Source organism: Cydia amplana, chromosome 16, assembly GCF_948474715.1.
Source record: "Cydia amplana chromosome 16, ilCydAmpl1.1, whole genome shotgun sequence".
In the NCBI taxonomy this organism is placed as follows: domain Eukaryota; kingdom Metazoa; phylum Arthropoda; class Insecta; order Lepidoptera; family Tortricidae; genus Cydia; species Cydia amplana.
Window position 1 is genome coordinate 1,819,949 of NC_086084.1, and position 1,123,556 is coordinate 2,943,504.

General features: G+C 39.1%; 41 protein-coding genes, 2 long non-coding RNA genes and 4 other non-coding genes across 57 annotated transcripts; 25 read left to right on the forward strand and 22 right to left on the reverse strand.

Moving 5' to 3' along the window:
• The first annotated feature begins 13,862 nt into the window (after positions 1–13,862).
• LOC134655383 (serine/threonine-protein kinase SIK2-like) lies at positions 13,863–39,725 on the forward strand. Its single transcript, XM_063510842.1, has 11 exons — positions 13,863–14,277; positions 16,776–16,904; positions 17,889–18,061; positions 18,581–18,639; positions 19,266–19,395; positions 19,820–19,968; positions 31,898–32,049; positions 32,618–33,300; positions 36,665–36,751; positions 37,535–37,595; positions 39,464–39,725. The coding sequence occupies exons 1-11, from the start codon at positions 14,149–14,151 to the stop codon at positions 39,545–39,547; spliced, it is 1,836 nt and encodes a 611-aa protein (XP_063366912.1). The 5' UTR covers positions 13,863–14,148; the 3' UTR covers positions 39,548–39,725.
• On the reverse strand, positions 20,244–28,881 carry LOC134655285 (uncharacterized). Its single transcript, XM_063510736.1, has 2 exons — positions 27,872–28,881; positions 20,244–21,271 (listed from the first exon to the last, which is right to left on the reverse strand). Exons 1-2 carry the CDS (start codon positions 28,873–28,875, stop codon positions 20,251–20,253), a joined length of 2,025 nt encoding a protein of 674 aa, XP_063366806.1. The 5' UTR covers positions 28,876–28,881; the 3' UTR covers positions 20,244–20,250.
• Positions 39,726–41,370: 1,645 nt separating the features above from the next.
• LOC134655438 (nucleoporin SEH1) lies at positions 41,371–53,287 on the reverse strand. Its single transcript, XM_063510907.1, has 8 exons — positions 53,058–53,287; positions 52,231–52,387; positions 51,217–51,370; positions 49,753–49,860; positions 48,142–48,255; positions 47,488–47,646; positions 46,091–46,251; positions 41,371–41,553 (listed from the first exon to the last, which is right to left on the reverse strand). Exons 1-8 carry the CDS (start codon positions 53,196–53,198, stop codon positions 41,411–41,413), a joined length of 1,137 nt encoding a protein of 378 aa, XP_063366977.1. The 5' UTR covers positions 53,199–53,287; the 3' UTR covers positions 41,371–41,410.
• Positions 53,288–54,536: 1,249 nt separating this feature from the next.
• Positions 54,537–56,585, reverse strand: LOC134655237 (uncharacterized). Its single transcript, XM_063510685.1, has 2 exons — positions 56,319–56,585; positions 54,537–56,210 (listed from the first exon to the last, which is right to left on the reverse strand). Exons 1-2 carry the CDS (start codon positions 56,451–56,453, stop codon positions 54,774–54,776), a joined length of 1,572 nt encoding a protein of 523 aa, XP_063366755.1. The 5' UTR covers positions 56,454–56,585; the 3' UTR covers positions 54,537–54,773.
• A 600-nt stretch (positions 56,586–57,185) lies between these two features.
• On the forward strand, positions 57,186–58,433 carry LOC134655144 (dolichyl-diphosphooligosaccharide--protein glycosyltransferase subunit 4). Its single transcript, XM_063510597.1, has 2 exons — positions 57,186–57,448; positions 58,348–58,433. The coding sequence occupies exon 1, from the start codon at positions 57,344–57,346 to the stop codon at positions 57,446–57,448; it is 105 nt and encodes a 34-aa protein (XP_063366667.1). The 5' UTR covers positions 57,186–57,343; the 3' UTR covers positions 58,348–58,433.
• A 10,894-nt stretch (positions 58,434–69,327) lies between these two features.
• LOC134655139 (lipase 3-like) lies at positions 69,328–70,869 on the reverse strand. The gene has a single exon (XM_063510593.1). The coding sequence runs from the start codon at positions 70,746–70,748 to the stop codon at positions 69,333–69,335; it is 1,416 nt and encodes a 471-aa protein (XP_063366663.1). The 5' UTR covers positions 70,749–70,869; the 3' UTR covers positions 69,328–69,332.
• An 8,622-nt stretch (positions 70,870–79,491) lies between these two features.
• LOC134655140 (lipase 3-like) lies at positions 79,492–80,858 on the forward strand. Its single transcript, XM_063510594.1, has one exon. It carries the CDS (start codon positions 79,527–79,529, stop codon positions 80,856–80,858), a length of 1,332 nt encoding a protein of 443 aa, XP_063366664.1. The 5' UTR covers positions 79,492–79,526.
• An 18,375-nt stretch (positions 80,859–99,233) lies between these two features.
• On the forward strand, positions 99,234–101,301 carry LOC134655239 (lipase 3-like). Its single transcript, XM_063510687.1, has one exon. The coding sequence runs from the start codon at positions 99,270–99,272 to the stop codon at positions 101,205–101,207; it is 1,938 nt and encodes a 645-aa protein (XP_063366757.1). The 5' UTR covers positions 99,234–99,269; the 3' UTR covers positions 101,208–101,301.
• A 10,281-nt stretch (positions 101,302–111,582) lies between these two features.
• Positions 111,583–113,340, forward strand: LOC134655286 (uncharacterized). The gene is made up of 2 exons (XM_063510737.1): positions 111,583–111,766; positions 112,103–113,340. Exons 1-2 carry the CDS (start codon positions 111,583–111,585, stop codon positions 113,338–113,340), a joined length of 1,422 nt encoding a protein of 473 aa, XP_063366807.1.
• Positions 113,341–127,658: 14,318 nt separating this feature from the next.
• Positions 127,659–153,190, forward strand: LOC134655440 (iroquois-class homeodomain protein IRX-5-like). The gene is made up of 9 exons (XM_063510909.1): positions 127,659–128,164; positions 140,600–140,695; positions 141,606–141,778; positions 143,348–143,518; positions 144,983–145,179; positions 145,322–145,324; positions 150,478–150,640; positions 152,316–152,439; positions 153,074–153,190. The coding sequence occupies exons 1-8, from the start codon at positions 128,014–128,016 to the stop codon at positions 152,430–152,432; spliced, it is 1,071 nt and encodes a 356-aa protein (XP_063366979.1). The 5' UTR covers positions 127,659–128,013; the 3' UTR covers positions 152,433–152,439; positions 153,074–153,190.
• Positions 153,191–162,394: 9,204 nt separating this feature from the next.
• On the reverse strand, positions 162,395–167,101 carry LOC134655322 (uncharacterized; the record flags this gene model as incomplete). Its single annotated transcript, XM_063510773.1, has 2 exons — positions 162,395–162,555; positions 166,945–167,101. Coding segments are annotated over 2 exons (318 nt in total), but the record flags the coding sequence as incomplete, so codon positions are not given.
• A 5,206-nt stretch (positions 167,102–172,307) lies between these two features.
• Positions 172,308–176,251, reverse strand: LOC134655141 (uncharacterized). The gene is made up of 4 exons (XM_063510595.1): positions 176,057–176,251; positions 175,289–175,430; positions 173,868–174,019; positions 172,308–173,267 (listed from the first exon to the last, which is right to left on the reverse strand). The coding sequence occupies exons 1-4, from the start codon at positions 176,129–176,131 to the stop codon at positions 172,413–172,415; spliced, it is 1,224 nt and encodes a 407-aa protein (XP_063366665.1). The 5' UTR covers positions 176,132–176,251; the 3' UTR covers positions 172,308–172,412.
• A 185-nt stretch (positions 176,252–176,436) lies between these two features.
• On the forward strand, positions 176,437–194,409 carry LOC134655395 (RNA 3'-terminal phosphate cyclase). The gene is made up of 9 exons (XM_063510854.1): positions 176,437–176,590; positions 176,727–176,844; positions 177,030–177,156; positions 177,578–177,763; positions 186,342–186,480; positions 187,304–187,419; positions 189,336–189,483; positions 192,056–192,166; positions 194,306–194,409. The coding sequence occupies exons 1-9, from the start codon at positions 176,549–176,551 to the stop codon at positions 194,390–194,392; spliced, it is 1,074 nt and encodes a 357-aa protein (XP_063366924.1). The 5' UTR covers positions 176,437–176,548; the 3' UTR covers positions 194,393–194,409.
• On the reverse strand, positions 178,799–184,063 carry LOC134655370 (uncharacterized). 6 transcript variants are annotated; one of them, XR_010097428.1, is made up of 3 exons: positions 183,641–183,780; positions 179,542–179,639; positions 178,799–179,101 (listed from the first exon to the last, which is right to left on the reverse strand). XR_010097428.1 is itself a non-coding variant. In XM_063510822.1 (2 exons), exons 1-2 carry the CDS (start codon positions 183,974–183,976, stop codon positions 179,090–179,092), a joined length of 348 nt encoding a protein of 115 aa, XP_063366892.1. In that variant the 5' UTR covers positions 183,977–184,063; the 3' UTR covers positions 178,799–179,089. The 6 variants fall into 6 exon arrangements, 2 of the variants coding, with proteins under 2 accessions (XP_063366892.1, XP_063366891.1); XR_010097427.1 differs by having other exon boundaries at positions 178,799–179,143; XR_010097426.1 differs by having other exon boundaries at positions 179,542–184,063.
• A 2,439-nt stretch (positions 194,410–196,848) lies between the features above and the next one.
• Positions 196,849–209,012, reverse strand: LOC134655439 (minor histocompatibility antigen H13). Its single transcript, XM_063510908.1, has 6 exons — positions 208,743–209,012; positions 203,599–203,780; positions 201,746–201,920; positions 200,593–200,776; positions 198,184–198,493; positions 196,849–197,056 (listed from the first exon to the last, which is right to left on the reverse strand). Exons 1-6 carry the CDS (start codon positions 208,932–208,934, stop codon positions 196,999–197,001), a joined length of 1,101 nt encoding a protein of 366 aa, XP_063366978.1. The 5' UTR covers positions 208,935–209,012; the 3' UTR covers positions 196,849–196,998.
• Positions 209,013–209,111: 99 nt separating this feature from the next.
• Positions 209,112–238,492, forward strand: LOC134655429 (WD repeat-containing protein CG11141). Its single transcript, XM_063510897.1, has 11 exons — positions 209,112–209,528; positions 210,722–210,885; positions 212,311–212,434; positions 218,774–218,937; positions 219,627–219,768; positions 220,375–220,574; positions 221,999–222,102; positions 230,482–230,615; positions 231,128–231,312; positions 236,746–236,895; positions 238,120–238,492. Exons 1-11 carry the CDS (start codon positions 209,304–209,306, stop codon positions 238,463–238,465), a joined length of 1,938 nt encoding a protein of 645 aa, XP_063366967.1. The 5' UTR covers positions 209,112–209,303; the 3' UTR covers positions 238,466–238,492.
• A 16,656-nt stretch (positions 238,493–255,148) lies between these two features.
• LOC134655323 (uncharacterized) lies at positions 255,149–270,586 on the reverse strand. Its single transcript, XM_063510774.1, has 9 exons — positions 270,416–270,586; positions 270,062–270,347; positions 266,724–266,931; positions 263,600–263,754; positions 262,888–262,967; positions 261,540–261,646; positions 257,585–257,974; positions 256,621–256,774; positions 255,149–255,704 (listed from the first exon to the last, which is right to left on the reverse strand). Exons 1-9 carry the CDS (start codon positions 270,476–270,478, stop codon positions 255,180–255,182), a joined length of 1,968 nt encoding a protein of 655 aa, XP_063366844.1. The 5' UTR covers positions 270,479–270,586; the 3' UTR covers positions 255,149–255,179.
• A 3,332-nt stretch (positions 270,587–273,918) lies between these two features.
• Positions 273,919–310,740, forward strand: LOC134655324 (nose resistant to fluoxetine protein 6-like). The gene is made up of 13 exons (XM_063510775.1): positions 273,919–274,051; positions 274,440–274,579; positions 275,393–275,574; positions 277,328–277,473; positions 277,815–277,929; positions 283,984–284,071; positions 285,687–285,853; positions 286,392–286,577; positions 287,293–287,466; positions 287,835–287,988; positions 288,677–288,863; positions 310,172–310,314; positions 310,567–310,740. Exons 1-13 carry the CDS (start codon positions 273,988–273,990, stop codon positions 310,738–310,740), a joined length of 1,920 nt encoding a protein of 639 aa, XP_063366845.1. The 5' UTR covers positions 273,919–273,987.
• A 248-nt stretch (positions 310,741–310,988) lies between these two features.
• Positions 310,989–325,154, reverse strand: LOC134655390 (beta-hexosaminidase subunit beta-like). Its single transcript, XM_063510848.1, has 10 exons — positions 324,901–325,154; positions 320,375–320,561; positions 319,666–319,775; positions 319,176–319,384; positions 318,887–318,999; positions 318,449–318,653; positions 317,563–317,693; positions 317,024–317,136; positions 316,617–316,810; positions 310,989–311,203 (listed from the first exon to the last, which is right to left on the reverse strand). Exons 1-10 carry the CDS (start codon positions 325,060–325,062, stop codon positions 311,011–311,013), a joined length of 1,617 nt encoding a protein of 538 aa, XP_063366918.1. The 5' UTR covers positions 325,063–325,154; the 3' UTR covers positions 310,989–311,010.
• A 14,478-nt stretch (positions 325,155–339,632) lies between these two features.
• On the forward strand, positions 339,633–340,469 carry LOC134655246 (ER membrane protein complex subunit 7). The gene has a single exon (XM_063510694.1). It carries the CDS (start codon positions 339,735–339,737, stop codon positions 340,401–340,403), a length of 669 nt encoding a protein of 222 aa, XP_063366764.1. The 5' UTR covers positions 339,633–339,734; the 3' UTR covers positions 340,404–340,469.
• Positions 340,470–343,789: 3,320 nt separating this feature from the next.
• On the reverse strand, positions 343,790–396,692 carry LOC134655424 (CD109 antigen). Its single transcript, XM_063510891.1, has 32 exons — positions 396,507–396,692; positions 395,422–395,825; positions 393,747–393,927; positions 393,015–393,186; positions 390,363–390,475; positions 386,855–386,995; positions 386,038–386,266; positions 383,906–384,081; positions 382,408–382,578; positions 381,250–381,474; positions 377,528–377,705; positions 376,642–376,817; positions 376,109–376,219; positions 375,254–375,394; positions 374,291–374,440; positions 372,962–373,101; positions 372,216–372,379; positions 369,098–369,321; positions 368,301–368,477; positions 365,434–365,616; positions 364,706–364,942; positions 360,800–360,984; positions 359,430–359,532; positions 358,979–359,164; positions 352,807–352,908; positions 352,126–352,312; positions 350,193–350,419; positions 349,021–349,182; positions 347,119–347,312; positions 345,571–345,745; positions 344,144–344,249; positions 343,790–344,007 (listed from the first exon to the last, which is right to left on the reverse strand). The coding sequence occupies exons 2-32, from the start codon at positions 395,802–395,804 to the stop codon at positions 343,823–343,825; spliced, it is 5,484 nt and encodes a 1,827-aa protein (XP_063366961.1). The 5' UTR covers positions 395,805–395,825; positions 396,507–396,692; the 3' UTR covers positions 343,790–343,822.
• Positions 353,647–358,308, forward strand: LOC134655287 (uncharacterized). The gene is made up of 5 exons (XM_063510738.1): positions 353,647–354,633; positions 355,111–355,348; positions 356,738–356,914; positions 357,089–357,755; positions 358,184–358,308. Exons 1-5 carry the CDS (start codon positions 353,777–353,779, stop codon positions 358,306–358,308), a joined length of 2,064 nt encoding a protein of 687 aa, XP_063366808.1. The 5' UTR covers positions 353,647–353,776.
• Positions 396,693–399,041: 2,349 nt separating the features above from the next.
• On the reverse strand, positions 399,042–406,240 carry LOC134655250 (CCHC-type zinc finger nucleic acid binding protein). Its single transcript, XM_063510697.1, has 3 exons — positions 406,081–406,240; positions 403,580–403,760; positions 399,042–399,718 (listed from the first exon to the last, which is right to left on the reverse strand). The coding sequence occupies exons 2-3, from the start codon at positions 403,756–403,758 to the stop codon at positions 399,463–399,465; spliced, it is 435 nt and encodes a 144-aa protein (XP_063366767.1). The 5' UTR covers positions 403,759–403,760; positions 406,081–406,240; the 3' UTR covers positions 399,042–399,462.
• An 817-nt stretch (positions 406,241–407,057) lies between these two features.
• On the forward strand, positions 407,058–429,134 carry LOC134655431 (peptidylprolyl isomerase domain and WD repeat-containing protein 1). The gene is made up of 12 exons (XM_063510899.1): positions 407,058–407,260; positions 407,573–407,733; positions 409,282–409,420; positions 410,396–410,483; positions 415,793–415,944; positions 416,759–416,934; positions 417,770–417,888; positions 420,898–421,090; positions 421,876–422,110; positions 425,992–426,180; positions 426,746–426,897; positions 428,458–429,134. Exons 1-12 carry the CDS (start codon positions 407,143–407,145, stop codon positions 428,599–428,601), a joined length of 1,866 nt encoding a protein of 621 aa, XP_063366969.1. The 5' UTR covers positions 407,058–407,142; the 3' UTR covers positions 428,602–429,134.
• A 3,704-nt stretch (positions 429,135–432,838) lies between these two features.
• On the forward strand, positions 432,839–435,274 carry LOC134655251 (transcription factor JunD). Its single transcript, XM_063510699.1, has one exon. It carries the CDS (start codon positions 432,955–432,957, stop codon positions 433,672–433,674), a length of 720 nt encoding a protein of 239 aa, XP_063366769.1. The 5' UTR covers positions 432,839–432,954; the 3' UTR covers positions 433,675–435,274.
• A 4,792-nt stretch (positions 435,275–440,066) lies between these two features.
• On the reverse strand, positions 440,067–553,886 carry LOC134655325 (uncharacterized). The gene is made up of 4 exons (XM_063510776.1): positions 553,772–553,886; positions 552,011–552,752; positions 495,513–495,517; positions 440,067–440,131 (listed from the first exon to the last, which is right to left on the reverse strand). The coding sequence occupies exons 1-4, from the start codon at positions 553,773–553,775 to the stop codon at positions 440,067–440,069; spliced, it is 816 nt and encodes a 271-aa protein (XP_063366846.1). The 5' UTR covers positions 553,776–553,886.
• Positions 494,412–494,515, forward strand: LOC134655569 (U6 spliceosomal RNA). Its single transcript, XR_010097446.1, has one exon. It is a non-coding gene; the product is annotated as a U6 spliceosomal RNA (small nuclear RNA).
• Positions 505,548–526,098, forward strand: LOC134655376 (translation elongation factor 2). The gene is made up of 15 exons (XM_063510830.1): positions 505,548–505,696; positions 506,044–506,258; positions 506,634–506,827; positions 507,573–507,770; positions 510,378–510,513; positions 511,979–512,201; positions 513,582–513,728; positions 514,487–514,648; positions 515,423–515,587; positions 516,728–516,919; positions 519,497–519,676; positions 520,633–520,922; positions 521,361–521,463; positions 523,644–523,901; positions 525,704–526,098. Exons 1-15 carry the CDS (start codon positions 505,694–505,696, stop codon positions 525,770–525,772), a joined length of 2,535 nt encoding a protein of 844 aa, XP_063366900.1. The 5' UTR covers positions 505,548–505,693; the 3' UTR covers positions 525,773–526,098.
• Positions 528,842–528,913, forward strand: Trnat-ggu (transfer RNA threonine (anticodon GGU)). Its single transcript has one exon. It is a non-coding gene; the product is annotated as a tRNA-Thr (tRNA).
• LOC134655254 (UMP-CMP kinase) lies at positions 529,839–530,608 on the forward strand. Its single transcript, XM_063510702.1, has one exon. The coding sequence runs from the start codon at positions 529,938–529,940 to the stop codon at positions 530,571–530,573; it is 636 nt and encodes a 211-aa protein (XP_063366772.1). The 5' UTR covers positions 529,839–529,937; the 3' UTR covers positions 530,574–530,608.
• Positions 532,579–548,194, forward strand: LOC134655437 (uncharacterized). Its single transcript, XM_063510905.1, has 13 exons — positions 532,579–532,733; positions 533,609–533,712; positions 535,647–535,718; positions 536,504–536,653; positions 537,946–538,144; positions 538,978–539,148; positions 539,584–539,747; positions 542,749–542,880; positions 543,647–543,778; positions 544,554–544,718; positions 546,103–546,228; positions 547,185–547,282; positions 547,989–548,194. Exons 1-13 carry the CDS (start codon positions 532,640–532,642, stop codon positions 548,191–548,193), a joined length of 1,812 nt encoding a protein of 603 aa, XP_063366975.1. The 5' UTR covers positions 532,579–532,639; the 3' UTR covers position 548,194.
• An 8,909-nt stretch (positions 553,887–562,795) lies between the features above and the next one.
• LOC134655326 (phospholipid-transporting ATPase ABCA3-like) lies at positions 562,796–618,562 on the reverse strand. The gene is made up of 48 exons (XM_063510777.1): positions 618,135–618,562; positions 617,681–617,813; positions 613,724–613,827; positions 607,213–607,333; positions 605,918–606,003; positions 605,376–605,534; positions 604,874–605,096; positions 604,544–604,708; positions 603,695–603,873; positions 598,228–598,368; positions 597,733–597,850; positions 596,852–597,006; positions 595,252–595,479; positions 594,205–594,343; positions 592,637–592,886; positions 592,395–592,601; positions 592,153–592,359; positions 591,911–592,117; positions 591,155–591,210; positions 589,332–589,444; positions 587,466–587,891; positions 586,930–587,292; positions 586,712–586,867; positions 586,494–586,649; positions 586,257–586,431; positions 585,331–585,413; positions 583,555–583,768; positions 583,373–583,517; positions 583,133–583,290; positions 582,922–583,095; positions 582,711–582,884; positions 582,500–582,673; positions 582,289–582,462; positions 582,078–582,251; positions 581,867–582,040; positions 580,948–581,169; positions 579,765–579,887; positions 578,694–578,900; positions 575,832–575,929; positions 574,870–575,011; positions 573,617–573,733; positions 573,277–573,407; positions 572,236–572,383; positions 565,889–566,096; positions 565,043–565,183; positions 564,869–565,011; positions 564,292–564,374; positions 562,796–562,969 (listed from the first exon to the last, which is right to left on the reverse strand). The coding sequence occupies exons 1-48, from the start codon at positions 618,294–618,296 to the stop codon at positions 562,796–562,798; spliced, it is 8,010 nt and encodes a 2,669-aa protein (XP_063366847.1). The 5' UTR covers positions 618,297–618,562.
• A 2,502-nt stretch (positions 618,563–621,064) lies between these two features.
• On the reverse strand, positions 621,065–656,984 carry LOC134655327 (phospholipid-transporting ATPase ABCA1-like). Its single transcript, XM_063510778.1, has 31 exons — positions 656,952–656,984; positions 656,530–656,659; positions 655,914–656,020; positions 655,630–655,783; positions 654,531–654,610; positions 652,810–652,968; positions 650,705–650,933; positions 648,086–648,261; positions 647,677–647,811; positions 647,031–647,157; positions 644,915–645,066; positions 638,347–638,574; positions 637,707–637,845; positions 636,986–637,235; positions 636,473–636,522; positions 635,671–635,777; positions 634,930–635,152; positions 634,262–634,344; positions 633,830–634,061; positions 632,941–633,159; positions 631,826–631,948; positions 630,664–630,867; positions 629,865–629,962; positions 628,626–628,758; positions 627,267–627,380; positions 626,431–626,561; positions 625,135–625,282; positions 623,852–624,059; positions 622,586–622,725; positions 621,388–621,464; positions 621,065–621,265 (listed from the first exon to the last, which is right to left on the reverse strand). The coding sequence occupies exons 1-31, from the start codon at positions 656,982–656,984 to the stop codon at positions 621,077–621,079; spliced, it is 4,578 nt and encodes a 1,525-aa protein (XP_063366848.1). The 3' UTR covers positions 621,065–621,076.
• Positions 656,985–661,280: 4,296 nt separating this feature from the next.
• LOC134655435 (peroxisomal leader peptide-processing protease-like) lies at positions 661,281–691,823 on the reverse strand. The gene is made up of 12 exons (XM_063510903.1): positions 691,541–691,823; positions 676,504–676,652; positions 675,604–675,797; positions 673,011–673,174; positions 668,009–668,112; positions 667,276–667,403; positions 666,747–666,913; positions 666,209–666,315; positions 665,384–665,552; positions 663,351–663,492; positions 662,460–662,620; positions 661,281–661,400 (listed from the first exon to the last, which is right to left on the reverse strand). The coding sequence occupies exons 2-12, from the start codon at positions 676,645–676,647 to the stop codon at positions 661,315–661,317; spliced, it is 1,566 nt and encodes a 521-aa protein (XP_063366973.1). The 5' UTR covers positions 676,648–676,652; positions 691,541–691,823; the 3' UTR covers positions 661,281–661,314.
• On the forward strand, positions 684,193–684,265 carry Trnav-cac (transfer RNA valine (anticodon CAC)). Its single transcript has one exon. It is a non-coding gene; the product is annotated as a tRNA-Val (tRNA).
• On the reverse strand, positions 684,709–684,797 carry Trnay-gua (transfer RNA tyrosine (anticodon GUA)). The gene is given in 2 exon segments: positions 684,709–684,744; positions 684,761–684,797. It is a non-coding gene; the product is annotated as a tRNA-Tyr (tRNA).
• LOC134655419 (CHH-like protein) lies at positions 690,584–773,454 on the forward strand. 3 transcript variants are annotated; one of them, XM_063510886.1, is made up of 4 exons: positions 690,584–690,944; positions 770,510–770,730; positions 771,311–771,431; positions 772,841–773,454. In XM_063510886.1, the coding sequence occupies exons 2-3, from the start codon at positions 770,510–770,512 to the stop codon at positions 771,429–771,431; spliced, it is 342 nt and encodes a 113-aa protein (XP_063366956.1). In that variant the 5' UTR covers positions 690,584–690,944; the 3' UTR covers positions 772,841–773,454. The 3 variants fall into 3 exon arrangements, with proteins under 3 accessions (XP_063366956.1, XP_063366957.1, XP_063366955.1); XM_063510885.1 differs by lacking the exon at positions 690,584–690,944 and adding an exon at positions 720,422–720,527; XM_063510887.1 differs by lacking the exons at positions 690,584–690,944; positions 771,311–771,431 and adding an exon at positions 720,421–720,527.
• On the forward strand, positions 717,487–717,958 carry LOC134655166 (uncharacterized). The gene is made up of 2 exons (XR_010097415.1): positions 717,487–717,615; positions 717,703–717,958. It is a non-coding gene; the product is annotated as an uncharacterized LOC134655166 (long non-coding RNA).
• A 6,922-nt stretch (positions 773,455–780,376) lies between the features above and the next one.
• On the reverse strand, positions 780,377–814,991 carry LOC134655381 (optineurin). Of its 4 annotated transcripts, none has more exons than XM_063510836.1 (15): positions 814,874–814,991; positions 814,335–814,552; positions 802,148–802,390; positions 800,913–801,107; positions 800,341–800,451; positions 799,083–799,184; positions 797,911–798,039; positions 796,425–796,526; positions 795,338–795,474; positions 793,636–793,785; positions 792,857–792,944; positions 792,075–792,223; positions 790,116–790,236; positions 784,808–784,954; positions 780,377–780,479 (listed from the first exon to the last, which is right to left on the reverse strand). In XM_063510836.1, the coding sequence occupies exons 2-15, from the start codon at positions 814,536–814,538 to the stop codon at positions 780,390–780,392; spliced, it is 1,968 nt and encodes a 655-aa protein (XP_063366906.1). In that variant the 5' UTR covers positions 814,539–814,552; positions 814,874–814,991; the 3' UTR covers positions 780,377–780,389. The 4 variants fall into 4 exon arrangements, with proteins under 4 accessions (XP_063366906.1, XP_063366905.1, XP_063366909.1 ...); XM_063510835.1 differs by lacking the exon at positions 780,377–780,479 and adding an exon at positions 783,488–783,656; XM_063510838.1 differs by lacking the exons at positions 780,377–780,479; positions 784,808–784,954 and adding an exon at positions 787,606–787,671.
• A 250-nt stretch (positions 814,992–815,241) lies between these two features.
• Positions 815,242–824,418, forward strand: LOC134655142 (ceramide-1-phosphate transfer protein). Its single transcript, XM_063510596.1, has 4 exons — positions 815,242–815,425; positions 815,496–815,707; positions 821,330–821,505; positions 824,238–824,418. The coding sequence occupies exons 1-4, from the start codon at positions 815,307–815,309 to the stop codon at positions 824,364–824,366; spliced, it is 636 nt and encodes a 211-aa protein (XP_063366666.1). The 5' UTR covers positions 815,242–815,306; the 3' UTR covers positions 824,367–824,418.
• A 16,338-nt stretch (positions 824,419–840,756) lies between these two features.
• On the reverse strand, positions 840,757–853,032 carry LOC134655441 (RING finger and CHY zinc finger domain-containing protein 1). Its single transcript, XM_063510910.1, has 7 exons — positions 852,747–853,032; positions 847,278–847,439; positions 846,033–846,191; positions 844,944–845,126; positions 842,911–843,006; positions 841,973–842,058; positions 840,757–840,916 (listed from the first exon to the last, which is right to left on the reverse strand). Exons 1-7 carry the CDS (start codon positions 852,855–852,857, stop codon positions 840,757–840,759), a joined length of 957 nt encoding a protein of 318 aa, XP_063366980.1. The 5' UTR covers positions 852,858–853,032.
• A 14,623-nt stretch (positions 853,033–867,655) lies between these two features.
• LOC134655430 (oxysterol-binding protein-related protein 9) lies at positions 867,656–1,007,868 on the reverse strand. Its single transcript, XM_063510898.1, has 17 exons — positions 1,007,660–1,007,868; positions 973,460–973,588; positions 972,634–972,813; positions 970,268–970,345; positions 968,991–969,041; positions 965,450–965,519; positions 964,639–964,737; positions 964,384–964,492; positions 897,232–897,329; positions 883,526–883,632; positions 882,146–882,231; positions 881,295–881,472; positions 877,306–877,434; positions 875,805–875,938; positions 875,179–875,401; positions 872,676–872,903; positions 867,656–867,862 (listed from the first exon to the last, which is right to left on the reverse strand). The coding sequence occupies exons 1-17, from the start codon at positions 1,007,759–1,007,761 to the stop codon at positions 867,776–867,778; spliced, it is 2,088 nt and encodes a 695-aa protein (XP_063366968.1). The 5' UTR covers positions 1,007,762–1,007,868; the 3' UTR covers positions 867,656–867,775.
• LOC134655414 (uncharacterized) lies at positions 939,719–941,663 on the forward strand. Its single transcript, XM_063510879.1, has 2 exons — positions 939,719–939,853; positions 941,209–941,663. The coding sequence occupies exons 1-2, from the start codon at positions 939,740–939,742 to the stop codon at positions 941,539–941,541; spliced, it is 447 nt and encodes a 148-aa protein (XP_063366949.1). The 5' UTR covers positions 939,719–939,739; the 3' UTR covers positions 941,542–941,663.
• Positions 950,773–951,019, forward strand: LOC134655446 (uncharacterized). The gene is made up of 2 exons (XR_010097430.1): positions 950,773–950,830; positions 950,865–951,019. It is a non-coding gene; the product is annotated as an uncharacterized LOC134655446 (long non-coding RNA).
• Positions 979,107–1,005,978, forward strand: LOC134655407 (very long chain fatty acid elongase 7). Its single transcript, XM_063510868.1, has 5 exons — positions 979,107–979,243; positions 982,427–982,617; positions 991,873–992,116; positions 1,005,084–1,005,226; positions 1,005,769–1,005,978. The coding sequence occupies exons 1-5, from the start codon at positions 979,195–979,197 to the stop codon at positions 1,005,958–1,005,960; spliced, it is 819 nt and encodes a 272-aa protein (XP_063366938.1). The 5' UTR covers positions 979,107–979,194; the 3' UTR covers positions 1,005,961–1,005,978.
• An 8,426-nt stretch (positions 1,007,869–1,016,294) lies between the features above and the next one.
• Positions 1,016,295–1,085,269, reverse strand: LOC134655369 (bromodomain-containing protein 4B). The gene is made up of 3 exons (XM_063510820.1): positions 1,085,151–1,085,269; positions 1,017,243–1,020,856; positions 1,016,295–1,016,858 (listed from the first exon to the last, which is right to left on the reverse strand). The coding sequence occupies exons 1-3, from the start codon at positions 1,085,166–1,085,168 to the stop codon at positions 1,016,522–1,016,524; spliced, it is 3,969 nt and encodes a 1,322-aa protein (XP_063366890.1). The 5' UTR covers positions 1,085,169–1,085,269; the 3' UTR covers positions 1,016,295–1,016,521.
• Positions 1,085,270–1,122,156: 36,887 nt separating this feature from the next.
• LOC134655328 (uncharacterized) lies at positions 1,122,157–1,122,624 on the reverse strand. The gene has a single exon (XM_063510779.1). It carries the CDS (start codon positions 1,122,622–1,122,624, stop codon positions 1,122,157–1,122,159), a length of 468 nt encoding a protein of 155 aa, XP_063366849.1.
• Between the last annotated feature and the right edge of the window lie 932 nt (positions 1,122,625–1,123,556).

The following is a 1,123,556-nucleotide window of genomic DNA, read 5'->3' on the forward strand; positions in this document are numbered from 1 at the left end:
GTTCGTAACCGCTGAGCTAATTCTTTTTTATCAGCCAAAGTCTCGGTCAGAAGTCATGTGATCATATGATGATATTTGGCATTTTATTTGACTGTCCCGCTGTATAAAATACCTATTACACGTAATGTCGGGAACCATCGTGATCATTCGTGACATTTTTCTGCAGAAGCATTGCTGGCAGTGATTATGTTAAATCGACGTACATTTACATACCTAGGTACCTATAATTGGTGTTTGAATATTCCTTCTAACTATAATCCTATCATTTCTAGTAAGTAAACTTCAAAACATCAAGCAGAAATTCGTTTCGTACTTATCTCAAATCGATTTTCTTTTGGGTGTCGTTTCCTAAAAAGTAGTTATTATTTCTACACTTCTGACGGAACCCTAAGCCGGGCCTTGTCCTTTATTCAATTCATTATAAGCGGGCGCAGTAAAGTGGAGTATTTACGTTAACGTACATCCGCTAGTTTTACGAGGCCTTTGACGTAAACGAGAGGCCTCTGCCCGACTCTACCCTGCGAGGATTAATGTATAAGAAAACCTACAGAACTTGGCCCACTTTATTTAACATTGTACACTACACTTTTTTACAATTTGGAAATGTTTATGTCATTTATATTCAAAATCACGAGCTCTTTCGATCCTAATAGAAGAAAAAACTGTCCCAATATTTTTATTTGAGAAATTATCAGCGGGCGAGTAAAGTGTAGTATTCTGTAATTCTGTTTGTCTGTCACCTCTTCCTCGTCGTCGATTTAGATGAAATTTGGTATAGAGATAGGTAGTTTGAGGATCAGATGATGATAAAAATTATCCTGAAAAATAAAACAAAGAAAGATATCCTAAAAGTTTCTGTCGCAGGCAGAAACTAGTGATCGAATATATATATTAAGGCTATACAATACATATATGCGAGTGAGGCGAAGAGCACACTATAATAAATCTTTCAGATTCGAGCGGTAGAACGGAGAATGGCCCGGTCTCAATGCAATAAGACGCCACGACTTAAGGCACTGACTATAGAATATATTCATTAAACCTAAGCAAATGGCGTACCTCTGTATTATTTAACAACTCTGCTGCTATAAATCTAGAATGACAGGGTTCCTCTTGATATTGTCGGGTTAAGAGGAAACACAAAGGTGCGAGACTTGGGACATATTACCAAGCGGAGTGATTGCAGGGGCCCGTTTCTCAAAAGCTTGTAACTTGTAATACAAGTAGATGTCACTTTTTGACAGCTTTTGTTAGAAAGGGACTTCCACTTGTGTGAGCTCCGAAATTGCATGGAGAAATTATGAATGAATTCATTGATAAAGTCGCCATGCACTTTTGCGCCTGATGGTACTAATATGTTAACGGATTCGTGGCCGCTTTCGAAAGGAGCACCTGCGGGCGCAGCATGGTTCCATTTTCATCGCCTATCACTATGCCCGTCACTTTCGCACATACATACTTGTTAGAACGTGACAGGCATGGTGACAAGCGATGAATGCGACCGTGGTACCGTGCCTGGCGTCCGTTAGCTCGGCTACAGTCATCCGTGCGCCCATAATTTAACCTTACCTTGTAAATGTAAACCAAAAACCTAACAAAAATACGGTTGTCTGTAAAGTCGGTTTACGGACGATAATTTTGCGTGATAACGTCATAAGAAAACATTGATGAAAAATTGCATACTTAACGTTACCATGGAGATCTGTCCACAGCGTTACCATGGAGATCCGTCCACAACGTGACACTTTTTCGTGTATGCTACCGGTGTTCATCGATTTATAAGACGTTACTCGTATCACGTCAATAGTAGTTTGTGTTACTTAAGGGATCAAAATGATATATTTCCATCAAGGGCGTACATTCAATACTGAATGAAGCGATGGATTCTAAAGTAGAATCCTGAGCGTAATGAGGGATTCAAGTGTTAACGCCCAAGACGAAATAATTTTGATACCGTGTGACACATACTGCTTTTCACATCAACTATGAGGAAAATAAAAAAGTCTTAGTGTTGACACAATCTGATGCTTAAACAGATTATTTAAGCTAAAAAAATAATGTGCAAAAAAAATGTAAATATAATGTGCTAGAACAGAAAAGTGTTACTTTGATCCCTCCTAGCAGGGAAGAAAAAGCTCTTTTCCGAATAGGTGGTGTGAAAAAGTGTTTTGCCTAAATGGACTGGAGAAGTAAACTTGTTGAAAGTTGACATATTGCCTATAGGGTATTTGACTACTAGTCAAATCAGTTTCTTTTTTCAACTGTCAAAACGATTTTGTTACTATGGAATTTATATGAAACACTATGTAGCATGTGTCGTCACAATCAAATAACGTACTCTTTATAGTTTTATACGGGTTTTTAAATAGAAATTGTGTCTAAAAATAACTGCTGTCTACGTTTTTCTATTGATCTTCTGGTGTTTTTTTCTTGCATGGTGTAAAATCATTTATTTTAAACATGTACAGACAAATACCCTATCCTATGGTCTAACCATTAAATGCATAGTGTTGCCAAATGTCTACAAAGCATTAAACAGCTCACAGATTAAGGGTTAAACAAGTTCTATTTGTTCCTGTATATTATTTCAATAGTAAAACTAATAAATTTTCCGAATTATTACATAAATTTACGCAGTATTTTAATTTATAAAAATTATATTTGTTTATAGACGAAATGTCGGAAAACTTGGAAAAACCTGAAAGTTGATGATTTTTAGTTTGTGATTTTGGGCAGATTTTTCGGAGTTTGTAATTACTTTATATTTACAAACTTTATCATAGGAACATCATAAATAGTGTACCTTTCTGATGGCAGTTAAGATTTTTCCTATACCCTTTACTAATAGCTATATATTTCCAAAAATATGATTTAGCCTATGCAACTTTTAACACTGATTTCGCAGTGAAAATCGATGATATAATTTTTTTAACTATTTTTCCTAGAAACTGCAAACAATTATGTGATACATATATTAATTTCGGGCAAAAAGAAAAAATCATGCATTTAAGGGTTAAGCTAACCTTACTATACAAGTCATCATATGACTTGATTTATGTACGTTCTCCTTAGTCATCCCCTCCGTCTCCTTGCCTCTAATCTCCCTTCAATAATGTTTTTAATAAATTCGTCGTGCCGTAGCAGGCCCCGTAGACAACATGCCAATCGCTAACGCTACGTAGCGAACGTAGCGTCACACTAATATAGAGGAGTGATAGAGAGACACAAAGCGATTCGATAGCGAAACGCAAGCGATTGTCACCTTGGCTAGGTCGCCGGTGTCCAAGCATCTTTCCTCTTCTGTTTTCTATGGTTTTCAACAAACTCCTCCCCTCTCCTACTATGCGTAAAAACCTCTTCATTTGTTTTCTTCTCCGCCCAGCTGACCTTTACCACATGTCAACAGCCTAAAGCCTTTCCCTATCACGTTGCCTATTGACCACGTTTCGCTTCCGTATAGTGTCGCACAAAATAAAAAATTAAACATGAGTTTTATTAACCACAGACAAATCCACACATAGTCTACTGTAGTGTTTCGTAGTACGGTACCGTGAGAGCGTGACGTGGTCTAATGGGAATGTAGATATAATTCGCGCGCTGTAGCGTTCGGCGAGTTACGAGCGGGCGCAAGTGTGCATTTCCATTAGGAACTTGCCCTAAATTATAAGCGGAAGCGTGAAAAAATATAACCTAAATGTTCAAGACGTTTCCATACTGTAGAAACATACCCAATATCTTATGCTAATTCAAGGAAGAACTAAAGGCTATACTGAGATTTTTAGTAGATTAACAACCAAGGGCTGAAAGGCACGTATTCCTGACGAGATATTTTGGGGACTCGAACGAAGTGTGAATACCAACAGTTCGAGTCAGAATGGGTGCCATAGGTGCCATTCACCCAAATCAAACACTCAACTTTTCAATCCAAATAAGAGGAAAGTAAAATACATGTGTATTTTCAAAACATGACAAAGTGTATAGGTGTATAGTATTTCTTGAAAGTTGAGTTTTAATAAGGTAAAAGGATCGTTGCTTATGGAATCGGGGGTTAAATATCAGAATGGAAATAATACAACAAATCCATTTAGTACCGCATTTTCTTTTCTAATTTCATCGCATTCGCATTTAATAATCCTAAATTTAATTTATTGACCAGTGCTAATCGATTTCAAGTCATTAACTCTAATGTATACCGCAAGGTGGCAGATCCTTCAACGCGAACGGTCCCTACGGTCTTCACATTAAGCGCTCTATGCGGGTGAATTATCTCGATATTCATGCATAGCGCTGTCTTGCTCACAGATCGAACATATCCGCAGTGTGATAATCGGGAAACGCTTCCGCTTATGACATACACGTCGCATTGCTCGCCGACTAACTGCTAAACTTGGAAAGACATATTAATGAGGCAATTGCTATTATACCCGTGCTCGGTTATTGCCTCCGATTGCTTAGTTAAATTGTATTTGCACTATCTGAGGGTCAAATGTTAATTTTAGGTAAATTCTATGGTTAATAGGCAACTAGAATTTTTCTAGTTTCTAGTGTGACGAGAGTTCCAAGACTAGTAAAAAAAAACTTTTAGTGACCTACATTTTGGATTACAAATAAGTGGATACACTCAAGACCTATGAAAACAGGTTATTTTGTATGGAAATTTCAAACCTCTATTATACAAGACCTCAGTTAAAGACTACTAAATTTCAAAACTGTTTTAGAAAACTGTATTTCTCATTCTATACAACATGTCGCTTTAGTTAATTCAATTCAATTTTCAGTTCAATATATATTTATTTCAGACCAAAATTACAGTCCATATTTGTTAGTTATGTACAGTACTATTTACTTATATCTATGTTAGTTTATCCTAGTCCTATCCTAATAAAAACTTACAAATTAAAGTTAAAACCCTACCTATTACTTATATACAACAGTGTGGCTACCACCAGTTCGGCACTGACATAAACGCCATCGCGAACGTACCTAATTTACTTTCTATGCATCTCGCTCGTACTCACATTTTAGTGCGAACGAGATGTAAAGTAAATTACGTTCTCGATAGCGTATAATTATGTCAGTTTTAACACTGTCAGTGACTCATCTCAGTACGGCTACCACCAATTTAACACTGACATATCCGCTAACGTCTGTGTAACTTTCTATACATCTTGCTCGCACTTTGCTCTCACTAATATGCCAGTACGACGAGCGAGACGCATAGAAAGTAAGTTACGCACACGGTAGCGAATATGTGACGTTCCACGGCAAAAGGTACCTTATGGCACTTGGCGCTTACGTCGCATAGCGCCGCAATAATAATAGCGCGCGGCGGCGGAGCGGCGTTAATAATAGCGTAAGCGCCAACGGCCATAAGGTACCTTTGCCCGTGGGACGTCACATATATCAGTGTTAGGCTAATGTCAAGCTCGTGGTAAGCATACAGGGGCTAAGTATCTAACGTTTTTCCCACAGCCCGACAAGTTACATGACTCTGTAAGTAACCGAGTAGCCATATTTCTTCCTGCCCCGCTGCACTATCGATATAAATAAGGGAGTAATAATTCTGCTGCATTTTAACGCGGGTGTAGCCCGCAAAATATGAGCTCTAGCATTTAGGGTTGCCAGGTTAGCTTTATTTATTATCTAGACGTTTTGATTCTTCAAAACAAGACCTGACAATAAGTTTTTTTCATTAAACATCTAAACTATGAAATGAATGGTCATGCGCATTTTTTTACGACTTTTTCGGATTTGTTTATTTATATATCCATGCCAAATTTTAGCTTTCTAGCACTAACGATCACAGAGCAAAGACTGCGTATACACACTATAAAATTATTATTTAACATTTTTCGTAAATAATCGCCAACCCTGCCTGCATTTGTTTTGTCTACCGAGATCATCTGCCGATATCTCGGCAGCGAATAAAAAAATAAAAAACACCCCTTTGTTATTCCATTTTCCCTGAGACGAGGAACTATGAAATTGTGAACAAATACGGAGAAATGTCGCTAAACAGAATAATATTTATATTTTATTCACAATGAGAGTAAATACAATTTTCCGCGACAGTATGTCTTTGGTTTGTTACGTACAGTTTGCCATCAGATATATCGAAGCGGCAAAGGTGTTTAAATATATCTGCAGATGTACTTTAACCTTTTGATATTATGTACATGCTTTTTAAAGAGTTTTTGATATGTTATTCATGATTTTTGGCTGCATAATACGTTTTTAAGGATTTTAATGAACTTGATGAGCAAATTGACACGTTATGTTACAAATTTAACATAATTTTTAGGGTTCCGTACCCAAAGGGTAAAAACGGGACCCTATTACTAAGACTCCGCTGTCCGTCCGTCCGTCCGTCTGTCACCAGGCTGTATCTCACGAACCGTGATAGCTAGACAGTTGAAATTTTCACAGATGATGTATTTCTGTTGCCGCTATAACAACAAAAACTAAAAACAGAATAAAATAATGATTTAAGTGGGGCTCCCATACAACAAACGTGATTTTTGACCGAAGTTAAGCAACGTCGGGCGGGGTCAGTACTTGGATGGGTGACTGTTTTTTGCTTGTTTTTTTTTTGCTTGTTTTGCTCTATTTTTTTGTTGATGGTGCGGAACCCTCCGTGCGCGAGTCCGACTCGCACTTGGCCGGTTATTTTAATTATTTCCCTTGCGCAACTTTTGCCGCTGGCTGTACAATACCGAAGGCTATAACCGTAGACCTTGTAGCTGTTTCGTAGCGCGTAGCAACATCGTAGCAGAGATGAGTTTCCTTATCATTATTTTGGGAATAATGGGTTTCATCATCCCGGAAATAATGATACTGACGGGGCGGTGGGACGGTGTTGAAGTATAAATATATTTCATCATTATCATTATGAGGGGAGAAAATAAGTTGATTAGTATTTAGAATTTAGCCGAGAGCTTTTGGAACAGTTCATTTTAGTATGGCGTTCTTGAAAAAGGAGTGTACGGTTGATCCCACAAACATATTTACAAGCAAACGAAAATATTTAAATTACATTATTATCAGTATTTTAGAGGCGTGTAATATGTCTGTCTATCTCTCTGTGGCATCGTAGCTCTCCTACGGATTGACAGATTTCGATGCGGTTTTTTTACGTGTAGGTAAGCGAGTTTTCTTGCGGTGGTCCTTAGCTATTTTGGCATAATATGGATTTGGAATGGTTTTTTTTGGCATATAACGCAGGAGGGTATAATTTTTTTTATTTAATAGTTACTTATCTAGAAACTAGTGCCAGTTCAGCACTAACTCTGCAGATTAGGTTTCCAAGCGGACCCCAGTCCCTTCGATTTTGAATAAAAATAATTGTCTTGTGCTGTGTGTTCTGCTACAGAGCAGAGGGCCTACCGCGAACCACGTTCTCGCCTCTCTGTCGCACTTGTAAATTCGTACGTAAGTGTGACAGGGAGGCAACACGTCGAACGTGGTTAGCGATAGGCCCTCAAAAGGGAAATATTCCATAAAAATAATTTTACGGTAAGTATAGACTCACGATTTTAAGTTACTCGCGCGACATGTTTCGGATGGCCTAGGTCTCCTTTCTCAAGCACCAACATTTTAATGTTAGTACGTCTCACGACAGTTTAAATAGGAAATATTTCATTATAGTTGGTCAAACCAAATTTGTCAGTAAATAAGAACAAAAAAAACTATACTCGTCCTTTTCTTTTGGGTGCTAGTACTAGAAGACAAAGATAGTATGATTCTCTCTGCTATGTTTGAAATGAGACAGTCCTTTGACAAACTATAGCTGACTGTACATGCGCCATCGTTTTTCAAGCGCGACCATAGAGAAAAAAATACATAGAGTGCTCACTCCATACATCAGTTTTAGTACCAAAAAGACTATTAGCATCTTGCATCGAGTAGCGGATCTATCAGTACTGCTACTTGACAATAGATGTAGCACCGACCGGAAAGTCTTATGCTGTTGAGATAAGACTTTCCGGTCGGTGCCACATTTATTGTCAAGTAGCAGTACTGATAGATCCGCTACTCGATGCTAGATGTAGACACTGAAATTAATAGTCTGAACTGATGTATGGAGTGAGCACTCTATGTATTTTTTTCTCTATGGCGCGACGCACTGTGGTAGCGCTCCACTGCGTCCGTAATCGCCCGTCGGCCGCACAAAGCGGCGTGCTCATAAATAATTAGCTGTATCCGTCTGTTCTGTCAGAGAATTTGGGAATTTATTAAGATACAAGCTTTAGCCTGCGATTTTGCCCGAATAACTTTAAACTATCCCTTAGTAGGGAGAGGGGATGGGCGACAATTTAACTACTCCTAAATAAACGAAGTCGCAGGCAGAGGCTAGTTACAAGCTTTTTTATAACTTGCAATGTTTGTATGTAAGTATGTACGATATATGTATGTTCGGGTCAAATATTTCAAGTTAAATCACACTCACTTCCCATTATTTGATTAATCTGAACTTCACATCTACATAAGTATGTAAGTTGGCTGACAATGCAATATTATGGTACCATCGAGCTGATATGATGATGGACATTGGAGGAGGATAAAATAACGCAACCTAATTTTGTTTGGGTTTGTTAGAATTGTCTCGATGAGTACCTATTACCTATTTGTTGCCGGTCCCATATTGGGATACCCTCTTCAAATTGAGGGGGATTTAAATCTTCTCGAGGCAGAGGTGTAGGGTTGGAGCCGGTGTAGCTTTATTTGACATTCATAAGCGCATTTTAATATGCCTACTTAAATAAACTATCTTTTATCTTTATCTTATGTTTATTACATTTATAACTTTCCTGTTGAAAGAAAAGTATAGTCAGCAAATAAAAGCTAGTATCAAAAATGAAATTTTTGACAAAAGAACGTATTAGGTATCAAATAAATATTCCTACGTGAAGATTAGACGGAACCACATGATTAACAGGGAATATCGCGAGGTACTAATTCCGGACGCCCGGTTGCGGCCGCCCGAATTTATGGCGAGGGCGTCCGACCCGCCGACGTGGAAGCTAGTTTGTGTGGACATGGCTTTATATTACAACTTATTCTCAGTGTAAGGCCTGAGTGGACGCTCGAGTTGGGCGTGCAGCGGGGCGGGGCGTGCGGCGTGCATGTTAAACAAATGCAAGCGTATAGGAGCGGCCTTAGTGCACGCTGCTCACATCACGCGTGAGCCCGACGCCACGCTGCACGCCCCGCCGAACGCTCCGATTCGAGCGTCCACTCAGGCCTTACACTCAGTCACTCCAAATATTGAACTACAGCGGATAGTAACGGGAAAAGTGGCTAGAAAAAGACGTTCTGGTCGTAGAAAAACATCGTTCTACGTAACATTAGGGAATGTACCGGAATCGGAAATGCCGATGAGCTTTTCGGCCATGCCTTACCAAAGATCGGGGAAATATGCTGAACTGACTGCCAACCTTCACTAGTTAAGAGGCACTAAAAAGGAGATGGAGAGATGTCTACTGTCTAGCAATGGGGTTCTTTCGACTGACGACGAGAAAAACCTTATAAATCTACAATAGGCTACATGACTAATTTTCATTTATGGTATCAATCAGGGATGTTGCGAATATCCGCATCCGCATCCGCAACCGCGGAACTTCCGCATTATTTTCAACATCCGCATCCGCATAAAATCGATGCGGATTTAATGCGGATGCGGATGTGGAACAGGTCGGTACAGGAACGTCTTAGCATCGGCGTAAGTGCTAGACTGCTAGGTAATTTAGTCATTAACCAAAAAAACCTATTAGAAATGAGCAGTCAAGCGTGAGTGGGACTTAATGTACGCGTACCCTTGGAACGCGAGTCCGATTCGCACTTGGCCGGTTTTTTGAAATAAAAATTACTAAAATGTAATATTTGACGTTTTTTATGATACTATCTTGACATCCGCATCCGCATCCGCATCCGCGGATGTGAGCCTTTAAAAATCCGCATCCGCATCCGCGGATGTCAAAAAATCGGTATTCTCAACATCCCTGGTATCAATCGATCGGGTTTGTTTTTAGGATCAAATATCTATATGGGACCCATTGCATTAAAGTAACACAAAATTCAGAAATTGTAGTCAAAGGACGACAGTCGCACTTCACTCGCGAAACGCCCTATGGCCTATACAAAACGGCCAGGGGCCGTGACGTCATCGCCCATCTTGTAGTATCATCACAAGAAAATTGCGTTTTTGTCGGTGAAATATTGCGTTTATGTATATAGTTGCCATACAATATTTTTTTGGATGAAATGTAAGGAATCGAATGGTACCCTTATTTTTATCGTTTTTGGAAATTAAAAAAACTTAAATTTTGAAACTTTCAGGTCCTGTATTTTTGTAATTTTTCAATATTTTATTTTAATATCCACATTATTGTGATAAATTGCTCGTTTGCTATCTATTTTACTAGATTTTGTTATAAAATTCAACGTGTGTCATCATCCCTATTATATTAATTTCCCGCTCGCACAGTGGCATTTACCGCGCATGCGATAGAGAGGAATGTCCAAAATTCTTCGTGCTAGCATCCTTTCTTTAGTACCTATATACCTAACGCAGACTCTGCTCTAGGGTAAACCCTCAGCAGAGTCGGTTTAGTGGCTGAATGTGTCTATATGCGAATCTAGCGTGCGCGCCCGTGGACGTCGCTTAAGGATTTGTGCCTGGATTCGGGTGACAGTTATTCGCCTAATTGAAAATATACCTATTACATACTCGCTTATGCCGTGGTGATATGTAACAACTTAATCACTTGCCACTACTAATTGTCTTTACAATTATTCATAAGATTACAGAGTAAATAGGTCGATTTTAGTTAAGTGTAATTAGGTATTGGCTTAGGTTTCGTTGGAGTTAAATCTAGCTGTGCTCCATCTGTGTGATTTGATTCGATAGGATTTACTCTACCAAACCAAGGGGGAGTTTTTAAAAACAGTAGCTTAAGTCTACATACATAGTTTAGATTACTTGGTGTCAAATTTCATAAAACGTAAGTATATTTTGTAGAAGATAGGTATATAATAATACAAAGTTTATTCAAAGAAACGACGCCTTCATAAAAATACGTTTTATCAAATAGCCACTAAAAATATGGCCACAAAACTATTATTAAAAGCCACTTTTTCAAGTTCAGGGAATATTTAACATGCAAACGAAGCCAGTCTCGAAAGTTGGCAGCCCGCGGCGAATCGTAACTTACCGATGTTTGCAATCGAATCGGTGAGTGCCGGGAAAAAGTAAAATTAAAAAGTTAGCGCGCGGGTGAATTTTCATGATTGTTTGTATGGCGTCTGGGGTTTTAAAGAGTTTAAGTGCAAGTTTAAGCAGAGTAGGTAAGATATATTATGTGCTGTTTTATGGAGAAGGTACATATGTAACTGAGGGGCGAAATTTCGGGCATTTTTCTCTGTCACTCTAATTACGCCTTCATAGGAGTAAAAGAGAAAGATCCCCGCAATTGGCGAAATTCGGTTTTCGCGGTAGCCCCTCTGATTGCTATTTGCCGTTGAACTTAAGACATCGAGAGGGATCACAGAATTTTCATAATCATCACCACCCGCTACATCATGTACTACTAGGTACCTATAGGTACCTGCCTACGTAAGATATTTGTAAAAATGTTTCCTAAATAAACGTTGTTAATTTAAATTGATAGTAACTGAAGAATAAAATGCCTGTGCTAATCACACAAATAAATATCCTTATCGTCATTCAACCCCATACCTAACCACTAGTTTCACAGAATCTACTAGGCCTTCGTACACCTTCACTACACCATATGAAATAAAGCCCCCGCCGCGTCTATCTGTTTGTATGTTCGCGATAAACCCAAAAACTACTGAACGGATTTTCATGCGGTTTTCACCTTACAATAGAGTGGTCTATGGAATACTCGCACTAATAGCGAGATATATCGTATTTATTTCCGTACGACCCCTCCCCCCTTCCCCCCCGTCGGCCCCCTCCACTCTCTTAACCTGCGCTCTCATTTCCGGGCACATTCCATAAGCCCCGTCGGCTATTTAGCAATATTCACAGATCATTTGCTAAAGGCTGTGCCGTAGAATAAATCGGTAGACAAGGTATTTTTTTCTTGGAAATAGTAGGTACCCAGTTGCATTAAAGCAAAGTAGGTACAGTCAGCACCAGAAATTGCTAAGCGGGCCGTGTTCAAAATGATCTTGACGCGACTTTATTGTTAAGATAATAAGAGCGTGTCAACGTAATTTTGAACACCTAGCCAGCTTAGCAACTTCTGCTGCTGTCTGTAACAAAATGGAGCGTATAATTTTCAACTTCTTTTTACGATAGAAAAAGAATTACAATAATGTCTAGGTATTGTAGAAATAGCAGCTTCAGGGGTCGGCCGAAGACTGGTTAGATCATTTTCCCAAAATCATAATTTACCTGTAGCATAATTTCTATTCGCATTTTTTCCTATTCTTAATTTACACCAGACGCATTAATTCCTAACATGATTTTTCCATTCGCATATTTTCCCATTAGACAATTTAGCCACTCACAAATATTTCTTACGGCGTTTATTCTATAATCAAAAAATCGGTTACCTCACCCCACTTTCTTTAAAAAAAACATTTAGTTCACAACTTAGCTAGACGGAGCCCCGCTTCGCGGGGCTCCTATTTCTGGGCGATTTGCCCTTCGGGCATCTGAAGCTACCTAACGAACCTAACCTACCTACCTATTGATTTAGTGTGACGTCCATGAAAACATTACACTTTGGGGAAAAAAGTGTAGGTAGGTTAGGTTCGTTAGGTAGCTTCAGATGCCCGAAGGACAAACCGTCCAGAAATAGGATCCGCGAAGCGGGGCTCCGTCTAGCTAAGTTGTAAACTAAATGTTTTTTTGAAAAGAAACAGTGCGGTGGGACCATGGTAATATTATCGCCTAAGAAATAAAAAGAATGCGAATAAAACGACTTGGAAAGTATTAATTATGACTATTATGAGAAAAATTTAACCTAGGAATTAATGCGTCTGGTGTAAATTAAGAATAGGAAAAAATGCGAATGGTAAAATCATGTTAGGAATTAATGCATCTGGTGTAAATTAAGAATAGGAAAAAATGCGAATAGAAACTATGCTACAGGTAAATTATGATTTTGGGAAAATGATCTAACCAGTCGAATGTAAACATGAACTTGCTCAAAAACGTTGTTGGTAATATCAATTGATGATAATACTCTTTGAAGGTGTACGCTGTCAAGCTTACAGCGTCAAGAACGTCAAATATGACTATAGTTGTCATTGTGGCTGCTGTTAGTGTCAAAGTCATCTTCATGTGTTCATGTCAAATGTGAGTATTGTATTCTTCACGTAGTGATTATATTCTCTTTGGTATTCTTTCGTGGGTGTTGTGAACCCGTCCATTTTGCCATGGAGGGCTTTCCTCAATAAAAAAAATTGTCAAAAATAACCCCTCAGCTTTGGAAAGTAAGTAGAGTTAGCGAAGGGAACTGAGGATCTACCGCGAAAAACCGGTATCTAAATTTCGTTATCTGTCTTTCTATCTCTCCTGCATATTCGAGTGATAGAGAGCCAGATGTAGAAAATTCGATTTTCGTTTTTGAGGTAGACCTCAAATTTTTCTCGTTTGTTCGCTTACTAATTTCTTTAACATTCGCCTCGCCATTCGCAAATAACTAGGAACTTACTTAATTATTAAATCTAGTTGGCTACTCGTTACGTACAACTTTTTTAAATTAAAGAGGTTAGCTTTTATCCTTGTTTTATACCTAGTTCACTTAAAATATAAGAACTTACTACTTCCGTTGCCGATGGCAATGCTTTTGCTAAATCGGTTTGTAAAATTTAGCCGCATAACACCAATGGTTTTTCCATCTCCCGTATCGACGCACGGAACCCTAAAAAACGTCGGTACATCTATATACTGGCGATTACCGAACGTTAAAAATAGTTCGATCAAATGTCAAACCGTTTGCCGCCGCTCGTTCTATATTCAAAGACCTAAACAAAAGACCCAAACACAGGAACATTATTATGACGTTTACAAGTATTTATCATAAATATCGTGTGAAAAACCGTGTTATTCGCTGTTGCTTTAGTGCTTAGATTGTTCGCTTAAATTATGAGTAGAAAGTGAGATAATATAAAAATATGAAACCCATGACGAGGAATAAGGGCCATGTGTACAGTGTGGGGAATTACCTCATGACAGGGAAAGTGCTGGGAAAGGGGCACTTTGCGAGGGTTGAGGAAGCTACCCATAGAATTATTGGGAAGAAGGTAAGTTCAAGTGTACCGACCAATCAGGAAGCTTCTTAGTGGCAACACTGGGGAGTAGTGGCCAATGAATGGTTCTTCAATGAGCTCTATGAATAAGTAGTGAGCGTTTTATTTGTTTTTGGGCTATTAGTCTAACGGTGTGTGATCAAAGGGAATATAAATAGGTGCGTTGGAATGCATTACGGATATATTCCGCAACACCTGTAGTAACGTATGCGTTGCATTGAGATTATTTCGTCACACTGTCTTTATAGATTGCCGAAGAGAGAGCTGTGATAATACTGATAATAGCATATTGTTACATGTAAAGTCAACGGATTTAATTCCTACGCCACTATAGAACCATGTCATGATGAATCAATTTATTTGTCTTGAATACGACATTGGTTATTGATTGATATTTGTCATGTCTCTAATTGTTAAAGCGATAAGATTATATGTATAGGCTTAGAAATCAAATTGGTTGACTGTACGACGTACAAGCTGTATCACAAGCTTCTTTTGATGGCATTCATCCTAGTGTTAACATAATGAGGCTTTTTTCGATCACATGATTAACCCTTTGACCGCCGTTGGCATGTATACAAGACAACGATAGAACGATACACTGGCGCCGCGGTCTTGTATACAAGACACAAATTCAACCGCTCGGTAAATGTGAAAAAAACATCAATTGTATTGCTTTTACACTCGTGTTAATGTTTTAGGTCTTAGATTTTTTAAATAATTGCATTTAAAGCAGCTATATAAATCCATTCTTTTATAATAAGGCTATCAAAAAATTGCTCCAGATTTCAACGTTTTTCGTGTTCCTCGTCGCCGTTGTCTTGTATACAAGACAGCTAGGGATGGGAATGTTAACTCGATATGAGAATATTCAAAATAAATATCAAATCGCAAATCTAGTTTTATTTAAGCATTTGAACACCTTTTAAATGCCAATTGGTGGTAACTAGTAACTATAATACGTTAAACGAGAGAGAGACAGGCTTAACTATAGCTGGCTGAAGTTCAGGGAGCTTTTTCAGCTGTCGATAGTAGAGTTAGACAAGTAAATCTGTCCTTGTGGTCTATTTGCAGAACAAATGATTAATTTTGAGATGATAGTGTAGTGGGGAGTGATACCCTTAAGTGACCGCTTCGCACAAGAATGGTACAGGCGGACGCTCTGAATAGTCAGTGTCGCCTAACTATGAGAATGTTATATATTTGAAATTGACGAAAAATTGTCATGGTAGGGAGGATGTAATACGGGAACTGAGAAGCTCATCTAAGGAACATTTCGAATGTGAAACATGCATTCCCGAACATTTCCGATCCCCACCCTTTTCCAATATTATTATATATTCTTCACTCATTGACAATTCAACCCACGTGTAATTTTCCCCAATGCAGTTCCGATACATTTATATTATCGACACACGATGCGCGGCTCTAACCTTACGCTTATAAAGTTTACGTATCGACAAGCGCTTACGCCGTTGACCTAGAGACTATTATTACTTAATCCGCGCGGAAACAGTCCTTGTCGGTCTGCACTGCGGGCAGTCCATGCGCGCCGTTGTCTTGTATACAAGACTTCTCGTACAGCCTAGTGCGGTGACATTACGTCATGAATCGATATTGTTCAGTGGTTGTTTTTAATGATAAAGACCTTTATTTTTAACATTGTCGTGTGTAAAAAACATGTTAATTATTGGCATTTTCGAAATAAATTAAAGTTGGTTAAGAACAAAGCCAAATTGAGAAGTTTTTTACCATAAATTGTAGATATCGATATCACTATTTGCAATCCCTAAACTTTTTATTAGTTGTTTACTTAAAATTTACTCTGGCGTGTGAGTGAGCGTCTTTGCGGACTAGGTCCGGCGGCCAAAAGGTTAATAGAAGGACCTGAAAGGAAGTCCATAGGACGTAATTTCCACGTACTTTTCTAATTTTCAGACAGTTATGCATTTTTCCTATAGCTAATTAAGAAAAGCAAAGCAAAATATGTTCCGTCTGGAATAGTAGGTAGTAGTAATCTCTGACTATATGGTTCAGTGTTTAGGAACCCTAATTTTGATGACGATCTTTCACACGACTGTTTTTCGACTTGCAGTCGTAAGAATGAAGCTTCTACGATTTAATTTGCTAGTTGGGGTGGCCTAACCTGAGTCCAACGTGCGTGTGCGTGAAACGGTTTTCGATGCCATTCTTATTTCTTAGTACACGAGAAGTCTTTGGCCTCTTTTGGCCAACGTGGTGCAATGCAAGTACATTGAGATTGAGAGGTCTACATGGCTAATGCATAGATATTTAAAAAAAAGCTGCGATATCTTAGAAAAGTGCAATAAATACGAGAATCAAAACAAGTAGCCATTTTTTAAAACGATTATTTAGTTCCGCATATAAAAATATGAATAAGTAGATCAGTATGAAATAGTGTAAATAAATCAGTAGCAGCAATTGGACTAACATAAGTAGGTATTATTAATTTCTCGTTTCTATTTCATCAGGTGGCGATCAAAATTATCGACCTGACTTGCATAAAAGAGGAGTACGCCCGTCGCAACCTACACCGGGAACCGCGTGTGATGTCCAAACTGAGGCACCCCTGCATCGCGGCATTGTACGAGACGATGATGGTAAGCCACCGTCATTCATGATGAAATCGTCCAGGCCGCGTAGCCAACATGCCAATCGCTAACGCTCCGTAGCGATCGAAACGCAACTGTCACTGTCACTCTAATATGGACGAGTGCATAGCGAGACACAAAGCGAAGCGCAAGCGATCGTTAGCTTAGATAGGCCGCCAGGCCCCGTAGACAACATGCCAATCGCTATCGCTCCGTAGTAAACGAAACGCAACTGTCACTGTCACACTAATATGGAAGAGTGCATAGCGAGACACAAAGCGAAGCGCAAGCGATCGTTAGCTTAGATAGGCCGCCAAGCCCCGTAGACAACATGCCAATCGCTATCGCTCCGTAGTAAACGAAACGCAACTGTCACTGTCACACTAATATGGAAGAGTGCATAGCGAGACACAAAGCGAAGCGCAAGCGATCGTTAGCTTAGATAGGCCGCCAGGCCCCGTAGACAACATGCCAATCGCTATCGCTCCGTAGTAAACGAAACGCAACTGTCACTGTCACACTAATATGGAAGAGTGCATAGCGAGACACAAAGCGAAGCGCAAGCGATCGTTAGCTTAGATAGGCCGCCAGGCCCCGTAGACAACATGCCAATCGCTATCGCTCCGTAGTAAACGAAACGCAACTGTCACTGTCACACTAATATGGAAGAGTGATAGAGAGACACAAAGCGATTCCATGGCGAATTCAATCAACTCTTCAAGAGCAGGAGGCAAGATGATGGAACACATTACTTTCTCACACTGCAAGCAGGACCTGTGCGTTAAGTCGGCAGATGTCCACTGCGGTCCACAGGCTTCCCTGCATCGCGGCACTGGTGACAAATCATTAAGAGGAAAGGGGGCGGCCCTTTCTCCATACAAACTTAGTCCCCATTTTCCTCTGTGGATAATGACATTATGGAAAATATAGTATCCTAGTATCCTTTGCGTCAAGAATAAGTACAGAAAGTTTTTTAAGTCCTTTTATTTTCAGCACGGCCCTCGACTCTACGTAGTAATGGAAGCAGCTGGTGGAGGGGACCTCTGTGCCCATGTGTTGGCCTCAAGGGGGCCGCAGCGAGGCCTGCCTGAGGCCCGCGCGAAGTCGCTTGCAGCTCAACTGGTCTCGGCTGTCCGACACATGCACTCTCAAGGCGTGGTGCACAGGTAATGTAAACCTTGTTGCAAAGATGTAGGGCCTATCAGTAGTCAATTAAGTTTGCTGCTGTTAGAATTTTGCCTCATTTACACGTTATGGAGGAGAGCTCTGTTACCCAAGTCCTATCCACCACAACACAATAATTAAGCAATATCTATTTTGGTTTTAACCTCCTAGATCCCAGAGTCATTTTTGCAGGTTTGATATTGACACCTTCTTTTATTCCAAAGTTCAAAATTCGATTAGATTCTGTCCTTTGAAAAGTACATTAAGACTTAGGCCCTCTTGCACCATTCCACTACCCGGGGTTAACTGGATAAACCTGGAGTTACCGTGGTTACAAGTACAAAGGTTAACGGTTTAACCGCTAAACCCCGGGTTAGTGGGATGGTGCAAGTGGGCCTCAGAAGGATATAACATTTCACCTCCGTGTCACCATTGCCACCAGCTCTTCATTCAGCTCAGCGTTGCTCTTCTGAACATTTTTGAGACTTTACACTTCATATTTCTAACAATAATTTTTACAGAGACTTGAAAATGGAAAACATCATGTTAGACTCAACGAAGCAGTTCATCAAGATTGTGGGTGAGACCATTTTTTTACTTTCTATGATGAACAACGAAAACTATCACCTATTGTAAAAGCAAAAACTATTATTTTTACGTCACCCTAGGCTCTTCCCGCTACGCGAGAATAAAATCTCACTTCCTGGCCAAGGCAAGACGTAAAACTTTATACAGACCACGGGCGGTAATTCGTAAAGCATTTACGAATTCACCTCCCTAAGTTATTTATTGTATCCTGCTCTAGTAGCACGGTCGCATTTTTATCGGATGTCACCATGCCTGTCACGTTCTAACAAGTATGTAAGTGCGAAAGTGACGGGCATAGTGATAGTCGATAAAAATGGAACCGTGCTGAGCCCGCTGCTCTATGGGTTCTAATTCTAACATATGGTCGGATTCGAGTTGTCTCCTGGCTTGGCCTTCCGCGCTATAATCAAAGAGCCTACTGCGGAAATCGAAAATCTAAATTCAATTATCAACCTCTCTATCACTTACATATTCAAACGATAGAAAGGCAAATGACGATTTTTCCAACGTTCACTGTTGGCCCTCAGAATCGTGCCACAAACTGATTCGCACATAAAGTTCATAGGTATCCCGCGGCCAACGTTGCTGTATCCGGCTTAAAAATAACACATATTTCAGATTTCGGCCTAAGCAACGTGTGGAGCAACGGTGGGGCACTGCGAACTCCGTGCGGCTCGTTGGAGTACGCTGCACCAGAATTATTTGTGGATGGTCGCCGCTACGGGCCTGAGGTGGATCTCTGGAGCATGTTAGTACTTGCATCTACTTACCAATCACACCGACAGTCGTCGGGCCTAGCTAAGTTAACTCCGACAGTCTTCTCACACACACACACACGCAGGTAACTTCTCGGCTACGCTAGGTTTAGCAAACCAGCGACAACACTCCCATTAGCTCGATTTCCTCACCATACCCAGATCAGGTCGCTCAATTGATCTCGCTGGAGCGCAAACTCAGTAGGTAGTATATCAGGCGCTCTAGCATAAATTGCGCTCTCGCGCGCGAGTCCATACTTGAAGTCGCGCGAGAACGCAACTCATGTAAGTCAGCGTAGTAAATTCAAGTGCGAGTCGCTACTCGCATCAGTCTTTGGCGGTCAAAGAGTTAGTCAACCAAAAAGAGATTGTCACTCCCAAGACACCTAACTATAATTCCTCGTTTCAAACTTTCAGAGGTGTGATAGTGTACGGGATGGTGACGGGCGGGCTGCCGTTCACGGGCGCTGACACCGGCGAGGGCCGCTCGCGGCCGCAGCTCCGCGCCGCCATAGCGCGCGGTTTCGCTCGAAAACAGCGGGTCGCACTGGCTTGCGTCAGCGGAGGTATAGCATATTATTATATTTAGTAGTTTGAACGGATCTATCGACATGTTACATTTTGATATTTTTTTCCTTTTAGCGGAGATATAACCCACGCTCAGAGTATCAGGACCGTGCACTTTGATGCCACAAATATTACAGTAATAACTATTTAAGTGTGATTGTGATATGACATTTAAAAAACATATGTTAGATTTCAAACTTTTTATTTGATATAGATATAACTACTTAATTTCAAAAAATATTAAACTTAATGAATTAAGAGTTATAGGTATTTGTAGGTATTTAAGAACCATCTAAGTCCGGTTCCCCAGCACTAACGCTGGTCTCGATATCGCAGTGGTTCTCACCTCGCAGGATCTTGAAGTAGCCCTCGTCTCCCCAGTCGCTGTTCCAGGAGTTTGCACACAGCCAATACTTCTGGCCGTTCTCCACGCCCCATCCCAAGATTTTAATGTCGTGACCACCACGCTTTACTCCAGATGCGTGTGAATATACACCGCTTTTATAATGAATGAAATCATCGTATACTGTAAAACCAGCTTCGACAGGGCCGTTTTTATATAATTCCGCTTTTATGTCATCTTCTCCTTGAAGCATATGCACTTGCTTGGCACGGTGCTTGTCTTGATTATACTCTATGTTGTAACCGACTTCACATTTATTCACGCAGGCCGGAGTATTTTCAGCTTCATGACACTTCGGCCTGGGGCCGTCTACGGCGTGCTCGCAGGGGGCGATCTCATAAGGCCTGCAGCCCTGACTCGAATGATACGGCCCTCCGGATACAATGCCTACTTCTTGCCAGTATTGCCACGCCTTATCTGAATATCCACCCTGACAGCCATCTCCACAATCCGGGCAGCAACTGACCAGGTCCTGAGCCGAGAAGTGGAACTGTTTAGTACCGTTCGAATATGTGCAGACTCTGTCGGTCATGGCCTCGACAGCTCCAAATGCCCAGCAGCTTCCACATGACCCTTGATCTCTGATGTCATGCAAACTCGGGCAATTCGGCCATTTTTGTCTAGCATCGAAATTTTCCGGTAGACTGGCTATTAAATCAGCGTCGTGGGTTATAATGGGGAGCGTGGGCGATGGATTCTCGAGTGCTCCCAGTAATCCTTTGATGTAAGCAAGAGGAGTGTCCAATGGGAAGTTTCGGCCAGCTTTCCAGGAATTTTGTTTTGAGTTGATGTGAGATATGAATTCGTCAGAGAGCGGGTGAAAAGAACTCTTTGCTGCTACAGAAGCAACAAGGCATAATGTCACGACTGCGATCGAAGACGACATGTTTCGGCTTTTTCTACAGGTCCAAGTCGATATCACGTGAACTGTGAGTACCTAATGGTGGCTAGTTGCCCCAAGGTGTTTAAATACTAAGTAAATACTGACGTATGTAACATTTGTTACATACCATATTTAATTGTCATGCGTAAGCTGGCCCCGGAATGCTCGTCCTATCAGCCATAGGGCTTACACGTGGGCTATTAAACATGTAAAATATTTTTATTAGTACACGTCTTCTGTCAGTAGTAATAAATTTATTTTGATATTTCGCGCATCCATTCCTCCCAGTCGACGTAACCTGAACCATAGAGAAATAAGTAAGACAAGAGTGCTCACTCCATACATCAGTTCAGACTATTAATTTCAGTGTCTACATCTAGCATCGAGTAGCGGAACTATCAGTACTGCTACTTGACAATAGATGTCGCACCGACCGGAAAGTCTTATCTCAACAGCATAAGACTTTCCGGTCGGTGCTACATCTATTGTCAAGTAGCAGTACTGATAGTTCCGCTACTCGATACTAGATGCTAATAGTCTTTTTTGACTGATGTATGGAGTGAGCACTCTATGTATTTTTTTCTCTATGCCTGAACTAGTAAAAATGAAATGAAATGAAATGAAATTTATTATTAATAACATAGTTACAAGTCGGCACATTCACGCTTATCAAAAGACTAAACACGTCACAGTCGATCACAATCGGAACATTAGTATACATACCTTCCTAAGACCCAAGGTCCTACCTATAGTACCTACCTATTCAGTTCGATGTAATTTAAACCATGTTCAATCGGAACAGTCGCTTTTGCTGTTTCGTTCAATTTTCAATCAACGCAAAATCGACTCTATTTCCTACGCTTTAGGTTGAAATTTCAGTGGCACATTTTGGATGTTTCGTTTGTATGGAGGTTATTGTTAGCTGCATTTGCAGCAGCAAAGAATTTCTCCAACCGCTCTCCAATGAGGTCCGAGATCTCATATCAACTCGACACGAAGTTCCTGGAAAGCCGAAACTTCCCCTTGGACAATCCTCTCACCTACGTCACGGGACCAATCACTCACGCAATCCATCGCCCACCATTTTGAGTAGTTTCGGACATTAGCCATTTTCATGGGAACTTTCGGATTCTTTTGTTGTGTCAGCGTCATTTCAAATTATAATGTTTAATGCCTAATGCCTATAATAAATAGTACATTGTGCAACATGGGGCGTAAGTTAAATATTGCAAACGAGAGTAAGTTAAATCGCGACGGCTTGCCTGTGAGCGATTTATAGACTCGAGTTTGCAATATTATTACGCCCCGAGTTACACACAATGTTTTTCATCACACTTGCGATACAAAGACAAAAAACTGTTAATTATGGTACTAGGAACTTCATTACTCCCTAGGGAGAACGCTTTTTCTATTACTCCCGCTAAGCCTGCGTGCAATTCCACATTTACTGAGCGAGTGTGATGAAATAGTTATTTACGATACAAGTGCGGAAAAGAGGAAATTCTAAACGAGTGGCGATAATTTAAAACACGACCGAAGGGGGTGTTTTAAATCGACACGTGTATGTACAACGTTTTACAGTACATATGGCACTTAAAACTTTCGACATACGCACGGAGTGCTATTTTTCGCACTAGTTTGGGAAAGTAGCACCATATGTACCTACTGGAAAGTTATTTGTCTCCTGTATCTCTAGCCGTTAACTAGAAAGTTGATTCACCCAAATACCATTCATTAATTATTCCTACAATTAGCCTTTTGTGAGACCTAAGGTGATTATTATTTGTTCGAATTGAGCACGGAGCGCCGACAAACTCTTTAACGGTTACTCTAGTACGGATATGATGGTCGTTTCTGTCTACGCGACAGCGTGATAAAACGGTGTCCGTCACTTTCTGTCCCGCGGTGTTAAAAAGTGACAGTTATTTTATCACGTGGTTAAAACCATCCATAATACCTACGCCGGCAGTTTGGCGCATTTTTTGTTAACCCTAACTCTGTAATTAGTTTACGTGAATAAAAGAATTAATATTAATTAATAAACAGAGCCATGTTGGAATCTCAGGGCAAAGCGGGGTATATAAACTAGAGAACGTCTCATACAAGTGTTTATTACAAATTTATTTAATCTTAGAGATTGCTTAAAAAAGTTGTAAAAAGAATTCAACAGTGGCAACATTACAATATTTAAAATCGAGCTTGTAGCTAGTCTTACAGTATTCTAACTACCCGCAAAGCGTTTTCTTACTTCAGTTGAAGAACCGGGTCCCTGATAACCCGGAACCCGGAACCCTGATTCAGAACTTCTACCTAAAAAGCGTATGTACCTTACAGCAACACAAGTATAATCTCTGCCCCAACCAGGGCTCGGAACCGGTATTTGAAACGAAATAGCACAATATTTTGAATTATTTTATGCGTTGGACTGAATCATTTATTTACGTAACAACTTTATTTTATTAGATTGTCCCATTAAAAATGAAATAATAAACCAAAGAACCAAAAAGAACGTAATAATGCCGGTATTTTTGTATGGAGCAAATACCGGTTTCCTACCCCTGGCCCATACACGAGTTATAGCACTTATATAGTCGGACCAAACTCTGCACAACTCACTTTAATTGCCTTTTTTTATTAATTGCATTTATTTATATATTTTAATTTTATTCATATTCTATTTATAAAATTGTCCTGCTCTTTCATTAGGCGAGAAGCGTGGCCTTAGAATGATAGTTTCGTGTTAAATTAATTATATATTGTACTGTCAATTTCACTAATAAGAGCATAAATATTTCGAAAAAAAAGTGTATTACATTATAACATTTAAAAAATCGGAATTAGCTCATACTTGTTCGCGTCCCACATACAAAACAAAACAAAATTAACACTAAATAAAAACAGAGGCTATTAAGTAAAAGACTGACAAACTCCATAGGTACGTCTCGTCATAGAGAAATATAAAAAGACAAGAGTGCTCACTCCATAAGTACATCAGTTGGACTATTAATTTCAGTGTCTACATCTAGCATCGAGTAGCGGAACTATCAGTACTGCTACTTGACAATAGATGTAGCACCGACCGGAAAGTCTTATCTCAACAGCATAAGATTTTCCGGTCGGTGCTACATCTAATTGTCAAGTAGCAGTACTGATAGTTCCGCTACTCGATGCTAAATGCTAATAGTCTTTTTGGTACTAAAACTGATGTATGGAGTGAGCAATCTATGTATTTTTTTCTCTATGGTCTCGTGTCTATAATTGTAATTGTAACTTTCCTTGAGCTCACTAGATGGCGCTACTAAATCAAATCGTTTCCGGGATCATGTTCACGTTTTTATTGTTTTATATGTTGTGCCCGTGACAGCGGTCAGGCAAATCCAATTACACGTTTCAAAACTATAAACAGGTGACAGTTTTTAATAACGTAAATATAACAAAAATTATATGGAGGTTTTACTCTTTATTTAATTTACTAGGTTCTGATTGAAAACAACACGCCACTAATCCAGTATAACTTGTCCATTGATCACTGTTCTGTCGCATAACTCCTGGCCGCGGTCACACTCGGAGGTCACTTTGTGCTATCTGCGAAAGAAAAACATATACGGGGTCATTACCTAAAACATTTGAAAATCAGCGTCGCGGAGTGTAACATAACTAGTAGGGATGTACCGACTAGTCGCCGACTAGTCGGGAAAGCCGACTATTCGGCCTCATTTGTAATCGGCGATTAGTCGGCGACTAGTCGGCAAAAATGGCCGATTAGTCGGCACTTTATAAGTGACAGAAAAGTAGGGCAAAAAGAAATAAACAGCACATATTTTCATAAGCTTTTTACCTATTTTACCCAAATTTTTATTTAGGGTGCTCACGAAAACTTTTGTTCGGAATTATTGACCTTGTGGTCGCTTTTTTATGTCCGATTGTGCGGTCGCCATATGAAATATAAGCTTAGGACTTTTTTATTTAATTTTTTAGCGTTACTATATGATAAATAGCGCGACGAAAGGGTAAAACGATTGTTTTTTAGTGCATTTGAACCGAACTTAGACCAAACTAATGATCTGGCCGACTAGCCGACTAGTCGGCCGACTAATCGGCCATCCGAGCGCCGATTAGTCGGCTAGTCGGCTAGTCGGCCAAATCAATAGTCGGTACATCACTAATAACTAGTATGCAAGCGCTTTGGTATAACACTGTAATGCTTATACCGGGTGCGGCCTGTAATAGGAGCATTATTTTTTATATTTGTTCACTTTACGTTATTTGATGTCTTTTTCTTCTTGTCTGTTACCCTCCGTGATTCTTCTCACTTGATGGTCTCATCGGAAGACCAGCGCTGGAAGCCACCAGCAACATGCTGAGATGAGGCCATTTCGTGGCACTTATTTTGTGTTTTTTTCATATTATGTATTGTCTGTGCTTACGAATAAATTATATTCTATTCTATTCTATTCTATTATCATTGTGATTGCCGTTGCTTGTCACGCAAACATAACAAAATTTGCAACACATTGCGTCTTAGAATAAACTTTAAAGTGTACTAAAAATCAAAACACAAGTTATTAACAAGCTTTTATTAGGTCGACCTGTATGTAACTATGTAATGGAATCTAAAGTAACAATTTAACCATCTTCCAAAGATCGTAGCGTCTTGAAAATTGGCAGCTGTATGTAGTTCTGATGACAATACAATAATATGATACTGTCGAACTGATCTGATGATGGAGACAGGAGGTGGCCATAGGAACTCTCAGTATTGGGCATTCAAGAATAAAATCATTATTTGAATAAGAATTTCTAAGAATAAAATCATGTTGATTTTATTCCCGTCAAAATAATTCAAATAATTTTGGTCGGGAATAATTCGTATGTGAAAAAATTGAATAGGAATAATCTTATTCTTAATCAAATAAATGTAATCATGATTTTATATTCTAAATAATATTACTGGATTAAAAATCTAGTCTGAGTGCCGTTTAGGCGTTACGTATAGATAGAGGTAAATAATAGTATATATACTCCGACGATGAAACAATGGAGCATATTGCATTTGATGCAATAAAATTTCGTCTTTCCCTCCTTGCAGGATCTGCAGCATACATTTTTCGGTCCACTCTCAGGAAAATGCCCCAAGTTGTTAAATCAAAGACTGTCTGTAGGACTCTATTTCACAACCTTTTGTATTTTCTTTGTTATGGCACAGTTTCTCAACTTTCATTTCATCGGTTACAAATCTTCGTCGCTTTACAATGTCCTTCGAATAGCTCAAACCGGAAGTCCTAAAAGTAGGTAACCTAAAGCTGTATCTAATTCTGTTTTTCGTGTTTACATGAAGCTCTTATTACCCTAGTAGTTAATGGCGATGAATGTTCAAGATAGCGTGGCTACGGATCGTACAGAGTTTAATGTGGGCAAGGCATCATAAATAACTGTAGATGGAGAATGTAGAACTTCCTCTAATATGGTCGAAAGACAATCAACAATCAACGTGCTTTCAGAATTAAATCGTGCTTGATTATAATTATTATTTATCGGGGGTCCCTTTGTTTCACATAAAGTTTTAAGTCATAATGTATTGTTTGTCATATTTTCATTACTTAGTCATAAAACTTAAAGCGTTAATTTTTCAGGACTTTCGTAAGGTTATCCTATAGATAGGTTATGTCAGGTTTGTTTTATAGCAATCCTGAAAAGTAACGCGTGTCTGAACCAAACAAATTATGACTAACGAAAATGCGGACAAACAATACTTTTTTTGGGAAACAATAGAGACCCGCTATCATCAGAATAGAATTGTGTGAATGCGTGTGGGCTCCTCATCGGAATCAGTCAGATTCATCATCAGAACATACATTTTTTACGGGAATTAAAGCCAAAATCTTATGCGATCTACACAGTGTTAAGTACTACAGACAAAGAAAGGAAAACATACTGCTTAAAAATATTTTAAATAAACAAGGACACGCAAAATCGTTAGTTTCAAAACAAAAGTTAAGTACAGATAAGTTGGTAATGTACACCGTGGTTACCTATGTTTATTTACCGTGTAGTTGGCAACGTACACGGTGGTTACCGTGGTTGAATGTAAGTACATCTTTACAAACTTGTCAACGGTAACTGTGGTGTACATTCCTATTTACCAGTGATTATCTTTATTATTATGCCTTATGCACACAAAATTACCAATTATTCATATACTTTACTATGTTCTTATAAAACACAAAACATAATAATCATAACTTGCATACAGAAAAGTTGTTAAAATTTAATAAAACTTATAAGAGGTACTGGCGAGCGTCGCCGCTTTGATCAGATTTTTTGATAGTGACGTTAATTTCAAATTTTTGCCATATCACATATTTTAGTACTATTCATAACATCATTATTAAGTAGTTTCTGATAATAAAAGCTTAGAAAATTCGATATATTTTTTATTAACTAACGTACACGGTGATGCACAATGCCAATTTAAGGGTTAAGTGTGATTGTGATATGACATTTAAAAAACATATGTTAGATTTCAAACTTTTTATTTGATATAGATATAACTACTTAATTTTAATAAATATTAAACTTAAAGAATTAAGAGTTATAGGTATTTGTAGGTATTTAAAAACCATCTAAGTCCGGTTCCCCAGCACCAACTTTGGCCTCGATATTGCAGTGGTTCTCACCTCGCAGGAACTTGAAGTAGCCCTTGTCTCCCCAGTCACTGTTCCAGGAGTTTGCACACAGCCAGTACTTCTGGCCGTTCTCCACGCCCCATCCCAAGATTTTAATGCCGTGACCACCAAGCCAGGCTCCAGATGTGTGTGAATACACGCCGCTTTTATAATGAATGAAATCATCGTATACTGTAAAACCAGCTTCGACAGGGCCGTTTTTATATAATTCCGCTTTTATGTCATCTTCTCCTCGAAGCATATGAACTTGCTTGGCACGGTGCTTGTCTTGATTATACTCTATGTTGTAACCGACTTCACATTTATTCACGCAGGCCGGAGTATTTTCAGATTTATGACACTTCGGCCTGGGGCCGTCTACAGCGTGCTCGCATGGGGCGATCTCATAAGGCCTGCAGCCCTGACTCGAATGATACGGCCCTCCGGATACAATGCCTACTTTATGCCAGTATTGCCACGCTTTATCTAAATATCCACCCTGACAGCCATATCCACAATCCGGGCAGCAACTGACCAGGTCCTGAGCCGAGAAGTGGAACTGTTTAGTACCGTTCGAATATGTGCAGACTCTGTCGGTCATGGCCTCGACAGCTCCAAATGCCCAGCAGCTTCCACATGACCCTTGATCTCTGATGTCATGCAAACTCGGGCAATTCGGCCATTTTTGTCTAGCATCGAAGTTTTCCGGTAGACTGGCTATTAAATCAGCGTCGTGGGTTATAATGGGGAGCGTGGGCGATGGATTCTCGAGTGCTCCCAGTAATCCTTTGATGTAAGCAAGAGGAGTGTCCAATGGGAAGTTTCGGCCAGCTTTCCAGGAATTTTGTTTCGAGTTGATGTGAGATATGAATTCGTCAGAGAGCGGGTGAAAAGAACTCTTTGCTGCTACAGAAGCAACAAAGAATAATGTCACGACTGCGATCGAAGACGACATATTTCGATTTTTACTACAGGTCCAAGTCGATATCACGTGAACTGTGAGTACCTAATGGTGGATAGTTGCCCCAAGGTGTTTAAATACTTAGTAAATACTGACGTATGTAACATTTGTTACATACCATATTTAATTGTCATGCGTAAGCTGGCCCCGGAATGCTCGTCCTATCAGCCATAGGGCTTACACGTGGGCTATTAAACATGTAAAATATTTTTATTAGTACACGTGTTCTGTCAGTAGTAATAAATTTATTTTGACATTTCGCGCATCCATTCCTCCCTATAGACGTAACCTCAACTTGTAAACGCGTATCAAAAGACTAAACACGTCACAGTCGATCACAATCGGAACATTATACCTACTTAGCTGCATTTGCAGTAATTGCAGTTGCACAGAATTCCTCCAACCGCTCTCCAATGAGGTCTGAGATCTCATATCAACTCGACACGAAGTTCCTGGAAAGCCGAAACTTCCTCTTGGACAATCCTCTCACCTACGTCACGGGACCAATCACTCACGCAATCCATCGCCCACCATTTTGAGTAGTTTCGGACATTAGCCATTTTCATGGGAACTTTCGGATTCTTTTGTTGTGTCAGCGCCATTTCAAATTATAATTTTTAATGCCTAATGCCTATAATAGTACATTGTGCAACATGGGGCGTAAGTTAAATATTGCAAACGAGAGTAAGTTAAATCGCGACGGCTTGCCGGAGCGATTTATAGACTCGAGTTTGCAATATTATTACGCCCCGAGTTGCACACAATGTTTTTCGTCACACTTGCGATACAAAGACAAAAAACTGTTATATAATTATGGTACTAGGAACTTCATTACTCCCTAGGGAGAACGCTTTTTCTATTACTCCCGCTAAGCCTGCGTGCAATTCCACATTTACTGAGCGAGTGTGATGAAATAGTTATTTACGATACAAGTGCGGAAAAGAGGAAATTCTAAACGAGTGGCGATAATTTAAAACACGACCGAAGGGGGTGTTTTAAATCGACACGTGTATCGTACAACGTTTTACAGTACATATGGCACTTTAAACTTTCGACATACGCACGGAGAGTGCTATTTTTCGCACTAGTTTGGGAAAGTAGCTCCATATGTACTGTAAAGTTATTTGTCTCCTGTATCTCTAGAAAGTTGATTCACCCAAATGCCATTCATTCATTATTCCTACAATTAGCCTTTTGTGAGACCTAAGCTTATTATTTGTTCGAATTGAGCACGGAGCGCCGACAAACTCTTTTACGGTTACTCTAGTACGGATATGATGGTCGTTTCTGTCTACGCGACAGCGTGATAAAACGGTGTCCGTCACTTTCTGTCCCGCGGTGTTAAAAAGTGACGATTATTTTATCAAGTGGATAGAACCATCCATAATACGCCGGCAGTTTGGCGCATTTATTGTTAACCCTAACTCTGTAATTAGTTTACGTGAATAAAAGAATTAATATTAATTAATAAACAGAGCCATGTTGGAATCTCAGGGCAAAGCGGGGTATATAAACTACAGAACGTCTCATACAAGTGTTTATTACAAATTTATTTAATCTTAGACATTGCTTAAAAAAGTTGTAAAAAGAATTCAACAGTGGCAACATTACAATATTTAAAATCGAGCTTGTAGCTAGTCTTACAGTATTTTAACTACCCGCAAAGCGTTTTCTTACTTCAGTTGAAGAACCGGGTCCCTGATAACCCGGAACCCGGAACCCTGATACAGAACTTCTACCTAAAAAGCGTATGTACCTTACAGCAACACAAGTATAATCTCTGCCCCAACCAGGGCTCGGAACCGGTATTTTAAACGAAATAGCACAATATTTTGAATTATTTTATGCGTTGGACTGAATCATTTATTTACGTAACAACTTTATTTTATTAGATTGTCCCATTAAAAATGAAATAATAAACCAAAGAACCAAAAAGAACGTAATAATGCCGGTATTTTTGTATGGAGCAAATACCGGTTTCCGACCCCTGGCCCATACACGAGTTATAGCACTTATATAGTCGGACCAAACTCTGCACAACCCACTTTAATTGCCTTTTTTTATTAATTGCATTTATTTATATATTTTAATTTTATTCATATTCTATTTATAAAATTGTCCTGCTCTTTCATTAGGCGAGAAGAGTGGCCTTAGAATGATAGTTTCGTGTTAAATTAATTATATATTGTACTGTCAATTTCACTAATAAGAGCATAAATATTTCGAAAAAAAAAGTGTATTACATTATAAGATTTAAAAAATCGGCCGAGCTCATACTTATTCGCGTCCCACATACAAAACAAAATTAACACTAAAAACAGAGGCTATTAAGTAAAAGACTGCCAAACTCCATACGTCTCATGTCTATACTTGTAACTGTAACCTTCCTTGAGCTCACTAGATGGCGCTACTAAATGAAATCGGTTCCTTTCATTTGTGCCTGTGACAGCAAATCCAATTTTACGTTTCGAAATTATAAACAGGCGACAGTTTTTAATAGCGTCACCTATAACAAAAACGAGGCACGATTATAAGGAGGTTATTATTCTTTATTTAATTAACTACGTTCTGATTGAAAACAACACGCCACTAATCCAGTATAACTTGTCCATTGATCACTGTTCCGTCGCATAACTCCTGGCCGCGGTCACACTCGGAGGTCACTTTGTGCTACCTGGGAAAGAACACTTTATTGTACAAAAATCAGAACAAAACAGGAAAAATAACATTCGTCATTAGTACAAAGGCGAACTTATCTTAATTCCTCTAAGGGATTATTTGGGGTCAATACTTCAAACATTACCTACTCAAATTGCTGAAAATCAGCGTCGCGGAGTGTAACATAACTAATATGTAAGCGCTTTGGTATAACAATGTAATGCTTAGGTATATATGCTGAAATAAATGAAATTAAAAAAAGGACGAATCGCATGTTAGACCAACAGCTATCAAATCGACCAAAATCTTTAGACTGTAAATATGATCAAAATATATTAATTTTCAACATTTTTAACAGACTGCAAGACGTTCATCCAGCAGCTCCTAGAACCTAACGTGGCTACGCGCATGAAAATCGAGGAGGCGGCGCGGCACCGCTGGATCAAGCGGCCCGGCATGAGGATGCGCGCGCATCCGCTCGGCTCCGTCGAGCCTAAAGTCAACAGAGATGTATGTGTAGCGACTACAATACGAATGCTACTATTTGACGAGTGTCTTTTCAAAAGGGCTTATTTTTCTATGAAAACCTTACAAAAATAAACCCCTTTGAAAAGACGCTCCTCATTTGTCTACTTAATCTTTATTTCACAAATGAAAATCTTATCATACATAAGGCTGACTTAATTCCATAAGCAATGGGGACTATGATTGAATTCTCCTCCGATTTTTCCTTTCTTTTCTAGCAAAGAATTAAATTACCGTAGGTACCTATTAAAATCGAAGCCATGTAGGTACTTAAATGAGTCGATAAATACACATAACAGTTTCTAGAGTAAACAATCTCATTATAGTAGAAAATTTAACTGTAACAGGACTTCAAATGACATGCCATTTCCTTTTTTAAATATATGGCTCAGAAACAAAAACCACTTAAATCTACTATAGAATTTCGCCAAACTGCGAAACAGTTTATTGGAGAATGAAATAGACCCGTTATACTATCTAATCTAACATAATTCGCTAACCTAACTTCATGAGCTTTAATTAAATATTAGTTACATTTGATAATATTTTTCAGATGTACAAACAAATATCAGAACTCTGCGGGCAACCAGTAATCGACGTGGTCGCACAAATCAAGGCGGAACCCTTCGGACAAGTCGCTGGCATCTACAACATTAAGACCCACCTCCAACAACTCCAGAGCGTACCCGCCACAGACCTTCTCTGGACCTCTACTATACACGAACCTAGACCTTACAGCCCACCCGAGTATAAGAATCTATTCGATCAAGACAGGGCAGAAGCCTCCTGCAGTCAATCACCAACACCGCCACCGGTGTCCAAACCCATTAGCACCCCTAAGAAACCAACACCACCAAAAGAAATATTAAAAGCCATACAGAAAAATCCAGTCACACAGGCTAAAGAATCTCCCAAAAAAACGGATTTACAACAAATACGAAGTCAAGTGAACCCACTCTTCACTTCAATGAACCGACCCGTGACCGGTCTGTATGGTGTAAAGCCTGTTCTCCGGATATACGACAACGGAGATGGGCTCGATCCCCGGTTGCCGAGTATCAACGAGCATTCCAATACGGACTTGAGCAGGGACAGACAGAAGACTGGGCCGGTTAAGACGCAGTGCAAGAAAGTCAGCTTGGAGAACGATAGGCCGCTGCGGTTGAGCAGTTGCCCGAACAAGTTGGATACGAAACGGCTGGAGTTTTATAGGAGAGCTGGCGATGGGTTACCAAGGTAGGAACCATTTTTTTGAACGTTGGGGACATGCATTTACGCATTCCGTCTGGTTCGGGGGGATCACCATGGCAGAACTACTGTCAGAAACCACCAACCACAGAACATAAAGAGGTTAGAATGGCTATCGCGCACAGTTAGTATCGGAACCGGTGTCGCCGCTCGTTCCTCTCCACATATACTAACACTCGTGCAACGGTAATAAAAACTTGTGTGCGTGGTGAATGGATACGCCTCCTTTAGACAGATTTCATGTCTGGCTTCTTAATTTGAAGGTTATTGTGGCGCAAAAGGCATGTTTACGTTTTTCGGTCAGCGCGGGCGAGTATTAGCATGCGAGCGTTTGCTCATAACCGGCGGCGACACGTACCCTGCTCGCATCGCCATTCTACTTGTTCTGCGCCACCAACGAATGCTGACTCCGCCTTCTAGTGAAACGCCGCGAGTCGCTATCAGCATTCAATAGCATAACGTAAGAACCTTTAGGTCAAGGTTTAACCTTCAGAAGCTCCCTCAACTTTAGATGTCTAAACAGTGGCGTAGCTAGAGGATATGGCGCCCGGGGCAGGCACCAAATTTGCGCCCCCCCCCCCCCCCAAACGAAATTAACTAACGAAAGGGTTACTTTTTACTTATTAAAGTTTACTTTTGATTTATACAAATAAGTGTTTTTTTAGGCCATCGGTGGCTAACAAGCTTACGACTCACCTGATGGTAAGCGGTCACCGCATCCTATGGACGTCTACACTCCAGGGGCGTTACATGCGCGTTGCCGACCATTAAAATGGCAAAATATACACTTCTTTTTTGGAGATCTCCTTAAACTTGAAGATTCAATATCGCTTGTAAGTTTGGGATTGTAGACTTCATAGCGCGCCTTTGGACTGATTTGAAGGGACCAAGGTGGCACATCTAGGTGCTCCTGCCCAAAGGTGACAGCAGTACTCATTATATGGGATCTGTCTATGGTCGTACGCAGCATTTTTTAAGGGGTGGGGCAGAAGTAGGGGAGGCTGGGGACGTTGTAACAGGGTACGGTTGAAACAGAGATTCTTAGCTTATGGTCAGAGACCAGGGTGGGACAACTGCCCCACCTTGCCCCACCGTGGGTACGCCTATGGATCTATCTGCCCTAGAGTAAAGTATCGCCTCCCTTTATTGAGCACACCGAGTTTTTTGGATACGAGCGCAGCCTACCCAGCAAGGTGGCTACGAAATTATTGGACGTCACTGATGGAGATGTCAACACCGAGGCTCCCAATACTCCCTGACATGGGAAGGGTTGTGCCTTGAAAGATAAGGTTTTCTTAGCGGTAAACGCGCAAAATTGAGCCTTGGTGGGATTGAATTGGACTAAATTCTCCCGATCCCACACCGAAACTCTGGATAGAATGCTCTCAATACCTGACACAGATTTTTCACAGCATTCTAGTATCACAGAACGAGCGATGTTGGCACGGCGTGTGTTATACAGGTTGGTCCAAACCTTGCCGTCCAAAAATTTTTTTTAGATTCCTCACGCTGTGAGCTATCAGAATATGTATGTTATGATGTTAGCCAACTTTTCGTAGTTTTCGAATTATGATTTTTATTTTTATTACTTTTAACTTGTGTTGAGAAATTCCGGGGTGAAGCAATTATTTATAAAAAAAAACTATTGAACTTTTTTGAATATTTCTTTTTGTAACATAATCCTTCACAAACGGCGCAGTTGCTAAAAAAAATCAGCATCCTCACTTGGCTGAGTTGGGAAAAAAGACAAACTTTTACGTTCAAGCATGTTAAGCTTAGATGTTGCCCTTACCTTACCTAAATAAATAAAAAATACAAGCGATTTCAAGGACTTTTGGTTGTTTTAGAAACTGCTAAACCCTACGTTTTTTTTAAAAGGTCAAAAAAGTGATACTTAATAGCCATAATTTGTCAGAGTCGCCGGGCAAAGGAACTGAGGTGGAAAGCTTCCAAATTAGTAATTCATTACAAAAATCCTCTTTTCTTATTTCTACTATTATTTTATGGGGTCACTTCCCCATCGCTATTTTATGTTATCAGTGCAAATACCACGAACAATTATTAGAAGGCATAAAAGCAACGCAAAGCTTCACCCCGGAATTTCTTAACAAAAGTTAAAAGTTAAACTCGAAAACTACGAAAAATCGGCTAACATACATGGGGTATATTCTGATAACCAACGACGAGGATTCTAAAAAAATTTTTTGGACGTCAAGGTTTGGACCACCCTGTATACAGGGTGGCTAAAAAATAACTGCATTTCCGTTGCCAGGGAGGTTTTGGGATTATACTGAGTAATTTTTACCAACATGACAAACATGCATGGTCCAAACCAGAAACTAACTAATAAAAAGTAGTAGCAATTAAAAACATTGTATTATGTATAGAGTTATAGGTGACACAGCTCAGGTAAGCAGGAAAGCACATCAAATATTATATGTTGGTAATTAATAATAATCAATCAGATTTATATAATATGTTTTCCCATTTCTTTTAATAACTTTATTTTCTTTTCCTTTTGTAAGAATTTGATATGTTTTCTGAAAGAGCTACGATTTTGTATGAATCCATGTACATATGTATATTTTCTAAATCAAATTTCTATTACACCTTATGTGTATAATTGCATGAATTCTATAGTAATTTAAATTGTATTTTTTCCCTTATTTTCTCGTAATGCATGTTAATTATAAGATGTAATTATTTTTGAAAAGATGTGTCCCGCCGAGTTTGTTGCCGGTCCCATATTGGGATACCCTCCTCCAATTGAGGGGGGATTTAAATCTTCTCGGGGCAGAGGTGTAGGGTTGGAGCCGGTCTACCTAGCTTTATTTGACGTTCATAAGCGCATTGTAATTATGCCTACTTGAATAAACTATCTTTTATCTTATCTTATCTTATCTTAACCCCTAAGTCGCGAAAAAAAATTTGACTGTTTCCTACATTTGGCTGGTCCATTTTCTATGGGAGGTCTTTTGCCCATTTTGGCGCCCCCCCTTGGACGGCGCCCGGGGCACGTGCCCCCCCCCCCAGCCCCCCCCCCCCCTAGTTACGCCACTGTGTCTAAAGTAGTGTGTGTATAACTATTATGCCCAGAAAAATTACTCTCGAATTTAATGTATGTTCGGTACTGTAGGTTTTTTACTATTGAACAAAGCTGTTGCTGTGTGACAATCGGCTTTGTTTACAAGGTGTACAGTCGCCATCAGATATATCGGAGCGGCCAAAGTTTTCACAATATCTGAACACGCACTCTAACGCCTTGACAATAGAGGCGTGTTCAGATATTGTGAGCACCTTGGCCGCTCCGATATATCTGATGGCAGCTAATAGTGGTTTACTTTGCTTGTAGTTGGCGAGCCACGGGAGGGTTGGCAACGCCGCCAGCTCGCATTATGTTACAGAACAATGCCACCACGATCAAACGAGCTTCTTTGGGGTAAGTTCTTGACTTTAACCAAAAAAAATTGTATGGTTACGGGTTTACAATGGCTTACAAAGGCGTACAATATTTGGTACCTAAGTTGTCTTAGAACTAAATGCATAGTACTTTTAACAATATATTCGTAAAACGTCGTTAATCAGATACATATACATGGTCAAGCAGATCTTGTCAGTAAAAAAAGGCGCGAAATTCAAATTTTCTATGGGACGATATCTTTCTGACTGATATCTCTAAAATTTGCTAAAGTATTGTTCCCTGAATGTGAAGAAATGATGGTTAAATTAAGTGGCCATTGAAACAGTGCCAACTCCATACTAGGGAATGTAAACCGGTTTTTTATTAGTATACAACCTTTGCAACATAGATCAGTAGGAGTATTTGAAGCCCATTAGGTATCACTTCACTACATAGTATAAAACAAAGTCGCTTCCCGCTGTCTGTCTGTCCCTATGTATGCTTAGATCTTTAAAACTACGCAACGGATTTTGATGCAGTTTTTTTTTAATATAGATGGTCAAGCAAATCTTGTCCGTAGAAAAAGGCGCGAAATTCTAATTTTCTATACGCCTACATTTTTCAAATTTGCCGCCTTTTTCTACTGACAAGATCTGCTTGACCCAGTATAGATAGTGATTCAAGAGGAAGGTTTATGTATAATTTGTTAACCCGTGCGAAGCAAGGGCGGGTCGCTAGTTTCAAATAATGACTAAAATAATTTCAAGTTCATGAATCAATGATATTTAAGTGCTGCAAGTGTAAATGTCATTTGTTTTTCAGAAATATCGTGAGTCCACATTCTTCCTCAAACAGCCATTGCAAGAGTGAGAGGGGAATGCCGGTAAATTTTTCGACTGTTTATTACTGTGGGCATAGCCAAGGTGACAATCGACAATAGTAAATAATGTATGAAAACATATCGACTATCGTGTGATTCACAATAGGGTATTTGACTGTATTTAAAATAAATTATTTCACACCATGCATGAAATAAAGCACCAGATAACTATTAGGAAACATAAATAGGAGTTATTTTTAAGCGCAAGTCCTATTTAATAAATCGGATAGAAATATAAAAGCGGCCAAGTGCGAGTCGGACTCGCCCATGAAGGGTTCCGTATTTAGGCGATTTATGACGTATAAAAAAAAACTACTTACTAGATCTCGTTCAAACCAATTTTCGGTGGAAGTTTACATGGTAATGTACATCATATATTTTTTTTAGTTTTATCATTCTCTTATTTTAGAAGTTACAGGGGGGGGGACACACATTTTACCACTTTGGAAGTGTCTCTCGCGCAAACTATTCAGTTTAGAAAAAAATGATATTAGAAACCTCAATATCATTTTTGAAGACCTATCCATAGATACCCCACACGTATGGGTTTTATGAAAAAAAATTTTTTGAGTTTCAGTTCGAAGTATGGGGAACCCCAAAAATTTATTGTTTTTTTTCTATTTTTGTGTGAAAATCTTAATGCGGTTCACAGAATACATCTACTTACCAAGTTTCAACAGTATAGTTCTTATAGTTTCGGAGAAAAGTGGCTGTGACATACGGACGGACAGACGGACAGACGGACAGACGGACAGACGGACAGACAGACAGACATGACGAATCTATAAGGGTTCCGTTTTTTGCCATTTGGCTACGGAACCCTAAAAAGTAGGTGAGTTGACCGTGTAATATTTCAATAAATTCCATATTAGCAAATCGTTTTGACAGTCCTAAAAGAGAAACTGATTTGACTAGTAGGAAAATACCCTATTGTCATTTTGGCTACGCCCATGGTATTCAACCCAGAAATCAGAAAAAATGTTAAGTTGTCACAACATCCTTACACAAATGGACTAACTGTAAGCCCAACTTTAATCTCTAGAAGGCTGGTGTTGTTATACCTAATGACGTTTTTATTAACGACTGTATAATAATAGGCACTGGTAAGGAGAAAACAAAATGTATTCTGACAAATAAAAATAGACAAAAAAGTATCAAAACCATAAACATAATAAAAAAGGTAAATTTATACAAAAAGGTTGTGCTATCTTGCACAGACGTAATGACACAACCTCACTTTGTTTTGTTTAACTCGGTGCAAAGTTAGCTTTTTTAGGGTTCCGTAGCCAAATGGCAAAAAACGGAACCATTATGGATTCGTCATGTCTGTCTGTCTGTCTGTCCGTCCGTACGTCACAGCCACTTTTTTCTGAAACTATAAGAACTATACTGTTAAAACTTGGTAAGTAGATGTATTCTGTGAACCGCATTAAGATTTTCACATAAAAATAGAAAAAAATAATAATAAATTTTAGGGGTGCCCCATACTTAGAACTGAAACTCAATTTTTTTTTTCATCAAACCCATGTATGTGTGGGGTATCTATGGATAGGTCTTCAAAAATGATATTGAGGTTTCTAATATCATTTTTTTCTAAACGGAATAGTTTGCGCGAGAGACACTTCGAAAGTGGTAAAATGTGTCCGTCCCCCCCTGTAACTTCTAAAATAAGAGAACGATAAAACTAAAAAAAATATATGATGTACATTACCATGCAAACTTGGTTTGAACGAGATCTAGTAAGTAGTTTTTTTTTTAATACGTCATAAATCCCCTAAATACGGAACCCTTCATGGGCGAGTCCGATTCGCACTTGGCCGCTTTTTATTAGCTTCAGTTTAGCTTACACGTACTCTTAACTTTGTTTTCAGGTAGGGTGGTACAGTCAGCGTGCAAACGCCAGTAAGGACACGCCACACCTACAGCGGTTCCGCCGCTCCGTACCCATGAAATGACCCGTCGACCACACCCTTATGTCATAAAACATGTAATTTTAAGCGAATAAATCGTTTCTGTTGTACAGAACGTTTTGGACAACGAATATTTTGAACTGATTTAAGTTTTGTAGTAATTTACCTATTAGCGATATATTATTTTAGTTAGATAAATAATAGAGTGAAATATTGCGTTCGATTGTATTTTATTCGAAATTTATTGCATTAAAGTATAAATATTTTTTACAAATATACATGGATTTCTACAATACATAACAAAGCTCTCGGTTGATTCTTAATATTTGAGTTTGCTGTATAAAAATTACTTAAATGAATCGCTATCACGACCCTTTTTTGGATTTTCTTAATTTCCCCTCGAAGTCACATTAATTACCCTACGCGATCCAAGATTTCCATACATTTTTCGATCTCTCCATTTCGTGACCACCATACAAAATCTATGAAAAATGGTAACGGAATGGGGAAAGAAACATAAAAAAACCTTGGGACACTTTTTTTCTCCAATTAGGACAGAAAGAGTGATACTCGTGATTCTGAGTAGAAATAACATACAAATTCACAAATAAAAAAAAAGTGTAGGGTACAACTTTAAATAAAATGGCCCAGTTACCATGTGTATACTTACTCTGTGGCCAGGTGGGGTGGGGTCAGTGGAAGGGCATATGGCCCGGGTTGGCCATGGTGGCCATACGCATGTAGGTGGTGTGCGGCCTAGAGAGAGGCGGGCTGTCGCCGGGCAGAGTCTCGTTTTTGTGTAGTTACCATGGGTATACTTACTCTGTGGCCAGGTGGGGTGGGGTCAGTGGAAGGGCATATGGCCCGGGTTGGCCATAGTGGCCATACGCATGTAGGTGGTGTGCGGCCTGGAGAGAGGCGGGCTGTCGCCGGGTAGGGTCTCGTTTTTGTGTAGTTACCATGGGTATACTTACTCTGTGGCCAGGTGGGGTGGGGTCAGTGGAAGGGCATATGGCCCGGGTTGGCCATAGTGGCCATACGCATGTAGGTGATGTGCGGCCTGGAGAGGGGCGGGCTGTCGCCGGGCAGGGTCTCGTTCTTGTGTAGTTACCATGTGTACACTTACTCTGTGGCCAGGTGGGGTGGGGTCAGTGGAAGGGCATATGGCCCGGGTTGGCCATAGTGGCCATACGCATGTAGGTGGTGTGCGGCCTGGAGAGAGGCGGGCTGTCGCCGGGCAGGGTCTCGTTTTTGTGTAGTTACCATGGGTATACTTACTCTGTGGCCAGGTGGGGTGGGGTCAGTGGAAGGGCATATGGCCCGGGTTGGCCATAGTGGCCATACGCATGTAGGTGGTGTGCGGCCTGGAGAGGGGCGGGCTATCGCCGGGCAGGGTCTCGTTCTTGTGTAGTTACCATGTGTACACTTACTCTGTGGCCAGGTGGGGTGGGGTCAGTGGAAGGGCATATGGCCCGGGTTGGCCATAGTGGCCATACGCATGTAGGTGGTGTGCGGCCTGGAGAGAGGCGGGCTGTCGCCGGGCAGGGTCTCGTTTTTGTGTAGTTACCATGGGTATACTTACTCTGTGGCCAGGTGGGGTGGGGTCAGTGGAAGGGCATATGGCCCGGGTTGGCCATAGTGGCCATACGCATGTAGGTGGTGTGCGGCCTGGAGAGGGGCGGGCTATCGCCGGGCAGGGTCTCGTTCTTGTGTAGTTACCATGTGTACACTTACTCTGTGGCCAGGTGGGGTGGGGTCAGTGGAAGGGCATATGGCCCGGGTTGGCCATAGTGGCCATACGCATGTAGGTGGTGTGCGGCCTAGAGAGGGGCGGGCTGTCGCCGGGCAGGGTCTCGTTCTTGTGTAGTTACCATGTGTATACTTACTCTGTGGCCAGGTGGGGTGGGGTCAGTGGAAGGGCATATGGCCCGGGTTGGCCATGGTGGCCATACGCATGTAGGTGGTGTGCGGCCTCGAGAGGGGCGGGCTGTCGCCGGGCAGGGTCTCGTTTTTGAACACGGCCACGCACTTCCATTGGTTCAGGTATTGCACTGAAAAATAAAAAGAGAATATCATTGATTACATAATTTTAATTGCCAATAGAGTAAAAAAATATTGAATGGGGTTGGCAACTGTCAAAGGTTTGCATAGACGGCGCCATCATAGCTTGCTCCTTTTTTTATGAGATTTGAGTAATTGTGGTAGTGGCGCCCCCTACGCAGAGTTTCGCGTAATATTCCCTATAACCGCTATAAGTACCATCACGCTCCGCTTCGATACATACAAAGTTACGCTCTCATAGACCTGCACATTGGCAAACAAACAAGTATCCACTTAAAAAAAAAATATTCTCAACTAAACGTAGACCCAGTTGAACGAAGTCTCCGAAAGATGTCACTAGCGCCGCGCGGGCAGCGCTGCGGTATCAGCGTAATTCGTCCCATTCGTTTTTCGTTCATTTCTTATGTCCGTCTCATTCTGTGTTCGTCACTCATTCTTTATTCGTCTCGATCGCTATATGTCCCTATCGTCTTAAGTACAATTATGTAACCTGTCTCTTTCTTAACAAGTCTTTTTCGTTTTTCGTCACGGTCTTCCTAGGACTCATTCTTTCTTATTCCCTTTCGATTTTTGTGTCATTCACTTATTCGTCTCATTTTTTTTCATGCATTCGTTATTAGTCACATTCGTGATTAGTCTCATTCATTTTCAGTCTAATTCTAAGTTCGTTACATTCGTTTTGCGTCTCGTTTTCTTAGTTTTTGTGGTTGCGGAATTAGAAAATTTGCGTTTCAAAAATCATGGCCAACATCTTGATGTTGGCCATGATTTTATTGTAAACGAATACCATGACGATTATTGACGGCATATCAAAATCTATGAATGCAGTTATTCTTATTTTTTCATATGAAATAATGTTTATCTTGAGAAAAATTAACTATCTTAAGTATCTTAAGTCCCAGACCCTTCAGGGCCCTCATTTTTTTCCGTTCTGTATATGTACGGGACATATAAACTTCAATTTGTTTATGAATTCCGATCCGGAGGACATATGAATAGCAACTAAGACCTACTAGTACGGGACGATTAGCGAACGTGCCCAAAAAAGAACGGAACGAGTTACCATTAAAGACAAAAAAAGAGTGAGACGAATAACGAAAGTGACTAAAGATAAAGTGCGAATGATACCAAAAAAGAGAGACACAAACAAAGACATAGTCCTAGGAAGACCGTGACGAAAAACGAAAAAGACTTGTTAAGAAAAAGACAGGTTACATAATTGTACTTAAGACGATAGGGACATATAGCGATCGAGACGAATAAAGAATGAGTGACGAACACAGAATGAGACGGACATGACATAAGAAATGAACGAAAAACGAATGGGACGAATTACGCTGATACCAGCGCTGCTGACTCGCGCTGTTAAGATTTTCCCTTCGATATGGACCTCGCGATGATATTCTGATAGCATTAACTCAAACTCAAATATCAAACAATTTTTTTTGGGCCTTGTTTGTTCCGTAATTTCGATATACCCATATACCAAAATTCCGTCATATCAAAACGGAATTGTGTCCAAAATAGTCCAAATGCGTGAATCTCAAAATGCCTAATTTATTTTCTCAAAATGGCTAAACTTCAAATCGACGTGGTGTCACAATAAATACCTACCTAAAACTCAAATTACCGACATTAATGAATGCTGTGTTGTCGTAATTTTTTTTTAATTCCAGCATACCATCAAGATCTGATTGCTTCAACTTCAACTTCAACTTCAACATTTATTCAGCAAATAGGCCACAAGGGCACTTTTACACGTCAACATTGAATTTACATAAAAGCAAAATAATAATAATTATACATCAACAATTATTAAATACAACTACAACTACCAAATCAAACTAACGTAATACAATTACTTAGAGATGTATAAGGTCTCTTAATGTCGAATTACATAAAAAAACTATAATAATAATATTAAAATAAAAACAAAACAGATACATGGAAAAAAAATCTAAACTTATTTAGAGGTGTAAATGTCTCTAAGTGTCAGAACTAAAAAATAACATAGTTTATCAAATTATCCTTAGAGATGTATAGGGTCTCCAAGAGTCACAATCCTGTATGATTAACACATTACGAGAAAAAAAAAAAAAAAAAAAAAAAAAACATACGAGAACCGAATGAGGCGTCTCACTGCAATTAAATTAAAAAATAAAGTTACTAAATATATTCGTGTTAGCTTAAACAGACCCGTCTCCACAAACAGCACCCGTTCACGAGTACGACGCGTATCTCAGCCATCGCCTCCCTCAACCTTCATTCGGGAAAGTGGCGACCCGATCAACGACGCCACCGTAAGCAAAGACTTTTAAGCGAGCATGACATGTTCAAGCTACCGGCCTATATTAATATTAAAAATAATAATAAGTAATACGCCAAAGGTTATAAAATTTCACAAAAATATGTTTATTAAACTATAATATATGTATTTCAAAAGTAGTCCCATCGGAAATTCGTTATGTGTAGAAAAGAAACGTATTTTTCGACATTTAGGTATTTTGAGGCTTGGACGTTATGTTATGACTTATGATTGTTATGAATTAGTCATTATGACATTTAGGCAACAAGTTGTTTTGAAATTTACTCTAGCTCTTTGTTTTTAGTCACTAGTTTTTAATTTTAATTTGTAATGTACATTTTTTAGTAATTAACATATGTAGTTTTTAAGATTTTTATGCTAAAAACGTTATGGATCGATCTGAAATCATTTTATTTATTTATTTAAAGACAGCATTAACTATTTTGTTTAGGTGCAATAGAGCCAAAGCTAAACCATAGAGAAATATAGTAAGACAAGAGTGCTCACTCCACATCAGTTCAGACTATTAATTTCAGTGTCTACATCTAGCATCGAGTAGCGGAACTATCAGTACTGCTACTTGACAATAGACGAAGCACCGACCGGAAAGTCTTATCTCAACAGCATAAGACTTTCCGGTGAGTGCTACATCTATTGTCAAGTAGCAGTACTGATAGTTCCGCTACTCGATGCTAGATGCTAATAGTCTTTTTGGTACTAAAACTGATGTATGGAGTGAGCACTCTATGTATTTTTTTCTCTATGGCTAAACATAGTCCCAGTTGCACAAATCCTCCGAGAGATGTCGCTAGCGCCGCGCGGGCGGCGCGGCTGACCCGCGCTGTTAAGATTTTTCCTGCGATATCGACCTCGCGATGTTATACCATTAGCGATCATTCAAATTCAAATTCATTTATTCTATTTTTTAAGCCTTGTGCAATTAAGTTTGCCGACGGGTAGTATTAATTTAAGTATACCATGATGTTGAAATGAAATAGTAACAGTGGGAGCAAACATTTGGGCAGCAAAATTACATATTTATTATTCATGGCGAAAGCGTACATTGAATCCTCAACGAAGCAAAGGATTGTATGTATAGTCAACTATACAATATCCTGATCGTAGCGAGGGATTCTAAGATATAATCCTGAGCTTAGTGAGGGATTCAAGTGTTAACGCCCAAGATGGAAATAATTTTGCTACCATGTGACACATACTGCTTTTCACATCACCTATGAGGAAATTATTATGTTCCAAAATACCTATTATTTGACCGAAAAAATAGTATTAGATTTTTTACGAATTTTTAAATTATTGTAAGAATTAGGAGCTTTTAAAATGTATGGAATTTGTTTTTCGCTCTAAACTCTTATTATATAAAAAAAAGTGTAACGTAGTGGCATAGTTTATAAATAGTGTAAAAATATTTTCAATAATGTTAATATCCAGTGAGTAAAAATGGGGACTACGTTTATATGGAGTAGCGGTCGTACGCTGTCGTTTTAAAGTACACCATGTTTCCGACAGATGTCGCTAGCGCCGTGAGAGCGGCGCGGCTCACTCGCGCTGTTAAGATTTTTCCTGCGATATAGGCTTCGCCGCGATATGCATGTAGGTCAAATCAAAATCAAATCAAATCAAATTATTTTTGCACCTTGAGCAATTAAGTTTGTTAACAAGGTAGATTAACACAGCACTTTTATATACTCTGGGGCTCGATTTTTGAATTTCGATCGCTCGATTTCGTCACTCGAAAATCGGCGGGAAACGGCGAAACGCTGACTTTTGAAATACGTGCGATAAAAATTAGGAATTTATTGGTATTGACCACTCGTTTTCAATTTTATTAGTAGAATTTACATGCCTAGTAGTGGTGATATTACTCAATGAAATACACGAAATCGAGCGGTCGAATTTAAAAAATCGGTCCCCTGCTAAGCAATTTCTATCAGGAGAATAGAGCGGCAAATTAAAAAAAAAATAGGCGCGTAAAGTATTATCGTCCCATAGAAAATTTGACTTGTTTGACCGGCTAAGTTAATTATTTTACAAGGTGGCAATATTCTTGTTTAACTCATCATGCTAATATTGATACACGAGCAACCGAAAGATTCCAAAACGGAACCACGAGCGCGGCAAGTGGTTATAAAAGTGGAAACTTGAGCGTCGCGAGGGTTTCAAGGCACGAGGATAAATGACATGTTTACTGTCATTTTACTCACTTTTCCATAAGCGCACACTGCAGTCGTCACCCGAGGATGCCAGCAAGGTGCCCGTCACGTTCCAGGAGACGCGCCACACGCAGGAGTAATGCTCCTCGAACGCAGCCATCACTTCCGTTTTGAAACGCACGCTTGAACCGTTTGAGGAGGTCGATGTATCTCTGTGGATTAGAGAAAATAGTGTTAAACAGTTTAAGTTTGTAATGTATTGGCGAACGCTGTAATTAATTTTTTTTTTTAATAATAATCAATAAAACACTTTCCGGTTTTGAGTTTTGTAGCCAAAATGGCACAAACGAAACGGTTATAGTTTCGTCATGTACAGTCTGACAAGTGTAATTAAAATGGATCTAAAGGCAAATTACAGTGGAAAATGATGTCGTAGACAAACCTCGGCTGCCACTACCCGTCCCTCTTTTATTAACATAGTTAGAAAAAGACGGGTAGTCTATCTCGCCGCCAGAAACTGTCGCGCCAATCATGTGCTTGGCCGAGGTTGGGGGCGAAGACGATGTCGTTAACAGAAAGAGGCAGGTATAACTCACGTGATGGGTTCTATCTTGATGATCCGGGCGTCTTTAGTGGCCACGGCGAGGAGGTGGAATTGGCGGCCGAGGTTGGAAGCGAAGACGAGGTCGTTAACAGAGAGAGGCAGGTATAACTCACGTGATGGGTTCGATCTTGATGATCCTGACATCTTTAGTAGCGACGGCGAGTTGTAATGCGCGGCCGAGGTTTGAAGCGAAGGCGAGGTCGTTAACAGAGTGAGGCAGGTATAACTCACGTGATGGGTTCTATCTTGATGATCCGGACATCTTTAGTAGCGACGGCAAGGAGGTGGAATGAGCGGCCGAGGTTGGGAGCAAAAGCGATGTCATTAACAAACAGAGGCAGGTATAACTCACGTGATGGGTTCTATCTTGATGATCCGGACATCTTTAGTAGCGACGGCAAGGAGGTGGAATGAGCGGCCGAGGTTGGAAGCGAAGACGAGGTCGTTAACAGAGAGAGGCAGGTATAACTCACGTGATGGGTTCTATCTTAATGATGCTGAATTCCTGACATCTTTAGTAGCGACAGCAAGGAGGTGGAATGAGCGGCCGAGGTTGAAAGCGAAGGCGAGGCGGTTAACAGAGAGAGGCAGGTATAACTCACGTGATGGATTCTATCTTAATGATCCTGACATCTTTAGAAGCGACAGCAAGGAGGTGGAATGAGCGGCCGAGGTTGGGAGCAAAAGCGATGTCGTTAACAAACAGAGGCAGGTATAACTCACGTGTTGGGTTCTATCTTGATGATCCGGACATCTTTAGTAGCGACAGCAAGGAGGTGGAATGAGCGGCCGAGGTTGAAAGCGAAGGCGAGGCGGTTAACAGAGAGAGGCAGGTATAACTCACGTGATGGGTTCTATCTTGATGATCCGGACATCTTTAGTAGCAACAGCAAGGAGGTGGAATGAGCGGCCGAGGTTGGGAGCAAAAGCGATGTCGTTAACAGGCTCTTGGACTGACGAGAGGCAGTCAGTTCGAGTCCAGCGGCGTGACGCTTCGCTGTATCTGTACATAACAATAAATGTACCACAACTACATATCTTATTCTTAACCACATGGATCAATCAACTATTTCTTGATGTTTTTCTGTCCCATCAGCGAGGAGACAATAGTAGCATAGATTGTTAGAAGAACTGCTGTACCATGTTCTACTAACATGCTCAGTAGATGTCCCATTATGGAAAGGTCTTATAACTACCATAAAATGCAAGTTTGGTTCATTTAAATACGAAAAACCTAGAATTTTGAGTGACTCAGGAGACCGTAACCATAGCAACGTGTGACAAGAAAAATTTGATTAACCCACATATACTCGTGATTATTTGACCATGAAATCGTGTGAGAAAAGCTATAAAAATTTGAAAATTGCGTCGTCAACATTTTTCATTTTTCGCTGACGTATTTTCCAAAATTAAGAAGAATGCAAGAAGTTTGTTATGTAGCCGCGCGTCAGTTGACCTTTTTGACGGTCAAGTTGTTAAGTCCACCCTGTATACTTACTCGTAGAGGAAAACCTTCCCGTTGCACGCCACGCCTTTATCATTGACCGGTGTGACCGCGGCGGCGGCTGTGTTCGGCTCATCGCTGCCCACCGCTATCATTGGTGGGTTTACCCTGTATACACATCAAATCACTGACTACTTATAGACGTAATGTTCTGGATAATAAGATTCTGATTGAATAAGTCTGTATGAACCTATAATGCTTACTTTACCTATAATGCTATAAAGTGCAACATAGGTACCTGATACTAGCTCCTAATGGTTAAATTTCTTTAGAATAAACATATTATTATATAATATAGCATAGTACTAGAAATAAGATTGTATTTAAGTATGTTACCTGTTAACAAACATTCCATCGGCGTCACAGTTCTCTGACCGGTTTTGAACCTTACTGCACTGTGATAAAGCCTAACGACTGGTCAGGTAAGTGTATTGCCGATAGTACCTACTTAATATCTTACACAGTAGATTAAGGAAGATTGTTGAGTGCTACCGTTCGCCAACAAACTGTCATGCAGTTTGGCAAAAGAAGATGTGTAATGTATTGCTGTGTATTTTTTTATTGAGTAAATAAATTAAAAAAAAAACTGATATACTACAGGATACTTTTGTTATCACTGACCAAACTTTGAGGGGTGAATATCGTCGGGTGACAAGCAAAAGCCACTAACAACACCATTGAAATTATTGGACAATAAACCGTGTTACAAGTGTAAAGTGCATTGGCTTACTTTAATTTTTTGATAGTACTTAGTGACTTTTACTTAGCAACTTTACTATGGGGCCAACACCGAAATCGCGAAAAAAAGCTGTTCTATAGAAAATATTGACTCTGATCTGATTCACCGAAATGATGTATGAGACGGCAGAATTTTTATTCGCGATATCGGAGTTGGCCCCATAGTAAAAGTTGTTCAGTGTGATCTACATATTCACCCCTCAGAGTATGGTCAGTGATACCAAAAGCACCCTGTATATACTGATATTTTAGGCAAATAAGTATGTACAGTCGCCGTCATATATATCGGAGCGGGCAAGGCGCTCACAAATATCTGAACACGCCTCTATTGTCAAGGCGTTAGAGTCGTGTTCAGATATTTTTGGACACCTAGCCCACTCCATATCTGATGGCGACTGTAGAAGTTATTGTATAGATTTCTGATTTAACTTCAAAATAATAATGCATGTAGAAAGAAGAACCTCTTTTATATTCCTCGTAGTCGAACTTCTTACGCGAGAAACGGTTTCATTAGAAGAGCATGCAGGATGTATGATGATAAATTTCAAAATTTAGATATTTTCAATGTAAAGTTTAGTAGTTTCAAACGACTGACCTTGAAGTGTATTAATGGGCTTTAATTAGATAGTTATTAGTTAACTCTAAGTGCACTTTTAGTTTGTTATTATTGTAACTTCAATTTCATTTCAACTTTCAAATCCATTTAGTTTAGTACTACTTATATAAGTTATATGGTTAATATATATTTTAATTAAGGAAACTGTAGGTCTATAAGTCTGATAACCCTTCATTGTAATAATGTATTACTATAAGAGACTGTTTGTTTCTAAATAAAGAAAAATAAAATAATAAAAAATAATAAAATACCTGGACAGTGAGGGGTTCCAGGAGAGACAGCTGATGGACACCTTGGTGGGGATCTCATGCTGCAGCGTCCACTGCGCCAGGTTCATCACGTCGGGGGCTTCGTATATCCTGCACACATTAATAATTGATTATATTAAAAAAAAAAAAAAAAAGTCATTTATTGTCGCAAAACACAGTAACAAAATAAAACAAACAAGGAAAAAGAAAAAAGACACAATAAGCACATAAGTCCAATAGGGTATAGGGTAGGGTAGGGTATAGGGTATATTTAATTAATTACTATGAAAATGAATGGAAAAATGGAGTAGGATCGTAACGGATTGCTACCCAAGAGGTTGCACATGAGGCCAGAAGACTCGAAGTTTACAAATTTACAACAAATTACCCTCCGATATGAAAAACATAGAAAGAAAAAACGTATTCATAGCTAAACTCAAGACACATTTGATAAAGAAAACCTATTATACTGTTAAAGAGTTTATGGAAGACAATTAATAATTTTTTTACAGAGTAGCCTCTATTTGAATAGATTCACAAATTAAAAGTACCTACCTAGTGCTTTCATTATGAAAGTAGTTAAGTTTAGTTTGTATAATTGTGTAAGCTAGTTATAAGAAAAATTGCTACACCCCACCGGGGTCCACGTGCAACTTAACATAATTTGTAACATCTATGTAATACCATGGTTTGCAATAAAGATTTACTTACTTAAGTCGAACTCATAGCGGGCCCGAATTGGAGAAGAGTGGCCCACGACAGACCCCAATGGAAAGAGCTAGAGGAGGCCTTTGACAAGCGGCACACTGAGCTTAGAGACGTACTCTAACTCAGAACAAAAGGGGTTAACTCCTCGATTCCCAGGACCTCTCAAATCAAATAGATAGTTACTGTCACTAGGGTATAAAACACTTATAAAAAGGGTGTTTACAGATAAAAAATAAACAGGTTTGTTTCTATTTAGAATCAGCAGGCCTATTATGGATGGCCTTATCCACGTGATAAAATATCTGTCTGTCTTTAACACAGCGCGATTGGAAGTGACGGATACCGTTTTATCATGCTGTCACATAGACTAGAACGACCATCATATCCGTACAGGGTCAGGGTCACACCTTAGAAAAGTGTCTTGTTTTTTTATCAGTTTTGTGACCTACATGTACAGTCAGGCGTGTCTCACTTCGCGATTTCGTCGCGTCACTACAAGTACCTACAATACATGCGGCCCACACCAATTTTGGAGTCTAGCCATAGTAGTAGACGCCTGCTTGCGCTTGCGCCACCTAGCGGTCATATCTGTCGTAATAGACGCGTTTTATTAGAGAGTGAACCTCCTGTACCTAGTACTATTATTTATTCTGTGGCACAGTTATCTCTGCAGCTAACTATACATTTTTATTTTATTTGTTAGCTTGTAATGTCCTACTGCTTGGCACAGTAAATTATTTTTTTAAGTGCATATCTTACCTAATAATGCCATCAGCTGAGCATGTGACTAGTAAAAGACCCAAGTGCTTAGGTCCAAACTTAACATCAGTCACAGAGGTCCTGGAGTCAACTAGATTGGAGCGTTTCAGCCACGTCCGGAGACCTTTCTCTGACCCAGGGGCTGTGGTGTCACCTGAAATACATGAGGTAAGGAAGGACCTACAGAAGGAATGTGGTATGAGAGGGTCAAAGTTTAGGGGTACTTTAACGATATTTCACAAGGTATGCTTACCTTACAAATGCATATTACAGTATATAAGCCAACATAATAAATTCAATTACACATACATGAAAATTGTGTGGGAATAAGAATTTAAGTTTTTAATTAAGTATATGTTGTAACATGTCAAATTGGCACATCACATGCTAAGCACTCAGTAAACAATTTCAAATTTTATTTTAGACAAGGTATTGTTATATAAATGGTCTCTGGTTCCTGCTTGTATAAATGGTCTCTTATTCTGGTTCTCATATAGTTTAGCGCGTTTGAATGAGTGCCAAACTCTATAAAGATTCTTATCATATACTTACATATCTATCTAATACCTTTAAACGAGCAATTCTTGTTTATTTATATATATATATATTTCGGGGATCTCGGAAACGGCTCAGATTTCGATGAAATTTGCTATATGGGGGTTTTTGGGGGTGAAAAATCGATCTAAAGTCTATTTTTTTATTCGGTAGACTGAAATGACAGTTAATAGTATGGAATGACATTTCATGTTCATACTATTAACTGTCATTTCAGTCTACCGAATAAAAAAATAGACTTTAGCTAGGTCTTATCTCTGGGAAAACGCGCATTTTCGAGTTTTTTTATGTTTTCCGAGCGAAGCTCGGTCACCCAGATATTGTTAATAAAGTGTCTTAGATACTATTTTGTGTTAAGCATCTATGTTAATTTCCAATTTTCCAGTGACAACATTTTGCATGGTATAATTTTAAGAATCCTATTAAAGTTATAAATATTAGAATTATGAGTGATCTTACCAACTTCTTCCCAAATAGCAGCGGTGCGATCAAACGAGCAGGTAGCAATGACCTGCCCAAACTCAGGGTGCGCCCAGGTGACCTTCCACACGGAGCCGTGGTGCGCCTTCCAGCTGGCAGTCATCTTCCAGCCGTCGCGGCCATCTGAGTCCCATACCTGAAAAATATGTTTTAAACTAGAGACACTATGTTTTAAAAGGCTTCGTACGGGTTAACAAATTATACATACACCGTCCTCTTGAATCACTCTATCTATTAAAAAATCCGCATCAAAATCCGCTGCGTAGTTATAAAGATCTAAGCATACATAGAGACAGACAGACAGCGGGAAGCGACTTTGTTTTATACTATGTAGTGATGTGGTGTTTGAATTAATGGTGCAGTTAAGCTACCTACTTGCCACAGCAAAGGTGTTAGTGATATATGTACAATGTACATATTAAAGGATAGTCTTGCACCAAATTCAAGGACCCACAATAAGTTCACACTCGTATTGTGGGTGCTTTCAAGGCATGTATACTTAAATAACATTTAAAACATCCATAACAATAGATTTTTGAGCTCATCAAAGATATAAATGTTCTTACCGGAATTTGAACCCAGGATCATCGGCTTCACACGCAAGACCTCTACCGACAGGGCCGTACGGTCGTCTGGTTAAAAGATCACACACACACACACACAAACATACTTTGCGAAGGCTTCTCTATTTACTGGCCTTTACAGTAATGGACTATTCAATTCTGTCATATTCTACGACTAAAATAATGCTGTTTTGATAAAAACAATTCATATTATCATAATTATTATCTAAACATAACCTCTACCTTCACATACTGGTCGCTCGAGCAAGTAGCCATTCGTTCCCCGTAAAAATCGTAGGCCACATCGTGGATGAGGTCCTTGTGGTCGGCGAATATAGTTTGAGACTCGAACAAATTGGTGAGCGTTAGTTCCCCCATGGTCATGAACTTTTTAACACCAAAAACATTAAATTTAAACTATACAGCGTCGGGCGGTCTACACCACAATACACAAGGTTAAATGTCAAATTGACAGATGGATATTGCGTTTCCTTTCATGCAGCTGCGTTTTCTCCCAACCGTTTTAACCAACTTCGAAAAAAGTAGGTTATTACCAGATTGCTTTGATAAAGTAACCGTCCAGGCAGCGGCCGTTTAAGAGTGGGTATTTTACTCTTTGGTGGGAAAGAAATACTTGGATTTTGACTTTGTTTACCGAGTTACTATACTGGGTCAACCAAATCTTGTCAGTAAATAGGAATAAAAAAACTATACTCATCCTTTTCTTTCGGGTGCTAGTAGTAGTGTAAGACAAAGATAGTATGATTATCTCTGTCTATGTTTGAAATGGAACAGTCCTTTGACACACTATATTATCAAACTAATTAAATGCTTTCGAAAGTTAGTTGAAATGGGTTAAAATTCTGAGGGGCTACGCTACCGCCAAAACCGAAATTCGCAAATTGCGGGGATCTTTCTCTTTTACTCCAATCGCCTGCATTGCAATAATTAGTGACAGAGAAAAATGCCCGCAATTTGCGGATTTCGATTTTCGCGGTTATAGCACTGGTTTCAGTTCATTTTGGATTAAAATAGGAAAACCGACAAAACGCTAATAAGGTGAAAGGAAGGATAACAATGACAAGTTGGGGTTTAGTTATTACCTATTTAATTTTTAGTTTTTCTTTACATAGTTACAAGTTACAACAAAATGAACAGCACACACATTTATTGTCATGGAATTTATAAATAATACTGAATAAGATTAAATCTTTACAGCTATCATGGCACGAGATTCTTAATACATTTCTATGCCAGTAAAATTTCATTTAACAGTGTATAATTTTCTTTAGTAAAATATCATTTAGGTAAATATATAAATTATGCATTATTTTCAAATTACACAATTTTGGGGCGAGATTCAGTGCTGTTATGATATTAATAACAATGGGGCATCATTAACTAATAATTTATGTACATTTTGAAAGAGCTATACTTAAAGGCACTAACAGTCAACCTAAGTTACACATACATACACAATAAGAAGATTTACTTACATAAAACAATGCTCAGAATTAGTAAAATTAATCATCATTCATTAGGTCAGATGGCAGTCGCTTTCGTAAAAACTAGTGCCCACGCCAATTACTGGGATTAGTTGCCAAGCAGACCCCAGGCTCCCATGAGCCATGGCAAAATGCCGGGACAACGCGAGGAAGATGATGAATCATAGCTGGTTTATTAATTACCTAGCAGTGCATTGTGCCCTTTATCATTAATAAAATACATTTGTCCTTCACTGTAAAGGCTTCATCACACTGCCACGGGACACAAGCAGAGTGTGAAAAAAGCTGCTGTATGACAAAGCTTTAAGATAGAACATGGGAGAGATTTTTTTTATAACAATGAGATTAGGCTATTACTAAGGACCAGCCTCTATTAGGATTTATCTTCTATTGGGTAAAAACTGGGTTTTACATCCTTTACTACAGTTAAAAGTAGTAGAAAAAGGGCAATAATTTAAAGATTATTGTTAGCAGCATATTTCAATTGTTCCACTTGCAAGGCCAGTCTCTTATTCGCATCCACCAACTCATTCTGGTTCTGTTGCATCATCGAGATCTGAGAACTCATGGCAGCCATCTGCTTCTCCAACGAAAGCCGCTGCTTCGTCAGAACCATCATGATGTGCAGGAAATAGTTCTTATTATCCTCTGCGACATCTGCGAGACTGAGCTCGATGAAATCTTTAAGCTCTTCAACAATGTTAGAATCATATCTCGCAATCTTTTCCTTTTCTCCGTTTACCATTATTAGCGGTCTCCCATCATCAGGAGCTCCATTTAAAACGGGAGACTGAAACGCTAAATTGTCAGCGACTTGATTATGAAGAGGTGTTGAAATTTTACTCATACTCTTTTCTACATCCAATCTTTTGTTTCTTTCTAAAATGCTGCTTTCTTTAAACTGCGATTTATTTACATCATCTTCATTAGACTTGTCTAGCCCCATCAGGACTAGGAATGAATCAGCTCTTTTATCTTCAGTCTTTTCAGTAACGTCCAGATTATCTTTGTTAGGTGAGGCCGAGATTAAGAACATGTCAGAAGTCCTAGGCTTTCCGGGGCTCGGTTTACAAGGTGTCAAGTTTAGTTCAGTGTCTTCTTGAATGCTTATTTCATTAAGTTGTGGCTTCTTCCTTGAAGGTTGGAAGGCTACTTTCTTAACCTCCTCACTATGACCTTTTAAGGTTGTAAACGGACTGGTTAAATCTCTTAAATCGTAAATCATTACTACTCCATTTCTGGTCCCGATAGCAACTTGATTGTCAGCATTTATAGCTACAGAAGACAATGTGTAAGATGTTTTGATGGTAGACACTACATTTTGGAGTCTTATGTCATATACATGAACAATTTTGTCGTAGCCACTGGACAACATGACATCTTTGTTTATCAATGAATATGCGATATCGCTAACAGGTGCTGCATGGATGTTATCAAAGAATGCTTTATCCTTATTAGTGTTGATGTCTCGAAGGAAGACATGTCCTTCATCCGTAGCTAACCCTAATAAGCAGCGTGTTTCATGATGGAATTTCATTGCAGAAACGCTTTTCGAACAATTAAGTTTAACTGTTAATATTGGAATGTTAGAAACCAGTCCGTAAATTACAGTTTCTCCATTATTCATGGTAGCTGCTAAGTTATTATTTTTGGCATTATAACTTATGTAGTTAACGCTAGCCTGATGCGTGGGAGTGGGGAATGTTTTCGTTATAGTCTTGTTTTTCGTGTCCCATATCAGAACATTACCGCTCTTGGTGCCTATGGCGACATTTCGGTGGCCCTCTCGGTGGAAACCAGCTGACCAGGTGTCCTTCAATGGAATATGCTGTAAGCTACGTATGTCATGGTCTGCGGGTGTTAAAATTTCGATTAAACCTTTGCAGTTGACCTGAAAATAAAACAAAAACAAATTTAACCTCAGACATAGGAGCAGCGAGATTTAACGCTCGTATTTAGTTTTTATGTAATCTGGATTAATTAAATGTTATAGTATTACCTGTAATATGTATTTACCATCATCGCTCCATGATATATCTCTCATTAGACCATCATAACATCCGTACGATTTTTTTAACTCCCAACTGTTAGTATCGTGAAGATGTAAGCGAGAACTAACAGAAGAGAGATACATTTTTAATTACGCAATTGTAGCTGATAAACCAAATTATGGAGCGATGATTTTAGCACTTTTAGTTATTTTAAATCATCAATAATAATGGTAAAGTTTTTTACCCAACGAAAAATTTTGATTCGCATTGACATCTATCCATCATAGTACTCATAGTAGTTTTTAATGAAGGTAGACAGGTAGAAAACAAATTTTCTACCAAATACAGTAAAGTAAAATAATATTTTATGACCAAGAATTTCCCATTTTAGTATATTTATTACGCATTTTTTAATTCTTTCTTATATTCGATCAATGAAGATATATTTGATTACAATTTGAAATTTTTAGATAATATAGCTGGTCAACCAAATCTTGTCAGTAAAAAAAGGCGCGAAATTCAAATTTTCTATGGGCCGATATCCCTTCGCGCCTACTTTTTTCAAATTTGCCGCCTTTTCTACTGTCAAGATCTGGTTGAGCAAGTATAGTAAAAAAAATTCTACCAATTCATTGGGATTTTCACATGGCAAGAATTTAATAGAGATATGCTTAAAGACTGCACAAATATCGGTTTGTGAAATCATGGTGAAATCAAAAATTGATTATTTCACCTAGCAACATTTATTAAATTTGACATTTATTTGTCTGACGTGTATGTTTTGCGCGTTTTGCGGTAAATATTACTGTGTATTATATTAATAAAAGGCGTAATACTCCTATTCACGTAAGTATTTATATCAATTTACACTTGCAAATTTGATTCCCTCATTAAAATGTATGCAAATCGCCTGTATTTATAGTATTTCCTTGCAAACCATAACCCATCGATATCGGTAGAAATCCATTTACAATTTCCATGTTTGCAGCCTTTTAACATCTCTTTACATCTTAATTCCAGATAAACCGCCGCCATGATCACCGATATCCAACTGGCCGTGTTCTCGAACATTCTGGGAGTCTCAATTTTCTTATTGGTCATCCTCTACCACTACATCAATGCGAACAGTTCCAAATAGGTAAGGCAATGGTATGACTTATTATAATACAAATAAAGTCTCATTTTATAGTCCCCATTGTGGCATTAAATGTTATTATAGCTGCAGTGCAGGGGCATGGCACACTGCATCCGATTCGCATGTTGCCACATTTCCTATATAAAATGAGCCCACCTAGCGGGTAATAGGGTATATTACACGAAACTCTGCGTAGGGGGCGCCACTTCCACAATCCGTCACAGTCTAAGGCAGTGGTTCCTAACCTTTTCAGTCCGGTCACCCCTATTACTAACTAGGGAACCTGATTTTACCCCTCCTCCCAATGGTAATAAAAAATAAAACATGTACGTTTGTTGTATTGTTATATTAGGTTAGCTTATTACCCCCGTAAAATACCAGTTTTACCCCCACGGAGGTAATTACCCCCAGGTTAGGAACCACTGGTCTAAGGATTTATCGCAAATGAGAGTCGAAGTTTTGTTAATTGTTATCTAACCTCTCTATCACTTTCATATTCGAGCAATAAAGAGGCAGATAGCCGAGTTTCGATTTTGCATTTCCCAGTAGGCCCTTTGTAAACAAACTGCCTTGATGTAATGTATCAATGTTTTTATAGTCTGTGAAAACTTGTCAAAAAACCGTATATGGCACAGTATGTATAAGTTACTCTATGGTTTACGAAAGGTGCTAGTGCTGCACTCTGGTGGCAGAACATTGGCAGTGTTGTGTTAATTAACTCTAAAGTGTCGTTCTATGGAACTTGCTCACTATGTAAACAAAAGTGACTAGTAAATTGACATTCAGAGACAATTTTAATATGGCGGTTTGTTTACATAGTTTGCAAGTTCCATAGAATGACACTTTATATCAACCAGTTAACCAGTTGTTTTTGTTAATGAAATTTAATGTTTTTGTTACAGATGTAGGTGTGGCAGCCCCTTCCAACATCATTTACTAATAATGTAAGCCTCTATAATGTTAATACATAAGAATTATTTGTAAAGTATTATTTAATTTCATCAAACCATTCCCAAATTTACCCTGAAAATAGAAATAAAATTTTGCTAAATACGTCATGAGAGCATTACCATTACCACAGAATAAATAATAGTACTAAGTACAGAAGACTCACTCTCTAACAAAACGCGTCTGTTACGATCAGCACAGATATGGCCGCTAGGTGGCGACAGCGCCACGCGCGGCTTATGGCTTTCCCCAAAATTGGGGCCGAACGGATGTACTTTTAGCAACCTGTAGCAAAGCGACGAAATCGCGGAGTGAGACACGCCTGCCATTACCTATTGACCAGTCATATTCAAAACAGACACAACATTACAAATTTTTCCAATTTTTTTATTTGAACCTATAAGCAAATTGGGATGAATTTCGTTTGTTTGAAAAAGCAATGTAACAAATTTCTGTTTTTTTTATTGCTTACAGTACCTACCTACTTAGAATAATAATTGATTTCATGAATAAAGGGTTTTAGGACTGATAATCTATTGTCAATTGTTTATCAGATTACTACTAGATGGCGTTACTCGACACTAAAATCGTAAAAACTGGTGTGGTGGTCAAATTTATACTCAATAGTAAAAAATGGGACATATCATAATATATATATATATATATATATATATATATATATATATATATATACATATATATATATATATATATATATATATATATATTATGATATATTATATATATATATATATATATGAATAACCAAGAGCAAAGTGGCACAGTCAATGGCGAAATCCAAGGAGAACCTTTATAACAGACTAGAACAAGCACAAACAGATAACGAAATCTTTAAAATTGCTAAACAGCGCCACCGATCTACACTAGATATAAAAGTGAACAAATACATACGGGATAAAGACGGAAAACTCTTAACGGAGAATGATAAGATCAATGCCAGATGGCGCCAATATTACCAGGAACTGTTAAATGAGGAATTCCCTAGCCAACCTTTACCCCCCATCACACCAGTGCAAGGGCCACCGGTAGGCATCAAAGCGAGCGAGGTTGAGCGCGCAGTAAATAAAATGAAGAACCATAAAGCTACTGGCCCCGATGGTATACCAGCTGACCTATGGAAAAGACTAGGAGCCGTAGGAGCACAGTGGCTAACGATGCTTTTTAACACTATCCTAAGTAGCAACAAAATCCCCGAAGCTTGGCGACACAGTTATCTCCTCCCCTTCTACAAAAACAAGGGAGACGTCAGCGACTGCGGTAACTATAGGGGCATCAAACTCACATCGCATACGCTCAAAATTTGGGAAAGAATTCTTCACAACCGCTTTCTTAAACATGTGACCATATCAGAAAACCAGTATGGATTTACTGCCTCAAGGTCAACCACGGATGCAATACAAACAGTGAGAATACTCATGGAAAAAGGTCGTAACAACCATGAAGATCTACATCTAGTCTTCATAGATCTAGAGAAAGCATTCGACCGGGTGCCGCGTAAACTAGTATGGCAAGCTCTGAGATCGCAAAGAATACCTGAGTGCTACATATCACTGGCACAGGATACGTATGACAATGTAAGCACACAAGTGAGAAGCCTAGCTGGTACAAGCAATCCCTTCGAGGTTAAAGTTGGCGTACACCAAGGGTCTGCTCTTAGCCCGCTATTGTTCAACATTGTTATGGATTACCTCACCAAAGACATCCAGTCCCCCCTACCATGGTGCCTGCTATATGCAGACGATGTTGTACTTATTGATAAATGCGCGGAACAGCTGCAACGGACCCTGGAGATGTGGAGGCATGCCCTGGAATCTAATGGTTTGAGGATTAGCAGAAGCAAAACAGAGTACCTGCCATGCAATTATAGCCGCACAGAGCAGACAGCATCAAAAATCACCATAGATGGACACCCCGTACCGGAAGTAAGCAAGTTCAAATACCTAGGCTCGGTTTTGTCCGCGGACGCAAATGTGGACATGGATGTATCACATAGGGTAAATGTAGCTTGGCTGAGATGGAGGTCGCTCTCGGGGGTGCTCTGTGACCGCCGTGTGCCGATAAAGACTAAAGGCAAGGTCTACAAAACAGCTGTGAGACCTGCTATGGTGTATGGTGCTGAATGCTGGACGACCAAACAAGCGCATGAACAAAAACTCCATGTCAATGAGATGAAGATGCTGAGGTGGGCGGCCGGTGTGACGAGACTCGATAAAGTACGTAACGAACACATCAGAGGAAGCTACAAGGTCGCCCCCATCACCGACAAGATTCAAGAATCTCGCTTGAGATGGTACGGGCATATCATGAGACGCGACGAAGACCATGTCGTGAGGAAAGCCCTTGCATTACCGAATAATAAGAGAGGCAGAGGCCGCCCGCCTGCTACGTGGTGGTCCACCATATCAATGGATTTGAAACAGACCCAGTTGAACAAAGAGACAACCCAGGATCGCCCGACCTGGCGCTTGAGAACGAGGAGGGCCGACCCCAAATAATGGGAAGAGGCACGGAAAGAAGAAGATTATGATTTTATTTTGACGTAAAGGAAATACACATACAGATATTAGAGATGTATTAAATTAATTAAATAGTTTCATAAATTGTCGTTAGATGGCGTCAAATATGGCTTTAGTTAAATATTAGACAGAGCTAAGGTTGGTAACCTGTCCAATGTTACAGGATAAATAATAGTACCCAATGTGCATTGTGTCTCACTTTCTAATTACGCAAAATGTGAGATGCAAATAGGTACACATTGGAATGTACATATAGGTACCTACACATTGGGTGGAATACCACCCTAAGACTTGTAAAGTAGTTTTCAGTACATTGTGCTACTTTACCGCACTAGTGCGATAATTAGCACATTACGTATCTGCGAATTCGCACTTGTACATACCGTAATGTACTATTACAATATTGTAAGCGCTAACTTGACAGCTGCAGTAGATTGCGCCCGCGTAATAGGTGTCCTATGTCCTAATACCTAGATATTATACTTATCTACTACTATTTGGCCGTACGGGTCTATATTTTTTTTTTCTTTCATAAATAGATTTTTCTCTTTGCTAATTTATCTTCTCTTTTGCGGCAATAAAGTTGTAGGTACCTAAAAGCATCAACTTCTCTCCGTCAAATTTGCTGTTTAAATATTTTGCGCTTACTTTACCCGTCTCAATTGTTTTTGCCTATGCCTTAAATTACTGTACTTATAGAAAGAAACTGTGAAAGTTTTAAAGAAATACATACCTATATTCTTAAATTTCTATTTTGTAACCTTATTGCTGGTTAACAAAATATTCAAAATAATAATCAACAGATTTAATGATTAGGTACGTTTTTACAAAGAAGGCAAGAATATGAGACTTCCTCGCTGTGATTTGAGAACCTTATTTTGCAAGAGCAAGCCATTGTTTTATTTCATTGAATTAAGCTGTACTTGCAAATTGGTGTCAGAATGCTTAGTAATTTATTCAATTTTTTTTAAATATAGTTGGTCAAACCAATTTCTCAGTGAATAGGAACAAAAAAAAACTATAGGTAGGTATTTCTTTTGGGTGCTAGTACTAGTGGTATGATTCTCTCTATCTGTCTATGTTTGAAATGAGACAGTCCTTTGACAAACTATAGTTATCAGTTTTGAATTTCCCTCGATTTCCCAGAATACCATAACACCTTAGGAATATAAGGATCATCATCATCATATCAGCCTTTTAGCGCCCACTGCTGAGCATACGCCTCTCTTCGAGTACCGTAAAACCTCCCAACTATAGTCCAATACTGCAACTATGTTCCATAAGTTCAAAAGAAAATTAAGTACAAATGTTCCTTTTGGTTTCCTCCGAGTTTTTTCTTCCATTTTAAACATACCTACCTTGCCTTAGAACTACAAAAAATCCAGTAAAAGACACCTGAAAGAAAAAATACAGTTAATTTTGGACCATATCGTCAGGTGACAAACAAAAGTCACTAATTACCAGAGCTCGGTGGGGGTGAGCTATTTATTACCTTATAATTTGACATGTCTCACGTCAAATTATAAGGTAAATAGTTAGCTCACCCCCGCCGAGCTCTGCTAATTACTAAAAAATATTTAAACAAAAATCAACCTTCTTTACGTACTAATATGGTTCACTATGGCTATGAACTTGTGGTGGTACTTAGTGACTTTTGCTTGTCACCTGACGATATGTAGATGGTAGCTTTGGACTATTAGTTGGGAGGTTTTACGGTAGGTACGCTACTTTATCCCGAGCCTGAGCCAACCTCATCCAAAATTGACCGTCAATAGGGGATAAGTAATAGAACAAAAGGAAACCTATTGAACAAAAAACTTAATCGGTTTAGCAGCTCTGTCTTCGAGAAATCGGGGAATATGTACCTACTACAGTACAGCGAGCTGCAAAATTGCATGGACACATTATGAATGGATGTCATCCCTGAAGTGGCTATGCTTTTTTTTGGGCTGGGTGTATGTACCTACACTAGCATTTTTTTTTTCATTGTAAAAAAATTAAATCTCAGCGAATTGAGGAACTCCTTCGTTTAAAAAAATGATGTTTCCATTTAGGGTCCTAGCTAAATTTGTTGTTCAATACCTACTTACTCTATTGGCAATGTGCGAAGTCGGTGGAGGGGGAAGTGGCGCTGATCGTCACAAACACAGGTAATCTTATGGAATGTCCGATATTAGTACTAGCGGCAGCCGCTTGAACTAATTTTACTCCATAAGATTTAACGTAGAAAGTCCGACAAAATGAGGGCAGCACCAGTCATGCATGTAGCGAATAGAATTTCCAATTTAGCAAGAACCCTAAATGGCATAAGAATCCCGTGTGGTGACACTGGTGACTGTACGTACTCTAGGCTATTATATAATCTGTGCTCCAGGCCAAAAGGGGCACAAGCCGAACTTTGCAGCCAGTTTTGGTCGGCTATGGGTCGGCATACTTTTAGGCCCGGGGCTCCAAATCTTACCATAGCTATAATAAAAGTCAGTGGCTAGTGACCAGTTATTACTTATACTACTTATAGCATTCTTACTGCCAAATTTGTGCAAAGTTGGCGTGATCAGAGTCTATTTTCCATGGTAAAGCTTTGGTTTCCTCCGATAGCGGTGCCGTCATATAGCGGCCGTCTCCATACAAATACTATACGACATCCATATTTAGCCGTATTGTATTATTTAGTATGGAGACGGCCGTTACATGACGGCACCGCTATCCTAGGAAAACCGATCTTAACAGAATAACTAAATGTATGGTCCCCCTCCCCTCGGCCATATCAACGCCCCTCCCCCTTGCCCATGAGCCGGCGACGCCCTTGGGCTCTCTGATCGTATCGAGGGGAAAAGGTTACACTAAGAAAGGATCGCACAGAACAGAACGCATAATTTATGCCACGAACAGGCGTTTCACAACGACACTTCTAATTCACAGTGCGTTCTCTTTCGAAAACGCACTAGAGCAGGGGGCCTATTCGACCTAGACACCAGCCAATTTTGCACGAACCTAGTAAACCGTTTGCATATAGGTAAATTTATATTTACAAACCGTTTAATAATTATAATTAGAAGGATGGAATTCGTTTCCGTTTTTAAAATTGAAACTAAGTAAATAAGTAGGTAGGTACCTTTATTTCTCTAATATGATCAAGTAATTTAATTTCAGTACCATTTCGTCACACCCTGCTATCACAGTGACAATAATGCGAGGTCCCTAAAGTCTATTTTTTTATTCGGTAGACTGAAATGACAGTTCATAGTATGAACATAAAATGTCATTTCATACTATGAAATGTCATTTTAGTCTACCGAATAAAAAAATAGACTAGACTCCCACATTGACTTTCACATTGATTGTCTGTCACTGTGACAAGGTACGAAATGTACCTACGGAAATTAAATTCTGACTGTACCTATATACCTACCTACATTCTTAAGGCATAGCCGTCTTTGCAATGTAGAAAAATTCGCTGGATGCATTAAATTGATTGAACCAAGGACACCCGAAATAAGACACTGAGATCATAGCTAGAATTCTATGGTAAAAAAAACGTACTTAGATACTTACGGTATTTTTTGCACGTCAACAAATTGACGCAAGTAAGTTCAAGCAGAGGTTGTTGTTGGATCAAGTACACTCTGCACAAATATTTTACAAACTATTTTAACAATTTATATTTTCGACATTTTGTGTCTTATAAAAGTTCCTTGATATATTTTTAACCGACTTCTAAAAGAAAAGGAAGAGCCTTTGTCAATTGGATAAAATATTGTGGTTGTTTGTTTTGTTACCAGTCCATCATCTAAAACGATTTGAAAGAAGTACTTACATTATTTGTTTTACGTTACCCGTTGCCCCCGTTGGTGTTTAATTCTTTGCGAGAAATGAGAATACAGATTCAAAAACAACAACTTTGCCCATTATTGTCAACAAATAACTATTTTACGTAGGTATATGCATTATACCTAAATGCAGTTCAGTTGCTATTATTACATAGAATACATAGTTGACCAGCATTTTATTTTGTTTCCATCGAGTGACAAACGAGGTTGAGTTCATGAGTTGAATGCATTATGATTCACTGACTGACTTACAATTTGTAAGCTTTATTGCGAAGACAATAAAGTCCACAAGAGATTAACTATTAAAAATTTTGCCTTTAGTAAGATTAGATATTGTAGGTATTGCAGCGATACGCTTTGGTAGAAACCTTTTTTTTCTTTTTGACTTAATTCCCGACGACGTCTGGTTTGACAACAGACACGAGATTCATTTATCTTCCAAATGAAGTTGGTGTCAATTCTGCCTATATTATTAGCGCAATTTTTAAACGTTCATTGAATATCCTTTTTGCAATTGGGAAAACCGCTTTTTGTCGCGGGTAAGTGTTCGAATCTTTTATTTTATTATTTGTTTGCATTTCTTTATTTTAGCGTGGCCTTTCTCTTCGTCCGCAGTTTTCTTTTTCGGGAACATTTTACCATTGCCTTTGTGGACACGAACCAATAGCTGGAGAGCTAGCCACACCACAAGGCGCACGCCACGTTACCTAACATAGTTCGTCCAACGATTCAGACATCAGCCTGAGCATGGGCAGCGCACCATTGGCCTAAGCCTATTCCCGACATCTGAACTGAACGTGGTCGGTTCGCAGCTCTACCCCACAACTCAAGGGAAGTGTCCATCCTTTTAACGAATTCAACAAAATTTACAATTTAAAGCGAACGCTAAACCATTCAACAGTTTCCTGTGTGCATTTTATAAAAATTTAATTATTCTTACATTCTTATTGCTCGCAGCCTGTTCCTTACTGGTACCATTAGGGAACGAGAAAGACTTAGCCAGGTAGATAGCCTTTTAGTTCATAAGACTGATTTCGGTGTCACACTACATCTTAAAAATTACCTGACTCTGAAACTTAGCTGATTTCGGTGGCAGTTACCTTTTTTTATACTATCTATGATTTTGTGTGGGCAAGGTGACTACTTATTTATCTTAAACTGTTAATTATAAAGTAGGGAACAAGAAAGAATTAGCTGATTTCGGTGGCACTTATTTTTTTATACTATCTATGATTTTGTGTGGGCAAGGTGTCTACTTATTTATCTTAAACTGTTAATTATAAAGTAGGGAACAAGAAAGACTTAACTGATTTCGGTGGCACTTATTTTTTTTATACTCTATGATTTTGTGTGGACAAGGTGTTTACTTATTTATTTTCAACTGTAAATTATAAAGTCTATTATTTATACTTTCCGAATAAAACGTGGCAATCTTGTAATATTTTTTTTCCATTTCTAACAAATTTGCTACAGTATCTATTAACTATTGTGAAGTGAATGACATTGTAAGATTTGTAAGGGATAAAATTGCATGCACTGTAACAAAACACTGCTCGTATTTCAAATAAAATACCAACACTGAATAGGTACATTGGACAATGACATTTTTCGCACATCGATGCATATTGCGTACCTATTCAATAACAATGAGATCGACCAGTTCATAAAATACAAAAATAGTATAAAAAGTAATAATAATTAAACTGGTGGCTGCGGGTGCTGCCTCTGCGTTGCATCCATGACACGGGCAACAGGGCAGCATCCGCTCGGTATAACCCCTTACATTTCATTAAAATGTCAAAAGGGCCTCTTCGTGTTGGCTTCGGCTCCATGCGCGCCTCCCAAAGGTCCGGAACGCCATTGTTCTGTGATGGGAAAGACAATAAACTGGTAGTATTTAAGAGCCAACAGGAACTGAGATTTAAATATTTTAGGTAAATATACCCGTCTCGCTAACGGAAGCGGCTCCTAAAACTAGTGCGATAAGGACAAGGCGAAAAATCCTCCGTAAAAATCTCAAATATCGAGGTTTCGTACTCGACTGTTTCCTCCTCCAAAACTTAACCAATCGTAACCAAATTTGGAAATCTAAATGATTATGACATTATCTGTGTCGGACCGTTTTGCTTTTTTGACTAATTGATGTCAGTTTTGAATAGCACGCCTCTCATTGCGGCATAGTCAATTAGGCCATTTTGGCCATTTTTGAAGGGCTCTAGCGCCTTAAAAAACAAAAATATAAAAAAAATCAAAACGGTCCGACACAGATATTGACAATATTAATCTGTGTTAAAAAAATCATTGCTCTAGCTTCAAAACCCACGGAGGAAACAGTCGAGTACGTTTGTATGGAGAAATGACCACTCCTGTTGGCTCTTAAAGGTCGATTAATTTATTGTACAACTGGGAATTTATTTAATATGGATTCACCATATTTATTGATAGGTACCTACGGATGCGAATTGTAGGTAGAAAATATCACATGTGTTTCCTGTTCCCAAATGTCAAGGACAAATGGACTTTATTTTACGGCAACATTAAATTCAATTAAATATATTACCCATGTAGATATAAAATATATACAGTGATGGGTTATGTACTTAGTGGGTATCTATCTAGTAGGAAAGCTATATAGTTATTGATGTAGAGATAATGTAAATTTCTTTTAAAATAAAATAATTAGGTATATATTATACTTATGTGTCAAACTGGCTAACCTTTCGTCTGTGCGTGGTTAGGTTAGGATCCTATCTTTTTGTATATTTTTGAAAATGATTTTTTTTTGGTCTATATTGCACAACCGAGGCCTCTGACCGAGACCCACGACTTTTTGACCCACCCACATACGACATGTTAAGATCCATCTTGAGCCACCGAGGTTAGTGGATCATCCAGGCGTTATGGTGGATGAAGTATCATTGTACCCGTTTTCAATGTTTTCAGGGTGCGGATTTCGAAACTGATGTTCATTTTGAAGTCCTGGATGGCGGTTATACACAGTTATACCTTAATTTTTCTTGACATTTGTCATGGTAGTCGTTTTGTAGGTTTTCGTGAGTATAAGAATATCGAAAATTGTAACTATTTTAAATATAAGATGGGTGCAAAGTGGCCATATATTTTTTGTAAAAATAGTTTCTTTTATGTAATGTATTATATGTTACTTGAGACTTGTACAGTCGCCTGCAATAATATAATGTTACTCTTCGAAGGCCACAAAAATATGTGACACGCTCTTATGGCTCTACAAATAAGATCGTGTCAGATATTTTTGCGGCCTTCGTTGTATAACATATTATTGCAGGATTTGCAGGTGAATGTACTGGTATGATAATACTATTACTTACTTATTCTGTGGTACTGGGTCTGGTCTGGGCCGTCTAGGTTAAGTATGTGACTTTTTAAGCGAGTTTTTATCGTATGCTGTAGCGTAAAGACTATAGGTACTGAGCCTGAGTTTTATTTTTATACATAGGTAGCCATTAAATTAATTATTTCTACAATACTCAAAGGTTTATTTATAACAAATTTACAAAAAAGATAGGTACCACTTAATATAATTAATCGCTATAAAATAATACCTATTTCTCCCTTAGGACTTAAAATCATATACCTATTACTGTACGGTCGCCGGACAAGCGTACTTATTTACTTATCGTAGAAGTAAAAAAGTCTAAGAATGATACAGTAACAAATTGACAATGGACTATTGTAATGGTAGGTATATTAAGTAGGTAGGTAACCATCCATTCCATTGTTTTACAAATCTTTAAGTCTAATAAAATATTTAGCTGACTATACCTGTCTACAATGAAGTCGCGTAATAACTCAGAAGATATTGAAAAGGACTATCATTAATAACATTCTGATTATGTCACCTAAGATTCTTGTTTTTTACTTGCTGTCTGGCTAACTATTTACAAGTCACAACACAACACTCAACTTGACCTAGCCAATCACCTGCTTAAAACCGTATAAGTTTGATATGCAATTATGAAAAAGATGTTACGGATTTTGAGATTATACCCCATGTCATCCTAAGAAGAACTCACAACCTATAACGGCTATGTGCCTATATTATACAGTGTATGCAGCTGAGCTGACCTCGTCAGTCATGGTCAAGTCTTAGGGCCCATTTAGACGATGCGAGAACTCGCATGCGAGTTTCATTAGTTACATTGCGGGTTTTGATTGGTGGGTTGAATTGGACGTAACCAACAGTCCGCAATGTAACTATAGTTCGTTTTTTTTTAGCATTAGAAATAAGGTAAACAATCCTGACGTGTTTTTTTATTAAAAAAAACAAGTTTTAAAAATAAATAATGGCAAATATGTAACAATTATGAATCTAATACGATCATTTATATTCTTCTGCTTTCATAAGTAATAGTTACTAATTTTTAAAAAGCGTTTTCAATTAAAAGACATGTCAAGATCGCTTACCTTCTTTCTAATGCTAAAAAAAACGAACCATAAAATCGCATGCGAGTTCGCGCGCCGTCTAAATCAGCCCTTAGTCACGATCACACCAAACACAAATTAATCCACTATAGCAATCACTTTCATTAACGATTAAAAACGCGCTAACATTTTACTCAGTCTCTTAAAAATCAAATATTTCACATCCTTCGCGAACACAAAGTCCAAATGGTTAAAGTTTCTCGACGGTACTTTGTGTATGTCGATGGCGTTGGGCAACAGGTTGTACAACATGTCGACGTCGCGCGCGTCGCAGATCCAGTCGGCGTCGCTGTAGACTAGCGACACGGGAGCTGTCACACGCGACAGGTCGTAGTCGGGAGGGTCGCTCGACCCGTACCGCACCTGGTTCTCCGCTGAGCCGTAGTCGAACTTCCTAAACCTCCCAGAGATCACTTCTTGCCCATAATGCGCGAACTGCTTCGCTGACGCCCCTGACGGCGCGTGGCTGAAGATCACAGGCAGATTAGTCACATTCAGCTGTTCCACGTTGTAACCAGCCACTAAGAACAAAAGATTAGTGCACATGATTTCCGCAAATGGCCCCCCGCCGCACGCTATTCTTCTGAATACTCTCATCAACGCATTATCCGGAGCTAATTCATAAAGCCCAATTATCTTTGCAAATGCGTGAATTATACCTCCTGTGGGAGCTAGGAATCTTATGATAGGACTCTTCACGTGGGACATAAATGCGACGGGTGATAGCGCAACCATTAAAGCAATCTTGTCCATGTATTCGGGGCGTTCCGATCCCATCACCCAGAATGCAGTGGTCCCTTGGGAATGGCCGATGTATTTCAGCTTTTCCTTTCCGGTGGTATTTAGAGCGTAGTTGATCATAGCAGGAAGATCGTAATAGCCAACTTCGTGCCAAGAGAAGTCCCAGAAAGCGCCTTGGGAGGGGCTCATCTCGACATGACGCCGTGAGTGCTTGCAGCCGCGTGAGTTTCCCAACCAGACGTCGTAACCCTCTTTTGCTAGGAGATACGCTATTCCACTGTCCGGGCCGGCCACTATATAGTCATCTGCACTTCCTAACAACCCATGTTGAAGATACACAACTGGTCCATCACTGGGTATCCTGAACATCTTCAATATATAGCCATCTTCGGTGAGAACATCGTGCGTCTCAACTGAATGTCCATATTTGGTGATGAGCTGGTCACAGTTAAGATTGCAGTCCTCGTTGCCTAGGCCGAAGTTGAACTCGGAGAGGAAGTTATCGCTTAAGGCTACCAGGTTGTTGTCGTTGATTGGCCCGGGGACGCCGTTGATACCGTCTCCGCCAGTTAGAGACCGCGCGAGGGTGATGGGTACGTTTGTGAAGAGATTTAAGGTGTTCAACAGCAGGCCTCCGGCGACATTGGTCGCCTGGCTCGCCACCGGGTTATTTGTTAGCGAGTCCGCCGTCTGCCTAACGGTGTTGGCCACACGAGGGAACAGTAAGTCAGCGAGCTGCCCATGGCAGGTAGCGAAAAATGCGAGAATAAATATTTTTTGGACCATAACGCGCGCGCTCCCGCAGAGGTCAATAATAAACTGATCGTTCTCAAATCAGTAATATATAAATGTATGAACCGTGACCTTGCAGTAAACACCGAATCATTTTTTGTGGCACGGCGTTACGGCTTCCACGGATTAATGTGACTGTTCCGGCCGCGGCCGCGCCGGCCACCACCGATACGTACGCTGGTATGGCTTATGCAACTAACTCTACACTCGTGCGTGAATCGCATGTTAATTATAAAAACTAGGGAATTGTGGCAGTTTTTTACAGGCCGTTATTAGATTCACCCGTTAATTAAGTACCTAGTATTTTAATTAAACGACCAGTGTAAACAAATCTTACATATCAATCACACCACACTTAGGTTCACTGATACGACTCTATATTCGGGATACCTACGTGGTCTAGATGACAATACAATGGGTAATTTTTGTACAGTCAAGTGTATAAAATTAAAAATATGGGTGCATACAACTTACTCAAAAATATATGTTCCATATATAATATAGTTCTTAATTCACCGAGCGCTGTTGCGAGATTAAAAAGCGCTGGTGGCCTAGCGGTAAGAGCGTGCGACTTTCAATCCGGAGGTCGCGGGTTCGAACCCCGGCTCGTACCAATGAGTTTTTCGGAACTTATGTACGAAATATCATTTGATATTTACCAGTCGCTTTTCGGTGAAGGAAAACATCGTGAGGAAACCGGACTAATCCCAATACGGGCCTAGTTTACCCTCTGGGTTGGAAGGTCAGATGGCAGTCGCTTTCGTAAAAACTAGTGCCCACGCCAATTACTGGGATTAGTTGCCAAGCGGACCCCAGGCTCCTACCATGAGCCGTGGCAAAATGCCGGGACAACGCGAGGAAGAAGAAGAATTCACCGGCATAAGAGGTAAGATAATAGGTACCATAATTTGAAATTTTTTTTTTTTTTTTTTTTTTTTTTTTCATTTATTTAGGTAAACAAACAGCCACTACAAGTCATACTTATTACACTAATTACCATAATATCTACCATATGTGTGGCCCACGGCGCTTACCACTAATTACTATGAATAATGTTCATTCAGAGCTAAACTAATCACCGTTAGTCTTAAGGGCTCCCGGTGTCAACAACAACATAGAATGGTTAGTTATATTTATATATTTGGTAGGTACTGGAAATACATTATAAGTAAGAAACTGTAAGAAGTACCTACTTAAATTGTAGGGTTTGTTAAAACATCAATAATACGTTTTTTATAAACACTTAAACTACAACCAAAAATATCTACGTGATTAAATTTTTTATTGTAAGTATAGACAAGTCTGCGTAGAGGAGCGCGCTCACCAGCGTGCGTGCGGCAGCGGCCGGTTACAAACAGCTGGTGCGGGCGCGCCTCTCGCTGCCTACTGCGACTGGGTACTCTATAACTGAGTTTGTTGTTAAGAGCAATACAGTCAAACTGATTATTACAGATGCCATATAATACTTTTGCTTCAAGTAACGAGCGTCTGGAACTAAGATCTAACATACAATATTTTTTTAGTAACTCTGGATAAGATAATCTACTGCGATTACAACGATAGTACATAGTATTGAGAAATTTTTTTTGAACGGTCTCGAGGGCCTCGTTATATTTACTATAATAAGGGTTCCAAACAGCTACATTGTGTTCCAGTTGGGGGCGAATTAGTGATTTGAAAAGGTGCAGATATGTGCCTGGGAGACGAAAATCGATACTAGAGCGCATTACAAAACCATACATCTTGAAAGCTTTGCTGGTTACGTTATTAACATGTTGATCAAGGTGTAACTTTGAATCTAATGTAATTCCAAGATCTCTTATTGAATGGACAATGGCTAGTTTGGTGTTACATAAATAATATGAGTCATCTAGGGTTAATCTTTTTTTTGTAAATTTGATAAGTTTACATTTGTCCATATTGAGGCTAAGTTTATTGGCATGACAATAGTCCGTGAAGCGATTTAAGTCCTGCTGAAATTTCTCACAGTCGTTGTAATTACTAACAGTATGATATATTTTGAGGTCATCTGCATAGAGTAAGATATTACAATAGTTAAAGCAGGAACTTATATCGTTTATAAATATTGCGAACAGCAGTGGACCCAAAATGGATCCCTGTGGAACTCCGGAACTAATTGTAGTAGCATGTGACTCGTACCCTTTTATGGTGATTTTTTGAGTGCGGTTTGTAATGTAAGACTTGAACCAACGCCATAAGTTTCCACGTATGCCATTAAAAGCTAACTTTTCAAGAAGCAGTTGGTGGTCCACCCTGTCAAAGGCCTTCCTGAAGTCAGTGTAAACACTGTCTACCTGTATGTTATTGTCTAGGCTTTCGAATAGATACGTAGTATAGACAAGAAGATTCGTAGTTGTTGAACGACGTTGAACGAAACCATGCTGATATGAAATTATTTGATTATGTATAGTTGGGTAAATTTTTTTATGGACTATTTTTTCGAAAACCTTTGACAAAGTGGACAAAATAGATATTGGTCTGTAATTCTCAACCAGGTGTTTGGAACCTCCCTTATGTACTGGCACAATGTTTGCTGTTTTCCATATAGTTGGAAAAACGCCTTCATTTAGACATTTATTATATAAAATAGTTAGTGGTACACTTATTGTTTCTGAAACTTTTTTAAGGAATATAGGAGGGATATTGTCGGGGCCTTTACCTTTAGATACGTCAAGTTGGTTTAGTTCATGGGTAATATTACTTGTAGATATATGTATATTGTGTATGTTTATATGAGAAGTCGGATTATTTTCGGGGATGTCAAAATCGTCACTTACTGTCGAAGGTTCGAAGACGGAAAGAAAGAAATTCGAGAACATATTGCAAATTTCTACCAAGTCATTGGATTGTACATTTTGATACGACATAGTGTTAGGTATCTCTGAAGAGTGGTTACGATTTGAAATGTAAGTCCAAAAGTATTTTACATTGCCTTGTATGCTGTTTTCCACTGTATTTAAGTGTTTATTATAACATTTAACTGATTCTGATTTAAATCGACTCCTTAGCTTGGAAAAGGTCTCATAATCGACTAAATTTGTGTATTTTTTCCATTTTACCCACGCTTGCTTTTTATTTTTGTATATGTGTATTAATGCAGGGGAAAACCAACGGGGAAATTTACCAGAATAGGTTTTTTTATACGGAATATATTTTTTTACTATTGTGTAAATACGTTCGTAAAATACAGTTACCGCACAATCAGCTGATAAGTTGTTGAGGAGGTCGGCCCATGGAGTTGACTCAAGTTCTTTAATAATAACTGTATAGTCAGCTTTGTCAAAACAATGTTTATATTTTGGCGGTGGGGAAATGGTTTTATTTTGATTCTTAAATGGTACTAAAACGTAAAACGGAGGGTGATGGTCATCAGGAGGTACAAGAGTGATGGGAGCTTGAAAGCAGGTACAGTTAGAATCGTCGGTGAGGAATAAGTCTAAAATCTTTCCCCCTCTGTTGTGAAATATATTATACTGAGTAAGGTTATGTAGCTCGATAAAATCAATAAGGCACTTTTCACGAAGGGATATATTTTCGCATGATATTACACTTGAATGGTTTCCTTGATATTGCCATACGAGCGAGGAGTAATTATAGTCTCCAACAATCCAGTAACTATTTATTTCAGCCTCTGAAAGTAGCTATGTATTTCGTACGTTAAGGTCGGTTGCTGCGGTGGAATATACACCGCACTAATGACGTGTTTCCTATGATGACCAATCGATATTTCGACGATTATGTGATCCACAAGAGGTGGAAGCGCGGGTCGACCGGGCGGCGCCGGTAGCGGTGCGCGCGCGGCCGCGCGGTGCTGGCGCAGCACGGCCACAAGCACGCCGCCACCGATGCCGCGCCCACTGCCCGCGTAATCCCGATCACAACGGAACACTGCATAACGTGAATCCATGAACTCGTTATTAGCTATATCTGGGCATAACCAGGTTTCCGTTAAAATAATTACGTCATAGTCATGAGAAAGAATATTCATATATAAGGTATTTAATTTTGTACGAAGGCCCCGACAATTCTGATAATATACAGAGTATTCACTGTCCATTATTAAATTGCGATAGGCTATAAATGTTCTTATTATGCATTAAACTTAAAGGTAACTTAATATTCACAATATACGAGTACAAGTACATGTTGTGTCTCGCATCGTTTAGGTACAGGTACTTATATAATAGACCGCTCTGATATTTTGGTACTGTTGTAGGCATAGGCAGATAGTTAGTAGAAAATACATATAACATAATCATCAGTAGACATGAGAATTTAGTAATTAAACGGCAATCACAAATAGAAATTTGCATTACATTTCCATAAAAATAATAAACGTGTGCGCATCTTATTGTGTCAGGAGCTCGTCGCTGATAACTTAAGTAGGTCAAGGTCGTTTCGTATGGCGAGTACTGGAGATGTGTCTTCTTTCCGCACTAAGATGGATGCATGCCTCACCCAGACGTACTTGTAGTTGTGTTAATTAGACGTTTTCACCACATACACCAGCTCGAAAAGGCTTACTTTGCACTTCAAAAACTGATAGCAAAGTTGCATTTTATTCACATGTGAGGCAAAGTAATCAAATGCAAATTTTGAGTTGTTTTCTTATGTTTGCTGGTAGAATTGACTTTTAAATGATGATTTTGGATGATAAATATTTAATAACATTCATTTGGATTTGATTTGGTTTGATTTTGTTTGATATTTTACATTTAATATTTGCTTCGGGTTGGTGTGGTGAAAAATTATGTGTTCCACTCGGGGGCAAATTTTGTTTAACCCTCGTGCTTTGAAACCCTCGCAACGCCCAAGATTCTATTTTTCGAACCACTCGCTACGCTCGTGGTTCAATTTTGGAATTTTTCGCTTGCTCGGGTATCATTATTAGCACGAGCGGTTAAACAACAACTTTGCCCCCTTGTAAAACAAATAACTATTGTTCATACTAAGACTGACTTGTTTCTGTTGCCTACACAGAACAATTCAATGAATAGTATTCAAGTCTCTGTGAATTTTATTGGATCTACCTAAACGGCCAACTATTTGTTTACAAGTGTAATCTAAATATAAACCAATTTTATGTACCTAAATTTATTTAGGTACACACGCGATTCGCGCGCGAGGATGGTACCTACTCGCAAAACTAGCTTTTGGGAGGAAAATTTACCTGTTTTTTGTTTGTTATAATTAACATGGATATCTCTGCATCTCCCACGATTACGTCAATCTGTTTTCCCATAATGGTGCTAAAAATCGAACACTTGTATTTGTAAATGGTAATACCTATACCTATTTATAAAGAAAAAACAGTCATCAAAATAATGCCACCACCTTGCCTAAACGTTTGTGTTATTCGCCCAAGAAATATTATGTAAGTATATAAATATTTTTTTATGATATAGGATAGGAGGCAAACGAGCAGACGGATGACCTGATGGTAAGCGATTACCGCCGCCCATGGACACTCGCATCACCAGAAGGGTTGTGTGGTGGGTTGGTTGTGGGTTGAGTTTGATATAATATTGTCCCATTTTAAATTTTACATATGTATGTTGGTATGTAAGGTGTGTACCTAACCGTAACCTAATAAGATGAAATGTTGGTCAGTTTGAGGAGTACAGCCTTTAGTTTAATTTATTGCTCCTGTTGCAGGAAGCACCCTGTATATAGCGACAGGATCTAATGATCATTGAGTTCCCTTTTTTTAAACAAAATAAATACAAAATCGAAAAAAACGAGTCAGAAATGACAAAACGTTGCAACTGACCCCAGTCTCCCCTACTTTTTAGTCCTATAAAAATGCAGTCTTTCTGCACTTAGCTAAGTGTAGAGTCTAGGGTCTTGTACCTAGGTACAAATAAGGAACACTTACCATTGCCACAAATACAAAGTGACTTCGTAACCATGACGTCATTTGAGGAGCATTCATACCACGTCGCGAAACTTCCAACGTAGGTATTTCACAAACATCACTATTACATAGTATAAAACAAAGTCGCTTCCCGCTGTCTGTCTGTCCCTATGTACCTATTATGCTTAGATCTTTAAAACTACGCAACGGATTTTGATGCGGTTTTTTTAATAGATAGAGTGATTTAAGAGGAACGTTTATTGTATAATTTGTTTTCACCACACCAGCTCGGAAAGGCTTACTTTGCACTTCAAAAACTGATAGCCAATTTGCATTTTATTCACATGTGAGGCAAAGTAATCAAATGCAAATTTTGAGTTGTTTTCTTATGTTTGCTGGTAGAATTGACTTTTAAATGATGATTTTGGATGATAAATATTGAATAACATTCATTTGGATTTGATTTGGTTTGATTTTGTTAGATATTTTACATTTAATATTTGCTTCGGGTTGGTGTGGTGAACAATTTTGTATTTCACTCGGAAGCAAATTTTGTTTAACCCTCATGCTTTGAAACCCACGCAACGCTCAAGATTCCATTTTTGAACCACTCGCTACGCCCGTGGTTCAATTCTGGAATCTTTCGCTTGCTCGGGTATTAATATTAGCACGAGCAGTTAAACAACAACTTTGCCCCCTTGTAAAACAAATAACTATAACCCGTACGAAGCCGGGACGGGTCGCTAGTGTTATTACCTATAAATTTAATGGGCAGATATTTATATATTATTGTCTTTTTTTTTTAATCTTCCACGAAAATTAATGATATGTATTTTCGTAACATGCATTTTTTTCGGGAGAAGTTGTAATTTCGTATTTATTCCGCTCAGACACAGAATAAGTAATAGTACCTATTATCATACAGAACGGACACGCACCGCCCCGCCCCGACTCGGATTACCTCGCCCGCGACTGGCCGCGACATGAATGTGTGCGTAAGTCGCTCTACTGAGAGCATGTCAGGATTCCGTCAGAAAACTCAGAAACTCAATGACGCGTGTATGTATGTCCGCCCTGTGGCCCAGATTGAGCAGCTCTTCATAACAACCAAATTGTATCCTAATCTAATCACTACATAGTAGGTATAAAACAAAGTCGCTTCCCGCTGTCTGCCCCTATGTATGCTAAGATCTTAAAAACTCTTATTTACCCAATTTATTACATTTATGAGTTAATGACAAACAAGTTTAGTGTGACGCATGAGATTACAAAGCCCTTGAACTCTAACATAAAAAAGATAATTTGTGTTATTAGCAAGTGCGCTGACTTTGTCTTGTTCTCGTCACACATTGACTAAAAGGTTAGAATTCATTGTACTTATTTTAGTTTGACTGATAAACTTGATTTGATATATGTACTTATGCAAAATTAGATAGGTTAATACATACATATTTATAAACTGATATCCATCTGATATCGGTAGGTACGCTATCCCAGTAACCTATCTAACCTAAGCTGCTATAAATTCTGGGAACTGAGTGTTTTTCATGCACACAAGCGATGATATATCTATTAGTCACTATTTTTATGAAGAGTAGTAGATACCATTTTTTTTATCTCGTAAAGTCATTATTTCACAATGATTAATATCAATAAGACAGAGACGAAATCCATAACGCAGGCTTCGTCAATATAATCAAGCAAAAACAACTGCAAATCTGTCAAAATCCAATCTAAACAACAAATACAAAATTACCCCTCCCCCACTCCAATTCTCCCCCGGACCAAATTTTCCAAAAATACTTGCGGTATTCCCTCGTTGTGATATTAGTTAAACGGTTACCAGAGCGAGGGTCGCAGCCTTTTTCTTTCAACCATTGCCCTATATCCTTGATGAAGGTTTTCGCCTCGGCACACCAAGTCCCCGCCGTCTCGACAGCAACCAGGACAAGATGAGACCTAAATAAAAGTAAATACGTAAAAAACATCCATAAGGAACAAAATACTCGTGATAAACTCACAAATCCATAAGTCAGGGAACAAAATACTCGTGATAAACTCACAATTAATTGCTATCACCCGGATTCGACCCTGTTGTTTACCATTTTATAAACGCACGTGGCAAAGAATCAGAGAAAAACAGTTTTACTAGTGGGATTACCCCACAAGTGTCGTAACCGGGATGCTGCTTAAACATCTGACACATGATGGTAAACATGCCTCTATTACCCCACTTCCTACCCAAAACATACAGGGTTTTCAGTACTGGTACAATGGTAGGTAGTAGCGTACTCCCATTTTAAAGACCGGCAAGGCACCCACAACCCATCTGGTGTTGCAGGTGTCCATGGGCGACCGTCATTGCTTACCATCATTCGTCTGCTCGTTTGCTTCCTGTATCATAAAAAGGTAGTAGGTACCTACTGTCATCTTCATCATAATCATCATTAAAAATCTTTTATCACCCACTGATAAGCATATATATGGCCTCTCTTCGTCTTCGCATACCTACGCTACATTGTTCCGGTCCTGAGCTATTTAATCTCATTCAGAAGTGACCCGCAATCTTCCGAATGTCTTTCACACACCGAGTTACTCGTAACGAGCACCGCGCTCCTTTCAACTTCCATATTATTTTTCCTATATTATTTTAGATTATTGTCATACTGGTACAAGTCACCCAATGTGAATTTATGGTATGAACACCTTATAGGTATTATTCGCTCAACCCGTTTTCTAAGTTATGATAACGCAGGTGGCCACGTAAATCACGTAACACACAAGTGTTACGTGATTTACGTGGCGTGTATCACAAGATAAGGAATCATTGCTTGTTTAAAACAAAGCTACGTACTTACGCGACAGATCAGTTTAGTATTGACCTACAAACGCGCAATATGGCCGGGAAGATATTTATTTTCGCGGGTTTCATTATTGCCTCAGGCCATGGACAATTAGAATCTCTCTGGGACTCTAATACCTCTTCAGAAACGGACACATCAACTTCAAACGAAAATAAATTTGCCGGATTTCTCTCAAGTACGTATAACTTCTTCAACCGGGTCAGCAATCTCTTTACCGACCAGAATACCAGCGACAATTTTACCGACGAATACAAGTCCACCTTCAGCAATGAAGACTGCCATCTTACCTGTGACCAGCTCATCGCCAAATATGGATACCCGGTGGAAACGCATAAAGTCATAACTGAAGATGGTTACATTTTGAAGATGTTCCGGATACCCAGCGACGGGCCAGTCGTTTTTCTTCAGCATGGATTATTAGGAAGTGCAGATGACTATTTAGTGGCTGGGCCAGACAACGCATTAGCATATTTGCTAGCAAAAGACGGCTACGATGTCTGGTTGGCAAACTCGCGCGGCTGCAAATACTCACGAAATCACACCAAGTTGGACCCATCTGAAAGCGCTTTTTGGGACTTCTCATGGCACGAACTTGGCTACTACGATCTGCCAGCCATGATCGACTACACTTTAAACGCTACCGGACAACAGAATCTGAAATACATCGGGCATTCCCAAGGGACTACCGCTTTCTGGGTCTTAGGGTCCGAGCGTCCGGAGTACATGGAGAAAATCGAACGCATGATTGCACTGTCGCCGATAGCTTTTACCTCACACATGAAGAGTCCTATCATAAGACTTATTGCTCCCACAGGAGGATTTATACACAGTTTTGCAAAAACTGTCGGTCTGTATGAGCTTGCTCCCGATAATACCTTGATGACGTTGTTTAGAAGAATTGCGTGCAGCGGTGGACAATCTGCAGAAATCATGTGTACTAACCTAATGTTTCTGGCGACAGGCTATAATATAGAGCAGCTTAACATTACTAATTTACCAGTGATCCTCAGCCATGTGCCTTCAGGCGCGTCAGCAAAGCAGTTCGCACATTACGGGCAAGGGATTATCTCCGGAAAATTCAGGAAGTTTGACAACGGTGAAGCGGAGAATTTGGAGCGGTACGGATCGAGCGACCCGCCCGACTACGACCTGTCGCGTGTGACAGCTCCCGTGTCGCTAGTCTACAGCGACGCCGACTGGCTCTGCGACGCGCGGGACGTCGACTCGTTGCACGACAAGTTGCCCAACGTCGTCGACAAACACGAGGTGCAGTCGACAAACTTTAATCATATGGACTACGTGTTCGCGAAGGATGTGAAACGACTTATTTATCAGCCGTTAAGTAAAATGCTAACTCGTTACTAAGTATAATAAGCCCTAGAATGCCGGAACGCGGCTACTATTATTATTACGAGTACAAGGAAACTATTAAAAAAAAATATCCTGGCACAAGAGAGGATATACAAGTTACAAAACTAATGTAGTCCCAAATTTCCCAAAACACGGGGACTAAAATAAGATTATTAAAATTTGTAACTATAAAGAAGTGTGTTACATTCTATTTTACTGGCGACTTCATCTGCGTACTTGCGTAACAGAGGTGTGTGATAAAATTGTGTTGTGTGGTTTCTTGCCATTGATATAACTCGTTTATGTGCGGAAGGTCAATGCCGGATACATCAATAAATTTTAATTGCTTCGTAGTACAGATAATCTATCTATCTACTAATACCTCTTTAAACGAGCAATTATTGTTTAAGTATGTATATTTATTTAGGTATACAGGGTGCTTCCTGTAACAGGAGCAATAAATGAAACTAAAGGCTGTACTCCTCAAACTGACCAACATTTGTTCAGCAACTTTTAAAAATAAATTAATTCTTTAGACTTCCTCTTTTTCATACAAAATAAATATTGCCTTCAATGTACGCTGACATCAGTGTGTTTGACGTTGCTTGTCACGCTTTAAACATAACAAAATTTGCAATACATTGCGTCTTAGAATATTCTTTAAAGTGTAATAAAAATCAAAACGTGAGTTATTTATTTTCAAAAGTTGCTGAACAAATGTTGGTCAGTTTGAGGAGTACCTACAGCCTACAGTTTAATTTATTGCTCCTGTTACAGGAAGCATCCTGTATATATATTTCAGGGATCTCGGAAACGGCTCTAACGATCTCGATGAAATTTGCTATGGGTTTTCGGGGGCGATAAATCTAGCTAGGTCTTATCTCTGGGAAAACGCGCATTTTTGAGTTTTTATGTTTTCCGAGCAAATCTCGGTCTCTCAGATATTATTCTGAAAGAGCTACGAATTTGTATGATTCCATGTACATATGTATATTTTTAACCGACTTCCAAATCTAAAAGGAGGAGGTTATCAATTCGGTTGTATGTTTTTTTTTATTTTATTTTATTTTTTTTATTTTTTTTTATGTTTGTTACTTCATATCTCCGTCATTACTGGACCGATTTTGAAAATTCTTGTTTTGATTGTATGTATATGCATACAGATTGGTCCCGTTTTTGTCAAAACCCAGTTCTGATGATGGGATCCATGAGGAATCGAGGGAACTCCTCAAATCTTAAAGGCATACATATAGTGATTTTTGTGTTTTTATCAACAAATCAAGCATATACATTCAGAAACGTGACATTTGATGAAGTGGAACTGCTGATGATGATCAGAACGGAACTCTTCAACGACGCATAGTTCACGTTTGGCGATTTGTCCTCTTCGTTATGTTTGTTAAGCAAGTTAAGTTTTTAGGCCACATTTTTGTCAAGCTCGAGTTCTGATGATGGGATCCATGAGGAATCGAGGGAACTCCTCAAATCTTAAAGGCGTGCGTATAGAGATTTTTGTATTTTCATCAGAAAATCAAGCATTTTTATTAAAAACTGTCTCATTTGATGAAGTGGAACTGCTGATGATGATCAGAACAGAACTCTTCAACGACCCATAGTTCACGTTTGGCGATTTGTCCTCTTCGTTATGTTTGTTAAGCAAGTTTAGTTTTTAAGCCACATTTCTGTCAAGCTCGAGTTCTGATGATGAGATCCATAAGGAATCGAGGGAACTCCTCAAATCTTAAAGGCATACATATAGTGATTGTTGTGTTTTTATCAACAAATCAAGCATATACATTCAGAAACGTGACATTTGATGAAGTGGAACTGCTGATGATGATCAGAACGGAACTCTTCAACGACGCATAGTTCACGTTTGGCGATTTGTCCTCTTCGTTATGTTTGTTAAGCAAGTTAAGTTTTTAGGCCACATTTTTGTCAAGCTCGAGTTCTGATGATGGGATCCATGAGGAATCGAGGGAACTCCTCAAATCTTAAAGGCGTGCGTATAGAGATTTTTGTATTTTCATCAGAAAATCAAGCATTTTTATTAAAAACTGTCTCATTTGATGAAGTGGAACTGCTGATGATGATCAGAACAGAACTCTTCAACGACCCATAGTTCACGTTTGGCGATTTGTCCTCTTCGTTATGTTTGTTAAGCAAGTTTAGTTTTTAAGCCACATTTCTGTCAAGCTCGAGTTCTGATGATGAGATCCATAAGGAATCGAGGGAACTCCTCAAATCTTAAAGGCATACATATAGTGATTGTTGTGTTTTAATCAACAAATCAAGCATATACATTTAAAAAGTAACATTTGAGGAAGTGTAACTGCTGATGATGACCAGAACGAAACTCTTTAACGACGCATAGCTCGCGTTTGGCGATTTTTCCTTTTCGTTATGTTTGTTAAGCAAGTTAGGTTTTTAAGCCATATTTATGTCAAGCTCAAGTTCTGAACATGGGATCCATGAGAAATCGAGGGAACTCCTCAAATCTTAAAGGCACACGTATATAATTTTCTGTATTTTCATCTTAAAATAAAGCATTAACATTAAAAACTGTCGCATTTGATGAACTGGAACTGCTGATGATGATCAGAACAGAACTCTTCAACGACGCATAGTACATGTTTGGTGATTTCGAATTTCGACTTTGACTTGGACTGGGACCCGGACTCGGATCCAGATCCGGCCTCGTACCCGGATCCGGTTCGGACCCGGACCCGGACTCGGACACAGACCCGGACCTTGACCCGGAAAACCACTATGATACCTAAACTAAACAAACTACTATGATTACCTACCATAAAATGTAGGTATAAAGTATGATGAGGCCAAACCCCTCCCGCTCAAACCCCCGTACACCGCACCGCATGCGCCGTTAAGTGGGTTAGGTTAGGTTTGAACTGCTATCCTCACAGAACCAAACAAAAGTGGGTTAGGTTAGGTTAGAACTGCGAGCCTTACAGAAACGAAATGCTACTAGAAAAGTGGGTGGTTTTACCTCCTTTTCTACATAGCGCACCATCTACAATAATCTTTCACCGGGCCGCATAGAAGTCGGTTTTTTTTTCTTAAAAATTATCTAAATCAAATTTCTATTACACCTTATGTGTATAATTGCATGAATTCTATAGTAATTTAAATTGTATTTTTTTTCCTTATTTTCTCGTAATGCATGTTAATTATAAGATGTAATTATTTTTGAAAAGATGTGTCCCGCCGAGTTTGTTGCCGGTCCCATATCGGGATACCCTCCTCCAATTGAGGGGGGATTTAAATCTTCTCGGGGCAGAGGTGTAGGGTTGGAGCCGATCTACCTAGCTTTATTTGACGTTCATAAGCGCATTGTAATTATGCCTACTTGAATAAACTATCTTTTATCTTTATCTCTTTATCTATTTAAATGGGGTCCCGTTGTTTCCCATAAAGTTTTAAGTCATAATGTATTGTTTGCCATATTATAATTAGCCATAAAACTGAAACCGTTAACATTTCAGGATTTTCGTTAGGTTATCCTATAGATAGGTTAGGATAGGTTAGGTTTGTTTTATGGCTTGATCCTGAAAAGTGCCGCGTTTCTGAACCAAATGAATTATGACTAACGAAAATGCGGGCAAACAATGCATTATGGCTTTAAACTATTGGGAAACAAACCCTATTTAAATATACCCAACCAATCTATACGGCCTTTATATGTTTTGGCAAACTTAATGTTTGCAACGAGTTAACTCGGATGTAATGTAAGCTACATTAGGTAAATTAAAGATTTGAGTAGGTAAAAAAATTGCCAAAAATTTCATTTTAGATACAAGCTTATTACGACTGTTTCTTCAACTAATATTCGTCGGGACAACTCTAACAAACCCAAACACAATCAAGTTGTGTTTAATAGTGATTTTTAGGGTTCCGTAGCCAAATGGCAAAAAACGGAACCCTTGTCATGTCTGTCTGTCTGTCTGTTGTCCGTCTGTCCGTCCGTATGTCACAGCCACTTTTTCCGAAACTATAATAACTATACTGTTGAAACTTAGTATGTAGATGTATTCTGTAAACCGCATTAAGATTTTCACACAAAAATAGAAAAAAAACAATAAATTTTGGGGGTTCCCCATACTTAGAATTAGAATAGAACCGAAACTCAACATTTTTTTTTCATCAAACCCATACGTGTGGGATATCTATGGATAGGTCTTCAAAAATTATATTGAGGTTTCTAATATCATTTTTTTCTAAACTGAATAGTTTGCGCGAGAGACACTTCCAAAGTGGTAAAATGTTTGGGGTCCCCTTGTAAACAACTTCTAAAATAAGAGAATGATAAAACTAATATATTATGTACATTACCATGCAAACTTCCACCGAAAATTGGTTTGAACGAGATCTAGTAAGTAGTTTTTTTTTAATACGTCATAAATCCCCTAAATACGGAACCCTTCATGGGCGAGTCCGACTCGCACTTGGCCACTTTTTCAGTTAATTCAGTCGCCATATTACAATCATACAAGTACCTATGGGGCTATTCATAAATTACGTCATTTCAAATTGGGGGGGTCTGGACATCGGATGATGGTAGCATGACGTAGGAAGAAACGGGGTCATTCGAAACATGATTTTTGGGGGGGCAAAATAGATGACGTAATTTATGAACAGCCCCTATGTAGGATTTACCTCCTGACACTTTCAGTCAGAGTCTCAGGATATTTTAGAACTATGCCAGCCTGAATTAATGAAAGAATTCCTGGCATAGTTCTATAGTTATTTGTTTTACAAGGTGGCAAAGTTGTTGTTTAACCGCTCGAGCTACATTGATACCCGAGCAAGCGAAAGATTCCAAAGTTGAACCACGAGCGTAGCGAGTTCAAAGCACGAGGGTTTAACAAAATTTGCCGCCGAGTGAAACACAAAATGTTTCACCACACCAACCCGAAGAAAATATTAACTGTAAGATATCAAACTAAATCAAACCAAATGAATGTTATCAAATATTTATCATTCAAAATCATCATTTAAAAGTCAATTCTACCAGCAAATATAAGAAAACAACTCAAAATTTGCATTTGGTTAGTTGCTTACTTTGCCTCACATGTGAATAAAATGCAACTTTGCTATCATGCACACTCACACTATTACACATACACATGGTACACCTCTACACAAAGTCACAGATTACACTTTTAAATGTCTATCTGCAGTCGCGCTTTCATGTCGTCACCGGAGTATTCCGCTTTACCGTGTCGTTAACATCACTAGTTATCAACCAATTTAAATATAATTTGTACACTTCGTATCAGTACTTTCCAAATACGCCGTTACGACGTCAGCTCTAAAGAACCTAAAGGTATTTTATCAGAATACACGTGGGTTACGTACCAAAACGCTTCAGTTTTACCGAAATGTGTTATGTCATAACTACGACGTAATTATTATTACTGAGACCTGGCTATGTGACGGCGTTCTAGACACGGAACTATGTGACCAGCGATACGATGTTTTTAGATTGGACCGGGACAGAGGGCCTACCGCGAACCACGTTCGACGTGTTACCTCCCTGTCACACTTACGTACGAATTTACAATTGCGACACAGAGGCAACACTTCGAACGTGGTTCGCGGTAGGCCCTCAGAGTGTTGAGCGGTAAAGCCGATGGTGGTGGCGTAATGATTTTGGTGCTTCGATCCTTGGGTGCCCGTGCTCGTCCCGAGTGGTTGCGCACTGGCACGGAATGTTTATGGGTCACTATTCCAGCTATATCGTTGCGTTCTCACATTAATGACCCATCTTTACAGTATTGCCGCGATCTACACTTGTGTTCAATCTACGCGCCACCGGGCCCCTCACTGACAAATAGTATTACTAACATAAATTCTATGCTCGAAAAGGTGTTCTCTGAATCACCAAACGCGTATTTATTTGTAGCAGGAGATTTTAATTTGCCTCATATTAAATGGAGTAGCGATACACTGCCAGTGTTTGAGAGACGTGGAGCTGTAGAAGTCCAAAATGCCGCATCCTTATTGGTTGAAAGTCTGCTTTTTGCTAACGTAGAACAACATAATTTCACACTTAACTGCAGTAATAATACTTTAGATCTAGTCTTTGCCAATTTCTCGTCAGAGGTTTTAATTTCTGATTTTCCTCTAGTCACCGCAGATAAATACCATCCTCCTCTTGAAATAACTATAAGCGACATTTTTTGCGGCCCTTTAAAAGACACTCCGGTACCAAAATTTAAATTTCGAAAAGGTAATTATACTCACATCAATAATAGCCTTAATGACATTGACTGGCACGCTTACCTTTCTTCAGATTCAATGGATCATGGGCTGTCCAAGTTTTATAATGCGCTTAATGAGGTAATTGCTAAGCATGTACCGCTTGATTCCCGCCCTAATAAACGTAAGTATCCCGTTTGGTACAGCGCCTGCTTAATAAAGGTTATAAAGGAAAAGAATAACATGCACACTAAATGGAAAAAATATAGCAATCCTCTTGATTACGATAGTTTTGCAATATTACGCAAACGTCAAAAACAGCTGCAAGAATTGTGCTGGAAGCGTTATCTCCTCTCTGTCCAAAATGGGATAAAAAGTAATCCGAAGCAGCTCTGGTCTTTTATAAAAGCTCGACGGGGCGGTTCTACATATCCTAAATCCTTTGAATACCAAGGTCAAACTTTAGATGATAACGCTCAGATTTGTGAAGGTTTTAATAATTTTTTTCACTCCGTATTCAGCTTGCCTCTCACGGTTTATCCTGACACGCATCTTGCGCCACCGTATTGTAACAGTGAGCAGATTGTCTCGGCAGTAAATATTTCGCCTGTTGAAATAGAAAATTTACTAGGTATCTAATATAATCCCAATGGTGGTGCTGGCAGCGATGGGATCCCCCCCTTTTTTATTAAACATTGTGCATCGAGCCTGAGTCATCCACTTGCTATATTATTTAAAAAGTCTTTATCTGAGGGTTTATTTCCGGAAAAATGGAAAGAGGCTTTAATTGTTCCTATTCACAAGAAAGGACCCAAATCTAAAATAATAAATTATCGCCCTATATCAATTTTAAATCAGTTCGCTAAAACGTTTGAGAAAATTATATTAAATAATATTTACGATGTAGTTAACAAAGGTATTCCCCCTCAGCAACATGGGTTTCTCAGGAATCGTTCTACGATATCGAATTTGATAGATTTTACAAACTTCGTGATTAAAAATATGGATAAAAGAAAGCAGGTTGACGTGATCTACACAGATTTCGAAAAAGCATTTGACAGAGTGGATCACGTCATCCTGCTTCGCAAGCTACACTGGTCCCAACCAGTGTAGCTTGTCTCTTGTCTCCGTGGTGATGTCTTCAGATGGGTTACGTCATACGTGTCGAACAGGCGGCAAGCGGTTGTACTCGGTGGATGCAGGTCAAACTTTGTGAATGTCCCTTCTGGTGTCCCCCAGGGGTCGCACCTCGGTCCGTTGCTTTACAACGCATATCTCTTTGATATTTACTCTGTATTTGGATCTTCGAAGTTTCTTATGTATGCTGATGACAAAAAAATCTTCACGGATGTTAGTAGTTTGAGTGACTGTCAACAGCTGCAGGGGGATCTGGACCGTTTATCTCAGTATTACATTAACAATCGTATAACCGTTAACATTACAAAATGCGCCCAGATCTCCTTCACCCGTAGTCCGTGTCCAATTAAATTTCAGTATAGCATCGGTGGTGAAGCTATTGAGCGTGTATACTCAGTGAGGGACCTTGGGGTGACCCTTGATTCTAAATTAACATATGTTCAACATATCGACGATATTGTGAACCGTGCTTATAAAAATCTGGGTTTCGTGTTACGCGTCTGTGGTGACTTTGAAGATGTCGGATGCATCAAAGTAGTATACTATGCCTATGTCCGTAGCGTCCTTGAATACGCTAGCTGCGTTTGGTCTCCCCAGTATATTATCCATAAAGAAAAAATAGAAAAAATTCAGCGCTCCTTCTTGCGCCACCTGGGCTTCTGTATCAGACAATGGGATTCCGATTACGAGTCCAGATGTATTCGTCACCGCTTACTAAGTCTCCAGGACAGAAGAGTTTTATTAGACATTTCTGTATTGTACGATATACTCTCGGGGCGCATTGACAGTTCTCCTTTGCTATCGGAGATCAAATTATCAGTGCCGTCAATCAGAACGCGGAATGCAGAGCGTTGCCTGTTTAGTCTACCCAGAACTCATACCAATTATGCTCAAAATTCGTCCATCAATCGTATCCTTAATAGTAGTTTATGCAACAGTGATATAATAAGGGTTCTTAAAATTCAAGGGTCGAAGTTACAAAACGAGACGTAGTCGAGTTTTGTAAAAAAAGACCCGAGAATTTTAAGAACCAATTATGAGCTGTTGCATACATTACTTTTTCTATGACAGCTGCAGCAAAAAAAAAAAAAAAAAAAAAAAAAGAGTTATTATTAAAAAAAAAGTTATTATTAAAAAAAAAGTTATTATTAAAAAAAAAGAGTTATTATTTAAAAAAAATTGAGTTATTATTTAAAAAAAAAAAGTTATTATTAAAAAAAGAAAAGAGTTATTATTGTAAATGAAAACACCTCTTTCAATCAAGATGATCGGAACTTGTATCTTTAAAAAAAATAAAGCAGTTGTATTATACTCATAAGATGACTGCTAGCAGTCATCTTATGAGCCTATAGACAAAGCATTCAAATGACATTGCTTTAGATATCACTGTCAGTCATTTAATTGACACATTTAAGTGCTGGAGTAGAAAATAGTAGTTTATGCAACAGTGATATAATAAGGGTTCTTAAAATTCAAGGGTCGAAGTTACAAAACGAGACGTAGTCGAGTTTTGTAAAAAAAGACCCGAGAATTTTAAGAACCAATTATGAGCTGTTGCATACATTACTTTTTCTATGACAGCTGCAGCAAAAGTTATTATTAAAAAAAAAGAGTTATTATTAAAAAAAAGAATTATTATTTAAAAAAAAAAGAGTTATTATTTAAAAAAAAAAGAGTTATTATTGTAAATGAAAACATACCTCTTTCAATCAAGATGATCGGAACTTGTATCTTTAAAAAAGATAAAGCAGTTGTATTATACTCATAAGATGACTGCTAGCAGTCATCTTATGAGCCTATAGACAAATCATTCAAATGACATTGCTTTAGATATCACTGTCAGTCATTTAATTGACACATTTAAGTGCTGGAGTAGAAAAACTATATAATAAACAATTTAGTAGCATCGACTTGTTCGACTGCACAAAATCAACCTTAAAAAATCGTGTTCGATCACTGTTACTGAAATCAAAAAGAGCGACAACTTGAATAAATATAACTAGGTAAGTAAATCATACACCTCATTCGTCTCACGTCATACACACTATCACAGACACATACACACATACACAAACACAATCACACAAAGTAAACACACACACACACACACGTTACGCAAGCCCACACCTACTTTGTATATTTTTTTTTTCTCTCCCTTCATTTTTAGGGTTCCGTAGCCAAATGGCAAAAAACGGAACCCTTATAGATTCGTCATGTCTGTCTGTCTGTCCGTCTGTCCGTCTGTCCGTCTGTCCGTCTGTCCGTCTGTCTGTCCGTCCGTATGTCACAGCCACTTTTCTCCGAAACTATAAGAACTATACTGTTGAAACTTGGTAAGTAGATGTATTCTGTGAACCGCATTAAGATTTTCACACAAAAATAGAAAAAAAACAATAAATTTTTGGGGTTCCCCATACTTCGAACTGAAACTCAAAAATTTTTTTTTCATCAAACCCATACGTGTGGGGTATCTATGGATAGGTCTTCAAAAATGATATTGAGGTTTCTAATATCATTTTTTTCTAAACTGAATAGTTTGCGCGAGAGACACTTCCAAAGTGGTAAAATGTGTGTCCCCCCCCCGTAACTTCTAAAATAAGAGAATGATAAAACTAAAAAAAATATATGATGTACATTACCATGTAAACTTCCACCGAAAATTGGTTTGAACGAGATCTAGTAAGTAGTTTTTTTTTTATACGTCATAAATCGCCTAAATACGGAACCCTTCATGGGCGAGTCCGACTCGCACTTGGCCGCTTTTTCCTAAAGATGTTTATATTATTGCCACTTGTTATTGCATGTTAGCTGTATTATTGTGGACATCTGTTACTGGCTTTGTTTTCTGTTCATTGTGCTATGTATCATGTACTTTTTGTATTGCTGTTGATGCCCCAAATAAATAAAAAAAAAAAATAAAAAAAAAAAAATCAGTTTTTGAACAACAAAGAGAGCCTTTACCAGTTGGTGTGGTGAAAAAAGATTAGTCGCATTGCTAAATGTGACATGGTTCTAAATTCTAAAATGTCCAGCGATTTGTGCTTGGTAAACATATTATCTTTCTATCTGTTCGAAGTTCATGTAGTTTTTAAAATAAGTTGAATTAAAATTACGTAGTAACAAAATAACTAGTTCATGTACCTATGTAAAGTGCTAGCGTAGCCTATGTCAGCAGAAGTTGGTTACCTAATTATTCTAATTAAAAACATGTGCAAATTGAATCGTTGAGTTGACACGTGCCGGTGACTTAGTAAACGAGAATAGAGAATTAAACGATTTAGGTACCTATTTTTAGGATTCGGTACATCTAAACCTCAAAAGAAAAAAACTGCACCTTAATGGGGTTAGCAGCTGTCAAAGGGTTGCATAAATGTAGCTTGCCCCTTTTTTTAGGGTTCCGTACCTCAAAAGGAAAAAAACGGAACCCTTAAAATAGGATCAGTCGTGTGTCTGGCTGTCCGTCTGTCAGAGCCTATTTTCTCCGAAACTGCTGAACCAATTAAGTTGAAATTTGGTACACCGGACCCAAAAACGGACATGTAACGTAATTAACAATGAATTTTAAACATAGGGGGCACTTTTGGGGGGGGGGTGAATGAGACAGTTAAAAAACAAAGTTTTGCAAACTACATATACTTACCTATCGTGTTATATATCATATGAATAAAGAGCTCATTGTGAGGATCTCAAATATATTTTATTATAATTTTAAGATAAATAGTTTAGAAGTAATTTAAAAAAATAGGGGAAAAAAACCGGCCAAGTGCGAGTCGGACTCGCGCACGGAGGGTTCCGCACCATCAACAAAAAATAGAGCACAACAAGCAAAAAAACGGTCACCCATCCGGTATCCAAGTAATACTGACCCCGCCCGACGTTGCTTAACTTCGGTCAAAAATCACGTTTGTTGTATGGGAGCCCCACTTAAATCTTTATTTTATTCTGTTTTTAGTGTTTGTTGTTATAGCGGCAACAGAAATACATCATCTGTGAAAATTTCAACTGTCTAGCTATCACTGTTCGTTGAGATACAGCCTGGTGACAGACGGACGGACGGACGGACGGACAGCGGAGTCTTAGTAATAGGGTCCCGTTTTTACCCTTTGGGTACGGAACCCTAAAAATGACCATCCCCCCCCCCTTTATCTCCGAAACTACTGGGTCTACAATTTTGAAAAAAATACAGAAAATAGGTCTGGTCTTTACCTATAGATCACTGGAAAACCTTTTAGAAATGTGCAGTCAAGGATTTAATTACTTCGTTTTTGAAAAATAGTACATTGTTAAAAATTGTGTAATGTACGGAACCCTTTGGAACGCGAGTCCGACTCGCACTTGGCCGGTTATCTATTAGATTTGGCTTTAAGGGCATCCAGGGCATTAAAAAAACAAAAATTTGACACAATTCTAGGAATTCACAGGGCAAGCTATGATGGCGCCATCTGCTAAATACTTCTACCGTCCAATCCCATTGAGTGTCTATCTGTCTGTCCGTCGATCACACCCAATTTAATCCGAAAATACTGGACCCATTGAAATTTGGTACACGTACCTATATAATAAGGGATGATGACACATGTTGAATTTTATAACAAAATCTAGTAAAATAGATAGCAAACGAGCAATTTATCACAATAATGTGGATATTAAAATAAAATATTGAAAAATTACAAAAATACAGGACCAGTTTCAAAATTTAAGTTTTTTTTACTTCCAAAAACGATAAAAGTAAGGGTACCATTCGATTCCTTACATTTCATCCAAAAAAATATTGTATAGCAACTATATACATAAACGCAATATTTCACCGACAAAAACGCAATTTTCTTGTTTTGTCCATACTACAAGATGGGTGATGAGTGATGACGTCACGGCCCTTGGCCGTTTTGTATAGGGCGTTTCGCGAGTGAAGTGCGACTGTCGGCCTTTGACTACAATTTCTGACTTTTGTGTTACTTTAATGCAATGGGTCCCACATAGACATTTGATCCTAAAAACAAACCCGATCGATTGATACCATAAAAAAAATACTTAATAGTCATGTAGCCTATTATTGTCGACCTAGTGGTATGGCTCCGGCGTTTTGAAAAAAATCCGAAAACAGAATCGACAAAAAATCTATTTAATTCTTGAACCTGCTTGCAAAATTGCACTAGAATTGGTTGAGACATGCGACATGACATGATCATGTTACATTAATATTACGGTTAATATATAAGTAAACTAAACTAAAGATCGAGAACATCCGGACAAAGGGTTTATTCATAAATTACGTCATATCAAATTAGGGGGCGGGTCTGGACATCGGATGATGGTAGCATGACGTAGGTGGAAACGGAGTCATTCGAAGCATGATTTTAGGGGGGGGGGGTAAAAATCGTCAAAAATAGATGACGTAGTTTATGGACAGCCCCAAAGCACCGGTGGGGCGTCTCTGTCACCTTTTGGTGTTTGTCCTTTCTCCATTAGCTGGAAGAAATCCCTTATGGGGACATAAGTTCGCCTTTATGATATGTTGGTACTCAAGTACATCTTTTATTTTAACTTTTGTTTGTGTTCAGTACAATGATAGGTAATTGATATAAGGAACGTGATTATGTATGGAGGTTAATCGTACTCTTTACTTTTTATTTGTAATTTAATACCACAGAAAACTGTGTTTAATCCCAATGACCTACAGTCCTAAAGTAAATTAAATACATAAGACAATAATTTACCTACTGTTGGCTCCACCGCAATTTATTGCCTTATTTATTTTCATGACCAAAATAATACACACACAATCAAAATAAAAATGCCTTAGGTAGTAGGTACCTTATAAGTACCTAAGTATCAACATGTCACATGTCTCTTTCCCAAATCAGATTGATATTTTTTTGATATTTTTTAAGCCACTTTAATTGAATAAAATCAACAGCAATAAATAAAGCTATGATTTTATTTATGATATTTACCTATTGGAGGCAAACGAGTAGAAGAGTCGCCTGATAGTCAGCAATTACCGTCGCGCATGGACAGCTGCAACACGAGATAGATTGCAAGTGCGTTGTCGGCCTTTAAGATTGGAGTATGTTTTTTTCTTAAAGATTTGAAGGTGGCTCGTTGAGCTTGTAGACCTTAATTGCGTTAAAATTCATAAAAAGCGGCCAAGTGCGAGTCGGACTCGGGCACGAACGGTTCCGTAGCATTACGCAAAAACGGCAAAAAGATCACGTTTGTTGTATGGGGGCCTCACTCTTTAAAAAGCGCGAAATTCAAATTTTCTATGGGACGATATCCCTTCGCGCCTACATTTTTCAAATTTGCCGCCTTTTTCTACTGTCAAGATCTGGTTGACCAAGTATATTTATTATATTCTGTTTTTAGTATTTGTTGTTACAGCGGCAACAGAAATACATCATCTGTGAAATTTTCAATTTAACTGCCTAGCTATCACGGTTCATGAGATACAGCCTGGTGACAGACAGACGGACAGACGAACAGCGTGAACAGCGGAGTCTTAGTAATGGGTCGCGTTATTACCCTTTGGCTACAGAACCCTAAAAACAGGATGTCAAACGATCTCAGAGGGTTTACCGCGAACATCGTAAATTATCAATGAGATAAAATTCGAAGCGTTACCTATATAGGTAACAAGTAAACAACATTGTTGACGAGTATGGGCACATTGAAAGTTGTATAAAATTCTAGCACGAACAATTTCTCGACTTCAATTTGAATAAAAACGCTCCACATACAATTTTCATCTCTAACTGCATTGTTAAACACATCATCAGCATCACACCCACATACTTAAATTGTACCGACATCAAAAATTGTTAGTTTTTTTTTTCACTATGTTATCTCTAAGTGGCTCATTAAGGATGACTCACGTTAGACCGGGCCGTGTCCGGGCCGGAGCTTCCAAAGCTTCGTTTTCTATGGAAAGCATCACGTGATCACCTGTCATTGTCATAGAAAAGAAAGCGCCGGAAGCTCCGGCCCGGACATGGCCCGCTCTAACATATATAGGAACTCTCGAGTCATCCTATTTATATAGGAACTTTCAGTATTGCCCACGATGTATTATCATTTAAATTAACAACATGTGCATGCGACATAAAATGCTTTAAATAAATAGTCTGGCGTTAAATTAAACACAAGTCGTCTCCTTCACGATTTTCGTAGACATCTCTTCTAAATACCTAAAACTGGTATGGATGTGTTCCTCGTGGTCTCTAGAATACGAATTGACCGGTTTTAGTTTATGGAGAGGGGGACGTGTCGATAAAAAGGGGGGGAATGTGGGCGGCCGACCAGCATTGATATTTGTTCACATCTTGAGTCCTATGGGACCGATCGGTTCGTTTCAGGTGTCGTTTGAAAGAGTATTAAACGTGCTATTATTGCTTCATAATAACTGTAGTCATAACTGTAGTCGTTTAGAAAATATTTTAAAATATATGATTTTTTACCGTGCATGGATGGCATAAGTACTGACAAAACATGCGTCTAACTCAATAAATTATAACTTTACCGCAATTAATGTTATTACAAAATATACGAGAAATTTCATTAGCTTTCTAAAAACATAAGGTTTATTGGTGTATGGTATTATATAACCATGTAATGATGAATTTTGTTCAGCATGGGTCACTACGCACCGTCACGTAAATGGCGGGCGACCGACCACAACTGTTCATTGTTTCTCGGGTTCTATTTTACTGATCAATTGGTGATGGATACCATTAGAAAGAATGTTAAATGTACAATAATTGGTTTCTAATAACCGTAGTCATAACTGTAGTCATTTACAAAATAATTGAAAATATATGATTTTTACCGTGCATGGACATAAGTACTGGTAAAACATGCTTCTAACTCAATAGATTATAACATTACCGCAATAAATATTTTCAAAATATACGGGAAATTTTATGAGCTATCCAAAAATATAAGTTTTATTGCTTTATAATGTTGTATAACTAAGTAATCATGAATTTTGTTCAGCATGGGTACTGTGAACCGTCACGTAAATGGAGCCCGGCCATCGTTGAGTTTTCATTATATTTCAGGTTCTATTTTTCTGATACATGGTGGATACCATTTGCAAGCATATTAAATTTTCTGTGAATACTCGATTGTTTGAAATCTGAGGCCCAAAATAACCATTTTAAAAATATTAAAGAAAATGTTTAATTTTTACCTTAGAGGTTTGCTTAGTGACTGAAATAATTTGAGAAAGAGATAATATAGTAAATATAGCGTGAAATTTTTAGAGTAAAATCAGCAAACTATTTATTAACTTTCCAAAAATATTGTTTAGTTACCGTACAACTATAAACATATATGTAGGTATGCCAGGACCAATTTCGCCAAGCAAGCAAACACACGGCGCGGCGAGCGCCTGGTAGACCAGCAGCATTCTATTATTGTTTGACAGTACATTTTATAATGTAGGTATCCAAAATGATAAAATATCGATATAAATGATGGTTTGTTTGTTTTGTTTTTTTATCACAGGAAACTTAAGTATAGTTTGACTCTTTTGACAAAAGCCCAGTTCTAGGTTCATAACATCGTTAAGTTCGTAGCTTTCATGATTGCAAAACCACTGCATATGAAGTACTTAATATCTGTGTTGTTATTTGACTCACGCGTCTACACGTAAAACGTTTTCAAACCCACTCCGTAGTTAATAATTTAAAATCACCTTTTTAGTGAGATCTGAGGCTTGTGGCGTTAAAGAGATATTTGTCGCCGCACGCTCCAGGATGCAAAATAAGTGACTATACTATTTGAGTAGCAGCGTATGTCCACATAATAACTATCCGTGAAGTCCGGTTTTAAGTATAGTAATAGTAAGATAAGGTCAATATTGAGTAAACTATCTATATTATATTTATTTACTATTTTATTTTACGGTCTAATTTATAGTTTTTGCTTACCTATTGATTCATTGGCGTTTGGCATTGTAGTTTTAGCTTGTAAGTATGACTCTATTGTCAGTTATAAGATGTACTACGGTATTTAAATAACGCTCGTCTGTAACTACATGATCTTAGATCTATAATAGCGACTCATAACTTCTCTGTTCGACTGTAAGTCATACAAGAGAGTTAAGTAGCGATTGCGATATAAAAAGCTATAAGTAGAAGGCTTTATCACACGTTTAGAACCTTAAGTGCAAATTGCAGATTATTACTCATATAGATGTTAAGGTTGTTCAATTCACTTTGAGCTATAAGCTATAATACTAGCAGCTTAACATGCAATATAGCGCCCAAAACAGCTACTGTAGATCTTAAATCTTTAGATGAACCTTTTAAACACTTTTATCTCACCAGAGCCTGTAAACTGTAAACTAAGACTATAGATGTAGCTATTCTAGAGCCAGGCTGTCTTTAGGTAAGAAAATAGGTGCTAAGTGTCGCCTAATTGTTTGTTGGGATTTATATGACGGTGCGCAGTGACCCATGCTGAACAAAATTCATTATTACTTGGTTATATAATATCTTACACCAATAAATCTTATGTTTTTGGAAAGATAATGAAATGTCTCGTATATTTTGTAAATACATTAATTGCGATAAAGTTATAATTTATTAAATTAGAACCATGTTTTAGCAGTACTTATGTGCATGCACGGTAAAAAATCATGTTTTCAATTATTTTGAAAATGACTAAAGTTATGACTACAGTTATTGAAAACCAATTATAGTACGTTTAATATTCTTTCAAATGGTATCTATCACGAACTGATCAATAAAATAAAACCCGAGAAATAATGAAAAGTTGACACCGATCTCCTGCCATTTACGTGACGGCGCTTAGTGACCCATGTTGAACAAAATTCGTAATTACTTGGTTATATAATATCATACACCAATAAAACTTATATTTTTGGAAAGCTAATGAAATTTCACGTACATTTTGTAAGAATATTATTGGAGTAAAGTTATAATTTATTGAGTTAGACGCATATTTTATCAGTACTTATGCCATCCATGCACGGTAAAAAAATCAAATATTTTAAAATATTTTGTAAATTACTAAAGTTATGACTACGGCTATTAGAAACCATTTATTGTACGTTTAATAACCTTTCAAATGGTACCTATCAGCAATTGATCAATAAAATAGAACCCGAGAAATAATGAAAAGTTTACGTCGGTCGCCCGCCATTTACGTGACGGTGCGTAGTGACCCATGCTGAACAAAATTCGTTATTAATTGGTTATATAATATCATACGCCAATAAAACTTATGTTTTTGGTAAGCTAATGAAATGTCTCGTATATTTTGTAATAAAATAATTGCGGTATTGTTGTAATTTATTGAGTTAGGCGCATATTTAATCAGTACTTATGCCATCCATGCACGGTATAAAATCAAATATTTTAAAATATTTTGTAAACGACTACAGTTATGACTACGGTTATTATGAAACAATAATAGCACGTTTAATACTCTTTCAAACGACACCTCACACGAACCGATCGGTCCCATAGGACTCAAGATGTGAACAAATATCAATAATGGTCGGCCGCCATCTTTGCCCCCCTTTTTTTCGACCCGTCCCCCACTCCATAAACTAAAACCGGTCATTTCGTATTCTAGAGATCACGAGGAACACATCCATACCAGTTTTAGGTATTTAGAAGAGATGGCGACGACTTTTCTCGAAACAGGCCGATTTCCACCTGTCTAAAATGTCTAAAGTTTAAAATTTCATACTTTGTAGCCTTGCAGGGCACCACCAACTCAAACACTTTCCTACTTTAAGCTTTATACATGCGTGAATGCGTAGAAAAAAAAATCAAATAATTTTTATCTTCATATGCTGGAATAACATTACCTCCCTTTTTTGTCAGTGGGTAAAAATAAGACTAAACTTTATTACAATCGCTGTATAACAACACGTAATCATATATACCACTTGCAAATATGTAATACCTAATCGAAACCAAATCGACGACGCAGCATTTGCAACCACACGATCCGTTCGCGACGACGCGCTGAATTAACATTTAAACAGTATAAAACGGGCGGACTGTCCAACAGAAATCATATTCGACAGAAACTTGCAACATGAAGGTCTGTCTTGTAGTGTGCCTCGGTCTGGCGCACCTGGCCGCCGCCAGCATCTTCAAGAGGCACCATGAGCGCCCCATGCAGGCCCTGAACCTGCCCCTCACGTACATCGACCCCACCAGCTACAAGTACGGCCAGCTGCTCGACCAGCAGCAACAGCAGCTCCAGTACCAGCGCCAGAAGACCCAGTCCGAAGACAGGTCCCAGGAGCGCAAGTACCAGGACAGAAACTCCCAAGAAGTCAGGGAGAGCCGGTACAATGACTACCTCAACCCCGAGACCGCCGAGATCAGCTCCCATGAGGCTGATGAGAAGATCCGCGTCAACATCGTCGAGTACCAGAGACCGTTGGAATCCCAGATCTGGAACCAACGCTCCGCCCTGCCCATCTCCAGCTACCTCGTCCAGGAGCCGCAGCAATTCCAGCGAAGCAGCGAGGAACAGATGAAATCCCAGGCTCTGAGAAGCAGCGAGGAACAAATGAAGTACTACCAGCCCCAGGAGCGAAGCAGCGAGGAACAGATCAAGTACTACCAAACCCAGTTGAGGAGCCAGGAGCAATACAGCAAGGATCAGTTGAAACCATACCAGAAGAAACGTAGCGACGACCAGAAGTTCTACCCAGCCGTCTACGGCGACAACGTGGAATGGAGCGGTATCCGCATGGCCGTCGGCCCGCACTCCCCCATCGCCGAACAGAAGGACATCGAGCGCATCTTCGCTGACGCCTACAACACCGTCAAAGACTTCACTGAGGAGGAAAAGAAGACCTTCCACCAGATGTACATGACCGCCGCCGAGAACGAGGAGACCCACTTGAATGTCACCCAGCTCCTCCAAAAGCACCAGTACGCCGTTGAAGAGCACACCGTCAAGACCGACGATGGCTACATCCTTACTCTGTTCCGTATCCCGCCCAAGCAGAAGACTCGTGATGTCCAGAAGCGCCCAGTCGTGTTCTTGATGCACGGTCTCCTCGGAAGCGCCGACGACTGGGTTCTCTCCGGCCCTGGTGTTGGCCTGGCCTACCTCTTGGCTGATGCCGACTACGATGTCTGGATGGGCAACGCCCGCGGCAACAAGTACTCCCGCCGCCACGTCAGCAAGCACCCCGGCCAGCCCGACTTCTGGCAGTTCAGCAACGACGAGATCGCGCTCCACGACCTCCCGGCCATGATCGACTACGCCTTGAACACGACCCACCAGGAAAAGATATACTACGTCGGCTTCTCTGAGGGCACCACCACCTTCTTCGCCCTGGCTTCCTCCCGCCCGGTGTACAACAACAAAATCATCATGATGTACGCTCTCTCCCCGATGGTGTACATGAGCCACACCCGCAGCCCGCTCCTGAAGATGATCGCGCCCAACAGCCCGTTCTACGAGCGCCTGCACCAGATCCTCGGGCACTCCGAGTTCAAGCCCACCCAGGAAGTGATCCAGACCGTCGGCGGCGATATGCTGGCCAAGAAATTCGGCTGCGAGCACGTCGCGTCCAACGTGAACCTGGTCATCTCCGGTATGGTGGACAACTATGACCCAAAGATCGTCCCGATGATCGCGAACCACTTGCCCGCTGGAGCTTCGACCAGACAGATCAAGCAGTACGGCCAGGCCGTGGCTACTACTTTCAGACGTTACGACTTCGGGCCCGCCATCAACATGAAGGTGTACGGAAGCGAGCAGCCTCCGAAGTACCAGATGTCTGCAGTCCGCGTGCCTGTGACGCTGTACTACAGCACTGAGGACTGGCTGGCGCAGCCCGCAGACGTCGAGCAGCTCCGCTCCGAGCTCCCGCACGCTGACGCGTACCAGGTCCCCCAGTTCAGCCACCTGGACTTCCAATTCTCCAAGAACGCCCCTGAAGCCGTGTACCAAAGACTGATCGCCTCCATCGAGAAGAACCAAGAACAGAAGCAGGAGTACCAGCTATAAGTTTAGGTTAATTTTAGTTAATCATAATTTATCTTTCATTAATTTATCATTACGAGATTTGTATTTTCATGAATAAATAAATCCGTCCATCTTACTTTATCTTGTCACTAGAAGCCCTATATCTTTACTGAACCCCAAAAAAAAGTCAATAAAAAACTTTTTTTTTAATATCAAGTTTTCTAATAAGCCGTAGGTAGTATTTCTAAATATAAAGGCGTGTAAGGCTGTGTTTCCACCAGAGATGAGCGAGTATGCATAGTGTATCCTCGTATATCTCTGGTGGATACGCTGCCTAAAGGACAACATGATAAAGAATTTTATTAACCCTGAAAAACCGACATACAAATACATACAGTAGTAAATTTGCCGATAGATGGCGATGATTGATTATGCATAGTATAAAACATCTGGTCAAAAGCCCTTTGTGTTTATGGTTTATGAATAGCAACGAGTATTTGAAATAATCTCTTTGTAAATAGTTACATGAGATAATTGAATGTTTGTACGGAACCCTCGGTGCGCGAGTTAAACGAACCCGCACATGACCGCTTTTTAGGGTTCCGTAGGCAAATGGCAAAAAACGGAACCCTTATAGATTCGTCATGTCTGTCTGTCTGTCTGTCTGTCTGTCCGTCTGTCCGTCTGTCCGTCTGTCCGTCTGTCTGTCCGTCCGTATGTCACAGCCACTTTTCTCCGAAACTATAAGAACTATACTGTTGAAACTTGGTAAGTAGATGTATTCTGTGAACCGCATTAAGATTTTCACACAAAAATAGAAAAAAAAAACAATAAATTATTGGGGTTCCCCATACTTCGAACTGAAACTCAAAAAATGTTTTTTCATCAAACCCATACGTGTGGGGTATCTATGGATAGGTCTTCAAAAATGATATTGAGGTTTCTAATATCATTTTTTTCTAAACTGAATAGTTTGCGCGAGAGACACTTCCAAAGTGGTAAAATGTGTGTCCCCCCCCCCCCCTGTAACTTCTAAAATAAGAGAATGATAAAACTAAAAAAAATATATGATGTACATTACCATGTAAACTTCCACCGAAAATTGGTTTGAACGAGATCTAGTAAGTAGTTTTTTTTTATACGTCTTAAATCGCCTAAATACGGAACCCTTCATGGGCGAGTCCGACTCGCACTTGGCCGCTTTTTTTATATATTATTCCGTGGAATTCTGAGTATTCTGACGGTTCCTGTAGGGCTATGATGGTCGACTGTATAAATGATATAGTTGTATAAATGATGATAAAACTGACATTTTATCCAGTTCTTATTGATTTGTCGTCTTTTCCACTTTTGACAGCGATAGTCGTTAAACGATTAACTGCATAACATGCTCGTTGGATAATATGTCACTTGTCTACTTTTCCAACTTAAACTTAGTTGATAAGTGGATAAGTTAAATGATATAAAAGTCACTTGTCTAGATTTATACATTTTTATAACATTCATACCGTTTTGTCCACTTTGACAGCGATAGATGGTAAATGGCTACGTTTGTTGGATAGTTAGACATATAGTCGATTTTTGACGGCTAGCCTTTGATTAATTTATCGTGGTGCTCACTGGGCACGATAAGGACGATAAGGTGCTCTCATGGTATAGAAGTGGTGAAAAATACAATTTTTAGGGCTCACTCGTGCGTCTGTCTGTCCGTCTGTCACAGCCTATTTTCACGGAAACGACTAGACCAATTAAGTTGAAATTTAGTACACATATGTAAATTAGTGACCCCTCACCCAAAGACGGACATGGCTTCCTCGCGTTGTCCCGGAATTTTGCCACAGCTCATGGGAGCCTGGGCAGCTTGGCAGCTAATCCCAGGAACTGGCGTGGGCACTAGTTTTTACGAGAGCGACTGCCATCTGACCTTCCAACCCAGAGGGTAAACTAGGCCCGTATTGTGGGATTAGTCCGGTTTCCTCACGATGTTTTCCTTCTCCGAAAAGGGACTGGTAAATATCAAATGATATTTCGTACATAAGTTCCGAAAAACTCATTGGTACGAGCCGGGGTTTGAACCCGCGACCTCTGGATTACAAGTCGCACGCTCTTACCGCTAGGCTACCAGCGATTTTTTTAAGTACAATAAATAGGTTAGAAGTTATTTAAGAAAATAGCCAATAAATTACCCCCTCCCCCCCACCTTTATCTCCGAAATTACTGGGTCTAAAATTTTGGACTCGCACTTGGCCGGTATAGTTTTTTTTTTTCAAATATAATATATACTATTTGAACTCCATTTGTAATTCATATAAGAATATCATTACATTATTTGTAGGGATGGCAAAGATATCATTTCTTCTTGGCAGCTGCTGCCATGTAAGAAAAGCATCAACAAAGAAAAATTCAACGACGTGCCATAAGGGATACATGGAACCCTTTTGATATGCCCCACGAGGAGTTTCGGCACATATATAGAGTGCTCAAAGACCTGGCACTCTATTTGTGTGCCGACCTAGACGCCGACCTCAAACTCAACATGGCGACGGATTGCCGGCACATCTTAAAGTACTTAATTAAAGATATAATGTAGCACTGAGGACGTCACTTTCTGAGAACGCCACTTTCTGAGGACGTCACATTTGGAGTTCGTCACTTTTTTAGCATAGGTACGATTTAACAGTATAAAATACCAGCACGAAAGATGTATGTAATGCCAGCAACCAGATTACCTGTTCGACATACGGTCGCTTTTATATCCTACATACATACCAACACCAATCTCTGTTTGCCTTACGCCTGACTGGTAGAGAATTCCATTTGGCAAAACGTCCTATGTTTCGTGCAATAAAGTGAAAATAGAGAGATTAATAATAATAAAAAAACAATCTAATTATGTTTAAATCAGAGTATTTAATTCAGAATACTTAAAAACTACAAGCACCAAAACATTTAGCCACAGATTGGAGTTAGGCCGGAAACAGCTTCGATTCCATACACATAAGGGCGCGTGTACACGGTGCTGCCTCCGCGCCGCCGCCGCTCCTTCGCGCTATGTACACGAGACGCGTAACCCGCAGCGGCGGCGCGGCAGTATGACTATACTTGTCTCGTGTACATAGCGCGAAGGTGCGGCGGCGGCGCGGCGGCGGCGCGGAGGCGGCACCGTGTACACGCGCCCTAAATGTTTCGCACAGTAGGAACCATGATTTTATCATACGCCGCTGTGATTAGCTCGTGAAGGTATCACGGCAAGCTCGCTGACACCAGTTGAAGGTCATTCCAACATATTTACATTTAATTAAACGGACTGTCGCCCCTTTTGTGACAACATATTCTTCAGCATACCGCGTCTTCTGTCATGTCTCCATAAACTCTAACTAGGGTTTGCTCCCGGTACTGAGTTTGTATGGCGAGAACCGGGAATTCCCGGTTCTCGCCATACAAACTCAGTACCGGGAGCAAACCCTAACTCTAACGTCTTTTTTATCTGCGTATAAAATCAGCTCTTGCAGTTTTTTTTTTCAGACAATATTTCCTCTCGTGTCACCTGTGCAGAATAGGCGTCCAAGGATTTTTTCTTCATAGCGTTGCCGAATTTCAGAATATATGTTCAGCCATCAATCACTTCTGCGTTTGGAGTGATCCATACTCTCATAGTTCTCATGTTCTGCATATATTTAATGCAATTTATTTGTTTGTTTTCTTCCTATATGTATAGGTTACGCAATGAATTTTTAAATTAATATTACATTGTACTTTTAGCCTGACTGACAATGAAAATCTATCATGTCGCCGATTTGACATCGCTGATTTTTTTTCTATAGATGGTCAACCAAACCTTGTCAGTAGAAAAAGGCGCGAAATTCAAATTTTCTATGGGACGATATCCCTTCGCGCCTACATTTTTCAAATTTGCCGCCTTTTTCCTCTGACAAGATCTGGTTGACCAAGTATATTTAAAATGCGAAACTACAAATAGGTTATATCGTTTGTCAAAGCACTGTCTCATTTCAAACATAGACAGAGAGAGTCATACGTCATACTATCTTTGTCTTACACTAGTACTAGCACCCAAAAGAAAAGGATGGGTATAGTTTGTATTGTTCTTATTTAATGACAAATTGGTTTGACCAACTATACTTACAAGAATGCACTTCGTTTTTCTGGTAAAATCCGACGTAATCGCGTAATAGAAAATGACAGCGTCGTACTAATTTAGTTGCAATCCAACCACAGACTTGTCATTCTCGCGCTCGCGCTTGACAGACAGCTGAAGTGTGCGAAAGGGAAGCCATCACGTATATGAACATCGCATGAGTGCGAAAGAGTCTGACTACAAATGAGAAAACGTGACCATTTTTAGGGTTCCGTAGCCAAATGGCAAAAAACGGAACCCTTATAGATTCGTCATGTCTGTCTCTCTGTCTGTCCGTCTGTCCGTCTGTCTGTCCGTCCGTATGTCACAGCCACTTTTCTCCGAAACTATAAGAACAATACTGATGAAACTTGGTAAGTAGATGTATTCTGTAAACCGCATTAAGATTTTCACACAAAAATAGAAAAAAAAAACAATAAATTTTTGGGGTTCCCCATACTTCGAACTGAAACTCAAAAAAATTTTTTTCATCAAACCCATACGTGTGGGGTATCTATGGATAGGTCTTCAAAAATGATATTGAGGTTTCTAATATCATTTTTTTCTAAACTGAATAGTTTGCGCGAGAGACACTTCCAAAGTGGTAAAATGTGTGTTCCCCCCGCCTGTAACTTCTAAAATAAGAGAATGATAAAACTAAAAAAAATATATGATGTACATTACCATGTAAACTTCCACCGAAAATTGGTTTGAACGAGATCTATAGCTGGTCAACCAAATCTTGTCAGTAAAAAAAGGCGCGAAATTCAAATTTTCTATGGGACGATATCCCTTTGCGCCTACATTTTTCAAATTTGCCGCCTTTTTCTACTGTCAAGATCTGGTTGACCGAGTATAGTAAGTGGTTTTTTTTATACGTCATAAATCGCCTAAATACGGAACCCTTCATGGGCGAGTCAGACTCGCACTTGGCCGCTTTTTTTGAGTTTGACGACGGCCGCGGACGGCCAAGAGCGTATAACCGTACTTTTCAATTTGAAAAATATACACAAATTCGGAAGAAAACTATTTGATAAAGTAATACAATGAAGATAGTGTCTTGTAGTGTACCGGATTTCAGTGTCACGGGGCCAAATAAACCTAGCAAATACTCATTTCAGAGGAATAATGATATTCCGAGCGAAATTTTCTTAACGATATTTTGTCAAATTAACAGCATAAAAAGTGTAAGAAGCCGGTTTATACAGTTGATTATAAGTTTTTCTTCCTTTGTGTGCTAATATTTTATCATATTACTCAATAATTTAAAATATTTTGTGTAAAAACATAATAAACTGTTACTTTACGCTAGGGCTTGACAAAATGTTCAGATGACAGTATCGATAACTTGTCGGTATATTAATAACTATGTAATCATTTCTTCACAAGACATAATTAAGATATTAACCTTTATAACCGACTTCAAATAATAACGATTGTTATACCCTTTTTGAAGGTGCAGATGATTAGCAGTAAATCTAAACTTCACTTTCTAACACAGTAAGAGTTAGACTAAGATAAGGCTGTAACGATTTTGATAGCACACGCAGTGCAGGTGTTATTTTATACATCATAATGTCGTAGAATTTTAACGTTTAAAATAACACATTTGAAAAAGTAGTCGATAAAGCAATCAAACACCGACAGATTATGAATATGTTGTAACATGACATCACTATTATTGATCTCACATAGACAATTTACGCACACACTTGCATTTCATTTTTGGTCGCACTTTTGAAGATTGACAGTTGTTCTTGTCTATTCTAATTCTATGAATCCAACACTCAAATTATACAGGATGGTCTATACCACAACGTTCAAATTTTTTTTGTTTAGTTTCCTCATATCGTGGGCTATTAGGCGATTCTCAGAGATGACGTTCGGTGCCTGACTTCGGTGCCGAATTTTATTTTTTACTTCTTTCATACACAACTTTATTTCCTAAAATCTAGCCTTCTAAATCTAGATTGGTAGTAGCCCACGTAGTGATAAAATAAAAAAAAAATCTTGGACATCGAGGTTTGTACCACCCTGTATAGAGTAGTTAATAGAGTCAGATCGAGAAAAGTCTGCAGCGATTTTGATAGCCCACGCAGTGCAAGCGTCATTTTAAACGTCAAACTTCTATGAATTTATGACGGGTAAATATAGCTGGTCAACCAAATCTTGTCAGTAAAAAAAGGCGCGAAATTCAAATTTTCTATGGAACGATATCCCTTCACGCCTACATTTTTCAAATTTGCCGCCTTTTTCTACTGTCAAGATCTGGTTGACCAAGTATAACACTTGCACTGCGTGGGCTATCAATATCGCTGCATACTTTACGAGTAGCAAGGACCTAGGACCGCCTTAGATTGCGATGGACAGTCTTTGCATCAGGAAAAATCCGGAGCGGGGGTCAAGGCCCCTTTCAAACAGGCGAGGTCCCAGCTCCCGGAGCATCCCGAAGTCTCGACACCGAGGGAGACGAATAAATACTCGCTCAGCGCCGAGTATTTATCTTTTTAGGGTTTCAGGAAAAACGGGACCCTATTACTAAGACTCCGCTGTCCGTCGGTCTGTCTGTCTATTTAGATGATATATTTCTGTTGCCAACAACAAATAATAAGTACTAACAACAAAATAAAATAAATATTTAAGTGGAGCTCCCATACAACAAACGTGATTTTGTTGCCGTTTTTTGCGTACCTAATGGTACGGAACCCTTCGTGCGCGAGTCCGACTCGCACTTGGCCGGTTTTTAAGAGACGCCGCATGCTCAGCAGCCGCTCCTGCCGACCGCATTGTACGACTAAGATGCGGGGCGGCAAAAGTACTGACGCACGTGGCGTCCCACAGGAAGCACTTACTTCTTTCCCACGGCACCAGGGTCTAGCCGTCAGGCCTTATGCCGTCCGATCGGCTAAAGCCTGGCGGCTGAAGCATACATGGGATATTAGGTAACTCTGACAATAAGGCTCTCCTAATAACGATGTCATTAAGAACATGGTGCCGTGGGAACCTCCCAGCGCAACGGCAGCAGCTCAAGACATGGTGGCCGTTGCTCCCCACAGTGGAACCGTAGATGCATTGGTGGGGTTGGCATACTTTTAGGCGGAGAGCAACAGCCACACGCATCGAGCAGTTGTCTTAGTAAGGTGGCTAAGTTTGGGGAGGGCCTACAATTTAGTTGATTTTGACAGATGGTTTGACGTATAAAATTCACCGTATTTGAGGTTAATAAGGTCTACTGTCCTTAAAATTTTGTATGAATTTACAAGCAAATATGAGCCTTCGTTAATTAAGTATTGCAGCCGGTTCTACCTTAATTTGATAAGGTAGCTTATTTCAAAGACTATAAACTCTAAGTACTTAGAAATAAAGCTTCAAAAGCTTTAACCGTGGATAACTTTTAACTATCAACGTCACATGTGGATAAGTGGTGATAGGATGTCATTCATTAAAATACGCTTTAAGTAAACTTGTTTAGAATTGATTTTTCAAAAGCTCAAACCACGGATGATTTTTATCAGTCAATGGCAATAGTAGATAAGTGGTGGAATGTGATTAAGTAATCTATTCTTTAAAATAGGCCTTAAGTCATCGAGATTAAAATTGATTTTTCAAAAGCTCAAATCATGTCACGCTATCATTAGTCACTTGTACTTTATCCTCGCGTATTTTTACCCAATTTAATCACTTATCAGGTATTTCACATATCACGCAATAAATGATTAATGATTTGGTGACAAAGCATCATAGCCCTCCTGGTAATGCCATACAAAAATAATACTCCGTAAAGTTGTAGTGAGAATTACAAGCCAAAATAAAATATTTGAAACTCATTTTAACCAGTTTTACTTACAATTTACAATCATAATAGCACTTTATTTGTGAAAACAAAGACAGTTTAACTTTAAAGTGCACTATTTGGAATGTATTTGGACATTAAAAAATATCAGGTATTTTCCTCGGGTGAAAAATATTTGTTACTGGTATCATTCTAATGACTTTCACATATCATCAACCATTGGCCTAAAATTTAATTTTTAAACTTCGTACTATTTCGACCACTTAGTTGACAGTATATGTGATGCATTTATAATAAAGGAATAAAGGACGGGGAAAGCGGAGATAGTAACAGTTCGAGCAATATTGGTAGTTCTGATGGTGCTGAATAAAGGATTTTCTTAACCTATACTATGTCTTATTTTGATTTATTTCCAGTCGTAATTAATTTACTTTAAAATTTCGTTTATGGGAACTGCCCACTTTGAAATTTCTCATATAAATAAGATTTCATGCAAGAAATATTATCTTCATATAAAAATAATGGACAATAATATATACGGTAAAGAAAATGTTTACTATTCCTGAAACGTCAAATTCTGACAGTTTTCAACTTTTCAGAACTCCACGCACGAAACCAGAAACTAAAAATAACATGAATCTAGTATAACTGGATTGGGCATGAGTGGTGGGGATAACTGACAGAACGGGATAGTCTTATGTGTCTTTCAGTAGGAGTAGCAGCGAAAGCGCTATTATTGTTTGTCCTTGTCACAGTCTCACATCTTGTTTTATTCCCCACCGTAAATTGACCACCGTGATTGGTCGAATTCATTTGTTGCCCAACATAACAAATAAATTCGACCAATCATAGCGGCGCAATGCGACGCTATGATTGGTCGAATTTATATGTTTTGTCCCTCACGGAGGCACGCGTAAACCACTTCTATCTATAGGATGCTACCTTCTATGAAAAATAAAAGTTTATATTATTATTTAGTTCAACCTACGATAAAGTCGATACGTTTCAATCCAGTATTCGACCTCCGTTGCGAACATGTTTGCGCAAGCGCATACAGATTCCAGTAATCAATCGTCGTATGAATTGTGCCGTTCCTGTAATAAGGCGTTAATAAACGAAGAAAATCTCAAAATACTTCGCTATAAATGGATTAAATGGGGAGTGGTAGGTGCTACCGCGACCGTAGCTTCTGCGACGATAGGAGCTAGTGTGTTGCCATTTTTGGGATTCAAATCCGCGGGAGTAACAGCAGCATCTTTTGCAGCAAGTTGGCAGGGACCCGCTGTGTCGGTAAGTTACATTTCATTTATTGTACAGTCGCCATCTGATATATCAGGGCGACAAAGGTGTTCACAATATCTGAACAAGCACTCTGATAACGCCTTGTGATCAGTGCCAGATTTACCACTAGGCTGAGTAGGCTGAAGCCTAGGGCGGCAGATTTTAGGGGGCGGCAATTTTGGGTCAAAAAAAAAAGTATTTTATTTGCTTTCCAGATAGGGTCGACCAGAAATAGGTATGCCGGTCCCCTATTTTTTTGTAAAATTTAAATAACAAGAACCCCGACCGAACGCCTTAGCTATATCCAGCATGACTGCCAATGCCGCACCTTGACACTCGGTGGCCAAAACCCAGCGGTACCCACCGATCGCCGATCAGATCAGGCAAATATAACGAGGTCGCATCGTCATTGAGTGACAAAAACGGCCCATATAAATCTGTATTCAGAATAGTGACGACAATATGCATTTTAATATGGCTATGGTGTGTTGTACTATAAAATTAAAGGCCTCTGATTGGAAAGTACTTTTTCACCTCAGCAGCTCGAACAAGGGTACTTTGCTACTTAAAAACAGTGAGCAAAATCGCATTTTGCTCACTGAGTGAGACAAAATGACATTCAAGTGACCTTAATATTCAAATGTCATTTCAACATGCGGGGTCTAATACAATTTCGAAATACTTGGATTCTATTATTTCTGTCCCTTTCACGTCTTTAGTAAAAAGAAAGAGACAAAAAAAAGTTCAAACTATATCCAACGGTATATTGACGGTTTATAATAGACCCCCGAAAAACGTCAGAACGCATCGTTCCAAAATACATACGAGTATGGATTCTCAATAATTAATTAATTAAAATAAAATTTAAGATTTCATAAAAACTGATAAAAACATTATATTTTACGTTATTTATTGTACGATTAAAATAATGAACTCAAAAAATACACAGAATATCACGTAAAATAAATAATTATAGTTTTAAGAATCTCTACTATAGTTTACAAATAGTAAGTATCCGCAATTCGGACCGTATCTTACAATGTTTTTTTTTTAAAGTTGTCGATTGAAGTGTCAATCAATTGGGAGAAAAACTAACTTTTTATCCCGCCAGGTGGCGCATTAGCGACTGTACCTCACTTTGACATAAGAACTGTCAAACCACATACATTTTTTGTAAGTTATTCTAAACTTGTACAATTTTCTCAAAAATGCCTCAATGTAGTGCGCCAAATTGTACAAACAGAGGAGCTCATTTATTTCCCAAGGACCCAACACGAAGAAAACGTTGGGAAACTGCTCTGCGTATTAAAAACTTTAGGGCAAGTGATTCAGCCCGCTTATGTGCAATGCATTTTAAGGAAGATGATTATTTTGGAAAAAGTAGATATACAGGTAAGTAAATTATTAATGAATAGGATAGAATATCTTTATTAGCACATAATGAAATGCAATTTAACTTAAATGCTAGTAAATTCGGCATAAATGTCTTGATTTCTAACATAAACTGTGTCGCTTAACTTCAAACTTAGGTAAATCCATTCTGCTGTAATGGTTATTTAAAAAATAATATAATAATCTGAAAGATAAACAACCTTAGAGCAGAATTAATTTACCTGAGTTTGAAATTAAGCAACACAACTGATATGAGGTGATGTGTCCTAGTTAATACATACCTGGCTCAGTATTAATACTATTTGTACTTTCTAAAGTTTATTTTTTAATTTTCAGACAATGAACCAGTTGCAAAGTTCTTAAAAAAAACTGCAGTACCAACCATATTCTGTTTTACTAAAATAAAACAAGTAACACCAGAAGCGCTTAAACGGCAGGAGCGTTATGAAAAAATAAGTCACAGAAAACTGTTTAAAGATGACAAACAGACAGAACCCGAAACGAGCACAGAAGCAAAAGAACTTGGAACAAGCACAGAAGCAATAGTGAGCCATATTAATCTAGGTGTAGGGCGAGAAGAAATATGTACTACCGAGGACATTAAAGTACCGGTTCAAAATACATACACAAGTCCGGAATATTTGTCAAAAAGCACTCAAGTAGATCATGAGCATGTATATGGTTCAATAAACAGGTACAAACTTGATGACAAATCTATACTTTTCTATACTGGCTTTGAAACATACAAGAAATTCCATTTTGTTTACTCCACACTGAGCCCGATGGCACCCAAGATTAGATACTTTGGCAGCAATGTAACTAGCTTATCTACTGAAGACCAATTTTTCCTCACTCTAATGAAACTACGGCAGAATAAATGTATATTTGAACTTAGCAGGTTTTTTAATATTAGTGAAACAACTGTGTCAAATATATTCATAACATGGATAAATTTTATTCATCAACTATGGAGTAGAATAAATATCTGGCCCAGTAAAGAATTGATCCAATACTACATGCCTCAACATTTTAAACAATATGATGAAAATGTTAGAGTTATATTAGATGGAACTGAAATAGCTGTTCAGAAACCAAAAAATCCAACTTCTCAGCAAGCTTCGTGGAGTAGTTATAAACATGCAAACACTCTTAAAGTGTTAGTAGGAGCAACACCAGGTGGATTGCTATCGTATTGTTCACAAGCATACGCTGGATCTATAAGTGACAGGCAGACAGTTGAACGAAGTGGTCTAGTGTCCAAGTGTGAAAGTGGTGACAGTGTACTAGCAGATAGAGGATTTACAGTACAAGACATGTTTGCAGACAAAAACATTACTGTAAAGATACCTACTTTTTTAAAAGGAAAATCACAGTTACCAGGTTTAACAATCATAAAAGATAGACAACTTGCAAGTAAACGTGTCCATATAGAAAGGATTATTGGATTGACAAAAACCTACAAAATATTAAAGTCTGAACTTGATCATAGTTATATTCCAATAGCAAGTAAAATATTTTTTGTATGCTTTATGTGTTGCAACTTTCGAGAATGTATAATGAAGAAAAATAAATAAAATAACATTACTTTTTAATGTTTTTTTATTAACAACAAATAATCCTTATACAAATATTTGTTCATTATAGCTGGTTCGAGGTCATGAACATAAAAGTTTATTAATCCTGAGAGCATCTCATTAATATAGGAATCATCCCGCTCTATAAATAAAACTTTCAAGTCCTTAAAAGTATATACAATAAAATTGCAATACTTTCTTGCACTGCAATAAAGCTGCCCTTGGATTTGAGCATAGTAAGGGTGTCTTTTTTTCAGGCACAAATCACCATTTACCTTTTCAAGGTATGGTACTGACACCTCATTTATTGTGCAATATCGTGCAGCATACGGGCACTTTACCTCCAGCACAGTCTCTTCTCCTATCAAGCCATCTGGTGAGGCGGCAAGAAATGGATATTCTTGAGATATAAACAAACCACAGTTTTGCACGTCTAACCCATATACAGATTCATATTTTTGAATAGCGAGCGGTTCCTGTATTTTTCCATGTGTGACCGCTCTTGTGTGCACTGGCTTAGGCGAGAGAATTTTGTCTATTATAGCCTTTTTTCCTATATGGGTGCTATGGCTCACTGTGTAAAACATGCTGGCTGTAATCCTGCAGGACCGCATTTTATGCCAATCCGGCGAAGCATCTTGTCTTCTTGTTTTTTGTTCCACCTCTTTGATTTGGTCAGTACTAATGTTTTTAAGAAATAAATCTTTTAGTATTTTTTCCTGCATAGTATCCTCAGTATATGAGTGATCCCATTCAATCCCATGAGGATTTGCCGGTTCGTATGTTTGTAGTAGAGGCATAGATGTCTCCCCATAACCTATGACTAAATTTCTGACATAGTCCTCATAGTTTTGCATGATGTCCTCCTCTTTCAGGGGTTCGTAATTACAAGTTTTTATTCTCTTACTTGGCAAACTTTGTGCAGCAATGGGTGATTTCTGGAAAACCTTTGTAGGTTTCTTAAAGGTCATCAGTTGTTGAGTGCAAACTTGATGTAATAATATATACTGTTTGTTTACTATATCGTGCGCACCTAACAACAATACAGCAACATGCTTGCAGCTAGCTTCTGTACCGCTCCCTGCAGCACACTCACAGTGGCACTCCTCTATTGAACCTTCTTGAGTGACTTTCACATCAACAACATATGTCAGGCTCTTCATGCTGGCTTTGCATTGTCCACGTAAATAGGTGTACGCACCATCGGACGTGTAACGAGCCGTCACAAGATGACGAGATTCGTATAACAGTTGTCCTTTTGGGTGAGTATTGAATCTGTAAAAAAATAGTGCAGACATTAGACATTTTATATACATTGTCAACAAGTAATAATCATCGACAGTGTGATGTACAGTCAAGAAACTAAATTATTAAGATACCTTTGAAAATATTCTTGTATTTCATGCTTGCTGATGTTGGGTATAGGCGAATCGGCGTTAATATCTCTGAAAGTATCAGACGGCGGGCACACATATGACCGGTCCTCCTGAACGTCCAGATTAGCACCAAAGTTTTGGTTACGATCGTAAGCCTCCAATCTAAAATAAAGATAACACTTGAGCATGGAAATTTTAAATAAACACTAAAAATATGAGACATAACCTCAAATATAATAAGTGATTACCTTTGTATCAAAATAGCCTTTTTTCCAGCCACTGTAGCATTTCTCCTTCGAAGCTCAGCTTGAAGCTCACGCACAGTCATTAAAGCGTACATTTTAAGTAAATAATCGCAAGGATTAAGCAAAAAATCGACACCACACACTTGACACGAAACGTAAACAAGGTATACTCGCTTGCAGCGCCATCTGTCTCGAGCTTTTAGTGTGCCTCCCAATTGATGGTCGTTGTTTCCATATATTACCTATTTAACTGAAATTTACTACGTTTTGTTTTTGTGTTTGATTGTGGTAATTCAACTTAATTGTTAGTATATCTTAAGAAAACATGAGTGAATAGAGGTAAGTGATGGTCCAACGCCAACAACGGTCCGCAACGTTAAGCATGCTAAAATGCTGAACTACTGTTTAATTTAAGTTTATTCTTGGTTGTAGTTTCCCTCTTTTATGGTATGTATTTTGTAATCTGTGTCTGAATTGTGTGTTGCCACTCGTTTAGTCTTAGTTTAGATGTAGATTAGTTTTAAGTCAGGTACCCACTGAAAATCAGCGTCATGGCTTGCCGTGGCATTATGCTGAGTGGGGATCCTGTTTAGCATCTAAGTTGTTTGTGTTACTTGTATTGTGTGTTACTTGTACCTGATGCTAAATAAATGTATTTCTTCTTCTTCTTCTTCTGATGAAGAAGGAATACATTTTTCGGGTTCTCTAATATGTTCTCACTGCTGAGGTGAAAAGTTTTGTGAACTACACGAGATCAAAGTTATTTACATCTCGTGCGCTTTTGAGTCCCTTACTACGCTCAAGATTCTAAATTAGATTCACTCGCTACGCTCGTGAATCTACTATAGAAACTTTCGCTTGCACGGGACTCAAAATAAGCACTCGAAGAAATATCAAACTTTGATCTCTTGTTGTACAAATAACTATAAAAAGCTATAAGCGAGGTGGATAGGGGCGGCAAATCTGCATAGCTTACGGGCGGCAAATGTCTAAATCCGGCACTGGCCTTGATAATAGAAGCGTTCTCAGACATTTGTGAGCGCCTTACCCGCTCTGACATATCTGATACAGTGGATTTCGGATATAATGCCTTGATCACACGTACCGAGTACAGTGGCGAGGGTCAGAGTGTATCAAAGAGGCCCAAGATTAGAAAATTTTTGACCAAAAGTGCAACATTGTTTGTTTGTGCAAAGCTGTTTGTTTCCCTAAACAAAAAGAAAATACATAGGAATTGTAAAAGACTTCCACTTTTTGTTGTGTGTTGTGCTGTTGTGTGACACCTTTTTTGGGCTGTCGAAAAAAAAACCTCCAAGATGCCTGAGTGGACGCTCGAAGCGGAGCGTTCGGCGGGGCGTGCGGCGTGGCGTCGGGCTCACAAGTAATTTGAGCAGCGTGCACTAAGGCCGCTCCTATACGCTTGCATTTGTTTAACATACACGCCGCACACCCCGCTCCGCTACACGCCCAACTCGAGCGTCCACTCAGGCTTTACACTAAGGCCAAGCCACACCGGATGCGTGTGCGTGACGTGCACGTACACGTAAGCGTCCCGCTGCGTTGTAGAATACGAAAACACATAAGAGAGGACACACCGCTTGCGTGACGTGTGCGTGACGTGCGCGTACGCGTGACTTGCACGCAACGCAGCTCCGACGAGACAAACCGGCTGCGTACTGCGTGCACGCGTCCACGCAGCGGAGCGGCAACGTCGCTTCGTTGCGTGCAGTGATGACGTTGTGTTTAACTGCGATCCCTATGAGAGGGCGAACCGAGCAGGTTCGGACACGCACAGCTCGGTGCTGCATAGGTGCTGTGCGTGTACACGCGCAGCTCGCTTGTATTTATTTACAACTCGGTCGGTGCGCGTGCTGGTTTTTAATATGGATTCAGTGATAAAAGAAAAACTAATTAAAATCTTTCGTCAATACGAATGTATATTTACAACATAGCACAAAGATTACAAAAAAATACGTCTTATATAAATAATTTGGCCTGTGGGAACAAATCGATGTTAGGTATTAACCAGGCATGTTATATGTGTAATAATTGCAATGGCGGCATTAGGTGAGCTGCTTCCATTTGCAACGGGAGTCACATGATGTAGGTACTGTCGCAGGAGTATTTTATTTTACTGCACGCATGACTGAGCTGCAGCGTGCACCTGCGTGGCGTGTGCAGCACACTGCGTGGCGTGCGCTGCGTGACGTGCGCGTCACCCGGTGTGACAGGGGTGCTGCGCACGTCACGCAGCGCACGCCACGCAGTGTGCTGCACACGCAGCCGGTGTGGCTCGGCCTAGGCGGGAGCTATGTCTTCTAACATAACCATATCCAAGTCAGCTCTGCCCCGGAAGGTCTTGCTCGCGTGCTCGCTGCCACTGGCTTCAAAAAATAAAATATAAAGTTCAATATCTCGGCCATTTTTAGATTAGATTAGATTTCCTTTATTTGCAATAAACATGGTACAATGGTTCTCACGCTGTTGTTATTTATTTATTCAAGAAACAAACAGCCTTTTATAGTTATATATAACACTGGATTTTTTTCTTAAAACTAGACTTACAGTTTCCAAAATATTTTAACATCATGTTAAATCAAATTGTTATTAAAAAATCAAATTGTTGTTGTTGTCAAATTGTTGTTATTGTTTTGATTCAAGAGATAAGTTTTTCCTACAAAATATACAAATCACAAGGTAATGAATCCATTTTTTTTTCAGGCTGGATCAGTGTTCGCCATATGCCAATCATTGGGTGCTACTGGGCTTGGAAAATTATTATTCGGAGCAGTTGGAGTAGCCACTGGTGGAGTTGGTGCTCTTGGAGTGATCTACAAATATCGGGAAAAATTTGGTTGGTGCTCATGTGATTAGTAGATACAATGACATATTCCTACAACACTCTGAGTAATGAGTGGAGTGGAATGCAGTGGCGGATTTGCAGGATTGGCCACCCTAGGCCCCAGGCCCTGTAGTAACTAAGAATAACTATACTAACCGTCCCTTTCTCGATACCCATCATATAGACTGCCATCTTGCTGCCGCCCCAAATGTCTTGCCGCTCTAGGCCCGGGCCTACATGGGCCTTACAGCAAATCCGTCACTGTGAGTATGTTAGGAAACATAATTCATTGCCTTTGAATAATAAGTAGTAATGTAGGTACTGCTATTTGATACACGCACGCAGTAATAAATAAATAAATGTGCAGTTTTAGTTTATTAAGTAAAGTTATGGATAGTTCTAACCACGGCTTGGATAAGATTATTTATGTTACTAACATGATCCTCGATATCTGGTTTTAAATAGATAAATAATTTATTATTGTTATTGTCAAGGCTCGGGACCGGTTTATTCTTCATACAAAAAATACCGGTACCTATTATTAAGTTCTTTTTTGTTCTTTGGTTTATTATTTCATTTTGAATGGGACAATCTAATAATACGAAATTGTTACCTACTTAAATCATCCTATATACATGATTCATTCATTCAGTCCTACGATATCTTTGGTTCTACTTAAAGAGCATAACATTATTATTTTAAAATACCTATTGGGCTATTTCGTGTTTTAAAAAAAACGGTTCCGAACCCTGGGGCCCGTTTCTCAAAAGCTTGTAAATTGTAATACAAGTGGAAGTCCCTTTCTAACAAAAGCTGTCAATAAGTTACAAGCTTTTGAGAAACGGGCCACTTATATTTATTATATATATTTGGGTTATTTATATATATTTAAAATCAAGAAAAATCGGAAAATTAACGTTTTTTAAATAAGTGCTTTTTTCTACTGAAATTATAAATAAAAAATATACTGGATATTCAAATGTTATTTTCTTTATTTAATTTGCCTCCATTATTGGCTCCATGTGCCAATAGTAAAAGTTGTTAACCTTTTGGACGCCAATGACCGATATATCCGCACCGTAGGTTCAACGCCAAAGACCGATTAATCGGTCACATATCACAGAGCAACATAGACCTACGTGCATATGCATAAAGTTCAATTTCAGTTTTGACACTTCCGTGACGTGGCGTCAGCGTGACAGCTTTTGTGTTGGACCCGACGTCGAAAAGGTTAAGTATGCGACCCACATATTCATATTCATGTTCACCCCTCAGAGTATGGTCAGACATAACAAAATCACCCTGTAATAATGTTTATACGCATGCGTAAATGTGAAACTTTGAAGGAAACTTCTATCCTTAGATTCCTTAGTCACAAGAAAGAAAGATAAACTCATAGTAGGTTTTACGTAATATAAGGTATATCTACCCTCATCTGTTATTTAGAAATAAATGATAGATAATATTTCACTTGACACATTGCAAATACATTTTTTTCTTTTACTTTTTTAGGGTTCCGTAGCCAAATGGCAAAAAACGGAACCCTTATAGATTCGTCATGTCTGTCTGTCTGTCCGTCCGTCTGTCCGTCTGTCTGTCCGTCCGTATGTCACAGCCACTTTTTTCCGAAACTATAAGAACTAGGTATACTGTTGAAACTTGGTAAGTAGATGTATTATGTGAACCGCATTAAGATTTTCACACAAAAATAGAAAAAAAAACAATAAATTTTGGGGGTTCCCCATACTTAGAACTGAAACTCAAACATTTTTTTTCATCAAACCCATACGTGTGGGGTATCTATGGATAGGTCTTCAAAAATGATATTGAGGTTTCTAATATCATTTTTTTCTAAACTGAATAGCTTGCGCGAGAGACACTTCCAAAGTGGTAAAATGTGTGTCCCCCCCCCCCCCCTGTAACTACTAAAATAAGAGAATGATAAAACTAAAAAAAATATATGATGTACATTACCATGCAAACTTCCACCGAAAATTGGTTTGAACGAGATCTAGTAAGTAGTTTTTTTTTAATACGTCATAAATTCCCTGAATACGGAACCCTTTATGGGCGAGTCCGACTCGCACTTGGCCGCTTTTTTGTTATTTTAATCGTATATTATATCAAATGAAAGCTTATTTTAGAAATAATCTAACTGTAATTATTGGTTGCCGTATTTAAAAGTTTAGTCCAGTCCATGGTTGCCTAGAGATTTCAGATAAAAATCGGTTAAACTAGGCAACATAAGGATAAAAATAAAACTGTCCGTATGCAATTCAACTAGTGTAGGCAACCTATTTGCAATGTGTCAATGCGAATATTATCTACTTATCATTTATTTCTTATCACAAATAAATAACAGATGAGGGTAGGTAATGTATTAGGTATAGATTTTCCTTATAACCATCACGTTTATCTGCAATCCGTCATTCAAACTGCGGCGTGACTGGCGTGAGTGAGTGCAATACTTTTGATAACTAATACGCGCCAATATAAAGCACTCGGTTTTCGCAAAAGTATACATAATTATATTTAACTTTCACATCAAGCTTTGGATAATCAATAAAAATGGAGTACGAAAATTGCCCCATCTGCGGAAGACCATTAATAAATGAAGCAAACCTCAGAATACTGCGAATTAGATGGGGAGTCTTTGGTATTGGGGAGGCGGTTGCTGGTGGAGTATTAGGAGCTTGTCTGCTGCCATTCTTGGGGTTCGGAACTGCTGGAATAACTGCAGGATCATGGGCTGCGAGTGTGCAGGGACCCGCTGTAGTCGTAACTTAATCTTATACCTTTTAACCCGCCATTCTTGCATATATTTATAGATTTCGGGGCTCCCGGAAACGGCTCCAACGATTTCGATGAAATATCCCTATATAGCAGGGTTTTCGGGAGCGAACACAATTGTTTCTCCTATACCTAATATAGTGACGTCACTTGCTAAAAACTATATAAATATCTAGCGACCCGCCTCGGCTTTGCACGGGTTAACAAATTATACATAAACCTTTCTCTTGAATCACTCTATTTAAAAAAAACCGCATCAAAATCTATTGCGGAGTTTTAAAGACGTAAGACGTAAGACGTAAGCATACATAGCAGCAGGCAGAGGTGTAGGGTTGGAACCGGTTAGCTTTATTTGACGTTCATAAGCGCATTGTATTGTAATTATGCCTCCTTGAATAAACTATCCGCCAAGACGAGCAAAGCGAAGCGCAAGGGCACTACCTACCTTTTCTCGAAGCGCTTCGTCGTTTTTTTGAACCCTCATAACTTGGGTTTGGATTATACCAGATAAACAAAATTCTCGGGATATGATGTCAAATGTCAATAGTGGACTTATTAAGCATAAACAATTTCAATTGCATAGCTCTTATACTTAAGATTTTATTCATATCTAAAAAACCCCGATTTCGTCACTGACTCACTCACTCACTGTTGATCATCAAAACCTCTAGGGTACTTCCTGAAGTCCTAGGAAGCTGAAATTTGGTATGTAAGATAGTATTAGTACACAAACAACAAAAAAATTCAAAAACTTGAAATTGTTTGCCCCTAAGGGGGGGAAAAGGGGGGTGGAATTTTGTATGGGAAATCAATAACCGCTGAACCGATTTAGTTGAAATTTGGTATGTAGATAGTTTTTGTAATGGGGAATGGCATAGAATAAGTAAGGGTGAAAAAGAGGTGGAAAAGGGCGTTAGGGGAAAAAGAGGGTTGAAGTTTGTGTGGGGAATCAGTAAAAAACAGATTGTATAAAAGATGCCCCGAGGTACGTATTTCAGGATTTTTAATAGTAGGTCCTTAAATCACACGCGCAACCCTTTAAATTAGGGGATGGAAGCAACTTACAAAAAGAAGTGAAATCCCACCAAAAACATTTTCATGTAAAATGTTGCCAAGACGAAAACATAAGGCTCGCATTGACAAAAAGTTATCAGATCTCTTGTAGAGCCAAGCTTCTAACTCTACAAGCCCTAACTTCACAAACTCTACACCTTAGTCATAATATGTGGCTTGGCCGTTTCGTTACTCCAAGAACTATTGTACGAGGGGTATTCAAAATATTCTCGGTATGAGAATGAAAACAAACAAGTACGAAAAGTTTGATATTTTTATTTTTCAATATACTCCCCCCCTATGTTCATACACTTAAAAGATCGATCAATTATTTTTTTAATCCCTCGTAAAAATATTTTTTATCTTTCGTGTAAAAATGCTCCTCCACTGCCGCCTTCAATGCTTCATCGTCAGAAAATTTTTTTCCACGCAGATCCTTTTTAAGATTGGGGAGCAAAAAGAAGTCGCTGAGGGCTAAGTCCGGACTATACGGTGGGTGAGTAACAGTTTTAAACCCACATTCAACAATAGCTGCCTTGGCAATATGAGCAGTATGGACGGGGGCGTTGTCATGCAGAAGCAGAATACCTTTGGTTAACTTTCCTCGCCTCTTTTCTTTAATTACATCCTTTAATTGACGTAGAATGTTAGCGTAGTACTGTCCTGTGATATTTACACCTTTTTCTTTATAATCGATTAGTAATACTCCTTCACAATCCCAAAATATCGTGGCCATGACCTTGCCAGCTGAAGGGATGACCTTGAACTTCTTGGGATGAGCTGAACCCTTAATGTGCCACTGCATGGACTCTTGTTTACTCTCTGGGTCATAATGATGAACCCAGGTTTCATCTCCAGTAACTATTCTTTGCAGCACCTCATCAGGATTTTCACCGCACAGGTCAATAAAATCGGAACAACAAGCTACACGCATGTCTTTTTGAAGCCGAGTCAGCATTCGCGGAACCCATCTTGCACTTACTTTTGACATATTAAGATGGTCATGTATAATATCATGTACGGTACCAATAGAGAGATTGGTTACTTGTGCTATAGATTTTACCTTCACTCGACCATCTTCCAATATAAGTTTTTCCACTTTATCAATATTTTCTTGTGAAGTAGCTACTACAGGCCGGCCAGGTCTAGGGTCATCTTCAATACTCTCCCTTCCGCGTTTAAACTCGCTTGACCACTTTTGAATGGTAGATAAAGAAGGAGCAGACTCACGGTAAACACAATCCATTTCCTCTTTTATGGTTTTTTGATTTTTACCCTGTTTTGTCAAGAATTTTATCACGCATCGATGTTCTAATTTAGTTAACATTGTCAATTCGCACATGATGTTCATGTTTGTTCAGCAATTGCAGAAAAACAAAAGACCATCTCGGTTCGAATTATACTTTTTTTTAATGTCAATGAATAAACCTTAGCGGCCAGTAACGAAAGAAATTTTAGAAGAGGTCGTAAGATATCAATACCGAGAATATTTTGAACGCCCCTCGTATTATAAAAAATAATGAATAGTGAATACATTTTTCACCTTACGTCCATGTGACAGTAACGAAACGATCAAGCCACATATTTTGACTAAGGTGTAGAGTTTGTGGAGTTAGGGCTTGTAGAGTTAGAAGCTTGGCTCTACAAGAGATCTGATAACTTTTTGTCAATGCGAGCCTTATGTTTTCGTCTTGGCAACATTTTACATGAAAATGTTTTTGGGTGGGATCTTTTTATCTTTATCATATATGGACAGACAGACAGCGGGAAGCGACTTTGTTTATCACTTTTATACTATGTAGTGACATAATATACCTACTTTAATAGTTTTTTTTTTACCTAGGTATTTAATTTGGATAGATTCAATGATTCCGAGGTAATGAATTGAGTTTCTTCTTCCAGGCTGGTTCGGCGTTCGCCATATGCCAATCATTAGGCGCCACTGGGGTTGGAATATTATTATTTGGCGCAGTTGGGACTGCAGCAGGTGGCGCTGGTGCGCTTGGATTGATTTATGCAAATCGGGCTTTATTTGGTTGGTGCGTTTGCGATTAGTGTTGAAAGAAATTACTAAAGGTACCAAATTGTCGGTTGTCGATACCTAAGCTAACGTTGATTTCAAACCTTTTTGATAAACAACAATACTTAAGTAGAGTCTGTCAAGTCTGTGCGGAAAGAGAAGAGTCGTTGAATATATGGGGCCCAATCACTGACTTAATATAAAAGAAATAGACACACAAAGCAGAACAAAAACGTCAAGAAATGTGGATCCCAATGACGTTTCGCACCATTTGCATTGATGATAAAAACGCTTACGTAAATTTTGAGTCAAGATAAATGTTTCGTACAGAAAAGAGCTTAATGTCGTAAGCATTAAGTGTCAAATTTGCAAACATAAGTACCAACACTGTTAAAAAATTTAGTCCGATGGCACTAAACGTAACGTATTTACGTCAAACAACGTCAAACGAGAATAATGAACGAATGGAGTCACTTTGGTACACTTTAATATGTATTACTGAATCGCGATTAGAAAGGGATTGAGATAGCTGTCAATCCATATTGATTTTGACGTAAGTGTATGGAAATCTGTTATTTCTAATCCCTTTCTGATCGCGGCATGATAATATTACTGTACAGGAAAACCAATTGAAGTAATAAATAAAACAAATTTAATTTAATCGGGAGCTCAAATAAAATTAATTCGTGGTTCAAATTCAAACAAATTAAATTTTTAATTCGTAAGTATACGTCTTTAAATACTAATTTCCTTGAAATAAATTCTACTTATTAAATAACTGTGTATTTAAGATCTACATTTACTCATAGCGCGGGTGCACGGGGACATTTAGATACTGATTGGATTTTTTTAATAAAGTCTACCTATACTTTATAAAAAAAATCCTGTGGTTGTCACTGTGTTCCGACAGGTTTAGCATTTACAGTTAGTCGATATAAGCCCTTATTGGTGGTGTATATGTCGGAAACAGGGAAATGGGCCGAACACACAAGTGCCGTTTTTTCTTGTTTAAAACTGCATCACTCCTATCTCTTGCTATAATTAAATAGCAGTCCACTTTGCACGTCGCATAGGTTTTCTTGGAAATCTTGAATTTAAACATAATATTATTTCTTATGAATTCCATATAAAAATATAAAAAAATATTGACCTCACATCGACTCATTAGATTTTTGTTCCTTAACATCCCTTCTTTGGTACTAACAAATTAATTTATTCAAAACCATAAAATTACCACCAGATTACATAAATTATGTAATGCTATCCAAAGAACTAACCGAAAGAAATACATTCCATGCTTTTTCCTTGTTTTATCATTGTTATTTTTACATATTTTAACGGCACATTTCGTAATTGTTGACAACTTCACATTTGAGCGTTTCAAACAAGACTAAACGAAAAAGTAATGCATGATCTGTTTTGACATCACTTTTGTGGGGCCATTTTTGGCGGCTGATTGGGTATCCAGTTCTTTATACTATATCAATGGGCCCAATATATGTAGGTATACATTCCATAACGCTTCTCTTTCCGAACAGACTCTACCTACCTAACCTACCCTTTTGGTTGAAAGTGTTGAAACGTTACAACTGTTAAATAAATGTTTTCTTTCGAAGTAGGTAATTAATGATCACTGTTTTCTCTGGTATTAAAACCTTTTTTTGAAGTGAAAACTTCTTTAGCGGCGCTGTGCACTTTTTGTGATGGGGAAAAAATGTTAAACTCGTAACAGGTGTCACGTGACCGTAAGACGTAAGACGGACACGTGACTTGATCGAAAAACTGTTACTTCAATGTCATTGAGTTTTTCTTTATTGATTTAAATGCCATCTAGTGAGTTTCGCTCTAACTGGTATTAATATAACTCGAGTACTAACCGTGATGTGCTTAGGGGTTTCAAGTAATGCGACGAAATAACGCTAGATGGCGTGGCGTTAAGCTCAATTACCTATACATAGTGCTGCAGACATTTTGCAATAGTGATTGAGTTTTCACTTCTGCCGGCACTCCTTGAGTGCAAACCGTTGTTTTTTTTTTTAATTTAAAGCTGCGATCAGACACAGTGTATAAAAACTCTTCCGCAGAAGTAAGTATTAATAAAAAGTGCAATCTTATCATTACAATAATAAGAGATTACCTACTGTGATAAATGTAGCTGCAAAACGAATAATAACACAGATAGCGCTTCGATAACTTTTCGTGTATAATCGCAATACCTATTATAAATACCTATCTTAACTCAAAAGTCGCACTTCTAGAGTCGAACCAATAAGAGATTGATATTGATAGCAAGTGTTATTTTAAACGTCAAACTTCTATGAAATTATGACGTATAAATGACACTTGCATTGCACTGCGTGTGCTATTAAAATCGTTGCAGACTTCTCTTGGTCTAACTCTATTTAGGTACTTTAGTCGTGATTAAGCAAAAGAAAAGACTAGGTAGGTATATAGGTGTTAAGTTTATGATATTTAAAGCGCATAGTTAAGGGTTTTAGGGTCGGGTCGGCGACGCGCATGTAACACCTCTGGAATTGCAGACGTCCATAGGCTACGGTGACTGCTTACCATCAGGCGGGCCGTATGCTTCTTTGCCACCGACGTGGTACCTATAAAAAATGCTCCAAAGATCAGCTCAAGGATAGTTTTTTAGAGATCGCTTCTGATGGGATTAAGAATTTTGTGGGATCGCTTAATTTAAAATTGTAATATATAGGTATATGGACCTTAACTTAAATTATAATATTAATACAGTATGGTAATTTTAATAATGAAATGTATATGTAATTTAAATAAATAATAGCAATGTATTAATAATTGTGGACGTGTAAAATTGTGATTTTATTAATAAATTATTGAATTGAATACCTATCTATGGAAGTATTATGGAAGGTGTATATCTTTGAATGTTTATATTAATTAATTAAATAAATAATAGTTAATTATAGTGCAAGTGTTTTTATGGTTAGGTCGCTTTATGGTCTAAAAGTAAAATTATTTGCAAAGTGACAAAATTATAAATTGTGCCAACCTTTTTGCGCCTTATAAACATTGTAGATAATAGCAATGCGCACGTTACACCCATGGTCTAATAAAACATGGTCTTCTCTTCCCAGAGTGTCACTTGCCTACGTCACAATAACATTGCCACTTTATTTCAACATAACATGTTACATGGGTACATATCTATGGTTAATAAGTTAATTTATTTCTTTATAATTTAATAATTTTCATTTATATGTATTTTATCTTAAATTTTACAATAACACGTCATTTTTAATTATTCGTTAGCAATATCTTCCGATTCACGAAAGAAATTTCAGACGTTCGGGTAATTCTGTTTACACTACTGGCAACACAGGATAGCGCTGTCACATTTGACAATCCGCCATTTTGTCCCTGACCGACCGTCCTTGTCGAACGCGTGTTAATTGTAATTTCCTTCTCGCTCAGTGTCAGCAGTCGCAGTGTTTTCCAAACTTTTCACGTCGTAAGCTTCGTAATTAATGTTTTGTTACGAAAATGGTTGGCTGCTCTATTCGGAACTGTAAGAGTAGGAGTGAAAAGTGCAGTATAGATTTGTTTTATTTTACTATGTTTCTACATGAATAACTTAAAATTAATGCCGTTAAAATAATTTTCACTGTTGGTTAAAATTCTCCCACATTTTAAAGTTTGAGAACCTGTAAACAGCATGATGACGTAGGCAAGTGCCAATTAGGTCATTCGCGAATCTCGGAAGAGAGTACCAGGCGGAGTATATTATTATACCATGGTTACACCTAAATGGATGGATTCATCTAGCCTTCTTAGCTTACTACTCTGGGGTTTCCCTTGGTTGTGTACGGTCGCGCCCTCTGAATTAATTTCAACAGACTTTACAATAAATGTTTGTTGCTCGTCGCGCCATCTTAAATAAAACATTATCACCATTTCACAGCACAAAGACTACATTTGTTCGCAGGAAGAAAGCTAGATGGCGCATGAGATCTAAAACGGTTGCTTACTGTTTGACATTTTAATAATAATCAACCACGCTTTGTTTTGACATTTAATACTCCAACTGTCACCGAAGCGTTGCCGTGCGAGCGAGCACGATATATGAATCCGTGTAAGTCAGATAAGGATAGCGGCGCGGCGGCGCTGTGGCTTCCCGCCGTCCCCCGTACGACAGTCGCGCTCAGTTCGTTTTGCTTTGCTTGCTGTGCGTAGTTCAAGGAAGAATTATTTTGTTTGAACGTTATCCAATCGGTTATTCGTGACTTTTGGACTGTTGGTGAACTTTGTTAGTGATATACGTGTGATTGAGTGTAAAAAACAATATTCGGATGGATTGAGTGTGTAACGATGTTACCTCCTACGGCCGGCATAGCACAAGAGCAACGCGACCGGCCCGAAATGGCGTATCAGCAGCGTCGCGACGTTAGGGAGCTGACCCGGGAGATCATCAGGGACGCTGCTCGAGCGGCCAACAGACAACAGTCAATGTCGCCTGGAGGTAAGCCGGTCAAAAACGACGCCACGTTACGGCCATGCTTGTCAAATTGACATACGTCAACATGACATTTATAGGAAAACAACGCTTTTATCCGCATAAAATCGCATTAGAAATGATTTATCCCTTCATATCTGTTGCCGATTAATCCTTGGCACGGGAATTTAGACCTGTTACGTCACCTACGCCGCCCGATCTCGTAAAACTAAAATGGCGCCAATGCGCCATTAGCTGCTTGTATTATCAATACGTACCTAGTTATGTACATTTCGAAAGCTATTTTATGCATGAAAACTGAGCCGAATGGTCATTTATAGACAAACAAGCAAGTTATTCCTACTCTAAACTATGTAGAACACAATACGGCAGCGTAAAGTGTTATTTGGCACGTGCCAGGGTTATTTTTAGCTCGCCCAGATGCAACGTAGGCTACTGATTACGTTCGATCAATATTGTACAAGTTTGTCTTAGTGCATTGCAAGCATCCTGGTACTTAAATAAATCTTATTAGCCAAGGTTTTTGGTTTGTTTATTGTTGTCATCGGAATCCTGATGACTTTTGTAAAACGTCGAAATGACAGCAACATGACATTCGATTCCGCACAGCACAAGATGGCTGCCATTGTATTTTAGTTCAGTCACGCGCCAAGATAGGTGGCGCTGTTAGTCGATGTATGTACAACAAAGTCAAACAAAATACTTTCTAATGAATTATGTAATTTATTTATTTTGTCATGGTGCGGCACTATTCAACGATATTTTATAAATTCATGAATACTAAATATGTTATCTAGAGCTTAAATTAATTTCCTTTTGGATCTTATAATATTTTGATGTCGAATTTGACTATAGGTCTACACGGTCTACAAAACTTTTAAACTTTTTCTTTCTTCCTCAATTTTTTTTGGTATCAGTTACTTAATTTGTTAAACTGTATATGTAATTATATGCTGTTTGTTTCCCTTTGCAATAAATAAATCCGTTCAGATTCTATATATGTATAATGAACACAGTATTTTCAAGACAATATTGTTGAGATTTTTTTACAAAAAATTGAAACCCCATATTTTTCAATATACCTGATGGTATAGGTACCTTGTGCAAATTAATTAATCTAATCAAACCTGAAGAAAGTTACCCTAAGTAGGTGTGGTGTGTAAAAATGCTAATCCTACACTCCTAAAACATTTTTTATACAAGTATATATGTAACAATAAAGTAACCTAAATAAAATTAAAACTACTTACAAAACTAATACTACTACTTAAAAAAGGAAAACTAAAAATCTATATCTACCATACATACTGGCAGCATTTCCTTGCTGAATTGCAACGCTTATTCGCTGAGCGAGGAAGCTGCCAGCTCTTTTGTCCCTGGTGACCTCAACCAGCCGTTTGGCCAAATACTACACTAGCTAGATGTCTTCTATGTGAACTGGCTCAACTGCTGCTTATTTAATTTTATATAGTTCGTTTTTTTAGCATTAGAAAGAACTTGAAAGAAGATAAGCGATTTTGACATGTCTTTTATATGAAAAACACTTTTTAAAAATCAATAACTATTACTTATGAAAGCAGAAGACTATAAAAGATCGTATTAGATTCATAATTGTTACATATTTACCGTAACTTATTTTTAAAATATGTTTTCAACACATCAAGATTGTTTACCAAATTTCTAATGCTAAAAAAAACGAAGTATAGTAGTTGTTGTTCCGCGGAATATGTTAAATCTGTTAGATTAGATCATATAATTACTCAACTCATCATTATCAATCTACCACGGCGGGGACAGCCATGTCAGTGACTGATTAGATCTACGGATTATAGAATGAGGTCACAAATATTCTTATCATTCATTTGAGTTTACCTAAGAACGATCGAGTAAATTAACTGGTGAAGGACTTTTGAGGTATGGGACCCTAAACCCTTAGGTCCGTCACACAGGCGCGTTTTCCGGGCGGGCCGTGAGCGTTTTAAATATATGTGCCCCCGCTGCGCTCACACGAGTCTGTGTGACGGAACCTTAAAACCATCCCATTCTTGACAAATACGCGTAATAATGTAGGAATAGGAATTATGCTGTCCCATTAGAACAAAATGACGTTTTTCCAACAATCTTACGTCCTTTTACAAGGACAAACGTGTTTCGTGTTATTTCACCTATTATGATGATGCAAATTTAAATGTCAATAGTATACCTATGTATGAATGAGTTGTAAAATAACACTTATCCTGAGATAAAATAACTCTTAAATTTGCATCATAAATGAATGGAACATGCAATGAAATAGTGACTCGCGTTACTTTTGCCTTGGAATGAGATGAAAAGTTATGTTATGTCCGCACTATGCGGCTATGGCACCCGCGAAACACGAAATTTGCAAATTGCGGGCATCTTTCTCTTTTACTCCAATGAAAGCGTTATTAGAGTGACAAAGAAAAATGCCCGCAATTCGAACTTCGATTTTCGCGGTTATAGCCCTGGTGACAGATAGACAAACGGACAGCGGAGTCTTAGTAATAGGGTCCCGTTTTTTTCCCTTTAGGTACGGAACCCTAACAGCGGGGTCTTTAGAATTAGGCTCCCGTTTTTACCCTTTGGGTACGGAACTCTAAAAAACTGTATATAATTATGCCTACGTGTATGTGTCGCCATACGATACGATTAAATAAATAAAGGTTCCATCACACAGGCGCGTTTTCCGGGCGGGGCGTGAGCGGGGCGCGCCGCTTTTACATATATAACGCTCACACCCCGCCCGGAAAACGCGCCTGTGTGACGGAACCTTTAATGTCCGACAAAAAAACCGCTTTCATACAATCGAATTCTCATTTAGAAACGACATGCTGAAATTACCTATACATACAAAGAAAATAGAGCGAGTAGAAGTTTTGTACGTAAAATTTCTTTGTACAGTCAGCAGCAGAAGTTGCTAATTGAGCCACCCTTTACTGGCTTAATATTGCCAGCCAAAGCAATATTGAGCCAGTTCACGGTGGATAATTCGTGTTTTCCCGATTGCATCCTAAAGTAGCCTGGGGACGCTTTGGCAACCCAATCCCAAGAATTTCCGCAGGAACCAGGTTTTACGAAAGTGCCTTTGAGACCTTCGGCTTGAATAATGCTTGCTTTCCACCAACGCTTCTATTCGGTATTTACGTGGTACCCACCTGGGATCTGAGATACACCTTCCACACTGTTAACTTATCTTAAACCTTATCACGACCACCTAGAGTCTACGGACGGTCACTTAGTCCAAGTGTCGCAACTCGTATAAATAGCTTGTCAAAATGCGGCCGCGTTCTCTTGACCCCTCTGCTAATTCAGAGCTTGAGGGGCCAGTTGACCGAGTGCCGAGCTCTCACACCTAGTCAACCTGGGAGTAGCGAGACGATAGACGGTTTAGCTTGGTCTTACGGCTAATAACTGAGGAGAGAGATACCTACCCCAACCTACTCGTTAGATTGTACCGTTTACATTACTAATGAATGGACACGTATTTTTTTATTTTAGAAAGAATTCAGCATTTTGAGAAGCAACTCGGCAGATGCTGTGAATACCTATTTGCAGGACTTTTACCATTGAGGTATATACAAGAGACGACATCTCGAACAAAATGTTTCCGCACCTCAGAGAAGTGCATGCACTTATTTGCTGTTAGTACGTCACCGACCACTGACGAGATGCCACACATGTACAGAAAAATTAAAAAAAAAATTAAAAATCAAAAAATGCCTTCGTGCGTGTTAAAAAGTTGCAACAATAGCACAAGACAAGAAAATATAATATAAAAGGGATGGAATTACGTTTCACCGGTAAGCAATGGAATAACTGTTGATTTACTATTATTTAGTTTTCAAAGTAAATGTTTGGTCGTAGAAAAAGTATTGTATGCAACGTTGTTTAACTGAGTCAAAAAAATACTCGTGGCGTCTTTATTAACAATTTTCGGCTTCGCATGCACTTCTCTGAGGTGCGGAAACATTTTGTTCGAGATGTCGTCTCTTGTATATACCTCAATGCAAATAACGGCCATCATCCTATCTCACTCGTTGTATTGGATAACTGCGTCCACAAAAACAAAACACCATCATTATTCTATGTCAAGGCTCCCGGAAGCAGGCGGGGGTGGGGCGCGATCGATCGGGCAACGACCGCTGACGCAACGGGCGCCAAGGACATCTACAGTCAACAGCAGAAGTTGCTAAGCGGGCGAGGTGTTCAAAATTACCTTGACACGCTCTTATTCTCTTAACAATAACGTCGCATCAAGATCATTTTGATCTGAACACCTCGCCCGCTTAGCAGCTTTTGCTGCTGACTACATTCACCAAACACATTTGTACTAAAAATTTTACTGGCCATTGTAATGTAGTTTTTAGGGTTCCGTACCCAAAGGGACCTTATTACTAAGACTGCGTTGTCCGTCTGTCTGTCTGTCATCAGGCTGTATCTCATGAACCGTGATAGCTAGACAGTTAAAATATTCACAGATGATGTATTTCAGTTACCGCTATGACAAGAAATATAACAATTTTACCCCTTTAACCCTTCGTGCGCGACTCCGACTCGCACTTGGCCGGTTTTTATAATCTTTATACCTTTGGAAAAAGGGTAACGATTGGCAGTTGTTATGGAACTACTCATCTGGTTTTCTTTTTCTAGTTAATATAATATGACCCTGAGTTTCGTAACGCGTGTAGTGTGTTATCAGGGATCAAACGGTCAGGAAAAGATGTGATTATGCGATCGGCAAGTATTTTCGCCTAGATCGAGACTCGTGGTCTCGTACTAACAGCAACACAAGGCTGCATTTCCTCTGAGGCAGAGATGAGAGGAGACGTGTAGGAATCAACCAACAGCATTGATTGTAATCCACATATATTACAATTAGCTGTACGGCATACGGCAGAATGTGACGTCCTCAGAAAGTGACAAACTCCGAATGTGGCGTCCTCAGAAAGTGACGTCCTCAGAAAGTGACCTAACTCGAAAGTTACGTCCTAAGAAAGTGACATACTCCGCCTAAACCGAATTGTGGACGACAAACCCAACACAATTGAACCCAATGTGCCCAATGACAAACACATTTCCCGACACCTGTGGCCGTATGTTTGAACTTTGACGTGCATAGTTAACACGTTATACTAGTTTACTAGTACAACCGTAGCGTAGAGTATTTTCGGTTGAATTTTGAACGTAGATTTTAGACAGCTGCCTGCCATGCGTGCGTTATATGACAATTAAACCGTAATTCACCCCATTGTCGTGTCGTATTCGTTGACTAAAGACATTGCCTATTTTGTTTCTTTAATTCATGATATCGATAGCTTTGCTTCAATAACGGATGATAGGACCCTTTAATATGTGTGACGTTCCACGGGTACCTTATGGTGGCCGGCGCTTACGTCGCATAGCACCGCGTGACCGCACATATAGGGCAATTCCGGGGTAGTTGGCCATAGTTTTTAGGGTTCCGTAGCCAAATGGCAAAAAATGGAACCCTTATAGATTCGTCATGTCTGTCTGTCTGTCTGTCTGTCCGTCTGTCCGTCTGTCTGTCCGTCCGTATGTCACAGCCACTTTTCTCCGAAACTAAGAACTATACTGTTGAAACTTGGTAAGTAGATGTATTCTGTGAACCGCATTAAGATTTTCACACAAAAATAGAAAAAAAAACAATAAATTTTTGGGGTTCCCCATACTTCGAACTGAAAATCAAAAAATTTTTTTTTTCATCAAACCCATACGTGTGGGGTATCTATGGATAGGTCTTCAAAAATGATATTGAGGTTTCTAATATCATTTTTTTCTAAACTGAATAGTTTGTGCGAGAGACACTTCCAAAGTGGTAAAATGTGTGTCCCCCCCCCCTGTAACTTCTAAAATAAGAGAATGATAAAACTAAAAAAAATATATGATGTACATTACCATGTAAACTTCCACCGAAAATTGGTTTGAACGAGATCTAGTAAGTAGTTTTTTTTATACGTCATAAATCGCCTAAATACGGAACCCTTCATGGGCGAGTCCGACTCGCACTTGGCCGCTTTTTTTTGCTTGTTTTGCTCTATTTTTTGTTGATGGTGCGGAACCCTCCGTGCGCGAGTCCGACTCGCACTTGGCCGGCTTTTTTTAGGACTCGATAAAAAAATCAGTTTACATGTAATTAAAGAAATATTTACTTCTTCATAAACTTTGATTAATTGACTTTCGAAAATGAAAGAAACAAAAAAATATGTCTATTGCGAACAGCTTGTAAAAACGTTTCAAATTTTTTTTACAATTGGCCATCTCTACCGAGGTATTTTTTTTTTGGGAAACAAACAGCTTTCAATCTTACACAATATGAATTAATATTAATAAAACACAAGCCAAAACAGTTTCCACTAGTAAATTAGAGCAGATATGCTCAAAGGGAAGTACTTAATAGAATACAGACTCAGTGGTGACCTGCACACGTCTCCTCGGGTTTCAGTTGGACAACGCTTTAACATGGGAAGCGCATATCGACGAGCTGTGCGACAAGCTGGGGCGCGCGTGCTTCGCGCTGCGGAGGCTTACGCACACCGCCGGAAGACCTGCGGTACGAGAGTGCTACTTTGCCACAGTGCACTCGCTTCTGACATACGGCGTGGAACTGTGGGGCCGCGCAGCTGACTGGAAACGCGTATTCGCCATGCAAAAAAGAGCTGTCCGCGCTATGGCCGGCAAGGCAGCGGATGCCCCCGCGCGTGACCTCTTTCGGGATATTAAGATCCTTCCCCTCCCATGTCTGTTCATACATCAGATAGCAGTGTTCACGCTAGAAAATATTGCCAGGTTCAAATGTAAAGGTACTAACGACAGGTACAGCCTCCGCAGTAACAGACATAAAAATAGGCTGGTAGTCGAGACACACCGACTCGCCAAATCAGCGAAATTGACACATATTTTGGGACCTAGCGTGTACAATCGCTTGCCCGATAGTATTAGAAAAGCAGCTACCACCGCGGGCTTTAAGAATAAATTAAAAATTTGGCTCGCGACTCACTTATTTTATAGTTATGAAGAGTTCTTTAACTTACCTATTCTAATATAAGTCAGTGTTGCGAACGTGTACTCAATAAATTTATGTATAAATTATGTATAATACCAAAAATGGTATATGACATGTAACTATTGCTATTAATAAATCATTTCATTTCATTACAAAAAATACAAAACGTATTATCCAAAGCAATCAAGCAAACTGAAAGTTATTGAACTACATTATTGTTTCATTTTAAATACTGTATTATTTTAACTAAACTTGTTAGTTAAATCGAGAAGAGAAGAGAAAGAAAGGAAAAAAAAATAGATGTACATCCTATGCTAATGTTAGTTTGTTAGGTACATCGTTGTAATTATTACTGAGTTAGGGTTTATGTTATTTTTTTATTGAAGTGAGAAATTTACCCAGCTTCATATTGAACACATCAAAATTGGAATATTTAGAGTTATACATTGAGGATGCTCTAGCAAGATATGAGTTTTTGAAGTACCTAGTACGACAGAATGGAATGGCAAATAAAGCTTTTGATCTAGTTCGGGAATTAGGACATCTATATGAAATATTGCTAATAAGATATTGCGACTCGATTAGATGGTTTAATAATTTAAACAGAAAAATTTGATCTTTTTGCTCCCAGCGCAGCTGGAGACTTACCATGTTATCACCATTAAACAATTTAAACCTATATTTCATCCATTTAATAAATTTATTTAGAATTTTTTCGATGGCATTATTGTGCACCGAATATTGAGGATTCCAAACGACCGATGCGAATTCTAAATGCGACCTGACAAAGGCATTATAAAGTAAAATAACGGTTCGAGGATCACTAAAATTTTTACTTTGCCGGAAAATAAAACCTAACATTCTATATGCCTTAGACGTAATTTTGTCAATATGAGAAGTGAGCTGGCTTTTGCTGTCTATGTAAACACCAAGATCTCTTACTTCGGTAACCCTATTCAGTTTTTTGTTCTTAATCTGGTAATCAAAAAGAATTGGGTTACGCTTGCGAAAGAATGAAATAGAGCAACACTTTTCGATATTGAGGTCAAGACAGTTTTTGGCGCAGTAAAGATCTAACCTTTTTAAGTCATCCTGTAAAAGTATGCAATCATCAATAGATTATCCGGGAGTGATGATTATACCATTACAGGAGAGATAGCCATAACATAACTCTTCATTTGAGTATAATTTATTTTTCATTTTCATTCCCAAAGTCCCTTTTCTTCTCAAGACCCCTTTAGGCCACCTAATACCAGCCAACAGCGCACTCAAAGCAATTATGGAGAGTATACTTTGCACCAAAAGCAAATAACAACATTAGAATAAGACACTAGTATCACCACCATGTGAAATATGAACCCTCTAAGAAATGTTTGCACTAGTCAAAACAATCAACAAGGATTTTACGTACTTTTATAAGTTTTCCCCCAAAATGTTGGCCATATCTTTTCTCCCAAGCATGACGTGAAGCGTACTAAACAAGAACTAGCGATATCTAGCCATCAGAACCACGAAATATTTGGATGGGCAATCTCTCCCTTATGGCCATCTACCCCGGAATTACCCTAATAATAGCGTAAGCGCCAACTTTAAAGGTTCCGTCACACAGGCACGCTCCGCTCACGCCCCGCCCGGAAAACGCGCCTGTGTGACAGAACCTTTACCCGTGGGACGTTCTTTATTCTATATTGGGACGTCATTTAATAATAAAGTTCTTGAAACGTGTTGTTTATTGGTGACTTATTTTTTTGCTGTAATACGACGAAAACTATGTTCTACGTAATCTACGTATTTTGCATACCAAAGTAATTTAATTGTATTGTCATATATACTATGTACTCGTGTATTAAAAAGTGCCGATTTGCAATTGGACTCTGGCCGATCCCTATTTATTGTTCGGCAAGTTTTTACTGTACATATTTCCCTAATCGACATAAATTTAATGCTCTTCGATATTTAAGTACCTACTATTAACTACTTTCCATTGAATACCTAAACTCGTATTATTAGAAACAGTAAACTGACAGTTATGGGCATGTAATTCATGAATTCATGATATTACCTAGAAACCTACCTACTCATGTTTATGGAATAGAATAGAATAGAATCTCATTTAATCAAGTAGGTTTTTTTTATATTGATATCATGCCTTAGAAGGCAATCTTGTTTTAATTATAATAAACTTTTTTTGAAGCCGATGATAATATTTTTACCCACAGATACAGATTTGTTAAGTTGTTACATAATACATATTATATGTATAAAACCTAATATAAAAAGCGGCATGGAAAGGTACACAATGATAATATTATTATACAGTATTAAGCAAACAGCGTCAAATTCAACAAACACGTATTTGTATTACAGCGGATTGTTAGCGTTTTCGTATTTACATAGGTCCCGTGTCCGATTTTACAATTTATTTCAAGTACCGTACCGGTCCGAGCCTGATCCGGTTGGATAAGGTTCGGAAAACCGGACACGTACAGTCAGCAGCAATAGTTGCTAAGCGGGCGAGTTGTTTAAAATGATCTTTGACGCGACTTTATTATTAAGAGAATAAGAGCGAATCAAGATAATTTTGAACACCTTGGCCGCTTAGCAACTTCTGCTGCTGACTGTACGTACAGTCACGGGCTTTCGTTAAGCCATTTTCTTTACATTGGACATTTCATAGCGTGAGTATTGAACAACCAAAACAGCTTAAACCCTAAATGTCTCAAAAATTAAAGACCCTGGTGGCATTTAAATCTTGATTTAAGTTGTTCCTAAAACTAATATTATTTGACAAAAGACATTTGTTCTACGTAACATAGTTCACAATTTCAGTTGTACGTAGTACCTACACCAATTAAAATCCATGACCAGGGCAACCAGAGGGGCTATCGCGAAAACCGAAATTCGCAAATTTCGGGGATCTTTCTCTTTTACTCTAATGAAGGCGTAATTACTTAATTAGAGTGACAGCAAAAAAATGCCCGCAATTTGCGAACTTCGATTTTTGCGGTTATAGTTCAGAAAACCAATCAAGATACTTCGCAAACACCTTAGGGCTGTGTGCGTAGCAAACCGGGCAAAATATTCAAAATGATACATCCATTGATATAACACAGCAAGAGATGATGCTTTCAATGACACAAACGCAATGATAAAATAGGTCGGCACACTCGTAAAATCTATTTACAAACCACAGGAACCATGTAGTAAAAAATATGATTGATTGGTGTATATGTCGGAGGCAGATCGTAAAATCGGCCATATCGAGATATTCCTAGGCATACCATGAAACGCCGCCATTTCATGATCTGACTAGCGACTACCAGCCATATCGTTCAAACATCAACGTTTGACGATTTGCCTAGCGACGTTTAGGCATATCAAATAAGTAGGGTGTGATATTCCTAAGCATATCATGAAACGCCGGCATTTCATGATCTGCCTAGCGCGACCATCAGCCATATCGTGCAAACTCAAGGGGTGATATTCCTAGGCAGATCATGAAACGCCGGCATTTCATGATCTGCCTAGCGACCACCAGCCATATCGTGCAAACCTCAATGGGTGATATTCCTAGGCAGATCATGAAACGCCGGCATTTCATGATCTGCCTAGCGACGACCAGCCATATCGTGCAAACCTCAATGGGTGATATTCCTAGACAGATCATGAAACGCCGGCATTTCATGATCTGCCTAGCGACGACCAGCCATATCGTGCAAACCTCAAGGGGTGATATTCCTAGGCAGATCATGAAACGCCGGCATTTCATGATCTGCCTAGCGCGACCACCAGCCATATCGTGCAAACCTCAAGGGATGATATTCCTAGGCAGATCATGAAACGCCGGCATTTCATGATCTGCCTAGCGACGACCAGCCATATCGTGCAAACCTCAAGGGGTGATATTCCTAGGCAGATCATGAAACGCCGGCATTTCATGATCTGCCTAGCGACCACCAGCCATATCGTGCAAACCTCAAGGGGGGATATTCCTAGGCAGATCATGAAACGCGGGCATTTCATGATCTGCCTAGCGCGACCATCAGCCATATCGTGCAAACCTCAATGGGTGATATTCCTAGGCAGATCATGAAACGCCGGCATTTCATGATCTGCCTAGCGACCACCAGCCATATCGAGCAAACCTCAAGGCTCAAAAGGAACGTAAACTTGTATTAAAAGGTACGATCTGGCAACACTGGACTCGGACGCAGCGCCATATAGAATGCAGCGCCACCAGTGGCAAAAAATGCAATTTATTTTACGATGCGATCGGGTATGAATGAAGCTAGGAATTCGACGAATACATTGCTCCCATCGATCTGCCGAATCTTTTATAAGACAGATCGTGATATGCCTGAGTTAATTTTAGTCAGATCATGAAATGGCGGCGTTTCATGATATGCCTAGGAATATCTCGTCAATTATTTTACGATGCGCCCGGTATGAAGCTAGGAATATCAACGAATACATTGGTCTGACCGATCTGCCGCCTCTTTTATAAGGCAGATCGTGATACGCCTGGGTTAATCTTAGTCAGATCATGAAATGGCGGCGTTTCATGATATGCCTAGGAATATCTCGATATGCCCGATTTTACGATCTGCCGCCGACATATACATGTAAGTTATAAATAAACAGAAATTTACCTTGACGCTAATAGAACCGATTTCCTCGGCCATCCCATCGCCATTCTTAAATCTATTTGTATCGGCCTATTTTGGAGCATTTGGCGATTTACTATCATCACATTTATAACGTATTCGTACGCGCTTATTCAGGTTACGTAGTCAACAAGTTATCCTTATAGTTTTACCATTTTCTTTACATCTGTCTGTTCCCGGTACATATACCTAATCTAAGAAGAAATTCAAATGGTCCAATCTACGCCGGGCAAGAGTTGTAGTTGTGGTTATACCCCTAACTCTCTAGTAGGAGAGTTTTGATGATAAAAAAACAACATCACTAATACATAGTATAAAACGAAGTCGCTTCTCGCTGTCTTCTTTTGTCTGTCTGTATGTATGCTTAGATCTATAAAACTACGCAACGGATTTCGATGCGTTTTTTTTAAATAGATAGAGTGATTCAAGAGGAAGATTTATGTATAATTTGTTAACCCGTGCCAGGCGTGTCTCACTCCGCGATTTCGTCGCTTTGCTACAGGTAGCTAAAAGTACATCCGTTCCGCCCCAATTATGGGGAAAGCCATAAGCCGCGCGTGGCGCTGTGGCCACCTAGCGGCCATATCTGTGCTGATCGTAACAGACGCGTTTTGTTAGAGAGTGAGTCTTCTGTACTTAGTACTATTATTTATTCTGTGCCCGTGCCAAGCCGGGGCGGGTCGCTAGACTCGCTAGTACAAAATAAACGAATGTATGATTGTTTTGTTGCAGCTCGCGACCGTTTCCCCTCCACATCATCCACAGACGACAACGAGAGCGGCACCGACGGCGAGGCCGACCGCTCGCGTCGCGCCAGCGTTGTCCTAGGTAAGAACACACACTGGTTTCATCTGAGATTTCGACCAGGGATGTTGCGAATATCCGCAACCGCGGAACTTCCGCATTATTTTCAACATCCGCATCCGCATAAAATCGAAGCGGATTTAATGCGGATGTGGAACAGATCGGTACAGGAACGTCTTAGCATCGGCGTAAGTGCTAGACTGCTAGGTAATTTAGTCATTAGCCAATAAACCTATTAGAAATTAGCAGTCAAGCGTGAGTCGGACTTAATGTACGGAACCCTTGGAACGCGAGTCCGACTCGCACTTGGCCGGTTTTTTGAAATAAAAATTACTAAAATGTAATATTTGGCGTTTTTTATGTACCTATCTTGACTTCCGCATCCGCGGATGTGAGCCTTTAAAAATCCGCATCCGCGGATGTCAAAAAATCGGCATCCGCAACATCCCTGATCTCGACTATAAGTTCCAGTGCCCTAGAATGGGACAACTGACACTTTCATGCCAGTAGGGCCGAGAAACACAATGCAGGTCAGCATGCACTGGGCCCGAGATAGAGTGGCTTGGAGAGCACTGCTGAAGTGTGTCCACAGTCGTGACGTCCCTCAGCTATGAGGATACGACAAGGAAGAGAGAGGGCCGAGAAAAGTGAGGAGGTGCACTTTTCATATTTGTAAGTGACGTGGTTATTGGACGATATCTTGAGTATCTAATTTTTAACCACCAATGTTTATGAAAACAGGAAGGAACGATGCTCATATAAATACAATTTTTAAGTTCGAACATTAAAAGGATAGATCTGGAGGCTGGAGTTAGAGGGATTTAAATGCATGTCTCAAGCTTCGAGGTCTTGTTCGAGTCGAACTACTAGTAATTTTGACCAGAAAGTTCTATTACCGTACGTACAATGAAAAACATATAATTTGTTTGTCCAGGTCAACCCGGCCCGCCGCCCGGCATCGTCTCGATTCGCAAGCGTCGCGGCAACCTGCCCAAGCACTCCGTCAAGATATTAAAGCGATGGCTCTACGATCACAGATACAACGCGTACCCGAGCGACGCGGAGAAACTTACTCTCAGTCAAGAAGCCAATCTCACTGTTCTTCAAGTAAGTTTAATGTTGTTTGTGAGACTCCCGACTTCACTACATAGTATAAAACAAAGTCGCTTCCCGCTGTCTGTATGTCCTTATGTCGGCTTAGATCTTTAAAACTACGCAACGGATTTTGATGTGTTTTTTTTTAATAGATAGAGTGATTCAAGAGGAAGGTTTATGTATAATTTGTTAACCCGTGCGAAGCCGGGGCGGGTCGCTAGTGACTAATAATGTCAAAACACCACGTCAAAGTAGTTGCTGTACTACTAATACGACCAACGGAAGATTCAACGCGCACTGCCTTGCTATCTCTATGATCTCCGGCAGAAGCCCGCAGTAAACATTTCAGGGCGTACCGGCTAAACTTTGCGAGGAAATTTTCGAGGGAGCAGTGTAATTTAGATGTACATAATAGGCTTTTACTGACATCAGATCCATTCATTCGTTGTACGAGACCAATGCAACAAACTTCATCCTCACGCAAAGCCTTTCTGCCGGAGACAATCGAACTTTTGATGTCTGCCGAACCATATACCTATGCCGAATCAGGAATGTTTTAAAAGTAAAGAAAATGAAAATGTTTAAGTATCTTTAGTTGTATTGTTTTGTTGTTCCTCTATTAACCTTATAATTAACGCATTTTGTTTATTTTTATGTAGGCATGTAGATACCTAAATGTAATTTGTTGTTTTGTTCTTGTTGTTTTGTACAATATTATTACGATTATTTTAAGAAAATATAGACGCTTTTTTAGTTTTATTTATTATAAGTATTTTAAATGCATGTCAGATTAAATTTACATTTTTAATATATTTTTTTTATAATTTTTATATTAATTTTTTAATGTTTTTTTATTTTTTTTATTTATAATAATAAATAATAATAATAAATTGAGCCTATATACGTCCCACTGCTGGGCACAGGCCTCCTCTCATGCGCGAGAGGGCTCGGGCTATAGTCCCCACGCTAGCCCAATGCGGATTGGGGACTTCACATACACCTTTGAATTTCTTCGCAGATTTTTATTTAATTAAGATAATATAAAGTCTATTTAAGGAAAACATTTTTCCGTATTTTTTATCTTATTTAGACATGATTTACACCATAAAATAATTTTGGCCGCCTAAATCGGGGAAATCAACCTATGTGCTTTCTATTGAAAAACTTTAGTTCGGAAATTGCTGGCTAGCTTAAATTTGTAGCGTTAATTGCTTAAAATTCGAATAGAAATTGTAAGTTACCTTGCAGACCTCGCATCTAAATATATTTGGTCATGATATTTTGAGTTTTATTCACCAGTACTAGAGTTCACTTTTATTAGCGATTTCATACGTCATGCTCCGTGGAAACCCCACTGTCTGTTTTGTGATTTATTGAAACGTAATGCTGATGTACACAATATGTACTGAATTAGCATCAACAGGAGATCGATTACCATCAGGCAGTTTCCCCAATTTTTATTGTTAAACTTGAAAGAGGTATTTAAGTGCATTATCCAGGATAAAGCAAAGTTTTACAGACCATTGAGAATCCCTTTAATCTTTAAAACAAACCTTTATTCTCATGTTTCTTTCTTGTCAGGTATGCAACTGGTTTATAAACGCCCGCCGCCGCATCCTGCCAGAGATGATAAGACGCGAGGGCCACGACCCGCTCCACTACACCATATCACGTCGCGGCAAGAAACAGCCAGGAACGCCCACTGCCGGCTCCTCTGGGCAACAGGTCGCTTGGGACACTGTCGAACTGGAGGTAATTACCAGGGATGTTGCGGATGCAGATTTTTTGACATCCGCGGATGCGGATGCAGATGCGGATATTTAAAGGCTCACATCCGCGGATGCGGATGTCAAGATTAGGTACTTAGAAAACGTCAAATATTACATTTTTAGTATTTTTTTATTTAAAAAAAACTAAACGTTTAGTATTTGAGCAAGAATATAGGTGCGTTATATTTAATAAACAGTACTTGGCCGACTTTTCTGGATCTAGACGATTTCGTTATAGGTAATGACGAAATTACCTAGCACTTACGCCGCCGTAAAGACGTTCCTGTACCGACTTGTTCGACATCCGCATCCGCATAAGCTCCGCATCAATTTTATGCGGATGCGGATGCGGATGTTGAAAATAATGCGGAAGTTCCGCGGTTGCGGATGCGGATGCGGATGTTCGCAACATCCCTGGTAATTACATCTGCAATGTTTACTGATAAGACTTATAGTACCACACGGGATTGTTACGCCATTAAGGGTCCTAGCTAAATTGGTTGTTCGATACTTGCGCTATGGAATGTCCAATTTAGCTAGAACCCTAAATGGTGTAACAGCTGCAGGCTGCAGTTATTCTATGGAGACACCAGGGAGATCCTGCGTATCTGAATAGAACTAGGCTGGCTAGACCTAATTCCGTTCCATAAGACTTGCAGGTAATGATTCGACTTATCTGACACTGATCCAATCTGCAGGCCTCTGGGCAGCAGAAGTTGCTAAGCGGGCCAGATGTTCATAATGCTCTTGACGCGACTTTGTAAGAACAAGAGCGTACTGTACTCATTGTTTGTTGAGTAATTGATTTTATTTGTTATTTGCATCTAGATGTCACATCCCGTCACAGTTAGACTAGAGGTATGGTAACTAATGAAATAAATAGTTCCAGCAATTCAACAAATTAAAATTTCCTGAATTTTTACTATTTAGACTAGAGATGCAACGGATAGTTGTTTGGCCGGATACCGGATATCCGGCCTGGACACTGGCCGAATATCCGGTATCCGGCCGCGGGATATTCGGCCGGCGGAACTATATCTATATTTTGAGTTTTGCAGGTAGTGAACGTTCGCGCGGACACATTTCTAGGATCGTAACGAGTTTTAAGTTTTATCATGTCATTACGTAGTAAGTTCGTTTATAGTTACAAGTGCGCGCGCGTATTTTTGTGTAAACAAATAAGTGTATTGTGTGACATTGGTTACGTATTCATTTCTATCTACTGTGTCGCTAGCATTATGACCGTGACTGTTTTTTAGATTCCATTTTTTACCCCAATATGTGTTAATTTTACTATCCGGTATCCGGCCGGATACTAAAATAACGGCCGGATAGGCCGGATACCGGATAGTAACCGGATATCCGGTGCATCTCTAATTTAGACCCTATAAGTACACAAAGTACCGTTAACTGTACGGAAATGACGAATATTTTTTTTTTTTCACAGATACAGAACGAGGGTGACCGCCGCGAAGGGGAGTACGTCGAAGGCGACGGACTTCTCGTGTACCGTAGCGACGGTGAACTGGGCGAAGAGGGATACTCGTCGTCCGCCGTTAGCGAGGAGGAGGTCAAATACGACCCTTCAGTGTGGCAGAGCGTCATACGGTACGGGCCCGAGGACGCTCACCCGGCCACTAGAGGGTGAGTCCTCTTATAAAGTGTTTACTCATAGTTGATTATTAGTGTGAGCTTGACGTAAGTCGAAGGCGACGGACTTCTCGTGTACCGTAGCGACGGTGAACTGGGCGAGGAGGGATACTCGTCGTCCGCCGTTAGCGAGGAGGAGGTCAAATACGACCCTTCAGTGTGGCAGAGCGTCATACGGTACGGGCCCGAGGACGCTCACCCGGCCACTAGAGGGTGAGTCCTCTTATAAAGTGTTTACTCATAGTTGATTATTAGTGTGAGCTTGACGTAAGTCGAAGGCGACGGACTTCTCGTGTACCGTAGCGACGGTGAATTGGGAGAGGAAGGATATTCGTCGTCCGCCGTTAGCGAGGAGGAGGTCAAATACGACCCTTCAGTGTGGCAGAGCGTCATACGGTACGGGCCCGAGGACGCTCACCCGGCCACTAGAGGGTGAGTCCTCTTATAAAGTGTTTACTCATAGTTGACTATTAGTGTGAGCTTGACGTAAGTCGAAGGCGACGGACTTCTCGTGTACCGTAGCGACGGTGAATTGGGAGAGGAAGGATATTCGTCGTCCGCCGTTAGCGAGGAGGAGGTCAAATACGACCCTTCAGTGTGGCAGAGCGTCATACGGTACGGGCCCGAGGACGCTCACCCGGCCACTAGAGGGTGAGTCCTCTTATAAAGTGTTTACTCATAGTTGACTATTAGTGTGAGCTTGACGTAAGTCGAAGGCGACGGACTTCTCGTGTACCGTAGCGACGGTGAACTGGGCGAGGAGGGATACTCGTCGTCCGCCGTTAGCGAGGAGGAGGTCAAATACGACCCTTCAGTGTGGCAGAGCGTCATACGGTACGGGCCCGAGGACGCTCACCCGGCCACTAGAGGGTGAGTCCTCTTATAAAGTGTTTACTCATAGTTGATTTTTAGTACGAGCTTGACGTAAGTCGAAGGCGACGGACTTCTCGTGTACCGTAGCGACGGTGAACTGGGCGAAGAGGGATACTCGTCGTCCGCCGTTAGCGAGGAGGAGGTCAAATACGACCCTTCAGTGTGGCAGAGCGTCATACGGTACGGGCCCGAGGACGCTCACCCGGCCACTAGAGGGTGAGTCGTCTTATAAAGTGTTTACTCATAGTTGACTATTAGTGTGAGCTTGACGTAAGTCGAAGGCGACGGACTTCTCGTGTACCGTAGCGACGGTGAACTGGGAGAGGAGGGATACTCGTCGTCCGCCGTTAGCGAGGAGGAGGTCAAATACGACCCTTCAGTGTGGCAGAGCGTCATACGGTACGGGCCCGAGGACGCTCACCCGGCCACTAGAGGGTGAGTCCTCTTATAAAGTGTTTACTCATAGTTGACTATTAGTGTGAGCTTGACGTAAGTCGAAGGCGACGGACTTCTCGTGTACCGTAGCGACGGTGAACTGGGCGAGGAGGGATACTCGTCGTCCGCCGTTAGCGAGGAGGAGGTCAAATACGACCCTTCAGTGTGGCAGAGCGTCATACGGTACGGGCCCGAGGACGCTCACCCGGCTACTAGAGGGTGAGTCCTCTTATTCGCTAGGTGCACGACTGGTGCTGCCCTCATTTTGGCGGACTTTCTACGTTAAATTTTATGGAGTAAAATTAGTTCAAGCGGCTGCCGCTAGTACTAATGGCGGACATTCCATAAGATTACCTGTGTTTGTGACGATCAGCGCCACTTCCCCCTCCACCGACTTCGCACCTTGCCAATAAAGTGTTTACTCATAGTTGACTATTAGTGTGAGCTTGACGTAAGCAATGATATTATATAACCATAGATAGGTTATACTCACACTTGAGGAGCACAAAAAATAATTCCATATTTATTTCTGTGCCTACGTATAAATCTGTTAATTTTGATTAATTTTCTAATTCCATCCATCTTTGTCACACTTGTTGTTAAACATAAGGTCGACCCTTTCTCTGTCGGTGTGCGGGAGCTCGTTAGCACGTGCACATTCCTCGTTTGTCCAGCCGCGACTAAAGGAAACTTGTCCAATTTGTCACAAGTTAAGCGCTTCAATTTTGGAACGCCTATAACCTATCTTGAGTTATAAATCATTGGACGTAAGTCGAGGGCGACGGACTTCTCGTGTACCGTAGCGACGGTGAACTGGGCGAAGAGGGATACTCGTCGTCCGCCGTTAGCGAGGAGGAGGTCAAATACGACCCTTCAGTGTGGCAGAGCGTCATACGGTACGGGCCCGAGGACGCTCACCCGGCCACTAGAGGGTGAGTCCTCTTATAAAGTGTTTACTCATAGTTGACTATTAGTGTGAGCTTGACGTAAGTCGAAGGCGACGGACTTCTCGTGTACCGTAGCGACGGTGAACTGGGCGAGGAGGGATACTCGTCGTCCGCCGTTAGCGAGGAGGAGGTCAAATACGACCCTTCAGTGTGGCAGAGCGTCATACGGTACGGGCCCGAGGACGCTCACCCGGCTACTAGAGGGTGAGTCCTCTTATTCGCTAGGTGCACGACTGGTGCTGCCCTCATTTTGGCGGACTTTCTACGTTAAATTTTATGGAGTAAAATTAGTTCAAGCGGCTGCCGCTAGTACTAATGGCGGACATTCCATAAGATTACCTGTGTTTGTGACGATCAGCGCCACTTCCCCCTCCACCGACTTCGCACCTTGCCAATAAAGTGTTTACTCATAGTTGACTATTAGTGTGAGCTTGACGTAAGCAATGATATTATATAACCATAGATAGGTTATACTCACACTTGAGGAGCACAAAAAATACTTCCATATTTATTTCTGTGCCTACGAAGAAATCTGTTATTTTTGATTAATTTTCTCATTCCATCCATCTTTGTCACACTTGTTGTTAAACATAAGGTCGACCCTTTCTCTGTCGGTGTGCGGGAGCTCGTTAGCACGTGCACATTCCTCGTTTGTCCAGCCGCGACTAAAGGAAACTTGTCCGATTTGTCACAAGTTAAGCGCTTCAATTTTGGAACGCCTATAACCTATCTTGAGTTATAAATCATTGGACGTAAGTCGAAGGCGACGGACTTCTCGTATACCGTAGCGACGGTGAATTGGGAGAGGAAGGATATTCGTCGTCCGCCGTTAGCGAGGAGGAGGTCAAATACGACCCTTCAGTGTGGCAGAGCGTCATACGGTACGGGCCCGAGGACGCTCACCCGGCTACTAGAGGGTGAGTCCTCTTATAAAGTGTTTACTCATAGTTGATTATTAGTGTGAGCTTGACGTAAGTCGAAGGCGACGGACTTCTCGTGTACCGTAGCGACGGTGAATTGGGAGAGGAAGGATATTCGTCGTCCGCCGTTAGCGAGGAGGAGGTCAAATACGACCCTTCAGTGTGGCAGAGCGTCATACGGTACGGGCCCGAGGACGCTCACCCTGCTACTAGGGGGTAAGTTGCCTTATTGAATTACAGTAGAACCCGCTTAAGACGATTCTGAGGGGACCTAACAAAAAGAGCGTCTTAAACGAGAAATCGTATTAAGCGTGAACAAAAAAACTATTATAACGGTGATAATGAGCGAATGAAATCTAAGTGTAGGCAGGTAATCTAGGAACACTAACGATATTAGGCTCAAGTAGAAAGTCGTGGAGTAAAGTAACTAATAACTGCCTGAAAATAAATCTGAGAGCGATAGCTTGCACTCCGTGGTCCATAACGGTCAAGCAGATGGCATCGCATTCTTACGCCGATAAGGACCCGACAAAATATATTAGACAAAACAAAAAACTGTAGGTAATAAACACAAAAAATGTTGGCTAACGGCGTATTGCATAACAATACGACGGTTATGTCAAAAACACAAACGTGCAGATGGTGCGTAACGGGACGGATAAGTAATATATAATTTTAGATGGCGTATTAAACGGGACGCGAGTCGTATTAACCGTGAAATAATGTATGAAAACAGGCCTAAAGTTGCAGGGACCGTCGTAAAATGGCGTATTATGCGGGAAATCGTATTAAGCGGGTTTTACTGTATTGATACTTTGTGAATGTTTCCAGGTAGTTTGAATCCTGGCATGGTCGCCATGTGAGGTGTGGTGTAAAGGAGAACTCGGACGTACTGAATATAGTTTTATTCTGTTTATAATGTCCCAGACAGAGATGGCGAGACGACTTAGACGCCTTCATCAGTAACTGGCCGGAAATAGCACAACAACGGGAGCTGTGGAGATTAAGGGGAGGGGACTTTTCCCAGCAGTGGGACACTGAAACGGGCTATTAAAAAAAATCATTATGTAAGAGCTTATACCGGGTGTTTCCTGTAACACGAGCAAATAATTAAAACAAATATTGTATTCCTCAAAGGATATAACTTTTGATTAAAAACTTTTAAAAATGATGGAATCTTTAGATTTTATCTTTTTCATACAAATGAAATATTATTTTCAATGTACGCTGTAATCAGTGTCTTTGACGTTGCCTGTCACGCTGTAAACAACAAAATTTGCAATACATTGCGTCTTAGAACAAACTTAAAAAAAAAACATCAAAACATAAGTTATATTTAAAAGTCGCTAAACAAATGTTGGTCAGTTTGAGGAGTACAGTTTAAGTTCTTTCTCCTGTAATAGGCAATACCCTGTATAGTATCGGTATACACATGTGAGGGTAAGGCGTAGCTCACACTATACTGAACCATAGAGAAATATAGTAAGACAAGAGCGCTCACTCCATGCATCAGTTTTGGCACCAAAAAGACTATTCAACAACATAAGACTTTCCGGTCGGTGCTACATCTATTGTCAAGTAGCAGTACTGATAGTTCCGCTACTCGATGCTAGATGTAGACACCGAAATTAATAGTCTTTTTGGTACCAAAACTGATGTATGGAGTGAGCACTCTATTTTTTTTTTCTCTATGACTGAACTTGAGTGGACTATGTTCCACAGAACGAGCCGCTCCAAGATACTCGTTTTGTTCAATGATTTATAACTCAAGATAGGTTATAGGCGTTCCAAAATTGAAGCGCTGAACTTGTGACAAATTGGACAAGTTTCCTTTATTCGCGGCTGGACAAGCGAGGAATGTGCACGTGCTAACGAGCTTCCGCACACCGAAAGAGAAAGGGTCGACCTTATGTTTAACAACGAGTGTGACAAAGATGGATGGAATGAGAAAATTTATCAAAAATAACAGATTTCTTCATAGGCACAGAAATAAATATGGAAGTATTTTTTGTGCTCCTCAACTATGAGTATAACCTATCTATGGTTATATTATATCATTGGTTTTGTTGTAGTACGTGCACACTCGACTCGATGTAATATTCCGTATTCGTTCACAGAACTGCAGCGGTAGTGACCGTGACGACGTCAGAAGAGGAGGAGCAGGCGGCGGAGGCGGCGCGTGCGAGCGGGACGGGTGCGGGGGCGGGGCCGGGGGGCTGGCACCCGCAGCTCGCGCACCTGCCGCAGCTGCCGCACCCGCTGCGCACGCGCAGGCTGCAGGTAACACTTACACGGGTACCACGGAGACACGCTCGGCGCTGACGACGAATGCCAAACATTTGTTTTATAGCTGGTCAACCAAATCTTGTCAGTGAAAAAAGGCGCGAAATAGGGATGATGACACATGTTGGATTTTATAACAAAATCAAGTAAAATAGATAGCAAACGAGCAATTTATCACAATAATGTGGATATTCAAATAAAATATTGAGAAATTACAAAAATACAGGACCTGAAAGTTTCAAAATTTAAGTTTTTTTTAACTTCCAAAAACGATAAAAGTAAGGGTACCATTCGATTCCTTACATTTCACCCAAAAAAATATTGTATAGCAACTATATACATAAACGCAATATTTCACCGACAAAAACGCAATTTTCTTGTTTTGTCCATACTACAAGATGGGCGATGACGTCACGGCCCCTGGCCGTTTTGTATAGGGCGTTTCACGAGTGAAGTGCGACTGTCGGCCTTTGACTACAATTTCTGACTTTTGTGTTACTTTAATGCAATGGGTCCCATATAGAGATTTGATCCTAAAAACAAACCCGATCGATTGATACCATAAATGAAAATTAGTCATGTAGCCTATTCAAATTTTCTATGGGACGATATCCCTTCGCGCCTACATTTTTCAAATTTGCCGCCTTTTTCTACTGTCAAGATCTGGTTGACCAAGTATACCTAATTCATGTCAAACGTGTACGTACGTTCGGAGCGTGCGTTTCGAGGTCGAGGCGTTACTTACACTGATCCTCCTCGAGGCTGATGAGTGCCTGTCACATGAGTGACATAACATGAAATACACATACAAACACAAGCACACAGACATATAGTGACATGAGTTAAATATGAATTTATATAAATTTTTGCCAAAAACTTATTTATAAAACTAAGGATCCACAAATCCACACAGACGCGGAAAGTACCACTTTCACGCAAATATGCGAAAAAGTTGTGTAGTCCGTCTACTCAACTCTGCACGGTGTTTGATAGCATATAGTGTGGAAGTATATTTTAAACGTCATAATTTCATAGATATTTGATATTTATGATAACACGTCCACACTCAGACACACAATCTATCAAACACGGTGCAGAGTTACCTTAAACAGACTCTACTGTTAAGCCGCGTCTCGATTACGCGCGGCGACCGCGCGAGCATTGTTCGACCGCGGCAAACCTGTATTTTGGCTCGCTAGCCAATTTAAGCACCATCTTGAACTATAGCGCGGCAGGCGATCCGACGATCGACCACATTATATCACAAAAATTAATTATTCGGAACGAAGTATAGCCAAATAGAAAAATGATCTGTTGCAATAATCACTACATTTACTGTTCCATAGAAACTGTTTAGTGCCGTATAATTTAATTAAAGTACAACACTTTTCATTATCCATGTATGCGGCCGCGCGAGCCAACTGAAATATACACATCCGTCCCAACTGCGCGCCCCCTGCGCGCGATTATTCCCCCCCCCCTTTATCTCCGAAACTACTGGGTCTAAAATTTTGAAACCTATAGATGACAAGAAAACCTATTAGAAATGTGCAGTCAAGCGTGAGTCGGACTTAATGTACGGAACCCTTGGAACGCGAGTCCGACTCGCACTTGGCCGCTTTTTTACTTTACATAGTGAATGTCAAGTTACAATAAGTCACTTTCCTTCCAGGTGGTCCCCAGCTCTTCAGAGGGCGAGCGAGACAAGTTCAAGTGTCTCTATCTGCTGGTTGAGACAGCCGTCGCGGTCCGCCAACGCGAGAAAGAGCAAGAAGAGGTGCCTGTCTAGTGCGCGGGTACATTGCAATTTACACCTTATTTCATTTACTTTAGAGTCTAAATTATTTTGGTTCGAATTGCATAGTGCACAGTGATTTGGGTACACCATCTAATATAGGAAGGGCCTTGGTCTCAAGCCTGTAGAGTCTATTCCATTAGATGCTAATAATTAGCACATTCAAAAATTGTAAACAATCCAAACCACGTGCTATTCCACCAATGAGATACAACCCACCAATTACAACTTTCTGTACTTATCTATAGAATTACATATATCATTATAATATTTTAAACTTTCGCGTTTTGAACACATATTAACTCACATTTATAGACGGGTCTAACGCGAAATGTATTCAATTACCTTTATTTACCGACGTTTCGACACAGGTTTCACTGGTCGTGGTCGCGGCTAACTGCATTCTGGGACATCAGTTAGCCGCGACCACGACCAGTGAAACCTGTGTCGAAACGTCGGTAAATAAAGGTAATTGAATACATTTCGCGTTAGACCCGTCTATAAATGTAAGTTAATATACATATATCATTGGCTGAGTTACCGTACGACATGGTATTGTTTAAATTTTTTAAGGTATTCCTTGTGTATAATAAAAATCTGTATATATATTCTAATAACAATCTTTTTGGTTACAGAAAACGTGAAACACATCGCCGCTACCCAGCGGCGGCGAGCGCAGTGCCGCTAAACGGAATTGTACCTCCTGGCTATTAACATAAGTACTATTTCACCTATCCCCGCCCCGCTACAAACACTCGATAGAAATATATTACCTATCGATTTTTCAAACCGAGTGTTTTCACTATTATAATTAGTGATATTATGACTCTAAACGCATTGTTGCTAAATTGTATTAGTGACAAGTGAAAGTATAATTAAAATTTGTCAAATTACGAGTAGGTAATGGATTGGAAATGTGTGCAGTTATGCGATATACAGACGTAACGATTAGGTTGGAAACTATAAGCTTTATGCAGACGGTACCACTATCGCATTGGTACAATTTCTACTGGCAAATTGGCTGTGCCAGAGCATATAAGTTACTCTGTAGTTTACGGTTACGGTTTGTGCTAATGCTGCATTCTGGCGGCAGAGAATTGCAGTAATACCCTCTATTCATGGACGCGCTCTGTAGTGCGCAATCGCCATTTTTTAAACCCTAAATTGTCAATCCAATCTGTCTGAGTCAGATATCGATCGAGGATTGTAACATGAAATTGCTACGTCCGTACATCCCTTTATACGCGGTTTAAAGTTGTGAAATACGTAATGTATTCAGTAGTAATGGAGGCCAGAAAAGATAGTCGTTATTATTGGGGGCGCATTTAAATAATGCAATATATTTAACGTCCTTCTATTACTACCCTTTATTTCATTTGGATTCGTCACGTAGGGTAATTCGTCAATTACTGGCCACTGTTTAATAACTGGCCACCTTATACCATAGAATAGTACTAAGTACAGAAGACTCACTCTCTAACAAAACGCGTCTGTAGCGATCAGCACAGATATGGCCGCTAGGTGGCGACAGCGCCACGCGCGGCTTATGGCTAGCCACCAAAATTGGTGTGGAACAGATGTACTTTTAGCTACCTGTAGCAAAGCGACGAAATCGCGGAGTGAGCCACGCCTGCTTATACTAAAAATGAATTCTATTCACCTATAAGCAGAATTCATTTTAGTATAAGGTGGCTGGTTATTGAAGGGTGGCCAGTAATTGACGATTTACCCTAATATGGTTCCAATTTAAAAGTGTAATGTTTTGACGAGGCTGCCACTTTATAAATTAACCAATGCACATATGTAGCTCAAATATATGGTCATATTCATAACAATATCGTATTTTATACATTTGTGGCATTTTCTACGAAAAGAGACCTTATTCTCGATAGCGCTTACGCATCGGAGCATCGTTTATAGTGGCGGAAGCGCCGTCGACAATAAGATCCCTTTTCATGGATAACGTAACGTTTATTACACAAGAAAGTTTGGATATTGAAGTTGATAGATGGCGTTATTTATCCGCAAAATTATCTGTCAGTTTGTCTCACTCTAACAAAAAAAGCCATAAAAGATTATTAACCTTGACGGCATTTCATATATTTCAAGCATACTAAATTACTAACGCCATCTAGCGACTTTTGTATTCATCAAACATATACATATAACAAAATAACATAAAGGAAAGATATGATACTGGTTACTAGAGGTAGTGGCTACTTAGGAGTGTAACCGAAAGGTAGAGTTATGTAAGTATAGTGGGATTCGTAAAAGGCTTTAAAATATCTGAAAAGCGTATATTAAACCATTATTTTGTTGAATTATTGGTTGTAAATAACTGTTGTAAAAATTAAGAAAATTCGTGCTTCGAATTTAACAGCTTATGTAGATGTCGCTGTACGGCTCCGTACATTCAAGGTATTGGACATAGATTAGTATATGTTATTACACACGTATTATGTATACACAACCTATGGGTAATAAGGTTGTGTATACATATTTTTGGCACTTTGTCCGCGCCGATATTTAATACCTTGGCTGTACATTTGCTGTAACACTGGTTGTAAAAAGTTGACTTTGACAATCAAGTTACTTGAAGTCGCACAAGATGCATGGAGTCGCGCGCGACTACGCAACTCATGCTAGACCGCCAGCTGTTAAAATCGGGGCACGATTTTTTCTTAGATTTCACAACTGTTCTAAAATCAATAACTTATTGTTTGAGAACCAACTAAAGTGTGTTTAAGAGCCCATCAACGTGCACACTAGCGCCACTGCTAAATAATCGTGATTATTTCAATTTAACGGCATATATTTAAAAAAGGGGGGCCGCTACGTACTGTATCTTGTATTAAAGTACCTTTTGAATACATCCAACTAGTTTCTATGTTGCTGGATTCATCAATCTATAAACTCAAAACAAAAACGGCTGTTTTAACTTTGGACGCATAGATTGACGAATCCAGCAACATAGAAACTAGTTGGATGTATTCAAAAGGTACTTTAATACTAGATACAGTACGTAGCGGCCCCCTTTTTAAAATATATTTCGTTAAATGGAAATAATCACGATTATTTAGCAGTGGCGCTAGTGTGCACGTTGATGGGCTCTTAAACCTAGTTTCATTGATGGTAAAGATCAGAAATTTGCATCTACTTTAAATGAAAAGCAGTCGTTTATTTGTGTTTGATAAAAACACGGCAGTTTTATATAAAACTATAGGTCGACTATTAAAGGAAACAAGATTATACTAATTTTAGCGGTAACGTTGCAGAGATGTGCACACTCCGCTTGTAAATAATAAATATGTTTGTTAGAATTAAGTTTAGTTCGCGCGAAGGCGGTTTAGTTTATTTCCCGACTTTATAACATTCAGCCAGCCTATTATGGATAGCTTTATCCATCTTTATCCACGTGATAAAATAACTGTCACTGTTTAACACCGTGGGAAAGAAAGTGATGGACACCGTTTTATCACGCTGTCACGTAGACAAGAACGACCATCATATCCGTACAGCTTTATTTTATTTTAGTGAAATTCTACTTTAATAGCGTAAGTGGCTCGCGCTTTTGTCGTGTCAACGCATAGACTAGGAATCCTCTAGACGGAGTTTAGAGCAATATTTCATGAAACCGATGCTGCCAAAAATACTGGGGTGCGGGGGACGAGGCGAGCGAGTCCCGTGCCGTGATTGGTCCGTTCAAAGACACGGACGTCACACAAAGACACTTTGACTCGAAAATGGAGTAAAACTACTGTATATTTGTAGCAGAGGGGGTAGCGCTACTATGCTCAGTCTGGAGGATGTCTTGTCTGGTCTCTTAACTAATCATCGGTGGACCTTATGCCTTTTGTAATACGGTTTACGAGCTGTCAGTTAACAGCGTGGGCGGGTGGTACAGTCAATACAAAAGTCACAATGTGTAAATGAAAGATTAACTATAAAGAGTCTAAAATTATCACTTTTGATATTGACTATATCTACATATATTTGCCCACAAAAACAGAAGATTATGGGTCGTCTGGTGTGAGGTTTTCCATTGTATGAATATTATATTATTTAAGATCTTTCTTTGACTTCGCATTAAATATTCGAAGTATTTCTTACACTTTTAAAAGTCGCCAATATATTATATGACAAATATATATCAGAGCGATTTATACATAAATAAAAAAACGTAACACATCAAACTGACCAAGTAAAGTTTTTTTACATTAATATGTAGCCGTACCACGACTTGACATTTGACGTTTACGTTAGCGACTGCGTAAACTCGTTCGCAGCCCATCTCGCTCGCACTGATGTATTGGTGCGATAGAGAGGGAATGCGATCGAGGTAAATGTCAAATGCCAACTCGTGGCTGCCGTGCTTGTCAGTTTTTGTATGTTGCTGGTCGTCTTATTTTTACAGATCTTATGAAAAATTTATTTTCTTACATCAAGTAATCGCTTTATTTTATTTAATGGTTGATATCAGATATGAGATATCATGATATATCAATATCAGAGCCGATATGATTATATCAATCAAGTTATTTCACAAGTCTGTAATTATTTTTAAGGTTACCTTGGAAGGTATTTCACTATTTAGTTGTATATATATGTAAGTCATTATATATAAATTACGAGATATGAAGAATTGGAAGTGGTGTGTCTGTGTAATTTATGTATCGTGATTTTTGGTGGTTTAACAGTGTTTTTGTACTGACAATATAAACAAGTATGATAGAATACATCCATGTATTTCCTAAAAAGTCGAACAATTGAACATGTAACACGTGTATTTGACATGTATCTATCTTATAGCCTATTCCATTCGGACCTTGAATACAAATTTTTTTTTTTTATAATTTAACATTTTTGAAAATTAAACGTTTTGATCTTCAAAAATATGTTCCTACGTGATTTAATCATTCGGCCAATAAATTACAATAGTTTAAATGTATGGAATAATATGTGACGTTCCACGGCAAAGGTACCATAAGGCAGTTAGCGCTTACGTCACGTAGCACCCCATTAGTAGTGGAGCATCGGTGATAGCGTAAGCGCCAACTGCAATAAGGAACCTTTAGTAGTGGAACGTCACTTATAAAGTTATATAGGTAATTAGTCGATCGGCACATGATATTCACCTACACTACATAGTACATATGTACCTTATTTGAGATCCGAACGAAACAGACTAATAATATACACCGTGTTTTTTTTTATTTCCGTTAATTTCAAGGGTGCATTCCTGAGCTTAAATCAAGTAACTTTCTCAAAGACACCGATATTCTAATTAACTCCATTTCGGAGATAATCAATAATTTATTTTTTTCCTATAAGGCCTCTTCAAGCGTGTACACTTGCCTTATGGCCGGTTTACATATTGATTAGTGTTTAGAATGAGTTCATACATTTGCTACTAAACTTAAGTACAATCTCGGTCAATCGATGTTCGAAATGACATCGATATGTCACAGATGTCAATTGTTTGGTTGAGTTAAATGTAATGCCCGTGTTACAAGAACGCTATATGCTACATTTAATTACTTTTGAAACTTAATTTTTTTTTGTAAAATAGAAAAAAAATTTTTTTTTAAATAACTATGCTATTTAGTTCTCTTAAACGTACTTAACCATACCCCGAAGTTAACGGAATTCAATAAAAACACGGTGTATAGGTAGGTATGTGTATATAATAATGTTTGACTTTAGTATGAAATACTGGTTGGTTGATTTGATAAGTTTGCTATTCGTTATCCAGATTTAATGATCGATAATTGATTGTCTCTTGCTTCTTATACTTTGGTATTTAAAGATGTTTCCATATTTTGTTTAATTCAAAGGAAGAATATAATATATGTCTTCTCTTACTAATTTATGATTCAGTTATAATGATGTATTCCATATAGTCTAGTCAGTAGTTACTATCGTTTCTGTGATTGGTTCCATACCTTGTGTATAAATTTATTTCCGGACGAATCTGTTATGTGCAATAACAACTACACTAGGTTCGCGAATACATCTAAAGAATACAGGAAAAAGCACTAGAATTGTTTTTTTTATACTTATGGTCAGTCAGTAACCTCTTGAACGCCATCGTGTGCGGCGAGTCATCGTGAACCTTGTCGTAATGCAATAAGGTTGATATTGGGCTGTCGCCGCGCGCGTCAGTTGACGTCTTTGGCAGTCAAAGGGTTAGAGTTCTCAAGAATTTCCTATCTATAGTTATTTTTAATTTAAAAGTATGTACGGAATTTGGATTTGATGGATATAAATAAAACAATATTATTTCCATTTTCGAATATTTAATTGTATGAATAATTCGTACAAACTACGCTTACATTCGTCATGCGTCACTTATTACCTTGTACAGTCACCAGCAGAAGTAGCTAAACGGAAATGTGGTTCAAAATAAATTAAACACAACTTTGTTACTAACAGAATAATAGCGTGTGTCGTTTTGGTCTAACCCGTTTAACCACTTCTGCCGCTGACTGTACTTCACATCACGTTTTTGTATTGTACAGTCGCCATCAGATATATCGGAGCGGCTAAGGTGCTCACAAATATCTGAACACGTCTCTATTGTCAGGGCGTTAGAGTGCGTGTTCAGATATGTGTGAGCACCTTGGCCGCTCCGATATAATTGATGGCGACTGTACATTCAAAATTGCGCCTAACTCCAATAATAGAAATTAAATAAGAAAACTAATAAGACACTGCCATACACTGTTTCATACTAAAATGAGCTTTAGCCAAGACTAAGGTTAAACTAAAACTATACTAATTTGTAACTGAATTGATCAAATATACTAACTAGCTAACGAATAGCCAATGTATGTCTTCAATAACACGTCAATAGTAGAATGGCTTAAGCGACTAGAAACCTGAAGAACATATTCAAACAATATTATTTTCCAGATGGTTCGTTTTTGTCATGTTCATTTTAGGATACATATGGCATCTCATTCTACCAAATTGTGTAAGAAAGTGAAGCACTTTTTATATCCCAAATACTAAAATGACCGTTCGATTGACCAATTAAGGCTGCGTTTCCACTACAATCAATAAAATCGCTGCATTTACCTGTCCTCGCTTAGCGCAGCTCTAATGGACAATATTCTATTGGCTCTCTGGTGGATCCGCATCCTTGTATATCTCTGGTGGACGCAATAATTCTAAGTTTGTACCAATTTTATACTAAACTGACAGATCGGTTGGACAAGGACACGTTATTTTAGTAGGGTAATTTGCCAGTAACTTGCCACCCTAAAGTAAAAATGAATTCTATTCACCTATAAACAGAATTCATTTTTGTATAAGGTTTCAATAACTGACCAGCCTTCAATAACTAGCCACCTTATACTAAAATGAATTCTGTTTATAGGTGAATAGAATTCATTTTTAGTTTAGGGTGGCCAGTTACTGGCGAATTATCCTATATGCTTATGTATTAATTATTAATCGACTATTGATTTTTGACAGAACTACATATTGTTGCTTTCTCTCATAACTAGAAAGAGATGCCTTATGATTGAAATGAAAGTTTATTGTGTTTCTTACTGTAACTTACTAATTTTATTATATTTCAGTCGCTTAAACATTTCTGCCTGACATGTATAAGGTAGTGTTAAGTTCGTGAGGAGTTATTTAAGTTCTTATTTGTTTAAGTACAATGACTATAAGTTCTGGAAGTATGTAGCTCTGTACATAGTAGCGTCTAAGTACTCTTTAGTAATTAAACTGAGTTCACTATATACATGGGTTTTTATTTCTTAGCCTTAAGAGTCACAAGACGAACCTAGCCGCCGCCATAGATAAAATCTTATACCTTTAAACGAGCAATTCTTGTTTATTTATTTATTTATATTATATTATTTATTTATTTATTATTTATTTATTTATTATATACATATTTTGGGGATCTCGGAAACGGCTCTAACGATTTCGATGTTTGCTATATGGGGGTTTTCGGGGGCAAAAATAGATCTAGCTAGGTCTTGTCTCTTGGAAAACGCTTATTTTTGAGTTTTTATATGTTTTCCGAACAAAGCTCGGTCTCCCAGATATTAGAAGTTAAAACGCTCTCATTTAAAACAACATTCTGAAATAACATGTAATTTGAAATGAATATTAAAGTAGGTATAGTTAGACCAAGATAAGTCTGCAACGATTTTGATAGCAAACGCAGTGCAAGTGTTATTTTAAACGTCTAAACTTCTATGAAATTATGACGTATAACACTTGTACTGCGTGTGCTATCAAAATTGTTGCAGACTTATCTTGGTCTAACTCTAACATACAATATTAGGTCTGGTACTAGTAGTTTATCTAGTTTTCGTTGCATAGCTAGAAATTGTAATACAAAGAAATTAGAGCGAGTAAAAGATTTTCATACGAAAAAGTATGTACTTAGGTACCTACTATCTACATTCCATAGCCGTTTGGATGAAAAGTAATTAAACCTGAGCAGTAATGCGTGCAAAACTAATAAACCTGACCTAAGCATAAATTTAAAACCATTACCTATTTTGAATAATGCCTACTTCGAATAAAGAAACATGAACCAGTATTCGCATTACACAATTATGTTGTCTTAAAACCGGATATCAGGTTCAAATGAACAACAGTTTACATCGTGTTTCACAAAGTAAGCATTTTCGAAAAGTAGATTTCAAAATTACCGAATCGAAGAGATTAACTGTGCTAAATAAGTCACGCGTGTAATCCAGCACATTGTAAACATTTTTTTTTTGGCTCTCGTTAGATTGGTTCTTAATATTTAGTGTTGGTACTCGAGTCTAAAGAAGATAATTCGTTTTTCTTTTTTTGTTATTTTTTAGTAGAAAAGACTGGTTTCCAAGTTTAAAAGAACTCTAGTTACGACTTAATTATTTATTAGAGTCTGAAAAACCGAGTCGAGTCTTAAATTAAATTAACGTTTATTTCAAGCTCGTCGCTCATAAAATGTTAGTTATCACTACATGGTATAAAACAGTCTCTTCCCGCTGTCTGTCTGTCCCTTATGTATGCTTAGATCTTTAACACTACCAAACGGATTTTGATGCCAAATCTCAGAAAAACAACACAAGCTATGCTAGGGACAAGCTATGATGGCGCCATCTATGCAAACACAACCCCAACCCCATTCAGCCGACCGATCCAATGCCGCAATGTACAGTCAGCAGCAATAGTTGCTAAGCGGGCGAGGTGTTCGAAATAATCTTAACGCGACTTTATTGTTAAGAGAATAAGAGCGCGTAAAGATAATTATGAACACCTCGCCCGCTTAGCAACTTCTGCTGACTGTCCTGCATGAAACTCGCATGTGACTTCTCGTACTGTCTAAATCGCCCTTATCACAGACAGAATAAATAATAGTACTAGGTACAGAAGACTCACTCCCTAACAAAACGCGTCTGTTACGATCAGCACAGATATGGCCGCTAGGTGGCGACAGCGCAACGCGCGGCTTAAAGCCCTTGCTACACGGTCGCCGACAAGCCCCTCAGACCGCGTGGCCTTGGTCTGGACGGACCGTGTAGACAGTTGTTTCCAACAAAATTTGACCAAAACTGACCAAGGACAGACGGTTAGAAGGCTTGTCGGCGACCGTGTTGCAAGGGCTTATGGCTAGCCACCAAAATTGGTGTGGAACGGATGTGCTTTTAGCTACCTGTAGCAAAGCGACGAAATCGCGGAGCATAGACTAGGAATCCTCTAGACTGAGTTTAGAGCAATTATTTCATGAAACCGATGCTGCCAAAAATACGGGGGTGCGGGGGGACGAGGTGAGCGAATCCCGTGCCGTGATTGGTCCGTTCAAAGACACGGACCAATCACGGCACGGGATTGACTCGAAGATGGAGTAAATCTACCGTATGAGTGGCAGAGGGGGTAGCGTTACTATGCTCAGTCTAGAGGATGTCTTGTCTGTGTCGCGGAGTGAGCCACGCCTACCATATTCAGTCTGCCATATCCAGCCCGATGCCGCCCCTCCGCTTGGTGCTGCCCTCTGGCGGCGGCGTTTTGCGCTTCCCGCTCTCCCGGACCACGATGTCCTGCGAAGGTATGTCCATCAGCAGCCGGTCGATGCTGCTACCGTTCTTCAGCTCCGAAGATTCGTCTGAAAGTAATTGGCAACGTGCAAAGTCGGCGGAGGGGGAGGTGGCGTTGATCGTCACAAACACAGGTAATCTTATGGAATGTCCGACATTAGTACTAGCGGCAGCCGCTTGAACTAATTTTTTTTTTATTTTACGTAGAAAGTCCGACAAAATGAGGGCAGCACCAGTCGTGCACCTAGCGAATAGGGAATATTACACGAAACTGTGCGTAAGGGGGCGCCACTTACACAATCCGTCACAATCTAAGGGTCTACCGCAAACGAGAGAGTCGAAATTTAGTTATCTTACCTCTCTATCACTCTTGCGTATTCGTGCGATAAAGAGGCAGATAGCTGAGTTTTGATTTCGCGTTTCCCGGTAGGCCCTTTGTAAACAAACCGTCTTGATGTAGAGTCAGACCAAGAAAAGTCTGCAGCGGATTTGATCTCCCACGCAGTGCAAGTGTTATTTTAAACGTCAAACTTCTATGAAATTATGACGTATAAATAACACTTGCACTGAGTGGGCTATCAAATCCGCTGCAGACTTTTATTGGTCCGACTCTATCAATGTCATAGTTTGTCTGTGAAAACTTGTCAAAAAACAGTTTAAGGTACAGTATATATAAGGTACTCTATGGTTTACGATGGGTGCTAGGGCTGCACATTGCAGTAATATCCCCTATTGAGTGAATCTTTTGAACGCCACCTGTCAAACACACCTTACGCAATAGCAGTTAGGTAATTAGGTATGACATCGATTTAAAAAAGAATAAAGTAGGTCTACTGCTGCTACTGCAAAACATTGTCACCGCAATTTGATTGCTGAAGTAGGTGGCGTTTTATGTATTTTAATGTACAGCGCCATCACACAAATTTGACAGTAAAATTTAAAAAAAAAGACCGAAGTGAGCCCATAACATATTAAGTGGTCCGTGAAAAAATAGTTTTGTACGGAACGTCATTTACGCTGATATTTACTGGATTCTCTTCTCTGTTTTCAGTAATATGATGACTCGCTGATTTGTGGCTACAATAATTTGCACTATACATTACAAGACTTACTTAGTATTTCTCAGCCTATCTAGAAAGCTTAACTTATTTACCCATTTGGATTGCTGACCCTGTATGTATGTATACGTAGGTATACCTACGTTTCCGCCACTATATGCAAAGTTGTCCTCTCCTTGTATTCGGACTTAGTCCACCGAATAGGGGAACGGTCAAACCGATTTGTCAGTCAGTAACAACCAGGAAAACTATACGTCCATCGAACAGAACCCTGTCGACCTCTTTTCAATAAAAAGTGATGACGCTACCCTCATTATACATTTATGAGATAAGTTTATATGTCAAACACAATATAGGTTTATTTAGAAATAAGGCAACTACCACAATATATCCGTCTCGAAATGGCACTGATCTATGCTATCCGTTCCACTCAAAGACAGCATTCTTTGCAAACAATGTGTTATGTATGTCTATAAAAATATTTAATAATTTACCCGTAGAAATAAGAAACTCTGATATGCCTGAATTTAAATACAAATTATATAGATTTTGTTTGGATAAGTGTTATTATAGAATCGACGAATATTTGACATGTGTAAATAATGAATATGTATGATAAGTATAATGGAAAATAATGAATGATGATGGATAATAATGATTATAATATATTGTATATCTTAGATATAAATTAATTAGTATGTGTGCTCGTATTGTTCTATAACTTTTTATATGTATATACTTAGTTATAGTACCTAGTTAATAAGAAAACTTTGCATGCTTCTTTAAGTAAATGTACGCACTTAATTGTCTACTGTCTAACTATGTTTATCACTACATTTTGCAAATAAATATCTTTATCTTTATCTTTATCTTTACTCATCCTTTTCTTTTGGGTGCTAGTACTAGTGTAAGACAAAGATAGCATGATTCTTTCCGTCTATGTTTGAAATGAGACAGTCCTTTGACAAACTATATTTTCTAACATTAGGCATTGAAATCAACGAATTACCCTGTCCCTAAAAATTTCGTCAATTTCAGATCCGTTTTTTTAACAATATGACCAGTGCCATAAGTGCCTCATAAAAAAAAATCCTTTACATTTGCTTTGAAAGGTATTGGCACTATTGGCTTCTTACTGCCACAAGACTAACAGAGAAATAGCAACCTTAATGCATGCGTGTAAGGTTTTCATTTGAAATGATGATGATTATTAGTAACTTTTGCATAGTTTTACTTCGAAAAACGTTAGGCATTTTTAAAGATCGAAGGAAATGAATATTAGAATATGCAAACAAGAAGTAATGAAAAAACAGCTTTATTTAAAGAAAACAAATTACATAAGAATAGCTGTCATAAGCAGAAAATAAGCAGTGTCATGACCTACTTACAAAAATGGTTGCCTAGTACTTATCAAGTGAAAAAAGCAAGCTATAGAAATCCATGCATGTACCTACAGCCCCTACAGCAATACAAATGGGTCAGAATGAAGAAAAATATAGTACTTAGAAAAATACATTTTGCTACCTTTATGTATTTTTCAATCGTGATCAGATATCACAATGGCGTTTTTTTAAACCCTCTTTTATTCCGAGCCATAAGCACACAATAAGTAATAGTATTATCATCCAGTTCCAAAAGAACCAGTACAGACATATTCTTCGCCTATAATATATAAGCCTAATAAGCTTTCTAAATAACCATCATCATCATTATAAGAGTCCGCAACAAGCTCGGTTCACCATACAAACGTATTTACGCTTTCATTTCAAAACGACTAGCTTGATTGCTTTGAAACTTTGTACTTAAAATAGGATAAGGTATATCTAGTCCTAATTAGTTTATGTAGCTTCAGATATCTGATATGTCAAGTCAAGTACCTTTTAGAAAAAACCAGGACCCGAGTTTCAGAAAGACAGAGCTGTACGACGCCATGTTTGTAGTAACCAAATTGTATATCGGCAATGGATGAGATTGGCTCAGGACCGGGATAAGTGGCGTACTCGAAGAGAGTCCTATGCTCAGCAGTGGGCGATAAAGGCGTATATGATGATGATAATGATATCGGCAATTTTACGGTCTCCCTACATATATCGACGCGGATTCGGATCGGAAATAAGAGCGAAAAAGTCGTCATTCGGCTCGGCTCACATCAGCCCTCGCCTCTTTCGCTCTTATTGCGCAGATATAAAGGTGTTTTTCTATAGGTTTTTGCCGATTCCGCGTCGACATATGTAGGGAGACCTTTATGTTGTCTGTACGACAGCAGCGGAAGTTGCTAAGCGGGCCAGGTGTTCAAAATAATCTTGACGCGACTTTATTGATAAGAGAATAAGAGCGTGTCAAGGTAATTTTGAACACCTCGCCCGCTTAGCAACTTCTGCTGCTGACTGTACAAGCGGCCTAGCCAAGGTAACAATCGCTATCGCTTAGCCATCGAATCGGCTTTGTGTCTATCGCTCTTTCATATTAGTGACAGTTGCATATCGTGCGCTACGGAGCGTTATTAGCGATTGGCATGTTGTCCACGGAGCCAGGGCTATTTACTTCATCTGGCAGAATCGAGTCACCCTTTTTAGGGTTCCGTACCCAAAGGGTAATAAAAACGGGACCCTATTACTAAGACTCCGCTGTCCGTCCGTCCGTCTGTCACCAGGCTATATCTCACGAACCGTGATAGCTAGACAGTTGAAATTTTCACAGATGATGTATTTCTGTTGCCGCTATAACAACAAATACTAAAAACAGAATAAAATAAAGATTTAAGTGGGGCTCCCATACAACAAACGTGATTTTTGACCGAAGTTAAGCAACGTCGGGCGGGGTCAGTACTTGGATGGGTGACCGCTTTTTTGCCTGTTTTTTTGCTTGTTTTGCTCTATATTTGTTGATGGTGCGGAACCCTCCGTGCGCGAGTCCGACTCGCACTTGGCCGGTTTTTCCCTGACTTTAACCCATTGACTGCCACAGTCGGCTGGGGCCGTCATCGAAAAGTCTTGCCACGGACGCCAACGACGGCTACAGCCGACAACTTCGCCAATGTAATAGGGATTTACGCGGAACTCCGTAAAGTTCAATTTCGCTTAAACAATTGCGATCGCCTGGCGTCGGGAGCACGGCATATTCCTTCGCCGTCTGGCGGTCAAAAGGTTAAACTTCTACTATTAATAGCCTCCTAAGGCCCAAGGTTTTACCTATAGTACCTATTCAGTTCGATGTAATTTAAACCATGTTCAATTGGAACAGAGTCGCTTTTGCTTTGTTTCGCGAAACAACGCAAAATCAACTCTATTTCCTACATTTTAGGTTCAAATTTCAGTGGCAACTTTTTGGATGTTTGTACGGCTGGGCCTTAGGAGGTTAGCTCTTTGGCCTGTATCAAGTGAACCGTAAAATGCTAACCGGTCTTCTGCCGCATCAGCTGCTTGAGCCGGAACTCTTCCTGCGCCTGCCGCTGCCGCCGCTTCCTCTCCGCGCGCGCTTCCTCTTCCGGGTCTACCGTCACCTCCTGTTGAAATATGCTGCTATAGCTACCTCGAAATCCTTTTATTAAAAGCTTTTATGGGTCATTTTCAAACAATATGTCTGCGGGCACAGAATAAATAATAGTACTAGGTACAGAAGACTCACTCTCTAACAAAACGCGTCTGTTACGATCAGCACAGATATGGCCGCTAGGTGGCGACAGCGCCACGCGCGGCTTATGGCTAGCCACCAAAATTGGTGTGGAACGGATGTACTTTTAGCTACCTGTAGCAAAGCGACAAAATCGCGGATACGCCTGCTGCGGGCTAGTTGCCGCGACCCATACAAAATGTATGAAGAATCGTGGCAATTAGACGCAACCGCAGACATATTCTTGTTTGAATGACATTTATGTAACTTTGCAATATTTGTATGTATGCTCAGGTGAAACCTTGCATTCTAAATTAGCCATTTCCATTATTCGATTTAGCTGAAGCTTAACATAAGTACATACCTATGTAAATTGGGTGACAATGCAATATTATTATGGTACCTTCGAGCTGATGGCTTAGTTACTTTATTACTTTTCACACCACCTATTCGGAAAAGAGCTTTTTCCTTTCTGCTAGGAGGGATCAAAGCAACACTTTTCTGTTCTAGCACACTATTTTTACATCCATCGCTTCATTCAGGATTCAATACGCCATTGACGGAAATATATCATTTTGATCCCTTGTAACACAAGCTACTATTGTGTGCAAAAAATGTAAAAATAGTGTGCTAGAACAGAAAAGTGTTACTTTGATCCCTCCTAGCAGGGAGGAAAAGTGCCACTTTGATCCCTCCTAGCAGGGAAGAAAAAGCACTTTTCCGAATAGGAGGTGTAGAAACTACTATTTCTCATCATCTTGGCTAGGCCCAAAGATGTGCGAAGAAGCGTAGCGAGGAATGCGTCTGTTTAGAACCGATATCGATAGAATATTGTCCACTGGAGCTGCGCTGAGCAAGGATAGGTAAATTAAGCGATTCTAATTCTATTGGTTCTTAACAAACATATCCCTCGCTACGCATTTTTGCACATCTCTTGTGGAAACGCAGCCTTAACTGGATTAATTTGCAATTTAAAGAGACCACATTAGACAAAATAGTGACCTATTATAAAAAAATATGATGCTTATAATCTCCAAATTTTGAACCAGTTGTCTTAGGGTCATTCTTTTAACTACTTAGGTACTCACAAAAAAAATCTAAATCGTAAAAATTCAAGCTTTTACAGTTTACATATCATACGTAGTATTAATTTAATTAAAACAAAATAAAATGGGCAGAACATAATATAAACATTTGACAATCAAACATTATGAGTTTTCAAACAATTTATTACAGTAAAAACATGTACTGCACACATTATCTTAGTCATAATATAATACCTATGTACACCAGAGCAATTCCTTAAAAGCGAACCATCCTCCTAAATAAAGGAAACATTTCATAATGGCTTAAAACCGATATTTTAGAAACCTCACAAAGTAGGTATCAGATTTTAATATTTAATAACTTTCAGTAGTGATTACTTTTTTTACCTCTAAAAAATACTGGCAATATTTGGGCATTCTATATTATAAAATAAACCTTCAATATAATGGCGCCTACACACTTTTCCGTGGGAAAATAAATGCAAGTATGTGTTTGCGTCATTCAAGCTCAATGCAAAACTAGCAATTAATCGTAGGCGACATAATACTTTCACTTTCATATAAGTAAAATATAGGGACTGGAGTTAGACCAAGATAAGTCTGCAGCGATGTTGACAGCGCAGACGTACAAGTGTTATTTTATACGTCATCATTTTAGATGCTTGACGTTTAAAGTAACACTTGCACAGGCTGCGCCATCAAAACCGCTGCAGACTTATTTCGGTCTAGCTCTATCGCGCTACACCGGAATATATGTAGCTAGACTAGCTAGTAGCATTTATGAGCAGTGCATTCCTAAATATAAAAAAAACACCGAAATCACGGTTCACACTTCCTCACGACGAAAACGTTGATACCTAATCATAATAAACCTTCCTTTTACATACAACTTGATATCAATAGTTGAGCCGAATAACTTCCTTTCCGATAATGCTCACAGCCTAGCATTTAACCCTTAAATGCATGATTTTTTTGTATAATTCCTAATAAATTGATTGTGGGTAAAATAAATAAAAAAATCATAGTAATAAAAAAATAATATATGCATATTGAGCCATGGGCCATCAAAATATACGATGTAGATCTACAATATCTACAACGTAATGCATTTAAGGGTTAAGAGTCCATAAATACCCAAAATGTGTATTTAATTGTCTGATTGTCCATCCGTACGTATGTCCCAGACATTTTACTCGCAAACTATAAGATGTATTAAAATAAAGAATATTAAATGCATGTATGTGTATTTTGTAAGCCGCTACTAAGAAATTCTGAAACAATTCTTTGGAGATACCCTTTTGCCGGCAGATAATAGGCATATGTTCCTAGACACAACTTTCTCTTATTGCTTTTGACTATGAGACTATTATTGCAAATATCATTATTTTATCATAAATCATTATTTTATTACCTGTTTAAAGAGTCAAACAAACACAACCCAATAGGGAGTATTACTGCAATGTTCTGCCGCCAGAGGCAGCACTAGCACAACCCGTAAACCATAAAGTAACTTATAAATACTGCCGTAAGTTTATGACAAGTTTTCACAGATTATTTGTTACGAATATTCATCATATCAAAGCGGTTTGTTTACTGTTTGCGGTAGTGGCGCCCCTTACGCAGGTTTCGTAATATACCCAATTCTCACAAAACCCAAATAAATGCTTTAAGGAATACTTAATTTTAACTTCAACACGCATTTAAATATTTGGAATATTTTGTCTTGTGATTACGCTCAGATATACTCGTTTTAATATTACAGTCAGCAGCAAAAGTTGCTAAGCGGGCGAGGTGTTCAAAATAACCTTAACACGCTCTTATTCTCTTAACAATAAAGTCGCGTCAAGATAATTTCGAACACCTCGCCCGCTTAGCAACTTCTGCTGCTGAGTGTAGGTACATGTATGTGCCACCGCCATAAAATGTATATGGTGATTAAAATTGTTTTCTAACAGTGAAGTTATATATAAACAGCAATTCCGTGAACTGTACCAAAGATAACATATAATACAGACTGCTAATTTTCTTATAAACTTGCGTACGCAAATGCCTGAGCGATGCGAGTTTATACAAAGTTACTTCAGTGAGATCTTTTTATCATATATCTTGCATGCAGGATCTTACTTTACTTTTTTTTTTCCTTACAACGCCCTTTTTAGTGATTTTGTAAGTGAATGCTACAAAAAACCAAGTATAGTTGACGCTTTACGGCGTCATACATTTTGTGGTAAGCGGATTACAGTAAAACCAGAATATTTACAGTAATTGGCAGTGTTCGGCAGATTGGCAGTCTTCATTATATATTCGTCGCAGGTACAGTGAGTTTCATAATTACTTGTACATAGTTTTCTTAATTATTCGGTTGCCTATCAAGTCTATTAACCGTCTAAGCATGTGAAGCTACCCCCAGCCTAAACTACCCTAAATAGTCACCATTTAGCACTAATAACACTTACGCCATAGTTCGAAAAAAACGATTCAAAAATAGTGTGCTAAATTTCGAGATTCCAAATACCGTCAAAACTCCTTAGATTGCCACTAGCATTGCAGTTAATAATAAAATACATCGCCGAAACTGTAAGGCTTAACCTCCTAAGGCCTAGCCATACAAAAGAAAGATCCAAAACTTGCCACGGAAGTTTGAACCTAAAATGTAGGAAATAGAGTTGATTTTGCATTGTTTGCATTGCACATTTTTTTTTAATGTAATAGTCAGCAAACGAGCAGACGAGCCGCCTGATGGGAAGCGGTCATCGTCGCCCATGGACATAAGCAACATCACAGGAGCCACTTAAAAACGAAACTAAGCAAAAGCGATTCTTTTCCAATTGAATATGGTTTAAATTACATCGAACTGTAGAAGTCCTATAGGTAGGACACTGGGCCTTAGGAGGATAAGTCGAAGTTACTGCTGCAGAAGGCTTGGCTTCAAGGCTTGACCGAACTCTTACGTAGCCAAGTAGCTAGCAGTTTTTTTCGTGTAATACATGCTTGGAGGATACAACTAAACGGAGTAGCCATTAACAGGCTTTCCCCTCTGTCGAAAATAGGCGGCCAACGGTCATACACAATGTATGGACTGACGTTTATCTGACATGGCTATTTATGCGTTACGCATACATTTGACGTTCCCCTCCCCCGCAAAAATCGGCAGACTGTTTTGTACAGAAAATTACAGACATGGCGTCTCCGTTTGATTATATCCTCCAAGAATACATGCTTATAGGAATGATATCTAGTCTTCTGCCTATATTTTACGGCGACAAATTGTGGCAGTGCCATTATAAAAATCATATTTTCATAGTAATTTGTCATTTATGGTGGAACTTTGACACTTGCTTGCCCAATTGCTTCCTTGCCAGGTAACTGGCGGCGTAAGCGGGTATCTTATTTTTACCTGCACTGTGCGTGACAAATTTAAGAATTTAAATGGAATAAAAACTATGTGAACTAGGTCGATATAGGACCTTATATTTAGGCTTTCACAACGCCGAATACTTGAGATATAAGCGAAGTGGCACTAGAAGTATTTTACACCACGGGAATCTGTGATGTTTACAAAAACAACCAATTAAGGGCCTTTTTATAAACCTCTCTAACCTGCACCCCTACCACATGATTGGCGCGACAGTATCTCGCGGCGAGATAGACTATCCGTCTTGTTCTAACTATACTATGTTAATAAAAGTGGGACGGGTAATCTTTCTCGCCGCGAGATACTGTCGCGCCTATCATGTGCTAGCCCGGGGATATAGAAAAAATATGTATATACTTAGTAAGAAACCCCGTTCGATAGGATAATTATCCTATAGCGTTATTAAAATCATCCAATTAAATTTAACCTAAGTAGTTCAAGTTGTTTTTGTAAATTATCATGGATTAAATTTATGCCCCACCCTAGTTTTAGCCAAGTAAGTGTCTGTTATAATATAATCACGATCTCTTGTTCAAAAGTCCGTTTTTTCGCTCTAAGAGTTTAAATTCCCGGCAGAGCACACACTCGGCGCTATACGAACCACAAATATTTTATTGTTGTACGACGAAATTCATAATATCAATATCAGTATAATAGTAATATAAGTCATTTGAATAGTAAAATATTTGTAGTATAGTATGTGCTTCCCATAGACACCAAAACATTAATTTTCAACTTGAAAACCGGTTAATAAGAAATATACTTAAAAGATATCTTTCATAAGATTTCAGCGGTTAAGACTTAGGGTCCGGCTGACCACTATTACTAGGCGAAGAGGACTTCTGCGATGCATCCTCCGGAAACTGTTTCTCAACCTGTTCCGCTACCCACTTTTTGACTTTCTGCTCCGTCCAGAACCCATCATAGAAAATAGTGGGCTTAATCCAGCACCCCTGGTTTGGAGGAGGATGGTACTGGATAGGTTCGCCTTCAGGACCATTCGGGCGGACTCCACAAGCATTCTTACATTCGACGGACCCCGACCGGCTGTTGACCACCAAGTTCTTCGGCGGGATATTGAAATTTAGGTTAACATTACCGTGGTGTCGATCGTAGGATTCATAGGTGAAATGCCAGGGGCCGTAGTCGTAGTAGTTGGGGTAGATGTGCTGAGGGGTCACGTGTGGCATTCGCGGTTGGGGCGCGTATAGAGGCGGGACTGCTCCCATGACAGGTTGGAGCACGAAACTTACATTAGAGTTGGGTCGTGGCGCTGATGGTCTCTGGGCAACGGGTACTGGTGGTCTGTTGGCAGCGGGTGGCAGATTGACTGGCATCGGGAGCGCCTTAGCGACTGGCAGCGGAGGATTTTGGACTACATTCTTAATCGCAGGCGGGAGAGGATGCCTCATGTTAACCGGGTTTACATCTTCTTTTCTGGGGATGTTTTTAGGCAGCGGGGAGATCTTGGGGTCCTTGTTGGCGAGGTTCTGGTTGTTCTCGGGCTGTTCAGGTAGTAGTGGTAGAGCTACAGGCACGGGTACGGGTACAGGCTCGGCTCGGTGCGCCTCGAGCATCTCCATCAGCTCCGTGGCCACGCTGCCGCCGAAGCTGAGCAGCGTCTCGCGTAGGGCATTTGTTACTGCACACTGAAAGTTGTTAGATTAAGCATTTTAAATATGGCATTTTTAAGATTGTGTGTAATTATATAATATTCTAGTGTAAATATATTATGTACATACATCCTTGCTTTGCCCTAACTGTGAAACTGTTTATTATATTGTGTAACATCTATATTACCCTGACCGCAATAAAGTATTATGATATGATTATGATTTAAACATTATTGAAGATTACAATTTGGTAACATCTTGCACTGACAATAGACTAATGGCGTTATTCATAAACGGCTGCTAACTTAATCAGTTGATGATCGTCGTTTGTCCCTATCTGTCGTTATGCCATAGAGAGGGACAAACCATGATCATCAGCTGATTAACTTAGCAGCCGTTTATGAATAACGCCGTAAGTTCTTAAGATTATTATAATGTAAGCATTGTACGGCATTAATACAAGAAATAGTGTTAAACATTAAGTTTTTATGTAACAAAAACCTCCTCCTTTTGAAATATTGAAGATGTTTAATAACAGAGAGTACCAAAGCTGATATGTTGATCAAAAGTTGTCACAACTTGTCCTTCTGCTGTGGTAATGATTGAAATAAGATCTTTCCCAAAAGTCAGTTGTACCTTCCTAGCCTGATGTATGGCGGAGCCTTTCAGATGCGCGGTGCAAGTTGCGTAGCCGACGTTTTCTCTGCGTATGTCGAACGACTTGACTGACACGCACACGAACGCAGCTACTCCACAACAGTACTTTCCATTTGCAAAGTCCACAAAATCTGAGAAAATGCAAGAAATGTGTTGGCAATTATCTTGACTATTTAAAAAAATAGATTTATTTGGAGACAAGTTTTCTTGAATGAGTCTAGTTTCACAAAATATTTTTTTCCTGATGTCTCTGTAAAAACGCCTTTTTGGGCATGATGTTACCACTACAGTAGAACCCGCTTAAGACGATTCTGAGGGGACCTAGCAAAAAAAGCGTCTTAAACGGGAAATCGTATTAAACGTGAACAAAAAAAAACTATTTAACGGTGATAATGAGCGAATGAAATCAAAGTGTAGGTAGGTATAAGTTCACACGCGGTTAAATAATCTAGGAACACTAACGATAGGCTCAACTAGAAAGTCGTTGACTAACTGACTGCAAATAAATCTGGAAGTGATAGCTTGCACTCCATGCTCCATAACAGTCAAGCAGATGGCATCGCATTCTCACGCCGATAAGGACTCGACAAAATATATTATACAAAACAAAAAAGGTAGGTAATAAACACATTAAAAAACAATACGACGGTTATGTCAAAAACACAAACGTGCAGATGGTTCGTAACGGGACGGCTAAGTAATAATATCTGGGTGACCGAGCTTCGCTCAAAAAACATATAAAAACTCAAAAATGCGCGTTTTCCCAGAGATAAGACCTAGCTAGATTGATTTCTCGCCCCCGAAAACCCCCATATAGTAAAGTTCAATATATAAATAAACAAGAATTGCTCGTTTAAAGGTATTAGATACAAATTTAAATGGCGTATTAAGCGGGACGCGAGTCGTATTAACCGTGAAAAAGTGTATGAAAACAGGCCTAAAGTCGCAGGGACCTGCGTGAAATGGCGTATTATGCGAGAAATCGTATTAAACGTGATCGTATTAAGCGGGTTTTACTGTATTTCTCTGAAAAGAAACACATCACAAAACTAGTCCTTACCAAAACTTTATGTGTTCATTCTAAGTGATGGTTTTACATATATTGACCTCATGTGTGGTTAAAACCCTGTGAACTAAACTATAATAAAGTGGAGATGAACTGGCCACATGTTGAGGCAGGAAAAATGGAACTAAATCGTAATGGATTGGTATCCAAGGGGCCAGAGGAAACCTCAAACAAGATGGGAGGATAAACTCAAACTCACAGCGGGCCCGAACTGGAGAAGAGTGGCCCACAACAGACCCCAATGGAAAGAGCTGGAGGAGGCATTTGCCAAGCGGCATACTGAGGTAAGAGACATACTCTAACTCGGAATAAATAGATAATAAAGTGAGTTTACCCAAATCCTGTTTGTTGACAGTCCAGCTCCAGTTGTTGAAGCCCCACTGTGCATGACCAAAGTTGATGAGCCGCTGCCTCCGCTGATGCTGGTCAGTGTCGTCGTCACAGGGCACAGCCTCTGAGAGTGGCACACTGTCTGGCTGGAAAACCACAGATGTGGAAAGTTTTTTTTTTAACTACCGAGTGGACAAAGCTAAGATGTTCTCTTCTCTCAAAGAATAAAGTCAATTGATTTTTTTTTCTAGATCCTTATTAAGCCATAAATATTATGGTATTACGGACCATATTTTTAAAATAGTAATAAAATGGTTTAAATTTTAATTTCATAGCAGTGATGTACATAAATCATTAACCCATCGTATGTCTAAGCACTGATCAGTGCGCACGAATTTAAGTCCATTGTTTAATACAAAAGGTTTAAATTCGTTCCGAACTTATCAGTGCTAATACATACGAAGGGTTAATCATACTTACTTAATTCATAAATCATTTATTTATATAATATTTAAATACCAGTGAGTTCACATTTGAACTTTAATCTCAGCGACATTCTAACCGGCTATTCCAGATTGTATCCGTAACCTTTCAGAATAAGGAATGTAATTTGGGGCAGCCTACTTACATATAAATTAGTGCACAAGTACTGCAGTAAATCGTTACATATATGTACTGGTTTTTAGCGTAGTATAAATTACATTTGCACAATTGTAGAGACACGAAATCACCTTTCATCTCGAAAAATAATGTAAACTACTTGGTTATTTACCATTTTTATGTTGCAATTGGCCACTGGATACCCCGGTTTTCGCTGCATTTTCTGTTGGACACCGGCTGCAGCCATAAAATCCGAAAACGGATAAAAACAGCTATCCAATATCCAGCTGTTACTTTGAAACTTTGTATTTCAGGGTAAATTTGGCAAAATCGCGATGTTCAACAAAACAAGTATTGACATTTTTGCGCGGATGTTTCTTTTTTTTTTTCATAGACAATTTGAGCGGCGTCCCCACACCACACACATGTAATTTACCGGTTTTTATACGAATTTGTAACGAATCGAAAAAACTACCACGGAAGTACCTAGCTTTTTAATGTATTTTTTATACTGGCTATACACACATGAAATGTCAGTGTTAATGTTACCGAGACCCGGCGTTGATTAGGGGTTATCATTATTGTTTTCATAAAATATTTCGCTAAAAGCGATACTCGCCTCTAATCGTAGCGTTAATTTGTGAAAGAAATCACACGGTAAATAATGTCTGAGTACATGGATATAGATGGTAGCCTCTTGGAAGGGGTAAGATTATAAAAAATATTTATTTACTCGCACATCATTTTTTGTTTTGTAAAGTGAACATCTGTCTACTTTCTGATAGGATACATTGTGATTGCAGTCCTGCTGCTTGATTGATTAACTTCTTAATGTGTTCTAGGGAGGACAAATACTACGAATATCAATTTCTTTAAGTGCTATATTAGGAATTCCTGTGAGAATATCAAAGATACGAGCCGGCAGAAGCAAGCCTGGGTTAGCTGCTCAGCATTGCAAAGGTATTCTCTTTTTCCACAACTATATCTCAACAAAAAAGAAACAAACAGATGGGGGATGACCTCAACGCTTTTTGCAGCGACTGGCGGGAGCATGCACCAACCATGATAAGAGGCTATTTAAAACAAAAAGTCTCTAAGAATAGTTCAGTGGCACAGAAATATTCTCGTAAACTGTTTCTTTGTAGGAATTCAATTAGTTGCTGAAATGTGTCAAGCCAAGACAAAAGGAGCAGAAATTGGATCAACTGAAGTAGAATTTGCTCCAAAAAAGATTCGAGGCGGTCAATACTTCGCTGATCCTCATACAGCTGGGTAAGTTCAAAAAATAAATACTGAAAATAGACAAAAATAAATATCACACATAGTTCATTAATAGTTTGTAGCATTTACCATCATTTTGACCATATTCCTTTCTAAACTTTTAGTTTATGGTCACAACTTTCAACTTATAATATTTTTTAATGAAATAAAACTATTAAAACGGATTGTATTGCGTATATTGAATTTATACTACGTCCCAATGTCACCCGTTGACTGGAAGGCTGTAAAGGGTTCGAAACGTCGGAATGTAGCATTGTAACAACCAACAACCGTGGTAACCGAAGTAAATATTGTTTTTCAATGTTTCATAAAATTGCATAAAAGCTCTTCTGATGAAGAGAAATAATAATAGATAAGGGTCACTGCACTGTTGTTGTTGTTGTTAGTTTTAAACAACATTATTTTGTTGTAGCTCAATCAGCCTACTCCTCCAAGTGGCACTACCCTGTGCACTGCTGGCAGATGGCCCCGTCACATTTGATTTCCGGGGAGGCACCAATGCTGACATGGCACCGCAGATAGACTATATGGATAAAGTCTTCAGGCAGGCCTTGAGGCAGTTTGGTGCAGATTTTGGCTTGACAATTCATAGGAGAGGGTAAGTTGTACGGTCAGAGCTTTATCTGATAGAGAATGGTGGCTTAAACGGTCAAATATATTGTAACACATATTTGTTACCATAGAAATAAGGATGAGATATATAGTTTGTCAAAGGACTGTCTCATTTCAAACATAGACAGAGAGAATCATACTGTCTTTGTCTTACACTAGTACTAGCACCCAAAGGAAAAGGATGAGTATAGTTTTTTTTTTGTTCTTATTTACTGACAATTTGGTTTGACCAACTATATTTCGTATTATCGTCAGTACCAGTTACCAGTTATATTCCAAGCGTTTATGGATGTAAAATAAAAACTCTTATTAGTGTAAAGAACTAATTCTAGCAATGTATGTTGTTTTTATAGATTTCATTCAAGAACTAATCAATTTATAGCTGGTCAAGCAGATCTCGTCAGTAGAAAAAGGCGGCAAATTTGAAAAATGTAGGCGCGAAGGGATATCGTGCCATTAGGGCTTGCAAATATTCGAAACTTTCAGATATTCGAATATTCGACTTTTTCTGACGACGTATTCGAATATTCGAATAATTATTCGAATATTATAAAAAATAAGAAAAGGAACGAGAAATCGGTTTATTATCGTTTTATTCAAAAGCTTTTTTCACATATTGCTAAAACTAAGGATATTTGGTAGAAATCCACTTAATTGACTAGATTTTATCATCCTACTATTTATAAGATGCCCACATTTATAAAAACAAGTAAAACGCCAAAATTAGACGTATTTAATTGTTGCGTCTAGTGCCTAGTTCGTAGTATTTAGATGAATCCAGGAGATCTAGACTGCTGAATAAAACGATAGCGGACTGTAAACACTATTTTTAATTACTGGTAGTTACAAAGATATTCTTATTATTTATAATTAATTTGGACGCGACGCGATATGTGTGCGTTCCGCGAGCCGTTATTTCGATTCTGCCCGTCCCCCCGCGGACCGGTCCCCGGGCCTGTCGCCGGCTAACCGGTCCGGTGACGTGACGTCATCGCTGTTGCTGTGGAGTCAGTTTGATGCGGCGGCGGTATTGTTACCAACATATACTCCCGGCATTGAAGAGCTTGGGTCTTCAAGATCTTGGATGGGTAGAGGACAAATTGTGTTGAAGGCCCGACGAATGACTCCCTTTTTCGTCTTTATGTCGGCTACTCTTGCGATGCCATCTCTGCCAGGCAGTACTTGGACAATGCGGCCGAGCAGCCACATAAGCGGCGGTAGATTCTTGTCCTTGATTACTACCATGGTTCCGACGTCGAGTTTGCCCCTTGAGCTCTGCCATTTGGTTCTCTGTTGCAGGCCAGAAATATACTCAGTGGAGAACCTGTTCCAGAAGTGCTGTTTAAGGAACTCGATGCGCTGGTACCTTTGAAGTGAGGTAATCTTTAGGTTGGTGAGCTGAGGGTAAGGCAAAGACGTGAGAGGCCTTCCAATTAAGAAGTGAGATGGACTTAAAAAGGATAGATCAGATGGATCATTAGAAAGTGGCGTAAGAGGACGTGAGTTTAAAATCGCTTCGATCTTTACTAAGCACGTAGCCAATAATTCATAGGTGAGATGTGTAAGACCTAGGGTTCGTCGCAGGTGGTACTTTACGGACTTCACGGCAGACTCCCAGATTCCTCCAAAGTGAGGTGTGTATGCTGGGATGAAGGAGAAATTGATTTGCGCGTCGGCCATATCTGCCGCAAAGTCTTGTTTTAAGAGATTTGAGAGCTCATTGAAGGTACCAACAAAGGTCGTGCCATTATCTGAGAAGATTACCCTTGGCTTGCCACGACGACCAATAAATCGGTTAAGAGCTGCCATAAAAGCTTCCTTGGTCAAATCCGAAACAAGCTCCAAATGAAGTGCCTTGGATGCTAAACACACAAATATGCAAATATAGGCCTTTACGAGCCTACACCCTCTACCTTTGCGGTCAGCTATAAGAATTGGACCGGCGTAATCGGTGCCTGTTTCAAGGAACGGATATTCAAGGTGCAACCTTTCTTTCGGCAAGTTACCCATTATTGGTTGCACTGTTTCACCTTTCAATCGAACACATTTGAGACAAGTATGGACAACCTGTTTTGCTAAGTTTCTTCCTCCGAGCGGCCAGTAGTTAAGTTTTATAGTCGCTAGAAGTAATTGAGGAGGCGCGTGAAGTAGACGTAAGTGGAACATTTTAAAAAGCAACCTTGCGAGATGATGCTTACTACAGATGACTATAGGATGCTTTGTGCCATAGTCATAATATGAGTTAACCAGTCGACCCCCGACTCTAATAAGCCCTGAATCAAAAAATGGCGATAGCGAACTAAGCCGGCTTTTCTTTGGCAATGGTTTTCCTGTTTTAAGAAGCTCATACTCGTCAGGAAATGAGTCTTGTTGGGACCTGCGAAGAAGTAGAACTGAAGCCGATTCTAGCTCAACTAAGTTAAGACCACCGGTTGTCTTAGTATTTTCTTTTTTACAATTGTGTATGAATCTAAGAATATACGCTATTACCCGTTGCAATTTTGAATAAGATGATTTGTTTTTAATTAAATGTTCTATTTGGTTATCAGCGTTATTAGGGGCGGGACATGCGACAAATGCCTTGGCCGGTAACATCTCTGGCAGTGGAGACTGGTTACTAGACTTTGGTGCAGTCGGCCAATAGGCCATGTCCTGTTTCAAGAAGGATGGTCCCGACCACCACAAGGAAGAGTTCATTATGAGGTCGGCACCTAAACCTCGAGACACCAGATCTGCAGGATTCTCCTTTGAAGGCACGTAGCGCCAAGAAGCGGCTCTGGAGCTTTCCTGGATCTCTGATATCCGGTTTTTGACAAAAGGACGTAATGAACAAGGAGAAGATGATAGCCAACCCATGACTCATCGAGTCACACCAAAATACGCAATGGTCTGGTTTCCGGGTAAGTGACTCAAGAACCTTTGTACACAATCTTGCGCCTAATAAGGCCCCGCAAAGCTCGAGACGCGGAATAGTTGTGACTTTAATCGGCGCGACTTTACTTTTAGATGCCAGTAGGTGAACACTCACTGAGCCATCCCCGGCCACGGAGCGGACGTACAGGCAAGCTCCGTATGCTTTCTCCGACGCATCAGTGAAGACGTGGAAATCAACAGCCGTAGGAGTATTGCACAAGACCCAGCGAGGTATATGGATATTATTAAGATAAGGCAGAGTTTTTACAAAGTCTTCCCAGGATGTAAGTATGTCTCCTGTAAGCGGATCATCCCAAGAACACTGGTTTACCCAAAGTTTCTGCATGATTATTTTCGCCTGCACGATACAAGGCGTTACTAATCCTAAAGGGTCAAAAATTTGGGCTATGACTGAAAGAATGTGTCTTTTAGTGACTACCTTTGGTAACGAGATGTCTATGCGAAATGTAAGACTGTCTTGAGCGCATCTCCAATTAAGGCCTAATGTTTTAGACAGCTCGTTCTCGCTGAGATCCACACATTCTGTCAGACATGAATCCTCACCAACGGCTTTAAGAATTTCTTTATTATTAGACTGCCACTTACGCAAGTGGAATTGAGCATTTTCCAGCGTATCTATTACATTACGACATAGTGCCACAGTATCATCTATAGAATGAGAGCCAGATAGGAAGTCGTCTACATAAAAATCCCTGGCGATCGCTTCCTTCGTTTGCTTGTCACTGGATTCTTGTGATAGCTGTAAGAGGCACCGTGTACTCAGAAACGGAGCTGATGACGTCCCGTAAGTCACGGTATTAAGGGAATAAATTTTAAGCGGCTTTGAAGGGTCTGCCCTCCATAAGATCAACTGAAGTTGACGTTGTTCGTCGTCCACAAGAATTTGCCGATACATTTTCTCGATGTCAGCTGACACTACATATTTATGTTGACGAAACCGTAGTAAAATGGAAAATAAGTCGTCCTGAACCCTGGGTCCTATTAACTGGATGTCGTTAAAAGATTGTCCTGATGTAGTGGCAGCTGAAGCGTCGAATACCACACGCAGCTTAGTAGTCGTGCTAGACTCTCTTAACACGGCGTGGTGGGGCAAATAATACGACGGTAATGAACTGCAAGGCAAAGTTTCACTCATGTGACCCAAAGCCTCATATTCCTCCATGAAATTTACATAGCGCTCCTTTAATAAGGAGTCCCTATCTAACCTGCGTTCGAGAGATAAAAACCTACGCTTGGCCATCCCGTACGAGTCTCCTAAAGCATCGGGAGATTCCTTAAGAGGAACGGTAACCACAAAACGTCCGTCTTTATCTCTCTTAGTAGTTTTATTAAAAAGTTCTTCACATGTGTTTTCGTCCGATGTGAAGTCATGTTTCGGGGATATGGTATCAAGTTCCCAAAATTTCGTAAGAGTCGTGTCAGTTTGTTTGTCAGTCAAGAACAAGCAAACTGGTTTGACAGAGGCTGGTTGATCTATGGCGCCTACTAAGAGCCAACCTAGCCTTGTCTCAACGAGGAAGGGATCATCATCTTTGCCTAAGATAATGCGATTGCTGCCGAGAACTCTCCAAAAGATTTTAGCCCCAAGAAGAATCTCAATGTCAGCGGGTTCAGTGTATGACGGATCGGCGAGGCAAATTCCCGAAGGTATGGGTACGTCCGTTGCGTCAATGTATGTATAAGGTATTGGTGACGTAATGTCGGACAATATGCTGCACTTTATGTCAGTGCTATAACCCCCATCATATGACTCCAATTTAAGAGAGCATGATTGGGTGATATTTGATTCATGCTTCTCAAGCATGGACACTGTAGTGTTGACATTTTTAACCGGCAGATTCAGTTTCTTAGATAAGTCCCTAGTTATGTAATTAGATGTACTGGCATTATCTAATAAGACCCTGGCGCTGTGCAATTTTCCCTCACTATCGCGCACCTTGACTAGGGCTGTTGAAAGCAAGACATGCTCGGATTCATCAACATTGTGGGCATTCGCGGAAAAGGCTAAGTGTTCTGACGCGGTCTTAGGTTCCGTATGGACGTGAAGAAGTGTGTTATGCTTAGTCTTGCAATACTTGCAGTGACTAAGTTTGCACTTACTATCGTTATGACCGGGACGTAAGCAATTTAGGCATACCTTAAATTCCTTTGCCTTAAGCACGCGTTGTTCTACTGGCAAAGCCCTGAAATTTTCGCAATTGAAGACGTAATGAGCTTTATTACATAAAGGGCAAGTTACGTTATATGTTTTAGGTTTACTAACGTTACTTGCTGAAGCCAGAAGGCTTTTTGGTTTATTGATGACAGACGTGTCCGTCCTAACCCTGTTATGCTTGGCTTCTTCTAAGGTTTCCAAAAGATTGCACCTATTGGTAAGAAATGTTATAAAATCGCTAAGTGCAGGAGGGTTTGTCAACTGATTCCTATGTTCTTCCCATTCCCTACTTGTAATTCCGTCTAATTTGGCTGCCATTATGTGGATAATTAATGTATCCCAATGCTGTACGGGCTGGTCTAAAGTTGCTAAGGCATTTAAATTCTTTTTTGTGTTGTCAACAATCTGGCGCAAGGCTACACTTGACTCTTTATGCACCTGTTCAATATTAAAAAGTGCCTGCACGTGATTATTGACAAGCAACTGTTTGTTGTCGTATCGTTCACAAAGGAGTTTCCAAGCGGCATCGTAGTTATCCCCCTTAAAGTCCAAGCTCCTAATTACCAACGCCGCGCTTCCATGAAGAGAGGCGCGTAGGTAGTGAAACTTGTTAATATTGTCGATACTTGTCTCAGAATGAATTAAGGAAACATAAATGTCTTTAAACTCCAGCCAATTCTGATAACCACCGCTGAAGTGCGGCAAATTAATTTTTGGCAACCTTACATTGTTGTGCTTATAAGACACTACTGTTGGGCATTCATTGGAGCCTACCTCGGATTGAACCTCCTTGGCGCGATGGCTGCGGTGCCTGTCCACCAGCTCCCGAGCGGCGGCAATCTCTTTGTAGTAAGACCGCTCGAACAGCTCGCGTTCACCATATTGCTCGGCAGGATCCTCAGCCAGCATCTCCAATTCGCTCTGGTAAGTATCAAAAGAGTTGTATGAATCATCAAGTTTTTTAATACGCATGTCTAATTCCACTAACTGCGAATCACTGAGTTGATCACAAGTTTTCGCAGTATTTAAGTAAGCGATAAACTGTGTAAGCTTAGCCTTAATTGAAGCGCGCTTCTTTATTAATTCTTTGCATCTAGCCTCGGTAGTCATTATGCAGTTATAAGAATTAAATGAAGCAACTGCTAATTATTATAAGCGCTAAGCACTACCCTGTTAAAAAACTAATAGCAACAATTTTCAATTTTTAATTTACGGCGAAAATTTAGAACCCTGATGATAATCTATTAGCAACGTAAAAATAACAATGTAACTTTTGCCTGTGCACTTTTTGCAGGCGCTGATACTTTCCTATGTCCGACACAACTTATGCTATTGCTAAAAAATTTGATCAGGCACTCAACTTTTACTATACAATAATTATTATAGGTATACCCACCTATGAAAATAGATATGGAATATTTTGTGGAATGTTCAATGACTTAGCAATATGAATGTTAACTATGATTATAATATGTGAATGTAATGGATTCGTAAGTAAATTGGATTACTGTTATGCTGATTTTCCTTATGGCCGAATACAATGAAATATTCGTTATCTTATTGTTTACTGTATATAATTTAAGACTTTACTTAAACGTGTATTTTACGACTAAAACTAATAATTGTAAACAATAAGATTTCGTTGAATATGTATATGATTTTATGTATATATAAAATATTATGTTTAATTATATGTATGAATTATGAACGTAAAGCGATTTTAATGTACCTATTGATTTTATTTACTTCAAATTATGATTGAAGCGAAATTGTTATTTATTTATGAATTGACAATGAATGAAATAATAAAAATGCTATTTATGTCGTAATGTTATGAGATCGAAGCAATGTTAAGCAACACAATTACGCTGACGTTATTTTGAAAATGATCTTGTGATTATGAAATGTTTATTTAAATGAAAACAACCGAGTGTAATTAATTAATAAGAATTGGAAAGACCTCACAGTTATGCTCTCCTGATTACTGTCCAGTAGATTGCGGGCTCCTGTTCCTATTGCACTTTGGTCTCACTTTAGATGATTTTCTGCACTAGGTCCGTAATTGATTGCTTCTTGGCTCGTAGGGAGTTCGCTCGGTGTCCTTCGCGATACCTAAGTCCGTCGCAGATGTGATAGGTTTGCCGTTGCTTGACGATGCGATTTTCTAGCTTAAGCGGCTAGCCCGAAGACACTGAAGATGGACGGATGGTGATGCTGATGATCGAAGAACTGCGCTCTCGTCGTCGGTCGACTTCCAAAAAAAATCTTAGTAACTTTTTGAAATGAACTGGGTCGCTTCTCTTCTTCGGCGAGTTTAGGACCATATGTTGCGTCTAGTGCCTAGTTCGTAGTATTTAGATGAATCCAGGAGATCTAGACTGCTGAATAAAACGATAGCGGACTGTAAACACTATTTTTAATTACTGGTAGTTACAAAGATATTCTTATTATTTATAATTAATTTGGACGCGACGCGATATGTGTGCGTTCCGCGAGCCGTTATTTCGATTCTGCCCGTCCCCCCGCGGACCGGTCCCCGGGCCTGTCGCCGGCTAACCGGTCCGGTGACGTGACGTCATCGCTGTTGCTGTGGAGTCAGTTTGATGCGGCGGCGGTATTGTTACCAACATAATATTTCTAGATAAAACTTATTATAAATGCGTCGTTGCGTGAAATAATATAACTTTAACCATGCAAACACCTAGGTATGTAAGATATTTTTTTTAGTAGGTAATTATTTTCCGATTTAAATTAACTTGTAATCACTCAGAGGCCTGTAAAAAGGCCTTTAATTTCATTGTATTTTGAATCTTTATTGACTTCATTTGTTTTGGCAAGTTATTATTCCTAATGGTCGGCTAATTATATAATATTGGAATATTTAAGGGAAAAAGTTAGTTGAGTACTGAGTGGATTATTCGTCAGCTAAAGGTGCATGGTTAGATTACCTAGTTGGCCAGGTTTGGTATGATTAAATTTGAGAATTGCGATGTGGCAAGGTTTAGACTTCAAAAATTCGCTTAACGTACGCTTGTACTGAATAAACAGAATGACCCTTTAACTTAAAACTTACGCACCGTAAAAATAACATACTTTTTGATTTCGTTTTCTTTTAAATTGAGTTAGGTTTCACTGTATTCACGAAGTCTATCGAGAGGAATACAGTAAAAATATTATTTCCTTCGTATTTGGGTACCTACCGTTCCTCATTCACTGTAAATACCCGTAAAACACACAGAAACTGTAACTACAGCGGATGACATCGATTTTTTATAGTAATAAAAAATATTCGAATATTCGAAACCTGAGCGGCCGAATATTCGAATATCAAAACAGGTCGAATATTCGACAAATTCGAATATTCGAATATTCGAATTGCAAGCCCTACGTGCCATAGAAAATTTTAATTTCGCGCCTTTTTCTACTGACAAGATCTGCTTGACTAGCTATATATCCTATTATTATTGGTTTCCAGTTATTTCCCGAAGGGCGGCGGCCATGTGACCGTGAACGTGAACCCGGTGCGTAGTTTTCGTAGCGTCACGTTGACGGACCCGGGCTCCGTGCACAGGATTACCGGGTCCAGTTTCGTGGCTGGGGTGCTGCCTATCAGTGTAAGTTTAATATACATACACAACACACCTAGGTAATTATATATGAATGAACAATAGGGTATTTGACATTTTTTTATGAATGGTATCAGTCGATCAGGATTGTTTTGAGGATCAAATGTCTGTATGGGACCCATTGTCTTAAAGCAATACAAAAGTCACAAATGACGGTCAAAGTCTGGCACCCGCACTTTATTGACGAAACGCTTCATAGAAAATTGCAATACATCGTGACGTCATCATGTAACGTTAGAAGCCGTTTCAATGTATGGAAAACAAGGAAATTGTGATTTTGTCGGTGAAATATTGCGTTTATGTATGGTTGCTATACAATTTTTTTTTAATAAAATGTAAGAAATCGAATGGTATCATTATTTTTTTCCTATTTGAAAGTTAAAAAAAAAAATATTTTTGAAACTTTAAGGTCTTGTATTTTATTATTTTTCCCATATATATTTTTAATTTCCAATGTATTGTGATAAATTGCTCATTTCCTATCTATTTAACTAGATTTAGTTATAAAATTCAACATGTGTCAAATACCCTATTAAATAACAATTGATCGACAATGTGGTACCCCTCATTTGAAAACGACTCCCATAAACTCTCGACATTAGCCCCAAAAACTTACTGAAACATAGACATTTTGGCACTTTTTCATATATGTACCTCGATTGACATTTTCTATAAATGATTTGTCACTTACTAACGTCCTAATGTTTCACGAATTATCAGTGTGTACGATGGTACCTCTATAGTATATTTAGAACAACCCTTACAAGCACCAACATACATGTTTTATAAACTTGTGCATTTTCGGCGACAGATGGCGCACCAAATGGCGGAGGGCGCGAAGCAAGTGCTGCGACCTGTGGCCGAAACCACCATCAACTGCTACAAGGAAGATGCTCGCATTGCCATCGGGAACTGCAACGGTATGCTGTAAGTACATTTACGATACGTGGCTCACTCCGCGATTTCGTCGCTTTGCTACAGGTAGCTAAAAGTACATCCGTTCCACACCAATTTTGGTGGCAGCTATTAGCCGCGCGTGGCGCTGTCGCCACCTAGCGGCCATATCTGTGCTGATCGTAACAGACGCGTTTTGTTAGAGAGTGAGTCTAGATTAGATTAGATATATTTATTTCTTAAAGAAAAAGACACAGTATTTTAAACAAAACAGGATAAAACAAAGGCTTTCATTAAAAGATCGTCAATTTAACATTAAAAACAGAAAGAAAAAAAATAGAAGAATATAAAATTTACAAATAAAACAATGTCATAATAAAAAGAAATGTTAATGTATACATAGCTAGGGCCAACCTAGGTATTGTCGAATGTCAAGAACAAAAAAACAAACTATTACAAAAAAAACACTCAGTTGTAAATAACTTTATCAGATTATTTAAAGAAAATAAAAATATATTAAATGTCAACGATCTTAATAGGTAACGAAAAAATAATAATATTAATGGAAATGTCAAAATTCATATAAAATTAAATTAAATGTTACAATAATAAAGTAGGTATAAAATCAACATAAAATTATTTCATAATAAATTATTTTTCGCTATATTCTTTAACTGAATTTAGCGACATTTCTATTAAAAGTTCTTTCAGTTTATGTGCAAACTTGTCATTCGAGGATTCGTTTTTGAGGTTGGCGGGTAGTCGCTCATACAGCGACGGGCCGATCACTCGCGGAGACTTATCTAACAATGCGAGCCGCCGCGGCACTGGTAGGAATCTCCCCGTCTGGCGGGTAATTCTGCCGGGCATATTTGCACGTTTAAACGAGTTTATATTTAGACGCGTGAACATAATTACCTCGTATATGTAAAGCGAGTAATACGTCAATAGATGGTACTTTTTGAACAACTCTCGACATGAGTACCTCGGATTCACACCTGCCAGGATACGTACGGCTCGTTTTTGAAGTTTAAATACTCTGTCTGAATTTGTTGAGTTACCATACAAAATTATACCGTACGACATTATTGAGTAAAAATATGCATAATAAATCTGAAGTAATGCATCACTAGAAACAATTGGTTTCAGTTTGCGCAGTGCAAATAAAGCACTGCACAGCCTTTCACACAACTGGTCTACGTGTGCTTTCCAGTTCAGTTTGGCGTCAATTATGAATCCGAGGAATTGCGTCATTTGATCGGTCGGCTGAATTGATGTAACCTCAATGGTCCGCAATGTAACTAAAATTGTATACGAGTTCGCGCGCCGTCTTAATGAACCCTCGTTTAGCTTTATAAAATGCGTACGTCACTGTAATCGTGAAATTTTGGGACACTTTTTTTCTCATATTAGGATCAAAAGAGCTCATGATTCCGAGTAGAAATAACATAAAATATCCCAATTTTGAAAAAAAAAAAGTGTAGGGGACAACTTTAAATAAATTGGCCCACTTATGAATGGAAAGTATTGTTATTATCTTAAGCCATATTATTGATGATAATATTATTCCATGATAATATTGAATTATTATACAAATCAAATTGTAATTGTGTTTGTCTATCTAATTTGAATTCTCCCCTCATCTACTCGAAGGTTAGCTGGAAGAGATCCCTTACAGGGATAAGTTCGCCTTTGTACCTTTATTTCTGTAAACATTATGCAAACCTGTGTTATGTACAATAAAGTGATTACTACTACTACTACTACAAATACTAAGAATTTCACAAAAAGATTGTCAAACATAAAACAAATTTATTAAAAATACTGGAACCAGACTGGAACACTATTCTTACTGGCAGAGAATTAATTACATGAGGCTGTTGTACCTTTTGTCCTGTGCAATAAAGTTTGAAATCGATACTCGTAAATCACTGTAATTTTGAATGTAGTTTAACCTGCACAACGTCTACGGGTCACGTGTTGGGAAGTGACGCGCTCGGGAAAAGGGGCTCGGACCCGCGGCAGGCGGGCGCCGACGCCGCTCACGCTCTCGGGAAAGATATCGACGCGGGCGCCTGTCTCGACCAACACTGTCAGGTAACTACGAGTAAATAAATAAAATAAAAAGTCATTTATTGTCGCAAAACACAGTAACAAAATAAAACAAACAAGGAAAAAGAAAAAAGACACAATAAGCACATAAGTCCAATAGGGTTGCTGACTGTATAAATATATAATAATAATAATATAATAATAATAATGTGAGCCTATATACGTCCCACTGCTGGGCACAGGCCTCATGCGCGAGAGTGCTCGGGCTATAGTCCCCACGCTAGCCCAATGCGGATTGGGGACTTCACATACACCTTTGAATTTCTTCGCAGATGTATGCAGGTTTCCTCACGATGTTTTCCTTCACCGAAAAGCTAGTGGTAAATATCAAATGATATTTCGTACATAAGTTCCGAAAAACTCATTGGTACGAGCCAGGATTTGAACCCGCGACCTCCGGATTGAAAGTCGGACGTCATATCCACTCGGCCACCACCGCTTACTGTATAAATATATATATGTTTAATTATAACTATGTAGAAGGAGGAGTTAATTTGAACGTGACGTCGTGTGTGACTGAAATCTCAGGACTGGCCTTACGGGCAATAAAAATGGGGCAGAACAGCGGTGTGACACCGCTACAACGCGTTTGGTCGATGAGTTCGCATCACGCGCGCGATTGGTCGCAACTAGTTGCGTTAGACTGCACGATTGGCTCGAATTCGTCAGTGACACCGCTGAAATAGTACCATTTTTAGTCCCGTAAGATACGACACGTTACAATTCTTCTTCTTCTCCTTGTCCTTTTCCCATTATTTGGGGTCGGCTCTCCTAATTATGTTTCGCCAGGCTTCACGGTCCTGGGTCGTCTCAGGTGTGATTTGGGGTCGGCTCTGCTAATTATGTTTCGCCAGGCTTCACGGTCCTGGGTCGTCTCAGGTGTGATTTGGGGTCGGCTCTGCTAATTATGTTTCGCCAGGCTTCACGGTCCTGGGTCGTCTCAGGTGTGATTTGGGGTCGGCTCTGCTAATTATGTTTCTCCAGGCTTCACGGTCCTGGGTCGTCTCAGGTGTGATTTGGGGTCGGCTCTGCTAATTATGTTTCGCCAGGCTTCACGGTCCTGGGTCGTCTCAGGTGTGATTTGGGGTCGGCTCTGCTAATTATGCTTCGCCAGGCTTGACGGTCCTGGGTCGTCTCAGGTGTGATTTGGGGTCGGCTCTGCTAATTATGCTTCGCCAGGCTTGACGGTCCTGGGTCGTCTCAGGTGTGATTTGGGCTTCTTCCATATCCCTCTTGACTGTTGCCAGCCATGTCAGTCGGGGTCTTCCTCGTCTAGATTGTGTGGAGAACATATCTAGCACCTTACGTGTCATGTGTTCGGGTTCTCGGCGCATGACGTGTCCGAACCATCGGAGTCGCCCTTCGGTTAATTTTTCGGGCAAAGGTCTGACTTTGAAACTACCACGGACGTAGGTGTTACGGATGTGGTCAAGTAAGCTGACGCCACCGGCCCAGCGGAGCATTTTCATCTCGGCGGCATGAAGCTTATCCTCTAGTTGTTTTTTGAGGGGCCAGCACTCGGCGCCGTACACCATGGCCGGACGGACTGCCGCTTTATAGACTTTCCCTTTAATGGTAACCGGCATTATCTTGTCACATAAAACACCCGTTAGGTCTTTCCACTTCATCCAGCCCGTGTTTATTCTGTGGGAGACATCGGCATCAATGGAACTATCGCAGGAAATGACCGAGCCTAGATATTTAGATATTTACGACACGTTACAATGTCGACCGAAATTTGACCAAAATTACGCGGCTGTCGTGAACGCTACATGCACTGTTAGTGCTTGAAAATGGAGACCTAGGCTCTCCGAAACATGTCGCGGAGTGACTAAAAATACGTGAGTTAAACCGTTTTATTAGCTTGAGTTAGACTCAAGACGGTTTAAATTTGATAACCATTGGTACACTTGTCATTAAGTGTTTAACCATGGTATATAGATATTAAATACACTTGCTTTCTTGTCTAGAATAGGGAATATTACGCGAAACTCTGCGTAGGGGGCGCCAATTCCACAATCCGTCACAATCTAAGGGTCTACCGCAAACGAGAGTCGAAATTTTGTTATCTAACCTCTCTATCACTTGCGTATTCGAGCGATGAAGAGGCAGATAGCTGAGTTTCGACTTCGCGTTTCCCGGTAGGCCCTTTGTAAACAAACCGCCTTGATGTATCAATGTCATATTTTATAGTCTGTGAAAACTTGTCTAAAAACAGTTTAAGGCACAATATGTATAAGTTACTCTATGACAGTGGTTCCTAACCTTTTCAGTCCGGTCACCCCTATGACTAACTAGGGAACCTGATTTTACCCCTCCTCCCAATGGTAATAAAAAATAAAACGTGTACGTTTGTTGTATTGTTATATTAGGTTAGCTTGTTACCCCCGTAAAATACCGGTTTTACCCCCACGGGGGTAATTACCCCCAGGTTAGGAACCACTGCTCTGTGGTGTACGAAAGGCGCTAATGCTGCACTCTGGCGGCAAAACATTGCAGTAATACAGGGAGTAATGGGGAGCTTAGAACTTAGAATGTAAACATGGTTTAATTCCAGGACCAAGTGATTCTGTTCATGGCCCTGGCGGAAGGCAAGTCGGCGGTGACGGTGGGTGAGGTCACACTGCACACCAAGACCGCCATACACATTGCCGAGATGCTGGCTAAGGTACGTATTTTTACGTTAGTACCAGGGATGTTGCGGATGCAGATTTTTTGACATCCGCGGATGCGGATGCGGATATTTAAAGGCTCACATCCGCGGATGCGGATGCGGATGTCAAGATTAGGTAGCTACTTAGGAAACGTCAAATATTACATTTTTAGTATTTTTTTATTTAAAAAAAAAACGAAACGTTTAGTATTTGAGCAAGAATATAGGTGCGTTATACTTAATAAACAGTAACTTGGCCGACTTTTCTGGATCTAGACGATTTCGTTATAGATTTCGTAATGACGAAATTACCTAGCACTTACGCCGCCGCTAAGACGTTCTTGTACCGACTTGTTCGACATCCGCATCCGCATAAGCTCCGCATCGATTTTATGCGGATGCGGATGTTGAAAATAATGCGGAAGTTCCGCGGTTGCGGATGCGGATGTTCGCAACATCTCTGGTTAGTACTCCTAGTTCTGCGCAAACGGACCTCACGACAACTACATACGTTTTGATCCCTCTATCTTTAACTTAGAACCCTTCTCATATTCGAACTTTAAATTTTTTTTCTGAATTAGGTTTTGCCTCTTATTTTTAACTAGCGACCCGCCCCGGCTTCGCACGGGTTAACAAATTATACATAAACCTTCCTCTTGAATCACTATCTATTTAAAAAAGCGGCCAAGTGCGAGTCGGACTCGCCCATGAAGGGTTCCGTATTTAGGCCATTTATGACGTATAAAAAAAAACTACTTACTAGATCTCGTTCAAACCAATTTTCGGTGGAAGTTTACATGGTAATGTACATCATATATTTTTTTTAGTTTTATCATTCTTATTTTAGAAGTTACAGGGGGGGGGGGGGGGGGGGGGACACACACATTTTACCACTTTGGAAGTGTCTCTCGCGCAAACTATTCAGTTTAGAAAAAAATGATATTAGAAACCTCAATATCATTTTTGAAGACCTATCCATAGATACCCCACACGTATGGGTTTGATGAAAAAAAAAATTTTTGAGTTTCAGTTCGAAGTATGGGGAACCCCAAAAATTTATTGTTTTTTTTCTATTTTTGTGTGAAAATCTTAATGCGGTTCACAGAATACATCTACTTACCAAGTTTCAACAGTATAGTTAATATAGTTTCGGAGAAAAGTGGCTGTGACATACGGACGGACAGACAGACATGACGAATCTATAAGGGTTCCGTTTTTTGCCATTTGGCTACGGAACCCTAAAAACCGCATCAAAATCCGTTGCGTAGTTTTAAAGATTAAGCATAAATAGGGACAGACAGACAGCGGGAAGCGACTTTGTTTTATACTATGTAGTGATTTATTTCATGCCAGCAAAATGGTTTCTTAGCCATTTTCATACCATGTAACCAATAGATAGATATCATGAGTGCTTATAGTAAGCACTGCTATACCTTCATAAGGCCCAAGGCCCTACCTATAGTACTTCAGTTCGATGAAATATAAACCATATTCAATTGGAACAGAGTTGCATTTCTTTTGTTTCGTTAAATTTTCAAACAAATAAAAATCAACTCTATTCCATGTACTATAGGTTCAAATTTCAGTGGCAAATTTTGGGTTTCTCATTTGTATGGCTGGGCCCAGTGCCGGCCCGAGCCCCTGATCAGGGTAGAGCGAAATCGGGTTTTGGCGCCCTTCGTTGAAGTTTTCAAGCGTAATTTCAAAACTTTTTTTTTCTCTTTTGCCATTTTGGCGCCCCCCTTGCCATCCGGCGCCTAGAGCGGCCGCTCCACTCGCTCTATCCTAGATCCGGCCCTGACTGGGCCTTAGGAGGATTCCCATGTCAAGCGCTCATGATATCGACTAACAAACATGAAAATTTTAGCTCTAGTTGACCATCAAATCATACTTCGCTTGGACGACTAATAATAGCCAAAGAAATAGTGATACCTACGCAAAATAAAACCCCGTTAATTGGCCGAGCGAAGTAAGGTCTAAAGATCGGTTTTCCTAGGATAGCGGTGCCGTCATATAGCGGCCGTCTCCATACTAAATAATACGGCTAAATATAGATGTCGTAGTATTTGTATGGAGACGGCCGCCATATGACGGCACCGCTATCGGAGGAAACCAAAGCTTTACTCTTAAATATTTAACCATGACTTGTTTCAGGTGAAGTTCGAAATACACCCCAACGGCAGCCCGAACACAATCGAGTGCACGGGTCTAGGGCTTATAAACAACAACTTGCCTACCTAAATAAATATTTAGTAAGCTAGGTTCTAATATAAATGATTAACCAGTGTGATTTGATGTTTACTAAACGTAAATAAAATTAAAAAAAAAAGTGTATGGGATTTGCCCATAGAAATATTGGTTACTAACAAAAGACGTATTTATTACGTTATACTCACGCGCTGGCCACGACATTGCGCGACTGGCTTCGGGTAAGGCGATAACCAAAGGTGGGAATGAAAGGTCCGATCGCTGCGTCTCGCTCCAAACTATGGTTGTCGCCTTAGCCAAAGCCGATTTATGGTCCTTCGCAATTAATGACCTACGAATGTATTATTAAAATAAAAGTCATAAAATATATTGACGTATTTTATTACATTTCATCATTCGGAGATCCGTCACCTCACGCTTACATCCGTTTGGAATTCTCAGAGTCCATAAAAAGGCCAAAAATATTCACATTTATCATAATATATACTGTGTAAGTATAAGTACGTCCTTACAGTCAAACTATACATTATGCTAGAGTCGTGCGTTTAACGAAACTTATCGGAATGTTGTCAGCATTGATTCGCCGTGTTTTTTTTATAAATTGTTTTTTTTTTTCGAAAACGCACCCCCAGGGTTGCCAGTGCGAAGAATACATTTAAAAAGAAACAAGATTGTGACTATTGGTAACTCTCGAAATACAAAAATAATATATATTATCATTTGAAAACTAGATTCGTAACAAAAATAAACTTATAAATCTAATTGCATTTGCACATGGAAACAACACAATAATATCAAATTTCGTTAACAAAGAAGTCTCACATGATTAACCCATGTTTTGTCTTTTCCTTAGGTTATTCCACCTGTGCAATGTGTATTTGCATCTCACGTTTTGCTTAGTGAGAGAGCGAGACGCAATGCACACTTAACAGAAGGAAAGAGATAAAACCATTTAATATTTATACATAAGACGTATATATAACAGATTATAAATCAAGGATATAGAAAAGTACACAGCAAGGAAAAATAAAGTTATAATTATTACAACCTATTAGTAAACTATGCATATAGCATAGACTATATATTCCTTTAGCCTTAAACATACTCCCACACTGGAAGATATTATACGGAAGATGACCAGCTTGTCCCACTTAGGGTTTGCACGACGGATCCGAAATGTATGGGAATATCCGCGGATCCGGATCCAGATCCGGATAATTTCATACATTTCGGATCCGGATTGCAAACCCTAGTCCCACTGTTGGGCAGAATCCATATTGCTGTCTATTTTAAAGTTTTCAGTTATAGAACAGCGCTTTTATGTATCAAAATTATATAGCCCGTTCACTAGTATAAGTGGCAAAAGTAAAAAAAAACCGTTGTGACCTTTATAATAGTAACAGGACTTTTATATGTACAGTGCGAAAAGTAGGAAATTAGCACGTGCATCGTAGGTTTTACAGTACATTATGGACCTTTAAAATTTTCGACATAGGCACGTAAAGTGCTAATTACAAATGTACTGTAAATTGTATACTCAGTGTTCTCGGTGAATGGGCTTAATTTTACTTCGACACTAGACGATTCTAAATTGTAATAATATTCGGTTCAGGACGGGCTCATGTTATAAGTAATGTCATACATTTCAGTCAGGTTTTGAACCTGGTTTCATCAAATGCAATATTTTACAAATGTATGGCGAAAGAGCCACGTGAATTCATACATAACTTGTACAAGTACATACATATATGTCACAGTAGCCATTTTCACTTCATACAAGCCTAAACCTTTAAATTTTATACCTTGTTATTAACACCTTAAGGTCCAATTTAGAAGAGCTAAGGAAGACAAATCCTTACTGTGACGAAATTAAATTTTATTTTTAACAAGTCTTTATATAGATCGAGTTTCCAATAAAAAAAAATCACAACACAGTTAAACAAAATGCAGTTTGGTTATAAATATGCGCTCACATACTATTTAATGTGATCTGTCAATGTTTTGAATCAAAAGCACGTATTTACATAACCATAAAGTCACATTTTTCCTATTTTACCCGCTAAATCTGCAAAACATGTTTCATAATTTTTAATGTGGCAACACCACAAATGTCAAAATTCGAGTATAAAGCGCTACACGGTCGACAACTATGCTTCCGACCCGACCTTGGTAGTTTCCGACCGTATAGTAAGACGATTTGCCAAATAATGTGTTGCGAACCGACCAAGTACTGACCTTGGACCGTCGGAATCTTGGTTGCCAACCAAGTAATATGGGCTTAAATTTCAAATGTTACAATCTGGAAAGTTAATGTTATAATTACAATCGATCATTGTAATTATAACAGTCGGTTAAGCTATATCCGTCAGTAGAAAAAAGCGGCAAAATAAAAATAAAATAGGCTCAAAAGGTTATCGACCCATAGACAATTTGAATTTCGCGCCTTTTTCTACTGACAGTTGTTTGACTAACTATAGGTAATTATAACTCCGATCCTCAAGTTGTATAAACTTTGTGCATTGAAATTTCTAATATTTTGCATTGATAATAGTATGTACACAAGTACCCTATGGTGGTTGTATGCTACTGTGAGCTGAGGCCTGGTACTGGCTGTGCGCTTGCGTCATGTTTTGTGCTTTTTATTCAGTCTTCTTCGCCTTGGTGTCTTCCTCTACGAGTGCTGGCTGGTCTTCATAGCTGTAGACAAAAGATGCCATTTATTATAGTATAGCTGTTGCCCGCGACTTCGTACCCGTGGATTAGTATATTTTCCCCATACAAACTATAGGGGATGAATTTTGAAAAATCCTTTCTTAGTGGACCCCTAGACATTATAAGGAACCTACTTGCCAAATTTGGACTTTCTAGTCCCAGCAGCGGTTTGGGCTGTGCGTTGATTTAAGTCAATCAGTCAGGTCTTTCACGTTTATATATATAGATTTCACTGTAACGAAACTGATCACCTCCTGAGACCCAGAAGCAGTTGTTTGTTTTTTAATTTGGAACCCTTAGTTACACAAAGTTCAAAATGGATTGTGGAAAATTTTCAATTTTTTTCACGCAGGGTATTAGAAGGTTAAACAAGTTGTTAGATAAACAACGAACTAGAAAAACAATTTATGTGATATCAATTAAGAAAAAGCGGTATCACGGCGTCAGCTTTCTTTTTAAGCCAAGACAAAGTAGTAAAGTATATCACACTAAATTCTTTCGGACGATATTAATATAGCTATGCTTACGTAAGATATCTTATACTAATGAAGAATAGAATATATCATACTATCTATCATATATTCCTGCCGAGAACAAAATGAAGAAACAAAGAAGTCTTCTATAACGTATCCTCATAATTTTATTAAGGGTGTATTTTTATTAACCTTTTGGACGCCAATGACCGATATATCCGCACCGTAGGTTCAACGCCAAAGACCGATTAATCGGTCACAGACCACTGAGCAACATAAACCTAGGTGCATATGCATAAAGTTCAATTTCAGTTTTGACACTTCGGTGACGTGGCGTCAGCGTGACAGCTTTTGTGTTTGACACGGCGTCGAAAAGAGTAAAACACAGACAATCCAACCTATAGACATAGCATAGTCGCGCTACCCCCTCTGCCACACATACGGTAGCGTTACTCCATCTTCGAGTCAATCCCGTGCCGTGATTGGCCCGTGTGTTTGAACGGACCAATCACGGCACGGGATTCGCTCACCTCGTCCCCCCGCACCCCCGTATTTTTGGCAGCATCGGTTTGGCGGAATTGGCCTAAGCTCAGTCTAGAGGTTGGATTGTCAGTGGAGTAAAATATCGAGGATACTCACTTGAAGAGCGCATGTATATCCCCGCGCAGCAGCGCCAACGCGAGCGGCGTGCCCAAGCACGCCGGCACCAAATACAACAACGCCGGTTGCGCGTGCTTAAACACGTGCATCACCAGAATGGTCGCCAACAAGCCGAGTATGTACGCGGAGAAGGTGGCGCGGAAGTAGAACTCGGAGCCGCGCTTGAGGCTCTTGTCGAAGCGGAGCAGCAGGGCGATGAAGATGCCCGGGACCACGATGTCGCCGAGGCCGAGCATGGCGAAGTTGGACGCGCTCAGCCCGTTCACGAGCAGGTCTTGCGGGAATACCACTGTGGACAAACAATACATTAGTGACGTATAGTTTGTAGCTTTCTAATAGACCCCGAAGGCTAATCCTATTGTCTATTGTTCAGTAAAACCGCACGTGCTTACCTGCAAAAAAGGGTCCTAATTATTTTATTTGGCACCTGAGCGCGGGCTAGTCCGACGCTCAAAAAACCAGTGTAGGTGCGCTCTCCGATAACGCGCCTTTGTTACGCATCTCGATGACACATTTTAGACTGGTTCTGTAGAGTTCGACTCGCCGGCACTCGGTAACCGAAGTACCGATTTTTTATGCAGGTGGTTGTGGCACGTGGCACGAGCGGTTTTTCTTAACAATAGACAATAGGATTAGCCTTCGAGGTCTATTAGAAAGCTACAAACTATAAATGAATGAATGAATGAAATCGTTTATTTCAGGCAACTAGTGGCCCATACATAAATACCTTAAAACTAGCATACATATTATAAAAATATAACTAAACACTAAAAAACACATTATGATTGCGATGCATTACGCAACCCCGCAGTGTCAGGGAGCCGGCCGCGGAACCGCCGAAACTTGACGCCCTTCGGCCAAAACTCCTTGGTGAAGGTCGCTAGATGTTCAGTCGGAACGGTCACCACAAACGAATTAAAATTCGCATTGTGTCGAGATTCCAACTTCGCGACCCTCATAGGAGTAAAGGCAGTGGGGAGACACTCCTGACTTCGGGCAAACTCGGCTCCGTTGGCTCAGCATTGCTCCGAGCAATTGTTAGGGTTGACACAACTTGACGTCCCTTTGCGTTCACGACCACAGATAAGATAATGGCTTGAATTTTGACAATCCTAAATAGCCGAAAGGGATAGTGCCATAAGTTAGAAAGGGATATCATGACCCCGAATCGCTGTCAAACTTTGGTTTTGTAGGAAGTGTCCTTTCTGTACGGTAGTACTATTACTTATTCTGTAGTAAAGGTTCTCAGAGTGCCACTCTTCGAGTGTGAAAAGAATATATGTGAGGAATACACAAACACGTTACAGGACACACGTACACAGGTCGATCTGCCTCGCGAGGAAATTGCCGCGTGGATCAGCTCTTTAATCTGCCTCGCCCACCTATGGCAAGTTGGCAACAAAACATTTTACCTAAGGGTACCTGTCCAATTTCCTTGTCCAGTGTGTGTTTTGTCTCACATTTTGCTTGAGAGAGAGAATGAGACGAATGAAAGAATGACATTGGACCACCATATTGGACAGATGGAATACCACCCTAACCTAGTTGTAGAAGTGTGAATAATTCAGTAGATATGGTAACAGACTTACGTTTAATAGGAGCCTTGAACAGCCCACAGTTTAGGATGATTTATGCGAAAGTACAATTCGACTAAAAGTTTTTCTGCGATACATTATGCGAAGTGTATTTCTGACAAATAATATTTTGCCAGATGAGGGTAACCCGTGTTGAACATTACGCAGAGGACGATGCAGCCGGTCTCAACATTGTTATGGTGGAGCAACTCCTGAAGCTGACAGACAATCTAGACAAGATAGCAAGGAACTCTTGAATCAGATCAAGTATAAAGGACTTACGTTTGATGGGAGCCTCGAAGGACTTGGCCACGATGACCATGACGTTGGTGCCGAACACCCAGAAGATGTCGTACAGGAACAGACCACAGACCAGAATGCAGCCGGTCTCAACACTGTTGAGGTGGAGCAACTCCTGTAGTGGACCAAATTAATGTTGATGACAACCAACTTACGTTTGATGGGAGCCTCGAAGGACTTGGCCACTGTGACCATGACGTTGGTGCCGAACACCCAGAAGATGTCGTACAGGAACAGACCACAAAGCAGAATGCAGCCGGTCTCAACACTGTTGAGGTGGACCAAATTAATGTTGATGACAACCAACTTACGTTTGATGGGAGCCTCGAAGGACTTGGCCACGGTGACCATGACGTTGGTGCCGAACACCCAGAAGATGTCGTACAGGAACAGACCACAGAGCAGAATGCAGCCGGTGACAACGTTGTTGAGATGGAGCAACTCCTGAAGCTGACAGACAATCTACACAAGATAGCAAGGAACTCTTGAATCAGATCAAGTATAAAGGACTTACGTTTGATGGGGGCCTCGAAGGACTTGGCCACGGTGACCATGACGTTGGTGCCGAACACCCAGAAGATGTCGTACAGGAACAGACCACAGAGCAGAATGCAGCCGGTGACCACGTTGTTGAGGTGGAGCAACTCCACTCCGTTGATGGCGAAGGCGATACCGAAGAGGTTGTTTGCAATCCAGTGCTGGGGAAAATTGAGAATGTTATAGTTGGTCAAACCAATTTGTCAGTAAATAAGAACAAAAAAACTATACTCATCCTTAATTTAAGTGCTAGTACTAGTTTAAGACAAAGATAGTATGATTATATCTGTCTATGATTGAAATAAGACAGTCCTTTGACAAACTATTATACATATGTGATTTAAAAACCGGCCAAGTGCGATTCGGACTCGCGCACAAAGGGTTCCGTACCATTACGCAAAGGACGGCAAAAAAATCACGTTTATTGTATGGGAGCATCACTTAAATTTATTTATTTTATTCTGTTTTTAGTATTTGTTGTTATAGCGGCAATAGAAATACATCAACTGTGAAAATTTCTACTGTCGAGCATCACGGTTCATGAGATACAGCCTGGTGTCAGACAGCCATACGGACAGTGGAGTCTTAGTAATAGGGTCCCGTTTTTACCCTTTGGGTACGGAACCGTAATAAAAATGTAATAAAACATACACGATTTTTACACATTATCTGCTAATTGTAGTACTTACTTTCTTGAACAGGTACCAGGCGCCCAGACACAGCGAGATGCACACACAGATGACGTCATAGCTGGTGAACTTGTAGTTGACTATATCAGCCCGCTGGTCTCGCTCGCCGCGAGTTAACTGGATGTGGTACCAGTAACATGTACTTACTTTCTTGAACAGGTACCAGGCGCCCAGACACAGCGAGATGCACACACAGATGACGTTATAGCTGGTGAACTTGTAGTTGACTATATCAGCCCGCTGGTCTCGCTCGCCGCGAGTTAACTGGATGTGGTACCAGTAACATGTACTTACTTTCTTGAACAGGTACCAGGCGCCCAGACACAGCGAGATGCACACACAGATGACGTCATAGCTGGTGAACTTGTAGTTGACTATATCATCCCGCTGGTCTCGCTCGCCGCGAGTTAACTGGATGTGGTACCAGTAACATGTACTTACTTTCTTGAACAGGTACCAGGCGCCCAGACACAGCGAGATGCACACACAGATGACGTCATAGCTGGTGAACTTGTAGTTGACTATATCAGCCCGCTGGTCTCGCTCGCCGCGAGTGAAGTGGATATGGTATGGTACGTTGGGTACCGAGGCGGGTACCAGGAACGAGATGATTGGGCTGTGGGAGAGTAAGCTTTATTAGAGGGGTATAGGGTGAGAGTTTGTTTGGTGAGTGGATCGACTTGTGGTACTGTCATTAAGAAGGTTGAAGGCAAACACATTATAAAAAACCTAACCTAGTGTGCCGCCAGTAGCGGGGCAAGGTCCAAGCTGCCGGAGGTCAGGGCCGCGGAGAAAGGAACCGGCGGACTATCCGCGCCGTGTCAAAGATCACCGCCTTCTGCATCTGACCCTTGATCCAACCATCTAGTGAGTCTCTTAAGAAGTTGGTCGAAACTCTCCTAAATGCCACCGTCTGGCGTGGAGCAGCAGTTATCACCATCTTTAAAAGGAGTGGCCTACATCCAGCAGAGTAGAATAGTTAAGTAATAATGAATGTGAACCTGGCCATCCATTTAGAAAAACCACCTAATGGAAGAATAAAAATAAACGAACTGAGAAATTGAGGACAAGTCAATTGACAAACCAGGAAGTTGACGAACTGAGAAATGGACGAACGGAGACCGACTAGACGAACGGAGAATCGGACGAATGGTGCAGAATTGGCAATAACACTGTTAGTAGGTACTTTATGTTATAAGGTTTTTTTAAAGAAAATATTTCGTATTTTTAGGAATACTATAATATTGTGCCCTTTACCTATATGGACAGAACGATTTTTTTTTCTTTTCGGATCCGTTTTATGGTTTCGCGATAAAATTGTATCTACGTAATTGCCCAAAATCATGCCATATAACATATAACAAATCAATTCATATTTTTATTAGGTTAGGTAAGAAACTGTCTTCACCAGTCCTTACACAATCATATTTAACCGAGGAAAGGGGACATAATTTCTTAACAAGATTTGTGGTCCTTGCTCTAGTATTTAACTCGGAATCTACCTGACGCAGTTACGACGTAGCAAAGAACGAACCTTATTAGAAGCGTTTAGAGTTCAAATTAGGTCGGTACCCGTTTTATAGTATTGTAAGTACTTAACTAATGCACTTAGAAAGTACGTCGACTATTTGTTCAGAAGTAGAAATTCCAAAAGACCATGACTACAACTTTCTAAGTTTTAAGATTTACCTCCGACGTTTCGAGGACGGCGTTGTCCCCGTGGTCTCGAAGAAGTCCTCGAAACGTCGGAGGTAAATCTTAAAACTTAGATACGCGATTAAGTCCCGTTGTATAATTTAATAATGTGTAAAAATCGTGAAAGTTTAAATCAGTGTTACAACTTTCTAGCTAAGAACCGTGTTTCGATAAATTTGGACAACGCCATCGAAACTTAAATAATGTCATCAGGTGATACCCAAAACTCACTGATTACAATAAGTTCGGTAACCATATTGAACCATACTACTACCAAAACAAGGTTCATTTTTGATCAATATTTTTTTCACTTGACGATGTATGGCCTATAAATTTTTACTTTTTAATTGACGATAAACCTTTGTCATCTTGGCTAGCCCGCTTAGCCGCTTTTGCACCTGACTGATACCTACAGTCACCATCATACATATCGGAGCGGCCAAGGTGTTCACAATATCTGAACACGCACTCTAAAGGCTTCGTCACACAGGCACGTTTTCCGGGCGGGGCGTGAGCGTTTTATATGTAAAAGTTTTGTATGGCGACTGTACAATCATTGGAAATACTGTTGGTTATTATACTTATTATACAATACTAACCTCAAGAGATGACTCAGAGCCAGCACCCCAAGGAAGAAGAAGTACCCAGTGAGCAGGAGGTTAATGTACTCCTTGGAGAAGATCTGGAAGAAAACGTAGAGAGCGAAGAGCGCGCACGACGCGATGAGAGGGAACATCAGTGCGTCCTTGTTTGACATCGTCTCCGCGCGCTCGCCCGACTCCTGCGAATGAAGGACAATGGACATGATGGGACTGTTGGCTTTGGGTGAGCATAGGTAGCTTAGTTGCAGCGGTAGGTGCTTTTTAGGGTTCCGTAGCCAAATGGCAAAAAACGGAACCCTTATAGATTCGTCATGTCTGTCTGTCTGTCTGTCCGTCTGTCTGTCCGTCCGTAAGTCACAGCCACTTTTCTCCGAAACTATAAGAACTATACTGTTGAAACTTGGTAAGTAGATGTATTCTGTGAACCGCATTAAGATTTTCACACAAAAATAGAAAAAAAACAATAACTTTTTGGGGTTCCCCATACTTCGAACTGAAACTCAAAATTTTGGAATGGATAGGTCTTCAAAAATGATATTGAGGTTTCTAATATCATTTTTTTCTAAACTGAATAGTTTGCGCGAGAGACACTTCCAAAGTGGTAAAATGTGTGTCCCCCCCCCCCCCTAACTTCTAAAATAAGAGAATGATAAAACTAAAAAAAATATATGATGTACATTACCATGTAAACTTCCACCGAAAATTGGTTTGAACGAGATCTAGCAAGTAGTTTTTTTTTAATACGTCATAAATCGCCTAAATACGGAACCCTTCATGGGCGAGTCCGACTCGCACTTGGCCGCTTTTTAAATCCCGCTAGACATCATTTTCTTAAGTTTTTGACCATTAAAGATCTGAACTGACGCGCACGATAGGCGTGGCGTTCAAAGGGTTAAATAGAATTGAAATTTGTTAGCAAATAAATTTGCTAAGGACAGCTTTTCATTCCTAATTACTTTTTCAAGTTACAGTGGAGTGAAGTTACAGTAACCCACGAAAACTAAAGAGGGAAATTGTTACAAGCTGTGTTAGCAGTTTTATTTTAATGTGATCCACAAACAACGGTCAAAAGGTTAAGAAATCCCAACATTCAAATTGGTTAACCCTTATATCGCCATGCCTATCGTGCGCCGCGCGTCATAGTGAACCTTGTCGGAATGCAATAAGGTTGATATTGGTCTGTAACCGCGCGCGTCAGTTGACGTCTTTGGCGGTCAAAGGGTATCTAATCTGGCTTGATGCTTCTCATAATTAGAGTAAACATGAGCCACTATAGAAAAAACCCAAATTGATATATTGAGCTGTTTGCATATAGTTATAGTATATCATTTATATAAGAATAAATCGAATTTGGTAAGTAAATGAAAGTTTTAAAGTTATTTTTATTATAGAATGTTGAATATGACCCTTCCGTTTTTGAAGTTCATAATCATAATATCGTTTATTGCACCATGGTAAAGAGTTCTTACAAAAAATACAAAGTACATATAAAAGTGTCTCATGGACCTCAGAAGGGGGTTGCAAGTTAAAAGTTTTATGCTATAAGATATAATAACAGTTCAATTTACAGTGTTATGACTACAATAGAAATTACACAATACTGGAGATAAATCTATATCTAGTCACAGATATCTTTAAAGTAGATATAATTATTCAGTGAGTAAAGTACAAGTCTCAGTAATTGCTTAATAGAGCTGATTAGGTTATAAGGCAATTTAATTGATTACAGACAATTATGAACTGTTAGAAACATACATTAACATTATCTATAGACTATGAAACATTATCATTTAGGAATATAAAGTCCAAGAATAGTAGATATAAATGAAGTTCGATCTATTTTAAAAAATCTAAAAAGTAAACACAGCTGTGGAATAGACGAAATACCTCCTATATTGCTAAAACAATGCGCTGATGAACTCGCGATTCCATTTTGTCTCCTTATAAATCAGTCTTTTTCACTTGGAGTATTCCCAGATCTCTTAAAAACGGCCAAAATTAAACCAATTCATAAAAAAGGTAGCACTGCAGAATTTAATAACTACAGACCAATCGCGCTATTACCCTCATCGTCAAAAATATTCGAAACCGCTATGAGTAAACGATTATATGATTACTGCGAAAAAAACTTAATCTTTAATGATAGTCAAAACGGTTTTAGAAAAAATCGTTCAACAGTTTTAGCTATGTACAAGTTTATGCAGCATGCTATTGACGTTATAAATAATAAACGATACGCGATCGGAATTCTGCTCGATATGACGAAAGCGTACGACCGTGTCCAGTATAATATCCTATTACAGAAACTATATGGGATAGGTGTTAGAGGTATTCCGCATAATTGGTTCAGATCGTACCTTGAAAATCGTCAGCAATGCATAGAAATACAAAACTACGATGAAAATAATGGCGAAATAAATTACACCCATTCGGATTTAAAATATATAAAACATTCCATACCTCAAGGAAGCTCAATAGGATGTCTACTTTTTTTAATATACATCAACGACCTTCCAAAAACTATACAGCAGGCGTGTACTTTATTTGCCGACGATATCTCCATCCTCACATCGTGTACAGACGACCATAACATAACACAAGACTTAACCACTTTATTAACAAACGTAGTTGACTGGTTATCGGACCACAACTTAGAAGTAAATTTCACAAAAACAAAAATCTTACAGTTTAGGCCTTATCAAAAAACCCCCCTTAATATTGATTTCACCTTCAATAATATACAATTAGAATGTGTAGATACCGCTCCTCTTCTAGGGTTCGAAGTTGACTGCAATGTTAATTGGAAAGCGCATGTAGCAAAAATAAAAACGAAATTGTCCCAGTTCACGTATGCCTTACGCGAATTAAAAAAAGCATGCGACCTCAACACCGCCTTAACAGCTTACTACTCCTATGCCCATGCTTGGCTTACCTATGGTGTAATTCTATGGGGGAATAGCACAGACGTGGAAAGCCTATTTATATTACAAAAAAAATGTGTACGAATTTTGGCAAACATAAATATACCGGAAAGTACTAAGACACACTTCATCGATCTAAAAATACTTACCTTAACATCAATATACATTTTGGAAACCTGTAAGTTTGTAAAAAAATACCCTCAATTTTATACCAAACATTCAGATATACCCCGACGTTACGCCAGCAGGTTTCAAAATAAGCTGGTGCAGGTAATACCCTCAAAACTAAAACTACATTCAAAAAGTCCAAACTCAATGGCAATAAAAATATTTAATAAAATTAGTAACGAAATAAATAACACTAAGTCCGACAATGAATTTTTTAAAAAACTAAAAGATCACCTCATTAAAAAAGCTTATTATACATTAAATGAATTTTTTCACGACCAATAATTGCAATTAAAAAAGTACCCCTATACAATAAATAACATTTAAGTATAAATAAATAACATCTTGTACAAAAAACTCGATCTCCTCTTGAATAAACTGTTTGCTGTGCCCTACAGGGTGTCATGTTGTACACGATTCTATGCAATAGGTTAAGATACAATGTGATATGCAATAAAGATTATGAGTATGAGTATGAGAATGTATGTATACTTTAATTTTGCAATATTACAATCATAAAAAATAATTTTGAACTTTTGAAATAAATAATAATTCAAGCATTATACATAAATCTATTGCACAGTGGCGTTCAAAAGTGCATGGATATATGTCGACTGTAATGCCTTAATATTAAGGCACGCAGCCATGCGGTAGAATGAGATAGCAATATCACTTGCTCCCTCTAACGCATAAATGCGTCCCTTGGAGTTGGCGGCGATGGCCCATTGTGTACTGGGGCCTTTACGGTTGAAACATGTCCATGCTCTTTTGACCGCCAGTGTACCTATTAGAGTCTAGACAGAGACAGACTGGTTTTGTGTATATTCAGAATAACACAATCAAAATGAAAGTAACTAACTCTCATTACTTAATGTGTTGCCTTTAAAAGGTCTAATTTACATAATATATTTTAAAATGTAAATGTAGACTTACTAAGTAACAACCAAGTTTACTTAAGGCAGGTAAATATTTGCAGAAAATAATGGTAAAGTTAATAAACATCTGCTTAAGGAATAATTATTATTTTAAAAATAAAACAATATTGGTAGTTTCTATGAAATGCACTGGAAAGCCCTCAGGGAATTCCGCAAAATTGCATAATCATAAACTATTATTTCATTAAAACATAATCTGTTCATTTGTATTATTGTATTATTATATTTTCCATTTCCAAGAGGCCGAGGAAAACCACAAAAACAATGGGCAGACGACATCATACAGATAGCTGGAAACAGCAAAAAATAGAGAGAAATGGAAGGGTACTGAGGAGGCTTTTACCCAGCAGGGATTAGTGCAATCAAAAGTGCAACTAATTTAATAAAAACAAATTATATTAAAGCACTGAGCAAATAAAGCTATAATAATAATATCTTTTTCATTTGTAATCTCTTAAGGGAGCATGTATTTAGATTACCATTACAATATAAAAAAAAAAAACAAAATCAATAAAATGCACTGTACAAAAAATGGAATTTAAAAAATGTGGAAAACTTAACTATCGTCATTGATAATGGGAGTAAAAGAGTAACATATAACTGTAGTACTGATATGAATAATGTTAAAGAAACGTGGAACAAATTTACCATGACATTACACGGCTACTGAGAAATTCCCATCGAGAAAAACTAACTTTATGTACAATAGGGAATTAGAAAATTGCAAAATATGAGGAAAATTATTAATTGCTCTACTAATGGACAAGTTAAGATATATTTGCAAGTATGATGAAGTACTACATGATAATGTATAACATATTATATACCTTAAAGGTATGTAAATGGTGTTAAATAAAATTTCTCTCTCATAATAGCGTACAAGTTCTAAAAATGTCCCATTCATATATTAGTGGGCGTATTTGGGTTCAGAGCTATATTTAACAAAGACTTTACGTTCTTGGGTTATTTACGCGGAGTACGCGTAAACAAACGTGAGCCAGCATATGCCACGGCGCCAGGACCGCCAACGTGCGGTGACCTGATTGGACCTTAAATAAACATAGTGAAAGTGACATAAAATCACTTTATTTTACGCAAAATAATCATCAGGACTCACCTTTTGCTCCTTAAGGTACTTCACTGAACGAAATGCCCCGAAAAATATCGGCAAAATAGCCATAATAACTAAACTTAAGTAGGCAATCGCGACGCCCTCAATACTCGATGGTGGCCGGTCTGTAACATTTTTCACTGCTTCTCTCACACCCTCTTCGATGTTTATAGGAATTTCAGTCGCCGTATCAGCCATTTCGTGTGATTACTTTGAAATAAAATAAGTTATGGCTGGGACCTTGAAGGTGCTCCAGCCTCGAGCTTGACAAGAAAATGACAAGTGTACAGTTTGGTTGGCAATGTTGGCCTCATTGACAAGGTCATAGGGTGTTCAATAAAACCGGTTCCGAATCGATTCACTTGTAATTTAACTCTGGCAACCCAGATGTCGACGGAATGTTGGCAGTATTGTTCAAAAACGTCAGTGTCAAACCGAACCTTCGACTGTGTAGTACTGGAGATTCTTTCAATAAATAAAATAAGAAAAGTAATCAAACCTAAGATGATAATTTGCACATGTTTTCTTAGTTCATTGACATATCAGTGAAGCAATAATCTAGTCATAATGGAAGTAACGAGTGGCGCTGAAGATGCGTTTGTGCGCGAATGGACACCTTGCACTCATATTTTGAATTTAATTCCACCTCGTATTTCTACGGGTATATTTTCTAGTGAACTGTGTCTGACTTGTGTGGACGCTGTGAGTGACTACATAGCGCTGGGCACGAACGTGGGTTTAGTGTACTGGTACGACAGGAAAAAGGGTAATATCCAGAGGCTACGATGCGAGGTAAGTTCGAGTAAACAACTCCCATATGCTGCGTTTTACTTTCATTGACCTTGTACCGCTTTCACTAATATTTAATTCCACGCGCATAATATACAAACAGCAACATTGATTTTTCACGAGTGTTTCATGATATAATCCACTTTGAATAATTTATTTCGTCCTGCCTTCAAAGTTTGCCTAACCGAGGTGTTGCAATCATTATCTGCTACAGAGACTTATCTTTTTTGTGTTAATTTCACAACTTGAATGCTTTATTGTGCAAAAAGTTATGTATTCGTTTTTGTTGCAAGTTACTTACCAAGGTGACCTTATAAATGTACATGTATAAATTTATAATAACAGAATTTTCATCATTTTCAATAGTATTTTATAGTTTACCCATACATATGTAAACAACTTTAATGATAATATCTGGGAGACCGAGCTTTATTCGGAAAACATATAAAAACTGAAAAAATTGCGTTTTCCCAGATAATACAAGTCTGACAAACAACTTGTCAGTCAAGAAAAACTCTACTCATTCCTTCTTTTTATTTGTGTTTTATTTCCACCTTTTAATGCAGGAAACTAGCTATTATAATATCATTAATGTCAACAAACTACACAAACATAATCAAACAAATGACTTTGTTTTTATTACTGATAAAAATGTATATGTTCTTCTTATCTGTGCTACAAATGTGGACTATCTAGACTGTATGTGATTTAAATGTGTAAGTGATATGAATCATTGTTAACAACCAAACCCGTTATCAATGTTGTCAAAATTTGTTGGCAAAAATTTGCACCCTAAATCTACCTTTAGTACATAACTTTGCCTTAACTATAATTCAATCATAATTCCACTATAAATTGGATCATGGGATCCATGGGCGTATCATTTAGGATTAAAAATAAATTATATTATAGTTGGTCAAACCAATTTGTCAGTCAGTGTCAGTAAGAACCAGGAAAACTATCCTCATCCTTTTCTTTTGGGTGCTAGTACTAGTGTAAGACAAAGATAGTATGATTCTCTCTATGTTTGAAATGAGACAGCCCTTTGACAAACTATAGGTATAATTATTTAGTAATAATTAAAGCCCAAAAAGAACAGTTAATCGCCTCTGTGAGGCCTGTCCTAAAGTATGATCTGTATGGTTATTGTGATAAAGACTGTATCATTATAATCTTAAGGTGTATTATTGTTGCAGGCCACAGCGACCCCCATCACCTTCGTAAAGATCGTGAACACCGTAGACTACATGGTGGGCGCCGGCAACGCGGCGGGGCAGGTCACGGTATTCCAAATACCCAAGGAGCACCCGGAGAATATTCCTGACACGCTGAAGCCTAAAGTGGAACCAAAGGTCGAGAGGTGAGTCATTAAGAGCGGCGAGACGTCGAGAGATTTGTTTTGTAGGGAAACCTAATTTGGGGTAAATAGAGCTTTACTGCTGGGCAAGCCGGTGGGAATCGAGGTCCCTGAACGCTCGCCACTGGTCCGTAGATAAAAAAAGCCGGACAAGTGCGAGTTGGACTCACCCACCGAGAGTTCCGTACTGTTTAGTATTTGTTATTATAGCGGCAACAGAACTACATAATCTGTGAAAATTTCAAATGTTTAGCTATCACGATTCATGAGATACAGCCTGGTGACAGACACAGACGGACGGACAGACAGACAGTGGAGTCTTAGTAATAGGGTCCCTTTTTTACCCTTTGGGTACGGAACCGTAAAAATCCGACCAAGTGCAAGTTGTACCACTCATAATGCATGTCTAAATAGTCTAAAAGGTAAAATAATTCACCAGTCACATACAGTCTGAATTAATTGTCTTCCAAATCACGATAAAATGATAACACCATGTAAGGGGTTTCCCAAAAAGTAGGTCGAATGGTGAATCACACCCGGTCGTCCACCCCACGCTTACTCACTACAATGTAGGGGACACCCCGTGTTTTGTGGAATTCTGACACACCCTCTTATAAACAGATACGTGGATATGTGTGTAGTTTAAATTTTTGCAGGGCAGGTATTTGGTATGTTGGCAAAAAAATTATTCTCATTGTTTTAAAAGGAAATCGGGTATATTGTTTTATGTTGTGCTATTATTATGAATGACAATTCATTGCTCATTAAATACATTTACTCCAGTAAAAATGTACTAGGTATTGTGACAACTGACACGGTACATATATTTATTTGCCCTCATTTTTTATTTCCTTCCTATAACCTCCTAACGGCCTGGCCACGACATTGTGCGACTGGCTTCGGTTAAGAGCGGGGCCACACTAGCGATTTGCGAGCGAGTTGAAAGCGAGGCGAGTGCGCAGCGAGTTCGCCGCGAGTGCGCAACGAGTTCGTCGTGCAACGGCCTCGCTTCCATCCCAGTATGACAGTACCTATGGTTGTCGCCTTAGCCGAAGCCAGTCGCGTAATGTCGTGGCCAGGCCCTAAGGCTCAAAGTCCCACAAAGAAGTAGTCACTAGACTACTATATAAATAAGATATATACTGAAATAGATATCATAACATACTAAAGAAAAAGTGACCAAGCCATCCAGTGGCCATGGAAGTCGTCATCTTCGGCTATCGCGTGGACCTCTAGGTCACCGGCTTGCGGCGGTAGCACGGTCGCATTTTTATCGCTTGTCACCATGCCTGTCACGTTCTAACAAGTATGTAAGTGCGAAAGTGACGGGCATAGTGACAGGCGATAAAAATGGAACCATGCGGCGCCCTTTTTCATTAGTATAAGACATCTGTTTCAGTTATTCAGTATACAAGTATTTTGCTTCAGGTACACAATCAGCGACTTGCACAAGGGCAAGATAACTGCCATCGAGTGGTCCAAGAACGGAATGAGGCTGTTCTCTGGGGACAAGAACGGCATCATCATCATGACCGAGATCGACTTCTACATGGTAAGCTTTTGTCGACATCCGTGAACGTTGCATGACTCCAAAGTGTGGTACAGTCACCTGCAATAATATGTTACACAACGAAGGCCGCAAAAATATGCGACACGCTCTTATGGCTCTACAAATAAGATCGTGTCCTATAGGATCCTACCATCTATGGTTAAAATCAATGGTTTGGGAATTTTAACGTTTTCCAATGCTGCCACAATGCCGGGGCTATTTTTAGCCCTAATTGCTCAAATTATCGTCGCAACCACTATTGTTATCTAACCCTCTTACGCAATTTAAATTCAATTACAGTTTAGGAGGATAAAGCCAAGGCCATAATGTACTTTAAATCCTTCAAACAATAAACAATGTACGGTGTATTACTTTAAGGTTCAAAATTGTAGTATATTTGATTTGTTGTCATGTCCTATCTGAAGGGTTAATGTGCCCATATCGGTGTTTTTCCGTTTCAATAATGGTAGCCTCTGATATAACAATGGTTTGCTTTGCTGGGTGCACTGTCTAGCATTTAATGTTATATATTTATTTGTGCTGTAATCTTTATCTGTGATAGCGAAGCTAGAAAACTCAATTTTTTTCGAATCTATCAGTTTCCGTGTTTTAACAGTTTCGTTCGGTTTAAATAGAAGTTGATACATATAAGTAAAATAAGCCTATGGCTGTGTTGATGACTACAACGTTTAGAAGACCAATTTAAGCACCTTTTTTATTTGTTTAGTGACCTTTACCTATCTGAAAATACGCTGTATCTTTTTTTTAGGTAAGGTAAGGTAAGGTAGCATTATTATGACGATCGATTACTTTGGGTAAAATTTGAGCACGTTTAGCGCCCTTCTGTATTATCGGTACTGGAAAATTTGCCTCCGCCCGTATAATGTTGTGCCCTTCATAATGGGAAGTGTGACTTCGCCTGTATATTGGGCGCCTGTGCCCAGACTTGGGGCTTACCCCGACGTTCAGAGCGCGCTTGGAACGCTCCTGTATACTGGTCGCTGGTGCTGGTAGGTCGGGCCTCGCCTGTATATAGGGATGTTGACAATTTTTTTGAACTGTATTCATTTTATAGATAGACACGTAATTATTACAAAATAGTTATTTTCGATACAAGTGGCCGCGGTGTCACCGTCGGCCAGCTGCTCGGCGCCGCGGCGACCCCCAGCGGCAGTGGGCCGGCCGACCAACAAAAGGCGGAATCAAGACCTATTTTCATCAATGAGCACCTGACGCTGAAAAATAAAATCTTATATTCTAAAACACGTAAGGCCGTTGCCGAGAAGAACTATAAGTTTGTCTGGATAAAAAACGCCGCGATTCTGGTCAGAAGAGACGATTCATCTGCTATAATACGTATACGGAAAGAAAGCGATTTGATTAAGTTATGAAGGTTTTATGTATATTGTATTGTTGAACTATTAGTTGATTACTCAAATACCTTTCACTTTACCTATGTACTAGCTATTGTTTGCATGTTGTATTATTATTATATATATTTTGCTATGATTGCTGTAGATGCTATTAACATACTGACACCAATAAAAGTTATGTTAATTTTCTTCACAATAAAATCGACTCAAATGTTTACAAGGGCCCCACATTATATTTTTGTTTTGAAAATATCAGACTTTTACACAAATGTAAGATATAAATTTTATTGTAATAATACTATTCACAAAAAATATAACATTTTGCTGAATTATCTAATCTTATTGTGCTAGTTATATCAAATAAAAGAATAACATTTTATTATCAAAATTGTGGTGGCCTTAAGTCTAAATTAATTGATGTTCGTTTGAATATTTTGCAATGCGATTATGACGTCATAGTATTGACTGAAACATGGTTTAACTCTGGAGTAAATACTGCCGAGTTATTCGATAATAAATACAATGTATTCCGACGTGATAGGGACCTGGTGGGAACTGCGAAAAAAGGCGGCGGCGGGGTTCTAATCGCTGTAAAGTCTAACATCCTCGCGACCCGCAGAACCGAGTGGGAGTCAGCTAACGTCGAAGATGTTTTTGTTGTCCTTACCCTCAATAAGCGTATGTTTATAATAAATGGAGTTTATCTTCCCCCAAAATCGGCCTTTAGTGTTTATCAGTCTTATTGTAATAAATTGGAAAAAATTAATAATCATTTCCATGAGACATATATTTGCGTGCTAGGTGATTTCAACCTACCATCTATCAATTGGGAGCTCAATTCGGCAACACAGGAGCTAGCGCCCTCTGGCGGCGAACTCTGTCCGATAGGAAAGCTTCTTTTAAACACTACTAACTTATTAGGTCTGAAACAATATAATAAATACCTTAATATTAATGACCGAATTTTAGATTTAATCTTCTATGATGATAAATGTGAGGTCTCACTTCCGGATACTGTACTATCGAACATTGATAGGCATCATCCAGCTGTCCAATTCGATATCGACTTAGAGTCACCCCCGCCTATCCCTTTAAATTGTTTACCTTCGTATAATTTCAGAAAAGCTGACTACTCGCGTATATCCACGGAGTTGAATAGAGTTAACTGGGAATTAGAACTAATTAAATTGCAACCTAACGAGGCCGTTGAGCGCTTTTATTGCTTAATCTTTAATATTATTGACGACTGTGTACCCTTAAAAAAAATCAAAGTGTCTAAGTATCCAAAATGGTTTTCTCCGGCGCTTATAAATGCCCTTAAAAGGAAAATGAAGGCATGGCGTAAGTGGAATACCTATAAGGCTTTAGCTGATTATCGTGAATTTGCATTACTTCGCTCCCGTTGCAAAGTACTCCTCTTAGAATGTTTCAACAGCTATACCCATAACACAGAGATATCCTTAAAACAGAATATAAAATCCTTTTGGTCTTACGTCTCATCCCTTAAAAAGGATTCCTCGGGCTATCCTGCTACAATGTTCTACGAAGACAGGCCATTTTTTGGAGGTAAACAAATTGCTAATACCTTTTCAGAGTTTTTCTATTCAGTCTTTGAGCATAAAGAGAATGTACAATTGAATGACCTCATAGCTCTCCCAACTTCAGAAAGCGCACCAAATGTTTCTAACTTACACGTTTGCAAAACAGATATTCTAAAGAAACTAATAAATATTGATGTTAATAAGGGAGCTGGGCCTGACAAGGTAAGCCCATTTTTTATTAAAAACACTGCCACCGCTCTAGTGATCCCGCTATATATAATCTTTAATAAATGTTTGCATTCAGGAACTTTCCCTGAGAAGTGGAAAGTATCTCATGTCACCCCGATTCACAAATCCGGTTCGCGCTCCCAAATAACTAACTACCGCCCGATTTCTGTACAGTCCTGTATTCCAAAAATATTTGAGGCGCTCGTTCGTGATCAAATGTTTGCTGCTCTTGAAACTTCCATCTTGTCGGAGCAACATGGATTCATGAGAAACAGATCAACATTAACAAACCTTTTACCCTACACTAACTTATTGTTCGAGTCTATGGATAAAAGACAGCAGGTAGATGTAATATTTACTGATTTTAGGAAAGCGTTCGATAAGGTTGACCATCTGCTTCTTCTTAAAAAACTCGCGTTCAATGGTATCCGCGGTAACCTTCTACGATGGTTCGTTTCGTACCTATCTAATAGGTCTCAAATTGTTGTCGTCAATGGCTTTGCATCACAGCGCAAATTAGTCACATCAGGAGTAATCCAGGGATCGATATTAGGCCCACTCTTGTATACACTGTTCATTAACGACATCAAACAATGTTTTAAGAATAGCCATTTTCTTATGTTCGCCGACGATCTGAAAATATTTAAAGTCGTCGAGTCTATTGACGACAGTAATTTACTTCAAAATGATGTAAATGTTTTTCTTGATTACTGTTCTAAAAATAAGCTGCAATTAGCAAGTGATAAATGCTTGCAGATGACCTTTACAAAAAATAAAAAAAGAATTATCAACTCTAAATACAAAATAGGTAACGCGAATATCAAAAAAGTGTCAACGGCTCGTGATCTAGGAATCTTATTCGATGATAAACTAGACTTCCAATTGCACATAGAGCGTAATATTTCAAAAGCGTATCAAATGCTAGGTTTCGTTCTGAGAACAGCAAAGGTCTTTAAAAAATCTTCAAGTTATCTTCTGCTGTATAAATCACTGATTAGACCCCACTTAGAATATGGCTCAGTAATCTGGAACCCACTGTATAAAAAATATGCAAATGCAATAGAAATGGTTCAAAAAAAGTTCTTGCGGGCATTGCACAGACGATTGACAGGGAAACGTCTATCTTACGTTGATCTGTTGCAGTATTATAAGTTGCAGTCATTAGAGACCAGACGCAAATGCTGTGACGCAATTACTGTATATAATATCTGTAAAGGGCATTTTAACAGTATGGAATTGCTGGAGCGGATACGGTTCAGAGTCCCAGCTCGATGCAGCTCGCGCTCTAATGCTTTGTTCTCAGTTCCCACCGCCTCCAGTAACGCCGGGTTGCGAGCCCCCTTGCGTCGTATTTGTAACACTTATAATAAAGAATTTACTTCCATCGATATATTCAATGTCACTAGGCCCAAATTTCGTAACCAAATACTCAATATCCTCAACGGCCATCATAGTGTCCGTCAGTAATCTGTCGTCATCATCGCTAGTATCTCTGCTGTCATTGTACCTAATAATATATTGATCAGATTGGTTGTCAGTACTTTCAACTTTACTATATTTTTCTTGTTTCTCTCATTTAAATTGTAGAACCTAAATAATAAATATTATAATTCACATAAGAATGGTCTACAACACTTGGTTAACTTGTATGTAAAGATACGTTTTAGTTAAGTCCGTTTATTTTAAGTATGTTTTAGTGAGAGCGTTTAAGGAAGTAAGTGTTCATCTCAATATTATATGTATCTAACAATGTAAGCTATTATCCTGTCGCATACTTCTGTTGTTTCTCCAATAAATAAAAAAAAAAAAAAAAAAAAGTGCGAAAAAGAGGAAATTCGAAACGAGTGGCGATAAATTAAAACACGACCGAAGGGAGTGTTTTAAATCGACACGAGTTGCGAATTACCTATTTGCACGTGTATCGAACAACGTTTTAATGTACATATCGCACTTTAAAGTTTCGACATACGCACGAAAAGTGCTATTTTACGCACTAGTGCGGAAAAATAGCCCCATATGTACTGTAAAAATATATTTAACCATCTTCTATAGGTAGTACAATAACTAAGAAGTTTATGAGAGGTAAACGATGTCAAGTTGGTATTTAAAACAATTGAGTAGAGAAAATATGTTGAAGAATTGCGAAGAAGTTAAATTCTTATCTGCGCGTTCCAGCATTATACGCTTATTATATTATAATTACCTATAACAATGGTTCTCGATTAGTCTTGTATTGTTTTTGATTATGATCTATTGAGCTATTGTTTACGAGTCTTATGTTACCAATTATCACTGGAATTACTGCATAATATGAATTCTATTATCTATATACATATATACCTGTATACACCTATAAGTATAAAAACCTGATTCGATTTTACATTTATTTTACTCGTATCTCAATCTAACTTCAAATCTTACTCAATCAACCATGAATTTGATTTAGGGCTTATTTTTCAGTCAACGAATTATCTTATCCGTCTGTTTAATTACCAAATATTTTATTGTTATCTAACCAGCGATAGCTCTTGCATCAAAGAAACATATCGTAAGGTCGATTGTCGATGGTCGATGTAATTTTACAATAAGGTCAATGTGGCTAATTCCGTCATAGGGACTATTCCGTCCACTAGCGTATATTTCTTTGATTTTCAATTGGAGGAAAAAAAGCCATCTGCTTTTGATTGCTGAAACTAAAAGCAATCGAGGCTTTGTCGATGAAATTATCAATTATGTTCGTTGTTCGAGAAAATGCTAGTAGACGAAATAGTCCCTATGATGGATTTAGCCACATTGACCTTGTTGTAAAATTACATTATGTTGCCTTAAGACAAATTTACGACTGGCGGCGAGAAAGAGGGCAGCACTTGACTATTTTATTTCCAACTAGCGACCCGCCCTGGCTTCGCACGGGTTAACAAATTATACATAAACCTTCCTCTTGAATCACTCTATCAATTAAAAAAACCGCATCAAAATCCGTTGCATAGTTTTAAAGATCTAAGCATACATAGGGACAGACAGACAGCGGGAAGCGACTTTGTTTTATACTATGTAGTGATAAAAGTGATGCAGATAAACTCGTTTCTTGCTCCTAGCTGATCGTCGCCAGACACACATCTGCCTTTTGTAAAGTCAAATGAATGATGAACGAACGATGATGAATGAATGAACTAGTGTGATTTTACCAATGTTTCCAGCACCTCTGCAAATCCAGCGAGATAGTGAACGAAGAACACGAGATAGTGCAGATGAGCTACTATCAGAACACGCTGCTGGTGTCCAGCTTGTACCGCACGATAGTGTGCGAGAAGCGAGACGGCAAGTGGTCGATCAACCAAATAGGCAAGCGAGAGAGGAAGAGGTAAGCTTTAATAAATTCTGTTACATAAATAGGATTACATGGAGAAGGATCGGCCAAATAGCTGGTCATAACACGTTGCACTGTTTACGCAGCAAAATGTATAAGGCGAATGACCGTCTATCTGGCTAGACCGTCTACAAGTTCATTCGCCGCTTGTTTTTCTTCCCTACTCTTGCATTTGTACACATACCACATACTCCATTTACAGATGGTCTACAGCAGCATAAACGCAACGTCATTGCGTTAAATTTCGGTGCGGTAGGTCCTGTACACGGTTGATACACGGTTGTTAGTACAATTAAAGCCAAGCTAAAGGCTAAAGAAAGTCTAGAACGCTACGTTCAGCCATAGAGAAAAAAATACATAGAGTGCTCACTCCATACATCAGTTTTAGTACCAAAAAGACTATTAGCATCTAGCATCGAGTAGCGGAACTATCAGTACTGCTACTTGACAATAGACGTAGCACCGACCGGAAAGTCTTATGCTGTTGAGATAAGACTTTCCGGTCGGTGCTACATCTATTGTCAAGTAGCAGTACTGATAGTTCCGTTACTCGATGCTAGATGTAGACACTGAAATGAATAGTCTGAACTGATGTATGGAGTGAGCACTCTTGTCTTACTATATTTCTCTATGGTTCAGCTAAGATGTTGGTGTTTAAATGAATATTTGATGTGTTCTTCCAGCCTGTGCCAGCTCGGCGCGGTGTTCCAGTACTCGTACTCGCCGGGCGGCGGCGGCGCGCCCGTCGCCTACTGCGCGCGCCCGGGGCTCCGGCTGTGGCGCGCCGGCCGCACCGGGCAGGTGCTGCACACGCTCATGTTCAAGGTTAGCTTCGCTAAACCCAATCAAGGAATTGAGGGAACTCTTCGAATCTTATACATGAGCATAGATATTTGATTGTTGAAGCTGATCTAAAATATAATTCAACGACAAGTATTTTACGTCTTTGGATAAATTGTGAGCGTGTTTAGCGCCCTTCTGTATTATTGGGACTGGAAAATTTGCTTCCGCCCGTATAATGTTGTGCCCTTCATAATGGATAGTGTGAGTTCGCCTATATATTGGGCGCCTGTGCCCAGGGTCGGGCTAAGCCCGACGTTCAGAGCGCGCTTGGAGCGCTCCTATACTGGAAGGTCGGGCCTCGCCTGTATATTGGACGCCGGCGGAGCCTTTCATGCTCAACAGTTGTGCTTATCCCTAAGTTCAGAGCGCATTTAGTGCGCTCCTATATAAAGGGCGAGGCCTGTACGCCGGGCGAAGGCTTATGGCGTAATTCATAAACGGCTGCTAACTTAATCAGTTGATGATCGTCGTTTGTCCCTATCTGTCGTTATGCCATAGAGAGGAACAAACGACGATCAGCTGATTAACTTAGCAGACGTTTATGAATAACGCCGTTAAGCAATAAACCCTTCAACCATTAATCCACAGGACGCGATATCCAACCCCCTCACCATCGCCGAGCTGCTCAACCCGTCCTCGCGCAAGCACAACCATTCCGACACGGAGTACAACCTGGGGCCGCTACATGTGTTCAGGGAGCATTACCTCGTGGCGCACAACGAGCACTTCCTTTATGTGCTCGACCCCGACACGCTGCGGGCCACAGCTGTGGTGGACGATCTTAGAAGGTAAACACAGCCACTCGGACATGGAGGACACTGGAGGCGCTACATGTGTTCAGGGAGCATTACCTCGTGGCGCACAACGAGCACTTCCTTTATGTGCTCGACCCCGACACGCTGCGGGCCACAGCTGTGGTGGACGATCTTAGAAGGTAAACACAGCCACTCAGACATGGAGGACACTGGAGCCGCTACATGTGTTCAGGGAGCGTTACCTCGTGGCGCACAACGAGCACTTCCTTTTATGTGCTCGACCCCGACACGCTGCGGGCCACAGCTGTGGTAGACGATCTTAGAAGGTAAACACAGCCACTCCGACATGGAGTACAACCTGGGGCCGCTCCATGTGTTCAGGGAGCATTACCTCGTGGCGCACAACGAGCACTTCCTCTACGTGCTCGACCCCGACACGCTGCGGGCCACAGCTGTGGTGGACGATCTTAGAAGGTAAACACAGCCACTCGGACATGGAGGACACTGGAGGCGCTACATGTGTTCAGGGAGCATTACCTCGTGGCGCACAACGAGCACTTCCTCTACGTGCTCGACCCCGACACGCTGCGGGCCACAGCTGTGGTGGACGACCTTAGAAGGTAAACACAGCCACTCGGACATGGAGTACAACCTGGGGCCGCTACATGTGTTCAGGGAGCATTACCTCGTGGCGCACAACGAGCACTTCCTCTACGTGCTCGACCCCGACACGCTGCGGGCCACAGCTGTGGTGGACGATCTTAGAAGGTAAACACAGCCACTCGGACATGGAGGACACTGGAGGCGCTACATGTGTTCAGGGAGCATTACCTCGTGGCGCACAACGAGCACTTCCTCTACGTGCTCGACCCCGACACGCTGCGGGCCACAGCTGTGGTGGACGACCTTAGAAGGTAAACACAGCCACTCGGACATGGAGTACAACCTGGGGCCGCTACATGTGTTCAGGGAGCATTACCTCGTGGCGCACAACGAGCACTTCCTCTACGTGCTCGACCCCGACACACTGAGAGCGACTGCTGTCGTTGATGACTTGAGAAGGTATTTTATTGAAATCTAGCTTATTTAGGAGCATTTGTCAAAAAAAGACATACCGTTAGAAGGTTAGTTTTAAAGAACATACAGGATGCTTAACCGAGACTGTCCTAGATACGGCAACTATGAAGGATGGCTAAATGTGTCCTCGAGAATAACCCACATGATGATCCCATATCGAAGAAGACACTAAACATAGCCATAATAAATCTCTAGAGCCGGTTGACCAGCTGTAAAAACATTTTTTTTAATTTTCGCTATAGTCTAACTAATATCAAATGAACTTCTTCCACTCCGCCAGCAAAACTTTATTGATATATGTTTTCCAATAATTATTAGTGAACATATCTAAAAGCTTAGTTCGTCGCTATATTATTATAAAAATCGCCCCTGTGTTCCAGGATCCTCTCAGTGGCGGTAAACAAGGACGAGATTTTCGTGCTAGAGGGAGGCCGCTCGCTCGTGCGTCTCGCTCACGCGCCCGAGCCCGCCACGCTCGCTTCAGGTCTGTTTGCTAAGAACGCATGACACACATACACATACCATACAGATCTCTTATAAAGAGGGTAGAATAAATTCCATTAGCCTTCAAAATTACTTCATATTCGCTTCACTTTTGCTTGGCTTATGCCTGTTGACTTAGATGTTATATAGACAGGGAGTATTACTGCAATGTTCTGCCGCCAGAGTGCAGCACTAGCGCCTTTCGTAAACCATAGAGTAACTTATACATACTGTGCCTTAAACGGTTTTTTGACAAGTTTTCACAGACAATAAAATATGACATTGATACATCAAGGCGGTTTGTTTACAACGGGCCTACCGGGGAACGCGAAGTCAAAACTCAGCTATCTGCCTCTTTATCGCTCGAATATGCAAGAGAGAGGTTAGATAGCAAAATTTACCCTTAGATTGTGACGGATTGTGGAAGTGGCGCCCTCTACGCAGTTTCGCGTAATATTCCCTATTACAAATCGTCGATTCTAAGAACCACCTCACACTAGCGTCTCCCGAGCATCGGCGTGTAAACTCTATGGCTGCTGCTCGACGCAACGTCAGCGCAAATGCGCAGCGACGCTACTTTCCGTAGCGCTGACTAGACGCCGACGCTCAAAAGACGCTAGTGTGGGCCCTAATTCGTTCGCCAGAAAATTACCAAAAGCCGAAAAAACTTTTGTCATCATAGGTACACAATTACACATAGCGGTAGAGACGCCTCAAAACTAAATCTTTTTTATGCTAGATGCTTCTTATGTAGTTATAGATATTTTTATTCTCTTGGATACATTCTTGTGATAGATATAGGGTAAACTATCCTGTTGTTGGTATTGACTTGACCCCCTTCAACCCTGTTTAAAGGCCGCGGCCTGTTTAAAGCGGTGGGGATTCCAATTATTGGATAGTTTACCCTGATATGAGTAGGTTCGTAGTAAGGTGCAGGGGGGGGGGGCATTTAGACTGCGGGGTAATTTAAACTAATCGAAATATCTTCCATGTTTTACATTATTAACTAGAGGCACACACAACACATCTTTTGCGCTATCTGGACATGTATGGCACTCTAGTTAATAAATGTAAAACATGGAAGATATTTCGTTTAGTTTAAATTATCCCGCAGTCTAAATGGCCCCCCTGCACCTTACATATATTATACTCGTAATTCTGTGTTTTCCATTTAGTATTTAATTGTGACTTTAGATGTATTTTGCACAATATGTTATTCAGCACTTAATTAAAACTAAGCAGAGTTACTTAATTTCTAATCAATAATTAGTATTAAATATTTCAGTTATTAATTACATCACTGAAACCTTGTGATTGACAGTCTATGTTCATTTGATTTTTAACCTTAACTCGAATAGAATACGGATGATATTTAAAACACGCTCAATCTCCACGGGAGATCCCCATTTATCGTCCTAAGGCCCAGCCATACAAACGAAACATCCAAAATTTGCCACTGAAATTTGAACCTAAACTGTAGGAAAAAGAGTTGATTTTGCGTTGATTGAAAATTGAACGAAACAAAGCAAAAGCGACTCTGTTCCAATTGAACATGGTTTAAATTACATTGAACTGAATAGGTACTATAGGTAGGGCCTTGGGCCTTAGGAGGTTAATGGCGCTAAGGGTAAATGTCACGTGTTTAACTTTTTGACTAATGCCATAAAATGAAATACCTTACAAGGAAGCGTGCGTGAACAGTAGGGGGCAGCACCTGGGTGCGTGGCCAAGATGCTAATCGTTTCTAGCACACTTCCACATATTATTATTTGTTTTATTATTATTTTTTATTTAGTAATTAAAACTTAAATCTATCATTACAGGTTTTACCTAATGCGATAGATAAGCGACACACCAATTACTCATTATAACTCGCCCTCAACCCAAAAGACGACTAGGGCAATTTTTTTTTATAGTGCGACTCAGACAGTTAAGTTTCATTCGCTACGGAGCGAACGATTGGCATCTTGACTAGGCACCAAGTTATCACGAGTTGACAGACTCTCGGATCCAACGTGCAGTCACTATGTATATGACTTTGTGTTAAGGGTTTTCATTAAATGTTCAACCCCTCGACTGATATTGTTATTGACAAACCTTCGTACAGTCCGATACGTGCATATAATAAATAATAAGCGTGTTTAGAGGGTTAAAATCATCTGTCAATCAAAATATGGAAGTAACCAAGGTGTTGTTGATTAAAAAATGTATCCGTCCTTTGAGTTGTAAAATTTTGGACCAAGGGTGACGACGCGCCTTCCAATAATATATGTATGTTAGGAACTGACGACACGTCCAGTTATAAAGTGAGTGGTAACAAATCTAATCATATTAATAGATGTAAGAAATAAACTGATAATCATGGTAATACTTAATAATTTTAAGAATTAGTATGTGTATATTGGTGGAGGATTCGAACTTGCAAATTATGTCAATTTGATATCATTCTGACATGCGCCCGTACATCTCGCTCGTACTTATATATATAAATAATAACACAAAACACAAACACACACACAAAACACATCAATAACAGAAGAGAAAGAGAGGGAAGTTCGAATCAAGCCTTTGGGCCTGTAACGGGAGTTAAAATGATTACTTAATATTGAAATGTTTGTACTTAATCATAATGTGCCTTATACCTACCTACTACAACGAATTTAGACAGATATAGAGATGTTAAGTAAATGTGTCGTTTTCAAACAAAAGGTATCACGGTTCCGTTTGTCGATAAGGTCAATTTTAAAGTTACGCTTTATTGAGTACTGACAATATAATTACCCTTTTGCATGGAAACGGCACAAATAGTACTTTAACACATTAATTGCTACGCAGCCAAACACGACATCCGCGCCAGGTCACAAAAATTTCGTCATATAAAGCTGTAGTACCACGATCCCGACTATCGGGTCGTCCGGCCTGGGAACGAAATCATAAAATACCCGATAGTCGGGTTTTCGGTACTGAATGTGTTAACAAACTTGTATCTTTATCAGTTGTGTGCCATTTTGTTGTTTTTTCTCGGGCACAAGTTTATTTCTTATTCTGCTGTCACAAAGGCACAGTTTGAAGAGCACTTGAATATTTAGTTTAGTCGAAAGTTACCTGTCAATGGAACGGTTAGTTTAATTTAGTTATATTCGGTTCTAGGTTATTGTTACCGTTAGTTATTTTGTTTTTAACTTACATGTCTTTTCACCAAGGATGACGAACTGTTTAAGTGATAGACCGTATCTTTGAACATGTTCACATAACAAGACAACATCACTAAAGCCCCGTTTAGACGGTTCAAGAACTTGCATGCTATTTTTGTTACACTGCGGTATTTGGTCGATCGACTGAATTCAATGTATGTACTGTGTAGTTAGCAATGTATCGAATATTGCATGCAAGTTAAATGGGGCTTAACTTTAGTTCATTCCATTCGCGCCATCTTTGATGCATCGATTTGAAGTTGTTTGTGACCTAAAATCTTTTGAAGATGTTAAAAAAATTACCTACATTCCAAATTTATTCAAATAAGATCCAACCATCGATTCACGTCTAAAGCCCCGTCTCCATATCGCGCGGCAAACCATCGAACATTGGCTCGCGCGTTAGCCGCGCGCAATGGATACCGGGCGCATCGAGTTGACTCGCGCGGTAGTCCGGTATCCATTGCGCGCGGCTGCCGCGCGAGCCAATGTTCGATGGTTTGCCGCGCGATACGGAGACGGGGCTTTATATGCGTTTGGTTTTGACATATATTTTGCGGGTACGTTGCACCAGTGTTAAGTTTTGATGCGTGTGGTTTAAACCTTAATAATACAATTATTAATTAATTTTCTATGGGCCACTGGCACCATCCCACTAATCCGGGGTTAACGGGTTAAAATCATGGTTACATGATTATAATTTGACGCTAGGTTAACGGGTTACCCGGCTAACCCCGGGCTAGTGGAATGGTGCAAGTGGGCCTATTAATCCAATCAATATTAAATCTAGTTACAGTAGTCACTTGATGGCAAAATAAACTTTATAATAACTATGTCATAGAACATAAGACATACCTACATTGTGTTTACACAAGTATTTTAACTATGCAAGTATGCACCTACGTATTTTATTCTAACAAATGTTTATACTAATTTGATAATAGTTATTACATGAGGTTGTTACTTACTGCGATGATAGTTTTACTTAGTTTTATCACTTTATTATCATTGTGTATCTGCATTAGTGTAAGATAGTGAGTTTATAGTGCCTTAACGGATACCAAATAAGGACCAATGTATTTTAGTTTAAATATACCCAAGAGATTTATATATAGATGTAATGACTTCCCGTAAGTGCTAAAAAAATTAAATGTTTAAATGACCATTCGCGGTTAATGCCATAACATAACTTACTATCAGCCGATTTTCTTGAGTACATATGCCATTATAATAAGGGCTTATTGCCTTGGCCATACTCTGAGCTAGCTAATCTAACTATATGCTTGCACTTCTTATCTGAATCAGTTAGTAATCTTACATTAAGATGTATTATATAGTCTGTCAAGCCATTTCCGTTAGTGCAAAAAAAAACGGCAAATTTAAAAATGTAGGGTTATCGTCCCACAGAAAATTTGAATTTCGCGCCTTTTTCTACTGACAAAGTTGTTCGACAGACTATACATAATACATATGTCTAATATTTTTTGTTAAGTATTATAAACGACCTAACCATAAGGGCCTTAAGGAGCTACCAGGTATTTCTAAGCAAATTCCTGCGCTTCCCTTACATACTTTTATATTATATTATATATTAACGGCATTTGTGAATCTTGTGATATTGAATTCAAACATTTTGTTCTTGTTAGTTATATGCATTTATAGTTAAGTGGTCCAAAGCACGAGTCGTATTATTCCGTTTTCTGTATTATTCCAATTTCTGTATTCCTATATTGCCCGAAAAGTATTCGTTATGTAATGTATTACCTGTGAACTTAATATTACTTACCCTATGTATCATTTCATTTTGTATTTTCGTTCAACTACGTAACAGAATAATCACGTTTATTTTTATTTGACAGCATTGAACTTTAGTTCATAATTTAGCATGACGATATACTTTTTTTCAAAATCATCATATTGACAAGTTTAATGTTATTTTAATTACTGTTTATTTGCATCGTAGTTTAAGCAGTTAATATTGTATACTGTATATTAATTCACTAGTTTTCGATTCTTCGAAGGTTGGTCAAAAATGTACGCTAATTAAAAAAAAACACATGGTAAATTGCCAGTGGAATCATGAATTCAGAAAAATGCGTAATTGTGTACAATGTACCTACATTAGAGTTCATAAATATGTATACATTTCTTCACCTTCCATTGCAATTAAGGTAAAAAAACCGATACATATTTATGGACTCTAATGTATGTACTGTAGAAATACGTACACAGATTTTAAAATAAAAGCTAAAGTCTATTTTTTTATTCGGTAGACTAAAATGACATTTCATAGTATGAACATCATGTGTCATTTCATTCTATGAAATGTCATTTTAGTCTACCGAATAAAAAAATAGACTTTAAGCATCACTATTTAGGTTTATAGAACTTTATTTTTCTCAAAGAAATTATACATTTCACTACAGAGAAACTTAGTTACAGCATAAATATAAATAAATAATCAGTAAGTATAGCGAGTGCATGCGTACTCACTTACAAAGCTCTTAACTAAAACTTAAAAATAAATAAATACTATAACTTATGTTTGGTTAATACCAACTTAACTAAATATAATTTGACTACTTTACAGTTGCGTAAAAGAATATAATTATATTTACAACTGTGGACACAGTTACCAACTTGTGTGCGTATATATAATGTTGTATCAAAGGTTACAATTAAAGTAATAACGCTAAGTACTAAGAATTTCGTACGCCTATTCCTATATCTATCGCACGCGCATAATTATATTGCTGTCCCGCTCGCACATTGGCATTGACAACTTTTAACAGTTTTAATACAATAAAATTATGCGCGTGCGATAGAGATAAGGAAGTATTCAATCAGAACTTAGACTCTATAACCCCTAAGTTTGGGTATGTCCACAGGAAAGTGTTTTGTGTGTATGGTACGGGTCTATTATTTTCCAAATAGTTTTAAGCCATAATGTATTGTTTGCCCGAATTTTCTTTACTCATAATTCATTTGGTTCAGAAACGCGTCACTTTTCAGGGTTGCCATGAAACAAACCTAACCTACCTATAGGATATCCTTACGAAAATGCTGAAAAGTTAACGGTTTCAGTTTTATGACTAATGATAATATGACAACCAATACATTATGACTTAAATCTTTATGGGAAACAAAGGGACCCCGTATGGTACGGTGAAATATATTTTGTAGTTAGCCGGAAAACTAGTGAATAATATATCTGTTTAATTTTGTATTAGTGCGTGTCTCAGCATGGCCATTGTACTTATATATGAATATATTTTATTTTCAAAAGCATGTTTTTTTATTTTCCTTTCCTTTCGCTTCGATATTCGTATATTAGAGCAATGGTTACGCTTGCTTGCTTGTAGCAAAGATTCGTTGATAGCATAAGATTTGTAAAGTCTTAAGAGGCCCACAGATTACCAGTTCGCAGTTATACGCAAACGGTGACAGTTCCGAACAACTGACAGGTTGATATCGTCCGGCGAACTGATAATCTGTGGGCCCCTTTAGACAAATTCGTGCTTTGAGTTTGGCAGCTAATGTAGATGGCGCTGTACGGCTCACAAGTCAAAAGTTAACATTTGACAATCCAATGACTCAAAACGTATGCAGTGCAGTTCTCCTGTCAAATTAGGAGGCACGTTTTTTTTCTTTGGCTTCATATCTCCTATAATCCATACCTCTTTGCATGTAGACGCATAGTTATGAGCAAAGAGTAAAGTAAGTATTATTAGGTTATGAGTTTTGATATTGTAAATTTTGTGACATGGCTACGATGATATGATGTAGCTAGATTACCTCTCACAAATGTGCCCGTATTCGCCATGTCACAGGTTGTAATGAAACAAGTCGAATAGGCATAACTGGTCTTAGTTCAAGTCACTCAAGTAGAAGACAATTCAAGTAGATTTTTTATTTAACGTTCAGCGAAAATTAGTTACCTAATATCTAATATTAATAACTCGACATGAGGAATAATTTTTATCTTATTGAAACTCAATACCATCTAGGTACAATATTTCGAAAAATCTAGGAAAATTGACAATATAAATATTGCTCGATCTGAGACTAAAAACAACAAAACGGTCTCTTCCAAGATTCAAAAGATAAGGATACAAGGTAAATCATAAACAAGGAATATTTAGACGCGTAACCTCGTAAGACCTACCATATAAAGTTTTAATTTTTTTTAATTTGAACCTTATTTTATAAGTAAATTAGAACGAATTTAGTTTGTTTTAAAAAGCAATGAAACAAAAGAAATGCTACTCTATTTGGTTCATGAAAGGTTCAAATTAGATTGCACGAATATGTACATTGTAATGTACATTTAGTCTCAGGAGGGTAAAGCACTTCAAAATATTGTTGCCGTAAATTTGACAGCTGGAGTAGACAGTACCTACTAGACTAATTTAGAGCCATGAAAAAAAAAACACAGTCTCGGGTATGTGCTGCAAGTCCGCCTCTGTGGTATGGTTCCAGCGTTATTTTCAGCCTGCCTCGAAGTAAGGCGATGGCCATAGAACGACTAGGTACTACCTATAAGTATAAGTAACGCTCGCATCCACAGAGATATCGATCCTTATCTTGATCGGATCAAAATTGCGGATATTCGAGATGGCGTCCATGTTTTACCATTTTGACGTCGGATTTATGATGAGAGACCTCTCAAATATTTAGATACCTAAGGATAAGGCACCCGTCATATACATCAGAACGCATTGAAAGAAAGTAGGTATATATAAATACAAAATTAATTCTGTAGGTATCAAGCAGAAACGTCTGCGAACGATGCTGTTAAGCTTTGAATAAATGTCAAATACTAAGAAAAAGTGACCAAGGCCTCCAGTGTCCCAGGCTGGAAGGCTGGATGCTGTTAAGCTTAGAAATTAATTACTTAACACAACAAAACATCCGCGCCAGGCCACATATTTAAATTTCGTCATATTAAGCTGTAGTACCACGATCCCGACTATCGGGTCGTCCGGCCTGGGAACGAAATCATAAAATACCCGATAGTCGGGTTTTCGGCACTGAATGTGTTAATTGACAATAAGTCAAACTTATTGCATAGGTAATTAATGAACAGTTAAGGATATTCAGTAATTAGGTGTGAAATATTTTATTAATACTGACAAAATGTCTTTCTAATGCGTTTAAAGACGAATAACGATCGTCTTTTCCAACAGACGACTCAATCAACCTGATGACGAAATCCCTTACCAACTCAATCCAACAAGTCGTGAACACAGTGCGTGACGTCACGCTCGACCAGACGGCGTTCATCACCAGCGTGCTGGAGGCGCCAAATTGGCTGACTAAGGTACGTGCAACACAGAAAGTTAAAATTGCAAAAGGCCAAAGGTACACAGGGTTCTTTTCTTTGAATTCTACAATTTGCTGATTAAAAACTGCCAATTGCTCTTTACATTAACTCTCATAGCGTTTTAGTCGCAGTATATTTGAGTTAAAAGAATCAGGCCGTGTATTAGCCAACGTGCCAAACGATCGAAACGCAACTGTCACTGTCACACTAATACGGAAGAGTGATAGAGAGACACAAAGCGTTTCGTTGTCGAAGCGATAGCGATTGTCAGCGTGGCTAGGCCGGCAGTACAGGTAATTTCAATCACCAACTTTGTTTCTAATCCCGTAGGTACGTTTCGCCTCAAATTGGCTATATCTACCGATTTTTAATCCAACCAAGCTAACACCAAAATGCAGTTAAGATTACCCTTGTTTACTCACTAGTGGACGAAAAAGTTTAATACACAGGTGATGGCAGATTATCTCTCTCTGTATAAATAGTATGTTTACTGTGTTTTTTTTCCACAGGACGCGAAGGACGCAACAGTGGCTGAAGAGTGTTTCGAACTGCCGCCAGTCAGGCAGTTGCCTGACGTGTCCCGCGACGTTCTCGAGTCCATCATAAACGAGTTCAAAGACGTGTCGTCGGAAGTTGAGGAGATCAGGAGAGTCAAGTCCGAAGAGCTGCAGAAGAAACTCAAGCTGTATAACAGGTGAGATTACTCGTACCATCCGAAATATCCGAATACGTGCTTCGAACTGTCGGGCAACTCCCTGCATGACGTATGTCGCGACGTTCTCAACTTGACGCGATGGTGATGATGATGGATCATAAACGAGTTTAAAGACGTGTCGTCGGAAGTTGAGGAGATCAGGAGGGTCAAGTCTGAGGAACTGCAGAAGAAACTCAAGCTGTATAACAGGTGAGATTACTCGTACCATCCGAATACGTGCTTCGAACTGCCGCCAGGCAGGCAACTCCCTGACGTATCTCGCGACGTTCTCAAGTTGACGCGATGGTGATGATGATGGATCATAAACGAGTTTAAAGACGTGTCGTCGGAAGTTGAGATCAGGAGGGTCAAGTCTGAGGAACTGCAGAAGAAACTCAAGCTGTATAACAGGTGAGATTACTCGTACCATCCGAATACGAGCTTCGAACTGCCGCCAGGCAGGCAGCTCCCTGGCGTATGGGGTCGTCCAGAAAACATGTGATCATATTTGGCCGCAGGAAGATCGCTATAGTCGGTCCTCAACCTTTTCTTTTGGGCGCTAGTACTAGTGTAAGACAAAGATAGTATGATTCTCTCTGTCTATGTTTGAAATGAGACAGTCTGACAATGACAAACTGTAGTTGAAACGTACCTACACGCGATTTATGTATGCACTCCTCACCTGTTCTCTTAATGCCTACACAATGTCTGGCTCGGCGGGTGTTTTTGACTCAAATAGGGTAGGTGCGTTAGTTTTCGTCCTGCTCTAGTTTTCGTCCACTTGACGAAAGTTGAATATAAACCTACATTGCTTCACAAATCTGGACTTATTGCAATCCTAAAGTCAAAACAATATATCTATTTACATAAAAAATATATATCGCAAATAGCAAATTAAATATCAAATATAGATGGTCAAGCAAATCTTGTCAGTAGAAAAAGGCGGCAAAGAAAAATGTAGGCGTGAAGGGACATCGTCCCATAGAAAATTTGAATATTGCACCTTTTTAGGGTTCCGTACTCAAAGGGTAAAAACGGGACCCTATTACTAAGACTCCGCTGTCCGTCCGTCCGTCCGTCCGTCCGTCCGTCTGTCACCAGGCTGTATCTCACGAACCGTGATAGCTAGACAGTTGAAATTTTCACAGATGATGTATTTCTGTTGCCGCTATAACAACAAATACTAAAAACAGAATAAAATAAAGATTTAAGTGGGGATCCCATACAACAAACGTGATTTTTGACCGAAGTTAAGCAACGTCGGGCGGAGTCAGTACTTAGATGGGTGACCGTTTTTTGCTTGTTTTGCTCTATTTTTTGTTGATGGTGCGGAACCCTCCGTGCGCGAGTCCGACTCGCACTTGGCCGGTTTTTTCTACTGACAAGATTTACTTGACCATCTATATAAATAAAATAAATAAATAAAAAATAAAAAAGCCTTTTATTTCTTGCATATTACAATGTCAAACATAAAAAATCTACAATACAATTTATTTAATTTTCTAATAGTCATTTTTTAGTAATGTTTGGTCACTTATGTACATATTGTTGTTTTTTTTTTTTTTTTTACTAGGTGAATTTAGCAAGAACCCCTTCTCAGGTGAAGGCCTCCTCCAGAGTAAGCCAGTCGGATCTATCCTGTGCTTTTTGTATCCAGTTTGTCCCTGCAACCTTTACTATCTCGTCTGACCATCGCGTGTATGGTTTGCCGCTGTTACGCTTTCCTGGTGGTCCTGGCCATGTCGTTACTTGTTTTGCCCATCTATTGGACTTCATCCTGGCGACATGTCCTGCCCATCTCCATTTTTGTTTTTTTGCGTATTTGAGCGCGTCTATCACGTTAGTTTTGGATCTAATAATGCTGTGCTTAATTTTCTGGATCTTTCTAATATTTGTCATACTTCTTTCCATACTTCTTTGGCATGTAATTATTTTGTTTTTAATATTTTTGGTAAATTTCCAGGTTTGCGCGGCGTACGTGAGCGATGGTAGTAAACATGAGTCCATGATTTTCTTTTTAAATTTAATAGGAATTGTGCTCTTCAATATTTCTTTTTGGCTCCAGAATTTGTTCCACGTGATCTTGATTCTCCTATCAACTTCATGTTCGCTATTTCTCATATCAAATGAGATTTGCTTCCCAAGGTATATATAGTTTTTAACGTACTCCATTTCGGTATCTCCAATATGCATTGGTTGTTGTGTACTATTAGTCATTATTTTTGATTTGCTGAAATTTATTTCTAGCCCTGTCACTCTACTGGCAGTCTGCAGGGTGAGTATCATGTATTTTAGGTCTGAAAAGCGTTCTGAAAGCAAGACGATGTCGTCTGCGAATCTTAGGTGATGTAGATAGCTACCGTTTATAGGCAGTCCACGGCCAGACCAATTCAGCTTGCTAATTATCGACTCTAGCACTGCAATGAATATCTTGGGTGATATGGGATCGCCTTGCCTTACGCCACGTTCAATTTGTATTGGCGGGCCGATTGTTTCCAGTTGGACTCTATTCGTGGTATGTTTGTAGAGTTGTTTTAAGATATCAATGTACTGGAGCTCTACTTGTTGTTCTTTTAATGCCTCCCATATTGACGAGTGAGATAGGGTATCAAAGGCTTTTTGATAATCTATGAAGACAATGTATAGCGGCCTCCGGAATTCCTGGTACTTTTCAATTAGGAGCTCTACTGTGTGCACATGATCTATCGTTGAGAAACCGCTTCTAAAGCCAGCTTGTTCAACTGGTTGGCATTTTTCTAAAGTTATGCTTATTCTTTTTTCTAAAATCGATGAAAAAAGTTTGTAGAGACTTGGTAGTAAACTAATAGGACGGTAATTTGCAATGTCATTGGGGTCGCCTTTTTTATATAAAAGAATAATATTGGATTCCGACCACTGTTTTGGTGTTACTGCTGTGTCAAGTATTAGGTTAAAGAGGTGTGCAAGTGGGTGGGCAAGAAATGTAGCGGCGTATTTTAATGCCTCATTGCTTATTTTGTCTGGGCCTGGGCTTTTTTCTAATTTCAGTTTCTTTATTTGCTGCATTACCTCGATTTCATCGATTGCTTTGACTTTCCTGATATTTAATGTTCCCTCATGTACCAATTGACAGTTGTCAGGTGACTTTTTTTCTTGATATAATCTCTTGTAGAAGTCTGTTGCTACAGTTAAGACGTCGTTTCTTTTGTGCGTTATTTCATCTGATGTTTTTATTCCTTCTATCCAAGTTTTATGCGTTCTTAGTTCTTTATACGCTTTCTTTAAGCTTCCAGATAAGGTTAGGTGTTTTTTAAATACTTCTTGTCTATGGTTTTTGTAATCGTTTTTGATATTTTTGCTAATCAATTTATAAAGTGCGCTCAGCTCCTTTTTCATTAATAATGATTTTGGTTTAGTATTCTGAAGCTCGTGTCTTCGTTTCATTAGTTTTTTTGTGTTTTCAGTAATCGTCGAGTTTTCCGGATGGTCTTTTCTAGCTTGTTGTGCTTTTTCGAGACTTCGTATGATGGCGTGTGCAATCTTGTCATGGTAACTTTGTACTGTGGTATTACCGTCGTAGTCCATAAGGTCTGTCTTAAAACATTCTATGGCTTCTGTGTATGCCTTGATTTCATTTTCGGTTTTTAATAGACTTTTTGGTAATTTGTTGTAGTTGACTCTACTTTTTCTGTTGTGTTGAAGATTTATCGTGCCTCGTACTGGTCTGTGGTCCGATGGGTACATGGTGTTAATAACTTCGATATTTTGAAACCATTTTGGTTGATTCGATAGGATGTAATCAATTTCGTTTCTGGTGTCGCCATCTGGTGACCGCCAGGTCCATCGTCGGCAGTTTCTTTTTTTAAAGAACGTGTTGAGTATGGATAACTTGTTTTCGTATGCGAATTGAATTAATGTCTCTCCTCTGTCGTTTCTTGTTCCGTAACCATGGCGTTTTGTTACTAAATACTCATCAGGTTTAGGTTGGCCAATTTTTGCATTAAAATCGCCTATAATGATTATGTGCTTCCCTGCCAGTTTAAGCGCCTTTTTGATTGAGTCGTAGAACAATGATATTTCGTTGTCGTCTGCCGATGTGGTTGGAGCGTAGACTTGAATTATATCAATTTGTAAGTTGCCTATATTCAGAGTTAGAAGAGCTATTCGATCACTTAGCCCTACAAAGCGATCTATACTGTTTTTATGATTTTTTTTCACGATAAAGCCGACGCCGTGTTTTCCAGGTGTAGTACCCATCGTGCAGAGTATAAACTGTTCGTATTCTTCTATCGAGCACCCAGGTCGCCTGACCTCGCAGATGCCCATAACATCGAAGTGTATATTTTTCACTGCTTCCCATAATTCCATTAATTTTTCATGTGTTGATAGCGTCCTTACGTTGAACGTCACGATGTAGAGTTTGGTGGAGTAGTCATTATTGTTTTTCTCTGGAGGGTTTCGGTCATAATCTCCCTCGGTGACCAGCCGGCGTGGGAGATATTGTATGCTTTGTTTTTTTGATACTTGTTTCTGTGCTTGAGAAGGGGTTGCTAGTTGCTATTCGTCTGCCGAGTCTTGCTGTAACGACGTAGGCGTAGGATTTGCAGGACTGAAAAAATTTAGTATGCCTGGTTTGATCACTCCCTCCGAAGGGCCTGGAGCTCGATGTTTAGGTTTTTCCTTGTGGCAGTCAGCATGAGAAGTAACTGGTAAGAGTTTGTTTTTCTTGCTTATCTGTTCAGTCCCTGTTGTCCTATGCGATGAAGGGCGATTTTGTGGAGATAGTGACAAGTTCCTCTTGTTGTTTGTTCTAGTCCCGTTGTTATTTTTTAATATAACCAATTTATCATATTTGATTACGACTTTATTTCCTTTGTCTCTCTCAGCTTGAGCTTGAGCTTGTAGTTCTTTCCTGATTTTTAAGATTTGTTCTGGGTAATCTTCCTTGATGTAGTATTGTGAGTCTGTTAATTTTTTCTTTTGTTTTAATATTCGAATTTTCGTGTGAAGTGATGTAAAAGTTACTATTATGGGCCTAATCTTGTCAGTTCTCCTCCCTATTCGCCTGATTGATTGTATGTCGTTGTAGCTTAGCTCTAGAGCAAAGTATTGTTTTATAAAGTTAGTAATTTTGATTTCTAGTTCTTCGTATGATTTTTCGTCGTCTTTGATGCCAAAGAACACTAGGTTGCGTTGCCGTGATTGTTTTTCTAGAAAATATAAGCGATTCTCTTGATTCTCGACTCGTTCTTTTAAATTGACATATTTTTCTTGTAAAGAGAGAAATTTTTCATCTATTGTCTTCTGTATATTCTCAGTCACACTCTCTGCATTTGATTTAATACTAGATTCCAGATACCATCTATATATTGTTTGCTAATCTGTCAAGTGGACGAAAACTAGAGCATGGACGGAAACTAGCGCAGTGACCCTGTATCTTAACGTGTATTCCAGCATAATGGAGAAGAAATGCGACTCGGAGCTGATCCACTCGCGGCGCAGCCGGCGGCGCGCGGCCGGCTCCGGCGCCTCCACGCCGCGCGCGCGCACGCCCGCGCAACTCACCACCACCTCGCCCTGTCTCATGCACGTCAGCGTTTACGGGTAACACTGTCTCACTCATTCGTTTTGGTCCAAAACCCTACTTAATCACAGAATAAATAATATAATTTTAATTTTTAACAAGCAGAAACGTCTGCGAACGATGCTATTAAGCTTAGAATAAATTTAAAAGTGGAAAAATTACTGTCTTGGGTGAGACTTGAACTCACGGCCTCTGGATCGATACTCCAGCGCTCTGCCATCTGAGCCACCAAGACCTCATCCATACTTACATCATCTTACGGTAGATGTCGCTACAGTCCCCTTGACCCATAATATGGTGGAAAGATTTGCTGACTATGGATGAGGTCTTGGTGGCTCAGATGGCAGAGCGCTGGAGTATCGATCCAGAGGCCGTGAGTTCAAGTCTCACCCAAGACAGTAATTTTTCCACTTTTAAATTTATTCTAAGATAAATAATATAGATGGTCAAGCAAACCTTGTCAGTAGAAAAAGGCGCGAAATTCAAATTTTCTATGGGACGATATCTCTTCGCGCCTACATTTTTCAAATTTGCCGCCTTTTTCTACTGACAAGATTTGCTTGACCATCTATAGTACTAGGTACAGAAGCTTCACTCTCTAACAAAACGCGTCTATTACGACAGATATGACCGCTAGGTGGCGCAAGCGCGAGCAGGCGTCCGTTCCTTAGCAGTGCGCGGCAACTACTATGGCTAGACACCAAAATTGGTGTGGGCTGTTATGTACTTGTAGGTACTTGTAGCGACGCGACGAAATTGCGGAGTGAGTCACGCCTGACTTAATTGACAAACAAAGCAACGACAATAACGACATACTAGGGAGTTGACAGCCGATGCATCGACAAATATCAAAATGGAGTCGCGTTAAGTATGTCGTTATCAATGTTAGCGATTTTTTGTTTGCATCCTAAAAGGCCCTAAAGGTTTTAACGAAAACCATTAAATTATAAGCTACTACAACACTGAACTTATTGTACGATACGAGTATTGCTTAACATTCGTAACTGCGTTTAATGTTTAGTTCCCAAAATTGTTGTGTGTCACTAATTTATGTGTTATGATGTTATGTAATGTTATGTGTAAATTTGTTTTTTGTTCCTCTTTTTATCTGTTATTTGCCAAGAATAAACAATTTCTATTTCTTTTTATTTCAAAATATTACGTTGCAAACCATTAAAAAAATGCAGACAAATTTTAAATTATAAATTCATTCGCTATTAGTCATCTTCAATAATAATTTCCAGAAGCAACGAGCAACAGAACGACGACCTTCTAGAAAAGCAAATAGAAGAAAAAGAGAAAATCCTAGCGAAAATGCTCAACCTGGACTCCCTAAGCATCACCACCAAAATCGAGGACTGTCCCAAAGACGAGTACGTACCACAAATCAAAGAACCAGAAATTGTCACCCCGAAACATAAAATAGATACCAAGGAAGTAGACTTAGTGCCCAAGATTGTAAAGTTACCCAATAATTGGAATTTAGAGAATATAGAGTTGAGGTTAGAAATGCAGTCGAATGGTATAAAGGATGCGAAGAATTTGATGTCTCCGGAGGAACATTCGGATAGCGAGTGGGAGATAGTTTGATAGTTGGTTTCAAATTAGGATACCCTCATATTTACCCTTTTTAAGGCACTCGGGAGTAAGAAATTATGCAAAATTGAACCCTATGACTTTGAAATAAAGTTCAAAATCAGGTGGGTTAAATGTTCCTTCTGCCTTATAAAGGCTTAAAGGCGCATAGGGTAGACCGAGGTGACATAAAAATCCGATGACATTTGTAATATTGCGTTGATGTGAACACATTATAATGACACCGCATGTCTCTCCTCTTAGTCAGCGATGCCAGCTATCATTATTTATTTGACAGTTTTTTATACCTACCTACAAGAAAATCAGACTGTAAGCATTTCTAGCAATTTGTTAAGTGTTGCCCGCTTGCGCCAATTAGCGGTATCTCAAAAACAAATAATGTTGAATATGGAATTATAAGATAAAGAATTTAAAGTATGTTTGCATTCAATTTTGATTTGTGATGCCGCTAATTGGCTTAATGGGGCGGAAGTGAGTGAAGTCAAATAAAATAGATTTCGTAGAATAATTTATTATAATAAATGTGTTTAAAGTGAGGCGTGGACAAGCACGAACTTGCATGCAATTTACGTTACATTGCCGACTACTAAGGCAAACTGCATTCAAAAGTTTGATCAGATACCGCAATGCAAAGTTGCAAGCAAGTTCTTGCTATTCTAAACGTCCCTTTAAAATACGGCTGAACAATATAACGAAGCTTTAAATAGCTTGGCAACTAGTGCGTTAATAGTTTTGACAAGCTAAACTTAAATGTGGCGGTAAATAGTCAAAAACACTTTGATACCATATAAGTACGTTAGTGAAGAACTAAGAAAATACCTACTACCTACTTTGGCTGAACAAACTATATTCTTATGACATTTGACTCATGTGAATATCACGTATGGGATAATAATAGTTAGGAGGCAGCAATTTATTAGCCAAATAAGACCACAAGTACACGCTTAGGTAATTTTACACTTTGTAATTTATGTTAAATAAAATATTATTTACAGTACATATGGGGCTACTTTTCCGCACTAGTGCGTAAAATAGCACTTTTCGTGCGTATGTCGAAACTTTAAAGTGCCATATGTACTGTAAAACGTTGTTCGATACACGTGCGAATAGGTAATTCGCAACTCGTGTCGATTTAAAACACTCCCTTCGGTCGTGTTTTAATTTATCGCCACTCGTTTCGAATTACCTCTTTTTCGCACTTGTATCGAAAATAACTATAGTAGTAGTGTTAAATATACGCCATCATGTATCCAGTTAGCAATTATACTTTATTCCAATAAATAAAAAACTCATATAATAATTAGCCTACACATAGGTATATGGATGCAGTTGTCTCTTATCTTCGTAAGGCCCACCATGCAATTTTTTTATATTTTTAATTTGAACCTTGTTGTATAGTGAATTGGGATGAGTTTCATTTGTTTGAGAAGGAAATGGAACAAAAAATAATTATATTTTGTTTCTAAAAGCTAGGTTCTAATTAGATTGAAATAGAGTGTACCTTATAATGCCCATTAGGCTTTACGAGGTTATACCTACTCACTTTACCCAGTCCAGTTAGAATACTACGTATCTAGAGTTTGCTTGTGGCTGAATCTCTAAGTGTAAGGCCTGAGTGGACGCTCGAGTTGGGCGTGCAGCGGGGCGGGGCGTGCGGCGTGCATGTTAAACAAATGCAAACGTATAGGAGCGGCCTTAGTGCACGCTGCTCACATCACGCGTGAGCCCGACGCCACGCTGCACGGCCCGCCGAACGCTCCGCTTCGAGCGTCCACTCAGGCCATAGACAAGGAATCCTCTAGACGGAGTTTAGAGCAATTATTTCATGAAACCGATGCTGCCAAAAATACGGGGGTGCGGGGGGACGAGGTGAGCGAATCCCGTGCCGTGATTGACTCGAAGATGGAGTAAAACTAACTTATAAGCGGCAGAGGGGGTAGCGTTACTATGCTCAGTCTAGAGGATGTCTTGTCTGTGACTCAGGTCTTACACTAAGAAGTAATTATGGTAGCTTAAGTATTCGTAGACATTTACTTTCCGAGACACATCACATGGCAATACAATGCACGTGTTATTCAAGCATAATAGAAATAATTAGGTACCGTAAAACGGGGTGACTTTAGTAAAGAATGGGGTTACTTTGATAGTTTTTTAAACGGCCGTAAAAATAGTATAATTTTTTTATTGAGTCGTACCTAGTTAGATTACCAAAAATCCATATTTACCTACTAAAAATAAATCCCGCATAAAAATATGAATATGGCTTAAACTGAAAATTCAAAAACGCCCATGCATTCCAAAGCCACCCCGTTTTCTGTACAATATTTTGTAGCATAACTAATGAAGTACGTAAGACATCACGGGTGCATATTAATAGGGTAAATATTAGTTATGGCATCGTAGAATAAAATTAAGTAGAAATAGGCATTACACCCATCGTAAATTTATTAATTTGTGCAAAAAAAACTGTTCAATAGAATCGCCATCGAGAATACAATAAGGACCTATATATAAATGAATTTGTACATTCTAAAGTCCATCTTATAAAGCTAAAATTGTACATTTGTAAAACGGCATTAAGTACAAATATTTGTGTTTTAAGTTTAGCGTGGTTTAGCTTTATAAATTCAGTCACAGAACAATTTATTGACGGTAAATCGCCTCTCACTAGTCCTTCTATTTGTATAGTCAATAATTTACTGAGAACAAAAATGATATAAACCATAATAATGATTGTATTTTACACATTATCATAACTTTTGAAAAACCTGCTTAAGTAATACGTTGTATAAATAGGTAAGGTGAGCGACTAAAATAGTAAGTTTGTGATTGCATTTATTTCATAAGATATTTATCGTTTTTGAATGTTTGATCTAGAGTAAACTACCTTATGATTGGCTCTTTGAAGTAAAGTTCGTGTAGTATTTTTTGTAGTGTACTTTACTTTATTTAAATTAAGTATCTATGTCTTATTTTTTGTTAAGCTGAATGGGGTAATTCCGTAAAATCATAATCATTATACTGTAGAGTTTAGTTTAGTAGACAGGCAAAGACAATAAATATGACATCTGTACCTATTATTTTGCGAGTAAGTAGCAATACAGTTGCTTTTTCACATTTCAATGCAGAAGCTCGGAATTACCCCAATACACAATATTAAGATTGAGTTATTTATTGGACATTCTTTAATCGTGTGCATTTATTTTCTAAAATATCGACTGGGTTTTTTTATTCATGGGGTATCATTGATCATCGAATTTAAATGTCATACAAAAACCAATTTCTTAATCGTATTAGTTTATTAATCGCTGATCGATCTCACCCCTTAAATTAGAATAACCCCAGTCTATGTTTCTATGACTCTATAGTCTATGATTTAACGAGTGCTCTCTTTGCATATTTATTTAAATGAACTGTATCCTTTTGCCATTATTTTTTATTCTAAGTTTTGACTTGGAACCTACGTGATTGCTCATTATGTTAGGCTATACTTACGTTGTCAGCAATAGAAGTGACAGCAGGGTGTTATCTATTGGGCAATGCATGTCTAGCACTGGGGCGTTTACCTTATATTCTTTTTTCCTTTATTAAACATATTTGTACATTTATTTCTACAATTTATTCATGTTGGTTTTACATTCAAAGTTTAACGTTATATTGTTAATCTAGTATTTATTTCGATCTCGACGCACAATGCAAAACAAAGAGTATTCGTTTTTTTATTTAAAACAAATTGGAAGAGTTTTTTCTGACAATATTTTTGAACTATTTTACGAAATTTTAAGTTCACCCTTAAATTGTAGGTATGTATGTTTTATGCCGAATTTAATTCATGTATTGTTTTTTATTTGTACTTATTAAATATTAGTTATTTTAAAATAAGCATAATAACAGCTGTTTACAGTCATACTCCTAATGTTCTATATATTGTACCCGAAAAATAAATATGCATAATCAACTTGGTTGTAATAATTGCAATAATAGGTTTTTTTTTAATCTAAATTATTTAAAATAGTCGTGGTCCGAGTTAAGAGCCCACGAAAGATTCCGTTTTAGCCATTGAGTGCTCTGTTGCTTTTAGTACCCCTATCACGCACTCACACTCCCCTCCGCATACTTCTTAGCTCCGCGTATCACTTAGTGTAAGGCCTGAGTGGACGCTCGAGTTGGGCGTGCAGCGGGACGGGGCGTGCGGCGTGCATGTTAAACAAATGCAAGCGTATAGGAGCGGCCTTAGTGCACGCTGCTCACATCACGCGTGAGCCCGACGCCACGCTGCACGCCCCGCCGAACGCTCCGCTCCGAGCGTCCACTCGGGCCTTACACTTATGGATGAAGTGTGACGTTCTACGGTAAAGGTACTTACGTCGCCTAGCACCGTATTGGTATTGAAGGATCGTTAAAAATAGCGTAAGCGCGCCAACCGCCATATGGTAACTTTACACGTGGAACGTTACAAATAGTGCCATGATTATTGTAAGGTGCAAAAATGTGATCGATCAAAACTATTGTATTGATATATAGATAGACAAAACAATGTTCAGCTTAATATTTGTCTGTAGCACCGTATGTCCTAAATCCTAAAGGGATGAACCGATTTTGAAAACCCTTTGATCGCCAGTTTAAACACCGATATATACCTGATGATGATGCTTTAGTGAGCTGTGTGCTGCATTTTTGTTTTGCAAATAAAGTACCTATTTATATCCAAGTCGTGTTTTCTTATTGTTTTGTACCGACGTCCTCACTGTTTAATAAAAATTCGTAGACCTTATTGCAAAGGTACAGTGCCAGCCACTTGAATAGCCTCACTCAACAAAATTAATATTTCTCATAGTAATATAAAAAGGAGATATATATTAAACATTAAATATGAAATAAAACAAGAAGCCTTGTAATAGTAAATACAATATTTATTGTTATCTAATCAAAGTTTTAAGAAATAACGTCAAACAAATAAATTGACCCTTCCACTTGAATAGCCTCACATGCTAAAAGATACTGTTTAGTTATTAAAACTCTCGTTTAATATTTCGTATACCTTCCATTAGACCTTATTAATTCGAAAATACGTTTAGGTAGTGATTCATATAAAAAATGTATGTAATTAACGTCCACAGAATCCCAAACAGTGTAAATAGCTTAAATGAGTTCTTCTTTATTACTAAACTGTCTTCCGTTGTAATATACTTGCCGAGAAAGCCAACCCCAGGCATTTTCCATGATGTTCAGATCAGGGGACAAGGATGGCCAATCTAGAACTTCAATCTGGTTTTCTTCAAACCACTTTGTAACTATGGCTGACTTGTGTATGGGAGCATTATCATGCTAAAAAAACACTTTTTTTCTACCTATTACTTTTCTGATCTTACTTTTTGTTTCTTTTAATAAATTTAAATACTTTTCAGAATTTAGTCTTCCGTCTACCACAATTAAATCAACAGTACCATAGTAAGAAATTGCTCCCCAAACCATCACCGATCCGAGAGTTGAATGATGACGTGATAGTACTTTCGGTTCTTTCCTTAGGTCATGAAAATAATATTTAAATCCATCTGGACCATCTAGATTAAACTTTTTCTCATCACTAAAAATCACATTTCGCCACTCGGTTTTCCAGCACATGTACTTTTTAGCCAAAGACAGTCGACCCGCCACATGTTGTTCGCGCAAAGGAGGTTTACTCATGATTTTTTTTCGTTTGAGGTGGGATGATGTTCTAATAATCCGTCGAACTGTAGAGAGAGGTGCTCTAGTATTTATTTCACTAGCTATTTGCCTGGCGGTCTTGGTGGAATTTGAAGCAGTGCGTAAAATAAGTCGACGTTCACGATCCGTAGTGGCAAATTTTGTGCGTCCTTTATACTGGTGGCCGTAATTTTCCTTATTTTTAACATAATTATTAATAACTTTAGGGCTGCGACCTATTTTTTGAGCTATCTCACGATGGGATAATTTTAGAGTTAAATAAAAATTAACCTTTTCAATTTCTAAACTTGTAAGTTTTTTCCACGTCCCATAGTCACAAAAACACTGTGTTTATCGCGTTACTGCAGGTACTTAATAGAATGCCATCTGTATTATCTAATCATAATAAAATAAATTTGAAAGCGAAACTTAAATGCACGGTTTGGACGATTATGTTACACTGAGGCTATTCATGTGGACGGCCCGTATTAGCTCTTGCGTCCACAACGTTTCGCGCGCAGACAAATTCGGACTTGTTAATGTGTCGCTCGATAAACGTCAGGGCGTACAATTCAAATTTAAGATATATTGATAAAAATAATCACGTATAATTATAATACTCACAATATATAGGTGAGGCTATTTAAGTGGTTGGCACTGTATAAGGTACAGTCGCCATCAAATATATCGCAGCGGCCGAGGCGCTCAGAAATATCTGAACACGTCTCTATTGTCAAGGCGTGCGTGAGTGCGTGTTCAGATATTTTGAGCACCTCGGCCGCTCCGATATATCTGATGGCGACTGTACATCGATGGTCAGTAAACCTTTTGAACGCCATCTGTCAAACTCAAGATCATCATGCACACGCCAATATCTCTGGCATTAGCTAGCAAATATAATTCGTACTGGAAACGTTGAAGGTTAGGTACTTACATTGTACGCCATAGCGTTCTTGGCGCCCGGACACAAATTCTTAAAACGCCTTTAGGGTCTTGGCGTTCAAAGGGTCATTCCGAAAGACGTTCTAAGTGTAAGGCCTGAGTGGACGCTCGAAGCGGAGCTTTCGGCGGGCCGTGCAGCGTGGCGTCGGGCTCACAAGTAATTTGAGCAGCGTGCACTAAGGCCGCTACTATACGCTTGCATCTGTTTAACATGCACGCCGCACGCCCCGCCCCGCCGAACGCTCCGCTCCGAGCGTCCACTCAGGCCTTACACTTACAATAAGGATATGGTAGTATGTATGAAACCAAAATGTGTGTGGGCGTGTCTTTAGCTCCAGTAGAAAATAAAACGAATTTTCATATACACATACAAAAGTTTATTTGGATAACACAATGCCGAATCTCACTGACGTCTCGCAGCAATAAATATACTCAAAACAAAACTAAAAATAACCATCTGTGGTCAGAAAAATACACTTTTTCAACACATTTTAATTTTTACCTATCATCTTTATTAAGGATCGGTTCTTCGATGTATAAGTAAACATGAAGTAAACAGCAAATGCTAGAACTAGTGTATAATTATATTATTCAGTGAACGTATACCGATACTTGCTAACAAAACAAAAAAAAGGAAAAATTACAAATATAAAAGCGACAATTTTTATAAAATCTTACACAATAATCTATGCCTAATAATATTAAGTGAAAAATGGTAACATATTGTGATTGTGAATAAAATATAAACAATTGCGCACTTAAGTAAGGGAAACCTAACGGTGGATATAAAGGGACTCAAAAATATATACTATATTTTCAGTAAAATCGCGAATCTTGGCAAAAAAAAAAAACAAAATCCATGTTATTTTAAATATAGGCGGGGCAAAAACGACGATAAATATTTATTAGTTTATTTGCAAAAACTGAGCATAATAGTTAAAATCGTAGCTTGCTAAAATTCGCTTTTCACATAGGATTTAAAACTAATTTATAAACCAAAACATCGGAGAAGAGATCTGGATATAAAACACAGCGTTATATTATAACCGCCACCGTGGAGCTTAAGTCTTGTTACTCACAGCTAGGTTGTCATGCTCTAATATTCTCTTTGTGTTACTTATTTACGACAATTCTTGTGTTATTACCCACTAATAATACACCAAGAAAATTATCTCTGAGGGCCTACCGCGAACGCCGAAGTTCGCAAATTGACTCGAGAGACAAAAAATGCCCGAAATTTGCGCACTTCAGTGTTCGCTGTAGGCCCTCTGAGGATAAACTAGTTCGTTCGCGTCAAAAATACAGTAAAAATATCTTTGTCCGCCGGCCTAGCCACGCCCGTAACCTATCAAACCGTTTCTAATTAGAAAGTCAAGTAATCAAGTTCACAGTAAAGGCATACTTTCTACTAAAGCTTTGGTTTCCTCCGAAAGCGGTGCCGTCATATAGCGGCCGTCTCCATACAAATACTACGAGTACTACGACATCCATATTATTTAGTATGGAGACGGCCGCTATATGACGGCACCGCTATCCTAGGAAAACCGATCTTATCGGAATGATTTGATTGGTTACGAGCATCGCCGTGCCAGCGGATAATGATGATTTTACTGCATTCTAGGGAGTGCTCCCGGTACAGGTTTTCTATACAAATACAGTACCGGAACCGGGAATTCCCGGTTCTCGCTATACAAACTCAGAACCGGGACCATTCCCTACTGCATTCTTAACGCGGACGAACCTACCAACCTATTATGACAACCTTCGTCGCAATCGGGTAGGATTGGCGACATCGGACGGAGATAGAACACCTCGCGGCAGCGGCGAGTCGCTACTCGTTCTCTTTTATGGAATTAATTAATTCATGTTGCTGAGACAACCGACCAAAAAAGAGTATAAAGTGTTGCAATTCACAACGAAATGCAGAGGTTAAGGAAAGAAACTTATAAATTCGCAAATATCTAAACTTAGGGGGCGTAAGTAAAATAATTACCTTATACTTACGCCCCCTACCAACAGCCAACTAATAAACTTGATTTAATACAATCGCCTCTTTTCTACCATTCATCTCATCTCAGCGGTACATTACTGTGGCCCTAGTGAATAAGGGTTCAAGTCTCGGGCAGCGCGGGTGTAAAAGGGTGTAAGTTCCACAATTATGCCCTTTTACACCTGCGCTGAGCGAGACTTGTGCCCTTTTTCACTAGGGCCACAGATTTCAACATATTTTTTAATCTGAGAACGCTTATGGTGACGTCGTATCGTGAGATTCGACAGGTTAATTCAATACTCAGTATAAAATTTAACAATCAATTCAACCAAAAACCTGTTTAAGTAGGTACCTTCTAAATATCGTAATAACTAAAATCATCTCATTACAAGTAAAACATTAGTGATAAGATGACCAGTAGCAGAGAACGAGCAACGAAAGAATAAATAAAATTGGTCCAACCAATAATAATGACCCCTACCCTAAACTAAACTATAGCATATTAAACTACCTACGTATAAGATCAGCAATATTTTGACTACTCGCTCCCACAAAACAAACCCAATGTTTGTCGATTGTTTTCATAAATGCTTACAACTGATCAATTCTAAATACTACCTTAAAACTGCACTGATAAAGTACATTTTCTAAGTGCTCAGTAAGTAAGCATTTTTGAAAACGGTCTTTCCAATCTGCAACAAAATGGCTGTTGAATCCGACGTCATTTCTACTTAACCAATGATCAATGATTATTTGAGTTTTTTGTCTTGGCGTACAAACGACCAAATATATTTCTTTAATTCTTTAACACATTCGACACCGCGTACCCGACTCTCGGGCACTAGTAAAGTTTACTCAGAGGGCCTACCGCGAACCACGTTGGACGTGTTGCCTCCCTGTCACGCTTACGTACGAATTTACAAGTGCGATAGAGAGGCAACACTTCGAACGTGGTTCGCGGTAGACCCTCAGATGCCGGCATACCCGCTAGTCGGGCAAGAGCTATAAACCTACACGCGACGCCGAAGTGCCCGACAGGCGGCCAAGCATTGCATCTTCACTACCTCAGGGCTGCCACTGCCACTAACAGAAAAAATTGTAAGTCTTCTGATTATTATGTGGTCGAAAAGTTGGTACAGTTGATTATTATATTTTATTACTTCACTTTGTATTTTTATTTACTTTACCTAATGCGATTACAAAATAAAAATTCTTATTAGTTGGTTACGTGAAATTGCATATACACGGGTATGTATCAATAGGAGTTAGAATTTTCGTAAATCGTACAACCTAATTTGTGTTTACGAATATTTAGTAAGTATAGGTATACATGTATTTCATGAGTACTCATAGGATGATTTTTGTGAAACAAAATTCGGAGAAAAATAAACCAAGAAATTCAATTAAGTACCTAACAACATTCTAACTTCTAAACGGCAGTTCTCAGAAAAAGACAATAGGTCAGTCATCATAAAACTGCACTGCACTGCAACTGCGTGGAAGCAAAACGTAACAAGTAGCTTTGAAGCGGGTTCGCGGCGTGCGGCATTGAGTTGCACGTCGTTGCCCGACTAGCGAGTACTGTCGGTTTCTAGGGTATTGTTTAAAATGTTGCCTGGTTGCGAAAGTGTTAATACATTCCTGCCAGGCAGCGTGAGCTACGCGCTACGATCGTAGCCGATAACATGAGAAAACCGAGAACCAGAGAACCCGCCCATAAGCGGGTTGCTGACAGTGAATGTGTTTATGAATTATGGAAACTATCCCAAGTCAGACCCACAAAGGCTATTTTGTTGCATCTGGCCACATACCTACTCAATAGAAGTCGTCAAAATCAACAAAAGCTTATTACAACAAGTCATTATATAAATTATCACAAGTAGCGCAAACCAAGCCGTATACATCGCGTAAAGCGTCGCACACAGCGAGTGCCGCGAAGCACTCGCTGCATCACACCAGGGATGTTGCGAATATCCACATCCGCGGAACTTCCGCATTATTTTCAACATCCGCATCCGCATAAAAACGATGCGGAGTTTAATGCGGATGCGGATGTGGACAGGTCGGTACAGGAACGTTTTAGTAGCGGCGTAAGTGCTAGCCTGCTAGGTAATTTAGTCATTACGAAAATTACGAATAGAAATGTGCAGTAAAGCGTGAGTCGGTCTTGATGTCGGAACCCTTGGAACGCGAGTCCGACTCGCACTTAGCCGGTTTTTTAAATAAAAATTACTAAAACGTAATATTTGACATTTTTTATGTACCTAATCTTGCCATCCGCATCCGCGTCCGCGGATGTGAGCCTTTGAAAATCCGCATCCGCATCCGCGGCCGTCAAAAAATCGGCATCCGCAACATCCCTGCATCACACAAGACCGCCAGGTCTTCAATATTTCAATTTACACTTTAGTAGAAGTATAATTACATCGTAAAGAGTATCCAAAATGTTCTAGTCTTGCCCTCAGTCTCATTGGACCTGATATTTCCTTACCTACAGAACATTGACGAATGCAAAAGCATGTCAAGGCAACATCTCAATAACCCTACAAATACATTACTAACTCTACTTTTCACTAACACCACGAAAACGCGCACAAATTTCCTTGAAATTTTATTTAAGAAGATAAAATTTTTGATACTTTTTTTGGTTGACCAAACTAGGGTTTGGTTAAGCAATATTAAGCTTTATGTTACATTAACATAAGTGTGATTTGACGTTTTTTCGCTGTTCTTTACTATTTGGCATCGATTTACTCCAATGTTGTAGTCAATCATATTTTATTTATATATATCTAAAAAGTATAGGATATAGCGTGCATGAATTGTAGGGGGCAGCACAGGGGCCACTCGTATATTGTCGCGAAGTGTAAATGTCAAATTTAAGCTTCCAGTGGAGACCACAAGATGGCAGAACTTACAATGCACATAACAATGTATGTGAACTGTAGTAGAGGGTGAATCTGCTTAGGCGTGAAGTGTCAATGTAAAGTTTGTGATTCCGATTTAGGCCACAAGATGGCAGAACCTCCAACGCGCACGGTATAGGTATAAATTCTTATTCTGTAACTCTCGTTAAACAATATGATTGACTGCTACATTCCTTACATCCATAAATTCGATTTCCCTCATTAACCTTGACTGAGACAATACTTTCTTAACCCTTTAAACGCCCACGACATTTAAAATTGTCGCAAGCTGTAGGGCCCCGTGATAAAAACTCCATATTTTTACGTGGGTTTTTTTTTTACAATTCATGGCTTTTTTCCTCTCTAAATTTAGCAAGGTCGATTCTGCCATGTCGAGGTGTAGACTTTACGCGGGGTTATGTTATAGGAATATAGCGTTTTAAGGGTTAAGACTTGACAGTAACCATAGTAGTATTATGCTGTACTAATATTGCTACATTTCTGACAAATTCTCTCTCTTCTTTATTTAAATTACTAAATCCTTCACAATAACTACCACGAAAACCATTTTGTCAACCTAATTTAGCATTGCTAGCCGAGTATCTCTTTCAATTACTAAAACAGCTTTTTCAACCATTATGAAAATAGGAACTAAGTAAGATATAAAGCTAAAAAAGAGTCTGGACTCAGAGGGCCTACCTCTAGCCACGTTCGACGTGTTGCCTCTTTGTCAAACAGGTTCGCGGCAGGCCCTCTGTTAACCTTTTCCACGCCGTGTCAAACACAAAAGCTGTCACTCAGACGCCACATCATTGAAGTGTCAAAACTGAAGTTGAACTTTATGTATATGCACATAGGTCGATGCTGCTCTCTGTCTCTGTCTGTGACCGATTAATCGGTCTTTGGCGTTGAACCTACGGTGCGGATATATCGGTCATTGGCGTCCAAAAGGTTAATTCGGTAAAGATATGAGAGAGCAACTCTAATGGAGGAAGAAGCTTGTTTCAATCATTGAAGAGTAGAGAATGTGGTCCCAAACCAAATTTTATTAGCACATTCAATGCTAAAACCCGACTATCGGGTATTTTATGATTTCGTTCCCAGGACGGACGACCCAATAGTCGGGATCGTGGTACTACAGCTTTATATGACGAAATTTTTGTGGCCTGGCGCGGATGTCATGTTTGGCTGGGTGGCAATGAATGTGTTCCCGGGTTCGAATCCTGGTATCGACTTTGTTGGTCAACGGGTCGGGTTAACAATCATGTACGAACAATAGGTTACCTTTTTGATACATCAATAAGTTCATTTTTTTTAAACTTTTTTTCAATATTATTTCGTCTAGAAATCAACTTTACCATGAAGCTCATGACTCTATGACCTCGAAGTATGTATGTTCATTTTCTTTGTAGCCTAAATGCCAAGTTAGGTCGACTTACACAATACCTAATGTAAATTTAGCTATTACTATCCTTATTCGCTCCTTAGGCTTATTGAACACTTTTAACCATTGATATTTTCACGAGGTCTATATAACCACCATTGATATAACTACCAAGTAAATGGGTGAATGTTAAATTTACACTTCTAGTAAGTTATATAAATAAACAATGCCGCATTTTTAATTTCTTTGGATCCATTTTCTAATGGATTTAAGTTCTCGACTATCAGTTTATGTGTACTAACTTAGAGTTAATACTTAATACTCTCGACTATCAGTTTATGTATAAGAAGTTATACAATACTAACAAATGTCATATAAAAGTACAGGCAGCAGCAAGTAACCAAGCGGGAGACGTGTCTAAAAGGGTCTGAATACAACTCAGAACAGTCAAGTTAAAATCTCATATCGCTACTGGACCAAAATATTATACTTCGTTTTTTTAGCATTAGAAAGAAGGTAAGCCATCTTGAGATGTCTTTTTTATTGAAAAACACTTTTAAAAAATAATTTACAGTACATATGGGGCTACTTTTCCGCACTAGTGCGTAAAATAGCAGTTTTCGTGCGTATGTCGAAACTTTAAAGTGCCATATGTACTGTAAAACGTTGTTCGATACACGTGCGAATAGGTAATTCGCAACTCGTGTCGATTTAAAACACTCCCTTCGGTCGTGTTTTAATTTATCGCCACTCGTTTCGAATTTCCTCTTTTTCGCACTTGTATCGAAAATAACTATTGCATTGCATCTATGTAATATGTAAAAATTATGTGTATATAGCATATATTGATCATTAACATTATTTTGATTTCATAAGTTACTATATTTAAATAACGTTTTTCAATAAAAATACACTTCAAGATGATTTACCCTTTTTCTAATGATAAAAAAACGAAGTATCTTAGGAAATCTTAACTACAGTGAAGCAGCCTTATACTACGATTATTAATATTTTAAGCCTAACTGGCCGCGTTTATGCTAAACTCAAATAGCTGCCCGAACAGTCGTCATATAAACGAAGGCACACTTTAGTGAGCAATAGCAACCCTTATGTCCTTAATAATAAGGTTTACGATTGTTCAGCATACCGTCTGACTTAATACCAACACCGTTTGACTCTAAAATGAGATCACTCTAATACTTCCACCTCGTAATTCTAACAGTAAAAGTGTTAAAAAATATCACGTACCTGAGCTAGCGATACTAGCTTTGTCTTACATTTTAACCCTGAATCAATATACATTTAAGTATGTACAAAATCTTCATTTTTAAAGAATTTGGTTGACTACTTTAGTACATTTTTCATCTATATTTAACAGACACTTGTCATTGTATTTCTTTAGGATGACAAATATAAATACTTTTAAACAGAAATTTCCCCTATATGACCGGGACGACCGGTCTGGCCTAGTGACCCTGCCTATGAAGCCGATGGTCCCGGGTTCGAATCCTGGTAAGGGCATTTATTTGTATGATGATACAGATATTTGTTCCTGAGTCATGGTTGTTTTCTATGTATATAAGTATTTATATATATTATATATATCGTTGTCTGAGTACCCACAATACAAGCCTTCTTGAGCTTACCGTGGGGCTTAGTCAATTTGTGTAAGAATGTCCCTATAATATTTATTTATTTATTATTATTTATTTAAATTATAATTACCTAATATAATTTTATAAAAGGTGGGATAACAAGGATACGTTGACTAAATACCTGATGTTATAGACGAAAAATCTGTTTATAAACGTGTCAAAAGGTACGGCCGAAAGAAGTAATTTATGACCCATTTCGTACCTTGTCACAATCAATATGAAAGTCGCTAGAGACCTCATACTATTGTCATTGTGACAAGGTAAGTACAAAATAAATTAAAACTTTCGACTGTACTGCAGGTGTGTGGATGACTGTATCCACGTGAAAAACGAGTGTCAATTTATGACACCATGCGATTAAAGCGCGCGGTCGTTATACGCGGTAAACGCATTGTCATTTTTCCGTTGATCCCGATTCCATTAAACGCGGCGTTTATCGCATAAAACAATCGCGCGTTTAAAAGAGGCAGACACTCATTATCACGCTGTCACGTAGACAAATACGACCTTCGAGCAACACGGAAGGGAGTCGCCATTCGCACTATTTCCCCTCTGCCGAGGAACAAGATCAAATTGTGCATGCACACAACTATAGTTCGTTTTTTTAGTATTAGAAAGAACTTGCAAGAAGGTAAGCGATCTTGACATGTCTTTTAATTGAAAAACGCTTTTTAAAAATTGTCAACTGTAGGTATGGTGCGGGAATGAGAAGACGGATTTTGAGTCGAAAATTGCTAAAATGCGAGCGAACGGTATACGTGTGTGCTTCGGCAAGGTGCAATGGCGACTAGAGGTCAAACGGTGCACACATGCATACCACTTCCTTCACACTGCGCTTTATTATAAAAAAACTGTTTCCTTAACTAGGTACAGGTAAGTTACTTTAGAATATTTATATTAAGTTTTTACATGATAATCATGTAGGTAGGTACATACATATATTTATTTATATACCTAGACCATTATTTTTTTATAGTAGATTTTAAGTGCCTAAATATTTTTTATGGAAGTTCTTAACAAAGTATTTTGAGCCTTATCCCACGCAGGAACATATGAGTTTTCTAGCGTCAACAAAAATCATAAACTATTACTTATGAAAGCAGAAGAATATAAATGATCGACATTGATCGTATTAGATTCATAATTGTTACATATTTGCCGTAACTTATTTTTAAAATGGGTTTTTCAATTAAAAGACACATCAAGATTGTTTACCTTATTTCTAATGCTAAAAAAAACGAACTATAGCGCGGTGCGTATTGTAAACAATAAAGAGGCGTGCAAGATTTTGCTTTGACGTGTGTCATTTTCTATGTATTTGTCGTCATTACAGATTGGATTTTATATGTAGTGAGTGAGAAGTGCGACTGTGTGCACGTATCCCCTCGCAAAAAATTGCAGAACGATTTAGTACGGTAAGATATCGCTTGGAGGGAGGAAGAGATAGATATTCGAATCCAAAACGCCCTAAGATGCTCGGCAGCGCTCCATCGAGTCTTAGTGTCCAAGCTGATCAGTAGACCGACCAAGATTCGAGTCTACAAGACTGTAATTAGACCAATTTTGATGTATGGGTGCGAAGCTTGGACGCTGACTCAGAAAGAAGAGAGCAAGCTCTTAGTGGCGGAGAGGAAAATCTGGCGGAAGATTCTGGGGCCTATCAGAGAACTTGGAGGCGAAGGAAAAATAGGGAGCTGGAGGAGCTGGTTGCGATGCCCAATATAATTGGCGAGATCAAAGCCACACGACTCCGCTGGCTTGGTCACCTGGAGAGGATGGGGGAGGATCGTGCTCTAAGAAGAGCGTATGTGGGGCGCCCGGGCGGAAAACGTCCGTCTGGGCGTCCCAGATACCGCTGGAGTGACGAAACCCAAAAAGACCTGTCCGCCCTTGGAATACCCAACTGGCGCGAAGTGGCACAGAATAGGGTAGAGTGGCGCTCTTTTGTGTCAGAGGCCAAGATCCTCTTTGGGTCTCTGAGCCAGTGATGTATGTGTATGTATGTGTATGTAAGATATCGCTTGGGCTCCTCCCTTCCGACGTGTCGGAAGCCGGCGTTGCTCGAAGAATACGACCACGATACTGCAGTGTCATGATTTGTAATAAAAGATATTGTAAGTGTTGATTCAGGGCTAACAAATCTTCAGGCGAGATTAGTGCTCGGGGACATCGCGATGTAATGGTGCTCTATGGGTGCCGGCGGGCATATCGGGGACATCGGCATATAGTCGCACTCACTCATCTCATGTTTTAGACGAATCTTATTCATATGCTCACTGCGCAATATCAAGTCCAAGATCTCTTGAGGCAAGGCGAGCGACGATATAGAATCATCGTTGAATTCTAATGATAAATCAGCATCGAAGTCAAATTCGTCATTCGGTTCGAGGGATTCGACTGATTTTGAGCAGCGAGCGGTGGTAACGTGCTCCGTCTCGTCCAGGAACTCGCAGCTTTTGGTCTCACCGACTTTGGACAAGCTGCCCGGGGCGATTTTCAAGTTTTTCATCTTCCGGCTGACTTTGAAGTTTTTGAAGATGTCCCGGGTCGGGGTGAAGTCGAACTTCTTCTTTTTGGTTTCGACGTCTTTGTTCTCTTTGGCGGTTTCTGACTTGGGGGACATGATGCGGGAGTCGCTCTTGAGCCGTTTCCGGAACACGCTGAACGCCTGAAAATAAATGTGTGTTTTTACGTATGCCTCACAATTCAGTGGCGGCGCGTCAAAAATATTCATAAAGAAGCCAGAGCTAATTTGGATTTTAATTCCTTTGCACACTACACAGTACGTGTACTTAAATGGCTGAAAATTAGGCAAGGCGGTGGGAATCGAGTTATATTGATGCTCCAGACTGTTCGCGATTGTCTGTCAAAAGACAGCTAATAATGTGCTAGCTAATAATGTTATATAGAAATAACAAAATGTTGTGGTTTTCTCAATATCATACCATTTATACTATCATTCTTCAGAGGAATTTAATTTCAACAAGACTAGATTTCTATCATGGTTATCAAGACATAAAGTCGTCGTTTAGCAGAATTTCGAAACTACCTCAAATAATGCATTGAGTGTTACTGTTACTCTTTGAGGCATACCTCAGACTGGATCTGGGGATGGAAGTCCTATGTCGCAGCTCACCTAGGAAACCGTGTCATAAATAATCTTCTTTTTTTTTATGATAAACTGATCGGCGATTGGCTCTAGACACACCTGATGGAAAGTGAAGACAGAGCCTAAGATGGAGCTCACCGGTTCAGTAATAGCCTATTCACTCTAGCTTTAAAGAGACCGAGGTCATATTTCTCAGGGAATACGGATGACGGGAGCGCATTCCATTCCTTAGCCGTCCTTACCAAAAAAGACGAGGCAAATCGTTTTGTGCGGACAAATGGGATGTTAACCACGAACGGGTGTATTCGCTCCCCGCGCCTGGACGTCCGATGATGGAAAGGGGAAGGTGGGATCAGGTCATGCAGCTCTTGTGCGCACTCTCCAGAATGTATCCGATAGAACACCGATAGACATGCGACTCGTCGGCGATGTCTATCGGTGTGCCACATCTGATATTCCATGGTCATGCACATACCTGGCGGGTGCTCTTGGGCAGGGTCTTGGTCTTGGAGTCGGAGGAGGTGGAGCTGACGCTGCAGCAGCGAGGCAGCGAGCCCAGCGAGCTGTGCCGCGTCACGGCGTCCCCGGTGTTGATGCGAGAGTTCCACGATTCACCCAACTTCATTGTGCTGTAATTCATTTATACTAATTACAACTATTGGCTGCGCAGGAAGACTGGTAGGGAATCTAAAAGCTATGATAAATTATTGGCGCGATAACAACAATAACTTTGGTGACCCTTACATTGTCATATTAAAAAAAAAAAAACATTTATATCGGACCACAAAAAAAGGATGCGCCACTTAAAACTATGTTAGTTACCTTAGCTTAACACTAAAAAACTAAATTTCATAATGCACACCAAATTTGCCAAGATTTTGGCGTGTTGTACGACGCAAAACAGTCAAGTTGGCATCATACATGCCAAAGCCTGGCAAACCAACTTTGTCAGTAGAATATGGCAAATATGAAAAATGTGTGTGCAAGATCGATCTCTCATACAAATTTTGAAATCCAAGCCTTTTTTACTGTCAAAAAAAAGTTTGCGAGACTATATCTAAAATAGTAGAAGCATACCTCAAAGCCCCTGATTACGTGTGTACGTAACACTCGCACCATAGAGAAAAAAATACATAGAGTGCTCACTCCATACATCAGTTTTAGTACCAAAAAGACTATTAGCATCTAGCATCGAGTAGCGGAACTATCAGTACTGCTACTTGACAATAGATGTAGCACCGACCGGAAAGTCTTATGCTGTTGAGATAAGACTTTCCTGTCGGTGCTACATCTATTGTCAAGTAGCAGTACTGATAGTTCCGCTACTCGATGCTAGATGTAGACACTGAAATTAATAGTCTAAACTGATGTATGGAGTGAGAGCACTCTTGTCTTACTATATTTCTCTATGCTCGCACACACGTGTAGTCACCACTCACCCGAACGGCAGCCGCGGCGGCAGCGGCGGCGGGTATTTCTTGCCGGTCCTTCTCATCGTCGCGTACACACACTCCGCCACCGACTCATACATGGGCTCGTCCGGCCTCAACACACGTTCCACACTAGTCCCGCACTTGACACTGCACTTGTCACTAGTCCCGCACTTGACACTGCACTTGTCACTAGTCCCGCCCTTGACGCTGCACTTGTCACTAGTCCCGTTGTCCCGGACAGCGGGCCCGTGGTCCCGGACAGCGGGCCCGTTGTCCCGGACAGCGGGCCCGTCGCCGTGGTCGCGGGACATCGCCGTGTAGAGCTGGTCGGGCGGGTCGGGGATCTCCTCGTAGATGCCGGACGCGACCGAGAGGAGCGAGCGCCGGTCGGACATGCTGTCGAACAAATATTATTACTCGTATTATTATTTGGAGCCTGTCGTGTCCCACTACTGGGCAAAGGCCTACCGCCAATTTCTACACAAATTTTTGTCGAGTGCTATGTCTGGCCACTCCTTTAAAAAGGACTCCAGTTCATCCCGCCATCGCCAGCTGGGTATGCCCGATTTGATCGGTCGGCTGAATTGATGTAACCTCAATGGTCCACAATGTAACTAAAATCGTATATGAGTTCGCGCGCCGTCTAAATGAACCCTTAGATTCCAAGAAATATTTACAGGCACCTTTAGGAGTGTGCTTTGGTGGTCGAACTGGTCGAAGTTGTGGACGTCCTAGCTATTGCTGGACGAAGTGTAAAAGTAACTGCCAAAGGAAGTCGTCACAGTTGCGCACTGTTACAGTTTAACCTCGTAAGACCCACCATATAAAGTTTTCATATTTCTAATTTGAACCTTATTTTATAAGTAAATTAGAACGAATTTCGTTTGTTTTAAAAAGCAAAAGAAATGCTACTTTATTTGCTTCATGAAAGGTTCATATTAGATTGCACATTCGTACAAGTTAATTTTAACCTCCTGAGACTAAATGAACATGTACATTTAGTCTCAGGAGGTTAAAATTAACTTTCGTGCATTCTAATAAGGTTTACAATAGCGCGTTATATACGGCGTAACAATAAAATAACTGGACAGAGGCGACGGTGACCAGTATTTGGTATTGGAGATTCAGAGTTTCACTTAGGATTGTTGCGTCAAAGCAGAAAGTTTGAACTCTTCGGAATATGGAATCGGTCATCGCATTAGATGACGATTCGGCTTATAGGGCCCGTGCATGAACTATAAGCGGCAGCACAGGAGCTGTCAGATTTTTGGCGCGAGGCGTAAATATGTCGTTTATGCTTCCGATGAAGTCCACAAGATGGCAGAACCTAATATGCACAAGGAAACATACCGACGAGAACGGTAGATGGTAGCACTTGCTTTGGCAATGTACATGTACACATATGTTTCCGATTCAGGCCACAAGCAGGCGTGGCTCACTCCGCGATTTCGTCGCTTTGCTACAGGTAGTTAAAAGTACATCCGTTCGGCCCCAATTTTGGGGAAAGCCATAAGCCGCGCGTGGCGCTGTCGCCACCTAGCGGCCATGTCTGTGCTGATCGTAACAGACGCGTTTTGTTAGAGAGTGAGTCTTCGGTACTTAGTACTATTATTTATTCTGTGCCACGAGTAGTGATGTGCCGTTACCGTAAATTACGAGAACAGAGAGAATCGTCGGGTAACTTTCGCGGTAACGTTCTCCGTACGGGTAATTATCGAGAAAGTGGTCTAAGTTTAAATATTTTTAAACTTTTTTTTACAGAATTGATTCTTATTTAGGTAATACAATCTGTATAGAAATTTTCAAAATAATCTGGCAAGAGGAACTAGTTTATTACCAAAATTACCGTAAATTACCGCCGTAAATTACGGGCAATCTTACCCGCGAATTTTCTCGGGTAATTTTTCTAAGAGAAATTTTAACTTTTATCAATGAATTCAATGATGTATGTTATTAGATGTTAGAGATTAACTACACAATAATATTACATTATTTTTACTAATGTTTAATAAGTTTCATTTGATGTGTGATTTAAGTGTTTTTAATGAAAGTAGGTTGAATCAAACTTGCCTAACGAAAAATAAAGTTAGTTCTTTATTATTTTAGCTTAAATGTATAAAATTCATCTCATAGTTATGACAGCGATTTTAAATACCAAATTCAAAATGTTGTGTAATCTAAAAACAACATATCTTATACCTTTAAACGAGCAATTCTTATATATTTATTTATATATATTTCGGGGATCTCGGAAACGGTTCTAACGATTTCGATGAAATTTGCTATATGGGGGTTTTCAGGGGCGAAAAATCGATCTAGCTAGGTCTTATTTCTGGGAAAACGCTGATTTTTGAGCTTTTATATGTTTTCCGAGCAAAGCTGCTCGGTCTCCTAGATATTATATTTCAATGTCATATGTAAGCAAGCATTGATGTGTAAGGTAAAGTTTGATTTGTAATGACTTCCATTACAACAAGTGTTTTGAGATACAATTTTATTACGTCGCGTGTTTATTTTAAGTTAAGTAGGCTGTATTATTGTAAACAGGTAAACGTTTATCAGCTGGGTTTGCAATGTACCCAGTTACCGCAGTAAAAATAAAACACGTGGAAAGTGCATTTTTGTACTGTGTGGGTACTACCGGATTAAAATAGTTCCTGATGGCCCTCAAGATCCTGCATTTATAGCGCTCGACTTTTCTATGTCCTGTTGTCTCGATAGCGCAATGAGCACGTGAGAGGATCTTTCAGAGTGGTCCTTTATTTAAGACAAACTAAAAGAAGGCTTAGGATGGTCCGGTCGGGCCACATGAAATGTTTGATAGTTTGCCAGTTAAATCTCTTAAACATCCCTACAAAACACGAAGTCCTCACAGTCTGCAGCCATTCATGCCCTTCAGGGCATGCTAAACCTTCCATCGTTTCACCTACACATACAGCAAGAGGCCATCCCCCTCAGCGGACATCCCCAAACAGACAGTGAGTCGGACTCTGGAACCTTCTCAGAAGACCTGAACGTGTTCATTACCACTCCGCTAGGAGCCCATAACTCATATTCCAAGCTGAGTGCATGGGCATCATCAATGCGGCGGCTGCCATCACTGCAAGGAGGGTAGTAGGATCCTCCATCCACATGCTATCCGACAGTAGAGCACTCTTAATCGCCTTGAGCCATATAATTACATCAAAACGCATCAGGTGCGGAGGCGATTGGCCCGGAAACTATTCTCCCGATCCACTTTAGCAAGGTACGCTCACTGCTGCTAGAACGTACAAAGAAACAGCACACTGGCTAAACCAGGGTGGAGGCCGAAAGGCCATGCCTGGTATCAATGAAAGACTCACGAAGTCGCTCTTTCAGGATCCAGCAGGAGGAAGGGTGACCCTTCTTTTTGAGGGGTTGGGTTGGCTGGACTGGCCCCCACCCCCCGTCATGAAAAAAAGGCGCCCGTCGTTGAGTTACGGAAATCTGCCCGTGCTACAATACAATATCCTCACAACATTCCTGGGAAGACGAAGACCTCCCGGCACATGGTAGTTCAATATCAAGAGGGAGATGAAAGCCCAGAACCTAAACCCTATGGTAACATTGGTAACCCAGAATAAAGCGGTTTGGCTCCGCCGCCGTACACAGAAGCCCAGATAGATCTGGGACTAATATAAGGAGAAATAAGACTAGAAATTATTATACCAATCAACCACGTGTCAGATAACATAAAAATAATAATAACACAGAATAATAATAATGTAAAAAACATTTAAATACTTTAAAACCACAAAACTTGTAAGCAAAATTCAATCCTAATTTAATATACTTCATGGGTCAGTTACCGTAAATTTTCGGTTATTTACGGTAATTTTCACTAATGAGAATTACGGTAAGGGCGTAATTTCTCGGCGGCACATCACTAGCCACGAGGTGGCAGACCCTCCAACGCGCACGGTCCCTATAAGCTAGTTACCTGTCGTCGTTGGCGTCGGCGTGTAGCCGCGACACGCGCTGCGGCGCCGGAGACGGCAGGTGGCCGGCGCCCGCGCACCGAGATAACTGCACCTGGGCTGGCGTCTCCTGTACAAAGTCACAAACATTTCCTATATTGAACCATAGAAAAATATAGTAAGACAAGAGTGCTCACTCCATACATCAGTTAGACTATTAATTTCAGTGTCTACATCTAGCATCGAGTAGCGCAACTATCAGTACTGCTACTTGACAATAGATGTAGCACCGACCGGAAAGTCTTATGCTGTTGAGATAAGACTTTCCGGTCGCTGCTACATCTATTGTCAAGTAGCAGTACTGATAGTTCCGCTACTCGATGCTAGATGCTAATAGTCTTTTTGGTACTAAAACTGATGTATGGAGTGAGCAATCTATGTATTTTTTTCTCTATGATTGAACGTATTAACACATTCAGTGCCGAAACCCCGACTATCGGGTATTTTCGTTCCCAGGCCGGACGACCCGATAGTTTACCAGCAGCTTTATATGGCGACATTTTTGTGGCCTGGCGCGGATGTCTTGTTTGGTCGGGTCGCAATGAATGTGTTAACTTTTCAGTTGATTCAAATTTTAAATGTTACGCAGACCCTTTTGCCTTTTGACAAATGATTATTGATTATAGAAGAGGTATAGCTAGAAAAAAATCATGCGCTCGAGTTTGACAGCCGGATTAGGTGGCGCTATACGGAACCAAGAGTTAACCCATAATATCAGTGGCAGTACAGCGCAATCTAATTCGAGGCACGATGTTTTTCATAGATTTTACACCCCTTCTTAAGCATTAGTAGGTCTCAATTGTTTCCCAAAAAAAAAAGTTATAATGTATTGTTTGTCCGCATTTTCCGCAATCAGAAACGCGACACTTTTCAGAATTGCCATAAAACAATCCTAACCTAACCTGACCCATCTATAGGATAACCTTACGAAAATCCTGAAAAGTTAACGGTTTCAGTTTTATGACTAATGATAATAGTACAAACAATACATTATGACTTAAAACTATATGGGAAACAAAGGGACCCCATTAGTAACTCTTTTATCATGCTTTATATGTGACAAATACAACGCTATAACAAATTTTTCAGTGGCTTCCCAATGGAACATGGAATGGTAGTCACAATTGATTATAAACCGATGGCTACCTTCAGGGCCGGATCTAGGGTAGAGCGAGGGGGGCGCCAAAATGGCAAATGAGAAAATTTAAAAGACGCGAGTGGCGAGTGGGGTGGAAAATGCGCTTGAAACGAAGGGCGCCAAAACCCGATTTCATTGTACCCTGATCAAGGGCTCGGGCCGGCACTGGCTACCTTCATCATGGCGAGGTCAGTGTCGTCGAGCGCCACCTCCGGCGGCCCGCTGGTCGACCAGCTGCTGCGCCGAATGTCCCCTGTACACGTACAATGTATTGATTTAGTATAATTTTATTTATACGCTGTTCAATCTAATACCGTGTTAAGGATTTAATGAAAAACTATAGATCGGGATTCAAATTGGGCCAGGAGGACCAACTGCTTGTTCCTGGGTCTCTATTGTTCCCCAAATAGTTTTAAGCCATAATGTATTGTTTGCCCGCATTTTCGTTAGTCATAATTCATTTGGTTCAGAAACGCGTCACTTTTCAGGATTGCCATAAAAAAACCTAACCTATCTATAGGATAACCTAATGAAAATCCTGAAATGTTAACGGTTTCAGTTTTATGACTAATAATAATATGACAAACAATACATTATTTATGACTTAAAACTTTATGGGAAACAACGGGAGCCCCTTGTTTCTACTTCCAGATTGTCCATCCCAGGATAAGCTACATTTCATTGAAGCTCCCTAATTTTTATTCTCTGTACCGGATGTGACCTTTGAAGTTTGTTAACGCTCAGAGACGCACTAAAACGAAGTATGATATGATGAATGAATGAATGAATGATAATTTATTCGAAACACACATACACAACAACACTAAAATAGGCTTAAATCTAGGTAAATTAGTAGGTAAGTAACAGTGATGCAAGACTATTCACCCAGATCTCCGTCGGGAGCTACGCGTAAGTCGGCCTCACTCCTACTCAGCCGTTTGTTCCTCCTCGCGCGCCCGGCGGAGTCTCTATTAAGCGCCGCTGCTATTTCCGCAGCCAACGGGCTAGACAGCGTCAGGGAACCCCCATTATGGAAATCGCTGAAACATTTAAAAATTTAGTCGACTTGGGTTACCAATAGTTTATACAAGCTCAGTCCTAGCTGAACTTATTTTTTATACAAGTGCTAGGGAAAATCACTCATAGGTATAGCTAAGTCAAAGTACATATTTCATGCAATGAGGTTGGCCGGTCGAAGTACTTTATACAGATGACGCCAGCATAGGTTTTACCTGTCAATCCTACGAATAGTGACAAATTCTTGTTTTTGCCCTAGATGCCCTTTAAGCCAAATCTCTTAGAGACAAGGAAATCTATGCTGGAGCCAACTATAAAAACCTTTGACATTTGCCAACCCCGTTTTGGAAAGATAATACATTGTAAATGTTTATAAGGCTGATATTTAGATAGAATAGACTTTTCGGGGGTTTTTAATTTACTGCGCTCTGGTTTAAGTCTACGAGTTTTTATGGATTCAAGTTGTATTTTCACTCCTTCTCTTTTTTATATTTACGAAAATACGCCTGAAAGACAATATTTTTTCAAACTCCTGGCTATTGAAACTATCTAATTCTGAATATCAGTTATAATCAGTTCAACGTAGGTATTAGATACAGATGTAGTGCATAATTATTTTCCTTCGTATTTCCACGTGTCTTGCTATTTAAAAAAAAATTAAAAAATTAAAAATTAAAATTATTTATTTTCGTAAAATATACAAGTAAAATAAAGTAGGGGATAGTGCTGCCCGGTAAGCAAAATTTGCCTGTGTTGGGCAACACCGCTCTTCCTTAATTAACAGATTGTTACACGAAAATTTCAAGTACTAGTTTAAGTAAGTGTAATAGTATAACATATGTATACAATTTAGATCATATATAACAATTGTTTATAGAACTAGGTAAATATCTGGGTTGTACAGACATGCAGTAATAAATAAAGGAATAAAGGAGCCAGTAAGTGTGTGTGTGTGCGTGTGTGTGTGTGTGTGTGTGTGTGTGTGTGTGTGTGTGTGTGTGTGTGTGTGTGTGTGTGTGTGTGTGTGTGTGTGTGTGTGTGTGTGTGTGTGTGTCTTTGTGGCTGTATATGTATGGATGGATTGTATGCATATACTTAGTTTATAAAGTTGATGTGTGAATCTCTAGTTAGTTATAGTGTCTGGTTAGTTTTGTAAGTCTTCTATTTCATTGTAGTTTTTTGATTTTAACCATTTTGTAATTGTTGATTTGCAATCGTAGTAAAGGTTATTTCAATCAGTCTCGGTACAAAAAGTACTGAGTTTGATTGAAGTAGTATGACAAATACGAACTTTTCCGAGAAAATACGAAGGAGAGCAATTAAGCACATCTGTATTACCACACAAATAGTCAAATACGCAACTAACAGAAAGTAAGTAAAATGAGATGTTAAAGCATATGAAAGTGAAATGGAATAAAATGACAAGCATGCCGTTATGAATTTGCTACAAAAATCTACTTCATTGGGCAATGTGATTGGTGAATAAAATGGTAATGTGACTAATGTGCTGATACAGATGGTTACGAAGTATTAATCTCAACAAATCAGTTTACGTGACTTTTAGAATAATATTTAACAATAGGTACGTGTGAGAAATATCCAATTATATAATCGTTAATAAATAAACGCAAGTTATTATTAAAATCCTATTAAATATTTACCAAAACCACATTTTAAAGACAGCGGACAACGTATAGGAAAGAAACCGACAAGTTTATAGTCAAATGCACAACTGCAGGAAAACATTTTATGGAACTCCCAGAAGTTGTTTACCTCCGTACTAGGAAACTGAATTATCTATTACACTTAGACCAATAGTTCGTGGTAATACTGTTTATTATTTTGTACATTGTACCTACGCGATAAAAAATTAACTGTTTTATTCATTTGATTGACTGGTTTATGTATTAAATTAAACCATAAAGTACAAATTCAAATGAACACAATTTATTAACTAGCAATTTATATAGCTTTATTTTATAGCTTTTATAGTAGCAATAGAATGTATAATATTATGAACCATTTTGAACTAGTAAAGTCTACGTAAACTAAGGAAACTGTCCTAGTCTGTTCGGAAAGAGAAGAGTTGTGGAATGTATTGGGCCCCATACATTCCACGACTCTTCTCTTTCCGCACAGACTCTATTTTGTTTTATCACTACCTTCAACCACCTACAGTTCTACAAGTGCAATGCAAACCCAAACTTACAGCCCTTCCAACTTGTTCATGCGGAACCGGTGCAGTACGCAGTACTAGCCGGGCTAGCACATGATTGGCGCGACAGTATCTCGCCGCGATATAGACTACCCTTCCCTCTTTTATTAATACAGTTAGATAAAGACGGATAGTCAATATCGCAGCGAGATACTGTCGCGCCAATCGTGTGCTAGGCCTACAGTACCTACCCAGTATTTATTATTATTGAAAGATGTTGACAGTTCAGTTGGCCAATTGTCTACCCAAACTCCATGTTCCAACTCCAACTGTTATTTCAGTGTAGTTATCGGAGTTGAGGTCAAGGACACGACAGGTATTGACAGCGGGATTTTGAAATTAGTATTGTTTTCGTACGGACAGCGAACTTAACAGCCAACTGCATGAAGCTGATTGCAAAAGGCTTCTTTGGGGTATTTAGCTTAAATATAGTGCAATTAAATCTTTTTTGCACTGTAAAATCTAATTAGTACTGTATGTAGCTATAACTATGCATATCTAATACCTTTAAACGAGCAATATGGGGGCTTTGGGGGGCGAAAAATCGATCTAGCTAGGTCTTATCTCTGGAAAAACGCGCATTTATGAGTTTTTATATGTTTTCCGAGCAAAGCTCGGTCTCCCAGATATTGCATGTAATTATTCACCAAGATAGTGTCAGCAAAATAGTTGACTATCTTCCTATGACTGAGTTATAAAAACAGTTAAGTAATACTGATATCGCACCGATTCCACACAAACTCACGAGGGCCCAAGTGCACAAGGAAAACCACAAACCTATTAACTCCGACAACAATCCTATTTTTATCGTCACACATCGTCACATCATGAACATGTTTCCACGGTATGAGCGCAGGCATGGCGCGAGAGCGGGATATGACGACGCCGTCGGTGGTGATGGTGAGCTGACCGTCGCCGCAAAGCATCAGCTTGCGGGACAGCGTGCCGCTCATGATGGTCACTGAGAATGAGTCGCGGGTGGAGCCTGGAATGATGGTTGAGGGTTGAGGGCAGTTTTGATGGTGGACGTTAAACCTCTCGTGTGCCGCGAGTATTTTTTTTTAACACATTCATTGCCACCCAGCCAAACAAGACATTCGCGTCATGGCTCCTCTACAGTGTAGAGCCAGTGTCTACACGATGGGCCAACGCCGGCCACTGCAAGGGATGCATTAAAGCGTTAGAGGGAGCAAGTGATATTGCTATCTCATTCTACCGCATGGCTGCGTCCCTTGGAGTGACCGGCGTTGGCCCATCGTGTAGAGGAGCCATCAGGCCACAAACATTTCGTCATATAAAGCTCGGGTCGTCTGGTCTGGGAACGAAATCATAAAATACCCGATTGTCGGGTTTTCGGCACTGAATGTGTTAAATAGTTTCGTCGTACGTTTTTCGAGAAGTTATGCCAAATCCAAAGTTTCAATTTTAATCCGTGGGTATTTAATCTCAGAGACTGTATATAATGTGTGATCTCTGGTTTCGTAATAATTCGGATTGCACGATTAAATTTTTGCTAGTTGTGTTTCAAAAATTCAGTAAGCGACAGTAATATCAGAAATGAGCATTGAATACTGGTTTTGTAAAGAAATGTCAATAAAAAGTTACTTATGTTAATTATGTTTGAGTGTAAATAGCTAAATGGAACACATAATTTTGTATCTTAGCCCAATCAGCCGAAATATGAAACTTTAACTAACTCTTTGGTGGATTAGTATTCAGTATCTGCACAATACATATTCATCATATTATTTTACTAACTATTAGTTTCGTACGGGATACTTTTGTGCACTTCAACTGTATAGAAAGTTAGAAAGGTACTTTTACTGTCAGATAAACTGTCTCTGTCTCCATTAAAGTACAAGAAGGAAGAAAAGTAGTATACATAAAAAAAAGTGGCAATCGTTTAAATGTATCAAAACTGCTCCCAAAAATAAGCAAACAGCGTAATGAAATGATTCACAATGATAAATGATTGCCTTAATGACTGGAATTCATATGTCAACTGCATAACATGGTTAATGAAAACTATGAGTCAGGGGTCGTTAGTTGACTGGACACCTGTCTCGTTCAATTTAAGACTGCATCGACCGTCCAGTGGCGCCCTCATTGGGGGAATTGTGTTTTCTAATAAACCAATTAATATTAATTTATGTATAAATCAGTATATTACCTTTGTTGTCCTACTGATTCCAACTTTTGGTTTTTGTCACATAGTTTTATTTTCGATATTAAACTTTCGTGAGACATATTTTAAACTGCTTTTTGCTGCTTTTTTTTTTTAGTTTGATTTTGCTTATTTTATGCTTTATCAACTAAATGGCAAATGGTGGCCACATTCTTCCGTTTAGGTGATAAAGTCAAAAGTAAGTAAGGATCTAGAAGTTAAAGTACATGTTCAGATATTTTTGAGCCTGCCTCGCACAGCCAAACTGTGGAATGAACTGTAGCCTGCGGTACTTCCGGACCGATACGACCTTCAAACCTTCAAGAAAAGAGCGTACTCCCATCTTAAAGGCCGGCAACGCGCTTGCAACCCTTCTGGTGTTGCGGGTGTCCATGGGCGGCGGTAATCGCTTACCATCAGGTGATCCGTCTGCTTGTTTGCCTCATATATCATAAAAAAAACAGTAGCCATGGACTTTTGCGGCCCGATGTACATTATTTTGATATTCTAACTAATGAATAAATTTAATAGGCAGCACATTATTGACATTAATAGATATTTATACAACTTTAGACATAGACATTTAGCTGACAATACTAAAATAGATTAGTCAAGCAAATGGGAGATGGCATGTATGATTATAATATGAAGACTCGGCAGAATTCGTTAAATACTGTACGCAAAAATAAACAGAAGTTAAAATTGCATATTTTGCATACTGACTACTTCGGAAAGTTAAAATTTTGATTGGTTTAAATCAGGATTGAAAACAAAACACATTTACCACAATACATCTAAATTGTGATTCATAATTTATTTTAATTACTTACTGATTTTTGTACACTCATCATATAAGCAATATTACTCAGGGCATTATCTAACATTCCAAGTATATGTATGAGTGTTGCAACTGACCCGCATGTACCAGTTTAACAACAAAAACTGTTTACATAAACATGTGCCACCGATACTAAATGGACATGAACACGGAGCCAGCAAAAACAAGTGACTATCAGCAATTGGCAGTTATTGATAAATAAATCAGGTTATTGGAACAAAAAAATGTAGTTCAATGTTCAGTTTGGACTTTCCCTGTTGTATATTAAGGGAGCTGAAGGTTTGAGGACTAGCCACCAGCATTTTAAAATGCCTCTATGTCGCTCGAATATGTAAGAGCACCAGAGAAGCGAGCTTGTGAAGGCCTTTTGCACCTATGGGGTTCCATACAACAACAATAGAGAAGCAGATGACGATTTATCGATGTTAACGGTAGACCCTCTGCTCAGCTGTGTAATTCGTTAAAAACACAATAGTAATTTATGAAAACATTAGCCCTTTTTGTTTTTTGTTCATTTGTTACTATTGTTTTTCCAGAAAAGTTTGTAGACAACTGATATTTTTGAAACAGTTGTTGTGTGAAAAGTATAGCTGTGGGTCTAGGGTGAAACAAGCAGTGCAAAGGGGCACCATAAACAACCAAAATGAAAGATCTTATAAAGAAGGTTGGCAATAATTTTGTACGTAAGATCCTTTAGGTACAATTTTAGCCCAAAAAAGTACTTCTAACGTCACCATATTGGCCCTTAACTCACAATACTCCAGACTTGAACAATGGTGATGGCAAATAATCATCAATTATACATTTGTATGGTAATGTTCTTAAATGATTTGAATTAGCATACAATCTAATGACGTTGGTAGGTTTTAGGGCCATGCACATTTATGGAGTGCTTGGTGATTTGTAGATTAGCAGTTTGAATTCTAATAAAAACATTTTCAGTTCATTTTCAAACAAATTTCAGTTTCACTATAATAACACATACACATACATTTGCGTAAAGTATGTTTGTAATTTCAGCAAAAATGTTTTCAAATACTCGCTACAACACCTTGACAACTCAAAATGAACTTTGACCAGCATAAAAATAAACAATGAAGGTAGAGTACTCACCCAGTAATTGTTTGCCGTCTAAGAGGGCTCTGATCTTGTCCATCCAGAGCTGGGCATCCTGCAGGGTCTGTGCCGCGAGCAGGATACGTGGTTTGTGCGGCTCCACCGCCGAAAACACGGCAAAAGCGAACGGCCGACTACGGGACTTCGCCCGCCGTACAACGCTGTCTGGAGGCAACTCCACCGCCCCAGCCGATGCCCCCGCCTCGCTGCAGTACACCGCCAGCGACCCGCCGCCCGCACACGTCGGGCTCGGCCTCAATATGCACCATTGCCTCTTCCACGTCTAACAAATAATACACAAATCAATGTCACACCAAAGTTTTCATCACATGCGAACTGACTGAAACTTACCTTAAAAGGATTTAGGCCGAGATTCGACTTAAAGGGATATTTGACATCTAGGAAACCCGACATTTCTTACGTTATTTAAGCAATAAATACGCTGAATACCATTTCTTAATTAAATAAACACGAGGTACCCGATTCAAACTATTGTTTACACAAAGCCATAGACAAAATATTTATGCTTGCAGTTGCAATGCACCACAGATAATATAATCACTACGTTCTAACAGACGACACTTGCGCGATAGTGGCGCCCACTTCGCGTACACAACGCATTAGCTTAAGCCCCCTCCAGACTATGTGTGTGAATCGCGGTGCGATGCCGCGAACGCGAGTGTGGAGGGGGCTTAGATCAGATAGGCTTTGGATGCAATGCAGATCAAAGAATATAATACTCACTAGGAGATCCCACTCTGGTGTGCGAGCGGGACATCGTGCATAGCGCTGTCTCACTCACACACAGGAGCGGCGTGTGTATCCTGTATACGCATCAGGGATATATAGGTACAACCGCGATTGTAACCGCGAAAATCTAAGTTCGTTTTAAAGTACACAATGGGCCATCGCCGGCCACTCCAAGGGACGCCGCCATGCGGTAGAATGAGATAACAATATCACTTGCTCCCTCTAAAGTCTAACGCATAAATGCGTCCCTTGGAGTGGCCGGCGATGGCCCATTGTGTACTGGGGCCTTAACTATAATTACTCTGTCACTTAATTGGAGTAAAGGAGAAAGATGACCGAAATTTGCGAACTTCGGTCTTCGCCATAGTACTCGTAAGAATAACGTAAGATATAAACTACGTCATCGTCACAAACGCCTGCGCAAGCGATGTTATAGGTCAATGGCGGTAGCAACTAGGTACTTAGTACACAGGTTTTACAAAATTAATTAGTAAAATAATATATTGTTTGTTTAGTTAAGAGTAAGTTTATATTATTTATTTACATATTTGCTTGTTTGATATATATGTATGTGTCAGCATAGGCGTCTTTTTTGCCTATTTTTTTTTATTTACAGCAAAGAACCTTTAAGAGGTCAGGCCAATCTAACTCTGCAACTATTTTTATAGCACAGCCTATGCAAGTGTTATTTTAAAGGTCAAACTTCTATTAAATCTAATACCTTTAAACGAGCAATTCTTGTATATTTATTTATTTAATTATTTATATTTCGGGGATCTTGGAAACGGCTCTAACGATTTCGATGAAATGTGCTATATAGGTGTTTTTGTGGGCGAAAAATCGATCTAGCTAGGTCTTATCTATGGGAAAACGCGCATTTTTGAGTTTTATATGTTTTCCGAGCAATGCTCGGTCTCCCAGATATTTATGAGTAAATATTATGACGTTTAAAATAACAATATCGCTCGGAAAACATATAAAAACTTAAAAATGAGCCTTTTGTCGGAGATAAGACCTAGCTAGATCGATTTTTCGCCCCCGAAAACCCCCATAGCAAATTTCATCGAAATCGTTAGAGCCGTTTCCGAGATCCCCAAAATGTATAGGTATACATATAAATAAATAAATAAACAAGAATTGCTCGTTTAAAGGTATTCGCTAGGTGCACGACTGGTGCTGCCCTCATTTTAGCAGACTTTCTACGTTAAATCTTATGGAGTAAAATTAGTTCAAGCGGCTGCCGCTAGTACTAATGGCGGCCATTCCATAAGATTACCTGTGTTTGTGACGATCAGCGCCACTTCCCCCTCCACCGACTTCGCACCTTGCCAATATCGCTGATAGCTTGGTCTGATTCTAGAGGTCTCGAGCGAGACTCCAAATTTGTAATTGTAACCTTCATCGATTATTCTTAAACAATTTCAGGAGGTAGGTAGGGTACACCCTACACCTAGAGGGTAGGTAGGTTAGATCAATTCCTTTTTAGGGTTCAGTACCAGGGATGTTGCGGATGCAGATTTTTTGACATCCGCGGATGCGGATGCGGATGCGGATATTTAAAGGCTCACATCCGCGGATGCGGATGCGGATGTCAAGATTAGGTACTTAGAAAACGTCAAATATTACATTTTTAGTATTTTTTTATTTAAAAAAAACGAAACGTTTAGTATTTGAGCAAGAATATAGAGGTGCGTTATATTTAATAAACAGTAACTTGGCCGACTTTTCTGGATCTAGACCATTTTGTTATAGGTAATGACGAAATTACCTAGCACTTACGCCGCCGCTAAGACGTTTCTGTACCGAATTGTTCGACATCCGCATCCGCATTAAGCTCCGCATCGTTTTTATGCGGATGCGGATGCAGATGCGGATGTTGAAAATAATGCGGAAGTTCCGCGGTTGGGGATGTTCGCAACATCCCTGTTCAGTACCCAAAGAGGAACGACAAGGAGGAAACGGGACCCTATTACTACGACTCCGCTGTCCGTCTGTCCGTTCGTTTGTCTGTCACCAGGCTGTAACTCATGAACCGTGATAGCTTATAGACAGTTGAAATTTTCACAGATGATGTAGGTACGAGTATATATTTCTGTTGCCGCTATAACAACACATACTAAAAACAAAATAAAATAAATATTTAAGTGGGGCTCCCATACTCGTACAACAAACGTGATTTTTTGCTGCTTTTTGCGTAATGGTACGGAACCCTTCGTGCGCGAGCCTGACTCGCAATTGTCCGGTTTTTTTTAAACAAAAGTAATACTTATTTTAATTTGCCTACATCTTAAAGCTGTCCCTTAACAATTGCAAGCAGTCGATAGCTTTAATATAGTTACATGCGTGATATGTACCTTAATCCAAGCTTCAAGGCTGCTTCAAGGTAATAAAATACAATACTTAATAACAAAACGGAATGGAAAGATCAAGGAAGCAGACATCATTTTTAGGGTTCCGTAACAAAAAGGAAAGGTACAAAAGGAACCCTTATTTAGGATTCCTTCTCCTTACGAAACGCTAATTCATCTATCGCACAGGCAAAGACTGTGCTTAAGGAGCGTTAGGGTTAGGACCTTAGGACCCCACGAGCCAAGGGCCTCAACCCCAAATGACATAAAAATATTGGCTTTGGAAATTAACCAGCAGCGCCGGATGTCCCTCTGGGCCCAGGCAACCTTCAATGGTTTTGAGATGGAGAAGGGGTAAAATCTTAGTGCCATATATGTATATATACCAAGTGGCAAGTGCCTATTAGAGCTAGGTTTCTAAATACGGGACTGTTGACAAGGAAGAGCTTATCTCACTATCAACGGTGATCAATTAGCAAATAACAAAAAGCCTTGCTAACATTCAATAGGTAATTCGAAAGATGAAAAAATCTAGTCACCGAAGGAACCTTCATCTGAAAGTGGGATTCACTATTGATCATTTCTGGTATCGTGACGCCTGCTATAGTTGAAATTCTTTGACGAGAATATTTGTAGAAAAATATCGATGTTAATGTGTGTATATATTTAATACAATACCTATATGCAAATCAAATAATTTCAACTAAGCATAATTAGCTAGTTGACAATACCTACACGGATCCTCACATTGTTCTTCTATTAGTGAAGAGGTCGGCACGGCCGCCGAACGTTTATTAATAGTGTTAATGATAGTGAATAGACAAGATGAAGTCGCTGCTGCTTTTGTTTCTGGTGCACCAGTCTTCGGCTGTCATTCATTATTTAAATTGTGAGTTTTCTGGCGAAGTATACCAACTTGGTAGGAGGCTAGGTGCTGTCTTTAGTTGCCTGTAACCCAAGGAACAGAGGCAGGGATACCGCTAATAAACCTGTCATTGTCGAACTGTCGAAAGGACTAATGTAAGTACATAATAAGTACTTACATTTGAAACGCTAAGGGTTCAGCCAGGGCCGTAGCATTGGGATTTTAAGGTAGGCCCGTAGCTACGACCCTGTGTTCAGAGTTCAGCCAAGTTCTATATACTTAACCACTGTCAGAGCGCCAAGTCAGTGCAATACTGCAAACTTAGTGTACCTAACTAACTCATTGTGTGTTTCGACTTCGCGCGTGTCTTCTTTCAGTTAATTTCAGTGCATGCATGGATCCTTGATTTTAGTGACCGAGTACAGCAAAATGCCGGACCTGTACCAGATGGACGACTACGACACGTGTGTGATGGAGCCGGGCGGGACCTACTGCCTCGTCGACGCCGACCTCTACTCCAACCAGCACTCCGACCTCATGCTGATGATACAGGTGATTTACCTAGCTTTTCTCCTTTTTAGGGTTCCATACCCAAATGGTAAAAAACGAGACCCTATTACTAAGACTTCGCTGCCCGTCCGTCCGTCTGTCACCAGGCTGTATCTCATGAACCGCGATAGCTAGACAGTTGAAATTTTCACAAATGATGTATCTCTGTTGTCGCTATATAACAACAAATACTAAAAATAAAATGAAATAAATATTTAAGGGGGGCACCCATACAACAAACACGATTTTTTTGCTCAATTTTTTGTGATGGTGCGAAACCCTCCGTGCGCGAGTCCGACTCACACTTGGCCGTTTTTTTTTACGATATAAGAGGAAATCAAGGAAACGAATCCCCTGAAGTGCGTTGCCGACCTTTAAGATGGGAGTATATGCTCTTATCTTGAAGGTTTTAAGATCGTATCGGTCCGGAAATACCGGGTGACCGTTTATTCCGCAGCTGTGCGAGGCAGGAAGTATTGGATTTAAGATTTATTTGCAAAGGGTGATGCCATGTGTTTTTACAAAATCTTATAAAGATTCTATTCTATTCGATAACTATAGCAGTCACCCTATCGCAGCGCGCGATAGTCGTGGCGTTCAAAGGGTTAATAATTTAGGTACCTATATAAACCGAGTGGATGACTCACGTTAGACCGGGCCGAGTCCGGGCCGGAGCTTCCGCGCGGCGCTTACTTTTCTATGACAGATGACAGGTGATCACGTGATGCTTTCCATTGAAAACGAAGCTCCGGCCCGGACACGGCCCGGTCTAACGCGAGTCATCCTTAACTGTGGTAACTTTTACGACCCATACAGGAATACTCAAAAAATACGAGAAAACATTACAATCACACGAAAATACACCGGGCTTTGTGCGTCCGAAAAACTTGCATGGATTTCGTGAAGAACAGAAGTCTAGAGAAAGAAGAGGACCTAAGATCCGTCCTTGAGGAATGCGTCGATGATTCCTTGTGGAAAGGATACAAGCTAAACGCTAGGTAACTATACTCCATTCCAGATAGGATTAGAATAGGGTTTAGGATTAGATAAGATTGTCCTTGAGTAGTAAAGTCTCGGTAGCTTAGTTGGCAGAGCGATGGGCTAGCGATCCAGAGTCGCAAGTTCTAGTCTAGCCCGAGTCAGTGAATTTTTCCACTTTTTTTAAATGTCGGTGGCATACAGGCATACGCCTGATGGTAAGCAGTCACCGTAGCCTATGGACGCCTGCAACTCCAGAGCCTAAAGAGGCAGAGGTCAACAACGCTCGATGTTAGAGAACGTACTGCGAAAAACGATTAACTTAATTATTATATGAAGTTGTATCGAAGTCGAAGAGGTTTTGCTGTCGTCTTCACAGAAAAGGTTTAAGATCTCTGATTCTGTAATCTTCTAGGGTCAAATAATATCAGTATTTAATGATAATAACTTAATAACACATGTTATTACAGATGTCAGGGTCACATTTCTGTAATTATACTAATTATATATGTGGTTTCATCTTAGTTCATAAATTTCATAATTATAGCTAGGTACCGTAAAACGGGGTGAGTAGGTTTCGCGGGGAGAGGTGGGTTATGGTTATGAATGGGGAGAGAAGGTTTGACTCAAACCGTTTGAGAGGGGGGTGAGAAGGGATTTTAAGGCTACTGCTACAATAATAATGTATTCCAATTTAAAATGGAGCTATAGTAATACGCATAATAAAAAAAAATCGATCCAACAATCTTCCAAAATCACCTTTGTTTGAAAACCCCTCTCACCCCAAAATACCCAAACACGAGGCACTACGGGGTGAGGTGGGTTTTCCTCTTTATCGTCAAAGTTATGAAATGGAACTACCCAAAATAAAATAATAACTAAAATACAAACGTCCGGAACACTTATTATTAAAGTGCGATGAATAATTTCAGGGCCATTCTTTTCATATGTAAAAATAAAATGTTATCAAGGTTTCAATTTCAGTTTTGACCCTACTCACCCCATTTTACGGTACACTATTAGATACCTACTGAAATACTTTTGCCGCCCGGCAAATTACAGCTCAAAATACTATTCAGTACATATTTACACTTTAATATGACAATTAACTGTAATGAAAATATGTGGCTTTCCATCAGAGAAGGGTTCTTATGCTTCATGTTCAATAAGAATTATTTACAGAATTTCTGTTGGAATTTCAGATGGAAAGGACCTTATTGTTGCTGGGCTGAAAAGTGGTGCCGATTCCACCGCCAGCCCCTTGAATTTCCCCCTTACAATTCTCATACATTCGCCGTCGAAAAAATTACACCTTTTTCACAAATCGGACTTATGTTAGTCTAGCTCTTATAGCGTAACTGCAATACCTATAGGTATAGTAACGCTATGTCTCATTGTAGTCATTGTTCTCTCTTTTTCTGTTCTGTCTCATACCTAATACTTACTTCAAGAGTTAATAACATGAAATAAATCATCATTTGACGACCGGTCCCTGGCCCTGTCTGGCCTAGTGGGTAGTGACCCTGCCTGTGAAGCCGATGGTCCTGGGTTCGAATCCCGGTAAGGGCATTTATTTGTGTGATGAACACAAATATTTGTTTCTGAGTCATGGGTGTTCTATGTATATAAAAGTAATCTATATAAGTATGTATATCGTCGCCTAGCACCCATAGTACAAGCTTTGCTTAGTTTGGGGTTAGGTTGATCTGTGTAACATGTCCCCTGATATTTATGTATTTATTTATTTATTTATTCCAATCCCATAATTTCCAGGTTAACCGAGGTGTTATACTGCAAGAGGCACGGCGACAAGAGAAGTTTTAGCACTGGAGATTACATCATGGCGGGCGTTTATTTGGTCCTGATCATACTGAACGCAGTCGGGACTTCTTACGACATTATCAACGGTGATGCGGCAAGTACGTATCATTTTGTTACCGAGGTCAATGTGGAGAAGACCGGCATATAACATTTTTGGTAGGCAAGCCCGTCATACGGCAAACACAACGTATTTGAATACGTACTTACAGTCAGAAAGGAAGAGCTTCGCTCTTTCTGCCCTACTGACCTTTTGTAGGTAAGTGGAGTATGTGTACCGACGCAAGAGTTAGAAGCGACGAAAGAGCTTGTAGACGGTCTTACCGGATAGACGGTCTTCGCCACTTGGACCTTAAACATTATTTTTAAACTTGAGAAAAGAAACTTGCGTTTGCTAGTTGTCTTTGACCAAAGTAATTAAAATTATTATTGTTTGTTTTAGGGAATCCGTACTTACTGGCGTTCTCTTTGCGATGTAACTGGCGTAAGCTGATAGCGCCTAGCGGCGTCGGGCCCGAGCCCAGGCTCAACCGGCTCAAAATCATCAACGGATTGAGGTACATCCATTATACAATTATACATTATACATTTTTACAAAAATAAACTCGTTGATGTCTTTTGTTCTATAGTTTGGTTTTGTCCTCTTGGCCGCAGTGACACGTGATTGGTTAAATTCAATTATGTATAGAGTACACTGAAATTTTTCGTAATGAATAAGTCATCATAGTTGAGTTCATGGTGAAATGTTTGCGATAATAGTTTGCTATACAAAGTCTCAATTCGACCATTAAATTCGACGCGTAGAAAAATAATAAAAAAAAAAAACAAAAAAAAAATTACTTAATATAATAATATATCTTTTTTTAAAAAAGGGAACCGCCTTCAAAAAACCAACCCACTGAAAAGCATAAAATAATTTTTATATGGCATCCCTATACGTGTCCAGTCCCTATCCTGTCGTAAAGCAAATTTCTGCCAAAAAGTAATTAATACCTAATAATAAGAAAATTAATAATCATCCGGGTAATTACTTCATTTTTGAAGTCGGTGCCAAACCAAAATTTTTGAGAACCGATATTTTAGACAACGAAGAACTGCACTTACTTGCATTATAAAGACATATATATATATATATATATATGTCGGAGCGAGACACCAGAAAGACGTATTGCAGCATTACAGTTCATAGTTAGACGCCTGTATAAAATCGATTAGCAATGTTTGGCGTATTGTTGAACTAAAATGACAGGTAGAAGGCTTTGGAACGTCAAGATGACGTAGTATCTTGAGTGAACGTAGGCACGAGCGGGCATTTTTGTCGTTATGTTGGTAGACTGGTCAGGCAGGTTTACCAACTTGAATTGGAGGCGGGAGCGGTTGGCTCCGCCGCTGGAACTGGCTTCATTCTTCTTGATCAGACCGCGCTAGAGATCGGACGTTAGCCAAGCTCGTGCCTAATTCGCTACGTTCCTGAAGGCTTACACCTGAAGGATTATTCTGAAAGCTTATAGATTCTCACGTTCTTTAACCGTTTAGCTAAGTGTTTTATTCCAAGTGTTATTTTGATTTCTTATGTGCCATTATAAGCTTACTTTTGTAAAATAAAGAAACTATGTGTTGTTTTGAAAAGATGTGTCCCGCCGAGTTTGTTGCCGGGTTAAATCTTCTCGAGTCAGAGGTGTAGGGTTGGAGCCGGTGTAGTTTGACTTGAATAAAGATTTAAACGGATTTATGCGATCTTTTTATTTTCAAATCACACCTTTTAAAACTAAATAGCAATTAGTTATTTTTATCGCTTAGTCCTAAAATATGATAGGCACTTGTATGGTTAACAAGTCCGAATGTTTATTTCATGCGTTTGTAGCATACCTACTATTTTGGCTGTGAAGTAATACATCCAGGTACTACCCCCACGCGCCCACCGCCATCGGGACCATCCGTCGCCGACATCAGCAAGTGGGATAGATGCGGAGTTTCATGTATTGCTTACACAGCCACGTGGGAGCGCAGGTGTATTTCCGGTTTGTATTTGTAGTGACCTACATTCCATAATCTGGACACGTGGTAAGGTAAGCTCACGTGTCTAACCTTGATTGAAAGGTGAGTGTAATTCATTGTTATTTGGTGAGAATTATTGTGAAATTGTGAATTATGATTGAGGCAGTCGAGCATAGCGGTCGTTACGTGACGTTATCTCGGTGATCGTTACGTTTCTTTGTAATTTATTTTTGTAATCCATTTAAATTGAAGCGATCTTGAGTTATGTTGATTTGAAATCCATACTGTTAATTAAAACCAAGTATTAGCTATCACGATGTGATATTATTTCATCACTCACTTGTGAAACTACCCTCAATAATTGTTTTTCATGAAAATACAATTAATTTTTAAAATCCATTTAAATCAAAGTGATCTTAAGTTATTTTGATGTAAAATCCATATTGTTAATTAAAATCAAATATTGGCTGTCGCGACGTGATATTATTTCATCGCTCACTTGTGCATCTACCCTCAAAAAATATTTTTTTTCATGAAAATACAATGCACCGTTAGAAATTGATCCTGCTGATTTGCCAATGCAAGGATTATGTAATCTTTACCCTGTAACGTTTAGTAATTAATAAAATTGCGACAAATTATTGCTCGTAATGCCGTGATAGATCACAAATCGTGCATACTATGGAAACACGAGCTACGCATATGAAAATTAATGTTACAGTGTCCTGCAGCCAGAGCCGAGCGAACTTGCAGACATCATTACGCCCGTGACACAGAAGCAGCTGCGCAGTATCTTCTGTGCTGGAGATTTGGAAATAAAAGGACAGGTTTCGTTCTAATTGTTTACCTATTAGTGAATTTTATTTTGAGTGTAATGGCGAAGCATAACAGTCGAACGTAACTAATAAGCTGTCACTTTTCGTATTGGCCCATTTTACCGTGTTACTTATTTTTGGAACAAGTGTTTGTTTGTTCACGGAATGAAATAAAACGCACTCATTGAAGTTTAAATTTTATTCTGAGATTTTTGAAGTCCCGTATACATTGGAAACATGTTTTTTGTGTCTGCTACCTTGCATTTCATAAACCTTTTGAGTTTAGCCTGCATACATGATAAACCTGATACCGTGCAAATGATGATTTCAGTAACAGCCAGCTATGTTGAACCACATCGTGTCTCTCGCAATCTGCCGCAGCAACGGCAACGGCAAGCGGAAAGGATCAGCCTCCGTGCTTGGGTTGGACCTCACCACCACCACCACCTTTGACTTGGTCGCGTGCTTTATTAAGCTGGTGAGCAGTTCCCATTTCGTTGGGATTATTTTGAGATGTTTTACTTCTGCATAGAAGTCTTGAGCGAGTTTCTGTTGTTAAAGCTAAGGAAGAAAGCTATCTTTAGTGATTTTTATCAGTAATGTTCAGTTTCAGTTGATCTGTTGACGCTAATAGTACCAATGGTTCTGAGTAACATGATTTAAAGACCTGTTTTTATTTTCTTTTTTTTGGCATTCACTGTTAACATTGTTTTGCTTTCGACGGACTGAAAGCTTGTACTTTCATAGGACTAAAATTACGCCCGATGGACTGGGCACTACTGTTTTGCTTTCGATAGACTGAAGGCACGCCCGATGGACTGGGCAATACTGTTTTGCTTTCGATGGACTGAAAGTATGCCCGATGGACTGGGTATTGTTTAGTGACCGCATCAGAAGTGCCGGAGCATGTAAGAGGTGCACGTGGTCTGCTTTTTATGTGCAGAATGCTCTTTGCGAGGAGTAGCACTTACGCGGCTGAGATGGTTACTTCTGACGAGGGTCTGGTATCTGCCGAAGGACTGGCAATGCACCGAAGGACTGGTGTTGTTTTGTTAAAAATGAATTCCCGTTTATGTACTGTGTTCATATGAGTAAAATTTGAACTGTCAATTCAGAATGTTATTTATTTTAAGATGTCTTACAAAAATTTTGATCACATATGACCAATTTTTTTTTTAATGCCAGATTACTTCCCCGTAAATTGATATTGATGACAATAGTAGTGATACTGTCGAGCAATGAATTAGAGCTGTTGTGATTTGTGTTTTTGATGTTTGGGATTGTTCTGTTTTCACATAAATTTGAGAGTATCCGCCAGATGGAGGCGATGATTATTGGAGTGTATCCGTTAGATAGCGGCGATGATTACCGACGAGTATTTTTATTTAGTTGTTGCTCGATGGACTATTTTTGACTAGAGAATTGAGGATTGTTAAAGTAATTTTGAACAATTATTTTTTCTGGTTTGATTGATGACAAAGTTTGATTTTAATAGTAATTTGAGTGAGACCCAAATTGTTGGTCAGGAATGACCGAGCGATGAGATACTGTGCTGTATGTTTTGTTTCAGTATCAAATGCATACACCCACACACGAGGACGTGTGTAACGCAGGATGGCCGTGTCGGAGCGAGACACCAGAAAGACGTATTGCAGCATTACAGTTCATAGTTAGACGCCTGTATAAAATCGATTAGCAATGTTTGGCGTATTGTTGAACTAAAATGACAGGTAGAAGGCTTTGGAACGTCAAGATGACGTAGTATCTTGAGTGAACGTAGGCACGAGCGGGCATTTTTGTCGTTATGTTGGTAGACTGGTCAGGCAGGTTTACCAACTTGAATTGGAGGCGGGAGCGGTTGGCTCCGCCGCTGGAACTGGCTTCATTCTTCTTGATCAGACCGCGCTAGAGATCGGACGTTAGCCAAGCTCGTGCCTAATTCGCTACGTTCCTGAAGGCTTACACCTGAAGGATTATTCTGAAAGCTTATAGATTCTCACGTTCTTTAACCGTTTAGCTAAGTGTTTTATTCCAAGTGTTATTTTGATTTCTTATGTGCCATTATAAGCTTACTTTTGTAAAATAAAGAAACTATGTGTTGTTTTGAAAAGATGTGTCCCGCCGAGTTTGTTGCCGGGTTAAATCTTCTCGAGTCAGAGGTGTAGGGTTGGAGCCGGTGTAGTTTGACTTGAATAAAGATTTAAACGGATTTATGCGATCTTTTTATTTTCAAATCACACCTTTTAAAACTAAATAGCAATTAGTTATTTTTATCGCTTAGTCCTAAAATATGATAGGCACTTGTATGGTTAACAAGTCCGAATGTTTATTTCATGCGTTTGTAGCATACCTACTATTTTGGCTGTGAAGTAATACATCCAGGTACTACCCCCACGCGCCCACCGCCATCGGGACCATCCGTCGCCGACATATATATATATATATATACTTAGTTTACTCATTAATTTAGTTCTTGTAGGTACTACGTATTTTTTTGCTGATTGGTAGTTAAGAATATTTTGTTGGTTTGGCACCGCCTTCAAAAACATAAGCCCTTGCTACACGGTCGCCGACAAGCCCCTCAGACCGCGTGGCCTTGGTCTGGACGGACCGTGTAGACAGTTGTTTCCAACAAAATTTGACCAAAACTGACCAAGGTCAGACCAAGGACAGACGGTTAGAAGGCTTGTCGGCGACCGTGTAGCAAGGGCTTAAGTAATTACCCGGATGATTATTCATTTTCTTATTGTTAGGTATTAATTACTTTTTGGCAGAAATTTGCTTTACGACGGGATAGGGACTGGACACGTATAGGGGTGCCATATAAAAATTATTTTGTGCTTTTCAGTGGGTTGGTTTTTTGAAGGCGGTTCCCTTTTTTTAAAAAAGATATATTATTATATTAAGTAATTTTTTTTTTAATTTTTTAATTCTTTTTTATTTATTTTATTTTATTTTTTACTTTTTAGTGATAGGTAATTTAATTTAGTTTTAGTGTAATTTAGTATTAAGTTAATTTGGTTTGGTTTTCTAGATATGACCGATGACCTAAATAGCGTGGGCTTATAATATGTTGCACCAACCCTGAGTTCCATTAGGTACAGCCAGGGTTCAGCATCAGCTCTATCTTGGGTACTGCTCTCCCAAGTGCTCATCAAGATGTGACGGATGACCAAAATAGCGTGGGCCTATGGCGCACCAAACCTGAGTTCCACTAGGTACAGCCAGGGTTCAGCATCAGCTCTATCTTGGGTACTGCTCTCCCAAGTGCTGATCAAGATGTGACGGATGACCAAAATAGCATGGGCCTATGTTGCACCAAACCTGAGATCCATTAGGTACAGCCAGGGTTCAGCATCAGCTCTATCTTGGGTACTGCTCTCCCAAATGCTCATCAAGATGTGAAGGATGATCAAAATAGCGTGGGCCTATGTTGCACCAAACCTGAGTTCCACTAGGTACATCCAGAGTTCAGCATCAGCTCTATCTTGGGTACTGCTCTCCCAAGTGCTCATCAAGGCGTGTGGGATGACCAAAACAGCGTGCCTACGTTGCACCAAACCTGAGTTCCACTAGGTACAGCCAGGGTTCAGCATCAGCTCAGATCTATGTATACTAAAACCTTCTCCAGAATGTAACAAACACTTTTCTGAAAACCGCATCAAAATCGGTTCAGCCAAACGCGAGATAATCGCGAACAAATATACATACATACATACATACGGGTCAAACTGAGAACCTCCTTTTTTTTTTTGAAGGCGGTTAAAAATACGTTATACCTATACTATTTGTCGACAGATCCCTGACGATGGTTTGCGTCTACTTTTCGCACGGCGTGTTAGTACTTGTTGTTTTTTACCTCAAGAATCCATACTTCGTCGAAAACGTAAGTACCTATAATATACTACCTTAGTAATTATTTTGCATGGACACATTATGAATGGAATGTATTCAAATGCACGTGCATTTGCGTGCGTCCATTTATTCAAGCATGTGCACGTTCATAAATGGATCCGCAAACATTGCTGGTTTTTACGCTATGCGCTAATAATTAATCTATTAGGTATACCTTATTAAGTACTCGTACTTTTGATAGATTTATCTAACTAGTAGTTCGCCCCGAACTGAGAACTCGCGGTTCCCCAAAAAGATAAATCAATTTAATGCGCCTGTTCGTCGGCCAAGGATCGTAAACCACGTGCGATTTATTGCAAGGTCTGTGCAGCCCTTAACTGATAAATAAAGTCACCATAGAGATTAAATAAACTGTATCTGTGGTAATGGTAAGCCATTATTATTCTCTTTGGGTAAGCTAAGCCGTGGTCTTTCTTGTCAAATTTCAAATATACTTGGTCAACCAGATCTTGACAGTAGAAAAAGGCGGCAAATTTGAAAAATGTAGGCGCGAAGGGATATCGTCTCAAAGAAAATTTGAATTTCGCTCCTTTTTTTACTGACAAGATTTGGTTGACCAGCTATACTTAATATCTGGGAGACCGAGCTTCGCTCGGAAAATATATAAAAACTCAAAAATGAGCGTTTACCCAGAGAAGACCTAGCTAGATCGATTTTTCGCCCCCGAAAACCCCCATATACCAAATTTCTTTGAAATCGTTAGAGCCGTTTCCGAGATCATTGAAATATAAATAAATAAATAAATAAATATATAAATAAATAAATATGCTAGAATTGCTCGTTTAAACGTACTTATTATTATTAGATATTATGATTATTTTATTTCGTTTTTATCTTGCTATTTTTTTTTATATTAAAATCGTTAAATAAAAAACAATATTATAAATGTCTTAACCGAGCGCTTTCATTTTATACTATAATACTTTCTTGCAAATAAGATGACCAGAATAGCAAGACCCCTTACAAATAGCTTTTTGGCCTTCTAGGCTCTTCTAGCTCCATAACCCCTGGATCAAGCCTGCTCATAATTTAATGACTAAAATATACCTAATGTCCTCAACTACACGTTTACCCAATTTCATTTAAATTGGAACCAATTTACTTAAGTTATTGTCCATCAAACTATCCTCTGACAGTTCAGCTTAAAAACATCGAAATGCCGGGACGTGCCCCTAGCCAGCCGTTTGTTGCAAGTTGAATGTAAGAACTTCGCTTCGCTTCGCTCGCTCGTTCGAAAATACCGTATCGTAAACTGTTTTGGGTAGGTACCTACTACGTCGGTGGACAGTGTGGACGATCCATTAGCGAGTGACGTAGTGAGTGTTGTGTGCAACCCATCGTTTGACAATAATGCCATAAATGAGGGTAGTTTCTCGCCCCCCCTGCCGCCACCGGCGCCTGCGCCGAGCCATCGGGCGCGGAGAGCTGCGGCCCGCGGTCTGCGCCGGTCCGTCACCGTAAACGCAAGCTCCTGATGACACTTCTCGGTACGAAGTGAAACATGTCGAATGTTTTTCGACTTAAAATACGTGAGTGACCCATTTTTAATATATTTAATACCGTATCGTATACTTTGTGGATTCCAGATGTACAACGATCCCTCAAAGTACATCCTCCTGAACGGCACCCTGGTGACGTACACGTTCTTCGTGATGTCCGGCTTCCTGCTGGCGTTCAACTTCGAGCTGCACGCGGAGAAACACCGCGTCAGCCTGTGGGAGTGGCCCAAGGGAATGATCTTGCGGTGGCTCAGGTAGGACTAGGAAGTACACTCAAAACTACTACCTACGCCACAAAATAGATAATAGTACTAGGTACAGAAGACTCACTCTCTAACAAAACGCGTCTGTTACGATCAGCACAGATATGGCCGCTAGGTGGCGACAGCGCCACGCGCGGCTTATGGCTAGCCACCAAAATTGGTGTGGAACGGATGTACTTTTAGCTACCTGTAGCAAAGCGACGAAATCGCGGAGTGAGCCACGCCTGCCTACGCTGTGAGGCCTGTGAGCGGTATTATGTGAGTAGATAGTATTCCCGGATTCTCCCCAACACCTCGCCCCATGCCACGTTAACAATAGGGATTGCAAATCAGTTTTCTAACCGAAACCAAAATAACCGGTTTTATATTTTTCAGTCATAACCGGTTATGCATTTCCTAATAGCCAACAGACTCGTCCCGCCTCCCGGCCAACCCAGTGTAACTTTACTTACCTTGTTTTATTATACTACGTAAATTAGCATTTGTAGCGTATTACTTTATTTCAACCAGCTGCTCAACTTCCTTTCAGACTAACCCCGACATACGCGCTGATCATGTTCACCGTGATGACCCTGATGCGTCACCTGGGCGACGGGCCGCAGTGGGAGCTGGTGGTGACCAGCGAGTCAGACGCCTGCCAGAAATATTGGTGGGCACATCTGCTCTACATCCATAATTATTTGTGGGCGGAGCTGCCATGCTTCCCGCAGTCTTGGTAAGTTTTTACGTGATTATGTGGTAAATTGCTCGTTGGACCGTTCGATGTATGAAAATAGGCGTCTAACTGCTGGGACCAAACTAGTGTGGCGATTGCGCGACGGGCCGCTGTGGGAACTGGTAGTGACCAGCTATAGTCCTACGCCCGCCATAAACATACTATCCGTGAAAATTTTTGAGAGGACGTGCCATTTAATGCCAGAGTCTCAGTAAGTTTTACCACAATTATGTGGGTATTAATTTGCCCGTGAGATCAATTTATTTGTATTAGAAAACGTAAGGATTAGAGAGCCATAGTGCATAAAGTGCTTAATGTGATTACGACACTCAATCGTGTGGAAGCTATTATACAGTTGGTTAATTCACGTAATCTTAGGTGAACTGATGAACTTTAAGAACTTTAAAAAATTTAACTTTAAGAAGTTCGCTCACTATACGTATATAGTATGTAATGCCTATAGCAGTGACAAGGGCATTAACTTTTCCTCTTCCCAGTATCGTACTCATTCATGCTTGCAGTAGAAGATAAATGAAGATGATTAATCTATTATCTGATTTTCTCTTATCAAAATGTCGCTTCCCATAACTTTACAGTGTTCATAGTTTTAATTTCCTGATGTTTTTAATTCTCAATCATTGGGCGTCGAGGAGGTAAAACTATTTACCTTTAGACTTTGGCGATATTAAGAGTAAAAAAATCATGAATGGAACAGGTACCTGTCAGCGGACACGCAGCTGTTCGGGCTAGGTCTCCTAGTCTGCATCTTGTGCCGGAAGCCGCGCACGCAGCTGCTGGCGCTGGGCGCCCTGCTGGCAGTCTCGATGGCCATCCCCGCCGCGCACACCTACTTCCAGAACCTGGGTGCCGTTGTACACAACTCTCCTGAGTGAGTGACTCATACCCGGAGCGCAATGTCTTGTGTCCCACTGTAGGGTAAAGGCCTTCTCATCACGGATTGGGGCATGCTCCCGCCAGTCGCTGCGAGAAGCGTCGACGTCATCCCGCTATCTCTTTTTTGGTCTGCTACTATTGCTAGTTGTTTTTACCACCAGGTCCAGGTCACCATAGTTAACCAGGGCACGTCAGTTTGTTTGTTAGGTTGTAGGGTCAGATCTAATGGTAGTCATTTAAAAAGTGTCTATCCCTAATTTTTGACAGGATCCTGGTTCTCTTCGTGAGCTGTGGGAAAAAAATTAGGAGAACACTAAGAAGATAATAATGATGACACTCTACTTACATTGATCAAATTTTCAGATCACTTCGCACCTATTTCCGGTACAACAGGGAGTTCCAGATAATCTTCGTGCGCGGCCACACGAACATGTCCACGTACGTGCTGGGCATCGCCGGCGGCCTGCTCACTTACCACTGGCTCAAAAACGAGAAGGCCGTCTCTGAACGACTACAGGTTACTCGACTTGGCACTAACACTAGTTTCCTTACTTACTATAAACCATCCCAACTTACTTATTTGACCGACCAAGACCCAAAATGAGTCTTTGTCCTCCAACGCAAGAGCACGCCATTTTGCTCGGCCCTGTGCAAATTCACGGACGCTGAGCTCACGGAGATCTACCTCCAGTGTATCCGCCCACCAATACTTGAGAGATATCTCAACTACCTTCAGTAAGATGCTAAGTCGTCTTGAGCTTCAATCTGTCATAAGTTTTTCGAACTTTACTGTTCATTTGTCGGTGATGCCAGCCACGCATATTCCGACAAGATTAGTTTTATATTAATGCTTAAGCACCGTTTTAGTTTTAATGATTCTATTAACAATGTCTTCATCATATATTTCTTTATATAGTTTACGTGGGTGAGGCTTTACTGTCCTTGTTTTGACTTGCGCAGACTTGGTCTAACTCTATAGGGTTGCAGACTTATCTTGGTCTAACTCTAACATATAATTTGCACGGATTCGCCAAACAAGTTGGAAATCAAGTTTCGTCAACAATATAACCGCCATAACCGGTTTACTTGACATCAACAGTTTTGAATGATTCACGATTGGTTTCATTAGATACTTATATCGACAGCTCGAAAACAATACAAAAGGTAATCACGGTCCATATATAAGTTTTATTGACATCTTCCAGAATTACGCATGGCTACTATGGCTGCCGCTCCCGGTCGCTGCGAGCATCATCCTGTCCGGCGGCATCTTCTACATGGACGACTTCGAGCCGTCCACCTTCGTGCGAGTCCTCTACGCCTCCGTCCACAAGCCCACCTTCCAGCTTTGCATCGTGGTGCTGATCATCAGCGCCACCTTTAAGGTTAAAAGTAAGTCGGTGTGAGCAACCCTGCAGTCTGATGGCCTGTTCTACATGAACTACTTCGAGCCGTACTCCTTCGTGCGAGTGCTCTAGGCACCGTCCACAAGTCCATCTTCCAGCTATGCGTTATCGTGATGAATGTGATGATTATCGCCTAACCTCACATATATACCACCAGTATAATCTGTACTGCTGAACGTAAACCTCCATAATAGAATATCATGTGCTTCATGTCCCTAGCCTACTAAAACCTTGGTTCACCGGCTCACAAGGCGCGCGATCTACAGTTACGTATGCCCACCCTACCTTGAATAAGTTAAAGTAGACCTTCCGCTGCTCCTGCGGTGGACTGAGTTCCCTGCCAAGTTTTGGTGGTCTACAGGGTAAACTATCAATAAATGTAATATGGAATTTCACCTGAGATTTATTTCGGCGACACGGCGGTTTTCTTTTCTGTCCGGTGGGAATCTTCCCACGGAACGGAACGGAACGGGGGGTATAATCTTAATGATCTGGTTGCAGGCATGGTCCGCTACATCCTCGAGTGGCGCGGCTTCACGTGGACGAGCCGTGTGGCGTACGCTGGCTTCCTCTTGCACTCCACGTTCCAGCGCGGGCTCGTGGGCGCAGCCCGGCTGCCCGCCTACATGTCCGACTACAATGTCGTGCGTATTCTTTACAGTCATATTTCGCAATCGTTTTAGTTTCTACACTGGGCCGATCGCCGAATGCATAGTACGATATTTTCAAGTAACTGAAGCAACAAACAACCAAGTGTGACGGCGTAATTAGTTTTATCAATTTTATCTTACTCGATCCTTTTGAAGAAGAGAAAAGAGAGGCGACACGCCTACAGAAATCCCATCATCTTTGTCGCGCAACAAAAAATATGGAACAAGACGCGAGAAATGCGCGGACACACACCACACTCGCTTTGCGAACGAAAGCTTCCACTGCTAGTTCAATACTCTAACTATCGCTCAATAGCTCGACATGCATTACTTTAATAATACAGAACCCTAAATCCCAAATCGGAAAGGTGTAAGTAACTAAGATTAATATTGATTGCACTAACAAGATTTTTTTAGGATCCTAGGTAGTTCGGATGCCAGTTAAGGACGACTGAATTAAGTAAGGCGTGTGAAGCGTTTTAACATCCTCCGTAAATATTTAATGAGTGAATTCCAGCGGCCGTCGAGTCCCAGGAATCTAAATCTTCCAGCCACTTGAAGTTTCAAATTTAGAATTAACTTTGATACCGCCTCCGCAATGCTAGTTTCTGTTTTTCCACAGATAATAATCCTGGCAGCGTCCACGTTCCTGTCCTTCGCGACAGGCGCGCTGCTGTACGTGGCGGTGGAGTCGCCGGTGGCTGCGCTGCTCAAGGCCGCGCTCGCGCCCCGCGGGGCCCGGGCTAAGGAGGAACCCGCTGAGGACGCCCCTACTGATGTTACTACTAAATTCTAGTCGACAGAATCATGCGCTTTCTTCTTCTTCCTCGCGTTGTCCCGGCATTTTGCCATGGCTCATGGGAGCCTGGGGTCCGCTTGGCAACGAATCCCAGGAATTGGCATAGGCACTAGTTTTTACGAAAGCGACTGCCACCTGACCTTCCAACCCAGAGGGTAAACTATTAGGTCTTATTGGGATTAGTCCGGTTTCCTCACGATGTTTTCCTTCACCGAAAAGCGACTGGTAAATATCAAATGATATTTCGTACATAAGTTCCGAAAAACTCATTGGTACGAGCCGGGGTTTGATTGAACCCGCGACCTCCGGATTGCAAGTAAATGCAAGTGTCCTGACTGACTAACTGACTGATTCATCAACGCAGAGCCGAAACTACAAAAGCTAGAAAGTTGAAATTTGCACACTAGGTTGAATTTATAAAGTGTGCAAGAGATAAGAAGCGATTTTGAAAAATTCAACCCCTAAGGGGGTTAAAAAGGGGATGAAAGGTTATATGGGGTGCAAGTTTTATTTTAAGCTAGGAATTTGAAACTTTGTAAAAATGTACTATATTAAAAAACAAGAAAACTAATTTCTGCATTTTCGAAAATTCATCCCCCAAGGTGGTGAAAAAGGGGTTGAAAGTTTGTATGGAGATCAAATATTTTTGTGAGTGTTGGACTTGAAACTTTGTATAGGGAGATATTATTATAAGACAGGAAAAGTAATTTCAGCGTTTTTGAAAATTTATCCCTTAACAGGGTTAAAAAGGGGTTGAAAGTTTGAATCCATTACAAATGCTTTGAAACTTCTTAGAAAGGCATAATAGCCGATGACAAAAAAGTAATTGCGACGTTTTAGGTAATTCAACCCCTAAGGGGGTAAAAAGGGGATGAAACTTTGTCCTTGGGTGCAAATTTAATTTTAAGCTAGAACCTTGAAACTAGTGTTGAGTCGCTCATTTGTACCACTCATTTTGTTAATTTGTCGCAGTACTTCGTACCGCAAAAATGTCTTACTTCACTCCTCTATTCATTTTACTCATTTACTCGCTCGCATCACTCACCTCTTGCCACCATCACACAAAATAATATAACCACCAATATACAAATCCACGCGTACGAAGTCGCGGGCAACAGCTAGTATATGTATAACATAACCTTGCCATAAGTAACGTCACCTTTAAGCAAATTCATCTTGCGGTTCGGGGCTACAAGGCAAAACCATTTGTGGCTCTTATAAAAAAGCGCTAATGAAACTGACGACCGAGATCAGACTTACTGTAAGCACAGAATAAATAATAGTACTAAGTACAGAAAACTCACTCTCTAACAAAACGCGTCTGTTACGATCAGCACAGATATGGCCGCTAGGTGGCGACAGCGCCACGCGCGGCTTATGGCCTTCCCCAAAATTGGGGCTGAACGGATGTACTTTTAGCTACCTGTAGCAAAGCGACGAAATCGCGGAGTGAGATGAGACCACTGACAATCCAACCTCTAGACTGAGCTTAGGCCAATTATTTCATGAAACCGATACTGCCAAAAATACGGGGGTGCGGGGGGACGAGGTGAACGAATCCCGTGCCGTGATTGGTCCGTTCAAAGACACGGACCAATCACGGCACGGGATTGACTCGAAGATGGAGTAACGCTACCGTATGTGTGGCAGAGGGGGTAGCGCGACTATGCTATGTCTAGAGGTTGGATTGTCTGTGGATGAGACAGACACGCCTGCTGTAAGCTCACCGGGCCGCCAAAGGTAAATAAAACACTGAAAACTTTCGCTATACAGTATATAATACAACCACATATAGCCGGTCAAGCAAGTTTGTCAGTAGAAAAGGCGCGAAATTCAAATTTTCTATGGGACGATAATACTTTGCGCATACATTTATTTAATTTGCCGCTATTTTACTGACGGAAAAGGCTTGACAGACTATATATACAGACACGGGAAAAGCACAGGATATTTACAAAGAAAAGCTATTATAGAGAAGCAACACGTGTAACGTGCTTCGCGGTAGGCTCTCGGTATTAAATTAACGCAAGGTATTATTACGTCATAGACGCCTGCGCAGTCCAACAGGTCAATGGCGGTAGCGGTGACCCTGGACTGGTTTTACCGAATGAACTATGAATTTTAATCAGCGAATCAATATAATATTTTGTTTGTTTAGTTAAGAGTAAGTTTATATTTTTTATTTGCTTGTTTCATGTTGCTACTGTTCATAGCTATTTAATAAAAGAAAAAGTGAAGTATGAAAAGTAAACGGCGCTCTACGGCCACATTCATTGTGCTGCTTTATCAGCTGTATGGATGACAAAAGTTGTTGTATGACAATCCCATCACAAACATACTGTTATGGCGCCTTAGAGCATTTAGTAACTGGAGATGCCTTGTCAGTCATTATCTGTGGGTCTGAGGGGCTACCGCCAAAACCGAATTTCACAAAGTGCGGGGATCTTTCTCTTTTACTCCAATGAAGGCGTAATTAGAGTGACAGAGATAAATGCCCGCAATTTGCGAAATTCGGTTTTCGCGCGGTAGCCCCCTCTGTACAAAAAAGTGTGCCGATTTTTGCGGGGGAGGGGCACGTCAAATGTATGATAAACGTCAGTTCATATAAAAATTTGCACAATTGGGAAAGGTTTTCGGGAGTGGGGTAAGCTTCTAAAGGCGACTCCGGTTATTCAAAGCTCTAAGTATGGCGCCGCAACATCGCTTAATATCGCTATATAAGCGCATTAGGCACGCTCATACACGAGCGACGTGCGAATTCGCATCAGTCATAACTCAATTCTTTGGTACAATTTGGTATGTACCTGGAACAGTGGGCCAAGAAAGTGGTCTACCAGTTTTGACAAAAGTTTCTGCGAGATCTAACAATCGCTAAGGTTGACTTTTCTAACGGAGTTTAAAGTAAATCGACCTTGTTGTCTCATGACGTTCAAACGAACCTCAACCGTAGGGTGGTAGACCACATTTTTGGCCCACTGTATTACCCACCTACTGTTAGTAATTTGTTACCTATAGAAATCTAGATTAAGCGTATTATAAATAAACACAATACGTCATCTTTGCCTGATGTTTTTATTTACCGCAAATAACCTTTACAGATTTCGAGCGGGACTATTGGACAGTAGGACAGTCTCAGGCATTAGTAGTTAAGAGTTAGACCAAGATAAGTCTGCAACTATTTTTATAGCACACGCAGTGCATGTGTTATTTTAAACGTCAAACTTCTATGAAATTATGACGTATAAATAACACTTGCACTGAGTGTACCTACTATCAAAATCTTTGCAGACTTATATTTGTCTAACTCTAGTTAGATCGATTCATTTTCTAAATAAAAGCAATATTTTAATTAATTTGCCTACTCATACATATTAAGCTGTGCCTTAAGTAGTAAATTGCTTACAAGCTTCAAGGATGGCAAGGTTAAGGGAAGAAGACCTCGTGTTTTTAGGGTTCCTTCTTTTAATAAATAAATAAATAAATAAATTCATTTATTTGCGACCAACTTGGATCAAATCAATGTGTTAGTGACAGTATCTATCTTAAGGCTAATGTTAGTATAATATACAAAATGATCTACTACTAACTATATACAAATGTGTTTCTTATAAATCAATAAATAAATAAGCAGATTCTCTCAAAGAGCAGTATAAAGAAAATCCGCCCACTCACCTATTCCTGCGCACATGAGTCATGCAGCAGTTATTTATATACAGCCCATCAACTCTGTCCGCAATCATGGTCAGGATGCTGTTGGAGCTGGCCCGTACTCTGCGCACCAGGGATGTGGCTCGTTTGCGCATCGTGGTGTAGAAGCAGTCTACCCGCGCTTCCGCGAACATCCCTGACGCGCTACAGAATCTGGGCAACCCCATCAGCACCCTGTATGCGTTGTTATATTGAACGCGCAGAGCGTTGTACCGTTTATACGTATAGTCCGCCCACAGGCTGCTTGTGTAGAAACTAGTACAGTAGGCTCTTTTAATGAACACAGACGGAGACTATATAATATAATTAAAAAAAAATTTAATGCCAAGAAAGATAAAATTACCCAGTATGTTTTATTTTTCTAAGCGCCCTTGAAGTTGTCAACATACTGGGTAATTTTATCTTTCTTGGCATTTTTTTTTTATTCCATTCAAAGATCTAACGATAGTAAATGTTACCATACTGAATTGGCCTATCTATCAGCGTAGCACACAAAAAAAATCAAGCATCTACCGCAATAATTCACGTCACCATAAATAAAAATTTCATCGTACTCGGCGATAGGTGAAAAATTAAAAAAAATCATAACTCCGAAAATACGAAAAATCGCGGAACATACATGGGGGTGATTCAGATAGCCCTCTAGGTCCTTTACCTCCCAGCTTCAGTATATCACTACTTCTTGGGACACCCTGTATGTATGTATCTATTCAGGGATGTTGCGGATGCCGATTTTTTGACATCCGCGGATGCGGATGCGGATGCGGATTTTTAAAGGCTCACATCCGCGGATGCGGATGCGGATGCGGATGTCAAGATTAGTTACTTAGAAAACGTCAAATATTACATTTTTAGTTTTTTTTTATTTAAAAAAAAATAAACGTTTAGTATTTGAACAAGAATATAGGTGCGTTATATTTATTAAACAGTAACTTGGCCGACTTTTCTGGATCTAGACCAGTGTTTTTCAAAGTGTGGGTCGCGACCCCCCTGGGGGTCGCGGCACTTGTCCAAGGGGGTCGCGAAGTTCAGCTTTGAGAGAAACTTATGGAAAGCAATTTCATTGTTTAAACTTAAAAATAATCCAATCCTTTAAAATTTAATGTTTAAAGGTCGTTAATGTACATATTAATAAAACAAATCATTACCTATCTGGTAAACTGTATTTTAAAAGTGAAGGTTTAATTGTATTCAGTGTGAAGAATGAGCTTGTTTCATTCTGACTCTTAATTTGTCAAACCGCGGTTCCTGCCGCGACACGCAGACGATTAACTCATTTTCCGAATTCAATCTATGTATTCCTTTTTTTTGGTTTTGATATCGACCATTGATGAAAACGTAAGCTCGCATAAATATGAAGTAGCAAATGGGATCAAAACTTTAAGGGCTTTTTTGCCAAACACTGACCAGTGGTTCCTTTGTTATAGGTACTAGATAGAAAAACGTAGAAACGGGGTTTGGGGGTCGCGAAAAATTTTAGTGGTCATAAAGGGCCGTGACACCATAAAGTTTGAAAAACACTGATCTAGACGATTTCGTTATAGGTAATTACGAAATTACCTAGCACTTACGCCGCCGCTAAGACGTTCCTGTACCGACTTGTTCGACATCCGCATCCGCATAAGCTCCGCATCGATTTTATGCGGATGCGGATGCGGATGCGGATGTTGAAAATAATGCGGAAGTTCCGCGGTTGCGGATGCGGATGCGGATGTTCGCAACATCCCTGGTATCTATCATATATCTCTCTCGGGAAATCTAACGGAATCTAACGATTTCGATGAAATTTGCTATATGGGGGTTTTCGGGGGCGAAAAATCGATCTAGCTAGGTTTTATCTCTAGAAAAACGCGCATTTTTGAGTTTTTATAAGTATGTTTTCCGAGCAAAGCTCGGCCTCCCAGATATTATAAAATGAATGGATGTAACTCAAATGAAAATTGACTGCGTATACATGTACCTTAATTTTTTTATCAGTAAATTCCATTTTGAAAATCATTTGTCGTTGAGATACGTCTAACTCAGAGGTCACCAAATGGCAGATGACGAATTTTAGAAAAATACCTACCTAGAGTTCGACCAACCTAAGTTGGCAATGATTTTGATAGCCCACCTATTTAAAGCTGCCAGTTGGTCTCTTTGAAAATATCAAATGTACCTACCTAACTGTAAGCAGCAAAGTTAAAAAAATTTTTGAAATTTTATGCACATATTAATCAATGTTTTATGTATAATTTCCAGTTTGACATGTTTTAGTACCACATAGTATAGTAGCATTAGGTAGTTGTGTCTCCTTCAAAGTAAAATCTTCTATTCCTATTAGTGAAGGGGTCGGCGCGGCCGCCGAACGTTTTTAGAATACTGTTAATGATAGTGCATAAGACAAGATGAAGTGGCTGCTGTTGCTGTTTCTGGTGCACCAGTCTTCGGCCGTCATTCATTTCTTAAATTGTGAGTTTTCTGATTTTATACCATAAATAACTGTATGGGTGCTGTTTTTGCGTGTGATAGCGGAAGCCTCGTATTTGGGCGATTCTCAGAGATGACGTTCGGTGCCTGACTTCGGTGCCAATTATTTTTTTTTACTTATTTGATACGCGACTTTATTTCCTAAAATCTAGCCTTAATATAAAAAATATTGGTAGTGGAGGCCTCCATTAGAACCTTATAGTTTTTATGATATTTAAGATTTAAAAAACACCGAAATCATGTGCAGGCACTGAAGTCAATTTGCGTCACCGAATTCAAAAATGCTTACACATAAATCACACTTCAAATATATATCTAAATTATATTATAATTTATTCATATTTTTCATTCTTATTTGTTGATAAGCGATGTAGCGAGGCTAATGATATCGTAAGCTTAAATAAGTTTAATAAATATAGTCCGTCAACCAAATCTTGTCAGTAGCAATGTAAAGCAAACTAAAGTAGGGCAACACTCAAAGAGCAGTATTGCGCTAAGAAAAGCAGCAATGTACATCGAACCAAAATATTTTTTTTTCCGCTGAGCGCGCCCTGCGTACTTCAATTCAAATTGTCGCTCGCGGTTTATTGAAAAAATTTGAAACATGGACGGACAATTTAAATTTGAAGATATCAAAAACAACTCCCTATCGTAGTGCTTATATTCTCTTTGTTCCCTATCTATGTCTTCTAAGTTTACTAAAATAAAATCATATCAAAATGCAGATAATAAGATAGTGCATATATTTGTTATTTACAATATAATATGCCACTTGTTAATGTAAATTAGTGTACTCTTCTGGATGAATATGACATACCTGTGTAATTTTTTTGATTGGTATATATTGTACAATATACATATTAAAAATAAAACAACTGATATTTGGGTGTTTATTTAATTTAAAGGTAAATAAGATAAGGGTCACTTTAGCTTACACTATAATTCAGGTCATTAATTGAAAAAAAAAATATAATAAAAAAGTTACCAATGTTACTCTGTAGTAATCTATTGCATCTTAAGCATAAAACAGATTTAAGTTACTAGGGTAACGGCACCAGTGGCCAGCCGGGTACCAGTGGTCAGCCTTTTGAGCCGTTTATTGGTCATAAATATCTGGTATATTCATTTAAACAAATCGCGAGTAGTCAAATAGGAGCTTTGATTCCTTATTGGTCAATACGTCACACGACAGGTGCGGTGAGGGAACGGGGGGAAGAAATATACTCATTCATACAGGTGCTGTTTGTCGACGAGTGCAATAGTGTCATGTCCGCCATATTTTTTACTGCACGTGGTGTTCTCTTAACAGGCAAGAAAAACTATGTTTTAATGTTAAAAGTAATTGTTTTTGTTAATGATTGGTTTATTTATTAGTTTATCTATTAAATTGCATTATATTTGAATGAAAATATCAATATTTCACTTATAAATTGAGGGGGCTGGCCACTGGATAACACTTTTTTCCAAAGAATCCAGTGCCCAGCCCCCCACGGCTGACCTTTGGGTTATTCGTTTATTTTATTATTTTCGAGCCAATGCGACCGTTAGGACCGTTAAATTTACATTTTCAAATTTAGTTAGGCATGCCCTAGTCAATTTAAAGTAAAACCCAGTAGTCAGCCGCATTTGAAATAACGTTTTAATGCGGCTGAGCACTGGGTTTCGCGGATCCAGTACTCAGCCATTGACCTTGCTTGATACGTCGCCGCCAAAAATATGTCCACATTTTTAAACCCTATCTCATTGAAATAAGGTTCAAAAGTGTATACATATTTTTGACGTTAACTATACATAACTATCATTTTGCTTTTTCCTGGTCGGTATATGACTTTGTTTATTAATGATAATTAGATCTGCATAGACTCGATTAATTATTTTTTACCGAATACCTACTAGGAACATAATTATATATTACCTGAAATACCTCATTAATTTTTGACGGATTAATTATTAGAAAATAAATATTGCGATTCTTAGTTTGCAAGAATAATCTTAGTTAATTAAGTACCTATGGCCAACAAATTTCGTGTCATAAGAATTGTATGTACCTATAAGATTTTTTATTTATTAAATAAGTAAAGAAGTAGGTAAGTAATACATATGTTCATATGTATATGCAAAAAAATTATAAACTAAAATTAAAAACTACAACTAACTACAATAACAATAACTAAAATAGTAATAAAAATAGATATTTGTATAACATCGTTGATTTTGATATAATATGCAAAAAATTGTAAACTAAAATTAAAAACTACAACTAACTACAATAACGATAACAAAAATTATAAAGAAAAATAAATATTATAATATCGTTGATTTTGATATAAATATTAGTGATTTTGATCTAATTATTATGAATAGTTTATATAGGCTGAGTACTGGGTACACAGAGGCTGCTTACTGGATTTTAGAGGCTGACTACTGGAGAAAAGTGCCACTTTTTGTTTAAACTTAATTAGAGATATTATAAAGAGGATTGTTATTTTTTTAAATATTTTGTTTTAAAACTCTGATAAACAATTGATCTAACCATGTCATTTGTTTAATTATCCGACTAATCCTGTAGAAATGCCGAACGTTCAAACTTAAAAAAGTCGTTATAAGGCTGACTACTGGTGCCTTTACCCTACTAATAGTGCTTCATATGCACGCTGAATAAATTATTTTCTTTTATTGAACAAACAGGTATGTACAGCGACTTAAAACTTCTTTTAAAGTAATTGAACAAACAGGTATGTACAGCGACTTAAAACTTCTTTTAAATAGATACATCCCTACTTCAGCAAGTATAAACTAGGATTTCCCATAGGTACATATGTGCAGTAACTGAGTGCATGAATCAAATCAGCCTACATAATCTATTTTCTTGATGATTAACATAATGACAACTTTTACAAGAATAATCTGTTCCATTGCTCTCAATATTTTTGTTACATTTTTAAATAATAAGTTTATTTTTCGACTTGGTTGCGTTGTACACGTACATAAACCGCCATAGGTAAGTATTGTCTGAAGAGATACTACCTACTACGAACGCCTTATATTGGGCAAGATTTAATCCTGCAACAAACATGTATGGATTAGCTAGATATTGCGAAAGAACGGCGATATAATCAAGGCTCTTAATACTGTTTAAAAGGTTTACCTTTGTAAATAGTCACAACTGATTGCTGAAAATATTAGACATGTGGGCCTATGGACGGTTTCCAGGACACAATTTATGGTCTTGCTGGATAGATTTAGGCATACGTTTTAATTTTATTTATGCCTTTTAACCCTAAAACAAAAAAACTGGACATAATCTTAAAAGTTCGAAAGAGTTCTTCCAGTACTTGTCATAACCTCAATTTTTAGTAATGTTTACCATCAACGAGCATGATTGTACATTGTAGGCCCCTTAGCTTTGCTTATTCTTATTTAATGTATTGGTATTTAATGGTGACAGCAGAAATATCTCTTGAAACAGAAACGATTCAGAATGAAAACCAAATGAAAACAAATAAGGTGACGGCTGTCATTCACTATCCACATTCCACAGATGAAACACAGATGACACGCGTTTTGGAATTATTTGAACACAGTGTTGCTAACCCGCGATTTTTCAAATTTGCCGCCTTTTACTACTGACAAGATTTGGTTGACGGACTTTAGTACCTTTGTTTACTCAAGATTTTAAAATAACCAAGTTACGGCTTATTAAACAACATCTCTAGAAGTTATCCCACAGACCCACACTAATTGACTATCCTCATATCATACAATAGGGCAATGTATGGTCCTGAAACGAGTTTCAGACATGTCGACCACAAATGCGCACATAAGTGCCATGAAGGAGAAAATTTTTTCTTCATACAATCCGACGGCACACTCATCAAAAATAAACTTATATTATCTACACCTGATCAATAGAAACTTTTGAGTGGTGTTCAATGCTCAAAGATATTTAATGCACTTATAAAACAATGTAAACAATACGGAAAACAAGTATTTTTGCTAGACTTATAATAGTTATTTGTACAACAAGTGATCAAAGTTTGATATTTCTTCGAGTGCTTATTTTGAGTCCCGTGCAAGCGAAAGATTCTATAATAGATTCACGAGCGTAGCGAGTGAATCTAATTTAGAATCTTGAGCGTAGTAAGGGACTCAAAAGCGCACGAGATGTAAATAACTTTGATCTCGTGTAGTACACAACATTTTTCACCTCAGCGCAGTGAGAACATACCTATTAGACAACTTGAAAAATGTAATCCTTGTTCATCACTTAATACCTGCACTCATGTTTTCTTAAGATATACAAACAATTAAGTTTAATTACCGCAATGGAACACAAAAACAAAACGTAATAATAAATTCCATTAAAATAATATAGAAATAACAAACATTAACTGACACTTCAAACGACGACCCGGGACAGATATAACTGGAGAAAATCGATTAGGAGAGCCGACCCCAAATAAAAGTGGGATAAGGCCGGAAGAAGAAGAAGAAGAACTGACACTTCAAACTTTTTTTGTAAAAAAAATCTTTGTAAGATACGGTCCGAATTGCGGATACGTACTATTTGTCAACTATGGTAGAAATTCTTAAAAGTAAAATAATTATTTTTGCGTGATGATCTGTGTATTTTTTGAGTTCATTATTTTAATTGTACAATAAAATACCTAAAATATAGTATTTTATCAGTTTTTATCAAATCTTAAACTTTATTTTTATTTATTTATTATTAAGAATTCATACTCGTACGTGGTTTGGAACGATGCGGTCTGAAGTTTTTCGGGGGTCTATTATAAACCGTGAATATACTGTTGAATGTCGTTTTAACTTTTTTTTGTCTGTTTCTTTTTGCTAACAGTGTGAAAGGGACAGAGATAATAGAACCCAAGTATTTCGAACTTTTATTAGACCCCGCATGTTGAAATGACATTTGACAATAAAGGTCACTTGAATGTCATTTTGTCTCACTCAGTGAGCAAAATCGCATTTTGCTCACTGTTTTTAAGAATCAAAGTACCCTTGTTCGAGCTGCTGAGGTGAAAATAGTATTTTTGAATGACAGAGTTTTAAAGCGTGAACTCCCTCAATTTCAAACTATTTGAAGTGTAAACAATACGGAAAACAAGTATTTTTACTAGACTTATAAATAGTATTTTTGAATCACAGAGTTTTAAAGCGTGAACTCCCTCAATTTAAAACTATTTGAAGTGGTTGACTAATGCCTAAAGATCTAGTCACCTGTTAATTATGTACTCCTGCACCCTCAAACACTTCTATGTTCAATTTGTGTTCATGACCATGCTTTAGAAATATTGAGCAGTACGCTCAGTGCCTTTGGAGCGATCTCGACATCAGAAGGCCACTTTATTTTTAATCCCTTGTTCTGTGGGTGCATCTTGCATAGTATATACACACACAAGTTATTTAAAAAGAAGTGGGATCGAATTGACTGCATTTATTTAATATGGCTGACACGTTTAAAGGTATCGAGGTGTAGGGCGTCAAGTGATACAGAGGACAAATTCACATCATTTACTCCATTGGATTGAAGAGAATATCAAGACAACAGCGGAAAGAGAAAAAGAAAAATCGGGTCTACAATTTTCAACATACGTCTGGTGAAAAAAAAACTACTCATTGTAAACTAGTGATTTTGTGTACCTATACTATGACTTCATTTACGTACAAGCATAGTTTTACGTTTATACAACGTATCTTGTACTTTTTAGGTGTGCTAAGTTAGAAAATAAAGTACAAGAAACTAGTTTACAAAGCAGGGTTTGAATTCGGTGATCACTTTCTTGATATCGGTGGTCAAAAATTCCACCGAAACCAAGGAAATCAACACCAGTGATATCAAAATTGATCGCTTTTTAGCAATTACAGAATTAGCATGAATGATACAGAGATGATGTACTAATGATGAATTCACGTACTTTTAAGGATTTCTTAATCACTTGCATAACGATAAATGCACTAAAACTGTGGGAGAAAATTGCTCCACCGATCTCAAAAAAACATAGGACCAAACCCACCGAATGACAGAGAAACTTTAAAAAAATCACCTTAGTATACTGTGACTGCACCTGTACTTTATTCAACGGTTAAGGCACAACTAAAGCATACTATGTTTGAGCCACTCAGTTCCTGGTCTACAAGTTTGTAAGAGTACAGACATGGTTTACAAATTGCACCGAAATCAGTCGCTAGCCCGGGACACATCGCAAATTTGGTTTTATTCAATGTGTCAAGCAAACACATTATTTTGATATAAAGAATATGATCAGTTAACTAATACCTTATGCGTGAATACCGAAAATAACTCCGATCTAATGCCCCATCTTGAGTAATATTTTTTTGTTTCAAACAATCTGGGTGCGGGACACGCCCACCGAACATCATTTTTCGCATTTGAATTTTTTTTCGTGTATTATATAAATAATAAATAAATAGTTTGATAGTGTTCCAGACAGAATATATGCTGGAGATTATGCCTGAATTAATTCAGATTTATTGAACAGTAAATTCAATGTTTTTTTGCCCCGGACACGTAAAAATGGCCCTCCTGAGAAATGCCCATTTAGGGACCGTTCGCTTGGTAAACGACGATAAGTGTAATATAGTGATGCGTGTTTCGGCTCCATAAGAAAAAAAAATGAAAAGTTTATTGGTGAGTAAAAAAAGTTATCAAGATAGAGACGTGATTATATTTTTCCTGTATTTGTGATAATGTAAACAGTACCTACCAAAAGGAGAGGTTTGTTTGTATCCAGCCCGCTTGATGGAAAGACAACTCAAGCTTGCAACAGCTGTGTATGCGAGTATATATTGGCCGTTCAGGTTTTGGGTAATATTTGACAGGGAACCTTGTAAAGTATAGACTTGTAATCGAAATTATGCCTAGGGGAATAAATGTAATAGATATACAGCTTAAATATGCCAAGGGGAAACAATGAGAGCGCTTTTTTTTCCAGTGACCGAGTACAGCAAAATGCCGGACCTGTACCAGATGGACGACTACGACACGTGTGTGAGTGAGCCGGGCGGGACCTACTGCCTCGTCGACGCCGACCTCTACTCCAACCAGCACTCCGACCTCATGCTGATGATACAGGTACCTATTTACCTAGCTTTAACCCGTGGAGCGCCCTAGTATCACACGTGTGATATTACCTCGACGCTGCTGTATGTACACCCTCGACGCTGCTGTATGTGTCCCGTCTACACTACCTTACGAAGGTCGATGATATCGTAAAGTATGTCAAAGCAAAAACCGGATTCATCCTGAGGGTCGCGAAGTTGGAATCTCGACACAATGCGAATTTTAATTCGTTTGTGGTGACCGTTCCGACTGAACATCTAGCGACCTTCACCATAGAGAAAAAAAATACATAGAGTGCTCACTCCATACATCAGTTTTAGTAACAAAAAGACTATTAGCATCTAGCATCGAGTAGCGGAACTATCAGTACTGCTACTTGACAATAGATGGCGGCGGCGACCGGAAAGTCTTATGCTGTTGAGATAAGACTTTCCGGTCGGTGCTACATCTATTGTCAAGTAGCAGTACTGATAGTTCCGCTACTCGATGCTAGATGTAGATACTGAAATTAATAGTCTGAACTGATGTATGGAGTGAGCACTCTTGTCTTTATTTCTCTATGCCTTCACCAAGGAGGAGTTTTGGCCGAAGGGTGTCAAGTTTCGGCGGTTCCGCGGCCGGTTCCCTGACACTGCGGGGTTGCGTAATGCATCGCAATCATAATGTGTTTTTTAGTGTTTAGTTATATTTTAATAATATGTATGCTAGTTTTAAGGTATTTATGTATGGGCCACTAGTTGCCTGAAATAAACGATTTCATTCATTCATTCATTAACTAATTTGATAGAGGCTGGAGGTGTTCTGGTGATGGTATCGAAATCAAATGTTGGCCAAAGAAGCTCGCCATCGAGTTTGAGCTAATTTGAAAGATCGGGTTGACAGACTTGCAAAGAACAAAAAGCACAGCAGTTAGCTTTAGCAAAATAAGCGCGTTAATATAATATCCCTACTCATAATTTGGGCAATTAGTACGGGGTGGCTAAAAAATAACTGCATTCCCGTTGCCAAGGAGGTTTTGGGATTATACTGAGCAGCTCATAAGCAAAAAATTTGGCTTTTTCATACATTTTGGCTCCATTTTCTATGGGTGGGTAATTTTTTTTACATAATACATACTATTTAGTGGTAATTTTCTACGACAACAGGAATACTCAGAAAATACGAGAAAACATTACAATCACACAAAAGTGCACAGGGCTTTGTGCGTCCGAAAAACTTGCAAGGATTTCGTGAAGAACAGAAGTCTAGAGAACGAAGAGGACCTAAGATCGATCCTTGAGGAATGCGTCGACGATTCCTTGTGGAAAGGATACAAGCTAAACGCCAGGTAACTAAACAAATCGTATAATAAGTAATACCAAATACTTGCTTAACCCTTATTTTGACAGCCATTAATAATAATTTTTTGCATTGTTTTAAATGGAGCGTTATACCTACATAATACAATAGGCGTGGCGTTCAAAGGGTTACCTGATCTCACCTCACACTAGGTTGACTAGGTAAACAATAAACAAATTCTTATTCTTCTTATTCTTATTCTAGGTATTATTTACAGATGTCAGGGTCACGTTTAATTAATACGTCTATAATTATATGTTTTAAAGGTTTTGTTTTGGTCATTTGTTTGAATTCACGAGTATGCCTTTTGGTCTGAGCAACGCTCCACTAATTTGACAAGGATTGATTTAGATTTTTGCGATGGAGACTCTTTGCCGGTTTTACATATCTTCTGGTAGATTTTAAAGAATGGGAACTCTTTGTCTCATTTGTCAAGAGATAAGTCTTTTAACGCCAATCATATCGTGCGCAGCGCGCCACCGTGAATCTTCGCGCATCGAAATGCACTGAATTGAATGTTCATTTATTAGGTACAGAAATTTACAATTGAATTGATGTTGGGCTTTAGTTAGCCGCTTGCGTTTTTTGACGTCTTTGGCGGTCAAAGGGACATTAACATTATGGAATAAATCACCATTGCAAGCCCATAATTTCCAGGTTAACCGAGGTGTTATACTGCAAGAGGCACGGCGACAAGAGGAGTTTCAGCACTGGAGATTACATCATGGCGGGTGTTTATTTGGTCCTGATCATACTGAACGCAGTCGGGACTTCTTACGACAGTATCAATGGTGATGCGGCAAGTAAGTATCATTTTGTACCAGTTAAGTGGTTTTTATGTATAATAAGTACCTAAGTACACTTGTCAAAAAAAAAACAATACAAACATAACGTTCTTTGGATATAAAATCGAATCGAATAACACGTTTTCCTCTCGCAAGTGTTTGCTAGCTGTCTTTGATCTAAGTAATTGTTGGTTTTAGGGAATCCGTACTTACTGGCGTTCTCCTTCCGGCGTAACTGGCGTAAGTTGATAGCACCCAGTGGCGTTGGACCCGAGCCCAGGCTCAACCGGCTCAAGGTCATCAACGGATTAAGGTACATTTTGACAGTCAATATCGTCCACTTCATGAAGATGATTTTCTTCAATCTTCCCTTATTTTTAACCCCTGAAACAAAAAGAGGGGTGTTTAAGTTTGTGAGTAGAGTAGAATGCACTCATCAGACGTAATCTAAAGTATTGTAAAATGTAGAATATAATTTATTCGTAAGCACAAACAAACGACACAATACCTAATATAAAATAAAACACGAAATAAGATTAAAGTGCCACGAAATGGCCTCATCTCAGCATGTTGTAATGTGTAACGTTTGTCGACAGAGCCATGACGATGGTTTGCGTCTTCTTTTCGCACTCCGTGTTAGTACTTGTTGTTTTTTACCTCAAGAATCCACAAGCTGTCGAAGACGTAAGTATCTGATACCTATATACCTATACCACATACCTGTATATGGGGCTGACCCGGTAAAGAGACCTGCAAAATTGAAGAATTATTATGAATGTATTAATTCGTAAAGTGGACATGCAATTTTGCAGCTAGCTGGTCGTGCTGAAATAAATGGATCCGCAAATTCAAAAAACATAATTTTTTGGATTCTTTTTTCTCAGAATCACTTGGACTATCGATTTAAAAATAAAATAGGTAGTTTCCGAAAAAGTTTTCAGTTTTGTGACGTATTTTCACACACTTATTTTTCGTATGGGCCGTCACAAAACGAAAACCCAACACACACACTTTATTATTGTCATCAATAGTCCTCATGAGTCTTAGTCGAAGTAACCCAAGGCTTATTAGTTTTTCGAAAGTAAATGGTATATTTTTTTCTGAAAATCCCTCCCTGTCTTACTTACCTATACTTTGTGGATTCCAGATGTTCAACGATCCCTCAAAGTACATCCTCCTCAACGGCACCCTGGTGACGTACACGTTCTTCGTGATGTCCGGCTTCCTGTTGGCGTTCAACTTCGAGCTGCACGCGGAGAAACACCGCGTCAGCCTGTGGGAGTGGCCCAAGGGAATGATCTTACGGTGGCTCAGGTAGGTTTAGGAAGTCACTTGTGAGATTACTGACAGACATGTTGACAAACACTTGGCACAATAAAACAAGTAAGCTTCGACGACAACTCGTGGCTACAGTGGCATTAGGACATGCATCGCCATGAGCGGTGTGTGGGTGCAAAATATGGGAATACCTACTATCTACTAACACGTGGACAGTATTCCCAGATTCTGCACTACTCCTGCCTCATTCCACGCCTACGGCCCCACCCTAATTAAATTAGGTACCTTGTGAACTGAAAAAGATTGAAATAAGTAGTAAAAACAAAAACACAAATTAAAAAAACAACATAAATAATTTGATTTGTTCCCTAGTTGGTTAGGTACCTTGTTTTATTATGCCACGGACAAACAATATTCGGGGGCTTTTACTCTACTCTGGCGTTCTGCTTCGAGACACGGAAGCATAGAGTCTAGTTGGATTGGCTCCAAGGAAATGATTTTGCGATGGTTGAGGTAGGTTTCGGGTAAGTCACAAGTAAAAGGCTGACAGATATGTTGACAGACAATTATACCTAAAGAAACCTTCTGCTGCTTGTGATTCGGCAGATGCAGGTTATTAGAATGAGCTAAGGGAATGGTCTAGCGGTGATTGAGGTATTTTTATTTACCTATATCCATCGCAGACTCCATCTAGTATCTACAGCTTCTTAATTACTTCCAACAATCTAATTTCTATCGAGATGTATATACCTATGAGACCTATACCATGGTCTAATTCTGAGAATAGGCATTGGTATAACGATATTCCAGGAATTAATTATGTACCTGAATACGAAAGAGAACGTATTACTTATGCATTACGAAGGGACCCATGCACTTAAGCCTACTAGGTACCTACACCAGCTTCTTGCCAACTACTCCCTTTCAGACTAACTCCGACCTACGCTCTGGTCATGTTCACCGTGATGACCCTGATGCGTCACCTGGGCGACGGGCCGCAGTGGGAGCTGGTGGTGACCAGCGAGTCAGACGCCTGCCAGAAATACTGGTGGGCACATCTGCTCTACATCCATAATTATTTGTGGGAGGAGCTGCCATGCTTCCCGCAGTCATGGTAAGTTTTTAGGGTCGCAATTTACCACATTACCCGTTGGACCGTTCTACGAGTATGTATATAAAATAAACGGGCGTCTAGCACCGACTTCAATAAGATAAGAACCAATTTTATTCTATTTGGCGTGTTCTTGGCAAGGAAGACCAAGAATCAAGCTGAGTAGAAAGAAACCATCTCAGTCACGATTATATATTTTTTGTGACTTGTGTTAAGTTTTTGTTGTTTAAAGTTAAACGTCCTGAATTATATTCTATACTATTGAATGGAACAGGTACCTATCAGCGGACACGCAGCTGTTCGGGCTAGGTCTCCTAGTCTGCATCTTGTGCCGGAAGCCGCGCACGCAGCTGCTGGCGCTGGGCGCCCTGCTGGCAGTCTCGATGGCCATCCCCGCCGCGCACACCTACTTCCAGGATCTGGGTGCTGTTGTTCACAACTCTCCTGAGTGAGTGACTCATACATGATTTTATTTAGGTTTTTATTTTTTACCGTCAACCAGGAGACAAAAGTCAAAGTTTGTTTGTTAGGGAGGGTCTGATTTGATGGCATAAGTCTTTTCTAGAAAACTTAGTGTCTGTCACAAAATTTGGAGAAAATTCCATGTTCTCTTTGTGAGCTGTGAGAAAAAGTTAAGACTAAGAAGACAAGATGATATACCTACGTACTATTTACGTATAATTATTTTCAGATCATTCCGCACCTATTTCCGGTACAACAGGGAGTTCCAGATAATCTTTGTGCGCGGCCACACGAACATGTCCACGTACGTGCTGGGCATCGCCGGCGGCCTGCTCACCTACCACTGGCTAAACAATGACAAGGCCGTGTCTGAACGTCTACAGGTTACTCGATTTGGCAATAATACTAATTTCCTTATATACTTACTCCAGCAACTCCAACTACCATCACTAAATGCTGACACCATGGACTCAGTGAGTCTAAATGGGGCTTGGCCTCCGATACAAGACTATAATATAATATGCCTCTTTTCTCGGACCTGCGATAGGTACATCTCGCCAATTGATGACTCGGATATGGCGCATATCCGCCTCCACCATGAAGCTCTAGCGATACCTGGGGCATCCGACAGGACGTGTTCCTGCCAGGAGCCCAGTACGCTCTTTTCATATGTGAGTGACCCGTTTTAAATACATATATTTAACAACCGGTTTACTTGACAACTTCCAGAAATACCCATGGATAGTATGGCTGTCTGTCCCTGTCGCTGTGGGCATCATCCTGTCCGGTGGCCTGTTCTACATGGACGGCTTCGAGCCGTCGACCTTCGTACGAGTGCTGTACGCCACCGTTCACAAGCCCATCTTTCAGCTATGCATCGTCGTGATACTCATCAGCGCTATCTTTAGGGTTGAAAGTAAGTCACGGCCTGAGGGCCTAATACCGCGAACCACGTTCGACGTGTTGCCTCTCTGTCGCACTTGTGAATTCGTACGTAAGTATGACAGGGAGGCAACACGTCGAACGTGGTTCGCGGTAGACCCTCTGTTCTACACGAACTACTTTGAGCCGGCCTTCGTACGAGTGTTCTACGCCACCGTCCACATGCCTATCGTCCAGCTAATATGCATCGTTATGCTGAAAATAAGCGCTATACTTATATCTTTAGGGTTGAAAGTAAGACACGGCCTGCTCTACGTGCCCACTGTCCAGGTGCCCCTCATCATGCGTCCTCCTGCTGAATATAAGCGCTATTTTTAAGGTTGAAAGTAAGTCACCGATACAACAGCCAGTATGTTTACTCTGAACATAAGCCTCGTTAGCCGCCATAATAGTCTAAGCTGAGCAGGTCGGTTCAGCCAGCCCACTTCAGTGTGCTACTCGTAAATAATTGAATTCGGCAACTTTGATAAATTGATACTTACTTGGTAGTTATAACTCGCCTGGAAACACGAGTCGTAATCCGGTTGATCAGTAGAGGCGCTGACATCAAAACAAAGGAGACCCGTTCCGTTTGACGACGTCGGTCGCTAGCACCAACTACCAATATTTAATTTACAAGTTGCACTTAACCTTTATGCTCTGGTTTGCAGACGTGTACCGCTGCATACTCGAGTGGCGCGGCTTCACCTGGATGGGGCGTGTGGCGTACGCCGCCTTCCTCTTGCATTCCACGTTCCAGCGCGGCCTCGTGGGTGCTGCTCGGCTGCCCGCTTACATGTCTGACTACAATGTGGTACGTATTCTTTACAGATTTCGTAGTCGAGACTATTATCTACACTGGCTCGGTCACTTCACTGGGACTGTCGATGTCGCCGGTTCCAAAGTACGGGATTTTTAGGTTATAATGACAATGTTTGCAAGTGTAATGGCACTTAATAAATATATATTGATCCGGTGCGGAGCGGGGAGTTCGCCTTTGTATCCCAATTTCTGTAAATTTGACGTTAACCTGTTGTATGCTACTACAATTTCCGATTTTCCACAGTTAATAATCCTGGCAGCGACCGTGTTCCTGGCCTTCGGGACAGGCGCGCTGCTGTACGTGGCGGTGGAGTCGCCGGTGGCCGCGCTGCTCAAGGCCGCGCTCGCGCCCCGCGGGGCCCGGGCTAAGGAGGAACCCGCTGAGGACGCCCCTACTGATGTTACTACTAAATTCTAGAACAGAAGAGCCAGCCGGAAAACGGAGTAGTTTATCCCTAAGATTTGAATGTTGTGATATATTTTAGTTGTTATGAAAGCGTGACAGAAAATAATGTAATAAGTAAAAAGTGTACAGTGATAGAAGAAAATGGAAAACAGAGAACGAGATGACCGGGTAACTTTTGCCATATTAGTTTTTAAGAATGAGACATAAATACATAAATAAAATAATAACTTGACTTTTTATTCGAAAGACTAACGAAAGCAAAAACTACAGCAAAAACTAATATTACAAATGATTAGGGTTGACTACACAAAAGCCAGGTCCATTGGGGGGTTGCGCACCGATGTCGTGCCGAATCATGCGACACGTGTGTTCCTCCAGACGGTTACTGTTCACACTCTTGTGATATTTAGTTGGCACGTCGAATGGCGGCGAACTCCACAGTATTTCGGCCGCCGCGCTAGCCCGAGGCCATGCTCTGGAAAAACAACATGGTGAATGAAGATAGAAAATAGAAGTCTTCAGTGTTATTGTGCAAAAAAATGAGGGTAGGTATAAAATGCGATCTCATAAATATATGTAATAACATTTATAAGCATTTGTATAGCCCGCGTTTCGATGTAGATCCAAGCCAGGTGAGCTTCATATAAACATTCGTCTCATTGGCAGAATGTGCGCAGCTCACCCAACTGTACAGAGCTGTCCCGCCTTTTTGTGGAGAATTGTCGAAAATTACTAGAGTAACCCGTTTATAAAAATAATCATTTTAGAATAGAATAGAATATAATTTATTCGGAAGCACATACAATACATAATATGACAGAAAACACAAAATAAGATTAAGGGCCTACTGCAGCCGCGTCTGGCGCTTCGTTAACCACGCCCGCTAGTTCTTCCCTCCCCGCTAACACGCACACATGGAAACGCTTCGCGCCGCACGTGAAGTTTGTTTTACCTTTTAGCACCATCTAACGTTACAGAAGTTAACTACCATTATACGCGGTCGCTGCGGTCGGCCAGAAACTTAAATTCGGAAAAAATTTAAACAGATGGCGTTGTTACTTGTTCATAATAGCAAACAATAAAATAATTAATTCATAAACCTGCATATTTATTGTTGTTTTGGAAGATGTTAACAGCATAGAAGCAGCAGCGTAGATAGCATATAAGTTAAGAGTACCTATTGATAATAAGAAAATAGCACAAGAACAGAAAAGAGATTATTTTTCATAAAATATGATGAAAACTTGATTACGCTCACCTGACTTTTCGGTCACTAAATGCAAATTTCAACCTTATTGTTATGGGGTTACAATACCCCTGGGGTTGCAGGCGTCCATAGTCGTTATTATTATAAATGCTTTTGAACCCTCGAATTTTTCATAGGTACAGTCACCTGCAATAATATGTTACTCTTCGACGGCCGCAAAAATATGTGACACGCTCTTATGGCTCTACAAATAAGATCTAACACGATCTACCGCAAAACGGCCTTCGGTGTGTAACACATTATTGCAGCTGACTGTACTCGTATTCATTGTATAGGTAGGTATTAATATCTTTTATCCGATCGATTTGAATTTATTTGAAATAAATCACAGTGTTTAGTAATTATATGTTTTATTGAATAAGAGATTATTTAGGTATGTAAGGAATACAGGGTGCCTTTTTGAAACACTCATTTTTAGGGTTCCGTAGCCAAACGGCAAAAAACGGAACCCTTATAGATTCGTCATGTCTGTCTGTCTGTCTGTCCGTCTGTCCGTCCGTATGTCACAGCCACTTTTTTCCGAAACTATAAGAACTATACTGTTGAAACTTGGTAAGTAGATGTATTCTGTGAACCGCATTATATTTTCACACAAAAATAGAAAAAAAAAAATTGTTTTGGGGGTTCCCCATACTTAGAACAACTGAAACTCAAAAAAATTTTTTTTCATCAAACCCATACGTGTGGGGTATCTATGGATAGGTCTTCAAAAATGATATTGAGATTTCTAACATCATTTTTTTCTAAACTGAATAGTTTGCGCGAGAGACACTTCCAAATTGGTAAAATGTGTGTGTCCCCCCCCCCCCCCTGTAACTTCTAAAATAAGAGAATGATAAAACTAAAAAAAATATATGATGTACATTACCATGCAAACTTCCACCGAAAATTGGTTTGAACAAGATCTAGTAAGTAGTTTTTTTTTAATACGTCATAAATCCCCTAAATACGGAACCCTTCATGGGCGAGTCCGACTCGCACTTGGCCGCTTTTTCTGGATAATTTTGAATTTCAATTGTCAGGGGTGCCTACATTATTTTTTAATACATTTTACAACGACAACAAACAAAAGTTCAAATTCGCCGTATTTTTATTACCCGGGTCGATCGCAACAAAATAGAAAATCATGTTTTTCAAATCATGTTTATCTCAAATAACCAAAAAGTCAATGTGACTAGAACTTAAAAACGAACTGAATTATTTTAATATGTCGATTTTTCTTGGTGACCCAGGAGAATTTTTTTTTATCCCATACAAAAAGAGCGTCTCCCAATCGCGTATCGGTTTTGGTTTTTACTTATAAGTGTGAAAAATATATTCTACCATATACGAAGGATGTGTGTTTTTTCATGTTTTATGTGTCTTTTTGTACAATAAAGTGTTTTACTGCTACTAATATATCATATTAACGATTAACTAAAAAGGTATTTACATCTAATTTAACTGGTAAATTATTAAAGTCCGCTAAAATTCATATATATTCAAAAAATATTTGTTAATATGTCCCAAAATCATGGGTCATTTTTTAAGTCTCCTGACTTACCAAACATATCGCAACGAAGGCAAGGGTACAACGCAGCATCGTGAACCTAATAACGTAACGTTTCAGTTACTTTTTTAGTCGCCGACCATTTTATCCGAGGTACGAAAAGAGGTATTAGATCTATCCTGGGTCTAATATGTTATAAAAACATAGTTTTTTGAAAAATGTTCGTAGGTAGTACACAAAATTTACATTTTCTTTTAAATCTGATTTGGGTCATCGTTCTCCCTGGTGACTTTTCTGGTGACCCAAGAGACATCAATTTTATTATGACTCAGGAGACTTTTTTTCTATGCACTTTGATTTTTTTGATGCGCTAATTTTGTAATATAAAATAACTTTAAACTGCTGATATACTTATATCACTTTGCTGATGAGTGGAAGTGGAATTTAAACTTAATTTATTGTTCTCTCCCTTGACATTTTGGCATACATTTGACATGCTGCAGTGCACTCCTAACGTTAATAAAGACATAATTTTTAGAAAAAGCTTTAGGAAAACTCACTCTTGAGCTTAAAACGATTAAGTCCTTATCATATTATGTTAGATTTTTAGTACAGACCCCAAATCAGTGAAAATGTGTCTTAGCCAACTAAATTTGTCTCTGGGAAAAGTACGATATCCCTAAAAATTGTACGTACATTTCGCATTTTTCTGAAGGAACGGAATTCATAAATTGGGTTATTATTATTTTTTCAGATTATTTGATTGCATTGACATATCACCAAGATAGATAGAACATTTAAGTTACCAGAAGAAAAGCATTTGTGTTCTTTTATACAGTGTGGAAAAAGTAGGTTCGATTCCCGGGCGCGACTAAGCGAATTAAAAAAAAAACAACGTGTTGCATTCCGGGAGTGCCGACAGAAGTGAAAACTCAATGACTAGTCCAAAATGTCTGCAGTACTATGTATAATTGACCCATCCTCCTTTCTATTGAAAACTTTTGGTTCCGAAATTGCTGGTCAGTGAGCTTGTTTAAAATTCGAAATTCAAATTTATAGCGTTAATTGTTTAAAATTCGAATAGAAATTGTAAAGTTACCTTGCAGACCTCGCATCTAAATATATTTGGTCATGATATTTTGAGTTTTATTCACCAGTACTAGAGTTCACTTTTATTAGCGATTTCATCAAGATGTAGCTTTATTGAATTATATTTGAGTGATATAAAGTTATAATACTGTGAGATCCTCGTATTTCAGCCCGTACAAGATTATAACCTTTTTCATGTAATGTCATTGAGTTTTTCTTTATTGATTTAAATGCCATCTAAACCTTACGGTCACATGATCGCCTTACGCTGTCTCGAGTTTATCATTTTTTCCCCACCTCAAAAAGTGCCTAGCGCCGCTAAAGAAGTTTTCACTTCAAAAATCTTTGAATGCAGTTGTTTGTTTAAAAAACAATAATGTTTCATTTAAGTAAAATGAGCAAACTTAAGGTTTAAGGCACTTTCCCTCCAGGGCCCATAATTTTTTTCCACCCGGTAGTAGGCAACTATTTTTTTCGACTAAATGAAGTTTTATTAGATAAATCGTTGATCACATGGTTCGTTTCACACATCACATCAAATCGTTTGTCATCACAATCAAAATTTGTCAAAAGTAATGAAATTTATGCCAAAAAAACATAAATAAAACATATAAATTCAACAATTTTTTTTAATAAAAATCTTTCTCGATGATATAAAAAAGAACATCGACAAATTATGTTCAAAGAATTAATATCAAAACAGATGTCATAATTAGGATTGGCTACTTTAAGAAAGGGACAGAGAGATTTAATCCTCTCGCTCTGCACGTTTTTCTCATTCCTCCTTGTCAAGCCAAAATAAACTATAAAATGATAGTAACACAGTACATTGTAATATTCACTTTTTCCACGGTATCATGTCATTGTAAATTACTTATGTGAAATTGTAGTGGCGTGCGACTTTCAAACCGGAGGTCACGGGTTCGAACCCCGGCCCGTGCAAGTGAGTTTTTGTAAGTAGGGACCTTTTTTAGTGGTACTTAAATATAATAACTTTTCGTATTATTGAAATAAAATATTTTATTCAAACTTAATAATATAATAATTCAAACGAATAATATCTATTAGTTTTTAATATTTATTCAATTATTTTAAATTATTTGAGCATGAAAAATACTAAATAATTTTTATCATTACAATAGAAAAAAGCAAAAAATATATTCTTATAGATATTTTATTTTCAAACAAAAATAAAGCAAAAAGTTACGGTTAGATTCTGATGGCTAAATACCAAACAGCTACCGATACATTTCCATATCTGTCGAAATTTCCTAACCCGTTGTAACTGACAAAGAGTATAGATTTCGACGTAGCATGACGTAGCTAAGCAAACACGCACACATGCGTAACGTATAGGCCTGTAAGAAGGCACCATCATAGGTTTACCTCCGATTCCGTTACTACTCAATGGAGTTACGACTCAACGTTTATTGGATATTAAAATTTTACGTAATTCGGAGCGCTGCGCGAAGTGACATAGGTCTTACCTCTTTGAGGCACGACGGCCATCTAACATTACTGGCATAAAGGATGCATTTATGACTTTGACGCATGACGGAAAGAGAAACCGAACTGCGTAAAATGGGCGTTTGCTGTTGAATTCATAAAATCAAAAATCGATAATAAATCCATCGGTAAAGGATAATAAGTTAATATTTAGTTCTTTGAAAGTTAAGACGAGATGAAAACCTTTGCTGTAAGGTGGATTGTGCTGGATATGGATGTGTTTTCTAGTTGCACGAAGCTAAAACCGAAAAATGAACACGTAAGTTTGGATTTATTTTCTATCGAGAAAATTTTAAGCATTCGTGTTTCGACTACTACGAAATCACTTATCATATAGTCAAGAAACATATATCCGAAAATCACTACTGTTTGTTTCCGGGGCTAGCCACTGCCACGTTTCTAAGATCCTGTTATTTTTCGATGCACGGCCTTAAAGTGCCACGAAATGGCCTCATCTCAGCATGTTGCTGGTGGCTTCCAGCGCTGGTCTTCCGATGACACGATTTTCAGACAGTAATACATAAATGTCTTAATAACCTGCTAATCATGTTCCTGTCGTCGACATGCTCGCCCCACTGGCAGGCCTCGCCGCCGAGGATGTTCTCGGCCAAAGATTTGTCGTTCACCATGGCGTACGGGTCCGTGTTATTATAGTAATCGACCCAGCTCTTCTGCAATTTGTCGAGGTACCACGGGGCGGATAATATCACTTTTTTGCCGGCTTTTAAGACCTTGAAATTTAAGTTTAGATAGTTAAGTTTTAGTATCAGAGAAATATGTTTTTATATCCTAGAATATAGTAGTAAGTAGTTGGGTGGTAGAAGTAATAGTAGTTTAGCCAATAAAATATTTTTTTATGACGAATACACTATACTTACCTAGAACAGATAAATATCTTTTAAACTCAGATACGAACCATGTAGTAAAATAATATAGTTATATACCTTGTTGACAGTGTTTTTGCCGTGATCATCATATTCTTCATTGCCTCTAATGGGTTCTGATTGCCAGACTTGAACGGGCGTACTCGCCGGTAAGGACGACACGTTCGCGAATACTTCCTGAAAGCATATAAGCATATAACAATACACTGTGTCATTGTCAGGTTTATTTTTAAAAATCTACCCTCCTTTCTTAAGCCCTGACGTTGTAAGCGTCAATCCGCTACAGGCGGCGGACCGTGTTTATATGCCGTTGTCACTTGTCGTGCGTGTTCTAAAAAAAGTTAAAAACAAACCTACAGGTCACAAAGCACAGTTAAGAGTTATTACTGTTATTAGTACCTATAGTCTGCTTTTCCTCGGACCATAAAGGGATGAACAATCTTCAAATTTAACGTTCGTGCTACCAGCCCGACAGACGGCTTACCGCGAAAAAAAAATCCGTATTTCGTTATCCGCCTCCAAGTGATATCTCACTTGATAACAAAATTTCTATTTTCGAATTTTAATATGAAAACTTAATAAATGTTTGTATTGTAAACTTGCCTCCCACACGATAGGTTGTGACCTACTGCCAAGCAGTTGGAACAGCCTGTCCACGAACATGGGGAACAAGTCCGTGATGGTCATGTTGTGCTCTTTTAGATACGCCAGAATTGCCGGACTGGACTCCCTGGTAAGAAAATAATAAGATCAGTTGGAACAAGTGAGTCCCTAAAGCCACATTATTACGCTGATTAAGAAATAAGAGACAAATAAGGAACTTCCACTGTGGCATTAATTACTAACTTTAAATTACATACTTACAGGTCACTACCGTCACGCAAAAGCCAATTCTTGAAAATACATCCTCAGTAGTAGTGCCATAATAATCGCGTCATTTAAATAAAATAACTTAAATCCAGTAACTTTAATGCCATACGATAAATAAATAACTCTAATAGACGTATTTAAGTACGTCCCAAATAATTATCTTAGTGCGGTTTGAGGCATGGTTAGCAATAATGTGGAAAGCAGTCAGAGTCACTGCACGCCCAATAAGGACGTGAAAGATATTAGTGTATACAGCGGACTGCCTTCTGACTTCGTGATTACGGCTCAGTATCCAACAAGGTTCACGAGGACACGCGACACGATAGGCGTGGCATTCAAAGGGATAATGACAGCTTCTACGGATAATGTCACTCACCAACACTCCGTATTGACCTCATCCCTGCCAACATGGAAGTAATTATCCAAGTAATGAACAAGTCCTGCACTTCCTTGATCAGGTCTCCGAGCAGCTCGTACGTGGAGTTGTGAATGGGGTTCAAAGCCGCACTCATGGTGGTACCGGTCTACTTATCTAAGGCACGTCAATACGAGCTCGAGGTGCGATGCCGCATGCCGCCCAGGTAAGGGCGTGACCTGTTATATGCTGTCACTCACCAACAGTTCGTGTTGACTTCGTCTCCACCGACATGGAAGTATTTGTCCGGGAACAAGTCCTGCACTTCCTTGATCAGGTCTCCGAGCAGCTCGTACGTGGAGTTGAGAATGGGGTTCAAGGCCCCACTTGTAGTCGAGTCATTCCACTGGTCGGGGCACGTCAACACAAGCTCGGGGTGTGACGCCCCCCAGGACACGGTGTGACCTGTTTGATAAATTATTTCAAATAAGTTTAAGGCTTTGTCAACTTGGCAAAGTTACATTTAGACTACCTAACAAATTTGGATCCCCATCACCAGAAAGATAGCTAGAGTTTAAGCGGAATGAGAAGAGTCGTGGAATGTATGGGGCCCAATACATTCCACAACTCTTCTCTTTCCGAACAGACTCTATGTAAATTAAAAGTATTAAAACTGATAAACTGATATTCAATAATACCTGGAACATCAAACTCGGGTATCACCCGAATGCCGCGCTCGCGGGCATATTTCAATACGAGCACGATATCAGCCTTCGAATACACCATCGTAGGATAATACGCTCCATGCTCGCTGAAAAAAGGTACCTACTTTTTAAGAGATGTCCAATACCATAGAGAAATATAATGCCAATACTAAAGGAATTTGTAAATTGTAATGTATATGAAATGAACCCTAGTAAATGACGTCACACAGTTTGCGAAGCGTGCGACGATACGGGGCAGAACCGGAGAATCCCTTCTACTAACCTTAATTCCGGAAACTTCTTGCTCTGATACGGGAAGCTGTCGTCATCGATGATGTGCCAATGGAAGACGTTCATCTTGTTCATCTCCATGGCGTCCAGGGTCAGCAGGATGTTCTGCAGCGAGATGTAGTGCCGTGAAGTGTCCAGGAGCAGGCCGCGGTGCGAGTAACGAGGGTAGTCGTATATCTCCGTTGCATTTACTAGTATTCTCTACAAATAATAAGTATTAACTCAGGTCCTGGTAGAAACAAAAAAAACTCTACAAGTTTTTTAAATTATAAACTGACCGGCGATTGACCTTACTTACTTAATGGATACCTACGGTTCAGTGATTATGGGAATAGCCTATTAATTCTACTCTTGCTTTAATGTCATATTTGTCAGGTCAAAGTTTTCTTTAATATTGGCAATTTCCATTTTGCACCCATCTCATTACCATGATCCAGCTCTCCCTCACCCTTGGTTAGTAATTCCTGTCCTTAAAATCTTACCTTGTAGTCATCAGAGAAATAGAACGAGTGCAGGACAGTCTGAAGCCCTCGCAGAATGCCCCATATGGAACCGCTTTTCAGAGTAGACACCTCTGCTATTGTGAGGTTATCTGGAAAATGAAAATCAATATTGAATTACATGATTATTTAGCTTTTCAGTCAGTTATTGAACTTATTGAATATAATAAGACTGTATTTTATTATTATTTTATTTCGTACCTAACTGTAACTAACTATAGGTATTCATTTCTTATACATGTGTACTCGTATTGAAATACTTTTAGCAAATTTTAAACATAAGTAGGTAAATATAAATGTTATTGAATTGCTTTCAATGCGATAAGAGCTTGTTGACCTAAAATGCATTAAGTATATTTTCCTCGTGCTAGCTAAGTGGGTTGGTATTTATACTATTTATGCTAATCATAACTTAATAAGTACCTACGTGCTAAATGTACGTTTCTGCATTTTTTTTCTGATTGCATAAACATTTTAGTCATAGGTAGACAACAAAATAAGGTAGACTCTGTCCGGAAAGAGAAGAGTCGTGGAATGTTTTGGGCCCAATACATTCCACGACTCTTCTCTTTCCGAACAAACTCTACCTATTATAAGTATAGGTCGGTAGGCGGAACGGGAGCGAATCAAGGACGGAGCAAGAAAGAAAAAGAATTAGAAACACAATATTCGTGAAAATCGCAATACGCACAGCTTTCATCCATCCCGTAATGCGGGTAGTCTTCACACGGCGCTGTCAGGTCGATGTGCAGCTCGCCGAGCCTGCCTCCTGACTTGTGCGGGCGAGCATGCTCGAGTGCAAGTTGGCTCTGCCGCGCGTACACGTGCGAGTAGCGCGATAACACGCTGGAGAGGAGCGAGCAGGTCACGCCGACTACCTAAAGTCGATATTTTTTATGAAATTTGTACCAGTGAGCATGGTTTGGACCAGGGATGTTACAGAGCTCCGTTTCCGTTTCCGTTAAGTCGGAACTTCCGTTTGGTATTACACATCCGTTTCTGTTCCGGTTCTGTTACTTTTGAAACGGAAGTTATATCGGATGTCAATGCTTAGCGCGGCAGCGGGACATGAGCGGTGTACATCAAAAACAAGCAGGTTTATACCAGTCATTCGCTCATAGCCTCGCTTGCCACGTGCTGCAGTAGGGTTTATCCGTGTTTTCGAATTTAAAGTACCTATTCGTATGTGTTGTGTTGTGTAATGTATACCTACTGATAGTACTGACTCAGGCTCCGGTTCTGGTTCCGGTTCCGTTTTCGGTTCCGATTCCGTTTCTGGTTCCGATAAACTAAATTTAAAACATCTGGTTCCGCTTTCGGTTCCGATAAAACCACATCCGTTATATCCCTGGTTTGGACTGAGTCTTAGACTCTAAAGCTAATGCTATACCCATACACTGTTGCGGGGATACATGCGAAACTCATACAATACGTGCCCGCAGGAACTACTATGGTCGTTTCTCAAAAAATTGGCACCGCCACCTGTCAATAGGTTTATGTTAGAACTTTTTTTTCATTATGTATAATTTTTATATATAAAATTTTAACACATATTTAGAGAGACTTTTTACACAGAGGCCTAATACTTTGAAAAAGATTTAATAAATATTGATTACAAAAAAATATATTGTAACTACGTTTATCCGCTAACCTGTCGTGCCCCAACGCGAGGTACTGATGTTCCGAGCTATGAAAACCACATAAATTATTGACTTAATTTAACGTCATTGCCGGATTTTATTAACATATATCCTTAACTTTTAAAGTATTACTATCGCATAACAATATTATGCTTATATTTTAAGTTATTCGGCTTCAAAGTTTATCCAAGGCAATTTTTGACATTCACCTGTCGCGTCACGTTCACGACGATTGTATAACCCCCACCGCACCTTTCCCGTCTCACTCCGCACGAGCCGAAGGCGTCAGTCATCAGCTATCTCCTGGTAGGACGAAGCACAATAACCACGTGGTTATTGTGCTCCGCAAATAAAACACAAACGACAAAGTATCGGAAATTGGAGTTTGTAATGGGTAAGTACTCTTTATCCTGGCGTGGATATCTTGCTAATTGGGTAACCTATCGCATTACTATTATGTAACGTAATCAATAGTTTAGTTTTATATGCCTAAGTATGGAGTTCATCAAGCTAATACATTTTGTGTATTCGCGATATAACTGCAATTTTCCCCATCACCTGCATATCGTTCACCTGGCTAAAACTGCCAGGTGGATGAGATTTTATGGCAGGTTAATGTCACTGATACCACAACTAATACTCGTAACTATATAATTGTATAGCGGTTATATCGCTTTTGTGTGGTAATTTAGGAATAAAAACTATCCTGTCTGTTAAAGCTACATATTATTCAAATTTGTGTACTTTTGTCTTACGTCTCGTTAACCTGTCCAAAAAAGTCAGGTGAATGATGCAATAGCAGGTGAATGTAGCGTCATTCACTTGCCATATGACAGGTGAACGATAACTATTTTAAATCCACGTTACATATACTCAAACAGTGATTAAGTAAATTTGTGACGTCCCATAGGAAAAGGTACCTTATGAGGGTTTTTAATTTTAGACATATTAAAATATTTTGTACAAAGGTGAAAACATGCTCAATTCTTTTATTGTGTGATGAGATGAGAGAGAGAGGTCAGTTCTGATAACGGGATCCATGAAGAATCGAGGGAACTCCTCAAATCTTAAAGGCATACATATAGTGATTTTTGTGTTATTATTTACAAATCAAGCATATACATTCAGAAAAGTGACATTTGATGAAGTGGAACTGCTGATGAAGATCAGAACGTAACTCTTCAACGACGCATAATTCACGTTTGGCGATTTGTCCTCTTCGTTATGTTTGTTACGCAAGTTAAGTTTTTAAGCCACATTTTTGTCAAGCTCGAGTTCTGATGATGGGATCCATGAGAAATCGAGGGAACTCCTCAAATCTTAAAAGCATGCGTATAGAGACTTGGATTTTCATCAGAAAATCAAGCATTTTCATTAAAAACTGTCGCATTTGATGAAGTGGAACTGCTGATGATGATCAGAACAGAACTCTTCAACGACGCATAGTACACGTTTGGCGATTTCGATTTCGACTTGGACTGGGACTGGGGCTGGGACCCGAACCCATATACACATATCGGTACATGGCGGGAAGAATTTTAAGATCAATTTTCTTCAATTTTGTACTAAATCAGAAACTACACGATCCCCAAGAATATGATTTCTCTATATAGGGTACCTACTGCTCTCCAAGGACGTGTTGGATGACCAAAACAGCGTATGCCTATGATGCACCAAGTCTATTCCACTTGTACTACGAGGGTTCAGCATCAGCTCTATCTTGGGTTCTGCTCTCCCAAGTGCTCATCAAGACGTGTCGGATGACCAAAACAGCGTGTGCCTATGTTGCATCAAACCTGAGTTCCACTAGGTACTGCGAGGGTTCAGCATCAGCTCTATCTTGGGTACTGCCCTCCCAAGTCCTCATCAAGACGTGTCGAATGACCAAAACAGCGTGTGTCTATGTTGCATCAAACCTAAGTTCCAGTAGGTACTGTGAGGGTTCAGCATCAGCTCTGTCTTGGGTACTGCTCTTCCAAGTGCTCATCAAGACGTGTCGAATGACCAAAACAGCGTGTGTCTATGTTGCACCAAACTTGAGTTCCACTAGGTACTGCGAGGGTTCAGCATCAGCTCTATCTTAGGTACCGCTTTTCCAATTGCTCATCAAGACGTGTCGAATGACTAAAACAGCGTGTGTCTATGTTGCATCAAACCTGAGTTCCAGTAGGTACTGCGAGGGTTCAGCATCAGCTCTATCTTGGATACTGCTCTCCCAAGTACTCATCAAGACGTGTCGAATGACTAAAACAGCGTGTGTCTATGTTGCATCAAACCTGAGTTCCAGTAGGTACTGCGAGGGTTCAGCATCAGCTCTATCTTGGATACTGCTCTCCCAAGTACTCATCAAGACGTGTCGAATGACCAAAACAGCGTGTGTCTATGTTGCACCAAACCTGAGTTCCACTAGGTACTGCGAGGGTTCAGCATCAGCTCTATCTTGGGTACTGCTCTCCCAAGTGCTCATCAAGACGTGTCGAATGACCAAAACAGCGTGTGTCTATGTTGCACCAAACCTGAGTTCCACTAGGTACTGCGAGGGTTCATCATCAGCTCTATCTTGGGTACTGCTCTTCCAAGTGCTCATCAAGACGTGTTGGATGACCAAAACAGCGTGTGTCTATGTTGCAAAAAACCTGAGTTCCACTAGGTACTGCGAGAGTTCAGCATCAGCTCTATCTTGGGTACTGCTCTTCCAAGTGCTCATCAAGACGTGTTGGATGACCAAAATAGCGTGTGCCTAAGTTGCACCAAACCTGAGTTCCACTAGGTACTGCGATGGTCCAGCATCAGCGCTATCTTGGGTACTGCTCTCCCAAGTGCTCATCAAGACGAGTTGGATGACCAAAACAGCATGTGTATACGTTGCACCAAACCTGAGTTCCACTAGGTACTGCCAGGGTGACAGCAAGTTTGAATGTTACTTATTCAGAGAAACTTATTGTTAAATTGGGAATCGTATCGAAGGTGAGGTGGGTCAGAATCCAAAATTTTAACATACTATTGTAATCATCGTATTGGACAATAAGGTCCCTTTTTATAGAAAATGACACATTTATCGATTATTTTTAGAAGGCATTGAAAATGATGTGATGGACAGGTGAATGACACTCAGTTCAGGTGAATGATGACAAGAAACCAGGTTAACGGCAACGGACACAGGTTAATGGAGCCTCTCGATAACCTCGATATTTTCAGTGGAATTTGTACTTATTTCTCGATAACCTGCTTCTACTATCGATAACCTGGGGACAAAATATCTTTCACCTGTCCTTGATGTCATTCACCTGAATTTTCAAACGCCTATATCTTCTAAACTAATTGAAGGAATTGCTTCCCTTCCACATTTTCTAATAGTTTAAGTTGCCTTTTAACGATCTCAATAAAAAAAATGCGAAAATGCATAATTTTTGAAAAACAATAATTTTAACCTGGCGGTGCCAACTTTTTGAGAAACGACCTTATATAATCTGTGTCGCAGGGTACAAATGAATCGTTTAATTCTCATCTGTCTTCGGAAGTTACATTTGGGAAAGAAAAAAAATCGCACTTTTCCCACGAACACAAAATATTTTACCTTAATTTGGAATCGCCTATGGTCGAACGTAAGCACCGTGTTTGTCTTCACTTGGTGTTGCGGTTTTGGCCACACCTCCCCTTTAGTAGCCGGGTAATGGGACCCAGCGATCACAAGAGCCCATATAGCGGCAAATATGTTTAAAAATATTATACAATTCATGGCGGTGTATTTGGTACACCTCCCCGCGGGCCGACGTACGTTCAACTGAGGAAATGAATCAATCGAATGTTATTGTACATCCTTATTTAAACAGATAAGCATAACATGCGTTTAATAGCTTGTTATAAACAGAGGAATGTATATGTCATATACAATAACGCGATAAATAAGCTTTAAGGCTTGGCCAAACACATATTAGCGCGACGCAGCGCCGCGTGATGCCTGTTCAAACAGAGCGCGCGCGGATCGCGCTCTCAACACGCCCTCATAGCGCGCGCGAACGCGGCGGGGCCGCGCGCCACCGCTCGCTGTCTAAGGTCCGATCCGACTGATGTGACCCAGCGCGAGGCGCGACAGAAGCGGGGCGTGATACCGGCGGGACGCAGTGTGTTTGACGTCGGTAACCTGTTAGCATGTGCCGCGGTCGCGCGGCGCAGACGCGGCGCTGCGTCGCGCTGTGTGTTTGGCCAAGCCTTTTAGTGATGGGTAGGACATCAATTTAAAATGAGTTTGTATGAGTACCTCATTTTCTAAAATGAGGTGTTACAATGTCTTACTTCAAATGAGGTGAGGTACTAGTATATTTTTAGCGTCGACTATTCCATTAATTCCAACAGCGACATTTTTTTTAAATGTATATACATATTTATGTATTCATCACTTCCTTTACGCACGCGAGCACCTAGCGCCTCGCGCGATCCAGTGACTCTCTTGCGAGTTGTGAGGAGTGTATGAGTTTTGAGGGTCGCGAGACTCGCGAGTGAATTTGAACGGATAAGAGTTTTTTGAAATTTGACGTGTGTGAATGAATAGAGGAGTGAAGTAAGACATTTTTGCGGTACGAAGTACTGCGACAAATTAACAAAATGAGTGGTACAAATGAGGTGCCTCACGAGTGAGCGACTCAACACTAAAGCCTTTATCGCATGCACTAGTGTCTAAGCAATTTTGTATTTTAATTTTAATTGTAATTTTTTATGTTTCACTGATGCCTTATGAGCCATGTTGCTTGAATAAAAATATATATTATTATTATTTATCGCGCTTCAACCTGACATTTATGAACTGTCCATAGACGAAAATGTGATTAAAGGGGTTTTTTATCGTAATACCGGACTCTTTCTATTCTATTCATAACGAACGAAACCCATCTTAATATGTACTTAGTTCGTTGGTTGTAGTTACAACTATTTTCATTGAGATTAAGAAATATCCAAAACTGCAGATGCCTTGCGATCGCTCGGTACATTTCGTCTCTCTCACAGTGTAGATGCTGGACAGAGAGCGAAGCGATATGTTTGCGCCACGTATTAAATACTTAACCTATGAATTCTGACCTCCTTGTCGGGTTTTCAATATAGACGGCAAGGCGATAATAAAAAGAGAAAAAATGTCACATGTCACATCAATACATGTAAAATAAAACTCGATTCGATAATATTGTGTGTTGAAGAAAATGAAACCAAAGGGATCCCTATAATTAAGTATACATACAACAAAATAAAGTGCCGCCGAATCAGTGGAGACTGGAGACTCTATAAGGAGGAAAACGCAGAACCAGTGCATGTAAGTTTTTCCGCATCCCCATTTTTTGGCCTTTGAACCGGTTTCCAAATTTACCTTTAAAAATATTACATAATAACCTTGTTGCTCACTGAATCGCGTAGGTACAAAATATAATTTCGGATTTCCTTTCGGTTTCTTAATTTTCAAAAAAATGTTCCCGTCATAATTCTATTTCAAAGTACGGTCAGTAAACTAATTTATTTTTATTGTCTGTTATTTTATTTAATATTTCATTTACGCGTAGCGTGTGGGATTATTCATCACGCTACCTTATAAATGCGTTACAAATAAATTTCGTATTTTATAACTGTCATATTGTGACATAATTTTCACGGAACATTTTCTGCATGCCATTTTCGTTATATAATTTCAGTGTATTTTAAGTTACTAAATACACTCAACTAAACTGAAAGCTACGGGTAAATTATTCCTGAAAGCCTCAGTTTTTCATAAACTGTAATTAACCTATTGCGAAGGTTACACTTGTATTAAGGTATTATACAAGCGGAACGTTCGTATTTACTTCATTTTCCTTCGACTTGCATTAAGGTATTATACAAGTTGAATATAATTTATCATTATTTGTGCATCTTAGCACAATTGTTCATATTTTTTCGTGCTGTCATAGTAATAACTAGGTAACCATGGCAACGCGACTTAAGCTCGCGGAAGCAAAACGTGCTCAATGTTTCATGCGTTTACAAAATATTTATGACATGATTCCAAAGTTAAGCAGTGACAAGAAGGCTTTCTCGCAGTTCATCGCGCAAGCTCGATTGGTCGATCAACTGAGAAAAGAATTTATAGAGTTGATGGATGAAGTCAATCTTCTGAACTTGGAGTTGGACCCGGAGTACATCGTCAACTACAACGCAATGAATGCGTTTGAAGATCTCTACTGCGTAATCAAATGTCAAATTTCAAAAATTGATGCACCTGCTCCGAGCCCTTCGACATCCAGGGATTCGAGCCATTCATGTAAGGACGACTCCATTAAAATCCCTCGGATTGAACTTCCTTCTTTCGATGGAGATATTCAAAACTTCCCATTCTTCTATGAAACATTTAAGCGTGTCATACATGAGAATAAAAAACTTACGGATTCTGAGCGTGTTCATTATTTGTTTAGTCATTTGACAGGAAAGGCAAAGTCGATCTGTGCGGGAGTTATACCTGCCGCAGAAAATTACAACACAGTTTGGGAAGCATTGATCGCGAAATATGATGATAAACGCGCATTAGCTACGTCATATTTAAACCAGCTGTTTTCGATGAAACCTGTCAACATCAACGGTCCTTCGGCATCTAATTTAGAAAAAATAATTGATTCGTTTGCTGCTACTATTTCAGCAATAAGACAACTCAAGCTCGAAAACTTAAGTGACTTTATTTTCATTCACCTGGGTCTTAAGTTATTAGATTCAGATACCACAAAGAATTTCGAGATGTCTATTCGGAATTCTTCTACAATGCCTACATATGACGAATTCATTTGTTTCGTTAGGGAACAAGTGAAGATTTTATATCGGACATCGCAACGAACGCCAACTAAGGCTGAAAGCGGCTCCGCTGCCAACACTAGCAGCGTGCGAGCTCCCCTCCCTCGCACGCCCCAAGCGTATGTTAGCACGCAAGGGCATGACAACGGAAGTTCATGTGCTATGTGCAAGAGTAATGATCACTCGCAACTTTATAATTGCAATAATTTCATGAAACTCACGCCTAACGAAAAATTTAATTTCGTTAAGGAAACTCACGCGTGCACTAATTGTCTGAACACGCATCATACTGCATCGAAATGTTCCTCGAAGAAAACTTGTCGTAAATGTAAAGGCAAACATCATACAACGTTACACTTCGAAAACTCAAAACCTGCAATGAATAACAACGAGTCCAAGTCTTCATCTAAGGATGATAGTGAAGCTAGCACAAGTTCATCCGTAAAGGACAACGGTGCCTCTGTATGTACTCATTCGGCATCGGGACAGACTACATCACCCTTGACGGAAATTCTCGCCACTGCTCAGGTACTCGCTAGTGGGCGTAACGGCAAGGACAAGGTTTTGAGATGTCTGCTGGATCCAGGATCACAGAAACATTACGTTACATTGAAGTGCTGCAAGAATTTAGGTCTTCCTGTACACAGCAGCCCAGTGACGTCAATAAATGGATTAGGTGGAACAACGATAACACAACCCATCCGAGGAAATGTCAACTTAACATTTAGGTCAAGATATGATCCTAAACATCAATATACTATCGAAGCGCTTGTTTTAGATGAGATCACGCCTGATTTACCGACCTGTCATATTGATCAATCTGCAACTGATCTGTTTGATAATTTACATCTAGCAGATGACTCTTGGGCGATTCCAGGTGAAATTGATGTACTTCTTGGTGTTAAGTTATTCACCAAATTGTTAATGTCAGATAAAATTGAAAACGAGCCTGGTTTGCCTGACGCTTTAGAAACTACACTGGGGTACATCATACTAGGCGATGCTCCCGCAGTTAACGCTTCCTACTCAGCAGCTGGGTATTTTACTTCGGTTGATGTCGGAAATTTAATGCAAAAATTCTGGGAAATTGAAGATTTGGATGGAGGAGTGATTCATAGTCCAGACGAGAAAAAAGCTGAAGATATTTTCAAGAATACAATCAATCGTTTGGAAGACGGACGTTATGAAGTAGCACTTCCGTTTAAATTGGACCCAAGCAATTTAGGCGATTCTTACAAGACTGCTGAACGCAGATTTTTAGCGCTTGAAAGAAAATTCGTCAAGCAACCTGAATTAAAACCAGCTTATGATGAAGTTATCCGTGAACATATTGATAAAAAATATTTATCTGAGGTTCCAAATGATAAGTCAAATGATGCTTATCACATACCCCACCACGCAATTGTCAAAATTGACAGAATAACCACAAAGGTTAGAATTGTGCTGGACGCTAGTGCACAGACCACAAGCGGTTTATCGTTAAATGACATACTTCACGCAGGACCAAGTCTTCAAGCTGACTTGTTCTGCATTCTCCTAAACTTACGATTGTTTGGTATTGCTATCACGTCTGATGTACGTCAAATGTATCTGTGTATTGACGTACGGGGGGAGGATCGTCCTTATCAGCGTATACTTTATAGGTTTAATCCTGAAGAAACTATAAAGGTATTTCAGTATAATAGGGTAGCCTTCGGTCTACGTAGCAGTCCTTTTCTGGCACTGCGAACTGTTAAACAGTTAGTAGCTGATGAAGGTGATAAATACCCACTCGCAAAGGAAATTGCATCTCGTGATATTTATATGGATGATGTAGCCAGTTCCGTTATTGATGAAGACCAAGCTATGCAAGCGACTAAACAACTGCTGGATTTGTTCTTGAAAGGTGGATTCCAACTGGCAAAGTGGTCGTCAAATTCTGCAGCTGTTCTGAAAGAAATACCGAAAGGACTACATTTATCCCAAAGTGTCACCTTCGACGATGATACAACGTTGAAGATTTTAGGTCTGCGTTGGTATCCTGGTGAAGATGTATTCAAGTTCCAGGTTAGTCCCGACGATCGACCGTGTAGTAAAAGAAACATTCTTTCATCGGTAGCTCGACTATTCGATGTTCTGGGCCTAGTTGCCCCTGTAATTGTGTTCGCTAAGCTTCTAATAAAGGAGTTATGGCTTTTGAAAATTGATTGGGACGAATTGCCGCCTGATCATATTGTACGCCAATGGCAACAGTTCCAAGGTGAACTACCGCTACTATCTAACATTAGCATTCCCAGACATATTGGTGTCATTGAAAACTGTTCATTAACTATAGTCGGCTTTTCAGATGCTAGTGAAAGAGCTTATGGTGGAGTGGTTTATGCCTACGTCACTTTTCCTAATGATGACCGAGGTGTCATTAATTTAATTTGCGCTAAATCTAAGATAGCGCCCGTGAAGGTTGTCAGCCTAGCAAGACTGGAATTATGCGCAGCATTGCTATTGTCACAACTTATAAAAAGGGTGGTTGATACCTACTCAACCAGATACCCAATCGACTCTGTGTTGGCCTTCTCCGATTCAACAGTGACACTTTGTTGGATTCATTCGTCGCCTCATCGATGGCAAACTTTTGTGGCCAATCGAATTACCAAGATCCAAGATAACTTATCAAGCGATCATTTTTATCATATTAAGGGAACAGAAAATCCAAGCGACTGCCTGTCTAGAGGCTTAACTCCAGCTCAACTGGTGATCCATCCTCTATGGCTATCAGGCCCTCCATGGATGAAACTCCCGAAAAACGAATGGCCGATTCAGGCGTTTATACCAGACGAAGTCAACGTTCCTGAAGAAAAAACGGTTTCTTTAGTGACTTGTGACAATTCGAACGACAACTTAATTTATGATTTGTCTAAACGGTTCTCGTCATGGGTTAAATATGTACGCACAGTTGCCTATATCTTAAAATTTATAAAACGATTACCTAAAGGCCCTATTAGTGCTGATGACTTAACAGCAGCCGAATTAGAAATCGTACGAGCTCTACAAAGAGTTTATTTCAGTCAACATATTTTAGATATGACCCTGAAAAAAGGGTTTACAAAAGCTTTAGCAAGCCTGAAGCCATTTATTCAAGATGGAATCCTTCGCGTCGGAGGACGTCTCAGTAATTCTGATGAAGATTACGATTATAAACATCCTTTGTTATTGCCACGTCGTGATCACATCATTAACCTACTGGTCGATTATTATCATCGACACCATTTACATGCAGGACCTGAAACTCTTATATCTATTATACGACATCGATTCTGGATCATAGCAGCTCGATGTATTATTCGTCATCGCATTCATTTATGCAATTACTGCTTCCGGACCAAGCCAAAGGCTAACTCCCCAATGATGGCAGATTTACCAGCGTGCAGGGTAAATCAAGTTGAGAAAGCCTTTATACATACTGGCTGTGATTACGCTGGTCCGTTGTATTGTACACCTGTTCGACGAAGAGGCGTGAAGAGTCAAAAGGTTTATTTGTGCTTATTCACATGTCTCACAACGCGAGCAATTCATTTAGAACTTGCAACTGACTTAAGTACAGCAAGCTTTATGTCAGCATTTAAGCGGTTTTTATCCAGACGTGGTCCTGTAAAATATATGTACAGCGATAACGGAACCAACTTCCAGGGAGCCAATACATATTTGCAAGAACTTCATAATTTCCTTGCGAATGAGTATCGAGACGCTTGGGAAACTGAACTATCAGCCAATAAAATAATTTGGCGATTTATTCCCCCCAGTGCTCCACATTTTGGAGGATGTTGGGAAAGTAACGTTAAATGCGTCAAATCACATTTGTTTCGTACGATAGGTAAACAAATCTTGTCATTTCAGGAATTAATGACAATTCTATGTGAAATTGAGGCTTTATTAAATTCTAGACCGCTATCCGTGTTAAGCTCTGATCCAGCTGAACCTTCCGCATTGACGCCAGCTCATTTTCTTAATGTTACTCCATTGAAATATCTTCCAGCTGCGTCTGTTGCGGAGGTAACATCTGATCATCTTTTGCAAAGATATCAATTATTAGATCGCTTAACGCAATCATTTTGGAAGAGGTGGCGCGATGAGTATTTGCACACGTTGCAAACCAGACAAAAATGGAATACTCCTTCTCAGCCTATTAAGGAAGGAACTGTTGTAGTCATCCTTCAAGATAATGTTATGCCTCTACATTGGCCGTTAGGTCTTATAACTCAACTCTTTCCAGGCAAGGACGGTATTGCCAGAGTTGCTTTGGTTAAAACAAAATCAGGCACACTTAAAAGACCTTTGGTCAAATTATGTCCTTTGCCTTCTCAATAATATAATTTCATATTTCTATTAGTATTTAGTTATCTCTCTCAAGTTATGGAGGCTTCATATGTTTATGTCAATTTAGTTTTCTCTGAGCAATAAGGATGCTATTATGTAGTAAATGATTTATTTTAAATAACTTTTTGAAAGCTATTCCTTTCAAGGCCGGGGGAATGTTTGCGCCACGTATTAAATACTTAACCTATGAATTCTGACCTCCTTGTCGGGTTTTCAATATAGACGGCAAGGCGATAATAAAAAGAGAAAAAATGTCACATGTCACATCAATACATGTAAAATAAAACTCGATTCGATAATATTGTGTGTTGAAGAAAATGAAACCAAAGGGATCCCTATAATTAAGTATACATACAACAAAATAAAGTGCCGCCGAATCAGTGGAGACTGGAGACTCTATAAGGAGGAAAACGCAGAACCAGTGCATGTAAGTTTTTCCGCATCCCCACGATATATATATATATATATATATATATATATTTTGGTATCGTTGGCGTGTGTGGTGACTGTGGTGCTTAGCGTTATATTACTCTAATTTAATCTATCTGTCGGTATCTGCCGATATAAGTATTATCTATTTGTTTTGTATGTACCTACTTCCCATTTTCATTTCATTTAAGATCTTGGAGGATATAATCAAACGGAGACGCCATGTCTGTAATTTTCTGTACAAAACAGTCTGCCGATTTTTGCGGGGGAGGGGAACGTCAAATGTATGCGTAACGTAAAAATAGCCATGTCAGATAAACGTCAGTCCATACATTGTGTATGACCGTTGGCCGCCTATTTTCGACAGAGGGGAAAGCCTGTTAATGGCTACTCCGTTTAGTTGTATCCTCCAAGTTTAAGATAGAACATGCCGCGTTTGTTGTTAGAAGAGGTATGAAAGGAGGCGCTAATACGGGACACAACGAACTATTATATAATCTGGGACACAACTCAGGAGCACACTGCTTGAGCACAACTGCGTTCTTCTACTGAACACCTAAATTTCTACTGAAATTGTAAATTACTGCATGAAGGAAAAAAATACATACTGGATATTAAAATTCAAATGTTGATTAATAATTATTTATTTCATTTGCCCAAAACACCAATGAATAAATACATACAACTTACTAAAAATCGATTAAAATATTATTATTTCTTCTTCTAAATATATTATTATTATTTTATTATGTCATTACATTGAACGCTTTCACTTCAACTAGACTAGATAGTCTAGATACTAATTACAGGAGCACCACTCAAACTTTTCCCGATATTTGTAGATCAACCCAAGAGCACCCGCTCCACCAGCGACTGATCCAACTGTGCCGAATAACAAGATTCCAAGCCCAGTAGCACCCAATGATTGGCATATGGCGAACACTGATCCAGCCTGAAAAAAATGTTTATTACCTTGTTAATTATTAAAACACCGAAAATTATAATTACCTATTTACAATAGGTACCGTACCTAAATGAAATGCATTGTACAGTCACCAGTTTGGCACTGACATAAACGCCATCGAGAACGTAATTTACTTTCTATGCATCTCGCTACTCGCATATTAGCGCGAGCGAGATGTATAGAAAGTAAATTACGTTCTCGATAGCGTATACGTCCGTTTTGACTGTCAGTGACTCATGGACCTCATGGTACGGGCTCTGGTCACCATCGGGATTGTTACGTCATTTAGGGTCATAGCTCTAGCTAAATTGGTAGTTCCAACCTACGCTATGGAATGTCCAATTTAGCTAGAACCCTAATGGCGTAACAATCGCGGAGCGTGACTGTACAAACTTACCGCCACGGCAGGTCCCTGCCAACTTGCAGCGAGAGATCCTGCAGTTACTCCTGCAGATCCGAATCCCAAAAGTGGCAACACACAAGCTCCTATCGCCCCACCTGCAACAGTCGCGATGGCACCTACCACACCCCATTTAATCCATTTTTTGCGAAGTATTTTAAGATTTTCTTTGTTTATTAACGGCTTTTTACAGGTAGGGCACAATTCATACGACGACTTCAACGATTTTAATTGATTCCTGGAATCTTTATCCGTCATGTTTGCAAAAGATCGGGTGGATTTAATACGCAGTTAAGCCCTTGCTACACGGTCGCCGACAAGCCCCTCAGACCGCGTGGCCTTGGTCTGGACGGACCGTGTAGACAGTTGTTTCCAACAAAATTTGACCAAAACTGATCAAGGACAGACCAAGGTCAGACGGTTAGAAGGCTTGTCGGCGACCGTGTAGCAAGGGCTTTAAGATATTAATAGAGAGAAAGTCACTGATTCACTGGTTCAATGGTGGCAAAGACAACTCACAAGGGTGCGTGTAGGCGAGTGATACCATTATGTAACACAAATTTTCCCCGATGGTGAAATAATTATTTTTAAATAAAAATAATTAGAGTCAGACCGAGAAAAGTCTGCAGCGATTTTGATAGCCCACGCAGTGAAAGTGTAATTTTAAACGTCAAACTTCTATGAATTTATGACGTGTAAATAACACTTGCACTGCGTGGGCTATCAAAATCGCTGCAGACTTTTCTTAGTCTAACTTTACCACTGTTTTATGTTCGATATGTGTGTACCTAATGTATTTATGATTTTGTAGGTCTTGTGTGAAATGCGTAATATGCAAGCATAATTACTGAATGTTACCTTATGGTCCCCAAATGTCAAACGGTGTAGACATGAACAATTTACCTTTAATTAAGATATATGCTCGTACCAAATTTATAGTCCTATAGATATAGAAGTTTATTGTCCTATTTCGATTGTGCTACCTAACTACACTCTACAGTTATTTGGTATTAAACAAAAGTAAATTACTCAAATCGGCAATCGTAATAAAATTATCAGTAAAAATTAGTCATAAAGCGTCTTCAATCTCCTTACTCGTATTCTCAAGCAATTACCCTACCGACTAGTACCGACTAGTTTGAAATACGTACCTACTTATACAAAATCAATAGGGCGTCAATTACCCTACTTTTGGGAAATTAAACTATTCAACATACTGGTCACACTTCAGTTTGATAAATCGGCCAGTCCCGCCCATAGAGGTACAATAATAGCCGTGTCCAGACAAGACAATTTTTCGCCAATCTGATGAAATTGTCCGATCGAATCAGCAGGTGCGGACACAAAATTCCAATTTTCGAAGCTAGTGCCCGTAATGTTGTCCGCTCTGCCTACTTCGTCAAGTGTGTAGCCGGAGTTTTAAAATTGATGACTCGTGTGGACGCTATATGAGATTGGCGCCAATTATTGTCCTGATCAAATGGGTCGATTTGATCAGCCCGTCTGGATACGGCTTTCGATATTAATCGATCGATATCGAGTAAATTGTCAGTAAATAAGAACAAAAAAAAACAACTATACTCATCCTTTTCTTTTGGGCGCTAATACTAGTGTAAGACAAGGATAGTATGTTTCTTTCTATGTATGTTTGAAATGAGACAGTCCTTTGACAAACAAACAAAGTGGTAACACACTATCGCACCGCACCGCGACCTTGGTGCGTCGCACCCATAAGTGAGAGCGAGAAACAGATATTTCTTTCTCGCTCTTACTTATAGGTGCGACGCTCCAAGGTCGCGGTGCGCTGCGATAGTGTGGTAACACTTTTATTATTATATATATATATATATATATATATATATATATATATAGTCCGTCAACCAAATCTTGTCAGTAGCAATGTAAAGCAAACTAAAGTAGGGCAACACTCAAAGAGCAGTATTGCGCTAAGAAAAGCAGCAATGTACATCGAACCAACAGTTTTTTTTTCCGCTGAGCGCGCCCTGCGTACGTCAATTCAAATTGTCACACGCGGTCACGGATTTAGAGTTAATAAACTGGATCGAGTACATTGACCAAAAAGTGTGTCCACATGAGAAGTCAAACTAGAGCCCTGCATCTCGTTCTAATTAGGGTGACCATAAGACATCTGTATGTGGGATATTAGGATAACATAACATGGAATATATCAGTAGGGTGTGTCATTTTGTAAATAAAGTGAAAGTTTAAGTAGTCAGGTTTTTTTTTTCATTTGTAGTCGGCCTCTTTCGCACTCACTCATGGTATGTTCATAAAGGTAGGCTTCCCTTTTGTCCACTTCAGCTTTTTGAAGTGAAAACTTCTTTAGCGGCACTGGGCACTTTTTGAGGTGAGGAAATATGATAAACTGGAGACAGCGTAAGGCGATCACGTGACCGTAAGGGACGTAAGGCGATCACGTGACCGGAAGCCCCGTAAGGTGGCCACTCATAATTTAAATGGCATTTAAATCAATAAAGAAAAACTCAATGTTATTTGACATTTATGTTGCGGACTCCTTTTCAAGACTCTTAGGTTTAAAGATCTTTATTTCTCATAAGAATACATAATATTCACTTACACGAGAAATTCTTATTTTTTCATGCAAAATACATATTTTTTTCGGTGTACCTATGTTCAAATAATTTGACGTTGTCATGGCAGTATGTAAATAAACATGTCAATGAAAAAGTGTGGTCTTATTTGAGAATGATAATAATATATAATAAATAAATAGAATACCTCCGCTAAACGTATGTATCGTGTTACCGGGCGTCGGTAACATAGTGAGGTGAGTTTTCATTTCTATCGGCACTCCCGGAGTGCAACCGTTGTTGCTTGTTTTAAGTGTAAGCGTCATTGAAGATCTGTTTAGCAAATATGACGTTTTTTTAAAGTTGGTGTCTTTTTTCTATTGACGGAAATGTGTCCTACCTATAAAGAATCGATTGCATATATTATATTAATTATATAAACAATTTGACACACCTTTTCCGTAACAAAATATTATGTATAAATGAGAGTCTGTAATATTTAATGAGTTAAGCACTTTGGTTTTATATTTTGGCAATTTATTCTATAACAAATCGTAAATTAAACATGCCGAAATAAAGACATAATACCTATTAAGTTAAACTTACTTTTACATTACCTACGTTAATAATAACAATTCTGTGAGACCGATTCACAACGTGCCGACATCATAGTCACCCTAATGAGTTTGACAATGTTGTCTTGTATTTTTATAGTAAAATGTAATAATTGTGGCTTTCTTGTGAAACAATATTCCACAATTAGCAATTATTTCACTCCAACAACCTTTAACACAACATTTCTTCACAATTTTTAAGAAAATTCGCATTCACGTGTTTTGAAAAAATGTCATCAAGTTGGGGATACCAATTAATATTTAAAGTTACTAGGTACAAATTCTACCATACTAAAATTTAGGTTTTTTTTGCTGTGTATGCGCTTGGTTTAATCAGTTAATAATATTGGCATCATAATTATTTACAAACTACTTAAAAGATATCAGAACTGTAATCTGAATAAAGCACTAAAATTGTATAAGAAGGTAATTAAATTCAGTAGATTATTGATATATTCTACCACAATGGTATCTTTTTAACATTGGCAACATGTGCGAGTGAGACACAGGGCTCGGGTTTTTCTATCTCAAGTGGACCGTTTTCTCTAGTCTGGTACGAACAACTTTCTGTCTCAGTGATAAGGTTCAAATTAGTATGGCAAAAAAAGTGACAACTTGCTCCAGTTTAAAAAATATAACTTCATGCACGCGGTTTATTGAAAAAAATTGAAACATGGACGGACAATTTAAAAGCGATGTTAAAACAATGTTAATCAAAATGATGAACAAATTTGAAGATATCAAAAACAACTCTATCGTAGTGCTTATATTCTCTTTGTTCCCTATCTATGTCTTCTAGTTTACTAAAATAAAATCATAAATGCAGATAATTAGATAGTGCATATATTTGTTATTTACAATATAATATGCCACTTGTTAATGTAAATTAGTGTACTGTTCTGGATGAATATGACATACCTGTGTAATTTTTTTGATTGGTATATATTGTACAATATACATATTAAAAATAAAACAACTGATATTTGGGTGTTTATTTAATTTAAAGGTAAATAAGATAAGGGTCACTTTTCGACTTGGTTGCGTTGTACACGTACATAAACCGCCATAGGCTTGGAGGATATAATCAAACGGAGACGCCATGTCTGTAATTTTCTGTACAAAACAGTCTGCCGATTTTTGCGGGGGAGGGGAACGTCAAATGTATGCGTAACGTAAAAATAGCCATGTCAGATAAACGTCAGTCCATACATTGTGTATGACCGTTGGCCGCCTATTTTCGACAGAGGGGAAAGCCTGTTAATGGCTACTCCGTTTAGTTGTATCCTCCAAGGCCATAGGTAAGTATTGTCTGAAAAGATACTACCTACTACGAACGCCTTATATTGGGCAAGATTTAATCCTGCAACAAACATGTATGGATTAGGTAGATATTGCGAAAGAACGGCGATATAATCAAGGCTCTTAATACTGTTTAAAAGGTTTACCTTTGTAAATAGTCACAACTGATTGCTGAAAATATTAGACATGTGGGCCTATGGACGGTTGTTGGATAGATTTAGGCATACGTTTTAATTTTATTTATGCCTTTTAACCCTAAAACAAAAAAACTGAACATAATCTTAAAAGTTCGAAAGAGTTCTTCCAATACTTGTCATAACCTCAATTTTTAGTAATGTTTACCATCAACGAGCATGATTGTACATTGTAGGCCCCTTAGCTTTGCTTATTCTTATTTAATGTATTGGTATTTAATGGTGACAGCAGAAATATCTCTTGAAACAGAAACGATTCAGAATGAAAACCAAATGAAAACAAATAAGGTGACGGCTGTCATTCACGATCCACATTCCACAGATAAAACACAGATGACACGCGTTTTGGAATTATTTGAACACAGTGTTGCTAACCCGCGATTTTTCAAATTTGCCGCCTTTTACTACTGACAAGATTTGGTTGACGGACTTTAGATGGTATATATATATATAGATGGTCAACCAAATCTTGTCGGGTCAACCAAAACCAAATTTTCTATGAGAAGATATCCCTTCGCGCCTACATTTTTCAAATTTGCCGCCTTTTTCTACTGTCAAGATCTGGTTGACCAAGTAGTATATATATAGCCCAGCATAGACCACAGACCATATAGACTGTCAGTGTCAGACAGGATATTATTATCACGTCACGTTGACAGGTTGAGACTATGATAATTGATATTATCTCAATTATCTGTACTGTAGCATTAGAAGTAAAAATTTATGATAAATCGTAGAACAACAAACTTGTGAGAATACAAGAGCAAATAATTTAGTGACTTAGTCAATCAATCTCTACAAAATGTTAATGGCGGTTCCGCTTGTTGGGTTCTTGTGTTCAATAGGGGCTGTAATATGCGTCTCCAGCCCCGTCGAAGAAGAGCTCGGGAGCGGCCGATACGTGATCGAAGGCCGAGTGTTCCCCGCTGACGAGCCTAACGTGGGCACTTGGCAGGTGGACACGCGCATCCACGTCAACGGAGGCGAGTACATCGGCTTCCTACGCGATGACGGGTCTTTCATCATACACAATGTACCTTCGGGTTCCTATATCGTCGAAGCCGTCCACCCGGACTACATGTACGAACCCGTGCGCGTTGAAATCAACTCTAAAGGCAAATACCGCGCCAGGAAAGTCAATTTCGTGCAAACTTCACAAATAATACAAGTGCCTTACCCGTTGCGCATGAAGGTATTATCCAAATTCAGATATTTCCAAGTCCGCGAACAATGGAGGCTGACCGACTTCCTGTTCAACCCTATGGTGATCATGATGGTTCTCCCGCTCCTGCTGATCATGGTTCTGCCTAAAATGATGAACGATCCGGAGACCAAAGAAGATTTGAAGCAGATTAGCAATTTGGCGAAGATGGGTGAGATGCCGGAGATGTCAGAAATGTTTACCAACTTGTTTAGCGGAGGTGCCCCCAAACCTACTGCTAAAGCTAAGCAGATCAAGAAGAGGCAATAGATTCATTAATTTATCATGAATTATTGTGTAGTTTTCTTGCTGAATAAAATAGTAATCATTTTAAAATGACCCTTATTTATAAATACAGTGATCCAGTTATTCTATAATATTTAGCTTATTTGTGTATCTTTAGCAACAGAATCTTTAGTGGTCTGATATTGTCTTTGGAAAAGTGTTAAGTTATTTTTGCTTACACCAGTTTCTTTTTTCTGCTAAGTACTCATATACTTGGGAAAAACATTTCACACTGTCCATCCAAATTTGATTATAAAAACCAAGTAAGTTCTAGCAGATTTACGTCTAGTAATTTTGTTTGGCTGTGGTTAATTTCCTTTGATATTTAAGTTGTAAACTGGTGTCATTACAATTATGTAAAATTCACTTGCTATAAAATGCAATTCGTCTAAGTTAATAAAAGTTTCGGTTTCGGCAAAAAAACATGTTTTGGTGTTTCAGTCGGACACTATGACTTGTAGTCCTGTGTATTACAAATTCTTGTTGACAATTACTGTATGGATCTTATTTTTATGGAAAGGGATACCACAATGTAAATATTCAGGGGGAAGTTTTGAATTGTAAACAAACACACATGTTTAGATATTTGCACAAAGTTTTTATTTGGAAATAAATCTATGAAAATCTAAATTGAGATTTCATTCCTACTAACCATGTACGAGTTGTACAACCTAAATAGACACAAATACATATAAAAAATAATAAAAAATCAGTCATTGGTAATTTGGACGGAAACTACTTAAGTAACATTATGAAGCTTGAGATTCATTCCATAATATGTTATTAAATATATTTTATATTTGACGAGATACACCTGGACGGGAGATTACATTTTGTACATCAACTTTGAATTACAACATACCATGTTTATTTTATATTGTCTTTAGTTTGATTAGAATTTTTACATAAATGATCACAAACAATCTACCTAATTTATGTCTATTATAACTCCGTAATTTTAATTCTCTACAAAAATATTTTGTGATTTAATTTTATTTTCATACAAAACTAACAAGGCAATGTTATTGACATGTGATTCAGTATTGCAATGTTTTCTTTCGTCATAATGACAAAGGGAAAATAATAAAAGAATTCTTACATCTAGGCATACATACTAAGATCTAAAATTATATACATACACGTTTAATTGGTTGTAATGCCATCCATTTTTTGTCCAAAAGGCAAGGTTGCATTTTATGCTACATATTAAAAATAATTTAAACCATTTCTCTCTATTTAGAAGTTTTAGAATGATCAATTCAGATATGTTGCAGTATATTAAGATATAAAAGATATCTGGAGACTACGTTAAAATGAAAGAAAATAAATAAATAAATGCAGACAGCACCAACGAAACGAACATCGGCAGAACAAAAGACAAGTATAAAAGTTATAACCTACAACTAAAATGATTAAAATTTGATAATGTGTGAAAAACGGGAAGTTCAAGATGTCGATGGCCGTGAAAAAACATTCACGTTGACTGGTATGTACAGATGTACTATCACGCTCCACGATTGTTAAGCAATTTAGGGTCCTAGCTAAATTGGTTGTTCAATACTTACGCTATGGAATGCCCAATTTAGCTAGAAGCCTAAATGGCTCAACAGCCACGGAGCGTGAACAAGAAAGTACAAACTAAGCCTAGTCTGATTTAGTCTAACTACTAAATATTTTGGAATGAATAGGACAAGGTCAGGTAATAGACAGTTTGCTATATTTCTTACGTCTACAAAGACAGGTGCAGGAAAAAGAAAATGAAATGTCTTTTTTTATAGGAACACTTTTAGACAAAAGTATACTGAAGGCATAGTTTAGTACAGCAAAAGCAAATTTAAAACATACAATTGTTAAGTTAATATCAAACGGTGGTTAATAAAAATCATCTAAACTATACAATAACAAAGAGATTCTACTCTAAACTACCAGTAATCAAAGGTCATAAATGCAGTTCATAGTCATATTAAAACAACTGCCTTGGTACTTTCAGCTGCCAATACATATGACAGAATAATATGTTGATATTGATATGGTTGTAATCTTAAATCTATATTTTTTTACATAAAATGTTACACGTTAACATAAAGGAAAATAAGTACAGTATTGGTGATGTTTTAATGGACGATGAAAATATAAGCAGTACTTTTTTAATTATACATAAACTACTTGAGATTCAAATACAGTCAAAACAGGCACAGAATACAGACAATTAATTCACTGGAGCTAAGTTAAGTATTCAAACATGCATAAGATACCATCATGAAATATTTTAGTAGTGCTATATCATTTGTAAAAAATCTTCAATTTTACTGATAGATCCTATCAGCAGTTAATAGTATAGTTTATGGGGAGGTAGCCAACAAATGTTTATCCTTGACGACTATAAAACATTATTTTCGAGCTTAATCATACAAAAGTCTTTCATATAAAAGGGATATATTTCTCTAATTAGAACATTTCACCTTCACGTACCAAACTACTATATCGGATCTTATTTACTGTCGATCACATTCAAGTGGAAACACTCTAAATAACATGTTCTAAAAAACACTTAGGGCCACTTGCGCGTTCCAGGGTTAGCCAAGTAGCTCGAAGTTATCCTTTATAGTATAAACGGTTAACTTCTCTCTCTAACTTCGAGTTAACTTATCACATTCATTGCCACCCAGCCAAAGAAGACATCCGCGTCAGGCCACAAAAATTTCGTCATATAAAGCTGTAGTACCACGATCCCGACTATCGGATCGTCCGGCCTGGGAACGAAATCATAAAATACCCGATAGTCGGGTTTTCGGCAATCAATGTGTTATACGGTACAGTTTAACCCTGTATAAACGGGTAACGCCGAGTTACTTTGCTAACGCTGGAAAGCGCTAGTGGCATTTTAACCATTGATAAACAATAGTTATTTGTACAACAAGAGATCAAAGTTTGATATTTCTTGGAGTGCTTATTTTGAGTCCCGTGCAAGCAAAAGATTCTATAGTAGATTCTAATTTTAATTTAGAATCTTGAGCGTAGTAAGGGACTCAAAAGCGCACGAGATGTAAATAACTTTGATCTCGTGTAGTTCACAAAACTTTTCACCTCAGCAGTGAGAACATATTAGAGAACCCGAAAAATGTATTCCTTCTTCATCACTTACCTCTATTCACTCATGTTTTCTTAAGATATACCAACAATTAAGTTTTCACCTCAGCAGCTCGAACAAGGGTACTTTGCTACTTAAAAACAGTGAGCAAAATCGCATTTTGCTCACTGAGTGAGCAAAGTCGCATTTTGCTCATTTTGTTTCACTCATTGTTTGCTCACTGTTTTTAAGTAGCAAAGTACCCTTGTTCGAGCTGCTGAGGTGAAAATGGTATATTATTTGATGGTGCAAGTACCTATATTTCCTATACGTGTTACGTGCCAATGCCCCGTATGTGTCTGGCCACAGTAAAGAGAGCGAGCAGTAGTGTGACTGCGGCGGCGGGTCGCGTCGCAGCGTTATATATGGAGCAGTATGGGCACTGCGAGGAGCCGCATACTTCGCAAATGTTGAGCAGGTACGTGGGTAACGCGTCGAAGATTGTCTCGTTATAGCGCTCTGAAAAGATCACTCATTATTTGGTGTATGGTTTTATTTGAAAAGATCACTCATTAGTGGTGTTCTTAGTCAACAATACTTCTTGAAATCGTACGCTAAAGTGGCTTACGTTGGTAGTGGTTGACGTTATACATACCGGGCGCGTAGTAGTCGTAGACTCGAATAGGCAGGAAGCGAGACATATTGGCAACCGGGAACCAGCGCTCGATCGTGAAGTTTACACACGTCATCTCAGAGTCCAACTGCAGACAAACATTACGTTATAAATTTAACATAATACATAAGTTACACAATTTAACCTTTTCCACGCCGTGTCAAACACAAAAGCTGTCACTCAGACGCCACATCATTGAAGTGATGTTGAACTTTATGTATATGCACGTAGGTCGATGTTGCTCTGTGGTCTGTGACCGATTAATCGGTCTTTGGCGTTGAACCTACGGTGCGGATATATCGGTCATTGGCGTCCAAAAGGTTAAACGATAACTATCGCTTTTAACTCTTTTAACGTCACGCCTATCGTGCGCGGCGCGTCATCGTGAACTTTGTCGAAATGCATAAAGTCTGATATTGAGATATAGCCGCGCGCGCCCGACTACTACGGCTAGACACCAAAATAGGTGTGGCCCGCATGTACTTGTAGCGACGCGACGAAATCGTGGAGTGAGCCACGCCTGACACTGGTTCCAAGATAGGCTGAGAGCACTGACGAAGTGTCCAACTGTCCACGGTCGTCACGTCCCTCAGCCTCATGGATACGACAAAGAAGACCCAGCAGAAATCAATTTGTAAATGACGTCAGTGGACATGATATTTCGCACAGAACCCAGGGTATATGTTGAAATCTCTCTTCGACATAACGTGGGGACTAGACTGTATAATTGTATATGTCGGAAGCAGGGATGTTGCGGATGCAGATTTTTTGACATCCGCGGATGCGGATTTTTAAAGGCTCACATACGCGGATGCGGATGTCAAGATTAGGTACTTAGAAAACGTCAAATATTACATTTTTAGTATTTTTTATTAAAAAAAACCAAACGTTTAGTATTTGAGCAAGAATATAGGTGCGTTATATTTAATAAACAGTAACTTCGCCGACTTTTCTGGATCTAGACGATTTCGTTGTAGGTAATGACGAAATTACCTAGCACTTACGCCGCCGCTAAGACGTTCCTGTACCGACTTGTTCGACATCCGCATCCGCATAAGCTCCGCATCGATTTTATGCGGATGCGGATGTTCGCAACATCCCTGGTCGGAAGTACTCACGTAGTCGAAGTAGAATAGCAGCTGTGTGGGCAGATACTTGGCTCGCTGGAGCAAGGCCACCCGTCGGGACAGCACGTACGCGTCCAGCCGCTGCTGCTGGATCATGTAGCCGGTCGGGATAGCCACATCCAGCACCGCCATGCCGGAGAGGGGGGGGACTCTTCTAGGTAACAAGTACTCACGTAGTCGAAGTAGAATAGCAGCTACACAGCTGCACCAAGTACCAAGCGCCACATCCAGCACCGCCATGCCGGAGAGGGGGGGGGACTCTTCTAGGTAACAAGTACTCACGTAGTCGAAGTAGAATAGCAGCTGTGTGGGCAGATACTTGGCTCGCTGGAGCAAGGCCACCCGTCGGGACAGCACGTACGCGTCCAGCCGCTGCTGCTGGATCATGTAGCCGGTCGGGATAGCCACGTCCAGCACCGCCATGCCGGAGCGGGGGGACTCTTCTAGGTACGTCCAGCTAAACAAATATAGCTGGTCAACCAAATCTTGTCAGTAAAAAAAGGCGCGAAATTCAAATTTTCTATGGGACGATATCCCTTCGCGCCTACATTTTTCAAATTTGCCGCCTTTTTCTACTGTCAAGATCTGGTTGACCAAGTATAACACATTTGACATTTTTAACCTGTGTCCCTAGTGTGTTACGAGTTCCTAGTTACTATAATAAACATCTCTCCGAAATAGATTGCTTTCAAAATTCAAAAACCATAGTTAAACGTAAGTTGTTTTAGTACCTAAGTACTGATAGCAGTTTTTTCTATCTGATATGTCTAGATGCATAACATAATTTATAATTTATGAACCTCCAGGTCTTTTTTATTGTACCTTTTGTTGCAGTACATCTTTTGTGTTGTATTTTTGATATGTTTATATGACTGTTTGGTTTTCTAAATAAAATAAAATAAAAAATAAAGTGTTCGACTTGGTTTGACGACGCCGTAATTGAAAACACGCTTTAAAATAAAAATCTAGTACGTTGATTTGATAGTGCACCAAACTTTCTATCGAGACATTGAAATCTGTAAAATTATGCTTGTATGAAAACGTTGACAGTTCGTTAAAGTTGATCAGTTCATTTATTGCTGGTTGATGGAGTGTAATGCAATCCATAAACCGCGTTAGAACTGCATAATTTATCTTAACGTTTCTAGAAATTACCAAATGAATTCCTCTACAAATTCACTAAGTGTATAAAAAGGCACGCCTTTTTTAACTATAGACATGCTTCGCCCGAGGCATCAAGCCGCGCGTGCGCTTGCCTCGCGCGGCAACTTCCATGCGAGGCATGCTGTCTTCCGATTTGTTTGACAGTTGACCGATTGTGAGATTCATATACGAACCTAGCACAGGCCTGGTACTCGATGTGCGACTGGTTCCGCCCGTAGAAGTGCGCGTGCGCCACTAGCGAGAAGGCCCTCGCGGGCGGGTCGGTCTGGTATAAAAAGGCACGCCTTTTTTAACTATAGACATGCTTCGCCGAGGCATCAAGCCGCGCGTGCGCTTGCCTCGCGCGGCAACTTCCATGCGAGGCATGCTGTCTTCCGATTTGTTTGACAGTTGACCGATTATGAGATTCATATACGAACCTAGCACAGGCCTGGTACTCGATGTACGACTGGTTCCGCCCGTAGAAGTGCGCGTGCGCCACTAGCGAGAAGGCCCCCGCGGGCGGGTCGGTCTGGTATAAAAAGGCACGCCTTTTTTAACTATAGACATGCTTCGCCCGAGGCATCAAGCCGCGCGTGCGCTTGCCTCGCGCGGCAACTTCCATGCGAGGCATGCTGTCTTTCGATTTGTTTGACAGTTGACCGATTGTGAGGTTCATATACGAACCTAGCACAGGCCTGGTACTCGATGTGCGACTGGTTCCGCCCGTAGAAGTGCGCGTGCGCCACTAGCGAGAAGGCCCTCGCGGGCGGGTCGGTTTGGAAGCGGGGGATGTCCACGTTGTACGTGACGGACATCTGCAGGATCGCGTAGCCGGCGCCTCGGGCCGCCACCTTCACTGTTCCCCAGGCTTCTGGGATCTGGTAGAAAAAAATAATTGTTGTCAACTATACTGCCCCCCTAAGGCCCACTTGCACCATCCCACTAACCCGGGGTTATGCGTTTAAACCGTTTACTCAGTGTCAACTTGTACTGGTAACCATGGAAACACCAGGTTTAACTGGTTAACCCCGGGTTAGTGGAATGGTGCAAGTGGGCCTAAGCCAAGTAGCGCTATCTCAAAAACAAATGATTTTGAAAATGGAATTCTCAGCTATAGAAACTAAAGTATAAGTTAGCAACGAATTTTGTTTTGAGATAGCGCTTTTCGGCTTAGCAGGGCAGTATACTTCGTATTTAGAGTTAAATTCGTCTTCTCTTTCTAATACGTGAATATTAACTTCCAATCCCCATTTCACCTCTTTAGAAGCAATAGCGAGGAAAACTATAGTTTGTTTTTTTTAGCATTAGAAAGAACTTGCAAGAAGGTAAGCGATCTTGACATGTCTTTTAATTGAAAAACGCTTTTTAAAAATCAAAAACTATTACTTATATAATACAGAAGAATATAAATGATCATATTAGATTCATAATTGTTACATATTTGCCGTAACTTATTTTTAAAATGTGTTTTACAATTAAAAGACACATCAAGATTGTTTATTACCTTATTTCTAATGCTAAAAAAATGAACTATAATAAAAGTAAAAAGTAAATTTTTTTTTTTTTTAATCTGGCAATTACATATGTATCAATTTTGTGGATCACACTAGGCTAAGCCTGTCCCGTGACTCCACGTTTACGCATTATGTTAAGAGCCATTAAATATGTAATATAATGAAGCGATTCTATTGGTTTTTAACAAACATATGCCTCGCTACACATCGTCGCTGATCTCTGGTGGAAACGCAGCCTAAAATGGTATAAATTCGGACATAAAAAGTATCCTGTGTCCCATGTCATAAGTTCGTCAAATTACATAACAAATATTTGCGTGATCAGGCGGGATCACACAGAACGAGTCGCGTCACAGAAATTTCTTTGCGAGGCGACTTCTAGTTTGTGGCCTTACCTATTAGATAGACACAGAACGAGCCGCCTCGCAAGGAAATTGCCGCGCGAAGCAGCTCGGTCGGTGGAGACGTGCCTGGCCCGAGGCAACACGGCCGAGGCCCAAATATAGTGGGGCAGTGATGTAGGCACAGACAAGACATCCTCTAGACTGAGCTTAGTAACGCTACCCCCTCTGCCACTTATACGGTAGTTTTACTCCATTTTCGAGTCAATCCCGTGCCGTGATTGGTCCGTGTCTTTGAACGCACCAATCACGGCACGGGATTCGCTCACCTCGTCCCCCCGCACCCCCGTATTTTTGGCAGCATCGGTTTCATGAAATAATTGCTCTAAACTCAAGTCTAGAGGATTCCTAGTCTATGGATGTAGGTACCATAGAGAAAAAACTACATAGAGTGCTCACTCCATACATCAGTTTTAGTAACAAAAAGACTATTAGCATCTAGCATCGAGTAGCGGAACTATCAGTACTGCTACTTGACAATAGATGGTAGCACCGACCGGAAAGTCTTATGCTGTTGAGATAAGACTTTCCGGTCGGTGCTACATCTATTGTCAAGTAGCAGTACCGATAGTTCCGCTACTCGATGCTAGATGTAAACACTGAAATTAATAGTCTGAACTGATGTATGGAGTGAGCACTCTTGTCTTTATTTCTCTATGGTAGGTACTCACGTCGATGTACTGCATGACGGCGAGGTTGTTGTTCTCGACGTGGAGCACCCGCGAGGCGCCCTGGAGCGCCACGGCCTCCACGGTGACGGTGAGCGCGGACACGTCGCGCAGCCGCTTGCGGTTGGTATACTCGATCAGCGCGCGCAGGGCCACGTACGTGTCCTGTGCGTTACATAACATTAACTTAAGATTACAATCATTCATTGGGAAATCAACTGTTCCACACACAATCAAAATAAATAGTTGCCTCCATTCATCAGGTCACGACGGGCGAGATGACTGCGACGTTGAACGGCTAAAAAACGGCCTAAAATAGGCTAGTAAAATCAAAGAAGAAAAATACATTAAATAAATCTGACTGAACATGTTTTGTGCTTTCAATGGTTTTAAAACCGGCAAAAACCATGCAAAACTAATTAAAAGTGGGTGGATTTAAATGGGATCAAAGGCATTTCTCAAACTAACTTATAAGATAAGGTAACAAATCGTTTTGCAGAAGTATCTAATATGTCTGCTAAGGAAACCAGCTTATTGTACGGTCAACTTATATGAGATCCCTAGATCCCTTGTCACTCTGACAAGGAACGCGAAGTGGCACAGAAATCGAATTCCTTGACTGTATACCTGAAAGGCCCAGCCATCGTGGCGGCGATAATGTATGAGTCGTGTACAACCAGCAATCTTAGCTGACCATTGATCATAGACTAGGAATCCTCTAGACGGAGTTTAGACCAATTATTTCATGAAACCGATGCTGCCAAAAATACTGGGGTGCGGGGGACGAGGTGAGCGAGTCCCGTGCCGTGATTGGTCCGTTCCAAGACACGGACGTCACACAAAGACACTTACTCGAAAATGGAGTATATATTTGTGGCAGAGGGGGTAGCGCTACTATGCTCAGTCTAGAGGATGTCTTGTCTATGCCATTGATAAACCTATCTTTGCCATAAGGTTTAGGTTTACTATTGTATGTTACCTGAGTGGAAGCCCAGCCCCCGTCCGTAAGCCTCATAGAATTGAGCCACATGACGATAGCTTCGTTGTCGTCCTGATGGTCCATACACGTGAGCAGCGCGTACGCGGTGGCCGCGATGTTATACCAACACATACAAACAGCAACACCCTCTGAGTTTGCACCTTATGCCTTTGCGTTAAGGTTTACTATATGTTACCTGAGTGGAAGCCCAGCCCCCGTCCGTAAGCCTCATAGAGTTGAGCCACATGACGATAGCCTCGTTGTCGTCCTGGTGGTCCATACACGCGAGCAGCGCGTACGCGGTGGCCGCGATGTTGTACGAGTCGTATTTGTACGGCAGCCGCGGCAGGAAGAACGGCTTCTGGTTCTCCATCTTGAAGGGGGGCTGCGGGACGCGCTCTTTGCCCCAGTATACTAGTCCACCTGTGAATCATATATCTATGTAATGGTGCGTTATAAAATTACTAGCGACCCGCCCCGGCTTCGCACGGGTTAACAAATTATACATAAACCTTCCTCTTGAATCACACTATCTATTAAAAAAAAGCGGCCAAGTGCGAGTCGGACTCGCCCATGAAGGGTTCCGTATTTAGGCGATTTATGACGTATTAAAAAAAAACTACTTGCTAGATCTCGTTCAAACCAATTTTCGGTGGAAGTTTACATGGTAATGTACATCATATATTTTTTTTAGTTTTATCATTCTCTTATTTTAGAAGTTAGGGGGGGGGGACACACATTTTACCACTTTGGAAGTGTCTCTCGCGCAAACTATTCAGTTTAGAAAAAAATGATATTAGGAACCTCAATATCATTTTTGAAGACCTATCCATAGATACCCCACACGTATGGGTTTGATGAAAAAAAAAATTTTGAGTTTCAGTTCGAAGTATGGGGAACCCCAAAAATTAATCGTTTTTTTTCTATTTTTGTGTGAAAATCTTAATGCGGTTCACAGAATACATCTACTTACCAAGTTTCAACAGTATAGTTCTTATAGTTTCGGAGAAAAGTGGCTGTGACATACGGACGGACAGACAGACGGACAGACAGACATGACGAATCTATAAGGGTTCCGTTTTTTGCCATTTGGCTACGGAACCCTAAAAACCGCATCAAAATCCGTTGCGTAGTTTTAAAGATCTAAGCATACATACAGACAGACAGACAGCGGGAAGCGACTTTGTTTTATATTATATATGTAGTGATACCAATAGATGATGATGTATTTGACGACTGGTCTGGCCTAGTCGGTATTGACCCTGCCTGTGAAGCCGATAGTCCTGGGTTCGAATCCCGGTAAGGGCATTTATTTGTGTGATGAGCACTGATTTTGTTCCTGAGTCATAGATGTTTTCTATGTATTTAAGTTATATATATGTATGTAGTTTTAATTTTATTTAGGTTATTTTATTGTTACTTTATGTTGTTTATGTTATTACATACATAATTATATTTCAAAACATAATTCTAAATACAGTCATATTCCACACATGTCATACAGTCATATTCCACACATGTGTATATGTATTATATACATCGTTATCTAAGTCTATATTTGTATAAGTGAGTGAACACAAGCCTTCTTGATCTTCCATGGGACTTAGTCAATTTATGTAAAAATGTCCTATAATATTTATTTCACCTCGCTGGAGGCCCTCGAGCAGCCCGTAGGCGTGCCTTGGCTCCGCATAGGGCCGAAGGCGCGGAGCGCCCTGCAGACACGCCCAAATACGCGAGGCCGAAGGCCGAGCTGCGGGAGTGCAGGTACTGTAGGTATGTATACCTTCACCTCGCTCGAGGCCCTCGAGCAGCCCGTAGGCGTGCCTTGGCTTGGCTCCGCGTAGGGCCGAAGGCGCAGAGCGGCCCGCAGGCACGCCCAAGTACGCGACGCCGAAGGCCGAGCTGAGAGAGTGCAGTGCTTCCAGGCGTTCCAGACCCTGGTACTGTAGGTATGTATACCTTCACCTCGCTCGAGGCCCTTGAACAGCCCGTAGGCGTGCCTTGGCTCCGCATAGGGCCGAAGGCGCGGAGCGGCCCGCAAGCACGCCCAAGTACGCGAGGCCGAAGGCCGAGCTGAGAGAGTGCAGTGCTTCCAGGCGTTCCAGACCCTGGCCCTGTATGCATACCTTCAGCTCGCTGGAAGGCCCTGAGCAGCTTGTAGGCGTGCTCGGAGCTGGAGGCCTTGGCCACGGTGAGCGCGTAGGCCACCACGGCCATGGAGTAGGGGTCGCCGAACTCCTGCAGCAGCTTCAGGTGCTGCTCCAGCCACGACACGGCGCGCTGCTGCGCCTGCGACACGCGGGCCGAGAGACCCTGGGGGCAACACCACGTTCAATACAAAAAAAAACATAGTAAATATATTAAAAACGGGTCACTCACGTATTTTAAGTCGACAAACGCTCGACATGTTTCACTTCGTACCGAGAAGTGTCATCAGGAGCTTGCGTTTACGGTGACGGACCGGCGCAGACGGCGGCGGCGTTTGTCGGCTTAAAATACGTGAGTGACCCGTTTTTAATATATTTACTATGTCTTTGTCTCACGGAAGTTTTGTTTTAAAAAAAAAAACAAAAAAATTATCACAAAATTCACAAATCACGTGAGATTTCGAAGTCAGCGGCCGATTTTTCTGATCTAGAATAAGCGTAAGCTTTAATTCTAGATCTGGGGTTTTTCTATAAATACTAAAAACACCGTTTATGGGAAAAATACGTACTTAACCAAAAGGTTCACCATAAGAGTAAAATCAAAAATAGTTCAAAAACTGGCTCAAGCTAATTTCTTTTTCTGTTTCTTCTGACTCTTACCTCTCTGACACCAATGTCCTTGAGGTTCTTGACGGTTTCGAGAGTGATGACTACTTGAGCAGTCAACGTGATGTTCCGTTGTAGTATTATTGTGTTGTTTATCTGAGAACAAATATAATTGTTTAAATAATTGGCGGAATGACAGAGTCACATTATGTCGTACGCCGAAAGGCCCACCATGGCACAGAATAAATAATAGTACTAGGTACAGAAGATTCACTCTCTAACAAAACGCGTTTATTACGACAAATATGACCGCTAGGTGGCGCAAGCGCGAGCAGGCGTCCGTTCCATAGCGCTGCGCGGCAACTACTATGGCTAGACACCAATATTGGTGTGGGCCTCATGTCCTTGTAGGTACTTGTAGCGACGCGACGCAATCGCGGAGTGAGCCACACCTGACCATGGACCTATTACCTAAACTGACACCTTATGTAACCCATGATGACGAAATAAATGAATCCTAGAATCTTTGAAACATGGTTTTTTGGTTTGCATTATTTAAATATCCACTTTTAATAAACTTATAGGAAACGTGCATGAACTGTAGGGGGCAGGAGCCCCTTGGTTATTGGCATACGTAAGGTGTAAATGTCAAGTTTAAGTTTCCGATTTAGGCCACAAGATGACAGAACATCCAATGAACAAGCGAGCGTGCGTGCACTGTAGGAGGCAGCACCTGCTTTGGCGTAAAGTGTCAATGTTAAGTTTAAGTTTCCGATTTAGGTTACAAGATGGCAGACCCTCCAACGCGTACGGTCCCATATACTTGTGGTATATGTACTTGGGGGTAGACGCAACTAGGTATGTAAATGTTAGGTGGGTAGATAATCCAAAAATCAGTTCTGTAATAAACGCCGTATGAACGACGCCGTGTTCCGTTACTTCATCCCCTAAACAACCCCCGTATACCATATTGGCGACGATTTCGAGTCTACGCGAAGTTTAACAGTGTCATTTACAAGTAAATATGGCCATCGGTAAATTAGAAGTGTTTAATGTTGAGTCGGACAGCTGGTCGACTTACGTGGAGCGGTTGGAGCAATATTTCGTTGTCAACGAAACAAAGGAAGAACACAAAGTGCCTACGTTGATAACGGTTATGGGAAATCAAGCCTACGAGCTATTAGTAACCCTGTGTACACCCGATAAACCGGCAAGTAAAAAATTCGCGGAGTTAGTGAAAGTGATGAGCGGCCATTTGCAACCGAAACCGAGTTTGTTAGCAGAGCGATACCGGTTTCGTAACAGGAAACAAAAGACTGGCGAATCGGTTGCGGATTTTGTTGCAGAACTCAAAAAGTTAGCAAAGCATTGCGTCTTTGGGACCCAGCTGACAGAAAGTTTAAGAGATCAGCTAGTGTGTGGGCTTTGTGATGAAACAATACGGCAGCGGTTGTTTACCGAAGATAATATTTCGTTTGACCGGGCATTACAAGTGGCGGTAGCGATGGAGGCAGCGCAGACAAACGCAGCGGCAGTAGTGGAGGGTCGGGCAAAAGGCTTGGAAGGCAGCCCGAGTACGTCGAGTGGTTGTCATGCGGTATCAGAGCAATCATGGCGCGGCAGGAGAGCGATGACGTCATACCGAGCGACCAACAACAAGGAGACGCGGCCTGGTAACAGCGCGCCGCAACCTTCGGGGTCCAGGCGCCAGGACCAGGCACCTCGAGGTTGGCGCCGTAACGAACAAACAGCACCACGCACTTCATCGGGGCCGGAATGTAGTGTTTGTGGTCGGCCGCATGACTCATCGAGTTGTAAATTTGCAAATTATGTTTGTCGCGTGTGCAATCAGCCGGGGCATTTGAAGAAGATGTGTCCTAGGTTACAAATGAGCGTTAGTACACACAAGAATGACGTTCAAGACGAAGCAAACAGCGATTTCAGCGATGAGGTACATTTCAATGTTTTTAATGTAAACGATATTTACCAGTGTAAACCGTTCATGTTGCCAATTAAATTAGAGGAAAAATTAGTCGAAATGGAAGTTGATACAGGAAGTGCCATTTCTTGTATAAATGGGGACTTGTATTTAAAATTGTTTTCCCATTTGCCATTGCATAATAGTGATATTATTATGTGTTATTATACCAATGAGAAAAGGCAACCGTTAGGAAAAATTTTAGTAAATGTCAGGTTTAAAAATGTATGCAAACCATTGGAATTGTATGTAGTAGATCAAGGCAAAGAACCGTTATTAGGGAGGAGATGGCTACGTGAGTTAGGGTTCAAATTGGAAGAGTTGTCATGTCATGACGTCGAGGTCACTGCACGATTTGATTTGAATGAACTTAATTCCAGATACCGTGAAGTATTTGCGGAGGGGCTCGGGCGGTACACGGGTGGCGAGGTGAGTCTGCGGGTGCGCGAGGGCGCGAGGCCCGTGTTCCTGCGCGCGCGACCGCTGGCGTACGCGCTGCGCGAGCCGGTGGAGCGCGCGCTGGAGCAGCTGGAGCGCGACGGCGTCATCACGCCGGTAGACTCGTCGGACTGGGCCACACCGATCGTACCCGTCGTCAAGACGGACGGAACCATTAGGGTATGTGGAGATTTTAAGTCTACGCTTAATAAATGCCTGGAGATAGATCGTTTTCCATTACCGAGAGTAGAGGATTTATTAACCAAGCTAAATGGAGGGGAAAAGTTTACCAAAATTGACTTGTCTCAGGCATATGCCCAGTTTGTTCTGGATGAGCGCTCTAGAGCTTATACAGTTATCAACACACATCGAGGGTTGTATAGGTATAATAGGTTAATTTACGGATTGTCCGCGAGTCCTGGCATTTTCCAGCGAAAGCTGGAACAGATGTTTGCCGATCTTCCCAGAGTAGGAGTGTTCCTAGATGACGTTATTTTGACGGGAACGAATGACCAAGAGCACATAGAAACATTGCATAAAGTGCTAGGTAGGTTGCAGAAGTTTGGCTTAAAAATTAAAAAAGAGAAATGCAAATTTTTCGCCACGTCGGTCACTTATTTAGGATATGTAGTGGATAAAGAGGGCATCCATACAAATCCGGACAAAATAAAAGCTATCGAGCAGGTACCTACTCCTACTGGCGCAACAGAGTTGCGAGCGTTTTTAGGTATGGTCATGTATTATGCGAAATTCGTTAAAAATATAAGTTCCACGTTGGCACCTCTGTATGCGTTACTAAGAAAGGGAGTAAAATTTGAGTGGTCCGAACAATGCAGGGACGCATTTTGCGAGGTAAAAAAATTATTGGCAAGTAGTACCGTATTAGTGCACTATTCCCCGGGGTTACCGGTGGTACTGACCACGGATGCGAGTAGCGTGGGGGTAGCCGGGGTCATTTCCCATTTGATGCCGGACGGAAGTGAAAGACCGATTGCTTACGCTTCGCGGGTACTTAACGCGGCAGAACGCGGATATTCCCAAATAGATCGAGAAGCTTTAGCTATAATTTTTAGTGTGAAGAAATTCCATCATTATTTGTATGGCCGCAAGTTCCTCCTTAAGACAGATCATAAGCCTCTCGTTGCTATTTTTGGCCCAAAGTCGGGTATACCCGTGATGGCGGCTTCGAGAATGCAAAGGTGGGCGGTGATACTTTCGGGTTATGACTATGATATACAGTACGTTAATACCAGTCAAAATGGCGCCGATGCATTGTCGAGGTTGCCGCACAAGGGGGACGTTGGGGAGAAACAACCGGAGTGCACTTACCTTAATTTTGTTAATGATTTTTTACCTATCACTCACAAACAGGTTTGTGAGGAGGTAAAGAAAGATATATTATTGAGTAAAATCATTTTATACTTACAGTCAGGGTGGCCCTCCCACAACTCAAACGCCGATTTGCAACCCTATTTCATAAGAAAGAACGAGTTATACTTAGACTCTGGTTGCGTTATGTGGGGTTATAGGATTATTATTCCACCGGTGCTTAGGGAACAAATCCTTCAGGAACTACATGTAGGACACTTAGGGATAGTAAAAATGAAGGCCGTGGCCCGAAGCTACGTGTGGTGGCCCGGTATTGATGCCGACATTGAGGCGTGCTGCGCGGGTTGTCACACGTGCGCAGCGGAGGCACCGGCGCCGCCGCGCGCGCCGGTTATGCCGTGGGAGTACCCCGGGGAGGTATGGACGCGGGTGCACGTCGATTTTTTGGGTCCGTGGCATGGTAAAACTTTTTTGATTTTAATAGATGCGTCTTCTAAGTGGATAGAGGCTTTCTTAATGACAACCACTACAGGAGCGGCAGTACTAAAAGTGCTAAGGGAGATATTTGCACGTTTTGGCGTTCCTAAACAGGTAGTTTCGGACAACGGGCCTCCATTTACTAGCAGGGAGGTGGATACCTTCATGCGATATTATGGTATTACTCATACTTTTACACCCGCATACCACCCGGCATCAAATGGGGCCGCCGAAACAGCTGTTAAGTTGTGCAAAAGGGCGCTAAAAAAGGCAGTTAGAGATCAAGTAGATGTGGAAGAGGCTCTTCAGGAATATTTGATGGCATATAGGAATACTCCCCACAGCACAACGGGACAAACACCGGCCATGCTTCTCCAAAAGCGGGCATTGCGTTGCCGTCTGGACATGTTACGGCCTGGTCGCGGGCTCGAGCAGCGTGTGGAGGCGGCACAAGAAAGGCAGGTGCAGCAGGCGGGGGGTACCGATAGGGCGTTCCGGATAGGAGATCTTGTGTGGTTTAGGGATTACAGCTCGGGGGAGAAATGGCTTAAAGGGAAGGTGGATAGCTTGATAGGTTCTAGGACTGTGTTAGTGGTAAAGGAAAACGATTTATCAACTAGGTTTAAGAGGCATGTAGATCAAGTTAGAGCGCGATCACCAGTTTCCGCGTTGGCGTGGCCTGGTCCGATGGACCATCCTGGAATCACCCAACCACCGATACCACCCGTGCCGCCGTCAGTGCAGAGGCCTCGTCGGAATTTACCACCGGTCGATCATTACGGTGATCCTCTTTTATATTAGTGGACTGCCACTATTTATTTTTATATTCTTACTTATCGATTGTATTAAATAAGTTAAATAAGTGTTAATAACCCCTTACGGCATGTAAAAAAAAAATATCCATTTAAATTAGAACTTTAATAGCCTTAATTAATTAAAATTACAATCTAAATAATTAAATATCGTATCCGCCATATACCTATGGCTTAGTATGCGGTAAAGGGTTAAATAAGTTAAGTCTTTAGGTATAACATAATTTAAGTGTAAGGGTGTGGTATATGTACTTGGGGGTAGACGCAACTAGGTATGTAAATGTTAGGTGGGTAGATAATCCAAAAATCAGTTCTGTAATAAACGCCGTATGAACGACGCCGTGTTCCGTTACTTCATCCCCTAAACAACCCCCGTATACCATAATACTGACCACAGTTGCAGTATACCCAAACACATCCCTGACCCCTCCAATACCCACCATCTTCCGTATCTTCGGGTTGTCCTTGGGCACGTCGATGGTGGAGTTCTGGTTGCGGTCCGGCATCCACGTGACCTCGTAGAACGCTCTGCTGTTCCATCACCCATGATACTTGCGTGATCAACTGAATGATGGAATATAGTCACTGACCTCAGTTGCAGTTGACCCGAACACGTCCCTGACCCCTCCAATGCCCACCATCTCCCGTATCTTCGGGTTGTCCTTGGGCACGTCGATGGTGGAGTTCTGGTGGCGGTCCGGCATCCACGTGACCTCGTAGAACGTCTGGTGTTCCATCACCCATGATACTTGCGTGATCACCTGAATGATGGAATATAGTCACTGACCTCAGTTGCAGTAGACCCAAACACGTCCCTGACCCCTCCAATGCCCACCATCTCCCGTATCTTCGGGTTGTCCTTGGGCACGTCGATGGTGGAGTTCTGGTTGCGGTCCGGCATCCACGTGACCTCGTAGAACGCTCTGGTGTTCCATCACCCATGACATGATACTTGCGTGATCACCTGAATGATGGAATATAGTCACTGGCCTCAGTTGCAGTTGACCCGAACACGTCCCTGACCCCTCCAATGCCCACCATCTCCCGTATCTTCGGGTTGTCCTTGGGCACGTCGATGGTGGAGTTCTGATTGCGATCCGGCATCCACGTGACCTCGTAGAACGTCTGGTGTTCCATCACCCATGACATGACACTTGCGTGATCACCTGAATGATGGAATATAGTCACTGACCTCAGTTGCAGTAGACCCGAACACGTCCCTGACCCCTCCAATGCCCACCATCTCCCGTATCTTCGGGTTGTCCTTGGGCACGTCGATGGTGGAGTTCTGGTTGCGGTCCGGCATCCACGTGACCTCATAAAACGCGCCGGCCGGGGTCTGGTGCTCGAGCACCCAGGATACCGCCTGCGAGATTACCTAAAAGATGGAAGAGAAATATATTTCTGAAGGCTTCTAGAAAGGTTTAAAATTCGCGCCACAGGCACTTTGATGTAGAAGCAATTCCTATAATACCCAAAAAAATAAAAATAAAACTCAAACGAAGGGAACATATCTATTGTTAGTAGGTATACAATAAATTGTGTAAAAATATTTTCCATAATGTCAATATCCAGGGAGGAAAATGGAGACTAGACTTGTATCGAGAAGCTGTCTTAATTTACTTCTTTAATGTCATACTTACATCCGGGTCGATGTAGATGAAGTTCTCCCACTCGTTGAAGGAGGCGTCCTGGAAGATCTTGGCGCAGAACGAAGTCAGCCACACGCTCGAAGCTGATTGGTTCCTGTTCAAAATAGAAATTGATCAAATATTGGAACAAACGAACCTATATACGTCCCTCACAGGGCACAGACTTCACGCACAAGAGGACTTTTTTCACCTGCTAAGGGTAAAATATAAAATGATATTCCCATGGTATAATAATATACTCCGCCTGGTACTCTCTTCCGAGATTCGCGAATGACCTAACTGTCACTTGCCGACGTCATCATGCTGTTTACAGGTTCTCAAACTTTAAAATGTGGGAAAATTTTAACCAACGGTGAAAATTATTTTAACGGCATTAATTTTAAGTTATTCATGTAGAAACAGTAAAATAAAACAAATCTATACTGCACTTTTCACTCCTACTCTTACAGTTCCGAATAGAGCAGCCAACCATTTTCGTAACAAAACATTAATTACCAAACTTACGACGTGAAAAGTTTGGAAAACACTGCGACTGCTGACACTGAGCGAGAAGGAAATAAAAATTAACACGCGTTCGACAAGGATGACGGTCAGGGACAAAATGGCGGATTGTCAAATGTGACAGCGCTATCCTGTGTTGCCAGTAGTGTAAACAGAATTACCAGAACGTCTGAAATTTATTTCGTGAATCGGAAGATATTGTTAACGAATAATTAAAAATGACGTGTTATTGTAAAATTTAAGATAAAATACATATAAATGAAAATTATAAAATTATAAAGAAATATTTTAACTTATTAACCATAGATATAATGTACCCATGTAACATGTTATGTTGAAATAAAGTGGCAATGTTATTGTGACGTAGGCAAGTGACACTCTGGGAAGAGAAGACCATGTTTTATTAGACCATGGATATTCCGTAGAATTCCGAAAAACTTTTACGTGCCAAAATTTTAACCACCAAGTTAACCAGTAACTCACCAGGCAATTCGAACTGGCTGAAACTCCCCTAGGGCTTCATAAAGGACATTTGGCGTTGGTACAATATGTTCATGCGGTAAAACGAGCCCTTCTCCAACGTCCTATTGATAGATAGAATGAAGTACTTACCAGTCACTTCGGAACAAGCTGAAACTCCCGTTGGGCTTCATAAAGGACATTTGGCGTTGGTACAAAACGTTTGGTAAAACGAGCCCTTCTCCTATCGATAGACAGTATTAAGTACTCACCAGTCACTTCGGATAAGCTAAAACTCCCGTCGGACTTCATAAAGGACATTTGGCGTTGGTACAATATGGTCATGTAGTAAATAGAGCCCTTTTCCAAGATCCTATCGATAGACAGTATGAAGTACTCACCAGTCACTTCGGAACAAGCTGAAACTCCCGTCTGGCTTCATGAAGGACAACTGGCGTTGGTAAAGGATGTTCATGTGGTAGAACGCGTCCTTCTCCAAGGTCCGGTTGCGTTGGTTGATGAGACGCATGTACAGTGTGAAGTACATGTTGGCGGCGAAGCTGAACATGTTCTGTTCGGCTGAATCCTGGAATAAGTTAGATGGGTTAAATACGCCTCTACCGTGGTGAGTGTTATAGATATTTGCCGTTTGAAATTTTGAATGTAGGTTAGATATTTTATTCTTTATCTATATATATAAATGCAAGTGTCCTGACTGACTGACTGACTGACTGACTGACTGACTGATTCATCAACGCAGAGCCGAAACTACAAAAGCTAGAAAGTTGAAATTTGCACACTAGGTTGAATTTATAAAGTGTACAAGAGATAAGAAGCGATTTTGAAAAATTCAACCCCTAAGGGGGTTAAAAAGGGGATGAAAAGTTGTATGGGGTGCAAGTTTTATTTTAAGCTAGGAATTTGAAACTTTGTAAAAATGTACTATATTAAAAAACAAGAAAACTAATTTCTGCGTTTTCGAAAATTCATCCCCCAAGGTAGTGAAAAAGGGGTTGAAAGTTTGTATGGAGATCAAATATTTTTGTGAGTGTTGGACTTGAAACTTTTTATATGGGGATATTATTATAAGACGGGAAAAGTAATTTCAGTGTTTTTGAAAATTCATCCCCTAACAGGGTTAAAAAGGGGTTGAAAGTTTGAATCTATTACAAATGCTTTGAAACTTCTTAGAAAGGCATAATAGCCGATGACAAAAAAAAAAGTATTTGCGACGTTTTAGGTAATTCAACCCCTAAGGGGGTAAAAATGGGAATGAAACTTTGCCCTGGGGTGCAAATTTTATTTTAAGCTAGGACCTTGAAACTTCGTAAAAAGGTATTCAATTAAGATACAAGAAAACTAATTTCAGCGTTTTTAAAAATTCATCCCCCGAGGTGGTAAAAAAGGGGGTGAAAGTTTGTACGGAGATCAAATATTTTTGAGAGTGCAGGACTTGAATCTTTGTATTTGGGGATATTATTAGAAGACAGGAAAAGTTATTACAGCGTTTTGTAAAATTCATCCCCTAACAGGGTTAAAAAGGGGTTCAATGTTTGTATGAAGTTCAAATTTTATTTTAAGTTAGGAACTTGAAACTTCGTAAAAATATATGTTATTAAAATACAAGAAAACTAATTTCAGCGTTTTTGAATATTCATCCCCTAAGGTGGTGAAAAAGGGGTTGAAAGTTTGTATGGATATCAAACATTTTATCGAATGCGGGACTTGAATCTTTGTATTTCGGTATATTATTAAAATACAGGAAAAGTAATTTCAGCGTTTTGTAATATTCATCCCGCAACAGGGTTAAAAAGGGGTTGAAAGTTTGAATCCATTACAAATGCTTTGAAACTTCTTAGAAAGGCATGGGTGCAAATTTTATTTTAAGCTAGGAATTTGAAACTTTGCAAAAAGGTATTAAATTAAGATACAAGAAAACTAATTTCAGCGTTTTTGAAAATTCATCCCCTAAGGTGGTGAAAAAGGGGTTGGAAGTTTGTATGGATATCAAACATTTTTTCGAACGCGCGACTTGAATCTTTCTATTTGGGGATATTATTAGAAGACAGGAAAAGTTATTTCAGCGTTTTGTAAAATTCATCCCCTAACAGGGTTAAAAAGGGGTTGAAAGTTTGTATGGGGTTATAATTTTATTTTAATATTGGAACTTGAAACTTCGTAGAAAGGTATTATTTTAAACGGGCAATAAACTAATTTCAGCGTTTTTGAAAATTCATATCTCAAGGTGGTGAAAAAGGGGTTGAAAGTTTGTATGGAGATCAAACATTTTTGTGAGTGCGGGGCTTGAATCTTTGTGCAGAGGCATATTATTGGAATACTAGAAATGTTATTTAAGCGTTTAAAAAAAATCATCCTTTAAAAGGGTTAAAAAGGAGTTGAAAGTTTGTATGGGGTTCAAATTTTCATTTCATTTCATTTCACTTATTTACTGCAATCCATGGTACATATAGGTGTTATAATCATTTAAATTGTAACAGCATGGACCCTGAATAGGGTATAGCATGATAATCTTAAAAACTAAATACTTAAAATTACCTTAAAACATAACATAACATAATTTTGATTTCTACACTGAATAATCCAAATATATTTCCGATGACATTACAATACATTATCAATTAAAATAATAATAATAGTGTCAATTCATTTATAATAATAATTCATTTAATTCTCAGTCGTATCACTATTGTCAGATGCCATAAATTCTTGATAAGAATAAAATGATTTAGCAATTAACCATGATTTGAGTTTATTTCGAAATATATTATAAGTTTCAACGTCTTTAATAGAATCAGGGATTTTGTTATATGTATATTTTATTTTAAGCTAGGAACTCGAGACTTCGTAAAAAAGGTATTTTATTAAAAGACAAGAAAACTCATTTAGTGTTTTTGAAAATTCATCCCTTAAGGTGGTGAAAAAGGGTTAACATTTTGTATGGAGATCAAACATTTTTGTGAGTGCGGGGCTTGAATCTTTGTAAAATGGTATATTATTAAAATAGGTACGAGAAAAGTAATTTCAGCGTTTATAAAAATTCATCTCTTAAAGGGTCGAAAGGGGGATGAAAGTTTGTATAGGGTTCAAATTTTATTTAAAGGTACAAACTTGAAACTTCGTAAAAATGTATTTTATCAAAAGAGAAGAAAACGAATTTCAGAGATTTTGATAATTCATCCCTCGAGGTGGTGAAAAAGGGTTTGAAAATTTGTATGGAGGCCAAACATTTTTTTGAGTGCGGAACTTGAATCGTTGTATAAAGGCATATATATGAAGGCATATTATTAGAATACAAGAAAAATAATTTCAGCTTTTAAACAATTCATCCCCTAAAATGGTTAAAAAGGGGTTGAAAGTTTGTATAGGGTTCAAATTTTATTTAAAGCTAGGAACTTCAAACTTCGTAAATAGGTAGTTAGGTAGTAGGTTTTATTAAATAGAGGACATGAAAATCTTCTAAGCGCGACTTGCACCATTCTACTAACCCAGGGTTAACCGGTTAAACCTGGAGTTACCATGGTTACCAGTACAATTTGACACTAAGTTAACGGTTTAACCGCTTAACCCCGGGTTAGTGGGTTGGTGCAAGTGGGCCTAAGGGGGTTTAGAGGGATTATATCGAGGACAATTTTATTCAGTTAGGGGCTTGAAACTTCGTAGTTTGTGAAAGACAAAGTCTCATGCTTTGTATAATATTAATAATTAACAAATGATTAACCGTCCTACCGCAATCTCTTGCTGCATAATGTTCTAAGCTAATGTAGAATATATAACCACCAATATACAAATCCACGCGTACGAAGTCGCTGGCAACAGCTAGTTTCATTATATATTTATTAATATATTTCATTTTCATATGTATATGGAACATTGACTTTTAGAAGGCGTTTGATTCGAGGCGTTGAACTCTCGCTTTACTTTACCGGTAAAAATAAGTACAAATTCGTTAGGCCTAATGTCAGAACTGTAGGTATCCGTAAGAATTGTAAAACTGAACTGAACTGTAGGCTCATTCAGTAGTGGTCGCATAAAGGGGACATGTTAGCAGTCAATCTAGTATAGTATAAGCCCTATACTACAGGTGATTGTGGAGTAGTCAACATAGATGGCTTATAATAAATAGGCATGTTAGCCTTCCTATATTTATGATCGATCGCAACGCTAATTTGATAAGAATAATGATGATTCTCTCTGGCTGGGACCACCTGTTGTTTCTTATGTGGAGTACCTCAGGGTTGTCAAGCCACTCTTGGCCCTCGGTTGTTTCTTATATTAAGATGACTTACCATAGGTAACCTCAATAGAGACGTAGCATTGATGGGCATCGTAGGGAACAGGGGACCAACCACGTCTCCAACAACAGAGACCCTGGCCCGGTTGGAGCCGAACACGTAGTAGCGGTCGACCTCGTATGGGATGATGGGTGTTTCGGTGACGTTGACGTGCATGTATTGGAAGACGTAGGCGCGGTTGGATAGGTCGAGGAGGACTGATTGGTGCCGGTGTTGTGGAAGGCCGTCAGCCTGTAGACAATAAATAAATATTATAGGACATTCTTACACAGATTGACTAAGTCCCACAGTAGTTTGTATATAATATACAAATACATAGAAAATACCCAAGACTCAGGAATGAATATCTGTGCTCATCACACAAATAAATGCCGTTACCGGGATTCGAACCCAGGACCGCGGCTGCACAGGCAGTCACTATCCACTAGGCCAGACCAGTCGTCAAACAATGCATTTGATTATGAATGATTAAAGGAAAATTTACTGAAATCATTACCACTTAAGATTTTCTAGAACGGTTTCATAAAATCTTGTGCCTAAATCAAAGTAACGGTGATGTTGTAACTTGATTTCCAATAGGCTCTTTGTCTAATCTAATTAGTCTCAGAATAAGAATGTTTTTTTAGATGCGTGCGAAGCGTTTGACACTTCGTATAGCTCTATCAGATTCATTGACCAAATTTGTAGCTATAATCAATGTTTATCTGTGTAGCCTAGCGTACCTCGACAGTAATCTTCTTAGTGTATTTATGCTGCCCCTGCAGCGTGGAGGCGTGCAGGTGCACGTGCACGTCGCCGAGGCGGGTGGGCACGACGGGCACGTGCACGGTGGCCGCGTCACCGGCCGCGATGTACACGAAGAACTGGTGCTCGCCGAACGATGTGCGCGGGTTGTATGAGCGGACCTGGTGGAATACAATACATCTTGTAATACTATGTCTTCTACAAGAGTTCTTTCAATGCGAGACTGTTTGTCTATAGCTTATTTGCAACTGTGTAACAGAGTTAATTAGGTTCTAGGATAGACTTAAAGATAATTGAAAACCTCCACACGCTTGTTTTTTATGTGGAGTACCTCAGGGTCCTTATGCCACTTTGGAACCGTCGTTGTTTCTTATGTGGAGTACCCCAGGGTCCTTATGCCACCCTGGAACCGTCGTTGTTTCTTATGTGGAGTACCCCAGGGTCCTTATGCCACCCTGGAACCGTCGTTATTTCTTATGTGGAGTACCTCAGGGTCCTTATGCCACTCTGGAACCGTCGTTGTTTTTTATGTGGAGTACCCCAGGTAGATATGAGCGCCGATAGGCATTTAGCCGGCGGCGGCGCGCCGGTCAAAATTGGTCGGCGGCGGCGGCGAATCGGCGGCGTGGCCTTGAAACACCTTCGATTAATGAAAAAAGAATTCAAACCAAAATTTTACCGAAAAAACATGTTTTTGCTGTAAGAAAGTTATGAAATAAATGCATTTTTAGGGTTCCGTACCCAAAGGGTAAAAACGGGACCCTATTACTAAGACTCCGCTGTCCGTCCGTCCGTCCGTCCGTCCGTCCGTCCGTCCGTCCGTCTGTCACCAGGCTGTATCTCACGAACCGTGATAGCTAGACAGTTGAAATTCTCACAGATGATGTATTTCTGTTGCCGCTATAACAACAAATACTAAAAACAGAATAAAATAAAGATTTGAGTGGGGCTCCCATACAACAAACGTGATTTTTGACCGAAGTTAAGCAACGTCGGGCGGGGTCAGTACTTGGATGGGTGACCGTTTTTTTGCTTGTTTTGCTCAATTTTTTGTTGATGGTGCGGAACCCTCCGTGCGCGAGTCCGACTCGCACTTGGCCGGTTTTTTTATTTTCAAGGGTAATTTATTGAATAATGGTACGAATAAAATTGATATCGTATAAACTGTGGATAAGCGGTATCGCGCGGCATCAGAGGCGGACTTAATCTTGGCGAGGCTCTGGCCGGAAGATCTTAGCAAGGCCCTTATCTTTTGTGCCAAGTTAAAAATTGCCGATTGACTGTATCAGGGAAACGTCTTGTCGACAGTCCAAAGAAAATCGAGCTCCGTCATTAACCAATATCGATTCAACAAAACCGATTTATGTCAAAAAGTGAGGCCCAATGCCGAGCTCCATGTAACACCACAGACTACTATACTTACTTTATGGTAACACCGAAGACTTGATTTCGACGCCTCCCAATACGAGGCCAGAGGATGAGCTGTAGGTAAGCATAAGCATACAGCTTAGAATCGAACGCCAAGTGTAAGCTTGGCTAAAATCCGAATGCCTGGAGCGCCGATTGCGCTGCGCTTCTGTGCGAGGCCGAGCTGCAAGAGAGCAGAGCGAGGGCGCAGGCCGATAAAGACTGAAGCCATAGTGTTAAAGATCTGGAGCTTTCCTGCGGGCGCATTTGTGCGACGGCGACGCCAAAGGCTGAGCTGCAATGGAGCTAAGATCGGATAAGGACAAAAACAAGCAAAACAAGCGCTTTAAAGCAGGCCAAAAGTTGAGCTCCAAACAGGGCCAAAATCTTGCAGGTTCAGATAGCGGCTTAATTCCATGCGAGCGATGTAAGGCCAAAGATTGAGCTGCGAGAGAGCAAAGCTTTAAATTTGAACAGTGGCCAAGTTTAATTGAGACCCGATTCCGACGCCCTTGCGTGCGAAGCCAACGGCCGGACATTTGGACGTGGAAACGCTTAATATCTCAAAATTAACACCATATTATACCTTTTAAAAACGTTTAACCATGCTTTCAATGGTTAAATTCGCGGTAAATGATGGATGGTTAGCTGGCAAAATTAGTTATGCATTGGATCGGTAATCCAAAGATGTGGGTTCGAGCTCACGTTACCCAGAGTTGATCACAATTCTTTCACTGTGATTGACGTATGTCTAGTGTATATATACAATTTATAAATTGTAATGTGGAACGTTCCACAATAAAAATGGAAGGAAATCAGTATGTTTATTACAAGCATACTGATGTTAAAATTGATATTAAATAATTTCGTTTCCCCAAGACTAGTAGCGCGGTTACTAGACAGATAAGTTTGCATTTGCCTTCGATATTTTTGAATTATATGGGCCTAAAAAACCTTTTGAATGCCTATAAACTACTCGAAGTGGCGCCGTTAATGATCTAAACTCGATTAAAAATATATTATCTGATTCCGAAAGTAGTAGTAACTACCAAGGTCACGCCGATGCCACGCCGATAGCGCAGCGTCGGCGGCGGCGGCGCGAAAATTTTGTCGGCGGCGGCGGCGCGCCGGCGCGGCTCTCATATCTAACCCCAGGGTCCTTATGCCACCCTGGAACCGTCGTTGTTTCTTATGTGGAGTACCCCAGGGTCCTTATGCCACCCTGGAACCGTCGTTGTTTCTTATGTGGAGTACCTCAGGGTCCTTATGCCACTCTGGAACCGTCGTTGTTTTTTATGTGGAGTACCCCAGGGTCCTTATGCCACCCTGGAACCGTCGTTGTTTCTTACGTGGAGTACCTCAGGGTTCTTAACTCTCTCTGGAACCACTGCTGTTTGCTATGTAGAGTAGCCCGGTCAACTTCTACAGGTATACTTACGATGCCATTCTCCTCGACATGCACAAACTTGTAGTCAGGCGAAGCAGACAGAACGACAACCGCCTCGACTGCCTGCGGCTGGTAGTTGAACACGACCACGCGCAGACCAACTTGTTCGCCCTGGCGACAACGGTCCGGGCCTTCCACTTGTATGAAGAATGGCAGCACTCCCACGTACTGTAAATAAATAAATAGTAATAGGACAAACAACAACATTCAACACACTTATGCCTTATTAAGGGTTAAATATCTGGGAGACCGAGCTTTGCTCGGAAAACATATAAAAACTCCAAAATGCGCGTTTTCCCAGAGATAGAACCTAGTTAGATCGATTTTACTCCCCCGAAAACCTCCATATAGCAAATTTCATCGTAATCCTTCCTTAGAACCGTTTCCGAGATCCCCGAAATACATAAATATACAAGAATTGCTCGTTTAACACATTCATTGCCACCCAGCCAAACAAGACATCCGCGCCAGGCCAAAAATTTCGTCATATAAAGCTATAGTACCACGATCCCGACACGTCCGGACTGGGAACGAAATCATAAAAGACCCGATAGTCGGGTTTTTGGCGCTGAATGTGTTAAAGGTATAAGATGCTTATACTTAGAGCAAAAACGAAACTTTTATTTTTATTTATTTAGGGCCACTTGCACCATTGACTATCCCGGGGTTAACCGGTTAAACCATGGAGTTACCATGGTTACCAGTACAATTTTACACTGGGTTATCGGTTTAACCGGTTAACCCCGGGTAACTGGTTTGGTGCAAGTGGCGCTTAGACTTTTACTAACATGTTCGGGTTCATTCAGCATGCCGAGCCCGCTGGTGGGCGACATGCTGACGGCGGACACGGTCCAGTGCGCGGGCGCGCGCGGCACGGCCGCCGTGAACACGTAGCGGCCGTGCGGCCCGATGTTCACGTCGCGCCACAGCCACACGTTGTCGTACTGCCGCTGCACGCGGTTGAAACGGAACTTGCGGAAGTGGGACAGCTCGAAGCTGTTGTCCTGGTGGCCTGGGAATGGACACGCGAGTCAAATCCGTGTACGTTATCACTACCGGTGTGAAGTTAGCAGCCCAAAGTTAGCTGACCATGATAACCCGACCAAATTAAATCGTCCTAATAAAAATTGAAAATAATTAACGAAAACAATGTTTTTTAACAAAAATAAGTACTACATAAGTTACACAAATAATAAATATATCAAATCTGATCCAACAGAGACCAAATAAACTTAAAATTTAAAGAAATGTATTTAGGCTGCTAACTTCACAAATGAATTATTAGTGTACATAGTATAAAAGAAAGTCGCTTCCCTGTCTGTCTGTCTGTATGCTTAGATCTTTAAAACTACACCACGGATTTTGATGCGGTTTTTTTTAATAGATAGTGTGATTCAAAACGAAGGTTTATGTATAATTTGTTAACCCGTGCGAAGCCGGGGCGGGTCGCTCGCTAGTATAAAATAAAATATTTGTATAGTAATCAGATAGTAATAATTTGTGTTCAGTTTAAACATATATTTCTCAGTAAGTGATTATTTTTGTAATCTTTTGAGAAATAATTATCTTAAACCTTAAATAAATCATTTATTTACGACCAACTTGGATAAAACGATGTTGATATTATGTCGCAGAAGACGAACGTCTAGGCAAATATCTAGAGAAGTGAGTTACTTTTGTATAAGTATTACTTCGATTTTTTTTATCATTTTAGGCGTTTGCTGCTGCTGTCTTAGAAAAAATATAATTAGGTTTGAATATTCAAGATCCGTTAAGTTACGAAACGAGACGAGGTCGAGTCAAAGAACCCTTATTATGTACTTGTCACATAAAACACTATTAATTTTTTTTTTACAAATATGTCTGAATGTATAGCATAATTTTCCTTGGATGGTTACTAGAATAGACCACCAGATGTTTGGCTTATAAGTTTTTGTTTTGCAATGCGACTCGTAATTCAACCTTCCAGAATATAATCAATACTTAAACTAATAACAATCTTAAAGCCAACGATGATATGAAAGATAATGATGAAGTTTTACTATTTAGTATGATGCTTGTTCACACTTAGGGGTTGCACGACGGATTCGAAATGTATGGGAATATCCGCGGATCCGGATCCAGATCCGGATAATTTCATTCATCTCGGATCCGGATTGTAAACCCTATTCACACTTTAGAGGAGGCTTTTGTCAGAGACCCCGACAACCTGACTAGTTAAAATCAAAATCAGTGATAAAGAAACAAAACAGAACTATAACTGAATCAGTGAATAAATCTAATTGTATTGTATTGTTCACAATATCAATTGCTTTCAACAAGTCAACTCACAGTTGGCCTCATCGGTGTGGTCGGCGCAGTCATAGACGCCGTCGCAGCGCTTGCTGAGCTGGTAGCAGCCGCCCTCGAGGCAGGTGCCGAGCCCCAGCGACGCGTTGCAAGTTAAGCTAATCATACTAAATGATGGTTGTTCACAGTATCATTTGCATTCAACAAGTCAACTCACAGTTGGCCTCATCGGTGTGGTCGGCGCAGTCATAGACGCCGTCGCAGCGCTTGCTGAGCTGGTAGCAGCCGCCCTCGAGGCAGGTGCCGAGCCCCAGCGACGCGTTGCAAGTTAAGCTAATCATACTAAATGATGGTTGTTCACAGTATCATTTGCATTCAACAAGTCAACTCACAGTTGGCCTCATCGGTGTGGTCGGCGCAGTCATAGACGCCGTCGCAGCGCTTGCTGAGCTGGTAGCAGCCGCCCTCGAGGCAGGTGCCGAGCCCCAGCGACGCGTTGCAAGTTAAGCTAATCATACTAAATGATGGTTGTTCACAGTATCATTTGCATTCAACAAGTCAACTCACAGTTGGCCTCATCGGTGTGGTCGGCGCAGTCATAGACGCCGTCGCAGCGCTTGCTGAGCTGGTAGCAGCCGCCCTCGAGGCAGGTGCCGAGCCCCAGCGACGCGTTGCAAGTTAAGCTAATCATACTAAATGATGGTTGTTCACAGTATCATTTGCATTCAACAAGTCAACTCACAGTTGGCCTCATCGGTGTGGTCGGCGCAGTCATAGACGCCGTCGCAGCGCTTGCTGAGCTGGTAGCAGCCGCCCTCGAGGCAGGTGCCGAGCCCCAGCGACGCGTTGCAAGTTAAGCTAATCATACTAAATGATGGTTGTTCACAGTATCATTTGCATTCAACAAGTCAACTCACAGTTGGCCTCATCGGTGTGGTCGGCGCAGTCATAGACGCCGTCGCAGCGCTTGCTGAGCTGGTAGCAGCCGCCCTCGAGGCAGGTGCCTAGCCCCAGCGACGCGTTGCAAGTTAAGCTAATCATACTAAATGATGGTTGTTCACAGTATCATTTGCATTCAACGAGTCAACTCACAGTTGGCCTCATCGGTGTGGTCGGCGCAGTCATAGACGCCGTCGCAGCGCTTGCTGAGCTGGTAGCAGCCGCCCTCGAGGCAGGTGCCGAGCCCCAAAGACGCGTTGCAAGTTAAGCTAATCATACTAAATGATGGTTGTTCACAATAACATTTGCATTCAACGAGTCAACTCACAGTTAGCCTCGTCGGTGTGGTCGGCGCAGTCATAGACGCCGTCGCAGCGCTTGCTGAGCTGGTAGCAGCCGCCCTCGAGGCAGGTGCCGAGCCCCAGCGACGCGTTGCAAGTTAAGCTAGTCATACTAAATGATGGTTGTTCACAGTATCATTTGCATTCAACGAGTCAACTCACAGTTGGCCTCATCGGTGTGGTCGGCGCAGTCGTAAACGCCGTCGCAGCGCTTGCTGAGCTGGTAGCAGCCGCCCTCGAGGCAGGTGCCGAGCCCCAGCGACGCGTTGCAAGTTAAGCTAGTCATACTAAATGATGGTTGTTCACAGTATCATTTGCATTCAACGAGTCAACTCACAGTTGGCCTCATCGGTGTGGTCGGCGCAGTCGTAAACGCCGTCGCAGCGCTTGCTGAGCTGGTAGCAGCCGCCCTCGAGGCAGGTGCCGAGCCCCAGCGACGCGTTGCAAGTGTTTGGACGTTGGGTCACCGGCACGTCGCTGAACACCACTAGACCGGCGAACCTGTACGTTAGATGTAAGCCAATCTTAAAATGCACTCCGGATACAAATTCAAAAAGTTCCATGGATCATGACGTAACACTTCCGGTGTACACTTTTTAGCAATTTCTTTCAGGGTATTTGGCTACTAGTCAAATCAGTTTATTTAATCATAATCAAAATCGTTTATTGCCAACCATGGTTTATTCGAAATGTTAAAACGATTGTGCAACTATGGAATTTATATGAAACACTGGCATGTGACGTAATGATCAAATAAACTACTCTTTATAGTTTTATACGGGTTTTAAATATAAATTGTGTCTAATAATAACTGATGTCTACGTTTCTCTATTCATCTTCTGGTGCTTTAGTTCTTGCATGGTGGAAAATAATTTATTTTAAATACAGTCAAATACCCTATAGGAGAAAAATATAAAACCTATTGTCTTACATACAGGTAGCATTTAATGCTTTTTGATTGATTCCACTTTACAAATTTAAAATGTTGTCAATTTTAAGCGTATTTTCAGCGGTACCAGAGAACAGGGAATTAGACGTCATATTTTTCTTGTACATTGGGAAAGAAGAAAATTAAAAACTTACTCGAAGGTAGTGTTCGCGTCGATTCCGAAAGTAGATGAGGGGAAGTAGACCAGCTGGTCCGCGACGCCGATGTGAGAACGCCACGTGTACGCGAATGTACCATTGGACGCCTCGTCAAAGTGGGACATTTGAGATATAACCTGTAAAAGTAAGTGTCATTTAATTACAAGCTTTTATTTAGTTTCACTTGTCCCGTTGTCTGTCTGTCTCTCGGTCTGTAATCAAATCTTGCAAGTTAAATTTGATCCACTTCCCGGTTTCCGATTGAGCTGAAATTTTGCATACACATGTAAGTCGGGTGACAATGCAATATTATGGTACCATCGAGCTGATCTGATGATGGAGACAGGAGGTGGACATAGGAACTCTGTGATGAAACAACGCAACCTAATTGTGTTAGGGGTTTTTAGAATTGTCTCGATGAGTATTAGTTTTCTGTCGTAAGAAAAGTACAGTCAGCGATAATAACTTGTACCAAAAATGAAATTTTTGCCAAAAACTTTTTTGATTCATCTGCAGTCCACGCCGCGCCGTCTGAACCACCACAGAATAAGTAATATAACTACCGTACAGAAAGGACACTTCCTACAAAGTCGAAGTTTGACTGCGATTCAGGGTTGAATCATGATATCCCTTTCTAACTTATGGCACTATCCCTTCCGGCTATTTAGGGTTGTCAAAATTCAAGTCATTATCTTATCTGTAGTCGTGCACGCGAAGGGACGTCAAGTTGTGTCAACAAGGCCCATATTACAAATACCTTACAGACTAACATACATATGTATTTTATAAACTTAAAACACTAGTTATTTAGTCGACAAAGCGGCGTGGCTCCATTGCATCGGCTGCTTGTGTGCAATGCTGAGCCGAACGGAGCCGAGTTTACCCGAAGTCAGGAGTGTCTCCCCACTGACGCCACGCCTATTCATGCGCGCCGCGTCATCGTGAACTTTGTCGGAATGCAAGAAGGTTGATATTGGGCTGTAGCCGCCCGCGTCACTTGACGTCATTGGCGGTCAAAGGGTTAACTCAAACCGATCTTAGCTCAGCATTTTCGATGCCTCTCAATGCTTGCAGACCTAGGGTCTCCTAAACAAATCGCCTTTCGTAAATACACATGCAACTAAACTTGAAAACACAAATAAACTTGAAAATTAATGAAAAGAAAAAACAATTTAAAATAAAAACATATTTCTTAACTCCTTTTCAATTGAAAATAATTAAATGCGTTTCCTTTTCATTGCCATAGTCCGCAATATTTGACCACGGGACAGTTTAAAATGAGTCTTCATACATCACAATAAGGGACATAAGTATTATAAAAGTTACCTTAGCGTAAGTGAGTTCGTTGCCAGCCTGCATGGTGTAGAAGGCGTTGTCGATGCCAGACAGACCGACATACGCTCCGGGCTCGCCATATATAGCCACCTCCACTCGCTCGCCCGTGCGATGTTTGCGATTGTTAATCGACACTGAGAACTGAAATCAAGACTGGGGTCAGCCGCATTCGAGGGAAGCCGGTGCTGTCAAACTGGTTTATTTTGACAGGCATTCAGACGTACTCCTATGAGTAACCACTGTTTGAATTGAAGAAAGCTGTTTAGTTAGTTTTCTTTACAATGTTGCCAGTCCCATATTGGGATACCCTCCTCCAATCGAGGGGGATTTAAATATTCTCGAGGCAGATGTAGGGTTTGAGCCGGTGTAGCTTTATTTGACGATCATAAGCGCATTGTAATATGCCTACTTGAATAATAAACTATATTTATCTTATTTTTAAGGTCACTTCTAAATCATGAACACACCCGGTCACCTCCGCTAGTGTCACGTGGCCACCGGTGGTCACCTTACTTTGTTGCTACTGTGTCACGTGGCCACCGGTGGTCACCTCACTTTGTTGCTAGTGTCACATGGCCACCGGTGGTCACCATTGCTTCTACAGTATCACGTGGCCACCGGTGGCACCTTACCTTGCTTCTACAGTGTCACGTGGCCACCGGTGGTCACCTTACCTTGTTGCTACAGTGTCACGTGGCCCCCGGTGGTCACCTTACTTTGTTGCTACAGTGTCACGTGGCCACCAGTGGGCACCATTGCTTCTACAGTGTCACGTGGCCACCGGTGGTCACCTTACCTTGCTGCTATACTGTCACGTGCCACCGGCGGTCACCGTACTTTGTTGCTATAGTGTCACATGGCCACCGGTGGCCACCATTGCTTCTACAGTGTCACGTGGCCACCGGTGGCACCTTATATTGTTGCTACAGTGTCACGTGGCCACCGTGTACGTACCTTGTTCCTGGAGATGCCGTTGACGGGGAAGGTGAGCGAGTCGGCGAGCACGCGTCCGTGGCGCTCGACGCACCACGCCACGATGGTGGCCACGGGAGCCATCTCCGCTGATAAAGTCACCGCGAACGTTCGTACGCCGTCCTGAAATAACACAAGACTTAGCGGAGCGTTCGGCGGGCCGTGCAGCGTGGCGTCGGGCTCACATGTGATGTGAGCAGCGTGCACTAAGGCCGCTCCTATACGCTTGCATTTGTTTAACATGCACGCCGCACGCCCCGCCCCGCTGCACGCCCAACTCGAGCGTCCACTCAGGCCTTACACTTAGGGTCGGTTGCACAAACTGTTTGCCATCGTTTAAAGAGTTCCCTTCCCTTAACTTTATTGTATGGAAAGATTCCTAGTAAACCGCCGCGTCGCGCCGGGTGACGTTGATCAGTCTGTCAAGTGCGGACGGTGCAATTAGCACTTAGTAAATGCGTTTAAAGTCGTCCTGTCAGAGCCCGAATTAGATTAATCGCGCAAAGCTCAACGCAGATTGCGCTGCAGTGTGGCCAATGACACAGTTCCAATAGATCAGAGACGGATTCCGTCTGAATGGATTTAATAAATTGAAGCTCACGGGAAAAAGCGGCATGATTTGTTATAGAAGCGTTTGTTCTATTTTACGCAACTGTTTGCGTATTTATTCCGTGATTTATTAGCGAAATTTAGGATGATGAAACTTCTCCAATTACAATTTTATTAGTAACCTCACACACACAAGGCACACAAAACATTATCTGAGTTAGGTTTTTGATTAAAAATATTGTTTTATTCACAAATCTTATATTTAATAGGATTATAAAATGTTCTTACCTCCATATTTTCTTGTCCACTGGTGAGAATGATGCCTTTGGACATAACGACGTAGTTGAACGATTCTATGTAGAAGTTGCTCTGCACGTGGAATATTATGTATTCGCCCACCTAAACAAAAATATAATACTAACATAATAATTCAGTAAAGATGAGATTGATAGTATTCAATTTATTCTGCCATCTTATAAATAATTAGCGAGGATATAACATTAGTAAATATTGGTTGATTTTATTTTGTAGAGACATTACTCAATTGGTGCCGTGACCAGGATTACACTTTAGTTTTTTATTTATTTAAGAATAATCACATTAAACGAGAGCTGCATTCCCAAATTCCAACTCGTCGCTTCGACTACAGCAGGTGCCTCGCAGCTTGCTAAGGCCCACTAGCACCATCCCACGAACCCAGCCGGGGTTAACCGGTTAAACTTGGAGTTACCATGGTTACCAGTACAATTTAACACCGGGTTAACGGTTTAACCGCTTAACCTCGGGCCCTAAGAGAGTTTGTGGTCTCAAGAAGTTCTTACCCTGGCGTCAGTGGTGCTGGTGGATATGCGTATGTGCTGGTGCTTGGGGCTGTAGTGCGCGACCATGTGCAGGTCGGCGGATGCGCGCGCGCCGCCGCCGTCGCTCAGTGCCGCGCTCAGCCGCACGCCGGTCACGCCGTTAAGCACGTCGCGGTAGTTCGGGTCGTTTTGGAGTTCTACAGGAAAATGTTGGGTTGAAAATAGTGAGTCATTTCATATGTAGAGTCCGTTGAAGTTAAGTTTGCTGTGAAACGATATGGTAATTTTCATAGGCAGTTTGACAAGTGTTGAAAAACGCACGGTCCGAGCGTGCATGACGGACGCCGACCGCCATATATCTGTCGGCGGCCGATCGTAAAATCAGGCATATCGTGAAATTCCTAGGCATATCGTGAAACGTGAAAATCTTTGACCCGTTCCCTGAGTCGGCGGAGGCTCCTGTTTCTGGGCAGTTTGCCCTTCGGACATTTGAAGCAACCTAACGAACCTATCCTACCTATATATTGGTTTAATGTCACTATCGTCAAAACATTACGATCTGCCTGATCTTACGATCGGCCGCCGACATATCGATTAAACAAATAAGGGTCGGTTGTCTGGTTGTCCAAACTTGTCTTCGTTAAAGAGTTCGTTAAATTTTATTGTATGGAGTTTCATAGTAAACCGCCGCGGCGCGCCGGGTGACGTTGATCAGTGTGTCAAGTACGGATGGTGCAACTGGCACTAAGTATCAGGCTGCGGGCGTTGGCATCGCGCGTGTTCGCTCGGAGCGTGAGTTCCGAAGCCCTCGGTTAAGCCTTTATAAGGCAATATTAATATTAGACATTAAGCTTTTGCCACAAGATGGAAGTAAAAAGGAAAGACTTGACTGACATTAGCTACTTACTGAGTAGTTTATACAGGTCGACTTTGAGCCGCCATACTGCGTCGTGGCCGGGTACTAGCGTGGGGTACTGGGGTTCGACGCCGCCGCCGCGACCCTCAACTGTGATGTGTACTGTGAGTGATACGCCGACCGCCTGCCAGCGCGGTAGCGGTGATCCATCGTGATAAGATACGACCATCTGTTGAACAATGATACGTTAGTATTTTATTTGCCATATTTGAAAACAAAGAATAGCAGTGAAAAGACTAATGGCGTTATTCTGACACTTACAGTTTGCAGGCAAACAGCTATATGCAGTTCTGGCAAAATTTTATTATTTGTGCATGTCTCACTCATACCTTCCCCATGACCTAATGAAGACCATTGTGGTGCCTATTCTCAAGGATAAAATTGGCGATGTTTCTAGTAAGTCCAACTATCGGCCCATCTCGCTTGCTGCTGTGCTGGCTAAGGTACTGGATAGCCTACTGGACGCACAACTTGGGAGGCACTTAAACTTACACTATGCTCAATTCGGGTTTCGCCCGGGTCTATCCACGGAAAGTGCAATCTTAAGTTTAAAACACACGGTACAGTACTACACTGAGCGTCAGACACCTATATACGCCTGTTTCCTGGACTTATCCAAGGCATTTGACCTTGTGTCGTACGATGTCCTTTGGAATAAGTTAAGGGAGCAAAAAGTACCGGCGGAGCTACTCCGAATATTTCAATATTGGTACCTTAACCAGAGCAATAGCGTCAGATGGGCTGGTAGGTTTTCTCAGTCGTACAGGTTGGAGTGTGGGGTGAGGCAGGGGGGTATTACCTCCCCCAAGCTCTTCAACCTGTACGTTAACGACCTGATCGAGGAATTGAGCAGCACTCCAGTAGGATGCAGAGTTGATGATGTTAGTATCAACAACATCAGCTACGCAGACGATATGGTGCTGCTCAGTCCAACGGTCAGGGCATTGAGAAAGCTATTGGGCATATGTGAAAAATACGTTAGTAAACATGGCTTACTGTATAACGCTAAGAAAAGCGAATATATGGTATTTAAGGCCGTCGGGGGCCAGCTACCGGAAAGTGTACCTGCCATAAAACTTAATAACAAAGAACTCAAGCGCGTATACACATTTAAGTATCTTGGACACTATGTCACCGACGACCTTAAAGATCAAGAAGATATAGAAAGGGAGCGCAGGGCACTGGCAGTCCGATGCAACATGCTGATAAGGAGGTTTGCACGGTGTAGCCGACAGGTAAAAATAACTTTATTCAAAGCTTATTGTCAAGTTTTCTACGCGTGCAGCCTCTGGACTAGCTATACGCAGAAGACCATCAGTTCCCTGCGCGTCCAATATAATAATGGTTTCAGGATGTTGTTGGGGCTGTCCCGTTTCTGCAGCGCATCAGGCATGTATGCACAAGCTCGCACGGATGACTACTATGCCGTAATACGAAAGAGAGTTGCCTCGTTGCTCTGCAGAGTGCGTGCCAGCTCCAACCCCATCCTGACTACTGTAGCGGGCCGATATGACTCACCTATAATGCGGCATTTCGAGTGTGTCATAACCGCTACTAGGTGATAGATTAAGTTATTGCTGTCTGTGTATGTTTTAATCGCTTTCTGTTTTTGTTCCACTAACACTTAGTTTTTAATCTTAATTGTTACTAACCATTATGGGCCATTGTTGTCTTTTAAATAAATAAATTGAATTGAATTGTTATTCATAAACGGTTGCTAACTTAATTAGTCGATGATCGTCGTTTGTCCCTATCTGTCGTTATGAGAGGGTCAAACGACTAAGCTAACGAGACCTTTATGAAAGGGGGTATAAGATTAATGGAATTTTCTATTGTATTGTAATAAGGGTTTTTTGAAACACATAGCGAGATAAGCTTGTTTGCCTAACAACCCTAAGGTTTGATGATTATGATGGTATCCTTTTATCCCTTATCAAGGACATAGCGCTCTCAGAAGGGATTTCCGTATTTCGCGGACCTTGCCCACTAGGTTTAAACCTGGATATACAGGGTGGCCCATTTAGATCGGTCAGTATGGGAAAATCCATGGTCTAATAAAACATGGTCTTCTCTTCCCAGTGTCACTTGCCTACGTCACAATAACATTGCCACTTTATTTCAACATAACATGTTACATGGGTACATTATATCTATGGTTAATAAGTTAATTTATTTCTTTATAATTTAATAATTTTCATTTGTATGTATTTTATCTTAAATTTTACAATAACACGTCATTTTTAATTATTCATTAGCAATATCTTCCGATTCACGAAAGAAATTTCAGACGTTCGGGTAATTCTGTTTACACTACTGGCAACACAGGATAGCGCTTTCACATTTGACAATCCGCCATTTTGTCCCTGACCGACCGTCCTTGTCGAACGCGTGTTAATTGTTATTTCCTTCTCGCTCAGTGTCAGCAGTCGCAGTGTTTTCCAAACTTTTCACGTCGTAAGCTTCGTAATTAATGTTTTGTTACGAAAATGGTTGGCTGCTCTATTCGGAACTGTAAGAGTAGGAGTGAAAAGTGCAGTATAGATTTGTTTTATTTTACTATGTTTCTACATGAATAACTTAAAATTAATGACGTTAAAATAATTTTCACTGTTGGTTAAAATTCTCCCACATTTTAAAGTTTGAGAACCTGTAAACAGCATGATGACGTAGGCAAGTGCCAGTTAGGTCATTCGCGAATCTCGGAATAGAGTACCAGGCGGAGTATATTATTATACCATGGGAAAATCTGAAACTATAAGACATACGACGATCTCTTCTTAGGAACCATGTCATCGATTTTAGTAACAAGAAAAACTGCATACATTCATTTTAAAAAAAATGTGTACTCAGCTCGGGAATCGAACCCGGACGTTTTGAAAAAAAAAATCTAAAATTATGTACATATCGATTGTGTAGGTCTTAAGCAGTAAATGTTACTATGAAACATGATGTCTGAAATGAATAAAATGCATTGTTTTCATATCCTTTAATTTATTTTAGTATGTTTTCGAAATGGCCACCATTATTTCAATACATTTTACATAAAAAAAAATTAAATGTATGAATGCAGTTTTTCTTGTTACTAAAATCGATGACATGGTTCCTAAGAAGAGATGGTCGTATGTCTTATAGTTTCAGATTTTCCCATACTGACCGATCTAAATGGCCCACCCTGTATACTTACATAGACATCAAAAGGCATGTGCGACTCAACCACCTGCGGCGTAAGCGAAGAGTTGAAGATCCTCGCGATGCTGTAGCCCAATCAGACCATCTATGATAGTCACATTTTTATCGCCTGTCATGCCATGCGTCACTTTCGCACTTACATATTTGTTAGAACGTGACAGCCATGGTGACAAATGATAAAGAGTCGGCCATCTTAGCCCTACAGGTCATCTAAGAACGGGATGATGACCTCCACTCCTAGGTTCTTTATATTATATGTACTTTCTTTGAGCTACCTTTGGACCTGAAAACCCTAGTACCTAATGTAAAACAATACAATTCAATACAATACAAATACTCTTTATTGCACACCTCAATAAAGGAAGACAATACAAAAGAAAACAGAAATACAAGCAGAGGTAAACAACAGGCGGTCTTATCGCTAATAAAAAGCGATCTCTTCCAGACAACCTTTGGGTAGCGGAAATTAATAAATTTACATATGTCAGCCCCTATATGTATGTGTAAAACCCTAGGCTACTTACGTAGACATCAAAAGGCATGTGCGGCTTGAACACCTGAGGTGTCCCGCCAAGGAACGTGACAGCCAGCGACGAGTTGAAGATCCTCGCGATGCTGTAGCCTTCGATGACGTCATCCAGGAACGGGTCTCCGACGGACGCTGTGATGATGACCTCGACCCCGTCCAGAGTGGGGACCAGCTGGGCTAGCTCCGACATTGGGTATTTGAAATCGAATGTGCCGTTGAACTGGGAAAATACAATAGATAGATTATATTTGAATAAATCAGCCAGCCTATTATGGATAGCTTTATCCATCTTTATCCACGTGATAAAATAACTGTCACTGTTTAACACCGTGGGAAAGAAAGTGACGGACACCGTTTTATCACGCTGTCACGTAGACAAGAACGACCATCATATCCGTACAGTAGTTTTAAACAACATTCGAAAATAAAAGACACTTTACTGTGATTTGGCAACTGTCTGACATTTTCAAAGTAGTATCTATCTAATGCCTTTAAACGAGCAATTCTTGTTTATTTATTTATTTATATATCTAATACCTTTAAACGAGCAATTCTTGTTTATTTATTTATTTATATATATATATATATATATATATATATTTCGGGGATCTCGGAAACGGCTCTAACGATTTCGATGAAATTTGCTATACGGGGGTTTTCGGGGGCGAAAAATCGATCTAGCTAGGTCTTATCTCTGGGAAAACGCGCATTTTCGAGTTTTTATATGGCTCGGTCACCCAGATATTCTTTATTATTGTAGAACTAATATCTGTTTGGCACATATACGCAAAAAAAATGATTTTACTGTCCCCGAAAGAAGGACAATGGACTTCCGGTTGTGATATATATCACAAGTCACAACTCGCTGACGTAGTTTTCGATTGTTCCAAAATACAAAAAATATCTAAGAGGAGTAATTTAATAATTCGTATTTTTTTTCAAACCAGGTCTAATTTTAAGAAATCCGTTTATAAATCAATCCACGTGATATATTATAATGGCGTTATTCATAAACGGCTGCTAACTTAATCAGTTGATGATCGTCGTTTGTCCCTATCTGTCCTTATGTCATAGAGAGGGAGAAACGATGATCTTTTACTTAGGAGACGTTTATGAATAAGGGGTAAATATATAACTATGTTTGAATACTTACATATCTCAAGTACGGCAATTTATCGTAATATGATGGATTGTTGTAGTAGTTGTTGTACTGCGTGTTGATGTTGTTCTGTGTGTTGTACGTGTTGTACTGGCTGCCATAATCGGAGCCGTATTGGTTGTCGTATAGATGCGGTTTCTCCATCCAAAATGGGTATTTTTCATCCTGTAACAAAAAAGAGTATAACATTTTTCAGTTTAGTTTGAACATGTTAAGATAGCTAATATAAATCGCTCAAATTTTCCGTTTTCGAGCCAAATGGGGACTAAAGGGGCCCACAGATTACCAATTCGCCAGACGATATCAGGCTGTCAGTTGATCGGAGCTGTCACCTTTTGCGTTTTACTGACAGACTGATATCGTCCGGAGAACTGGTAATCTGTGGGCCCCTTTATTTACTACATAATATGTTTGCATTTGTTTAATAACCCTTTGGTCGCAAAAGACATCAACTGATGCGCGAGGCGACAGTCCAATATCAACCTTCGTGCATTCCGGCAAAGTTCACGATGACGCGCCGCGAATAGAGATGGGTAACTACCCGGGTAAATACCCGAGAGCGTGTATTTACCCGGTATATACCCGATATTTACCTACCCGCGGGTATTTTCGTTTTTCTTCTAAATTTGATGTGTTTAATGGTATGTGAGTATAAATAAGATTAATTTAAGTCATTTTTTATAATGTTACATAAAATGTATGTTCAAACTAATTACGAAAAGGTTGCTATGAGGTGAAGTTCGATTTTAACATATAAGTCAAATTATGAATATCGTGTAAAATCATTCCCTGGCTTCCGGAAATGTTTTATAACGCTTTTAATATACATTAGAAAGATGAAAATAAAGACTACTTATGAATGATAAGAAAAATAAATTGTGCAGTGTCACAACTTGGGAAGCTCGTGTGTCAAATACAGTTAGTTTTAGGACAAAAATGTATATAACCTTTTTTGTAGGAAATCCTGTGTACTTTAGTTTGTACATACAACACTTTTCGATATTAATGACAGATTCCAAGAAATATGAAAAAGTTCACTTTTACCCCCCTCCCCCCAACCACACCCCCCGCCGACTGAAGTTCGAATGTGTATTATCAACGTATAAGTATGATAATTTACTAAAATAAAATAAAAAATACTCTTATGACGGTCTTTTTTTAATATTTATCAAAAGTGTACAAAAAAATCCTTAGTTACAACTGCAGGTTTCACTAAACCTTTTCATTTTAAATGACACACATTAATTACAACCATTAACTCGGTTTATATCTCCACTTTAACACAACTCGACATGTGCAATAAGATATGAATCTACCCGTCCATTTGGGTAGATACGGGTAAATACCGGGTAGATGGGTATTTACCGGGTATTTACCTGGGTGGGTAAATTGGGTAAATACCCACGACCCATCTCTAGCCGCGAACGATATGTGTGACGTTAGGTTAACATGGACGCCGCACGTCCCTGAGTTTGCACCTCTGTATACTTACAAAATTGAACATCCTTGTGTAGACCTTCTGCGGGTCGTACCACCAATCAGGCTGGTCTATCTGGTTGGGTTGCCCTGGCAGATGTCGATGATCTGGTCTGGCGTATTCGTCCGGGAACCCGTACTCGAATTGCTGGTAGCTCTCGTTGTATAGGTATGGGTTGAAGTTAGGACGGACTGTGGAAAAAAATTGGCGTTAGTCTTAAAGTGAATAATCATTTATTTACAAACAAGATATATACAGTGTATTACTAAAATAAATTAAAAACTAGCTTAAATCTAAAATAGGCCCTTGAGGCATTGTACCAAGGATGCTGGCGACATTTCCTCGCTGTATCGCAATGCTGATACGTTGTGCGAGGTAGCCGCCAGCTCTTCGGTCGCCAGTTACGTCAACCAGACGCTTCGCGATTTCTGCGAACAACTTATGCGCGCTGGGACCCCATGGACCTAGAGTTTCAACTCCAAATGGTACAAAATGGTACTCTCTACCGAGGCTCTTATATTTGTTACGTTTTAAAATTTCGGCGCTTTCCGCCGCCCCGCCCGCTAAAAGTAAACTGTTATTATATTGTACTAGCTTTTGCCCGCGACTTCGTCTGCGTGGAGTTAGTAATTTGGGTAGCTTATTTTTACCCAGTCTTTACTTTAATAACGATTCCCCATACAAATTTCCACTTCCCTTTTCACCCCCTTAAAGGGAGATTTTTTGGGATAAAAACTACCCTATGTTCTTCCCCGGGACTCAAACTCAAACAATGCCAAATTTCAACTAAATCGGTTCAGTGGTTATTGATTACCTATACAAATTTCCACCCACCTTTTCACCCCCTTAAGGGGTGAGTTCTGAGATAAAAAGTATCCTATGTCCTTCCCCGGGACTCAAAATATCTTCATACCAAATTTCAACAAAATCGGTTCAGCGGTTTAAGCATGACAGACAGACAGACAGAAACACTTTCGCATTTATAATATTATATATATAGTATGGATGTGTGTGTGTGTTGTCAAGCGCTGGTGGCCTAGCGGTAAGAGCGTGCGACTTGCAATTCGGAGGTCGCGGGTTCGAACCCCGGCTCGTACCAATGAGTTTTTCGGAACTTATGTACGAAATATCATTTGATATTTACCAGTCACTTTTCGGTGAAGGAAAACATCGTGAGGAAACCGGACTAATCCCAATACGGGCCTAGTTTACCCTCTGGGTTGGAAGGTCAGATGGCAGTCGCTTTCGTAAAAACTAGTGCCCACGCCAATTACTGGGATTAGTTGCCAAGCGGACCCCAGGCTCCTATGAGCCGTGGCAAAATGCCGGGACAACGCGAGGAAGATGATATATAGTATGGATGTTTCAACTGTATTGAGTTAACAAATAACCTTGTGTCGCTTTTTAGGGTTCTGTAGTCAACTAGAAACAGTTTCGCCATGTCTGTCTGTCCGTCCGTCCGCACTGGAGCCTCTGAATGATTCTTTTAATTTAAAAACGGTTATTATATACAAGCTAAACTCTCACCTCTCGAATATTGATTATTGTTGCACTCCAAACTGTCCCCTATTATTGAACTCGCCCTCCCTATAGTACCGCGGGCGGTACTGCGGTATCGGCCTGACAGTCGCCTTGAGAGTGAAGTTCCTAACTGGCGCTTCTGTGGAGTCCTGAATTCTTCTATAAGTGCTATAATATACTATATGTAGATAACTAACTATACTAACCTCTTGAATACTGATTATTGTTGTACCCCACAGGTGGCACTCCGAACTGTCCCCTATTATTGAATTGGCCCTCCCTATAGTACCGCGGGCGGTACTGCGGTATCGGCCTGACAGTCGCCTTGAGAGTGAAGGTCCTAACTGCGGCTTCTGTGGAGTCCTGAATTCTTCTAAAAGTGCTATAATATACTATATGTAGATAACTATACTAACCTCTTGAATATTGATTATTGTTGTACCCCACAGGTGGCACTCCGAACTGTCCCCTATTATTGAACTCGCCCTCCCTATAGTACCGCGGGCGGTACTGCGGTATCGGCCTGACAGTCGCCTTGAGAGTGAAGGTCCTAACTGCGGCTTCTGTGGAGTCCTGAATTCTTCTATAAGTGCTATAATATACTATATGTAGATAACTATACTAACCTCTTGAATATTGATTATTGTTGTACCCCACAGGTGGCACTCCGAACTGTCCCCTATTATTGAACTGACCCTCCCTATAGTACCGCGGGCGGTACTGCGGTATGGGTCTGACGGTCGCCTTGAGGGTAAGGTTGCCTCTAACGGGAGCTCCGGAGGTGTAGTTGGCCATGATACGTCCATGGATATATTGCTCGGTGTTGAAAAAGAACGCAGGCATAGTCACGTTCACCTGAGGATAAAGGATTTGGTATTAGTGGCCAAAACTTCATATATTCCTCCTATTGTTTTTTTTTAATTGAGAACTTCTAAAACTTCTATAAAAACTAGCCAAAAACCTAACTCAAATGGAAAAAACCGGCCAAGTGCGAGTCGGACTCGCGTTCCACGGGTTCCGTACATTAAGTCTGATTCACGCTTGACTGCACATTTCTAATAGGGTTTCCTATCATCTATAGGTAAAGAACTATTTTGTGTATTTTTTCAAAATTTTAGACCCAGTAGATTCGGAGATAAAGGGGGGAATTGTCACTTTTTGGCTATTTTCTCATTTACCCCCCAAAAGTGGCCCCCATGTTTAAAATTCATTTGTTTACGTTACATGTCCATCTTTGGGTCACAAACTTACATATGTGTACCAAACTTAATTGGTCTAGTAGTTTCCGAGAAAATAGGCTGTGACAGACGGACAGACAGACGCACGAGTGATCCTATAAGGGTTCCGTTTTTTCCTTTTGAGGTACGGAACCCTAAAAACGGATCCTTATAGGATCTCTCGTGTGTCTGTCTGTCTATAATATCTTATCTAGTTGCTCCTTACCTCAAACCTGGTCTGATAGTACTCTTCGACCAAGAACTGAGCTTCCTCCGTCTGCCCTAGCGCTTCTACTCGGATGGTCCACTCGCCAAATAGAGGTTGGTCTGAGAGTTGGTAGTGCAAACTCACTGTACCGAAGTTACTCTGTGGACAAAAACAATACGTTGGTGACATGAATCTAGTATAAAGCTTTGGATTCCTCCGAAAACGGTGCCGTCATATGACGGCCGTCATATAGCGGCAGCAAAAGACGGCCGTCTTTACGGTGGCGACATGTGGAAAGTACCACGGCGTCATAACACACCGTCATCCACCAAGGTCAAAGCGGCAAATTTGAAAAATGTAGGCGCGATGGGAGTTATGGGATGGGACGTTAGTCCCATAGAAAATTTTAATTTAGCGCCTTTTCCTACTGACAAGATTTGCTTGATCATCTATAATTTACTTGGAGGATGAAATATCATCAGAAGAGGAAAATAATCGTAGTACGGAATCATTTATTCAAATCTCGTGTCATTTATTCGAAATGGCGTCACCGCTATCTAATAAAACGTTCACGAAACTATCGACAAGGTCATGACGGCCGTCATCTTACTAGGAAACCGCGCCATCTTGTTTACATAGACAACGTTCTAGTGACGTCAGTCAACGCTATATAGCGGCCGTAATATGACGGCACCGTTTTCGGAGGAATCCAAAGCTTAACTGGATCAGGCATGAGGGGTGGGGGGAAATTACCGAACGGTATAGACGGGAACGGGAAGATACATAAGTATCTTGCAGTAGGAGTAGTAGCGAAAGCGCTATTATTGTTTGTCCTTATTATTATTATTATTTATTGAACACAATGTAAGCTTAGTTTCAGACCAAATCACTTACACGCTAGGAAAAACAGATACATCGTCAATATACATGCTAATTAATCAAGGACAATTAAAAACATACAAAAATATAAAATCACAGTCACACAGTCCTTGTCACAGTCTCACTTTTTTTTATTCCCCACCGTAAATTTAGTATGGATTATGGTGGGCAACAAATAAATTCGACCAATCATAGTGACGCATTGCACGTATACCACATCTATAGGATCCTACCATCTGTGGATAGTGACATATGACTTCAAACTAGAGATGCAACGGATAGTTGTTTGGCCGGATACCGGATATCCGGCCTGGACACTGGCCGAATATCCGGTATCCGGCCGCCGGATATTCGGCCGGCGGAACTATACCTATATTTTGAATTTTGCAGGTGCGCGTCGTGCAGGTTTCGACCTGTTTAGTAGTGAACGTTCGCGCGGACACATTTCTAGGATCGTAACGAGTTTTATCATGTCATTACGTAGTAAAATCGTTTATACTTTATTTATAGTTACAAGTGCGCGCGCGTATTTTTATGTAAACAAATAAGTGTATTGTGTGACATTGGTTACGTATTCATTTCTATCTACAGTGTCGTTAGCATTATGCCGTGACTGTTTTTTAGATTCCATTTTTTACCCCAAAATGTGTTAATTTTACTATTCGGTATCCGGCCGGATAGTAGACCACTATCCGGTATCCGGCCGGATACTAAAATAATGGCCGGATAGGCCGGATACCGGATAGTAACCGGATATCCGGTGCATCTCTACTTCAAACATAATTTACGATTAGAGTCTGTGCGGAAACAGAAGAGTCGTGGAATGTATGGAGCCCCATACATTCCGCGACTCTTCTCTTGCCGCACAGACTCTACGAAGATTTCGCGTCAATATCTAAGAATTCTAAGATAAAGTATATCATAGTCTGAAAGAGAAACATTAAAAACTGCAAAGCATAACAATTTAGTGTGACGTATTATATATCTGTGCTACCAAGGTAACCAATAACATCTGAACACAGCTCTATAATCATAAGCAGGTGGATATCTGATCCACAGTTAATATTACTCATAACAAGCGGAAAGACAATGGGGCAGTAAATGTGATATTTTGCTTTGGTTACACAAAAGAGAGGTGCAAAATGGATTGAAATTGAGAAGATGTGTTACTTTGCACGTGAATTCGTTATATTTTAACTGTATGTTCCTATCCTTCTGTGCACACATGTTTGGAGTTATAGTCCAGATCTAAACTGTAAGCTTATTAATGTAATTCCTGTAAATGTCTGTAACTTGTTTTGTGAGCCAAATAAATAAAATAAAAAAATAAAAAATTCGATCTGTTATGAACAGACCGTATAGATACAAATCAAATAAACACAGCACACACACACACACATCAGCAAAAGACACAAACATACACAGACTGATACAGTCATCAGCAGAAGCATAGAGAAATATAGTAAGACAAGAGTGCTCACTCCATACATCAGTTCAGACTATTAATTTCAGTGTCTACATCTAACATCGAGTAGCGGAACTATCAGTACTGCTACTTGACAATAGATGTAGCACCAACCGGAATGTCTTATCTCAACAGCATAAGACATTCCGGTCGGTGCTACATCTATTGTCAAGTAGCAGTACTGATAGTTCCGCTACTCGATGTTAGATGTAGACACTGAAATTAATAGTCTTAACTGATGTATGGAGTGAGCACTCTATGTATTTTTTTCTCTATGGCAGAAGGGGGAAGTTCAGAATGATCTACACACGCTTTTCTTTCTTGACCCTAGAATGCTCTCGCGCTGTGAGCATTTTGCTTTTCCGGCGAAAAACTGTCATTACTTGAACAGAGTACATTTCAAGGCAATTTTTTTTTTGTAAGTGTAAAACTATAATAAACGAACCTTTTTCATTATTTCTATTTTCCGGTTTTTTTATTACAGTGTATATCCCATAAAAAATGATTACAAACTGATAGTACAGTCGCCATCAGATATATCGGAGCGGCCAAGGTGCTCACAGATATCTGAACACGCCTCTAATGTAAGGCTTTAGAGTGCGTGTTCAGATATTTTTGAGCGCCTCGGCCGCTTTACATGAAAGTAATAATGTTCTTAAGCCGTTCAAAAAGAGGTCGTCACAACATTTTTTTGTGAACAAAAACATATTTCGTACTTAATTCAAGGGCCTCAGTGTTTTGGTTTGTTTGTAAAAAGTGGACATGGTGGTTTTTTGTAGGCTTTCCCAGTGAAAGCGATTAGGTTTCATGTTTCAATTATATTTTTTACGCCTTAGGTAGCGATACAATACAATGACATTTATTTTGACTCTCGTTGGTTTGAAGTAAGTCTGTCGCTATTTGTTAGTTTTAACTGGGAGCTGGGGCCCGTTTTTTCAAAAGCTTGTAATTTGTAATACAAGTGGAAGTCCCTTTCTAACAACAGCTGTCAAAAAGTGACATCCGCTTGTATTACAAGTTACAAGCTTTTGAGAAACGGGCTCGACTTAACTTAAATATTAGTAAGGTATGCTTTATTAGAAAGGTACTTTCAACTGTGTAGGCTATCTTTAAACGAACCCCAGACTCCCCAGAGGCCAAGTTTTTTTTTCAGGACTTAAGTATGAGATGTAAAGTACTCACCTGTCTCGAAAGCCACCGTTTCATGATCCGGCCGTTGGGGTCGAGGATGAAAACGTCGATGGCGCGCCCGAATGCCTTCAGCTCCGTGGAGATGGGGATCGCGCGGAAACGCACTGCCAAACGATAATCCCGCTTAGGTACATACACATAATGGGCAAATTATATTTCATAATGGGGTTTCTACTGACTTAATAGCCCACAGACTTATTTTTGTCTATAAAAGTACTTCAGCTTTTTTGTCAGAATAGTGACAGGGTGTAGCACGAAAGTAAACTAGAGCAGGTGTGGCTCACTCTACGATTTCGTCGCGTCGCTAGCAAGTACATGCGGCCCACACCAATTTTGGTGTCTAGCCATAGTAGTTGCCGCGCACCGCTAAGGGACGGAAGCCTGCTCGCGCTTGCGCCACCTAGCGGTCATATCTGTCGTAATAGACGCGTTTTGTTAGAGAGTGAACCTTCTGTACCTAGTACTATTATTTATACTGTGGCTAGAGCAAGTTGTAGATCATGTAGTTGTAGAATAAGCTAGGCAAAATAGGCACGCCAGTAACAGTTCCTTTGACTTTATCAACCACTACGTACGTATCTGCATGGGCGTAGGCAGGTACAGGCAGGGGGGGCAGCTGCCCCCCCCCCCCTGGGAGCTCAAATTTTACATACAATGCATGCCCCTCTGTGCCCCCCACCCCCCCAGGCCTATCAACTCGCCACCCCCTAGTTCACTGGCTGGCTACGCCCTTGAGTATCTGTAGGGAAAGGATGGTTGGTATATCATGTTATGCAACACGCTTGCTTGTTATTAAAAATAGAATAGAATAAAGAACATTTATGTGCAGACGATAAAGCGAAACCATCATAGGCATGTTGACGGTTTACAATAATCACGTTTCATTATAATAAAAAAGAACTTATTAACATTGCATGTTAGAAAAAGACGAACCCAACTTTTCATGCCAACGAAATTTAACGCTTATTACGATTAAAGAGGATATATAATCGGGTCCTACCCTACCTACTAATCCTTATTAACTATGTGCATAATAAGAATATCTTCAACAAGTGTCTTAAACGTGCTTAAACAAAACATGTGATTACAATAAAAATCTGAATGTTACAAAACATCTAAAAATAGATAAGTGAATGAACTCAATTAGACTCGAAACACGCGGTGCATAATAAGAATGAGTGCATCTTATTTTAGTTTGGGGATATAGTAACGTTGTCTAGTTTATTTAACTTCCGTATGTAATCTACTCGTGTTGATTGATGTTCGGCAGATTTTTCTAATGTAGCAACAAAAAAAATGCATTTTAATTTTAAACCACTCACTGCTTATAACTTGAGACAAAGGTAACAGTTTCACAAAGCTAAGGAGTTTTTTAAACTCTCGGCAACCCGCATATACCGATCTTAAACTTGCAATAACTTGTAGATATAATAATTAACTCATAGGTTGCCTTATTACAAAGCTAGCTTGTGTTTATAAAATTGTGTACAGGTGTATCTATATCTATCTATCTATCTAATCCAAAGGCCATCAGGCTGACAGTATGCAGAATGTAATTTCCACCCACAGTTAAAAAAAACGGGTTATTTATTTAGGGAAGATTCTCGATTCGGAGCCATGAGCCTTGCATGTAGATGGGCTTGTCCAGCTGAATAAAGATGGTCAAGGCGCGCCCGCCGAACGGGTTGTCCAGGTACAGGCTTTCTATGTAGCTTGTAGTCAGGAACTGCTGTTTGGACCTGAAGAATCTTACCAGTCTGTCCCTGCATGTAGACCGGTTTGTCCAGCTGAATAAAGATGGTCATGAAGCGGCGAGAGAACGACAGAGCGGTCTCGTTGACGAAGGCGCGCCCGCCGAACGGGTTGTCCAGGTACAAGCCTTCTATGTAGCTTGTAGTCAGGAACTGCTGTTGGGAACTGAAATATTTTACCAGTCTGTCCCTGCATGTAGACCGGTTTGTCCAGCTGAATAAAGATGGTCATGAAGCGGCGAGAGAACGACAGAGCGGTCTCGTTGACGAAGGCGCGCCCGCCGAACGGGTTGTCCAGGTATAAGCCTTCTATGTAGCTTGTAGTCAGGAACTGCTGTTGGGAACTGAAATATCTTACCAGTCTGTCCTTGCATGTAGACCGGTTTGTCCAGCTGAATAAAGATGGTCATGAAGCGGCGAGAGAACGACAGAGCGGTCTCGTTGACGAAGGCGCGCCCGCCGAACGGGTTGTCCAGGTATAAGCCTTCTATGTAGCTTGTAGTCAGGAACTGCTGTTGGGAACTGAAATATCTTACCAGTCTGTCCTTGCATGTAGACCGGTTTGTCCAGCTGAATAAAGATGGTCATGAAGCGGCGAGAGAACGACAGAGCGGTCTCGTTGACGAAGGCGCGCCCGCCGAACGGGTTGTCCAGGTATAAGCCTTCTATGTAGCTTGTAGTCAGGAACTGCTGTTTGGACCTGAAGAATCTTACCAGTCTGTCCCTGCATGTAGACCGGTTTGTCCAGCTGAATAAAGATGGTCATGAAGCGTCGAGAGAACGACAGAGCGGTCTCGTTGACGAAGGCGCGCCCGCCGAACGGGTTGTCCAGGTACAAGCCTTCTATGTAGCTTGTAGTCAGGAACTGCTGTTGGGAACTGAAATATTTTACCAGTCTGTCCCTGCATGTAGACCGGTTTGTCCAGCTGAATAAAGATGGTCATGAAGCGGCGAGAGAACGACAGAGCGGTCTCGTTGACAAAGGCGCGCCCGCCGAACGGGTTGTCCAGGTATAGGCCTTCGATTCGGAGCTTGTAGTCGCCAGGAACTGCTGTCGCTGGGACCTGCATGGAAATGACAATTTATAATTCCTAATCTAACAGTAAAGAAATTTTGAATTTCGTTTTTCATGGTGGGGCTTTTGATCTGATGGAGATCTAAAATGATCGTAATGTAACATATAAAGGTAATGTAACAACTAAATGTTATTGATCTTTTATATTCGTTATTTTCTAAATTAATTATGCGCCATTGACACACATTGACGACTGCCAATAACAATCGCTACATCTTTATTCATATGCAAATTGTGCGCACAGTATCATTATTAATTGTCTTGCATACTGATGATTTTATGGTTGTGATATTAGTCTTTAGAAACCGCTGTTGTAGTTAACAAAATAAAACAAAAAGTCGTTTCAAGCCCTTTAATATGATCATGATTGATTCAATTGATTAGTTAATAGATGACAGGTTTTCGAATCCATGTAAGAGCATTTATTTGTGTGTTGACTTTGCCAGGAGAGAGTATTAGTATTACACTTACGTGCGCTCAAAGCCTCAGTATGGCACAATACTTTGGGGCATTACCGCGGGTTATCAATGACAAAACAAAACAACTTACCCTCAAATTAAGTATCTCGGGCACCCCTTCCTTCACTCTCATGCTGACGTCGGTCATCTCGACGCCATCGCGCGAGATGGACGCGCGCACCGTCATCTGCATGCGCGCGCGCAGGATGTTCGCGGAGATCTTGTAGATCTGCCCCGGTCGGACCATGCGGGAGGCGACTATGAAGTAGGTGCTGGAAGGGAAGGAGCTGATAATATTGGGAGAAGCGAGTTTGAATGCCAGCAAATTACATTTGAAATGTGGGATGTGCCAGCATTTTATTGCACTGACTGAGTATTATTTGTATGTGCCTGCAGTGGCAGCATGGTTACATTTTTATTGCTTGTCACTATGCCTGTCACTTTCGCACTAACATACTTGTTAGAAAGTGACACTAGTGACAGGCATGGTGACAGGCGATAAAAATGCGACCGTGCCCGCTGAGCATTGATAACAGCAACAATAAATCGATTCTATGGTGTAAGCTTAGTCTTATTATAGAACTAACAGGCCTTACAGTGTTGTATTATCTACATTTGGATGGATTATTTAAATTCCTCGTAAAATTCAATAATGATTGCAGTTTAATAAATAAAATAAAAATAAAAAAGCCTTTTATTTCAGGTTTTCAGATTGCAGTTTAACCCATGTTATTTGGTATGTAGACAAATTTTTTTCAAATCTGGAACACTTGTAAATTAATTGTAAACATTTGCTATGTATGATGGGTAGGGTTGCCAACCGTATATAGTATTGTACTATATTTTGGCTCTCTGTACTATGTACTTTTGGAAAAATATAATAGTACGCTAAAATACTATATTTACGATTAAACGTATATTACACTTATGTTTAGTATTTTATCTAAAAGTACTATATTTTTTTGAAATGTACTATATTTTTTTCTTTTATTCTGGAAAATACTATATTCCATCAAAAAATAGTTGGCAACCCTAATGATGGGCCCTCTAGGGGTTATCATATCAGTACGGATCTAGGGATGCATCAAATATAGCTGAATAACACTTCAAAGGAAGGGTGTGATCAGTCTATATGATCACCACCCACTGTTTAAGGACTTTTATGGGGTCGTTGATGTTCGTAAATTAATTACTTTAAGCTGTGTTGTTGTTGCACTTAATGTAGAATTATTAAAACAGCAGGTGCTTAGTTATAAAAACGGGCACGTAATTCGGGACACGCGAAGCTGCAGGTGGCTTAGCTTGTTTTAAAAAAAAATAGGGCCTGATAGGTAAATTGATTATTTGCAGGTTGACTGGTAGATAATGCTTTGAGGCCTCTGGTACTTTATTGTTAAAATATTATGAACAATAAAGTTTAAGAAATAATAATTAATTTCCATTTTATGGCTAAAACAATTAGTACTGTAATTTTTTTTACACAAGAAAAATTCATAGAACACTGAGTAAATGTTAACTGTGTATATTTTTATGTGTCGGTCTATTAATTCAATTGGGTATTTTTTTAACATAATTTTTAATGAATAAAACAGTATTTAAATATATTCAATTTATGTGTTTCACTTTTAATCCATCCAATGCTGCTGAAGCATATCTGAATTGAGGTACAAATATATACACAAACACACATATGTATATGCACAGCCAGATTTTCTCTACTGAAAAAGTGTAAAACCAAAGACTAATAATAAAAAAAGATTACTTACGCTTCTCTCACAACAAGTCCTTCCAATTCCACATTAGCACCAGAACTACTATAAGACCTCTGTGAGTCCCACGGTGCTCTCGGAGTCACATCTTGCGGAAAATTCAGATCATTCCTATTCTGATTGTAATTTAGATCATTTCTGTTATCAAACTGATTGTACCGATCTGGGTACCGATTTCTGGTGTCATACGGATTATTGTACTGATTTGGGTTCCGAGAGTCATAAGGATTTTCATATCGCTTGTCGTCTCTTGGGTCATTTGGATTTGTGTTAAAGTAGTCATTGGTTGGGCTCGGCTGGCTCGGGTCATAAGTGGGATTGTAATCTTGGCCGTAGCATTGTAATATCAGTAATGATATGTATATTGATATGAGATTCATAATTCAGATTTTGTTAGCGGCCTGCAACAATAATTTTTAAATAATTAGTATCTAGACCTGTTGTCTGCCTCTATCTTTAATCTCTGTTTTTCTTTAAGCTGTATCTTTTACTAAGGTATGCCAATAAAGAGTATTCTATCTATCTATCTATCTAATAAGAATACAAATTCGAATCAAATGAAGTTTTGGTATCAAAACAAGATTATTGTATTTATTTTATTGTGTATTTTTTTTAACGAAATTAACAATTGTAGAGTATTCATGATGTTCACTTTTCAACAGAATGATAAGACTTCACTACATTCAGATAAAACTTTTCAACTTCATTCACTACATTCAGATAAAAGAATTTTATGCATGAAGGGACTATTTCATTCATGGAATGTTACGCATAAAATTATGATATTTAAGGATACAAGTACTAACATGCATGTTGGTTTAGTTAGGAGCTTAATTTGTTTCTCAACAAGCCGCATGTGTAAAATATAAACAAAGTAACAGGAAAAACAAACTTGATTCAGTTTCAAATAACATTCGTTAGACAACGTAAACACGTAAACACAAAGATTAACGGACAGTTCAGTGTTTATCATGCATGATAAATTAATTAACCTACTGTTTCAACAAATAACAAGCCTGAAAGGGTTTTAATACTATCTTAACCGTAATTATAATTTAATAATAAGTTAACACCGACTTAACCTGAAGTTAACGCCCATGGAAACGCCTGATTTTGTGTTACTAAAACACGGAGTTCCGGCACATTTGTGTTGTTGTTTCACTTAACTATGAAAAACAGTTTTAAATGTAACTGTTAAACTTATTTAGAGTAAAAATTTCATTGAAAATACTTTAATTGATTGAACTAAATAAGTTACGTTAACACCGCCTACTCACTTCACTTGTTGACGGGATAGCAAAAGCAAAGCACACAGCTCGCGCAGCCGCACCACGCCCGGCAGTTTAGCCGTTAACCGGTATTTACCGAAAAAAGCACAACCCTAGTGTCACAAAAAACGCTCACATACGAACTCGTGTAGCCTCAGCTTTACGGCGTGTGTCTATGGTATGAAGCCTATGGAGGGGGGGTCTTGCTATATAATCTGTGGAAGCACGTACTCTAAACAGTCTAAACACGAGGCGGGAAAAACAAATGACTACTACAAGCCATCCTTTTAGTTTGTGCATCCTTTCACTGAACGTTATTTTATATGGGATAGTCTAGCGTGAGAATACGTTGCAGTTTCGGGCTCTAATTCGTACCAATGACTTCTTATGTTACATCCATCGCGTCAAGATGTGCTAGCTAGCTAGACTAGAAACCCTGAAGAGGATTGAAAGCATCGATCCCAGATAGAGCAGTGCCGCGGACCAGGGAATGGACCTCGATTCACATAATCATGATTTTAAAATTAGGAACTAATAAAATCGTTTATTTGTTTTATCAATGCACGATTCATCAATACATGCGAAGGCGTAGTTATAATTTGAATGCGTGAATCATGCATGCTTGTGATACTGGGAAGATGGTCATTCATGGGACCAACCACCCAAAGAAATCGGCCTTTTTTTATTTAAAAAAAACAACGGAATGCACTCCGGGAGTGCCGACAGAAGTGAAAACTCAACGACTACTCCAAAATGTCTGCAGCACTAAGTATAATTGACCCATCCTCCTTTCTATTGAAAAACTTTAGTTCCGAAATTGCTGGTCAGTGAGCTTGTTTAAAATTCGAAATTTGTAGCGTTAATTGTTTAAAATTCGAATAGAATTGTAAAGTTACCTTGCAGACCTCGCATATAAATAGGTCATGATATTTTGAGTACTTCACTTGATTATATTCACCAGTACTAGACTTCACTTTTATTAGCGATTTCATCAAGATGTAGTTTTATTGAATTATGTCATTAAGTTTTTCTTTATTGATTTAAATGCCATCTAAATGAGTGGCCATCTAAACCTTACGGTCACGTGATCGCCTTACGCTGTCTCGAGTTTATCATTTTTTCCCCACCTCAAAAATTGCCCAGTGCCGCTAAAGAAGTTTTCACTTCAAAAAAACCTTTGCGACTAGCGCGCGATTTTCCTTGATGATTCCTATTTCATATTTTATTCTATGAGAAAAGTTGTTCAATGTTCAATATGAGTAGTCCTCATTTTTTGTCACTGGATACCGAAACTTCTTCTCGTCTTACGAAAACAGTGAGTAGCATGTAGCAATTGCAAAATAAATGGACTATAAGCATTCACAGACTACAGAAGAGCAAATCAAATTTTAGACCCATAATCTTTTATATTAAGTCAGTGCCCATAATAACTAAACCTAACCTCACATAGTGGGTAAAAAATCGGATAAATATTGGTAATATTAAAGTTTTTATCGTTACTATGACTGGGAAGGTACTAATTGGCCCAGAACTCATATTTAATTACTGTGTAGGTACCTAACCCGAGTAAAATGGGAGACTAAAACAGTGTGGGTCTAAAAGTTGGTTAGCCCAGAAAGCTGTATACTAGGTACTAGTACTGCCATGAATCTAGTATAACTGGATTGGGCATGAGTTGTGGGGATAACTGACAGAACGGGATAGTCTTATGTATCTTTCAGTAGGAGTAGCAACGAAAGCGCTATTATTGTTTGTCCTTGCCACAGTCTCACATCTTGTTTTATTCCCCACCGTAAATTGACCACCGTGATTGGTAGAATTCATTTGTTGCCCACCATAACAAATAAATTCGACCAATCATAGCGGCGCAATGCGACGCTATGATTGGTCGAATTTATATGTTTTGTCCCTCACGGAGGCACGCGTAGACCACTTCTATAGGATGCTACCTTCTATGAGTACTGCTAAGTCTTGTCACGTATAGTCAAAGAAATATATGAAAATGTCAAATGAGGGAGATAGAAAACTTGATAGAAAAGGCAAGATTTTTATTTCATTATCTCCCACGTTAAGCTAAACAAGTATACAGTCTTGTGTAATAGGTACATACTCATAATGACCGGGATAACAAAATAAAAAATATTCTGATTGATGAAATTCTAATTAACCACTGTATTCTCCACAAGTAAGCAGGACCTCATAAACAAAGGATTGATCAAAGTAATTAATTATCACAGAGTGAAAAAGTAGAGTTGTCAAACCACAGCAGCACAACTAACTAGAAACGGGACGAACAGGGGTCAGGCCTCTCCCGGGATCTCCTCTCCTCTCCTCATTGAAAAGTCATGGTACGCCAGCATCCAATTTATCTTTTGACAAAAAAATCTGTACAAAATATATTAAATATATACTCTGTAATGCTAAAAACTGTAACGCTACCTCATCAATAGTTCAATCACGATTATTAAATGATTTAAAAACACAATAACTCGATCACGTGCAGAACAAACATTAGTCTAGCCACGGCCGCCGGCCGCTCGGAGACCTATATACAAGTCAACATTAAATCATACTCTTCAGTCTGTCCATTTCTGTATCCGATTTGTAATTCCGTTGCGTTAATTTCATCAGTAGTGGTCATACGATATCGTATCTCGTCCTTTGCTTATCGTCCGTGCGTGGCATCATAATATACATAGTTTCGTAATATTATATAAGTGCGGTGGCCGCTCTGCGCCTGCGGTGAGCCGGAGCGACTTGGGCGGGAGCGTTAGTTCCGCTCGGCCTCCTCGCAGTCGCGCGAGATGTGGCCGGGCTTGCCGCACATGTAGCACGTCTTGGTGCCGTCGGGGCAGTTGCGGCTGATGTGGCCGGCCTTGTTGCAGTTGTAGCAGGTCTGGCCCGAGGAGTCGCGCCCGCCCTCGGGGCAGTTCCGCGCGATGTGGCCCGTCTTGTTGCAGTTGTAGCACGACGGCTCGTCCGGGCTCTGCGCGCACTCGCGCGCTATGTGCCCTGTGCCGTTACACCTGCAAGTTACAAAAAAAAACTCAGCGCTTACTCCAATAAAACTATTTTAAAATTATTTGAACATAAATTGAGAATGGGAGAGAATGGATTTTATTGGTGGAATTTCAGCCTATCAGGATATCGTGGTTGCGGTCGGCTATCAATGCTATCATGTTCAAGTTCTCAATAGCTAATGTATTATGTGATGTTTATATACTACGGTTAGTGACCAAGTAAACAGACTGCCTAACTACGTGACGTTCACGTTCCACAAGTAAAAGTACAATATGGTGGGGCTTACGCTATTATCAACGACGCTCCAATATTAATGCGGTGCTTCGTGACGTAAACGTCGGTCACCATAAGGTGTACCTTTAACCGTGGAACGTCACATTTAATCTTCATAATATTTCTTAACATTCCTCCAGATCTAGCCAATGATTACGCGCTTTATGCTAGCCTAGCACGAGTTGCAATTTGCAATAATCAGGCGCGCAATCTGAAGCTTGGCTTTAGCGCAATACAACGCATGTTTTGCGTTAAAAGAAACCGGCCAATTGCGAGTCGGACTCGCGGTCCAAGGGTTCCGTACATTAAGTCCAACTCACGCTTGACTGCACATTTCCAATAGGTTTTCCTGTCATCTATATAGGTACTATTTTGTGTATTTTTTTCAAAATATTAGACCCAGTAGTTTCGATAAAGGGGGACGAGGGAGATGGTCGGGCAGACAGACGCCCGACTCGCACGAGTGATCCTATAAGTAAGGGTTCCGTTTTTTCCTTGAGGTACGGAACCCTAAAAATCAATCCGTTGGCAGTTGGGTGGTAAAAATATGTCACAGAAGCTTATCAAAGTATTCTTTCTAAGTCCTCATTGTTTTGGGCACAGGTTGAACAAGTTGAACAACCGTCGCAATTTCATTTAAACGTGACCGCGAACACGTGCGGCCGGCGCCATCTTAACTTAAGGCCAAGGTCACCGACCGAGGTCAGCGCCAGTCCTCGGCGCCCTACATGTGTTTATTCGCAAATTTCGCAATATCCCCTACCCACCCCCGAGTGCAAGGCACGGAATGTGCGTAAAATTTCAGCGCAATCATTTAAACATTACATGTAATTTGTAAAGAAACTTCAGTCAACGTTATGTATTGGTCTTTTTTTTAGGGTTCCGTACCCAAAGGGTAAAAACGGGACCCTATTACTAAGACTCCGCTGTCCGTCCGTCCGTCTGTCACCAGGCTGTATCTCACGAACCGTGATAGCTAGACAGTTGAAATTTTCACAGATGATGTATTTCTGTTGCCGCTATAACAACAAATACTAAAAATAGAATAAAATAGAGATTTAAGTGGGGCTCCCATACAACAAACGTGATTTTTGACCGAAGTTAAGCAACGTCGGGCGGGGTCAGTACTTGGATGGGTGACCGTTTTTTTGCTTGTTTTGCTCTATTTTTTGTTGATGGTGCGGAACCCTCCGTGCGCGAGTCCGACTCGCACTTGGCCGGTTTTTTGACTGAAGTTAAGCAACGTCGGGCGGGGTCAGTACTTGGATGGGTGACCGTTTTTTTGCTTGTTTTCCTCTATTTTTTGTTGATGGTGCGGAACCCTCCGTGCGCGAGTCCGACTCGCACTTGGCCGGTTTTTTTATGATACAGGAGTTAAATGAGCAGACGTATCGCCTGATGGTAATCGATTACCGTCGCCCATGGACACTCGCAACACCAGAGGGGTTGTAAGTGCTTTGCCGGAATGTAAGATGGGAGTACGCTCATTTCTTGAAGGTTTGGAGGTCGTATTAACTTTTAATATTTAATTACAAATATGACCAGGCAAAACTAAGCTCGTAACTATGCTGTCAGCTGTACGCGTTTGCAATATCGGCAGGATTCTGACGGCTAGATGCTAACTGAGAACTATGCTGGTACAATAAGTGCCCTTGACATGGGGTTGCGACTGTTGAGGTAGATCGATTATGAATTGATAATTCCCTTCGAGTACCTACGCTTTAAGTCATTACTTATCATATCTAAATAGCCCTGTAAATGTACAAGTAATAAAAGTTCCTAAGCATAAACTGTTTTGGTTAAACTATATTAAGGTCATATATTGAGGTCACGTGGGACCTAGAAACAGCAGCCACGGACAGCTTTATTTAGATTAACCCCTCAACTGCCTTGTCCCGTATCCGTCCCAGATAATTTGGACTGTAATTAACAGTTGAAAGGTTATTAATTCAGCAGCAAATTTTTGACAACGGCGTTCGAGGGGTTAAATCACTTACGCTACCGTGGGCACAATTAAACTACCTGTTAATGCCTTATATTTCTCCCCTCCTTGTATATCTCGAGTAGATGCACTGTTTATCTGACCTTATCTGTCCTTTAAACACAAGGTCAATTAACGCATTAATTGCGCTATATATTATAAGCCTATCAAAATTAAGTTCGCAAAAGAAGTAGGTCGATAACCTCTCGCCGATTCGTCCTTTAAATACAATGTCAATGTTATTTTTAAACCGATAACTTGACAAGGTTGCAATGCACGGAGTATCTCATCGAGTCCTCGGTTATTTACATATCTTGAAGCGATAACGCGCGAAGATTTTATTGTGCATTGTGCCTACTGTTCTTAAGGAATAAACACAGACAAGACATCCTCTAGACTGAGCATAGTAGCGCTACCCCCTCTGCCACAAATATACGGTAGTTTTACTCCATTTTCGAGTCAAAAGTGTCTGTGTGACGTCCGTGTCTTTGAACGGACCAATCACGGCACGGGACTCGCTCACCTCGTCCCCCGCACCCCAGTATTTTTGGCAGCATCGGTTTCATGAAATAATTGCTCTAAACTCCGTAGAGGATTCCTAGTCTATGGGAATAAATAACTACCTATTCACATTTTTTTATAATAGTTTAAATTAACACCACGATAATTTTAACTCGCGTATTTTAGTCACTAACTCGCGCGACATGTTTCGGATAACCTAAAGTCTATTTTTTTATTCCGTAGACTGAAATGACAGTTAATAGTATGAACATGAAATGTCATTTCATACTATTAACTGTCATTTCAGTCTACCGAATAAAAAAATAGACTTTAATTATCTTAGTGTTAGTATGACTCACGACAGTTTATATTAGAGTTTAAATTAATTATCAAAGATTATAATTATCTGGATAATTTCGAACCCTGAGCAAGGTGACTCAGGTGACCCAGGCCCAGTGTTGGCCGAAACGTTAATGCAATTGAAAATGTTGGCCATTAACCATTATAAATTGAACCGTAAACTGTAATCGTCCGTTACGGTTTAAGGTTCAATTTATAATAGTTAATGGCTAACATTTTCAATTGCATTAACGTTTCGGCCAACACTGCCCAGGCCCTCAGTGGAAGAATACGATTCGAGCCCATCGTAACAACGGTCGGCCTCTTGAAGCCCTTCTCGTGCTGGGGGTACCGGGATGACCCAAACTGCCCACGGCCAGTGTGTGACTATGATTCGAGCTTTATACCCTGACAGAAGGTAGCAGGGTGAAGAGGAAAAACTCTGTTACCTATAGCAGCGCAGCAGTCGGCCTCCTTGCAGTCGCGCGCGATGTGTCTGGTGTTGTTGCGCTTAAAGCAATTCTTGCACTGGGTGTACGGTGTATTGTGGTTGGGGTGACTAAAACTGCCCACGACCAGTCAGTGGGCGAATGCTTCAAGACCCTATACCTCCAGAGACTAACCGGATAAAAAGAAATAGCTCTGTTACCTATAGCAGCGGTCGGCCTCCTCCTTGCAGTCGCGCGCGAAGTGTCCTATGCGTTTCGTTGAATGCTCCAAGACCTCCACATTCAGAGACTACTAACCAGATAAAAAGAAAGAACTCTGTTACCTATAACAGCGGTCGGCCTCCTCTTTGCAGTCGCGCGCGAAGTGTCCGGTGCGATTGCACTTGAAGCACTTCTCGCGCTGGCGGCTGAATCCCGCGTCGCGGGTCTGCACGCCCCCCGCGGTGCACTCGCGAGCGAAGTGCCCCGTCCGGTTGCATTTGTAGCATACGCTTGAACTCATTGCTGGAAAGACAGGAGGTTGGTCAAGGGTTTGCTATACGAATTTCTAACATTGGGACATTATTGTGTTCTTTTGTATGTAGTGATGTAATATAGATGTACAAATTCAATTAAAATTGCTTTTTAACGATTTTCTCATTTACACTGGAAACTTGCTGACTAAATGCTTTTGTTAAGATTAGGGTCAAAGCCCGAAAAATCGTCTGGGGAGTCTTGGTTCTCTAAAAAGTCTAAATGTTAGTTGTACAATGTACAATATTTAAAATAGCAATCCTATAACTCTACAATGTTGTCAAAATGAGAATGTTATAGTGATTGGTTCCTTTTAGGACAGTTATGGCAAATAACAAAATAATTTGATTTGTTTCCTAGTTGGATAGATGGCAGCACCATCTCTCTCGTCCAGTACATTGCCATCTTTACCATAATCCAGTAAAGGATTCGTATAGGAGGTGCAAGTACACACTGCTCGCCCTAGTTTATTTCAAAGATAGCATACACCAGATAATTTGGGATGGGTATTAATCCATTATTAGAAAGGTATGACAGCAGCAGAAGTTGCTATGGGGGTGAGGTTTTCAAAATTACCTTGACATGCTCTTGTTCTCTTAACAATAAAGTTCGTCAAGATCATTTGGAACACTTCGCCCGCTTAGCAACAATTGCTGCTGACTATACAAGATATGTTATATCACTATAATGTATTACAATGACCCTGACCGATTGTACCACTGATAACAGGGCAGATTAATTTACTGTATAACATGATATGACATTAATCATCATAGTAGTATAATAACAATACCCAATTTGCGATATAATCCGTTTTATTTCACAATATGACACCTAATAGGGATTAAAAATCATAAGAAAGATAATTGAAGTACCTTTGAAAATTATTTTAAACTAAAGTTCTTATTAAAGAACAATGTTCAAAAACTGTTAAATTTAAGAGATCCTACAAACTATACAAACACAATATCTTGCAACTTTTTTTATCAACATGTATAGTTCTTATCCAATTTATCATAAAAAAATACACTTGCAATCCTCCATTAAAATCTCAATGTAAAATAGAACAAATTGACAAGATGAATACTTTCTCATAATCCTCCTAACTCGGGTTGGTCATGCCATACCACGGACAATTACTTTCTAAATTGAACTCATTATTTGGGTCAGCAAGTTATTTAGGTCTAACTGTACTTTAGATGGTTTGAGAAATTCCTGCATTTTAGGTTTTACTTTAAGAAATTGGGTTTAAGAGATGCAAAAAAACTAGAAATGACAAATATAAAAATTGCAGACAAGAGAAAAATAACACCTCAGATGAGTTTCTCATGTAACTTGAAGATATTTGCTTGAGATCACCTAAATAACCGACATACAATGTGAACAATTCAGATGAGGTTTCTGGTAGACTTTAACTGAGATTTTATGATACATGTTGAATATATGTGAGAACATTGTATGTACAGAGAATGCAGTGTAGAAAGTTGCAATTTTATGTTCACTGCCTAATAAGTATAACAATACTCCCATGTTAATATATTTCTTTAGCAATTAAATGTTGCAAACATTAAATTTACTTAAACAAGAGAAGCCAAATGGAAGATATACAATATCAATTGCTTTAGTACCATCTTAAGAGGGGTTATGTTGTGTAGCTACATAGTTTTTCTATCAATGTCGAATTCGGGAGATATACAATCTAACAAGAAACTTAACTACTTGCTATATTAATACAGTGGCCAACAGCCAACAGGTTTGTGGCCTATAAAGTAACCTCAAACATCTCACTTGTAACAAGTGCCTTTTGATGAATATTCACAGCACACTTACGTCGTGTATTTCTACGATTTCTCGAGCGGTGCACAGTACATTGATGCGTCATAACCAATAGAGGAAAAAAGAGAAAAGTCGCCACGACATGCCGACGGCAAGGTGAAAAGCTGAAGTACGACACAACCTAAGTCAACATGAGGATCTTATTCACGATATCTCTACTCGCTATCAGTGTATAAATACGGAGAAAGACGAAAAGAAACACATTTCCCAACTAATTACCGTATCAATGTGTGTCAGAAAGCCAGTACTTGTCAAACTTGACCACGTTCAATAAACAACCTAAACATAACGCGGCAAATCCAATAATGATAAAATTTCACTTAAAACACACTGGAAATACACGAAATCGACATAATCTCATGATGCATATAAAAAAAATACTGTTGGAAAGTATGTACGCGGGACGGTAGCCAAACCACGTGTAGAGGTACCGGTAGCGCGCGATTTTAGAATGATTACAACCCTTAGCACTTACCGATTGTGTGTGAAACTTCAAAAACACTTAAATCACTATTAATTAGATCGTTGGTCGATCGAAATTTCTCTTGAATTAACAAATTAGCTGCAATTTATGACGCGTCGTCTGCAAGGAAGCCAGCCACCATCACTACGAATTCGTAAAAGACATTTTTGCCATAGACACCACTCCAAGTTTATAAAAACTAAAATACCATAAACAACAAAGGCGTTTTTTACACTGTTGTCAAATTTTGAACGAACCGCAACGTTGTCTGTGGCTGTGTTACTAGAAAGAAAAAAATGGCTCCAATCAAGGGACTACTTTTGTTCATTATGTAACTTAAACTTTCTTTTCTTACTTACATAAAGTTGTAACCAAAGAGTAGTATAATATATAGGACAGATTAATTGTACTTTTTGTTTCTATACAAGAATATGGGTAACTTTTTTCTTTCTTACATTTAGCCCCCATTCACACGGCAGCTTTTTCAACACGCGTTAAAAAAGCGTTTGAATGACACAAATGGTCAACCAAATCTTGTCAGGAAAAAAAGGCGCGAAATTCAAATTTTCTATGGGACGATATCCCTTCGCGCCTACATTTTTCAAATTTGCCGCCTTTTTCTACTGTCAAGATCTGGTTGACCAAGTATACATGTGTATTTATTCACACGACAGCGGTGGTGCTTTTTATCACGCGTTGTTGGATTTTCTACTTTAAGCCTTGGTCGTTAAATCGAATTTAAAGTGCAGACAGATTCAAGCGTTTTTTTAACGCGCGTTGAAAAAGCTGCCGTGCGAATGGGGGCTTAGTAATTAATTTCTGTTACTGGGGTAATTAAACAGTATCTTCTGGCAATGCTTTCACAAAAAAAAACATCCTCTTGACGCTGTCATTACTGTCATTAGTGACATTTTATTAATCAAAGTCAAATCAACTCGTTTAGCATAGAGTAACTTATATATACTGTCGTTTAGTTTTCGGCTCTAATTCCATAGCATCTTATCTTAATTTATCAAAACATACTTATTATACTAGCCTAGCTCGCATATAACATCAATAAGAAACTCATAAAACATGTCTGCGGAAAAAAGGCCAGCCAGCCCGGAGAAAGCAGAGGAATCTGAAGATGCCGACGCCTGGATCGGTCCTATGCCTTCAGAGGCTGCTGTACCCAAACATAAGAAAAGAAAAGGTACTTAATGGAAAGGACGCTAACCACGAAGAATTTAGTTCATTGACCCGCCATTGATTGTCTCTATCGCACGCGCATAATTATATTGCTGTCCCGTTCGTACAGTGGCATTGACCCGCGGCATCATTGGCGCGATAGCAATATAATTAAGCGAATTATAATTGTACGAAATTATTCGTGTCCTTATTTTATCCCTGTAGAATGTAGTTAATACAAAGGATGTAAAGGACATGTATTTAATTTAAAAACTAATGAAATGTCTTGAAGATAAATTGATTTTATCATGTGCTAATGTTTTGGTTTTTGCCTCAGTTCTGGAGTTTGAATCCTTGTATTTGGAGAACCTGCCGTCCTCGGAGACCTACGAGCGGAGTTACATGCACAGAGACGTGGTCTCACATGTGGTTGTCACCAAAACTGACTTCGTTGTCACGGCCAGTCAAGATGGACACCTCAAATTTTGGAAGAAACAGGTACTTTTTGAGTCTATCATATTTTTATTGGAATTTGACATTTATGGTGGCACTGCCACACTTTCACACTATTGCTTGCTGTCATTGCAGAATTAGCTTAGTCGGACTCTGGTTTATGTACATTAGGGTGGAGCGAAATCCAAAATTCTTGAATATAGCAATGGAACCCCTCTAAAAGGATGTCTAATTTTTTATTATTTAAGGGAAAAATAATAAAAAAAATATTGGTATATACTTTTAGCCCTCTACTATTCGATTATATATAGCAATATATGTATATTTTTAATTAATTTAATTTATGCTTATTTTTTTTATAACAAGTTTTATTCATTAAATAACATCTTTTTGTAACAGATATACTCGATTCCTATACTTATTTTTGTTTATAACGTATATTTTTATGACACGGTAAAACCACGTAAATCGAGGTTTTATGGAAAAGGCCCTTTAACCCAGATACTGTGCACAAATTGGAGTTTACAACTAATTACAGAACCGTGAAAACTATTTTGAACGTGATAAGATAATAAAAATACTACTAGTAAAAGTAAATATATGCCTAACATAAAAAAATTTTACGCTCATTTAAACATATAAGTAACCCATTTTTTGCAGTAAAATGATACTTTTCGTAATCAATAACACCGTTACTTTGCCACAAGAACGTCAAAAAAAAATGACTCATATATTTTTTTTACACTGTAGCATTTTCCTTGTTTTGCGTGAAATTGCTGTTTAATATGAAAGTTTGAAATTTTATTATTTCATAAATATTGAAAAAGGCACAAAATTTTTGGTAATAACTTATTATACGCTTATTAAGTATTATATAATTTCAATAAAATGTACACATATTAGTGAAATAGTATATTTAAATAATTGATGAAAATTTACCTTTATTAATTTCTTTAGCGGCTGGGTAGAGGGCTAAAAGTAGTGTTTATTTTGAAACTTGATATAATCACTATAATCTACATGACAAACTGCAACTTTTTGTACCGGTTCCACATTGATAATCAAATTTTTATTTTTTCCCATACAACGACGCTCCACCCTAATGTACATTGCTTTTAGTGTTTCTACTCTGCACATTGTACAATATATTTGGGCACTTTGGCCGTTATTATCTATTTGAAGCTGACTGTAAATTCATCGTTGAACGTCGTAACTAGTTAGAATCATCAAATCAGCCTTCATCAGCCTCGCGAGGAGATTGCTGCGCGAATCAGCTTGTCGGTGGAGATGTGCCTTGCCTAAGGTCATGCAGCTGAGGCACATCCACACAGACAAAGCGGCTTCGTGCGGCAATTTCCTCACAAGCCAGCTTGTTCTGTGTGGACCCCTCTGTTTCAAACCAGTGAGGCATTACTTCAAAAAAAAAATACTTTGATCAAGTATGAAGGCTATTGTGAGGACTATTGTTTGTTCTAAGAAGCTGTTGTACATATTCTGTAGTTAATTTTAATTTAATTACTAAGGTCTCTTGTCACGTCAATTTGGAAACATAAATATTTGTATTTGTATTACCCCTTTATTGTGATATTTCAGGAGGAGGGCATAGAGTTTGTAAAGCATTTCCGCTGCCACCTCTCCACCATCAGTGACATCGCGGCCAACAGCACCGGGTCTCTTCTGTGCACTGCGTCTCCGGAGAAAACGCTCAAAGTCTTTGATGTTGTCAATTTTGGTAAGCAATGCATGCCAATTTTAAATTTAACATGTAGATGTAGTTAGCTAAAGTTGGAATCCTTCAACTCCACTTCCCTTCGTATGTCAAAGCACTTAGAGAAACTCGAATGTATGAAGCTAATAACATAACCACTCTAAGATGGTATTAAAGCATTTTGTAATGTTTAATATAATAGGTTTAAATTCGTTCACACTGATCAGTGCTTATATAGGTACGTAAAACGAAGTGTTAAGGACTCTGTGAAAAATGAAAATAATGAAAATGAAAAATATTTATTTTAAACTTTTCACATCTGTGCTGATGCCTCTTTTAAAGTACTTAATAGAGATATGTGTATTGCACCAGTCTTCCGTAATAGTAGCTTACAATTGTGGTGTGTTTATAAATATATTACTCTGTGACATTATATGGGGCATTATCTATGAAAAGGGACCTTATTCTCGATGGCGCCGACTCCGCACAGCGTCGCGCGCCATTGTATTTATATCGGATCATCGTTAATAATGGCGTAAGCGCCATCGACAATAAGGTCCCTTTTCATAGATAACGTCACATATTAAATTTAAATTAAATTGTGAATACAACTCCTTTTGAGGGTCTTAGGGTATTCCACCTGTCCAATACATATCTTGGTCCAATGTGTATTTGCGTCTCACATTTTACTTAATTAGATAGTGAGACGTAATGCACATTGGATAAAGAGATTGGACAGGTGGAATACCACCTTTAGACACGAACTCCTACTTTCTAACAAATACCTTTATCAGATTTCTAGCCAAGGGGCTGTTCATAAATTACGTCATCTATTTTTGACGATTTTTGACCCCCCCCCCTAAAATCATCCATAAATCATGCTTAAAATGACCCCGTTTCTTCCTACGTCATGCTATCATCATCCTCCCCCCCATGATGACTGTCCACTAAAATGACACCAAAGTGGCCATTAAAATGCCACCATTTTGTATGTTCCAGATATGATCAACATGTTCACAGTGGAGTTTGAGCCGTACCGAGTGGAGTGGGTGCATTCTGCCGGCGATCCCATTTCAGCATTGGCAGTGTAAGGATCCTAAAGTACACTGAGGGGCTGCCGCGAAAACCGAAATTCTCTCCGGGATCTTTCTCTTTTACTCCAATGAAGGTGTAATTAGATTAGAGAGACAGATACTTTGAATTTCGCGGTTATAGCCCAGAATCACAATTTTTGATATTAAGTTATTAACTTCGTAAGGCCCACCACACAAAAAGTAAATCGGAATGAATTTCGTTTGTTTTAAAAAGGAATGAAACAAAAGAAATGCTACTTTATTTTATTTGGTTAAAAGTTTGAATTAGACTGCAGCCAATATGTATGTACATATATTGAATATTGAACCTTACGAGGATAAATCAGGGGTCCATTTCTCGAACGATATTAGACTAATATTATTAGCCCACGAACTGTCAAATTGTATCTTGACAACACACTAATATTAGACTAATATCGTTCGAGAAATTTGCCCCTGGCTGTCAAAAATGCGCAGTTGAAAATCTAGTTACCATAAAACACATGGCGCCATACAGCGTTATGTATCCATATTGTGGTTTTATCGAAAAATGGTAAAGAAAAACCGGCCAAGTGCGAGTCGGACTCGCGCACGGAGGGTTCCGCACCATCAACAAAAAATAGAGCAAAACAAGCAAAAAAAACGGTCACCCATCCAAGTACTGACCCCGCCCGACGTTGCTTAACTTCGGTCAAAAATCACGTTTGTTGTATGGGAGTCCCACTTAAATCTTTATTTTATATCATCATCTGTGAAAATTTCAACTGTCTAGCTATCACGGTTCGTGAGATACAGCCTGGTGACAGACGGACGGACGGACGGATGGACGGACGGACGGACAGCGGAGTCTTAGTAATAGGGTCCCGTTTTTACCCTTTGGGTACGGAACCCTAATAACAGATAATAGTGAATGAAAGTTTACCCAATTTGCCGTTAGATGGCGCTGTACGCTCCGTTGACTCGCGCTGGCAAGATTTTTATTCCAAAGCACATAGGTCGCGCGTGCGTTGTCTCTTCGCTTCGGCCGGCTTGGTTCATCCAGTATGCGTACTGACGTGGGCCGAGGATACTAACCTAACCATCTTCTTGGGCCTCTTTCGCGGTGTGGCGGGCCGGCCTTCGGGCCAGGAAAACTGAAACACTGCACCATAATAATTATTACAAGTACATATGGGGCTACTTTTCCACACTAGTGCGTAAAATAGCACTTTTCGTGCGTATGTCGAAACTTTAAAGTGCCATGTGTACTGTAAAACGTTGTTCGATACACGTGCGAATAGGTAATTCGCAACTCGTGTCGATTTAAAACACTCCCCTCTGTCGTGTTTTAATTTATCGCCACTCGTTTCGAATTTCCTTTTTTTCGCACTTGTATCGAAAATAACTATTCCAGTACATATGGTGCTGGTGGTCCTACTTTCCCGCACTAGTGCGGAAATAAGCATTTTCCGTATCTATATGCTAGAACGCAATAATAACCGTCTGAGAGGTCATCAGTATAAGCTGGTGTCCGCAGGTCCTACAATAATCCTCATAGACACTTCTTTAGCAACAGAGTGGTCAAAGCTTGGAACAAACTCCCAGAAGACGTAGTATCGGCCCAAAGTGTCAATGAGTTTAAGAATCAATTAGATAAGCACAATGCTAATTCTACTCAACACTGAAAACTCATGACTCTGGATTACAGGCATTATCAGTTATTTCAACTGCCTACCTGCTTTAGAAATAACTAGCTGTTGCCCGCGACTTCGTACGCGTGGATTTGTATATTGGTGGTTATATATTCTACATTAGCTTAGAACATTGTGCAGCAAGAGATTGCGGTAGGACGGTTAATCATTTGTTAATTATTAATATTATACAACGCATGAGACTTTGTCTTTCACAACCTACGAAGTTTCAAGCCCCTAACTGAATAAAATTGTCCTCGTTATAATCCCTCTAAACCCCCTTAGAAGATTTTCATGTCCTCTATTTAATAAAACCTACTACCTAAATACCTATTTACGAAGTTTGAAGTTCCTAGCTTTAAATAAAATTTGAACCCTATACAAACTTTCAACCCCTTTTTAATCATTTTAGGGGATGATTTTTTAAAAGCTGAAATTATTTTTCTTGTATTCTAATAATATGCCTTTATACAACGATTCAAGTCCCGCACTCAAAACAATGTTTGGCCTCCAAACAAATTTTCAACCCCTTTTTCACCACCTCGGGGGATGAATTATCAAAATCTCTGAAATTAGTTTTCTTCTCTTTTGACAAAATACATTTTTACGAAGTTTCAAGTTTGTAGCTTTAAATAAAATTTGAACCCTATACAAACTTTCACCCTGTTTTAACCCTGTTAGGGGATGAATTTTACAAAACGCTAAAATAACTTTTCCTGTCTTCTAATAATATCCCCAAATAGAAAGATTCAAGTCGCGCATTCGAAAAAATGTTTGATATCCATACAAACTTCCAACCCCTTTTTCACCACCTTAGGGGATGAATTTTTAAAACGCTGAAATTAGTTTTCTTGTATCTTAATTTAATACCTTTTTGCAAAGTTTCAAGTTCCTAGCTTAAAATAAAATTTGCACCCTAAGACGAAGTTTCATCCTCTTTTTATCCCCCTTAGGGGTTGAATTTCCAAAAACGTAGCAATTACTTTTTTTTGTAATCGGCTATTATGCCTTTCTAAGAAGTTTCAAAGCTAATGGATTAAAACTTTCAACCCCTTTTTAACCCTGTTGGGGGATGAATTTTACAAAACGCTGAAATTATTTTTCCTGTATTTTAATAATATCCCGAAATACAAAGATTCAAGTCCCGCGTTCGAAAAAATGTTTGATATCCATACAAACTTTCAACCCCCTTTTTACCACCTTAGGAGATGATAATTCAAAAACGCTGAAATTAGTTTTCTTGTATTTTAATAACATATATTTTTACGAAGTTTCAAGTTCTTAACTTAAAATAAAATTTGAACTCCATACAAACTTTCAACCCCCTTTTAAATGAGGGGATGAATTTTACAAAACGCTGAAATAACCTTTCCTGTCTTCTAATAATATCCTCAAATACAAAGATTCAAGTCCCGCACTCTCAAAAATATCTGATCTCCGTACAAAATTTCAACCCCGTTTTTACCACCTCGGGGGATGAAGTTTTAAAAACGCTGAAATTAGTTTTCTTGTTTTTTTTAATTTAATACCTTTTTACGAAGTTTTAAGGTCCTAGCTTAAAATAAAATTTGCACCCCAGGTCAAAGTTTCATCCCCTTTTTTACCCCCTTAGGGGTTGAATTACCTAAAACGTCGCAATTCCTGTTTTTTGTCATCGACTATTATGTTTTCTAAGAAGTTTCAAAGCATTTGTGATGGATTCAAACTTTCAACCCCTTTTTAACCCTGTTAGGGGATGAATTTTCAAAAACGCTGAAATAACTTTTCCCGTCTTATAATAATATCCCCATATACAAAGTTTCAAGTCCAACACTCACAAAAATATTTGATCTCCATACAAACTTTCAACCCCTTTTTCACCACCTTGGGGGATGAATTTTCAAAAACGCTGAAATTACTTTTCCCGTCTTATAATAATATCCCCATATACAAAGTTTCAAGTCCAACACTCACAAAAATATTTGATCTCCATACAAACTTTCAACCCCTTATTCACCACCTTGGGGGATGAATTTTCGAAAACGCAGAAATTAGTTTTCTTGTTTTTTAATTTAATACCTTTTTACGAAGTTTCAAGGTCCTAGCTTAAAATAAAATTTGCACCCCAGGACAAAGTTTCATCCCCTTTTTACCCCCTTAGGGGTTGAATTACCTAAAACGTCGCAATTCCTATTTTTTTGTCATCGGCTATTATGTCTTTCTAAGAAGTTTCAAAGCATTTGTAATGGATTCAAACTTTCAACCCCTTTTTAACCCTGTTAGGGGATGAATTTTCAAAAACGCTGAAATTACTTTTCCCGTCTTATAATAATATCCCCATATACAAAGTTTCAAGTCCAACACTCACAAAAATATTTGATCTCCATACAAACTTTCAACCCCTTTTTCACCACCTTGGGGGATGAATTTTCGAAAACGCAGAAATTAGTTTTCTTGTTTTTTAATATAGTACATTTGTACAAAGTTTCAAATTCCTAGCTTAAAATAAAACTTGCACCCCATACAACCTTTCATCCCCTTTTTAACCCCCTTAGGGGTTGAATTTTTCAAAATCGCTTCTTATCTCTTGTACACTTTATAAATTCAACCTAGTGTGCAAATTTCAACTTTCTAGCTTTTGTAGTTTCGGCTCTGCGTTGATGAATCAGTCAGTCAGTCAGTCAGTCAGTCAGTCAGTCAGGACACTTGCGTTTATATATATAGATTACTTTTCACACTACCTATTCGGAAAAGAGCTTTTTCTTCCCTGCTAGGAGGGATCAAAGTGGCACTTTTCCTCCCTGCTAGGAGGGATCAAAGTAGGTAACACTTTTCTGTTCTAGCACACTATTTTTACATTTTTTGCACATTATTTGTTTAGTTTAAATAATCTGTTTAAGCATCAGATTGTGTCAACACTAAGATTTTTTTATTTTCCTCATAGTTGATGTGAAAAGCAGTATGTGTCACACGGTATCTAAAATTATTTTGTCTTGGGCGTTAACGCTTGAATCCCTCATTACGCTCAGGATTCTACTTTAGAATTCCTCACTACGTTCGGGATTCTATTGTAGGATCCATCGCTTCATTCAGGATTCAATGTACGCCCTTGACGGAAATATATCATTTTGATCCCTCGTAACACAAACTACTATTTTACACTACAAATACTATTTGACGACCGGTCTGGCCTAGTGGGTAGTGACCCTGCCTGTGAAGCCGCGGTCCTGGGTTCGAATCCCAGTAAGGGCATTTATTTGTGTGATGAGCACAGATATTTGTTCCTGAGTCATGGTTGTTTTCTATGTATTTAAGTATTTGTATATTATATATATCGTTGTCTGAGTACCCACAACACAAGCTTTCTTGAGCTTACCGTGGGGCTTAGTCAATTTGTGTAAGAATGTCCTATAATAGTTAATATTTATTTTACAATTTATAAATGATATTCTATTTGTGTATGTGTGTTGGGCCCGGTGTAGGTGCATTCCATTGTCACTATTGTTTACAGTCAGTGTTGGCCGAAAGTTAATGCGAATTGAAAATGTTGGCCATTAACCATTATAAATTGAACCTTAAACCGTATCGGACGATTATAGTTTACGATTCAATTTATAATGGTTAATGGCCAGCATTTTCAATTTGCATTAACTTTCGGCCAACACTGTTTACAGTTCAGAGAAAGGCAGCAACAGGATCCACATATTCGACGGCACGCAAGCCTCGGGGGCTCCGCTGCACACATTCGCGACCCTCCACCAGAGCACCGTGGCCACCATCCGCTACAACCCAGTATACGAGACAGCGGTCTCCGTCGACAAAGCCGGTATTGCATTTATTTATTGCTGATTTAAACTTATACGGTTTTTATTACACAGAGTGATGATTATTGAGTAAAAATTGTAAAAGTAAAACAAAGACTAAAAAAAACCGACCAAGTGCGAGTCGGACTCGCGCACGGAGGGTTCCGCACCATCAACAAAAAATAGAGCAAAACAAGCAAAAAAAACGGTCACCCATCCAAGTACTGACCCCGCCCGACGTTGCTTACTTCGGTCAAAAATCACGTTTGTTGTATGGGAGCCCCACTTAAATCTTTATTTTATTCTGTTTTTAGTATTTGTTGTTATAGCGGCAACAGAAATACATCATCTGTGAAAATTTCAACTGTCTAGCTATCACGGTTCGTAAGATACAGCCTGGTGACAGACGGACGGACGGACGGACAGCGGAGTCTTAGTAATAGGGTCCCGTTTTTACCCTTTGGGTACGGAACCCTAAAAACTACCTATACAATATTTTAACTATATGTACAGTGAGCAGCAGAAGCAGAAGTGACACGCTCTTATTCTCGTAAAAATAAAGTCGCGTCAAGATCATTTTGAACACCTGGCCCGCTTAGCAACTTCTGCTGCTGACTGTACCTATTTATCAATTTTCAATCGAATTTTTTTCCGAAACCGAAGGCTCGGTTTTGCTCTAGTTTCGGCCCCTTTGGACGAAACCGAAACCGAAACTTCAGTTGGACACTTCCGAAAATACAGTTTCGGCAGTGTTTAGAGCGAAAACGAAACTTCGGCCGAAACGAAATCTTTATCCCGAAGGATCGACCACTAATTCTAAGTACGTAAACATCTTAGGTATAGTGGAATACTGGACCGGCCCAAAGCATGAATACAAGTTCCCTAAGAACGTGGACTTCGACTCTAAGCTGGACACGGATCTGTTCGACTTCGTGAAAAACAAGACTTACCCGACGTCAGTGGTGTTTTCGCCGGACGGGAAGAAGATGGCCTCCATCAGCCTGGACAGAAAGGTATTTGGTTCAAAGTTTACTCCTTTGGCAGGCGTGGCTCACTCCGCGATTTTGTCGCGTCGAATATGTTACACAACGAAGGCCGCAAAAATATCTGACACGATCTTATTTGTAGTGCCATAAGAGGGCGTTTTTTTTTTGTTGTCCCAAACACTTTTTTTTCAAATTTGGGTTTTTTTATGTTATTCCTACTCAGAATCACGAGCTCTTTCTATACTAATAGGAGAAAGAAAGTGTCCCAAAATTTCCATACATTTTTCGATCTTTCCATTACGCGACCACCATACAAAGTCTATGAAAAATGGTGACGGAATGGAAATTAAAACCTTAGGACACTTTTTTTCTCCTATTAGGATAGAAAGAGCTCGTGATTCTGAGTAGAAATAACAGAAAAAAACCCAAATTTGAAAAAAAGTGTTTGGGACAACAAAAAAAAACGCACAAGAGCGTGTCACATATTGTTGCGGCCTTCGAAGAGTAACATATTATTGCAGGTGACTGTACCTACTGTACATGTGGCCTAAACCAATTTTGGTGTCTAGCCACAGTAGTTGCCGCGCACCGCTACGGAACGGACGCCTGCTCGCGCTTGCTACCTAGCGGTCATATCTGTCGTAATAGACGCGTTTTGTTAGAGTGAATCTTCTGTAACTAGTACTATTATTTATTCTGTGCCTTTGTTACAATTGATGTTCTGTACATCCTGTCAAATAGTGCCCAAAATTTGTTCTGCCCTAATAACTTATACGTATTTAACTTCATAGTTGAGACGAGTGGACCCTTTGTACTTATTCTGTGTTAATACTTTACGTGTGTGTTTATGTTGGTATAATAGGTGCGTGTGTTCAATTTCGTGTCAGGCCGGCTGAGCAAGGTGCTGGACGAGAGCCTGCAGCGGTTCCAGGAGCTGCAGCACCAGCACCAGCAGCTGCCCAACATGGAGTTCGGACGCAGGTGAGGCTGTGCAGGGTCGTGTCAGGCTGAGCAAGGTGCTGGACGAGAGCCTGCAGCGGTTCCAGGAGCTGCAGCACCAGCACCAGCAGCTGCCCAACATGGAGTTCGGACGCAGGTGAGGCTGTGCAGGGTCGTGTCAGGCTGAGCAAGGTACTGGACGAGAGCCTGCAGCGGTTCCAGGAGCTGCAGCACCAGCACCAGCAGCTGCCCAACATGGAGTTCGGACGCAGGTGAGGCTGTGCAGGGTCGTGTCAGGCTGAGCAAGGTGCTGCACGAGAGCCTGCAGCGGTTCCAGGAGCTGCAGCACCAGCACCAGCAGCTGCCCAACATGGAGTTCGGACGCAGGTGAGGCTGTGCAGGGTCGTGTCAGGCTGAGCAAGGTGCTGGACGAGAGCCTGCAGCGGTTCCAGGAGCTGCAGCACCAGCACCAGCAGCTGCCCAACATGGAGTTCGGACGCAGGTGAGGCTGTGCAGGGTCGTGTCAGGCTGAGCAAGGTGCTGGACGAGAGCCTGCAGCGGTTCCAGGAGCTGCAGCACCAGCACCAGCAGCTGCCCAACATGGAGTTCGGACGCAGGTGAGGGTGTGCAGGGTCGTGTCAGGCTGAGCAAGGTGCTGGACGAGAGCCTGCAGCGGTTCCAGGAGCTGCAGCACCAGCACCAGCAGCTGCCCAACATGGACTTCGGACGCAGGTGAGGGTGTGCAGGGTCGTGTCAGGCTGAGCAAGGTGCTGGACGAGAGCCTGCAGCGGTTCCAGGAGCTGCAGCACCAGCACCAGCAGCTGCCCAACATGGAGTTCGGACGCAGGTGAGGGTGTGCAGGGTCGTGTCAGGCTGAGCAAGGTGCTGGACGAGAGCCTGCAGCGGTTCCAGGAGCTGCAGCACCAGCACCAGCAGCTGCCCAACATGAAGTTCGGACGCAGGTGAGGCTGTGCAGGGTCGTGTCAGGCTGAGCAAGGTGCTGGAGGAGAGCCTGCAGCGGTTCCAGGAGCTGCAGCACCAGCACCAGCAGCTGCCCAACATGGAGTTCGGACGCAGGTGAGGGTGTACAGGGTCGTGTCAGGCTGAGCAAGGTGCTGGACGAGAGCCTGCAGCGGTTCCAGGAGCTGCAGCACCAGCACCAGCAGCTGCCCAACATGGAGTTCGGACGCAGGTGAGGGTGTGCAGGGTCGTGTCAGGCTGAGCAAGGTGCTGCACGAGAGCCTGCAGCGGTTCCAGGAGCTGCAGCACCAGCACCAGCAGCTGCCCAACATGGAGTTCGGACGCAGGTGAGGGTGTACAGGGTCGTGTCAGGCTGAGCAAGGTGCTGGACGAGAGCCTGCAGCGGTTCCAGGAGCTGCAGCACCAGCACCAGCAGCTGCCCAACATGGAGTTCGGACGCAGGTGAGGGTGTGCAGGGTCGTGTCAGGCTGAGCAAGGTGCTGCACGAGAGCCTGCAGCGGTTCCAGGAGTTGCAGCACCAGCACCAGCAGCTGCCCAACATGGAGTTCGGACGGAGGTGAGGCTGTGCAGGGTCGTGTCAGGCTGAGCAAGGTGCTGCACGAGAGCCTGCAGCGGTTCCAGGAGCTGCAGCACCAGCACCAGCAGCTGCCCAACATGGAGTTCGGACGCAGGTGAGGCTGTGCAGGGTCGTGTCAGGCTGAGCAAGGTGCTGGACGAGAGCCTGCAGCGGTTCCAGGAGCTGCAGCACCAGCACCAGCAGCTGCCCAACATGAAGTTCGGACGCAGGTGAGGCTGTGCAGGGTCGTGTCAGGCTGAGCAAGGTGCTGGAGGAGAGCCTGCAGCGGTTCCAGGAGCTGCAGCACCAGCACCAGCAGCTGCCCAACATGGAGTTCGGACGCAGGTGAGGGTGTACAGGGTCGTGTCAGGCTGAGCAAGGTGCTGGACGAGAGCCTGCAGCGGTTCCAGGAGCTGCAGCACCAGCACCAGCAGCTGCCCAACATGGAGTTCGGACGCAGGTGAGGGTGTGCAGGGTCGTGTCAGGCTGAGCAAGGTGCTGCACGAGAGCCTGCAGCGGTTCCAGGAGCTGCAGCACCAGCACCAGCAGCTGCCCAACATGGAGTTCGGACGCAGGTGAGGGTGTACAGGGTCGTGTCAGGCTGAGCAAGGTGCTGGACGAGAGCCTGCAGCGGTTCCAGGAGCTGCAGCACCAGCACCAGCAGCTGCCCAACATGGAGTTCGGACGCAGGTGAGGGTGTGCAGGGTCGTGTCAGGCTGAGCAAGGTGCTGCACGAGAGCCTGCAGCGGTTCCAGGAGTTGCAGCACCAGCACCAGCAGCTGCCCAACATGGAGTTCGGACGGAGGTGAGGCTGTGCAGGGTCGTGTCAGGCTGAGCAAGGTGCTGCACGAGAGCCTGCAGCGGTTCCAGGAGCTGCAGCACCAGCACCAGCAGCTGCCCAACATGGAGTTCGGACGCAGGTGAGGCTGTGCAGGGTCGTGTCAGGCTGAGCAAGGTGCTGCACGAGAGCCTGCAGCGGTTCCAGGAGCTGCAGCACCAGCACCAGCAGCTGCCCAACATGGAGTTCGGACGGAGGTGAGGCTGTGCAGGGTCGTGTCAGGCTGAGCAAGGTGCTGGACGAGAGCCTGCAGCGGTTCCAGGAGCTGCAGCACCAGCACCAGCAGCTGCCCAACATGGAGTTCGGACGCAGGTGGGATTCAACACATGTTTATTTTACTTTGTTTTAGGCCTGGTGAACGGATAGACGTTTTTATGTATAACCTCTGCAAGCGAGAGGAGGTAAAAAGAATTGTGGTTGTAATCTAGTTCTACACGTAATATTCTGCGAAATATCTTAGCTATTTTTATTTTATTTATAGCATAGAAAGAAAGAGTGGTAATTCCATACATCAGTTTTCTTATTTCGAGTTATTTCGTAGTCTACATCCAACGTCAACTAGTGGAACTATCAGTACCGCTGCTTGACACCAGATGTCACAAGTTTCGCTACTGACTAAAAGCTAAATTAGCGTGCGCTATCATGTTTAGACCTCACAAAATTTTACAATCCACAGAATGGCCACCGAACGAGACCTGGAAAAATCCGACTCTGTCCACTACGCGAACATAACCTTCGACGCGAGCGGCCATTTTGTCCTGTACGCCACCATGCTAGGGGTGAAGATCGTCAACCTGGTCACCAACCGCTGCGTCACCATGCTAGGCAAGCCGGAAAACCTAAGGCCTTTGCACTTAGCACTTTTCCAGGTCAGTTAGTACCTTAACCTACTAAGGCCCAAGGTACCTGTAGTACCTATTCAGTTCGATGTAATTTAAACCATGTTCAACTGGAACATAGTCGCTTTTGCTTTGTTTAGTTCAAATTTCAAACAGCGCAAAATCAACTCTATTTCCTACAGTTTAGGTTCAAATTTCAGTGGCAAATTTTGGATGTTTCGTTTGTATGGCTGGGCCTTAGGAGGAATTAATATTAGTAAAGAAAGAGTGGTAACTCCATACATCAGTTTTCTTACAAGAACGCGAGTTATTTAGTAGTTGACATCTAGCGTCAAGTAGCGGATATTATCAGTTCTGCTAGTCGACTTTCAGGCTTTATGATTTATAAGTACCTAATAAACATTATTAAACAAGTAGATAGCAGTGGCGGGTGTCCTCAGAACTCGATTCCGATTATAAAATACAATTGCAAATATCTATGAAATATTATAATTACTTAAAAAATTATGAAGTCCCTAAATGTTTACACTCCTCTTTTGAATAACTTCATAGTTAAAGTGTCATGCTATGGAACTTGCTAACTATATAACAAAAATCACTAGTGAATTCATAATTCAGAGACAATTTCAATATGGCGGTTTGTTTACATAGTTAGTAACTTAGTACATAGTTTGTTTACATAGTTAGTACATAGTTTGTTTACATAGTACTTTACAGTAATCTCTTAAGTAAGTTCATTCCACAGCCGGTTCTCGTGAATGAACTTTATTCATTATTTCAACTATCTATAAATGTTACCATGAATTTGTCCACAGGGCCGCACCAACCAAACAAAAGTGGCCTCAACCCTCGAGATGGAAGGCTCAGATAACCCCACCCTGCTCAACATCAAGACGGACCCGACGCTATTCTGCACGGCCTACAAAAAGAACCGATTCTACATGTTTTCTAGAAGAAGTCCAGATGACATCAAGAGTCCGGACGCTGACAGAGACATATTTAATGAAAAACCGTCGAAGGAAGACATCATTTCTGCAACGGAAGGGCAAGGTAAGCTTTACACGCGATAAATGTCCTCTTAAGACCTAATGTCCTTTTAAAAGGACATACTTAAAAATTGGAAACTGCAAGAAAGACTGGGTCTTAAGAAGGTATATGTTCTGCACGGCCTACAAGAAGAACCGCTTCTACATGTTTTCTAGAAGAAGTCCCGATGACATCAAGAGTCCGGATGCTGACAGAGACATATTGAATGAGAAACTGTCTAAGAAAGACATCATCTCGGCGACGGAGGGGCAAGGTAAGCTTTACACATAAAACCACGAGCTCTAGCCACGAGCGCCGAGTCGGTCAGTTTGCGAGTTGCTGACACTGTCAAATGTGTCGCCTCAGCTGTGTCGCCGCGCGCGAGCCTCCCGCGCGCGCGCCCTCCCCCCGCCTCCTCCAAATCATCATGTCGTCATCGTGTTTACGCGGATGTCGTCGCCGGTCCGAAAGTCGCATCGAACCGGGTTAGTGTACCTGTAAAGGGTACTGAAGAGCGAGCGGCTCCCAAGGAGAAGCTCCCTGTTGCCAGTATGGATGAGGAGGATTTCACACTGGTATCAAGAAAGAAGAAGGTAATTCATAATTCATAATTCATAATTTATTTATTGCTTTTATGGGTTTTACAAGATTTTATAGTATTTACATGTTCCAGCATAAACCCCGTTGGGGCACAGCAATATACATAAAGACTTAAAAACTAATACTTATAAAACTAGCACACACTAGCAATTAACATTATTAAGACTTATAATTAAGATACTCCTTTATATTGTAAAATGAGTTTTCAACCAAGAACTTTTTTAGTTTTTTAAAGAATGTTGAATCTTTCTCTATATGTTTTAGTTCTAACGGTATGTTGTTATATACTGTAACTGCCATATGGTAAGGACCGGAATTCACTATTTTTAGATTTGTGAAAGTGCTAGCTAATTTGTTTCTTTTCCGCAGATTTTGATTCCTTGGAAAGTTATCTCTTGTTCGCTCAAATAAATGTTTTTGTTTTTTAACTAATTTACACAATTCAAAAATGTACAGTGAAGTTAACGTTAATATTTTCATTTTTTTGAAATAAGGGAGGCAACTCTCCATGTCATTTATATTTGCTAGTATTCTTATACACTTTTTTTGTAGCAAAAACAACGACTCTACGTTCGTGCTATTCCCCCATAAAATGATACCATACGATAACCAAGAATGGGCATAGGCATAATAAGCATTAGTTGCAGCTTTTAAGTCTGTACATTTCTTCAACATGGAGAGGGCATATGTAAATTTGGATAATTTTATCGAGATTTTATCAACATGTGCCTTCCAATTTATGCAGGAGTCTATTTCGACACCTAGCAAAGAACATGACTCAACAACCGCCAATGATTCATTATTATAGCAAGGGTTCATATCAATTGCTGGCTTCTGATAAGGTTTTATCTGCATGATTTTAGTTTTAGAAATATTCAATTGGAGATTATGATCATTCAGCCAATCTAATATTAATTTAAAAGTACAATGTAGTTTATTGTTTAGGTCCTCACTATCGTTGCATTCAAATATTAAGGAGATGTCGTCGGCGTATAGCACGGCCTTTGTACTTAAGATTTTAGACAAATCATTAATGTAAATTACGAATAGGATACAGCCCAAAACACTGCCCTGTGGGATGGAATTTTGTACATTCAGTTTCTCAGACCTAATTTTAATCATGCGTTTATTTTTATAATCATGGTGGTAAATTTCTACGTATTGTACTCTACTTTTCAAATAAGAGGAAAACCAATTGAGAGCTAAACCACGAACACCTATACCATAAAGCTTTTGTTTAAGAATTTCATGTGAAACTTTATCGTATGCTTTGCTCATATCCAACATCATGGCTATTGCATATTTCCGATTATTAATCACTCTGAGAACTTCGTTTATAAAGTCATAAAGAGCCGTTATAGTGGACCTTTTTTTTCTGAAACCATTTTGATTGTTATCATAAATTTCGAATTTCTCACAAAACGAATTTAAACGCTGTGCCATTGCCTGTTCAAATATTTTCGAAAAAATGGACAACAAAGATATTGGTCTATACTGCTGAGGATGATTTGCATTTTTTAGTTTAGGTATAGGTTTTATTATTGATATCTTTAATAAGTCTGGAAAGGTGCCCTCTCTAAAAGACTGGTTAATTAAATCTGATAGAGGTCCTGTTAATTCATTTTTACAGTATTTTACTAGGGTCGGGGGTATCTCATCGAAGCCAGAAGTAATTTTATTTTTAAGTTTAATAATTATTTTTTCAATTTCTCGCTCATTTGTTGGGTATAAATACATAGAGTTATTCAAAGGTGAAATTACCGGGCGACCTTTGGGTATGTTATTTTTTTGTATTTTTCCCACAGATATAAAGAAATCATTAAATATATTCGCTATTTCTCGGGGTTGGCTTATAATTTTGTCATTAATTTCCAATTTTATATTAGTTTCTTCTCTATGCACTACTTTGTTTGTACGTTCTTTAATAACTTGCCACATTGTTCGAGTTATATTTTTTGATGAGATTATTCTCTTTGTATACTGATTTTTTATTGATGCTTTTATTGATCTTTTTAATATTTTTTCATAGTTTTTATAATAGTCATGTAATACTTTACTTTCTGTCTGTGATATTAGTATTCTTAGCAAACGTTTATTTTTACACGATGTTTTTAATCCCTTTGTGAGCCAAGTCTTTTTGTTTTTGTTACCTACTTTTATTGTTTTTTTAGGTATGTAAGTGTTGAGGAGTGTCACTAAATGTCCGTGAAAAGCGTTAAAATTTTGATTTATATTTTGGTCTGGTTTGATGAGAGCACTCCAATCTGTCGTTTGTAGTTGGGCTCGAAATAGTTCATTACTTGTGTGATTAAAAATTCTTTTTTCTATGCGCATTGCCTGATTTTTAGTCTGATTTGCAGTTGTAAGAGTGACAGTAATTGCTTTATGGTCTGAAAGGCCAAAATCCTTAACACTATGAGAAAATAGGTCTTTGTCAAAGTTGGTGAACAATATATCTATACAGGTAGAGCTAGTATTGGTAACTCTAGTTGGTTCTTTAACAAACTGTACAAAATTATAGCAATTAAACAGTTCAATCATATGTTTACTTTGGCTTGAATTACTAAGAAAGTTTACATTCAAATCTCCACCAATTATAATATTTCTATTACAATATTTAATACAAATTATTTTTAATAGCTTTTCTAATTGTGCTGTTACCATATTCATTTCTCTACTACTATTTGGCCAATACAAAACTATTATCACCAAATTCATGGAAGGAATTTCTACTGCACAGATTTCAATGATACATTCTATTGACAATTCTTTTAAACTTTCACATTCTATATATTCTATACTTTTTTTTAGTAATATGCATGCAGGTAGGCAGTGTGGTACCGCCGAACCGGCTAATTCTGGCTTGCAGGTTGCTACACCGAGTAAGGCGCTGTACGTATCGCGCTTGCATTACACCGCCACGGCTGCTGAAGTGGTGGAGTATGTGCACCAGAAGACCGGTTACACGCTGAGGGTGTTCCCGCTTCGATCGCGCCACTACGTGCACTTCAACTCTTTTGTGGTGCGCGTGCGCGAGCGCTGCAGGGGACCATCGAGTGCGCCGACTTCTGGCCGAAGGGTGTCGTGTTTCGGAGGTTCCGGGGCAAACTGCCGAATCCGACACAGGAGCCACGCCGTTTTATCGACTAAATAGCTAGTGTTTAGTTTTAAGTTTATAAACTTTGTCAGTAGAAAAAGACGCGAAATTCAAAATTTATGTGGGACGATTACCCTTCGCGCTTACAATATTTTATATTTGCCGCTTTTTTCTTGGCTTGACAGACTATATGTTAATTGTTTCCCAGGCGTCCAACGGATATACGAGCAGGCCATCCTGCACACGTCACTCGGCGACATCCACATCCGTCTGTTCGGCAAGGACACGCCGCGCGCCGCCGAAAACTTCTGCGTGCACGCCAGGAACGGGTACTACAACGGGCACATCTTCCACCGCGTCATTAAGGGGTTCATGGTGCAGACGGGGGACCCTACAGGTGAGTGTCATGAATAAGGCCGTCTCTATTCGCATGTATTCATATACCCCTTTATTCATAAACGCGCTACAAACCTCAACTAATAATCGTTTGTCCTTATCTGTCATTTTGACTTATGTATTTGTAAGCTTTCTTACAAATCCCTTTGGATAAAACATAATTTAACTAAATCAGGCCCGTAAAGTTTTATAAGGAGGTTAGTTATTACACAATGTTTTGTATAAATTATATTTCCTAAAGTCAAAAGATCAACACATATAAAAGTTCCAAGATTTGACAAGGCATTAGTTTTAACTAAAGCGACTGTCATCTGAACTGGCAATCCAGTGGGGCAACAAGGTCTCATTGGGATTAAACGGGTTTACTCGCGATGTTTCCCTTTACTGAAAAGCGACTGACACACATCAAAATGATTGAATAAAAAAAAAACTCAATGTTTTCTCTCGAACCCGCGAACTCCGGTTTGAAAGTCAAACATCTTAACCACTGGGCTATAAATCCTAGATTGGATTCCTCGCACATTTGATAGTTTGTTCAATGATTTCATTATGTTTTTAATTTATAGGCACCGGCACTGGCGGTGAAAGCATCTGGGGCGGCGAGTTCGCAGACGAGTTCAAGTCTCACTTGAAACACGACCGACCTTACACGGTCAGCATGGCTAATGCAGGACCCAATACTAATGGCAGCCAGTTCTTCATTACTCTGGCACCCACGGTAACTATCATCATCATATCGCAGTCAAGCCTCACTTAAAACATGACCGACCTTACACGGTCAGCATGGCCAATGCAGGTCCCAATACTAATGGCAGCCAGTTCTTCATTACTCTGGCACCCACGGTAACTATCATCATCATATCGCAATCAGACCTCACTTGAAACATGAACGACCTTACACGGTCAGCATGGCTAATGCCGGACCCAATACTAATGGCAGCCAGTTCTTCATTACTCTGGCACCCACGGTAACTATCATCATCATATCGCAATCAGACCTCACTTGAAACATGAACGACCTTACACGGTCAGCATGGCTAATGCAGGACCCAATACTAATGGCAGCCAGTTCTTCATTACTCTGGCACCCACGGTAACTATCATCATCATATCGCAATCAGACCTCACTTGAAACATGAACGACCTTACACGGTCAGCATGGCCAACGCGGGACCCAATACTAATGGCAGCCAGTTCTTCATTACTCTGGCACCCACGGTAACTATCATCATCATATCACAGTCAAACCTCACTTGAAACATGACCGACCTTACACGGTCAGCATGGCCAATGCCGGACCCAATACTAATGGCAGCCAGTTCTTCATTACTCTGGCACCCACGGTAACTATCATCATCATATCACAGTCAAACCTCACTTGAAACATGACCGACCTTACACGGTCAGCATGGCCAACGCGGGACCCAATACTAATGGCAGCCAGTTCTTCATTACTCTGGCACCCACGGTAACTATCATCATCATATCACAGTCAAACCTCACTTGAAACATGACCGACCTTACACGGTCAGCATGGCTAATGCAGGACCCAATACTAATGGCAGCCAGTTCTTCATTACTCTGGCACCCACGGTAAGGATTTATTATGGTGGTTTCTTTTTTAGACCTAGAGGAAAGCTATGCCTTATTGGGATTAGTCCAGTTTCTTGGCTGTTTTCCTGCTCCGAAGATATTCAGTACACATGTTCTTAAAAACTCATTTGTACTAGCCGGGGTTCGAACCCGCGACCTTCGGCTTGGGAGCAACATGCCATACCACTGTCTAGCTACCTAAAGGTTGTGACTTCACATAGGTATTCTGGTCAGCACCCCTAGCACATGATTGGCGCGACAGTATCTCGCGGCGAAATAGACTACCCGTCTTTTTCTAACTACATTAATAAAAGAGGGACGGGTAGTCTATCTCGCCGCGAGATACTGTCGCGCTAATCATGTGCTAGCCCGGCTGGTCACACATAATTTCTTAGGTATAAAAGTTAGCGTTTTTTCTACATTACTGTATTTAAAATAAATTATTTTATACCATGCATGAAATAAAGCACCAGAAGATTAATAGAGAAACGTAGACAGCAGTTATTTTTAGACAATTTCTATTTTAAAACCCGTATCAAATAAAGTAGGTAATTTGATTGTGACGTCACAAGCTAGTGTTTTATATAAATTCCATAGTAGCAAAATCGTTTAGGACAGTTCGAAAATAGAAACTGATTTGACTAGTAGTCAAATACCCTAATAATTGGATGTTTTTTTGTTTCAGCCGTGGCTAGACAACAAACACACAGTATTCGGTCGCGTAGTCCGCGGCATGGAGGTCGTACAGAACATCGGCCAGGCCAAGACCAACCCCAAGACTGACAAGCCATATGACGACATACGACTGGTATCCGTCACTGTCAAGTAACTGTCAATGTCATTAATGTAGTATGGATAGTACGGAACATCGGCCAGGCCAAGACCAACCCCAAGACTGACAAGCCATATGACGACATACGACTGGTATCCGTCACTGTCAAGTAACTGTCAATGTCATTACTGTAAATGTGGCACGGAGTACGGAACATCGGCCAGGCCAAGACCAACCCCAAGACTGACAAGCCATATGACGACATACGACTGGTATCCGTCACTGTCAAGTAACTGTCAATGTCATTAATGTAGTATGGATAGTACGGAACATCGGCCAGGCCAAGACCAACCCCAAGACTGACAAGCCATATGACGACATACGACTGGTATCCGTCACTGTCAAGTAACTGTCAATGTCATTACTGTAAATGTGGCACGGAGTACGGAACATCGGCCAGGCTAAGACCAACCCTAAGACTGACAAGCCATATGACGACATACGACTGGTATCCGTCACTGTCAAGTAACTGTCAATGTCATTAATGTAGCAGGGAGTACGGAACATCGGCCAGGCTACGACCAACCCCAAGACAAGACCGATAAGTCCTATATCCGACTGGTATCTGTCACTGCCAAGTAACTGTCAATGTCATTACTGTAAATGTAGCAGGGAGTACGAAACATCGGCCAGGCCAAGACTAACCCCAAGACTGACAAACTCTACGTCCGACTGGTATCTGTCATTGTCAAGTAACTGTCAATATCAGTAATGTAGCAGGGAGTATGGAACATCGGCCAGGTCGAGACCAACCCCAAGACCTACGACTGGTAGACCCAAGACTTACTAATATTTAATAGGCTACATGACTAATTTTTTTTATGGTATCAATCGATCGGGTTTGTTTTTAGGATCAAATGTCTATATGTGACCCATTGCACTAAAGCAGGGGGGTGTCACTCCGCAGTTTAGGTACATTTGGCCGGCGCGCCCATCGGACAGGCGTATGGCAGTGGGCTGCCGCTCGGCGCGCGCGATAGTCGTGTCACGCGGCGCTCGCGCAAAATTGAAAATACACAATGGCTTCGAAACTTACTACCGTGAGAATCAGACATACTATCTCCGGATAAAAAATGTATGTTTACATAATCAACGTTTGTAATTCCTACATATTTATCTTAAAAATAATAAATCAGTGGGTATAGGTATAAAAACTTGTCAAGTGATAACCCCGTGCCGACACTCACAGGTCAGTCATAAAACTGCAGCGCGCAAAGGAGATTCACGTGTAATTTTATACCTAAATCTGACTTTTGTGAAGGAGTGAATTTTCTGTACGGTAGTACTATTAGTTAGTCTGTGACATCGGCCAGGCTACGACCAGTAAAGCCGGCTTCCCACGGCCCGTGTTTATTACAGGCCAGGCAGGATCGCGCGACGCCTGTGGATGCCTGTGCGATTGATTAAGCCGGCTTCCCACGGCCCTTTTTTTCACAGATCTGACCGCGCCTCTACAGGCCGACAGATCGTGGGAACGGTCGCATCCGACGAGGCCTGTGCGCTGTCCCAGGTGAAATGAACCGACGCAGACGCGCCCCTACAGGCACCGTCGCGCCGCGCCGCGACGCGCCTTTGAAGTTACCGACTCCCGACGGATCGGACGGGTGACGACAGGCCTCGTCGGATGCGACCGTTCCCACGATCTTCGGCCTCTAGAGGCGCGGTCAGATCTGTGAAAAAACGGGCCGTGGGAAGCCGGCTTAACAAATGTCGTTTTTGGTAGAAAGTGGGACTTCTGTACGAAATAATGTTAAATAATCTGTGACTACACATTGTAAATATTATTGTTAAGATTATTTAGGTATTTTAGGTAATAGTTTTACCTCAATTCGCGTGTAAGTACAACAATTTGTCAATATTTTAGATATCTTCGTTGAACTAGACTAGAGGGCCTACCGTGAACCACGGTCGACTTGTTGCCTCTCTGTCGCACCTGTAAATTCGTACGTAAGTGTGACAGGGAGGCAACACGTCGAACGTGGTTCGCGGTAGGCCCTCTGGCTAGTTTAAAATAAGATCGTATTTGTGACTGTGAATTACTGTTGTGAAATGTGTTTTAGATGAAATTTAAAATAATTGGAAAATAAACAAATTTCTATTTATGATATGTGGTGCAGTTTTATTTTTTACCAAATTTTATTCCATTCTCCATCGAGACCCTTGGTCCTTGGGGCCCTGGGGCTCTGGGCCCGAAAACTTCAGCCTTAGTTTCTGCTTCCTGCCCAACGTTTGGGCAAAAAATGCTTAATATTCTTTTTTTTTTAAATATTACGTCAATCTTCAGGCAAACACGTCCTAATGAATGAAACACATCTTTGATCCCGCCTTGAAGAATTAATGATTATCACTGCCATCTATCAGTGAATAGCCTACTGACATCGGTCAATCTAAGTTTTACTACTGGTCGCTAGATGGCGCTTTTGTTTGGTTATTTTGTTTTGAAATCGGTTTTATTTCCCACACTAATCAAAATACTATAGGTAGTCCAGCAGATCTTGCCAGTAGAAAAAGGCGGCAAATTTGAAAAATGTAGGCGCGAAGGGATATAGTCCCATAGAAAATTTGAATTTCGCGCCTTTTTCTACTGACAAGATTTGCTTGACCATCTATATGCTATATGTTTCAAACTGCATGTTTTTAATTTTAATGGTGTAAACTTATGTTGTTATAAATAAAAAATCAATATAATAGCTTATTTACAGAGAATTGGGAAGGCGGCGAAGGTTTGTTTTGTTGATAAAATGATACTTAAATGTATTTTGTCTCGAATTCTTCAGTTGTTTTATTCAGTCAGTATTAATAGGTATTTATTTATTTTACAAATATTAAATACATTTTACAATTGGTACACATTCGTTTGTTACTCAGGTCAGGTATTTATTATGCAGCACTGCCCTATCTTTTGTTTTGTTTGTTTTTCCCCTATACCTGTACCTATCAATTTCACCTCTAAGGTGGTAGAGGGCGTACTTATAATAAAATAAATTGACTATAAAACTTTATTAGTAACGCAATTTATGAAGTGTTTAATTAATGTTGCGATTGGTGCGTAAATTTTGACCGTATGCAAATAATTCAATGTAATTTCGTCTTATACCATACTTATAATATCCGAGTAGGGTTTCATCCAATCCTCCAAGGTCAATTCAGTTTTATTACAGTAACAATAAAATCGTCTTCACAAAACAATGGCTTCCAAAATCATAAACGCGGGAATTTTAGTGCACTTTATTTTCCTTCTTATTATTATTAGTGCCGGACTTTATCTGAGCGAGAGGGAGTGTTGCCGCACTGCTCGCTCCCGTGCGCGGTTGTATGACCCTGTCCCGCTTTGCCCGCATAATATTTTTTCGTGCAGGCAGCGCGCCCCGCCTCCGCTTGTTTCCATTGCACGATTTACGAGCGATTCGAAATGACGGATGACGGCTCGATTGGTGGAAATAATAGTTTTTTTCTTAGATTTTTTTTATTAAACGATCAGGTGGTTTAGTGGTTGAAGGTGGGATAAAGTGTTTTTGTTATTAAGTAGGTAAGTAAGAAGAAAGTGTTTTATATAAGTTTGAGAGTTGTGTTAGTATTTCTAGTAATAGTGTTGAAAAGTGCTGAGGGTGATGTCTGACTAAATGTTACAAATTATGTAATTTTTTCAGAGAGACAATTTTTCTAAACATAATAATAAAAATATATGTTTTGTTAGTTTTAGTGAGACTAAATGTTAATATTGTTAATATTTCAATTAATGATGCATTTAGTTAATAAAGCAAAAAATACACGCGGCAGTATTTGCTTTAAAATTTATAAACAGATATTATATTCAAGTACTACGTACCTATATAATTATGTATTATCTTCGTGCCACTGCGTGGGTATCGACAGGTGACGAAATATTTATACGTATTACGTTTCTAAAATTGTTATTAAAATTAGACTTTACTCGACCTGTGTACAAACATAATACTTATTTATAATGTGACGTTATATAAATTTAGATAATAATACGACCGTTACGATATTGTCGGCTTTAGAATGGAAAACTAGCCAGCGATTCTCGGTAATCGCACGAAGTCGTAAACAGCCCCGCTGAGGCCTCGCGCTTCGTTACGATCCGGCCAGCCAATCAGAGCACAGCTCGGCGCGGTATCACGCCATTACCGACCAATCAGCGAGAGCCCTCATCACGCGACAGCTAAAAATAGCTTATCTGAGTCACTGACATATAAGCAGTGTTCGCTGCTTAACAATGTTTAGAAACAAGTGGAACGTTGAACGAAGAGGACGTGCGGTGCGCAACCAAAAGTTTTAAACTTCGCGCAGTGACTTTAGTGATACCAGAGCGTTCAGTGCGTACACATGGTTCGACACTCCGGCCACGGCATGGAGACCACTTTCTATGACGAACAGTTTCCCTTGAGCGGCCCTGTGGAAAATCTCAAGCGGAACCTCACCCTGGACTTGGATATGGGAAGGGGTGGAAAGAGAGCGCGAAACGGACCCCCTTTGCTGTCTTCCCCGGACCTTCAACTGTTGAAACTGGGATCACCCGAGCTCGAGAAGCTCATCATCCAGAACGGCATGATCCAAACAGCGACACCTACCCCCGGCGGGCCGGTGCTCTTCCCCGCCGCCACCGAGGAACAGGAAATGTACGCCCAGCCGTTCGTAGAGGCGTTACATAAACTACACCACACCGAACAGCCGACAGTCGTGTCGCGGCGAGTGTACGCGGACCTCGACCGACCCGTCGACCGCTACCCGACACCCATCATCAAGGACGAGCCTCAAACCGTGCCAAGCGCTTCTAGCTCGCCTCCCCTCTCCCCCATAGATATGGACTCGCAGGAGAGAATCAAGCTGGAAAGGAAGAGACAGAGAAATCGAGTGGCCGCGTCCAAGTGCAGACGGCGCAAGCTAGAGCGTATCTCTAAATTGGAGGACAAAGTGAAGCTGCTGAAGGGCGAGAACGCGGAGCTGGCACAGATGGTGGTGAAACTAAAGGATCACGTACACCGGCTCAAACAGCAGGTGCTGGAGCACGCGAACGGAGGCTGCCTCATCGAGTCGCACTTCTGATCGCCGCGGCGTCAGCTCCTCCACATTCCATGCTAGTCGCGCCCGCTAGGACGCAGCATACAAAGCGATTTGTGATCTTAATTTTACTGTGTAATATATAGTTAAAAACTCTAGTGTAAGGTGTTAAAGTCGCTACGTTAACGATAGTTCAGAGATTAGGTTGCCAGTGATGTGTCGAGGCGAAACCTCGAGAACGAGCTCCCGCTCTCAGTGGATCTTCATTCGAGGATGTACTTAGCGCAATCACGCGTCCGAAAGCTTAAACTTGCATTGTAAGTTGCAGAACAAAAATGTTTTCCTTGTATCAGTATTGCGGTGCCTCGTTTAGAATAGTGTAGAAAGGAAAATACGTGCAACGTCATTCACTCGCAGTCTGACTGAACGAGGTAACGCGACGTTGCCAGTTCTACGGCGAATTTCCCGTTTCAGCGATGTTGCCGCTCTTGCCGTACCGAGGGGATTTCCAACAGTAATTCGTATTGTTGCGCGACGCCCGAATGTAAATTTTTCCCTTCAATAAGTTATATGGGGGTCATTGGGGTTAAAACGCAATATATGGAACACGCCTCCAAACAGGTTTCGACAGGACTTACAGGCGTGTGTAAAGGAGATAGCGACAAGAGCGGGGAACTGGCAACGGCGCATCAAACCAAGTTAAGAGCGGATGTTCTGCTAATTAAAATTCCGCCTGCGCTGCCCTCGCGGAATGGCGGCCATGTGTTCAATTTTGTTGTCGGACGCCCCGAATCATGTTATGCACAAGGTTAACTTTTTCATTGTGGCACAATGGTGTTTCGACGCCATTGTTTGATTGAGTTAGCTGAATGTGTTCATTATTTAACGCTTAATGTTTTAAGACATATTAATTCTGTATGTAAGACTGATCGAGTGTGAGTTTCGATGTTCGTTTGGCTGGCTGTGCGAGCGTGCTTTGCGCACTAGTATTTTCCCTGACACGTTGAAGTTTTCTGAGAACTGACCCGGTGCTCTTAAATGTAGGACGCGACTTAAGTTATGCGAGGCCGTCCGTATTATTATGATGATGGACGAATGTGAGCATTTCATAATCGAGCGACCGATTGACAGTGAGAGAGTGTATGTGAGATGTATGTATTTATTAGTGAGAATGTCTCCTACGACTAGGATGAAGTAGCAATCTCGAGTGCCTACGCTTTGTAAACTAAAGCCTTTGTTTTAATTGTTTTTGTTACCATTAATGTGCTACGGTAAATTGTTCTGTACCATTGTCTTCTATAGATTATTGTAAGTAATATAATAAATACCAATTAACAAGTTGAATTGTTATAGACTTTTTAATGGGGGAGCTAGCTGCAAAGACTTAAAAGCCTGTAAATGATTTTCATTTTTATAAAATTATTAGTGGCTAGCAAACCTAAATACATATTTGTATTATTTTATACAAAATTCGTCAGAATGTTAACAGTAATTTGTAAGTTTATAAGAGATAAATAAAGAACAGTTATACTAAAATAATATATTTCTATGAATGTAACAAAGAATATTGTTTTATACTGAATACATTATTGTATGCTAAAAACGAAAGAAGAGAAAATAAAATATGAAGGTTATTATACTATTATTTTTTGCTTTCATTTTGACTCGATCAATACACCCTTGTTCCAAAGCCAGACACGTCAAATCACTGAACGATAATGTGTAATTTAAACGCGGAAGGAAAACAACGGCTGGATGTAGGAGAATACAGAATTTGTTGACCTTGGATCAGTGACGTATGATATCATCTTATACCTACTTTTTGACCTACTTATACTGATTGCAGCAATCGTTACATAATACTGACATAACAGAAGTAAGTTGATTCATTACAGTTGATTTAGCATATATTGTGTCGAACGTCATCAAAACTAGTACACTACAGAAACCATATGCTTAAGCATAAACATGCTTATGTAGGTACTTCCACAAAAATAACATTAGTGATTAACCTCGTCCTTTTATCATAAACAGTATATTACAGAAATAAAAACAGGCATAAACCGCAATTATAAAAAGACATTACGAAATAGTTATTGGGCAATATATTCCGTGACTGCCATCTCAAATTAAAAGAAGATATACATATCACAAGAAACGGCAGGGCAATTTGAACCGGAGTTTACAAAATAATGACACGATGCCAAGAATTTCTTAACGAGTCGGATATCCGAATTCCCGAAGATTTAGTCGTAGAAAATATTGACTAACGTATTAAATGGGTCAGCCAAGAAGGAAACACCTCTACTGCGGCTACCTACGCATTGTTCTCTTTAAAACATCACAGTATTTACTAACAAGCCAATGTTTATACAAGTACATCGATGTAAACCTGTCATTCACTGTTATATAAACATATGTATTCATAACGTAACATTCAGTTTTTGTGGATCGAAAGTATCGAAACTACGTCAATCACCTAGTTTGTTTAATGCCAAGAACACTATGCATACAGTACATATTAGGTACTTTGTACATTACATTTTCCGCTAACGATTGATGCAATTCTTTAATTGCATAATTCCTTTTGAAGTGCTAAGTCGTTAACACGTGGTATATTTACCTACGTCGAACTAATCGATACTGGTTGATAGACGAATAACGGAGGGTACGTTTTAAGACGTCGTTAAACGAGTTGTTAGAAGACACAGGCTGACAATATTGGATTGGTTCCAAGGAAATCTATGTGTGCGGTCGAGCGTCCCCGTGAGGGCGTCCTGGCTGACTCACGTGGATAAAAAAACGCTTAGTCCACAGTGACAATGGCAAAGACGGAATCGCCGTGTGAATATTTGTTGAAACCTTTGTGGTCTTTGTTTTTGGAGCACAATAGGCGCACGCTCAAGTAATAAACATCCATTGCTATTGTCGTTTTTGACGACTAGTTTACGGACATGATTTAGACAACCCCGATGCTTTGAACCAAGTACATAACTACATATTTATTCACCGCTATTAAGATATATCGGCAATTTGCAATATAATGTAGATTTATAATACAATTCGTTTTAGAACGAGTGGGGTTGGGGAAGATAATATTGAGATCTACATTGGGGTTGCTCGTGCCAACTGTGTGTATACATCTATACAGTATACTTACTTTATATTTATGTATTGGCTCTGAGTTTAGCACGTTGGTTTTGGAACGAGAAGTGAAGCGACTTTGTTATAACTGATATAAAAAGTATATTTATTACAAAGTTATCATGACATATGTAATATATTTTGAATTATTTACACCCTTTGCACACCTCCACTGGAATACATTTGTTCATATTAAGCAAGAGATCATTCTAGATGGTGCCAAAATGACTCTAAAGTTTTAGCTATCTTTAGAGGCGTTTCAGAAATCAGATATATTTATTGAAAACATAACATGTGGGAGAAACGGAAAATACGCCAGAATGTCTCTCGAGCCGAGCCAGAGTCCTCTAAAATTATATTTTCTGTAGCCCCAACACAACAGTGTCTTATTATATTAAATCGGTCCGTATCGACTGGCTCCCCTCCAAAGCCGCACGTGCCGTGGCGATAAATAAATCACGTAGATTCATTGCACTATTGTGCCTGAGCATTGCCCCAATATATAAATAGACAATGTAACTGCTTTATAAATAATTGTACTGCCCAAAACCCGAAAAATACACGGACTAGCCCATTTTAAAATGATTTACGAATAAGCCTGTTAAATAGAAAAAAAAAACTACTGTTCTTTCCTTTTTCTATGACAGTTGTTGATAGATATTTGAAATTAAACCGCTTTGTCAAGGTTACAGCGGCGAATATAATAGAAAATATATTAGGCAACAAAACTACTGACACACCGTTAAAGATAAAGATAAAAGATAGTTTATTCAAGTAGGCATAATTACAATGCGCTTATGAACGTCAAATAAAGCTAGGTAGACCGGCTCCAACCCTACACCTCTGCCCCGAAAAGATTTAAATCCCCCCTCAATTGGAGGAGGGTATCCCAATAGGGGACCGGCAACAAACTCGGCGGAAACATATTTTACACGCCACTGTTATAATATAATATCACACATACAATATTGTTTTATATACAATAGTATCTATACGATTACATGAATGTTTTTGCAGTTTACAGTATTAAATTTTTGTAAACCAAGAAGTACAACCAAAGTTGTGGACATATAAAACCAGCTGCTATCAACTAAAATCTCTGCACAATTAAACTTTGATCCGCCTACGATATCTGTCAATTTGTTAATTAATATTGGAGGAAATAAATATTACACGGCTAATTACACACCATTATATTATTTCATCCAGACCTATAATGGCAGGCATAATCTGACGAGTTAATATGTTTTTTTTATTACTAAACGGTAACTCATGCAATTTTTTCTTTTTTTATGGTTTATTTAAATATACTCTTCTCTTTTTCTTATGTACCTAATCACTATTTATAATTGAATTAATGAATAGTGATTGTACAATAAACACCACGAGAATCAATACATTATTGTCACTACAACAAAAGGCTAATTACAATTATTGCCACAGGGAATGTCATGAATTAGCGTAATTAGCGAGTTTAGCGACCATGAATCGAGCCATAAATTGCTGCCAATTATCGGATTATTTGTTAATTTGCCATTGCCATAATCCCCAAGCCTTTTTGTAAATTAACGTATTAGAAAAATGTTTCTGAACAATTAATTGATGTTGATGTACCTAATTATAATTATTATTAAGATTAAAATAACACATGTGCGATATACAGGTAAAGCAATATAACAAATAAAATATATATAATTCGTTTTGTGCTATTTCTCAATATGTCATTTGCTGGTCAGTGTCAAATCCAAAACTGTCGAAAACGTGTAGTGGAAACGCGCACTAATTACAATTTTGATGCCGTTTTTGCGAGCATTATTATTGTTTAAAAAAAAATCAAAGTCATTTAATTTATTTATAACTTATTGTGAAGTCCTCAATCCGCATTGGGCTAGCGTGGGGACTATAGCCCAAGCCCTCTCGCGCATGAGAGGAGGCCTGTGCCCAGCAGTGGGACGTATATAGGCTCACATTATTATTATTATAACTTATTGAAATAGGTACAGTAGTTGCATAATTCGTGTAAGTTACATATTAAGTGATATAATGAATTACCTAAAAGTCTTCCTCTTTCGTGCCAAAGCGGAGGAGGCGGTTGTTTTGAATTTTCAAATCTAGAACTTTCGTCAAGGTTACGTTCGGCAACAGTGATAAAGTGACACTTGTGACTCAGAATTTGTGTAGGATTGAATGAATGAAATATTATACCCATTATTTATTTTATTTTCAATAAAAGGAGCCGATTAGTTGGAATACAGAAGTGGTAAAATCAACCAAACGTAAAATATAGACACTATAGTTTGACAAGCCATTTCTGTCAGTAAAAAAAGGCGGCAAATTTGAATAATGTAATGAACGGTCCATAAAAAAATTAAAATTTAGCGCCTTTTTTACGTACAAATTTGGTTTGCCAGACTATAAAAAAACATAACAGAATGTAGGTACGTAACAGTCAGTTGCAGAAACTCTTGAGCGCTCCTGCATATATCTGGAGCTGATTATACTGCATAAATCTTTGCTATATTTCACCTAGGTACCTACCCAAAAAGGTACTGTATTACACGTACATCCCTGTATAGAAATCGGATAACCTACCTATCATCGAATCGATTGAGAAATGTGACCTGGCTACTGGCTATAACTGCGAAAATCGAAGTTGGCAAATTGCGGGTATTTTTCTCTGTCACTCTAATTACGCCTTCATTGGAGTATTTGGAGTAAAAGAGAAAGATCCCCGCAATTTGCGAAATTCGGTTTTCGTGTAGAGCCTGTAGAGGAGAATATCCGGAATTCCGGACAGACACGAAAACATTTTGCTCTTACCTAAGCTAAAACAGAGACGGAGTCCGATTCAGATTTGGCAACTTGTTACGGTTTTGATACGAACCTGAAGATCGCTCGCGCTGATTGGTGCATGCGAAATAAAGTGAAAGTCGAAACGCGCGCGCCAATAACCAAGATGCTCGTCAAGGTCGTATCAAAACCAGTTCAAAATCGTAAAGAGGCCCACAAATTACCAGTCCACCGGACGGTCCGGACTATATCGGCCTGTCAGTTGTTCGGAACTGTCACCTTTTGCGTTTAACTGACAGGCCGATATTTTCCGGCGGACGGTAATCAGTGGGCCCCTTAACAAGTTGGTAAATCTGAATCGAGTTCCTTAGCTTCGCTCGGTAAATAAAAACTTAAGCAAGCTTAGGCAGTTTTAATTAACTGATGAACCATTGTTTTTCCATGTACGTCATTAATGCGAGCTAATTAACCTCATACCTAACTAGGTCGGCAAGGGAAGCGCGTCACAGCGTCGCTGCTTTGTTCTGAGACAAAGAGTTGCGCACACGCATGGCTCTGCATGCGGCCGCTGCGCAAATAGCGTTAGATGAAGATCGCCATTTGGATCGAATATGCGGTTTTTATTAGAGATGCCACGAATATTCGGCAACTATTCGTATTCGGCGTATCCGGTTACTTTGCCGAATATTCGATATTCGGCCGAATATTGCCTACTATTCGGCCGCGTACCTACTGAATATCTGTTGCACCTACCGAAAAAGAAAAATTACACAATAAAAATAACCAAAAAAACTAGGTACCTACCTACACTACCTACCTATACCTATGTATTTAATATTTAAAAGGTATTCTTGGAAAGTTATTAAATACGTAACCCTTTTTTGAGCATTTGTTGACTACAAAATACCTATTTTATTTTTATCATGGGTCTGATTTGATTGACTCTAACTACATTAATTAATTCTGTTCAACAATAAATATATCTTAACAAACGTTGTGTTTTGTTAGCGAACAGTTTTCATAATAATTGTGACTCAAAATGTTCGCATGTCATGCCGAATATTCGGCGCTTCGGCCAAAACCACTATTCGGGGCATCTCTAGTTTTTATAGCTTAAACACGTTCACTGTCCCCGTGCATTATGATTATGACAAAGTCACACCTCCAAGTGTGCATTTCCACTTTGAAGTAGGTAGTGAACCCATGGTGGAAGACTGGACTCCTGAAAAAGCTTCATGTAGGTACCCACATTGGGGCAACCCGGACAGGGAACGTGATAAGCTGATATACATGTGTAATTTCATGTTATTTCAGAATGTCACGTAGATAATTACGGGTACCTACCATATCGCCCACACTGTTAACTGTACATCGGTGGATCTTATGCCTTATAATAATAAGGAGTGTTGCTGTTTTTACGGCATGCTTTTGAGGCAGAATATTATAAAGTACCTTACCTACATTGATTCCGTGATTCAGAAATATTGAATAACTGGCTATGATTTTTATTTTCAAGGTAACATCCGCCAATTCCGCCTACGCTACGGATGACTACGAGATTATGTAGGTATTCTTTCTCGCCTCGATTGCACGTGTCCAGGGGGGCTATTCGACTTGTCAAATCTACAGTTGTGACTTGGCCATAAAGTTGTTCATGTTCCTTAGTCCCCTTGAACAATATTATTTACTTATATATTTACAAACAGCTTTATACAACACGTCCAAAAAGGAAACATGGCAACACTTACACGAGTTACTCGAAAAGAAAAATGGCGTCGAAGAGTCGAGTCGTTGACTTCGCGCCGAAAATATTCAAATAAAGAATGGCCGCCATCGCTCATTGTCACCGAGGGGCGTGCATTGTCTAACGGCTCTTGTAAGTGTAAAATGAGATTTCTTTGTTTGATGCTTCGTATGAACAGCAGCACTCTTTACTGATCGCTGGGGGACCTTATGCCTTTGGAATAAGGTTCACGAATATATAGTCACTTAACTGTTGACGATGGTGCGTTTGTACAGTTTTAAGAATTTTCGACACTTTTATGTTTGTGTCATTTATTTTCTAAACCGAGACGAGTCTTTTACATAATAATAGTGTTTTAGGGCGTTTATATAGATATACACGTACTTTTAGCATTAATTATTTACTTGTTCTATCTTAGTGTAAGGTTATACAGAGATTAAGTACTATGTATTAATATGTAAGTAGAAAGAATCTGAATATAAAATTCGAGCTTTTCAAAAAAGTAACTTACTTTTCAATTTTGATGGGTTTTTCAATACAACTTCATGAATTCAGAGCTGATCCTCTTTACAGCGAACACATGGTGGTTCTGGTTACTAGAGTTAATTACTACTACTGAAAATAACGCAATATGTTTCCAATTTAATTGAGCATGAGCATGTGAGAATTTCACTTCCATTATCGACCATAAAATATTTGTGTATAAAATAAATATTTACCCCTAATTTCTGGGAATTCATTTGTACGAGTAGTTGCCAGTGATAGGTGTTTTGCTGTTTTTCGTAGTAAATACGATTGGCTTCTAATAATCAGTAATCTTGGTGTATTGACCCCGGCTCGGCTTGCTCCTTGTTTGAATAATTACATTGTACTTAACGAACGATCAATCATCGACTTTGATTTTCAGGTCGTTATATGTACCATGGAAAAGCCAGACAGTCTTTATAAATAAGGGCAAGGATTCACCTATTTGCACTTCGAAAGGAATTTTGGGACAATTGGGCGTAATTTTGGGAAAACCCAACCCACAGAAATTTTAATTTAGATAAACTCAGTCCCATTTCAAATCAGCTAATCGTTAATGTCTTCGCAAGTCCTTCTCCAGTGCATTGTAAGCTGCAGAAAATTCCTACCAACTTGGAAAACCTTTGGAAAGCAAGTTTGGAAACACCACCAAATGGAATTTTGAGAAAGTCCGTCGTGAGGAAAGTTTCGCAAATAAGAAAATTTTCCGTCGGCGCATCAGTACTTCTGTTGCAGAATGTACCTAAGTACATAAAAGTAAATGCAACATGTTACTAGAAATCCAGCAGTGAAATCGCAATGCAGCCACGTTAACTAGCACTGGGCGACGCGATTTGGTTACAATGAGGCGTAAAGTTATCATCGGCTGTTGACCCCTGCTGTTAAACACTCTCCACACTTCCAACAAACGTCACATGAGGCATTGTCACACATACACCATATACCCTTTGTGAATTACAATATTTGTAATTGTCATTTGGTCGCTGTGGGTGTCGGTACGGAGATGGTACAAATTGAAAATTGGGAGATGCGGGTTGGGATTGGGATTACGGTGAGGCGTGTGATTTAATTTCAAAATACTACCTAATCAAATAGGGGCATGGATGGTACAAAATTTCCACCCATATGTGTCCATTCGGTTGTTTTATAATTATAGATCCCCTGCACCAAAATCGCTCCTACAACTCCTCATTAAAATGAGTAGGAGAAAGAGCAAGAATCTCAAGGAGGTCCGAGTTCAGACCAAAAACCAGTTGTGGTAATAGCTAGGTATATGGGGTAAGGCTGAATAATGAGAAATGGGAAGAATATGAATATTATTTGTAAATAACGCTCTTTGTGTCAATGTACCTATCGCAATTCGCAAACCAATAAGTGCATGGGTACTACGTATTGATAACGTGTAGGTACATATTTACGTAAAATAAAAAAACCGGCCAAGTGCGAGTCGGACTCGCGCACGGAGGGTTCTGCACCATCAACAAAAATAGAGCAAAACAAGCAAAACAACGGTCACCCATCCAAGTACTGACCCCGCCCGACGTTGCTTAACTTCGGTCAAAAATCACGTTTGTTGTATGGGAGCCCCTCATAAATCTTTATTTTATTATGTTTTTAGTATTTGTTGTTATAGCGGCAACAGAAATACGTCATCTGTGAAAATTTCAACTGTCTAGCTATCACGGTTCGTGAGATACAGCCTGGTGACAGACGGACGGACGGACAGCGGAGTCTTAGTAATAGGGTTTTACCCTTTGAGTACGGAACCCTAAAAAGGTATGTTATGTTATGTCGTCGTAAATCGGCAAATGTGCACTGTAATCAATTTACCTTATACTTATACGGCTTATTACCTATCTTTCTCTGAATTATATACGTCGTGTCGTAGGAGGTATTTTTCTTACAAAATAAACACTAGAATATTTGTAAGTAATTTGATAGTAGAAAGGTATTCCGCACTTGTATTTATAAAATCTTATCGTTTTCGCAGGTAATCGTTATCCTTCCTAATTTCTTGGAATAGGTCCTTAAGAGGTTTCAAAGAATTTTCTAAATCACCCGATTAAGCCACTTCACTCGACCTGATTAGAGAGCTATTGTAAAATGACTCTTGTCTGTTTGGGATAAGGATGAAATAAATACCTATATCACAAATATACCTACTTGTAGTGTAATATAGGTTCACATCTCGTTCTGTTAGTACCGAATGAAATAAGGTAGGTAGACCTGGTTTTTAAATTCCGTAAGTAGTATTAGAGGTATCCAAAAGACATCAGTAAAAAAAAATTGGATATGACGGTATCCGTGGCCATATTCATTTCAGGTCCGAAATCATGATGCGTTTACGGTGCTACAGTCAAATAATTTAATTTCCGTGCCACAGTTATGAAAGTCGTACCGTGTCACAGTTATGAAAGTCGCTATACGGACCTCATATTATTGTGACAAGGTACGGAATGGTACTGAAATTAGGTAAATTACTAGCTCTTTCTATGTACCTATTATGTACCTAGCTGAATGAGGACCATTTAGCGCAACCTCTCATTTTGTGTTCTCTTTGTTAGTTTGGTTATGTTATTGTGCTAATAAATGCTTTTCTTTCTTCTTTCTAATAAGTACTAAGCGGGCCTACATTATGGATTTGTGGAAAACACTATACGATACGAGCTTCGGAAGATTACATTGTGTTTAAACTCTATATTGTTATCAGGGCTCACGTAAGTAATGTAAGTATACGTAAGTACTTATAAGCGGAACCGTGTCCAGTTCGCGTGGTTCGGCTATCTTATCGTTATCAGCCAGGTAAACATTAAACATTCTTTGTATCGTCTGAGGATGTGGGGATTTTACGTTTCGAACGTAATCTTGTCCTCGTGTCCTTAAATACTTAAGTAATTGCTTATGCCATCACCTGCCATCTCCTGAGAATACCTAGGTAATCATTGGAGCCGATTATAAGGCAACCATATAAATTCATAGTAGTACCAGTACCTATCTCATGGCTTATTTATTTATCCCTAACAATATTATAAATGCGAAAGAATCTGCCTTTCGGTTACCTCTTCAGGCTGAAAACGAATTTAGATGAATATTGCTGTGCAGATAGTCCCGGGAAAGAACATAGTATAGGACAGTTTTATGGAAATTTGAAGTAGAATATAGAAGTACCTACTATATACCTACGCCGTTGCGAGCAGAAGTAATAGTAGTAGTATTAATTGCCTATCAAATAATTATAACTGCATGTGCAGTAGGTATATATTGTATGAAAATCCAATTTAGATCCAATTATTAACAGGCTTTATTAATTGTGAAATGAATTTCTTTGTTACAAACTGTAATTGTAACATTTGTAACCAAATATTTAGGTACGCCATATTAAACAAGTGTTTTGTCGCCGGATTTCTTAGAAATAAGAATGAGTAATTTATAGCGTTGTTAACTGTGGTTACAGCTGAAACTTTATCACCGCTTCACCAAGTCCGCGGGCTCAGCACGGTTCCATTTGTATCGACTATCACTACGCCCGTCACTTTCGCACTTACATACTTGTTAGAACGTGACAGGCATGGTGATAAACGATAAAAATGCGACCGTGCTACTAGGGCTGGGTAATACGAATTCGTTACGAGGCTACAAGTACAAACTTTGCGTGTTAGGAGTATTGTTTCTTTCTATGAAAGTCAATAATATATATACTTAGGGAATAATTGCAGCAGCAGCTATAATTTTTATTTTACCAACATATTACTATTATCATAAACGGTCACAGCATTATGATTATGACAAACTGTTTTGTTATTACAAATTTCTTAGGTATGGAAATGTAGGTACATATTATATTTTTGTAATACTACGTAGGTTCATTTAACATGCCTATTTTTACTTTATTCAGAATTGCAATGAAATAACATTTCAGTTAACTTCTATTAAAACAAATAAGGATTGTTTGCGCTTGCGGTTTCATCGTCTGATGTCGACCAATGAATAATTTTCCTTTATTACAAGGACAATTTTATTGCCAACAGTTATTGTAGTCGCCATCAGATATATCGGAGCGGCAAAAGTGTTCACAAATATCTGAACACCCGCTCAGCCCACTCTAACGCCATGTCAATAGAGGCGTGTTATATATATATATATATATATATATATATATATATATATATATATATATACGGGGATCTCGGAAACGGCTCTAACGATTTCGATGAAATTTGGTATATGGGTTTTCGGAGGCGAAAAATCGATCTAGCTAGTTAACTTATATGTTTTCCGAGCAAAGCTCGGTCTACCAGATATTAGTTATTAAAATGCCTAATAGGTAGGTATCTATTTTTTGTGGCTTTTATTATTGCCTATTTGACGTCATCCCCTTGAACTCATTTATTGCAACCGCCATAATTGCATTTCTTTCAGTAGAAGAAATCTGGGATAAAACATATCCTATGTCGTTTTAGGTACAGTCGCCATTTTAATTTTAGAGCGCAATTGGCTTAGCTGTAAAATTTTATTTCAATAAATAAATAAATATAGTAGGTAGGTACACCTACTAACTTACTAAAACGATACTCCTCGACGGCAGAATTTAGGGTTTCAAATCTAGAAAATGTTAGCTTATAATACATATTATATAGATATTAAGGTCTATATCAGATTAGATTAGATTGCAACTTTGTAAAAGTGCGACTACTACCGTCTGGCTGTGCGGACTACAAATATCAATCTAAATGGATTCTGGCTATAATAACTAAACTAAAAAAATTAAAAACTAAATAATACTAATCTTAAAAAGTAACCTAAAATTAACAAAACTAAACTAACAGAAACCACTTAAAAATTAAACACAGTAAAAAAACCCACCTATGAAAGGTCCCGGAACCAAGTCTGTGCCCTGCGGAAATGCCTATGAGGCTGGCTGTGGCTATATTACCCCGCTGGATGGCTATGCGATGGCTATTCTAGCTTGCTTATTTTATCCCTAAAGCTTAACCCGAAAGCTTGGCTCACAAGGGCGCTCATTAGGCACCAACTCCAATAAACACATTTGATTACGGCCGTCGGTTCAGGTCCTGACTCAGGGCTCGTAAACACGGCGGTTAAGGCGGAGAAAGCCGTGCTGTTTGCTGATCCGTTGTTCCCATTGGTTGTGCGAGCGCAGGCGAATTATTTAAGGTATAATAGTGTTATAATACTACAGAGGATGCCGAAGACAGTGCTAAGTGGAGGAAGTAAAAGCAGGAAAGGGGATTCCTGGTCTCCGAAGCAATAGCAGAGATGGCCAAGGGATCCTATAAAGCGAAGATGCGAGATAGAGGAGGATATCCAATTGATTGACGCAAGACTCACGGATGTATGGAATGAATAGGCTACATGACTATTTTTTTTATGGTATCAATTGATCGGGTTTGTTTTTAGGATCAAATGTCTATATGGGACCCACTGCATTAAAGTAACACAAAAGAAATTGTAGTCAAAGTCCGACAGTCGCACTTCACTCGCGAAACGCCCTATACGTACAAAACGGCCAGAGGCCGTGACGTCATCGCCCATCTTGTAGTATGGACAAAACAAGAAAATTGCGTTTTTGTCGGTGAAATATTGCGTTTATGTATATAGTTGCTATACAATATTTTTTTGGATGAAATGTAAGGAATCGAATATCCACATTATTGTGATAAATTGCTCGTTTGCTATCAATTTGACTAGATTTTGTTATAAAATTCAACATGTGTCATCATCCCTATTGACAGGCTCATGGCCCTCATGGGCCGGATGCGTATGGCCGTACTTTGAACAACACTACGCGACATTTTCATGTTGGTTAGCAGTCCTCAACTGAGCGTTTGTCAAGGAAATTCCTGCCTCGCATAGCTTGAATGAACTGTCGCAGGTGTCCATGGGCGACGATAATTGCTTACCATCAGGCGATTCGTCTGCTCGTTTGCCTCCTACATTATAAAAAGAAACATTTGTGAGTATTTACGACTTAGAAACTTAGGTACCTACCTTTCTAGTTAAACATAAGCGATCGACTCCCCGGATTTCGGCGTGTGATCGGAATGACATTGCGCCCACACACGCAGCGGACAGCTTTAGGACAACGACTCCTGCCGGCCCCGGCGGGTCTTAATTATTGTTATTGCATGTATAAAAAGAAAATGATAATTGAACCGCCTTTAAAAATACAAAATAAATCATATCAAACCACATCAAAAACTATTATTTAAACAATTTTTTCACGTATAATTTCAGCGCCCTAGATATCTCTAAGTTGGCACTAATTTGTCTTATACATATTAGTCAACATAGTATATAGATCAAAGAGAAGTTAGGTAAAGATACTCAATAGATAGGTATAATTTGGGTATAATATAATAGAAGTAGACATTCAAAACAACATTTAAAAGTTATACCAGAGACATGACTTTACCTAGCTATACACCTACAATTGAAGATCTCACAGAAAGTAAAGAATATACCTACTTTATACGTATGATTAGTGCAACTAGACCGTTTGCAGTGAACAATTTACAGATGTTCCGCCCAAGTAAGGTTGTGCCCAGATAAACCCCTAAAGTTGTAAAGTCACAAATAAGCTAGCTACCTTATTGTGGTCCTTATAAGGACGGTAATAAAGTATATTCGTAGCTGTTTTACATGAGCTTGTTTGCGGGTTAGTTTTGACTTGGATATGATGTTGGTACACTTGGTTGGTACCTTCCTACTGTAAGATCGGATTAAGTATTTACCTAGGTAGGTGGGTACTCGATAAACACTTACAATTACTCAAAAATAAACAAGGAGTATTATTAGCCAATGCAGCGTAGAATATATGTGACGTTATGTATAATAATCTTTAATAGAAAAAAACCGACTTCTCTAACTACTAGCCTGGACCCACTTAACGGCGCTTATACTTTATTTGGTAATATAGCTGGTCAACCAAATCCTGTCAGTAAAAAAAGGCGCGAAATTCAAATTTTCTATGGGACGATATCCCTTCGCGCCTACATTTTTCAAATTTGCCGCCTTTTTCTACTGTCAAGATCTGGTTGACCAAGTATATGTATACATTTTATGGTAATCATAGTGGTATATTTAGTTTAGGTACCATAGTGATTTTCCGGGTCAAGGTCCGGGTCCGTGTCCGGATCCGAGTCCGGGTCCGAGTCCGAGTACGGGTCCGAGTCCGGAGTCCGGGGCCCAGTCCAAGTCAAAATCGAAATTCAAAATCTCAAAACGTGTACTATGCGTCGTTGAAGAGTTCTGTTCTGATCATCATCAGCAGTTCCACTTCATCAAATGCCACAGTTTGTAATGTAAATGCTTGATTTTCTGATGAAAATATATAAAATTCTATACGTATGCCTTTAAGATTTTAGAAGTTCCCTCTATTTCTCATGGATCCCATGTTCAGGACTTGAGATTGACATAAATGTGCCTTAAAACCTAACTTGCTTAACAAACATAACGAAAAGGACAAATCGCCAAATGCGAGCTATGCGTCGTTGAAGAGTTCCGTTATGATCATCATCAGCAGTTCCACTTCATCAAATGCGACAGTTTTTAATGAAAATGCTCGATTTTCTGATGAAAATACAAAAATCTCTATACGCATGCCTTTAACATTGGAGGAGTTCCCTCCATTCCTCGTGGCCACATGATGGGAATCATCAGAACTCGAGCTTGACAAAAATGTGGCTTAAAAACTTAACTTGCTTAACAAACATAACGAAGAGGACAAATCGCCAAACGTGAACTGCGTCGTTGAAGAGTTTTGTTCTGATCATCATCAGCAGTTCCGCTGCATCAAATGCGACAGTTTTTAATGAAAATGCTCGATTTTCTGATGAAAATACAAAAATCTCTATATGCATGCCTTTAAGATTTGAGGAGTTCCCTCGATTCCTCATGGATCCCATCTTCAGAACTCGAGCTTGACAAAAATGTGGCTTAAAAACTTAACTTGCTTAACAAACATAACGAAGAGGACAAATCGTCAAACGTGTACTATGCGTCGTTGAAGAGTTCCGTTCTGATCATCATCAGCAGTTCCACTTCATCAAATGTCACTTTTTTGAATGTATATGCTTGATTTGTTGATAAAAATACAAAAATCACTATATGTATGCCTTTAAGATTTGAGGAGTTCCCTCGATTCCTCATGGATCCCATCATCAGAACTGGGTTTTGACAAAAACGGGACCAATCTGTAAGCATGTACATGCAATAAAAAAATAATTTTCAAAATCGGTCCAGCAATGACGGAGATATGGAGTAACAAACATAAAAAAAATAAAAAAAAAAATAAAAAAAATAAAAATTAAAAAAAACATACAACCGAATTGATAACCTCCTCCTTTTAGATTTGGAAGTCGGTTAAAAAGCGGCCAAGTGCGAGTCGGACTCGCCCATGAAGGGTTCCGTATTTAGGCGATTTATGACGTATAAAAAAAAAACTACTTACTAGATCTCGTTCAAACCAATTTTCGGTGGAAGTTTACATGGTAATGTACATCATATATGATTTTTAGTTTTATCATTCTCTTATTTTAGAAGTTACAGGGGGGGGGGGGACACACATTTTACCACTTTGGAAGTGTCTCTCGCGCAAACTATTCAGTTTAGAAAAAAATGATATTAGAAACCTCAATATCATTTTTGAAGACCTATCCATAGATACCCCACACGTATGGGTTTGATGAAAAAAAATTTTTGAGTTTCAGTTCGAAGTATGGGGAACCCCAAAAATTTATTGTTTTTTTTCTATTTTTGTGTGAAAATCTTAATGCGGTTCACAGAATACATCTACTTACCAAGTTTCAACAGTATAGTTCTTATAGTTTCGGAGAAAAGTGGCTGTGACATACGGACGGACAGACAGACGGACAGACAGACAGACAGACATGACGAATCTATAAGGGTTCCGTTTTTTGCCATTTGGCTACGGAACTCTAAAAAGGGACCTTATTGTCGATGGCGCTTACGCCATTATTAACGATGCTCCGATATAAATACAATGCCGCGCGACGCTGTGCGGCGTAAGCGCCATCGACAATAAGGTCCCTTTTCATAGATAATGCCCCATATACCTACGATCGCAAACAGTACCGTAAACCGTAAGTAATGTATTAATGTCAATGGACGACGTTACCATCAGTAGGTATTAGGAAATTAACAAAAACATGGAAAGTTGTCAGACACCTGTGAAAATAAATATTCGAGAACACAAATAATATATGTGTATATGAAAATTCTAGATTAAGAAGGCACGCAAGGAATTTCTTTAAAAACAGGCGAGGCGCAACATTGACAAGCGAAGGTTAAGATTACCTATCAGACATCACTCACATGTTGACATGTTTTCGTATGCATTACCTATGTTTATTTTTACAAGGGGGCAAAGTTGTTGTTTAACCGCTCGTGCTAATATTGATACACGAGCAAGCGAAAGATTCCAAATTTGTTCGAAAAATGGAATCTTGAGCGTTGCGAGGGTTTCAAAGCACGAGGGTTAAACTAAATTTGCCCCCGAGTGGAACACAATATTTTTTACCACACCAACCCGAAGAAAATATTAAGTGAAAGATACGTTACCTATCAAACTAAATGAAATCCAAATGACTGTTATTAAATATTTATCATATTCCTCCTAACGCTAATTTTGGATCTTATTTTGATTAGCCTAGACTGTAAATCTGTGTAAAAATGTCCTACAATATTTATTTTATTTATTTATAATCTATATATTGATTTTTAGGTTTTGTTGTAAGTAAACACATGAACCCACAACGTAAGCAACATAACCGATATAACAATCTAAGATCTTATCGCTAATTGCCGATTACCACATTACGCTCCCAAAACTCAACAAAATAGACTCTTAACGATTCCAAAATAAGGCTCTTAAAACAGCAAGAATAAGATTGCGAGTCTGTTCGGAAGTGACCCCATTCTGGAAGGAGTTGCACAATCTCTTGTTCTTGGAAAGCCTAGGTGATCGTTGCGTAGACAAAAGGTCGTAAGTGCCTTTAAAATTCTTAATACATTACGTTGCTTTGTTATTGGGAGTGTGTACAGCCGGCCAAGCAGCTTGCTGCCCACGTAAGTACTTACGTGACTTTTGCACGTGTGTAAAGCGATATCTTTTTGCAAAGCTGTAAAAATGTCAAATATAGGTACCTACTTCTAGAAAGTTTGGTATGCACATAATATTTATTTTGGAAACCATTAATACCAAAAACGTTTATTATCGTCCGCACTGGGCATACAAATTTTATTTGTAAGTATAGATTTCCATATCCACAATTTTGCCCCAACATTACAAGAGACTATAATAAAAAAAAACCTTACTCCGCATACATTGAATACGAATAAAACCACAGATTATATACCTAATAGTTCTTTTCTTAGTAAAACATCATTTTACAAGCAAGTGTGATGAAAACAATTATCGAAACAATGTAGCATTTATTCGTTGAATAAGTAGGTCAGCAGAGCATGTAAACCGTAATGTATTATGTTATTTATGTTCTTAACCTTTTTCTAGGTAAACCAGTGGTTATAGATATAGCGAGGCATATTAGCATTCCGTAGGTATATCTTACAACATACCTATATACTATTATTATAAATGGTAAATAGCTCTGTCGGTCAGTATATATGTTACCTTTTCACGCTTAAACGGCTGAACATCGGTTCAGTAGGTGAAAATTGGTAAAGGTTCCGGGGCGCGCCGCTTTTACATATAAAACGCTCACGCCCCGCCCGGAAAACGCGCCTGTGTGACGGAACCTTAAGGATCAAACAGTTTGAGTCCCGGGGGGGAAGAGAAAGGATAGTTTTTATCACGGAAATCGTCATTATACAATGATGATGATGATGATTACGCACACGAAAATGCGGTCAGAAATTAGTAATGTTATAAATACGAAAGGCCCTATACAAAGGGCCCGATTCGGATTTTGTAATAAACATCTATTAGATATCTTTTAGACATCGCCAAGATACGATAACGATATGTTTAAGATCTAACCTGTCAAATTTGACATTTCCGCGATTCTGGAGATACTCTTGAAAGATTTCCACAAGATATTACTTAGAGATCTAATTCACATCTAATAGATATCTAACACGATCTATCGTAAAAGTGACATTGGTTGCCCGAATTGCGCTGCAAAAGAGAACTAGTTGAAATCTAAACTATAACGTATCTAGAATGGATCCCGTACGTGTCGTCTTTTGTGAATATCTTGAAGTTCGAATACGGCAGTATGTCAGTTATGTCAGTTTCTTGATCACATGCTCGGCTGAACGGTTTTGAATAAAATTTGACACACAGGGATATTATACTTTTTATCCTAGAATTTAGCCCTCCCTGTTAGAGGAAAGATAGATGTACTTACCTATTATTGTTATAGAAATAAATAAATGAAATGAAAGATGGGTTGGTGTGGATTGTAATTTCAACGATTTTTTCGCGGACAAAGTCGCAAGCTATAGCTTTCGCTTGCATTAAAATTACATATTAAAGTAGGAAAGTAGGTAAGTAATGTATTGTAGGTACAATGGATGCAAGACAAAGTAAATATGGTACAATATCGTACAAATAGCAACACTCCTAACTGTTCATCTGTGGACCTTATTACAAAAGGCATAAGGTCCACTGATGTACAGTTAACAGTGTGGGCGATGTTACGACTTGTTGGTACCAGTCTGAATTGATAGGTATAGCGTGTGTATCGTGGTTCGGGCAAATTATTGTTTTAATTTAATAGACTAGGTAAATATTCTAAATAGGAAATGCATAATAAGTTTTTGGCAAAAATTTCATTTTTGGTAGGTAGGTACAAGCTTTTATCGCTGACTGTACTTTTCTTACGACAGACAACTAATACTCATCGAGACAATTCTAAAAACCCCTAACACAATTAGGTCGTGTTGTTTCATCACAGAGTTCATATGGCCACCTCCTGTCTCCATCATCAGATCAGCTCGATGGTACCATAATATTGCATTGTCACCCGACTTACATGTGTATGCAAAATTTCAGCTCATTCGGAAACCGGGAAGTGGATCAAATTTAACTTGCAAGATTCCATTACATAGAATTACATACAGGTCGACCTAATAAAAGCGTGTTAAAAACGAAGCTCGGACTGCTTGAACTTTTGGGTTATGGGTGCCATCTTTTTCTTATTTTGATGTCATAAAATGCAAAATTCCATACCTGCTTATGATTTTGCCATTTTGCCTAAATATGCAAAACCACACTGACGTCTAACGTCTACGGCCTATGCGCTAAGGTATGTTCGACTAAGATCGGACACCGGGTAAGATCGTATGATTCAAATTTCTGCCTGTTGCGGGGCTTTTTTTCAATGCTGGCAAGGTGATGCAATGCGCTGTTTTGTCCCGGGCATTGCATCACCTTGCCAGCATTAAAAAAAAGCCCCGCAACAGGCAGAAATTTGAATCATACGATCTTACCCGGTGTCCGATCTTAGTCGAACATACCTTACGCAATGCCATGCCGGTAGTAAGTACTATTAGTTATTCTGTGGCCATGCAATGCTACGAAATGCTACGCTACCTCATCGTCACAGGAATAATCCTAGGGAAAGAACGATCGAAAAAATATGTCAAGATTTTGGGTTAGGTATTAAAACGTTAAAATTTATAATAATGTTATCGAATATTTTTTAAAGGTTTGAAATATTAAATTATAATTGAATTTACTTTTATTCACAGAACACCGCCTATAGAAACCTAATATTGGCCATTTTGTTCCCGACGCAAATCACCAAACTGTGAGGTGCGGGAGGGGTGCTCACGGCGTTGCGATTGGTCGTCCCAAACATGGCGCGCTAACACGTGTACGCATAGGGATGGGACATGTTCATTACAGGTAGTGGGTACTGCTACCAGTGATACCGAAATTTATTGTGGTAAAATTGTTACCAATTTAATGCCAATTATACTTAGAGTAAACTTACTTAATAATTATATTGATTAATTTAATATTTCATTAACTAATTTAACAATGTACCTGAAATTTTTAATTAACATATTAGGGCATTTCTGTTTAAAGTACTCAGAACTTGAATTTTAAAGTTTATAATTTTTATATTATTTCCACTCAGAATCGCAATCTCTTTCGATACGAGAAAAAAGTGTCGCCAAAATCTCATAGGTACAATTATTTTCTTTTGTCCGTTTTATTAAGGTCATAAAAGGTTGTATTGAAAACATATTCAAATGGACCAATAACATATGCCTATTAAAAATCAACTCCGAGTTCTCTCGCACTTCTTTGAAGTTCATCATCAGGTCCATCTCGTGATATGAGACCTAACTGCTCACCTAGAGGGTTCTAAAAAACCCATACAACATATATCTATTACAAACCAACACCGAGTTCCCTCGCACTTCTTGAAGTTCATCATCAGGTCCGTCTCGTGACATGAGACCCTAACTGCTCACCTAGAGGATTCTAAAAAACTCATACAACATATGTTTATCACAAACCAACACCGAGTTCCCTCGCGCTTCTTTGAAGTTCATCATCAGGTCCATCTCGTGACATGAGACCTAACTGCTCACCTAGAGGATTCTAAAAAACCCATACAACATATGTCTATCACAAACCAACACCGCGTTCCCTTGCACTTCTTTGAAGTTCATCATCAGGTCCATCTCGTGACACGCGGCCTAACTGCTCCGTTGGCCTAGAGGATTCTAAAAAAACTTACACAACATATTACCTATATATTATGTCTAAAATGGTACAATACGGTATGACGAAGCACGAAGTTTCCGCAACTGACGAAACCATCATCGTCACATCACTAGTCGAAAGGGAAAGGGATAGCGCATTGCATTTTCAAGTTGACGAAAAGGGACGGACATACTTCGCCTCTGCTTACTGACCAGTATAAAATGAACCCCGCGGACAAGAAACATTATTCAATGAAATAATGAATTTGACTTTCCTGTGGGATGTTATTCCATCTGTTTCGTAAGTAGAAGTCTTAGATGACTTGCCACACCATTTTACGCTGCAATATCCCATGATTTCCCAATGAATTCAATAGTTTACGATTTATTTTCTTAGACTCGTGCATACTGCTAACAGGTCGTAACCTTGGGCGCAACTGATCGGAGCGGTGCGCGAACAATCTTATATTTGACCTATACACCATACGGGCGATGACCGCGAGTCGTCCTATAAGGTCGGACTATGGCACTTAGCCACGCAACGTAAGTCAAAGACATTAATTTCCGTACTTAGTTTACTATTTGGATGCAACTCGTGTATAGCCTCTTGTGGCCTAAATCGGAAACTTAAACTTGACATTGACAATTCACGTACACTACCTTGCCTGTTGTAGGTTAGAAACTTTAAGCTTGACATTTACATTTCGCGCCAATAAACATGACTCTTGTGCAGCCCCCTACAGTTCATGAACGCTCCATATTTGTATATAATAATATGTTACTTTAATTACATTATCGACCTTAGTCCAAAGTACCATACAGGTCCGCCATTTGTAGAGTCCAAAATCCACATGGTGCATGATCCGAGTCCGATATGAACTTTGCTCCTCGCCAAGTGGGTCAAGGCGCGAGGAGCCATGACATGACAGTCTGGCTGCTGGCTACTGATACTACATAAACAAGAAAGTTAAATGACTTAGGTATATGAATAAAGATTAAACAACAATTGAACTGAAATGTAGGTGAAAAGGATTGAAAAAAAGAGAGAGAAGTTTGATTTCGCTTCCTAACCCTTGGTGATTGTAACACTACGTCTATAATTCAAGATCATGGTGTAGGTAAGTATGTAGGTATTTTTGGAAAGATCCGAACAATGCTTATAAGATGTCATACCAATGTGTACCAATACGATAGTGTCAGTCAGTATCAAAAGTGACGGTTTTTGTTGAAGAATCGGGCCGTATAAAGTTGAAAATGTCCGCTGTGTAATACAAAATTACACGAATTGCCTTTTCGGTAAAAAAATAAACAAGGACATTATTTTCAATTCGTGATAATAAATATTCAACGATCAATAATTTTGCGGGTTTTAGACATAAATCTCACAAAATTATCATCACGTTTGATCTGAGACCGCGTTATCTATATTTAATATTTTTAAAACGTCTGAATATATGTAGTTAAGTAATTAATAGTTAAGCCAGCGATTACTAAAAAAAACCGGCCAAGTGCGAGACTGACTCGCGCACGGAGGGTTCCGCACCATCAACAAAAAATAGAGCAAAACAAGCAAAAACACGGTCACCCATCCAAGTACTGACTCCGCCCGACGTTGCTTAACTTCGGTCAAAAATCACGTTTGTTGTATGGGAGCACTGACCATCCAGCCTCTAGACATAGCATAGTCGCGCTACCCCCTCTGCCACACATACGGTAGCGTTACTCCATCTTCGAGTCACGCCTACACCGCTTACTTCAGTCGGCGGACCGGGCTCGGTGTAGAAACTTCGGTAGCTCGAAGAAGTTTTTGCTATCAAAAATGCATTATTGTTGTGTCAAATTGTGTGGCAAGAACACTAAAAACTCTGGTGTACAAAAAAATGGCATTTCATTTCACAGGTAAGCCGATTTTTTAGAGATTTGGATAAAAAAATATTTTAATTTAAGCGTCTCATCAAATTTGACAGCGCTTGAAACTCGATGACGTCTTTTAAGAAAGTCTCTTTCTATCGCGCTGCATCCGTATACATCCTTTCTTGTCTTTTATTACGTGACATTCCTAAGCCCAAACTAGTGATGTCCATATCCATAGAATGTGATTGTTTACTATTGATAAGGTAATTCAATTCAAATCGCATAGGTATTTGCGAAAAATTCACTATAAAACAAATAAATAATATGAGAAGTACACTTACGGTCAGGTACCAATTTTCCCTTGAACATAACCGATATTGTCAATTCAGCACTACATAGGTACTCGTATTACTTTTAGCGATTATAAAAACATTGCAAAAATTAATCACAAGACCAATTTTATACAAAAACACACGGTTGCAATTTAAAATGCATTATTTTGATTCCATTTTTGTTGAGAATAGTGGGCGCCGGTTTAACTTTTTAATTTTTGCTTTTTTTCTGTGTACGACTGCCAACATGGCAATGATACTTGAACATTCGGCCAAATAATTTAAACCTCATTTAGTTAGATTGTGTTAAATAACATTTCATTTACATAATAACAAATCAATATTTGATTTAAACCATGTAATAACTCTTAATAGAATTATACAGGATGTTTTTAATGGGTGGGTATAGTAGGATACCGCGAATACAGGGTGGATTTTCTTTTTGGCTCAGTGAGGGCAGCTACCAGATCCCGTACTGCTACGAGAAAACGGTCTTAAGAGACCTTCCCTCGATTTTAAATTAATGAAGATTGGCATTTACAGATTTTGGAAAAAACATACAGGATACGAGAAAAAGGTCATTTTTGACAAACTTTTTTTTATGCCAATCGATCCCATTCCTATTGAGGATCAAAAGCTTGTATGGGAGCAAAAAAAAATTTCATGCTAGAAAAGCCACAAATCGAGGAAAACTTTTCCCATAATATTTGAATGAAAATGAAAACTTTTATTTTTCACATGCTACTTTTGTATGCCAATCGATTCCATTCCTATCCAGTATCAATAGTTTCCTAGGGGTCGACTTACGGTAATGTACTAAAAAGCCACAAATTAATAAAAACTTTTTCCATACATTTACTATGGAGAAAATGTGAAATTTATTATGGGAAAAGTTTTCCTCGATTTGTGGCTTTTCTAGCCGGAATTTTTTTTTGCTTCCATACAAGCTTTTGATCCTCAATAGGAATGGGATCTAATTTGAAATCGAGGGAAGGTCTCCTAAGACCGTTTTCTCGTAGCAGTTCGGGATCTGGTAGCTGCCCTCACTGAGCCAAAAAGAAAATCCACCCTGTATATAAAGCCGCAACCCGAGTGATTAATTGACATAATTGCTCTCCCAGAAGGGGGTTCCTGGGGTATTTGACTTTGATACGGTCGTATAGAGGGGGTGGTTTGGTGACTTCCAGAAAAATCCGACTTTTGGTCTACCGGATTATCCGACTTTTGGTCACTAAACGGTGACAGATACGTGGGAGATGCTCGACCAAATGTCATAGAGGGACGCTGACAGTTTCTGAAGCCGCCATTATTTTTTCAAAATGGCGGATTCAAAATGGCGATCATTTTTCAAAATACTCCCAGCGCGCTAAAATTTTGGTCACGAAAACTCGGGGTCACCTAGCTGTATTCCTATGGATTTTTTTTAATAAAACCAATATGGCGGTAAAAATGGCCACTTATTTTTTATGAAAATCTTCAAAGGTGAGAGATAGGTGGGGGGTGCTCGACCAAATGCCATAGAGGGCCCGAGACAACACAAATTGCATTTAAAAAGTTTCAAAATGTACTAACTAACATAAAAACACCTTGTAATACCATGGTTGCAATAAAGAATTATGATTATGATTATGAAAATGGCCGTCTTTTTTTTTTCAAGTTGGTCTGAGCGCGTTGAGATTTGGCATGCGGCGAGCTTGGGGGCCCAAGATTAGTATGTGAATTATTTTTTGAAAACACTCAAAATGGCGGCGGACACGGGCAAAGGAAAATTTCCAAGTAGGTTAAGCGAACCCGAAGGGCGAATATCAGGCTGGGAGGCCGAAGGCTGACCCGCCGAAGGCCCGAAGCCTTCACCCCGACACCCAAGCGTGCAACCCTCAGTAATTTAAAGCGAGGCCGAAGGGCGAGCTGCGTGAAGAAGTGCTTCCAAGCAGGGATGTTGCGAATATCCGCATCCGCATCTCGTCTCGTCTCGCGCTTCTCTAAATCCCATAAGACGCCTTTTTACCAATAGTTTATTTTTAAATTAATTATATAAAGCAGATACACCTGCTAACGAAACCACAACGTTATGGGTTAATGTTTTCGAACGAACGAATCAACATAGCATTCAAAACATGCTTGCATATTATTACTGTTATTACATTATTGACCGTGATTGACAATGTTATTATTCAACGTGTCACATCACTAGCGCCCGGCAGATATTACTGTCTGACGCCCACGTGTGTTTGAACGGACCAATCACGGCACGGGACTCGCTCACCTCGTCCCCCGCACCCCTGTATTTTTGGCAGCATCGGTTTCATGAAAGAATTGGCCTAAGTTGAGTCTAGAGGCTGGATGGTCAGTGTATGGGAGCCCCCCCCACTTCAATCTTTATTTTATTCTGTTTTTAGTATTTGTTGTTATAGCGGCCACAGAAATACATCATCTGTGAAAATTTCAACTGTCTAGCTATCACGGTTCGTGAGATACAGCCTGGTGACAGACGGACGGACGGACGGACGGACGGACGGACGGACGGACGGACAGACGGACGGACAGCGGCGTCTTAGTAATAGGGTCCCGTTTTTACCCTTTGGGTACGGAACCCTAAAAACGAGGTTGGTTTAATTTATTACTATTAGTAGATGTACCTACCTAGTTTTCAAACCCGTTAATTTGTTGATTGCTCGTCCTTCGATTGTTAAAAATAAATAAATTCATAACGATTCTTTTTAAATTATTAGACATATGCAATATTAACATTATGTTAAGAAACATCGGCAAGACTTTAAACTTAACTTTGACTCTTTCATATTCATATTGTTTAAAATAATACGATACGATCCTAATTTAATTCGTGCTAAACCACAAACTTTATGCTTACAATACAAGTTATCTGTATAATATAAACCAACTTAATTTTAAATGGCTTTATCACAATGAAAATAAGGTCTAAAATTCAGTGTCATTAGTTTTGGAAGTTGTAATTGTATAATTTTGTAGCGTAAATTGAAAATGTTCGCAATTACTTTTCCAACGTCGTATCTTTATTTGATGTCATTTTGTAAAGGTAACTCTATTTTCAAAGAAATAAGATTGCTTTTACGTTATTATACGTGGATAAAAAAATTGTTTTATAAAGTAGTGATCGTTTTGTTACCATTTGACCCATTTGTCGACCGGGAGCGGCCTGTTGATTTATAAAGTTTCGGTTCGGGGAAGACACGAATTGATATTCGCGAATGGTCACATTAATAATATTCGTAACAAATGCAATGTCACGTTTACAATGGCCTATTCTTCGTGCAAAAAGCCAGGGGCCCTATTTGACTCGGGACTCTCGGAAGAAATAGTGACGCGTCAAGATATTATTTGTCACCTTGATATGTTATGTTATATGGTGTATGGTGGTTGGTGGGTGTGTATGGTGTGTATGATATGTTAAAAATATTTATCCCAAAAATTTCATCATTATATTATGTTTGGGGTCGACTGCTAAATGATAATGAGTATCTCGAGGAGGTATATTAAAAGCAATAATCACAATAATGCGAGATGCGTTCTTAAGAAATTCTACCGTCAGCTTGTAGCAGAGATATATTTCACTAAAAGCTCTCCTTTTAGTTGTTTTGTATCCAGTTACGAAAAGAGAGACCTAAGCCCTCCTACGTGTATACGGTCATCAATAGGGTTGCCAACCGTAGTATATTATATAGTATTGTACTATATTTTGGCTCTCTGTACTATATACTTTTGGCAAAATATATAGTACGCTAAAAGGTACTATATTTCCGATTAAACGTATATTACACAATGTTTAGTATTTTATCAATAAGTTCTATATTTTTTGATGATGTTGATGCCTTATTCTGGAAAATACTATATTTCACCAAAAAATAGTTGGCAACCCTAGTCATCAATGCAGCTGGTCAACTTTTTTGTCACGCGTGCAATAGAGTATTTATAGCTGGTCAACCAAATCTTGTCAGTAAAAAAAGGCGCGAAATTCAAATTTTCTATGGGACGATATCCCTTCGCGCCTAAATTTTTCAAATTTACCGCCTTTTTCTACTGTCAAGATCTGGTTGACCAAGTATAAGACCAAGTTCGGCCCGGCCAGCCACATTAGGGCTCACGCTAGACAACGTCCATAAATATTTATTTGGGGCCACCGACATCGAAAACGTTGAGGAGGACTATATATACATATATATCCTGTTTATAGCCTGTATGTGTGAATTTAATCCAAATCATATCTAAATTTAATCTGATTAATGATTGTCAATGTGACTTCACTCAAATCACAAGATCTCCTCACATAGCTGCATAGGTACCTACCTACTTTGATTGAAATAGATAAAATCTGAACAGACCGTCTGGCCGCACTACCACTCGTAGATGACACATACTACATGTAGGTATTGTATGTACATAATATGTAATTATATACTTGTACAACGATAAGGAAAGGTCACTGTGATGAAGCTATCTAACTAGCCACTTACACAAGTACTTATTGGTTTATTTTTAAAATATAAACTGATAATATGTTTGTGGAAATTTTGTGGACTGGACTTCATTATATACTTATTGTTGATTTTGGCGACGGTATTTAGTTAGTGTAATTTGAGGGCTTGGGAGGATTTTTTTACTAATGGTGGCAACATACCAATCTAGAAACATAAAAACCCTACGAATAGTTATCGTATTAGCCAATGGGCGCCTCCAAAAGTTTCACAAGCGCGTTTTCGAACTGCCAGTTGGTGCCGGTTACCTCTATAAGTATGTATGTTTATGTTGATATCACTACCTAAGTACCTATGCAAAAACATACATTGTTTGATAGGGCCGTTATAATTATAACACAATGCCTTTGTTTATTTTATACTCTTTCTTATTTATGTCGCATACATATAAAATAAAAATACTTAGGTATTCTGTAACATAGAATTCAAAATGAGCGTGAGAAAATAAGATAGGAAATTTTGATAGGTACCAAAAAAAAAATTGTGTGTCTGAACTTGGGAACTACTCAAATATCAAATATCTGAAATTCTGAACACGCCTCTAAAATTGTCAGGGCGTTAGTGTTCGTGTTCAGATATTGTGAGCACCTTGGCCGCTCCGATATTGGGAAGGTGCGAAGTCGGTGGAGGGGGAAGTGGCGCTGATCGTCACAAACACAGGTAATCTTATGGAATGTCCGACATTAGTACTAGCGGCAGCCGCTTGAACTAATTTTACTCCATAAGATTTAACGTAGAAAGCCCGACAAAATGAGGGCAGCACCAGTCGTGCACATAGCGAATATCTGATGGCGACTGTACCTACAAGTCAGAAATATTTTCTCCCTGGCTGCAAACTATTTACATTGCATTGCTTTAATCGACTTTATGAATAAAAGTTAGCTCGTCCATAGATGAAGCGATTTCGCCTTCCTATTTACAGCGAATAATATTAATCACTCAGAGGATATAAATAGAAGACTCAAGGCTAGAGGTTGTATACATTAACTATTAGTACAAACAACATACCTAATTAACTAACCATAATAAAACCTTATCACGTCGAAATAAGACTCACAATTAGTCAATAATTTGCCATTGCCATGCCATTGCTAATGTTTATTTTAGTTTTTATGCTGCTCCTTGCAAATGGCATTTACTTGTTGGTTTTATTTGGGTAGATGTGGGTATGGATACTTGTTTAAATACCGGCTACTTGATATTTTGAGTGCCGTAAAATTGCTCAACATTTCTTATCATGCCAAACTTGCGTGTCATGAAAAAACCGTAAAAGGTTTTATATTCCTTTAGATTTCTAACGTTTTGCTTATTTTAGCTAAGGTTAGCCAGCTTAAAAAAAATCGCACATCCGATGAGTTCTGACAGCTCTAATCTGATCAAATGCAATTCACGTAACGCACTCAACGGCAAGTGACAGGCGAGGCCGCGCGGGATTTGGCAAACTGTTTACCAACCAACGTGGTCACAATGCATTGGTCTTTCGTAACCTTTATTTCAATAGTAATAAGGTCTACCTGTGGTTAGTTCAATGTGATGTTTATACATTTTAGAGTAGGATATCTAGACCTTGTGGCGGAGTAGTGCTAATTGAGTCCCAAGGAGGCGAGAGTATTAGAGGTTATAACTTTGACATCCTATCCTATCTAATCCTGTATAGTCAGCAACCGAAGTAAGTCTAGCTTCTGCCCGCTTCTAAGTATAGCTTCTGCCCGCGACTTTGTCTGTGCGGGATGATGATGATGATGATAAAATGATCCACGGGCCTCAAACTATCTTTTAATACCATGTTTCATCTTAATCGGTTCAGCGATTCAAGTGTGAGCAGGTACCTAACAGACTGATATTTTCTCAATAGAGATATAATTTTTCATTGACTTGATAACATACCTATTTCTCTAATTTATTTTCGAAAAACACTGGGTTGGTAAATAGTATTTAGGTATCTACATATTTAATTTGTTTACCGTCCCATCAGCCATACAAATAAATTCACAAACAGGTATTTGGTCATAGGTACCTAAAAGATACCTAAAATATTGTGAATTTACGTTGAATGGCTATACCTAGCCCATTTTAAAAGTATACCTTACTGTTTGTTAGTACCTCCTATTATACCTCTGAACATTAAAGCGCACTAAATATTATAATATCAATTAACAAACACGTGACATTAATAAACAATGAGTTTGAACCTTCATCCCCAACTATAAGGTGCAAAATGCGTTTCCGATGTTCAGATACCAGTTAGATCAGTGATGCAACTATGAATCATCGTAACAACATCGTGACCAGTGCAAATTACAATTATTGTAAATTAGGCATTATTCTCTATGAGTATAATTATTATACCGTTTGAACAACGTCATTGTCATAGTCATAGCTTATTGAAATCTTTATTGTCATATTGTGAGTTACAATGATCTTAAAATGATGTTAAGGTAGAATCATCACAATCAACCGCGATGCGGAGTACAATTTTACAGCTATACATAGGGTAGGGGTAGGGCCCATAGTGTATATAGTAGAACCCATTAAACACCTAGGGGTCGTCCAGAAATCATGTGGATGCACTGTGGATGTGATCAATGATAATCATTGGCCTATAAAAAAAAGATATGACACAATTTATAAGAGATGAACAACTAACAAAAATAAAACTTGACATTGAAATGGCACGTGCGAGAAACGAGAGAGAATTTCGATGAATTCGACTTCGCTCTAAAATATTTGTGGTTTCACTTGTACCGTTCGGTGTAGTAAAATGTTCTGCCATACTTAAAAAGTATTAATACATATACATATTTAAACTGGCGCATACGTCATTTCTTGGTTAGAAACGGAGCAGGAAGTAAAGGAATGCACGCTCGTCTCGATTTTATTTTACATCCGGCACAGTCCGCACAGTTTTAAATCGTTAACGATCCCATGCCTTTGGTTACTGAGGGTGTGGGGCTACCGCAACAACCGAATTTGGTAAATTTCGGGGATAGAAAGATCCGATCTTGCGAACAATTTGCAAGCAAATTGCGAACTTAGATTTTCGCGGTTATAGCCCTGATTGTTAATGCGTAAAGTCTGAGACTAAAGGGGCCCGCTGATTATCAGTCCGCCGGACGGTATCGGCCTGTCAGTTGTCAGTTGTTCGGAACTGACAGGCCGATACCGTCCGGCCCGGCGGACTGTTAATCAGTGGGCCCCTTAGGGCTGATTTAGAAGGCGCGCGAATTCGCATGCGATTTTAGTTACATTGCGAACTGTTGGTTACGTCCAATTCAACCGACCGATCAAAAGCCGCAATGTAATGAGACTCGCATGCGAGTTCTTGCATCGTCTTTAATGAGCCCTAATTCATGCTTCGATCTTCGTGTATGTGGCTCTAACACACCTCTAACATGATTAGGTAAGTTATGCGGTCACTCTATGAAAAGTAGACGTACCTATGACAATTCAGTTACCTCTAAACTAAACATATGTACAGCGCCATCTTCTTCAGCTGTCAAACTCTGGGGCAAGATATAAAATAGACAGATCCCGATATTTTTCTTTCCTTTTTTTTCGGCGTTTGTCGATCTTGACTATGTGTCGATGTTATCTTGGCTAGGCCCCAGAATTGCAGATGTGTCTGCGGTGGCTTTTAAAAGTTGTTTTTACGTTAAAACCATGTTGCAACATAATATGGTGTAAACAAACAAAGCTGCTAAATACCTAATCAAAATGGAAAGAACTTTCCGTTGCACGTGCTAATGGCGGCACCATCGCGGCAAATTGAGAAAGGCGCGAACCATAGAGCACAGACAAAGAGTTGTCTATGCGCAATGGCCGTTCCCGCCAAAAGGAAATGTTAATGTGGCGTCCACACAAGGCGCGGATTGGAATACGCAGGTGTGCGGGAAATTATTAGATAAGTAAGCGTTATTTGTGATAGACGTGGGCATAATAGACTTGTGGAGTTTTGAGGTAATACGATTTTCTATTTCTTTTCTTTATAGAAATTGTAGCAATGTGGCCAAGCAAACCTACCATAAATGCAGTCTACACCTGCTGCAGGTATTTTGAAGTGACGTATTATATTTATGTACGAGTAGGTATCATCATCCGTTTATAGCCACAGCGACTGCTTTCTTGAGTCTGTGCGGAAAGGGAAGAGTCGTGGAATGTAATATGAGGCCCGATACAATTCCACGACTCTTCTCTTTCCGTACAGACTCTACCGTTGAGAGCGTCGCTGGTGCGCTCTCAGGTGACTGACGTAGGCAATGCAAATGTGCGGCCACACTCGCTGCAGGCCAGCTCCTCTCCGACGTAATTATTTGTGATGGCCACAGGTAGAGTAGGTATACTACATATAAGTACAAAGTATGAATTGACCATTGACGTCTGCTTGCCATTTTTCCCTAGTCTGATTTACCTTCCCTTATACCGATACGCCGTCGGGTCGTCACAATTGTTTTTAATATTGACTCAGGATCCTTGGTTTTTCACAGCTATTTGTCGTAAGCACCGCATGCAATTCTCCCGTATACAGTATCAGCCAGAGAAAAATTGTAAATAAATGTTCAAAACAATTTTTATGCAACAATTTTTGGATGCTCCTTGCTCCTTTAACAAATAGTGAGGCGTATTCTGATTGTAATAAATAACAGTTATAAATTTGTTAATATGGATAATGATCTGTAAGTGTCAAAAATAACGTTTCTGGGTGATGCTCTGTCAGTTATAAATTATATAGCCAAACAATTTTGCCAGTAGAAAAAGGCGCGAAATACGAATTTTCTATGGGACGATTACACTTCGCGCCTTTATTATTTAAATTTGCCTCTTTTTTCTATTGACGGAAATGGCTTGACAGACCAACCAGGCTATAATAACAAAACCAACTACGTATTTCAAGATGTAAGGATGTAACGAAGGGAATGATGTATCTAACGCTAACATGAATCTAATCACATTATGGACACATCATGAATGGAGTTCCGTTCCATTGTACAACTGCGCTTTAATTATACTTACATAATAAATATTTTAATTAACGATTGTGTTTAATGTTAATGATGAGGAAATTGATAATCCGATGTATGTACTTCTTTTGTTTTTTTTTTGTATTTATTTGACATTTAGATTTTATTCTACAAACATTCTAGACTAGACTACAAACATCCTTTTGTAAAATTCTTAAATTTGTGTTAAATTTGATTTGTATAATAATCCAATATTATTATATATATAATAATAACATCAATAAATTGCTCTGATAATTAGCTTAAGATAATATACAGAGTGCTTCCTGTAACAGGAGCAATAAATTAAACTGTAGGCTGTACTCCTCAAACTGACCAACATTTTTAAATTTTTATTGTTGTATAATTTAATAATGTGTAAAAATCGTGAGAGTTTAAATCAGTGTGACCAACATTTGTTCAGCAACTTTTGAAAATAACTCAGGTTTTGATTTTTATTACACTTTAAAGTTTATTCTAAGACGCAATGTATTGCAAATTTTGTTATGTTTAAAGCGTGACAAGCAACGTCAAACACACTGATGTCAGCGTACATTGAAGGCAATATTTATTTTGTATGAAAAAGAGGAAGTCTAAAGGATTCATAATTTTTAAAAGTTGCTGAACAAATGTTGGTCAGTTTGAGGAGTACAGCCTTTAGTTTAATTAATTGCTCCTGTTACAGGAAGCACCCTGTATATGTTACAATTCATAAGTGCTTGTTGCTAGGCCTACATGAATAAAGTATATTTTGAGTTTAAGTTTGAGTTTGAGTTTAAATTGCATTTTTTGTGTCACGGACCGAGTTTACTGCTGCTGCTATAAGGATTCTACGATACAGGTAATTTAAAATAATTATACTTGTTAGTTAGATAGACAATCTTACACGAATCGATGTAGTTCCACAATTAAGTACCTACCACATATACCTATTAAAGTAATATAATTTTATTTGTCTTTCACAAAGGTCGTCTGTCGGTGTCGGCACTACAAAGGACTTATCAGTCTCGGCACACTTTCCTCCAAAGCTAACACTGTTATCGATAGGGTTGCCATATGTCCCGTATATACTGGACTGTCACCGTATTTAAGTATCACGTCCCGTATTTTTACTGGTCCCGTTTTTGTCCCATATTTTGTCGACCGGTCTGGCCACTGACAATCCAACCTCTAGACTGAGCTTAGGCCAATTCTTTCATGAAACCGACGCTGCCAAAAATACGGGGGTGCGGGGGGACGAGGCGAGCGAATCCCGTGCCGTGATTGGTCCGTTCAAAGACACGGACCAATCACGGCACGGGATTGACTCGAAGATGGAGTAACGCTACCGTATGTGTGGCAGAGGGGGTAGCGCGACTATGCTATGTCTAGAGGTTGGATTGTCTGTGGGTCTGGCCTAGTGGGTAGTGACCCTGCCTATGAAGAGTATGAAACCGATGGTCCCGGGTTCGAATCCTGGTAAGGGCATTTATTTGTATGGTGATACAGATATTTGTTCCTGCGTCATGGTTGTTTTCTAAGTATTTATTTATATATTATTATACATCGTTGTCCGAGTACCCATAACATAAGCCTTCTTGCGCTTACCGTGGGGCTTAGTCAATTTGTGTAAAAACGTCCTATAATAATTATTTATTTATTAATAGCGCTCCAGAACCAGATACACCCCCCCCCCCCCTCGGTGGCCCGCCAGTAGAATACCACTGTCCCTTATCAGTTCCAACTACATAATTATGGCAACCCTAGTTATCGAGCGACTTTACGACTTGTCAATATGTTTGTCATCTAACTATACACCTAACGTAAGACCGCAATTTGGTACTTTCCTACTTTGAATCGGAGACGGTATATGCGTTAGGTTAGGACGTGAGATTAGTTATTTTTGTTAGTTTGATTATGTTTTGTTTGTCATCAAGATCTCAAAGCGAGTGTAGAGACATATATATACCTATGACAAAGACTGGTTGGAAAATGTTAGGCATGAAAAGATTTCGACTGGCAAATAAGTTCCACGAAATTCATCACTGCAAAGTCTGCAAAGTAATTGTTAATTTGTTACTAACTTTACTCCTATAAGTAACCCTTTCCTTCTGAGTAAGTCGGGTATAATATGAACATAAATCGCCCCTAACCATTTTTTACCGAGTGTAAAAAAGACTTCCAATAATAATGGTCCCTTTTACTTCAAGCTAATGACATTTTTATCAGCCACTGGTTACTAAATACTTTTGTTTCAAATGCCTTTCTATTTTTAAATGGCAACGAAAACAAGTAGCAAGGTAAAGATAGAAAAGTGCACTTTAATGCATAGCAGCGCTTTTAAAAGTCCTTTTAGTCGTACAATTCTATTTTTTTAACGGTGTCTATAACAGTAGAAAAATGCACTTTAATGTAAACCCCTACCAAGAGTCCTTTTAGACGTAAAAAGATTGAAAAAGTGGCCTTCGACCACCTGTAAAAGGGACTGTTTGTAATATATGCTGTTACTTCTTTTGTTTGACAATGTTAAACAGTAACCAAAAATGAGACCTTAACCAAAGGTGATCTGGAGCCCGATTCAGATTAAGCAACTTGTTACGGTTTTTTATTTTGTTTTGATACGACCTTAACATTGACGCTGATTGGTGCATGCGGAATGAAGTACCTAGACCTAGAATCACCAAGACGATCGACGCGATCGTCAAAGGACATCAAAACCAGTTCAAAATGTTAAATTAGAATCAATTTCCTGGGTCCTTTTAGTCAATGACACGTAAAAAGATTTATGCTTTCTTTAGACCACCATAAAATGTTTTGGCTTCCGCGAAAACTGCGGTGTCCCTTGTAACAGTATCTTGGTAAAACGGATCATACAATAGCAACTGCATAACCGCTAGCAGTATAGAATTTCACTTTTGTAACTTCGAGCCGCCTACGGTGAAATGGAAAGGACCATAAATAACGTCGCATTTGCTGTTTTAGGGCTTTTGTTACTTTTACTGTTATATATTAGTTATTTTGTTATTGAGCAATTCTGTGAATAAATGGTTATTTGCTTCGTGTGGAGTCGTTTTTAGAGTTGGTCGATTTATCTTGTGAAAGTGTGTAGTACCACTCAAACTCAATTTGTCTCAATACAACGGTGATAATGTAGACCCGGCGCGGCGATGTCCATTACTAGTACATTTAGTACCGTATAGTAAGTACTATAAATATGTATTGATACAACGAAATATTACAAGCAGGTAGAACATAATAAAAACACTTTAAGATAAAAACTTATACTTAGATACATATGATATCCTTTAAGTTTAATAAAATATGCCCTAAGTCGTGGTCGCTCGATAGAAGACTGGCCGCATGGGCCGCATGACCCCGCTGGATAGCAAATGCTGATCGGCTGGTCGAAATATTGGCCAGCCCTCTGGTCACCAGAAGCCTCTATGAGGCGCTTTTTAACTTTTTATTTCTTTGTGGCCATATCCGACATGCGATACCTATCGGGTAGGACATTGTGGGAACGATCTAAGATGTGGATAACCCATGAGCCGCACGGGCCAACGATGTGGAGATGATGGCGCAGATATTTGAGGATGGCTTGTCTTTATTGACTCCAATTTCGACATTATTTTCCTTTTAATAACGACCAAAATAAATTTGACAAGACAATTACAACCAATTCTTAGATAGCGGCAAGTGCTAATTCCCAAACTGGTGTTATTCATTCATCTGTCACAAACTATTAGCGGGTCCGTGCTATTTTTAAATAACTAAGTACTAAAAACTTTACAAGTAGGTAGCCGACCACTTTAAATTAGAACTTTGTCGCAGTAACGTACAGTAATTTATCAGTTGCAATGTGTCAAACATGGTCATCATGGTTAAAGTGGCAAGGTGCTAAAACGACCAGCCACTTGAGAGTCTTGAGACTACAAGTTGGTTGTTACCTAACAAATTCGCGTTTGGGTGTTACTGCGTAATATAATTGCGCCTTAAAAATAGAAAAAACATCGAATGCTAAATATTTACTGACTTGGCAAGTATTTAATACACCTACCTACATGTATTGATATGATGAGTCAAGCAATGAATCTATTCTAGAACGTGCTTTTGCCGATATTACCGACATGAGATTGATTGGATAAAAAAAAACTCGTAACCATAGTAGGTACAGTCACCTGCAATAATATGTTGCACAACGAAGGCCCCAAAAATATCTGACTATACCTATAGGTATATAGTGTGTAGAGCCATAAGTATGAAGAGCGTGTCACATATTTTGTGGCCTTCGAAGAGATTATTGCAGGTGACTGTACAGTCGATTTCATAATAATATTCATTTATTTGTTGCAACCATGCTATTACAAGATGTTCTTTTATTTTAGTCAGTACTGACATGACGCGTGCGTGGCAACATTTTAAAAGTTGCAGACAAACATAAAATAAAGATTATGTACACTTTTGCTCCCTACCACAGAATAAATAATAGTACTAAGTACAGAAGACTCACTCTCTAACAAAACGGGTCTGTTACGATCAGCACAGATATGGCCGCTAGGTGGCGACAGCGCCACGCGCGGCTTATGGCTTTCCCCAAAATTGGGGCCGAACGGGGATAGTACTTTTAGCTATCTACCTGTAGCAAAGCGACGAAATCGCGGAGTGAGACACGCCTGTCCCTACTTCTTTCTATAAAGTGAAAACTCCCTACTAATATTATAAATGCGAAAGTGACTGTTTGGATGCCATACCTACCTACAATTTAAAGTAACATGAAATGCGTAAATGCCGAGAATATAAGGTATTCATTATCCAAAGGTCAATGTTACTGCATATACTTATAAGCTAATTAATCGAATACATATTACGCCTTCTATATCAAGAATTAAGAGACTGACATACCTACACTTATTTATTTTCTTAGAAAGGCAATTAATGACTGGTAAAACCAGATCATTTGTATAACAATTGTATAACTAAGAGCTATTCCATTGCAAAGGTTGGTTATTGTGTAGTCGTCTTCAGATTTATCGGAACGACCGATGCTCACATAGGTATCACTATCACTACATAGTATAAAACAAAGTCGCTTAAATTCCTGCTGTCGGTCTGTCTGTATGTATGCTTAGATCATTAAAACTACGCAACGGATTCTGTTGCGGTTTTTTTAAATAGAGTGATTCAAGAGGAAGGTTTATGTATAATTTGTTAACCCGTGCGAAGCCGGGGCGGGTCGCTAGTTACATATATTCTTTGGTGCTCACACATATCTGAGCACGCCTCGCCTCTAGTGTCAACAAACTATTATATAATCTGTGGTGTCAAGGACTCAAGGCGCTACAAGAGTGCGTGTTCAGATATTTTTGAGCTCCTCGGCCGCTCCGATATATCTGATTGCGACTGTATTACGATCACGACGCCAGGAAGTCATTATTAGGAAGTCATACATCTGGTACGACGCACGAAGAATTAATGACTTCTTCAGCCATGGCTTGTTGACTTGTAAGTTTTAACGTCACTATTACCACCTATTACTTACTAAGGCATCTGTCCAGCGTTGCTGAAGTAGGTTAATATCTGTGGTTTAAGATTAAGAGCGTTTCCACACTGTCCGATCCGATATCGCACCCGTGGAAAATCTGAAGATAAAGGGAAGGGGCTCATTGGCCAGTGAAAAAGCACGGCAAAGAAAATATGCTAACAATATAACGCTACGGCTTACGTAGGCGGACAACGCGCGAACGCGGCGTAAAGCGTAAGACGTAGCGTAAGTGTTTGCTGTAGGCAAGAGAGGGATAAGGAGCGGCGAGTCCCACACATAGTGCGTAAATGCATTCCCACTCCGTAAAAAAAAATAGCTAGGACATCTCAAGATGACTGACTAAATTGTAGGAAAAGCTATTACCGACATCTTAAAAAAACCTATTCCTACAAAAGTTCGTTGAGTGCCCAAAAACGTTAAATTATCGCTCCAAACGTATCTTAGTTTCCTAAAAAAAGCTAAAACAATGCGAGCCCGGCGTGATAAATGGATACAAGCGCCTTGAGTCTCGACCTTCCGTAGGTACTACTACTAACGTGGTACAGTCACCTGCAATAATTGTTACACAACGAAGGCCGCAAAAATATCTGACACGCTTAAAAGTTGGAGAGCCATAAGAGCGTGTCACATATTCGGCCTTCAACGAGTAACATATTATTGCGGGTGACTGTACTAACTAACTAATGGACGTATAAAAACGTAGGAAATCGAATATTATCGGGAAAAAGCTTATTTTTCTTACGTAATTTACATATTTTACATCCAACCTTGGCGCGAGAAGTTTGATTTATTTGACAATGTTTTGATGCTGTTTAATATAAAATAACAGGTCTTGGCCGTTCCTTGTGAGTATCCAATTGCATCGCCTTGAAACTAGTTGAAAGATATTTCTTAAGGGTTTTAGTTACCTACTTACTATTTTACCTCGTTTGCTGGTAATAATAGTAGAATATAGATTTATGTAGAGCTTTCCTAATATACTTACTTTACGCTTTGTGTAGAGCTATACTCAGAGTGAAGTTTGAAGTTTTTATACCATGTCGTACCTTGTCACAGTGACAAACAATATGAGGTCCCTCCTCATACCTACGAGTACTATTGTCACTGTGACGAAGGTACGAATTGGTACTGTGAAATTAAATTCCTTGACCGTACCTAGTTCCCTAGCTATTCATGACCCTAAGGGCCCGATTCGGATTTTGAAATAGACATCTACTAGATATGTATCTTTTAGACGTCACCAAGATACGATAACGATATGTTTAAGATCTAATCTGTCAAATTTGACATTTCTGCAATTCAGAAGATACTCTTGAACGATTTCCACACGATATGACTTAGAGATCCAATTCACATCTAATAGATATCTAACACTATCTAACGTAAAAGTGACATTGGTTGCCCAAATTGAAATGCAAAAGAGAACTAGTTGAAATCTAAACTATAACGTATTATCTAGAATGGATCTAGTACGTGTCGTCTCTTGTGAATATCTTGAAGTTCGAATACGGCAGTAAGCCTCAAATCTAGGTCTTCCTTCGCCAGCTTTAACTAACAAGGCTGAATGTTTAACAAATTGTGTTATTTATTTTACGACAGTCACGTGAAGGACTATAGGTATACTTAAAGCAAAACAACATCCTCTTTGGTCCAACTTATACCTTATTCAGTTGGAATAAGCTTTACGAATGGTTAGTAAAAGAGTAGGTAGTACGTTAGTACGTGTGCGTGTGCGTTAGCACAGCAACATTTTTGGATGACCATAGATAGACGTTATGCCGTTGGAATAAGGTTCAAGATTAGAGAGTTACCAGTGGACGGTGGTACGTGAGCGCGGGCACGGAAAAAGTAGGTGTAGGTATAGCTAGTATGAGCTTTACTGTAATGCTAACGGGTAGGGATTTCCCTGTGAGTGTGAATGAAAATTGAATTAAAGGAGCAGTTTACCCTATTTGTTGTATATTAGGTACTATTAGGTATGAAAGTCAAACTAGTGTGCACACGCCAATTCCTGGGATTAGTTGCCAAGCGGACCCCAGGTTCCCCATGAGCCGTGGCAAAATACCGGAACAACGCGATGGAGATGAGGTATGAAAGTCAAATGTACGTGCGAAAGTGTTATTATTTACTTGTCCCGTGTCTTTTATTCGCCTACGGCTGAATGCTGATATATAAATAAAAGACATCTCGGGACTCGTAAATAATAACACTTGCATTGAAATGTACTATTGCCCAAGCTGAAATGGAGGCTCGCTCGGTCAATAAATTTGATTTAGCTGAATCTCCGCTTATTCTCAGACCTTACTTTTTTATTTTTTCGTGTTCCATACTAAAGCTAAAAACGGAACGGTTGTGTGTCAGGCGTTTTATTTTATTTTATACCTGACATACCTCCACATGATTATGCATACAAGCCATACAAGGACAAAAAAATTATATACGCGCGTCACATCAATTCGACCACACTTTTACAGCCCTTTTGTTACTTAATGTATTGCCTCAAAAACTCATCACAATATCAACCTTACCCCCTTGTTTTAAGGGGCATCGTTAATCTTCGTGTTATACAATGTCAGGCTTTTGATGGCTGCATTCCACAAGAGTTGTTGTTCGTTTAGCTTACCGAGCACTCGTCTAAAGAACCAGTATAACAATTATATTTAAGAAATGGAAATAAACAGTAGATACCTACATTTGTTTTAGTTCTAACCACAGATAAGATAATTGTTAGGAAGTCACGGTTAATTAAATCCCATCAAAAACATAAATGGGAAATGAGAGCCAAGTTCAATATCATCAGATCATCACTACATACGTAGTATAAAACAAAGTCGCTTCCCGCTGTCTGTCTGTCTGTATGTTTAGATCTTTAAAACTACGCAACGGATTTTGATGCGGTTTTTTTTAAATAGAGTGATTCAAGAGGAAGGTTTATGTATAATTTGTTAACCCGTGCGAAGCCGGGGCGGGTCGCTAGTTAAGAATATTCGTCGTTGTTGACTTCGCTGGAAAAATAATTGATATCTATAGGGGTGCCAAGTTCTAGTTTGCTTGGGATGTAATTAAAGTTCAGGATTTGGTCTTGGTCTAGATTGTTGGCCGTTGCCATCAATCGTTGACAGTCGCAAAATGCGTAATAGAGTCCAAACACGCTTAAATTGCACCGAGTTTTTTATTACTTACCCAAAACTTAATTTATTCAGCACCATAATTATCACAATTTCAGATGTGTGTCTGCTCTGGCTCTAAATCGAATGTTCGTTAAGCAAAGAGAACAAAATGTCATGCCATATATCACTTTGTAGAAAAAAACTAAGATGTAAAAGGGCCACATTCCTTCGCATTATGATTGGATGTTCGAAATCAGTTTAGTAATATATCATTTTAAATGGAAAAGAGTAGTGTAGGTGCTTTAGTGGAGATAGGCGTGAAATGTCTTGGCTTCCGATTGCATAAGAGACACTTTACTGGAACACATTAAAAGGGAACAAAGATGTAGAGAATGTGTGGGCGAAATATTTAGCTGCTACACTTTTTTTGTATTGTCAAGTAGTCATAGACTAAGCCTGTATTTTGACATTCTGGACAGATATAATACTTAGAGATACTTTTCTACAGACAAGGCGACATATATATGACATGTAAAAATACTTATTAATGGATAATGGAGGTATGTAGCCTATGTATTTAATCATACTTCAGACTTTAAAAGTTATCGATTTGAACTCCGTGTACAATCAGTTGCAGAGATACTGACCTCACCTCCATAGATATTTGTATGCAGGACGGGTTAACTAGCTGCCAACCGCAACTGAGCTGACTGTACCCGTACTTATATGTTCAGCGAAAATGAATACTTTCCGACAAATTTACATACACGATCATCTTCCTCGCATTGTCCCGGCATTTTGCCACGGCTCTTGGGAGCTTGGGGTCCGCTTGGCAACTAATCCCAAGAATTGGCGTAGCCGTAGGGACAAATTTACATACACACAAGTAAACTTATTAGAAAACGGTTGAAAAACGATATCTCATGGATTTAGCAGTATTTACCAACTAGCTGCCAACCGCAACATCTTATTGCCACGGCTCTTGGGAGCCTGGGGTCCGCTTGGCAACTAATCCCAAGAATTGGCGAAGCCGTAGGAACAAATTTACATACACACAACAAGTAAACTTAGAAAACGGTTGAAAAATGATATCTCATGAATTTAGCAGTATTTACCAACTGGCTGCCAAACCGCGGCATCTTGCTTCCGCACCAAGAACACCGTAGCCGAAAGGTCGTATGTCACCGAGAACAGTATGAGATTTGAATAGATGTGACGATGTTTTGGGTGTGAGGCACTAGCGCAAGTTGGCAAGGTTACCATCGCACGTTTGCTATTAGGGTTCCGCACTTTATAATTATTTCATACAAACCGTAAAAATAGTTAAGTACTTATTGGTTTTACAAGGGGGCAAAGTTGTAGTGTCGAGCTACCGAAGCCTCAGGCTTAAAAGGCTTACAAATACAAAATACAAATAATTTAATTTATTATCATAAAGCTTATACTTAATACATGTGCAGAGATATATCCATCAGACTCCAAACTAGACTGAGCCTGTATCTTGGAAGTCTGCGAGAGCGATTGACAACTATTTTCACATTAGCAGTGCTTACTTAATACTAATTACTAATTTAGGTTTCGATAGCTCAGTTAAGTAGTTAAAAGCGATTGGGCCGGTGTCCCGAAACGTCGAAAGTTCGAATGTTGCTCGAAGCGGTGAATTTTCAGACAGTTTTTAGTAGCTTCGAGCGTCGAACCAACCTAAACAGACTGCCAGGGCTATAACCGCGAAAATCGAAGTTCGCAAATTGCGGGCATCTTTCTCTGTCATTCCAATTACGCCTTCATAACTTTCCACATTGGAGTAAAAGAGAAAAATCCCCCCAATTTGCGAATTTCGGTTTTCGCGGTAAGCCCCTGATTCGAACTTTAAGATATCTTTATGATAACCTACGTCAAAAATGTAAGCAAATTGTAGACGTACTAGTTCAAATCAGGCCGATTATCCAATGTCAATTAAGTACTGCGAGTGTTGACAGCTTTTCAAATACCACCACCCACCAGCTTTTCACCACCGCAGAGAAGAGTGATTCGTCGATGTTTTGACAGTATAACCTGAAGAACCTTGTGTAATAGTGCCGACTCGCGCTTGCCCTTTTTTCGAGCGTGCGAACCAACACCTAAACATTAGCCAATGTCAGACGGTGGGCGCGGCCGTTGACAGCCTGTCAAATGTAATTACCACTTTTAACGAAAAACACACATTTGTTATTATTATTATATTACACAATGTTTACTAGTTAAAATAAGTAAGTATATTCATATCGTTTTTAGACAATATTTATACTTGACAATTATGTTATTGAAGAAAACGGTAAGGAGGACTTCTAAATATATATTAAAATAATAGTTAAATTTAATTGCATAAACAAAACGAAACGGTGTTAGAAGTTAACGCTAAATTAGGGCTAGGACTACCTACCTATTAGGGCTAAAAACTTAAAAAGACATAATTAACATTTTGAGTACCTACTGCATATTCCTAGAAGTAAAAGTATTATGTTCGACTTGGCGGGGGCACTGCCGTGCCCCCAGATTACAGAGATGCAGATGTAAGTAGTGCATAATTGTTTGCCATCGTATTTTCACGGAAACGCACGGACATGTCTTGCTATTTCAGTCAGTCTCGGTACAATAAGTGTTGAGGTTGACAGAAGTAGCATGACATTGACAATACGAACGTTTCCGTGAAAATACGATGGCAAACAATTATGCACTAAGGTGAGTTCGACTAAGATCGGACACCGGGTAAGATCGTATGATTCAAATTTCTGCCTGTTGCGGGGCTTTTTTTAAATGCTGGCAAGGTGATGTTTTGTCCCGGGACAAAACAGCGCATTGCATCACCTTGCCAGCATTTAAAAAAAGCCCCGCAACAGGCAGAAATTTGAATCATACGATCTTACCCGGTGTCCGATCTTAGTCGAACTCACCTAAATCTGTAGGCACTTGTTAATTATTAAATTATCCTACATTTCAGCTTTTTATGTCAAAACGTACCTACATCAGGCAAAAACTAAAAAAAAAAATCTAAGTAAGTACCTACAATTCCATAATGTGATGTTTCCATTATATTAAAAAATAAATTTTGTTATTGAACACCAAAAACAAAACTAAAACTCATTTATTTTATTGCTTTTTATGCTTGGCATAAACAACGTGTTCCAGAGTTCCAGCCAAACAACAAACTATCAACAAAACGAGCCAAGACTCTGGAAAAACCCATTGCATTTCATTATTGCAACGTCCAGCCTAACCTGACCCTTCTCGCTTCGCCTGCCCTCGCAACCTTCCAAAGCGTGGTGCAACGCCAGGGTCCAGGTTACAGTAGTGTCCGTCCGCCTACGTTGCGCAGACTTGCAGTGAAAGCCGGATGCGTTTTGAATTTATTAGCTAGGCGCGACCCGCGGTTTCGCGCATTCCTGGGGGCCGATTTTTGAATTTCGATCGCTCGATTTCGTCACTCGAAAATCGGTGGAAAACGGCGAAATGCTAATTTTTGAAATACGAGTGATAGAAATTTGGAATCGAGTGGTATTGACCACTCGTTTCCAATTCTATTTGTAGAATTTATATGCCTAGTCGTGGAGATATTACTGAACGAAATACACGAAATCGAGCGGTCGAAATTCAAAAATCGGCCCCCTGATAAGATAAGGGCTGGAAAGTTCGGCTGTTGGTATATTTTATATATATATATATATATATATACCAAAGCATACTGAAAAGAAAATTTCAAATAATCAAAAATCTAAGTTTCTGTAGGTAAGGTATACCTACTCTGGCAAGCCAACTTTGTCAGAAGAAAAAGGTGGCAAACTTGAAAAATGTAATCGAATTGTAATTGAAATGTAATTGAAAAATGTAGGCGCGAAGCATCGATTTAGACCTTACCTTAGGATTAGAGTTAGAGATATAGATAGGTAAGTATGCAAATAGAGTTAGACCAAGCTCCGTTGGCAGCCATTTTGATAGCCCAGACCGTGCAAGTGTTATTTTAAACGTCAAACTTTTATGAAATTATGGTAAAACATTTGTTAAAATGACACTTGCGCAGTCTGTCTGTGCTATCAAAATCGCGTGCCAACTTTAGCTTAGTCTAACTCTAGATGATTTTCGTGTTTCGTGGTTCGTAGTATAAATGCAAGTCACGTTTTACTTTTCACGTTCTTAGAACAAATATTTTCCATAAATATTTATAAATAAGCGAGCTAAGATGCACATCATTTACACGGTCAGGCGCTAAACGTGACTGACATCGTGTGCAAATTGCGCGATCCATGTTTACGCGATACGTTTGCTATATAAGATAATTATCTACTTATGTTTTATTCACCTTGACACTTTGTCAAGGCTTTTATCAATATAGTGAAATAATAAAGGTATGGAGTTAAGAAGGAATTATGAGAAGGATTGGGCACTTCCTGAAAGCTTTGAAATGGCTTGAAAGTTAGAACATACTTTTAGAGACCTTTTAGAGTACCTACTTACCCATTTTGTTATTTTTTTAGAACATTGTTGACAACGAATGGGTAGTAGCCTAATTATTTGCGATCCCCTAGGTGTCAGGATGCTGACTGTACTCATGTACAACAATATATTCTTTCATGTTTGTAAGGTTTTGTGTGTAACCTGCTCGCAAAAGTCGCAGAATCCTAGCTCATGATTAGGTCAATAATCTTAATCATATTATCATATTTATTATGAATCCTAATGATCTAAAAATTGTTGAATCGTGACCGACATCAGGGCATGTTCCATGTTTACAATGTAAGGCTGTACCTAAGGCTTCGCTCGCCTTGACTCGCCGTGTCGCCGTATGCCAATGTCAGCCAATCAGCGCTCTGTCAACAATTTAACGCAGACAACTAGTTAGCAAAAAATCGGTGGGCGAAGCCATCGGTTCAGTTATTGCTCTAGTTTTGGCCGAAAAGGAGCTACCGAAAATACAGATTGGCAGTTTCTTGGCCGAATTTCTGTTTAACTATTGAAAATCGGTTTAAATTCCACGAGAATCGGATGAGAATTTCGACCTGTAGAGGAGAACATCCGGACAGCATCATAGCAGTTTGCCCGAGTCAAAACGGAGACCTTCGCTAATACATTACTAACAGAAGGTTACGCAAATAAAAACATTTGAGTAGTAGGTACATTACATTTTTTCGATTAGCCGATTAATGCGCGTTTAACATAACTATCAAAACAGTATTTACACACAATAGCGATTACGCAGATAAGGTGCTTAGCGCTGATTAATGTACATTATTGTACAATTTGTACATGGCTTAAGTCAACAGTCAACACACGCGCGCTACCAAGGGTTTTATTTACGTGCTAGGCCAATTCGGGTTGAGTAGACGTGTATTTACTAAAGTTGTGTGTTATATCCCTAATACTAAAATGACTCAATTTGATGATTCAAAGGAACGATTATTGTCAACTAGGTATTATTTTATTACTGTATTAAAAAAAAAGAATACTTACATATAACTAGGTATATGTATTAGTTATAGCGGACGTATAAAACACGGCTTATTATTTAGGTAATTCCTCGGCTAACATGCGGGATATATTACATGTACATGTTACAGAGGGCCTACCGCGAACCACGTTCGACGTGTTGCCTCCCTGTCACACTTACGTACGAATTTACAAGTGCGACAGAGAGACAACACGTCGAACGTGGTTCGCGGTAGGCCCTCAGGTTCCCTACGTGCAAACACGAATCCAGTTGAATCATGTACGTTTTAGTAGTCAGATTGTAGAGAAAATCAAAATGTAAGGAAACACAAGTTGAAACCACCGGTAGAGGCGCAGACCTTCAAGAGTACATCGCATTACGCATGCTTAATCCTAACACCAGTCAAAACATGGGCGTGTCAAAACTGGCCAAGCCCGTCCCTGGCGCAAAGATCACGGTTCCGGGGCCGTACTACACTTAAGAGCCATGAAAATAGATCACTTTATATAGACATTTTCATTTCCAAGTATCCCACATACACAACCGGTAGCGTACTTACCTAAGCCTTGTAAGAGCACATTTCAGGGTGATGATCTTCAAAATATTTGTGTCGACGCAATTTTTACATGACTTGGTAACATTGTTTTAATATTTATTCAGGGGTCATTTATCGTAAATCAATAATCATAGGTAATCTTCTTCAGACATTTTGCGTCGAGATCTATGTTTTAAGATAGAGTCAATGTAATGTAAGTATTGGTTCTTTTCCCGTATATTCCTTGACTCTTTTTCGTACAGATTCTATATTGTATATCATCTCCGTAATTTAGGTTTACCGGTAGTTTTTGTCTCGGCCTGAACTGTATACAATTTTTGATTTATCATTAAGAAAGTTGTACCTACCTAACAAATAAGCTTTCAGTTAGGTAACTTTATCTTAGGTTTTTCGATAAGTTTTTGATTTCCTTTTCTGTCATTTAATCTAAATATTTAGGTACTAGAAACGTCTAAGTCTGCGGTGTAATTGCCGCGACCCATAGGTAAGTACCCCATACGAAAGGTATGAAAAGAGGAAAAGAGTCGTGGCAATTAAACAAAACTATTATATAATCTGTGATTAAACTAAGATAATGCAAAACTTGCAATTCCACCTTGATGAAAAGAGGAAAAGAGTCGTGGCAATTAAACAAAACTATTATATAATATGTGATTAAACTAAGATAATGCAAAACTTGCAATTCCACCTTGCCAGTGTCCGTGTTAAAAAGTGACTAGTATTGATCACTGGATAATACAGGCCTACAGTAGGCTTCATTGCTGATTTTATCCATGGTATTGTATACGGTACCTTGACATACGAGTACACTGACTCATCTCAGCAGGATAATAGTTAAACGTTTTTTGTCTACGATTATCCAAAAATAAATCTATGATCAATCATCGATCTTTAAATAAACATCATCATCACAGCTTAGGCATGTTGTTTACATGTTCTAAGGTATTAAAGTCCTTGATAAGGTTAGCTGTCCGACTATGAATTATTTTAGAACTAGCAACCCGCCCCGCCCCGGCTTCGCACGGATTACAAACAAATTATACATAAACCTTCATCTTGAATCACTCTATCTATTAGAAAAACCGCATCAAAATCCGTTGCGTAGTTTTAAACATCTAAGTATACATAGGGACAGACAGACAGCGGGTAAGCGACTTTGTTTTATACTATTACCTATAATAGTTATGTAGTGATTAACAGCTTTAAGTGCCATCTTGACCTCCGATTATGAACAGTCCATAATCTTACTCGTTAATTACCCATTCTTCATCGCTTCCTATATATATCCCTATACAGCCTAGCCAACATAACAATCGTACAACGACAAACGCCCAACGAAAAGAAAAAATGCATCGGGATGGCAGACCGCAGATGTCACGAAAAGTCACGTGACTATTTCCATACATTATTGGAGTTTTCTATCGACGATTGTCATTTTGGCTAGGGCCCTGAACCCAAGTCAAAGCGTCTACCGCGAATAACGTAAATCTAAATTAGTTTTCCATAATACATCTACTATTTCATTGGTCGATCGTGAGGCAGATTTTCCGACATTTCGACTTTACGATATTAGTATCCCTATTATGTGTTATGTGTGTATAGATTTTATTTGAAATTTCCAAATGGCTATGTTTTCCATACAACACTGTTGGTTGCAACGTGACTATAACCTTACGTGCCTCACGTGTATAGCTGGATTATATCTCGAGTTTACGACGCAAGACGCTTCCTAGACTATAAACTTTATGTAGCGACCGTGAGGCGAAGGACTGATTGCATCAAGGGTGGTATGCAAACATGGCTAATATTTGAAGGAATTTGATTTCTGTGTTACTGCATAGGTACCTTGGGGCCTAGCCTAGATGAAAATCGTTAGTAAAAATAACAATCGAATGTCTGTTCGTAGCATCTGCCGCGATGACATTTTTACTTTTAATTTGGCGTTTATCGATGTACGATTTTGTCATCTTGGCTAATATAGGCTAGGCCCTATATCGACATTTCATAGCGGAATTACTTATTTAAGTAGGTTTTTACTTTTTAGGTAGTTTTAGTTTAGTATATGTTTAGTTATTAGTTTATTTTATTTTTGTTAGTTGTAATTAATTACTTTTATTTGTAGCATAATTATTTGATAAATAAAGTAGGTAAAGTGTAGTAAAGTGAAGTTACTTAGATATTACATATATTTCAATATTCTACGTATCATGGGTGTTTAGACGATGCCAAGCAAAGGGCTAAGGGAGTGAAATTGGGTTGAATATATGTTTCCAGCGACTTCTACGTGGACAAAGTCGTGGGCGAATCTAATATTAATATAATAATACAATAGGTACTTACGATAAGGAGACCCCCTTACATTATATAGTATAGTATGATCTGCATGTGCCTTGCTATTAAGTGAACCACGAACGTGTCTTGCTATTTCAGTCAGTCTCGGTACAAAAAGTACTAAGGTTGACTGAAGTAGCATTAACAAATACGAACCTTTCCGATAAATTACGATGGAAAACAATTATGCACTACATCTGTAGAGTTGTACAAACGCGCTACTAAAATCAATATATCACCATATGATTGTAGCAATAACGGGCAGTAAGTAATATGGCAATAAGTGTAGTCCCGTGCTAATTGTGTTTAATCCCGGTATTATAATTGGTATAGCGCGTGGGGCGGCGGCGGCGCGACGCCGCGGCGCCAGGGGGCGCCGGCGCCGGGCCCTACCACTGGCTGTAGTTGAGGCATTCACTATTAAAACTTTGCTTTAACCCATAAATGCATAGTGTTGCCAAATGTCTACAAAGCATTAGACAGCTCACAGATTAAGGGTTAAACGAATTCTATTTGTTCCTGTACCTATATTATTTCAATAGTAAAACTAATAAATTTTTCGAATTATTACATACATTTAAGTACGCAGTATTTTAATTTATAAAAATTTACGACGAAATGTCGGAAAACTTGGAAAAACCTGGAAGTTGATGATTTTTAGTATGTGATTTTAGGCAGATTTTTCGGGGTTTGTAATTATTTTATATTTACAAACTTTATCATAGCATCATGAATAGTGTACCTTTCTGATGGTAGTTAAGATTTTTCCTGTACCCTTTACTAATAGTATATATGTATTTCCAAAAATATGATTTAGCCTATGCAACTTTTAACACTGATCATTTTGCAGTGAAAATCGATGATTTATTTTACTATTTTTCCTAGAAACGGCAAACAATTATGTGATACACATATTAATTTCGGGCAAAAAGAAAAAATCATGCATTTAAGGGTTAACCCCCTTAAGGATGACTCACGTTAGACCGGGTCGTGTCCGGGCCGGAGCTTCCGGCGCTTACTTTTCTATGACAGATGACGAAGAAAACGAAGCTCCGGAAGCTCCGGCCCGGACACGGCCCGGTCTAACGTGAGTCATTCCTTTATTATAAAACTTAGCAAATTAGGCAGTTCTTATTAGGCTCTTACAAACCTCTGTTAAATTATCTCTCTTCCCAACAAATTGATGTCTAAATGACGGATAGGGACAAATGATTATCAAGGTTTGTTAGATTTGACAATTTGAAAAACGACAATTTTTTCCACTACACTAGCTCGTAAATATTCTCTTTATTCATCGTCAAAACTTGAGTAGAAAGTACCTACCTAGTATTTTATCCACAAGAGACAAAAAGTAGGTAGGTAAGTAACTACTTATATTGATGCAAATTTGAGATTATTTATTTTACTCGTATAAGTTTCGACTGGCATTTTCTATCAGCGATTGTCATCTTGGCTAATAGGCGCCCGAAAGCTTTTGTGTCATGTTGTGTCATCCGTAATATTTAAATCCATTTTTTAATCATTAAAAGTCTGGCGATTCGTCGTATCCGTAGTAGGGGCTCCAAGCTTCCCCATTAAGCCGGGACACACAATATATTTGAGGACGCTTAGAATTTATGGATGTGTTTAGGAGCGAGTATTGAGGCGCTATACGCTGCACTATTGTTTATGTCTGAAATGGGCTGGTTTACACCTTAACCGTGGTTTAGTCGTGAACGTTAAAACGTCTTTTTAATTACGGTTAGTGTTTCGCTAGTTAAACTACTTAGTAGGACGTGGTAGGAGTGAGTAACTAGGTAAATAGGTAAGTTTAGTAATAAGAGTAAGAGTTTACCTAAGTAGATCTTATCGATAGCAAAGAGAATATTATATCATTGTCGATAAACTCGATAGTAAAGAAGAATTACTAGGACAGTATCAAACAAGATTACGGCATTGATGGCAAGTGAACACTGGTGTCACGAGCGAGTTGCCGACCCTCAATAGGTAGGTTACCTATCTCCAAAACGGCTTGTCCGGTTTGGTTGCGCCTGCGGGTTTTAGTAACACAAGCGATTCAAACGTAATTTAAATATAGGTATGTTTGCTGTTGAGGAAACCGAAAAACAATAAATCCACCCAACCTTGTATAATTTACCTGTTTGTGAAGGAAAACAAACATGTATTCGTCGAGTACACGACTCCAAAAGTCTTACATATTAAGTTCGTAAATCGACTTCTAAATTGAACCATATTAGTTAGGCAATAAGAAAGAAAATCGTAGACAGTTTCAGGTGAAACGATACTTTATTAAAAGTATTGGCGCTGAAAATGTCCCAGTTTGTGAATATTTCATAATTAGCCAGTTAACTTCCTCTGTCAAGGAAACATGATATACAGTGTGGAAAGATAAGTCGGGCCCTGGAGGGAAACTAAGTACCTTAAATCCTTAAGCTGGCTCATTTTACTTAATGGAGACATTCCTTTATTTTTAAAAATAAACAAAACTGCATTCAAAGTATTTTTCTTTTTTTTTCAATTTGGCTTGTTTAAAAAAATCTTGAGTACTAAATATTACATTTTATGGATATTTTGTACGACAGACGAGTTTAAGACCTAATGTTTCTTGGAGAAATGTTATCAATAAAATTAACTGTATCGACTAGTAGAATAAAATTGCGAGTTTTAATTTTTTGGAATTTTTAGTCGGTTCGAGTCCCGGGCGAGGCAAGTGAGTTTTAGAAAATCTTTGAATGCAGTTTTGTTTCTTTTTAAAAATAAAGGAATGTCTCCTTTAAGTAAAATGAGCCAGCTTAAGGATTTAAGGCAGTTTCCCTCCAGGGCCCGACTCATCTTTCCACACTGTTATATGACACATTATGTTTGTTTGTCTATGACAAACAGTTATAATAATTAAGTACTTAGGTATCTGTTTACGTTTGTTAAATATGTAATTAGTTAAGATTCATATACCTATATTCGCAAACTGAGATTAATAGAGTGATGTTAGACAAAATGGTTCTATGTTATCAGTTAGGCATTTTTAATATCATAAATGTCTAAGAAACTCAGCCTATATCTGGGGCCCGTTTCTTAAAAGCTTGTAACTTGTAATACAAGCGGATGTCACTTTTTGACAGCTTTTGTTAGAAAGGGGCTTCCACTTGTATTACAAGTTACAAGCTTTTGAGAAAGGGGCCCCAGATATATATATGTACTTATCTGCCTGCATAGACAGAGTTATTAAATTTAGAGGAACGCAAAAAAAAGGTTTAATTACTGGATTACAGCACCTTATTTCAAAACAAGTACCTACTTAATTAAACCTTTTTTTGCGACTCAAAATTTGTCCATGACTGTATAATATTAGTAAGGATCTAAGAGACGATTATATGTCTAGACATAACGCACTTTGCCTAATATAATCGGCTTTTGCCGATTCCGCGTCGATAGGAGTGGGGAGATGTAACCCGTAACATAAATGCAGCTCGACTCTCAATGCTCTCCTAATTTGCTGCTTGTCTAAAACTATAAAGCGCAGCTCACAGGGATCACCTAATAATACGCCATTTAACTTTTTTGCTCCCTTCAGACCACCGTCGTGGGTTGTTTCGATCTGTAGTCTAAATTCATCTATGCTATTTGTAAACTGAAACTGAAGGCTGACTCATCACTACAGTGGCGCCACGCTGGAGGAATTAATTACCGCCATTTCGGTTAGATAGTTATGTACATGTACAGTCACCTGCAATACAGCCTCCTCTAGACCTAGCCTATGAAACAGGAAGTCCCGGGTTCGAATCCTGGTAAGGGCATTTAGGGAATGGGCTATCTAATTCAGCCAATTCTCTGAAGAGTATCCGCGGTAACTTAATTATAATAGCCAATAATCTCATTTATTTTTACATTGTAATACCTATTTAATATAATAAATAATATAAATATACTAAGTATATATTGAGTCGCGGCAATTCATAACTTAATTGCTCGAGACTGCCTAATTGCGGCTCGTGCTAATTGTATGTCCTAAATAATGTATAGCGTGTCTAGACTCATCTATGGGCCCTACGGGCCGTTCTATTTACGAAGCCTAACTGACTCACGACAGTGGCGCCGCGCGATTTATAGCGGACTCCTCGCAACTCCTGCAGTTTCGGATTAAGAAGAAATAGACGTGGATTTATTTTCTGTTTAAATTTTGTTTTCACAAGCGTCTAACTGCAACTTTGATCGAGTAGATGTTATTAAACTGCCCCTCTACCCCTCCTCCTTACCAATTTTTAACCCCTGACGAATTCCCTTTTGAAAGGAATTCCCGCAAATAGGTAAATAAAGTAGGTATTCTATGTCGCGTTTCAGGTATTAAAAACATGCTTCTGTCCTAAACTTCATGAAAATCCTTTTAGACGTTTTTGCGTGACTAAGGTGTAAAATCTAGGCGCTTAACAAAAACCTTTATTCATTTGATATTGAAAGAAAACACTTTCAAAGCCCTATAATTTACGTTAACTTGGGCTTTTAATTTGTATCACAATTTTTAACCGACGAAAAAAACGGACGAGGTTCTCAAGTCGACGCGTATATTTTTAAAACCTTCAGCACTTATCATAAATCGTGATAATTATTCGTAATTTATATTACTTAATAAAATTGAATATCATTCGTGCACATAATAAAGTCTTCAATACGCAACTGGAGTATCGTACGCACTCCGAGAATAAACCGCAATAAGCGCAATAAGACGTCTTATTGAAACCACATGCGACCACGAATTTACTTCACACGTCCCATCGCCAGGAGTAGACGAACGGAGTAGAGTTACAGTTTCATTCATCGCGTGTCTCCTATGCTATTTGTCCGGAAAAAATTTGACGTTGGCAAAGTGCCCTGGCAGCAAAAGCCATTCTCACAAAAACATTTTCATACATGCTGACGATGCAACTTCGTTTGGCATAACATAAGTGGGGTTGGAGGTGGGTTGGAGATTGGAGTGACTCCGCGCTATGCGGCTATGGCATCGAGGACCAGACCATGGAGCTCATTAACCAGCAGTCCCACTCCGCGCATAGGTACTCGGGAAGCCCATATGATCTAATAGACTTTGACGCTTGATGCTGTGCAGTGGTTGCAAAACATGGATGTAGCCTTATGAAAATATCTATTCCACTATGTCGCTATAAATTATGACTGACGATATTTAATGTGACTTGTGAGACACGACTACAATACAAACATAGAAAATAAACTTATTTCATTTCTCTAATGTTTTCAGTTAGGTACTTACCGAATTTCAATATTTTCGGCAGCTGTAGGCCTAGCACATGATTGGCGCGACAGTATCTTGCGGCGAGATAAACTATTACGTACGGGTCTTTTTCTAACTATGTAATTTAAAGAGGGACTGGTAGTCTATCTCGCCGCGAGATACTGTCGCGCCGATCATGTGCTAGCCCGACTGTTTCAATAAGCAGTCAATGAATAACAAAGTGAGTACCTAATACATAATATAGAAAGAAGAAGAAGTGTTAATCTGTTTCGTTTCTTTATTCCTGTGCCATAATCCTGAACAAACCAACTAACCACAGAGCCATTAATACGAAATACTATCCTAAATACCATACGTTTGAGTTTGAAATTGAGTGAACTTTATTTACAGAACTTTATTACTCTTATTTTATTTTTCTACAGTCGTCATATAAACGGAAATGTACAGAAATAGAGTATATTAGTTGAACATGACAGTTGGTCCTTTGTGACTTGGATAATTTTCGTGCTGTCTTATTTTTCTTATTGTTTAGCATTATACGCTTTCACTATGATGATAATTTATGAATAGCCCCGTAACTCGATTGTATGGGCGGCTTTTTGGCGGGCTCATGTGACCCTTAATCTTAATAGATTAATTACCTACCGAACCATTCGCTACATCAATATAATTAAAGACCTACAATATCTAAAGCCATGTGTTTATGTAAATGGTAGTCCTTGGCCGTTTCCTCGTACCGTGGGAGACGTAAGCGTAAGGCCGCTGTAGGTCAAGGCGCCATTTAAATACTGGTTTTGTTTATGTCTATGTTAATTATGGAATCTGGGCACGGGCACGTTTGTCTGCGGGTTGTGGATGTGGGCCTACATTGGGGCCAAAGATATTAATCTAAGATATCTGTCTCTAACGGCAGATAGGGACAAACGACGATCATCAACTGATTAAGTTAGAAGCCGTTTATGAATAACGCCGTAAATCTTTACTACACAAAGGGAAACCATTGTACAAGAGCCATTTCCCAATAGTCAATCTTCGGACAAAGCGGAGGTTCAACAGGTTTAAAAGGTAAAGCAGTGAATGAAAAATTAAAATTAATTAAAAATGCAGTGGTCGAAAGATTCTAGAAAACACTATTGCATCATATTTATTTTATTTCCCACGTTTTCATAATACCATCCTGGCAAACTTCCCGCGCACACTCATATTTGTCAACAAACGATTCCTAACCTTAAATCAAAGATATAGAATACAAAATCGATCAGATCTAAAGTCAGTGTTGCCTCGAATACTGCGAGTTTTCTCGGAAATGCTTTTCAATGTCTTCATTCATCACGGATGATGCCGTGTTGGCAAAAAGTCATATATTCTTATCAGTTTCTTAGAGACTTAAGCCCTTTTGGTTTAGGGATCTAGTTTATCCATTGAGAATTTTCACGGAGTGACACGAAGTATTAAAGTTGATGACAAATATTAAGCGGGAAGCGAAGAAAAGCGTTTTTCAGGTTATTTGCATTTGGTGGAAGTAATGAGTTGGAACGTGTGTTTCAGCCTGTATTTTCACATTTAATTAGACACACCTGCCAAGTTTCAGGGTTGTACATGTTGCTAGGCGGCGCGCACGTTTTAGAATAGCTTAAGTAGGTAGCTGAAAAATGTGATTAAACAACTGTACCGATATTCGGAACCTAAAGTAATATATTGAGAGTGGCAACACTGTAGTTAGTCGTATTGTCCTTTTCTAGCATATACGTCCATCTCTCTCCCACACCCCCACCACTTCAGGCAGTTGCGTTTGACAATTTTGACAGTTAGAAACAAACGCAAATTACCTCATTGGCTTGCTGTTTTTCCATCTGGAAGGTCGTGAAGCTAAACTGCTGGTGAGTTTTTGAATTTGTACCCCAGTTTAGCTGACTATATTGAAAAACAGTTTCTAACGGCTTTTGCCGTTCGAAATAAATATTTAAATTTAGTTGTCCGTTAAACTATCTAGCAAATAAAAATGATCCGGAATAGTGATGTGCAAGTGTTTTCAAAGGCTGCCTGCGCGCACCGTGGCTATGCCAATGAAAATACTAAAACACATGGTAGAAAACACATCGAGCTGGTAAAGCGTGCACGTGTCACCATTATAATTTAATTTTATTAAGTCTCTTCCGAGTCTTGTTAGTTTAAATCTTTGTGTGTGTATAATAACGGTTGAAATTATATAATACTTAAATGGTGATGTGTGGAGGTATACCCTTTTAAGTGATTTGTGTTTTCGAATACGAATGGATCGGATAGTTAATGGGTCAATTTCTGAACACGATTTTTTTTCTGTCCGTGATGAAAATCGCGGGTTAGCATCAGATAATACTTACCATTTTTTTTTTACATAAAGAAGTCACACTTTCACACCGAGTTCCATATGAATTCACTGATTAGTTGGTTTTTAGAGTACACATAAAAATACCTAAAGGCTCAAATTACTACTCCCGTGCCCTGTCCGGAATCTACTTTTGAGCATAATGAAAAATCCTACGAAAAATTCTACATTAGTATCACTAATTTAGTGTCAAATACTTAAACTAGATGATATTTACTATCACTGAGCACATATACTATTAACTTCATTGTGGTAAATAACTTGTGATCGATGTTTAAATTTTGTCCGAGCGCGCGAGTAAAATTTCGTCGGCAAAACTCAAAGGGCTCTGACAGCCGACGTTTGTATTTGAACCGCCTCGTGTCCCGCCTCACCTGGACTGGCAGTATTCGGCTGTCTCTCAAAGCAAGCGGATGTAAGTCAAGCCGCGGCGTGTTCGAGCAAATCGCGTAAGTATTTCGGAATCCGGGTGGGCGACAATATTTTTCTAATTTCGATGCCCCTTATAAATTTTATTTTCCACATAGCTTTTCAATGACAATTGTCATATTTAGGAGCCCTTTATGTATCTTTATGTAAGCGATAACATAACAGTTTGGTCAAACACGATTTAAATTTTTGGCGAATTTTTTTATTACGAATTCTAATTTCCGTGCCCTAATTCCCATAGCAAATTTACCTAAAACAGCTGATTAAGTGGCACGGGAATTAGAAAGTATTACATATATTGTCAACAAATCTTTTATTCCGGCACTGTAAGTTAATTGGCAATGTTTACGTCATATTATTATTACATATATATATTGGCATTGAATATATATTATATGTAATAATAATACGACGTATATCTGTCTATTTTACATTTAAGGAAATCTTAAAGAATGCACAAAAATCTGTGAATAGTTTTTTAGTATAAGTACTATAGTACATACAGGATGGACCCGAATAACCCGGGCAATTTTAATACGTAAGGTAAGGTGGGGTAAGACGACACCGGGGTAAGACTATCACTTGTATGGAATCCTTGTACTGTTAGTCTTACCCCACCTTACCTTATTCATTGATCATATTATAACATTAAAATATTATATAAACATAAAACTATTTCTGGAATTATTACATATTATAATACCTGTACCTAAGGTTACATGAAACAAAATGAATCACATTTGCAATGTTTTGTTTTTGTAAATTTGACAGCTGACAGCGTATGCCGTATAAAGTTTAAATATCTGGGAGACCGAGCTTTGCTTGGAAAACATATACCTACCTACCTAAAAACTCAAAAATGCGCGTTTTTCCAGAGATAACACCTACCTAGATCGATTTTTCACTCCAGAAAACCCTCATATATGATCAAATTTCATCGAAATCGTTAGAGCCGTTTCCGAGATCCCCGAAATATATACAAGAATTGCTCGTTTAATAGATTAGTTGTTATAAATTAAACCGTAATACTATTAGATACCTTATTAGGGTTCCGTAGCCAAATGGCAAAAAACGGAACCCTTATGGATTCGTCATGTCTGTCTGTCTGTGATAGTCTTACCCCGGTGATAGTCTTACCCCACCTTACCTCATATGTGGTTAAACAATTTTTTGTGTTATGAATTTATGAAGGCAGCATATTCGATTTCTTCAGATTAACTTACACAATAACTTCTTCTCTCTGTGCCCCTATTTATATCTTAGTATCATTTCCTATACGGCCATATACCAGATCATACACCTTGTACCTATCTACATGCAGATACATAATGACACTTTTTAATGAATAGTTTTGTATGTAAGGCGGACATGTTTACGCTACTACTCAAAGTATTGTTGTGAAATATGTATATTTTACTAAGAAAGAGAGATTAGTTGCCATTAAAATCAAGGAAACGATTAGTCAAATACGTAGTTTTTAGTGTATCATACTTTCGTAGATTTGTCGTCCGAAACTAAAATTAAAGAAGATATTATGTTCGATGCCGCTTCAGTATGGTTGAAGTATATTATTGTAGATTAAAATATACATAAATAATAGTTTTAACTACCAAAATAAGCTAAGAAAACAATTCCTGTGCCATGTTCTAATTTCCGTGCTAGTAAAATCTAATTCCCATGGACACACTAATTCCCGTGCCCTGACCAAAATTTTAAATTGAAATAACTTTTATAGTTTTATGAATTTTTTTACCCCATAAGAAAATTAATGTTTATTATATTTTTTATCAAATTATCAGCATAATTTTTTTTGTGTAATGTTGGTATTTCAAAATTCCATGGGAATTAGACAAAAATGCTCGTTTGGTGAAATTGACCCTAATACGTGTTACGTAGAACCTACGTATTAAGGTAGAAGCTTATAGACGTGTAGGTTTTTTATCTGTCCAAGTATCTATCAGCAATTTATCTTTTTATCCCGTTCCGGGTTAATATAATATTGCAAAATTAATTTTTTGGTAATAAACTTGCTGATAAATAACGTGTACCCGAATAGGAGTCGACGATATTTCCGCTCTAAGGGACACAAGGTAACGAACAAACCTACATCGCAAACATTGCATTTATTTTTGTGGAAAGTGAGTACTTCGGCAGTACATAAACTTAAATCTGACTAGACATAGAGAGAGATTAGCATGGCTCTGCGCAAGAATGACATGCGAATTCGTGAAGTATTTCACTCTGTATCTATCAACTTATATCTCTCCAACTAGATCTTTGATTTATGTAGGTAGGTACCTACTTAAATATATAACTTAGCAGGTACTTACAGCTTTAAAGGTTAAGGAAAAGAACTCTTGCATGTAGGTGCTATATGTGCTTGTGTTATTTTGAATTTGAATAACTTGATTATTAATTCTATACGTAACTACATACAAGAGGGTCAATTCTTAAGCCTACTTACCTACCTACATAAATAGTACACTTAAATTAAACGTTTCAAATAAAATCGGAAGCCTGTGACATGGAAGGGCATTAACGATACGGGAATCTTTAGATTGATTCATTGACGAAGACGCATGGTTTGGTTCATATTGTCAAATTATATTAGTTAACTGTAGAGTTAAAGTTTAGTTTTGGCAAATCTGCACGTCACCGTGAATGACACTTTCTAAAAGTGCCTGTTAAAGCCTGCGTAAAGCCTTTCACCTTGTCGAGCAAGGAACCCGCAACTTAGGGAATATTACCCATAAACTCAGGGTATTTGATTTGAATGATACTTATTCTTAAACTTACGTTTGTTATGGTTCCACCTGCTAAGGTGCGCCTAAGAGAATCTTTTATTCGTTCACAAACTAACGTCAAGTTATTTGTGATGAAACCAATATATTATGTACCTATCTAAACCTGCGCAAGGCTGCCATGTTTACACCTGCGTAAGGTGTGCCAAAAGAATCTTTGATTCGTTCACAAACTAACGTCAAGTTATTTGTGATGAAACCAATATATTATGTACCTATCTAAACCTGCGCAAGGCTGCCATGTTTACACCTGCGTAAGGTGTGCCAAAAGAATCTTTGATTCGTTCACAAACTGACGTCAAGTTATTGATGATGATATTATAACCTATGTAAGCCTGCGCAAGGCACGTCAGACATGTTCACAGAAATATAAATGATATGGTCATAACACAGGCGTGCGAGTAGACCACAATCACAAAAATATTACAAAGATTAAGTTGTAAATATCTCTTTTTAGAGAAAGTAAAAATGGTTTAAAATAATGTTTTGGGTAAAAATCAGTCGAAATAGGCAAGGCTTCGTTATTAGAGTTTTCATTTTTGTTTACCAATCTATTTCAAGGGTCCCGAACACCCTATTGGCTAAACCCGAAATTGGGCTAATTAACTGTGGTAAAAGTGAAAACTGCTTTCCATTTACATAACATTTCTAAAATTATAATAGGTAAAATAAAAACCTAAGATTCCAGGCCTATCTCGACTCATTTTTATTTTAAAGATGAAAAAATCTTTGCACCCTAATATAAAATTGTGGTCTGGAGACGCTAAGCCTCATAACTTGGGTGGCATAGATAATACTAAGAGATTTAGTCACCTAATTTCGACTATAAGCCCAGGCAGAATATTGATAATTAGAATAAGGAGTGGTCAATCCTCCAAGGTCCATACAATCTGTGGACTCTAATTAAATCAGGCTCGGTAAGCTCACGACACGACAGAGCTTACGATTCCATTCTGAAATAAGCTATGTTTACAATATATATTACCCATGGTGTGAAACAAACAGCCTGCTCAAGGTGTACAAAGGGTCCGTTTAACGGCCCTATAAACATCTACAAACCTTTGAAGTCTAGGCCTGCTACAATATGACAGACTAGAAATAAATACATATGATCCCAATGTAAGAGCAGCTCACAGTTGCATAAATTATATTTGGCTGGAGAGCACTTGTCTTTCAGTTAACATGTTTACGAGTACCTACCTATGTACACGACATGACCAAGGTTACCTACCTTTTTACATAATTATTATATCCCTGACTGCCATGGTATATTAGGAAAATTATCATGTGCTGGCGGTGCTGCACAAGCATGTTTGAAATAAAATATACAAAACTGGCCTAACGGGCGTTTATGAATTATGTATTTTACACCCTTGTGTCTGTATTGTGACCCTGGAAGTTTTAAACCACCTGTATCGTAAGTGCTCCTATGCACGGATTAAGTTTATAATAAACTACCCATGCCCTAACCTCAAGGGCAAGTGCTTCTATGCACGGACCAGATACTGTTATCACTTATTTCACTTATCATGACTTGTCATAGTTTGATACTACACGTTTAATAAATTTAAGACCGTGGAATGTACCCACTACAAAAGGTTTTTAAAAATAGTGACTGAATGGTTTGCACGAACGGTTCTAGCACAGTTTCTGGGCGGTCACGTCTAGGGCATGACCCTCTAGTTCTCAATTTATACAAAATTATAGCATTGTGATACTGTTCGCTTTGCACAATAAAATAGGGGAACAGGAGCACGCCTTGCGAAAAGGCGAAGCTATTTTGAAACGCAAACCTTTCAAAAATAGATTGAAATATATAAATAATTATGTTTTTGGTGTGGAACATGTAATTGTACACCCAAACAAATGCGATCATTTATTATATGTTAGCAAAACTCTGCCAAAGTGTTAGTCTGTCTCTACAGTGTAACCTGAAGGCATGAATGCACATGAATCTCTTGAAACATGGTGGATTAACTAATTTACACCCCGTCTGTGTCTTGCTCCTACCAAATCCACAAGTTGAGGACCTCAACCTATCTAGGCACCCTTCTTGCTCGAGACCTGAAAAAATAATCTCATGCAGTCAAGTGTCGGAAAACCAGGTCCACACTCTTAGCACTACCGTGAATATATCTAAGAAGTCTGTATACTGCCTTCCAGGAGGCGGGATGTTAATAGACTAGCCTATATAGTAGGCCAGAGATATAGTATACAAAAGCACACTGGCCCAAATCCAGTAATATTATATGCACTTCAGAATACAAAATAATTGACTATTCTGCGTATATTTGATATCAAAAAGTTACAATTACCTACCCTTAGGTCATAAGGAGGATAAATATACATAAATATCAAATATATTCGACAAAGTGTTGACCCTAGCATTGGATAAAATAGGTTCCTCTTAAACGGCATCTGCGCTGTTGGCTTTGGGCCCACGGGTGCCCGGCAAAAGGTCGGGGACCCCATGGTTCCGCACAGTTATTGCAAATAATGTAAAATCACAAAATAAACACAAATTTTCATTTTGGTTAAACACACATATGCGATGAGCTAAGGTTTCGAATTAAGTACCTTATTCTTAATCTGGAAAGAGAAGACTGAATATTCAGAATTAAGCTATGTCTATGAATGGTTTACATAAATTAAGCCACTTTAGCGTTCAGAAACAATCAAGTTTATGTCTACTAGTAGGCACCAGATAAGGTAAACTACTCATACTGCATATATAGACAACAATGAGTACAATTAAGGTCACTTGATGATAGCTAAACATGAATATAAGCAGAATGAGCTGCACCTATACAAATATCATTGATAAAGCTCTGTGGCAATTCTACATTTACCATTTGAACGCCAAGAGCACCAAAAAGCGTCGTAACTAGTGCCCACATGAGTATTATGATATGGCTTAAGCTCTCAAAGTAACCTTCACAATTTTAAGTAAGGTTTGTTTAAGTCCATTAGCTCGCGTTCGCGTTAGTAAAGCGTACAAACGATTAAATGCATTTTATAGCTATAACCAAATAAATAGCTCACACTGGCTCACAGTCATTAAAAGAATTCAGTAAAATCATTAAAAGTATTCCCTATGACATTTTATTAAGTACCTACCCAATATTAACTTTGTGGGTAGTGATAGTGATATAACGAATATTTAAAATATTCGTCTACTTAATCCTAAGGGATTCTGGAAATAAGAAAGGTCTTGTCCTTGTTATATCCTGCAACTGCTTACCTTACTAGATAATTGTTATCAAATTTGTCAATAATTGGGAGTTATAAATAAAAACTACTCGAGTACTTTATGATTTTTATCTTTTCATATTTTAATTACATCACTCCATATCACAGATGTTGTATGCTCCCTGAAGAGTAGACTGACTTATCTTCTTTTACATAGTCTCACATACATATAATTAAGTACTATAGCACCCTTGTGGTGACTCACTTATTTTCGTTGAAAATTTATAAGTACCTACATTAAATAAGTATATAAAATGGAAAGAGAATGGAATGGAAGAGTTGTGGGCTTGTTTTAAACCATATAATGATTTGTTAAGTTTACATACCATATTTTCTCCATGAGGAAGTCCTTCTGGTGGAGCCATGTATATGGTCTCTTCAAGCTCGCCATAGAGAAAAGCTGTCTCGACATCTAGTTGGACCATCTTGAGATTTTGTTGAACGGCTAGAGAGAGTAATAACCGAATTGAATCATACCTTACAGTTGGTGCGAAGGTTTCTTGGTAATCAATACCTGCTGTCTGTGAAAATCCTTTCGCGCACAAGCGTGATTTGTAACGCTGACCAGTTGGTTCTTCTTTGATGCGGAACACCCATTTGCATCCTATAACTTTTGCATTTGGGGGTTTTTCTACCAATGTCCAGGTATTGTGTTCATCATGGGAATCTAATTCTTCTTTTATAGATTTTCTCCACTTTTCTGCAGCAAGTGATTTAATTGCTTGTTTATATGTTTCAGGAACATTTTCCGTAGGTTCTTCGTCATAGCACAGGTAAGTATTTTCTTCTAACTTGTTTGTACCCATATTCTTTCTAGGTCTCAGCTCCATCTTATTGACTGCAGTTATATCCAGAGTTGTATCAGGTGCATAATCACTTTCTGAGGTAGACCTGTTCTCACATACTGTATCATATGAGCTGTCTAGACTTGTGACATCGGTGTCACTGACACTTTCATTTGATTCTTCCTGGATATTATTATTTTCTGTCGGGTCACTTGAAGATAGTTCTAAAAGAACGTAATCTCTTTTCACAGTAGATTCTAGAAATATAGCATCTCTGCTCTTTATTACTGTAGTGGTATCTGGTACTATAAATCGGTAGCCCTTGGTATGATCACAATATCCAATAAAGATCATCTTGAGTGCTTTGGGGTCCCACTTCTTACGTTTCTCCTTGGGCAGGTGGACCATAGCTTCACAGCCAAATATGCGCAAGTGTTTCACATTCGGCTTTTGTCCAGACCACATTTCTTCAGGAGTTTTGAATGATAAAGACTTAGTTGGAGAGCGGTTGATCACATAAGCAGCGGTGTGTACTGCATCAGCCCAATATTTCTTTGGTAAATTGGCATTCTGAAGCATACATCTTGCTCGTTCCACAAGGCTTCTATTCATTCTCTCTGATAATCCATTGCTTTGTGGGCTATACGGTGTGGTTGTTTGGTGTATGATACCTGCACCTTTTAAGTAGTCAGAGAAGTTTTTGTTAACATATTCGGTTCCACCATCGGTACGAATCACCTTGATCCTGACATTGAGCTGGTTCTCAACTTCGTTTCTAAATTCTTTAAATTTTTCTAGAGCTTCTGACTTGTTCCTGAGAAAGTACACGTACACTTTCTTTGAGTAGTCATCAATAAATGTAATAAAATATTTTGCTCCGCCAAGCGTCTGAGTTTCCATAGGTCCACATAGATCAGAGTGAACCACTTCAAGCAAACTTTTAGCTTTTGGCCCTTCACTTTTAAAAGGTAATCGAGTCTGTTTACCTTCTTGGCATGTTATGCATGTCACATTTTCTGTTTTCGCCGAGAAAATTACATGATCAGTATTTTCTGTCATTTTCTTTAGACTCTGAAAGTTGAGGTGCCCCATTCTCTGGTGCCACAAGTAAGTATCTTCTTGTTCTGCAACGTCAGACATGCATGCATAGCCTTTTCCAGGCATATCTAGCCTGTACATGTTGTTGATATGGGTGCCTGTTGCTACTATCTGACCTCTATTGTTTATAATAGTACACCCGTTGTTATCAAAATTTACTTTGCCACCAGTTTTTGCAATTTCACTCACTGACAGGAGATTGTTAGCAAGATCAGGAGTATAGAGCACATTTGTAAAAAGCACCTTGTTTGCTTTACCTTTATCATCATATGTGTCTAAAGTTAATTGCCCTGCGCCCTGCACGGATAACACTTCCTTGTTGGCAACCTTTATATTATTTATCGGAGGAGCAACTACATTCTGTAGCAAATTTCTGTGCTTTGTAAGATGATAAGCTGCTCCTGAGTCTACATACCACACATCATCTTGACTTGATGTAGCTATAAACACAGCAGCATATGATGCACTGCTCTGCTTATGACGCTGTGTATCCTTGGGCTTTTCCTTGCATTCGGGGCTTTTATGGCCGTATTTATTACAGGAATAGCATCTTGGCCCTTTAGACTGCTTCTTGTGGCCTCTGTGCAGCTTCTTGCTTGCGACAAATACTGAAGCTGAGGAGTCGGTCTCCATACATCTAACATCTTGCAATAATTTTGCTTTTACAGAATCTGAGGTTATTTTCACGCCGGAGCTTTCAATAGCTATGATCATAGGCTGGTATGACTCAGGTAGACCAGAGAGTAGCAATGTTCCGAGCCACTCGTCATCTACCTTGAAGCCTATGTTCCGGAGCTTATGGGCAGTATTCATTATTTTGCTCACATATTCTTCTACATTTTGACATCCGGTTAACGAGGTATTGCAGAGATCACGCAGTAAGCCGACTTTGCGTGTCAGCCCAGAGTCGTCGAACACTTTTGACAAGTTCTCCCATACTTCTTTGGCGGTGCCGGCCTCTTGAATATGTACATAGTTTGTAGGATCAACTAGAAGGATTATCTTCGTTTTTGCTTTTGTGTCTCGTTTTGTAGGTATTACAGCGTCTGCCGCCGGTTCAACACAATCCCACAACTCTTCGTGTTGAAGGTAAGTTTTTACCGCAAATCGCCATGTAGCATAATTCTCACGGCCGGTTAGTTTTTCAATTAATGCCATTTGATTATTTGATGCCATTTTTCAAACACTTTTTACGAAGAAACAATTGCAAGTCACGAAATTTTCTTGTCAGTTCAATTTACACGTTTTTATTCTTTTGCACTGAGAGTTTTGCACTGCCTTCTTTTCTAGGCTTTACTGGGCCCATAACCTGATAAATGAAACGAAAATTAACAGGAATCTAGTAGAGATTGCTTTAATTTTAGGAAAAAACTATTGTAAAATACATGTGCCACGGAGTACAAGAATATGAAGTGACATTGACATGAGAACCGTCAAGTGTGAGACGGATTCAAATAAGGCGCGAAATTCGAAATTTAAAATAAACATTTAACAAAGTTAGTATCATAATATAATGGTATATAAAATTGTATGCTTTACTAAATACCTCTCTCCTCACATGTATTAAAATAAAGGGTGTACTACATAATTAATTAATTAATTAAACACTCCTAATAAAATAATATTACATATACATAATATGTAAGTACATGTATAATCACATTGGCTTGGCGTCTTCCCACCACCAGGCGATAACAAACACGTCTCAATATATTACTTTAGGTTCCGAATATCGGTACAGTTGTTTAATGACAGCGTTTTACACAAAAATAAAACGCTAATTAAATAACTTACCATATTCGGAACCTAAAGTTTTAATCCTGCCTGGTGTAAATATGTATAATTTTGAGACAATGAGGTAATTTGCGTTTGTTTCTAACTGTCAAAATTGTCAAACGCAACTGCCTGAAGTGGTGGGGGTGTGGGAGAGAGATGGACGTATATGCTAGAAAAGGACAATACGACTAACTACAGTGTTGCCACTCTCAATATATTACTTTAGGTTCCGAATATGGTAAGTTATTTAATTAGCGTTTTATTTTTGTGTAAAACGCTGTCATTGAATTAATTTTCGGGATTTGAACCGAGACTATTGTACCTACCCGTGACCTACTGATATATAGGTCCTATAGGAAAAATAATATAGGTACTTAGGTATATTTATCTATCTTTTGCTATGTCTTTACTCTTTACCCCTGGGTATTAACCCATTTTTAGCAACGAAAACTATAGTACCAGACATAAGTACGATTGTATGGCGCCGGCTACGTTCGTGCCGTTTCGTGTGACTCTTAATTAAAACGTTTGCAGCATCATTTTATACCATTCTGAGTGTACCCTCTACGAAACTACCGCCTCGTCTGCCATGAGTGCCATGTTATAAAAAGCTAGAACCAAGGACTTCTACCAGTAGGTAAGTAGCTTATTGTTTATTGTTTCCCATTTACCATTAATATTATTACAACATTTATCATTAGCAATAACAGCTATTTTACGATTCATTTCGAACAGTTCTTGGTACTACGCACGCAAATAAAACCGAATGCATTTGTTTATAGCAACAGCTATAATGGTTTTCAAACCTCAGGAATATCGCATACTAATTTTGATACATTGCGGCGTTTGATCGATCGATTTAATTAGTTGCTCAGCAGTCGCCAATGTATCGAAAATCGCGTGCAATTATCGTAGCCAGTGGAACCCATAAAACGAGTGATTTCATAAACCGATTGCCCTGAGTTACAGTGTTGCTCTATAAAATCCAAGGTAAGTAAGGTGTCGGTTGGCAGGGATATCTGTCGTGTAGGTATCTCATTATCTAATGATAATGTTATAGGCAGTAAATAATGTCATCATTACTTCTCTATGTCATTACCAAAGGCTTCAGATGATCCGATTATGATATTCCTACTACCTATTATTATAAATGCGAATTGCGAAAGTAACTTTGTCTGTCTGTTACAGTGTTACAGGTTACCTCTTCACGGTTAAACCGCTGAACCGATTTAGAAGAAATATGGTAAGGAGATAGTTTTACAGCATCGTCACACAGGCGCGTTTTCCGGGCGGCGCGTGAGCGGGGCGCGCCGCTTTTACATATAAAACGCTCACGCCCCGCTCACGCGCTGCCCCGCGCCCGGAAATCGCGCTTGTGTGACGAAGCCTTTAGGCCCTGGAAAGGACACCAGTTTCGGGCAGAAGCCGCAGAAGGTAGTACGTATACATATAAATGAGCGAGACGCGAGATACACTGCATAATAAAATCAAATTGAGATCAATTAGTCCAGCGCCAGATCGAATGCAGCTCCTAATCGAAGACTCACGATTGACGAATCTTCGACTTAAAAATACGTACCTAAGGGTCGGGTGCACCAAACCGTCTGTCACCGTTAAACCGTTCGCTAAATTTTATTGTATGGGAAGTTTCATAGATCTCTGCTGCGTGACGTTGATCGTCTGTTAATTGTGGTTAGTGCATCTGGCCCTAACTTACTTGTTTTAGCACGTGAACCGTTGAGTTTCGAACTCGTTTGCTTGTTACAATGTACAAATTTTTTAAATCATACATAATTTACAGAATGAATATGTGCAGCGCTCGCAGCGCCCTCTATTGGCGGAGCTCCAGCCTCCACCATTAATTAGGCATGAATATCACTTGTTCTGCAGCTGCTGTTGTTACACTTGCTACGCTGACTCACACGCTTAAGAGCGAATTACGGAAAGTGTTCCGTACCTTAGTATACTGATATCCAGAATTAGAAAGTAAACTTTCAGCTTTTCACGAGAAGCCACGTACATCACTATGATTTAACTTTTGGAATACACGCCTCATGCTAGCATGCTTTTGACATGGCCAATATCATGTCAATAGCATGGGGAGCTCGCAAACTCCCCATGCTAGCGATGGTATGTAACCAGCCTGGCTAGCACAGTGCCGCGACGGTATCTCGCACGCGGGATAGATTACCCGTCCCTAGGAAAGGGTAGTCTATCACGCGGGCGGCGGGCGAGATACTGTCGCGCGGCTCCTGTGCTAACTTGCTAAGCCTGCAGCTTCTTATAAACTTCTTATCTGAGAAGTGGATTTAAAAGAGTTTAGACGCTTTTGAGTATTTAAGTGCTCCTAATTAAGTTCGAGAGTAATAGAGAGTCAGATAATGGGATTTTGATTACCTATCGCGGAAGGCCCAGCGCGAAGGGTCGGTTGCACCAAACCGTCTGTGACATGTCTGTGACTGTTCAAGGTTAAGGATATGAAGTTTCATAGATCTCTGCTGCGTGACGTTGATCAGTCTGCTAACCGTGGTTGGTGTAAGTGGGCCTAAGTCTTTTAAAAACGATTAACACCTAACATACGCTAAACTCCAAGGGCAACGTGTATGGCCCTTATAAAATTTCACGACACATGCCACCGTTGCCCTTTACCCAGCCCAAAATCAACGCACCTAGGGCATAATAAGTAGCACGAAACGCATTATGACGGGTGACCTTTATAATGGCCTGTAGCATGCTGAGAATGTTATAAAATTTCGACTTTAGTACAGTACCTTAAAGTTGTGATTAGAAAACAAAAATTAAATAAGATATGAGCTTGCGAAAGTTAGGTCGTTTAGCCTCGGTCACCCTACAATCGCAATTCTCGGAACTAGCGTGTCGCCACGGCCTCGTATGCCAAAATTTGTCTACACCCGGCATCCACTAAGCACTGTACAACGTACAACATAGGCACATTTGTATCCATCATGTACCTATCAAAATAATATTGAAACTAATTGTTATCAATTTTATGTAAGGATTCCATAACAGTTATTTTTTTATCATATAGTTTTTTTTAATAATTACAAACACAGTATTTTAATATTTTTGAGCCTCTTAGCGCCATCTATTGACTAGTAGTTTCCATACGAGTTCTTATGTTAATATTTATTGTTTAGTGCCATCTAGGTCTGAGTAGCAATATTACTCTTTTTCTTTATTTTTGTACTGATTTTAATAGGACCATGGAATTAACGCCAGTAAGCTTTTAAATCGAAACCTTTATTTGCAAAGAAAGAATAGTATTAATTTCATTAAATAAAAAAAAAACCTTTTAAATAATTATCTTTATTTTCATTTTGGGCAGGATATCAAATCAAAGATGACCAAAACTTTGATGAACTATGATTTGCTTTTGAGAGTGTGTAATGGCCTAAATAAAAGCCCTTTTTTTCCACTGGTCACTTTTCTGACGATTGTTTATGGCTTAGAAAAACATGTATCAATTGATTTTACACCTTATCTCATTGTTAAAAGGCTTATTTTATATCTTCGTTGACTAAGCAAAAACCGGTATCTTTTATTGCGTGGCAGCACTAAACTGTTGTCTATGGTTCAACATTGACTGACGTCTAGGTGGACGTATCCGGCCCACGAAAGGGCCTTTTTCAAGCGTACGCCATTGTTGGCGTATGGTGGTTTATTTTATTGAAAGTAGAATCTAAAACCATCCAAAATGGTGAGTATTTAACTTCATAATCGTGTTCAGAGAAGTGATACGGTGCATATGTATTAACGTTTCGCGAGTTTATTTTCGGCATTTCTTTGAAAACGAAGAAATAAAACTTAGTTCTTCTCACGACCGTCTTTGTAGTTCGATGACGTATTTCACCGATACCATGTCGGTGCAAATCTCTCTTAAGTGCCAGTGATTAATACTAAACTGAAGCTGAAGAGTTGGACCTTCAAAAGAAAACATCGGAGTTTTATTTACGTTAAAAATGAAACGTGCGTGTGACAGTGCATGCCCATCTGTGTTGTGCTCAAGACTTGGCGATATGTTGACGTGTTTTCTGGTTTGCGCAGGTGAATTTCACCGTAGACGAGATCCGCGGGATGATGGACAAGAAGCGGAACATCCGCAACATGTCCGTCATCGCTCACGTCGACCACGGCAAGTCGACGCTGACGGACTCGCTGGTCTCAAAGGCCGGTATTATCGCCGGAGCCCGCGCCGGCGAGACTCGTTTCACCGACACCCGCAAGGATGAACAGGACAGATGCATCACCATCAAGTCTACGTGAGTTGCTTCATATGTCCGTGTAACCTTTGTCATATGTGACCATTATTTTTACTTTGCGGGAGTCATTAACTTCTTGATCAACTGACAACGACTGTAAAGACCATGAGTACAACGGTACTAACGGTTACTAGTAATTAGGTTTATTTGCACAAAATCAATACCATACCTGTCACTGCATTTGATAGTTGCATTTACGATGCATTGTGCAATCATATAAAAACAAACAATATAGCCTCAAATGATGATTGTTCTTACCATTAAAAGCCGAATACTATTGAAGATCTTCAGAACGGCCATCTGACAAAAAAATAAATTATAAAAAAGTTGCTTTCAAATTCTAACCTCAAAACTAACACATGTTACTTTCTCCAGCGCTATTTCCATGTTCTTCGAGCTCGAAGAGAAGGACATGGTGTTCATCACCAACCCCGAACAGTGTGAAAAGGGCGAGAAGGGATTCTTGATTAACTTGATTGACTCGCCCGGGCACGTTGACTTCTCGTCTGAAGTGACGGCCGCGCTCCGTGTCACCGATGGTGCTTTGGTCGTAGTAGACTGTGTATCTGGTGAGTGTAATGATATTCCATCTTGTTTAGTTGTTCTTAAACTTTCAGTGACGAGGGATTACATGAAAAATAGTTATTTTCGATATGAGTGCGAAAAAGTGGAAAGTCGAAACGAGTGGCGATAAATTAAAACACGTCTGAAGGGAGTGTTTTAAATCGACACGAGTTGCGAATAGGTAATTCGGTCGTGTTTTAATTTATCACCACTCGTTTCGAATTTCCTCTTTTTCGCACTTGTATCGAAAATAACTATTTATGCCAGTTGCACCAACTGTTTAGAAATTAAATGTCAACATGGTTGTTCTGTGCATTAGTTCGCAGACCTCTCCTGGTGTGTTTTGGGACCATCAGGGGTCTGTAGATCACTGGTTAAGAATGACTGCTTTAGTTTCATGATATAGCTACAGGAAGCTCTTTCTCACAGCATCCTTGCAGAGAGTACTTGGTGCAAGCATCAACACTTCCTCATTGTCTAATTAATAGCGAAAACACTTGATACTTGAACATGATCTATTTTCAGTGTTTTTGTGAGGACTAACTAGGTTACATAAAGAGTATTTACTTACTTACAATCCATCAACTCTCACCCTTTAAAAAAAAGCAATACAACTTCAAATGATGATTGTTCTTACCATTAAAAACTGAATTTCCATTGAAGATCTTCAGAACGGCCATCTGAGTAATAAATAATTCCTGCTAAAAACACTCGACCAAAGAATCTATATTGATACGACCTATTCTCCAGGTGTGTGTGTACAAACCGAGACTGTGCTCCGCCAGGCCATCGCGGAGCGCATCAAGCCCATCCTGTTCATGAACAAGATGGACCGTGCGCTGCTGGAGTTGCAGCTAGAGTCGGAGGAGCTCTACCAGACCTTCCAGCGTATTGTGGAGAACGTGAACGTCATCATTGCCACCTACAACGACGATGGTGGTCCCATGGGTAAGTCTTTTGATCGACTTTTAGATAATATTATTTTTAAAAACTTATTTAGAATAGAAATAATTTTATTCATGAGCACAAACACAAAATAGAAAATTATACATAACAGAGGAACATAAAAGGATAAAGTGCCACGAAATGGTCTCACCTCAGCATGTTGCTGGCGACTTCCAGCGCTATTTCAGTTATATTATTTCAACTGGTGAAAAATAAAGAATAGGATGATGTTATTGGGCACTATTTTGATTTTGTGAAATAATTCTGTTGGCAGGGAGATTTTTAGGGTTCCGTAGCCAAATGGCAAAAAACGGAACCCTTATAGATTCGTCATGTCTGTCTGTCTGTCTGTCCGTCTGTCCGTCTGTCTGTCCGTCCGTATGTCACAGCCACTTTTCTCCGAAACTATAAGAACTATACTGTTGAAACTTGGTAAGTAGATGTATTCTGTGAACCGCATTAAGATTTTCACACAAAAATAGAAAACAAACAATACATTTTTGGGGTTCCCCATACTTCGAACTGAAACTCAAAAATTTTTTTTTCATCAAACCCATACGTGTGGGGTATCTATGGATAGGTCTTCAAAAATGATATTGAGGTTTCTAATATCATTTTTTTCTAAACTGGATAGTTTGCGCGAGAGACACTTCCAAAGTGGTAAAATGTGTGTCCCCCCCCCTGTAACTTCTAAAATAAGAGAATGATAAAACTAAAAAAAATATATGATGTACATTACCATGTAAACTTCCACCGAAAATTGGTTTGAACGAGATCTAGTAAGTAGTTTTTTTTTATACGTCATAAATCGCCTAAATACGGAACCCTTCATGGGCGAGTCCGACTCGCACTTGGCCGCTTTTTTGGTTTGCGGGCAGTGAACAGTCAGCATTTCCTCACTATATAGTGTAAAAAATAAATAAAATAAAATGAAATGGCCTTTATTTACAGAACAAAGAACAGTTGCACTAAATAGTGTATACATGTGATGTACATCTACATGTACTTTCAGCCACTAGATTTGACTTCAATATAGCTAGTGTAGCATAGCTGTTAGCCTATTGTACCCGAAGGTTGTAAACATATGTTAGTGACTCGTGCATGTATTGGTATTGCACAAGTTTTTTTTAACATTTGGAAATAATAAATAAATAAATATTAGAGGACATTTTACACAAATTGACTTAGTCCCACGGTAAGCTCTAGGCTTCTGTTGTGGGTACTCAGCCAACGATATATCTTCTTCCTCGCGTTGTCCCGGCATTTTGGCCACGGCTCATGGGAGCCTGGGGTCCGCTTGGCAACTAATCCCAGTAATTGGCGTGGGCACTAGTTTTTACGAAAGCGACTGCCATCTGACCTTCCAACCCAGAGGGTAAACTAGGCCCGTATTGGGATTAGTCCGGTTTCCTCACGATGTTTTCCTTCACCGAAAAGCGACTGGTAAATATCAAATGATATTTCGTACATAAGTTCCGAAAAACTCATTGGTACGAGCCGGGGTTCGAACCCGCGACCTCCGGATTGCAAGTCGCACGCTCTTACCGCTAGGCCACCAGCGCTTCAGCCAACGATATATATAATATACAAATACTTAAATACATAGAAAACAACCATGACTCAGGAACAAATATCTGTGCTCATCGCACAAATAAATGCCCTTACTGGGATTCGAACCCAGGACCGCGGCATCACAGGCAGGGTCACTACCCACTAGGCCAGACCGGTCGTCAACGGAAATGGAAATGAAAGTGAAATAAAAGTTTTGTTAAATAAATGAGGTTCTTTCATGCAAATATTGCAACAATGTTGTAGTTAAATATGTTTCATTTTAAACACAAGTCTACAGTGCAATACACATCTTACATTACGCTGTAAATTTTTATGAATTTTGATATTTGATAGACGGTCATTTAATTACTTGCAGCTGTTTATCTGCCCTACAAATACCAAAGGACAAGTTTTTGTTGTTGGCAGCTTTCTTTGTTATCTATCACCTTGTTAGCGGATCGCGCGAGTGATAACGTCAAGGTCGCGACAATGACTTGTAGTTACAAATTGTTCAACATAACATGTTGTTCAACTTGTTAAATCGGGTTATGTTAAATGTGTTTTCCTTGGGTTTCAATTTGAGCATAAAACCTTAAGCGGTTCAGAATGCTCCAATTCATCATCATCATCATATCAACTTATTTTGTTCCACTGTTGGGCTCAGGGCACCATGGAGCCTTCCAGGTCACTCTTTCTTTAATTATCTTGACAATTTAGGAAATAATGCACAGCAAAAGAAATAGACTGAACTATACAACAAAAAAAAAATAAGCCATGATTGCAAAGGGTTGGGCATGTTTGAATCTGGTTCACTTTCCAAGGCATGCCTGGGTCCAGACCATTCAGACTTGTGTAATGAGAAAAGTAACACCCCTAACAGATGGTGTGTGCGCTGGGCACAGATGGGATTTAATTGTTTTCATATGGATCATTTTCATCTGCCGTATTCATCTGTCCCCGCCTCATGAATTTGTCTCGTGTGGGGACAGATGGGGACACATCCAACCGACGCCACTTATGTATTCGTACTACGTTTTCACTTCGTGCACTTGCTTGCAGGTGAGGTCCGCGTGGACCCGAGCAAGGGTTCCGTCGGTTTCGGCTCCGGTCTCCATGGCTGGGCTTTCACGCTCAAGCAGTTCGCCGAGATGTACGCCGACAAGTTCAAGATCGACCTTGTCAAGCTCATGAACAGGTAATTCATTGGCTCTAAATAAAATGCACTTGAAGCTGGGAAACATGGAAACATGTAGACATTACGTTTTAATATGCTTGAAAACAACATCATGATTTGATTCAATTCAAATCATGATGTAGCTTTGCAGCTGCAGCTTGCTGCAGATAACTTTGTGCCGCCCAATATCCTACATTTTCTCCATTAAAACAAACAACTATTGTCACGTAAGTATTTCTAACTAAAGCAATTCAACCCAATTAAAAATAAAACTAGATGATCAAACTTTCCTCTAGCTATAATTTTGAAAGTTATGGCGGCACAGTGAAAATTGTTAGATTGTATGGTCAGATTCATGTCAAGATCTTACACAGTAAACTATCTGTAATAAACATTCAACTGATGAGATAAATCATCTCACTAGATTATTTTATTCAAATTGAAACTAAGATTTGAAAGCTATTAACTTGTGGTTTGTTTATCAAAGTATACCTATTTTGAACTTGGTAGTGATCAACTGTTCACTATATTTCGTCCCGTTGATACTGGGTAAAGATTTCTGTTCTGTACACCAGCGGCAAAAAGGACGAACATTATTTATTCGTCCTGTTGATACTGGGTAAAGACTGTTCTATACACCGGTGGCAGAAAAGGACGAACATTATAATTATGATTATCAATATGTGGATTAGTCTGTTAACCTTTAGAAAAAAAAACATAAGTACTGCTTTTTCTCAACTTAATTTCTAACAAATTAACAGATCTAATTTCTTAACAGAGTTACTTATTTGAACCAGTTCCATCTATATTTTCTGTGCTGGATGTTTAATGAATGACTTTACTTTTTAGACCCAAAATATAGCAATAATCTTGAACAGGGCTGAATCATGAAACGCTAATGTCTCTCTGTGGCTCTAATATGGAAGAGTGAGAGAAAGACATTACAGTTTCGTTCGCTACGGCGCAAACGATTGGCATCTTGGCTATCATCCACATTATTAACTGAAAATCCGTAAACATTCCAAACATGTTTAGGGGTCATCCATTAATTACATCACACGTTTAGGGGGAGGGAGGGGGTCAAGAAAATGTGACATATTGTGACATGGGGGAGGGGGGAGACGCAAACTTTGTGACGTCACTTTAACTTCATCAGTAACCGAAAATTTATTTAAATTATTTTATTCGCTGTACATTTAAATAACAAGTTTTTAAAACGATAATCGCTTTTATTCGTTTTTCTTTCCTAACCAGTTTTGGGTTATAAAATTACTAATATTTAGATCGTCAAAAATATTTTGAGAAAATATTGATAATACTTAGGTACTTCCTTACGTGAAGTCACACTAGGGGGGAGGGGTTTGCCAAATGTGACCAAGTGTGACAAGGCGGGGGGGAGGGGTAAAAAAACCTAGAAATTCGTGTGACGTAATTAACGGATGACCCCTTACGTTCAACATTGAACTTGTTACAAACGTCTCAACAGACTGTGGGGTGAGAATTTCTTCAACGCCAAGACCAAAAAGTGGGCGAAGCAGAAGGACGCGGAGAACAAGCGCTCGTTCTGCATGTACGTGCTGGACCCCATCTACAAGGTGTTCGACGCCATCATGAACTTCAAGAAGGACGAGGTCGAGTCCCTGCTCAAGAAGATCGGAGTCACCCTCAAGCATGAGGACGCGGACAAGGATGGCAAGGCCCTCCTCAAGGTAACACTATCAGATCTGTTTACTTTTTTGGGTGAATCAACTTTTTCTTGTCACTCGTTGCCATGGTTACGTTCTCCTGGGTCACTCTTTAAAACCTGATTTTTAGGCATTTAAATTCACCAAACACGCTTTTTTGTGATACTTATAAACCCTTTCCATTGAGGGTCGCCTACCAAGCGTGTCAGAAGAAGGTGGAGTACAGTGTCTTCTAACAAACTATGCTACTATTGTCTCTTGGCTGGCCGGACAGAATAACAACAAGAAATAGTTGATCCACCCTTTTACCAGATTCTATTAAATTAGAGATAGCCGTATACGAATATTCGGCCGAATGTTCGGTTTAGATCTTAACGAACCGAATATTCAGCCAAATTATTGTATCATTCTAATAAACCATTTGAAAACACTTTAATTATATTAGCAGCTAAAGATGAATTGCTTCCTAGGCAATTCCCTAGAACCAAACAGTTCAACAATGCAAACACATTTTCAACACTTCCCAAATAATCAAAACACCTATGGATTCAACATGTCTCATCTTGTGATTTATTGCCAATGGGAAAACGTAACCTGATGCCAGAGAGTACTTGCAACAAAACATGATAAAAAAAATATTTGCTGAGTATTAGGTACTTTAACCGAATAATTACCGAATATTCGGCCCATCTCTATATTGAATGCTATTATAGTATGATTACACGAAACGAAAGAATGTCTAATTTTAACGCCTAGCTACAAACTAAATTTGCTATATAATCATTTCATCTAGTTTGAAAAAGGTTTATTTTGCTACTGTAATAAAATGCAGTCCCAAGTGTTGCCGGTTACTTAAAATAGGTTTCTGGGTGTCAAAGTGGACTTACAGCATCAGTCTTTCCGGAATTGGTTGTAAACTATGTAGCTTATAACCCCATTTATGGAAGATACACTCTCATTTAAGTTTAAACCAGTAGGTATTCAAATAGATAGGATAGGTTACTATTAAGATAAATATATAAAAAAAAAAAAAAATCATTTACCAATAAACTATGGTTTACATATTTACCAGGGGCCCCCGCACTAGGTGAGACCTGTATCGCGGGGAACCAGTTAGATTTGTACAGTATCTGGATTTAGTTACTTAATAGGTAGATATACTTAGCATGCAAGTTATAAAATTACTAAAAATTACACTTAAGCTTTTGCGTACATTATTATAAAATATTACTCAGTATAGCTTCTGTCTCCAAGTAGTTGAGTGATTGATTGATATGTACTTTTAATTTTAACTTTGCAAATCTAGCCTTAAAAATCTCCATATTTTTTTGAAATTCTTCAAATCTGTCCTGTAAACGCCCTACAGTCCTTGTACAAATATTAAATTGGTAATGTTTTGTATAGGTTGTGATGCGGTCGTGGCTGCCCGCCGGAGAGGCGCTGCTCCAGATGATCGCCATCCACCTGCCGTCGCCCGTGGTGGCCCAGAAGTACCGTATGGAGATGCTGTACGAGGGACCCCATGACGATGAGGCCGCTATCGGTATCAAGGTAAACATCTTCAATACACATTTATAATCTTTCAGGGAAGGTGAAACTCGTACACATGACATAAAAAACAACGGGTTGCACTCCGGGAGCGAAAATGAAAACTCAATCACTATTGCAAAATGTCTGCAGCACTATGTATAATTGAGGTTAACGCCATCTAGCGTTTTTCGTCGCATTACTTGAAACCCCTAAGCACATCACTGTTAGTACTCGAGTTATATTAATACCAGTTAGATGGAAACTCACTAGATGGCATTTAAATCAATAAAGAAAAACTCAATGACATTGTAAGTTTTTCGATCAGGTCACGTGTCCGTCTTACGGTCACGTGATCTGTCGCGAGTTTAACATTTTTTCCCCACCTCAAAATGTGCACAGCGACGCTAAAGATTAAAAAGAAATACCAGTTTAACCTTTTGAACGCCACGCTTACCTTGCGCGGCGCATCATTGTGAACCTTGCCAGAACGCACGAAGGTTGATATTAGGCTGTAACCGCGCGCGTCTTTTGACGTCTTTGGCGGTCAAAGGGCTTATTTTAGTGTCGTCTAAATCAGTCCCAAGTGTTGCCAGTTACTTTAGTAAGTTTCTGGGTGTCAAAGTGGACTTAAATTATTATTTCTTTCCGGAATTGGTTGTGAACTCTATAGCTTATGACCCCATTAATGGAAGAAACACTTCAAATTACATCTAAATAATGAGAAATCACAAAAAAACACATCCTAAATATATTTTCTAAATATGTTTTTGCGTTTCTAGACGTGCGACCCCGAGGCTCCCCTCATGATGTACGTGTCCAAGATGGTGCCGACCTCGGACAAGGGCCGTTTCTACGCCTTCGGCCGCGTGTTCTCCGGCAAGGTCGTTACTGGACAGAAGGCCCGCATCATGGGCCCCAACTTCCAGCCCGGCAAGAAAGAGGTAAGCTACAGCTGGTTATTCAAAATGGCGACCAAAGCCGCCATCTTGTTTTACTTGATGTGCCTGGCTAAAGTGCCGCGCTATAGCGCGTTATTCGCTCCGGCGGTGATGGGCCGTGACAGCGCGGCGGCGCCGGGCACAGAGTACAGCACTCGCCTGCTCGTCACGCTGCATACGGACCGCTATCCTTATGTCCCAGGACTGCTAGTTCCCGGGCGGGCGATACAATTATTATTTTAACTAGCGACCCGCCCCAGCTTCGCACGGGCATAGAGAAAAAAATACATAGAGTGCTCACTCCATACATCACTTTTAGTACCAAAAAGACTATTAGCATCTAGCATCGAGTAGCGGAACTATCAGTACTGCTACTTGACAATAGATGTAGCACCGACCGGAAAGTCTTATGCTGTTGAGATAAGACTTTCCGGTCGGTGCTACATCTATTGTCAAGTAGCAGTACTGATAGTTCCGCTACTCGATGCTAGATGTAGATAGTGAAATTAATAGTCTAACTGATGTATGGAGTGAGCACTCTTGTCTTACTATATTTCTCTATGGCACGGGTTAACAAATTATACATAAACCTTCCTCTTGAATCACTATCTATTAAAAAAAGCCGCATCAAAATCCGTTGCGTAGTTTTAAAGATCTAAGCATACATACAGACAGACAGCGGGAAGCGACTTTGTTTTATACTATGTAGTGATTCATAAAGCTCCTTACACTTCATACAGTTTATTGACATGCTTGAAATACTATCTTTTTGTACAGGATGTGTATGAGAAGACCATCCAGCGTACCATCCTCATGATGGGTCGCTATGTGGAGGCCATCGAGGATGTGCCCTGTGGTAACATCTGCGGTCTGGTCGGAGTCGACCAGTTCTTGGTCAAGACCGGTACCATCACCACCTTCAAGAACGCCCACAACATGAAGGTAATTATATAATTAATAGTTTTCAACTTATTCTCGTAAAATTGTGTGAGCAGGTTCTATAATCTAATAGATTTTTTTGTCTAATTAAATTTTCGGCAACTTTTAAAAATACTATTAACGTAACTTGAGCCACCATAAGCTTTCTGATTACAACAGACATCCTCTCATTGATGTACATCCATTAAACCTGTCCAAATATAATAATTTATTTTGAGTTGGTACTTACAGAAGTTCTTTTCATAGAAAACATTTTAAACACCAAGTTTTAACGTTATTGGGTTAATCAACTTTTTCTTGTCACACGTTGCTATGGTTACGGTCTTCTGAGTACCTCTTAAAATTCTAGGTTTTTCGTATTTAAATGAACTAAATTTGCATTTTATGGTAGTTATAAGACCTTTCCATAATGGGACATCTACTGAGCATGTTAGTAGAACATGGTACAGCAGTTCTAACAATCTATGCTCCTATTGTCTCCTCGCTGATGGGACAGAATAACAACAAGAAATACAGAGATGTGAAAAATACTTTATAAAAAGTATTTAAATACAAAATACAAATACTTCCTTGATATACTATTTCAAATGCAAAATAGTTTTTGAATTTGTATTTAAAATACAAAATACGAAATAGGTATTTTCAAAATACTTTTTAAAAATACAAATACTTTGCGATAAAAGGTACTCTGAATAGTGAATACCTAGTCTGAATTAAAAAGTATTACTCAGAATATCCGAATTGAAGACTCTTTATTCTTTGAAAACAGTGTGTCAATCAGTCCTCTATCTAAAGTGAAAATTTCTAGTTGTTTGCTCATATTAACCGGAAGGATGATGGTTTATAACGGACAAATTTTAAAAGCATTAATTTAGATTTATAATGTTTTACAGCTAGTATAATGCCTCTCGTTAGTGTGATAAAAACGTCGTCGTGATAAAAGTATTTTGTATTTTGAAAATAGAAAATAGGTCCCAAAAACTATTTCAAATAAAATACAAAATAGTTTTTTTCAAAAGGTATTTAAATACAAAATACAAAATAGGTATTTTGCATTTTGTATTTGCATTTTAAATACAAGTATTTCAAATAAGTCACATCTCTGAAGAAATAGTTGATTGGACCCTATGAATATGTCCCCAGGTGATGAAGTTCAGCGTGTCGCCCGTGGTGCGCGTGGCCGTGGAGCCCAAGAACCCGGCCGACCTGCCCAAGCTGGTGGAGGGGCTGAAGCGGCTGGCCAAGTCCGACCCCATGGTGCAGTGCATCAACGAGGAGTCGGGCGAGCACATCGTCGCCGGCGCCGGGGAGCTGCATCTTGAGATCTGTCTTAAGGTAACACAACACATATAGTGCCGGGCACAACACCTCTGCTCACCGGGGTTCTCTGCCAGAAGTTGTCAGCAACATCAAGGGTCTGCTAGGCTTCCTGGTAGAGTTGAATAGTGCCACCAACCCATTGAGATCTGCCTTAAGGTAACACATCACATATAGTACCGGGCACAACACCTCTGCTCACCGGGGTTCTCTGCCAGAAGTTGTCAGCAACATCAAGGGTCTGCTAGGCTTCCTGGTAGAGTTGAATAGTGCCACCAACCCATTGAGATCTGTCTTAAGGTAACACATCACATATAGTACCGGGCACAACACCTCTGCTCACCGGGGTTCTCTGCCAGAAGTTGTCAGCAACATCAAGGGTCTGCTAGGCTTCCTGGTAGAGTTGAATAGTGCCACCAACCCATTGAGATCTGCCTTAAGGTAACACATCACATATAGTACCGGGCACAACACCTCTGCTCACCGGGGTTCTCTGCCAGAAGTTGTCAGCAACATCAAGGGTCTGCTAGGCTTCCTGGTAGAGTTGAATAGTGCCACCAACCCATTGAGATCTGTCTTAAGGTAACACATCACATATAGTACCGGGCACAACACCTCTGCTCACCGGGGTTCTCTGCCAGAAGTTGTCAGCAACATCAAGGGTCTGCTAGGCTTCCTGGTAGAGTTGAATAGTGCCACCAACCCATTGAGATCTGCCTTAAGGTAACACATCACATATAGTACCGGGCACAACACCTCTGCTCACCGGGGTTCTCTGCCAGAAGTTGTCAGCAACATCAAGGGTCTGCTAGGCTTCCTGGTAGAGTTGAATAGTGCCACCAACCCATTGAGATCTGTCTTAAGGTAACACATCACATATTATACTTTAATTAAGGAAAACTATGTTACTGGCTAACGTCTACGCCTACATACGCAGTTTTAACCTTTTAACCGCCAGCAATTTTTGATCGAGCGTGCTCGTGTCGCCACCGACAGTAATTGTACCACGCGGAGTAACGTTGGCATAGTTACGGGAGTTATAAATGTGCTGTAAAAACCAAATCAGATCTTTATCTTATTTATCAGACTGTGGCGAAATGAGCTGGATATGTAATGTCTTATATATCAGACTCTGGCGGTTAAAGGGTTAAAGGGCCCACTGATTAACAGTCCGCCGGACGATATCGGCCTGTCAGTTGTTCGGAACTGTCAACTTTTTGTTCTAACTGACAGGCCGATATCGTCAGGCGGACTGTTAATCAGTGGGCCCCTTTAGGCTAAAATGTTACTAACTTTATGGATTGATCGCAGGGTTCGAAATTATCCAGATAATTATAGTCTTTGATAAGTATCGCGGTAATTATCCGATAATTATCGAATAATTATCCATAGTATGGAATGGTGCTATATTTATCTTTGAATTCTTTGATAGTAAAAAAAAATATTGGGGCGTCTTATATTTTAGGTTTAAAATTCTAGGTTATTATCAAATCGATAATTATGAGGCATTAAAATCACGATAATTATCGAGATAACTATCATTGAATTATCCTTTCTAAAGCTTTGGATTCCTCCGAAAACGGTGCCGTCATATTACGGCCGCTATATAGCGTTGACTGACGTCACTAGAACGTTGTCTATGTAAACAAGATGGCGCGGTTTCCTAGACGGCGTTACGTTACGTTGATTGTCAACGTAACGTAAGATGACGGCCGTCATGACCTTGTCGATAGTTTCGTGAACGTTTTATTAGATAGCGGTGACGCCATTTTTAATAAATGACACGAGATTTGAATAAATGATTCCGTACTACGATTATTTTCCTCTTCTGATGATATTTCATCCTCCAAGTAAATTATAGATGATCAAGCAAATCTTGTCAGTAGGAAAAGGCGCGAAATTCAAATTTTCTATGGGAAGTTATCCCATCGCCCCTAAATTTTTCAAATTTGCCGCTTTGACCTTGGTGGATGACGGTGTGTTATGACGCCGTGGTACTTTCCACATGTCGCCACCGTAAAGACGGCCGTCTTTTGCTGCCGCTATATGACGGCCGTCATATGACGGCACCGTTTTCGGAGGAATCCAAAGCTTTACGCCTACGCCTACATACGCAGTTTTAAGGGGCCCACTGGATGCGATCAATCCATAAAGTTAGTAACATTTTAGCCTAAAGGGGCCCACTGATTAACAGTCCGTCTGACGATATCGGCCTGTCAGTTAGAACAAAAAGTTGACAGCTCCGAACAACTGACAGGCCTATATCGGACGACGGACTAAAATGTTACTAACTTTATGGATTGATCGCAGGGTTCGAAATTATCCAGATAATTATAGTATTTGACAAGTATCGCGTTAAATATCGGATAATTATCCCTAGTATGGATGGTGCTATATTTATTTTCTTTGAATTCTTTGATAGTAAAAAAAGATATTGGGGTGTCTTTTATATTTTAGGTTTTAAATTAAGTTAGTATCAAATCGATAATTATGATTTATTAATTATCGAGATAACTATCATTGAATTATCCTTTCTAACCCTGATTGATCGGTCTGAAATCGAGATTTTTTTTAACACTTGTAATGGTTGTGTAGGATCTGGAGGAGGACCACGCCTGCATTCCCATCAAGAAGTCCGACCCCGTGGTGTCGTACCGCGAGACCGTGGCCGAGGAGTCCGACCAGATGTGCCTCTCCAAGTCCCCCAACAAGCACAACCGGCTCTTCATGAAGGCTCAGCCCATGCCCGACGGGCTGGCCGAGGACATTGATGACGTAAGCATGCTCTCTTTACTGACGTTTGGGCTTGGGAAGTTATTTACAAGCATCTTCACTGACTTCTGGAGTTGGCAGTTATTTACACCCCTTTACTTCCAGCCGTCCCATACCCTTAGATCCAAGATACACTTGTAAGTTTGAGAGATGAGCGTCGTTATCTCATTCTAACAAATAGTTTTGCTACTTACGTAAGTAAAACTTACAAGAGTATCTCAGGCCTTATATTCCTTCTTCAAGTGCTGATTTCCAGGTTGTTGTTTATAAAAGGTTTTTGAATTGGTTTTTAGGGTTCCGTACTCAAAGGGTAAAAACGGGACCCTATATTACTAAGACTCCGCTGTCCGTCAGTCCGTCCGTCCGTCCGTCCGTCTGTCACCAGGCTGTATCTCACGAACCGTGATAGACAGACTAGACTAGACAGTTGAAATTTTCACAGATGTATTTCTGTTGCCGCTATAACAACAAATACTAAAAACAGAATAAAATAAAGATTGAAGTGGGGCTCCCATACAACAAACGTGATTTTTGACCGAAGTTAAGCAACGTCGGGCGGGGTCAGTACTTGGATGGGTGACCGTTTTTTTGCTTGTTTTGCTCAATTTTTTGTTGATGGTGCGGAACCCTCCGTGCGCGAGTCCGACTCGCACTTGGCCGATTTTTTTGCCTCTTTGAAAAACCAAATTTGATGAAACCTTTTTATAAAACGACTCTTGTAAAAATAAGTAACTACTTTGCCTTGAATACTTGTTAAATATAAGCATAAAAGTATAACACGCATCTGTCTGTTTAAGATAAAAGATAGTTTATTCAAGTAGGCATAATTACAATGCGCTTATGAACGTCAAATAAAACCCTACCCTACACCTCTGCCCCGAGAAGATTTAAGAAGGTTTGTGTTTAGTAGTATTATTTTCCATTTATAATAATGTAACGTTGTTTTTTGTCGCATCCAGGGAAAAGTGAACCCCCGCGACGACTTCAAGACCCGCGCTCGCTACCTGTCGGATAAGTACGAATACGACGTGACCGAGGCCCGTAAGATCTGGTGCTTCGGCCCCGAGGGCACCGGGCCCAACCTCATGGTGGACTGCTCCAAGGGCGTGCAGTACCTCAACGAGATCAAGGACTCGGTGGTGGCCGGTTTCCAGTGGGCCGCCAAGGAAGGCGTCATGGCCGAGGAGAACCTGCGCGGCGTGCGGTTCAACATCTACGACGTCACGCTACACACCGACGCTATCCACAGGTGCCTTTCTAGCTGACTATACCTTGTTCTATTATTTTTAACCCGAGCTTTGACCGCCACAGTCGGCCGTAGCCGACGGTTACGGTATAAAATGATCCTTAAATCCTTAAGGTTTAATTAAACTATTGCGTGGTATGCGGTGGTCAAAAGAGGTCATAGTGTTTGTTTACTAATAACGACGTTATTTAATGGCCCTGAGATTTATTTTGGGCAGTTGTTAAAATGGAAGCCTGTTTCAGTGTTTGTACATTAACAAATTCAAATCAAATTGTAACTAGGACACCTTGTCTAACAGCCAGAAATAATTTTCTCTTATCACATTTCTTTTCTAGAATACTCAAAAAACAACACCTAATCCAAATACTCTTAGCTTTTGAAAGTTTTAATACCTTCAATCGAATACTTGATCGAGATTGTAGCAAGTGTAATGTATTGCAGAGGTGGCGGTCAGATCATTCCAACGACAAGAAGATGCCTGTACGCGTGCCTGCTCACCGCGCAGCCGCGTCTCATGGAGCCCGTCTACCTGTGCGAGATTCAGGTAACAAGCCCTGTCCTACCTGATACATACATACTGTCTCATTTACTACCTGTGCGAGATTCAGGTAACAAGCCCTGTCCTGTCTGATACATACATACTGTCTCATTTACGAATTACGTCGACCAATTTATATTTTGTTTCCCTTTTAAAACTGGAATTTAAATTGGTTGAACAATGAAAATATGAAAAGCAAAAACGTAATTGAAATATAAAAGTGTACTTGTTTATATTGAAGATGACAGTAAAATGAGAAATGTATCGCCATTTAAGTTGCGAATGTGACGATTTTCCTAAAACGATTGTTACTATAGTTCGTTTTTTTAGCATTAGAAAGAACTTTCAAGAAGGTAAGCGATCTTGACATCTTTTAATTGAAAAACGCGTTTAAAAAATCAGTAACTTATACTTATGAAAGCAGAAGAATATAAATGATCGTATTAGATTCATAATTGTTACATATTTGCCGTGACTTATTTTTAAAACATGTTTTTCAATTAAAAGACACATCAAGATTGTTTACCTTTTTTCTAATGCTAAAAAAACGAACTATAGGCCATTATTATTAGGCCCTTAGAGGTCATTGCTTTTCGTGTTTTTATTGTGGCTTGCAGTCCACTCCTGCATGGGTACCCACGTTTATCCTAAGCGGGGCTAGCATGTCTGATGGCACCGCCTTTCCGAAACGTGGCAGATCGACAGTTCTGTGTTTTGGCATTGTACCCATATGTCGGGTTTTTGCCTGAATAGGGGGACTAACAATATTTAAAATTTTAACACGAATTATCGGCACTGAGATTATTCAGAATTTAAATTATAAAGGGGAGGAATGAAAATATTGTAAACTCCATAGAACCTACCTGCATGGTGTGACCCCTTTTTGTAAAGAAAGAAAAGCATTTATTAGCACAATAACATAACCTTAAAAACTAACAAAGAGAACAAGCACAAAATGAGAGGTTGCGCTAAATGGTCCTCACTCAGCTAGGTGTCACGGTATGTGCTATGTGGCACACTCCGCGACGCTGATTTTCACTAAGGCCCAGTGGATGGACTAGGTGGCACTCAGTAAAGGACACAATAATGTACAAAAATAAGGGAAAACTTAAGTATTTAAAACTAAAATTAAACATTAACAATCAAATCAAATTACTCAATCAAAATTAGCCTATACGTCTTCTGTATGTTTGTGTGGATGTATGTAAATGTTTATGCGATTGGTGTGTGTGAGTGTGCACGGTTGCCTAAGTGTTGCATTTTTGTTTGGCCGGTATGAATTTACGGAGGTGAATTTTAAAGGTGGACACGGCTTTAGAATTTCGTACTGGTGGTGGCAAATCATTCCAACACTTGGTGGCAGCGAAACGAAAGCCATGTACAGTCGCCATCAAATATATCAGAGTGGCTGAGGTGCTAACAAATATCTGAACAGGCCTATGTTATTTGAGTAATATTGAAGTAACTATTATCACTACATGGTCTACATGTGCCATTAATTAGTTTAACGTTATAATATAAAAAAAAAAAAAAAAAAATATATATATATAATAAGTTGCCAAAAGAAACTAAAGCCGAAACTAATTTCAACACCTTCAGTCGCCAAGTAAAGAAATTGCTACTCAAAAAGACAGTGTACAGTATAAAGGAATACCTAAATAATTAGTACTGACTCCACCGCAAACATGTAATTTTAACTGTTTAAGTAATTATATCTGTAAATTGAAAATTAATAATGTTTAAGGCATGTACTGTTCAATTATATTAGGTATATATTATCTGCTAATTCTATAAATAATTTAATTAATCATGTGGATATTTTGACGATCTTGATATGTATTCATCTTTATATTCGATTGTAATAAAAAAACATGTAATACTTATTGAGAAATAAATGAATCTAAATCTAATGCTGGTGTGTAAAACGGTATCGTCTTGGGTCGTCCCATTCGTTTTTCGTCAAGTTCTTAAATTAGTCCTATTCTGCTTTCGTCACTCGTTCTACATTCGTCACAATAGTCGGTGGCTTTCAATGTAGAATGAGTGACGAAAGCAGAATAGGACTAATTTAAGAAATTGACGAAAAACGAATGGGACGACCCAAGACGATACCTGTAAAACTAATATGTATAGTTAATTTTTTTCTTGTTTCGCATATGTATACAAATTAGCCTTGTATTCCGCAGTGTCCCGAAGTGGCCGTGGGCGGTATCTACGGCGTGCTGAACCGCCGCCGCGGGCACGTGTTCGAGGAGTCCCAGGTGGCGGGCACGCCCATGTTCGTGGTGAAGGCGTACCTGCCCGTCAACGAGTCGTTCGGCTTCACCGCCGACCTGCGCTCCAACACCGGCGGGCAGGCCTTCCCGCAGTGCGTGTTCGACCACTGGCAGGTGCTGCCCGGGGACCCCTGCGAGCCGGGCAGCAAGCCCTACGCCGTTGTACAGGTCACTATTTACCACAGTAGATTTTTAGGCAAAAAAGCGATGGCTCGATGTCGTGAAAGCAGATATGAGCGTGAACGGGCTCACACGAGACGACGCCCAGGATCGCGCAAAGTGGAGGAAAGCAAGTAGGAAAGCGGACCCTGGCAAAGGCCGGGATAACGCTAGGTAGAGGAAGAAGTAGATTTTTAGGGTTCCGTACCCAAAGGGTAAAAACGGGACCCTATTGCTAAGACTACGCTGTCCGTCCGTCTGTCACCAGGCTGTATCTCACGAACCGTGATAGCTAGACAGTTGAAATTTTGATGATTTATTTCTGTTGCCGCTATAACAACAAATACTAAAAACAGAATAAAATAAAGATTTAAGTGGGGCTCCCCACTGACAATCCAACCTCTAGACTGAGCTTAGGCCAATTCTTTCATGAAACCGATGCTGCCAAAAATACGGGGGTGCGGGGGGACGAGGTGAGCGAATCCCGTGCCGTGATTGGTCCGTTCAAAGACGCGGACCAATCACAGCACGAGATTGACTCGAAGATGGAGTAAAACTACCGTATAAGTGGCAGAGGGGGTAGCGTTACTATGCTCAGTCTAGAGGATTCCTAGTCTATGTTTAAGACTGTATTTTATCTGCTTGGTTCCAAGAATCATTACAACTAGCCGCCGTCTTACAATCAAAGTGCTCTCATTTTATGATTATATGCTGAAAGAACATGACGTTTAGGGCTCATTTAGAGTTTCATTACATTGCGTCATTTGATCGGTATGCTGAATTGATGTAATCTCAATGTTCCTCAATGTAACTAAAATCTTATACGAATTCGCGCGCCGTCCTAAATGAGTCCTTAGCTTGAACGTTAAACTAACAATCCTTTTTATAAACAAATGTACGACTGATATTAGTTTTTGTTGCTAGAAATTCTAGAAAATAAAGTGAGTGGAATTTACACTCAAAACTAAAAGGTCTCGCCCTACTGGTGCGTTGCGTATTGTCTCATTGTTTCGTCGCACGCGTAATGAGGTAGTCGCGAAGCTTGGATTGTTTAGCGGCAGCATGTTGTGAGGTTGTTTGACTCCTAAATTGCCTTTGTAAATTAAAAATGTGCCCGGTAAAAGTGCCGCGCTATAGCGCGTTATTCGCTCCGGCGGTAACGGGCCGTGACAGCGCGGCGGCGCCGGGCACAGAGTACAGCACTCGCCTGCTCGTCACGCTGCATACGGACCGCTATCCTTATGTCCCAGGACTGCTAGTTCCCGAGCAGGCGATACAATTATTAAATTTGATTTAGAGCATAGAGAAAAAAATACAGAGTGCTCACTCCATACATCACTTTTAGTACCAAAAAGACTATTAGCATCTAGCATCGAGTAGCGGAACTATCAGTACTGCTACTTGACAATAGATGTAGCACCGACCGGAAAGTCTTATGCTGTCGAGATAAGACTTTCCGGTTGGTGCTACATCTATTGTCAAGTAGCAGTACTGATAGTTCCGCTACTCGATGCTAGATGTAGACACTGAAATTAATAGTCTGAACTGATGTATGGAGTGAGCACTCTTGTCTTATTATATTTCTCTATGTTTAGAGATAACTATATTAACTATAGATGGTGAAGCAAATCTTGTCAGTAGAAAAAAGCGCGAAATTCAAATTTTCTATGGGACGATATCCCTTCGCGCCTACATTTTTCAAATTTGCCACCTTTTCTACTGACAAGATCTGCTTGACCATCTATATAATTATATGTAGGACATGTGACATCCTGATGTTTGTAACTAATCTATTATAATTTGTTCCGCAGGACACGAGGAAACGAAAGGGGCTGAAGGAGGGTCTCCCAGATGTAAATCAATACTTGGACAAACTGTAAACGTCTTAGCTAAAATAAATGCAATCTGTACTGTAATATATGTAACGGAACCAGCGCACGTACATACACCACATTATACAATACTGTTTTATTACGTTTACAATTTTTATTCACCCCATTTCTTATTTGTTTGCGCCTGATTAAGTTTGTAAGTGTACGTTCAACAAATATTGCTGGTCGATATACGCATTGTTAATATTCCGTATGAAGGGTGATACTAGACTAGATTAATGTTGTGGTATCACACACGATGGATGGGAACCTGAATTTTTCCTTTATTATACTGTAATGTAATTAATTTTTAAATTATAATTTTTCTATTGTAATTGCAGTTTCATTTGAAACGAATTAGGGTATAGGCTCTTGAAATATGGAAATGGTGAGTTGAAATGTTTTGTACTACCTTTGGTTATTAATTTCGTGCATTTTCGTCACTTAAATCGTTTTTTTTTTTCAGATCAGTTGATTTCGCTTCACATCTGCTTGAGGTTAGTATTTGAGTATAATTTTATTATTTTATATATATTCCGTTTTATGATGATCCTTCACAGACCTGTTCTGAATATTTTTGAGGAATAACTAAATTACTTTCTGATCAAATTATGAAATTTACATTTTCTGTGCTGTGCTTCAACATATTTAATGTTTTTGTTTTTTTTACAGGTATCTTCCCTCGTTCATCACTTTCTTGGTCATTCATCAGGTAAGATCTTAGTTCACATTAAAAAATCTCCAATATGTTTCCATGTAACGAATTAAGTACATACATTGCTTTATCTCCCGGGTCATGATCATGTACTCTACTCACGATGACTTGTATGAATATTATCCATATCCGTGATATCCGAATGTCCTGACATCACCTATCTCCACATATTATATGATGATCCTTCACAGACCTGTTCTGAATATTTTTGAGGAATAACTAAATTACTTTCTGATCAAATTATGAAATTTACATTTTCTGTACTGTGCTTCAACATATTTAATGTTTTTGTTTTTATTTACAGGTATCTTCCCTCGTTCATCACTTTCTTGGTCATTCATCAGGTAAGATCTTAGTTCACATTAAAAAATCTCCAATATGTTTCCATGTAACAAATGAATTAAGTACATACATTGCTTTATCTCCCGGGTCATGATCATGTACTCTACTCACGATGACTTGTATGAATATTATCCATATCCGTGATATCCGAATGTCCTGACATCACCTATCTCCACATATTATATGATGATCCTTCACAGACCTGTTCTGAATATTTTTGAGGAATAACTAAATTACTTTCTGATCAAATTATGAAATTTACATTTTCTGTACTGTGCTTCAACATATTTAATGTTTTTGTTTTTATTTACAGGTATCTTCCCTCGTTCATCACTTTCTTGGTCATTCATCAGGTAAGATCTTAGTTCACATTAAAAAATCTCCAATATGTTTCCATGTAACAAATGAATTAAGTACATACATTGCTTTATCTCCCGGGTCATGATCATGTACTCTACTCACGATGACTTGTATGAATATTATCCATATCCGTGATATCCGAATGTCCTGACATCACCTATCTCCACATATTATATGATGATCCTTCACAGACCTGTTCTGAGTATATTTGAGGAAAATTTAATTTAATATCTGATTAATATTACTACATTTTATTTAGCTCTAGCGGTTTTGGACGCGTAATGATGAAATTGTTTCATTTTTCACAGGTATTCATTCCCCCACAACGGATCCATGTTGCTGATGAATCAGGTAAATACCTTCATATCCTCGACCTATTTTTTTCATGATAACATTAATAATATTTCCAATTTTTTTTTGTTGTGGATGAAGACTATGATGATAAAACTCCCCTGATGCCACTGTGACGGTTTATATAAGCTCAACAGGACTGATGTACTAAAAAAGTACTAAAGTTATCATTTACTGAGCCTACAAATGCTTACATTGTTTTTGTATCTTTTCAGGGGTTGACTGACTATATAAAACAGCTGGATCGCTTTGTCTACAAGAGAAAAGGTAATGATTACTTATATTTATAAATTGTATGACTTTCTTTATTGTAAAATAGATACCAAACTATTAATTAAAAATAGTAAGCTATAAATGTCCTTAGAAATGTTAAAATGCTTTGTTTTTACAGTTATACCATTTATTTGGCTAGTGTAAATCATTCCCGCACCCAAAACCCCAGAGTATGGAATAAGTAGGTGTAAAATTGTAAATGATCAACATGATGATAAAGTTCCCCTGATGCCACTGTGACGGTTATTACAAGCTCAACAGGACTGATGTACTAAAAAAAACTAAAGTTACCATTTACTGAGCCTACAAATGCTTACATTGTTTTTGTATCTTTTCAGGTGTTGACTGACTATATAAAACAGCTGGATCACTTTGTCCACAAGAGAAAAGGTAATGATTCCCTATATTTATAAATTTTATAACTTTATTGCAAAATAGATACCAAACTATTATTGAAATAGAATAGAATAAGTTTAATGTTAAATTTAGGGTCATCATCATAATAGCACTTAAGTAGGTGCATAAAATTGTAAAAAAATTGTGCTGTCTCGCCAACAAACTGCATTTTAAGCAGTTTGGTAGCTTAAAAAAATTGATTATGTATGTGCCTTTAAAATTTTTTAGCTCAAAATGTTCGTAGAAATGTTAAAATAGTTTATTTTTACAGTTATACCATTTATTTGGCTAGTGTAAAACATTCCTACATCCAAAACTCCACCCCAGAGTATGGAATAAGTAGGTGTAAATGTTCAATATGATGATAAACTTCCCCTGATGCCACTGTGATGGTTTACACAAGCTCAACAGGACTGATATCACATCACAAGTCAAAGATTCCACTAAACCTGCTACAAGGAAATAATTGTAGTTTTTGTTCACAGACGTCATCGCGCACAAGGTTTTCGCAGCACGCCTAGTATTTTTTTTAAGTAAGTCTTATTTGACTTGTAGTCGTTTAAGATGTTCTTACGGTAGATGTCAGTAGGCGCCTGCGTCAGGCGCATATGAAATATATGCTGGAAATATTTGTCTTCGGAGTCTCAGTAGTTCAGTTGGCAGAAGGATGGGCTGGTATCCCAGATTCGCGAGTTCGAGTCTCGCTTGAGACTGTTTTTTCACTTTTCCTTTGTTTCTGAACCTTGGAATCTGAATAACTCCATTTATGTGGAAAAATAACCATTGTGTACTGACTTATTTTATCTATCCTCGTACCGCCCAAGATGGACACTCAGTTTCGATGGAATGTCAACCTTAATTAAAAACAAAGTAGGTAGCGTTTCATTTGTCTCGTAAATTTTTCGAAGAAATGAAATTCAACCCAATTGAAAATCCAACAAGATTCAAACTTCCTTGGCTATAATTTTGTGTGGTGGGCGGCACGAGGCTATTCTATGATGAACCTTCACAGACCTGTTCTGAATAATTTTGAGGTTAAACTCTTTTATATCTGATTATTTCTAATCCTTCAAGTTAAGCACTTGGTGTAGTATTTGTCTAAAAGTACGTTTTTCGTTTCAGGTAACAGATACGAGTCTGCGAAGATCAATTTGAAAGGAATATAATAGTATAGACTATAGATAAATATTTATATGAATTTATTAAATAAAGAAATTTAACGAATCATTTATTTTATTCAATCCCTCCTTAGACCTAAAAAAATAACAATAAGTAAATATTATTGTATTATAATTATCATAAATCTTGAAGAAAACCGCACTCAAATCGGTTCATCCGTTTGGGAGATACAAACGAGAACCCACTGAACCGGTATTGCAAAGAACCACTACGTGTATTATATTCTTTGGTAGGAATGGACTGTGGAGTCGAGATCGCTGATATGCGTAATCGCACGAGTGTGGAGGGGGCTTAAGGAAGTCGCCGTACGAGCGTTAAGGACGCAGCTATAAGTTAGAGCGAGAAAGAGATACTTTGACCGCACAAAAGTCGCGTTGCGGTGCGATAGTCTGTTACGGATTTAGAATAGTCTCATAATAAATCGATTTGTCCGTTTCGTGCGGCAAGCCGGCAACACTGATCATAACGTCAAATCACATCTAGCTCAAGGTTATAGCATTGCGCATGTTTTATAAAATAAATTAATTTCAACGAAGTAAATTAGTCACTCTCCGTTTGATGCTGGATCGTGTGCTCCGTCGCTTTTCAGTTTTATTCAACAAGATGGTGCCAGAAGTGGTGTTTGTGCTGGGAGCGCCCGGCTCCGGCAAAGGGACGCAGTGCTCCTTGATCTCTAAACAATACGATTACGTGCACTTGTCCGCTGGGGACCTGCTGCGCGAGGAGCGGCAGCGGCCTGGCTCCGAATACGGAGAGATGATCGAGGAAAAAATCCGTAATGGCGAGATCGTGCCCGTCGAGGTTACTTGCTCGCTCCTACACAAGGCCATGCAGCAATCCGGCAAGACGCGCTTCCTTATCGACGGCTTCCCGCGCAACAAGGACAACTTAGATGGCTGGGAACGCGTGATGACTGACAAAACGAAGCTGCAGTTTGTACTTTTCTTTGAGTGTTGTCGGGATCTGTGCACTGAGCGGTGCTTGGGGCGAGGCGCGGCGGGCAGCGGCCGCTCTGACGACAACCTAGAGAGCTTGCAGAAGAGATTCAACACGTACCTGAACGACACCATGCCTATCATAGACCACTACGACCGCCTCGGCCTCGTGCGTCGAATCAATGCTGAAGTTAGCCCAGCAGAAGTGTTCGAGTGTGTCAAAAAAGCATTCACAGCTGTTGAGAAGAGTGAAAGTTAATTTAATTAACTATATTAATAAATAGGTCAATCTTAGTTGTAATGGTGTTTGACGTGAGGCATTGTTATATCCTGCACAATAGTTATTTATTTGTCGACTATGATATGAATTTACGAATTTCAAATTATGCAAGGATGTTTAGCTTCTACACCAATTGGCTTAATAGCCACAGATAAGATGAGATAATTGATTTGAACAGAGTTTTTCATAAAGTGATCATGTAAGGTGATTAATTTTGATTGTTATAACCAAGACAAAATAATGATTTTGCCTGCTTTCTGTGAAACTATGTTCATTTGTTACTAAACTACTATGATATACAGTTTATGATGAACAATATGTTACACCTATAGTCAGGCCAGCCATCCATCTCATTAATGTCCTTGAAATAGCTATCCATTCAGCAAAAGAATGATTGATGAGAAAGTGCCTAGATAATTGTCAGGTCTGGCCTGACAATACCCTCTAGCCAACATCAAAACTTGAAATTGTTAAGAAAAAAGCAATAACGGTTTGTAAATAAACATTCAATTTAGAATAGAATGCGAGACTTTATAGGCCTCTGGGGGGCTAGAGGATAATATATGTCTTCTTCTTCAGTTGGTCCCTCAATACTGAGGCATGTACATGTACACAACTATAATAAGTATTTTGGCAAAAGTACTTTACAGGTTACGCATCCTAAGTCTTTAAAAGTGTGTAAATGTTTTTCAAAGTCATTGTTCTAAATGATCAGTTGATCACTATTGGCTTTACTTTTAGATAAGACCTGTAATCTTCAAGCTCTAATCAGTTATTATATCTGCCTAATTTACCTTCAATGCAATACATATGTAATGATAAAATATAGCCATACTATTAGTAAAAATACCATGTATACTTAACACATAGCCTGCAGTATGTATGGTGATAGTCATACTGCTAAATCTTAAAGTTTAAACTCAGTATAGCGATAGCAGTTACTGCCAGGAAATGTGTTAATCGAATATGCAGTTATGAAATAATCAGTACAACTACAGTTTTAGAAAAACAATAGATAGATAAGCAGCTTTAGAGCTATTGTGATAGTGCACTTTGTGTTGTATATGTCTAGTCTGGTTTTATTAGTACTCCTACAGGTATAATATATATTCAGAAATTGGAAAATACCCCAACGACATGAACCCTGGCCTGGGGTTGTGAGACCTAAGCTCAAGAGGATTTTAACATTCTTATGTTTATTTTTTAAACATTGCGGGCTTGTGGGTCTAACCAGGGCGGGATCTAGGGTAGAGCGAGTGGAGCGGCCGCTCTAGGCGCCGGATGGCAAGGGGGGCGCCAAATGAGAAAAAAAAAACTTTAATGAAGGGCGCCAAAACCCGATTTCGCTCTACCATGATCAAGGGCTCGGGCCGGCACTTGGTGTAACTAAGGATGGAATGACTGACTATTACGACAACATTCCTGTTACCTTGCAGTCATAGAAAAGTGTACACTTGCTTAAGTTACATGTACTGTAACTACATTATTTATTATCTACTGGTGAGATTTAATTGCAATAGGTAATAGTAATAAAATATCATGTGTTCAATATGACTACTGCTTATTTATGCTGTTACCTACCGTATACTAAAGTCCAACCCACACTAGCGTCTCCCGAGCGTCTAGTAAGGATGAATACACTTTACAATCTTTACATATCACTACATATTATAAAACAAAGTCGCTTCCCGCTGTCTGTCCCTATGTATGCTTAGATCTTTAAAACTACGCAACGGATTTTGATGCGTATTTTTTAAATAGAGTGATTCAAGAGAAGGGTTTATGATGTATCATTTGTTAACCCGTGCGAAACCGGGGCGGGTCGCTAGTATTCTATAAAGAGTAAGGTGGAGGTACTTTCCCAGTACTTTACAGAACTCTATAGAAGGATGAATAAAAAAAAACAATCTTTCTGAATATTTGACACTGACAAATAACAGAAGGACAACAGTCTTGCAACAGTCGTCTGTTACCCGTAACCCATAAGGATGTTTAAATTATATTTCTCTGTAACAGTGAATAATTGTATAACGGGTAAATAAACTATGGCCCGCAAAGGACAGGTTGCCATCCAGGACTCCGTTGAAACGGACGAGGAGTTTGAGCTTTATCTCAATGCAAATGTACAAAGATTGATTTGTGAGTAGCCAGTATTAGGTACATTTGACGACTGGTCTGGCCTAGTGGGTAGTGACCCTGCCTGTGAAGCCGCGGTCCTGGGTTCGAATCCCGGTAAGGGCATTTATTTGTGTGATGAGCACAGATATTTGCTCCTTAGTCATGGTTGTTTTCTATGTATTTATGTATTTGTATATATTACATATGTCGTTGTCTGAGTACCCACAACACAAGCTTTCTTGAGCTTACCGTGGGGATTAGACAATTTGTGTAAAAATGTACTATAATATTTATTTAATTATTTATTTATTTATCTGGTGTTCCATTACGACACCCTGTGCTATAATAAGCACATTAACCTTTTGGACGCCAATTACCCATATATCCGCACCGTAGGTTCAACGCCAAAGACCGATTAATCGGTCACAGACCACAGAGCAACGTAGACCTACGTGCATCCCTATGCATAAAGTTCAATTTCAGTTCTGACACTTCGGTGAAAAGGTTAAATGGCCATATGTACTGTGAAACGTACGATACACGTGCGAATGAGTGATTCGCAACTCGTGTCCATTTAATACACTCACCGGCCGCGAATTTCATATTTTTCACTAAACTATTTCGGTCCATCCGCTACAATCCCACACACAGATACCTAGACATTTTTTTAAATTCTAACTTATAGGTAACACCCGTCTTTTTGCGTGAATGGGGGGTTAAAAAATAAAGTTACCTACTGAGGTCTTTCTAAGCCCCACGGACACGGACGCGATTTCATACAAATTATATGAAAAGTCAAAAACTCGTGGACTTAGGGGAGTTAGGGGTTTTTGAAATTGTCTATGACTGGGACTTGAGAGGATGACGGCAAATGAACCCCCGTAATGGTATTTTAGGTATGGAAGTGTACTCGGATTACTGCGGTCCCTGTCTCGCCACCGCCTTCGCTGTACGTAAGGGCAAGATGGAGATAGGACAAGATCGGATCGCTATGGTCAAGGTATTTTACGAACTTATAGACCATCTACCCATGGAAAACGGTTTACGGTAAGGTGAAATTATACGGCATGAATGTTATGCTAGACTTATATCTGTCGTAGTCAGATCGTATAATCCGCCGTATCACATTACGGCTAGCCGTTTTACAAAACAGGGGCGTTTTGAAATGCGGCGGTTCAACGATTAGCCGGATTGTCATTGCGATACGTCCTTCAATAAGGCGGCCTACGTTTAGCCGCATCGTATCTACTATTTAGATTGTAGAGTGACCAGTTCTTTCGGTCGCCTACGTAACCGGAGTTTGACAATGTTTGCAATTTAATTTATTTTTACCATGGTTCCACCGCACTACACGTGTTTCTTTTCCAAAACATTTCCTTCACGACTTAAATAGACGGAGCCCCGCAAGCGGGGCTCCTATTTCTGGGCGGTTTGCCCTTCGGGCATCTGAAGCTACCTAACGAACCTAACCTACGTACTTACCTACCTACGCTTTTTTCCCCAAAGTGTAATGTTTTCACGGACGTCTCACTAAATCAATAGGTAGGTAGGTTAGGTTCGTTAGGTAGCTTCAGATGCCCGAAGGCCAAACCGCTCAGAAATAGGAGCTTCGCGGGGCTCCGTCTAATAGTTAAGTTGCGAAGGAAATGTTTTTTGAAAAGAAACAGTCCGACGATCTCCAGATTTGATGAACACCCCAGCGTTTTTCATAGTTTGTTGTTGTTATGTCAGGCAGCGCCACGAGTGTTAAAAATGGGAACTAAAAACTGTCAAAGCGGCGGCTAATGACTCGCTGTATTACATTACGGCTAGCCGTGTTGAAGAACGTATGGCAGCGAATACATGCCGGCGGATTTTCATTCAGCCGCATTCAATCCAGCTAATCGTCGAACCGCCGCATTTCAAAACGCCCCGGTTTTGTAAAACGGCTAGCCGTAATCTAATACGGCGGATTATACGATCCGACTGCGACATATCGACCGAGATATGAACCGTGATTACCTTTTGTATTGTTTTCGAGCTCCCGATATTTCGACGCAGTTACATGCATCTTGTTCACGAGTAACTGAAGATAGCGGGGGGATAAGTCTAGTCTAACTAACCGTGAGTCATTCAAATCAAAACTGTTATGAATGTTATGGTCAATATAGCCATTATAGCACCAGTAGCAGTTACTCTTACTCTCTGCTTTTGTAAGTACAGTCGCCGTCAAAAATATGTTTACTTACACTTTTGCACCTTACTCCTTTGTAATAAGGCGAAAAATGTAAACAGTTGACGGCGACTGTACCTACATACATACCTATTTATTTTATAAAAGTATGCAGGTTAAATATCAAAGTAAAGTAGGTAACAGGGATGTTGCGGATGCAGATTTTTTGACATCCGCGGATGCGGATTTTTAAAGGCTCACATCCGCGGATGCGGATGTCAAGATTAGGTACTTAGAAAACGTCAAATATTACATTTTTAGTATTTTTTTATTTAAAAAAACCAAACGTTTCGTATTTGAGCAAGAATATAGTTGCGTTATATTTAATAAACAGTAACTTCGCCGACTTTTCTGGATCTAACGATTTCGTTATAGGTAATGACGAAATTACCTAGCACTTACGCCGCCGTTAAGACGTTCCTGTACCGGCTTGTTCGACATCCGCATCCGCATAAGCTCCGCATCGATTTTATGCGGATGCGGATGCGGATGCGGATGTTGAAAATAATGCGGATGTTCCGCGGTTGCGGATGCGGATGTTCGCAACATCCCTGGTGGGTAAGTAAACCAACAGCACGCGGTCTTTCTAAGTAGTTTAAATAATGTCTCTAAGACCGCCATGTAGCGAGAATTTTATATGTAAATTAAACTGATCTAGGTATGTGTATTCAATTTAGTCCGAATTTTATAAAAATAATGCCACTGTCAATTTTCTTTTTCAGGCCATGTCCGACCATATTGACGCACTTTCCCGATTCAAATACAAAAGTGAACCAGTATTTCTCTTCATATCGGTGGGTAATAGAATATTTTACTTAGGTGCCTACTTCTTGTCGTATTTCACAATAATGCATTGAAAGACAAGAATTATCAGATTCATCTGAATCTAATGTAGATTAGGGAGTAGAAGGTTAGGTCATAGATTAGTATATGATATGGTTAGGTATTCAAATGATAACATACCTATTAGTATAAACTCGTAGCTATCAAAGAGTATAAATTTTATAGAGAGTTACTGTCATGGTAAATTATGTAGCCACGGTAAATTCACCGCCATCTTTTGACAGAAGATTAAAACTGTTAGAACGCCATTTGACTTTGATCCTTATTCTTTCACTAATATGTGTTAATTTGTAAATCTTGAAATTAACGCCATCTAGGCGAGAATAGGCCAAAGGTACGGTATTTCGAAAAGATTGCTACGCCGTAGCACGCTGTATAGCGCGTAGTATAGGCCATAGAGTATATTGAATAATATAATCAATGCACCTAATGTAAAATGTAGACATAAAATAAAGTATTGTTTTTTTATTATGCGCTAGCAACTGATAGGTATGCTAGAAGTCGGTGCCACTGCCAAGCCAAATCTTAATTAAAACATTCATTGCCACCCAGCCAAACAAAACATCCGTGCCAGGCCACAAAAAATCGTCATATAAAGCTGTAGTACCATGTGATCCCGACTATCGGGTCGTTCAGCCTGGGAACAAAATCATAAAATACCCGATATATAGTCGGGTTTTCGGCACTGAATGTGTTAAAAGCGTTTATAAACGGTTGAACACCCTGTTTGTTTTAGAAAGGCAAGCTGACCCGCGCGCTGTTCGGCGCAAACGGGATCGAGCTGTGTCGACTCATCGAGGAGGAGTTGGCGTTAACACAGAAGGAGATTGATACGGGCGCCGAGCGGCCCAAGCAGGAGATCACGGACCAGCTGCCAGAGGAGATAGTTAGTGGATCTAGTTGACATATTGGCTCAAGAGCACGCTTTACATAAAATATCTGGGAAAACATAAATACTCAAAAATGCGCGTCTTCCCAGAGATAAGACCTACCTAGGTCTATCGATTTTTCGCCCCCGAAATCCCTCATATATATAGCAAAAATTTCATCGAATTCGTTAGACCCGTTTCCGACATCCCCAAAATATATAGATAGATAGATAAAGACTTTATTGGAAAACCATATCGTGACAAAAAAATTGAACTTATGATAAGAATAAAACTAAAACTTATGTCTAAGTACTATGTATATGTACAAGAATCGCTCGTTTAAAGGTATCCACGGCGACTGCTTCAGCTCCGTTATTGGAGACGTTCATGTTCTCGCATGTGGCTTATAATTACAAAGGCCCGTGCAGCAGAAAAGCACACTATTACCGTAACTAGGTACCTATACTTAACCCCTCGTATGCTTAGACACGGATCCGTGCGTGGGAATTTTAATCTATTGTTTTAAATGTCACATATGGTCACTTTTTCAATGAACAAATTTGACAGGCAGCATACGAGGGGTTAATAGCCGCTCAAGGGCGGGCTTTCAATAGGCCATCCCATCTGGGACCCAGTTCCTTAAATCGACGGGATTAAAAGTAGGTAATCAGTTTGTTTTTTAGCGACGAAAGAAATACACAATCTCAAAAATATTCGACGACGCTACGCTATCATTATTTGCTGGTTTCTAAAGCAGATTTTCGAGTTGGCACGGAGACTTTGAAATTTATACGGAAGAGGGAAGTGACAAAAACGAAGAAAATTTCTTCTCAGTGTACCTATTCTAAAGGCCCCAGTACACATGGGCCATCGCCGGCCACTCCAAGGAACGCATTTATGCGTTAGAGGGAGCAAGTGATATTCCTATCTCATTCTACCGCATGGCTGCGTCCCTTGGAGTGGCCGGCGATGGCCCATTGTGTACTGGGGCCTTCAGATGTACCTACTCCTTTTTTTTTTGTGGTCGATGTGGGAATGCTGTTACGCATCGTCCCCCTGGCCACAACGTGGGCCCATAATGGGGGGTATGTGGGACTCTCACCTCCCAGCTCTTTTCAGTTGTGAAAAGATCCGAGGGGAGGAGCCTACCCACTAAACCCACACCGGCGTTTCCCACAATATGCCGTTTGGGGAGGCGTCCTGGGATCGCGAGCATTCTACCAGGACGCCCCCCCGAGATGTACCTACTCCTGTGTTCTGCGTAGTGTAAAATAATACTAAGAATACTTATATATTTATTTAAACCCAGATGCGCATCGAAGACGAATTAAAGCTAGAGTCTCAGATGAAAGCGGAGGAAGACCGTATACGAGTCGCGACTCTAGCGGCCCGCAAAAAACGAGTCTCCGAAAGGCTGTCACGCTCCGTGGCCGGCCTGAACTTCATACTGTTCTTCCCGCACTGCCACCGGGCTTACTATGACCTCTACGAGAACTGGGACATGCTTAGTAAGTGGTGTTTACACTCTACCTATTCACTCTCCATCAATCTTCCTTGCCGTATCCGGAAATGGCGACTCTATCAACAATTCCTATCCTGATTATGAAATGCCCTAATGTGGCTCGCAAAATGCGGTCACACGATGCGCAATGGAGAACTCGACTGGACAACTCCATTGCACTATTCACTCTTTAAGTAATATCCCGGCCACACACTCTACGAGTGGTATGGAATACCTACCTACTACTGTGAGGGAAGTAATTATGCAGGGCAGTATGGCGGCCGATGACGAGTAGCGCGACACTACGTCTCTGCCTACTTATTCCCTCTCAACTTCCCATGCCACTCGTCGAGTACATCGTGGCCTAGGTATAAAAATAAACTGGTCTCCGAATGGCTGTCACATCACGTGGTGCTTCAACTTTTGTACCATGTTACCGCACTGCGACCAGGCTTAATACGACCTCTAGAGAACTGGGACTTGCTCAGTTACGCTCTAGCAAGAAAAGACTCTAAGCGGCTCTCACACCACGAGGCTAACAGGAATAAGTAATTTGCCGTTTTTAGGGTTTCAAAAATGATTTCTCGTTTCACGATCAAATACGGAACAGCGAAATCTTTTAACAAGTAATGAAAATGAATTATGAACACAGACAAAAGTTTATCTTTCGAAGTTGCGTCTAAAATGGTAAATAATATATCTACCTCCTTTCTTAGCCAATTGTGAAAACTGAAAACGGATTAATGGGTTCCGAGGAACACTCTATATGTAGGAGAACTCGGCTCTCACTTTCTGATCTCGAAATAAAAGAAATTAAGTATGACAACATTCCCATTGCAGGCATACAAGTAGCAGCCAAGGAGGAGATTCAGATCACAGAGGACATGATACCCGAGGTGCTGTACATGAGCGACGTGGAGCCCAACGAGGCGTGCCTCCACGCGCTCTGCCACGGGCCGGCGCTCGTCGTGCTGTTCAAGTTCTTTGACAACGACTACAGGAGCTTCGTCAGTGAGTGAGACAGACACGTACACAGACAGGGACAGCAGTACACGTGACCAAAGAGGCGTGCGTCCACGCGCTCTGCCACGGGCAGGCCATCGTCTTACTATTAAAGTTTTTCGATAACTACTTTAGGAACTTTGTTCGCACTCGTAAGCATTTTTTCATTTAGATGCCTAATGTACCCATATTATGTTAAGCACCAGTTCTCATTTTAGCTCATCGCGCCAGCCAAGTAAGTAAGTATCTATATTTTGTGATAAAAAGAGTAGAGATTTTAAAAAGTATGTATTAAAGATAAAACCAGTAACAAACAACAAAAACCCTTAGAGATAGAGATTTTTATTTTTATGGAATCATAATATGGCAATGTGAGTACTGAGTAGGCATATTTACTTAAGCGGTCTTGTCTTGCTTTTGAGTGCTATAAAATAATGATTACAGAGGTGCTTCGCCACTTTCTGTACGAGATGATCCCGGAGCCCAAAGAAGACGTGCCCCCGGAGAAGCAAATCCCGCCCATCCCGGCGTACGAGCGCTACGCCACCATCAGCAAGACACCGAGAGAAGTGCGGCGCGACCGTTATAACGCCATGCTGCAGAGACTGGTTAGTTGTGCCCCCGGAGAAGCAAGTCCCGCCCATCCCGGCGTACGAGCGCTACGCCACCATCAGCAAGACACCGAGAGAAGTGCGGCGCGACCGTTATAACGCCGTGCTGCAGAGACTGGTTAGTTGTGCCCCCGAGGAAGCAAGTCCCGCCCATCTCGGCGTACGAGCGCTACGCCACCATCAGCAAGACACCGAGAGAAGTGCGGCGCGACCGTTATAACGCCATGCTGCAGAGACTGGTTAGTTGTGCCCCCGGAGAAGCAAGTCCCGCCCATCCCGGCGTACGACATCGAGCTGCTGCTGCTGCAGAAAGTGGTTAGTTTTGGCACCTGATTAATAGAAGAGGCAAACTAGTCCCGTCCATCCCGGCATACGCTACGCAACTATAATTGGTTAAACCAATGTGTCAGTAAATAAGAACAAAAAAACTATACTCATCCTTTTCTTCCGGGCGCCATGCACCAGCACAAGACAGAGTTAGAGTACGATTCTCTCCGTCTACGCCTGAAATGAGACAGTCCTTTGACAAACTATATCAGCTAGACACCGAGACACAGTGGCGTGCACTTCATAAAGGCAAAAAGGCACTGCCTACCCTACTATAATTCCGATATCTATCCTTTTAAACTGCTTAATTTAATTTATACTTGATCGTATCTGTAATCAATAAAACATTCTAAAATTTAATAAGCGCTCCATCTACCGGTGTCCGTTGTCGTCATCTATAATTCTACGCGACGAAGTTTACACCACGCGGGCCACGCGGCACTAGCGCCGCTGTGCGCCTGCCGCCTTGCACGGCAAAGACAGAAAACATTTCGGTCTAAACCTTTCTATGTGTGCATGTCCGTGAGTCGTAGTTACGCGGTAATGCTTTGGTTTCCTCCGAAAGCGGTGCCGTCATATAGCGGCCGTCTCCATACAAATACTACGACTTCCATATTTAGCCGTATTATTTAGTATGGAGACGGCCGCTATATGACGGCACCGCTATCCTAGGAAAACCGATCTTTACAGTGTAGTGGGCCTTCCTATAAATACGAGCACACAATGATACAAGTAACGCACACATTTAGACGCTGATAGGCAGCGCCTATCGTTCGAATCCTTAACGATGACGGCCGAAGGTTTCCGAATACTTCCGATGCGATGCATGATTACGTGACTATTTTAAAAAGTAGCATTTGTTATGGTAACTTAGTACAAAGACGAGACTACTTTTTTATTCGTTTAGTTTATTTAGGTAAGTTTATTTATTTACATTTTTTATTCGGCCGCCAATTGTTTGTTTGTTTTGGTGAGATAACGATAACAGTTACCGGCAATTAGAATAATTGTGATTAGTGAAAATATGGATATTTTGAATTGTGAACGTTGTACGGTGTGTGTGTGTGTGTGTGTGTGTGTGTACCGAATATTAAAAATTATGCATATTCAAAGCTTTCTTTTAGCAAAAAAAAGTGATTGAAAAGGGCCGGTGAACATCGGAATTGCAGTTAACACAAACAAGTGGTCAAGTAAAATCAATCACTTTTCGTATATTTGCCGTGGTTAATTACATAATTACGTACGTCATTATTAACCGACTTGACAAGGATGTGAAACCATGACGGATTTTTGTTGGTAAGCTAGTAAGACTGTTAGTAGCTCTTATTTTAAGGGTTCCGTACCCAAAGGGTAAAAACGGGACGCTATTACTAAGACTCCGCTGTCCGTCCGTCTGTCTGTCACCAGGCTCTATCTCATGAACCGTGATAGCTAGGCAGTTGAAATTTTCACAGATGATGTATTTATGTTGCCGCTATAACAACAAATACTAAAAACAGAATATAATAAATATTTAAGTGGTGTTCACATACAACAAACGTGATTTTTTTTGCCGTTTTTGCGTAATGGTACGGAACGCTTCGTGCGCGAGTCCGACTCGCACTTGGCCGGTTTTTTTTTTGCCTACCCAGTCTCAAATCTCTGTGCACGCCACTGCCGAGACAAGTGAGGTGCGATCGCTACAACGCCACGCTCTAGAAACAGGTCAGTTGTTATAATTATATTACACGGGTTGCTCACGTATTGTTAATTGTTAAGCCGCAATAAACGCTCCGAGCACTTAATAAATGATTATAATTTAGCCATTTATTTCCAACAGAAAACGATACATAATGCATGACTCATTATAAAGAACATTAATTTATACTATTTACATTTTCCAGTAATTTAATCTACTTAAGATCTTATTTATGCAGTTATATTGTTTTTTTTTTGCGATAATATTATATTGTATGCACATTTATTATCATATTGAAACTATTCTATATTGCGATTATAAAAATTTAAATTCTATTGAATGTCCATTTACCTATGGACATAGGCCTCCTCCATGCTATGCCATAATTCTCGATCGGTGGCGCACGGGTCCATGTGACGCCGGCCACGGCTTGAATGTCGGCGTCTTGGGCGGCCGAGCGGGCGGCGGCTGTGTCTAGGGCACCAATGGCATAACTTTTCGCAAAAACGCTCTAATCTAAGCACTTAACCTAATCTACTAACACTTGGTTGTTCTATAATAAAGAACGTATAGGTATGATAATATTACTATTACTTATTCTGTGGTATAGGTATTAGGCTTTCCAACTCCGGATTCGCTGATGAGGTCTGTCCACTTGAGCTGCCCCCAGTGGCAATACTTATAATAGGCCCACAGTTCACTCTGTCGGCGTCATATATAGTCCTCATCGATTTCGATGACGGCGACCTTAGCAATTATGGATTACGCCTATTATGGGCCCGGATGTGGCTGGCCAGGCCGAACTTGGTCTTAAAGACTCTTTCGGAGGCGTTACAATAGAGTTGGCAGACGCGTTGAGGCGTCATACGTGGTCAACCGCCTTTACTTCTCTTCTGCTTTAACGGAAACCTCAATAACTTCCAGTTTGGTATCCGCTACTTTCAACCGGAGACCCGTTTCTACTCGGTCAGTGATTGTCGATATTGGTTTCAGAAAGACGAGGAGGAAGAACGGCAGCGTCTGGCGGCGGAGCAGGCGCGCCTGGCGCGAGAGGCGGAGGAGGAACGCCTGGCGCAGGAGAAACAGCGCCTTGAGGAGGAGAAGATGGCGCGCATCGCGGCTGGGGTTGGTTTTGCTTTATAGGGTTTATAGGACAAAGAAACATTTCGGTACTGACGAGTGACGTTTATTCATGTTTAACTTGACTTATTTTGTTTGTTAGAAAAAAACAGAACAGACAGAATGTTTCCCTCATTTGTTTGGTAGGTACTGTAAAGTGGCAACTCGATGGTACACCACGCATAACAACAGGTGACCTAGCCAAGGTGATAATCGTACATAGTACATCGACAATGCTAAAAGAAAATAACGAAAAAACGAAAATTTAAATCACGTGACTAATATTTCCATATATGATTTATGTTTCGATTGGCGTTTTCTATTAAGGTTGTCATTTTGGCTAGGCCCCCATCAGGACCAAGCGGTTGTTCGCGATTGGGCAATAGGAACATTAGGTAGGTAAGTATCTGTCACACCCGGAATTAAGCCGTGTCCAGACGAGACAATTTTTCACCAATCTGATGAAATTGTCCGATCGAATCAGGCCGTGCGGACGCAAACGCCAATTTGATTCCCCTATTAAATCAGCAGGTGCGTACATAAAAATGCCAATTTTCGAAGTTAGTATCTATGGAATGCTAGGACAGTTCGTCGAGTGTGTAGCCTGGGTTTTAAAATTGGTGATTAAATATTGTGTATACGTATGGACGCTAGATGAGATTGGCGCCAATTATTTTCCTGATCAAATCGGTCGATTTGATCAGCCCGTCTGGACACGCATTTACTGATCTTGTGTTCCATGATTCTATGACTTTGTATTTACACATTCCAGTTGCCCGCGTCTCCGGAGCCCGAGCCAGTGACCGAGGCGGAGCAACTGCCAGAGGGGGAGGAAGGGGAACGACCCGAAGGGGAGCTCCCTGAAGGGGAGAAGGCGGAGCAGACGGAGGCCACAGAGGCAGCTGTAAGACACATACCACATTAAATGATACAATATTAAGGTTGACTGGTAGAGAATGCTTTTGGCATTAAGTCCGCCTTTTGTACGATAAGTTTTTCTTTTGTGCAATAAAGTTTAAATAAATAAATAAATATTGTTATCGGAACCAACACTCGTAAGGTTCATGGTCGTAACCTATAGTACTTCTTCGGTCGATGAAGTTTAAATCATATTCAATTGGAACAGAGTCGCTTTTGCATTGTTTCATTCAGTTTTCAAACAATGCAAAATCAAGTCTATTTCCGACTCTATAGGTTCAAATTTCAGTGGCAAATTTTGGATTTTTTATTTGTATGGCTGCATGGGCCTTAGGAGGGTAAACGGCACACAGGCGCGTTTTCCGGGCGGGGCGTGAGCATTTTGTATGTAAAAGCGGCGCGCCCCGCTCACGCCGCGCCCGGAAAACGCGCCTGTGTGACGAAGCCTTAAGGGCCAGTTGCACCAACCCTAATTGACGGAGTCAAGGTTGAATGACAATGAACGCTTTAACGACAGACGATTTGGTGCAACCCACCCTAGGTGCACAAATACACAAGAAGAGTAACAAATTTCGAGCAATATTTCATAAGAGTAGTGTCCAGGCACAGGCATAGTCAAAAATTAACAATGTAATAATCCGTCACGAGCTTTATTTAACCAAATGGGTGAAATAGGTATTTTAAGCAACTAAACCTAGGTGCAATAATGTATAGTTTCAAGGTTTCATATTGTTACATAGACATGTCGTTATATTTCCCAGCCGGCTGAAGAAGCCCCTCCCGAGGAGGTAGTCGAGGAGTTCCACTCGGACGTGGAGGTGGAAGGCGAGGAGTACATACCCCCGGGCGGCCTGTTCGTGCCCGGCCTGTACTCGCCGCCCAATGACCTCGCCAAAGCCAACGGACTGAAGCTGTTCTTCCCTAAGGTGTAGTACCAGCGTAGACCGGCTCCTGTAGAGGAGTCAGTTCCCCTCGGACGTGGAGGTGGAAGGCGAGTACATCCCCCGGGCGGGCTGGTCGTGCCCGGTACTTGCCGGCCAATGACCTCGCCAAAGCCAACGGACTGAAGCTGTTCTTCCCTAAGGTGTAGTACCAGCTTAGACCGGCTCCTGTAGAGGAGTCAGTTCCCCTCGGATGTGGAGGTGGAAGCCGAGGAGTACATCCCCCGGGCGGGCTGGGCGTGCCCGGTACTCGCCGGCCAATGACCTCGCCAAAGCCAACGGACTGAAGCTGTTCTTCCCTAAGGTGTAGTACCAGCGTAGACCGGCTCCTGTAGAGGAGTCAGTTCCCCTCGGACGTGGAGGTGGAAGTCGAGGAGTACATCCCCTCGGGCCTGTACTCGCCGCCCAATGACCTCGCCAAAGCCAACGGACTGAAGCTGTTCTTCCCTAAGGTGTAGTACCAGCGTAGACCGGCTCCTGTAGAGGAGTCAGTTCCCCTCGGACGTGGAGGTGGAAGGCGAGGAGTACATCCCCCCGGGCCTGTACTCGCCGCCCAATGACCTCGCCAAAGCCAACGGACTGAAGCTGTTATTCCCTAAGGTGTAGCACCAGCGTAGACCGGCTCCTGTAGAGGAGTCAGTTCCACTCGGACGTGGAGGTGGAAGGCGAGTACATCCCCCGGGCGGGCTGGGCGTGCCCGGTACTTGCCGGCCAATGACCTCGCCAAAGCCAACGGACTGAAGCTGTTCTTCCCTAAGGTGTAGTACCAGCTTAGACCGGCTCCTGTAGAGGAGTCAGTTCCCCTCGGACGTGGAGGTGGAAGGCGAGGAGTACATCCCCCCGGGCCTGTACTCGCCGCCCAATGACCTCGCCAAAGCCAACGGACTGAAGCTGTTCTTCCCTAAGGTGTAGTACCAGCTTAGACCGGCTCCTGTAGAGGAGTCAGTTCCCCTCGGACGTGGAGGTGGAAGGCGAGGAGTACATCCCCCCGGGCCTGTACTCGCCGCCCAATGACCTCGCCAAAGCCAACGGACTGAAGCTGTTATTCCCTAAGGTGTAGTACCAGCGTAGACCGGCTCCTGTAGAGGAGTCAGTTCCACTCGGACGTGGAGGTGGAAGGCGAGTACATCCCCCCGGGCGGGCTGGGCGTGCCCGGTACTCGCGCGCCAATGACCTCGCCAAAGCCAACGGACTGAAGCTGTTATTCCCTGGTGTAGTACTAGTAGTAGGTGTAGTACCAGCATACGCACGTACCTGCGATTCTTCATTAGCTTTCATGGCACAAGTTTGCTGTCTGTACTCCTACCCCCAATTTCTCGATTAATTCTGAAATTATTTCACAATCCTATAGTTATTTGACATTCGACAGGTCATCGCAGGACTGACGAAGATCGAGTCGGAGCACCTCCCGCCGCACACGCTGGTGATGTTCCCGGCGGACAAGCGCGAGGTCGTCAAGGAGGTCGTCGACCAATATCCTGAAGAGATACTCAATGTAACTACGTATCTTTATAATTTTTTTATATATCATTATTTATTCATCGTTCACGCATTAGGCTGTTGAACCGACGAGTACGTCGGACGCTCCAATAGGGGACACGCCCTTATCCCCCCACTTGTCCGACCAGCTTCTTCTTCGGGATGAAGTGGGTTTAGAAGTAAATACACGTCAAAAAAATTATTGGGTAGTCTGATAATAAATAACTTACAGCGCCTAATTACAGCTTTACGAGATTTATTAACTCATTTGGTTTGAAGAAGACAGCTGAATCAAAATGGCTTGCTATTCTAGACTGAGGGCTGTTCCATTTTAAAGACATCAAAGACATGCCATTCGGACTGAAACGCGTCACTTAATCAGGGGGCCAATAGTCAAGATGGCAATCGTGCTTCGACAAAATGCCAAACAAATATAAAAAAATACGATATAGTGTTGAAGGAATAAGGTTATTTTGAATTGAACACCTCAGTCGTTTAGGTACTTCTGCTGCTATGCTATTGTATGTGGCATAATGGCTAAACGGAGGGAATTTCTAAAATTAGGTATAAATCCACTGTGTCGATCGATTACGCTAGAAATATGTAGGCTGACTTCTGACCCGGTATTCACGATGTGTAGTCATTTAGATAATGCAACAATGTTAGTCGCATCCGACGGTATTTGCAGTGTGAATTAAAATGTCAATAACAGATAATACTTGCAATGGCAACTGCATAAGAGTTTCCTACTGATTTCAGCTCTATTATAGCTTCCTAGGTTCCTATTACTGATATTTCGAAGTGCAGGTCTTTGTGAGAAAACATCAGCTAATGAATTAAAACATACATACATACAATCATAGGTACAGGTGTAACTGAACCTCCTTTTTTTTTAAAGAGCGTTAAAAGTTTCTTTCTCCGAAATATTGGTCAAATTATTGGTTTTAAGTGCAATTTAGGTCTGTTTTTCAGTTGGGGATCTTCCACGGCGATGATTTGTACTCGCTGGAGCACGTGGCGTACACCGTCAAGCAGTACGACAAAATGGAGCGGGGCTATCCGTACAAATCGTAAGTCTGATACTATTGTCTTATTGTTAACATGAGTCTCTTCCGGGCTAGCACATTACTGGCGCGACAGTATCTCGCGCTCTCACTACCCGTCCTTCTTTAATTCACATAGAAAGAGACGGTAGTCTATCTCGTGGCGAGATATGTCGCGCCAATCATGTGCTAGGCCTACAGATTAGAAATATTTAATACTTTCAGCGCCAAGCGCCCCATTCCCAATAGGTACAAAATGAAAACTAATAACGTGTCCTTGACAGTGAACATGTTAAGACCAACACACAGACATATCGAATACCTAATATAGGTTACCCAGTAGCTCTAGTTTCGTATCAAGACGGGTGCTAGTTGTAGCCTAAAGTGGAGTCCAGACGAGAACATTTTTCGCCAATATGATGAAATTGTCCGATCGATTCAGGCCGTGCGGACGCAAACGCCAATTTGATTCCCCGATCAAATCAGCAGGTGCCGCCACAAAAATGATTTCGAAGTTAGTATCTATGGAATGCAAATTGGTGATTAAATTGTGTATGTCTGGACGCTAGGTGAGATTGGCGCCAATTATTCTCCTGATCAAATCGGTCGATTTGCCCAGCTCGTCTGGATTTTACATAGAGAGCAATTCCATATAGTCACGATCCTCAAACATGAGCGAACGACTAGTAAATTTTGTATAGGATCAAGACCAATTAAGTTGTTCGTTGTACAGCAAAGACCGCGTGGCGGTGATGGTGTCCCGTAAGCGGAGTCTGCCGCTGCTGCAGCTGGCCGGGCTCAACCCGACCTATATCAGTATCGACCCGCCTACGGCCGTGCGGGACTGTCTTACCCTGTTCCCTGTAGGCTACGGAGACGATTATGAGGAGGAGGAGAGCGTAGTTGAAGAGGAGATTGTGGTTGGTTACTTACCTTAGTCCAACAATAGCCAGGTTCAACCCGACATACATTAACATCGACCCTCCTAAGGCTGTGCGAGACTGTCTTACCCTGTTCCCTGTGGGCTATGAAGATAATTACGAGGAGGAGGAGAGCGTAGTTGAAGAGGAGATTGTGGTTGGTTACTTATTTTAGACGTGTTCAACCCGACATACATTAGCATCGACCCTCCTACGGCCGTGCGAGACTGTCTTACCCTGTTCCCTGTGGGCTACGGAGATGATTATGAGGAGGAGGAGAGCGTAGTTGAAGAGGAGATTGTGGTTGGTTAGTCCAATAATAGCCAGGTTCAACCCGACATACATTAACATCGACCCTCCTAAGGCTGTGCGAGACTGTCTTACCCTGTTCCCTGTGGGCTATGGAGATGATTATGAGGAGGAGAGCGTAGTTGAAGAGGAGATTGTGGTTGGTTACTTATTTTAGTCCGGTGGTAGCCGTATTCAACCGGACATACATTAACATCGAAATCGGGTTCCTACGGCCGTGAGGGGCTGTCTTACCCTCTTAATCTTAAGTACTATGAGGAGAGCATTGTCAAGGAAGAGATTGTGGTTGGCTACGTTTCTGAAATTCTATGTATTAATATAAATTGTACCTACATATGTGATTTGATTTAGATTGTAACTACAGTGTTCTGTTATTTTCAGGAAGCGCCACCAGAGCCGGAACCAGTTGTTGAGGTAAGTAATAATTACTTCATGATATATTTTTGGCCGGTACTGTATTAGCAAAGAGAATAGATTTTATAGAGAGTTACTGTCATGGTAAATTATGTAGCCACAGTAAAATTACCGCCATCTTTTGACAGAACGTCAGAACGTCACTGAGGAGCATCGTTAATAATGGCGTAACCGCCATCGACAATAAGGTCCCTTTTCATAGATAACGCCAGATATAATTTAATGTAAGCGGTGGTGGCCGAGTGGATATGACGTCCGACTTTCAATCTGGAGGTCGCGGGTTCAAATCCTGGCTCGTACCAATGAGTTTTTCGGAACTTATGTACGAAATATCATTTGATATTTACCACTAGCTTTTCGGTGAAGGAAAACATCGTGAGGAAACCTGCATACATCTGCGAAGAAATTCAAAGGTGTATGTGAAGTCCCCAATCCGCATTGGGCTAGCGTGGGGACTATAGCCCAAGCCCTCTCGCGCATGAGAGGAGGCCTGTGCCCAGCAGTGGGACGCATATAGGCTCACATTATTATTATTATATTATAATTTAATGTGAAATGTTTATTGGCAGGCTGAACCAGCCGAGAAAGAAGGAGATGAGGATGAAGACGAAGAAGAAGACTGAAATGTATTCCGTCTATTTAGGGATTCAACATATTGCTAATATAATATTTCGTAAGTACCTAGTTTTAGAAGTTAGACTTATTAAAGGTGCATAAAAGTTTCAACGTCATTTACTTATTTTTATAAAGATAAAGATAAAAAAAGTTTATTTTTCAAGTTGGCACATTACAATATTTGCAATGCGCTTCTTATGAACGTCTAATGAAGCTACCCTACACTTCTGCCGGATATTTAAATCCTTCCAAAATTGGAAGCTATCCCAATATGGGATCGACAAAGAAACTCGGCCTACTTTAATATACCTAGGTACGTGATCTTTATGTGGCAAAGCATGGTTTGAAATCATCTTCTATGATTGTAAAAAGGAAACGACATTTACTTATGAGTTTTTATATGAATTTAATTTTAGCTTAAAAATATTACATTTCACATATAACTTTCATGTGCCTATACTTATATTAAAGTTTGTTACATGACTCAGTCTAGGCAAAGACAATTCATTCTCTTTGGTCTAAGTGCGAGTAGGTACATAGTTCATAAAAATCGTTAGGGATATTTTACAGCCAATGTCATATGTCGGAATGACTAATGGTTCGTGGTAAATATCGTATCTTCCTTTGTTTTGTTGCTGATTTCATTCTCAAACCTACCTAACGATACTTTTAACGGTACAAAATTAGGAATACATTGCATATTGATCATCACAAGATCTACAATATACATGTAGGTACTTATACTCAATATTAGTCTTGATTACTCTCTAATTCTATAGCATTAGACAACACTTCTCTACTAGATGAAACTACGCGACTGCGTGTCAGCGTATTTCTAAATTTAAAGTAAACAAAAAAACATAACACTGCGAGCATTGCGCAAAGAAGTGTCCCAAAGTTGGCCGCCAAATACCTGTTTGTGATGTTGGCAAGCTTTTCTAGATTCTCATTCCCCGCGAGCAATATTGTATGGTCACTATCCTGAGTCTTATTGTTTATCTCAGTCTGACTTTTACATGTTATTCCGTTCACATTTTCTGTGTCATAATTTGGGGATTGCGCTATCAAGGAGAGGGAGAGCCCTTCATGTATATACTTCGCCAACATGTCACATATTAGCGGGTTACCTCCTATAGATAAAGTTGTTATGGTAGCTCCAGATGATGGAAATTCAGTGAGATTAACTTTGTCTATAAAATTGTTATCAAGATAAACGACTCGCAAACTTGGTAGTTCGTAAAATAATTTACCATCAAATCTGTGAAATCTGTTATTTGATAAGTTAATTCTACTTACGCGCCTCATACCTTCAAATACGCCAAATTGAAGGAATGCCAAATAATTGTTGTTTAAATTTAAAGTGTAAAGAAATTCACAGTCAATAAATGATCCTGGTTGAATATATGATATTTTATTATAACTGATATCAATTAACGTTACACTACGCTGCTTTTGGAAATATATTTTGCTTATAGATGTGATAACATTGGAAGTTAGCTGTATCTGTTGCAATTTTAAATTTGTGTTATTTATGGAAAATGATTCAATCTGATTGAATGATAAATCTAAAAATTCTATTGCCCCAGTACCATTGAATACGTTAAACTCTATCAGTTTTATGTTACTATGTGATATATTGAGTTTATTTAATGATCTCATTCCGTAGAATGAGTCATTCTGAAGGGTTTTGATTTTACATCCCGAGAGATCTAAATCGTAACATGAGGACAATCCATTAAACGTTTGTTGTGGGATATCAGTGATAGGATTATTTTTTAAATTGAATATAGTCAACATTTTTAAATTGTTAAACGATTGAATTTGTATATCTTCGATGGCATTATTAGATAGATCAATTATTTGCAGCGAAGTGAGAGGTTCGAAAGCTTCCCTTCGGATTTGCTTTATGGCATTATTATTGATATAAAAATGACTTAAGTTCTTTAAACCTGTTGTATCAAAATCTATGCTCCGTAGCTTGTTAAACGATAGGTCTAGTTCATCTAAATAGTCGAGGTTTCTAAATGTAGTCTTACTTATTTTGGAGATAAAATTTTTACTGAAATTCAGTGATCGGAAAGAAGGATGAGGTCCGAATAGATCGGGCCCCAGCTCCCCTATGTCCGCGTCACTGAGGTCCAACTTTTCAAAGTATAGACCATTAAATGCGTCAGTATCTAAATAGCCTGCTAAAGTATTGTTATGGAGTTTTAGATTTGTGATATGCGCGCCTGCAAAGGCTCCCGACTCTATTTTCGAAATTTTATTAAATGACACATCAAGTGAATAAAGAAGACTGTTATTTTGAAACGTTGATTTTAATATAGCCTCAATATTGTTGTTACTTAAGTCCAGTTGCGTTAAAGAACTTAAAGAGTTGAAAGAAGAGCTATGAATACTTTTTAAAATATTGGAGCTGATATTAAGATATTTTAAAGCGAACAGGCTATGAAAGTTATCCTTATTTAAATGTGCTAGATCGTTGTGATCTAAATACAATTCTTGTAAACTTACTAGACCAGCAACAGAAGAGTCAAGCTTTATAATCTTGTTGTTCGAAATGTCTAACGTTAACAATCCTGTCAGATTACTGAACGTGTCTTGATTAAACGATTCTATGTAATTGTAAGATAAATTCAAATGTCTTAATGTAACATATGGTGCGATGTTGTTCTGTAGCACACCCTGGATATTATTATGGCTAAAATCGATAGTAGTTACCGGTAACTGCCAGTAGCTAGGCCAGCCTATCTGGGCGTCTAAACGTTCTATATTATTATAGGACATATTAAGCACGTTTATCATAGTCGGTCTTGCGAATGCCGCTAGATTTAGAGAGTCAATATTGTTGCTTGAGAGATCAACTATCGTAGCTTGTCGCAGATTTAAAACAGTTTCTGGAAACTTCTTGATTCTACCGTCCGTTATCGAGATGGCGTTAATATGGTCCTTTAGCTCGTTTATGACTGATGAGTCATTGGTGCTGAAGTCGAAATCTGTTGCCTCTACGGAGATACTGAAGTTCTGATGTAATATATGTTCTTCTGAATAATCGTTGTATAAGTACACGCAGGGCATTTGGACTATGAGGCTGATCGCATCGCTGAGGTCGCGGTGGCAGACGAGGTGACCGCCGCAGGGCGTGTCATCGCCGATCTCGTGGATGTCGCAGTCGCTGTATACTGGAGGGCCTGTAGCGACCAGTAGCGTCAGTATTAAGGTCGCTTTTGCTGTGTGATCTGGAATTTGAACCATCGTGTTTTAACCATATTATTGGGATGAGATGGGAGACTTACGCGCGGAATCTAAATCACATTACCTAACCGAGCCGATCAAATCACAAGAGTCCCTAGTGCACGACCCAAGATAAAACTGGGACAAAGGAAAAGGAATAGGTACCTAGAATATTTTATAACGAATAGAGCTCTTAACTGTCACAAAGATCTCTGTATTATTTTGTATCTGAGTCTCTAAATGATTGGATTTTAGATGGGTATAGTCTTTAGTTTGAAAAGGACATATTACAATGGGTTTAGAGTATCTATGTTACGTCCTCAATCAAAAGGTACTACATTGTCGCTTTGCTATATAGGTAAGGACGTTCTGACAGGTTATTTGTATGAAGATACATAATATTTCGTCTTTATGGTAAGCGACAAAAAGTGGTACCTTTTGATTGAGAACGTCACATATCTAGGTATTCGTATTCCAAAAACAAAAGGTAAAGTTTTTAGCTCAAAGATTTGTCTACTCGCCACAATCGGGGATTCCCCTTGTTATGTAGGTAGGTACATATATACAACGTGTTACATCAGCCACTGAAAGTGGGGTGGGTACTCGTTGTACAGGTTATAGGTAGGTACTGAGCAACTTAATCACTATGGGACCAACCCCGAAATAGCGATAAGAAAATTGACGCTCCCATACAAGATATCAATATCAGCCAGCCAAAATGTATGGGAGAGTCAATTTTTTTTTCACGATTTCGGGGTTGGTCCCATAGTAAAAGTTGCTCAGTATGACCTATACAACGTGTACCCATCCATCCCGCTTTCAGTGGTTGGTGTAACACCTTGTATATGTTTAAAAGAGCAAGCGGAGGACAAACATGACAAAGGAGCAACTAATTAATGTAATGTATAACTATCATACAGGTTTAAAAATGCACTCCTATATTTAAAACATCACTGGCCAATTTAAACCCCTAAGCCTCCACGGATACGAAACACAATATAACAATAAAAACAAATGTACTCACCCATTTTATCCTCTTCATATGGCAACTAGAACCGATAGGTACTGCCTAATATTAGAACAAATAACCTAATGATAATTATTTGAATGGCTATCTAATGACCTAACTGTAAACAGTGGCAGTGCGACTGCCCGAATGACACTGATATGAGACCGAGTCCGTTGTTGTGTCGTAGGTATTGGCAAAGAGTTATTTATTGTGGAAGAGGCGTAAACGTTGACAGCTGAGATGGCGCTGTACGGCGCCATATTTTGTAGTAACTGAATGCGTCGCGGAACGTATGAGGCCCAATTCCACCACACTTCTCTTTCCAAACAGACTCTTATACTTAACACAGCTCTATTCGAGAAATATTGTAGTCTTCAACGCGTTTAACAGGGCTATACAGAGACTAAGTGCCAGTTGTACCATCCGTATTTGACAGGCTGATCAACGTCAGCCGGTGTGCCGCGGCGGTTTACTATGAAACTCTCCGTACAATAAAATTAAGCGAACTCTTTAACGAAGACAGTTTGGTGCAACTGATTCTAGTTAAACGATTTTTTTCACTTTACACCTCTTCTACAATGAATAACTCTTTGGTATTTATCCTGTGTTATCGCGACTGTCATGCGTGATGCATAGAAGGTCAAGAGGGCATCAGACGCAGTCAAGCTTTCGTTTAGGACAATAATAAATTACATACCTATACCTATTGTCAACACGACTTAAGAGCCAACAGGAGTGGTCATTTCTCCATACAAACGTACTCGACTGTTTCCTCCGTGGGTTTTGAAGCTAGAGCAATGATTTTTTTCAACACAGATTAATATTGTCAATATCTGTGTCGGACCGTTTTGCTTTTTTTGATATTTTTGTTTTTTAAGGCGCTAGAGCCCTTCAAAAATGGCCAAAATGGCCTAATTGACTATGCCGCAATGAGAGGCGTGGTATTCAAAACTGATATCAATTAGCCAAAAAATCAAAACGGTCCGACACAGATAATGTCATAATCATTTAGATTTCCAAATTTGGTTACGATTGGTTAAGTTTTGGAGGAGGAAACAGTCGAGTACGAAACCTCGATTTTTGATATTTTTACGCAGGATTTTTCGCCATGTCCTTATCGCACTAGTGTTAGGAGCCGCTTCCGTTAGCGAGACGGGTATATTTACCTAAAATATTTAAATCTTAGCTCCTGTTGGCTCTTAATACGTTCGCCGTTCATGGCAACCGAATACTGTACAGTCAGCAGCAGAAGTTGCTAAGCGGACCCGCTGTTCAAAATGATCTTGACGCGAGTTTATTTTTAAGAGAGTAAGATCGTGTCAAGGTAATTTTGAACACCTCGCTCGCTTAGCAACTTTTGCTGCTGACTGTAGCTATACAAAACCGGGGTAACACCCGACGTCCAACACGGTACGAGGGTGGTCCCAGAAGTGACCGACCTGACACACTTAAAGAGGTTTTTATTTTGAGTAAATACTTTTTTAAAACAGAATACCTCTTTATAAAGTTTAAATTTGAAATTCGAACACATAGCGTCGTTTGTCTTTTGTTTAATAGCCATCAATAGTGAACGCTGTGAACAAATTTTCCGACATGGAGAAAATTGGCCATCGTTATGTGATACAATACTTTCATTTGAAAGGTTTTAGTCCAACTAGTATTAAAACGGAGCTAGATTCTACTATGGGGGAGTCTGCTCCATCGTTTACAACAGTAAAATATTGGGTGGCAGAGTTTAAACGAGGTCGCTCTAGTTGTGAAGATGAACATCGATGTGGTCGACCAAATGAAGTGACTACGCCAGAAACTGTAAAAAAAATCCAGAAAATGGTATTAGATGACCGTCGATTCAAAGTACGCGAGCTAGCAGACATGGCAGGTATTTCAAAAAGTGCTGTACATCGCATATTAACTGAAAATTTGGATATGAAAAAGATGTGCGCAAGGTGGGTGCCGCGATTGCTCACAGACGAACAAAAAATACATCGCGAAGATATTTCGACCGAGTGTTTGGCAAAATTTCACAACAATAAAGCGGAGTTTTTGCGGCGTTATATTACTATGGATGAAACGTGGGTGCATTATTTCACACCAGAGACGAAAGAACAGTCGAAGCAATGGACTCGAAGAGGAGAACCGGCCCCAAAGAAGGCTAAAACAGTTCCATCAGCAGGAAAGGTCATGGCCTCCGTTTTTTGGGATTGCCGTGGGATAATCTTCATAGATTATCTTCAGAAAGGAAAGACTATCAATGGCGAGTATTATGCCAACCTTTTGCATCAATTGAGTGAAAAAATCTGTCAAAAACGACCACATCTGGCGAAAAAAAAATTTTTGTTTCACCAAGACAATGCACCAGTACACACGTGTGCCAAGGCCATGACCAAAATCCGCGAGTTAAAGTTCGAATTACTTCCTCATGCACCCTATTCGCCTGATTTGGCCCCTTCCGATTATTTTTTGTTTCCTAATTTAAAAAAATGGCTTGGTGGTAAAAGATTTGCCAGCAATGATGAAGTGGAGGCTGCGGTTGATGGGTATTTTGAAGACCTTGACAAATCTCACTACAAACAAGGTGTTGAAGCTCTCGAACATCGCTGGGCTAAGTGCATGGAACTAAAAGGAGATTATGTAGAAAAATAATAAAAAAAAGTTTTGATTTTCTTTTGTTTTCTTTGTCAGGTCGGTCACTTCTGGGACTACCCTCGTATCCTCTAGCTAGGTCTAAAAATTGGTCTACCTTTCCATTCTAATTTGAATCTTTATTATGATCAATCTAAATTACATTTTCTCTTGGCAATTTTTGATTCGGTTCTTGTCTATAATTGGTTCAATTCGGCTTCCTTGTAACAGACAGTGATATGTATAATAAAATTGTCTATATCTTCAATATTTATTTCTGACGAGTACCTAACGTGACTATCAAATTTTCTAAGATGTTTGAACTAAAAGTAGGTACTCTATATCAGGGATGTTGCGAATATCCGCATCCGCATCCGCAACCGCGGAACTTCCGCATTATTTTCAACATCCGCATCCGCATCCGCATAAAATCGATGCGGATTTAATGCGGATGCGGATGTGGAACAGGTCGGTACAGGAACGTCTTAGCATCGGCGTAAGTGCTAGACTGCTAGGTAATTTAGTCATTAACCAAAAAAACCTATTAGAAATGAGCAGTCAAGCGTGAGTGGGACTTAATGTACGGAACCCTTGGAACGCGAGTCCGACTCGCACTTGGCCGGTTTTTTGAAATAAAAATTACTAAAATGTAACATTTGACGTTTTTTATGGTACTATCTTGACATCCGCATCCGCATCCGCATCCGCGGATGTGAGCCTTTAAAAATCCGCATCCGCATCCGCATCCGCGGATGTCAAAAAATCGGCATCCGCAACATCCCTGCTCTATATACCTAAAAGATAAGGCATTGGTTAAGAAAATAAAACAAAGGAAGTTAGAGTACAACAATAGGTGTTTATTCAAAAAATCAAAATAGTTGGTGTATACATGCAGTCTTTTTACATATTGTAATATCGTGCTAACGTAAGTACATAGGTACATATTATAGGATTAATAGGTGCGTCCACATTTAGCGAATGCGCCACTGTTGCGCCATTAGCGAACCTCTTGCGAACTGCAACTGCACGCGCGCCACGTCGAACAAAATGGCGTTACTTTTCAATTATTTGACATTTTAATACTATTATTGTATTGGTGTTCTGACTTTTCCCGGAAACCAGTATTAAGTTAGAGACAGCAACAGTACAACGAACTGCATGCGAGCATTGAGGGATACTTTGGAAAAATGATTCGCGAATGGCGCACCGTCGGGGCATTTTCCATATCTGGGGCCCGTTTCTCAAAAGCTTGTTACTTGTAATACAAATGGAAGTCTCTTTCTAACAAAAGCTGTCATAAAGTGAAATCCGCTTGTATTACAAGTTACAAGCTTTTGAGAAACGGGCCCCTGGACGCACCGCCCCTTCACATCCATCTAAATATATCCAAAATGGATTTCGATGAAAGGGTTCTAATTAAGGAATGCAATCGATACAAAATACCGGCAATTTACGGGTTTGTCAGTAATTTCTACACAATTATTACCGGTTTCTATTCCCTAATTGTTATAAGACTTAAAATAAATGTGATTATAAGTTTAATGTTAAATCAAATTGAACTTTACAAACTGAAACTAAAACGAATAAAAAAAACTAGTTTGGAGAAAATATTCTATATTGTAAAAGGGTTTATAAGTTATAATAATGTGATAATAAATAAACGTAGGAATAAATGAATGAAATTAAATTAGGTACTTATTTCAAATATACACAATATATGATGAATATCATATTCCATTCCTTTAAATAAAGCTTACAAAAGCCTTTTATATTTCTATACCTTTGGACAAACTTAGTACTATTAAATAAAAAATACGAAGAAAAAGCCTAGAAATAAAATCGTTTATATAATTTTATTGTATTGTTCCTTCTTAACCCTTTAACTGCCAAAACGCGCAGGGTTAGTGGTAAAACTTCTTGCATTTCCATAAGGTTTACGCGTAGTATTGAAAGGGTTAAAAACAACGGATAAATAAACGAGTTAATAGGGTCTATCATATTGAAAACAATAGGAATGTGTCAGTTCTTGTATAAGGGCGACTCACGGCAGCGTGCTGAACACAATTGCATGTGTTTTTTTTAAACATGACTAAGTATAATTTATAGTATTTCTTGAGGGTACTTTCAATTAACAATTTAGGCAAAAGTATCGTTATTATGGTACGGGGAGTTAAATATCAAAATGGAAATTGTATAATAAATCTATTTAAACACAAATTGCAATTGTTTATCGTAAAAAAAATGTACTTGGAACGTAAAATGCTCTAGTGCAGAAACGTATCATTTTCTGCACACCTTTTAGAACAACAGTGACCCTCTTTCAGAGCAGTATCAAGTACGGCAGGCGAGTCTAACTTGTTAGGGTAAAGGTGTCTTAAAAATCCCTTTGGATTCAAAATATATGTATACCTACTTTACACATTAATAATGTATTATATTAGTTTTAAGCTGCTATGTAGAGAGCTACCTTGAGCACTTCTTAGGACCCGCCTATATTCTGCTTATAAATATAATACTTATATATTTTTATTATCCATTTGGACTGAGCAGGAAAGCGGACCCTGGCGCTAGGCCGGGAAAACGCTAGGTTGAAGAGAGATCCATTTGTAGGTACATACCCGAATACCATAGTGGATTATTATTTGCAATTCAATTATTTTTCTTAGTTTACAAACCAAGCAATGCGAATATTGGAATCTGGTATTCCTAGAAAGGTATATGTTTATGATAAGGGAATGTACAGCAGTCAAACAGTTAACAAGCCTCTATAAATTAGGTTCCATAGCCCATTAGTACATTTCACATTCATCCCATAATACTTCATATATTCTGCTGCTTTAATACTTTGTTTCCTGGGAACCTATAATGCCCATACTTAATCTAAGTGCTATAATATTGAGATTACTCGGTGCTAAATAAAATATTAAGCCACAAACAAGGACAAAATATTTATAGGGTACCACAATACATCTTAATTTAGAACCTAATACGTTGTTGGTACATAAATTTCGCCTTAAGCCTAAGAAATTAAGGTGTGTTATAGGGCATTTTCGCTTAACCTTTTGGACGCCAGTGATCGATATATACGCACCGCAGGTTCAACGCCAGACAGATTAATCGGTCACAGACCACAGAGCAACATATACCTATGTGCATATGCATAAAGTTCAATTTCAGTTCGGTGACGTGGCGTCCGCGTGACAGCTTTTGTGTTTGACACGGCGTCGAAAAGGTTAACTGTGTACCATTACCGGCCTGTTAGCAATCGTCACCAAACTGACGGTCAATGTCAAATTTCATTTTGCCAGGAATGTGACGGTTGGACGTTGCTGAAACACGACTTAACCACGAAAATGCCCTAAAACGTCGGCGCTAAACCAATAACATTGGCATATTCAAATCTGTGGTTTAACCGGTATATTTTAAACCGGTTCTACACCTTGTTTATATCCCTTTTGCTAGAAAAGAGAGGAGTTATGTTAGGGTTACTAGTTGTAGAAAAAATCCTGCTAGGCATTTCAAAAATCGGTCGGAAGTAACAAGGCCACATTTTCGTTATTTAGTTCTTACAAAATACTAGATACGACTAGTGACAACCTTTATGACAAGTTCTATTATTACTGAAAGCACCTATTATTACATCTATCTGTAAAAATATCCAACTTTTTTTTGTATTTTGTTTATAATTTAGACTGAAATTTTATATTGTTTAAAAAATAACGTAGGTAGAGTCCATCTAAGCGAACTTTGCGCCGATTTGAATAAAACAAAGTGAGAGAGTGTATAAACATCGTATTTTTGTAGAAATTTGACATTGATGATGACATTCCACACTTTGTCATTGCAAATTGCAGAGTTATTTCGGACCTCGTCTAGGTAGATTTATTGTTTTTTTTTTGTATAATGTTATACATTCTTAATACACACTAACAAGCCGATTACGATATATACAAGCCAACAGTATACAATACTAAAGTATTTCTAAGTTTTTTTTAATTTACTATTGGATAGGAGACTATTTTATTTTTTTATTATTAACCGACTTCCAAATCTCAAAGAAGGAGGTTATCAATTCGGTTGTATGTTTTTTAAATAATATTGTTGTCATGAAAAATCGTCATGGTGCATGGATGTATGGCGGTGGTGATCGTCATGGTGGTGGAATTTACGAAGAATTAATTACGAGTTAAAATAATATTTTCTGGCTGTATTATTGTAGAGCGCTACCACAGAATATACAATAGTACCTAGCCTGTACCTAGACAGAAGATTCACTCTCTAACAAAACGCGCCTATCACGACAGATAGGACCGCTAGGTGGAGCGCGGGCAGGCGTCCGTTCCGTAGCGGTGCGGCTACTATGGCTAGACACCAAAATTGGTGTGGGCCGCATGTACTTGTAAGTACTTGTAGCGACGCGACGAAATCGCAGAGTGAGCCACGCCTGGCGCTACAAGGATTGACTAATATTTAGACCTGTCTGTGAAATATGTATATGTCACCGTTAAATTGTAAACACTCGTCAGTTTATAATCTCGCTAGTTAAATTATAAACTGACGGTAGGGAGATTATAAACTAACCTAACCTACGTTAGATTATAAAATAACGGGTTCACAATCTTACGGTGTCATATATATCTCAATACTGTTAAATGTGGCTGTAAGTGCAACTTGCATTTTGTGGCAAATGTACGAATTCGCAATAAACACGAATCATTAGTAAACAGGCCCCAATATGGCGGCCAGCCACACTTACCCGTATTAACCATAGGCCCGAGATACACTTGTAAGTTATACTTACGTAAGTAGGGACAAAGCTATTTGTTAGAACGAGATAACGATATTCATCTCTCATTCTGTAGTATAGCTGCGTCCCTACTTACTTGTAAAAGTTACAAGTGTATCTTGGGCCATAAATTAATCATACAGAAGTTCTTATTTGTTACTTGCGTAAAATGATATTGTATAAGCGGTGAAACAATGAATCATGTTCAATAAATAAATGATAATGATTAGGATATCACACGGTAAAAGGGCCGTCTTAAAATAGACCCGCACTCAAAATGAAGGCGTGAAGGAATGTTTACTTGAGTGAGGTATCCAGTCTTAACAGGTATCCAGTTTTTGATATTTCAAATGCGTTTTCTATCACTTACCTCCATTCCAAAACTTTTTGTAGCTATAAAGGTAGGACCCCCGCAAAGCGGGGCTCAATCGACGCTTTTGTTAAACTGTTAGGTCCATACAAAGGACCTGCAAAGCTAGGTTACATCTTTACAGCAATCATAGCAAAAGTCTAACCTTACGCAGCTGAACATATTAGTACCATCTATACGGTCTCAGCGAGCAAAACTTCTTCGAACGTTCTCCAGAATAGTTCGCTTTTTCACTGCATTTTCTGGTACTTATAGTTCGTTTTTTTTTGCATTAGAAAAAGACTATGCGATCTTGATGTGTCTTTTAGTTGAAAAACGCTTTATAAAAAGCAGTACCTATTACTTATGAAAGCAAAAGAATGTAAGTAATCGTATATGATTCATAATTATTACATATTTGCCGTGACTTATTTTTCAAAAGTGTTTTTCAATAAAAAGACACGTCAAGATTGTTTACCTATTTTCTAATGCTAAAAACAAAACGAACTATAACATCCTTGGTACAATGCCTCAAGGGCCTATTTTAGATTTAAGCTAGTTTTTAATTTCTTTTAGTAATACACTGTATATAACATGGAACATTAGAAGACTTGTGGTGTCTTGTGCGGTGAGTGGGCTCGATCGTGACCCTGCGTTTTATCACAAAATAGATACAGTACAGAAGTCAATCACATGTATGTACTTCACTTTTCATACCTACGCTCGGCGGTCGCTCTAGGGTTGTCGACTATGATTTATGCACAAAAAACTATCGTGGTAGTGGCACTCGTATCTAGTAGTGGCCGGAGCGGGGTGCTTACCTACCTACCTAACTGTTCTGTTTGACGTTAAAACGAACCATCGAAATACAAGCAGATACCTACTTACCTCTTTGAAACCACTGGTAGCTTAAAAAACGACAATTCACCGTTTAATGTTGAATTTAAACAACCGTCCACTCAACAGTTATAATAACTTTTGTTTTGTTTCTCCATTATTGTACAAAAAAGTTCACAGACGCGTGTCTCAAGCGGTTGACACTCGCGCTCGCACTGGTCCCAACCGGTCCGAGATATCGTGTCTGTGAGCAGTGTCTCTGTGTGCGTTGCTCGAGCGCACTTTGTATGTACATTGATTTCTGTACTTATCTGTTTTGTGGTTTTATTAAAATCTTTGGCCTACACATAGCCTATATTAGACACTTGCAAAGCGGCTTCACCTTTACAGCAAAAACAGTAATATAAGTCTAACCTGAGATTATGTTAGTGTTACCAGGTCTGCTCTATACAGTCTCAGCGCGTGCTTCTTTAGCCAGAGCGAGGAAAACTTCTTCGAGCGTAGTTTCCGTCACCGTGTAGTCTTCCACTATGGAAGGGAACTGTTCTCGAAGGTTCTCGAGTTGGGAAAACAGCTCGCTGTAGCGGAGCGAGTCTTTTACGTGGTAGCTCAGCATACTCTGCAATAAAACAACAGGTATGATGTAGTAGATCGGGAGCTAGGCGCAAATTTCGTCAGTCATCGCATCCTGGGCGATGACTAGTAAAGTCTTGGAGGATATAATCAAACGGAGACGCCATGTCTGTAATTTTCTGTACAAAACAGTCTGCCGATTTTTGCGGGGGGGGGGGGGACGTCAAATGTATGCGTAACGTAAAAATAGCCATGTCAGATAAACGTCAGTCCATACATTGTGTATGACCGTTGGCCGCCTATTTTCGACAGAGGGGAAAGCCTGTTAATGGCTACTCCGTTTAGTTGTATCCTCCAAGAGTAAAGTGGTTAAGGACGATGTGTTATTATCCGGGTCTCTATTGTTTCCCAAATAGTTGTAAGCTATAATGTGTTGCTTACCCGCATTTTCGTTAGTCATAATTCATTTAGTTCAGAAACGCGTCACTTTTCAGGATTGCCATAAAACAAACCTAACCTAACCTATCTATAGGATAACTTAACGAAAATCCTGAAATGTTAACGGTTTTAGTTTTATGAGTAATGATAATATGACAAACAATACATTATGACTTAAAACTTTATGGGAAACAACGGGATCCCGTTATTATCCTCCTAAGGCCCAGCCATACAAATGAAACATCCAAAATTTGCCACTGAAATTAGAACCTAAACTGTAGGAAATAGAGTTGATTTTGCGTTGTTTGAACATTGAACGAAACAAAGCAAAAGCGTAAAAGTTTAAATTACATCGAACTGAATAGGTACTATAGGTAGGACCGTGGGCCTTAGGAGGTTATTATTAAGCCTCGTGGACGTCAGCTGCCGCTCCGTTGGTAGGATGAGGAACGGCAGCCACCCAAACACGTAAAAAAACCTAATCATCGCTACGCGATTTAAAACTTTTGTACGTAACTTTGAATTATATTTGAAATGTTTTTACAGCTAGTGTTCTTCGCGGTAGTGTGTGGAAAAAAAGATTTTAGTGTAATAAATAAATACTGTTTGTATTTTTTCGGCGTTATTCATAAACGTCTGCTAAGTTAATCAGCTGATGATCGTCGTTTGTCCCTCTCTATGGCATACCGATAGATAGGGACAAACGACGATCATCAACTGATTAAGTTAGGAGCCGTTTATGAATAAGGCCGTTAAGGCTGATTTAGACGGCGCGCGAACTTGCATGCGATTTTAGTTACATTGCGGACTGTTGGTTACGTCCAATTCAACCGACCGATCAAAACCCGCAATGTAATGAAAGTCGCATGCGTGTTCTCGCATCGTCTAAATGAGCCCTTAGTGTCTAAGATGTAGACAGTGTTAGCATACCTGGTGCTGGTCCTGCAGCTCGCATGAGAACCGTGTGTTCAGCTCGCCCTTGAACTCGTCGAGTTTGGACACGCCGTCCGTCACTGAAAAATGTCAGTAGCAATGTAAAACAAACTAAAGTATGGTAGTAGTAGTAGTAAACTCTTTATTGTACAAAAAGACATATTAAAAATAACATACAATTAGTAAGAAGTACAAAGGCGAAGTATGGTATTCCTAGGAAACGAAAAAAAGCAGCAATTTACATCGAACAACGATGAAATGTAAACAAAACAGTTCCACAGCGATATTTCAAATTTGCCGCCTTTTTCTATTGACAAGATTTGCTTCACCAAGTATAATTTAGTATAGCCCGAGTCGATATCGTTCGAGAAATGGGCCCCAGGCTGCGGAACAGGGCCCCAGGCTGCGGAACAGGCCCCGTAGACAACATGCAAATCGCTAACGCTCCGTAGCGAACGAAACGCAACTGTCACTCTCACACTAATATGGAAGAGTGATAGAGAGACACAATTCGATGGCGAAGCGATAGCGAATGTCACCTTGGCTAGGCCGCCAGACTAGTCTCGTGACTCACCGTCCTGCGCGTGGCTCAGCTTGAACACGACGGAGTACCCCTGCGCGTGTTCAGCTTTAAGCGCGGCGGCCGAGACCAGCGCGCGCAGCTCGCCGCCAGACATGATGGCGATGCGGTGGCACAGCGCTTCCATCTCGTCCAGGCTGCGGAACAGACTAGCCTAGTGACTCACCGTCCTGCGCGTGGCTCAGCTTGAACACGACGGAGTACCCCTGCGCGTGCTCAGCTTTGAGCGCGGCGGCCGAGCCCAGCGCGCGCAGCTCGCCGCCAGACATGATGGCGATGCGGTGGCACAGCGCTTCCATCTCGTCCAGGCTGCGGAACAAATTATAGATTAACAAAATCAAGCAAGATCAAGATGTAGATGAACGTAAAAAAATCTTAAACAAAAACAAAACCGACTGCACTAAATAGTCTGTTCCAATTCATCAAATAGAGAGCAAATGCCTCGTACACTATAGGTGTGGTCTCATCGGAAGATCAGCGCTGGAAGTCGCCAGCAACATGCTGAGGTGAGACCATTTCGTGACACTTTATCCTTTTATGTTTCTCTGTTTTGTATGTTTGTGCTCATGAATTTCTATTATATTCTATTCTAATATTTGAAGAATTCCCTCGATTTCCTCACGATCCATTCATCAGATCCTGACGTAATAACAAAGGGATCAATATCCTGGATCCTGACGTAATAACAATTCTAAATAGGCCCAGCCATCTTTGATGTCAGCGAAATCAGGGAATATACATAAAAATAGCGGATTGAGAACCACCTTCCTTTTGAAATCGACCTATAAGGGCTCATTTAGACGGCGCGCGAACGCACATGCGAGTTTAATTACATTGCGCACTATTGAAGTTACATCCAAGTCAGCCGACCGATCAAATTTCATTAATGAAACTCGTATGCGAGTTCTCGCACCGTTTAAATAAATTTGAATCTGTCAGCTCCCAGTGGCTCATATATGAGCCAGAACGCTTATGGGTGACGTCATATCGTGGGATTCGACAGGTTAAGGGTACCTGTGGGAGGCGATAATAAGCTCGTGGTGTCTCCTGGCTCTGAGCAGGGCCTGGTGCATGCGTCTCCTAGCCAGCGGGTCCACGCCGGCGGTGGGCTCGTCCAGTAAAGCGGTGCGGACCGCCTGGCAGAGTGCCGCGGCTGCCGCTAGGCGGCGCGCGCAACCGCCGCTGTACGACGATAGCCGTTTGTCGGCGTGCCGGGATAGATCTGTACATACAACAATAGTACATTATTGTCGAGGTTCGGAAGTAGCTACTTGCTGGCTGAGGATTCGTTTTAAACGGACGACCTTGGGAGTCTGTTTAATTGAATCCGAAGCCAGCAAGTAGCCTTCCAACCGAGTCATATATAGTGCTTTTCTCAAAAATGGTGCAAGAAATAGAAATATTTTACGGAAGCAACGTTCTAATTTTCACATAAAAAAGGAAAACCATTAAAAAGATTTACTTGCCGCCTTTAAAAAAAAAAAGAAGTGTACATATTTTTCTGCTGAAAATACGCCAACCTATTTGAGACACCTAAATAGTCGCCGTACTAACATTAAGCCTGTAACAGACTATCGCACCGCACCGCGACCTTGGAGCGTCACACCCATAAGTGAGAGCGAGAAAGAGATATCTGTTTCTCGCTCTCACTTATGAGTGCGACCTATTTTTTAACCGGCAACGTCGACTTTGCCGTCCATTTTTGAGAAAAATAAGTTTTTAGCTAAAATCTAATTTTTGGTACAAGCTTTTATCGCTGACTGTACTTTTCTTTCCACAGGCAACTAATACTCGTCGATACAATTCTAAAAATCCTAAACACAATTACTTTGCGTTGTTTTATCATAGTGTTCCTATGGCCACCTCCTGTCTCCATCGTCAGATCAGCTCGATGGTACCATAATATTGCATTGTCACGCGTCCTAAATATGTATGCAAATTTTCAGCTTCATTGAAAACCGCGGGAAGTGGGTCATTACTGGGTCAAATTTAACTTGCAAGATTTGACCCGTACAAACATAGTGAAATTGCTAGTTAATTAAAAGCTTGTAATAATTAAATAAAAGTATTTAGATAACAACACTACATGGGGTACTATGGCGCATTGAGACTAGCCCGAATATTACGGTGCTCATGTGGAACATTAAACACACAAAAGACTGACTGACTGTGGTTGACTGGTAGAGAATGCCATTTGGCATTAAGTCCGCCATTTGTACATTGTTGTATATATTTTGTGCAATAAACTTTAAATAGAAAAATATTAAAAGCGTATATGAGAACGGGAATGCATGTATCGTTAGGGTTCCTTCTCTAACATAGCGTAATTTTATTTCATTGTTGTACATATCCACCCGACTACTTTCTAATTACTACTTTCCATTTAAGGGGACGGTATATGACGTTTTCGATTTAGAGCTCACTTTGTGCAATCAATTTGTTCAAGAAATGTTTAATAACTGCATTAAATTATACGTAAATTTGTTCACGAAGAAGCCGTGTACCGGCTCTTCACGGCATAATATTTTTTATTTGCTGTAATTCTCTACAAATCGACACTAAAAGTATCCAAAAATCAAAATATGGAGTTCCGTTTGAGCAACACGCATTACAGTTTTGCCTTTAACAGTAATTGAGTTGTTGTGTGATTTTGAAAGCTAGATAACTAAACTAACAAATTATTATCTACTTATATTTTTACTCACAAATACAACACAGAAATTCAATCCCAAATGTAAACTTTCGTACAATTTCCATACATTGACGACATCACTCAAAATTCTTCTTCGAGTCAGATGGCCGCTGGCCTTGGATCGAAGCAGACGTGTACTTCGTCGTAGCTCGTTTTTGACATTATTTAGACATTTCATCATATACGCATACGAAAATGTATACCAGTAGATAAATTGTATTTCAAAAAATAGGGTAAATTAATTTATTTAAAATTTGATTTGTTGTTATTTACAGGTCGTAACGATCGAAAACAGCAGTAAACTATCCTAAAACAATACGATTACAATTGAATTTAAGTAACTTGTTCCTTCAAAACCCGCTTAAAATGAAAAAAGTTTAAAGACTCGTTTTACTGATTGGGATTGATTTTCATTATGCTGGTATCAATTTTGCGTCATTAAAAAAAAGTATATGACTTCTGTAAGCTTCTGCAATGTACGTCAATGACATTTGATGTCAATTGTAATCTTGTATTTACGTTAGAGAATATTATATATTCATTTAAATATTACTTACCTATTAATACGAAGCGTAATTCGTTTAATACCTGAAAGTCTTAGTGTCTACACCTACTTTGTTGCCGTTCGTTCCGTCTATATGTGTGCGATTACGTGCTGTTCTCAATAATCAAGAAACAAGCCATAATCTTCAAGAATAAAATAACAGCAAGACCAGCATTTAGTACTAACTAGTTTTTGCGGATTAGGAGACAAGAGATGAAGCTTACAGGCTAATACCGCTGCGGTCTGGCTATTGTTATGTGTATATATCGAGTATTATATAAATTTACTATAAAATAACAATGTTTTATTTCAATGACATTATGTGCGTAGGTATGTATGTTTCGGTGATTATAAGAATTTTGTCCACACAATAATTGTGCAAAGCAGAGACTGCATCATGCTTTCTTTACGGTATAAGCGGTATGGTACCGTTATTATTTATCAATACCGATTCGTTTTGAAGGTAAAACTATACCGGTTGAAATACAAAGTACGGTACCGGTATAAAATTACAGCAGGGACAACCATTTTTATAGGTGTACAGTCAGCTGCAGAGAAAAGGTACGACCAGATAGATAATTGTATGCAGGGGTGGTACCTTTTCTCTGCAGCTAGCTCTACCTAAACCATCATTGACCGAGCGTTGGCGAAGGTCTCCGTTTCAACTTGGGCAAAAATGCTTTCGTATGTCCGAATTCTTCTCCTTTGCATATCACATTTCTCAACTGATTCTCGTGAAAATTCGGTAGTCCGATATAATTATTCGGTTTCTTTTTTTTTTGAACAATTTAAAATAGGCAGAAATTGTCATAAAGGACTTAAGCGCCAGTAGGGTCTGTGACACTTAAGACCACTGCGATTATTAGATACTTACTGGCCCCTATTTCACCACGACCACGGTGACAGGTGCGACAGTTGTCGACATCACTGTTGCTGACGTCACAGGCCTCCATAGGCTACGGTAACCGCTTACCATCGGACGGGCGATGTGCTTGTTTGCCACCAACATTTTAATAAATAAATAAACTCCATTATATTGCCACTAAAAAATTCTTATTTTGCGAAGCTAATGACAATTGTCACAAGAAACACGGCAACTGTATCGAAATTGCGACACAGAACTCATTTCCTGTCAAGACTTACCGAAAATTCTTTGAAAAATCTTGTGACAATTGTCACAAGATTTTTTTGCGAGAGAAATGTCTGTTTTATCCGATATAATAAAGTTTTTTTTTAATAATAGGTACAATGACGGTGGTAAACACGAATACGGCCCGCCCGATGGTAAGCGGTAACTGTATTATTAAATTGTACAACGGGACTTAATCGCGTATCTAAGTTTTAAGATTTACCTCCGACGTTTCGAGGACGGCGTTGTCCCCGTGGTCTCGGAGAAGACTGGCTTAAGTTGACATCAGCATCTTCTAACCGCGCGAGTTTTTCGAACTACCCGCACTTGGTCTTGTTTATCCGCTTGAACGTTTTGCGGTTCCGTTGTACAATTTAATAATGTGTGTAAAAATCGTGAAAGTTTAAATCAGTGTTAGCGGTAACTGTAGTCCATGGATGCCTATGGCGTCAATAACAGTGATGTTTTTGTCGTACCTGTCACCGTGGTGAAATAGGGGCCAGATTACGCCGCGCCGCGTGGAACGTGAGGTGCATTGGGGTAAATGCATACCATTCACTCAAGGAAAATAATCTCCCTTATAAGATCACTCGTGTGTCTGCCATTTTGTTAAAGCCAATTTTCACCGTAACTACTGGACTAGTTCAATTGAAATTTAGTACACATATGTCAAGTAAGGAAGTAGTAAGTCGGTGATCCGAAGATGAGTAACGTAAATAAATGAACTTTTAACTTTGCGGCGATTTTTGGTATCATGTGACATATCAGATATAATACATAATTATAAGTAGGTGAGCAAGAATGTACCATAACCTAACTCAGAATTGTATTATATAAATACATATACAAAAAATAGTTCAACGCCAAAAGATTAATGGAAGACCTATGTCCTATAATAGGTGAGTTGGTCTTAAACAAAAAATATGCAATAAAAATGTGTAACTATGGAACCCATAGTGAATCCTACTCGTACATGATCGGTTTTTATATTATGTACCTATAAGATATTTTCTACTTTATACTTTATAAGTGTACCTACATAATATTTACTTATAAGCAGTTGTCACGTAAAATATTTGTAGATTTTTTTGGAAGTATGTGTCACATCATCATCATCTTCCTCGCGTTGTCCCGGCATTTTGACACGGCTCATGGAAGCCTGGGGTCCGCTTGGCAATTAATCCCATAAATTGGCGTGGGCACTAATTTTTATGAAAGCGACTGCCATCTGACCTTCCAACCCATAGGGGGTAAACTAGGCTCTTATTGGGATTAGTCCGGTTTTCTCACGATGTTTTCCTTCACCGAAAAGCGACTGGTAAATATCAAATGATATTTCGTACATAAGTTCCGAAAAACTCATTGGTACGAGCCGGAATTGCAATTCGCACGCTCTTACCGCTAGGCCTCTAGCGATTTTTTTGAAGTATGTATAGCACAAAAAAATATTTAGAAATGTAACATTTAAGGTAGGTAATTAAAATACGGTATAAACATTATTGGAGAAGACTTGGAGGAAGTGTCATAGGGATCTACATTCGATGCGTGGAAAACAAGTTCTTTTGTCTAATTATAATCCATCGGCAATCACGCGAGCGCATAAAACGAAAATCATTTTTTTTTTCACTCCCTAAAACTCCCTTAACCTAATAACAGTAAAACAAAAAATAAAATATAGAGGGTTACCAACCAGCCAAAGAATTATAAGTAGATATATGCACTTATCCCAACGCACCTCACGTTCTACTCTGCACGGGGTTCATTGCCGCTCCTACCGCCGTAAGTAACTATCAACACCTACATTATCAAGGCTACGATCGAAGATAATCGCTTCAGCACTGAAATAATACCGGTGGAATACCGGTATAATATTTTTTATTTTAATTGTATTAATTTAATAGTGAAACAAAAGGCGAATATACCACATAAAAGTAAATCGGTAAAGATATTAGGGGTACATTAGCCAACACTGTTTCCATATATTTTCAAATTTTATTTTGTCCGCCTTAATTAAATTTTGCACCCTGCCGGAACTTTATTTATTTAAATTCTCATTTAATTGATTTTGAGCCTTATGAAAAGTCGTATAGAGTAGTAAATAAAATTTTACATCTGACTTAATGACATCTGGTTTTATTCGGTTTAACTTTAGAAAACGCGTATCTCGACAAAGCCATAATGTAGAAAATTGTCAACAACCAAATGAATTATTAGAATTTAAATACGTCACGTGTGACATGAACAGACAAGGAAAGCAAGATTAAATGTATTGTTTCTCTTTCTTCTTTCAATGGAACGCTTTTCCTAAAAGGAGGCCACTAAACTCAAAACGCTATCTTAAAAAAAACTTGATGGGTCAGTGACCTGTCCCAGTAAAGTGAGGTAGTGTGCGTGAAGTGCGCTTGTGTGTGAAATGGGGTAAATTGACAGAATCTGAAAATTTACCCACCTCTACCGTCACCTTAAGCCCGAGCAAAAATGTTTTCGTATGGCTAGGTGTTTTCTTCTATAGCCTCTTAAGGCTCAATGTGCATTACAATGTACACTCTGTTTCAATCTAATTTAAACCTTTCAAAAACTACATAAGGTAGCATTTCTTTTGTTACATTGCTTCATACGAAAGTCACCCTAATCGACTATAGGTACAAAAGGTTCAAATTAAAAATAGGGAAACTCTGCATGGTGGGCATTACGAAGATAGGTAGAATTTCTCAACCGTTCTCGTGGATTTTTTTGCCGATTGAGTTTTATGTATCTTTCAGTAGGAGTAACAGCGAAAGCGCTATTATTGTTTGTCCTTGTCTCACTTTTTTTAATTCCCCACCGTAAATTTAGTATGGATTATGTTGGGCAACAATAAATTCGACCAATCACAGTGTCGCATTGCGTATGTTTTGTCCCTCACGGACGCACGCGTATAGCACATCTATAGGATCCTACCATCTATGGTTCGCGAAGTTGACAGCTCAATGAGCCTCTAATCAATAGACACGTACCAACTTCCTCGATCCAAGAGTTGGAGACGGTGGCAACGTCTTGTTCCCGCAGGCCACGCAGCGTCAGCAGCAGAGCAAGGTTCTGGCGGCCGGTTAAGAAGTCGTCCAAGCCACCGAACTGCGGGCAGTAGCTGAACGTACGCATGTACTGAGGACAAAAAATAGCACTGATTTAAACTTTCACGATTTTTACACATTATTAAATTGTACAACGGGAATCGCGTATCTTGATCTAAGTTTTAAGATTTACCTCCGACGTTTCGAGGACGTCGTTGTCCGAATGGTCTTCTCCGAGACCACGCATACAACGCCGTCCCGTTTAAGTCCCGTTGTACAATTTAATAATGTCACAAAAAAAGATTTTATGTTTAACTGCCTTTTTGAAATACAAATGACGGAAAGCATCATGAGTACACGGGCTGTATTATATTGTAAACTCTAGAATTATGGTAAAAAGTAAGTAATTACGGCAATGGAGAGAAGTCTGAAGTCACGCGCACGGTTCATAAAGACATGAAACTATAACAGCCATTTTAAGTCCATACTATTGTACCTGTGTCACAGAATAAATAATAGTACTAAGTACAGAAGACTCACTCTCTAACAAAACGCGTCTGTTACGATCAGCACAGATATGGCCGCTAGGTGGCGACAGCGCCACGCGCGGCTTATGGCTTTCCCCAAAATTGGGGCCGAACGGATGTACTTTTAGCTACCTGTAGCAAAGCGACGAAATCGCGGAGTGAGACACGCCTGCCTGTGTGTGATTTATACTCATTCCTCAACATCATTCTTTCGATTCGTTTCTAATTTCAAAATCTATAATTTATGATAACCGCTAATTGATTTTAGCCGTAGCTTTTTTTATTATAGTTTGTCAAAGGACTGTCTCATTTCAAACATAGACCGAGAGAATCATACTATCTTTGTCTTACACTACTACTAGCACCCAAAATAAAAGGATGAGTAGAGTTTTTTTTGTTCTTATTTACTGACTTTTTTGATTTGACCAGCTATGTCCCTTATCTATGGTAAACTTACTGCGTTCCGGTCGCTGGCGTAGTGCCCGTTAGCAAATATTTCTCCCCCAGTTGGGCTCGTCAGCCCCGTCAGCATTTTGAACGTCGTCGTTTTGCCCGCACCGTTCACTCCCAGTAGGCCGAAGCATTCACCTATAGAACAAAAAATAATAATATACATGTACTGCAAAAAATATAATATTTAAAACTTTCGCGTTCACACATATTAACTAACATTTATAGACGGGTCTATCGCGAATTTATTTTATTACCTTTATTTACCGACGTTTCGACACACTTCACTGGTCGTGGTCGCGGCTAACTGATGTCCCAGCTGTGTCGTGTATGTGGATAATACTAACCTTTCTTGACGGAGAAACTGACGCCCTTGACAGCAAAGAAAGGCTTCCGTTTACAGCATCCCGGGTACAACTTTTGTACGTTGTGGCACAAGATGGAGTCGGTGATCTGCTGTTTAGCTGCAAGTTGTAAGAGTTAGCTATAATCTTGAAGCCCAATATGAAGTATGACTAAATTAAAAGGGATATAACACTTTATTTTGGTGATGTGGTTTGGAAATCATTAAATATGCAATTGATGATTTGATCCCCATATATGTTTATTTTTAGGGTTCCGTACCCAAAGGGTAAAAACGGGACCCTATTACTAAGACTCCGCTGTCCATCCGTCCGTCTGTCACCAGGCTGTATCTTACGAACCGTGATAGCTAGACAGTTGAAATTTTCACAGATGATGTATTTCTGTTGCCGCTATAACAACAAATACTAAAAACAGAATAAAATAAAGATTTAAGTGGGGCTCCCATACAACAAACGTGATTTTTGACCGAAGTTAAGCAACGTCGGGCGGGGTCAGTACTTGGATGGGTGACCGTTTTTTTTTTGCTTGTTTTTTGTTGATGGTGCGGAACCAGCTCCGTGCGCGAGTCCGACTCGCACTTGGCCGGTTTTTAACCATGATCTGATCCGTACTAACCGCGACACATTGCATTCGATCCAAGTAGCATCGGCATTATCGAGTAGGCTGGCAATTCTACCGTTCTGTGCGTTAAAAAGTATTAAGATTCTTTATTTACCAGCTTTATCTGCATAAATTTTACCATAAACAATAAAAATCCGTTTAATTCGGGCGATACGTACTAACGGCAACACTCTTTACGGTGTATCTTTATACCGGTAGTTATATCGTTGCAATAAGGTGAAATGTCAGTCAGCGTGGATAACTGATAGTATTAGCGTAAGATATATAATATATAATAATGATATGGTATGATATAAGGGAATGTAAATCATTTAGAATGTTTAAATTTAAAATGAAAATGTTTCTATTAGACAAAATTAAATTAAAGTTACCACCATAAGCAATAAGATGTACCTACTGTTAACAATTAATTAGGCAATTGCCTAATTAGCTAAGTTTACTTTACCCATCTATGTTTTAAGGGAGTTCCCTCTGCCAACAAACTGTCCTGCAGTTTGGCAGAAGAAAAAAATATGTATGTTAGGGTTTATTTCATCTGAATAAACGATTTTTTTTTTATAGACACTGTTATTCTGTCATTTCTGTCAGGTCCAGCAAGTGTATTGGTACGTACGCAGTTGTATGGCCTTCTCGACGTAGGCGGTCTCCGCGCGCGCCATGGGGTCCCCGAAGCGACGCGGCGGCCGCACGCCCCGCGCCGCTATACGCGCGTATACAAGCTCCAGGAACCCGCTGTCTGACAGCAACGTCAATACCTACAAAAATATGATTAATAAAATTATCATATCAACCAAAAGGGTACTAATACCAGGGTTCGAAATTAACCAGATAATTTATAGTCTTTGATAATTATCGCGATAATTATCCGATAAATATCGAATAATTGTCCCAGGTATGGATGGTGCTATGTTTATTTTCTTTGGATTATTTGATAGAGAAAAATAAAAAGGGGTCGTTTTTTTATATTTCAGGGTTTAAATTTGAGGTTAATATCAAATCGATAATTATCAGGAATTAAATTCACGATAATTATCAAGAAAATTATCCTTTCGTACCCTGATACTTATTGTCGGTTATCAATAATGTCAATAAGGCGCTATTTCCATATACGTAGGTAGCTTCAATTTGAAATCAACCTTATCGACAACCGACAATGTGGTACCTTTTGGTTGAAAACGTCACATACGCTTTAAGTAAAGTCTGTCCGCTTTCTAACATCAAGATTGCTATACATTTACTATGGCCTACTTGATCTTAGAAAAGCGGACAGAATTTGCCTACATGCACGATTTCATTGGTTAAGCTCTTACGTTTACGTGCAGAATTAACAATCTTTCGACAAGTTTATACCTAACTTTGGGAACAAATCAAATTATTAGTGTTTTTTAAGTAGTCACACTACTATATATATAAATTATAAACTGAAATAGATGTCATATATTAAAGAAAAAGTGACGAAACCCTCCAGTGGTGAAGGTCGGATTCTATTCAGTATTAGTCAGTATTCATTATTCTATTTCAGTTTATAGGTTTCCTTTTAGAAAATGGATAAAATGCGGGTCTTAAGATACTTACAAAGTATGCTATGGCTTGCAAGGCGAGAATAAGCATCGGCCAGCCGGCAGCGTCTCTCATCGCGAAGTAACTCCACGGCTCCGAGCCGGGAGCGGAATCTGTTGAAAGTAGGTACAATGTGGCTACAGACAAGACATCCTCTAGACTGAGCATAGTAACGCTACTCCCTCTGCCACTATACAGTGTGGAAAGATAAGTCGGGCCCTGGAGGGAAACTACCTTAAATCCTTAAGCTGGCTCATTTTACTTAAAGGAGACATTCCTTTATATTTAAAAAGAAACAAAACTGTATTCAAAGATTTTCTAAAACTCGCTTGCCTCGCCCGGGACTCGAACTGACTAAAAATTCCAAAAAATAAAAACACGCAATTTTATTCTACTAGTCGATACAGTTACTGTTAATGATAACATTTCTCCAAGAAACATTAGGTCTTAAACTTGTCTGTCGTACAAAATATCCATAAAATCTAATATTTAGTACTCAAGATTTTTTTAGACAAGCCAAATTGAAGAAAAAAAGAAAAATACTTTGAATGCAGTTTTGTTTGTTTTTAAAAATAAAGGAATGTCTCCATTAAGTAAAATGAGCCAGCTTAAGGATTTAAGGTAGTTTCCCTCCAGGGCCCGACTTATCTTTCCACACTGTATACGGTAGTTTTACTCCATCTTCGAGTCAAAGTGTCAGAATCCCGTGCCGTGATTGGTCCGTGTCTTTGAACGGACCAATCACGGCACGGGATTCGCTCACCTCGTCCCCCCGCACCCCAGTATTTTTGGCAGCATCGGTTTCATGAAATAATTGCTCTAAACTCCGTCTAGAGGATTCCTAGTCTATGAATGTGGCAAATGTTTTCTAAATAATACTATTATTATAATACAGTAGAGTCCGGTTATAACGACGCCCAAGGGACCGCTGATATTACGTCGTACTAACCGGACGTCGCACTAAACGAACTTCCAATTTAAATATATTTTTTTAATCAAAATAATGACATCATTTTGTATTTATTAATACTTATGCGACAATCAACGAAAAAAAAAAACATTTTAATTAATATATTCATTTACGTTAGTATTATAACACTTTGTCTTAAATGCAGAGACTTGTGTGTTTAGAAGAAGCCACTTTTGTAGGTTCGCGTACTCACTCATCATCCGCAAATTACTCGAATCCCGTAAAATAAAAAGTCGTAATTTTTAGGGATCTAATCAAGGTGACAATCGTACATCGACAATCAAAAAATAAATAAGTTTTTTGTCAAACATTTAAATTTTGACTCAAGCCTTTATCGCGGACTGTTTACTTTTGTTTCAACAAGCAACCTATACTCAATTGAGACAATTCTTACAAACCCAAACTCAATTAGGATGCGTTGTTTTATCAAACAGTTCCTATGGCCACCTCCAGCTCGAAGGTACCAAAATATTGCATTGTCACCCAACTTACATAATTATGTATGTGAAGTTTAAGCTCAATTGAATAATGCGAATTGGGTTTTATTTAGTTTGCAAGATTACGAAAAGTCACAGTTTTTCATCTTGCTGCGTATAGGCAAAGGGGGGAGTGGAGTTGGGTGCGCGGGACGGAGTAAGCTTCTTACCAACAATTTATTTGTAAAAATTACGTCGCTCGTCGTTGTAACCGGACTTGGCGGACGGATTTTGTGTCAATTTCCGTCGTTAAAAGCGGTCGGTCGTTATAAGCGGAGTCGTAATAAACGGTTGTACTTTCATAGTAGCTCATACTAAAACCAAACAAGTGCTTGTACTTACGTCGCTATAAGCGGTTGGTTGTTATAAGCGAAGTCGTACTAATCGGACTCTACTGTATATACAATATTTTTAACCGGTTTTCAATTAGTTTTTTTTTTGTTTAGATTTTGTTCATTGATGATTAATGTTTTGATATTTGAGATCAAGATCATGAACTGTCCAACACGCACCGAATATATTCGTATTGTTCCAAATCTAATACACAATCACGGATCCTATAGAAACGAGGGACTTGAATATATCAATCCTTGAACTATATCAAAAAATAAAAATTGCACGATACGAGTATTCACTCAAACCGCGAGTTCCATTTGAAATTTCATATGTATGGCACGATTGCTTCTTTATGGTACTTATCGATTGGATAAATTGGGATTTTAAAGGGCGTAGTTAACACTTCAAAGTCGTCAGGGCCAAACAAAGTAGACGACCGGTCTGGCCTAGTGGGTAGTGACTCTGCCTATGAAGCCGCGGTCCTGGGTTCGAATCCCAGTAAGGGCATTTATATGTGTGATGAGCACAGATATTCGTTCCTGAGTCATGGTTGTTTTCTATGTATTTAAGTATTTGTATATTATATCTATCGTTGTCTGAGTACCCACAACACAAGCCTTCTTGAGCTTACCGTGGCCATGGGGCTTAGTCAATTTTAATTAATATTTATTTATTATTTTTATTAAGTAGAGTAGCGATCCTCATTCAGGTTGCAGTTCCGTTGATTTACGATATATCTCAAAATCTTAAACTTATCCTTTGGAAAAACTAGGATGCTTTCTTTGCTGGTAGAATGAAGGATTCCTAGTTTTAGTTATATAATTTATATATTTTATTGTATATATTTAAATTGTTAGGTATATGTATTTATATTACATGTATCGTGTATATTATGTGTGTTACATTTTTTAAATTAGCTTTGCGGTTTATATTAAATTTTGTTAGTAGTAGTAGCAGTTGCACCGCCCACAATCTCTCTGCATTGCCTTAAGGTTGACTGGTAGAGAATGCTTTTGGCATTAAGTCCGCCTTTTGTACGATAAGTTTTTCTTTTGTGCAATAAAGTTTAAATAAATAAATAAGAGGCATAATTACCACAGCACTTGGCCGTTTCAAAGTTGTCAGGGCCGGCCAGCGCCGGGCAGCGGTCCCTGTTCAGGTTGCAGTGGGCGTTGGTTTGCGCCGCAGAGGCTACTTGCGCCAGGCCCGCTGTGAGCGTGTGCGGCGCGAGCAGCGCGTACGGAACTGAGAGGAGTTTGTACCAGAAGCTTGTAGATTCAGGGATGTTGGGGGTTATTTGACCTGAAACGAAAAATTTTGTTAAAGAAAAAAGTTTTCTGTGTTAAAAAATTACCATCTTATAACATTTTTTTTTTTCATTTTTAGGTCTCGCAACGATGTAGGGAAATCCCATCGAGGCTTAAATAGTGGAAACTTAACTGTATTGATTAATTTTATACCAATGGTGGTGATAATTTTAATAACCTAAGCCACGTTCCTGGTGCGCAGGGTACGGGCCAGCTCCAACAGCATCCTGACCGTGATTGCGGACAGAGTTGATGGCCTGTATATAAATAACTGCTGCATGACTCATGTGCGCAGGAATAGGTAAGTGGGCGGATTTTCTTTAAAGTGGTGTTTGAGAAAATCTGCTTATTTATTAGAAACAAAATTTTTAGCATATAGTTAGTAGTAAATCATTTTGTATATTAGCCTTAAGATAATTACTGTCACTAACACATATTTAATTAATCCAAGTTGGTCGCAAATAAATGAATTTATTTATTTAAGTGTTAAGGCTTTTAATAGTAAGAAATTACCATCGAAGAGTTATTTATGTGATATAGATGGCGCTGTACGGCTTCATACAATATGCGGTAAATTTTGTAAGATGAGGATTTCACAAAATTGGAGCCTTCTTTTCAGAAGAGTCCTTATTCTTTGTTAGTATGAAACGGGTTCAGTTGATGGGTTAACAGTTAACACATTCACTGCCAGGAACCCACCTGGTCTTGCTCACCGAACTTTGCTCAGATGCCGGACAACCCGCTGGGCGGGTTGTTTTATATACAGCTATAGACGACCGGTGTCTGAGGTAGTGCCGTTTTTTGTTTGGCAGTGAATCTGTTAAGGCAAAGATAAAATTCTAAGATGTAGGGTACTGACTGAATAGGAAGGCGATGATAACGAGGACTGTAGATGCGGCCGTGTAGCTGAGCAATGTGCTGATCAGGTACACTAGACTAAGGAACGCTAGTATGCCCAGTACTAGCAGCACGCAGAGCGCCCCTGAAACAACACAATATAAATTTTATATTAAACGAAAATATGGTTTTCCATTTAACTATTTTTTAACTAGCAGATACGTCTGCGACCGATATTCCAAATTTTATATTAAAGGAAAAAATGGACTGTGGAGGATGCGGGTTCAAGTCCTGCCGGAAGCGTAGCTTTTTCCATTTTTTCCTTTAATATAAAATTTGGAATATCGGTCGCAGACGTATCTGCTAGTTAAAACATTGAAAACAATATAATACATATAATTCGGTACCATCACAGAATAAATAATAGTACTAGGTTAGAATCACTCTATAACAAAACGCGTTTATTACGACAGATATGACGGCTAGGTGGCGCAAGCGCGAGGCGTCCATTCTGTAGCGGTGCGCGGCAACTAATGGCTAGACGCCAAAATTGGTATGGGTTGCATGTATTTGTCAACCACAAAATCACGGAGTGAGCCACGCCTGGGTCAGGCGCCATCAGATATATCGGAGCGGCTGAGGTGCTCAAAAATATCTGAACATGTACTCTAACTACTAAACACACGGAAATGGCTACTCACATATGAACCCGGGCTGGTCGAACGTGCCGTCCTTGTTCACCGCAGCAGCCAGCACACACACGGGCTGCATACACGCTACCAGGAGTTGTGTAACAAGCGTGGCGTTTTAATGCAGGCTCCGAGCAATTAGGGTTGACACTACTCGATGTCCCTTCGCGTGCACGACCACAGATAAGAGAATGACTTGAATTTTGACAAACCTAAATAGCCGAAAGGGATAGTGCAATATATTAGAAAGGGCCAGCACGATTCGACCCTGAACTGCTGTCAAACTTCGGTTTTGTAGGAAGTTTCCTTTCTGTACGGTAGTAGATACCAATGGCGGCGCGTCAAACATATCCACAGGGAAGCCGGGGCTAATTTGGCTTACATATTTCCTTTACAACTCTGCTCAAACGTCCAAAAACAGGCAAGCCGGTGGGAATCGGCTTTTATGGACGCGCCGCCACTGGTAGGTACTATTATTTGTTCTGTGGCGTCGGCCATGACATGACAGCTACTCACATATGAACCCGGGCTGGTCGAACGTGCCGTCCTTGTCCACCGCAGCCGCCAGCACGCACACGGGCAGCACGCACGCTAGCAGCGCTTGCAGCAGCTGCGCGAGCAGCGTGGCGGCCCAGTGCAGCGCGCGCGGCGCGCCGGCCTGCACGTGCGCGTGCCGCGCGCCCGATGCACGCTCCGAGCACGGCAGCTTCGAGAACGTGCACAGGTAGAACAGCACCACTGCGGACAGTCACGTGAGGTTACACTACGAATCTATTTGTGTATTTCGCTCTTATATCCTAGGTGCGAACGAGATAGTTGTTGAGTCGTCGAGATCCTGACCTGCCCGGCGGCTACAATACGGATGATGACACGTGTTGAATTTTATAACAAAATATAGTAAAATAGATAGCAAATTAGCAATTTATCACAATATTGTGAATATTAAAAGAATATATGGAAAGAATACAAAAATACAGCACCTGAAAGTTTCAAAATTTAAGTTTTACTTCAACTTCTAAAAACGAAATACTTAAGTAAAAATACCATTCGATTCCTCACATTTTATCCAAAAAAAGATTATACGACAACACGCTATTTTATTGTTTTGTTCATACTTCAAGGTCTCTGTGACCTTGATGTCACGTTCACATATCGTTTTACTAGGGGCGTTTCACAAGTGAAGTACGACTGTCAGACTTTGACTATCATTTCTGACTTTTGTATTGCTTTAATGCAATGGGTCCCATATAGACATTTGATCCTAAAAACAAACCTGATTGACTGAATAAAAATTTGTCATCTAGCCTATTATCATAGGTCTACAAGTAAACTTCTGTTCGTTCTGCTTGGACATGGGCAGCTTGAGCTTGTCTGCGGGCTGCGGTCGGGCTGAGGTCATCTAGAGACTACGTTTTGAAGGAATATACGATCTCACCCATAGCGATGTTGCAGGTCCATATAAACTTCTGTTCATTCTGCTTGGGCAACTTGATTTTGTCTTGGAAAGGCACGAAAGCGCCCTGCAGCGGGTGGTTCCGCGTAGTAATGGCGCGTGCGTCGGCGCCGGCGACGAGGCGCGTGCTGAGCGCGTTGCTGAGCAGGTTGAGCGCTGTAAGGGACTTTAGTTAAGTATTATTGAATCTTACCCATAGCGATGTTGCAGGTCCATATAAACTTCTGTTCATTCTGCTTGGGCAACTTGATTTTGTCTTGGAAAGGCACGAAAGCGCCCTGCAGCGGGTGGTTCCGCGTAGTAATGGCGCGTGCGTCGGCGCCGGCGACGAGGCGCGTGCTGAGCGCGTTGCTGAGCAGGTTGAGCGCTGTAAGGGACTTTAGTTAAGTATTATTGAATCTTACCCATAGCGATGTTGCAGGTCCATATAAACTTCTGTTCATTCTGCTTGGGCAACTTGATTTTGTCTTGGAAAGGCACGAAAGCGCCCTGCAGCGGGTGGTTCCGCGTAGTAATGGCGCGTGCGTCGGCGCCGGCGACGAGGCGCGTGCTGAGCGCGTTGCTGAGCAGGTTGAGCGCTGTAAGGGACTTTAGTTAAGTATTATTGAATCTTACCCATAGCGATGTTGCAGGTCCATATAAACTTCTGTTCATTCTGCTTGGGCAACTTGATTTTGTCTTGGAAAGGCACGAAAGCGCCCTGCAGCGGGTGGTTCCGCGTAGTAATGGCGCGTGCGTCGGCGCCGGCGACGAGGCGCGTGCTGAGCGCGTTGCTGAACAGCTTCAGGGCTGTAAGGCACTTTAGTTAAGTATTATTGAATCTTACCCATAGCGATGTTGCAGGTCCATATAAACTTCTGTTCATTCTGCTTGGGCAATTTGATTTTGTCTTGGAAAGGCACGAAAGCGCCCTGCAGCGGGTGGTTCCGCGTAGTAATGGCGCGTGCGTCGGCCCCGGCTACGAGGCGAGTGCTGAGCGCGTTGCTGAGCAGGTTGAGCGCTGTAAGGGACTTTAGTTAAGTATTATTGAATCTTACCCATAGCGATGTTGCAGGTCCATATAAACTTCTGTTCATTCTGCTTGGGCAGCTTGATTTTGTCTTGGAAAGGCACGAAAGCGCCCTGCAGCGGGTGGTTCCGCGTAGTAATGGCGCGTGCGTCGGCGCCGGCGACGAGGCGCGTGCTGAGCGCGTTGCTAAACAGCTTTAGGGCTATAAGGCACTTTAGTTAAGTATTATTGAATCTTACCCATAGCGATGTTGCAGGTCCATATAAACTTCTGTTCATTCTGCTTGGGCAGCTTGATCTTATCCTGGAAAGGCACGAAAGCGCCCTGCAGCGGGTGGTTCCGCGTAGTAATGGCGCGTGCGTCGGCCCCGGCTACGAGGCGAGTGCTGAGCGCGTTGCTGAACAGGTTCAAGGTTATATGGGACTTTAGTTAAGTATTAATTAATCTTACCCATAGCGATGTTGCAGGTCCATATAAACTTCTGTTCATTCTGCTTGGGTAACTTGATTTTATCCTGGAAGGGCACGAAAACGCCCTGAAGCGGGTGGTTCCGCGTAGTAATGGCGCGTGCGTCGGCCCCGGCTACGAGGCGAGTGCTGAGCGCGTTGCTGAACAGCTTCAAGGCTATAAGGGACTTTAGTTCAGTATTATTGAATCTTACCCATAGCGATGTTGCAGGTCCATATAAACTTCTGTTCATTCTGCTTGGGCAATTTGATTTTGTCTTGGAAAGGCACGAAAGCGCCCTGCAGCGGGTGGTTCCGCGTAGTAATGGCGCGTGCGTCGGCCCCGGTTACGAGGCGAGTGCTGAGCGCGTTGCTGAGCAGGTTCAGCGCCACGGGGGCGGCATGCCGGACCGTGGTCGTGTACAGAGCCTGTACAGACAATGTTATGTCAGTATTAGGGTCGGTTGTACCAAATAGGGATGATAACACATGTTGAATTTTATAACAAAATCTAGTAAAATAGATAGCAAACGAGCAATTTATCACAATAATGTGGATATTAAAATAAAATATTGAAAAATTACAAAATTACAGGACCTGAAAGTTTCAAAATTTAAGTTTTTTTTAACTTCCAAAAACGATTAAAGTAAGGGTACCATTCGATTCCTTACATTTCATCCAAAAAAATATTGTATAGCAACTATATACATAAACGCAATATTTCACCGACAAAAACGCAATTTTCTTGTTTTGTCCATACTACAAGATGGGCGATGACGTCACGGCCTCTGGCCGTTTTGTATAGGGTGTTTCGCGAGTGAAGTGCGACTGTCGGACTTTGACTACAATTTCTGACTTTTGTGTTACTTTAATGCAATGGGTCCCATATAGACATTTGATCCTAAAAACAAACCCGATCTATTGATACTATAAAAAAAAATAGTCATGTAGCCTATTGTTCGTATCGTTAAAGAGTTCGCAAAATTTTTATGTATTGAAAGTTTCATAGTAAAGCATCGGGGCGCGCCGGATGACGTTGATCAGTCTGTCAAATGTGGTTGGTGCAACTGGCCCTTAGGCTTTCGCATAGTTTGTGATATACATTTTTTTTATTTTATTTATTAAGTACAACCACATCGTATGCATTACAATAGTCCCAGAGTACTTTACCTGATACAATACGACAATTATGGAGTACATAGCGTTGTCCAAGTATAGTATTACATTACGAAATCAAGAATACAAATACATTAAGAAATCAATAAATTTAATTTCAATCATATCAAAAACAATAGGGGGTATTACTGCAATGTTCTGCCGCCAGAGTGCAGCCCTAGCGCCTTTCGTAAACCATAGAGTAATTGATACAAAACAACACACACAAATACAGTAACACAGTTTTTGACAAGTTTTCACAGACAATAAAATATGACATTGATACATCAAGGCGGTTTGTTTACGAAGGGCCTCCCGGAAAATGCGAAATCGAAACTCAGCTGTCTTCTTCGCTCAAATATGCAAGAGTGATAGAGAGGTTAGATAACAAAATTTCGACTCTCTCGTTTGCGGTAGACCATCGATTGTGATGGACTGTGGAAGTGGCGCCCTCTACGCAGTGTTTCGCATAATATTCCCTCATCATCTTCCTCGCGTTGTCCCGGCATTTTACCACGGCTCACCCAGGCTCCCGGGGTCCGCTTGGCAACTAATCCCAGTAATTGGCGTAGGTACTAGTTTTACGAAAGCGACTGCCATCTGACCTTCCAACCCAGAGGGTAAACTAGGCCCTTGGGATTAGTCCGGCTTCCTCAAGATGTTTTCCTTTACCGAAAAGCGACTGGTAAATATCAATATTTCGTACATAAGTTCCGAAAAACTCATTGATACGAACCAGGGTTTGAACCCGCTACCTTCAGATTGCAAGTTGCACGATCTAAACGCTAGGTCACCAGCGCTTCAAAAATAATTAATATAAAATCTATAATGCTTACCTTAACATTTGTGTCGTTGATCTCAATTCCGACAAGGTACTTGTTATACTCGGTGATGTCCTCTTTGCCGATACGAATTATGGCTGTAACAAATAAGTTAATAAAACTTGTTGAAGATGATGTTGCTAGTGCGTCGCGCTCGTGTCGCTTGTTAAAAAGAGACAGGTATAGTGTTTATAGTCTTGTCCCGTCCGATTAACAGTGTACCTAAGAAAACAAAGCTACTGTTAAGTTTACCACAAACCACGGTAGTAAAAAGTCGTTAGAATTATCATGATGGTCCAAAGGATTATCGACTCTATCTCTATGAACTCAAATAATAGATAAAAAAAGCCCACCCACACGAGCGTCGTCCTAGCGTCGACGTCTAGTCAACTCTATGGCTGCTGCTCGACGCCAAGTTGGCGCAACTGCGCAGCGACGCCATTTTCCATAGGGTTGACTGGACGACGCTTGAGAGACGGACTGGACGACGACAAAAAAAGAGAAATAGGACTAAAAACTAGTGATGTACCGACTATTGATTTGACCGACTAATCGGCGCTCGGATGGCCGATTAGTCAGCCAGATAACTTACGTCTAAGTTTGGTTCAGATGCACTTAAAAAACAATCATTTTACCCCTTTCGTCGCGCTATTCATCATATTATAGTAACGCTAAAAATAAAATAAAAAATCCTAAGGCTATATTTCATACGACAACCAGACAGTCGGACATAAGAAAGCGACCACACGGTCAATAATAACAAAAGTTTTCGTAAGCACCCTAAATAGGAATTTGGGTAAAATAAGTGAAAAGCTTATCGTAAATATTTTCTGTTTATTTCTTACTTATAAAGTGCCGACTAATCGGCCATTTTTGCCGACGAGTCGCCGACTACAAATGAGGCCGGACGACTATTCGGTACGTCCCTACTAAAAACGTACCATCAACGACATCTGGCACCTCCTCAAACTGCACGCCCTTGAAGCCCGCCCGCAGCGTGTCAAGCGTGTCCTTATCCACGTTAACCAGCACGCGGCGTGTCGCGCGCGCCGCGTATAGCGCCAGGCTCATCGGCACATCGGCGTCCGGCTTGTCCGGCCGCTCTATGCGGGACGACTGTATGACGACAAAAAGTGAGAAATAAATCTTGAAAACGTACCATCAACGACATCTGGCACCTCCTCAAACTGCACACCCTTGAAGCCCGCCCGCAGCGTGTCAAGCGTGTCCTTATCCACGTTAACCAGCACGCGGCGTGTCGCGCGCGCCGCGTATAGCGCCAGGCTCATCGGCACATCGGCGTCCGGCTTGTCCGGCCGCTCTATGCGGCACGACTGTATGACGACGAAAAGTGAGAAATAAATCTTGAAAACGTACCATCAACGACATCTGGCACCTCCTCAAACTGCACGCCCTTGAAGCCCGCCCGCAGCGTGTCGAGCGTGTCCTTATCCACGTTAACCAGCACGCAGCGTGTCGCGCGCGCCGCGTATAGCGCCAGGCTCATCGGCACATCGGCGTCCGGCTTGTCCGGCCGCTCTATGCGGCACGACTGTATGACGACGAAAAGTGAGAAATAAATCTTGAAAACGTACCATCAACGACATCTGGCACCTCCTCGAACTGCACCCCCTCGAAGCCCGCCCGCAGCGTGTCGAGCGTGTCCTTATCCACGTTAACCAGCACGCGGCGTGTCGCGCGCGCCGCGTATAGCGCCAGGCTCATCGGCATATCGGCGTCCGGCTTGTCCGGCCGCTCTATGCGGCACGACTGTATGACGACGAAAAGAGAGAAATAAAACAAAAACGTACCATCAACGACATCTGGCACCTCCTCGAACTGCACCCCCTCGAAGCCCGCCCGCAGCGTGTCGAGCGTGTCCTTATCCACGTTAACCAGCACACGGCGTTGCTCGCGCGCAGAACACAGCTCTAGGCTCATGGGCACGTCGGCGTTCTGCCTCTCCATGCGGGACGACTGTACGACGACGAAAAGAGAGAAATAAAACAAAAACGTACCATCAACGACATCTGAGCGCCTACCGCGAACCACGTTCGACGTGTTGCCTCTCTGTCGCACTTGTAAATTCGTACGTAAGTGTGACAGGGAGGTAACACGTCGAACGTGGTTCGCGGTAGGCCCTCTGGCACCTCCTCAAACTGCACGCCCTTGAAGCCCGCCCGCAGCGTGTCGAGCGTGTCCTTATCCACGTTAACCAGCACGCGGCGTGTCGCGCGCGCCGCGTATAGCGCCAGGCTCATCGGCACATCGGCGTCCGGCTTGTCCGGCCGCTCTATGCGGCACGACTGTATGACGACGAAAAGTGAGAAATAAAACAAAAACGTACCATCAACGACATCTGGCACCTCCTCAAACTGCACGCCCTTGAAGCCCGCCCGCAGCGTGTCGAGCGTGTCCTTATCCACGTTAACCAGCACGCGGCGTTGCTCGCGCGCAGAATACAGCTCTAGACTCATTGGCACACCGGCATCCGGCTTTTCCGTGGGATTCATGCCGTACGGGTGGTTGTTGGCCACGGAAGTGAACGCCCAGAGGAGTAATGTCACGAATACTATCTGGAATGGGTTGAATTGAACATTTTTGAACAGGAACACTGGTTACGAGCAGGGATGTTGCGAATATCCGCATCCGCAACCGCGGAACTTCCGCATTATTTTCAACATCCGCATCCGCATCCGCATAAAATCGATGCGGATTTAATGCGGATGCGGATGTGGAACAGGTCGGTACAGGAACGTCTTAGCATCGGCGTAAGTGCTAGACTGCTAGGTAATTTAGTCATTAACCAAAAAACCTATTAGAAATGAGCAGTCAAGCGTGAGTGGGACTTAATGTACGGAACCCAAGGACCGCGAGTCCAACTCGCACTTGGCCGGTTTTTTGAAATAAAAATTACTAAGATGTAATATTTGACGTTTTTTATGGTACTATTTTGACATCCGCATCCGCATCCGCGGATGTGAGCCTTTAAAAATCATGATGTCAAAAAATCGGCATCCGTAACATCCCTGGTTACGAGTTACGAGACTGTAGCTTGCGAATGTAGGCAGCATTTATATCGATGAAATCAACGCTCGAAACGTGTTTTAGACTACCTGAGAAATAGGGCAGCCGAAATAGTGTAGTTTAAAAACGCGTTAAGTCGGATACGGATTCAGACATACAAGGTCAAAATTAAACTGGTGGTCTTCAATTAGAAAGTGCACCGATGAAATGTAAACAAAACAGTTCCACAGATAAGATATAAATGTCACACGATTTTAGAATAATTCAAACGTAGTGTTGTTAACCCGCGATTTTTCAAATTTGCCGCCTTTTTCTACTGATAAGATTTGCTTGCCGAAGTATATTTATTAATAGGTATAATAAATAGCTTGAGAATTGCAATATCACAAAAGTCAGTTACATCACAAAATTGTCGCTCTCTTAAGCTTTGGATTCCTCCGAAAACGGTGCCGTAATATGACGGCCGCTATATAGCGTTGACTGACGTCACTAGAACGTTGTCTATGTAAACAAGATGGCGCGGTTTCCTAGACGGTGTTACGTTACGTTGATTGTCAACATAACGTAAGATGACGGCCGTCATGACGGTGTCGATAGTTTCGTGAACGTTTTATTAGATAGCGGTGACGCCATTTTGAATAAATGACACGAGATTTGAATAAATGATTCCGTACTACGATTATTTTCCTCTTCTGATGATATTTCATCCTACAAGTAAATTATAGATGATCAAGCAAATCTTGTCAGTAGGAAAAGGCGCGAAATTCAAATTTTCTATGGGACGTTATCCCATCGCGCCTACATTTTTCAAATTTGCCGCTTTGACCTTGGTGGATGACGGTGTGTTATGACGCCGTGGTACTTTCCACATGTCGTCACCGTAAAGACGGCCGTCTTTTGCGGCCGCTATATGACGGCCGTCATATGACGGCACCGTTTTCGGAGGAATCCAAAGCTTTAGTAACGATTATTTAAAAAGCAGTACTTACGATGCCCAAGAAAGAGAGCATATGAGATGTGATGTAGCGCCACTGTCTGAGCAGTAACACCGCGAATTGGCGCGCGTACAACATGGGGCCCCTCACCGTCCCGTGGACCGGCTCTGCACACAATAGGGATGATGACACATGTTGAATTTTATAACAAAATCTAGTAAAATAGATAGCAAACGAGCAATTAATCACAATAATGTGGATATTAAAATAAAATATTGAAAAAATTACAAAAATACAGGACCTGAAAGTTTCAAAATTTAAGTTTTTTTTTAACTTCCAAAAACGATAAAAGTAAGGGTACCATTCGATTCCTTACATTTCACCAAAAAAAATATTGTATAGCAACTATATACATAAACGCAATATTTCATCGACAAAAACGCAATTTTCTTGTTTTGTCCATACTACAACGTGGGCGATGACGTCACGGCCTCTGGCCGTTTTGTATAGGGCGTTTCGCAAGTGAAGTGCGACTGTCGGACTTTGACTACAATTTCTGACTTTTGTGTTACTTTAATGCAATGGGTGCCATATAGACATTTGATCCTAAAAACAAACCCGATCGATTGATACCATAAAAAAAATTAGTCATGTAGCCTATTACAATACATATGTTATGCGTTAGAGGGAGCAAGTGATATTGCTATCTCATTCTACCACATGGCTGCGTCCCTTGGAGTGGCCGGCGATGGCCCATTGTGTACTGGGGCCTTTATAGAGAATTCAAAGAGAATTTGAAATAGAGGCGGATTGTCAAATTATGTAGCCATAGTAAATTTACTGCCACCTTTCGACAACAGATTAAAACTGTTAGAACGCCATTTGACTTTGATCCTTATTCTTTCACTGATATGTGTTAATTTGTTAAGTATTGAAATTATCGCCATCTACCCACAGACAAGACATCCTCTAGACTGAGCATAGTAACGCTACCCCCTCTGCCACTTATACGGTAGTTTTACTCCATCTTCGAGTCAATCCCGTGCCGTGATTGGTCCGTGTCTTTGAACGGACCAATCACGGCACGGGATTCGCTCACCTCGTCCCCCCGCAACCCCGTATTTTTGGCAGCATCGGTTTCATGAAATAATTGCTCTAAACTCAGTCTAGAGGATTCCTAGTCTATGCATCTACCCAACAGTGGACCAAAGGTATGGTGCATTTTTTTCGAGAGATGGCGCCATAACCTTAAATTACCATAACATTAAATCTGCTAACATTTAATCATGGCGCCATAACATTTAATCTGCTGTCGAAAAATGGCAGCAAATTAACTGTGGATACATAATTTTACCAACACAGTAACTCTCTATACACTCTATTCTGTTTGGTTATAAGAATCTAAACGCAAGTATAACTAGAGTTTCTAAACTCGTGGGCCCGTACATACGCAATGCGACTATTTATCTGACAAAGTATCAAAACAAGCTACGTAATTTAGTCGGGTTCGTTATTGAAAAACTTTTTTAAATGTGGCATTTGTGTATTTTAGTGGTAGGCAAAAATTTTAAGTGAGACTATGCACAGGCAAAGACAAATAATTTCTCTGCTACTCCTATAGAAAGTTCCATAAGACTATTCAGTTCCGACTCATACGTTGTCACTCTCTCTAGCATATTTACTTTTAGATTGGAATACAGTCTGCTTGTATTATTAAAGTGTACAAAAAACTGTCAAAGACGAATTGTTATAATAGGAAAAAAACTACGTTGAACTTTCATTGATACGAAACCAGCTATCAAATTTGAAGCGCAAATCTTGACGCAACGGGACACTAGGCTCATATAAATAAATATAAACTCTTTTTATTAATTTACCTGTTGTGGTGTTGTCTGGCTCCTCCGTATATGCCGGTTTGTCATCGCCGCATAGCCTGAAACAAAGCATTATACTTGCTAGAAGATACTAGAAGCCACTAAGGTATGAGTAGAAGCAAAATGGATGAATAAACCTGCAGGTTTTTTTACAATCATAATTAAAATGGGTAGCACACATTTTTAAATGTTTCCGTTAAGGAGGGATTGATGCAAAAAAAGAGTTTGAAACCTTTGTTATAAGGCTGAAAAATTGCATGGGCACATTATTTATTTATTTAATCTTTATTGCACATAAGAGAACACACTGTACAAAAGGCGAACTTAATGCCATAAGGCATTCTCTACCAGTCAACCTTTAGGCAAAGCAGATTATGAATGAATTCATTCATAAAGTGGCCATGCAATTTTGCAGCTGGGTATAACACACTACAGTTTTAACGCATTCACTGCTAGCAACCCGCCAGGCGGTGCACTATCCGTAGTCGCTTTTCGCTACATACGGTTTTTCCCATGTTATCGGCTACTCTCGTAGCGCGTAGCAAGCGCTGGCACTGAATGTGTTGTTAGGCGCGCATCTTCGAGGATTAACGAGGCGAATAGTTGAGGAAACGCGCTGTGTCCTTAGCAGGCAAGTTACAATGTCATGTAGGACACGCCATTAGGACGACGGTCGCGTCCGGCAAGACATAGGCGATGGATGATGTTATGGTCGCCTTCGAACTATAGTTGTGAATGAAAACAGGGAATAAAACTCACTCTAAAAACACTTCATCGAGCGTGCTTTTCCCAACGCCGATAGTATCAATCTGCAGTTTGGATCGCGCGTCTTCTAGCGATGCAAAGAGTTCAGGAATACGCGCCGTATCTTTAGCAGGTAGGTTGTAAGACACGCCGTTCGGACGACGGTCGCGGATGGTCGCGTCCGGCACGGTGGTAATGCATGATGTGATGGCCACCTTCAAACTATGAGTGTGAATAGAGAACGGAATAAAACTTACTCTAAAAACACTTCGTCTAGCGTGCTTTTCCCAACGCCGATAGTATCAATCTGCAGCTTGGATCGCGCGTCTTCTAGCGATGCAAATAGTTCAGGAAAACGCGCCGTATCTTTAGCAGGTAGGTTGTAAGACACGCCGTTCGGACGACGGTCGCGGATGGTCGCGTCCGGCACGGTGGTAATGCATGATGTGATGGCCGCCTTCAAACTATAAGTGTGAATAGAGAACGGAATAAAACTTACTCTAAAAACACTTCGTCTAGCGTGCTTTTCCCAACGCCGATAGTATCAATCTGCAGCTTGGATCGCGCGTCTTCTAGCGATGCAAATAGTTCAGGAAAACGCGCCGTATCTTTAGCAGGTAGGTTGTAAGACACGCCGTTCGGACGACGGTCGCGGATGGTCGCGTCCGGCACGGTGGTAATGCATGATGTGATGGCCGCCTTCAAACTATAAGTGTGAATAGAGAACGGAATAAAACTTACTCTAAAAACACTTCGTCTAGCGTGCTTTTCCCAACGCCGATAGTATCAATCTGCAGCTTGGATCGCGCGTCTTCTAGCGATGCAAATAGTTCAGGAAAACGCGCCGTATCCTTAGCAGGTAGGTTGTAAGACACGCCGTTCGGACGGCGGTCGCGGATGGTCGCGTCCGGCACGACGGTGGTGATGGCTGACGTGATGGAAGCTTCTTTGGGCGCGCCGATTGTTGTGAACGAGAGACGGTAGCCGGTTCCTGGTGAGTAAGTAAAATTATTGATAATAACGGGTGCTGATCGATAGCTATGCAATGTGTCGATCATTTTTCTTATCTAACCGTCGAACTTTGCTTTACGCAAGTCGGAGCTAATTTACAATTTAAATACAGTCACCTGCAATAATATGTTACACAGCGAAGGCCGCAAAATATCTGATATGATCTTATTTATAGAGCCATAAGAGCATGTCACATATTTTTGCGGCCTTCGAAGAGTAACATATTATTGCAGGTGATTGTACTTAGGTTTTCTTGGAGACTTGAAGAATTAGGTACTTTACTATGTAGAATTAGGTAAACCAGTGAAAATCGTTCGTTTTATAAACAAGCTATAATTTTTCTTTTCACAAGGGAATGCTAATATGGAAGAAGTCATCTGACTTTATGAGCAGGCGCATATGAAAGGTATTGTAATTTAGTTTTATATACAATCTTTTATGTACTTACTTACTTAGTACTTGCATTTGACTTGTAATTACAGTATCTATTTTACTTTATATATATTTGTTAACCTGTAATTCTTGTAAATCTTATTACTCGGTGCATTGGCACATGCTGTTATGCCGTGTAAATGTATTTAATAAAATAAATATACGCCAATTCCTGGGATTAGTTGCCAAGCGGACCCCAGGCTCCCATGAGCCGTGGCAAAAATGCCGGGACAACGCGAGGAAGATGATGAATGATGATACAATCTATATCAATATTTGCAACCGGCCAAGGACGCGCCGAGTCGGAGCGCACTTTACTAGATGTCAAAGTAACTTGAACCTTATATTAGAGATGCACCGGATATCCGGTTACTATCCGGTATCCGGCCTATCCGGCCGTTATTTTAGTATCCGGCCGGATACCGGATAGTGACCTATTATCCGGCCGGATACCGGATAGTAAAATTAACACATTTTGGGGTAAAAAATCTAAAAAACAGTCACGGTCATAATGCTAACGACACAGTAGATAGAAATGAATACGTAACCAATGTCACACAATACACTTATTTGTTTACACAAAAATACGCGCGCGCACTTGTAACTATAAACGAACTTATTTACTACATAATGACTGATAAAACTCCTAGAAATGTGTCACGGCGAACGTTCACTACGAAACAGGTTGAAACCTGCACGACGCGCACCTGCAAAACTCAAAATATAGGTATAGTTCCGCCGGCCGAATATCCGGCGGCCGGATACCGGATATTCGGCCAGTGTCCTAGCCGGATATCCGGTATCCGGCCAAACAACTATCCGTTGCATCTCTACCTTATATACAGTAACAAAAAGTTGATATTCACCGATGGCTCGCTTGAGGAACATCGATGTGGCGTGGCAGCGCAGTCGGCCGTGGTGCAGCGCCGCAATGCGGTCACCAAGCGCGTCCGCCTCCTCCATGAAGTGCGTTGTTAGTAGTAACGTTCGCTCGCCTCGGAGACTCTGTTATTTGCAACGATTTTATTAGGCTTCCGTACCTCAAAAGGAAAAAAACTGAACCCTTATAGCATCACTCGTGCGTCTGTCTGTCTGTCCGACCATTCCCTGCCTTTATCTCCGAAACTACTGGGTCTAAAATATTGAAAAAAATACACAAAATAGTTCTTTACCTATAAATGACAGGAAAACCTATTAGAAATGTGCAGTCAAGCGTGAGTCGGACTTAATGTACGGAACCCTTGGAACGCGAGTCCGACTCGCATTTGGACGGTTTTTTTAGACACAGCTAGATCTACAAAAGCACCGCAGCGAATGTAAAAAATAAAGGTTCGAATGTGTCAATGGGTCATCTTGTCCGAGACACTTAAAGTCCTGCAAGCATTTGTTAATTGTGGCGGTTTCTTTCTATACTTGTGGAGATTGTGAGATATTCATCAATATTTTTTTTTCTTACGAATGTCATGAAAAAATCGCGTCTTCAAAAATACCGCGTGATCGTACGAATGTCAGTGACGTAGGCGTGACGGCGGTGTTTCGTTACGTCCTCCACCATTTTTTCAACCTTATTTGATTTCCAACCACTTGCACAAAACGTGGCAAAAGAGAGATCCGTCTATTACTAATTTACTAGTCTCACTACCTGCATTTTATATAATAGAATATAATTTATTTGTAAGGACAAACAAACGAGACAAAACATAATATAAAACAAAACACAAAATAAGATTAAAGTGCCACGAAATGTCATCTCAGCATGTTGCTGGTGGCTTCCAGCGCTGGTTTCCGATGAGACAATCAAGTGAGAATAATCACGGAGGGTAACAGACAAGAAGAAAAAGACATAAAATAACACACATTGAACAAATAGTTAAATAAGAAAGTTACACAGAAAGAAGTTATAGTGTACTGACCAGCAATAAGTCCCACAGCTCACGGCGAGTCTCCACATCGAGCCCGCTAGTAGGCTCGTCCAGTACTAGCACCTGGGCGCCCCCAGCCACCGCGCAGGCCAGCTGCGCGCGCCGCTTCATACCACCCGACAACGCGCACGTTAACGCGTTCGCTTTGGTTGATAGTTGCAGCTTCGAGAATAGGTCCATGGCTGACTTGCGGGCTTGAGAGCGTGTTTGGCCTTTGAGCTGGAAATATTGTGTGTGTGTGTGTGTTGGAAATGATCTTGGAGTGAGTCAAATTGACAAAAAAATTGTAACTATACTTGAAAATTGGAACTGTCCGGATTTCCGAAAAAATTAAAAACTACCTACTTTGTTTATTTTTTAGATCAGGGGCCTTACCATGATGTCCTTATTGCGATGCGATGTTTAGGATCTACACGGAATTGCTAAATGACGGAGCTACATAAGGAGCATAACTCTTCCCTTAGCGATTCAGTTTAGGTCCTAAACAGAATTGCAATAAGACATCATGGTAAGGGTCACTTATTTGAACTGTCGATGCCGGAAATATTTGGAGATTCAAAACTTCAAAACACGTTTATGCTATACTATTTCTCGGACACAATGTATTAGAGTACCCTGCCGGGGTACCCCCTAAATTTCTTGAGTCCGCCATAAGTATGTTTTCATCGCACTAACCGAGAAATAATATTCTCTAAATTTCATTTAAGCCCTTTAAATATGACTTGTTTATTGCGTAGTCATGATTTGAGAATCTGGAACACAAAGTTAAAGTTATTATCTTGTCGTTGGAGTAAGTATCTTCCAGCATTCCCTATCTTGCGCCAGCTCTTTGACTTTTGATACGACACGACCCCTAGTTTTTTTTTGTACTTTTTTATTTTTATTACTTCAAAAATCATGATTAAATCTTACCATAGCGAAGAACATGGCGTGCTCCAGCACCGTAAGATGCGGCAAGAAGATGTTCTCTTGCGGGCAGAGGCCGATAAGTTTGCGGACGTCCTTTGCTTGCTTGACTGTGTCCTTGCCTTTTGTATTATTCTTATTTTTTATTACCTACCTCAAAAATCATGATTAAATCTTACCATAGCGAAGAACATGGCGTGCTCCAGCACCGTAAGATGCGGGAAGATGTTCTCTTGCGGGCAGAGGCCGATCAGCTTGCGGACGTCCTCTGCTTGCTTGACTGTGTCCTTGCCTTTTGTATTTTTATTATTTTTTAACACCTCAAAAATCATGATAAAATCTTACCATAGCGAAGAACATGGCGTGCTCCAGCACCGTAAGATGCGGGAAGATGTTCTCTTGCGGGCAGAGGCCGATCAGCTTGCGGACGTCCTTTGCTTGCTTGACTGTGTCCTTGCCTTTTGTATTATTCTTATTTTTTATTACCTACCTCAAAAATCATGATTAAATCTTACCATAGCGAAGAACATGGCGTGCTCCAGCACCGTAAGATGCGGGTAGACGATGTTTTCTTGCGGGCAGAGGCCGATCAGCTTGCGGACGTCCTCTGCTTGCTTGACTGTGTCCTTGCCTTTTGTATTTTTCTTATTTTTTTAACACCTCAAAAATCATGATTAAATCTTACCATAGCGAAGAACATGGCGTGCTCCAGCACCGTAAGATGCGGGAAGAAGATGTTCTCTTGCGGGCAGAGGCCGATCAGCTTGCGGACGTCCTTTGCTTGCTTGACTGTGTCCTTGCCTTCAACTAGTACGCGGCCGGACGATGCGGATATCAGACCTGGCGAATATGGGGGTTAAATTTCTATTACTTATAGAATTATCTATTCATAGTATGAAAAAAGACATAACATCTGATTATGGCTAAAACAGCCGATTGCAGATAAAATTAGAGAAAAAAACAACGGGTTGCACTCCGGGAGTGCTGGCAGAAGTGAAAACTCAATCACTATTGCAAAATGTCTGCAGCACTATGTATAATTGAGGTTAACGCCATCTAGCGTTATTTCGTCGCATTACTTGAAACCCACACATAAGCACATCACTGTTAGTACTCGAGTTATATTAATACCAGTTAGAGGGAAACTCACTAGATGGCATTTAAATCAATAAAGAAAAACTCAATGACATTGTAAGTTTTTCGATCAGGTCACGTGTCCGTCTTACGGTCACGTGATCTGTCTCGAGTCTAACATTTTTTCCCCACCTCAAAAAGTGCACAGCGCCGCTAAAGAAGTTTTCACTTCAAAAAACGTACGAACGAACTTGCAAGGGACTTGGTGAATACCAATGACAAACCGAGTAGGCTGAAAAGGTGGCAATACTGCGGCTACACCAGAGGCACTAGCAGATAAATTCTGTCAATGTCAAGAGTATTTAATTGAATACCTCTCAAAACCCTGAAAAAAGAAATAACATCTGATTATGGCTTAAACAGCCGATTACAGATAAAATGAGAGAAAAAAAAATTGAGCACAAAATGAAAATCTGGGCATAAAATACAAACCGGTGATGATGTTGATGAGGGTGGTCTTGCCGGCGCCGTTGTGGCCGAGCAGCACGGTGATCTCGCCGCGGTACACGGTTAAACTCACGCCACTCAACGCCGGGTCTTTGCCGAACGACTGAAATAATCCAGTGCATGAGTCTATCCGTCCTTGCAGATTACGTCGTTGACATCTCGCCTTGCCAAAATAATGCCCTGTTTACTCTTGGGCCATGCAAAAGCGTTTGATACCATGACGATCCCGAATCTACTCAATAAAATCGAATAATGAGGAATGAGTCTATGATCTAAGACTTAGTTGTTTATGTGGGAATATTTTTTATAGAAAATGTATAATGTTTAGACTGAAAACGTAGAAGTGGCAAACTCTCTCCTAATTATGGTGTTCCACAAGGGAGTATCATGGGGCCAAACTTTTTCCTTATTTATATGAATCATCTAAGTACTAAAAGCGTATCATTATTAGACGATATCGAGAGAGGTTTATTTTCTTACCTTGTAGACATCGTTGACCTGTATGCCAACCGGGAGGCCAGCGGGGGCCTTCTCGAAGTAGCGCGGGTCGGCCTCACATGGGTCGAACTGGGTCTCTTCCGGCGCGACCTCTACTTTTGGCTGCATGCACCAATAATCTTTCTGAAAAGAGTGAAATAATTTTTTTTTTTTTTTTAATTTATCCAAAACTCTTAAATACTAATATAACAATACAAACAGCGAGCGAAAACCGCGTACGGTTTATCTGCCGCCATTGTCGCTCGTTTACATTCCGGTTTGGTAGTTATTTATCTAGATAATAAGGAAAGGATGGTAAGTACATATAAATAATCATTTTAGCTAACCTGAGTTGCTGTTAAACAACTCGGGCGCGCACCTGTGCTTGATAACAACATATTTTTTATTATTGTTTTGGTCTTATGTGTATTATTAAGTATATTTTGATTTACATCGTTAGGCCATGAGTTTAATGTATGGGGTAACGTAAATTGCCAGACTCTTTTTCCGTAGGTATTATTGTAAGTAGGTAGGACATACATAGGTATATTGATATTTCTTAATTTTTGTGACCTAGATCTATTTTTAAGGTAAGGTAAGTTAGCGATTTCATCACATACTAGCATCATTTTAAACTTATCATAGACATTAATTATTTTACAGTAATTAAATAGCTTTGTTTCGTCATTTCTATACATTTTCCTTATCGAGTTAGGTACAATTGTTTTTATAAGGCTTAGCTGTAGTTTATATATATTATCTAAGTAAGTTTTATAAGTTCTGCCGTAGCTACTTAAGCTATAACTAATGATAGATTCGGCTAATGACATGTATAACATTCTACGGGTACTAAAGGGTATTTTATATTTCAAAAGGGATAAATTGGACAATATGGATCTCAGTTTATTACAGACATAATTAATGTGTGGGCCCCAGTTAAATGTATTGTCTATCTTAAGGCCAAGGTATGTGTGTGTATCTACTTGCTCCAGGGGTTCGCAATCGCATGTAATCGTTGTAACGCGGTGTAGGCACTGGTGTTTGTGTGCTATGATCCTATGTTTTATTTTGCATTTTTTGTAAGCGGAGTGGATATACATAACTTTTGTTTTTTCGTAGTTAATGACTAATCCCACATCGTGGGCCCATGCACATAATAGGTTGAAATTTTTTTGTAGGATATTTTCTGCTATTTTTATGTCGGAGTGGGCGGCCATGAGGCAAGTGTCGTCTGCGAATTGGTACACAGAACCGTCAGCAAATATATTGCACATATCATTTACGTACAGTAGGTATTCAGTTGTTGAGAAAATCGACCCCTGTGCGGTGCCTCTCTCTGTGGGAATTAAGTTACTATAAGTATTGTCGACTTTTACTGCCGTGAAACGATTAGTATGATAGTTTTTTATTAGTTCTAAAAAAGGGCCCTGTATACCACTTCGCAGAAGCTTGTTATAAAGTGTGTTGAACCTCAAAGTATCAAAGGCCTTGCTGAAATCAATAAATAGGACAAGTACATGTTTTTTGTCATTTAGGTAGGTATTGACTTCGTTTGTGAAGTTACATAATAGTTGAGAAGTATTTTTTCCCTTCTGAAAGCCGTATTGTTTGTGATTAATAATGTTATTTTCATGTAAAAAGTCCTGTATTTGGTTTCCAAAAAATCTTTCAATTATTTTATCAACACAAGATAATATCGTTATAGGTCGGTAGTTATTAGTGTCGCAATAGCTCCCTTTTTTATGAATCGGTCTAATGGTGCCTATTTTTAGTTTGTCGGGGTAAATTGAGGTATTGCTGCAAGTATTTATTAAGTGGGTAATAATTGGGGTGATTTCCGTGTTTATGTTTTGAATATCCGCCGCTCGTATCCCATCTATGCCTGGACTTTTTTTTTAATTGAGTTGGTTTATGATTAGTGAGACAGTTTTTTTGGTGGCTTTTTTTACATTTAGCGAAATAGTTGGGTTCTGGGCGTACGAGCTTTCTGTTAAAATTGGCTTATCACAGGCCGAACATATTTTGTTTACGTTATCTCTGAAATCGTTAGCAAATTTATTGACTATGGCGTGAATGTCGTAATTTTTGAAATTTTTTATTACAATTTCGTCGATCGATCTTGTGATCTTACCACATAATTTGTTAACGATTTCCCAGACTTTTTTTTGATTTTTAAAATTTTCACGTATGTCATTTTTTATTTTCTTATTTTTTAAATTATTTATATATTTATTTGTTTTATTTCTGTAAATATTATATAAGAGTCTTTTTTCCGCATTACTTTGATCTTGATGCCATATTTTGTACAATTCGTCCCTTTTTTTACACATTTTTATTACATTGTCGTTTATCCAATTAACATTTTTCCTTTTACTCATATGGGTTTTAGTTTTATATTTACATTTATCATAGGCTATTTTAAATTTATCTATTATGAAGTTAAGTACATCGTTTGGGTCATCATATTTTAGACCAAGGCTCCAGTCAGCAGCACGCAGTTCCATTGTCACCTTTTTGTTATCTATTTTAAGTGCGTATTTTGGTTGCATTGGCGCGGGCAAGTTATCTACTAATGCGAAACCTGTTATGAGGTGGTCGGCGAGCGCATTGTTGATTACTGTGGTTCTTATCTGGCTGGTATTGTTACTACGGCCGGCCGGCGGTTGGTAACGGATGAACACATGATCGATACACGACTTAGTAATACGGTTGCCTCTTGGTTCTATACGTGTGTACTGGCTGATGCCTTGTTCCAGACCTTTTTCGCTTAATTTATTTAGGTAATATGATACTGTGGGATTGGATTGCTTCAAGTCGATGTTTATGTCACCTATGATTACATAATTATTATTGTTACTAAGTGGGGGGGATATAATTTTTGATAGTTCTTGCACAAATAGGGTTTTATTTAAATTCGGAGGTCTATATATAGCACATAGATGTATGTTAAAGTTGGAATTCGTTGTTATCTTACCTAGGATACATTCAAAGTTATTTGTTGATATCACGTGCCTGTCAAAGCGAATACTTTTATGTACGTAGACGATTACTCCGCCGCCCCTTCTATCGGTCCGTAGCTCGGTAAAGTGTTCGTAATTGTCTAGTGTGAACAGTCTTACACATTCGTGCGAGATGTTTGCTTCGGTCACCACTATAACATGCACCGTTTTTGAACTACTAGTTATCATGTATTCTAGTTGCGTGAAGTTTTTAACCATGGATCTAATGTTCACGTGTAAGGTTATGATAGAATTCTGTTGAGGAGGAATATTGTCGACGAACTCGTTCCAGGTGTTGTGGTTTTCTTCTATAATGCTTGAGAAGTGTGTGTCGTCCATTTTGATTCCTAATATTTAACGTAGGCAGTTTCATTACGTTTGGCTATTCATTCTGTGTTTGTTTCCTCATTGTCTCCTGCAAGACGGCTTATGTCTTTTGTTGAGCGAATTATGTGCGGTTTGCCTTTGTCGTCCTTTCGTGCATATACCAGTCCATTTTTGCACCATACGTATTTGAAGAGGCCTGATTCCTGTAGAGATGTTTTGGCTTTCCACCTCAAGAATGCGGTGAAGGGTGTTAGTGACTCGCGCAGTATTATTTTTGAGTCCTTTTCCGTTCGCAGGACATCTTTGGCACTCATGTTAGTTGTTTTGGCAGCGCCTAGCCATGCGCCACGGCAACCTTCTCGGAGCTTGACAACAATCGGCTCTTGTGCTCGCCTGGCCGCTGTGCCCGCAGATGATGTGTTAGCAGCGTCTTCGGAAACACTATTGTTGTTCTTGGCACTATGTTTCGGTTCTTTCCGGTACACGTTGACAATGTCTTGGATATTTTGGTTGAGCTTGGTACATATTGTTTTGGTAATAGACAGGACGTCTTCTTGCTCCTGTTTTTCGATGCCAACGATTTCTAATTGGTTGTTGATGAGGTTTTGTTCTAACGCGTTAACCCTTTGTTCTAACACTTCATTTTTTAGGAGAAGGTTCTTGCAGTTGTTTTTTAGGCCTAAGTATTGTTTTTCAAAATCGTTTATCTTTATTTCATAGTCGTCGATCTTATCTGAGTAGAATTGTAGTGATTTTTTCATTTCCGTATGGATGAGTTCACGTATTTCGCGCTTGAGATCGCTTAGCATTGTTTCCAGGTTGATGGGGGTAGGTGTTGGCACGCATTCCGTATCGGTGTTCTCGTCTTCCTCGACGTCGGGCATTATGAACGAAATCCTTTTTGCGTTGGTACTCCCAACGCAATTTCGGCATTTCCAATCTGCAGCTTCCATCGTAAATAATATATTTAGCTGTTCTGGAGACAGGTCGGCACACTTGCCGTGTATCCACTTGTTGCATTTGCTGCATTGGAGGCCTGGCTGTTTTTTAGTTAGCACTTTGGTGCATTTAGAGCACTTATAGTTCACCATGACTGTTAATTTCGGTTGTGACACTTAGTTTCGTACTGCACCTATGCGCGTAATTATTCGCGGCGCGCGCGTGGTTTCCTTATCGCTGCGAGCGAGCGACTAATGAGACAATCATTCGATTTTGTAAATTCCAATGTACATCTATCACAGTAAAACCAGGGGGGTGTCACTCCGCAGTTTAGGTACATTTGGCCGGCGCGCCCATCGGACAGGCGTATGGCAGTGGGCTGCCGCTCGGCGCGCACGATAGTCGTGTTATGCGGCGCTCGCGCAAAATTGAAAATACACAATGGCTTCGAAACTTACTTCCGTGACAATCAGACATACTATCTCCGGATAAAAAATGTATGTTTACATAATCAACGTTTGTAATTCCTACATATTTATCTTAAAAATAATAAATCAGTGGGTATAAAGTCTATTTTTTTATTCGGTAGACTGAAATGACAGTTCATAGTATGAAATTTCAGTCTACCGAATAAAAAAATAGACTTTAGGTATAAAAACTTGTCAAGTGATAACCCCGTGCCGACACTCACAGCTCGGTCATAAAACTGCGGCGCGCAAAGGAGATTCACGGTTCATGCGCGGTTATAAGTTTCAATTCTGCTTGCAGGCGGCGATATAGGTGTAATTTTATACCTAAATCTAACTTTTGTGAAGGAGTGAATTTTCTGTACGGTAGTACTATTAGTTATTCTGTGGTAAAACATTATAATACTACCCGTTCGCTTTAGTTGGCTGTCGGCGACCGTTACATGATATCAACACGTACTAGTACTGTCGACAAAAAATAAGTTCCTACATATTTTATTTTTTAATGCTCACTTTATTTAATAATTTTTGTGGTTGTATTAAATGTAAGTAATAAAAGTAGTTGTAGAGCTGTGGTAGCCGTGTGGATAAGGCGTCAGAGGGGATGACGCGGGAAAGCGGGCCACGAGTTATCGGCAACTTGAAGCGAACGGGTAATAATATCTTGAATCAAACGGGATTCGCATATATTTTATATCATTGGATTTTGCCTCAGATCTGGCGAATAACTAGACTTACACTAAATGGAAAGTTCCAGGGTAACGCTTGCCCGTACTTCCCCGGTCGCACTCTAGAGAGGTACCAGGCGATCATAGACAGCAGGATTATCTGTAGCACCATGAATAGATACAGTTCGGCGACGGCGGTCTGTTCGGCTGCGTTCCGCGTCCACATGTTTGTGATCGATATGCTGCCACCTGTAACAATACTACAAATTAAACCTCAACTCTTAATATTGCTGGTTGAACATTCATAATGTACCATAATACCACACCAACATGCTTAGATGGTTTGAAAAATTACCACAAAAATGTATGTTTTTGAATAATTAAAAACGATGGTTTTAAGAGCGATCTAGGAGAGAGTAGCCATGGCAACAAGAAATAGTTATTTGTTTAACAAGGGGGCAAAGTTGTTGTTTAACCGCTCGTGCTAATATTGATACCCGAGTAAGCGAAACATTTCGAAATTGAATGAAGGTTCGAAAAATGGAATCTTGAGCGTTGCGAGGGTTTCAAAGCACGAGGGTTAAACGAAATTTGGTCCCGAGTGAAACACAAAATTTTTCACCACACCAATCCGAAGCAAATATTAAATGTAAAATATCAAACAAAATCAAACCAAATCAAATCCAAATGAATGTTATTAAATATTTGTCATCCAAAATCATCATTTATAAGTCAATTCAAGTCAAGCAAACGTAAGAAAGCAACTCAAAATTTGCATTACATTACTTTGCCTCACATGTGAATAAAATGCAACTTTGCTATCAGTTTTTGAAGTGCAAAATAAGCCTTTCCGAGCTGGTGTGGTGAAAAGTTGATTCACCCATATACTAACACGGTTTATACTAAAGGTACAACTTACCGAACATTTCTCTAGAACCAATTGCCCTCCAGAACCGCACGAAAGGGTCATGTGGCAGTAGACAGCACAGGAGAGACAAGGCGCGGCTCTTGAGTTTCTGACTCAACATACTGGCGACTAGGAATGCGGTATAGACTGACATGGTGATCAGTTCCAGGTATTGAGCTAAAAAAAACACGTTTTAGTAGGTCAGTCTTTTTATTCAGCCATCGCGAGTGCTATAGAACCCGCACGTAACGGGTATGAGATCGTCTATCTAATAGTACAGTATAGTGTACCGTGTAGAGTCATATGTAGAGCTCTTTCTTAGGAGCTATACCGAGTACTTACTCATGTTAAACACGTAAACTGTGACGAACGCCAGCGCTACCACAATCAAGAAATGTAGCGCCATCGCGAGTGCTATGTAGAAACCGCACGTGACGGGTATCAGGTTGTCAATCTTGTAGAACAGTGCGCCGCCCACCGCGTAGAGAAGGAGATGGGGTACTAGGTCTAGGACGTGGGAGATGCTTAGCTCTTCCCAGGACACGCCTACCATTTTCACCAGCTCCTGCGAATGAAACGTTAGTTTAATATTGATAAAAAAGAGGTGAAATGGGAACCAAAAACGCGCCATCTTGGTTACCATACAATGCTTGTGAGGAAGGAAAATTTGAGAGTGCTCAACCACGCCATCTGGCTGTCAGCTAACTCACTGTTGTAATCTGATCCTTATACAGTATAGACGTAAAGTCCACTCAGTTCCCTGTTCTGTATTCTGGCGTACACACGGTGTTGCTGTAATCTGAACCTTATACACTACGACATTAGGTCAATAACTTCCACTCACATGCATGCCGCTGTTTTTCTCCTCGAAAAGCCTGCCCGTGAGGAACACGAACGTGAGTGTAAGTGCGAACGGCAACAAAAATGCCGATAGCTGGCTCACCGCCACCACGTTGGTGTTGAATTGGGCGGCCGCAAAGGGAAATTCTTGGAGTTCCATGGTCTGTGGAGACAGAAAAAATTAGATTAAAAATTTAGTTACTTGGAGACTTAAGGTCTAGAGACTATGTGTGAAATAAGAACGATTAAGTGAAATGAACAGGGAAACATTTTGATGTTGGTTCCTTTAATTTAGTTTAATATAACATTTTCAGAATAGGGAGAATTTAGAATAATTTTATCGATCTAAAACACAAATTTTGACCATGGTCCGCGCCCATGATAATGTGACAAGAACAAATATACCGCAAGCTAAATATTCCGCCCTTACATACATTGTAGTAAGTCAACGTTTTTATTTAGATTCGTCAACTCATCATGCTACCTCATCCTCACCGATCATCAGGAGAAATTAAGGTCAGAAAGGTGCCTTTTAAAAAAACTAACCTGGCCTATATTGGCGCCGGTCAAAAGACGCAAATAGCTGGTGTCTATGGCCCACTGCAGACGCATGAACTCCTCGTACTGCATACCTGCAAAAAAAAAATTATAGGACAATTTTACACATCGACCTAGTCATAGTAAGCTCAAGTAAGGCTTGTATTGCGGGTCCATAACTAAGGAACAAATATTTGTGATAAACACACAAATAAGTGGCCATACCAGAATTTGAACCCGGGACCTCCTCTTCGTAGGCAGGATCACTACCGACTAGGCTAGAAGGCCGGCAAAAAGGCATTTTTAACGTTTTTACAAGGATCTAAATTTGCCACCAATAACGACCATAAGGGTTTGAATTTAGTATTGAATTTTGACTGTCATTGCTGGCCCGATATCTCGTCTGTGGGACTAAAGGGGTAAATAGTGATAAGAAATAAATTATGTTGATAGGGTTGAAATTAATGTCTTGTTCTTTCTACGCCTATCAACTCCTATGCAGCAGATTGCGTTGTTGGCCTGCGGTAGCTTAAGATGAAAGGAAAATAAAGAAAGAAAATACATTTATTTAACGCCACAACATAGTATGTACATAAAAAAGAAAGGCATGCAGACAAAAAAAACATTTGGACGCTAAAATAGGATCCCCCTCAGCATAATGCCACGGTAAACCGTGGCGATGGTTTTCTGTGGGGACCTGACTTAATCAAAAGTAATAATAAGTTTTCTCAAAAATGGACGGCAAAGTCGACGTTGCCGGTTAAAAAATAGGTCGCGAAGTGCGTAGTTTATGGTCATTCAAAAAATTAAAAAGTTATAAACATTGCAGGCTCGATTTCGGGACTGCAATGTTGCATACAAATTCCATTATTTAACGAGTTCCAAACTTTTTAAAACTTTAAATGGCCATATCAAATGAAGGCATAGGTCCATTAAACAGCCAAACAGATGATCAGCACTTATTATTATAATTTGGTACCGTGACTATTTAGGTGTCTCAAATACGTTGGCGTATTTTCAGCAGAAAAATACACGTCTTTTTTTTTAAGGCGGCAAGCAAATCTTTTTAATGGTTTTACTTTATTCTGTGAAAATTAGAACGTTGCTTCTGTAAAATATTTCTATTTCTTGCAGCATTATTGAGAAAAAACACTATATATGACTCGGCTGGAAGGCTACTTGCTGGCTTCGGATTCAATTAAACGGACTCCCAAGGTCGTCCGTTTAAAACGAATCCTCAGCCTGCAAGTAGCTACTTCCGAACCTCGACAATAATGTACTATTAATTGATGATGAAGACTTACCAAAGTACTCATGGTGTCCCATATCTAACGGGTCTTCAGGTTCGTACTGGTTGGTCCTGAAATTGTTCTTCATCCGAATCGTGTAGTTCAGTTTGTTCGGCCACATTTCGGACTCCATATTCTGTAGGTAAAAGAGTTGTTGTAGTTATTATAGGCAGTGGCGTGCACTTCATAAAGGCACTGCCTACCCTACTATAATTCCGATATATATCCTTTTAAACTACTTTAATTTATACTTGATCGTATCTGTAATCTATAAAACATTCTAAAAAATTAATAAGCGCTCCATCTACCGGTGTCCGTTGTCGTCATCTATAATTCTACGCAACGAAGTTTACACCACGCGGGCCACGCGGCACTAGCGCCGCTGCGCGCCTGCCGCCTTGCACGGCAAAGACAGAAAACATTTCGGCCTAAACCTTTCTATGTGTGCATGTCCGTGAGTCGTAGTTACGCGGTAACAGTGTAGTGGGCCTTCCTATAAATACGAGCACACAATGATACAAGTAATGCACACATTTAGACGCTGATAGGCAGCGCCTATCGTTCGAATCCTTAACGATGAAGGCCGAAGGTTTCCGAATAGTTCCGATGCGATGCATGATTACGTGACTATTTTAAAAAGTAGCATTTGTTATGGTAACTTAGTATAAAGACGAGACTACTTTTTCATTCGTTTAGTTTACTTATTTATTTACATTTTTTTTATTTTGTTCGGTGAGATAACGATAACAGTTACCGGCAATTAGAATAATTGTGATTAGTGAAAATATGGATATTTTAAATTGTGAACGTTGTACGGTGTGTGTGTGTGTGTGTGTGTGTGTACCGACTATTAAAAATTATGCATACTCAAAGCTTTCTTTTAGCAAAAAAAAGTGATTGAAAAGGGCCGGTGAACATCGGAATTGCAATTAACACAAACAAGTGGTAAAGTAAAATCAATCAGTTTTCGTATATTTGCCGTGGTTAATTACATACTTAATTACGTACGTTATTATTAACCGACTTGACAAGGATGTGAAACCATCACGGATTTTTGTTGGTAAGCTAGTAAGACTGTTAGTAGCTCTTATTTTAAGGGTTCCGTACCCAAAGGGTAAAAACGGGACCCTATTACTAAGACTCCGCTGTCCGTCCGTCCATCTGTCTGTCACCAGGCTTTATCTCATGAACCGTGATAGCTAGGCAGTTGAAATTTTCACAGATGATGTATTTCTGTTGCCGCTATAACAACAAATACTAAAAACAGAATATAATAAATATTTAAGTGGTGTTCACATACAACAAACGTGATTTTTTTGCAGTTTTTTGCGTAATGGTACGGAACGCTTCGTGCGCGAGTCCAACTCGCACTTGGCCGGTTTTTTTTTGCCTACCCAGTCTCAAATCTCTGTGCACGCCACTGATTATAGGTTATTAAATTGTACAACGGGACTTAATCGCGTATGTAAGCTTTAAGATTTACCTCCGACGTTTCGAGGACGGCGTTGTCCCCGTGGTCTCGGAGAAGACTGGCTTAAGTTGACATCAGCATCTTCTAACCGCGCGAGTTTTTCGAACTACCCGCACTTGGTCAAACTCACTTGCACTTGGTTGGAAAAACTCGCGCGGTTAGAAAATGCTGATGTCAACTTCAGCCAGTCTTCTCCGAGACCATGGGGACAACGCCGTCCTCGAAACGTCGGAGGTAAATCTTAAAACTTACATACGCGATTAAGTCCCGTTGTACAATTTAATAAAGTGTAAAAATCGTGAAAGTTTAAATCAGTGTTATTATAGGTTTCGAGATATATAAATGAAATATTAATTCTCTTCTTAATTTTAAATGCGAGGTTCACCCAAATTTCCATTTTCACCACTTAGATGGTTGGCAGTCCTCAACTGTGCGTTTCTAAAGAAACTTCCTGCCTCACACAGCTAAACTGTGAAATGAACTGTTGCCTGCTGTATTTCCGGAGCGATACGACCTTCAAACCTTCAAAGAAAGAGCGTACTCCCATCTTAAAGGCCGGCAGCGCACTTACAACCCCACTGCTGTTGCGGGTGTCTATAGGCCAGGGTAATCTCTTACCATGAGACGATTCCTCGGTTCGTTTGCCTCCTATATCATAAAAAAGGCCCGTATCGATAGAGACGTTTTCTAATAGCGTCTTTATAGCCTTACTAGCTGTGCCCGCGGCTACGCCCGCGTGGAATTCGGTCTGTGTCAGTAAGCTAATTCATCCCTAATTTCTCTTTCTCTCCCCTGGAGGCGGAACTTGAAGTAAAGTTGACAGATGGATACGATTAGCGGACTGATAGTGTTATTTATTAAATAACACTTAAATTTAAAAAAATTGGCCTATGTTGTAGTCGCTTGGTAGGGTGCCCAGAATGGCATCTTTATTAAAGTAGGGCTTAACCCATACAATCGTATTAAAAACGCGAGCGTAGCGAGCGCGAATTTTTTTGATAGAAAAAAAAATTGAGAGATGCTATGTCAGGGACACAGCCGCAATGGTTTACGTGAAACGTTGGTGTGGATATCTAATGCGAGAGCCGAAGGCCGAGCTCCATGTAGGGCCGAAGGCCCGAAACGTCCAGTCTGTCAAGTGCTTTAAGCACAGAACAATAGTATAAGTGTCTAAATACGAAGGCCGAAGGCCGAGCTTCGTGTAGGGTCAAAGGCCCGAAGCGTCCAGGATGTCAGTGCTTAATCACAGAACAATAGTATCAGTGTCTAAATGCGAAGGCCGAGCTCCGCGTAGGGCCAAAGGCCCGAAGCGTCCAGGATGTCAGTGCTTAAGTCGAAGTAGTAGTCGATCGGTAGCGTGCCCAGAATGCCACCTTTATCAAATAAGGCTTAACTTTTAAAATCGTATTAAAAACGCGAGCGTAGCGAGCGCGAATTTTTTTTGATAGAAAAAAAATTTGAGAGGCTATGTCAGGGACATAGCCGTAGTGGTTTACGTGAAATTTTGGTGTGGATATCTAATGCGAAAGCCGAAGGCCGAGCTCCATGTAGGGCCGAAGGCCCGAAGCGTCCAGGATGTCAGTGCTTAATCACAGAACAATGGTATCAGTGTCTAAATGCGAAAGCGGAAGGCCGAGCTCCGCTTAGGGCCGAAGGCCCGAAGCGTCCAGGATGTCAGTGCTTAAACACAGAACAATAGTATATGTCTAAATTCGAAGGCCGAAGGCCGAGCTTTATGTAGGGTCGAAGGCCCGAAGCGTCCAGGATGTCAATGCTTAAGTCGTAGTAGTAGTCGCTCGGTAGGGTGCCCAGAATGCCACCTTTATCAAAGTAGGCTTAACCTTAAAAGTTAAAAACGCGAGCGTAGCGAGCGCGAATTTTTTTGATAGAAAAAATTGAGAGAGGCTATGTCAGGCACACAGCCGCCATGGTTGAATTTTGGTGTGGATATCTAATGTGAAAGCCGAAGGCCGAGCTCCGCGTAGGGCCGAAGGCCCGAAGCGTCCTGGATGTCAGTGGCGTCAGTGCTTAAACACAGAACAATAGTATTAATGTAGGTTAATGTGTGTGCTGGGAGTCCTGAAGCACTCAATGAGTTTAGCAACTCCGGAGGGTCTGTTGTGACGTTGCCTTCATCCAAGACAGTGTTAATGGATTTAGGTATATACTGCCTGTTCACTTTCGATTTCCGCCAATATTCGCGCATGTGTACCTAGGTAAGTATAGACGTACGACTCTCTCCAGTACCCCCTGATGCACCACAGTACTTGCCGTCGAGCGCGTCTGTCGTGCGAATCCGCTGAACGGTCAACCGTTCTTCGCACTGCGTGAACGTCTCCGATTCTTCCTCAGATTCCTGAGACCGTGCTACCTTGTAACCTCAATACGTTTCGAGAATTTCGCGAAAAATTAGTTTTTTTCGGAAAGGTATGGTAACGCGTTTAAAATGCAAGTCCAAAATTGTTTGACATTTACAAAGACATAATACCTATTTAAAATTTAAAAACTTTCGCGTTTTGAACACATATTAACTCACATTTTATAGACGGGCCTATCTCGAAATTTATTTTATTACCTTTATTTACCGACGTTTCGACACAGGTTTCACTGGTCATGATCGCGGCTAACTGATGTCCCAACAAAATGTCAAAACAGAGATTTGTGCAACTACCCGACGAAAAGTGTATGAAAAAGTTTGGGGTAGACATCATATTTTCAAACCACCCACTTCACATAATGTTAATTATTGTCAATAGACCCGCGATAGACCCGTCTATAAATGTGGTTTAATATGTATTTGCAAAGACGTTTGACATTGACTAAGAAAAATTTTGTTTTTTTTTTACAAAGTACATACACAAAAAAGTTTGCACCACTTTCTTAAGTTAGCGCCATAAGATTCAGGTGCAAACATAAGTTAATTGAGTGTAGTGGCCACCCCCCCTTTTAGGGGTTGAATTTTTTTTGCCTAAAATAGGGCCAGGGATTTTCTTGACAGAATAGTAAAGTTTTCATCAAAATCCGTTCAGCCGTTTTCACGTGATGCGCGGTCAAATAAACAGATAAACAGACAAACAGATAAGTAAACAGATAAACAGACAAACAGACAAAAATTCTAAAAACTGTTGGAACGTGTTCTGTTATCGATTCTAAGTATCCCCAACCAACTTTTTTTCGAATATCTTCCATGTACAGACTTTCGACCCTCTTCAGCTTTATTATATGTATAGATAGCCTTATTTACAGACAAATAAGTTACCATTTGTTCGAAATATTCACAAATTTTATTTATCTAACCTAACCGAAATATACATGACCCAAACATAGTTTCAAGTCATCGACACTTAATTACAGAAATAGCGATCATAAGGAAAATAGACCATGTTCGCATAACATTAAGATCCAGTTTTGATACTATGTGATTTGAAACTATGTGGCGCTTACGCTCTTCTGATTGCAACATGTACAACAATACCGCATCGAAGTATTGTTCCGTTTTAAAACTATCAATTTCCTGTGTGAGATTGATTGTGTAATTATATACGGTCCTACCGCGTTTTATCAACGATAATATGATACTTTAAACAGATTTCGACTGACTAATTAATTTGATATGAGGAAGGAAAATATCTAAGGTCAATGTAGATAATTCCGTCATAGGGATTATTCCGTCCTCGACCACGAGCGTATATTTCTTTTGATATTCAATCGTAGAAAAAAAACAATCTGCTTTCGATTGCTGAAACTAAAAGCAATCGCTGCTTTGTCGATGAAATTATCAATTTTGTTCGTTGTTCGAGAAAAACGCTAGTAGACGGAATAGCCTCTATGACGGAATTAGCCTTTGACCTTATATTTGTTATAAATGTTTCCAAAGTATAACCCAGCCACAATGTAGCTATTACTCATAGCTCATAGGTACATGATAGTGCAATGTGTGCATGCATTGTCATGCCATTTAGATATGTAAGACATTGTACGAATGGATGACTGGATGTGTATGGCGGCCTATCTCAGAGACTGTAACAGTGACCTTAGCTTCTGACCAGCAATCGTATCACAAAAGTGCCTAACAATAGGGTACATGACTAATTTTCATTTATCGGGTTCATCATCAATCGATCGGGTTTGTTTTTAGGATCAAATGTCTATATGGGACCCATTGCATCAAAGTAACACAAAAGTCAGAAATTGTAGTCGTAGGCCGACAGTCGCACTTCACTCGCGAAACGCCCTTAACAAAACGATAAATGAACGTGACGTCAAGGTCTCCGAGAGCCCATCTTCTCGTATGGACAAAACAAGAAAATTGCGTTTTTGTCGGTGAAATATTGCGTTTATGTATATAGTTGCTATACAATATTTTTTTTGGATAAAATGTAAGGAATCGAATGGTACCCTTACTTTTATCGTTTTTGGAAGTTAAAAAAAACTTAAATTTTGAAACTTTCAGGTCCTGTATTTTTGTATTATTTCCATATTTTATTTAGCCAGAACGCTTATGGTGACGTCATATCGTGGGATTCGACAGGTTAATATCCACATTATTGTGATAAATTGCTTGTTTGCTATCTATTTTACTAGATTTTGTTATAAAATTCAACATGTGTCATCATCCCTATTAAATTACATACCATGAAATGGAACGACAGCGTGAAACTGAAAGTTTATTTCTATTTGATAATGATAAGTATGGTTCAGGTCAGATAAAAAATATGAAAACTTGCAAGTCTTGCAACCCCTCTGGTGTTGCAGGTATCCATGGGCGACGGTGATTGCTTACCATAGGGCGATTCGTCTGCTCGTTTACAGTTATCATAAAAAAAGTCGAGACAAAGGACTAGTTGTGCTAGGAAAATCACTACACCTTATAAAACCAAGTCCCCCGCCGCATCTGTCTGTAAGTTTGTATGTTCGCGATAAACTCAAAAACTACTGAACGGATTTTCATCACCTATCGATAGAGTGATTATTGAGGAAGGTTTTTGTATAATTTGTTAACCCGTGCGAAGCCGGGGCGGGTCGCTAGTTATGAATACGATGATGATGGCTTACCTCAAATATGATAATTGCGTCCTCGTAGTTCATATCCTTCGAGTATTCCAGTATTGATAGCGCCGACGCGTTTGAGAACGGGAAGTAGCCATACTCTTTGTTTCCTGAAAAAAAAAACATTATATCATCGCTTTTCTAACTTGTAGCATTTTGTACTGTTTACTGCAGCTGCTTGAAAAAGAATCTGTATAAAAAAATACATGTTAATTAAATATGCCAACTGCAGAGTACTATTTGCAGAGTATTATCATGCAGGTAGCTTAAATTTGCCATGTCTAAAAGTAGCTAAATCACAATCACCATCATCTCTATAGTCAAGGTAGAAACGTAAAAAAGTCGCCTAACGAAATCATTCGAAACATCTGACCTAAAAACGTTCAAGGCTGAATGTTTCGTACAGAGTAGGTTGATTTCATCGGTAAAGGTTCCGCCACACACGCGCGTTTTCCGGGCGGGGCGTGAGCGTTTTATATGTAAAAGCGGCGCGCCCCGCTCACGCCCCGCCCGTAAAACGCGCCTGTGTGACGAAGCCTTTATGGAAATAATCTAGCAAATATTGTTTAGAGTTGTTTTCAGGATGCACAATGTGTGGCTTTTACCATTAGAAAAGGTCCTTATGCACATGAAGTATAAGGAACCTTCTCTGATGGAAAGGCACATGTTATCTTCCTGAGGCTCACGGTCCTAGTGCATATCCAATCAAATCCATGTAATATCCAATCCAATAAAACCATATCTAATTGAGACAGAGTTGCATTTGTGTCATGCTGTCCATAACCAATTGAAACAGGGTTCCATTATTTTGTTTCGTTACATTTATAACACAATATAAATTATTGAAAAGCCTTTTTACGGGCGATATCAATTTCAACCAAAAAAATTTTAAAAATATCAAAGTATCTAAACATGTAACATTTAATTTACTTTGAAGACAGTACCATTTATTTCCCACAATTATTTTGAACTTAATTTAAAGTTATTGGCAAGGTGCGCAGTCGGTGGAGGGGGAAGTGGCGCTGATCGTCACAAACACAGGTAATCTTATGGAATGTCTGACATTAGTACTAGCGGCAGCCGCTTGAACTAATTTTATACTCCATAAGATTTAACGTAGAAAGTCTGCCAAAATGAGGGCAGCACCAGTCGTGCACCTAGCGAATAGGTTCAATTGCGTATTATAACGCGTTTAAGTAGCCAGTTGCTTTCCTTCCCACCTATGTTAATAACCTTGTGAACTTTTAAATATTGATTTAATAGGTAATTTCAAACGGCATTTGTAATTCGATATAGCTTGGCATTTAGATGGGTATTTTACAGTCACGACTTGTAGGTACTTGGTAACTATTGTTAGTAATGTTAATTACCTAGTTATTGATTTATGGTCTTCTACAATGTAACTGTTATTAAATAAAAGTGGTTTAATTTTAATTATTAAACACAAGGTGAAATACCCAAGTCGTATTATCATTATGTTCTATGTTACGCTCGTTATAACAACATGTAGGTAACTACTTATAGATAACATGTATTAATTATATTATACATATACATACAGGGTGGATTTTCTTTTTGGGTCAGTGAGGGCAGCTACCAGATTCCGTGCTGCTACGAGAATTGAGGATCAAAAGCTTATATGGAACCAAAAAAATTCCGGCTAGAAAGCCACAAATCGAGGAAAACTTTTCCCATACAATTTGTATGAAAATGAAAGCTTTTATTTTTCACCTGCTATTTTTGTATGCCAATCGATTCCATTCCTATCCAGTATCAATAGTTTCCTAGGGGTCGACTTACGGTAATGTACTAAGAAGCCACAAATTAAAGAAAACTGTTTCCATACATTTACTATGGAGAAAACGTGAAATTTAATTCACAGTTTTCTATCCGGCCAATCAGTCCTGTTACATTTAAGGACCATAATACTGTATGAAAACATTGCTGTAGGACTGATGGGCGTGATAGAAAATTGTGAATAAAATTTTACATTTTCTCCATAGTAAATGTATGGAAAAAGTTTTTATAAATTTTTGGCTTTTTAGTACATTACTGTAAGTTGACCCCGAGGAAACTATTGATACTGGATAGGAATGGAATCGATTGGCATACAAAAATAGCAGGTAAAAAATAAAAGTTTTCATTTTCATACAAATTGTATGGGAAAAGTTTTCCTCGATTTGTGGCTTTTCTAACCGGAAATTTTTTTTAGTTCCATACAAGCTTTTGATTCTCAATAGGAATGGGATCGATTGGCATCAAAAAAAAAGTTTGTCAAAAATGGTATTTTTCTCGCACCCTGTATGTTTTTTCCAAAATTAGTAAAAGCCAATCTTCATTAATTTGAAATCGAGGGAAGGTCTTCTAAGACCGTTTCCTCGTAGCAGCACGGGATCTGGTAGCTGCCCTCACTGACCCAAAAAGAACATCCACCCTGTATATTATGTTGGTGAATATCGCGTGACCCAAGCGAGTAAACTTGTAAAGAATTCGAGGTTTTCATGTTCCACGTTTTATAGGATGTTTACAGTGGACCACTCCACGATTAGCAGAAGTATTTTGTTTGTAACACAAGCATGTCAATACAATCCTTACTTACATGTGATGCGACTGATCAGGGGTTTGTTATTTGATATTGGGTAAAAGTTACGAGGCATCCATAGATTGTTTACCTGTGTCAATTATTGGGGAGACTGATTTTACTCAAGCAATTAATACTAGTATTTACAAAAATTGGGTTAATTAGGCGTCAAACCTATTAATTAGGTACCATTTCTACAATTCTACGGTTGTGATTTTACAAAATCGAATATATAATACATATATATATAGGTAACGTACAGTACTCTGCGTGTATTAGTACAGCTATTAAATATGTACCAAGTACCAATGTTTAAATCTACTGTACTTTGTAATAGTGTTAATTATGTTTTATATTTTCCTATTAGATATAGGCAATAACTATGACTTATAACTTTGATTATTAATAAATTGATTATGATCTTTTTTTTTTACATGTTGTCCTTTTTTTCGTGAGCCGTATATAAACTGTCTAAAAAGTAGGCAAGCCAGTGGGAACCAAGTTCTATGCTCGAATAACTCTGTTGCCGCCCCTACGGATTTGCTGCTTTACGCCCACAGAATTACACCCCCAAGGTTCAGAACCACTGGTATATGATAGCTGCAATAACTATATAGTAAAATCCAACACTCGCTGCGCGCCGAATACGTATTGTGCTCTTTGTGACACCTACCTACGGCGGGTACAGCATATGTATTTGCGTGCAGCGAGTATTTGATTTTACTATACAAGGTGCCTCAGAGTAATTTTAACCACATTTCTGAAGGCAGGAAAAAATTTAATAGTAGTTTAGGTCAATGTAGTGAAATAATATTTTTATTGTTTATGGTATATTTATTTACTTTAAGATAACAGTGATCCCATTGTGTTAGTATTACATATTATAAGGCTTAAAAACTATATTAATACTTAAAAGTTATATTAGAATTAATTAATTTAATTAAACTAATCATTATGGGACAACAAACGTGATCAGCAATCATCCTCAGAATGCGGTTTGTGCTATACAGTGCTATATTGATGAATACAGTAAAAACTACGGTAACTGTTGATTGGACATGTTTTACGAAGGCCAAAGAACAACCTATCCAAGATAAGATGAAGATAAAAGATAGTTTATTCAAGTACTTAGGCATAATTACAATGCGCTTATTAACGTCAAATAAAGTTACACCGCTCCAACCCTACACCTCTGCCTCAAGAAGATTTAAATCCCCCCTCAATTGGAGGAGGGTATCCCAATATGGGACCAGCAACAAACTCGGCGGCATACAGTAAGGGCTGACTTGGAAAACTCCACGAAAAATGGAAACCCCTTCTGAGAGCCCTATGTCCCTGATGAGGGATAACAGGATACCATCATCATCACAGGAAAAACTCACCCGGCAGATGATCCAGCCGTTTAAGTTTGAGTTTAGCCCCAACCTCATCCATGAGTTGGTTGGTGTGGTCCGTGTCCGGTGTGAACAACACTCTTACTCGGTGCTGTCCAGATTCCTCCAGACTGAATGGCTCCTAAAATTACATGGCACAGTTATAATCCACATTCTAGTTAGATGGGAACCACTGTTTTACATTGGAAATTATACATGTACAGTATTTAAATAAAAATGTAAATACAGTTTTTAAAGCTGAAATTTAAATAAAGCATAAGTTACTTTTGCAGTTCCTACAAATAGTAGGTAAAGTAAAGGTCTGATGTAGCCTGTTAAGGATACATTTTTGCTTGAAAACGGCAAATAAAAATACGTGGACGTCTTAGAGACCAGACAGTCGCAAATACTCAGACATAAATAGTAAAGAAAATGGACTAAAAGTAAGTGATAACAAACTTACCGTATAATGGACATTATCTTGTCTTCTGAGCAAACTTGGACCAGTAGTTAGGTGTATGAGCACAAAATATAACAACGGAGAGAAATAGTCGAAAAATGTTCTAATGTATCTCCGTTTTCTCATAAGGCTGTGCTTCCACAGCAATACCCAAACGGACCACATGATATTGTACTAACTATTTCACATTAAGAGATAGCGAACTCCTTATAATGTTTATTTGAAATACGATGTTCTGGTTTTAATTTGTATAAACTCCTGCCATTTCTCACAACGTTACACTACACCTAAACCGTAAGTATTTGAGACTCCATTGTACTACGGATTATAGTGTTTGAAATAAACTATTCACATTTAACAACAATGGAGTGACTCATAATTCCTGTGAAAAATCGAACTGCGAGAAACAAACAATTCAGGACATGGAGTTTGATTGACTGACAAGTGACAATCAAAACTTTGACAATGGCATTTGACATTGACAGATCACGGTAACCATAGACTAAAGTTGTTTTTAAACTCCTTCCGCTACAAACATAGATGGTAGGATCCTATAGACGTACTATACCCGTGCGTCCGTGAGGGCAAAACATACGCAATGCGACACTATGATTGGTCGAATTTTATTTGTAGCCCACCATAATCCATACCATACTAAACTTACTTATTATGGTAGGGAATAAAAAAAAATGTGACAAGGACTAACAATACTAGCGCTTTCTCTGCTACTCCTACTGAAAGATAAATAAGATTATCCCGTTCGGTCATTCCCCCCCATGCCTGATCCAGCTATACTAGATTCATGGCCACAAACCATGCGCAAAGAGATGCGCATGCCTCAAACATGAGAAAAGGGCGTAACACACTACCGCACCGCACCAAAGTCACGGTGCGCCACACCCATAAGTGAGACGTAAATAGAAAAATTTTGCGCCTTTTTCTGCTGATAAAGTTGTTTGACCGGCTATATATTTGGCCATGTTCGCAAAAATAATTATATTGTCTGAAAAAGAGGTAATTTTTCTTGCAGGATCGGGAATACTGCATCCGATTCGCACGTCGGAGAGGATAAAAAAAACAACGGGTTGCACTCAGGGAGTGCCGGCAGAAGTGAAAATTCAATGACTAGTGCAAAATGCACTGTGTATAATTTAGGTTAACGCCATCTAGCGTTATTTCGTCGCATTACTTGAAACCCCTAAGCACATCACTGTTATTACTAGAGTTATAATTAATACCAGTTAGAGCGAAACTAACTAGATGTCATTTAAATCAATAAAGAAGAACTCAATGACATTACATGTAACAGTTTTCGATCAGGTCACGTGATCGTCTTACGTACGTACGTACGTACTTACCATGTAGCCCATGTACAAATATATGTGAGAAGCGTTTAAGCGCTTTAGGTACATTAAACATATCTTACTTAATTCAGAATCGGAAGTAATTAAGCATCCAAAAAGTAGCAGTCCGACTGTACTGCACTAACTAGGAACTAATGTCTGAATGAAATAAGGTATGTGAGGCTCACAATCTTGCTGTTGCGGTGTGAGACGGTCATATAGGTAAGGTAAGGTAGGATAGTGGCGGCCAAAGTAATAACCAAATGTAACGTTACATAGGTATCCTTATTTGGCCACTTTGGCCGTCACTATCTATTTGATGCTGACTGTGTATTGTATGTATAAAAATATTAACATGAACAATTTGAGTTTTTACACTATTTCTTTCAAAAACTATGTATTTTGATTCGTTTATTTTCTTTATATAAGTATATTAGTTATATCATACCTATCAATATTACGCAAACAACCGTCATTGTCATTATAAAAACAATTTGAACTTGCAAGAGCGCAGAGGGCCTACTCGCGCGTGGCCAGAAAGGCAACACATCGAACGTGGTTCGCGGTAGGCCCTCTGGCTCCTTGTCGCGAGCCAATCTGCATGATTATAACTTAACTAGTCCTCTATCAGCACCAGAAATGGCCCCATCAAACTACAGTTAGAACATCAGCTTATTTGATACGTTGTAGACAGTGGGCGGGGATGGCCTCTTTAAACCTCAAGCGTGGTGTCCGTGACCGTGTGGTCCTCCAGCCAGCTTGCTTGTGATACGTTGTAGACAGTGGACGTTTGCTCGGCCACTTTAGACTCTCTAGCCAGCGCGAGGAATACCTCAAGGGTGTTGTTTGTGACGGTGTAGTCCTCCAGCCAGCTTGCTTGTGATACGTTGTAGACAGTGGGCGTTTGCTCGGCCACTTTAGCCTCTCTGGCCAACGACGTGAGGAAGACCTCCTCAAGGGTGGTGTTTGTGACGGTGTAGTCCTCCAGCAGCCAGCTTGCTTGTGATACGTTGTAGATGTAGACAGTGGGCGTTTGCTCGGCCACTTTAGACTCTCTGGCCAGCGCGAGGAATACCTCAAGGGTGTTGTTTGTGACGGTGTAGTCCTCCAGCCAGCTTGCTTGTGATACGTTGTAGACAGTGGGCGTTTGCTCGGCCACTTTAGCCTCTCTGGCCAACGACGTGAGGAAGACCTCCTCAAGGGTGTTGTTTGTGACGGTGTAGTCCTTCAGCCAGCTTGCTTGTGATACGTTGTAGACAGTGGACGTTTGCTCGGCCACTTTAGCCTCTCTGGCCAACGACGTGAGGAAGACCTCCTCAAGGGTGTTGTTTGTGACGGTGTAGTCCTTCAGCCAGCTTGCTTGTGATACGTTGTAGACAGTGGACGTTTGCTCGGCCACTTTAGACTCTCTGGCCAGCGCGAGGAACACCTCCTCAAGGGTGTTGTTTGTGACGGTGTAGTCCTTCATCCAGCTTGCTTGATACGTTTTAGACAGTGGGCGTTTGCTCGGCCACTTTAGATTCTCTGGCCAGCGCGAGGAACACCTCCTCAAGCGTGGTGTCCGTGACGGTGTAGTCCTTCAGTCAGCTTGCTTGATGCATTTTAGACAGAGGGCGGAGGTTGCTGGGCCTCTTTAGCCTCTCTGGCCAGCGCGAGGAAAACCTCCTCAAGGGTGGTGTCTGTGACGGTGTAGTCTTCCAGCAGTTCAGGGAACTGAGCTCGCTGCTCTTCTAATAGAGTGAACAGCGTGCTGTAGCTGAGCGAGGTTTTTACGTGGTAGATCAGCATGTTCTGAAACATAAACAAAATGTTCATAGAGATTATAGAGTATAGTGTAATAGAGTTGATTGTATACGAAATCGACTCGGCAGTAATGCGATATAAAGTGTTAGCTTTCTATCTATACAACTAACCCGGTGTTGATCCTTGAGTTCGCAGTCCAAGCGGCCATGCAGCCGTTCCTTAAACTCCGCCAGGACGTCAGCATTAACTGTCAAATACAAATATTATGAAAAAAAAAAATATCATTTGCTGCTTTTTAAATTTTGCTTATTGACCTGAATACAAACGCTATATTCTATTATACTGAAATAGATAAGTACCATATAGGTACATGCGGAAGCAAAAGTTATCAAGGCCTCTAGTGCCAGTAGTGCCAAGGCTTTTATGTAGTCCCCATTCCAGTTAAGTTTATTCTATGTATTAAAAAGATCGGATACATATAAACGACAGATACTTTTGTTCGTAAGTAAGTACTTAATTTGTAGTAGGTAAGTACCTATTTTTTTACAGTAGGTACCTACATACCTTTTTTAACCTTTTGGACGCCAATGACCGATATATCCACACCGTCGGTTCAAAGCCAAAGACCGATTAATCGGTCACATATCACAGAGCAACATAGACCTACGTGCATATGCATAAAGTTCAATTTCAGTTTTGACACTTCGGTGACGTGGCGTCAGCGTGACAGCTTTTGTGTTTGACACGGCGTCGAAAAGGTTAACGGTGCTACTTTACCGCCAGATTAGTAACTAATATATACAGTGTGGAAAGTTAACTCGGGCCCTGGAGGGAAACTACCTTAAATCCTTGAGCTAGCTCATTTTACTTAAAGGAGACATTCCTTTATTTTTAAAAAGAAACAAAACTGCATTCAAAGATTTTCTAAAACTCGCTTGCCTCGCCCGGGACTCGAACCAACTAAAATTAAAAAAAACACACACACCCTATTTTATTATACTAATCGATAGTATTAATACTTAGGATAAAATTTCTCTAACAAACATTTGGTTACTGTTCACTTTTAACAAGTAAAAGACACGTAACAATTCTGTTATCTCTCTCATAACAATCATTACTGGTGTCGTCAAAATCCATGAATGCAGTTTTGTTTCTTTTTCAAAATAAAGGAATGTCTCCTTTAAGTAAAATGAGCTAGCTCAAGGATTTAAGGTAGTTTCCCTCCAGGGCCCGAGTTAACTTTCCACACTGTATAATACGTGCGTAATATGTCGAAAATTTAAAGGGCCATGTGTACTGTAAACCGCTGTACAATACCTGGACTGGACTTGGACTTGTATCGTCATGTACTAATGCGATGTCCCTCACCCTTCTCGGAGGCCAGTTTGAAGACGACGGTGTAGCCCTGAGCATGTTGTATCTTGAGCGCGGCGGCCGAGCCCAGCGCGCGCAGCTCGCCGCCAGACATGATGGCGATGCGGTGGCACAGCGCCTCCATCTCGTCCATGCTGCCGGTAAAAAAAAAACCGGCCAAGTGCGAGTCGGACTCGCGCACGGAGGGTTCCGCACCATCAACAAAAAATAGAGCAAAACAAGCAAAAAAACGGTCACCCATCCAAGTACTGACCCCGCCCGACGTTGCTTAACTTCGGTCAAAAATCAAGTTTGTTGTATGGGAGCCCCACTTAAATCTTTATTTTATTCTGTTTTTAGTATTTGTTGTTATAGCGGCAACAGAAATACATCATCTGTGAAAATTTCAACTGTCTAGCTATCACGGTTCGTGAGATACAGCCTGGTGACAGACGGACGGACGGACGGACGGACGCGGACGGACGGACAGCGGAGTCTTAGTAATAGGGTCCCGTTTTTACCCTTTGGGTACGGAACCTTAAAAACTGATTCGGGTTGAAGCAAACTCAATAAGCTCCCACACCTCCACGCTAGTGCGCGAATCGCGGCGCGAAGCCGCGAACGAGAGTGTGGATTCGATTTCGCAGATCAGCGATTTCGACCACACTCGCGTTCGCGACTTCGCGCCGCGATTCGCGCACTAGTGTGGAGGGGGCTATAGACGGGGCAGCATTACACTATGGTTGTCTGAAATATGCTTATGATCAGGAGGAATATGATATACTTAGTGCGTTGCGCATACCTAGAGAGAAACACCGAACGTTCACATTTGGGTCGGCGGCAGTTCAATATTGGAAGCATGAGATGGTTGTTTTGGTCTACCGTGGAAGAGCACAATTTTGATCGAGGGCCTGTTTATTGTTTAAACGGCGAGACTAAGACTTAGGTAGAATAGGTCGACCAATTTAAAAAAGGCAGCTCCTGACACCGCCATTATTTTTTAAATCATCATCTTCATCATCTTCCTCGCGTTGTCCCGGCATTTTGCCACGGCTCATGGGAGCCTGGGGTCCGCTTGGCAACTAATCCCAGGAGTTGGCGTGGGCACTAGTTTTTACGAAAGCGAAAGCGAAGCCGTTATTTTTTAAATAGTGGATTCAAATTAAATAGCGGCCAGTTTTCAAGTTTGTCCTAGCGCGCTGAAATTTGGCTTGCGCAATCTTGACACCCTCTATATTCGTATAACAGAGGCTTTCGACGCATTTCGTGTAGTACACTTACCTGTGCGAGGCGATAATGATAGATCTCTGCCTCCTGACGCGCAAGAGCGCCTGATGCATATGACGGCGCGCGACCGGGTCCACGCCGGCTGTGGGCTCGTCGAGTATGGCGGTCTCCGCACCCTGGCAGAACGCCGCCGCCGCCGTCAGCCGCCGCTTCATGCCGCCGCTGTACGAGGACACAGGTTTGTCTGCGTGCTCAAGTAGGTCTGTGGAAAGGTGTCGTTTACTAAAACAAACTAGGCATTGTCCTCGTTTTCTTCAAAAATCGAAAACGATAGAAGAGAATTTTTCAAATAGCTTACTACAATGTTCTGCCACTAGAACGCAGCACTGGCACATATTCTAAACCACAAAGAGTAACTTATAGGTAGGTACATACTTTGCCTTAAACAGTTTTTTTTGAGAAGTTTTCACTATGACATTGACGCATCAAGGTGGAGCAAGCGCGCAAGGGGATTTATTTACTCGTGTTACAGGCCACACCCGGTTTAATATGTTCATGAACAGCTGGACTTTTTTTTTTTTTGTCGAAGTGGGGAATGCTTTTACGCATCCCCCCCGGCCGTGGGGAAGGCCATAATTGGGGGGGTATGTGGGACTCCCTCTTTTCAGCCCCCTCTCCTAGCGAGAGGGAGTGAAAGAGAATACCCACTAAACCCCACTCCGGCGTCTCACCCTCTCAGACGTTGTTTGGGGGCATCATGGGGTCGCGCATTCATTCTTCCACCATGCCCCCCGTCTTTTCCCGGCATTAAGCCGGGGAACCCGCACAAAAGGAGGGGAGAATCAGGGACGAGCTGGACTCAACCTGACTCAACCTACGGTCCACTGGCTGCCTGCGGTTTTTTAGGTGGCCCACCAGGTGATCATGGTATAGATACATAAACTTGAGTGGCGCAGGCTGGTGCAGGACAAAGTGCGCGATTTCGAGGACCAACGTAAAGTTGACCTCGACGCTAAGCGCGACGAGCTGAAAACGCGCCAGCCTGCTCCCATTCACTACGTGGCTGCTGTCCTCACGTGCCCTCAATGTGCGCGGGGTTCACCTCGAAGATCGGCTACGTCAGCCATCTTCGGGCGCACGAGCGCCGAGCAAACGAGGAGTCGAAGTGGTCGCCATGGCCGAAATCATGGCCGGAAGGATCATCATCATCATCACATAAACTTGCCGTTTGAACGTCACCTTTAAGCAAATTCATCTTGCGGCCCCGGGCTACAAGGCAAAACCGTCTTTATGGCCTACATTAAAAGTTGAGTATGGCTGCATTAGAAGGTACGAACCGACTTCTTTGATCCAGGAAGTGGCCATGGCAGCCGCGTCGGCAGCTTTCAGACCACGTAGTTTCAGCAGCAGGGTCAAATTCTGACGACCCGTCAGGAAGTCATCCACCCCGTCGTATTGCGGGCAGTAACTTAACGTGGGCATGTACTGTTTATCAGAAATTGAAGTTTAACAATGGGGTTGGCCCGTGGCGACCGTGCTACTAGGGCAGATGGCGCTATCATAGCTTGCCCTGTCAATCCCTAGAATTGTGTCAAATTTTTGTTTTTTTAATGCCCCGGATGCTGGCCTTTAAGCCAAATCTCATAGAAAAAGGGGCAAGCTATGATGGCGCCATCTAAGCAAACCTTTAACAGTTGCCAACCCCATTTAGCTACCACAAAACTTACGGTACTGTACGCTAACATCTTCAGATCGATTCACAAGAGCTCGCACGAATGGAATGAACGAGTGAATGAAAACATGTAGTATGTGTGAATCACATTGACCAATAAAATGGTGGCTCTGACTGTATAGTGATACGGGTGTAACTCATAAAATGAAAGTTTTGTTCAGTCCATTCGTGCCAGTTTTCGTGAATTCTACAAACAATAATTCTTTGGAATAAGTTTCTGGCAAAAATTTCATTTTTGGTACAAGCTTTTATCGCTGACTGTACTTTTCTTACGACGGACAACTAATACTCATCGAGACAATTCTAAAAACCCCTAACACAATTAGGTTGCGTTGTTTCATCACAGAGTTCCTATGGCCACCTCCTGTCTCCATCATCAGATCAGCTCGATGGTACCATAATATTGCATTGTCACATTTGTCACCCGACTTACATGTGTATGCAAAATTTCAGCTCAATCGGAAACCGGGAAGTGGATCAAATTTAACTTGCAAGATTTGATTACAGACAGGCAACGGGACAGGTGAAACTAAATAAAAGCTTGTAAAAAGGGACGGGAGGAGTATGCTTTGCTTGCCTTATGTATCGGATACTTTCTGTTGAGAGAGGCAGAGAGAAAGTACCAACGTTATTTTCCTCCCCAGCAAAATAGAAGAAAGCATCTGACGAAAAACTAAGAATAGAAGAAAAATAATAGAAGATATAATAACCCCCTACGAGTGATCGTCAATCGTTAAGTCGGATTCCGTGTTTTTTTTAAATTCAGCGGGCTCAGCACGGTTCCATTTTTATCGACTATCACTATGCCCGTCACTTTCGCACTTACATACTTGTTAGAACGTGACAGGCATGGTGATAAACGATAAAAATGCGACCATGCTACTAGGGCTGGTGCACGTACTTTGCTGCGCTCAGTAGAACGGTACCCGTTGGCGAAGATTTCGCCTCCCGTAGGTGCTGTCTCGCGCGTCAGCAGCTTGAACGTCGTGGTTTTGCCGGCCCCGTTCACTCCAAGCAGGCCGAAGCACTCTCCTGGAGACCACGATAAAGTATAAAAATACGTCTCACCAATGGGGTTGGTCAGACGAAGTATTTAGCAGATGGCGCCATCATAGCTTGCTCTGTCAATCCCTACAATTGTGTAAAATTTTTGTTTTTTTAATACCCTGGATACCCTTTAAGCCAAATCTCATAGAAAAAGAGGCAAGCTATGATGGCGAAATCTATGCAAACCTTTGACAGTTGCCAACCCTATTAGGTTTGTTTAAGACATTTCACAAGATCCAGGCAGACTGATCCACCACGTAATCACGTCGTGGTAGAATATACGGTAGTCAAAGTCAAACGTCTAAAACCGAGCGCGTGCAACGCATCCTCGTTGCTCTGCTATTCAACATGTGAAATATGTTTCCATGTGAAAAAATTTGGCTCTTTTCTCTACCGGTCTGGTCTTACCATTAGGTGGCCGGTGCCACGCCGGCGACTGCGTAAAGTCACTCGCAGTACTCGCAAGGCATCTTAAAATACTAATACACTAATTGGTGCAAGGTGGTGCAAGTAAGATACTACACGGCGAGTAAGATTAAAATTACTTAGTCACTAATACGGCCGCGTATATCCATGTACATGATGATGTTGCTTTGGACCGAGAAAAGTGGCGTGCTCTTGTGTTGGAGGCCGAGACTCATTTTGGGTCATCGCGCCAGCCAAGTAAATAAATCCATGAAGGGGACTGACCTTTCTTGACAGAAAAGCTGACACCCTTGACGGCGTGATATGTTTTCTTTAAGCACCCTGAGTAGCTCTTCCGAACTTTGTAGCCCAAGACAGCGTCTGGTATATGATTATTAGCTGCAAGTAGCAAACAACAAGAACTTCACATAAGACAAAGACACACACATGATTAGAGATGCAACGGATAATTGTTTGGCCGGATACCGTATACCGGATATCCGGCCTGGACGCTGGCCGAATATCCGGTATCCGGTTGCCGGATATTCGGCCGGCGGAACTATACGTATATTTTGAGTTTGACAGGTGCGCGTCGTGCAGGTTTCGACCTGTTTCGTAGTGAACGTTCGCGTGGACATATTACTAGGATCGTAACGAGTTTTATCATGTCATTACGTAGTAAGTTCGTTTATAGTTACAAGTGCGCGCGCGTATTTTTGTGTAAACAAATAAGTGTATAGTGTGACATTGGTTACGTAATCATTTCTATCTACTGTGTCGTTAGCATTATGACCGTGACTGTTTTTTATATTCCATTTTTTACCCCAACATGTGTTAACTTTACTATCCGGTATCCGGCCGGATAGTAGCTCACTATCCGGTATCCGGCCGGATACTAAAATAACGGCCGGATAGGCCGGATACCGGATAGTAACCGGATATCCGGTGCATCTCTACACATGATATTATACACCGTGTTTTTATCAAACTCCAGTAACTTCGGCATAGTTAATAAAAAAAAACAAAATCCAATAAATCCAATATGTAAATAGGCCCTAAGGCAAGTGTACACGCTCGTAGGGGCTATACAAATAATATTGATTATCTCCGAAATGAAGTTAATTAGAATACCGGTGTCTTTGACAAAGTTACATACATGATTTAAGCTCAGGAATGCACCCTTGAAATTACCGAAAAAATAAATAAACACGGTGTATACTTATACCATTTTAAGTATTAATTATAAAACTTATAAAGTGACAAAATAATATGTTTTGTTTCTAAGTAGGTCATAAAGTGACCTTCCCGTTCCAGTTCCGCACAGGTATAGGTAGTTCCACGAGAGTAGAGGTGAATGATTACACACACACAGCTACATGAAGTACTAATTGCAAAAAAAGTGAATTAATGAAATGAGCGAGTGAATGGAAATGTAAATGTAAATAAAAACGCTAAAATAGAACCTACTTAACAAAATAGTTTAAAGAAACTTTTTGGTCTTTCTTACAATTCACTGTTGAACTTGCTATCGGTACAATATTAGAACAGTAATTTCAAAAACTCGCTGTCATTACATGACAATGTTGTTGTGTGCGTGAGGCGTGGCCGCAACTCTCGTGAAACTACCTATACTCAACTACTCACGCAGCTTGATCGTATTCTCGACGTAGGTGGCTTCAGCCTGAACCGCGGCGTCCTCAAAGCGTAGCTTCTGCGGAGCAGGTGCCGAAGACATCAGTCGCCCCAGCGTGCCGTTATCCGAAAGGTATGTCAGCATCTACGAGTAAATACGAATAATGTACGAATTCGACACTGAAAAGTTTTGCATGCGAACTAAGTACCTAGATAAAGGTGCGATCAAATGTGCCTATACCTAAAGTCAGCAGCAATAGTTGCTAAGCGGGCGAGGTGTTCAAAATAATCTTGCCGCGACTTTATTGTTAAGAGAATAAGAGCGCGCCAAGGTAGTTTTGAATACCTCGCCCGCTTCGCAACTATTGCTGCTGACTGTACAAGCTACGGAAAGACAACATACCATACCATTTTTTGTAAGACATAAATGCAGTGGATGCGCGGCGACGGAATATAGGTACATTATACATATCTAGATTCTAGACGAAGCTCCTAGTCTATTTTTGACTTCGAAAAACTGACACTTGATATTTGATACATAACACTGTAGTCTGTAAGTTATCCCTTCTCAAAAAATATACTCCGCCCGCATTATTATTATTAGTATTATTACCCAATACCTATTTACACAATTTTCAGCTATTCTAAAAAGTTTAAAATGCGCGCAGTACAGTTGAAAAGCTCGCGGCACAATTCCCGTGGGGTAATTTTTGAGTTCTAGGCAGACTTGTGCAGGTTATTCTAGTTCGTTAAGACGAAACAGGAGCTGAGATTTAAATATTTTAGGTAAATATACCCGTCTCGCTAACGGAAGCGGCTCCTAAAACTAGTGCGATCCTGAAATCCTGCGTAAAAATCTCAAAAATCGAGGTTTCGTACTCGACTGTTTCCTCCTCCAAAACTTAACCAATCGTAACCAAATTTGGAAATCTAAATGATTATGAAATTATCTGTGTCGCACCGTTTTTCTTTTTTGGCTAATTGATATCAGTTTTGAATACCACGCCTCTCATTGCGGCATAGTCAATTAGGCCATTTTGGCCATTTGTGAAGGACTCTAGCGCCTTTAAAAACAAAAATATCAAAAAAAGTAAAACGGTGCGACACAGATATTGACAATATTAATCTGTGTTGAAAAAATCATTGCTCTAGCTTCAAAATCCACGGAGGAAACAGTCGAGTACGTTTGTATGGAGAAATGACCACTCCTGTTGGCTCTTAAAGAGGATGTTGGCTGATATAATTACTTACGAAGTACGCGACTGCTTGGATGAGGAGGAAGAGTATCGGGGTGCCGGCTGCGTTGCCAATTGACCAATAGCTCCATGGCTCCGAACCCGGAGATGACCCTGACATAAAACGCAAGTATAATTACACTAAAATACAGTACCTAAATCGCAACACATTCATAACCGAATCGTGTCCTCAAGTTTGATAACTAAAAAGAGAACGGTTTACGGTAGGTACCTCACGACTCTTACGAGTATGTTTGTAATTGAATTGTCAAAAGTGTAGCAGCTCGATTCCCTCCTATCCATGGTAAATTTAGAAGTCTCCAACTAAACATTGTCTATTGAGTTCAAGCTCTGCCCAAACCAAAATCCTGGATCCACCACTTAGAGTTAAACACGATTTGTGGCATTCTGTGCCAAATGTGGAATAAGCTGCCTCCTGAGGTATTTCCTTTGCGCTACGACATGGAATTCTTCAAGAAGCGGGTATCTCAAGGGTCGGCAACGCTTAAGTGGCTCCTGTGATGTAGCTTATGTCCATGGGCGATGTCTGTCTGGTCGGTCTGGCTGTCCGTCGTGAACTGATCTTATTTTGTCGTGTCGTTGTCATGTCTAATTTTGAATTTAAATGGCCGTAGTTCCAAATATGTATGTCTTGTCACTCAGCCAGTAAGTGAGTTGGTCTATGTCAGGTCGCCACGGAGGTTGGAAGCCACGACAGGCGACGATGCCCGCTCCCATCAGGCGGCTTGTCTGCTCGTTTGCTGACTATCACATAAAAAAAACTATGTTCATACGCCAGCTTTTATGGGACTTACCGCAGCATTTTTCCGCTTTAAACACGCCGGGCCCGGCCAGCTCGGGGCAATTGCCTCTGTTCAAGTTGCAGTGGCTGTTCACTTGCGCCACGGTCGCCGTCTTAATCAGCCCGACCGTTAGCGCGTGCGGCGGGAACAGAGCGTAGGGAATGTACATAATCTTATGAATCTTTGCGGACTCCTTCACAGCAGAAGTTATCAAAGCTGAAACATCAACTAAATATGATATAGCTGTACTTGATAATAATGAATGATACTGACCAATGACTATTTATATCTAGAGTCTGTGCGGAAAGAGAAGAGCCATAGAAATTCCCTTTCAAATAACAAGATAGTACTTGTTGTATAAGTTTCGAGCAGGTGATGGGACTAGAAGTTAAAAAACACCTTATGTGTGCTAGTATAAGAACGTATATTCTCTAAATGCCTGCCTATATATACACGTTAGGTTGCGCTGACACAAGCAATATGCGTTTATGTCGCAGTAAACCAAAGCGTTACTGCTAAACACTAAAAGTGGACATTTACCAAATTACACCTTATATTCCACGATTCTTCTCTTTCCACATAGGCTCTATTACCTACACACATGTCATAAAACCTCTATGATGCGCCCAAAAAACCGCAACAGCCAATAATAATGGTAAACTTATCTGTTAGAACATAATATATTTCTTATTTTATCACGTAATAGGGCATTTTCACTTAACTGTGTACCTACCATTAACGGCCGGTTAGCAATCGTCACAAAACTGACGGTCAATGTCAAATCCCATATATTTTGTCAGGAATGTGACGGTTAGACGTTACTGAAACAAGAATTAAGTCGCGCTATAAAGTACAAGCTAAAATGAACTTGCCCAATAACGTCGATATCCATTTAATATAGTCGCTATATATACTTACTCAACCTCATATCTGCAACAATCATTTGATGGAAATGTCGCTTTTCTTTCATTAGGAATACGGGTGTTTTTGTCGTCAAATGAGTGTTGCAGATACGAGGTTGAGTAAGTATAGCGGCGATATATAGTGACTTGACATTCGCTTTCGGCCTTGTATATTTGTATATGGGGTCTAAAATGTACATATGCAGCACATGAATACGTCAAAATACAAAGCCGGGTGCAGTACACTGAAATTAAATGACAATAGTACTAACTGCTGATTACGACGAGTATGAAGAGCAAGGTTGTGGTGGCCGATATGCTGAACAGCGTGCTGGCGAAGTACACCAGCCCCAGGGTCGCCAACAAACCCAGCATCAGCACCACAAACAGCGAAACTTCAAACATTTATATTTATTTTAACTTTATTGTACCTGCATACATTTATATCGTCGTTGACGATCGAAACTCCATAATTACTACCACAACTTCAGAGTCATTATACTCATTATAAAACCGTTTAAGCGAAGATCCTATCGAGAACCTATCGAGGTTTATAGCTTTTGCCCGCGACTTCGTCTGCGTGGAATAAGTAATTTGGGTACCGTACTTTTTAAACAAATCTTCTACCCTTTTTTTTTCATTCCCAAATTGGTCCACCCTATAAATTACCACCCCATTTTTGACATACTAAAGGGATGATTTCGGGGATAAAAACTATTCTATATCCTACGTCACAGCTCAAACTATCCGCATACCAAGTTTCATCTAAATCGGTTCAGCGGTTATTGATTCCCCATACAAATTTCCACCCCCCTTTTCACCCCCTTGAGGGGTGAGTTCTGGAATAAAAAGTATCCTATGTCCTTTTCCGGAACTCAAAGTGTCTGTATACCAAATTTCAACTAAATCAGTTCAGCGGTTTAAGCGTGAAGAGGTAACAGACAAACAGACAGACACACTTTCGCTTTTATATGGATAATATATATGGATTTAAAGAGTCATGTTCGTGATGGACTCCAAAGTCACAATGTAAATTTTAACACTAAGGCCTCATTCGCACGAGCGCTTTTCCAACGCGCGTTAAAAAAGCGTATGAATGACACAGATGGATACATGTGTATTTATTCACACGATGGCGTTGGCGCTTTTTACCAAGCGTTGTTGGATTTTCGTCTTTAAGCCTTGGTCGTTAAATTGAATTTAACGTGCAGACAGATTCAAGCGCTTTTTTAACACGCGTTGAAAAAGCTGTCGTGCGAATGGGGGCTAAAGATATAGACACTACTTTCTTGCCATAACAGAAAAGGAAAAAGAAATCACGCATGACTAACCTAGTGTACAGAACGGCAGCTAATAAACCAAACGAGTGAGAGTGACCGAGACTCACCTAAGAACCCGAGCTGGCGGAACGTGTGATCCTTGTCCATCACAAAAGTGAACAGGACGATGAATAGCACAATGATCAGTGTAAAGCTGACATGTCCCGCGTACAAGGCGGCCCAGTGTATCCATCGCGGCGTGCCCGTCATTATATAGGCGTGCCGCGTGCCTGTCGCGCGCTCAATGGACGGCAGTCGGGAAAACCAGACCAGGACACAGCAAAAGACTGGAAAATAAATAATAATAACAAATATAAACTTTACGCAGCGGGCATATAGCAACTTGCGACTCTTGCGAGTCCAATATAACAACGCGTTTAGGGTTCTGTTGGGGTTGCCGCGGCACTGTAGTGCGTCGGGCATGTTTGCGGAGGCGCGGACCGACGATTTTGCTGCCATAATGCGCAAGCGGTGCGCCTCCCTGTTAGCCCGAGTTCGCTGCAGCACCAACGGGATCCTGAGCGCGTTCGCGGACCGCTGGGACTCCGCGCTGATGCGTCGATGGACGCAGCTCCATGTCTCGCGCTCCACGTAGGTAGGTTATAGGTTTTTAAGTTTTTATTTGTGTTAAATTTTATTTATGTTGTGCACTAACACTAATTTTTAAGTATTATTATTATTATTAGTGTTGTGGATATTCAGACAACGATATAAACTTGGACGTAGCACTTGGCATGAACATTTAAGGCCAGGCCACACCGGCTGCGTGTGCGTAGACGTGCACGTGTGCTAATATGTTGGAGCCGCACACGCACACGCACACGTCACGCAAGCGTTGTGTCGTCTCTCATAAAGAACTGTATATTACAACGCACACGTGCACGTGCACGTCTACGCACACGCACCCAGTGTATACAGGCCTTTAGCGTGGTCCGACTCTATTAAAAATAATCTCACTCATAGCCGTGTAACAGCTCCACATCATTATACTCTCGTTGGTCTTAGGCTGCAGCAGTTTAGCTTCGTCGTAGGGCACGTAGGCGCCGAGCAGAGGATGGTTGCGCACGTGGATCGTGCGCGCGCCCGTCGATCGAAGCGGGTCGAATCTCGACAAGCGTGCGGCTAGCGCGTTGCTCAGCGCGTTCAGCGCTACGGGCGCCGCGTGGCGCAGCGATGGCGAGTAGAGCGCCTGGGAACAGATATGGACATTCGTGTATAGAGTCACTCCACGACACTAGTATCTCCCAAGCGTCGACGTCTAGTTACGTTGGCGCAACCACGCTGTGACGCCAACGCTCAAAAGATGCTAGTGTGGGATGGCCCATAATCTCATTTTAACACATAGCTGCCTGCCGTTCATGCAGGTTCGAGTGGCTGTGTTGATGGTACCTTGGCTGTGGTATCGTTAAGTTCAATCTCCACTAGATATTTTTTATACTCTTGCATGTTCTCCCGACCGGTGCGTAACACGGCTGAAACAATCAATATCAATCAATCAATCGTTTATTGCACCATGGTAAAAACAAGAGTTGTTATTATACTCGTGCAGCATTTATACAAGTAGTACCTCATGGACCCTAAAAGGGTATGAGAAAAATTTCCATTCAACTGAGATTTACCTATACATATAAATTATTTACATAACTATGACATGCAATAAAGCACAAAAAGCAGCATCGTATTTAATGATATAAATATACTTAACTACGTTAGGTACATAACTTTAAGTACCTAACTTGTAACTAGCATAATATGGGACTTGTCCTGAAATAAATATTATTCATTCATTTATTCATAAAGCTCTCGCAAAGAACCATTTCAACCTTTTTGCGTACGATACACTTTTCTCGCAAGAAACCATTTCAATCTTTTTGCGTATGTTGCCAGAAGGGTTGGGTTGCGTGCACTTAATTCTCATTCTTACAGACTAAATATTTAATTGACAATTTAAAAATGTATCTGGAAACTGCTGAGTCTCGGAACGTAAGCCAGATAACTTATGGACCTAACCTACCAGCCCCATTACGTAATACTTACATAAGGAAAGATAAACTAACCATTAGTAATATTGGGCACCTTCTCAAACTCCACTCCTTCGAAGCCCGTTCTCAGAGCCTGCAGGGTGCTTTCATCCGCTTTGACGAGTATGTGACGCTGAGGCCGCCCGGCGTACAGATCCAGGCTCAACCCTTTAGCGCCATTGTCTGGCTTCCTTTCCTTGTCGCTTCGATTGTTGGTTGCGAAGTTTAAGCCGCAGATCAGTGCCCCAATGAAGATTACCTGAATTTTGAGGGTATATCCGATATTGTAAAGATTGTGTAAATGAAATATGGTGCAGTCTAAAATGTGTGTATAAAATATATAAACGCATTTTATACTGCACCATTTCTCGGGCCATACATTGGGTCGGGAGTTTATTGCCTCTTCTTACCCCCTACTCCCCAGACTTAGGAAAACCCTATCGTATCGACACATTCCATGAAATTGTCTATCGATCGAAATCATTATATGTATGTATATGTAATTGTAGGTGTGCCAATGTTTGAAGAGTTTCTTCGGTTTTTCAGAGATCCCTTATCTATTTCTGGTGATAATAGGACCAATTGTGAAATCATAAGCATAATTCTTTATTCTTCTTTCTTCTTTAATCTATAGGTAATTAATTATACCTACACCTTTTAGCTTAAAAATTGCGGAACATACCCATACCTAATTTTATGAAGCACACTTATCAAAAAACAGTTTTTGGTTTCATTTTACGTTCAGAGTTTCTGACATTTAATTCGACTGGTACCTACCACGATGATAAAATTACGAAGCTTGAAAAAGTGGCACTGCCTCTGGAAGAGTGCTAAGAGCTGTTGGGCACGCAACTTAAATCCTGTCACCTTCTCAAGCGCCGGTTCTGAACAAAATGAAATAAAATATATTTATCTTCGGGAATCGTGAGCATATCATGTTAGAGACTAAAGACAAAATTGTGGATGATGAAGACATTCAATGAAAGACGACATCCCACTAGCAGTCTACTGCACACTACATTTACAAGCGATACTTACATTTTTTACAACATTCAAGACCTATTAGAAACGTACCTAGGTTCTATGTAAGAACCGCCACCGACACCACCTTCTCACGTTGCCTTTCGTCTGAAGATTAATTGATAGGATAGCATAATAGCTTATAATGACAGCGCGTTTTATGAAGACTCGGCGGCACTGCTTACGAACGCTACTCAGGCTCAGGGTTAAAACTAAACTAGGTAATTAATTATTAATAAACAACCTAGTTTGCTCTATATGTCAAAGATGGTGTTCACTACACTGCACTTCCTACCTTTTGTAATGAAACACTTTACGTGACAACTTAATACTCATTTACATTTATTCCGAAACCAAATTGACTATATACGGGGCTGTGGAAAAATCTTAACAGCGCGAAGTAGCCGACAGAACAGCGACATCTACTGTGAAATTGGGCAACTATAAAAACTAAACATTACTACATTCAACAGATGGCATGATAGTCTCAAGTAATTACGAACAATATTTTCCGGGTTGAACCTACTTAGTGAGACTAACCATAAACATAATAATTTACCTATAGTTGGTTCTTTCTCCTCATACGTTGGTTTTTCGTCGCTGCACAGCCTGAAATAAACAGCTTTTTGAGTGGATGGTTTCCAGGTGGCGTGTTGGTTATAGAAATATCGTTTCTAAATACATAAACCGCGATTACCACAGGCTCTCCTTACGGTCTCGTCTCATCTATATCGAAAGCGGCTTTGTTTAGTTACAGTTAATAACTGATCGCAGTAAGATTTTATGTGGAGTCCACGAGACAATTTTTCGCCAATCTGATGAAATTATCCGATCAAATCAGGACGTGCGGACGCAAACATCAATTTGATTCCCCGATCAAATCAGCAGCGCGGACACAAAAATGCCAATTTTCGAAGTTAGTATCTATGGAATGCAAATTGGTGATTAAATTTGTATACGCTAGATGAGATTGGCGCCTATTGTTTTCCTGACCAAATCGGTCGATTTGCCCAGCTCGTCTGAACTCTACATTACAAATAACCCGTTGAGTGTTTTTCAAGATAAGACTCACTCCAAGAAAACCTCGTCAAGAGTGCTTCTACTGACACCAATGGTGTCGATTTGCAGTTCGGAGCGCGTTCTCTCCAGCGCGGTAAAGAGCTCGGGGAGACGCGCCGTGTCCGTCGCCGGCAAATTGTAGGTCAGACCGTTCGGACGACGGTCGCGGACGGTCGCGTCCGGCACGACGGCGGTGATGGCTGACGTGATTGCTGCTTCATTCGGCGCGCCCAACGTCGTGAACGTAAGACGGTGACCAGTGCCTAAGGAATATTAGTAATGAGAGAATTAAAACTTATTAACTCGAGAAGAGGTGAATTTTGTAAGGGCCACCCCACATCTAGCGTCTTTCGAGCGTCGGCGTCTACAACTCTATGGCCACTGCTCGACGCAACGTCGACGCAACTGCGCAGCGACGTCATTTTCCATAGCGCTGACCAGACGCCGGCGCTCGAAAGACGCTAGATGTGGGGTGGCCCTAAAGATGCATGAGCCCGCAGGTCTCAAGTTGAGTATAGTAAGTGGAGAGTAGGGTGTGCCTAAAATTGGGCTTGGGTTTGAACACTCCACCACGAAACTCTTGGGCCTTACTATTAAGCTAAGTAGTTAAGAATTTTTGCTTAAGCTCTATCCTACGCGCCTTTGACCCTTGGGGATTCTCAAACGCGCAAACTCGATCTTCAAACTGGATAACGCTAAATAAGCCTGAAGCTTTCTATGTTCATCTTACTGACCGATGGCTCGTTTGAGGAACATGGGTGTGGCGTGGCAGCGCAGTCGGCCGTGGTGCAGCGCGGCGATGCGGTCGCCCAGCGCGTCCGCCTCCTCCATGAAGTGCGTCGTCAGCAACACCGTGTGCTCCCCACGGAGACTCTGGCGGTTAAGAGAGGTTCTAGTATCTAAAACGTATTTACCCAACCTTGACCAAACTAGTTAAATACCAATTTTACGGAAACAAAACATGTTAGTACTACGTGTAGCTTCCTGAAAGCCAGGAGAAGTTATTTGTTTTAAAATGAAACAAATTCTTCTAATTCTATTTTAACCCTTGCGTTTCTACACTCACTCGACTTACAGATGGTAGGTAGAGCAGAAACAGTGAAGCACTGCCTTTCTGACTGTATCTAATCTAAAATCTATGCGACGTGTGTGTACAAAACTAGAGTTCTTGCCTTATGTGACGGTCTTTCAAAAGAACTTTTAAGTATATATATGTTATGGACCAAGTGATTAATGAGGGCATTATGAATAATGACAAGCTATATCGGGGCGAGTGATTAATTAATAATTATTATCATATATTTTTTCTACATTGGTTTACATATGCAACGAACGGCTTTGGCGGATAGCAGGAATATAAGTACTAATACTAACCAGGAGCATGTTGCACAGCTCTCGGCGCGTCTCCACGTCCAGCCCGCTGGTCGGCTCGTCCAGCACCAGCACCCTGGCCCCTCCAGCAACAGCGCACGCCAGCTGCACGCGCCGCTTCATGCCGCCGGACAGTGCTGCAGGTCTTACTTTCAGCTTCTCAGACAACTCCAGTTTGCCGAGTAGTTCTGTGCTTGATGCGCGGGATTCTGAGTACGACTGCCCTTTAAGCTGTAAGTTTATTATTGGTTATGAAAGCGACGCCTTAGAATACGTCAATCGATCGAACTTATGAATCAAATTATTATTTCTTCCGATTTAATGATTTGCGAAAATTATATTTTTTACTCTGATGATAGAGTTGGTTAATGAAAGTTGAGCCTGAGATTTATTTAAAACTTTTTATATGGCAACTTTTTTTCCTATCAAATAAGCTGTCAGTTTCAAGCTGTCATTTAATTTCATAGTAATTTTATTGCCAGGTGCGGTTTTTATTGAAATTCCCGCGTTATCTCAGGCTCAACTTTCATTAGCCAGACTCTATTCGCATAAATAACAATGTATAGTCCGTCAACCAAATCTTGTCAGTAGCAATGTAAAGCAAACTAAAGTAGGGCAACACTCAAAGAGCAGTATTGCGCTAAGAAAAGCAGCAATGTACGTCGAACCAAAAGAATTTTTTTTTCCGCTGAGCGCGCCCTGCGTACGTCAATTCAAATTGTCACTCGCGGTTTATTGAAAAAATTTGAAACGGACGGACAATTTAAAAGCGATGTTAAAACAATGTTAATCAAAATGATGAACAAATTTGAAGATATCAAAAACAACTCCCTATCGTAGTGCTTATATTCTCTTTGTTCCCTATCTATGTCTTCTAAGTTTACTAAAATAAAATCATACCAAAATGCAGATAATTAGATAGTGCATATATTTGTTATTTACAATATAATATGCCACTTGTTAATGTAAATTAGTGTACTCTTCTGAATGAATATGACATACCTGTGTAATTTTTTTGATTGGTATATATTGTAAAATAGGATTACATATTGAAAATAAAACAACTGATATTTGGGTGTTTATTTAATTTAAAGGTAAATAAGATAAGGGTCACTTTAGCTTACACTATAATTCAGGTCATTATTTGAAAAATATAATGAAGTTACCAATGTTACCGGGTCACTTCAACCAAGCATAATACTCTGTAGTATTCTATTGCATCTTTGTAAATAGTCACAACTGATTGCTGAAAATATTAGACATGTGGGCCTATGGACGGTTTCCAGGACACAATTTATGGTCTTGTTGGATAGATTTAGGCATACGTTTTAATTTTATTTATGGGGCATTTCATATGAAGCGGACAGGAAAAAAAAAGTGAGGTTCCCGAATTTGTTTATATTTGGTTTAGTTCTTCTTCTAGTAGGTATAAAACCGGACGCCAAATATTTTTTATATATGACGTTTATTTTAAAAATTATGAGCTTTTCAAAAATTACCGTAATTGAAATTCCGATTTTTTTAAACTCGAATATCGAATAATTTAAATATATAACTTATTATTAAACCAAGCGTTTTGTATAGAATTTTTAATGATCTTTTCAGCGAAGAAATCAATTTTGAAAAATAAATAAAAAATAATGGTTAAAACCGGAAGTAAACTTTTCGAAACTATTTTTCGAAAACTTTGACCAGTTTTTTTTTATTTATTTTTATCTCAAAATATAGCCCTAAGTATGTACAAAATACACTAGAAGTTGCAGAATGGGATCTCCATTGGTTAAGACAATAGGTCAATAAATGTACATACATGTCGCCCTGAGTGCGACGTACCGTACTGGTATACATGTCGCAGGGAAATGATCAAAACAGAGATTTGAACAAATCTCTAAGGGATATGATCAAATCACGCAGGATGTTAAAATGGCGAATCCATATCATCGTTTCCCTAGAAAAATTCAGTCATTTGACCAAATAACTGACTCTGTTTAGTGAAAAGACAAAATCGGCCAATAAACGCGAAACGCTTTTTCATTTCACTAGATTTGTTTAGGAATTTGACAAAATCCCTAACCACGACAGTAAGTTGACGAAACGAACTTAAAAAGTCAACTGGTTTTATCATTTCGCTAAACAAGTTTAGTGAAATGAGAAAGTCTCAACTGGAAGATGGTATATGGTGATTTGATTAAATCTCTGAACGGCGGTTTAGTGAAATGACGAAAGCAAGTACAGAATACAACAGTTTACTCTACAGTTAAGCGATTTGATCAAAGCTCTGACTAGATTAAGTGAAAATTTTTGAAAATATCGGCTGAAAAAATGAAAGAGACTTCTCTGCACAAATTTAAAGAGTTGCTAATCAAATCAAGCGTGTTGATGGACGTCCCTAAGGTAGACAGAGGTTCATTAGATGGAAGTAATGTACCGGGGATTGTTTTAAATAGGTATTTAAAATTATCCGTACCAAATCGGTACATCTGTCGGCATCATAATTTCAAACATTTTCACTTAATCTAGTCAGAGATTTGATCAAATCGCTTAACTGTAGAGTAAACTGTTGTATTCTGTACTTGCTTTCGTCATTTCACTAAACCGTTCAGAGATTTAATCAAATCACCATATACCATCTTCCAGTTGAGACTTTATCATTTCACTAAACCTGTTTAGCGAAATGATAAAACTAGTTGACTTTTTAAGTTCGTTTCGTCAACTTACTGTCGTGGTTAGGGATTTTGTCAAATTCCTAAACAAATCTAGTGAAATGAAAAAGCGTTTCGCGTTTATTGGCCGATTTTGTCTTTTCACTAAACAGAGTCAGTGATTTGGTCAAATGACTGAATTTTTCTAGGGAAATGATGATATGGATTCGCCATTTTAACATCCTGCGTGATTTGATCATATCCCTTAGAGATTTGTTCAAATCTCTGTTTTGATAATTTCCCTGCGACATACATACATATAGCACCTGTTTTACTTATAAGAACATGTATTCAGTAAGACTGCTGGTAAATTCTAATCATAACATAATGAAATAAGAAAGTCAACAATTCTAACCAGTTTATTTCATAATTTTTATTATTTTACAATAAGAATTATAAGCTAAACAGCTGCTATATGTATGTATACCAGTACGGTACGTCGCACTCAGGGCGACATGTATGTACATTTATTGACCTATTGTCTTAACTAATGGAGATCCCATTCTGCAACTTCTAGTGTATTTTGTACATACTTAGGGCTATATTTTGAGATAAAAAAAAATAAAAAAAAACTGGTCAAAGTTTTCGAAAAATGGTTTCGAAAAGTTTACTTCCGGTTTTAACCATTATTTTTTATTTATTTTTCAAAATTGATTTCTTCGCTGAAAAGATCATTAAAAATTCTATACAAAACGCTTGGTTTAATAATAAGTTATATATTTAAATTATTCGATATTCGAGTTTAAAAAAATCGGAATTTCAATTACGGTAATTTTTGAAAAGCTCATAATTTTTAAAATAAACGTCATATATAAAAAATATTTGGCGTCCGGTTTTATACCTACTAGAAGAAGAACTAAACCAAATATAAACAAATTCGGGAACCTCACTTTTTTTTTCCTGTCCGCTTCATATGAAATGCCCCTTATGCCTTTTAACCCTAAAACAAAAAAACTGAACATAATCTTAAAAGTTCGAAAGAGTTCTTCCATGTACTTGTCATAACCTCAATTTTTAACCGCCTTCAAAAAAAAAGGAGGTTCTCAGTTTGACCCGTATGTATGTATGTATGTATGTATGTATGAATGTATGTATGTATGTATATTTGTTCGCGATTATCTCGCGTTTGGCTGAACCGATTTTGATGCGGTTTTCAGAAAAGTGTTTCTTACATTCTGGAGAAGGTTTTAGTATACATAGATCTGAGCTGATGCTGAACCCTGGCTGTACCTAGTGGAACTCAGGTTTGGTGCAACATAGGCTCACGCTGTTTTGGTCATCCGACACGTCTTGACGAGCACTTGGGAGAGCAGTACCCAAGATAGGGCTGATGCTGAACCCTGGATGTACCTAGTGGAACTCGGGATGTACCTAGTGGAACTCAGGTTTGGTGCAACATAGGCCCACGCTGTTTTGGTCATCCGTCTCATCTTGATGAGCACTTGGGAGAGCAGTATCCAAGATAGAGCTGATGCTGAACCCTGGCTGTACCTAGTGGAACTCAGGTTTGGGGCAACATAGGCTCACGCTGTTTTGGTCATCCGACACGCCTTGATGAGCACTTGGGAGAGCAGTACCCAAGATAGGGCTGATGCTGAACCCTGGATGTACCTAGTGGAACTCGGGATGTACCTAGTGGAACTCAGGTTTGGTGCAACATAGGCCCACGCTGTTTTGGTCATCCGTCTCATCTTGATGAGCACTTGGGAGAGCAGTATCCAAGATAGAGCTGATGCTGAACCCTGGCTGTACCTAGTGGAACTCAGGTTTGGTGCAACATAGGCCAACGCTATTTTGGCTATCCGTCACATCTTGATGAGCACTTGGGAGAGCAGTACCCAAGATAGAGCTGATGCTGAACCCTTGTTGTACCTAGTGGAACTTATGTTTGGTGCAACATAGGCACACTTTGTTTTGGTTAACCGACTTGTCGTCGTTTGCCTATGTTGCAGAGGTCCACTAGGTGGGTCGATGAACTTTTTTCTAACTGCCTTTAAAAAAAGGACGTTCTCAGTTTGACCCGTATGTATGTACGTATGTATGTGTATGTATGTTTGTTCGTGATTATCTCGCGTTTGGCTGAACCGATTTTGATGCGGTTTTCAGAAAAGGGTTTGTTACATTCTGGAGAAGGTTTTAGTGTACAGTACATGGATGGTTTGAAAAACCAATTGGACCCGGTAGGTGGCCATGCTATCGGTATTCGGTATACCTACCAACAAATTTATGTTGCTAAAACCGATTTAGATAAAATAGTGGGAGTGGGAGTCGGACTCGGACTGGGACTGGGAATGGGAGTGGGAGTGGGAGCAATATACATACAAATCGTTTAGCACCAAAACGTCATATTATGTTGTGTCGCGATTATCATCGAGTTAGGCCATCACCAACATTAGTAGACTAAATAGAGAGCCTAACAAACTAGTATTTTAGCCCAAAACCTAAAATAAATGAAGTACCTACCTATCACTAAAAAGTAAAAAATAAAATAAAATAAATAAAAAATAATTAAAAAATTAAAAATAAACAAAAATAAAACCAAAATAAAATTACTTAATATAATATCTTTTTAAAAAAAAGGGAACCGCCTTCAAAAAACCAACCCACTGAAAAGTACAAAATAATTTTTATATGGCACCCCTTTACGTGTCCAGTCCCTATCCCACGGCGTAAAGCAAATTTTTGCCAAAAAGTAATTAATACCTAATAATAAGAAAATTAATAATCACCCGGGTAATTACTTAGTTTTTGAAGGCGGTGCCAAACCAACAAAAACAGTCTTTACTACCAATCAGAAAAACAATACGAGTACGTAGTACTTAACCTACAAGAACTAAATTAATGAGTAAACTAAGTATGTATTTATAATGCAAGTAAGTGCAGCGTTCTTCGTTGTATAAAATATCGGTTCTCAAAAATTTTGGTTTGGCACCGACTTCAAAAACTAAGTAATTACCCGGATGATTATTAATTTTCTTATTAATAGGTATTAATTACTTTTTGGCAAAAATTTGCTTTACGCCGTGGGATAGGGACTGGACACGTAAAGGGGTGCCATATAAAAATTATTTTGTACTTTTCAGTGGGTTGGTTTTTTGAAGGCGGTTCCCTTTTTTTTAAAAAGATATTATATTAAGTAATTTTATTTTGGTTTTATTTTTGTTTTTAGTAATGTTTACCATCAACGAGCATGATTGTACATTGTAGGCCCCTTAGCTTTGATTATTCTCATTTAATGTATTGGTATTTAATAGTGACATCAGAAATATCTCTTGAAACAGAAACGATTCAGAATGAAAAACAAATAAGGTGACGGCTATCGTTCACGAATTTCACGATCCACATTCCACAGATAAAACACAGATGACACGCATTTTGGAATTATTCGAACACAGTGTTGCTAACCCGCGATTTTTCAAATTTGCCGCCTTTTACTACTGACAAGATTTGGTTGACGGACTTTAATTCACAAAGGTAAAGTGTCATTCAATAGAACTTGCTATGTAAACAAAAGTTACTAGTAAATTGACATTCAGTGTCAATTTTAGTATGGCGGTTTGTTTACATAGTTAGCAAGTTCTATTGAATGACAGTTTAGTTTGTAATCGACGAAGAGTAAAACATATTAATGAGGACGGACGTGAAATTTCGACTCTTCGCATCACGAGTTCGAGTCAGGTCGTGTTACTAACATGACATTGTATTATAAGTACTGATCTGATTATATGTATAAGTACTGATCCTTTGACTAACATATAGTTTTTCAGGTGAATAGTCGTATGTGGCGATTGAATATTTCACTTAAAAGTTATATGGGTGTTCAAAAAGTGTTGATCTACGCAAGTTTGAAAATAACGTCGAAACGGTACCATAGCGAAGAACATGACGTGTTCAAGCACAGATAATTTGTCGAAGAACATGTTCTGTTGCGGGCAGAGGCCGACCAGCTTGCGGGTCTCCACCGACTGCTTTATGTCCTTGCCCTCTACCAGCACGGTGCCCGACGACGCGCGGATGAGACCTGGGTTCCAATCATCAACATTATCAACCATGCTACTCGTGTGTTTATCCTCCTAAGGCCCCAAAATTTGCCATTGAAATTTGAACCTAAACTGTAGGAAATAGTTGTTTGAGTTGAATATCGCGGTAGACCCGTTTGTGTAATTAAATATGTGTACAAAACGCGAGAGTTTAAAGTGTTATACAAAAGCGACTCTGTTACAATTGAACATGGTTTAAATTACATCGAACTGAATAGGTACCATAGGTAGGACCTTGGGCCTTAGGAGGTGAGTGTGAGCGTGAACTGTGGGGTTAAAGCACAGAACATATTAAAGAGGTTAGAATGGCTATCGCGCGCAGTTAGTATCGGAACCGGTGTCGCCGCTCGTTCCTCTCCACATTTACTAACACTCGCACAACGGTAGTAAAAACTTGTGAATGGATACGCCTCCTTTAGACAGATTTGATGTCTGGCTTCTTAATCTGAAGGTTATTGTGGCGCAAAAAAGCATGTTTACTTCGTATTTCGGTCAGCGCGGGCGAGTAGCATGCGAGCGTTTGCTCAAAATCGGCGGCGATACGTACCCTGCTCGCATCGCCATTCTAACTTGTTCTGTGGTTCCAATCATCAAGATTATCAACCATGCTACTCGTATGTATATCCTCCTAAGGCCCCAAAATTTGCTATTGAAATTTGAACCTAAACTGTAGGAAATAGAGTTGATTTTGCGTTGTTTGAAAATATCGCGGTAGACCCGTTTGAGTAATTAAATATGTGTACAAAACGCGAGAGTTTAAAGTGTTATACAAAAGCGACTCTGTTCCAATTGAACATGGTTTAAATTACATCGAACTGAATAGGTACTATTGGTAGGACCTTGGGCCTTAGGAGGTGAGTGTGAGCGTGAACTGTGGGGTTAAAGGGTCGTTGATGTCTTGATGTTTTCTGACTGTAAGTAAATGCTACGAGTAAAATAAGTCCAACATAAGCGAAGTTAGCATATCATTTGTTAAAAATATTGTTGTTGTTGTTTTATAGTATTCGTTTTTACCGTAAAAATACTCTGCACTATTCTTAAATAGTAGTTTATGCAACAGTGATATAATAAGGGTTCTTAAAATTCAAGGGTCGAAGTTACAAAACGAGACGTAGTCGAGTTTTGTAAAAAAAGACCCGAGAATTTTAAGAACCAATTATGAGCTGTTGCATACATTACTTTTTCTATGACAGCTGCAGCAAAAAAAAAAAAAATATATTAAAAAAAAAGAGTTATTATTAAAAAAAAGAGTTATTATTTAAAAAAAATTGAGTTATTATTTAAAAAAAAAAAGAGTTATTATTGTAAATGAAAACATACCTCTTTCAATCAAGATGATCGGAACTTGTATCTTTAAAAAAAATAAAGCAGTTGTATTATACTCATAAGATGACTGCTAGCAGTCATCTTATGAGCCTATAGACAAATCATTCAAATGACATTGCTTTAGATATCACTGTCAGTCATTTAATTGACACATTTAAGTGCTGGAGTAGAAAAACATATTCTGGAAATAATATGGTGCATAGAACTCCAATAAAAATGTGACATGCTAGATTTTTATATGCTAAAATTCACAGGCATTACACGTGGTTGGGTTAAAGGCTCGTTGATGTCTTATGTTCTGAGGGGCTACCGCGAAAACCGAAATTCGCAAATTGCGGGCATTTTTCTCTGTCACTCTAATTACGCCTGCATTGGAGTAAAAGAGAAAGATCCCCGCAATTTGCCAATTTCGGTTTTCGTGGTAGCCCCTCTGCACGGTGACACAGATTATATAAGAGAGTGGCAGTGAGATCGCACCGCCCGCACCGTGAACTTGATGCGTCGCACCCATAAGTGAGAGCGAGAAACAGATATCTGTTGCGTGCTGTATAGTGCGTTCGTAAGTTCGAATCGGGCCGTAAGACTGTGTGTACCCATGTAAATAGTTGACAGAACAGACCGGTGATGATGTGGATGAGCGTAGTCTTTCCGGCGCCGTTGTGGCCGAGCAGCACGGTGATCTCGCCGCGATACACGGCCAAGTTCACTCCGTGCAGCACCTTGTCTTTACCGAACGACTGGAGAAATATTGCGGTGTTTTAGCTCTTAGTGACCTAGCCCACAGACAATCCAACCTCTAGACATAGCATAATCGCGCTACCCCCTCTGCCACACATACGGTAGCGTTACTCCATCTTCGAGTCAAACCCGTGCCGTGATTGGCCCGTGTCTTGAACGGACCAATCACGGCACGGGATTCGCTCACCTCGTCCCCCTGCACTGCACCCCCTTGCGGTCGAATTCGGCGAGCCAAATTGGCGTTTGAATCCGCACGTCCCGATTTGATCGGACAATTTCATCAGATTGGCGAAAAATTGTCCCGTCTGGATTCCACTTTAGTACGACAATGACAATTGCGTTTCGATCGGAGCGTAATAGCGATTGGCACGTTGGCTACGCGGCCTGGCCTGACAGTGGCATATTCGCTAGAGTGTGCGTGCTTACTTTCTATGCATCGCGCTCGCTCATATTAGTGCGAGTTACGCAGGCGTCAGCGAATATGTCAGTGTCAAGCTCGTGGTAGCCGTGCTAGTTCTTGATCATACCTTGTAAACATTATTGACCTGTATGCCGACCGGCAGGCCATCAGGGGCCTTCTCGAAGTATTGTTTGTCATTCGTATTTACAGTCTCGACTTCTTGCATGGTCACTACTTGTGGCTGGTTACTCCAATACTCTCGCTGGAATATTCCAAATAATACGACGTGTATATGCTATGGCAGCTTAGTTATGATTTAAATTGTATTTAAAATAATAATGGGCTTTCCAGCCGAGTTGTGTGACTTCAGAAGGTAGTTACAAGTTATAAATTATTTAGATTTGTTTGTATTAAGACCGTAATACATAATATAATATCGTTACTATAGAAAATATACCGTATATTTACCGTGGGGCTTAGTCAATTTGCGTAATAATGTCCTATGATATTTATTTATTATTTATATATAGACTTACTGTACACGGGAAGTTCCACGGCCAAGGCTGGCCAAACTTGGCCGGGCGCACCTTAGATAAGTACCAGGAGATTATAGAAAATAGAAGTATTTGGAATGCCATATACAGGTAGATTTCGCCCACTGACACATTCTTCATGCCGTCACGTGACCACATGTTAGACATCGTTATACCATCTGAAATATAATCCAAATGGAATAATTACAGAAAAAAATATCAAGCATCTGTCTACGCGCCATCAAATCCGTACTTCCAACTTCGATTAATTTATAGGAGCGGTTCTTTTGCGCGTAGTAGTTATACATACGAAACTTATACTCTCTGTATTTGCTTTGTGTAACATTTTTTAGCAACGGAAACTAGTACAGTCAGGCGTGTCTCACTACTCACTACGCGATTTCGTCGCTTTGCTACAGGTAGCTAAAAGTACATCCGTTCGGCCCCAATTTTGGGGAAAGCCATAAGCCGCGCGTGGCGCTGTCGCCACCTAGCGGCCATATCTGTGCTGATCGTAACAGACGCGTTTTGTTAGAGAGTGAGTCTTCTGTACTTAGTACTATTATTTATTCTGTGGTACAGTCGCTATCAGATATATCGGAGCAGCACTATCGCCTTGACAATAAATAGAGGCGTGTTCAGACATTTGTGAGCACCTGGGCCGCTCCGATATATTTGATGGTGACTGTAGGTATACTTACTAGACCCAGATACCAGATACAATTTAATGTTAGGTAAATATTCATGCGAAGTTTTATATACTATATTGTGTAAACCAAAGATATAGATGTAAGAAATAGATATAAGTAAAAATATTTGTACACCGTCTTCCCGGTAGAATATGATGGAACTTGCATTAATTCTAATTTAAGATCACATCAATGTACCATATTCTGACAAATAAATACATTTCATTTCATTTCATTTCAATATATGTAAACATGGCGTTTAACAATGAAAGCGTAACTTCAAATTGCATGGGAGCGGCACATCCAGTGCCAACGAGAGCTACCTACGCGCTACGATCGTAGCCGATAGCACGGGAAAACCCGTATGTAGCGAACAGTGCCTACGATCTGAGAACCCACCTAGCGGCAGGCAGCAGGCATGGCTCACTCCGCGATTTCTTCCCGTCGCTATAAGTACCTACAAGTACATGCAGCCCACACCAATTTTTGGGTCTAGTCATATAGTTGCCGCGCACCGCCACGGAACGGACGCCGCTTGCACCACGTACTTGCTTGTCGTAGGTCTTAGGTAATATACGCGTTTTGTTAGAGAGTGAACCTTCTATGCCTAGTACTACATATTATTTATTCTGTACTGGCAGTGAATGTGTTAATATTGATTTGTTTTTCACTTACCTAAGGACTCTTTAGAAGCAAGGGACATCCAAAACCCGGAATACGCTTGGAGCGGTAAGTAATATAACAACAGATTCAATTCCCGTCTTCGCAATTGTAAGGTGGCTATGATGATTATTACAAAACCCAAGATTATAAAAGACATCAGCACTTGGGCGATTGCGACTGAAACAAGACACATTGACGAAAAATGCCGATTGACCTTCGGATCCCGGGCATGACGTAGGTACCTACCTGTATGTCAGGGTTAAGCCTCACTTCTAACTCGCTGCGTTAATATGCGCGTACACACACACAGCTTGTAATTTATGTAATTATATGAGAGATCGAGGAGTTAGTGGCCGAACCCAATATTGTCGGTGAAACGAAAGCCCACAGACTTCGCTGGTTCGGTCACCTACTCAGAATGGGAGAGGATCGGGCTGTCAAGAGGGCGTTTATGGGACGACCGACTGGTGGCCGTCCGGTGGGTCGGCCCAGGAATCGCTGGGAAGACAGTGTGACGGCGGATCTGCGTCAGCTTCACGACGGTAACTGGCAGGAAGTTGCGCAGGATCGGGACAGGTGGCACGCTCTCGTTTCGGAGGCCAAGGTTCACTTTGGATCACTGAGCCAAAATAGTTAGTTATATGAGAGATGGCACATCGCTGGCGTATAGGAGTAAACAAGCAGAAGTATCGCCTGGTAAGCAAAAGCGAAATCGAAATTTGTATGAGAGTATGTCCACGTTTTTGGAATTTGCCATTTTCTACTCAAAAATTGTCTTGCCTATGTATAAATTTAAAAAGTGGAAAAATTACTGTCTTGGGTGAGACTTGACCGTTTTAAGTGAAACTCTCTTACGGTAGATGTCGCTGGGGTCCCCTTGACCCGTATGGTGAAAAGCTTTGCTGGCTATGGATGAGGTCTTGGTGGCTCAGATGGCAGAGCGCTGGAGCATCGATCCAGAGGCCGTGAGCTGAAGCGTCACCCAAGACAGTAATTTTCCCGCTTTTCGAATTTATTCTAAGCTTAATAGCATCGTTCGAAGACATTGCTGCTTGTTATAAATTAAAATTTGCCTATCCACCATATAAAAATATAGCTAAGGAAATTTGAATCTAGTTGTTTTTAATTGGGTTGAAGTTCATTTGTTCGAAAATAATATGAGACAAATGAAATGCTACTTTGTTTGTTTTTAATGAAGGTTGATATTTCATTGAAACGGAGTGTACATACATCCTAATGTACATTGGGCAGCAGGAAGATATATATTTACCTGAGCTGACATCGAGAAGGTAAAACACGATGAAAGTAAACGCTATGATGGTGAAAAAGTAGAGCGCTATAGCGAAGGCGAGGTAGCCGCCGCTCGTGTGGACCAAATGGCCGGCGAGCTTGAAGTACAGGACGAAAACCAACACGTGCACCAACACTACGGACAGCATGTCGAGCACGTGGGAGAGGGCTGTTGTTTCTGCTGATACACCCGATATCTTCTGTAGTTCCTGTATTAACACAATTATATTATTATTAACCTCACATATCATTTGATATTTACCAGTCGCTTTTCGGCGAAGGAAAACATCGCCGGACTAACAAAATAAGGCCAAGTTTTAGGCCACCAAACGAAGGAATTACAGCGGAAACAATACGTGTATAAGCAAATTTTGGCATAGTTGTAGGGAATGGTGTACGGGTCACGAAAAAATCACGAAAGATCACGTTAAGGGAAGGGGGGTATAAGAAGACCTCACGTGTATTTTTCTACGGTGAACGAAACAAAGAAAAAATACCTACCACATCATGATTAGATACTTTTTCTCGGTCTCGTTAAACATAAATCTCACTCCGCACTTCAAAATAGCTCGCTATTCGAGGATAGGGGTGAAGCTAACAAGTAGGGGGGGGGGGTTAAGGTCCAATTTTAAAGTTTTTTGTAAATAACTCTTAAACGGTGGCCCGTAGTAAAAAATGCTCTATTACGTAAACAGTAATCTACATAAAATTTTCTACAACAAAGATTCAGTACACACTTATTATTTCGCCCGATTGGCAATGTTTGGTGTTCGATTGGTGTTCTATTTATCCTGTGGGTTGGAAGGTCAGATGGCAGTCGCTTTCGTAAAAACGAGTGCCCACGCTAATACATGGGATTAGTTGCCAAGCGGACCCCAGGCTCCCATGAGCCGTGGCTAAATGCAGGGACAACGCGAGGAAGATGATATTAACCTCACATGTAACTAAATAAATAAGCCACAAACTATAAATGTAATAATGTTTTGCATCTAACCTAAACCATCAATACCATACCGTCGAGTGACAAGTAAAAGTCACTATTAAGTACTATCAAAAAATTAAAGTAACAATGCACTTTATTACACTTGTAACACGGTTTATTGTCCAATAATTTCAATGGTGTTAGTTAGTGACTTTTGCTTGTCACCCGACGATACATCAGTTTTGGTACCAAAAAGACTATTATTTTCATAGTCTACATCAGGGATGTTGCGGATGCCGATTTTTTGACATCCGCGGATGCGGATGCGGATGCGGATTTTTAAAGGCTCACATCCGCGGATGCGGATGCGGATGCGGATGTCAAGATAGTACCATAAAAAACGTCAAATATTACATTTTAGTAATTTTTATTTAAAAAAACCGGGGCCAAGTGCGAGTCGGACTCGCGTTCCAAGGGTTCCGTACATTAAGTCCCACTCACGCTTGACTGCTCATTTCTAATAAGTTTTTTTGGTTAATGACTAAATTACCTAGCAGTCTAGCACTTACGCCGATGTTAAGACGTTCCTGTACCGACTTGTTCCACATCCGCATCCGCATGAAATCCGCATCGATTTTATGCGGATGTGGATGCGGATGCGGATGTTGAAAATAATGCGGAAGTTCCGCGGTTGCGGATGCGGATGCGGATGTTCGCAACATCCCTGGTCTACATCTAGCATCGAGTAGCGGAACTATCAGTACTGCTACCTGACAATAGATGTAGCACCGACCGGAAAGTCTTATGTTGTTGAGCTAATGCTGTTTTGTTGGAAAGTCTAATGACTTTCCAACAAAACAGTCTACCTACCATTTAGCTGAGACAGTTGAAAAGAAATTAATATAGTCAGATACGGACTGGTTGAAGGTCTGACCATCTAAAATAAGTGGTGTATCTATACATGTATGTATTATACTTACATGTATAGATACACTTAGTTTTATTTTAGAATAGTTTTTAGTTTGTATTTAGTTTAATTGTAATTTTAAGTTGTTTTTATTTACTGTTTTTTTTTTGTCATGTTTGTCATGTTTTTGTTCAATAAATGTCATATACTTACATAAACATATGTAGGTACTGTACTGAATAATGAATGAACTTACGTGCAGCCCGCTGATCTTTTCCTCGAAAAGCCGTTGAGTCAAGCTGATCGTGGAACCAAAAATCGCCAAAGGCAAAAATAACGCGGCGCTAACAAACACTATAATCCGTGAAACGTTTGTATTGTCGGTGCTGAACGGGAACTCTTGCAGCGTCAGTGTCTGGGGAGACGAGAAATAGGTAAACATTTATGGCGTTATTCATAAACGTCTGCTAAAGTTAATCAGCTGATGATCGTCGTTTGTCCCTCTCCTATAGCATATATAGAGACAGATAGGGACAAATGACAATCATCAACTGATTAAGTTAGCAGCCGTTTATGAATAACGCCATTACTATTTTGTTGGTACCTAATACAATACTTACTCCGTTGGCAACAAGCAACAGACAAACAGTGTCAAAAATTTCGAATATAGCCGCTTCACAACTTTAGACGTAACGCCAGTTACGAAAAGAGATCCTACGTGTACACGTTCAACGCGGCGGATCAACTTTGCCACACGTGTAATACGGTACGGTACATATTAAAGAGCAAATTCAGCCTAGCCAGCCATACCTATTAGGGCTGACGATAGATAACGTTCATAATGTTTATTTGGGATCGCCGTCATCGAAAGCGACGAGGAGGACTGTACCTACTATATACCATCGCCCACACTGTTAACTGTACATCAGTGGACCTTATGCCTTTCGTAATAAGGTCCACCGATGTACAGTTACGAGTGTTGCTGTTTGTCCTCCGTTGGCGTAGTGATCCACCGTCTTGATCAACCTTCGATATGAGTCGGCGCCATCGTGCCCTGTCTTGTGTAATTTTCTACCGAACACGTATCGAAAATGATATATCACATGCTATAGTTTTAGAGAAATATAGCTTCAATTGAAGCGCGGCAGCATCGAACTTCCCCCCCTCCCCCCACTAAATGTGCGGTGGCTCTCGATGGCTCCCGGTCTGAATCTGCTCAAGGCCAGCTAAGAATCAACTGTGCCAAGTTTCAGCGCATAATCACAAACTGCAAGGTGTCGTGCACTATCAAACCAGCTATAACGCCCCTCACACGTAATAATAATAATCCAATTACAAATAACTACTCGTACGACGAACGATCAATATTTTATTAATATACTGACGAAGTGGAACCGATAACAGTTATTTTCGATACAAGTGCGAAAAAGAGGAAATTCGAAACGAGTGGCGATAAATTAAAACACGACCGAAGGGAGTGTTTTAAATCGACACGAGTTGCGAGTTACCTATTCGCACGTGTATCGAACAACGTTTTACAGTACATATGCCACTTTAAAGTTTCGACATACGCACGAAAAGTGCTATTTTACGCACTAGTGCGGAAAAGTAGCCCTATATGTACTGTAAAATATTTTTAACAAAACAACAACCGAATTCTCATAATAGTTTTACACCCATTACTTTACGATCTTCGTCGACAGGCGCCGTAGCCAAAATAACAATTGTTTGTCGGTAAATATCAATCGTGTTGGAAATAGGCCACAAACATAAGCGCCTGCCGCTGTACCAGTAGCAACACGACGCAGCGCATGGAAGTTAATCTTGACTTTTAGGAAACTCTCTTGCCATACATACGCGGTTAGCAACGTTTCATGTTAATCTTCATTTAAGTTTTTATAATATATTCTTTTTGTATTTCCCTCAAAACTTGTCTTATTTCATTAAATCGAAAGGTAATTAAAATAACCAAATTACCTGATCAACATATGCACCAGTGGTCAATTGGAGGTAGCTGGTGTCTATAGCCCACTGTAGGCGCAAGAATGTTTGCATACCTGCGTAGGGGAATTAGTAGGTACATTGTGCAAAATGGGGCGTAAGTTAAATAATGCAAACATTGCAAACGAGAGTGAGTTAAATCGCGACGGCTTGCCGGAGCGATTTATAGACTCGAGTTTGCAATATCATTACGCCCCGAGTTACACACAATGTTTTTTATCACACTTGCGATACAAAAATGAAGTATAAAGACAAAAAACTGTTAATTATGGTACTAGAAACTTCATTACTGCCTAGGGAAAACGCTTTTTCTATTACTCCCGCTAAGCCTGCGTGCAATTCCACATTTACTGAGCGAGTGTGATTAAATAGTACATTAATATATTACAATACAATGAAGCAAAATAAACACGCAATATTTCATCGAGACATGCGAATTACCTAAGTGTTATTATTTAGCAGCTTAAAGCTCAAGCAAAGCCGGTTTTCTGTTTTTAAAATCTTTTAAGTTAGATATTGATTTCATACAATTATTCGCGCTGTTTGGTGCGAGCGAAATGCCATCGACATGCTATTGGCCACTATAGGCATGACACACTCAAATATTGTTTTAAATTTTATCGCTCATACTTATTGGCGCTAACCCCAAATTTAGCTAGCTTTTAGGTAGAGGAATTGGCAACAAGCAACAGACAAACAGCGTCAAAAATTTCGAATACCTATAGCCGCTTCACAGGAGTCGTGTCCAGCAAGTTCTTATCTTATCATAACTAATAACTAACCGTAACCAGGCGTGTCTCACTCCGCGATTTCGTCGCTTTGCTACAGGTAGCTAAAAGTACATCCGTGCGGCCCCAATTTTGGGGAAAGCCATAAGCCGCGCGTGGCGCTGTCGCCACCTAGCGGCCATATCTGTGCTGATCGTAACAGACGCGTTTTGTTAGAGAGTGAGTCTTCTGTACTTAGTACTATTATTCATTCTGTGCCGTAACAAAACTTTAACTAATTGTAGGTACAATCTAAATGCCGTTCCTAGTAGGTATTATTGTTCCTAGAACTATAATTGTATACATACCAAAATTCTCGTCAGTGCCCAAGTTGAGCATAAAAAGCGCCTCGCGTTTGTACGTGTCGTACGGTTCAAGTTCTGGGTCTAGTAGCGTCATGGAATCCGTCTTCATCCGAATGGTGTAGTTCAGTATGACCGGCCACGGGTACGAGTCCATATTCTGTGAATAGACAGACAGATATACAGACATATGACATCACACATATAACACCCCTCTTTCTGCGTCGGGGCAGGTGTGTACTTAGTACTATTATTTATTCTGTGTTCGGGGCTTAAAAACGCAACTTTACCTCAAATATAACCATGGCGTCTTCCGAGCTCATATTATCCCTCGAGTATTTCAGCATTGTTATTGACGTCTCTCTTGGAAACGGGAAGTAGCCTCTCTCTTGTTTACCTAAAAATGCACACACAAAGTAAAATAAAATTCGAAGGCATCTATGGACGGACGGATCATTCAAATCTATTATACAAAAAAATTAGAGCTACGTATTTGTATGATTCCATGTACATATGTATATTTTTTAAATCAAATTTCTATTGCATAATTGCATGAATTCTAAGATAGTAATTTAAATTGAATTTTTTTCCCTTATTTTCTCGTAATGCATGTTAATTATAAGATGATTTTTTTTTTCAAAGATGTGTCCCGCCGAGTTGTTGCTGGTGCCATATTGGGATACCCTCCTCCAATTGAGGGGGGATTTAAATCTTCTCGAGGCAGAGGTGTAGGGTTGGAGCCGGTCTACCTAGCTAGCTAGCTAGCTAGGTCTACCTAGCTAGCTAGCTAGTTAGGTCTAGCTTTATTTGACGTTCATAAGCGCATTGTAATTATGCATACTTGAATAAACTATCTTTTATCTTTATCTTATCTTTATTCATTCTGCTATGTTGCGTGAGATTTACTTGGCAGATGGTCCAATCGTTTTAGGTTCAACTTGGCTCCGACTTCGTTCATGAGTCGGTTCGTAAGCTCAGACTCCGGAGAGTAGAGGACGCTTCCTGAATGTTGGTGCACATCTGCGTTACTGAACTCCTGAAATTATGCGTTGTATTGTAAATCATTGTCGTTATCATATTACCATTCCACTAATCCGGGTTAACCGGTTAAACCTGGAGCTACCACGGTTGCCAGTACAATTTGACACTAGGTTAACGGTTTAACCGCTCAACCCCGGGTTAGTGTGATGGTGCAAGTGGGCGTAAGAATATTAAGTTTACACGTGACACTGTAGGTAAAACGAATGTCATGAAATTAATTTCGCGCCACTAATTTCGTAATGTAAATCCCGCTTTACAAATTCTAGTAATGACGTGTTCAAACTTACCATAATATTCTTCTTAACTTCATTAGCCATCATTTTTTCCATAAAGTGTATAAATAAAACCGTAATTAAGGGCGCGATGTACTCGCATATAGTACCAATGTTCCTTCCTCGCACCAAGGTGTGCTTCCACAGCAGCACAAAAATCGGCCACATGATGACTAGATCACCAATAAATTAACAAATAAGTTTTTGGCAAACATTTCATTTTTGGTACAAGCTTTTATCGCTGACCGTACTTTTTATTCCACAGGCAGCTAATACTCATCGAGACAATTCTAAAAACTCCAAAAACAATTAGGTTGCGTTGTTTTATCACAGAATGGCCACCTCCTGTCTCCATAATATGATCAGCTCGATGGTATCATACTTAATATTGCATTGTCACCCGACTAACATATGTAGGTATGCAAATTTTCAGCTTCATTGGAAGTCGGGAATTGGATCAAATTTAACTTGCAAGATGTGACCCGTACCTACAAACATAGTTACATACATACATATTTACATTGCAAGTTAATAATAAAAAGCTTGTAAGAACAAAACCATAGAGCCCGTCTACGCTAAAGGCATATTGCATTATAAAATTTATAATCATTTTTTTTTCGGGACAATTTTGGATTTAGTATTAATTCCGCCCAAAATGAGGAGCTCTTTAAAGCCCAGTCCAGACCAGCCCGATCAAACCAGACCGTGTGGACGCAAACGCCAATTTGCCTTGCCGATTTCGACCGCCGCTTATGATATTTATGACCGATATCCGATATCACCGATAAAATAAAGGTGCAGACGCAATAATACCAATTTGTGACGCTAGTATATTCGTTTGGGGGCATTCTTTTTCATTTTCTGGACTCAAATATCACCATAGATCTAAACTTGGTGATACAATTGGAGATTGACGCTAATTTCATGTCTGATCAAATCGGTTCGGTTCCGTCTGGACTCCACTTAAACCAGCTAAATTTTACCCAAATCAAACGAAAAACAATACAATAAAAATAGGTAACTTGTAACGATTTTACTATTTAATTTGAAATTTTGTTTTTTATTTAATACCTATTCAATTTGATACAAGTGGATGACTTTTTTTTTAACTATAAAAAAAATTACCCACTGTTTTTATTTTTGTATCTAAGTTTTTTCAATATTGTGCTTTTATTTTATGTTAAAATTATTATTAGTCAATTATTTGCATGTCGTGTCTTCGACTGAATACTTACATGTAAAACTGTCATCTTGTACCATACGTATTCTGGCAAATAAAGAAATTCTATTCTATTCTATTCTATTCTATACTAAAACGGTACCTTGGGCCTTACCGGGTACCTTGAGCGGAATCCCTTGGTAATATTTACACAAGATGCATTCCTGGAAAAACTGGGTTTGCAGACTTTAGACTTGGAATGGGATTTCTTGGTCAGCCAGAAAAAAATGATTAATTAATAATTAACATACATTTTCTTCGGTAATTAGGTATCAACCACTACTAAACTTTTAATTGTAGATATAAATCTATTAAAAAGTTACTAATAAATACCAGTTATTGAATAAGAATCAAATTGGTAACTATTTCAATTTCAGCGCAAACTTGAAGTAAAACAAGACATACCTTGACATACCTATACCGCTTGACAGTGGCAAAATGACAGCATAGAAATGGCATAGAGAACTTTTGATATACTACCTATGCAATGAGGTTACGAGGTTAAAGATTTTTATTGGATTTTTAGGATGGTAGAGGACGAGAGCAATGGGGTCGGTGGCAACTGTCAAAGGTTTGCATAGATGGCGCCATCATAGCTTTCCCCTTCCTCTAGTTTTGTTCTAGGGTCTGTGCGGAACATAGATGGTAGTATTTCTATAGATGTGGCCTACCGCGTGCCCCCGTAAGGGATAGACATAGATGACGTCACAAACCCGGGGATACCATATAGGTAAAAATTACCCCAATATTATCAAATATTGGGGTAATTTTAATCACGTTCGCGAGTTGTTCTCCTACGTAAGACGCAGCGATAAATAAAATATCAATGGGCCAATTTTTTTTTTATTTATTTAGAAAACAAACAGCCTTTTACAAATAAGTCTTACAAAAATGACTAAAAATAGGCCTAAAGTTTCATACGTTACTAAGTTGACTATTACAATGAAAAGTAAATAGGTTACTTAAATTACCCGTAGGTATAGTTCAATAGTTGTGAGTACAACACGCAAATAAAGTAAGAAAACAATGCAAAATATTTACTTCAAACAATTTTTCAATTACTAGTAAACAAAATATGCCGAACTTTGTTCTTGAAAACGGACAAACTATGAACAAAAATGTCTATATCATTAAGCGATTCATTATACATATTACAAGTACGCCTAAAGAAAGAATTTTTAGCATACTGTGTACCACAGGAAGAAATAGAAAAGGTAGGTTTTCGTAAATATGCTTTGAGCATATCCGGCAGTTTTGCGTCGGTGCCCAGTTTCTCCTTCCGGTTGCTAAAATCCATTTAGCACGCGTGCCTGCATCTTGTGGAAATCTGGAGGTAATAAACGAAATATTCATTTTGTAATCTGTCACTCTTATTGCAAAATTAAGAATTAGTGCCTGCAGCATATCAATTAGATTCTCTGAGTCGTGGCAAAACCCCCTATAACGTTAGAAAGAATCCGTAATGCTTAAATACATAATATAATTACATAATATAATTATATAATTTACATTCTAATTTAAACACAGTTCAATTTTATTGTTCGTATATGTCAAGTTCTACAGCAAAATTATTTATAAAAATGTTATTAAAATACAAAATACCCGAATTTTGGGGTAATTGTATGCATCACGGGCTGGTATCCCTCGATTAATAGCAATGCGACTAAATTGAATACACGTTATTAAAAGGGTGACGGCTTACTGTCAATATGCGTACGTAATTTGGTCGGTTAATTTATCAGGAAATATTTATAGGTTAATTTTTTTACCCGAGTTATTATTTACTGTAAATGCTTTTTCTACTCAGATTTTAATTTATATAGATTGTAGGATGCTGTTACTAAGCATGATAATGTGACCGAAGTATAAAATACTGTATTTACCTGTGAAATGTTACGTTGTCCTGTTTTTGCCGGCAGTCACTTGTACAGCGGAAAACTGAGCAATTCACCATATTTGTTGAATTGTTAAGTACTACCACATGCACACGAAACACTGATTTCAATGTTTTTCCTGATAATCTTTGCACTGTTCATATGTTTCACACCAATTTGACGTTTACGCATTGTTTGTATCCCACCATAAACTACGGTGGGGAATAAAAAAATATGAGACTGTGACAAAGACAAACAATAATAGCGCTTTCTCTGCTACTCCTAGTGAAAGATACATAAGACTATCCCGTTCTGTCAGTTATCCCCACCACTCATGCCATGCCCTCGGTGCGGAAAGAGAAGAGTCGTACAATGTATTGGATTCCATACATTTCACGACTCTTCTCTTTCCGCACGGACTCAGCCATAAAACACAATTCTAGGGATTGACAGGAAAACCTGCGCTTGCGCCATCTCTAAAATACTTCGACTGGCCAACCCCATCGAAACATTATTCAATAAAAGAAACAATAAGTTAAATAACACGACAATTGTTAGCCTTTAATTAATCACCATTAACAATAATTACAACTATAATTTAATATAAATATACAATTAGAACTGATTTGTCGATTAAATGACTGCCAGTGAGATCGAAATCAACTTCATAAGAAGTGTATTTAGTTCTTCAGAAAGTGTATCTGTAACTACTTTTAAGTTATTTCGCTTTTACTGAACTGTGACGCGGTGAGCAAAGTTATGTAAAAGGGCAAAGTTTTATACTTTTACGGCATCAAGGCGGCAAGTACTTACTGCCTAAACCATTGACTTATACACAGATATGTACTAGTTTACTTACCTAGTAACTGCCTCATGGCCTAAACACAGTCCTAAACAATGTATTTAGAATACTGTTTATTTTTAAACTACCTCACGACGATTAAAATGTATGTTTAAACTCGCTTTTTTACTGTCAATATCATTACGTATAAGGTCATTTGGTCACGGGATAAATTAAACCATAGAGTTAGACCAAGAAAAGTCAGCAACTATTTTGATAGCATATGCAGTGATAGTGTTATTTATACGTCATAATTTCATAGAAGTTTAAAATAACACTTGCACGGCTTGTGCTATCAAAATTGTTGCAGACTTATCTTGGTTATTTCGCTTAACTCTAGTTATTTCGCTCGAGGCAAAATAAAGTATTTTCTTTTGTCTTGCCCCAATGTTTCTCCTTAGTAGTAGAAGTATTAAGATTAAGCAAGATCTTGTTCATTTAAGATCATATCTTAGATCTATAAGGAAGCAGCCTCCACTGTGACTGAATCATTTCTTGGTGGTTTTCAATCGGCTTCAGGTGGTCACCATCTGAAAAATATTAAGATTTCTTTATTTTTACACTACATATGGTGCTACATCACCGCCCTATTGCGGTAATTAGCACAATACGTGCCTATGTCGAAAATTTAAAGAGTGTACTGTAAAACGTACAATACGAGTACACGTGCGAAAAGGTAATTCGCAACTCGTGTCGATTTAAAACACTCCGAACATTCCGGTCGTGTTTCAATTTATGGCCACTCGTTGCGAATTTCCTACTTTTCGCACTTGTATATCGTACTGTACTATTACAGCCTACGGAGCAGGCGGTTGCGGGACCCGGGTGCCAATTCTGGTAAGGGCATTTATTTGTTTATCACAAAAAAAAACAACGGGTTGCAGTCAGAAGTGTTATCAGGGAGTGCCGGCAGAAGTGAAAACTCAATTACTAGTGCAAAATGCACTATGTATAATTGAGGTTAACGCCATCTAGCGTTAGCGTTAATTACTTGAAACCCCTAAGCACATCACTGTTAGTACTCGAGTTATATTAATACCAGTTAGAGCGAAACTCACTAGATGACATTTAAATCAATAAAAAAAAACTCAATGACATTACATGTAACAGTTTTTCATGTAATGTCATTGAGTTTTTCTTTATTGATTTAAATGCCATCTAAATGAGTGGCCATCTAAATCTTACGGTCACGTGATCGTCTTACGCTGTCTCGAGTTTAAAAAAATTTCCCCACGTCAAAAAGTGCACAGCGCCGCTAAAGAAGTTTTCACTTCAAAAAACCTGGGTTATGGATGATTTCTATGTATAAATAAGTATTTATAAACATCTACTATAGTATCAGTAGCGCCTGTGTTTGTTCTATGGCGTTAGGGCAGGCGTGTCTCACTCCGTGATTTCGTCGCTTTGTTACAGGTAGCTAGGTACATCCGTTCGGCCCCAATTTTGGGGAAAGCCATAAGCCACACGTGGCGCTGTCGCCACCTAGCGGCCATATCTGTGCTGATCGTAACAGACGTGTTTTGTTAGAGAGTGAGTCTTCTGTACTTAGTACTATTATTTATTCTGTGGTTAGGGTCAAATTTAGGTACCTTTATCAGTGATGTATTGAAGCATGGAATCGACGAATGCTCGAGCAGGTACCGCCATATTGATGTAGGGATAGCACGCGCCCGTATTGGTTTTTGCGTTGCTGACTATGACGCCCAGAACTTCCACATTGGAGTCAACAATCCGGAAGATCGGTCCGCCGCTGTAAATCAAGAAATACATTGTTTAAGGTAAATACTTACAAAAATTGAATAAGCCCCACAGTAAACCCAAGAAGGCTTACTACTCTACTCAGACAACGATATATATATAGTATATGAAAGCTAATGTCCGGGACACCATTGTTTCATGATGGGAAAGACATAAATAAAGTATATTTGATTTGATTTGATTTAAACAGAAAACACATAAAGATTGATTACTTGGCAGCAGTGGGACACAAAATCGTAAGTAATTTGCAGAGACATTCAAAAATAATTATCTAAGTTAGGTATTGTTTTAAATTTACAACCTGGGCTATAAATAAATAAATATTATATGAAATTTTTAGACAAATTGACTAAGCCCCACAGTAAGCTCAAGAAGGCTTGTGTTGTGTTGTGGGTACTCTGACAACGATAGATATAATATACAAATACTTAAATACATAGAAAACAATCATGACTCAGGAACAAATATCTGTGCTCATCACACAAATAAATGCCCTTACTGGGATTCGAACCCAGGACCGCGGCTTCACAGGCAGGGTCACTACCCACTAGGCCAGACCAGTCGTCAAAAGCGCTATAAGCGCGAAAATCGAAGTTCGCAAATTGCGGGCATTTTTCTCTGTCACTCTAATTACGAACAAAAGAGCAAAATCCCCGCAATTTGCGAAAAACGGTTTTCGCAGTAGCCTTTCTGGAAACTAGGGAACAAATGTATGACATTACCTGAACCCTGACTGTACGCAGCAACTGCTCTGTATCATGGACGGCGAGACGCTGTTCACATGGCCAGCGGTCACGTTCGGCTTCAAGTTCTCCAGCATGTTTTCGTTGAAGTACGGGTAGCCGGCTGCTAGTACCGATTCACCTGGAAATTATAATAATTTATGGTTCAACAGCACTACGAATAGGGTTACCAGATGACAGGAATTTTCCTGACATGTCAGGAATTTTGGCCTTTTGTCAGGAATGGGGACGGAACACGAAAATGTCAGGAATTTTTTGAATTTATGACTTTATTATAAAGTACCTTTTTATTTATTTACTTAAATTAATCAATTAATCAAAACCATTGTAAAAAATAATAAATGAGATCCACTCAACTTATCAATAACTTCATAAGTATTAATTATATTAATTAATAAATCTCTAATCATAATCAAGCATACATATACATGACGCGCGCGGCTCGGCTCAATCGGATGGCCATCGCTAGAGACAGCCCCCCCCCCCCCGTCGTCGTGAAAAATACGGAAATCAGGAATTTTGTCAGGAAATTCTAAATTTGTATCTGGTATCCCTAACTACGAATGATAATATGATTCCAGGTTCTCGGGGCAGAGGTGTAGGGTTAGAGCCGGAGTAGCTTTATTTGACGTTGTATATTTCCTACTTGAATAAACTATCTTTTATCTTTTTTTTATCTTTTTAAGAGGCGCTGGATATTAGAGGCATCGTTCAGCTGCAGATTGTTTTTATGCAGTTTTTTACTTGTCAAAGCATGTCTCATTTTCTGAGGCCACTAGATAGCAACATTAGAAACTGATTCAACCTTTCTCAGTGGGCGTGTTAGCAAACACTGCATCCTGTTTTCACCTTTTCAGCCAGCCTATTATGGATAGCTTTATCCATCTTTATCCACGTGATAAAATAACTGTCACTGTTTAACACCGTGGGAAAGAAAGTGACGGACACCGTTTTATCACGCTGTCACGTAGACAAGAACGACCATCATATCCGTACAGGACGAAAACTGGACACATTTAAAGCTCTGCGAAATCGACGCCACACTCGCGTTCGCGGCTTCGCGCCGCGATTCGCGCACGAGTGTGGAGGGGGCTTTGTGTCAAATCGTTCGCGCGGTCATAGTGAATCTTGTAGCGAACTATCTATCGCAGTTTCACTTACGCCTTTTGGCTATGATGGTCACGTTAAATCCATATTCATATTATAAATGCGAAAGTGTGTCTGTCTGTCTGTCTGTTACCTCTTCACGCTTAAACCGCTGAACGGATTTCATTCAAATTTAGCATAGAGATAGTTTGAGTCCCGGGGAAGGACATAGGATAATTTTTATGTCGGAAGTTATCCCTAAAGAGGCTGAAAATGGGGGTGGAAATGAGAAAATTAATGAAACGCCTGTTAATTGGTGTAAGCAATTAAGCATATTATACTCCAAATTATTGCCATTAATTTTATCCAGGCGCTATAGGTACTTACTCTAACTGCTGGAACTAATTCATCGCAGACGAAGTCGCGGGCAAAAGCTAGTACATGATAAAGAGAAGTCAAAACATTCGTCATTATCTTAGACCACTATACAACTATAAACTACGGAACCAACCTTTCACAGCAGGCTTGTCAGCAAACAAAGCAGGCAGGCGTACGCGCGATCATCGCGAGTCTTGTATTTAGCGGACTATCGCTGTTTCACTTACGCCTTTTGGCTATGATGGTCACGTTAAATACATGATAAAGGTCCATGATAAAGACAAGTCAAAACATTCGTCATTATCTTAGACCACTATACAACTTCAATCCCAGCATAATCGCCTCCTCTGCTATTGGCAAGGTGCGCAGTCGGTGGAGGGGGAAGTGGCGCTGATCGTCACAAACACAGGTAATCTTATGGAATGTCTGACATTAGTACTAGCGGCAGCCTCTTGAACTAATTTTACTCCATAAGATTTAACGTAGAAAGTCTGCCAAAATGAGGGCAGCACCAGTCGTGCACCTAGCGAATAAACTACTGAACCAACCTTTCTCAGCAGGCTTGTCAGCAAACACAGCGGGCAGGAGATGCGACCAGTTTTCAGGGTTAGTGTAGAGAAGAGCTAAATCGTACGCGCGATCATCGCGAGTCTTGTAGCGGACTATCGCTGTTTCGCTTACGCCTTGACAGTATACTGATACTTGGTGGCTTGCGGACTGTAAAAAAAATCGTTAAGTTACTTTAAGTTAAATCTGAAGTGTTAGTTATTTAATTAGTTGCATCTTGTAGCTGTACATTTTACTCGTTAGGAAACGAAGCATCAGTAAGCGACGAGAATCATAAGTATTGATGAGCTCGAAGCTTTTATTTTGTAAACACGCATTGTTGAGTTTGTGATTTCAAGCTGACGGAATTGGGGCTTCCGAACAATGTAACCTTAATAGTTTATAGAACAGTAGGTACCTATTACCTAGATAGGTACCTAATCAACTGTCAACAAATTTTATTGCGTCTGAACCAAGGTCAGTTACTTACATGAGTTACATCGAACTGTCGTAAACTTGGGAGGTAACGTAGGCAGGCGTGGCTCATTCCACGATTTCGTCGCTTTGCTACAGGTATTAGGTAGCTAAAAGTACATCCGTTCCACACCAATTTTGGTGGCTAGCCATAAGCCGCGCGTGGCGCTGTCGCCACCTAGCGGCCATATCTGTGCTGATCGTAACAGACGCGTTTTGTTAGAGAGTGAGTCTTCTGTACCTAGTACTATTATTTATTCTGTGACGTAGGTAAACTTGGCCTTTGACTCGTCGAGTTCCGCGGACGTGATATCGCGTCGGCAGAAAGCTTATACATGAAAATTAGGACTTACGTGTTTAACGACGTGCGCGCACGTGGCAATATGGCCGCCGCCGAGGTACACCCCCGCGCCCCACGCTCCCCCGCACCGCACCAGCACCGTCGTCTTGTCGATCCTGTCTGCAACAACTCCGCGCTAGTTATGGGTGCCTGGTACCTATTTTAACTTTCAAATTCTTATTTTTTTTTTAAAGAAAGAAAGAATTTACGATACAAGTGCGGAAAAGAGGAAATTCGAAACGAAGGGCGATAAATTAAAACACGACCGAAGGGAGTGTTTTAAATCGACACGAGTTGCGAATAGGTTTCCGCACTTGTATCGTAACTAACTATATTTACGTCAAACCAAACCAGTTAATTACATAAAAATGGTTGACCTTTTTTATCAATAAGGGTAACTTCGTTCTGACGGGTAACTTCGTGACAAATGTTTTAGAACAGGAACGAATAGGTGGTGTATTCTCGAAACACATGTCTATATCGCAGTAAAGAAAACGTGTCCCGCAAGTATTAAACAAGTCATGTAAAATGGAATCCAAGTACCAACTCACTAAATATCTCCTGATACTGTCTGCTGGGTGGCTGGCGAGGTACCGCTGGTGGCGACACCCTCAGCTTGGCGCTCAGCACTGACACCAGTGGCGCCGTTAGCGTCAGCCCCACCCATTCCCCACGCCACCATGATACGCTGCATACTACTGCGCCTATCAATTCTTTGCTGCAAAAAAAAAACAGATTATAAATAATTTATTAAATGTACCTAAAGAAAAGGATTTGATAGCATCAACTTTTACATAGGTCACCATATAATCTACACGAACGCAGAAAATGCAGGAATTAGGTAGGTACCTACCTAATCAGAAAAATCATTGTCAACAACAATTGATAAGTTTCGCCGATTTCTCAGATCTGGCCCTAATACATAAAAGAACTAATTGTGAAGACGAATTGACAACCTTGCTTTTTAAAATTTGAATCGAAAAGGAAACTACATACAAATACATATTTATATTTTTTCGGATACGGCTTTGTGAAGAATAAACAGACACCTAGACATAACTAATAAGTATTCGAACATACTTGGGTCCTTCTGTGAACACCGGGCCGCCTTCAGACCCCAGCGCAGTCGCTGCGTCAGTAAGTAGCAACGATGGCCGCCGCCCCACCACACCGCACACCGATCCACGAGTCACCGCATTAAGGAACACCTGTGGATTAATATAACAATCGCTACTATTAATACACGCACACCTACTGTTTCATCGAGTAATTCATCGTTAGTAAGTTTTTTTTTCTTTTTTTTTATGATATAGGAGGCAAATGAGCATCTGATGGTAAGCGATTACCGCCGCCCATGGACACCCGCAACACCAGAAGGGTTGCAAGCGCGTTGCCGGCCTTTAAGATGGGAGTACGCTCTATTATGTACGCTCGATGGGAGTATTTGTCGAATTTTGCCGCATCCTTGTTGACAGCTCGGTTTATTACCTACCCCATCAGAACGATGGTTTATTTGGCCGTAGAATCTGTGCGGAAAGAGAAGAGTCGTCCCCAATACATTTCACGACTCTTCTTTTTCTGAACAGACTCTACCTCGCAGGGAAATCGTAAATATTATATCACCAAACTGTGTGATTCATCGCTCGTAATTCACTCCGCTTTTTCTTGAGGCAGGGTCCTAGACACGCGGCTGTTACTTCTTTTTCTGGGCAGATTGAGGGCCGGCATGGTCCTTTCTTATGGTTAGCAACTTCACACGATAATTATTAGTTTCTTAAATGGACTAGAATTTCAATATAAGTTCTAGGGTTACCTCGCATCCGAAAGGTGTGGAGTGGACTTCCACGGCCGACCCTCTGTCGGGTGGCGGTTTCACTAAGTCGAGTAGCTCCGAAAGAGGCCTTAGCGTCCTGAAACCTGGAAAGCAACAAGTTTCAATCGTAATTTTGGAACAAAGTAGGCGCTTTACGATTATTAGTAAATATAATGATTGCTTTACGATTATGGTAAAAACGAATGGGATGGAGATTTTGGCTTCACTTTAACATTATATCTGCTTTAAATATCAGGTGTCGTATATACTAGTTAATATAATATAATAATTAATACCTGAACATTGAGAATAAATATGATTTATCAGAACGTAAAGTCTATTTTTTTATTCGGTAGACTAAAATGACATTTCATAGTATGAAATGACACATGATGTTCATCATAATGTTCATACTATGAAATGTCAGTCTACGGAATAAAAAAATAGACTTTAGTATTTAATTTTTATCTGCTATTATTTGGCCATAACATAGTTGAGTAACGCACAAACACAAATAATTTTCATGAAAACTTTTTCAATCAAGACCTTTTAAATCTTTGTTTTAAATTAACAACCTGACAGCATTGACATTGTCATAGCCCGTCATTGTCTGGTTACTACAATATTTTCAATAAATTATTTTATTGGTGTTAAATGCCGGCGACGACGTGTGAGTGCTATGAGGAGCCTATCCGCAACTACTACTGTTACTATGACACGCCCGAAGGGTGCGATGTTGATAAAAAGGTGAATACCGTGAATATTTATCCAACAAATATTAGAACACATCATCTAAGCGGCCCCACAGCGTCTTTTGAGCGTCGGTGTCTGGTCAGCGCTGTGGAAAATGCAGTTGCGCCAGTTGCGACGAACAAGTTGACTAGACGCCGACGCTCGAGAGACGCTAAGTAGTGCGAGGTTTCTCTAAGCCTGAGTGGATGCTCGGAGCGGAGCGTTCGACGGGGCGTGCAGCGTGGCGTCGGGCTCTCAAGTAATTTGAGCTCGAGCAGCGTGTACTAAGGCCGCTCCTATATACGCTTGCATTGGTTTAACATGCACGCCGCACGCCCGCCCCGCTGCACACCCAACTCGACCGTCCACTCAGGCCTTACACTAAGTGTACGGCCTCACCGAGTAGCGAGCGGGGCGTTCAGCGGGGCGTGCAGCGAGGCATTAAGCTTACTACGGGATTCGAGTATACCATGTACTGAGACCGCCTGCATATCTTTTGCATTTGTTTAATATGGAAACAGAGCCACGCGGCCTTCTGCACGCCTCGCTCGTGCGTCCACTCACATGCCATGCCATTGCTGCCTCTATCCCTCTTGCATATTCGAGCGATATAAAGAAAGATAACTAGATGCTTGTACAGTCAGCAGCAGAAGTTTGCTAAGCGGGCGAGGTGTTCAAAATTACCTTGACACGCTCTTGTTCTCTTAATTAAAAATATAGTCGCGATCATTTTGAACACCTGGCCCGCTTAGCAACTTCTGCTGCTGACTGTATCCCGGTTACATCTTCAGCTAGCTACACACACTTTGCACGGTTTTCGCCATTTTTCCTATTTTATGAGATCATATATATCAGACTCAGACCTAGTCAGCACTTTGAAATCTTATCAGCCGAACTAACAGTTTTTGGAAACGGTATTCCATCACAAAGCAGCATTCATATACATATATCACGTATATGTATTCAAAAATTCTGCTATATCTTTCTCTCCGGTCAAAACACTAACCTACACATTTTACGTGGCCTACATTTTCGTCAATATTAACTTCCGAACACAGTCATGTTGTTACAATGCAACCTATATGTTTAATAGGTAGGTACATTGTTATTCAAACAATTATTATTGTCGAAATTTGAAATTGCTCAATGTTTATTAACCTCGCTAAAGGAAACGTAGTTCAATACTATATCACAACGAATAGAGAAACACCTGAAAATAACCATAGACTAGTGAATATAAGGTACCTACGACTTTTGCACACCGATGGTTGTGTGAACTTTTAGCACGTGCGGTTTAAACTATTTTCACGTGCAAAGTTATATGTAGGTACCTATGTTTGTATGAGTTATTGGTAACTCAGCCATTGTCATTATCAGACAAACTTACCAGCACAAAATTACAGGACGTCGAAAATGGCCTGAATCGCTTCGAGAAAAGGATGGTACGGCCGTGCCCCCAGATAACAACGTTGTTGTTTTGTTGACAGATAATGGTGACCACGCGCTACGGGGTGATAGCAGGACTAGTATTGTCTACGTACGATGTCCTTCTGCACTCGCACGCCTCGGGACTGGGCCCTATTTTAAAAAGGTCAGTGTTGGCAATTCGTTTTATGGTGAACCTGAAGATTAACCGTAAAATTTACCCAACATATAAATCTAAGGAGAGATTTACACAGTAAATATTCTATCTATGACTTTGCTATGATTAACAGTGACTAAATAATATTGTGTTTGTTAAAGGTACGCAGTCCACACAATACCGCTAGGGCTGATGGGAGCCACGTTCGCTGCTGTCGCCAACGGCGCTATGATATACAGGGAGAAGGATGATGTCTTCAACTATTTCCTAGGTAGGTATTTCTTAGGGTACCTACCTAAACACCATGTTCACTTAGCTGCACTAAACAGCACCACACTGGTGCCTTTCGAAGAATAGATTTTTATGATATCCTCTAGCCACCCAGACGTCAAAACTTTGCCAAGAAAAATGCAATTTTGATTTGTCAAAACAAAGATTCAAATTAGAATGGAACAGGAGAAAATAGAATCTCTGGGCGGCTAGAAGATAAAGGTGGCAAACGAGCAGACGAATCGTCTGACGGTAACCAATTACTGTCGACCATGGACACTCGTAACACCCAAGGGGTTGAAGTGCGTTACCAGCCTTGAAGTAAGCAGTTCTAAATAAATTGTTTCTCTCGATCCAATTTTTACGTATAGGTAATACACTAGTTCTATAGGAGACCGAGGCCCTACCGCAAAAAAACGAATGTCTAAATTTTTTTATCTGCCTCTAATAAGCAAAAGCGACGAGAGAAGCAGATAAAGGAATTCCTACTCTGGTTTTTCGCGGTAGGGCATCTTGTCGCTAGATGTCGACTATACGAAAATAATAAGCCTTTTGGTAAAAAATACTGATGTATGGATTGAGCACTTTTAAATAAATAAATCAAAATAAAAAATTTAAAAAATAAAAAGCCTTTTATTTCATGAATATTTAAAAATTGTTTACATACCTATTTGATTTATGTTTTAAATAGTTATTCAAGAACCCCGTGTTCACAGGTGAAGGCCTCCTCCAAAGCCCTCCATGTATCTCGATCCTTGGCCACTTGTATCCAATTAGGCCCGGCAATTTTGGTAACATCATCTTGCCATCTCATAGTGGGTCTTCCTTTCCCTCTTTTCCTCTCTTTGAGCACTTTTATGCTTCTTTATTTCTCTATGCTATTGTTGACGAATTTTCGTTCGTCATCGTCATGGTCAATTTCAGGTGGATTCGCCTGCGGCCCAATCCTCGCGCACTACCTTGGTTCGAAGCACGCCGTGCTCCTGGGCGGCATAGCGCTGGGCATAGCCGGCATGATCAAGAAGGACGCCATCAACAACGGCTATACGCTGCTGCCAAACGCGAGGCCTCACATGAATACTGTGTGGAAGTGGAGGCATGACTGGACGCTATCTGAGGATCCGAGGAAGGGTAAGTGCCTTATCAGAGGGCGAAGAGATTGTTGGAGGGAATCGATTGCTTGTAAAATAGATATGTATTTTAAAACCAGCCAAAACTTCTAATGTCGGCTGTACAGTCAGCAGCAATAGTTGCTAAGCGGGCGAGGTGTTCAAAATTATCCTGACGCCGCTTTATTGTTAAGAGAATAAGAGCGCGTCAAGGAAATTTTGAACACAACTTCTTCTGCTGCTGACTGTACACACTTGTCGAGAGCGGGGTCTCTCGACGAGTGTGTACAGCCCGCATAATGTTTATTAGATTTATCAAAATAATGTAGAGTCGGACCAAATTTCAATGACAAAGTGTGACAAAACCTTCATTAATGTCAAATTTCCATGAAGATATGACGTTTATGATGACATTATCTCAATTTATTATATTCAAGTCTGTGCAAAGTTATCTTAGAAGGACCCTAAAACGATGTTAGTGTAACAAAATATCGATAATTGCAGAAATGGAGAAAATATGCGCTGAAACGCATACACACGGGCGTGGGCAATGTGGAGCGAAGACAAAGTTACCGGAATGAACAAAAACAAGCCAACATAATAATATTTCAATTACTACAAATTATTCAATACTATGATTTCGATAGTCTTAGTTATTTTATTTCTAACATCCTAGTCTAAAATCAACTTCATGCGTTATCTAACTAGGAAGTACAGATGTGCATGTTGCGGCCGGCCAAAAAGTCGGAAAAAATCTCGAAAATTTTAGAAAAAATTCATAGGACAAAGGTTTGTCGTCTATTTAGGTCGACTTATGTCGTCTTTTGTCTGTGTGTTTACGAATAAAATACTATTCTATATATTCTATTCTATTCTACTAGCACAAACATTGAAAGCAGCTATTAGGGCCTTTCCCAGCTGTGTTTGCTTCTATGTCACCGTCGCGGTGCTCGATGGTCCAACTGATGAAGGAATGATGAATAAATGAACGAGTGATAAAAGTGTGACTTACCTCGATCGTCGCTTTCCAGGTCTACCAGCACAAACACTGAAAGCAGGGCCTTTCCCAGCTGTGTTTGCTTCTCTATGTCACCGTCGCGGTGCCCGATGGTCCAACTGATGAATAGATGAACGAGTGATAAAAGTGTGACTTACCTCGATCGTCGCTTTCCAGGTCTACTAGCACAAACACTGAAAGCAGGGCCTTGCCCAGCTGCGTTTGCTTATCTATGTCACCGTCGCGGTGCTCGATGGTCCAACTGATGAAGGAATGATGAATAAATGAACGAGTGATAAAAGTGTGACTTACCTCGATCGTCGCTTTCCAGGTCTACCAGCACAAACACCGAAAGCAGGGCCTTTCCCAGCTGTGTTTGCTTCTCTATGTCACCGTCGCGGTGCCCGATGGTCCAACTGTAGAGAATATCATCCACGCAGCGGCTCAGGATCGGGCATTGCCAGACGTGGACTATCCTAAAACACGTATAAGTTTTTGACAAAAATAATTATAATATTAAGTAGTAAGCTAGTAAATACAGTCACCACACGGGATTGTTACGCCATTTAGGGTAAATGGCGTAACAATCACGGAGCGTAACTGTACCTATAGGTATATATGTACTAAATTATGTCTGTGGAAAACTAGGTTGTTTCTGATTGTAACAATCACCTATATCTTTATAGTAAAATCAATAACGTAACAATTAACAGGCCATTGAATTCCCCTTCGGACCAATTTGAGAGATGAGCTTTCTTAATTCGTCTCGGCCACGGATTTAGAGTTAATAAACTGGATCGAGTACATTGACCAAAAAGTGTGTCCACATGAGAAGTCAAACTAGAGCCCTGCATCTCGTTCTAATTAGGGTGACCATAAGACATCTGTATGTGGGATATTAGGATAACATAACATGGAATATATCAGTAGGGTGTGTCATTTTGTAAATAAAGTGAAATTTTAAGTAGTCAGGGTTTTTTTTTCATTTGTAGTCGGCCTCTTTCGCACTCACTCATGGTATGTTCATAAAGGTAGGCTTCCCTTTTGTCCACTTCAGCTTTTTGAAGTGAAAACTTCTTTAGCGGCACTGGGCACTTTTTGAGGTGAGGAAAAAATGATAAACTCGAGACAGCGTAAGGCGATCACGTGACCGGAAGCCCCGTAAGGTGGCCACTCATAATTTAAATTGCATTTAAATCAATAAAGAAAAACTCAATGTTATTTGACATTTATGTTGCGGACTCCTTTTCAAGACTCTTTACCTATGTTCAAATAATTTGACGTTGTCATGGCAGTATGTAAATAAACATGTCAATGAAAAAGTGTGATCTTATTTGAGAATGATAATAATATATAATAAATAAATAGAATACCTCCGCTAAACGTATGTATCGTTTTACCGGGCGTCGGTAACATAGTGAGGTGAGTTTTCATTTCTATCGGCACTCCCGGAGTGCAACCGTTGTTGCTTGTTTTAAGTGTAAGCGTCATTGAAGATCTGTTTAGCAAATATGACGTTTTTTTAAAGTTGGTGCCTTTTTTCTATTGACGGAAATGTATCCTATCTATAAAGAATCGATTGCATATATTATATTAATTATATAAACAATTTGACACACCTTTTCCGTAACAAAATATTATGTATAAATGAGAGTCTGTAATATTTAAGGAGTTATGCACTTTGGTTTTAAATTTTGGCAATTTATTCTATAACAAATCTTAAATTAAACATGCCGAAATAAAGACATAATACCTATTAAGTTAAACTTACTTTTACATTACCTACGTTAATAATAAGAATTCTGTGAGACCGATTCACAACGTGCCGACATCATAGTCACCCTAATGAGTTTGACAATGTTGTCTTGTATTTTTATAGTAAAATGTAATAATTGTGGCTTTCTTGTGAAACAATATTCAACAATTAGCAATTATTTCACTCCAACAACCTTTAACACAACATTTCTTCACAATTTTTAAGAAATTTCGCATTCACGTGTTTTGAAGAAATGTTATCAAGTTGGGGATACCAATTAATATTTAAAGTTACTACAAATTCTACCATACTAAAATTTAGGTTTTTTTTGCTGTGTATGCGCTTGGTTTAATCAGTTAATAATATTGGCATCATAATTATTTACAAATTACTTAAAAGATATCAGAACTATAATCTGAATAAAGCACTAAAATTGTATAAGAAGGTAATTAAATTCAGTAGTTTATTGATATAATTTCTACCACTATGGTATCTTTTTAACATTGGCAACATGTGCGAGTGAGACACAGGGCTCGGGTTTTTTTATCTCAAGTGGACCGTTTTCTCTAGTCTGGTACGAACAACTTTCTGTCTCGGTGATAAGGTTCAAATTAGTATGGCAAAAAAAGTGACAACTCGCTCCAGTTTAAAAAATATAACTTCATGGTCTCGGCTCAACCCGAGTTTGATAGAGGCCGACTAAGCTGACTTTGTACCGATTTGAACAGAATAAAGTGAACTGGTATTATTATTAAATTCCTACTTTCAAAGAAATTTGACATTAATGACGACAGTGCCACATTTGGTCATTGATGCTATACAGAGTTAGCTTGGTTCATGAATCGTATTTTAACTGGATCAGGCATGAGGGGTGGGGGGAAATGACCGAACGGGATAGTCTTATGTATCTTTCAGTAGGAGTAGCAGCGAAAGCGCTATTATTGTTTGTCCTTGTCAAAGTCTCACATTTTTTTATTCCCCACCATAAATTACTATGGATTATGGTGGGCAACAAATAAATTCGACCAATCATAGTGTGGCATTGCGTATGTTTTGTCCCTCACGGACGCACGCGTATACCACATCTATTAGGATCCTACCATCTATGGCTTGGTCTAGGGGTATAGTTCAGTAGCTTTTAAAACTCACCTCCCAGTAAGCACTCTAATCTGGTAACTGCTATGCTCCAATTCATCATCCCTCTCCCTGCTAAGCCTCTCCACGTCATCGTACACGTTCCCCTCTTTTGTCTCTCTCTCGCACGTCACGTATATCTCCGGCAGGTTGTCGTAGAACTCCTCTTTCAATATAGGGTTGCCTCTCGCGTGGTTGATGGCTTGTGCCTATAAGATTAATAATGAGTGATCAGTTTTCTGAAGACTCAGGAATAATAAGTTCTTTTACTTCTTTTGTTAAGACACCATCACGCCTTCTCACTCTGTCAAGAGTGAAACGATAGAGAAGAAGCACAAATGAAAATGTGACCTGTTTGAGGGGCGACAGGATAGATCCATGAGTGAGGACCCAGCGCTTGGAGAACTTCATCCCTGACGCAGCAGAGACGGTGATGATGTTGGAGTGCTCGCCATCCTCGGAGTAGTTGTAGGACATCATCACGCCTTCTCACTCTGTCAAGAGTGAAACGATAGAGAAGAAGAATAAATGAAAATGTGACCTGTTTGAGGGGCGACAGGATGGATCCATGTGTGAGGACCCAGCGTTTAGAGAACTTCATCCCTGACGTGGAGACGGTGATGATGATGTTGAAGTGCTCGCCATCCTCGGAGTAGTTGTAGGACACCATCACGCCTTCTCACTCTGTCAAGAGTGAAACGATAGAGAAGAAGCACAAATGAAAATGTGACCTGTTTGAGGGGCGACAGGATAGATCCATGAGTGAGGACCCAGCGCTTGGAGAACTTCATCCCTGACGCAGCAGAGACGGTGATGATGTTGGAGTGCTCGCCATCCTCGGAGTAGTTGTAGGGCACCATCACGCCTTCTCACTCTGTCAAGAGAGAAACGATAGAGAAGAAGAATAAATGTGACCTGTTTGAGGGGCGATAGGATAGATCCATGAGTCAGCACCCAGCGTTTGGAGAACTTCATCCCTGACGCGGAGACGGTGATGATGTTGGAGTGCTCGCCATCCTCGGAGTAGTTGTAGGACACCATCACGCCTTCCACGGACATGGTTGCTGTAACGAAATCCATATTAAAGTAGGTACTAGATAGTCTTGGTCCCTAATTGAGTTTCTGAGTCGAAATTTCAATAATATGACTATTAAATAGTTTTTATATGATTCAACGGTTAAAAAAACTTTACTCAGTCTTCTTTTAACCACAACTCAAAAATACTCAGAGTTTACTACGTCAACAATATTTTATTAGACTTTGGTGGTTTTTTTGTAAATAAAGTGAGAGACTAATAAAATCGAACTAAAACACATGTCTAAATCTCATGAACAGTCTTGAAATTTAATAATCTGGAGGACGATTCTAATTTAGCAATTTGTTATTTCTTTGAACTCACTGACTTAATTCTTTATTCTATATCAATGTTTGAACTGGTTTTGATACGATCTTGATGAAGATCGTCTTGGTGATTGGCATTTCACGTACGTTTCGTTTCTTATACCTTAATTATCAAGGTCGTGTCAAAACATGTTCAAAACCATAGCAAAATGTTACATCTGAATCGGACCAGATCGGACTATATGGTATTATTAGGTATAGTTTGTCAAAGGACTGTCTCATTTCAAACATAGACAGAGATAATCATACTATCTTTGTCTTACACTAGTACTAGCACCCAAAAGAAAAGGATGAGTATAGTTTATTTTTGTTCTTATTTACTGACAAATTTGGTTTGACCAACTATAGTTCATATAGGTAGTTGTGTACTAAAACGAATTCGGTAAGACCGATTGTGACAAATGACGAACTGTCATGTTTGTATTGTATGTTATAAAATCCAGTTTTAGGCCTTAATTAGCCGTAAAGCGTTGAATCACTAAATAAGTAGGTAGTTAGGTACCCGTAGCTGTAGCTACTAGAACGTCGTAAGAAACCCACTCATGCGCTGATAGCGCATTAAACAATAAAACACGTAATGTCAACGAATGGACACTATAAATAGCTTAAGGTAAAGCGGTTTTGAAAACTACCCATTGGTCAAAATCATCTAAACAAAACTTTTGGAGTCGGCAACTGTCAAAGGTGGCGCCATCATAGTTTGCCCCTTTTTCTATGAGGGCGGGCATCCAGTGCATTAAAAAACAAAAATTGGACACAATTCTAGGCTTCTAGGCATTGACAGGGCAAGCTAATATGATGGCGCCATCTGCTAAATACTTCAACCGGCTAACCCCATTCAGTGCAAAGGCGAACACAGAACACATATGTACCTAAATAATTTAGAGTTGGCAACCCGCATGTGACATCTTTGAGAAGGGAAGTTTGCAGGCGATCATAGGCTGTGGTGACTGCTCTCCATCAACCGAACCGCATGTGTGCTTGTTTGCATCAACGTGGTATGAAGGAAGGCCGCTATGTACGGTGACAAGAGAATAAATAAATAAATATTTGGGGCGATCGAAATTGGCCACTCCTAACAAATGAGAAAGAAAACAAGCCAGTTGAAGCCTTATAGTTAAGACGAAACAGGAGCTGAGATTTAAATATTTTAGGTAAATATACCCGTCTCGCTAACGGAAGCGGCTCCTAAAACTAGTGCCATAAGGACAAGGCAGAAATTCCTGCGTAAAAATCTCAAAACTCGAGGTTTCGTACTCGACTGTTTCCTCCTCCAAAACTTAACCAATCGTAACCAAATTTGGAAATCTAAATGATTATGAAATTATCTGTGTCGGACCGTTTTGCTTTTTTGACTAATTGATATCAGTTTTGAATACCACGCCTCTCATTGCGACATAGTCAATTAGGCCATTTTGGCCATTTTTGAAGGGCTCTAGCGCCTTAAAAAAACATCAAAAAAAGCAAAACGGTCCGACACACATATTGACAATAATTAATAGGTGTTGAAAAAATCATTGCCCTTAGCTTCAAAACCCACGGAGGAAACAGTCGAGTACGTTTGTATGGAGAAATGACCACTCCTGTTGGCTCTTAAGAGTAGCCAATGACTAATGTAGTGGCCATAACTATATAGCAGTCACACACCCTATTCACACCTGAACTAAAAAAACTAAAAAACTAAATGTAAATATTTTCCAAATTGCTTTATTAGGGATAGATATGAATATATGTATTAGGTATAATTAACCGCCTTCAAAAAAAAAAGGAGGTTCTCAGTTTGACCCGTATGTATGTATGTATGTATGTATGTATATTTGTTCGCGATTATCTCGCGTTTGGCTGAACCGATTTTGATGCGGTTTTCAGAAAAGTGTTTGTTACATTCTGGAGAAGGTTTTAGTATACATAGATCTGAGCTGATGCTGAACCCTGGCTGTACCTAGTGGAACTCAGGTTTGGTGCAACATAGGCCCACGCTGTTTTGGTCATCCGACACGCCTTGATGAGCAATTGGGAGAGCAGTACCCAAGATAGAGCTGATGCTGAACCCTGGAAGTACCTAGTGGAACTCAGGTTTGGTGCAACATAGGCCCACGCTGTTTTGGTCATCCGACGCGTCTTGATGAGCACTTGGAAGAGCAGTACCCAAGATAGAGCTGATGCTGAACCCTGGATGTACCTAGTGGAACTCAGGTTTGGTGCAACATAGGCCCACGCTGTTTTGGTCATCCGACGCGTCTTGATGAGCACTTGGAAGAGCAGTACCCAAGATAGAGCTGATGCTGAACCCTGGTTGTACCTAGTGGAACCCAGGTTTGGTGCAATATAGGCCCACGCTGTTTTGGCCATCCGACACGCATTGCTGAGCACTTGGGAGAGCAGTACCCAAGATAGAGCTGATGCTGAACCCTGGATGTACCTAGTGGAACTCAGGTTTGGTGCAACATAGGCCCACGCTGTTTTGTTCATCCGACGCGTCTTGATGAGCACTTGGAAGAGCAGTACCCAAGATAGAGTTGATGCTGAACCCTGGCTGTACCTAGTGGAACTCAGGTTTGGTGCAACATAGGCCCACGCTATTTTGGTCATCTGTCACATCTTGATGAGCACTTGGGAGAGTAGTACCCAAGATGGAGCTGATGCTGAACTCTGGATGTATCTAGTGGATCTCAGGATGTACCTAGTGGAACTCAGGTTTGGTGCAACATAGGCCCACGCTGTTTTGGTCATCCGACACGCCTTGATGAGCACTTGGGAGAGCAGTACCCTAGATAGAACTGATGGTGAACCCTGGCTGTACCTAGTGGAACTCAGATTTGGTGCAACATAGGCACACTTTGTTTTGGTTAGCCGACTTATCGTCATGTGCCTATGTTGCAGAGTTCCACTAGGTGGGTCGATCAACTATTTTCTAACCGCCTTTAAAAAAAGGAAGTTCTCCGTTTGACCCGTAGGTTTGTATGTATGTTTCTTCGTGATTATCTCGTGTTTGACTGAACCGATTTTGATGCCATTTTCGGAAAAGTGTTTGTTACATTCTGGAGAAAGTTTTAGTGTACAGTACATGGATGGTTAGAAAAACCAATTGGATCCGGTAGGTGGCGATGCTATCGGTATACCTACCATCAAATTTAAGTTGCTGAATCCGATTTAGATAAAATAGTGGCAGTGGGAGTCGGAGTTGGACTCGGACTGGGAATGGGAGTGGAACTGGGACTGGGTCTGGAAGTGGGAGTGGCAGTGGGAGTGGGAGCAATATTAATACAAATCGTTTAGCACCGAAACGTCATCTTATGTTTTGTCGTGATTATCATCGAGTTAGGCCATCAGTTCAGCAACATTAGTAGGTAGGTAGTTACTTACTAGCCCAAAACTAAATGGAGATCCTAACAAACAAGTATTTTAGCCCAAAACCTAAAATAAATGAAGTACCTATCACTAAAAATTAAAAATAAAATTAAATAAATAAAAAAGAATAAACAAATTAAAACTAAACAAAAAGAAAACCAAAACAAAATAACTTAATACTAAATTACACTAAAACTAAGCCTAACAAACTAGTATTTTAGCCCAAAACCTAAAATAAATGATTGACCTATCACTAAAAAGTAAAAAATAAAATAAAATAAATAAAAAATAATAAAAAACTTAAAAATAAACAAAAAGAAAACCAAAACAAAATAACTTAATATAAATTCTTTTTTTAAAAAAAAGGAACCGCCTTCAAAAAACCAACCCACTGAAAAGCATAAAATAATTGTTATATGGCACCCCTATACATGTCCAGTCCCTATATCCCGTCGTAAAGCAAATTTCTGCCAAAAAGTAATTAATACCTAATAATAAGAAAATTAATAATCATCCGGGTAATTACTTCGTTTTTGAAGGCGGTGCCAAACCAACAAAAACATTCTTTGCTACCAATCAGAAAAAAAATACGAGTATGTAGTACCTACAAGAACTAAATTAATGAGTAAACTAAGTATGTATTTATAATGCAAGTACGTGCAGCGTTCTTCGTTGTCTAAAATATCGGTTCTCTAAAATTTAGGTTTGGCACCGACTTCAAAAACGAAGTAATTACCCGGATGATTATTAATTTTCTTATTATTAGGTATTAATTACTTTTTGGCAGAAATTTGCTTTACGACGGGATATAGGGACTGGACATGTATAGGGGTGCCATATAACAATTATTTTATGCTTTTCAGTGGGTTGGTTTTTTGAAGGCGGTTCCTTTTTTTTTTAAAAAGAATTTATATTAAGTTATTTTGTTTTGGTTTTCTTTTTGTTTATTTTTAAGTTTTTTATTATTTTTTATTTATTTTATTTTTTTGAGTTATATTATAGTTACAAAAAAATGTTGAACGGTATTGTATATGGAGGAGCCCAAACTTGGTATGTTTTGAAAATTATTTTTATCATAGGTAATTAAAAAAAAATTACTGAAATGTAATGATGTGACATATTTTTAGAATCGGCACAGAAAGCCCTTTCGTTTCATACACACACGATAGGTTTCTAAAAAAATTTGTTTATTCCATACAAAAAACTGATGACTCCTCTCCTTTTTTTGGTGCTTAGGATCAAATTGATTCAAATGGCCTAAAGATCAATGTTTTTTGGCGAACCGCTAGCGCTATTAGCCATAGTTGGGAGCTTTTGGACTATAGTTGAGTTTGACGGTATTCACCGACTCCCTGTTAACTTGGAGGACGCTACAAATATCCGTCATTCCAGTGGAAATTGAAAATTGCCCATAAATTACTGAACACAATAACTACCACGTTACCTATGCGGGTGGACAAAGTTGGAACTAACGGCGTTGCGTACGGACACCATGGTTAGACATAGACGGTGGCGCCGTCAGTAAGGGAAATGGGAAATTTATTAATTACCACGTTATATTTGCGGGCGGATTAAACTGGACCTAACAGCGCTGCGTACTGAAAGCATGGTTGTACATAGACGGTGGCGCCCTCGATAAAGGAAAAGGTAGATAAAGTTGTTTGTCCGTCATTGATGTTGTTGATGATAATGATGATCATGCCATCTGAATGAAATACATTATGTGGGGTCTGTTTTATTATCCTTCCTTTTCATATTCTATGGTAAGTACTTTGTAGGTACATTTTTTTAACTTTTATTTGACTGTAATGTATAGTATTTTATAAAACCGTTGTTTTTGGGGAATAGACTAAAGACTTGACAACTATAAGATAGGGGTTTAAAGGTGTGTGCACGACCCTTTAAATGACAAATAAAAGGACGGGAGTAGAAAAAAGCGGCCAAGTGCGAGTCGGACTCGCCCATGAAGGGTTCCGTATTTAGGCGATTTATGACGTATAAAAAAAAACTACTTACTAGATCTCGTTCAAACCAATTTTCGGTGGAAGTTTACATGGTAATGTACATCATATATTTTTTTTAGTTTTATCTTTCTCTTATTTTAGAAGTTACAGGGGGGGGGACACACATTTTACCACTTTGGAAGTGTCTCTCGCGCAAACTATTCAGTTTAGAAAAAAATGATATTAGAAACCTCAATATCATTTTTGAAGACCTATCCATAGATACCCCACACGTATGGGTTTAATGAAAAAAAAAATTTTGAGTTTCAGTTCAAAGTATGGGGAACCCCAAAAATTTATTGTTTTTTTTCTATTTTTGTGTGAAAATCTTAATGCGGTTCACAGAATACATCTACTTACCAAGTTTCAACAGTATAGTTCTTATAGTTTCGGAGAAAAGTGGCTGTGACATACGGACGGACAGACAGACGGACAGACGGACAGACGGACAGACAGACAGACAGACATGACGAATCTATAAGGGTTCCGTTTTTTGCCATTTGGCTACGGAACCCTAAAAAGGGTGCACATATCTTAGTTAGTCAAAAATATTTCCCAATTTTGCACTTGACTGTACAACAACATAACAAAAGCTAAATCTCTTTGGTTTCCGAAAGCTGCCCTATCCTTTGGTATTGGAGCCTAGTTTTTAGAAGGGAGTTAAATATGGCCTGGCTTAAAATCGGGTAGATAAAACATTATATCGTATAACAAGACTCATGTATAATAATATCTGGGTGACCGAGCTTCGCTCGGAAAACATATGAAAACTCGAAAATGCGCGTTTCCCCAGAGATAAGACCTAGCTAGATCGATTTTTCGCCCTCAAAAACCCCCATATAGCAAATTTCATCGAAATCGTTGGAGCCGTTTCCGAGATCCCCGAAATATATATCTAATATTTACCTTTAAACGAGCAATTCTTGTTTATTTATTTATTTATTTATTTTATATATATATTGTTTATTTATATATAAACAAGAATTGCTCGTTTACATATAGGGGTTTTCGGGGGCGAAAAATCGATCTAGCTAGGTCTTATCTCTGGGGAAACGCGCATTTCCGAGTTATTATATGTTTTCCGAGCGAAGCTCGGTCACCCAGATATTATATATAAATAAACAAGAATTGCTCGTTTAAAGGTATTAGATAGATAGATATTATTTTTTAGATAGATATTGTATTTAAAACATCGCTGCGCCCTTGCATTGAAGGTTAAAAATATTTATCATAGACAGCTATAAAAACATTCAAGCAATTTGCTACATCAAAACGTATGAGATTGATAATAAAACATGATGAAAAGTAATTTTGCTACACATTTCTTTGACTAACATGGAATAATCAGTCTACTGACGTAGGCCGTCTCCTTGAGATCGCACCAAGTCACATACATACGCTACTAAATCTGAGCACACTATATTCATTGCTGCTTTTACTGAAAGTTATATTGGAATGTTTCAGCCACAAGCGTCGATGGATGCAGCGCATAGCGATATAAAAGTCGTAGGCCAGTGTTTATAGTACGGGGTATAAAAATGACAGACAGGGTGTGATCTCTATTACGAATTTGCGGAACATAAAACACTCCCATAATACGAATGTAATGAACGCATTCAGCGGGTGGTCACCGCGCCATACAATTTGTTAGGGTATAAAAGAGAAGTGCGTCGTGTTGGGCCGAACGCCTTTCAAGCGCCGTTGCAGAGGGCGCTCGCGACCCGGGTTTTTTTTTCGTGGATTTTGCTTGCTTATTTGGTTTTTTGGCGCTCGTGGCTGTGGTAAAGGTAAGTAATAAAAAGAAGTGAATTATTGTCTAGTGATGCAAAATTTCGCACAAAGTTCTGAAGTTTCCGTAGTGTAGCGGTTATCACGTGTGCTTCACACGCACAAGGCCCCCGGTTCGATCCCGGGCGGAAACAGTCTTTATTTTATAGGATATTCTTTTTTTTTATGTAGATGAAAATGTTATTTTACTGACTTTTATACCACAGATTCAACTTTCCAAGGGGCTTAGAAATATGATAAGGAAATACCTATCGAGTTCCGTATATTTAGCTTCTCTTGAGTGCCTACAATGCTATATTATCCGGTCACGTTTTTAAACATGTGATATATGATGACAAAACATGAAGAAACTTTAGTATTATAATACGGAAAGTTAAGTATTAAAAGTACTATATTTAGTCATTATTTATAGCTCTCACGATTTAAATAATAGTTAAAAATAGTCGAAGTACCTACATTTTAAATTATATAAATAGTAAACAAAAACTTAAGTTTTAAATAACAGAAATAAAACAATAAATTTAATATTTAAATAAAAATCAAAAGTATAAATAGTACTAAAAAAACACAAAAAGTTTCCTTCGAGCCGGATTTGAACCAGCGACCTATGGATGACTTCAGATTGCCTACTACAGTCCACCGCTCTACCAACTGAGCTATCGAAGGCATGGAAGCAGTTTTGAAATTACCGTTTACTATCTACAAGTTATAATTAGGCCTGTCTCCTGATATTTTGGAATTAGGATGACAAGCGTTTTAATGATAATTAACGAACAAGTTGTTTACATTTTTTTTTGGATGATGCATATTGAAATTATCTTATCAATGTTATTGTAACCAGGTTGTTCGCCCGAAATATTGACTCGGTTTGACCCAAATTTACCCAAAACAACTTTGAGACAGTGACTAACTATAATGGCAATGACATTTAATGATAAATTGAGATCCCCGAACAGTGTTAATTGTGCAGTCGAAAATAGCCGATTACGTTTTATTTTTAGAACGTTTATTATAATAGTAATTATACTAATTATGTATGATTGTGTGACCAATTGGCAAATTGCTACATTGTTAATAGTAATTTTGCATTAACTTAAAATAAACTGAATCATATAATTTCTGTCCGAAATAAAGACAAAAAGTGGAATTGTATCCAACATAACATAATCCATTTCTATCAATTATAAAAAACATTATTTTTATCTGTTGCATGTTTTCTTGAGATCTCTGTCGTATGAACCAATTGACACATTTTATTTTATTTAATGTAATAACCGTCCGACATACTTATGTGAACTCATTTCCAACATTATAACTATCGAAACTTCTCATTAAAAATTCGTGTCTTTTTACAGGTTTGTACCTACTAATTATTGGTACTTAATTTAGTATTTGGACTAAGTAACAGTTACGCCAGAGTGCAGCATAGTTCCCGGAGATAACAAGGCGCATTAGATAGGTTTCTAGTAAAATACCAGTTTAAAGCAGATAATAAGTATGTTAGTTGTTTCAAATATTACTTTCATTCGGTTCAGTCAAGTTATTCGTTGAAATGTTATCTCTCTAAACCAGTTTTAGAGATCAAATGTCATTGTTATAGGTACCTAACAAAACCACGTTTGTTTATGCAAGTTATGCAACACATCATACCACCGATTAACAATAACTTCACTTAAGTAGATAATGAGTATTTACTCAAAATTAATCTTGCATCTCCATATTGTTTCAATACGAATAACGATTAACGACTTCTACTACGACTATCACTGATTAAATTTTATTCTTTGCTATCACTAATCGCAAAACAAACCGAATCTTTTCAACGCTTAAATATTAATTTCTATGTGCTTAACCAATCCAAAAACGAGTTTTTTTTTAAGTTATTCTTTAATAATTAAAGAATTTCTTGTATAATCTTCAAAAAGGCAATGCAATTTTATACATATATATATATATATACCTACAAAATAGTTAAAAATCAATAAATCACCAAAATTAATTTAGCAGCTACTCCTAACCAAAGATGTGTTTACATTGCAATTAATAATCCAGTTCAAACAGACATACTTAGTAAATTTTTTGTGGGACACATCGTTTCAAGATTCAAGCCACATACGATGGTGCAAGCATTTCGACAGTGCACGTAAAAGCATGAGGAAAGTGAATCGTAAAACGCTGGAGTAAGTCTCCAGCCGTGATTGGTGGAGACGGGTGGTGTGACCGCCGCGCCTCGGCGTTTGTACACCGTTCCGTTACCACACACCTTGTTTTTTGAAACACGATTAGCAGGAATTTAGTCTGTATCGTACCTAATGGAAGGAAGTTAGGTACAGTCAGCAGCAGAAGTTGCTAAGCGCGCGTAATGTTCAAAATTACCTTGACGCGCTCTTATTCTCTTAACAATAAAGTCGCGTCAAGATCATTTTGAACACCTCTCCCGCTTAGCAACTTTTGCTGCTGACTGTACAGTCAGCCTCGACAGACAGATATTTGACGTGACTCAGTATCTACTTGACGCCCTAATGTAGTATGTACAATATGCCACGGCAGAGTAGGTATTTTAATAAAAAATACAACAGGACGCTAGAAAATATTATGAGAGTAACCTATCTACACCACATAACTGACCTGACCTAACAGAAATGAAATAGCATTTTTTTTTTAATTAAAGAACAAGAAATAAACTATCTGTACCTATTGTTAAAATAACAATGCTAATTTAAGTTTCAAATCGGCAGAAGCAAGACATATATTGCATTCAGGTATGCTGCGAACTTTTTAGTTTATTAACAGAACAATACATTTCAGTCAGTATATCAAGTTAAACAATGCCTAAACATAGCGGTACACAACCGCTTAACTATTTAAAATAGTATGTTCACACTACTCTACTACTACTCTGATTTATGAAAATTAGGTACTTTGTACCCTAGACATCTTGGTATAACTTGCAAAAGAAATGAAGTTTTATGTGTCTGTTACTGTTAGAGACACTGTTATCGGCCAGTTTGCAATCATAAATCAATTTTTATTATTCATTACCTATCTTATAATTTAGACATTCATAAATAATCTTTCAAGACAATAAATCATCTATTTTTGTGTGTTATGACTTATGGCCCCATCGATATAACCGACGATTTGGCCAACGCCAAGGTTTGAGAAGAGACGAAATATGAAGCGAGAATTGAGCGGTGACAAATGACATTAAAGTTCACTAATTACAGTATGTACTATACGACCAAGGTTTTAAGACAATTTTTAGGGTTCCGTACCCAAAGGGTAAAAACGGGACCCTATTACTAAGACTCCGCTGTCCGTCCGTCCGTCCGTCCATCCGTCCGTCCGTCCATCCGTCCGTCTGTCACCAGGCTGTATCTCACGAACCGTGATAGCTAGACAGTTGAAATTTTCACAGATGATGTATTTCTGTTGCCGCTATAACAACAAATACTAAAAACAGAATAAAATAAAGATTTAAGTGGGGCTCCCATACAACAAACGTGATTTTTGACCGAAGTTAAGCAACGTCGGGCGGGGTCAGTACTTGGATGCTTGTTTTTTTGCTTGTTTTGCTCTATTTTTTGTTGATGGTGCGGAACCCTCCGTGCGCGAGTCCGACTCGCGCTTGGCCGGTTTTTCTTTTCACGTTAGACAAGAATCGGATAGAATATCATCGGTATATTTCTAAAACATGATAACTAACTAAAACATAGTTTCGAGAAAACGCGAGTTGAAACTTTGACCCTTAAATGTGTCAATTTAGGAACGCGTTTTTACTAATTTAATTCTAAACATGAAATTTTTGAGATGTTAAAATTGCCTTAAATTGGTAAAATTGATATTTTCCATTTGAAAAATGTAAAATATTGGCCGATAAAAAAATGGGATGTGTTAATTATCATGTTTTGCCTGTATACAAAATGGACTAACATTAATGTATTGCCTAAAAAATATATAAAAATGTATATTTATATAATGGAAAATAATGAGAAAGATAATAAATATCCTTTTACCCGGGATTATAAGCAAATTATAAAAACTAACGTAGCAATAAAAAGTAATAAATGATATGGAACGTGTTACTATTTACAGGTAAACAGTTATATTATAAGTGAATTATTCCTGCAATTTTAGACTTTTTCCTCTTTTAGTGAAGTAATATGGGTGACAATCTGACAATACACTCCTTATTAATTTAATAACTGTAAAAAATGTATATTACTGTTTTTTTTTGCAATTAATGAGCATATTTTAATCAGTTTTAAGTGAACTTAATATTATCTAGTTATAAACTACACAATGTTTTGAAAGAAATGTGTACAAGTAAATAGTGATAAATAATGTTATAGTGTTTTACCAGATGCTGTAACTAGGTTCTTAATTATTTACATTCAGGCAAAAAATGTAAAGGTTACTTTATATATTTTACGTGACCAGTTTTATGGAATATGTAGTTTTATGTACCCTTATTATTTTTTACGTCCACATTATATTTTATTTCTTGTCTGTTATTACGTTTTTACACTCTATAACTTTCTAAATAATAACAATAAATTAAAAAATGCTACATATATATTTAAAACAACAAAATTTGAACAAAACTGTATATATAACTCATTTTTGACCATTTTGTCAGTTATCAATTATCATGTTTTGGAAGTATACCGACGATATAAGAAATACCTGGCTGACTATCCTGGCTGGATGAATATCTGGCTAACTGTGTTGATAGCAACACAGTCAGCCAGATTATAAAGTAATGCCCTAGTTCTCTGGATAAAATAAAAAAGATGTAAAAATTCGCAAATAGAAGTTAACATAGTGCTTCTTTGAGCAACTCTCAATGCATAATACATTTTTTACGTCTTCGTGTCCTTGGTCACTGTGTCAAGCTAACAAATTACAGAAAGGAACCAATGCTCCCAATATGTCTTTAGGTATTGATATAAATGAACACCTTACTATGACCTTAAGAGCTCGTTGGGGCACTTGGGGCATCCTTGCTCGCGAGCTCGCGACGGTAATCGGGCACTGGCCTATAACAAATGCTCCTAAACAACAATTTGTCTTACAAAGAGCCAATTTAAATATATACTTGGTCAACCAGATCTTGACAGTAGAAAAAGGCGGCAAATTTGAAAAATGTAGGCGCGAAGGGATATCGTCCCATAGAAAATTTGAATTTCGCGCCTTTTTTTACTGACAAGATTTGGTTGACCAGCTATAATACTGTATATTAGTATACTAACAAAAATGTATTTTTATTTTTACGTCTTACGTCTACATTGCTTTGGAAATTTGTAATTGCATTCTCTAAAAGTGAATAAAAGATTTAATTTATTTTATTATCTAAGCGCCACTTGCACCATTCCACTAACCTGCGGTTTACCAGATAAACCTAGAGTTACCATGGTTACCAGTACAATTTGACACTGATTTAACGTTTTAACCCCTTAACCTCGGGTAAGTGAGATGCTGCAAGTGGCCCTAAGAGGTTCCATGGGTCCCAAGTTATTCGAACTAGCAGGCGTATTGTAATTTTAATAACAGGATATGAATCAATTAGTACATTCTTCCTGAAATACCAGGAACAGGCGCACACTAAGTACATTATTGTAATAATGTCAAAAGGAATAAGTACATTCGGACTGTAACCCTATACCAACTGAGATCCGAAACTGGATATATCCAGATACAAGTGGTGCGACACGGATTTCAAATCATATCGAGTTACAAAAATCTTTAGCTTCCATCCTTATAGCAATTTAAAACAGATTTGCTTGATGACAACAAGGATTATTATAGGATGCTACGATGTTTGCGTTCATCCATAACGCTAGTTTTCAATGTTTCTTCACAGGCTTTTGTTTCTCAGATTACTTTATCGTTGTCATAAATTTCGATTTGGTTCCTGTGTGAACCATGAACGGAAGCGGCCGGCTTCAGAGCTTCAAATTAACTGTCCAATTGAACAAACGAGCGTGAGTAGCCCTGGATCCGGTCCCGTGACGGGCTTCTTCCCTTCGCCGCTTATTAGTCTTATTACAGCTTCTTATGAACATAATTGGGGTTCAATTTCAAAACACACGTCATTAAAACTTAATTAGCCTCATATTTAATAAAACACCAGGTCACACGAGTGTCAGGATTAGTCATACTGCATATAAATGGACGTGTATGTCATCACTGTCATCAGACGCGCTAGAATTTAAATGACATAGATTTTGCAAAGGACATATCGTCGGCCCCAAATTCAGTGCGACTCACACGTTTATCGCTCCCGGTCGGCAATTTGAGACAGAACCACTGGCGTTACGATAAGCCCACGACAATACAATAATGGACGCTCTTTTTGCCTAATGGGTCGCATCCTGCACAGCCCAGCAGGCGCAGTCCAGTCAGGAGTTTGCTCTTCTCGCTCCTCTACGTTCGTACGTTCACTTTTAGAGGTTTGTCGTGTTTCCAGTAGTCGAGATCACGTTTCGCGTTATTAACGACATCCTCGCGTGGGTAGTTTTGTCCACCTTGACGTTAAAAGACCGACGGTTGTCGGCAACGAACGATGTGTCCGTGCGAAAAACGAAAACGATAACATTTAGCCCTAAACGTTTCTTACCGAACTCCAGTGTACGGATGCAGTGTTGAGGATGCGCCAGTGTCTTCTATAGGAGGTTGAGTGCTGTGCAGAGTGACGGACATGCCTGAGTTCCGACGGCTGGCATCAAGTGTGAAGAAAAAGAAGTCACTTTCGCCGACTCAGTTACTGAGTCAGTCGCACAGTTCCATTTACTTGATGCGATAACGTTTTAGGTGAGTGTATTGGAAGCCATTAGTGGAAAGAGGTCAGTTTAATGGATATTTTACCCGCCAGTGAACAGGTGTGTCGTTATTTATCTTGTGGTTTACTGTTCCGATTTATCTTTGCCGTAGATATGGTAAGAATTTTAAGTTTACTTCGTGCCCTAGAAATATCATTCTGTCCCTATAGCTTAAATAAGTCCATTTTGTTTGTGTGCATTAACGACGTAGGAAAATTCCCGAATACAAATATAGGTACTTGAGATAATCTCGCAATAAACAAAATAATGTGGGGCCTTATCACACAAATGCGGAGAATGCCACTACTTATTACTCTTAGCGCCACTTGCACCATTGCACTAACCCATGTTTACCGGTTAAACCTGGAGTTACTATGGTTACGATTTCATAACGGGTTAACGGTTTAACTGCTTAACCCCAGGTTAATGAGATGGTGCAAGTGGGTCTTATAATGATAAGCCATATTACTCATTTAAGAGTGTTGTTAAATAAAATATAATTATCTGCATTATTCTCAATCAATAATTTCTTATTAGTCTTCTATTTATAAATAAAGTACCTACTTACGTAAATGTCGATATGCATACCTTTGATTCTATACGTGTAGAGGTTATGTTGTGTTTACAAACTAAGTATTAACTCACAAAAACAAACTATAACCTCAAATATTTTATTGTTAGACCAAACACATCACTAACACGTTACTGCTTTGACAGTTCGTACAATAATATAAATATTTCTCAAGCTGAAATAGTTTTATTTATTCTCTTATCAGCTGGTTATTGTACTTTGCAAGTACATAATATTTGTACTATAGCTCCTATTACCAATTACTACGCAGAGTGATAATGAACAACTTCAAAGCCATTCATCCAATTCACGGTATACATTTAGTTCTCTTCTTTGCGATTCAGTTCGGAACAATTCCGCTAGATGGCGCAAACATTAAAAAAATAATGTTTAATTTTTATTACGTTATTGTTCAGAATTTGAAAATTAAAATTCTAATACCAACGCATTTTAAAATGGAGATTATAATCAATAATTAAATTATGTTTATTTTATTAGCATTTTTTATAGTTTATAAATTTTATTAAGTTAAATACTGCCTTTTGTCCTTTAATTAATCTTTGCAATCATGGTCGCCCCTCAAAACTTTTTATATATTTAAATTTACCAGCCATCATTGAAATATTTATTATGTAACATAATTGTAGGTGTTACTTCGAAGTTCTGATAGTTCTGTATAATTAATTAATTAACAAAAATCGTTTTCCCGCTTAACCAAAGGGGAAGTTGTATAAGTTGTAATTGCCAATTAAATGTATTTTGGTCACTCTTTGGCACGTTGCTAAAAATTGTAGGCTAAATGTTAGGTAACGCTTTTGGAACCAATTCGTTATTACAAAAAACATAATGAAACTCGTATGCGAGTTCTCGCGCCGTCTAAATAAGCCCTTATTCTGAGTGTACGTATAGTAGTTAAACAAGTACACTTTATATTTCCATCATTCGCTTCCCGGTATTGTCTTAGCTACGCCATACTTTTCGGAGGAAACTATTAAATGACTAAGCTTAATTAATATAGATAGGTAGATTAGGGATTTTACAAGATCTCAAGATTAAGACATGACGGTTCTCGGTACTACAGTTTTCCTTTATAATTATCTCTGCTTCCGCACAAGACAAGAATGTAGTAAGTACGTACCTATTTCAATATTAAATTTAATATTTTACCGCTCGTGCGTTTTGTTTACGTTCGTGAAAAACAAAAACATTCTAAAATATAAATACTTAAATATATTCTATTAATAATTACAGAGTGAGCTGCTGAGTTAGTTTAGTTAGACCAGGTTTAGACAGACTCTACTTGCAATCCTACGAAGCCATTACGAAGCTGAGCTAATCAATGCAATATCAATCTAAACTCACGACATTTTAGCATCAGAATCGCGACCCTGTTCTCATTAATTTTTTTGGATGACATGACATTGACATGTTTAATGATAATGACAAAAAGTCACCCGGTTAAAGGCTCACGCGGCCGGCGACGTGGGTCGCCGCGTGGGACTTTCAAAACGGTAAATACATTTAATTGGATAAATTGATCCCATATTTATGATTGCTTCCATCATGCATCAGTTCCGTGCAAGCTTTAAATTTACGCGGACAGTTAAAAATCTTAGGTAGGTGCCTATTAGGGTTTTGAGCCGGAACTAAAAAAACATGTTCCTAGACTGGGACCAAATATTAGTACATAACACAGAGAGAATACCTACAGTAACAAGTAGTGTGTACAAAGGCGAACTGATCCCCTTAAGGGACCTCTTCCAGCAAGTTAACAGTACACAGAATTTTCAGTAATATAATATGGAAATGCCACTATAGCTACACGTCAAATTTCTATCAAAGTATGATGTTTATAGTTGCATTTCCACACTTTGTCACGTTGTCGGTGTACACACAGTAGGTACATCTGTCCTGGGCACTTAAAAACAAACTAAAAATGAATGAGCATTTTGAAAGAATTTCGTATTTTACCTCTATCTAGGCTAATTTATCCATAAGAAAAGAACCTAATCGAGTAGTTAATGAGTTGAATGACAATACCTACATTTAGGTACCTACCTATAGCATAATAGTACCTAGTAATATTATCGTCTAGAACGCCAAGCTAAACATAATTAAATAGGAAACAGTAGTAAATACCACTACTACAAAAGAAGATAAGAATGCCCGCTTCAAAACCATCTAAAACAATATCGTCACAATAGTCACATTATCCCACTCTGTTTACACTCCACTTGTAGGAATCCCTCAATGGACGATCGTTTCTTGTTTACCAAACTAATTCCTCGTCAAATTCCTTTCATTTTGCATCCATTGCCTCACATCTATAATGATTGCTAAAGCTTTAACCCCCAAAGCTAGCAATGAAAAGCCTGCGTTTTAAAAAGTCGAGGTTTTAAATTTGGAACACGCAATGCGATCGCAGACAGCGCGTCTACGCACCTATTAAACTTCTTTTGATCTTAAACTAATTTTAATCTTTTGTAGAAGGTTTAAAGTTGAGTTTAGCTTGCCGGGGTGTTTTATAGAAAAGTGTTTCAGTTAGCAAGATTGGAAGCGATCGGTATTCCGTGGATTAGCCACGGCTCTTCAAAGAACTGCCGACGAACTCGGCACACAGACATAATTATTATACAGTAGGTATATAGTACGCGGGTATTGAGTAATGTACTTGAATATGACTTGCATGAGAATTTGATACTCGTATTACTATTGGAATCATATTGGAATTTTGTTGTACAGTCAGCTGCAGAGAGAGAGGTGACCCCACCTGCATAGACTGATTGTATGCAGGGGGGATCACCTTTCTCTGCAGCTGACTGTGCGTATAACGCGAAACGAAATGTATATTAAGCTCTGGTTTCCTAGGATAGAAACACTGTTCTAACCTTAGCCGTATTATGTTTTCTATCTTTAATCAATTGATTTTCCTGAAACTGTATCTTTTACTGAGGTGTGCCAATAAAGAGTATTCTATGACTGACGACGTGTAAACCTTATCGCAAGGACACAAGGTCTACTAACGGTCAAAGTTGCTGTTAGTTCAAATCGGTAATTTAACATGTTCAGCGGCCTGCGCCGGTGCAGACGCCGCGGGGCCTGCCCGCGCGCTGACGATGACGTCAAGTTGCAATGCCACAAAAACGCGGCAAAAAAATCTGGTTATGGGAACGGACATGATTTATGTAGCGAAAAGATTAATGTCAATTTACGTATATACAACTGTAGATTATAGAAAACTAGCGACCCACCCCGGCTTCGCACGCGTTAACAAATTATACATAAACCTTCCTCTTGAATCACTCTATCTATTAAAAAAAACGCATCAAAATCCGTTGCGTAGTTTTAAAAATCTAAGCATACATAGGGATTAGGGACAGACAGACCGCGGGAAGCGACTTTGTTTTATACTATGTAGTGACAGACGCAAGCACAGTTGGCGACGGCTATATCAAAATGTGGCTTAACAGTACACTTCTTAAGTCTCAAAAAGTACCTTCCAATATAAACTTACATTGAGAAATGATGAAACTTGATTTCTCAATGAGTGACGCAAAATTTGCGTGTTCTTGCTAGTGACGCACGCTGCCACTTTTCCATCGTGAGCACATACATATGATCGCCATGTCACGAACTGTCATTAAAACAAGTTGAATAATTGGTTTGAACTACATATTCGTTCTGTAAAACAGTATATATAGGTCCAGTCCAGACTATAGATAAGTACATATTGTGAGTTATAGATTGTAGACCTCGTAAACCCGCACGACCCCGCCTTTTTGAAAAAAATCCAAAAAATGAATAGACAAAAAATATTTAAGTAAAACATTCGGACCTGCTCTTAAAACTTTACAAGAATCGGCTGAGAAATGCGATCTGTACAGGAAAAAAGCCGGAGAGACATACGAAAGCATATTTATAACATATTTTCAAGCTGAAACTGAAACACCTCGCTCGCGCTTCACGCTTGGTAAGTTATCAAATTTTGACAATAGGAAGTTTGTCAGCGAAGCTGCTGCCTGCCTATTTATTTATAGAATCACATGGGTTTTTGCTGATGACTGGTTGAAGATCAAACTCTGCTTCTGCGTAAAAAATGCGTAAAAAAGTATGAATGGCAGCTTCCTCTCGCCATTTCCTGTGTCGTTGACTTTTCTTACGGTTATGTAGAGAACTAATGACGCGACGAAATCAGGTTTATGACGGACGGCCAATACCATTTAGATTTGCGAGTTACAAAACTTCAGCAGCAATAGTTGCTAAGCGGGCGAGGTGTTCAAAATTACCGTGATGCGCTCTTATTCCCTTAACAATAAAGTCGCGTCAAGATCATTTTGAACACCTCGCCCGCTTAGCAACTATTGCTGCTGACTGTACCTAAGTAGTTTCAAACTGCTGTTAATTTATAAATTATTATACCTCTTCACTTAAAACACTATTTCGATACCATAAATAGGTATCTTGGATAAAATTGGTAGGTACGAGAGTTAATATTGCTGAGGGATCATGACTCGCAAATTTCTAAACAGAAGTATATTTTGCGCGACTTCAAGTATAGAGGCGCGCGCATGGTGTAAAATAATTTATTTTAAATACAGTCAAATACCTCATTGTGAGATGAAAGGTAAAAACCCGCGCGGTGGCCATTTCATCCTTTATTAGGGTTCCGTATTTAATTTCTTGGTTTTACACTTTATTACTTAGCGTCGATGAACTATAGTCTTCTTATCCCGTGTGACTATAATCAACGGCTACTGTTTGTAAAACATGCACAGTACGCAACTAATTGCAGTGCCCCGTCAGCATGACTGATGCAATGACGGATAAATCGTCATCACTGATGCCTTGGCTCGCAACCCGCTTATGCAACCGGTCATGGGCATATGGCACTGCACTGTGCCGAACGAAGTTTGAAAAACCGGCCAAGCGCGATTCGGACTCGCGCACGGAGGGTTCCGCACCATCAACATAAAATAGAGCAAAACAAGCAAAAAAACGGTCACCCATCCTAGTACTGACCCCGCCCGACGTTGCTTAACTTCGGTCAAAAATCACGTTTGTTGTATGGGAGCCCCACTTAAATCTTTATTTTATTTTGTTTTTAGTTATAGCGGCAACAGAAATACATCATCTGTGAAAATTTCAACTGTCTAGCTATCACGGTTCGTGAGATACAGCCTGGTGACAGACGGACGGACGGACAGCGGAGTCTTAGTAATAGGGTCCCGTTTTTACCCTTTGGGTACGGAACCCTAAAAATTAGAGTTGGTTAACTGGTAGGGAATGTCTTTTAAAGCATTGAGTCTGCCATTTGTCATAAGAATGTATTTAGCTTCGATGTATGGGAGCGGCTCTTTCGCAGCAACTTGTAATAGCCTCCTAAGGCCCAAGGTCCTACGTATAGTACTTATACTTCTTCAGTTCGATGAAATTTAAATCATATTCAATTGGAACAGAGTTGCATTTGCATTTCTTTTGTTTCTTTAAATTTTCAAACAAAAAAAATCAACTCTATTCCCTGCACTATAGGTACAAATTTCATTGGCAAATTTTGGGTTTTGCATTTGTATGACTCGGCCTTAGGAGGATAGAACTAGCAACTACGGCCTAACTTTACTTGTACTATCACGCTCCGCTTTAGGGTCCTAGCTAAATTGGTTGTTCAATACTTACGCTATAAAATTTCCAATTTAGCAAGAACCCTAAATGGCATAACAATCCCGTGTGGTGACTGTACCTAGTTGTGACTTTATTGGTACTTATTTAGATTTTATAAATGTTTCTCCTAAGCGTGCAGCCCTAGTAGCACGGTCGCATTTTTATCGTTTATCACCATGCCTGTCACGTTCTAACAAGTATGTAAGTGCGAAAGTGACAGGCATAGTCGATAAAAATGGAACCGTGCTGAGCCCGCAGTACAAAATCCACCTTAATGATCAATAAATCAATCTATCAACAGGAAGCACGAAGTCTGTGGTTTTCCGCTCCATTTTATTATTTTCCAATGATTTATTCCAAGAACGGTATTTCAAAAATAAACGCGCCAAATAACCCAATCCTTTATACTTTTCTACGAATGCATACCGATTAGTAATAGTAAAGGCTCGTACAAAAAGAACTGGCCTATAACCGCGAAAATCGACTGTCAATTGCGGGCATTTTTCTCTGTCACTCTAATTACGTCTTGATGAGAGTAAAAGAGAAAGATCCCGCAATTTGCGAATTTCGGTTTCGGTCGCGGTAGGTAAATAAATTTCACCCCCGATTCACATTTAGAATTAAGTAGGTAAATATTCTGACCATTCAGTACCTTTTAAAGTTGCAGTTTCTCTAAATGTTATCAACTGTACATGTTTCGACCCTAATTATTAGATAGGGTCAACGACCTTGCTAGTAAACAGAATTTACATGAATGGCATAAATTAGGTCATCAATGTCATCATAAACATACGTAGTAAAAAGTTCAGGGTGTAGGTATGTATCTATATAGGTAGGTAGGTGAGGGTGGGGAGGGTCGATCCCTAGGGGACACTTGGTAAACTTCATTTTTAATCGAACCAAACGAGATACATTTTTTTGCGCTGGTAACACTCATTCATTCGTTCCTCACTTTACGTTCTGTCATGGCACTGTATCGGAAAAGTCAGTGGTTCAAAAATGGCGGACGGTGAAAGATTTTCTGCGTACTATATTCAATTTTCGGTAAGCTTTAACTGGATTTATTTTATAATATGAGATGGAAATGATGTTAGTGAGAGTCCTTATTTTATTTGTTGTTTATTGAAGTGATGATTAACTTGGATTACATTGATATACGCGAACACATGTTTCGAGTACGGCACGTTTTATAATCTTACTATGTATGGGGAGACTTTGTCTTTTTCTTCAGGGGAGATATGATTCCGGGATCATGTCACCCCCAAAGCGATCAAGTATACATTGTAATAAATTTACTTACAAAATGATTCATAGAGCTATCATAAATATTTTCTTTTCTTTAGTAAATCATGCCGCGAAAGTACGACCAGAGAAACACTGATTTAAACTTTCAAGGTTTTTGACTCATTATTGTTTATTAAAACGGAATTTAATGGCGTATAATTCCGTTTTTAATTATACAACCGACTCCGAAAACGGAATTATCCCCGTGGCCTTTGAAAAGACTGACTAAAGTTGACATCAACATTTTACGAACTACCCGTACTTGGTCTTTTTTATCAAGTTAAACGTTTTACACACAGGGGATGCTACTCGGTCGACAAAAAACACTTATAACGATATTTGGTTTTCAACCGGCGATATTTGTTTTTATGGATGAAATGCTATTTCAATGGCTTTCCGACCTTATGTACTATAGAACCGACGGTCCATAGAAAGGATTTTAGGATTATGCAGCTCAAACACCGTCCTCGAAACAGCAGTAAATTTCTAAACTTATTTGTTTACTTATTGTTTACTATAACAATAACGACCAGTGATGGGTAAAAAAATTAAAATTGCTGTAAAAACTTTAAAAAAATTAGCTTGTTACAAGAAATTTTATGTTAATAACTTAAATTTTTGTTTTTTTTTTGGTACAAAAATTGATTCCCTATTTTATGTTGTTTTATGGATAATACGATTACATTGTTTTTTTAAAGTATAAGATTATGGATTAATATGTGTTTGATATCTTCATATATTAATTTTCTGTAGATATAGTGAATAAATTAATGTAGATACTACCCTCAAAATATGACATTGCCACTTAAAATCTTTTTACCAAGTGTCCCCAAGTCTGGAAGACTTGATCCCTTCGGCTTAGACATCTGATTACCGGAAATACAACTTCAAAGCATGGAAGATGCAATATATATATTTTTGCTGTGTATTTTACAAATTATAGATGCATTGCTAATAGCGATCCAAGTTATATAATCAATGAGAATCTGGTATGGGGAGACATGGTAAAAATATGTTTACCATGTGTCCCAAGAACCAGGGTCACTTGATCCCCCTAGGATCAAGGCTCCCGACCAGGGGTAAACAAGTCTCCCTTACATAGGGGACACATGGTAAAAGTCAACAGTATGGGTTTTCATTAAATAATGATATAATTTATTGCACAAATCTGTTCTAATTCAAACTATTAATGAAGAGATAAATTCTGAGTCGTATGGTCTATAAAGTTTTTCAATACTACAAATAGTTAAGAAAATGTATGCTAAAAACAAAAGGGGTGATCAACCCTCCCCAGTTTCCCCTATCTATTGTAACTAATAACCAAATTGCATATTATTTGATATTTATTGAAATACAATTTTACAGCATTACAGCTAACACCAATGCACTATAAAATTAAGTAAGTAATAATAAATCTATATAGGTAATAAAATTATAAGATAAATATGTCAGTAATTAATAAGCTACCTATTGCATGTTTGATTCGCAAAAACGTAAAATACCTTTAAAAAGTTTATGACTTTGGTCGGCAAACAAGTCGCAGTCAGGTGTAAAAGATAAAAAATATATAAAAAGATAAAAATATAAGCCTGGTCTGACTGTCAGAACTCAGAAGCTTCACATTTCTAAATAGAGCTTTGCATGATGTCATTAAATTATATCTAATATTGCAAATACCTCTGTGACACTGTTTTTGTGCTTACAGTGCTCGGTTTGCATAACTAGAATTTCCCCAAAGACTAATGCCATATATTAAGGTACATATCACATATACATGTGATGACCTGATGACGCTTGTAGGTAGGTACATATTGCTGTCTCTTTAATGAGATGAATTAATTAATTAATTAATGAAGAATGCAAAAACAAACAAAAATAAAAATTATTCTATTAAGTATTTCGTGATCATTGTGAGCCGCCCTTACCGGCCAAATTAACATTCACCGATCGGAAGCGACATTCGAATTAAAAAATAGTCATATGTTATTGGCGTACTCGGAGCGCATTTTGCTTGCACCAATATTTAATACGAGTGAGATGAAAAGGTAAATAACTAAAATAACATCAGAATGAGATGAAATTGACAGGTTGTTTCGAATCGGCCCTCATTTTGGACCTCGAAATAGAGCCATGACGTCACAACGATGATTCATCGTCAGTCAATGTTCAGTTCAACAACGTAGGAGTATGTTATTATGTTATTATAGCTGCATGTGTGGGAAAAATGAAACAAACGTGTGACGTCATTGGTTGCATAACTGGGAAGGAATTCGGGGTGTTTTAACGCTCGGCGAAAGATCACTTTCAGGAGGGTCTGGGAGGCTTTTGATTGTGAATCCATCAGGATTTGTTTGTTGATAAGATTTGTCAGCTTTCAGCAGTTCATAACCTGGCGGTCTAGCATGAGTTGCGTTCTCGTGCGTGACTCCATACATCTTGCGCGACTTCAATTATGGACTCGCGCGCGAGAACGCAACTCATGCTAGACCGCCTGTTATTACAAATATTACAATCATGCCTCTAGGACTATCTTACATCAAAGAATTATTTAGCCCAAATTAAACATGGGTTACTTTAGGTAATTACTAAACAATAAAACTAAACTACATACATTATAAACCTTAAAATTTAATAATCTTATAAATAAACTTATAAATTAAAAATGCTCCCCAAGTCGCTGTCTTGTTTTATGGTGCCCAAGACTGGCAGCGTTACCTCGGTGGATGGCTAGAGTCTAGACTTAGTGTAGGCCGAAGTAGCTGCGATTTACAACCGCCAATTGTTAATTTATGTTTGGTTTCTTTTTATAGCCTTTAGCACATAATTGTCACATGGACAGATAATCAGAAAAAGGGAAAGAAATTTTATCTAAAAATATCGAGATTAGGCGCAAGCTACAGGGCCTAGCAGAATACAGTTACAACTAAAGTAATTCAATTCAACTTAGAATAAATTTTAAAAGTGGAATAATTACTGTCTCGGAGTCTCGGGTGAGACTTGAACTCAATCAAGACAGTAATTTTTCCACTTTTAAAATTTATTCTAAGCTTAATAGCGTCGGCATCGGTCGCAGACGTTTCTGCTTGTTAAAAATATAATTTAATTTAATTCAATTCATTATGTTTATTTGTCGAAAACCATAGTGTTACAAAAAGGTGTTACAATACGAGTATAATTAGCCACTTAATTCTTAATTTTTTTAAGATGAAAGCGTTAGAAAAAATGTATCAAAACTTTTGTAATGTCCACAGTAAAGACATCCCCGGTGTTCCCGAACGTATTTGACCCGGGACGTATTGCTGGAAAGAAACATTTTTTTTATGATGATGTAATAATAGCACAAAACTTAACCACACATACTTACATACATTTTTCTACATATAGAGACATAATAGGTATATCTGCTTTTGTTAAACTATTAGAAAATTATTAATACCTTTGACGAGTAGTCCTCAGTAGTCTGATGCGCTACGTTTGACATCAAACATATCCACATTTACTTATTTAGCAAATAGGTCACAAGGGCACTTTTACACGTCAACATGGAATTTACATACAAGCAAAAAAAACACATCAACAATTATGAAATACGTGACATTGTTAATGACGTTGACTGTCGACTGTCGAGGTACGTCAGTGTCCACGGCTGCATACGCATGAAATACTTTATCTTAAGATTCTTAAGTTACAGAATTAGATTCGTCCTTAGGTACCTTTTTTTTGTGGAGAAACCTAACTAACCAGGTACGATGACCAGGGGAAAACCAGGTTAAGTGGTAGTTATAATAATAACGTGTAAATAAAGTCACACTCGACATCTGCGGTTTCAAGACGACTGTTTCGAAAAGAACGCATTTTATTACCAAGATATTAATTAGTGACGTCAATTTTTAAGGGTTCCATGGCAAAAAAACTCTAATTTTTATTTTAAGTGTTGGCGTAAAAGCCAGGAAATTTTAAGAGGCAAAAGACTTGCGACGGAAGAAATGGCCATCGCATGGGTTAAAATTTTGTTCGCCAGATCCCTTGGCTATATCACTAGCTACCTATTTCATAAAAAAACCTAATTGTCTAAAATTAAGTTGTCAAAAAATTTCTAGTCAATCAACTGAATTACATTACACAACTTTCTATCATTTGTTAATTGTTACGAGTACTACCGTGGCGCCTAATATCTGTACAAGTGTACAAAAAATAGCGAAAGGAATAATATAATTTCTTATTTCAATTTAATTTTCTAATAAAAATGTAATATTAGACCTATGTTGATATTGATACTCGTAAATTATTCTACTTTTAGGCGCACACCCTGTACAGCACTAGTTGATAATAGGTATAATTGTAAGGTTACTTGAATAGGGATTTATTATTGTTTTGCTGTTCTTGAAGGTAAACTTCTTAATATTTTTAAAAAACATTCGGTCATTAGTTAACTTCTCGACATTCAAATGTTTCCTTTAACTTTAGGCTTTTGCGGTTTTCGATGCTAATAAAAGTAATAAAAGCACAAGTAGCACAACTGACTAATATTATAGTATTTTATGCAACCGTTGTTTAAGAGAGGTCAAAAAAGGCGAGTGGCGTGAGTAACAATTTGAGGCGAAGCCGAAAATTGATAATAAAGACGCCACGAGTATTTTTTGACTCAGTTAAACAACGTTGCATACAATACTTTTTGTACGATCAAGCACTTATTTTGAACTAAAATTGTAAATTTAACAAATATTTTTAATTCAAGAAGTAGCAAAAATGGAGGGTACGGGCGGGAAAAGAATGAATTAAAGAAATAAAAAAAAACATGTCTATGGTTCACTTATTTTTCAGAGATGACATTTAAAATAAGGTTGGCAACACTAACGAAGTATCGTAAAATCGCCAAAAAGATACTGCGTGTATGCACAAATTCTTTTTTGGGGAATAGACTAAAGACTTGTCTTGACAACTATAAGGTAGGGTTTTAAAGGTGTGTGCACGACCCTTTAAATGACAAATAAAAGTACGGGAGTAGAAAAAAATATTTATTGCCATCAGTTTGAAAAAAAAAACATTCTAATTATACCGGGTGTGGCCTTTAATACGAGCAAAAAATTAAACTGTAGGCTGTATACCTCATACTGACGAACATTTGTTTAGCGACTTTTAAAAATAACTTGTGTTTTAATTTTTAATACACTTTAAAGTTTATTCTAAGACGCAATGTATTGCAAATTTTGTTTTGTTTATTAAGGCGTGACAATCAACGTGAATTACATTGATGACAGCGTACATTGAAGGTAATATTTAATTTGTATGAAAAATAGGAAGACTAAAAACTTCATAATTTTTAAAAGTCGCTGAACATATTTTGGTTAGTTTGAGGAGTAGCCTACAGTTTAAATTGTTTGCTCGTGTTTCAGGCCACACCCGGTATACAGGGAAAAACCTGCGTATACGATATTTTTAAAAGCAGATACAAACGGCTCTGATTAACCTACCTGGGGTATTCCCACGGTGTACTTGTACCAGCGACGTCATTGGTAACTGACCATTTGTAGGTACCTTATTAAAACGTTATGAGATCTTCTAATGGATTAAAGTAAGGCCAACGTCTTAACACGCTTTCAGGGATTCATCACTTTTTTGTATTTTTCAATCTTTAAGCGTAATAATAATCCAAACCCAAGTTATAAGGGTTCAAAAAAACGACGATAAGCTTCGAGAAAAGGTAGATAGTGCCCTTGCGCTTCGCTTTGCTCGTCTTGGCGGGGGCACTGCCGTGTCTGTTGTGCCGTGCGTGCCATTACAACTGTTATTTAATTTAGTCAAAAGGCCAAAAAGGAGTTAAAAAGGCCTGGGTACGTATCCGAGGTGACAATTCGCTTACGCTACATAGCAAGAGATCTAAGGTCCACCACCTTCCATTTTGGAGACAAAGCAAACCGCTTGGAACAGGTGTTCCTGGGGGTGATCTGAGCTGATTTACCCCGGTTGCCGAGAGGTCCCCCCCAGCAGGTGGGCAGGGGAGGGGGGGCAAAAGTGCCTCCGGCGCGCATCACTCTAAATTTTATATCTGCATACATCTAGCAACTATATCAAGTTTGGTGTCTTTTTCGTATAATTCGAGGATGGAGAATTCATTTCTGTGACTAAACTTTCACTCACCCATACAAAAAAATCGAGAAATTCAAAATTAAAAAAAAATCTTTACACTTTTTTTTTTTAAAATCCTCTACAAAATTAAAATTACGAGGATTTGCTCTACAAAAAAAAAATACCTGTCAATAGCCTAGTTATCCTTATATATAGAATAGTAAACTTCTCAATCATTTTTCTTTTATAACTCTGTAAAAAAAATATTTATGTCGCGCGGCGTACCTGCATTGTAAGAGCAGTATGCAGCTTTTAGGATTTTTAAGTATGTTTTGATGGTTTCTTATAAGTTATTATGCTTCTTTTTGTAGATTACATTAATATATTACTTCTGGACGTGATATATATGCAAAAATAAATGAAATATATAAATAATAATAATAAGTGGCAGCACAATTCCAACAAGCCCTCGAGCTTGGTTCTCTCCCACCTTCCTTAACAACTGGTGTCACCTTCCTGCTCTTCAAGTCCGGTAGTACCACGGAAGCAAAAAACTACAGACCCATCACATGCTTGCCTACACTCTACAAGCTCCTTACATCCATTTTGAGAGCAAAAATCAATGCGCACATTGTCGCAAACAATATTTTGGCTTCCGCTCAAAATGGATGTAGGGTTGGGTCCCGTGGTACTAAAGAGCTCCTCCTCATAGACATGACCATATGCCAACAAATCCGGCGGAACAAGGGGGCCCTCTCAGCCGCTTGGATTGACTATAAGAAGGCCTATGATTCGGTGCCTCATTCATGGCTGGGGAGGGACTTAGAGCTGTATAAAGTTGATGCAGCTTTGAGAGCCTTCCTAAGCGCGTGTATGAGGCAGTGGACCACAGTCCTTCGTCAACCAGGAGGCGGGGATGACCGCTCTGGCCCGCAGGATTTTATAAGGATTGAGCGAGGAATCTTTCAGGGTGATAGTCTGAGTCCCCTGTGGTTCTGCCTAGCTCTGAATCTCCTCATGAACCTCACCCTGCTGAAAGATTTGGGACTAGGTTGCCGGCTTCGGAGAGAGGGTGAAGTCATTTCTCACCTTTTGTACATGGATGACCTCAAATTATTTGCACAAAATAGCCAAGACTTGTTGAACCTACTGAAAACTACCGAAGTCTTCAGTAGTGCCATCAACATGGAGTTTGGTGTCGATAAATGTGCGGTTATACATCTACATGTATACATCTACATGCGGGGGAGGGTTGTAAATTCAACAAATTTACAACTCTCTGAGACAATGGCTTTCAGATCTATCTCTGAATCAGAAACCTATAAATACCTTGGTATGTCACAGTCGTTGGGTATTGAGGACGAGGGTATTAGACGGTCGGTGAAGGAGCGCTTTTTCAGTCGGCTCACAAAAGTCCTTAACAGTTTTTTGTCAGGTGGCAACAAAGTGCGCGCCTTCAACGCCTGGGTAATGCCCCTACTCACATACTCCTTTGGCATACTAAGGTGGACTCAGACCGAACTGGACGCCCTAGATCGGAGGGTCCGATCACTGCTCACCATGCATCGCATGCTACACCCACGCTCGTCAGTTATGAGATTGTACATCCCACGGAAGTGTGGAGGCCGAGGCTTCCTAAACGCCAAGGATCTCCACAACCGCCAGGTGTACAATCTCAGGAATTATTTCCTTAACAACGAGTGTGGGATGCATCGTGTTGTGGTGGCAGTAGACAGGAACCTCACCCCGCTCTCCTTGGCAAACGAGAACTGGCGCAAACCTGTGGTACTAAGTACTGCGGATCGCAAGGCGGCATGGGAGAGTAAGGTGCTACACGGGCGGTTCTACAAGGCCCTCACGGGACCCGATGTGGACCTGCTCGGGTCGGTGAACTGGTTACGATTCGGGGACCTCTTCGGAGAAACCGAGGGTTTTGCCTGTGCAATTGCGGACGAAGTAATGATGACGAACAACTATCGGAAATATATCCTGAAGGACGGTACGGTCGACATTTGTGGGGCATGCCGCCGTCCCGGAGAGTCACTCAGGCATATCATTTCCGGTTGTTCTCATCTTGCTAACGGCGAGTACTTGCACAGACATAATCTGTGCAAGCTCGTAGCCAGGATTATTCACCAGCAACTTGCTTTTCTATATGGTCTTGTGGACCGCGAAGTATAAATAAAATAAAAATAAAAATAAAATAAAAAGCCTTTTATTTCCCGCTAAATTATTACAGATATGATTTCTTATTATGATGGTTAGTAGGTAAATCAATTTTTGTTTTATGCTTAAGTCTAGTATTTTAGAATTGTTAGTTATATTTATTACCTAAATAATTTGTTCAAAACAGGAACCCCTCTCAGGTGAAGGCCTCTTCCAAAGTTTGCCATTTTTAGATCGGTCTAGTGCTGTTTGATGCCAGTTTGGTCCAGCTATTTTTATGATGTCCTCGTCCCAGCGTGAGTGTGGTCTTCCACTGCGTCGCTTGCCTGGAGGGCCTTTCCATAGAGTGACGATTTTCGTCCACCTGCGGTCTTTAAGTCGTGCCACATGTCCGGCCCATCGCCATTTCAACTTTTGAGCTTGGTTGAGAGCATCTATAGTTTGTATCGCCGTTCTTATCTTCGTATGTCGTATCTTTTGAATTTTTTTCACGTTTAGCATGCTACGTTCCATACCTCTCTGGCACGTAATTATTAAATTCTGGATTTTTTTGGTGAATTTCCACGTTTGACTTGCATATATTAAACATGGAATTATACAAGTGTTCATAACTTTCTTTTTCAGCTTTATTGGCATTTTACTTTTAAACACTTGCTTTAAACTCCAGTACTTGTTCCAAGTAATTTTCACTCTCCTCTCTACTTCTAGTTCATTGCTATTTCTGTTGAATCCAATTGGCTTGCCTAAATATATATATTGTTCCACATATTGTAATATTTCATTGTCTAGAGTTATGTTTGATTTTTTGTAATTTGACATGATTTTTGTTTTAGAAATGTTCATTTCAAGGCCTATTTGCCGACTAACTGTATATAGAGTTTCGATCATGTATTGCAGGTTTGGTGCTGATTCCGCCAGTAGTACTAAATCGTCTGCAAATCTGAGGTGACTTAAGGTTTTTCCTTGTATCAGTAAGCCCTGTTTTTGCCAATCTAGTTTACTAATAATGTTCTCTAAAATAGCAATAAAAATTCTTGGGGATAGGGGATCCCCTTGCCTTACTCCTCTTCTTACTTGAAAGCTCGGACCAATCGTTTCTAGTTTTACTTGGCTCGTGCTCTTATTGTATATAGATTTTAGTATATCTATGTATTTTGTCTCTACCTGTTGAGCTTTTAGTGTTGTCCATATACTTTCGTGGGAGACAGTATCGAAAGCTTTTTGATAATCAATAAAAGCTACGTACAATGGTCGGTTTTGTTCCTGAAATTTCTCTATTATTAACTCCAAGGTATGAATATGATCCGTCGTTGAAAAACCTTTTCTAAAGCCGGCTTGTTCGACGGGTTGTTTTTGTTCTAGTGATACACTTATTCTCTGGTTTATAATGGTTGAAAAAAGTTTATATATGGATGGCAGAAGGCTTATCGGTCTGTAATTGCTGATATTTTCAGGGTCTCCTTTTTTATAAAGCAAAATAATATTAGATTCAGACCATTGTGTTGGTGTTTCAGTGGTTTCTAAAATTTGATTAAATAAATTTGCTAGTGGCCTGGCTAGTATATCTTGACCGATTTTTATAGCATCATTCGTAATGTGGTCCGAGCCTGGACTTTTGTCTGATTTTAGTTTTCGTACTGTCTTTATAATTTCTTCACAGTCTATAGGCTCTACGTCATATCTTGATGTTTCATTTGTTACCTGAGGTTTCGGTGAATAGTTCTCAATCGGGCGTGTTGTTGTAGCGCTATATAAGTTACTGTAAAAGTCTGTTGCAATCTTTATGATATCAGCACGGCTATTTTTCGTTTCCTCATTCTTTTTCAAACATTTGATCCATGTCTTGTTCGTTCTTAATTCCTTATATCCTTTTTTTGTGCTTCCTTTCTGTTCTAAATGTCTTTCTAAGGTTAAAAATCTGTGGTTTTGATAGTCCATTTTTATATATTTACTGGTTAATTTGTATAGTGCTTTGTGTTCGTTTTTCTGTGATCTAGATTTATTTTTAGTTTTTTGTAATACTTGTTTTCTTTTTATTAGATTTTTTGTGCGTTCTGTCAGAATACTACGGTCTTTAGGTGAATCTTTTTTACAGGCACTTTGTAAGCTTGTTTGAATAGTGTTGATTATTCTGTCCTAATGGGCTTGTACTGTCTCTTCTTTATTGTTGTCTTCTGCAGCATTTATGTAATATATCAGGTATTCTTTATACTGAGAAATCTCTTCTTCGCTTTTTAGAATGCTGTATTGTTTATTTATGTAGTTGGCTCTACTTTTCCTCGGCTTAGCAAGTGTTATTGTAGCTCTGAGCGGTCTGTGGTCTGACGGATAATCTAGATTCAAAGTTTCGATATTTTGAAATATTTGTGGACGGTTAGACAGTATGAAATCTATTTCATTTCTATGCTGCCCATTTGGCGAGCGCCACGTCCATTTGTTTTTGGGTTTTTTCTTGTAATAAGTGTTGATAATTGCTAGCTTGTTTTCCAACGCAAAGTCTATGAGCCTCTGTCCTCGTGCGTTTCTGTCGCCGTAGCCATATTGCCTTGTTACAAGATGTTCATCCATTTGTGGTTTGCCTATTTTTGAATTGAAGTCCCCCATTAAGATATAATCTTCATATGCCATGCTTATAGCTTCGTATATTTCTTCGTAGAAACTACTCATTTCTTCTTCTTGCGCCGCCTCGGTGGGTGCGTAGACTTGTATTATGGTGAGCGGTTTACCTGAAATTTCTATGTTTAGAAGTGCGACTCTTTCAGAGATTCCAACATAGCTCTCGATGTAATTTTTTAGTTGTTTGTTTATTATAAAACCGACTCCATATTTTCCCGGCGTTTGGCCCGTGTGACATAGAATAAAGTGGTCGTATTCTGAAATTTCATTGCCGAGGCGTCGTACTTCTGATAAACCTATGATGTCATATTTTATATTCGCTAGTGCTTCAGTTAGTTCGATTAATCGTTCATGTGTTGAAAGAGTTCTAACATTGTATGTCAATATGTAGAGCTGGTGTGAGCTTCTTTTGCTGAGTTTTATAAGTTCTGATGATTTCTTTGGAAGGTTTTGGTCGTAATCTTCCACGGTGACCAACCGGCTTGGAAGATGGAATTGTGGTGTTAGTAGGTTTTGTTTTTCGTATAATGCGTGTTCTGAGAGAGGTGCTAATTGCTAGGCGTTTAAGTTGTCTTCGGTTCTATTTTTCTCTCCTTCCTGCTTACTGTTTGATTGCTTATTAGTTAGGAAGTTAAGGATGCCTGGTTTGACGGGTCCTTGCGACGTACTGGGTGAGCTTTGGGATGCATTCCGCGTTACTACAGTTTTATTTTTCTTTGCCACTTGAATATTGTGTGGAGGCTGTGGAGCGTTTACTTGGGATTTGAAGTTATTTTGTGGTGAGATGGATAGGTTCCGTTTTCTGGTATCTGAACTTGATTCTGTCTCTGAATTATTTTTTAGTACAATTAATTTGTCATATTTTATGATGACTCTATTTCCTTTATTTTTCTCTACTTGCGCTTGTTCCTGTAGCTCTCTTCTTTTCTCCAAGATGTGTTGTGGATAATCTTCCTTTACGTAGTAAGCAGTATCCTTTAGTAGTCCTTTTTGCTTCATTATTTTGATTTTGGTGCCCAAAGTGGTAAACGTAACGGTAATGGGACGGGGGTTTTCTGATTTTTTACCGATTCTCCTCACTTCTTGGATGTCTATGCTATTAAGTTTTATTGAAAGGAAGTTGTTTATGAAGTCAATGATATTTGTTTCTAGCTGTGAGTAAGTATTTTCATTTTCCTCGTAGCCAGGATTATTCACCAGCAGCTAGCTCTTCTATACGGCCTTGTGGACCGCGAAGTACCGTACTACAAGTATTTACCTGCGCCTGTTGTCGAGAATGGTCGTGCCACGCTCTATTGGGATCGATCTATCATCACTGACAGGACTATTGTAGCCAATAAGCCTGACATTGTGATAATAGATCGATCGCAATGTCGGGCCGTGCTCGTTGACATCACCATCCCCCATGATGAGAATCTCGTGAAGGCCGAGAAGGACAAGTCCAGTAAGTACTTGGCTCACGAGATAACCGCCATGTGGGATGTTGATTCGACGATCATTGTCCCGATAGTCGTTTCAGTGAACGGTCTAATAGCGAAGAGTCTCGACCAACATCTTGAGAGACTCTCGCTAGGTGGTTGGATCAAGGGCCAGAAGGCGCCAGATGCAGAAGGCGGTGATCTTGGAAACGGCGCGGATAGTCCGCCAGTTCCTCTCTCTGCGGCCCTGACCACCGGCAGCTTGGGCCTTGCCCCGCTGCTGGCGGCACCCTAGGTTAGGTTTTTTATAATGTGTTTATATGTATTTTTTATTGTTTTGTAAGTGTTTTTATATTTTACTTTTATATTCATATTATAAAAAACCTAACTTAAGATGAAAGATAAATAAAGTGAATAATAATAAAATGCTTTATTGCACACTACAAAAGAAATGTTACAAAAGTATGAACAGGTACAAAAATGTAGGTAACAACAGGCGGACTTATCGCTAAATAGCGATCTCTTCCAGACAACCTTCAGATAGTGAGACGGCGGAAAAGATTCAAGTTAACGGAAGTTAAATAAAGATGTTGGGAACTAATACCAACGGTCCCTGAGCGCGAGCGCCGCTGCACTGCACCGCATTCACCTCCGTTTAGATACCTACACTACACGCAAATTTAGTATAATTTTTATGTATACATAGATAAGTATCTCAAAAGACGTAGAAGATAAAAGGTCACAATAACTAAATAAAAAATTGATCTGTCGTGAAACTATCCAGTAGGTAGACAACTCATTCTGCATAGGATAATCCAATATTCAGTTATATCGTACTTATTGTAAATTCCTTTATTGTTTTAAATATTTACTTTCTGTACCTACTTGCGTTATGCTGAATAATGTTTTGAAGTAAATGCGTGTCTAAACTAAATGCGTGTAGGTATACCTACTTCAGCACGGTCCGCCGTGCGACACAAAACATTTTTTTAAATACAATTATTAGTTAAAAATGGTTGATAAGTTTATTATTCTATATAGTAGAATAACTGGGCTATTCACATGTATTTTTTTTTAGAGCAGATCCTCATAGTTTTAATTATGTAGAGGATTTTCAAAAAAAAAAGTGTAAAGATTTTTTTTGAATTTTGAATTTCTCGATTTTTTTGTATGGGTGAGTGAAAGTTTAGTCACAGAAATGAATTCTCCATCCTCAAATTATACGAAAAAGACACCAAACTTGATATAGTTGCTAGATGTATGCAGATATAAAATTTAGAGTGAGGCGCGCCGGAGGCACTTTTCCCCCCCCTCCCCTGCCCACCTGCTGGGGGGGACCTCTCGGCAACCGGGCGAAATTAGCTCAGATCACCCCCAGGAACACCTGTTCCAAGCGGTTTGCTTTGTCTCCAAAATGCAAGGTCCCCTTAGAAAACGGGATCTTAGATCTAGTACTAACAACAACGAAACGCTTTGTGTATCTCTATCACTCTTCCATATTTAGTGCGTCAGTGACATTGCGTTTCGTTCGCTACGGAGCGTAAACGATTATTTGCAATGTTAGCCTGATGCTGCCATTGACTGCAATAGGTACTCGCAGGTGTCCAAAGTGTCCAAACCATATGGTACTTGTAATTGTGCCCGGCTGACAAGTTTAACAGAGCCTACGTGCCCCGATGCACGCGTGCCTACAGGTTAATGAAAGGGCTGTGTTTCTTTCTCTTCCGCAACAATTCCTCGCTGTAAATAAATTATAAATTGAAATAGATATTATACACCAAAGAAAATGTCAGCCGCGCAGTTAGCCGCGTAAGCTGAAGACGCAGGTTTGATTCCCGCCTCGGCCACTGGACTTGGTCACTTTTCTTTGGTGTATGATATATTTCAGTGTATAATTTATATAAAGTAGTGTGACTACTTAAAAAAACACAAATCGAAATATTTCATAAAATAAATTGATTTATTGCTTAGTTGAATTCCTCACTGTTTAACCTTTCTGTATGGTCTTTGGCATGGTGGTCAAAAATTGTGAGTTTAAACCGCGGTTATGCTGTAGGTATAACGCAGAAAATATCGTTCTTGAAAAAAAGCTAAAAGATGATTAAAAATTCGGTAAGAATCCTCATTAAATACACAGACGATAGGCTAATACGGTTTTTAGTTTTACCCCCTACTTCATCTTGCATTTCCCTTTCTAAAGAGTACAGTTTTAACATTGACAATATCATATTCGTCATAATTCGGAGAACGCATGTTTGAGAAGACTTGTTAGAAATGCGGCGTTATCTTTCGCTAACACGCTTAATCTGATAAGTGATAACGCTGATAAGAATTGTGTTGATAATGTTGTGATGCGGTCGAGATTCAAACATATTAGATGATGGTGACATAATATATAAGTGTGACGTTACCTTTTTCTTCAGTCGTAGGACTTTGAACTCTTTCTTATATGTTGTGCCCCGTATTCAAAGCTTCGTTTTGTATAAAACAACATTTGATAAAGTTGATTTACCGATGAAATATGTCACATAAGATGTTCTTCTTCATATTCAATTCGTCTGAATATTAAATTGCGGAACAGTTTAAAAAATATTCAAGATTTCCATAAAGTGGAACACGCTTAATCTGATAAGTGATAACGCTGATAAGAATTGTGTTCATAATGTTGTGACGCGGTCGAGATTCAAACATATTAGATGATGGTGACATAATATATAAGTGTGACGTTACCTTTTTCTTCAGTCGTAGGACTTTGAACTCTTTCTTATAGGTAGGTCATAATTATTTTTTTCGCTTTGATTGAGAATATGTACATAAAGTACTAAATGTACGAATTCTTAAGGCACCAATTAGGCTCTTTTCCACCAGATATGTGCGAGGATGCGTAGCGACTAGCGAGGGATGTGTTTTTTAACACGCTTTTATTAGGTCGACCTGTATGTAACTAACATGTAATGGAATCTTGCAAGTTAAATTTAATCCACTTCCCGGTTTCCGATTGAGCTGAAATTTTGCATACACATGTAAGTCGGGTGACAATGCAATATTATGGTACCATCGAGCTGATCTGATGATGGAGACAGGAGGTGGCCATAGGAACTCGACGTGTATGTAACTAAATTGTAATGGAATCTTGCAAGTTAAATTTGATCCACTTCCCGGTTTCCGATTGAGCTGAAATTTTGCATGCACATGTAAGTCGGGTGACAATGCAATATTATGGTATCATCGAGCTGATCTGATGATGGAGACAGGAGATCGCCATAGGAACTCTGTGATGAAACAACGCAACCTAATTGTGTTAGGGATTTTTAGAATTGTCTCGATGAGTATTAGTTGTCTGTCGTAAGAAAATACAGTCAGCGATAAAAGCGTGTAACAAAAATGAAATTTTTGCCTAAAACTTATTAAGCCAATAGAATCACTTCATTTGTTTTCCTCGCTCAGCGTGTACCTGGTGATGCTATTGGTTCTTAACAAACACATCCCTCGCTATGCATCTTCGCTCATATCTGGTGGAAACGGAACCTAAAGAGTAAAGACCGTATTCATCTGTCAAAAAAATAAAAACGTCTCTCACTAGAATCTAATTAATGATTGTTTTGACTGCATTACTCGTAATTGGCCCTGACGTAGTTTTCGGGAGTATACCTATTAAATTAAGTTAATTGCTGACGTAAAGAGTTTTTTGTTTTGTAAGTTTTTACTGAAGATAATGTTTTTTTTTATAAGCGGACCCTTTTTGGTGGACTGCGTCAAAAGTTTGGAGTTCCCTGATTTTAATCTACGGAAAATAACACGAATTAGACAACAACACACTTGTTTGACATAGGTACAGTCAGCAGCAGAAGTTGCTAAGCGGGCGAGGTGTTCAAAATGATCTTGTCACGACTAAATTTGAAACCTGAATATAGGTTTTGTTGTTGTTAAACTCCTAGAGAGCAAAACAAATTAAACATAAAATAAATGTATACAAATACGAATTATCTTTAGGTACTACTCCCATCCTGAACATGCTTGGTAAATCCATGTACCTACAATGTATATACCGTCAGCATTCGCTTAGCACTTTTGCTTCAAAAACCGAGACCTCTGACATTCCAGGCGCTAATGTACTAAGTATTAAACTTATTAAACTTAGGATCTATTGTAAGGCTTCTATTGCCATTTTCAATTGTGTTTTTTTTTCTCTTTTTTTCCCTCTCTTTTTGTACGCATGTGTGTGTGCGTAGGTGCTAGCATTAGTTTAAAATTTAATACTTTCTAACTACCTGTGAGTTCCTGTAATTGGCTTCCTGTTTTTAATCTTATTATCTATTGAAAGTTTCTAGCTGTTGGTTCTCCTTAACATAAATAAATAAATAAATAAATAAATAAAAACATTGACATCACTTTACATTTGACAATTTAGTTAATTCACAATAAGGAAATGTTTTAAAAAGATTTGGAAGGTTTCTAATATTAGATGTGATAAAGTGATATAGCGTTATATTATGATACTATCTAATAGTTGACTAGCGAAAATAGGTAGTGTTATTTTAACGAATGAAATCATATCTTTTTTATCTCGAAATTCTGTCAAATTATTATAACAGCTGTATCTTATACGGAAGAAAAGTGACTCAAAGATATATATTATGTACCTACAGGCTAAAACCGCAGGTAAATAACAAACAGGCAGACTAACAAAAAACAGATAAAATGTTTATATTGCAAACGATTTAACGCGGCACTACTGCGAGCGTGATAGGCACCTTTGCCAACTCGAAAAGGGTTGACTGGAGAAAAAAACATACAATTGCAGTAAATATTTCATTAAACATGCCGTAATTCAGCAGATTTTGTTAATGATATATACAGTAGGTATGAAAAAAAAATATCTTGAAAATATCTAAATTAATTAATAAACTACATTACCTATACTTTTGTTCATACCCTAATTTACAACCTACCGTACAATGGCACCCTTTATACTAGAAAGTGCGATGTCGATTTTATTTTACAAGTTTACTTTCTTTAAGCACATTTACCTATGGCATTGAATGTGATATTCGGTAAACCGATCGCTCGCTCGCCACAGTAACTGTCGGCTGGCTAGAGACATACGCAGCTACTGTTGCATCAGCCTGCGCACGCGCCGCTCCACGAAAAGGTAGCAAGAAGGCCGAAGTGAGCTTTACCTGTAACTACATTCCAAGACCCATTTCAATAGACCAAATAGACGACCGGTCTGGCCTACAGCCATGTTCAAACTTTAAGATAACGTCATTTTTGACACTTATCCGATCCATATCGTTTCAATATCTAATATTTGTCATATCTTAAAGTTCTATGGTGCTAATCGGTAGTGACCCTGCCTATGAAGCCGATGGTCCTGGGTTCGAATCCCGGTAAGGGCATTTACTTGTGCGATGAGCGCAGGTATTTGTTCCTGAGTCATGGGTATTTTCTATGTATTTAAGTATTTGTATTATATGTATTGGTGTCTGAGTACAACACAAGCCTACTTGAACCATCTTGAACTTACCGTGGGGCTTATTCAATTTGTGTAAAAAATATCCTATAATATTTATTTATTTATGTTTTTCTTTTTTGTATGATTTTCTATTCTGTGTTTGTGCTTACGAATACATTATTTATATTCTATACTGCGGCTAGGTTTGTGTGATTCTTCAAATATTAGGAAAACTAAATAAGTAACTACTTACATGTACAAAGTCATATAAACTCAATTTTCTAGAAAATATTTTCATTATTTCCTGACTGAAAATGAAAGCTTACGAAAACAGTCCATTGAGAAGCCAATAAGTTTTCTCAGAAAACCATATTTCGGTTAATTAATGAAAGCTACGTAACCGAACATATTCCAACTAATTGATTCCGTAACTTAATTAATATTTTCCAATAAATTCAATTAAAATTCTAAGAATTCACCAATTTTTCGTTGAATTATGACTTTTCATCTACCATCGCCCACACTGTTAACTAACAGTTCGTAAACCTTATTACAGAGGGCATAAGGTCCACCGATGGACAGTTAAGAGTGTACCAACTTGCAGGACAACTTTTGGTCTTATGATAATAGTAATTAAAGTATATTTTTTTATTCGGTAGACTAAAATGACATCTCATAGTATGAACATCATGTGTCATTTCATACTATGAAATGCCATTTTAGTCTACCGAATAAAAAAATAGACTTTAAGTAATGTTAAGATTTCAGTAAACTAAAGCGTACCTCCAAATTCAGAGCTTACAAAATTAATTAGTAGCTACAAAATAAACAGAAAATGTTTTTTTAAATAGCACGTTGTAAGCAAAGAAGCATACGACCCACCAGATGGTAAGCGACCTTCGCCTATGGAGTATGGACGTCTGCAAATACCGTGGTGTTACATGCGCGTTGCCAGCCCTTTAAAACCCTGTACACTTCTTTTTTGAAGAACCTCATACTGTAGCCCCTCGAGAAAACTTCAATTTATAAGGATAAAGTTTCGTGCAGCGCACGCGTTAGAACGCTCAGTTGTTTTATGATAAAACGCATTTTTATCGCTTGTCACTAATGTCACTATGCCCGTCGCATTTACATACGTGACAGGCATGGTGACAAGCGATAAAAATGCGACCGTGCTACCGGCGCTGATAATTTAATCACACTACATTGTTTTACGCGGTAAGCGCATTGTCATTTATTCCTTGTAGTTCAGTCATTATAGATTTTGACCTGTGAATAAACAGTTGGACTTTTTTTTCGTAGGTCCCTCGGGGGGGGGGTCACTGGGAGTGTAAATTCAAAAAGCAGACTGAATTAGGCTCCTGTGTATATTCGAAAAACGGTTTTTCTTGAATAACTCGGCCATTTTTGATTTTACAGTAAAACTGTGAGGACATAAATTGTAGGAAATTTGATTCTTTACAAGTTTGGTTCTCACATTTTTCTTCTAGGATCGATATTTTGGAAATTAAAGGTGGGAACCAAAATTGTTCAGAATTTGATTCTCTACAAGTTTAGTCCTCTTCATTTATGCCGTAAAGTTGAAAATAAACGAGATGATGAAAATATTTTTAATTTGTCGCTTTTTTCAAATTTAATTTCCAAAATATCGATCCTAGAAGAAAAATTGTGAGGACCAAACTTGTAGAGAATCAAATTTTCTACAATTTTTGTCCTCACGGTTTTACTGTAAAATCAAAAATGGCCGAGTTATTCAAGAAAAACCGTTTATCGAATATACACAGGAGCCTGATTAAGTCTACTTTTTGAATTTACACTCCCAGTGACCCTCCCGAGAGACCTACGATAAAAAAATCCAAGAACTGATTACTCACGGGTAGGGTCGGTTTTTAGGGTTCCGTACCCAAAGGGTAAAAAACGGGACCCTATTACTAAGACTTCGCTGTCCGTCCGTCCGTCCGTCCGTCCGTACGTCTGTCACCAGGCTGTATCTCATGAACCGCGATAGCTAGACAGTTGAAATTTTCACAAATGATGTATCTCTGTTGCCGCTATAACAACAAATACTAGAAATAAAATAAAATGAATATTTAAGGGGAGCTTCCATACAACAAACACGATTTTTTTGCTCTATTTTTTGTTGATGGTGCGGAACCCTCCGTGCGCGAGTCCGACTCGCACTTGGCCGGTTTTTTGGATATAATGACTGGACTATTGCGATCGCATGCGTTCAACGCTGCGTTTATTGCATACCTACAACAACTGCGCGCTTTAGGTTTCAAGTTCCATATTAATTGTATAAAACTTAGTCTTATATAGAGCTGTGTGAGATTTTTACTCGTTTTCAATAGACCACTAAATAACGAGTATCCATTGACTCTGTTACGTCAATTGGTTTATGTAGAATACAAAGTAGCTAATAACAATGTTTCTGCGTGTGTATTTGTTTGGATCAAAGCTTGGATTTGCACGTGTGAGACAACTTTGTATTAGTTATTTATGAAGCATTGACCTGTCTTGTTTATGCTTTCAATTAGTTTGCGGATGTAAAACAATAAATTAATAGCTACCTACAATAAAATAAAATAAAAAATAAATAAATCTTTATTGCCACACCTTACAAAAAAAACAGGAAAATAAACAAGAAATACAGAATAAACTTAAACTTATCAACTAAACTTAACATAAAACTATATAACTTAAATCTATGATGAGGCAAACTAAAGGGTCCCAATCTCAGCATGTGCAGTGCCATAGGGTTCCGTGCTGATTTTCAGACTGGTGGTGATAATTTGTGTGTGCCTAAACAAATACCATAGTTTATTAGTGTGAGTATATGGATATGTGGGGCTGGAATAATTTTGAAAAATATTGTTTGTGCTGAAAATCTAAGAATTTGGTTTTCTCACCAACCCTTTTTAGGGTTCCGTACCTCAAAAGGAAAAAACGGAATCACTCGTTGCGTCTATCTGTCTGAAAAAAATACATTATTAAAAACGGAACCCTCGGAACGCGAGTCCAACTCGCACTTGACCGGCTTTTTATGAAAGGTTTATTTTTGTCTGCCCGTCTCTATCTATAATCAATTAATTTTCCTGAAGCTATATCTTTACTGAGGTGTGCAGTAAATAATAGTCTATCTATTGAAAGAATATATACAAGTATACAGATTGAGACCTATATTATTTCTCTCTCCGCAGCATTTATGCTGAGTCAGCGCCTATTCTGTACCACAACACATGACCCTCGACTAATTTAAAGAATAATATGTTTTGTGTAACTTTTACTTTTTATTTTTCTCTGTCTCTTGTCTTTTGTTTGTGTCACAAATAATGTATGTTGTGATTAAAGTTTTTATCTATCTATCTATCTATTTGTCTGTCCATTCAGTTGCCGCGTGCTCCAATGAACCAGACACCTACTAAGTCGTCTCCTTCCGCGGAAATGTTCTCAATAATTAAAATAATTGTCGCTGCTGCATAATTCCACAATTCTCGGATATACTTGTGGCCGGACTTCGGGAAATACTGCCGTATATTCCTACCGTCTAGACGGTTTATAATTGGTCCTATTTATGGTTTGTCATGTGACATATCGTTTTATTGGAATGGGAAATTACCAGTTGATTTTTAGACGGAAACTTACGACAAGATAGTTTAATTCTTAGCTTATCTAAGCAAAGGTAGTTACCTAATAGTATTTTTTTTATTTTTGATCATTGCTAATGCCATGCAGAGTTAACTTGGTCTGACTCTAATTGACAAAATAATATTTAGTTGCAAAAAATGGTATTCATTAAGATTCCGATTTACTTCTAATCTTTGGTTCTAACAGTTTACGATGACAGATTTACGTTACCAATTTAAATAATTATGAACTTTATCTCTTAACTTTTTTCCGTTTCTTTCCAAGCAAAAGACTTTCAGCAGCCGCAAAAAAAATCCGATCATTAATAAAATATATAAGTACCTATTTTGCTGTAATCGTACAGTAACCTACTCATTCTTTACATCAGCCTTTTATCTATTTTGTAATTTTAAATAAACAAATCTAGTTGACAAACTTTTCCCCACATTCCCAAACTTTAAGTTTAGGAAACTTTACCCCACTTTCAACAGTCCAACCCCCAAATTTCCAAGCCTCTTTTATGACGTACCAGTGAGTCAGGCGGGCGCGCCGGCGCTCCGCCAATCACAGCCCTCCGTGTCGACTATATACGCGAACGGGCGCCGAGCGCGCGCAATGTTCACGCGCTCCGCACTCAGCACGCACGGTCGCGAGTTACACGGGACTCTTTCGTAGTTACATTTGTGTTTGTGATACATTTCGGATATAACTGTAAGTATTTTGGATTAAGTTTGTAAATAACGGTTACTTTTACGGAAAGTGTGAGCCAGTTTTTTGCATTTTGACACAGTTGCGACATTTATAATATGTATCTATAGGATCTTTCGTAAAGTAACTATAAATTACACTTTTATCGATTACACATTTAAATCGTGATTATCTTCCTCGTAATTTATATTTTGGTTTCCTCTCTCAATCTTAAAAGACAATTCTGACAAACAAACATGGAAATTTATAAAATGTAAACAGAAAAATCTTAAGTACTTATATGTGTTAGCTCTAAATTATTAAGAATTCATAACAGCTTCAAATACATACCTACCTATAAATAGGTAACATATCTCAATTACTCTTTTTAATTACTGAGGTTATTTTTGCGAATATACCTACCCAATATATTATATTATAATACCTACTTCTTGCATTTTAAGATGTTTAAATGTGTCGTCAGAAAGTACATAAAGTGATCTTTCTTGTTACTACATTAGCACCTTATCAAACTCGTTTGATGTTTAAGATAAATGTATTTATACAGGATGTTAAATCTAAACGGGACTGTGTAAATAATTTAAAAACTAGGAAGGATAGAAAACTTGACAATAAGGTACTATGTTGGAGATAAGAAATTCCACTTTAGTTTAAATTTAACTTTAATTTAGAAAAACATTGAATGAGCCGTTAGATTCAGTTACCGAAATAATATTAAACATACTTTATTAAAGATCACTATATAAAGCTTGACACGTTTAAAAATCTATATAGTAATATAGATATAATCATTTTGTTGTATCATGATTTAATTGATAGAGTCAAAAAAATAGTTAATTATATATTATGAGGGTTACAATTTATTGCAGTTAACAACTTAATTGTCAATTGGCCCATTTACCAAAACTCTTATTTCAATTCCTGAAAAGTCTTTAAATGTCGTATTTCAAAAAATCGCCATCGTGATTCTAGTTTCACATTCGCCTATAGACATTTTCGGGTGATACTGGCCTTAATTCTAAAATGGCGTATCGGCCGCCATTTTCTACTGAATTTCGTCACAGTTTGCCAAGATGGTAGATAAGATAAGGCAAACGTCACGCCATTGCATCGTGGGTAACCACAGCATCGGGTTACCGGCTCGTTCGAGTAACGAATGCCGTATATGTATAGTGCGATATAAAACAGTAGAAACTAAATAAAATGGAATTAATAAAATTTTATGCTAAATTGTTGCAATGTTTAAGCATTGTGCGTCAAAAATTTGACAGTTACGTAGGAAGTGGCTCCCTCTGGTGTATTTTGATCCGATCGCATATTGTAAAGGTAGTGTAGGCCCTAATGAACACACTTTCATATGTTTTTAAAAGTACAATTTTTATTTTTACCTATAATAGTTATTTTCGATACAAGTGCGAAAAAGAGGAAATTCGAAACGAGTGGCGATAAATTAAAACACGACCGAAGGGAGTGTTTTAAATCGACACGAGTTGCGAATTGTATCGTGTACACGTGTATCGAACAACGTTTTACAGTACATATGGCACTTTAAAGTTTGGACATACGCACGAAAAGTGCTATTTTACGCACTAGTGCGGAAAAGTAGCCCCATATGTACCGTAAAATAAATTTACAAGCATCATTAATTGTCTTAAGTTCGGAATCCAATCCCATCTCATACCCAAGAAACTTCAAAGGTAACGGTATTGCAACAAAATGGTGTCCGTGCAACCAGCGTATCGTTTTATGAACGTCTTAACTTAACCGGCCGTTAAGCTAAACGACGTTTAAGGGGGTGTTAACTGGCGTTTAGTGGCCACGGTAATTCATTGCACCGCAACAATAAGGTATGGCGTACACTGAAAGATAAACCTATAACAATTAAAATTGGCATGATTAAATATATCACATTATTTTTGTAGTCAGTAAAACTTAATCGCGTAAGTATCTAGAACAGTGGTTCCTAACCTTTTCAGTCCGGTTACCCCTATGACTAACTAGGGAACCTGATTTTACCCCTCCTCCCAATGGTAATAAAAAAATAAAACGTGTACGTTTGTTGTATTGTTATATTAGGTTAGCTTATTACCCCCGTAAAATACCAGTTTTACCCCCACGGGGGTAATTACCCCCAGGTTAGGAACCACTGATCTAGAAGGAATTGAACGAGCGTTAGCGAAAGTTTCCCTTTCAGAAAACTAACTAAAACTTGTTTTCGTATGTTCGGATCTTCGGATGTTCTCCTCTACATGTGAAAATGCTTGTAGATATTTGCTACCTATGTTCAAAATTAACTCGTTTTTAGGGTTCCGTACCCAAAGGGTAAAAAACTAAGACTTCGCCGTCCGTCCGTCCGTCCGTCTGTCACCAGGCTGTATCTCATGAACCGCGATAGCTAGACAGTTGAAAATTTCACAAATGATGTATCTCTGTTGCCGCTATAACAACAAATACTAAAAATAAAATAAAATAAATATTTAAGGGGGGCTCCCATACAACAAACACGATTTTTTTGCTCTATTTTTTGTTGATGGTGCGCGAATCCGACTCGCACTTGGCCGGTTTAAAAAAAAAAGAAAAGTTACCCGAAGGTGCATTGAAAGTAATGAAACTTATACAAAAAAGGTATCTCTGTTTGGCCCTATGGTTGACTGGTAGAGAATGCCATTTGGCATTAAGTCCGCCATTTGTACATTGTTGTATATATTTTGTGCAATAAAGTTTAAATAAAATAAAAAATAAAAAAAAATGTTTTTCTGATCGTGTTTTATGTAACGTCCCATAAAATTTGCATTTCATGGACTTCGAAAGGCGTGGTTCAAAGATTCTCTTACATACAGAGAAATCTTAAGTATGGCATTCCACCGTAGAACAATGCAAACCTTATGCGAAATGAAAGCCCTACGTAGTACATTACTTGTCTACTTTCCCTCCACAGACAAGACATCCTCTAGACTGAGCATAGTAACGCTACCCCCTCTGCCACTTATACGGTAGTTTTACTCCATCTTCGAGTCAATCCCGTGCCGTGATTGGTCCGTGTCTTTGAACGGACCAATCACGGCACGGGACTCGCTCACCTCGTCCCCCGCACCCCAGTATTTTTGGCAGCATCGGTTTCACGAAATAATTGCTCTAAACTCAGTCTAGAGGATTCCTACTCTATGTTTCCCTTCAACCGGCATCGCACAGCCATCAGACATATCGGAGCGCCCGAAGTGCTAAAAATATCTGAACACTTTGAGAGTCGGCAAAAGGGCGCTCCCATACAATCGGAATATCGCTCTCATTTTAAAACTACATATGCTTAAATTACATGATACTAGACATGTCAGTTACGTAACATAATATATTATCTATGTCGGGTACTAATATTCATTGCTAAAAAAACAACGGGTTGCACATGACTAGTGCAAAATGTCTGCAGCACTATGTATAATTGAGGTTAACACCATCTAGCGTTATTTCGTCGCATTACTTGAAACCCCTAAGTACATCACTGTTAGTACTCGAGTTATATTATTACCAGTTAGAGGGAAATTCACTAGATGGCATTTAAATCAATAAAGAAAAACTCAATGACATCGTAACAGTTTTTCGATCAGGTCACGTGTCCATCTTACGTCTTACGAATCTTACCTCTCGCGAGTTTAAAATTTTTTCCCCATCACAAAAAGTGCACAGCGCCGCTAAAGAAGTTTTCACATCAAAATTGTTATACAAATAAAATAGAGCAAGTAAAAATGGAGTAAAACTTTTATCGTATAAAATGTCTTACTCGCTCTAATTTCTATCCAAGTCCCCCGCCGCCTCTGTCCGTCTGTATGTATGTTCGCGATTAACTCAAAAACTACTGAACGGATTTTCATACGGTTTTCACCTATCAACAGAGTGACTCTTGAGGAAGGTTTAGGTGTATAATTTGTTAGGGTTTATATTTATACCCGTGCGAATCGGGGGCGGGTTGCTAGTAAATGATAAATTCTACCATGCTAGTGGTCTGAACTCTGAATCTGGGGTGGGTCACTAGTCACTAGTCACTACATGTATAAAACAAAGTCGCTTCCCGCTGTCTGTCTCTATGTATACTTAGATCTTTAAAACTACGCAACGGATTTTGATGTGGTTTTTTTATTATATAGAGTGATTCTAGAGGAAGGTTTATGTATCATTATTTTACCCGTGCGAAGCCGCCGGGTCGCGTAAATGATAAATTCTACCACACTAGTGGTCTGAATCCTCCTCTAGACGACCTATTTGTAAAGAATTAAGGTCTTTTATTTTTTTTAAGTTATTTAGCGTTAAACGTCAGCATGCATCATCCCCATACCAACCCATACAAAAGACATCAACGGCACAGTTTGGACCTTCGGAGAACTTCTCTTACTACCTCAAAAAAAGATTAAATCATCAAAAAGCTATTGCAAATTATAGCCTTATGTCACTGATAATAAGATTGAAATTAGGATGAGAGCCGAGTAGATATACGACGTATTGAAATAGAAGGGCTAATTTTATATTGATTCTTTTGCGATGTCGGTCTGTATGAAGTGCTTTGATCACGATATTTCTGAGAAATTTGCGTGTCTGAGGTTTTGTACTGTTTGCAAACAGGAGAAATGATTTGTTATTCAATATTTATGTGGATGAGTCTTTGAATAACGTTAATACCTGGAGAAGAAAAGGATTATGCTAGAGCACTTTTTAAAACGCCGAAATAAAAAAATAGTCGTGCCTTAATATGTATTATCCTAACTTTAATAAAGACGTAAACTGCACAGACTTTGCAGTGACTTAGTGTTGAACTTTCAGCATAAAACAAAACGTTTATCACTATGAAAAATTTATCACAAATATCATCACTTAAAAATCAATTTCAACAACCAAATGAGGATACTACCAACTCAAAATTTGTATTATTATAAATATCCACTCTTGTGGATTGTAAAAATGCAATTTTCATCAGTTTTTAAAGGCACGTCCTAAATTTGTCACATCTAAGTCGGTGAAGATTTAGATTGGTCCGACTAAGTAGGTACATACTATGCCTTTTTACAAAATTTCGAAAGATCAAATTATAAAATTGACCAAAATGTCGCGTACAAGAACCTCCTCCGTTTCTTACGTCGGTTAAAAATATAATACATAAAACCTGATGCTTACGAGTATTTTTGAAAGTTACAAAATCTAGGTCTCATTTTGACACCACTCGTTAGCATTCTAGACTTGAACAAACCGGCATAATGTCCCGGGTTTCATCTAATCTGATATTTCATAACCGCTTGCAATTCCGCAAACTTTCCCTCCTATCTGATAATAAGATAAGTTTATCTTCATTGCTCTACGTGAATGGTGGACTTTAGTCTTGTCATTACTATCATCTTATTGTCGTTGTGTGTCTTAGCTTTTGAACATTTTATTTTAATCCCATATAAAAAGTGTAATCAATATTAAATTTCAAAAACTTGAGCCATTTTTTTTGTGCGGTAGGTATATTGTTCATTCATATTATTTTTTAATGAGGTTCTGTAAAAGATGTGTAAGTAAGATAATGATAGAATTAATCTTCGAAATAAATTAAAAGTGGAAAAATTCACTGTCTTGGGTGGGACTTGAACCCACAACCACTGGATCACTAGTACAGTGCTCTGCCATCTGAGCTACCAAGACTGTACCCAATTCAGCGAATATTTCCACCATATATGAGCCCTAGGGAGGCTCTTAGCGACATCTACCCTAAGAGTCCTACACTTCTTAAACGGCTACCAGAGTTCCAAATCATATTGGAATTCACCAGTAACGATGCGCTTATCCTATAGGTACTAAATTAATTTTGTATTAAGCAGAAACGTCTGCGAACGATGCTATTAAGCTGAATTTTTCCACTTTTAATTTATTTCGAAGCTTAATAGCATCGTTCGCAGACGTTTCTGCTTAATACAAAATTAGTTATAGAATTTTAGATTTAAGCTAGTTATTAATTTAGTTTCGTATTGTACGTAGTACCTATGTAATATGTATATTTAATTATGTAAATAAATGTTTTTTCAAGTAAGAAAAATATTCCAAAAAATTCTATGGCAACGTATTTTCGGGTCATATGTAATCCGTCTACGGATTATTTCCTCCTTTTTCCTGAGTAAATATTAGGCTATGAGGATGTTGATCCAGTAAAACATTTAAATAGCATGTTTGAATATCATATCTAATAACGTTATTTATTACAACATAATTTCTCGCACTATGCGGGTTTAAACCGCAAATAACTGTGGTGATTAAAATAATCTTGTAACATAATTTCATCCCTAGATAATAATATTAATAACAAGCCCCTATTTCAATAAAAGAGACCGATGTTACAGCCGTGAGAAATAAAAACAACTCCCGTGGACCTCTTAAAAGAAAATTTTACAAAAACACACTTTATAATAAAATTATTTGATTTGTTCCCTAATAAGTTACGAGTACCTACAAGCCGTTTTATACACACCAGGCGGTCTAGCATAAGTTGCGTTCTCCCGCGCGAGTCCATACTTGAAGTCGCGCGCGGGAACGCAACTCATGCTAGCAGGTCAGTTGACGTTCCATACTTTAATTTTAGACCATACGTTATTACCTAACCTAACATTAATTTTATACTTAATTTAATTACGTTGATTGGCGATGAGTCATAATTAAATAGTCATAATAGTAATATTATTAATAAACTGATCGAGAGCGTGCTACAAACTGCCATTAAAGCTAATGGCCGAATAATTGATCCGTCAACCTCCTTTCTTGGTTTCTTGTCGAGATTATCAGGGGGCCTAAGGGCCACCTCACACTAGCGTCTCTCGAGCGTCGGCGTCTAGCGAACTCTATGACTGCTGCTCGACGCAACGTTGGCGCAACTGCGCAGCGACGCCATTTTCCATAGCGCTAACTAGACGCCGACACAATTTTTGTTACACCTTGTATATTCACCACTCTTTGTCAAAAAAATAAAGTGCAAAAATAATAAAATAAAATAAAAACTACATATATTAATTTATTTCGTTTTATAATTAGTATCCTATTTTCACAGGAAAATTAAACCTACAAATAATGGCTATGCAAAACTAGGTGAAAATGAAGCTATGAATTCATTAAATCGCTGTTAGTAAACACCTGATACCTACCTTAATATGTTATTGACTATATTAATAAGTATCAAATTACCGACTAAAAAATAACGAGCCAAATGCCATCATAAAATTGAACCATAAATACAATGCAGAAAGTTCTACATTTGCGCCAACCAGTTCTGTGGATGGCACCTTAATAATCCGACCATTAAAATTATTCATATTCGACATTTAAAATTAATTAAAAACGAATAAAAATCGTTAAATTTGAATTCGGCCGAACACCTGTGTGGTAACGTGACACCGGGGTATCGGATGTTGAATCGATTTTTATGGGCTGTTTCGGTCAATAAATATGGAATAAAAGTCATGTTCGGGACTGTTTACGGCCGTCGGTGCTCTTTGACTCGACAAGCTGTCGTGTCGTTGCGACGGCTTAAGGATGACTCACGCTAGACCGGGCCTGGGCCGGGCCGGAGCTTTTGGCGCTTCGTTTTCTATGGAAAGCACCACGTGATCACCGATCAGCCGTCATAGAAAATGACGTGTCGGACGCCTCGCACCGGGCCCGGCCCGGTCTAGCGTGAGTCATCCTTTACAGATCAGTTCGATCACAGGCGAATCAAACGCTCAAAGAAGTCAGTATAAATAAACGAAGTTCGATTACTTACGTTACGTAGTTTTTAGTGATTTCGGATAACTTGCCAGCTTTTGTGAACGAAAGCGATATGGATAAAAAAAATACATTTATGGGCGTTTTTTATCTCTTTTTATCCTAATAGGAGAAAAAAAGTGTCCTTAGGTTTTTATTTCCATTCCGTCACCATTTTTCATAGACTTTGTATGGCGGTCGCGGAATGGAAAGATCGAAAAATTTATGGAAATTTTGGCACACTTTTTTTCTCCTATTAGGATAGAAAGAGCTCGTGATTCTGAGTAAAAATAACATAAAAAATCCCAAATTTGAAAAAAAAGTGTAGGGGACAACTTAAAAAAAGCGGCCAAGTGCGAGTCGGACTCGCCCATGAAGGGTTCCGTATTTAGGCGATTTATGACGTATTAAAAAAAACTACTTACTAGATCTCGTTCAAACCAATTTTCGGTGGAAGTTTACATGGTAATGTACATCGTATATTTTTTTAGTTTTATTATTCTCTTATTTTAGAAGTTACGGGGGGGGGACACACATTTTACCACTTTGGAAGTGTGTGTGTGTGTGTGTGTGTGTTTGGAAGTGTTTTTATCTTTTTGCTGTCTTTGTCTTTTGTAAGTTATATATTAATTTTGTTTTGTATTCATGTTACCTGTCGTGATTGTTTCACCGGATGGTCTCATCGGAAGATCAGCGATGGAAGTCGCCAGCAACATGCTGAGATGAGACCATTTCGTGGCACTTTGTCCTTTTATTCTCTGTTATATCTCTTGTCATCTCTTGTTATATCTCTGTTATATCTGTTACATCTGTTTCTATTTTGTGTTTGTGCTCACGAATAAAATTATTTCTATTCTATTCTATTCTATTCTCTCGCGCAAACTATTCAGTTTAGAAAAAAATGATATTAGAAACCTCAATATCATTTTTGAAGACCTATCCATAGATACCCCACACGTATGGGTTTGATGAAAAAAAATTTTTTGAGTTTCAGTTCGAAGTATGGGGAACCCCAAAAAAATATTGTTTTTTTTCTATTTTTGTGTGAAAATCTTAATGCGGTTCACAGAATACATCTACTTACCAAGTTTCAACAGTATAGTTCTTATAGTTTCGGAGAAAAGTGGCTGTGACATACGGACGGACAGACAGACAGACATGACGAATCTATAAGGGTTCCGTTTTTTGCCATTTGGCTACGGAACCCTAAAAACGCCCTTATTCAAGCGAAATAAACCCTATTAGTACAATTTCTTCTTCTGCCAAACTACAGGACAATTTGTTGGCAGAGGGAACTAACTCCCTTTAAACATAGATGGGTAGACTTAGCTAATTGCCTAGTTAATTGTTAACTTACATCTTATTGCTTATGGTGGTAACTTCAATTTAATTTTGTCTAATAGAAACATTTTCATTTACGTACCTACTTCAAAATTACATCATATATTTTGTGTCATATTTCTATTTGAAAATTGACTCAAATGCTCCCTTAATTTATCTCCTTTTCTCAGCATGAATATCTGCAACTAAGGAATATTTATTATTGTTTCACTGTGCATTAAATTATCTCCGTCTGGAGAACATCTCACAAAACATCTGTAAACATACATAGAGGTGACGATGAAATTGTAACTGATCAAACATCGTTAAGAGGGGGGATAACGCAAATGTTATCTGCTTTTGAATGCTGAAACTATAAGCAATCGCTGCTTTGTCGATGAAATTATCAATTTTGTTCGTTGTTCGAGAAAAACGCTAGTAGACGGAATAGTCCCTATGACGGAATTAGCCACATTGACCTTACAGTTTTTTAAAAACATGGGGCAATGCGCATGTAACACCTCTGGAGCTGCAGGCGTCCATAGGCTAGGGTGACTGCTTAAGTGCTTACCGTTAGGCAGGCCGTATGCTTGTTTGCCACCGACGTGATATTAAAAAACCTAAAATTTTGCGATAGCCTTAACATTATGCAGGGCTATCGGCATTAGCCGCTTGAGATCCATTGCACAAGCATTTGTTTTGTTTTTGAATTTGGAACATTTGGATAATTTAGGTAGAGGTAGTTAGTTATACAGTGGCCAAGTGCTCACATCCTTTGATCGAGCCGGCGGCGCGCGCGCAGTGAAAGGCGGTATCTGTAATTGTATCGCGATGTGGATTTCCTTGGGTTCGATTAATTCCTGTGCGGGTATGACCGGCTTGAAGTTTACATTTTATATAACTTAAGTGTAACTACACTTTTCAAAGTAGGCACAATTACAGGCTTACAAAAAACAGAATCGGTCGCAGATAAAATTATGGGTTTTTAATACCAACGTCAAGTCAAGAGTGAACCGCAACTGCATATGGTTATTATTTATTAAATACCTAATTGATACAATTTAATTAAGTGTAGGTATGTCACAGGATGCACTATTGAACATATGAGAGTTCTAAAATGGTCATCAAATTATTTTCGAAATTCCTTAGAAATATAGATTATAGAGAATTTTTACCAAATACTCACATTAAAAATACCATACTGTCAGTCATATATTTTACTACCTACTTTTTTTTCCTTTTTTTTCCATGCTTTAATAGTTATTCCCCTAATCGCGGCAGAGACGTATGCAACAAACTTAATCTTCTAACCTGCATAGTTACGAAGTTAGGTTTTTATTTAAAATATTATCAAAACTAAAATAAAATATTTGAATGTAGGTATATCTTCTTTAAAACTACAAACGAAATTTCAAAGAAGCCGGTTTACAAATTGGAAATACATGCTTAAGTTCGAGAAGATAACTTTATTTTGAAATATTTTACGATCGTATTTCAGCTTGTCCATTTACTTTATGGGAATGTGCTAAAAGGCAAATTAATAAACCAACCACTTAACAACCCACTTTCACAATGTTCCTACATAAATGTTCAATATAAATAAAAAAGTGAGTGCTTGGATCATACAATCTCTCACATTAAAAATAATTTAATTTATTTTAACTTACTTAACTATCTCTCATAAGCCCTTTTGACTATGTTGCCAATATTATTTCTGATGAAATATTACCCATGCCTACATACATACCTATATACCTAAACACATAAATTGACAAATACATTTCATTGAGAGTTGTTATGTCATTACAAACTTATGAAAATGATAGTGGAACATCTTCGATATGAATTGATAATGGACCAGCAGATCAAAACATTATTTTTTTATGTCTAAAGATTTAATATTTTATCAAAACCTTATGGTGACATTTAGTCTGATTATGGTTTCAAAATATATGTCCAACAAATGGCGCATAGTTTTCAAGGGTCAGTACTACCTTTACTAGCAAGTACCAATTATCGCCTGGCTATATCTGTGCTACGGCAGTGTGAGTGATTTCCCGCGTGCGCGTGTGCGTGAGATCGAGTTCCGTGCGTGTGTGTGCGTGGCCGCGGTAGACTTCTTGGCAACCGGAGGATGTTAGGGCCGAGGCACACTGGGACGATTAATACGAGTAGTTTGTTACTCAATACTTTTATAGTTAATTGGCTTTTACATACAAATTGTATTTTATTACTGTAGTGTTTGTTTTATATTGAATTCCTGACTGAAGTTAGTCGTAAAAAAGCATTGGAAATTCGTATAACTTAAGCCATTTTGATTCTAATATAAATAACAAAAACTAAACCTTGGGGACAGACTTATAAAAATAAAGTATGAACGTAGGGTATTCCAGAAATAAGCTTATTTTGAAAAATTGTGGTGAAAGTTATAGTAATGTGTAATAAGATGATATGAAGCCCGGCAGATTTCAGTGTACTTATGCCAAATGGTACACTGAAATTAGTTTACAATACAAAGTGTTAAAAGCCTGAAATTTAATAGTGTTTATTATTATTACCCTTGCCCCAATTGGTCCTGTCGATCTGTCATCTTAGTACAAAAGGGGAGTAAATTGACAAATCAAAATGTCATGTTAGTATCAGAGTAGTCGAATAAGAAATTATACTTATCCCTCTTTCTGGGTGATACTCGTAACACCCCGGAAAATGGATGGGATAATGTTCTGCGTTACTCCAATGACACGTGACTCTAAACATAATAAAGTCTATAAAAACAAAGCTATCGTACAGCCCTAGCACGGCCTAACGAGCATGTTGCATGTTGCATCGCAAGCGCAGACCAGGCGACGCCGCGCCGCATTTAGCACCGCCATCTGTGCACCGGCCAGCGACTGAATGAGCGGCTCTCACGAATTTACTTTACATTTTATAAACCCTTGTCAAATAGATATATATTTCGTGGAACTGGGAAACGGCTCGGAAACGGAAATTTGCTATATGGAGGTTTTCGGAGAGAAAAATCGATCTAGCTAGGTCTTCTGGGAAAACGTGCACTTCTGAGATTTATATGTTTTCCAAGCAAAGCTCGATCTCCAAGATATTTAACTATCTAATATAAGCTGTTACATTAATAAAGAAACTCACATACAAACATGAACGCTGAAAACAATACACTCCTTTTTTGGGCAGTCGTGTAAAAAGAAGGTAGGTCTCTAATTATTTAAAATAAAGTATCAAAAAGAAGCGCAAAATTCAAATGTAAAAAACAGTCGGGTAAAAATAAATGAATTGTTTCCGTGATATTCAAAGATTTTCGTTATAAAGGAAAGGACATCTAAAACGTACATTTAGACAAAATAATATTCCTTAGATTGCTGTACTTAATAACTACAATAAATAATTGACATTGAAAAAAACTTACCGATTATTAATTTATGGTCATCTCATCATAACCGTGTTCATTAGATGTGTTCGCATTTTTTGTAATTTTTTGTAACCTGGTTACGAATAAACGCGTACGCGTAATCTCTTTTCAACTTGTATCTAAGGACGTATAAAAACGGTCAACTGGCCTGCTTTTATAAATGTTTCATTTATGTTGTGACTTAAAAAAAATCTATAGGTACTATATTTTATATATTAATCATTCCGTTGTCGAGTGAAAAATATCGAATATCGAATATATCTAAAAAAAATTTAAAGCGTAAACTGATTTATTTATATACTGAACAGCAACATAAGTATAAAGTAACAATAAATAAAGTAAATAAATAAACCTTAAAGTAACCTAAATAAAATTAAAACTACTTACAAAACTAAAACTACTACTTAAAAAAGGAAAACTAAAAATCTATACCTAAAGAGGGCCCCTGGGGCATAGTACCAAGGATACTGGCAGCATTTCCTCGCTGAATTCGAATCGCAACGCTTATTATTATTATTTATTCGTTGAGCGAGGAAGCTGCCAGCTCTTTTGTCCCCAGTGACAATATCTAAAATATTTTACAAATTAAAAGATGAACTGACCAAGGCCGCCAAAAAAATATTGTACCGTAGCGTGGTAGTTTCTACTTAAAATAACACATTTCCTAGTTAAAATATTTTATTAAATTCTATGTTCAATAAAATCTTGCGATATGATATGAAACTTTATTATTCATTTAGTGCCGTGTGCGATAACATATGCAAACTAAACTAATTCTATATGACATTTTTGTTTCTGTTTTCTTCATTTGTCTTGCGTAATTTATTATTTTTTATGTTTTAATATGATATCTTTTTCTGTTATCTGTTGTAGCATCACTTATCATGATATCTCACTATGTTCTTTTTTTTTTCAGCTGTTATGTGATCATCACTAACAAATTCATATGTCTTTTAACCTTTTACATGCCACTCAAGCTATATCTCATGTGAAACACACCCGGTAATACTGTCCCTGTTCTACATATTTTGTTAACTAGCTTCACATGTTAACGACAACGATTAACGTACGCGTTGCTAAGGAGCGGCGTGATTGACACACATTTTTCTTAGAACATTATCTGAAGGTTCCGTGAAGTGACGGACGTCTAAATCGACTGCCATCAGTGATTCAGTACCCATAGAGTACAAACTTAAGTAATTTTACGTTACTTAAATGTTAAACTTTTAAGTAACGTTGTATATTTGCGTCAAAGTTTAGTAAAAGTCCCACTCTGACGATCCTAGTTCCAGAGTTACGGGCAGGTTAGTGTTTATAGCCTCCCAAATCATAACCATCTTTTTTCCGCTTATTCACTCGTGCAACTTTAAAGTATTTAAGAAAATAAGTGTTACACATAGATATTCCATTCTTTCACCCGTAGGTAGATAGCTTGTGTTATGTTAGTTTTAGAAAATACTAATAATACTCCATCTCGACAAACTTTCGGTCATAAAAGACACGTAGTTTATTACTTATGAAAGCAGAAGAATATAAATTATCGTATTAGATTCATAATTGTTACATACCTATTTGCCGTAACTTATTTTTAAAATGTGTTTTTCAATTAAAAGACACACCAAGATTGTTTACCTTATTTCTAATGCTAAAAAAAAACGAACTATAGGTAATAGAAAGTATTTTGAAAGAGACATATTTTTGTCCCAAAGTAACTAAGGTTCCCACGTGTATTTTCATGTTCTATTATGTAAATCTCAAAAATTACAGCACGAGCTAGTGACCCCTCCTTGAAATATATCAGGAATGCCGCGAACCCCTTCAAAACTTTGAAAGGAAAGGGTCGGAAAGCTTTGAGTAAACTTAACCTCCGTAGTGGCTTTTATTAGTTGCAGGGAAATGAAATGATACACCAATACAAATGTTCTCGAATTAAATATGTGTTCGCCATTGTTTCTATTGTGCAAACTACAAAGTAATAAAAACAAAACGGTTGCTAAGTACAGTCGTCAAAGATATGTACACTTTGCACCTTACTCCTTTGTAATAAGGCAAAAAATGTAAGTTAGGTATATGTTTGCGGTCCACTGTACAGGTAGGTCAAGCGTTATCACGACCATTACAGTAATGTGTCGGTTTCACCTGCGTGCATTTAATTTGACATTACACTAAATACCGGCAGTTGTGACACATTAGTGCATTCCTGGAAGGGTTCCTGCTAATGGGTAGCGATGATTAGGTGCAGTCAGACGGATCTGAAAAAAACGGGCTTCCGAGTGATGATTTTAGCCCTACATTTGTTGTGTCGATTGGGGTAGGTTTTACAGCCCGGATCCAACTATATATGGAAAAAGCCGCATTAAAAAAATCCTCCTTTCAGTTTGCTAACCCTCTCTAGAGGAGTATTAATTTTAATATTGTAGATTAAATAAACAAACTATTATGTTGACAACAAAATAAGAGCTTTTGCAAATCGTTTTAAAATTATTTTAGCCGATTGTGCCTTTAGGCAATTTTTGGGCTTCTGTGAGAATAATTTTAATTTTTCAGAAATAAAATACGAGTACAGTCGCCATCAGATATCAGATATATCGGAGCGGCCAAGGCGTTCACAAATACCTGAACACGCCCCTATTTTCAAGGCGTTAGAGTGTGCGTTCATATATTTTTGAGCGCCTTGGCCGCTCCGATATATCTGCAATAGGTATCACTTAAAGATAAGTAAAGAACTAAAATATAGCTGTGGCTTCACATTTAGGCAATTAAAAAACTTAAACATGATAGCATTGATAATCACCGCTCAAATTCGCTCTACAAATAATGAACCGAAAAACACCTGTCCGCTCCCAACAACTCCTTTAACGCCTTCATCTGAATAATAATTATCATCTTGCGTTTTCTCATGCAATCTTTATCTCATCTTATCGTTGCGAACTTATCTCAGTGCCTAACGTGTTGTTTTGCAAAGGAAGTCTAGTTTTATTTAGTTTGTTTCGCGCTCAGTTCCCAGCTCTCCCGGTGGCCGCTACATATTTATTCATACCGGATTCTAGTTAATTATAACCCGAGGAAGTGACACGTTGCCGACCAGACCGGTATATAATCTGACGGCTGTGGTTAAGTATGCTTAGGACGCGATGCGAAAGCTTTAGGGTCAATTTATGGATAATTATTGATGTTCCAAGCAAAAACATACATGTCGACAATAACCTACCAAACCTACTTTTTGAAATTGATCTCTTTTAAAATTAAAATAACCTGTAAACTCTTCGAAATCTTTTTGTATTGTCACCGCCAAGAATACGTCATACGCTATTACATAGATGTGTTCATTTTGTATTCAAAATGGGGCGCTTGACACTGAAAGGTTTAGAATAAGTACCTACCTACCTATTTTAGTTGATTCCCGACAGTATCCTAATATTATTTACTACTTAATACTTGTTAAATTTGTTAATTTACTAAAGACACAATGTTTAGTTTCGTGAAACGGGCGGCAATTTCAATATTAGGCGTCGTAGGCGTTTTTTTTTTTCGTGCGTTTTAGCCAGTGTGGACGCACCATTCTCCACTCAACCGTGGCGCGTATCAAGTTCCAATTGAATATGACCAAAGTGCGTGCGTCATTGTCACGCCGAATTAAACGGATTAGTCCTTAATTGTATATAGTAAAATACGCGGAACATTTTCCATACAGTGGGGGGACGCTATGAAATTGATAATTAACGCCAATAGCATACCTATATACCTACTAAAGCATATTACTTAGTCGTGTATGTGTTATAAGTACTCGGTCTACCGGCATGGAATGCAAGATATGCACATACTTAAGTAAGCGCTTACGTTCGTCAAACGAAATGTCTTGTTTCATGGTACCTATGCAAATTTTTGTGTTCTAAATGAGAAATTGGCAACGGTTTTTGCATGAAAGAGTAATACTTTAGAAATAGGTATCCGTCTTGTAGCTTACTAGCTAATTAGCTAATTATTACACGAGCGGATCGTCCTGAATCGACGGCCTCCTGACTTAGTCGGTAGTGAATCTGCCTAACGGAGCATCAGGTCCAGGATTCGAATCCCCGTAAAGTCATTTATTTGTGTGTTCATTTCAGTTCATTTTTCATTCATTCATCATTCATTTTTACACGACTGCCCCAAAAAAAGAGTGTATTGTTTTCAGGGTTAATGTTTGTATGTGGGTATGTAAGTTTCTTTGTTACACCGTAACAGCTAAGTGCTGATAAAAGTAAATTTACGAAAAGATAGGAAAAAATACAGAGAACGTGTCATAGAGGAGCACGTGTGCAAAACTGGAGGTATTAAAAAGGCATGGAAAGAACTAGATAACATAAAGATCTGGATCAGTAAACTAAACAACCGCATGGATGGTTGCGAAACACGAAGACAAAACATACTCGAAGTAGCGACAATGTTTTACAGGGACCTTTACGAAACCAGAGAGCAACAGAATACAATAAATTTTGAAGAAGGTGAGGAGGAGGAAATACCAACCATATTAGAAGCCGAAGTTGAACGGGCTATCACCTCCCAAAAAAAGGAAAAATCTCCTGGACCAGATGGTATAACTAATGAGCTCATAATCGCTACTAAAGGCGTTACGATCCCAGTATTAACATCTCTCTTTAACGAAATTATCTCTAAAGAAATAATACCTACCCAATGGACTACCTCAAACATTATATTGTTGTTCAAAAAAGGCGACCCTTATAACATAAACAACTATAGACCTATTAGTCTGATGTCAAATGTCTATAAAATATTTGCAAAGATAATATTATACAGACTAACAAACGTACTTGATGAAAACCAACCAGAGGAACAGGCCGGGTTCAGGCGCGATTTTTCGGTGCTGGACCACATCTTCACGGTACGGCAACTAACTGAAAAATGCAAAGAGTTCCAAGTCCCACTATACATAGCTTATGTGGACTACAGCAAAGCCTTCGATTCGCTCATACATAACAAAATTTGGGAAGCCCTAAAAGAGCAAGGTGTATTGTCGAAATACATTAGGATAATAAGGAATATATACGAAGCAAGCACTGCTCGAATACAGTTAGAAAGTAAGGGAGAAGAGATCAAAATAAACAAAGGAGTACGACAAGGTGATCCTCTTTCTCCAAAAATATTCTCCGCGGTGCTTGAGGGAATATTTCGGAATCTTAAATGGGAAAGGAATCCCAATTACGGACTTAAAATTAATGGTACTACTCTCACACATTTACGCTTCGCAGATGATCTTGTGCTGATAGCAAAAACAGCTGAAGCCCTGCAAAATATGCTAGAAGAACTAGCTTGCGAGAGTGAGATAATGGGGCTGCGAATGAATGCGGAAAAAACTAAAACAATGACCAATTCCAAAAAAACGCCTATAGTGGTTAACGAGGAAATCATCGAGTATGTTGATGAATACATATATTTGGGACAAACAATATCCATGGATAACCAGATGGAGAAAGAGATTGCCAGAAGAACAACTAACGCATGGAAACGGTACTGGTCATTGAGAGAAGTAATGAAGAACAAAGAAATTAATATAGCCACAAAGAGGAAGTTGTTTAATACATGCATTCTACCAGTCTTAACCTATGGCAGCCAAACCTGGACTTTAACTAAGAGCAACTTAAACAAACTACAAGTCTGCCAAAGGTCCATGGAAAGAAGTATGATTGGAGTTAAACTAAGAGATAGAATCAGGAACAAGCTTATTAGATCTAAAACACAAGTAGAAGATGTAACCAATAAAGTTAGAACACTCAAATGGAGGTGGACAGGACATATGATCAGGGGAAAAGAGAAATGGAGTAAGAGAATAATATGGTGGTTCCTGAAAGATAGAAAAAGAAAACAAGCACCACCAAAAATGAGATGGGAAGATGAAATTGTAAAATTCGCAGGGAGACATTGGACCAGACTAGCGAGAGACAGGGAAAAGTGGAAAGGGATGGAAGAGGCCTTTGCCAAACGGCATACAGACCAAACCGATGTTGTCTGAAATAGTTTTAATTAGTAATTTGATAAATTGTGTTCAATAATAGTTAAACTCTTAAATTGTAAAATACTTGTCTGAATAAAAGGCTTATAGTAGTAACAGCTAAGTGCCTGAACCGATTTAGGTGTTTGAGATATCATTGGAATCCTTACGTCATCCCGAGTAACATAGGCTATGTGACGTCATCACAAAACCAATATGGCGGATTATGCACTGCAAATTGTGCAACCGAAACAAAAATAAAACTTATAAACCTATCGAGTTGGGTATTAAAATAAAGGATTTTGAAAGACGATTCTAAAACTGTACATAAAATATGGTTTAAACTATTCATTTGGTAGGACAAGATTTTACAAAATATAAGTATAACGCAAAGATAAATGAATTGTCTAAATCTATTGAATGGGGTATTAAAAGAAAGGATTTTTTAAGGCGATCATACGAATATATATAAGTCATATGTTTAATTGTATCATTGGAGAGAAAATACGAAATGTTCTACATCGCGCTAATGATATTTCTCTTTGCAGCTATATACGACAACGTCATACGTGGCGCTTACGTTATTTTCAATTGCGAAAGTGTCAAATACGAAAGGAACGGTTTGAACGAATGACTAGGTAAGCATTTCTCAAAAAAATTGTACATTTCGATCACATCTTAGATTTCTACAAAATTGGTATGCTGGTAAAGTACATGAAGCTGAACAATTTCCACCATATTTCCCAAAATGTCCAAGAAAGTTTGTATGAAACATCCTTTTTTGTTACCAGATTTCCTTACACATTTGGTAACAAAAAAGGAATGTTTCATACAAACTTTCTTGGATATTTTGGGAAATATGGTGGAAATTGTTCAGCTTCATGTACTTTACAAGCATACCAATTTTTATAGAAATCTAAGATGTGATCGAAATGTACAAATTATTTGAGAAATACTCAGGTACTCTGAATAAACATATTGTGCTGTTTATTATAAGATTTAACTTGAGACTTTGAATAGAAGACACTATTATCATGACTGTAGAAGGCAGGTCTTTGATGATGATTTTAATTTTGCACGACAAATTTTGCAAATCCCGGAGCACACGTGCTACTGTTGTGAAACAATATTTTACGAGAAGCAAAGACTGGGAGCTTAAGATAGATGGGCTCTTCCTGCAACTTCCACGAGTATTTTAATAACGAAAGCCGAAGGCCGAACTCCGCATAGGGTCGACGCTCCGAAGCGTAAGGCAGGTGCGTGCTTCCTGTAAATTCCCCAAGTATCTTAATTGCGAAGGCCGAAGGCCGAGCTCCGCGTAGGGCCGAAGGCCCAAAGCGTAAGAAAGGTGCACGCTTTTTGCAGTTTCCCCAAGTTTCTTAATTGTAAATACCGAAGGCCAAGCTTCGCGTAGGGCAGAAGGCTCGGAGCGTAAGAGAGGTGCATGCTTTCTGCAGCTTCCCCAAGTATCTCAATTGCGAAGGCCGAAGGTTCGCGTAGGGCCGAAGGCCCGGAGCGTATGAAAGGTTCACGTTTTTTGCAGCTTCCCCAAGAATCTTAATTGCGAAGGCCGAATGCCGAGCTTCGCATAGGACCGAAGGCCCGGAGCGTAAGAAAGGTGCACGCTTTCTGCAGCTCGAAGTATCTTAATTGCGAAGGCCGAATGCCGAGCTTCGCATAGGGCCGAAGGCCCGGAGCGTAAGAAAGGTGCACGCTTTCTGCAGCTCGAAGTATCTTAATTGCGAAGGCCGAAGGCTGGGCTTGCGTAGGGCCGAAGGCCCGGAGCGTAAGAAAGGTGCACGCTTTCTGCAGCTTTTCCGTTTCTTAATTGCGAAGGCCGGAGGCCGACCTTCGCGTAGGCCCGAAGGCCCAGAGCGTAAGAAAGGTGCACGCTTTCTATAGCTTCCCCAAGAATCTTAATTGCGAAGGCCGAAGGCCGAGCTTCGCGTAGGACCGAAGGCCCGGAGCGTAAGAAAGGTGCACGTTTTCTGCAGCTTTTCCAAGTTTCTTAATTGCGAAGGCCGAAGGCCGACCTTCGCGTAGGGCAGAAGGCCTAGAGCGTAAGAAAGGTGCACGTTTTCTGTAGCTTCCTCAAGATTCTTAATTACAAAGGCCGGAGACCGAGCTTCACGTAGGGCCGAAGGCCCGGAACGTAAGAAAGGTGCATGCTTTCTGCAGCTTCCCTAAGTATCTTAATTGCGAAGACCGAAAGCCAATTTATAATTATGTAGTTGCAGAGATATTAAGCCAGAGATATTAGCACTTTTCAATACGACTGGTTTTTGGGTCCGACCTATTTAGGTTTTTAAGCACGTTTTATGCTAACATATCAAAATATCTGATGAAAGCTCCTTGAAGCAACTTAAGTGCCTTAAATCATATAAAAAATGTGGTTGGTTTGTATGGTCACTAAAATTTATAAAATAAAATAAATTAATTAAAAATTAAAAAACACGACTGCAATTTAAAAGCGAACTGAAAAGCTAAAAATAATTTTTAGTTATGTTAGGTACTCAACTTAATGAATGTAAAATATAATATATAGGTAAGTGTTCTGTCAGGGTCGTAAACAGCAAACGGAAAAGTTTAGGCTCATTTAGGATCGTGACTGTACCTGTATATTTTATTTCGATGCAGTCGGGGACCTGTGAATGGGAAAAATTCAATATATCAAGGTCCCCGACTGCAATCGAAATAAAATATATAGGTACAGTCACGATCCTAAATGAGCCTAAACTTTTCCGTTTGCTGTTTACGACCCTGACAGAACACTTACCTATATATTATATTTTACATTCATTAAGTTGAGTACCTAACATAACTAAAAATTATTTTTAGCTTTTCAGTTCGCTTTTAAATTGCAGTCGTGTTTTTTAATTTTTAATTAATTTATTCGAAGTTGTCTATGTAGGTATATAAAGCATGTATTTATTTACATAAACATGTATACTGTCGCCTAGTACACAATAGTACAAGCTTTGCTTAGTTTGAGGCTATAGGCCGATCTGTATAAGATTGTCGCCAAACCAATTATAACATTATTTATTCGAGTTATTAAACATTCTTGTTCCTAGGAACAAGCACTTTCGATCATCCTTTTTACACTCAGGCATCACTGGCATCCCTGTGCGTTCCGTGTTGGTACAAAGAAAGGTATGAAAAGACCTTAAATCGAACGCAAATTCGAGAATAGACCCATAACTTCAACCCTTTTGTGGGTGGCGGCAACATTTTTGCCGACATTTGGGTGAAACCGAAATACCTACGCATGATTTGAAATAGCCTACTTAAATATCTGTGTGTGCAGAATGTTAAACGAGTATCCTGAGGTATTTTCTTTGCGCTACGATTTGGGGTTCTCCAAGCGGGTATTCAGGGTTCTCAAGGGTCGGCAACGCATAAGTGGCTCCTCCGATGTTGCTTATGTCTATGGGAGACGGTGACCGCTTCCCATCAGGCGGTTCGTCTGTTCATTTGCTATTTGTCACATGAATAAAAGCAATTAAAGTTTCAATTTTGAATAAATTAAATATTACATAACTCCCAGTACAACATATTAAACAAAGCTATGTACTTATGCATTATGATTATGGCAGATCGAGTATCTACTCGTAGCGCAAGCGACGCTGACCCAAATCGCGGGTGTCAAGTAACGACGGCAGACTCCGTGGAGACTTATGGCGTTATTCATAAACGGCTGCTAACTTAATCAGTTGATGATCGTCGTTTGTCCCTATCTGTCTTTATGCCATAGAGAGGGACAAACGACGATCATCAGGTGATTAAATTAGCAGACGTTTATGAATAAGGGGGTTAGGTTAGACACTTTGACTCGCCTTACTATAAATAGGTAGGTAACTTTGTGACTAGCTGCACTAGACTAGGAAACAAATCAAATAAATTGATTAAATATTTTGACTTGTGTTCAGTAGTCACATTACTATGTAATAATCTAAAAAAATACATACATTACCAAAGAAAAAGTCATCAAGCCCTCCAGTGGCGGGGGCCGGATCCGGCTAGGGATTCGTATTTAAAAGTTAGTACTTAATTAAAAAACTTACGCAAGTCTACATATTTTTATCTTCGCTTTAGAACTGTCACAAAAAATATATAAAAATGTAAATTACCGCTTTTGATTCGTAAGTAACTAAGTATATTTCCAAATGGCTTCAGAAAACATGACGCCTGGGGCCCGTTTCTCAAAATAGCTTGTAAGGAACTTGTAAAGCGGATGTCACTTTTTGACAGCTTTTGTTAGAAAGGGACTTCCACTTGTATTACAAGTTATAAGCTTTTGAGAAACGGGCCCAGGTCTCTAAGATTTTTTATTTTTATTTCCAAACAAATAGATACCTACGTAATATTATATTAAGCTTAAAAAGACATTAGAAGTTTACAAATCTTAATTTATTTTTGTAAGTAGTCGAGAGGCGAAAAATTATGGCTATCATGTTAGGGTGAGACCCCTAGACATGAGTAAATCGTAACACGATATCCGTGCTAAAAATAAACCCGCGTTACACTTGGTGCGATATATTTATTCTATTTTCGTTGCCTGTTGAATAACACTCAGAAAAAGGAAAAATAAGTAATGCTGTGCATTGCTGTCAGCTCAATTGTTGCCGACCAAAGGCTGTTCAGATTTTTATTTGCTTGGTTTAAATTTTTTATAAAAAATAAATAAAAAAAATGGCTAGTGTCCGACCGATGTTTCGGTTTCAGCGGGTTTCGGCATAAAAACATGTTTCTACCGAAGTGTCGATTTCGGCCCAAAAACAGCCGAGCCTTTCGGCCGCACCGAAACTGTATTTTCGGTAGTGTCTGGCTGAAGTTTCGGCCCTAAAAATGGCCCCTGCCAATTGGTACCAAAGAAGCTGGTATCATTTCCTCGCCGCATTGTTAGGTAGATGCGTTGAGCGAGGAAGCTGCCAGCTCTTCGGTGTCCTGTGGCATCTCTGAGTCACTTCGACTCTTCGAGAGGTCTTAGAGCATGGGCCCATTTTTTGTAGTTATTTACCTTGTGATGCATAACTACAAATATACACTTACCTAAACGTATTTCCAGTTTTCTGACTTCACAAGTGAGATGAGATCATATTAGTTAATTAAGAAACAGTTTAACAAAATTTACTAGCGGATTAGAGTGCATCCGCTTCGCGTGCAATAAAATTAGGTGAAATGTGATGTTAATTATACAATAAAGCTTCATGATGTCGCAGTTGGTTGCAGTTGCCAAGCCATCTTGCTTTATTTTCGAGCCGCACTTATTTTTCCTTTGAGATTTTGTTGCAAATTTAACCATAACTGGGTATATACATTTCTACAAAGGCCTTAGTCTTTTCTTTTACATTTTATCAAATTTATTTATTTATTTTTGAATAATATCTAAGTTGTGATTGTGACCTGTAATACCAATAAAGGATGTCTAGATCTACGTCTAAGTGACCATAACGGGTAGAAACGCCATTAAACTGGTCAACATGAGGAAGCCCGTAAAAACTAATTGTAGATGAAATTTCAAGTACTGTACGGATCTGTTTATGTATTAAAAATCTGTAGGTAGGCACTTTCTTATTTGCATGTCTCAGTTAGCTCAACTTATAATCTAAACTCACATCGCGGCAAAGTATAATGGAGCAACTTGTAGCTGTTATTTCCCTTTACGTACCTACATAATGCAGTGAATACAAGATTATCCAGCGCAAGTCTCTATAGCATAAATAAATATTGTGTTACTATATCTCTCGTCCTGCGGTCGCGAAGGCAGACAGCCGTCTCGGAGCTAAACAAACTCACAGCTAAAATTAAACTGCATCCATTCAGACCAGACACATTTTCTTTAACTTCAAACCTTCAACACTTCCGTCCGATGTCTTGCCAATTCGATTCTTCGCAGCTAGTTAAATCGATTCAAAACTCGATAAAAAAATTAATTGTCCTGACTTTCAACTCAGTGCCAGTGCCAGATGACGCACTGATTTTGAGCCAGAAATAAAAAGTAAACATACATTTTTTTTCAAAGAGCGCAAATTTCATGGATCTTATTACAAACTTCGAGCGAAATGTTCAGAATTATCTTAACTTTTTTTATTATTTAGCTATAAGTCACAGCAAGATCATTTTGATAACTTCATCCGCTTAGCTATACTTCGTTTTTTTTAGGATTAGAAATTTGGTAAACAATCTTGATGTGTCTTTTAATTGATAAACACATTTTAAAAATAAGTTACGGTAAATATGTAACAATTATGAATCTAATACGATCTTTTAAAGTCTTCTGCTTTCATAAGTAATAGTTATTGATTTTTAAAAATTGTTTTTCAATTAAAAGACACATCAAGATTGTTTACCAAATTTCTAATCCTAAAAAAAACGAAGTATACTTATTAGCTAGCCAGAGGGCCTACCGCGAACCACGTTCGACGTGTTTCCTCTCTGTCGCACTTGTAAATTCGTACGTAAGTGTGACAGGGAGGCAACACGTCGTACGTGGTTCGCGGTAGCCCCTCAGCTTAGTTTTCTATGGAATGCACCACGTGATCACCGATCAGTCTTCATAGAAAATGACATGTCGGACGTCTCGCCCTGGGCATGGCCCGGTCTAGCGTGAGTCTTCCTTTATTCGCAGGAATAAACAATTTTCAGAAAAAGACATATGTTTAATATCGTCTTATGTTGTTGGTCAATAGTTTTATTCTGCTAGTACCTACTATAATTTATATTTAAAAGTTTATTTTAAATCAACCCTAATAGATTTAATAAAAATCGTACAATGCTACGTAATTCCAAGAGTCACAAAAAACCTCTACGTTGCATGGAATACGATTAATTTAATAACATACCTATTGTTCAATTTACCTCTTAATTTTCCTTTAGGTTTTTTTGCTAGCGCCATGGATATTTGGACGATGCAAAAAAAACACAACATAATTTGTTTATGAAAATATGGCGCCAATTTTTGGCGCCAGCAATTTGTCACGCATAAAACTTGGTTTGCAATTTAGCTGTGACTAATCTATAATACTTACGTTACGTGTTAAACAACTTATTTTTAATAATATTAGAGATACTCAAACGGAAACCTCTGATTGGACGTCATATATGATTATGTGAATGGATGTTTATAATGATTCAACTTTATTGCTTTTGGATTTTGGCCAGCACGCGTCAGTCTTGTCTTGAGGAAAATCAGGGTTCATTCAACGATAAATAAAGGTTAATAGTGGTCTCCCAGACGGCGTTGACAACTTTACTTTGCGGCCAGACGGTACAGAAAAAAAGAGACTTTTTAATTTTTACCATCACGTAACGTCATGCTACTTTCTTAGGCGTACATCGTATATCTGTCATCTAGCTAATGAATTTAATTATAGTACGATCAGTTTTATTCTAAGAAGGAAGGAAAGAAGGATTAGGTTCAATAATCTCGTTTAATACGTTTTTAAGTACCTTTTTATAGTTTTTTAAATAATTTGACTTTAATCGCCAGTCAGCCGTGGAAAAGCCCGCCGCAAAACCAATAGTTAAATCATGTTAATTATCAATTTGGCTAAGTAATTAATAGGAAAATTATAAAAGGTACTCTTCGCGCAATTTTTGCATAACGCAATTTGATACAGTAGAGTCCGGTTATAACGACGCCCAAGGGACCGCTGATATTACGTCGAGTACGACGTCGAGTTAGTAAACCGGACGTCGTCCTAAACGAACTGCCAATTTTAATATATTTTTTTAATCAAAATAATTACGTCATTTTGTATTTATTAATACTTATGCGACAATCAAAGAAAAAAAAACACATTTCCTTTAAAATATTTATTTACGTTAGTCTTAAATGGAGAGACTTGTGTGTTTAGAAGAAGCCACTTTTCAAGGTACGCGTAGTGGCGTAGTCAACTCACTCGTCATCCGCAAATTACTCGAATCCCGTAAAATAAAAAGTCGTAATTCTTGGGGATCTAATCAAGCTGACGTTGTTTTATCACACAGTTCCTATGGCCATCTCCTGTGTCCACCATCAGATCAGCTCGAATGTACCTACCAAAATATTGCATTGTACCCAACTTATGTAGTACATAATTATGTATGTGAAGTTTAAGCTCAATTGAATAATGGGAATTGGGTTTTATTTAGTTTGCAAAATTACGAAAAGTCACATGACTATTTCATCTTGCTACGTATAGGCAAAAGGGGGAGGGAAGTTAGGTGCGCGGGACGGAGTAAGCTTCTTACCAACTATTCATTTGTAAAAACTACGACGCTCGTCGTTGTAACCGGACTTGACGGACGGATTTTGAGTCAATTTCCGTCGTTAAAAGCGATCGGTCGTTATAAGCGGAGTCGTAATAAACGGTTGTACTTTCATAGTAGCTCATACTAAAACCAAACAAGTGCCTATACTTACGTCGCTATAAGCGGTTGGTTGTTATATGCGAAGTCGTACTAATCGGACTCTACTGTATTTGTCTAAGATCACTTTATCAAACTGTAGTTTCGTTTTTAGGGTTCCGTACCCAAAGGGTAAAAACGGGACCCTATTACTAAGACTCCGCTGTCCGTCCGTCCGTCCGTCTGTCACCAGGCTGTATCTCACGAACCGTGATAACTAGACAGTTGAAATTTTCACAGATGATGTATTTCTGTTGCCGCTATAAAAACAAATACTAAAAACAGAATATAATAAAGATTTGGGTTGGGCTGCCATACAACAAACGTGATTTTTGACCGAAGTTAAGCAATGTCGGGCGGGGTCAGTACTTGGATGGGTGACCGTTTTTTTGCTTGTTTTGCTCTATTTTTTGTTGATGGTGCGGAACCCTCCGTGCGTGAGTGCAACTCGCACTTGGCCGGTTTTTTTATAAGTCTCTCCTTGACCACTACAAAAAACTTTTCTTCTAAAAATATCTTACAGACGATGTCAACGTACGTAGACAAGAGCCCGTACCATGAGTCACTGACAGTGTCAAAACTCAAAAGTGACATACGTTATCGAGAAAGTAATTTACTTTCTATACATCTCGCTCGCACTAATATGCGAGTACGAGTCAGATGCATAGAAAGTAAATTACGTTCTCGGTGGCGTTTATGTCAGTGCCAAACTGGTGGTAACCACAAAGGCTCGGTTTTTGTTATGTAATGCGGATAATTTATTAAATTTCTTAAATAAGAAATACAATCGGCTAATGGAATTTACGTCATTTCTGTTAGACAATACCTATAACTTTATAAATTGATTTATTATTTACAAACATAAACAAACATATAAAAACACATTTGCACCCAGTTTGCACCCGGTACAACTCGCGGAGGTCTTTTAGATTAAAATATTTTAATATTTAGATATATTTAAGTTATTTTTGTATGATTTTTTATACAGTGTGTGGCCTATAACGCGGGCGAAAAATTAAAACGTAGATTCTACTCCTCAAACTAGACAATGTTTGTTCAGCGACTTTTAAAAATAACTTGTGGTTTGTATTTTAAAACATTTTAAAATTTAATCGAACACGCAATTACGAAATTGATTATGCCTGTACGGTGACAAGACTGACGGGCAATGTCAATTAGACGGAATTTAATGTACATTGAAAATATTATTTAGTTTGTTTGAAAAAGGGACTATTTTAAGACTACATAATTTCAAAAAGTTGCTGAAAAAAAGTTTTATTGTTTGAGGAGTAAAATCTACGTTTTAATTTTTCGCCCGCGTTATAGGCCACACACTGTATACCATTAACATTTTGTATAATACAATAAAGATTATTAAAACAGAAATTATAAATTATCATTTTTTACACAACATTCAGTTTTTTTTAATTCAGTTCCAATTTTAGATATAGCATTAATATAAACTAAGCATCTATAAGAATTAAGAACATTATATTTATAATATTTATTATGCTATAATTTATGTAGATAACAGAAACCATTAAATTTATGTAAAGGATAATACAATTAATGAGGTCCTACTCGTATGTCGAAAAAGATCCGGTAAAAGTGCGGATAAATTTAGAAACCACCGCAAATTTCAAGAAACCATATTTTATTAGGTACGTAGTTATAAGACAGCGTGTACAGTCAAGTGTAAAAATATGGGTGCACACATCATACTCAGAAATATGTCCCATATTTCAGCCATATTTTTACACTTGACTGTACTCTAATATTAGTTCCAGTAACCGCAGAAAAATGGTGGAAAATCCCCTGTAGGGCTATGATGGTCGACTGTATAAATGATATAGTTGTATAAATGATGATAAAACTGACATTTTATCCAGTTTTTATTGATTTGTCGTCTTTTCCACTTTTGGCAGCGATAGTCGTTAAACGATTAACTGCATAACATGCTCGTTGGATAATATGTCACTTGTCTACTTTTCCAACTTAAACTTAGTTGATAAGTGGATAACTTAAATGACATAAAAGACACTTGTCTAGATTTATACATTTTTATAACATTCTTACCGTTTTGTCCACTTTGACAGCGATAGACGGTAAATGGCTACGTTTGTTGGATAATTAGACATATAGTCGATTTTTGACGGCTAGCCTTTGATTAATTTATCGTGGTGCTCACTGGGCACGATAAGGTGCTCTCATGGTATAGAAGTGGTGAAAAATACAATTTTTAGGGTTCACTCGTGCGTCTGTCTGTCTGTCTGTCACAGCCTATTTTCACGGAAACGACTAGACCAATTAAGTTGAAATTTACTACACATATGTAAATTAGTGACCCCTCACCCAAAGACGGACATGGCTTCCTCGCGTTGTCCCGGAATTTTGCCACGGCTCATGGGAGCCTGGGCAGCTTGGCAGCTAATCCCAGGAACTGGCGTGGGCACTAGTTTTTACGAAAGCGACTGCCATCTGACCTTCCAACCCAGAGGGTAAACTAGGCCCGTATTGGGATTAGTTCGGTTTCCTCACGATGTTTTCCTTCTCCGAAAAGGGACTGGTAAATATCAAATGATATTTCGAACATAAGTTCCAAAAAACTCATTGGTACGAGCCGGGGTTTGAACCCGCGACCTCTGGATTGCAAGTCGCACGCTCTTACCGCTAGGCTACCAGCGATTTTTTTAAGTACAATAAATAGGTTAGAAGTTATTTAAGAAAATAGCCAAAAAATTACCCCCTCCCCCCCACCTTTATCTCCGAAATTACTGGATCTAAAATTTTGGACTCGCACTTGGCCGGTATAGTTTTTTTTTTTTTCAAATATAATATATACTATTTGAACTCCATTTGTATTCATATAAGAATATCATTACATTATTTGTAGGGATGGCAAAGATATCATTTCTTCTTGGCAGCTGCTGCCATGGAAGAAAAGCATCAACAAAGAAAAATTCAACGACGTGCCATAAGGGATACATGGAACCCTTTTGATATGCCCAACGAGGAGTTTCGGCACATATATAGAGTGCTCAAAGACTTGGCACTCTATTTGTGTGCCGACCTAGACGCCGACCTCAAACTCAACATGGCGACGGATTGCCGGCACATCTTAAAGTACTTAATTAAAGATATAATGTAGCACTGAGGACGTCACTTTCTGAGAACGCCACTTTCTGAGGACGTCACATTTGGAGTTCGTCACTTTTTTAGCATAGGTTAGGTACGATTTAACAGTATAAAATACCAGCACGAAAGATGTATGTAATGCCAGCAACCAGATTACCTGTTCGACATACGGTCGCTTTTATATCCTACATACCAACACCAATCTCTGTTTGCCTTACGCCTGACTGGTAGAGAATTCCATTTGGCAAAACGTCCTATGTTTCGTGCAATAAAGTGAAAATAGAGAGATTAATAATAATAAATAAACAATCTAATTATGTTTAAATCAGAGTATTTAATTCAGAATACTTAAAAACTACAAGCACCAAAACATTTAGCCACAGATTGGAGTTAGACCGGAAACAGCTTCGATTCCATACACATAAGGGCGCGTGTACATGGTGCCGCCTCCGAGCCGCCGCCGCGACGCCGCCGCACGGGCTCGTGTACACGGTGCCGCCTCCGCGCCGCCGCCGAGCCGCCGCCGCACCTTCGCGCTATGTACACGAGACGCGTAAAGCCCGCCGCCGCGCCGCCGCTGCGCCGCCGCTGCACCTTCGCGCTATGTACACGAGACAAGTATAGTCCGCCGCCGCGGGTTTTACGCGTCTCGTGTACATAGCGCGAAGGTGCAGCGGCGGCGCGGAGGCGGCACCGTGTACACGCGCCCTAAATGTTTCGCACAGTAGGAACCATGATTTTATCATACGCCGCTGTGATTAGCTCGTGAAGGTATCACGGCAAGCTCGCTGACACCAATTGAAGATCATTCCAACATATTTACATTTAAACGGACTGCCGCTCCTTTTGTGACAACATATTCTTCAGCATACCCTGCATACCGCGTCTTCTGTCATGTCTCCATAAACTCTAACGTCTTTTTTATCTGCGTATAAAATCAGCTCTTGCAGTTTTTTTTTTCAGACAATATTTCCTCTCGTGTCACCTGTGGAGAATAGGCGTCCAAGGATTTTTTCTTCATAGCGTTGCCGAATTTCAGAATATATGTTCAGCCATCAATCACTTCTGCCTATGGAGTGATCCATACTCTCATAGTTCTCATGTTCTGCATATATTTAATGCAATTTGTTTGTTTTCTTCCTATAGGTATAGGTTACGCAATGAATTTTTAAATTAATATTACATTGTACTTTTAGCCTGACTGACAATGAAAATCTATCATGTCGCCGATTTGACATCGCTGACAGTCTGGCGAAAGTCTCCTTATAAAAATCGTTGTATGAAGTTTAAGCTAGCTGGTATGGCGGATATACATATCTTGCTCTAACAGCGGCATCCCTTTCTCACTTACCTTCACATCCGCCATTGTCCGCCATGATTTATGTTTACTGTTCGCCGGGCTTTTTGAATCGTGCATTTTTGTGTTTAAAATCTGTTGATATTTACTGATTTGACGTAACAGTTACGACCATAACTTGGTTTGAACCCGTGAATATGTACCTATTATGTGATCTAAAGCAAATATGCACTACAAAACGTGTGAGATTTGCGGTTTAAAGGCCGGTCGTGTTGTTGGTTGGTGGTCAAAAACGAACATTTATGGCTAAATTTCCATTGGATGAAGATAGGTAAGTTCAAAAATCTATTTGTTTTTCTACATAAAACACATAATGCATGTTTCTTTAGAAATTAAAATAAATTCTGGAATAAAATAATATCATTGTAAAAGTTAGTGCGGTAAGTACCCAGATAATATCGATATTTTTTCTGAACAGCTCTTAGGTCCATGTTATTGAAAAATGTTTTGGTTTCCCTTGCCATGGGTATATATAAATAGAAAGAGACGAGCAAAAACACTACTTGACTTTTAATAATCCGAGTATAATATCTTTCTATTAATATCGAAAAAAATTGCTCCTGTCCAGGTGTAAAAGATGGGTTCAAGTGACGGGTAATGAAGATTTAGCCTATGTGCCTATTGAAAATCAAGCAACCATGACTGACCAACTGCTGAGGCGACTAAGCCTCTTATTAATTAGAAGACCCCTTAGTAGACACTGTAAAAAAAGGTCAACAACAGGGTATATCAAATTAGTAAATATTATTTTAAAAGATCTAATAGAATTAATTAATTAAAAAGAAAACTGTTGTTATCATTTATTACAATCATACTTTTTGTAACTTCTAAGAAAAAAAATAGTAGTTACGAAAAGTACTTATTGCGAAAGTTTAATAATTAGTCTAAAAGCAACGCATTTTTTTTTTCAAATTATCGATATCGATAAAAATATCTAACAGTGTGTGAAGCACATCCCTTTTTGTTGCTCATGTTGGCAGCAGTGCCGTCCACATCTGCTGTCATCGAGCTGTCATAATTTCTGTCCTATTGGTACAGGATTCTAGCATACGCTTCATACTACTCAGAATTTCAGGTGGCTAGTATGGAAGTCCCGTCTCTTAAAACGTAGTGATTATATTCTCTTTGATCGCTGATTTTTTTTCTATAGATGGTCAACCAAACCTTGTCAGTAGAAAAAGGCGCGAAATTCAAATTTTCTATGGGACGATATCCCTTCGCGCCTACATTTTTCAAATTTGCCGCCTTTTTCTACTGTCAAGATCTGGTTGACCAAGTATAACACTTGCACTGCGTGGGCTATCAATATCGCTGCAGACTTTACGAGTAGCAAGGACCTAGGACCGCCTTAGATTGCGATGGACAGTCTTTGCATCAGGAACAATCCCGAGCGGGGGTCAAGGCCCCTTTCAAACAGGCGAGGTTCCCGGCTCCCGGAGCATCCCGAAGTCTCGACACCGAGGGAGACGAATAAATACCCGCTCAGCGCCGAGTATTTATCTTTTTAGGGTTTCAGGAAAAACGGGACCCTATTACTAAGACTCCGCTGTCCGTCGGTCTGTCTGTCTATTTAGATGATATATTTCTGTTGCCAACAACAAATAATAAGTACTAACAACAAAATAAAATAAATATTTAAGTGGAGCTCCCATACAACAAACGTGATTTTGTTGCCGTTTTTTGCGTACCTAATGGTACGGAACCCTTCGTGCGCGAGTCCGACTCGCACTTGGCCGGTTTTTAAGAGACGCCGCATGCTCAGCAGCCGCTCCTGCCGACCGCATTGTACGACTAAGATGCGGGGCGGCAAAAGTACTGACGCACGTGGCGTCCCACAGTAAGCACTTACCTCTTTCCCACGGCACCAGGGTCTAGCCGTCAGGCCTTATGCCGTCCGATCGGCTAAAGCCTGGCGGCTCAAGCATACATGGGATATTAGGTAACTCTGACACTAAGGTTCTCCTAACGATGTCATTAAGAACATGGTGCCGTGGGAACCTCCCAGCGCAACGGCAGCAGCTCAAGACATGGTGGCCGTTGCTCCCCACAGTGGAACCGTAGATGCATTGGTGGGGTTGGCATACCCATGGCAACCTATTAGGCGGAGAGCAACGGCCAAATGCATCGAGCAGTTGTCTTAGTAAGGTGGCTAAGTTTGGGAAGGGCCTACAATTTAGTTGATTTTGACAGATGGTTTGACGTATAAAATTCACCGTATTTGAGGTTAATAAGGTCTACTGTCCTTAAAATTTTGTATGAATTTACAAGCAAATATGAGCCTTCGTTAATTAAGTATTGCAGCCGGTTCTACCTTAATTCGATAATGTAGCTTATTTCAAAGACTATAAACTCTAAGTACTTAGAAATAAAGCTTCAAAAGCTTTAACCTTGGATAACTTTTAACTATCAACGTCACATGTGGATAAATGGTGATAGGATGTCATTAATTAAAATACGCTTTAAGTCAACTTGTTTAAAATTGATTTTTCAAAAGCTCAAACCACGGATGATTTTTATCAGTCAATGGCAAAAGTAGATAAGTGGTGGAATGTGATTAAGTAATCTATTCTTTAAAATAGGCCTTAAGTCATCGAGATTAAAAATGATTTTTCAAAAGCTCAAATCATGTCACGCTATCATTAGTCACTTGTACTTTATCCTCGCGTCTTTTTACCAAATTTAATCACTTATCAGGTATTTCACATATCACGCAATAAATGATTAATGATTTGGTGACAAAGCATCATAGCCCTCCTGACTTTATTATTTGTCATATTAGTTTTCACAATTTAAGCAGAAAGGACAGGACGGACGGTCTAATTGGCCACACTCAAAATAATTTAAGCGAAACTCAAAATAATTTCAGAGATACATTATTCTTAATCTAGGCCAGTTCTAACTACCTAAACATTGTTGCAATTTATTCGTCCCAGGACGTAGGTACTTTATTATATCAACAAGATTGTTATGATGTCTCCGAATTAAACTCCGGAACTATTCGTAATTTATTATTTTATTTATAACGTGCGAGATGAAATTGAATTCAGAACGTAATTCTTAAATAAAAATTTGACGTCCTGTAATTACATTGATATAATATTGATTTACGTTCGGGTTTACTACATCCAAAAAGTACAAGCTAAGTACATAAATCATTATAACTCATTATTTTACCTACATAATGTACAATGTGTCGTGAATGTTCAGTCTGGAAAACATTGATGACTCGCGGGGTGTATTTTAGTGCCGAGTAGGTATTTAACCATAGACAATGTGTAATTATTATGTCCTCGTATAAGCATGAGGTAAATGGCACGCGACAGTCACTATAATTGTTTAAATTCATTCACGATGAGGAAAATTGCTAATTCATAAACAACATTATACATGATGGTGGACAATGTGTATAAAATAAATTTATATAGTCTGTCAAACAACGTTGTCAGTATAAAAGGGCGCTAAATATAAATTTTCTATGGGACGATAACTCGTCGCGCCTATTTTCATTTTTTCATTTTGCTGCTCTTTTCTACTGACGGAAATGGCTTGACAACTATTTATATTATACATAGATATACCTCATAAAAACTGTTTTCAAATTAAGGCTTCTACAGACCTTGCAACGTTATTAGATGGTCAAAATAGTCAATTTGATGTTGTTACTTTAAATTTTTGAAATAGTTAAGCTTATTGTATAAATTTTACTCCGTGACGTTGAACCATGTAAACCTTGCCTGTAACTTGGTAATAAGTGGAATTTTTTTTGTAACAAATGAAAAAAACTACTTCTGGTTATGGTTGATTACAGGTATTTTTAAAACGCCCTTATATAAGCTGGTCAAGTAGAACTTGTCAGTAGAAAAAGGCGGCAAATTTAAAAAATGTAGGCGCGAAGGGATATCGTCCCGTAGAAAATTTGAATCTCTCGCCTTTTTTTACTGACAAGATTTGCTTGAACAGCTTAATATTGTTTCTTATGAATCATTGATATTTAGTAAAGGTTATTTGAAATTGTTAGCGGTGGATATGGTTGGTATGTATTTGGAAACTCTCTTTTCCAAGATTAAATAATTAGTAGTAACGATACTTGATTAGGTAATTAATTTCTTTGGGTAAATTGAGACTTTTTTATTTATTGTAACCGATTCGGCGTATTCATAAGTAACTTGTACGCCATGTTCTCAGGCACTTAAGGTATCGTAGTAGTTTCTATAATGCGTAATATTGTAAGGCATAATTAATCCATTAGCATTTGTGTTTTTAATTGCCATATTACATCCGCTTCCTGTTTGCAGCACTTCCGTCACATGTGTTGTCTATGACTACCTTTAAGAAATATTATAGTAAACAATCTCCACTTACAATATAACAATTTCATCTTTGATTTTTTTGTTCTTGTATGCTTAATTTGCAAAAGGAACTTAATGTTTTTAAATAATGGGATTTCGATTTAATGTAAAATTTGTTAATGAAAAACGACAAAGAAATTATGTCAAATTTTAATGAATCGTCAGTTAAATGTTTGCAACTATTGTTTCCCTTTCTGTGTGCCGCAACGCTAACTCTCAGTTTCGTCGCGCGCCACGAGTGCATCAATCGGTACACTCTATTATTATGCCGTATTAAATTTATCTCTCGTAATCCAAGGCCCACCTGAGCGGTTCAACGGCACTAGACGCAACCAGTCCGTCTGGTTAACCGGCCAATATAAATTTACACGTGTCAACTACAATCGCACTCGATTCGCGACCTTATTGCCAAGAATTATATCCAACTCGACGTATACCTTATGTAAACCAACGGTCTATGGTTACATGACGTTTGCCGCCAAAGCGCCATTTATGTTTATTTTTTTTAATTTTGTTTTTTAAACTGTATCAGCCCGGACGCCCGCGATTAATGCCAGTTGTTCGCGAAGTTTCTTGTCTTTTTTTATTCCCTTTTCAGGGTGGGCTGAGATGTTATAATTCAAATAATGCAGGATTGTAATGAGAGAAATAAAAATGATTTTACTTTGAACCAACAATTTTAAATTATGTTCAGGCGGACGGATTAGAAGGGCGGATAAGGAAACTTTAATTTTTGCTTTTTTTGCTTATCAAGTCTGTAAATTAGTTTGAAGTGTTAGCACAGCGCAATCGTTCTACATGTGCAAGAGTTGCGCGTAGTTTATATAAACGATAGTCGTTCTCGAACGTTCGCGGCTTTCCTACCCAACTAGGTACTTCAGCGACAATTTTCCAATAGTTGGCCTCATAGGTTTTTTATGGTTACCTGCCTGCCAGTACATCGAGCATACCGGTTGCGAGTACTTTACACAAATAAACTTGACTCGCGACTGGTTTGTATAAGCGTTTAAGTAACTGCCTAGTATAAAAGTGTCATCATAAAGTGTAAAAAAATATTACAGTCACACTTTATGCTATGCAATTGTATTACAAGCTTTCATGATTTACTTAAAATATGAGATGTATTTTGGTATGAATAAATTTGTAATATTAACTTAAAATATGAATTATGTTTTATTTCACTGCAAGTTCCTTCTCTTTATACAGTATTTATGTCTATTCTCAAATTTATGAACATGGTACATAGGTATACATATACTCTCTGTGTTATAATACCTTGTCTCTGTCATTTTAATGCTATTTATTAACAAATACAAATTAACTACTTGGTCTTTACTTGATAACTTGTCCAGTTTTAAGAACCATGTAAACTCCTGACTAGCAGGAATGTAATCGATTTTAATTCGAATACACCTTCGAAATTGTATCGATTATCGATTGGTTACCAAATGAATTCCTTTATCGTTAGTCACTGGCTGAATGCAAATCAAGTTGTCTATGACCTGTATTACACTATCACTATTAAGGCCCCAGTACACAGTGGTGAAGGATGGGCCATCCCACGCCGGCGCCATTGTGTACAGGGGCAATGGTATACAATGGCGGACGACCGGCCGTCAGTTGTCAGCCGTGGTGGGCAATCGGGAAGTTGTCGGTTTTTTTGGCACACTTCAAAGGAATCGTGGCGTACCGTGGCCTGTGGTGTTCACACAGTCGCCATTGTTTGTTTAGTTTGACGTAAATACTACTAAATACGCTGTCAGTTTGACAGCTGGCTGGAGAGACCCGCTGTTGTATATATTGTATGTATATGTATATGCACCATAGTGTGAACACCTACGTGATATTAGCCTACAGTTGCGCAATGCAAAGCATGGCTTGGCATGGACATTCCTTCACCACTGTGTACTGGGGCCTTTATAACGCGATACTACCACATTGACCCAGTAACTACAGTATAAATATTGAAGTTTAATCAGATCAGGATTTCTATGGTTTGTTATAGTCTTTTAGTTACCTATAGAATTTCAGCTCTTCAAAGTGTGTCATTTCTAATTGACAGATTTCCATAACTATTGTATGAATGTATTTTTACGATATGCTTAATTGTTTCGCGAATTGTAAAATTTCATTGGCACATTATGAATGGAATTGCAGTTAGATGTACATCAAAACAAAAAAATACAAGAAACAGAGTTACAAAAATAATTGATCACAACAAATCCTTTCAGAAACATTTAAATTTGAATTTGACTGCATAGGTATTCGAAACTAAAATTGGCAATAATACTGACACGCCACACGATAATAGTGACGGTGCAATGCGGGTCTACGGCACCACGATCGCATTGCACCACACAATACGTTTATGATCAATTGATGAAAACGAAACCGAGTGCACCGTATGCACACGGCATACACACACAGACACGCATACGTGAGGATGCATTCGACCACTTTGAATAGGTTTAGCTAATTGTAGATACTAAATAGCGCAGGCAAATTGCGAAGAATGTGAAATATTCTCTGGCAAGCCAATTTTGTCAATAGAAAAAGGCGAAAAAGAATTCTAAATTTGTATGGGAGGTCGATCCTTTGCGAGTTGCGACTACAATTTTAAAATTTGCCGCCTTTTTCTACTGATAAGGCGTGCCGAGTATAAAAGTTGGGTGTCTGTTATTTGGCTACAATTGATCTTTCTGTGTAGCGTGGTTTTCAAAATATTAAAAGGCATAGAATATTATGAATTTTTTTTTAAAGGATATTTCATCCTAGCTTGATCCTAGATAGTCATGGTCTGTAATACAAATGAAACTTTTCAGATTTCTGCCGTGGTGAATTTTTTTTAGCTGTGTTGTATCTTGTATATTTACTTATAACCTTATGTATGTAGGTAGTTAGGTTTTACTATCTAAACTAAAGTTTCTGAGTTATTTTAATGACATAATTGCGCATGATTTACAGCGTGAAGTAGGTCCGCAAGTCCTTACGCGGTATGTTTTAATCAGTATAATTAATCAAATGTTTCAAGTCAGTTAATTGCCAGTGGAAGGTTTTCTCAATTATGTACGTGAATTAGTCTCTCGATTAACTACATCTGTGTTACTTTAAAACCTGTTAAAATCTGCCTAAGCTTACTTCGCACCGACTTGAACAGAACAAAGTGAGAGAGTGCCATTATAATCGTCATATTTTCATAGTTTGACATGAAAGATGACATTAATGGCACACTTTGTCTATGCAAAAACCTTGATACGACTCTACCTTACTTTTTTATAACGTGAAATTTGGAATTCTATTTGAAAAAATCTATGAAACTATTTAAAAAAGTATGTGAGACCGCGTTGGAAGCAAGCTTCTGCGTCGTCCGCAAGCAAGCCGTAGGTACTCTTGTTTGCCAACGTAGTGAAAAAAGGCGTAGTTGTAAAATCAAGTAATTTTAGCTTAAGGAAAATATAAAATATGAGAATACCTGTGACCCATTTAAAAAGGCGGCAATGTTCTATAAAGAACATAATAGGTATTGCGCGTGATCTTAAAAGATAAGTAACCCTACAGTCCCTACAATATTTCCAATATATATGTACCTACGCAAAGACATGAAAATAGAACTATAGATACTGCACTTCGTTCTAGCGATATTTCATTAGCTATTTAGACTTCTAGCAATTTAAAATTAAATGCATAACGCGGACATTTTACACATTCTAATACTGCATTCCAAGGCAAATAAGTAGATAAAGTTTGAAACACAGATCACTTCAACTACAACAAAACGGAGCATATAAGTGATATAAGACAATTCGTATACCTACTAATTTAGTATGGAATTCCGGCCTCTTAGTTATTTCAGGGGCTTTTTTAACGGTGGGGAAATGCGCTTACGCATGCCACCTAGTCCGGGGGAACCAACATGCCCCCGTAGCCAACATGCCAATCGCTAACGCTACGTAGGCGGTTCTGTAAGTCCTTAACTCCATCGTTGCTTTTAATGCTCAGTTCGATTTTACATTCACTGTTTAAGTAACATAAAGAACAACTAAGTTATAGGTAGATTACGTTATACAGTGAAACCTGGATAAGTGAGATCTCAAGGGACGAGCAGATTTGTCTCACTTAAAGAGGTATTCCACTTACCCAGACTCTCAGTTAGCCAGGTACAAATAAATTTCTGTCTCATTTACAGAGGGTCCCACTAATAGAGGTGAGAATAGAGGATATATTTCAGTTATAGAGGTGGTTAATAAGGTATTTTGTAATTATCTTTAAAAATAAATGAGATAAAATACCTAATCCTTGTCCCTAAATATTTTTTAAATCTGTTTAAATATTTCATCGAATTTATTTTTAATGATTCTCCAAAGGTTATATTTTTTCAATTAAATTTGATACGGACTTCATTGCGTCTTAGAAATCTATTAAATGAAAATTTATTTATTCGTGTTACTATCAAGATTTCAGCTTTCGTTTCGATAGTTTTAACTACATAAAGTACCTAAATGAAACTTGAAGTCGTTTAGACACAATTAAGCAAATGCGGAATTTGTGGATAGACTAAGATTTAGTAAGAATACGGAATTTGATCAATAAAGTCCAAGTTAGAGAGGTCATAGATTGACGTTATCTCAGATACAGAGGTCAATTCCTATTAAATTCTAAAAAAACAATTAGGAAAATGTGATCTTATAAATATAGTCTCAGTAAAAGAGGTAAAATACACTCTCTGTCTCAGTTATAGAGGTAAATGTGACTTTAAAATCACAACAACTAATCCCAGTTATAGAGGTTCGTTTTTTCTCACTAACAGAGGTAATTCAGTGCTAAAGTGTCGGGACCGCACCATGAGTCCCAGCTATAGAGGTTTCTCACTTATCCAGGTCCCACTTAACCAGGTTTCACTGTATATGTTTGAGTAGTCTGTGGTTTAAAGTGACGCGTATATAAAATGAGATGATAAGTAGGGAAAACGAATTTCACAAGCCTAGCTTGCGCAATTGCGCCGTGCGCTCGCGCAGACTGCGGGGCGGCGCTGAATGACGCCCGGCCATGCGCGTGGTGAGTTCTTATGGCTCCGCTACACGTTGGGCCAGCGCCGGCCACTCCAAGGGATGCAGCCATGCGGTAGAATGAGATAGCAATATCACTTGCTCCCTATAACGCATAAATGCGTCCCTTGGAGTGGCCGGCGCTGGCCCATCGTGTAGAGGAGCCATTATTATGAGCTCCTACGTGTACATAAGGAAGGAAGTGTTATATTTTGACATTTGTTTATGAGTATATTTTTCACACCACCAGTACCATCACCAGATTGAACCATTTTCGAAGCTGTTTTTGAATTGAGTAGTTTACAATTATATATTTCCTGTAGTAGGATTGCATTACGCATTGCAATTTTAATTCGCGTTCAGAATTCTGATAATATAAAGTCCCAATATCATAACGATAAAAGACTTGGAAAAGCGCCATCTATCACATAATTTATACAATATTATGTCTATACATATTGTGCCACTACCCTCATTTTTGCAACTTTGCTGTTCAGTATTGACACATAGATAACATTGTGTGTTTAATTTAATATTCATGAATCGCGTTATATTCCCGCTTTTCAATAAAGCTACAAACAAAATATGAGTAAATCTGTCAATAAAACGCATTAGTTTCTCATAAATTTGCCATGAAATACTATTTAATTTCATTATGACACATTGGTTAACAACTTATATTATACCGAACCGTTTACGTGAAACCTTGCACTTTAACTGACATTTAATTTAAAAGCATACGAGCAATAAGGCAGACATCCATACGCTGCCACGCACGAAGTGAAAGCCCGACTGTGCAAACTGTAGTTTGTTCCACATCAGACATTTCAATGCCCACTTTAAGAGGATAATAGTTGAGGACCGGCTGCTCCATAAAAACGTAGTCTCCATTATCCTCTCTATATATTAGGTACTGATATTATGGAATAGTTATTTCGATACAAGTGCGAAAAAGAGGAAATTCGAAACGAGTGGCGATAAATTAAAACACGACCGAAGGGAGTATTTTAAATCGACACGAGTTGCGAATTACCTATTCGCACGTGTATCGAACAACGGTTTACAGTACATATGGTACTTTAAAGTTTCGACATACGCACGAAAAGTGCTATTTTACGCACTAGTGCGGAAAAGTAGCCCCATATGTACTGTAAAATATTTTTGCACTATTTTATTGTGTGTTAACCATAACTAGGACCCTTTCATTTGATTTTTTCGATTTTTTATTATTGTAAGAGTTAGTAGCGAAAAACAAATTCTATACGATTTTTATAGACTTTATAAGTACCTAGGTGGAGTTGGAAAAATACTTAAATTTTTTTTAATATGTTTTTGTGAAGTCAAAATCGTAAAATATCACCAAGGTGGTCAAATGGTAGCTAAAATATGATCTCATGATTTTTGGATGAACCCTGTTATGGGCTAGAATAGATAGTAGACCTATTATTTTGTCCGAGCGAATTCGAAACTCGTATTATTTTAATTAATTTATTTATAAAATCAATGTGCGCTCTCGTCACGGCTTGGATTTGATTGATACTACATTTAAAAAGTTATATTTAGTTTTGGCACCAACCCTTACCTATGAGACGGCCAGACATCGTGGTAACATGCTGATGTAATGTAGATAACGAATAACGATCCTACTCGTTATTATTTATAAACTTTGATTAATAATAAGTTTATTATAGACATCAACGGTTTTTGCATAGTGTAGTGCGGTTTTGTGTAGTGTGTAGGATAATATTGGATTATTAGACAATATTTAATCACACAACACAATATAGACCTTTGCGACCATTCTAAGTGCGATATTGATTCCAATTTTTTATCTTCTGTCTACCGTTTTCCGGCATTATCCAAAATTCGGTTTCCTGCTTCATATAGAGATGGTATAAAACGAGTAAATTACTCGATCAATCGCTCTTTGATTGACCACTTTGTATTACGCAATTTACGCATCAAACGATCGAGCACTCACAATAACGTAATAGGAAACCATTAAGAATCGCAGGACACCCATTAACCAACTCCGAGTATCGACATTATCAATAAAACAATCGGGAATCAAAACGCACGTCACTTCAGCTTCAGATGACCCAGTTTCAGTCGACACGTGGTTAATTGTCTCTCATTGGTGGAGACGTCACGCGATGGCCTAGCCGCTAATTGAACGCAGACATGATGTCTAAGGAGTTGCTTATACTGTCGAGTATATTTGGCTGCTGGCTAAGTTTTCTTAGTTCTCTCAATGTCTATAAGACAGACTCCACAGTGACTATTGCCAGCAAATACAACATTGCCCTCCAAACACTCCTTGCACAGCTAAACAACTATGAACTGTCTCCCGCGGTAATTTCCAGCCCTTCAAGAAAAGAGCATAGGTAGGTACTCTATCTTAAATGCCGGCAACACACTTGCAACCTTTGGTGTTCCAGGTGTCCATTGGCGATGGTAATTGCTTACCATCAGGCGTTTCGCCTGCTTGTTTGCCTCGCATATCTTAAAAAAACAGTTAGTTAAATTATTATTCTGGAACTCGTAATGATCTAAAGCGAAAGAGAAAGACGGGAAAGATGGACACAGCGCCTAAACCAATATCAATAAAGACGGAAAATAAAGAGTTGATTTCGATTTAGAATACGTGACAAGTAAAGGATGACTCACGTTAGGACGGTCCGGGTCGGGGCTTCGGTTGGGAGCGTGATTTAAGGATTTAAATCATAAGCATATTTTTCGATTAAAGACGCAAATAATTAAATGCCACAGAAGCAGAAGTTATGTTATGATCTGCGTAGTATATTCCTTCAGAGTACCTACACATATACATCCAATTTATAACCTAACTAGCGACCCGCCCCGGCTTCGCACGGGTTAACAAATTATACATAAACCTTCCTCTTCAATCTCTCTATCTATCGAAAAAACTGCATCAAAATCCGTTGCGTAGTTTTTAAGATCTAAGCATACATAGGGACAGACAGCAGGAAGCGACTTTGTTTTTATACTATGTAGTGTAGTGTGAAACATACGTTCAACATACGTTCAAAACATACGAGCTCAATTAGTTTAACACCATTTTTCCATACGAAATAGGAAACCTTCTAAATTTAGAACGTCCTAGCTTTCCACGCAAAGGCAAATAGACGGCACTCTACCAACTACTTAACAAGAGCAAGGTCCAGAATCCAGAATATGATACGATATGCATCGAACACATCGCTATGTGACTGGCATAGCGCATTAGTACTCTCGAAGTCTAATATATGCATGCAGTTTTCGTCTTATTACAATGGCATAAGATACAAAAGTGTGTAGCTGTATTTGGAGTTGAGTGCTATTAAGAGTGAGGCCGATGGCATGTAGCCCGCGCATTCAAGAACGTTGACTCTATTGAATCCTAGGGCCGAGTGATCCTTGTTTATTTAGCTTGTATTATACCTATCAAGACTACATATGTGCAAATTGCGGAAAGTTGCCGCAAATTTCATAGGAAATTAAGGAAAGTTTCATTTTGGCAACGGAAATTATCGATCTCTATACAATAAAAAATATGAGATTATTCTGCAATTTTACTTGAATACGTACCTACTTAGGTACCTATTTATTTATTTACCTTAAAGCTGTTTTAATTTACAGACGGCTTTTAGGGTTCCGTCCGTCCGTCTGTCACCAGGATGTATCTCACGAACCGTGATAGCTAGACAGTTGAAATTTTCACAGATGATGTATTTCTGTTGCCGCTATAACAACAAATACTAAAAACAGAATAAAATAAAGTCTTTGACCGAAGTTAAGCAACGTCGGGCGAGGTCAGTACTTGGATGGGTGACCGTTTTTTTGTTTTTTTTTTTGCTCGTTTTGCTCTATTTTTTGTTGATGGTGCGGAACCCTCCGTGCGCGAGTCTCACTACCACTTGGTCGGTTTTATTGTGAGTACACATCATCTGTAGGTATTAGGTGTAGGTATAGGAAAGGAGGAACGCGAAAATATAAATATTAATGTTCTAATTAGGGCTATTAATTTTTTGTTACGCTTCAATACCGATAATAAACAATAATTACCTGAAATTATTTCCGCATACCTAAGGTACGGTCTTAAAACTTTATAGGTATATATACTCGTAGGGTTATTTATTATAGTCTGACAAACCAATTTGTCAGTCAGTAGAAACAAGCGCAAAATTTGTATTATGTAAGTACTAGAGCTTTTTTTTTTAGGTAAGCAGAGCTTAAGCAATAAAAATCGCACCTTTATTTTTCAAAATTGCAGCCATTTTCTTATGACATAATTGATATACCAGACTACAAGTAAATTCGGCATCATTCTCTGATCGGAAACTGACGAGATACTCGTATATCTTTTAGTAGTAAAGTTTAGAGTAGTAATTTGGAAAAGTAGGGTGGCAGATACTCTTGTTGCGTGAAACAACGCAACAAGACAGACAGACCCTACTTTTAATGCTGACGATCAGTTTTTAAACTTGCTTAAAAGGGGAAACTTAATAGGAAGCGGTATCCGAATTCGCGCTAAGGCCAGCGTGAGGTGAGGTCGCGCGAAGGTTACAACAATGGCGAGATGGTGCGATACCATCCATTGTCCCAGGCGGCCATTTTGTTTCACAGCTAGTGTTTATGGACAAGTCGATGATTATTATAGTGATTTTGCAAAAAATGTGATATTAGTTGTACCTAATTGCTTCCGTCCTAAGGTTGTCGTCATGAAACTGTATAATGAAAATGCCGAAAATCGTAAATTAGCCAGGAATGAGAGAGGAGAGGCTTAGAATATAATGGATATACCTACACGGTAAATGTGGCTTTCCTACACATATACACGATTCAAAATAGTTATAATGGCTTGATTGTAGTTTGTGATAATCAAGGCTCGGAAAACGCCCGTCATTTAGAAAACATTACCCTGTTCCATACAACACAGTCTTTATACCAATGTCAACGATTAAATATGCCCCAATGACATCCGTAGACCGTAAACGAACATTTTCGACTCGTAAATGGATCCTAAATTATATTTGTTTTTCAAAATGACGAGCGTTTTTCCGAGCCTTGGTGACAATCCAAAAAAAATGCGCGGTGAATTTTCCATTTAATTTCCATCTGTACGAAAATGTGGCGTTTTCTAACCATGCATTGTAAAATGTATTTGCAATACATAAGTACCTAAAAGGTTAACATTACCACGCAATCTTAGGTGCAACTTATAAAGTCGCTTGTACTTAAATAACATTAGGCTGACGGAAAAATACTTGCAATCGCGATCGTTACATTACAAGTATATGGGCAAAGTCACCTCAAATACACAACGAAATAGTCCTAAAAACACACAGAGTCAAAACTTTCTTACTGCATTTCAGCTCTGAACGAGCGTGGTGCCATTTTGTCTGTCCTCAACGACCAATGTAATTTGATCTCCATTACGTGTTTACCCTCAACTGTCTGAGGTAACCGGGGGGTCAGCCTACGCCGGCCTGTCTGACATGGATACAAGTACGATTTGGTGTAAACAAAATAAACTCTGCGTGTTATCTGTGAGGCCGACATATTAATGTAAATGCAGTATAATGGTGTGTAATATTTGGAGACTAACACTATGAAACTCGGGTTTATGCTTCAACTGCGTAATAAGGTTTTATTTAAAAACTGCTCACGGAGCGTCTTGTTAACTCATTTACGTATAACAAAGTACCTATGTAAGTAAGTACCTACCTATAAACTTTATGGACATGCAAGCGACACGAATGTTACATAAGTACATAACATAAATATGTACCTATAGGTATACATATGATGGATTTATTTTACAAGTTTGTATACACCCACAAAATAATAAAGTAACATTTGTTGCAACTCTGTAATATAGAGGCCCAACGAGCCGACATGTTTCATTGATAAAGGCTTCTTTTTTTAAATATTTATATCTACACTTACAAAAACCGCTCAATTTAAATTCAAACTTTTGTACAATTACGTGAAGACCTCTATGGTTTTTTGTAGGACGGGACCCTAAAAAGGCCTGTTTATAAATCGTTCAATAATGCGGGGCATTATCTCTTGGGTGGCAGCCGAGCAGTCTAGCCTGCCTGATTACTATTCGCGGTGCGCGCAAGACAAATTGCAGCAGGCGCAGTGCATTCATCAACCGTAGTTTGACTTCGATGTTTGAATAAGGGCGTTTTTTTTTGTTGTCCCCTACAATTTTTTTTTTCAAATTTGGGATTTTTTATGTTATTTCTACTCAAAATCACGAGCTCATTCTATCCTAATAGGAGAAAAAAAGTGTCCCTAAATTTCCATACATTTTTCGATCTTTCCATTACGCGACCGCCCTACAAAGTCTATGAAAAATGGTGACGGAATGGAAATAAAAACCTTAGGACACTTTTTTTCTCCTATTAGGATAGAAAGAGCTCGTGATTCTGAGTAGAAATAACATAAAAAATCCCAAATTTGAAAAAAAAGTGTAGGGGACAACAAAAATAAAACGCCCATAAACGAGGGAGAATTTAGCGATTGGGTGAAATGCAAGAAGGCGTCTTTCCCGAGGATAATTAAATACATATGAACTCACATTTGTAGACGGGTCTATCGCCAATACAACGGGACAATTAAATTTCGGAAACTTCTCATATTTTTGTATGGGTTTGTTTCTTTCACATTTCCTTATTTAACCTATTTAATTTTCCCGAAATATCCGAAAACTTTTCCCACTTTTTTGAAACTTTCCCCAACCTGCACATCAACTTATTCCTCCGCAAGTTTTACCCCCAGCCGCTCTTTGAATGAGATTATAATTCTGACGTTCACATAAAGCACGATTAAGTCACGTTACTGGCTTAACTACCCTACTGCGGTAGATACAGGCCTCGACTCGGGTGCGTTCACTCCTTATCCACATAGAAACCGTGGAATCTTATGTTTAATTGATGACTGTAGCCATATACGATGCCGCCGTTCGCAATTCCCCGTATTTTAAAAGTATAGTCAAATGTCGGCCGCTGATCGACAGCTGAGTTAAACAGTGTCGTTGCAAACGCTTACCAAGTCGACTCAAGAGCCAGGGCCAGTGTAAGGGCCGATACGACTACACGCCAACTGTAACGTCGGCTTGCAGTTCCCATACAAGTTGCAGTTGGGTTGCAGTCCGTCTGTACCGGCCCTAACCAGAGGACCTACCGCAAAAAAACTCTTGGGCTTTGGAGCGATAGAGGGGCAAATAGATGAATGTACAAAATAAATGATTGGTGGTAGGCCCTTAACTCCGATGAGCGACTAATAGTCCTTTTAGTTTTATATTAGAGAGAACTGGGTATTTAATCGTTTGTCAATTTTAACAAAGATTTGATAATCGTTTGTCCTTATCCGTCATATTGACATTTATATTTCTTAGAAAAAGACAAATTTAAACCAGAGATCGCTAAGTTTTCGATCTTACCCCAATGCAGCTTAATACTAATTTCGATAGGTCACATTACATTGGCGCTTTAGAACTCGAATCGTCTGCTCTAAAGGAATACACGGACTCCGTTCTCATGCGAGGACTAACTTTATTATACAGATTCAGATTCGCCAACTTATTTAGTCTACTACAAAGCTTTTATCCCACGGATAAACGGGCTATTATCGCTTGTTGTAGCTCCTTGTTAAGTTGGTGGTTCAAGCTCGTTACGAACAAAGAGATCTTTACGATCGTGAAAATCGAATCGAATCGAAACGGGTTACGGTTCCGTTGCGATTGTTTCATCGTCAACGTCAATTTAACGGATGATTGGTTGCTTAAGAAAAGAGTTGTGTGTTTCCAATTCAATTATTTACATTTGAGAAACAAATGATACCTACATGACTTTGTTGTACAAGTAAAATCTCAGTAAAATTCATGAATGAATGATGCTGAATTTGACATATAAATATTACTATTTAATGCACTACCTGCGAGCTGTGAGCATAATATAAATAATAGCACTTACATATTAAGAGATTTTAACGCACTCTGGGTGGAATTGAGAAACCTAGTTCGAGAAGTCAACGAAAGAGCCTCTTAGTGCACCTACACTTTCTGCACGGCCCCCATCTACCTAGATAATCGGCCAACAGACTTAGTGGGACCACCATCACACTATATTAACACTTTACAAGTCCACTTTGCTTAATAACTAGCCACTCACTTGAGCTGCCAGTTTCAAAGGACTTAATACAAGTTTCCACTGTAAGTACTTTACCACGGTAGGATTTTACAGGTCGTTATCACTTTATAATAACACTCTTGTCCTATTTAATAGGGTATATTTTCCCTTGATGCACGACATACTTAACAGCTTGCAGATTAACAACTTTATCTAAGGGTCTGCAACACTCTTATGCCTTTCACAGAAAGTCTATTTTACATAAATTCTCAGCAAAATTTTGTAATTCCTGAGCATGTGATAAATGCAAATATGACGGCTCGCGCCTGACAGATGGCGATTGCGCGGAGAGTTGCGCTTGCGACACTGGAGTGTCATTTCAATCGCTTACATAGTCGATTACTCTAAGGAACCATTAGATTTGCACTTTTCAATCACTGCATAGTTGCCACGAATCCGTGGCTCAAAATTTCCTGATCTCGAGACTCGCTTGGAGTCGATAAGCAGCTTAAACACGGCTTAGTATCGAATGTTCGATTTACCGACGTAATTATTATAAAATCGATTAGTGCTAGGGCCGGGTTAGACCTTGGCAACAGGAAATTGAGTTAGTTTAAAACGTAACCGTTAAGCGTAACGAGTTAATAGGACCTTTGGTTAATTAGTTTTCTGCCCAGATATATCATTTCTAATATTTCTATCCCATATTTATGCGACTTAGGTGGTCACTCGTAAACTAGCGCTGTTACTTATTTAAATTCAACTATCTTATCTAATCTTAATATTGATATTGACCAACCTATAGAAAAACAAAGAGTTGAGTGTGCACTGTTTTAGCTGGAACTAAATAATTCACTTTGCCCTCGGTACTAATTTTACAAACAAAAACCCATATGCAAAAAAATCAGTCCTAATAATTATCAAACCCCTTAAATATCAGGTAAATTCTAAATTAAAAACATCAATGTCGTTTTTAGACAGGATTTTACCCTTGGAAGTTAGTGGGACTATTTATAATCCGGCAGCGCCATCTATTGTTAAAACCATTTATTAATCCCCTTCTTTCTCTGTTACAGATGCATCTAAGCTCAGTACAATTGGCGTGCGCGCTCCTGACGCTGGCGCTCGCCGCGGCGGGCGCGCCCCCCGCGGCGACGCCGCACCACGTCGCCCGCCGCTCCTTCTTCAACCTCCAGTGCAAGGGCGTCTATGACGCCGCCATCTTCGCTCGCCTTGACAGGATCTGTGACGACTGCTATAATCTGTTTAGGGAGGCGCAGCTTTACACTTTATGCAGGTGTGTTCGAAATTTGAATTTTGATGTCCGTGGTAGCGAGGATACGTTAAATGAACTCAGAGTCAACACTCGCACAGACAATGTGAAAATAGTAACCAAATTACACAATAGATGGCGCTACTCGATTATTTTAACTTTAGAATTCATAACTTTTTAATTAAATACATATAAGCTTAACGTGTCCTTGTTTAAATGTATCATTGATTTATGTTTAAACAGACCCAACCTGTAATACGATACAGTAAATGAATTGCAGTAAACGAATTAATCGCTCTTACTTAGGTATACTACCCACATTAGTCATTAGGTACTTTAAAAATTTTAAAATGAAAGAGGGTTCAATTTGTGAGCAAAACAGCTAACATACCTACCGTTTTGAGCAGACAACTATACAACCATAACGGTACAATCCGTCAATCAAAGTTCAAAATGATTTAAAGTAACTTAGGAGAGAATAAGAGCGTATGCGCTTTTCTACCTCGTCCCAGTATAGGTTTTTTTTACCCCGATTGAATCCTCTTTCGTTTAACCACCAATATGTTGTTGTATATGTGTTATAATATGTTTTCCTGGGGAACAGGCAAGACTGTTTCACGACAGAGTACTTCAAGGGGTGCGTCGAGGTGTTACAAGAACAAGACCAGCTAGAGCTCTTCAAGACATATATAAAACAGTTACACGGGGCGGATCCAGGGATTTAGGTGAACATTTTATTTTGTTTTCTCCTCTCCTTCATCCTTTTCTTACGAGTCTATGAGACCCACCACACTAACGTCGGCGTCTAGTCAACTCTATGGCTGCTGCTCGACGCAACGTTGGCGCAACTGGCGCCGTCATTTTCCATAGCGCTGACTAGACGCCGACGCTAGTGTGAGGGTCTCTATAGGGTGAAGTCTGAGACGTAATAATAACGCTCATATTACACCCTAAATAAAGACTAACTGCTTCCTTTTCTAATTATTTCTTCTTGGGGTTAACACTTAACAGCATGCACTTTTGCTGGTTCTGCACTGGTCTAATTTCAAGCACCTATTTCTTACAATTCTAACACACCTAATCGCATGCCTCTAACTTTACTACCTTTAACTTAAGCTATAAGATAGGTAGGTACTTATATTTTATTACTAATTATTTGTCTCTACCTTACGCCAGAGCTGTCAGTATGATTATTAGCCTGCTAAGATTATTGCAAAACGTAATCGTCAAGTTGTTTCTATCTAAGTTTATCAGGTAAAGATTTTTTTTTACTAAACTTCCAATATAATTGTACTTTCGTAATTAAATTTTGTATTATTCGGTAACGTAGCCACGTGATTTATGGTGTTAAAATTAAAACCTAGGACATTCATCTTCCAGTCCCGTTAGAGTAGTTAGGGGAAAACCCGTGACTAAGGCAAGTCGATATCAATGGCATGCAAAGTTTTAGGTCAGGCAATAAGTTCAGTAGACTAACACGCTGTATTAGCTCCATATTGTAGGTACCTACCTAAATAAAGCTAATTTGGTTTATAAATAGACTACAATAAACCCATTAACTCCAATTTATTATATGCGAGTTGACCTTTTACAGTAAAAAATTAAAACTGATATCGTCTGTGAGTAGGCGTTTTGATCTTACCAAAGGCTTTTATTAAGCTCCGCTTAAAGGCTTGTGTAGGCTTTAATGGACTTCTTTTCTGATTAAGCTCTGAACTTTTATGTACTCTGTAGCCTTTTATTAACTTTTCGCTATTAATATTCTAGTTTCTTCTAGATAATCTACATTTAAGAACTTACTCTACTAACCTTTAAATAAGTAGGTACATACTTTTACTACATCCGATATTTTTACTTTAACTTGACTAACGTTTATTTAATAGCATGGTTAAAATGTATTGAGTTCTACTTCTACTTACTAGTTGATATAATTATTTTGAGTAAAGTAACAACAATGTATTAGACAATACAGACTTATTGTATACGAGAATGTATCTTTAACATGAAATTTAATCTTCAGTCTAGGGTCCGTTAAAGTTTGAATAAAACATTTTTGAAGTTACGAAAAACGCTGCTTAGCGATTAAACAGACCCAAAAAACTTTAGACCTAATAATATTTTTTTGTCGTTCCAGGGCCAAATGTTTCACCACGCCCTACTTCAAGGGCTGCATGGAGTCTCTGTACCTCTACGACGAGGAGGAACAAATAGATCAAATGGTGGACTTCGTCGGACGCTAACGCACTCAACGCCATCTAGCGCGCGGAGCGGTCAACCAGCGCTCAACACACACGCTCCGTCGTCACTATCGCCATCTAGCGCGCGGAGCAGTCAAATAGCGCTCACCACACGCTCCGCGGTCACCATCGCAATCCTTGACCGCACGGACGCTACCACCTTGCGTACACTGCGGTCAACGCAAACGCGGCGGTCACAGCGGTCGCCAGCGCAGAAGCAGAAAGTCACGTTCCTCCTGCTTTCTATCCTCAACGTATTCTAGTCTATTATGCGGCATAAATTTATTTATGTTTGCAACTAATGTAATGTTATCATAATTCGTATTTAAGGACATTTATTATTATGTATTTTATTAAACGAAATGTATATTTTATTAAGTGTTGTGTGTAAGCTTAGCCAAGAAGTAGTACATAAATCAGTCCACCTCCTAGGCACTGTCTGACAGCTTCTCGAAGATGCTGGCCATCTGACTCGAACGAATTCGCGACGCATTCCAAAACCAGTATTTTTTTAAACCTACGCTTTTTATTTTTTTTACTGTTTAAAGGACTAAACGGATCTAATATACATGTACGCTGTAGTGATAAGAATCACACATGTGGCTTAAAGTTTTATAGAAATATTGTCAACTAGGTATTACATTTTTAACGTCCAAACATTTTCCCATTACTAACCTACAATTAAAATTTAGATTTTATAAGTATTTTGAACAAAATAAATTATTTAAAATGTCCCAATATCGCAAACCATATCCTATTTAAATACATACCTACATTTAACAGATTTTACGAAAACTCTAAACAGACGTTGTAATCATCACAAAGTATTTTATTTTTAAATAAAACTGTTGTCTGTTTATTTTGTTTTGTACGGAAAATTATTATTTTTCGCTGAAATTAAATTCTTCGCTTAACCGTTTAGTGTTAAAGGGCGCGAGGTTGAATTTATTTAGTTATTTAATTTAGTTTTAAGTATTTATAAAGATTTATTTTTATATACTTCCGAACTATTTATTGTTATAATTTATTTATTTGCACAACGGAATATGCAGTTGAAGTAGTATTTTAATCGGTATTATTTCAAAAATAAATTGTTAATGTAAAAGCTGTATTTCATCTCACAAGGTGCTATCAATGCGGAAATATGTGACGTTCCACGGCAAAAGGTACCTTATGGCAGTTGGCGCTTACGTCGCATAGCGCCGCAATAATAATAGCGCGCGGCGGCGGAGCGGCGTTAACAATAGCGTAAGCGCCAACGGCCATAAGGTACCTTTAGCCGTGGGACTCCACATATAATAACATAACTAAACATGTTAATCTTTAAAGAAATCAAACTGAAAATGAATTGTAACTATCACCTATTTATATACTGATCTATACACAGCGGTTTATACTTAGTTAACAAAACTTTCGCTTGTCTCTCCGAATCTCACTTTATTTCTATTAGCTAAATAAATAAAATAATGTATTTATTGATAACTCAACAAATACATTATTTAGTTAGAATTGCGCATTGCGTATATGTAGAACCGAGGTGCCAATAACCGTTAGTACCTAAATATTGGTTAGAGATATGTAGAGGACCTGTGGTATTAATGTAAAGAATATAAATTTAGTAAAGTATACTCTATTTGTATAAATTTTATAAAAACAGCCAAGAAACGCTACGGGTTCCGTGAAATATATTTCATTTCGAAAATCATATGTGAATTTTATTACACCTTTTCACCTCCATCCCTTATTATAGCATTCGGAGAATAATGCAAGAAATTAGATAGCCTCGTAAAGCCCAATGTGCATTACAATGCACACTTCGTTGCAATCTAATTAGAAGTAGAACCTTTCATAAACCGATTTTTTCAAACAAACGAAATTAATCCCAATTTACTATACAACAAAGGTCACATTAAAATTAGATAAATGTTGTATAGCGGGCCTTACGACGATAGGTATATCTTTACCCACCTAGATAGAGAATAATTGTGACGTTCCACAGCAAAAGGTACCTTATGGCAGTTGGCGCTTACGTCGCATAGCGCCGCAATAATAATAGCGCGCGGCGGCGGAGCGGCGTTAACAATAGCGTAAGCGCCAACGGCCATAAGGTACCTTTAGCCGTGGGACGTCACAATAAGTCTTTTTTCGTAAACATGGAAATATCGTCATTGCCTCGTAACATGAGGAATAATGGATAAGATAATTTCATAATGACAAAAACAAATATACATTATAGTCATTTATTTTAAACAATACAATTAATCTATTTTGACACATTTAAACACATTGTGCGAATCACAGAAAGACATAATCAAATCTTTATTATTAGATAACTACAGAAAAACTTACAATAATATAGTGATTTTGTTCTGTGTAACGGTCTTTGGGAGACCACAACGAGTGTAATTAAACTAACAATTTTCTAAATATCTGATTAAATTGATGTCAGGAATGTGAAATGAAATAGTATATGTACTTAACTACCTACACCAGAAAATTTTATTTACTTACTTTTTTTAAATATTTTCTTTTTACAATTACATTTTTTACGCAATATTATGACCCAGTCTAAATAAGTTTTAGTAATAATTTGCTGTTAAACGCTCGGTATTTGCCTTTACGTTGACAATTTTTTTAACTGTGGCATTTTGTCGATAACTTTAACAAACGTTTGCGTTTGTGTATCAAAAGTAAAGTAGAATATTTTGAAGATAATACGCTTTATGTTAGTTAAATGAAATTTTGTAAAGGACTTGTCAGTAAGAATATATTCCTAAAAAAATTTAGTCGACGTGTTTTTGGGCCCCTGTATGTTTCTATGCTTTAAAATGTGCCGAGCGGGAGTCATTGCTTAAGTTTAATGGTAGGTATAATTGTCTACTAATCGCCTTATTCATAAACGGTTGCTAACTTAATCAGTTGATGATCGTCGTTTGTTCCTGTTGTTATGCCATAGAGAGGAACAAACGACGATCATCAGCTGATTAACTTAGCAGACGTTTATGAATAAGGGAGTAAGTCGTTTAATTTATTGTACATATATCTGAATATTTACTTCCTGATCTCTTTGTTACAAAAATCTTACAGAATTGGATAAAATAAGTCTCACATTAAACTTAAATGCTAACAAGTCAATAAATTGTTAAATCACTAATAATCATATCGAAAACTTAAAATACTATGGTAATAATATTTATATACTACGCGTCATTAAATTATTGGCGGTAGGATGTTTTAGAAGTACATAGAATGATATTTATATAACTTCCAACAAACATTGAAATGTGGACTTTACCACAACGGTATAAGAACTTTTTAATACTTAATTTTCAGCAAAAACAAGGTATAACACGAATAGGTTAAATATATACCTTACTAGAATGAAATACGGTACATATTCATAAATGTATAACATCCAAATCTTTGGGAATGACGCCGCCATCTTGGAAATGTCGTGGTAGAATTACATATCCACTAAAAAATTATAATGGCACTGATGATAACTATAATAATATATCTACTATGTGGTGACATCTTGAGGTCAAAAATACAATTATACGTCTTAGTACAGCTAGCAGCAGAAGTAACTAAGCAGGCTAGGGTATTAAAAAAACCGGCCAAGTGCGAGTCGGACTCGAGCACGAAGGGTTCCGTACCATTACGCAAAAAACGGCAAAAAAAAACACGTTTGTTGTATGGGAGCCCCACTTAAATATTTATTATATTCTGTTTTTAGTATTTGTTATAGCGGCAACAGAAATACATTATTTGTGTAAATTTCAACTGTGTAGCTATAACGGTTCATGAGATACCGCCTGAAGGACAGACGGACAGCGGAGTCTTAGTAATAGGGTCCCGTTTTTACTAGAGATGCAACGGATAGTTGTTTGGCCGGATACCGGATATCCGGCCTGGACACTGTCCGAATATCCGGTATCCGGCCGCCGGATATTCGGCCGGCGGAACTATACCTATATTTTGAGTTTTGCAGGTGCGCGTCGTGTAGGTTTCGACCTGTTACGTAGTGAACGTTCGCGCGGACACACTTCTAGGATCGTAACGAGTTTTATCATGTCATTACGTAGTAAGTTCGTTTATAGTTACAAGTGCGCGCGCGTATTTTTGTGTAAACAAATAAGTGTATTGTGTGACATTGGTTACGTATTCATTTCTATCTACTGTGTCGTTAGCATTATGACCGTGCTTGTTTTTTAGATTCCATTTTTTACCCCAAAATGTGTTAATTGGACTATCCGGTATCCGGCCGGATAGTAGGGCACTATCCGGTATCTGGCCGGATACTAAAATAACGGCCGGATAGGCCGGATACCGGATAGTAACCGGATATCCGGTGCATCTCTAGTTTTTACCCTTAGGGTATGGATCCTTAAAATAAAACACGGGTGTTTACAGGTCAAAGGAGTCTTGGCCAAGACTTGGGTCACTCTGACAACACCGACTGTCGAATGTGTCGCGAAGAGAAAGAGACAATAAAACACCTAATGTGTGAATGTCACGCCCTCGCCATACAGAGAACGAAGGACATTGGAGCAGGCTATCAGGAACCGAAGGAATTTAAAGCACTGCCCTTGAGCTCCATCCGTAATAAGGAGATGGTCGAGAAAGCTCTTGAGTAGGCACACGGTCTTGAGGGGGCGATTACACAAAATATCCCAATGGGTCGAAGTTTAATTAATGGGTTTAAATTTTGAATGGATTTAATTATAATAATTGTAATTTTACCAATTTATTTAAGAATTTCCCATTATTACTAACACATTTAATTCTACACAACTTTGGGAACAAATCACATTATTTTATTAAATATTTTGATTTGTGTTTTTTAAGTAGTCACACTACTATGTATAAATTATAAACTGAAATAGATGTCATATATTAAAGGATCCGGCCTTCACCACTGGAGGGCTTCGTCACTTTTTATTTAATATATGACATCTATTTCAGTCTATATTTAATTCTAATTTGAATTTAATTATAGTAATTTTATTTTATATGGAATTATTTTCTGAAATGAATTATTTGAATTTGAAGGACCCGCAAGAGCCCCCGAAACCATAAGATAAGGTATTCAGTAATACGTATAGTGCTCATTATACTTTTATAAATAAGTTGTGTTCAATTAATTTTGAACACCCCACCCGCTTATCAACTTCTGCTGGCTAATTAAAGTTTAGCAACAAACCTTAATAATAAAACAATAATGCCTGCCGAGACCGGGTCACGGGTGTCTATTGTTGCACCTATGAACGGGTTCCAGCAGGCCTTCTACATGACATAAAAGCTCTCCAAGGGGCCTCTACGTGTTGGATCTATATTCCCACGCAAGCCTATCAAAAGACCGGGATTATTGGCCCGTGATATCCAAGGAGATACAAACAATAAAATACTTTCTAAATTACGATTTACCTCAACATATAGACGGACGTCATCAGAGCGTTTGTAAAAGAAAATATGTACCATGGTAATAAAATAGTATTATAAAAATATTTTTTTTATGTTTGCGTATACATGATTCACTAACATACATTTTATTTTTTTGTATTTTATAATTTCTATCACTAATAATATATAGAAAGAAAATAATATTAATTGAAAGTAAAAATGAGCCTCTCTATCCGAAATTACCAGTAAAAACATATTGTATACATACATATGTATTTTCCAGTTCCCAGTATACATAGAAACGATAGATCAAATGTCATAGTCATAGTGGAAAGGCGGTTTAAATAAGAATAATCATCAAAAAATTTCATTTCGTAATGCAACTATGAGGTTCCAACGTGATTATAATATAGTTTTCTACATTTTATTTACTACTTACAATTTCATTTCCTTTTGATTGTCTTTTTGAGATCTCACCAGACGGAAAAGGTTGGAATTTCCAACCAATCACAGCCACATTTCATCAACCAATCAGATCCTTCCGTTTAAGAATAACCAACCTCATTGGTAAAGCTTTGGATTCCTCCGAAAACGGTGCCGTCATATGACGGCCGTCATATAGCGGCCGCAAAAGACGGCCGTCTTTACGGTGGCGACATGTGGAAAGTACCACGGCGTCATAACACACCGTCATCCACCAAGGTCAAAGCGGCAAATTTGAAAAATGTAGGCGCGATGGGATAACGTCCCATAGAAAATTTGAATTTCGCGCCTTTTCCTACTGACAAGATTTGCTTGATCATCTATAATTTACTTGGAGGATGAAATATCATCAGAAGAGTAAAATAATCGTAGTATGGAATCATTTATTCAAATCTCGTGTCATTTATTCAAAATGGCGTCACCGCTATCTAATAAAACGTTCACGAAACTATCGACAAGGTCATGACGGCCGTCATCTTACGTTACGTTGACAATCAACGTAACGTAACGCCGTCTAGGAAACCGCGCCATCTTGTTTACATAGACAACGTTCTAGTGACGTCAGTCAACGCTATATAGCGGCCGTAATATGACGGCACCGTTTTCGGAGGAATCCAAAGCTTTACCCTCCTTATACATTTTGAATACGAAGATTTGTACTATTTTTTTACAAAAATATTATTTTTATACATGAAAAGCTTTTTTTTTTTAAATAATAATTTTTAGTCTTTGTGGGAATAATATATTATACTTAGCCAAAAATTAAAGCACCGAAAAGGAACGAAATCAAAAAAATCACAGTAAATCGTACTGTATGATACCCACATTTTCAATCTTAGTTTGTGTCTCTAAAAAAAATTAAAAACAAATACCTCGTTTTAATTACTAAGAAAGTCCCAACGTACGATTATTAAGAAATATTTTAATTGCTTCTTGTTTTCTTTAACACAAAATTAATAATAGATTTTTTTAATTTTCTATATTCTTATTCTTCTAATCTTAAAAACGAGGTAACTATCGTCTAAAGCTGCGTTTCCATTGAGGCCGAGACAAAAGACGTACGGAAATCCGACTAATAGAATTGGTTGTCTTCTCCGCTCCGCTGGATTACAGCAGTGGAAAGGCACCACTTGCACCATCCCACCAACCCGGGGTTAACTGGTTAAACCCGGAGTAACCATGGTTACCAGTACAATCTGACAGTGGATTAACGGCTTAACCGGTTAACCCCGGGTTAGTGGGATGGTGAAAGTGGCGCTAAGATACAGGGAGACAAACATACCAAAAGCCTTGAAGAAGAGAAGTCTCCACCATAGACTAGGAATCCTCTAGACGGAGTTTAGACCAATTGTTTCATGAAACCGATGCTGCCAAAAATACTGGGGTGCGGGGGACGAGGTGAGCGAGTCCCGTGCCGTGATTGGTCCGTTCAAAGACACGGACGTCACACAAAGACACTTTGACTCGAAAATGGAGTAAAATTACCGTGTATTTGTGGCAGAGGGGGTAGCGGTACCATGCTCAGTCTGGAGGATGTCTTGTCTGTGGTCTCCATGAACCTTAAAAGTCGTCTAGACAGAAGTCGAAATGGTCTTCCATGGCCTTGTATTGCTCGCTCGAGAATCTCAGGCACTTCGGGCACTTGTACACCTGTAAGAAAACATCAGATTAATACTTATTTAGTCACTCTATGGCACACCAACACACTAAAATTATTTTCGCAATTATCAATAGGGAATATTACGCGAAAGTCTGCGTAGGGGGCGCCACTCCCACAATAAGTCACAAACTAAGGGTCTACCGCAAACGAGAGTCGAAATTTTGTTATCTAACCCCTCTATCACTCTTGCATATTCGAGCGATAAAGAGGCAGATAGCCGAGTTTCGAATTCGCGTTTTCCGGTAGGCCCTTTGTAAACAAACCGCCTTGATGTATCAATGTCATATTTGATTGTCTTTGAAAACTTGTCAATAAACAGTTTAAGGTACAGTATGTATAAGTTAATTAGTCTATGGTATACTAAAGTCACTAGTGCTGCACTCTGGTGTAGTGATGGGTAGGACATCAATTTAAAATGAGTTTGTATGAGTACCTCATTTTCTAAAATGTGGTGTTACAATGTCTTACTTCAAATGAGGTGAGGTACTAGCATATTTTCAGCGTCAACTATTCCATTAATTCCAACAGCGAAAATTGTTTTAAGTTGTATGAAAGCTTGCAGCGCTTACGCTTGTTGTCTTTCGTGTTTAATTGTTAACGTATTTTCGGTGGTGACGCGAAGCGATATTGAAGTACGTCGCGTGTCGGTCTCACTCCCTCTTTGGGTATTTCTAATTCATTGTTTCATTTTGAAAGGATTTTTGAGGGGTTCATGTCACAGAGAGGCGGTGAGTGGTACAAACTCAACGCATTTCTCGGTGGACCTTTTGTCGTTGCAATAAGGTTTGTAGTTCGGTAGTTGACAGTGTGGATCATTACTCGTTTCTTCATTTGAGACATTTGAGTTTTGAGTGTCGGCGAGCAGGCGAGCACCTAGCGCCTCGCGCAATCCAGGGACTCTGTTGCGAGTTGTGTGGAGTGTATGAGTTTTGACGGTCGCGAGACTCGCGAGTGAATTTGAACGGATAAGAGTTTTTTTGAAATTTGAAGTGTGTGAATGATTTGTGTGGCAAGAGGTGTTTGTGATGCGCGCGAGTAAATGAGTAAAATGAATAGAGGAGTGAAGTAAGACATTTTTGCGGTACGAAGTACTGCGACAAATTAACAAAATGAGTGGTACAAATGAGGTGCCTCACGAGTGAGCAACTCAACACTACTCTGGTGGCAAAACATTGCAGTAATCCTCTCTATAATAAAAATATAAATCGTAAAAATCTTATTTCGTAAAAATCATGCGGGTATTTCAAAATAATTATCACATTGGTAATTAGAAGTGCATACATAATTAAAACAATGGAATCACGGTAAGCAAAATGGTTATAGTCAGTAGAGTAATTTTTATTTTTGGTTATTAGATTAGTCCATAAATATTGATTTTACACTCAGGAGCTATCAAAAGTTTTGATTCAAAACTATACAAAACGGCTCACTTTGTAGGACGACTTTACACATCCCGTTTTCATTGCGCGAAAGTGTAGTAAGTAGTTCAACAGAGTATTGTGGAAACTGTACTGTGTGTTGTTTTTGCCTGTTTGTTTCCCACAGTAACTAAATAAATAAGTAACTAAATATAAAGGGAGGTAAATGGAGACTATGTTTGTATGAAAAAAAATACATCAAAACAAATGCATTTATACAATTCATGCCATACATGTTAATTGTCTATATTAGTCTATAGCAATGCAATTGTTGAGTAGGTTAGGCATTAATCGGTGTTAGATCTCGTTAATACAACACTCAAACACTCAAAGATATAAAATAATAAATATGTCTCACCATAATCATAAAAAAATAATACGCGACATAGATAAATAAAGATTATTAGGACTCATTTAAAAATAAATGACTAAACTAATATAATTATAATTTATTATGAAATAATTAATATATGTACATAAAAACTGCAAAATAAATGTATATTTACCTAAATGCATTTTCTAAATGTTTATTAAAAATGCCCCAATATTTGAATTGCCAATCTCTTTTACATTGCAATCTGGCAACACTATAATCGCGTAAACGTATAAAGTCTATTTTTTTATTCGGTAGACTGAAATGACAGTTAATAGTATGAAATGACATTTCATGCTCATACAATTAACTGTCATTTCAGTCTACGGAATAAAAAAATAGACTTTAGTCCGGCATGAAATTGTGCCACTTAAGATCGGTTTTCCTAGGATAGCGGTGCCGTCATATTATAACGGCCGTCTCCATACTAAATAATACGACTAAATATGGATGTCGTAGTATTTGTATGGAGTCGGCCGCTATATGACGGCACCGCTATCCTAGGAAACCAGAGCATTACTACGTAACTGTCACATTTTTGGCGTAAAATGCTTAAACTTGGCAACAATTTAGTATGGATTTTTTTTCATTTCCATTTTCAACGGGTTATTCCCACTAGTTACCACCAAGTTGTTACCAGTGGTAACTACTGGGAATTTTTTTCCCATCTTTTACCACTGGTAACTACTGGGAATTTTTATTCCCAGTAGTTACCACCAAAGTTTTGTTAGAGTTAAATACTAATAAAAACAGTATAGGTAAATAGTATAGTATAAATATATAGTGATTTTGAATTACCTAATAAAATCACTTGAAAAATAATCTAAATGGATTATTCAATTTATCCTTACATATATTATAGTTTTTGTACTAGTACCGGTTAAACTGTTTCAATATTTTTGGTCACTTTTAAGGCAGTTTACTAAAACACTAATCGACTTATAATTATTTATTAAAAATCATTCTATATTTATACAATACTATTTATACTGTTTTTATTAGTATTTAACTCTAACAAAATTTTGGTGGTAACTACAGGGAATAAAAATTCCCAGTAGTTACCACTAAACCGAGTTGTGGTAACTACTGGGAATAATTTTTCCCAGTAGTTACCAGTGGTAAAAGGTGGGAAAAAAATTCCCAGTAGTTACCACTGGTAACAACTTGGTGGTAACTAGTGGGAATAACCCTTTTCAACTATTTATGTCGCACTATAAACCCTACAACAGGCAGTGTTCAACATGTTGCTGTAACAAAACGAGCGTCTTGAAAGGCTGGTCGCACACCGGGCAGTCGAAACGCAGCGGCGGCGGAGTCACTTGTTTAGGCTCCTCTGGTGCTGGTGGCTCGTTGGATAACTTCTTTTTTTTCCGGACCTTCGTGGTAATATGCTATCAGTTTACTTAGTGACAATAGTTGTATTTTTAGTATACATAAATAATGTAAAAATAAAGTAATCCTTAACAATACAATACACAGTCAAATTAAAATAGTTAATTCTATTTTTAACAGAAACTTAAACCATTGTAATCACGATCCTGTATAATGCAGTATTTCAAGATTTTCAAAACCGAAAGGCTAACTATTAATATAAGAAAATAAGTATTACCGGCTCAAGCGGACAGAACTATTAATTATTTAATGACATGAAAAACTCGGGCACCCCAGTTTGACAGCCTTAACATATGACGCTATTCGATGCCATATATTTTGTGATAAATGGCACGTCAAATTTTGACAATCTCTTTTTCGCCTATTACTATAGTATGGCTCTTCTGAGGTGAACTTTTCGCTTCGAACCTTAATCTTTCAAACAAAGGCCATTGTCTCTATTATCGCAAAGCCGCTAGCTCGAGCGTTAGCACGTGCCAGTACAACATTCATATTGAAAAACAACCGGTATCGTCATAGTATTAACGTTCAAATTTAATGTCACTGATATACTAGATATTACGTTTTGGTAGTGTAGGACCATAGAACGCCCCGAAGCGATACGGCACTCATATTATTTTGATACTTAGTGTGGTGTTAAAAATGAAACGGCTTTGCGATAATAGAGACAATGGCCTTTGTTTGAAAGATTAAGGTTCGAAGCGAAAAGTTCACCTGAGAAGAGCCATACTATATTATTAAATTATACAACGGGACTTAATCGCGTATCTAAGTTTTAAGATTTACCTCCAACGTTAATAATGTGTAAAAATCGTGAAAGTTTAAGTCAGTGTTAGCCATACTATACTTGAACAGCCGCATCCAGCCCCCTCCAGACTATGTGCGTGAAGCAGCGAACGCGAGAGTGGAGTCGATTTCGCTGTCTGTGAAAATCGACTCCACACTCTCTTAACGTACGAAGCCGTACAGCGACATCTACGAGTACATTAACTATAACTGATAAGTATGAAGCACGAATTTGTCTTACACTTAGGTAAAGTCTGTATGTATGTGGCCCCATACATTCCATGACACTTCTCTTTCCGAACAGTCTCTATTCAAGAATCAATGAATTATTGCTCGTATCCAGTCTTACCATATTGCCGGTAGTGTTGCCCTGCGTAGAAATGGATGATGGTGAGCTGGGGGTCGCAGTTCGGATGACAGTGGTCGGTCGAGATCCGGTGGCGCGTGTATGAGGTCGGTTTTGAGGGCTCATGCTGTTGCTGGAAACGGCCGGGTTCTGTTGACCATGTAAATTGACTTTCATTAGCAATTGGATAAACCGAAATAGATATCATACAATAAACTAAAGAAAATGTGACCAAGGTGGCCGAGGCGGGCATCGAACCCGCGTCTTCAGCTTACGCGGCTAACGTCCTGACCACTAGACCGCCCGGCCACCAAATTAGGAGCAATTGCATCCTAAATTGGCCCAATTTATTGATAATTAAACCAATTTTGTTTTGCACATGCACATATTTTTACGAAACAAACTGCCATCTTTCAACTTCAGAGATAAATTATTGTGATTACTCCGGTTTCCTCGCGAGGTTTTCGTTCACCTACGAGCCACTTGTAAATATCAAAACATGTTCACTATTGGTTATATTAGCGCCCATTGTACCCACTTGGGCACATCTGGGTTATTTCGATTTTCTAATGTAAGTCCACCCAACAGCATTTAAAAAAAGGTGGGTTCCAAACAGTGGGCGTAGGTAGGCGCTAATGGGTTAGAAATTATACTACATTCTAACTTAGAATAACCCTTTGACCGCCAAAGACGGCTACAGCCGTCAGCTTCGCCAATGCAATAAGGACTTACGTGGGACTCCGTAAAGTTCAATTTCGCTTAAATAATCGTGATGCGCTGGCGTTCGGCGTAACCCCTATCCCTTACTTATTTCTTAACACTATAGTAGGTATATGAGGATATTCTAAATGAAAAACCGATTAATTTAAATAACGTTTAATTTGCCTTAAGATGATAATCATACATAAAATCCAAAGTCGTAAATATCACAAATGTTATTAAAAGAGTGGAGGTTTTGTTTGACTCAATGAGATAAATGCTATTCTATCAAAAAAGATTACATCACTGGATTATAAAGAACATGTTAAACATTAAATAAAAATTAGTGCGCAACATTTAAAGTTTTAGTATAAATATCACATTTTTAAACAATATGCTTGTAAAAAGCTTCGAAATAAATAATGAAAGGTTAGAAGTTGATAATACCAATTCTATTTAAATAAGTATCATTTTTAGACAAAAGTTTGCATTACACAAATTTATTATTATATTTACTTAAAGATTACTATAGTTAATCGGCATATCCCAGTCTCGACTATCGATAGTCTCGATGTCGACATTTTTTTTTTCATTGAATTAATGAAATAATTGAAATTTAGCACATTTATCCATCGCCATCTTTTGTACTGTGCATAGGTAAAGCTACCTTCGAATCCGTCATCCATATCAGCAGAAAATACGTTAATTTACCTTTTAGACAGGGCCTGGCAATAATGAAGTAATTACTAGGCCTTCTTTATTATTGATTTGGTTATTGGTAATATTTTCATGCATTTTTTCACTGTGTTATTTGTAATTCTGTCATTTGATGGTAAATAGTCTCTTAAGTATGAATCAAGGCGTCCAACCCACAGTAGCCCTGAGATTTAGTTGATTTTGCCACGCTATGATAATTTCGCTAACATCATGCTATGTTGTAGTAGTTTGCACACCATAACTTGGTAATGTTGCCATCCCTGTTGGTAATTTTGCAATCTTGTGGTAGTAGTATTTTGCCACGCTATGATAATTTCGCTAACATCTTGCTATGTTGTAGTTTGCACACCATAACTTGGTAATGTTGCCATCCCTGTTGTTAATTTTGCAATCTTGTGGTAGTAGTATTTTGCCACGCTATGATAATTTCGCTAACAAAAAACGGGCCCCATTACCAGTCGATAAAAATATATAACAAAATCCCTGATTCTATTAAAGACGTTGAAACTTATAATATATTTCGAAATAAACTCAAATCATGGTTAATTGCTAAATCATTTTATTCTTATCAAGAATTTATGGCATCTGACAATAGTGATACGACTGAGAATTAAATGAATTATTATTATAAATGAATTGACACTATTATTATTATTTTAATTGATAATGTATTGTAATGTCATCGGAAATATATTTGGATTATTCAGTGTAGAAATCAAAATTATGTTATGTTATGTTTTAAGGTAATTTTAAGTATTTAGTTTTTAAGATTATCATGCTATACCCTATTCAGGGTCCATGCTGTTACAATTTAAATGATTATAACACCTATATGTACCATGGATTGCAGTAAATAAATGAAATGAAATGAAAACATCTTGCTATGTAGTAGTTTGCACTTGGTAATGTTGCTATCCTTTTTGTTAATTTTGCAATCTTGTGGTAGTAGTATTTTGCCACGCTATGATAATTTCGCTAACATCTTGCTATGTAGTAGTTTGCACTTGGTAATGTTGCCATCCCTGTTGTTAATTTTGCAATCTTGTGGTAGTAGTATTTTGCCACGCTATGATAATTTCGCTAACATCTTGCTATGTAGTAGTTTGCACTTGGTAATGTTGCCATCCTTTTTGTTAATTTTGCAATCTTGTGGTAGTAGTATTTTGCCACGCTATGATAATTTCGCTAACATCTTGCTATGTAGTAGTTTGCACTTGGTAATGTTGCCATCCTTTTTGTTAATTTTGCAATCTTGTGGTAGTAGTATTTTGCCACGCTATGACAATTTCGCTAACATCTTGCTATGTAGTAGTTTGCACTTGGTAATGTTGCCATCCTTTTTTGTTAATTTTGCAATGCTGTGGTAGTAGTTACGCCATTCTGATACATTTGCTTGCTTGTTACTGCACGTCGCACGGATCCGGGTCGTCCACGCCCCGTCTCCGGCGGAACTAAAGAAAATACTTTAATAAGTCCTCGATGACGTAAATAGCGTATTCTCCTACTAGTCAAATAAGTTTCTTTTTTAGAACTGTCAAAACGATTTGCTAATATGGAATTTATATGAAACATTACACCGTGACGTCACTGTAAACTCATCTACTTTTATTTCTATCCGATTTATTATAAATAGAACTTTTGTTTAAAAATAACTGCTATCTATGTTTTTCTAATAATTATCTGGTGCTTTATTTCATGCATGGTGGAAATAATTTATTTTAAATACAGTCAAATACCCTATTAGCGTACGCAAGCAAGTGAGCGTGAAACGACAATGCTAAGCTAATGTCGTAACGATGTGCCGTGTGAAAATATTATATCGGAATTGGTCTACTCCATCTCTATCATTCTTATAAATATGATAGAGATAGATGTAGAAGACCTTTGATTTTCGCGAATACTTACTATTCCCTTTTGGTCGAAAATCAGTCATAGGCGCCTCTTTTGTTTCGGATAATTAACGAAACAGAAGCCTACGGCATCATCACATGCGCGTATTTCGGGCGTGGCGTGAGCGGGACGCGCCGCTTTTACATATATAACGCTCACGCCCCGCCCGGAAAACGTACCTGTGTGACCAAGTCTTAAACATTATCAACATCATTTTTAGGCCATTTACCTTCAAAAAGTAATATCATACATTTTGAAGTCGGTTAAAAAGAAAAGTCATTCATTCCAATGACAAATTGAGGATGGACTTTTTTTCTAACCTACGTCAAAATGACTGTCCGAAAGACGGCCATTGGGACGTATTAGGTGGAAAGCGTGACGATTTAACGCAATTAACATTAAATAGATTAATAAATAAAAACGAACGTACGAATACGCACTCCTTGTTAGCAGCGTGAAGTGGAAACAACATGCAACTTAAAAAAAAACTTTAACCTATAATAAATAAATAAATATTATAGGACATTCTTACACAGATTGACTAAGTCCCACAGTAAGCTCAAGAAGTCTTGTGTTGTGGGTACTCAGACAACGATATACATAATATACAAATACATAGAAAACACCCAAGACTCTGGTACAAATATATGTGCTCATCACACAAATAAATGCCCTTCCCGGCATTCGAACCCAGGACCGCGGCTGCACAGGCAGGGTCACTACCCACTAGGCCAGACATGTACGGATATGATGGTCGTTCTTGTCTACGTGACAGCGTGATAAAACGGTGTCCGTCACTTTCTTTCCCACGGTGTTAAACAGTGACAGTTATTTTATCACGTGGATAAAGATGGATAAAGCTATCCATAATAGGCTGGCAGTCGTCCAAACTCTTCGTCGTCGCGTATGACTTTTGAAATAGTAAAAGAGAGCGGCGACTTTTTTTTTAAATCATCGACTTTGTTATGGTTGTGTGAGATGACATCGATAGGATTAAAACCATCTGTCAATGTCAGGATGTGTATTTGTGTCAAGCCATAGAGAAATATAGTAAGACAAGAGTGCTCACTCCATACATCAGTTTTGGTACCAAAAAGACTATTATTTTCACAGTCGGCATCTAGCATCGAGTAGGTAGCGGAATTATCAGTACTGCTACTTGACAATAGATGTAGCACCAACCGAAAAGTCGTATGTTGTTGAGCATAAGAAAAATAAGTCTTTTTGGTACCAAAACTGATGTATGGAGTGAGCAATCTATGTATTTTTGAAGCGAAAACTTCTTTAGCGGCGCTGTGCACTTTTTGAGGTGGGGAAAAAAATGTTAAACTCGAGACAGCGTGAGACGATCACGTGACCATAAGACGTAAGATGTCATTGAGTTTTCACTTCGGTCGGCACTCCCGGAGTGCAACCCGTTGTTTTAAGCTTTGGATTCCTCCGAAAACGGTGCCGTAATATGACGGCCGCTATATAGCGTTGAATGACGTCACTAGAACGTTGTCTATGTAAACAAGATGGCGCGGTTTCCTAGACGGCGTTACGTTACGTTGACTGTCAACGTAACGTAAGATGACGGCCGTCATGACGGTGTCGATAGTTTCGTGAACGTTTTATTAGATAGCGGTGACGCCATTTTGAATAAATGACACGAGATTTGAATAAATGATTCCGTACTACGATTATTTTCCTCTTCTGATGATATTTCATTCTCCAAGTAAATTATAGATGATCAAGCAAATCTTGTCAGTAGGAAAAGGCGCGAAATTCAAATTTTCTATGGGACGTTATCCCATCGCGCCTACATTTTTCAAATTTGCCGCTTTGACCTTGATGGATGACGGTGTGTTATGACGCCGTGGTACTTTCCACATGTCGCCACCGTAAAGACGGCCGTCTTTTGCTGCCGCTATATGACGGCCGTCATATGACGGCACCGTTTTCGGAGGAATCCAAAGCTTTAGTGTAGATAGCGACATCTGACGTCAATAAAGATGTAACTAACCTGTTCTAGTTTCTGCATGAGCTCCTGGTTGCGGCGCTGGCTGGTGCGCAGATCCGTGAGGATGTGTTCCTTCTCCACGGCCATCATCTCACGCGCCGTGCGCTCTGCTTCGAAGTCACTCCTGTAGACACGATCATATTTAGATATAGGTTGACTAATCCAAATCAAAGACTAGTAAACTGAAATAGATGTCATATAATAAATAAAAAGTGGCCTAGCGGTAAGAGCGTGCGACTTGCAATCCGGAGGTCGCGGGTTCAAACCCCGGCTCGTACCAATGAGTTTTTCGGAACTTATGTACGAAATATCATTTCATATTTACCAGTGGCTTTTCGGTGAAGGAAAACATCGTGAGGAAACCGGACTAATCCCGATACGGGCCTAGTTTACCCTCTGGGTTGGAAGGTCAGATGGCAGTCGCTTTCGTAAAGACTAGTGCCCACGCCAATTCCTGGGATTAGTTGCCAAGCGGACCCCAGGCTACCATGAGCCGTGGCAAAATGCCGGGACAACGCGAGGATAATGATGATGATAATAAATAAAAAGTGACGAAGCCCTCTAGTGAACGGCCCGGATTCGAACCGGCGTCTTTAGCAATGCGGGCTAACGCCTTGAACCCCTTGGCCACCCCGCCACGGTGGAACCCGTCCCAATTTCTCGACTATATGCCATCTTACTAAGACTAGGCGTCTTTGACCAACTCTAAGGGCAAGCAATATGCGCTTGCACCTCCTATACGAATTCCTTACGGAATTACGATATAGCGAGAGAGACTGGTACTGCCATCTATACACAACTTTGAACACAAATCAAAATATTTCATAAAATAATTTGATTTGTTCCCAACTACTTTACTAGAAATGACAGCAAGAGAAAATCGTGCTTCAAATTCGACACCCGAAGTAGTCACCTTGGGGTTGTTCTTTTAGAAAAAGTATCCCTCTCGTGGACGTATAATACGTGGTGAGGATTTAGACTAACGAGGATTCATTTTACGGGGCTAGCTCTCAGTCTGTAAAGCTTTGGATTCCTCCGAAAACGGTGCCGTCATATGACGGCCGTCATATAGCGGCTGCCAAAGACGGCCGTCTTTACGGTGGCGACATGTGGAAAGTACCACGGCGTCATAACACACCGTCATCCACCAAGGTCAAAGCGGCAAATTTGAAAAATGTAGGCGCGATGGAATAACGTCCCATAGAAAATTTGAATTTCGCGCCTTTTCCTACTGGCAAGATTTGCTTGATCATCTATAATTTACTTGGAGGATGAAATATCATCAGAAGAGGAAAATAATCGTAGTACGGAATCATTTATTCAAATCTCGTGTCATTTATTCAAAATGGCGTCACCGCTATCTAATAAAACGTTCACGAAACTATCGACAAGGTCATGACGGCCGTCATCTTACGTTACGTTGACAATCAACGTAACGTAACGCCGTCTAGGAAACCGCGCCATCTTGTTTACATAGACAACGTTCTAGTGACGTCAGTCAACGCTATATAGCGGCCGTAATATGACGGCACCGTTTTCGGAGGAATCCAAAGCTTAAGCAATTAACACTCACACTTGCACCGTCAAGTTAGTCACTTAGGTACTTAGTCAATTTGTGTAAAAATAACCCATAATATTTATTTATTTATTGTATTTATATAGTATATAAATATGGCCGACAATTCGAGACAGCTCATTCCGTTGCCGGAAGCCAGACCGTTCACATCCCCAGCATCTCCCGATAATGCCTCATAGAGGCGTAACACGTGTCGAGTTTTGTAAGGTGGTATATTTTTTCGAAGGGTACGCTAGTAAGTATAACGGGTTAGGACTGATTGACTAGCATAAATTATTATTTCGCGGATTAGGATAGCAATGTACATAAGACTTTCTGTGATGGAAAACCAAATATTTTTGTTTTAATTAATGAACTATTTAGAGTATGAGATTATAAAAACTTACTTGTACAGTTCCAACTGCGCTTTCAGTACATCAACCTCTTCTTTTTGCTGTTGCAATGTATTCAGCTCTAGGGTAAGAGCCGATACCTCCTGCCCTCTAGCGAGCAGCGCTGTGGTCAGCGCCTCTACATTAGGACCGTTTGAAGGTTTCTGTAAGAAGAATAAATAAATACTATAGGGACCGTGTACGTTGGAGGATCTGCCATCTTGCGGCCTAAATCGGAAACAGAAACTTGACAAACTTCACGCCAAATCAGGCGCTGCCTCCTACAGTTCACGCGCGGTATGTTGGGGGTCTGCCATCTTGTGGCCTAAAGTGGAAAATTAAAATTGGCATTAATTGAATGAGCATATTATTATATGCTTTGTTACATATTTGCTGTGACTTATTTTTCAAGTGTTTTTCAATAAAAAAAAACACGTCTTGATTTAGTAAACCTCACCATTTTTCTAATGCTAAAAAACGACGTTTAAATCTTTTTAACCCGAAAGGTCAAGCCAGCTTTCGAGAAGCTGGGCGTTCAGCCAGAAGACTTGCTGACCGGATTAAGCCCGTAGACCATATTTGGGTATATTTCAAGTAACGGAACACGGTGTTGTTCATACGGCGTTCATAATATTTACACACCTAGTTAAGTCTACCCCCCAAGTACAGATATCACAAGTTTGGACATAAGGAGAATTTAACCAACGTAAATGTGTTGTCTACATTCAAAATGTAGTAAAAAATACATTTCTGCACCACAGTGCGGATTGACAGAATTTTAAATTACGTTTACTTACATTTTGCATTGTGACCGATTTCTTCAGCAACTCGTTGTAGTCTTTGAAGATGCCTTCAAATATTGTCAGAGTGCTACGTACTTGGCCACTGAAATTATCACAATTGATATATCGTCAGGTGACAACCAAAACTCACTAATTACTAAAAAATCAACCTTATTCCGGTGTTAATATGGTTCACTATAGCTATTAACTTGTGGTAGTAAATGTCACCTGACGATATGAGTAATTGTCCATACATTTAGCAGTGTATCGAATATTGCAAGCAAATTCTCGAGCCGTGTAAATGGGGCTTTAGAGATAGACACGAGATAGTTTATTTTTACAGTTTACACATATATAAATAAGAAGCGCTGGTGGCCTAGCCGTAAGAGCGTGCGACTTTCAATCCGGAGGTCGCGGGTTCAAACCCCGGCTCGTACCAATGAGTTTTTCGGAACTTATGTACGAAATATCATTGATATTTACCAGTCGCTTTTCGGTGAAGGAAAACATCGTGAGGAAACCGGACTAATCCCAATAAAGCCTAGTTTCCTCTGGGTTGGAAGGTCAGATGGCAGTCGCTTTCGTAAAAACTAGAGCCTAAGTCAATTCTTGGGATTAGTTGTCAAGCGGACCCCAGGCTCACATGAGTCGTGGCAAAATGCCGGGACAACGCGAGGAATATGGTGCGGAACCCTCCGTGCGCGGGTCCGACTCGCACTTGGCCGGTTTTTTTAAAGAGGTTTTTTGCCTGTTTCTGGATATGTGTAATAGATAGTTTATATACTTATACTGACATGTTGTTGAGCGCGTTGCTATACTGCTTGTCCAACTGTTGCCTGACTTCACCCAACCCGGCGCGGACCTGGTCGGCGCTCGCTCGCTCAAGCTTCAAATCGTGGAGGCTCGCTACAACGCCTATCGTTTGTACTAGGCTGTCCGATGCACTGGAAAAGGGAAATGTATTCAGTTTAAAAAATGTCTTTTTGCCGAATGCTACGTAAAATATAGCGCTCCCATAAAATAATGTCCCAAATAATGTATTATAACTAGAGATGCCACGAATATTCGGCAACTATTCGGTATTCTGCCCTTTCGGCCACTTTGCCGAATATTTGGTATTCGGCTGAATGTTGCCTACTATTCGGCCGAATACCGAATATCTGTTGCACCTACTTAAAAAGAAAAATTGCACAATAAAAATAACCAAAAACGGTATGTAGGTATAATGTGTTCTTTGAAAGTTACGTATACGAAGACCCTTTTTTGAGCATTTGTTGATTAAAAAACATTTTATTTTTATCGTGAGTCTGTTTTGTTTGATGTCATTAATGCTGTTCAAAAAAAATATATCTTAGCTAACGTCATCTAACTTTGAGCTTTGTTAGCGATTAGTTTTCATAATATGTAATTGTGACTCAAAACGTTTGCATGTCATGCCGAATATTCGGTATTCGGCCGAGAGAGGGGCCATCTCTAATTATAACATTTCAATGGGGTTGGCAACTGTCAAAGCTTTGCACAGATGTCGCCATCATAGCTTGCCCCTTTTTCTATCAGATTTGGCTTAAAAGGCTGGCATCCAAGGCATTAAAAAAACAAAAAAATTGACATAATTCTAGGGATTGACAGGGCAAGCTATGATGGCGCCATCTGCTAAATACTTCGACCGGCCAACCCCATTCGCCTTTGTAAAGCTTTGGATTCCTCCGAAAACGGTGCCGTCATATTACGGCCGCTATATAGCGTTCACTGACGTCACTAGAACGTTGTCTATGTAAACAAGATGGCGCGGTTTCCTAGTAAGATGACGGCCGTCATGACCTTGTCGATAGTTTCGTGAACGTTTTATTAGATAGCGGTGACGCCATTTTGAATAAATGACACGAGATTTGAATAAATGATTCCGTACTACGATTATTTTCCTCTTCTTATGATATTTCATCCTCCAAGTAAATTATAGATGATCAAGCAAATCTTGTCAGTAGGAAAAGGCGCGAAATTCAAATTTTCTATGGGACGTTATCCCATCGCGCCTACATTTTTCAAATTTGCCGCTTTGACCTTGGTGGATGACGGTGTGTTATGACGCCGTGGTACTTTCCACATGTCGCCACCGTAAAGACGGCCGTCTTTTGCTGCCGCTATATGACGGCCGTCATATGACGGCGCCGTTTTCGGAGGAATCCAAAGCTTAACCCCTAAAGCATATTATCTGTCTGTGTGTCTGTCTGTGGCACTGTAACTCTCAAACTTCGGACGTGTTATTTTTTAACACATTCATTGCCACCCAGCCAAACAAGACATCCGCGTCAGGCCACAAAAATTTCGTCATATAAAGCTGTAGTACCACGATCCCGACTATCGGGTCGTCCGGCCTGGGAACGAAATCATAAAATACCCGATAGTCGGGGTTTCGGCACTGAATGTGTTTTATTAGAAAGCAGGTTTTCTACCGGAAGTTCTTATACAAATATACATGTTTTGTCAAATACTCACCCATGAACTAAGCCGTTTAGCAGCTCGGCTAAATGCTTCAGTGTCCTGTCATACAGTTTGACATTGGCGAGGTAGCTACTGAACTCGCCGGGGCTCTCAGAGTCCGGACTGATGGACAGACGGACTGGCTGGAACAGCTGAGGAAGAGAGATGGCATTAGACTAATAAATAGAGAAGACAAATCTGTATTAAGGGTGGATCAACCTATTTCTTGTTGTTATTCTGTCCGGTCAGCCAGGAGACAATAGTAACCTGGGGGTAATTACCCCCGTGGGGGTAAAACTGGTATTTTACGGGGGTGATAAGCTAACCTAATTTAACAATACAACAAACGTACCTACACGTTTTATTTTTTATTACCATTGGGAGGAGGGGTAAAATCAGGTTCCCTAAAGTGTCATTCAATAGAACTTGCTAACTATGTAAACAAACCGCCATACTAAAATTAACACTGAATGTCAAATTACTAGTAACTTTTGTTTACATAGTTAGCAAGTTCTATTGAATGACACTTTAGTTAGTCATAGAATGACCGGACTGAAAAGGTTAGGAACCACTGCAATAGTAGCATAGTTTGTTAGAAGACACTGTACACCACCTTCTTATGACACGCTTGGTAGACGACCCTCAATGGAAAAGGTTTATAAGTATCACAAAAAAGCTTGTTTGGTGAATTTAAATGCCTAAATATCAGGTTTTACAGAGTGACCCAGGAGAACGTAACCATGGCAACGAGTGACAAGAAAAAGTCGATTCACCCAACAAATTTTATATTAAAGGAAAAAAAAAAATTTCTGGTGGGGTTCATCCAGTTATTACGTCAAAGCAACAGGAGGAGGAGGGGCCATGCCAAGTGTGACAGTACGTATTAAATACCTATCTCTTTCCTGTGACAAGGGGGGCGGGGGGATCAAAAAATTCGAAATTTCGTGTGATGACCACTAGGCTTCATAGCTCAGTTGGTTAAGAGCGATGCACGGATAGCAGAGGCCGCGGGTTCAAGTCCTGGCGGAAGCGTATTTTTTTCCATTTTACCTTCAATATAAAAATCAAGGAGGCTAATTAAAACATAATGAGATGTGCTTACCGTGATCTGTGCATCCTTAAGCCTGTTGTGGAGATCTTGTATTTGGTCCTTGTATATTTTCACTATCTCGGCCATTCCGGATTTGTGTTTCGAAAATTCCATCTGAAATTTAAAATTTATATAGTGTAACATATAAAAATTCATTGGTAAGGTATTCCATCTGTCCAATATCTTGGTCCAATGTGTATTTGCGTCTCACATTTTGCTTAATTAGAGAGTGAGACGCAATGCACATTGGACAAAGAAATTGGACAGTTCGCATACCACCGTACGGCAGGCATGAATATGTAACAAACCAAACTTAGACATGAGAGTAATAAAATTATAATGTATAAACTTATTATGTGTGACAAAAGACATTGCTATCAGAAAGTTTCGTGTCCGTAAAGTACAAAAGTCATTCGTTGGGCAATGCATTCATTTTTATAACAAGTTACCTGAGGATGCTTTAAGATTACCCTTTCCAGCTCTTAAGAATTACTTAAAAAAGTCATTGATGTTGAAGGCTTATTACAGAGTCGAGGACTACTTGACAGACAAACATGCATGGTCCAAACCAGAAACTAATAAAAACTAGTAGCAATTAAAAACACTGTATTATGTATAGAGTTATAGGTGACACAGCTCAGTTAAGAAAGCACATCAAATATTTTATGTTGGTACTTAATTCATAAGAATCAATCAGATTTATATATGTTTTCCCATTTATTTTAATAACTTTATTTTCTTTTCCTTTTGTATGAATTTGATATGTTTTCTGAAAGAGCTACGTATTTGTATGATACCATGTACATATGTATATATTTTTAAATCTAATTTCTATTACACCTTATGTGTATAATTGCATGAATTCTATAGTAATTTAAATTGTATTTCTTTTTCCTTATTTTCTCGTAATGCATGTTAATTATAAGATGTAATTTTTTTGAAAAGATGTGTCCCGCCGAGTTTGTTGCCGGTCCCATATTGGGATACCCTCCTCCAATTGAGGGGGGATTTAAATCTTCTCGGGGCAGAGGTGTAGGGTTGGAGCCGGTCTACCTAGCTTTATTTGACGTTCATAAGCGCATTGTAATTATGCCTACTTGAATAAACTATCTTTTACCTTTATCTTATCATAGCCCGTTTCTACACTTGTAAGTTTTACTTACGTAAGTAGGGACGAAGCTATTTGTTAGAATGAGATAACGATATTCATCTCTCATTCTCTAGTATAGCTGTGTCCTATTTACGTAAGTAAAACTTACAAGTGTAGAAACGGTCTTAACATACCCCTTTATTCATAAACGTCTGATAAGTTCATCAGCTGATGATCGTCACTTGTTCCTCTCTTTGGAATAACGACAGATAGGGACAAACGACGATCATCAACTGATTAAGTTAGCAACCGTTTACGAATAACGAAAAATTATAGTAAAGTGATTTTGAGCACCTAGTAAACTAGATGGCGTTGCTTGGATGTTGCTCAATCCAGTAACATTATTACCTTAACGTTCTCCAGTTCGAGGACCTTCAACTGGGAAGCTTTGTATTCGCTCTGGAGGGCAGACAACTTGGTTTCCAACTGCAGAATCAAAGAGTCGCGCCTTTTGATCTCCTCAGAAGACTGGCTCGTCTGAAAGTTTTTATCACTAAAGTCTATTTTTTTATTCCGTAGACTATAATGACATTTCAGAGTATGAACATCATGTGTCATTTCATACTATGAAATGTCATTTTAGTCTACCGAATAAAAAAATAGACTTTACATAGTATAAAACAAAGTCGCTTCCCGCTGTCTGTTCCTATGTATGCTTAGATCTTTAAAACTACGCAACGGATTTTGATGCGGTATTTTTTAATAGATAGAGTGATTCAAGAGGAAGGTTTATGTATAATTTGTTACCCCGTGCGAAACCGGGGCGGGTCGCTAGTAAATTATAAATTTAAATAGATAATTTCATACACTAAAGAAAAAGTGACCAAATCCACCGGTGGACGAGGCGGGAATCGAACCCGAGTCTTCAGCTTAAGCGGCTAACGTCCTGACCATTAGACCACCCGGCCACTGTGGTACCCGTCCCAAATTCCCTGGTGTATATATTTACGGAATGACAAAGGCTGTGTGTATGTGTTACCGTGGAGGTGCAATTTAAAATAGACTTTATCCTCAAGGCCATAAGGTTTGAAGACTCAAACCTTATGGCCGTGAGGATAAACAAAATGTGCAGACGCACTTAACAAAATGTGGTCGTAGTGGCTGTCTTTACCGAAAAAGTGCAACTTAAAATAGGTTTTATCCCATTGTATTAAGGTTTAAACCTTTCACCTGCAATTGCAATGTTGCTGGAAGACTAGGAGTGTAGGCAGCCTTAAAGGTCTTGTATGGTACACATGTGTTCTTTCCCAGATAGATGTAATTGATAATAAGACTTATCCCATAGCCCTAAAGTATAAATTTGCACTTACAATGCAGTATTTTCTGGGGCGTAGCCAAGATGCCAATTGTTGATAGGAAACGCCAATCGAATCAACGTTTGTCGATGTACAATTATTATCATCTTGGCTACCCTCTGTCTAATCGGTTCACTTTAACATGTGTACGCAGTCACTCCACTGAAACGTCTGAACTGAAAATAGACCCAGTGTCTTTGTAATAATGTTTAAATTTGCACTCACAATGCTGCTGGAAGACTGCAGTCGGCCCTGGAGGTCTTGTATGGTGCACTTTAACATGTGCATCTCTGCTGCATAGTCACTGTCTTTGCCGGAAAGTTGCAACTGAAAATATAAGTTTACAGTTCAGATTAAAAAATTGTTAATAATTGTCCAAAATTGCTTACAGTTGTTATATTTTTTGATTTATTTTTCTCACTGCACTGACATTCGAGAATATGTATCTGTTTTGCCCTATCGTTGACTGGTAGAGAATACCTTATGGCATTAAGTTTTCCATTTGTACTTATTTTTACTATGCAATAAAGTTTAAATCACTACATAGTATAAAAGAAAGTCGCTTCCCGCTGTCTGTCCCTATGTATGATTAGATCTTTAAAACTACGCAACGGATTTAGATGCGTTTTTTTTTTAAAGATACGAGTAGAGTGATTCAAGAGGAAGGTTTATCTATAATTTGTTAACCCGCGCTAAGCCGGGGCGGGTCGCTAAATTTTTTGTCCTGATTTGTAGTCGTGCGTCGGGGCCTGTATAGATATTTAAAGTATTTTTTCTACTCCCGTACTTTTATTTGTCATTTAAAGGGTAGTGCACACACCTTTAAAACCCTACTTTATAGTTGTCAAGACAAGTCTTTAGTCTATTCCCCAAAAAAGAATTTGTGCATACATCTTTTTGGCGATTTTACGATACTTCGTGTAATGACCACTTAAAAAATATTGAATGAAATACAGTGTTGTCAACCTTATTTTAAATGTCATCTCTGACAAATAAGTGAACCATAGACATGTTTTTATTTCATTCATTCATTCATTCTTTTCCCGCCAGTACCCTCCATTTTTGTTACTTCTTGAATTAAAAATATTTGTTAAATTTACAATTTTATCTCAAAGTAAGTGCTTGGTCGTAGAAAAAGTATTGTATGCAACGTTGTTTAACTGAGTCAAAAAATACTCGTGGCGTCTTTATTAACAATTTTCGGCTTCGCCTCAAATTGTTACCCACGCCACTCGCCTTTTTTGACCCCTCTTAAACAACGGTTGCATAAAATACTATAAACGGAGGTGTTTACATATAGGGTGGTACGATTACTGTCGTTACGGTATACAGGAAACGCGGCCTTACTACAGTATAAGTGGTGGTGTAATAATTATTAATTTCCCATAGAACGACCGTTCCTAGCGCCGTACAAATTTTAAAGTTAACCAATATGTTAAATTTGAATGGTCAAATGACTAAAGTGAGTAAAATATGAAGTTACCTCGACATCTTTAAGTTTTTCCTTAAGGTCGTCTCGTTCTTTGGACGTGGCGTCCACAATATGTTCCAGAGATTCTTTCTGCCAGGTAAGTTTCTCGTTGTCAACTATTACCTGTAAGAGATCGATTTGTAAAACAAAATGTATATCATCATTTTGAGTATAGTTCGGTATAATTTCGTTATAAATGAATAAATATTATAACATAACTTTACATATATCAACCTAAATCAATTTTTTAACAAGTAGATACGTCTGCGAGCGATATTCCAAATTTTATATTAAAGGAAAAAAAATTAAAAACTTAACTGTTCCCATTTTTTCGGAAGCGTAACTTTTTCCATTTTTTCCTTTAATATAAAATTTGATATATCAACCTAGTTCCACGTTAAGCTCAATAAGGCTTGTGTTGTGGGTACTAGACGACAATATATATAATATATAACATACACACACACATTAAGACATTAAGGATTGCAATAAGTTCAAATTTGTGCCGCAATATAGGTTTTTACTCAAATTTCGCCGTGGACGAAAACTAGAGCTGGACGAAAACTAGCGCATTGACCCTATACCTGACGTCGTTGTTTCTCGACCAGCTCCAACTGCGCTGTCAGCTTATTAATGGTGTCGTCATCGGGGCACGTCACGAACTCGACGGCGGACGGGGGGCCCGATTTCACTTTGTCTTCCTCTCCGGTCTCAGTGTTCACTTTCGTCTCTTTCAGCTGAGCTATCTCTTGCTTCAGTTTCTTGTTTTCTTGGCGTAGCTGTTGAGAAATATTAAGTTGTATAGCAAAATCATAAACCATATTATTCAAGTCTATAATATACCTTACCTCAGCATAAATAAATAAAACCGGCCAAATGCGAGTCGGAATCGCGTTCGCGTTCCGTATAGGTTTTCCTGTCATCTATGGGTATAGAACTATTTTGTCCATTTTTTCAAAATGTTAGATCCTTTTGAAATAAGCGAAAAACCAACTAACCTTTACCACTAGCTCCCTCGTCTCATCAAACTTCTCCTTATGCAGAGAATGCGTCATCATCATGTCCCCCTGACACGACGCGATCAGACAGAACTGCTCTTTCATGGACCCACTGTTCAACAGTCTAAACGTGACCTTATTTTATGGTCTTCAGCAGTTCCACTTTACCAAATAGTACTTTCCGAGGGCCTATGATATTTGAAGAGATCTATAAATTTATTTACAGACCATGGGATCCTGACGTACTAACCTAACATAGCTAACGCATTCATTGCCCAAGTTACGCGCTACGACCGTAGCCGATTTATTTTTCCTCACTAAAAAGCGCTCACAAAACAGATAACCCCTCAAGTGAGTCGCAAGCCGTAAACGAAATCAGTCCAGCCGTCTTCCAGAAAACGGGTAACATTCATAAAAACTATGTAACAGACACTGCGCCTTGCTCGGTTAGAGAGACCCCACAATAGCGTCTTTTGTCGGCTTCTATTCAGCATTATGGCAACGTTGCGTCGAGCAGCAGCCATAGAGTTGCGTAGACGCCGACGCTCGGGAGACGCTAGTGTGGGGTGGCCCTTAAGGCACATAATAAGTATTAGTAATATCATACAGAACGGCCACGCACCGCCCCGCCCCGTCTCGCATTACCTCGCCCCGCGACATGAATCTGGCGGACTTCTGGCGTACTCTCAGTGAAGCGACTCACCCACACATACACAATGACGCGTGTACAGACGTGCCGTGCACACATATAAACGCAAATGATTTTTGATGTATGGCGTGTCCGCCCTGTGAAGAATAAGTTAGCTAACAAACCAACCAACCTTTTCCACCAGTTCCCTAGTCTCATCAAACTTCTCCTTATGCAGCGAATGAGTCTTCATCATGTCCTCCTGACACGATGCTATCAGACAGAACTGCTCTTTCATAGAATCATTATTCTGCTTCAATGTCTCTTTGAGAAGCACATTCTCGTCGAGAATCTCTCCGAAGCGCTTCTGGAGTTCTTCGGTGCTCTTGTCTTCGGAGATTATGGTGCTGGCCACCATTAGGGACGCTGGTGATGGCTGGAATTAATTGAATGATGAATTCTATAGTAATTTAAATTGCATTTCTTTTTCCTTATTTTCTCGTAATGCATGTTAATTATAAGATGTAATTTTTTTTTTAAAAGAGGTGTCACGCCGAGTTAGTTGCCGGTCCCATATTGGGATACCTCCTCCAATTGAGGGGGGATTTAAATCTTCTCGGGGCAGAGGTGTAGGGTTGGAGCCAGTCTACCTAGCTTTATTTGACGTTCATAAGCGCATTGTAATTATGCCTACTTGAATAAACTATCTTTTATCTAATCTTATTAATACAGAATTGCGTAGGTGATAAAATTTTGCTAATTAGCCTACAAAGTTTAAGACAATATAATATAATTGATCCAGTAGTTTCGGAGAAAATAGGCTGTGACAGACGAGTGATCCTATAAATAAGGGTTCCGTTTTTTCCATTTGAGGTACGGAACCCTAATATATTTTTTTGGCTACTTTGGCTGTCACTATCTATTTGTCTTTAATTTTATATCAAACATTGCAACCGTTAGAATCGTTAGATCAATTAAATAAATGATGTTATAGTCAGATATTCGTTATAGATACATACTTATAGCTATTTTCAACCTTAAAGATCATAATAAATAAATAAATAATAAAAATATTTATTTATCAGCTCACAAAGGATTTGTAACAATTTCGCAGTAAGATAACTAAAATTAAAATAAGAGATGCTGTTGTGATCCTTTGTGAGAGACTGTAGTCTCAACTAGGTATAAACCTAGGTATTATATAATACAGTTCAGCAGGCTCTCACCCCGGAGATAACATTAAGTATACCTATATTATTATATAGGTTATGGTACTAAGTCTACAAGTGTACAACAGAACTGATAATAAAACTAAAAATATCGGAAAAATACATAGTATGTATAACAAAGAGTTAACACTATTTACGACCACAATGTCTGTTAGTGTTAAATACACAAGAGTTGAAAGTGTGATTAATTTGTAAATGTGTGTAGTGAAGTTGCTCGAATGATATTTTAATAATGAGAGGCTAGGCAATCCACAATCTCGTTATAAGTTAGCGTTTGTAGCCAATCAGTGACTTTATGCTTACATTCTCTTAGTGTGAGAGCATATATATGGGTAAGGTCGTTAACCTTATTGTACAATTTAGAACTAAGATAATCAACATGACGTCCAGAAACTGCCAAGCGAAATTTCTGTATACCACAGACACGAACACATCATAATATGAGTTCTGTGATTTATACTTCATGCGTGACATATCGTGATCGATAATCAGTGTTGGCCGAACGTTAATGCCCATTACCATTAAAAATTAACCATTGAAAAGGTTAATTAGCATTAACCATTGAAGGAAAATAAATTATCAATTGCATTGGACATCATATTGCATTAATATTAATTTATTTCGAACCATTAAAAATTAAAAAGAATTAATGGTTAATGCTTTACAAACCATTAAAAATTAAATCAATTTTTAATGACAATTAAAAATATGATTGATAATTATCAATTGACAAAAATATATCGTAATTTTATAAAAGCGCCCGTAATTTTTGTCTAGCTAGTGGAACTCAGGTTTGGTGCAGCATAGACACACGCCGTTTTGGTCATCCGACCCGTCTTGATAAGCACCTGGGAGAGCAGTACCCAAGATAGAGCTGATGCAGAACCCTGGCTGTACCTAGTGGAACTCAGGTTTGGTAGAACATAGACACACGCCGTTTTGGTCATCCGACTCGTCTTGATGAGCACTTGGGAGACCAGTACCCAAGATAGAGCTGATGCTGAACCCTGGCAGTACCTAATGGAACTCAGGTTTGGTGTAACATAGACAAACGCCGTTTTGGTCATCCGACTCGTCTTGATGAGCAAAGCAGCGTGTTCCTATGCTGCACCAAACCTGAGTTCCATTAGGTACTGCCAGGGTTCAGCATCAGCTCTATTTTGGGTACTGCTCTCCTAAGTGCTCATCAAGACGAGTCAGACTTTGAGTATATAGCCTATGGAGATGTGATACACGGGCGACCCCCTCCGGCAAAGTACATTGGTCAACTGTTCAAACACGTTATATAAAACTACTTGAAGTCGCTTCACCGCCATTCTGCATCGTTCCGTGTCGCAAGACGTTTCTCTTAAAAAATAGTGATTTGTGCAGTATTATCATGTAAAAGGCGATCTGATAGCTCAAATTCGCAACAAGATCGCGTTTCCTATCATAAATAAGTATTTATACTAACTATTAAATGTATATTGAAGTACAATCTCCATTTAAAGAAAAAACCGTTGCGATACATAAACGACAGAAAAATGTAAACATGAATACAGTGGTACGGGGACGAATCGGTCTTAAGGGTTGTGACAAAGTCAAAAAAGCGACTCTACATTTGAATGATTGAATGAATCATTCATTCATTCAATCACGGCGGTTTGTTTAATATAGCTGATCAAGCAAATAATGTCAGTAAAAAAAGGCGCGAAATTCAAATTTTCTATGGGACGATATCTTTACATAGGTATCAGCCCGGAAAACCCGCGGGCGACAGTTCATTCCACAGTTTAGCTGTGCGTGCTGGCTAAGACACAAAGACACATAAATACAGACAGCCATACATATAAACAATCATTTTATTGACTACCTAATATCTTCAATGTACAGAATTTTCACTTTTACAATTTCATAATAAATAGGTAGTATAAGACAATTCAGTTCATTCATCAAACTGATTTGACTCATTCTTCAGATGTGACCCATCACTATCATGTTCGTATGTATGCTGCATAGTTATGTGAAAACTCTGTCTGTGTGCGTGTAATTTTTGATGTGTTGAATTTTTTTGTAGTGTGCGTTTGTCGCAACAGCAAAATCTGTGTCTGTTGAGTTAGTTATCTTTTGGTGGTGTGCTGTAGGTGTTTACCTCGCCCCCCGCTTAAAGTGGTGAAAAAATTTGTTCGAAGAGTTTACGTTATCACATCTCCTTAGGCTATATACTCAAAGGAGTCAGATGACCAAAACAGCGTTTGTATATGTTTTTTTTTTTTTTTAATCTAATTTTTATTGAGGCTTTGAACACTCTAGGTGAACATGTCAGCCTCATGGGTGCTTACATAGTTCCCTACTCAAGGGAGAGATCAATAAAGTGGTATACACTGATTGCTTTGTCAGATAAATGCTCTGCCAACCAACAATTGATCTGTCCATTGTGCATGGAGCCCAAACTACCAAAAAATCTTTTTCTCAAGTCCGTGTTGTATAACGATTTCCAGCTTGCTGAGAATTCATTCCTCAAATGCTGTTTTAGGTAGGAAACACAAATAAACCGTATACTCAGGTATAAATCTATTTGTATTATCTCATATTTTAGTTTTTTTTTTTTCACTTGCGGAAGCGCCACCCTGGGTAGCATGAACGCCCCCCCCAATCGCTTCCGCGGCCCCGACCGCCCCAGTGAAACTCTTCAGCGCCCACTGGGGGGCGGTATTGCCCACTTTGGGAAACTATGATTTAGATTGACAATCAATGTAATTAAACGTCTCAAAATTCAATTCTAATTAACTTTAATTCAATTGATGCGTAATGCAATTGATTAATTGCGGAATTAATGGTTAATGGAAATGATTAATTCTTAATTAGAATTACACATTACGGTCAACACTGTCGATAATCTTATCTTATCTGTAGACACATGACGGACGCGGTTATCGCATGATAAAGGAAACGTCACTTATGACCACCGCTAGACAGACTTATCCTGTCATTATCACGTCGGTAATTACCCCCATCAAACAGCTGGTTTTTAAAATATCTAATAGTATACTTGTAAAATAACTGTTCATGTTGAATGTGTGTGTGGTAATTAATATTTAATGTCAATGTAAATGACCACTTAACAAAACTTGTTGACAAATATGTTTTCTGGATGACTTGAGGTAGTTATGAGCTAAACAGATTTGAGTTAACATTAACAGTCATAGTTGTGGTTAATAATTAAAACAGAAACGAAATGTATTGATTGTGTATTTTACAAAGATCCGGCCAAATTCGTCTGTGGGAAATCTGTATATGAGCATGTTTTTCAAACAATTATACAACACAACAGTACACTGTTGTCATGTGATTTTAGTTCTACCAGACTGTTAATGGGATTATTTTACTTCGATATTTTAAAATTATGTGGACTGTATTCGAACAAATTACGAGATGAGAAACGAGACGATATAACACGAAACTTAGGACAGGCTAGGTCAATTGTTGAAAGCACTCACCTTGCTGAGCTGTAGATGATGGCGCAGCTCTCGGTGTGGGCTGGCACAGGCTCCTCAGACCCTCGGCTCGTCCAGACTTACCTCGAACCCGAGTTACCTAGACCAGCGTGGACACCGAAATAGAGCAGGAGCAGTGCTTCTTCAACTGATCAGCCTTCCACAATGATTACACACAATTTGCAGACGAAATTCAGCCTTTTAGATGAACCGACACGACAATATTCCACGAAACAATTAGCGCAGCAAGATGCACCCGACATTACTTGTTCGCGATACGAAAGGGAAGAAGGAAGTAGTTTTTTTTTTTTTTTAAGGTTGAACGATAATGTTGCCAGGCAAAATTATTTTAAAGCTAGAATCCTTAACATTTTCCGCTCACCAAAATACAACGTATTTTCCACAAGTTTATACAGTTTTACAGTAAGTGTCAATTAAGGATGAGATAGAATCGCTGTGGCTTAGGGTTTATTTTCCTATTACTATTTTTTTTTTTACTTTAATCTAAGTCTACAATAAATAGAATACTTATTACTATACGATAGTGAATGAACACTTTAGTTTTGCAAAGGTAAGGGACACAATTTAACTATTGGACGTTTAAGTTCGCCCGATTCTGTGCGAACTGTGACAACTCGACAGATCCCGTCACTCCCTGGATGGAGTTGTACCACCCGGCCAACTTTCCACTTCATGGGGCTACATTGCTCATTGACAATGAGCACGAGCGTCCCGACGACAATGTTTTTCTGGCTATCGAACCACTTGTGGCGCTGCTGCAATGTGTGCAGATATTCGAGGTGCCACTTGCGCCAGAAATCCTGATGGATCTTTTGTAACAATTTCCATCTTTGAAGTGGACCTATTTTCGCATCGACCATGTTGCTTTCAGGCAATATGGTGAGCGGTTCCAACGTAAGGAAATGTCCGGGGGTCAAAACTGACAGGTCGTTGGGGTCTGAGCTGACAGGGGACAAAGGCCGTGAGTTTAGCATCGCCTCAATCTGGGTCAAAACCGTGTAAAACTCTTCGAAAGTAAGGCGCTGAGAGCCCACGACGCGAGCGAGATGTGTCTTTACCGACTTTACACCAGCCTCGGCTAACCCCGAGAAATGTGGGCTGCCGGGTGGGTTAAACACGAAATCTATTTGTTCTGCCCGTGAAGCTTTAGCCATGAAGTCTTGGAGCACATTGGATGCGCCAATAAAGTTTCGACCCTGATCTGAGATCAGCCTAGAGCACCGCCCGCGGCGCGAAATGAAACGGCGAAGAGCTGCGAGATAAGCTTCTGTCGTGAGCTCTGAAGCCAGCTCAAGATGTACTGCTTTGGTGGCAGTGCATACAAAAACGCAAATATACGATTTGAAAGTGCGTAGACCACGGCCCCGGGCCAAGCTTGTGTCAAAGGGACCAGCGTAGTCTACTGCCGCTGACGAAAATGGTTTGATTTGGTTGATTCGAAACGAGGGTAAATTGCCCATTATTGGAGGAGATGCCACTTTAGGCCGAGCACGAAAACATTTCATACAAGATGAAATAACCGAATTTATAGCCCTTCTTGCCGAGAGAATCCAGAATTCTTGGGCTATCAAATTTTGCAACGTTTGCAATCCAGGGTGCATAAACCGGTGATGGTAATCCTCAATGATCAGCGTAGTCAACCTATGATCACGAGGCAATAACAGTGGATGTTTCACATCGAACGACAGGTCCCCTTTAGAAAGGCGACCGCCCACCCTTAGCATTCCACGCTCATCCACAAACGGCGCCAATTTCCGCATGGGTTTCGATAGGGAGTGGGTGGACTTATCTGTCAACAAACACCGCAATTCTGAAGCGAAGGCTCGCTCCTGGACATGTTTCACGAGAAAATGAAGAACCTTGGTAATTTCTTCAGGCGACAGATTCGAATTTGTAATTTTCGACGATGACTTTTGCAAGTTATGCATGAACCGAAAACAATAAGCGAAAATACGCAATATGCGTTGCAAAGACGAGAATCGGCTCAATATGTCATCAACCAACGATATATTAGAGGCTGTGAACAAACTGTAGATTTTTTGCTCGTTCGAAGCGGCTTGATCAGCAAAGATCTCAGATTGCGGCCAAGATTCATGAGGATTAGACAGCCAAGTAGGCCCCGCCCACCATAGCGTATTCTGGATTAAATCAGCAGGTAACAAACCGCGGGAGCCGCAATCCGCTGGATTATCCGAACCAGGAACGTGGTGCCAATTTTCAGGGGGAATATTTTCTTGTATGTGCGCAACCCTATTAGCCACAAAAGTTTTCCACTTTGATGGACACGAACGAATCCAAGTCAGCGCGACAGTAGAATCTGACCAAGCGTGGATATCATCAAAAGTGTGAAAATCTTTTAGAGCTTCTGTAAACGACACAACCAAATCCGACAACAAGACAGCCGCTAACAGCTCACATCTCGGGATGGAACATTTACGAAGTGGGGCCACCTTCGTTTTAGCGCAACACAGACGCACGACAACGGATCCGTCATTTTGAACGACACGACAATAAATGACAGCACAGTAACCCTTCTCCGAGGCGTCACAGTACCCGTGAAGCTGTAACGATACGAAAGATGTAACCATTCTACGGGGAATGGACAACGAGCTCATTTCCGCCAGTTGCGATTTGAATTTACGCCATTCATGAGCGATAGCGATAGGAACCTCTGCGTCCCAATCGACACCAGAGACCCATAAAAGTTGTATTAGATATTTTGCGAAAAATACGACAGGCGACAATAGACCCAGAGGATCAAAGATACGAGCGATGTCCGAAAGGATCGATCGCTTCGTACAGCGACAATCATTCAAGGAGGTCTTGAATGTGAAAGTATCTTCCTTAGGAAGCCACGACAAACCGAGAATTTTTAACGATAGATCATGGACGCTTTCGAAATTATGAAGTTGATCTGAATAAAGCTCTGAACCAGGCAAGCTTTCTAAAAATTCAGGGCTATTAGAAGTCCATTTGCGCAGATGAAGCTGAGCAGACGATAATATCTCCACCAATTGTTGTCGTAACCCTAACGCATCCTCAACAGAGTCTGCACCTGAAACAACGTCATCGACATACGCATCCCTAGCCAACACTGCAGCACCTTGAGGAGCGCGAGGCGAAAATTCCTTTGCTAATTTCGATATGCACCAGAGCGCCTGATACGGAGCACAGGACACACCATAGGTCACTGTGACCAAGCGATAATCTTTCACAGGGTCATCAGGTGACGGACGCCACAAAATGCGCTGATAGTCGCAGTCCTGCAAATCGACAAGGAACTGCCGGTACATTTGTTTGATGTCACCGGTGAACACTACTGCGTGCCATCGAAAACGAGCCAACAAGTCAAATATGTTATTTTGCAATTTAGGGCCGGGCAGCAGTGTATCGTTCAAAGACTTCCCTGAAGAATCTTTTGCGCTGGCGTCAAAAACACAACGAAGAGGAGTCGTTGAGGAGTCAGGGCGCAAAATTCCGTGGTGGGGTATGTAATAAAACTGACCCTCAGACGACAAGGGAGGATCAACTTCCACCATGTGACCACAACTGGAGTAGTCGTCCATAAAATTGACATAAGCTGTCCGAAACTGAGGATTCAATTTGAATTTCCTCTCTAAATTTAAGAGACGCTTGAGAGCTATCTCACGAGAATTTGAAAACCTTGGTTTATCCTGAGGGTCGACATAAGTTAATGGTACTACCATCCTACCCTCGGGATTGCGACAATATGAAGTTTCCATTTGGTTTTCACACGACAATTCTGATTTCGACAAAACGATATTTTTGGGAGGATCGACACTTTCCAATTCCCAAAAGCGCTTAATATTGTTGTCTAATGAAAGACTCGACACGAGAAAGCACCTCTCCGTACCACCTTCTGAACCATTATGACAGCGAGAACGAGAAGTGTTAACGTTTATAGGGCACTCACCCATCACCAACCAGCCGAAAACAGTGCGGACAGCTATGGGCTCATCTGCGTTGCCCTTGACAACGCCAGATTGTAGTGCAGCAGCGAAAAGGTTGACGCTAACCAACATGTCTATTGGTCCAGATTTGTGAAAAGACGGATCAGCAAGATCTAAATCCTTCAGATGCCCCCAAGAAGACACATTCAGTGGTTCTGGTGGCATATCATGGCAGATCTTGGGAAGCACGAACGCTTCAAACGAAAATTTGCATGAGGAGTCCCCATTCGAAGGAACTATCTCACAATCGACAATTCCAAAAGTGTCAGTCGACGACAGACCAACACCGTTCACCGTTGGTGAATTGTTTCTAATTGGTATTCCAAGTTTTTGAGCGCACTTCATTGTTACAAAGTTACAAGCGGAAGCATTATCCATCAGCATTCGAATTGGTACAAATTTATTAAATTTATTTTTTATCAGCACGATAGCTGTCGAGAACAAACTTGGTGCATTTGCATTATGCACAGCCAATGCCACTTGGGTCAACTGAGTTGTTGGATCCAACTCCTTATCCTTGTCGAAATGCAATAATGTATGGTGTCTGTGCTTACAGATACCACAAGTCACAGAGGATTTACAATTTTTAACTGAATGGGATGGCTTACAACAAAGTATGCAAAGTCTCCTCTCCTTAACCTGAGCGAACCTTTCCAGTGGACACAGTTCCAAGAATTTAGTACAGGTATCTAATTTGTGTCCCGGTGCGGAACACATGGCACAATTGCTCACGTTACTCACTGGCGGCACAAGGAGAGCAGGCTTAGCCTTATTCGACACTGGCTTACTATACACTGGTTTACTGGACAATGTTAACGACTTACCAACACTATTCTCTAGTGCCTGGCTCCGCTTTTCAACAAATGATATTAATTCCTCATAACTAGGGATCTCCGTCCCTGATTGAAGCTGTAGCTCAAAGGCTTCTCTACTGCTAAAATCTAGTTTTGACCACAGAGTATGGAACAACATGAAGTTCTTGTCTGGTAATTTATATTTCGATAAGATTTCCAAGTTCTCCTTGAAAGTTCGACATACTCTCACTAATTCTGATGCAGACTTTGTCTTCGCTGCCTCACAGTTCAATAATTTCTCATAAAATATGCCGGCAATTATCCTTTTCTTTTCAAAATGTAATTTTAGTGTGTTATAGGCCATTAAATAATTTTCATCACATAATGGGTAATTTTTAATTAAGTCAAAAGCATGCCCGGTCACACTCGACAACAAATAGTGCAACTTTTCTACTGCCGGGATATTTTTGCTGTGAATCAGCGAGTCAAAGATCTGGATGAACGATACCCAGTTTTCAATTTTCGAATCGAACGGAACTATATTAATTTTAGGTAATTTAACACTTGAACTTGAACTGCAACTGTCACTTTTATTTACCACATCAGGCTTTATTTCCGCTAAACGTATTTTTACGGATTTTACTATTTGTTCGAACTGTTTTGATATTTCTAATTCACTTGACCTATCACCAGTCGAAATCGCAGAAAGCAATTCAATTTGAAAGGCATGAAATTCACTTTCAAGTTTAATTACATCTTGTAAACAATAGCCTTGCAAATCGGAACTCTTTATATACTCCATCCGCACAAACGCATAATCCCGACCTACACGGTTTTTGTCGTAAGATTCAGTCATGTTTACTTTGTAAAAATATGTAAGTTAATTCACTAAAACAACAACAAAACAGTTTGATTCGATATCACTAATAGCAATAGCCTTAGGTTATATTTTGACTGAAGTTGTCAACAATGACAGATAAAATAAAGGTTGCGTTCAGAAACGAAACTACTTCGACACAAAATTTTAGTCTGAACTAAACGCTCGCTTGTTTCACCAAAGAGTTTAACTAACGGAAAAACGCCCAAGCCAAGTATTTCAATCTTACCCTCCAATGTTTTTATGATTTTACAATGAACAATTTATTCACAAAAATTGGTTTTTAAAGCGAAAATAACCACGGTCACCTTACAAATTATCCGGCTCGAAGGACCAAAAATGTTAATGGGATTATTTTACTTCGATATTTTAAAATTATGTGGACTGTATTCGAACAAATTACGAGATGAGAAACGAGACGATATAACACGAAACTTAGGACAGGCTAGGTCAGTTGAAGAAGCACTGCTCCTGCTCTATTTCGGTGTCCACGCTGGTCTAGGTAACTCGGGTTCGAGGTAAGTCTGGACGAGCCGAGGGTCTGAGGAGCCTGTGCCAGCCCACACCGAGAGCTGCGCCATCATCTACAGCTCAGCAAGGTGAGTGCTTTCAACAATTGACCTAGCCTGTCCTAAGTTTCGTGTTATATCGTCTCGTTTCTCATCTCGTAATTTGTTCGAATACAGTCCACATAATTTTAAAATATCGAAGTAAAATAATCCCATAAAATAATCCCATTAACACAGACAAAAGCTGATGGTGTTGATTAGCTAATGGTTGAAAAAAGGTGAATCAACTACTTTCTCACTCGATCGAAGAATACCTGTCTGATACAGAATATTACTTAATTAAGTTTAACATTAAATTTTTCGTACTTTTAATTTTTCTTGCACCTAACTAAGAATGAAACTTAACTAGATCAATTCCTTACATTGATTGGTCAAAATAATGAAATTTCTATTGAAAAAAGTTGGAGACCTTTTTAAGAGAACTTATTTATTCATTGCATTATATATTACTTGCTCCACAATGAATGACAGTATACCTACAATATATCAGTCAGTCAATATTAAGTTCAAGATTGTTGTGATTGGCTTATAAGCAAAGAAATTATGTAAACAAATATTGGTGTTATGCAAACATTATGGATAATGCATGTAATATGTAAACACATAAAATTATGTGCTTCTACAGTGTGTGGCCTATAACGCGGGTGAAAAATCAAAACGTAGATTCTACTCCTCAAACTAGACAATGTTTGTTCAGCAACTTTTAAAAATAACTTGTGGTTTGTATTTTAAAACACTTTAAAATTTAATCAAACACACAATGTATTACGAAATTGATTATGCCTGTACGGTGACAAGACTGACGGGCAATGTCAATTAGACGGAATTTAAAGTACATTGAAAATATTATTCAGTTTGTTTGAAAAGGGACAATTTTAAGACTACATTATTTCAAAAAGTTGTTGAACAAAAGTTTTATTGTTTGAGGAGTAGAATCTACGTTTTAATTTTCCGCCCGCGTTATAGGCCACACACTGTATATCAAGTACCAAATTAGAACTTTACTACTAAAAAAATGCAAAATGAGCATCAAAGGTTATGTCCAGTACTGTAATATACTATCAATAAAATTTCAAGGTTTAAAACATTACCAACTAACATCCAACCTCTAGACATAGCAGTCGTGCTACCCCCTCTGCCACACATACGGTAGTGTTACTCCATCTTCGAGTCAATCCCGTGCCGTGATTGGTCCGTGTCTTTGAACGGACCAGTCACGGCACGGGATTCGCTCACCTCGTCCCCCTGCACCCCTGTATTTTTGGCAACATCGGTTTCATGAAAGAATTGGCCTAAGCTCAGTCTAGAGGTTGGATTGTCAGTGCCAACAAACTACAATAAAAACTGATTGTATGCAAAATTATTTTCGTAAATGATCTTACTACATACCCAAATCAAACCAGCAAAATAACTTTCACTTTTAAAACTAGTAAAAATACTTACACAATCACCGAGCTTGAATGTGGCCTTAAATGCCATGCTGGCCTCAGTAGACAGGTCCTTCATGGCATCCTCGATCTGAGACTTGTTCAGAGGCCCATCGCTCACTACGCCGTTGCCGTTGCACTTTATGTCCAAACTAGTGCCCGGGGAAGTACCCAGGATAATAAAGGAGTCTTCCTCAATTGTCTCAGGATTCAAGGCCATTTTCACACATTTAACTGCAAATTTATAAGCTATTATGTGTATGTAGCACATATACGATAAATTCAATGCCGTAGATAATGATTGACGATGAATAATCGCTCAATTTCGTTAGGATAAACAAACTTTGAAAGAATTGCGACACATTTACTACAAACCGGCGTATCAAATTAACAATAACGAGGCGTTATTGAACACCTAAGACACCAATGAAGAGAGTTATGAGGTTATTATTAAAATTCTAGTACAAGAATATTTTTATAAGCCTAAAAATAAATTGCGAAACGCTTACCCACTTGACATTTTTTATTTAGTTATTGATGAATGTCTAGACTTACCGGTGGTTTTAGGTAAGTAAATGCGGAGTGTGACTACCTGTAGACACTTTCTTCCAATCTGGTTTGAAATGCACTAGAATATTTATATTAACGCCGCAAAATACACAGAAACTCAACATATATGAATTCGGCGGAGCAGAAATTCCGAGAATGACGTGCCGTGAGAAAGCCACAGAGTGGTAAAAAAAATGCAAACAAACAAGTTTCCCATTCATGAAGTGCATGGGAGAGATAAAAAATCGGAATAATCGATTAAAAAAATTCGATTATTGACGCCTGCATTTTTTTATGGTGACAACACTGAGTTTGACAGCTAACTGGACTGTCAGTCAGACTCGTCTAATCAGTCAGAGTTGAATAACTTGAAAGGAAACTCAAGCAGCTGGTTCGTATTAAGTACAAACAATTACATTTTTGTATATTTTTAAAAGAAATGTCCAACGAGAACACTTTGGATTTGCACTACGTACACCAAAGCTTCCAACGAAGCCTGAAAGAAGACGACGATGTTGTCGTGGAAGCGTATATTGATGGATACAATGAACTAGTCAAGTAAGCGAATTTCTTTATTATGAAACGTTGTTCGTTTACTTATAAAATATTAATGAGTATAATTGTCTAGGTTCTTAAATCTCATCGGGTCGGTGTTCTCATTTGTGAGCAGCGACGTAAAAAGCAAAATTAAGGTGATGGATAAACATAAGGATGGTGAAGACGCAGTGTACTATGATTCTTTTAAGAAAATGATGAAGTACGAGAAGGAAACAAATTTACACGAGAAAAGCGGGTTCGTCTCTGGTTCTAGGACGATGCTGAGGCTCCACAGAGGTCTAGGTCAGTACTTTTTCTATGTTATATGTTTCTAGATGTAATAACTTTCAGAAAGTAATTTTACACTATTTGGTCTTACAAATATAGACTCTATTAAAATGCACTAAAACTTATATTGCATTGTCATTGTTTAATGAGATACGAGGTTTCGGAAATAATTAATTTGCAAGATAACACTTAGGTGGTATTGAAGCATGTTGAATTGGAGTAATAATCTTAGATAACTGATCATTTTGGCCATGAAATAACATTTACTATATTTTCCTCGTTTGATAAGAATGAGGAGCTCTCACACTGTGGAATAAGGTCTATTATTGAATAACTATGACATTAAATCATTAGTATACCAGAATATTATTATCTGTATGTTGTGATTGTTTACAAAAAACATTTGTAAATATTGAATAAAAAATATTTATTATTATCACACATAGCATACAATATTCACATGGGGAAAAAAGATACAAAGACCGCAAAAAGAGCCAAAAGTACAAGGCTAGTATGAAAATATAAAATTTTATTTCAACTGGGTCACAATTATGTGTCTCTGTTTGGCCCTATGGTTGACTGGTAGAGGATGCCATTTAGTATTAAGTCCGCCATCTTCTATATATTTTATGCAATAAAATTGAAATAAATAATAATAAACTTTCATAAAGAATATATTGTACCTAGTCAATAAACAAATCCAGCAGTTAGGTGTGTCTGTGTGTGAGTGTGGTCATCATAGACTAGGAATCCTCTAGACTGAGCATAGTAACGCTACCCCCTCCAGGGATCGGAACCGGTTTTTTGCAAAAACATAGAAATAACCATATTTTTCGAATTATTTTATACTCGAAATGTAGGACTCAGTTGTGTTTTTAGGTTACGACTTCGTATTATTAGATTGCCCAATTAGAAAGGAAGTAATTAGCAAAGAACGAAAAAATACCGTTTCCGTTCCCATACAAAAAATACCGGTATCCGATCCCTGACCCCCTCTGCCACTTATACGGTAGTTTTACTCCATCTTCGAGTCAATTCCGTGCCGTGATTGGTCCGTGTCTTTGAACGGACCAATCACGGCACGGGATTCGCTCACCTCGTCCCCCCCGCACCCCCGTATTTTTGGCAGCATCGGTTTCATGAAATAATTGCTCTAAACTCAGTCTAGAGGATTCCTAGTCTATGGTGGTCATTAACATGTTCATGGTTATTGAACCCACACGATAGAAATGACAATGTACCACCGTGTACTCTATGAATGTGATAAGTGGTCGCCACAATGTGTAATGTGCTTGTGGAATGCAATAGGGTCATCTGACAACGGAGTGAATCTCCATTTTCATTGCACTCAAAGGATAAAAATCCTTTTGTAGTTCCAAAGGAGACAGTACCTAGTACTAAAACAATAAAAAGAGAAATAAAAAACATTACTTATCATACATTATATCGGGACAGTTGGCTCGTTGGGTAGACAACATCCAGAAGATTGCGGGTCACTTCTGGATGAGATTAGCTCAGGATCGGAACAAGTGACGTACTACAAGAGAGGCCTATGCTCAGCAATGGGAGATAAAGGGCTGATATGATGATGATATCAGGACAGTTGCATGAAAGTCTGCATGGGTTACAAATACAGGAATGATCTGAAATTTATTTTCAGGGTTTTGGGGTAACAGAAACCTAATTAGAGGATATGCATTTAAGGCTTCGTCACACAGGCGCGTTTTCCGGGCGCGGCGTGAGTGGGGCGTGAGCGTTTTATATGTAAAAGCGGCGCGCCCCGCCCAAAAAACGCGACTGTGTGACGAAGCCTTTAATTTCTGAAAATCGTAAAATAAGGGCCTTCCTAGTCTGTCGGTAAGGTAGGTATATGATGGGCATTGACATAGATATCTAGGGACTGGCTTTACGGGCAATAATAATGCGGCATGACAGGGGCCAGTACAGCGGTGTGAAATCGCCACAACGCGATTGGTTGATGAGTTCGCATCACGCGCGCGATTGGTTGACGAGTTCGCATTACGCGCGCTATTGGTCGCAACTAGTTGCGTTAGACTGCACGATTGGCTGGAATTTGTGAGTAGCACCGCTGAACTAGTACGATTTTTAGTGCCCCATTAGCCCGTCCCTAGATATTATACGTCAATGATGATGGGCCTACGAAAATGAAAATTATTTTCAATTTAAATGGCTTTTGTTTTATTGATGATGCAAATTAGGAGGAATTTTAATCTTCTCGGGCAGAAGTGTAGGGTTAGAGCCGGCGTAACTTTATTTGACGTTCATAAGCTCATTGTAATATGCCTTCTTGAAAATAAACTATGTACGTACTTATTTAAAATCCCCCTAAAAACTGTCGTATGTCATGTATATAATAATATCGCCTTACCAAATTTTATCTAAATCGGTTCAGACGTAACAGACAGACACTTAATTTCGCATTTACAATATTAGTAGGGATTTCAATCTAGGACCACCAGCTTCCCAGACACAGTCATAATGTCATAAACAACTAACCTAATGGCCTTGTGAAGTAATTTATGCGTAAGTTTCATGTTTCATTACATAATATAGAACAAAGTCGCTTCCCGCTGTCTGTCTGTATGTATACGCTTAGATCTTTAAAACTACGCAACGGATTTTGATGCAGTTTTGGTTTTTTTAATAGATAGAGTAATTCAAGAGGAAGGTTTATGTATAATTTGTTAACCCGTGCGAAGCCGGGGCGGGTCGCTAGTAAGGAATAAATGTCACCTACTTTTTTAGGGTTCCGTAGCCAAATGGCAAAAAACGGAACCCTTATAGATTCGTCATGTCTGTCTGTCTGTCCGTCTGTCCGTCTGTCCGTCTGTCCGTCTGTCCGTCCGTATGTCACAGCCACTTTTCTCCGAAACTATAAGAACTATACTGTTGAAACTTGGTAAGTAGATGTATTCTGTGAACCGCATTAAGATTTTCACACAAAAATAGAAAAAAAACAATAAATTTTTGGGGTTCCCCATACTTCGAACTGAAACTCAAATTTTTTTTTTTCATCAAACCCATACGTGTGGGGTATCTATGGATAGGTCTTCAAAAATGATATTGAGGTTTCTAATATCATTTTTTTCTAAACTGAATAGTTTGCGCGAGAGACACTTCCAAAGTGGTAAAATGTGTGTCCCCCCCCCCTGTAACTTCTAAAATAAGAGAATGATAAAACTAAAAAAAATATATGATGTACATTACCATGTAAACTTCCACCGAAAATTGGTTTGAACGAGATCTAGTAAGTAGTTTTTCTTTTATACGTCATAAATCGCCTAAATACGGAACCCTTCATGGGCGAGTCCGACTCGCACTTGGCCGCTTTTTATTATTAAATGTAGTTTGTCTCAAAAGTTTGATTAATTTCAAAGTCATTAGTTTTGAGTCAACTAAGGTAAAGGGCCCCAAGTTCGTGTTAGTACGTTATTTCGTTAGTTTTGTTTCTGGCGCAAATAATAAGGAATTCAAGTATTTTTTATTTAAATTATACATATCAAAAAAATCTGTATTATTTAATCTCTTCAATAAAATAATAACCAATATTTTAGTGATTAAACTGAGAGTAATACGACGGTCGAAACCGTCAGACGGCCGCGAACAGCTGTGTTGTATGCGTGCACTTTTTGTAGGCGTAAGGTGCGCGCTCTCACTTGTTAAGCTTATAGGAAGGAAAAGCTAAACCCATTCGAATAAAAGTTTTTGGGAGTGTTTCTGTGGGTTCCTTAGTAATTGATTTGATAAGAAAAAAAATTTAATATATGCATAGAAATACCTTAAAATTGCAATAAATCGACTCACGAAATAGCGGTCATTTTATTTTTCGTGTGTCTCCTATTTCGTGCCACTAACGAATCAAGGATTTTCTAGATACATTTTGAGTGCTTGTTTTTAAATAGAACAACGAAGATAATTAAATAAATAAATTAGAAAATAATTAATGTATTTCATGAAGTTTCGTATGAACTAAATTCGGTATATGTTTTTTTCACTAGAATTCTCATAAAACGAGTTTGAATGTGACCCGAGTTTAAATTTTTAAGGTATATTCCACGTATAATCTGATATTAACTACTAGCACAAATTTATTTATAATTCAATTTATTTGATATATTTTTGTGTAAGTATGTTTATATTTAACGTATAAGATAGTTAATTGTTTTTTATATTTTTTTTTTCTATATTTTTTTTTATTTTTTTTTATATAGTTCGGCTTTTAATCAAGTATTAAAGTACCCATATGGTTTACGAAGTCTTAATTCAACCACAAGACGACGAGTATAAAAAACTTTATAGCTCTCAATTTAACATTTTTTTAAAATATTATTATTAATTTGACCTTACAATTACACGTAAGTAGTTAAGACCGTTAAATATTTAAAATTATTATCAGCAAATTATCACCAATTACTCTAAGAAAGCTTTATTCCGAAACAGGGGACACGAACTTAGGAGCTGAGCTAAATTTGTATCACGAAATGGGAGCCAAATAAGAGGTTCACGAAAAAATTCATATAAAAAAAAGTTTCAACTAAAACCCTATAGTTTATACATTAAATTATTAACAAAGAACTAATATAACTTACTCAAAAGCTTTCAAGGTATTGATATGCTTAGTAATATTTTAAAAAATTGCTTAGTAATATACAAACTCTCAAGAGCCTTAACCTGCCGAAACAGGAGCCCTTTACCTTAATTGTGTCAATAGCTACTGAGATTAATTTACCCATATTATTAAATTGGGTCAAGTCTATAGGAAACAAATGACTCAATATTCCATCAACACATATACCTATCAAGCTAATTTCTCTTTTGTGGGATGTTTTGAAACTTTGCCAGGAGTTTTTCTAAATTGTTACCGCTAAAAAACCCCGTCAGACTGTTTGTATTTTCAGTGAATAAAATTAGATGAAACTATACTGAAAGACGTCTTAGTCATCAAAACATAAATAACATTCAAACTGAACTAAAGACTAATGTAACGAGATAATTGACAACTACGATTTTTAAGCAGAGAATCATGGCAAAAAATGTGCCACTCTTTTATTTGGGTTAATCAACTTTTTCTTGTCACACGTTGCTATGGTTACGGTCTCCTGAGTCCACAGACAAGACATCCTCTAGACTGAGCATAGTAACGCTACCCCCTCTGCCACTTATACGGTAGTTTTACTCCATCTTCGAGTCAATCGATTCGCTCACCTCGTCCCCCAGCACCCCCGTATTTTTGGCAGCATCGGTTTCATGAAATAATTGCTCTAAACTCAGTCTAGAGGATTCCTAGTCTATGCCTGAGTCACTCTTAAAGCTCTAGGTTTTTCGTATTTAAATGAACCAAACTTGCATTTTATGGCAGTTATAAGACGTGTTAGTAGAATCAGTTCTTCTAACAATCTATGCTATTATTGTCTCCTCGCTGATGAGACAGAATAACAACAAGAAATAGTTGATTGACCCATTTGTTTGGTATATGCTTTGGTTTAAACATGCTCTTGTTGGATTTAAGATACCTAACATGACAATGACGTAGGGGAAAACGATGACGTATTCTATATCGCAACCTATTGTTTTTGTAAGCTAAATAAATATTCTATTATCTCCGCTTTGTTTCAGACTTTATAAGACTGTTCCTCAAAAAGCTAAGCGAGTCGGACGACACAGTCAACACATGTACAGAATGCCAGAACGCATACAACTCAACGTTAGCCGAGTTCCATCCGTGGTATATCCGGAAAGCGGCCACACTGGCGATGCACGCGTTGCCCAACCGGCCCGACTTACTTAAGAAGGTAAACTAACATATTTTTAAACACATACCTGTAGATCAGGGGTTCCCGAGACCAGGGGTAGACGAGTGGCGAATGGGGGGAAGAGCGTCCTCAAAGTAGACCCAAAATGCGTTGGGACGACGACATCAAAAGGACTGTGGGGAAGAAGTGGCTCCAGGTTGCACAGAACCGTGACAAGTGGCGTAAAATCAAGGAGACCTACACCCGAAGGGTAGAAAAGGGCTAAAGAGAGAGAGAGAGACAGGGGTTCCCAATCTTTTCCAGTCCGCGGCGCACTTGCAAGTTCAAAATTACGGCGGCGGCGCCCTAATCTAGCTAGGCCATTTGAAATAGATAGGCAACATGGTGTGGTGGACCGCCCACGGCGCCCCTCTCCACTGTCCACGGCGCCCCAGGGCGCTGCGGCGTTCAGAGCGCCTACCGCGAACCACGTTCGAAGTGTTGCCTCTCTGTCGCACTTGTAAATTCGTACGTAAGTGTGACAGGGAGGTAACACGTCGAACGTGGTTCGCGGTAGGCCCTCAGTTTGGGAACTCCTCCTATAGTATTGCGAACCTACAACTTAACGCTTTCCGAGTTCAATCCGTAATACATTACTACTACTTTAGGCATGCTTACAGTAATAAATAAAAATCAACGATTAAATAAGAAAGCACCTAAGTGTGAACTTGTCTAGGTAGGTATACGTACCGTAAAATAAAGTGCATCTAACAACATTCAATAATACGGAAATTGAAATCGTGACCAACATTTTATCGTATTAATGAAGACACCGTGTTACAGTTTAAAAACCTTATTATAATGAGATAGGGTCTATTTTTAAATGCAATGCGTATGCAAACTTTACGCTATATTATCGAGGAATCTGGTCAACCTTGGAATACATAGAAGACATAGATAAAAATAGCAAGCTTAGAAATAGTAATTGTACTTAGCTTAGACATAAAGTAACTTTTTATCTTTTATGCGTTTTATGACTTATGACGACTTATGGGCAATGGGTCCTACTCATTATTCTTAAGAAGCCCGGGTTCCGTTTTAGAAACCTAATACCAAAGATTAGACCAGGCACTAGTTTTTACGGAACCTACTGCCATCTGATCTGGGTGATTTTCGAGGAATTCCGATTGTGGACTCCGAAATTATAGACGATTTTTGGAATTACCCAACATTCGAAAGTGAATTGCAGTTACCAGAATACACCTTTAAATTTTAAATCTTCTTCAACCTAGCGTTTTCCCGGCCTAGCGCCAGGGTCCGCTTTCCTGCTGTCTTCTCCACTTCGCCCGGTCGTCGGCATCCTCAGGTGTGAGATTGTACTCTTCCATTTCCGTCACCACGACGTCCAGCCAGCGCTTCTTAGGCCTACCGCGGCCGCGTGATCTAAATATTAGCGATAATTTTTGTATGTTAGTAGTACCGTCCTTTACTTAAGCAAAAAACAAAAGTAGCAGTAAACAAAAAAATCGTGACAGAAGAGAAATTAAAATATTTACCAATAAAATATCGCATGTATGCCGATCTCTCATGCTGATAAGAGTTAATACTGGCTGATAAGAGATATGGCAGTAAATTGTATAGTAAATACATAAGTGCTTCTGATTATCGGACACGGTAAAGTTAAGAGCCAGCCCATCAACGTGCACATACTAGCGCCACTGCTAAATAATCGTGATTATTTAAATTTAACGAAATATATTTAAAAAAGGGGGCCGCTACGTACTGTATCTTGTATTAAAGTACCTTTTGAATACATCAAACTAGTTTCTATGTTGCTGGATTCGTCAATCTATAAACTCAAAACAAAAACGGCCGTTTTAACTTTGGACGCATAGATTGACGAATCCAGCGACATAGAAACTTAATGCCAATAGGGTATTTTCCTACTAGTCAAATCAGTTTCTTTTTTAGAACTGTCAATGAAACGATTTTGCTACTATGGAAAATATATGAAACACTAGCATGTGACGTCACAATCAAATTACCTACTCTTTATAGTTTTATACTGGTCTTAAAATAGAAAATGTGTCTAAAAATAACTGCTGTCTACGTTTCTCTATTAATCGTCTGGAGCTTTATTTTATTTCATGCATGGTGTAAAATATTTATTTTAAATACAGTCAAATACCCTATTAACATAATTATTCACTACCAGGAACCCACCTGGTGGGCGCTCGTAAACTTTGCTCAGATGCCGGACAACCCGCTGGGCGGGTTGTTTTTACGCAGCTATAGATGACCGGTTTCTGGGGTAGTGCGCCGTTTTTTGTCTGGTAGTGAATGTGTTAAAGGAGCCGCAACTGAACAGTCAAGTGTAAAAATATGTGTGCACAAATCATCTCAAAACTATGCCGATAGCTCTTATGTCAGTGAATTGTGTTTCATGGGACATATTTATGAGTAAGTTGTCTACATCCATATTTTACACTTGACTGTACACTGGGTGAATCTGAATGTAAATTAGGTAATATCAGTCAAGACTATCAGAAACTTTAAAGCGGCTCTATTTGGATCATAGAGAAATGTAAAGGACAGAGTGGTAACTCCATACATCAGTTTTCTTACAAAAGCGCGAGTTATTTCGTAGTCGACATCTAACGTCAAGTAGCGGACATTATCAGTTCTGCTAGTTGACAATAGATGTCGCGGCAAAGGAAAACTCACATAACTCTTAAATTTGACGCTTTAATTATTTATGTTTCGTGTAAATGACTCTTTATTTCTTGCCACAGATCTTTGGGTCAGAAGACAGCCTCACAGAGGCGCTAGCCATCCTACCACAGACCCTCGCGTCTTGCGACGAAGTGTACGACCGCGTGCAACAGCTCTACACAGACTTTGACTTCCACGGCCTACCTTAATGTTGCCAGGTGAAAATATTCGAGACATTGCCAGATGAAAAAGTGATAATTAGGTTACGTTCAGAATTATGATTTTATAAGTATTAATAACTAACATTTACAGTTTCTGGTTTGTATTTCAAACTTCAGATAATCAAAGTAACATGAAATATGTAAGGATAAAACTAAAAAAGTCTAACTCTGCACGGATTTGATTTACTTATGTAGTCACACATAAGTTTACAGCTTAAGCTTTGGATTCTTCCGAAAACGGTGCCGTCATATTACGGCCGCTATATAGCGTTGACTGACGTCACTAGAACGCTGTCTATGTAAACAAGATGGCGCGGTTTCCTAGACGGCGTTACGTTACGTTGATTGTCAACGTAAAGCTTTGGATTCCTCCGAAAACGGTGCCGTCATATGACGGCCGTCATATAGCGGCAGCAAAAGACGGCCGTCTTTACGGTGGCGACATGTGGAAAGTACCACGGCGTCATAACACACCGTCATCCACCAAGATCAAAGCGGCAAATTTGAAAAATGTAGGCGCGATGGGATAACGTCCCATAGAAAATTTGAATTTCGCGCCTTTTCCTACTGACAAGATTTGCTTGATCATCTATAATTTACTTGGAGGATGAAATATCATCAGAAGAGGAAAATAATCGTAGTACGGAATCACTTATTCAAATCTCGTGTCATTTATTCCAAAATGGCGTCACCGCTATCTAATAAAACGTTCACGAAACTATCGACACCGTCATGACGGCCGTCATCTTACGTTACGTTGGCAATCAACGTAACGTAACGCCGTCTAGGAAACCGCGCCATCTTGTTTACATAGACAACGTTCTAGTGACGTCAGTCAACGCTATATAGCGGCCGTAATATGACGGCACCGTTTTCGGAGGAATCCAAAGCTTTACGTAAGATGACGGCCGTCATGACCTTGTCGATAGTTTCGTGAACGTTTTATTAGATAGCGGTGACGCCATTTTGAATAAATGACACGAGATTTGAATAAATGATTCCGTACTACGATTATTTTCCTCTTCTGATGATATTTCATCCTCCAAGTAAATTATAGATGATCAAGCAAATCTTGTCAGTAGGAAAAGGCGCGAAATTCAAATTTTCTATGGGACGTTATCCCATCGCGCCTACATTTTTCAAATTTGCCGCTTTGACCTTGGTGGATGACGGTGTGTTATGACGCCGTGGTACTTTCCACATGTCGCCACCGTAAAGACGGCCGTCTTTTGCTGCCGCTATATAACGGCCGTCATATGACGGCACCGTTTTCGGAGGAATCCAAAGCTTTACGCCCATATTTTTTACATTTTATTGTAGGGAATGTTACAATCAAAAAATTAGATTAAAAATTAAAATTGTGATAAAGCGGGAAAGTCAAAATGAAAATGTGACTTTTATAATGGCAACCCCACACTCCACCACTGCAAAGCGCTGTGCAGAGTTAGCTTAATCCGACCCTAAATTAAAATGATTCAATATTAAATAATTATGCGATACAAAAATATTGAACTTGAACCGAATATCGCTCTATTTCCGCATGTTTAACTCAAAACAAATAGTAATTTTAGAGTCTTACTAGTTACATATATTTATTATCTGTCTTTTGAAAATACGAGCCTACATAATAGATAGCTTAATCTGCCAATGCAATATGCAGTATTTTGTTACGTATTTTTCGCCAGACACCTTTTAAGTACGTACCATAAACCATACGTACCAGCTTGCGTCAGCTAGAGTTTTAAACTGGAGGAAGTTTGACCAGATACTTAAAAAATGTAAAATTTACAGATTTTTATATAGGATTTGTATAATAGGCGGTCTTCATATACTGCATACACTGCTGCATGCCTCATCAGGCATGGTCCTTGTGGGCATCGGTAGCGATGAATGAGTAAATTTTTGTGTATCTGATACCGATGATCACCGTAAGATTGTGAACCCGTTAGTTTACAATCTAACGTAGGTTAGGTTAGTTTAAAATCTCCCTACCGTCAGTTTATAATTTAACAAGCGAGATTATAATCTGACGAGTGTTTACAATTTTACGGTGACATATCTAGTCAGTAAAACGATTAGCTTAGCATCCCTGGATACATATTTGCTGCTAATAGGTTTTCTGACTAGACGAGTTGAAGTACAAAAAGCGGCCAAGTGCGAGTCGGACTCGCCCATAAAGGGTTCCGTATTTAGGGGATTTATGACGTATAAAAAAAAACTACTTACTAGATCTCGTTCAAACCAATTTTCGGTGGAAGTTTGCATGGTAATGTACATCATATATTTTTTTTTAGTTTTATCATTCTCTTATTTTAGAAGTTACAGGGGGGGGGACACACATTTTCACACTTTGGAAGTGTCTCTCGCGCAAACTATTCAGTTTAGAAAAAAATGATATTAGAAACCTCAATATCATTTTTGAAGACCTATCCATAGATACCCCACACGTATGGGTTTGATGAAAAAAAAAAATTTGAGTTTCAGTTCTAAGTATGGGGAACCCCCAAAATTTATTGTTTTTTTTTCTAATTTTGTGTGAAAATCTTAATGCGGTTCACAGAATACATCTACTTACCAAGTTTCAACAGTATAGTTCTTATAGTTTCGGAAAAAAGTGGCTGTGACATACGGACGGACAGACAGATGGACAGACAGACGGACAGACAGACAGACAGACATGACGAATCCATAAGGGTTCCGTTTTTTGCCATTTGGCTACGGAACCCTAAAATTCACGAAAGCTGGCATGAATGGATTGAACGAAACTTTCGTTGTATGAGTATACAGCCAGAGCCACCATTTTATTGATTAAATGTGATACACACATACATGTTTTCATTCACTCGTTCATTCCATTCGTGCCAGCTCTTGTAAAGCGACCTGTACTCGCCGGCAGTTTGAACAGTCAGCTATGAACAAATAAAGGTGTTATCACACTGGTGCTACTGCCGAAAACCGCATCAGTGTAATAATCGCCCTATTGCCTTTTAATAAATGTCAGACTTTACTTATATGACTCTGGCTGACGTAAGTCATTTTATATTAGGGATTCCGATTCAGTAAGATATGATATCTTCATATCTGCGTCATTGTTTATATTTTGTATCATTAAATATTATCAGAATGTGTGTAGCGTATGTCATACACTTTTACATTACCTACTATTATATGTATCTTGTAACAATCAGTTAATATGTCGTAAAATCCGAAGTTTTCTCTATACACAAAGTACATTATTTTATTTATAAAGTGCGATTTAAATTGATTTTGTAATTAACAACGAATATTAGCCATTCGTCGTTGCATCAAGTCGCTATGTTTATTTTGAAATAATAATGACGTAACATTATGTATAAGTAGGTACTTATTTTTAAAGTTTTTCTTACTTAATCGTTCAGTAGCGAATTTTGCAACGAGAACTCAAATTATGTTTACATTTATAATTTTGATCTCGTAGAAATCGATTTAATATATCCTTTATAAAAATGTATGAATTTGAATGTAAATAAACTTATTGTTTTTTTACAAATGTCAAATGAACTAACCGTTTTGTGGTTACCGGCCATATAATTAATAATAATAAAACATGTCTAACATAAAGGATCACACTACAGCTAAAAACGTAGTACATCGATATCGCGAAATATTACACTCGTTGACGCTGTAGCACGTTTCGTGTGGTCGGTCCTTTATTAACTCAAAGATTGAAAGATTGTATAAGATGTGTAAAGTGTAAAGGCCCCAATACACAATGGACCATCGCCGGCCACTCCAAGGGACGCAGCCATGCGGTAGAATGAGATAACAATATCACTTGCTCCCTCTAACGCATAAATGCGTCCCTTGGAGTGGCCGGCGATGGCCCATTGTGTACTGGGGCTTTAAGACAAAGTCATGTTGAGGATTTGATAGCTCGTAGATGACGCTGAGAGTCTGTGCGGAAAGAGAAGAGTCGTGGAATATATGGGAACCAATGTATTCTATGACTCTTCTATTTCCGCACAGACTATTATGCGGTAACTCTCGCTGTCAAAAGTTGACGTTTGAGGATACAGTTAAACACAAAACATCACCATCTTCAGCTGTCAAAAGCGAACCCACGTTTTTTTTCTAAAAAGGGCTGATTTAGACGAACTCGTATACGATTTTAGTTACATTGCGGACCATTGATGTTACAACAATTCAGCCGACCGATCAAATGACGCAATGTAATGAAACTTGCATGCGAGTTCTCGCACCGTCTAAATGAGCCCTGAGACATGTTATACAATCATTGATTTCCTGTCCTTAAAAGTTTTGATTGTAACTTTAAAAGTAAAAAAAGACGTAAATGTTAAAGCTCAATTTGTAACTATTGCTCACAATGACGTGAACAGTAGATTTTGTACACCTTTGACTAATACTAGAACACTCGCTTGGAATAAACAGCTATTTTATATATTGTTATGCAAGCAAAAGCACTTGTTATTGTATATTACAGTCATTGTAAAGTTTGTACGTAAAATTCTAAAAAAAAAACAAATGAAAGAGCTCATGGGCCTTAAAGATTTTTTAAGGCCCATGGGCCTGATATGGATATGATTTTTGAAATTGCGTATTTGTTTTGCTTGCTATGTTAAAATTACTGAATACTATTTTTAGTAGTGTTCTATATTTCATTTTTTTTAGCATTAGAAATAAGGTAAACAATCTTGATGTGTCTTTTAATTGAAAAACACATTTTAAAAATAAGTTACGGTAAATATGTAACAATTATGAATCTAATAGGTACGATCTTTTATAGTCTTCTGCTTTCATAAGTAATAGTTATTGATTTTTTTAAAGTGTTTTTCAATTAAAAGACATGTCAAAATCGCTTACCTTCTTTCAAGTTCTTTCTAATGCTAAAAAAAACGAACTATAGTTGAAGAAAAAAAATGTTTGTAAAAATGTCATAATAATATTCCTGCTAAGCATTAAAATTATTGCGAAAGCGAATCAATGAAATCATGAGCTAGTTAATAACTACTTTAGTTAAATTATAATAAATATAATATATTTTGTAATTGCCAAAGTAAAGTTGCTTTGTAACGCTAAGTATTAAATAATTAAGTTAAGAGACTATAATGCATCAACTCTGTGCTATGAATTCGTCCCATGGATACTATTGCTTAAGGCCCGGGCCCCATTTTATTAAGCTACAAGTTACAATTTTATAAGTCTACTAGCGACCCGCCCCGGCTTCGCACGGGTTAACAAAGTATACATAAACCTTCCTCTTGAATCACTCTATCTATTTAAAAAACCGCATCAAATTCCGTTGCGTAGTTTTAAAGATCTAAGCATACATACAGACAGACAGCGGGAAGCGATTTTGTTTTATAATATGTAGTGAAGCCGGCAACACCGGTAAAAAACCCCCCTACCCTACTGCGAAAAACGAATTTTCTTTATCTGCCTCTCTATTGCTCGAATATGCAAGAGCGATAGAGAAGCGTATAACGATTTTTTTATTTTGACGGTGGACATTTAGGATCATGTGTGCTTTGAACCTTAAAGTCAAATGAAGCTATAAATACCAAATTAAATTTAAAAATGTATTAGTTATTATAATTTAATAATCGAGGATTATAACGTTAAGTTTAGGCCTATCAACAGCATTCCAAAGGCATTACTCTAGAGTGAACATATTTCTTTGTTGGACTATTAACGTATCAACTTGCCATTTCAGGGGCCTTACCATGATGTCCTTATTGCGATTCTGGTTAGGACCTAAACTGAATCGCTATAGGGCAGAGCTATACGACTTATATAGCTCCGTCTTTTAGCAATTCAGTTTAGGACCTAAACAGAATCGCAAATTGGACATCATGGTAAAGGCCCACGTATACTTTGTATTTTCGTAAGTATATTACTTATACGTACGTTATCTGTGTTTAGTCGTATAATTTTAAGAATCTTAATTATATAAATAAACCGTCAAATCCTAAGTTGTCAGGCACTAAGGACGCTATGCACGAATAATTATGTATTCCTTCCTATCGCCATAAATTAATTGCTGTCCCGATGATGTCGGCGATCAACGCCACTGTGCGAGCTCAAATGGTTGTCAATGTCAATATATGTAATTATCTCCTCCTGTGGACCACTAATGTCAAAAAGAAGTACCTACTTAGGGCGGCACATATTGCATGCAACCAGTGCCGGCCCGAGTCCTTGATCAGGGTAGAGCGAAATCGGGTTTTGGCGCCCTTCGTTGAAGTTTTCAAGCGTATTTTCCACCCCCCCTAGCCACACTCGCGTCTTTAAAACGTTTTTTTTTCTCATTTGCCATTTTGGCGGCCCCTTGCCATCCGGCGCCTAGAGCGGCCGCTCCACTCGCTCTATCCTAGATCCGGCCCTGCATGCAACCCTATGAGGTGCAACATTACAGCCCAAAGAATTTGTAATTTTCTGGATGCAAAGGGACGGGCATTAATGAACTTTAAAGGGCCGTCACAATAGATCAATGCTTGGTCGATGCGGCACTCAAAGGCCCAATACCTCGATAATAAAAATAAGTATGCAATTGTTCGTGCTTGGCATCATTACTTTAACAGCACCATTCTTATTGTAGACCTTATGTATTTGCAATAAGGTTTACAAAGTGAAGGATGACATGTAAAACGTTTCAATTGATTTTAATTAATTCTAAAATGATTTTGTTAACATGCTCTCAATCTTACAGCCCGTATCACAGTCAAAGTCACAATTTTTGAAAGATTAAACTGGCAACATTAGTTAACCCTTTCAACGACACGCCTATCACGTGCGGCGCGTCATCGTGAACCTTGTCGGAACGCACGAAGATTGCTATTGGGTTGTACCCGCGCGCGTCAGTTGACGTCTTTGGCGGTCAAAGGGTTAAAACCCAGTTTCATAAGTCACTTCAATGTTGCTTGTTTGGATTTGCCTTCCTATGTTTTATAAAATTACTTTTTTTATTTCTATGTCCAATTTTTCTCTACCAACATAAGTATTTTTTAACTTTTTGCATAGAAGTGAAACATTGATTTAAAACTATAAGAATCTGAGTACGTATGCCCTAAACAAAATGTATAAAACATCTCCTTTCAAAAGGGCTCTATTTGGTTAATACTCGTAACATAACTGACAAGGTAGCATTTATCGACCGGGCCCGTTTCACAAAAGCTTGTTACTTGTAATTGGTAATACAAGCGGATGTCACTTTTTGACAGCTTCTGTTAAACTGGCCCGTTTCTCAAAAGCTTGTAACTTGTAATACATGTGGAAGTCCCTTTCTAACAAAAAGTGACATTCGCTTGTATTACAAGTTACAAGCTTTTGAGAAACGGGCCCCAGTAACACGACATGCGATAAAGCACGGCCATCCTATGCGTGATTCCGTCTTTAACTTGTGCTCATTAGGTCGTCCGCTAGCTGACGCGGGTGCACGGAGCGGGCGCACGCATGCGGGTGCCATGGTGTAAAACCCGTCGCACGCGTCCGCGCCAGTTAGCAACGCTCATACTATTTTTCGCTAACCCGCTCCGCGCCTGCTAGCGGACGCGCGTAAAGTGTCATTCAATAGAACTTGCTAACTATGTAAACAAAAGTTACTAGTAAATTGACATTCAGTGACAATTTAAGTAAGTATGGCGGTTTGTTTACATAGTTAGCAAGTTCTATTGAATGACACTTTAGAAAGGGATGCGATATGTCGATAAACGTTATCGTGTGCGTAAACATGTATTGTTGCTATTTTTCTATGATACGGCTTTGTGTGGATGTACCTATTAGCTAATCATGAAATATATATTTTGCCAACTTAAGAAGTTTCTTTTAAGCGCCGTGTTATCCCTATCTGACGGTCTAGCATGAGTTGCGTTCTCGCGCGCGACTCCATACTTGAAGTCCCGCCAGATGTATGGATTCGCGCGCGAGAACGCAACTCGTGTTAGACCGCCTGATATACATAGGTGGTTAAGAAGCCCATTTTTAAGCCCCAAATAAAAGTCGGACCATCCTCGGCGGGTTGCAGGACGCAACCATACGGTGGAACGAGATACAAATAATGCTTGCTCCCTTAACCTGTCAAATCCCCCGATATGACGTCACCATAAGCGTTCTGGCTCATATATGAGCCGTGGGAGCTGACAGATTAAACACATAACTCCATCCTGTAGACCAGCGGTCGGCAACCTGCGGCCCGTGAACCTGTCACTTGCGGCCCGCGAGCCTCCCTGGCTATTTTGTATGTAATATTGGCAAACGACAATGTCTGATAAAGTCATAAATATTACAAACTGCGGCCCGCGTCAACATGTGACAACTATGTGACCCTTGGCTGCTAATGGCTCCTCTACACGATGGGCCAGCGCCGGCCACCCCAAGGGACACATTTATGCGTTAGAGGGAGCAACTGATATTGCTATCTCATTCTGCCGTATGGCTGCGTCCCTTGGAGTAGCCGGCGCTGGCCCATCGTGTAGAGGAGCTATAAAAGGTTGCTGACCGCTGCTGTAGACTTTCGGTGTTTAAGTAGTCCAAACATGGAAGTCCTGGATAGGGTTTGAGGTAAATGGAATAAAGAAAACTATCATACGAATTAAAATCTGTAATTTATTCGATGCCTTAAAAAAACGGACATAAACGTATTGGTAATCCAATAAATAAAAATTACAAACAAAGTCAACAACACAACGAACATACAGTAATTATTACATAATTATATTATTATTCACAGTTATTTTACACTATCACTTATTCGCTAGGTGCACGACTGGTGCTGCCCTCATTTTGGCAGACTTTCTACGTTAAATCTTATGGAGTAAAATTAGTTCAAGCGGCTGCCGCTAGTACTAATGTCAGACATTCCATAAGATTACCTGTGTTTGTGACGATCAGCGCCACTTCCCCCTCCACCGACTGCGCACCTTGCCAATTGCTTAAAATTATATTTACTAATATACAGGATGCTTCCTGTAACAGGAGCAATAAATTAAAGGCTGTACTCCTCAAACTGACCAACATTTGTTCAGCAACTTTTAAAAATTATGAATCCTTCCTCTTGAAATGACTTCCTCTTTTTCATACAAAATAAATATTGCCTTCAATGTACGCTGACATCAGTGTGTTTGGCGTTGCATGTCACGCTTTAAACATAACAAAATTTGCAATACATTGCGTCTTAGAATAAACTTTAAAGTGTAATATAAATCGAAACATGAGTTATTTTCAAAAGTTGCTGAACAAATATTGGTCAGCTTGAGGAGTGCAGCCTAGTTTAATTTATTGCTCCTGTTACAGGAAACATCCTGTATAATAACAAAAAGCGTTTATAGTTAGTATATGTAACACAGCTGAATCGAGATACAAAATAAAATTTATAGCATTTAGTGTTCAAATGGTTTACTCCCATTTGTCCACAACCATTTGACAAATGGAAAATATTTCGTCCTAAATGTCCCAAGTAAGGGATTGGAATAAGAGGGTTTTTGATGTCTCTGAAACCGCGTACTAATCTAGGAAACCCTTTGTTCGATAAGGCCTTTAATAGGGTAACCCTAATGAATGGTTATTCTATTAGGTTAACCCTAAGAACGGGGTTGAGAATGTCAAATCCGTTATGTGCTCGATTTTTCTTTGACAAATAGTTACGTATACAACAGAACACATAAGGTATTTCTTAATTTTATTAAAATCGTGCACATATATCGGTACGGTAGTCGCCAATATTATTGGATTTGGCGTTCTGGACGACCAAATTATAATTTTTCTAATTAATTATTTTGCCTGATGTAAATAATAGGTATTTCTGAATGTACAAAAGATAATTTTTAAACCCAGACTTGAGCAGTAATATCTTAAAAATACTTTGTTTTTACAAGCACTGGTTAGTTTATTTTTTACTGACTTAAATATAACTTAAGTTACAGTTAAATATACATATCCTAAGCTTATTATAGTTATTATAATACCTATATTATTCTTTGATAAGAAAACTACAGAGATTATTTCATAGAGTGGGCTGACGGCACAGCCCGATAATAATTAATATTAAATGATGGCATAAGGAACTTTTTTAATTGCTGCATTCATATGCTGGTGGCAATCGGCACAGATATAGCCAAGCTGACAACCGATTATTGACAAACGCCAATCGAAATTTAAAACATAAAGGTTAGTCCCCGAGCTCTCGCATATCTAAATACGAGGGTTGTTTGAGAAGTAACTTGGTTTGATATGAAAAAATAATAATATTGTAAATGTATTTATTTTATTTCTCTACGTAATCCCCCCGAAGTTCTACGCACTTGTCCCAACGAGTCTGCAACTTTTCTATGCCTTCACGGAAGTGCGTCTCTTCAAGGGCCTCGAAATACGCATTGACCTCCCATATAACCTCCTCATTGGACTTAAAATTCGTCCAGAGAGAAATGTTTTGAGTTTAGGGAAGAGGTGATAGTCCGACGGAGCCAAATCTGGTGAATAAGCAGGGTGTGGAAGAAGTTCAAATCGTAACTCCGACAGTTTTTGTGCAGCGACACGACTTGAATGCACCGGAGCGTTGTCATGGTGATAAATCACTTTATTTTGCCAACCCTGGACGTTTTTCAGCTATTGCCGCCTGTAACTGATCTAAAAGTGATGCGTAGTATGCACCAGTTATAGTTTTTCCCTTGGCAAGGTAGTCAATTAAAAGTATTCCCTTTGCGTCCCAAAACAGACGCCATCACCTTTCCAGCAGACGGAATGCATTTGGCTTTCTTTGGAGCTGGCTCACCATGACCAACCCATTGATTCGACTGTTTTTTCGTCTCCGGGATGTAGTGATGGATCCAGGTTTCATCCATAGTGACAAAGCGGCGAATGAAATCTGTTGGATTTTTTTTAAACACCTGCAAATTTTCATCAGATAATCGCATGCGAATACGCATTTGTTTTGGAGTCAGTAATCGCGGCACCCACCTTGCACAAAGCTTTTTCATTGTTTATTGTTTATTTTATACATACTAATGCACCCGCTCAGAAGAAATGTTTGTGGCTTCAGCTAATTCGCGTATTTTCAATCTTCGGTCGGCTAAAACTAAATCATGGATTTTATCTATGACTTCGGGTAAAACTGCCGTTTTCGGGGCTCCAGGGCGAGGTGCATCTTCAATACTTGTCCTGCCTCGCTTAAACTCATTTACCCAAAGTCGAACCGCTTCGTAGGAAGGACACGAACTACCCAACGTAGGTAAAATCCTTTCATGGATTTGTTTCGCAGTTTTGCCTTCCAAAAAAAGAACTGAATAACTCCACGAATTCCAATTTTCTCCATTTTGCCGCGTAAGTGAGACCACATTTGTTTGAACTACTGTCAAATGTCAATTTCCCGCCAAAAATGACATGACGCCACAGATTAAATATATTTAGTTCCTAAACTAAATCAACACATACAGACTTGACGCCAACGCCATCTATACGTAGGCGAAACAAGTTACTTCTCAAATCACCCTCGTAGTCCCAAAGCCAGTCAACGTCAAGGCGTATCCAGAAGGGTCGGTCTCGGACTGTCTAGAACACAAAATGACTAGTGTAATATTTTGCCTATATCCCTTTTAGTCTACATCGCAAACGGTCTAGAACACAAAATGACTACAATTATTTAGACCTTTATTTACCTACATTTCGTCGGTTTATCTTTACGTTAGCGATGTCGACGGAGCCCCGCTGCCGCGGGGCTTCTATTTCTGTGCGGTTTGGCCTTCGGCCATTTGAAGATACCTAACGAACCTAACCTACCTATATGTGGTCATTTTGTGTTCTAGACCGTTTGCGATGTAGACTAAAAGAGATATAGGCAAAATATTACACTAGTCATTTTGTGTTCTAGACAGTCCGAGATCAAAGCATAAAGGATAGCTCCCCGAAATGGCGCTCCCCAACCTCCCAGGCGGGAGTTTGAAGGGACAAGTAGGGATACCCCTCCGGAGAGATGAAACAGGACTAGTAAACCAGTCCGTGCTGAGGGTGGTCCGAAAACACCCTCGCGTACATAAATTGAAGTCCATGCGCGGGCGCGCCGCGAATGCGACACTACGCGCATGAACATGAGCGAGAACCTGTGCTGTATCCATGGCGAACAAACAGATACTACCACTAAACTAATTATGAAATTATCTTGATGACAGATGCGAACGCAAAGTGACGTGATCATTTCCATAAGATATTTTACTTTAGTTTCGCATTTTCTATAAAAGATTGTGACTTGGCTAGGCCCCTGTACGCATACGCACATATGCAGTAGAAAGAGATGGGTGAATCAACTTTTTTGTGTTGTTACTTAGGGGCTCTTCATAAATTACGTCATTTCAAATTGAGGGGGAGGGGGTTTGGACATCGGATGATGGTAGCATGACGTAGGAGGAAACGGGGTAATTCGAAGCATGATTTTTGGATGATTTAAGGGCGGGGTCAAAAATCGTCACAAATAGATGACGTAATTTATGAACAGCCCCTTACTATATCCCGTTGTCCAAGGGAGAATTTGTATAGTTCGTTAGAAGAAACGTTGTATCGCGTTGTACGAACGTGCTTAATAGAATGGTTCATTATGGTAATGGCTTAACATTACTACAAAAATCAACGTTTGGTGATAAATACCATAAAATCAGGGTTTTTAAGAGTTGTCCAGGGGAATATGACCATGGCACCGAGTGATACTAAAGAGTTGATTCACCCATGTATAAATCTTGCGCTAGTTGCGCTAGATTGTGCAGCATTTGAACGCATTATAATTTATTCACTACAAACAACTGCTACACATTCTTAAATAATAATATATACTTGGTCAACCAGATCTTGACAGTAGAAAAAGGCGGCAAATTTGAAAAATGTAGGCGCGAAGGGATATCGTCCCATAGAAAATTTAAGAATAAGAATATAAAACCATTTATTGCAACAAAAAGCATACAGGTTACAAAACATAAGGATTGAAAAAATAAGAATAATTGTGCGGCAAAAGGAAAGGGCTCAGCATACGCTGCGTCAGTCATTTCATTACAAATTGCCTGCGCAGCGCTGATTTTCAGTCCGTCCCCTTCACTGAAATTTGAATTTCGCGCCTTTTTTTACTGTCAAGATTTGATTGACCAGCTATAATAATAAAGTTGCCTAATAGAAAATTGTTGTAAAAAATCTCCCCGATCTTATAGCCTTATTATATTTGCGCTTATTTAGGATTATTATATTTGCTTACTATCTGAGGGTTTTCTCTCATTATTTTTCAAAAAATGGTGTACTGCCCTAGTAGCACGGTAGCATTTTTATCGTTTATCACCATGCCTGTCACGTTCTAAGAAGTACGTAAGTGCGAAAGTGACGGGCATAGTGATAGTCTATAAAAATGGAACCTACACCCTTAAGGCTCGTTTTTGATTGGACAGGGACCGTCCACTGTGCGCTGTGTATGAACATTTTTGCAATTTTTTTGAAATTCATTAGCTACTGGAGTTCGTATAAAATAACAAAACCTTAAAAGCTAGTCTAATTAATCACAATATATTAGCTATCGGAATTATAAAGCCAAATAAATTCAATTGAATAATTCTACGTAGCGATATCATGACACTGATTCTATTGTTCTACAATATGGTTATACACGGATTTTAAAACGAAACATGCCATTCCTGTGGTCCATAGTAAGTTTGTGTGCATACAAGATCTCACACAGGTTAACAGAAAAAGTAAAAAGGGTGGATCAACTATTTCTTGTTGTTATTCTGTCCGGTCAGCCAAGAGACAATAGTAGCATAGTTTGTTAGAAGACATTGTACACCACCTTCTTCTGACACGCTTGGTAGACGACCCTCAATGGAAAGGGTTTATAAGTATCACAAAAAAGCGTGTTTGGTGAATTTAAATGCCTAAAAATCAGGTTTTAAAGAGTGACCCAGGAGAACGTAACCATAGCAACGAGTGACAAGAAAAAGTTGATTCACCCAAAAACAAAAAATTATAATAATTTTGATGTTCACAGTAGAGACGTGAAACTAAACCATTCGTGCCATATAACAGATGTACAAAGCGTCAATCGCCTCCTCCTGAATCCGAGAGACCTTTATAAGGGCTTTATTTCAAAATTTAATTGTAACTTTCATTAAATAAGACAAGGTTCCGAATTCAACAATAAAACGTAAGTTTCTGGGACTTAGGAGGGATGCCCAACACTCTGAAGTATTCGGCATTACCCGAAAACACCTTTGTGATAAATACGCAAGATTCTTCTAATGGAATCAACCATCTCCTGCTTTCACAACATATCAATGGAGGTTCTAGCTATATATTGTTTTGAAAGAGGTTAATTTTTTTTTTCAAAAATTTGAGCAATAGCGATAATAAGGTTATTTTAAATACCTAAAGATCATTCGAAATTAGTGTTTAAGCGTATATACAGTTGTTTTGTAATATTTTAATTGCTTTACAGTTTTTTATTTATTAAAATATTAATGAATTCGTCATTATTTTTGAACAATTTGTGCCTAGCACTAGCTCAATCATGGTTGATAGGCAGCTAGTTAAACTATCACTTTTATTTGGTGTAGAAATGTTAAACTATTCAATCACAGTATTTTGTCGGACGTCATTAGTCAAGTTTATAATATTGCCGATTTATGTACCGTCACTTTGTTTACTGAACATTAATTGGATTTGAAAAAGGTAAAAAAAATCAGGTTTTATAACGAATGAATTATACAATATCATAGAACTAGTGTATAAACAACTTACGTTCTTTTTTCGGTCAAGTTCAATATATGTTGAAGAAATCGGTATGGCAAGAAGTTTATATTTGATCGTATTTACTATTTAACTTCTGTAAAAGTCACCTCTAAGTCTACGGACGCGGTGTCGCTTTCATATAAAACTTGTGAAAAGTCAAAACTCCCCGGGACTCGGAACCGGGGACCGTTACCGGTATAACAAAAAATCAAAATATCTCATACCTTTCACAATATTTGTTTGATATTACTACAGAACAGTAATATATTTAGGTAAGCATAATGATTGATCACATTAGCTTAATTAAGTGCATAAATATACATAAACAACCGTGATATCTAAATCGAATACCGGTTTATTCGGATCGGGACTCGAGGTTGAAGACATACACGTCTTATTATACTAGTATAATTTGAACGGTAAAAATGTTACATTAGATGGAATCGAATCACACTAGATATTAGAGATGCCGCGAATAGTGGTGTTGGCCGAATACCGAATATTCGGTCCCTCTGTCGGTCAAATACCGAATATTCGGCGACCGAATATTCGGCACGACATGCGAACATTTTGAGTCACAATTATTATGAAAACTGATCGCTAACAAAGCTCAACGTTAGATGACGTCAGCCAAGATATATTTTTCTTGAACAGAATTAATGAATAGGGTCAAAGAAATCAGACTCATGATAAAAAAAACATATTTTTTAACCAACAAATGCTCAAAAAATGGTCTCCGTATTTAACTACTTTCCAAGAACACATTCTAAATATACCTACATAGTTTTTGGTTATTTTTATTGTGCAATTTTTCTTTTTAAGTAGGTGCAACAGGTATTCGGTATTCGGTCGAATAGTAGGCAACATTCGGCCGAATACCGAATATTCGGCAAAGTGGCCGAATAGGCCGAATACCGAATAGGGATCATCCATTAATTACGTCACACGAATTTCTAGGTTTTTTTACCCCTCCCCCCTCCTTGTCACACTTGGTCACATTTTGCAAACCCCTCCCCCCCCTGGTGTGACGTCACATTTTAGGCAATTTTGTTTTCAACGAAATCGACAATATTAACTCGGCATTATTTTTTTAATAAAAAAATATTTTTGATATATAAATATTAGTGATTTTATAACACAACGAAAGTTACATCCAAAATCTCATTATTTAACTGTACAGCGAATTAAAAAATATAAATTAATTTTCGGTTACTGATGAAGTTAAAGTGACATCACAATGTTTGTGACTCCCCCCTCCCCCATGTCACATTTTCTTGACCCCCTCCCTCCCCCTAAACGTGTAACGTAATTAATGGATGACCCCATAGTTGCCGAATATTCGTGGCATCTCTACTAGATATGGGTGGATCAACTATTTCTTGTTGTTATTCTGTCCGGTCAGCCAAGAGACAATAGTAGCATAGTTTGTTAGAAGACATTGTACACCACCTTCTTCTGACACGCTTGGTAGACGACCCTCAATGGAAAGGGTTTATAAGTATCACAAAAAAGCGTGTTTGGTGAATTTAAATGCCTAAAAATCAGGTTTAAAGAGTGACCCAGGAGAACGTAACCATGGCAACGAGTGACAAGAAAAAGTTGATTCACCTTAATCTACAGGTGTGTGGTGTGGTCAGGCCTGTGGGGGCTCGTCCATGGGGTTGGCTTGTGGCAGCTCGTCGGCCGTGGGGGGCGCGCCGGAGCCTGAGGGCTCCGGCGCCGGAGCCTGCGCGGACGCCCCGCTCCGGCTCGATGATGTTGACGAGTCGCCGGATTCCGCGCTCGTTGATTCTCTGCGAAAATAAACAAATGTAAAAATAAATGTAGCTTTGCAGTCTTCGATCAACACGGGCTTCCGACACGTCGGAAGGGATAGGCCCAAGCGATGTCTTGACATTCAAATCATTCTGCCATTTTTCGCGGGGGGAACGTGCACACAGTCGCACTTCTCACACACTTGCATACAAAATCCAATCTGTAATGACGACACAAATACATAGAAAATGACACCCTACACAGACAAATCTTGCACACCTCGATCTGTTTTTGTGTACGGACGAGTCACAAGTGTCACAATCACGCACACTAACACATTTTTGTCAAGAGATGAGAAGTCGGATTTGTCGCTCGACCGATCCGCAATTTGTACTGGGCTAGAAAAATCGATAAATCTAACAATTACATGAAACTAAAATATACTAATTGTGTGTAAATGTAATTAAACGTATGATATGTAAAAAAAAATATTACATGTGAAATGTAACACCTTCTTTTTGTAAATTTGATGTCCCCGACCTCTTTTTACAACAAAAAACCGAGCAATTAGGCATTTTTTCTGTTGCTGTGTTCACTCGCGTGTCTGGACTCGGTCTAGTTTAAAATCCGAGCGCAACTAGTTTTGTTACCCGCGCTAGATCAGTTGATCTTGTACCTAGGCAGAGGGGATATTGTGCGAATGCCGCGTCCCTTCCGTGTTGGTCGAAGTTTGCAGTACAAAAAGTCCGACAGATTTGAGAAATATAGGCCCGAAGAAATTGTGAATTTTACGCCTTATACTATTGACGAAGGTTCCTTGCCATACCGGATGGATCCGACCGCAGCCTCCCGCCGTTCCGTACGCTGCAGCGATTAAATGCGTCAACTATGCGCACATAGTAAAATCTAAGTTGGACATTTTCAACGCATAAATTTAAATAAATAAAAAATCTTCAATTATTTCACACGTGTGGGTATAACTATCACGATTAACCCTTTACCGCACACAAAGCGTATGTGATATTCGACTCTATTGACTGCCATTAAAGTTCAAATTTCGACAAAAAAAAATACTTAATAAAATATAGACTCACTTATGGAAACCGTTGGTCTGACACGTGTTGTAGGCCCCGCAGTGTTGACACTTGAGACCCACCACGTGAAATTTCACCGTCGACAACTGTACATGTACATAAAATTTTATTATAAATAAATCACAGTTTTGCAACATATTTACTTCAAAAGGAATTAATATTAGATCGATACGTGTAATCGTGTATGTTCACGGTAATTATTTGTATAAAAGTGGTCTTCGTAACGATTTTGCAACAACCAATTTTTACTGCTACCCAAAAATTGTCTGGAAACAGATAGCTTTTAATAGTACATTACGATACAGTCAACGTCAAGGACATGTTTACACTTTTCGCATTATTACAAAGGAATAAGATGCAAAAGTGTAAACATGTCTTTAACGTCGACTGTACCAAGTGCGAAAAATAGGAAATTCGCAACGAGGCAACAAATTAAAACACGACCGAAGGGAGTTTTAAATCGACACGAGTTGCGAATTAACTTTTCGCACGTGTATTGTACAACTTTTTACAGTACATATGACTCTTTAAATTTTCGACATTGTTACGTTTTACAATGTGCTAATTATCGCACTAGTGCGGTAAAGTAGCCCCATATGTACTGTAAATTGATTTTGCAACACATAATTATTTGATCTAAAAGTTACTTTCGTATTTATAATATTATATTAGTAACCATTCATTAAAACATTAAAAACAAAACATTAGTAAGAATACGCACTGATGTGCCTAAGGAAACTTTCCAAAATTGCGATGTTTCGGAAATTTAACGTAGGAAAAATTCGGAAAATTTCTTACATTTTTGTATGAGAATTGAAACTTTCCAATTTTAAATTTAAATTTCCCATATGTCCTAGTGAAAGTTTCATGAAACTTCCGAGAATTTATAGAATTTTATGGAAACTTTCCGCAACTTGCACATCTGTAGGAATACGCACCTTATGGCAATCCTTACAGAGTATAGTGGCCTTGTAGTCCGCGTACTCGGGCGGCATGGGCGTCGCCGCCACCTCCGAGTCCAAATAACTCCATAGCTGTAAATAAAAAAAAACAATAAATAGTAATAATCGGCCTTTTCATCTGTGTCAGATGTTTTAAACAGCATCCCGGTAACGACACTTGCGTTCGTGGCTGCACATGTGTGTGTGTGTGTGTGTGTGTGTGTGTGTGTGTGTGTGTGTGTGTGTGTGTGACTCACGTTGGTCATGTCGATCATGCTGGTCTGGCACGTGGGGCAGGCGTAGTGTCCCGAGTGTAGCAGCTGCTCGAAGCAGGGCCGGTGCAGCAGGTGTCCGCAGTCGGGGATGTGTGTGTGTGTGTGTGTGTGTGTGTGTGCGTGTGTGTATGACTCACGTTGGTCATGTCGATCATGCTGGTCTGGCACGTGGGGCAGGCGTAGTGTCCCGAGTGTAGCAGCTGCTCGAAGCAGGGCCGGTGCAGCAGGTGTCCGCAGTCGGGGATGTGTGTGTGTGTGTGTGTGTGTGTGTGTGTGTGCGTGTGTGTATGACTCACGTTGGTCATGTCGATCATGCTGGTCTGGCACGTGGGGCAGGCGTAGTGTCCCGAGTGTAGCAGCTGCTCGAAGCAGGGCCGGTGCAGCAGGTGTCCGCAGTCGGGGATGTGTGTGTGTGTGTGTGTGTGTGTGTGTGTGTGTGTGTGTGTGTGTGTGTGTGTGTGTGTGTGTGAGACTCACGTTGGTCATGTCGATCATGCTGGCCTGGCACGTGGGGCAGGCGTAGTGTCCCGAGTGTAGCAGCTGCTCGAAGCAGGGCCGGTGCAGCAGGTGTCCGTAGTCGGGGATGTGTGTGTGTGTGTGTGTGTGTGTGCGTGTGTGTATGACTCACGTTGGTCATGTCGATCATGCTGGTCTGGCACGTGGGGCAGGCGTAGTGTCCCGAGTGTAGCAGCTGCTCGAAGCAGGGCCGGTGCAGCAGGTGTCCGCAGTCGGGGATGTGTGTGTGTGTGTGTGTGTGTGTGTGTGTGTGTGTGTGTGTGTGTGTGTGTGCGTGTGTGTATGACTCACGTTGGTCATGTCGATCATGCTGGTCTGGCACGTGGGGCAGGCGTAGTGTCCCGAGTGTAGCAGCTGCTCGAAGCAGGGCCGGTGCAGCAGGTGTCCGCAGTCGGGGATGTGTGTGTGTGTGTGTGTGTGTGTGTGTGTGTGTGTGTGTGTGTGTGTGTGTGTGTGACTCACATTGGTCATGTCGATCATGCTGGTCTGACACGTGGGGCAGGCGTAGTGTCCCGAGTGTAGCAGCTGCTCGAAGCAGGGCCGGTGCAACAGGTGTCCGCAGTCGGGGATGTGTGTGTGTGTGTGTGTGTGTGTGTGTGTGTGTGTGTGTGTGTGACTCACGTTGGTCATGTCGATCATGCTGGTCTGGCACGTGGGGCAGGCGTAGTGTCCCGAGTGTAGCAGCTGCTCGAAGCAGGGCCGGTGCAACAGGTGTCCGCAGTCGGGGATGTGTGTGTGTGTGTGTGTGTGTGTGTGTGTGTGTGTGTGTGTGTGTGAGACTCACGTTGGTCATGTCGATCATGCTGGTCTGGCACGTGGGGCAGGCGTAGTGTCCCGAGTGTAGCAGCTGCTCGAAGCAGGGCCGGTGCAGCAGGTGTCCGCAGTCGGGGATGTGTGTGTGTGTGTGTGTGTGACTCACATTGGTCATGTCGATCATGCTGGTCTGACACGTGGGGCAGGCGTAGTGTCCCGAGTGTAGCAGCTGCTCGAAGCAGGGCCGGTGCAGCAGGTGTCCGCAGTCGGGGATGTGTGTGTGTGTGTGTGTGTGTGTGTGTGTGTGTGTGTGTGACTCACGTTGGTCATGTCGATCATGCTGGTCTGGCACGTGGGGCAGGCGTAGTGTCGCGAGTGTAGCAGCTGCTCGAAGCAGGGCCGGTGCAGCAGGTGTCCGCAGTCGGGGATGTGTGTGTGTGTGTGTGTGTGTGTGTGTGTGTGTGTGTGTGTGTGTGTGTGACTCACATTGGTCATGTCGATCATGCTGGTCTGACACGTGGGGCAGGCGTAGTGTCCCGAGTGTAGCAGCTGCTCGAAGCAGGGCCGGTGCAACAGGTGTCCGCAGTCGGGGATGTGGCAGGGTATCCGGGACGTGTGGATGTCCTCGAGGCACACGGGACAGTTGGAACGGGACACGTTCTCTACGCACTGGAAATATAAGTTTATAGTCAAAAATTTCGTTCGAACGGACAGCTAACCTTATCCAAGCAAGCAAGTCTTGGAACGGAACTAGTGGGCCAAACATAGGAAGGACAGTAATCTTTAACACTTGCAAAGTGCAGCCTTTGCACAGTTCGTCCGTATTTGGCCGAGCTCCGTGTAGGCCAAAATCATGATGATTTTGAACCTATAAACTGTGTGTCTATTACAATGAAAAAATTAAAATTAACTGTGATCAAGTCTGGCCGACGTGGATTCGAACCGACATCTTAATGTTTCGTGGAACCTTACCCTATTTTTTTTATTTTTATATCTCTATCTCTATGTAGCTGCATAGGCAGGCACATATTGCATCGCTCGCAGTGAATGAACCTGTCGCGTCGATATTATCTACAAGCGTGTTTTGAGCGTCGGAGTCTAGTCAGCGCTATGGAAGAAGGCGTTGTTGGGCAGTTGCGCCACCGTTGCGTCAGCAGTCATAGAGTTGACTAGACGCCGACACTTGGGAGATATAGTTTGTAGCTTTCTAATAGACCCCGAAGGCTAATCCTATTGTCTATTGTTAAGAAAAACCGCTCGTGCCACGTGCCACAACCACCTGCATAAAAAATCGGTACTTCGGTTACTGAGTGCCGGCGAGTCGAACGCTACAGAACCAGTCTAAAATGTGTCATCGAGATGCGTGACAAAGGCGCGTTATCGGAGAGCGCACCTACACTGGTTTTTTGAGCGTTGGACTAGCCCGCGCTAAGGTGCCAAATAGAATAATTAGGACCCTTTTTTGCAGGTAAGTAGCACGTGCGGTTTTACTGAACAATAGACAATAGGATAAGCCTTCGGGGTCTACTAGAAAGCTACAAACTATACTAGTGTGGGCTGTATATTGTAACTTACTCTATGCCCCACTCTCTGTAGCTGCATAGGCAGGCACATGTTGCACCGCTCGCAGTGGAAAAAGCGGTCACGTCCGCCGACGCGGCAGATCCCGCATCCCTCGCAGTGGTACTGTCGCTTGTCTTCGTCGTCGAACAAGTTGCATATCAGGCATGTGTACTAAAACGTACAATGTTTAGTTTAAGAGCCCACTAACGCCACTGCTAAATAATCGTGATTATTTAAATTTAACGAAATATATTTAAAAAGGGGGCCGTTACGTACTGTATCTTGTATTTAGTACCTTTTGAATACATCAAACTAGTTTCTATGTTGCTGGATTCGTCAATCTATGCGTCCAAAGATAAAACTGCCGTCTTTGTTTTCAGTTTATAGATTGACGAATCCAGCAACATAGAAACTAGTTTAATGTATTAATATATTGCTACAGAACTTTATTTAAATGAGCAATTCTTGCTTATTTATTTATTTATATGTTTATTTATATATATATTTCGGGGATCTCGGAAACGGCTCTAACGATTTCGATGAAATTTGCTATATGGGAGTTTTCGGGGGCGAAAAATCGATCTAGCTAGGTCTTATCTCTGGGAAAACGCGCATTTTTGTGTTTTTATATGTTTTCCGAGCAAAGCTCGGTCTCCCAGATATTTGCTATAGAAATAAGAAAACGTGGAATTATGGAATTAAAAAATATATACGCGGTCAGATCATAGTATTTGATAATTTCATAAAATCCCATTTTAGAATTGATCACATGATACTGTTAGGTTAGGCTTGACTTTTTCATGATATGGCCAACCGATAATTTCATGAAATGATTGGTACATCATGAAATTATCAAACCTAAGATCTGGTCACAACATATACATATAAAAACCATCAATGGGTGCCTGTTTCTTTATATTCAAACCACAGAATCAAGAAAATAGTGGTATTTAGTGGTAATCGTTTATAGAAAACGCCAATAATGTATGGAAACTATAAAACGTGACTTTTCGTTCCAATAATCATGTCGACACTTACGTTTCGATTGGCGTTTTTTAGCCTCGTGCCGCCCAATGTACATTAGGATGTACACTCAGTTTCGATGGAATATCAACCTTAATTCAAAACAGAGTAGGTAGCGTTTCATTTGTCTCGTAAAATTTTCGAACAAATGAAATTCAACCCAATTGAAATTACAACAAGATTCAAACTTCCTTGGCTATGGTTTCATCAATTTTAGGCCTACGGTTGCATTACCTTCCCGAAGCGCACGCCGCAGCTGACGCACTCCGCCTGGACCGCCTGCCGGGTATCGCATTCTGTACATATCAGCTCGGTGACACTTTTTCGGTTGAAGTAGTGTTGCTCGTTCTCGTCGTGGCAGTAGCGGCACATGTATAGCTTGTTGCAGCATGGCGTCTGAAACAATACAATTCAATACAACAGGGGTCAACAAACATATCATATCAAATATCTAGATGTTTGGTTTAGTTTTAGTTAGTCTGTTATGTTGCTATACCCTCGCAGTGTTCATGTTGAAACTGTATTTAGCCCTGACTTAGCCCTAAGATCCTCTGTACACATGAAATGCAATAAAATAAAATATATGAGTATGATATTTTACGTTTCTAAGTCACAACAGTGAACAGTATTCATATGCTCAAAGTTAAAATGCAAAATTAAAAAACCGGCCAAGTGCGAGTCGGACTTGCATTCCAAGGGTTCCGTACACTAGGTCCGACTCACGCTTGACTGCAAATTTCTAATAGGTTTTTCTGTCATCTATAGGTAAAGAACTATTTTGTGTATTTTTTTTTCAAAATGTTAGACCCAATGGTCGGACAGCCAGACAGACAGACGCACGAGTGATCCTATAAGGGTCCCGTTTTTTTCCTTTAGAGGTATGGAACCCTAAAAGTAGCACCTACATAGAGTATGAGGTACTTGGGGCATGCAGTGTTGTAAAGGAGTTTGTCTTCTTTATTTACTAGCGTCTGCATACAAGTCATACAACAGTCTATTTACAAAGCTAACAATGAGACACTGTTGCTATCCACAGACAGCACAGACTGAGCAGAGATAAGGAAACTGTTGTTTTATCATGGCTAACATAACAATCTCAATAGTTGGTTATAATTAAGAAGAAGGACAACTGCTTTTCCATATAAAAATAGCCCCCATTTTCTCCCTGGATAGACATATATACGCTCCAGGCTGGCTTCAATCACAGCAACTGTTTCAACTCCGCTGCTGAAAACGTTCATGTGCCCGCGTGTGGCTCGCGTAGCCGATCTTATTAGCTCCCTGGATATTGACATTATGGACATACAAGGCAGTGGTTCCTAACCTGGGGGTAATTACCCCCGTGGGGGTAAAACTGGTATTTTACGGGGGTAATAAGCTAACCTAATATAACAATACAACAAACGTACACGTTTTATTTTTAACCGACTTCCAAATCTAAAAGGAGGAGGTTATCAATTCGGCTGTATGTTTTTTTTTATTTTTTTTATTTTTTTTTTATTTTTTTTTAAGTTTGTTACTCCATATCTCCGTCATTACTGGACCGATTTTGAAAATTCTTTTTTTGATTGTATGTATATGCATACAGATTGGTCCCGTTTTTGTCAAAACCCAGTTCTGATGATGGGATCCATGAGGAATCGAGGGAACTCCTCAAATCTTAAAGGCATACATATAGTGATTTTTGTGTTTTTATCAACAAATCAAGCATATACATTCAGAAACGTGACATTTGATGAAGTGGAACTGCTGATGATGATCAGAACAGAACTCTTCAACGACGCATAGTTCACCTTTGGCGATTTGTCCTCTTCGTTATGTTTGTTAAGCAAGTTAAGTTTTTAAGCCACATTTTTTCAAGCTCGAGTTCTGATGATGGGATCCATGAGGAATCGAGGGACCTCCTCAAATCTTAAAGGTGTGCGTATAGAGATTTTTGTATTTTCATCAGAAAATCAAGCATTTTTATTAAAAACTGTCGCATTTGATGAAGTGGAGTTCCACCAGCACCACTCCATCAGCAGTTGCTGATGATATCAGAACAGAACTCTTCAACGACCCATAGTTCACGTTTGGCGATTTGTCCTCTTCGTTATGTTTGTTAAGCAAGTTTAGTTTTTAAGCCACATTTCTGTCAAGCTCGAGTTCTGATGATGAGATCCATAAGGAATCGAGGGAACTCCTCAAATCTTAAAGGCATACATATAGTGATTGTTGTGTTTTAATCAACAAATCAAGCATATACATTTAAAAAGTAACATTTGAGGAAGTGTAACTGCTGATGATGACCAGAACGAAACTCTTTAACGACGCATAGCTCGCGTTTGGCGATTTTTTCTTTTCGTTATGTTTGTTAAGCAAGTTAGGTTTTTAAGCCATATTTATGTCAAGCTCAAGTTCTGAACATGGGATCCATGAGAAATCGAGGGAACTCCTCAAATCTTAAAGGCACACGTATAGAATTTTCTGTATTTTCATCATAAAATAAAGCATTAACATTAAAAACTGTCGCATTTGATGAACTGGAACTGCTGATGATGATCAGAACAGAACTCTTCAACGACGCATAGTACATGTTTGGTGATTTCGAATTTCGACTTTGACTTGGACTGGGACCCGGACTCGGATCCAGATCCGGACTCGTACCCGGATCCGGTTCGGACCCGGACCCGGACCTGGACTCGGACTCGGACCTGGACTAGACCCGGACTCGGACCCGGACTCGGACACAGACCCGGACCTTGACCCGGAAAACCACTATGATACCTATACTAAATAAACCACTATGATTACCTACCATAAAATGTAGGTATAAAGTATGATGAGGCCAAACCCCTCCCGCTCAAACCCCCGTACACCGCACCGCATGCGCCGTTAAGTGGGTTAGGTTAGGTTTGAACTGCTATCCTCACAGAACCGAACAAAAGTGAAACTGCGAGCCTTACAGAAACGAAATGCTTCCTTTTCTACATAGCGCACCATCTACAATAATCTTTCACCGGGCCGCATAGAAGTCGGTTTTTTTTTTCTTAAAAATTATTTTATTACCATTGGGAGGAGGGGTAAAATCAGGTTCCCTCGTTAATCATAGGGGTGACCGGACTGAAAAGGTTAGGAACCACTGCAATAAGGACTATGTTTGTATGGAAAGGCAATTTCGCATGGTCGTCCACTTTCGTCTTAACTTTAAATAAATAGTATGTTGAAACCTACTACCTTTGCCTGCCATTCCAACATCCACATTATATGGTCCGTCGGTGCCCCGAGTTAAGTACCCACGTCTCCATCCAATTGTATAGAAAAGTGGATACTTATGTTAGCGAACCGACATGTAGATAGGAACAGATGCCAGACCAGATTAAATAGCCAAAATAGTATAGTACAGTATTCTCAAAGTTGTATTCTTGTTTCCTAGGCACTATCTATTCTATACTGTCTCTTTATCTGTGTTGGTCTGTTTGACCAAGTTAACTTTGCAATGACAAAACCATAAACCTCACTATAAAAATATTGGTAACATGATGATTATTATGGCACTAACACACTTTGTCATTATAAAGTAGGTGCAGAGTTGGCTCAAACCAACTATAACCACAGGTGAATTTAAAAACTAGTAAACATTAGTAAAGTATTTACTTTATTCCAAATTACATGTTAGCAGGGATGTTGCGAATATCCGCATCCGCATCCGCAACCGCGAAACTTCCGCATTATTTTCAACATCCGCATCTGCATCCGCATACGCATAAAATCGATGCGGAGTTTAATGCGGATGCGGATATTGCGGATGTGGAACAGGTCGGTACAGGAACGTCTTAGCTTAGTCTTTCGGCGTAAGTGCTAGACTGCTAGGTAATTTAGTCATTAACCAAAAAACATATTAGAAATGAGCAGTCAAGCGTGAGTGGGACTTAATGTACGGAACCCTTGGAACGCGAGTCCGACTCGCACTTGCCTGGTTTTTTGAAATAAAAATTACTAAAATGTAATATTTGACGTTTTTATGTACCTATCTTGACATCCGCATCCGTGGATGTGAGCCTTTAAAAATCCGCATCCACATCCGCTTCCGCGGATGTCAAAAAATCGGCATCCGCAACATCCCTGTTACATAGTATTCATATATTGCTATTTTTAAAGACTGACTCATAACGAGTGTGTATGGATGCCTCTGGGTAAGACCCAAGATGTAATTAAATGTTTAATCACACCAACTGGGTGTCACTTGATATTTTTACTCAACAAGACAGGCAACAAGTGGGTAACAGTATATCCGCTGTTTAAATGGATTTAAGGTTAGCTGAGAATAACACCCAACAATTTTTAGGGTTCCGTAGCCAAATGGCAAAAAACAGAACCCTTATGGATTCGTCAAGTCTGTCTGTCTGTCCACCCGTCCATATGTCACAGCCACTTTTTTACTAACTATAAGAACTATACTGTTGAAACTTGGTAAGTAGATGTATTCTGTGAACCGCATTAAGATTTTCACACAAAAATAGAAAAAAAAAACAATAAATTTTAGGGGTTCCCCAATTTCCCCATACTTAGAACTGAAACTCTAAAATTTTTGTTTCATCAAACCCATATGTGTGGGGTATCTATGGATAGGTCTTCAAAAATGATATTTAGGTTTCTAATATATTTTTTTTCTAAACTGAATAGTTTGCGCGAGAGACACTTCCAAAGTGGTAAAATGTGGGGGACACACATTACCCCCTATAACTTCTAAAATAAGAGAATGATAAAACTAAAAAATTTATATGATACACATTGCCATGCAAACTTCCACCGAAAATTGGTTTGAACGAGATCTAGTAAGTAGTTTTTTTAATACGTCATAAATCCCCTAAATACGGAATCCTTCATGGGCGAGTTCGACTCGCAGTTGGCCGCTTTTTTTATACTTGGTTTTGATTGGAGATGAAATCTATGGATGAAATACCTAGAATAACACAGAGATTGGGAGTGTAAGAAACAAAACTAACTCCTTTAAATAAAATTGTAATAGAATACTTATGTAATACACCACAGTTGATGTATGTTTGAATGAATAGAGTAACTATTGAATTGTTGACATGATAGGTAACCAATTAACCCTTGCCCCTGTGGCTGAATGCACAAGTTTCCATAGCCAATAGTGATTTATTAAAAAAAAGAACCGGCCGTGTGCGAGTCGGACTCGTGCACGGAGGGTTCCGCACCATCAACAAAAAATAGCAAAACAAGCAAAAAAACGGTCACCCATCCAAGTACTGACCCCGCCCGACGTTGCTTAACTTCGGTCAAAATTTGTTGTATGGGAGCCCCACTTAAATCTTTATTTTATTCTGTTTTTAGTGTTTGTTGCTATAGCGGCAACAGAAATACATCATCTGTGAAAATTTCAACTGTCTAGCTATCACGGTTCGTGAGATACAGCCTGGTGACGGACGGACAGACGGACGGAAAGCGGAGTCTTAGTAATAGAGTCCCGTTTTCACCCTTTGGGTACGGAACCCTAAAAAAGAAACATTAGTTCCATAAGGCCAGCAGCATTGCTTTGTTTTCTAAATCTGCATATCATTTTGTAAGTTTTTGCGCGGCTAACGTTTATATTTAGAAGCACATGACGAGAGGGTTTTGAACTTAATTTTTTATTGTTAAGAAAGATTTATTGAAAGAAATAAGCGTCTACGACGGTGCATATAACAGTAAACTTACCACGAATTTCGCTCGTCGCTTGTAATGAGCGCAGCCTATGCGTTTTTCAACAGTTTGTTCAGTCGCCGCCGACGATTCACCGTTCACGGCCTCTTCTTTGTCATTCGACATTTCACGATAATTTCAAGCACAGAACACGAATAACATTGAAACTTATCTAATATTCAAACACTAAGTTTAAATTATTGCATAAGTCCAATTTAACGGGTTATAACAGTAAAATAGAATAACAAATTAACGTGATATCTGCTTGTTTTGCGTGAGTGATTTGACATTTCGAATTGAACAATTTGGACATTTTCACTATGTTTTCATTTACGTCACGTCACCATTGTCATGTTTACTGATATGGTCAAATCAAAGAAGTGCTGGAATTTAGACCTTAACGAAATCAGATACGAGATAGTTTATTACTCGAAATTTCCGAAATAAATGGAAAACAATGCAAAAAGTTGCAACGTGTTTAGTAATGCGTTTAGTTTCATGACGATGTACAAGATGCGCGAAAGGGGTCTCTACCATGAAGTTATATTTTTTAAACTGGAGCGAGTTGTCACTTTTTTTGCCATACTAATTTGAACCTTATCACCGAGACAGAAAAACCACCGTTCGTACCAGACTAGAGAAAACGGTCCACTTGAGATAGAAAAACCCGAGCCCTGTGTCTCACTCGCACATGTTGCCAATGTTAAAAAGATACCATTATGGTAGAAATTATATCAATAAACGACTGAATTTAATTACCTTCTTATACAATTTTAGTGCTATATTCAGACTACAGTTCTGATATCTTTTAAGTAATTTGTAAATAATTATGATGCCAATATTATTAACTGATTAAACCAAGCGCATACACAGCAAAAAAAAACTAAATTTTAGTATGGTAGAAGTTGTAGTAACTTTAAATATTAATTGGTATCCCCAACTTGATGACATTTCTTCAAAACACGTAAATGCGAAATTTCTTAAAAATTGTGAAGAAATGTTGTGTTAAAGGTTGTTGGAGTGAAATAATTGCTAATTGTGGAATATTGTTTCACAAGAAAGCCACAATTATTACATTTTACTATAAAAATACAAGACAACATTGTCAAACTCATTAGGGTGACTATGATGTCGGCACGTTTTGAATCGGTCTCACAGAATTCTTATTAGTTATTATTAACGTAGGTAATGTAAAAGTAAGTTTAACATAATAGGTACCTTATGTCTTTATTTCGGCATGTTTAATTTAAGATTTGTTGTAGAACAATTGAAGGGATGTTTACAAAAACAACATAACTGCTTAGACCGCTTGACACTTTTTTAAGAACATACATTGTTAATCGTTTCAGGTGTCAACCAGTGTAGTCAGGTATGTTGTTTTTGTAAACATCCCTTCAATTGCCAAAATTTAAAACCAAAGTGCTTAACTCCTTAAACATTACAGACTCTCATTTATACATAATATTTTGTTAGGTGTGTTAAACTGTTAATATTTGACATCGATTCTTTATAGGTAGGACACATTTCCGTCAATAGAAAAAAGGCACCAACTTTAAAAAAAACGTCATATTTGCTAAACAGATCTTCAATGACGCTTATACTTAAAAAAAACTGAAGTGGACAAAAGGGTAGCCTACCTTTATGAACATACCATGAGTGAGTGCGAAAGAGGCCGACTACAAATGAAAAAAAAAACCTGACCCCTTAAAATTTCACTTTATTTAGAAAATGACACACCCTACTGATATATTCCATGTTATCCTAATATCCCACATACAGATGTCTTATGGTCACCCTAATTAGAACGAGATGCAGGGCTCTAGTTTGACTTCTCATGTGGACACACTTTTTGGTCAATGTACTCGATCCAGTTTATTAACTCTAAATCCGTGGTCTCTACATGGTCTCTATTGATTCCCAAAAAGTTTTAAGCCATAATGTATTGTTTGCCCGAATTTCCGTTATTCATAATTCATTTGGTTCAGAAACGCGTCACTTTTCAGGATTGCCAACAAACCTAACCTTACCTAACCTATCTATAGGATAACCTAACGAAAATCCTGGAATGTTAACGGTTTCAGTTTTATGACTAATGATAATATGACAAACAATACATTATGACTTAAAACTTTATGGGAAACAACGGGACCCCGCGCGAAAGTGCCTGCGCTGCGCTGTACGGAGGTGTACAAGCTTACCAAAAAAGAGTAGAAATTAAAAAGTGGCAGCATTGTAGTGTCGTCCCTTTCAAACCAATTATTATAAGAAAACGGGACGACACTACAGTGTTGTCACTTTTTAATTTCTACTCTTTTTTGCCAAGCGTAGCATTTAGTTTCGTACTTGCAACCAGGCTGACGCAACTAGGAACAAAAAAAAGTTTTATATGGAAGTTGGTGACCTCAGCATAGCCAAAAAAGCAAAATAAAACGTCAGTGCTATTTAGCTGTCAAGTCAACTGTCAACCATATTACTTTGCTTGTCATGGCGCCTTGCATGTGTAACTCGCGTATTTCTTGAAATTTAATTTTCACAAGCCATTTTGACACGGTTGACACTTTTTTAAGAACATTGTTAATCGTTTCAGGTGTCAACCAGTGTAGTCAGTTATATTGTTTTTGTAAACATCCCTTCAATTATATAACACATTTAGATGTTTTCTATATGTTTTCAGGTGCAAGCAGTGGGTCAAATTAATTGGGAACGAAGACCTGTTATATCTTCCCATAGAAAAGTTACATGCATTAAAATTGGTATGCGGAGTCCATTTCCAAAAAAAAAGCTCTTAATAAAAAAAACATGTAATATTTAAAACTTTCGCGTTTTGAACACATATTAACTCACATTTATAGATGGGTCTAACGCGAAATTTATTCACATACCTTTATTTACCGACGTTTCGACACAGGTTTCACTAGTCATAGTCGCGGCTAACTGATGTCCCAGCAAAATGATAAAGATAGATAGATAGATAGAATGATAGAGATAAGATAAGAATAGTACCAACATAACAGACTTAAATAGTGTAGACTTAAGTTATGTTGGTACTGTTCTTTGACAGTTCTTTGTTGTACATGTTGGTAATGATTGGAGAACCAAACATACACAGCTGCGAAAACATTCAAATCGCTAGTATGGAAGTCCCGTCTCTTAAAACGTAGTGTTATATTATATCTATATTCTCTTTGATTCCCTATTGCATTTCGTTTGTGAAATCAATAGATATAATATATTTAAAGATGGACTCTAAGCGAGCTGTCACTGTTACCACTTTTGTTTAGTGTACGATTAACAATGTGAATCCACCTTGCTGTAGCCATATCGATAAACTATCGACATTTCTTGCAATTTTAATTTTACTTGAAAGGTTTAACGACAACTAAAATAAACAAAAAACGCTTCTATTCTTTACGGAGGTTACCAGATCACGATTTTATCGTCACGCCACAGCAGGGAACAAAGGGAAAATTCAGATTTTTAATTACAATACACAAATACCTACTAAAATATGTGTTCCGCAATAATTGAACTATATTATAATATATTAATTATCCATTAGCATTTCAATTATGTTTATTTTTGACGAAGATATTGAAGCTTCAATTAATCGCTATTTCGTTCCGCTGTGTAGCGTTTATCGACATGATTAAAATCGACTTTTCACATCCCTAAAAGAGCACACATATACGCTTTTACGCACACATACACAACATGACACCACCTAAAGCTTTGGATTCCTCCGAAAACGGTGCCGTCATATTACGGCCGCTATATAGCGTTGACTGACGTCACTAGAACGTTGTCTATGTAAACAAGATGGCGCGGTTTCCTAGACGGCGTTAAGCTTTGGATTCCTCCGAAAACGGTGCCGTAATATGACGGCCGCTATATAGCGTTGAATGACGTCATTAGAACGTTGTCTATGTAAACAAGATGGCGCGGTTTCCTAGACAGCGTTACGTTACGTTGACTGTCAACGTAACGTAAGATGACGGCCGTCATGACGGTGTCGATAGTTCCGTGAACATTTTATTAGATAGCGGTGACGCCATTTTGAATAAATGACACGAGATTTGAATAAATGATTCCGTACTACGATTATTTTCCTCTTCTGATGATATTTCATCCTCCAAGTAAATTATAGATGTTCAAGCAAATCTTGTCAGTAGAAAAAGGCGCGAAATTCAAATTTTCTATGGGACGTTATCCCTTCGCGCCTACATTTTTCAAATTTCCCGCTTTGACCTTGGTGGATGGCGGTGTGTTATGACGCCGTGGTACTTTCCACATGTCGCCACCGTAAAGACGGCCGTCTTTTGCGGCCGCTATATGACGGCCGTCATATGACGGCACCGTTTTCGGAGGAATCCAAAGCTTTACGTTACGTTGATTGTCAACGTAACGTAAGACGACGGCCGTCATGACCTTGTCGATAGTTTCGTGAACGTTTTATTAGATAGCGGTGACGCCATTTTGAATAAATGACACGAGATTTGAATAAATGATTCCGTACTACGATTATTTTCCTCTTCTGAGGGCCTACCGCGAACCACGTTCGACGTGTTGCCTCTCTGTCGCACTTGTAAATTCGTACGTAAGTGTGACAGGGAGGCAACACGTCGAACGTGGTTCGCGGTAGGCCCTCTGATGATATTTCATCCTCCAAGTAAATTATAGATGATCAAGCAAATCTTGTCAGTAGGAAAAGGCGCGAAATTCAAATTTTCTATGGGACGTTATCCCATATCCCATCGCGCCTACATTTTTCAAATTTAAACCGTTTTCGGAGAAATCCAAAGCTTTAAACGGTAACACCTTGATTTGAAGTCCATCTTGTCAACAGTATGGTTGTCCTTTTTTGACAAACGCCATTTTTAAAAGAGCGAGGAGAGAGAAGTGATACTAGTTGCTGTGCTGTCAAAGAGAACAGATAACGTTGGGGCCTTGGTGAAATCAAACTACAAAGACTATTTGGTGGTGGGACAGTGACTGCTCTAAGGCTATCAGGGCTAGAAAAAGAGCAGAGCGGGAGTATGCTGTAAATATGTCAAATGAGAATTTTGATTCACTGAAAAAAACCATGTCGGATACCAAAATCTTGCTTAAGAATAAGAAGTCTGAAGGGTGGAAATCATTCTGTTCCTCTTTAAGTCCCTCTACCCCGGATACAATTGTTTGGAATAATATCAGAAAATTTAGAAGATCATATAACCCTTGTAAATGCCCTTACCCAAATTCTTTACAATGGGCTGAATCTTTTCTAACCAAAATAGCTCCTCCATATGTTCCTGGGGTTCTTGACTCCACTATAGGTTTGCTGAATAACCATTCATCTGACCCCCTAGATCAGTTGTTCTCACTTGTGGAGCTCAGGAATGTGTTGGGAGCGGTAAAAGACTCTGCCCCAGGACATGATGGTATTCCCTATTCGTTTATTGCTAAAGCTGGTGACCGATTCCTTAATTACTTCCTTGGCCTAATTAACTCTATTTTGCTTTCGGGCCGGCCCCCTCGGTCCTGGAAATCTCAACTGATAATGCCCATTCTTAAACCAGGTAAGGACCCAAATGACCCACAATCATACCGACCTATAGCCTTATCGTCCGTTCTAACTAAGATTTTAGAGCATCTTATCAAGAACAGATTGGAATGGTTTCTTGAAAACCACGAATTGTTAGGAAAATCTCAATATGGCTTTAGAAAAGGTAAAAGTACAATTGATAGCTTGGCTATTTTCACAACGGATATAAGACTAGCTTTTTCAAAACAAGCTTCGGTTCTTGCGGTATTCTTGGACGTCGAGGCTGCCTACGACAATGTTCAACTTTCCATTCTCCGAGAAAAGCTCCGTAATTTGAGAATACCTGCGAGACTGTCCTGTCTTGTGGGTAACCTACTTTCCGAAAGGCAAGTTACATTCCGGGGCAAAGACCCTCACATCAACCCTTCTAGACTGGTTTGGCGCGGATTACCACAGGGATCTGTCCTGAGCCCCCTACTGTACAATTTTTACACTCATGACCTGGAGCGGTCTATTTCTGACTGCCAAGTACTCCAATATGCAGATGATCTTTTAATTTACTCTTCAAATAAAAACCTAGTTTCTGCCAGTGAGTCTATCAACATGTCACTTCAGTCTTTAAATAACTGGCTCTCTATTAATGGTCTGTCCCTGTCTCCTTCTAAATGCTGTGCAGTCGTTTTTTCTCGTAAAAGAGCCCTGCCTAATTTGAATGTTTCGATCAACGATTCTAATATTCCCTTCCGTCCCTCCTACAAATTTTTAGGAATTAATTTAGATTCTAAACTAACCGGGGACCTACACTTTGAATATTTAGTTAAAAAATGTGAACGTGGACTTAACACTCTCAGATGCCTAGCGGGAGTTTGGTGGGGTTCTCATCCTACTTCCCTGAAACTAATTTATAATGCTACTGTTCGAAGCATATTAGATTATGGCTCCCATCTCTTGGTACCAGGGAATAAAGCTGGATTGAAAAAACTTGATCTAATCCAATCGAAAGCCCTAAGAATTATTTTGGGTGCAATGAGGTCTAGCCCAATCAAGGCTATGCAGGTAGAGTGTGTTGAGCCTCCCCTCGCTTTGCGCCGTCAATTCTTAGCGGATAGTTATTTTTTCCGATTGCTACAATTCTCGTATCATCCTATCATTCACCGTTTATATGACCTTAAAGCAGTGTCTGCCCCTAATCGTCTTGACCTACCCTGTCTTGTGAATAGCCTAAGAAAGTTTCAAACTCTCAAAGATCCAGTTTACCATACCCGCCGACTACCTTTGTATGAATTTAACTACGCGATTATCATTTACCAGCCCCGCGTTATTCTAAACTTCGACATTTGTCATAATGATCCTCATGCAGATGAGTACCTCCGCCAGATCCTTACGCGCGAATGGCATGACTGGAACACTATATTCTGTGATGCATCTAAATTATCACCAACTGGCTGTGTGGGAGTAGGAGTTTTCCACTCTCAATATAACATAGTACAAAAAATTAAATGCCCTCCTGAAACGTCTGTATATACTGGAGAATGTATTGGCATTTTGGAGAGTGTGAAGTTTATTATTCTTTTCAAACTTAAGAAAGCTATCATCTTTTCAGATTCCCGTAGTTGTCTACAAGCACTACTATCTAACCCGTTTTCGTCCAAATTCCACAACCCAATTATCCTCCAAATTAAGGAGAATCTTCTAATTTGTAAAAAAAGGGGGTTTGAGGTTGCCTTGATCTGGGTTCCGGGCCACTCAGGGGTCTCAGGGAATGAACGAGCTGATCGGGTAGCTAAGGAAGCCGTGGTTTGCGGTGACAAAACGCCTTTCAGGAACTACTGTTATGATTTAGTCCCTCTGGCCTCTAGTTGGCTTTTCCAAGCCTGGTCGGCCAAGTGGACTGCCGCTAATCGATCCCGAACCAAATCTTATTACCTTGTACAACCTGATGTACCAAGAAAACCTTGGTTCTCAAGGATTTTTATCCCAAAACAGTTCTGTTCCATAATTATTCGAATGAGACTGGGCCATTGCTGTTCTCCTGTCCATCTGAAAAAAATCCATAGTCGAGACTCCTCGCTGTGCGAATGTGGGCAGGAGGAAGGTGACTTAAATCACATTTTTCTTGCATGCCCTTTATATAATCATGATTATCTTTATGCGGATCTTTTTCACCTTAAAGTTTCCTTACCTACTTCTATTATACAATTGATTAAATCCAAAGACAAATTTATATTTTTAGCTCTAGCTTCTTTCTGTGAACTTAATAAATTGAAACTTTGATATATACCATTTTTGAAATCAGCAACTATTATTAATTATCTCATTATAATTCCTAAATTTTCGATTTATATACATATCGACATGACACTGGCTACTGTAATAAACGCCATTAAAAAAAAAAAAAAAAAAAAAAAAAAGACTATTTCCAACATTTTAACTTTTCGTGTTTTCTGGATAATGAAGTAATTTGCCCTGGCAGCAAAAGCCATTCTAACAAAAAAAAAAAAAAAAAATGAAGTAATTACATTGAATATTAATAATTGACCTACTTATCCTCAAGTCGATCGTCCACGTAAGTATATTTAATTTAGTTATAAGTACCCACCCCAGTGCACAAAAGATAAAGAACTTGGACGCAGCTTAGAAAATAGAATAAGTATGATCGAGTTTGTCAGCAGCAAATACTACATTACATACCTCATATTACTCTATTTTAAATATTTCACTCGTCAATAAGTTTCATGATATTCAAATATTTTCATTTGCAGATTTATCTGTCAATAGTTACTTAAATTAATTGCATTGAGCTACCTACTTCGTAACAAGATGACTGCTGTAGGGTATGTAATCTTTCCGTATGTTTTATGTCTTAGGGCTCATTTAGACGGCGCGCGAAGTCGTATACGATTTTAGTTACATTGCAGTTACAACAATTCGGCTACCGATCAAATGACGCAATGTAATGAAACTCGCATGCGAGTTCTCGCGCCGTCTAAATGAGCCCTTAGGATCCTGACCAATTTCGTTAGCAATGTACTCGTCGGTCATTTTTTGAACCATTAAGTTGTGATCTTTTAGTATTGTATGGTCTCCTACAATGTATCCTACGCCTACACATGTTATTAAAATTATTATACATAAGGTAAACGTACGAGTGCTCGACATGCTAGTGCCCAATAGATGACACCCTGCTGTCACCTCTATTGACAATGACTTAAGTTTCAAGATGACATGTACAGGGACTGTGTCGAGCACCAGTATGTTTACCTTATCTATTTTTTTATTTAGCTTTAAAAATAAATTTGTTTACCTGCAACAGTATATTCTTACTATTAGTAGTAATAGTTGTTTGTCTCTATTTTACTGTGTAAACAATGTAAAGGTAGGTGTATAACAGCAAAACTTGATGCATACAATGTAACAGTCATCATCACAGTACAGCTTTACCTATATTTTTTTTACAGCCTTATGAAGAAAAGAGAGGGTTCTTCTGCTATAAAGATTGTTATCTCACTGACTTGCACAGGTGAATCTGAAGCCAACTGGGATCCATGTAGCATTGATAATTTGGCTAAGGTAAAATTTAGAGTCAGTGCCAAATTGATAGAGGGTAAAATTACATTTTCTTTCAGTTTTTCTTCAGCAAAACATGATTTGGCTATGTATAAAAGTGTCAAAATAAATGTACAAAGTAAAGATTTGAAATATTCTGTATTGAATATTGATGTATCTAATGATTGGTCTGCATTCCAAGAAATGGGATTTAAGCAACCGTTTGCCGATAGCAAAAAATTCTATGATACAATAAGCATTGTTGTTACTGCATATGAGTGTAAGAAGGAAATAGTGCTTTCAAAATTATATGCTGACAGCGACTTCACTGACTTCCATCTGGCAACATCTGAAGGATTTGTACCTGTCCACAAGGCATGCCTGGCTGCTCACAGTGACGTATTTAAAGCTATGTTGAACAATGAGTGGAAAGAAACAATCAACGGTGAAATAACGATGAAGGGAGTCACCGTTGAGACACTTGAACAGTTAAAGGAATACATGTATTTGGGCATTGTGCCTGAGGATGAGGATGGACTCCGTCCATTGCTTTTGATCGCCAGGTGCTACCTTATTGAAGATTTAGAAAAACATTGCATTAGAAAGCTAGCGGAGAATGTTACAGGGGAAAACCTATTCTCACTTCTTGAATTTGCCTGTGACAACAATATACCAGAACTATCATTTGCTATGCTAGTGATGACTGAAAATGTTGATGTCAATATAGCAGCTAAAAATTTAACACTTGTTATGGATAGTCAAAAGGCAAAAGAATCTCAACAGTAACTTTTCTTTATTAGGGAACCATTGACTTAAAGGGAAGGTGGGCCCAGGCAGGCGTGGCTCACTCCGCGATTTCGTCGCTTTGCTACAGGTAGCTAAAAGTACATCCGTTCCGCCCCAATTTTGGGGAAAGCCATAAGCCGCGCGTGGCGCTGTCGCCACCTAGCGGCCATATCTGTGCGGATCGTAACAGACGCGTTTTGTTAGAGAGTGAGTCTTCTGTACTATTATTTATTCTGTGGCCCAGGTTGATTAGATATATTATCAATACAATTTTCTATCTAAACTAAAAAATATTCTGAATTCTTTGGCATTGTTATTAGCTGAAATTTCAAACTAGTGACAATTGACACAATTTCAAAGAGTACACATAAATTTGCCTACTAGTAAAAAACAATTTTTTGTTTTTGAATGGATGGATGTTATAGTCTGTCAAGCCATTTCCGTCAGTAGAAAAATGCGGCAAATTTGAATTTCGCGCCTTTTTCTACTGACAGGTTATAAGTAGGTATATTATTTTATTTGGTATTAAATTATTAAATCCAATCATGGATAAATAAGTAAGCCCCTCTGTGTTCACTCGAAGAAAAGATAAAAACCCATTTATAATATTTTTTTAGCAAGCTTTGCGAAAACTTATTAGAAACCAGATTTAAACTTAACTAATCTTAAGCAAGTTTGAAACTTATACTCTCATACAACATATTATTATTAGGGTAAGTATACATGTTAGCAATTTAAAGGGGTTGGTAAGGGAAGCCTGAAATAAGACACCTATATTCAAAATTCTAAAACAACATAGAATCTGTGCGGAAAGAGAAGAGTCCTGGAATGTATAGGGTATCCCAATACATTATTATTATTATTTATTATTCATATAACAATACAAGATTGTGTTCGAATATTAACATTGATGTACAATAAAATAACTAGAATTAGAATTAAATAGCAATAAAAATACATGTCAAAAAAATAAGTCATCTTAAATAATAATTATACAATACAATACACAGCAAACATTAGCAATTATACAGCAGTAACATTGAATTTAAAAATATCTATTACATAATCATAAAAAAAAAATCCATTCCACGACTCTTTTCTTTCCGAACAGACTAATGTTTGGGGGCAAAACTTATTTTACCCATTATTGACCCAACTGGATTGTCTACCCTGTATGTAATTGAATGACTGAATTGTAATTAGATTATGATTAATTTGTATCTCTAATTTCATAAGAATTTTAATAAATAAAACAATTCAAACTAGTTTAAATTTAAATTTTATTTTAAATATATAACATGATAGTATCACTATGCAATTAAATATTTACTTCTATGTGATTGAATGATATAATATTTGCACGTGTCTTCGCCCGTAGTCGCTCTCGTTTTTAATTTTCGTTACAACAATCTCAGTCTTTTTCACTAAATTAAATTTCGTCGTGAAATAAATACGTTGCAATTTCCATACGTCGAAAATTTCACATAGCAACAATGTTAAAAAATCGATATCGATTGAAGTGTTGCTATGTTCACAAAATTATCTATGCTTGTGTTTAATTTTATTACAAAAGCTTTGTGATTTTTACGATTTAAGGAATATTTACACGATTATTGCTCTTTTTTATCATAGATAGGCCTTAGAGGTCGAGAATTTACAAACGAGGTGGAATAGACTATAGAGTATTAAAAACAATTAAAAAATAGAGGCCTTTGGCATAGAATGCGATGAAATGCGACTGTGCGGAGTCAAAACATGTTGGAATTAACTTGTGTCGTACCTCGAAAAAGGGACTTTATTACAGCGCCTCGTAACAACGTGACCTTAGCACAGATTGCAATAAGTCCGAATTCCCACTTTTTCGCAACAAAGGTACAAGTCGGAACTCGACCTCAGACATATGAAATAGCATTCATAGTTAGCGACATGAAGTTGCTCTAGGAATACATAGAAACCAGCAGCGTTACGTCGTCTGCTGCTGCTGTCGGGTCACCAATTGTACCTTAAGACCCTTTTTGCCAGACAAAATGGCCGACGTAACTAAAATCTTACGTTAGTAGGGGATTTAAAAAAGTAACCCATTTTTTTGTCAATTTAATATTTTTCAGGAGAGATCAGGACACTATTTAGGATAATAGATAGTTGGTATTTCTCATGCAGAATAAAGGGCTTCACACACTTAATTCAGTAGCCGACTACAGAGACGAAGTAATACGTAGAAGTGAGATTTAGATATCTCTACCGTGTCTAATGTATAGCTGTGTCCCTGTCGTCAGTTACCGAATTAAGTCAAGTGTAAGTTGCGCTTTTATCTGAAACGAGTGTCAATAAATGGGGCATTATCTTGTATTTTATATCGGAGCATCGTTAATAATGGGGTAAGCGCCATTGACAATAAGGTCCCTTTTCATAGATAACGTCACAAATAAGATAAGTATGTCAATAAAATTGGGTCACTTTAACACCCCTTTTCTTCATCACGAGCTTAGTCTCAAGTCTACGCGTCCTCATGAAACTGAAGACTATTTACGTCTAACTTTCTACAGTTCTACTAGTCCGGCCTCTAGTCTAAGAGTTGAAGGAACAAATAGTTCTTAGTACAAGTACAAAACTACATATGTAAGTACCAGGGGTATAGCTAAGATCAGTTTTTTTTAGTGTCCGACCGAAACATGTTTTTTTGCCGAAACCGAAACCGAATGTTCGGCTTTGGCTCTAGTTTCGGCCGAAACCGAAACCGAAACTTTTGTAGACTTGTTAAAATCGTTGAAAAAATGTAATAAAACCGCTTTTACACACCTATTATGGGGCCGTCAACACCCAATGTCCTTGAAATTGATGTTGCTTAAGCAGTTTTTTATGAAAATTACTAGAGTTAGACCAAGATAATTCTGCAACGATTTTGATAAGTTGATAACACACGCAGTGCAAGTGTTATTTTAAACGTCAAAACTTCTATGAAATTATGACGTATAAATAACATTTGCACTAGTTGCACTGCGTACGCTATCAAAATCATTGCAGAATTTTCTTGGTATAACTCTATTCATTCACCAGTCAAGCTAACATGTAGACACAGGGTCAACCAACAACGCGAGCGCAGCGAGCGCGAAATTTTTTGTTAACAATATCGCAAGGCCGGGTACTGATCTTCACCTGGGCCGAAAAGTCCGAAGTGCCCCATTGAGGCGAACTTTCATGCGAAGTCAAAGCCCTAGCCGTGCTTAAGGCTTCAGGATAAGTAGTTGAGCACAGACTCCAACCAATGTCCATTGGATTCAAAAGCTAGACCGCAGGCCGAGCATGGCGCAGCGAGGCCAAAGGCTAAGCTGAAGTAGAGGACATGTGGAACACAAACCAATGGTAAATTGAGGTAAAAAGTGAGGCTAGTTTTCTTATTATTTTCTTGCCCAGGGCCCAGTAACATGCGACAGTGCTATCTCATTCACTTATGTATTGACAGCCTCTTAAGACTGCGTCAACCGTCCAGTGGCGCCCTCATTAGTGGAATTGTGTTTTATAATAAAACAATGTCTGTACCTAATATACATGAATCAGTATATGTAGGTATTAATATTGTTGTCCTACTTATTCCCCAACTTTTGGTCTTTGTCCGAAGTACCATTTCGTAAGTTTCGGGCCGGCCGAAAGGTTCGGCCGTTTTTTGGCCGAAACCGAAACTACAGCCGAAACATGATTTTTTGGCCGAAACTGACCGAAACAGAAACCGAAACCGAACCTTCGGTCGGACACTAGTTTTTTTTGCACAATAAAGCAAATATTCATTATTCTCATTCGAGTCTACCTAATAACAGTAGATATTCATACAGATACAAAATAATTGCCACATTACTGGTCGGATACTAAGATCAGTAGGTAGAATATGTTTTACAAATTCGTCAACATGTAACCCTAGAAGTAGAATAGAAATACTTTGTTTGGTGTAAAACATAAAACGTAGAACTAGAAGTGTGACTTTAAGTATTATAATCATAAAATGACGTTATGATTCAATATAATATATGTAGGTACATACATATAAGACTACAGACAGGGAAAACCCATGCTGGCGCCATCTATGCAAAACTTTGACAGTTGCCAACCCCATTGTGGTAATTGAACTGTCATTTTAGTATCTTGGATGTAAAAACAAGGCTTAATTTGACATTTAAATGGGTAAATGTAGGTATATTAAAAATCACGAAAACTAAAAATCTATATCTAAAGAGGGCCCCTGGGGCATAGTACCAAAGATACTGGCAGCATTTCCTTGCTGAATTGCAACGCTTATTCGTTGAGCGAGGAAGCTGCCAGCTCTTTTGTCCCCAGTTATCTCAACCAGCCGTTTGGCCAAAATCACGAATACTTTATCTTTACGTATGTCGTATATGATCAAGTAATGTGGCCGTTAATTCGTTAAAATTATGGCAAATATCAGAACAGTTAAACCCGTATAACCTTAATCCGACATTAATCAGATACGTCGGTCGCAGTCAAAAATACATTACACTTTTTTGGGGGGGCTTTTTATCTGAATAATAAATAGTCTAACATCATTCCTGAAGTTTTCTACAAAAGTGTAGTTTACTTAAAGTTACTCTTTTACTTTGAAAAATGCTAGAAGTTATTTTTTGAGTCACGTTATTTTTAGGTTCTGATGAGCACGAACTCAATGAGGTTCTGTTGTTTTATTGTAGTTTCTATGGCCATATATGGCCATGACAATTTCAAAAGCAAATTTTTGATGTTGACATGAAGGGTTACAGTTCAGCTTAATCGAACATCGAAAACTAGGTCATCAGAGTTTGGGTTAAACAAACCAACACAACACGAACAATAAAAACAAATTACCTAAATATTTAACAAGTTCAGACCAAAATACCTCGCCTTCTTTAAAAGTATTGAGGTGCTATAGACTTGAGCATTTACTCGAGCACAACATCGAGCATTCGCATGTTTTTAGGCAGATTCGGCGAAATTTTCGACGAACGCTAGTAAGTACATTCTGTTCACGTGAATGCTCATTACACGTGAATGTTCTAGTCTATCAGCACCTTCAATAGTTTCATTCGGCGAACGACACTAGTGGAACGCCCTTGAAACAGGCCCAAGCAACACGCTGGCGACACGGCGACAACCCGAGGGCAACACGGCGGCAACGCTGCGACAACGCGACGGCGACGTGGCGACATTACCGCTCGCTGTCGTTGCGTCGTTCGCGGCGCTTGCGTAGTGGCGCGTTGTACTCCCACGCGTCCTCCCCCACCGGGCTGAATAGCTGGAATGAGTGTCACATATAAATGCAGGAAATTTTGACTTGTTTCATACTAAATCACAGACAAGACATCCTCTAGACTGAGCATAGTAGCGCTACCCCCTCTGTCACAAATGTACGGTAGTTTTACTCCATTTTCGAGTCAAAGTGTCTTTTCTCAAACATGCAATGAAATGTCGTCGCTCCGGGCGTTATATCAGGCTTCGAAGTATCACGTTTAGGGCGGAGCGACTCCAGGGAACTGTAAAGGAATTTCATACGAAATTGAAGGCCTAGGCCGGGAAGTAATTTTTTTTTAATTCTAATGTAAACATGGGGTCTGTGTCCATGAACAGGCTAAACGGCCGAATTATATATATATTTTTTTATATTTTTAGTGAATGAGTGGTTATCGGACCAAAATATCCGTGTTAACGCCTGTTATACACGAACGTACTGATATTAAGAATACGAATCTGTATGATTCAATGTGTTGATGAATAAATTTAAAATCTTGTTTATACGTAAGTCACCAGAGACCATAGACAATATTTAAAATCCTCTGCATTTATTTTATTTATTGAAATTGAGATTCTTATTATCAGGTTGTGTATAATGGCCCTAATCGAACACTATACACGCGAAATACGGACGACTTCCGTAAAAAAAAAGTAATTATGGCAGGATTGGAAGGAAAATTAAAAAACTTGTCGTGTAGCTATTTGTGGTTGATATTTATAATTTGTTTTTTTGAGTGGTGATTCTTTTATTTCATTGCATATGTTTGAGAAAAGCACTATACATGCCTAGCCGTGAAAAGGTCTTGCCGATTTCGTATCACTATCCGGCCTCCCTACGGTCGGCCGTCTACCTACTACCTACCTACCTACCTACCTACTCACCCGGCAAGCCCTTCTTTCCCGGCGTCTGCAGTAATGTACTATTGTGTGACGTCCGTGTGTTTGAACGGACCAATCACGGCACGGGACTCGATCACCTCGTCCCCCGCACCCCAGTATTTTTGGCAGCATCGGTTTCATGAAATAATTGCTTTAAACTCCGTTTAGAGGATTCCTAGTCTATGTGCTAAATGTAGCGCAGGGTAGGAAGGCAATGAAAAAAAAAAAAAAAATGGAAGCTCTGAAAAATTCACAAAGCCAGAGATTGAGCGAGAAAAAAGCAGGGTGTGGAGGGAAGAGATGACTGTCCCTACCAAACCTGACAAAAATAAGACTTGACCAGCTCAGACACTCCAGACGTATTCACGTTGTAGGTATCACCCTGGGCCGCACGCTGTTTGGCCTTAATACGAAATGGCGAAAAGCCTGCTCAACCCTAAGGCGGCGGTGACGTGTCTTTGTCAAGTCTTAAGCGAGACACATCTCCAATAGGCGTATTGTATCTTGTATTAAAGTACCTTTTTAATACATCAAACTAGTTTCTATGTTGCTGGATTCGTCAATCTATAAACTCAAAACAAAAACGGCCGTTTTAACTTTGGACGCATAGATTGAGGAATCCAGCAACATAGAAACAAGTTTGATGTACGATTTAAATAATCACGATTATTTAGCAGTGGCGCTAGTGTGCACGTTGGTGGGCTCTTAAGTGACTGTGTTAGCATTATTAGCGTACCTGCGTGTTCCACTTGTTCCCGTTGGCCGCCCTCTGTTTGGCCTGATCCCGCTGCGTCTGCTCGACCCTGCTCTTGCCCAATGTTGCCTGCTCTGTCCTGTGCTACATACCTGCGTGTTCCACTTGTCCCCGTTGGCCGCCCTCTGTTTGGCCTGATCCCGCTGCGCCTGCTCGACCCTGCTCTTGCCCAATGTTGCCCTGTGCTACATACCTGCGTGTTCCACTTGTCCCCGTTGGCCGCCCTCTGTTTGGCCTGATCCCGCTGCGCCTGCTCGACCCTGCTCTTGGCCAATGTTGCCTGCTCTGTCCTGTGCTACATACCTGCGTGTTCCACTTGTCCCCGTTGGCCGCCCTCTGTTTGGCCTGATCCCGCTGCGCCTGCTCGACCCTGCTCTTGCCCAATGTTGCCCTGTGCTACATACCTGCGTGTTCCACTTGTCCCCGTTGGCCGCCCTCTGTTTGGCCTGATCCCGCTGTGCCTGCTCGACCCTGCTCTTGCCCAATGTTGCCCTGTGCTACATACCTGCGTGTTCCACTTGTCCCCGTTGGCCGCCCTCTGTTTGGCCTGATCCCGCTGCGCCTGCTCGACCCTGCTCTTGCCCAATGTTGCCCTGTGCTACATACCTGCGTGTTCCACTTGTCCCCGTTGGCCGCCCTCTGTTTGGCCTGATCCCGCTGCGCCTGCTCGACCCTGCTCTTGCCCAATGTTGCCCTGTGCTACATACCTGCGTGTTCCACTTGTCCCCGTTGGCCGCCCTCTGTTTGGCCTGATCCCGCTGCGCCTGCTCGACCCTGCTCTTGCCCAATGTTGCCCTGTGCTACATACCTGCGTGTTCCACTTGTTCCCGTTGGCCGCCCTCTGTTTGGCCTGATCCCGCTGCGCCTGCTCGACCCTGCTCTTGCCCAATGTTGCCCTGTGCTACATACCTGCGTGTTCCACTTGTCCCCGTTGGCCGCCCTCTGTTTGGCCTGATCCCGCTGCGCCTGCTCGACCCTGCTCTTGCCCAATGTTGCCCTGTGCTACATACCTGCGTGTTCCACTTGTCCCCGTTGGCCGCCCTCTGTTTGGCCTGATCCCGCTGCGCCTGCTCGACCCTGCTCTTGCCCAATGTTGCCTGCTCTGTCCTGTGCTACATACCTGCGTGTTCCACTTGTCCCCGTTGGCCGCCCTCTGTTTGGCCTGATCCCGCTGCGCCTGCTCGACCCTGCTCTTGGCCAATGTTGCCTGCTCTGTCCTGTGCTACATACCTGCGTGTTCCACTTGTCCCCGTTGGCCGCCCTCTGTTTGGCCTGATCCCGCTGCGCCTGCTCGACCCTGCTCTTGGCCAATGTTGCCTGCTCTGTCCTGTGCTACATACCTGCGTGTTCCACTTGTCCCCGTTGGCCGCCCTCTGTTTGGCCTGATCCCGCTGCGCCTGCTCGACCCTGCTCTTGCCCAATGTTGCCTGCTCTGTCCTGTGCTACATACCTGCGTGTTCCACTTGTCCCCGTTGGCCGCCCTCTGTTTGGCCTGATCCCGCTGCGCCTGCTCGACCCTGCTCTTGCCCAATGTTGCCTGCTCTGTCCTGTGCTACATACCTGCGTGTTCCACTTGTCCCCGTTGGCCGCCCTCTGTTTGGCCTGATCCCGCTGCGCCTGCTCGACCCTGCTCTTGCCCAATGTTGCCCTGTGCTACATACCTGCGTGTTCCACTTGTCCCCGTTGGCCGCCCTCTGTTTGGCCTGATCCCGCTGCGCCTGCTCGACCCTGCTCTTGCCCAATGTTGCCCTGTGCTACATACCTGCGTGTTCCACTTGTCCCCGTTGGCCGCCCTCTGTTTGGCCTGATCCCGCTGCGCCTGCTCGACCCTGCTCTTGCCCAATGTTGCCCTGTGCTACATACCTGCGTGTTCCACTTGTCCCCTTTGCCGCCCTCTGTTTGGCCTGATCCCGCTGCGCCTGCTCGACCCTGCTCTTGGCCAATGTTGCCTGCTCTGTCCTGTGCTACATACCTGCGTGTTCCACTTGTCCCCGTTGGCCGCCCTCTGTTTGGCCTGATCCCGCTGCGCCTGCTCGACCCTGCTCTTGCCCAATGTTGCCCTGTGCTACATACCTGCGTGTTCCACTTGTCCCCGTTGGCCGCCCTCTGTTTGGCCTGATCCCGCTGTGCCTGCTCGACCCTGCTCTTGCCCAATGTTGCCCTGTGCTACATACCTGCGTGTTCCACTTGTCCCCGTTGGCCGCCCTCTGTTTGGCCTGATCCCGCTGCGCCTGCTCGACCCTGCTCTTGCCCAATGTTGCCCTGTGCTACATACCTGCGTGTTCCACTTGTCCCCGTTGGCCGCCCTCTGTTTGGCCTGATCCCGCTGCGCCTGCTCGACCCTGCTCTTGCCCAATGTTGCCCTGTGCTACATACCTGCGTGTTCCACTTGTCCCCGTTGGCCGCCCTCTGTTTGGCCTGATCCCGCTGCGCCTGCTCGACCCTGCTCTTGCCCAATGTTGCCCTGTGCTACATACCTGCGTGTTCCACTTGTTCCCGTTGGCCGCCCTCTGTTTGGCCTGATCCCGCTGCGCCTGCTCGACCCTGCTCTTGCCCAATGTTGCCCTGTGCTACATACCTGCGTGTTCCACTTGTCCCCGTTGGCCGCCCTCTGTTTGGCCTGATCCCGCTGCGCCTGCTCGACCCTGCTCTTGCCCAATGTTGCCCTGTGCTACATACCTGCGTGTTCCACTTGTCCCCGTTGGCCGCCCTCTGTTTGGCCTGATCCCGCTGCGCCTGCTCGACCCTGCTCTTGCCCAATGTTGCCCTGTGCTACATACCTGCGTGTTCCACTTGTTCCCGTTGGCCGCCCTCTGTTTGGCCTGATCCCGCTGCGCCTGCTCGACCCTGCTCTTGCCCAATGTTGCCCTGTGCTACATACCTGCGTGTTCCACTTGTCCCCGTTGGCCGCCCTCTGTTTGGCCTGATCCCGCTGCGCCTGCTCGACCCTGCTCTTGCCCAATGTTGCCCTGTGCTACATACCTGCGTGTTCCACTTGTTCCCGTTGGCCGCCCTCTGTTTGGCCTGATCCCGCTGCGCCTGCTCGACCCTGCTCTTGCCCAATGTTGCCCTGTGCTACATACCTGCGTGTTCCACTTGTCCCCGTTGGCCGCCCTCTGTTTGGCCTGATCCCGCTGCGCCTGCTCGACCCTGCTCTTGCCCAATGTTGCCCTGTGCTACATACCTGCGTGTTCCACTTGTCCCCGTTGGCCGCCCTCTGTTTGGCCTGATCCCGCTGCGCCTGCTCGACCCTGCTCTTGGCCAGCGTGGCCTGCTCGCAGTCCTGCGCCCTGAGCGCGGCGGTGACGTGTCGCCAGATGCGGCGCGACTCGTGCGGCTGCTGGCGCGACACGGACGCCACGCGTTTGCGACGCGGCTTCATGTTCGACACCTCGAAGAGGACTTCGGTGCGCTGGAACGGAAAATGTTTAAAGACATCTTAGCGTTTAGGTTTTTTACAAGCTCATACTCAACTTGCATTGTATGTACAGTCAGCAGCAGAAGTTGCTAAGCGGGCGAGGTGTTCAAAATGATCTTGACGCGACTTTATTGTTAAGAGAATAAGAGCGCATCAAGGTAATTTTGAGCACCTCGCCCGCTTAGCAACTTCTGCTGCTGACTGTACCTATGTATGTATGTTTGTACGGGTCAAATCTTGCAAGTTAAATTGGACCCACTTCCCGGTTTCCGATGAAGCTGAAAATTTGCATACGTGTGTAAGTCTGGTGACAATGTAATATTATGGTACCATGGAGCTGATCTGATGATGGAGACAGGAGGTGGCCAATTGCAAAAGAAATGTACGTAATTAAGCGCAGTTAAGAAGCTGTGATTAGTCTTAACTTAATTGATTCATTTGTGTTACGAAAATAACTATGTAAATTGTATTGTATTTATTGTACTTAATTCGTACACATATAAGTCTATAGCATACGCTAACACACTTCCATGCATCTAACTTAAATAGAAACGACTTAACTGTCGTAACACAATGGAATCAATTAATTTTAGACTAATTACAGGTACTTAACTATGTACACGTTTATGGCAATTCACTCGTTTGGGGTTTTTAGAAATGTCTCAATGAGAATTGTCTGTGGAAAGAAAAGTACAGTCAGCGATAAAAGCTTGTACCAAAATGAAATTTTTGCCAAAAACTTAGTGTTTCTTGGCAACACATAAGTTTAGTAAGGAAACGTGTATAGACTTACCCCTGACTCCGTCGACCCTAGTGTTCCACTCCCCCTGCGCCGTATAATACGGTTTCTTCTCAGTCCCGGCGAACTCTTCGCACGTCACGCGGTGTTTCTTGCCAACACATAAGTTTAGTAAGGAAACGTGTATAGACTTACCCCTGAGTCCGTCCACCGTCCGTCCACCCTCGTGTTCCACTCCCCCTGCGCCGTATAATACGGTTTCTTCTCAGTCCCGGCGAACACTTCGCACGTCACGCGGTGTTTCTTGCCAACACATAAGTTTAGCAAGGAAACGTCTATAGACTTACCCCTGACTCCGTCGACCCTTGTGTTCCACTCGCCCTGCGCCGTATAATACGGTTTCTTCTCAGTCCCGGCGAACACTTCGCACGTCACGCGGTGTTTCTTGCCAACACATAAGTTTATTAAGGAAACTTGTATAGACTTACCCCTGAGTCCGTCCACCGTCCGTCCACCCTCGTGTTCCACTCCCCCTGCGCCGTATAATACGGTTTCTTCTCAGTCCCGGCGAACTCTTCGCACGTCACGCGGTGTTTCTTGCCAACACATAAGTTTAGTAAGGAAACGTGTATAGACTTACCCCTGAGTCCGTCCACCGTCCGTCCACCCTCGTGTTCCACTCCCCCTGCGCCGTATAATACGGTTTCTTCTCAGTCCCGGCGAACTCTCCGCACGTCACGCGGTGTTTCTTGCCAACACATAAGTTTAGTAAGGAAACGTGTATAGACTTACCCCTGAGTCCGTCCACCGTCCGTCCACCCTCGTGTTCCACTCCCCCTGCGCCGTATAATACGGTTTCTTCTCAGTCCCGGCGAACACTTCGCACGTCACGCGGTGTTTCTTGCCAACACATAAGTTTAGCAAGGAAACGTCTATAGACTTACCCCTGACTCCGTCGACCCTTGTGTTCCACTCGCCCTGCGCCGTATAATACGGTTTCTTCTCAGTCCCGGCGAACACTTCGCACGTCACGCGGTGTTTCTTGCCAACACATAAGTTTATTAAGGAAACTTGTATAGACTTACCCCTGAGTCCGTCCACCGTCCGTCCACCCTCGTGTTCCACTCCCCCTGCGCCGTATAATACGGTTTCTTCTCAGTCCCGGCGAACTCTTCGCACGTCACGCGGTGTTTCTTGCCAACACATAAGTTTAGTAAGGAAACGTGTATAGACTTACCCCTGAGTCCGTCCACCGTCCGTCCACCCTCGTGTTCCACTCCCCCTGCGCCGTATAATACGGTTTCTTCTCAGTCCCGGCGAACACTTCGCACGTCACGCGGTGTTTCTTGCCAACACATAAGTTTAGCAAGGAAACGTCTATAGACTTACCCCTGACTCCGTCGACCCTTGTGTTCCACTCGCCCTGCGCCGTATAATACGGTTTCTTCTCAGTCCCGGCGAACACTTCGCACGTCACGCGGTGTTTCTTGCCAACACATAAGTTTAGTAAGGAAACGTGTATAGACTTACCCCTGAGTCCGTCCACCGTCCGTCCACCCTCGTGTTCCACTCCCCCTGCGCCGTATAATACGGTTTCTTCTCAGTCCCGGCGAACACTTCGCAGGTCACGCGGTGTTTCTTGCCCCCGTAGAAGGGCTTGGTGAGAAACTCCACGTTGGCCTTGTGGCCGGTTTGCACGCACTCTATGCATACTGAGCCGCCGAGCTCGATCCATGGGACCGTTAGTATTGATCTGTGGAATAATAGTTTATGTGTGGGGTAAGTAATTGTCAAATAACCGCAGTGCGTTCTAAGCCTTAAAATACCTAGGATTGACGGGTAAAACCTATGGTGATGCCCTCTATAAAATACCTATGGTCAACTATATTGAAGCGTTGGTATCTAGCGGTAAGACGTGATGTAACGGGTTCGAACTCAGCTTGTAACAATAAGTTTTTTGGACTTTTATGTTGTATGTACTACATACGAAATGTAGGTATACAAAGATATAATACAAAGTCTAACCTGCCGTATCCGTTAGGGAAAGTGAGCGTATACTCTTCGCCGGTGTCGAGCAATGTTGTGGACGCCGATCGACAGCCCTAGGAACTTGCTTTTCTAATGTGAACCTTACGCAATACGCTATAAAGTCTAACCTGCCGTATCCGTTGGGGAAGGTGAGCGTATACTCTTCGCCGGTGTCTAGCAGCGTAACTGTACCCTTGCCGATGTTGTGGACGCCGATTGACAGCCCCAGGAATTTGCTCTTTGTCCAAACCCACGCCTCGAACTGTAAATAAAAAAGGTAAAAACACCTTTATATAAATATTTAATACCTTTTACAACTCGCTGTACATTAATTTTTGACAGTGCTCGGTGACACGAAATCACAGAATAAATAATAGTACTATTAGGTACAGAAGATTCACTCTCTAACAAAAGACAGACATGACCGCTAGGTGACGCAAGTGCGGCATGTACTTGTAGCGACGCGACGAAATCGCGGAGTCAGCCACGCCTGACGAAATGGACCGTATCTTGTCTTCTTTGCGCTATGGGCTTTGCCACACGTTCTGTAAATGCCGAAACCTATGGAAACTTTGCCACAAAAACCTTTAGATATGAACTACACCTTTTGGCATTAACACATCCAGTGCCGAAAACCCGACTATCGGGTATTTTATGATTTCGTTCCCAGGCCGGACCACCCGATAGTCGGGATCGTGGTACTACACCTTCATATGCAGAAATTGTTTCGGCCTGGCGCGAATGTCTTGTTTGGCCGGGTGGCAATGAATGTGTTAATGTCTATGGTTTATTAACATACCCCGGCCGGCGAGAGCAAAAATGCGTCTGCTCCTAGTGCTTAATTAAATATCGACTATTCTATCGACATATGGATGTCGATAGAATAGTCGACTTTTAATTAAGCACAATTTTTTTTTTTAAACTGAGCCATTAGTATTTGTTATTTATTTCAACTTGATACCTCCACGCGTTTCTAAGAATAACCCTAAAACAATTTTCTATCAACATAAAATGGATGGATAATAATTAATTAATTATTTCAATAATACCTAATACAATAAAACAATTACAAAATCAAAATTTAAGTCTCGAAGCCAGTTTAAATATAGTTCACAAGTTGAAAGTGCACTTGTCAAAATTACGGTTACATCCTCAAGGTAAAGTTATTCACAATAAGTATCAGAATGTGTTGAAGAAGAACGTTGGCATTTTAACTTTAAACAATTTAAATAAATTGATATCTGGCAGAGAAGTGGAACTACCTAATACAGAACAAATTCATAATCACTGAATTATTTCGTTTTGCTCCGATTACTACAGTAGATTTAGAACGGTCCTTTAGTTGGATGAAATGGATTTTATCGGCAAGGCGAAGGAGTTTAAAATCAGAAAATTTAGAAAAAATGCTAATTGTATATTACGAAAATTACATAAAATACTGAATAAATACAAACACTTGGTTTTAATTCTGTTTACAACAATAATTAATACTTCTACATATCATAACGGTGGTCCAGTACATCGTGTTGTTTTTATCGACATCGACCAAAGTGTGTGTCCTCGCACTATTAAGCTGTCAACGCATTTTTGCTCTCGCCGGCCGGGGTATGTTTATTAAGTGGAACATACCTGTATACGTTTATTAACATGTTCCGCGTAGAACGCAGAGATGGGTGGATGGTGGGAAACTTGTTCGGCCACGAACGATAGCTGCTCGGGAGTGCACCAGGGAACCGGCCCGTCCCCGACTTCTTGTAGCTGCGGAAAACAAATTCATTAATATTACAGTTCAATTCACTTATTTGACCAATTTTATTTATGTCGGCGGCCCGGCTGATCATGTAACTCCTAGGCACATCGTGAAACGTGAAAATCATTAAACCGCATTATACCTAAGCCGGCGAGCGTGTATGAGGAATGTTATGAAAGTAACGGAAGCGAAAGAGGTATAAAATTTAAAATCTTAACCTTAACTTCAATTTATATCTTTGAAATTTGCAAATTTGTACGTAAATACCCCGCTCTATTAAAAAAAATTGCTGACCAACCTAGACGCTACGAATCGAGATATAAAAATAACCTTATACAGACAACAAACTCAAATCTGAAACTACATAGCACAAGCCCACAAAATATGGCCATAAAAATTTATAACAATTTACCTAACGAAATAAAAGGCATCGAATTGGAAAAAATATTTAATAAAACTTTAAAACAATACTTAATCAAAAAATGTCATTACAGCTTACAGGAGTATTTTAATGAAAATGAGTAAACAGCAAATAAATATTAGGTACGCTGGTCTAATTTCTAAATACCTACTTGCGAGTAAATATAGCTGATCCATTTTACATAATCGTACTTGTTGTGTACCACGGTCTCGGTGCGAAAGAAAAATGTACATACCTACTTATTTGTATAATTCTAGAATGTTTACTATTCAACCACCCTGCAATTGATGAAATTATGCTCGAAACGACTAGTATTGTTTACATATCTACCAGATTGCTGCGCCCATCAGGGTTTCATGTGTCATTTGTGTACCTACCTATACTCTTAAGTACTTGGAAAACCTGTAATGTACATGTGAATTGCAATAAATAAATACAAATAAATACAATACAAAAATATGTCAGGATGGTAGCAAGTGGAAATACGTGGTCTCTGCCTACCCCTCCGGGAAATAGGCTGTATGTAATAATAATAATAATAATAACCCCGCGGGGGCAGCTTGTGGCGAGCTGACGGTGAGTGGCGACACCGCGGACCCCTATTCCAGAGGGCCCTGTCATCTGGCCCTCGCCTTTGTGCTTGCCTTAATTGGCCGGCCAGAGTGGAGTCGCAAGAGCGGGACCTATGCTCCAGGTTTGAAGTGTAAAATGTCATAACGCCGGCGGCCCGCTGAACGGATTACCGGGATCTGGCTACCGCAGACTCACCTCTCGACAACCTCTCAGCCGCTCCAAAGTGTTGCCCTGTTGTCGCACTGTGCGTGCGGCCATTGCAGGGCCCACTCAATGAGTTGGCGAGTCACCACCTGTCATTTACAATTTTGAGACTGATTGTCACGGCAGGTGTCCGCTAGTCTCTCCCATAGCCCATTATCCAGTCCATCCAACATTCACATCTATAGCCCATGACCTTAGTTCCCATCGCAGCACAAAAGTGCTGCACTGCAATAGTCTTTGCACCGGGCGGGGACCATCTTCGGATGTATCACATTGTGCGTTCGGGGATGGTATCCGCCACGTGTATCCCTTGCTTTTAGATTAAAGTGTCTTAAAGGGCCTCTGCGCTGTTGGCTTCGGCCCCACGTACGCCTCCCAAAGGTCCGGGATCCCATGGTCCCGAGATATGGACAAGACATACAAATAATAATAAAATGCTTTATTGCACACTACAAAAGAAATAGTACAAAAGTATGAACAGGTACAAAAATGTAGGTAACAACAGGCGGTCTTATCGCTAAATAGCGATCTTTTCCAGACAACCTTCAGATAGTGAGACGGCGAAACAGATTCAAGTTAACGGGTGGCGCGAAAATAAAACAAATAATAAAAATAAAATAAAATACATACACTACAAATATGAGATATAAAAATATACTACATTTATTACTATATAAACATTATATAAATAACAAATAAATATGTAAATGACAAAGGAGGCTAAACGTTGTCCTTTAGCCTAGCGAGGAGTTATAAGAAAACTTTTGAAAAAATTATGAAAGAGATAAATAATGATTTTTTAATAGGCTTTTAAAAATAGATAGTGATTTAGCACGTTTGATATCAACAGGCAGAGCATTCCACAGCCGGACAGAGCGAAAACTGAAAGAGTTAATGTAAAATTTTGACGAAGAAGGAGGAGGAACAAGTAGCAGATTTTGAGAGCCTCTAATGGAGGAAAGATATTTAAACCGGGTTTTGAGATAACAGGGAGTATTGGGATGAAACAGTGTGGCATACAGGAGGGAGAGAATATGCATGTTGCGACGGAAATGGATAGGCAACCACTTAAACTGCGAACGAAAGCTTGATATATGATCGAATTTGCGCAACCCGAAAATAAACCTAATGCACACATTTTGAAGTCGCTCGAGTTTATTCAATTGCTCTTCAGTAAGGTCTAAATAACAAATATCCGCATAGTCCAAAATGGGCAGGAGGAGAGATTGAGCCAGCGCAATTTTAGTGGCGAGAGGCAAGAAGTTACGAATTCGACGTAGGGAACCAACCGTAGCAAAGATCTTCCTACTCACCTCACTGATCTGCGGAATCCAAGAAAGAGTTCGATCTATGATCACGCCCAGATTTTTAACCTGGTTAGAAAAAGGAGTAAGTACCCCATCGAAAAAAACACCAGGTAAATTTTCGAAGTCGACCCTTGCTATGCTTCTCGGGCTGCCAATAATAATTACTTGAGTTTTGGACGGATTAACCTTTAAACCATGGCAAGAGCTCCATTCAGATAAGCGTACTAAGTCGGTGTTAGTGGAATTGATAAGTTGGGGTAAACGGTCTACCGGGCCTTGAGAGTAGATTTGGAGGTCGTCGGCATAGAGATGATAATAAGAAAGGAGGTTTGAAGTAATAGAATTTATGAAAATAGAAAAAAGTAAAGGGGACAGCACGCCACCCTGCGGAACGCCAGCCAGCGTACTGCACCAAGATGAAAATGAAGAATTATCAGCTTTAATCCGTTGCCGACGACCATCCAAGTAGCTATGAAACCACGCCACTGCTGCAGGGGACACATTGAGTATATGTATGTATACATTGTCGTTTCCTAAATCGACGGAGCCCAGATACATGGTGCTTCTATTTCTGGAAAGTGCCCTTCGGTCATCTGAAACAACCTAACGAACCTATCCTACCTATCTATTGGTACCACCGGACCACTTGGATCATGTCACCTGGTCTTATATCTAACCTTGTCCTGGGGTTGTGATTCATTAGCGTCCAGGTCCCAGTAGCATCGGAACACCTCCCCCAGGATGGGGTTATAAAGTTTCTTGGCCACTTGGGACTTGCGGCCGGCGTGGTATGAGCTCAGGTACCACCAGACCACTTGGATCATGTCATCTGGTCTTATATCTAACCTTGTCCTGGGGTTGTGATTCATTGGCGTCCAGGTCCCAGTAGCATCGGAACACCTCCCCCAGGATGGGGTTATAAAGTTTCTTGGCCACTTGGGACTTGCGGCCGGCGTGGTATGAGCTGAGGTACCACCAGACCACTTGGATCATGTCACCTGGTCTTATATCTAACCTTGTCCTGGGGTTGTGATTCATTAGCGTCCAGGTCCCAGTAGCATCAGAACACCTCCCCCAGGATGGGGTTGTATTGTAAGGTTTCTTGGCCACTTGGGACTTGCGGCCGGCGTGGTATGAGCTGAGGTACCACCAGACCACTTGGATCATGTCACCTGGTCTTATATCTAACCTTGTCCTGGGGTTGTGATTCATTAGCGTCCAGGTCCCAGTAGCATCAGAACACCTCCCCCAGGATGGGGTTGTATTGTAAGGTTTCTTGGCCACTTGGGACTTGCGGCCTGCGTGGTATGAGCTCAGGTACCACCAGACCACTTGGATCATGTCACCTGGTCTTATATCTAACCTTGTCCTGGGGTTGTGATTCATTAGCGTCCAGGTCCCAGTAGCAGCGGAACACCTCCCCCAGGATGGGGTTGTAGGGTTTCTTGGCCACTTGGGACTTGCGGCCGGCATGGTATGAGCTCAGGTACCACCGGACCACTTGGATCATGCGGTCGCGGGGCGTTGGCTGGTCTACTATCCTGGAACAATGTAACATAGGGTTAAGCCTAAATTGTATATCTTCACGTATAACTTTCTAGTATAAGTTAGGTTCTTTTGACTTTATGCTTAGGGTAGGAAAAGGAGAAACGTGAGTTAAAACGAACTTGAAAGTTAAACAGTGTCAGACCCTACACTTTTAGAGCTAGTATGACTCGCAACTAAAATCATATAACTTTTCATAAGGTAAATATTTAATACCTAAGTATTTCGTTCTATTTCGTTTTTTTTCAAGGGCAGATTGTCCTGTGATTTCCTTCTGTATATAGGTAAGGTCAATGTGGCTAGTGGCTAATTCCGTCATATCCCTATTCCGTCTACTAGCGTTTTTCTCGAACAACGAACAAAATTGATAATTTCATCGACAAAGCAGCGATTGCTTTTAGTTTCAGCAAACAAAAGTAGATGGTTTTTTTCCTACGATTGAAAATCAAAGAAATATACGCTCGTGGACGGAATTAGCCACATTGAACTTACTTTGTTAAACTTTTAACTGACTCGAGCTAGGCTAAATGTCTGTGAAGTTAAAATTCAATTTGGGGACTTTGGATGGAACAGTCTTTGCAATCGAACCAGTAACCTTTTATAGCTAGTATATACTTATCTACGGGAAACCATTGCAGTAATGTACCAGGGTTTAAATGATATACTTACTTGACAAACTGGTCGGGATGTGCGAAAGAGTCCGCGTACATTTCTAACAACGATCGCCTTTCTAGGATAAATGTGGGGAGGACGACCTGAAACCAAACATTTCCACGGTTAATAAAGATATACCTGATATCACTACATAGTATAAAACAAAGTCGCTTCCCGCTGTCTGTCCCTATGTATGCTTAGATCTTTAAAACAACGCAACGGATTTTGATGCGGTTTTTTTTAATAGATAGAGTGATTCAAGAGGAAGGTCTATGTATAATTTGTTCACCCGTGCGAAGCCGGGGCGGGTCGCTAGTTACAATTAAGTGGAGATAATGATGATGAAAACAAACGCACTTTTGTTAGTCAAAATAGGTTTCGTCTGTATAACAAAAACAGTTAAAGGCAAACGAATTTAACTTAAATTTAATTTTATTTAAAATATTCTTAGACAGATGTTTAAATAGCATCAACCTTCAACGTCACCCTAGGCCCGTAAGTGGGATTTTCTCCCAATTCACCTCCTCCTCAGTATGTAATGTACTATTACGTTGTCATTAACAACACAGAATACGAAATACGAAAGCCTTTCTGTATTAAAAAAAGTGTTGTAAAAGTGTTTCTGTCTGAGTACTCAGAGTGACCTCAAGATAAACAACTCTAGGAAAGTCTTCTTAGTACCCTGTCCGTCCACAATAAAGTTTAAAACTTTATACAACACTGAAACTCCCTGACGGCTGTCTTTTTGGGCATTCAGTGTCGAAGTTTCTAGAAATATAACAGTGTCGCTGAAGGATTAATTCGAAACTTCGTGATTGTTATTGGACCCGGCGTGGTTGTTCGCCGTTTTTTTAACATTTCTAAAATGAAACTGAAAATAAACATTTTCTTTGCCAGTAAAAGGTTTATGCCGATATATCTATCGCGATAGCATTTTCTTTTGGCAACGTCTAAGTTTAGATACGTTATTCTTATTATTATAGAAGTGCCTTACAAAATTATTAGTAGTATTCGCCGGTATAGCTTTATTTGACGTTCATAACTTTCATAAGCTCATTGTAATATGCCTACTTGAATAAACTATCTTTTACCTTTATCTTTTATCTATTATTTTGTTTGCAGGGAGCTGTATGAATATTTATAAAAAATTTACTAACACTTTATATATAAAAAAAGCCTTTTATTCCTACTCTTCCTTCCTAAGCTTCCACTTTTTCTATGAGATTTGGCTTAAAGGGCTGGGCTAAAGGGCATCCAGGGCGTTTTGACACAATTCTAGGGATTGACGGGGCAAGCTATTATGATGGGCATCTGCAAATACTTCGACCGGCCATTGGATGTGATTTTGACATCTTAGTTAGTTTTATAAGAGGGTTAAACAATATACAACCATACCTTGGTAAGGTCCATTCCAATCTTGACCTGTGACAGCAAATGCGTGACCACGGACCCATGGTTCTCCATCGAACCGAGTTCGCTGTCTGACTCCTCCTCGTATAACGCTGCAACAATTACGATTGGTTAATTATTGGATAAAACCGTCTAATCAATAGGGAGCGTGAAGCAGGATGCCACGACAAGGCAGTATTAGGGCCCATTTAGACGATGCGAGAACTCGCATGCGAGTTTCATTACATTGCGGGTTTTGATTGGTCGGTTGAATTGGACGTAACCGTACCGTCCGCAATGTAACTAAAATCGCATGCGAGTTCGCGCGCCGTCTAAATCAGCCCTTACCAACATCATCAAGATAGATAACCCGGCCCTGTCTAATTAATAAATAAAAATCATTTATTAAAAAAAATCATTTATTGCAGATCAAAGATCCATATAATGTTAGTAACAATTTTGACTTAATAACTAAGTTAGTAGGTACAGAATATATACAGAACTTAGCCTTATCCTATTTGGCCCTGCCGATGGCCACTTCGACCCAGTATTTAGTTATAGGGCAGTCAAGGCTCTCCGACAATACTTTGAGGAGGCCGTTGCCGCTGCCACGCACTCGCCTGAGTAGTGATCCCACACGCTTGCGTCTGATTGCGTAAAAGTCGTCCGTTCGTACTTCTGCAAACATGTTGGACGCACTACAGTGCTTCGGCAGCCGCAACAGCATCCTCAAAATATTGTTATATTGGACTCTTAGTGCATTGTATGCCCTCTGTGTAAAACCTACCCACAGACTGCAAGTGTAGAACGTCTGACAGTAGGCTTTGAAAAGCGTTAATTAAGCGTTAATACAGTAGGAAAATACGGGTAGTCTATCTCGTGCACGAGTTACAATGTGCGCGAAGCGTTAATGTCAAGATTAAGGGCTCAATTAGAGGGCGCGCGAATTCGTATACGATTTTAGTTACATTGCGGACCATTGAGGTTACAACAATTCATCCGACCGATCAAATAACGCAATGTAATGAAACTCGCATGAGAGTTCTCGCACCGTCTAACGTCTAAATGAGCCCTACGTGTCCGATTTAGGGAAGGAGGTGAAGATCGCGCAAGGCTGCTTACGTACAGCACCTGTGTAGCATGAAATGGTAAATGTCTTTTTTATGTTTCAAATTTACGCCACAAGGTGGCAGGCCATCTAATGCGCACGGTATCATAGATAAATTATCACGGGCAAGACAAAGGACCGATCACTTTGTTTAATGGTTCAATTAGGTATTGTATGGGACAAATACATAAATATTAGCATTTGGAAGTGATGCAGGTGTACGACAAATGACGACAATCACACATAACGGGGCCCACTGATTAACAGTCCGCCGGACGATATCGGCCTGTCAGTTAGAACAAAAAGTTGACAGTTCCGAACAACTGACACAGGCCGATACCGCCCGGCGGACTGGTAATCAGTGGGCCTCTTTAAAGGCCTCTGTAAAAGGGGCCCTTACACCTACATGCAGTAGATACGAAATTTAGAACACGTTATAACATTATTAACACCCTGTCTTTCTCGAAGGCCAAGGCCGACAATAATGCCTTGATGCCCTGTCATGTTTTGTCGATTCTATGTGCTTATAATAACCTCATCATCATTATACGATGGCCACTTTTATAGTCGCTTTGTAGCTATTACTTATTGTATGAAATGAGTTTCGATTTTTTAATTATAGTCACTTAATGTAAAGTCACCATCAGATATATCGGAGAGTCCGAGGTGCTCACAAATATCTGAACACGCCTCTATTGTCAAGGCGTTAGAGTGCGTGCTGAGATATTTTCCTATTTTATTTTTAATGATACTTTAGGCCCATGGCAATGCAGCCTGATTAGTTTGACAAAGTTGAAAGATTGCTGCGACCACGAGTGAAGCGATGACAAGCGCGTTTTTATTAATTATATGGTTAAAACCTACCTACAGCTATTCTTCCGACAACTCACAACTTAAGACGTAATATGTAGTAGTAAATTGAGCTAATTAACGCGCCAAAGGAACTGTGCAGAAATTATAGTTTAACCTTAAGTGGAAGGATATGAGTGTATTTTCATATGGCTGTGATGTTCACTCGAGTGTGGAATATTTAAGGCACGTAACGGGGTAACACATGTACGGCAATTCGTACATGCCAATCTTGAAAGGGTTCGCTTTCAAAGGCTGTGAATAGAAAATATTATGCATTTTCTTTGCTTTGTAAATGTAGATCATGTCTATCTCATTAATTTTGAATGTTATAGTTTAGTATATCATTTGATGACTTGATGAGAGATCCAGAATAAAAAAAAAAACATCAATTCAAGCCACATTGCCTCTTCATAGTCAGTGATGTTACAAGGTGCTAAGCATTGTCTTACAATTACAGATTGAACCCTATGTCATATAAAGGGTAAATACCTACAGGTTTTTGACCGCTACTAGTTGGTTAGTTAGAAGTAAATATGGTTGACTATGGTGTGGTTGAAAATTTGGCCTTATATTAAACCGAATAGTGAATACCTTTTCAAAGCCCCAAATAGGCAAGGTTTTTAGGTTATCGAGAAACTGTGCCCGTTCAAGGTCTACTTAATTAATCGGGCTGACCTCTAGACTTGCGTGTTAGGTTCCAGCCCTCAAGGCTTACACATAAGTTGACCTGAACGGTTAATTCACCAAAACTATAATGGTCATATGTTATAAATATGAAAACTACAATATCAATGGTGATTAACGCGCTAAGCTTAACTTAAACGGCGTTGCAATCAAACGGGACTTAATGAACTCCCGAGTTTGATATCCAAGTTTCGAGTTACATAATTTAAAATATGGCGAGTGTCGTGAAACACTCGGTTGGAACGAAGTTAACGTGTATATAATATATGCTCATGCTAATGCTGATCTCATGCTCATGTTTTTGTTTTGTTTTGATTTGGTGATGTGCTTATAGAGTTTTAATACAAGTTACCCTGTACCAGAGATGTTACCGCACTGAGTAAGTATATAAAACAAACGATAATGATGCGACATGTCATCCCTACCTGTTATTCTAAACGCCTATAAGCCTTTAGTACTTTTTACCTTCACTCTGCTGGTTGCTAGCTAGCTCACTGGGTTGGTGCTACTAAATATGCCTAATATTAAAATGATTTCATAGGCACAAAACTGATACGTATGTAAATAGCAAATAGCAATCTTGAGGGACGCGCTTTTGTACGAAGGTCCTAAGTCTATGATGGATAGATGGCTGGATCTATTCTTACGGTAGGCAGTGTTGGCCGAACGTTAATCCCAATTACCATTAAAAATTAACAATTGAAAAGGTTAATTCGAATTAACCATTAACCATTGAAGGAAAATTAATTGTCAATTCGCATTAACATCAATTTGCATTAATATTAATTTATTTCGAACCATTAAAAATTAAAAAGAATTAATGGTTAATGCTTCACAAACCATTAAAAATTAAATCAATTTTTAATGACAATTAAAAATATTATTGATAATTATCAATTAACAAAAATATATCGTAATTTTATAAAGGCGCCCGTAATTTTTATCTAGCTAGTGGACCTCAGGTTTGGTGCAACATAGAAACACGCCGTTTGGTCATCCGACTCGTCTTGATGAGCACTTGGGAGACCAGTACCCAAGATAGAGCTGATGCTGAACCCTGGGTGTACCTAGTGGAATTCAGGTTTGGTGCAACATACACACACGCCGTTTAGGCTATTCGACTCGTCACAATGAGCACTTGGGAGAGCAGTACCCAAGATGGAGCTGATGCTGAACCCTGGCTGTACCTAGTGGAACTCAGGTTTGGTGCAACATAGACACACGCCGTTTAGGCTATTCGACTCGTCACAATGAGCACTTGGGAGAGCAGTACCCAAGATGGAGCTGATGCTGAACCTTGGCTGTACCTAGTGGAACTCAGGTTTGGTGCAACATAGACAAACGCCGTTTTGGTCATCCGACTCGTCTTGGTGAGCACTTGGGAGAGCAGTACCCAAGATAGAGCTCATGCTGAACCCTGGCAGTACCTAATGGAACTCAGGTTTGGTGCAACATAGACAAACGCCGTTTTGGTCATCCGACTCGTCTTGGTGAGCACTTAGGAGAGCAGTACCCAAGATAGAGCTGATGCTAAACCCTGGCTGTACCTAGTGGAACTCAGGTTTGGTGCAACATAGACACACGCCGTTTAGGCTATTCGACTCGTCACAATGAGCACTTGGGAGAGCAGTACCCAAGATGGAGCTGATGCTGAACCTTGGCTGTACCTAGTGGAACTCAGGTTTGGTGCAACATACACAAACGCCGTTTTGGTCATCCGACTCGTCTTGGTGAGCACTTGGGAGAGCAGTACCCAAGATAGAGCTGATGCTGAACCCTGGCTGTACCTAGTGGAACTCAGGTTTGGTGCAACATAGACACGCCGGTTAGGCTATTCGACTCGTCACAATGAGCACTTGGGGGAGCAGTACCCAAGATGGAGCTGATGCTGAACCTTGGCTGTACCTAGTGGAACTCAGGTTTGGTGCAACATAGACAAACGCCGTTTTGGTCATCCGACTCGTCTTGGTGAGCACTTGGGAGAGCAGTACCCAAGATAGAGCTGATGCTGAACCCTGGCAGTACCTAATGGAACTCAGGTTTGGTGCAACATAGACAAACGCCGTTTTGGTCATCCGACTCGTCTTGGTGAGCACTTAGGAGATCAGTACCCAAGATAGAGCTGATGCTGAACCCTGGCTGTACCTAGTGGAACTCAGGTTTGGTGCAACATAGACACACGCCGTTTAGGCTATTCGACTCGTCACAATGAGCACTTGGGAGAGCAGTACCCAAGATGGAGCTGATGCTGAACCTTGGCTGTACCTAGTGGAACTCAGGTTTGGTGCAACATAGACAAACGCCGTTTTGGTCATCCGACTCGTCTTGGTGAGCACTTGGGAGAGCAGTACCCAAGATAGAGCTGATGCTGAACCCTGGCTGTACCTAGTGGAACTCAGGTTTGGTGCAACATAGACAAACGCCGTTTAGGCTATTCGACTCGTCACAATGAGCACTTGGGAGAGCAGTACCCAAGATGGAGCTGATGCTGAACCTTGGCTGTACCTAGTGGAACTCAGGTTTGGTGCAACATAGACAAACGCCGTTTTGGTCATCCGACTCGTCTTGGTGAGCACTTGGGAGAGCAGTACCCAAGATAGAGCTATGCTGAACCCTGGCAGTACCTAATGGAACTCAGGTTTGGTGCAACATAGACAAACGCCGTTTTGGTCATCCGACTCGTCTTGATGAGCACTTGGGAGAGCAGTACCCAAGATAGAGCTGATGCTGAACCCTGGCAGTACCTAGTGGAACTCAGGTTTGGTGCAACATAGACACACGCCGTTTTGGTCATCCGACTCATCTTGATGAGCACTTGGGAGAGCAGTACCCAAGATTGAGCTGATGCTGAACCCTGGCAGTACCTAATGGAACTCAGGTTTGGTGCAACATAGAAACACGCCGTTTTGGTCATCCGACTCGTCTTGATGAGCACTTGGGAGAGCAGTACCCAAGATAGAGCTGATGCTGAACCCTGGCTGTACCTAGTGGAACTCAGGTTTGGTGCAACATAGACACACGTCGTTTTGGTCATCCGACTTGTCTTGATGAGCACTTGGGAGAGCAGTACCCAAGATAGAGCTGATGCTGAACCCTGGCAGTACCTAATGGACCTCAAGTTTGGTGCAACATAGACAAACGCCGTTTTGGTCATCCGACTCGTCTTGATGAGCACTTGGGAGAGCAGTACCCAAGATAGAGCTGATGCTGAACCCTGGCTATACCTAGTGGAACTCAGGTTTGGTGCAACATAGACAAACGCCGTTTAGGCTATTCGACTCGTCACAATGAGCACTTGGGAGAGCAGTACCCAAGATGGAGCTGATGCTGAACCTTGGCTGTACCTAGTGGAACTCAGGTTTGGTGCAACATAGACAAACGCCGTTTAGGCTATTCGACTCGTCACAATGAGCACTTGGGGGAGCAGTACCCAAGATGGAGCTGATGCTGAACCTTGGCTGTACCTAGTGGAACTCAGGTTTGGTGCAACATAGACAAACGCCGTTTTGGTCATCCGACTCGTCTTGGTGAGCACTTGGGAGAGCAGTACCCAAGATAGAGCTGATGCTGAACCCTGGCAGTACCTAATGGAACTCAGGTTTGGTGCAACATAGACAAACGCCGTTTTGGTCATCCGACTCGTCTTGATGAGCACTTGGGAGAGCAGTACCCAAGATAGAGCTGATGCTGAACCCTGGCAGTACCTAGTGGAACTCAGGTTTGGTGCAACATAGACACACGCCGTTTTGGTCATCCGACTCATCTTGATGAGCACTTGGGAGAGCAGTACCCAAGATTGAGCTGATGCTGAACCCTGGCAGTACCTAATGGAACTCAGGTTTGGTGCAACATAGAAACACGCCGTTTTGGTCATCCGACTCGTCTTGATGAGCACTTGGGAGAGCAGTACCCAAGATAGAGCTGATGCTGAACCCTGGCTGTACCTAGTGGAACTCAGGTTTGGTGCAACATAGACACACGTCGTTTTGGTCATCCGACTTGTCTTGATGAGCACTTGGGAGAGCAGTACCCAAGATAGAGCTGATGCTGAACCCTGGCAGTACCTAATGGACCTCAAGTTTGGTGCAACATAGACAAACGCCGTTTTGGTCATCCGACTCGTCTTGATGAGCACTTGGGAGAGCAGTACCCAAGATAGAGCTGATGCTGAACCCTGGCTATACCTAGTGGAACTCAGGTTTGGTGCAACATAGGCCCACGCTATTTAGGTCATCCGTCACATCTTGAACCTGCAGGTACTGCCAGGGTTCAGCATCAGCTCTATCTTGGGTACTGCTCTCCCAAGTGCTCGTCAAGACGAGTAGGATGACCAATACGGCGTGTGTCTATGTTGCATCAAACTTGAGTTCCACTAGGTACTGCCAGGGTTCAGCATCAGCTCTATCTTGGGTACTGCTCTCCCAAGTGCTCATCAAGACGAGTCGGATGACCAAAACGGCGTTTGTCTATGTTGCACCAGACCTGAGTTCCATTAGGTACTGCCAGGGTTTAGCATCAGCTCTATCTTGGGCACTGCTCTCCCAAGTGCTCATCAAGACGAGTCGGATGACCAAAACGGCGTTTGTCTATGTTGCACCAGACCTGAGTTCCATTAGGTACTGCCAGGGTTCAGCATCAGCTCTATCTTGGGTACTGCTCTCCCAAGTGCTCATCAAGACGAGTCGGATGACCAAAACGGCGTTTGTCTATGTTGCACCAGACCTGAGTTCCATTAGGTACTGCCAGGGTTTAGCATCAGCTCTATCTTGGGCACTGCTCTCCCAAGTGCTCATCAAGACGAGTCGGATGACCAAAACGGCGTTTGTCTATGTTGCACCAGACCTGAGTTCCATTAGGTACTGCCAGGGTTCAGCATCAGCTCTATCTTGGGTACTGCTCTCCCAAGTGCTCATCAAGACGAGTCGGATGACCAAAACGGCGTTTGTCTATGTTGCACCAGACCTGAGTTCCATTAGGTACTGCCAGGGTTTAGTATCAGCTCTATCTTGGGCACTGCTCTCCCAAGTGCTCATCAAGACGAGTCGGATGACCAAAACGGCGTTTGTCTATGTTGCACCAAACCTGAGATCCATTAGATACTGCCAGGGTTCAGCATCAGCTCAATCTTGGGTACTGCTCTCCCAAGTGCTCATCAAGAAGAGTCGGATGACCAAAACGGCGTGTGTCTATGTTGCACCAAACCTGAGTTCCACTAGGTACTGCCAGGGTTCAGCATCAGCTCTATCTTGGGTACTGCTCTCCCAAGTGCTCATCAAGACGAGTAGGATGACCAATACGGCGTGTGTCTATGTTGCATCAAACCTGAGTTCCACTAGGTACTGCCAGGGTTCAGCATCAGCTCTATCTTGGGTACTGCTCTCCCAAGTGCTCATCAAGACGAGTCGGATGACCAAAACGGCGTTTGTCTATGTTGCACCAGACCTGAGTTCCATTAGGTACTGCCAGGGTTTAGCATCAGCTCTATCTTGGGCACTGCTCTCCCAAGTGCTCATCAAGACGAGTAGGATGACCAATACGGCGTTTGTCTATGTTGCACCAGACCTGAGTTCCATTAGGTACTGCCAGGGTTTAGCATCAGCTCTATCTTGGGCACTGCTCTCCCAAGTGCTCATCAAGACGAGTCGGATGACCAAAACGGCGTTTGTCTATGTTGCACCAAACCTGAGTTCCATTAGGTACTGCCAGGGTTCAGCATCAGCTCAATCTTGGGTACTGCTCTCCCAAGTGCTCATCAAGACGAGTCGGATGACCAAAACGGCGTTTGTCTATGTTGCACCAAACCTGAGTTCCATTAGGTACTGCCAGGGTTCAGCATCAGCTCTATCTTGGGTACTGCTCTCCCAAGTGCTCATCAAGACGAGTCGGATGACCAAACCGGCGTTTGTCTATGTTGCACCAAACCTGAGTTCCATTAGGTACTGCCAGGGTTCAGCATCAGCTCTATCTTGGATACTGCTCTCCCAAGTGCTCATCAAGACGAGTCGGATGACCAAAACGGCGTTTGTCTATGTTGCACCAAACCTGAGGTCCATTAGGTACTGCCAGGGTTCAGCATCAGCTCTATCTTGGGTACTGCTCTCCCAAGTGCTCATCAAGACGAGTCGGATGACCAAAACGGCGTTTGTCTATGTTGCACCAAACCTGAGTTCCATTAGGTACTGCCAGGGTTCAGCATCAGCTCTATCTTGGGTACTGCTCTCCCAAGTGCTCATCAAGACGAGTCGGATGACTAAAACGGGGTTTGTCTATGTTGCACCAAACCTGAGTTCCATTAGGTACTGCCAGGGTTCAGCATCAGCTCTATCTTGGGTACTGCTCTCCCAAGTGCTCATCAAGACGAGTCGGATGACCAAAACGGCTTGTGTCTATGTTGCACCAAACCTGAGTTCCACTAGGTACAGCCAAGGTTCAGCATCAGCTCCATCTTGGGTACTGCTCTCCCAAGTGCTCATTGTGACGAGTCGAATAGCCTAAACGGCGTGTGTCTATGTTGCACCAAACCTGAGTTCCAGTAGGTACCTACTGCCAGGTTTCAGGGTCATTTTGTTGTCTCATTTTAAAATATCACGACCTGATAATTCACTGAAGCTTGTATTCATATGCTTATTTTTAATTTTAATACCTAGCTCCAAGTTTCTAAGCAATAGTAACATTAATTATTAGTTTATGAAAAAATTGATTTAATTGCATTAAACGTTAATTTAGATTGACAATCAATGTAATTAAACGTCTCAAAATTCAATTCTAATTAACTTAATTTAAATTGATGCGTAATGCAATTGACTAATTGCGGATTTAATGGTTAATGGAAATGATTAATTGTTAATTAGAATTACACATTACGGCCAACACTGACGGTAGGTCAATAAATGCACAAATTAAAACAATGTACCTACGGCAGTGTTAGGGCCCGTGAACGCTCAAAGCGTGCGTTTCGTCCCTCGGAACACGATAATCATGTTTTGAGCGACGGGAATTAGGTCTGACGCGCGTCAGTCGTTATGAAGGTTGCCATTAGGGCTCAAACAATTTGCATACATTGTTCCCGACAGTTGATCCCGGGCTTATGTTTCCTTGCGATATGCTGAAATGGCGGTGGGTTTGTGTAAGGACATGTTAACATTTTTCGCTTGTTTCTTTGAGTAATAACTGTGAATTGTGAATGAGACGGAAAACTTACAGTCGTATGGTTGTATGGCACTGATTTGCTGCTACTATGCTTTTAAAGTGTCATTCAATAGAACTTGCTAACTATGTAAACAAAAGTTACTAGTAAATTGACATTTAGTGTCAATTTTAGTATGGCGGCTTGTTTACATAGTTAGCAAGTTCTATTGAATGACATTTTAGTTAGGTATTTGTTTGAATATATATGTATTTATTTTCCAGGGAACAAATGGCGTAAACAATCTCCAAACTCTAATTAAACATGCCCTTGTAAGGCAACCCATAGCATTTGTTTCGGAAAAACGTTGTATGAAAGTTATTGTAGTACGAGTATATTAGTCTGCATAGTCTCTCAAGCTATCTACGAATGGTATGAGTTATCCATCGTTATTAACGTGATACCATCTCAACGATATAGGTACACAATAACGACAAATCAAATACCTACCTACATATAACAACGCGAAGCCTTACACACGCCATCACACACGCACTAGCGGCGTGTCTCTTCGACCTAAATTATGCAATACTAGCGACACGCCCCGGATTCGCACGGGTTAACAAATTATACATAAACCTTCCTCTTGAATCACTTTATCTATTAAAAAAACTGCATCAAAATCCGTTGCGTCTCTAAAATCTAAGCATACATAGGGCCAGACAGACAGCGGGAAACGACTTTGTTTTATACTATGTAATGATGAGTATATGATTGCGGTATACAACGTCAAATTCGTGAATATACTGTAAATAGTTTACTCTAATCTCCAGTGGTTGTGACTTATATCACAGATGAATACCTACCTACTTAAGCGAAATTGAGATTCAAGCGAGGGTTAAGGAACGGAAAGTTTCTTATGAATGACACAAAATTAGGAATAAAGGCAAGGATTTTTAGGTTTTTTATTTACCTATTTTTCATAAACACCTGTCCTAACAAGCCCTAGATAATTATTTGTTCTTATCCGTCATTTTGACAATTGCGTTTGATAAAGGCACAACATTTTATGAATAAGGGGGTTAGTTTAGTTAGTCCCGAGATAAATAGTCAAGCATATCTCGAGGTTCTTTACCACATACAACCTACGTAGTTTTTTAGTTGGAATTATAACTTTGAATCAATTAATTAAGGTTCAAATTTGATTGATTGAAGCGGTTCGTCACCGGCTGTATACTGCCGATAATGAGAAATGCATTCTACAAAGTACAAACGTGTCTTTAAATATTCTGTATGCAGGCGCTGGTAAAGTTCCTAAAGGAGCCCACTGATTATCAGTCCGCCGGACGACATCAGCCTGTTAGTTAGAACAAAAAGTTGACAGTTCCGAACAACTGACAGGCCGATATCGTCCGGCGAACTAGTAATCAGTGAGCCCCTTAAGACAAACGACTATCTTCTTCTTTCTTCGATCTTTTATCTCCATTTTTGTCGACTGGATTTTGAAAGAAATGAATGCTTATTTTATGAGTTTTTTAAACGTTGGCTAAAAAACACTTTTTTCTTATCTAGTTTGCTGTGAAGGATCTTATATATATGAAATCTACATATTTGGGTTCGTCTTTGACGTCTCGAAAAACGTGTTGAAAACTAAATAACACAAAAGTTATTACCGTAAAATGTGCCTACTTTGCTCCTTGATGGGTAACTATGCTCCAATTTAAAAAAATGACTTATCGTTTATTATATTCAACCATGATATTTCTCTATTATTATTTATATACTCAGATAAACGAAATTGTATATATTTTTTGAATTGCTACTTTAGTCATAAAATTAATCTCTTTTCTTGGCGGGCTCTATTAATTTGGCGCACAATGGGGTTACTTTGCACCACTAAGTGAACTATAGGTAGGAGCAAAAATACCCCCAACAATGAGTAGGTACTTGTGCCCCGTATTCAAAGCTTCGTTTTATATAAAACAACATTTAATAAAGTTGATTTACCGATGAAATATGTCACATGAGATGTTCTTCTTCATATTCCATTTGTATTTAAACGAGGAACAGTTTATTTTTCAACTTTGATGCCAAATATCTCAAAGACTATGAACTTTGAAGTAAATATGGGATACTATATTGCTTAAAGCCGTTGCTGTTAATGCTACAAAAACCATTAGAAAACTAAGGGATACAGATCGACGGTCATTGGCGTGGGGGAACCCCTTAAGCCTTTCTTCTGTATAAAGTCACAATAGGCAGTGATTGAAGTACATTACGGTGTCGCAGTAAAGCCCAGCCTTGTGCGATAACAAACACGCGACGTCTACTTTATACGGTTTCCAAAACTTTTGCTTTCGAGTAATGTGAAGCTGAATTTGGCAATAACGACTCGTGGTCGGGGTGGTACTTTTGAAAGTTTTGAACAGTTGGAGGGGTTCAAAATAATTATTAAAGCTTGGTATGAGGTAGAATTAATAAAGTTCTTATGATTTTATTTCGATTTTAAAGCATTTTCTTTATGGATTGTGTTGTGTGAAGCGGTGGTGGCCGAGTGGATATGACCGTCCGACTTTCAATCCGGAGGTCGCGGGTTCAAATCTTGGCTCGTACCAATGAGTTTCTCGGAACTTATGTACGAAATATCATTTAATATTTACCACTAGCCTTTCGGTGAAGGAAAACATCGTGAGGAAACCTGCATACATCTGCGAAGAAATTCAAAGGTGTATGTGAAGTCCCCAATCTGCATTGGGCTAGCGTGGGGACTATAGCCCAAGCCCTGTCGCGCATGAGAGGAGACCTGTGCCCAGCAGTGGGACGTACCTATATAGGCAGAATGTGTGTTAAAAGTGCTGATTCAATTAGCAGTAGAAGTTAAAATATACACAACCGTATATGTAATAATATCGTGGTCAATCTTTGCCATTTATAATTACTCTAATAGCCTAGGGGGTCTTCAAATGTATTTGACTCAAGAGCCATTACCAGAAATTTGGCTCCGCTACCTTTCCACGGGCTCAAAAGTAAGAGCTCGCAGTCCGGACCCGGCCCGTGGGCCTTAGTTTGGAGACCCCGGCTATAACCTAATGATACTACACCCCGGACTAATATAGGTAATACGTTCGCATCCATATTATAGGCCTATTATAGACCTATAAAAGGTTACACATATCGTTGCTTAACCGATCGTTAACACGTCAGCTGAAATTCGCGATATTAGTTTATTGACCTATCGTTCTCAGCATTGTTTTCCAAAACTATTTGCAAATGAAGGACGTTGAATAATAACGAATTGTATAGTTCTGTACTCATGCGGCCGTTTGTACCAAACTCAATTAAATTTTAATCTGATAAAAGGGATTGAACGAGGCATATCAGAGATACCTGTTAGGTACTTGAGACCAGATAGATTGGAATAAACTTAGATTAAATAATAGGCATTGCACCAACTCTCTTAATTTAGAATATAAGTTATCGATTATGGCTCCATATTTGAGCAGTTTGAGGTAAAGAAACCAATTAATGGATCCTGGGAGCAAATTTTGTTGGTGGCCGCTGACTGGTTGCGCTGCCGTTGTGTCCCGGTGAGATATGACCCTTAGTGTAAGGCCTGAGTGGACGCTCATGTTGGGCGTGCAGCGGGGCGGGGCGTGCGGCGTGCATGTCAAACAAATGCAAACGTATAGTAGCGGCCTTAGTGCACGCTGCTCAAATCCCTTGGGAGCTCGACGCCACGCTGCACGCCCCGCCGAACGCTCCGGTTCGAGCGTCCACTCAGGCCTTACACTTAGGGGCCTTAGGCCCACTTGCACCATTCCACTAACCCGAGTTTAACCGGTTAAACCTGGAGTTACCAATATTACCACTACAATTTTACACGGGTTTAACCCCGGGTTAGTGGATGGTGCAAGTGGCGCTTAGTGTAGTTAAGTTACTTACCGTCATAGTCGATTTCTCCATCTCGCGTCCGCGGCAGGTCGACGGGCGGCGCTGAGTCCGGCTCAGGCGCGCCCTCTGCCGGACAATTCCGACTTGCACTGTAACAATACAAACAATATGATAAATATGGCATACCTACACTATACACATCACATCATTTTCGAATGAAGACAGGCGTGTCTCACTCCGCGATACCGTCGCTTTGCTACAGGTAGCTAAAAGTACATCCGTTCCGGCCCCGATTTTCGGGAAAGCCATAAGCCGCGCGTGGCGCTGTTGCCACCTAGCGGCCATATCTGTGCTGATCGTAACAGACGCGTTTTGTTAGAGAGTGAGTCTTCTGTACTTAGTACTATTATTTATTCTGTGGTGAAACTGGTGAAGAATTGATTCCTCAGGACTGTGTTGAAAGGTTCCTTGAGAGGTCGAAACAAAAACAAACTCTAATGGAAAACTTAGGTTACCGTTAGAAGCACTCAGGTCAATCTCAAAGTTGGGTCTTACTCCAAACTAACTCGGCATCTTCATTTGTTGTTTACCCTTTGTGACCCTTGCGTAATGCTCGAAGTTTGATATTGGGATGTAACCGCGCGCGACAGTTGACGTCTTTGGCAGTTAAAGGCTCAGACGGTGCGAGATTTGAATCATTTCAACCGATCAATCAAGTAACACATAAAGTGGCCCACTGATTAACAGTCTGCCGGACGATATCGGCCTGTCAGTTAGAACAAAAAGTTGACAGTTCCGAACAACTGACAGGCCGATACCGTCCGGCGGACTGTTAATCAGTGGGCCCCTTAAGGTAACATTAGATACTATTATACTATTAGATATTAAGGGTTACATTAGCATAATATGCTTAGTACTTAAGATATTGCATGCACGCAATTAATGTTCACATACATGGCTTTGTCATGTCATGGAAAAACAATTTTCACATGCCTTATGGCAGAACATATTAAGGGCCAACATTGTAAATTTATAACATCCACTGTACTGTACCATATGTTCTTGTGAATAAACGTTCATTCATAAGGTATGGAAACTCGCACCAATCTTCGGGATCGTGGTACTACACCTTTATATGAAGAAATTTTTGTGGCCTGGCGCAGATGTCTTGCTTGGCTGGGTGGCAATTAATGTGTTAAATAAATGAAAAAGGGAAATTCACTGCTTCGGGCAAGCTTCGAACTCGTGACCTTTCCGAACACCGGTCCGATCGCTTTAACCAACTAAGCTACCGAAGTTTGTCAGACAAGTGTGATCGTTAGCAGACTTTTTTGGTTAGTATACAAACATTGGACATTTGGCTAGATACAAAGACAAAAGGTGGACTATTCAAACAACCAAATGGAAAGGCCCACTGGGCAAACGAAACACAGGAAAACAAAGAAAACGATGGGTTGACGATATCATAGCAATTGCAGGAAAGACTTGGGAGAATAATGCTACCGACAAAGAGAAATGGAAAAAGATGGAGGAGGCTTTTACCCTTAAGGGATCACACATCGTGAAAACATAACAAAAGAACAGTCAATTTTTAAAACGGATGTGCGAGAAATGAAGCTATATAATAATAATAAAAAAATACAAACATTAACTCGCATAGATTCTCGCACAATCTAAATGAGCCTTTAGATACGTTGATATTTAGAACGAAGTTAAAATATATGTGTGTTTAAGTGTCCTTAAAGACCTTTAAAATCTAAATGTCCCAATGAAAAGGGAATACCTACAACTTTGCTTCGTTTTAAGTACGACATAAACTTATCGCCGTTTACGGGATATAAAGGGAAAATAAAAAGGGAAATGATGAGAAATGTTTAATTATATAAGCCATAGCTGTGACTTTCAGTTTATTCAAATTACGCAATTAACCGTGGCCATAATTCTCGCAGGCTGGTTAATTTCGTTTGTTTTTACATTAGTATAGATTGGCATAAGAATTTGATTATATCATTGCAGTAGGATTAAAGGTAAAATGTGAATTTGCGCAACGTTTAAGGCAATACACATCTGACCTGCTAACATGAGCATTGCTTTTCACTACATAAGAGTTTTCGCATGTTATCGGCTACGCTAGTAGCGTTTAGCAGTCGCCGGCACTGAATGTGATAAATAGCAGATACATGTAACTATAAGACTCCATTTTCAGAAGTCCTCAACTGTAAACGAGTAATATCCGGCTTACTCGTCACAGGGCGCAAACGATCGAAAAAACGGGATAGCTCGCAAATCAACCTGAAAAACTAGATCTCATTCTAGCTCGTTCGCTCGACAGCGGTTACGATACGAGCGAGCCACACGGCGTATATAGTTTTTATTAAGAGACCTTGCGAGGAATTCAGGAAGGAGGCAGATTAAAGTAGTCCATTGTAAACGTTATTTATTATTTATTATTATTATTGGAAGCTAAATGCTGTAGGTATTCTATGTCATATAGCAGGCGCCCGCCGCGGACGAAGTGTGACCGTGTACGACTGTACACGGTCACACTTCGTCCGCGGCGACTGCCATCTAAGGCATTCACAAATACCTGAACACGCCTCTATTGTCAGGGCGTTAGAGTGTGTGTTCAGATATTGTGAACACCTTGGCCGCTCCGATATATCTGATGGCGACTGTACCTCACCTACCGTAGCCTAACATAGGCGCATCTCCCCGATCGAGCTTTACGTCATTTGACTATATGGCATCGTGATAATAAGTCAGTATGGTAAGTATTATACTTACTTTTTTAACCGACTTCCAAATCTAAAAGGAGGAGGTTATCTTTGATGGTAAGGCTGGCACAGTTATGTGTTTGATGCACTTTATCCTAACTCACACGGTTCAATGTTGATTGGAAAAATTGTAACTGTACTCTCAGCTTTAAGTGTACGTCAGTCACCTGCAATAACATGAACATAATTAACATATTACTCTTCGAAGGCCGCAAAAATATGTGACACGCTCTTATGGCTCTACAAATAAGATCGTGTCACATATTTTGGCGGCCTTCGTTGTGTAACATACTTATTGCAGGTGACTGTACGCTCGTACTGTAAATATTACAGCCATTCTGGTGATGTATTGCGTTGTATTTTTCAGCCGTTTATCAGAAACCTGAAACTTTCGGCTTATTTACGATGGACGATTAATTTCAGGCGATACGGCTTTATTTTTGTTTTTATAATAGGGATTTTTGGCATTCAATTAAAAGTTTTTGGGGTTCCGTAAAAAGTATAGTCACGTCTAAATTCTACATACTCGTATGATTGTGTAACGGTTCAAAATACTGTGGTAATATTGACCTCGTTATGATACTACTATCGACATCTAGTAGCGGAATAGCTGTCGTCACGGATTAATTTTAACGCCATCTGTTGGCATCCAGAGATACTCGATCAGATGAAAGTCAACTATAATTCTATATTGTTTATGGTTATTATTTTAACTTTAGATATCTTCTTTAATAGTTTAAATATTTAGGTTTAATAGTTCGGAAATATTGACACGCAATATAATTAGTCTTTTAATTTGTTGTTTTGTAATATTTTGGGACATCGATTGCTACATGGCAAAATTTCTCGACTCTTTAGCTTTAGCTTTAAAAAAGAATGAAAGGAAATCGATTGTCGAACGCGATCCTCTCATCACTTGAGATCCGGCGGCATGTGAGCGAACAGCGTCGTGGTCTGGAGTCAATTCGTCCTGGGAGGCATCCTTTAAAAACATGCACCCACACTTCTTGTAGCAAGGTAAGTGGCAACTCAAAATGTAGTGTTACAAGAATGTAATTCGGTCTCTGCAACGTTACTGATTTTCCATTCCTTTTGTTACAGCACACACATGGCGTCGTGTACCGTCATTCCTTAGGAAAGTCAAGTTAAAACTCATTCTTACATATGTCGGGATTTTAGTATCGACAGCTTCAATGAAAATCCGGGTAAGAATTCGCATATTTATTGTAGGGAGTGTAGTTTTCCTTTTTTTTCGTCTTTATACATATGTGGCAAATGACCACGTGGCAGATTGTAAGTTTTCCTCTAAATTCTTGAAGTAAGATGGGAGTTTTAATTATTGCTGGGTTTATTTCTGTAGGATATGGCAGGAAATGCACATACATAGTCAGGGTGTGACATGTTTCTTATGATAATTCTTTTCTTTAGCTTTGATGCCGGTCCATCCGTCCCTCTACCTATCTACCCATCCACCCATCGGTCCACTCCGTTACTTGGGCACGCTTACTCTTTCTCCGGGCACGTGTCAATGCTGGATGCCGCTGTAGCCTTGGGCTCGTGGTCCATGCTGCTCACCGCGACGTTGGCGTGACTGGGGAGTCAGCCAACTGGACGCGCGCCGACGGTTTCGACGCGTGTCACCGCGACTTTTGGCTGCATCCTCGGCACGCCACTGGAACAGCGTGGCCACGGCTCCACTGCCATCTGCTACAGACACGTGACTCAGGTGTGGTCCAATCTAATCTCTCAGTTAATTTTAAAACTTTAGCAAACACGACAGTGGCCTCTCTATAGACTTTGAATGCTCGGTGCACACTTCAGTGATTAGAAATTGATAAACTTTAATCTAGACTGCGTAACCAGTCTACTGTAATAGCATTAAGCTTAGATACATAATAATAGCGTAAGGTTATCCTCTGTACTACCTCCTTATACTAACTGATAGTTGTTTTTTTTTAGAATACATAACTGTCTCAAGCTCAAAGAAATAGTTTACTTTATCTCATTCTAGCTTAACCTTTTTTTGTACGCTGTACAGCGTGCTGGCGCCCATACCTAGTTATAAATACGTTTAGTAAGTATATTTCTTAAGGAATTTCACAGACGGGTTGTGTGACAGCATAGCGTCGAACCTACGAACCCTGAGAAACACCACCGATAGTCTGCAGCTCAACAAAAGTGACAATACCTGTTACAATTTTGGCGCCCAACGTGGGGCTACGCTTTCGCTTTTATATTGCTGTCGCAGTCTGTGGATTCTGAAAGAAATCTTTTATTGCTATTTTTTTGAGCTCACTAATGCACTGCGCACATTTTTAATTTTAGTTTAAGACGCCATGGTTTGTTCTGCTTGCTTGCCTACAACTTATTTAATACTTTGACCTTTGACTATGTATGTCAACATAATATATTAAAAGCTGATAAAGCTATTTTCTAATACTACAACTTTATAAATTGTGATACTTTTTGCTAAAAACAAGAAACTGTATTTTTCTTTAAATTTTGATTATGAAACTCTCTAAACATTGACTACTCTGTACCAATCTGTACCTAAATTTTATCTCAATGATTTAATAATAACTCTGTATGTAAGACAGACTTATTGCTCAAAGATGCACTAATTTTTTTATGTAAAAAGAGACCACTGTTAAGTAAAACTTAAAAACATTATTTTTTCAAAATGCACCAAGCGACAACACTAAAATTAATCTGCCTCCTTTTTCCCTCAAATTTGTTGGTCGCTGGTAAATTTCAGGTCTGCAGAAGTCGTTGGTGGGTTATACCTCTCATCGTTGTCTCGCAGCCGTCTCTGGTCTTCTCTGCACAGGTCATCTCCACTCGAAGGTCAAAGTTAGTTCGCTCTGTCTCACTTTAACTATTCTTATATTTATTTATTTATTGCTTTATAGGCCTTGCAATTTAGGGCTAAAGCGTTCTATTTTTATTACCAATACTTACTGAAAGTGAAGCTACTTTCTATGTTCTAACATAAGAACTCTGTACCAAGCCATTTGCTAGTACCTACTATAGTCATTTATGCAAATACCTACTTAATTATATTTTTTTGTTAAGGAAACTTAGTTCTTAAAGTAATTTCCATTACCGCCTTACCTTTTCTTGATACTCTTAACTTACTTACTAATAGTTAGGTTAATGAAACCTAATTTTTTTTTCCTACTAGAAGTAATATTTATAAAGAAAATGTTACTCATCTCTATTGTGTTCTAACATGAACATAACCGTACTCGATACCTACTCTTAGCTTTAGATATTATTTTTATCTTACTTTAATAGGTATGTTATAATTTTACCATATTTTTCTAAGCCGTTGGTATACTGTAAACAAGACAACTTAAATATTAATTATAGGTGTAGTTATTCTCTTAAGAAACTTATCTCTTTTATTTTAAGCGATATTCAACAAAGGAATATTGCATAGGTATTTCTCTCTGTTCTAAAATGAACGCTGTACTATTGCCTCTCTGCAAAGTACAAATACCTACTTACTCTTGTAAATACTGTTTACTTAGAATACTGTTAGGTTAGGTCTCACTAAACTTTATAACTTTGCTATCTAAATGTTCCATGAACATGGTTGTAAACAAAACAACAATGCAGGTTATCTAGTTACTTTAATATCACTACATGTTTGAATAGTTTGGCACGGAGCCCACTGTTTACAAAACATATCTAGGACTTGACTTTTTTTTATTCCCCATAACTCAATAAAGTGTTTTTGTTATGTTGGATTTCACTTTAAATTCTTCTATAGGGAGAATATTGCTGGCTTGTAACTATTGCTTTTTGACATCGATGTTTCGTTGTTGAGGAGATTTGGATGTGACTTCGTCTTTTGATGCTTAAGGCGTCAGCTGATTTCCTGGATTCTTGAGTCTTGAATTGAAGGTCAGTTGTTCATTCAATAAAGTGATGTGATAAAGTGCTTTGTGAAGTGAAAATGGTGGTTATAAGTGCAGTGATGTGTTTATCCATGTTCCCTTGAACATTGGAGGAAATTTCGGTCCCATCTGGAGGGAAATTTTTCATTAAGCACTTATATATAACCTCCATTTCCGTTTCTTTTGGCGCTTATGACCTTTTGGAATGGGAAGCCTATACGTCAAGCTATATGCGTTCCGTTTCACGTAAAAACCTAATTGCATCTGTGATCAAGGGTTATTCTTGTGTTTTATATTATGAAAATAATTTCATGGTGTGTTCTTACACATTTTGACACTAGAAAAGGGGAGACTGGGGCAATTCGGTGCTCAGCTCTTTTAAAACTCTAATTTTTTTTGTGATGACTTTAAACTTTAATTGGAAATTAAAGATTTCTGAGTAGGTACGTTCTGCTTGTTGTGCACTGTTTTCTCTCTCTATGAACAGTGTACGGGGAAATTGTTTTCACTTCTGTTGGGACAAATTCTGAAAGACAAATACTTACGTAACTTTATTTCTTGATAAAATACTTGACTCTGAATACTTCTCTTTGTATCTCTGATAGGGGACGGAAGTCTTCGGTGTGTTTCTACACATTTGATGCAAAAGGGGAGATAGGGGAAAAATGTATCACCGGTTTCGACACTTAGAATATTTTGTAGTTTATTTTAATTAGGAACGGGTTTGACTGCTAAGTCGCGGTCTACTTTATTTCATGCATTGGATTCTCGCTTGCGGTCCGTGCATGGGGAGTTCGTGTTATTCTGATGCACATCTCCATGAAGTCGACAAGGGTTGAAATTTTGTTTTCTTCCTGTCTGTACGCCCCACTGTGGTGTTACTGCAGTCAACTCTTAGCTTTTAGTGGTTGTGGTGTAGGCAAAGCTCGGACGTGCACCCCGCTTAGAATTTTCTTCGCTCGCTGCACCGCCGAGATTTACTCTCCCAATCTTCTCATTAGTCCATAGTTTCTTGCATGTTAGGTATAAACATATTTTTAACTTGATAGTTAGCGTTGCGTATGCCTCATGGCATGGTGAATATAGTTAGTAGGGCATTAAAAAAAAATGTAAGTTAAACATTTTTTTTTTATCTAAGTTAGGTGGTAATGTAACGGTTCAAAATACTGTGGTAATATTGACCTCGTTATGATACTACTATCGACATCTAGTAGCGGAATAGCTGTCGTCACGGATTAATTTTAACGCCATCTGTTGGCATCCAGAGATACTCGATCAGGTGAAAGTCAACTATAATTCTATATTGTTTATGGTTATTATTTTAACTTTAGATATCTTCTTTAATAGTTTAAATATTTAGGTTTAATAGTTCGGAAATATTGACACGCAATATAATTAGTCTTTTAATTTGTTGTTTTGTAATATTTTGGGACATCGATTGCTACATGGCAAAATTTCTCGACTCCGCGTCATAGACGCAAGCTTTAAAAAAGAATGAAAGGAAATCGATTGTCGAACGCGATCCTCTCATCACTTGAGATCCGGCGGCATGTGAGCGAACAGCGTCGTGGTCTGGAGTCAATTCGTCCTGGGAGGCATCCCTTAAAAACATGCACCCACACTTCTTGTAGCAAGGTAAGTGGCAACTCAAAATGTAGTGTTACAAGAATGTAATTCGGTCTCTGCAACGTTACTGATTTTCCATTCCTTTTGTTACAGCACACACATGGCGTCGTGTACCGTCATTCCTTAGGAAAGTCAAGTTAAAACTCATTCTTACATATGTCGGGATTTTAGTATCGACAGCTTCAATGAAAATCCGGGTAAGAATTCGCATATTTATTGTAGGGAGTGTAGTTTTCCTTTTTTTTCGTCTTTATACATATGTGGCAAATGACCACGTGGCAGATTGTAAGTTTTCCTCTAAATTCTTGAAGTAAGATGGGAGTTTTAATTATTGCTGGGTTTATTTCTGTAGGATATGGCAGGAAATGCACATACATAGGGGAAACTGGGGAGGGTTGATCACCCCTTTTGTTTTTAGCATACATTTTCTTAACTATTTGTAGTATTGAAAAACTTTATAGACCATACGACTCAGAATTTATCTCTTCATTAATAGTTTGAATTAGAACAGATTTGTGCAATAAATTAGATCATTATTTAATGAAAACCCATACTGTTGACTTTTACCATGTGTCCCCTATGTAAGGGAGACTTGTTTACCCCTGGTCGGGAGCCTTGATCCTAGGGGGATCAAGTGACCCTGGTTCTTGGGACACATGGTAAACATATTTTTACCATGTCTCCCCATACCAGATTCTCATTGATTATATAACTCGGATCGCTATTAGCAATGCATCTATAATTTGTAAAATACACAGCAAACATATATATATTGCATCTTCCATGCTTTGAAGTTGTATTTCCGGTAATCAGATGTCTAAGCCGAAGGGATCAAGTCTTCCAGATTTGGGGACACTTGGTAAAAAGATTTTAAGTGGCAATGTCACATTTCGAGGGTAGTATCTACATTAATTTATTCACTTTATCTACAGAAAATTAATATATGAAGATATCAAACACATATTAATCCATAATCTTATACTTTTAAAAAACAATGTAATCGTATTATCCATAAAACAACATAAAATAGGGAATCAATTTTTGTACCAAAAAAAAAGTAAAAAAAAAAACAAAAATCTAAGTTATTAACATAAAATTTCTTGTAACAAGCTAATTTTTTTAAAGTTCGTGTGAAGGTATTTTTAGCGTCAGATACCTACAGCAATTTTAATTTTTTTACCCATCACTGGTCGTTATTGTTTACTATAATAAATAAGTTTAGAAATTTACTGCTCACGTTTCGAGGACGGTGTTTGAGCTGCATAATCCTAAAATCCTTTCTATGGACCGTCGGTTCTATAGTACATAAGGTCGGAAAGCCATTGAAATAGCATTTCATCCATAAAAACAAATATCGCCGGTTGAAAACCAAATATCGTTATAAGTGTTTCTTGTCGACCGAGTAACATCCCCTGTGTGTAAAACGTTTAACTTGATAAAAAAGACCAAGTACGGGTAGTTCGTAAAATGTTGATGTCAACTTTAGTCAGTTTTTTCAAAGGCCACGGGGATAATTCCGTTTTCGGAGTCGGTTGTATAATTGAAAACTGAATTATACGCCATTAAATTCTGTTTTAATAAACAATAATGAGTCAAAAACCTTGAAAGTTTAAATCAGTGTTTCTCTGGTCGTAATTTCGCGGCATGATTTACTAAAGAAAAGAAAATATTTATGATAGCTCTATGAATCATTTTGTAAGTAAATTTATTACAATGTATACTTGATCGCTTTGGGGGTGACATGATCCCGGAATCATATCTCCCCTGAAGAAAAAGACAAAGTATCCCCATACATAGTAAGATTATAAAACGTGCCGTACTCGAAACATGTGTTCGCGTATATCAATGTAATCCAAGTTAATCATCACTTCAATAAACAACAAATAAAATAAGCACACTCACTAACATCATTTCCATCTCATATTATAAAATAAATCCAGTTAAAGCTTACCGAAAATTGAATATAGTACGCAGAAAATCTTTCACCGTCCGCCATTTTTGAACCACTGACTTTTCCGATACAGTGCCATGACAGAACGTGAAGTTAGGAACGAATGAATGAGTGTTACCAGCGCAAAAAATTGTATCTCGTTTGGTTTCATTAAAAATTAAGTTTACCAAGTGTCCCCTAGGGATCGACCCTCCCCACCCTCACCTAGTCAGGGTGTGACATGTTTCTTATGATAATTCTTTTCTTTAGCTTTGATGCCGGTCCATCCGTCCCTCTACCTATCTACCCATCCACCCATCGGTCCACTCCGTTACTTGGGCACGCTTACTCTTTCTCCGGGCACGTGTCAATGCTGGATGCCGCTGTAGCCTTGGGCTCGTGGTCCATGCTGCTCACCGCGACGTTGGCGTGACTGGGGAGTCAGCCAACTGGACGCGCGCCGACGGTTTCGACGCGTGTCACCGCGACTTTTGGCTGCATCCTCGGCACGCCACTGGAACAGCGTGGCCACGGCTCCACTGCCTTCTGCTACAGACACGTGACTCAGGTGTGGTCCAATCTAATCTCTCAGTTAATTTTAAAACTTTAGCAAACACGACAGTGGCCTCTCTATAGACTTTGAATGCTCGGTGCACACTTCAGTGATTAGAAATTGATAAACTTTAATCTAGACTACGTAACCAGTCTACTGTAATAGCATTAAGCTTAGATACATAATAATAGCGTAAGGTTATCCTCTGTACTACCTCCTTATACTAACTGATAGTTGTTTTTTTTTAGAATACATAACTGTCTCAAGCTCAAAGAAATAGTTTACTTTATCTCATTCTAGCTTAACCTTTTTTTGTACGCTGTACAGCGTGCTGGCGCCCATACCTAGTTATAAATACGTTTAGTAAGTATATTTCTTAAGGAATTTCACAGACGGGTTGTGTGACAGCATAGCGTCGAACCTACGAACCCTGAGAAACACCACCGATAGTCTGCAGCTCAACAAAAGTGACAATACCTGTTACAATTGCTTTGTTTCATTTTCCGTAGGTACCTAATTACACTTATAATAGCCCGTTTTCTTGACTTGCTCTTAATACCTACGAGATGATGTGAATATAGCCAGGATATTTACTTGTAAGAAAAGGATTCGCAATAAATCTGTTGTTCAAAATCACGTTTCCATTGATTAGGTACAAATATAACTTTTATTTTACTCTTATTAAGGTTCATTTTACCTTTAACGACCACAAAATTGGGAAGCAAAGGAAATGTAATGACATAAGATTTGCCGCAGTGCAGGGTCCAGAAACAAAGGAAAGTGTAGTGAGCAGTTGAACACATTGATCTCGACCTACATTAGGCTTGTGTAAGTTAAACCCAGGGATTTAGGTTATAATCTGTGCCCCTAGTGTAAATTTCATTCGATAGCGTGACGTGACGTACACGTTAAGTGTCATTCTGTATGGGATTTTGAGTTTCCAAAACGTCCCGCTTGACGCGCTGTTCAAAATCCCATACAAATTTATCTCCGAAACTACTGGGTATAAAATTTCGAAAAATATACACAAAATAGTTCTTTACCTATAGATGGCAGGAAAACTTATTAGAAATGTGCAGTCAAGCGTGAGTCGGACTTAATGTACGGAACCCTTGGAACGTGAGTCCGACTCGCACTTGGCCGGTTTTTGACAGGTTCCAGTTAGACTTCTATAGTTCTTCCAGTTCGTTGCTTAATATGACGTAGTTATGCTGTCGTTTGTGCTTTTATCCCTTCCTTCAAACTCAATCTAATCTCAAGACTCATAATAATTACAGCAGTATGAATGCCGGCATCATTCCGTGATTCCGCCAACCACAATTTGAGATCACTTTCACTTTCCTACGTTACTATACGAGGCACAAAAACCTCCAACTACTCATTTACTCAAGCATTCGATTTTATCTCCCATCCTATACAACAGCAATATCTTCAAAGGATTATAAGGATTCCTTTGAGTTACAATAAAAATCATCCAAGGAAGGCGATAGAAAACACAAACGCTGACGACCGTCCACGCTGTTAACGTAACCTAACCCTTATTACATACATATAAAGTCCACCTATGGTTAGTTAAGCGTTGTAATATGAAGGGTTTCAAGCCAAGGCCTTCAGATCAAAGAGATGGTATCGGTAGATAGTGATCGCTAAATCAATAGAGCCATGTCGGAGTGACCGATGTCTGTGTTATAGCTGGAAACACTGATGTACAGTCGAAAGTTTAAATGTATGACCGATTTTGTACCTTATCAGAGTAACAATAGTAAGAGGTCTCTAGCTACTTTCATATTGATTGTCACTGTGACAGGGTACGAAATGGGTCATAAATTAATACTTTCCACCGTACTAAAACAGTAAACTGACATTGGTTGTTGCGAACGCAACCTTTATATTTGTATAAAATCTCAATACCTATATTCCTAATGCAGTAGCTAAACGCGGCCGTCGGGCTCGGCTAGTATTCGGAAGCTTTTTCTTAAGCACCAATAGGAGCGCTCCACATACTTTGTATCGCGGCCAATTAGAGGCACCTAAATTTAAACCACCTTTTGTACTGATCAAATATTGCAAATCACTCTCTCATCAGCCTTCATACAATATCCACCACTTCTACATTTAACCTTTTTGGCAAGAACCCTTGTAACCAGTATCTTTGGAAGATTATATCAGTTCACTAAGAAATTGAAGCTTTTTATTTGAGTCGTCGAGCTCCTGACCTGCACGGCGGCTACATTGCTATACCTAGTACTTATACCTATTTAATTATATAAGAACGGGTCTACTGCGATATACATAATTTCATTGTGATTTTACCTTAAATTCCGACGTTTCAGCTGAGTTGCATCAGCTCTGGTCACAGAAAGACTGACATCCCAGAAAAACTTATATCTCCGTTGCCATTTTGCTGGGACGTCAGTCTTTCCGTGACCAGAGCTGATGCGACTCAGAAATCGTCGTCGGAATTTAAGGTAAAATCAATGAAATTATATCGCGGTAGACCCGTTCCTATATAATTAAATATGTGTACAAAAAGCGAGTATTTAAAGTGTTATAAGTAGTACTTATACAGTTGCAATATGGTTTTAATATGAATGTTCTTCACTGTGTTGGTAGAGCAAATAATTGTTTATAAAATTTTTGTTTGCTTTTTTCTGCTCTATCCCGCACGATTGAGGCTCTAACCCAGGATATTTGATCACCACACAGTTAAAGTAACATGTCAAGCTTTTCCATAGTCCAAAGACTAGAGTCTGGGCCGTCAGGGGTCACCAACCTACGTGTAAAAGCAAACTAATCACTGAATGCGTTATGAGCCCCAAGTTAATGTTAAGGTTCAGTGGTTGTAACTTTGAAGTCTTGATACTTGGAAGCGTTTGCGTTGGTATAAAGGTGCGTTCACTAGTTGCATTCGTGCATGACGAACATGCACAAATTAGTTAAGCAGCTGAGCGAATGATTAGTTGATTACCAGCGTTAGAGGAAAAGCGGGAAGAATAGTATTTAAAGGCATCATAAGGATAAAGTTCATACTTTCAATTTTTTTTAAGTGAATACTTCTTTAGCGGCGCTGTGCACTTTTTGTGATGGGGAAAAAATGTTAAACTCGCGACAGGTCACGTGACCGTAAGATTCGTAACACGTAAGACGGACACGTATGACCTGATCGAAAAGCTGTTACAATGTCATTGAGTTTTCACTTCTGCCGGCACTCCCGGAGTGCAACCCGTTGTTTTTTTTTTTCAATATTTCATTTGTTATAATGCGTCATTTGTCATTTCATAAACGATCGAATTTTCAGACGGTATGTTTCTACACGGTGTCTTTTCTTCTCGTACAAAGTTTTGAAACAGTTAATGCTTTTGGCAAAATTGATTTGGATACAAGAAAAAAAAGATATATCGAAACTAAAAAGCAAATACTTATAGAGACATGAGACCTTTTAAAATAACTTCACACTCTTATGATCTAAAGCGGAATTTACAAGCGCGACGAAGTTTTCAGTACAGTTTCTTAAATTTACTTGGAAAAAAATATAACCAAGAAATAAAAGCTATTCACTAAACCGACTGATTTATTATAAAATGCCAACGAAATGATTTCCAAGCTTATCTTTTCAATTGAATGCCTTTGCCTTTAGCTTTCATATCTATTGAAACGGTTTAACAGAAAGTCCGCTGTTTGCAATGCGATGACCTTAGACAATGCTACCGGTCACTGCCAGTCTGACTCAGAGCACTCTGTATTCCATATGATATAAAAGTCATGGAGTCAAAGGGTATAAAATACTATAAATGTACCTGTAGGTACATTTTCATGCTTCGACAAAAGGTTTAAGGACTGCATGACTACCTACATTGTGTTTGTTCCGAGTTTTCTTTTCAGGCCCACTGTTTTATTAAATAAGATAGTGTACAATAATTGTAGTGCATAATTATTCTCGTTTCTTGCTATTTCAGTCAGTCTCGGTACAAAAAGTACTGAGGTTGACTGAAGTAGCATGACAAATACGAACGGTCCCGAGAAAGTACGATGGAAAAGAATTAACGAGTATGCGTTAATCTGTAGCAATTATCACACGCGACGAGAATCGAATTGTCATCTATTTCAAGTCATACAGACATTGCATAAAATGCATAAAGTCCCACCCTACCCTATACATATATTATTATACTCTTTGGTCCCACCTAAGCACATTAGGTACGTTCCACTTTACAAACTCTTTCCTAAATAAACCACTAAATGTGTTCAGTGGTTCCCTAAGCACATTTAGGTAACGTTTTAAGTAGTTTTAGTCGGAACTAACTAAAAGTCTTTTAAAGTTTCCTAGCGATTCCATGAAACTTATAGGAGTTTCATATTATCTCGGGCCGCGAGCACTTTTTCTCGGTTTAATTTTCGTACGTCAACGAGATTATTAATCTGAAGTATAAAAAGACACGAATCATATTTTTTTACGTCCAGTCGAGCCAAATATAGTGGATTTACAATAGTTTTTATAATGCGGATAAAATAATTAGATACACATTTTATACCATAAATATTATAAAACATCATGGCCAATTTCCAAATTAAGTAAATATTCATGAAAATCATGAATAAATAAGACATTTATAATTCAGAAGTCATCAGCCAGTCAATTATTTATCATAACATAAATGACACGTATGTAGTCGCAACTAGGGAAAAGTTTTTACCTACAACGGAAAGTGACAGTACAGTCACCTGCGATAATATGTTACTCTTCGAAGGCTGCAAAAATATGTGACACGCTGTTATATAATGAAAAATTGACATATACATATTTCATATTTATATTTATTGTGAATTACTACCCTGACGATCCTTTTTAGGGTTCCGTAGCCAAATGGCAAAAAACGGAACCCTTATAGATTCGTCATGTCTGTCTGTCTGTGCGTCTGTCTGTCCGTCCGTATGTCACAGCCACTTTTCTCCGAAACTATAAGAACTATACTGTCGAAACTTGGTAAGTAGATGTATTCTGTGAACCGCATTAAGATTTTAACACAAAAATAGAAAAAAACAATAAATTTTTGGGGTTCCCCATACTTCGAACTGAAACTCAAAAAATTTTTTTTCATCAAACCCATACGTGTGGGGATAGGTCTTCAAAAATGATATTGAGGTTTCTAATATCATCTTTTTCTAAACTGAATAGTTTGCGCGAGAGACACTTCCAAAGTGGTAAAATGTGTGTCCCCCCCCTGTAACTTCTAAAATAAGAGAATTATAAAACTAAAAAAATATATGATGTACATTACCATGTAAACTTCCACCGAAAATTGGTTTGAACGAGATCTAGTAAGTAGTTTTTTTTTTATACGTCACAAATCGCCTAAATACGGAACCCTTCATGGGCGAGTCTGACTCGCACTTGGCCGCTTTTTGGGAGATAAAATATTAAATTATATGGAATTCTTGCATGTTAGTTTTTAGTTTTTGACGATTGTGATGTAAATTCTTATAATTTTGGCTTGGGCAAAGTTGTATTGTAATTTATTTCATGAAATAAATAATCTAATCTAATCATTAATCATCTATTTGTGGACTTCATGGGCCCAGTAGCGGTGTACTATTAGGTTAGGTTAGTTAAGGTATTTATTGTAACTAACATAGTTTTTAAGTTATTTTTATTGTACATAACTAACATTTTATGAGCCACGAGCTTGAAATAAACGTTATTTAATTTAATTTAATTTAATTTTTAATCTATGTTATGTTATGGCACTACAAATAAGATCGTGTCAGAAATTTTTCGGCCTTCGTTGTGTAACATATTATCGTTAGTGACTGTACACAAGACTGTACACATTTTATTTGCCAGCATTTTCTTCTTTCTGGCCTTATCCCATTTACTTGGGGTGGGACAAAATTTAATTTCGTATTTATTTCGTCAAGAATGAGCTCATCAAAACGAAAAAAAAAACAACTGAATAAAAATCGGTCCTTTAATGGACTCGAGCTCTTAATTAGGGCATAACCGACGGACACAGATAGCAACCCTAACGGACGATGGGAACCAGTCGGGTGTCCGGTCAATGCCAGGGTGACTACAAGGCTCTATCGATTTATTGTGCCCTTGGCGACACTTCTTTGGGTACACTGACGTGTACCAACAAATATGCAGTCAAGGTCGAATTTTCATTTGATATTTACTTTTATTAGTCTCTACACTTGCTACAGCGACTTCATCCTCATAAAAGTTGTTAAACACTTTTAACCACTTTTACACCTCTTTATAAGTAAATTTAATTTTGATAAACCCTTTCTTAAGGGAGCTCCACATGTTGCCAGGCAAAGTGATGACCAAGGCTAGAAAAACGTTATTTTGAAAACAAATCATGATTTAGGATCCATTTACGAGTCGAAATTGTTAGTTTACGGTCTACGGATTTCATTGGGGCATATTTAATCGTTGACATTGGTATAAAGAAGTCTGTGTTGTACGGAACAGGGTAATGTTTTCAAAATGACGCGTTTTTCCGAGCCTTGGTGATGGCAATTGGACTAAAATGTTAACGGATAGCTTTCGGACGAAAAGAGCGCCGGGCGTTCGCTCGTCGGGTGGACGATATTCGGATGATTGCGTATCACTTCTGGATTATATGCTCAGCAGTGGGTGATAAAAAGCTGATATGCATATGATGAGATTACTCCCTCCCGAATCTAAAGAGCGATGCAATTGCCTGGCATGCTATAAATGAAAGTCTTATAAATAGCGATTGTGATTGTAAACAAATATCTGTTTACATTCGACCACGTGTCTCGGAGCATTACCAACCACCCAGGTATTAAATAATTCCTTCAGACAACAAACGACCCTCACACCAGAAAAGAACGTATGCAACATCAGTTACGGAAAAATATACGACGTTTTGGACACGCGAAGACATAGCTATTTGATGGAGCTTATCCATTTGTATTAAAGTCTTTTTTGGCGTGAACAGGGTTGCGTGGGTGTGAATGGGAAGATGCCAAATTCGTCTGATTGTGCCAGACAGTATACTAATAGTGATTTTCTCCTTAGAAAAATGCAACGTAATTTGTGTAAACGAGAAGGATATCTTTATGTTTTCATACAATTATTGGTCGCGACCTCAGTCATGAGGATTAGAGGAAGAAGAAGACTATATTACTGTTATGAGCGCGCCTTTGTGCTTACGAGTACATTTCCTACTGTTCTACTTGCACTGTGACCAGACATTCTACAACTACATCATACATCATGACCATTATGTGAAACTATAACGAAAGTGCTTTCATATTCATATTCATTCGCCCAAGGTCAAAATGGTTGTCTATTCTGCGAAACTAAGGCCAAAATTAATGGACTGATATGTATTGTTATTTTATTTTGGTAGGTACCTAACAGGATCTTTTCTCTAACATGACTTGAACAAATTACCTATGTAAATAAAGTTTTTACTTCAATATCTGAGAGAAATTTAATTTATATAGCTATTCACAATACACGTAATGAGAGGATATCATTTTTTTAGGAATAAAATAGAGACAGCTGTTTGATAGAAAATCACTATTATTTCCAGAGATGTGACTTATTTGAAATACTTGTATTTAAAATGCAAATACTAAATGCAAAATACCTATTTTGTATTTTGTATTTAAATACCTTTTGAAGAAAACTATTTTGTATTTTATTTGAAATAGTTTTTGGGACCTATTTTCTATTTTCAAAATACAAAATACTTTATAGTAGGTAATGTAGGTAGGAGTTACAATCTCTTCTGATGTTACAATCCTGGCAACTCTCTCATACTGTTGAATCTGTTTAGTAACGTCGCACATGACCACAAGCGTAGCGAGTGGTTAAAAAAGTGGAATCTTGAGTGTTGCGAGGGTTTCAAGGTACGAGAGGAGAACAAACTTTTCTGCCCTGATGAAACTTCTGCACAAACGAGACGTTTTCATCACACTAACGAGAGGCATTATACTAGCTGTAAGACATTACAAATTTAAATTAATGCTTTTAAAAATTGTCCGTTATAAACCATCATCCATCCATCCTTCCGGTTAATATGAGCAAACAACAAGAAATTTGCACTTAGAGGACTGATTGACACACTGTTTTCAAAGAATGAAGAGAGTCTTTTCAATTCGGATATTTTGAGTAATACTTTTTAATTCAGACTAGGTATTCACTATTCAGAGTACCTTTTATCGCAAAGTATTTGTATTTTTAAAAAGTATTTTGAAAATACCTATTTCGTATTTTGTATTTTAAATACAAATTCAAAAACTATTTTGTATTTTGCATTTGAAATAGTATATCAAGGAAGTATTTGTATTTTGTATTTAAATACTTTTTATAAAGTATTTTTCACATCTCTGATTATTTCAAGCCACGCAATATTTCTCATGGTAGGCAAAGTTAAGCAAATTTACTCTCTTTAAAAAAAGAAGGCTTTATAAAGTTAGAACGCTTGATATGCATGAAGGCGACGTGTTTAGCAGAACCCAGCCTCAGGTCACCTTACAGCACAGACAAGACATCCTCTAGACTGAGCATAGTAACGCTACCCCCTCTGCCACGTATACGGTAGTTTTGATTGATTGGTCCGTGTCATTGAACGGACCAATCATGGCACGGGATTCGCTCACCTCGTCCCCCCGCACCCCCGTATTTTTGGCAGCATCGGTTTCATGAAATAATTGCTCTAAACTCCGTCTAGAGGATTCCTAGTCTATGCCTTACAGTATACCTATGTATTCACGAAACTTAGGGTGCATAATAAAATTGTACTCCATGACTTATTCAAAGGCACAATAAGGAGCGGGCGCATGTTAGTAACGTACGTATGAGAAGATTTGATTAAACTGCTTATTTTCCACAAAAATGCAATCTTCCTTTCCTACGCTGATTTCGAGTAAGGACGTCTGAAGCAGCGTTATTTTTTATCTGTACCTAATGTACCTATGTTCCCTGGTTTATCAAAGTCGGCCAGTCCTATTTGGAAAATTATTTATTGACCGAAGCGTAGCGAAGGTCTACGTTTTGACTCGGGCATTTTGCTTTTGTATGTCCGGATGTTCTCCTCTACAGGTCACAATTCTTAACCGATTTTCGTGAAATTATGTGACCGAATTCTATGACTAAATAATTTTTTTTTGTCAATCCGGTTTTTGGAAATTATTTAAAATGGCGGAGTCGTGATAGCTCCCGCCTAAACAAATAGTCGTATCGGTATCATAAGAGTTTTTTCTTTTTGAGATATGTTTATAGATTAAATGGCCAAAAATTCAGAAAATTTGTATCGCTGGTTTTGGCGGTATTTAGATATTTAGTTTTTACTTGAGAATGAGTAGCTAAATTTCGTCAGCTTTAGTAAGAACTATAATGGCGTATTTTGGAAACGTTCGCTTTTTTTGTGTGCATCGGGAGGTCCCTGGTTCCATCCCCAGTAATTGTATACTGCTACATAACTTTTTGTATTTTTTTTATACTTAAATTTCGTGTAGTTGTTTTTTATTTTATTTTTTATTTTGAGACAATGAAAAAATTCGTATTATTTATTTAAGCGTATTCGTTTAATTTTTGTTTGTAGCTTTATGTAGTTTTTAATTTTTTGTTTATATTACATGTACTATACCTATATTTTAATAAATATTTTTGCCATACATTTATTCAGTTTTAAGCTCTGCTCGCGAGGTCTACAGCTCACAGAGCCACTAGTTTACTTTGAGAGTTACCTTTGTTAAATTGTGTCCCTTTCTAACAAACACAAAAATGACGGATAAGGACAAACGATTATCCAGGTCTTGTTAGACTTGAAGCGTTTGTGAAGTAGCTGCGAGTAGACTAGTTACTGCCATTGTTTAAAGACTGCACCGAGCTGAATGGGATGTCCTATAAAGTCGCGAAGCGCGATTCCGTTTACTGCCTCGCTGCGCATTTGATTGTTCGCTGTGAAGGAAGCTTCGGTGGCTTAGAATTGTCGTGAAGTTTATTAAGGTCAATGTGGGTAAGACCGGCATACCATTTATAGCTGGGAAGACCGCCATAGGGCAAGAACTCTCGTAACACAATACACAAGACTGTAATTTTTCCACTTTTAAATTTATTCTAAGTTTAAGAACTCTTGTATTTGAATTGAATATTTGTATAGGTACGTGGCTTAGACAGTCAGTATCCATAGTGTAGATTTCATTTGATAGCGTGACGTGACGTACGCGTTTGCGTTAAGACTAATTTTGTATGGGATTTAGAGTTTCCAAAACGCTGTTCAATATCCCATACAAAATGAGAATTAAATTCATGGCACGCTATCGAATGAAAGGGTATAGCCGGGTAAGCATGGCCAAACTGCCCTTAGCGAAAAAAACAATTTCCTTTTACTGGATTATTAACCTATGTATATGTAGTGCTTTCACCAAATATTAAGCCTCAAATGCTTCAGATTAAAAAAAATGCAAAAAAAGAAAAATCATTTTTATTTTATTACAGCCAAAGTACTAATCCGATTTCTTTGTAATTTGGGTATGTTGTATATACAATTAAGGTCGCTTTCTGAAAAAAATTATATTGAATTATCTCTTAAAATAATAGTAAAAAATTGAGATGAAAATTTTCAGAAAAAAAAAATACATGCGAGATAGCGACAGTTATCAAATTTAGATATTTCATGTAGAATTTAATAATGTTTAACATATATTTTTTTCAAAAATTAAAATCGGGATTAACAGTGTTAAAAACTCGAATTTGTAACATCCCATACTACCTTCTCTTCATACAAAATAACTTGTACGTTATACTAGAAAGTTATATTCCCAACGCAATTTGAATTTAGAACGCGACTTATTTTGCTGAGCGCGGACCTTAAACTCCGTGGCTGTATGCGGCTAGGGCGAACGGCATTCAGAGATTAAAAAAAAAAGCGCGGGAACAGGAAAATAGGCACGAATTTTATACAGAGCGTTAACGATTGAAAAATGTCTGTTCCTTTGATGAATAAAATACGTCACATTCTAAATTCAAATTCGTAAAGACTGCGTTCACAATATACTTCATTCGTTTATGACTACTAAGCTTTGCATGTATGAAGAGAGAGTATTATGGGATGTTACAAATTCGAGTTTTTCACACTGTTAATCCCGATTTTAATTTTTGAAAAAAATATATGTTAAACATTATTAAATTCTACATGAAATATTTTTCAGAAAGCGACCTAAATTATATATACAACATACACAAATTACAAAGAAATCGGATTAGTACTTTGGCTGTAATAAAATAAAAATGATTTTTCTTTTTTTGCATTTTTTTTAATCTGAAGCATTTGAGGCTTAATATTTGGTGAGAGCACTACTTATATATAGGTTAATAATCCAGTAAAAGGAAATTGTTTTTTTCGCTAAGGGCAGTTTGGCCATGCTTACCTGGCTATACCCTTTACACTAGGGGTTCAGACAAAAAGAACTTCACTTTTTCTGCTCTACCTACTTTCTGTAAGCGGAAAATGTGTACAAATGCCAATAGAGCTTGTAGACGGTTTTACTTGATAGACGGTCTTCGCCACATTAATCATACAATCGAATAATCCATAATCGAAGTCATATTCGATTTTAGCAAGCCGCCATTACCCTCGGGTGTAACGCGCCTTTTACGAGTATAACACTGAATTCGTAAAGTAACTGAAATGGCGGGTTATTACTGTTTTGTGCTGTCGTAAATATCGTCGTAAACGCTGATAAGGACCATAACCAGGACGATTAACATATTAATGTGCGAATGAACTTTCATGTGCTGTTTGAGGGCATTCGGTTTTTACGATAACATTTTAGTTTCCGAAAAAAATTGTGAATATTCACTGAAAGTTAGACAGCGCTGAGCATAAAGGATGGATATTTATATATATTTTTGTAGCAAAATTAAGAATTTCTAAATACGGTCATGGAATTTAGTTTTAGTCCCATTTCGTACCTTGTCACAGTGAGAATAGTATTAGACCCCTAGCGACTTTCATATTGATTGCCACTGTGACAAGGTGCGAAAAGTACGGAAATAAAATATTTGACTGTACCCATGTATGTACTACTTTACACGACGTACTTTTCTGACCCTGGTAAGTATCTAATAACACTTATAGGTACCGTAGTTTAAGATACTATAACTAATGACGCCAAATTCATCAACTGTTAAATGTATAATTGACAGCAATGAACTAAGCGTGAAGCGATACTGTTACCCTACCGGCAACACTCTTAATTGATCACCGGTAAACCTTATTCCTTTGGAATAAAGTCAATTGTCCGTTAACAGTGTGGACGATGGCACCGTCATTACTGCTCTTTGGCACAGAATAAATAATAGTACTAGGTACAGAAGACTCACTCTCTAACAAAACGCGTCTGTCACGATCAGGACAGATATGACCGCTAGGTGGCGACAGCGCCACGCACGGCTTATGGCTAGCCACCAAAATTGGTGTGGAACGGATGTACTTTTAGCTACCTGTAGCAAAGCGACGAAATCGCGGAGTGAGCCACGCCTGTCTTTGGTCGATGTAATCGAATCGCTATCCAATCGAGTTGTTCTAGGCATCTGTAATAGCAATTTAATTGACTATGTTTAAATGAGATTGGCTGTCTATAGATCATATCAGATATACCTATGAATATCTATATTTGATTGCCGATAGAAGTAGATTAGGCAACTACCACGTTAAGTTTGCCCCGACTTGGCTGGCACTGGCATAGGAGCGCCATACAGGCAGTGACTTGGCATAGGAGCGCCATACATGACCTAGCACTTGGCATGAAAACCAAGCGTAGTCCGACTACTTATGTATCTTTTTGAGGGTTCCGTACCTCAAAAGGAAAAAACGGAACCCTTATAGGATCACTCGTGCGTCTGTCTGTCTGTCCTACCCCCCCCCCCCCCTTTATCTCCGAAACTACCGGGTCTAAAATTTTGAAAAAAATACACAAAACAGTTCTTTACCATTAGGTGACGGGAAAACCTATTAGAAATGTGCAGTCAAGCGTGAGTCGGACTTAATGTACGGAACCCTTGGAACGCGAGTCCGACTCGCACTTGGCCGGTTTTTATGAAAAACACTTGTATAGTAGGTACGACAGTCCGCTCGACTTGTTAGGTAGTTTTGATACTAAGGGACCATGACTTTAACCGCAGACGGTTAGCAAGCAGGGCTAAGATGGACGGCTGTCTATCATTTGTCACCATACTTGTCACACTCTAACAAGTATGTACATACGTATAAGTGCGAAAGTGACGCATGATATGAAAAGTGACATAAACGCGACCATGATACTGCTGCTGGACGAAACTACAAGGGTTTCATGTAAATTATCCTAAAAAGGTGACATGTTTAAATATAATCTCTATATAAATAGAGTTTTAAATATTGAAGGAACGAGTAAGGATGAATAGTCTTATTGATATTGTCAAACAGCATAAACAATTGACGTAACAGAAACATTACTGAGCCAAAATTACAAGTACTATCACGGTTATAAATACAGACACGGGAGAGAAAGATTTCTCTTGGCGAGTAAATGGACTTTAGTAAATACCAAGGTCGCCCAAACAAAATGAATACCTAGCTTATCCTTACAAGGGGAATAATACATACATAAAGAAATCTAGTCCGTTACATTCATACATGAATATATTATATTGAATCGTAAGACGGAGCCAGAGTAATGTAAGTACAGTAAATACAAAACGGGTGAGGCAGATATTACATGTATTAGATTACTAGTATATTTTACATTATACAACCGTACCTGCAGTAATATCTTGAACAACCAAGGGCGCAAAAATATCTGACATAATCTTATTTGTCGATCAGTCCATAAGAGCGTATACCTAGTATATTTACTTGCGTGTTTCGTAATTAGAACATGTACCTGACATGTTACAGACGTGTCTGTGGGGTTAGTAAGCTAGACTAGGCGTGTCTGTGTGTCAAAAAGTATTAAAAATTGAGCCGGCGTAAACTATCATTTTCAGTTTTGAATGATTCACGGTTAATAGTTTCACTAGACTTAGTTATATCGACCGGGATATGAACCGTGATTGCCGTGTGAAATATCGGGAGCTCGAAAACAATACAAAAGATAATCACGGTTCATATCCCCGTCGATATAAGTCTAGTATCATGTTCACATTGATTAAGAACATCTTTAAGTTCCCCCACCAGGTCGCACACAGTCGATAGGATAAACAAACGTAGGTGTAATACGCTGAGTAATCCTGAGTACTACAGACCAATTTACTATTTAGCTAAATATAGCTCTGTCATATCCAATTTGCGGAATGACGAGATCAAGGGGCCCTTTTTCTGTGCGAGTGTATTGTTTTTATTGATATCGCTGTAAATCTCTCTTGGAGTTCATCTAAGGACACCCGGTGAAATCGGCTTCCGTCATAATTCCTAGTTATTAAAGGGCATAATTTTTTTAAAATTGTTTTAATGGGACATCATTATCATTACCAAGGTATCAAATGAATCCTCATTCAAACGAGAACAGCATACGAAAAAAGTTAGTTAAGTTTTCGAATTATGAAAGCACTTCAACTAACCATCACATGAGTCATAGCCGTAAAAAATTGGGTCAAAACTGTGAACACAAATTATTGCGGAATTTAGACCAAATTATGTGGACGTATACGATATTAATATTTACGAGGGGCGTTCAAAATATTCTCGGTATTGATATCTTACAACCTCTTCTAAAATTTCTTTCGTTACTGGCCGCTAAGGTTTATTCATTGACATTAAAAAAAAGTATAATTCGAAGCGAGATGTTCTTTTGTTTTTCTGCAATTGCTGAACAAACATGAACATCATGTGGGAATTGACAATGTTAACTAAATTAGAACATCGATGCGTGATAAAATTCTTGACAAAACAGGGTAAAAATCATAAAACCATAAAAGAGGAAATGGATTGTGTTTACCGTGAGTCTGCTCCTTCTTTATCTACCATTCAAAAGTGGTCAAGCGAGTTTAAACGTGGAAGGGAGAGTGTTGAAGACGACCCTAGACCTGCCGGCCTGTAGTAGCTACTTCACAAGAAAATATTGATAAAGTGGAAAAACTTATATTGGAAGATGGTCGAGTGAAGGTAAAATCTATAGCACAAGTAACCAATCTCTCTATTGGTACCGTACATGATATTATCCATGACCATCTTAATATGTCAAAAGTAAGTGCAAGATGGGTTCCGCGAATGCTGACTCGGCTTCAAAAAGACATGCGTGTAGCTTGTTGTTCCGATTTTATTGACCTGTGCGGTGAAAATCCTGATGAGGTGCTGCAAAGAATAGTTACTGGAGATGAAACCTGGGTTCATCATTATGACCCAGAGAGTAAACAAGAGTCCATGCAGTGGCACATTAAGGGTTCAGCTCATCCCAAGAAATTCAAGGTCATCCCTTCAGCTGGCAAGGTCATGGCCACGATATTTTGGGATTGTGAAGGAGTATTACTGATCGATTATAAAGAAAAAGGTGTAAATATCACAGGACAGTACTACGCTAACATTCTACGTCAATTAAAGGATGCAATCAAAGAAAAGAGGCGAGGAAAGTAAACCAAAGTTGTTATGCTTCTGCATGACAACGCCCCCGTCCATACTGCTCATATTGCCAAGGCAGCTATTGTTGAATGTGGGTTTGAAACTGTTACTCACCCACCGTATAGTCCGGACTTAGCCCCCAGCGACTTCTTTTTGTTCCCCAATCTTAAAAAGGATCTGCGTGGAAATAAATTTTCCGATGATGAAGCATTGAAGGCGGCAGTGGAGGAGCATTTTTACACCAAAGATAAAAAATATTTTTATGCAGGATTAAAAAAAAATATTGATCGATCTTTTAAGTGTATGAACATAGGGGGGGAGTATATTGAAAAATAAAAATATCAAACTTTTCGTACTTGTTTGTTTTCATTCTCATACCGAGAATATTTTGAACACCCCTCGTATATACTGCTGAGTGAGAGAGTGACCCTTATTTTGCGAGTGGTACAGTCAGCAGTCAAAGTGGCTAAGCGGGACAGATGTTTTGCTCTCGGCCACACGCTCTATTCCCTTGGTAACAAAGTGCGTGCGCAAAAAAAGGTCTTTTCGCGGATTACCAAAGTAATATTTTGGTATTCATTAGTATGGATTTCCGCAAAGTAACGCCTGATTCTATTCGTTATTTAGAAACAGATCAAATCTGATCTTGGTCCCCCGTTCAGTGTGTTCATAACATAACTATGGTCACTCCAGTAATGAAAAATTGTAATTTTGATGTTTGTCGTAGCCCTCCTGTCTTCCTAATTAGTGAAATCTCTATATGGTTAGGTACATCTTTCTTTCTTTTACTCGAGACACATTACAAAGCACTATAGTTAGTTTTTTTAGCATTAGAAAAAGACTACGCGATCTTGACGTGTCTTTTATTTGAAAACGCTTTTTAAAAATCAGTAACTATTACTTGAAAGCAAAAGAATGTAAATAATCGTTTATGATTCATAATTGTTACCTACATATTTGCCGTGACTTATTTTACTAGTGTTTTTCAAAAAAAGACACGTCAAGATTGTTTACCTTTTTTCTAATGCTAAAAAAACGAACTATAAAAGATTGACCCAGAACCTGTGTAGGTGTGAGGAATACTTGAACTTCTTTGTTCGACCTTTGACATTTTCCAAATACAAAGCAGTTAAAAATAACGGAGAGCAGGTACCGGGAATAAAAGGATCACGGAGGGAGATAAGAAAATACGGCGATATTTAACAGAATTCAATTTGGAGCTGGAATCGTAAATGATATCTTCGACCTTTGCTGGCGATAATGTTATAATGAAGTATTTTAGCACTGTTATCAGTTTAAAAAGGTGGTAAAACAAAATTACAGCGTTTTAGTATTTAAAAAGGCGGGATTCTAAATTCATCGCAATCTTTTTAGAAAGGTACACAAATATCCTAATTTCATAACAGATATGGACCCAATTTCAATTCCCCGCTTCCCGCTACCCGCTTCTTGGTGTGGATGAGTGTCAAGTTAGACTTGGCCACAAATGCAGACTGCGATTAGTTATTCAACGCTCATGGTCCCAAATATAGGAACTTCGCTAGGGGCATTCCATAATAAGATCTATTAAGCTTGTCGGGGACGAGACGCATATGGCAGTTATAATACAATACAATACAAATACTCTTTATTGCACACTTCAATAAAGAAGGACAAAAGAAAACAACACAAAAAGAAACACAAGCAGACCAGAAGCAGAGCAGCAGAGAAGCAAAAGCAGAGCAGAAGCTACCTTAATAACCTGCAGGAATCTGTATTATATACCGTTGATTTTAAAGCTAATAAGAAATATTGGCTTCTTTTATAGCTTTATCACAAGTGTTACATAAAGTAGCGTCATCGTCAATTCGTCATATTTCTGGAATGCCCTCCTACATGCTAAAAATATTGAGGATAAGTATATGAAAATGCTAAACAAGTAAAAGCGCTACGTAGCCAAAGCAGCCAAAGGTCTATATTTCCTTATTTAAGGATAGAACATACTCTCACAGCTTTAATCTCACTTATAGCGACCCTCGGGGACCGTTTGGACAGTTAGTCTTTATAAACGTCCTGCTACGCGACTCTGGAACTACAACTTTACTGCATTGCTGCAAGCACAGTTAAATTATACAATTTTCTTTTTTTTTTCATTTTTAAGTACTACATTATAATACATTTACTGTATTACAGAAATGTGTACTAGGATACTGTTGTAGATGTTCTATGTGGGACGGGCCGCAAATACCATCTCCTGTAAGTCATCGCTCTTAAAAAACTTAAAACACCACAGACTAGTTCTTGCCTTTGGTTATAGGAGGGTCGACAACGCGCATGTAACACACCTGGGATTGCAGGCGTCCGCTGCGGTGATCACTTACCATCTGACGGGCCGTATGCTCGATTGCCACCGACGTGGTACATATTAAAAAAAAAACTTTTTTTTACCTGCCGCTGTCTCGCCGCAACGACCATCTCCTGGACGTCAGCGCTCGGATCATGGTCTCTTCTTAAAAAACTTCACTTAAACATCACAGCCTAGGTCCCGCCTGCACCGGCTCAGTCATTGCACGTGAATGCACTTGGTTTATGTTATTGTTTAGTATCACGTTTGACTTTTTTGCTTAGTTTGTGAAATGCGCCATATTTGGTTTGTCTGTAGCGATGGTTTGTGTGGTCACGTTTCTGAAGATAATCGTTTCTTAATTGCTTTGTGATATCAATAAAAAAATAATCGATATATTTTTTTGTAAAATAAATATGTGCGCAGAAAATAAATTGCAGTAAATCCGTAACACAGAAGGGTAGGTAGGCAATCATTGAACATGTTTTTGTCACTTCACTGAAAAAATGCCTTGGTTGATTTTACGAAATTTTTATTGGTTGATTTCAGTTTTGTAAAATTTACTAGAATTATAGTTAATATCACAAAACCTGCAAGATTGAAGTTACGAAACATACTTGGGTTGCCGTCTTAAACAAGTACTTTTGTAAATTTCAGCTACACGATATCTAAAACTTACCAAACTATAGGAGTACACTTTACAAAACTTCTAGTTTAGTAAATAATACAAAATCTGTTTGTACATTTTGCATACAAAATACGTAATACTTACCAAACTGTATAAATATAATTTACAAAACCTTAAGTTTTGTAAATAATAATAAATTTCTTTGTAGATATTAGCAAACACAAATGTTAAACTTACCAAACTGTATAAGTAAAACTTACAAAACTATTACTTTAGTAAATAATACTAAATCTCTCTCAGAATTTTAGCTAACCAGTTTGGTAAACTTACCAAACTGTATAAGTAAAACTTACAAAACTATTACTTTAGTAAGTAATACTAAATCTCCTTGAGAATTTTAGCAAACCAGTTTGGTAAACTTACCAAACTGTATAAATAAAACTTACAAAACTATTACTTTAGTAAGTAATACCAAATCTCCTTGAGAATTTTAGCAAACCAGTTTGGTAAACTTACCAAACTGTATATATACAATTTACAAAACTATTACTTTAGTAAATAATACCAAATCTCCTTGAGAATTTTAGCAAACCAGTTTGGTAAACTTACCAAACTGTATAAGTAAAACTTACAAAACTATTACTTTAGTAAAAAATACCAAATCTCTTTGAGAATTTTAGCAAATCAGTTTGGTAAACTTACCAAACTGTATAAGTAAAACTTACAAAACTATTACTTTAGTAAATAATACTAAATCTCTCTGAGAATTTTAGCTAACCAGTTTGGTAAACTTACCAAACTGTATAAGTAAAACTTACAAAACTATTACTTTAGTAAGTAATACTAAATCTCCTTGAGAATTTTAGCAAACCAGTTTGGTAAACTTACCAAACTGTATAAATAAAACTTACAAAACTATTACTTTAGTAAGTAATACCAAATCTCCTTGAGAATTTTAGCAAACCAGTTTGGTAAACTTACCAAACTGTATAAGTAAACCTTACAAAACTATTACTTTAGTAAATAATACTAAGTCTCCTTGAGAATTTTAGCAAAACAGTTTGGTAAACTTACCAAACTATATAAGTAAACCTTACAAAACTATTACTTTAGTAAATAATGCTAAATCTCCTTGAGAATTTTAGCAAATCAGTTTGGTAAACTTACCAAACTGTATAAGTAAAACTTACTGTGTGCGGGGCCCGAGGGCCCCGCGGTGCGCGTGTTGTTTGTTGTATTGTTGTATTGTTGTTGATGTGTTGTTGTTAATGGTGCTGTTGTTTGTGCTGTCGTAGGTAATTGTGTAGTAGTTTGTTTACCAAAGGGAAAAATAAATAAAGTTGTACTTTTGCTAGGACGAAAAGATCCGCATGCGAGCACTTCAATCCCGCAGCTCGGCCTTCGGCCTTCGCTGGGTTCCGAAGCTCAGCGTCGGGCCTTCGGCAAGTAGGTACTGACCCCGCCCGACGTTGCTTAACTTCGGTCAAAAATCACGTTTGTTGTATGGGAGCCCCACTTAAATCCTTATTTTATTCTGTTTTTAGTATCTGTTGTTATAGCGGCAACAGAAATACATCATCTGTGAAAATTTCAACTGTTTAGCTATCACGGTTCGTGAGATACAGCCTGGTGACAGACGGACGGACGGACGGACAGCGGAGTCTTAGTAATAGGGTCCCGTGTTACCCTTTGGGTACGGAACCCTAAAAACGATGACATAGAGGCGGCGACATACGATAACATAGTCGCGCATAACGGACGCAACTATCGCAAAGCAAAACGCAGCTCTAAAACTGTTTTATTCGTTTTCCAATGAGCATATAGGTTATCGGCTAACGAAAGAGCGAGATAGAGATAAAAACGAAACGAATCGGATTGAGCTTTGTTCAGGTAGACGCTAGGCGCGCTTTTTACCAGGCCATTATATTCAAAAACTTCAATGTTCGTTAGACAAAATAAGTGCTCTATTTTCTATGCATTAGAGTTTAAATTAAGGAATCTTTTAATGCGTAAAATTAAAGCAAGTAGCGAAAGTAGCGTCAATTGAAAACGTTAAAAATGATTCACGACGCTTAACGAACACTCGCTAGCATCACGAATTGAAGGCCATTTTATGTGTGACCTATCGATTTATCTTTATAAAGTACTGAAGTTAGGGGTCAAGTTATATTAGACATTTGTGAGACGATGCAGATTAGGTTTTTATGAAATGTGAATTGCGTATTGTACGTTTTATTACTTCAATGCGATTTCGTTTCGTTTCGTTCGACACACACAGGGAATCCAGTTATTTTAGAAACTGAGGGCCTACCGCGAACCACGTTCGACGTGTTGCCTCCCTGTCACACTTACGTACGAATTTACAAGTGCGACAGAGAGCCAACACGTCGAACGTGGTTCGCGGTAGGCCCTCTGTTTTTGAAAACAGTTACGTGATTTAAAAAAACGGTTACGTTTTGTTTCACGGAAAACTCGAAACGACCCAGCTCTAAAGCATACATAGGGACAGACAGGCAGCGAGAAACGACTTCGTTTTATTTATACTATACTTGGTCAAGCAGATCTTGTCAGTACAAAAAGGCGGCAAATTTGAAAAATGTAGGCGCGAAGGGATATCGTCCCATAGAAAATTTGAATTTTGCGCCTTTTTTAACTGACAAGATTCGCTTGACCATCTATATGTAGTGATAGACTTGTAAATTTGTCTATACCTTAACCCTTTTCTTGGCAACGTAACACCCGTGATACGTGAGGAAAAAAAATCTATCAACTTCATTTTACTACTTAATAAGTTATTCCATATCTATCCTCCTATATTTAAACAAAAAATAATGCACACAAATGTCAGTGTCAATTATGTAAATTAGTAATCGTCAACATGGCGCCACCGAAACAACACCCACACCACTTATTTCTTAGATTTCAATATATTTTCTCATAATTTGCGTTTAATGCCATTTATTATCTATCATTGAGTAAAGATTTAAAAGTTTAATTTTATAACTTAGAACACATAAAAATTTCACGTCCAATGCTATGTATTACATTTGATACGATGCCAAGTTGTCGTCAAAATATATTTACATAAATTATTGTTATTTTTGAGTGTTTTTACATTTTAAAGGGTTGGCGATTGTTTTGTTTTTCAAAATATTTATTAGTTTAGCTTTCGTTTTGCACGTAAGGACTTTTTGTTAAGTTTGTTGAAGTTTCACGATGTGAAAATTTTCTGCCTGGTGATAAGGCAATAGACGATTTTCTTGTAGGTACTTATTTTGAAGATATAATGGCCACCTGGTACCTTAAATTGCCTTATACTCGTAGTAGTGATAAACGATGATTTCTGTTAACTAAGATGTTGTATTATTTATATCGAAAACCACATTTGTTTTCTAGAAAATACATAACTACTTCATCGAGGACATTGCATTGTATCAAATATGATACGTACGTTTTTCAGAAACTGAAAAGCCATGGATTTTTTCCGTATTTTTTAGTTGTTGAGTAAGCCTAAAATGTGACAAAAAACTAAGAAAAAAACAGTATTGAACATATTTTGTCCTTGCCAAGAAAAGGGTTAAGTAATAAAATTGAAAATGGCCAAAACCGACACAGTGGCCACAACCGGGGCATCCTGCCCTACCCTCTTTCCTTGGTGGCTCTAATATTAAGCGTTTAAATTTGTAAAGGGGCTCTCTTATTAAATTTCCATCAGTTGTTCGAAATTTTGGCATGAAGGTGAAGGTAAAGTGTTACCGAATTACGGCCGAGTCTTTATCATTAATATTAGAAAGTTTGAATGATGGTCTAGCTAGACAAAAAGCTTATTTAGAATAAGCATAGCTACCCAGCTGGCCGTGTAAATTATTTCATTATTTAGATCAAATTGCTTTTCGGTGAAGAAAAACATCGTAAAAGGAAACCACCGATAAGGCCTAGTTTGCCCTGTGAGTTGGCAGTCGCTTTCGTTAATATTTATTTATACCTAATAGCAGATTTATAGCCGGTTTAAACTCTCGCGCGAGCCACGAGACGAGCCGCGAGCCGCGCCACGAGACGCGAATGTAAGCGGTGGGCTCGCGGCTCGTCTCGTGGCTCGCAAGCTCGTCGAGCTAATATAATTTAAACACTAACGGAACGGCATAAGGTTTATAACCGAATGACAACCCGAACTCGACGAGCTTGCGAGCCACGAGCCCACCGCTTCTCGTGGCGCGGCTCGCGGCTCGTCTCGTGGCTCGCGCGAGAGTCTAAATTGGCTATTATACTTAATCGACAAACTCGAATACGCGGATTAGACTCTCGCGCGAGCCACGAGACGAGCCACGAGCCGCGAGCCGCGCCACGAGACGCGAGTCCACCGCTTACACTCGCGTTCGGCTTGTCATTCGGTTATAAACCTTATGCCGTGCCGTTAGTGTTTAAATTATATTAGCTCGACGAGCTTGCGAGCCACGAGACGAGCCGCGAGCCCACCGCTTACACTCGCGTCTCGTGGCGCGGCTCGCGGCTCGTCTCGTGGCTCGCGCGAGAGTCTAATCCGCCTAGAAGAAGCTATTAAAAGAGCATTTGGAATATTTGGATTCTATATATGTGTAGGTATTTACTGAAAATTGTAACTGCATAATGTGTATTGCGCAATTAGGTACTTACCAAAGTAGACTATTAAAATTAACCAAAAATGTTTTGTAAATTATACAAATTTTACTTTAGTAATGCGTTGCGCGCGAGTGCATGAGTGAGACGGCGAGATATGTTAACAAGCGTGCGCACACGGGACAATGCTCACGTTCAATCCCGATTCCCGCCCCGCCCAGTCAGTGTTGCCAGTGCTAGGTATCTACACCGCTTATTATTATCCCGCAATACTGCAGATAAAGTAGTGTAAAGTGAAAATACTAACTACTACTAGAGTCAGGCCACAGAAAGTCTGTAGCGCTAGACAAAAAGTAATTTTTAGAAATCAGTATGTGAAACCACAACCACAGAAAATTGATTAAATAGTCTTGATACTTGTGAAATTTCTACCATATTGACCGTCTATGAAAAATGTAAGCTGTGCATTATGGTTAAATAAATTTAATTCCAATAATAAATGTCACTAATAATATGTATAAGTACCTACATCTACTATTGTTGATAAATAATATGGGGAGAATGTGACATTTGGCGTCATCAAAATTATTGAGCTTTTGTAATATCCGCGACGGCCTAACGGTAAATAGGTACAGAGGGCCTACCGCAAACACCGAAGTTCGCAAATTGCTGGCATCTTACTCTTTTACTCCCATTAAGGCGTAATTATATTGATAGAGAAATTGCCCGCAATTTGCGAACTTCGGTTTTCGGAAAAACGAAATAAACCATTAAAACAATAAACATACATTCAAAATAAATTTAAGCTTTAACTAGTAGGTACCCACACCCTCCATGCTTATGTTTACGGCATGGCTACCTACTAGTTAAAGCTTAAATTTATTCTTAATATATCGTCGTTATACTTACTCAACCTCATATCTGCAGCAATCATTTGATGGAAATGTCGCTTTTCTTTCATTCGGAATACGGGTGTTTTTGTCATCAAATGAGTGTTGGAGATACGAGGTTGAGTAAGTATAGCGGCGATATGTTTATTGTTTTAATGGTTTATTTAGGTTTCCAGAAAACCGAAGTTCGCAAATTGCGGGCAATTTCTCTGTCAATCTAAATAAGCCTTGATGGAAGTAAAAGAGACAGATGCCTGAAATTTGCGAACCTTGGTGTTCGCGGTAGGCCCTCTGTACCTGTTTACCACTAGGCTAGGCCGTCGCGGATATTACAAAAGCTCAATAATTTTGAGGATGCCAAATGTCACATTCTCCCAATGTTATTTATCAATATTAGTTTATGTATACATATTAATAGTGACATCTATTTTTGGAATTAAATTTATTTAACCATAATGCACAGCGTAATTTTTTCATAGACGGTAAATATGGTACAAATTTCACTAGTATCAAGACTATTTAATCCATTTTCTGTGGTGTTGTTACATACTGATTTTTAAAAACTACTTTTAATTTAGCGCTGCAGACTTTCTTTGGTCTTACTCTAAAGTGATATTTTTCGGGTGAAATCGTACAGTTTGGGAGTGCCCTGGCAACACTGGCGGCGCTGGCGCAGACGCGTGCGCGGCGGATACTGCTCGGCCATTTTGCGACTCGCGTTGGTTGGTAGTGTCGGGTTTTTAAAGCGAGCGCGATAATTTTGTCTGTGGCCTCTGTGCGTTTAAATAAAATATACTTAAATTACTCCGTGTAGTACTGTGCCTGCAAATGGCATCAGGCTGGGAAGAAGATGAAGAGAGCTTAAGTTTAGGACTCCAGTATCTAGAAGAATGGGGTTTATCCAAAAGCACCATCAATAATTTTGCGGGTAAGTTTTGCATCATTATCCCGTATTTACCTAATTATTTATTAAGAGTGATCAATGTATTGTAGGTACCTATTCGAATTCTCGTTTTTATAATGCAGGGTCCTTTTTTGAGTTTTAAATTTTACTTGATTTTACTTAGTTTGAGAATGTACAAATTCTGGATTAAACTTGTCATGCCCGAGATGCGAGTATACGAAGAATCATATTTATAGTAAAAACAATTGAGGAGAGGTATTCAAAACGTGATTTGTCACAAAAACAATAAAATTGAGTTAATGTTATCACTGTTATCAGTCTATAGACTATAGAGCATTATAAATAGCACCTATATAAAACGTTTCCTCACTGCATAAATCTTATTTTCCTATAGTATTATAATTTTGTATAGCGGAATCATATGCAAAAAAAAGTTTTGTCCACAAGAATTTGCCATGCAAAAAGTGATTTGTCACTTTAGCCAACCGCTAGTCTATTTGGCCGCCATTTTGCCTAAGAACACACTTCGTTTGGTTTGATGTAAAGTTGTAAACTTTCTTACGTCAAACAAAACAGACTAACATACGTATGTATTTTATAAACTTAAAACTAAACACTAGTTATTTAGTCGATAAAACGGCGTGGCTCCGTTGCATCGGCATTTGTCCTTATAACGTTCGTGCATAAAATGTTACGTTCAACTCGTCCAAGCAAAACACGATTTGTTCATTTTTAAATCTCTTAAATCTAAGTTAATTTGTATGGGTACTTATTCCGAATAATTTTAAAATAGTATTAGGGCGCGTGTACACGGTGCACGCGCGGTGCACGCGCCCTTAGTCTACAATATTCTTTTTAACTAACAGCGCAAAGTTTCAATTATATCAATGTAATACGAAATAATAGTTTTTCATTTATCTTAGTTTGAGATTACTGACAAATCACGTTTTTAATAAGTATGCTTAGCTCCTCAATTATGTGTGTCTTTTGGCGTTTAAAAAACAAGAAATTTAATTCTACACTCAACTTAAGGAAGTCCTACCATAATAATATTTATCTAAGTAAGTAACTAATTGACTTCGCTTGTTTTATCTTTCAGATAATGGCATAAGTTTTAAACTTATGGAAAAAATTCAGGACCCCGAGCTGAGAGAGCTGATCCCAAATATCAAAGAGAGAATATTATTCAAGACTGGGATCGAGAAACTACATCAAATAATCCATGTAAGTAAAGTAAACCTACTCGATTGTTATTTTGTCGTGTTGAAATTATTTGCATAGGGGCATTCTATAAAGAGGCCTGTGTGTTATAAAAAAACCTGCTAAGGATGAGTCCGACTAGCGCACTGAGGGTTCCCTGTTGCCAAGTCAATGAAATATAAGTACTTGTATTATCAGTTTCTATATGTATAAGTACGATCCCAAAGGTTCAAAAATATCTGAGCAACCTTATGCAACTACTTTATTAAGGCGTGTTGACATATTTTTGGGCACTTTGTCCGTGCATGTATTTCTAACGACTGTACTGTATGTATGTCAGGCCGCATAGTTACACATAAGACACCATGTGAGAAGCTGTGTTTTCATACATCTGACACCTTGCACGCTGTGTCACTTGTATGAATGGAAACACAGGTTCGCATATCTCTGGTGGATGCTCACCCTTGCTCTGATTTTTGATCTTATAAGTTTTATAAGTTTGACAGTCATGTATTTTTGTGTATCTGTCTGTGGCATCATAGCACCCAAGCGCGTGAACAGATTTGAGTCTGATTTTTTAAATTGAATGTATCTACCGGAGACGGTTGTCAGCTATGTTTAGTGGAAATAAGACCAGTCATCTCCAAGATATTCAGCGTTCATTGAAACTTAGTGACAGGATTTTAGTCAGTATTGAAGCTAAGAATTTCAAATTTTGGTTTCTATTAGTTTTAGTATCATTTTCTACACACCACTCACTACTTAAATGAGGGTCTCATGATAAACAGCTACTTGTGTTGAGGGTGATTTAAATTTTTAATTTCATATTATTAATTTGCCTTGTTAATTCGTTTATTATATGTGCGGGTCAAATCTTGCAAGTGGTCAGCTTCTCAAAATGTAAGTCGGATGCAAATATGTGATGGTAGGTACCATAAAGCCGGTCTGGTGATGGAGATGGAAGGTGGCCACAGGAACTTCTCAGTTACACAAGATATTCTCTCAGTAAGTTCATGATTGAGCAAAAAAAGACAGTCTGCAACAAAAGCTTGCACAAAAAGTGAACTTTTTGACCAGGGTTCGGAACCGGTATTGATATACCGGTTAATATCGTTCATAAACCGTTATATTATTTCGTTCATTAATAAACCGGTTAATTGATGGAACGCGAACTTTAAAATTTTGTTCTCTCTTCTAACCGGTTAGTTGAGAGAACGAAATGTTTTCGTTCTCGAGGAACGATATAATACCGGTTAATCTCAGCCGTCTACAATATTAATATATTACCCGGCTACCCGCTCTAAGTACCAGTGTTGGCCGTAATGTGTAATTCTAATTAACAATTAATAATTTCCATTAACTATTAATTCCGCAATTAATCAATTGCATATTGCATTACGCATCAATTTAATTAAAGTTGAATGTAGTACCTGGCGCTGTAGGTATATTATTAGGTCTAACTCGTGCTTGACCATTTATTTTTGCAGGACACTGCATCTGAAGATACAGCTTCAATTAATGGTGATTTGATGGTGTCAAGCTTGTCATCAAGTTCAAGTACCTCTGGAGTGAGCGACCGTTGCATAGAGAAATCTCCTGTAAGTTTTTATGCTTTTTAATTTAAGTCTACTATATGCTTATCTCTTCTTCCTTTTTAATTTTGTTTTTTATTTCAATATTAGGTACAAATTGATTTGAAACAAATCCTAACAACGACTAATTGTGGTGAACTGTGTCTTGCATCTGCATCTGCAAACAAGCCCCTAGATAATGCATTAAGAAACCAAATAGTTCGAACCGTAGTAGAATATTACATCAAACGTTACAATAAAATGACCAGTCAAGACTTTGATGTATTGTCCGATCAAATAGTAATGCTGTTTCCCTCGGAATGCAAGGTTTTTACTTTTTTTTGTTGGTAGAAGTACAGTAGATTATTATTAGTAGTACGTAGCAAAGTAGATAGTACGTAGGCACATAAGACAACTTTAGTACATTTTTATACTGCACGGACATGTATCGGTATATGTGACGTTCCGCGGGTAAAGGTACCTTATGGCGGTTGGCGCTTACGCTATTGCTAACGACTAGAGATGGGCCGAATATGGACTTTGCCGAATACGAATATTCGGCCGAATATTCGGTTGGGCTAAAACTGCCTAAACAGCTGAAACCAAGTTCATACAGATTCGCGATCTGCACTCGTCACGTGTTTTTGATCCTTCCCCTTCCGACCGACCGGCAAATTTTATGAAAAGAAACTGAAACGTCTTCGTGGTAGGCCCTCCTTTGATCGTAAAGTGCACGAGCCAGCTAGCGGACGCCCTTAAAAAAAGTTTGTTTATTCGGTAAATATTCGACAGAGCGAACCGAACTATTCGGCCGAATACGAACATTGAAAAATATACCGAATATGCCGAATACCGAATAATTACCGAATATTCGGCCCATCTCTACTAACGACGCTCCAATAGCAATGCGATGTTTCGCAAAGTATTAAGCGCCAACCGCCATAAGGTGCTTTTACTCGCAGAACGTCACATAATGTAGATATGGTCTAAGAGCTAGCCACGGAAATAGGTATGCGATTTATAGAGGAACGAAATCCCTCTAGTTAGTATGCCATACTATCATTATTAATGAATCCGGGCGCCTGGCAGCTGTTTAGCGGTGAGTGCGGGAGTGGATGGGCAACAAAGGGGTTGTAAAATCAATTGAAGGTGTGCAATTTATAGAGCTCTGTGTTTGGTGTGATATAATAGCTAATGTATGTATTTAATTCAAATTTAACAATGGCGACATTAGTAGAAGACATATACGACACTATGCGTAAAGCAATTGTGAGTCAGGTGCAATTTGCTCGTGGTCTTCAGCAGGCGCTTAAGTGATTGTGTACTTTCATCACCTGGCACTACTTTTCTCCCAAATAAAACGCCTGGAATTGTTATATTTGAATTAAATACATAATTGGCTATTATATCACACAGAGCTCTATAAATTGCACACCTTCAATTGATTTTACAACCCCTTTGTTGCCCATCCACTCCCGCACTCACCGCTAAACAGCTGCCAGGCGCCCGGATTCATTAATAATGATAGTATGGCATACTATCTAGAGGGATTTCGTTGCTCTATAAATTGCATACCTTTTTCCGTGGCTAGCTCTCCGGCTAATAACATAACCAGCCAGAAGCGGAGCCGGAGAAGAGCTGGTTACACCATGGGACACATTTTGTGACACAACCTGGGAATGGAGAGGGCGCTTAACCACGTCCGGTCGACCATAATCAACCGGCTATGGAGGATTTGATGCTGTAGGTATACTAGGGTGGTTCACGTTTGAATGGGAAAAATTCAAATAGTAGTAGTAGAAGTCGTCGTTGTCGTATTAGGAGTAGTAGTAGTACCTAGTTGTAGTCGTAGTTGTAATATTTTTTTTAGTACGACGGTGGCAAAGAAAAGCATACGGCCTGCCTTATGGTTAGCAGAAACCGTAGCCTTTAGACTCTTGCGACTCCAGAAGAATCACGAGCGCTCTGCCTACTTTTATTGATTTGAGGATTCTTTGAGTCGAGAGCTAGATACAAATACATGTCCCTCACTCTCAACACAACGCATCCTCTGGACCTCTGGCGACCTTACTCACCACCAGGAACACAGCACCACATACCTGCAGAGCATGAATTATTTGTTGCACCAAAAACTACCTAGGTAACAACAGGCGGTCTTATTTCTAAAAAGTGAATCTCTTATCAGTGAAACTACTGATACAAAATATTTTTTATCAATATATTTAGGTAACCCCATTTTAAACTCTGCATAGCTTTGACAGCATACTGATTTATATAGGTACTTCTTTAATTTAGACATTGTAACAATCGACGTAACGTAAACGGTTTAAATTACAGGAGACATATTACATCCCCAGTCGGAAAGTTGGAGAAAAAACTTATATTCCCGCACAAGCGAAACTACCTACTCGCTACCGTAATCAGCTAAGAGTATTAAGGAAAAGTGGAGTAGTAACACGACCACCCACCAGTGGCACCAGTTCCGATAATAACGAAGATACCATTCCAGGTAGGCGTGATGTGTGTATTCATAGAGGTTCGATGTCATGGGTGTACGAGTCGACGTTAAAGATATGTTTATACTTTTGCACCTTATTACAAAGGATTAAGGAGGAAGTAAATATCTTTGACGTCGACTGTACATGAATAAAATTACATTCTTCTATCACCTTATTTGTTGTGTATTGTATTATTTGTTGGTCATGTGGGTAATGTATAATATTTGTTTATAATCAGGGTCCAGTACTGATATTTCACCAGAAGAGGCCGAAGAACATAAGTTGTGGTTGAAATTTAACAAAGAACCATGGGTAGACATTTTGGATAAATGGAACCAGACCAGAAAATACAGAGCGGCATTTATCGCTGAAGAAAAAAATACAATACAGGATATTCTTACAGAATGGCCTAGCCTTAAGGCGAGTCTAGGATATAAATTGGTATGCTTTTTGTATTATGTATACTTGGATTCATCGGTATTCAGAATATGACCATTTCAGTTATTTTTTAAGTATATATTACCTCCTATTTATAAACAAACCCTAGTGACTATAATAATATCTATAAAACAGATGATCACCGACTCTATTTGACTTTACATGCGTAATGTGACTTTCAGATTGAAGCAGATTTTGACGCTATGCATCCGCATTGCGAACTTAATTTGTTTAAAAAATGGCCATTATTTATGGAAAAAGCAAGACCAATACTGAAAAATCTTAAATCACCGGACATAAATTTACTGGATGAAAATCTTCAGGAAGGTAGGTTATGTATGCTGTGTCTCTAAGTTGGGCTATTTCTTGACTTGGCGGGGCGGAATCGGTATGCAATATTTTGTACTTTGACGTGATCTTACTGATGTGCCTAGATATCAGTATTACATTTGCGCATTTCCTAACACTTACCTAGGCGTAATTGAACAGAGTAGTACTGTTATTTATTCTGTGACAGAGTACAAAAAGTAGAAGACATATACGACACTATGCTTAAAGCTATTGTGAGTCAGGTGCAATTTGCTCGTGATCTTCCTGCAGGCGCACAAGTGATTGTGTATTTTCATCACCTGGCACTACTTTTCCCCCAAAGAAAACGCCTGGCATTGTTATATTTGAATTAAATACATAATTAGCTATTATATCACACCAAATTCAGAGCTCTATAAATTGCACACCTTCAATTGATTTTACAACCTCTTTGTTGTCCATTCACTCCCGCACCCACCGCTGAACAGCTGCCAGGCGCCCGAATTAATTAATAATGATAGTATGGCACACTAACTAGAGGGATTCCGTTGCTCTATAAATTGCATACCTATTTCCGTGACTAGCTCTCCGGCTAATAACTGCCCCTTAGAGAGCAATGCGCGCGAGTTGTAAGCGCGGCGCGACGCGCGCTGCTCTCATCGCGCTCCGCTTGCGCCCCGCTAACAAAACGCGGCAGTCTGACGAAGCCTTTAATGTGATCATCATCATGATGATGACGGTTTGGTTAATCGTTGATCCCATCCAAAACATAAATGTAAATGAATGCCAATGATTATACTTTGCTTTTTTTAGATGCCACGAACTACATTTTCTTCAAATTAATGTCTTGCAAGATGTCGCCTACCGTTAAAGTGCCAATCAAAGAAAATGGAAAAAAAAGATTTTACAAACCCAGCATTGTGGAGTCGCAGAATTCATTTATTTTACACGTTACGGTGAGTACATGTATTAAGTCAAGTTATCCAGTATACTAGGATATATTAATCCGGGGCCTGAGCATAATTCTGTGGGCATGGCAAAATGCGAAAGTAGCTCTGTCCGTTTGTATCTGTTATTTTTTCACGTTTGAACTACTGAACTGTTTTTGATGAAATTTGGTATGTACGAAGCTTAAGCTTTTGAGATAGACAGAGTACCTACTTTATTATTCGAAATTTGAATTTTGTTTGAATTTTTTAAAGTTTGTAGTCCATAAAGAGAAAATTAACGAGATATGTGCTTATACAATAGAGGAAAAAAAGTATATAGGTACCGAAGTAAGGAACTTCATATAGTGTTTTCCAATAAGGGCATTTCGATTTTCAAATGTAATAAAACATGATATGTGTAAAATATTAATTACTTTTAAGTTTTATTTGAATGATACGTGCCATTTTTTGTGAAATATGACATCGTTCAAATATCCGCCCCGCCTCGGCTTCTCCTGGTAGCCCATAACTTAAAAGTCCAATATTCAATAACTCTTCCGCACAGATCAGACTGAATTTCAGCGATGGCTTGGGTTATATTGATTTTAAGGGCATACGTGGATTGCGGCTTGTTTGAGTAGATATGCGATTTCAGAAAACCTCAAAAAAAATCAAGGGGGATCAAATGCAAGGATATCCTTAAAATCAGTATAACCCAAGCCATTGCTCAAATTCAGCCAGTTCTGTGCGGCAGAGTAATTGAAAATTGGCCTTTTAGGATATGGGCTGCCAGAAGAAATCAAGGGGGACATTTGAACGATGTCATATTTTACAAAAAACTGCACTTATGGGCCTTTCAAATAAAACTAAGAAGTAATTAATATCTTGCACATAGCCTGTTTTTTTGCATTTTAAAATCGACCCGCCCTTATTGGAAAACATTATATTTTACTGTATGGGTTATGGGTTCAATACATAACAAGTCTTTATTATTGCTTAATTATAGCTGGTCAAACAAATCTTGTCAGTAAAAAAAGGCGCGAAATTCAAATTTTCTATGGGTCGATATCCCTTCGCGCCTACATTTTTCAAATTTGCCGCCTTTTTCTACTGTCAAGATCTGGTTGACCAAGTATAGTCGAATAACCCGCACCGTGTTACTCCTGGTGCAAAGGTGTCCCTAACGCTTGCTACATTACCGTCGGTGCTACCATTTACAGTTTTTTTAAATTAATTATTAAATGAAACTTAAAAAAAAAACTTGGCCCAAGAACTTTCTTGCGGGCCTGAGGTGGTAGCAAATGTCGACCACACCTATCCGCTATTTTAGCAAACGGTGCACCAAACACCCCGTATAATACGAGTATTTGTGTTTGTTACAGAACCAGAGTGAAATCAAAAATAAACTGGAGCAATACCAGAAAATGCATCTATCCAGAGGAACCACCTTCCAACCGCTGGTGATTGCCGTCGGACCAACGAGCAAGGACTTAAAGGATTTTTACGTAGCGGTTGAGTCAGTTCTCTACAAGGTAGATCAACTGCTAAAAGCTGTCGACGTGTGTTTCAAAGTAATTCACGTAACCAACGTTCAATACCCGCTAGAATGTTTAAGTGTATGGTCATTTATCCAAAAATATTTTTATAACTTGCACAACAAAAAGGACAAGAAAATTTCCTCTGTCTATTGCTTTATATCAGATCTGACTGACTAATTAATTGAGCATCTTTCAAGGACTTAAGAATTTTTGTGTTTTGACTATAGGGATAATAGTTAGTAACAATGTTTATTTGCTTCATGTGTTCGATCGAAACAGCAAACCATCAAGATCTTATTCATCATTACAAAACTAGTTACAATCTCGGTCATAACTCGATTTATCGATGTGCACAATCGAATTGTTTCAGAGCATTTCAAAGTTTGCGTTCCTTTCGTCGTCATATAGTTAGTCATAATGTCTCGGACCGGAATATATATTCAGAATTAGCCCCGTCGCTTAATTTTAACACTGATAACATGATCGAAAATTACAATAATTTAGACATAACAGATAATACTCAGGATACATGTAATGTTAATGCATGCTGTAGTAATCTGCAACCCACATCTGAAAGTTTCAGTAAGAAAAATGAAAATGTACGGAAGTCTACTGCAGCATTTGCATTATCGTTGTATAGCAATCCTTATTTAAATCGTAAATGCGCTATGAAAATAATTGACGATGTTTCAGAACTAGTAACTGGTGTTATTGGAACTATGTTGTCTGAACTCTCACCTAATGACGATACACCGAATAAAAACATAGTTGAAGCAATTTCCCATTCTTTCGACGGTTTGGATACTGAAAGTCAAGTAATTAAATATTTTTCTGACCGTAATATTTACACACCCCCAAAAAAATTTACAATTAATGAAAATGTTACTGTAAATACAGGAAATTCTACGGTAATGCTAAGACCTATGTCGGAAACTGGAGCGATAGTACCTTTAAGAGCAGTTTTAAAACAAATATTTGAACTACCCAACTTTCTAAAATGCAGCACTAGTATTCCTGATGTTCAATCTATATCAAATTTTACACAAGGTAATATGTGGAAGCAAAAATTGGTCGGAAAAATGGATGAAAATAGCTTATACATTCCATATTTTCTGTATTTTGATGATTTCGAATGTAATAACCCCCTGGGTAGTCATGCTGGAGTCCATTCTATCGCTGCTACCTATTACACATTTCCAACGTTGTCAGCGGATCATGCTTCACTATTAGAAAATATATTTGTTGCAATGTTGCATAAATCATCTAGCAAAAGTCATGGAAATGCTTCAATTTATTACGAACTTATAAAGGAGTTAAAGAGTTTAGAACAAAATGGCATAGATTTAGAAATCAGTGAAGGTGTTTTTAAAGTATATTTTATACTAGGGATGATCATTGGTGACAATTTGGGACTAAACACCGTTCTTGGATTTGCTAAATCATTTTCTAGTAACTATTATTGTAGAATATGTAAGGCTCATAAAAATATAATGGGAAAACAGTGCAAGCAAGATGACGGTTTAATGCGCAATCGACACAATTATAACACTGATGTCGAAATTAACAATGTAACAATGACAGGAATAAGTGAACGATGTGTATTTAATGATATTAGCACTTTTCATGTTGTTGATAATTTTTGTGTTGACATTATGCATGATATATTTGAAGGTGTTTGCCATTATGATCTGACTCATATTATTGTGTATTTTACAGAAAGCATCACATTGTTCACTTTAAATAACTTGAATAATAGGTTACAATTATTTGACTACGGATCTGGTGAGCTAAATGATAGATGTGGAATAATAAAACATGAACATTTAATGAAAAGCAAATTTAACATGTCTGCATCTGAAATGATGTTATTTGTACACATATTTCCTTTATTGGTGGGAGACTTAATACCTGAAGATGACGAAGTATGGCAGTTTTTTATTACACTGCTAGAAATTATTGATATTTTACTTTGTAGGGATATCGATAATAGCACACTGTTGTATTTAGAAGCCTTAATAAGCGAACATCACGAAAGTTATGTCAAACTGTTTCACGACACCTTAAAACCGAAGCACCATTTTATGGTGCATTATCCGCATGTTATAAAGCAAGTAGGACCTTTGAGACTAATATGGTGTATGCGATTCGAAGCCAAACACAAACAATTGAAAAGAACGGCATCTCTTATAACTTCTAGGAAAAACTTGCCATTGACTTTATTAATAAAAGAACAATTGACTCTTGCTCACAGACTTTACACTGGAAAAGGATGTGAAACAAGAATAGAGTTGGGTACTAGGATATCTGAACCACTGAATAATATTCATGATTATCTTAAAGATGTTATTATTTCTGACGATGTAAATTTATCAAATGCTCTTAATTGGGTTTATTATAACGGTATAAAATACGTACCAGGAATAATTCTAATAATTTCTAATCGGACATGCTACAATTTTTTTAAGATAAAATTTATTTGTGTTTCGTCATCAAGTAATAACATCTATTTTCTAACAGAACAAATTGATTGTATAGGATTCAATTATCACTTGCAAGCACACCAGCTGCATCAAAGAGAAACTGGTTTATATAGACTAATTATGCCACAAGATCTTATTTACGCACCAACTTTTTGTCATATTATCTCTAATGGAGACTCTTACTGCAGAATCAAATATATTTAGATACATGATGTCACAGTCTGAACATTGTTTAATATTTGGAGATTTTTAAGCTTAGAATAAATTTAAAAGTGGGAAAATTACTGTCTTGGGTGAGGCTTGAACTCACGGCCTCGGGATCGATACTCCAGCGCTTTGTCATCTGAGCCACCAAGACCTCATCCATAGCCAGCAAATCTTTCCACCATATTACGGGTCAAGGGTAACCTAGCGACATCTTAGGGCTACTTGCACCATACACTAACCCGGGGTTAACCGGTTAAATCTGGAGTTACTATGGTTACCAGTGCAATTTGACAGTGGGTTAACTAACAGTTTAACCGATTAACCCCGGGTTAGTGGAATGATGCAAGTGGGCGTTAAACGGCTACCGGAGTTCCAAGTTACGTTTCTGCTTGTTAAAAATGAAAATTAGTATGGGTAGCACGTCGTAACTGGTGAATTTCCAATATAACTTGGAGCTCGGGTAGCCGTTTAAGAAGTGTAACACTCTTAAGGTAGATGTCGCTAGGGTCCCCTTGACCCGTAATATAGTGGAAAGATTTGCTGGCTATGGATGAGGTCTTGGTGTCTCAGATGGCAGAGCGCTGGAGTATCGATCCAGAGGCCGTGAGTTCAAGTCTCACCCAAGACAATAATTTTTCCACTTATCAAAAAAAGTTTGTCTAAAATGACCTTTTTATTTATTAAGAGTGATCTATGTATTGTAGGTACCTATTTGAATTTTCTTTTTTATAATGCAGGGTCCTTTTTTGAGTTTTAATTTTACTTGATTTTACTTAGTTTGAGAATCATGTACAAATTCTGGATTAAACTTGTCATGCTTAACTGTGCATGAAAATGGCATCTGAAGAAGATGAAGGAGACTTTAATATAAACACGCACTACGCTCAGGATTCTTATTTATTTACACTTCACTATATTAATTTTGTACTTAAGCAGAAACGTCATAAGTTTGAAAGTTATGTCATTATCTGAAAGATAAAATAAGCGAAGCCATTTTAGTTACTTAGATAAATATGGTAGGACTTCCTTAAGTTGAGTTTCGTAGAATTAAATTTCTTGTTTTGTAAACCTCAAAAGACACATAATTTTATTTATATGAGCCTAGAGTGTTCCACTGCTGGGCACAGGCCTCCCTCCTCCTCCATTTCCACGTATCCCGGGTAACGTCCTCGATATGACGTTAAACTGTCGTGCACTTTTAAGTGTATTCTACCAAATCAGGGCGCATTTTATATTAGTGCGGCCTAGTTTGGTCTACTAATTGGTGCTATGACAGGGTATCAGTTTAGGGTGGCAGCGGATGAACATCTAGTAGGTATGTCAACGGTGGCGCCCACGAGCCGAGTTAGCAGGCTTACTGTCTACTCACCAACACGCACTGGACGAGCGTGGTGAGTTAAACGTCCAAACCCCTCTAACATGAAACGAATGAAACACATAATTATTTTTACTATAAATATCATTCGTCGTATACTCGCATCTCGGGCATAACAAGTTTAATCCAGAATTTGTACCTTCTCAAACTAAGTAAAATCAAGTAAAATTAAAACTCAAAAAAGGACCCTGCATTATAAAAACGAGAATTCGAATAGGTACCTACAATACATTAATCACTCTTAATAAATAATTAGGTAAATACGGGATAATGATGCAAAACTTACCCGCAAAATTATTGATGGTGCTTTTGGATAAACCCCATTCTTCTAGATACTGGAGTCCTAAACTTAGGCTGTCTTCATCTTCTTCAGATTCCATTTTCACGCACAGTTAACCCATTCAGGGCCAGCGACTCAGCGTATGGGTCATGCTCCAACAGTTCCGCAGGGCCAGTGACTCACATGTGAGTCCTGAATAAATTCTGATTTAAACTTAAACGAAACGTAATTTGATGTAATAACGTAAGTAACATATAAGCTAACAATCATTTCTATAAGGCATATTAGGATAAAAATTATAAACACGTTTTTTTTAATGAAAACAGGGTCTCGAATATTCAAGTTTGGTTTACTATCAGTGCAATATAGTAAATATACTGAAATTCTAGATACATAATGCGATGCAAGCAAACAGAAAAATCTATATTGAAAAAATACAAAAAATATATATATTTCAGAAGTTATTGACAGGGCTCAAGGTATGGGTCACCGTGGCCTGGCGCTACTTGTAAAAACTGCTAATGTTTCCGTAGCAGGCTAAAATAAACTTTGATGGCTGGTTTTAAAGCTAATTTCATGTTGAAGCAATTTGATATCGTACCATTTTACAACTGATTACTGTTTGGATGATGGTAAGCAACAATTTGTAGGAACCAAGCCGTAGTATAATAATATTTTGTTTTGTATGAGGGGTAAGGCAACGAGGATTTTTTCCCACTGTACTTTTATGTCATAATATTTGGTGATCGTTGTATTGTATCTTAGGCAATTACCTACTAACAATGATGTTAAAGTTAATTTAACTAACTAATATGTATTGTATAACAAATAGTTTGTGACAAATATTTACAAGTTTTTTTCAAACATCGTGGTTTCTACGGCAGATTAGAAAGTAAGTACTATAATACATTTTAAGTTCTCTATTGCTACTAATATAATGGCGTTTACCAAAACAAAGATAATGACCGACCAGGTGTAAGCTTATCGGACACACTTGGACAATAAACAAGGAATCCATCCGAATTTAAATGTCATACTTATATGAAATTATGACGTTTAAATTAACACTTGCATAGGCTGGGCTATAAAATTTGCTACCAACTTAGCTTGGTCAGACATTAAATGCTTGTAGAAAGTAAAAATATTCACTCCTACAAACTGCAATAATTAGTTTCTTTTTTGATAGGCACAGAAAATCGGTGGTTAGTAAAAATGTTGCATAATGCTGTCCAACTGGCCGGCTTCATGAGCGGCGATTTATTTACCGTTCGCGCCAGGCTCGAGACCCATAAGCTGAGTCATGCGTTTTAGCTAAAAACGATTTGTATGGTGGCCTGGCGTATTGTGTACGCTCGGCGGTTCGTGGCCATGAATGGGTTAAGCATGACAAGTTTAATCCAGAATTTGTACATGATCTCAAACTAAGTAAAATCAAGTAAAATTAAATTTAAAAAAAGGACCCTGCATTATAAAAAAGAAAATTCAAATAGGTACCTACAATACATAGATCAATCTTAATAAATAAAAGGGTAATTTTAGACAAACTTTTTTTTTGATAAGTGGAAAAATTACTGTCTAGGGTGAGACTTGAACTCATGGCCTCTGGATCGATACTCCAGCGCTCTGCTATCTGAGCCACCAAGACCTCATCCATAGCCAGCAAATCTTTCCACCATATTACGGGTCAAGGGGACCATAGCGACATCTACCTTAAGAGTGTTAAGTGTAACACTGAATGGTGCAAGTAGCCCTAAGAAGTGTCTTAGGGCTACTTGCACCATTCACTAACCCGGGGTTAACCGGTTAAATCTGGAGTTACTATGGTTACCAGTGCAATTTGACAGTGGGTTAACAGTTTAACCGATTAACCCCGGGTTAGTGGAATAGTGCAAGTGGGCGTTAAACGGCTACCGGAGTTCCAAGTTACGTTTCTGTTTGTTAAAAATGAAAATTAGTATGGGTAGCACGTCGTAACTGGTGAATTTCCAATTTAACTTGGAACTCAGGTAGCCGTTTAAGAAGTGTAACACTCTTAAGGTAGATGTCGCTAGGGTCGCCTTGACCCGTAATATGGTGGAAAGATTTGCTGGCTATGGATGAGGTCTTGGTGGCTCAGATGGCAGAGCGCTGGGGTATCGATCCAGAGGCCGTGAGTTCAAGTCTCACCCAAGACAGTAATTTTAAATCCACCCTGTATACTCGTCTTTCATAATAGACGCAAAGAATACGTACCAAAGAGATGCCTTGTGGGTTAGGCCCCCGTTAAATGCAATGGGCTCAACTGAACCCGGTTCCCCATACAAACATAGTTTGGTTCTCTTTTTAAACGGTCTAGGTCGGAATATACTTCTAGCTAGAAATTATAACAGAGAAAAAATAGAACGAGCATAAATTTCAAGCAACAGAAGCTAATTTACGACCTAGATGTAGCAGATCCCATTGTGTTAACAAAGTTGCCGTTTTCAAATGAGAACCAAACTACGCTTGTATGGGTAACCTGGTTCAGTCGAGCATACGGGGCTAGTACCAGTAGGTACTAGGCTCACGCGCTGTAGTCTCCCTGTATACAAACCCATTATTGTAATGAATAGCCCAATTCTTTGTTCTTGAGTGTTATGTTATGTACATTATACATATTTTTGAAGTATATATTTTTGTTTCCGATTTCAACGTCTCGAATACGTTATGTTTGCATGTAGTGTTTCGTCTTAATTAGAATAGATTAATAATTGAAGCCAAATTATTATTATCATGACTATGCGTATAACCCAAATTTTTGTAATGCCATGAGAATAAAATAAATATTTTTTTAATTCCCCAATATTTTGTTGTTTATTTTCTCCTTCACCCTGTTATTTCAGATGTGATAGACCTTGTCATATGTCGTTGTGTATATGCAACTGTGCATAATTTTATGAAACGAGCCGAAGGCCGAATGATGCCTATTTTAAGGTTACACGATTGTTTCAAAGCCAAGTTATGCACAGTTACACGAGTTACAAATTAAATAACTTTGCTATACATCTAGGACCTAGATACATAGATTCTAGTTATACATATAATGTTATTGTGTGCCAATTTACTCTGTATACTATTATAAATCTAACTAAGTGGCTTTTGTTATTTTTTTGGTATATTGTACATTGTGGTGAACTGGATTACGTAGCTTTTTTATTCGCTTTGATACCATTTTAGGTTTAAATTTTAATGATAAGTTTTGTTTCTATTTATGCAATTGCTTCATAATTATTGGTTGTAAAACGATTGTGATCTTAATTATTTTATGCCAATATTAATTTAGTAAGAAATACTAAATTATTATACAAATCAAAATGCATTACAGATCCAATAACCGTCCCATTACTTGACCCCATGCCATAAAACCACTATATATTATAATTTATATATTATGGCATGGAGTCATGTAATGGGACGGTTATTGGATCTGTAATGCATTTTAATTTGTATAGTATACTAATATAATTTAGTATTTCTTACTAAATTAATATTGGCATAATATACGAAATATAGTAGTTGATGTAACTAAATCATGTTTCGTAATTTGTACGCAAGTAAACTATTAAAATCCACAAAAGCCGTTTAGTAGAATTTATTACAGATATTTTGTAAATTGCACCTAAGTAAAGTAGTAAAAATCACAAAGTTAGTTTAGTAAATCGTACAAAATCAGTTGCAGTAAACTATACGAAAGCGCTTTAGTAGAATTGACTCATAGACCAGGTAAAATATACAAAGTTGGGTAGTATATTTTACTAGAGTTGTTTAGTAGAATTAAGCTAAGTAAGTTTCGTAAACTATACATTCCTTAATTTAGTGATATCTACGAAACTTCAGTGAGTCATATATACGAAAGAAACTTAGTAATTATTACAAAAGTATATTACTTGATTCCACTAAAGAAGTTTTATGATATCTACGAAACTTCAGTGAGTCATATATACGAAAGAAACTTAGTAATTATTACAAAAGCATATTACTTGATTCCATTAAAGAAGTTTAGTGATATCTACGAAAGTTCAGTACGCCATACATAATAAAGAAACTTAGTAATTATTACAAAAGTATATTACTTGAATCCACTAAAGAAGTTTAGTGATATCTACGAACGTTCAGTACGCCATAAATAATAAAGAAATTTAGTAACTATTACATAAGTGTATTACTTAATTCCACTAAAGAAGTTTAGTGATATCTATCAAAGTTTAGTGGTCATACGTACTACAGAAATTAGTAATAATTACGAAAGCAAATTAATTGATTCCACGCAAGAAGTTTAGTGATATCTATCAAAGTTTAGTGGTCATACGTACACAAGAAATTAGTAATAATTACGAAAGCAAATTAATTGATTCCACGCAAGACGTTTAGTGGTATCTATCAAAGTTATGTACGTCATACATATTAAAGAAATGTATTAATTATTACGAAAGTAAATTCGTACACGCTACGACAGTAATTTAGTGAAGCGTACAAAAACTTTTGCAGAATTACGAAATCAATTTTGTTAAAAGTACAATACAAAATCCGTAAAATTTACTAAATATATATTGTCAAACGTACTAAATTACTAAACTAGTTTTGTAAAAAGTTCTTTACTAAAGTAGTTTTGTAAATTCGATTTAATAAAGTAGTTTTGTAAATTCAATTTACTAAAGTAGTTTTGTAAAAAGTCAACCAAAGTATGTTTGGTAAATTCAACAATATTTGTGCATAGGTCCCAATTCAACCCATAAATTTCGTAAAAATTTCGTAAAATCAACGAAACTATTTTTTCAGTGTTTGATTGCATAGTCAAGGATTTTGGTATGACACTTCATATCTTGTCACAATAACCATTACAATATGAAAACCCTAACGGCTGTCATATGGATTGCCACTGTGACTCACTAGTCACAGTGGCCACTGCACAGAAACAAATTCCATGACCAGAGACGACAGATCAAGAAAGATACTCTTTCGCGGCTATCACGCTGCTTTGGTGTGTGAGCGAGACTATTATGCAGGTAAGTATAGTGTTCCGCTCGCACTCGTGTGAAGACCGCCTTTAATAGTACATTATTGCAGAGGCCGGGAAAGGGCAATTCGTGGATGAGTTTCGATTTTGTCGGACGACGCGAAGCGGAGTCCGACAAAGAAGACGAATCCACGAATTGCTATTCCTGCCGAGGCATATATAGTGCTTTTCTCCAAACATGCGAGGAAATAAGGTAAAATAATAATTATTTAAGCATCAAGCATGACTCAAATCGAACCTTCACATCAAAAATGTCAAAAACAATTTCCATTACAATTTTCTCTAAAATTAATTTTTTAAAGTTAAGGGCACAAAGTTATTCTGCCATTCAGTACCATTCAATATAATTGTGCAATATAGTTGGTCAAACCAATTTGTCAGTCAGTAAGAACCAGGAAAACTATACCCATCCTTTTCTTTTGGGTACTAGTACCTACTAGTGTAAGACAAAGATAGTATGATTCTCTCTGTCTATGTTTGAAATGAGAAAGTTCTTTGACAAACTATATAAACTTTATGTACACGGATGAGATCCTTAAAAAAATATAAAAATAATCTTTGATTTTATTAAGCAGTATTCGCACGATCATACACGAGCACAACGGTCTTGTAAGAACGAGACAAGTAAGGTTGTTTATCTTACTATCTCACTCTATCCTATAGCTTGAAATGATAGCTGATCGGGTCGTGTAGACGCGGCTCGCGGCTTTAATAATTGGCTGTTTGCGTTTTTTATTTTTAAAAAGTAAAAAACACTACAGTAATAAGTTATTACTGTAGTGTTTTTTTCATTCCCGTCCGCTAGAACAGGACAGCGATAGTTTGATTTTTTTAAATTAGAGTTTGACAATAACGTAGAACTTCCTGTACTATTTTTGCTACAATAAGGTGAACATTTCCGAGCATATTGGAGAAAAATTACATTGAGCGTGTAAAAACCCTGCCGGGCTGTATTATCTTTATTAAAATTCCTCTGTCTCATAGTTCAGAAAAGGTTTGTTTTATTAAACATAATGCCTTAGTAGCGAAGTTCAAAGAGATTGTTTTTACAGTGAGCGAACGTAAAGGAACAATTTTCTGACGTAATAATATGCGTGTACCTAATACAATCCAACATATATCTATAGAATTACCTATGTAAAAAAACGTCGATAGGCAATCACACTTTAAAAATTAGCCCGCTACGAAATAATATAAAGTTATATATCGATTCAGTTAACTAATAAATAAATAAAATACCGCTGAACCGATTAAGATGAAATTGGGTACCTATGGAGACAATTCCGGGGAGGGATTATAATTCTACTTACACAAAGTCGCGGTCAGCTAGATTCTATTATTTTAATAACGAATAAGCATAGCTTTAAGTACCTACATCGAAACAGAATAATTGGTCCACCCGTGCGATCCATGTCCAATCACTACCTAATTAGAAAGTCAAATCGGTTCAAGTATCCGAAAGTCAAGAGCCCACGAGAGCCTCTTAGCTCTCTTTGTGTTGTTCGGCCTAATAAGAAAACTTGTGACGTCACTCACGGATTACAGAAATAATTGCTACCGCTAACATACTTTATTATTTCCTAGCGACCCGCCCCGGTTCGCACGGGTTAAATAAAACCTTAACTAATTATACACCTCAATGTGACTACAAAATGTACTATGACAGGACCCCTCCATACTATCTATTCTCTTTGATAATACGTAATACGATTATCATCGTCTAGGTACGTACATCATATCAGCCCCTTATAGCCCACTGAGTATCATAGGCTTCACTTCGAGTAGGTACGCCACATATCCCGGTCCTGAGCTAATCTCATCCAGAAGTGACGCGAAATCTTCCGAATGTCGTCCACCCAACGACCTAAACGGACGCCAGGCGCTCTTTGCGTCTGATATATACCATCGCCAACATTCTTAACTGACCATTGGTGGACCTTACTTACTTACTTGGCTGGCGCGATGACCCAAAATGAGTCTTGGCCTCCAACACAAGAACACGCCACTTTGCTCGGTCCAGAACGGTATCACGTCAGCTTTCGCTGACGCCGAGCTCACCGAGATCTGCCTCCACTCTGTCCGCGCAACGATATTTAGGATGACCAACAGGACGGCGTCCCGTTGGTCGACCCAAGAAGGCCCTTTTGGCTGTCCGATCTTCACCCATACTTTCGAGGTGGCCAAGCCACCGGAGACGATGCGCTTTGGTTTCACCTATTATGTTCGGCTATTAACTGTTCTATTTCGGCATTCTTTCGGATCTTCCAACTGCCATCGTCTCTTATGACGGGTCCCAGAATCTTCCTTAACACCCTACGTTCTGTGACGAAAAGGCTATTCTTATGCCCTTTATGTAATAAGGTCCAACGATGGACAGTTAAGGGTGTTGCTGTTTGCACAATGCGTAATGATACTAATGATAAGTAATACCATTAAGTGCTATTAAGTTATTACTATTTGTAAACCACATTGCAACGAGATAATATAAGTTTAATCTTGTACAGTCGCCATGATATTGGAGCGGCCAAGGTGTTCACAAACTCTGAACACGCACTCTAACTCCTTGACATCTTGGACGCTCTGAAATATCTGATGGCGACTGTACCTATACAGCCTAGGTATACTTCAACAGATTGTTACTATATCTTCATAAAAAGCTAGACGATGCATTTTCCGCTACACCTCACACCGCTAGTTTTATAACGTTTAATAGCTCTATAACGGCCTTTTCCGCTTAATCTTAAGACGTCGTAAGTGCACAGCAGTTTATACAGCATATATGTCGTATAGTAGCTGTGTAGAAGCGATATGAGTACACAATCGATTGCAGTGAGAAAATGGCATCGGCTGTTCTCTGGGTCGAACGTCGCCAGAACTTTTATAAGAAACTATCTTGTGTGACTCGCATAGTAATATCATACTTCTATTAGATAGATGCTTATAGGTATGTATATTATAATGTTAAGAGAGACGTGAGTTGTTCCTAATCTCTGTCGAAGTTTTTGAAGAAAATTGTTGTCTATCGCGGTATATTAGTAGTATAGAGTACGATACGAGGTAGATTTAATGTTGTATTCTGGTACAGTCACCTGCAATAGTAGGTATGTTACACAACGAAGGCCGCAAAAATATCTGACATGATCTTATTTTTAGAGTCATAAGAGCGTGTCAAATATTTTTGCTGCCTTCGAAGAATAACATTATTATTACAGGTGTGTACATGCACACCTAACTAAAGTGACACTATCTTAAAAAACAAAAGGGTGGTTTAATATACACTACCGGACGGTGGTGACTAACTAAACTACGTACTATTACTTAGACCAGACACTATTTAGACCAATTTTGTATCGTTCAGTCGACAAAAACATAGAAAATACAGAATCTATGAAGCCATCAAAGAACCAGTAAAAAGTGTACACTGGCCTACTTTAATTCCCGATTTCCACCGATTCCCGAAAATTAGAAACACAAAAACGCCTTGTTATATGATGAAGAGAAACATTGCTACGAAAAAGCTGCAGATAATTTCCAATAAAATGCCGTCTTTTGGGACCATGAGCAACCAAATGAGTTGCTTGTAATGTAACTTGGCGTGTGGGGACGTTCTTTTCATTTTGATTTCCCACTCCGGTGTTTATCACTATTATCATTATATCTTCCATTGTTATTGGTATTGATGCTTACATTTTATTTAAAAATTAAAAATGTATTCATGTAAGGAGCCAATTATTTATATTGTTGTCGATTTTTTTTTTCACATTACGACAAAATTCGGTGGATAAGTAGATAGAGTTATGTCACCGTAGGTATGTCCTAAAAATTTTCCTGTAAGTTACGGAAACGTATGACATTTTCGTAAATCAATCCCATTTTGGGATTACATATTAATTCCGCCCAGAATAAACTGCTCTTCAAACCAACCAAATTGTATTTATTTATTTAAACTTTATTGTACAAATCTACAAAAAGGCATGCAGTTTTTGTAAAAATGCAGAAGTTACCTATTTACTGTAAGCGTTAGTTTCATCGACGTTAAATGCTAGAAAGTTCGTAAAAGAATATGCGAGCTACAGAAATATTGTCCCCTTCCCCAAAAAATAATAGGAATAGTTAGTGAGCTAATTATGAATAACTGTTGTTCTTGTTTTTCTATGGTAAACAATAGACCACCTACATCAATAGTCGTCAAAAGCGCATTTCCTTCCACTGCAGTATATTCCTTCACAAAATAAAAAACAACCGACTGAAAAACCCGACTAAGGTGTCAAAATAGATCCATTTTTCACTAACAAGACCAAACACTAACATGATTCAAAAAACAACGTTAACACAATACTCATAAAGTTGCAATCAGAAAAAAATGCACTCCCACCGGCTCTCTACAAAAACAGTTGACACTAGCTTAGCCGCTCGATTATAGCTCTTAACGAATCGACTTACAGATTACAGACAACAAATACGGACGTTGTGCACACAAACAAAAAACATGCATTCCAAATCCAAATTTCGAACGATTAGTACAGAACACGGAAAGTACTATATTTGATGACGGTTAGTATATAACACGGAAAGTACAGGACGTACGTAATTTTGCCGGGTTGTACGGGGGTGGGTTCGGTACGGTTGGTGCGGTAGGCGCGTGGTATCGATCGGTCCGGGGAGGGCGCGCAGCGAAGGTGCGCCGTGCGGCACGGTCGGTCGTGCACTAGCGCTGAACGGGAGAGATGGACAAAGAATCGTTATGTACAGACGGGGCATTTGTTTTTGCGGTGTAACTTGTTAATTGTTTCAAATTTTGCTGTACGGAAATAGGAGTGACATGACTTCGTTTTATTGATCTATTGGGTACCCTAAGCTAAGGGTAATCCATTTTTAAAGGCCTATGAGACGGATGGATCAGGACAAAGTTTGAATTAGTACGAATACACCCATAAATGATGACCACAACCAGTATTCCTAGAGCATAAATGCACAAAAACGACAAAGAAGAAGAAACGCTTTACCACTTTAGCTCCATCTTGTTAGCCGTGTCCACTTTTTACCGCGACTTACGAAGAGAGCCTCACGGTTCTCCGCAACTTCTTGCCAAGAATTCTAGGAACTAATTTTACCTAAAGAGGAAACTAGGCCTTACTTTTTTAATTCTATGATATAGGAGGCAAACGAGCAGACGGATCACCTGATGATAAGCGATACCGCCGCTCATGGACACCCGCAACAACAGAAGTGCGTTGCCGGCGTTTAAGATGGGAGTACGCTCTTTTCTTGAAGGTTTGAAGGTCGTATCGGTCCGGAAATAGCGCAGGCGACAGTTTATTCCATAGTTTAGCTGTGCGAGGCAGGCTAAGTATTATTGGGTATTAGTTACTGGGTATGGCAAGTCTGTAAACGTTCAGTCTATGATCAAACGCACCGCGGCGCCCGCTGCGACTGCGCCGAGCCGCGGCGAGCGTCAATTGTTTATTTATAAACACCATGTATCACCGGTCGGCAAGGCGAAGGATCACAGAGTGCAGGTGAAGGGTGAAGTTGATTGACATTGGATTACGCACTATTTACATCGGTTATCCTAAGGTAAGGTGGGGTAAGACTATCACCGGGGCAAGAGAAACACTTGTATGGAATCCTCATACAGTTAGTCTTGTCCCGAGCATAATATATTATGTTCGTCTTACCCCACCTTACCTTATAACAGTTAATGATAAGCATTATCCTACTAATATGGATTATAAAATGTCATTCTATAGAACTTGCTAACTATGTAAACAAGTCACTAGAAATTGCCATTCAGAGACAATTTTAATATGGCGGTTTGTTTACATTGTTAGCAAGTTCCATAGAATGACACTTTACATAAATGTTTGTAAGTTTAGTTTGGATGGTTGATACTTCACGTAAAAAGAGTACCTACGATGAAAGTTGGCACCGAATTCAACCCCTAAAAGCGTGTAATGTTGGTTCCAGTTTAGTACGAGACTATTCGTAACGAATCGTAAAATAAAATACGAGTAAACTCGAGATGGACAATAGATAATGGAGTGAAAGTTGTCGGGGTACAGAATACGCGTTTTCAGGTCATGCGAATTGTATCGAATCGTTTTATTGTGAGATTGCTTTGTTCAACCGTATCGTGGTTTATTTAAAAACAGAATGAATTATGCCGCAGATTTATTTTTTAACCGACTGTAAAAAGCAGGTTATTTTAACGGCTAGTCTCCGATTTCACAACAGGACCTATTTAGAAAATCCTTACTAATATTATAAATGCAATTTGCGAACTTCGATTTTCGCGGTTACTTGTATCCCTGATGGCGACAGTAAAGAAACAATAATTCAGGTTCGACATTTCCCCGTACAACTTATTTCCTGCATCGTTACTTTACTTGGAAGTTTCCTCGCTGACGTAACGTAACTGAATGTGGAACAATACCTTCAGAACCAGGTCAAGGGGCATGTTTGTACGAAAATCGTAATACCTACGGTTACGATTTCACACGTATTTGATTGCAAACAAGTTAAATTAAAGCATATTGTCTTTGGTTCCTCTATACCCCTGGCCTTTGCGTCTATTGCAGACGATTTATGGTGTAACACCGGAGAGACAATGACCTCTCCACGGACATTACACCACTTGGGACGGAATTAAGGAAACGCAGGGATGCCCAGCACCTGCATTACTCTCTCGGCTTTACTGTCTTAAACCACAGGAAAGGCGAGCCAATACGTGTGGAGGCAGGTCGGCTGCAGGAATCTGCCGCTTATTTCAGGTTGGACCCTACTCGCGCTTTACGGTAACTTGCAGCAGTAGTAGTAGTAAAAGACTTTATTGTACTAAAATCAAAACAAAACAGGAAAAATAACATACGTCAATAGTACAAAGGCGAACTTATCCCTTTAAGGGATCTCCTCTAGTTAACTAGTCTTTTGTTACCGCGATAGTTACCTACTCATGAAACGGGTTAGGGTTATCTTACCTATAATTAATTAAAAACACATCCTTCGTGGTCAACGGGAGTCGAGAATTAAATATGTCAACGGATTATAGCACGTATATAATTACGAGTATATTTTATATCCGTTTACTAGTTTAAATTCGATTACTATAGTTAGAAAACATAGTGTGCGCCATTTTGGGGTTCTCCTGTCGTTTCAAATTTCGAAGTCAGTATGTCGGTGAGCACATGTCTCTGTGACTCATTTCATTTCCTTCCCGAGAGTATAATGCCCGCTCTTACGGCACGGCACCGGTTATGTGACGTAATGACTCACGCAAACACGGTAACAATTAAAATGAATATCCATTGATTTTTAGCGTTATTGAGTGTCCCACTGCTGGGCAAAGGCCTCTGCCTTTACCCAGCAGTCCCTTCAAGTCCACGACTCCCGATTTTATCCATTTTTAGATGTCTTTAATAGAGGAGGAGGTACTTTTTTCGTGTTGCTTTATCTAAGTTTAATTTTGTAGTATTCACTGTGACTTTTCAGGCTTTTTTTATTTAAGTAAACGCTTAGGAACGGTCGAAAGTATTAATTTATGACCCATTTCGTACCTTGTCACAGTGACAATCAATCAATATGAATGTCGCTAGAGACTTCATACTATTGTCACTGTGACAAGGTTGTCTTATTTCGAGTTAGCTAATTTTTTAATGATGAAAATGAAAAAATGTTTATTCGGTTTAAGAATTACATACTTTTGCAGTTGTAAGTTTAGGCGCCTCTTTTTAAGTAGGTAACAAATACTTGTGTTAAGAGGCACCGCTCTTCCTTAGATGGTAATTGAACAACAATATATATATATATATATATTTTAAATTAATATAGAAATGGAAAGAAATAAGATTAACACACCAGTAAATAACAAAAGTAATTACTTATATAAGTTTAATTTAACCTAATGAGAAAATGGACTTGCAAGTCCATATGAGTGTGTATGTGTGTGCGCGAAAAATGTTTTAGGACTAATTGATTGAATCAATCATGACGATTGCTCTATATTTAGATTAAACTTGGACTTATAGTCCCTAGTTGAGTCGTTACTTTAACATATAATCATATTCCACAGTAAGAAACCGTAACAAATGTGGAGTTTGGCAAGACGCGATGATGTCCATATAAGTTGGCAAGCTGACAGTGCGGTGTTCTTTGCTGCGTACTGCGTACATGATATTTATCACGAAAATACACAATGTGCAATATATATGTAGGATGAGCCAGACCTAAGATTCCCTTATCGAATGGTACTATTATAGCTATTGCGTCGATTCCTGGCCCCGTAGACAACAAGCCAATCGCTAACGTTCCGTAGCGAAAGGACTACAACTGTCACTGTCACATTAATTGACTAATATGAAAGAGTGATAGAGAGACACAAAGCGATTCGATGACGAAGCGATAGCGCTTGTCACCTTGGCTAGGCCGCCTGTTTGCCTGGCCTTATTCTGTGATTCGGCGGCTGCGTTTTTAGGGTACCGTACCCAAAGGGTAAAAACGGGACCCTATTACTAAGACTCCGCTGTCCGTCTGTCTGTCACCAGGCTGTAACTCACTGAACATTTTCACAGATTATGTACTTTTGTTGCCGCTATAACAACAAATATTAAAAACAAAATAAAATAAATATTTAAGTGGGGCTTTTCAAAAGCGACCGTGGTATAATGGTATTGCTGTTGAAATATAGAGAACAAATGGTACGACTACTTATGTACCTACCTACAAATGTTCCAGCATTATAAATAAGTTGACGTTTGCGTATATTCGTCGTCCGACCTTCAGCCTTCAGGATAATTGTGACAAACACGCAACTTTCGGACAATGTTTCGAGTTGACAAATGACGGTGCGTGATTTTGCACCATAATTTAAGACCAAAGTTCATTTTTTTGTAAAATAAAAGTTAGTTAAATTGGCACTGTTTTGGTATATGTAATTAGTATGAATAATTGAATACCTATATTTGATTATAAGTACCTATATGAGGTACATATTGCAACTTTCCTTCAGCGAACGACCTGTGTTATTAATTAATTACATACCTATACAAAGATGCTAAGCTGATACATTGGCATGTACATACAGGTATACATATACCCAATCTGCCCGTTTCCTACCGTAAATGTAGGTCCCCTAGAATTTGGTAGAGATAAGCGTGCTATAAAACCTACGCCATAACCTAAAGACCTACTTTTGTATGAATTCGGTCAAGCCGAAAAACGACTTTGTGATTTGAATCTTCTAACTTTGTCTTAAAGTCCAAAATGTGTAATTACTTATTGTATGGTTACAAATGGATATACATACATGTAAGTACTTCATAATGTATGTTTATGATTCATGAGTGTTTATTTGAAGCCTTCATATTTTGGTTTTAATTGGAACGAAAAATATATTATCTATAGCTTTTGCCCGCGACTTCGTCTGCGTGGAGTTAGTAATTTAGGCAGCTTATTTTTACCCCATCTGCTTTTTATCGATTTCCCATGCAAATTTCCACCCCCCTTCTCACCCCCTTCACTATCTAAATCCCGCCTCCCCCCCCCTTCCCTGTCTAAATATCCGATTTCTGAGATAAAAATTACCCTATGTCCTTCCCCGGGACTCAAACTATCTCCATATCAAATTACAACTAAATCGGTTCAGCGGTTTAAGCGTGAAGAGGTAACAGACAGACAGACAGACACACTTTCCCATTCATAATATTAGTATGGATTTACCAAGTAGGCGCTTATGAACGTCAAAGCTACGCCGGCTTTAGAGCCGGTAGGATTAGTCCTACACCTATTTTTTTTTTACAATAGAGTTCATTCATCTCAAGTTAATAGGGTTGTCACCTTGCCGTTTACCGTACTGTGTTTACGTGCAGTCGATCGTAGGTAACATTCAAGAATAAACAATACACAGAAGTGCAAGGCGATTTGTCGTAACTGGAGGTCGTTGACCTAAATATAGGGCTGCCACCTGCTCTCGGTCATTGTGTTAACTGCAGTTTCAGAATGCGAATAACGAGCTAATTGGAATAGCGTGAAGTTTCAGACAGTTAATACATAGCGTAACATGCAAGTCAACGTCAGTGTAACGGTGTAATGCGGGGTTATTCACCTGGATATAGGGCTGGCACTCATTTGACGTAAAGTATAATTTTAACTTGGCTTGACACGCTGCCGTGGGCCGGGTACGAACTTGGGTAAAACAATTATTTTCGGGACAAGAAACCATTTCGACCATTAGAAAAAAAACATATGTATACTATAGTATACACTGTAACGTTCGTATGAGACATTGGCAAATATCCAAGGACTGGCCTTACGTGCACTAAGAATGGTGCTAGTTCAGCGGTGTTACTCACAAATTCGAGCCAATCGTGCTGTCTAATGCAACTAGTTGCGACCAATCGCGCGCGTGATGCGAACTTATCAACCAATCGCGTTGTGGCGTTAGACTGCACGATTGGCTCGAATTCGTGTGCGTGACACCGCTTTACTGATATATGTCAATGGTATGAGATATTTTATACCTTCTCTCTCATTTTTTATCGCTGTTTACTGAAGTTATTAATGTATATGCACTGACTTAATATAAAAGAAATAGACACACAAAGCAGAACAATAACGTCAACAAATGTGGATCCCAATGACGTTTCGCACCATTTGCATTGATGATAAAAACGCTTACGTAAATTTTGAGTCAAGATAAATGTTTCATACATAAAAGAGCTTAATGTCGTAAGCATTAAGTGTCAAATTTGCAAACAAGAGGTAACAACACTGATAAAAAATTTAGTCCGATGGCACTAAACGTAACGTATTTACGTCAAACAACGTCAAACGAGAATAATGAACGAATAGAGTCACTTTGGTACACTTTATTAGGTATTACTGTACAGAAAAACCAATTGAAGTAATAAATAAAACAAATTTAATTTAATCGGGAGCTCAAATAAAATTAAATCGTTGTTCAAATTCAAACAAATTTAATTTTTAATAAGTAAGTATATGTCTTTAACCTTTTAACTGCCAGCAATTTTTGATCGAGCGTGCTCGTGTCGCCACCGACAGTAATTGTACCACGCAGAGTAAGGTTGGCATAGTTCCGGGAGTTATAAATGTGCTGTAAAAACCTAATCAGATAACTTATTAAATATAAAAACAACTTATTAAATAAAATAACTTGTGTATTTTAGATCTACATTTACTCATCGCACGGGTGCACGGGGACATTTATTGGTACTGATTGGATTTTTGAGAGGTGGGTAATTTTTGAAGTGAAAACTTCTTTAGCGGCGCTGGGCACTTTTTGAGGTGGGGAAAAAATGATAAACTCGAGACAGCGTAAGGCGATCACATGGCCGTAAGGGGCGTAAGGCGATCACGTGACCGTAAGCCCCGTAAGGCCACTCATAATTTAGATGGCATTTAAATCAATAAAGAAAAACTCAATGTTATTTGACATTTATGTTGCGGACTCCTTTTCAAGACTCTTTACCTATGTTCAAATAATTTGACGTTGTCATGGCAGTATGTAAATAAACATGTCAATGAAAAAGTGTGATCTTATTTGAGAATGATAATAATATATAATAAATAAATAGAATACCTCCGCTAAACGTATGTATCGTGTTACCGGGCGTCGGTAACATAGTGAGGTGAGTTTTCACTTCTATCGGCACTCCTGGAGTGCAACCGTTGTTGCTTGTTTTTATAAAGTTCATACTTTATAAAAAAAATCCTGTGGTTGTCACTGTGTTCAGACAGGTTTGCATTTACAGTTAGTCGATATAAGCCCTTATTGGTGGTGTATATGTAGGAAACAGGGAAATGGGCCGAAAACACAAGTGTCGTTTTGCCTTGTTTAAAACTGCATCACCCCTATCTCTTTCTATAATTAAATAGCAGTCCACTTTGCACGTGTTATATGTTTTCTTGGAAATCTTGAATTTAAACATAATGTTATTCGTTACGAATGCCATATAAAAATATAAAAAAATATTGACCTCACATCGACTCATTAGATTTTTGTTCCTTGACATCCCTTCTTTGGTACTAACAAATTAATTTATTCAAAACCATAAAATTACCACCAGATTACATAAATTATGTAATGCTATCCCAAGAACTAACCGAAAGAAATACATTCCATCCTTTTTCCTTGTTTTATCATTGTTATTTTTACATATTTCGACGGCACATTTCGTAATTGTTGACAACTTCACATTTGAGCGTTTCAAACAAGACTAAACGAAAAAGTAATGCATGATCTGTTTTAACATCACTTTTGTGGGGCCATTTTTTGCGGCTGATTGGGTATCCAGTTCTTTATTCTATATCAATGTGTATATGTAATGTATTACTTCGAGACAAACGGGAAAATATTGGAATGTCGGAGCTTCATGTTTGTACAACCCTACAGCTGACCCATTTCAGCCGCTCTCGATGTTTGCATGCACACGGCCTCTCAGGCCAATTCGAGTTTTAGTTATTCGATCTATTTCCGATATGATACTGATCTGTCAGTGTCAAAAGTGAAATTTCTTCAACCAAAAACGTCAGTTTTGACACTGACAGATCAGTATGATATCGGAAACAGATCGAATAACTAAACCTCGAATTGGCCTGTCTGTAACCCACAGCGAATCACTTTGTAGCCTATTATTTCAGTATGCAATATGCAGTCACTCCCCAGCTGTTTTTTTCGTCGTTTTCTCCTTACGACGACGAGCACGACGTGTCGGGGACTAGTAGCGACACGGCTTGCCCGACTATAATAAACACTACAGTCTAGCACTTACCTAGGTCCCGGTTGCGTGTTGTTCACCCCGTCATCCGCGTCGTAGAAGCAGTCTTCGTCTTCTGACGACGAGTACGACGTGTCGGGGACTAGTAGCGACATGGCTTGCCCGAACTATAATAAACACTACAATCTAGCACTTACCTAGGTCCTGGCTGCGTGTTGTCCACCCCGTCGACCGCGTCGTAGAAGTCGTCTTGTCCTTATGGCGACGAGTACGACGTGTCGGGGACTAGTAGCGACATGGCGTGCCCGACTATAATAAACACTACAGTCTAGCACTTACCTAGGCCCCGGCTGCGTGTTGTTCACCCCGTCATCCGCGTCGTAGAAGCCGTCTTCGCCTTCTGACGACGAGTACGACGTGTCGGGGACTAGTAGCGACATGGCTTGCCCGAACTATAATAAACACTACAATCTAGCACTTACCTAGGCCCCGGCTGCGTGTTGTCCCCCCGTCGTCCGCGTCGTAGAAGTCGTCTTCCCCTTGACGACGAGTACGACGTGTCGGGGACTAGTAGCGACATGGCTTGCCCGAACTATGATAAACACTACAGTCTAGCACTAGCACTTACCTAGGCCCCGGCTGCGTGTTGTCCACCCCGTCGTCCGCGTCGTAGAAGTCGTCTTTGCCTTCTGACGACGAGTACGACGTGTCGGGGACTAGTAGCGACATGGCTTGCCCGAACTATAATAAACACTACAGTCTAGCACTAGCACTTACCTAGGTCCTGGCTGCGTGTTGTCCACCCCGTCGTCCGCGTCGTTGTCCCCTTCTGACGATGAGTACGACGTGTCGGGGAATAGTAGCGACATGCCTTGCCCGAACTGTAATAAACACTACAGTCTAGCACTTACCTAGGTCCCGGCTGCGTGTTGTCCACCCCGTCGTCCGCGTCGTAGAAGTCGTCTTCCCCTTCTGACGACGAGTACGACGTGTCGGGGACTAGTAGCGACATGGCTTGCCCTGCGAAATTTGACTTTGTTAGTATGGCGATAGAGCTCAAGTTATAACGGTAAAAAGCGTATTTCAATAGTGTTTTAGAATATTCTGGCAGGGTAGAGGATTGTTGCAATCTAAACTGAACCTTATTTCAATAGTAATAGACTCACTTGTCGCTTCGATGGTTTCCAATGGCAGTGAGGATGTGGAAGTAGACAGTTCTCGGCATTCGGAGCCCAGCTCCACGTGCGGAGACACGTCTGATGAACCTGGATGTGGAAACCAATGTATTCTAAACTTAAATTAAAATTGAAAACAGGTAATAACAACAATACATTACAGACTGTTGGCAGTGGACCGTGAATGAACTGTACTTATACCATTTTTATTACATCTCTGTTTAGATAGATAATGCCTTTAGGCAGTCCGCCATTTGTACATTTTATTTGTATTTTGTGCAATAAAGTTTAAATAAATAAATAAACTGTAAAGCTGTAGGTTATGTTGCGTACAGGCTCTCATTGTAGGCTTAGTTATAAGAGTCTGAAAAACTGAGTCTAGTCTTCAAGCAGAGGACTCAAATGACTCGAGTCCTACCCAACACTAACAGCACGACTACCACCTGTTTGTCACTGACATTAAACGTCATAGAGAACGTAATTTACTTTCTATGCATCTCGCTCGTACTCGCATATAAGTGCAAGCGAGATGTATAGAAAGTAAATTACGTTCTCGAAAGCGTTTATCCTCTAGCCTCCCAGAGACCTATAAAAAGGTCTCCTGTTCCATTCTAATTTGAACTTTGTGTTGACAAAATAAAATTTCATTTTGCTTGGCAAGGTTTGACGTATGGCCGGCTAGAGGTTATGTCAGTTTTGACACTGTTAATGACTCATGGTACGGGCTCAGGAGTGTGAATTAAATTTTTAACAAGCAGAAACGTCTGCGAACGGTGCTATGGTTATGAGTGTGATGTTATACCTTGTTTGATATGTGTTTGTGAGGTACTTGTAGGTCCTTGGTAGACACCGTTTACGGGATTTACTGTATTCTGAAAGAAAATGAAGGCCATTACAAAGCGAACTTAATACAATACAATAACAGACCAAACAAAATTATGTGTTAGTGTAAAAATATCATACAGGGTGGATCAAATATTTCTTGTTATTTTTTGCCTTTAGCCAGAAGAAAATAACAAAATATAAAGCGAAAATTAGAAAAAAGTTTCTAATAGATTATGTTAAATTGGGTCATCTTGGTCGGGTTTCCGAACAAGATGACCCGTAACCCCCGGAGATAGCCCGGGGATGACCCGTGAGTGACCCGTTTTTAATATATTTTTTCTACTCCCGTACTTTTATTTGTCATTTAAAGGGTCGTGCACACATCTTTAAAACCCTATCTTAAAGTTGTCAAGACAAGTCTTTAGTCTATTCCCTAAAAAAGCATTTGTGCATACACGCAGTATCTTTTTGGCTCTTTTACAATACTTCGTGTAATGGCCACTTAAAAAATACATTGTTGCCAACCTTATAGTCATAACACACTGTCGCACCGCAACGCGACCTTGGTTCGTCGCACCCATAAGTGAGAGCGAGAAAGAAATATATCTTTCTCGCTCTCGCTTATGGGTGTGAATATCATATCTGACAAATAAGTGAACCATAGACATGTTTTTTTTTTTAATTTCATTCATTCTTTTCCCGCTCGTAGCCTCCATTCTTTGCTACTTCTTGAATATTGTTAATCTTGAATATGAATACTATTGTGCCTGTCGAATGAAAACTTAACTTTTATGTTAAAAAACAGTGTGTGGATGAAGACAAAAACTTAGTGTCTACGCCTGAAGAAATATCAGTAATACCTAGCACAAGAATCACTAAAAACATAGATACCGTAGGTAAATATTTGTTAAATTTACAATTTTATTTCAAAGTGTTTGGTCGTAGAAAAAGTATTGTATGCAACGTTATTTAACTGAGTCAAAAAATACTCGTGGCGTCTTTATTAACAATTTTCGGCTTCGCCTCAAATTGTTACTCACGCCACTCGCCTTTTTTGACCCCTCTTAAACAACGGTTGCATAAAATACTATAATACCTATGTCTGTGTCTCACGGAAGTTTTGTTATTAAAACGACCGTTATATTATTATGTTTAGGTCAGTAAGTTTTAATGAAAAGTGGACTAACATACTGTAACAAGCTTATTCGAAACTGTGGCGAAGCATCATATTGCTACACATATACGAGTATCATACTGTTATAAATATGTCGAAAAATAAATATTTGACTTTTCTTAGTTTACTATAATCACTACATAGTATAAAACAAAGTCGCTTCCCTGTCTGTCTGTCTGTCCGTACGCTTAGATATTTAAAACTACGCAACGGATTTTGATGCGTTTTTTTTTAATAGATAGAGTGATTCAAGAGGAAGGTTTATGTATAATTTGTTAACCCGTGCGAAGCCGGGGCGGGTCGCTCGTATAATATAAAGGGCCAGTAGTAACAACCTCACTTGACGGATCAGAAAGATCAACTTCACTCAGCAGTAAACTATGAATTTTATTGTATGGGAACTTTCCCATACAATAAAACCTTACGGTACCTGTACCAAAGAAAGCCCATTGTGTTTTTTTCTTATGTTTAAGGAAAGCTCGATTCTCCGTAAAGACGTAGTTACGCTCTCATTTTTAAACGACTAGTTAGATTGCTCTGAAACTTTGTACTTACAATAGGATAAGGTACCATAGTTTAAAAAAATTGTTTGTTTTATAAAGTGGAACTATGCTAATTACAGAAGTAGATATACCTCATGTCATTGCATGTGCAAAGTTTCATTACAATCCAATACGTAGTTTTAAAATGAGAACGAAACTCCGTTTGTATGGGAAGGTGAAAAAAAAATTAACCGGGCAACTAAAATATTAAACAGGAACTTTCATTGGGCATATAATAATATAATTTGGCTGTGCATTAATATTTTAGCACCAAAAATATATTTTTGCCCCAAATATAAGCATCATATTATTAAAAAAACGGGCAGCAAAATCAAGCTACCCAAAAAAATTATAGGGAACTTAAAGTGATAGGTTGGCGTCTAAAATAATAAATTGGCAACTAATATTGTAAAGCGAACATAAAATTTAGTTGTCATCTAGTTGTTCACACCTAAGTAATCAACTAATCATAACTGAGCATATCGTTTCAGCTAGGTGATATTTTAACACGAAAGCAGTTAAAATTTAATGAATATTGGTCACTTTTTACACAAAACACCTCAAATTAATTTACCAATACGCAATGGTCAGTATACTTATAGTCGAAATTTCTAATCATGAAACGCCTAATGGCCATTATACCATTAGATCTTTAAATTTTTTATTACTAATTTCAATAGTTACCACTGTGTTCTGCTAGAGTCAACAGATAGGTGCGACGACGAGCGAAGCGAGAAGGAGCGTGTTAGGTTGACCGTGTAATGACCAAATAAAATATTTTAAAAGAACTTCACTTTTTAATTAATAGATAGCCGTTTTCTTTTTAAAATGTGCTTCATAAATGGTCTCCAATATATTAATTCAGTTGCCAAATAAATACTTGGTACCTGCCCTGCCTAAAAATAATCAGAAGCTGTAACGGCATTAAAATACAACTCATATTGACATATTTAAGGCTCCGTTTTTGTTGCCAAACTATTAATTTTAGTAGCCATTTCTATTTTTATAAACTACCCAAATTCGATTAATTAGTTGACCGGTTAAATACGTGCCCATATTAAACTTGCTGTGTTGTCTATGGTATGGACATAAACGTAACATTTGAACCCATTCGCACTTATAAAAGTATGAAATTTTGTAAGTTATCAATAATGATCGGACACCGGTAGCATTTTATGTCATTTTGACGTCCAACGTAATGACTAATTGTTCGGTTAAAGCTATAAGAGTATTACGTTGGACGTCAAAATGACATAAAATGCTACCGGTGTCCGATCATTAGTTATCAAGCTTATGAACCGGACCTTCTATGGTGCAGGTACCTTATACGAGGTGGAAAGCAGAGATGGTTCATGTGGTTCGACCGCTATGAAACGTTAAATTAATAAGCAGAGCTCGGCGGGGGTGAGCTATTTTCCTTATAATATGTGATGTATGGGTTAATTTAAACACATATTATTATAAAATATGTAAGCAGAGTATATTCAGCACAAGAGTAAAAACAAGAACACGAATAGAAAGCTAACAAGCACGTCAATCACATTTAGATATGTCATATGCCGTCGGCCAGGGTTACAGTAAGTAGGTTACTATCCTACAGATATGAAACCTCTAACAATATGACGTAAGACTTGTCAAATTATAAGGTAAATAGCTCACCCCCGCCGAGCTCTGGTAATAAGTAATTTCAACTATATATGGCAAAGCGCTATTATACGAGTAAAAGAAGAAGTTTGTCCCAGTATCATCTCAAGTTTCCACCCTGTATATGATATGAATACGTCAGCATCAATCTACAGTACCTTAGCTATTTGTAGAAGCACTATGGAATGTTTAATGTTATCCAACATTGCCTGCAAAGGAAAAACATTGAAAATTATAATAAAAACGTAAAATTCATGTGAATTTAAGCTCGCTGCAGGCGTTCGTGTATTTACGCTTTGAAAGCTGAATCTATAATCTTTAAAGTGGGGTCCCTTTGTTTCCCATAAACTTGCAAGTCATGTTATCATTAGTCCTAAAACTGAAACCTGTTAACATTTCAGAATTTTCGTAAGGTTATCCTATAGATAGGTTAAGTTAGGTTTGTTTTATATATAACTGTAGTATACTGGCACATTGGCTAGATCAGGTCAAGCCTTTAGCGACTTATGTCAAATAGGCTGGCCTGTAGGTTTTAAGAATAATTTAATTTATTTTACTAACATAGTATTTAAGTTTTAGCTTAAGATTTATTTTTATTTTGTAACTAACACGATATGGATGCTTTATCTGAAATAAAGATAATTGAATTGAATTTATGGCAATCCTGAAAAGCGACGCGTTTCTGAACCAAATAAATTATGAATAACGAAAATGCGGGCAAACATTACATTATGACTTAAAACTTTTTGGGAAACAATAGAGACCTCTTTAAAGTGTTTATAATGTTAAAAAAAAAGAAAATAGATTTATTAATTTTATAATGTTTTGGTTGTAGAGTTCTATATTGATGATGATGAGATAAATATATATATTTTTGACGCATTCATCGAAATAGTTGAGCACAATACACAGTCCTATGTATGTATATGTTTAGCAAATTAGATAAACTTCTGAATGATGACATTTAGAACGGTTTTGGGTTAATAACGGTTTTTCGAAACGTCTTTAAATATATCGCATCTTATCACGATTTCATGTTACAAATATTTACATTAACTTTACTATGTATGCTAGAGGGCAAGTCACACTGGCTGCGTGCACGTGCGCTAAAATGTTTGAGCCGCACGCACACGTCACGCAAGCGATGTGCACGTGCACATCTACACATACGCATCCGGTGTGCACAGGCCTTTACGCTTAGCGATGTGACATAAATAGGGTTGGCGCCCTGGCAAGAAATGTCATCAGGTATTTTTACAGCCCCATAGGCATAATGACATACTGCAGTGTTTTTCAACCTGTCTGTTTTTTCATACCGAGAGAGATGGGATATCCCCACTAGTAACAACTGGTGGGATTTCTAGTCATTTATTATTATTGGGAATGGGTTGAAAAACACTGGATATTGTATGTATGGAAAATTGAGGGTACTCACATTGGAATGGTCTAATATAACTTGTCCTTTCGCCTTCTCATGCGGGTCACCCAGCTCTGATACCCTGAGTGTCATTTTCTGAAAAGAAACAAATTGCACATTCAATTATTATTGAAATGTTGTGTGGCAATAATTACTAGAAACTTGGTTATTGTAATATCTAGAGTTTTTCCAATTTCTTCTGATCTCATTCAAAGGTTAAATTAGAAATATCGAAAAATAAATCTTCTGAGCACTACCTAAAACAAGTCTGTCACGTTCTAACAAGTATGTCAGTGCGAAAGTGACAAGCATAGACAGGTGATAAAAATCGTACCATGCTACAGCCGCTAGAGTGAGTAATTGACAACATTGGTAAACATGGCAGACTTTTTAAAAGAACATTCAGCGCTGAAACCACCCAGGCCTTATGAGATCGACGATCGTGACGCAATATCGTGGAGAGAAACAGCTGTAGTGTGCAAGCAGTACCTCCACCAGCTCGATCATGACCTGCAGGTACGCGTCCGCCTCCGCGATCCGCCACTCGAGGTCGCTGTTGTGCCGCGCGCTCGGCGCTGGAACGATACCATGTGTAGCGGCTAGTGTGAGAGAGACAGCTGTAGTGTGCGAGCAGTACCTCCACCAGCTCGATCATGACCTGCAGGTACGCGTCCGCCTCCGCGATCCGCCACTCGAGGTCGCTGTTGTGCCGCGCGCTCGGCGCTGGAACGATACCATGTGTAGCGGCTAGTGTGAGAGAGACAGCTGTAGTGTGCGAGCAGTACCTCCACCAGCTCGATCATGACCTGCAGGTACGCGTCCGCCTCCGCGATCCGCCACTCGAGGTCGCTGTTGTGCCGCGCGCTCGGCGCTGGAACGATACCATGTGTAGCGGCTAGTGTGAGAGAGACAGCTGTAGTGTGCGAGCAGTACCTCCACCAGCTCGATCATGATCTGCAGGTACGCGTCCGCCTCCGCGATCCGCCACTCGAGGTCGCTGTTGTGCCGCGCGCTCGGCGCTGGAACGATACCGTGTGTGGCGGCTAGTGTGAGAGAGACAGCTGTAGTGTGCGAGCAGTACCTCCACCAGCTCGATCATGATCTGCAGGTACGCGTCCGCCTCCGCGATCCGCCGCTCGAGGTCGCCGTGCCGCGCGCTCGGCGCTGGAACGATACCGTGTGTGGCGGCTAGTGTGAGAGAGACAGCTGTAGTGTGCGAGCAGTACCTCCACCAGCTCGATCATGATCTGCAGGTACGCGTCCGCCTCCGCGATCCGCCGCTCGAGGTCGCCGTGCCGCGCGCTCGGCGCTGGAACGATACCGTGTGTGGCGGCTAGTGTGAGAGAGACAGCTGTAGTGTGCGAGCAGTACCTCCACCAGCTCGATCATGATCTGCAGGTACGCGTCCGCCTCCGCGATCCGCCGCTCGAGGTCGCCGTGCCGCGCGCTCGGCGCTGGAACGATACCGTGTGTGGCGGCTAGTGTGAGAGAGACAGCTGTAGTGTGCGAGCAGTACCTCCACCAGCTCGATCATGATCTGCAGGTACGCGTCCGCCTCCGCGATCCGCCGCTCGAGGTCGCCGTGCCGCGCGCTCGGCGCTGGAACGATACCGTGTGTGGCGGCTAGTGTGAGAGAGACAGCTGTAGTGTGCGAGCAGTACCTCCACCAGCTCGATCATGATCTGCAGGTACGCGTCCGCCTCCGCGATCCGCCGCTCGAGGTCGCCGTGCCGCGCGCTCGGCGCTGGAACGATACCGTGTGTAGCGGCTGGTGTGAGAGAGACAGTTGTAGTGTGCGAGCAGTACCTTCATCAGCTCGATCATGATCTGCAGGTACGCGTCCGCCTCCGCGATCCGCCGCTCGAGGTCGCCGTGCCGCGCGCTTGGCGCGGGAACGATACCATGTGTAGCGGCTAGTGTGAGAGAGACAGCTGTAGTGTGCGAGTAGTACCTCCACCAGCTCGATCATGATCTGCAGATACGCGTCCGCCTCCGCGATCCGCCGCTCGAGGTCGCCGTGGCGCGCGCTGGGCGCTGGAACGATACCGTGTGTAGCGGCTGGTGTGAGAGAGACAACTGTAGTGTGCGAGCAGTACCTCCATCAGCTCGATCATGATCTGCAGGTACGCGTCCGCCTCCGCGATCCGCCGCTCGAGGTCGGCGTGCCGCGCTCGGCGCTGGAACGATACCGTGTGTAGCGGCTGGTGTGAGAGAGACAACTGTAGTGTGCGAGCAGTACCTCCACCAGCTCGATCATGATCTGCAGGTACGCGTCCGCCTCCGCGATCCGCCGCTCGAGGTCGCCGTGCCGCGCGCTCGGCGCTGGAACGATACCGTGTGTAGCGGCTGGTGTGAGAGAGACAACTGTAGTGTGCGAGCAGTACCTCCACCAGCTCGATCATGATCTGCAGGTACGCGTCCGCCTCCGCGATCCGCCGCTCGAGGTCGCCGTGCCGCGCGCTGGGCGCGGGTACGCTCCGCGACCAGCGCGACCTCCGACCGTGGCGGGAGATCGTGTCTTCGAGGGACCGGACCCAGCGCTCGCGTTCTGAACCGTCTCGGGCCTGGAATTTAAAATATTGTAATTATTATTTAAATCAATCACGATTAACATTATGTAAATAATCGCGAGCTTGCTATTATCAAGACTGAGACCTAAGAAATTTCTCAATAGGTCTGCCACTTCCACAAAAAATCTAACCAAATTCGAAATGTCAGTAAGGGCTCATTTAGACGGTGCGACAACTCGCATGCGAGTTTCATTACATTGCATCATTAGTTCGGTCGGCTGAATTGATGTAACCTCAATGGTCCGCAATGTAACTAAAATCATATAAGAGTTCGCGTCGTCTAAATGAGCCCTAACATTTTCTACTACCGTGCCATAATGGATCTGTACTTAGAGCAGAGGTATCTTGAGTCCTAAACGTTATACCTTTCGATCATCAATTCATCAGTCAAAATAGTCCTATTGAGAAGACTAAAACTTAGTTTTGTTGTGAACTTTACACTTGTTTAACAGACAAACTTAAACCTTATTAGTCCTATTACATAAAGTCCATGGTGTTGTTAGTACAGTACCTGGACTCATCGTCTATAACTCTATAGGTACCTAAGACGGCGGCGCGTAGACGGACGGAGCCGCACCACACCTACGTCATGCTATCTTCAACCTTGTTACAAGATCTGTAAGGTCCATAGTATATTTACCTGGAAATGAAAAGTCTTGTGATCCACTGTGATGGTGAACGTAGAATCGTCCTCATCGTCTATACCTATGACGGCGGCGCGCAGCCGCACGCAGCCTCGCCGTACGCCGCGTGTCATCTTCTCTTTAGACTGAAATGAAAGAGATAAAAGATGAGAAAAGTTGAAGATACCCAAAACATTCTTTACGGGAATACTATATAAACAATTTTCATATTTCTGTAAAAGTTACAATAGGTTGTTTTACAGTAGGTCAAACAGTAGAAAAGCTAAAACTTAGCGATGCGCGTGTTCAGAACTGAACGTATATGTATGTATGTGAAGCTCGACAGTTTTCGACAGAATGACACCTGTCATGTCAGTTTCAATTTAATTGTTAAACGTTTCTTAAGATTTGGCGATTTTACCTTGCTTAGCTAAGCTAATCCTACAGACTTTACAGTGATGAGATGAAGCGTGGCAGTTTGGCAGTATCACTATAAATGTAACATTTTCATGAGGATTTGGCGTTTATGGTGGCAACTCCAGACCTAGTCAATTCGATGCACAGTTATGTTGGACTTACACTAGTAAACCAAGATTTTCATGAAAACAAATGTGATAATTTGAAAACAATCGCTATTCATGTTGCGAACATTAGTCTGCTAGTCTCAGAAAATGATTGCTTTTCACTGAAACGCTTCTAACAACCTCTAACGTATCCAGTAACTCGAGGACGATTAATCTTACTCAACGGCCAGAAAAATTGATATCCATCAACCGGATTTCTACGTGAAATTATAGTTTTGCTGCCAACCTCGAGCTTAAAACTTTCCTAGTGATACATTTAACTATTCATTTTAGAAATAACTTATCGGGGACTTACAATTTAAGCTAAGCAAAGCTATAAGTTACAGTCAGCACTTCAGCAGCAAAAGTTGCTATGCGGGCGAGGTGTTCAAAATTACCTTGACACGCTCTTATTCTCTAACAATAAAGTCGTGTCGGGATCATTTTGGATACCTGGTCCGCTTAGTAACTTCTGCTGCTGACTGTACAATTTCACAACTCTAAACCGGTAACAAAACACGTCAATGTTAAAATTGGATTTTGTACTTTTATAATAGACGACGACCGGTCTGGCCTAGTGGGTGGCTGGGTAGTGACCCTGCTTATGAAACTGATGGTCCTAGGTTCGAATCCCGGTAAGGGCGCGTGTACACGGTGTCGCCTCCGCGCCGCCGCCGCGCCTTCGCGCTATGTACACGTACGCGTGAAACCCGCGGCGGCGGGCTATACGAGTCTCGTGTACATAGCGCGAAGGTGCGGCGGCGGCGCGGTGGCGGCGCGGCGGCGGGCTTTACGCGTCTCGTGTAAGTACATAGCGCGAAGGTGCGGCGGCGGCGCGGTGGCGGCGCGGCGGCGGGCTTTACGCGTACATAGCGCGAAGGTGCGGTGGCGGCACCGTGTATACGAGCCCGTGCAGCGGCGGCGCGGAGGCGGCACCGTGTACACGCGCCCTAAGGGCATTTATTTGTGTGATAAGATGAGCACAGATCTTTGTTTCTGAGTCATGGATGTTTCCAAACATTTGGTCTTTCGAACGATTTTTACATGTCTGATAACCTTTGTATTGCCACTATTTTACTCCGATATAACTGACAATGACAAGACAGATAAAAGTTCCAATGAAACACGATAACAATCACAAGCATTCAAACTGAGGGCTAACTTTGTGCATAGAAGCCAATGCAATACAACTAAGCTGAATGAAATGCGCAAACTTCTCTATTGAGTTTCATAGGTATTTTGCCGTATGTTTACCCCTGACGGAATGGAGACGGTAGGTACCTATATGCGTTTAAGGTGAGAGGTTGCTTGAAATGCAATGATAATCGGTGGCTAAAAAATTACTGCATTCTCGTTGCCAGGGCGGTTTTGGGATTAAACTGAGCAACTTTTACTATGGGACCAACCCCTAATCGCGAAAAAAGAAATTTACCCTCCCATAGAAAATGAACCAGCCAACATTTTTTTTCGCGATTTCGGGGTTGGTCCTATAGTAAAAGTTGCTCAGTATAATCCCAAAACCTCTCTGGCAATGGGAATGCAGTTATTTTTTAGTCGCCCTGTATACTACACACAACACAAGACAAGAATTTACCCTTAGTGGAAGGCTGTTTGTGTGTGTTTTTGTGTACACTAATGATTGTTAATTTGTTATCCTCGAACGGTTCGACTTTGTTGCGATGTTCTGTAATGGACCGATACTTTGGTGTTTCTTAGATTAGATAGATTACAAAACTTTTACTTCCCCAGATGATGCTGTTTTCATATCGTCTAAAATATGGGTAATTCAAACAATGTTATATGTCAAATTCCTCGCGTTATCACGCCCTTATTTTTTGTTTAAAACATAGATGGAATATTTCTCATGTTTGTTTTTTATTCTGAATATACAGGGTGTCCCAAGAAGTAGTGATATACTGAAGCTGGGAGGTAGAGGACCTAGAGGGCTATCTGAATCGCCCCCATGTATGTTCCGCGATTTTTCGTATTTTCGGAGTTATGATTTTTTTTAATTTTTCACCTATCGCCGAGTACGATGAGATTTTTATTTATGGTGACGTGAATTATTGCGGTAGATGCTTGATTTTTTTTGTGTGCTACGCTGATAGATAGGCCAATTCAGTATGGTAACATTTACTATCGTTAGATCTTTGAATGGAATTAAAAAAAAATGCCAAGAAAGATAAAATTACCCAGTATGTTTTATATTTCTTAGCGCCCTTGAAGTTGTGAACATACTGGGTAATTTTATCTTTTTTGACATTATTTTTTTTTTAATTCCATTCAAAGATCTAACGATAGTAAATGTTACCATACTGAATTGGCCTATCTATCAGCGTAGCACACAAAAAAAATCAAGCATCTACCGCAATAATTCACGTCACCATAAATAAAAATCTCATCGTACTCGGCGATAGGTGAAAAATTAAAAAAAATCATAACTCCGAAAATACGAAAAATCGCGGAACATACATGGGGGTGATTCAGATAGCCCTCTAGGTCCTCTACCTCCCAGCTTCAGTATATCACTACTTCTTGGGACATCCTGTATAAATATAGTAGTTTATGTGACTGCTACATAATGAGAGGCATTAAAATACGAGTGTGGGTTTAAGAAACGAACGTTAGTGAGTTTATTAATAGGATCACACGAGTGTTTTAATGCCTAATTATGTACAGTTATATACACTACTTTATTTAAACACATACTTAAAACTAATTAAAAGATAAACTGTACGTCAAATGGCGGTGAATGAAAACTTTTTTCACGCATGTCACGGATCCATAGTTTTTATTTAATTCCTAGACAAAAGAATGAAGTCCCTATTCTCATGTCACTCGAGATCAAATATCGTGCGGTTTATATTAAAAAACATACTAAATTGACGTTTCGTATCGATAACTGTTTTAATATCTATGGATACTAGAATAGAGACCCACTTGAGTTTTGACTGCTGTTCCAAATTTAAACTCATAACGATACAAAAAAATTGTAACGTTACAGTACTTATAACATTACAGTACAAATTTTCCTACTACCACAGATAAGAAAGTTCTCATAGTAAAATTGGTAGTAATAAAGCTGGTCATTTCCTACGGTTTCTGAACGCATTATAGAGCAATAATGACATGTGTGTAGATAAAGTATTTTTTTCAGCATTTAGCCTTGTTTACAGTGTCCTATTTCATCGTATTGTCCGCCGCGACCCCGCGGTAAGCGTATGCGCTCATGAAATTGCAAATTCATAATGCTCTGCTCGACTTTACGTAATCGTAACTGCATAAATACAGGACTGTATTAAACTGCCGATCTTTTCGTTAATTTGGTACACCAAATAAAAATAGATCGAATGTTTGCTGAGACATTACTGACATTATTTATCCGCGACCAAGATGCGTCGAAATATCAGACTGGTAAAGGTAAACAAAAGTTCTTCAAAACTCACTCCCTCCGCCAGCGATCTCTGTAATTAGACCTCCGTCAGTAGTTTGAAGCGTCTTACTTAAAAACCCTGGCACTCGCCCAATCCTCCCGCAATTCTGACAGGATCAAAAAATCCTGACATGTCAGGAGAAATCCTTACGTACGGCAACCTTAACAGTAAACCACTAAATGGACGGGTGGACAAAAATTAAAATATTTAAAAAGCGTAATTGTACGGTTTGACTCTTGACCTATGAGATCATAGACAACCAGCCCATATTTCTAACTACAAGATGCTCCACTAATGATTGAACTCATTAATCAACATCAGTATTATATTCTTTGATCAACATCATAACGTATTGCAAAACTAATCGATTTTACGAAGGTTAAATCGATTTTTGGCTTTGATCGTAAACGGCCTCGATTACCATATTACACCGGTGTGCAAAACTTCAACTTCAACTTCAACTTCAACATTTATTCAGCAAATAGGCCACAAGGGCACTTTTACACGTCAACATTGAATTTACATACAAGCAAAATAATAATAATTATACATCAACAATTATTAAATACAACTACAACTACCAAATCAAACTAACGTAATACAATTACTTAGAGATGTATAAGGTCTCTTAATGTCGAATTACATAAAAAACTATAATAATAATATTAAAATAAAAACAAAACAGATACATGGAAAAAAAAATCTAAACTTATTTAGAGGTGTAAATGTCTCTAAGTGTCAGAACTAAAAAATAACATAGTTTATCAAATTATCCTTAGAGATGTATAGGGTCGACGAATCTAAGTCAATTATTATGATTTAACAGTTACTTGAGTGGTTAAATTGATAATAATAACGGAAATCCATTTGGAATGGTTTAAAGTGATGGCCCTTAAGTTACTTTGATTACAAACAATTAAGTTGATTATAAATGATTAATGTTTAGTATAATGCTAATTGTAAAGGTTATTTTTTAGATATAGTTTTGTAGTATTTATAGTAATCATTAATGGGGCGATTCAATAAAGTAATGTCAGTATGTTTAACGTCGGTTTCTTTATAATGTCTAGCAAACGTCAGTTCAGTGTGTCGAATCTTTACCAAGTTATATTTGTACAATGTACAGATAATATGTATGTATTCAGCAGAAGTTATAAACTTTTATAATAAACTTATCAAATGTTCTCCTAACCATATTCTTTATGATCAACTTAGATGGTTGGCAATCCTCAACTGTGCGTTTCTCCAGAAACTTCAGGCGATTCATCTGCTAGTTTGAAATAAAAAATACAATTCACGACAACGTACAACAAAGTTTGAAACCTAACCTAAACTATGAAATTTTAAAGATGGATTAACATTAATAAATTTTCAAATGCCTAGTGTCAGTGATACAGTAACTATATTTAGTATAGTGAGGTTCAAAGAGGCATCATAAACTGGGTTCAGTTTCTTTTCATCTCGGGCACTGGAGAACGCTTTAAGCGAGGTCTGCCTCATTAGTAAAGCTTTTCACCACAACACGTTGTTTCTAATGGCTTTGCAGTGTTGAAAACGGCTTAACATTTTGTACTTTTGTAAATTTTATTTGATAGCGTGATCATAATCGTATTGCCCATTTAAAACGATGTTATAGGTAACAATTCAATTTATAAAACATTCTGTATACAAAACGAATTCACCATCCATATAATGTATAAGGTCCAAACTCCACAACATTAGTGCAAAGCAATAGTGGAGTGTGGTCGTGACACAATGGATTATATCGTGAGAGCGTACGACATAGTGTTCTATGAAAGAGCAGGTAATTAAGTACACAAATAAGCAGTTTTATATGCATTGTTTTTTGAAACTGGGCTGCGAGTCTCACGAGTCCTTTTACCACCGGCTATCTAGATTAAAAGAATGCCCTGTACATGTGAATTAGTTTGTGCCATGCAACGAACTATACTCACGTATAGAACCGGCACAGAGAACCAATATTTTGCACTATGAGTTGTTGTTGCTTTGACAACAAACTAATAGGAGCGGAGCGTGAATTTCGCGACCTAAACGCGTAAGCGCCATGAATTTTTTCGTCGCTTATGACGTTTGGGTCGCGTGGTATGTTTGCGATTGCGACAACTTCATTGTTTGGTATGGCTCTATATATAGTAATAATAACTCAATGTTACTATATCATTCTTTTCACACGGAACTACGTAATTGCATCAAATTGAAAAGATACGGACCCCCGCGGCTGCAGTGGCGTGATGTCGGCATCCTCAAAGAGCAATTGTATAATTAATTCCTGCTGCATTCAGACTATTACCATTTTCGTAATATCAGTACAAATGTTGAGACATTGTTGTGAATAATCGGATATTGTTCTGTACAGTCAGCGTCATATATGCTTATGCACTAAAACAGAAATACTAGAACACTCTACTTTTAAATAGTATAGTATAATTAGAGGCAAGTAGGTACGAGTACCTAATATACAAATAGATGAGATGACTGATATTCATCAATTTTATATTATAATATTGAAATTACTTTACAGCAATAATTCTCAAGTCAAATAATAATAAAAACTAAAACTAAGTAAGTAACTATAAGTTAGGCTGCTGTAGAAATTAATCAAATGATTCCTAATATCTTGAATATTGTATTGGACAGGCTGAATTTATTGCCAATTCAAGATGATTGTAAGCAAATCATTACAAGCAAACATAATTTAGTTTAGTGATATACATTTTACCACCATGAAATCGCTGTTAACCCCAAGAGGGTAATAGCCCCCAAGTTTGAACGGCGGGCCTAGCCAAGTTCCAATCGTGTGCGCTACGACAGCGAAACGCTTTCTGTTTCTCTATTAATCTTACATATTAGTGCGATCGAGACAGATAGCGTTTCGTTGTTGTAGCACAAACGATTGGCATCTTGGCTAGGCACCCTGATGTACTACCCATTGACATGTATCTAATGCCGACTGTACTTTTCGCCGTATCATTCTCAGGTCTTACTTTCAAACACTACGCAGAACATGTATGCAGGCTAACTCCGCAGGTTGAATACTAAGTAGGTAGAAAACGTACTTTATCAACAAATCCTGACACGCCTTTCTCTGTTTTGCAATGAAACCTAGTCATATTTTAGGTTCTAGATTAATTGTCTTACAAAATCTAGGCACTAGCGGTTTCCGGGCTTAAGTCCGTTCACCAGGTCAGATGCGCAGAAAATGAAAAGCAGAAGATTGACTAACTTAGCACGATGAAAAATTAGATCAAAACCAACGAAAATCAATTTTTTTCTCTTTTTCATTAGATATTAGCTCTATGCCATTTCGGCTCAGTTTATTGAGGATAGTACCACTACTACCATGGGAGGAGTTTGCTTCTCAGCGGCCAGAAGGGCGTTCTCGTGTTAAGATGAGCGTAAAAAGTTATGAAGACGCTCGTCTCATTGACCTTGAGATCTGTATGAATGACATACGTGACATATCCTTCTTTTGATTAATGACATTACTATTGACAGTGTAGTGATTTAGCGAATGGCATGAAATGAAGTAGTTTGAAATTGGTATACGACGAAGCAATGACGTTAGTGCAACACTAGATTCTGTTAGATGAATATAAACCTATAGAGAGACAAACGTCTGCGCTATTATATTCTCATGCAAATTCCTTTCACCGTGTGGCAACATCTTCACAATGTTGTAAACAATTCAATTTTTTAGAGTCAGACCTGAGATAAGACTCATTAATATGATTACAAATAAGCTATTCTGATTCATTGCGTGAATAATATTATGAATGATGGCTGCATATTGCTTAAAGAACGTATAAATTAAGTGCAATTTGGAGTTTTTTGTGAAATATGTAAACGACCTCATTTTTTGTTGTTTATGTTCAGTGCTGAGTTAGAATCAGAAGAAAATAATAATAATAAAAGTATGCGGAATTTCAGAAAACGTCAATTAAAAACGATCGTTTATTTTTGACGAAAACCCTAAGTAAGACTTCAGTCCGATAACAAAATAATAGTTTACCCTTCTTTATTTCTCGTCAAATTCCAAACATTGCCAAGAACTTTTCCAACTCTACTCAAATCCCTTCGTAACTTATACACACAAATACGTAACAATTAAATCAAATTGCTTCTGCAATCACTACACAAGTGGACAATGAGCGTTATCTTTTCGAAACTCATTCAAAACTGATGGATCGTGTCAATCCGTCAGTAATGTCAGACTGTCAGTATCATGTCAGGTCATCAAGCTTCGCTCTGCTATTGTTTACGAACATCGTTTGTTTCTTGACCATTTAAGTGTAAAAGCGCTTAGAGTTAGACCAAGAAAAGTCTGCAGCGAGTTTGATAGCCCACGCAGTGCAAGTGTTATTTACACGTCATAATTTCATAGAAGTTTGACGTTTAAAATGACACTTGCACTGCGTGGGCTATCAAAATCGCTGCAGACTTTTCTCGGTCTGACTCTAGGATATTTTAGATTGCAGAGATGTGTATAGAGATTGGTATTTTAGATTTGCAAAAATAATATCCGTTTGACATTTGTGAGTATGACCAAAATTTAATTTAATGATTAAAATGTCAACAACGTAAGGATGCATTTGCTCCCCACACAACAAGTCTGATTCAAAAGTCTTCCCTCTTTCAGCACTTACCGATGAAATACGAGTAAATAGAAATATTGTAAACTTTCTGAATATTATACTTCGAGCCAAATACTTATTGCCTGGCTTGTTCTACTGACACTTGGTCAGTGACAAATTTTAATGACTTTCGCCATTTTTACCTGTACCATGAGTCACTGACAGTGTCAAAACTGACATTAACGCTAACGTCTACGTAATTTACTTTCTATTCATCTCGCTCGCGCTAATATGCGAGTACGAGCGAGATGCATAGAAAGTAAGTTACGTTCTCGATTGCGTCTTGTTTGATACCAAAGATAATTTATGTTTTTATGAAAAATTTGATGTTTCAGATCCCCGCCTCCTAGACTGGTCGCTCATGGGCTCACCATGGCCTCTCTTCTTCATCATAACCACCTATCTGGCCGTCATCAAGATCATTTTACCGGCCTATATGAAGAACAGGCCGCCTTACGAACTGCGAGGCGTCATAAAATGGTACAACGTGGTCCAAATTATCGCTAACGCTGTTGTTGCTTGGGGGGTAAGTATTTATTCCTACTTGGCTATCAAGATTATATCATCGGCCTACATAAAACACCGGCCGCCTTACATATTGCAAAGTATAATAATGTGGGACGACGTGGTGAAAATTATCGCTAACACTGTCGTTACTTGGAGGGTAAGTATTCCCTTTTTGACATCACATGCTAGCCGTTATCAGAAATCACCATCAATGAACTCAAAAACTAAAAACTGCCTGTGGCTGTAATTTTGCAAGCTGTTTTGAGGGAATGCGAATCCTTTAAAGAAAGGAGTGTAGGTACGAGGGGCGTTCAAAATATTCTCGGTATTGATATCTTACGACCTCTTCTAAAATTTCTTTCGTTACTGGCCGCTAAGGTTTATTCATTGACATTAAAAAAAAGTATAATTCGAACCGAGATGGTCTTTTGTTTTTCTGCAATTGCTGAACAAACATGAACATCATGTGCGAATTGACAATGTTAACTAAATTAGAACATCGATGCGTGATAAAATTCTTGACAAAACAGGGTAAAAATCAAAAAACCATAAAAGAGGAAATGGATTGTGTTTACCGTGAGTCTGCTCCTTCTTTATCTACCATTCAAAAGTGGTCAAGCGAGTTTAAACGCGGAAGGGAGAGTATTGAAGATGACCCTAGACCTGGCCGGCCTGTAGTAGCTACTTCACAAGAAAATATTGATAAAGTGGAAAAACTTATATTGGAAGATGGTCGAGTGAAGGTAAAATCTATAGCACAAGTAACCAATCTCTCTATTGGTACCGTACATGATATTATACATGACCATCTTAATATGTCAAAAGTAAGTGCAAGATGGGTTCCGCGAATGCTGACTCGGCTTCAAAAAGACATGCGTGTAGCTTGTTGTTCCGATTTTATTGACCTGTGCGGTGAAAATCCTGATGAGGTGCTGCAAAGAATAGTTACTGGAGATGAAACCTGGGTTCATCATTATGACCCAGAGAGTAAACAAGAGTCCATGCAGTGGCACATTAAGGGTTCAGCTCATCCCAAGAAGTTCAAGGTCATCCCTTCAGCTGGCAAGGTCATGGCCACGATATTTTGGGATTGTGAAGGAGTATTACTAATCGATTATAAAGAAAAAGGTGTAAATATCACAGGACAGTACTACGCTAACATTCTACGTCAATTAAAGGATGTAATTAAAGAAAAGAGGCGAGGAAAGTTAACCAAAGGTATTCTGCTTCTGCATGACAACGCCCCCGTCCATACTGCTCATATTGCCAAGGCAGCTATTGTTGAATGTGGGTTTAAAACTGTTACTCACCCACCGTATAGTCCGGACTTAGCCCTCAGCGACTTCTTTTTGCTCCCCAATCTTAAAAAGGATCTGCGTGGAAATAAATTTTCTGACGATGAAGCATTGAAGGCGGCAGTGGAGGAGCATTTTTACACGAAAGATAAAAAATATTTTTACGAGGGATTAAAAAAAATAATTGATCGATCTTTTAAGTGTATGAACATAGGGGGGGAGTATATTGAAAAATAAAAATATCAAACTTTTCGTACTTGTTTGTTTTCATTCTCATACCGAGAATATTTTGAACACCCCTCGTATATGTATTGTATTGAGTTTAAGTTTTATAAAATGTCTGCAACAGGCCTGGAACTTTCTAAGGGTTCATAGAGACTAACAGTAACCGCTTTCTATAGTTTCTATCATGCAAGCCATAATTAGTTTGCCATAAACTGTAAAATAAGTAACGGATATTGAGCATAATGATTTATTCTCATTCTCAAATAGTTAAACAGCTAATATCCAAGCCTATAGTAAAAATCAGTGCCTTATTGGCAATTTGTGTCCCACAGAGTCGTAAAGTCGGGGACATAATCTCATATTCCGGTCCCGCGGGCCGATCCGCTGCTAAAATATATCAGAATAGATTGCATATCGACAAGGTTCACACAAGACGGCTGCAATGTAACATAAATTCACTTCCCGACTTCCGAAGAAGCTGAAAACAATCCCGTGTGGTGACTGTACATTCTTATAGTTCAGTTTAGTAACATACCTTCATAATAATGGATTCTACGAAGAAGCGCTTGTAAACCAGTCGTATTAGCTCAATGGCGGTACCGTACAATCATCATCATCATCAATCACGACACGCATTTCAGGTAGGTACCTACTCGTGTAATGGCGTGTGACGAGACGTGTAAATCTTAGATGTGTGCAAGAAAAATAACCTTATCACAAGGTAACAAGGTTGGGATTCTACAATAAAATACACTTCGAATACAATAAAATTCGAATAAACGGAGGTGTGTAGCCACAGTAAAGTAAAGGAGAGTCAAGATTAATATTAATATCAACATCAACGATTCATTCGCAAAATTGGCTTGAAAACAAAAGGCGTATAACCTATTTATTGTCTTTAACTGGTCTATCACCTTTTATAGTATAAAACAAATAAAAATAAATAAAACAAAGTCGCTTCCCGCTGTCTGTCCCTATGTATGCTTAGATCTTTAAAACTACGTAACTGATTTTGATGCGGTCTTTTTAATAGAGTGATTGAAGTGGAAGGTTTATGTATAATTTGTTAACCCGTGCGAAGCCGGGGCGGGTCGTTAGTCATGTACAAAAGCAAGAAAATCCCAGAAAAAAAGACTTACGATACGATATTTTTAGCTTCCTTCAGTCTCAAGATTTCTTCGTAAAAAACCTCATGATAGGGTTCCTCCCAAGTATCCTAATAAGGGGCTAACGTCTATCAACTATAAAATAGTCATTACTAATAGTGACCCCCGCTAACCCGCGATACTATTATTTATATTATGTGATAAAAGCATGCAAGTAAGACAAGACCCATTATTTATATCACCCAGGACCGAGCGTCGGAATGATAATAGTACCTACAACATATTAACTCACATTTATAGACGGGTCTAACGCGAAATTTATTCAATTACCTTTATATACCGACGTTTCGACACAGGTTTCACTGGTCATGGTCGCGGCCAACTGAAGTCTCAGCAAAATGTCAAAACAGAGATTTGTGCAACTACCCGACGAAAAGTGTATGAAAAAGTTTGGGGTAGACATCACATTTTCAAACCACCCACTACACATAATGTTAATTATTGTCAATAGTCCGACACGCAACACTCACAATATCCACGCACACGTCCGAAGATAGATCCTTTGGCTTTAACTTCTGTATCACTGGTTCCCAAGTTGGCGATAAGTTGAATCCATCCTCCCTATTAAAATTCCTGGGGTGTTTCTTGATTTCAATTGCTTCTCGCACAACTCGAGGATAATAATGGCGTTCAGTGGAGACAACTTCAGTTGGCCGCGACCATGACCAGTGAAACCTGTGTCGAAACGTCGGTATATATAAAGGTAATTGAATAAATTTCGCGTTAGACCCGTCTATAAATGTGAGTTAATATGTGTTCAAAACGCGAAGGTTTTAAATATTATATTGTACCTACAACAGTACCTATTCAATCGCCTTTTGGTAGTCCTTATCTCATCGACCTAAGGTTCAAGAATAGTCAATCTACTGTGTCAATCATAATAGACATATTAAGCACGGTTATCATCTATTCTAAACGATTGTTAACTGTGAAGTGCGTGTCAGATCTTCGTGTATGTTAATAGAGTGTACATTGGAGCGTAGACTATTCTTAGTGATACAGAAATAACAAGTTGAAATGTCAAATGTAAACTAATGCAAAGTTTATATCAGTGTAAGAAACTTGAAAATCTACGATTATGGATCATGTTACTTATTTGACAATTGACAACTGTTAAATGTGAACATTTGAGTCCACGAAAGTTCACATTCTTGCCAAATTGAGCAAGCGTATAATTCTTTCAGTTTCCGCCAACAACGTGCATAGTCAATACTGCAATGTCTTCTTCTTTTAAGCCCTTTTAAATCCTTAAGATGTAGGCCTCCTTCAAATTTGCCATTCTGTTCTATTTTGTGCTCTTTGTATCCATTTTGATCCATTTGTTCTTTTATTGTCGTCATACCAACGCATTTCTGGTTTTCCTACTGGGCGTGACTCTCCCCAAGGTTTCCACTCTACCAGCCTCTTGCACCACGAGCCGTCTTTACGGGCCACATGTCCAGCCCACTCCCACTTCAGTTTCACTATTCGTCTGGTTACATTAGTGATTTTACTATGTTCCCGAAGCAACTTGTTTGTTTTCCTGTCCCTAAGTGAGATTCCTCATTCTTCTTTCCATCGCTCTTTGGGTTACTGCGTGGTTACCGCAATGTAAATGGAAATAAACTCCTGGGAATTAGGTACACAAAATATTGTATTCCTATTTTTTTTCACTGTTCAAGCCTATTCAGCTTAACAACGAATAATCTAAACTTTTTCTCGGTATCGGATGAGCGGAGTCCGCAAGTCCGCTGCCGCAGCATACTCGTACCTCATTTTAATATTCACCGTGAAATATGAAATATATAGCACTTTGAAAGCATAGCCTCATTAAATATTTACGCTCAGTGTACCCGCCTCTTAACGCCCACGTCATCTACTCATCTCTGTGCGTATGATGGTTGCGCATTTGTCGTGTTATCGTGGCCGCGGCGGTTTTATCACCTGTCGTGTCATGCGTCACTTTCGCACTAACATACTTGTTAGCCACTCGCACGTTCCAGGGTTAGCCAACTAACCCTAAGTTTACCGTTTAAACTCGGAGTTAACAGTACAGTACCTCACTTAGGGCTCATTTAGACGGTGCGAGAACTCGCATGCGAGTTTCATTACATTGCGTCATTTGATCGGTCGGCTGAATTGATGTAACCTCCATGGTCCGCAATGTAACTAAAATCGTATACGAGTTCGCGCGCCGTCTAAATGAGCCCTTAGTGTCATTTTGTATGAGATTTTGGGTTTCCATAACGTCCCGTTTGGCGCGCCCCGTTTGGCGCGCTGTTCAAAATCCCATGCAATATACATAACGCAATCGCAAACGTCACGTCACGCAATCGAATGAAATGAACACTAGCGGTCCAGGAGTGGGCATGTAACTACATTTTATTTCCTTTGAGATCTTTCCCGTCGTTTTTCAGGTACATTATTGACGGGCCGTACAAAGCTGTACATCTCATAAAAGCACAAACATCCTACCCGCGTCGGCCTTTGTGTGGATCTTATTGACAGCGAAGGTTGTGTAGCCTTTGCGAAATAGACAACTTTCAACATAATTAGAGATTACTTTAGATTACTTATTCGTATGTACTATATAATATAACTTAGAGGATATATACTAGACGCGATCCTGACTAGAAATAACACAAAAGTGGCAAAAAAGGTCACAATATATAAAAATTGCTAAAAATAAAAGTAACGCTCATTTATGTTTCATTGTTGTTATGATTGTCATCTTGGCTTGGCCCCCGGCAATATTTTCTATATTTATTATTTATTTAATATATTAGGTTGTCTGGAAGAGATCGCATTTTAGCGATAAGACCACACTTAACAGGTGGTCTTATCGCTTAAATCGCGTATTTTCCGTTAAAATTTCTTTGTATACATGTATGTAGAATGTATAATTATTGCTGCAATAAAGGATATTTACTTACTATTATATTTAGAGCAACGACAGCGAAGCGTGCAAAAATATCTGCCATAATTTTATTATACATATAGCCATAAAAGCATTTCCCTATCTCCATCCGCAATCGGCAACGGACGCCAACGCTCTATTTACAAACAACCCATTGTGTCGGTGATCCTCGACGTAGAATCGCGATGCGGCTATCGGCTTCTATTTTTATCGTATCTGTGACATGACGGTGACTTCAAAGGGAATTGTTTATCGAGCTTCGCAGTTCAAGTGGGTGGGGCTTTGTTTTGTATAAAGTTGATTTGTTTTTGTATGTACAATTGCAACAAATGGTAGGCGATTTTAGATAATTGCTGGCCAAGTAGGAGCAACGAATTCAATCGACCGATCAAATGCCGTAATGGATTGCAAATCGCTTGCGGTTATCGGTGACGTTTGCTAAGGAAATTTTTCAACATTGCCAGGTTTGAACAGAATTTATTTTTTAAATCTTATTATCAGAAATTGTAGGTTTTTTTCGCGCACATGCCTATATTCCATCTATGATGACTAAGGAGTCCACAATCTTTGATTACCCACGTAAACTTACATTTGTTTGTGTCTAAAAGTTGACGAACAAATTGAAGAAGATTTCAAAAAGAGTTTGAATCACCAGCATGCAGCACTAATATACATATAAATGCTAAAAGTCTAGACCGAGAATTGCATAAGTAACAAACCGCAAATTTAATCAGTCACAGTGACTCAATAGGATGTAACCAACCCGTATCCGCGAGTCGTGTGTGCTAAATTAACTTACAAACCGTTGAACGAAAGCTATGATTCAACTCTGACACGGATAGTGGAGAACAGGTTAGGTACCTACGTTTACTCACATTGGATGAATACAGCGTAATATACAAATAAAAACATAGGCTGTGACAGACGGACAGACAGTCGCACAAGTGATCCTTGTAAAAATGTTCCCTCAGATTCGAAATAAATAAACTAGTGGCTCTGTGAGCTGTAGACCTCGCGAGTAGAACTTAAAACTGAATAAATGTATGGCAAAAATATTTATTAAAATATAGGTATAGTACATGTAATATAAACAAAAAATTAAAAACTACATAAAGCTACAAACAAAAATTAAACGAATACGCTTAACCCGCGCTTGATAAATAAAACATACGAAATTTTTCATTTTTTCAAAATAAAAAAATAAAATAAAAAACAACTATACGAAATTTAAGTATAAAAAAATACAAAAAGTTATGTAGCAGTATACAATTACTGGGGATGGAACCAGGGACCTGCCGATGCGCAAACAATAAAAGCGAACGTTTGCAAAATACGCCATTCTTACTAAAGCTGACGAAATTTAGCTACTCATTCTCAAGTAAAAACTAAATATCTAAATACCGCCAAAACCAGCGATACCAATTTTCTGAATTTTTGGCCATAAACATATCTCAAAAAGAAAAAACTCTTATGATACCGATACGACTATTTGTTTAGGCGGGAGCTATCACGACTCCGCCATTTTGAAAAATTTCCAAAAACCGGATCGACAAATTTTTTTTATTAGGGTTCCGTAGCCAAATGGCAAAAAACGGAACCCTTATAGATTCGTCATGTCTGTCTGTCTGTCTGTCCGTCTGTCCGTCTGTCTGTCCGTCCGTATGTCACAGCCACTTTTCTCCGAAACTATAAGAACTATACTGTTGAAACTTGGTAAGTAGATGTATTCTGTGAACCGCATTAAGATTTTCACACAAAAATAGAAAAAAAACAATAAATTTTTGGGGTTCCCCATACTTCGAACTGAAACACAAAAATTTTTTTTTCATCAAACCCATACGTGTGGGGTATCTATGGATAGGTCTTCAAAAATGATATTGAGGTTTCTAATATCATTTTTTTCTAAACTGAATAGTTTGCGCGAGAGACACTTCCAAAGTGGTAAAATGTGTGTCCCCCCCCTGTAACTTCTAAAATAAGAGAATGATAAAACTAAAAAAAATATATGATGTACATTAACATGTAAACTTCCACCGAAAATTGGTTTGAACGAGATCTAGTAAGTAGTTTTTTTTTATACGTCATAAATCGCCTAAATACGGAACCCTTCATGGGCGAGTCCGACCCGCACTTGGCCGCTTTTTTAGCCATAGAATTCGGTCACAAAATTTCACGAAAATCGGTTAAGAATTGCGACCTGTAGCGGAGAACATCCGGACATACAAAAGCAAAATGCCCGAGTTAAAACGTAGACCTTCGCTACGCTTCGGTCAATAATTGAATTTATTGAATATTGAATAAACTGCTGAAAACAGCTTGAATTATTGGTATGAGATGCATCAAAGTGGTCTGGCTTGTAGTAAAATATTGCCTCTAAATAGGGACCGCGACTGGAAAACAAGCGTTTTCTATTACTATTTACCAATCTTTGAAAATAATGAAGCATTTTCAAAGATTGGTAAGTAGTAATAGAAAGTAATGCGAAGTTTGTAGCAAAGAGAATAGTATAGAGGCGGATTGGAAAAGTAAATTTTGTAGTCACAGTAAATTTACTGCCATCTTTCGACACATGATTAATTAAAGCTTTTAGAACGCCATTTGACTTTGATCCATTGTTCTTTTACTGATATGTGTTACATATAAAAAAGTGTCGCCATCTGCACGAGTATAGGCCAAAGGTATGGCGCCATCCTTTCGAGCGATGGGGCCAAAAGATGGCAGTTTTACAGTGACTACAAAATTTACTTTGACAATCCGCCTCTATACAAAATTCTCTTTCTTTGTAGGAAGTAGTCTGTAATTTAAGCACAGTCGAGCGATCCGCTTAATGCATTGCGAACGATTACCTAGAGAGAATTAATTAAACTGCTGAGACGGCTTGGACTTCAAAGGTTTACTAATGAACATTGTTCTGATTCTGAAGTTTTCTTTATTCTGGCTCTGTATTTCTAGTGGTGTATTTACTTAGAATTGTTCGGGGATAATTTATTTGTACTGCTATCTTCTCGGCGGAGGTTATTCTTTGGAAACCGTCATTTGCTTTTGAGCATTACAATGTACATAATTAATTAACTGTAATGAATGGACGCGTTCACTCGATATGGAAGAAATTGTCCCGGTTAATTTCGTCCAGTTCGGTCATCATGGCAAAAATTCTGTCCCATGCTGCACTAAATGGGTCAATCAACTATTTCTTGTTGTTATTCTGTCCCATCAGCGAGTAGACAATAGTAGCATAGATTGTTAGAAGAACTGCTGTATCATGTTCTACTAAATACTCAGTAGATGTCCCATTATGGAAAGGTCTTATATAACTACCATAAAATGCAAGTTTGGTTCATTTAAATACGAAAAACCTAGAATTTTAAGAGTGACTCAGGAGACCGTAACCATAGCAAAGTGTGACAAATATTTAGTTGTGCTTGTGTAGGTATATAAAACATGTGCCAGCGTAAAAAGACTATATTAAAGAGGCATTAACATTTCACTACATAGTATAAAACAAAGTCGCTTCCAGCTGTCTGTTTGTCCCTATGTATGCTTAGATCTTTAAAACTACGCAACGGATTTTGATGCGGTTTTTTAATAGATAGAGTGATTCAAGAGGAAGGTTTATGTATAATTTGTTAACCCGTGTGAAGCTTGGGCGGGTCGCTAGTAGTTGATATTTTACATGAACCCTCTTCTTCCAGATAATGACCTCAGGCTGGACAACGACCTACCACTTCGGCTGCGTGCTCCCCGACTACTCCCTCAACCCTGAACCCTTAAGGATGCTCCGGTTCCTATGGTGGACCATTATACTGAAGCTACTGGAGCTGCTGGAGACGGTGTTCTTCCTCATGAGGAAGAAGGACGGGCAGGCGTCGTTCTTGCATGTCTACCATCATTGCAGCACGCTCACTATTATTTGGGTGGGGACCAAGTATGTTGGTGGTGAGTAAAATAGGCTGCCTTTCCACTGAGGCAGAGGCACAGAATAAATAATAATATGTATGTATGTATGTATGTATATACTTTATTGCACATAGAAATAAAAACACGAGAAACATAGTTACAGAGTAAATTAAATACAACAAAGGCGAACTTATCCCTGTATGGGATCTCTAAGAATAAGAATAAGAATAATATTTATTAAAAGAAATACCTTATTAATAATACATAATGTCCAGTGGCCCCCACACTAGGCTATGCCTGTCACGTGGTGGCCGGAATCGAAATTCGTAAAGTGAAGGTTAAGTAAAGAACTAAGGACTAATCTAATAGAATAGGTAATGAAAGTAATAGTTACAGAAATTAAGCAATTCAAAGAATAAGCAAAAAAAGGAAAGAAAAAATTGTGTCTGTGTCTGCGTGTGTGTGTGTGTGTGTGTGTGTGTGTGTGTGTGTGTGTGTGTGTGTGTGTGTGTGTGTGTGTGTGTGTGTGTGTGTGTGCGTGCGTGTAAGGCTACAAAGATAGTTAGCATGTAAGTTAGGTGATGACCTTCAACAGCATCTCAGTTTGATTGACTCTTAACTCTTCCAGTTAACCTTAATAGTACTAGGTACAGAAGATTCACTCTCTAACAAAACGCGTCTATTACGACATTTATGATAGATATGACAAGCGTGAGCTGGCGTCCCCGTTCCGTAGTGGTGCGCGGCAACTACTATGGCTAGACACCAAAATTAGTGTGGGCCGCATGTACTTTTAGGTACTTGTAGCGACGCAACGAAATCGCGGAGTGAGCCACGTCTGGCAGAGCGCAAGTTTTCCATGAGAGAAGACGTCCGGGAATCCACTAATAATCCAGCAGAGCGGAGAAAATATTTGGATTACAACCCATTGGTATTGGTAGGTACCATTGTATTGGAAAAAGGGGTATTCGGAAAACCTGTATAAAACTATAAAGAGTACTTATATTAGGTAATTTGAATGTGATGTCACATGCTAGTGTTTCTCCATAGTAGCGAAATCGTTTTGGCAGTTCGAAAAAAGAAACTAATTTGAGTAGTAGTCAAATACTCTATTGTCAAACTCTTCCTTTTTGAACTCTTCTCAGATGACTCGCGGACGAATCACGTCACAGAAAAAGACCAATGCAAGAGTACTCCAGTAATCTTACGCAATCTCTGACATTTACAATCATATGACTCAATACAAGTTTACCACAACATTAACGGCCGGGTATTTCATAGCCGAATTCAGTTATACTGGTTTTATGGGCGCTGTGACTCCGAGTTAACTATTAAACGATTCCACTGAATGTATGCCCTGATTAGAGCCATCTTGTCCCTCGTTATAAAGTATACGTACTCGTTATTGAAGTATTTTTCGTATTAAATACCTGGCGGCCTAGCCAAGGTGACAATCGCTATCGTTTCGGCATCGAATCGTCTCTTTATTACTCTTCCATATTAGTGTGACAGTGACAGTTGCGTTTCATTCGCTACGGAGCGTTAGCGATTGGCATGTTGGCTACGGGGCCTGTTACCTATACTCTCAGAGAGCGCGTGATCGCCACATTAATGCAATTTTATTTATAAAATACTTCGCTGCGAGCGGTATTACAGAGTTGCATCCTACACCAGCATTTCCCAAACTATGGGTCGCGAGCGAATATTGAGTGGCCCCTGAAACTACCAGGGAATCTGAGCGTTACCAATAACATTTTATACCCCCTTTTTAAGACGACGTGGGTCTCGAATTTGGCAGTATTTGTTAGGTGGGTCGGAGCCCAGTCAACTTTGGGAACCACTGTCCTACACCATTTAATGCTACAACAATTTATAGCCCATTTAAAACCATGGTTAAATACCTAACCTACTTGAAAATTCAGATCGATTTTTGATTTTGACAATTTTGCCCACTAACTAAGCGGACTAAAGAAAAATATTTGGGGAAATTAAGATTTTATGAAAAATATCGGATACAAAATTTAACCTATGGGCATGAATTGCGTTATTTATTTATTTAGAAATTGAAATCAGGTAAAAAGGTCCATATTACAAATACCTTACATTTAACTTGGAACACCTGTAAATAACTAGTATTGCCTAGTATTTCCCACCTCTACAGCCATGAGTGAAACTGTTGCCTGTATACAAATATTTGCCTACAATGGGTACGCCCAGCGTTTAGTGGGGCAAATACGGCGTTGAGGTTACTAGGCGTAGGGCATGTTCCATTATGCACGGTCGACGTTAAAGACGTACGATTTTGAACGTTGTTCCATTGCAAGAAGGCGAAAAATATTTGACACTCCGACACTTATAGGGTGAGGAATCAAGTAATCTTTGTGTGATGTTATGATTTGTGATTATGTAAAATTGTAAATGAACTAGGTCCGACATTTTATTAATTGTCAAACCTGAACGAAGATTTTAAGATAATTATGGATCATACATCGTACTTGAGAGCTTTTGGACTAAAGTATGGTAATCTTCCAGTAAGGAAGTTCCAGTGGGTGGGTCCAAAGTCGCGTGTCCAAATTAGCGAACACAAAACGAAATAAATGTAGGAGCTTCCCGTTCGCTAATGAACCCGATTCCGATTTAACTATTGGTTACGGTTTTGATATTGCATGGTGAAACTCGTGCGTGAGATGCGCACCAATCACCAAGACTATCGTCATGTTCGTATCAAAACGATAACCACTAGAGTCGACCTCCTACTCTCAGCAGTAGAAGTTGCTAAGCGGGCGAGTTGTTCAAAATTACCTTGACGCGCTCTTATTCTCTTAACAATAAAGTCGCGTCAAGATCATTTTGAACACCACGCCCGCTTAGCAACTATTGCTGCTGACTGTGCAATCTAATGGGATTGGCACCGGCACGCCGTTTTTGCTTTCTGCCCGGCTCAATGTGATTTCCTCCCTCCGCGCATCGACAATAACCACCCCCACCCCCCTCTTTAGCACTCGTAATCAACCATTGCCATTAATTTAAATGGAGTTCTTAAAGCCCAGCATGTTACGAGTCAGACTTCAATGTACTTTTACCACCCTAGAGCGGTAACTTAGCGATATTGTACAATACACGTTCGAAAAGGGAATTCGTAACTCGTGTTGATTACTTGTAATGTACTATTACGAAATTTGTGGTTAATTTAAGTTCGAGAAGGGAAATTTCATGTGGGTTTCCTCACGGTTTCCTCTCAAATTAGTAAATGCTAATTTATAGTTAACCCAAACTAACCCTTTGATTTTCAGACATAGTGTAACTTTGGCAAGAATTTGCATCCCCGAAATACTTGATTATTGATGTTAACACAAATCGATATGACACTGGCAAATGAATAGGAAGCCATTATTTTGCTCTAACAGGCGCAAGTGAGCCTTTAACTTGCGATTTTTTTTAAAGGGTTAGTACTAGCATATAGAAAAATACAATATGATTATCTATGCCTATGCTCCACTTTCAAGTAATAGGGATGATGACACATGTTGAATTTTATAACAAAATCTAGTAAAATAGATAGCAAACGAGCAATTTATCACAATAATGTGGATATTAAAATAAAATATTGAAAAATTACAAAATTACAGGACCTGAAAGTTTCAAAATTAAATTTTTTTCAACTTCCAAAAACGATAAAAGTAAGGGTACCATTCGATTCCTTACATTTCACCAAAAAAAATATTGTATAGCAACTATATACATAAACGCAATATTTCACCGACACGCAATTTTCTTGTTTTGTCCATACTACAAGATGGGCGATGACGTCACGGCCTCTGGCCGTTTTGTATAGGGCGTTTCGCGAGTGAAGTGCGACTGTCGGACTTTGACTACAATTTCTGACTTTTGTGTTACTTTAATGCAATGGGTCCCATATAGACATTTGATCCTAAAAACAAACCCGATCGATTGAAACCATAAAAAAAAATTAGTCATGTAGCCTATTCTTGCTAAACTATATATTAACTACAGTGGTTCAGTGACCCTAAGAATATCTTGTCTTTCAATTCCATAATTGCCAGGATACCCACCTTAGTTTTTTTATGATAGGTATAGCTGAGGCAAGCTACAATACGAATCGCCTGATGGTAAGCAATAACCGTCGCCCATAGACACCTGCAACACCTGAGGGGTTGCAAGTGCGTTGCCCGCCTTTAAGATGGGAATACGATCTTTTCTTAAAAGTCGTGTCGGTCCGGAAATACCGCGGGCGACAGTTCATTCCACGATTTTATAGCATTTACTAGCGACCCGTCCCCGCTTCGCACGGGTTAACAAATTATACACAAACCTTCCCCTTGAATCACTCTATCTATTAAAAAAATCCGCATCAAAATCCGTTGCGTATAGGGTTTGCACGACGGATCCGAAATGTATGGGAAGATCCGCGGATCCGGATCCAGAACCGGATAATTTCATACATTTCGGATCCGGATTGCAAACCCTAGTTGCGTAGTTTATTAAAGATCTAAGCATACATAGGGACAGACAGACAGCGGGAAGCGACTTTGAATCATGCTATGTAGTGATATATGAGGCAGGAAGTTTTCGAAATCTCAAATTTCCATCGACAGTGAAAACCTGCTTTACTCCATTCGCTTCGTCGTCATCACTCTGATATAAGTTATCATTATAATTTCACAAGATCACCTTATTATGTTATACAAGAATTGCTCGTTTAAAGGTATTAGAATATGTAAACCCGACGAAATCGCGTGTGTCGGATGGCTTTGAGTATATAGCCTAAGGAGATGTGATACACGGGCGACCCCCTCCGGCATTGGTCAACTGTTCAAACACGTTATATAAAACTACTTGAAGTCGCTTCACCGCCATTTTGCATCGTTCCGTGTCGCGAGACGTTTCTCCTAAAAAATGGTGACTTGTTCAGTATTATCGTGTAAAAGGTGATCTGATAGCTCAAATTCGCAACAAGATTGCGTTTCCTATCATAAATAAGTATTTATACTAATTATTAAATGTATATTGAAGTACAATCTCCATTTAAAGAAAAAACCGTTGCGATACATAAACGACAGAAAAATGTAAACATGAATACAGTGGTACGGGGACGAATCGGTCTTAAGGGATGTGACAAAGTCAAAAAAGCGACTCAACATTTGAATGATTGAATGAATCATTCATTCATTCAATAACTGCAGTTTGTTTAATATAGCTGATCAAGCAAATAATGTCAGTAAAAAAAAAGGCGCGAAATTCAAATCTATATATATAAACGTGAAAGACCTGACTGACTGACTTAAATCAACGCCCAGCCCAAACCGCTGGGACTAGAAAGTCCAAATTTGGCAAGTAGGTTCCTTATAAGGTCTAGGGGTTCACTAAGAAAGGATTTTTCAAAATTCATCCCCTAAAGGGGTGAAATGGGGGTCCAAAATAAAAAAAACTCTCCTGCGCGTGCGAAGCCGCGGGCAAAAGCTAGTTTTCTATAAACCCGGAAAACCCGCGGGCGACAGTTCATTCCACAGTTTAGCTGTGCGTGCGGGCTAAGACACAAAGACACATAAATACAGACAACCATACATACAAACAATCATTTTATTGGCTACCTAATATCTTCAATGTACAGAATTTTCACTTTTACAATTTTATAATAAATAGTATACGAGGGCTGTTTGATAAGTACCCGTTTATGAAAAAAATTATCAGTTGTTTTTGTTTATATGCATTTATTTTTCTTCATAGTCTCCTTTTAACTCTATACACTTGTTCCACCTACGAGGGGTATTCAAAATATTCTCGGTATGAGAATGAAAACAAACAAGTACGAAAAGTTTGATATTTTTATTTTTCAATATACTATGTTCATACACTTAAAAGATCGATCAATTATTTTTTTTAATCCCTCGTAAAAATATTTTTTATCTTTCGTGTAAAAATGCTCCTCCACTGCCGCCTTCAATGCTTCATCGTCAGAAAATTTATTTCCACGCAGATCCTTTTTAAGATTGGGGAGCAAAAAGAAGTCGCTGGGGGCTAAGTCCGGACTATACGGTGGGTGAGTAACAGTTTTAAACCCACGTTCAACAATAGCTGCCTTGGCAATATGAGCAGTATGGACGGGGGCGTTGTCATGCAGAAGCAGAATACCTTTGGTTAACTTTCCTCGCCTCTTTTCTTTAATTACATCCTTTAATTGACGTAGAATGTTAGCGTAGTACTGTCCTGTGATATTTACACCTTTTTCTTTATAATCGATTAGTAATACTCCTTCACAATCCCAAAATATCGTGGCCATGACCTTGCCAGCTGAAGGGATGACCTTCAACTTCTTGGGATGAGCTGAACCCTTAATGTGCCACTGCATGGACTCTTGTTTACTCTCTGGGTCATAATGATGAACCCAGGTTTCATCTCCAGTAACTATTCTTTGCAGCACCTCATCAGGATTTTCACCGCACAGGTCAATAAAATCGGAACAACAAGCTACACGCATGTCTTTTTGAAGACGAGTCAGCATTCGCGGAACCCATCTTGCACTTACTTTTGACATATTAAGATGGTCATGTATAATATCATGTACGGTACCAATAGAGAGATTGGTTACTTGTGCTATAGATTTTACCTTCACTCGACCATCTTCCAATATAAGTTTTTCCACTTTATCAATATTTTCTTGTGAAGTAGCTACTACAGGCCGGCCAGGTCTAGGGTCATCTTCAATACTCTCCCTTCCGCGTTTAAACTCGCTTGACCACTTTTGAATGGTAGATAAAGAAGGAGCAGACTCACGGTAAACACAATCCATTTCCTCTTTTATGGTTTTTTGATTTTTACCCTGTTTTGTCAAGAATTTTATCACGCATCGATGTTCTAATTTAGTTAACATTGTCAATTCGCACAGGATGTTCATGTTTGTTCAGCAATTGCAGAAAAACAAAAGACTATCTCGGTTCGAATTATACTTTTTTTTAATGTCAATGAATAAACCTTAGCGGCCAGTAACGAAAGAAATTTTAGAAGAGGTCGTAAGATATCAATACCGAGAATATTTTGAACGCCCCTCGTATATTCAAGCTTCAATAAACCATCCAAAAAGTATGATTTCGGAAAGTCATTAAAATAGGCCTCTGTGGCGGCAATGACTTCGTCATTTGATCCAAATCGCTTACCACCGAGCCATTTTTTCAGGTTGGGAAACAAAAATAAATCGCATGGGGTCAAATCTGGAGAATACGGGGGGTGAGGCAATAGGGCGTAGCGTAATTGTGTTAATTTAGCCATCACAACTCTAGACGAATGAGCTGGTGCGTTGTCGTGATGAAACAGTACTTTTTTATTTTTTAAATGGGGTCGTTTGTCCTTCAACACAGCGTCAAATTCATCTAATAAATTGGCATAGTACTGCCCTGTTATCGTTTTCCCCTTTTCTAAGAACTCAATATGTATAATACCCTGCGAATCCCAAAAAACGGTCGCCATGACCTTTCCAGCCGATGGAACGATTTTTGCTATCTTTCGCGCAGGTTCACCCGGTAAAATCCACTGCTTCGACTGCCCTTTCATTTCCGGAGGGTAGTGGTGACCCACGTTTCGTTTACGGTCACGAAACGACGCAGAAACTCCTTCGGGTTACGTTTGAACACGGCCAAACACTGCTCCGAAGTAGTCAGTCGGTTCCGTTTTTGCTCCTCCGTGAGTAAACGCGGCACCCACCTCGCCGATACTGTCTTCATACCCAATTTATCTTCTAATATGTTTTGTACCCGCTCGATTGGAACATTTACAGCATCAACGATTTCTCAAAGTTCAATTCGGCGGTATGCTAAAACGATATTTTCAATTTTCTTAACCATATCGTCTGTAGTCACCTCAATTGGGCGGCCTGGGCGATCCTCATCAAAGACGGTTGTTCTCCCCCGCTTAAACTCGTTAAACCAGTATCTGACGGTTGTCATAGAAGGAGCACATTCATGGTAAACCGCTTGCATTCTTACTTTTATTTCATCACATGTTTTTCCTTCCAAAAACAAGAATCTAATTACAGACCGATACTGCTCTTTCTCCATTTTCACAATTTTAAGTTCACGCTTTCACTAAATCGCTGTCAAATGAGAAAAAAACAAAAGAATGCTGTGTTTTTTTAAATTTTCCCACCTCTGAAAAATGGCTTAAAACGATTGTATACATATTTTCGGCCCGTGATATTAATACATTTGGAAAACGGGTACTTATCAAACAGCCCTCGTAAGACAATTCAGTTCATTCATCAAACTGATTTGACTCATTCTTCAGATGTGACCCATCACTATTATGTTCGTATGTATGCTGCATAGTTATGTGAAAACTCTGTCTGTGTGCGTGTAATTTTTGATGTGTTGAATTTTATTGTAGTGTGCGTTTGTCGCAACAGCAAAATCTGTGTCTGTTGAGTTACTTATCTTTTGGTGGTGTGCTGTAGGTGTTTACCTTGCCCCCCGCTAAAAGTGGTGAAAAAATTTGTTCGAAGAATTTACGTTATCACATCTCCTTAGGCTATATACTCAAAGGTCGGATGGTGATTTTCATAAAACCAGTGTTGCACGCGACGCAAGCAGTAATGGCTTATAACATAGCTTCATCGTAAATAGGTTTCGTGACAGTTTTGGGCGGATATAACTAGCTATATACAAGTGAGTGAAACCGTTGTCGTCTAAACAATGTAGTTAGAGTCAAACAAATCAGACCCGTGATAAAAATAAAATGTTTTTTAATCAACAAATGCTCAAAAAAGGGTTTTCGTATTTAACAACTTTCCAAGAACACATTCTAAATATTAAAAATACCTAGTTTTTGGTTATTCTTATTGTGCAATTTCTCGTTTTAGGTAGGTGCAACAGGTATTCGGTATTAGGCCGAATAGTAGGCTACATTCGGGCGAATACCGAATATTCGGCAAAATGGCCGAATAGGCCGAATACCGAATAGTTGCCGAATATTCTCTATCGTACTAACTAATGAGTCTATCGTATAAAAGTGCACATGTTCCGCTAGCGTGACCTCGTTCGCGTGACTTTATAGAGACACATTACGTCGATGTCTATGTCAAAGCGGTTAAATCTTTGCTCTGCCGTGACCGTGACGGATGCGACAATGTTAGCCGCACGGTGGACTGAAAATGGACTTTAGGCGTTGTAAGAAACAAATGTAATAGCTTTCGATAAAAATAAAATCTCGCAAGATTTGCTTATGTAATCAGTATCGGTACCCATAAAACAAATTCCCCCACCGCATCTGCCTGTATGTCTGTATTATGTTTGCGATAAACTCAAAATCTACTGAACGGATTTACAGACAAAGAGATACTGTTATTAAATACGTTTTGTATCTGTTATGTATTTTGCAATATAAAATTTTCGCTCCAAGATCGTAATCGCGACGAATCCGAAAATGTTTACGTAGATCGAAAATTGGCCAGTTCATTTTCGTCAAGCCGAAGCCATCTCGAGCAGAAAATGTATTTTCTCCGCCAAATAAATACTTTTAAGATTTATGCAGATCTCATTTTTACGATTTCCCAGCGACCTTTCGTTTCGGCGACCTTTCGGGATACTAAAAATATATCCATTCAGCAAAAAGCCCAAGCTACGCTACGGACAAAGGGGAGCCTTAATTGCGGACCTAGTTTTAAACCTTTGGGGCCGGTATGTAGGTTTAAACGGATCTGGATGGAAAGTTGTATGCTCAAAGGAGGTAAAAAGATAGTGGACTAAGCTTATATCTCGTGTTAGTTTTTAATTAATTTTAAAATGAAACTATTAAAATGCACTTTTTTTAATTATATAAGAAGTAAACCAGCTGACGAATCGCCTGATTACCAATTGCCGTCACTCATGGACACCTGCAACCAGAGGGGTTGGAGGGGTTGCAAGTGCGTTGCCGGAATTTAAGACGGGAGTTCGCTATTTTCTTGAAGGTTTGAAGGTCGTATCGGTAAACCGCTAGTGACATTTTATTCCACAGTTTAGCTGTGCGCAGCAGGAAGTTTCTGGAGGAACGCACAGATTTATAACATATGATTAGCCATATATGTGCCAAATTGCATCTAAATTTATTTAGCAGTTTTTGTGTCATAGAGCAACCACATAAAAACGTGCAAACTTACACATTTCTAACATTATAATAGTCAAAAGTAAGATATAAGTCGAAATAATACAGATTTTTATTTAAAGAAAACGTTAAAGTTTTTCACTTTGACATGACAATTAAACAGTTATTTACCTACATATTTTACCTACTTTTGTGTATTGTAAATAGGTGAAAAAGCAGAAATCGTGATGCTACTAGCAACATAAAACACCTAAACACACATCAAAGCCGAAGGTCCGAGCTTGTTATCAAATAAAACACCTCCTATAATAAGATTGGCATTTTACCCAATTTCGTGATGGACGCTTTAAAAGCTTATGTGAATAATTTATATGCACAAATTGAAACAGGGAACTCATTAGTCTGCCTTTGCCACCCTAATTAGAGGGGGAGGTATTTAAACGTGACATTTAGAGCATCTAAATTAAAAGTGGTTCACGGGTCGTTCGGATATGCACCGTCCGCACTTGACAGACTGACCAACGTCACCCAGCGCGCCGCGGCGGTTTACTATGAAACTTTTCATACAATAAAATTTAGCGAACCCTTTAACGATGACAAACAGTTTAGTGCAATAAACCCTTAGTGTTATATACATTTAAAAACATACAAAAACCATTCCAAGTGGTCTCTCTCTCATACATCATCTATGTTCCATACTATTGACATGTACGTTTACACCGTATTAAACGAATTGAATTTACTAAGGGGCCCATAGTATGGGCAGTAACTCTATGACTACAAGTACGAGTAGTACAATGTAAAATAATTTGGATAAGACTCGGCGATGCCACTGATTATCAGTCCCCAATCAAAAACCATTTAACGTGGTTAGATGTTTTTCAAAGTGAGATCAAACTTAACTAGGTACTTTAAAAAATGTTGCATTTCAAAGCGTTAAATAAATTAGCGGCTCGACAACGCATTTGCTGACAGTTCCACACAATACTAAACTTACCGAGTGAAAACAGCGAGACTTTGAAACAATGATAAATTACGAACATACATTACTTTCGGAGATCTCAGACGAACAGACACGCAAATGGAAAGGGCAGTTTAAATGTGAAGTCTCATCTTTGTTTTCGTTATATAGTTGTGGTATTAAAATTATTTTCACGTACCTACTATTTAAGTCGAATAAACTCTCGACATGTTTCGATTCGTTTTTAAGGATCAATTGGAGCACAGCCCTAGTAGCACGGTCGAATTTTTATCGTTTATCACCATGCCTGTCACGTTCTAACAAGTATGTAAGTGCGAAAGTGACGGCCATAGTGATAGTCGATAAAAATGGAACCGTGCTGAGCCCGCTAGACATCTTTCTCTGTCACTCTAATTACGCCTTCATTGGGGTAAAAGAGAATGATCCCCGCAATGTGCAAATTTCGGTTTTCGCGGTAGGCCCTCTTGACTGCACCGTCACAACGTCCTCAAAAACAGATCGAAGCTTGCAGAGCGTTTATTCGACCTTATACCTAATATGTGAGTAACCAAATTAAAACAATTTGAATATGTTCGAGTCTCACGGATTTTTTATAGTTATAATTATAATTGATTAGATATGCAGTCAACATAAAAATTTATTTGTTTTAGGATGACTTTCATCTTTGGGATTTCTGATTTTATCTTATCTGATAACCTACTATTTTATGACAATGTTAAATCATGGAATTACTTTAACCGGTGTAAAAAAAATATTTACTCTTATTCAGAATTAGAAAGAGTAAACTGACAATTGCGGAAGTGTATTTCGTGCGGTTATTGAGATTACCGCGTATTCGTATAAACCTTACCAGATATTAACTCACATTTATAGACGGGTCTAACGCGAAATTTATTCAATTACCTTTATATACCGACGTTTCGACACAGGTTTCAGGTATATAATGGTAATTGAATAAATTTCGCGTTAGACCCGTCTATAAATGTGAGTTAAACCTCACCAGATCCATCATATTTTCACGTGATGTGATACACCTGAATCTACAAATGTTTATTCAAACTGCTGCCAGTTTACCCCTCCTATTTAATTTTGGATATAAGGAATTTCGTTTTTGGAATCTCGCGAAGGTGCGTATACAATACAAGTGCGCCTTTTGTTAAGAAAAAAAAAACGTTAACGTGAAACCGCTCTAAGTATATTCAGATACATATTTAGTAAGTTTAGGAATTCGATATCACTGCACACAGATTGACGCACACAACCTCGTATAATGTGCACGAATTAATTAGCAAATCTTACGTGCTGATGATATCAGACATGTAGGTACTAATTATTCGGATGGTTAAGTCTGAACAGACATATAACTAGTACTTACAAGGTCTTGTTATTAGATACATGTAAAGGTAGGGTCGAGAACTGAAATGGTTCATGTAATGTGATATGCCTCGATCGTTTTACTTTGCAAACTTGGATGTTTTATGTTATACCAAAACTGAGCATTGGACAATGCTATACTTCATACATTTTCTGATCAAGTCGTATATCCCTTACTGCTATTCCCGATTTTATTTAAGAGTTACATAATATAGCTTTTACAACAGAGTTATAACGAATTTTGACTGTTTTGCGTCATGGGACACTGCAAATCAAACGAAATTTTATGATACGACATTTTGCGCCGCCCCATTGTTTTGTGGACGGCATGGTTTGCGCGAAGGCATAGCTCAAAGACGTTTTAGAAATTGGCGCCTAGGCGGGTCCACACAGAGCGAGCCGCCTTGTGACGAAATTGCCGCGCGAAGCTGCTCGGTCTGTGTAGACGTGCCCCGGCCTCTTTTCCTCGTTCAACCAAGCTTCGCGCAGCAAAGTCCCAATCGAGCAGTATGCATCCTATCCGCTTTTTCCCTTTACACTTTGACTTTTTTTCAACAGGTGGAATAACATCCTTCTCGCCGATGATCAACAATGCCGTGCACGTCATAATGTACCTATACTACCTTATGTCGGCCGAAGGCAGTCCGGTAGTCAAAGCAACACTCATAAAATACAAGAAATGGCTCACTATTGTGCAGATGGTAAGAAATAATGGCGTTATTCATAAACGGCTGCTAACTTAATCAGTCGATGATCGTCGTTTGTCCCTATCTGTCGAGGAGAGGGACAAACGAGTGTCATCAGCTGATTAACTTAGCGGACGTAACGCCGTAAGTTGTTTCTGAGCACCACTCGTGAGGGCTTGGAACAAACTCCCAGAAGACGTGAACAAAATGTGAAGTTTAAAAATAAATTAGACAAGCATATTATATCTAGTACTCGTTCATGATAACTACCTTATGAATATGATTACTGGATACATGCCATAACAGTTGTAATAACTGCCTGCCTGATTATTAAATAATAAATAATCCCGACAATTATGATATAATATATTCTATGATTTTTAGTCAAAAAAATTGTGACCAGCGGCAGTAGCACAGTTACATTTTTATAGCTTGTCACCATGCCTGTCAAATTCTAACAAGTATGTAAGTGCGAAAGTGACAGGCATAGTGACAGGCGATAAAAATGGCACCATGCTGCGCCCGCTGGACCACTGACTAAAATATTTATCTTTCAGATCCAATTCACATTCATGCTTGTGTACAGTGCTCAAGTGTTCCTGCCGAGCTGCCCGGCCTCAATGGGTGTGCCACTACTATACTTCCCTAATGTGGTATTTGTTTACTACATGTTCTTGAACTTCTTCAGAGAAAGCTATATCAGGAAAGACAAAGCGTTAAATGGGAACGGAGTGAAGAAATCTGAATAACTAATTTATTTTAATGTAAGATCAAAGTACCTCATATAATAAGTGCAGTTGCACAAGTTTTATGAGAAACTTTAAAAAGAATAAAAATTAAAAACTATTTTTTGACATTTTTTGTATGATTTGTCTTGTATGCATCCCAGACAGTTTGCACTGTAAGGTCAATGTGGCTAATTCCGTCATAGGGACTATTCCGTCTTCTAGTGTTTTTCTCAAACAATAAACAAAATTGATAATTTCGACAAAGCAATGATTGCTTTAAGTTTCAGCAATCAAAAGCAGATGGTTTTTACTTCTTACGATTGAAAATCAAAGAAATATACACACATGGACAGAATAGCCCCTATGAACTACTATTACTTACTTATTTTTACAGCGCATTGGCATTTGCTGTAATGCTGTAATGTAATTTTATCTCAATAAATATCAATATCAATGATGGAATTAGGCACATTGTCTGTAATTTATAATTTCAAGGTTGTTCATTCAGTAGCAAATTTTTCTCAAGGGCATACCAAGGGTTAAGCTGTTTACGATTGTGCAGACTGATTACATTTTATCATAAGATTAAATTACATGCATGCTTGATTGCGTTGATTGTGACAATCATGATTATTGGAGTGGTATTGGGCCTTTGAGTGACATGTCGACCAGGTATTGATCTATTGTGACGGCCCTTTAAAGTTGTATCTAGAAAATTACAGATGCTTTGGGCCGTAATGTTCTGTACCTCATAGGGTTGCAATACATGCCACCCTAAGTAGGTATTTCTTTTTGACATTAATGGTCCACAGGAGCAGAGAATGTGCATTGCAGTCTGCTCTGACTCCTGGCATCATGATTGTCTGGTCTTAAAAAATCAGGAGTTTTTTATGTCCCAATTATTTTAATAGAATAGTTTTACATTCTTTCTAGGGCTGCCATCTCTAAATTCGTCGAAGCTGGACAAAGACTTAAATAAACCCGGACATTTGGCGAAAATCGCATTTTTTTCCCGGAGTTGTCCTAAAATAATATTATTAAAAAGACAATTAAATTCAATAAGGTGTTTACTTTTAGAAAACCTCCCCGGACAGCCTCCAAACTAGGACAAATGCGGGAAAACCTGGATGGATGGCAGCCCTAAATATTTCCTATTACATCCACGCAATGAACCAGCCCAGAGAGTTAGTGTCTAGTGTTTAGGTTGTGTATTGAATAAATACAGTTATATTTAGATTTTCTGTTCACATTTCACTGAATAGTATAAATATTTCGAATAGTTTCTTATATTGGTACTCTTCTAATTAACTTCGAATTAGGAATGAGTTAATTGTTTTGATTCAAATATAGCAATTAAGTCAACAAGTAACCTTTCATTAATGGAATTCTTTAATAGTCATTGTAAATAGGAATTCAATGCAATTAGAAAAAGTGTAAAGAAACAACAAGACTTAGTGGCTGAGTCACATCTTTACGCATTAGTAACCACTGCTTTCTTTAAAATACATTATTATTGTAGACATTAAAAACAATTAAACTTTTTAAAAGTATACATATAGTTTTCATTATGATTCTAACTTTAGTAGATATCGAGAAGCATCTTTAATGTAATGGGCAATTAATGTGACGATAACCCGTACTTTACACATAAAATCTGGCAGTATTTATCACTAATCAACTGTATAGACAGCGGAGAAAATAATAGTGAAACGTCACTTACCGTGTAGTAGGAGAGGAGTCCGGCATTTTCATCCAGAACGAACCACCGATACTGCCAACCTTTCATCACATTCGTCCATTTACTTAAGGAACCCTCCATCATGATTATTTAAATCCAAAATATGATGTCGAAAGTCATGAAAAAACTAAAAACAGTAAATTTTTCACTGCCGCAAAGGCCCACCACCATAAATAATCCATATGTTTGACATTTCGTTGGCAGAATACCAGTGTTGCCAACGTAACAGCTGCTGCTTCGTGCGCTCGTTCGGCTTCTAGGTATGTTGAGTAGGTAATCGATTCTTACTATTTACAATCGATTTGAACAATATATTGAAAGAAATAAAATTACTTATCCTTTACATCAAAGATCTTGGAAAAAGCTACTCTAGAAATAGTTAATCAATTGAACTACCTTACGTGAGTAGCTTTTGTAAAGGCCTGCAACGTAATATCCGTATCACACTACCGCACCGCACCGCGACCTTCGTGCGGTGCGATAGTGTGTTATGGCTTTAACTTTTGATCTCTATTTGCCTCTCTTTCTAACAAAAGTGAGTTCAGGTTGCAGGATTACAGGCTATAAAAAAGTGTGTGACAGCTCCGACCAAGGACCGGAAAACCCCTCTTTACGCTTAATCCTATCCATTCGGTAACCCAATCAATTCGGTTACCGTATCATTCGGTAACCCTATCATACTGTTACCTGATTGTAACGGTAAGCTTATTGAAACGGTAACCTTAACCTTTAACCGAGTTAATCTCAAAACCCCATCGCGTTAGGGTTTTTGTTAGGGGTTTTTAACCGGTTTTTATTCAGTTATGGTAACCTTTATTATCGGTTGCTTATTGGTTTGCTACATTCGTATTTAGTGATGTGCCGTCAGTCAAATACCTACTAAAAGAAAAAGTTAATTTATTAATAGAACTAATAGTTTATTTTGTTATTTTTGTATTTTTTTTTTAATTTTGCTTATTTTAATGTTTTTGTTTATTTTAATGTTTTTGTTTATTTTACTTATTTTGTCTATTTTTTTATTTTGTTTATTTTACTTATTTCATTTATTTTATTTGTCATTAATTTTGTTAATTTTATTTATATAATTTATTTTGATTATTTTGATTATTTTATTTATTTTGTTTATTTTTTTTTATTTTTTATTTTATGTATTTGATTTACTTTATTTACTTTATTTACTTTATTTACTTTATTTACTTTATTTACTTTATTTACTTTATTTACTTTATTTACTTTATTTACTTTATTTACTTTATTTACTTTATTTACTTTATTTACTTTATTTACTTTATTTACTTTATTTACTTTATTTACTTTATTTACTTTATTTACTTTATTTACTTTATTTACTTTATTTACTTTATTTACTTTATTTACTTTATTTACTTTATTTACTTTATTTACTTTATTTACTTTATTTACTTTATTTACTTTATTTACTTTATTTACTTTATTTACTTTATTTACTTTATTTACTTTATTTACTTTATTTACTTTATTTACTTTATTTACTTTATTTACTTTATTTACTTTATTTACTTTATTTACTTTATGTACTTTATTTACTTTATTTACTTTATTTACTTTATTTACTTTATTTACTTTATTTACTTTATCTACTTTATCTACTTTATCTACTTTATCTACTTTATCTACTTTATCTACTTTATCTACTTTATCTACTTTATCTACTTTATCTACTTTATCTACTTTATCTACTTTATCTACTTTATCTACTTTATCTACTTTATCTACTTTATCTACTTTATCTACTTTATCTACTTTATCTACTTTATCTACTTTATCTACTTTATCTACTTTATCTACTTTATTTACTTTATTTACTTTATTTACTTTATTTACTTTATTTACTTTATTTACTTTATTTACTTTATTTACTTTATTTACTTTATTTACTTTATTTACTTTATTTACTTTATTTACTTTATTTACTTTATTTACTTTATTTACTTTCTTTACTTTCTTTACTTTCTTTACTTTATTTACTTTATTTACTTTAGTTACTTTAGTTACTTTAGTTACTTTTAGTGTTGAGTCGCTCACTCGTGAGGCACCTCATTTGTACCACTCATTTTGTTAATTTGTCGCAGTACTTCGTACCGCAAAAATGTCTTACTTCACTCCTCTATTCATTTTACTCATTTACTCGCGCGCATCACAAACACCTCTTGCCACACAAATCATTCACACACTTCAAATTTCAAAAAAACTCTTATCCGTTCAAATTCACTCGCGAGTCTCGCGACCCTCAAAACTCATACACTCCTCACAACTCGCAACAGAGTCCCTGGATTGCGCGAGGCGCTAGGTGCTCGCCTGCTCGCCGACACTCAAAACTCAAATGTCTCAAATGAAGAAACGAGTAATGATCCACACTGTCAACTGCCGAACTACAAACCTTATTGCAACGACAAAAGGTCCACCGAGAAATGCGTTGAGTTTGTACCACTCACCGCCTCTCTGTGACATGAACCCCTCAAAAATCCTTTCAAAATGAAACAACGAATTAGAAATACCCAAAGAGGGAGTGAGACCGACACGCGACGTACTTGAATATCGCTTCGCGTCACCACCGAAAATACGTTAACAATTAAACACGAAAGACAACAAGCGTAAGCGCTGCAAGCTTTCATACATCTTAAAAAAATTGTCGCTGTTGGAATTAATTGAATAGTTGACGCTGAAAATATGCTAGTACCTCACCTCATTTGAAGTAAGACATTGTAACACCTCATTTTAGAAAATGAGGTACTCATACAAACTCATTTTAAATTGATGTCCTACCCATCACTAGTTACTTTAGTTACTTTAGTTACTTTAGTTACTTTAGTTACTTTAGCTACTTTATTTACTTTATTTACTTTAGTTACTTTAGTTACTTTATTTACTTTATTTACTTTATTTACTTTATTTACTTTATTTACTTTATTTACTTTATTAATTTATTTACTTTATTAATTTATTTACTTTATTTACTTTATTAATTTATTTACTTTATTTACTTTATTTACTTTATTTATTTTATTTGTTATTTTATTTATTTTGTTTATTTTGTTTATTTTATTTATTTTGTTTATTTTATTTATCTTATTTATTTTATTAGGATAAAGTTCATTTATTTAACTTAAAAGGTAATAATAAAAAAACATTACAACTAACTATGAATAGTATGAATTAAAAATTTAAAACCTAAACTAAAATTAAAATAAACCTACTTAAAAATTAAACTAATACTTATAATATTATATAAAAACTAAAATGCAATACTAATAAAATAGATGTAAATAATATAATTTATTTGTTTTTTTTATTTATTTCATTTATTTTATTTGTTTTATCTATTTTATTTGTTTTATTTATTTTAGAAACTTACAAAATTAAAAGTAGTAGTATGTAACTACAAAAGTTAAATTAATATAGAATAACATTCTAATTGAATAAAACATTATTTAGTATAATCCTACATCTGGAATAAATATTTCGTTTTGTCTTTTTCATTTAAAATAAAAGTGTCATGATTTATTCACTTTCTATTTATTCGAAAATAACGAGTGCAAGAATTATTCTTATTCAAATCGATTGGAATAAGAATGAAATTTCTGTTTTTATTCTTATTCTTATTCAAGTTATTTTTTGCCCAACTCTGCTCTAGATTACTCTCGTCTTGTTGAAGGTGACTATTGAACAAAATCTGCAAAATATCTTTCATGTATGAAGTCAATTATTTGCACTTCCTAGTACCTAATAACATGAAGATAATAAATATACCTACACAGGCGAAGCAACATGCGTATTTAAATCGAAACGCTGCGCTCCGCTGGCACGCGCTACAACGCAAGTGCACCGAATGTTTAAAGGTCGTGGTATTTTCTATTGTATTAGGATATTTAGGATTAAGCAGAATGCGGTGAGAGTCATAGTGACAACAATAAAGCCTTATTATTGTACTACACTACAGTATTGTTATCAGTACTCTGCCGTGTCATGACTAATTGATGTAATTGTAGATTCATGAGTTAGTGGTAACAAGGTTAAATGGCATTTATTTGGTCATATTATACGTCATATTATATGTAGTACAATGTATATAGATAGTAAAATGAATTTCACCCCTCTTTTCAATGGTCGGATTGATTTGAATTTTTTGAAGCCTTCGAAACGGTGATGATAATTTTATAATGAAGCTACATAGAAAGTAAACTGCGAAATTATAATTATGATGGTTCAATGTATATTTCTTTGCGTATTAAGTATGTATTTTGTTTATTATTCCTACCAGCCTTGAGGTCTTACGTATGCTATCTCTTTCACACCTACGGAAAGTGAATGAGATAGTAAATTACTGCAGGTAAGAAAAGAGTCCTACGCTTATCACTATAATTAAATAGATTTGCAGAAAGTTGCAGGCGTGTTTGCACTTGAGACCGTCATTTATTACTCATTGGCAATAACAATAGGATTAAGTCGTGGCGTGGTGAATTCTTTGTCAGCATTTGCTAAACACGTGCGGCAAGCGTTGTGTCAAACGATATACCTGTTAATTTCCGTCTAAATAATAAATGCAAATTTTAAATATCAGAAGAGCTTTTAAAAACACCATAAGTCTTGGTAGTAACTCGGATACTGAAACCACATACTATATTTCGTTTTTTTTTTAGCATTAGATATAAGGTAAACAATCTTGATGTCTCTTTTAATTGAAAAGCACATTTTAAAAATAAGTTACGGTAAATATGTAACAATTATGAATCTAATACGATCTTTTATAGTCTTCTGCTTTCATAAGTAATAGTTATGGTTTTTAAAAAGTGATTTCAATTAAAAGACATGTCAAAATCGCTTACCTTCCTTCAAGTTCTTTCTAATGCTAAAAAAAACGAATTATAAACATAATTCGAAAACAGAAAAAAATCATGAGTATTTTCCCCATTTGTTCCTGCCCAACGTGATCGCCGCGATACATGAGGCGGGGACATATGGGAATGATTTAAATGAAGCGCCTATTCCCATCTGTGCCCGGCGGGGAGAAATAGGAATACACCATATCAAGCCATTCCTTATCCTACCTTTAAAAACATCTTTTTTAGGGTTCCGTACCCAAAGGGTATAAACGGGACCCTATTACTAAGACTCCTCTATCCGTCTGTCTGTCACCAGGCTGTATCTCATGAACCGTGATAGCTAGGCAGTTGAAATTTTCACAAATAATTAATTTCTGTTGCTGCTATTACAACAAATACTAAAAACAGCATATAATAAATATCTAAGTGGGGCTCCCATACAACAAACGTGATTTATTTGCTGGTTTTTGCGTAATGGTGCGGAACCCTTCCTGCGCGAGTCAGACTCGCACTTGGCCGGTTTTTTATTTTTTACATTAATTTAGGCACAGTGAGCCATTGAAGAGTTTCGCTATCCACCATCCGTTCAGAGCAGCTGAATTGTACCTGATGATTTAGTTATCACATTAAAATAAATACGGGTATCGTCCAATACCAAGACTATGCGGCAGTAAATTAAATTTGTAAGATTTTATTGCATAAAATCAGGTATAAATTAGTCAAGAAACATAATAGTTTCTTGTCTAATTTACTTCTATCTATACGTAACGCCTATACGGCACCCATACTACATGTTTAATCCAGGAATATTATTTAGAATATAAAATCATGATTATATTTATTTGATTAAGAATGAGATTATTCTTATTAAATTTTTTCACATACGAATTATTTCCGATCAAAATTATTTGAATAATTTTGACGGGAATAAAATCAACATGATTTTATTCTTAGGAATTCTTATTTAAATAATGATTTTATTCTTGAATGCCCAACACTGCTTACTAAGTATGTATGTATCTATTTAATTTAATCAAAACTATTTCACCTACCAATGTTATAGATACCCAATGAATATGTATAATGAATTCTGCCCTAGTAGCACGGTCGCATTTTTATCGTTTATCACCATGCCTGTCACGTTCTAACAAGTATGTAAGTGCGAAAGTGACGGGCATAGTGATAGTCGATAAAAATGGAACCGTGCTGAGCCCCCTGGTATTAATGAAAGATTTGTAGTATTAAAATAAGTTTATAACTGCTATAGATATATATTTTCTGATCGCTGCATTAAGCGGTACAAGGTAAATTACGACTTAGCTCATACAACTCACCGCATCTGAAAACATTTTAAACTAAAGTCTATTTTTTATTCGGTAGACTAAAATGACATTTCGTAGTATGAAGCTATGAACATCATGTGTCATTTCATTTCATACTATGAAATGTCATTTTAGTCTACCGAATAAAAAAATAGACTTTAATTGCTTATTATAAAATAAGCTCATAATAACTAGTACATATGTCATTTGTTAACAATGGTAAAATATCTACCACAATCCGCTAGCGCATGTATCTTTATCACAAAGTGTTTTTTTTTTAATCACTGAAAATTTTTCTTTAAATCAGTCTTTAATCTGTAGGTACATATCAAGTGTGAACCCGAAAATAAAAATAATAATCTAAGTAGCATAAAATATATCTAAATAATAGCAGATATTACTAGGATAGGATGTTGTTTACTTGCAACCCCTTTTCTAAAAATGTCTAAACTAGAATTGACAAAAACAATAGGAACACACAGGTATAAAGATAAACAAAGGAATGGCCGCGCTGCGCCGCGGCTGTCGCTCTAAAAATAATACTGTAATCGCTCACTTGTTTTCAATTTTAGCTTAAGGACTCAAAGTGCAATATTGTTTGAATTGACAATAAGCGAAGTTACCGGCAAAAAAACTTGTTTGTGCTGGAGGCTTCATAGACCGCCCATGCCAACCACGGTTATTCAATAATAAGTTGAATTTAAGTCTGCGTAAAGTTTACAATCGTTTGAACTGGTTCAAAACCTTATTATGAGGTAACAGCATAGACGGGGTTTTTATTTCGGTTACCGGTAACAGGGGTTAACTCGATCTGATACGGTTACCGAATCAAAGTGTTACCTTATCAGACGGTTACCGTTATGGTAGGGGTTTTTATAACCACTTCTAAAATAACCCTATGAAAAACCCCGGTTAAGGTAACCGGTTCCGGTCCCTGGCTCCGACAAACAAGTATCTTCTTAGTCGTTTGTGTTTGCAATCATCCATTAGTCTTATTCTGCCAATAAGGTGGATTCTAAAGTAATTATAGTTAGAATCCACCTTAAACTTAAATGAAGTAGTTTTTAAGGCTTTTATTATTGTATTTTTTGACATGTGTGGAATACTTATGACTGTATGTAAATTGTGACTGAATAAATTTTATTTGTATTATAGAACTATTTATCTAGTGCGCTACTGTGGTGCCCATGTGGCTATGAAACACGATACTTGTCTGTCACATGTCACGTACTTTCAACGAAAGCCCTTGCTACACGGTCGCCGACAAGCATTCTAACCGTCTGACCTTGGTCTGACCTTGGTCAGTTTTGGTCCAATTTTGTTGGAAACAACTGTCTACACGGTCCGGGACGGACCAAGGCCACGCGGTCTGAAGGCTTGTCGGCGACCGTGTAGCAAGGGCTTTAGGTACAGCTCCGAAAAGTAGCTTAGCCAGTAGATGGTCGGTGTGACTCTGCCTACCAAACTGGAGGTACAGACAATTATTTGTATTTTTTATAATGAATTTATAGTGTCCCTAAATTATGTTTTAGGTATATGTAATTTATCGTCATCGTCTAGTACCCAAAATCCCACAACACGAGTCTTATTATTCAGCTTAGCTGTACAAAATTACTATTTCTGACACAATTATCATTTGAACAAAATAACTACGTTAATTTTAAAAATAGTCCTCGCGCTCACCTTATAGTAATAGTACATTATTGTCGAGGTTCGGAAGTAGCTACTTGCAGGCTGAGGATTCGTTTTAAACGGACGACCTTGGGAGTCCGTTTAATTGAATCCGAAGCCAGCAAGTAGCCTTCCAGCCGAGTCATATATAGTGCTTTTCTCAAAAATGGTGCAAGAAATAGAAATATTTTACAGAACTTACAGAAGCAACGTTCTAATTTTCACAGAAAAAAATACAACCATTAAAAAAATTTGCTTGCCGCCTTTAAAAAAAAAAAGAAGTTTATTTTTCGGCTGAAAATACGCCAACCTATTTGAGACACCTAAATAGTCGCGGTACCAACATTAAGCCTGTAACAGACTATCGCACCGCACCGCGACCTTGGAGCGTCGCACCCATAAGTGAGAGCGAGAAAGAGATATCTGTTTCTCGCTCTCACTTATGGGTGCGACGCTCCAAGGTCGCGGTGCGGTGCGATAGTCTGTTATAGGCTTTATAATAATAAGTGCTGATCATCTGTTTGGCTGTTTAAGGGACCTATGCCTTCATTTGATATGGCCATTTAAAGTTTTAAAAAGTTTGGAACTCGTTAAATAATGGAATTTGTATGCGACATTGCAGTCCCGAAATCGAGACTGCAATGTTTTTAACTTTTTAATTTTTTGAATGACCATAAACTACGCACTTCGCGACCTATTTTTTAACCGGCAACGTCGACTTTGCCGTCCATTTTTGAGAAAAATAAATAAAATTGCAAAGTATTAACAAAATACAAATTTATTTCATTGTTACCACAATCAAATCATATATTGGGATCACTAGGGAAAATCGAGAAAATAAAATGCATTATTTTCAAGTACTTTATATTGTACAACCTGATTATCACTTTCGTAAAAAAATATGGACTAAGTACGTGAAATCACGTAGTTTTAATTTAGTAATACTATTCTACACTATTTACAGGGTCGCACGCCTTGCGGCGCGTTCATTATGAATGCCTTCTTAATGATCGGCCGAGTTTTGTTTTACTATATCCCGATGATATTGACACTTGATTGCTGTTTTCTTGGTCTAGGCTGAGGCCAGACAAGTCTACTAATAATGGCACGTTTTCCGATCCTTCAGAGATCTTGTCGTCTGATTCCTTGTCGAAGTTTTCAGGAGTCCCTTCTCCTTCTATAGCGAGTTTTTCAATATCTTTGCTGAGTGAGTTGTTTTCAGCTGCTTCAACAAAGGCGTTTGAGAGTTCACCACTGAGCTTGTTAACGTTGCCTGACGATACGTCGTACATGAAGATTTCCTTTTCTTCTGGAGCCGTATCATTCCTGGAAATTAAAAAGTGTATTTAATGGACGAGAAATAAAAAGCTATAAGCTATGAGGGGAACTTTAACATTATTTATACTTTTAATTGAATATTTTTTAAAATCTGTTATCCCTTTCACGTATTAGATCAGAATGACTATATTTTATAACAACTACATATAATATAAAAATATGCTTGTAATTTTTTTTTATTAAAAATGGGCTTACTCATGGCCACAGACTAGCCGAGGCCAGACGTGGGCGAGTCTACTCAGAAGGTGCCTACCTAGTACCTAGTAATAGGTAAATCTACCTATTACTTAAGTATCTCAAGCGCAAGATAAATTCGCTTCCACTGAAAATCAGGTTTTTTTGTATTTTTTTTTTATAATTCTAGTATCTTACCCGAGCACAAGTAGAATAACTGACTGGAGATCTGACTCTGTCTTCTTTTCAGTGTCAAGCCATTTCTCGAAATTCTCCTTCGATGGCCGTTTCAGCAAGTCGTACAGGCTGTCACCAGCGACGAACTTAATGCCTTTTAAGCTAGTGCTAGTTGCGCGTTCGGCCCTGGAATGGTCACCGTTCAAAGCCTCAGTTTCAACAGGGGCTAACACGACAACTGAAGTTACTTTCCTACCCTTCAAGATATCAGGCAGAGGAAATTGGTTACCACTCACTTTCAGTGGCAAGTACCTGTTATATTTCTTATCGTTCAGGGCCACAGGCTCTAATTGTGTAGCATCTTCTTTGACATACTCTTTCGCAATATTCTGGCCCTTGTCGCTTTTAGGATCGAAATGGACTACTTTCATTTCCACAGCTTGTTTTTGTGACGGCGGTGGCGCTACATAGCTGGGCACATTTTCTGATGCAGCAATTTCCTGGTCATCCTCTTCTTCATCATCAATTCTTGATTGAAGGAAATCCCCGTTAGGTTTTACTACTATCGGTCTATTTTCACTAGCGGCAATTTGTTGTCCACCACCAGCGCTGAAAAAGTTGGCTAGCTGATCTGGAGGCAAAGATTCCAAAGGAGTCTCTCCAACCTTGTCATAATCTAAAATGCTAATGTCAGCGTTGTCTAAGATACCCGATGAGAGCAATTGTTGGCGAAGGTCATCCGGAACTTCGTCGGGAAGTTCTACGGCAGGCCTTTTGTTTTTCTTCTCTTCCTTCTTCGCCTCTGGAGTAGTGCTTATCGAGTTTAATGTTGACGAGACATACTTCTGAGTGGTTGGCTTGATTTCGACAGTTCTGGAGGTTGATTGGTAATAGGCGGGAGATGGGGTGCTAGAGGAGAACGTAGGTTGCTGTTGCCTGTCATTCGAGAACTGGTACTTAGGTGATGAGCTTTCGAATTGTTGTTGATTGTAGTTGTTACGAGGTTGAGTTAGTTGATACTGTTGCTGTGGCTGATGTTGCTGAGCTTGCAATAATTGAGATTGGAGTCGTTGAATTTCCTCTTGTTGTTTTTTGACGTTTTGAGCTAATTGCAACCTGACTTGTTCTTGCTCAGCATCATATTGTTGCTGTTGTTGGTGCTCCTGCTCTCGCTGTTGTTGCTGCTGTTGCTGCTCCTGCTCTCGCTGTTGTTGCTGCTGACGTTGATGCTGTTGTTGCTGTTGCTGATATTGTTGTTGTTGATGTTGGAGACGTTGTTGATCTTGTTGTTGCTGCTGATACTGTTGTTGTTGCTGTCTAATCTGTTGCTGCTGATTATGTTCCAGTTGCTGTTGTCTTTGTTGTTGTTCTTTATATTGTCGTTCTGCGTTATGACTGGCTGCAGGTGTAGGTTGATTAGATCCGCTTAGACTACTGTAATCAGTTGTAGGTCCTGTTACTGTAATATGTTGCTCATATTTGGGTATAGCGGCAACTAACTCCCCACCGTTGGGTACAAACTGACCAACATTCTGTTGATGTTGAAGATTGGCCTGGTCATGGAAACTAGACTGGCTACCCAAGAATGGTCTTTCACTTGGACCTTGCGGTTGAGCGAAATGTGGTCTCTCGGAAGGTGATATATGATGGAATTGGTTTTGTTGCTCTGGTGCCGGAGATGGTTGCGCGTGGAAGTTGAATAGCGGAGGGGATGAAGGTTGAGGAAGGAACTGTGTATGAGGGATGGGAGAAGGTCCAGGGAAGGAGTGCTGGTTGCGAATGCTTTGCTGAGTTGGTGATGGAGGAGTAGGTCTAGGCTGAGATTGAGGTCCTTGATGGAAACTGAAAGGAGGCTGCTGTGGTTGATTTTGTACCGAAGAGAACTGATGGAAAGGAGGACGATTATCTTCAATCTGTGGAGGCGATGGCTTAAGGTTGAAGAAAGGAGATCTGCTGGGAGATGCAGCAAAGGAGGGCTTACTGTGAGAATCTAAGAACTGTTGAGGTGGTCTCTGCTGGGGTATTTGTTGGCTGGTTGGGATATGCTGAGGTCGCGACAGATGTTCTTGGAAATGGGAAGGCGTAGGGCTTGGGCTAGGTTTGGGAATGAAGTTAAAGTTAGGTTGCCTATTTGGCGCCAATTGATCTTTTGACTGATCGATCTGCTCAGTTGTTATGGTGTGATAATTTTCTTGCAAGTATTTGGGTTCGTCAAAGAATGACTGAGCTGGACCCTGATGGAATGGTCGCTGCGGACCAGAATGGAAGGCAGGGGGGCCTCTTGGAGGTCCATTGTAATGCGGCCTAGATGAAAATGGTGGATTCTGACGAGAATGGAATGATGGTGGATTGTTAGACGGCCGAGAGAACGTAGGAGGGAAGGTAGGGCCAACAGGTCCTGGTACACTAGGACCATTACTGAAGTGAGTAATAGGTCCAGGGCCATTATTCGCAAAGAAAAGTCCCGGGCCGCTGCTTGAGAAAGAACCAATCGGACTAGCTGATGGAGAAGGACCCAATGGATTCGGACGAGGAACGAGTGTTTGTGTTCGGAATGGAGAAACAGAAGGACCTTGTCGTGGGAGTTGCTGCTCGTTGGGAATATTAGGTTGTTTGAATTGAATACGACTCTGCGCATGTTGGGTAGGGCGGTATGTCTGCGGAGTAGGACCTGAATGACTCTGGGGTCTTAAAGCAGGTTCATGAAATTGAGGTTTTGGTGTAGCTGAACGCTCTAATGGTGGATGGATTGGTTGTTGTTGAGGATACGCTATGGCCGGTCGTGGGGCAGTTTCTTCGTGATCCTCCGTTTGAGAACTACTTTCACGCCTGTCACTGTAATGGTGGCCGTGACCTTCATTTCCAAAAGTCACTTTAACGCTGCTATCACTGTGATATTGTTCAGACTCGGGTTTAATGATAGCTCTTAATGTTGTTGTTTCACGAGGACCGTAAAATGGCTCAGGAGTCACTGTGACATAGTCTTCATGGTGTTCATTTTCATCTTGGTGGTTGGTAGGGGGAGTGATCGCGGGAACCGGCTTTTCATATACAACCTTGTCCTTAGAATGCGGATCCTTGCTGTATTTTACATAGAATACTTGAACCGGTTCCTTCTTCTTTTTCGCAATCGGCTGAGGTGGTGGTGCGGGTAAAGATTCGTTTGATTCTTTAATAATAATTTCAATAATAGGCTCTGGAGCTTCGTAATAGTGGGGGTGACCTCCTTGGCTGTACAATGGCGCTGTCGGGAGCGATCCAAACGGAGGGCCGTAACTTTCAGCTGATTGGTCGTGAATGTTCAAGATCTTAGGCTGAGCGTAGATTTCATTCTGGTTGACTACAGTATCATCAAAGTTATCAAGAGTGGGATCATAAAGAGGGTCCTTTTGGGAATATTGGACTACAGGCTCCATCTGGACAGCATAAGGTGGAAGTTTCCCAGCCCGTGGTACGCCATGAGAAATTCTTCGGCTGCTTGTCAATGATCGGAAGGAAGCCACTCTCGAGTGTGGAAGTACCAGAGAGTATTGTAGATTTTGCGGTGTACGGATGTTATCAAGTTGTCGTTTCGGTTTCGCTTTCGTAGTTGAGTTCTTTGCGTTTGTTAAGCTGAGCACAGCCAGGGCTGTAACCTGAAACAAATAAAAACAAAATATAAATAAAACTAAAACAACAACACTTCTAAGGTATCGATAAAAAGTTGGACATATCGATTTCCGTCTAACACCAACGCAGTATCGATTACTTTTTGCTTTTCCCAGGAATCCGAAGTCCTGAGTGTTGCTACAGTACAATAGGATTTAAAAAAAAGTTGAAGGCAGAAGGCGGGAAAACCTTGGAAAACAGACCAAACATGCAGGCTCAGGCTCAGTGCAATGCAATTAGATTTTTTTTTAAATTGATCTACACTTCAGTTAGTTGACTTCAGAAAATACAACAAGATCATTTAAATCGTAATTTATTACTAGTGGCTCTGTGAGCTGTAGACCTCGCGAGCAGAGCTTAAAACTGAATAAATGTATGGCAAAAATATTTATTAATATATAGGTATAGTACATGTAATAATATAAACAAAAAATTAAAAACTACATAAAGCTACAAACAAAAATTAAACGAATACGCTTAACCCGCGCTTGATAAATAAAAAATACGATTTTTTTCATTTTTTCAAAATAAAAAAATAATGTATTAGAACAAATTAAATTATTTTCAGAAAATATTTTAATTTGTTTTTATTTTAAGTAGACACACTACTATAAATTATACTTATCTCTCGCTAACTCGGTATCACCTGAGATGATCCAGTTAGAAAGGTCGAACCATACTGTTCTACCTTAGAGGTGGCCAGGGGGCGCCATAAGCCTTCAGTAAGAAGTGCATATACTTGGAAAAATTCGACCTCTGCCGCTGTGGCCCAGTGGCCGAATGGCACAGGCACCTGCCGCGATAGCAGAGGACGCTGGTTCGATTCCAGCCTGGGGCACTGGAGGCCTTGGTCACTTTTTCTTAGTATATGACATTTATTTAAAGTTTATAAAAAAATAAAATAAAAAACAACTATACGAAATTTAAGTATAAAAAAATACAAAAAGTTATGTAGCAGTATACAATTACTGGGGATGGAACCAGGGACCTCCCGATGCAAACAAAAAAAGCGAACGTTTGCAAAATACGCCATCATAGTTCTTACTAAAGCTGACGAAATTTAGCTACTCATTCTCAAGTAAAAACTAAATATCTAAATACCGCTAAAACCAGCGATACAAATTTTCTGAATTTTTGGCCATTTAATCCATAAACATATCTCAAAAAGAAAAAACTCTTATGATACCGAAACGACTATTTGTTTAGGCGGGAGCTATCACGACTCCGCCATTTTGAAAAATTTCCAAAAACCGGATCGACAAAAAATTCTTATTTAGTCATAGAATTCGGTCACAAAATTTCACGAAAATCGGTTAAGAATTGCGACCTGTAGAGGAGAACATCCGGACATACAAAAGCAAAATGCCCGAGTCAAAACGTAGACCTTCGCTACGCTTCGGTCAATTAAATTATAATTATAAGGTTAAAACAATTGGTAATTTCCTATTTACGGACTTTGAAAATACGTGCACAAAACAAAAGTAGTGCAGTAGTATCATCACTATCATCAGTCTTATCACGATTTTATTTTCTCCTTTTAACATTCGGCAGACGAATCGCCTTGACATTGAGATGGAATCGATTTCACGCCTTTGGCTCACGATTCTTAAATTATTGTAGGTCGGCTTTTTACTTTTATTTTCCCCTTTTTTTTGTATGAGCAACCGTAATGTTTTTTGTGTTTAGTTTATGTCTAAGAAACTGTAGGTAAAAGGTATAATTACTATGAGAAGGCTTCATTTAAATAAGTTAATTAATATAATATATAAGTAGAGTTTAACTGTTCTATATAGGTAGGTAACTAAGATTTTTTTTGTTTTTATTTTTTATGAATAAATATTATAGGACATTCTTACACAGGTTGACTAAGTCCACAGTAAACTCAAGAAGGCTTGTGTTGTGGGGTACCTACTCAGACATCGATATAGGTACATAATATGTCTGAGTCATCGATATGTACCTATAGAATTTTGATTCTGACGGAGACAAAATGTATGAAACTAACTGGTAAAAGGGTTACTATGTAATGTAATACCGTGGTAATAACAGAAATAAACAACATTTTATACTCAGAGGGCCTACCGCCAACCACGTTCGACGTGTTGCCTCTCTGTCGCACTTGTAAAGTCGTACCTAAGTGTGACGGGGAGGCAACACATATCGATCCGGATCGGAAGAGTTAACGTAATACTAAACGGCCACCAGAGGTGTTTGGGGAGAAAGTGTAAAAGCACTAAGTATGAGATAATGTTTACGTTGGAAAGGGGCTGGGCCAAGGTATGAGAGTAGCGGAATTTGTTTTTTTTTATGGTGGTAACTATTAGTTTGACCAGGGACTGTCAATTCTTTTCAAACATAGACAGAATCATACCCAAAAGATAGTGATGAGACTGATGAGCATATAGGTTTTTTTTTCCTACTTCTTATTTACCTACTGACTAAATTTGGTTTGCCAGACTATAATAATGACCCATGGTTAACGGACTCTTACGTGGGTACGTGGGTTGCTGAGTATTTAAAAAAAGAACTTACAGCGTGATAGCTTAAATTAGGGACGGTGTAGGGACGCATAATTTTTTATTTTCTGTAACTAGATTATTTTAAATAACAAATCTTGAGCATTTTCATATTAATGATTTTTTGTAATGTAATACGTACAAACACCGAACTGGATGTTGATGATTATTTTACTTCTATTGATGATAGGGGATTATGCGATCGATAACATAAGTAATATAAGTTAATTTCTTCAACCTTTAGGTATCATTACCATTTTTGTCGTCTTAGAAGTAATACAGGTTGGCCCAAACATAATTATGTTGACAAACAATTTTTAGGATATTTTTTCTTACCTACTTACATAGGTACCTACCGGTCTTTTATAACATGCCATAAAAATTAAAACTGCAATCAGTTAACTAAAACAAAAAAAATATCTTCAAAAAATTATGCTCCTTCAGCTTTCGTACACAAACCTTTGCTAAAAATATTCAAAAATAAATATGCCGCAGTAAAATTTTTGTCAACGTACAATACAATACAAATATTCTTTTTTTGCTCACCAACATAACAAAGAACATGATATACAAATTAAGCATAACTTAAACTAGGGCTCGCGGTCGTGTCCGGGTTTCGTGTACACGTGTTCGGTCCCCGTTTCCGAACTACACGTACACGGTTTTCTGACCCGTTCTACACGTGTAGTCGGGTACCCGTGTAATTAATATCCGTGTATCCGTGTACCCATGTACCCGTGGGCACGGTGAACGGACCTTAAATACACGCGGGCCTAACCCGTCCTTGGCGTGTAGCGGAGATTGAAGGAGATTGAAGGTACACGGGTACCCGTGTAAAAGTTTCCTAATCCGGGGGGGTTCGTATAGTTCGGGTTCTTAATACCGCCGGGCTTAAGAACACGGGTACCCGTGTCAGCGTGTAACACGTGTATCGGGAGCTCTAGTAGACACCAGGCGGTCTTAACGTAATTTAGAAAGAAGAAAGAAAATACATTTATTTACGTCTAACCAAACCAATTTACGAGTATGATAGCATTGAAATTGAGCAGTCTTGCTCGTACCCTGATTTAAGCTAAACCGCTACCGCCTTAATCTTAGACCGCCTCTCAAGGAAATTTCGGAGAACCTGTCGGCCGGCATTCCAATAAGAATAAAAGTAGACCGAATTCAGCGCGCGCGCCGGTAGCCCGCCTTTAACGGGCACCTCATAATAGGTACGGTGGCGACGCTATAGAAATTATTCATCCTGGTAATGGAGGTTAATGTTTTAAGCATACTTAACTTCTTCTTCTTCCTCGCGTTGTCCCGGTATTTTAGCCACGGCTCATGGGAGCCTGGGGTCCGCTTGGCAACTAATCCCAGGAATTGGCGTATTAGGCACTAGTTTTTACGAAAGCGACTGCCATCTGACCTTTCAACCCAGAGGGTAAACTAGGCCTTATTGAGATTAGTCCGGTTTCCTCACGATGTTTTCCTTCACCGAAAAGCGACTGGTAAATATCAAACGATATTTCGTACATAAGTTTCGAAAGACTCATTGGTACGAGCCGGGGTTTGAACCCGCGACCTCCGGATTGCAAGTCGCACGCTCTTACCGCTAGGCCACCAGCGTTTAAGTATACCTAACTATGCTACAAATTGTGGGAAAGAAAGATCTTGACCCATAAAAAAATGTAATGGCCTTATTCATAAACGCGCTACATTAACACATGCACTTGTTAGAACGGTGTAGGTAAAATATAAATTAAGTAATTTAAGATTTTAAAGTTTTACGAATAAGATGATTAGGTATAAAAGAACCATTTACTCTTACTTGAGTAGGTAGCATAAGTTTGTCAAGACGTTCATTTTTGGAAAATTAAAAAAGAAGTTTAGAAAACCCGAATGTCACAATAGTTTAGCCTAGATATAAAAAAAAACAAAAGAACTAAGAAAACTGTATCGAAACAATCTAAACCCACACTAAACTCTTCGCTATTGTCCAAAATCAAACAGTAGGTGTATTGATCCAACCGGAACTATCGTGGGCCAAATAGATCGATGTTATAGATTATAGACGGCATTGTCTCGAAAGTATTCAATCGATCATCGATCATAAAACGATTTTGTAGGGGCCGGAGCCTGTGGAATGTCATCTTAGCTAGGTCATATTTGGGAAACACAGATATATAGGTACCTAGGTCATACCATAGAGAAAAAAATACATAGAGTGCTCACTCCATACATCAGTTTTAGTACCAAAAAGACTATTAGCATCTAGCATCGAGTAGCGGAACTATCAGTACTGTTACTTTGCTTTGCTTTTGCTAGCGTTTTGTAAATAATTGACATGTAATATTAATATTATACAATAAATGATTATGATTATGATTATGATTACTTGACATTAGATATCGCCACCGACCGGAAAGTCTTATGCTGTTGAGATAAGACTTTCCGGTCGGTGCTACATCTATTGTCAAGTAGCAGTACTGATAGTTCCGCTACTCGATGCTAGATGTAGACACTGAAATTAATAGTCTGAACTGATGTATGGAGTGAGCACTCTATGTATTTTTTTCTCTATGGTCATACTGAGCAACTTTCATTATGGGACCAACCACAAAATCGCAAAAAAAAAGACTCTCCCATACATTTTGGCTGGCTGATGTTGCAGTTGCAGCAACAGAGAGACGGACGGACAGAGTCGGGCCATAAAGGATGACTCAAGCTAGACTGGACCGTACCCGGGCCGAGGCGTCCGACATGTCATTTTCTATGACGGCTGATCGGTGATCACGTGGTGCTCTCCATAGAAAACGGAGCGCCGGAAGCTCCGGCCCGGCCCCGGCCCGGTCTAGTGTTAGTCATCCTTAAGGGTTCCTTTTGTACTTTTTTGGTACGGAACCCTAAAAATACGAACGAGATTTGATCGATGCATTAGACGAATTTCAACTTGTTTTCGCAATAGCATTAGTAGTAACCTTATACCTCTTACCATGCAAATTGAGAAGTAAAAGTAGCCAGCCACTTAGCACTGGGGCTGGTTTGAGGCTATTTAGTAACATGCCATTCTTATAAGGCAGTAGAGTGGGCCTGCATTCAGATTGTCTCAATCTAATTTCAATTTTCCCAATTTACTGAAGGGCCACAGTGCGTCGTGCTTGCTTATATGTACTTATAGGTTTTGATTTGCGTTAGCGTACCTAAGCGAATGTAAATTATGTAACAATTATTAGCAATACGTCCGACTTTTATTTCATTATCGTTTGTATGTATGTATGTCACTTTATTGCATATAAACAAGTTTGTATGTACGTTTTTTGACACACGGAACACGATTGTCACGTTTAGTTCCACTACCATGAACTTCACACAGTTTGTCCAACTTATCGGCATATACAAAACTAATGATTCTCAATAAAAAACTGTAATGTCATGTAAGTATGCTGTACAATAAACAGTTTCCCTGGCGTTAGTGAGCAAAAAGCAACATTTCACTCTTATTACACTTTGCATACAATAGCAGTACAATGACAAATAGAAATGGAAAGGAACGGCATACTCGCACTTACGATTTCTACCCAAATAAGTACTTATAGAGCATTCATAATTTTAGACTCTGAAACAGGTCATGGCCGTTAGGTCAAAGAGTTAGAATATTTTAAAGATGACAGTAATCACTACATAGTATAAAACAAATTCGCTTCCCGCTGTCTGTCTGTGTCTGTCTGTCTGTCTGTCTGTATGTATGCTTAGATCTTTAAAACTACGCAACGGATTTTGATGCAGTTTTTTTAATAGATAGAGTGATTCAAGAGGAAGGTTTATGTATAATTTGTTAACCCGTGCGAAGCCGGGGCGGGTCGCTAGTAACTAATAAGTAATACTTACGTAGACTGAGCACTGACTGAGTAATAGTTAAGTGCTTTTAGTTAATTAGTTAAATACAAAACTGAGCTGAAGTTCAGTTCACGTTAAAATTATAAAAATTAAGCTTTAACTTGAATATAAATAAAGTTTCTAGGTACTACGATTAGATTCTGTTCTCTACTCTAACCTATCGAGTTATATTTGTGTCATTATTCGAATAACTTTCTGAAAACTTTCATCTGAATGTAATATTTGAATTTATATGTAACGATTGAATTGCTAAACGGTACTTCCGTCAAAACAAGATGGTCGGTATTATACATTGTACATACCTTACCTGTCACATTTCATTTAAAAACGGAAACTTTCCACTGACAGCCATTTTTTTGTATTATCAAGTTCTTATCCACATTCAGCCTTTTATTGACCCGTCTTCCTCCCAGATTGTGACAAAAACAGCGAACCGTAACAATAAACATTTTATCTGCCTCATCGTGAGAATAGAAAAAAACTACAATAGCGTCTGTTACCTCACATTCGTTTGGCACTTTTCTTTTTACGTCTACGCCTGTCTTTATTAGTAGCTAAGGTTTAAATTGGCTTAAATTGAAGATGATATGCGATAATTTCTCCAAACTAGCGGATGTTATGCAAAGCGGATAAGATGCGACTAATTTTGGATGATAGATGAGATGAGACGTTAGCGGGTTGTAATGTTTTTGATTTATGTTGTTTAAATTGATATTAAACAGTGTTATCAAAGTTAATTGTTAATTTTGTGAAATTATGCATTGAAGGTCATATTCTGCCCAAAGGCTGAGCTTAACCATTACAGCGGGGAAATGCGGCCAGTGTTCTGTTCTGGGAATTATGCCCCAGGCATAGAGAAATATAGTAAGACAAGAGTGCTCACTCCATACATCAGTTCAGACTATTAATTTCACTGTCTACATCTAGCATCGAGTAGCGGAACTATCAGTACTGCTACTTGACAATAGATGTAGCACCGACCGGAAAGTCTTATGCTGTTGAGATAAGACTTTCCGGTCGGTGCTACATCTATTGTCAAGTAGCAGTACTGATAGTTCCGCTACTCGATGCTAGATGCTAATAGTCTTTTTGGTACTAAAACTGATGTATGGAGTGAGCACTCTATGTATTTTTTTCTCTATGCCCCAGGTAACATTAGGTTTCGTCGAAAATTGATGAACTAGTATATGTAAATATTGTAATAATATATATCGAAGGCCTCTTACAGCTTTATGAATTTTATGATTACCTACTTGTAAGGGACTTATGTAGAGCGTACTTGCCGTTCAAACAAAATTTGCCACTTTATTCGATTTTATAAATACAAGGATAACGTTTATAAAAAATCAAGCATATCCGAAATGGGTAACTGTTGAAACAAATTGTACCATGATTACCATCTACAAATGTACACAGTAAATCATTCTTATTCTTATTCTTCAAGTGACTCCACAATCCGCATACCAAGCCTAAGAGCTAATTACTTTACGAAATATTGTCGATTGAATTGAACGAGTCAATCCGAGAGAACTCGTCGCATGGATCAAATCGACGCGTCCCGGAGCTTTTTAGAACGGCCCTCAAATTATAGAATAACTCGCTCGATAAACCAAAAAATGTGTTATTAGAGGTTAAAAAATCATTTACACAGCCAACAAAAAGAGAATAATACAAACATCCTCAGCGATATGCATGTTTGTTTTACAAAGTGGTTGACAGATTGCTTGCACTCGAACTACGAACAATATTAATCGTAGGAAGGTAAAAGTGGGCGGGAGTCATTGTTGATGTTTGCTTGTTGTTAGATGTGTATCGTGGTGTTTTTGTTTCTTACAATCAATTTAAATGAGGTACTATACTCGTAGATTATGATAGACTTAACCCTAAAATCTGCAAAAAAGTGCTAATGATTCTGTTTTAGAAACAAAATGGAATAATCTTTAATAGAAAAAAACCGACTTCTCTAACTACTAGCCTAACCCACTTAACGGTGCTTATACTTTATTTGGTAATATGTATACATTTTATGGTAATCATAGTGGTTGATTTAGTTTAGGTATCATAGTGGTTTTCCGGGTCAAGGTCCGGGTCTGGGCCCGAGTCCGAGTACGGGTCCGAGTCCGGAGTCCGGGGCCCAATCCAAGTCAAAATCGAAATTGAAAATCACAAAACGTGTACTATGCGTCGTTGAGGAGTTCTGTTCTGATCATCATCAGCAGTTCCACTTCATCAAATGCCACAGTTTTTAATGTAAATGCTTGATTTTCTGATGAAAATATATAAAATTCTATACGGATGCCTTTAAGATTGGAGGAGTTCCCTCGATTCCTCGTGGATCCCATCATCAGAACTCGAGCTTGACAAAATTGTGGCTTAAAAACTTAACTTGCTTAACAAACATAACGAAGAGGACAAATCGCCAAACGTGAACTATGCGTCGTTGAAGAGTTCTGTTCTGATCATCATCAGCAGTTCCACTTCATCAAATGTCACTTTTTTATGTATATGCTTGATTTGTTGATGAAAATACAAAAATCTCTATACGCATGCCTTTAAGATTTGAGGAGTCCCCTCGATTCCTCATGGATCCCATCATCAGCACTCGAGCTTGACAAAAATGTAGCTTAAAAACTTAACTTGCTTAACAAACATAACGAAGAGGACAAATCGTCAGACGTGTGCTATGCATCGTTGAAGAGTTCCGTTCTGATCATCATCAGCAGTTCCACTTCATCAAATGTCACTTTTTTTATGTATATGCTTGATTTGTTGATGAAAATACAAAAATCTCTACACGCATGCCTTTAAGATTTGAGGAGTCCTCTCGATTCCTCATGGATCCCATCATTAGCACTCGAGCTTGACAAAAATGTAGCTTAAAAACTTAACTTGCTTAACAAACATAACGAAGAGGACAAATCGTCAGACGTGTGCTATGCATCGTTGAAGAGTTCCGTTCTGATCATCATCAGCAGTTCCACTTCATCAAATGTCACTTTTTTGAATGTATATGCTTGATTTGTTGATAAAAATACAAAAATCACTATATGTGTGCCTTTAAGATTTGAGGAGTTCCCTCGATTCCTCATGGATTCCATCATCAGAACTGGGGTTTGACAAAAACGGGACCAATCTGTATGCATATACATACAATCAAAAAAATAATTTTCAAAATCGGTCCAGTAATGACGGAGATATGGAGTAACAAACATAAAAAAAAATAAAAAATAACATACAACCGAATTGATAACCTCCTCCTTTTAGATTTGGAAGTCGGTTAAAAAGACGGTCAAAGGTCCCGTTACCAATTTAAAAGACAATGTCTCTGAACTCGGAATCATGGAACGATTTACTAGATTACCTAAACCTACTGATAAAACAAGTCTTATTAAGTGTACAAGTAAGAAATAATATTTTTTTTTAAGGATTTAGGGTCGGTTGCACCAAACCGTCTGTCACTGTTAGAGCGTCCGCTAAATTTTATTGTATGGGAAGTTTCATAGATCTCTGCTGCTTGACGTTGATCAGTGTGTTAACTGTGGTTGGTGGAACTGGCCCTTATTTGTTTAATCACGCTTCCTGTCACCAAGTATTTTGCTCTGCTTAATGCTTGTTTCTATAGAAAACTCCCACTTGTTTCTTCTATAGTGAGTAGTGACCAAAGAGTATAAAGACCGTTCACAACACGCTAACACCATGTCACGCAAGAGCCGTGGGAGACGAAACGTAAACGGCTGTTCGCTAATCGCTAGGCTTGTTTACATTGTAGGTTTTGTTGTAACGGGGAAGAGGTTTTAAATGATATGAGAAGCAAATAAAGAGGTGCGCATGTGTACCTTACCCTATACTAACCTAACCTTACTAGAAACATATCCTCTATCCGACAAAGAGCAACCGGCCGCCCGTATTTCTAGCGAGGAGGAGTGACTCACACAAGTGATACAATATAAAAAAACCCTAACCTTTTAACTACCTATAGTAGTTATTTACGTGAGTTAAAACGTAATTCAGAAAATAAGCGACAAGATGTTCTCTCTTGGTAAGGGCTTTTATATATGTGCAGGCCCAGGGTGCCTAACCAAGATGCCAATCGTCTGCGCTACGACATCGACAACAAAACGCTATTTATGTCTCTGTATAACACTAATATATGCAAGAGTGATAGTAAGCGTTTTCAGATATTGTCTTTTCCGCATATAATTTGGCATTCCAATTGATTTTCCTTAATAGTTCGCATAAATATTAAATTTAAACAATATTCTAAAATTATGAAGCAAAATGATTTGCCTTTCGGTTTAGATTTAGGAATTCGCAAAATTTCCAGTGTGGCTTCCCCAGCATTTTTGGCGTCCACTCATAGCACGTCTGGTCTCACAGGAAATATCTTAAGGGCTTTGCCCACAAACTGTGAGATTGCGGGCTTTGAGGACGCCAAAAATGCTTTTTCTCCAATATGCTCGGAAATGTTCACCTTATTGTAGCAAAAATAGTACCGGAAGTACTTCTTTATTGTCAAACTCTAATTAAAAAAAATAAAACTATCGCTGTCCTGTTCTAGCGGACGGGAAGTAAAAAAACACTACAGTAATAACTTATTACTGTAGTGGTTTTTACTTTTTTTAAATAAAAAACGCAAACAGCCAATTATTATAGCCGCGGGCCGCGTCTACACGACCCGATCAGCTATCATTTCAAGCTATAGGATAGAGTGAGATAGTAATATAAACGACCTTACATGTCTCGTTCTTACAAGACCGTTGTGCTCGTGTATGATCGTGCGAATACTGCTTAATAAAATCAAAGATTATTTTTATATTTTTTTAAGGATCTCATCCGTGTTCATAAAGCATATATTGCACAATTTTATTATAGTTTGACATAGACAGAGAGAATCGTACTATCTTTTTCTTACACCAGTACTAGAACCCAAAAGAAAAGGATGAGTATAGTTTTTTTTGTTCTTATTTACTGACAATTTGGTTTGACCAACTATATTTTCAATGAACGAATATTGAATGGTACTGAATGGCAGAATAAGTTTGTGCCTTTAACTTTTAAAAATAAATTAAAGAGGGAAATTGTTTTTGACGTTTTTGATGTGAAGTTTCGATTTGAGTGATGCTCGATGCTTAAATAATTATTATTTTACTTTATTTCCTCGCATGTTTTGGAGAAAAGCACTATATATGCCTCGGCAGGAATAGCAATTCGTGGATTCGTCTTCTTTGTCGGACTCCGCTACGCGTCGTCCGACAAAATCGAAACTCATCCACGAATTGCCCTTTCCCGGCCTCTGCAATAATGTACTATTATAATTGCTTGCCCAGGCAAACAATTTCCAGACAACCCAAATTCACAATGGAGTTGGGTTAATGTTTACTGTGATTTAACTTACAATACTCTGCTAAACAACTGTACAGGTCCAGATCGCGCGAGGCTTTTAGCGGTCGGAACCCGGGAAGCCGGTTACTGGCTACATGCCCATCCTTCGCCCAATACTGGTACTTTCTTGGATCCGACCTCCCTTAGACTGGCGACTGGTTTGTGACTCGGGGTTTTGGTGTGTACGCCACACATATGCTATTGTGGCACGGACGTGGACCGACTGGGACACCATGGATTATCTTGTCAAAAAAGTGCAGGCCGTTTTTCGAGACATGCGTCGCTTAATGACATAATCCGTCGGTCTCTTGCCACCATCAATGTGCCTGCTCTTCTTGAGCCGACTGGCATTATCAGAGATGATGGAAAGAGGCCCGATGGGATGTCCTTAGTTCCTTGGAGCTTGGGACGGATGTTAGTGTTGGATGCTAGTGATGCGTAGACACACTGGCACCGTCCCACCTCCAACGGACTAATATAAAAGCGGGCGGGGCGGCGGAAAGCGCCGAAATTTTAAAACGTAACAAATATAAGAGCCTCGGTAGAGACTGTAGAAAGTACCATTTTGTACCATTAGGAGTTGAAACTCTAGGTCCATGGGGTCCCAGCGCGCATAAGTTGTTCGCAGAAATCGCGAAGCGTCTGGTTGACGTAACTGGTGACCGAAGAGCTGGCGGCTACCTCGCACTATCAGCATTGCGATACAGCGAGGAAATGTCGCCAGCATCCTTGGTACAATGCCTCAAGGGCCTATTTTAGATTTAAGCTAGTTTTTAATTTCTTTTAGTAATACCACTGTATATATCTTGTTTGTAAATAAATGATTATTTTGCCTTAAATAAATTACGGCAATTTATAAAATGACTTCAGATGATCATCCTTACTGCCCCCTACACAATACACCTGTCACGGACGTCACGGTACAATTATCTATTACCACGGTCATCATGTCATCAGAATGACGCAACGTGACCACAGCTCTCAAGGAACCAAATTGTACACAAAACGCGTGAGCTCTCATCACGTTTTGTATTGCACCGAATCGTAATGCAACCATGCAGCGCATCATATTCATATTCTTAAATTGATTTCCTGCCTAGATTACTTGGTATGCGTTGTTATATTTTGATAAGCTTTCGGTTGATTGACAGCTGCATTTTGGAAGCATACCTACCTAAATCAATTATATTTTCATTAAACTGGAACGCGGAATTCTTTCGAGTGTTTTACAATAGCTATTCTCTGTTAAAATAATTAAATTTGATTTCTTGATATTACTAAGTATTAAATTTGAGTTCATGGTGTTGTTAAGTACTAGATAGCGTGGAAGTAAATGGTAGAATGATCATGATTGATACAATTTATCCTACGTCCGTCCTCGGGCCTCAAACTATGTCGTTACCAAATTTCATATAAATCGATTTAGCGGTTTAAGCGTGAAGAGGTAACAATTATAATAAAACATATTTGACATATTTGTCCGCTAGATACATCTACCATACTGCTTTGACTGACAATAAATGAAGGGTAGAGACTGTGCGGAAAGAGAAGAACCGTGGAATGTATTGGGCCCCATACATTCCACGACTCTAGCTCCACAGCCGCACAGACTCTAGCTGGGTAGATCAGGATACTATAACCGCGAAAATCGAAGTTCGCAAATTGCGGGCATTTTTCTCTTTCACTCTAATTAAGCCTTCATTGGAGTAAAAGAGAAACATCCCGCAATTTGCGAATTTCGGTTTTCGCGGTAGCCCCTCAGTTCAGCAATTCATCGCTACATTAGTCTATTACGAGTATATACCTAAAGGTATTGTGGTTGCATACCGCCGCCGCCTCGGGCGTTGCTAAAACGCCGTTGATGTCCAAATTACTGACAGGCCACTCTCGTTTTCAACATAACACGAGCCACAGACATATCAAAATAGACGTCACATGAACTTAATGAGATTTTTATTTGAAGCTTGCTAAAGGCTGAACGTCAAATGTTACGACGTTAAAGTGACAGTCCATTTCCAACCGCAGCTGCACTACTGTTCATTTTACTATGGAAATTGACAGTACTGCGGTCAGAAATGGAATGTTAGCCTTATGGTAAATGTTTTCGTGATGGGAAATATTAATGCAATTTCATATTTTAGTTGATTAATTCATAAATATTAATGTAATCATTTAAAAAAGATGGAGGAAATTTGAATTTAGTTAAAAACACTTTTCTTAGTCTTAAATAAATAAATGAAGGGTACACGGAAAGAACATGTCTAGTCACTTTTTTCGGAAAATGAGATTTTTATCTCAAAATGAAGAGCTCTTAATAAACTATTAGTTATATCTATTGCTACCACTGTATAATAAATGTAACACAACTTTCTTTTTAGTTAAATTATCTGGTCACGGAATTACCATACGTTTTGACATTGTTCCAAATTTTAAAACCGCGATTACTCAATATGTTACTAAAGTGACTGACATGTTCTTTCCGTGCACCCTTCAAATATGATTATACTTGTGCCTACCTAATATAGGTACGACTACATGGTGGTGCAGAGCATAATATTAATATCTTTAGTACCCAAATAGAGTCCGTTTAAATTAAGTTTGCACCGATTTGAATAAAACAAATGAGTGTCATTATAAACGTCATATTTTAACACAAATTTGACGTTAATTATGACAAAGTGCCACACTTTGTCATTGAGATGGCCTGCAGAGTTCGCTTGGCCCTTTAGGCGTATTGCAGCATGGTCTACTTAGATATATGTCTGTGCCACATGCACTTGACGTTATATCATCCATCATTAGCCGATTCGAGAAAAAAAACAATCAAATACAAATACAAATACAAATACAAATAATTTATTGAGAAAAGTATAGTACAGTGGTTGCTCTTAAAGACTAAGAATTTATAAAGACAAGTGATTTACAAATGCCTGAACTAGGATTCCCTGTGTTTCAGGCAGCGAAGGACAATATTAACTATTTATTAATTATTCACTTAATTATAAACTATAAGTAGTACACAATATAAGTCTTATTACCTAAACAAAAAAGTAGGTTCTTAAGTATTAAATATCAGAATACAGTAGGCAGTAGGTAATCATTTTACGACTATTAGTAAGTTCTCTGTATCATCGTACGTCATTTTTTGAAAGGCGCGTCGTAGAGTATTCTTGCAACAAGCATAGCTAAGTGGGTATAAGTCTAGTGTTGCATTTAACCTGTTGTACAAAAATGGGCCCAAAAAGACAAAGAATCTAGATGAAAATACGTATTTTCTTTGTACGGTTTGCATGCATATAATATCTTTGCGCCTTTTATTTCTATAATCAGTGTTGAAAGGAGTTCTGGCGTGCTGCTTTAGTACTGTGCTTAATATATATAATTGACGAACAGTTAGTACTTCACATGATTTATAAAGGAGGTCAGTAGGGTATAGGAATGGGCGGGAAGTGGCTACCTTTAATAAGGCTCTTTGAGCTCTTTCTAGGGTTAGTAGTGTAGTTTTAGCTGTGCCACCCCAAGACGAGATGCAGTAAGTTAGTATCGATTGACATAGCGCAAAGTATACTTGTTTGATTAAATTTGAATCAGCGATTGAACGAAGTTTTTTAAATATAAACATTAACTTTCGAACTCTATTGCACAATGCTTCAATGTGATATTTAAAAGAGAGGGTTTCGTCTATCAGGACTCCCAAATACTTGATTTTGTCAGTAATAGCTAGAGATTGACATGAGCAGAGATTATTCGAGTTTTCCTTACAGTTATGTGCGTAAAGTTTGAGGTTATGTGCGACCGGATCTGTTTTCACACCAAACCTGCACCTAAAATAGCGTCTTTCAGCGCATCGTTACGAAACAGGGTCAGTTACGTTAACGTACACGTAATACATAGTAATAAGATGAAATAAAGTGATATGCAATAGTGCATTCACTTTCGGATGATTTGGGTTACACATTGACATCGCAATTTGTTAGCTTGGTACATGTATTGCTTGTTTTATTTGTTTTTAATGAATTGGAGTGGAATGAAGGTGCAATGAGGTGTTGCTTAATTTGATGGCGGTATTTATTTATCATGTCATAATTTATCAACTTCGAGTATGTACCTATTACAAAAAGCTATCGATATTGTTGCTGTCAATCGGTTTTCAGTAAAAATGTATTGAAAGCGTCCTAAAATTAAGAGCCAACAGGAGCTAAGGTTTAAATATTTTAGGTAAATATACCCGTCTCGCTAACGGAAGCGGCTCCTAAAACTAGTGCGATAAGGACAAGGCGAAAAATCCTGCGTAAAAATATCAAAAATCGAGGTTTCGTACTCGTCTGTTTCCTCCTCCAAAACTTAACCAATCGTAACCAAATTTGGAAATCTAAATGATTATGACATTATCTGTGTCGGACCGTTTTGCTTTTTTGACTAATTGATGTCAGTTTTGAATAGCACGCCTCTCATTGCGGCATAGTCAATTAGGCCATTTTGGCCATTTTTGAAGGGCTCTAGCGCCTTAAAAAACAAAAATATCAAAAAAAGCAAAACGGTCCGACACAGATATTGACAATATTAATCTGTGTTGAAAAAATCATTGCTCTAGCTTCAAAACCCACGGAGGAAACAGTCGAGTACGTTTGTATGGAGAAATGACCACTCCTGTTGGCTCTTAAGTATAAGTACAATATGTTGTAAGTAGAGATGCCACGAATATTCGGCAACTATTCGGCATTTGGCCTATTCGGCCACTTTGCTGAATATTCGGTATTCGGCCGAATGTTGCCTACTATTTGGCCGAATACCGAATATCTGTTGCATCTACTTAAAAAGAAAAATTGCACAATAAAAATAACCAAAAACTATGTAGGTATTAAATTAGAATGTGTTCTTGGAAAGTTGTTAAATACGAAGACCCTTTTTTGAGCATTTCTTGATTAAAAAACATTTTATTTTTATCATGAGTCTGTTATTCGATATTAGAATATTCGGTATTCGGCCGCGAAAGGGGCCGAATATTCGGTATTCGGCCAAAACCACTATTCGGGGCATCACTAGTTGTAAGTAAAGAAATAGAGTCACCCTTATATTAACCATTTCAAAAAAGTTAAGATTTCATTTATGAATTCGTAATACTCATACCCATTTTTAACACACTACACACTCACTCACTATACATATAAGTATATTTACCATTTTCAATAATTTGACATTATGAAATTTCCGTGGCCTTACCTACTAAGTATTACCTACTAGAGCAAGTGATATTAAGATAGCTTCTTCAAAGGCTGACCGTTATCGGCCATCTAACCGTCCAGAACTCTTTTTATGGGAAACAAAATGATACGAGTTATGTAACATGAAATTGCGCAGAACGACCCGAGATGGTCAGATGAGATCCCACACTATGACGCCGATTATAGCTTAACAATTCGTTAAGGTTTTGTTCTTATTTTCATCAGTCATTGAGATGTCTTATAAAACGAAACCTGCCATAGTAGCACGGTCGTATTTTTATCGTTTATCACCATGCCTGTCACGTTCTAACAAGTATGTAAGTGCGAAAGTGACGGGCATAGTGATAGTCGATAAAAATGGAACCGTGCTGAGCCCGCTGTACGGATATGATGGTCTTATTTGTGTACGTGACAATGTGCTAATGTCTAAACCAATAAATGACGAAAGCTTACATAAGCTTCAATAACCTAAAATTGCCAATAAAAGTAATCGTTCGTTCGGATCGTTCTCTTTTACTCCAATGAAGATGTAATTAGACTGACTGAGAAAGATGGCCGCAATTTGCAAACTTCGATTTTCGCGGTTATAGCCCAGCAGCGAATGCTGACGGTGACTCACGGTCATATCAAAACGAGATGATATCCATGTCAAATATTTAAAACAGAATCGGCCCCTGTTACTGTAACATTCGGTTCACTGAAGAATGCGTCAATTACATTTGGTTCACAGAGGTTGGATAACTTTGATTGTTTTTTTTTAGCAGCGGATCTGTTAGATCGGAGATAAGAGGTCAGAGTAGGACTTGAGAAATAGGAGATTTAGATTCAGATAAAATTGAAGACAATAAACTGATTTATTTTATATATTACGTCTGCAATCGACTATATAAACTATTATTTTAATGAAAGGATAAAATCCTATTTCCTTTAATTATCTTTCTTTTAAAAATGGTAGTAGGTATTGTTTGCAGAAATATCTGCTTGATCAAAAATAGTTTTAAAAATTAACAAACTGAATTTTGTAGACGGTAAGAATAAAGAAAGCAGAAGCGGTATTTAAATTTTAAAGTTTGTTTTAAGTTTCTATATGGTTATGATTATGTTATGATATGTAATGCACTTTAATCTCGATACGACTCAAAGTGCATTTGACGCGCACGAATGAGCACGCGACTCACGCGAGCTATCCAATATCCGAGCGGTGAAAAATAAGAAAGTCACGTTGTCTTATTCACAACGATACTTAAATGAAAAAATTCCGACAACCATAACCGTTGCAACAAGTTAATCAAATTCTGATGACCCCAGTGACCAAATGATAAAACATTTAATGGCTACTTCGCTGAATAAAATGTACTACGACAATCTACGCTTTCAAGCCACAAACCATAAAGTTCCATAACGCCATCGACTTCGCTGATCGAAAGTCGATTAAATTCGTTCCACCATCATAGACACTTCACCAACATAACTGTGCACTTGGCCAAATTTAAAGCCAATACAGTAACTTGGCAACTTTTGATGTTGCGATTGAATTGGTAAGATGGTTTTAAACAATCTGATTTAATACTCTCACTGGCAACAATTATATTGTCATAACATCCATCAACATGTAATATGTAATCTTTAATATGTAATCGGATGTGAAGATATGAAATTAAACACTACATTTGTCGGTTTTTATGTTATTAATTATGCAGCTTTTGTTAATTTTGATTAATTATCGGTCATTTGGGTTTTGAGTTTTAATTATAGCGTTAAGTTTGTCTAATATAATTGTGTTTTAATTGTATTAAAGTTAGGTAGGTACTCAATAGTCATTTGTTATGCTGGGTTGAAAAGTTGTTTGGTGAGTTTATTAATAGACGAGAAACCAATAATCTTGAATTGAAGACGAAATAAGGGTATTCACTGTATTCAGGCAGCATAATGACTAATGTGAAAGTCACAGGTAATTTCAATTTTATTTAACAGTGGCCATACCCAATATTAAAAGGTAGGGTAGGTATTTCATACGTTGATTAGATAATTTGAATAAACATCAATTATGTATGGAATATAAATAATGTCTTGAAGTTATCTTAATATCGAATGCATTCACAGAATCGTAAATTGTATCAGACCAGACGAGGGTTACGTAATATGGCTACATTTTTATAACGTAACTTAGGATTAACGTTTATCTTTTATTAACATGGGACCGGATTGCAAAGATGAAAGACATCAAAGAAAATAACCAATCCACTCACATGATTCCAGCAACTAGAGTTTCAAGATTGCGCACCTCTAAAATGATCGTCGCAACTCGAGTTGCAAAAGGAGTGTATGCGGTTTTTTATTTATTATCTGTGAAGGGCTGCACAGATACGGTATAAACAATTTTTAAAACACAGACTACCAACGTGACAATATTTAAAAAATGTTTCAACCATATAGACACAACCACAGTATTTCTTATCTATTTTACTTTGCAAGTTGTTCAGGAAGTGCGATGTGTAAAAAGTTGCTGCGTGTTTTAAAATGCCTCAAGTATTCAAATTTAGATATTTCTATTAGTAATGTATATTAAACTACTCCGCGTTTATTGGTCTATTAGTTTAAAACTATATTTTAGACCTACTTAATATTGATGACCAAATAATATCACTTCAAAACAATAGTTCTGTAGATTCTTGACGTGTTTCTTATTTGAATGCCCTACATTTCTAAGATTACTAAATATATCTTGAGCAACCAATAGACATTAACTAGTTCGATTATTAAGTTACATTAATAAACCATAGAATGTATTAAATCACTGTGTATTACACAGGATTAGCGATCAAAACATGTGACGGTAAATTGTAAGTACAAACCCGGCAACTGTGGTTGCTTAAAGCATTTCTGCATATCGTAAGGCATGTGGTGTACTAGACGCGTTGCATACGCGTTTTGGGATTTTTTTTACTACTTACTTATAATTTGTATTTACTAATATTTCTTTGCTATTTACATTGAATAAACTAAATAATTATACGATTAAATAAATAATTAATTAGGTATTACAATTTTAAAGTTCCTATTTCTGTTGAACATCTGCACCGCGCGCTGTTGTGTCTCCACCCTAAATGGGTAGCCATCTTTATTTTTGAGATGGAAGAAGTCAGTTTACCGGCTTATTTACGTTTGTAATCAGTATAATTTTATGTGTTAATAGTTATTATTGGTTTATTGTGCTTAATATGTTGTGAAGTGTGTGTTATGGTGGATGTATTAAACGTATTAGTGTAGTTATAAGTTAGTTCGGTTGTTGGTGATCGGCAATTATAAAAACACCAAAATTTAGTAGGTACTTAGATACTCTTTTGTTATTTTAAGTTATATAGCTACTATCATCGTTATAATTGCATAAGTTATGCATTTTATTTCAAGATTATTAGTGTCTTAAACTGTTTTTTACTATATTTTAGTACTTCAGTGTCTAAATTAGCCACAAAAAAATCATGAACATAATATATAGTTTCACAGCAGATTGAGCAATTCGAAAGTTTCTTATCGGAATTTGAATTAGTTTTACTCGGCAATTTCATAGGTGAGCTATCAAGATGTTTAGTACCAATTAAAAGCTTATTAAGTCTTCTTTAAATTGAATACAAAAAAAAGATACGTTATCGATTTAGATTTTTAATTAAAAATAGTTTTCTACTATAACGCGGACATTATTTCATTGGGTCAACTTTGTGAATTTTTAATAATTATTTTTATTATAACAGCACAATGCTATAGTAGTAAAATAAATCATTATTTTTCTTTATCATTAAAAAACCAAAAGAATCGTTGCAAATGCTTTAGCAGAAGTAAAGTTATCGATTTTTGAAAATATCATGACACTGTGCCGTCGTATCTGCGAAATGGCAGAGCAGTTCAGGGCACCTTTTGTTAAAATCGGAATCATGTGAGTGGATAAGATGTTATTACTTATTACTAAAGAAACTAATAGATGACGAAAACTTACATAAGCTTCAATAACCTAAAATTGCCACTAAAAGTAATAGAAATCTTTGATGCCGCACGAGTAACTATGTAGCTTTAATCCAAAACTATAGATTTTCATAATCGGACATAATTAACGACCACATATTTTGAGCTTCTATAGTTTAAGGCTACGTAAATATGGGAGCTCAAAGTATAGTGGGGTTACAGAGGAATAAAAGGCCAACTTTCGTTTATACGTCGTATAAGGGAACGTAATCTTACTTCCAGGCATAATAGTAGACTCTTGGTTTATACTTAAACACTGCAACTGTATTTCTAGCGCTGAAAAGGCCATTTTTGAATGGCAGTGAGTTCATAGTTCTGAAGTTATAGGTCTATTTAAATGATTAGAAATTTGATGATGCTTCCAAGCTGCACGGTTTATCTTAGCACGAGTCATATTGTTTAAACTGTCGTTTGGTCTTATCTAATAGCTACTAGTTAGCTATCTAGACAAAAGTTAGCACACTTAACATTAAATTGATTAATTAATGAAAATAAGTAGTTGGTTGATTATGAGGTATGAACTTTAAAAATAAATTAGGTAGGTATATTTTGTGTAGATATTTTATGCAAAAGTTGTGTTTTAATAACTTTAAAACGCCTCATCAACAAAATAATTTATAAATCAAATAATTCTTAGTATTTTAAGCATGTTGCAGATATACCAATGAATTTAATTACCATCAGTACTAAACTTATAATAAATATGAAGGAAATATAACAAATTATAGGGGTCTTGACCCCCGCTCCGGGTTTTCCTGATGCAAAGGCTGTCCATCGCAATCCAACGCGGCAACGCGGGTACGCGAGCGTGGATGGGCACCTTTGCGTCGGGGGCAGCCCGGGACGGATTTTAGTAGTTACATAGTTATTTTTTACATATTTAGTTTGTATTTATATTAAGTTTCTACAATAAATAATAGCAATACATAAACTAACATAACCTCTCGCTTACCACAACAATCACTATTACCATTACCACCTCTATTACCGTAAATCTCCGTGACTATGTCCACCATTACCACGGTAAGCGTTGTAAGCGGTAAACGTTCGTATATCATATGATGGTAAATGATGGTAAGTGTCGGCGCTGCACGCATCGCACGCACGCTGTTATAAGGTCCGGAAGGTTAACGGTGACGTAATGTCTCTTGTAATTGGATGACCAGTGTTATAATATGCAAGTAAAAGCACATTCTCGTAATGATACTTATACCTACTGCTAGTGTAGAGAAATTATTAGTCGCACTTTGAGGCTCCCGCGACCTGCTGATGTCAAAGCCAAACACTAGGTAGGTTTTATATGGCAAAAATGACCACCCTATACATTAAGGCATTGTTTGCATATTAAAAGTTGTTCAGTATGACCTATAAAGTCACTACGCAGAGTAGATTAGATAGAATAGACTGGTACACCTCAGTAAAAGATACAGCTTAAATAAAAACACAGTACCTATGGCTGTAAGTAGTTAACAAAAAAAAAACAAACAGCAAAACAGAGTATGAGACAGCAAACAGCAAACAGAGAAATGGCACCCAAATCATCGGTAGGGCACGATGAAATACCTATTACAGTAATTAAGGAAAATATGGACCTGCTAGCTGTTCCTTTTGCAAATTTCTTTAACGATTGTTTTGAGCAAAGTGTCTTCCCAGATCAGTTAAAAATAGCTAAGGTGTTACCCATATATAAAAAGGGAAATAAAAGCGATCCGAGGAACTATAGGCCCATTTCTTTGTTACCAACAATATCAAAGATTTTTGAAAAATTGCTGAAAGTGCGACTACAGAGACACCTCAATTTTCACAAAGTTCTAGATAGTAGGCAATTCGGCTATCAGAAATCAGTGGGTACTAGCGAAGCCATTGACACATTAATCTACGATACACTGAACGAAATCAATAAAAAAAACAAAGTAGCGGGCATATTCCTTGATCTTAGCTCTGCTTTCGACACAGTCAATCATACAATTCTTTTAAATAAACTAGAACATTATGGAGTCCGAAATAAGGTCCTGAAAATATTTGAATCATACTTGAGAAACAGGAAACAGTTTATTGAACTTAAATGGGTGTTGAGAAGGTTGTCAAGTCCAAACTAGTGACTGTGACACGGGGTGTGCCCCAGGGATCAATTTTGGGTCCATTATTCTTTATTATATTCTTGAATGACCTTACTTTTTATATAAACAAAGCTGTCCCCATTACAAATTTAGTAGTCTTTGCCGACGACTCAAATGCCATTATCTCTGCCAATGACATGATGCATCTCAACAACAGTGTCAACGCAGCTCTGAAAGCCTTCAGTAATTGGTTTGAGGTAAACCAACTGAAGCTCAATACTACCAAAACTAATCTTATGCTGCTATCAGCGACCGCAAACAAGTCTGATACACTGGATGTCATTTTAAACGGAGCTAAAATAGAACAAACCAATGTAGTCAAATTCCTAGGTACCTATATATATTGACTCCCAACTCAATTGGAAACATGAGATAGAGGAACTACGTAATTCAGTAAGCTCTGCTTGCTATGCGCTCCGCAGTCTACGCGACGAAGTCCAGACGAAACACCTATAGATGGTCTATCACGCTTTGGTGGAATCTAAGTTGCATTATAGCATAAAACTCTGGGGAAACAGCTACAAATACAATGTGGAAGCTATGTTCATAATGCAGAAAAGGGCTATTAGAACAATAGTTCGCATTCCCCAGTATGAGTCATGTAGGGAACATTTTATGCAGCTGAAGATTTTAACAGTGTCCTGTTTGTACATACTTGTTCTTCTCACGGATTTTATCAAGCACTTAAAAAACTTTGAAAGTCAGAAAGAGCAGGAGGCCAGAATGTCGACTAGAAGGAAAGACATACAATTCATACAAAGCAAGATAGTGCCAAGACTAAATATTATGAAACACGCGGCTTGTTATCAGAGCGTCTTCTTGTTCAATAGTTTGCCATTGGAATACAAAACTATTACCAACCATCGCATTTTCAATGCAAGACTAAAGGAGTTTCTTTTAGGAAAATGTTTTTATTCTGTAATTGATTTCATAAATGATAAAAATAATTAATTATGTATATTTTCTTTTCTTGTATGATACCTTAACCTTAAATGATCTCATTAATCTCGACATGTCATAATTATTAATAATATCTAAATTTGTGGAACATTATTAGTTATGTGTTATGAAAGTGTAATATTTTTATATTGTAAATATAATTTTTATATTCAAACACAATGTATATTGTTAATGAATAAATGAAATGAAATGAAATGAAATGAAATATGGCTGGTGGTTATAATTTCAACCTGTATATGATTTTTAACTTCCCATCAAAGTGACAGGGTAAAATTTTCCGTAATTTCTAATGCTCTTTAAAGGGATAAGAGGAACCTATTCAAAAATAATTCTAATTAATGACCCAAAATATAAATAACTCAACAATAACACAAATAACATTCCCTAACGAGATTTTAAGCAGTATGTTTAAAGCTCTCACAATAATTATACGGTCAACATAAATTGTTTAAGATTTATTAAATGCCTTAAAGATGACCTTTTAACTTCCTTTGAAACGTAACATTAAACTGAAGTTCAACTTTGAAACCTATGGCATTAGCATTAAGGTGTATAATATTCTGGGGTGTATAACCGGGAAAAACATTTAATTACATAGAATGGAGTGAAATTACTATTCAAAGTGTAATTACTAAGTCAAATGCAAGAACTTGAATTGAAATGAGCGCTCTTGACCGATTTATTTTTTTATCAAGCTCAAAAAAACCTAGTAGTTTTTTATTGGAGTCTGTCCTTTCAAATATAATCTAGTTATCGTGTGATTTTATCATGGCATTTGTTTAAATTGTATAACAATTCAAAACCTATAATAACACTTACAATTTGGCCTTACCTCCCTCTTAGTTAATTTTATATTACCTATTTGTATCATGGTGTGCGAATCCGGTAAACATGTATGCAAATGCTTTGCAAGTAAAACAGTTCTATTGTCTGAAGTAGGCAGAAGTAAAAGGTGTTATTACGCCTGCAGAAGTCTTGGTGCGTTAGATTATGCAATTTCTCTATTGCAATTGCAGGATAGTGTGAATTTATTTGCACACCAGAGTTGCAAGACGAGAAATAAAAATTCTGATGCGTTAGTACCAGTGTTGTGAATAACGCTTATTTTAGGCTTAAAAAATCGAGCCTTCTAGACTTACGAGTCTCGATGACTCCACTATATTTGAGAATTGTATTTATTTATTTTTACGCGTATGGATGTAAGAAATCGCCTTTGCCGCCTTTGAGGCGTTAAGCCTCGAGAGTCTTAAGGGTTCGAGTCTTTAAGCCTCGAAATGAGCATTATTCACAAATTCACAACACTAGCTATCATAGTATGTACAGGTTCTGATGTACTAGTAGGCATGCGCAGTAATCCGGTAATTAGCAAATCATGCGATCCACTCTATACCTAACCCGGCAGTTAACACAGCCGAACGCCGGATTACAGTGCGGCTGCATTTGTATAATTATTTTATATATAAAGAGTTTATTTCCCATCTAAAAATCCGGACAAGTGCGAGTCGGACTCGTCCACCGAGGGATCCGTACATTTTAGTATATGTTGTTAGTGGCAACAGAAATACATCATGTGTGAAATTTTCAACTGTCTAGCTATCACCGTTCATGAAATACAGCCTGGTGACGGACGGACGGACGGAGTGGAGTCTTAGTCAAGTAATAGGGTCCCGTTTTTACCCTTTGGGTACGGAACCCTAAAAATCCAATAATTCGGCAGTTTCAACAATCCGGCATAGGAGGTAAATTTCAGGTGCCCGATTACTGACTGCCTTAGTATAGAATATTTTAGCTTTTGTTGATTTCATCGATGAAACTGGTGGTTCACATCCGGATTAGATTAAAAGTTGTGACATGATCATTTATATATTTTCCTACGATTTGTGAATATAAATTTATACCAGTTTCAAATAGGCAAGTGCTTTTCCTCGACCTCTATTAACAAAATAATATATGCTTACATTAATTGTGTGCATCCCTAAATTAAAGTTTAGTTTGAATTTTATTGCATTTTACTACATTTGGCCCTTTGCAAAACCTCAATAACATTTGAATACTAGTTCAAGAAGCCGTGACCAAAAGAGTCATTAAGAGATCACAGCACTTTGTAACACGTATTGTGTCATAATCCATCAGGCACACTTAATAATAACTATCTACATACTAATTTTGGATCATATTTTAAGGGAATAAGGCTAAAAATGGAATGCACGGTAAACTTGACCACAGAAAATGCGATGCGCATTTCATGAAACAACAAAAAGCGCGATTTCATAGTCTGTTGCGCCACTTTGTATATTCACCGGTTGTGTATTTTACAACTCGTTTTTGGCTTTATTGCTTGAAAATAAAGTATATTATTGATTGACTTTTAAATTGGACATACGGTAAATAAATATAAGATATTATGCTAAGCGTTATAGTAAACTATGCATTCAGAGCTACAAAGGTTTTATTTGAATGTGATTTGAATCCTTAAATAACACATCGAATAATGAAGGTTTGCAAGACAGAAACGAATTATTTATGACCAAACCGCTAATGAAACATTTGTGCGTAAGAAAATCCTTGAATACTTGCGTTTCAATGGAAAATAAAATTAATGGTTTTTGTAAATTATCGTCTAATAGTTTTTGTTTTGTTTTATTTGAAAAGATGCGTGTTTAGAAAGGATCGACGAAATGTAGAACCTTCGAGGGTTAGCTAATGAAGCAATCAATAGGTATTTGTTTTATTTGTATAGTTTTGACTGTGCCGTTCTATTTTAGAAAAAAGAAACCGATTTAAGCTTTAAAAAAGTAGAGAACCGAGTTTCGATGATCGCGAAAGGCCGTCACCTCTCCATTAAATGTTCATAGATATTTTTTGCAAGTTTAGCGCGTTCATTAGTCGATAAAAAATAGTAAATGTATATTAATTTCTTGAATTAAGCTTAACCAAATAAGACTTAAAAAAAATTTCATACGTACCATCATTCGTCACGGGATGTATAGTCAAATCATAACTTCTTACCAACCGTTCCGAGTCAAGTGTACCGTGTACCTATAATGGGCGCGATCGTCCGGACTAAGTTCACCGGCTGACACTTTCACCGCGCACAATGCTAGCGTTTGTGCGTGCGCGCATCGCTTCCGTCAGACCGGCTCCTACCGCGAACACCGAAGTTATAAATAATATATAATAATAATAAATATTAGGAGACATACACACTACACATCTTACAAAGTAAGCAAAGCTTGTATTATAGGTGCTAGACAACGATAATATATACACACGTATATACGTAGAAAACACCCATGACTCAGGAACAAATATCTGTGTTCATCACACAAATAAATACCCTTACCGGGATTCGAACCCAGGACCATCAGCTTCACAGGCATGGTCACTACCCACTAGGCCAGGCCGGATCAGATCGTCAAATTAAAAAAATTAAATATTTTGCCTAGGAATTTCACAATCTGCCTGATCTTACGATCGGCCGCCGACAGATACATTCACCCGACTCGTTTTCACCAAGTTCAAGTTTCATGGCGCTATTTTTCTCAAGCTTGTATGGCATGAAAATGATACGTTATATAACGTAACGTAAGCGACATAACCATTCTATATCAGTTCTATGATCTTGTTAACAGTCACGCTCTGAAGATTATACTTTTAAACTTGAACTTAAGGATGACTTACGTTAGACCGGGTCGTGTCCGGGCCGGAGCTTTCGGCGCTTACTTTTCTATGACAATCTGCCGTATTCGAACTTCAAGATATTCACAAGAGACGACACGTACCAGATCCATTCTAGATACGTTATAGTTTAGATTCCAACTAGTTCTCTTTTGCAGCGCAATTCGGGCAACCAAGGTCACTTGGACGTAGTTACAGGTAAAAGATCCAATCCACAAAATTACCAAAACATGAGTTAAGTATACCAGAGAGGTCCTTATGGTGTCTATTTTCATTCAGCAAAAGGAGGCCCAGTTTACACTTCGTTTTCATATTTTAATCAACATGGGATATCATCCCACACGTATGACGGGGTAAAATATATATTCGCTAATAAAAATCCATAACGCTTGAAACCGTATGCTGATAGTAGATCAGTTACATAATTGATTCACATTAATTTTAACAAAAGAATCCAACCGGCGTGGATCATTTTTAAGAAAATGCAATTCACACATTTTTACTCTTAATATTAACAATGAAACGGATCCAATTCATATGGATTTTTTTGGAGAAACTAAATTATGTATGATTAAATCTTTTAGATATACACCAAAATAGATTCAACTCACTTGGATCAGGTTCATTGTATTGCTCTGAATCCTGCTTCGGTGTCTTAGTAAACAATAGAAACGATCCAATTAAAATATAATGTTTTAAATAAATTTTCTAATAGCTTTAGATGGTCAAGCAAATCTTGTCAGTAGAAAAAGGCGCGAAATTCAAATTTTCTCAATGAGACGATATCCCTTCGCGCCTATATTTTTCAAATTTGCCGCCTTTTTCTACTGACAAGATCTGCTTAACCAACTATATTTTTATTTAAGTTTTCACTATAAAGCAGCCTAAGCAAGTTTGTTAGTAGAAAAAGGCGCGATATTCCAATTTTCTATGGCACATAACCCTTTTCGCCTACATTTTTTAAATTTGCCGCTCTTTTCTACTGACGGAAATGGCTTAACAGAGTATAAAATGTATTATCGAAATAAAAGTAATTTAAATAAATAATTCAAATAGCTTGGATCTTTTTTTTTATTTGATTTGACACTTCAACTTTCATTGAGCAAGAAAAACAAAAACGATCCAACATGCGTGGATCGTTTTTGATAAATAAGTATGATTGACGGTTAAAGTGACATTAAAATATGTAAATGGATTCAAAAGATATGGATAGTTTTTGGAAATATATTAAAGTTTCGTCTTAACGTGACAATGCAAAATCAAAAACGACCCAGCGCACATAAACCATTTTTAGGAAAATGGTTATATTAATAATGGCAAACCAATTTCAAAGTTAGATTAAAATAATCCGCCGTATCAATTGATAAATATTGAAGTAAGTGTTTGCAAACAAAATATCATAACATATTAATTTGTTTTATAAGTTTTAAGTCTTTAAATAAATAAAAGTCTTGTCATAATATTCTTTTTTTTTTGTGTACTTGCAACACTGTTCCTGTTATTGCGTCATACTGCACATTGGCAGCACGCGAAAGACGGTTGTGCATATTTTTTCACTGAGACTTGATTCTAAATTAAAAAACGTGGTCATTAACAGCACGTTCATTGCGCGGGAGTGTTCAAAAGAAAAATGAGGAGGGTGGACCGGATTTTTGGAGCTCTGGGCGACACAACTCCAAAAAATAAGTGTAAAGATAAAAATGGCAAGTAAAAGTTTCTTACTTAAGTATATCAATTTAAAACTTATTTCTGTATTCGACAGCGTTGTTATAATTGCTTTATTTTGCAGGTAATATTGATAATACAAAGTTGCTTGAGGATAAGGCATGCCATGACGAGAATATTATTATAGAAAGTAATAATAAAGGTAAAAAATTGTAATCGTTTGTCCCTTTCGATTGACCAATAAATTTTATTCTGCAGTATTTAAGCACGTATAACAAGGAAATTAGTGATGCATTTGGCATGCCATGATTTAGGTGCTACATATTTTAATGAGGTAGGGTCGGTCGTTCATCAGTTAGCCACTAGTACACAGTAATATAAATATTTTACTTAAGTTCTGTTGCTTAAAGTATATCTATTTTTGTATTTTTGAGCAAATAATTACAACGTTATTATAATTTGCTTTATTTTGCAGGTAATATTGATAATACAAAGTTGGTTGAGGATAAGGCATGCCATGACGATAATGATATTATTGAAAGTAATAAGAATAAAGGTAAAAATATTTATAGTTGTTTGTCCCTTTCAATAGACCACTAAATTTTATTACGTTGTATCGTCTTGGGTCGTCCCATTCGTTTTTCGTCAAGTTCTTAAATTAGTCCTATTCTGCTTTCGTCACGCATTCTACATTGAAAGCCACCGACGATTGTGACGAATGTAGAATGGGTGACGAAAGCAGAATAGTACTAATTTAAGAACTTGACGAAAAACGAATGGGACGACCCAAGACGATACCTATTTAAGCATGTTTAACAAGAAAATTTGTCACGTATTTGGCATGCCATGATTTAGGTACTACATATTTTAATGAGATAGGGCCAGTCGTTCATCAGTTAGCCACTAGTACACAAAATATCCACGCGAAAATCTAGTGACGGCACAAAGTGTTAATTTACAAGGTTAATGTTATGAATAAATAATATTTTAGTTACTTTCTTTTAGTTTTAGAGTTAGAAACATCGCTTCAATTTGGTTTTGCTTTATTTTTGCAGATAATAACGGCTCGACATTCCTGTCGAGGTTACTCACGGCTAAAAAATGCAGTTCAGACATCGGTAAGTTTGTTACATGTTAAATTTAATTACACTATAAGTGCCCTAGCCTTGTAAAGTAGACTCAGCGAGTGATATAATAAATTCAAACAAATTTTGATATGTGTGCAGAATCCTTTTTTCTTTTTCAGTGCCTAAGGAAGTTCCTATTGAGGTAGATTCGACATGCAATCAGGGTAAAATTCTAAACAATACTTTTAATAAGTAATGGGTTAAAGAAAATATATTTATGAGTATTGTTACATGATGTTTCCTGTTTTAAATATATGCATTGCTTTTTCTTACAGCTTGTGAACAAGTGTCTAACCAAACAACTGGTACCAACACCAGTATAACCAACAAGAAGTATCCCAGGCAACCAGTGGTGGAAATGGCAAGCAACATTGACAAGAATGGTACCTAATATCTATTTGTTTGGTGGTTATAGATGGAGATGGTTATAGCTTTACCTTTAAACTTTTTTCAATGTTGAGCTCTTGGAACTCATCGTCTAAATTTCCTTGCTCACAAAGTTTTTTTGTTAACTATCTTCTTTTCAATGTTCTTACAACCCAAAAAGTCTCGCTTTTTCATTTTATAAACCTTCAATGGGTTCTTCTTCTTGCAGATTTTCATTACTTTGATGTACTCGTCTGCAGTATATATTCTTTCGTGATGTTTCAGTCGAGTTTCTATTCTTGAGAAATCAGTGTCATTAGGTAAGAACGTATGACCTGATTCTAGGTAGTTGAGAGTGATGGTCTTTAAAGTTGGGTGTGTATTTAGGGTTACCTTTAACATAAGAACAATTTTTATGTTTCTGTTTTGCCCTCCACAACAATCACTCCACAATGACAGGTGCTCTACTTTGGAATCCAGTTTATTTTTAATAAAATGAATTAAACATCACTCAACTTCTTGGGCCCCTCGTCCGGCTTCCCCTTCAACCCAACCGTATAACAGTGCCCGCAATCGTTAGAGCTAGCATGTATACCACAATAATTGTACAAACATAGCTGGTTTCTTACCTTCCCCAAATACACGCTTCAACTCCAATAAATACAAATCATACATAACTTGAAGGGTGGTTCCAGGTTTTAACTACTTTACGCCATTAATTTGCTCCTGCCTGTAATGGGATTCATACTTCGGTATAGAATCGATTAATTTTTTTATGAATGCAACATCTTGATCGGGTGTTTTGTTCCAGCCTCCATGTTGACCCCTGTGATCTTTTAAAGGACCACCGTTTCATTGCACCAGTTGTTTTATTGTTTATTACTTTAATCTTTTATGTTTATAATTCCTTTTTTTTGCAGATAATATGGTTGACTCCCCATTAGCACCACTGTTTTCGCCGCTGACGCCGTTATTAATGAAGAGTTTAGAACGTAATGAAACTCAAAGTAAGTACCTTTTATAAATATAGCATAATATAAAATAGGTTTGTTTTAAACTGTTTATACGACAACGGTTATACAAATTCAAGTGAGTGAAATAGATGTCGTATAAACAATTTAAAATATGTCTCACGAAAGTTTAATATCGATGATAGGTTTGTTTTCTTTTGCTAATATTTTTTAATATTATAGGTAGACAAGAAAACTCGTCGCCGCTGCGCCCTATGTCACCTGATACTCTAAGCCTGCTTGAAACCTTTAATGAATTCAATGAAAATCTAGAGAAGAGCTATGAAGAAGATGACAGTAGAACACAAACTGAAAAAATCAGCAACTCTTCAAACAATAAAACTAATGGATCAATAAATACCCAAGTGGTTGTAACTGATTTTAGCAGTGACACAGACTCTGATTATGTACCAGATAGCGAAGATAGTTCTAATTCCGAAAATATTTCAGCCAGTTGTCAGCAAACTATGGAAAATAATAATTATAACATTGAGTCAAATTTAGATGAAAACACACACAACTCGCTGAATGACCACGAAGGTGAAAATGAAATAGTTTCTATAAACATGTCAACCAACACCGATAATTTCAATAAAAAGAGACAAGTCCTATCTGACGATGAACAAGCGCCTGACGAGAACGTAGATACTATTAATGAGCAGCCTGAAAGAATAGACACACCGGAACCTGCCGCAGGACGACCAAAAAGAGGACGTAAACGAAAATATCACGAGCACACGTTGGCTGAGACAAAGCACCGAAGATATAACAACTTACCATATAACTCTAAAACGAAATTCGTCGCGTCAAAGAAATTCATTGACTATGATTGTAAATGCATTAAAGTATGTCCACATAAGGTTTCAAAAGAATTAAGGCTAAAAGAATTTAATAAATTCGTAGCTTTAGGGTCTTATGAAGCTCAACTGCTATATATAGTAAGTTGTGTGACAGAAACTACGAAAACACGGACATATACCATGCTAAAAGGAAACAAGTCAGGAAAAAAGAAGCCAAAAGCCTTCACTAGAAAATATACAATTTGTAACATTCAAGTTTGCAAAACCATGTTTTTAAAAACTTTTCAAGTTACACCCAAAAAGATTGATCTGGCTTTAAAAAAGAAACGAAACGGTGGTCCTTTAAAAGATCACAGGGGCCAACATGGAGGCTGAAACAAAACAACCGATCAAGATGTTGCATTCATAAAAAATTTAATCGATTCTATACCGAAGTATGAATCCCATTACAGGCGGGAGCAAATTAATGGCGTAAAGTACTTAAAACCTGGAACCACCCTTCAAGTTATGTATGATTTGTATTTATTGGAGTTGAAGCGTGTTTTTGGGGAAGGTAAAAAACCAGTCTCGTTAGCAACCTTGAAGCGCATATTTTATGATAATTATAATTTGCGTCTCAAAGGCCTCAAAAAAGATACATGTAACAGATGTGACAAATTGACAAACCAGATAAAAAATACTGCTGTGACTGAAGAACAAGATAAACTTATAGAAGAAAAAGAAAAACACTTAAAACGGGCAGAAGACTTAAGACACCGAATGAACGAAGAGTTAAGAAAAGCAAAAACTGATGAAACTTTTGAGTGCCTGACTTTTGATTTAGAGAAAACTCTTCCTCTGCCTAGAATACCAACCAATATTGTATTCTATAAAAGACAGCTATGGTTGTACAATTGTGGTATACATGCTGGCTCTAACGATTGCGGGCACTGTTATACGTGGGTTGAAGGGGAAGCCGGACGCGGAGCCCAAGAAGTTGGGTCATGTTTAATTCATTTTATTAAAAATAAACTGGATTCCAAAGTAGAGCACCTGTCATTGTGGAGTGATTGTTGTGGAGGGCAAAACAGAAACATAAAAATTGTTCTTATGTTAAAGGTAACCCTAAATACACACCCAACTTTAAAGACCATCACTCTCAACTACCTAGAATCAGGTCATACGTTCTTACCTAACGACACCGATTTCTCAAAAATAGAAACTCAACTGAAACATCACGAAAGAATATATACTGCAGACGAGTACATCACAGTAATGAAAATCTGCAAGAAGAAGAACCCATTGAAGGTTTATAAAATGAAAAAGCGAGACTTTTTGGGTTGTAAGAATATTGAAAAGAAGATAGTGAACAGAAAAACTTTTGTGAGCAAGGAAAGAACTAATTGGCTGATAACGAAAGGGATTTTATTAAAGAAGGAAGACAAGGCTGCAGTTTTCATGAAAATAGATTTAGACGATGAGTTTCAAGAGCTCAATATTGAAAAAAAGTTTAAAGGTAAAGCTATAACCATCTCTGAAAGAGACTTTTCACTATTATGGCCTAATGGCAAAGAGATACCCCAGGCAAAACTGGATGATTTAAGATCAATGTTTGATCTTATCCCAAAAGACTGTCTACCATTTTACTATTCACTTCGAGGAAACCCAACCTATGAAGAAGATGTTGAAGGATATGCTGGCCCAGTTGATTTTGAAATTGATGATCCTGATATTAATTATACTATAACAGAGGATATTGACACTGATGAATAACGAAGATCTCGCATATTATATTGAGACTGATTTTTATTGTAAGAAATATGTGATTATGGAGCATTCCATGAAATTGTCTACCGTTTGTCCCGTACAATAATTACCGTACCGTACGATTTTTCTGAAGATTTGCAAGTATAAGAGTTTCCTTTTGTATGACAAATGGTCAAAAATATGCACAGAAAAATAATCGCCTGCTTTAAATGCCGAAAAAAAGTCGCAACACAGGAAATAAAATGCGTTTGTACGGGACAAACCCGTGGAATGCTCCTTATATAATGAGACTTAAGACTTTTAAACAGAGCTACTGATCTCATTTGTTTTAATTAATAATACGTAGTAAACAATTTGATTATTAAAATGTTTTTTATTTGTATTCTTAATGGTTTTCTATGATTATTATTATTTTTTATGTCAATTTTATTACTTGGATCCTTATTACGAATTTAAACAAAAGTAAGGGCCTATGAAAAGTATATTTTCTCAAAACGGATCCAACCCCACTTTAGGTCAAATATCTTGAAAAATAAGGCATTTAACTGAATTATGTCTGTAAGAATGTAAAATACATGACTCAACTCAATTTTCATCCAAACACATAGTATAAAAAATATCTACCAGTATAGAGGAATACCGATTCAAACTTTAAACTGCCATAACTTTTGTTTTAGTTTTTGTGGATTGGATCTTTTACCTGTAACTACGTCCACTTTTACGATAGATCGCGTTAGATATCTATTAGATGTGAATTAGATCTTCTAAGTAATATCTTGTGGAAATCGTTCAAGAGTATCTCCAGAATCGCGGAAATGTCAAATTTGACAGGTTAGATCTTAAACATATCGTTATCGTATCTTGGCGATGTCTAAAAGATATCTAATAGATGTCTATTACAAAATCCGAATCGGGCCCAATGACAAGTGATCACGTGGTGCTTTCCATAGAAAACGAAGCTCCGGAAGCTCCGGCCCGGACACAGCCCAGTCTAACGTGAGTCATCCTTTAAGCATAGAGAAATTATGTAGTAAGCTTCGGGTGCTTAATCTGTAGAGTATGTTTAGTTTAACACTGATTTAAACTTTCACGATTTTTACACATTATTAAATTATACAACGGGATTATACCACGGGGACAACGCCGTCCTCGAAACGTCGGAGGTAAATCTTAAAACTTAGATACGCGATTAAGTCCCGTTGTATAATTTAATAATATGTTTAGTTTGTCTTTGACTTTTATGTTTTTGTGTCTATGGATTGAACAGAAGAATAAATCATTCTTAGACCAAACTAGATATGGTTGTTGTTTATTTAAAATCTTAATATTACATAATCAATATATTGATAAAAACCACATATTACTTATAATAAGATTTAAGCTTAATAAGTATAGGTATTTAAGTTTTAAGCGAGCTTATGCTATGAATAGTAAATTTTACCAAACCTCTTATTAATAATATACAGGGTGCTTCCTGTAACAGGAGCAATAAATTAAACTAAAGACTGTACTCCTCAAACTGACCAACATTTGTTCAGCAACTTTTAAAAATTATGAATCCTTTAGACTTCCTCTTTTTCATACAAAATAAATATTGCCTTCAATGTACGCTGACATAAGTGTGTTTGACGTTGCTTGTCACGTTTTAAACATAACAAAATTTGCAATACATTGCGTCTTAGAATAAACTTTAAAGTGTAATAAAAATCAAAACGAGTTATGTTCAAAAGTTGCTGAACAAATGTTGGTCAGTTTGAGGAGTACAGCGTACAGTTTAATTTATTGCTCCTGTTGTAACCACCCTGTAAGCACCCTGTATATAAAGTAGTAACTCTGTCCATCTGTATGTCTGTTACTTCTTCACACTTAAACCGCTGAAGCGATTACTTAATTAAATTAAATAAAATTTGTTAAGGACATAGTTTGAGGCCCGGGAAAGGATAAAGGATAGTTTTTATTAATCATCAACAACAATATTTACATCTCATACACATCACATTATACGCTTTAAGTATACTTATATCACTGTGACTTAAGTTAAAGAGTTCCTAGTAGAGCTTATTTCTAGCATTTCTATTTAAGATCTAGGTTAGTCTGATTCAGGTCTTAGCTAGACATAGACATTGACATTAAAACGAATGGATCTGCTACCGTTATCGAAGTGTTAATTACGCGGCTAAGGAGCTGTTCATAAATTACGTCATCCATTTTTGACGATTTTTGAACCCCCCCCTAAAATCATCCAAAAATCATGTTTCGAATGACCCCGTTTCCTCCTACGTCGTGCTACCATCATCCGATGTCCAGACCCCCCCCCCCCCCCAAATTTGAAATGACGTAATTTATGAATAGCCCCTAATGATGATGTGTGCAGCTTTTGTTTTTCGAGTGCGTACAACACTCTTAACTGTCAATCGGTGAACGATAATGTCTTTACAATGTTTACGAATTTATTTATTTATTAAACTTTTAAAATTATCAGTTAACATTGACGATGGTACAGCAACATTCGGAACTGACCACCTGTGGACCTTATCTAAAGGCAATAAGGATTAGGATCAGTTAACAATGTGGACGGTGCAGACAGGTTGGGCCGGAATGCCGAGAAAGCGGCGCGCGGGCGCATCGCAAATGCGATGTCGCGTTTTGGCGCATCGATCGATTTTAAAGTTTTTTATCATGTAGGAAGGGCTCAAGGATAATTGGAGATTTGATTACTTTTCTATATTGTAGTGAATATTATTAGTACTGAGTACTGACATTGCGCATAACGCGAATACCTGTGATGAATGTTATGGCTTACTGATACCCTGTGTGTGTGTGTGTGTGTGTGTGTGTGTGTGTGTGTGTGTGTGTGTGTGTGTGTGTGTGTGTGTGGTGTGTGTGTGTGTAGTGTTGTGGGTATATAGCCTGCAGACGAAGATCCCAAAGGGTTGTACATTGTATACATTTTTGGGACTAGGAGTAATCAAGTAATTAATAAGTAAAAATTCGGTGACAATGAATAAGGATAATTGGACGAGCTTTCAGATCAACCCTACAATTTACTAATCAACCGTGTTTTATTACGAGTATTCTAATACTACCTCATTTCCTCTATAGATTGCAGCTTAGATAAAAATCGCCATATCATTAACACAGAACAAGTGTTGTAACACAATCTCAATATTATGGGAAAATAACAAAGACTCCAAAGCATACTATTAGCCTCCTTTCCTTTATAATATATGCTTGTTCCTCCCATTCCACCCAAATCATTGTCACTTCAGGTATCCGATTCAAAAACAACTTATTATAATTTTAACTGGTTTTGATACGACGTTGAAGATCACTCACGCTGTTTGGTGCATTCGAAATGAAAGTCATGCGTGAGATGCGCGCCAATCACCAAGACCAAAGAGAATTTAAAATACAGAGGGGATTGTCGAAGTAAATTATGCAGTTACAGTAAATTTACTGCCATCTTTCGACAGAAGATTAAAACTGTTAGAACGCTATTTGACTTTAATCCTTATTATTTCACTGATATGTGTCAATTTGTTAAATAAATGTTGAAAATTATCGCTATCTACTTGATGATAGGCCAAAGGTATGGTGCAATCTTTTCGAACGATGGCGCCATACCTTTGGCTACATAATTTATGATGACAGTAACTCTCTATTCACTCTATTCTCTTTGCCAAGACGAACGTCAACATCGTATCAAAACCATTTGGAAGCCATAACAAATCCAAATCGGCCTCTAAGCGTACGATACTAGTTTACTGACAATATATTATCGATAATGTTGTAGTCTGACGTTTGATTACTTTAATCTAGTTTTGTTTAGTAATATTTCAAGTTACGCATAGGTTTCTTCGGTGAAAGTTTTCACTGAGTGCAGATTGATTTAATAACATTGGAGGAAACTAGAGTAAGACCAAAGAAAGTCTGCAGCGCAATAATTTGACAGCGAATTAAAAAACTATATATGGCAATGTTTTTTAGCAGTCAGTAAACGTCATTCACTATGTTATGTGTTTGTCAAAATCGTTTAAATATTCGTTGAGTTTTGTGATAAACGGAAAAAAACATGGTGAAACCTTACAAAACCGACGTGCGGGAGTTGCTTTTCCGCATGACGAATAATTTTACACTTGTAAAAAATCAGCACGAGGCGATTCAAGCTCAAAAACGATAATGTTTACAAAATTTGGAGTTGATGACGGGTAAGTGGAATGAAACATCCTAATACTTGCACCATATACAGGGTGCCCAGTAATTAATGGATAACCATCTAACCATCAACAGGGCACCTTAGGCTGGTCCTGAAAATGCACTTATAGGTCAGTAAAAGTTTCGCGGTTTTCGAGATAATCGAACTTTTCTGTCTTTTTTAATAGCTAGCACCATACCTACTTCAAATTTAGAAAAGTGCGATTATCTCGAAATACCTATAAGTGCATTTTCTGGACCAGCCTAAGGTGCCCTGTCGGTGGTTAGAAGGTTATCCATTAATTACTGGGCACCCTGTATAGATAATATAATATCGGTACAGACTAAGGTTTCACAGCTAATTGAACACACCTAATAGGTATAGGCATACTTACCTTATGAACTTCCTCTAACATTTCGAGAAACTCATTGGCACTAGCCGGGTTTCGACCTCGAACCCACAACCTCCATGCTTATGCTCATGGCATGGGTACCTAGGTACTAGTTAAAGCTAAAATTTATTTTTAATGTATGTTTATTGTTAATTACAAATATTTACATAATTACATACCGTAACTATTAAAAGCCCGCTCCGCACTCGTGCGCGAATCGCGGCTTCGCCCGCGATTCTCGCACATAGTCTGGGGGGCTTTAGTCAAACCCGTTCCTTATCGCTTCCGGTGCAAAAGTGCCCATAATGCTCACGGCATTACCCTGCTGGATGGCTATATGGACAGCCTCTGCGCCAGAAACGATTCGTAGCGGGGATCCTCTCCCATTCGGAGCGGGGATCCTCTTCCTTGTTGTTTTAATGGTTTATTTAGTTATTCCGAAAGCCGAAGTTTGCAAATTGCGGGCAATTTTTCTGTCAATCTAATTACGCCTTAATGGGAGTAAAAGAGATAGATGCCCGCAATTTGCGAACTTTGGTGTTCGCGGTAGGCCCTCTGTACCTATTTACCTCTAGGACGTCGCAGATATTACAAAAGCTCAATAATTTTGATGAAGGCAAATGTCACATTCTCCCAATATTATTTATCAATATTAGTATATGTATACATATTAATAGTGGCATCTATTGTTGGAATTAAATTTATTTTACCATAATACACAGCTTAATTATTTCATAGACGGTAAAATATGGTAGAAGTTTCACAAGTATCAAGACTATTTAATCCATTTTCTGTGGTGTTGTCCCATACTGATTTTTAAAAACTACTTTTAATCTAACGCTGCAGACTTTCTTTGGTCTTACTCTAATTGTCAATTGAATTTACCCATAATATGTATAACCTTCCATTTACTGAATTCAGTGAATTGAACGGCCATAAACTTTTTTAGTAGGTATGGGAATATAGGAGTTAAGGTTTTACCTATAGTCAATATTTATATCTTCAGGGTCATAAAAGCTCTTAATCCTTTGTGTATTTTAGTATCCAGATCTTTTTGTTGTCTAAAACGGGGTTTAGCAGATTTAATTTATTTGTACCGACTAGTCAGGACAGCCTATATGGCGTCACGTGGAGTTTTTGGGATTAGTCAACAAAAAAATCTCGACCAATCGATCAAATAAGTACCTATGTTATTTCATAAACATAGGTATTTGATCGGTATATTTACTTATACTGAATAATTTTTTAATTATGGTTACAATACTTATTGTAGGTATTCTAGATAGTAGTAAAAACCGAAGAGAAAGTAAGTTATTGGGGTCAAGTCCTGTCCTTAATTCAAGATGGTTAGATAAGTACCTTATAGGTGAATTGACATATTGTACAATGGAGAATGTAATATGATGGATCAGTTAAGATAGTCATCATCAAGAATTTTTGTAGGTATGTAATAAATTAAAGAATTTTGCGTCTGACCTTAAGAGCCCGCTTCAGATATGATTGAATTTGTTATGGTCTTGATACGACAGTTACGGTTTTTAAAGTCGTGCGTAAGATACACGTCAATCACCAAGACGAACGTTAAGGTCGTATCAAAACGAGCTCAAAACTATAACAAGTTATCAAATCTGAATCGGATTCCGGTAACAAAGTAGGCTTGTCATAATTTAATGAGTTTTAGCTACGATAAACATCTCGGCAGCATTTTAAACATTTGTTTGATTAACTCATTGACTACTAACTGATGGAGACATCGTTTGTTAACAAGAGCTTATTTGTTATTCAAAAATATAAGGTCTTTTTTATGCAAAACTATTTTCTTGATTGTAATCTTTAATGTGACTCAGACTCAGAGGAACTTACTATTAGAGTATTGTGAGGTACCTAGATAAATACGTAGAAAACATCCTGAATGATTTATATGCATGATTCTACGTATTTATATCTCGTCGCCTAGTATAAACTACAAAACAAGCCATATATGCAACTTACTGCTTGAACTCAAGTTGTTTAAGATTGTCCCTAATATTTATTAACTAGGTTTTTTATAGGTAGGTACCCATTACAAACAAAGAGCGTTTACTTTAGTTGGTAAAATTTGCACACTGAGACCACAACATTTTTAAGACAATGGCAGTGAGCCACTGCCAACTTTATTGTGAGTAATCTAGCTGACTTCTAACCACAGACTTACGGTTGAAGGACTTGCGGTTGTTTAAAGGTTTTTCAAATTGATTTTGTTTACTAAAGATATACCTACTACGTTTGCTAAATATGCCTTGCACACTGGATATAAAGGAACTTTCGGCCATATCCGTAGTAAAAAGTGAGTTTTGCAACTGATCATGTAAGGAAAATAAATATATTTTTTTTAAACTACGGAAATTGTGATACAAATATACTCCGTCCTTAAAGCAAAACTGCTGTGTTGAAGTAACAGAGGAAAAAGTATATATTGTTATTATGATCACCGACCTGAACTGAGATATCACCGACAGAGGATATCCACCAAAAATTAAATTAAGTTTTAAGATAGATTATTTAAAAACTGGCGATCTGTTTTGATAATCGAAATCCATAATGATCGAAAATCCACAAACGTTATCTTGCTAATCTTGTGTCTACATCACATGGTGCTTATTCAATCGAATTATCCTATACATAATTGTAAGCCATGTAAACAGGCAGCGCGAGTTTTCTCCAGCGTGGGAAAGCCCTGAGGATGCCGGCGCTTACGGTGGAAATGATAGCTTAAGGTAATAACTTTAGATCTGGGGAGATATCTCGATTAATTGCATGGTCAAGTGATCATTGGTCGTTTAGACGGGAGTGGAGTAGAGCAAAAAGCTGGTTAGTGTAGTGTTACAACTTGTAAAATGAAAAGCGAGTCGAACTCTGTATGTTTATATTAGGTTAATTAAGTACAGTTGGCGTCAACAGCGGACGAGGCTAAACATCAAAACTATCTACAATTATCCGATAGCTTTACAAAAAGAGATTTCACATAGGTATACCTACTAATAAAAGAATTGTCTGGAAGATGGGTTTGATTTGAACGTGAACTCTAAGCATTAACAATAATAAATTAGAGGATGGTCAGTCAGGATTTTTGGTGCGTTGTTTGATGGTCATACAAAACTGTATAGATATTTTGGTGAATAGGTGGAGTTTCAATGAAGTGAGATGTAGCAGAAACAAGTTTCATTACCGATTCTATACGCTTGTTAATTTTGTATAACGTTATGTGACTATTGTTTTTCCATGCTTACATAAGTTGCGTACAAGTTTAACAACAGTTGTTTATTCAGTAAATCAATTGGTCATACTCACATCTACCATGTATAATTCTAGTATCTACAGTTTGGTAACAGTTTCCTTCTGAAAAAAATATTTATTTTATAATCCTAATGTTCGTCCCAAGTCATGGTGACTTAACACAATTTACAGTTTTGTGTTTGGAATTCCCATAGATTTTATGTATTTTCAACGCCATTTATAGACTGATTGTTACTTTAGCTTATTTAATTATTAGGCACAACAGGTTATTTTATATTTGCTTAAAAAAACATGGTTTTTATAATTTCTCATTCATTTTAGGCGACATATTTTTTTCTCAAATACAAAAGAAAGGTACACTTCCCTAATTTTATGTGAGAGACTGCATCCGGCGTACATTGCATTGCATCTTTCCTACGTTACTCCAAACGCAGGTTCTTAATTCACTTTAATTACATTAATAATATCGCGGAACTGTGTAATGTTGGTAATTTAAACAATTGCTCCCGCAAAACCAAGCTCTGTGGCTAGACGTTTTGCCAGAGTTGATTATTTAAATATTCGGAGTATTCTATCTTGAAAGAAGGTTGGATAAGACAATCGTGTCGCACGTCAGATGAAGTAGTAGCAATAATCGTTACAAGGCACAATTATATGAGTTTTGGCCTCTTGTGCAGATTGGGCTGTAGATACTCTATCTACCTTTCGATACCAAACTGTCGACCTAAATATGCTCTTTTTACTCGAAAGTCATATCTCATCGTTTGAAAGCACCATCAAACAACCATCAGCCGGCGTATTATGGATAGTTTTATCCTCGTGATAAAATAACTGTCACTTTTAACACCGCGGGATAGAAAGTGACGGAAACTGTTTTATCACGCTGTCACCAAGACAAGAACGACCATCATATCCGTACAGAGCATGCACAGGATTTGACTGGTATTAGATTAGTTAACAATGAGGAGCAGTCTTTCGTCTGAGAAATTGAAACGTGACGTCAGAATAATTCATTGAACAGACGGATATTTTACTGTTACTGTCCCTTTACTGTGGTTTGTTAACCGCATCACAGAATAAATAATAGTACTAGGTACAGAAGACTCACTCTCTAACAAAACGCGTCTGTTACGATGGCCGTTAGGTGGCGACAGCGCCACGCGCGGCTTATGGCTATTGGTCACCAAAATTGGTGTGGAACGGATGTAAATACCACGCTGAAGCTGGAAAATTATGTGTTTGTTCTAATGATGAGAAAAATTGTTTAAATCAGTAACTTTGATGCATGTAAATAATACTTACGTTAGCGGGAAACTAATATTTTCAAATGAGTTGGTAGGTTAGACCGCATGAGTTCAGTTTTTTCTTGTCAAACATATTTAGAAATGATGAGAAAATTAGTCGTTCCCAAACTGGGCGTTATATTGCATATTTTTGTATTTCGGTTTTATAATTTATAGGTAATTTGTATATTTAACTCTGATAGAACCAAAGATGGGTTTATAGAGTAATGGAGAATGGATAAAATTAAAATAATTATATCTTACGTAAATTATGTAATAACACATTTTAGCTTCCACGACTAACTAAATTTAAATTACTATTAATTATAGAGCCAATAAAATAAACGACGCTAAACTAGTTAAACTAATTAAACATTCTACGACCAAAAATGCTTTTTAATTTCTTTTATTAAGTAACTAATTCGTAACCAAAGATACGCTCGATAAAATGAATACACCGTATTTACTTACTTTCCCCTAAAAGAGTCGTTAGCCTTGTCTATATGATGTAACTATTTGTGGTGTATTATTCCGTAATACGAAAGAACTGACCATTTTACATAAATCTTGTACTCACTAAAGAATGTACTACAGATTAAGTAATGTCATTCATTCTGGTTTCAAACTAGTTATTAATTGCCGTGATTCTTTACTGTTCACTATTTATATTTATTGGGGTATTTTGTGGTTACCGAAGTGTAGGAGAAAGTCGAGTTTCAATAAATGTCAGCGGTTTATCTCGAGTACGTTTAATACTTTACCGGCTATTATTTAGATGGTTATAAATGTCCAAGGGTGTTTTGGTTCTTGGAGACGAATGATGTTTTTGAGAGGTTACAGTTACCAATAATTATAGAGATTACTTATAATTGCAATCTAGATAAATAATTAAAAGGTGCTCCTGATGCTGAAATATTAAATGCAATGTGTGCCCCTCCCGCTAGGCTTTTGGCATAATCAAGTTTCCCCCTACTGACTACTATAGTTCGTTTTTTTTAGCATTAGAAAGAAGGTAAGCGATCTTGACATGTCTTTTAATTGAAAAACGCTCTTTAAAAATCAGTAACTATTACTTATGAAAGCAGAAGAATATAAACGATCGTATTAGATTCATAATTGTTACATGTTTGCCATTATTTATTTTAAAACCGTGTTTTTCAATAAAAAGACACGTCAAGATTGTTTACCTTATTTCTAATGCTAAAAAAACGAACTATACCAAAGGCAATTTCTCTTTGCTATTTACTACACCACTCACTCACAAACACATGAAAATACAATCCAAGTTTTGTGGCAGCAGGGTACAATGTACAGAATGCAATACACCGGTAGACATTCCATATTTTGTCAGTTATTGACATCGATCTGCAGAAATACCAACATATTGTGACATAAGCCAAAAGTGACTTGAACTATCAACACTATCAAGTCATCCTAAGGCCGTGTTCCCACTATGTCGTGCGTCGTGGCCTGTACATTTAAATGGAGGTGTTCACAATTTCACATATAGTTCGATAATAGTCCTGTCGTGGTTTGTATATTTACTCACTACTATTTGTCGTTACCACATAGTTGGTACGCGACCTAAGGTTCTCTCGTAGCAATAGGTAACATTTTTTCCCAACTGTTGTCGTTTAGCACCCAAACAAGTGACGCCCGAATTATCACATCCGTCTGTTGGCTTCATTGACATAACGTGACAAATTCCACTTGGGTTCCGTATATGAATAGTTTTTAGGTGGTCGAGGAAGTTCAGTTTTATTTATTTGTTTCTATATTTAATCTTTAAGTAGGTATTATTGTCGTTATTTTAGTAACCGTTTACGCGCTAGGTCCATACTGTTTACAAAGATAACATTTACAGCATTTACACATTTCTTCAATATTTATCACAGGGGTAGAGCGTCCATATAACTTAAATCTGACCGGTTTGTCTAATTTCCAGCCACTTGAGCATTATTACTACGACATATGAAGAAAAAGAAAGCTAAAATAGCTTAGAACCCCTTCGAATATTTTTATCGCCTCACCACTCATGTGAACTCATATAGGGCATAGTTAGTATTCTACCTACCCAAAATTATTTCACTGAATTAGGCAGTTTAAAACAAAAAAAAATCTGATCATGTGAAATGGTTTTAGTTACGTCGATTTAATATTATAACAGTTTTAATATAATATCTTCCATCACTTTAACTGCAAACAATGTTACGAATGACTTTAATTAGAAGGTGTCGGAAAGCCGACTTAAATTGTATCATTATTTCATGCCCTCGAGCCGAAGGAAAGGTAACCATTATACCTGTCAATTTAAGTTCACAAACTAGCTACTTTACTTGTCTAATTAATATAAATCTTTGACAATGTTTAATAGTGTTTCTTTGTATGTAATATAGGCACATAAGGTAGGTATCTACTTAACTTTTAGCTCTTGGGTTAGGTACATTGAACTAGATTTTAGAATAACAGGGTAATATAATTTCCAATTTTCTTGCAGATTTACATCAATTACCTAGGTATACGTCCTATATTATAATATGTAGTACATTATTTCTGGACTTTTTTAAACAATATCTTATGTTAATCCAATGCATTTCCAGGGTGATATTTAATTCTAAATTTAGTTACAAACAGAAGGCAGGTTCTACATTTTTAATTTAGACCGAGACTCACAGACGTTTTATATTATATATAAATAATATATTAAATCATACACTTTTACTTTCTTCAAGAACCCGATAACGATCATTAACATAATTAACACGATTTAATGTCTCGATTAGTTTGGGCGCAAACGAGATCACAGTATTTAAGTGAGTTGATTACTTCAGCTTTTAAATAATTAAATAACTATTTCTATTTAAATTTGAATATCAAAAATATGAAGATTATAGGTACCTAAGCTTAATTTGAAGAAAGTGCTTGAATGAATTTTTGGATACTGTGGTTCATCTGCATATTACTTAAGTTCAGTAAGCTGCATAGATAACTGACCCCCTCTGCAAACAAGTTTCTATACAGTGGAGTTCATTTATCTCTGTAGCTTACTGTACCTACATATTAAATATAAATAAATAAATAGGTATATGTTACGGGACAATCTTATACAAATCGAGCTCCACCTCACTAGCTCAATAAACGATATATTTAATAGATAGATATGGGTAAATGCATTGATAACATTCATAATTCAGAAATAAATATCTGTGATCTTAAAGCAACACTGAAGGGATGCGGCATTCGCACTATTTCCCCTCTGCCTAGGTACAAGATCAACTGATCTAGCGCGTGTAATAAAACTAGTTGCGCTCGGATTTTCAACTAGACCGAGTCCAGAGGGGCTACCGCGAAAACCGGAATTCGCAAATTGCGGGGATCTTTCTCTTTTACTCCAATGAAGGTAATTAGAGTGACAGAGAAAGATGCCCGCAATGTGCGAACTTCGATTTTCGTGGTTATAGCCCAGTCGCGCGAGTGAACACAGCAGCAGAAAAAATGCCTAATTGCTCGGTTTTTTGTTGTAAAAAGAGGTCGGGAACATCAAATTTACAAAACGAAGGTGTTACATTTCACATGTAATATTTTTTTTACATATCATACGTTTAATTACATTTAAACACAATTATTATATTTTAGTCTCATGTAATTGTTGGATTTATCGATTTTGCTCGCCCAGTACAAATTGCGGATCGGTCGAGCGACAAATCCGACTTCTCATCTCTCAGAAAACAATAAAATGATTTGACAAAAATGTATTAGTGTGCGTGTTGTGACACTTGTGACTCGTCCGTACACAAAAACAGATCGAGGTGTGCAAGATTTGTCTGTGTAGGGTGTCATTTTCTATGTATTTGTGTCGTCGTTACAGTTTGGATTTTGTATGTAAGTGTGTGAGAAGTGAGACTGTGTGCATCTTTACCCCCGCAAAAAATGGCAGAAAGATTTGTACGGTAAGATATCGCTTGGGCCCCTCCCTTCCGACGTGTCGGAAGCCGGTGTTGCTCGAAGTCTGTGATAAACACACGAATAAATGTCCTTACCAGGATTAAACCCGGAACGTCCTGCTTCGCCTATGTCTCAGCTATTGACTCTATCCCAACTGCACTAAATATATGAATTCGGTTAGGTGTAGATAAGTATTATAATAAAAAACACTGGTTAAAGTAATTTTCATTATTCATTACATATATTCGCGTACGTAATAAGCAATGTGATCTATTGCCATTTCCCACATTCTTCAAGGAACCCTGATCGTAAACGTACTCGAAAGCGTATTTGCCAGTGTGTTAGCGCCATAAAAGTAAAAGTATCCCCGTAGCACCTACTGCGTAAGCCACAAGAGTGAGTATGGCTTGTAATTGTTACATCGTACGTATGTCAAATACTTTTACTCCCAACGTAAGTCATGGGCAGACGTTACTTGGGACTTTCTCAGAAGGTCGCCAAGGACAGAGGAGTGGAGTCGTTATTAGTCTATTACTTTTTGTTATTGTGAATATATATATAGAATATATAGATTCTATTCTATGTTACTATTTGGATTCGGATCGCAAGCTCTTATTGCTAATTTAGGCTAGATTTAGAATTTTTGGCCAATATTTTAGGTAATAAAGTCAGTGGTCAGTGCACTGTATCTATGCCTTGGGATGACCGGGATTACCTACTTCTCCGAAAACAATTGGAAATATAATTCAGTTTTAGCCTAAAGTAAAGATATTTTCGAAATTATACGAAACTTTGTCTAATTCGGCATATTTATCTGCATCACTGACATAATAAAGATTTATTATTTTTTCACCATCAGGTTCAAATATAAATAACAATGATTTGTTTATTAGTCAACAAAACAGTTTTAATATTTATATCTGCATTAGCCTAATACATAATTATTAGTAAATATTATCACTACTTTTAACATACCTACATATTTACAATTAAGAGACATTTTTACGAATTTCCGATGTGGCTATTTTCTATTTTATAAACAACATCTCCATAGAGTCCATGTTCTGTCAATAATTAGATAACTATAGTTATACTCTCATAGTTGACCGGCACATTACGCATGTATGGTTAACATTATCTATCTAATACTCGTTCAAATATAAACCTTACTGTCTTACCAAGAAGATCCAAATTTTAACAACAGTATGTTACTGCTAATCTTAAATACTTAAACATAAGAATATCGCTATTTCATGATGCTTTATCGAATTATCGCCGCATGGCTGATTGATTTGTTTGCGTCAGTAATAGTTCTATTACGGAAATTAATTGTTCTCACATTCATATTTCCATTGATGATCACGATGTTTTGAAGAAAGTGAGTAATGTTTGTAATGGTTAGTGATATATGGATAGAAAATGATACAGCACTTTGAAGAATAGGTACCGTAAAATAATCCTAAAAACTTTGAATCACTTTTTTATTTTTTATCCAGGAAACACAAAATCTGAAACGTTTTAGGAGCTACATGGAAACTTTTATTTAAAGTTTTTGAAGTGAAAACTTCTTTAGCGGCGCTGTGCACTCTTTGTGATGGGGAAAACATGTTAAACTCGTGACAGCGTAAGACGTAAGACGCTTCGTAAGACGATGATCGAAAAACTGTTACAATGTCATTGGGTTTTCACTTCTGCCGGCACTCCCGGAGTGCAACCCGTTTTTTTTATAAATGCGTGTCGGTAGGTACCTATTATAATTATGTGAGATGACAATGATCTTAATATTATCATTTAATTTAGTTTGTAGTATGTTTAAGTATCTTTAAGTTTTTATTTTCTTAACTATAACTACTGTAAGTAATTTATTTGCTGAAGAAAAGCACTTAACCGTTAAGATCTTAATGTAAATTTTCTTTTCATACATTTCCCTTGATCCGAATAAGTTTATATTTCTAAATAGGTGCCACTACATATTTTTCCCACGAATATTTTTATTTTGCATTTTCACTAAATAACTTACAGCCCGTAGTATAACAGTAGCTCTTAAATCATTTAAAATATAATATATATTCAAGGTAATTACATAAAATTGGGTTGTGCAAACAGCCTTCACGGGTGATTGCAAATGCATAGCATATATATCGCTATTTTGTAACCATATTTACATATGACGTTGAAAGCTTTAACGGTACATATTTGTTTTTGAATTAAGCACCTACCTGTTTTATACCTTTAGTCGACATTGTTGTCGCATTGTTAAAAACTTGCCGCACACTTAAAAATAAAATCGCAATCACAGGATTCGCAGGTTCATAAGAAGAATAAATAAGTGGATACACTGATAACTTAAAGGCTAAGAAGTTATATATATCGGGTAAAAAGTTAACATTCCAAACATCATAAGACAGGAAATTTCTGCTCTTTTGAATTTAGGTAGAACTCTTTTTTATTCCTATAAGAGTTTAAAACTAAAATTGGATTTGTACTTGAACACTACGTGGAGACTTACGAACAATAGATAAAACCTACGTATTAACAATAGACAATGATATTATATAACCATAGATAGGTTATACTCATACTTGAGGAGCACAAAAAATACTTCCATATTTATTTCTGTGCCTACGAAAAAATCTGTTATTCTGGATTCATTTTCTCATTCCATCCATCTTTGTTACACTCGTTGTTAAACATAAGGTCGTCTCTTTCTATTTCGGTGTGCGGGAGCTCGTTAGCACGTGCACATTTCTCGCTTGTCCAGCCGCGACTAAAGGCAACTTGTCCAATTTGTCACAAGGTAAGCGCTTCAATTTTGGAACGCCTATAACCTATCTTGAGTTATAAATCATTGATAATAGATAGGTATCGACTTATGTATATTAGGTATCTATACATTTCGCAGGTCGCATGGGCCTCGACAGTCAAGAAGCGACTAGTTGACACCCTTTCACCACTATCGTTAAAGATCACAGGCCAGCGACCCCGACCATCGCGATTTACATTTAACAACGGAACGTGTGTACGAGGCCTAATGCGTGTGCTATTAGTATGGCCCACGCTTAACATGTGTTTACAGGCAAACTCTTTCTAAACTGTCTATCATTCTTAATAAAGTCTCACACGATTGTATATTGGTATTAGGGACGTCCGCCGGATATTAAATACCTGACCATCGCCAGTTGATATATACTTTTTAGTGATGTTCCGTACAAATCTTTGTTCACTGAACGGAACACTTATGGGATCACTTCGGTCTTGTTTTATGATAAAGAAGGCAAACGAGCTGACTAATCACCTGATGGTAAGCGATTACCGTCGCCCATGGACACCCGCAACACCAGAGGGGTTGTAAGTGCGTAGCCGGCTTTATTCTAATCAAATCTTGATGTACCAAATTATACTCCGCTGACTTTTTTCTTTTAATAAAGACTTCAATTTATTACGCTATTTTTGTCTTCTTACAGTAATAGGATTTTATGATAGATATTTGGTGCCACTAAAAATTCAGCTACGCTACAGGGGCGTTTCACAAAAAGGTTTACTTTTCGGGGACATGACGCGCGTATGGCAACTATCTTAATAACCTACAGAAATATGTATTAGGTAGATACCGCTGAATTAAAAGCTATGAAACGTTATCATCCCAAATATCGGCATCTTTAGCTTTTTTTTTAAACTTGTGCCTCATACCCGATACTTCACTGAAATGCCCTTACAGATTTCTCATACTTTTTCCAGTTTGTCTTCTGAGATAGTGAATAGAATCAGGCGTTACTTTGCGGAAATCCATAGTTTGTCTTCTGAGAGCCAGACTTAGTACGTACTATTTACTATTAACCACCGTTATCAATGATAAAGCACTTCATTCACAATCTTATGCAAACGCACGCCCCACTGCACCCAGCCTTGACTTTGCTTTGTGCTATTGATCCAAATGCCAATGGCTGACAACCGGCACAATAAAGCCTCAATTTGTATGGGCCTCGTATGGATTAAGGCCCAAATCATAGTCGTAAAGGTCAGCCTGTGTGCGTTGATATGTGTGTGATAGTTTGACAGTAGCAAACAATAGGATAGGATGACAGGTTTAGATTTAAATTAACTGCTACGTACTCACAACTTTGGAAACAAATCAAATTATTTTATTAAATATTTTGATTTTTGTTTATTAAGTAGTCACACTACTGTATATAAATTATAAACTGAAATAGATGGCATATATATATTAAAGAAAAACTGCTACTGTTGAAAATGAAGTTTGATGATGATGTTTACTAAGAAATCGCAAATAATAAAATTAGTTGTTTAGTATTAAATGTATTAAAACGGGTCACTCTCGTATTTTTAAGTCGAAGATTGCTCAACATGTTATCTCGGGCAGCTACAAAGGGAGCGAGCAGGACCGACGCAGACGCAGACAGAAGCCAACGCGACGCGTGCTCCCGTTAAAGCTTCTCGTTATGTTGTGAAATTCTACTTAAAAATACGTGAGTGACCCATTTTAATATAGGTATTTAAAATGACTGTGTTTCACGGAAGTTTTGTTATTAAAATTGCTAATTGTTTATTATTAACTAGCGACCCGCTCCTGCTTCGCACGGGTTAACAAATTATACATAAACTTTCCTCTTGAATCACTCTATCTATTTTAAAGACCCGACAGGGACAGACAGACAGCGGGAAGCGACTTTGTTTTATACTATGTACCTAGTGATGATAATGAATATTACTTATTTTCAAACAACTTAACCACTTTGGTATAAAGTTACCTAAACATTAGAAACGTGTTCCCAATTATAAACTCTTAATAATACTTAAAGTCGTAGTTATATCTAAATATGAAAATTTACTCGGAAAATTGTATATTCTTACTTGCTTAATGGTCACGATAAAAGCTTGAACACTACATTGAAGCGGTACTTACTGGAGAAAGTTGCACAAGTATATATCGAGAGATAACCTTTATAGGGCCTGGATGTAGGTAGTTATTTGTAATGAAACCTAACTTTCATTCATATTAATGCGTCATTGGAAAATCCAATTTCATTATCTAAGTGCGTAAAGATAAACGTCATACTTTGTCTAAGTACATTTCACTGCTCATGTAAAGCCTGACCAGTGCCCTGTTTATCAAAAGCTTGTAACTTGTAATACAAGCGGAAGTCACTTTTTGACAGCTTTTGTTAGATAGGGACTTCCACTTGTATTACAAGTAACAAGCTTTTGATAAACAGGGCACAATCATATATGATCACGCGCCATATTGCGGAATTTAATTGGAACTAAATTTTTACACCACATACATGAGAATAACAACGCCCTCTGACAACGATCATATATTTCTGGTCGGGCTTTATATACGATTCTCACCAATCGAGCAGACCTAAGAGCAGCTTATGTTATGAGTAAGGACCTGTATACATAAAAGGGTTAATTTTTTTGACCTTAGTTATGTCACAGAATAAGTAATACTCGTAGTACAGAAACAGTAACTTCCTACATAACCGAAGTTTGACAGCAATTCAGGGACGAATCATGCTGTCCCTATCTTATGTATGGTAGTATCCTATCCCTTTCGGCTATTTAGTTACCTAAATAAAACAAAGCTAATTTATAAATAAAATTTCCATAAAAATGTTTACGTAGAAGGATTTTTCTTATAGGGTTTCTCTTACTCCGAGAAAAATAAAGTTATATTTCCTTTACCCCACCTACCACCCTAACATATCGACATACAAACTTTCACATTTATAATATTAGTAGTATTGACCAGCATGCATTACCTAATGAGACGACACGGAAGCCAGAAACACGATGCCGACTGAGCATACATAACTCACTGCTTGTTGCTGTGACATAATATGTATCACTTTCAGTGCCCTATATAAAACATGAAATACTTCTATCTACCTTTCTATAAGGTACATGTAATATAGCCAAGTATTTCACAGAAAAAGAGTTCTTAAACCAAGGAATATTATTTTCACCACATCAACTGGTAAAGGCTCTCTTGATTGTTCAGAAACTGATAAGTTGCATTTTATTCACATGTGAGGCAAAGTAGGTAATCAAATGCAAATTTTGAGTTGTTTTCTTATGTTTGCTGGTAGAATTGACTTTTAAATGATGATTTTGAATGATACATTTTTAAGAACATACATTTTGAATCAATTTGCTTTGATTTTGTTTGATATTTTACAGTTCATATTTTCCTTACTGTGTTGGTGTGGTGAAAAATGTTGTGTTTCACTCGTTGGCAAAATTTGTTTAACCCTCGTGCCTTGAAACCTTCGCAATGCTCAAGATTCCATTATTCGGTTTTGGAACTTCGCTCCCTTGTAAAAAAATAAGTATGTTACTTTGTAGACATTTTTTTAAAGAATTAAGTAGTCGTAGGTATATTTTGGTGATATTTCTTGTTATTTGGTTGAAGTTAGTCCTGTATCAGATTCCACTCCTATAAAAACGTGTCCAAGAAAATAATTCAAAATGGATGCCCAAAAAACAGCAATTTAATCGCATGTAACATACTTTTTAACAGTTTATCCCGGCAAAGTGACTTGACTAAGAATAGGTACTTACATAGTTAGCTTTTATAATGCTTCTTAATAATGGTGATACCAACAAGGCATCGTTATTGAAATTACCGTGACCAATAGGGTCAATTATTTATGTATTATTTGTGGGTCACACCAAAACACTCACGCTTGGCTTTCACTACTCAACGGACGATGACTCACAAAAATCATCAGATGACAACCTTTTATGTTACATCGTCCACGTACAAAAATGTAGACATTCTTTAAAGTTGACTAAGTACTTGCATAACAAGATATTTATGGCTAGACTAGGTAGTTCGGAGGATAGTTATTATCAGTTAAAAAAATACTTCTGCTATGCTATTTTATGCTATAAAAAATAGTAAAGGACAAGCCTCAATTAGGTAATTTGTTTTATCTCTTTCTTACAAATACATAAGTTAAATTGACTAATTAAGAACAAACGATTATTAGCAAATTGAACCTTGTAGGGCGGACACGCCAAGGACACGGTAAGTCGCTTTACTGAGAGTACGCCAGAAGTCCGCCAGATTCATGTCGTTTAAACTTAATCTGCCTCAAAATCGTCTCATCGTAACATATTTTTTATCACCCAACCTGGCCTAATAAAAGTCACACATGTTTATCAGACCAATTCCAGTTTTAGTTATTCGATCTGTTTCCGATATCATCTGATCTCATGATCTGTCAGTGTCAAAAGTGACATTTCTTCAACCAAATACGTCACCTTTGACCTGAGAGTGATCAGTATGATATCGGAAACAGATCGAATACTAAAACTCGAATTGGCCTGTAGGTCGGTAATAGTCAAGGGTCGTTCGGGAGGCGCGTCACGCACCTGCCGTAACGGGCCAGGTAGGCTACTAACCGATTGAACTACATTCTTGTACTTTCTTTAGGACTATTTGCATGTCAAGTTGTCCTTATTAGGGCATGTTAGTAATCATGGGTTGATATGTATTTATAGTATCTTAATAATACATATCACTACATAGTATAAAACAAAGTCGCTTCCCATGTATGTCTGTCTGTCTGTATGCTTAGATCTTTAAAACTACGCAACGGATTTTATTGCGGTATTTTTAAATAGAGTGATTTAAGAGGAAGGTTTTTGTATAATTTGTTAACCCGTGCGAAGCCGGGGCGGGTAGCTAGTACATGATATTATGCATAGTAAAGTCATCTGGGGTAATTTTACTCGGGGCAAGAGTTACCGTATGAGGATTCCCTACAATTTTTTTTGACCCATGTTTTCTCTTACCCCATCTAATCTTAATAAGATTGGTATTCGATTTTTTAGTAATAACAACGATTAAGTACCTATACCTTACCAAACGGAGACGCCTTGTCAGTAATCTGTAATCTTCTGTACAAAACAGTCTACCGATTTAAGCGGGGGAGGGGCATGTAGGTACGCATACGAGTACCAATGGTTAAAATAGCAATGTCAGATAATTGTCAGTCCATACATTATGTATGACCATCGGCCGCCTATTTTCGACAGAGGGAAACACCTGTTAATGGCTACTCCGTTTGGTTATATCCTCTAAGACCTATACCGATCTAAGTAAAAACGGGTCACATGGCCGTTCTGGATTTTGATTTTTTATTTTTATTTGTTAACGTGACTTGACGCATCGGGATAAGTAGGTAGGTAATAATTTTTCGTACAAAATTCAGACTTTATGTAGTTTTTATTAGGGTTCCGTACCCAAAGGGTAAAAACGGGACCCTATTACTAAGACTCCGCTGTCCGTCCGTCCGTCCGTCCGTCCGTCCGTCCGTCTGTCACCAGGCTGTATCTCACGAACCGTGATATAGTACGGCTCTTCTGAGGTGAACTTTTCGCTTCAAACCGTAATCTTTCAAACAAAGGCCATTGTCTCTATTATCGCAAAAGCGCTTGCTCCCGACTTGGCACGTGCCAGTAAAACATTCATATTGAAAAACAACCGGTATCGTCATAGTATTAAGGTTCAAATTTAATGTCACTGATATTCTATATATTACGTTTTGGTAGTGTAGGACGATAGACCGCCCCGAAGCGATACGGCACTCATATTATTTTGATACTTAGTGTGGTGTTAAAAATGAAACACGGTTATTTATGATAAAGCGTTGTATATTTGTTATATAACAAAATCTAAGGTAACAATGTAAATTTAAGATTAATAAGTTTAACATAGGTATAATCAAAAATTTTCCGTGTAGGTATATAAACAGTTATACGTACTACTAGATAAAATCGTGTCATAAAAAATCAGATATAATCAATTTCTTTCTTATATTATAACCGACCTTTCTTCTGACCGTTGACACGTGACGTTTTGTTAGAAAAGCTGTACGCTTCAAAGCTTCACGTTTGCCTTATCAGTGTTTTTATTGTTACTATGCGTCGGCATCAGATCAGAGGTGCTAATTTCACAGTATCGTTATTTTAAAGATAAGAAAAAATAACAATGCTTGCAGCTGCACCTTTGTAAATTATTACATTTACCACCGCAAGCTAATAATTTAAATAAAACAATATAATAAATAACCGCGTTTCATTTTTAACACCACACTAAGTATCAAAATAATATGAGCGCCGTATCGCTTCGGGGCGGTTTATCGTCCTACACTACCAAAACGTAATATCTAGAATATCAGTGACATTAAATTTGAACCTTAATACTATGACGATACCGGTTGTTTTTCAATATGAATGTTGTACTGGCACGTGCCAAGTCGGGAGCAAGCGCTTTTGCGATAATAGAGACAATGGCCTTTGTTTGAAAGATTACGGTTTGAAGCGAAAAGTTCACCTCAGAAGAGCCGTACTATAGCTAGACAGTTGAAATTTTCACAGATGATGTATTTCTGTTGCCGCTATAACAACTAATACTAAAAACAGAATAAAATAAAGATTTAAGTGGGGCTCCCATACAACAAACGTGATTTTTGACCGAAGTTAAGCAACGTCGGGCGGGGTCAGTACTTGGATGGGTGACCGTTTTTTTGCTTATTTTGCTCTATTTTTTGTTGATGGTGCGGAACCCTCCGTGCGCGAGTCCGACTCGCACTTGGCCGGTTTTATGTATAACGATGGTAAAATTACGGACCACAGCGGCACAAACAAGTTTCTTCACAACATTTGGAAGTTTCACTCACACACTAAGTTAAATTTAACTTATAAGCCTTCTCCACATATATATAAGCTTTTTTAACCTCGCTTTCATCATAATAATAATTCCATATTATCCAATAAGAACAAGGCCGCTTACTCTTAAGAAACTCAACGTGTCGCAGTTATTTGTTTCTTTCCATTGTAAATTACATTGCAATAGTGACAAATGATAATTTAATAAGTTTCAGCGTCATCAAACCAACTCAATGAGGCCTTTTTTTGAATGGCATAGGTAGTCGATATAACAAAGTACTTAGGAAATATCTTCTTCAAGAACCCTATGACTATGACGGTCTCTAAGTTTCTCGAGGTCTTCAGTTTGCCCTTTGTATGACTGGGTACCTATGTATTTTAAGTCTCACACTACCACAACGCAATCAGGGGTCACCAAATGGCGGACCGCGGTCCGGATCCGGACGGACGGATATTTAATAAAGTCAAGTAGAAACGGACCACGGTGGTCAATTTATTTTACAAACCGGCCCCCTGAAGAAGCTAATTGGTGACCCCAGGAATAGAGGCTTACATGACATCAAGGTATCTACAGTCTTCTAAAGCCTTTGCTTAGATAAATAAGTAAGCTGTACGGGAGGTATGGTTAAAGTTATTATTAATACGTTTCAAGACTTAATACTTAAGTACATATTAAGCTTGAATTTTATCAATACATAATAGATTTTCGCCAAGCTTAGGTATATAAACTTTGGTGAACACTCAACCCTTAATACTTATTTCTTTATAGCCTTTGTTGTAAAGTTAGCGCACTAAAACGGTTCATTTTCATCCTGAACCTACGCGACATCATACAAATGAACGTAAATAACAGCTTATAAACAGTTACATTCATACAAACATCGAACTCGTAAACAAACTTTCGTTAAGTCACAGATTGTACCAAATACGCTTAAGTAATTTTGCAATCTTTCAATGTCAGCCGGCGTTTTAGTCTGTGTCAAAGAGTAAAGTATAATGAATTCATACCCTTCGGCAGTGAATGTATGAAGTTGAAGCGTGCACTTTATCTGTCAGTTCTGTCACTGTCACTATTGTATCATAATTTAGATCTGAGCGAGCTATGTACAGTGGCCACCAGATATATCGGAGCGGGCAAAGTGTTCACAATATCTGAACACGCATTCTAACGCCTTGACAATAGAGGCGTGTTCAGATATTTGTGAGCGCCTCGACCGCTCCTATATATCTGATGGCGACTGTACGAGACCGGTATCGATCGGGAGCTTAATTAAAATTTAAACAAGACCAAAGTAATCCCATTAGTGTTCCGTGAACAAAGTTTTGTTCGAAACACTAAAAAATCAGGGATTATTTCTGGATTATAATGGAATAAATTTAAAATGAATATACTGTATAGAGTAGGTACCTATATATATAATAGTGTAATCGATTTATAGATAATTTATTTATTTATTCATACCAACAACATACCTACATGGCATTGACATCTGATATAAAAAATCTACATAGTAAAAGCGTGCAAAAAGTTGATACAAGAAATAAAAGGAAAAACCTGTACCTTACAAGTCATACAATAACAGAAATGGACAGACGCTTAAGCGCAGTGTTCCGTCACGTTCGGCTCATCTTTCACTTTTCTCAGATTCGCTAAAAGCTAATAATTACTCGTACAGCCACAACGTTAATTGTTACGTAATTACGTCGTAATAGCCATCCGTGGTAGTTAATCTGAATCCACGCTTTAACTTAAGTTTGTCACGATGTGGTGAAGTTTCGCGATCTTGTTATGTTTTAGTTTTTTGAAGTGAAAACTTATTTAGCGGCGCTGTGCACTTTTTGAGGTGGGGAAAAAATGATAAACTCGAGACAGCGTAAGGCGGTCACGTGACCGTAAGATTTAGACGGCCACTCATTTAGATGGAATTTAAATCAATAAAGAAAAACTCAATGACATTACATGAAAAAGGTTCTAATCTTGTACGGGCTGAAATACGAGGATCTCACAGTTACATTCTAACTTTATATCACTCAAATATAATTCAATAAAGCTACATCTTGATGAAATCGCTAATAAAAGTGAACTCTAGTACTGGTGAATAAAACTCAAAATATCATGACCAAATATATTTAGATGCGAGGTCTGCAAGATAACTTTACAATTTCTATTCGAATTTGAAACAATTAACGCTACAAATTTGAATTTCGAATTTTAAACAAGCTCACTGACCAGCAATTTCGGAACTAAAGTTTTTCAATAGAAAGGAGGATGGGTCAATTATACATAGTGCTGCAGACATTTTGGACTAGTCATTGAGTTTCTTCTTGAGTCACTTCTGTCGGCACTCCCGGAGTGCAATCCGTTGTTAGGGTTCCGTACCCAAGCGGTAAAAACGGGACCCTATTACTAAGACTCCGCTGTCCGTCCGTCTGTCCGTCCGTCCGTCTGTCACCAGGCTGTATCTCACGAACCGTGATAGCTAGACAGTTGAAATTTTCACAGATGATGTATTTCTGTTGCCGCTATAACAACAAATACTAAAAACAGAATAAAGTAAAGATTTAAGTGGGGCTCCCATACAACAAACGTGATTTCTGACCGAAGTTAAGCAACGTCGGGCGGGGTCAGTACTTGGATGGGTGACCGTTTTTTTGCTTGTTTTGCTCTATTTTTTTGTTGATGGTGCGGAACTAGTGATGTGCCGTTACCGTAAATTACGAGAACAGAGAGAATCGTCTGGTAACTTTCGCGGTAACGTTCTCCGTACGGGTAATTATCGAGAAAGTGGTCTAAGTTTAAATTTTTTTAAACTTTTTTTTACAGAATTGATTCTTATTTAGGTAATACAATCTGTATAGAAATTTTCAAAATAATCTGGCAAGAGGAACTAGTTTATTACCAAAATTACCGTAAATTACCGCCGTAAATTACGGGCAATCTTCCCCGCGAATGTTCTCGGGTAATTTTTCTAAGAGAAATTTTAACTTTTATCAATGAATTCAATGATGTATGTAATTAGATGTTAGAGATTAAATACACAATAATATTACATTATTTTACTAATGTTTAATAAGTTTCATTTGATGTGCGAATTAAGTGTTTTTAATGAAAGTAGGTTGAATCAAACTTGCATAACGAAAAATAAAGTGAGTTCTTTATTATTTTAGCTTAAATGTATAAAATTCATCTCATAGTTATGACAGTGATTTTAAATACCTAATTCAAAATGTTGTGTAATCTAAAAAAACATATCTTATACCTTTAAACGAGCAATTCTTATATATTTATTTATATATATTTCTGGGATCTCGGAAACGGTTCTAACGATTTGGATGAAATTTGCTATATGGGGGTTTTCAGGGGCGAAAAATCGATCTAGCTAGGTCTTATTTCTGGGAAAACGCTGATTTTTGAGCTTTTATATGTTTTCCGAGCAAAGCTGCTCGGTCTCCCAGATATTATATTATATTTCAATGTCATATGTAAGCAAGCATTGATGTGTAAGATAAAGTTTGATTTGTAATGACTTCCATTACAACAAGTGTGTTTTAAGATACAATTTTATTACGTCGCGTGTTTATTTTAAGTTAAGTAGGCTGTTATATTGTAAACAGGTAAACGCTTATCAGCTGGGTTTGCAATGTACCCAGTTACCGCAGTAAAAATAAAACACGTGGAAAGTGCATTTTTGTACTGTGTGGGTACTAACGGATTAAAATAGTTCCTGATGGCCCTCAAGATCCTGCATTTATAGCGCTCGACTTTTCTATGTCCTGTTACTTGTCTCGATAGCGCAATGAGCACGTAAGAGGATCTTTCAGAGTGGTCCTTTATTTATGACAAACTAAAAGAAGGCTTAGGATGGTCCGGTCCGGCCACATGAAACGTTTGATAGTTTGCCAGTTAAATCTCTTAAACATGCCTACAAAACACGAAGTCCTCACAGTCTGCAGCGATTCATGCCCTTCAGGGCATGCTAAACCTTCCTTCGCTTCACTACACATACAGCAAGAGGCCATCCCCAAACAGACAGTGAGTCGGACTCTGGAACCTTCTCAGAAGACCTGAACGTGTCCATTACCACTCCGCTAGGAGCCCATAACTCATATTCCAAGCTGAGTGCATGGGCATCATCAATGCGGCGGCTGCCATCACTGCAAGGAGGGTAGTAGGATCCACATGCTATCCGACAGTAGAGCACTCTTAATCGCCCTGAGCCATATAATTACATCAAACCGCATTAGGTGCGGAGGCGATTGGCCCGGAAACGATTCTCCCGATCCACTTTAGCAAGGTACGCTCACTGCTGCTAGAACGTACAAAGAAACAGCACACTGGCTAAACCAGGCTGGAGGCCGAAAGGCCATGCCTGGTATCAATGAAAGACTCACGAAGTCGCTCTTTCAGGATCCAGCAGGAGGAAGGGTGACCATTCCTCTTGAGGGGTTGGGTTGGCTGGACTAGCCCCCACCCCCCGTCATGAAAAAAAGGCGCCCGTCGTCGAGTTACGGAAATCTGCCCGTGCTAAAATACAATACAATATCCTCACAACATTCCTGGGAAGACGAAGACCTCCCGGCACATGGTAGTTAAATATCAAGAGGGAGATGAAAGCCCAGAACCTAAACCCTATGGTAACATTGGTAACCCAGAATAAAGCGGTTTGTCTCCGCCGCCGTACATATAAACCCAGATAGAGGTGGGACTAATATAAGGAGAAATAAGACTAGAAATTATTATACCAATCAACCACATGTCAGATAACATAAAAATAATAATAACACAGAATAATAATAATGTAAAAAACCTTTAAATACTTTAAAACCACAAAACTTGTAAGCAAAATTCAATCCTAATTTAATATACTTCATGGGTAAGTTACCGTAAATTCTCGGTAATTTACGGTAATTTTCACTAATGAGAATTACGGTAAGTGCGTAATTTCTCGGCGGCACATCACTATGCGGAACTCTCCGTGCGCGAGTCCGACTCGCACTTGGCCGGTTTTTTTTAAGCGCTTTACACGTCTTAGCCTATACACTCCGCGTTTAGCAAGCAAGCATTGAAGTCTGGCTCCACTAAGTAGACAAACATTTTTAGGATCCATAATTAGGATGCCATGCCAGTTAGGACGACCGAATTGCTATAGGGTGTGCGAAGGGTTTCAGACTCGGACCCAAAGTGTAATTCAATAGAACTTGCTAACTATGTAAACAAACCGCCATACTAAAATTTACACTGAATGTCAATTTACTAGTAACTTTTGTTTACATAGTTAGCAAGTTTTATTTTATTGAATGACACTTTAGTTAACCCTGCACAGACTTGGATGTAAAAGTGTCACCATCAAACTCCAAATTACTTTGAAATGTTAGTAATGTTCTAGTATGGGATTCGTCTATAGAGTACGCGTGCAGGTTTGTTTAAGGACCGGCATTGCGCATGTAAGTCATGTAACACTCCTAGGGAGATACAATACAGGCTTCTATTGTTAAAGTGATTGTTCGTGACTAAGTACTAGTTTAGTCATAAACAAAAATTTTATCTGACATGTGTAATTTGTTCAATTTCACCCTGATATTCAAATGACAATTATTTACGAAAAGAAGCGTAAACACACAATTACATAACCCACCATTGTTTCTACGAAATGCGATTGTAGTGTATTGTAAATTGTAATGCCGTAGCAATCGCATTAGCTACGTGTATTCGGCTAAGTTGTCCGTTTAGCCATGCTCACGCGGATGTCACACGCTTTCCTATGCGACATATAGAGTTGACACAAAAGCTAGAGATTTTTTATGGCTGTGTAATCCCTACTATATATAAAGTAACTCTTTCTGTCTGTATGTCTGTTACCTCTTCAAGCTTAAACCACTGAAGCGATTTAAATGAAACTTGGTTTGGATATATAGTTTAGGGCCCCGAAGGACATAGGATAGTTGCTATGAACCATCATCATCATCTTTTCACGGAGAGGAAGTAGCGGGCAGAAGCTTGTATTAGTTATAAATATTTTGAGTGTGAACTATAGGTTAGGTATGGTTTTCGTTGGCGAAAAAAGGCTGGATTCGTTTGATTGTGCATTTTTTAATGAAAATTCATTATTTTCAATTATTGGTCATCTTTCCCTAGTAACTATCACAATATATTCTCAATTTTTTTAACATTTACAGAATGTATTAGGTGTCAAAAAAAAATCAACCTCGTAAACTATGCTTCCTAGGCCAAGTTTACCATATTGACGCCTTATACCAATAATAATTTTCTATAATATATTTATACATATATAATTTCTATAAATAATCTTAGTTTTTTTATCATCTATCTAGACGTTCGGACATGTAATTAATCTACATGACATTAACACATACAGTAAGCATATAAGGTTAAATTGTAGAAAAATATTTATATGTGTTTAATACATAATTGGTTAGCTGGCAAGTGTAGTGGAAATACTGGCTAACTTGCCAAGTATAAGCAAGGCAAGTGCGGCTGGACGCAAGAGAAACGGAAGCGCATGGAAGTCTGCGCGCGCGCGTCGATGTCTTATCCGCGTGCGCGTGCGGTCCTTTCGCGAACACGTCACTATGACCTACTTATTTATAATATTTATATTTCTTACATCTTATAAAAAAATATTACATATACCTACACAACATTTTTTTAAACATATTCAAGAAACTCATTTTAGTATTTTCACTTGCGAAAAATGCATTTACATTTTGTGAGTGCGTACATGTAATAATACAGTAAGATTGTTATAAAATGGAAGTAAACGGCGCTTTACGTCAAAATTTCCGCTTATTACACGCAATTAAAACAGTTAACACAAACATACAAAGCGCCAAATTATGCATAAACGACAAAAAGTTTCTAAACTATCGTTTTAAACTTAACTGGCAGTTTGATTTCTAGAAGATCGATAAAAAGATCCGAAGAACTTTCACTTAACAAAAAAAACTGACCTATTTAAATAAAAAAAAATGCTTACCCAAAAAATTAGCCTCATTGTATCCGAGTGCACAGCACAATTAAAAAATAAAATTTAAAAGTAAAACAGCACAGCACAGGCGCGTCGGCGCGCGCGTCACTAGGGACTGAACTGAGGCTGCGCCTGCGCCGGCGACGGTCGGCGAAGAAAGTCAACCTTCACATTCGGATTATGTAAAGATGGTGAAGTTTGGGCGCGGGGTTGTTGAGGTTAGAGTGCGGGGTAATTAGTTGAGGTTAGAGTATCGGTTTGATTGTTCTGATTGCAATTGTTGATTGATGTTGAGCGTCTTCATTTAGTAGTAGGTGAGGAGAACTATTAATATAACTATTCATGTTGGGCGCCTTAGTATAGCGTAGGTGAAGATGAAGATGGGTTATTCTGAATTATTGATGTTTGGCGCCTTCATTTAAGTTGGGTTTAAAGATAGAAGTCGATTGTAGACTAGCATATTCTTTGTTTATTATTATTAATTTAAGAGCCCATCAAGTGAACACTATATATCGTCAATATATGAACTTTAACTTTGGACGCATAGATTGACGAATCCAGCATCATAGAAACTAGTTTGATGTATTCAAAAGGTACTTTAATACAAGATACAGTAGGTACGTAGCGGCCCCCTTTTTTAAATATATTTCGTTATATTTAAATAATCACGATTATTTAGCAGTGGCGCTAGTGTGCACGTTGATGGGCTCTTAATTTTTAAATTCTACAAATCAAATCAAAACAGTTATGTACCTATACTTGTTTTTATCTTATGTTGTAAAAATGCATAAATAATTAATTTACAAACACTTAAGGTTAATACGTGTACCTAATAAACTAATAGTAATGATGCTATAAATGATGTTTATATACCTATGCTTGAACTCCGACCCTACTGTAGCAATATCATATATTATCACATTTATCACGGAAAATGTTGGAGACTATTTGGTAATACCAGTAAGAGTAACACATAGGAACATAGCAAGGGTAAAATGAGTTTTTATTTAAATGTTTTCACATTTACTTTACCCACTTATTAATTGGAAACATGTTTATCGACCGAGCGAAGTGAGGTCTTTGAATCTTAAAATGCACATTGTATAATGTCGTAAACTCAAAAATGTTTTATGGATGGTTTCTTGAGTTGTAAGTTTTGTCCTATTTTTATGGAATTTTGCAGAAACACTGAAATGTAATTTTTAAGTTTGAACAAGAGGTACAGGGTAAAATATAGCAAGTATTGTAATTTTTGGTAACAGGAATTAAAGAAAACCTGAAGTAGTAAAACACAATTTAAGGATGAGTCACGCTAGACCGGGCCGGGGCCGGGCCGGAGCTTCCAGCGCTTTGTTTTCTATGGAAAGCACCACGTGATCACCGATCAGCCATCATAGAAAATGACATGTCGGACGTCTCGGCCCCGGCTCGGCCCGGTCTGACTACTTAACTTGATTTACCACTACGTTCACTTAAATGGTAAACTATGAAGGGAAATGTATCTAAATAATAGAACTCAAATCTCCATTATTTAGTTACATCCATAGTGTGTTGATAGGTACTTATTTATGTGTATTATATTTGCGAATTACAAAATGAATAATGTAATTTGTCAGTTCATTCTAATAGGTGGATTATTTGAAGAACGCCCACGTTTGAATGTAATAAAACCGGGAAAGCGTGAGTCGTATTCGTATTCGTAGGTACATGGAGGGTTCCGTTCCTACCTAGTTCACACCATTTTTAACCTTTCCACGCTGTGTCAAACACAAAAGCTGTCACTCAGACGCCACATCATTGAAGTGTCAAAACAAAACTGAAGTTGAACTTTATGTATACGCACGTAAGTCGATGTTGGTCTGTGGTCTGTGACCGATTAATCGGTCTTTGACGTTGAACCTACGGTGAGGATATATCGGTCATTGGCGTCCAAAAGGTTATAGGTTTTATTATTTCTTGCGTCCAACTCTCCCTTGAGCGTTACCCATTACCGACTATATCGTTACCCTGCATACCATAATTATAGTATACTACTACTAGTGATATACTAGTGATATAGCCGAAGGATCTGACGAGTAGAATTTTAAACGGGAGCATATGTTCAGAATTATTGAGGTAAAACGTTAAATTAAAACCCGCACGATGGTCGTATTTCCGTCGCAAGTTTAGGGCGGCGCGCCATATCTTTTGTTCCTTTCTAATTTCCCTGATTTGCACCACCTTTAAGACGTAGTTAAGATTCTAAGCACCCATCCATCCCTGCTATATAGCCACGGTAATTGAATTATTATAATTCTATGTGAGTATTTCCCTTTATCTAATGTTACCCCTCGTGGCCCGAGTTACTCCAAGATGTTACGGATCCCCAATATTTTTTGCTGATAGTCAATTTGCATACACGGCCGTACCTCCGGTTTTATTATCTGTAATTACCAATTAAGGTTGCGCAATGCATTTAAAGTTATTAAGAGATGTTTGTATTTATTAGCGACAATAAAACTCTTGAGTTGGAGCATATAGGGTCGAGTGATGTGCGGTAATGTGGGGTCAGAGAAATGTGTATGTGTGCGACTGTGCTTGATGAACGTGAAATAAAAAGAAATATTTATATATACATACTTTGGTCCGGATTTACCCATTTTTTTTTCGATTATTATTAGTAGGTATCTTACGCTTGACACTTAAATGACACTATAGACGTTGCGACGTTGCGAGTATCCAACGAACGCAACCACCATATACTGGACTAACATACGTACTCGGCTATGGTAAAATATTTACTACACTTGCTCATAATTGCTTCCTATGTTTATTTGCATTGATTCACTGGAAAGGCTTATTTAGCTATTAAGCCATATATTGCATAGCTCTACAATCTATGAACTGTGACCCGCCACGTATGAATGCAGGTTATAAATTTAAGGAACCATTTCATAATAAGGCATCTGTTTGTGTGTTCGTGGTTATTAATATTGCTCCGCGAGCGTTGGAGCAGCATTCGAGTTTTACATTTGATCTCATTTTGATATTACTCTCACATTTAGCTCAGATCATGGAGTCATAAGCATATCACATGGCTCAGATCGGAGTATGGCATGACATCATCATCATCATCATCATCTTCCTCGCGTCGTCCCGGCATTTTGCCACGGCTCATGGGAGCCTGGGGTCCGCTTGGCAACTAATCCCTGTAATTGGCGTGGGCACTAGTTTTTACGAAAGCGACTGCCATCTGACCTTCCAACCCAGAGGGTAAACTAGGCCCGTATTGGGATTAATCCGGTTTCCTCATGATGTTTTCCTTCACCGAAAAGCGACTGATGAATGATATTTCGTACATAAGTTCCGAAAAACTCATTGGTACGAGCCGGGGTTCGAACCCGCGACCTCCGGATTGCAAGTCGCACGCTCTTACCGCTAGGCCACCAGCGCTTCCTGACATCATATTGTAATCCTGTTTAACATCTGGCAACTGCCAATTTTTTTATGGTGTAGAAGACAAAAGAGCAGAGTAGTCCGATGGTAAGCAATTACTAGTGCCATGGACCCCTGCAACACCAGAGGGCATTTAAGATGGGAGTAGGTTATTTTCAGGAGGGTTTGAAGGTCGTATCAGTCGTTAGGGACCTATGTATCCCATAACCGCCAGGTGCCTTGTTGTACCGAGCTTGGGCTAGCCACAGAATAAGTAGTAAATAGTATTATCATACAGAACGGCCACGCACCGCCCCGCCCCGACTCGCATTACCTCGCCCCGCGACATGAATCTGGCGGACTTCTGGCGTACTCTCAGTAAAGCGACTTACCCACACATACACAATGACGCGTGTACAGACGTGCCGTGCACACATATAAACGCAAATTATTTTTGATGTATGGCGTATCCGCGCTGTGGCCTAGCTAGACGTTCATCACTGTAAGCGACAGCTATAGCGCCCGCGCATTGCGTATGAGTTTGCAAAACAGTTCATCTCCAATTATCAGCAAGATGCGCGCGCAGACCGATTTAATTAATTAATCACATATCACTGTTACTTGAAATGTGAACTTTATTACGAAGATATTAAGGTTGAGTTTGGAACTAAGCAATAAGAGTATGAGGTTAGGAAAGTATTTAGTTATGGGGCAATAGAATTATTGGTAATAATGTCTAATTAATCTACGGTCAAGAGGTGAATTAGTTTCGTAAATGAAAAAATGAGGATGACATTTCTTATGTAAATCATGGCCGTTCTTACTGCTTCCATCTTAAAAGACGAATACATACTGTATACTTTAGGTATTGAGCAAATAATATCAGAAGTATACATGAAATCAATGCTCATTGTCTTACTTACCTATAAAAGCCATATAAAAGAAAAATCCAAAATGTGCCACTGAAATTTGAACCTATAGGACCATGGGGCTTATAGCGCTAGCGGTTCGCCAAAAAACGCTGCAAATGGTGTTAAAGGTATGAAAATCGGTACCTACGATTGATCTTTAGGCAATTTGAATCAAATGACCCGAATCACCAAAAAAAAAAACAAAAAAAAACGAGGAGTTATGACGTCATCTTGTTTTGTAAGGAATATTTAATTTTTTTTGTTTTTTTTTTTGGAGCTTCGGGCCATATTGATTCAAATGGCCTAAAGATCAATTGTACCGATTTTTCATAACATTAACACCATTTGCAGCATTTTACTGAAATTCGAAACCTCTATCACTGTTCTGAGGATATGAAACTGAAAAAAAAGACAATCTACAAAATGTAAAACTAAATGCAAATATGTAAGATCCGCCCAAATAAAATTTAGCATATTTTACGATTTTAAATGTAAATTAACAAGCTGTTACATAATCCAGCCATCTGCGAATATTTTTAAGACTTTCTTAAATCTAAGCTATAACTAAAATTATAATATTAAAATCGTATAAAACTAAAATTGTGCAAACATCAATTGTTTTCACAGATGAAATTGATCAATAATTACCACACTAATATGTATACACATCGTGAGTATGTGTATAAATTAATGTGATAATACTAACAAATTAACAATATTCAAATCTAGATGTTATATTTTTTTTAAACAGATAGAGTCTATGCGGATGCAAACTAAAAACTAGTGCCCACGCCAATTACTGAGATTAGTTGCCAAGCGGACCCCAGGCTCCCATGAGCCGTGGCAAAATGCCGGGACAACGCGAGGAAGATGGTGATGAGATAGAGTCTATGCGGAAAGAGAAGAGTCTTAGAATGTATGGCTTTCCTTACATTCCACGACTCTTCTCTTTCCGCACAGATTCTACACACAGTCAAGTGTAAAAATATGGGTGCACTCATCATACTCAAAAATATGTCCCATAGCTCTTATGTCAGCGAATTAAGAACTATGGGACATATTTTTGAGTAAGTTGTATGCTCACATATTTTTACACTTGACTGTACTGTACCTACGTCAGGAACACGGTGTATTTTCATATCGCAGGCTTTGAAACCGTAATAACTTATGATACGGTTGCTTGATTAGACAGCTAAACGCTTATGCCTATAATTATACTAATTAAAACAAAATTAGTGTCAGTTTCGTCTCGCGTCGGAGGTTAACTCATTATAATACTGGCCATAGCTAAACCATAAACATGGTTAATGTTTTCGATTATCGTCACCGGAAAGAGATATCAAAACTCATTAGAGTCCGTCTTACAATAGGCTATTTGATTACTAGTAAAATCAGTTTCTTTTTTCGAACTGACAAAACGATTTTGCTTCTATGCAATTTATATGAAACACTAGAATGTGACGTCACAATCCAATTACATACCACTCTAAATTTAAAATAGAAGTTGTGTCTAAAAATAACTGCTGTGTACGTGGTACCTACCCGTGGTGCTTTATTTCAAGCATGGTGTAAAATAATTTATTTTAAATACAGTCAAATACCTACCCTATTCTAATTCTAAGTTTATTCGTATTAGCATGGCATAAAGTTGCAATATCAACTTAAGTTGCATGTATAGCGTGTATAGCATGCTACACTTATATTGTAATCAGATGCTATGGGTTTATAGTGGCTTTTTGAACTCGATTTGGATCAGTGGGCCGAGGAAGGGCGCCTTTGGCATTGTAAATTGCCATATTTAGAATGAAGATGGCAAAGACTAGGTAGATATATATTGTAATACATAGAAGTGACACTATGTAAGTAAATATCTTTTATTTTATTTGTACATGTGTATATGACTGATTGATTAAGTTATACATTAATAAATAACTTATAAACAATATGAGTAGAAGACCTAATAGATAGTTAAACATACCTATATTTATGTTTTTTTTTAATATCGTTGTTGTGTTTTCGATCATGACATTTATGTTCAATGTTAAATTTAGTATGTATTTATTTATTTACCTAGATCGAAACCTCGATGCAAATATGTAAATAATTAAATTGCATCTTAATTTCTTAATACATGTTTGTATAATATTTAACCTTTATGATGCTCGAGGTTTAGATAAATTCGTAACTTAACAAGCAAATGTGCTAAATATAATACTAATAAAATTAAGAATGAGCAGTAGAGACGAATATCAAATAGACAACGAAAACATTGATTGATAAAGGCTCAAAATGCAAAACATGTGCCACTTTGTGGAATTTTATTTTACAGAACAGAGTTTGATTTGCATACGGATGTCCCGAGTGCGGGCTATGAAATTCAATTTTCCATATCATATAAATGATTACTATAAGAATACGTTATATTTTGGCTTGTGAGGATTTATGTCGTTCCGAACAAAAAATGTTCAGCATCCAATCTCTAAAATTCTTCAATCTTTTTAAGTAAGTACCTACCTAAAATTCATGATATTAAACCTATCTGTTTTTATTTATCTGTGCCAACCCAATATGCCACATCGCTGTTGGGTAAGGCGTCGACCTACGTGCACATGAGTAGGTTTTATTATTACCATTTCAATTTCATTTCACATCACATAACTTTCCACTAGAAACAGAATGATTTACACTCAACCATTTGTGAATGAAGATACGATCTTTTAATCCCGATATAAATACATAGCTTCAGATGTGTATACTGACGTAGCTACCACATTATAGTATAGGTCTTACATCGTCTTAGAACTGAGGTTGGAGTTACATCACATCATGTCCACTAGAGTAAGTAACATATTTGCGTAAACGATTATTAAATGTAAATCTAAATGTACAAGTTGTCAGTTACTGCAATTATTGGTTAAATGTTATTGCACTAAACTAATTGTGAGCTTTGAGGTCGTCTGATGAATAAAAAAATGATTAGGTGTCTGATGAATTAATGGTATTTAAGCTGTATATTGATGAAATAATCTAAACAAACATGATCGTTACCATTATTTGGTATTCATTATTTACTGCAATTTTTTTATCGCTTAATAAAGTTGAGCAGACAATAATTAGAATTAGAATTGCGGTTTTTATTTTATATGTGGCGTATCGCTTGCAGAATGGTGAATGTTGCTTTTACATAAATTAAAATATTGTGAGGATATAAACAATCTGTGGCTTAACCTTCCGTTTTAATTTTCTACAATCTTCACACATTAAATATGATAATAGCTTGTGACAAAACCAATGCTCCGGCCACCGTTACCAATATACATACAAGGTTGAATGTGTAATTCATTTTCTCTTTCTATTTTATTGATTTAATCCTTCACGACTTTCAATTTAATTGAAACAAAAACCCACCAGACAATGATTTAAAATACTGTGCAGTTTAAAATTGGTACAATTAACGTTGGTTATACAATAATTCTTTTGTTTCCCTTAATATAAGTTGGTTAGATGACAGTCGCGCATGTTAAACCAGTGCCTACTCAAATTCCTCGAAGTAATTTTGCAAAAAGCCGGGAATCTTAAGATAAGTATAAACGCTAAAATTAGGAAGACTTACATATCGTATGCATTTTTATTAGATTTTTATTGATTGTTACAAAATAATGCCATTTGCTTAGTGCCATTTGGCATTAAGTCCGCCATTTGTACATTGTTGTATATATTTTGTGCAATAAAATTTAAATAAATACCTAAACAAATATTACATAGTGAACATCCTTAAGGATGACTCACGTTAGCGGTTAGACCGGGCCGCGTCCGGGCAGAAGCTTCGAAACGCGAGTCATCCTTTACTTTTTAAAATCGTACCCCGTTTTATGGTACTTCTAGTTCCTCAAAAATCTAGAGATCATCTCTACCGTCGCGGCATCGTCCTGTTGTCATAAGTCATAAACCTCAAGGCTACACGTTGCGCAAATTCAATACATTCGGGTTACCTAAGATCGTCTCGCGCAGTTCCGGTCACCATACACACTATACACAAGCGTTTTAGGTAAAAATACCGAACTCTGAAATGCGTTTTTGTGTTATAGGTATGAGTAAAACGTGTTACTGATGCTACTGCGGCTGAAATGTAGGTTTAAATTATTTTCTACGTGGTAAATAATTTTGTTCTAAAATACTGGGAATATGGGAAAACGAAGAAATTTTTGCCATTGGTCGAATTTTTTTGTAGCAATCCAGTGTCTTTTTTATCTTACAATGCTACGGTCAACGTCTATTACTTACTCGTATATCGAGGGCTTGGAAGTCAAACCCGATAAATCAAAATATGTTTTCATTCCAATTAGAACTCCACATATGTCATATATAGTTCCAATTTCAAAAACCCTTTTGCTCGAGTTATCAGGTTTGACCCCTCGATATAATTAGTCACTACTTAAAAAAAAAATTCTCTCTCACTGCTAAAATCTCGTATCTCACTGCTAAAGTTAAACGCAGTAACTCTGATGTATGCATCCCATATATAGTTACCACATTTTTCCTTTGATTGACAGAACAAGATACGAGTTTTTTTTTTCAAGTAGTGACGAATTAAAATAAAGAAACAACGGGTTGCACTCCGGGAGTGCTGGCAGAAGTGAAAACTCAATCACTATTGCAAAATGTCTGCAGCACTATGTATAATTGAGGTTAACGCCATCTAGCGTTATTCATCGCATTACTTGAAACTCCTAAGCACATCACTGTCAGTACTCGAGTTATATTAATACCAGTTAGATGGAAACTCACTAGATGCCATTTAAATCAATAAAGAAAAACTCAATGACATTGTAAGTTTCTCGATCAGGTCACGTGTCCGTCTTACGGTTTAGCATTAGCGAGTTTAAAATTTTTCCCCACCTCAAAAAGTGCACAGCGCCGCTAAAGAAGTTTTCACTTCAAAAATCTTAAAAGCATTGTGTGAGGTAGCGGCCTCGCTCTCAACAAATGTGCAACTGCACTGCACTCTGATGGACTCATCGAGCATTTACTGCTAATTGCAATCGCTGCCATTTCGGCTTCCGGTGCTTAACGAGATCGAGATACTCGCGATACGGTCTTGTCTTAACACTTTCGCAGTTTCGACACATTCTCACGCTTTATTGAGATAAAGTTGCTGAAAAGTTAATTTAAAGGCTTTTCGGTCTTACTTAATACAGGCTTTTTACATAGGTATCTACACAGTGTGCATTTTTAAACTCTACCTGTAAAAATGGTAGGAACAGAATAAATTCAATGCCTTCCAAAACAGCGTTATATAGGAAAAGTATATTTGGAATGGCTCCTCAAATTTTTAATAAAATTCCGAATGAATTAAGAAATTTAGAAGATATGACAAGTTTTAAAAGTAAAGTATTTAAATATTTCGTTGACAAAACATATTATAGTGTAAGCGAATTTTTGTTAGACTATAATTAATGGTGACTGTGCACCACAGCATGTATTATTATACACACACACACACACAGTCACAGTCCATTAATGACAAAAAATTGTACGCCTCACGGCACAACATAGTGATACATCAGTAATATTATAAGATCTGTACTTATGTACTATTCATACCTGTGTTGGACAAATAAACGATTTTGTATTTGTATTTGTAGGTATGAGATCCCACGCCCATGAGCCGTGGCAAAATGCCGGGACAGCGCGAGGAAGATGATGATGACGATCTATGAGATCCGCAGGGCAAATATCCTTAACCCTCTAATCGTTTCACACTTTTGTAAACCAACAATTTATTTTTATTTTATTTATTGATCAATTAGTAATTTAAAACCGTAATTCTTTCGGTAGGTACCTACTGCGTTTTTGTTTTTAATATTCTTGTTGCTTCTGTCTATGGTTAACTAACATCAATTTACTGAACTATTAACAAAACGTTGATTAATGATACCTTTTGCAACCGTGCAGCGTCGAGGCCGTATTTTAACTGTGAGAGCATCAAAATGCCCGCGGCAGCCAGAAAGCCCTTGCTACACGGTCGCCGACAAGCCCCTCAGACCGCGTGGCCTTGGTCTGGACGGACCGTGTAGACAGTTGTTTCCAACAAAATTTGACCAAAACTGACCAAGGACAGACCAAGGTCAGACGGTTAGAAGGCTTGTCGGCGACCGTGTAGCGAGGGCTTAAGAGGTTTCCAAGAACGCATCTTTCCTAGTTCAACCTAAATAAACCGAGTTTATGGATCACGAGCTATAATATTACTTGAACGTAGTGATGGGATACGTGTGAGAAGTTACCTCAAACTGACTCTAAAAAATACATATTATATTAAACTATTTATTGCTAGGTAGGTATTAAACTATATAACAAAATTACAATATTTATTAACTTAGGACTAATTCTTATATTAAATAGTAGTAGGTAATTCTTATATGTACGGGCACTCAAAGTAAAAGTTAATTTAAATACCTAGGGTTCTGTTAGAAGACAATCTACGTCCTTGCATCATCATAGACAATTTTTGATTTTCAATGTTCGCATTAGTCCCCTGAACTTCGGATTCAATTGCCTACTTAGTTACGCCATTGATTGTCGATGAACTTGGGAGTTGCGTGAAAATTCTAATTAAATTGTGTTTTGGTTTCAGAGGAACGAGCCAATTATGGTAATCATACAGCGACAAACGCAAAAATGAAGTGTAATAATGTATCGGAATGACAGATTCTACTTACAAAAAGTCACAAGACTATTTCCACACATAATTTGAGTTTCGATTGGTGTTTTTTTATCAACGATTGTCTTGTTTGTCTAGGCCCTCAGGCAGACCACCAATTAACCCTAGTCTCGCGCGCTAATAAATGTCGACCGAGTCAAAGATGAAGCTCTATGGTCAACCTCAATCTCGAACTGGTTTAACCTCATACCCTCATTTCCACCGGCCATCTCTAGAAATGTAAACAGTAACCGATTTCCCGGAATAACACATTCTCTATTATGTAACTTATGTAACTGTTACATAAGGATGCAACTAACGATATCGTGCATTGTATGCTAATGCTGGACATGATTGGCTTTTTTTGCCATTTCTAAATTAGCAAACAATTTTACTGGGTCAAAATAAAAATGAATTCAATGTTAGAAAATATTGTACAATTTTGTATGTAATTAGAATCTAAAAAAATGTTTTAACCACTCTGGCAGCAAATGAGTGCACGGCCTGTCTGTTCCTACTGGTAAGCAGTCATCGTAGTTTAAGGGTGTCGTATGGTGCCAACGTGTTTAGAACTCTCATTCTCGCTGCTTTAATTGTCTTCTTCGGGAAAACCCATTTAGAAACAGAGAGACAGACTGACGATTTGAAAGGGATTGCTCTGAAATTGTGTCATAATTTACGTACAAATTCATTGAAAATTTTCGACGGGCTGCAGTATGCTGTATGATGGTTTCCAAGATAGGAGTAGTACTTACAGATCTCTAAAAAGTCAGCAATGCGCATGTGAGATGTATGGACAAGCGTATAATAAAAGAATAGAGTGGTCTGATAAATCTAGGCTATTATAGCTTACATTAGATCGACTATTTAATGCATTCATAAATAGATTTCCAAGTCGACAATCATCGAAATCAAGGCCCCAACTAATTAGTGTAATAGTGCTTTTCGCCTCAGCCGTGACATACATGGTCGTTCAAGCTTTTAAAATGATAAATAGTTTGTAGTTAGTAGTTAGGAACCACAGACTATAATAGATTCCTGTCCATTAGTATTGAACCTTGATTCACAAAGAGTATGAAGTAATTTTGGCATGCTTGGGAGTTCCGGTAGCATTAGCAGAATCATCAAGATATGTATATTTTATTGTTTAGCTCTCATATATAGAAATGGTATCCAAGGGGTAAGTTCGAAAACGGGAAAATTAAAAAAAAACTACTAAACTACTGTACACTGTAGAACTTGTTGCGGAGGTCGGATGCCGCCACTGGATGGATTGGTCACCTTTTCTTTACTCATAAGAGTATATATGACATATATTTCAGTTGCGATTTATACTGGTTGAGTTCGTTTATCTTTGTAAAATGAAATAAGATTAAGTATTTGCCGTAGTTAAATAAAAAATAAAAATCTCTCAGCCCAAGAAGTGTTAACAGCCTTTACAACATAACATAACGCAATATAATACTACACACATAGCACAAAACACAAAAAAGGTTCATGAAACTTTGACTCCGAGAGTGAACTCGCGCGTTAAAATCCATACCGTAATTAATTGAGCAATAAATAACCATATTTTATTTCTAAATCTTCTAATTAATATTCTGTGCCTTGCCCAAAACCTTTCTTTTTAATCTTGTATAACATGACCTCCAGTTTAGATAAAATTGCTCGCGATCACGGTTCAAGCTTATGCTGGTTGTATTAAGGTGAGCCTTTACCCAATGTGCCTAATCATCAGGTCAGTGACGATCAGGTTAATTACGAGCACATCTTCCGCACGATAGTTTGAGTTGGTACGATATTAATCATCATTACTATCATTGGTGTATGTTTCCATTAGACTAAGGGTCGGTTGCACCAAACGGTTGCCATCGTTAAGGAGTTCGCAAAATTTTATTGTATGGAAAGTTTCATAGTAAAGCGCCGCGGCGCGCCGGGTGACGTCGTTGTTCAGTCTGTCAAGTGCGGATGGTGCAACTGGCACTGAGATGTACCTACACATTTTACTATTTTTTAAACCACCTTGGTGGCAAACAAGGATATGGTAAGCGGTCAAGCCTATGCGCCAGCAACTCCAGCGGTACTAAATGAGCGTTACCGACCCTTTAGAAACCAGTACACTCCTTTTTAAAGAACCCCATACCTTAGTCTCTTGAGAAAACCTCTGAAGCTCAGGGAGGAAAATATTGATATTATTATTCAGAGCTTTTGACAAGAAATCCTATAAATATTTTCTTCCCATCCGTCACATTTCTATCCATAGCCTTATTCCTGTCTCCTAATCCTCGTTGTCCAAAGATATGTTTTCCGGGCCTTTGCTGAGTCGCTATCAATGAATGACAATGACATGACGTTTTTGTCCCGACGCCGACGTGAGGTTTACGAATTTTTCGTCATGTATCTGGTCTTCTCGTGACATGGCCGTACCAGCTCGCTTCTGAAACTTATCCGATATAAATACCGTAAACCGTAACTCAATGGAGGCGCACACCGAGATTCTCTCAGCGTTCCGTTTTGTAACTCACCACATGGTAATACGCTAGTAAAGTTACCACAGGCGCTGATGCGTGGGGCTTGGGCAATGTCGTTACCAGAAATTTGTGGTAATGGCAGTAACGTACACTTAAGCTTAAGCTTTTGGGCAATATGGGCCTGATATAATATTTACATCCCCCATAGAAAACATCGGCATCTGCCGGCCTAGCCAAGCTGACAATCGCTATGGCTTCGATAACAAAAAGCTTTGGGTCTCTCTATTACTCTTCCATATTAGTGCGACAGTTGCGTTTCGATCGTTACGGAGCGTTAGCGATTGGTACGTTGGCTACGCGGCCTGGTCAGCCAAAATGTACGAAAAAGTCAATGTTCGGCTTAAAAATGGAGGCCAAAACTATGTTTATATTACTATTGGTTCTTTTTAAGGTCACAGTCCATTTCCAACGACAGCTGCACTACTGTTCATTTTACTATGGAAATTGACAGTAACAGCGACGCGTTCAGTACCAGTAGTGCAGCTGCGGTCAGAAATGGAATGTTACCATTACCCTTATGCGGTACGGCGGTTTAAATTTTTTATAACAATTTGTATGAAGTATAGTGTTTGTTAACTATTTATATCGTGACGAAGGGTATTGAGTATTTGTCAGAGTCACAAGAATTTAGCCGCCAACATTTAATCGTAGTTATTACGCTCATTTTGAAGCGACATGTTCATGAACCTACACACAGAAAAAATAGGTTTATTACGACATATTTGCACTTAAACTAGACATATTTGGGGTACTGTAATTGTGTTGTGAAATTCAGCGTCGTTGAAGGCTGACCCTTTCGGCACATCTCTACGTGGGCGGAGGTGTGGGCACTGGGCAGTAAGGGTTTGCTAAAGCGCATCACAACCTTATGTGTGATACTTATAATTACAATAAGACCTACTGTTAACCACATTTAATACAAATAAAGAATTTACTTTACTTTACTTTTACCTTACTTAATTCAGTAACTGATGACGGGACTCGGCTAAACATCAGACACAGTGGAGATATTTGCATCTTACTTCAGTGGATTACTGCGTCCCATATGGTCATTTGCTTTTGTTTTATACGTTCCATTTTAAAACGAAACAAATTCAATTCTATTTTGTAATTGAAATAATCATTTATTTACAAACAAGATATATACAGTGGTATTACTAAAAGAAATAAAAATTTGTAATTTGACTGCCAATTTTTCTTGTATGATGGGCCGCTAGAATAAGTTACCAAAATCTGCACTAAATTAACCAGCTGGAGCATTAGACTTCAACGCACTCGTTGTTTAAGCGAGTGAGACACCACAGCTAGCTGCTGAGAATAAATACAAAATACAACAATTTGTGTAAAAATGTCCATTAATATTTATTTATTTATTATTCTCTTTATTTACTTGAACTCTCTAGGCTAGGTGATTTATAATATGAATATAAAAGTAAAATATAAAAACACTTACAAAACAATAAAAAATACATATAAACACATTATAAAAAACCTAACCTAGGGTGCCGCCAGCAGCGGGGCAAGGCCCAAGCTGCCGGTGGTCAGGGCCGCAGAGAGAGGAACCGGCGGACTATCCGCGCCGTGTCCAAGATCACCGCCTTCTGCATCTGGCCCTTGATCCAACCACCTAGCGAGAGTCTCTCAAGATGTTGGTCGAGACTCTTCGCTATTAGACCGTTCGCTGAAACAACTATCGGGACAATGATCGTCGAATCAACATCCCACATGGCGGTTATCTCGTGAGCCAAGTCTAGGTACTTACTGGACTTGTCCTTCTCGGCTTTCACGAGATTCTCATCATGGGGGATGGTGATGTCAACGAGCACGGCCCGGCGTTGCGCTCGATCTATTATCACAATGTCAGGCTTATTGGCTACAATAGTCCTGTCAGTGATGATAGATCGATCCCAATAGAGCGTGGCACGACCATTCTCGAGAACAGGCGCAGGTAAGTACTTGTAGTACGGTACTTCGCGGTCCACAAGGCCGTATAGAAGAGCAAGCTGCTGGTGAATAATCCTGGCTACGAGATTATGTCTGTGCAAGTACTCGCCGTTAGCAAGATGAGAGCAACCGGAAATGATATGCCTGAGTGACTCTCCGGGACGGCGGCATGCCCGACAAATGTCGACCGTACCGTCCTTCAGGATATATTTCCGATAGTTGTTCGTCATCATTACTTCGTCCGCAATTGCACAGGCAAAACCCTATTATTATTATTATATTAGATAAATTGTACAGCACTAATTACTATGTAGACTATGCGGTTAATTTAGAGCTTATCTAATATCTAATCTAGACTTGCCAAACCGCACCTAAAGCAAAATGCACTGTAATCAGCATTAGGCCAAATTATAACGGCCGTATTCGAACAATGCTTATAAGATGTCGCAGCGATACGATACCGATCTGTAAGTGTCAAAAGTGACATTCCTTCAGCCAAAACCGTCACTTTTGACACTGATAGAGCGATACGATTATCGCTGCGATATCTTATAAGCATTGTTCGAATACGGCCTTAAGACGTATTAGACGTTACGCTGACGTAATGGCTTGTTAGTGTCCTACATGTACGTACATGTGGCGTGATTTAAACAGAACATGCCACTATGACCTCTCATCAAGTAAGAAGATGTGTGGGGTTCAAGTTTAGAGCGGACCAAGGCGTTTTTGTGCAAAACATGTCGAGAGCTATAGAGTTATATTACATCACAAAACTTGCGTGAAACCCGTACAATACGTGAGTGACCTGTTTTAACATATTTAATAATATAATAACTGGAAATACCATACATGTAGAGTTAGCTTGTCCAACGCTATTTAATACGCCGCTATCTTTTAACTTGTGCCAGCCACAAACATGTTGCATATTTTATTTTATATCGGCCAGAACACACGGCAAGCTTTGAAATGTAAACGCTAATGATTGTATGCAATGTAACGATAAACACGTGCTACGCCGACGTAACATCAATTTGTTTAAGAATATGTTACCAAACCTTGCGGTTTTTCATCAAACACGGAAACTTGAACGTTGGTTTCTGATCTAATTGAGGTAATTTGTAATTTATTTTTTGTCTTTTGTTCTTATTTTTTTGCCGCGTTGTTTCTTAATATGGACATGGACTGACATGGATTATTATGTATGCTTGTAAACTAGTAAAGGGGCATTATTGTCCATAATTTTGGTTAGCAGTAAGTAAGTATAGATGCGTCATTTATGAACTGTTCCTATATCAAGTGAACATAAATACAAAAACATTGGCCTGTTCTAGGTAATGTATGTTACTTATTTTATTAATAATTGGTTTCTTTACATAGATGTAATACAAACATTTACATGTTTCTTGCATTCGTGTAAATAAGATGATAATTTTTTTAAATTTTAGGGACTGTATTCTATTTCTGTAAACTATTTTACAAAAATCAAGTAAAACACAATTAATATAATATACGAAAGGAACATACCTACAATAGGTACTTACAACGAAATTGGTTTCCGTAGTCAGGTAATAAAAAGGTCCCTAAAAAGTTCTAAAAGCTCCTATAGCCTAGATCAGGGCTCTCACGGTGGCCCGCGCGAAAATTCTGAGGCGCAATATGGCCCTCAGGTAAAAAAATTTGGAGACCCCTGGCCTAGATCTAGATAAAGTAATCCTAGATATACTCTAAGTATGAATAAACCTAAAACTAAGCTATAGAATACTAAGATATCACAGTGACCTTTCTCCAAACAGCAGCCAAGGTTCGTATTAGAATTTAGAATGGAAATTCCGAGTGTTTTCTCAAATCATCTTGGGACCTTGACTTGATGTATGGATCTCTATTATCTCGCTTTACCTTATTTGTCCGAGGCGTTTCTAAAGTGTATTAATTGATATTGTGAAATGTGGTTACAGATGATGAATGTTAATTATCTCATAGATCGTTAAGCGTGAAATGAGTTCGACAAATATTGTATACTAAGCATGGAATAAATCAATTTGAACATCATAAAAGGACGTAAACGTGTACTTGGCAGGATGAATACCTTCCTTGAATAAAAACCTTCTTATTCTTATTCTTATTCTTAATGCGAAGGTTGATAGAGTGAAACCAAGAAAAGTGTACAATAATTTTGATTTACGCAGTGCAAGTGTTATTTATACGTCATAATTTTATTGAAGTTTTATTTGACTGCTGAAGGAAGGTTATGTCTGTCTAAAACAGTGTAAGCGGTAGTGTGCAAAATAATTAAAAATACTTTTAATACCCTTTTGTACGAATTTCAACGTAAGAAGTATCATTAGATTCGTTTCAATTATGGAAGTGACAGGATATATCAAAATAACAAAATTAAAATGGTGAATTTTGGCTCTAAATTGACTTGTTTGATAGTCTGATCTATTTCTTTGTAGGTGTCTATCAGCAACTATCTTGCCATATCGCCGTGTGCGGTGCAGTAGCAAGTGAGTCAAGGGCGCGCGAAAGTAGCCCCGCGGCTTCTTGCGGCTAACTTTTACACTGGACGGGTAAAAATAGACAGACGGACAGACACCGAGTAGTCGCACCATCTTTAGAATGGGTAGGTACGTAGACGCATTTCATTTAATAGGGGCGTAATAGTGGCAGTGAGTCTGTACTTCACAAACACAAATCAAACACAAAGATTTGTGTTTGCACAAATCTCTGTTTTGACATTTTGCTGGGTTTTGACATGTTAGTACCATTTACCGGGATAAGAAATTCATTTATGAAAATATAGTTTTACCTTTTCGTATCGTAATATTAATAATGTAATGAACACGGTACATAAATAAATTACCTTGCCAGAATTTGTACTTCCTGGCTATTAGGCAGGCTACCGACTAGGCAAGGAGGCCGCTAAATTCTGTGGAAGCACTAGTAATTAAGGAGTGCACGGTGCAGCCTACTTGATATATACTGCAGTCGGCAGATGGCCCGAGATGCGTGACCTCCGCAGTGAAAGGATGCTTAGCTTAGGTAATCGCCACAGACATATATGCGGACCGAGTCCGGTCAGTCAATTATATGTAGGTACATCAAATAAGTTAAGAACTAAGGATCAAATTTTTTTCCACAGCCACAGGCTCCTGACCGTCGTGGCACAGAGATGGGAGATGGGACAGAACCCCAAACAGGCCCTGGAACTAAATTTATTTACTAACATAGTTTATTTAGGTGTGTCTATTATTTGAAATACCTGCGCATTTCTGAGGCAAAATATTTTTATAAATGAGGAATAACTTATACAAAACAAAAAAGAAAATTAATTACGCATTTAACGTGTGGGTCATAATTGTAGAACCTATTTGGATTATAGTTGGGTAGTTTTATGGTACAGTCGCCATCAGATATATCGGAGCTCCAAGGTGTTCACAAATAGGTACATGCACCCTTATTGCTAAAACCTCTATTGCTAAGACGGTAACGTGCATGTTTAGATATTTTCGACAACCTTGGCCGCTCCGATATATCTGATGGCGACTGTACCTGAAAAAGGCGAATAATATAATTCGTAAATCACAAATGTTCGAGTAAGTATGATCTTCTGTGCCCTACAGAGCAAAGTAATAGCACGTGCGTGGTTTTCTAAGTTTATGTCTGTGGTAACAGCTAACCGCATTACTAAGTGCAGGCCTGTCGATGAACTAAACCTGGCATTTGCAAAGATTGCAGCTCGGCGATGGGTTGTAAACTACCTATCTGTCAATCTAGATGGCAAATTAGGCTACAACTATAAATACCCAATATTATTTAAGCCCAACAAGTCAAAAGTTTGAAGATATTTAACAACATTTAGTACCTACGGTATTTTTTTTATGACACACACTTTTATTTTTGAATGTACATCCATCACTATATCTATATATATCTATCAAGTACTATCGAGACTTTCTAATGAGCCTAAAGTCAATGTGTTTGTTTACTTTCATCGAGGAGTTCCTTTGACTAACTCCTGACTGCATCATCAGATCAGCTCCAAGTTAGCATTGTCATCGGAACTACGAAAGTATTCTTCAACTTGATCAGATATCAGGAAATGGTTCAAATTTGAGTTACAAGATTTAAATCAAATACCTATACATTGTAGAAACAAACAAATTTGCGTAGTGAAGCTAAATAAAAGTGTGTAAAAAACGCGGCTTTATATAACAGGTTTAATATTTGTATCAACGCGTTGCAACATTCCTCGCATGTGAAATCTAGACCACATTATTACAATATGCCTCCGTCTGCAACTTTACAGTACGTAATACCATGTTTTTGATGGACCTGACCCTAACTGACCCTAAGATAATAGCTACAATTGTTTTAGAAATGAAGACATTCATCGCGAACTCGTTTATCATCTTGTCCATCTCATCATTTGCTATCAGCATTGATGTTCTATAACATGAATGCTACATTAGATAATCGTACAATCGTATTTTCACATATTCACATAGAGAGTACCTAGATGAGGAATTAAGAAAAAGCATGATCGATTAGTGCCTTTGTCATTTCTGATGCATCAGAACGTTAATCACTATCACTACATAGTATAAAACAAAGTCTCTTCCCGCTTTCTGTCCCTATGTATGCTTAGATCTTTAAAACTACGCCACGGATTTTGATGCGATTTTTCAGGAGGAAGATTTATGTATAATTTGTTAACCCGTGCGATGCTGGGGCGGGTCGCGAGTTCTACATAATTAGAACGTTAAAGCTACCTTAGAAGGTTAATTACTACCCAGGTACATTGAAATAAATATTATGCAAGGATGAATCGACTTAAGGTTAAGCTAAGATCTTTTTCTACTCCAGCACTTAAATGTGTCAATTAAATGACTGACAGTGATATCTAAAGCAATGTCATTTGAATGATTTGTCTATAGGCTCATAAGATGACTGCTAGCAGTCATCTTATGAGTATAATACAACTGCTTTATTTTTTTTAAAGATACAAGTTCCGATCATCTTGATTGAAAGAGGTATGTTTTCATTTACAATAATAACTCTTTTTTTTTTTAAATAATAACTCAATTTTTTTTAAATAATAACTCTTTTTTTTTAATAATAACTCTTTTTTTTTGCTGCAGCTGTCATAGAAAAAGTAATGTATGCAACAGCTCATAATTGGTTCTTAAAATTCTCGGGTCTTTTTTTACAAAACTCGACTACGTCTCGTTTTGTAACTTCGACCCTTGAATTTTAAGAACCCTTATTATATCACTGTTGCATAAACTACTATTTTAAAAGCACTAGCATAAAAGAACACTTAAAAGAGGGTTGTTATAATAACCTACATTTAATCCAAGTATGACCTAACCTGTCACTCACAAAATTCAATACTCTATTGTCCAGATTACATTTATAAAAGTATTATTTAATAATGCCGCTTTACATGTCAAAAGAATACAGACTTTCATACAATCGTGTAAAGTATAAGTTTGATTGATAAAGTCCGTGAGAAAAAGCGGATTTTTTAGTTTTATAAGTGTCAGTAGAAATGATGATACCAGTGGAAGCAATTAAGTACGTGGCTGGTACGTGAGAGAAACGGTTTTGCTTTCTTTTTCCTTAGTTACTTATTCGATATTCTTATTATTTTTATTGCTCCCTAATACTGGAATTATTTGTTAACTATTATGATGATGCGGATTCATAAAATTGCTTTGTTACTTTTGCTGTATTGTTACGACTATCACATAAGTACTTAGCTTGAAATTACTAAAACATAATAAATTATATTTTTTGTGCCACTTTTATTTATTTATTTATCAAATGGCATTAATATTAACATTAACATTACACTGTTCATTCATTAACTACATAGTCTGATACTATCTATATACATTAATCATCATCTGCCACTATAAAATGCCAACTTGCCTACTTGTTAGGGTTCCGTGCCAAAAAGGAACAAAAGGAACTATGGTGCGACTCTGTCCGTCTGTCTGTCACATTGCTAAATAGAAAAATGTCTCCAAGTCGTTACTTGTGTAACGTCCACAGAGAAAACGTTTGGGAAACGTTTTTAACCCACGTGCGCAAATTGGGCAGGGCCGTGGAATCTTGGCATTTTTGCGCGTAGAAAGCAGACGGTCGGAGTGTAAGTAAGTAATATCGGTCATAAGTGACGCGTGCGCATTCCGCGCTTGCGCAATATGAAAGGTGCGCGGATCAAGACGACCGCCGGTGTTAAGGGGCAGTACTTCCCTGGGAAATATAAACAATAAAATATTGGTAGTCAATCAGTTTTATGCGTTTTATAATACTTATTACCTCTTTCAGAGAAATAAGGCCTAGTACTTAAGCTCTACAATGTCAGAAGTACATAAATATGGTGTAAGTTGGAAGTAAGGTTTAAAAATTCATTACTATAGATGCTGAGAAAAGTTAGGAATTTAAATATCTTACTATTACTCACTTTATGAAAGATGATGGATTCGTAATTATAATAAATTATTAATCATAAATATTTACATACCAAGCAGTTAAATTTAAACAACGATCAATTAATTACCACTTTCAGGAAGAAAAAATAAAAAAGGAAACTATAAAAGTGCAATAGAGCTCCCACTTAACTGCAACTGAATTCATTACAAGGGCCATCGCTTATCGCCACTCTATCTGATGGTCCGATAGCGCGAAATTACGGCCAGCCGATGTTCTATCACCACATTATTTGTAATGAGAAGCAATGGATAACTACTACTTTGTGGTGGCGATGCTTAATGGCAGGGGACATCGGAATGTGATACCAGAGCCAAGAGTCATTTTAGAGAGGTGGTTCGACGTGTTGCCTCCCTGTCACACTTTACGTACGAATTTACAAGTGCAACAGAGAGGCACGACGAACATGGTTCGCCGTAGGAGACTGTTATCCTAGAGTGGCGAGACTCAGGATAACCGGAGCCCAATTCAGCTTTTGGTTTTGATACGATACGACGATCGCCTTGGTAATTGGTGTGCATCTCAAGCACGACTGTTTCTTCATTTCGTATGCACCTGCAATCTGCGTGAGGTCTTATCAAAATAAGTTAAAAATTCCTCCCCAGGCGGTCTAGCATGAGTTGCGTTGCGTTCTCACGCGCGAGTCCATACTTAAAGTCGCGCCATGACTGTATGGAGTCGCGCGCGAGAATGCAACTCATGCTAGACCGCCAGATCGCGCTACCCGCTACTAGCTAGCTACAGGAACATCTACCTATGCCTGTTGACCTCGCGCTTTTCCTAAACGCGTACAATTTTCGATAGGTACATTTAGACTGTACTACATTTGCCATCGAAGTTTGATGCAACGAATTCAATCGGTCGATCAAATGCCGCAATGTATGAAAAATAGATAATATATTTGTAGAGCCCATTAATCTGTGCTAGTAGTCAAACTTACTGTACAAAGGCAAGATGCTGTAGTAGTTACTTGCATTTCTGTAGTAGTTGAACATGCTCCATACTTGTTGTCCTGTTCTGTGTATCTCTATTTGACAAATAGGTACCTATATGGTTAAGGAACAATATGCCGGTAAACAAATGTCTAAACGCCTGTGGGTTAGCTGAAGATATCTAGGATAGACTGAAGTGGAAGGAGAACAGCAGGCAAGCGGACCCCAATGATTTATACTCAAGATATAGGCGTTCCAAAATTGAAGCGCTTAACTTGTAACAAATTGGACAAGCTGCCTTTAGACGCGCCTGGACAAGCCCGAAATGTGCACGTGCTAACGAGCTCTGGCACATCAAAGGAGAAAAAGACGACCTTATGTTTAACAACGAGTGTGACAAAGATGGATGGAATGAGGAAATTAATCAAAAATAACAGATTTCTTCGTAGGCAGAGAAATATACTTGGTCAACCAGATCTTGACAGTAGAAAAAGGCGGCAAATTTGAAAAATGTAGGCGCGAAGGGATATCGTCCCATAGAAAATTTGAATTTCGCGCCTTTTTTACTGACAAGATTTGGTTGACCAGCTATAAATATGGAAGTATTTTTTGTGCTCCTCAAGTATGAGTATAACCTATCTATGGTTATATAATATCATTGGCGGACCCCGTCACAGTGCAAACGCTAGAAGGATAATGATGATGACTCCGGTGTACAAACACACCGCCACGCGCCACTAATAGAAAGGCAGTGAAAGCGCGTCCTTGCCATGATGTCATCGCTTCCTACTCCGTGCCCGTGGCTCTGAATGGCATCAACTACAATACAACTACTCCTTTATTGCCCCGGAGGTCACGGGTTCAAATCTCGGTAAGAGTACTTATGTGTTCTTCACGAATACTATACGAAGGGCGGCTGAAAAGTTCGCGGCCTTAGTAAAAAAAATAACAATAATTAATCGTTAATAATCGTTAGTAATGGCGGCAATATTTAAATTGCCAAAGAGGCGGGGGAAAAGTAGCATAAGTAGTTTTTTTTAATTTTTCTTTTTTTTCTAGCTTAGGCCGCGAATATTTCAGCCTCCCCACGTATTGTATATGTTCCTGAGTTATGGATGTTAATATTGTACTTAATATGTATTTCGTCAGGTGACAAGCAAAAGTCACTAATTAGACTAATTACTATAAAATATTTAAACAAAAATCAACCTTCTTTTCGTACTAATATGGTTCACTATGGCTATGAACTTGTGGTGGTACTTAGTGACTTTTGTTTGTCACCTGACGATTTATCTTTATCCTCTAGCCGCCTAGGTTTCTTATTCCATTCCATTTTGAATCTTTATTTTGAGAAATCACAATTCTATTTGGCAGTTCAAGTGGTATATTTGTTAAAATCACTTCCTATACTGCGTAACGTTAAATCGTAGGTTCCAGGTGGTTAAGAATGCGATTACATTAGGAGATAATGCTTTGCCTTGTCACTACTTAACTAGCAACTACGAAAAATGTAAAAAAAAAACCACATAATTAGGTACGTAAGGCAATGGATAGAACTTTTTGTAGGTAGGTTCCTATTAGGTACCTATCTAATCTATCTATCTATCTAATCTATCTAATATGTACCTTTAAACGAGCAATTCTTGTTTATATATGTATATATATATTTCGGGGATCTCGGAAACGGCTGTAACAATTTCGATGAAATTTGCTATATGGGTGTTTTTGGGGGCGAAAAATCGATCTACCTAGGTCTTATCTCTGGGAAAACGCGCATTTTCGAGTTTTTTTATGTTTTCCGAGCGAAGCTCGGTCACCCAGATATCTATCTAATCTAATCTAATACCTTTAAACGAGCAATTCTTGTTTATATATAGGTATATTATATTTCGGGAATCTCGGAAACGGCTCTAACGATTTCGATGAAATTTGCTATACCTATGGGGGTTTTTGGGGGCGAAAAATCGATCTAGCTAGGTCTTATCTCTGGGAAAACGCGCATTTTCGAGTTTTTTTATGTTTTCCGAGCGAAGCTCGGTCACCCAGATATTCTTATCTAATAAATGGAATAAGGTCATTGGCCGTACTGAGTCACGTGATTTTTTGTTTACATTTTTTACAGATCCGGAAAAGATCAAGGCAGTCTTTCCACTGAGGCGGAGATGAGAGGACGCGCGTCGGAATCACCCAATGGCATTGTTTATACTGTAATCCACATCTCTTCCCCGCTCTGTTGGATTGGTTAAAACCAACGCTATTGTTGTTTGATTCTCATCTTTGTCTGTCTCAGCCTAAACTATTAATTAAAAAAAAATGCGTTTATTTCGGACAGCGTATCCATATTACAAAAATTAGACAACACAAATAAATTTACAAAACACACAAACAATAAATCAACACGCACATTATCACAAACTTACATTAAATTTTACAAATTAAATAAAAATTATAAATTAAATTAAATTATAAATTCAACTAACTAATTGCAACACTTGTGATAAGTCAATAAACAATAACGGTCTGACGTGCTGAGACTAAGATGTCGACACAATGATCTAATTAATAACTATAATGTAATGAATTACGCAATGTCCCAGTAATTTAATAATAGCCTTAGTCCTGTTGTTGTGACTCAATTTGCTCAACCATTTGATGGCTATCAGCTATCACTGGTACAGGCGAATACAAAATGAGATAGTCAATATTGAATAATGGTAAGTAGATTACTTTAATGCTCAAGTAGGTCTGGGGGGTTACCGCGAAAACCGAAATTCGCAAATTGCGGGGATTTTTCCCTTTTACTCCAATGAAGGCGTAATAAATGTGACAGAGAAAAATCCCCGCAATTTGCGAACTTCGATTTTCGCGGTTACATAGCCCTGGAGTTATCAGTGTTATCACTATATGTCGAGAGCTCTTATAATTCATGTTATTTAAAAAAATAGGAAACTCAAATATATGGAATAATCCCGTAATAGTTGAACCGATTTGCCACTAAATAAAAAAACACTTCAATTTCAATGAATTGAGTTAATTATTTGCATTGATCCTGACATTTGGTAACTTTTTATTGAAGTTAGATAAATCTCACTTAAATTATACGTACCTAAATTAAGTAGCAATAACAAGTCAATTTTGCATTCGACTGTACCAGTATGATGTCTTGTTCAGTGCAGAGATTTGCCCAATATTTATCAGAAACAAACGTATCCTACTTTAAGATTACGAAAGTTTAATGGTCTAATAAAAATACAGAGCAAATTACGACTTCCATAACAATCTTCTAAAGTAAAAGATAAAACAGTTTTAAATAAGAGCTTTTAGTCATTACACAAATCAAATTTATATTTGTAAGCCAACAGCTTTCACTGGTTAAAAAAACCGGTCAAGTGCGAGTTCGTTTAACTAGCGCACCGAGGGCTCCGTACAAACTTTAAAATTTTCCATGTAACTGTAATCACGCAAGACTTTTACTAGACTATAGTAACCCCTGTAATTTTTCCCTCTCTTTATATTGGGCATTTTCCATAATTAATAAAAAAATATAATTCCATTGCATTTGGGTTAGCGTTGTTCATAACTATCTGTCATCTGTCTGTCACATTGCTTGCCAAATTTCAAATCTATAGTTCTAGTAGTTCTCGAGATATTTAGCAATGTCACACACAGTTGGACGGGTGGACAGGTCGCACCATAAGGGTTCCTTTTGCACCTTTTTGGTACGGAACCCTAAAAAGGGCTGACACATACCAAACATTTCAAAATTCGAAGCCGTGTGTTCCCGTGTTAAAGGTTACGTCATACCGGACGGAGATCCTTAGGTCACGACTTTAGTTAGCTTAGTCCATTTGTTACGATAAGGAGCATTTGTTACGAGGAGGAGGAGGAGGAGGAGGGTAAAGCTTTCCACTCGTGAGTTCTTTACAGCACACGTTTTTTACAAGATATTTATTAGAATGGACTTAAAAAAAATACAAAATGGCCAGCGATGGACCTTAACTTAGTATTGCTGATGGAAAGCAGTGGCGATATACAAGTACCTATTCACTTTTGCTAATTTTTAGGGTTCCGTACCTCAAAAGGAAAAAAAACGGAACCCGTGTAGGATCACTCTTGCGTCTGTCTGTCTGTCCGACCATTCCCTCCCCCCCCCCCCCCCCCTTTATCTCCGAAACTACTGGATCTAACATTTTGAAAAAAATACACAAAATAGTTCTTTACCTATAGATGACAGAAAAACCTATTAGGCTGGTTTTTTTGTCAGGACACGGCATTGAAATTCCAGTACTCCGCAAGAAAAGTGAAGTAAATCGCTTTGCGTGAAGAAATGATAAATCAACAACATAAGAATGCATCGCCTGAATGTAAGAAATGATATAGTACTTACTTACTTATACAGAATAGTCCTTATGAAAAAATCAGTGACTAACTACCTTAAAGTCATGATGAAGACAGTTAGGTAGGGCAAACCTTGGCTTATCGGTGATACTTGGTAATTCGGTGATGATGCGTTGTTATCTTACGCTGAGCTTACAATGCTGAAATGTAAGCAATTAATCGCTGCCAACCCAATTGCAAGCATCAAAACTAACAGCTGCCAACAATTTTATAGCTCGCATTTCCTCATGGTGAGAACTGTGTAAGATTATAACGCAGTATCACCGAATTACCAAGTATCACCGATAAGCCAAGGTTTGCCCTATAATTTCGGAGGTAATAAATGCCTACCATGTGATTGAAGTCTGACGAAAATTAACATCCGGACATACGTAAGCATTTTTGTCCAAGCTGAAGCGGAGACCTTCGTTTCACTCGGTCAATTATCTCAATAATTAGAAGATCTGCGTGTCCATTTTATTATCCATGAAATATAAACGTTATTCTTTAGCCCAGCCATTCTCAAAGTGTGTTCCGCGGAACCCTAGGGTTCCGCGACACCCCTGCTGGGGTTCCGCAAGAATTTAGAATAATAAAATAAGCATAATTATTATGCTTATTAATAAAAAAATACACTTCTAAAAACTATTGTTTTATTGTAGGGTTCCATCAAGTATTTCGCTTTCCAAAAGGGTTCCGTCAAAAAAAAAGATTGAGAACCGCTGCTTTAGCCAATCATTGATGACGCACAAAAATGCAATATGTCCTCCCAACTTCGCAATCTTTTCAAAGATCAGCGAAACCTATGACAAAATGTGGAAACTAGTAACGAATAGGTTGGCGCTGGCGTCTAGGCAATTAAGATATCACCTAATTAAATAACCTCGTACTTTTCTACACTGTATCATTGTGAAATAAACCTTATCACCAGAACGTTAAGTTTGATTTTGAATGCGATGGGAAAGGAAGATATGAGGTTGTGAAGGTTAAAAACGTTATGTAAGATGCCCAGACGCCGCTCAGACAACTGAGGTTTTGTCTTTTGTCATTTATTGCGAGAATTGTGCATTTGTGTAACTTAACCACAGAAAAGTTGGCAAAATTGTGTCAAGTCATAATTTAAACCTAGTTTTATATCCTAGATACTATTTAAAATGACTGATCGATTGCTCCAATCTGTCAAACCCACTTGAGAATAGGGGCCTTACTACCATGATGTCCTTATTACGATTCTGTTTAGGACCTAAACTGAATTGCTAAGGGACGGAGTTATGCGACTTACCTATAGGTATAGCTCCGTCCGTCCCTTAGCAATTCAGTTTAGGTCCTAAACAGAATCGCAATAAGGACATCATGGTAAGGCCCCAGAACATGTAGATATTGGTACAGTCGCCATCAGTTATATCAGAGCGGCCAAGGTCCTCGCAAATATCTGAACACGCCTCTAATGTCAACGCGTTAAGTGCGTAAAGTGCGTAGGCAAGATGCGTAATATACCTCTAAATACCTATTAACTCTAGCAGCAAATCTGGGTGGCGAAGACAATCTTGGGTATTTAGCCGATAACATCTTATTGTGCGAGTGTTACGGTTACTTTATCTGGATTACCTACTTACACTAATGAGAGAATTCCAGTAGTTTTGCAAAAAACTGCCAGTTCAGGAATTTTGATATCGCTTTGATGTGTTCACATGTGTTGTTGTATCGTGAGAATTAAGAGTCACACGAATCTAGCTGCGGAAATACAGTAGAGGTTTCGTTCTCGTTTTAAACGACATGCTAAAATGACACTAACATTCAAATAACAATAAAGAACACAGAGCGACACAACTTTGGGAACAAATCAAAGTTATTTTATTAAATACTTATTTTGTGATGGCAGCACCAGTCTCTCTCGCTATATCGTAATTCCGTAAGGAATTCGTATAGGAGGTGCAAGCGCATATTGCTTGCCCTTAGAGTTAGTCAAAGACGCCTAGTCTTAGTAAGATGGCATATACTTAGTCAGGAAATTGAGACCGGTTCCGCCGTGGCGGGGTGGCCTAGGGGTTCAAGGCGATAAGACACTATTATATAATCTGTGACGCCGGTTCGAAACCAGCCTTCACCACTGGAGGGCTTCGTCACTTTTTCTTTAATATATGACATCTATTTCAGTTTACAACATAGAGCGATTAAACGATCTACATACAGACACTTCTACGCGTTATATTTTCTATATTTTACAATTTTAATCAACAAACTAGTATCAGACATAGTGTTCATGCCAAGTTTAATGTTATTAGTATTACTTACTTATTATCAGCATTTACAGCAAGTCGTTTTAAAATGAGAGCGTTAAATCGGTTGTTTAAGGAAGCGACTTTTTGACGAATCCTCGTGTAACTCTTATGGCACCTGTAGAATTTTGAACATGAGTAGGCATTGGTATGCGCTTCCTTTAAGCTTACCGTAATCTAGTTTGCGGCCGTTTTGATATGTAATAATAAGTAACACAGACTCTTGATTCATTACTGTTAGCAACGTGTGAAAAGGCCTTAACCTCGTGTGAGCACGTCTCTGGATTTTGAAACCCATTGTTTTCTGTACCGCTCTATTTTTCTAATTTTGTAATAATCAGTTTCAAAATTGGTACCAAATTATTGAGCACGTGTGATGCGATCGGTATCTCGCGACGTTTCATCCTTGGACAACTAGGTAGATTGCTTTAATTGCTACAAGGAATTATTTGTAAAAAAATATAGACTTATACTTATTTGAAACATAGTGTAAGGCCTGAGTGGACGCTTGAGTTGGGCGTGCAGCGGGGCGGGGCGTGCAGCGTGCATGTCAAACAAATGCAAACGTATAGGAGCGGCCTTAGTGCACGCTGCTCAAATTACTTGTGAGCCCGACGCCACGCTGCACGCCCCGCCGAACGCTCCGCTTCGAGCGTCCACTCAGGCCTTACACATATAGCTACGGGAAATAGATCCTAAACGAATGCCGAACGATCTCTTCAACCTAGAAACGTATTCTGATTATTATTGGGGTTTTGTGGGCCTTTGAGTGCCGCTTCGACCAAGCTGTGATCTATTGTGACGGCCCTTTAAAGTTCACTACTAATGCCCGTTGAATCCAGGAAATTCCAGATTCTTTGGGCCGTAATGCTCTGTACCTCATATCATAGGGTTTCAGTATGTGTCGCCCTAGGTAGGTACTTCTTTTGGACATTAGTGATTCGCAGGAACAGACATTCTGATTAATATCGGGATGTTGATTTGATCTAGATTTGTTATGGATATGATCTGACAGTAATGCCAGTATCAAAAGTGTTATTTCTTCAACTAGAAACACTGAGAACTTGAGAAGTCCGATCAAGTTCATACCCAGTTATTACAATCACAATAAGCCTCCAGGAAAACTCATTTTTAGGGTTCCGTAGCCAAATGGCAAAAAACGGAACCCTTATAGATTCGTCATGTCTGTCTGTCTGTCCGTCTGTCTGTCCGTCCGTATGTCACAGCCACTTTTCTCCGAAACTATAAGAACTATACTGTTGAAACTTGGTAAGTAGATGTATTCTGTGAACCGCATTAAGATTTTGACACAAAAATAGAAAAAAAACAATAAATTTTTGGGGTTCCCCATACTTCGAACTGAAACTCAAAACTTTTTTTTCATCAAACCCATACGTGTGGGGTATCTATGGATAGGTCTTCAAAAATGATATTGAGGTTTCTAATATCATTTTTTTCTAAACTGAATAGTTTGCGCGAGAGACACTTCCAAAGTGGTAAAATGTGTGTCCCCCCCCCCCCCTGTAACTTCTAAAATAAGAGAATGATAAAACTAAAAAAAATATATCATGTACATTACCATGTAAACTTCCACCGAAAATTGGTTTGAACGAGATCTAGTAAGTAGTTTTTTTTTATACGTCATAAATCGCCTAAATACGGAACCCTTCATGGGCGAGTCCGACTCGCACTTGGCCGCTTTTTTTAAAACATCCTACGGAATCTTCGCAACTGCGAAATGAATGATAGTTTTTACAGGATAGGAAACTTCCTCAATATTAAAAACTATCATTAAGCCGAGCCTCAATGAGACCACATATATAGCACGTTGCGTAATACAGACGGACAGATACATATCTAGGAAGTGTAAATAATGGGTACAAAACGCTTGTGTAAGCGTCCGCTATTGTGGTCTTCCGTATGACACATTCTTTTTAGGGTTCCGTAGGCAAATGGCAAAAAACGGAACCCTTATAGATTCGTCATGTCTGTCTGTCTGTCCGTCCGTATGTCACAGCCACTTTTTTCCGAAACTATAAGAACTATACTGTTGAAACTTGGTAAGTAGATGTATTCTGTGAACCGCATTAAGATTTTCACACAAACGTAGAAAAAAAAATTTTTTTGGGGGTTCCCCATATTAAGAACTGAATCTCAAAAAAATGTTTTTCATCAAACCCATACGTGTGGGGTATCTATGAATAGGTCTTCAAAAATGATATTGAGGTTTCTAATATCATTTTATTCTAAACTGAATAGTTTGCGCGAGAGACACTTCCAAAGTGGTAAAATGTGTGTCCCCCCCCCCTGTAACTTCTAAAATAAGAGAATGATAAAACTAAAAATAATATATGATGTACATTACCATGCAAACTTCCACCGAAAATTGGTTTGAACGAGATCTAGTAAGTAGTTTTTTTTTATACGTCATAAATCCCCTAAATACGGAACCCTTCATGGGCGAGTCCGACTCGCACTTGGCCGCTTTTTTTAATTAAGTTGTCCGAAGTCGGACGAAGTGTAGGTTGTACTTATTCAACATACTTTTATGGAATTACGAATTATAAATAAATAATTGACAAAGACCAATGTCCCGGTCCCGGTAATCGACACGGGTGACTTGCACCAGCCCACTAACCCGAGGTTAAGCGGTTAAACCGTTAACCCAGCCAGTGTCAAATTGAGTACAATTATATAGATTATCAGTAGATAACCATGGTAACTCCAGGTTTTACCGGTTAACCGTTGACCCCGGGTTAGTGGGATGGTGCTCATATTTCAGTGGATGGTGCAAGTGGCGCTAACGGGGTACTTAAAGTCAATGTCCGAACCGAACTATACCTACGAGCAAAACATCGATATAAAATGTTTTATGAATCAAGTTGCAGCTAATTCCGGTGATAAATTAGTTGTCAATTTAGGAGTGCTGCGGAGCCCACACGTGTTTTAAGATATGTAAAGTGTATGTAAATATGGCAAAGATTATCAGTAAATGGTGTAAAAAAGAGGTGTGTTCGTAGGTTACATTGAATTGAATCTCATGTTCATGTAGGTACAAAGATTTGTACGCACCCTGAAGGATATATACCTACCTACAGTATTGGCCGCCCTAGGCCCCAGGTCCTGCAGTAACTACCTACTAGCCGCCTCTTAGCATCCATCTATAGACTGCCGAGTGCCGCCTTCCTGGCGCCCCTAATATCTTGCCGCTCTAGGCCCGGGCCTACTGGACCTTACTTAGGGCAAAGGTATTAATTATCTTTGCTTAGGAGAAAGACAATCTTAGGGCAAATCCGCCACTGTATACCTAGGTATAAGAAGGGTATATAGTAGGTATGTAGTAAAACCAAGGGATTGTAAAGCACCCATTTCTGATGAGATATTTTAGCGCTCGAACGGAGTGAGAGCACTAATATAGTCAGTCGGAATAGTGCCTTTCATCCGAGTTACACTTTCAACTTTTCAACCCACTTCGTACCTAGTAGATAAGCCACTTTCAGGGCATGAGAAATGAAATACCTATTCTACCAGAGCTTATTCACTCAATTTAATGCATTTTTGACGTAGGTATTTAAGTTTTGGACCGCATAAGTTTTTTCTGCCATCCGGCCGGAAAGCGTAATTAAATGTAGGTACTAGGCACTTACCTACTATTAATTTATCCACTTTAGGTACCTAATAGTCGTAGCCGCCCTAATTGCAGGTCTTACTTAAGTCACAGAATAAATAATAGTACCTACTAAGTACAGAAGACTCACTCTCTAACAAAACGCGTCTGTTACGATCAGCACAGATATGGCCGCTAGGTGGCGACAGCGCCACGCGCGGCTTATGGCTTTCGCCAAAATTGGGGCCGAACGGATGTACTTTTAGCTACCTATAGCAAAGCGACGAAATCGCGGAGTGAGACACGCCTGCTCAAGTCGCTTCTGTTGTACAAGTCTATGCCTTACAATGATGGAGTTCTAAACAAACACTACAGAATTGCGAGACTAACTTAACATCGTGTGAAATATTTCATTTGAATAGACTATCAAATTGCCGCGTAGGACGCTCAATGTCGTGTCATAGTTCACAAGTACTTTCCTACTAGTCAAATCAGCCTCTTTTTTAGAACTGTCATAACGATTTGCTTAAATATGGAATTTATATGAAAAAAAAAACCGGCCAAGTGCGAGTCGGACTCGCGCACGGAGGGTTCCGCACCATCAACAAAAATAGAGAAAAAAAATCGTGTTTGTTGTATGGGAGCCCCCCTTAAATATTTATTTTATTTTTAGTATTTGTTGTTATAGCGGCAACAGAGATACATCATTTGTGAAAATTTCAACTGTCTAGCTATCGCGGTTCATGAGATACAGCCTGGTGACAGACGGACGGACGGACGGACGGACAGCGGAGTCTTAGTAATAGGGTCCCGTTTTTTACCCTTTGGGTACGGAACCCTAACGAGTAATGTTACGGTCAACTCACCTACTTTTTATATTTCATTCCGATTTATTAAATAGAAATGGTGTTTAAAAATAACTGCTATCTATGTTTTTCTAATAATTATCTGGTGCTTTATTTTCTAATATCTGATAGGATACCGAGCTTTGCTCGGAAAAAATAAAAAAACTCAAAAATTTGCGTTCTTCCAGAGATAAGACCTAGCTAGATCGATTTTTCGCCTCCGAAAACCCCCATATACCAAATTTCATCGAAATCGTTAGAGCCGTTTCCGAGATCCCCGAAATATATAAATAAATAAATAAACAAGAATTGCTCGTTTAAAGGTAAGTATAAGATTAAGTAATAGCTACTTATCCAAAGAAGAAAATGAGGTCTACGTTTGTATGGAGAAGCGGTCGTGCGTGTGCGCGGTCGCCCAGTTTCCTCTTTAGTCTACACTCTACAGTATGATAGGGTAAATCTAAATAAAAACAAGTCATGTTTTGTATTTCTATATTTATTTTCTGCATTATATAATAATAACTATTAATTAAACAATCATTTGCCTCCGTTTTACCTATCATTAACTATTGGTATGCTTCAGCACTGATCAGTGCATCTCTTCGAATTAAATATGTAAGATATCAGTCCTTTTCTTCAACGCCCAACAATATATTTACAAGGCGCAACGCCATCTATATGTTCACATTCGGTACTTAGATGGTGCTACGTGCTACGCTAAAACCGCGTTTTTACTTACGATTACTTGGGCGTTTTTTTTGTTGTCCCCTACACTTTTTTTCAAATTTGGGATTTTTTATGTTATTTCTACTCAGAATCACGAGCTCTTTCTATCCTAATAGGAGAAAAAAAGTGTCCAGTGTCCCAAAATTTTCATACATTTTTCGATCTTTCCATTACGCGACCGCCATACAAAGTCTATGAAAAATAGTGACGGAATGGAAATTAAAACCTTAGGACACTTTTTTTCTCCTATTAGGATAGAAAGAGCTCGTGATTCTGAATAGAAATAACATAAAAAATCCCAAATTTGAACAAAAAGTGTAGGGGACAACAAAAAAAACGCCCACTTGCACCATTCCACTAACCCGGGGTTAACGGGTTAAACTTGGAGTTACCATGGTTTACATGGTTACCAATACAATTTGACACTGGGTTAACGGTTTAACCGGTTAACCCCGGGTTAGTGGGATGATGTAAGAGGAGGCGCTAAGTATTTGGTTACCTAGTCTGCCTGAAGCTAACTTTGCACCAACTTGAACAGAACAAAGTGAGCGAGTGTCATTATAAATTCTATATTTACATAGACCTATGACACTAATGATGGTATGGTCACAATTTGCTTCGTCAGACTTTAACACTCGTGACCTTATATAATATATGTATAAATAATCAGTCTTTAGTACATTATTATAGGTACCTACTTACTAAGTTAAAATTTGTATTAAAATGAAATAAACAAGTCTTTTACAAGCTCTTTTTCCATAGTCCCCAGCATGCTCGTTTTTCCATACAAAGAGTTACGCTCTCATTTTCAAACGACTAGCTAGATTGCTCTGAGACTGTGTACTTACAATAGGATGATGTATATATATCTATTAGTGTATGTATGTAGCTTCAGATACCATAGTTAAAAAAATACAGTAATTAAGTTTCGCATACAAAACTAATTTTTGCTCTATTTCGTTTATTTTATAAACTGAAGCTATATAAACTAATTACAGGACTAGATATACCTCGTGTCATTGCATGTGCAAAGTTTCATTACAATCCAACTCGTAGTTTTAAAATGAGAACGAAACTCCGTTTGTATGGGAAGGTGAAATTCGGCCGAGCTTGCTGGAGACTTTCAAACTAAAAGAATAAAACAACAAAATTAAATATTGCCATAAATACTCACGAAGGATATAATAAAAATCAATCCAGTAATATAAAAATCTTCACCTCAGCAATAAACCTTATCAATGGGTCTGGTTGTTCGATGCTTTACACAGATGGCGCCAGTTGGTATAGTTATTATATTAGAGAAATGGCAGCCTTTAGGGCCTTTGCCAGAGCAGAGACAAGTTAATTCTCTTTGCTATTGGTCATAAATCAAATCACGCTCAACACAGATGGCGCGGCAGTGTAACGGTTCCATATGACAAATAAGTGCCTTCGAATTCCATATTAACCCTTAAATGCATGATTTTTTCTGTTTGCCCGAAATTAATATATGTGTTACGTAATTGTTTGCTGATTATGGTAAAAATGGTAAAAAAAATATAACATCGATTTTCACTGCGAAATCAGTGTTAGAAGTTGCATAGGCTAAATCATATTTATGTAAATATATAATTTTCAGTAAGAGATATATGATAAATACTACTATCATCAGAAAGGTACACTATTTGTGATACACCTATGATAGAGTTTTTAAATATAAAATAATTACTAAACCCAAAAAAACATACAATATCACATACTAAAAATCATCAAATTATGAATTTTTACAAATTTTCGTCTTAAAACGAATGTAATTTTTATAAATTAAAATATTGCGTAAATTTATATAAAAAATCGGAAACCGGATTAGTTTTTCTTATGATATCACTCATTGTCATTTATTTTGGATAGCTGCATATTGAGCCACGGACCATCAAATATACGATGCATATATACATCATTATGCATTTAAGGGTTAAGTTTTAAAAACCACCCATTTTTTGATTTATCCATTAAATCAAAAAATCTTAAAATTCTTAAAATTTGAGTAATAAAATCACAAAGTGAGGTAGTGTCATATAAACGACATTTTTTCATAAAATTACCATATTTTATCGGGATAATACCATAAGGGTTCCTTTTGGTACGGAAACTACGGAACAAAAAAAAAACACCATTGCGGAAAAATGCTGGAAACTTATGTCTTGGAACCCTTTCCCTAAAGCGCCCTCTGCACTGAGCAATTGGCAACATTTAAACTAATTATTAAAGCTCATCAAACCTCATATTCAGCTCTACGCCTAATCGAAAAGGCTTCATTGACAACTGAATCCTGCGTCATCTGCAGCATAGCAAAAGGTAACTCCGGAATCTGGTGCTGACATGCAAATTCGATATGTGAAAATAACGTTTCCGGCTTGACTGTTTCGGCCAGCAGTCTAATACATTGTTTTTGAAGATCTTCGATGAGATAGTATCGTGCGAGCAGCAGCAGTGTTCGGAGCTCTTCATCATCAGTGTAGAACACGTCACCATTGTACATGTAATTTTTTAACCGCTCAAGAACCTTGATGGTTACACCCTCTACATTTACTTTACCTTCCGCTGCTTCTTTCCATGGACCACTCAGCATCGCCTTGAACACATCACTGTGAGCGACTAGAAAATTTTTGTGCACAGCAATTTTATCCTCTCCAGCACATAGATCAGTAAAGTCGTTATCCTCATACAGTTTTGAAGACATGGCATTTGTTTCAACCTCATATAGATTGATCAAAAATTGTACTTGAGTACAATATGTTGAGCCTCTTGCTAGAACTGGTGTTATGCTCCCCATGTTTTTCCAATACGTCCAGTCTGTAGTAGCAGAAACTTCAATATCAGAAACGTTTAATTCTTCACATGCTATATTAATTTTGATGTTTCCTTCAGTCTACATCTTTGGCTAATGCGTATGCAAAAGTGATTTCCAGTATGCCCGTATCCTTACATATTTTTGCACTCCATTTAAAACGGAGTGTAACTTTAAAGTCAACCGAAAATTCTTCAGTCATAACTTGACATTCTCCTGTACATGTTATTGCATATACCAGCTTTAAAGTTTTATCTCCATCCTTCACGGTGGTACATGTCCTGTAAAGTATGACATAATAAATCAATTTATACTTAAATATTATGCATTACAAAGCCTGTTTTGTTAATGAAACTTAAGAGTTTGTCACACCTCTATGAATTTATTAACTGACAAGAGATATGCCGCAATATGTGACGATAAAAAAATGATTCTATCTTTATCAGTATCACATATTGAGACGTCCTTCTCAGTTACTAAATTTAGGAAGCTGTAAAAAGCTCTATAATAATATAAAGATAGTAGCAAACACAGGTAGTTTGTCATTTTTGAGGCTAAGTTCCAATTGATTCTTCCATTTCAACGACCAACTAATGGTTCGCCATTATGTTGCAAGACAAAAGACAATTTTGTTAGATAAGTTATTTAATTTTTTTAAAGACAATTTTGTTAGATAAGTTAGTTATTAAACGTTAATGGCTTTAGTATATAATATCTCGGAAACCGAGCTTTGTTCTGAAAATAAAAACTCAAAAATGAGTGTTTACCCAGAGATAAGATAAGACCTAGCTAGATCGATTTTTCGCCCCCAAAAATAAATAAAT

Excerpts from the sequence above, each read along its gene's own strand:
- LOC134655419 (XM_063510886.1), top strand. The coding sequence starts at position 770,510 with ATGCATCTAAGCTCAGTACAATTGGCGTGCGCGCTCCTGACGCTGGCG. Across the intron at positions 770,731-771,310 it reads CAGCTTTACACTTTATGCAG|GCAAGACTGTTTCACGACAG; the intron begins GTGTGTTCGAAA and ends CCTGGGGAACAG.
- LOC134655239 (XM_063510687.1), top strand. The coding sequence starts at position 99,270 with ATGAAGGTCTGTCTTGTAGTGTGCCTCGGTCTGGCGCACCTGGCCGCC.
- LOC134655440 (XM_063510909.1), top strand. The coding sequence starts at position 128,014 with ATGTTACCTCCTACGGCCGGCATAGCACAAGAGCAACGCGACCGGCCC. Across the intron at positions 140,696-141,605 it reads TCGCGCCAGCGTTGTCCTAG|GTCAACCCGGCCCGCCGCCC; the intron begins GTAAGAACACAC and ends TTGTTTGTCCAG. Across the intron at positions 150,641-152,315 it reads TGCGCACGCGCAGGCTGCAG|GTGGTCCCCAGCTCTTCAGA; the intron begins GTAACACTTACA and ends CTTTCCTTCCAG.
- LOC134655251 (XM_063510699.1), top strand. The coding sequence starts at position 432,955 with ATGGTTCGACACTCCGGCCACGGCATGGAGACCACTTTCTATGACGAA.
- LOC134655414 (XM_063510879.1), top strand. The coding sequence starts at position 939,740 with ATGTCTTGCAAGATGTCGCCTACCGTTAAAGTGCCAATCAAAGAAAAT. Across the intron at positions 939,854-941,208 it reads CATTTATTTTACACGTTACG|AACCAGAGTGAAATCAAAAA; the intron begins GTGAGTACATGT and ends TGTTTGTTACAG.
- LOC134655376 (XM_063510830.1), top strand. Across the intron at positions 510,514-511,978 it reads CTTGTCAAGCTCATGAACAG|ACTGTGGGGTGAGAATTTCT; the intron begins GTAATTCATTGG and ends ACGTCTCAACAG. Across the intron at positions 523,902-525,703 it reads AGCCCTACGCCGTTGTACAG|GACACGAGGAAACGAAAGGG; the intron begins GTCACTATTTAC and ends TTTGTTCCGCAG.
- LOC134655237 (XM_063510685.1), bottom strand. The coding sequence starts at position 56,453 with ATGTATCTCTCTTCTGTTAGTTCTCGCTTACATCTTCACGATACTAAC. Across the intron at positions 56,211-56,318 it reads ATGGTAAATACATATTACAG|GTCAACTGCAAAGGTTTAAT; the intron begins GTAATACTATAA and ends TTTTATTTTCAG.
- LOC134655324 (XM_063510775.1), top strand. The coding sequence starts at position 273,988 with ATGAAGTCGCTGCTGCTTTTGTTTCTGGTGCACCAGTCTTCGGCTGTC. Across the intron at positions 284,072-285,686 it reads ATCCATACTTCGTCGAAAAC|ATGTACAACGATCCCTCAAA; the intron begins GTAAGTACCTAT and ends TGTGGATTCCAG. Across the intron at positions 286,578-287,292 it reads CCATGCTTCCCGCAGTCTTG|GTACCTGTCAGCGGACACGC; the intron begins GTAAGTTTTTAC and ends TGAATGGAACAG.
- LOC134655287 (XM_063510738.1), top strand. The coding sequence starts at position 353,777 with ATGGCCATCGGTAAATTAGAAGTGTTTAATGTTGAGTCGGACAGCTGG. Across the intron at positions 356,915-357,088 it reads CGTGGGAGTACCCCGGGGAG|GTAGTTTCGGACAACGGGCC; the intron begins GTATGGACGCGG and ends GTTCCTAAACAG. Across the intron at positions 357,756-358,183 it reads ACCACCGGTCGATCATTACG|TTGCAGTATACCCAAACACA; the intron begins GTGATCCTCTTT and ends TACTGACCACAG.
- LOC134655323 (XM_063510774.1), bottom strand. The coding sequence starts at position 270,478 with ATGTCGGGTTTCCTAGATGTCAAATATCCCTTTAAGTCGAATCTCGGC. Across the intron at positions 262,968-263,599 it reads AGCTCCCGACGGAGATCTGG|GGGACATTCGGCGCAGCAGC; the intron begins GTGAATAGTCTT and ends GTACGTGTACAG. Across the intron at positions 261,647-262,887 it reads CTGACCTCGCCATGATGAAG|GAGACGCCAGCCCAGGTGCA; the intron begins GTAGCCAGTGCC and ends GACTTTGTACAG.
- LOC134655140 (XM_063510594.1), top strand. The coding sequence starts at position 79,527 with ATGGCCGGGAAGATATTTATTTTCGCGGGTTTCATTATTGCCTCAGGC.
- LOC134655144 (XM_063510597.1), top strand. The coding sequence starts at position 57,344 with ATGATCACCGATATCCAACTGGCCGTGTTCTCGAACATTCTGGGAGTC.
- LOC134655139 (XM_063510593.1), bottom strand. The coding sequence starts at position 70,748 with ATGGTCCAAAAAATATTTATTCTCGCATTTTTCGCTACCTGCCATGGG.
- LOC134655429 (XM_063510897.1), top strand. The coding sequence starts at position 209,304 with ATGGAAGTAACGAGTGGCGCTGAAGATGCGTTTGTGCGCGAATGGACA. Across the intron at positions 210,886-212,310 it reads GTGGAACCAAAGGTCGAGAG|GTACACAATCAGCGACTTGC; the intron begins GTGAGTCATTAA and ends ATTTTGCTTCAG. Across the intron at positions 222,103-230,481 it reads GCCCGCCACGCTCGCTTCAG|ACGACTCAATCAACCTGATG; the intron begins GTCTGTTTGCTA and ends CTTTTCCAACAG.
- LOC134655381 (XM_063510835.1), bottom strand. The coding sequence starts at position 814,538 with ATGGCCTTGAATCCTGAGACAATTGAGGAAGACTCCTTTATTATCCTG. Across the intron at positions 795,475-796,424 it reads TTAAGGATGCACAGATCACG|CTGTTCCAGCCAGTCCGTCT; the intron begins GTAAGCACATCT and ends TCTCTTCCTCAG. Across the intron at positions 792,945-793,635 it reads AGCAACGCGCTCAACAACAT|TGGCCAAGTACGTAGCACTC; the intron begins GTCAGTATAAGT and ends TGATAATTTCAG.
- LOC134655254 (XM_063510702.1), top strand. The coding sequence starts at position 529,938 with ATGCTGGATCGTGTGCTCCGTCGCTTTTCAGTTTTATTCAACAAGATG.
- LOC134655439 (XM_063510908.1), bottom strand. The coding sequence starts at position 208,934 with ATGGCTGATACGGCGACTGAAATTCCTATAAACATCGAAGAGGGTGTG. Across the intron at positions 200,777-201,745 it reads CCTGGTACCTGTTCAAGAAA|CACTGGATTGCAAACAACCT; the intron begins GTAAGTACATGT and ends AATTTTCCCCAG. Across the intron at positions 198,494-200,592 it reads CTTCGAGGCCCCCATCAAAC|TGGTATTCCCGCAAGACCTG; the intron begins GTAAGTCCTTTA and ends GTTTGTCCACAG.
- LOC134655430 (XM_063510898.1), bottom strand. The coding sequence starts at position 1,007,761 with ATGATGGAGGGTTCCTTAAGTAAATGGACGAATGTGATGAAAGGTTGG. Across the intron at positions 972,814-973,459 it reads ACAAGACTTTTCATTTCCAG|GCCCGAGACGGTTCAGAACG; the intron begins GTAAATATACTA and ends TTTAAATTCCAG. Across the intron at positions 883,633-897,231 it reads TGGAGAAATCGACTATGACG|CGTTATACGAGGAGGAGTCA; the intron begins GTAAGTAACTTA and ends TAATTGTTGCAG.
- LOC134655250 (XM_063510697.1), bottom strand. The coding sequence starts at position 403,758 with ATGAGTTCAAGCGTATGCTACAAATGCAACCGGACGGGGCACTTCGCT. Across the intron at positions 399,719-403,579 it reads GAGGCCGACCGCTGTTATAG|GTGTAACGGCACAGGGCACA; the intron begins GTAACAGAGTTC and ends TGTAACTTGCAG.
- LOC134655285 (XM_063510736.1), bottom strand. The coding sequence starts at position 28,875 with ATGTCGTCTTCGATCGCAGTCGTGACATTATTCTTTGTTGCTTCTGTA. Across the intron at positions 21,272-27,871 it reads GAACCGGACTTAGATGGTTT|AAAAAGCCGAAACATGTCGT; the intron begins TTAAATACCTAC and ends TTGGACCTGTAG.
- LOC134655395 (XM_063510854.1), top strand. The coding sequence starts at position 176,549 with ATGTCTGAGTACATGGATATAGATGGTAGCCTCTTGGAAGGG. Across the intron at positions 176,845-177,029 it reads AGCTGCTCAGCATTGCAAAG|GAATTCAATTAGTTGCTGAA; the intron begins GTATTCTCTTTT and ends GTTTCTTTGTAG. Across the intron at positions 189,484-192,055 it reads GTCTCGACCAACACTGTCAG|GACCAAGTGATTCTGTTCAT; the intron begins GTAACTACGAGT and ends GTTTAATTCCAG.
- LOC134655390 (XM_063510848.1), bottom strand. The coding sequence starts at position 325,062 with ATGAATTGTATAATATTTTTAAACATATTTGCCGCTATATGGGCTCTT. Across the intron at positions 320,562-324,900 it reads ATAGGCGATTCCAAATTAAG|GTAGTCGGCGTGACCTGCTC; the intron begins GTAAAATATTTT and ends TATCGACTTTAG. Across the intron at positions 317,137-317,562 it reads ACCTATCGTGTGGGAGGCAA|TATTCGCGAACGTGTCGTCC; the intron begins GTTTACAATACA and ends GCTTTCAGGAAG.
- LOC134655437 (XM_063510905.1), top strand. The coding sequence starts at position 532,640 with ATGGCCCGCAAAGGACAGGTTGCCATCCAGGACTCCGTTGAAACGGAC. Across the intron at positions 535,719-536,503 it reads CAGTATTTCTCTTCATATCG|AAAGGCAAGCTGACCCGCGC; the intron begins GTGGGTAATAGA and ends TGTTTGTTTTAG. Across the intron at positions 546,229-547,184 it reads ATCCTGAAGAGATACTCAAT|TTGGGGATCTTCCACGGCGA; the intron begins GTAACTACGTAT and ends TCTGTTTTTCAG.
- LOC134655407 (XM_063510868.1), top strand. The coding sequence starts at position 979,195 with ATGGATTATATCGTGAGAGCGTACGACATAGTGTTCTATGAAAGAGCA. Across the intron at positions 979,244-982,426 it reads AGTGTTCTATGAAAGAGCAG|ATCCCCGCCTCCTAGACTGG; the intron begins GTAATTAAGTAC and ends TTGATGTTTCAG. Across the intron at positions 1,005,227-1,005,768 it reads GGCTCACTATTGTGCAGATG|ATCCAATTCACATTCATGCT; the intron begins GTAAGAAATAAT and ends TTTATCTTTCAG.
- LOC134655246 (XM_063510694.1), top strand. The coding sequence starts at position 339,735 with ATGTTAATGGCGGTTCCGCTTGTTGGGTTCTTGTGTTCAATAGGGGCT.
- LOC134655435 (XM_063510903.1), bottom strand. The coding sequence starts at position 676,647 with ATGTCCGTGGAAGGCGTGATGGTGTCCTACAACTACTCCGAGGATGGC. Across the intron at positions 675,798-676,503 it reads TCCTATCGCCCCTCAAACAG|GCACAAGCCATCAACCACGC; the intron begins GTCACATTTATT and ends TTAATCTTATAG. Across the intron at positions 661,401-662,459 it reads TCAATACATCACTGATAAAG|ATGGTGACCACCTGAAGCCG; the intron begins GTACCTAAATTT and ends AATATTTTTCAG.
- LOC134655438 (XM_063510907.1), bottom strand. The coding sequence starts at position 53,198 with ATGACCATGGGGGAACTAACGCTCACCAATTTGTTCGAGTCTCAAACT. Across the intron at positions 52,388-53,057 it reads CGAGCGACCAGTATGTGAAG|GTATGGGACTCAGATGGCCG; the intron begins GTAGAGGTTATG and ends CATATTTTTCAG. Across the intron at positions 41,554-46,090 it reads CAGTGTGCGCTTATGGAAAA|TGCAATACCTGAACCAATGG; the intron begins GTGAGTAAAATG and ends TTTATTTTTCAG.
- LOC134655142 (XM_063510596.1), top strand. The coding sequence starts at position 815,307 with ATGTCCAACGAGAACACTTTGGATTTGCACTACGTACACCAAAGCTTC. Across the intron at positions 815,708-821,329 it reads GAGGCTCCACAGAGGTCTAG|ACTTTATAAGACTGTTCCTC; the intron begins GTCAGTACTTTT and ends GCTTTGTTTCAG. Across the intron at positions 821,506-824,237 it reads GGCCCGACTTACTTAAGAAG|ATCTTTGGGTCAGAAGACAG; the intron begins GTAAACTAACAT and ends TTCTTGCCACAG.
- LOC134655327 (XM_063510778.1), bottom strand. The coding sequence starts at position 656,984 with ATGATGGCTAATGAAGTTAAGAAGAATATTATG. Across the intron at positions 647,812-648,085 it reads CGTGGAACTTCCCGTGTACA|CGAGAGTATTGGAGTAACCA; the intron begins GTAAGTCTATAT and ends GGAATATTCCAG. Across the intron at positions 634,062-634,261 it reads TTAACGATACCACAGCCAAG|GCGCTCTACTCGCCATCGCT; the intron begins GTACCATCAACA and ends ATCTGTTCCCAG.
- LOC134655369 (XM_063510820.1), bottom strand. Across the intron at positions 1,016,859-1,017,242 it reads GTTATTCTACTTGTGCTCGG|GAATGATACGGCTCCAGAAG; the intron begins GTAAGATACTAG and ends TTTAATTTCCAG.
- LOC134655328 (XM_063510779.1), bottom strand. The coding sequence starts at position 1,122,624 with ATGTCTTCAAAACTGTATGAGGATAACGACTTTACTGATCTATGTGCT.
- LOC134655441 (XM_063510910.1), bottom strand. The coding sequence starts at position 852,857 with ATGTCGAATGACAAAGAAGAGGCCGTGAACGGTGAATCGTCGGCGGCG. Across the intron at positions 847,440-852,746 it reads AGCGACGAGCGAAATTCGTG|ACGCCATGCTGCAACAAGCT; the intron begins GTAAGTTTACTG and ends GTATTGTTTCAG. Across the intron at positions 840,917-841,972 it reads CAGACCAACGGTTTCCATAA|AGAATCAACGAGCGCGGAAT; the intron begins GTGAGTCTATAT and ends TTATTTTCGCAG.
- LOC134655286 (XM_063510737.1), top strand. The coding sequence starts at position 111,583 with ATGCCTCAATGTAGTGCGCCAAATTGTACAAACAGAGGAGCTCATTTA. Across the intron at positions 111,767-112,102 it reads TGGAAAAAGTAGATATACAG|ACAATGAACCAGTTGCAAAG; the intron begins GTAAGTAAATTA and ends TTTAATTTTCAG.
- LOC134655424 (XM_063510891.1), bottom strand. The coding sequence starts at position 395,804 with ATGAATCTCATATCAATATACATATCATTACTGATATTACAATGCTAC. Across the intron at positions 393,928-395,421 it reads GGACTTGTTGTGAGAGAAGC|CACCTACTTCATAGTCGCCT; the intron begins GTAAGTAATCTT and ends CTTCCCTTCCAG. Across the intron at positions 352,313-352,806 it reads AGGACATTGGTGTCAGAGAG|GGTCTCTCGGCCCGCGTGTC; the intron begins GTAAGAGTCAGA and ends TGTTGCCCCCAG.
- LOC134655383 (XM_063510842.1), top strand. The coding sequence starts at position 14,149 with ATGAAACCCATGACGAGGAATAAGGGCCATGTGTACAGTGTGGGGAAT. Across the intron at positions 18,062-18,580 it reads TCTCAAGGCGTGGTGCACAG|AGACTTGAAAATGGAAAACA; the intron begins GTAATGTAAACC and ends TAATTTTTACAG. Across the intron at positions 37,596-39,463 it reads AGAGTGAGAGGGGAATGCCG|GTAGGGTGGTACAGTCAGCG; the intron begins GTAAATTTTTCG and ends CTTTGTTTTCAG.
- LOC134655431 (XM_063510899.1), top strand. The coding sequence starts at position 407,143 with ATGTCTGCGGAAAAAAGGCCAGCCAGCCCGGAGAAAGCAGAGGAATCT. Across the intron at positions 407,261-407,572 it reads CAAACATAAGAAAAGAAAAG|TTCTGGAGTTTGAATCCTTG; the intron begins GTACTTAATGGA and ends TTTTTGCCTCAG. Across the intron at positions 421,091-421,875 it reads TGCACTTAGCACTTTTCCAG|GGCCGCACCAACCAAACAAA; the intron begins GTCAGTTAGTAC and ends ATTTGTCCACAG.
- LOC134655326 (XM_063510777.1), bottom strand. The coding sequence starts at position 618,296 with ATGTGGTCCGTTTGGGTATTGCTGTGGAAGCACAGCCTTATGAGAAAA. Across the intron at positions 586,432-586,493 it reads AGGGTGTGCAGTTTGAGGAG|TCGTCCCGCATAGAGCGGCC; the intron begins GTGCCAGATGTC and ends GTCGTCATACAG. Across the intron at positions 585,414-586,256 it reads GGTGCCAGATGTCGTTGATG|CCATAATTCGTATCGGCAAA; the intron begins GTACGTTTTTAG and ends TATTTGTTACAG.
- LOC134655141 (XM_063510595.1), bottom strand. The coding sequence starts at position 176,131 with ATGGCTGCAGCCGGTGTCCAACAGAAAATGCAGCGAAAACCGGGGTAT. Across the intron at positions 175,431-176,056 it reads CCAATTGCAACATAAAAATG|CCAGACAGTGTGCCACTCTC; the intron begins GTAAATAACCAA and ends GTGGTTTTCCAG. Across the intron at positions 173,268-173,867 it reads CCATACATCAGGCTAGGAAG|TGTGCAGTAACAAATGCCCT; the intron begins GTACAACTGACT and ends AACAACTTTCAG.
- LOC134655370 (XM_063510821.1), bottom strand. The coding sequence starts at position 183,976 with ATGACTACCGAGGCTAGATGCAAAGAATTAATAAAGAAGCGCGCTTCA. Across the intron at positions 179,640-183,640 it reads CCAAGGAGGTTCAATCCGAG|CATCCAAGGCACTTCATTTG; the intron begins GTAGGCTCCAAT and ends TTGTGTGTTTAG.